Source organism: Melozone crissalis, unplaced genomic scaffold, assembly GCF_028551555.1.
Source record: "Melozone crissalis strain CALT ecotype California unplaced genomic scaffold, PUWL_Pcris_2 ptg000120l_1, whole genome shotgun sequence".
NCBI lineage: Eukaryota > Metazoa > Chordata > Aves > Passeriformes > Passerellidae > Melozone > Melozone crissalis.
Window position 1 is genome coordinate 2,169,147 of NW_026535896.1, and position 1,132,830 is coordinate 3,301,976.

At 49.8% G+C, this 1,132,830-nt stretch overlaps 30 protein-coding genes across 59 annotated transcripts; 14 read left to right on the forward strand and 16 right to left on the reverse strand.

Moving 5' to 3' along the window:
- The first annotated feature begins 11,156 nt into the window (after positions 1 to 11,156).
- FEZ1 (fasciculation and elongation protein zeta 1) lies at positions 11,157 to 26,988 on the forward strand. Its single transcript, XM_054292973.1, has 10 exons — positions 11,157 to 11,244; positions 15,541 to 15,858; positions 18,847 to 18,943; positions 19,912 to 20,013; positions 21,246 to 21,462; positions 23,134 to 23,405; positions 24,097 to 24,177; positions 24,574 to 24,649; positions 25,126 to 25,191; positions 26,833 to 26,988. Exons 2-10 carry the CDS (start codon positions 15,584 to 15,586, stop codon positions 26,847 to 26,849), a joined length of 1,203 nt encoding a protein of 400 aa, XP_054148948.1. The 5' UTR covers positions 11,157 to 11,244; positions 15,541 to 15,583; the 3' UTR covers positions 26,850 to 26,988.
- Positions 26,989 to 28,289: 1,301 nt separating this feature from the next.
- On the reverse strand, positions 28,290 to 132,200 carry PKNOX2 (PBX/knotted 1 homeobox 2). 3 transcript variants are annotated; one of them, XM_054292920.1, is made up of 15 exons: positions 132,131 to 132,188; positions 78,240 to 78,305; positions 68,229 to 68,380; positions 67,851 to 67,926; positions 60,103 to 60,183; positions 57,090 to 57,198; positions 50,595 to 50,734; positions 46,001 to 46,172; positions 42,617 to 42,805; positions 35,925 to 36,057; positions 35,751 to 35,848; positions 33,511 to 33,630; positions 31,716 to 31,792; positions 30,302 to 30,480; positions 28,290 to 29,614 (listed from the first exon to the last, which is right to left on the reverse strand). In XM_054292920.1, the coding sequence occupies exons 6-15, from the start codon at positions 57,171 to 57,173 to the stop codon at positions 29,367 to 29,369; spliced, it is 1,440 nt and encodes a 479-aa protein (XP_054148895.1). In that variant the 5' UTR covers positions 57,174 to 57,198; positions 60,103 to 60,183; positions 67,851 to 67,926; positions 68,229 to 68,380; positions 78,240 to 78,305; positions 132,131 to 132,188; the 3' UTR covers positions 28,290 to 29,366. The 3 variants fall into 3 exon arrangements, with proteins under 3 accessions (XP_054148895.1, XP_054148894.1, XP_054148896.1); XM_054292919.1 differs by lacking the exon at positions 60,103 to 60,183; XM_054292921.1 differs by lacking the exons at positions 60,103 to 60,183; positions 78,240 to 78,305 and having other exon boundaries at positions 132,131 to 132,200.
- Positions 132,201 to 147,370: 15,170 nt separating this feature from the next.
- On the forward strand, positions 147,371 to 150,201 carry TMEM218 (transmembrane protein 218). The gene is made up of 3 exons (XM_054292859.1): positions 147,371 to 147,474; positions 147,824 to 147,926; positions 150,029 to 150,201. The coding sequence occupies exons 1-3, from the start codon at positions 147,371 to 147,373 to the stop codon at positions 150,161 to 150,163; spliced, it is 342 nt and encodes a 113-aa protein (XP_054148834.1). The 3' UTR covers positions 150,164 to 150,201.
- A 7,073-nt stretch (positions 150,202 to 157,274) lies between these two features.
- On the reverse strand, positions 157,275 to 168,522 carry SLC37A2 (solute carrier family 37 member 2). Of its 2 annotated transcripts, XM_054292924.1 has the most exons (18): positions 168,453 to 168,522; positions 166,142 to 166,223; positions 165,944 to 166,031; positions 165,506 to 165,584; positions 165,174 to 165,309; positions 163,940 to 164,016; positions 163,680 to 163,846; positions 163,262 to 163,299; positions 162,861 to 163,040; positions 162,648 to 162,738; positions 162,508 to 162,570; positions 161,916 to 162,001; positions 161,060 to 161,108; positions 160,696 to 160,769; positions 160,143 to 160,221; positions 159,969 to 160,066; positions 158,795 to 158,859; positions 157,275 to 157,494 (listed from the first exon to the last, which is right to left on the reverse strand). In XM_054292924.1, exons 1-18 carry the CDS (start codon positions 168,509 to 168,511, stop codon positions 157,479 to 157,481), a joined length of 1,527 nt encoding a protein of 508 aa, XP_054148899.1. In that variant the 5' UTR covers positions 168,512 to 168,522; the 3' UTR covers positions 157,275 to 157,478. The 2 variants fall into 2 exon arrangements, with proteins under 2 accessions (XP_054148899.1, XP_054148898.1); XM_054292923.1 differs by lacking the exon at positions 157,275 to 157,494 and having other exon boundaries at positions 158,053 to 158,859.
- Positions 168,523 to 170,377: 1,855 nt separating this feature from the next.
- On the reverse strand, positions 170,378 to 184,913 carry CCDC15 (coiled-coil domain containing 15). 2 transcript variants are annotated; one of them, XM_054292966.1, is made up of 10 exons: positions 184,772 to 184,913; positions 182,524 to 182,673; positions 181,562 to 181,723; positions 180,705 to 180,791; positions 177,402 to 177,563; positions 176,178 to 176,288; positions 173,321 to 173,424; positions 171,325 to 171,495; positions 171,106 to 171,254; positions 170,378 to 170,488 (listed from the first exon to the last, which is right to left on the reverse strand). In XM_054292966.1, exons 1-10 carry the CDS (start codon positions 184,901 to 184,903, stop codon positions 170,382 to 170,384), a joined length of 1,335 nt encoding a protein of 444 aa, XP_054148941.1. In that variant the 5' UTR covers positions 184,904 to 184,913; the 3' UTR covers positions 170,378 to 170,381. The 2 variants fall into 2 exon arrangements, with proteins under 2 accessions (XP_054148941.1, XP_054148942.1); XM_054292967.1 differs by lacking the exon at positions 171,325 to 171,495.
- A 2,369-nt stretch (positions 184,914 to 187,282) lies between these two features.
- Positions 187,283 to 192,855, forward strand: HEPACAM (hepatic and glial cell adhesion molecule). The gene is made up of 7 exons (XM_054292898.1): positions 187,283 to 187,419; positions 190,203 to 190,544; positions 191,378 to 191,659; positions 191,766 to 191,859; positions 192,226 to 192,299; positions 192,389 to 192,459; positions 192,561 to 192,855. Exons 1-7 carry the CDS (start codon positions 187,335 to 187,337, stop codon positions 192,846 to 192,848), a joined length of 1,236 nt encoding a protein of 411 aa, XP_054148873.1. The 5' UTR covers positions 187,283 to 187,334; the 3' UTR covers positions 192,849 to 192,855.
- A 1,869-nt stretch (positions 192,856 to 194,724) lies between these two features.
- On the forward strand, positions 194,725 to 202,461 carry ROBO4 (roundabout guidance receptor 4). Its single transcript, XM_054292860.1, is given in 24 exon segments — positions 194,725 to 194,762; positions 194,764 to 194,826; positions 194,828 to 194,955; positions 195,070 to 195,114; positions 195,203 to 195,481; positions 195,584 to 195,722; positions 195,797 to 195,924; positions 196,657 to 196,769; positions 196,857 to 197,076; positions 197,164 to 197,285; positions 197,985 to 198,156; positions 198,235 to 198,385; positions 198,468 to 198,604; positions 198,607 to 198,651; positions 199,020 to 199,199; positions 199,279 to 199,570; positions 199,655 to 200,179; positions 200,249 to 200,419; positions 200,498 to 200,680; positions 200,750 to 200,890; positions 200,970 to 201,310; positions 202,063 to 202,200; positions 202,288 to 202,402; positions 202,404 to 202,461. Coding segments are annotated over 24 exon segments (3,924 nt in total).
- Positions 202,462 to 203,693: 1,232 nt separating this feature from the next.
- Positions 203,694 to 216,708, reverse strand: ROBO3 (roundabout guidance receptor 3). Its single transcript, XM_054292941.1, has 25 exons — positions 216,558 to 216,708; positions 213,214 to 213,540; positions 212,291 to 212,448; positions 211,416 to 211,536; positions 211,203 to 211,341; positions 210,458 to 210,585; positions 210,246 to 210,370; positions 209,667 to 209,838; positions 209,365 to 209,576; positions 208,915 to 208,996; positions 208,663 to 208,831; positions 208,410 to 208,576; positions 208,056 to 208,180; positions 207,756 to 207,975; positions 207,563 to 207,675; positions 206,912 to 207,392; positions 206,708 to 206,834; positions 206,525 to 206,628; positions 206,238 to 206,447; positions 205,992 to 206,148; positions 205,756 to 205,923; positions 204,320 to 204,426; positions 204,156 to 204,233; positions 203,978 to 204,082; positions 203,694 to 203,902 (listed from the first exon to the last, which is right to left on the reverse strand). The coding sequence occupies exons 1-25, from the start codon at positions 216,706 to 216,708 to the stop codon at positions 203,694 to 203,696; spliced, it is 4,155 nt and encodes a 1,384-aa protein (XP_054148916.1).
- Positions 216,709 to 225,938: 9,230 nt separating this feature from the next.
- MSANTD2 (Myb/SANT DNA binding domain containing 2) lies at positions 225,939 to 248,840 on the forward strand. 4 transcript variants are annotated; one of them, XM_054292890.1, is made up of 6 exons: positions 235,700 to 235,770; positions 237,221 to 237,303; positions 237,924 to 237,969; positions 238,557 to 238,815; positions 240,855 to 240,915; positions 247,870 to 248,840. In XM_054292890.1, exons 3-6 carry the CDS (start codon positions 237,958 to 237,960, stop codon positions 248,720 to 248,722), a joined length of 1,185 nt encoding a protein of 394 aa, XP_054148865.1. In that variant the 5' UTR covers positions 235,700 to 235,770; positions 237,221 to 237,303; positions 237,924 to 237,957; the 3' UTR covers positions 248,723 to 248,840. The 4 variants fall into 4 exon arrangements, with proteins under 4 accessions (XP_054148863.1, XP_054148867.1, XP_054148865.1 ...); XM_054292891.1 differs by lacking the exon at positions 235,700 to 235,770 and having other exon boundaries at positions 237,173 to 237,303; XM_054292888.1 differs by lacking the exons at positions 235,700 to 235,770; positions 237,221 to 237,303; positions 237,924 to 237,969 and adding an exon at positions 225,939 to 226,418.
- Positions 248,841 to 250,902: 2,062 nt separating this feature from the next.
- LOC128948259 (endothelial cell-selective adhesion molecule-like) lies at positions 250,903 to 259,478 on the forward strand. Its single transcript, XM_054292893.1, has 7 exons — positions 250,903 to 250,950; positions 256,107 to 256,261; positions 257,510 to 257,723; positions 257,800 to 257,955; positions 258,104 to 258,226; positions 258,324 to 258,462; positions 258,849 to 259,478. Exons 1-7 carry the CDS (start codon positions 250,905 to 250,907, stop codon positions 259,198 to 259,200), a joined length of 1,185 nt encoding a protein of 394 aa, XP_054148868.1. The 5' UTR covers positions 250,903 to 250,904; the 3' UTR covers positions 259,201 to 259,478.
- A 239-nt stretch (positions 259,479 to 259,717) lies between these two features.
- Positions 259,718 to 266,718, reverse strand: NRGN (neurogranin). Of its 3 annotated transcripts, none has more exons than XR_008484110.1 (4): positions 266,552 to 266,718; positions 263,952 to 264,194; positions 260,066 to 260,752; positions 259,718 to 259,976 (listed from the first exon to the last, which is right to left on the reverse strand). XR_008484110.1 is itself a non-coding variant. In XM_054292895.1 (3 exons), the coding sequence occupies exons 1-2, from the start codon at positions 266,564 to 266,566 to the stop codon at positions 263,988 to 263,990; spliced, it is 222 nt and encodes a 73-aa protein (XP_054148870.1). In that variant the 5' UTR covers positions 266,567 to 266,714; the 3' UTR covers positions 260,586 to 260,752. The 3 variants fall into 3 exon arrangements, 1 of the variants encoding a protein (XP_054148870.1); XR_008484111.1 differs by having other exon boundaries at positions 263,988 to 264,194; positions 266,552 to 266,581; XM_054292895.1 differs by lacking the exon at positions 259,718 to 259,976 and having other exon boundaries at positions 260,586 to 260,752; positions 263,988 to 264,194; positions 266,552 to 266,714.
- A 1,466-nt stretch (positions 266,719 to 268,184) lies between these two features.
- On the reverse strand, positions 268,185 to 270,870 carry SPA17 (sperm autoantigenic protein 17). Its single transcript, XM_054292894.1, has 3 exons — positions 270,564 to 270,870; positions 270,058 to 270,128; positions 268,185 to 269,951 (listed from the first exon to the last, which is right to left on the reverse strand). Exons 1-3 carry the CDS (start codon positions 270,715 to 270,717, stop codon positions 269,919 to 269,921), a joined length of 258 nt encoding a protein of 85 aa, XP_054148869.1. The 5' UTR covers positions 270,718 to 270,870; the 3' UTR covers positions 268,185 to 269,918.
- Positions 270,871 to 271,219: 349 nt separating this feature from the next.
- SIAE (sialic acid acetylesterase) lies at positions 271,220 to 276,719 on the forward strand. Its single transcript, XM_054292944.1, has 10 exons — positions 271,220 to 271,356; positions 272,909 to 273,073; positions 274,100 to 274,263; positions 274,346 to 274,484; positions 274,570 to 274,753; positions 275,034 to 275,143; positions 275,228 to 275,361; positions 275,530 to 275,684; positions 275,763 to 275,958; positions 276,033 to 276,719. The coding sequence occupies exons 1-10, from the start codon at positions 271,305 to 271,307 to the stop codon at positions 276,312 to 276,314; spliced, it is 1,581 nt and encodes a 526-aa protein (XP_054148919.1). The 5' UTR covers positions 271,220 to 271,304; the 3' UTR covers positions 276,315 to 276,719.
- A 116-nt stretch (positions 276,720 to 276,835) lies between these two features.
- On the reverse strand, positions 276,836 to 280,265 carry PANX3 (pannexin 3). The gene is made up of 5 exons (XM_054292968.1): positions 279,913 to 280,265; positions 279,098 to 279,240; positions 278,783 to 278,997; positions 278,012 to 278,676; positions 276,836 to 277,195 (listed from the first exon to the last, which is right to left on the reverse strand). The coding sequence occupies exons 1-5, from the start codon at positions 280,091 to 280,093 to the stop codon at positions 277,134 to 277,136; spliced, it is 1,266 nt and encodes a 421-aa protein (XP_054148943.1). The 5' UTR covers positions 280,094 to 280,265; the 3' UTR covers positions 276,836 to 277,133.
- Positions 280,266 to 281,256: 991 nt separating this feature from the next.
- Positions 281,257 to 284,950, reverse strand: RPUSD4 (RNA pseudouridine synthase D4). Its single transcript, XM_054292979.1, has 7 exons — positions 284,692 to 284,950; positions 283,544 to 283,709; positions 283,135 to 283,336; positions 282,837 to 282,930; positions 282,596 to 282,746; positions 281,711 to 281,808; positions 281,257 to 281,571 (listed from the first exon to the last, which is right to left on the reverse strand). The coding sequence occupies exons 1-7, from the start codon at positions 284,848 to 284,850 to the stop codon at positions 281,386 to 281,388; spliced, it is 1,056 nt and encodes a 351-aa protein (XP_054148954.1). The 5' UTR covers positions 284,851 to 284,950; the 3' UTR covers positions 281,257 to 281,385.
- A 52-nt stretch (positions 284,951 to 285,002) lies between these two features.
- On the forward strand, positions 285,003 to 290,359 carry HYLS1 (HYLS1 centriolar and ciliogenesis associated). Its single transcript, XM_054292980.1, has 2 exons — positions 285,003 to 285,050; positions 289,417 to 290,359. Exon 2 carries the CDS (start codon positions 289,441 to 289,443, stop codon positions 290,224 to 290,226), a length of 786 nt encoding a protein of 261 aa, XP_054148955.1. The 5' UTR covers positions 285,003 to 285,050; positions 289,417 to 289,440; the 3' UTR covers positions 290,227 to 290,359.
- On the reverse strand, positions 285,197 to 288,712 carry PUS3 (pseudouridine synthase 3). Its single transcript, XM_054292978.1, is given in 5 exon segments — positions 285,197 to 285,572; positions 285,941 to 286,131; positions 286,452 to 287,002; positions 288,076 to 288,471; positions 288,474 to 288,712. Coding segments are annotated over 5 exon segments (1,485 nt in total). The 5' UTR covers positions 288,543 to 288,712; the 3' UTR covers positions 285,197 to 285,294.
- A 1,411-nt stretch (positions 290,360 to 291,770) lies between the features above and the next one.
- Positions 291,771 to 298,275, forward strand: DDX25 (DEAD-box helicase 25). 4 transcript variants are annotated; one of them, XM_054292885.1, is made up of 10 exons: positions 291,771 to 291,807; positions 292,372 to 292,507; positions 292,592 to 292,684; positions 292,779 to 292,881; positions 293,471 to 293,585; positions 293,940 to 294,117; positions 294,738 to 294,975; positions 295,195 to 295,357; positions 295,473 to 295,661; positions 296,553 to 297,126. In XM_054292885.1, the coding sequence occupies exons 2-10, from the start codon at positions 292,395 to 292,397 to the stop codon at positions 296,672 to 296,674; spliced, it is 1,314 nt and encodes a 437-aa protein (XP_054148860.1). In that variant the 5' UTR covers positions 291,771 to 291,807; positions 292,372 to 292,394; the 3' UTR covers positions 296,675 to 297,126. The 4 variants fall into 4 exon arrangements, 3 of the variants coding, with proteins under 3 accessions (XP_054148860.1, XP_054148862.1, XP_054148861.1); XR_008484109.1 differs by lacking the exon at positions 291,771 to 291,807 and adding an exon at positions 297,797 to 297,869 and having other exon boundaries at positions 291,901 to 292,507; positions 296,553 to 297,044; XM_054292887.1 differs by lacking the exons at positions 291,771 to 291,807; positions 296,553 to 297,126 and adding an exon at positions 297,797 to 298,275 and having other exon boundaries at positions 291,901 to 292,507.
- Positions 298,276 to 299,181: 906 nt separating this feature from the next.
- VSIG10L2 (V-set and immunoglobulin domain containing 10 like 2) lies at positions 299,182 to 304,674 on the forward strand. Its single transcript, XM_054292987.1, has 12 exons — positions 299,182 to 299,263; positions 299,339 to 299,692; positions 300,447 to 300,731; positions 301,476 to 301,751; positions 301,885 to 302,166; positions 302,445 to 302,705; positions 302,793 to 303,086; positions 303,177 to 303,479; positions 303,677 to 303,799; positions 303,882 to 303,906; positions 304,058 to 304,230; positions 304,601 to 304,674. Exons 1-12 carry the CDS (start codon positions 299,182 to 299,184, stop codon positions 304,672 to 304,674), a joined length of 2,532 nt encoding a protein of 843 aa, XP_054148962.1.
- Positions 304,675 to 306,228: 1,554 nt separating this feature from the next.
- CDON (cell adhesion associated, oncogene regulated) lies at positions 306,229 to 367,345 on the reverse strand. Its single transcript, XM_054292925.1, has 20 exons — positions 367,227 to 367,345; positions 346,080 to 346,216; positions 343,783 to 344,055; positions 342,176 to 342,322; positions 341,742 to 341,885; positions 340,738 to 341,025; positions 339,636 to 339,905; positions 338,383 to 338,712; positions 333,513 to 333,805; positions 328,550 to 328,724; positions 326,269 to 326,400; positions 324,782 to 324,988; positions 323,820 to 324,001; positions 321,921 to 322,026; positions 318,658 to 318,780; positions 316,996 to 317,223; positions 315,684 to 315,961; positions 313,299 to 313,378; positions 308,293 to 308,555; positions 306,229 to 307,418 (listed from the first exon to the last, which is right to left on the reverse strand). The coding sequence occupies exons 2-20, from the start codon at positions 346,153 to 346,155 to the stop codon at positions 307,252 to 307,254; spliced, it is 3,762 nt and encodes a 1,253-aa protein (XP_054148900.1). The 5' UTR covers positions 346,156 to 346,216; positions 367,227 to 367,345; the 3' UTR covers positions 306,229 to 307,251.
- Positions 367,346 to 384,912: 17,567 nt separating this feature from the next.
- Positions 384,913 to 394,651, reverse strand: CHEK1 (checkpoint kinase 1). 2 transcript variants are annotated; one of them, XM_054292971.1, is made up of 11 exons: positions 394,587 to 394,651; positions 393,778 to 394,001; positions 393,613 to 393,677; positions 392,346 to 392,415; positions 391,440 to 391,628; positions 389,614 to 389,718; positions 389,384 to 389,479; positions 389,205 to 389,313; positions 388,838 to 389,015; positions 386,240 to 386,371; positions 384,913 to 385,151 (listed from the first exon to the last, which is right to left on the reverse strand). In XM_054292971.1, the coding sequence occupies exons 1-11, from the start codon at positions 394,649 to 394,651 to the stop codon at positions 385,056 to 385,058; spliced, it is 1,329 nt and encodes a 442-aa protein (XP_054148946.1). In that variant the 3' UTR covers positions 384,913 to 385,055. The 2 variants fall into 2 exon arrangements, with proteins under 2 accessions (XP_054148946.1, XP_054148947.1); XM_054292972.1 differs by lacking the exon at positions 394,587 to 394,651 and adding an exon at positions 386,055 to 386,156 and having other exon boundaries at positions 393,778 to 393,844.
- Positions 394,652 to 394,933: 282 nt separating this feature from the next.
- STT3A (STT3 oligosaccharyltransferase complex catalytic subunit A) lies at positions 394,934 to 404,377 on the reverse strand. 2 transcript variants are annotated; one of them, XM_054292896.1, is made up of 19 exons: positions 404,315 to 404,377; positions 403,208 to 403,305; positions 402,959 to 403,084; positions 402,803 to 402,863; positions 402,180 to 402,301; positions 401,883 to 402,028; positions 401,564 to 401,654; positions 400,499 to 400,605; positions 399,983 to 400,147; positions 398,745 to 398,925; positions 398,117 to 398,272; positions 397,879 to 397,970; positions 397,111 to 397,266; positions 396,817 to 397,005; positions 396,238 to 396,354; positions 396,043 to 396,145; positions 395,561 to 395,749; positions 395,333 to 395,448; positions 394,934 to 395,247 (listed from the first exon to the last, which is right to left on the reverse strand). In XM_054292896.1, exons 3-19 carry the CDS (start codon positions 403,044 to 403,046, stop codon positions 395,209 to 395,211), a joined length of 2,118 nt encoding a protein of 705 aa, XP_054148871.1. In that variant the 5' UTR covers positions 403,047 to 403,084; positions 403,208 to 403,305; positions 404,315 to 404,377; the 3' UTR covers positions 394,934 to 395,208. The 2 variants fall into 2 exon arrangements, with proteins under 2 accessions (XP_054148871.1, XP_054148872.1); XM_054292897.1 differs by lacking the exon at positions 404,315 to 404,377 and adding an exon at positions 403,689 to 403,854.
- Positions 404,378 to 404,709: 332 nt separating this feature from the next.
- On the reverse strand, positions 404,710 to 413,516 carry EI24 (EI24 autophagy associated transmembrane protein). Its single transcript, XM_054292947.1, has 11 exons — positions 413,451 to 413,516; positions 412,305 to 412,451; positions 410,436 to 410,581; positions 408,740 to 408,800; positions 407,659 to 407,725; positions 407,147 to 407,271; positions 406,775 to 406,894; positions 406,585 to 406,696; positions 405,705 to 405,816; positions 405,536 to 405,610; positions 404,710 to 405,421 (listed from the first exon to the last, which is right to left on the reverse strand). The coding sequence occupies exons 2-11, from the start codon at positions 412,344 to 412,346 to the stop codon at positions 405,259 to 405,261; spliced, it is 1,023 nt and encodes a 340-aa protein (XP_054148922.1). The 5' UTR covers positions 412,347 to 412,451; positions 413,451 to 413,516; the 3' UTR covers positions 404,710 to 405,258.
- Positions 413,517 to 415,386: 1,870 nt separating this feature from the next.
- On the reverse strand, positions 415,387 to 419,332 carry FOXRED1 (FAD dependent oxidoreductase domain containing 1). The gene is made up of 10 exons (XM_054292951.1): positions 419,262 to 419,332; positions 418,003 to 418,247; positions 417,773 to 417,883; positions 417,577 to 417,695; positions 417,399 to 417,493; positions 417,134 to 417,235; positions 416,989 to 417,056; positions 416,758 to 416,906; positions 415,916 to 416,045; positions 415,387 to 415,840 (listed from the first exon to the last, which is right to left on the reverse strand). The coding sequence occupies exons 2-10, from the start codon at positions 418,222 to 418,224 to the stop codon at positions 415,481 to 415,483; spliced, it is 1,356 nt and encodes a 451-aa protein (XP_054148926.1). The 5' UTR covers positions 418,225 to 418,247; positions 419,262 to 419,332; the 3' UTR covers positions 415,387 to 415,480.
- A 219-nt stretch (positions 419,333 to 419,551) lies between these two features.
- SRPRA (SRP receptor subunit alpha) lies at positions 419,552 to 426,938 on the forward strand. The gene is made up of 14 exons (XM_054292942.1): positions 419,552 to 419,702; positions 420,358 to 420,441; positions 421,243 to 421,406; positions 421,503 to 421,663; positions 421,785 to 421,938; positions 422,388 to 422,538; positions 422,701 to 422,807; positions 422,998 to 423,116; positions 423,394 to 423,480; positions 424,197 to 424,369; positions 424,450 to 424,663; positions 424,740 to 424,903; positions 425,619 to 425,717; positions 425,938 to 426,938. The coding sequence occupies exons 1-14, from the start codon at positions 419,583 to 419,585 to the stop codon at positions 426,064 to 426,066; spliced, it is 1,926 nt and encodes a 641-aa protein (XP_054148917.1). The 5' UTR covers positions 419,552 to 419,582; the 3' UTR covers positions 426,067 to 426,938.
- A 114-nt stretch (positions 426,939 to 427,052) lies between these two features.
- On the reverse strand, positions 427,053 to 437,607 carry FAM118B (family with sequence similarity 118 member B). 4 transcript variants are annotated; one of them, XM_054292915.1, is made up of 9 exons: positions 437,554 to 437,607; positions 437,175 to 437,206; positions 433,440 to 433,517; positions 431,282 to 431,534; positions 430,259 to 430,486; positions 428,991 to 429,119; positions 428,083 to 428,368; positions 427,571 to 427,630; positions 427,053 to 427,499 (listed from the first exon to the last, which is right to left on the reverse strand). In XM_054292915.1, the coding sequence occupies exons 3-9, from the start codon at positions 433,508 to 433,510 to the stop codon at positions 427,165 to 427,167; spliced, it is 1,362 nt and encodes a 453-aa protein (XP_054148890.1). In that variant the 5' UTR covers positions 433,511 to 433,517; positions 437,175 to 437,206; positions 437,554 to 437,607; the 3' UTR covers positions 427,053 to 427,164. The 4 variants fall into 4 exon arrangements, with proteins under 4 accessions (XP_054148890.1, XP_054148891.1, XP_054148892.1 ...); XM_054292916.1 differs by lacking the exon at positions 437,175 to 437,206 and having other exon boundaries at positions 437,554 to 437,601; XM_054292917.1 differs by lacking the exon at positions 437,554 to 437,607 and having other exon boundaries at positions 428,083 to 428,287; positions 437,175 to 437,386.
- Positions 437,608 to 437,810: 203 nt separating this feature from the next.
- TIRAP (TIR domain containing adaptor protein) lies at positions 437,811 to 443,113 on the forward strand. Of its 2 annotated transcripts, none has more exons than XM_054292939.1 (6): positions 437,811 to 437,927; positions 440,771 to 440,854; positions 441,321 to 441,421; positions 441,586 to 441,640; positions 441,911 to 442,519; positions 442,659 to 443,113. In XM_054292939.1, exons 4-6 carry the CDS (start codon positions 441,634 to 441,636, stop codon positions 442,700 to 442,702), a joined length of 660 nt encoding a protein of 219 aa, XP_054148914.1. In that variant the 5' UTR covers positions 437,811 to 437,927; positions 440,771 to 440,854; positions 441,321 to 441,421; positions 441,586 to 441,633; the 3' UTR covers positions 442,703 to 443,113. The 2 variants fall into 2 exon arrangements, with proteins under 2 accessions (XP_054148914.1, XP_054148915.1); XM_054292940.1 differs by lacking the exon at positions 437,811 to 437,927 and adding an exon at positions 440,161 to 440,619.
- Positions 443,114 to 443,247: 134 nt separating this feature from the next.
- On the forward strand, positions 443,248 to 462,702 carry DCPS (decapping enzyme, scavenger). The gene is made up of 6 exons (XM_054292965.1): positions 443,248 to 443,434; positions 445,043 to 445,211; positions 454,439 to 454,584; positions 457,133 to 457,246; positions 461,334 to 461,444; positions 462,256 to 462,702. Exons 1-6 carry the CDS (start codon positions 443,267 to 443,269, stop codon positions 462,520 to 462,522), a joined length of 975 nt encoding a protein of 324 aa, XP_054148940.1. The 5' UTR covers positions 443,248 to 443,266; the 3' UTR covers positions 462,523 to 462,702.
- Positions 462,703 to 467,538: 4,836 nt separating this feature from the next.
- ST3GAL4 (ST3 beta-galactoside alpha-2,3-sialyltransferase 4) lies at positions 467,539 to 487,551 on the forward strand. Of its 10 annotated transcripts, none has more exons than XM_054293012.1 (12): positions 467,539 to 467,570; positions 476,983 to 477,043; positions 483,382 to 483,454; positions 483,952 to 484,021; positions 484,581 to 484,664; positions 484,770 to 484,867; positions 485,242 to 485,302; positions 485,544 to 485,639; positions 485,710 to 485,899; positions 485,997 to 486,140; positions 486,237 to 486,380; positions 486,781 to 487,551. In XM_054293012.1, exons 3-12 carry the CDS (start codon positions 483,439 to 483,441, stop codon positions 486,865 to 486,867), a joined length of 990 nt encoding a protein of 329 aa, XP_054148987.1. In that variant the 5' UTR covers positions 467,539 to 467,570; positions 476,983 to 477,043; positions 483,382 to 483,438; the 3' UTR covers positions 486,868 to 487,551. The 10 variants fall into 10 exon arrangements, with proteins under 10 accessions (XP_054148987.1, XP_054148982.1, XP_054148985.1 ...); XM_054293011.1 differs by lacking the exon at positions 467,539 to 467,570 and adding an exon at positions 475,445 to 476,488; XM_054293009.1 differs by lacking the exon at positions 467,539 to 467,570 and adding an exon at positions 475,446 to 476,488 and having other exon boundaries at positions 483,952 to 484,033.
- A 102-nt stretch (positions 487,552 to 487,653) lies between these two features.
- Positions 487,654 to 900,002, reverse strand: KIRREL3 (kirre like nephrin family adhesion molecule 3). 3 transcript variants are annotated; one of them, XM_054292999.1, is made up of 17 exons: positions 899,793 to 900,002; positions 631,871 to 631,948; positions 601,815 to 601,964; positions 597,587 to 597,736; positions 554,248 to 554,405; positions 548,703 to 548,853; positions 541,576 to 541,681; positions 516,899 to 517,047; positions 516,446 to 516,573; positions 515,070 to 515,196; positions 509,145 to 509,245; positions 508,869 to 509,067; positions 507,152 to 507,187; positions 504,245 to 504,352; positions 497,942 to 498,051; positions 489,923 to 490,009; positions 487,654 to 489,019 (listed from the first exon to the last, which is right to left on the reverse strand). In XM_054292999.1, the coding sequence occupies exons 1-17, from the start codon at positions 899,851 to 899,853 to the stop codon at positions 488,576 to 488,578; spliced, it is 2,343 nt and encodes a 780-aa protein (XP_054148974.1). In that variant the 5' UTR covers positions 899,854 to 900,002; the 3' UTR covers positions 487,654 to 488,575. The 3 variants fall into 3 exon arrangements, with proteins under 3 accessions (XP_054148974.1, XP_054148976.1, XP_054148975.1); XM_054293001.1 differs by lacking the exon at positions 631,871 to 631,948; XM_054293000.1 differs by lacking the exon at positions 507,152 to 507,187.
- Between the last annotated feature and the right edge of the window lie 232,828 nt (positions 900,003 to 1,132,830).

A 1,132,830-nucleotide genomic window follows, 5' to 3' on the forward strand; every position in this document is an offset into this window, starting at 1 on the left:
TCATTTTTCTTCCCCAACCAAATTGTTCCTTTTTCTTCTCCTACCCATGTCCCCATCCCACTTCTGGCCCCTGAGATGCCCACAGAGGGCAAAGCTGAAGGGGGGCTGGCAGAGTTCTAAATTAAAGGATGGGCTCTGCTTTAATTTCACTCCAAAGTTTACAGCCATAGACTTCTATAAAAAAAATCCCCATTTCCACCCCCATCACCCCAAGGGCTTTAACAGAGCCGAGGGAGGAACCTACTGGGTCAAGGGGGCTGAGAGCACCCATGGAGGCCAAGGGCTGGGGAGGAAGGTCGAGGAACAGCATGGAGCTGGAGCAGCCCCAGGCAGGGTGAGGAGGGAGATCTCTGTCCCTGGAGATGCCCAGAGGCTGGGAAAGGTGACAGCTCCCATGTCCTGGAGCTGGGTGTACCAGCAGGGCTGGGCTGGGGAGATCCCCCCTGCTCCAGGGCAGGGGCTCAGCAGAACCCAGCAGTGCTGGAGTGAAACAACAAGGCAAAAGAGGTTTGTTCTCCACTTTTTATTTTCCTTTTTCCTTTTTTGTAATTTGTCAACAACATTTCCATGAAAAAGCTAAAACTGCACAAGTAACTCCACAGTTCTTCAACATCATTCCCAAAAAAGCAAAATTGAACAAAAGCAACAAGTAGAAAGAAACATCATCAATATAAACATCTACACTGACGCCCCTTTGCTTTTCTTCCCCTTCCATTTTCCCCTTTGCCTCTTCCCTCCTTACGTTTTTCTCCCTCATTTCCCTTTTGCTCCACCCATTCCCTTTTCTCCCTCCTTTTTTTTCTGCCTTTCCCTTCCTGTGTTCAGAACTGTGGAATATCCCAAATCTACCTGGGGTCACCTCAGATAGGTTGAGATGGGCCCAAATCCTTAAAATCAATGACATCAAAGACTGCAAATAAATTTGGGGACAAGAATCAAGGCAGGATTTGTTCAAAACACCCCAGCAGGCTCAAAACTTCTGAATATTTATTGCAATTAATTAATTAAACAACACTGTAATGCATTATATGTATATAAAGCATGTATTTATATGTATGGATATGGATTTAATGGTGGTAATTAATCAGCTGCATTAAGATGGTTTCTCCAAGGGTGTTTCCCTGTGGATCCCAGTGTGTTTCTCACTGCTCTATTGACCAGGTTTATTTTAACAAGGTGTGAAGTGCCATGGAAGGCCAGCTGTGGAAATAAATCCAGGATTTTGGCATCATTCTCATGTGACCTCTTTGCTGAATCCCATTGTTCCCTCATCTCACAACCAAATATTCCAAAATATCCCCCTTGGACAGGGCTCTGGGGTGGAAATCATCTTATGAATGCAGTTTGGCCATGGAAGGGGTAAAAATTAAAAGCTACTAAATTCTGAATGCTGGAGGTGCAGGGAAGCTGCAAGATGAGGGACCCTCACTGTGGCTTCAGGGAGGAGCTGTTTTGACTGAACCTTGTCAGGAAAATGAATCCACAAACATCAGAGGTTGATGTCCAAAAAGGAGACAGAGGAGTCCTTTTACTTTATTCGAATAAAGGGAGAGGCTATGGGGTGTTCCCCTGGGGTCTCTCATATTTTTGGAGTACACAGCCTCCTTTTTATCCCCATTTCCCTCTCTCTTACCCATTGGCTGAGGTTCTTGAGAGATTCAGACTTCCCAAAGCGTCAGATACCAAAGATTCCCCTCTCATGTATAACCTTCCCTTATAATTTTTAATTCTTATGGAATTTAGGGCTTTCCCCCATTGTTTCTTTCATCTTTCAATATCCAATTTCATCCATCAGCCAACCTACAGTTTGTTTGTAAAGGCAAATCTCTTTTTCCGTTCATCAATCAGTGGAATCCTTCCCATTGTTTCTTTTACCTCTCAGTGCTGGTTTTATCTACCAGCAGACCCACAGCTTGCTTGTAAAGATAAATCTGTCATTCCTCTCAACCTGATCCAAAATCTTGTTTGGGTTAGAAGGGGGTGAGAAGGGGCCATTTGAGGCAGCATTTCATCACTCCATGGGGTGTTGTTGTTGTCTTTTGGTTTTCACAGAATCACCAGGTTGGAGGAGACCTTCAAGATCATGGAGTCCAACCCAGCCCCAGCACCTCAACTCAACCCTGGCACCCAGTGCCACATCCAGGCTTTGTTAAACACACCCAGGGATGGGGACTCCACCACTGCCCCAGGCAGAACATTCCAGAACTTTATCACTCTTTCTGTGAAAAACTTATTCCTAATATCCAACCTATATTTCCCCTGACATAACTTGAGGCTGTGTCCTCTGGTTGTGTCAGTGCTGCCTGGAGAAAGAGCTCAGCCCCAGCTGAGCACAGGCACCTTTCAGAAGTTGTGGAGAGTGATAAAGTCACCTCTGAGCCTCCTTTTCTCCAGGCTAAAAGGAGACTGTTTTGTTCTGCCTTAACAACAGGGAAAACACATCAAATCTCTTATTCTTCCACTTCTGACTGACTCTGAAGCCATTTTATTGGCGATTCCCCTGGGGCACACAGCATCACTGCTGCTCCTCGCCCATGGCAACGGAACCTGGCCCCAGACGTGACAGAGTGGCCACAAGGGAATGTTGACCTCGGCCCTGGGATGGTTGCCAACCACAGAACGTGGCCCTCAGAGCTGCTGATGCAGCCCTATGACATAACCAGGTGGCCCTTGGAAATGGCCACGTAGCCAGCGAGGGAATTCTGCCCTCAGCCATGGCCAGGTGCCGCCCATGGAGTTTCCTTTTTTCCCTGAACGCCCCAGATCAAAGTAAGCACTTTGATTTAAGGAATACCAGGTATTTATATTTACAGGGAGAACTCTGACCCCTGCAAGGCCTTAATTAATGGTTATTTTCAAGGTTATTTTCAGGCCCTGGTGTTCACTCCTGCACCTTAATTCGGGAGAACTGTTCTCCTTTGGAATCAGTGAAAATAATATGGACATTTTGGGTCTAATTTAAGGGTATTTCACCCTCATGCTGCCCAATGTGATTTCTGAGCCCCCATGGAACAGCCCTGAGGTCAGAGGCTGCCATCCCTCATGTGGGATCACTGGCTTTAATTCACTCAACTCCTCTCACAGAGATCAAGGTAGCTACAAAACACTTTAATGCACATATCCCCCCCACTGGGGAATGACAAGGGGGGAAATCTTCATCAATATCATTTTGGGGGATGATAGTGGAACATATTTTTATCTGTAGAGTTTGTTGTTGTAATGGATGTTTCTTGTTTTCTGTGATTTTTATTAGCAGTTTCATATTGCTGCACTTCCAAGTCCAGCTCAGATCTGAGGAAAAGAAAGAAAACACCAAAAGCAGAGTTTCTCAGATCTGCTCATCAAAAGGGGTTTAGGAGGAGGTGGCCTGGTGCTGATTCCAGGTTATCATCAGAAAATCCTCAAATCCTTCCAAATCCATTTTACCACGGTTGAATTTCAGGGATAAAAGTGCATAAATTAGAGATGTTAAAGGTGAGTTTTTGCCAGCATCCAGCTCCTGGTGCTCCCAGTGTTGAGGATCCCAGGACCATCCCACACCAGGCACAGCCAGCAAGGCCCCAGTGCCCCTTGGTGAGCTGAAAATGAGCCAAAAATCTGCTGGTTTGGGTTTCAGAGTGAAATGTGAGCTCCTGCTGGGAGTACTTGAATTAAATCTATCCAATGGACAGATGAGGAATCATCCTGGAACTTCTCCAGGTTCCTGGTTGTGGGTTGATGCCCTTGGGAGTAGTGGAGCCTCCTCTTGAGGTGTCTGCTGGTCTGGTCACCATCATCATCATCATCATCACCACCATCATCACCACCACCAGCCCCCTGCTCTCCTGACACAAATTCTCTCTTTGTTCTTTGCAGCTGACAGAGGTGCCAATGACAGCTGGGGCGTCCCAGGTGTATTTTAGTAAGTCCCACAAGTTTGGGGTGGGAAAGGGGATTCCACCACCCTCATCTCCATCAGGGCTTCCCTGCTGCTGGGCTGGGTCTCCCAGAGCCAAACCCCCCCTGAGGTGTCCTCCAAAAGGGCTGGAAAGTCCTGAAATGGGTGGAAAACATCCTCCAAAGGTCTGAAAACACCCCAAGAGTACAGAGAATAATGATGGAATGGGAATAAACCCTTTTTTCCAGTTATTTTACCTAGAACTATTACATTTAGGGCTCCATTTGCTGCCCAAACAATATTTTGACAAATTGTTAATTTCTTGTTCTGATCATGAAACTGTCAATAATTGTGGATTTGTACCATTATGGAGGAAAGGAGAAAAAGGTGTGAATAATATAGGAGGCAAAAATTGGCCTCTGAGAACCTACTTGATCATTTAAATTGGTCATAAAACATAATTTTTGGACCATAAATGTGTGTCCACCATTAGTTGTAGCATTTATTGACATTAACTTTTAAATTAGATACTGGCACTGCCTCCTTAAACCTTTTTCTGTTTTTTCAGCGATCCTCAGGCCTTGGTGGATTTTTTGCCTGGATCGAGGAAGGTGAGTGACAACTCAGCTCCCTGCCCAAACCCACACAACTTCCGTAACACAAGCACTTTCTTTAAAGAAAAACTGGATTTTTTATATTAAACTTCCCAAAAGCTCATGATTTTTCAGGTCTCAGTTCCTGCTGCTGCTTTTTTCCCATGAAAAGGGAATGAAATTCCCTTGGTTTGTTTTTTGTCAATTTCCTCAAGTTTTGTCCTCAATTCCCTCAGTGTGTTTTCCTTCAATTTCCTCAAGTTTTGTCCTCAATTCCGTCGGTGTGTTTTTCCCTCAGTTTTTGTCATCAATTTCCTCGGTGTGTTTTCCCTCAATTTCCTCAATGTTTCTCCTCAGTTCCCCCGCTGTGTTTTTCCTCAGTTTTTCTCCTCAGTTCCCTTGCTGTGTTTTTCCTCAGTTCCATCGCTGCGTTTTTCCTCAATTTTCTCAATGTTTCTCCTCAGCCCCCCTCACAGTGTTTCCCACAATATTTCTCCTCAGTTCCCTCGCTGAGTTTTTCCTCAGTTTTTCTCCTCAATTTCCTCGGTGTGTTTTTCCTCGGTTCCCTCGCTGTTTCCCTCAATATTTCCCTTCAGTCCCCTCGCTGTTCCCCTCAATATTTCCCCTCATTTCCCTCGCTGTTTCCCTCAATGTTTCCCCTCATTCCCCTCGCTGTTTCCCCCAATGTTTCCCCTCATCCCCCTCGCTGTTTCCCTCAATATTTCCCCTCAGTCCCTTCGCTGTTTCCCTCAATGTTTCCCCTCATTCCCCTCGCTGTTTCCCCCAATGTTTCCCCTCATCCCCCTCGCTGTTTCCCTCAACATTTCCCCTCATCCCCCTCGCTGTTTCCCCCAATGTTTCCCCTCATCCCTCTCCCTGTTTCCCTCAATCTTTCCCCTCAGTCCCCTCGCTGTTTCCCGCAATGTTTCCCCTCAGTCCCCTCGCTGTTCCCTCCGTTTCCCAGGTCCAGGAGCCCTCCCCGCGCTCGGAGCTGGCCGGGCGGGCGGTGCGGGTGCCCGAGGGGCCGGGCCCGGGCTGCCCGCAGGGCGGCGGGGCTGCGGCGGGCGCTGCGGTAGATCTGCTGCAGCAGTGCCTGTGGGCCGCGGGCATCACCGAGCAGCTGCTGGAGGCCGAGGCCATGCGGGACGCGGGCAGCTTCCAGCCCGCAGCGCCTTCCCTCAGCGCCCCGCAGATCGGCCCCAGCGGCGCCCAGCCGGCCCTGGCCCCGCAGCCGCTGCTGCAGCCCTTCGTGCAGACCCTCGGGCCGTTCCCCGGCCTGCAGCTGGGGCTGGCGCCCGCTCAGCCGCGGGGACAGCAGGTGACGGCCACTGCCCTGCCAGCGCCGCAGGTCGTGCTCCTGCAGCAGGCAAGTGCAGCCCCTGGGTGTGACCCGCACCGGGGCCACTTCCATCCACCTCTGGGGCCACTTCCATCCTCTCCAAAGCCATTTCCATCCTCTCCCAGACCCCTTGCATCCTCTCCGCGGCCACTTCCACCCTCTCCGAGGTCACCTCCATCCCCTCCAAAGCCACTTCCATCCACTCCAAGGCCACTTCCATCCTCTCCAGGGCCATTTCCATCCACTCCAGGGCCATTTCCACCCTTCTGGTGCCACTTCCATCCCCTCCAGGGCCACCCCCATCCTCTCCAAGGCCACTTCCACCCTCTCCCAGGCCACCTCCATCCCCTCCAAAGCCACTTCCATCCACTCCAGGGCCACTTCCACCCTCTCCCAGGCCACTTCACACTCCCCAAGGCCACTTCCACCCTCTCCAGGGTCACTTCCATCCTCTCCCAACACATTTTTGTAGCTCTGTGGTTTGAAGTTCTGGTTTACAGATGTTTTTTTTAGTTTGTTTAGTCCTGTTTCTGGGGTTTTTTTTTTTAATTCCTCTGGATTTTAATTTTGCTAATTCTTTTAATTCCGTATCTTTTATTCCTATTTCTTTTAGTCCTATTATTTTAGTCCTGTTTCTTTAGCTCTTTCTTCTGGGAAGGGGGAAGAAGAATGGGGACAAAGATCCCAATACTTGAGCTTTTATTTGGCTCGATCTTCACCTTCCTCCGGAGATTCCCAGTTTGTGGGTTTGGGGCACACACCCCCATTTGTGGGGTTCAGACCGTGCAAGGGGCAGCTCTGCAGCACATTCTTCAAATCCTGGAGCCCTTAAGTTTGGAAAATTCTTGAAGATCCTCAAATCTGACTCTTCTTGTCCTTCCTCATACCCTCTGGAGGCAGGGCTGGAGAATCCCTTCTCCTCACACATTCACACCAACCTCAAGCAGTTTGTGGGTTAAAAAGCAACAGATTTAGGGTGTTTTCTCATTTTTTTGTGTTATTTCTCCTCTCCAGGTGCCGCAGAGGATCATCCTGCAGGTGAAGCAGCCGGGCCCCACCACACTGGCCCTGCTCCCCAGCCCAGCCACCTGTGTCCTGGGCAGTGGCCAGGGGCCAGGGCCACCAGCCCACAACGCCCCTGGCCACCCCCATTGTGCCACCCTGTCACCCTACGGCCACCAGCTCCCTGCAGCAGCAGCAGCAGCCCAGCACAGCAGCATCCCCACGGCCAAGGCTGTGGGAATCGAGCTGTGGCACGGGGAAAGCTTCTGGGGCCTGCAGCCAAAATGGGGGAAACTGGACTCCTATGTTTCCTATTTTTAATAAAACCCCTGATGGAAAGTGCCACGAGGATCCACAGTGAGATTATTTAACAGAAAGATGCTGACACTGGATTTTCCGAGGCAAAAAAAGAGCTTTTAATTTCTGACTCCAACAGTTATGGATTTCCAAAAGTGGCAGTGGATTGGAGGGTGACAGTGCCACTTCTCCAATGAGGTGACAAACCAACAGTCCATCAAATTTCTCCTTCTCCATAAAAGAATAAGTTATTTACATAAAGCTCATTACAAGAATGTAAACATCAGAAGGCTTAGAGAAACTAAAAAATAGGGTGACAATTTAGTGTTAAGGCTTGAGTTTAAACACATCCTTCATTTTAAAAACATCCAAAGCTTGTTTCATGCTTGCAAGACATCATCACCCTGGTTCCTCAGGAGAAGAAAACTTTCTCCAGAGTTTCTGTCCCATTTCTCTGGGAGGTTGGGGGGTCCTTGTGCCATCCAGCAGCTCCTTCAGGTGAGGAGCTGGCTTTCCTGGCAGTGTTCTTTGTTTCTGAGTTTTCCCACTTTGTTCCCAAGGTTTTCTACTTTATTTTCCCTATAAAATTTGTTGTCCAGTTTTCTCCTCCTCAGTTTTGCCCTTCACTTTCCATTTTTTCTCCTCTAATTCCCATTTCCCCCTTTATTTCCAAATTTTACACCTTCTTTCCCAACTTTACCCCTTATTTTCCAGTGCTCCACTTTCTTAGCTTTCCCCTTTTTATTTCCAAGTCCTCCACTTCATTTCCAACATCTCCCACTTTTTATCTCCAAGATTCCTTTCTGTTTTTTCTCTTTCAAGTCTTCCCTCTTCATTTCCACATTTCTCCACTTTGTCTCTAAGTTTTCTGCCCCCTTTCCGAGATTTTCCCTTTTATTTCCATAATTTTTAAAGTTTTTTTTCCACATGAAAGCCCAGGAGAAACGCTAGGACTTCTCTTTGCACAGGCAACGGCTGCAGGTGGTGGAGCAGAGGAGGAGGAATTCAAAGTGAGATACAGGGTACAGGATAAAGATGGTGAAAGAAATACCCTTGTGGCATGCTACAGGGTCCAGAAGGAACAGTGACAAGAGACCAGAGAGAGGGACAGCAGAAATACCACGGGGCTACAGGGAAGAATGGGAAAATGGTTATCTGAGAGCTGGGCAGAAAAACAAAGAGCTGGCAAATGAGAAATAGCCACGGGCAGAGCGAGGGAGGACGGAAAAGATGGGGACAAGGCTGTTCCTGGTGCTCGGCCAGGGTGTCCCGGGTGCTCCTCCGGGCCGGTCCCGGGGCTCGGCCGCTGCCGCCGGCGGGGGCACCGGGCTGCAGTTCCCCGCTTTGGCCGCTCGATGGCAGCCGCGAGCGTGGGAACTGCCCGGAGCTCGGGGGGACGCGACCGGAGAGGCCCCGGGAGGGAGGGGACACAACGGGGACACGGGGGGGACACAACGGGGACACGAGGGGGACACAACGGGGACATAGAGAGGAGGGACACGGGGGGGGACACGGGGAAGGACACGGGGGGGGATATAGCTGGGACACAACGGGGACACACCGGGAATATAGAGAGGAGGGACACGGGGGGGGACACGGGGGGGATATAGCTGGGACACAACGGGGACACGTGGGGGACACAGCGGGGATACAGCGGGGACACGGGAGGGACACGGCGGGGACACACACACAACGGGGACACGGGGGGGACGCCGGGGGGAATACAGCGGGGATATGAGGGGGACACACAGAGGGGGGACACGGCGGGGACATGGGGGGGACACAACGAGGACACGGCGAGGACACAGCGGGGACACAGGGGGGATACCGGGGAGACACGGGGGGGATACAGCGGGGACACGGGGGAGACACAGCGGGGACACGGGGGACACAGCGGGGACACACACAGCAGGGACACAGGGGAACACACAGAGGGCGACACAGGGAGACACGAGGGGACGGAGCAGGTGGGTCTCGGGGGAGCATTCTCCCCAGTGGCTCAGTGAGCTGCTCCTGGGCACATTCCCCAGCTGCTGGGGCCACCCAGCCCGCTTGGCACCTTCCCTTGGCTGTATCCATCCCGTCTTGGAGCTGATCCTTTGTGCCCTTCCTGCTGTGGAGGAGCATCGGATCAAGCCCTTTTCTGACCCGGAATGGGTGACTGAGGGGCGTTTTAAAAACTTGTATTCCATTTTCAGTCTCATGAGAAGGGTGGGACAATACCGATGTCACAATCACACCATCACAATCAGAAGCCGACTATTTCCTAATTACAAAACACTGTAAGCGTTTCTTGGCCTGTCAGCTTTAGCCATGATTTTCTACCCATGCATTTCCCACACTGGAGCAGAGGCACAGGCAGCGCACCCCAGCTGTGCCTGTGACACTGGGGTGCAGCTGTGGCAGCTGCCCAGGGCTGGCACAAGCTCCAGGAGCTCCCTGGTGCCCAGGCAGGCAGGGGGCAGGGTGGAGAGGCAGCTGCTGAGGGGGAGCTGGGTCGGGATGAGTTACAGAATCCTCCCAAAGGCCCAGCTGCAGTGAGTTTGAGACAGTGACACAGGGCAGAGACTCCAAAATGAGCTACATCCCCTTCAGTTTGAACCACTCCACTTTCACCAATAAGGAGAGACAAACATGAGAATATAAGTGAAAAAGAACAGAAGAGATCCCAATCATCAGTACCTAAAAATGCACCCTCCTGCCTTGGTCCTTGCCACGTTGAGTCAGGAATGTGAAAATTTCATTCCTGTAAATGCTGGACAGTGTCGTTCATTGTTTGGCCAAACGTTTCCTCATCTGGTCCCCTGATCAAAATACTGTCATTATTTTGTCCTCTGAGCAGGATATTGTCATTATTTTGTCAATTTGTTGTTTCAGGTGTGAGAAGGACAGATCCTGCCTGGCTAACATGACATGGAACACCCAAGGGACTTGGGATGAGGGTCTGGAGGGACAGAGGACCAAGGGAATGACAGAGGGCAGGGCTGGATGGGATTTTGGGAAGGAATCCACCCTGTGAGGGTGGGCAGGCCTGGCATGGGCATCCCACAGAAGCTTCTCCATGCCCTGAAGTGCTCAGGGCCACGTTTGATGGGGTTTGGAGCAACTTGGTCCAAGCCTGGGAACAAATTGAGCTTTAGGGTCCTTGTCCTTCCCAGCCCAAACCTTTCTGGCATTCGAGGATTTCTCCGGCACCGAGCCAAAGCACGCGGGGCTCCAGCCAGGACTTGGCAAAATTTCATCAAACTTAACAACAACCATTCCACAGACTCTTTTCAGGTTTTTTTCCTTAATATTCACAACTTGAAGCCATAAGCCAGAGGAGAAACCTTTCTCCTGTCCTGCTGCATGGAAAACCAGCACGGAGAAGGAGCAGGCAGCTGCAGGCAGCAGAGATCTGGGAAACTGAGCTTAAGCCCACATATTCCACTTGGCTGTGAACTAAACCCAGATTAAAAAAAAAAAGAAAGAAACAAACAAAAAAAACCAAAACCAAAAACAAAAACAAAAACACCCAAAACCAAACCAAAACAAAAAATCCCTCCAAAAACAGGAAAGAAAAGAAAAAAAACCTAACCCCCCAGCACACATGACAACATTCATCTAAAGCAATTTTTTAAATTGCTATTAAATTTTAAAATCTAAAGCTGAAATAAAATTATTATAAAAAGCTACTCATTTCTTGTGATTACTATTTTTTTTTTGGGGGGGGAGGAAAAAGGATTTTTATTTTCTAATTCCCTTTATTTTTGTTTTATAATTTTTAATTGTTTTATTTTAGAAAAGAAAAGATCTTCGGATATACGACTCGACCTTTACGTAATCTTTTTTTCCATTTCCTCTCTGTAAATTCCCATTGTCATTTCCACGATTTCAGTGATGTTTTCCCTTTCTCCCTCGGTGTCAGGGACACACAGGCCCGCGTGTATAAATGATGGATGGACAGAGGGGGGGTTCAAAGGGATTTTTGGGGACAGAGAAAAGGACGGAGCCCCCCCCGGGGTGAGCGATGACGTCACGGCTCCCTTGACCACCATCCGCATCCCCCTTCGCGGTGACGTCACCGGTCCTCCCCCGCGCCTGCGCAGTGCGGGCGCAGCACCCCCCGGAGCGGAGCGGAGGATGCGGGGCTGCAGGTGGGTGCGGGGCCGGGGGGGGCCTGGGGGGCTTCAGGGGGGCTGCAGGTGGGTGCGGGGATGGGGGGGGTGCAGGGGGGCTGGGGGGGCTTCAGGTGGGTGCGGGAATGGGGGGGCGGCGCGGGATGCGGGGCTGCCGGTGGGTGCGGGGCTGGGTGGGCGATGGAGGGTGCGGGGTTCGGGGGGAGCAGGGGCGATGCTGTTGTTGTAGGGGGAGCGATGCTGTCCTTATGGGGGGGGCGATGCTGTCCTTGCGGGGGTCGCACGGGGTTGTTGCGGGGGTGTCGGGTTGGAGCGCACCGCGGGCTGACGCTGCGGGCAGGGCCGGGGAGCGGGGCCGGGGCCGCGCCGCTGTCAGCGGCCGTGCGGGGCCGTGCGGGGCCGTGCAGGAGCGGGGTGCGCTCGCACGCTGCGGGGGCGGCCTGGGGGGTCCTGGGGGCGCGGGGGGGGCGCCTGCGGGGCGGTGCAGGGAGGGGCGGCGAGGGCGGGTCCGTGTGCGAGTGTTTGTGTGCGTGTGCGCGCAGCGAGTGTGCGAGGGGTGTGCGTGCGTGTAAGGGCTGAGCGTGTGTGCGAGGGATGTCTGGGCAAGGGATGTGCGTGTGTGCGAGGGATGTGCGTGTCCAGATGTGTGTGCGAGCGATGTGCGTGCATGTAAAGGCTGAGCGTGTGTGCAAGGGTTGTGCGTGTGTGCGAGCGATGTGCATATGTGCAAGGGATGTGCGTATGTGCAAGGGATGTGCGTGTGTGTGAGGGATGTGCATGTGCAGATATGTGTGCAAGGGATGTGTGTGTGCACAGCACTCAGCGTGTGTGCAAGGGATGTGCGTGTGTGCGAGGGGTGTGCGTGTGTGCAAGGGATGTGCGTGTTAGGGGCTGAGCGTGTGCGAGGGATGTGTGTGCAGGGGATGTGCATGTCCAGATGTGTGTGCAAGGGATATGTGTGGGTGCAAGGGATGTGTGTGCAGGTGCAGATGTGTGTGTAGGGCTGTGTGCATGTGCAGTTGTGTGTGGAGATGTGTGTGCATGCAGATGTGTGCATGTGAAGGTGTGGAGATGCAGCTGCAGGGGCACACGTGCAGGCACGTGGATGTGCAGGTGTGTGTGCAGGTGTGTGTGCATGCAGGTGTGTGTAGGGCCTGGAGCTGGCTGCTGTGGGGTCCGTGGTGCATGTGTGGGAATGCACAACACGCAGTGGTGCACAGTGTGTGTGAGGGGATGCAGGCATGCACTGGGGTGCACTCTGTGTGTGTGTGTGTGCACAGCATTGCACGTGGGGATGCACGGGTGCATGGTGTGCACACACAGACACGGTTGCGGATGCATGGTTGCAGAGGTGTGCATGCTTGCACATGTGGGGATGCGTGAGTGCAAGGACTTGCATGGGACAGGGTGTGCCTGCACTGGGGCTCGTGGGGGTGAACGTGTGTGCAGCCCAGCGCATGTGCACCACTGCAGCACACATGCCGCTGTCTGCAGACACTCTGTGCACGCATGCACTGCTCCGTGTGTGTGCTTTGCATGTCTCTGTGCAGGGCACGCGTGTTCACAGGGAGCCCAGGGCCCTGTTGTGTGTCTGTGTGTCCGTGTGTCCGTGTGTGCTGCAGGTGTGTGCCGGGCTGGGCTCCCCTGCAGGGCACACGTGCAGGGTGTGCATGCACAGGGCGTGTGCTGCAGGGCTCGGGGCACCAGTGGGGCACACGTGCATGGGGTGTGTGACTGAAATCCCTTTCAGGGCAGGTTTGCCCCAGAGCTGTGATGTTTGTGCTGCCCTCCCCAGGGAAGCATGGCCAGGGTGGGCAGTGAGCTGGGGCGCTGATACCTGTGCTGGGCTGCTCCTGGCTTACCACTGAGTTACTCATTGCTTCCTCTGGGGCTGCTGCTAGGATGCTACTGGGATATTCTCAGTAATCTCCTGAGTGGGTAGTGAAATGCTGTCAAGACTCAGCTGAGATGCTCTCAGATGCTGCTGGGATGCCATGAGTTTACTAGGATGTGGACTCTGCAGACAGCAGTGAGGCACTTGCAGAGTGGCACTAAGCTACTCTCAGGATACTCTGTGGATGCTACTGGGGTGCTGTAAAAGCTCCACTAAGGTACTATCAGGCTGCTACTAAGATACTGAGGTACTCATATGAAGGTACCACTGGAGCAGCTCACACGAGGTTCCTCTCAGGATACGTCCAGGTTGCTTCCAGTGTGGATACAGGGCAGTAAAATACCTGGATAACACCACAGTGCCACCAACACACTGAGATAACAGCTGGGTCCCATTACACTACTACTAGGATCCTATCAGCACGCTCCTTATCTACTACTGTGATACTATCAGGGCACCAGAGTGCTCTTGGGATGCTCCTGACAGAATCAGGATATTTCTGCCTGTGCTAGTACAACATTAGAACAATGCTGAGCTACTCAATGCTGAGCTGCTACTAGGATACTCTCAGTGTAGCACAAAGGCACTACCAGGATGTTGCCAGCATGTTATTAGGATAACACTCCAAAATATCCCTTGGCTAATTGTAAATGTATTGTTAATGCTAATGAGTATTACTAATGAGGCACTACTAAGATACTACAGGGTCATTGCTAGGATACATTACCAGGATATTATCACAGAGCTCCCGAGATGCTCCAGGACAGGGGTCAGTTTGCAGTGGGGTATTCTCAGGACAGGGGTCAGTTTGGAGTAGGATATTCTCAGGACAGTTTGCAGTGGGATGCTCCAGGACAGGGCTCAGTTTGGAGTAGGATGCTCTCAGGATAGGTCAGTTTGCAGTAGGACACTCCAGGACAGGGGTCAGTTTGCAGTAGGGTGCTCTCAGGACAGGTCAGTAGGATGCCCCAGGACAGGGCTCAGTTTGCAATAGGATGATCTCAGGGGTCAGTTTGCAGTGGGATATTCTCAGGACAGGGTCAGTTTGTAGTAGGACACTCTCAGGACAGGGCTCAGTTTGGAGTAGGATGCTCCAGGACAGGGCTCAGTTTGGAGTAGGATGCTTTCAGGACAGGGGTCAGTTTGGAGTAGGATGCTCTCAGGATGGGTCAGTTTGCAGTGGGATGCTCTCAGGAGTAAAGTGCACTTATCTGTAGGATACTTCCAAGATGCTACACAAGGGCACTAGCAAAGGTCATGGTAAGAGAATTCTGGGATGCCATCAGGGCAACACTCACATTTTTGGGGTACTGGCAGCACATTGCTGATACCTTCAGGCCACTTGCTTAGCAGTGATATAATGTGAGATTAAAATCTTTTCTGCCTCAGAGATGGGGTAACAGAGGTGGCTGAAGCTGATAGGCCAAGAAAAGCTTATAGTGTATTGTGATTAGGAAATTATTGTAATTAGTTGGCTTCTGATTGTGATGGTGTGAATTATAACATCTGTATTGTCTCACCCTGCTCAGGAGACTGAAAATGCAATAAAAGTTTTAAAACCCCTCTCAGTTACCCCATCTCTGGGTCAGAAAAGGGCTGACCATTTATCTGACTATATGGTATGAGGATACAACTAAGATACTCCCACCTCAGGGAAATGGATAGTGGCATCACATTTTTTACAAACTGTCAGGGTAGCACTAACCTGCTTGGACCACTGTCTGCACTTTGTTGCAATTAATAAATTACCACTAGAACAGTGCCACAATATCAGAATATTTCTTCTGAGGGTAGCACATCCTGTTGGGATGCTACCAGGATACTACAGAGATACTGCTGGTTGTGGAACAGCCCTGGCAGCAGGGTTTGGGTGAGCACAGCAGCAGTGATGAGAACGGGGCGCTGGGTGTTGTAACCTGTTAGTAGCCTGGTGAGGGAACAGGGAACGGGGAGCTGGGCATTGTAAGCTGTTAGCAGCCTGGTGAGGGAACGGATTGGTGGGTGTTGCAAGCTGAGGGAACAGGGGCTGGGTGTTGTAAGCTGTTAGCAGCCTGGTGAGGGAAGGGGGAGCTGGGTGTTGTAACCTATTAGTAGCCTGGTGAGGGAATGGGCAGCTGGGTGTTGTAAGCTGTTAGTAGCCCAGTGCCTGATGGGCAGCTAGGATAACACCACAGTGTATCCTAACACCACAGTGTTATCCTTGTAAGCTGTTAGTAGCCCGGTGCCTGACAGGCAGCTGGGTGTTGTAAGCTGTTAGTAGCCTGGTTCCTGACGGTTTGCTGGCTGTTGTAAGCTGTTAGTAGCCCGGTGCCTGACGGGTTGCTGGCTGTTGTAAGCTGTTAGTAGCCCGGTGCCTGACAGGCAGCTGGCTGTTGTAGCCTGTTAGTAGCCCGGTGTCTGACGGTGCCCTGTCCCTGCAGCTAAGGCAGCAGCAGCAGCAGCAGCAGCAGAGCCGTGTGAGGGATGGAGGCGCCGCTGGTCAGCCTGGAGGAGGAGTTCGAGGAGGGGCCCGCGGACGATGGGGGGTCCCCGCCGCGCCCCGCGGACCCCGCGCTGGCCGAGCTGGAGAGCTTCTCTGCCGAGATGATGAGCTTCAAGTCCATGGAGGACCTGGTGCAGGAGTTTGACGAGAAGCTCACCGTGTGCTTCCGCAACTACGACGCCGCCACCGAGGGCCTGGCGCCCGTGCGGGGCCGGCTGCAGGCGCAGGAGGAGGAGGAGCGCCTGCAGGACGAGGAGTGAGTAAAGCCCCCCTGCTCCTGGGGCCTCTTCCCACCCTGAACCCCCCCACAGGGCAGGCAACCTCCCAGCACCGCAGCATGGCCGTGCTCCGCGCCATACTCCATGTAGTATGCTGTGAGTAAGGGTCTGCGTGCCGCCTTGCAAGGTACAGCCCATGTGCAGCTCGGCCCCTTGCATCACAGCACAGTGCAGCAGCATGGAATAGCTGGGTAGAATCTTTTGAGTAGCTGCATAGTATCTTTTGAGTGTCCCTGTAGTATCTTTTGAGTAGCTGTGTAGCATCCTGTAAGCAGGCCACCCTCGAGCCTGCACGCATCCTGTAAGGGTCAATAAACACTCCCCTTTCCCAGAGCGTGCACACAGCATGACTGTGTAGCACTTCAGAGTAGTGGTGTAGTATCTTATGAGTAACATCACTCCACTGCCTGTTAGACCTCCTTGTGCTCTTCTATGAGCCTATCACCTGCAAGTCAGTGCCTGGACTGTGCTGTGATCATACAGCACCTTGGAGTAGCTGTGTAGGATCCTTGGAGTAGCAGTGTGAGGTCCCTGGAGTAGCAGCCTATGAGGAGGAAGAGCAGCGTGTCCCATGCCACGTTGCAAGGAGCCAAAGCTCTGTCTGTGCAAGGAAAGCCCCAGGGGTTGAACATAAACCTTGAGTAAGGTGTGAGTAGACCCCTTCTGTACCATGCCAAGGGATGGCCGAATTCCCTAGGGTGAAATTCCGCCCCCAGGGCTCCCCAATTATTATTGTGCCTTTGTGTTAAATCCTACAGTTTCATTAAAAACCTCGTTTTGTTCCAAAATGCCATTTTTTCCTGCAAATCCTTGGCCTTTTTCCTCCTGATGATTCACACTCTCACATTTCTAGTGGATTTTTTATCTATTTAATCTGTATTATTCCAAAATCACTAACCCTCATTCTCACCAAGCAAAGGGGTTACATTCAACCCAAAAAACCCCAAATCTGTTGGTTTGTGTTTGGATTTTTTCCCCAAACCCACTGAGGCTGCAGCGATTTTTGCAATTGGACAAAATCGTGGTTTTTGAGAGCAAAATGCAGCTTGGCTGCGTGCCGGGGCTGCCGCGCTGTCGCCGCTTTGTGCCACTTATTGTGTCTTTTTTGGGTCACTTTGGGCAAAACAGGGCTTTTTTTTTCAGTCTTCTTTGAATGAGCCCTGTGTGCAAGCTGGGGGAGGGGCCATGGCCTCACAGGCAATGCATTTCCAGAGTTTTTAACCATTTCTTGCCATAATTAGCTCAAAAATCACTGCTGGTCTTGGCCTGCCCCTGTGGGGTGCTGGTCCTTTAAGAGCAGAGGAAAAAAAAAATCAAATTTGGGGGAATAAAATCAAATTTGGGTGGATAATTACTAATTTGCAGTGCTTTGTTTAAAAAGTAAGTATTTAAGATTTGACATCTGCATTTTTTGTGTGTTCCTTTGTGAAATCTGTAATTCCAAGGGGAATTCAGCCCTGGTGAGAAGGGAAATAAAATAAATCCCAAAAGGGAGCAGTTTTGGGGCTGGAAAAGTGGCAAATGGTTTTGGGGTGATTGTCAGGATTTTGATGTGGCACTAATTGGACTGAAACCCCATTTCTGGTGTGAAAATGGGGGTCTTGCCTGAGATGGGGAGAAAATTTTAAATTTCTTTCTGTGCCTTTCCCCCATTTTTGACCTTTTCTCCCATTTTTGGCCTTTTTCTCAATGTTGCCACTTTTCAGCTATTTTTTCCCATTTTTTGTCTTTCTCTTCCATTTCTTCCCTTTCTCTACTTTCCCTGCCCTTTTCTCCATTTCCCCCCTCATTCTCCCTTTTTTCTTATGTTTTCTCCTTTTCTCCATTTCCCTTTTCTCCTGATTTTTCCTTTTTCCTCTTTTGGCTCTTTTCCCATTCCCTATTATCTCCTCTTTCCCTTTCTTCCCTTTTGTTCCTCTTTCTCCATTACCCACCATTTTTCTTCTTTTCCCTCTTCCTCATTTTTCCTTCCATTTCTTCCCTTTTACCCAAATTTTCTTCCCCCACTTCTTCCCCTTTCCCCCCTTTTTGCCATCTTCTTCTTTACCCCTTTTTTCTCTTTTCTCCTGTTTCTCCCCTTTCCTTTTTTCCCCTCTTTCCCCTCTTTTCCTTCTCTAATTTCTCCTCTTTTGGTCACTATTTCAGGAAAGCATTTTAGGGTATTTCTAGGTGTTGAAAAGTGACATTTTGGGATTTCTGGGGTATTTCAGTGAGGGGAGTGGGTGGTTGGAACATGACATTTTGGGGGTATTTCAGGGTGGCATTTTGGGGGTGTTTCAGAGGAGCATTTGGGGACAGTTTGGAATATTCCAGGGCAGAATTTTGGGGTGTTTTGTGCCACTTCAGGGTGGTGATGTTTTTGAGTGGCATTTGGGGACATTTAGAGACATTTTGGGACATTGCTGTGGCCTTTGGGAGTGTTTTGACAGCAACATTTCAAAATGACATTTAGGGGGCATCTCAGGTGCTGGGGAAGCATTTTTGGGTACCTTGGGGTATTTTCAGGGCAGGATTTCATGATGCTGTTTTGAGAAGCTTTGGGATCTTCTAGGACAGCATTTGGGGTTTTCTAGGATATCATTTGGGGTGTTTTGGGATGTTTCAGGCATCTCAGTGGTGTTTGGGGATTTTTGGAGGTTATTTCAGGATATTTCTGGGCTGCATTTTGGGATATTTCTGGGCTGCATTTCAGGATATTTCTGGGCTGTATTTTTGGGATGTTTCTGGGTGCATTTTGGGTTGTTTCTGGGCTGCATTTTGGGATGTTTCAGGGCAGCATTTTGGGATATTTCTGAGCTGCATTCAGGAAGTTTCTGGGCTGCATTTTGGGGTGTTTCTGGCCTGTATTTTGGGATATTTCTGGGCTGCATTTTGGGATGTTTTGCAGCATCTTGGCCTGCCATTTTTGGGCTGTGTCTCTGAGATGCAGCATTTTGGGATCAGCACTGACCACCCACCTCCTGCAGGGTCTGGGATGCTCTCACTGATGGCTTTGCCCCCCGGGGCTCCCCCCGGCCCTGGCAGCTCCCTGGGACCGAGGCCCTCGATGGCACCGACCCCCAGGTAGGGCTGTGACATCCCCGCAGGGTCCCCTGGCTGTGACTGACAGCTGTCAGTCAGCCCCGAGGCTCAGTGACCACCATGCATTGCAAACCACCCACAAAGGGTTGGTTTAGCACCTGGTCTGTGCCAGTTTGCCCCCATGCCATGGGTGGGGTGGGTGGTTTTGGGGTAGAAAATGGGTTTTCATTTCTAGTAAATTTGTGCTGTCAATGGCTGCTGTTGGGGTTGTGAAAATGTCCCAATATCCATGGAATTGAACCCATTTGGATGTGTTGCTGAAGGGGGAAGAGAAGATAACTTTCTTGGGTTGTTTTTTGCTAAAAAGGTGAAAAAAGATGGTGAAGATGGGGAAAAAGCAGATGCCTCTTCACCCAACATCTCCATCCATCCATCCATCCATCCATCCATCCGTCATCCATCCATCCATCCATCCATCCATCCATCCATCCATCCATCCATCCATTCTCTGGTGGTGTTCCCCTCTGCCACGTCCCCACCTGGTGTCCCCACCCTGTGTCTCCATCAGACCTCTCGCATTCAGCCCCATCAGCCCTCATCTCCAGCATCCTCTGTGTCTCCACCGAGCATGTCCAGCCTCACTCTCCATCCAGCACCTCCATCCAGCACACCTGGACTTCTCCCTGACTTCTCCCTACTCCATGGCTCCATCCTGCAATCTCCATCCAGGATCTGTCCAACATCTCCGTCCATCTCCTGCAACACCTCCCCCTCCAGAGCTGCCCATTATCCCTGCCCAAAGCCCCATCCAACACCCCCATCCAGCATCTCCATGCAATACCCTCAATCCAGCGTGTCCCATTCGATGTCCCCATGTCCCCCCATGTCCCCCCGTGCCAGGCTGTGGCTGTGCCCATGCCAGGGCTGTGGGGCTGTCCCTGCTGGGGCCATGCCCACACCAGGCTGGGCCTGTGGTGCCACCAAGGCTGCCCAGCCTGTGTCTGCTGCAGCTCGGTGGGAAGGAGGAGGAGGAGGAAGAGGAGGAGGAGCTGACTGAGAGGAGTGAGCAGGACTCTGGGATCAATGAGGAGCCGCTGCTGACAGCTGAGCAGGTACCCAGGGGCACCTGGAGCCCTGCATGGCCTCCCAAAGCCAGGCTTGGCCACCTCAGCCCATGGCCATGAGCTGAAAGCATGAGAAAAAGGCAAATCCCAACATTTTGGGGTGAGACATGCAGGACCTGGAATGTGGATGTAGACAGAAGTGTGGGCTGTGGGGGTGAGGAGGGATTTGGGTGCACGTGGGGAGGTGGGCTGTGGGTGCTGCTGTACAAAATGGGGGGCGTGGGGGGAAGGATGGAAGTGTGGGGGGCCGAGGTGGGAGGCAGCTGCAGGTGCTGGTGTGGGGTGTAGGATGCAGATGTGGGGTGCAAGATGCGGGGTACAGATGTGGTGAGGGGGATGTGGAGGCAGTAGCAGGGTGTGGATGCAGGATAGAGAATGCAGGTGCAATTGCAGGATGCAGGAGGAGGAGGTGGGTGCAGAGAGCAGATGCAGCCAGGTGCAGGATGCGGATTTAGATGTGGGTGCAAATCCCCAGGATTTGGGTGTGGGTGGGAGTGTGGGATGCAGGTGCAGGACCCAGAGTAGAGATGGATGTAAATGCAGGTGTTGATGCAGGAGGAAGGGAGCAGAATGCAGATGCAGGATGGAGGGGAGGATGCAGAATGCTGATTAGGATGGAGGATGGAGGGAGCAGGATGCAGATGGAGGATGCAGGATGAAGGGAGCAGTTGCAGATGTGGGTGCAGGGCAGGAGTGCAGGGAGCAGGTGCAGGGCAGTTGCAGGTGTGTGTGCAGGATGTAAGAGTTGCAGGGTGCAGGAAGGATGCAGGTGTGGGGTGCAGGATGTGAGGGATGCAAGGTGCAGGACAGTTGCAGATGTGGGTGCAGGGCAGGAGTGCAGGGAGCAGGTGCAGGGCAGTTGCAGGTGTGTGTGCAGGATGTAAGAGTTGCAGGGTGCAGGAAGGATGCAGGTGTCGGGTGCAAGGTGCAGGAAGGATGCAGGTGTGGGGTGCAGGATGTGAGGGATGCAAGGTGCAGGAAGGATGCAGGTGTGGGGTGCAGGGTGCAGGAAGGATGCAGGTGTGGGGTGCAGGGTGCAGGAAGGATGCAGGTGTGGGTGCAGGATGTAAGAGTTGCAAGGTGCAGGAAGGATGCAGGTGTGGGGTGCAGGGTGCAGGACAGTTGCAGGTGTGGGGTGCAGGGTGCAGGAAGGATGCAGGTGTGGGGTGCAGGGTGCAGGACAGTTGCAGGTGCACATGGAGGTCCCTGACGCCCCACAGGTCATCGAGGAGCTGGAGGAGCTCATGCAGAGTTCACCCGACCCCGAGGCTGACCCCGAGGGTGAAGAGGAAGAGGAGGAGGAGGATGAGGAGGAAGAAGAGGAAGAAACCAAGGCTGATGCTGAAGGCAAAGGTGGTGGTGGGGGCACGGAGCCCATCGTGCTGCGGGAGCTGCATGCTTTCTCCCCTGCCCTCAACAACAACTGCTCCCACGAAGGTACAGCCAGCAAAGCCCAGGCCAGTCACTTTTTGGGGACAATTCCAACCAAATTGGACAACTGAGTCTCTCCAGGCCTCAGTGCTGGCTTGCTCTGGGATTTGGCCAGAAGGGCTCTTGGCAAAAACTGTGAAGAACACAGGGATGTGGCTTCTGGTGTGGAAAGGCACGTGGGGGTCACCAGCAGCCTTTGTGTTCTGCATGGGGGTTCCACGCACGTGAGATTTGTCACTGCTGGCGTGGGCTGTGTCACCAACAGGCCCAGGCACTTCACTCATTGCTCTGCTCTTTATCTCACTGTGCAGCTTACCGATCATACCATGTCACTAATTGCACTGTGCATGTCACTCATTGCACCATGCATGTCCATGATCACACCGTACATGTCACCAGTTGCTCGATGCATGTCAATGGTTGCACCACACATGTCAATGATTGCACCATACATGTCACTAATCACAGCCTGCCTGTCACTAATTGCACTGTGAGTATCACTGAGTGCACCTTGCATGTCACTAATGGTGCCAGAAGTCCCTTAATTGCTCTGGGCACATCGTTTATGGCTCTGAGCATATCAGTAATTGCACTCTGGGTTTATCTCTTTCTGTCTCAGAAAATGCAGAGCCCATCTCACTGAGCACGAGATGCATTTTACTGGCTGCAGTGTGTGTTTCACTGACTGCACTGGGGTGTCCCTGACTGCACCAGGCATTCCCTCCTTTCCCCATGCATGGCACTGCCTGCAGCGAGTCCAGAGGAGGCCACGGGGATGCCCCAAAGGCTGCAGCTCCTCTGCTGGGGTGACAGGCTGGGAGAAGGCTCTGGGGAGAGCTCAGAGCCCCTGCCAGGGCCTGAAGGGGCTCCAGGAGAGCTGCAGAGGGACTGGGGACAGGGATGGAGGGACAGGACACAGGGAATGGCTCCCACTGCCAGAGCGCAGGGATGGATGGGATATTGGGAATTGGGAATTGTTCCCTGTGAGGGTGGGCAGGCCCTGGCACAGGGTGCCCAGAGCAGCTGGGGCTGCCCCTGGATCCCTGGGAGCGTCCAGGGCCAGGTTGGACATTGGGGCTTGGAGCAGCCTGGGATAGGGGAAGGTGTCCCTGGAAGGTGGAACGAGACGGGCTGTAAGTCCCTCCAGCCTCTGTTGGGGATATCCTGGGACACCAGGGATCTGTACCCAGGCAGAGCTGGGGTGGATGTTCAGGATATCCCGGGACAGTGGCTGATCTGTGCCAGGCAGGGCTGGGCCGGCTGTCAGGATATCCCGGGTCAGCAGGGGTCTGTACCCGGGCAGGGCTGGGGTGGATATTCAGGATGTCCCGGGTCAGCAGGGCTCTCTGCCCGGGCAGGGCTGGGGTGGATATTCAGGATGTCCCGGGTCAGCAGGGCTCTCTTCCCGGGCAGGGCTGGGGTGGATATTCAGGATGTCCCGGGTCAGCAGGGCTCTCTTCCCGGGCAGGGCTGGGCCGGCTGTCGGGATGTCCCGGTCTGTACCCGGGCAGGGCTGGGGCGGCTGTTCAGGGATGTCCCGGGTCAGCAGGGCTCTCTGCCCGGGCAGGGCTGGGGTGGATGTTCAGGATGTCCCGGGTCAGCAGGGCTCTCTGCCCGGGCAGGGCTGGGGTGGATGTTCAGGATGTCCCGGGTCAGCAGGGCTCTCTGCCCGGGCAGGGCTGGGCCGGCTGTCGGCGCGGGAGCTGCTGGCGGCCGCGGGCCGGGCGGAGGCGGCGAGCCGGGCGCTCTCGGCCGAGCTGGTGGCGCAGCTGGCGCGGCGGGACGAGCTGGCCTTCGAGAAGGAGGTGAAGACGGCGTTCATCGGGGCGCTGCTGGCCGTGCAGGGCGAGCAGCGAGAGCAGCGAGAGGCCGCCCGGCGCCGCCGCAGGGACAAGGGGCTGAGCCTGCAAGGGGCGCGCTCCGAGCGCGGCGGCAGCATGCCCCGGAAGGTGGGCACCGGGGGGGCACCGACAGGAGGGGGGTGACCCGGGGCCAGGGGGGAGTGGGGACAGGGTGGGGCAAGGGGATGAGGGATGGGATGGGATGGGATGGGATGGGAATATTGACAGGGTGGGGCAGGGCAACATGGGAGCAAGGCAATGGATGGGATGGGATGGGATGGGATAATGGGATGGAATGGGATGGAAGGAGATGGGATAATGGGATGGGAATAGTGACAGGGTGGGGCAGAGGGACATGGGGATGAAGGGATGGGATGGAATGGGATAATGGGATAGGATAATGGGATGGGAATAGTGACAGGGTGGGGCAGAAGGACATGGGGGCGAGGCAATTGATGGGATGGAATGGAATGGGATGATGGGATGGGATGGGATAATGGGATGGGATGGGATAATGGATGGGATGGGATGGGATGGGATAATGGGATGGGAATAGCGACAGTATGGGGCAGACGGGCATAGGAAGGACACAGGACAGGGGGAATGCAGGGACGGGGGCACTTGGAGCAGGGACACAAAGGGATATCGGGGGGGGGGGGTTGTGGAGCAGGGTGCAGGGATCTGGGCAGGGTGTGGATGTGGGAGGCAGGGGGTTGTGGGGCTGCTGGTGGCAGGGGAGGTGCCAGGCTGATGTCGCTGCCCTGGGAGGTGACAGGGTGACACCTGGTTGTGTCCCCAGCGCTTCAGCATGGAGGGCATCTCCAGCATCCTGCACTCCGGCCTGCGCCAGACCTTTGGCCCTACCACCAACGAGAAGCAGGTGCCCTTTTCCCACCCCAAAATTGCCCAAATCTGTTTGTTTTCATTCCTCCTCCCTGATCTCCCCATTCCCCTGCATCCCCAAACCCTCTGTTAAAATCTTTCTTCATTTTACAACCCTGCTCCATCCCCTACACCCTGGTGAAAAAACCCCAACCCCTCTTGAAAAAATTACCTGTTTTCACCCCAAAAAGTCCTGCCTGAGAAGGGATGGATTTGGGTGGAGTTTGCAGCACCCAGTTAGTTCAGGACTCCTCAAAATACCTGCAAATTAACTGCAATTGCAGGAATTTTGCAGAAATACTCTAATTTTCCACAAATTTGTCTCAAGACAGTGCAGAAACCAGGCAGTTTTGTGCCATTGGGGTGGTTTTTGGGGTGGCTTTTGTTTTTGCAGTACCTGAACACGGTGATTCCCTATGAGAAGAAGGGCTCACCACCCTCTGTTGAGGACCTGCAGATGCTCACCAACAGTGAGTATCCATTCAAGCTGCTGGTTTGGGTCAGCATCACATGTTTTGGGGGACACAAAGGCACATTTTGCTTTGCTTCAGTGGCTGCAGTTTGGGGTATCATTGCAGCACAAAAGTTTGGGGGATTTTTTGCATCATGGGCAGTTTAAGGTGCATTATCATTGCAATAAACCCACCTGGTGGGGAAAATCCCTGGTTTGCATCACTGCAGCACAGCTGGTTGGCAGCCAACACCTCCCCCAGTTTATGCTCCTTATACCAGGGTTGGTTTGGGGGTAAATCACCCATTCTGCACTGGCACAGGTTGGCTAATGGGGATGGAATTCCTTTTTGGTCCTTTTTGTGTGGGTGTTCCCAGGTCTGCCGCATTAATTGTATGGGGAAATGGTATGGCAGCTGTGGGGCTGGTTTGGGGGGGGGAAAGGGGCATTTGGGGGGCAGCAGGACCAGGCTCACAGCTTTGTTCTCCCCCACAGTCCTGTTTGCCATGAAGGAGGGGAACGAGAAGGTGCCCACTCTGCTCACGGATTACATCCTCAAAGGTACCTGCTCCTGTTCCTGCCCCTCGTGCATCCTTCAGTCAGCTCCTCCACAGCTCTGGGCCTCCCCCACAGATCCTTTTGCATTCTCCTGCCTCCCACTGCATCCTTTGTGTGTCCCTTGGGCATCCCCATCCATCTGGGCATCTCCTGGGTGTCCTTGTGCATCCCTGTGCATCTCCCACACCCCTTTTGTCCATCTCTTGTGCATCCTCCTGAGTCCTCGTGTGTCCTTCATGTTCCTGCTGTGCACAGCTCTGTGTGTGCATCCCTTGTGCATCCCCTTCATGTTCCTGCTGCATCCCGTGTGCGGCCTCCTGCAGCATTTCTGTACCCTCATGTGCCCAGGTGCCTTGTTCACACTCGTGCAGCCTTTCTGCTCCTGAACCCCTGTGCATGTGGGGCACACTCCTGTGTCCCTGTGCCCTCCTGGCTGTCCCTGTGCTCACTCCTGTCCTTGTGCAACCCCTGGGCACCACTGTCCATGCACATGCAGCCCAGTGCAGCCCTGTGTGTCACTGTGCACCCTCATGCAGCATTGCACTGTGCATTCTTGTGCATCCCCGTGCACACTTGTGCATCCTCCTGCATCCCTGTGCATCCTCCTGCATTCCATTGCTTCCTTCTACATCCCTGTGCATCCTTCTGGATCACAGTGCATTCTCCTGCATTGCAATGCATCCTTGTGCATCCTCCTGCATCCTTGTGCATCCTCCTGGATCACAGTGCATCCTCCTGCATCCCTGTGCATCCTCCTGCATCCCTGTCCATCCTCCTGCATCCCTGTGCATCCTCCTGGATCACAGTGCATCCTCCTGCATCCCTGTGCATCCTCATGCATTCCAGTGCATCCTCCTGCATCCTTGTGCATGTTTGGATCCATCTTCCTGGATCACAGTGCATCCTCATGCATCCCAGTGCATTTTCATGCATTCCAGTGCATTCTTGTGCATCCCTGTGCATCCTTATGGATCACAATGCATCCTCCTGCATCTTTGTGCATCCCTGTGCATCCTCCTGCATTCCAGTGCATCTTCATGCATCTTTGTGCACCCCTGCCTTCTCATGCATCCCTGTGCATCTCCCTGCATTCCAATGCATCCTCCTGCATCCTTCTGCATACCAATGCATCCTCCTGCATCCTTCTGCATACCAATGCACCTCCATGCTTCTCCCACCCTCCTGTGCATCCATGTGCATCCCTGTGCATCCTTGTGCTAGCTCATGCATTCCAGTGCATCCTCCTGCATCCCAATGCACTTCCATGCTTCCCCACACCCCCCTGTGCCTTCCTGTACATCCTCTTGCATCCCTGTGCATCCTTGTGCTTGCTCATGCATTCCAGTGCATCCTCCTGCATTCTAATGCATCTTTGTACATCCTCCTGCATCTCTATGCATCCCTGTGCATCCTCCTGCACCCCTGTGCATCCTCCTTTATTCCAATGCATCATCCTGCATCCCTGTGCATCCCTGTGCTCGCTCATGCATTCCAATGCATCCTCCTGCATCCCAGTGCCCCTCCATGCTTCACCCCACCCCCCTGTGCATCCCTGTGCTCTCTCCTGCCTCCCTGCACCCTGGGTGCCCCCGTGCAGTGCCCCAGCCCCTCTCTCTCTCTCTCTCTCTGTGTCTCTCTCTGCAGTGCTCTGCCCGACCTGACGCGGTGCTGCCCCCACACTCCCACCCCGGCGCCTCCAAAGCGGGGCCAAACCCCAGGAAAAAGGGTCACCCCCCCGTGGCTGCCCCACCCTGCACTTCCCCCTTTGCACAGCTGGGAATAAAGAATTCCTGACGTTAATTAGGCAACTGGTGTCCAGTGTCTGTGTCTCCCCTTGCTCCTGGCGGCGCTTTGCAGCTTTTTGATAGGAAAATGATATTTTTAAGCAAAAAAATCCCAACATGAATATTCTGGGATCACTAAAAAACACAAACTTCTGGCTAACGAGCTGCTGGCTGCAGCTGCCACCATCAGAGGGGCAAAATTCAGATTAAATTCCATTCTTGGGGATTTTTCCCATTTTTTCACTTTTCCGTGATCCCATTTTCTGCTAAAAATTGTGCAAACATCACCCAAAAAATCAATCCATTATTAAGGAATGGCTCATTAAGGGACAGAGGGGCTTCCATCTCTTCCATTTGGGAAAGAATTGCTCTGTTTTGAGGTTTGTCACTAATTTTGGGGAAGAGTGCCTAATTTGGGGGTTGTTGCTCGTTTTTGCAGAGTATTGCCCATTTTGGGGCAAATTCAGTCATTTTGGGAGGACATACTCATTTCCAGAAGGAGCAGTTTGGGACACCATCCTTTGGGGGCATGTCACTCATTTTGGGGCAGAATTTATGGAGAACACAACTCCTTTTGGGGTGAGCACCCATTCTGGGGGAGAATCACTTATTTCAGGGAGAAATTAGCCCCTTTTGGGTCATCATTTGATTCTGAAGAGCATCCCTCATTTTTGGAGACCATCACTCATTTTGGGGTTGTCTGGAACACTTTGGGGGAGCTTCTGGGGGAGAATCACACATTTTTGGAGAGAACAGCTCATTTTGGGGTGTGTATCATTGGTTTGGGGTATTCATCATTCATTAGTGGGCAAAATCCCATTGGTGCTTGTTTGAGGGGGAAAGTTTTAATTTTTGGTGGACCATCAGTTTTGGAAGTATAAATCTAATTTTCTCCACATCACTCAATTACCAACTTGGATCCATCCACCCATTTTGGGGGTAAATTAGTTTTATGGGGGGAGTTTTGCCCATTTTGGGGGGTTATTCCTGCATTTTGGGTCTTCTCCACTCAAAGGAAGAAGCTGCCAAGAAAATACAGGTGCGACCCCTCATCTTGTAGCACTTTATAATAAATGGCCAGGAATTAATACTAAATTACAATGAATCCTTTATGAAATTACAGATTACATTCACGCCAGATCAGTATCCAAAAATAGGCATTTCTGCCCATTGCATCACTTGTTCTTTTAATCCCAGCTCTTGTTCAGGTTCTTTTGTCAACTCTTCAAGAGCCAGGAAAAAAAAAAGGACAATATGGGCAAAAAGCCTCCAAGAAAATGATCCTTCTCCTAGAATCTCACATTTAGAGCAGGAACCTGCAGAAGACAATTCCTTTTATTTTTGCCCTGGTTTGCTTTTGCATTTCCTCCCATGCCACATTTTAAGGCGAATCCACCCTTTTGCTAGCATTTAAAATTAAAAAACCCAAAATACAGGGTTTTTTGGCAGTTGCCCTCCCCCATGGGGCTAAAGCTCCTCCATTTTTCCATGTGGAGGGACAATACCAGGGAGAAATCATCTTTTAAGCAACAATACTTTGTTTCCTTCCACCCAGGTGAGTCTTGCACATCACCATTCAATTTTGGGTGAAATCTTGAGTTTTTTTAAACCAATTTTCCCCCCATTTTTAACTAACTCTGTGCCAAAATGCCTTTGGAAAAGTTTTACTTCCGGCAGCCAACTCTGCCTCCAATCTCGGCCCTTAAAGACAAGAATGGGGAAAGCTGGATTTTTTCCAGATTCAGCAGAGGTTTTAGCATATAAATTAAAGGATTTGGAGGAATTTCCTCCCTTTTCCAGAAAACTGTGTCCAGAGTCACCAAGCAGCCTCAGCATTGGGGCCAAAGTTGGGAGGTTTGGGCAATCCCACGAGTGGAGCACCAAACCCTCCTTGGATATAGCAGAATTTGCACTCGCTGATTATTTTTCTTCCCCCTCCATGCCAGTATTTATGCCTGTGAATGACCTTTCTGGGGGAAAAAAATCCAAAAAGCATCAAGTCCTGGGGCTGGTTTGGCTTTTCTTTGCACCAAGAAATCCAAGGGATGGGCGCAGTGGCCCACCCAGCACTGCCCCCCAGCATCCGAGCGTCACATGGGGAAAACAACTTTCCCTAAAAATGCTTTTGCTTACCAAAAAATGAAGGGAAAAAGAAAAACAAAACCTGAAATAAAAGATTAATCTGGCCACAATATGTGCCTTGTAAACGTGTGTCCACTTCTGGGCGCTGCCATGGTGGTCCCTGTGCTCCTGGGGCAGCCAGGGCCTCTGCCAGCACTGCCAGTTTGCTTTTTTCTCACTAATTTCTTCTTCTTGCCTTTATTTTTTTTTTTTGCATTTTGGGGGGAATTTTGTATCTGGTGCTGTCAATGATTTGGGAGGGTGCAGGAGGAGCTATTCCAGTGAGTCACTGTGGTCCAAACCAAGGTCAGCACCAGGTGCTGCTGGGAGGCCACCAGGCTCTTCCTCCAGCTCTTCCTCCTCTTCCTCCTCCTCCTCCATCTCGTCCTCGTCCTCCTCATCCTCCTCCTCTTCCTCAGTGCCATCCAGGGAGTCGTCGTGGGCTGCCAGCATCGCCTGCTGCATGGCCATGGTGGCAGTGGCTGATGACAGGGGCTGGAGGTTGTCCATGCTGAGCGAGCCTGAAATTAAAAGCACAGAAATAAGGACTCCCCAGCTAACACAGAAAGGACAAAAGGGCATAAACCAAGAAAAACTCAAGTGAAAAGCTTGGAAAGTTTCACCCATGGGGTGTCCCACCTACCCCACTCACTCCCCAAGGTCCAGTCTTTAATTTTTTTTAGCTAATGCATCATTAAATAACAGGAAACCTTAGTTCTGAGCAAGTAGATGCCCAAATTGGTTGGGCAGGTCTTCTCTTCATCTTCTCTGAAGTCCAACCTTTCCTTCTCTTCATCTCGTCTGGCGTATGTTCATTTCTGCTCTCTTCACCTTCTCTTCATCTTCTCCCTTCATTTTCCTCATCTGTTCTTTGTTCATCATCTCTCTTCATCACCATCACCTTCTCTATTCTTCTCTTCATTTTCATCATCTATCTTCATCTTCTCTCTTCCCATTTTGTCTCAATCTGTCTTCTCATCTCCACCTTTCCACATATCCCCTCTCTCCCTTCCCCAGCTGCTCAGGAGCTGACCCAGGCCATGCCCCACAGTGGGTGATCATCATTCTGGTGGCCAACTGGAAGGACCTTCTTGCAAGAACCTCTTGTGTTTCCCCACAGCTCAATAAAGGCCTCTAGAAATTACCAATTAAGTCCACAATTAATGCATGGCCTAGAAGGGCAGGGCCACTCTGGGGCTTGTCCTTACCATCAGGGTTTGTCCCTGCGTTGCCCCCCTGCTGCTGCAGGACGCCGGCGGCGATGGAGTTGGGCCAGAACCGCTGCGTGGGCCGGTGCTGGGATTTGATTTTCTTGGCTTTGGGGGCTGGGTCCGGGTTGCTGGCGTCCAGCATGGGCTGCAGGATGCGCCGCCGGGCGTTAATGAACCTTCCATGGGAAAGAGAGAGCACTGCAGTGAGTGAGAGCTGTTGCACCAGCACCAAGTCAACACAACGCTATGGCAAATCAATGGGTTGCAATATAATAATAACAAGACAATACTTTAAGAAAGCAGCTTCATGGCTCAAAAAGCTGGGGGTTTGTTTATTTGCCTATGCCACTGTCCCAGATTGCAAGGCAAGATGAATTCCATTACCGTCTGTGTGGCAGTTGTCTTTTGTCAAGTGGGCAGTTTGCCTTATCTCTCTCTTTGAGTGACCACATTCACACCTCCCTCGGGAGGGGACATTGCTGATAACAGCTATTGAATGTCCCTGCATGGCTGATAAGAGCTACAGCATCCCATTGGGAGATGTGAGCCCAAAGGGAGGAGCCAAGCATTCCTACCTGGATATAATCTGGAGATTCTGGAACACCAGCCAAGCATTCCTGCCTGGATATAATCTGGAGATTCTGGAACACCAGCATGGCTTCTCCACTGGATTCCCCAGAGGAGCAGCAGCTGCCTCTTCCCCTGGATCTTCAGAGGCAGAGACTGCACCTTTCTCCAGGATCCCTGCTCCAGCAGAACCAGCCCTGACACTGCAGGAGGGCTGAGCCACAATTCCAATGGCACTGCTGCCAACACCCTGACCCACAGGGTGTCAGGCTGGGTTCTGACTCTGTCAGGGTTGGTTTAGTTACTGCATTGCTTATTTTATCCTTTTATTTTCTTCCCTTTTAAAGAACTGTTATTTCCTGCTCCCACATTTTTTGCCTCAGAGCCCCTTAATTTAAAAGTTGTAGCAATTCAGAGGGGTGGGGAGGATTTAAATTCTCCATTTCAGGGGAGGCTCCTGCCTTCCTCAGAAGCAGACTCCTGTCTTTCCAAACCAAGACAGTCACATTATGGCTCTGCATTAGTTTTTCCTGCTGAGTTGGGAGAATGCTGCACGTTGGATTTGCCAGGAGAGGGCACTGAGACCTTGCAAACCAGTCCTGACACTAAACACCACTGAGCTGATCTCCCAGAAATCCCAGAGTCACAAAATCACAGAATAGGCTGAGTTGGAAGGACTCACCAGGATCATTGAGTCCAACTCCCGGCCCTGTGCAGGACACGCCAAGAATCAGCCTTAACCACCCAAGTTACTCCCCAAAAAAGCATTATACAGCACCAAAAGAGGGTGGAAAATGTCCTAAAGCCAGCAAAATGACTGAGTGGGACACCAGTATCTGCTCACCAGTTGTTGACTTGCAAGAGGGTCAGGTTGGTTTGGGCAGCAATTTGCCTCTTCTCATCCTCTGTGGGGTAGGGGTGCTGGAAAAAAAGAGAGATGGGGTAGCCAGACTGCATCCCTGCATGCAAAATGTCATCCCTGAGTGAAAAATAATGAAAACCTGCCTTTTTTTTTCTTTCCCACCCTAAATTTTGTCCTTCTTGCATTTGCTGAATGCAAGATTGAAGGGTGGCATTCAAGAGCATCAAGATTTCCTTGGGTGCACTTAGGGCTTTTCCAAGGCTTTCCATCAAATGCTTTCCTTGAAGGAAAATATTCTTGGGGCTTTTTAAACTCTAGCAATTTTCCGGTGATGGTTGTTGGTAAACATGAGATTTGTGCTTCAAAAGAGCTTTTTGCTGCTTTATTGTCAGAGACATCAATGAAACACCCTGAAACATCTGCACTGGGAAACAGCAGCATTGAAAGCTTCAGCAACCTCCTTCCAAATGTGCTAAAATGCTCTTTTCCAGCCCCAGAAATGAAATTATTATCAAAGCCATGTTTTGGAGCCCCAAGCCAGTGACAATTACCATTACTTCTTTTTCAGCTGTTAGCCCCCAAAATTGTGATTTCCTTGGCAATACCACCCAAAGTCAATGCACACTGAAGATTCACTTCCTGCTTGGGCCTCAGTGGTTAAAAATCACCATTTTTGGGCAGAAATATCCCATTTTTGGTGTATTATTTCCAGCATTCTTTCCTCCTGCTGGTGCTACAAAACTTCCAGCAAAATGATGAGAATTTTTGGTTAAAAACCACATAATCTCTGACACCAGGTGGAGAAATCTCATGGGAAAGCCCAAATTTCTTCTGACCATAAGGACCAGGCTGAGACCAAAGATCCAACCATCCAGCAGAATAATTTCTTTCAATTTTTCAATTCCATTTTGGAAATCTTAAACTATGTGATTCTCCTAGCACTTGGCAGAAAATTGCTCTGCAGTTTCTGGTCTTTAACATCCTTTTTGTGCCTGCAAATCTGCAGTTGTGCCCTCCAGAAACACGGAAGATGCACGACACAGCAACATTCTTGTCCTCATTGTAATAAATCCAGAATTTTCAATTTTAAAAATAGGCTGGGAAGTTCTGCTGCTGCTGCTTCATGTCCTGGCTGATTTTTCCACAAGTTGCTTCTTGGAGCTGTTACCTTCTGCATTACTGATGCCTTGGGGATCTCCCACCACTCTATCTTCCTGGAGAGCCAGACTTTGCTACCAGTTTCAGTTTCCAAGTGATTTCTTGGCAGAATTATGCAGGAAAAAATATGGGATTTTTGGCTTTTTGCCCTTCTCCCAGCCCTGCTGATGAGAGAGAACTCTTCACGCACAAAAATATCCAGTTTGCATCTAAGCTCCCTCCATCTTCCATCTCCAATCCCCCAAATCAGGGTGAGTTTGCAATTCTGTGTTTTGACTGGCGGCTGATGTGCTACAACCCTACCTGTGAGCAGCTCTCACATTCCAGCTTGCTAGAAAAGGATATTTTGGAGCTGTTAACTGCAAAAAAATGCTCAATTATCCATCTTCAAAAACTCCCAGGAGTCCCCTTCTAGATTTGTGTGCTTCTTCTTGCCTTAAGGGAATATTTTTTCCCACCTGCAGTGACAATGGTAATTCCCAAAATACTCCCAAAATTCAAACCACTTTGCACCTCCAAGCACACATTCAGACAATTCACCACCTGGATTTGAGGATTTCTGGACTTTTTGTCCTTTTTTCCCCACGTTTCAGGGTGTTTTGGTGGCTGAGGTGCTCACCATGAGATGCTGGAAGAGCCATGAGCGCATGATGTTGGTGGCATGTTTGGGCAGGACCCCCCGCTTGTTCTTGGACTTCTTGTCCTCACCATCAAGGAGGGAGGTGAGATCCAGGTTCACCTGTCAGGGCAAAAGGAATGGGGAGAGAATTGCTTGAAAATGGTGATGGGCAACCCAAAAAATGAGCAGAACCAACTCAAAATGGGAGTGGGATAAGTGATAAAAACCTAGCACTTATAGGAGCATCCAAAACCCATTTCCTGCTCCACTAAATCTGCATAAATGCAGATTTTCTCCCAGGATCTGTATTTTTTATACCAATTTTTTTTTTGTCAATGCTTTGCAAGGGGTAATGGCACTGTTGGGGCATGTAGTGATGACACCATGACCAATTTCAATGTGTGCTTTAGGAGGAAAACACTTTTACCTGAAAAAAATATATTTAAAATACTCCAAACCTCATAAAAAGATTTTCTCAACTGAAAGTTAAAAAAAACCCTGCCACTCATCAATTCCCTTGCAAACCCATATTCCTCACCCAGCTGATTTCCACCACAAGAAGGGACATGCCCATTGAACCAAAATTTGCTTTTTTGCCCCCCAGAAATGAAAAAGAAGCATCTTGCTACAAGATGAGTTTTAATGAGGATTCAGGAACCAAACTGAAATCTAAGCACTTGAGTTAAAAAGGGATTTTTTTTTTCCCCAAGTCTTCATCAAAACACTTCTCCTGGATGAATTAAACATCAGGCCAGCAGGTCCCTGTGATTCCCCTGGGCTGCAGCTGAATAAATCATGCCAGTGGCACAGGAAGAGCATCCAAAGGTGCTTGTCCAGGCTCTCTCCCTGCCCCAATATTCCCTGTGCACATGTTTTTCCCACCACAGAGGGTTTTGCTGCAAGATTTAAACCTGCAATGGAGAGATATTATAGAAAGAGAATTTTTAAGCATTGCACAGGCAAAAAAAAAAAAACTGCCAGGGAGGTGCCACCTCTTTTCAAAATGCTGTTTATTGATTGTTTGATAAGAAGCTCCTGCAATTAAAATGGGGCATTTCAGGAATAATGGGGGTGAATTTCTGCTGCTCTGCCCCCAGGAAGCAGTGTCACAGAAATTGAAGGGATTTTTATTTTCCAAATTCCTGGGGTTGGGAAGAGCTCATGGACAAGCTGTGCTAATAATTCCAGCTCTGCTCCAAATCATTGTCTCACTGCAAGAATGCAGGGATCATTGCTTAACTCATTGCAATGTCAGGGGGGAAAAAAAAGGAATAAAACCAGAGCAAATGGCTGAAAAATATCCCCAAATACAGAAAGGAAGACCTAAAAATGAGCCTTTCCCACAAGTGCCATGATGGCTGTGCTGGACAGGCAATGCCAGTGATCCCAGATCTGTAATATATCAGCAATAATATCTATTTTTATACAGATATAGATATAGATATAGATTAAAATATATATATATATCTATATAGATATATATATTTATATATATATATATATATCAATATATATAGATAGATAGATAAATCTATTTATATATCTATATATCTACATATATATAATCTATAATCTATAATCTATATAGAGATTATATATATGATATATAATCCATATATAGATTATATATATCTATATATCTATATAGATATATATAAAAGATAGATAGATAGATAGATAGATAGATAGATAGATATCAGCAATAATAGCAATATCAGCCATGATATCTATCTATCTATCTATCTATCTATCTATCTATCTATCTATCCATCTATCCATCTATCTATCTATCTAATATCCTATCCTATCCAATATATATTTATTAATATAAAGTATAAATATGGAATATGTACAATGCACAGTATGTAACAAAGCATATAGAATAAAATACCATGTTCTATCACACATTACAAATAACAGATATTGTTACATATATATATGTATGTTTATTGTATATATATATATATGTATATTGTAAATATATTGTTATATGTTGCACTAAATAATATTATGTACATTATTATTATATGCTGTAATATTTTACAACAATAACATAAGCACTGTTATAACTTCTTAGGTCATTGCTATAATTCGTTAGGCACCCCAAAGGCACCTGGCAGATGGGTTTAATCAACGTTTCTTGCTAATTAAAAATTTAAGACACTCCAAGGATTGAATTTATGGAGAAATGGGGGGGTTCTGCCTGCTGCAGTGCCAAAGTGGAGCTGGCAAGGCCTTACCTGGGCATTGGGGATCTGCAGGGCGCCAGGGGTGATGGCCTGGGCGAGCACCTGGCCCTGCGACGTCACCATCGTCACGGGCTGGTACAAGGCTCCACCTATGGCAAAAAACACGTGTGGGGGCACCCAAACCCCCAGAGTGCCCCCTGCCCACACCTCCCCTGCCCTGCCTACCTGGCACGGCAGGCGAGCTGCTGCCAGTGCCCATGGCCAGGTTGCCAGGGGGCAGAGTGGCCGCGGGCACCACGATGCCCGCAGGGGGGTTGGAGGCCGGCGGCAGCGCTGCTGGAGAGCTCTGCAGCATCTCCTGCACAAAACAAAACACCAAACACGTCCATTGCAGCACGAAAGTTTTAAGTTTTTGTCCCCCTCTAATTTTTTTTTATTTATTTATTTGGTGGTTCAATGTGAAAAATAGCATGAAATTGTTTTCTGCAGCATCTCCTGCACAAAACAAAACACCAAACACATCCATTGCAGCATGAAAGTTTCATTTTTTTGTCCCCCCCCCCAATTTTTTTTTTTTAATTTTGGTGGTTTGACAGAGAAAAATGACAGGAAATGGGATTTTTCAGTTTGTTGCAAGTGGAAAAAAAAAAGTAAAAATAAGAGTTTACGCTCTGCAAACCCCCCTTTAGCATCTTCACCAAACTTTAGTGCAGTTACTCTTTTTCTTTGTGCAGTTACTCTTCACCATTAAAAAAATATGAAAGGGAAAACAAAGATTATGAGGGATCAAAAGGAATTTATTTTATCTTTTTCTTTCTAAACATTTCTCTTTTTTTGGTGCTTTGACTGGGACTGGATGATGCAACCTTTGCTAAAATTCAGGTGAGCACAACAGTTTACCTTGGAGTAAAATAATGAAGTTAATAATAATATAACCCTATTGATATCACTCCTTGATATCAATATCAATAGGGTTGTATTTAAGCTAATTTCTTGCAAAAATGGGCAATTTTTTGAGCCAAAAGCTGTAATTTTACTTTAAGGCCCATCTCTGGAGCAACCACCAAAAGACCCCCAAATGGGATGATTATTTGATTATTTATTTTAATATTTAAATGACTATTTGAGTATTTAATGTGACATTTTGGGAAGGGAGGAGTCCCACAATTGAGGCTGCAGGGGGAATACAGGGCAATGTACTCCAAGCTTCCACATGGGCAGGATTTTGCAAATAATGTTGATAATATTGATAAAATGATCATTTTAAAATAAACCAAAGATAACTATATCTCTCTGATTGACCCAACTGGAATGGAAATAAAACTGCACTTGTTTTTTTGTCTCTTTTCCACTGACTTTCCCATTCTGCATCATTTCCCTGGTGGCCAGCTGGTTCTCAAGTGTTGAACATAATATCAACAAAGGGGATTTTTTTCACCTTTTAATTCATTTTTCCTATGTTTTCATGCATTTCTTCAGGAATCCTATCATTTGGGTTAAGGAAAGAGAACTTTCCTGGATTAGTGATGTGCAATGACACTGGAAAAGCCAACCAAGGAAATGTGATCAGGGTGGGGAAAGCTGCATCTCCCTTTCTCCAGGTGATGGAACTCCAGAGATGGACTCTGAATGCACCAATGTCACACCAGCCCTGGCTGTGCTGCCCCGTGGGGATTTGGGGTGCTCTGTGTCCCCTTCAATGCATTTCCCATTGCTGAGGGCGGGGGGACCTGATGTCTGTTCCTTTTTTCCCCTTCTCCCCATCACATTATGTAACTTTTCCCCCACCAATCACCACTGCTTTGCCTGTGCCATCATTCTCAATAAATGTCAGGCTTTTGCTTTTAAAACCCCCTCATGGCACTTTCCCCTCCTGTGATGCCAGTTCCAAAATGTTGGACCCAATTCCTCTGCCACAAGTTACTCCTGTTATTTTTCTTATCTGCAAATTTTGCTGCAATTGCTGTGAATTTTTCATTCGATCCCCAGACATTCCTTTCCACAGCTGAATTAATTTTAAAAATGCAAATATGACTGTCAAATACTTGTACTTTTTTTTTTTTAGGATTCCTTCCCCACCTCCAGTCTTCTGGGGGATGTAGTTTTCAGTTTGAGAAATGAATATATCTCAGGATATAGAGAGCAAAAATCAGTTTCTTCTGCACACTCTTGGATTTGGCCCTGGCAAAGGATCCAGCTGACAAACACAGTGGAAATATTCATAAAAAAGCAAAAGTGGCCCAGGAGAACACCAAAAAGCAGCTGGACATGGCCAGGTGCAACCAGAAGTTTGGAGCAGCTTGAAGACCTCTAGCTTTCCTCCCCTGCCTTGTTCTTCCAGGATTCTTCCTAAAGAAGGACATCCAGAACAACATTTTTGGAAGTGTGTTGTGTAAAAGCAATCAGAAAATGGGAATAAGAAACTGCTGTTTCCAGATAGAATGGTCAAAGCCATTTTCAACAGTATTTTGTGATGATAAAAATTGCCATTGTTTTTGTGAGGTAGAGGACAACTCTCCCAAAACACCATCTCACTGGTGTCCAAAAGGGCAGAATATTGGTAATTATTAGAAACAGCCATTAAAGGAATTGATGGTCTTTCTGCAACAGAACTGTGAAACCAAAGTGACCCAATGGAAATGGAAGCTCCACCTTCAAATAAATATAGAGAGATATCTCCAAGAAGATTTAAAAAAATATATTTTGCATACCAATTGCCTCAGATTGCAAATGTCAGCCAAATTCTGTTAGGCTGTTCTGTTCTGCAGTGGAAAATATCTTATATATTTTATATTTTGAGACTCAAGGAAGTTCATGGAATCACAGAATGGTTTGGGTTGGAAGGGACCTTAAAGCTCATCTTGTTCCACTCCTGCCATGGCAGGGACACCTTCCACTGTCCCAGGCTGCTCCCAGCCCTGTCCAGCCTGGCCTTGGACATTCCAGGGGTCCAGGGGCAGCCACAGCTGCTCCGGGCACCCTGTGCTGGTGCTGCACCACCCTCGAGTTGAAATGCTTTTGGCAATTTTGAAATCTGAGTGTGGAAACAAATGTATCACTAGGTGTCTCTGCAGACCCACATCTTGGCACTGATCAACAGCAAAACAAGATTTCTCCCAATTAAAAGTCACGTCAATGAAGAAAAAGATGTGGGACATGACACAAAAAAATCCTTACTTTCAATAAGGAAAATGTCCAAGTACTAAACTGTAAGAAAGTGCTAAAATTCAGTGCTACTTGAGCTGCTGTCCTTGCCCTTGTGCTTTGTGACACAGATAAATCAGTTTTGGGTGGTACACCATGTGTCAAAATCTGTCTCATCCTAACTCTGAAAATCACTTGTGCTGAGGGAAGTTGGGATTAGTTGGAGGAAAAAAAAGAAACCCATGGGTTTGCCAAGAAAGAGGTGGCCAAACTCAAAGCCATGTGTGATAGTTTGGACTTTGTGAATGGATGGGTGCATGAAGATGAGGAAAAAGTTGGCTTTAAATAAAGAGGAATGCAGGGCTGATCACAGAGCAAACTTGGATAAATTAATATGTATCAAGAGAAGCACTGCATTGAGTCCCACCAAACCAACTGTCCACCAGCAGCTTGGGCCAGTGGAAGGTCCCTGCCCATGGCAGGGTGTTGGAACAAGATGAGCTTTAAGGTCCCTTCCAACCCACACCATCCTCTGATTCTGTGGAGAACTAATGTGAGAAGAAGAAATGCTGTCCTGAAAATGCCCATTCAAACTCTGCCAATCTGAAACAAGAGCTGAAAAAACCAAAATTTGATTCCATTTAAATGTCCCTGGCAGTGCTGTGTTCCCAATGTGATTGGTTTTGCACATGTTTTTTTCTTGCAAGTTGAGAAGGAGGACCCCTTTGATGTCAAAGGAAAGTTGAAATTAAACATTGATTTAAATTGGTTTCCCCCTCTTCCATGAAAGAAGGACCTCCCCTCTCCCATCCTGGTCAGAAACAGCTCAAAAATACTCATTAAATAAAGGGAGGGGGCTAAAAAGGGCCCAATGAGGACTTGAGGTAGAAGAATGAAGCCAAGCAAAAAGCAACCAACAAAAATAGAAGAGGAATTGATTGCTTGGTGGACTTGCAGGCCAAAGAGGAAATGACTCAATCACAAGACAAAGCAAAGCACAAAATGAGGAAGCAATGGAGAAAAGAGGACACAAAAATCTTTGTAAGGTTATGAAAGTTCAGGGAAGACTCATCACATGGGAAAGCCCCAGATTGTCACCCAAACTTGGCCAAAACCAGGAATCATCTCTGGACCTGGCAACACAAGAAGATTTCAGCAACAGCCAAAACACTTTGTCTGGGTGTTCTCTCATCTCCCCATCATCTCAGTCATTTTGCATCTCCAAAAATTCTTGCATTTTCCATCTCAGAGAGCAGAAATAGCAGCAGGCAAAGGACCATCCTTTTTGGATGCACCAGGGAAATCCAACAGATTGTCCTGAGATGACATTTTCACAGGTCCAGGCATTGTTTCCTCAGTTTTGGTTGATATCCTTGTTATTGTGTGCCCATAATTTTTTAAACATGCCTTGTGGTAAAAAACCTAGCCAAAACCTGAAATATTTCACTTTCATGACAAACTTGGTGTATCTCAACACCAAATGATTGATGTTCTTTCCAAATCCTAAGAAAACCTATTTTCTGGGACACCTCCTTCATTGATACTAATTACATTTCATTATTTAGATTTTTTTAAAATCCTGAATTAATGGCCTATGCACGTCCCCTCAGCATGAAACCAACAGGCTGAAAATTAGAGAAATGATCCCACTTGCCATTTTTTAAACACCAATCTCATGATTTTTCAGCTCTCTGGAGCATCCTTACTCTCTAAAACTCAGCTGATGGATATGGAGCATTTCTACCTTTCTTTATCTGTGCAAACTCAAGTAGACTCAAAGAGTTGAAGCACTCAAGCACTTGGCATGGCGTAGTTGGAAAATATTTGTGTTGTCACTGGTCTGTCATCGTTATCCCATGACCAGATGAGATGGTGGTTCTATCATGGGCCATCACTGTGAATATTTCAGCTCCACCTTCTGAAAATCCCTCAGGGGCTGAGCCAACGTTTCCCCTCCAGTTGGGTCTTTCCTGGGTGTGTTCCCGTTTATTTCACAACTGCCTCCAAATCCTCCAAACTTGAATTCCTCAACTTTCAAGCCTGGCCCAGAAGGGAAATGGCAGCAGCTCTGGGTTTCCAGGAATCAGAAGCTCTTGGTACCTCTCCATGGGCCTGATTATTTTCCAAAGACTTGTGCTAATTTTCTGATATGATCCCCACCTCTTTGTGAGACACTAAATCCTCATTACTTTTCCTGACCGATGCATTCTAATTAGATCAACACTTAAAAAAAAAAAAAAAAAAGGAAGGAGGAAGGGGGGGGAAAAAATTCACAATAGCCACAGGACGGCTTTCCATCTCATTAACTCCCTCACTTATTATTTTCATGAAAATTACTGATAAAAAACGTGCATCTCCATTTGCTGGGACCGGGAGCTTTGTCGGCTCATATCTAACATCTCTCTCATCACCCGGGATGTGAGCTGTTGCCATGGCAATGCACAATAATAGAAACTAATAAATTACAAACGAGATGCTCGTTGAGCAATTATTGTTCTCTTTTATGCAAGTGTCTTGCTAATTTTGATCATAAGGAATGCTTCCATAAAGCAGCCAAGGGATAATAAGTCTATTTCTAGAGATTATTAGAATATAGAGTGAGGATGGGGTTTCTTAGATCAATGATTAAGTGGTTTGCTGCTTTCAGGGAACCTAAATAAGAAACTGAACTTTTCTGGGGGGCTTTTCCCTCATCGTGTTGGGAGCTTCAAACTCTGCAGCACCTGGAGCTGAGCTGCTAAAAATGATTTTTTTTTTTCCTTTCCACCACCTTAAAAATGCCCCAAAAGCCTGGAGAAGGCCCCAGCACCTCCCTCCTTTTTAGGGAGAGCTCCAGGAGCTGCCTAGGTTATTTTGGGTTCACTGCAGTTATTTCTGGTGGGACTGTGCAACCCTAAATTCCATTTTTCTACCCCAAAAACCAAGAGCCTGAGAGAGGGAAATGCCGTAGGGGAACACAATCTAGCATCAAGTTTTTTGGGATGCAAGCAGCCAAGATGTGTTCCCTGCACTGCAGATGCACATGAAAACCTCAACCATGGGCAGCTTCTCTGAATATTGAGTTACAGTCCCTTATTTTGCCCCCAAAGACACCAAGGTTCAACTCCTTTTGGCTACTTCAGGTGATATTTCTGCAGTTCTCGGTCATTTCCTTGTACTCTTCCACTATCCTTGTCTTCTTTTCCCAGCTAAAATCCAAATTATGCAAAAGAAGAAGCAAAGGGAATGTTGATCTTGCTGGGGGAGAACTGCAAGATCTGCTGGGACACAAAAAGGAGCAGCAAAGCCAGAAGGAGTTACCTGAGACCCAAAAATCCTTTGAGCTGCCTTAAAACAAAAAGTGAGAGAGAAACAGTAGAGAAAATCCTGATGTTTTCTCCTTCCTGCCAACAACTAGGATTTTTTTCATTAAAAAATGCAACTTTCTTGTTTAGATTCCCACACACTTGCACAGCTCCCTTGCCCTCACATTTAATTGCTGCAACATTAGAGTTCAGGAGTCTCTTGCAGAGCCACAATCATTGGGGTTGCAGCTCTGCCAACACATGCAAAAAAGGACTTAAAAAAATTCAAAAAAAAGGGGAAAAAAGTCACCACAACATCATTTATTGCACTCTATGAGCAAAGCACACGATTATTTTTTAATTCTTGGGGATGGACTGATGACTTTTCAGGAGGCCACAGCTCCTGTAGAGCAAGTCTGAAACCTTGTTGGCAACTCCTGTTGGCCCAAGTAGAACACTGGTTATTGGAGAGGAATTTTAAGGCATTACCTGGGGGTGGAGGCTGATGGAGGAGGGGTTGGGGGAGTAGGGCCCCCCCAGGTCGTTCCTGAGTAGGTTGTCACTGTGCATCTTGGTTTTGAGGCAGGTGATGTAGCGGTTGCAGAAGTCCTTGCACAACTCATTGACCTTCTCCAGCTCCAGGAGGTGGATGCGCAGCACCTGGATGGCCTTCACCATCTGCACAAGGGCACAGAGTTAAAATCAAGATTCTCCCCCAAAATCTAACGGAGAACTGATCCCCTACAGCAGAATGAAATTCATTTCCTTTCTCAACACGCACAAGAAATGAATATCCTTGCCCAAAACCCATCCCAGAGCCCATCCCTCTGCATATCTGCATTCCTTTTCCTTGCCCATCAATCAGATGAGATCCAAGAGGAAAAAATTCACCAAATTCACCATTGCCTTCATGGGAATTGCTCCCCATGCCCCAAAAAAAGAGCACAAGCCAATCTCCTCGTTGTTGAAAAGTGTTTGGTTATTCTCTGGAGGCCACTTCTTCTAACAAGATTACGGGGCTGCAGCTCAGCCGTGAGCTGTTGCTGGTGCAAAGCCTGGGCCTCATTAAAACGTACCCCATAAACCTTAAAAAATTTACACATAAAACATTCCTCTCGTCGAGCTGAAACCTTAAGTTTTACAGCCGCTGTTTGAAATCTTGCATAATATATAAAATTTCAGCTATTCACTCCGGGGCAATAAATCCGGTTTTATGTAACAAAGCGTCTTTGCATTTCAAAGAGTGTTTTTAACTTGCAAATTTTAGTGGTCATCTTTACAAACTGCAAGTTGCCGTGGTTGGGAAACATCCTGAAAAATCCAGGGCCAAACTCCAGTGGCAGCTCCACGACAGAGAAAGTGAATTTTTGGTTCGTGAACAGCAGGGATGATGGGTTGAGGCTGGAAAAATCTTTTATTTAGCTTCTTTTTTTGCTTTTTTCTTTTTTTTTTTCTTCTTTTTTTCCCCTCCTCAGCAGTTGACACAGGCACAGCACAAGGTGGAGGTGTCGTGCCCAGGATTTCCGCACCCTCCCAGGGCTCACCGGCCATGAAAGTCAATATTCAAGGGCAAAGGCAAGAAGACCTGACACATATATGTAAAAAAATAAATCTCTCAATTATCTCAGCTCATTTGCTTAGGGTCTCATTTTATGTCCCTGCTCCGCTGCGTCGTATATCTGTCCGGATAAAGAGTTACAGTCCGACGGCGTACGTGCGCGGGGTTGTAAAAAATACAGATGCTGAATTAATTGACTGTGTGGCACTCGGCAGCTGATTGAGTTGATAATGGTGAGATCTGACCTTTTTCTAATTTCTAATTATGTGCATCTTGGCAGCGAGGAATACATGACTCTTATTCTAATGATAGCTAATGCCACTGGCCTTTTCAGCCCTGCTGTGCCATCACCAGTTTCTGGCAAATGGGTGGCGTTAATAAAAAAGAAAAAACAAAATCCGAAAAATAACAACAACCAAAATAAGGACAATGTAAATAGAGGAAAAGTGACAGCTCAAGAGCAGGCTGAAATGTTGAGTTTTGAGCACTGCAAGTGTTTTTAACCCAAAATTCCCTCCCAACAAGAGGAATGTGCTTCTCCAGCATCATATCAACCATCTTCTCTGTCTTGATGCAGGTTACCCACACTGAGGTGCATGGTTCCTCCTTTTTTGGTGAATTTCTGGTCATTGGATAGAAAATATACATCCAGCTATGTACTAGAACCAGGCAAACCCAGATAAACAGAGATACAGACACATAGAAAGACATAGCAACAGATATAGAAATATATGAACATGAATGTATCAAGTCTGTAAGGTCATACATGGCATCAGTGGGATCAATCCAACTGCCCATGGTCACCCTGGCAGCAAGAGTTGCTTCAGATTATGCCTAAAAATGATAGGTGTGATGTGGGTTTATTTTTTTTTTTTAGAAACCACACAAAACCTGAAAATAGCCAGTGTGGATACATTTCCTGCCCTGACTATTTGCTGCTGATGTTTCATCTTGATATGCACAGAAATAGGTTTTCCTTTCCCAAAATTTTAGATTCTTTTTCCTTCATCTGGCTCCATTTCTATCCTCCTGATAGATCCTTACACCCATTTTTACGCAATTTAATGCAATGGAGGTTTGTTGGTGCACCTCAGCAGTAGTTAAGTCCAAAAACTGAAATAATCCCAAACATTGGTTGGGTTATTGGGTTTTTGTGGCTTTGTTTTTTGGGGGTTTTTTTGATTGCTTGTCCCAGAGCAATTTCTGTTCTTGACTACAAGTCACTGCAAAATGAGTTTAGCAATATGCAAAAGGGGGCCTACAATTTTTTTGGAGGGCATGCTGCAGACTCTTGATTTAGGGATGCTAAAAAACTCTCTTCCACAAGCTGAAATAGGGCACTAATGTGCTTGAAATCTTCTCTTGCTTTTTTAAAAAGACAGTAGTTCTTACACCTAGATAAGTTTTGCTAGTTCTTCCCTTTGTGATATCACCATTCAAAATCCCCTCCTTGATACCTGCAATACTTGGAAAAAGGAGTCTGTGAATTGCCTGATTTTGCTTCTTTTTTGGAATGGAAATCCCTCTTCTACAAGTCCCAGGGGACACAGAACCCCTCAGGGGAGGTGTTTTGTTGTTTGCATCATCAGAGGTGCGCAGAATTCTCTCTCAGACCTTGAAAATCTGTTTGTGGAGCATCAGGATGGTGCCACAAACTTGTCCACCCACGTTTGCCATGGAGACCATGTGTGGATGCTCTTCTGGACAAAATACCAGGATTTGGGGATATTTCCTGAGGTCCACACAAGAGAAATCCAAAGCAGGGTCTTCTGAGGCACCATCCAGCAGCAATGGATGCAGTAGGAAATCTGAGTTGGTGTGGCAGGGGATCCACCAAAGCCAGTCCAAGTGTTCCAAACTGCTGTGATCCATGACCTTTTCCATAACTTTTTCCATAAAGTTATCACTCTGCCCTGCTCCTAGGACACGAGCTGGCCATGACACTTCACACCAGATGGTGCAAGACAAGCACACTGACACTACTGCACGTTGCACTGAGGAGCAGTAATTCCTACAGAGACTGCAACTTTTGGGGCACAAACCAGCCAGTGACCTCAGCTGTTCTCAGGAACCTCGTTGACCCCATAGAGGTTGTGGGGGATAAAAGGGGGCAGGGGCGTTGTTCTTACAGGGTATCTTCTGGAAAATGTCTCAGAGAAGGTCCTGGAGAAGGTCTCAAAAGGTCTGTGGAAAACCTTGCCAAGATGGCCAGCACTACAGAGCCCAGAGACATGGCGGTAGATCTTCCTTTGTTCCTCACCCCCTAACTTTTCAACACCCCCCAAAATCATCTGCCAAGCCCCAGCTGCCTATACCAGGTTGTCCAGCTCGGGGTCGTCGCTGAAGAAGGGCTTGTGTTCCTGCTCCTGCTGGTGGACAAAGTTCTCGATGTCGACATCGAAGCTGGCCGAGGTGATGCACTCCGAGCCCTGCGTGGCCTGCTCACACTTCTCAAAGAGCAGCGTCAGCAGCGGGAACAGAGGGTGCCTGCAGAGGAAAAAAGGACAGCACCCATGACTCCCACTGTTTTGGGTCCCATGTCCACCTTTACCCATCCATCCATCCATCCATCCATCCATCCATCCATCCATCATCCATCCATCCATCATCCATCCATCCATCCATCCATCCCTCCATCCATCCATCATCCATCCATCCATCCATCCATCCATCATCCATCCATCCATCCATCCATCCATCCATCCATCATCCATCCATCCATCCATCATCCATCCATCCATCCATCCATCCATCCATCATCCATCCATCCATCCATCCATCCATCCATCCATCCGTTCCCTCCCAGTCTGTAAGAACCTGGTGGTGCAAACCTCACTCCAAAGTCACACTGGAAGTGCTCCCTCTAGATCTCTTTCAACAACAACAACAAAAAAGCTCAAATATTGTAAAATTCACTATCTCCTCCATCAGGCTTGTTCCAATGTCTTGGTGTTTTCCATCATTGCACCAAAGTCAGCATTTCCAAAATAGGCAAAAGGGTTAAGTCTTGGACATAGCCAAGATGTCCTGGAGCCATCTGCTGTCCAAGTGGCTTTTCCTTTCAAGGATGGACATCAGCACCTGCTCATGGATGGTAATATTTCACCTCAAAATGTCTTTTTGGTTGGAATTGATGGATGGGGACTTCTATCTGCTTGCAGAATCCTATGGATCAACCTTGTTATGGGCCCTTTGCACCTCTGGCAAGTCCACAAAGATGGGTCAAATCCCACTTCTTTCTTACCATGAGATGATTTTGAAAACAAAGATTTATAGTTCTCCTTGAAACCCAAATCTCTCCAATGATGATGCAATATAAAATGCAAACACACAAACAGCACCAAAGCTCGTGGACAATTCAGGGATGAAGACCACAGCTCAGAGCAAGCCTCAATGAGCCCCTCCAGCTGTGCAAATTCAAATCAAAAATGTTTTATGGAGTCTTTCCAGGCAGAAATGCAAAATGCTCCTGCAGGAATGGCCTCCCACAGCACTCCAGTTACCCGAGCACAATGGGATTGGCTCCACCATTTTATCTCCAAAAGATGGCCCAAAAGATGATTATGAATCACCTCCTGACAGCCTCTTTGAGCCGGAGTCAGGCGAAGGGGTTAAACCCCTTGGCTAAGTCTTCATTTGCAGCCGCTAATACCACAGCATATTATAGTTTAATCTGTCCTGATCCTGGTTTAATGCAAGATTCACCGAGGCTGGAGCAGAGAGTGGCGAGGGGGGGAAATCATTTCATAATTTCAGTCGCCCCGCTGGAGCTTAGCCAAGGGATATGAAAGGCAAATTCCAGGCGGAAAGTTGAATTATTGGGACTTATGAACGGTGCCACCGCAGCAGGTGCCTGCTGCCATTTCCAGAGCTGCTCCAACAATTAGGAGCCGAGGTATGGAATTACCCCAAGGATGGGGGTGTGGGGAGGGAAAAGGGGGTTAAAGCCCCTGAGATATTTGAGCCCCTTTTCTTTGAGGGGTTGCATTAAGGCCAGCATCACCCCGTGCTCCTCAGTATTGACAATGGGGAAAATGCTGCTCTGGGTCCCCAGGAAAGGTTTGGGGCTGGCAGAGAGTAGGAGGAGGAAGAAACCTGGCTGAGGGGACAATGGTTTGCTTTTCAGCTGAAAATAAAGTGGAATAAAACATTTAAAACCTAAGATAAAATAGAAAAACCAAAGCGGAATCCAATTCGATCAAATCCACCAAAATAAAATTAAATGGAACAAAACAATTAAATAAACACCAAATAAGATAAAATAACATTAGGCAAACAAAAAAACCCCCCAAATTTAAAATATCTATATTTTTTAAAATGACAAAAGCAAACACAAGGGGAAATCAGGGGGCCAAGACCCCCAGGGATGGGTTAAAGAAGGGCACCAAGGAGGGCAGTCTCAAGGAGTGCTGGAATTTGGGGGTTTGCCATGAGCTTTATGCCAAATTATTGTGGAATTTTTTTGGTTTTTTTTTCATTTTTGCACGGAAAAAACCAACCCAAACCACGTTTTCCTTATTTCCAGCCTTTCCATGCTCACACCATGCAAAGGAACAGACGGCCCACCACAGCAGGTGGAGGTTGTGGCATAAAAATTAAGAGCTGGAGCCCCTTTTTGCCATGAAATTTGCAGTGGGGGGAATAGATGGATATCCAGGCTGCACAGGGGAATCAGGAGGATTTTCCCCACTGTGGGTTTTACAGAGGTGGAAAACCACCCCTATGGCACAAAGGAGAGTTTTGGGGTAGAAAAATCTGCTTTTAGTGATTTAGTTTTGGAAAAAAAAAAAACTTGGTTTGTTTAGTTGGGTTTTTTTTCTGCCAGGGAATCCTCCAAATGAAAGGGCTGAACCAGCCCTGACATTTTCCTGCAGGAGAGAGGTCGTTTGCAGCCACTAATAAAAAGGATTCGACACGGGCTAATAAAGAGGAATGAATTCCTCTAATGGCCTAATTTCCCACCTTCAGCCGAGCCAGCAGCACAGCGGGCATGTCACAACTGGAATTTTATTTTTTTTCACCCCTTTTCCCCTAAAAAAACCTCTAACAGCCCAAAACAAAACAAAACAAAAAAGCCAAATCCCCACAAAAAGCCCCCACCAAACTTAATGCAAAGAAATTCACTTGGAAAAACCCAATTTGTGGTGCTTGGGTGGTTTAAGCATCATTTCCCTTCAGGAGCATCATCTTCTCTGGTCCAAAATCCATTGGGAAGTCCCAGCCCCAATGTTGCATAAAGTCAAGAAAACACTTTAGCTGGGAGAAAATTGCAGCTGAGCAGTGGCACTGCTGGACCAGTCCCTGCCAAGCTGCTCCCACACCAACAAGGGTGGGGAAGGATTTATTTTTTTCCCCTTTTTTCTATTTTTTTAACGGGTGATAAACCTCCTGCTAGGGCGTAAAACCCGGCAGGGTGACTTGTCCATGGGTTTTTTATATTTCCCATCACATTTTCCCAGCAATTTCCCTCCAGCTTGATCGACTGATGCTTACAGCCAATGCATTCTGCCTTGGTGCAATTATTGAAAATTAACAAAAAATCCATTGGTTTGGGTGGAGGGAAATGGAACTAGGAGGGCTAAGAAAAATCTTTGTGTGCTTTTGATACCTAATGACACACACACCATCTATTTGAACCACTGGATAGGGAGATATTCCGCAAAAAAAGATTAATTTTATGCATATATATAATGTATTGCATAAATATATAGTAGGATATATTTGTTTTATATAAAAATATATTTGTGGGGTTATTTCAGTCAGTACCCAAAATTAAGCATCCAGGTTTGGGCAATAAGTGCACACATGGAGCTGGACAACAATTTCCCCCCAGTTTTCTGGGGGCAATACCTCCCACAAGGTGTTTTTTCCATGTCTTTGACATTCCAATTAAGGCTGTGAAAACTCCAGGGTGGGGTGGGGTTTGTTTTCTTCCCTTTATGCCACAAATGCTGCAGAACTCCTCAAGGAAGGGCAAAAAAATGTAATTTTGCCCTCAAATGGCTTCTTTTGTCTTTGAGGAAATGATTTCCATCACTGGGAGACCTGCAGTAAATAATTCTTGGTGTTTTCCTGGGAAAGAGTGACTTTATTCCATACCTTCATCCACTTTTTCACACCTTTCAGCCTTGTAATATTTGATATTTGGAGGACAAATATTTTATTTCCTTCAAGTCTAACCTGCAATTTTTTGGTTCACAAGCCCCCACAGCCCTGGTCATTGATAGGTTAATCCTAAACCTTAAACTTTAATCCTAATTATATTAGAATATTGTTACTCTTGCATCATTGCTCTATGATTTGTAAATTATCACATATCACCTGTATAATTACATATTACTTATATAATTATACTGTTTACATAATTAAAACAGTACTTATAGTAGTTATACAATAATATTACTGCATATATTAAAATATTATATATTATTATGCCCAAATTGACAAAAAATGGACTGGAGGAGTCATCCATCACTGCCCACATCCTGTGCAGATGCAGGAACTGCACATTTCAGGTTAATGTGTGACTTCACTCTTTGTTCAGCCCCAAATCACAAGACTTTGCCCCGAAAAAGTAAATGTGGGGGTTTTTTTTTAATATTTTAAAGGGGCAGAGATGCTGGAGAACAACATCCACAAAGGAGCTCCATCACCACACGTTACAATCAATGGTTATTATTGCTAAAAAGGAGCTAATTGCTAATTCCCCCCTTCCTGTGTGTTAATTAATGCATTAGAAGAACAGCAGATTAATAATGCATCATAACAACGAATGCATCAAACAACTGATGCATTAATTAATGCATCGCCGAACTGATGCAACAACCCACAACAATGCAATAATTGATGCATTCCAGCAACGAAGCCATTAATTAAAAGGCATTAATGAATGCAATTATCTTGCCTCACCTGTAGACAGCCCTCTTGTCGGCCTCCAGCTGTGCCTGGGGGTCGCCGCCCGCTGACGGCACCGGCGCGTTGGCGGCTGCTGCCGGCGTGGTGAGGTGCACGGGCTGGGCTTTGGTGGGCTGCTGGGCTGTGGCTGTCATCTGGGGAGGGCAGGGGATAAAGGAGAGAGGGGGGGAAAAGAAATGTGAAATAAAATACAATAAAATGAAAGCAGGGTTTGTTGCGCTTCCCTGATGGGTTTCGCGGTGTTCTGCGCGGGATTTGGGGAGTTCGAGAAGCAGCGCTCTAGGGTTTGGTGGGCTGTGGCTGTCATCTGGGGAGGGCAGGGGATAGAGGGGAAAAAGAATGTGAAATAAAATAAAATAAAATAAAATAAAATAAAATAATAAAATAAGAACAGAGTTTGTTGTGCTTTCCTGACGGGTTTTGCAGCATTCTGGGCAGGATTTTGGGAGTTTAGGATGCAGCGCTCTAGGCTTTGCTGGGCTGTTGGGCTGTGGCTGTCATTTGAAGAGGGCAGGGGATAAAGGAGAGAGGGGAAGAAGAATGTGAAGTGAAATAAAATATAATAAAATGAAAACAGGGTTTGTTGCGCTTTCCTGATGGGTTTCATGGTGTTCCGCGCAGGATTTTGGGAGTTCAGGATGCAGCGTTCTAGGTTTTGGTGGGCTGTGGCTGTCATCTGGGGAGGGCAGGGGATAAAGGAGAGAGGGGAAAAAGAATGTGAAATAAAATAAAATAAAATAAAATAAAATAAAATAATAAAATAAAAACAGGGTTTGTTGTGCTTTCCTGATGGGTTTCGCGGAGTTCTGTGCAGGATTTTGGGAGTTTGGGATGCAGCATTCTAGGCTTTGCTGGGCTGTGGCTGTCATCTGGAGAGGGCAGGGAATACAGGAGAGAGGGGAAAAGAAATGTGAAATAAAATACAACAAAATAAAATAAATATAATAATAGGGTTTGTTGTGCTTTCCTGCCAGGTTTTGCAGTGTTCTGTGCAGAATTTGGGGAGTTCAGGATGCAGCGCTCTGGTGGGGCAGGTAAAACACACCCAGGCATTTTATCTTTGCCTGGAAAGAGAAGGTTTAGATTTTCACACATTTTCCCCAACTTTTCCCACTTTTCACCAGGGGAAATACAGGAAAAAACTCCCACCATCTTTCTTGTGTGGGGTAATTTATGTTTCACACAAGTCCCAGATTAAATCAGCGGCAGCACCGTGGTTTGCCAAGAGCCCTTTCAAGGCAGGTATTACTGTCTAGACAGAGTCATTTTCAATTTTATCCCCAAATTAGGTGAGCCTCTTCCAGCTCGCCAAGCCCAGCAATGAGTCACCTCAGAGCTGTGAGAAGACAGCCAAAAAAAATCTAATTTTTTTGGTGCCCATGCCCAAATCACCCAACTTTAGCCCCAATGGGAATGTGAAATACATCACCCTGACTACAAACATTGTGCTTGTTTTAAAAACAGCCGTGATTTTAGGTAAATATGTATCTCCTGTGAATCCCTGAGCATCCTTCCAACATCCAACACCTTCTGGAACAGGGCAACACCTATTTAGGGGCAGTTTTCACTTAAAACTTAAAGAAAAAAATCTGAATTACTCATTGTCAGACTTGAGACAGGTCCAACCTGGCCTTTGCATTATCAACACAAGATTCCATTAAAAAAAACTTCAGGGAGAATTTGAAACAACTGAGGCTCAAATGCATCAGCACCCCAAATCCAGAGGTTTCAGACTAAAATCCCAGTGAAAAACTGTTGCAAAGTGGTTGGTTTGCCTGCCTCTCTGCTGAAATTTGTGCAAAAATTAGTATTTGCCTATTTTTACCTGTAAATGTTCAGTCTTCCCTCGAGGCATAGAGCAAAAGGAAGCTCTGGTTCTTGCTAAACGTTATATATATAATTTATTATATGTAATTTTAATTTATATATAATTTTATATATATAAAATTATATCTAGTTTTATAGATAATATATAATTTTACTTATAATTTATTTATTATATAATATAGCATTGCTAAATATTATATATATAATTAATTTATTTGTCTAATACATTTATATCTTCCTGTCTGTGTTTTGATATAAATAATATTTTTATTTATTTGTCTGATATTTTTACAAATATTTCTATATATATAGAAAAATATATAAATATTATTATATAAAATAAATAATATATATATATATTTATATGTATATTTTATTTATTTGTCTAATATATCTTTAAATTTACTTGTGATTGTTAATATATAAAAATGTTCATATACATAAATTATCATGTCATTAATTAGTGTAAATGCAATATGTATATTTATACAAAAATATGTAAAACTTTATAAACCCAAGCTGGACCAAAATCATGACACCTTTTGCTTTTAAAATGTTTGCCTTTAATATCTCCTGCCTGACCTTTTGCTGTCGCTTTTTTTCCACTTTTTTTTTTTTCTTTTCAATCTCCTTTATTGTTCATAACTCCAAAGTTGGGCTCCAGCACCTGCAAATTCACTTGGCTCTATTTAATTTCCAACTCTCCCCACAGGTTCAATTTCTGTCCCTCTTCCCCTCCCTGGTGCTACAGAAATGAGAGAAATTTGGGCTTCACTTCCCCTCCTGATCACAGCAGTTGGGATTTCTCCTTTTTCCCCCACATTTTCCATTTAAAATAAAAACACAGCAGATTTTGGGATAATCCAGCCACATCACTGAATATCTCTTCATCTTTTTTCCCTTTTTTTTTCCCCCCTATTATCTCCATGGAAAATTACATTTATGCAGGGAAAAATGGCTTTTCCTCCCAACCTTTTCCCTTTTTTTCCTTTTTATCCTCCCCCCATCATCACACTTATTTACCAGGATTCCAAAGCCCTTTTTGCATCCTGCCAAGTTGAATATTTCCAGCCAAGTCTGCAACTAATTGAGCTATTACCCAAAAAAAAAAAAAAAAAAAAAAAAAAGAAGCTTCCTTTGGGGCTGCTCTGAAGCCATTACCTCACCTTGGACTAAAGAAAAGAACAAAAAATAAGTAAAAAATAATTCCAAGTCTATGGAAAAAGAGGGGAGAGGATGCTGAGATGGGGGAGATTTGCAGCTGAATAGGGAGGAGGGGAAAAAATGGAGCAAAAAATGGAATTTAGGGGAACAGGTGGGGAGGGAAAAGGCAGCAGGTTCTTGGTAGTGGGAAATAGGAGGAAATATTTGGGTGTAAAAGTTGTAAATTTTGACAAAAAAACACAGGTGGGTTTTGGTTTGCTTTCTTTTTCCCATGGAAAATGGCCACAAATAGTTGGAGGAGGAGGGAGAAAAGTAAATGAAAAAGGAAAATAAAAAGCACAAAAATTACATTTGAAAAGCAGCAAAAAAAGTGAAAAAAATTATAAAGGTGACAATAATTATGTAAACTGTTAAAAAATTTGTTAAATATGTGTCAAATCTATTCAAAATGTGTTTACAAATATACTGAAAAAGTAAAGATTTAAAATGCTACAAACATGTTCAAAGATGTGAAAATTAAAAAAATGTTTTATAAATATCTTTAAAACTTATTCAAAATGAAGAAAAATGTAAAAAATATGTTTGTAAAAATCCAAAATGCTTTAAAATGTAGAAAATACAAAAAGAGATGCTAAAATGTTGAAAAAAAATTAAATTCTGTTCAAAATGTCCTTAAAATACATTTTAAATATAGAAAATATAAAATTTAAATAAATAAATGAAATAAATTTAAATATATATGTCCCTGTTATAATCACCAAAAAAGCACTTCTTGTGGGGAAGGGGGGAGGAGGAAAGATACTTTTATCCCTTTCTGTGTTGAAAAATAGGAAAAATCAACTTCTCCATTTGATTTTTAATTTTTTTCAAAATATATTTATAGAGTAATTGTATTATTACAATTATTAGTAATTGTATTGTTAGAAAATACGTTGATAATGTATTTATTTATTGCTCATTTTTGTCCCTGTTGTAACCACTCGGGGGGAAGATGCTTTTTATCACTTTCTGTGCTGAAATTTATTAAAAATTAACCCAATTTTTAATAACACTTTTTCTTAAATATATTTTTAGAATAAATAAATAAATAAATAAATAAATAAGTTAATTAATTAATTAATCCCCCTTCCTCCCTTTTTTGTCCCTCTTGTGACCACCTAAGAAGCATTTTTTTGGAAGGGCAAAGCTGCTTTCACCACTTTTGATGCTAAAAATACCTATTTTTAAAAAACCTCTTTTTTCCATTGAAATAGCTGAAGATTCTTCCTCAGCTTTTGGTTGTCATTCCTTACAGAAAACTGATTTTAATGCAGATTTTAATTCTCAACAGGTAGAGAACTCAATGAGATCATGCTTGGTGTGAAAGATGCTCCATGTTCCACTCCTTTAACAGATTCCAGGGATTAATGAAGCATTTTTTCCTTCCAAAAAGCAGCTTTTTCCATCATTTCTGCTTCATTTTTGCTGTTTCTGACACTGAGGGTGACAGCTTGCACAGCCTCTGCTGTAAAACATCAATGCAAAGCTCCCCAAATCCCTTTTTTTTTGCACTTTTCTCCCCAAAGTGCTTCCCTTGACGAGGAGGAGCTCATTGTAGCTCTGATAATCAATAATTTTTCCATTTATCCACTCCTCCCCGTTTCTTCCTCACTTCTGGAGAGAAGAAATTTGTGCAATTTGCTTTTCCAATCCCTGGAAATCCCAAATTTTCAGGTGAAAAGTTCACAGCAGTCAAAAAAAAATAAAAATCAATTCTTGGCTGCAGCTTTTCCTTCCAAACCCACTAAACGCTTGAGCAACCTCCTTGATAAGGTAAAAAAAAGGGAAGGATTTGGTCAGCAAAGCTCCTGAGGGTCCCCAAAATTCAATATATTCAAACAGGGGGCAGAGAAGGGACAAGGAGGGAGAAGGGAGAGGGGAAATCTCCAAAGGATGCCGGGGAAAATGTGGCTATTTTAAAAAGTCCCTTAAATTGCCCATTAGGACTCAAACGGTGCCGTGGCTCCCCCGCTGTGTAAGAGAGAAAAGGGAAAAAAAATTTGGAGAAAAAAAAAATCCCCAGCCCTACTCAAGGCAGAGCAGCGAAGCGAGTAAATGATGACACAGAAGTTGGAGGAGCCATAAAACCCCAGCGAGTGTCGTTTGTGAGGAGTGACCTTTTCCCACCGAAGGAAATGAGGAGAAAGGAGACACGGGTGGCTCCAAGGGGGGGTGTAAAAGTCAATTTATTTATTTTAGCTTGCAGAGGACAGGTTTGGGGGGTGAGATTTTTTTGGTGGGTTTTTCGTTTTCTTTTTTCCTTTTTTCTTTTTTTTTTTTTTTTTGTTTGGGGTTTTTTGTTTTGTTGGTTTTTTTTTTTTGTGGGGTTTTTTGTTTGCTTTTTGTTTGGTTTGTTTTGTTTTTTTGGGGTTTTTTTTTGTTGGGAGGGGAGATTTTTCTGCTTTCGCAGATGAGAAACACAGCAAATAAGGAAAAGCTTGAAATCTTCCACATGAACACAAAAAATTCTGCTTTGAACATGGAACTGCCTCAGTGCACAATACAGATCACCCCTGTTTAGTCATTGTAGCTGGAAAAGCAGAAATGTGATATAAATTTATCCCTAAAAAACCTCAGGATTTCTTAGGGGTAAATTTAGGCTTTGAGGTGCAACATCATCCCCAAAATCCATTTTTTAGGCTTCAAGGTGCAACACCATCCCCTAAATCCATTTTTTAGGCTTTAGGGTACAAGACCATCTCCAAAATCCATCCTCAACTCCCAAGTCCAGCCCTCTGGGGTGCTCCAGAGGAGTTTCTCTTAGACAAACTCCTCTTTTTATAATAATTTGACTCCACAACGATGCTTGAAAAAGTTATCTGACTGCTTAGAGCACCATTGGAGATGAAATCTTTTTTTCTCCCCTGTCACAGGTTATTAAAAAATGCCATTAAAATAAATCAAAGGCTATTCCTATGACTAAATCTGTCCTGGTTTAGTTAAATATTTCATCTTTCCAGCTAATTCACCTGCTAGTTGCAACCATGCCACTGTGCCAGCTTTCCAAGAAGACCCAAAGACTCCAAAATCACAGAATTTAGAAAATCACAGGATCACCAGGTTGGAAGAGAACTTCAAGATCATTGAGTCCAACCCAGCCCCAACACCTCAACTAAACCTTGGCACCCAGTGCCACCTCCAGGCTTTGTTAAACACACCCAGGGATGGGGACTCCATCACCTCCCTGGGCAGCCATTCCAGAACTTTATCACTCTTTCAGTAAAAAAACATTTTTCTGACATCCAACCTAAATTTCCCTCGGCGCAGCTTAAGACATAAGCCAAAAAAGGGAAAAACCCCATAGTTTAACCCAAAATCTTCCATCTTGCAGACTGACAGAAGAGGTTTTAATTCTGCCAGTTCTGAGATGAATGCATTATTTTCTAATGGGCATTATTTGGGGAATCAAGGTAATTAATGCAGGAGTTGGGGGTCCTGGGGGGTCTGGAGGACACTCACCTGTGGGGTGTCCTGGTAGGGAGGAGGAGGCACTGTCTGGGTGGCCATCATGGTCAGAGCTGGTGCAGGGGAGACATGGTGCATCCTGCTTGGGACTCACATCGAGAACCTGCGGGCAGCAGAACAGAGCTCTGGAGTACCAGGGATGTCCCCACCCCTGAAAAACCCCACAGGAAGGGAAGGGAAAATGAAAGGGAGAGAGGAGAGGTGGCATTCCTCACACTGCCCTCTGCCACACAGTCCCTGGAAGAAACTCAAGGTGGTTCCATGAGCCTTATTGTGATTTGATGGTTTTTTTGAGATTTGTGGTTTTGGATAAGGAATGCACTGGGAGGGGAGGATGAGCAGGTCACTGGCAGAGGGATCTTCACTGGAGATGAGGTGCCATCAGTGAAACTCATGATCTTTTCTCCTCTGTGAACTCTGGCACACCCAGGGTATTTTCTTTCCACCCCTCATGCCTAACCACACTGCCTAAATGGGGATTTCCATCCCCTTTGCATCTATTCCTCTTTTCTGGAAGCAGAAAGACAAACTATAAATACAAAACTTGCCATTTTTAAAATTATACACGAAACCCTCCCAAAATGCCGTGTTTCTTTGCCTTTGGTCACCACAGAATCACATCCTCAGAAGGGACATTGAGAATTCAATGTGGAGATTCACCAACATATTTAATATTTTTATTTATTAATTTATTTAACATATTCCTATTCTGTGCACTCTAACCCAGCTGCCTCCTATGCTGAGGTGACTGACCCCATGATGACTGAATGCACAGAAATGTGGAAACTCTTGTTTTATTTGAGCCAGGGAGCAAACTTGGATTGTGCACACCCCACAAACTGAGGAGATGGTTCTTACACTGCCCCCAACCTCTCTGAAAGCTGCTGCTTTCTCCAAAATGCAGTTATCTGGGAGGAAAACAGACTAATTTTTTGTATCTTCAAGTCCAAAGGAGATGGAGAAAAAAGAGGGGCACCAGGAAGGGACAAATTTGTAGTGGAGCACTTGGCTGGGAAAAGTCCCCAACAAATAGACCTGGTGGTACATGTGACCCAAAAGCAATTCTTGGCCCTGAAAATACCTTTTATCCCACTCTTCCACTGCAGCTGTGTGGTTGCTTTAGAAAGAAAAGCCATTAATCTTGCCTGAATTCTTAAAAACTCTGTCCTGTCCTCTCTATGGCTTGGAGCTCTGGTTTGGGCCAACTCACAAAGTTACCCAAAATATTTCCTGGGATTTTTTGGGCCAACTCACAAAGTTACCCAAAAAATTTCCTGTGACCTCCAAAGGACATTTCTTCCTGAAAAGAAGAAATTTCTTCTTTCAGAAGACATTTTTTCTTCTGAAGAAGAAAAAGACATTTCAATGTCAAAGACATTTTTATTTTCTCCTTTCTGTAAGAGGTGACACCTCCCCAAGGATCTCCCCATTGTGATGCACTGACTTTCCCCTTGGCTTCTTATCTGGGGAAAAGCCATGGCACCACCTCATGAGGAAATGCAGGAAGTTATGAAAGTCCCCAGATATTGTCAGGGGAAATAACCCAAAACCAGCATCAGCACTGCTTTCACCACAAAATGGCAGGAAGGTGAAAGGAAAAGGAGAAGAGGCACTGATGAGCTCAGCCAAAACTGAGGCACATTTGGGAATGTTTGTGAAAAATTTAGTCCTCTCTATGAGGTTGTTTTGGGGGAAGAGGTGCAATTTCTGATTTTCTCGAGGCTTCAGGCTTTGCCAGGCACTAAGTTCACAAATGCACCAAATCCAAATGGAAAGCCAAATGCTTGGGATGAGCATCAACAACCCTTCTTTATTTTGCATGAACAAATGAGGTTATTCTTTCTTATACTTTGCACAAATATGGATAACCCATGAATTGAATACTAAGAAATCACACCCGAAATCCTGCGCATTGTGAAGGTAGATCAGGGTTCTTCCCTCACACAGACCTCTAGCAGTGAGGATATTGCATTTATGGGATTAAAATGATGCTTTTCATCTTTTTCCTCCCAACAGCAAAATAGCAGGAGGCAAAATTATCTGCTCCTGAGTGAACTCACAGCTTAAAACCTTTGATGTCCAATGTCAAACTCAGCTCACAGCTGCAGGCACACAAATATCCCTGTCCTCGGGGGGCAACACCCAGGGAAAAACCTCCCCACCAGAAAGAGAATTTCAGCGGGGGAAAAGCAGAATTTAGCACTGCGACAGTCTGGACATCTGTGTGGGAAGCTAAAAAAAAAAAAGACATTGCTATTTTGGGAAAAACACCCTGCTTGGCATCTATTGTTCCTGCCAAGAGAGATCCTACAGCCAGCACGTGGCGATCTGCTGGGGGGTGTGAGCTTTTTGGGTGACTCTATTCCCAGAAGGTGGCAGCCCAGAGCCCAATTTAATTGCTGAATAATGTCTAAGCTGCTCAAATCAAGCTGCTCATTGAGGTTTATGGGTGATGATTTGTTTGGAGAATAGGACTGACAGCTAAATAAAAAAAAAAAAAGGGATAAAAGTGGGAGACAGCTGTTGCCAATAGCAGTATATTTATTTATCCTGGGAGAAACAAATGCACTCAGGCACTGTAAATATTCAGGAAATGTCTGGTGGCCACAGGAAAAGCTGGACAGGTGTTTCACGTGGGAGCCCCAGCCATGAATCTCAGGATAACAGGGCAGAGCTGTCAGCCCCATGCATTTATCAGCAACCAGCACAGGGAAGGGTTGAAAGCTGCTATTACATGCATTAACCCTTTCTTATTTTTTGTATTTTTGTTTTATACATTATTCCTTTTTCCTTCCTTCCTTCCTTCCTTCCTTCCTTCCTTCCTTCCTTCCTTCCTTGCTTCCTTCCTTTCCTTCCTTTCCTTCCTTTCCTTCCTTTCCTTCCTTCCTTTCCTTCCTTTCCTTCCTTTCCCCCACTTCTTAAATTAATTTTTGATTTTGATGATGGGCATCCAGGTACTGAAAGGAGCAGAGCATCACCAAACCCCTGCCAACTCCTTCCAGAGCACCTCAAGAAATGTTCAAATCCTGGGTGAAGAGAGAATTCTGAGGATCTGGAGATCAGGGAGGGCAGGAATTGCAGCCAGCTCCTGGGGGATTTGCACAGAAGAAAGAAATGGTGAGCAATAAAAACCCATAAAGGCTCTTTCATTTCCGGAAGCAGCAGTACTTCACATTTTGGCAGTGACTTGAGATCAAAGTATCCTAAATTTCCTTATGAAATAAAATTATTTCAGCTATCACTGAAATGTTGCCATTACTTTGGAAATGTATTTCCCGAAGAGCTTGTGCCTATCTAAAAGACTCTCAGATTTATAGGCTGGGGTTTTTTACCAGCAATATATTATAGCCTTTTTCAAGGAAAAATAATTAAAGACTAAGTTGAAAAGTCGGGGGTTTTTTCCATCATGCCTTAAAATACTAAAGTATTGCCAGTCACCCTCCAGGTGAACACGACCTCTTTGATTAATAAAACAGCCATAAACCCATATTAGATGGTCAGGGCTGGTCAGAATTGGGGCTGAATAAAAAAAAAAAAAAAATTCCCTTTTATGGACACTACATCACTGTTTTCAAAGCAAAATGCTAATACTCAGTCTGTAAAGCACAATTCTTGTTTCTGAGCCAATGGGAAAACGAGGATCACTTTTTCCAGCTTATTGAGAGGCTTCTGCCCCACAGCAACACATGCAACTGATAATGGAGAATTCCACAAGAAAAATCAGAAAATCAACTTCTCAGCCTTTCCTTCTCCACCTGAAGCATCAAAATAATTAGAGATACTTAAGGATTTTTTTTTTTACCAGCTATGGAAGGTATTTTTCTGTATTAAGGGAAGATTGCCTTTTCTGAGGGGATTTTTTGAAGAGGGGAAGCTGTGAGATTCCCAACGACGCCGTGTCAGTCACGCTCTCTCCACAGCAGGCTGAGAGGTTTTTATGTCACCATCTTCACAGAGGGCTTGTGCAGGCTGGAGTTTATGATATATGCACTCAGCTAAGTGAAAATGAAGAAATACAGCAGAGGAGGGATGGAGAGGGTCCTCCAGAGGACAATCCATCTCACCCAGAGCCACCAGGGCAGGCTCGCCCTCCAGGGGTGATGCCAACTCGTGATTGCCCATAAAGTGAATTAAGAGTGACCCTCTCCTCTTGAATGTCTCATTTCTATCAACAAATCTTCACATTTTTTGCCTGTTTTTACCAAAATTACCCTGAAATATGAATAGTAGGTTTTCATGCAAAGCAGACTTTACATGAACTCACCGTGAGCTCACTAAAAATAAACCAAGTGCTATTAAATGGTCAAAACCAGAAAATTATCCAATTTTTCAAGACATTACCCATCCTTGGCCATTCCTCCACATTCAAGGTTGCTTCCAAACTTGTTGCTCATGTAACATCTCATCTGGGGAGATCAGGAACCTTTGTGCAAAGATACCACTGTGCCATCAAATAGCTTTAATTTTTTTAAGAATATATCATGGCCAAATTTCCTCAATCCAGTTCCAGGAGGTTTTCTTGCACTGGGAGCACCTTTTGCTCTTGGCAAAGATGCTAATTTTACTAAGTGCTGACCTCCATACCCTCCCAGTATCCTGTTATCAGTTACTGCCTGGTAAAAAAAGGAGGAATTGAGTCTGTGTTTCTGCTACAAGGATGGGTTAAAGCAGATAATGACTTGATATTGCTGTAGAACAAAGTCTGGAGTAGACTTTTCTGTTTTTCTTCTTAATAAAACAGTTGGTCAACACATAAGCACTGGGATAAAAGGGAGAGGGAAACACCCTGTTGGACAATGCCAAAAAAACCCTTGCCAAAGCCTGGTTTGGAATGTCAGTGAATGGGCCCCTGAGAACCAGGAAGAGAGAATTTATTTATTTAATATTTTCACGTAGGTATTTCATATTTTCATTTTTTTTGTTTAATATTTACATGTATTTATTTATTATTTGTATTTATTTAATTGATATGTCCCAATCGTCCTCCCAACCTCAGCTCCATAGAAAGGATGGAGCTGCTTCAGTGGATTTCTGATGAGAACAACAATTACTGCTAAATATTCCTCTCCTCTCCAAAGATACCCATCTCTGCAAGGCTCCAGGGATATCTCTGCAACATAAACATGAGAATAAAACCTGCAAGAGCCAGTCAGAGCTTTAGCAGACAAGGTTAATGTACCTTGAACAGCAGCATTAAACAACTTTGCTCATTTTTTTAAGTGGAGAGCTGAGATACCTACATACATTTTAAAGTGTTATTTTTATAGGGGAAGACCATTAAAGCACCTTCCAAAACAAACTGGCACAGGGAAACATCAAAGAAGCTTCTTCAAAGTAACCTGAGAATACTTGAATTTTGTGCAAGCCAGCCCTCTGCCCAAGAAAAGTTCCCAAAAGAGCAAGTTGTGATTTTTTTTTTCAGCAAATCAAAAAGCTTTGAAGTGAAGTGCAGCTGAGGAACCCCAAAAATGTAGAAACTTCCTCTTGCTGGGCACGAAATGTCAAAAAAAAAAAAATCTGGTTGTCTTGTAAAAAATAGGGAGCAGATGAATGTTTTAACAGTTGAGAACAATCTCAAATTAACTGAGAACAATTAATGTCCAAAGTCTGAAGTCTTGTCCTATGCTTTCAAACCTTGGCTTGTGCTCTTCATCCTCCATCTCATGGACAGTGGTGAGTCAGGAATCAGCCACTGAGCACCCACATTTCCATCCTGCAAACACCAAATCCCAACCCCACAGTGGCCATGAGAAGGTGACAGAACCACAGAATGATCTGAGCTGGAGAGGAGCCACAAGGATCCTCGATTCCAGCTCCTGGCCCTGCTCAGGACCATCCCCAAGAGTCACACCACACAGTGAGAGAATTGTCCAAAGGCTTTTTGAGCTCTGCTGGCCTTCAGCCATGCCCAGTGCCCTGGGAGCCTCTTCCTGTGCCCAGGCACCCTCTGGGTGAAGAATCTTCCTCTAATACCCAACCTAAACCTGCCCTGACACAACTTCAGGCTTTGGGTCCTTTGGGTTCCTTTGGGTCCTGCCCCTGGGCACCAGAGAGCAGCAGTCAGGGTTTGCCCCTCCTCTCCCCCTCGCAATATTTGCAATATTTGTGAATTCTACAAACTTCTGCCTCAAGACCAAAGGTGACATCAGCGCTGTTGCTTGAGTAGCTGAGAAGAAACACACTCAAAAACTGTCTTGCTCCTCAAAAATTAAACCATTATTCAAGTTTTTCCATTCCAAACTGACACCTGCAATCCTTCACCAGTGTCCTGGTTTCAACCAGGACAGAGTGAATTTTTACAATAGCTTGGAGGGGGGCTTGGAGACCCTATTATTATTATTATTGCTATCATTATTATTGTTGTTATTAATTTACTAGTAATTTATTATTATAATTTTTAAATTATGTTTATTTATTCTATTTATTTATTTATTTGATACCATTGCCAGGGGCAGGGGAAAGGGACTCTCTCTCTTCTGAGAAGAAGGGAATTCATTCTCCTGGAGCAAGCATGAAGGATAGATCAATGTGGTAATGCTGGTTCTGACCAGAGAGAGCTCTTTGGGGACATGGCTGTGGTCAGGTTAAGCTCTGTGTCCTCTTTTGTGCATTTTTGTTATTTGCATTGCTGCTGTTACAAGTTGGTTTTCTTATCTCATTGCTGTTTCCAGTAAATTGTTCTTATCTCAACTGTTCTTATCCCAACCCCTCTTTGCCTTTTGTGCCTCCAATCTTTTCTCTACAGGCAGGAGAAGGGAAGCAAGTGAGCTGCATGGAGTTCTGGAGATTTGGGGAGGGGCACTAACTTGGGGAATAGAGTTATTGAATAATAACCAATTTCTCTGCCACTGCAAATATCACAAAGTGCAAAACAGAGCAATGCCAGTGCAAGACCCACCTGTAACCTCAACACTGCCAACAATTCTGGCACGTATCCCACCACAAACCGAGGACTTTTTGTAAATGTTGTTGCAGTCCATGAACACCCCATAATCAATAGCACAATTTCCCATCTTTTTAGATTTTAATTTAATGCCTTCCTGGGGTATTTGTTTTGCAACTCAAATCTCACCGTATTTATGTAAATCTCCCAAAACCTCCATGAGTAAACATGGACATATACCTGGTTTTTGGTGGACTTGCTAAAAACAGCAGAGTGAACCCAACTGCAGAAACACAGGTGAGGTGTGAGCGCAAAGACTTCACTGACTGGGAAAGTCAGGAGAGCAGCAATTCCACAGTACACCAAATAAAATCCTCCCTTAAATCTGCCTCATTTCTTGCTGTATCCTGCTATCACACTTGGAAATTTTCCCCTTGGGAGGGGGAAAAACTCCCTCTGGAGCCCCATAAGGTAGATAAACCAGAATTCTTGACTCACTGAGTTTTCATTTCACATCCCTCTCTTGCAGCTCTCTGGCTCCTCCTGGTCTTGCCTTCTCCCTGAATTTCCTGTGTAAAATGTAAAATTCCCTATGAAAAATGACTTTGCTGACCAGAAAACAAAAATAAGGTTTTCCTTGAGGCATGTCAGGCTTTCTGGCATCTACAGGGAGCTGTCCCTGTCCAAACCCCGAGCCAAGGCACTAAAGCCTGAGATGGGAACACCTTGATTAATCACCACAATTGAAACATTTTTCATTTGCCCATTTGAAAGCAATTTTTGGGCCATATTTCCAGCCTCAGTGATGAAAGAGAAGTTTGAAATATGACATGGTGATTTATAAGAAATTACAATGGGTTTCAAACTCCTTTAGTAATGCTTAATAAGACTGTCTTCTCCATTTACTCCAAATGGGAGTAAATCTCAGCCTGGTCTGAACTCAACAGGATGAGGAAATTGGGATCAAAAAAGGACTGGAAAGTGTTCATGGTATGAGACAGACATGTTAATTTTTTTTTCCACAACTTTTTTTGCACAATGACAAAAGGTATGGCCTGGCCTCAGAGGTGCATCTTGTGGTCATAGGGGCTTCAGGAGGAGGAAAGCTGAAATAGTTTGGTGCCTGGAAACGGAGGGCTCTAACACACAGTGGGGAAAGCCAAGGGAAACCAAGTTGTTTCTCAGAAACCTTCAGGTAATTTCTATCATTAACCACTTAGAGTAATTACAGCTCAGTGTTCCAGAATGTCATTAAATGGACACCCACCACCATCACATCCTCCTGTGCTTTTCAAGGAAGGTGTCTGCACCCTGTTGGCACAATTTGCTGAGCAGTTCTGGTTTGGTCTCCTTGCTGGAGAAGCTTCCAGCACTTTGTGTCTTCCACAGACACAGCTCCTCCAAAGAGAGCAACCCAACCCACACAAAACACATGGCAGGGCACTGAGCACTTTTGATGCCTTGAGATTTTAGCCTTTATATTTTCCAAATCCTGTGCTGCATTAGCGCATAACTCTAACTCCATATGAAGTGTCAGCTCTTGTCTTCACATCTTGGTCAGACAAAACAATTCCTCTGGGCCTGGAACCCAAGGGCACCCAACAACCTCAGGACCAGAAAAGAATAAATAAAGGTGAATTGAGGAGGAGCAAACTGGGGAAATGTGGCTTCATTAGCTGAAGCTGTAATTGGGGAATTAACCCCTGATATGTAAATGGATGTTCCAGATTGCAATGCAAGATGTATTCTATCACCATCTGTATGGCAGTTTTTATTCTGTCACCATCTGTATGGCATCTTTTGTCGAGTGGGCAGTTTGCCTTACCTCTCTCTGAGTGACCACATTCACACCTCCCTCTGGGGAACATCTGCTGATAACAGCTATTGAATGTCACTGCATGGCTGATAAGAACTACAGCATCCCATTGGGAGATGTGAGCCCAGAGGGAGGAGCCAAGCATTCCTGCCTGGATATAATCTGGAGATTCTGGAACACCAGCCAAGCATTCCTGCCTGGATATAATCCGGAGATTCTGGAACACCAGCCAAGCATTCCTACCTGGATGTAATCTGGAGATTCTGGAACACCAGCCAAGCATTCCTGCCTGGATATAATCTGGAGATTCTGGAACACCAGCACGGCTTCTCCACTGGATTCCCCAGAGGAACAGCAGCTGCCTCTTCCCCTGGATCTTCAGAGGCAGAGACTGCACCTTTCTCCAGAATCCCTGCTCCAGCAGAACCAGCCCTGACACTGCAGGAGGGCTGAGCCACAATTCCAATGGGACTGCTGCCCACAGCCTGACCCACAGGGTGTCAGGTTGGGTTCTGACTCTGTCAGTGTTGTTTTGGTTTACTGCATTGTTGATTTTATCCTTTTGTTTTCTTCCCTATTAAAGAACAGTTATTTCTTGCTCCCATATTTTTTCCTGAGAGCCCCTTGATTTAAAATTTACAGCAATTCCGAGGGGTGTGGAGGGTTTACATTCTCCATTTCAGTGGAGGCTCCTGCCTTCCTTAGCAGACTCCTGTCTTTCCAAACCCAGACAACGGACCAAACTTAAGTATGCCTGAAAAACTCTGGCCACTGTCCATGCTGGGTGCAGCCTCTGGGAGGCTCTGACTGCCCAAGGTGTGTCTGTTAAAGGCCTTTCATAAATTCCCACTTTATTCTCTTAACTCTGTCTAGCCTCTGTTCCAGGCAGCCACTCCAAGGCATCACTTTCACTCACTTTGAAATACAGATTGGAAGGAGGGTACCAAGCAGGGAGGATCCCCCCAAAAAGTGTCATTGTGCTGACCCCACTCCCCCCTACAGACAGCAGAAAAGTAATTTCAACATGAACCCAACCTGTACCTTTATCAAAAAAGGGCAAAACCAAGCTGAGGAGATTTTCATCACTTCCTTCATCATGAGTTTTTTGTTTTCACTGAGGCAGGGTCACCAGCAAGAATCAAAGGGCAGCCTAAGGGGAATAATCCTGCCCCTGCTGGCTGCTTGTTACTAAAAGGGGAGGGGACTTCTTACTTTACTTCTTACTTTTTACTTCCTTCACTTCTTACTTTACTTTCAGAGAAGGCAAGACTCAAAAGAAAAGACTCAAAGAAAAGAAGCTCTGCTGGGCCATGGACCAAATGAAGGGTTTGGGTTTTTCCATGAGAAGCCCCCACCTAAATATTACCAGCCTAAAGTGAAACCAGGCACTTTTGCAGAATATTTACCCAAATTGAAGGGGCCACTCCCATTTTCAGCGACCAAAGATTTCTCTTTGCCCCTATAGGAGGGAAGTTGTAGCCAGCAGGGTTTTATTTTCTGTGTCACCTGCTGGTACCCTGGTTTTGGCACGGATCAAGCACATTTGTCACTCTGTCAAGCCCTAATTTTAGTGATCAGGGTTGACTAAAGGACTGTGAAACCCTTGGTTTCATGTACATCTTATTTTAAGCTCTGCATTTCATTTATTTTTAGTTGGTGGCCATTTCTTTGCACCTTACTGCCGGCTGTGCCAAAATTTTGCAGTGATAACAACCTATATTTCAGAGTATTTTCACAAAAATATATCTGTGTTTTCCTCCAGGCTGCTTATGCCTTGTAGGGCTCTTAACAATATGTTATCTACACTTGAGCTTTAAAACAAGACTCCCTGCACAGACTGATTTATTTTTAACAAATAAGTGTTTCTGCTCTGAAATGCTCACAGCATTTAGGGAAGGGTTGATACAATTTAAATTATATCAACAGAAAACAGCAGAAATTCCTCCAAATAAACCACACCAAGGTCATGATTCACCACATCCTTCTCAATTAATATACATAATTGCACAATTAATACATATAATTGCTTAAATAATATAAAGCAAAGCAGTCTTACTGTTAGGGGGTGCTCAGGGAGCCACTGCCCTGGAAGTGTCCTCCCACTGCCCTGAAAACTGGGTGGGGATCACAACCTGGGGAAGCAAAAATGAAATATTTTGAGAGAAATTATAAAATAAGAAAGTTGTTAAGCAAAGGATGAAGGTCTGCACTAGGAAAGTGCATTGGCAGTGGAGCCACAGATGGCAAGTCTTTCTTAATGCTTTTTTTTCTGGAGGATGATGGGGAAAACAGGAGAAATCAAGGAAAACATAGGTGGGAATATCCCCTGGAGATGAGAGCAGGACTGATGTCGAGCTAGGTCAGGGGTTTTCCCCAGCAGGTTTGAACATCTCCAAAAAGGGACAAAAACAAATCAGAATTTTAGAGGTCGAACCGAGATGTGTCCAGCAAACGAAGGCGAGCTCCTCCTTGGTCTGGGCACAGGGGATGGAGGCCAAGGTGGTCCTGTCCCCTCCTCTTCCACTCCTGGTGGGTGCTGAAAGCTCCTCACGGGATCACTCTGAGGGTTACTGCTGCAATCCAGGTCTGAAAAGGAGAAAAAAGGGAAAAAAGGAATGAAACAGCACTGATGGCTGGCTGAGCCCCCATTTCATGCTGGTAGTTGGCATTTCCCTGGTCAATTATAATATTATAATTTATATTTCCCTGGTTAACTATAATAAAATTATAATATTTATTTATTATAAATTGTAATATAATTATTTATTATAAATATATAACATTTATATTATGTAGTTTATATAATAAATAATATATAATATATAATATATAATATATAATATATAATATATAATATATAATATGTAATATATAACATGCTATATCTTATATATGTTATATGTTATATATGTTATATAATATTTGGCATTCCCCTGGTTAATTGTAATATTTTTATATTAAAAACACCTTTTATAATAAAGGTGTGTTTATATTCGGGCTCACACAGAGTGAACTGAGGAGCAGCCACTACCTCCCAAATGGGGGAGCTCCCAGACACTAATTAATGAAGTCCATCCATATGCTAGAGGTGATTTTGCAGCTGCCAAGAATCTACCCTTATGGGACTGGGATTTCTGGGCCCATCTCAGTAGTTCCAGTGGAAAAACAAAGATGGGCTGAGCAAGGACCAGCAGAGCCACCCACACTGGGGTGTTTTGTGTTTGACTGCAAAAAAAAAAAGGAATACAAGAGATAAAATTCACCAGATCTCTCCATATATAACACCTCTACTGAGCCCCTCAGACCTTCAACATCCATCTGATGAATGTCCCTCAATGTACATCACCCCAAATATCACCTCTGTGTCTAGAAACATCACCTGAGATCTCCAATATATGTGTGATGCATCTACCCTGATATAAATCTCCTGGTAAAGAGGTCCTCAGATGTCCAGCATAAATCCCTTATATTATAGATATATATATAGTGCAATAAATGTCCCCTGATGCACACAACCTCTGGCAAGCTGCTCTCAGCCCAGCCCTGATGGATCACCTTGGTGCCAACCCACCCTGGAGAGCTCCTCACCAATGCACAGCTGGCATGGACACCTTTGATAAACACACCTGGCTGGAGCTCCTCAAATCTGTTACACACCCAGCACATCCAGCATGGCACACAGCACCTTCAGGGAGCTCCTCAGTGCTCTGTTACACACCCAGCACATCCAGCACGGCACCATCACCTTCAGGGAGCTCCTCAGCGCTCTGTTACACACCCAGCACATCCAGCACGGCACCATCACCTTCAGGGAGCTCCTCAGCGCTCTGTTACACACCCAGCACATCCAGCATGGCACCATCACCTTCAGGGAGCTCCTCAGAGCTCTGTTACACACCCAGCACATCCAGCATGGCACCATCACCTTCAGGGAGCTCCTCAGAGCTCTGTTACACACCCAGCACATCCAGCATGGCACACAGCACCTTCCAGGAGCTCCTCAAATCTGTTACACACCCAGCACATCCAGCATGGCACACAGCACCTTCAGGGAGCTCCTCAAATCTGTTACACACCCAGCACATCCAGCATGGCACCATCACCTTCAGGGAGCTCCTCAGAGCTCTGTTACACACCCAGCACATCCAGCATGGCACACAGCACCTTCCAGGAGCTCCTCAAATCTGTTACACACCCAGCACATCCAGCATGGCACCATCACCTTCAGGGAGCTCCTCAGATCCCTGTTACACACTCAGCACATCCAGCATGCACACAGCACCTTCAGGGAGCTCCTCAGAGCTCTGTTACACACCCAGCACATCCTGCATGGCACCATCACCTTCAGGGAGCTCCTCAGATCCCTGTTACACACCCAGCACATGCAGCATGGCATAGACACTTTCAAGGAGCTCCTCAGAGCTCTGATAGATGTGTCACCTCCAGAGAGCCCCTCAGATTTCAATATGCATCCAAAACACCCACCCTGGTACACAAAATCCATTCAGAGCTCCTCGGATTGCTGATAAATGTCTAACACAGGCAGATGTATGCACACCTCCACCTTCTGAACTGATTATTTGGATCTACATCTGATATATGCCACCACCATCACCTCCAAAGAGCTCCTCAGCTGCCCAAAGTACCTGCACGGAACCTCAGATACCTGCATGGAACCTTTAAAGAGCTCCTCAGATACAATATACACCTGAGATACCTCCTGACATGCACAGAACCTCTGGAGAGCTCCTCAGCTGCCCAAAATACACCTGAGATACCTGCACAGAACCTCCAGAGCTCCTCAGATACCCAATATACACCTGAGATACCTCCCAACATGTACAGAATCTCCAAAGAGCTCCTCAGCTGCCCAAAATACACCTGAGATACCTGTACAGAACCTCCAAGGAGCTCCTCAGATGTCCAGTACATATCCGAGATACCTCCCAACCTGCAGAGAACCTCTGGAGAGCTCCTCAGATACAATATACACCTGAGATACCTGCACAGAACCTCCAAAGAGCTCCTTAGATGCCCAAAATACACCTGAGATACCTCACTTGCATTCCTGGAAACCTGGCCTAAGGTCATTGCCCAAGGAGAGATCTGGAAACAACTGGACTATTTCAGGGCAAAACACAGCAGAAACCTCCAAATGTGGAAAATTTGATGAAAGAGACAAAAGATCAAGGTGCCTCTTGACTTCTCAGGCCAGTGCAGGTCCAGCCAAGAGACGTAGAGACCTGGTCTGCTCAGAAGGGCCTGAGTCCAAAACTCTTCCACCACAACAGCAGGTGAAATATTAAGGTTATTTAGGGTAAAGAATTAATGTTCATGCCTTGGAGGAGCATGAATGGGCTGATGCCAAATACATATCACAAATTTGGACTTGATTTTCATTGGATTTGTCCTGACATCATGATGGAAAAGCTCATGTTTTGCACCTTCATCCTATAAAGACTTTTTTCTATCCCACAGGAAAGACTTTTGCCATCTGGGCTTGCTGTGTGAACAAAACATGAGGGCTGGAGGAAAAGGAGCAGAAATAAGGCTCTGTCAGTGTTAAAAGAGCTCTGACAGACTGATTTTCATCCTTGGAGGTGGCCAGGCCTGAGGCCTTGGGTGCTGCATGCATTTAGGACAAAACCATTGTGCACCTTCTGCAGAAACAACGCCGTTTTTGTCCCCATCACAGAGAACACAAAGAGCCAACCCCATCAGGGACATCTCCCTGAACACCCTTGCAGAGAGAGAGAGAGAGAAGTCTTTTTGAGCACTTTTAGCAACTTCAAAAGGCATCCTTTGAAGTTTAGCAAAGGCCTTTGAAGTCCTCCCAGTGCGAAGGGGAACGGAGGAGATGCCTCCTCCAAGATGCTCCACCACAGGCAATGCAAGGCAGCAGGATCCTGGTGTCCCATGGCTGCTCCTGCTTGTACTCAGCCCTGGGGTCATAAATGAGACACCACTTTTGACAAGTCATCAATCCCCACAAATGCCCTAAATCCTGATTTGCTGGCCTGAGCAGCATCCAAAGCAGATTTGGGAGCCCAGTATCCTGGGACAGCAGCCTCTACCCCAGCTGCAAAAAGCCAAGGGCATCCCTGCTAACAAGTTTTAATGAAGTGTAAGGGGATGCTAATAAAGCTGACATTTGGCAAAAGAAAATTCAGGATTTTTTGTAAAAAATGTAGGATTTTTAAGCAGGAAGGCTTTTCCCAGCATGTCACTTTGTTTCTTCCAATGTGAGCAGGCCGTGGTGCTTCCAGCCTCATCGTGTCAATGCTGTTTAACTGTGACTATCAAGTTTCAATAAATTTAATGCCAGCTGCTCTGACTTAGAAGGAAAACACAAATGGTGGAATCCCCAGTAATGCTGGGTTTTGTTTAATTATTTTATAAAATATTATAATATTATTAAAAATTATATTATTTATATAATATTTTATATAAATCTTGTATAAAATATAATATTTTATAAAATATTATGTTGTATTTTAATATGTTTATATTACATTTTTTAATATTCTTTGTTGAATTATTTTTATTTTTGGGGCCAGCAGAGTTTGCTGCTGGGCCACACTATGGGCCCCAAACTCCACACCCCTGGGGACAACCACAGAAACCCTGAAGGTGTGAAAATCAGTACAAATGCAGAAATCAAAGCTCAAGTTTCAGTTAACCCTTTAAGGAGCTCCAAGACTCTCCAAATACCTTGGCAACACCTGCTGCCATCTGCCAGGAGGACTTTTGTGATAAAAACCTTTGGTGTGTTGGGCTTTTCCCCACACAGTGCAATTTCTCTCCAGCCTCTGGATAAGGGCTGGGGGCACGTTTTGGGGATGCTGGTGCAAAGAAGAATATAATATTTTCATTTCAGAAGTTAAACTGGTGATGCACAAACCCCACCCTTTCTCAGAGAGAGTGAAAGATTTGAGACATGCCCATACACCCAAATATTTTTAAATATTTTCTGCAAAAGCAAAGCTGCTTTGAGGCAAAACACAGTTGGGAGAGACAGATCTGTTGGCAGAGCCCTGCTGTAGGGGGCTTACATTTACCCAAACGGGGCATGCAGAGAAATATTGGACATCCCCACCCCAGACATGTGCATGTGCACACATCTGGATCCAGGGAACAAAAGCAGCCTCTCTCCACTGTGCTGATAAATAATGGAAAGGCAAAGTGCCCTGCAGAAGCAGCACCATACTGTTCAGCCTCGGGCCAGACGCAGGAAAATTCGGTGCCCATGAGGTCTGGAACAGTGGGATTAATAACACATCAATTTTAATGCAGGGTGGCTTGTGAGGTTTTTTCCCTTTTTCCTTTTTTTTTTTTCCCCCTGCTTCACAAACAGCAAAGTGAATGTTTGAGCATCTCAGTGGGGGGTTAATGAGGACTCTGATTAGTTATTCAGATTTGCCGATGCTGCCTACATCCATCCTCGGATGGGGGAGTAGCAGGAAAGGGTTTGCAGAAAAAGCTCTTTAAGATGACCTGCTTGGCTTTCACACCTCATGGAGGTTTTGGGGGGCTCATACTACAGGGATCCCCAACCCCAAAATCCTAGAGCCAACTTTGAGATGGAAAAGTTTATTTCCCCATCATTTGTAGGGGATGCTAAAAGCTGCTGCACCTTCAGCCATGCAAATTCCTGTAAAGTTTCTGAGGAAAATATCTGGATTTGTGGGATTTTTTTCACTTGTGATATAAATTCATGGGTGCCCTAAATAAAATTCGTGTGCAGTGCTGGTCAGAAGTATAAGACCAAAAATGATGGATGGACAAATGCAAGGACACATGGATTCATGGATGCAAGGCTGCACAGATGCATGGATGAACACACATGGAGAAAAGACACATGGATACATGGAGGCAAGGGTGGAAGAAAGCATAAATTACCCCTTAAGCCACCACTGGGCTGCAAAAATGCAACAACTGCTGCAGCATTTCCTACAGCTTCCCATAAAAGTCTAACAGTGGTTTATGTCCTTGCAAAACAGCAATGAGCTCACCTCCTGGCTCCTTGACCCACAGATATTTTAAGCAGGTTGAGCTCACATCAGTATTTTAAGCAGGTTGAACTCCTGTATTTTGGGGGTTTCTTTCCAGATTTAGGCTTTTGCTCTTCACCTGCATCAAAAACCAAAAGGGCACCTGAGAAAATAAATGGCAGGTGTCCAAAATGATGCCACAAAAGGCCAGAAGGATGGAGCCAGGGAGGTGCTCCATGCCATTGCAAAGGACCAATAAAAAATTCAGGCATTATTTTAGGAGTCACTCTAGGATTTGTTATTTCTTCATCAAGAAGAAATATTTGAAGGATAAGCAGGAGGTGAAGGCACTGCCTCAGAGATAAATTCATCCCAACACTGAATGCCAACATTTGGATTTCTTTTGGGTCTAGAGACCCAGCTGGGTCTTGCTTTGAGCATCCCTCAACCTAGAATCCAATAGGGGTTCTGAGGGTCCAAACTCTGGTATTTGTGTCATTTCCCACAACACCTGCCAGGATCTAAGGGGAAAGCCAAACTGGAGTTATCCTGATTTCCCATTGAGGCACTCCATCCCAAAGAGGCCCTTTTCCCAAGGACTGCCTCCATATGCTTTGTCTGGGTTTTAAACGGTGTGTTAATTGTTCTGAATTAACAGCTCCAGCTGGAGAAGCAAACAAGCAATTTGCAACTTCAGATAACATCCAACTTATCTCAAGTGATTTAAGTTGGGGTTTTTTTGTTGTTTTTTTTGGGGGAGGGGTTGGTGAGTTTGGGTTCGGGTTTTTTTGAGGGGATATAATGCTTTTCTGGTTGTGAATGCACTGCCCTGAGCCTGGCTAAAATCCCTTAGTGCACCCAATCCATCAGGAGTGCCCATTGGCACATGGTCACAGGAGGAGGTGGGACAGTAGGACAGAGAGAAAAGATGAAAAATCTCTGCATTCACTTTGCTTTAGAGACAGGAAAAATCTAATATATCCTCATCACTTCTGGGCAAACCTCTGACTGCAGATGAGTTAAGGATTATTTTCTCCCCAACACCTTTTATTTTCTATTACACAGAATCAGGGAATCCCAGACTGGTTTGGGTTGGAAGGGACCTTAAAATTCATCTTGTTTCAACTCCCTGCCACAGCCACACACCTTCCACTGTCCCAGGTTGGTCTAAATCCCCATCCAGCCTGGCCTTGGACATTCCTAGGGATAAGGAAACCTGTGCCAGGGCCTCACCATCCTACAGGGAAGAATTTCCATTTACAGCCTGTTTCACAATATTCAAGCTCTCAAAAAAACCCAACAGCAAACTCTTTCAAACCTCTTTCAAGCTGTATCCCTTTGCCCTCTTTCATCTTTTCCCCTTTTGTTTTTTGGGTTTTTTTTTTCATTTGCTGCTATATAGAGGAAGGGAGAAGGAAGGGCCATGATGATTATTTGTTTACAAGACTGGATTTTCAATTCATTTTTTTTTTAGAGTTGTCATTTCAGCAATTTAAATCCTTTCTAATCTCACTCAGGGTGTGGGAATCAAGGAGGAAAGTCCATCCCTCTCTCCCCACTTTTCCATGCCTGGTTTTAAGAGGAACCAACAGTGCTGGCAACAAAACAGACTCCACAAGAAAAATTTCTATGATTATGACCAAGTGTCTGTTGCCAGATTGAGTGGAAACTCCTCTTGGTACCTGTCCTGGTTCCAGCCAGGAGAGGGTTAATTTCTGCAGCAGCTGGGAGGGGGCATGGCCAGGACCTGGTTATTCTATACCACTGCACATCGTTTTGGGGGAAGGGCAGGAAAGGGATTCCCTTCCCAGCCAGAGCAGCTCTAGCTCAAGGTGAGCATTTTGTGTGTGAATCACTCTTTTTTTGGTACCCTTTTGTTATTAATATTGTTGCTGCTACTGTTTGTTTGCTTATTCTGGTTTCCAGTAAATTGTTCTCATTACAACCCATCTTTTTGAAGATGATTTTTGCTTTTCATGCCTCGAATTCTCCAGAAGGGGAGGAGAAAGGGGATCCAGTGAGTGGCAGCGTGGTTTGCAAAGTCTCAGTAGAAGCACTAAACTGGGGGGACCATTCCTAAACCAGGACTCTACCCCAGCCAAGACTGAGTTGGGAGTCAACATCCCTCAACCCCCAGAAATTTTCCAAGATTGGGTCCTATCAGTGATGACTGGGGTCATGGATGGTTCATGGTCCTCCAACATGGCCTTCTGCTAAAGCTGGGACAGTTTGTCTCCATTTTGTCTCCTTTTCCTAGAGGAAAAAAGGTCTAACTGTGCCCTGAAGACATGAAGAAGGGACCAACATGGTCTTCTGCTGAAGCTAGGACACTTTTTCTCCACTTTGTCTCCCTTTCCCAGAGGAAAAAGGTCTAACTGTTGAAGAAGGGACATTAAGATGCAAGGATTCATCCTTCTCCAACAACAGGAGGCACCTCCAAAATACAGACCCAGCTCTGTGGGACTCAGGCAGCCTCACACAGATCCCCAGTGCCAAGCTGTGCTACCTGACGACCTCCTGGCACAAGGATAAAGCAACAGGAGAAGCGATAAATCACTTTGGCACCTTCCCTGGGCATGGCAGCCCTTGATAAAAACCCAAAACTCAGGGGAGGGAGTGTGACACCACACCATTCCCAGCGCAGATTAATCCTTCTTGATGGAGAATTACAATTAGGGCTTCGTCTTAAGGAGATATCAGCAATCAGATATCTTATCAAATGCCACCTCAATTATTCAAATAATCCCTGGCTCTTAGATTTGGGGGCTGTTTAGGCAAAGCAGTCCGATTAATGTGCTGACACTTCCCCATCACGTCCGACATCCTCAACTTCACGTCTGATTACGGAATTTGCATTCAATTTAATTTTTTCCATCTGGAGTAAATGAATAATCCGAGTACCTACCCCAGCCTTAATTACATTTGTTAAATTAAAAACCTGGGATGTGAGAAATTTAAATGCATGTAGCTCCATGGCCAGACAAACCTGCATGTTCAACCTGCCAGCTCCTGCTCCAATTTCTCTTCCTTCCCCACAGCCAGGCATCAAGGAAATTACAACTAGAAAACAAAAATTCTTTCTAAACGATGAAACAATAGATGATCTTTTGACATTTCCAGCGCTGTTTGCAAGGGAATGAGATAAAATGTAATAAATTCATATACTTCTGTGTGTTTCTTGGCTCCAGCAGCTAAAATTTCCATCTCTTTATGCAGGAGTCCTGGGGAGCAGAAATCCTTGATAATGCCAAACAATTCGACACTTTATTTTCTCTTTACTCCACACCATGCAAAACACAGGCTTCAAGCTGCCAGCTGCTGGGAGTGAAACCAGATGCCACATCCCTTTTCCATATGGAAACAGAAATCTCCCCGTCTGGGGGGGCCGCGTGCTCCCCTCAGTCCCAGCCCTCCCTGACCCCAGGGCTGCTACTGGCACACAGCAAAGGCTCCCTCCAACAGCAAAAAAACCCACTATTTCAATGGTGTAATTGTCATTTTCTACACTCAGCCTGGCTCAGGCTGGATTCTGGTACCATCAGACCCAGAGGATATCAAAAAATATTCGCCCCAAGCTACCACCACATTTCCTAATTTTAAAATAAAGAAGTAAACAGAGAGGTTGTGAGTAAAACTACTGAACTTGATACATTTTTCAAAATAAACTTAGCAGAAGCTTGCTGAGTTTCCCTTCTTTTGGAGATGATGAAATTTTAAAGGATGGAATTAATAGGTGGACATGAAGTGGTGATAAGAAAAGTGTCCAAATAATTAAAGAATAATTAAACATTAAATGGAAGATAAAGCATTACCAGCTCAGACCATTTTAGGAGGAATACTTCACAGATTAATTGGAAATGGGAAATGTCAAATAAATAAATTTGGGTGTTGATCTAGATGTCAGCAGCAATGAAAACGTTGAGGAAAGCCTTTTTTCAACACTCACAAAGACTGAATTAAATATTTTACATGTGAGTGAGTGCAATGACAGCAATCCCCCACTTTGAGGTTTGTGAGACCAGTAATAAAATATGGTCAAAAATATTCAGGGAAAGCCACAAGCAGGGAAAGTGAGACAGGTGAGAGCAGAATCAAAAATAGTTTTCCCTTTCCTCCCAGCATGCTTGCAGCTCAGACAACACTTCTGCATTCCAAAAAGATGGATTTTACTCCCCAACCCCAAAAAATCCTTTCAGAGGGGTGAGACAGAGCACCCCCCCCCAGGCACAGTGGCCATCAGACCTGGCCATCAGGTCAGGCAACTCAGATGCAGCCTAATGGACCTGTGGTTCCTCATCCTTCCTGACTTTCTCCTGCTTGGTTTGGAGTTAACAGTTATGGTTCCGGAGAAGAAAACATCATGTTTTAGCAATGAGGTCCCCAGCGAGGCTGTTTAAAAATTAATTAGTGCCATGCAAAGTATTAGCCAGGAACAGTAATTTTAGCTTTTGTACCTTCTTCATTGCCTTCTACACGGTTGTTACTCCAGCTTTTCCATGGTCCTCCCAGCCAACCAGGACCTGCACAGAGCACACCAAGGAAATTATTGGCTGTGTTTTCTGGAAATACTCAATTCAACAGCAAACACACATCCCAACGTGATCCCTCTGAAGCTTTTAAATAAATTAGGGTCATCTTTGCTGAGCGGCTGGAAGGTTGGGAGCCTGCTCTGCTCACAGAGGTGCCCATCATCCCAAACCAGCAGCTGTTCAAGGATAGTCCCTGAGCAACGTGGGTGTCGTGGTGTGGAGGAGGTTGTGGAGGTTGTGGATCTCCATGGGTGGAGCTCACCCAGACCTGGAGATGGAGAACCTTCCAGGATGGAGGTCTGCCAACCCCAGATGTATCTGCCAGCCCCAAAGTTGAAGATTTTCCTCCAAACTCAAGGAAGGAGATCCTCATATCCAAAAAATGGAGATATGCTCCCAACTCTGAAGGTGAAGATGCTCAGGGATGGAGCTCCACAAAACACAAGGAAGAACCCACCTAACCCCAAGGCTGGGAACTCCACCAGTCACAAGGAAAGGGATCTCCCAACCCTGCAGATGGAGATCTCCAAAATTCAAGGATTCAGACCCACAAACTTCAAGGAGTGAGCTCCTAACCCCGAGTATGGGGATCCACCAACCCTGACAATGCAGCGCCTCAGAACCCAAGGACCTCACAACCCTGAGGACAGACATCCTGCAGACCCCAAGGATGGGGATCCCCCACCCAAGAATGGAGAGAGAAATCCCCTCCAGGACAAAGACCCCCAAATCTAAGGATGCAAACCCCATCTCCCCCAATCCCACAGAGGGCAATCACCCCCTGGGATATCAGTGGCTGAAACCTTCACCCCACACTGCATGGAGCAGAATCTGGGGTGCAAACCTAAGGATGCAAACCCCATTTCCCCCAATCCCATGGAAGGCAATCACTCGCCGAGACATCAGTGGCTGAAATCTTCACCCCAACCTGCACGGAACAAACCTAAGGATGCAAACCCCATTTCCCACAATCCCATGGAGGGCAATCACACCCCTGGGACATGAGTGGCTGAAATCTTCACCCCACACTGCATGGAGCAGAATCTGGGGTCACCACCCTGGTCTGGTAATGGCCACCCCCCAAAGTGCAACCCCAAATGAGCCCTCACTGTGCTCCTCTGGCAGTGAGAGAGGCAGCAGGGACCAAGGAACCTCGCTGCGTGCACTGCCTTCAGGTGGATTGCGGAGCTGAGGGGAAATTCGCTGGGACATCTGGAATATATTCATTTTATGGCATGTTTCATATCACAGACAGGTACTTTGAAGCAGTTAAGTAGTAGCAGGGCAGCACGTCCCCATGGGTGGGCTGTGGTTTGTGCTTTCAGCCCGAGCTGCACCAGCGTGACAAAGGGGCTGGGGAGACAGAGCTGACGTTTTCCAAATACAGCTTTGTGCCTCTGGGGGAAAATCCAGCAAGAAATTAAAACCCAAAAGGCCAAAAAAAAAAAAAAAGAATAAAAAGAAAAAAAGAAAGAAAACAACCCCCACGTCTAAGTGATGCTGATCCCCGCATCAGGCTATTAACAGGCCCATCACAAATTGTAAATGACTCAGATAAATTAAATGGCTTAGCAACTGTGAGGAAAGGCCCTTCTGAAGATTCATTTGTTTTGCGGAAAAGAAATTATTGGGGAATTTTAAATCTTTTCCAGCAGCTTGACACAGGCACCCTGTCAAGCCCACATATTGCTGCTCATGCAGCCCTGGGAGCCAGTCAGCTCTGAAAGAAGTGAGAGAATCAGAGAATCCCAGAATGGTTTGGGTTGGAAGGGATCTTAAGGATTCTTCCAATTCCCTTCCACCATCCCAGGGTGCTCCAAGCCCTGCCCAGCCTGGCCTTGGACACTGCCAGGGATCCAGGGGCAGCCACAGCTGCTCTGTGCCAGGGTTTCAGCACCCTCACAGGGAACAATTTCTTTCTGATATCTAATCCTCCCCTCCTTCAGTTCAGTGCCACTGAAGTGCTCTGTGAGCCTCCAAGCAGGGGGACACAGGAACGGTCCTGCTGGGGAGCCACTAACGAGGCTGCACCTCCTCCTAGAAAAACTATTCAAAGCCTTGGCCAATGAGGTCTGCAAATGGGATGATTTGACCCAAAACATCTCCATGCAGAGGAAAAGCTGGCAACTGAGCTGAAATTAAAAAAGAAAGGGAGGACAGAAGTAACACAGAGCCAGAAGTTAGGGTTGCAACCCTGAGTGCAGGGAGGTGCAGTGATGCCAAAACCTGCAGTGATTCCCCCAGGCCCAGTGAGCCGCAGTGATTTACCCACAAAGCACGGAGCCACTGCTTTCCTCCCGTGCTAATTCATGAAACTCATGCATTAAACCCACCTGACTTCAGAGGCAAAGCCCAACTCCCCATTCACAGCCCTTTTAGCTCATGCAAAATTCAGGGGTTGTTCACCTTCAGACGCTATTTTGCCAGCAGCAGCAACTCAAAACCCCTTTTAGTGGAAGTTCAGAGGTATAAAAGATGCAAAACACCCCTAAATTATTCACATGGTGTTTCAATCAAAGCCACACTATGGGGTAAAGAGAAGGATCTGGTGACCCTGGGGATGACTCCCCATCTCTGTCTGGATAGGAAAACCCTTCTTGTATTTATTGGGGAGAAGTAATGGGGGAGACAATAAAATAAAAGGGTTTTCTGTGTCCAGAAAGGGCTGGAGAGTGAGGAATGCAAGGAGCATCCATTTTTCAGGTGCATCCAACCAGAGAATCCTGGCTGCATTTGCCCTTTGGGAACACTGAAGCTTTTCCAAACTTTATAGCACCAGAGGAGTAAAATTCAAGTGGGGCATGGGAAGAGAATTTGCAAACCAAGAAATCCAGCAAGAAAGGACCGAAACAACTAAAATAAAAAAAAAGAATAGGAAATTTAAAAATTATTATTTTGTATTTCAAATACAGGAGGCTTTCAAAAAAGGAAAAGCCTTGGAAGATACTTTTTCTTCCATTTTTTCCTCTCTGTTTTGCTTCTTTCTCTTTCATTGAGCATCCAGGTGTTTCTGAGTCAGGATTTCCATTTCCAAAATTTTTGGATTTTTCTTGGGGCAAAACCCCAACAGCCCAATACAAAAAAAAAAACAAGCCCAATCCCAAAAGTAGGACACAGAGCCCTGCTCAATCCAGCCTCAGCTTGAGGCTCACTAATTACCCAGTAATAGTATTTATATGCTGCCGGCACACTCGGAAATGCAGCTCCTAATAACCGAGGTCGGCATCAATATTAATGTCCTGCCTTGACTCTCCATACTCAGGGACCAGCAAGAGGCAAAAAAACCATCCCAGCAAAGTGAAAAGAGGAGCAGAAAATGAATTTTAGAAGTATTTTTCTGTGTTCGGGCAGGAAGGGAGTGCTTGAGATTAAACAGCCATAAGAGCAAATGTAAGTTCCTATCTCTGAGGCAGAAATCTTCCAGCAGTGCAAAATTTTTCACCATGCAAACTTTGAATTTCCCCACAGCTAGGAACAGGCCAGAAAAACTCTTCTCTTCCTGTGATGGGAATAGATGTCTAAAACTCAGGGGCTTCCCCTGACCAGAGTCACTCTAAGACATTCAGATTCAGATATTCACCCCTGCAAAATTCAGTCCTCTTTTGGTTGTTCATTCAAAACCCCAGGCTTTGGGTTGGCTCAGTAGAAACAACCTCCTGAGAAGCTCTTCTTTCCCAGAGATAGTTTGGGAGCATATCCCCCCAGATCCAATATTCTATTGCATGCAAATGCACACAGAATATTTGCAGAAATTTGGCTACTCAGGGCACAGTGTGGGTTGCACACGTGTCCCAGCACTACTCCATAATTCGATTAAAAACCGTCTTTTCTTAATAATTTCTACGCAGAGCCACTTGTCACACCAGGAGCATTAAGGCAGAGTTTAAATGGAGTTAATAAAGTATTAATAGCCTGCAGTAAGGCTGTGATGGATTTGAGCTGCATGTGATCAGTACCCCTTGGTACAAGCTCTTACTGCCAATGTCCGTGCTCAGAGCACAGCGAAAAAATCAGAGGTGTTCCATGAAAAATGCAGTTCCAGGAAATCAGACATTTCTCTTTCCATTTCTCCATCTCCATTCTCTTTCCATTTCTCCATTTTTCATGGAAGGATGCATGTCTGGGGGAATTTTTCCCATAAAAATGAAAGAGCAAGCATGGATTTAGCATTTACACTATGGAGTGTCAGGTGTGGTATCAACCCACAGTACTGACACATTAATTCATGTTAATTAATACTGCAAGAAAACAAATGGAAGCCATAATGTTCATGCCCAAGAACTCAACATTAAGACATTCCTGGACCATAATTTTGCAATAATTTCTTTGAAGAAAGTATTGCAATTGCATTGAAAGTATTGAAATTGCATTTCTTCCCAATGCAGTTTGAGAATTTCCTTATTTTTAGTCAAATTCCCAGCAAGAAAAGGGCAAATTGTGGAAAAAAATTGAAAAGAGATGCTCTACTTCCCCCAGAAACTGTGGCTATGAAGCCCTTACTGACACATTTTGATTAAACAACATTAACAGCAACACTGACCCTTCAGAGAAGACCCAGCTCTGTATTGATGAAGACAACAGCAGCAGGTAACACATCAATTAACCCTTCAAACACCAGCCCTGAGTTAATGACTACAAAGCAATGAGTAAATTGTTGATCCTACAGAGAAGACCCAGCCCTGCATTGATGACTATGCTGTGTAGAAGCAGGATTCAAGCCAACTGCCTAAAGGCTGCCATAAAAATCAAATGCTACTATTAAGTGATTTCAGATATTGAAAGAAATCTCCAGAGACTAATTATAACCTCGTTTGGCAATTTGGGTGGAAAGCACACTCTGCAGTTGTAGCCTTGGCCATCAATTCTGGTCAAACTTGAGATCTTTCTAAAGAGCCATTGTGTGACCCAGTGGAAATGGCAATTTTTCATATGGAATTTTTCCCAAAGCTTAAATCGCCTCTTTATTCAACATTTGTTAGTTCTAACTCGTGGAAAGAGGCTGCGAGGTCTATTCCAGGAGGAGCAGTCTGTGAGGAAATGTCAGAGGGTAAAAACATCTCAGGGAAGAAAAGTGAGGATTTCCACTGGAGAAGCACCACCAGAGGACCCAAACCCAAAACCAAGAAGGGTTTGTTTGGTTTGGTTTTCTTTGTTGGGGTGATGGAAGAAGAACCATGAGAAGGAGCAATGCCTTCTTCCACCTTCTTCTTTTGGGCACTCAGAAATGCTGTTTCTCCCACCAAAACCCTCACTAGAAGATCCTCCTCACCAATTCCAAGCCAGAGGAGTGGAGTGAAAGGAGAGCCCCTTCCTCCAACCCTTCCATCAGCATCACAGGAAACACCAAAACCACCACACCCTGCAAATCCCTCCCTGCCTTCCCCTGAGGATCCTCCAAAATAATCAAAACCCTCTCAAAATCATGACCTGCCAAACAAATAACTGAAATCAAACAAGAAACTGAGTTAAGTAATAAATTGGGAGCTACCAAAACTACAATCCACTCTCCATACCAGACACAGCGCTCCAAGTCTACCCCCATTGCTTTCCCATGAGCTGCAAGGAGTGAGAGAAATAAAAGTGATTTTGAGCCTTGCTGCAGCTTTTCAGCTCTCTGATGAGATATTATTGGCTGATCTCCTACACAGCTGCTCCCTGCTGAATAGGAAAATCCCACCTCCAATGCCATTGGCCATCAACCAATGTGGGAATAAATGCAAGTTTTAAGGGTTTTTTTTCAGTTGATGTGAATTATTCGGGGATTTTTTTTTCTGGCTCAGGAATACGTGGTGATTTATCCAAAACTGCATTTAGATGGAAAAATCCCCTCTTTGCTGTCTCATCCCTAAGTGGGCAGCTGAGGGTGGCCCAGTGCAGTGACCACCACCCTACAGCCAAGTGGGTCAGGACTATTTAATATCAAAAACTGGTGACAAATATTTTATTTCTTCAGCAATAAACGCTCCTTTTCCCAAAGTGCTAGTTCAGAATGGAGAAAAACATTCAGTTTTGAAATGCCTCAATGAAATTTAATTTTTGGTTTGAATCAACAGCTTCACTCGGTGCCATTTTAATGCTATTTTATGCTGAAATGTCAATTGGAAACTAACATTTTAAAATGTCAAAACATTTCACGTCTGCAGACGGTGCCGATAGTTTTTTGCTTCCATGTGTCCAAACAGAAAATGCTTTTGGAATTTTACCATGGAAAGGAAAAAAAAATTAAAATAAAAAATATATACATATATATAAATCAATATTTTGACTTCTTGGAATGAAAACAGAGTTAAAATACAATATTTCCTCTAGGATAAAAACAATATTTTCTGACAAGCTGTAATCACCAAAAAGCAATCTGAGCCAAATATTTGCTACCACAGTCTGTTCTAGCTTGATGGCAAGAGAAGAGAAAGAGATTTTTGATATTGTAGCTTCTCTGAACCCTTTTTTTGCCAATTAATTCCAGGGTGCAGGAAGCTCCTTCCACCACACAGAACCATTTCCAGTGCACTGATTTTCCTTAACAGTGGGGAAAAATAGCCTAAAAAAATGATGGTTTTTCTTCTCTAAAAAAGGAGAAATTGGGAGGGATTTGAATTTTGGGGGGGATTTGAATTTTGGGAGGATTTTCCCTGTATTTTTCACTGATGACACCAGTCTGGGGGAACTGGGGATGAAATGGAACTGGGAGGTTTTTACCACAGTGCAGAGAACACGTGCACAGGGTGTGGGGGGTTTATCCAATGTAAATGCAATTATCCAGTGATCTAACCTTTTAAATTCCTGCCTTGCCCATGCGACACCAAAAAAACAAATGGAATAAAAATAGGAAACGAAAGCAAATAGAAGACAAGCAGTACAGGGCAGTCACAGTAAAAAAAATTTATAAAAAATAGAATTTTGCTTATTTTTCTGGTTCCAGGGGCAGGGTGCAGACACACAGAGTTGGAAAATGGGATGAAAATCGGTAGTTTTGGTAGTTTTAATCAGCCAAGTTTCTCATTCCAAACCTCACAGCTCCATCATCCTTGAAGGTGCAGCTCAGCCACCCTCCATCACCTTTACATCTCCTCCAAATTTCTATTTTTCTCCTTTTTTTTCCCAGCCCAGGCTCCAGCCCCGCGCGGGGAATAAGCGCAATTATCTCGTCTCGCCACATTTTTCCAGCTCTGCCTGAGGTTTAATTAAAGCCAAGAGAAAAACACAGAGGAGCAGCACTGGGTTCTGATATCGCCCCACCACATGTGGCAGGGAGAGGGGGGAAAAATGGGGGGGAAAAAAACACATAGAGAAAAAAAAAATAGGAAAAAAAAAAACATCCCCTTCATCATCGAGTTTTTAATTTAGCAAAGCTTCCTGGATATTGCTCCCTTATCACATTTCCTTTAAAAAATATATATATAAATGTACCTATGCAGGTGTCCATGAATATATGGGCAGTAGGATATGCACACACCCTATCTCTATAAAAAAATATATAAATATAAGTGTAGCCTAATCCCCTGTAATCTCCTTGAATTACACCTCAACCACCCTCCTCACAGGTGACCTTTCCACAAAAGGCTGTTTCTATGCCAACAGCATTGTTTGAGGCAGGCAAGAGAAAAAATACAGCACAATAATCTGTAATTTTTCCTTAATTCAGTGTTTTCACCCACGGTTAGGAGCCAGTTGATGCTAGGAACATCCTGGTGACAGGGGAAAAAAAAGTATTAAAAATTAATTAATATCTTAAATATTAGAAATTGAATATGGAGGGAAGAGGGGAGTAACCTTGGCCTAATCTAGATTTTGACTAAATTTCTGGTATTGTTTTTTCAGTGTAATTTCCCTCATTTGGGGCTTTAGGAGCAAAATCCTGCAGTTTTAAGCTCCTTTCCATCTTGAAATCTGCATTTCTCTCTCCTGCTCCATCTCATCTTGCCAACACAATCCACAGGTATCAGTTCCTACCAACAAGTCCATTTATGGAAAAGTCACAAAATGTCTTTTTTTTTCCCCATTTTTACTGTTTTTTGAGGAATTCCACCAAGTAGTTCATCTCCAGTGGGGGAAAAAAAAATAAAATTACCATGCATAACAGATCTGAAAAGCTTGAGAAATTGTTACAACATGAAGCAAGCCAGCAAACAATGTCAGGTAATAAGTGCTTATGAGATTTGACTGAGCAAAAGCAGCTCAATATAAATAATTTCCAAGAGAAAAAGACCCTTTTGGGTCTAGATAATGTTGCTGCATTTTAAATTTGGGATATTTTCCCTCACTTTTTTTCAATTCCTGGAGTTCCAACTCAGCCCATAAAGCTCATCCCAAAGCAGAGAATCTAACAAAAACACAGAGAAAGAAAAATGAGATTTTTCCAGCCCAAGTTTTGGTGGATTTTGGAGAGTGGCACAAACACCCACTGACTGTTGGGTTGAGGCATCCCCAAAATTGTATTTTTCTGGTTTGTTGAGAAAGGGACAACCTCCAGAATCCTGCATATTCTTCTTATTGGCTGGTGGGGATTTATTTCTGTGTTTCTTCTGACCCAACCCCAACATCTTCATGGGTCCCAGAGGGAAAACATTTCCCAACAGATCCATCTCACAGGCGCTGAACCAAGAGGATAAAAATACCGGTTGCCATGGGAACATAAACTCTGGAGTTTGAAAATACCAGAATTAAACCTCACACTAATTTCAATCCTTAAATCCCTGGTTTTGCATCTGTGTTTTGGTGGGTTTGAGGGTTTTGGAGCAAAAAAAACTAAATTTCAAACCTCTGCCAGGGTTTAACATCCTTACAGATATTTTCCCACAGCTGGATGCATCTCCAAGCCAGGAATGCATTTATAAATTTTAAAATTTAAATGCAGATTTAATTTTAAAACAGAAATTATTTTCTAATTTAATAACAATTTCATAATTTAATAAGATACATTATTCTCTAATTCAATAATCTAAGTGACTTTTAAATTAAAAACAAGGATTAGTCCTGGCTTGTGGAATCACCTCTCACCACCCAGCCTTGGAATCTGCCCCGTGGATAATTCCTGGAATCAGGGCAAGGAGTTGATCACCCAGGGCCAATTGATACAAAATTAATTTCTGCATCCTTCTTTTTTTTAAAAAAAAAAGCTTCTGAGATTAATTTTACTTGCTCAAAATACACTGCAATCCATTAAGAAATATTAAATAATAGTAATAGTAATAATAGTAATAATAGTAATAATAGTACTAGTAATAATAACAATAACAATAGCAATAATAATAATAATAATAATAATAATAACAATAAGGCCCCAGAGCTAATGATGCTCAGGCAGAGAATCCCCAGTTCAGTGGCAGCTTCAAAAAGGTTTAATGCAACTTTTGGAGTTGGTGTTGAGTGAAATTGCTCAGCCCAAACAGGGAAAAGCCACACTCAAAGGAAAACAAATAATGTTTTACTCATTAATAAGGAGTAAATTTGGGATCAGCAGCACAGGGAATGTTCAGCTAGGCAAAGCTGAGTGATAATAAAAGAATCGTGAGTGAGAAGGGGACATCAATATTCCTCATCACAAAGGAAGATTCCAATCATTAAACTTGAGTTTCCAAAGGAAAAATGGAAGAGGGAATCCCCTCCCAATACCAGAAAAATAGAATTTTTCTGCAACTAATCAGAGTTAACTATCAGAGTTACTGCACCTAATTAGTTGGCAACAACAATAAAATTACTTTTTGCCAGCATCAGAGGAGTGCTGAGGGCTGGAAGGGTTTCCATGGGGGGCTGTGGCTTTGTTGGATGTTTTTCCAACGCTGTCCCAAGTGTTTGGAGCTTTGAAAGAGCTGAATCAGTTCAACCTTAACCAGTTTAACAAGGGTTAAGTTTCCTTAAAACACAATTCAGGCTGATGCTTTGGACTCGCCCCAGTCCCAGCTGCAAAACTTCAGGTGACAGAGACAACGTGGCACCCTGGTGCTGCCACAAATAACAATTTCCACTGTCTTTTCTCCCAAAACAGCGGGGATGCTGCATAATTTCATTTCTCTAGAGGACCAAGCCACAATCCTGCTGCATTTTGAGGAAGATCTCTGTTTTGGGGCGTTGTGGATGTTAGTGGGACACTGTGGGGTGGAGAAGGAACCGCGGGGATTTACTTACCCAGGTGACGCTTTCCTGTGGCAGCAATATCCCCCCAAAACCCCAAAAACTGGGGGAAAAACAAGCCTGTGGGCCCAAAAAGGGAATTTTTCACCTCGAATTCCTAGCTGGGAGAGGAGGCCTGGCTGCTTGCATGCCTCCACATTAAAAAAAAAAAAAAAAAAACCAAAAAGCTAAAAAAGCATGAAAAAGCGAAAAGGAAAGAAAAGCAAGAAAAAGCGGAGGAAAAGCAAAACAAAAAAGCGAGGGAAAGGTGTGGGGGCAGAGCAAGGAAAAGCAAGGAATGGTGAAAAAAAAGCAAGCAAAAGGCAAGCTGGTTGGTGCAGTTTGGGAAAAAGAGCAGCTTTCCCATCGCCCCACAATCCCTCGCTGGCCCCCAGTGGGCTTGTGCAAACACCATCGGAGCGGCCGCGCTGGCCACGCTCCTGGGGCTGGGATTTTAAATAAATACAAGAACCAGCAGCAGCCAGGGCAGGGGGAGAGGCTGGACCCCCGTCCCAGCAGGGAATCTGCCTTTGGAGGATGCTCAGAGGTGGATTTGGGGGAATCTGTTTCCCCCACATGTGTGAAAATATGATTTTCCAGGTAGCGCTGGAAGGGTAAACTTGATTTTCAAAGGCAAAGGGAGTGAATGGATTGTGTACGGTATATATTTGTACATTCAGAATTAATTTGGGGGGTTTTGTGCCAAATTAGGCAGAAATTCAAGGTATGATTATGGCAGAGGGGGAGGGGGGAGGCCACCACATCACCTAATGCCACTGCGTATCTTATATTATATGTTTTATATCATATTATATATGTTTTATGTTATAGATTATATTTATAGAAGTTTAGATGTTGTCTAGCATTATGTATTATAAATGTTATATAGATGTTATATAGAATCTACATATTTGTTATATATATGTTATAAATGTTATATGTTATATATATTACATAATATATTGGAGTCATGTATTACTTATATTCCAATAATAGATTATGCATTAATCTATTTTATATAATATGATACTTAATGTTATATATATGTTATATATAATATACATGTTATATGTGTTATATATATATGCTATGTTATATATTATATATATTACATAATGTATTGTAGCAATATGTATTACTTATATTGCAATAATAGATTATACATTAATCTATTTTATGTCATGCAATACTTAATGTTATATATATTATATACAATTTACATGTTATATGTGTTATATATATGTTATAACTGCTATATATTATATATATTACATAATATATTGGAATAGTATGTATTAGTTATATTCCAATAATAGATTATACATTAATCTATTTTTGTATCATACAATACTTAATGTTATATATATGTTATATATAATATACATGTTATATGTGTTATATATATGTTATAAGTGTTATATATTACATATATTACATAATATATTGGAATAGTATGTATTAGTTATATTCCAATAATAGATTATACATTACCCTATTTAATGTTATATATATGTTATATATAATATACATATTATATGTGTTATATATGTTATAAATGTTATTTGTTATATATATTACATAACATATTGGAATAATATGCATTAGTTATATTCCAATAATAGATTATACATTAATCTATTTTATATCATACAATACTTATTATAAAATATAACATGTATGTTATATGTGTTATATATATGTCATAAATATTATATATATTACATATTATATTGGAGTAATATGTATTATTTATATTCCAATAATAGATTATACATTAATCTATATCATACAATACTTATTATAAAATATAGGAACAATAAATTATTTAGTCTCTATTATTTCCTTACATAGTTACATATCTATGATATATAGGCATCCTTTCTTTATGGTTATATATCTATGATGTGATGGGAATAACATAAATTATGTATTATTCTAATGTCTATTATCTATCATTGCCATATATTATTTGTCTGATGTGAGATGTATCAAATAGATGGATTTATCTACCTGTGAGCTTCAGGATTTTCTTGGGTATTTAGTGGGGAAAATGTCTTTTCCCAGAGGTACCTGCTGGGCCTGGGACCACTGGAAAATCACTGCAGAGCACAGATTTGGGGGGATGTGGCCCTTGCACACCTGGCAAGGGAAGATGCTGACAGCTGTTTGCAACCCCTGGCACTGAACCCACCTCTCTCCCCATGCAAAACTCCATTGCATCATTTCAGAGATGCTTTCAGCCCCCAAAAGAAAAAAAGAAAACAAAATCCCCTTATTGAGCATCAACCTGCAAAAAGGGGCTGAAATTTGGTGCCTTTCCCCATCCCAAATTCTTACCTGGACCTGGTTTTCAGCCCATCCCAGCTAAAAAAGAAGTCAATAAAGGGAAGATGAAAAGCTATTTATTAGGATTGATAACAATCATTAAAACTGGCTGGGTAGGAAAGCACGATTCTGCTCCAGAGAAGGAAGAGGGGAAAATGCAAATTCGGCATGAAAAGAAGATATTTCCCTAATCGCCCCAATCAAACGCTGGTGCAATTATCTGTGGCCAACCCAACGGGTTAAAATTATCCTCTTCATCTCCGGACACAGTGAGGAGCCGAAAAAATGTTTCATTTTAATAAAAATGAAATCTGGACCCTGCAGAAAGCAGCTTCGCTAATGACGTGTTTACACAGAAAAAGACAATTTCTATTTAATGGTGATTACTAGAGAGAAGAAATTAAACTTCCCAGAGTCTATGGGTTAGGGATAATGGGAGGAAAGTTATTGAGGGTGTGTAAATCAGGAGAGCTGGATGTGGGAATGGCCATACATGTGGACAGCTCAGTGCACACAGCTCTGCTTTCCTGGGTCTTAGTGGGCAAAAAGGAATGTTTTGCTATGCAGATTTATGTGCCTGTGTGTGTTTGCATATATGCAAATTTATTGCATTGCAAATGTGCAACAACACGGGGAAAACTGGGAGGTGTGCACCTGGAAATGCACGTGGAAATGGGCACACACCCGTGCAGACACAGCCTGGGGGCAATGCACAGCTGGGAGCAGCCCAGTGCACGCGGCAGCACCCACAGAAATGCAACAACACCCCAGGAACACGCACAGGAAAATGCAAACATGCATGGGACACATGTGCAAACACACATGCAGATCTGCAAATGCACACGGATCCACCAAGAGCCACAGGGCAAAATGCATCCCTGCTGCACCCCCAGCTGTGCACTCCTGGGATCCCACTCTGAGTTTAAAAAGTGCAAAATAGGGTTTGATCATAAAACCGTGTCAAAATTTCAGGTTTGGCTCCCCAGGTGAGCAGTGCAGATCCTTCCTATTCACACTACTTATTTAATTAATTTTTAATTACGACTCTCCTTTGAAATTCTTTTTTCAGGAGAAAAAAATCACGAATTTCTTTCCGAAGAAGCCAAGACAAGATCTTTTCACACCCATCTCCCGCCTAGGGTGAATTAAATTTTGGGGCTCCTCTTTGTGCCAGAGCCATTTCCATCCCGCGCCGACCTGTGCAAACCCATCCCGGGGCAAAACCACTCCAACATCAGCCTTTAATGTCTGCTCCTTCCTAGAGCAGAGCAAACATCTGCAGAACAAGCCCAGATGTGAGTGGTGTTCCCCCCCTCCTTGAGGAATTTCAGCTCCAAGGCACATAATAAGGCAACGTCTGGGATGGTTTAATAATAGTAAAATGAGAATGGCTCCCGAAGCAGAGTGAAGGGCACGCTCGCGAGGAGCTTTGCAAAACAAAAACCAGCCCCGAGCTGGAGTCTCCGGGGAACACTTGGATCAGAGGAACAGTAAACAACGCACAGAAATGCAACTTAATTATCTTTACAGCCCGACTATGCACCCGGCTGCCGCAGCTCTGCACGGAGGTGGGAGCAGAGAGGTGCCGGCATCCCCACGCTGGAGCTGCAGCATCCCCAAAAAGCCAGGAAAAAAGGCTCCTTCTGCAAAGCTCTGCTTGAATTTTCACTCAAGAGATGAAAACAACAGGGTTGATGTGGGATTGGGGATGCTCAGCCTGAATTCTTACTCAGCTTGGTAATTTTGGGCTCGTTTTTTTAAGGAAAACAAATTCTTGGCTTGACCTTGTGAGGTCTCGCTGCATGCATGACCACCGTGCCCCCTGCATTAACAGCAGCTGGGGAACTGCTACCCCTCTCTCACCAGGATGCTCTTCCATGAAAACTGCTGCAAAAAATTGGAATTGGCAGGAAAAAATGCCCATTTTTATATATACATACATGTGTGTGTGTGTATGTGTGTATATATATATATATACACATATACATATACATATACACATATATATCTACACACACATTTATAACCTGGAAATTGTGGTAATTTAAACTGAGGATGCTGATGAGAAGTGATGTTTGTAATCAAAGTGTGGGAATGGTATCAAGGCAGGGATGGTGGAAAGGACCAAACCAAGGATGCTGAGCAGGATTAGCTCAAGGATACAACAATCAATCCATGGATGTTGGTTCTTATCAAAGTAAAACTTCCAGTTAAACACAAAATGAGGATGCCCACAAGGGCCAAGATAAGACCACGCCTGCAGATCAGGTTCAAGAACATCCAAGAACATTCAATGCACCCATAATGCAACCTGAAGGTGCATGAATCCATGGAACCTGGAAAGATGCACCCACTGGATGCATTTCCTGAGGGAAACGGCAGAGAAAGTGTTTGAGCCACTCTCCATCATATTTGAGAAGCGGCAATCTGCACTGAATGGAAAAAGGGAAGAAGAGAGGAGAAAGGGAAATAGAAGCAGAGAAGCCCCTGGGGTGCAGGTGGGGGAGAGCTGGACAGGCCCTGGCCCAGAACCCCCCTGTGCTGGGCTGATCCCCAGCCTGGGCAGCAGGGCAGGGGGGGATTCTGCCCCTCTGCCCCCCAGGTGAGACCCCACCTGCAGAGCTGCCCCCAGCTCGGGGCTCCCAGCACAGGGAGGAGCTGGAGCTGCTGGAGGAGCCCAGCAGGATGATCAGAGGGATGGAACAGCTCTGCTTGGAGGAAAGGCTGGCAGAGCTGGGGGTGCTCACATGGAGAACGCTCTGGGGAGAGCTCAGAGCCCTTGCAGGGCCTGAAGGGGCTCCAGGAGAGCTGGAGAGGGACTGGGGACAAGGGATGGAGAGACAGGACACAGGGAATGGCTCCCACTGCCAGACATTAGGGTTAAATGGGATATTGGAAAAGAATTCCTCCCTGTGAGAGTGCTGAGGCCCTGGCACAGGGTGCCCAGAGCAGCTGTGGCTGCCCCTGGATCCCTGGCAGTGCCCAAGGCCAGGCTGGACAGGGTTTGGAGCACCCTGGGACACTGGAAAGTGTCCCTGCCCATGGCAGGGAGGTGAAACTGGATGATCTTTAAGGTCCCTTCCAACCCAAACCATTCTGGGATTCTATCACAGTTAAAATTAAACCAAAATCCTGTCTGGGCCCAAAGCAGGGATGTCAGCTGGGATCAGTCCAGGGATGCTGGAACCAGCCAAGGCCACTAGCAGAGCAAACTGAAGATGTGGCCAGGACCAAAGCAAAGACACTGGCCTAAAGCAAAGCTCAGCAACTCAATTTTCATCCAACTTTTTAAAAAATGCTCATCCTGATGTCTCTCAGGCTGCCAACAGCCTGGCAAGGTCCTGCACCTCTCCACAGCCCCTCCAGCAAGGCAGCAATGGGTTTTTTTATTAACCTGACTGAACTAGCTGGGAAAAACAGAGACATTTTCTGGCACAGCTTGGATGACAAAGGTCCAGCTCACTCCTGGCTGCAGGGCTGAGGGCAGCCTGGGGCTGGAAGCCAGCTCAGCTCCCCAAAACCCAGGGGCCGCTTCTACCCATGGTGAGTTTGTTCTGCAAAAATCATCTGGGGCTAACATTTAACTCGTGACACAGCTCAAGCGCATAAATTCAGTGATGTTTTGCTCAAAAAGTGCTTTTTTATCAAAAATTTCTTGCAGAACACACTGCTAGTAACTCCTGCACCCAGCACAGGGTCTAGCTGTTAAATGGTGATGCTCCTTTTCAAGGGATATTCAGCTTTCAATTAAGGTTTTCAGCAACCCTAAACCAACCAAAACCTTCCCAAAACTCTGTATTTACTTCTTGAGCTCATCAGAAAATATTTGGGTGTTTTTTGGGGCTTGGGTGTTTTTTTGACACCTGTCTCTATTGGCAAATGAGATGTCTGAAGTGCAGAGTAATCCAGCCTTTACCCAGCTTCAAAAATAAAATTGTTTAAAAGCCTCATGCTCTGAAATTCACTTTACTGCTTTTTTTATTCTTTTATGTTTTAAAAAATAGGATTTTTCCTGGAAACATAAAATTTTTCACCACTCCCTTGGCACACCTGAGCTAGATTTAAGCCTCAGAAGTAACACTAGGAAAGAGAAAGCTGCAAAAAATCATGGATTTCCTGCAAACCCAATAGCAATGCAACAGCTGCAGGAAAAACCCAGTCCCCAACCACCCACCCCAATTACACCCAGTGTCCAAACTGGAAATAATTCCTCTGTTCAGCTTTCAACACAAGGAAGCCACATTACAGTATTTTCCTGCTCCGAGATGAAGATAAATCAAGACCTAAGTGTTGCTAAAGCCCCATTTGATGCTGCATCCTAAAAAAGAATTAATTTCCAAATGGTTTTCTAATGACTTCAACAAGGCTGCAGCTCTGACAGGGTGAGATGTGATGCTCTGCAACCCCTGCAGCCTCTTTTTCCACGCATTTAAATGCTGTAATGTCACAGTCCAGCACTGGAGAAGTTTGGGCCACAGTTCTACGAGCTTTGTGCTTAATGAGGGGCAACTAATTAAAGTTGGGAAGTGATGACTTCGTCAGGAGAGCCTGCATCAAGCCTGTCCCAGGGTTTTTTTGGGAAGTGAGCATCCCTGCCCGTCTGGTCACTCATCCCAGCAAGGTCACACCTGCAATAATTAAAGATTTTGGCTCATGGGCTTGCACCATCAAGGCTCTCCACTGAAATAATCCCAAATAATATCCTGAATTATAACATTCTGATTATTAAAATGGCGCAGGAAGGCACATGGAAAGATATGGGTGCTGTTAAAACCTTCAGAAATATGGTCGAAAGCTCGGAGGGATGCAAACGCAGCTGTTATATTAAATATAACGAGGATGAGGATGCTACGAAAACAAGGATGAAGGCAATGGTGCAGATCCAGCCTGGCTGAGTGCCAGGTGAGGAGGAGCCCCAAAAGGACAGGGTGGAAATCAGCAGGAGCAATCAAGGCACGGAATGGAGACCTGGTGGCTGGGGTAATGGAGCTCTGCAGCAGCAGCTGGCAGCACTGTGGTGAAAAATCCACATTTTTACCCCAAATCGGATGCTGAAACACCAGGAGCAACCCCAAAAATGCTGGGAGTAATCCCAAGCCCTGACCAGGATCACCTCGAATATAAAATATCCACCAAAATAATGAAATACAACCCCAAATTTACAAAATATCCACCAAAATAACGAAATACGACCCCAAACTTATAAAATATCCTCCCCAAATATCCTAAAATATAATAAACCACCCCCAAATAAATTAAAAAATTAAAAATACCCCAAATAAATTATGGAATAAAGAAAAAATAAAATGCTTAAATAAAACAAAGTACTCCCAAAATATTACACTCCCAAAATCACAGAATGCTCAAAATAAGTAATAAAATATCCCAAAATAGAATAAAACACCGCCAAATAAATTAAAAATTTAAAATTAAAAAATAGCCCAAATAAATGATAAAATACAGAAAAAATAAAATGCTTTGAAAAAATAACAAAATGCTCCCAAAGTATTCCCAAAATAACAGAATGCTCAAAAAAAAGTAATAAAATATCCCAAAATAGAATAAACCACCTCCAAATAAATTTTAAAAAATTAAAATTAAGAAATACGCCAAATATATTATGGAATACAGAAAAAATTAAATGCTTCCAAAAAATAACTAAATTCTCCCAAAATATTACATTCTCAAAATCACAGAATGCTCAAAATAAGCAACAAAATGTCCCAAAATAGAATAAAACCCCTCCAAATAAATAACAAAATTAAAAGTAATAAATATCCCCAAATAAATTGTGGAATACAGAAATAATTAAATGCTTCAAAAAAAAAAAAAAAAATACTCCCAAAGTATTACATTCCCAAAATCAAAGAATGCTCAAAATAAGTAACAAAATATCCCCAAAATAATAAAATACTCCAAATAAATAACAAAATACACTGAAAATAATAAAACAGCCAAATAAAATATAAAATAACTGTAAGTAAATACCAAAAAACCCCAAATAAACAACAAACTACATCTCAAAAGTAATAAATTACTACCCCAAATAATAAAATATATTGAATAATTATTAAAATATCCCTCCAAATGGTCAAATAGTCCAAATCTCTGCCCCAGCCCTCTGCAGCAAAGGCAACTTTCATTTAAAAATCACTTTTTTTTCCTTTACCCCAAATCAGATGCTGGAACACAAAGCTCCAAGCACTGTCCAAGCTGCCACCACTGCCCTGAGTTTTTCCACCTCAATTTTAATTTTTTTTTCTGCTTTCTAAACCTCCCATGGCAGCTCCAATTAATTAAATCAAACCTGAGGTGTCCCCATCAGGAGTCCCCCCTGTTTTAGACACTAATTTTAGACAGCTACAAAAGGTGCCTAAAAATACCTTGTAATTAAAGATTCTATAATTTCTATTTGTAATTATATCATTAATTTTAGTTTTTGTGGTTTAATTGCAACTTGAGGTAAGAGTGCATAAATGTTATATTAAGATTTTATAATATAAACTCTTTAATATAGGATTATATGTATAGGATTTCTTGATTTACAATGTATAGGATTTCCTGATTTACAATTTAAAGCCTGTGAGGGATAAGAGGTACACTAATAATGGATGTAGAAAATGGATTTTTAGGATTGGGGATTGATAAATACAGAGTATTTTGATGTGTGAACTATTTATCCACAACCAGGAAAAGTCCAGGAAAATACACACACACACACTGTGCTGGAAAGTGAGGCTTGGAGGTCAGGGAGGGTCTTAAAAATAAATATTTTGCAGGTTTTAAATGAATTTTCTCTCCTTTTATCTCTTAGGGGAGTAAGGTGAGCAGCTCATGGGTGGGAAGGACCTGTACTTCGATATTTCCACTGCTATAAGGAAAGCAATATATTTATGTTTATATTGTTCCTATGTCCAAATTTATTATTTTCTCTTTTTTAATTTTCTTTTCTCATGGGGCACAGGCAGTTTTTGGGGGAGGCACTGGATGTGTGCAAGGCAGAGCTGGAGGAAACCTGGGATACAATGATCAGTGAAGGATGCAATGCCAGTCAAGAGGTGTTCAGAGGCATTTTTAAATTTTAAAAAAAAAATTTCCTGAGATTATACAAGATTTGCTCCCCTGCTTTGGTGGGGAAATCCATATTTCAGTGGTTTAACACCCAGAAGAGTTGGAGTTGTAGCATGATGAATATGCAAAGAGCAGCGTCCAAGATAAAGATAATTGGATCAGTTTTATATTATATATACATATTGATATTTTATATGTTATATATTTTATAAAAATATTATTATAATTCTATATTCTATCTATGTAATTATAAATTTATACATATATATATATATATATATATATATATATATATATATATATATAAAGAACATTTATATACCTATCCCATACATATAGAGAGGATATTAGGAGGGAAAGGAGACAGAAAGAGAATAGATAGAAAAAAAGATATGTTTATATTGGATTAATATATTGGATATATTATACCTTGTATTTCCAATGGATATAATATTAAATTTATATAATAGTGTGGCTATAAGGATATAATATATGCAGTGCATTAATGTAATATTTCCAGTGGGATATAATGTAATGTATCCAATATATTCAATGTATATTCAATATATTCAAAGTATATTCAATATATTCAATGTATATTCAATATATTAAATTTATATTCCATATATTCAATGTATATATATATATATATATATATATATATGTATCTCCCATGTGTGAGTATATATGAATATATATATAAAAATTCAAAATAATCAAACATAACCCAATAGATGGATATAATATAAATATATCCAATCCATTCAATGTATATTATATATCTGTATCTATATCTATCTCCCATATATATATTTTATATATATATATATCTCATATATATATCTCCCATATATATATATATATATATATATATATATATATCCCATGTGTGTGTGTATATACATATATATAAAAATTCAAAATAATCATCCAATGTAATCCAATAGATGGATATAATGTAAATATATCCAATCTATTCAATGTATATTCTATATCTGTGTCTATAGCTATATCTATCTTCCATATATATATATAATATATTCATATCCTAAATATATATATCCCGTGTGTGTGTGTATATATATATTTATATATATATATATATATAAAAATTCAAAATAACCATCCAATATAATCCAATAGATGGATAGAATGCAATATATCCAACACACTCAATGTGTATTCAACATACATATTTATTTATAATATCCAATATAATGGATCCAATGGCTGGATACCATGGAATAGAGGAACTATAAACTCTAAATTTATTATGTACATATCTGACTTCCGTAAGCATTAACCCCTTCTGCTGCTGCTTTGCATTTATTTGTCAAACTTTCACAAAAAACCCAACTTTTCTCAAGTTTTTGGCTTTCTCTCCTCCCACACACTGGTGAAAATCAGCATTTTCTGTGATCAGCAATCCCACATTAAAGAATTTCCCCTCCATTTTGGGGTGCCCCGTGCTGCCAGAAACAGCTATTTCCGGAAATGCAGCAGGTGGGACAGTGCACAAAACAAACTGGCCATTCTAACCTGCTTCTCCAAATTTTCTCCATCTACACAAGCACCTGCTAACTGTGGGGGTGGCTCTGCCTCTGGGTGTTTCACTCCACTGTGAATTTTGCTTTTTTGAAGGGTTTTCCCTGCATTACCAGCTGAATTTCCCTTTGTCATGAAGCCCCACTCCCACATCGGTGCCAGGTTGCTTCAGCCCTGAGCACCATCCTATGGCCAGGGGTTTGAATTTGCTTTTCAAAATTGAAAATTGAATTTTCTTTTCAAAAAACCAAAAGTAAAAGTCTTGGGGGAATTGATTTTTGTTTAATATTTAAAAAAAATAATTTCCCTGAGCTGTGACACTCCACATGATACCATGATGGATCCCAGGTCCAGCCCAGCACCTGAAACACATCCACCTCCCACAAAAGAAGAGAAAAGGAAGAGAAAGGATCAGGAAAAAATGGGAGAAAATTCAAAACCAAAAGGTTTTTAGAAATAAAAAAAACACTCAAATAATATCTGCTTGAGGAACTCAATGAGACTCCAAAATTCAACCAAAACCCCCAAAAGCTTTGACTGACCCCTGCCTGTGGGGCCAATTTCTGATAGCAGAAATGGATATTTTACAGCAATAAATGGATGATATTGAGAAATATATAGCTAGATATATTGTATTTCTAATTAATGCTATTATAAATAATGTATAGCAAGATAATAATTCCTTATTCTATCAAGCATTATATAGCAATCTAATACATATTCTATAATCAGTACATCACCATATATCAAGCATTATAAATAAATATGTCAATGTGAACAGATCCTAATCAACTCCTGTGGTACAGGATTATGCCAGGTAGTTATTTAATTATTTATAAATATTTGTGTATTGGGTTCACTCATTACAGGTTATATATCAACATTACGTAGCAAGCACTTCTATAATAATATTTATGGCAATAAATAGAATTTAGCAGTATATACACAGAAAAAAAAAAAAAAAAAGAAAGCTTTTTGCAAATTAGCAGCAATTTAGAGGAATAACAATTTTTTAAAATCCCACAAAATATTTTGGGGAAGAACCCATTTAACATCCGAGCAACACCGCGAACACCCAGCACCCAAACCCAGCACACCGGGGCAAATCACCCCAATAAGATAAAAGAACTTGGTTAAATCTCTTCTTTTTTAATCTTTTTTTTTCCCTTTTTTTTTTTTTTTTTTTTTTTTTTGCCCACAGAGCTGGAGCTGGGAATCCATTAGCCTTTAATGAAGTGAAACCCTCATCTTGCCGGAGCCACCTCATTTAGCGCAATTGTTTCGCAGCCATTACGGAAAGACAATTACAAGGAAGCGGCGAGAGTAATTGGAAATGCTGGCAGGAGTTGGGCGAAATGATAATAAATAAAAATATTCCCCCTAATAAGCTTGCCAGGAGGGGGGTGGGCTGGAGAAAATCAACATAATTAGAACTGAACCTCGGTGAGGAAAAACAGACAGCGGGGTGGCGAGCGCGCGGCGCGGAGGAGCGGGGGGAAAGTGGAGAAAACTTTGGGTTTTTACTCAAAAAGCAGCAGGGAAAAGATTTCTCCCACCTGTACGAAGCTACCAGGAGGAAAAAAATGGTTGGAATGGGAGACGATGTCCACAGGGATGCGTGTGGTGCTCCTCCATCACCTGGTCCTGGCTGGAATTAAAGCCAAAATGAAACTTCAAAGTGAGATGGTTTTTTTGCTCACATTGGGAGCATCATTGGGTAACAGGAATTTCTCCTCATCAGATGGGGGAAAAATACATTTTGCAAAATACAATTATTTTTCCAAAATATAATTATTTTTGCAAACTACAATTACTTTTGCAAAACCTGCATTATTTACATTAAGATCAGAAAGCATTAGGGACGTGGATTTGGGGAAAAAGGGATCAATCATACTCAAAACCCAACACAAGTAGCTGGAATTGAAGCAAAAAAAAAAGTTGAAAAGCCAAATTAAAGACAAAAAAAAGCTTCAAAGTGAGATGGTTTTTTGCTCACAGGACGTCATCGAGGAGCATCATTGGGTAACAGGAATTTCTCCTCATCAGATGGGGGGAAAATACAATTACTTTTGCAAAACCTGCATTATTTTCATTAAGATCAGAAAGCATTACGGACATGGATTTGGGGGAAAAGGGATCAATTGTACTCAAAACCCAACACAAGCAGCTGGAATTAAAACCAAAAAAAGCTGAAAAGCCAAATTAATGCCAATTAAAGTAAAAAAAAAGGTTCAAAGTGAAATGAGTTTTTGTTCACAGGACGTCATCAAGGAGCATCATTGGGTAACAGGAATTTCTCCTCATCATATGGGGGGATATTTGCAAAATCAAATTTTTTTTGTAAAATACAATTATTTTTGCAAAACCTGCATTATTTGCATTAAGACCAAAAGGATTTAAGGACGTGCATTTGGGGGAAAAGGGATAAATTGTACTCAAAACCCACCACAAGTAGCTGTTGGTGGGTTCCTTCTCTGCTCCTAAAATCTTTTCTCTTTCCACCAAACAATCCCTGTCCCCACAAAACCATCCACACTCTGTTCCCATTCTCATCCCCAACCCAATGATGCTTTAGCAGCTCCTCCAAATCAGTTTGAAGAAAAAAAAAGCCATTAAAATTGGGGATTTGCACCCCAAAAAGCCATTGAAGCAAAGGTTTGCACAAAAAAGGTTCTCCAAGCAGGGAATTGTACCCCAAAAAGGCCTTAAAATAGGGGCTTGCACCCAAAAATGTACTTTTAGCAGTTCTCATCAAAAAAGAAGTCCTTAAAGCAGAGCTTTGCAGAAATAAAGTCCTTCACACAGGGGTTTGAACTAAAGGTTGTCCAAAAGGGGTTTGTACCCCAAAGAAAACTGCCACAGAAAGGGTTTGCACCAGAAAAGCACCCTTAAAATAAGAGGGTTTGAATCAAAACCAGTCCTTGCATCATAAAATGTCCTTTCAATGGGTGTCTGCAGCAAAAAAGTCCCTCAAACAGCAGCTTTGCACCAAAAAATCACTTTAAATAGACAAAAATGGATTTTCAGGCAGGTGTTTGCAGCTAAAAAACGCCTCAGACCAAGTGGATTTACACAAGAACTTCCCCAAGACCTCTCCCCTCTGAAATATCTGCTACAAAATCCAGCTCCTGGCATAGGAATAAATCCCTATCCCACCACAACAAGGGTTTTCCCAAATCTAGAAAAATTCTGCAAGGGGAATTCTATTTCTCTTTAGAATTTCTGTTCTACTCGGAGTGGAACTGCTGGGGCAGGTGGGAAAAGGCAAAAATTCTAGGAGCAATCCCAAACCCTGACCAGGATCACCCCAAATACCAAATATCCAGCAAAATAATTAAATAGGCCCCCAAGTTCATAAAATATCCTCCCTCAATGATAAAAATATCCCAAAATAGAATAAAACACCTCCAAATAAATTAAAAAATAAAATTTGAATTTAAAAAGACCCCAAATAGATGATGGAATACAGCAAAAATAAAATGCTTCCAAAAAACAAGAAAACACCCCCAAAATAATGAAATGCTCAAAAGAAGTAACAAAATATCCCCAAAATAATAAAATACCCCAAATAAATAACAAAATATCCCCAAAATAGTAAAATACTCCAAATAAAAAACAAAATACACTGAAAATAATAAAACAGCCAAAGTAAACAATAAAATAGCCCTAAGTAAATAACAAAAAAACCCAAATAAGCAACAAACTACATCTCAAAAATATTAAGCTACTCCTCAAATAATAAAATATATAGAATAATTATTAAAATATCCCCCCCAAATGGTCAAACAGTCCAAATCTCTGCCCCAGCCCTCTGGAGCAAAGGCAATTTTCATTTAAAAACCACACACGTTTTTTTCCTTGCCAGTTCCCAACTCTGTTAAGATCATTATCACAGAATGGGAGCAGAGATAAAACATTTTTATTTTCTTTTCTTTCCCTTCTGGTGGGATTTTGGAGCAGAGCATCCCCCACTCCCAGCTCCCATGGAAGTCAGCTCATGTGGGGAGTTAATGTTTCGTTAATACATAGGGTTTTTTGTTAATTTATTTTCTTTTATTTCACTTTTCCATATTTCTCCTCAGCCACCAATTATTTTGCTCCCAAAGGGATTCTTACAATTCTCCCTGTGACTTTTTTAGCCTTGGTGCCTTCCATAAGCCACAGGTGATGCTCACGCCACAAGAACGTGTTATTAAATAATATTAAATTATTTTAAATTATGTAAAATTCTTTCAAATCCATTAAAATGTTATTGAATAGTATGAAATATTACCAGATTTTATTAAATATTCTCTAAAGCCATGTGCACAGATATTTAGGAGCTGTGAAATGCCTCCTCAACCAAGCTGGGATGCTCCAGTGGGTTCCAGCAGGGTGAGTCCAGCTGGAAGACATTGGGCAAAGCTCTGGAAAATTGGGGAAAATTGGGATATTTGGGGCTTTTTAGACAAAAAAATTAAAATATTCCTGGTGGAGGAGTAGTGGGGTGTGGCGAGAGCGCGTGTGGGAGGAAAAGAGGGAGATGGAGTTGTGGGAGAAGTGTGCAAGGAGCGAGCACAGAACGATGCCTCACGTTTGAGCTTTTCTGGTTTTCAGATGCTGAACCGGACAGTTCCTCACTCTGAACTCCTCACAGAGTGTCAGCTCTCCTCTCAGTCTGCTCAGCCAAAATAATCCTGCCAGGACTGAGAACCACGACACCCAACAGCCTCAGGTCCCAAAAATTATAAATAAAACTGAATTGGGGAGGAGCAAACTGGGGCAATGGGACTTCATTAGCTGAAGCTGGAATTGGAGAATTAACCCCTGATATGTAAATGGACCAAACTGATAATTGTGTGAAAAACTCACGACCACTGTCCATGCTGGGAAGATCTGAGTGCCCAAGGTGTGTCTGTTAAAGATTATATATAAAGCCTTTCATAAATTCCCACTTTATTCTCTAAACTCTGTCTGGGCTCTGTTCCAGGCAGCCACTCCAAGGCATCAGCAGAGTGAGTAAAGAGTGAGTAAGGAGTGAGTAAGGAGTGAGCAGGGAGGGTGTAAGAATTGTGCATGGGTGCTGGGAGCATGCCCCACCTGCCCATTCCTTAAAATCCCATCAGACTTCCTGAAATTCACTTTTTCTCTCAATTAAAAAATATATAGTTACTAATATATTATATTTAAATATACAGTTATAAATATTACATATCTATGACTATGGATTTATAATATATCATATGTAGTATATATTTATATTATCTATATGTTTAACTATATATTAAAATAGTATATAGAAGTTATTTTTATATATTATTTTATATTACATCATATAGTGTTACATTATATATCATATTATTATATAGTATCATATTATTATATAGTATCATATTATTATATAGTATTATATTATACACTCTATATTATATATATTCTTTTATATTATATATTATTTTATTTTACACATTTCTTTATATATATATGTATATATTTATATATATTTTATATAAAACATATATATTGTATATAATATATATAAATGTAATATTATTTTATATATTATTTAAATATGAATTAAATAATTATAAGTAATTATTAAATAATAGATAACATTATTTATATATTGTTTATAATATATGGTATAATATATAATATATAAATATAATATATATTATCTATAAAATATTTATTTATATATATTTCTTTTTATATATATTTCTTCTTATATATAGATATAATATATAGATACACTATATAATTTTTATCTATATTATTTATTATATAAAACCAATACACAGATAACATAGCTTACTCTATATCTAATAATACTGTATACATATAATAGAGGTATCTATATAAAGTCTATATTATATTTTGTATTTTAACTTTTATACTCTATATTATCCATTACATATTAATTATATTCTAATGCTATATTAGATATTTTATATCTTATAATCTACAATTTCTCATATATTCATGATATCACACACCACAGATATTTTATACTACGTTGCATATCTTATCATATAATTATATAAATTCATGCCTGATATGTAATTTATGGAAAACCCATGGTTCAGCCCCTATTTTACATAAAATATATGTATTTTAAGTCCCAACCCACAGCTCAGCCCCTACAGACACCCTGTAAAAAATCCCAAACCTGAAGGATCACATCCCATTGGAGAGAAATGTGGAATATAACACCTGGGGTGGAATATAACACCTGGGTGGAACACATCTCCCTTCTGGATCTCAGCTGAGATCTACTGAGAAATAACAGGATTCGAGGTATTTGGGAATATCTCATTTACAAGGATCCACTCTAGTCCATTCCATTCTGTTTAATCCAAAGTGAGTTTGCTCAGAGTTCCCATGGAGGGTGGCAGAAAGAGGAACCTTTAGGAGAAAAATCAACACCTTGACATAGAGATCCACAACCTGGGAGTGAATGGGACTGTCCAGAACTGGCAAGAATTTCCTTCCTGAATTTCCTGAATTCATTTTCCTGATTCTCCTGATTCTGCAGGATTCTGCTATCCTGGCATTGCAGCTCTTTGGAGAAAATCCAATTTGTTCTTCAACAAATCCACTTGTGCTGCAACACCACAAGACACCAATGATGATTTTGGGGCCACTTTAGACCCTCAAAACCCTTTTCCCAATAAACCATCCCAGGTAAGCCAGACCCCTCTGGAATTTGGTATTTGCACCAGAAACCCATCTATTTTTTGATGCACAATGTGTGACCTCAAAGGGGTTGCAAGAAGCAACTCCTCAACTTTTGGGGGGGAATGGAAACATTTTGCTGCAACACCACAAGACACCAATGATGATTTTGGGGCCACTTTAGAGCTCCAAAACCCCATTCTACCTTTTCCTAATAAACCATCCCAGGAAGCCAAACCCTCTGGAATTTGGTATTTGCACCTGAAATCCATTTATTTTTTGATGCACAATGTGTGACCTCAAAGGGGTTGCAAGAAGCAGCTCCTCAACTTTTGTGGGGGAATGGAAACATTTTGTTGCAACACCACAAGACACCAATGATGATTTTGGGGCCACTTTAGACCCTCAAAACCCTTTTCCTAATAAACCATCCCAGGTAAGCCAAACCCTCTGAAATTTGGTATCTGCACCAGAAATCCATCTATTTTTTGATGCACAATGTGTGACCTCAAATGGGTTGCAGAGAGCAACTCCTCTTAATTTTTTGTGGGGGAATGGAAACATTTTGCTGCAACACCACAAGACACCAATGATGATTTTGGAGCCACTTTAGATCCTTAAAACCCTTTTCCTGATAAACAATCCCAGGTAAGCCAAACCCTCAGGAATTTGGTATTTGCACCAGAAACCCATCTATTTTTCGATGCACAATGTGTGACCAAAAAGGGATTGCAGGGAGCAACTCCTCTAAATTTTTTGTGGGGGAATGGAAACGTTTTGCTGCAACACCACAAGACACCAATGATGATTTTAGGGCCACTTTAGAGCTCCAAAACCCCATTCTACCTTTTCCTGAGAAACCATCCCAGGAAGCCAAACCCTCTAGAATTTGGTATTTGCACCAGAAATCCATCTATTTTTTGACGCACAATGTGTGACCACAAAGAGGTTGCAGGGAGCAAATCCTCTAAATTTTTGGGGGGGAATGGAAACATTTTGCTGCAATACCACAAGACATCAACGATGATTCTGGGGCCACTGTAGATCCTCAAAACCCTTTTCCTGATAAACAATCCCAGGTAAGCCAAAACCCTCTGGAATTTGGTATTTGCACCAGAAATTCATTTATTTTTTGATGCACAATGTGTGATCCTAAATGGGTTGCAAGAAGCAACTCCTCTAAATTTTTGGGGGTGGGGGGGATGGAAAATCGTTTTCAGGGTTGCAAGAATGAATTAATTTGCCAAAGCAGCGTTTACATCCCGCGTTCCCAGCGGGAATTTCGCAGTAGCCAAGTGGAAAGGTTTATTTAGCCGGGAGCGGCGCTGCCTTCACAAACATTTCCCCTTATCCAGCAGGGAGAACCTCACCAACCGAAAGGAGATTTAATTAGTGAAAATCTCGTTAGGCAAACGAAATTATCCGTAAGACAATCCCGCTCTGGACAGGGGGGTGATTAAGCAGAGCCATTAATCGGGAGCGCTGCTCCAACAGGCTCCGGGATGGGGGGGCTGCGAGGACACCACGGCCCCACCCCCTCCGAAAAGCCCTTGAGCATCTCATCAGCTCACCTTGATTGCATCATGCAAATTGCAATTAGCTTTTCCTCTCATCACCCCAGAAAACAGGGGAAAAAAAAAAAAAAAAAAAAAAAAAAGGTGTTTTGGAGGTGTGGGAGCAGCAACCCCCAAAATTTGGGAGTGGCACCCACGGGACGCTGTGCCTGCACCCCAGCTCGGAGTGATGCAAATGGCATTTTTAAAAGTTCTTTTGAGAGATTTTGTTATGATTTCCAGCTCTTACAGGAGGGTTTTTTAACCTAAAGATGTGGGTGTTTTCTCACTGGTCCCTGGGGGCCACCAAACCCTTCTGAGGAGCACCAAACCCTTCTGGGGGCTACCAAAAGCTCCTGGGGGCCACCAAATCCCTGCCAGGGCCACCAAACCGTCTGGGGAGCCACCAAACCCTGTCAGGACCACCAAACCTGGAAAGAGCCACCAAACACGGCCAGAGCCACCAAACCCTGCCAAGGCCACCAAACACTCTGGGAGGCCACCAAACCATCCTGGGGGCCACCAAACCCTTCTGGGGACTTCTAAATCCTGCCAGGGCCATCAAACCCTGCCAGGGCCACCAGACCTTGCCAGGGCCACCAGACCCTCCTGGGGGCCACCAAACCCTCCTGAAAATCTTGTTAAGCAAACCCTGACCAAACCCTCCTGAGGACCACCAAACCCTGCCAAGGCCACTAAACCCTTCTGGGGGCTACCAAAAGCTCCTGGGGGCCACCAAACCCTGCCAGGGTCACCAGACCTTGCCAGGGCCACCAAACCCTCTGGGGAGCCACCAAACCCTGCCAGGGTCACCAGACCTTGCCAGGGCCACCAAACCCAGCCAGAGCCACCAAACCATCCTGGGCCCACCAAACCCTTCTGGGGGCTTCTAAATCCTGCCAGGGCCACCACAGCCTCCTGAGAGCCACCAAACCCTTTGGGGAGCCACCAAACCCTGCCAGGGCCACCAAACACTGTGGGAGGCCACCACAGCCTCCTGAGAGCCACCAAACCCTTTGGGGAGCCACCAAACCCTGCCAGAGCCATCAAACTCTCCTGGGGAGCCACCAGACCTTGCCAGGGCCACCAAACCCCCACGTGCAGAACACCAAGGGCATTGCTGAGGCAGCTCAGAAGTGCAGGGAAAGCTGCAGGAGCTGAGAGCTCAGGCTGGGCTGCTCCAGAGTCCACCAGGACCGACCTCAGAGGCGGTGACACGGCCACTACAGCAGGATGTCACAGAGCCACCTGGAAAAATCATCGATTCAGGGCAAGAGAAGCCTTCCCTTTGCCAGGAAGTCCTGCAGGATGCCTTAAAAATGGAGGGGAAAAAAGCCAAAACCTCATAAAATCAGTGCCCGGCAAACACTCAAGTGTTTTATATCTATAATTACATGTATACAGCTCTTGCTCAAGAGGAATCCCTAGGGACCTCACCCCATGCAGCTCCAAGTTTGAGCATCCCTAAAATGATGATTCTCACCTCCATCAGCTTTCAAGTCTGGAGAAGGACACAATATTGCCATCAGCACCTTAAAACCTGGGAAATTTAGGAGTTTTTAGATGCAGAGTGAAGATGAGCTCACTGAAAACCACCCAGGGATGTATCAAGTTCCAGGTGGAGTGAGGAGATGCTGAAGGAATGACCCACCTGATGTCACACAGGTAATTAGGAAACACAAATTAAATCCCAGCTGGCAAGGCCCAGTGTATCTATTCCCCATATATTACATTCCCAAATAGGTTCTTCCACTATATTCTCCAATATACCATATTTATATACCTATAGATGTATAAAATATTATATTTCCCAACATATATACAGGGAATATTATCTAATTTTCTTCAATACATGCAACATTTCCCAATATTTTCTATTCCAAAATATATTCCCTGACATTATATATTTTATATTCCCCTATAAATAAATAAATAAATAAACAAACAAACATATCTATTTACTATATGTTATTTATAATATATATATTAACTACATACATACATAATATAAATTTATTGTATGTTATTTATAATATATGCATGTATATTTATTACTATTATTATACATCTATAATATTACTATTATATTATATACTATTATATACTATTATATTATATTATATTATATTAATTATATTATATTATATCACATAATATAGAATTTACATTATATATTTCTAATATATACATATATATTATACATAGGTAGAAAGATAGATAGAATATTATTTGCATTTCCCTTCACTTAAAATTGATTCAGAGGCTGCAATTAACACAATTCTTTGAATTTTTCTGCAATATTCATCAATTTTTTTCTACATCTTGGGCTCAATTTACTGTTGTCCAACTTCTGCCACAAATTTGCTGAGTTTTGAGCAAAATTTTTGTCAGGAAAAAGGAGTTTATCCTTTAAAGATCTTTATCAGATCTCACTCTCAGGACACCAAAAAAACTGAAAAGTGTGGTTTTATTTAAAATCTGGTTTCATCTGAAAGTCAGATTTTACTGAAAAGCTCTGATTTTATGGAAAATTGGATGGGAATTACAGACCTTGGGTATCAGATGTGCTAAAAGCCTGGCAGCACAGGATGTTTGATACTTGTGGGGTTTTGGGGAATTTCCATCTAAAAGTGACAATGGGTCTGAAATTGGGGTGCTCTGCACAGACCTTTGGTGTGTGGGAGGCTTTAATTGGGGTGCCCTGTGATCACCTTTGCTAATTGGAGTGTCCCATTAGGACCTTGGCTGATTGGGGTACCCCACAAACCCCTCTGCTAATTAGGGGGCCTGGCTGGAGTCCTTAATTTGGGCACCCTGCAAGATCCTTGATGATTGGGGTACCAACTCAGTCTTTGTTAATTAGGGTGCCACATCAGCGTGTTTGCTAATTAGGGTGCTCTGCGAGGAGCTTTGCTGATTTGGGCACTCTGATGAGGTCATTAATTTGGGAACCCTGCAAGGACCTCAGCTCATCCCCACACCCTGAGTGTGTCTTTGCTAATTCAGGTCCCATGCCACCATCTCTGCCATGCAGGTGCCACACCAGGCTCTCTGCTAATTAAAAGACCCTGCCATGACCTTTCCTGATTTGGTTGGCATCTTTATTTTTTTGTGCTCCATCTTTGCTAATCAGGGTGCCCTGCAAGGCTCTGTGCCAAGCAGGTGCCGCCCCATGGCCATGCCACCCTTGGGTGCCCTGCTGAACTCTTTCCCTCAGGTGCCCTGAAGGGGTCTCAGGTGCCTCAGGCACTGAGCACTGAGTGATGCAAATGCCATTTTTCAAGTTATTTTAAGAGATTTTGTTATTATTTCCAGCTCTTACGGGAGTTTTTTTTTTTACCCTAAAGCTGTGGGTGTTTTCACACTTGGCTCTCCAGGTGACACAAGACAGGACAGAGGTGACACCGCTCCTGTCTTGCTCTGGGATGCTCTGTGGGCAACCCAGCCTGGGCAGGAGGTGGGAGCACCCATTCCTCAGTTACAGGAGTGGATCTGCACCCCAAAATCCTGCCAGGAACGGGCTCAGGATGTGGCTGCATCAGCTACAGGAATGGCTTTACATCCCAAAATTCTGCCAGAAGCTGGTTCAGGACAGGCCTCATCCATCCCTGAGGTACAAGAATGGTTCTGCATCCCAAAATCCTGCCAGGAGCTGGTTCAGGATGTGGCCCTATCCATCCCTCATCTTCAGGAACAGCTTTAGATCCCAAAACCCTGCCAGGAGCAGGCTCAGGACATGGCCCTATCCATCCCTCACCTAGAGGAATCGCTTTGTATCCCAAAATCCTGCTAGGAGCAGGGTCAGGACATGGCTGCATTCACCCTCAGTTACAGGAATGGCTTCAGATCCCAAAATCCTGTCAGAAACAGGTTCAGGATGTGGCTGCATCAATCCCTCAGCTCAGCTACATCCCAAAATTCTGCCAGGAGCTGGTTTAGGACACGGCCCTATCCATCCCACAGCTACAGAAACGGCTTTACATCCCAAAATCCTACCAGAAATGAGTTCAGGACATGGCTGCATCGACCCTCAGCTACAGGAATGGCTTTAGATTCCAAAATCCTGCCAGGAGCTCACTCAGGATGTGGCTGCATCCACCCCTCACCTTCAGGAACAGCTTTTCAGCCAGAAATCCTGCCAGCAGCAGGTTCAAGACATCGCTACATCCATCCCTGAGGTACAGGATTGGCTTTAGATCCCAAAATCCTGCCAGGACTGGATTCAGGATGTGGCTGCATCAATTCCTCACCTACAGGAACGGCTTTAGATCCCAAAATCCTGCCACGAGCAGGCTCAGGACATGGCCTCATCCATCCCTCACCTTCAGAACAGCATTCCATCTCAAAATCCTGCCAGGAGCGGGTTCAGGTGGCCTCATCCATCCCTCACTTAGAGGAATGGATCTGCACCCCAGAATCCTGCCAGGAGCAGGCTCAGGATGCGGCCCTATCCATCCCTCAGCCATAGGAATGGCTCTGCATCCCAAAATCCTGCCAGGAGCTGGTTCAGGACGTGGCCCTATCCATCCCTCACCTTCAGAACCAGCTTTATATCCCAAAATCCTGCCAGGAGCATGTTCAGGACATGGCTGCATCCATCCCACAGCTACAGGAATGGCTTTAGATCCCAAAATCCTGCCAGAAATGAGTTCAGGACATGGCTGCACCCACCCTCAGTTACAGGAATGGCTTCAGATCCCAAAATCATACCAGAAACAGGTTCAGGATGTGGCCTCATCCATCCCTGAGGTATGGGAATGGCTCTGCATCCCAAAATCCTGCCAGAAACAGGTTCAGGATGCGGCTGCATTCACCCTCAGCTACAGGAATGGCTTTAGATCCCAAAATCCTACCAGAAACGGGTTCAGGACGCGGCTGCATTCACCCTCACCACAGCTACATCCCAAAATCCTGCCAGGAGCTGGCTCAGGACATCGCTGCATCCATCCCTGAGGTACAGGAATGGCTCTGCATCCCAAAATCCTGCCAGGAATGAATTCAGTACATGGCTGCATTCACCCTCAGCTACAGGAATGGCTTTAGAGTCCAAAATCCCACCAGTAACGGGTTCAGGACATGGCTCTATCCATCCCTCAGCTCAGCTACAGCCCAAAATCCTGCCAGGAGCACATTCAGGACATGCCTGCATCCATCCCTGAGGTAGATGGATGGCTTTGTATCCCCAAATCCTGCCAGAAACAGGTTCAGGATGTGGCTGCATCCATCCCCCAGTTATGGGAATGCCTTTAGATCCCAAAATCCTACCAGAAATGAGTTCAGGACATGGCTGCATCTGTCTCTCAGTTATAGGAATGGCTTTACATCCCAAAATCCTGCCAGGAGCTGGTTCAGGACATGGCTACATCCATCCCTCACCTTCAGGAACAGCTTTAGATCCCAAAATCCTGCCAGGAGCACGTTCAGGACATGGCCCTATCCATCCCTCAGCCACAGGAATGGCTTTAAATCCCAAAATCCTGCCAGGAGCTGACTCAGGATGTGGCTGCATCTTCCTCTTTCAGGAAGAGCTTTCCATCCCAAAATCCTGCCAGGAGCATGTTCAGGACATGGCTGCATCCATCCCTCAGCTCAGCTACATCTCAAAATCCTGCCAGGAATGGCTTCAGGACATGGCTGCACCCACCCTCAGCTACAGGAATGGCTTTAGATCCAAAAATCCTGCCAGGAGTGGGTTCAGGACGTGACTGCATTCACCCTCAGCTCAGCTACATCCCAAAATCCTGGCAGGAGCAGATTCAGGACATGGCTGCATCCATCCCTCACCTACAGGAATGGCTTTAGATCCCAAAATCCTACCAGAAACGGGTTCAGGACGCGGCTGCATTCACCCTCAGCTCAGCTACATCCCAAAATCCTGCCAGGAATGGCTTCAGGACGTGGCCTCATCCATCCCTGAGGTACAGGAACGGCTCTGCATCCCAAAATCCTGCCAGGAGCAGGTGATGCCCATCCCTGCAGGGCATGGGGCAGCTCCTGGGATGCCTCACTGCCCTCAGAGCATCCCCAAATCCCATCCGCAGCCCCCGGGCCGCATTAATGGCTCCTATTTTGCTAATTGTACAAACCTAATGGGGGAAGGAGCTGGCAGGGGGAAAAAAAAAAGGGTAATGGCCATCAGGCCAGCAATAAAGCAAAATTAATGGGCTGTGGGAAGAAATCATGTCCAGTTAATCCCAGCTTGGGAACGCCGGGGGGGGTGGCTGTGGCCCGAGGTCACTCAGGGTGGGAGGGGACAGCAGGAGCATCCTCAGGGCTGGGGGAGAGGGGAAAACTCCCGTGGGACAGGGCAGGGATGGAGGGAATGCTGCTGAAACACCGGGAAGGGAATGCACCTTCACCTGGGGAGAGCTGCTTTTCATCTCCTTTTTTTTTTTTTTTCCCAATTTTCCTTCTTTCCTTTTACTTCTCTCCAATTTTCTAACATTTTTCTATTTTGTTTTTTTTCCAATTGATTTTTTTACCAATTTTCCTTTTTCTCTGTATTTCCTTTTTCCATTATTTTCCCGTTTGCTTTTAATCCATTTTTCTTTTTTTCTATTTTGCTTTATTGCTTCTAATTAACCTTTTTTTTCATTTTCCCTTTCCTTTTTACTGTTTCCCTTTTCTCCCACTTTTGCTCTTTTATTTTTTTACCTAGTTTCTTTTTTCTTTTTACTTCTATTTTTCTTTTCCCCCATTTTCCATTTTTCATTACCACTTTTCCTTCTTTACTTCCTTTTTTTAACCAATTTTATTTCCCATAGAGAAAGGAAAACAATTTTCCCATCATAAAGCAGAAAAAATCCCACCCAAATCTCTAACCCAGCAGACAGGGATGCTGGTGTAGGACAAGACAGGGATGCTGGCGTAGGATATCACTCAGGGATTCCCAATCCTTATTTTCACTCTCTCCCATCCAACTTTTTCCCCAGCCCTGCTTCATCCCAGCAGAAATTTAATTATTTTGTGATTTTTGCTTGCCCTGGAACAAAAATCCAGTGCACAAATATCCCTGTTCCTAAAGGGATGGAGATAAGACTCATCCCAAACTTTCCCTTTGGACTAAAAAAAAAACTAAACCAAACCAAACCAAATAAAAAGACAAAAAATTTAAAAAAAAACACAACAAACTTTCGTCCATAAATTTGGGTAGGAGTAAAGCTCTTCATTCTAGGAAAATTGGAATTAGAAGTGGATGTGGAATATTTCTGTGAAGTTGTGCAAATACAGATGTGAGCGGGCATCACCAATACTTAGGAAAATTCAAATTATCTGCGTTTTCCAATCAAACTGCCCTGCCCAGGAGCCAAAACCAATCCAGTAAAATCCCAGTAAAACCCAGTGGTTTGCATTAATGCCCCAAATCACACTGGGAGTGAGAGTCCAGCTGCTCTGCCAGCATCCCCCAGGCAGGCCCCACTCCCAGCTCCTGTCTGGGATGGCTCCCTCCAACCACCCCAAACCCCACTGGAGGCTGCGGAGCTTCTTCCCAAGGGAAAAATCCCCATTTTATTTTCCTGAAAATGCCCAGGGGGATAGATTTCTTTATAAATATTCCTACTGTTGAGGAGGGCTGGGGAGGATGGGAATGATGGATTATCCCAGGGTGGAACAGGGATACAGGATCATCCTGGGCTGGAGCAGGGATGCTCAGGGATGCTCCAGCCCCCTGTAAGAGAGGATACAGGGATCAGGGATCATCCCAGACTGGAGCAGGGATGCTCCAACTCCTGTGAGCAAGGATGCAAAGATCATCCCAGACTGGACCAGGGATGCTCAGGGATGCTCCAGCTCCCTGTGCTTGGGGCACCAAGCAAAAATACAGGGATTGTCACAGACTGGACCAAGGATGCTTCAGCTCCCTGTGAGCAAGGATACAGAATTATCCCAGGCTGGACCAGGGTTGCTCAGAGATGCTCCAGCTCCCTGTACACACAGTGAGCAAGGATTCAGGGATCAGGGATCATCCCAGACTGGACCAGGAATGATCCAGCTCCCTGTGAGGAAGGATACAGGGATTATCCCAGGCTGGAGCAGAGATGCTCAAGGATGTTCCAGCTCCTGTGAGAAAGGATACAGGGATCACCTTGGCTGGACCAGGGATGCTCAGAGATCCCAGCTCCCTGAGCTTGGGCACCAAACAAGGATACAGGGATCAGCCTAGGCTGGAGCAAGGCTGCTCCAGCTCTCTGTGAGGAAGGATACAGGATTATCCCAGGCTGGACCAGAGATGCTTCAGCTCCCTGTGCACAGGGCAAGGATACAGGGATCACCCTGGCTGGACCAGGGATGCTCAGGGATGCTCCAGTCCCCTGTAAGCAAGAATACAGGGACCAGAGATGCTCCAGCCCCCTGTGCACAGGGCACCAAGCAAGCATACAGGGATTATCCAAGGCTGGAGCAGGGTTGCTCAGAGATGCTCCAGCTCCCTGTACACACAGTGAGCAAGGATACAGGGATCAGGGATCATCCCAGACTGGAGCAGGGATGCTCCACCTCCCTGTGAGCAAGGATACAGGGACCATCCTGGGCTGGAGCAGGGATGTTCCAGCTCCCAGTGAACAAGGATGCAAGGATCATCTCAGGCCAGACCAGGGATGCTCAGGGATGCTCCAGCTCCCTGTGAGAAAGGATACAGGATCATCCTGGGCTGGACCAAGGATGCTCCAGGATGCTCCAGCTCCCTGTGCACACAGAGAGCAAGGATACAGGGATCAGGGATCAACCTGGCTGGACCAGGGATGCTCCAGCTCCCTGTGAGAAAGGATTCAGGGATCATCCTAGACTGAACCAGGGATGCTCCAGCTCCCTGTGAGAAAGGATTCAGGGATCATCCTAGACTGAACCAGGGATGCTCCAGCTCCCTGTGAGAAAGGATTCAGGGATCATTCCAGACTGGAGCAGGAGTGCCCCAACTCCCTGTGAGCAAGGATACAGGGATCAGGGATTATCCCAGACTGGCCCAGGGATGCTCCAGCTCCCTGTGAAGAAGGACACAGGATTATCCCAGGCTGGAGCAGGGATGCTCCAGCTCCCCATGCACAGAGAGCAGATCAGGCACCCAGTACAGATTTACTCAACTCCCAGATTTCCCCACAAGGACTCAAGCTGCTCACGTGGAAAGCTAAACCAGGGCTGCAGGCACGAGCAGTTCCCATGGGCCGGCAGCAGCAGGAGGAGCGAGCTGATGTCAATAAAGGCGGGATGGCACCGCGGGAGGCGCTGGCCCGGCCGTGCCCCGAGGCTCCGGGGCTCAGGTTGCAGGATCCAGCGGGGACCGCGGGCACGCAGCTATTTTGGGATTGGGGATATCATTTCACCAACAATTCCCCTCAGTTTCATGTGACACGCACCCAGCATCCCTAAAATAAACGGGGACTACACCCCGTCTTAAAGGGAATGGAAAGGGAAATGTTAAATGGAATAACAGCACCCAAATTGGTGTTAAGGATTTGCCTGATTTTATTTCTAGCAAGGAGAATGAATACACACCAGGGGGAAAAAGCACTTTGGGTCTCAGCAAATATTTGGAAATCTTGTTAATTAATGGTACAGTGGACACAAAGATGCAGCTGAGATGCAGAGCTGGGGATCACAGAGGGATTTGGTGGATGTTTATATTGCATTTGGGGAGTTTTCCCATGCACATGAAAAATAAATAAGTAAGAACTTGGCACTTGGTCCCTGCCAGTGACATGCTCAGGGTTCCTTACCCAGAGCAGCAGAAAGATGTGATGCTCCATGTGCAAAAACAGCAAAATAATTTGGAAGAAAATTATTATTCACTGATTTTTTCCCTTACTGTGCAATGAGTTGAACGAGGATTTTCCTGTTTGAGGCTAAAAATCTCAGATTTAGGATTATCCCGATTCTCACAGCCATGTTACTGCTTAATTTTATTGTACATTAAGAGAACTTTATATTACACATATTTCTATTAATTGGATTGATTGTATTTATTATTATTATTAATGTTATATACATTATATATATTATATATTATATACAAAATATATATAATACATTATATATAAATATATAATATATAATACTAAAGATATAGTACATATACTATTATATATTGTGTATATATATTTTATATTTATATATACATTATATATATAGTATTATATTATATTATATTATATTATATTATATTATATTATATTATATTATATTTACATTGTCTATATACAATATATATATTATATTATATATTATATATTATATATTATATATTATACATATTTATTATGTATTATATAATAATATACATATATATTGTATAAATGTGTATATAATATTATATAATATATAATACATATTATATATATATGTATTATATATTATACATATATATTATGTATTATATAAGAATACATACATATATTGTATATATTATATATAATATATATTGTCTATATACAATATATATATAATTGTATATATATTATATAGACAATATATGTTATATATAATATATACAATACATATTTATATATAAATATATATTGTATAAAAATATAGAAATATAGAAATATAGAAATATATACAATCTATATTTTTATATATTATAATATATATTATATATTATATTGTAATGATATAATATAATATAATATAATATAATATAATATAATATAAATTATATACTACCTAATAAAAGTTATCCCAATCTATTCATTGAAAACTTTCATTTATCATCTGGAAAAATCATCTCCATCTCCTGTGGAAGACCAACATCACTTTTGGCAGCTAAAACTCACTCAGCAGCAAGTTTCAAATTACTTTCAGACTCCATTGCTGCAGCTTTATCCTGTTATTCCCCTTCCTTGCTTGCAAATGAAATGTAAAGTTTGAAATTCATGTTGTAACCAAAAAAACCAGCACAGGGACAAGGGATTTTCCAGGAAACTGAGAATCCACCAAGGTGAAGCACTCAGGCACTGGCAGGAGCAGCACCAGGAGGGTGTGCACGTGTATCCAAGTGGGGTTTTTCCCTGGAAATCACCACTGGGATGTTTATTTTGCATCAGAGAATTTCTTTTCCTTCAGGGATGCATGAACAGATTGATCATCAGCTGCACTTTGTATTGGGGGACAAGATTTTCCTCCCCCAAAACTGCCCAGCCCTCACACTGCTCTCCTGCTTAATAATTCCCTTTTATCAACCACCTAAATGATAATTTCCTATTATAAATCAACCACTATTTTTATTAGAAATCAATAATTTTCTGTCACAACCTGATCCTCTACTTTCTCTTATAAAATCCTTTACTTTCCATATATTCCTATTATAAATCCATCAATAATTTCCTAGTATAAATCAACCCATATTTTTCTCCTATTAATCAACCCGCTATTTTCTATTAGGAATCAAACCAATTTCCCACCATAAATCAATCAACCCACAATTTTCCACCTCAAATCGGCCAATAAATTTTTATTAGGAGCAAACCAACCCCTGACTTTCCCTTCCAAATTGATCCATTGATAATTCTCCATTAGAACCCAATCAACCTTTGGCTTCGGAGCATCAATCAATCAATCAATCGGGTTTCGTCTGAGTCAATTAATTGGAATTAATTTGATGCTGGTTGAGTTGCTGCTGGGCTGGCAGCCCCCCAGACCCCCCCAGCAGGTATTTACAGCCTCTGTGGCTCATCCCCACTGCCCTCAGCCCCAGCCGTTAATTCAATTAGCACAAAGAGGGGCTTGTTGAGCATTCCAGCCTCCAGAAGCAGCAGGAAACAAAGGGGGGGATTCTGTCTGCCCAGCTCAGGGGGGCTGCAGGGGAGTGGGGAGCCAGATTTCCCAGAATTTACACCAGTTTTACAAGAATTTACACCAGATTTACACCAGAACTCACCAGATTTTACCCCAGATTTACACCAGATTTTACCAGAAGAGGCTGCAACACCAATTCAGCAACTTCCCAGTCCTTGAGCCCTTCCCCAGGGCAGCACTGGGGTGTGGGGCAGGGCTGGAGCAGCTGGGGATGGCAATCCTGCTAAGGGAATTAAATCCCATATTGCAGTTGGGATTTACCCCATCACTTCCCAGATTTACATCAAATTTACCAGATTTCACACCAGATTTACCAAAATTTACACCAGAATTTACACCAGAATTTTCCAGAATTTATACTAGATTTACCAGAATTTACACCTGATTTACACCAGATTTAGCAGAATTTACACCAGATTTAGCAGAAGAGGCTGCAACACCAATTCAGCCACTTCCCAATCCTTGAGCATTCCCAATTTATCACTGAGCATTCCCCAGGGCAGCACTGGGGTGTGGGGCAGGGCTGGAGCAGCCGGGGATGGCAATCCTGCTCAGGGAATTAAATCCCACCTTGCAGTGGGGATTTACCCCATCACTGCCCAGATTTACACCAGATTTACACCAGATTTACCAGAATTTACACCCGAAATAACACCTGATTTACCCCAGATTTACACCAGAATTACATCAGATTTACCAGAATTTACACCAGATTTACCAGAATTTACACCAAATTTGTACCAAATTTAGGAGAATTTACACCAGATTTACCAGATTTACACCAGATTTACCAGAATTTACACCAGAATTACACCAAATTTACCAGAATTTACACCGGATTTACACCAGATTTACTAGAATTTGCACCAGATTTACACCAAATTTAGGAGAATTTACACCAGATTTACCAGATTTTACACCAGATTTACTAGAATTTGCACCAGATTTACCAGAATTTACACAAGATTTACACCAAATTTAGGAGAATTTACACCAGATTTACACCAAATTTAGGCCGGATTTACACCAGATTTACCAGATTTTACACCAGATTTACCAGATTTTACACCAGATTTACTAGAATTTGCACCAGATTTACACCAAATTTAGGAGAATTTACACCAAATTTACCCGAATTTACACCAGATTTACTAGAATTTACACCAGATTTATGAGAACTTACACCAGAATTACCAGATCTTACACCCGATTTCCCAGAATTTACACCAGATTTACACCAGAATTTACACCAGATTTCCCAGAATGTACGCCAGATTTATCAGAATTTACAGCGGATTTACACCACATTTACCAGAATTCACACCAGATTTTACGCATTTACAAGATTTTACACCAGATTTCCCAGAATTTACACCAGATTTACACCAAATTTACCAGAATTACACCAGATTTACACCAGATTTACACCAGATTTTACCACTAGAGGCTGGAACTCCAATCCAGCCACTTCCCAATCCTTGAGCATTCCCACTTTACCCCAGCCCTGCTGCCCTGAGCCCCTCTCCTCCTCTCCAAGCACAATGAATTCAGGGTGAAAACGCTCCCAGTAATTCCTGCAGGGACAACAGCCCTGGGAATTTCTCTCTTTTCCCCTGTTGAGCCAAATCCCTGCAGGAATGAGTGGTTGCAGGGAAAGGAACCCCCCTGATGTCTCTACCTTGAGATAACCTTGGCCACCTGCCAGGCACTCAGCTATTAAAGATGCTCCTAAATCGCTTTATTTCGTGGTTTTAGCATAAATATTCTCACCAGGACCTTCAGCTCCACTGTTTGGGGTGGTAAATTTAAAAGGGAAATCAAAATAAAACCTTTTGGAGGTTGTTTAGGCAAGGAGGAATGATTTGGCACGGTGCAGGGTGGGATTAAGGCGGCAAAGGTGATGTTGGAAAGAAGGAAAAGCTCCTGGTATGAGGAGAAAACATTGAAATTCTTAAAAAGAGTGAAAAAAAAACTTGATAAAAAGTGAAGGTTGAGACAGTGGGGTTGAAGGGGGTCAGGTTTGTATGGGGGGAAAATAGTGGGAATGGGGAATAAACCCATGGGGGTTCCTGGTCTGGGGGAGTCACAGCCAGGAGCTGGAGGAGCTTCACTAGAAATGGACAAATTACAGCAGATTTACACCACATTTACCAGAATTCACACCAGATTTTACACATTTACAAGATTTTACATCATTTTACATTGGTAAAAATGCATCAGAATCCCTGGAATTGCACAGGCAGACTCAAACTGGGATAAGCACCCACAAAATTGGAGCAGCATTGCTAAAATTGGATGAGAGACACTTAAAAATGGGTAAGGATCCCTAAAATTGCACCAGCATCCCTAAAACTGCACCAGCATCACTAAACTCACACCAGCATCCCCAAAATTGCAGCAGCAGCCCTAAAAATGCACCAGAATCCCTAAAAATGAAGCAGCAGCCCTAAAACTGCATCAGTACCCCTAAAGTTGGACCAGCATCACTAAACTCACACCAGGATCCCTAAAACGGCACCAATACCCCTAAAGTTGGACCAGCCTTACTAAAAATGCACCAGGATCCCTAAAATTGTACCAGCATCCCTAAAAATGCACCTGAACCCCTAAAAGGAACGAGCATCCCTAAAAATGAACCACTAAACTCACACCAGGATCCCTGAAACTGCACCAGGATCCATAAAATTGCACCAGAAGCCTTAAAGTTGGACCAGCATCACTAAAGTCACACCAGAATCCCTAAAAACGCACCAGAATCCCTAAAACTGCACCAGAATCCCTAAAATTGTAGCAGCATCCCTGAAACTGCAGCAGCATCCCTAAAAATCAATCAGCATCGCTAAACTCACACCAGCAGACCCAAAATTGCACCAACATCCCCAAAACTGCAGCAGCACCCCTCAAGTTGGACCAGCTTCACTTAACTCGCACCAGCACCCCTAAAACTGCACCAGCATTCCTAAAATTGCTGCAGCATCCCTAAAAATGAACCAGCATCCCTAAACTCACATCAGGATCCCTAAAAATGCACCAGCAGCCCTGAAATTGCAGCAGCAGCCCTAAAACTGCACCAGGAACCCCCAAAGTTGAACAAGTATCACTAAACTCACACCAGCACCCCTAAAACTGCACCAATACCCCTAAAATTGCACCAGCATCCCTAAACTCACACCAGCAATGCTAAAACTGCAGCAGCAGCCCTAAAAATGCAGCAGTACCCCCAAAGTTGGACCAGCTTCACCAAACTCACACCAGCATCCCTAAAATCGCAGCAGCGTCCTTAAAAATGCACCTGCACCCCTAAGATTGAAGCAGGATCTCTAAAATTTCATCAGCACCCCTAAAATTTCACCAGAAATTTAAAATGAGATCGGCATCACTGAAGGTAGAGGAGCATCCCTGAAGTTGCACCATCATTCCCAAAACTGAAGGATGAAAATTGCCCTGGCGTTCCCAAAACTGGCACAGCACCCTTGAAGTTGGAGAGGGATCTAAAAAAAAGCCTAAATCTAAAAATCCCATCAGCATCACCTTACAGGAAAAATAACCCTTTGATAGCATTTAGTATTTCATTCATTATTATCTTTAATTATTTACTATTTACTCTGTATTGGCTATTGAGTATACATTACTATTTATGTTTTATTGTTCATTTTTTATGATAGTTAAGTTTGCTCTTTACCCACTTCATTTTTTTTTTTTTTTTTTGTTTTAAAGCAATTAATTCATTGCAGGAGTTACAAGACCTTGGATCTGGCAGCAAGATATAAAGAAACCAATTTCTGCCCATAAATGCATTAAAAGACCTTTGCAGGCATTTTATAGAAATGGCATTTTCTTGGGATGGAGATCAAAAATAATAAGAATTTATTTCTTTTTTATTTCTTTTTTTTGTTTTTAACTCCTCCAGCAAAGTTCGGCTCCTCAGAATTCAGATTTTTGGGGGGGTTTTTTGAATAATTTTATCTAAATTGGGTGAGAGGTGGGATGGGGGCATGGGATGCAGGATGGACTGGAGGGGAGACCTCCCCCCACCAAGCCTGAGCCAATTATTTATAATTATTTATAATTATTTATAATTATTTATTATGAGCTGATGAAGGGAATAATAAATACAAGACCTGGAGAGGGCTCACTCACCAGGAGCCTCCCTTTGGAAAGAGGCAGCAGGAAGATTGTGGAAATAGGGGAAAAAATAGAAAATAGGGGGGAAACAGAGGAAAATCAAGCAGGGAAAAGGAGAAAAATCAAGAAGGAAAAGGAGGAAAATCAAGCAGGGAAAATCAAGCAGAAAAAGGAGAAAAATCAAGCAAGGGAAAGGAGGAAAATAAGCAGGAAAAAGGAGGAAATCAAGAAGGGGAAAGGAGGAAAATCAAAGAGGGCAAAGAAGAAAAATCACACAGGAAAAGGAGAAAAATCAAGCAGGGAAAAGGAGGAAAATCAAAGAGGGAAAAGGAGGAAAATCAAGCAAGGAAAAGGAGGAAAATCAAACAAGGGAAGGGAGGAAAATCAAACAAGGGAAGGGAGGAAAATCAAGTAGGAGAAGGAGGAAAATCAGGAAGGGGAAAGGAGGAAAATCAAGCAGGGAAAAGAAGGGAAATCAAGGAGGAAAATCAAGTGGGGAAAAGGAGGAAAATGAAGCAGGAAAAGGAGGAAAATCAAGCAGGGAAAAGGAGGGGAAATCAAGAAGGGAAAAGAAGGAAAATCAAGCAGGGAAAGGAGAAAAATCAAGCAGGGGAAAGGAGGAAAAACAGGCAGGAAAAGGAGGAAAATCAAACAAGGGAAAAGAGGAAAATCAAGCAGGAAAAGGGGAAAAGCAAGCAGGGAAAAGGAGGAAAATGAAGCAGGAAAAGGAGAAAACTCAAGCAGGGAAAAGGAGAATCAAGTGGGGAAAGGAGGAAAATCAAGCAGGGAAATCAAACAGGGAAAAGGAGGAAAATCAAACAAGGGAAAAGAGGAAAATCAAGCAGGAAAAGGAGGAAAAGCAAGAAGGAAAAGGAGGGAAATCAAGCAGGGAAAATCAAGGAGGAAAAGGAGGAAAATCAGGCAGGGGAAAGAAGGAAAATCAAGCAGGGAAGAGGAGGAAAATCAAACAGGGAAAAAGATTAAAATCAAGCAGGAAATTCAGAAAAATCAAGCAGGAAAAAGGAAAAAAATCAAGCAGGGAAAAAGAGGAAAAACAAGCAGGGAAAAGGAGGAGAATCAAGGAGGAAAAACAAGCAGGGAAAAGGAGGAAAATCAAACAGGGAAAGGAGGAAAAGCAAGTACGGAAAAGGAGAAAAATGAAGCAGGGAAAGAGGGAAAATCAAGCAGGGACAGGAGGAAAATTAAGCAGGAAAAAGGAGGAAAATCAAGAAGGGGAAAGGAGGAAAATCAAGCAGGGAAAAGGAGGAAAATGAAGCAGGAAAAGGAGGAAAAGCAAGCAGGGAAAAAGGAGGAAAATCAAGCAGGGAAAAGAAGGGAAATCATGCAGGAAAAAGATGGGAAATCATGCAGGAAAATCAAGCAGGGAAAAGGAGGAAAATCAAGCAGGGAAAAGGAGAAAGATCAAGGAGGAAAATCAAGTGGGGAAAAGGAGGAAAATGAAGCAGGAAAAGGAGGAAAATCAAGCAGGGAAAGGAGGAAAATCAAACAGGAAAAGGAGGAAAAGCAAGCAGGGAAAAGGAGAAAAATCAAGCAAGGAAAAGGAGGAAAATCAAACAAGGGAAGGGAGGAAAATCAAGTAGGAAAAGGAGGAAAATCAAGAAGGGAAAAGAAGGGAAATCATGCAGGAAAATCAAGCAGGGAAAAGGAGGAAAATCAAACAAGGGAAAGGAGAAAAACGAAGCAGGGAAAAGACTTTTTTTTCTGGGATAGCATCACAATCTCCATCCAGGCTCCCAGCTCGGCAACAGGCAGCACTGGGATGGAGAAATCAGCAGCTTGGAACAATAAATTCCCTTTTAAATTTATTGCTCAGGAGCATTAAAAATGTCTGAAGTGGTTTGCATCCAGCAGCACCGTGGGAATTCACCCAGGGATCCAGGAGCTGCTAATTGCTATTCTCCAACTTGCCTTGGAAGCTTCAAATAGTGTTTAAAAAATAAATATTTGAAGGGTTTATAAAGCCATAAAGTGCCCTCCATGTACCTGGGAGTGATGGAGATGGGAGAGGCTCCACCAAAAAATCCTGGGAGTAACACACTGCTGATCTGGTGATGGAAAGGAATCTGCTAAAATTCAAAATTGGGATTTTTTTTTTCATTATTTGGCCAAGTTTTGCCTTGCTGGTGGTATGGAGGGGGGTATCAGAGAGTGTGGGATGGAAAATGTTGGGTTTGCTGCTTGGACAGGGCTGAGCTGCCAAAATTGAGGGGGAAAAAGGAGGAAACAAGAGGGAAAAATGGCAAAATAGTAAAGGAAAAACTAGAAGTTAAAAAAAATAAAGAAGAAAAAGGGAAAGAGGAAAAGCCAAAAAAAAGAAAATTTAAAAGGGCAGAAAATGGGAAAAATAGGAGTGAGAAATACAGAGGGGGAAAGGGAAAAAAACATTAAATATTCCACTTTTTTTTAGGAGGAAAAAAGGGGAAAAAAAAGAAAAGCAAAGCAAAAAGGGGAAAAGATTTTTAAAAGGTTTAGGGTTAAGGTAAAGAAGGAAAGGTAAAAGGTAAAGAAGGGAAATCAGGACAATCAAGGGAAAAATAAAACAAGGGAAAAGGGAACAAGAAAAATAAAACAAGAGAAAGGAAAATATTTTAAAAGAAGGAAAAAAAAGAAAGAAAATAAAGGAGAAAACAAAAGGGGAAATAGTGACAAAGAGAAAAGGGGGGAAAATAAAAGACGGGCAAAAAGAAGACATAGGAAAATTGTAAAAAAATAAAGGGGAAAAGGGGGGAAAATGGGAAAAGAGGGAGAGGAAGGAAGGAAAGGAGGGGAAAATGGGAAAAAGGAGAACAAAATCAGCTTTTTCTGAGATGGAAAAATTTCCAAGGGGTTGAAGCTCTGAGCCAAGGCTGAAGGAGCTCAGGGGCCTGGGGAGGCTGAGGCTGCTCCTGCTCCCTCCAAACACATCCTGAAACAAACACGAAACGGGGCAAGAAATAAAATAGAAGCTTCCCAAGGCTGGGCCAAAATTGGGATTAATTTTAATTGGCTTTCTGAGATTTCTGGCAGGCCTCCAGGCAGCCAGCAGAGCCAGGGAAGGGAAAACCTGGCCAAAAACTCTGCGTTCAGTAATAACATTTCTCATCGTTTTTGTAACACCTTGTAAAGCCAAAAGCTCCGCATTGAACATCAGGGGGGAATTTTTTTTTTCCCCTAAAAACAAGTTGGGTTTCACTCTCTCGACTCCACCTGCACCAAAATAATCTGATTTTTGGGGTGCAAATCTAAACCTGGGGGTTTCTGGCTGGATATTTGGGTTTTTATTTTGTATGGGACAGGTGGCATAGGATGGTGAAAGGTGAGGGAAGGATGGTCAGGAAAATGAAAGTCAAAGTAAAAAAATCAACTAGTGATAAAGCAGAAAAAATAAATAAAAGTTAAAAAAATTAAGATCAAAAATAAAACAATAACAAAAACTGAGCGATAAAAACAATAATAAACAATAATAAATAATAAACCAATAACAAATAATATAAACAATAACAAACCAATGATAAATGAGAATAAACCATAACAAAACAATAATGAAACAAAACAATAAGATAAAACAACAGTAAAATAAAACAATAATAAAACAATAGTAAAATAAAACAATAATAAAATAAAATAATAATAAAATAAAACAATAATAAAATAAAACAATAAGATAAAATAAAACAATAATAAAATAAAACAATAATGAGCACCCCGAGCTCGCTAAGTGCTTATTAACTAAACCAGTTAATCCGAAATAAAAAGAACAGAAATCAAAAAATTAAATAAGATGAACTAATAAAAAAGAAAACAAACCAAAAAAGTAAATAAGATAAAATTTAAATTAAAATAAAATAATAAGTAAATAATTTTTAAATATTGTGGACATGGTGCTTTGGGAAGTGGTTTAGTGGTGGACTTCACAGCTGGACCCAATGGAGTTAAATTAAAATTAAATTAAAATAAAATAATAAGTAAATAATTTTTAAATATTGTGGACATGGTGCTTTGGGAAGTGGTTTAGTGGTGGATTTCAAGGTCTTTTGCAACTCAACTATTTCACAAACACCAAATAACCAGAGTTGGGACTACCCAGGGTTTGTGTTCCTGCTTGGAAGAGGAAAAGCCAAAAAAATAAGATACAATCAAGCAGTTGGGAAGCACTGAGGCCAAATTCCCCTCTTATTTATCCAGCTGCAAAGCACAGCTGGGCAAAGGCAGCCTCACCCCCCTGGGATCAGGGTTTGCCCATGGGCATCACCTGCAGCACCCCCCAGTCCTGTCAAGGCTGAGGGCAGAGATAAAGCCGAGTTTAAATTTAATTGAGGATTAATTCCCACCCTTCCGGATTCTTCTTTGGAGCCGGCATCTTAATGATCTGGCTAATGACGCTGGGAATTCATTTATTTTGGGGCTAATTAGAGGGCATTTGTTAACACCCTCTTTGGTGGGGGCAAAAATTGTTTGGGAATCAAGTGCATGGATGTTAAATGGAACTGGGAATTGTCTGGGTCCTGTAAATTATCCCACTAGCAGCCCAAAAAATCAGATTTTCACGTGCTGCAGTGAGGTGAGGATGGGGAATAAGTGGGGACAGGATGCTGGGATGTATCAGCCTAAAACAAAGATGATCCTGATGCTTGATCTGGCTTTCCACCAGGGCTGCAGATGCCAAATCTCCCTTAGTTTATCCCTCAGAGTGGCCAAAGTTTCCTCCTGGCTTTAGGAAGTGTGGGCTGTGCTCCTTGCACCCTTCCCATCCCATCCATCCCTTCCCTCCCCATCCCATCCATCCCATCCCATCCATCCCATCCCATCCATCCCATCCCATCCCTTCCCATCCATCCCTTCCCATCCCATCCCATCCATCCCATCCCATCCCTTCCCATCCCATCCATCCCATCCCATCCCATCCATCCCATCCCTTCCCATCCCATCCCATCCCTTCCCTTCCCATCCATCCCATCCCATCCATCCCATCCCATCCCTTCCCTTCCCATCCATCCCATCCCATCCCTTCCCATCCCATCCCATCCCATCCCATCCCTTCCCTTCCCATCCATCCCATCCCATCCCATCCCATCCCATCCCATCCATCCCATCCCATCCCATCCCATCCCTTCCCTTCCCATCCATCCCATCCCTTCCCATCCCATCCCATCCATCCCATCCCATCCATCCCATCCCATCCCTTCCCTTCCCATCCCATCCCACCCATCCCATCCCATCCCATCCCATCCCTTCCCTTCCCATCCCTTCCCTTCCCATCCCATCCATCCCATCCCCTTTCCTCATCTCACTGACCCCTCCAAGCCACAGCAGCTCTCAGAAAATCACACCAAACTGGGGTGTCCCAGCAGCCCAGGGTCATTTTCTCCATGATTTCAGGAAATATCCCAAAAATCCATCCCACAAACCCAACCAGGATGATGATGGAACCAGAGGTGCATCCTGCACCCCTGAGGATGAGGATGGATGGATGAAGGATGCTCTTCCCAGCAGGACCAAATCAATAGTTAAGTTTTGTGTGAGGATAAAAACCCTGTTATCACTCAGAAATTTATAGGTGATATTCATCAACTTGGAAAAAATACAAAAATTCAGAAGTTCCCTGGAAAAGCCAAAATCCAAAGCTGCCCCATGAGGGTCTTGTTTTATCCTTGAGTTGGAACAAGAGTTATTCCTGACGTGCCAGAGGGGTAAAACACTCTTCTCCCAACAGAATTTCATGCATTTAATCCAAAAGATGAGATTTCCTTTAAAAAAAAAAAAACCTTAAGGAGAAAATGTGAGATTTCCTTAAAAAAAAGGTGACTTCCATAAAAAAAACCACTTTTCCCTTAAAAAAAAAAATAAAACAACAAATTTTGCCTTAAAAAGACATAACTTTTTGAAAAAAAGAAATTTCCTAAAAGTAAGGGAAATTTCCATAAAAAATGATGTTTCCTTTATTTCCCCCCTCCCAAAAACGATGGAGGGAAAATGGAATATATTCCAGTGGATAAACTCAGCATCACTTTTCTCCCTGTTTTTTCCATCACTCCATGATATCAGGGAGAGTTTAATGTTATTTATAAATAAATATCTAATATTACCAAGATCTCAGGTTAAAGTGAAGGGGTTTAGGGGCTGGCTTTGGGGGGCAAGGGTTGCGAAATACCTTAAAAAGGCCAATTTTGGGATGCTAAGGAACAGAGCATCTCCTTCCCTTCCTGACACTGCCAGCTCCCCTATTAACCTCTCCTGTAATTAGCCTCAAGCAATTAACTTTTGCTCCTAACGAAGGAATCTCAGTGCAGGGAGTTAAATAAAACAGAAGGGAGGAGGGGAAAAAAAAAATAAGGGGGAATCCTGATCCCATCATCCGCCTGCTCCATACAGCTTAAACCCAAACAAGGCGCTGCTTTTTCTACCCAAATCTCCCAAAATCCAATTAATTCACACAAATCCCTCTCCCCATCCACATGAGGTTGGGAAAAGCCCCCCAAATATCAGACCCCAAAGGTTTTGGGGTGTTTTTTTCCCCACTTTTCCACAAGGGGATGATGCCAGCCACACCGAGTCAGCAGTTTTGGAGGCATGATGTCCAAAAGTTTCATCAAATCCACGTCCTCTGAGCCACACTCTGCTTTCCCCCACTCCAACCCCAAAACCTTCCAGGATTTAAAAGCCAAATAAGTTGAAAAAAGCCAAATTAAGCCATTTCCTCTTCTATTTTCTGCTTCTCCCCGGCAGACAGCTGTCCCGCATCCCAGCCAAAAATAATCCATCCCCCCCCTTTCCTCCATCTAATCTCCCCGGCTGGGAGTTTGAAAATATCCTGCCGGGTTTAGGGTTTCCCGTTACCCGGTGGGCGGCGAGATAGTGGGAAAAAAGATCCTTGGGAGCGAGAAAAACCGGGAAGAGCCCAAACAAAGAGCCCGAGCCCAAGTTGAGCTTGGACACCTGGCGAGGGCTGGGATGAAGAGGAGGGACACCCCAAAAGCTCGGCAAAACTTCCCCGAGTTGCACAATGCCACCGGCGGAGCCACCCTCCCGCAGACGGAAATGCAACAAAAAATTGCAGGATAAATTTCAAATCATAATTATTATTATGATGATGGTTATTATGATGTAGAAGCCCTCCCTGCATTGCTGCAGAGCCACTAAAAGGGATTTCTGGAGTATTCATGCAACGCTGTGGGATGGGGGGAGCTGCCCAGGGGTCCCGCGGAGGGTTCCAGGGGGAAGGGGGTGCCCTGGGGGAATTGGGGCGCCCCAGGAGAAGGCGGCACCGGGGGATGTCGGGGGGCACGGGGGGTTTGTCCCGGGAGAGCCGGCGGGATGCGGCATTGCTGCCAGGGCCACGCTCGGGCACGGGCGGCGAGCCCGCCTGAGGGAGGCCCTGCGGGGCGGCGCCGCTGTCCCCCGGCCCAGCGCTGTCCCGGGGGCCACCCCGAGCTCACCGGGTGCTTTGCACGGCCGGGATGCTGCAGATAAACGAAACGCCCCCAGCACCGCCCGCTGCAGCCCCCCAGGCACCCTGATCGGGGCAACTTCCCGGGCACCGAACGCCCCGGGCCGGGGGCTCCAGCCCTCCCGGGGGCCGTGACCGGCTGAGGGGGACTGGCATCCCCGGGGCCAGCTGAGGGGGCTCCAGCCCTCCCGAGGGCCATGACCAGCTAGGGGGGCTCCAGCCCTCTGAGAGGGCTCCGTGACCAGCTGGGGGGCTCCAGCCCTACCCAGGGGTCGTGACCAGCTATGGGGGGCTCCAGCCCTCCCGGGAGCCGTGGCCAACTAAGGGAGCTCCAGCCCTCCACGGGGGTCGTGGTCAGCTAGGGGGGCTCCAGCCCTCCCCGAGGAGCTGTGGGCAGCTGAAGGGGCTCCAGCCGTCCCTGGGGGTCGTGACCAGCTGAGGGGAGCTGGCATCCCCGGGAGAGGGCTGAGGGGATGAGGTTCGCAAGGGGCCGGGCGGCTGCAGCCCCCGGGGAGCGCTCAGCGAGCGGCCCGAGGGCCGGGGCAGCCCCGCCGGGAGCGCTCCCCGCGCTCGGGGCTCCGCGGCCGGCCCCGCTCACGGCTGGGGCTGCGACCCCCGGGGGGGCGCTGGGAGGGAAGGGGGTCTGCAGCCGGCCGGGGGTCGCAGCCCCGCTGCAAGCACGGCAGGCGGGAGGAGGCTGCAGCGGCCATGGGGTACGGCCCCCCGAAAAGCCCCGCCAGCCTCCCGGCTCTGCGAGCGGCGGCTGCAACTTGCATGGGGGGGCTGCAGCCTTCGGGCTGGGGGTGCGCGACCCGCAGGCACCGGACCCCCCCGCATGGCCGCAGCCGGCCGGGGGATGGGGAGCGGGGGGTGCAGCCCGCCCCGATCGCTGCGTGCCCCCAAAAACACCGCGCCCGGCCGAGGGGGGCACGGCGGAGAACCGCAGCGGCGCGGCCGGAGGGCAGCCCGCAGGGGGAACCGGACACCGGGCACGGACAGCCGCGCTGCCCCGGCCCCGCACGGCCGGGGAGGCGGCGGGAACGGCAAGTTACTTCCCACACCGGAGGGGATGGGGGGTGGGGGGTGTCCCCGCCGCCGCCGCCGCACGTGCCCCGCCGCCCGCGCCGCTTTGTCCGCCGGGCTCCGCGGCTCCGCCCGCCCCCGCGCGGCGGCCCCGCCGTGAGTGACAGCCCTACCTGCCCGCCAATCTTCATCACACCGACACCGGCCTGACAGCGCGGCCGCCGCTCGCCGCCCGCCCGCCCGCCCGGCCCCGCCGCGCCGCCGCCGACAGGCCCCGCCCACCGCCCGCAGCGACACGCCCCCCACGCCGAGCCACGCCCCCTACGAGCCCTCCCCGCCGTTTGGCCACGCCCCCGGCCACGCCCCCTCCGTCCTCCCCTTAGCGCCCCCTGCCGGCCGGCGCCGCTGCGCCCCCCGCCCCGAACGGAGCCGCCCCCCGATCCCGGACCCCCCGAACCCCCCGGGTGTACCCGGGACAGCGCTCGGAGCCTCCCCCGGCCTGCCCTGCCCCTGCTGCCCTCTGCCAGATCCCCGGCAACACACCTGCCTCCCCAGCAGCATCGCTCCCTGGTTTATTTCCCAAATATGCTGCCCCGCACCCCGCCACTTATTGCCCCAACACACATTGCCCCCTAACACATATTGCCCCCCCACACACATTGACCCCTAACACATACATATTGCCCCCTAAAACATATTTCCCCCTAGCACATACTGACCCCCAACACGTATTGCCCCCTAACACATATTGCCCCTCCACTGCATCTTCTCCCTTCCATATCTCCACGCTCCCTCCCCCCAGAATGCTTTTGCCACCCCAGATTCAGAGCCAGTCTTGGTGGCCTTGGTGACCCCAACTCCCACCCCGGAGTCCCCCCTCCATCAAGCCCCCCATGGGGGTCCCAAACCCGTCCACCCCCCAGCACAACTTTGACATTCAGGGTACCCAGTGAAATCCCACCCCAAACCCCTCCTGGGTTATCCCCCAGGCAAAGCACTCTTATTTTGGAAATATCTGTTAATTACTGTCAATCTGGGGGGGCTCCTATCTGAGCATCCTCAACCCAAATTTTTGTCTGCATGAGACATCAGCTGCCCATCTCTCTCCCAAAGACCTGAAGATGAGATTTCCCTGGAATCATTGGGAACACTGGGTCCCACAGCCAAATTTTCCCATATTTTATTGCAAAAGCCACAGGGAGAGATTTTTCTGGATCAGTCTGGCCATAGTTTTTTTCTCCCAATTTTCCATCCACTTCCATAATGAAAAACGCCATCAAGAATGGATTTAACGAGAACTGCTGAATTTCTGCCCATTCCCTAAAGATATTGGGTGGGGGTCAGAGTCACTCAAAAGAGCCCCAGAATTCCTTTGGAATAGGTTAATGGGATAAGAAATAAGTTAAAACTGGCTCCAAAGAGTTACAGAGGGATGCCAGCCAGGGGCACTAAATGGTGTGTAAGGGATGGCCATGGGGTCAGGGATGCAAGGGCAAAAGTGGGCAAACAAATTAAATTTAAGGCCAGGAATCCAAAACAATTTAAATTTTTTCTACAGTTTTCCAGAACAAATGACCTCTTGAAAATAATCAACATTCCTAAATCCCTCCTTCTAGTTTATCCCAAAAATAAATCCATCCAGAAAATATTTGCTGCGCTGTTTGTGCTTCCTACTTGGGAGCAGGCTCTAAACACACACTGATGTCCTTTGGGTTGGCCAATGAAGAGCAAGGGAAAATAGATGGCTCCCACTTGGAATCCATCAATAAAATCACAGAGAAATGCAGTGCCTGGTTGGGATGAATCTCACCCACTCCCCTCCAAAAAGAAATAATAAAAAAAAAATCACTGCATTGCATCACTGAGAAAACCAGCAGGAACTCAGAGCATCCCCCCAGTCCTTGGGAGATGTTGGAATGATTTATAGGAATTTCTTGCCTTGTAAATCAGCCAGCAGGACGTTTTTCCCCTCCCTTATTACTATTCCACAGAAGCGAGCAAAGATGAGGAGCCATAAAGCTGTCGCCGGTTGTTTCAACCAGCTGGGGATGCCAGACAGAAAATATTTTGGGTTTTGCAGAAGCTGGAGAAGTGGAAAGGAAGAGAGGAGGGGAGGCAGATGGAAAAGCCATCACTGTGATATCAAAGGACCACTGGATCATCCACACTTGGCATCTCATCTTCCTCACGTCTCATCTTGGAAAACAGGGATGTAAAAGAGCAGGCACATGTGGGGTGTATTTTAAGCTACACCATTGCCAAAAATATCCAAGAGCTCAAAATTTTAGGGTTCTCGTGGTGCAGGGATCTTTCTTCTGGAGCCAGCAGCAACAAGCTCCTCACATTCGTTCCTCAAGCATCCCAAATCCATTCCTCAAGGATCCCACGTTTGATCCTCGAACATCCCACATTTGATCTTTGAATATCCCACTTTTGGTCCTTGGACATCCCACATCTGATCCTTGAATGTCCCACATTTGATCCTTGAATTTCCCACTTTTGATCCTTGAAGATCCCATATTCGATCCTTGAATATCCCACTTTTGGTTCTTGAATATCCCACATCTGATCCTTGAATTTCCCACATCTGATCCTTGAATTTCCCACATCTGATCCTTGAATTTCCCACATCTGATCCTTGAATTTCCCACCTCCGATCCTTGAATGTCCCAAATTTGGTCCTTGAATTTCCCACATCTGATCCTTGAATTTCCCACCTCCGATCCTTGAATGTCCCAAATTTGGTCCTTGAATTTCCCACATCTGATCCTTGAATTTCCACATTTGATCCTTGAAAGTCTCACATCTAATCCTTGAATATCCCACATTTTATCCTTGAATGTCCCAAATTTGGCCCTCCAACATCCCATATTTGATCCTTGAATATCCCACTTTTGGTCCTTGAATATCCCACATCTGATCCTTGAATGTCCCACATATGATCCTTGAATTTCCCACATTTGATCCTTGAATTTCCCCTTTTGATCCTTAAATGTCCCAAATTTGGTCCTTGAACATCCCATATTTGATCCTTGAATATCCCACATTCACTCCTTGGGCATCCCTCCTTTATCTTCCCCAATTGCCAAAGCATCTCCTCCACTCGTTTTGGAATCTCACTTTAAAACTCCAGGGAAAGTATGCAGGCCCAGATTTTTCCTTCACAAAGGCAAAAAGCCGCTCCTTCCCTGGAGAGTTTTTTCCAGAGGTTAATTATCATCAATTATTATGCCTGGTTAAAAAAATACATTTCCCATTTGGATTGGCCACTTCATCACCCAGCCGTGGGAGCTTGTTGGAGTTTTTTTGGTGATAAATTAAAATTCTCTCACACTCGATCTAGTAGTTCTTTTCCCCAGGAGGAAAAAAAAAAAAAGAAGAAAAGGCATTTTTCTGCTGCAACAGGTCATTGCTGAGTGATTTTTTTTTTTTTGTCAGGTCTCATCTCACAAACCAGATCTCCAGGGCTGCATCCCTCCTGAGGAGAGTTTGGGTACCAGCTCATTTCTTCCCACCCTGGAAGGGATGTCCAGACCCCAAAACCAGGAAAACCTTCAGACACCTTTTCCCATCCTAATCTCAACCCAGATTGCTGGAAAACCTCCCTGAAATTAAACCACTTCCACTAAAATTCCCCCAAATTCTGGGGGTTATGCTATTTCCATGCCCCAGGCTGGAGCATGGGCACCTCAGGGAGATTTTTTTGCAGTGTTGTAAATCTATAATTGCCACAAACTCACTGGAACTTATTCCAGAGGACATGGACGGGTCCTTTCCAAAAGAGACGAGCACTGGGAGCAGGTTTGATAAAATATTAAACATTTGGCAAGAGCAGCGACACACATAACCAGCAATATTTACATTTTTACATAACAGGCTTCAGGAGAAAACAAATTACATAAAATATAGAGGTTTAGTCTCCATCATTTCACTGCTCCTCCATAAATAATTCAATTCTCTTTCCAAGATTGCATTATTGCTCGTGTCGGATTTCTCTAAGAAAAACTGTGATGGGATTCTCTGCAAGATGCAAAAGAGCAAAAAACTGAGTAAATTATTCAAAAATGGATGTTCAAAACAAGGCAGGGGTTTGGGACATTTCCTTGAGGCTGAGCCTGGCTTAAGCACTTGGCTCAGCCTGAAGGAAATTGGAGCAGGTTGGAGGAGTGCAATGTCCCTTCCAAATTACAGGGAGGGTCTCCAACCCCTCAGGAGTTAAAAGATGCTGCAGAGAAATCCCTAAACAAAATTTAGGATTATTTTAGGCCGAGTGTTTCTCCAAATTGTCCCAGTGGTACCCACCAGCCCTTCATCCCTCTGGCTCAGGCACCACCCTTGGATCTGGCCATGATGGGCAAAGCAAATCGCTCATTAAAATTTTGGAATTTTTAGGAGATATTTAAGATAGGAATATTTTCCTACACCTTTCCAAACCCTGTCCAGCAGTAAGTTTCAAGGAGTGAGAAGAAAATTCAGCATCAAGTAATGCAGCCTTAAAAGCCACGTAGGGACCATCCCCACAGACAGCTGTCTGTCCAAACCCAACAATGCTTGTGCCAAAACTGGGATGAAATTAAAGAATTCCCCAAATTTTAACTCTTAACTCATGGAAGATTTCTGTATAACTTGTTTTTCCCTCCATTTTTGGTACCTCACTCACAGGACAACTCCTCCTTTTACCTGTGCACATGATTTTCCTGGCAATAATAAGATTTACAACACCAAGACAACAATGTTATTTTTGAAGCCACCGTGCATTTTAAACGACCTCAGACACACAAACAAGCATGTAATTTCACAAGAACTAATAGATAAATACATGGGAGAATATAATTAAGGGGTTTATCAATAATCCATAGGGACAAGGAGGATATATTAAGAATCAGTATCAGTGCCAGCATGGCTCTGTATTCCCAGAGGTTTTCCTATGCAAGATTAAATAAGATTAAGTTTATTTCTTCTGAGAGATTGATGGATTGATAAAAAAGAGAGCTAAAGCAAAAACAAAGGATTTTTCCCCATTGATGGGGGAAAATCCACCAAGCAGCTGGGATTGAGTGGGAAAATATCTAAAAAATGGGATTTTTTTCCCCTCCCCACAGCTGAGTGGGGGTTGGTGGTGGTTTCTTGAGCCAGGAAAGCATTTTGGGGTCCTTCCAGAGGGCAAGTGGTGGATAAATGGCAGGTTATATATATTTTGATTAGAAAATCCCTGCTGCCAACTTACTCCTCTTAAATGTTTAATTTCAAGGCGTAATAAGTCCTCAGCTGCTTTTTGCTGCTCCTTCAGGCTCTCCTGTGCAAAGTTACTGGGAGCGTCTGACTGACTGATCCTTTCCCAAGCACTTCCAGGGATAAATAAAAAAAGAAAAGGCTCTGGATGTTTAAAATTACTTACCTCCAGCACTTGGGCAAGATTTGGAGTCTATTTTCCAGAGACAATATCAGCTGGTTGAGATAGAGATGGGCTGGAGGGATGTCCAGGGGGAGAAACAAGAATTAGAAATAATTGTTAAAATTGTAAAAATTGCAAAAATTATAAAAATATAAAAATTGTATAAATATAAACATAGTAAAAATTATAAAAATTATAAAAATATTTAAAATATTTTAAATTATTTAAAATTATAAAATATTAAAATATTAAAAATATGAAATTTATAAAAATTACAAGATTATAAAATTATAAAAATTATGAAATAATGAAAGTATTAAAATATATAAATAAATGGTAAAAATTAAAATAAAACTTCAAATATTTAAATATTTAAAGTATATAAAAATTGCAAAAATTTACAATATAAAAAATTATAGATGTATTAAAATTATAAAAACAGTACAATTACGAAAATATTAAAATTGTTAATATTCTTTTACACTATAAAAATTATAAAAATACAAAATTATAAAAATATAAAAATATAGAAAATATTATAAATGTATATAAAATTGTATAAATTTATAGAAAATTATAAATGTATATAAAAATATAGAACTATAAAATTATAGAATATAAAAATATAAAAAATATAGAATTATAAAAATATAGAACTATAAAATTATAAAATATAAAAATATAAAAACATTAAAATATAAAAAATATAGAATTATAAAAATATAAAATTATAAAAATATAAAAATATAAAATTATAAATAACTGTAAAACTAAACCCTGTGCAAACACTGCAGAAACAAAACCAGGGCTGGTCAATAGGCTGAGCCCCCTCCAATTTATGTTCCCCTTGGGTACCTGCAGCACCTGACAAACACAAAGTGGAGATGCTGATCCTGCCCTTTTAAATTTTTGACTCCCCCTGAGACGTTTCCTCACCTTGGCTGGGCTCTGGTGCTCGTTCCCGTCCTCCTTTGGGTCCAGCCCCCCATGGCAGTTCCACCTTCACCTGCATCTCCTCACTGAGCCGTGGCAGCCCCAGCCGGGCTCCAGGAGCTGCTGGAGGGAGAAGCACAGAGATGGTCACAACTCTTTAAAGATGCAAATTGAGAAGCAGCCATCATAACAAGAGAGCTCTGCTAATTCTCTTACAAGTATGCAGATTTCGGTGCTGACTTTTCCTAGGCTTATTTGTTTTATTTAGCAATAAATTTAATACCAGCTCCCTGAAGCAAAGAGGCAGATGGACTATAAACTTTGAATTTTGAGTAGTTTTACTTTCTTAGGTTCATGTAATCTTTGATGTCTTCTGAAATTACATCTTGGAAAGTTCTCAGGGATTGAATTCTGCATTTTTACAGCCCTCAAAGCCATTTGATTAGCTGCCTTTTAATTTTTTTTGTTGTACAGGTTACCTGAAGGATCTTAAATACCATCTCAGTGATTCATACCCTTGGCTGCCAGAGCTGTCTCAGGGAGCTGCCAGTGGACCTGAGAAAACCAAAGCACTGCATAATATCTTCTCTGCAGGCAAAGGAAAGCAAAATAAGCTTCATGCATCCTTTGGGATGGAAAACTTCTGAGATCTGAGACCAAAACCCCTGGGCTGGAATAAAATGGTGCCCTTGCAGAACTCAGGGAAGCTGGGGTGGGGTTTGGGGAGGACCACGAAGTCATAATGCAGCAGGAAGGATTCACCTCCTTTTTTCTTCTTTTTTTTGGGGTTTTTTGGTTTTGTTTGTTTGGTTTTTTGGGTATTTTTGCCATCCATCAACAATGAAAAATTAGCTTGGAAATGAGGAGAAATGAGAGGTTGGTGCAGCCTGGGGAAGCGCCTGGAGGAGGGTGGGCTCCATCCTTCAGTGGTCCACACAGGTGGTCAGGTTGAATCCATGAGTTGATTGAACACCATGAAGGTCACATACACAAGAACATCCTTCTAGCCAACAACCCTGAGGTGTGTGGAAATTCAAAATTTAATCTGGAGGTATAAAAATACATCCCATGTGCTCAGGAGCCAGGGGGAGGTGAAGTTAAGGGTAACACTGTGATTTTTGGAGTTAACTGCTCCAACCCAGCCGAGCTCAGCCCAGCCAGGCCCCATCACGACTCATTTCCCGACCACCACACACAAATAGGGAAGGAAAATAAATGTAAAAATAAATAAATAAATAACAACAACTAAAAACGATTTCCAAGCTGCAGCCCAGGAAAGAGCAGAACAAAAATCGATATGTGTCAAATGAAAAAGGCCGAGAACAAAGGTGCTGCAAGGAGCCAAGAATAAAAACCAAATGAAAACTGCAAACAGGCTTGACTGCCAAAAATCCCACCTGCCTCAAAGTCCTGGGGGTCTCAGCAATAATTTTGGGGCATTTCAGCAGTTTTTGGTCACTTTCAGTCACCCCTGATCCCATCATGAGCAGACACTGCCACTGCTCAACCCTTTCCAGCTCTGAGACATTACTGACTGCTCAACTGCAATGCAATTAAAATGGATGATTATTATGGGCCCATTAAAGTCTCATGAGTGGCCAGTGATTAATGCCATTGTGACGAAAACCCAAAGAACTAATGATGATGAGCCACTTAAAATGAAGTGTTGTGGGTTTCCTTATCGATGGCTCCTTGGTTTCCAACCTGGAACTCTTGGGAGGGAGGGAAGAGGGGATTGAGACAGGTAAAGGAGCAAGGATCGCACAGAGATGATGCAAGGAGCACCCACATGGACACTCTTTAAACATAAAATTGGTGGGAAATAGCATTTCTTGGGGAAATGGGTGGGAAATAGAAGTTTGTTGGAAAAACTTTTCACTGTGGGCTTCAGAGCCTTTGGGAATGCCATTAGAAAAGCAAATTTTAATTGTTACCATCTCCCCAGAGCCCGTTCTTGTCTTTCATTTTCCCTCAATTTTCTTATTTTCCATGGATTCCTTACCTCCTTCCTTTAACATTCCCTCTTCTCCATCCCTTGCAGCACCCACAGAGGTCTCCACAGCCAAATTTCAGTCTCAAGAAGCTTCTCTCCTCCTTCCTCTCCTTGGTTGGAACAGATTTTGCCACAACATCATCCCATGTTGACTCCATGGGGACATGCCATTCCCTGTGGGCACAAGGACATGAAAACATCCCCAGGAAACAACTACAGGAACTTTCTTTTTTGTAGGGTTTTTAGGGAAATTGCAGCAGTTGCTTGAACTTCGTAGAACCAAGCATCAAAAACCTTATTTGCACCCACCTATAAATTTACTGGACTGAAATAAAGTGGCATTTACTATAACAAGCCAGCAAACCCAAATAATTACCAACTTCCTCCCACTTGGGAGTGATGTGAGCCATCAGAGGAGCCATAAGAGCTGTGATGACAGAGACACTTTCTCTTCCTCCACCCACCTTCTCCAAGTGCTTCTGGACTGGGGTCAGCTTCGTCCCCCAGTGGGAAATATTTTCTCTCCTTCCACCACCCAGGGCCTTTTAGAAGCATTTCCACTTGCTGGGATGAGATTTTATTTTTTTTTCCCCCTTTAGAAAAGTGACTTCACATTCCATTTTATTATTTTTTTAATGTTGCAGGATTTATTCCGTTTGAAGTCTTACATCCTCATTTCCTGTCAGGATGATTAAAATTGATTTCCGCCATCAGCTAGAAAAAGATAATCTGAAGTGGGTTCCTGTGAGAGAGAGCTCTATCCCCACTGGAGACATTACTAACCCTCTCCTATTATTTTAACTTTCTTTTTTTGGGGGATGTCTCTTTGGAAAAGGGCAACTCAGTGCTTCTCAGCTGTGTGTGTCCTCCAGGTAAGCTGGGAAGAATAATTTAAACCTCATTTTCCCCATCACAGAGAGTGGACTGAGGGATTTAAATAGCTCTTGTTTACCACTGCCACCCTCCTGGCAGTATTTTTAGAGGAGTAATTGGATCCTCCTGATGCCTTTGCTTTGCTTTCTGGAGCTCCACATCCTCTGACCCCACACCTGCACCTGTCCCAGTTTGTATCTGGGCAAGCTGAAATGGGGTGGGGTTTTCCCCAGCATTAAACTGGGTGGTTCCCGGTGCACTCAGAGACTTTGCAGGAGGAGGAAGGAGGGATTTGGGCTGGAAAATCAGCCCAAATTTGGGTTGGTAAACTGTAAAACATCTGGCCAACAAAGAAAACATGGAAAAAATCAGTCCAGAGGGCAAGTGGCACTCAGGGATACGGGGGTTCCAACCTTTGCCCATCTCTTAAATCAACTAAACCTGAAATATTCTAAATAAAAAATCAATTCAAATAAATATTTTTTTTCAAAATCAATTCAGAGCATTTTTATAATTGATTCAATAAATTTTAAAATTAACAGAATCAACTAAATGTGCTGGATAGATGGAATAACCTCCAAAATATCCCTAAAATATAAATAACCTCTTTCCAGGCTGAAGGATCTTGGGGCCTCATGACCACACTGATTTGCAGCACAACCCCATAAGCAAATTTATGCAAATGAGAGGGGACTGGTGGTTCCTATCACACCAAGCACAAAATGACACACATGTACTGAGAGTCTTTTCCCCAACCACCATCCCCAGACTCCCAAGCCAGGAGGAATCCCCCCAAAAAAGGGGTCCCCAGCACCCCACAGGTCCCCATCCCCAGGCTCGAACACCCTCACACGAGAGCAATTTAACGCCATTCCCAGCTTAAGCTCCACATCTGCCGGGCGTGAAATTAGCTCCAGCAAGCTGCAAATTTGCCACTAATAAAAATATTTAGCAATTCGCTAGTCTTTAAATCAGGAGCAGAATATTTTCTTCCCTGCATCAACGCCTGTTTCTTTTTAATTCTAATATTGGAGCTCCAGCCGTAACAGTGGAAGTCTCACGACAGCGCGAGCGGTTTTAAATCAGCTCCCTCAGCGCTTCCAGCCCCACCACCAAGACTTGATAATTTATTATCATTTGATACTTGGCCACGTTGGTTCTTTTGGCCACCAGGATGAGCTGGCCTTGGTGGATTTAGAGGTTTTCAGCCAAAAAAAGCCATTTTGACCCAAAGCTGCTCTGTTTTGCTCCTCTCACAAAAAGCTTTGATCCATGTGATCCCATCTTGCAGGCCTTAGAGGAAGGTGACCTCTCCATCCTCCAGTGCCAAGAGTTTAATTAGCCTCAGTGCTAATTGTGTCTGTCCGCCAAGCCCATTTCATCCAACGCCAGCCTCAGGATCTTTGCCAAGAAATGCCAAAATTCCCTTGTGGCATTCATATTTTTTGAAAAACGTCTTTGCCCAGGATTTTTCTCCTGGGAAGCTGAGAAGCCTCAGAGAAAAAGGAAAACAATAATTATCTGATTTGCTTCTCCTGTGTTTTACTCCTTTAGAATGTGTTTAGAATTGTTTACCAACAACTGATTGTTTCATTGGTTTCATGTGAATTATTTTGACTCATTGGCCAATCAGGGCCAAGTTGTGTCAGGGCTCTGGAAGGAGTCACATGTTTTCCTTATTGTCTTTTTAGCCTTCTGTAAATATCCTTTCTGTATTCTTCAGTATAATTTAGTTTAATATTCTTTAATATAATATAGTATCATAAAATAATAAATTAGCCTCCTAAGAACATGGAGTCAGATTCATCGTTCCTTCCTGCCATGAGAGTCCCTGCAAATAGAAAATTCCTGATCTCTTCCTAGGGAAAAACTCTCTGCAGTGATGACACAGCCTTCAAATCATTCCTTTTCCTTGGCAGGACAGCAGCACCCATCCACTGGAGAACACTGAATTATTTGTGCCCAATAAATCCTTTGAATTGGGTTTTTTGGGCAACAAGCACCCAGCAGCATCTGTATGACTCTGCTTCTCCTTATTTAAAGCTGATTATTGCTTGAGAGTCTTGCCAGGAAAGGCTTTATGATACCTGTTTTATGGATATCAAACACACTGGAGCTGGAATTAACCATCACCACATTGTTTGCCATCACTTTGATGTGTCCTGTCCCCAGCACAAAAGTTTGGGTGCAAACGCCACATGGTGCAAATCAAAATTCTTGGAGAAACCTGGATGTGTGACGTGAGAAAACATCCCTACATCAACAATTACCCCGGAAAAAAACACCGCAAATATGAAACTTCTCCCAGAGTCATGCAAACAACACAAAAATCCTCAATATTTGCTGCTCTCCTATGTTTTTTATTTCACCTTTTACGCCCAGCATTGCCTTTCTCCCACTTTCTGTTACTTCTTTTTTCCAGCTGCAGTGTAACTCTGGCACAAGCAATAAATGGGACCAAATCCCAGCAGGTAAAATCTAGAAGGAAAAGTTATTTTAAGCCAGCAATAAATTATTCTTTGGCAATAAAATCAGATCTTTGCATTCAGCTGATGGGCTGATGGAGCAGTTTGCAAGGCAAATCCCCAGAATGGCATTCCTGATGCTGGGAGGAGGCTGGGATGCAGGAGAGGGATGGGTTTAGGGTGATGAGATTGTTTGCAGATGGGTTGAAGAAATTTCTGGTGAAGGTTGTGCTTGGAAATACCACACCAATGGGGTTGGTTTCCTCAGTTTCTCTTATCTGTGAGTTTACAATTTGCTTTCATTGTGCTCAAAGAAACCTGCAGCCTTGCTGTGATACCATGTGGGCTGGGCAAATAAATATTATTAAACATTGTGTATAATATATAATATATAGTATATAGTATATATTATATATTATATAGTATATAGTATATAGTATACAGTATATAGTATATAGTATGTATAATGTATAATATATAATGTATAATATATAATGTATAATATATAATATATAATATATAATATATAATATATAACATATAACATATAATATATAATATTGTTTCATGTGTTATGTATTATGTAATATGTAATATATAATACATAGTACATAATATAGAATATAAAATATAGAATATAGACTATAGAATACAGAATATAATCATGTTATATATTATATTATATTATATTATATTATATTATATTATATTATATTAATTGTCTACTATATATTGTATTACATCTCTAATATATTGTATACTATATATTATATATTACATATTACATGTTATATATTATACATTATAGATATTGTATGTTATATATTACATCTATTATTAAATATTCAATGCATTTAATATTCAATGGATAAATATATAAATATTTCAGCTCTTTTCAACTCTCAATCTTGTGCTTGAGTTACCATCAGCCCTATTGCAATGGTGGGGTTAAAACCAACCCGCAGCAAGGCTCAGAGCTGGCCATTGGATGTGCTTGCTGGGCTGTAAATTGCATTTATCCTTCAACTTCTGGCCAGAGATGTGGGATGTGGTGTGGTCCACCAGCAGGATCAACAGCTGGATGATTCGAGCTTCTCTGCAACTGGCTTCATGTTGCTGTTGCTGGCATCAAGAAACTATCAGGCAGTACAAAGACACAGAAATGAGAAATAAAAACCCAATCAATATGGGAAGAGGTTAACGAGGCTGTTGGAAAAGCTGTGGATAAGAGGTACAAGAGAAAAATAAGACAAGGAAAAGCATTATTGGCTGTTGAATAAAATATATCACTTCCAGATGAAAAGCCTAAGGATGCAAAAGAATGGCAGAGGGAGAAAGCTCCAGCGGAAAACAGGGTTATGAAGAAGAAATTTGGGGGTTTGGAAACTACAGAAATGGAAATAAATGGGAAAACCGAGAAAAACAAAGGGAGATTCCCAAACAACAGGAGCAAAGGTTTAATTTTTCACGGGCAGCAGGGGCAGGATCAGAGGGAGGGAAGAGGAGAGGGAAGAGAACAGCAGAGATGGACACAGCGAGGCGGGGACTGCAGAAGGGAAAAGCCCTGCCTTTGGGGTTGGTTAACACACGGAGCAGAGCAGGAAAGGAGGGAGTTTGCAATCAAACATACGCTTTTAATGTGCTGGCAGACGCTGCTGCTCCGTGCCAAGCACAGGCAGGTGTCACACACAGTTTGTGTTCTGCTTGCTGAAGCAGTCGGTGTCATGCTGGCGACTCCGGTTCCATCCCAGGCAAAGGAAGGCAGGTCGGTGCTGCACAGAGTAATTAACCGCTGCTTTATTCCTCCCCTTGGAAGAGGCGACAGAAAACGCCCCCTCAGGTGACATTTTCTGCAGCCAAAGCATTGCAGGCGTGAAGCAGTGGGGACGGAAAATATCAATGTTTAGGGGGTTTTGGGTTAACTGAGCCCGGAGTGCCTGGGGTTGGAACAGGATCGTCTTTAAAGTCCTTTCCAACCCAAATCATGATGTAATTCTGAGATTCTGTGATAAAGTCACTCATCAAACCACACCGGCCTGGGTCTGATGTGGGCAGGATGTGGTGGTGGAGGGACAGGATTTATAAACAGGCTGAAATAATTATTTTAAATGGAAATTCCTCGTCTTGATGTTAGAAAATGCTTGTAGCACTGACAAACCTCCCTAGTTCGGCTTGGCTGTCCCAGACCCCCAGCATGGCTGTTCCAAACCCGTGTCAGCGTTCCTGTATCAACAAAATCTGCCTGATTTTGGCCCTAAATACAATCGAGGGCGTGAACAGCTCAATTTTCAGGGTTGTGGGATGAAAGTGCGTTCAGAGCCGGGTGGCGCCGGCCAAGGCGAGGTGATGAAGCACCGATCGGCTGCACCGGGAGGGAGCAGAGGGAAATTCCCGTTCCACCGGGAGCAGCTCTGGGACGGGGTCCAAGGCTGCGGGACGGGGAGCGGCTGGAGCGGGGTCCTGGGGATCCCATGGGGGCAGGAGGGCCGGGATTGAATAGGGACCGGGTGAGCCGGGCTGGGATTCAATAGGGACCGGGTGAGCAGGGCTGGGGTTCAATAGGGACCGGGTGAGCCGGGCTGGGGTTCAATAGGGACCGGGTGAGCAGGGCTGGAGTTCAATAGGGACCGGGTGAACAGGGCTGGGGTTCAATAGGGACCGGGTGAGCAGGGCTGGAGTTCAATAGGGACCGGGTCAGTAGGGCCGGGGTTCAATAGGGACCGGGTCAGTAGGGCCGGGGTTCAATAGGGACCGGGTGAACAGGGCTGAGGTTCAATAGGGACCGGGTGAGCAGGGCTGGAGTTCAATAGGGACCGGGTCAGTAGGGCCGGGGTTCAATAGGGACCGGGTCAGTAGGGCCGGGGTTCAATAGGGACCGGGTGAGCAGGGCCGGGGTTCAATAGGGACCGGGTCAGTAGGGCCGGGGTTCAATAGGGACCGGGTGAGCAGGGCTGGGGTTCAATAGGGACCGGGTCAGTAGGGCCGGGGTTCAATAGGGACCGGGTGAACAGGGCTGGGGTTCAATAGGGACCGGGTCAGTAGGGCCGGGGTTCAATAGGGACGGGGTGAACAGGGCTGGGATTCAATAGGGACCGGGTGAGCAGAGCTGGGGTGCAATAGGGACCGGGTGAACAGGGCTGGGGTTCAATAGGGATCGGGTCAGTAGGGCCGGGGTTCAATAGGGACCGGGTCAGTAGGGCCGGGGTTCAATAGGGACCGGGTGAGCAGGGCTGGGGTTCAATAGGACTGCGGTGGGGATGGGGGCCGGGATGGGGGCTGGAATTGGAGGCAGGATCGGGATCGGGGCCGGGATCGGGATCGACATCGGGACCGGGACCAGCATCAGGATCGGGGCTGGGACTAGAACCAGGATCGGGATCGGGGCCGGGATGGGGATCAGGATCGGGATCGAGACCAGGACCAGCATCGGGATCGGGACTGGGACTAGAACCGAGGTCGGCATCGGGGCCGGGATGGGGGCTGGGATAGGGATAGGGATCGGGATCGGGATTTAGTACTTGCCCCCCCCCCCCCCCGGGCGCGCCCCCGCCTCCGGCAGCGCGCAGAAAGCCCCGCCCACCCCTCCACCGTCAGCCAATGGGAAGCGCGGAGATAGAGTCGGGGGGCGGGTAAAGCGGGGTCCGCGCCTCCTCCCTCCTCCCCTTAGCCAATAGACAGCGCGGGCGCCGCTGCGGGCAGCGCTGATTGGCCGGGGCGACGCGGTTGCTAGGCAGAAGCGGCGGCGCGGGGCGGCATGGCGGGCGCGCTGGGCGTGGGGCCGGGGGTGCTGGCGCTGCTGCTGCTCTGGGCCATGGCGCTGCTGCTCGTGATGGCGCTGGGCCGCGCCGGCCGCGCCCGGTGAGCGCGGGGACCGGGCGGGATCGGGCCTGATGTGCGCGGGCACCGGGCCCGGTGAGCCGTGGGAATGGGGTGGGACCGGCCTGGTGAGCCGGGGATGGGGCGGAACCGGGCCCGGTGAGCGCGGGGACGGGGCGGGGACGGTGAGCCGGGGAGACAGGGACAGATCGGGGTGGATGCGGGACCAGCCCGACGAGCACGGAGACGGGGATAGGACCGGGTCCGGTGAGCGCGGGGACGGGGCGGGTCCGGCCCGGTGATCGCGGGGTTCAGGCCGGTCCGGCCCGGTGATCGCGGCGCTCGGTCCCGCCGGTGCTGAGCTCTTCCCGCCGCTCCCGTCCCGCCGCAGGGTCGGCGCGGTGCCGGTGCTGCTCGGAGCCGCCGCGCTCACGGCCGCGCTGCTGCTGTTCCCCCGGGAGGGCGAGAGCCCGGGCCCCGCCGGCGCTGAGGAGGTGAGACCGGGCTGAGGGGAGGGCGGAACCCCGGCCGGGCCCGGGATTGCACCGGCTCCTGTCCCGAAGCCCCGGGGCTCGGCCTTTTCCGTGGGCATGGCCCCAGATGGGTCTCTGAGCCAGGGACGGCCCTGCGGCCATCCTGGAGCCCTGGGAATGGTTCCGTACCCCGGGGTTCCTCGCCCGGGGATGGGCTGCAGGATGGCCTGGGAATGGTTCCATATCCAGGGATGGGCTGCAGGATGCCTGGGAATGGTTCCTCATGTTGGGGATGGGCTGCAGGATGGCCTGGGAATGGTTCCATACCCCAGGGATGGGCTGCAGGATGCCCTGGGAATTGTTCCTCACCACAGGATGGGCTGCAGGATGGCCTGGGAATGGTTCCATATCCAGGGATGGGCTGCAGGATGCCCAGGGAATGGTTCCTCATTTCATGGATGGGCTGCAGGATGCTCTGGGAATGGTTCCATACCCCAGGGATGGGTTTCAGGATGTAGTGGGAATGGTTCCTCACCCAGGGATGGGCTGCAGGATGCTCTGGGAATGGTTCCTCATGTTGGGGATGGGCTGCAGGATGCTCTGGGAATGGTTCCATACCCCAGGGATGGGTTTCAGGATGTAGTGGGAATGGTTCCTCATCCCTAGGATGGGCTGCAGGATGCTCTGGGAATGGTTCCTCATGTTGGGGATGGGCTGCAGGATGCTCTGGGAATGGTTCCTCACCCAGAGATGGGTTTCAGGATGCCCTGAGGCCCCAAGAATTGCTTTTAGCTCAGATGGAGCCCCAGTACCACCCCCATGCCCCCACGATTGCCCCGTGCTGCTTCTGTGCTCTCCCTCTGGCACAGGCTGTGTCACTGCTGGAGCTGGGAAATGTTCATTTCTGTCACTAAATTGCTGATTTCCACCCTGGTCCACCTGACCCGTGGGGTTTGGCTCCCTCCTCCCATCCCAAGGGCTCTGTGCAGGGATTGCCCTCCTGCTTTGGCCCCCCCAGCTCCAGCAGCCTCTGCTCCCTCTCTGCCATTCCCTTCCCTTATCAGCTTTTTTTCCTTATCAGTTTTTCCCTCAGCTCTGATTTCTGGTTAAAGCCCAATTTCAGCTTTTCAGCTCTCTTGTAGGTTCTTGCCATGCTTGAGCACGGAGCCATCTGCCCTGTCAGGCCCAGGGATCTCCCCAGTTTTTGGATCAGGCTGTCTGAGCTGCCACCTTGAGCTCTCCCACAGCTCTTTGGCCTTTGAATACACAAAGTTTTGAGCCCTTTCAGGTGCTGTTTCCTCCCTTCTATTATTAATGCCTGTTAATTACTGCTTTTCTGGTTCTTGTTCTGTGTAAATCCCTACTAAAAGAGACTTGTAATGTTCTTTTCTTCTCTCAGTGTCACATCTGACCTGCTCCTGTGAAGGTTAGCAGTGAGATGAAGGGCAGCCCAGTGCCTGTTTGTTGCCTGGGAGGCAAATGGAATTGCAAAGCTTTATTTTTTCACGGATCTTCAATTGGACTGGACCTGCCCTGCCTATCAATAATACATGACCTGGGCTTTCTGCACCAAAACTCTGCTAATTGGCTAATTAAAAAGTGAAACGTGCAGAAGGAGCCGGCGCTGGGCTCACCAGAGACTCTCAGCAGGAGCAGCAGGGCTGAGCTAATGCGATGGATAAAGCTGAGCTGGGGCTGAGCAGAGCTCTGGGGGTCTGGGGAGCAGAGAGGGGGTTTCACAAACAGCTCCTTTCTGTGGGCTTCTCTTTGTCTTGCCTGGCTACCACAGCTTTATTTTTAATTGTTATTTTTCTCTTTTCTCGCCATCTCCCTGCTAAAAGGAGGGATTGTGGCTGGGGAGAATTGCTGCAGGGCTTGGCTGCTGCCTCTTGCCTGTGCTCAGGGCTCTGCTGCTCCACATTAACATTCCCAGCAGCTTTTTGCAGGGATCTCCTTCTCATTTGTCACACACTGTGCATCCCAGGCATGGAAAGCAAGGAGAGGAATCTGGGGGAGCCCCAGAGGTTCTTTTATCCTTTCAGGCTGTGTTGTGCTCCCTGCAGGCTCCTGGAGCAGGCTGGGGCCGTGAGCTGCTGGGATCTCTGTGTTTCTGTGCCCTGCAGGTTGTGGACACCTTCCTCATCGGGCGCTTCATCCTCCTGGCTGTGATGAGCCTGGTGTTCCTGGGGTGCCTGTTCCTGTTCCTCATCTACCACCTCATGGAGCCTGTGTATGCCAAGCCACTCCACAGCAGATAGAGACAGCAAAAAGGACATCCTGATACATGGGAATAAACCAGGAGCTGCTCTGGTGGTGACCCTGATGTTCTTAGAGCCAGCAAAGCAAGAGAAGCCTTTGCTTCATCTTAAAAAGCAAAGTTTGGTCTGAGCATGAGCTCTTTCCTCCCCAGGGGTTCAAGCCTGTGCACCTGCAAAGGTGTGAGAGCCTCTGAATGCTGCTCTCGTTTGCAGAGAGCTGAGATCCAGCACTTGGTGCTGCTCCTGGTTCAGTGCTGAACTGAGGTGGTTTGTTATTGTTACCCACAGGAGATGGGCAGAACAAACAAACAAACAAGTTACAAACAAGAGCAGTTTGTTACTGCTCCTTTTTCACTGTGATTTAATAAAACTCTTTGAGAAATCCCCGCCTCAGGCTGGATTTATTCCACAGGGCTGTCACATTTGGCCACGCTGTGGTGACAGTGCCCATGAGAGCTGCCTTTTTCTGGGTTTGAGAAAAAAACCCAAACAAACATCAGTGTGTGACTGTGGATTGTTTGGGATGGTCCCTTGGCCTGGAAACCAGAGGCTTTGGAGGGGGAGTGAATGCAGAGTGATCCCAAACAGCAAATGGAAAGCTGCCCTCCCAGGAGTGAGCAAAAAGATGTGTGTGCCCTCCCTGGTGCTGAGCAGGGCTGCCAGCCATGGGAAATGCTGATATCTGAGTGTTCCCTGCCTGTGGAGGCCCTGGGTGCTGCCAAAGGCTCACAGCTGCTGCCACCCTAAAACTTCAAACCTTTGCTCAATTCTAGCACAGATCCTGCTGGAGCTGCTGTCACCCTGTCCCTTCCCTGTCCCTCTTCTCCCCTCCTGGGGGAAAAAGCCCTCTCTGTGTTCTGCAGGGGCAGCAATGGGGTTGAATGCCATTTTTGTCCCTATTTTTGGGGGGAGCCAGGGCAGCAGTGCTGCTGAGGCAGAGTCTGTGGTGAGATGAAGCTGTGGGCAGCACGAGCTGTCTGACAGCCACTGCTGCTCTGTGCCCTCCATGGCAGCAGCTTGTTTTCCTGCATGAAACCTCAAAAGGCTTTTAAATTGCAGGACAAAAGCATTTTTGGTGGCCTGTGACCATTTTGTAGCAGGGAAGAAGCTTTTTTACCCTCCTTGCTGCACTGGGGAGAGGCTCCCACAGGGAAGGGCTGTGATGGTGTTCACAGGGGTCTTAGGATGGGGGAAGAGACGAGGATCTGACTCCATGTTTCACAAGGCTTGATTTATTATTTTATGATATATATTATATTAAAACTATACTAAAAGAATAGAAGAAAGGATTTCATCAGAAGGCTAGCTAAGAATGGAATAAGAAAGAATGATAACAAAGGTTTGTGGCTCAGCTCTCTGTCTGAGCCAGCTGACTGTGATTGGCCATTAATTAGAAACAACCCACATGAGACCAATCACAGATGCACCTGTTGCATTCCATAGCAGCAGATAATCATTGTTTACATTTTGTTCCTGAGGCCTCCCAGCTTCTCAGGAGGAAAAATACTAAGGAAAGGATTTTTCATAAAAGATGTCTGGGACAAAGGGGTGAGGTGGGCTCTGGTATTGTTCATGGGATGGAGCTGCTCAGCCTTGAGCTGGCAGCATGTGAGGTCAAGTGAGACAGCCCTGAGCAGTGATCAGGGTCAACACAGCCAAAAACTCGATGGCAGAAACTCAGATTTTTTTTCCCTAATTTTAAAGATTTTTTCTTTTTTTCATTTTGAGCTGATGACAGTAAATTAAAGAACCCACTGTCACTTTCCAGCCCTGTCTGACAGCTGTCAGTCACCAAGCAAAGCTTTCAGGACATGCAAGATTGATAAGGCAGAGACAGTGGGTGTGGAGGTGATGCTTCCCTGGCAGAAAATGCCCCAGCACCCCAGAGCACTGACTCAGTCAGCTGAAAAATGTGAGTACAGTCCCAAAAAAAGCAGAGAAGAGGCATCTCTGCTTTCCAAACTGCAGCCATGCTCAATCCCTTCCTGTCCTGAAGCCCATGACAAGGGAGTGTGTTGAGGAAATGCTGAGCATTTAATGCAGCACAAGCACATTGAGGTCTCCTGATGATTTTGATGTTACACCTGAAACTAAATTCATATTTAATTCATTGTGTTAATAACATGGAGTTTCCCTGGCAGCTCCAGCTCTGCTGTGCTGTTATCCCTGTGTTTGTGGGATGATTTGGGAGCCTCAGTGAGGCCACAGCTTCACCAGGGCTTCAGTCCAGCAAATGGGAGGGAAACCACAGCAAAAGCAGCTGGGGCATTAAAACCCAACCCTAACAGCAGAAATGTGAAACTTCTCCCCATTTTGTGCTGTAATTAAACCCAAATAAGGGCTTTTTCTGTCCTCTTAACTGTTTGTGACTAAAATGAGTTGAAAGGCTGATAGAGCAGCAGTTATTCTGGGGAGAGCAGAAAGCCATGCTGCAAGACAGACACAGCAGCTCCTGCCCAAGGAGGTCATTTCAGCATTTTCCCAAAAACCCCATTAACTGCAGAAAGCCTCACGTGCTCTCACCCCCACTGAGACATTCTGAGCTTCATCCTCATCCTCCACAGCCCCTGGCAGTGGGGAGCCACCAGCTGGATGAACTCAGCCCGGGCTCTGTGTATTTATTTATTCTGGGGAGTTCTGCTCCTCCCCACACTGGGGCTTTCCAAACGGTTCCTGTTTATTTTTGGAACAGGAAAGACCACGTCAAGGACTTGGTATGAGCCAGAGCTGCTTCCCAACCAGCCCCAAATGGGGATTTTTTTTGCTTCCATCCACATCACAAAGCTCAGACTCCTGGAGGATAATCCCTTCTAGCACATCTGCCTCCATCTAGCAGCCTGAGCCTTTATTTTGGAATTAACGCGCCACAGGAGGGCAGATTTGTGTGAAACCCCAACCTCTCAGTTGCAGGTGAGGATTTTGGGACTTCAGGGGATGTTTAAAGCCAAGGAGCCCTGCTCCAGCCCAAACTGATCCAGCCCTCCTCCTGCAGGATCAGATGATGAAGATTGCATGCAAGATGTTTTCAATCACCATCTGTATGGCAGATTACCTTTGTCAAGTGGGCAGTTTGCCTTATCTCTCTCTCTCTGAGTGACCACATTCACACCTTCCTCGGGAGGGGACATTGCTGATAACAGACTATTGAATGTCACTGCATGGCTGATAAGAACTACAGCATCCCATTGGGAGATGTGAGCCCAGAGGGAGGAGCCAAGCATTGCTACCCGGATATAATCTGGAGATTCTGGAACACCAGCACGGCTTCTCCACTGGATTCCCCAGAGGAACAGCAGCTGCCTCTTCCCCTGGATCTTCAGAGGAAGAGATTGCACCTTTCTACAGGACCCCTGCTCCAGCAGAACCAGCCCTGATACTGCAGGAGGGCTGAGCCACAATTCCAATGGGACTGCTGCCAACACCCTGACCCACAGGGTGTCAGGTTGGGTTCTGACTCTGGCAGTGTTGTTCTAGTGTATTGCATTGTTTATTTTATCTTTTTTTTTCCTTTTTCCCTATTAAAGAACTGTTATTTCTTGCTCCCATATTTTTGCCTGAGAGCCCCTTGATTTAAAATTCATAGCAATTCAGAGGGGTGGGGAGGGTTTACATCCTCCATTTCAGGGGAGGCTCCTGCCTTCCTTAGCAGACTCCTGTCTTTCCAAACCAAGACATTAGAGAACCAGAACTGCCATGTCCTAAGGTGCAGGCAGAAAATCATGCTGAATCTCAGCTCAAGAAAGCTGCTGTGCTGAAAGATCTGTGTGCCACGCTGAGGGCAGGCTGGCTGCTTTCAGGCCGGGGGGAAGAGCAGCCCTTTTTTCTCCCTAAATTCTCTGCCTGGCTCGTTATGAGCAGGGATGCCCCTGCACCAGGGATGCCCAGGCAGTGCCAGGCTCACCATCCTGAGGGAGGGCAGGGAGCAGTGCCAAAGCAGGGATGGAAGGAGCAGGAATGTCTGCAGGGGAAACTCCTCTCCTTGATTTAAGGCCCTTGAATGACGGCCATTCCTCATGTCTCACGCTGCTCTCTGCTGGCACTTAATTACCCTCACTGGAAAAACTGCCCTCACATTTCCACCTTGACTTTGCTGACTTCAGCTTCCCTGCTGCTGGATCCTGATTTGCCTTTGGCTGCTAATTAAAAAGCCCTTCAGCCTTTGCCAGCTGCTCCTTGCATAGGTAATTAGAGAGCGTGCCCCAGCCACCTCCTCACCTTCCCTGCAGACCAGCACCATTCCTCCAAAAAAATCTGAGCAGCCTCTTGCCCATCTGCCTCCTCCTGGGGGATGGCATTGCTGGGCTGAGGGACTGTGGGGGCACCCACACAAATACCCAAACACTGCATTTACCACACCCAAAGAGCCCCTTTGGGGTGAGATTTGTCCCATCACAGGACAGAGTCCTGTGTCCATGCTCTCAGGGCAGGGCCAAAGGGGCTCATGGCAGAGGAAAAGCAGCAGCCCCTTACCCAGCAGAGGAGGAACAAGGTGAGTTGTCCTCCAGATTCCTCCCAGAGCAGCTCAGCTCCATTTAAACCAATTTTTTTTGGCCAAGCCAAACCCAGGGGATCCCCTCTCTGCCTTCCCACTCACCCTTCAGTTCCAAAGCTCAGAGAGATCTGGAGTTTTCTTTGGCATTTGGCTCCTTTCATTTTAAGTTTGAAGCTGCCATGGGCTGTGTGCCCTTTCTCCTCGCTCCTGGCAGCTGAGCCAAGGCTGCTCAGACTTTCCAAACATAAATGGGACATGGCCCAGGCCTAAATTTGTCCCAGAAAGATTGTAAGCAGCTGAAAGGACAAGCAGGAGGGGGGAAAGCAAAAAAAAAAAAAAAAAAAAAAAAATAGAAGAAAGGAGGGGGGAAATCCCCAAACCAACTTGCTGTTCAATAAGCCCCCATGAGTGTCAGGACTTATAGGATGATTTTTTGCTTGAAGGGGTATAGAATGGTCATTAGGTCACTCAGCAGTGTGAAAGCTCCACCACACTGCACTGACAGGGCCATCCTCACCCAGCCCATGGATCCCTGCCAGCAGCAATGTCCCTGTGCCCACAGAGGGCACAAGTGCCACCAGCCTGGGGACACTGCAGGGTCACCCTGAGGCTGTGCTGGGGACAGACCCTGCAGTGACACCTCTCCCTGTGGCTCCATCAGGGTTTAGCCTGTGGGATTGATGTTTTCCTGGGAAACAGGGCAGTTGGGGATTTTGTTTTTCTCTGCCTGCTCCATCACTTTTCCTGGTTTTTTTTTCTCCAAGGCCCATTGAGCATCACCAGAGTGGAGGGGATTGAAGGCCATCATTTGGTCACCTCAAACCTGCAGGTGCCACTCTGCAGGCTGCCTGACCCCTGTGCCACTCCATCCTCCATCACCCCCACAGGTTTACAGGGAGCTGCTCCAACTGGCTGCAAGTTTCCTCCTTTTTTTTCCTCCCACCCTTTTTTTCCCCTTTGCTGATGAAATCAGCACTCAATAAAATCACATCAGGCCCAGATGTTTTCTCCTCGGGTCAAGATCCAAGGAGGTGAAGTCAATTAGAGCTGCAATTCATCCCAGGCACACACAGAGCACCTGGCCTTGGGCAGAGCCCCGGAGCCAGGGGTGATCCCCGGGTGGTGAGAGGATGGAATCACACCCCAGGGGATGGAATCACATCCTTGGGGATGGAATCACATCCCAGGGCACTGCAAACACACCCCAGGGGATGGAATCACACCCCAGAGGACTGAAAACATCCCAGGGACTGCAAACACATCCCAGGGGACTGCAAAGATCCATGAGGATGCAAGAACATACCAGGGGATCCAATCACATCCCAGGGGTTGGAAACACATCCCAAGGGATACAAACACATCCCAGGGGATGCAATCACACCCCAGGGGATGCAATCACATCCTGGGACTGCAAATATATCCCAGGGGATACAATCACATCCCAGGGGATGGCAAAAACATCCCAGGGCGCTGCAAATACATCCCAGGGGATGCAATCACATCCCGGGAACTGCAAACACATCCCAAGGAGTGCAAACACATCCAAGGGCTTACAATCACATCCCAGGGGATGCAAGCACATCCCAGGTGACTGCAAAGATCCCAGGGCACTGCAATCACAACCCAGGGGATAGAATCACATCCCAGGGACTGTAAACACCTCCCAAGGAGTGCAAACACATCCCAGGGGATACAGTCACATCCCAGGTGATGCAATCACATCCCAGGTGATGCAATCACATCCCAGGGCACTGCAAATATATCCCAAGGGATGGCAATCACATCCCTGGGGATGCAGTCACATGCCAGGGGATGCAAACATATCCCAGGGCACTGCAAACACACCCCAGGACACTGCAAACCTCCCAGGGGATGCAGTCACATCCAGGGGACGCCAATCACACCCCAAGGGATGCAATCACACCCCGTGTCTTCCCAGCGCCCCAGCTCCACGTGCATCAAAGTCGCTCCCCCCCACCCCCGCCGTGCACACATCTGGCTGCACAGCTGGCCCTGGCCTCAGTCACTCACACCGCGGGGGCTCCCGAGCCCCGTGGCTGCCCGGGGAGCCGGCAGGGCAGGGCTGGCAGCCAGCGGCACCACTAAAACCTCCTGGGGCCGCTCCAATCAGGGAGCGCCTGATGAGGGTGAGCAGCAGCACCGGACCCAGAGCAGCCAGAGCGAGAACAGTTCAGCACGGTGTAAGGCTCATGCATGTTCTTCTTTTGGAGCTAAACTGTATGGTTTTGGAATATTAATAATCAGAAAAAACATCGGGTTTAGTCTTTTTTTGCAGTGGGATGTGTCAAGGAGTAAACCCGGCTTAATTTGAGCTCAGCCCGGGGATGTTGCCTGTGTAGAAGAAGCAGTGCTTTGTTGGTGAGGCAGTGCCTGAAGTGATTTGGCACCATCCTCCTGATCCAGACCCTGGAATACCAAGCAGGGCATTGGAATAGCAAGCAGGGCCTGGATGGGTCAGGGTCACAAACAAGAGAAAAGCAAGGAGAGGGGTGTGATCGCTGCCAAGGACAGGGGTGTGATCGCTGCCCCCGGGTATTCACAGCCTTGGCCGAGCCTCTCAGGACACGGCACGGAGCGGCCACACCGATTTTACACGTTTTTATTCATAAAACGGCCGATGGTGCAGAATTGACCCAGAAAAGCGCTTGGCCAGGGCCCTTTGGCCGCTCCTCGCCCCTTCCTCCGCTGGGATCAAACCCACGTTGGCAGTGCCCGCGGGGCCGTGCCCAGGCCGGGCCGGGGCCGTGCCCGGCTCCCCCCGGTGCCCCAGCTCTGTCCTCGCTCCGGGCTCGCAGGGACGCGTCAGAACTCCTTAAACCTGCGGGAGAGAAACCTCCTTAAAGCTCAGGGCGGGCACAGGAGCTGGGATGGATGTGGGCACTGCGGAGACGGAAAGGGAAAACAGCTCAGCCCCGTCCGCAGCGCCAGGAGGAGAAGCAGGCACCAGCAGGAGATCCACCCACTGTTGTGTCTCCGTCCAAAGCTGAAATGTCCCCAAAAATCCTACAGCGTTTGTGCCTCTTCTCTGCAAGAGACGCTCCCCAAAGCCCTCAGGACACTGCAGTATTGCCACAACCTGAGCCAGCTGCTTCCCCCAGCAGAAACCAGGCAAGGTTTGGTGCAGACACGGATGCTGTCACCCCTAGGGCAGCTGTCACCCTAACCAGCCCCGGCAGGAGAGAGCAGAGCCTGGCAGCCCTCCACCAGCAGATCTGGGCTGCACTTACCGCAGCACAAGGCCCAGACTGTTGGTGTGTCACCTGCAAACACAAGACATAAGGGACGGAATGTTCGCAGGGGTCGGGATGTGGCAGCCCCACGGCCAGCACTGGCTGTGGCCCCTCCTTTAGGTATCACACGAGGATGGTGGTGGCAATCAGAGCCAGGGCAGTGCTGATTTGGGGATTATTTATACACTCGCTGCGGTGATTGGCCTACAGGTCTGATTAGCCAGCCCTGGCTGCGTGTAATCAAGCTCAGTTGCACAGGTGGGCAAAGCCTACAAATTCAGTTGTTTCAAGTGCATTAATCAATGCCAATCGATTGGGCATCTGGGCCAGTATCTCCTAAATCAGCCAGAGACAAGGATGCACTGCCCAAACACATCTCCCTCTCCCGCCTTCCTCCCACTCCCCCACAACTGGCCATTGCAATTTGATCTTTTGATTCCCAAATCTTGATCTTGGCCCTAAATGATTGGAGCAGTGGCTATTTCTAGGCTGAGCCTGCAAAGTGAAACTCAGAATCAGAATGGATCAGGCTTGTGTTTGCATTTAATCCTCAGGCTCAAGTGAAGATACTTACACCGAGCTACTTCCCATCCATCACTGACTCTGTTAGCTGCACACTAGAGCTACAAAGACACAAGGACACCGTGTTTAACACCCCAAGTGTTTTTTTGAGGTGCAGGTGGCTAAAATCCCCCGGGTGCTGCCTTGGCTGGAGGTTGAAATGTCTCAGGGGCCCCGTGAGCGGGACACGGGGCCGGCGGCCTCGCGATGCCCACGCGGAGATGCAGCAGCGACAGCAAGGGGTAACAAACATCCTTCTGCAGCAGCACTGAAACCTTGCCCGGGCACCCTGGCACCAGGGGCCACGCCGGGGGGGCAGCTACGTACCCTCTCTGCCTCGCCATGGGGCCACACCAGCCACGGGCCTCCTTCACCACCACGCGAGCCAGGAGCTGCAAGAGGAAGGGAGGGCGGAGGATGGCTGCAAGGCTGGGGCACTGCGTCCTCCAGCCTTGGCAGGAGTATTCCCATCACTGGGAGATCAATCCCACATCTGGCTGTGGGCACTGCATCTTCCAGCCTTGGCAGGAGTATTCCCATCACTGGGAGATCAACCCTACAGCCGGCTGTGGGCACTGCATCCTCCAGCCCTGGCAGGAGTATTCCCACCATCACCAGATCAATCCTACAGCTGGACTGGGGCACTGCAGCTTCCAGCCTTGGCAGGAGTATTCCCACCACCAACAGATCAATCCAGCCTTGGCAGAAGTATCCCACCCCAGCAGATCAATCCTACACCTCTTCACAGCAAAGGTCATAAGAACTAAACCTGTGCAAGGAGGAGGTTGTTGGGAAAAGCCAAGTGAGAGCAGAGGTTTGGAGTCTGTGGGGAAAAGATTTGTGAAGAATTCTCAAAGCTTGATAGAAAGTTGACACAGTCTTGTATATTTGTATGTAAATACTGAGATAAGGTGCGTTGGCTTAGGAAGGTTATGGAATAGAGATGACATTGCTGAGAGAGAGATTGAAGTAGAAATAAGTTTTAATGAGATTCAAAATATGGTTTTGTAGAAAGATTAAATATTTTAGAGGATTAGAATCGTGAAAGATGTAGTGGGGAAAAAATACAGGTGATTAGTGTTAAAAGTAATAGTAATATTACTTTTATAGGTTGAAAAACATTTATGAGGTATTGTAACTGAGATATATGTTAGTTTGTGATGGAATGCTGTTGAGGTTTTTGTGTCTCACTATTTATTGAGACTGATAATAGAATAAAATCTTTTAAAACATTTCTCAGCTACACCATCTCTGTAAAAGTTGAGAAAACAAATGATGCCTCATGTGAGGAAGCAATAACTCAACTATCTGTTTAAAACACCTCTCAGTTACTCCATGTCTGTCATAGCTGAGAAAACCAAGAGCCAATAGAGGCCTTTGCAGTCTGCCCTGTGCCTGGATGTCTTTGGAGAACCATCTGTGCCCTCCACCAGGGAGCAGGCTCCAAAAGGGAGCTGTGACACCCAGGGCAGAGAAAGGAGTCCTGCAAGGAGACACCTACCAGACACGCCAGGACATCAGCTGCTATCAGCATGTAAAACACGTTGTTCCAGCCCGTGGGAGAGATCAGCCCTGCCAGCAGCGGCCCCAGGGCAGCACCTGTGGGACACAGCAGCCAGGTGAGCCCTGTCCCCACCTGGGAGGGGACAGGACCCCCAAACCCCCGAGGACACACCAACAGATCCCGTGCCGTCGATGATGGCCGTGACGGTCGAGAGGGCTTTGGCATTTCCTTTGAGGGATTCATGGGTGCCCTGTAAGGATGGAGGGATAAAACGTGAGCAAAAGCAGCTTTGGGGTGCATGGCTGGCATTCCCCAGTGAGGCTTTGGGGTGCATGGCTGGCATTCCCCAGTGAGGCTGATGTCCCAGGCAGCAATTTCCATGTGTCAGACCCAACCGTGGATGGAAACCAAACTCAAATGTTGCCCACAGCCAAACCATGGATCCCCAACAGCAGGCAGAAATTCCCAGGGGATCTGCCACCAAATATTTCCACTCTGCTTGTGCTCAGAGGGAGATGCCGCAAAGCTGAAACACAGTCATGTGGCCAAGGTGAAAAAGCAACAGGAAAATGCCCTGTGTTTAAGGGAGGGTGCAGAGTGCAGCACCAGTGACAGCTCTGCCCTTCTCCAATGGGCTTTGGAGGCATTGGAAAACAAAGGTGAAGTGCAAAAATCCCTCTGGGAAAGGGGGAACAGCCTCTGGGTGTGCACCGGCGCCTCTTACCAAATCTGCCGACACCGCTGTCGTGATGAGCGCGTAGGGCCCGTTGACCAGAGCTCCACAGATGATCAGCATCGCTGCAGGGTACCCGGGAAGAGATTCAATCTTTAGCTGCAGGGAGCAGCAGGGCATTGGATCCGTCATCCCCACCCCATGTGTGGACTGCTGTCCCACACATCCATCTCCTGTGCATCTCCATTTTCCATGAGGATCCCACCCAGCAGGCAGTGAACTCCCATCCAACACCACCCTCTCCCAGATTCAGCCTGGAGCCTGGCTCAACAGGAGGAATAAAGGCAGCTGAATCCTCAGTGCCCTCCATCACCACCTCAGTGACAGCACCAAGCTGCACCAAGGATCTCCTTACCTACTGATACACCAATGCCATTCTGACCCACATGGTTATACAGGAACAACTGGAAAAGAGACACAAGGTGAACCAGTTATGGCTACTCCAGCTGTTTTACCAAGAGTTTTCTTTGCAGCAGCACCCTGGGAATGGGATGGAGAATGTGGGACCTGAATTACTGCTCGTGCCAAGCAGGGATGGGGGGCTGAGTGCAGCCTGACCTCTGCATCCCACTGGCATGATGAAATACCTGGCAGCTGGCAAACAGAGGTGCTGCCATGATTTATGGCCAGGGAGGCTCTGCCACATCCCACAGCTGCAGCCAGACAAAATTTGCCCAAACAGTGCTCTTGGGGCCATGGATGTGCTGCAGCCCCTCTGCTTCCCAGCACGTGCCAGCCCCTGCAGCAGGAGGGGCTCCCACCCCAGAGCCAGCCAGGGCTGGATTACAGCTAATTAGCCATGCTGTGGAAGCAAAGCCAGATGAGCTCTGTGCAGGTGCCTGGAAGGATGTACAGGCCAAGTTCCAGTGGAGCATGAGGCCGCTGGCATGGGGGCTTTTGGGATGAAAATCAAAGAGACAAAAGCTGGACCGGCTCGGTGGGACCCCCGAGGCTTTGAGCAGAGTTATGGCAGGATGGAAAAAACCTACAGGGTATTTTTAGTTGCCAAGGTCTCTGCAATCCCTCCCCAGCCCCTACAGCAGCACATCCTCCCCAGGAACATCTGGGCACGTGAATCAATCCCAGCTCTATCCCAGCCGGGCGCGTGACCAGCTCATCCCAGAGCCTGGAGGAGGAAGGCAGCTGTGACTCAAAGGAGCCGGAGCAGGGGAAAGCCTCGTGACGGGCCTGGAGCCCGTGTGACAGCTCACCATGGGGGCAGCCACCACCAGCATCACGCAGCACGTGGTGGCTCTGCCGCCAGTGTAGTCAGAGATGAGGCCAGCGAAGATCCCCCCTGCAAGGGAGAGTCACAGGTGTCACCCACACCACCCCAAGGCAGAGGTTTGCCCTGACTCAGCCCAAAATCAGCGTGATGCTCTTTCATCCCCCCTCTTCTGACCAGCATGCCCCCAAGGTTAAACATAATAATATCAGAGTGAAGAGCTTTGATTTATCCCTTCCATTCCTCCCTGCAGATGGTTTCTCAGCATTTCCATGGCACTCTGGTCTCTTCCATGCTTGCAAACTGTAGGAAAAGGAGAGCCTGAGCAAGCGAGACTAGAGGGAAGAGGCTGTGATGGCAATGACGGGAAGAGGCTGTGATGGTCGGCAAAACAAATGGATGCCAAAATAAAATGGAGGGGCATTTGCTGCCTGCTGAGTGCTGTAAACCACTGAATAAACCTCCAGGGGAAAAGAGATGGTGTTGCCTGTGGTGGGGACCAGCCAAGGCTGGTCAAGGCCAGGATTGTCCCTAAATCATCCCAGATCCACCCCTTCCATCCCATTATATTGACGAACCTAAAATACCCCCGACATCAAAGAGGGTCGACAGGTCCCCGGCTTCCTTGGCACCGAAATGAGCTGTGGGAGAGAGGAGAGGGGTGAGGAGATGCTCCCCTTGCAAGGCTCACTCCCACCTCACTGTCCCCAAAACTCACCAACGTTGACAATGTAGAGGGGCAGCCAGTACAGGAAGGTGTAGCTCACCAGCTTGGCAAAGAGCAGGCACAGGGAGAACTCCACCACGCCCTGGGAGGAGAGGAGGGGACATCAGGGGAGCCCAACCTCCTCTGGATGGTGGGGTTTTCCGGTGTCCCTGTGGATGCTCTGAGCTGCTCTGGCTTTGCTCCTTCCTCCACCCCAGCACTCACAGGTATCCGGAGTGCCCCAAGGAAGCTGATGGCTTCGGGCTCCTCAGCTGGCTCCTTGGGGGCCTTGGAGTGATCCACACTGCTCTGGCCTGAGAGGCTGAGTGGGCCCTCGTTGGAGATCACTGCTTCAGGATCCTTCTCACTGGTGGTCACTCCTCCAGGATCCTCATCAGCAGCCATCTAAAATCAAGACCAAAGCAGCAGATGTGGCTCTCGTGGCTGGAGGAGGCTGAAACATTGGCTCTGCTGCTGGGGCATGACCCAGAGGATGCTCCCAGTGGAAGAGCAACAGCCATCCCCTGTGACAAGTGAACATTGCTCCAATTCCTGCTGTTCCAACCTGCTGACCCAGCTGTGTCACCCAGCCCAGGACAGGCCCCCTGGGAATCGGCGCCACTCACGTGATGCTGAGGTGGATTGCAGTCAACATCCTCAGGATCTGCAGGGAGAAAGAACACCCTGTGAGGAGAGCCTGGAGCAACCCCACCCTTCCTGCTGTCCCTCCAGCATCCCAGAGGGGCTGGGAACCCCCAGGTCTGGGCTGCATCTCTGGGTGCTCTCTTCCCCAGTAAAAACCCAGAAGACTTCCCTGATATTTCCTAGAAAGACAGGCCCAGAGGAGTGACTGGTATGGGGGATGAGCCTGCCTGGACAGCCCCAAAGATGCTGAGCATCCCCATGGGGGTCAGATCCACGTCCCTGCCAGCCACGGGTTGGAAATAAGTGTTTGGGATTGCCAAAAATGCTTAGAGATGGGCAAGGTGGAAAATTGTATATATTATATTGGTTGTGTGCTGTGCCCCAGCTGACAACACTCACACTCCACGAGGAAGAAGAAGCAGATGACGCCCATGACAGCGATGATGATGCCAGGCACAACGAAGGACAGGCCCCAGGCAGAGGAGACCCAGGCACCGGCGATGAGTGACCCCAAGATGTTGCCAACGGAGGTGTGCGAGTTCCAGATGCCCATGATCAAACCTCTCCTGGTGGGGACACAGCCGGGTCAGTGGCACTGGGGGGGCTGCCAGGGCCAGCAGGGACCAGGACTGGCACGGGACACAGAGGAGAAAACTCACTTTCCTTTGCCAAACCAGTTTCCAACGCATGCCACGACAGCAGGCCAGCCTGTGGTCTGCACCAGCCCATTGCAGACCTGCAAGAAAGAGTTGGGAGCATCACCCAGCAAGCACCGAGCACAGCCACGGAGCCGTGCACTGCTCTGGGCAAAACCAGCCACCCCTATCCAAAGCTGCTAAGAAAACACTTGGTTTGTTTGGTTTTTTCCCTGCTGGGGCAATCCTGGGGCCGTCTGCATCGCTGCCATGGCTGAACTGGGAGTGGCTGCTGTTGCCAAACCAGCTGCCCGCGCCGAGCGGAGCCGGGCACGCCTGGAGGTTTCGACGCCCACACCACGCACAGCCAGGTTTGTGGGGAGAGGAAATGCTCAGGGCTGCCCTGCTCAGAAACTGGGCCACCCCAGGCCCTGGAGGCCACTGAAAAATCTGGGATGAGGCCACAGAGGTAAAGCCTGGGCATCTGTCAGAACTCAGTGCATCCCTCTGGGTGTCCAGAGTTGCCAGGACCCCGCCGGGGGGCTCAGAGACCCTGGCACACAGCCCAGAGCACCTGGGGATTTGATTATGACCCATGGAGCAAATTACCAGCTTTGCATGAGGACCTGAAAGCCACAGAAGTTTAAATAGTATAATAATAAAATTATCACAGGGTGAAAATGTAGATTACAGCACTTTTGGTATGGGGGTTTTGGGGACAATATGGAGGAACTTGGGCATGTCCAGCCTTTCTCCTTCTCCTTCTTGGCCTCCATCTTCTGCTGTGATGTTGGCACTTTGGGATTGGTTTAGAGTAGAAGTGCACTGTCTAACATAGGTGATGGGTATTGGGAAATAAGTGTAAATATGTTATATTTAGAATAGAAGCTCACTGTCTAACATAGGTGATGGGTATTAAAAAGTAATTGTGAATATGTTATGTTTAGATAGAAGCTCACTGCCTAACATAGGTGATGGGTATTGGGAGTTAAGTGTAAATATGTTATATGTAGTTTGTAGTATAAAAGGACAGCACCACCTCGGGGGCGGTCAGAGTGCCTGTGGCTGCCCTGCTGAGCAGATCTCGGCTGGGCAGAAAGAAAATTTTATAGATAAGAATTAATAAACAACCTCAAGACCAAAAACTGACGAGCTCTGACTCGTTCTTCAGTTGCGCGGGCCGAAGCAGAGACAACCTGCACATCTCGGGGCAGCAATAACAACCAAACCCCGAGAGGCACCATCCAGCACAACCCACCTGCACGATGACGAAGTACCAGAGCACGTGGATGTCCCAGAAGTAGCCGAGGCCGAAGAGGGCGGTGAAGAGCCCGCTCAGCACCATCCCCCCCGACAGGTAATAGCGCAGGGGGAGGCGCTCCCCAAAAATGCCGCTGCAGAGAGAGGGAGAGCACAGCAGGAGCTGTCACTGCTGGGTGGCGCCAGCAATGGGCATCATCACACTGAGCCAGCTCCCGAATCCTGAGAGGATCCCTGGCTGCTTCCCTGTTAGCACGACCCCATGCCCATGGAAACAAACCAGTTCCACAGACTGGTGCAAAGTGGAGAGTGGGGAAAGGCCCTGGGTACCTGATAAACATCCCGATGGCGTAGGCCACCAGGAAGGCATTATCCAGCGCCCCAAAAAGTTCGTTGTAGTTGTCCCCATCTGGAAAACAAATATTAGGGCCACCTCAGCCTGGCCCCCATTTTGTGTCCCCTCCCCGTGGCTGCTGGCTTGGTCTTGTCCCCCATTCCCAAAAGCCTAGTCCCCATGGAAGCTTCTGGGGACATGGCCAGGTGCCATCAGCACTGGGACCTGGTCCTGTCGTGGATTTCACCACCTGCTGCTGCCCTTTGGCCCAGGGGCATGGGACAGATCTTCATCACTTAATTACCTCCGGCTGCCTAATGAGCAGCTGGCTCCCTGCCAAACCCTGGCCACGACCTGCTGTTAGGGAATGGGGGCAGCCCAACCCAGCTGCCACAAGCGTGGGGTTTGGGGTGCCTGGGGGGGCTCAGCCTTACCAAAGGGGGCCCAGTTGCACCATGTGGTGCTGTTGGAGTCATTGTGGGGGTTCGGGCCCAAGGCCGAGCAGTTGAGGTGCAGCTGGCTCTGCAGGGAGAGGGAGAGAGAGGGGGGAAATCAAAGTGCTGTCAGCACCCCCTCCCCATGTGCCCTCTCCAGGCTCCCTGTCCCACAGCAGGGGCGAGGCTGGAGCTCACCTTGACGATGCTGATGGGTTTTCGGGAGAGATGGTAGCTGGTGTAGGAGAGGAAGGTCAGCACCAGAGTCAGGCCCCGATAGCTGGGGGAGGAAGGAAGCAGAAAGGTCAGGGTTTGTGGGACTGGGGACTCTTCTACTGGATTGGTGACCTGAACCAGCACAGCTGAGCTGGTCAGGAAGTGAGCGGACCCCCCAAAAAAAGATCAGCTGAGTTTTGTGGGGAACATCAAGCAGTTTTTCCACCTCCTCAAGCAGTTACATCCCACCGAAACGAAGGGTGAGCAAGTGCCTTCCTGGTGTCACGAGTGGAAACTGTGCTGATTCATCATCACTCCCAGGGTTAATCAAAGATAAGCTGGAAAAAAAAGCAGGGGGCAATACCAGCTCCCCTTCCTCCACCAAAAAGCAATTTCATCCCCTTTGCTCGGATAAAATGCAGGGAAAGGGGGAATCTGAGCTCAGGAAACGGGGATGCTGCACCCATCAAAGCTAACAGATAAAGCCTGGAGAATCCCAAGTAGGATCCAGCACTCTCTGGAGCAGGATGAATATGTCTGAAGGAGCTCTCCTGCCTTCAGGAAGGGTTTTATGGCAGCACAGAGGATGCAAGTAGTCAGGGGCAGCTGCAGCACACAGACATGTCACGGGACTGCCCCAAGTTTAGAAAGAAAACAACCTTTCCTTTCGTGGCTTTGGCCCATCCTGCTCCCCTCTGCAGTTTCACTTCTCCCTGGAGCTGCAGCAGTGACGGGTGTCCTAAAATCCAGGGCAACTCTCCGTGTTGTGTGCCGGCTGCAAAGCGGCACTGTGGCTGAGAAACTGCTGCTGCCCACCCCAAAAAATGAATAAACCGCCCAAAATCACTGCTAGGGCTGATCCAAGAGGAGCAGAGAGGCCACGGTAGGGAAGGGGAAGATAAAGTTCACACGCAGCGCCCCCCTGGGCCAGACACTTGGGTGTCGGGCTTTTTCTTTTCTTTTTTTCTTTTGACCCTTTGTGTTCTGGCAAGGAAAATTCCAGCAGATGGAAAAGCAGAGGGGGTGTCTGGCAATGGGCTTCCAAAAAATCTAACTATTACTTGAAATTAAATGGGCAGCAGTCCCATCACCTCGTCAAAAGAGAAGGCAGCAGGCGAGGTCTCTGTTTTGGCCACATCCCACTGAATTTTGAGTGTCAGGGCCTGAGACATCTGGAGGCTGGCAGGTCCTGTTGCCCCTCTCGAGGTTCCCCGTCCCCAGGCTGAGTCCCTGGGCTGCAGTCGGTATGGGCTGATCCCAGCTGGGTCCAGCGCGTGGGGATGATGCTGGGCCCTGGGGACTGACCTCTCATCCCTGTCCCCATCCCTGTCCCTCACCCCTGTCCCGTGTCAGTCCCCAGACAAGTGATCTCCAGTCCGGTGCTGGTCCCAGGGCTGGCTCCACGCTGGTGCTGGTCCACTGGTCCGGGCCAGCCTCATCCCAGTGCCAGTCCCTGTGCCTCCATCCCAGTGCCAGTCCCTGTGCCCAGGGCCAGCCTCATCCCAGTGCCAGTCCCTGTGCCTCCATCCCAGAGTCAGTCCCTGTGCCCAGGGCCAGCCTCCATCCCGGTTCCACTTCCAGCGGTTGCCAGTCCCGAGTGGAATGACACCCCCTCCTCCCTAACCCAGGGCTGATCCCTGCACTCGTTCTGGTCCCCATCCTGGTGTCAGCTGCAATGTCCATGGCCAGTCTCTATTCCAGTGCTGGTCCACGGAAGAGTGAGCCCCGTTCCAGAGACCGTCCCTGTCCCGGTGCTGACACCCTCCCTGTCCAATTCATCTCCATCCTGGTGACAGTCCCTATGTACAGGACCAGTCCCGCTCCTGGTCCCTATATCCAGAAGTGGATATATCCGGGGCCAGTCCCGATCCCAGCGCTGGTCCCCATGTCCAGAGTCAGTCCCACTTCCAGGGCCAGTTCCGCTCCCGGTCCCTATATATACAGCCATTCCCAACTCCGGTCCCTATATCCCGAGCCAGTCCTGCTCCCGGTCCCTATATCCAGGGCCAGTCCCACTCCTGGTCCCTATACCCAGAGCCAGTCCCGATCCCGGTCCCTATATCCCGAGCTACTCCCGCTTCGGGTGCCGGTCCCTATATTCGGAGCCAGCCCCGATCCCGGCGCTGGTCCCTATATCCAGGGCCAGTCCCTCTCCCGGTCCCTATATCCCGAGCCAGCCCCGCTCCCGGTGCCAGTCCCTATATCCCGAGCCGGTCCCCATATCCCGAGCCAGTCCCGGTGCCGGTCCCTCTATCCCGAGCCAGCCCCGCTCCGGTCCCCCGTCCCCGCTCACCGGCTGTCCCGGGGCACGGCGCGGAGCAGGCGGATCCCGGGGGCGAGCGCTGCCCTCATGGCGGGCGGCGGCGGCGGCGGCGGCGCTCGGGCACCCCCGGCTCCTTTTCACCGCCCCCGGGGCCGCCGCTCCCGCCCCGCCGGCCCCGGTCCCGCCCCGGCCCCGGTTCCCGGCCGCGAGGGGTGAACCGGGCCGTCCTCGCTGCCTCTAAAACAAACATCGCCCTCAAAGGCGGCTGGATCGAGGGAACGGCCGCGCTGGGCCGTGGGAGGCGGCACAGCCCCGACGGGACCGAGCAGCCCTTTTCGTATGGCCCGGGGCTCTGTGAGCTGCCCCAGATGCTGTATTTCCAACAGAAAAAAACTGGATTTAACTTTTCCACTTCCATCTCAGCAGCCCCGAACAGGCTTCACTGCCCTGAGGGTGACCGAGCTACCCCAGACATGGTTCGGGGTTATTGTCAGGAATGTCGGGAGTCCTCCTCTCCTCCCATCCCCTCTCAAAGTGTCCCATTTGTCTTACTAGGGGCAGACTGAGGATGAGGAGCAGCAACAGCTGTATTTATTCCTTTAACGGAGCCCTGAATCAGCCCACAGCCCCTTGGGGATCCCTCCAGAGAGGTAGGAACAGGGGTCCCCAGGGCCTGAACAAGCTCCTTGGGAAACTGCTCAGGCCCTGCAGTTCCAAGGTCTCATCTCAGCAGTTCCACAGAACTGCCTGTCCTTAGCTGCCCTAGATTTGAAATCAGCTACAAGAAGCCCTTTGCTTCCTTGCCCCCTCACGGGGCAGATCCTGCCCTTTCCAAACCCACTCCAACACCCTGAATTAGGGCTGCAGTGCTGACGCAAGCAGCTGTTAATAAACAGCATTAGCCACGACAGATCCCTCAGTGAATGATTCTCCAGGAGGAACTGAGGAGCACTCCCTGGCTCTGTGCCACCTCTGGGCCGGAGGTGGGTTTGCTTTGTGCCCAATGGGATGGGAACAGGGACAAGAAATGATCCGGCACGCTCGGCCACCCATCCTTCCTGCCCTGGTTAATACTGGAGAGGGCGGCCAGCAAGGAGTAAATATTAATGACAGGGTATGGAGTAACCTCTGCCCGGCACCACATTACCTCAGCACGGGCTGTTCTGGGAAAACCCATCTTGCTCCAGTCACTCCTGCAAAGGCCTGAAAATTTTTTTACTACAAAAATGCTCCTTCCTTTCAGGAGCAAAGTAGAGGCTATGGGAGCATGGGTCAGGTACAAAGCTGTGTGGGTGTTTCTGGAAGAGAGATCCTCACACAGAAAAGAAAGAGGGAACTGTGGGAATCCACAAAATTTGAGAGTTTTGGGAAAGCTGCAAAAGGCAAGCTCCAGAGACAGCAGAGCTGTGATTAGAGCTAAGCAGCAGCTATGAGATAGGTCAGCAGAAAACTTATTTAAACTGTAGAAAAGCAAAGACAAATAGAACAAATAGAACAATAGTCAGTGTATTAACGCTTGTCTAGAATAACTCTAGAAGGCTCTGGAATGTGATCCAAGTGGCAGGGGCTGGCAGAAGCCCTAAGAAAAGTGAAAGAAGGGAGCAGGGAAAGGTCAGAAATCCTCCCCTCAGAGATATTGAACCCTGTCACCTCATTTCCCCTCCTTTCACACTTCAAATGAGACAAACAATCCTTGAAAGTAGTTTATTCCACAATAACGATTAGTCGATAAGGATGTGCAGTCAATAGCCAGCTACTGGAATGCAAGTGCCTGCCATAAACCAACCCCACAGAGCAATTGCTTCCTTCACCTCGACCATCGCCCCGGCCAGCTGCACCCCTGGGGCACAGTGGGAGAGGCACAGCACAGCCTGCGAGGGCAAAGGTGACGCCGGGCAGGCAGGACACGGCACAGGCACAGGCACAGCCCCACTCCCTGCTCAGCCTGGGAGCTCCGGGTCACAGGCGCCTCCCCGAGCGGGCACAGAGAGCAGCCAGGTCCTGCAGAGAGCGCGGCGCTGCAGGGCCACAGGAGGAGATCACCGAGTGCAGCACCTGGCTGTAGGCTGAGCACAACGGGGACACAAACAATATCAGGGCATGAGAGTTGCGCTTATGGCCTGAAACTGGGCTTGGCTCTAGTCTTTCACCAGAGCTGAGAGATTGGGGTATAAGGTAAATCAACATGCCTGTACACTCTGCACACTCCTGAACATCAATCAAAGATTATTTTATGGACCCAAATGTCTCTGTTTTCCCTCCCAGATAACTCCCAGTTGTCCAATCAGGTACTTTCTCAAGCTCTGCTCAAGGTCAGAGCACTCCATCACCTAAGGAAGGCCATTTCCAGACCTTTGTGCATCCTCCTGGCAGACGATTCAGCATTTAAGGCAGAGGGCTCTGTGTCCCTAATGAGATGCTTTGCAGTATTTTCCTCATGGCTGTGTCACAGCTGTGTCATTTAACACTTGTAGGGGCTGCTGCCTTGCTCAGGATGCCACTACACTCCCTCAGGGACAGAGGTTGGGTCAAGCAGCACAGCCCCTGACTTGCCCTCTCCAGAGCATATTTGGAGGAGCATCTCTGCACAGCAGCCCAGGAGCATGGAAACACCTATCCTGGTTTGATTTCTCCCTGTATAATCAGGCCCAGGTGTCTCCTCTCTGAAAGCAGGAGCTCCTACCTTTGTGATTTTTGTAGAAGATGCAGTTATTGGCACAGGTATCCGGGTGGGAATCCCAGAAATCAGACCCACAGGAACACAGTGGGGGCAAGTCAATGTTACAGAGCTTGACTTTCTCCCTCATCTGGGCTCTCAGAGCTTCAAGATACCTGCAAGGGATCAAACATTACCTCTGGCAGTGACACCTGGCTCTGCACGAGGAGTGCAGACTGCCTGTACCTCACGTGCTCCTTATCTCGCTGCTGTCTGTCCCTCACTCTCCTCTCCTCCAGCTGCAGCTGGGCCAGGGCTGCCCAGGTTCCCTCTCCTGGGGAGGGCTCTCTCTGCTCAGCCACATCTCTCATCCTCTGCTCCTCTGCCCGCCGCTGATTCTCCTTCTGCCTCTTAATCCTGCAGGAACACACACAGCTCAGAGAGGGAGCTTCCCACCCCAGCCTCCATTCCTGGTGTGAGGTCAGGCCACAGCAATCTGGGTGATGCTGCTGCTTCCAAAGGCAAAAGTGATCCTGCAATAATTACAGCATTAAATATAAACAAACATATTGGCTTTAAACATAGAATGGTCAAAAAAGCTTCCCAAGCCTCCATTCTTCCCCCCATCTGGCAACACCAGCCTGTGAATGCTCTCCTGCCTTTAAACTCTTCCTACCCTCCTGTTTTCTCACCATCCTGAATTTCCTCTTTCCAGCTCCCTCCTGCATCACATCCACACATGCTCCTGCCACACACAGTTCCCCAAAGCTGCATTTCTGTCCTTAAACAAAGCTGGGCTCTTTAATACCCCTCAGAAAGGACCAACACCTTGGCTTCCCAGCTTCCCCACTTCCCACTGTTTCTGATTATGAGGCAGCTTGGATCCTTCTGTAAGCACCTTCCAGGACAGGGAAGTGTGACAGGGCTGGGTACAGCAGAGACATTCCAAAACAGGTTTTAAAATGTACTTTTAACCAAGTTTTCCTCCAAAACAGGCTTTAAAATGCACTTTTAACCAAGTTTCCCTCTATTTCCTCAGTCTCCCTTGCACCTACATGGCCCTCCAGCCCTTTACTGTGACCTGGGTTGTGTCATTTCCACCAAACACAACATTCCCCTGACAAGCAGCAGTTGCAAAGCACAAAGGCTTTACACCAAAGTGTCTGACATTTTATTCCCAAATGCAGCAATGTGTCCCAGGCCACTCCTTGCCAGGGGGCATTAAAACCAAAATCAAGGCTGGGAAGGAGTCAGGAAAAGACATTTCACACCCCCTTCATGTAGGGGGTCAAATCTTTACATCCAGAAAGAAAGTGCTTAAGTTGACCTTCTCTGGTTGAGTTATAAAATTGGAAATGTTTTTTAAATGAAATGTAGAACCTTAAGTACAGCACAATAAATCCACTCTAGGCCAAGGCCAGCTCAGGGCTTTATACCCTGCAATTACAAACCCAGCTCCCCTCTGCACACACTTCAAGGGAAAAAATCATAATAAAAAGGTACTGCCCTAACTGGGAATCCCTGGGGCCTTGCCAGCATTCACAGGGTGGGACAAGCTCTCCCAAGTGCCACTGGAATGTCAGGATGTGGCTCAGGGAGCACTGCTTTAGACTGGCAGTTTTTCCCAAAAAATGCCCATGAAATCCTGCCCTGTGGTGCCTGTCCCACTCCCCCAAAGCCTGATCACAGACATGCCAGGATGGTCAGATTTAGGTCAGCTTATTCAAAGGAAAGCCAGGAAAAAAACCCAAAAATTACAGGATCTTTCCTATTGTGCTGTGAATTTGCAGAGCTGCTCCTTAGTGAACTCCTTCACAGGAGAAGCTGAAAAAACTCCACCACAATCGATACTTTAACACAGATACCAAGTGTTCAACTCTGGAACAAAGGCCTGTAAAATATTTTATTACACTGTATAAGTTTTTATGGCAGCGAGGGCGAAGGGTCTGATATTAAAAATGCCAGGGATGGTCACAGCTTAGCACAACGACATAACCTCACCCCAAAGTTTCTAAACACTGGCTTAGGTTCCCAGAGTCATGGTTTGGGGAGCTGGCACTTTTCCCAGCCCCATGATTTGGCTCCAAGCTGCTCAGGGACTTTAAAACCAGATAGAGAAGTGCTAAAGGCCTCAACATGGCCCGAGGGTGTGTGAATCCCACCCAGACAAACTCACAAGACTTTTCCAACCCTCTGAAGGACCCTGCTGGAGGAGGTGACCCCAGCCCGTGCACGGACTCACTGGGCCACTCTGTGCTGCCTGTCCTGCTGCCGCTGGCGCTGCCGCACTCGCTCGCGCTCCAGGGCCATGCAGAGGCGCCGGCACCGCAGGAACTCGCTCTGCCGCTGTGGAGAACAACAGAAAGATGTTTAGGAATAAATAGCCAGGGATATCAGTGCTCAGCTTGACTGCTGGAAGATGGAACCTTTCCCCAAAAGACCCTCAATGTCTCTGAGTGCACGCGACCCAGCATTGGGAAGATTGAGAGATGGCACCAAGGTAGGAAAGACCAAGTGATCTCAAAGCATTGGTGAGCTCTGTACAAGCATCCCTCCACTTTATGATCATGGTATGTATTTTTGATCCACTTTATCACTTTAGGATCATGGTTTCTATTTTTGATCCACGTTATCTCTTTATGATCATGGTTTGTATTTTTGATCCACTTTATCCCTTTAGGATCATGGTTTGTATTTTTGTTTGGTTTTTGGGGGGTGGGGTTAGTTCTGGGGTTAATTCTGTGTCTGTTTGGGGGTGGTTGTGAAGTGCTGATAATAGTTGGTTATTGGTTTTGAGACTAGGAAATATAGAGGAAGGTTAATTGAAAGTGTATTGATGACAAATGATTTGGATAATCATTGGACACTGCCAACGATTGGCAGTGGTGGCAATCTGTGGCAAATGATGGATGGCAGCTCTGCCACCTGGCAAACTCCTAAATTCTCACTTTGCTGAGGGGAAAAGAGCCAATTCCAACTTCAGCCTGCTTGAATTTGGATCCACCTGGACACTGGTGCTCCCCTGCAGTGGAACCCTACATCTCCTCCAAAAGACAAAAGTATGACACCAAGCTGGGTTCTCTATGTGCAGGAGAATTGCCTGGGATAAATATCAAGTAATATCAGTGCTCAGCTTGACTGCTGGAAGATGGAACCTTTCCCCAAAAGACCCTCAATGTCTCTGAGTGCACGTGACCCAGCATTGGGAAGATTGAGAGATGGCACCAAGGTAGGAAAGACCAAGTGATCTCAAAGCATTGGTGAGCTCTGTACAAGCATCCCTCCACTTTATGATCATGGTATGTATTTTTGATCCACTTTATCACTTTAGGATCATGGTTTCTATTTTTGATCCACTTTATCCCTTTATGACCATGGTTTGTATTTTTGATCTACATTACCAATTTATGATCATGGCTTGTATTTTTGATCCATGTTATCCCTTTATGATCATGGTTTGTATTTTTGATCCACTTTATCCCTTTAGGATCATGGTTTGTATTTTTGTTTGGTTTTGGTTTTTGAGGGGGGGGTTAGTTCTGGGGTTAATTCTATGTCTGTTTGGGGGTGGTTGTGGAGTGATGATGATAGCTGGTTATTGGTTTTGATACTAGGAAATATAGAGGAAGGTTAATTGAAAGTTTATTGATGACAAATGATTTGGATAATCATTGGACACTGCCTATGGATGGCAGCTCCTATGGATGGCAGCTCTGTCACTTGGCAAACTCCTAAACTCTCGCTTTGCTGAGGGGAAAAGAGCCAATTCCAGCTTCAGCCTGCTTGAATTTGGATCCACCTGGACACTGGTGCTCCCCTGCAGTGGAACCCTGTATCTGCTCCAAAAGACAAAAGTATGACACCAAGCTGGGTTCTCTATGTGCAGGAGAACCACCGAGGTGACAAAACCATTGCTGAGACAAATCCAGGGGCCCTGCAGGGAAGAACTCCCATGTGGATACTGAGGGTTCAGTGTCTGGGCTTTGGGTGATCCCACTTTGGGTGATGCAGCAAAGGCAGGGAAACCTCCTGGCTAAAGCTCCCATCAAAGCTCTCCTACTGTGGGATACAGACACAGTTTGAGCTCCATGACTCCCAAAAGTTTAATGCACAGATTTTTCTTCATGAAATGCAAAACCTTTGGGCTCAGTTTGTCCACCTCACTCAGTGGAGAGAGCCCAGCACAGCTGGAGATAAAGGAGGAGGAGATCACCAGGCTGCCAGTGAAGAAAACCGGATGGAAAAACCCCAGGCAGAGGAGAGTGCAGCAAAACCAGTTATCTTGGATGGATCAGAGCCAAGGAGATTAAAAGCAAGAGGAAAGGGAACAGCAGGGTTAGGAGGAGCAGCCTGAGAAGCCCCAGCTGTTGTCACACTGGTGAGAAACCACAACCATATTTGGGATCAGTTGGTTTGAAAACACTTGTAAAAACCCTGCAAATTGTTCGGAATTTTACACTGCAAACTGCAAGAAAGGTGAAAAAAGGAGAGAGTAATGTTCCTCTTCATGGCAGGAGGAAGCAGGAAAATAAAAGTCACTGGCTTTAGACATCCAAGAGAAACATCATCATTCTCTATCACTGAGATTAGCATGAGCCAAACTGTCCAGGACACAGGCTGTAAACCCTCACTGTGAAATCATCCACTTGGCCTGCAGGCTGAGCTTGAGGCTATTCCCAAAAGCAAAGAAACCTTTATATTCCAGCCTTGTATTTAAACAAGATAAAGTTAGCTTTGTTCTTTCTTTTTTTTTTTTTTTTAAGCATTTTTGGCAGCTTCTTGAGCTCCTTGCAACTGCAGCAAGCACCCCATGGTTTTGCCAGGCAGAATGAAAGGAGCCTGTTTCTCCTTCAAATTTTTGGTGTTATTGAGACCCCAGATTTTGTAGGAGTAGTAGGTAACAGTTCCACTTAGAACAGATTTTAAAAAATAACCTGGTAGCTTTGCCTAAGACCTGAGACCAAAAGCTGACAAACTAAACCCAGTAGGGGTTTCATACATTAAAGCTCCTCTGAGGTTTCTCATTAGAGCCAGCAGCATTCTTAACACCCAATCTCTTCCAAACAAAACCTCAAGGGGTTTGGCTCCCCTGGACAGACCTGCTTCCTGGTTTCCTCTTGCTCCACACCAGCCCAGAGTCTGAGGGGAGGTTGGCATTCACTGTGTGGCCTCCCAGGAGGGCTCGAGTCCTTCACTGTCCCACCACAGACCTGAGATAATGGAAGGGAGCAGCATCAGCATCACCACAGCTCTTTGTCATCTTCCCCCAGCAAAATGCTCTTACTGGAGGCAGGGCCTCTGTGTGATCCCTCCAGACCTCAATGACCCACCTTGGAATGGGCTTTATCTGGGGTCCAGGTTGGCCATGAACAGGAGAGATGTGCCACATCTCAATAAGAGTCTGAGCACCAAAGCTTTGCCAAAACACCTCTAAAGATATCCTTGGAGGAGGGTTTTGGTTTACTTTAAATATGGATGCACATCTCCCCATCCCAAACTTGTATTATGAATTACTTGAAGGGTGAAAAAAAACCTCAATGTAAGGGGAATTCCACAGCCAACATCTCCCAAAAACCTCAGTGTAAACCTCAGCACAACCTTCTGCTGTGTCCCTATCTACCCAGCCAACCTTCTGCTGTGTCCCTATCTGCCCTGGCAGCATTTCTGCTCCAAGCTGGACTAATCCCCAGCCAAGGCTGGGCACACACTGCCACAGCCACAAAGCCTTTGCCAACCACCCCAGGCAATCAGGATGAACCATTTCCACCCCCCAGATGCTCAGAAACAGCTGCCTGAAAACAAAAGAGGAAGGATAAATACATCAAGCCCTCCTCAATCCCTCCTAGGGCAGGGCCTGCCACCCCCAGGCACCGGGATAGCCACAGCCATCTCCTTCACCTGATACAAAGCTTTGGGGGGAGGGGTTTTTGGTTTTTTTCCGGTTTTTTGGGTTTTTTTCCTCCTCTTTTCAAGGTTTCCGAGTGATTTGATCTCTTTTGATCTCTTCCACCCTCAGGTCTTTAGGCATGAGGTCTGAGCATGGCTCTGGGTACGATGTGACAGCACGCCCCGGTTTCAGCTTTCACCTGGGCAGCTGCCAAGTGGCATCACAAGCAGGCAGGAATCCAAGGCCACGAAAGCAGGGAATGGCAGTGCCGACCTCACTGAGCTCCAGTTCTGCTCCCAAACCTGCTTTGAGGATGGTGGGCTGAAGAGTAAAGCAGGCCTGAGGGAGCAAATGCCCCTCCAAGAGCAGCCTCTTCCAGACACCAAAATAAATTTATGATCCAAACCACTCAAGACCAACTTTGCACGAGTCTTACTTTTTTAAACTCAATTTTGATGTAGAAGCCATCATCCTGCCCAGTGGCACGTGCAGCTGTGCCCTGCTCCAGCAGCTCAGCAGGCAGATCGTGGTGTCCTGCCAGCAGCAGCTCCTCACCCTCTTCCATGGGCACTGCAGGTGCTGGGCAAGGGTCTGGATCCTGGAGAAGGGAGGACATGGGTGTAAACATGGAGTTAAAATCTGGCTGTTTGGTGCCAAGGGAAAGCTGAACACCCTTGGAGCAGCTTTAGCACACAGGAGGAGGCTGTGTGTGCTGTCACTTGGATGGGATCTGGCAGCACCATGTGCTCAGCAGCACCATGGGCCACCAGAGCTGGGCAACAGGAATGCAGCAGGGTGGCTGTGACTGTGCCCTCCCCAACTGCAGAAACAGTGGGGTGAAGAGAAGGAAAGGCAGAAACCTCTCCAGGCACAATTTCACAGTGGCAAGGAGCTGGAATCTCTGAGAGACACCGAGTACAGAGCACACTCCTTCAGATGGGAAGTGGGCAGGCTCCCCAGTGGCAATCCACAATATTTTGAGAGGCAGCAGATTGTTTCCTACAAAATAAAGAATTAAAATGCCAGAAGCAAGCTTGAAGCCAGGATAATTTTTTTCCCCGTGCTTTCTTTTTTTCCTTCAGCGTGGTGGGAAGGGAAGCACAGGACTGCTGAGAAGGAAAGGATGGATCAGCAGGAGAACAGGTGATGCCAAGAATTCCTTGATATGGCTCTACTGCTGTTTGGGAAGGACAGAGAATAGCCTGGAATTATTTGATAGGCACAGCAGGAATTACTCCATCAACCCCATTATGACAGAAACATGACAGAATAGCTGCTTTGGTAAGGATGAGGGAATAGAGGGAAGGGTTATTGCTCTGGGTGTTCCTCTGGAGCACTGAAGGCAGAAAGACACGACATTGTGGGAAAACAACACCAGCTTGGTGGAATGAGACACTGGGGAAAAAAATTTGGGTGCTGCCATGCTGGGGAGCTACAGCTGTCCATCAAAGCCTGGAGGCAAAGACTCAGTAACAGGATGAGCTGGAACACCGGACAGGTCATTTCCAGGCAATTACCATTCTGGTATCTGCTTGGGAAAGAGGCAATTAACTCCTTGGGTGCTTTTAACCTGAATAGAAATCTTGGGGGGGGAGAGAAGGAGCAGCAATCTTAGGAACATGGATTATTATCACAGGGAATGCAATGCTTTACAGGGAGAAAGGAAAAAGATGAAGAAAAATGCAGAAAACAGAACTGAGGGGAAAAAAACATTTCAGCCAGACTTGCTTTGAGTTAGCAGCAGCAGGGAGAAAACTGCTGGGATTATTATTGGGAAGAAAAAGTCAGGTTATTCCTAAAGCTGATGTTTTTAAGGAGGATGGACCTCCCCTGGGCCAGAACAGCAGCTAAGGTGCAAAAAGCTCCCTGAAATCTATGGAGGTCCAGATTATCAAAGGGCACAAGGAGTGTCTGTCTTTATTTAAAGGGGAGGAAAAGGAAACGCCAAATAAAAGATTTTAGCCTCAAGAGTTTAACTCTGGCTTTTGAAAAAACAAGAGGAAATCACCTTGCAAACTATCTGTAAACCACAAGAAAACAAGATAAGCAGCAACCAGCATAAATGAGTCAGGAGTCAGGCTAGGATAAGCTGCCTGTCTCCTACAATAGAAGGAAGAGGCCTCAGGCAAAGAGCAGCACAAGACTCTGGGGTTCGTGGCCTAATTCAACACTGGGGTGAAGCAAAACCTGCTAGATGGAAGTCTGATGTGGGATGCACAAAACTGATTAAAAACATGGCCCAGATTTGGTCTCAGGAGCTCACTGCACAGAAATAGGGTAAGAACGAGGTGGGCTCTGCTCTTTGATTTCATTATCAGCCTGGATGAAGGAGGAAAGAAGCATCTTGATTAAGCTACTGACCCCACTTGCCTTGTATTGGGTGAAAACCCTTGGGATAAAACCAAAGAAATGGGCTGGAATACAAAGCACAAGGAAACTCAGGGAGCACAAAAGCAGAGGCAGCACTACCAAGGGGGTCAGGTCCATGGTTGTGTCTGTGGCAGCCTTTTCCCCTGAAGGGAAGATGCTGCACTCCTGCCAGGCTGGGAACATGCCAAACCTTCATAGAGGGAGAGATTTAGATTAATATGGGAGCTTTTTTCTCCTCATATATCATGGAGTAATAAAACAGAGCAATGCAATAAATCAATATATTCCTCCCAGAATAGATCAGGGAAGCTGGTCAACTTCCTTATGTAGATTAATTGTAGGTGCAGTGAGGCTGGGATGGGAGGATGGTCCCAAACCCCTCCCAGTGTTTCTCACTGCTGTGGATGACTTGCTCAGGACTCCCACGGATCTCCTGTAACCTTCTGGCTCACCTGGGCAGTGGCTTTGTTGTTTATGTGAGCTCATAAATCAACCTATCTCACTGAATGCATTAGTAGCTCAGACAAGAAGGATGTTTGCTGTTGGAAACAGGTAACAAGGTTTTTGAGACCATAATTATTGTGTTTCTCTGAGTCCTATTTGCAGAGCTGGCAGACTTCATCAGAAATCCAAGAGTACAAAGAAGAGGCAGAGCAGCCCTTCTATAAAAGGACAGTTTCTAGATAATCAGCAAAGATCTACTTCACCTTTGGTGAACCTGAAAAAGAGAAGGGAATGAAGATTTACAGGATGGGCAGGAAACTGGCTCCAGAGGCAATCAGTCAAAACACCAGGCTGGGTTGCTCCTGGTGTTCTCCAAAGTACATCAGTTCAAGAAAGGTCTTGGCATAGAGACAGGGGAAATAGCTACAACACAAAAGGGGTCTTGAGAACTCAAGGAGCAAAAGCAGGATAAAATTAATCAGAACAAAAGGTGGGACTGACCTCCTTCCATGTACTGCTTTCAGGAAAGCAGCTGCATGCCAACCATTCTCTACCAGAAGCCAGCCCTGGGTGAGGAAAAACCCTCCAGATCTTTGCCACCCACACAAAACAAGCAATTGATGCAATGGAAAGAGGTGCTGAGGTTTGTAGAAATAAAGGCACCTGAGGGAAGGCTGGTCATCACATTCCTCCCAGACACCCAGATCACAATCTCAACCTTTAAAAGTCTATTTTGCATTCTTGAGTTCATCTCAGAGATGTTTTCACACACTTTATCCTGCTGCCTTCTCTGAAATGGGTTAGCCACATGGAAAGCACAGGTTATTTCATTCCTGCTGGACAAACTTCCAGAATTATGTTTTGGATTTGCTAATTAGAGCCAAACCTTCAGCAGTGTGCAAGGTGATTTCTCTGCCCTGCTCACCTGCTGCCTCCAGGCTCCGTGGGACGCGTGGGACAGGATCCTGCGGGACGCCAGCCTGCGCCGCACCTGCTGCACTGCCCTGCTGAGCTGGGCCAGAGAGAGGCAAAGAAAACACAAGTTCAGCTGCAAGGAGACATCTCCCAGCCAGTCTGCTCCAGCCAAGGAGCTCCACCAAGGCAGCACAACCCAGCACACAATCAGGGTCTTTCAGAGATCCTCCTTGCTCCATCAAGGCAGCACAACCCAATACACAATCAGAGCTTGCCCGAGATTCTGATCCAGGCAACTCATGTGCTCCCAAAACATGTTGCTGAGATGCCAGATCCCAAATTTTCTTGCTTGGTATCCAGCCAGAAGTGATTTTCCACCCCAAGGTACTTCAATTAGAATGAATCTCATGGTGCTCCATCTGGAATAACTCCAGCTCCTAGGCGAGCACGCAGGCTTTCTAAACCACCAAATGCACCATAAACATCACTATTAAAAAAAAAAAGCTTAAACAGTCCTGAAGGCAGGCTTTCCCAGATTTCGGGCTGCGCGAGACAAGCTGCAATGAGGTGGCACCACCTAGTGCCACCTCAGCGCCAGGACAGGGCTAGGAAAGCGCCGTCCGTGCCTGCCAGCAGCCAGGGCAGCTCAGGCACAGCATCGGGGATGGGACACCCAGTGGGATGCACTGAGGAGCACCACAGCGTTCAGGGTGACAGTGTGAGCTAACGTTTCATTAAATAGCTAAACGCAAATAGCAGGGATGTGCTGTGGAATTAAAAAAGAAACCATGGCATGTTCCCCATTTCAAACCCCGAGGATCCAAAATGCTGAAGAACCAATGGAAGTGCAGGAGGGGCAGGGCTCACCTCGGCAGCTTGCTGCTGGAATGGCTCCCCGTGCTCCTCTTCTGGCTGGGCTGGGTCACAGCCACTGGGTGCACAGATGATGGCAGCAGGGAGGCTCTGGAACAGGCACGTGTTCTTCCAGGGGGTTGAATACTGCACAGCAGCACAATTCTCCCTCTCCACCTGCCAGGAAAAAGCCACAGGGATCTCCAACCATGACCCAGCAAGAAGTCAACCCTGGTGACATTTCACCACCCTTGGGAGGGAGGTTTTGGCTCTCCATGCTGGGAATACAAAGAAGCATCAGGTTCTTTGGGGCTGAGGGTATTTGAGGGCTTCCTGCTTGGAGCTGGCAGAGTTACATGAGGACATCCCCAGCCAGCCATGGAAACAGCCCAAACATCCCAAGGGTGGCCAAAGCTGGTGACATGTCAGTGCATTCTCTTTTCTGCCACAGTCAGATCCTGGCAAGCCTCCCCAGCACTTGTTTGAGAATAGAAAGAATTAAATATATTCACAGGATAATCCAAAACAAGCCCATGGGGGGAAAGGGAATGTGGAGACACAGGGAAAGCGTTGTTTGGAAATTACTTGGCTGCTCTGGAAAAGGGATCGGAAAAGAAACAGCAGAAAAATGCTTTGCTTCAAAGGCAGCCAGGACACATCCACATCATTCCCAACTCCTGCATGGCTGTTTTGTAACTCCAGGAAATTCCACAGAGAGCTTCAGAACTCTGTTCTGCTGCTGCCTGAGGGAGCCAGTAACCTTTCCCTGGGGAGGCTTCAAAGCATCTCCAGCACCAACCAAAGTGTGACGCTGACCCAGCCTGGACACCACCTGCCACCGCAGGGTCTGAAACCTCAGATTTTCTCAATTTTTCTCATTAACACCCTGACTTAAGGTACTGACTTAAGCCCCAGTGTTTGGGTTTTTCCCAGTTTATGCTGTTTGGAGGAGTTTCTCCTGCCAGAGCCTCACTTACAGCTTCGTAGGCCTTCTGCAGCTCCAGCCTGCGGCGCAGCCTGGCCTGCCGGTTCACGCGCTGCCTCACCTCGCCCTGGAACCTCCTCAGGCTGGCTGCCTTCTGCTGCTGCTGCTCCTTCAGCTCCTCCTCCACCCGGGATGCTGAGGCCTGGGTGAGGGGGAAGCAGATTTCACCAGGGTTTTGTTAAACTGTAGCACTAGAGCAGCTGTGTCCCTGGATTCCCTTTCCCCCACCCAGAGGGACCAGGCAGACAAGGAGCACCCAGAGCAAACGTCATGTTTTGTTTCAAAATATGTGGAGTAACAGCTTGGACAAAATCTACTGGGTTATTATGGGCTGGATTCAGTCTGACTAGAGATACAGAGCAGGCACAGCTCTGCCTTTGCCTCTCTGCATCTACAGGGAAGGAAAGAAAAAGGAGACCCTGGGAGCAGCTCCCAGCTCCTATCAAATACCCAAAGCCTGGATCCACAGGAACAGGCCAGCCCCTCACCCTGGTTGGAAGCACATCAGGGGAGCAGTTCACAGAGCACAGCACTGCTTCAGAATGTCTGTACTATCTGAAGTGAAAGATTAAGAGCAATGACCTGAAAAACCCAAAAACCCCATTTTGTTTTCTTTGCAATTCTGCCAAGCAACACCACCATGGCTTAAATTAAAACAGCACTGCTCTCCTGGCTGCTAACACAGCAAGAGAAACCAGAGATGGAGGAAAGAGGTGAGACCCAATGAACTTGGAACAGTTCATCAAGGTCAGCACAGCCCAACAAAACTCCAAGACAGGGAGAAATCCACCCTGTTAGGGATGAAACCAAGAGTGCTCCAGGGAACAGCCCAGTGCCAGCTCACCCACTGCCCACCTCAGCAGCAACTCTGATGCATGAGGCATTACTATGGGTTAATTAAGTGTATTAAATAAGCTCAGATAACCCTGGGCAGCTTCATTCACCTCACATGGGGAGCCCCAGGAGCATCCAGGCCCCCTGAAGCTGTCAGGAAAAGATCAGCTCCCCCAGAAGTTCCACAGTGCCAAGATGGAAGTCCTGTGGAATACGGAGATGATTGATTTCCATAAATGATCTCAGCCTTTCAGGATTTAAATTACAATATAGAAATAAATCATCTCAGAAGGGCAGGAGCTTCTATAATGTTCAGACATTAATTACAGGGGACTGAACTCATCATCCAATATTTAATGCACTTTTAGTCCTCCTTAGAATAACCCTCAAAACAGAAATTCCTGAGATAAGCATCCATGAAGATTTCCTTATGTATTTCTAACAGGATAGAGATTTTTCTACTGTTTCTAACAGGAGAGATTGGCTCCAGACCCTGAAACACTCAGCTTAATTTGAATTTTTTTTTTTTAATCAGCAACACAGAATCAAATCTCGACTCCCTGACATCCTTAAGCGATGAGTGGGAAAGCAAGAAGCAGCACTGGCTGGGTTCCTCACCTGACTAATGTTTAAAATTTATGCATTTCTCCTCAAAGAACAGTTTATTGGAGGGGGATCAACCCAGAGAGATGCTGAGGTGAGACAAAGTAGAAATTCTCCAGAGCAGAGATCCATTTTGATTTAAGTGAAATGTACATCTTTGAGTTAAGTCTGTAGTTTGCAAACATAGCTATTTAGCCTGACTGCAAAAAAGCCTAAGCTCAGAGAAACTGCTTCAGTGAAAGACAGAGATAAAGAGAAAAAAGACCAAAAGTGATAAAGAGAAACAGAGACTGCTGTGAGAGCAGGTCAACCTGACCTAAGAATTCTTTCTGATAAAGAAGAACTAGCGGCAAATGTCACGTGACATTCCTAAAAATGAATATGTATGAACCTAGTGTGAAATTGTATGCATATGTATTTGAGAAGAAAATAAAAAGAGACCCGAAGTCCCCAAAAGTAAGTATGTATTTTAAAGAGAGTAACCTCCGCATGCATCCAGCGCTGTAATAAACATACCTGTAATAAATACACTGTAATAAACATACCAGCTTTACAACTTTCACAAAGTTGTAGAGTTTTGTTTATCTCCACAAAACAGAGGGCTTGTGCAAAGGGGAGGCCAGACTACACCGACACCACGGCAGCTTCTGACCCCGCTAAATCACATTAAAACAAATTATTATTTTTAGGAGCCATGCTCCTGACTGCCCTCAGGCTGTGACAAAGATCCCCTTTGGCTCTGGCCCCGCTGCGGGTGTTAGGGGCACAGTGAAGGGTTCGAGCCCCGCAGATGGTGCACTCACAAAGGCCGGGCTCTGCTGCCCGGGCGCGCTCTCCACCCAGGCGCCCACGGCGGCCACGCTCTGGTTCCTCTCGGCCAGCGCCCGCCACCGGCACCGCAGGGGCTGCCCCGGCCCCTTCGAGGGCAGCACCATCCCCGCACCGCCGTGGGCCCGGCCCTGGGGACGGGAGCAGAGCTCAGGGTGTGTTCCGGGCACCCCAACCCGCCCCTGCCCCATCCCCTGCAGCCCAACCCGCCCCTGCCCCATCCCCTGTACCCCATCCCCTGCACCCCAACCCACACCTTCCCCATCCCCTGCACCCCAATCCGCACCTTCCCCATCCCCTGCACCCCAATCCGCACCTTCCCCATCCCCTGCACCCCAACCCCACCTGCCCCATCCCCTGCACCCCAACCCGCACCTGCCCCAGCTCCCGCACCCCAACCCGCACCTTCCCCATCCCCTGCACCCCAACCCCACCTGCCCCATCCCCTGCACCCCAACCCGCACCTGCCCCATCCCCTGCACCCCAACCCGCACCTGCCCCAGCTCCCGCACCCCAACCCGCACCTGCCCCAGCTCCCGCACCCCAACCCCACCTGCCCCATCCCCTGCAGCCCAACCCGCACCTGCCCCAGCCCCTGCAGCCCAACCCGCACCTGCCCCAGCCCCTGCAGCCCAACCCCACCTGCTCCATCCCCTGCAGCCCAACCCGCACCTGCCCCAGCCCCTGCAGCCCAACCCGCACCTGCCCCATCCCCTGTAGCCCAACCCGCACCCGCCCCAGCTCCCGCAGCCCAACCCACACCCGCCCCAGCTCCTATACCCAGCGCCCTCCTGCCTCTCCCCGCGCTGTCCTCCCGCAGCTCCGAGCGGGGACCCCCAGCCCATGGCGGCTGACAGCCCCTCTGCCCCATCACTGCACCCCTTCCCTTCTATCCCCACTGCCACCTCCTTTACCCCACCTCCAGCTCCCCGTTCCCCCGAGGTTCGCGCTCCGATCTCCCGGTACCCGAACTCCACCGCCCCCCATCCCGGCCAGCCCCTCCTCACCCCCTGGGTACCCTCACCCGTCCCTGGGCGCTGCCCCACGGGCTCGGGCCCATCCTCCCGTATCCCCCCAACACCTCCCCAGACTCTGCACCTTCATTCCCCGTAATCCCCCTCACCGAGCCCGCCGGAGCCCCTCAGGCCGCACCAACCGCCACTTCCGCCGCCAGCGCAGCTTTGAATCCTGGCGCCACTTCCGCCGCACGGCCACGCCCCGGCCACGCCTCACAGAGTCCCGGTAACGCCCCTGTCGCATCCTGGTCACTCCCCCAGACGTCCAGGCCACGCCCCGATGTCGCCTCGGTCACGCCCCGATCTCGCCCCGGTCACGCCCCCGGAGTCCCGGTCACGCCCTCAGCCCTCCCGGTCACGCCCATCCTCGCCCCGCCTCGCTTCAAGCCCCGCCCCCCCGCCATAGCCAATCGCAGGCCGCCCCCAGCCCCAGCCCCTCACGATTCCGAGGTCACCGGTTCGAGTCCCGCCTCCGGTGGAACGGGGGTGGAGGAACCGTGTCTGCCTCAGGGCATCCCTGAAACGGCCCCCTGAGCATCCCTGAACACCCCACACAGAGCATCCCCGTGCGAGTCGCTCCCACATGACGCCCTCCGAGTATCCCCTTAGAACATCTCCACACAGCATCCCCCCAAAGGCACCCAAAGCACCTCCCCATAGGTGACCCCAAAGCATCTGCCCCCTTAATGTCTCCCCAAAACTCCCTCAAAGCCCCTTTCTGTAGCATCCCCCAAACCCCCCTGCACCATCTCCCCATAACCCGTCTCCCTCAGAGCATCTCCCTCCCTCTGGGACAGGATGCTCGTAGGCATCGACCCCTTTTGGGGGCCAGGAGACCCCCGGGGGGTGGGCGGTGTCTCTCTGGGGTGATGAGCCTGGCAGGGCTCGGGAGGGGGTGGGAAATGGCTCCGGGCATCCTGCCTCACGTCCCGCTGCCCTATTCAGCGGTGCCCGGGGAACTGGCGCTAATTGGCATGGAGTTGGAATGAAGCCTGGATGCCACCGGGCTTCGCTTTAGAGCCTGGGAAGAGGGGAAAAAAAAAAAAAAAAAAAAAAAAAAAAGCGGGGTAGTTTTTTGGGATGGGGGCTCAGCTTTGCAAAATATCCCTCCTAAAGAAAACCCCAGTTTAGCTGAATGGGGTGTTCAGAGCCCAAAATCCCTTTGGATTGTCCGAGGAGGGGATGGCAAACCTCAGCCGGGCTCGATGGGGTGATGCCTCCCCACCCCAAGTGTAGAAAACATGGAACTGGGGGTCTGTAAGCGGGGAAAAAGGAAAAATTGCAAATCTGAGTGGTTTTTCCTCAAATAAATGTCAGCTCGAGGCCTCCGAGGAGGCGAAAGCCACCAGGACACAGGGCTCTATTGAGAAAGGAAAGAACAAAAAAAAAAAAAAAAAAAAAAAAAAAAAAAAAAAAAAGGGAAAAAAAAATAAATTAGCCGGGCGAAGCGCCAAGCCGGGAGCTCCGAGGGACGTGCCCGGAGTGGGGAAGCGGAGCGATTCGGGGGGCGAGCCTGCCCGAAATGTGGGGAGCGCCGGCTGCCCCGCGGGGCCACCCCGCTCCCCCCGGGCTGCTGCCGCTGACCTGGCTGCTGGCGCTGCACGCAGGTACGCGCATTTCCCTGTTTTCCCACTGTTTTCCCTTTTTTTCCATGGTTTTTTGGGGATGTCCAGATGGAGGGAGCTGGCCGGGGGGGTGGTGAGGGTGGTGATGCCCTATGGGGGGGGTTGAGGGAGGGTTGTTGCGCTGCCGAGCGTACCCTCTGCTTGGGAGCTGGGAAAAAAATGGGGAAAATTGGAACGAAAATGGGGAAAACGCTTTTCTGGAGCCAAGCAGGTCCTGATGTCGGGGAGGATTTGGCGCTGCCCCCATCCTGAGCTTCTCCCCAGGTTTTTTCCTTCCCCGAACCCCATTTTTTCCCAATTTTTTAGCATCTCCAAATATTTTCTCTTACCCATTCTTCAGCTGCCCTTAAAAAGTCATTTTTCACCCCATTTCTAGGCTTGCCCATCCCACTGCAACCCTCTGTTTTCTCCATCATTTTCTCCATCATTTTTTCTCTAAATTCTCACTTTTTGGAATTCAATGAGCCCCAAACCACCCCATCCCAGGTCTGGCAACACAGAAAATCACGTTCAATAATTTTGTTCCGTTTTACCAAAGTTTGCACCCAAAAGCAGCTCCGGGGAGGCCCCATTTCCCTTCAGATGGGGAGGATGGATGAAAAACAAAACCAACTGGGTTTTTGCTGACTTTGATTTTGACCCTAAAAACAGCCAGGGCTGCAGTGAGGACACCCCAAAAAATAGTGCAGGGAAAAAAAGAAAAAGAAAAAGGGATTTGTGCCACAAAATAGTGTGAAAATGAGGATTTTTGGTGGGCTTTTTCAACAAATCCCTTAAAAAGGGCTGGGAGATCTCCATCCCTAAGCCAAAGATGCTGTAGGAAAAATGAACATTTCCTGATTTATTAATGAACTCCCCAATTTTGGTTTTTTATCCAGGGTGGAGAAAAATCTAGGAACAGGGTGAAAAAGGGGGAAGAAACAGTTAAAGAGCAGCGCACGGGGAGGGGGCAGGGATGCATGGAAGGCCACATCCCCATCCCTTGCCTTGGCCTTCCCTGTGGGGCGAGGGTTCCCCCAAATCTGGCGAGTCGGGGCCTGTTTGTGGCGCTGCCGGGGAGGACGGACGGACGGACGCTGCATACCAATAGGTCCCATGACTTTTCGGGCTTGTTTAAGGCCTTTCTTGCTCCTGCTTCTCCCAGCCCAGCTGGTTTTCCCACTCTCCCCTCCTCTTCAATATGGGGTTTGTTCGCTGTGGGTGATGGTGTTCGTATGGGGGGCTCGCGGGTGGCACCTCTGCGATGTCAGGACGGGGATGCTGAAGGTATTTTGGGGAGGGAGAATGTTTTGGAGAGTGGCCTCCCTCAGAAAATCATGTTTTTACACTTTTTCCCTGCCTTTTTTGGCTCGAAACCAGCGATGAGGAGCAATGCACGTGCATCTCGTGATGCAGTTTTCTGTCTGAGGGGGCTTTGTCTGGACAGGAGCATCCAATGGGGATGGGGGTGAGATATAAAATCCTTCCCCTCCACCATTTTTGGGGGAATTAAGGTATCTTTGCAAGGCATTGCACAGATCAGAGCACTGGCATCTCTCACTCCCAGGCAGCTTTTGCAGGACAACGATAAAACTTTGCCAAGGGTTGCCTCGACCTGCCTCCCACCCCCTGCATTTTTGCAAGTGATGTGTGCATTTTTGCAAAGGGCTGCATCGACCTGGCTGCAGGAGCACTTTCCCTGCATTTTTGGGGGTGACAGATGAATTTCTGCAAAGGGTTGCATAGGCCCAGCTGCAGGAGAGCTCCTGCCCAAGGCCTGCACATTTTGGGGGCACCACATGCATTTTTGCAGAACCCAGCAACAGGAGATGTGCCATCCACCTCCTCCTTGCATTTTTGGGGTGATGCATGCATTTTTGCAAAGTGTTGGTGATATTTGCCTGGCTGCAGGAGCACTGCCACCCCCAATGCAGCTTTGGGGGGTGATAATGCATCATCCCAGGGGGTTGCATTGACCCACTGTGACCGTGTTCACAGGGGTCTCAGGATGAGGGAAGAGACGAGGATCTCCATGTTTCAGAAGGCTTGATTTATTATTTTATGATATATATTATATTAAAAATATATATAAGAATAGAAGAAAGGATTTCATCAGAAGGCTGGCTAAGAATAGAATAGCAAAGAATGATAACAAAGGCTTGTGGCTCAGACTCTCTGTCTGAGCCAGCTGACTGTGATTGGCCATTAATTAGAAACAACCACATTAGACCAATCACAGATGCACCTGTTGCATTCCACAGCAGCAGATAACCATTGTTTACATTTTTTTCCTGAGGCCTCTCAGCTTCTCAAGAGGAAAAATCCTAAGGAAAGGATTTTTCATAAAAGATGTCTGTGACAACCCACCTCCCATGCCCAAAGCAATTTTGGTGTTGATTCCTTGATTTTTCTTGTGTTGCATTGATCTGCGTGCAGGAGGGCTCCCACCCCTCATGCACTTTTGGGGTCACACGTGCATCTTTGCAAAGTTTATGGAACCAAGCTGGGCACCTTGGGGGTGCTCACTTGGGGTTTCCCTGTTTTCTCCATGTTGACAAGGATGGAGGAAACCCCACTTGGGGTTTCCCTGTTTCCTCCACCCCGTCTCTTCCCACACCCCAAGGTCTGCTGGCAAGGATGAACATCACTCCTCATGCACTTTTGGGGTCACACGTACATCTTTGCAAAGCTTACAAAACCAAGCTAGGCACCTTGGGGGTGCTCACTTGGCGTTTCCCTGTTTCCTCCATGCTGGGCACCCCCTGTCTCTCCCCCCACACCCCAAGGTCTGCTGGCAGGGGTGAACATCACCAGCCCCACGCCGCTGGTGCGGGGCACGGCGGGCAAGGCGGCGCTGCTGTCGGTGCGCTACGCCAGCGCCAGCGCCGACAAGCCCGTGGTCAAGTGGCAGCTGAAGAGGGACAAACCCGTCACCGTGGTCCAGTCCATCGGCACCGAGATCATCGGCAACCTGCGGCCCGACTACCGCGACCGCATCCGCGTGCTGGAGAACGGCTCGCTGCTCATCAGCCCCCTGCAGCTGGCCGACGAGGGCGCCTACGAGGTGGAGGTGTCCATCACCGACGACACCTTCACCGGCGAGAAGACCATCAACCTCACCGTGGACAGTAAGGGCAAGGAGGACAGCCAGGGGTGTGACCGTGTTTGCAGGGGTCTGAGGATGGGGGAAGAGATGAGGATCTGACTCCACATCTCAGAAGGCTTGATTTACTATGTATATATTGATATTATATTGATATATATATATAATATTTATATATATTCTATTAAAACTATACTAAAAGAATAGAAGAAAGGATTTCATCAGAAGGCTAGCTAAGAATAGAAAAAGAAGGAATGATAACAAAAGCTTGTATCTGAGGATGAGGGAAGAGACAAGGATCTGACTCCATGTTTCAGAAGACTTGATTTATTATATATATATTGATATTATATTGATATACATATATATATTATATTAAAACTATACTAAAAGAATAGAAGAAAGGATTTCATTAGAAGGCTAGCTAAGAATAGAAAAATAGGAAAAGAAAGAATGATAACAAAGGTTTGTGTCTTGGACAGAGAGTCCGAGCCAGCTGGACTGTGATTGGCCATTAATTAGAAACAACCACATTAGACCAATCACAGTTTCACCTGTTGCATTCCACAGCAGCAGATAATCATTGTTTACATTTTGTTCCTGAGGCTTCTCAGCTTCTCAGGAGGAAAAATCCCAAGGAAAGGATTTTTCAGAAAATATCATGGCTCCACGGGGCAGATTGGGTTATCCATGGGATGTCTTTCCTGAGCACACATTGGGATGGCTTGCTCCAGCTGGGAGGTGGTTTTGGGGGTTTCAGCCCCCTCAAGTTGGTGGGGTTTTGGTGTCTCTCTTCCTGCCCTGAGCCTTTCTGTCCCCTGAAACATGGCATCACCGTGGTTCCTCTATTGCCCACAGTTCCCGTCTCAAAGCCACAAGTGCTGGTGGCCTCCTCAACGGTGCTGGAGCTCAGTGAGTTCTTCACCCTCAACTGCTCGCACGAGAATGGCACCAAGCCCACCTACACCTGGCTGAAGGACGGGCGGCCGCTGAGCAACGACTCCCGCCTGCTCCTCTCCCCGGACCAGAAGATCCTCACCATCACCCGTGTCCTCATGGCTGACGATGATGTCTACAGCTGCCTGGTGGAGAACCCCATCAGCCATGGCCGCAGTGTCCCCGTGAAGCTCACTGTTTACCGTAAGCCACCCTTCTCCCCTTCCTGCTCCCAGGTTTGGCCATCCCTTGCAGATGCTTTCAGCTAAAATTTTTTGGGGGGTTGTCCTCCCTCACTCTTCTCCTGCAGGCCGGAGCTCTCTCTACATCATCCTGTCCACGGGTGGCATCTTCCTTCTTGTCACGCTGGTGACAGTTTGTGCCTGCTGGAAACCCTCCAAGAAGTACGTGTGGGGATAACATGGGAGACAAAGGCGGTTATCCCATCCTGTCTTGTCCATCCCGTTTTGTCCCATTTCATCTCTTCCCATCCCATTTTGTCCTTACCATCCTATCTCATCTCGTCTTGACACATGCTATCCCATGCCATGCCAAGACATGCTATGCCATGCTGTGCCATGCCGTGCCATGCCATGACATGACATGATGTGACGTGCTGTCCCATCCCATCCCACCCCATCCCATCCCATCCCACCCCATCCCATCCCATCCCTGCAGTACTTGACCCCCCCGGATGAGCCACAGGCAGTTCCCCCCGTTCCTCCAGCACGATGCCAGTGCTGCCCCATCCATGCCCTGCCCCTTTCCAGGGAGAAGCGACAAGCAGAGACACAACCAACCTCTGACTACGCCGAGCAGGACGAGGAGCGCCTGAAACACGAGGGTGAGTGCCGGCCTGGCGTGGCAGTGGTGTGCTGGGGGACACCAACGCTCTGGGCATGGTGAGCAGCACCTTCCCTTCCTTCCACACAGCCGAGGGCATCCCACGGAGCGGCGAGCACGAGCGCAAGAACCCGGTGGCCTTGTACATCCTTAAAGACAAGGTGAGAGCCGGTAGCACCAGCAGCACCAGTAGCACGCTGGCAGCATCCCAGCAGAGGGTCTCGCACATGCCCCACGTTTTTGTGCTCTTGTCTTCGGGCAGGACTCTCCGGAGGCGGAGGAGGATTCGCTGCCCGAGCCCCGCGGCACGGTGGAGCCCGGCTACAGCAGCTCGCCCGTGCCCGCCGCCGGCCGCTCGCCGGGCCCCGTGGGGCGCTCCGCCCGCCGCTACCATCGCTCGCCGGCCCGCTCGCCCGCCTCGACGCGGCCGCACCGCTCCCCGCCGGGCTCCCCGGCGCGGTCCCGCGGCGCCCCGCGGCTGCTGCGGACTGCGGGCGTGCACGTTATCCGCGAGCAGGAGGAGGCCAACGCCGTGGAGATCAGCGCCTGAGCAGCGGACTGTGCGCGCTTTGGTGGCGGCGTGCGAGGGGCAGGGACACCGGCACGGCCGCGCTGCCGCCGCCGAGCGAGCGGGGACACCGGCACGGCCCTGCTCCGCCACTGGGCGTCATTCTGCTCGGCGTAAAGTCACTAATTTCCTATTGATCCCACCCAGAGCTCCCCTCTTCCGTCCCCCTTTTTCCGGGTGCATCGCTTTAATGGCTTTCTCGCCGGGACGAGTGTGCACACGCGTGTGCAGAGAGAACATGCAATCGGCGCACGGAGAGTGTGCCACGGGTGCATGGAGCGTGCAGAGGGAGCGATGGAGCGCTGCACACGTGCGTGGGGCGTGCAGGAGGGCACATGGACTGTGCACACGGGGGCAGGCACCAGGGTGTGCAGCAAGTGTGCACACAGTGTGCGAAGAGGATGCACAGAGCATGCAGGAAAACACGTTGAGCCCATGGAGAGCACACACATGGAGCGTGCAGCTAAGCTGCAGAGCGTGCACAGAGCGTGTATGGAGTGTGCAGAGTGTCCACTGAGCCTGCATGGCCTTTGTGGGCGTGCCAGCCCTGCGTGTGTGTTCCAAGTGTGCTCAGAGTCCATGCAGAGAGCGCCTGTGCAGAGTGTGCAGGGAGCATGCGGAGGGAATGCACACAGCATTTGCACAGGACATGCGCACAGCACATGGTGAGTGTGCAAAGAGGGTGAGCAGAGAGGGTGTGTGCAGTGCTTGCACAAAGCACACACAGAGCGTGCATGGTGTGTACGGAAAGAGCGTGCACAAAGTGAGAATCTGAGTATGCTCAGAGCATGCACAAGAGTCAATCTGCAGTGCTGGCACAGGGCATGCGTGGAGCCTGCAGTGAGTGTGCAAAGTGTGTGTGCTGTGCTTGCACAGGGTGTGTGTGGGGTGTGTGGAGAGAGCGAGCACACAGCAGCTGAGCATGCTTGGAGCGTGCACACGCACACGGGGAGCACACACACTGCACACCCAGCGACCCTGCATGCACACGTGTGTGCAAGAGCACAGTGCCTGTCATGGCATAGGCCCCATGCATGAAGCAGGACATGCACTGGCACACAAGAGCAAGAGCACAGTGCCCGCCATGGCACAGCCCCCATGCATTGAGCGGGGCATGCACTGGCACACAAGAGCAAGAGCATGGTGCCTGCTATGGCACAGCCACCATGCATGGAGCAGGACATGCGCTGGCACACGAGCCACAACACGCACCAGGCGGCCTAAACAGGGGGCTCCCTCCTGCTCCCCAGCTCCCCAGCTGCAATGTCCCCTAAACGTGGGCTGGAAGCCCTGTTCCAAGCATTGCCCCTTTGCCATGGTAGGATTTTCTGTGAAAATCCCCCGGTTTTGGGGCTCACGGCGCTGTCTCTCCCCAAGCCTTCATGGGAAATAGGTTTAGGATGAAAAGCAGAGAGCGGCCGGCCAAGCGAGCCGGGCCCTGGGGCACCCGGGGTGGGTGCCGGGGCACCCCGGAGTGCTCGGGGTGCGCTACTAACCAATAAACTAAACGTACTACCCGAATGGTGGCGGCACCCTTGGGTGTCTTTGTGGGACAGGGGTCCCCCAGGGTGGGGGGGACACACGAGAAGTGGCTGACAGGTAAGATCACACAGATCTGATGCACCTGGCTGGCACTCAAACTGGCACTTTAATGCATTGGAGAACTTGGGCTGTTCCCTCTAGTACCTACTGATGGCATCCTCAGCTGAGAGCCCGTTTCTTCTTAATTTGTCTTCCTCTGAACATGGCGAAGGAAAAGGGGAATTTATTCTGACTAATTAAATTCGTTAACCGTTGGTGTCCCCCACTCTGCTGTCTCCGGGTGCTGCCGGTGGCCGGGCACTCCGCCTGCCCCAGGATGGCTGAGATGTTTGTGTTCACCGCCACCTTCCCCCCCCGGCATTTCCCGGCCCCCGCATCCGGCTATTGTGCCCCCCCATCCGGAGCCGGATCCAGCCCCGGTGCGGGCGGGAGGAACCGGGACTTCGGGAGGAAACGGGGAGGCTGAGGCTGGCCAGGGCCGGCATGGCGGGCGGCTGGGAGACAGCGCTGGGCCTGGGGCTCTGCCTCGCCGCCCTGCACCGCGGAGGTGAGTGCAGCCCACGGGGGCCAAAATCCGCTTAACCCTGCCCTGCCCCGGGTCTCAGACCATGCCCACCCGGGGCACCTACTGGCATTCCCCCACCTCCTTGTCACCCGACAGGCTGCCACCTCCCCAGCGTGGCCACGGCACCCCAAACTCCAGCTGGTAAGGACTCCTGGTGGGTGGGAAATGCTGGTGGGGAGACACCAGAAAATCCTGTTCCCCCCACCCACAACGTGCCCTCCCACCACAGTGCTGCGGGACAATTTCCGCCTGCAGCCGGGCGATTTGGTGACCACAGCGGGACAAGCATTGGAGCTGGATTGTGTCCCCCCCTTGGGGTACCCCGAGCCCTACATTACCTGGAAGAAGGACGGGGTGACCCTGGACTTGGGAGGTGGCAGGTACACGGTCACCAAGGGGAAGTTGCAGGTGGCATCGGCGCAACGGAGCGACTCCGGTCTCTACATCTGCGTGGCGGCCAACGCGGCAGGCAGGAGGGAGAGCCGGGGCGCCCGCGTCTCTGTGCTGGGTAAGCCAAGGGTCTCCCACAGCTGGTGGGAGACATCAAGGACATGGCAAGGTGCCACCTCACAGCCAGCCATGGTGCCACGTGCTTGATGTCTCCCTGCAGAGAAGCCGAGCATCGTGCGGCACCCCAGCGATGCCATGGCGGTGCCTGGCAGCACCGTGGAGCTGGGCTGCAGCGCCCGCGGTGACCCAGCGCCGCAGGTGCAGTGGCACAAGGAGCACGGAGACCTGCCCTGGGGCAGGTAGGTGGTGGCAGGGAGGAGAGGTGCCATCCCTGGTGTGGGGATGAGGCTGATGCAGAGCTGGTGACCCTTAGGCACGAGGTGGACCGGGAGCACACGCTGCGCCTCTATGCCGTGACGGCCGCCGACGCCGGCGCATACGTGTGCACAGCGCAGAGCCAGCTGGGCACCGCCGCCGCCACCACCGTCCTGCACGTGCAGGGTCAGTGCTGGCACCTCCGCCACCACAGGCACCCAGGGACATCTTGGGGTCCATGCAAGGGGATCATTCTGACTGGGTCCATCTAATGGGGCTCATCCATGGGCAGTCTGTCCATACGGGTCCATCCAAGGCCATCCATCATCCATCAGCCATCAGCCATCATCCATCAGCCATCAGCCATCATCCATCAGCCATCATCCATCAAATAAAGTCCATCCAGCTGAGTCATTTAAGGGTATCCATCAAAAGGAGAACTTCCAAAGGTATGTGCATCTAAACACATCCATCCAACAGGATCCATCCAAGAATGTCCATGTAAGTGGATCCATCTAAGGAAATGCACTGAGGTGGGAGTCCATCCGAGGGGATTCATTCAAGATCACCCACTTAAAGGGGATCCAACCAAGAGGGGATCCTTGGTTCCTCCAAGGGGATTCATTTAAGGGGACCTATGGAAGATGGAAGTATATTAAAGGGGGATAGAACAAGAAATATCCATCCAAAGGGACATCATGGAGGGGTGAATCATGGGATCCCATCCCATGTTCCCAGGGGCAACACATTAAAGGGGACCCTTCCAAGAGGGGTCAATTGAAGGCAAACCCATCAAAGGGTGTCTGTCCAAAAGAGTCAGTCCATCCAGGTAGACGTCAGGATCTCCATGTGCAGGTATCTCAGGGGGTGTCTGGGCAGGTGCCTTGGTCCTGCCATTCCCCTTGTTCTGCCTCACAGATGGGCTGGCCACGAGCCAGCAGGACTCTGCCCCGCGGGAGCTGCTGGCCGTGCGGCTGCACCTGGACAACGGCACCGCCCTGCCCACCGCTGCTGTGCAGCTCCGCTGGCAGGTTCGTGTGATGCCACTCCCAGGGGAGAGGGGACGGGACACATCCCCGTGTCCCACCTTAACTCGGGATCCTTCCCTTCTCCTGCAGATGCTGATGCCGGTGCCGGTGCCCGTGGGCTACGTGGTGCTGTACCGCAGCCTGCTCCCGGTCGCCACCTCCTGGGTCCAGCACGATGCGGGCAGGGAGCTCAGCGCCACCATCCCCGCGCTCCGCAGGGGCTACAAGTACGAGTTCAAGGTCCGACCCTACACCGGAGGGACCCAGGGCTCAGACAGCAACAGCAGGCACCTCTGGATACCCGAGGAAGGTGTGTCGTGCGTCCCCCGGGATGCCTGGGTGGTGGTGGGGAGGTTTGCTGGGGGTCCCAGGGGTCTCAGCATCCCTGTCCCGGCAGTGCCAAGTGCAGCCCCCCAGCGTGTCACCGTCAGCCAGGCTGAGGCAGGGAATGGCACCGTGGTTGTGAGCTGGGAGCCGCCTCCTCCTGAAGCACACAACGGCGTCATCCGGGGCTACCAGGTATGGGGCAAGGGCAAAGGGGCAGGGCTGGGGTCTTCTGGGCAGGGAGGGTCAATCCAAGGGGATCCATCCAAAAAGGGAGCCTGTCAAAGGTGGGGGTCTGTCCAAGGGGGGCACCATTCAAGGAGTCTGTCCAGGAGGGGGTTCATCCAAAAGGGCCAGCCAGGGTGGAGGTCCCTCCCAGGGCACCTGTCTAGTGGCATCCAAGGGAGTTCATCCAAAGGAGTCCAGCCTAGAGGATTCAGCCAAGGGGGTCCATCCAAAGAGGAGTCCATTGATGGGGGTCCATCCAAGAAGTTTTCACCCAAGGGGGTCCATCCAAAGGGGGGTCCATCAATGGGGGTCCACCAAGAAGTTTTCACCCAAGGAGGTCCATCCTAGAGGCATACAAGGGAGCCCATCCAAAGGGGTCCTTCCAAGGGGAGTCCACCAAGGAGATTCATCCAAGGGGACCCATCCGAGTGAATCTGTCCATGGGGGATCCATCAAGGGGAGTCTCTCAAGGGATGTTCATCTGAAGGAGTCCATCCAAGGGGATCCATCCAAGTGAGTCTGTCCATGGGGGATCCATCAATGGGAGTCTGTCAAGGGATGTTCATCTGAAGGAGTCTATTCAAGGGGATCCATCCAAGGAGGTCCATCCAAGGGTGTCCATGGAGGCTTATCACCTAAGGGACACATCTTCTTGGTGCCTGCCAGGTCTGGTCAATGGGTGAGGGCTGGCAGCGTCCCACCAACAGGACAGTGGACGGAGCCACGCGCCGCCTGGAAACCCTCCTCCCACACCCCGGGGCCGAGTTCTGTGTCCAGGTGGCCGCTTTCAACAGCGCAGGGCTGGGGGTCCCCAGCAATGCCACCTGTGGAGTCCTGGGTAGGAGATGGACAGCAGGGTGGGTGCGGGTGGGGGTCAGGGTGGTGACATGAAGTGACACTGATGGGACCCTTGCAGGGCTGGCAGCAGGGAGCAGCAGGGTGGTGCAGGCGCTGCGGCAGCCTGCTGTCATCGCAGCCGCTGGTTCCATGCTCTGGTTGGCCTTACTCGCCCTCCTCCTCCTCCTGTGCCAGCGCCGTGCCAGCCAGGACGCTGCAGCTCGCCACAGGTGAGAGGCCGTGGGCTGGGGGACACGGCACATCCCTGGTGTGGGGGGGATGGATGCACTGACAGCACCTCTCGCCCTGCAGGCTGATGGCTGGTGACTCTCCGTGGCTTGGTGGCCCCTGGAAACCCAGCTGTGCCCCCCGAAACCTCAGCAGCAGCAGCAGCCTCAGCAGCCGGCTCCTGGGCAGTGATGGCAGGGACCCCCACCCCTCCAGTGAGCCCCCAGAGATTGGTGTCCCCACCCACTGCCATGGGACCCCCACCCCTGGAATGAACACTAGGGTTGGGACCCCCACCCATTTCCATTCAGCCCCCACTCTCTGCCATGAACTCCCACCAGCACTATGGAACCCCCATCCATCCCATGTGATGCCATTGGATCCCCACCCAGTTCCATGGAACCCTGACCTGCTGCAGCAGGGCCCCCAGCCCAGGCCTAGGACCCCACAGAGTGCCATGGGACCAGCAAAGTGTACCCAAGACCCCCACCCTATGCTGGGGACCCCCAGTGCCGTGGGATCCTCACATTGGTGTTCCCCATTGTCTGTCTGCAGGCAGCGAGGACGCACAGACCCAGGGACAGAGGGGACAGGGGACACGTGGCCTCATGGGTGCCCTGACCTCTCTTACTCTTCCAGCCCTCTCCTTGGAGCCGTCGAGCCTTGGTCCCCCCACGCCCCCCATCCACAGCAGCCTCTGTGGGGGACACCCGGCCCCCCTCGGGGACATGGGGTGCTGCGCTGGGGGGCACCCCGGGGTGCATTCCTCGCCCAGCACCCCAAACCCGGCGCCCTGGGAGCGTGTCCGCAAGAGAGGTGGGTGTGGGGGACATGGGGGGACAGGGGGGACAGCAGGGCGATGGCCCATGGCCAATGTCCCTCACTCCCCCTGCAGAGCTGCACCAGGTGCACAGCACCCCGCTGCTCGTGGCTGGCCCCAGCCACGTCCCTGTCCCTGTCCCTGGAGGCGAGTGGGGCACAGATTTGGGGCTGGCAGCCAGGCAGCCTCAGCACAGGGGACATGAGGGTGGCACTGCCACTGCCAGGATGGACAGCAGGGGCCCGCGGCCACCGGCCTTCAGCTCTCCAAAGCCACACCGGGGCAGCACCCCGCTGGCCTCTGGTGCGACCACGTCACCGGTGACACCCCCGAGACCACCCCATGGCTGGCACCCACCGGTGACACGGTGAGTCTGGGTGTCCCCATCCAGGTGAGTCCCCTGCAACCCAGCCCTTCACTGCAAAACCCAGCATGTCCCTTGCACCTGCAGGTCCCCGACCTTCGTGTGCCCCAGGGACACATCTCTGGTCACCAGGCATCCCAAGGACGTGTCCCCAGCCACTGGGATCCCCAGGGACAGGTCCCCAGTCACAGAGAGCCCCAGGGGTGTGTCACCGGCCACCAGGAACCCTAGGGACATGTCCTTGGTCACTGAGCACCCCAAGGACATGTTCCTGGACAGCAGGCAGCCTAAGGATGTGTCCTCAGCCACCAGGACCCCCAGGAACATGTCACCAGCCACCAGGCACCGCAAGGATCCATCACCAGCCACCAAGCACCAGAGGGACACAGTCTTGGCCACCAGGCAGCCTGAGGACACCTCCCTGGTCACCAGGTGCCCCAGAGACCCTTTGCCAGTAGCCAGGTGCCAGAGGGACATCTCAGTGTCCACCAGGCACCCCAAGGACATGTCCCCAGCCAGCAGGCACCCAAAGGACACATCCCCAGGCACGAGGCTCCCCAAGGAGATGTCACCAGGCACGAGGCACTGCAGGGACAAGTTCCTGGCCTCCAGGTATGCCAAGGACATGTCCCCAGCCAACAAATACCCCAGGAACTCATCTCTGGTGACCATGCACACAAGGGACATGTCCCTGTGCAGCAGGTCCCCTGAAAACATGTCACCAGCCTTGAGGCATCCCAAAGACACATTGCCAGCCACTGGGCACCCCAGGGACACATCCCCACTCAGCAGGCACCCTGAGGAGATGTCACCAGTCCTCGAGCACCACAGGGACAAGTTCTGGGACACCAGGTACTCTGAGGACATGTCTCAGGCCACCAGGAACCCATCACTGGTGACCATGCACACAAGGGACGTGTCCCTGTGCAGCAGGTACCCTGAAAGCATGTCACCAGCCTTGAGGCACCCCAGGGACACATCTCCAGCCACCAGGCACCCCAGGGACACATCTCCAGCCACTGGGCACCTCAGGGACACATCTCCGGCCATCAGGCATCCCGAGGAGGTGTCTCCAGTCACTGGTCACCAGAAGGACATGTTCTTGGACACCAGGTATCCCAAGGACATGTCCCCGGCCACCAGCCACACCTGGGACGTGTCACTGGAGGCCAGGCACTCAAGGGACATGTTCCTGGCTACCAGGTACACCAAGGACATGTCCCTGGCCAGCGGGCGCCTCTCGCTGGCATTCAGCGATGGGGTCCTCACACAACAGCAGGTGGCTGAGGTGCTGGAGATGGACCAGGACACCACCTGCTGCAGGTATTCCCCATCCCCTGGGACACTCCCATGATTGCAGCATCCCCTGGTGCCAGCAGTACCCCCCCTGTGTTCCCCACAGACCCCCAGCACCGACCATACCACGCTCCTTCTCACCACCGCACACCTACGGCTACATCTACGGGCCACCGGCCTCTGAGCTGGGTGAGGAGGAGGAGGAAGAAGAGGAGGAGGAGGAAGAGGAGGAGGAGGAAGAGCACACAGCAACGGGGGGCTCGCCAGGAGGGTCGCTGCTGAACGGCTGGGGGTCTGTGTCAGAGGACAACTTTGCCAGCACCCGCTGCAGCCTGGTGAGCTCCTGCGACGGCTCCTTCCTGCTGGACGCCAGCTTTGCCCGCGCACTGGCCGTGGCGGTCGACGGCCTCTGCTGCAGCCTGGAGGACACTGATGGGGCCTACGGGGGTGAGTGAAGGGCCCTGGACCCCCTCTCTGACCCTGAGCAGTGTCAGCTCCTCAAGTGTGCAAACACAGGGCACCACAGGGAATATTTCTGTGTCTGCTTTGGGGTGCCCTGACCCCCAGGCCAGCACTGACTCATTCATGGAGGGTCAAAATCAGTGACTCTCCATGGAGAACTTTCTCCTCATTCATGGAGAAAGTTTCCCAGACTTCAAGATAGACTGGAATCCACAAAAGTGTGCAATAGATTATAGAGAGTAGTGTAGGTGTGTCACTTGGTGAGAAATTGAGGTTTTGGGATTTTTAGTGTGTTGCGGATAGGAACAAGATGGAGGGCACAGGGTGTTGTCCTGGGTTTCTTCTTCATGCTTCTTCTTCCTTCTTCTTCTTGGGTTTGGGTGGCATTTGGTAATTGGGCAGAAAAGTCCACATTGCAGTTCTTTGGGATCAGTTATTGGGTTAAAAATGAAAATAATCCAGGCGTCATTTCTTAATTGGAGAGTTTAGTCTTTAAAGACTTTGCAACAAGAGATTGTTGGCCATTTTGCGCCTTCTAATGAAAAGCTGCCAAACTCACAGTAGTGAGACTGTTTCACTGATAAAAAATAATAAACACCTGAGTCCAAACATGAACTACTGTCCCAAGTGCCTTCAATCCAGACCAAGAGAAACCCACAGCTGGAGCCTCCACCCTCAAGGAACATGGCTCCATCAGGACACCACGGTGATGCCACTTTTTGCCTTCTTCCCTGCAGGTCCCTCACCACCACCATCGCCCTTGGAGCAGGTCTTCCCACCCGGAGCCCACTCTGCCACCTGGGACTGGTGGAAGGTGCTGGAGGTGCCACAGAGAGCCAGGACAGAGGCAGCCGTGAACAGCAGCTCACAGAACGGTGTGCAGTGCCCCAATGCCAGGGTGGTGAGCACTGGGGGTGGTGAGGTGTTGCAGGGTGCTGGAAAATGTTTCCTTTGCTTTCCAGGTGGCCAAGGGCCAGGGATTGGCAGCTCCTGGGCCAGGGATGGTGGCGAGCTGCAGACGGGAGGGACAGGAGCGTGGCAGTCCCCAGGGCGCAGGACACAGCCAGGCCAGAGCCCTTGGCTCAGCTAAAATCCAGCTTTATTGGGCAGCTCCCCAAACAGGGGCTCTTTACTAGGAACAGCCACCCACAAAGGGTGGGTGGCACCTAGGCGGGTGGGTGTCCCTCCTTATTCAGCATTCTTGTCCTTCCCAAGTGTCCTCCTTCTTCCACAGTGTTCCCATCCCTCCTCAGCATCCCCACCCCTTCCCAAATTCCTCATTTCTCCCCAGCATCCTCATCTTCCCCAAGAGTCTGCATCCCTCTAAGTGTCCTTGTTCTTCCTCAGTGTACTGCTCCTTCACCAGCATCCTCATCCCCCCTAACTATCCTTCTCCAGCCCAAGCACTGTTGTCCACCCTGTGTCCTCGTCTTTCCCTGGGGTTGTTGACCCCCTGACCATCCCCATTCCCACTGACAATTCCCATTCCTTCCAACTGTCCTTGTGATCTCTGATAGTTCATGTCCCTCCTCAGCATCCTTGTCCCACCTTTTCTATCCTTGTCTCTCCCAAACGTTCTCATCCTTCCCAAGCCACCTGAGTGGCCGTGTGCTCCCTCTAAATGTCCTTGTCCCTCCTAATCATCCTCACTCCCAGGTTTCTCATCCCTCCTGAGTGTCCTCATCCTTCATCAGTTGTTTTGTCCCTCATGCCAAGTGTCCCCACTGTCCTCATCCCCCTACAGCCTTACTACTGTCCTTGTCCCTCCCAAGCAATCTTGTTTTTTCTCCAGCAGTCCTCAACGCCCTAGAAATCCTTGTCTTTCCTCCATGCCCTCTTCCCTCCAGGCTTCCTTGTCCCCCAGCCTTCCCTGTCCCTCACCAGCACCCTCATCCATCTGCTGTGTCCTTGTCCCCCCATGTAATCTTGTCCCCCACCAACTGTCCCCTTCACTTTCAATCACCTCATCCCTTTTAGACGTCCTTGTCCTCTCCCAGCATCCTTGTTCCTCCCAGCTATCCTTGTCTCCAGGATCCTTACCCCACAGAAGCATATTCCTCATCCCTAACCTAATCCACCACCCTCATCCCTCTTCTGCTCATCTGTCCCAGCTGTTTCTGTCCCCAGGGTTCATGTCCTTCCTTGTCCCTCCTGAGCATCCTTGTCCCTCCCCAGGGTCCTCATTCCTTGTGAATTCCTTGTCCCACCCAAGAATCCCTGTCCCCCCTCACTCTGACGCCCACTGGCCGTGACCTCTGTACAACCCTATTTCCGCGGAGCCATCACAAATTAAAGAACATCCCTCCGTGTCCCGTGTCCCGTGTCCCATCCCCGTGTCCCCAACTCTGTCACCGACTCGCCCTCCCTTCTATCGCTTCTCCCGCGGCGGGCAGGGTGCCCCGGTGCGGCGGCCGTGCCCGGCGCCCTCTCCGCGTTCCGCCGGGGTCCGGCTGCGCCCCGAGCCGTGCCCGCGGGAGCTGCCGGAGCCGCGGGACGAGACGCTGCCGGCGGTGGAGCAGCTGCCGGACACCGGCCCGCGGGGCGGGCACGGGGCTTTGCCGTAGGGGGGGACCTCATCTGCAGGGGAGGGACAGGGTTGGGGCTCGGCAGTGCCACCGCAGCCCCTGCCGTCGGGCCGGGGGCGCTGCTTACCGCGGCCCGGGCGCTGCGGGACCCTGCGCTCGGCCCCGCTCGGCTCCGGCCCCGCACCGGGCCCGGGGCTGTCTCCGGGCGGCGGCAGCGGCGGCGGCGGCAGCTCTGCGGTACACAGGGAGAACAGGGCTCAGCTCCCTGAGCCTCCTGCACCCCCCGTCTGTTCCCTCCCACTCACCTCCCGTCTGCTTTTCCCGGCGGTAGCGGCTGCTCTTGGGCTTCAGGCGACTTTTGGAGACCACCCCGCGGGTTTTCCCTGGGGAGGGGGGGACAGGATGGCAGCGTCAGCCCCTCCACAGCCAGCGAGACCCCCACTCACCCAAACGGGCCCCGGGGTCTCACCTGTGCCGGGAGGGCCGAGGGCTCGGGCTGGGCGGCCCTCGCCGGCATCCGGGGCCACCGAGGGGCTGCGTGCCCGTGGGGGTGTGCCCACACCGTGCGGGGGTCTCCTGGCAAAGAGGGGGTGGAGTGAAGGCAGCGTGGGGGGAGCGGCATGGGGGCTCAGGGGCCGCCACAGGACTGGCACAACCTTCCAGAGCTGTGCCAGAGCCAGGAGAAGCCGTGTGGTACTGCCACAGCTGGATGGCAGTGGTGCGGGTGGGTGAAGCATCACAGCTGGGTGGAAGTGACACAGCTGGATCACAGCTGGGGTGGCAAAGGGGAGCTGGATGAGTACAGTGGCACAGCTGGGGTGGAGGACCACAGCCTGGAAAGGCTGGCGTGCAGTGGCACATCTGGAGCACAGCTGGATAGAGGCTGTGCAGCTGGATTACAGCCACACAGCTGGACTGCAGTGGCACAGCTGGTTCAACACACTTCTGGATTGCAAGCACACTGGCAGATTGCAGCTGCACAGCTAAATCATGACACACCTATATCTCAGCACAGCTGGATTGCAACCATGGAGCTTGGTTGCAGCTGCCCAGCTGGGACATAGCACAGCTGGATTGCAACCATGGAGCTTGGTTGCAGCTGCACAGCTGGAGTGCAGTGCCATGCCAGCATTGTGGTGGCACAGATGGACCATGGCAGAGCTGGGGCACAGCAGCACAGCTGGGTGATGATGGCCCACCTGTCTCGTGATGGTGCAGCTGTACTGCAATGCCCCAGTCACCCACAATGCCATGGATGTGTGATGGCAGCATGGCCAGAGCACAGCTGGAGAGCAGGGGTGGATGGTGGCACCATGGATGGATCACAAAGAGATGCCTGGACCATGGTAGGACATCCAGACTCCATTGGGGCATGCAAACCCCAATGGCATGGCCAGACCATGGTGGCACAGCAGGATCATGATGGAGCGGCTGGATTGTGACAGGACACCCAGGCCACGGTGGGACCTCCAGAGCCTGATCCAGAGTCCAGTGGCAAGGCCAGACTGTGGTGGAACAGTGGAACTGGATCATGTAAACATGATAGGGCACAACATCCAGAGCTCAATGGGACACCTGGATGTCCCATCAGATGACACATCTGCACCTCAGCAGCATGGCTGGACTATGGCAGCATGGCAGAGCCAAATGGTGACAAAATGGCTGGGTTGTGATGGAACATCTGGACCACGGTGAGGCATCTTGATCCCAACAGAGCATCTGGACCCCAATGAGACACCTGGAAACTAATGACACCCTAACGACACAGCTGGACCATGATGGCATGGCAGGGCTGGGTATGGCAACATGGCAATGGAACACCCAGGCCATGGTGGGACATCTGGATCCCAATGGGACATCCAGACCCCAATGGCACGGCCACACCCAGCGAGGCCCATCCCCTACCGGGGCAGGAGGGAGCCATCGAAGTCGCGGAGGCGGGGGATGTCCTCCGTGGTGCGGGGTGAGGGGGTCAGCGTGGCGGTGGAGCGGCAGCCCGAGGAGGTGGTGGGCGAGGATGCAGCAGTGGCACACGGGATGTCCTCACCGGGGTACCACACCTCCATCCCCAGCCTGCAGGGTGGAGACCACAGGGTAGCTGCTGGGGGCAGCATGCCCGGCCCCTGAGCCCCCACACTCACCCTCGGGCTGCCTCTTCCTCTTCATCCTCCTCTTCCTCCTCCTTCTCCTCCTCCTGGGCGCACTGGCTGAGCTCACTGGCTGAGGGTGGCGGGGGCAGCAGCTCTGTCCAGCTCACCACTGGTGGTTTCACTGCTTGCCCCAGCTTTGCTCTGGCCCCTGTGCCAAGGAGGGATGCTGGGGGAGCTGTGGGGAGGGCACAGCACCACGAGCACCCACGTGTGCCCCCACCCACCCGACCACCCTACCGTGCTCAGCCCGGCCACGGGGCACCTGGGAGGCTGCAGCATCCACTGGCTGGGAACCCCCCCCAGGGTAGGAGGTCCCATACTGTGAGAAGGGACGGGGGAACGCGCAGAGCTCCTCACTGTCAACCTCGATGGTGCTGTAAACCGGCCCCTCGGCAGCCCCCGCTCCAAACTGCTCCGTCTGGGCGATGTAACGGGTGATGCCAGCATCTGCAGAGGGTGACCAGCATCATCAGGGCTGACCATAACCCCCTCAAGAGCCACCCAGCCCCATGCTGAGCCCTCACCATTGTAGTATCTCTCAGTGGACCCCAAACACCCGGCAGAACTGGTTGTGCTGCCACCACGCCACGCATCCGCCAGCCACGGGTAACCACTGCCAGCAGCTGCCCTGCAGGGGGACGGGGTGAAGGAATGCTGCTGCTCAGCCCTGGGGCTCCTGGGGAGGGCAGGGGGGCCGGGGGGGTTACCTGGGGTTGCTGCGCACTGGAGCCGGGAAAGCGACTGTGGAAAGAGATGGGGGTGAGGGCAGCGAGAGGCCGTACTGGGACCCCGCAGCACTCGTGGGCTTACCGGTGGGTGTGTAGGCGAAGGATGCTGCAAAGAGACAGACAGTGGGTGGCTGATGGGTGGGGGGTGAAGGTGAGGGGTCCCAGGGGTAGCACCCCCTGTACCAGTGAAGTGGCTGAGCTCCTTCTTCCTCCGGCGGCGGCTGTAGAGCCAAGCAGCAAAGGCAGCGAGGACGACCCAGCAAGCGCCACCGACGCCGGCAATGAAGGCTGGCTGCCTGGCTACCTCTGCTAGATGCTCAGTCAAGCTGCTCCCAGCTGCTGGCCCCGCACCTCGCTCCACCAGGGGGGCTGCAAGGGACACGGGAAAGAGGGACACACCGGCAGGGTGCCAAGGAGCCATCGCCAGCACCGCAGTGGGTGACCCCATCATGCCCCACCCATGGGGAACAGCTGTGACAATGAGGGACTCACCGATGTGGATGGGGACAGGGGCACTGCGGGCACCCACGCCAGCACTGGTGGCAGCAGCAACCTCAGCACGGTAAGGGACCCCAGGGACAAGTCCCTGCAACACGGTCGCCAGCACCGTCCCCTCCACGCTCTGGTTGATGTGGAAGCGGCTCTCATTGCCCAGGCACCAAATCTGGTGGGGACCAGGAGGAAAAGATGAGGAACACCCATAAGGATGCCATGACATGGTGTCAGGAGAGGACTGAGTGGAGTTCATGGTGCCATGAGTGGACAGAGTGGAGTTCATGGTGTCATGAGTGGACACAGTGGAGCTGCCACACCCCTGGTGCTGTCCACGCTTACCCGGTAATCACGGATGACCCCGTTCTGCTCAGCCAGGGGTGGTGGCTGCCATGAGATGCGGACACTGGTACCATTCCCAGCCACACTGACAGCTCGTGGTGGGGCGCTGGGGGCTGCCGGTGGAGCACACATGGGGTATCACCTCCAGGCTGTCCCCAGGGACCCGCACCATCCCCTCCATCCCCGCACTCACCCGCCTCAGGGGTGCGCAGAGCCCGCACAGCACTGTCGGGACCGTGGAGGTGATGGAAGTAGGGCCGGACCTTGACCTCGTAGTCCTGGCCCCGGCGCAGCTCGGTGAGCAGGGCCCCCTGCTCCCCCGGAGCCCACACCGCCCGTGCCTCCTCCCAGCGCCCGCCGCGCTGCCGGTACAGCACCCGGTAGCCCTGGAGGAAGGGAGCCTGGTGCTCCACCTGAGGAGCCGAGGGAAGGGTGGGATGGGGGCATGATCGACACTGGGAGCCCTGTACTGGAAGGGAGGCTCAGCACTCACGGTCCAGGAGAGGTGGACGGTGCCCAGCGGCAGCACCACGGGTTCCTTCAGGTGCACAGCCACTTGTGCCAGCTCCTGCTGCACCTGCTCAGGATCCAGCCCTTGCTGCATGGGGTTGGTGTCTGCTGGGGACATGAGAGGATGGAGGGTCCATGCGTATCTTCACTGGTGTCACCAAGGGAAGGAGCCATGGTGACAGCACATACCCATGGGAAACTCCATTGGCATCACTGGACAAGGATGGACCCAAAGACTTTGGGTGCACGGGCACCTCCATTGGTGTCACCAAGTGGAGATGGACCCACGGGTGGGGGGTTTGTGGACACCTCCACTGATGTCCCTGCTGGGTCTCACCTTGGGTGCGCACAGGCTCCGAGATGCCACTGGGGTCACTGAGCCCGTAGGCGTTGACCGCCCGCACCAAGAACAGGTAGACAGTGTCAGGGACAAGGCCGGTCACTGTGTGGGTCTCACTCTCCACATCAGCTGCCACTGTCTGCCATGGGCCACCCACTGCCTGGCTGCCAGGGGACAGGGGTGACTCATGACAGGGTGGTATCAGGCCACCACATCATCCCTGCAGCCAGACAAGAGGCTTGTGTGATACCTGAAAGCCTCCACTATGTAAGAGGTGACGTCGGTGGCACCGCTGTCCTCGTTCCCTTTCCAGCTCAGGGTGACACTGCTCTTGGTGACGTTGGTGACCACAGGGGTGGAGGGTGGCCCAGGGAGGAGATCGGGTGCAGGGGAAGGCAGGGAGAGGTTGGATTCATCACCTGCAGGGAGATGCATGGAGGTCTGGGTGGCTTTGTTCCCAGGGCCACGGTGTCCCCGATGCGGTGAGATCTCCATGACCCACCTTGTACCTCCAAGGAGATGCCCCAGCTCGTCTCACCCGCTGGGCTGGTGGTCACGCACTTGTAGAGCCCGGAGTCTCTCACCTGCAGGGGGAAGAGCTCCTGCCCCATCACCCTGAGCACCCATCACCTCAGCACCTACCACCCACCACACTTTGTACCCACCACCCTGAGCACCCCTGACCTCAGCACCCACCACCCTGAGCACCCACCACGCTTTGTACCCACCACCCTGAGCACCCACCACGCTTTGTACCCATCACCCTGAGCACCCACCACGCTTTGTACCCACCACCCTGAGCACCCACCACGCTTTGTACCCACCACGCTGAGCCCCAGCACAGCTTGCACCCACCGTGGTGAGCATCCACGTCCCTTTGCTCCCCCCTGGCACTCACTGCCCCCTCCCTCCCTGCAGTGCCCCGCGGGTGCCCCTGCCGGGGCCGGCTCACCCGGAGGCCGCTGATCTGCAGGGTGCCGTTCTCCAGCAGGCTGGCACGGGGCTGCACACCTACCAGGGCACTGCCATCCTTCAGCCACCCCACGCTGCCTGCAGGGTCATGGGCCCCCGTCCCACAAGGCAGCAACACCGTGGCCCCCACAGGCAGCACTGTCCGGTTAGTGGGGAGCAAGCCGAGCACCGGAGGGTGGAGTTCAGTGGATGCTGCAGGGAGAAAATTGGGAATTGCTGAGTGGTGGGGTGGGTGTCACTCATGTGCTGGATGTGCCAGCTCTGCACTGGCACTGGACTTACCCCCTGTCACCTCCAGGCCTGCCCTGGCCAGGACACTGCCGGCCACGCTGATGGCCTGGCACAGGTAGTGGCCGGCATCGCTGGGCTGGACGTTGATGATGGTCAAAGCACCACTGGGGCTCACCCAGACACGGCCAGAAGGGACTGGGGGCTGGCCCGGGAACAGCAGGGTCTGAGAGGGAGTGGGAATAGGGGGGGATGAGGGGTGAGAAGCAGAGAATGAGATGAGGACAGGGTTAGGGGTGGGAACAAGACTGGGCACAGGGATGGGATGGGATGGGATGGGATGGGATGGGATGGGATGGGATGGGATGGGATGAAGTATGATGGGGACTGTGATGGGAATGGAATGGGAACACGGATGTAATAGGGATTGGGATGGCAGGGTGATGAGGACAGGTAGGGATGAGGATTGGTAGTGGTGTGAGGTTGAGATGGGATGAGATTGGGATGGAGATGAGATGGGGATGGAGTGGGAATTGGGATGGGGATTACGATGGAATGGAAATGCTGATGGGATTGCAATGAGGATGGGGATATGACTGGGTGTGGGGTCAAGGATGAGGGAAGGTGACAGACCTGGCTCCCCTCCTTCTGCCAGAAGACAGCGGGTGGTGGGTTCCCCTTGCTCTGGCACTGGAAAGTCACACTCTGGCCAGGGGTGACAGCTTGGTCGTGGGGCCCGCTGACAAGCTGGGGGGGCACTGCAGTAATGCAGGGAGAGACAAGGGCTTGTCTGGGCACTCCACCAGGGCACTCCACCCAAGGGTGCTCCCCAGGGCCCCCCTTACCGTGCACAGTGAGGGTGCCCGATGCCTCCGACCTGCCCACGCTGTTGTCAGCCACGCAGGTGTAGGTGCCCTCATCCTCCACCTGCAGCTGCCTGATCCGCAGGGTGTTGTCTGGCAGCACCTCCCACCTGGGGGAACCCACGAGGCTGGGGCACCAGCAGCGTGCTGGGGCACCAGGAGGGTGTAAGGTGCCATGGGGTGGGGATGTAGTGAGGATGGAGGATGTGATGGGAATGTGGGATGAGATGGGTACAGGGGAAATCTGGGATGCAGGAAAATGGCAGATGTGATGGGGATGTGGAACGTGGTGGAGATGCGGAACATGATGGGGGTGTGGGATGTAATGGGGATGTGGGATGCAATGGGGATACGGAATGTGAGAGGGATGTGGGATGCAATGGGGATGTGGGATGAAAAAGGGATGCAGGTTGCAGTGAGGATATGGGATGTGATTGGGGATTTGGGATGCGATAAGAGTGTGGGATGCAATGAGGATTTGAGATGCAAAAGGGGATGTGGAATGGGATGGAGATGTGACACAATGGGAATGTGGAATGCAATAGGGAGCACAGGATGTGCTGAGGATGGAGGATGCGCCAGGGTCATGGGATGCAATTACTTGATGCCATGAGGATGCCAGGTGCTCCAAGCACACCAGGCTGGCACACACTGAGCTGCCCAGCTGTACCACAGAGCCCTGGCTGCCCTTGGTGTCCCTGAGCCACCCCTCTTGCCCCCTACTCACCTTCCCAGTGGCATTTCACCCTCCTCCTTGCGCCAGCGCGCCGCCGGCTGTGGATCCCCCATCACCTCGCAGGCAAACTCCGCCGTGCCCTCCACCAGCACCACCTGGTTCTGGGGCCTCTTGCCAAAGGCTGGGCGCTCTGTGGGGTGGCTGTCAGTCCCAGCAGGATAGCACCCACCTCCCTGACACGCCAAACATGAAATCCCCACGTACCAAAGACGACCAGCTCGGCCGGCTCGCTGTCCCTCTCCCCCACCACGTTGGTGGCCACGCACACATAGACGCCAGCATCGCTCTTGTGAGTGCTGGCCACCATCAGCTTCCCACCACGGATCTGCAGGAGGAACAGCTCATCCCATATCCCCGTCACATTCCACATCCCCATCACATCCCACTTCCCCATCACACCCCACATCCCCATCACATCCTACATCCACACTGAATCCCAAACCCACACTGCATCCCACAACCCCATGACATCCCACATCCTCATTGCATACACACACACACATCTCCATCCCTATCAAATTCTGCGTCCCCATTGCATCCCACATCCCCACTGCATCCCATATCCCCACATCCCAAATCCTCATTGCATCTCTCATCCTGACTGCATTCTGCACCCCCATCACACCCTGTATCCTCATTGCATCTCACATTTGCACCCACACTGTCATCACATCCCATGTTTCCATTGCATCCCAAATCTCTGATGCATCCCATATCCCTATCCCATCCTGCATTCCCATCTCATCCCATATCCCTATCCCACCCCACATCCCCATCTCACCCCATATCCCTATCCCGTCCTACATTCCCATCTCATCCCATATCCCTATCCCACCCCACATCCCCATCTCATCCCATATCCTTATCCCACCCCACATTCCCATCTCATCCCATATCCCTATCCCAGCCTACATCCCCATCTCATCCCATATCCATCCCATCACACAACTCTGCTGCATCCCACATCCCCACCACATTCCAGATCCTCACTGCTCACCATCCATGTCACCCCACATCCTGCGTCCCTATAACACCCCCCATCCCCTACATCACCCTCAGCCCAGCTCTGCCCCGCTCACCGTCAGGCGCTCGTCCTTGTCGCTGACCCGGACCCCGTTTTTCTTCCAGGACACGCTGGGCTCGGGGTGCCCGCGGGGCGGGACGCACTCCAGCACGGCCGGCTCTCCCGCCGCCACCACCACGTCCCCCGGGGGCTGTCGGAAATCGTCCCGCAGCACTGCGGGGACAGCGCGGCCTCAGCTGCCAGCCCCGCGCCCCCGGGCTGCGGGCAGCACCAGGGCTCGGAATTGGCTTGAGCAGATTTTCATTTATCTTCATTGATTTCACTTGATTTTCAAATGCTTTCAAGTATTTTCATTTGTTCTCATTTATTTTCATGAGTTTTCAATTATATTCACCTCTCTTAATTTCTTTTACCATGTTTTCATTTATTTTCACTCCTTTGCAGTAATTTTCATTTACTTTCATTTATTTCCAATTATTTTCAGTTCTTTCACTATTTCTCTTCACTAATTTGCACTTATTTTTTCATTTATTTTCACTTACATTCATTTATTCCCACTTTCTTTAATTTCTCTCTTTTCAATGTTTTATTTTATTTTCTCTTATTTACATTCATTTCCACTTCCTTACTTTTAGTTTCACTAATTTTCGCTTGTTTACTTTTCTCATTTGTTTTTGCTTAGTATAATTTATTTCCAATATTTCATTTGTTTTCGCTTAGTGTCATTTATTTCCAATATTTCATTTGCTTTCACTTAGTGTCGTTTATTTCCAATATTCCTCACCTCTTTTAATTTATTACCATCCATTTTCACTTTATTTATTCCTAATTATTTTCCTCTTATTTTTATTTATTTTCCCCTCTTCACTTGGCAACAGAGATGGGAATGTGAAAGCCACAGCCACAGGAGCAGGCTGGGCTTGGGGGCGATACCAGAACCCCAAATTTCCCTCCCTCAAATCCTGCCCCAGGACTCACCGGCCACCTCCAGGGAAGCATTGCGGCTGGTGGCCTCGCCCAGGTAATTCCTGGCCACGCAGACATAAACGCCCTCGTCGGGCTTTCCCCGCCTGCCGTGCAGGATGCGGAGGAAGAAGAGGGAGCCGCCGGGGAGGAGGGTGCGGTGGGAGCGGGGATCCTCCCGGTCCGTCTCCACCCGCTCCCCGTCCTTGTACCACTCCACCTCCGGGGCCGGCCGCCCCTCGGCCTTGCAGCTCAGCGTGGCCGGGTCCCCCTTGGTGACCAGGACATCCGTGGGGTGCTCCACGATGCGGGGAGCCGTGTCCTCCAGCTGGGCGTGGGATCCTGCAGGAGAATCGGGAGGGGCGGGGATGGTCTTGGGGGCTGAGCATCCTTGGATTGAGTGGTGCTCTCCTGGCCCCAGACCCTGCTTTGCTTGGAAGGCACGAGGTGAGAGATGAAATGTGGCCAGGACCCAGCCCAGCAGATCCCAGGGTGGGAGGGAGCAGAATCACAGAATCACAGAATTCACAGGATCACAGAATTCAGAGGATCACAAAATCACAGAATCAGAGGAACACAGGGTCAGAGGATCACAGAATTCACAGAATCAGAAGATCACAGAATGACTGGGTTGGAAGAGACCTTCAGGATCATCGAGTCCAACCCAGCCCCAACACCTCAACTCAACCCTGGCACCCAGTGCCACATCCAGGCTTTGTTAAACACATCAGGGATGGGGACTCCACCACCTCCTCAGGGCAGATGATTTCAGAACTTTATCACTCTTTCTGTAAAAAACTGCTTCCTAACATCCAACCTAAATTTCCCTTGGTGCAGCTTAAGACGGATCAAGAAGGTGCCAGGCAAGGCCAGCAGGACAAAGCAGCTTTGCATTTTCCACCCAGTTTCCACCCTGAAGAAACAGGGTTGGGGCTCAATTCTCCCCAAAAAGGGATTTTTCCATTATCTGCAAGTGCTGACTTTCTGTAGCAGAGCTGGTCATTCTGGACTGCAGAAAATGCTTAATTGTAAGTTTTAAAAAGCCCAATATTGGAGTTATGGGGCTGCTCCAGAAAAAAAAACCCAACTCTGCTAGGGCACAGGAATTAATAGATGGTCATTAATGTCAGTATAATTAATGCTCATTAATGCTGGGGCCAGCTGGGCTGAACCGTGTGTGTCCCCAACATCGCCTGGGGTGTCTTGGCAGTTTGGTCCCCAGGTGTCACTGCTGGCCCAGTGGCACAGGCACACACTGCATGCCCAGCCACACGTGTGTACATAGTTGTGGGTCTGCACAGGTGCATATGAGCATTACACACATGTGGATGTGTGCTCATGTGCGTTACACACACGTGCATTACAAGTGCAGGTGCGTGTGTGTGCGCACATGCATTGCACACACAGGTGTATGTATACGTGTGGGCAGTCACACAGGGATATGCACACACACAGAGGTGCAACCACATACATGTGCTTGTACACACACATGCACACGTGCATTCAGGCAGGGGGTGCATGCCCCTGACATGCACAGATGCATGCATATGTGCGTGTGCATTCGTGCAGGGTGTACATGCACACACACACATCTGCACACATGCATGTATTCGGGGGGATTCTTTCACACATACACACACGTGTGTTCAGGCATGCAGAGGTGCACACACAGATGCACATTCACACAGGGATGTGCATGCACACACAGGCTGCACACGCAGGTGCACATGCACAGGGGCACACACAGGTCCATGCACATCCACACACACTCAGGTGGGGCCATGAGCCTATGTTTACCTACATTGCTGCATGCACACACATGCACACACATGCACACACATGCACACTGTACAGCCATACAAACACCTGTACAATGTACAGCCATGCACACACATACACACATGCACACTGCACAAAAATGCACACACGCATGTACGCTGCACACGCATGCACACGTGCACACAGCACATAAATGCACCCACGCACACACCTGCACACTGTATAGACATGCAAACACCTGCATAATGTACAGACACGCACATGCACGCACACATGCACACTGCCCATAAATGCACACATGCAGGCACATGCGCATGTTCACACATGCACACTGTATAGACATGCACATGCACATACATGCACACTGCCCATAAATGCACACATGTGCATCCACATGCACACACCCCGCTCTCACACACCCTTCCTCTTCTCCCCCCCACCTGGGGCAGGATGCACGGGGCGCTGCAGTTTGGGGTGCCCAGGGGTTGCCATGGGGACGGAAGCGATGCTGCAGGGCACTGGGTACCCCGGGGGGCACAGCAGGGACTGAGGGGGCCGCAGCTGGGCCCGGTGACTAATTGGGACAAGCAGGGGGTCCGGGCAGGCCCCTCCCTGTGCCCGGCTGGCTGTGCAGGGGCAGGGGCTCCCAAGAGGTTTGGGAACATGCCCGCCCCCTCCCCAGGCACCCAGGCCCAGCTGGAGGGGCACAGACTAAAACAGAGGGGAGAAGCTCAAAACTGAGTCAAAATTCAGTCAGACATCGTCTTCCTCACCCCTCCTTCACCCCCACTCTGCTCATTGGGGTCATGGGGCTGGTTTGGGGACATGGGGAGGATTAGGGCACACGGAGCTGGTTGGAGGACACTGGGATGGTTCAGGAATACAGAGCTGGTTTGGGAACACGGAGACAGTTCCAGTCAGTAGTCTGGGATTGGCTTGGGGACACAGGACTGGTTTGGAGTCTCTCCTAGTTTTGTCTGGGAGTTGGTTTGGGCACACTGGGACAGGTTTGGGACACAGGGCTGGTCCTGGTTTGGAGACTGGGGATGGATGTGGGGAAATGAAGGCTGTTTGAGGACACTGGGTTGCCCCTGAGTTGGGGTCTGGGGACTGGTCTGGGGACATGAGGATAATTTGGTGTCTGTCCCAGCTCGCAGTCTGGCAGTTGAGGAGGAACACGGGACAGTTCGGGAACAGGGAGCTGCTTGCAGTTCAGGATTTGGGAACACATGACTGGTTTGGGAACACCAGGACGGTGCTGCCTTGGTCAGAGCGGGCTGGTCTCGGTTTGGGGTCGTGTAGACGATCTAAGGACACCACATCACTCCCGGGAGCTGGGGACAGGGAGCTGGTCCCAGAATGGGGACACGGGGCCGGCGTGGGGACACTGGGTCAGTTCCGGAGCTGTGACATGGGGCGGGTCCCGTTTGGGGACAAGGGGACAGGTTGGGAATCCCGTGTGGGTGCTGGTGGGGTCCCAGCTGGGGCTGGGGTCTGTGGGTACTCCCAGCATCCCGGTAGGGATGGAGCGGGAGCGGGAACTCCGGGACGGGACAGCAGAGGGACCGGGGAGCACGTACCGTTACCGGGACTGAGATCGGGCAGGTGGAGCGCGGCGATGGAGCGGTTGATGCCGAGCAGCAGCGAGGAGGAGGAGTTGGAGCCTTCGGCTCCCAGCGAGTCGGCGAACAGGTTCATCTGCAGCAGCGTCTTCAGCAGGTACCGCAGCATCCTGTTCCGGCTCGGCTGAGATCGGCGGGGCTCGGCTCGGCTCTGCACGGCACTACCCGGCACGGCAAAGGCTGCACTACCGACACTACCCGGCACGGCAAAGTCTGGCTCGGCTCAGCCCGATCCGGCTCAGCTCAGTTCGGCTCAGCCCGATCTGGCTCAGCTCAGTTCGGCTGGGCTCGGCTCAGCTCAGCCCGGTCCGGCTCAGCTCAGTTCGGCTAAACTCGGCTGGGCTCAGCTCAGTTCAGCCCAATCCGACTCAGATCAGCCCGATTCGGCTCAGTCTGATCCGGCTCGGCTCAGTTCAGCCCGATCCGGCTCAGCTCAGTTCAGCTCGTCTCAGTTCATCCCAGTCCGGCTCAGCTCGGTCCGGCTCAGCCCGATCCGGCTCAGCTCAGTTCCTCTCTGATGGGCTGGGCTCAGCTCAGTTCAGCCCAGTCCGGCCCGGTTCAGCCCAGCCCGGCTCGACGCGGCTAAGCACAGCCCGACTCAGTCCGGCTCAGCTCGCCTCGGCTCGGCTGGGCTCGGCTCGGCTCGGCTCGGCTCAGCCTGCGGCACCGCCCCCGGGTAGGGGCCGGGCCGGGGCGGTGCGGGGCGGGGTGACGCGGGTGTCCCTGCGTGCCCTCCCCGTCCCCGAGCAGCGGGATGGGGACCGAGGCGGGGGATGTCCCGTGTGGGGTGGGGTGGTGCAGTGGAGCTGGGGTGAATTTTGAGGGGGCACAGGAAAAGTGGGGTCCTAGGGCTGGAGGGAGGACACGGAGGAGACGCAGCAGCTCCCTGGCTTCACCCCGAATTACGTGACACCACATGGGGCTGCATCACCCCACCCTCGGGACCCCCCTTTAGTGAACCCCGAAAAGCAGCACCACCCCGCAGCCCACGGGAAATGCGGCTGCTAGAGTGAGTGACACACTGAGGGACACTTTCGGGGTGCTGGGACCACCAGTGGCCTTCAATTTGTGGGGTCAGGGGGGAAACACGAAGGAATCAGCACCATTGAATCCGCGAGTAGCAATTGGCCGGTTAATTATTGTGTTGGGGCTGATGTGGGAAGCAATGAGGCTCCTTCAGCGAGCACCGGGGGGGGGCTGGGGGAATTAATTAGGGAGGTTCATTATGGGGGGAGGGGGCTCCTGGGGGGAGCTTGTTACAGGATTTTTTGATGGTGGCACTTGGAATAGGGTAAAAGTGGAGAAAAGAGAAGTGGGGAGTGTGGGGAAGCTGGAGGGGGCTCAGGGAAAAAGAAGAGGTGGGGAGGGGCAGTGGGGGAGGACCAGGGGGACTGGGCATGCACATCTGGGATTTGGGAGGGAGAAGGGGCCTCACATCTGGATGCACAGAGCAGTGGGAGTGTGCCACGTGTGCTTGCACATCTGGGTCCCCGAGGGTGTTCACATCTGGGGCACAGCTGGGGAGGAGGGGAGGTTTATCCGCACACATCTGGGGCACCAAGGATCTGCAGGGTGTTCACATCTGGGAGGGCTGGGTGCTGTGTGGGATGCAACTGCCTTCAGACCAACAGCTGGAGAGGTCCCTGATGTCACAGCTGGGCACACAGCTGTGCACAGGCATGCTCGAGCAATCTGGAGAAGCAGGTGGTTTCCATTTGTGCACATCTGGAGTTTGCACATCTGGAGAGCTTGCCCAGGCTGCTTTTCCATGGCCAGAGCTGTGCTGAGGCTGCAGAGAGTGCACATCTGACCCACTCAACCTCAGCAGCATCCTCTGGGCTCTCCACATCCCACCGAATCTGCCAGGTGTCCGGTGGGCAATGCATTATTCATCTGTCCCTTGGAGCCAGGCACACAGAAAGTAAATAAATATTAATTTAGTAGGAGCACAAAGCTTTTCCTCTTCTCCTGCTGGCAATGTGGCAGCACAGGGATTTCTCAGTAGGATCAGAAAAAAAAAAAAAGTATCCATGAAAGAAGAGGTTTATCCAACTATTACCTGAATAATTCTGTGGGATGGGAATGGATGGCAATGCTGGAATATCTAAACATTGCATGCTCCTGTTTCCCCACCTTCTCCTTTTGGGAAAAGCTGACCTGAGGAATGGGACATCTCAACACAGAACTACGGGATGGAAAAGGGTGTTAATCCATGGAAAACCCTTGGGCCCCTTTTCATGGAGTCCTTGAAAAATGTGAGAATATTTAATGGGAATCCTGGAGGTTTTGGGAGCCTCAGGGATTAAAGCACCTCTGTATTAATCCCAGTCTGAGGCCTGAGGCTGCAGCGATGGCTCCCAGGGGTGACACACGCACATCCAGCGCCTCCTCTGAGAGAGCTTGTGATGGGGAATGGAGACAAAGGAGCCGCCTCATCCCGATGGATAATCCCCCTCAGATCCATCCCGTTAATCAGCTGGGCAAACAGCGAGTGCGGGGGCATCGCCTCCTCGTTAGCAGATTTATTCTCGCTGCCACGGCATTTAATTGCTGCTTGATTTAGCGATTAGCGCCTGTTTGCCCAGGCTTTGCCCAAATCGCCCTCCTCGAAGTTTTTACATGGGGGGGAGGGCTTCCTCCACACTTTGTTATCCTCATTATTCTACACGGGGTTTGCTGCTTTCTTGTTCCTCCTGTTTTTCCCCAACCAACCCTCGCTGAGCGGCACTGGGGAGCTGGGGAGGGGGAAACTGAGGCACGAATTTTGGCCATAATGAGGAGCGACAAGATATTTGTCTGGGCAAATGAGCGGCTGGGTCCCCCCTCCCCGCTGCCGGGGGGAATCCCTGGCAGCCCCGTTATTAACATTCCCCCCGGGAGCCCCCCACCCCGAGCCAGGCGTTTGGCCGGGAAATGCGGCTTTTTGAATATTTATAGAGGTTGTGGCAGCACTTGGGGTGGGGAGGAGGGAAAGGGGAGCACGGGGGCCACTGGGGGGGTGGGTGGAGAAAGAGATGTTGGGGACTGGGGCTGGTGGGGATGGAGCTGGAATCCTTTAGGGATGACACTGGGATGCTGTAGGAGATGACACTGGGGATGGTGTGAGGATGACACTGGAATGGAGTGGGGAATGACATTGGGATAGTGTGGGGGATGACACTGGGATGCTTTAGGGATGACACTGGGATGGTGTAGGAAATGATGCTGGGATGGTGTGGGGAATGATGCCGATATGCTGTAGGGGATGACACTGGGATGGTGTGGAGAATGACACTGGGATGGCGTAGAAGATAATGCTGGGATGCTGTAGGGGATGACACTGGGATGGTGTAAGGAATGACACTGGGATGGTGTGTGGGGAATGACATTGCAATGGAGTGGAGGATAACACTGGGATAGTCTGGAGAATGATGCAGGGATGCTGTAAGGGATGACACTGGGATAGTTTGGGGAATGACACTGGAATGGTGTGGGGGATGGCACTGGGTTGCTGTAGGGAATTACACTGGGATGCTGTAGGGGATGACACTGGGATGCTGTAGGAGATGACACTGGGTTGCATTAAGGGGTGGCATTGGGATGCTGTCAGGAACGACTCTGGGATACTCTAGGGGATGATGGTGGCTTGCTTGAGAGGACAGTGCTGGGATGCTTTAGGAATGATGCTGAGATGTTTTAGGAGAATGTAGTGGATGTTCGAGAGGATAAAAGTGGGATCCTTTGGGAATCATGATGGATACTTCAGGGGGTGACAAGACTGGGATTGTCTGAGGGAGAACTGTGATGCTTTAAGGAAAGATGCTGAGATGTTTTAGGGGAGCATATGGGAATGACTGGGATGCTTTAGGGGATGATAATGTGTTGATTTAGAGGATGCTGCTTGGATGCTTTAACAAATAATGGTAGGATGTTTTAGGGCGTGGAGCTGGAGAGTTTTGGGGGGCACACTGGGATGGTGTGGGGAATGACACTGGGATAGTTCGGGGGATGACACTGGGATGATGGGGGGGATGACACTGGGATGGTGTGGGGGATGATGGCAGGATGCTGTAAGGATTGACACTGGGATGGAGTGGGGGATGACACTGGGATGGTGTGGGGGATAATGCTGGGATGCTGTAGGGGAAGACACTGGGACAGTGTGGGGGATGACACTGGTATAGTTTGGGGGATGACACTGGGGTGCTGTGGGGAATGACACTGGGATGGTGTAGGGGATGACACCAGGTTGTTGTGGGGGATGATACTGGGATGGTGTGGGGGATGACACTGGGATGGTGTGAGGGATGATGGCAGGATGCTGTAAGGATTGACACTGGGATGCTGTGGGGGATGACACCGGGATGCTGTAGGGGATAATGCTGGAATGCTGTAGGGGATGACACTGGGATGGTGTAGGGGATGACACTGGGATGGTGTGGGGGATGACACTGGAATACTGTAGGGGATGACACTGGGATGCTGTGGGGGATGACACTGGGATGGTGTGGGGGATGACACTGGGATGCTGTAGGGGATAATGCTGGGATGCTGTAGGGGATAATGCTGGGATGCTGTAGGGGATGACACTGGAATACTGTAGGGGATGACACTGGGATGCTGTGGGGGATGACACTGGGATGCTGTAGGGGATGACACTGGGATGCTGTGGGGGATGACACTGGGATGGTGTAGGGGATGACACTGGGATGGTGTAGGGGATGACACTGGGATGGTGTGGGGGATGACACTGGGATGGTGTAGGGGATGACACTGGAATACTGTAGGGGATGACACTGGGATGCTGTGGGGGATGACACTGGGATGCTGTGGGGGATGACACTGGGATGGTGTAGGGGATGACACTGGGATGGTGTGGGGGATGACACTGGGATGCTGTAGGGGATGACACTGGAATACTGTAGGGGATGACACTGGGGTGCTGTAGGGGATGATATTGGGATGCTGTAGGGAATGGTGTCACGATGCCTCATGGATAACACTGTATAAGGGGAGTGCACTGGGGTGTTTTAGGGGATGATGCTGACATGCCCTAAGGATTGACACTGGGATTTTTTCAGAGAACAGACTGGACTGTTCTAGGGGATAATGGTGGGATGAATTAAGGAGAGATGCTGGCATATTTTAGAGGACCTTATGGGACTTCAGGGTGTGATGCTGGGATGCTGTAGGGGAGCAATCTATCATGCTTTTGAAAATGTCACTGGAATGCTTTAAGGGATGAGTATGGGATGCACAGAGAGATGCCAGGATGTGTTAGGGGATGATGGTAAGATTCTGTGTTGCAGTACACTGGAATGCTGCAAGGAATAATGCTGGAATGCTGTAGGGGATGGTGCTGGGATGCTTTAGGGGAATGATCCCTAAAACTTTAGGGAAGCACATTGGAATGATTTAGAGGATAACAGTGAGAGGCTTTAGGGGAGGATGCCAGGGTGTGAGATGGAATAACGTTGGGATGTTTCAGATGAACGTGCTGGCATGACCTAGGGGACGACACTGGGATGCTGTAGGCGTTGATGCCAGGATATTTTAGGGGATGGTGCCAGAATTTTTTAGTGGATGCTTTAGGAGAGCTTAGTGAGATGCTTTAGGGGATGACTGAGAAGATTTAGGGGAGCGCACTGACGTGCTTTAGGGGATGATGCCAGGGTGTGCAAGGGATAAAGCTGGGATATTCCAGGGAAGTGCGCTGGCATGCTTTAGGGGATGCTGCTGGGATGCTTTCAGTGAGCAGATTGAGATGCTTTAGGGGATGACCCATGGAGCCTCTGTGGAGCGGTGTGGGGATGCCTCAGAGGACGGGTGTCAGTCTGTCTGTCCTCCGCACCTGGCAGGCGCAGGAGGCCGGTGCGTCGAGATCTCCTCGCGGGCATCCCAGCCCGCCTCATTACCAGCATCTTCGGAAAGCCGGAGCCCATGTGTTCTCGAGACGAGCGGCTTGGGGTATATTAACATCCCATTTCCACCTCTTTAATATAGAGTTTGTCGAGATCATTTATCAGCCGAGCCTCCCTTCAGGGCCGGGGGAAGCCGGGCAGAGCTCGGCAGCTGGGTCACGGCGAGAGGCGAGGGATGCTCGTCCCCGAAGGAAGCCGACGCCGGGTTTAACAGGTAGTGGCTCATGTGCGAATCGCTAGTTTGGGACCGCCACATCATTGGGAAAGGCTTTATCAAAGCTGGGCTTAATTGGGTGGAAGGCTTGTTTGCATGGCCGCTAATGGGGGATCAGAGGGCCGGGGACCCAGCGCTGACGGCCTCACAAAGGCAAGCAATTACTTGCTTGTCTGCATTATGTATTAACCCATCTGGGCTCGGGATATTGGCTGCGAAAGGGAGACAAAGAGGGGGGCGTGCCGGTTGCCCCCGCGCCGAATTAGCCCGCCTGGGTCCCCTTTGTGCGGCGGGCAGGGCAGCTGGATCGGGATGCAGGCGCTCAGGATGCTGATGGGCACCGGCGTGCGGCAGCAGGGCGCTGCCTCGCTCGGCATCCCCGCGTCCTTCCCAATATTGCATCGAGCGCCTTTTCTCCCCTTTCATCCGTTCCCTGCCTGCGGCCACATCTCGGGATAATTACGGCTTTCGCTTTAATTAGCCACCGTCGCCACTAATAAGTTTATACTTCTTTTCAGCGGCGTATTTTGGCGGCAGGAGGTTAATTACAAGCAGGTCAGTAAATTGCAGAACACACTGCTGTGGGTCTAATGACTTGTCCGCTCGGCTTTTTGGCGGACTTTTAATTATGCCTATTGAATTGGAGGAAGGCTGACTGGAACGAGGAGTGCTGGGGACCGGGGGGATGTTTCGCAACCGCTTCCCCAAGCTGCTCGTCCCGCTGTCCGCACATCCCCGGGAGCTGAGAACGGGCACAGCTCATTGCATGGGTGAGCCCTGGCTGAGAACGGGCACAGCTCATTGCATGGTGAGCCCTGACTGAGAACGGGCACAGCTCATTGCATGCCCTGGCTGAGAACGGGCACAGCTCATTGCATGGGGGAACCCTGAGAACGGGCACAGCTCATTGCACGGGTGAGCTCTGACTGAGAGCAGCCACAGTTCATTCATTGCACGGATGAGCCCTGGCTGAGAACACCCAAAAATCCTCGCACAGCTCAGTCTGAGCTGAAAACACACACAATCCTCTGCACGGATAAGCCTGAGAACAGTCACAAGTCGTTGCACGGGTGAGTCTCATTTGGGAATCGCCACAGCTCATTGCGTGAGGACACCCAGAGCCCTTTTCACAGGTGAGCCCAGCTGAGAACGTCCACAATATCCAGAACATGGAGTGATCTTGGCTGAGAGCTGCCACAGCTCACGGCAGGGCTGAGCCGGGCACGGTCCCGGTTCACGGCACGGCTGAGCCAGGCACGGTCCCGGTCCCGGTTCACGGCAGGGCTGACACGGACCCTGCCCCTCCCAGGAATGTCTGCGGAGGTGCCGTGGGTGGGCCGGGCTGGGGGGACCCCCCTGTCCCCCCCTCGCCCCCCACCCCCTCGTCATTAGCGCGCGGTCAAATGGCGCTGCCGAGACTCGGGGCTGCATCGCAATCAGCTGCTCTCGGCCGTAATGAGTGTTCAGGCCCTAATTAACCGCCACCCTCATTTGCATCCGGCCCAACCCGCCTCCACTCCCTCCTCCCCGGGCCTCTAATCGTGGTCTGGCCAGCTCCGGGGGCCTTGGGGGTCTACAGCTGCGGGGACACTACAGCTGGTGTGGCCATCTGAGGGGACAGCAGCAGCGGGGACACCCCTCTGGAGACCCCACATGGGATGCGTGCAGTCCTCTGGGCACACCCAGCAGAGCTGGCTGTGGAGACATCGCTTTGGGGACATGCCTCAGGAGTGGCAGTGGGGACACATCAGTGCGGGCACCCCTTTGAGGACACTCCAAGGAAGTGGGTGCATACTTTTGGGGACACGGTGGCAGCAGAGACATCCCCTTGTGGTCACACCAGCAGTGGGGACTTCTGTTTTGGGACATGGTGGTGGGAGAGATATCGTTTTGGGGACATGATGCTGGGCTGACATTGGGGACACACCTTTGGGGACATGCTGGCAGTGGGAACATCCCTCTGGGACCACACCAGCTGTGTGTCCGTTTGGGGGCATGTCACAGTGGTGACAGTGGGTGGATGTGCTGGCAGCAGGGACACCCCCTCGGGGATGTGGTGGCAGCAGAGACATCCCTTTGGGGACATGCAGGCATTGGGGACGTCCCTTGTGGACACTCCCTGGGGACAGCAGTGACAAAGAGCCCGCTCGGGGTGGGGGATCGAGTGTGGGATCCGCAGCTAGCCCCTAATCCCGCTAATTAGAGGGGTATAATTACACTGCTGATGGCTTCGCGCCGTGCTGCGGGCAGGAGCGGCAGGGACAGACAGAGGCAGGGGGGATGTCCCCTTCCATCCTCCTCCCCCGCCATTTGTTTAACCAACACGGCCCTAATTAAAGCGTTTAATTAACCAACCCGGGCGGGGGTCCCATAGGACCTCTCTAACCACCCCCCTTGGATGGATTGGGAGGGGTTGAGGAGGTCGGGAGAGGTGGAATCTCCCCGATGCTCGTTAGTCTTGGCTTAACGAAGAGTTGGGGCGCAGCTGGGGTGTCCCCGCACCCCCCGCGAGCTGCGCCCTGCCTCATCAATCACGGTCACCCTTAATTGGGGTCCCGGGGTTTCGGAGGCACCGGGGCCGGGGACAGCGAGCGGTAGGAAAAGAGAGGTGGGGAAAGAGATCCCCGTCCCCCGGACTCAGCCTCAGTCCTTGGGGGATGCTCAATAACGGCGTGTGGAGCTCTGGAAGCCCAGGGGTGCTCCACAGGGATAGGGGTTCCGAGTCCGGAGGGACGTGCTCGGCCCGGAGGAGGAGCATTCGGCGGGAATGCTCCTCTCCAAGGCTGGGGGCTACACCTGACTTTTGGGATGCCCGGCCGCACATTTGGGGTCCTCGGGCGAGGGCAAATCGCGAGCGATGGGAGGGAGGGGTTGGAGGGTCCCTGCCCTGAGGGGGCTGAGGGGACCCTGCCCCGCCCACATAGGCCACGCCCACGTCGGGTGGTGCTGAGCCGGTGAGCCACGCCCACTCGTCGACCACGCCCACTCACCACACAAACAGCGTGCCCGCCCATTTTATAACCGCGCCCACTACGCCCGTGCCCCGCCTTTGACCACGCCCCTTTCTCGGAACCACGCCCCCGCCCGCAGCCACTCTCATTGTCGTGGCCACGCCCCCTCGGTGCGTCACGGTCCCGCCTCCTCTGGCACCGCCCCTCCCCGGCGCGCAGGAAGTTCCTCCCCCAACTGCGCGTCACTTCCGCTCGCTCGGTGCGCACCCCCATCATGGCGGCGCCCTGCGGCTCCTCGCAGCTCCCACCGGCCGAGCCACCGCTCCGCGTCCCCAAGATGGAGGTGCTGTCGCCGGGCTCACCGGGCGCGCTCAGCGACGGCAACCCCAGCCTGTCCGACCCCTCCACGCCCAGCGGCGCCTCCCCGCTGGGCGCGGGGCCGGCGGCCGGCGGGGCCGCGCTGGGCGCCCGCGGCGGGGCCTCGCCCTCCGTCTCCTTCTCGCCCGGCGGCGCCGCCGCCGCCGCCGCGGCCGCCGCGTGCCGCGGGATGTCCTGGACTCCGGCGGAGACCAACGCGCTGATCGCCGTGTGGGGCAACGAGCGGCTGGTGGAGGCGCGGTACCAGCAGCTGGAGGGAGCGGGCACCGTGTTCGGCAGCAAAGCGCCCGGGCCCGCCATGTACGAGCGCGTCTCCCGCGCCCTGGCCGAGCTGGGCTACGAGCGCACCCCGTCCCAGTGCCGGGAGCGCATCAAGGTACCCCGGGGGGCGGCGGCGCGGCCCGGGACGGGAGGGGAGGGTGGGCCGGGGGTGCCTGTGCCCGCCCCAGGCTGGGTGAGCTCCGGGATCGCTTCCCTGCAGAGCCGCGATCCTGAGTCTTCTCTGCGCTCCTGAGCGTTCCCTGCGCTCCTGAGCCTTCTCTGTGCTCCTGAGAGTTCCCTGCTCTCCTGAGCGTTCCCTGCGCTCCTGAGCGTTCTCCGCGCTCCTGAGCGTTCCCTGCTCTCCTGAGCCTTCTCTGTGCTCCTCAGCGTTCCCTGCGCTCCTGAGCGTTCCCTGCGCTCCTGAGCCTTCTCTGCGCTCCTGAGCGTTCTCCGCGCTCCTGAGCGTTCTCCGCGCTCCTGAGCGTTCTCCGCGCTCCTGAGCGTTCTCTGCACTCCTGAGCGTTCCCTGTGCTCCTGAGCCTTCTCTGCGCTCCTGAGCCTTCTCTGCTCCTGGGGCACCGCGTCCCGGCGGTTCAGTCCCTCGGGATCTGTCCTGAGCTTCCTCTGGCGCTGGTTCTGGCTGTCAGTCTGTCCTTTGGCCCTGGCGCTGGGGGCACCGTGTCCCCCGGGCTTGGCCTCTCGGGGTCTCCGTGCTGCAGTTTCTGGAGGTTCCCTGGCCCTTGCCCTGGATGTTGGGTGTCCCATTCCCTGGCTCTCCTTGTTCCATTGGTGTCTCCTGGTTGCCACCTCCTCTGGGTCCCTCTCTTGTCCCTGTAGCCTCCAGCAGCACCTTTGGGACGTGGGCACTGCTCCCCAGGGGTTCAACTCCTCTCCTGTGGGTGGCTGTGGCAGCATCCCATGGTGCTGAGTGGGGAGGGACACAGCATCCCAGTTGTTTGTGTCCCACAGCCCCAGCAGGATCTCTCCCCTGGGTGTCCTCCTTTGGCCCCAAGTGCTGTGGGTGCTGTGCTTGGCTCTGTCCCCTCCTGTGTCCCCCAGCATCCCCTGGCCATGAGGGGCTGGCCCTGGCTGCTCCCTGTGCCCCCCTTGGGAAAACAGAGCTCCCAGTTCCCCCAGTAACCAGGGGTGGCTCTGCTTGCTCTTGCACTCCTGGCTCTGCCCTTTGCTGTGGAGTTGTTTTGTAGTCTGCTGGCTCAACAGGGACGTTCTGTGGCTTCACAGATCTCTTGAGTGATTGATAAACAGCCCCATGAGCTGTGTTCTCCAGAGGGGCCTTTCCAGTTCCATCATTCCCTGGAGAAAAGGGCTGGGTTTGGTTCCTGCTTTGGGAGCAGCTCCTTTGCGCATCCTGCTTTTACAGAGAGGAGACACTGGATGATGTGGAGATGGCTGTGGGGTTTGAGTTGGTAAATGTGGATGATGTCTGGGAGGATGATTTACACACTCTGATCTCCCTCTGGCTCTGATTTCTCCTTTCCTCACCCATTGGGCTCCTGCAGCCAATTCAGATGGAGTGAGAAATAAATGTGTTGTTATTGCTGGGGCTCAGTGGACTGGTTGTTTCTCCCTTCCTCCTCCCATCCTTTAAAACACCTGCTGGGGCTGTTCAGGTGTGTACACCTGGGCTGCCTTTACTTTGCAAAATACCTGGAATTAGGGATGCTGCAGCATCAGGGATGTCTGAGAGTGAGAGATTTCCACTTTGACCCCTGTTGATTAGAGCAGCCTGTCCTGGAAATAGATACTCAAAGCAAACCCACTTTCTACAGAAGTTTTGGGTTCTGGATGTATTTCAGGGATGTATTTCCCTCATGTCTGTGTGTTTGCTGCTCAGGGACCTTTTTCCCTTGAACACACCCAAATGTTTTTGGAGAGAAACGTTGCTGCCCTGCAAAGCCTCTTGGAGTCCCTCTGACAGAACCAGAGCACACAGCCTTGAGCTGTACCAAGGGAAATACAGGGTTGGATAGCAGGAAAAAGTATTTTACAGCAAGAGTGATAAAGTTCTGGAATGTTCTGCCCAGGGAGGTGGTGGAGTCCCCATCCCTGGGTGTGTTTAACAAAGCCTGGATGTGGCACTGGGTGCCAGGGTTGAGTTGAGGTGTTGGGGCTGGGTTGGTCTCGATGATCCTGAAGGTCTCTTCCAACCTGCTCATTCTGTGAGGTTTTCCTGGTGGCTCTCAAGGTGCTTTTGCTTGAATCAGCTCTTATGTGAGCTTTGCCAGAGGCAGTTGCATGATGGAAAAGTTCCTTGAGGTGCTCTGGCTTTGTGCAGTGGTTTTGGGCTGTGATTGGAGTCAGTGCTGTTGAGGTCCCCAGCCCCAGTTTTGGGGTGTGCTGGCAGCTTGTGAGGTGTCACCTCCCTGTCAGAGCAGCCCAGAAGTGGCTCTCTGGGTTTGGATGGAGCTGATTTTGGGACTCCCAGCAATTTGAGCTCCTTCCAGCTGAGGATTCTCCCACTTTCCCTTCAGAGGTGAGGCTTGAACACATCTTTACCCCTGAAATGCTCAAGCTTGGAAGAAACCACCCATCAAACAGCAGAAAAAGAGCTCAAGGCTGATATTTATCACCAACAACAGCTCCTGACAGACCTGTTAGGTGTTTCTAGATTGCAGAAAATCAGGCTGGGCTCTCCTTCAGCACTCTGTGTTCCATCCATGAGTGCCCCTGTGCACAGCCTGTCCTCTCCTCAGGCCATGTGCAGGGCAGGAGCAGCAGCTGCAGGAATGCTGCTGTCCATCCACCCAAACTTTGCATATCCTGGACCCCACAGTGAGGCCCTTCCTCAGCACAGTCCTCTGCAGCAGAAATGTGGCTTTTCCTTTGTGCTCTCAGGGGGTTTGGGGCTGGAATTGCTGGGAAATGAGCCCTTGTTGAGAGCTGTGAGCTCTCCTGGGTGTCAGGAATTTCCCTTGTTCCAGGGATGATTGAGATTGTTGTTGTGGGAGCTGTTGCCAACCCTAAAGTCCCAGTTTTTGTAGGATTCCAGGCAGGATTGGCATTTCCATGGTCCGCCACAAACAGAAGTCACTCCTGGATGTGGAGGGGTCGTGCATGGATTCCTCTGGGATGGAGCAGGAGGATTATCATTGCTGCAGGAACAAGAGGAGGGCACAGGCACCTTGGAATCCTCCTCACTCAAAACAGGACTGGGGAGGTGATGAAGGAGCTGCATTGTCCCATTTCTTACCCTAAATGTTCTGTGTTTCCATTATTTTATAGGATAATTAATGCCCATCAAGGGACAGAAGCTTGTGGATAATAAATGGTGCTGCAAACTTTCCAGGTTCAGGTGGTGTTTAAATGAATTTAGATAAGGATGCCATACTGCTTTCCTTGGGAACACCTGCATTCCCTGGACACACCAAATCTTGACTCTCAACAGCCAGCTGAGCTGGAAAGGAACAAATCAGCTTGTGAGCAGAGGGTTTTGCAGTTGTATGGCATGGATGCATTCTCTCTTAATTCAAACAGGGTGTGCAGAAAGGTCCCAGTGCAGATTTTTGCCTGTCTTTCACCATCTGCATCTGCTTTTCTGCACATCAGAGGCTGCTGTCAGGTTGGAGCTGCTCTGGGAGGGTCTGTTTCAAATTTAGGGACCATTTTGACATTTCAGATTTAGAGATTCACATATAAATGTTCCAGCAGCTTTTCCTTTGGAAAGAGACCTTGAGTCTGACTTGGTGGCTCTGAGATTTGTGGCTTGGGTGGCTCTGCAGTTGGGAACTGCAGGAAGAATGGAACATCTTGATTTCTGCTGTCTTGTGTGCCATAGCATCCTCACCCCTTCAAACCATGTTCTGTCCTTAATCCTTGCTTGTTCAGTGCCACTCTCTGTTCTTTCCATCCAGCCCTTTCCTGTTCCCTGTGTTCCTGAGCAAGGATTTAGCCTGGTTTTCTATCCTGAAACTCATCACCTTCCCACAGCAGCACATGCAGAGCTGTTTGTTTCCAGGTTTGACTTTAGAGCTGGGATTTTAAGGCAGGTGATGGAATATTTGGCCAAACCTTGCTGCGATCCTGTGCCCTGCGCTGGGTGACGCTTCAGCTAAGGAGCAGGAGGTTTGCTGGGAGTTTCAGCATGGGAAAATGAGTTGTGTGAAGGCCACACACAGCTTGGAGATCATGGGGTACATGGAATATATTCCATCAGTGTGTGGAACTCCATTAATTCATCCTTTTCCATTGGGATGCTCTGGGAAGGCACAGGAGAGCTCAGGTGCTGCACTCAGAGCTGTGGGAGTCAAGGGGTGTTTTCAGGCAGTAAAGGCTTGGTTTGTTTTAAAAGAATGTTCTTGAAATAATGGGCTCCAGTTGTTCCTCAATACCAGATTTTAGGCTTTTTTTTAGCCCATGAGAGATTTTCTGCTTCTCTTGCTTGCATCTGTATGGAAGGTGGATCAAAGGCTCATCCTGCTGATGGCACATGGCTCACTTGGGCTGAGAGAGCATTGCAGGGTGGAAATCCTCTGGCTGGAGAGCCTTTCCCCAGCAGAGACAAATCCCTTCTCAGAAGCTGCTGGTAAAACTCATTTCAGGGCATTTTTTAAATGTCATTTCTTCAGCTACTGCAGAAATGTGAGTTCTGCTTTTATTTTGCCTTTCCCAGAGTCAATGCCAACCCATTGATTCCAAGAGCAGCAGTTCCAACATCTTAACTCCTGACTGCAGGAATTCCCAAGCATCACTGCCAATCCAGTTCTGCTGGTTTTGAGGTTTTTTGTGTGTGTAACAACTTCCTCTTCTTCCCAAATGGGTGACTGGAGGTTTTGGTTGCGTTGTGGTTGTCCACAAAAGCAATTTGTTCTTCAAAAGGAAGAGAAATACCTTGAAGATGCTGGTTGAGTGCTTCAGAAAGAACAAATCATAGATGGGAGTGCCACAAACCCACATGAAATGGGAAGGGATGGGAAATCACACCTGACTATCGGCTGTTGGTGTTTCTTGCTTTAAGCAACACAAACACGATGATGGTGGGGCTTGTTTGTAAGGGGGCTGTGGTTTTAGCTGCTCTGTGATGCAAACAATCTGTAAACCTTGCATGGAGTTGTTTTTAAGGCAGGAAAAGCTGCTCCAGCACAGCTGTCTCAGAAGGAATGCTTGCTGTGAGCTGCTGGACATGAGAGGATTTCAGCCAGAATTCCCTCCTTGGCTGCAGTGAGAGGATTCAGAAATGTCAAATGATGGATCCTGGGTGCATTTCATGGCAAGCATCCACTTTCAAAGCAGCTTTGCCTTTGATTTGAGCTGACAAGAACAGAGAGGGAATTTCTACAAGCGCCTGGGGTGGCAGAGCCAGTGGGAATGGTTTCCCAGTGACAGGGCAGGGATAGATGGGATATTAGGGAACAATTCTTCCTGTGAGGCTGCTGAGGCCCTGGCATGGGCTGTCCTGAGCAGCTGTGGCTGCCCCTGGATCCCTGGAAGCGTCCAAGGTCAGGCTGGAGAGGGCTTGGACACCCTGGGATGGTGGAAGGTGTCCCTGCCATGGCAGGAGGGTTGGACCAGGATGAGCTTTAAGGTCACTTCCACCCCAACCAATTCCATGATTCTGGGTTTCTATTTCTTTTCAATGTGGTGTCTTTATCTTGAGTTGATCTCACTCCCAGCTCCCCATCCCCTTATCTCCCTGGGCTGTGATGTGTGTTGGTGTTCAGGTTACCTCCCCTTCTTCCCTTGGCTTCAATAGATTCAGATGTGCTGGGTTTTCCAGGCTGCCATTCCTTGAATCCCTCTCAGCAGCCCAGCTTCTCCTTGGAGGATCTCATGTGCTCTGGTAGGTGGGAGCAACTTTTTGTTGACATTTACAGCAGGAAAAAATAAACCTTCAGTGCCAAAGAGCAGATTGAATTGTTTCAGTCCTTTGTGGGGCTGTGGCAGAGGAGCATGTCTGGGATGTGAGTGTCCTGTGGAATGAGCACTCTTGGATTTGCTCTCAGCTGGGATATCTGCAGAGCTGTTGTGCTGGTAAGAATCTGGCTTGAATTGCACGTGCAGGACTGGTGTCTTTACGATCCAGTGCCTTCTGCAGCTGTGTTGTGTGTCTGGAATACTCTGGGCTGATCATTCTGGTGTACCTGGGCCATGCACTGCTCGTTCCATGGGTGCAGAATGATTCCCAGAGGGAGCTGGGAGGTTGTCTTGTTGAGACAGAAGCAGCTGATGGTCAGGAACTCATTGCAGGAGGACAGATTGGCAAAAGTTGAGCATTAAATCTCATTTAGGGTGATTTGTGAACATTAAATCCTAGACTGGGCATACACAATTCTCTCCTGTAGTGCTCTCTGACCATGGAAGACTTGGGAAGATGTTAAAAATCCTCACTGTGCTTCAAGTGCTGTCACAGGGGCAGATTCCTGCTCACCTCCTCTTGCTGAATGTGTAAATTTGGAGGGCCAAGCAGACAAAGCTTTCTGGGTGCTGTGGTCTCACCTGTTACCAAACCTTTCATCACTGTGAAAATTGGGGTTTGAGTCACTTTTGGTATTTCAGTTCCAGCTTTTCCCATGGATTTAGGGATTGGTCTCCTTGTTAACATTTTCACAGCACAGTTGAAGTGGTGTGGGCATTCCTCTAGAGACCTCAGGTCACACACAGCTGGGACACTGTTGGATGTGAAGTGTTTTAGGGTTCTGAACAACACAAGCCATGTCCCTTGTGGTGCTGCCCATGTTGGTGCTTTCTGCCCTTCAGTGAAGCTCATTTTGGACAGGAGGGTTTTCCCTCCCACCCATGGAATGATTTGTGCTGCTCTTCCTCTGCTGGATGGGCTTGTGGTCTCTCCATTCACTTGAGGACCAGCAGGGATTTGAGTCTGTGGTCTCTCAAATCTTGCACAGACGTGGTTTCTTGAGTACATCTCGGACCTCTTTTCATCCAGGCTGCTGCAGTTTGGATTTTCCTTAAAGGTCTGGTTTTGTGAGTGGTGTAATGGTGTTTGTCCTGATCACAATTAGATGCATGCAACTTCCAGTTTGATTTTTGGAATGAGTTTGTTTCCAAAGGCAAGGTAACCTGCTCAGGTGTGGCTTTCATTGCTCCAAAGTCAGTAATGTTGGAACAGGTCATGCCAGGAGCAGGTTGGAGCTCACTCAGGCACCTCATCCATTTAGGGTGGATATCAGGAAAAGGTTCTTTCCCCAGAGGGTGGCTGGGCACCTACACAGGCTTCCCATGGAATGGTCATGGCACTGACCCTGCAAGAGCTCCAGGAGCATTTGGGCAACACCCTGAGACACAGGGTGGGATTGTTGGGGTGTCTGGGCAGGGCAGGAGTTGGACTGGGTGATCCTTGTGGGTCCCTCCAGCTCAGGATATTCTGTGATTCAGTGATCTCTGCAAGCTGAGCTCTGTCAGGAGCACCACCCACTGCATCCAAACTCTCCAAAGTCCTTGGCTTGGTGGGTCTGGTTGTGCTTCTCTGCCTTCTCAAGCTCTAACAAGTTCATTCCTATTCTTTTCATCCAGTTCTGGTTTAAGAAAACCAGGAGCATTGAGAGGCAGAGGTGCCCAGCTGGCAGCCTTCCTGCAGGCAGTGCTGGAGTCTCCTCTCCAGGGTCTGGCTCAAACAGCAACAAATCCCTGCTGAGGCTCTGAGGATCCTCCTGAGCATTCTGACAGCAGCAAGCAGTGGAGCATCTTCCCAGGCTGTGGATTTGGGCTCACAGCACTGTGGGCTCTGCTGTCACAGCCCCACAGGTCACTGCTGTCCTCACCCTGATGGGACACAGCCTGTAAAACCCCAGCTTCATTCCCTCTTGGCAAAGTCCTGTCTCGTGGGGGCTGACCTCTGCCATTGGCTGTGCAGCTTCTGTAAATAATTCCTGTCCAGGCAGGAGGGGTTTATTTTATATTATATTTAATTGTGATTTAGAAATTGGTGTGAATAATTCCTGTCCAGGCAGGAGAGGTTTCTTTTATATTATATTTAATTGTGATTTAGAAATTGGTGTAAATAATTCCTGTCCAGGCAGGAGGGGTTTATTTTGTATTATATTTAATTGTGATTTAGCAACTGGCAGTGATGGCTGTGAGTTTTTGTTCAGTTTCAGGTCTCCCTAACAAAAACCTGAGTCTGCCCTGCCTTGACTGATATTCGCCTCCCTGTGTCTGCCGGGGTGACTTGGCTTCTTCATAGTGCAAAGAGAGCTTTGTTCTTACCTCAATTAAGACAATCAGCTTGTCTATATTTACCCCAACCCTTCTCCCCTCTTGTGAGGGCATTCCCATCACTTTTCCTCTGAGCCAAATCCTTCAGGAAGCCCTTGAGTGTTTGGGTAAATCAGGACACAGCCAAGACCTTGCTGTTTGATACAGAGGGTGATTCACTGTGACAGCCACCGTGTCCCAGTGCTGTGCTTGGGGACAGTGCAGATGTGCAGCCAGCTGTGGGGACTGGGCTGTGGCAGCTCCTGGGACTGACCCTGAGCTCTTGGGGCCTGTTTGAGTGCTGGGTTCTCACATTCTGCAGAGGGATATTCCTGTTTGGAATGCTGGAGATGCATTGGTGTCATCAGCTGCCTTCCTGCAGTGCTGTGTGGCTCTCCCAAGAGTTTGAGGTGCTGCTCTTCTCATTTTATTTTTGACAAACCACAGAAATGGGCCTTGTTGAGGCAATACCCCGTGTAAGTCTTGTGTTCTCCTGCCTTGCACGTAGCTTTTAACCTAAAAGTTCATGAGCTGAAGCTATTGCACAGATTAGTTACCTTCTGCTCCCAGGAACTTAAAAATGGAGGCCTTGAGACCTTTCACTGTCCCCTACAAGCACTCCAGGCTTCAAAAGCTGTTTCTTTTGTCCCAGTGTAGTTTCACCTTGTGTTTCCTGTGAGTATCCTGGCGTGATGAGGGAGGGAGCTGTTTGGCACTGCTGTTCTTTATTTGGGATATAAAGCTGAGAACTCCTCTGCATTAAGTAAAAGAGCCTCTCTGGAGCTGAGTGTGGTGCTAGGTGGTGCTCTGGACCCCTTTAGGTTGCTGTAAATTAATCAACTTAAAATGTGGACACAGCCACAGGCCACCAAACTGCTCTGCAGAGCCCATAGCTTCCCCCTGAGTAAGAGCCTGTCTCAGATCAGGGATCTGGCATTCCATGTTGGACAACCTCAGGTTATATACAAAAAGCTTGCTGTGGTCTGGTCCTCCCTCATCTTATTTTTGTGCTGGGAGGAGGACCATGTCTGCAGCCTTCCTAAAGGTTTTTCTCATCCTCATCCTGCAGTTCCTGCAGAGCTCCAGGTTCTTCGGTGGCTTCACTTGTAGAGATGAGGACTCGTGAGTTAGAAATGGTGAGAAAACCCACAATGAGCTTTGTGACTGTCTCCTCCTTTGGTTTTCCTGATGATAAATTAAGTGGGGATAATGTGTGTTCGTGTTGCAGGCAGTGTTGCAGAACAATAAGCAAAAGCCTCGGTCTCTTCCAGTCTGAGCAGTCACTGGGCAGTGATCAGGTCTGTTCTCAGTTCCTTGTCCTACATTTCCTGCTTTCTGTATCTGCATCAATCTGTGTGTGTGCACTTCAGGAGCCACGGAGCAGGAGTTGAGCTGGACCCCGGGAGGAGTAGAGGAGGTGCGTAAGAAAATAAGAAAAACCAGATCTTAGATCTTGGAGGGCAGAATGAAATGGTGAGAGAAAGGTTGAGGGTTATAAAATGCCCAGGTTTCCTGAGGTCTGAGCAATTATTTAGGTCTTAGCAGGCTCTCTGAAGAAGAGAAGCCTGTGGACTTACATGAAGCAAGGCTGACTCGTGGTATTTGGAGGGAAGTTGTAGGAACTACCTGTTGGAGACACTGGGGAGCACTTTCTTCTTTTTTCCAAGAAGAAAGAGCTAGCAGGAATCTTGATTCTCCAGCACACCAGACCAAGGAGCCACCAGCTGCTTAGCTACTTTGCTGCTTTGGAAATCCCTATATTTGAGATTATTTCCCTCAAATTTGAGCTTATCTGCTTGCAGAAGCAGAGGTAACACAGCCAGGTGAGCATCTGGGCAGTACCCCCAAAAGTATCAATAATGAGCAGTCACACTGTTGCTCATTTATTTTCATCCCCCTTCCTGTGTTGCTCCCTTTAGTTTTTCTACTTGTCTGCATTGACTTGCTGCTAAATTATTTTGATAGTAAAATAAGCCAGATTGCAGCCTGACTGAAATAATTAATTACTACTAGGCTACAACCTAGTGTGGGATCCTCCATAACCCCATTGGTGGGGAGAGATGTTTGAAGCACATGCTGAAAATAGGGTGTGAAAATAGAGTGGCTGAGGGTGTGGGGCATCCCCAGAGGGCTTGGCCAAGCCTAGGGATGCTTTGGAAATATTTTCTTTCACTTGAAGGCTGCTAATAAATTCAGCTGGAGGCTCTAAATCCATGTTTAACTCCTATGGATAAGCTGGCACAGGTACAAGAGCTGGGGCCTGGGAAATAAATTTTAAAAAATCTAACTTGGGTGGATTTTAGAGTTATAGGAGTGAAATGACTTTGCCCTTATTGGTCAGTGAGATTTGAGCTGAACAGAGAGAAATTGGAGTGAGAAAGGTGAATTCTAACAACCAAATGTATCTGTACCCCAGCCTGAAGGATCCCTCCTTGCACCAGCAGATACCAACAGGTTTCCAGGCTGGGTTTTGGTGCTAGATTGCACAGCAGGTTGTTTTCCACCCTGCTCACAGCCAGAAAGTTCAAATGTGCTGGTGTCCATCCAAAGAGGATCTGCCTGTTTATGCTGAGGTAGTTATGGCAAAAGTGGGAAGGGTTCCACCTTAAACCGTGGAATAACTCATGCCTGTTGTTGCCTGTGTGTTTATATGGGTTATTTTTTATTTTGTCTTGTTTTCGTGTGTTTTTGTTTGAAACAGCAGGGTAATACTGACTTGCTGCTTAGCGGTTTTGCTTCTGCCCCCAGGGCTCTGAATCTCAGGAGGAAACTGGTTAGAAATGTATCCCTTTGCTGCTGATGCTGTTAAACCAGTGTGTGAGGAGCATTAGGTAGGTTCCAGCTTTCTGGAGTTTTAAAAGTTCCTTTCTTTGGGGGGAAAAAAAAATCAAATATTTTTTGTAATGATGTGTCCATTACAGTCCTCCCTCCTGCAGAAAGCAAGGGAGCAGGACTAGTCCTTCCCAAATTAATGCCTCTCTTGATTTCTGGAGACAGCTTTGCCATTCAAGTTAGAACCTCAGCAATCTGATAAATTGAATTTAAAAAAATAAATTAATGTTTTCTAGCAGTTTACCAATCTGAAAAACACCCAAGACCCAGAAAACCTGGGGCATATAATTGTCTTTCAAAATCAGGGCAGTGGTAGAATTAAAACCACACTGAGGGTTGTGTAGAAAGCTTTAGTTCTTTTACCCCCAAGTTGTTGTCTTTTGCTCCAGATTAGGGGGAAAACATGGATGGAACCATAGGCTTATCCAGCAGCAGAGAAGTGGCTTAGCCCTTGATGTGGGGTGTCAAAGGGATCACCAGAACTGGGTGAGGCTTTGGCATCTGTGGGAGGTTCTGCCCCAGCTCTTACCAAGCCACCTCAGTGCTGTTACTTACTTGATGCTTGATATCAAATCTGAGAACTGGGAGCATTATTGATTTGACCTCTTTTAAATTTCAGCAGCTTCACAAGAGACAGAGTGAGTTAGTAAGGAATGCAAAAATATGTAAGTAATAAATATTTTCCTAGCTGAATAGCTTAGGCATATCCATTTTGTACCTTGTGTCTTCTTACCAGAGTAAGGAAGGTTGGACTGTCTTTGCTTTTGGGGGAAATCTTTCTGTTTTCCTTTCTCTCTCCTCCCTGCTTTCCCCTCTCCAAGCTGTGGGCACAACACCAGCTCTGCTTTCTCCTCCTTGTAGTAGGTGTGCATTTTCCTGGCTGATTGGTGTCTCTGGCTGGGGGGCTCTTGGTATTTTTATTTTATTTTTTTCCCTGCATCCATAGGAGATCTGGGGATTTTTTTTTTTTTTTAAGCAAGAAAGAGAATAAATTACTCAAATTAAATCAGAGGAATTTGTAGCTGCTACACAACTTGTCCTGTGTCGTGGATGTTAACGCTAAGCGGGAATGTTGGATATGACGCTTCCTGGTGGGTGTAGATTAATTTGGGAGCGTTGCTCATCAACGTGGGGCAAATATGACCAACAGAAATAACCCCCAAAGCCCCAAACTCTGCCTGTGTGAGTGTGTGTGAGTGCCTGTATGCTGGTCCAGCCCCACAGCCCTGACTGAGCTGCCTCTCTCTCTCAGACCCTCCGCAGGTGCTACAGCCGCGTCAAGGAGCACGGCGTGGGCAAGAGGAAAAGCAGTTACACCTTTGAGCAGCTGGAGCAGGTGTTTGGGCAGGGAGGATGGGACTCCCAGCCCTGCCAGCCTGTCCTCATCAACAGCAGTGGTCTGTACCAGGAGCTGGAGTCAGATGGCAGCACCATGGAGGAATACTCTCAGGAGGACTGGGGAAACCACAGCCAGGATCTTCACTGCTACCAGACCGGCGAGCAGGAGCTGGGTAAGAAATCCCATCTTGGCACATCTCCCTCCCTGGGGTTCACCTGTGCTCCTGGGGGTCTGGCACACACATCTCTGGGCCAGCTCTCACCTCTCAGAATGTGCTCAGGGGTCCGTGTTGAGACCGTGTTCTCAGGGATCTGAGGATGAGGGAAGAGATGAGGATCTGACTCCATGTTTCAGAAGGCTGATTTATTATTTTGTGATATGTATTATATTAAAACTATACCAAAAGAATAGAAGAAAGGATTTCATCAGAAGGCTGGCTAAGAATAGAAAAAAAAAATTATAACAAAGGCTTGTGACTGACCAAGACAGTCCAGACAGCTGGGCTGTGATTTGCCATTAATTAGAAACAACAAACATGGACCAATCCCAGATGCACCTGTTGCATTCCACAGCAGCAGACAATCATTGCTTACATTTTGTTTCTGAGGCCTCTCAGCTTCTCAGGAGAAAAAATCCTAAGGAAAGGATTTTTCATAAAAGATGTCTGTGACACACGGTGCTAAACACATCCTTGGGAAGAAAAGGGACAGAAATTCCTCACTTAATCAAAAGCAAACCATGGATCAGGACTGGAGGAAAGAAGGGCTGTTTGCCCAGAAACAGCAGAGGTGACACTTTCCCTGTCTGTCCTTTCACTTCCAGTTTTATTTTCCCTCTTGAGATTCAGGAGATATTTTCCCTTTCAGTGGTACCTGGGTGTTACCATTCAAACACCATTTACTTAAATTGTGAACAGGGCTTCAGCCTGCTGCTGGTAACACCAACAACTGTAAAAAATGTTTCTCTTTCTTTTTATTTACCTTGATGTACTGATATTAAACATGTCAATATATCTATATCCAGAGGTGTGGGCTTTTTTAAAATGAAAAAATAGCAAGCAAGCTCACACTTGATGTTTGAGACCTAAACCAAACTCTTCCACGTGCTTTTCTTCCTGAATTATTGCTATCTCTGCCTAAAAGTCAATTTTTAAATTAATTTGGAGGCTTAATTGTTGCTCATGGCTTTTTGAACTTTGTTAAACAGATCAGGGTACCACATCCCTGATAGAAAGCACGCTCCAACCTGAGCAGTTCTGGGAAGAAGTGGCTTTCTTGAGGCACATTTGTCTCAGGTTACTCCTCTTATGGGTGTGTGTTCCTCCCTTGCCTGAGCAGGGTTTTTTCACAGCAGGAGCTTTAAGTTGATCAGATCCACTGGAGATGCAGGTGAAGAAGGTGAATTGTGTAAAGGCTGTTTTTCCCCATTTATGGGATGAAAGAGGGAGAGGAGATGCAGTTGGGTGTCTGTACACATCTGTGTTTGGGGGACTGGTGAGTCAGGATGCTTTGGAAGAGCCTGAGATCGCAGTTTAATGTTAAAATTTGCAAGTTGGCTGTTAACCACATTCCAGTTCCTCAGACTCCTTCCCTGGGGGATTTAAAAGTCAGAAATATGTGGGAGAGAAACAGTGGGGAGAAGAAGAACGTTACAAAACGTATGGAAATGATGGCTAATTCTGTCTGGTGTGGCTTGTTGTGGTGAGTCAAGCTGGGATCTCCTGGTTTGTCACCAGTTTGGGGACATTTGCGTGAGCTGGGGCTGATGATGCCCTTCATGCTCAGGAGCTGTGAGCAAAGCACTTGGCACACAAGCTCTGAATTGAACACAGATGCAGTTCTGCTGCTGCTTCCTCTTGAAGTGTGCCATTAGAAGCAGAATTGCTTTTTCTTGGTTTTTTCCCTTGAAACAATGTAGTTTGCAATTCTGTCAATGTGTGATTTAATGGATGGGACTGGAGCCTTGTCCATGAAAAGATCTGAATCTCTCTCAAAACCTAAATGACCATATCTTTTCCAAGTTGAAGAAAAACTCAATCAATTACAGAGGGTGTAGGAGCTGGAGCTGTCTCATGCAGAACTCCAGCAGACTGCCTGGCTTAGGAGGCAACTCAGAGTTATTTTTTATTTAATTTCAAGCTCTTAAAAAAAAAAAAAAAGCCCTAAGAACATTATTTAAAATCTAATTATGTGTTGGAATTTTACCTTTCAGATGAAATGCCTACCACGAAAAGAACATTAAAGATAAAACAGGAATCTTCAGAAGACACGCAGTAAGTAATTTATGAATGTTTTACCCTGGAATGTATTTCCCTGGGGATAATGTGCAGGAGGAGAGGATATTTGAAACTTCTGTTTATAATTATAAATACATTGTGCAAGACTATTCATACAGTTGAATCTGCTTTATGCATTATTCCCATTACCTCGGAACAGCTGAAAAGCCTCACAACTCTGTTTCTCCTTGGCTTTGCCATTCAGAAAATAAAACAAGACTTACTACATGGATGTGAGGACTGAAACCATGGATAGAATCCACAAGAGCAGCTCCTTTCCTTGCTGGGAAAGTGTGCCAAAGCTTGGGAGTCTCTGACTTTGATTTTTATAACTTTCCAGACCTTCCTGGTAACCTTTTGGCTGGGTTTAATCTAGCAAACACTGGAGCCTTTTGAATGCTTCGACTCTGCCTTGCCTCTCCAACAATAACACAGAGCATTTCCAAAAATGAAAGGAATTGTGCTGTATTTACTGTGTCCAGGGCAGCTTTCTGCCAGCCTTTAGGGCTGGTTGTGGGTCTGTCTGCAGTGGGAGTGAGCCCAGGCTCACAGATCCTTTGGGGTTCCTCACAGGAGCTCCCACACCAGTGGGTTTTAGTGTTTCTGGGATTTTCCATGGTAGAAAATCAGCTGCTGTAGGGTAGGAGGTCACCAGCGCTGGGAACAGCAACAGAATATCCCTGGTGAGTCATATAGAGCAGAGGCTTTGTGCTGTAACTCAATGAAAACAAAATTCTCTAAAATATTTAACATAAATATAAATAAGTAAAAAGAGAAATACATTTAAAATAACTTAAGAAAATAAAAATAATTTTAAAAGAAAAATAATTCACAAGAAGCTTCCATGGCAGTGGTGTAGCTTTGGTTTGGCACTTCAGGTGCATATTCACATAGCCAAAGGTGACTTTTTTCTTCACTTGGAGCAAATTCATTTTAACAACTTAGGGACAACCTGGAGAAAAACAGCTTTTTTCAGTATAAACTTTTTAGTGCCACTTGGAACAGTTTCTTTGTGCTATTCTGGAATAATTTTACCTTTAAGGAGCTCCATAGCAAATAATCCTGAATTTTCTGAGGTGAAGGCTTGGACCACATGAATCTTCTCTTCCAAGTTTTAATGTGTGCATGAACAGCTGAATTAGATTTTGGTAAATGAGACCTTTAAAAGTTTTATCTTCATTTTTCTCCACAAATTCCCTCTAAAATGCAGTGGAGTCTCTGAACTCTGGGGCATTTTGTGAAGCCGGTGATAAACTTATCCTACGTGCAGAGTGGAAGCACAGAGCTTTTTCCAATTTGCTAAAAGCTGCTTTTCCCCTTGTCTGTGAGGAGAAGGAACTTGTAAACTCTGACTCAGTGGGTTAAAAGCAGTCAGAAGATGCACAGCTGATACAAAGATAAGCTGGATATTTATTTATAATCATAAAAAATAAAATTTCATCTAAAAGCCACAGCAGATAAATAGTTGTCAAACTCTTTCAGCTCTTTGTACAGCATTTTAAAATGCAGATAGCCTACTTCAAAGTTGTTTTCTTGGTCAAGGGCAGATTTTCAGCAGAAATTGTTTCCAGGAACCATTCAAATCCTGGAGAAACTTGTGGTGTGCTTTTGGACAGAGAGAAACAGAATTCTAGAGTGGTTTGAGTTGGAAGGGACCTTAAAGCTCATCTCATTCCAACCCTCTGCCATGGCAGGGACACCTCCCACTGTCCCAGGCTGCTCCTAGCCCTGCCCAGCCCAGCCTTGGGCACTGCCAGGGATCCAGGGGCAGCCACAGCTGCTCTGGGCACCCTGTGCCAGGGCCTGCCCACCCTCACAGGGAACAATTCCCAATATCCCATCCATCCCTGCCCTCAGGCAGTGGGAGCCATTCCCTGTGTCCTGTCCCTCCATCCCTTGTCCCCAGTCCCTCTCCAGCTCTCCTGGAGCCCCTTCAGGCCCTGCCAGGGGCTCTGAGCTCTCCCTGGAGCTTCTCCAGATAAACACCCCCATCTCTCCCAGGCTGGCTCCAGAGCAGAGGGGCTCCAGCCCTTGCAGCATCTCCGTGGCCTCCTCTGGGCTCCTCCAGCAGCTCCAGCTCCTCCCTGTGCTGGGAGCCCCGAGCTGGGGGCAGCTCTGCAGGTGGGGTCTCACCTGGGGGGCAGAGGGGCAGAATCCCCCCCTGCCCTGCTGCCCAGGCTGGGGATCAGCCCAGCACAGGGGGGTTCTGGGCCAGGGCCTGTCCAGCTCTCCCCCACCTGCACCCCAGGGGCTTCTCCCAGAGCTGCTCTCCATCCCTCCATCCCCAGCCTGGATGATCCTGGGGGTTGCCCTGGCCCAGGTGCAGCACCTGCCCTTGGCCTTGTTGACCCTCATGAGATTCCCCAAGGCCCTGACTGAGCTTGTCCCGATCCCTCTGGATCCCAGGCTGTCCCTCAGCCATGGAGCAGGAGCTCAGGGAAGGCGAGCACGTTGCTGCAGGTGCCAGTGCAGGTCTGTGTGAGAGCCAAGAGCTGTTTAAACCCCAGCACTGGTGTCTCCTCCTCTCCTCAGATCCCCAAGGACCCGACGCAGCGATGGCTCCGGGAACTCCCTGCCCTGGGCAGTGCCGGGTTCATGTTGGTGCAGTTTGGTTGTGCTCATAACAGGAACTTTTTGCCATCACTCAAGTGCTGTGGGAATGGATGTGAGCAAAGGAGAAAGGGCTAGGGAATGTCTGGACCAGGTTCCTCAAGTACCAATTAATAAATATAACCAATGGTTATTTTTATGGGTGAAGGAGGGCTGGATGAAGATAAGGTGCAACACAGCCCCAAAATACTGAAAGGGTTGGGGAAAAGTGAGTTATAAATCTGGGAGGAAAACAGGCCAATTGCAGCTTTAGGGATTTAGTGGGCATTCTATGGATAGCTGTTAGTTACAGCACGTGTACCACCTGCCTGGCTGTCAGAGGGCACATATCCCTTCTCCTCTGAACTTCCCAGCAATGTGGGACAGCCCAGCTGCCCCCACTCAGGCACTGTGCCTCCGAGTGACACAGAGAGAGCCACGGGCTCCTCTAGGGGGACAGGGAAAGGTGCTGCAAAGGCCAGAGCCCCTGTGCTCTGGAGCCAGGCTGGGAGAGCCGGGAGTGTTTATCTGGAAAAGGCTCCAGGGAGAGCTCAGAGCCCTTGCAGGGCCTGAAGGGGCTCCAGGAGAGCTGGAGAGGGACTGGGGACAAGGGATGGAGGGACAGGACACAGGGAATGGCTCCCACTGCCAGAGGGTTAGATGGGATATTGGGAAAGAATTGGGAAAAATGGCCTCACACCTGTGAGGGTGGGCAGGCCCTGGCACAGGTGCCCAGAGCAGCTGTGGCTGCCCCTGGATCCCTGGCAGTGCCCAAGGCCAGGCTGGGCAGGGCTTGGATCAACCTGGACTGGTGGAATCTCTCCCTGTCCATGGCAGGGATGGGAACAATATGAATTTTTTAGGTCCCTTGCAGGCCAAAGTGTTCTGAGTCTGTGACACACAGGGACTTCCCACCTGTCACTTTATTTTTGACAGTATGGGAGCAAAGGGCAGTAGGTAATCTGTGTCCATGGCCCATCCTCCAGCAGGATGCTCCTTTCCCATGTCAGCTCTGCTGTTGCCTGCCCTTGGCTGTTGTCTCCAAACAAACTGCTTTGAAAAGTGAAATAGCACTTAGAGACTTTGAGAAGTGGTTTGATTCACTGCTGGCTTTGGGAAGATGAACTAGAGAAAGCTCGTGGATCTTCTCTGCAAGCAGCTGCTCTGGGCCCTTTGAAGTCTGCCTCAGAACAAATTTGCGCCTACTCTTGTCTCAAGTCTTTCCTCATTTGAATTGCAAAAGCTTCCAAGGAGGAAGAAAGGCAGGTCCCAGACTCCAACAGGGAGGTGATGGTTTGATGATGAGGGAAAATCCAGCTCTAGGGCACCTTCTGCAGCTGAAAAGTGAGATTGTCCTGAGACACACAACAGCTTAAACCCTCTGCTCTGCTCCCATTGTCCTCCTAAAAAATTAATCATATTAACAATACAAATAAACCAAGTGCATAAGTACATGTTTAATAAATAATTTTGAATTGTTGAATGAAAATTACATTAGTAAGTAATTAAATAATAGTAATTTTTACTGCTGATGGTACCTTTGCTTGGCAAAGTTGTCAAGATCCTGGGAATGCAAAGCTCAGCCAAGTTGGGTCCTGGCAAAAGCGAGAAGATGCTAAACCTGAGAAGCAAAACTACTTAAAATTCATTTTCCCCTGTTCTCCTCTGCTGGAAGCAGTGAGTTCCTTGTGGAAAGCCCTTCTCAGTCTGCTGCTGAAGCTCAGCTCCCATGCAGTGATTCCCATCCCTGCAGGGGCAGTTGCAGTGACTAATGCAGCCGAGCTGGGTCTGGGTTGTGCCGAGCTAAACCGAGCAGAGTATTTATAGTGCACTTAATAAAGGTGGGGGCTTTGCTTTCATTCCTCACTCTGCTCCTCAGCTGTTGAATGAAAACCTGCCCACGCCGTGCTCTCCTGTCTTTGCCTTGGGAAGGGAATAGCTGGAGCTCAGCTGCTGTCAGGAGGGGATTGTGTGTGCCGGTGCTGAGACACTGAGCTGTGCTCCAGCACTGCCCTGTCCCCTTGGCTGTCCTACCCCCTTGTGCCCAGAAGGTAAACTTGCACTTCCAGAAGCCTCAAAAAGATATTTTCCGAGCGTGACAAAGCTTCAGGGAAGCTTTAAATGACTTTTGCCAAAGTGTTTGAGTAAATGGAAATGAATTTGGGGTGAACACGTATTCTTCTTGTCTGAGATTTCTCTCCTTTGCTGCCAGGTAGTGGAACTGACTCCTCAGAATAACTTGTAGTAAGAAACAGAACTTCAGTGCTGATGGAATCAATGTTTTTAAGAAGCCCTGGGCTCTGCTTGTCCAGCCTGTCCCTCCTCAGTGCTCCAGAAACCCAGTTACACTCCAGTTGTGGTGGAAATGTACTTCCCAAAATGCCTTTGAAGGTTTTTTCAGGGAACTTCTGACATGGTTGGTGCTACAGGGCAGGTGAGGTTGATGAAGTGGTGATGGATGTGGCGCTGGTGTCACTGTGAGGAGGGAGCTGTCCCAACCTGGATGCTCAGAAACGCTCAGGGGGGCTTGGACAGCACAGGTGAGGTTTGCAGGTGGTGTGCACCGAGCATCAGATGTCAAACCAGAGCTCTGTGTCCTAAACCCAGAGGCCTCCATCACCTGCAGGACACCCAGCAGGTGGAGAACCTTGCCAGAATCACGTGCCTTGTAGTTAGACCTGTAAAAGGTTTTTTGGGATGAAAGGCCTAAAAGTGGGGCCTCTCCAGCACCACAGGAAGGTTCTGCAGCTCCCAGTCCAGTTTTCTTTGAACCCTTACATTCATTATGATGGAAAAAGACCTCATCCCCACAGATTATATTTTTATTTTTTATTGGGCAGGAATGCACCTGCCAGGGTCAGCCTTGCTTGTGGGGTGTTGTGTCTGCTCTTAGAGGCTTCATGTCCCTCACCAGCCTGGTGCTCCACTGGGAAGCTGTTGGGAAAGGCTGGTTTTAGGGTGTTCAGGTGATCTTGAGGAACCTGCAGGAGCGGGGATATTTGTGTGTGCCCTGCCCAAGACCTGTGTCACCTGGTACAGTATGTCCTCCTGGTGGGATGTGGAAGGAAAAAAATCCTTCTGGGAGTGCAGAGATCTCCACAGTTCAGCTTTCCAGATGTGGCACAACGGATAAAGGAAGGAGAGCTGCATGGAAAGATCTTTTACGTCCCATTTGTTGGACCAAGAGAGGTTTCTCTGTTAGCAAACGAGTTGCATTATCTTCTACAGCTTTCATTATAGGACAATAACTTCCCAAATTAGGAGTTCTTCCTACCAGCTAATTACACCCTAATGGTCTCATTTATCCTGGAGGAAGCTGTTCCAGCTCGCTGCAGGTGCACACAGATGCTCTCTCCTGATGTAAACCCCTCTCTGAAACCTTGCTGCTGGGAGTGAAAACACATTTTTGGGAGCGTGGGGATTTCTTAATTGGCTGTCTGGAGGGATTGCCACTGTCCATCCCACAGCATCTGGGATGTGTCTGGGAGCCTCTTCTGCTTCAGGGGCTTGGTCCCTTGAGCTGTGCTTCCACCCCAGCACAGGGACAGAGCCCTTGGGAGTGGCTTCATGCTCCTGTTAGTGTTCAAAAACACATAATCACGGGCGGTTGTATGTGGTGCTTTTTATTAAGAGCTCTGGGTGCCAGGGGTATATTCAACCCAAATCTGACCCCGACCATACATCCGAAATGATCATGTTTTATACTCTATTGTTACATAACTTTCATGTTAACTATTAAACTTATATTGTTCTGTTGTATACATAAATTTAGCCCCTCTCTGAATTTCCAGCATAGTTTCTCATTATTCTTCTTATGGTTATATAATAATTACATTTCATTACTAAACAATCATCACATTTAACAATTATATGACTTATCATACTGCTTACACAGGTGCAGTTGATCTGGGAAAGCACAAAGCCTAACATTTTAGATTCTATCTTTAACTTTTTCCAGGGCTCCACTATCACTCCCATTGGGGTTTTTACAATTACAGTCCCATTTACTGGCATTAATTTGGGGATAACAACGAGGCAGAAGTGTTTTGAGTGTCAGTGGTGAGTTTGGGATGCAGCTCATGAACCATGTGCCGATAGAAGCCCAGGATTGTCAGGAATGACCCAGTAGTAAAGTGTGTGTTTATTCAGCCGTGCCAGATACATGCTTCCTTGGAGATGCTTTGATATCAGGAGGAGTTGGGGTTGGGTTTGTTTTTGTTTGGTCAAGACTAATTTAAAATTCCTTCATCGGGACATTGTTTACAACCTATAAACTGCCCCAGAAATGTAGTAGTAAGAAAAGTCAAGCAAGAAAGCTGATGGGGATTAACATTTTCCTTCTCTCCATTTCTTCATTTGCAGGAAGCGTGACGTCATGCAGAACATTATGCAAATCTTGGAGTCGGTCCAGTTGAAGTGGGAGCTGTTTCAGAGCTGGACGGACTTCTCCAGGCTCCACCTTTCCAACAAACTGGCCATTTTTGGCATTGGCTACAACACCCGCTGGAAGGAGGATATCCGTTACCACTACGCCGAGATCAGCTCCCAGGTGCCCCTGGGCAAGCGGCTCCGGGAATATTTCAACTCGGAGAAACCCGAGGGTCGGGTGATCATGACCCGAGTACAGAAAATGAACTGGAAAAATGTTTATTACAAATTCCTGGAGATCACCATCAGCGAAGCCCGATGCTTGGAGCTGCACATGGAGATCGACTGGATTCCCATCGCTCACTCCAAGCCCACTGGAGGGAACGTGGTGCAGTATTTATTACCAGGAGGGATCCCAAAAAGCCCCGGCCTGTACGCCATTGGATACGAGGAGTGCCACGAGAAGCTCCCCTCCCCTCTGGCCGAGCACCGGGCGCCCGACTCCGGCAATGAGACTCCAGGGGAGCTGGAGGTGCCCTCCCCACAGGCCTCCCTCCGGGTGGATATGGAATCCGCCCGGATTATCTACTGTTACCTCGGCATCGCCGAGGTCCGGACTCTCCAGCAGTGCCTGTTTTTACACTTCCAGGCAAACACCAAAACCTTCAGCAAAGATTGGGTCGGGATCAACGCCTTTTTATCTCAGAACTGCGTCGTAGAGCCCGGCGTCTCACCCAAATCCATCTACATCAAATTTGTGGAAGTGGAGAGGGATTTTCTGTCTGCTGGCTCTTTGGTAGAGTGCCTGGAAAAAGCCATCGGGTACCCCTTAAAATTTAACAACTGAGTCTCGTCCTTCATAAGGATCAGGGCTTAGCGCCCCGTTTTCCATCTCACTGGGATCCCGCCGGGGCACGGGGACTTTTGGGCCTGGCGGCGCCGCGGGGCCGCGGGCGCTCCCCTCTGCGGGGCCGCGAGCAGCGCCCGGCCCGGGGGCGGCCTCGGTACATTCCACACCACGGGACAGTGCACACGGCGTTTTCACACCGCCCCCGAGGGCTCGGGCTTTCCTCTATCCCACGGTGTCTCATTTGGATGCATCCGTCTCTAAGTGTTCCTCTGGATCTGACTCAATAAGCAATAGCTAACGGCGAGGGAAAACCCAACTCCCGGCCCGGGACTGTTTTTCAAAGCCACCCTTAGATACCTTGTATATAATTTAGGACTTCACTTTTTTCACCATCGAGTGTTCTCTCTCCAAACAGTGTTGCCTGCAAAGACTTTGGGTTCCGTGACGTATTCCACATCCTCAGTAGCGTTGCCATATCTGCTTTTATTTTATTTTATTTTATTTTTATAACATTAAAATAATTCCTGGCTTTTTTATTTTTTCCTCACTATTTTTTCCCTATTTTTCTCTTTACTGTCTTTTTTTAATCTTTTTTTTCTCTTATTTCTCTCCTTTTTCTCTTCTTTTTCTTTTTCTCTCTATTCCTCTTTTTTTATCTTTTTGTCTTGTCTTTTTTGTTTGTTTTTTAAATTTCTGTATCATTTTCCGTTGTTTTTTTTTTCTTTTGCTTCTTTTATTTTTATTATTTCTATTTTCACTTTTTACCCTTTTTTTGTCTTCTTCTCCTTTCAGTTTCCTTTTTTCCTTTTCTTTTTTTGTTCCTTTCAATCGAGTTCCAAAACTCTCTGTGAGAACAACTTGGCAGCTGGGAAAAAACAATGATTATTTTTATTTGTTTTGTTGTCGACCCATTGCTTATGGATACAATCAAAGCTGTGAGAAGGGGAAGGTGGGGAGGGGGAGGGAGAGGGAGGGGGGTGGGGGAGGACGCATTTATGCCTTTTCAGCGTGTTCCTGCTCCAGCCCCGCGCCGCCGCCGGGGCCGGTGGGTTTTATTTCCTGGAGCTCATCCATCGGTGACGTTGTGACATACGATGAATGTGTCGGTCCTAATAAAATCAAACAAACACGTACAGAGCTTTCCACACATCCTTCTCCTCCTCTGGGGCAGCTTGGGGAGGTGCCGAGCTCTTCTCTGTGGATTTTCCCATCAGGGCTTTGCTCCTGGGGTCATTGTTGGAGGAGTTGAGGAGTTGCATTTTTTTTTATGAGGGGTGAGCACCGCCAGAGCTGTTGCTTTTCCTGCAGAGGCTCCCAGAATCCCTGAAAGAAGTAAGGGTCAGTGCCCATCTGCAAGTTGGCATCACCTTTGAGCCCTGAGGTGTGGAGTGAGGAAGGGGAGCAGGTCACCAGTGGGTCACCAATGCTTTCTCCCCACTCTCAGCCTTCAACTAGAGGGAGAACGAGGTGAGTTGCCCCAAAGCTGCTGGGTTGGGAGCATGGGGTGCATCAGAGGGTGAGGATGCTGTCAGGGAGAGGTGGGGTCCCGGTGGGATCAAGCCAGGTCGATCCCCAAAGCCTCCTTGCTGCCGGGATCCTGCAGTGCTGGAGGCCAGGCTGGATTTACGAGGAGGGATTAATTCTGCCCCCGCCGCCTCCTCCTCCTCCGCCAGTGTCTAATCTCTGCTGGGGCTTCGAGGTCTGACCCTGCTCTGATCGAGGACCGGGATAACCCTGGCTGAGCCGGGCAGGAGGCTCCCGAGAACCAGGTACTCAAAATTGCCCTTTTTTTGGATATTGTTTATTTTTCAGGATCGATGCGTTTATCTGAAGGCCGGGGGGTGTTGGATGAGTGTGAGGGATGCAGAACGGGATGTTCCACCCTACTGGCGTGGGAGGGATGAGAATGGGGCGGGTTTGGGGTCCCCGTGCTCCCCATGGCGGGGGTGACATTTGACATTGCGGTGCCGCACCGCACCCCCCTTAACCCTGCTATAACTACTAATAACGCACACAACTAATGAATAACCGCGCGCTGTGGGGCGGGGGAGGGCCGGACCCCCGGGGGAGGGTCCGTGCGGGGCCGGGACACCCCCACGGGGTGTGGTGGGCTCGGGCCCGCCCCCACCTGCGCGGTCCCGCCCCCGGCGCCCCCCCGGCACCTGCTGCGGCTCCGGCCATGGGCGCGCTGCGGCGGGCGGCGCTGGCGCTGGCGGCGCTGCTGGGTGAGCGAGCCCCGGGGGCACCGGGGGGCCGGGGGATGCCGGGCAGGACGCGGCGGAGCTGTGGGGATGCAGCGGGCGAGGTCGGGCGGTGCTGGCGGGGGATCGGGGTAGCGCGGCGGGCACGGGGCAGGACGCGCTGGGAGCGGCGGGACGCGGGAAAAGCGGGATGGAGCGGGCAGGACGAGCGGGAGATTTTGGGAAAGCATCGGGCAGGACCCGGAGATACCGAGGGGGCACCGGGCAGGGTGTGGGAGCAGCCGGAGGCGCCCGGGATCCCGACACCGCCGGGAAGATTTAGGGTGGCACCGGGAAGGACCACCCTAAATCCATGGACCGTGGGGTACCAGGGGCGGGGGTCACAGCACCCACCTGTCTCTGTGCCCCCGGTCCCCTACCCCAGCAGGCAGGGGGGGGGGGAAAGAGGGGAGAGATCCATCCCCCTCCCTTTTTAAGAGTGCCCACAGTGGAGAAAATCTGAGTCTTTCTGGGAAAAGCCATTTGTACCTTGGAGCTGCCCAACAGCCGCTTCCAGCACCCCCAAACCCGATGTACCCCCAAATGGGGACACGCCAGGGACTCCAAAGTGAGTGCACAGTTCACTTCCCTGCGTGGCACTGGGCAGGAAAAATCCACTTGTTTTCCCTTGTTTACTGGTGCTGCACAGCCATCCCAGCTGGTTTGGAGGTGAGGGATCTCAACGCTTCTCTGTCCATGGGTTTTTCCCTTCTTCCACCCCTAATTTCCCACCCTATTTGAGTCTTTTTGGAACTTGCCACGGTTGCTCCAAAAGAAAACATCCTTTGGCGTTCCCAGCGAAGGAGAGGCCTTTGGAGAAAGGAAACGGCCCCAAAAACAATGGCAGCAGCATTTCCTTCCACGGAACACTGGGTGGGGGTCCTGGAGCCGCCACTTGTTCCTCCTTGAAGGTTTTCTTCCTTGATAAAAGTTAACTAAAGCATGCTTGTATGAGGCATGGGGGTCTCTCAGCCCTTAAATCCCACCAGGGCGTTCCTTTGCCGCATCCCGATGGCGTTTTCTGCATGAAATCGTGATGGATTCCCACCAAAAAAAATCACACTTGAGCCCAGGGATGTGACATCACGGGCACTGATAGCTCAAAAATGCAGCAAAAAAGACCCTTTTGTACCCCAAATGTGTGTTTTTCCTTTAGTTTTGCTTTCAAGCAGTCCTTCCTCGTCCCGTGGGATCCTCATGAGATCGTGATGGGGAAAAGCAAAATGAGGGATGTTTGTCATCCCTGTTTTCTTCCCAGTCCCTATCCAATCCCAACCCCAATCCCTTCCTCAATCCCATCCCAATCTCGTCCCCTGCCCATCTCCATCCCATCCCATCCCATCTCCGCCTCTCCCTCCCACCCCAGGGGTGAAGCATGTTTCCATCTATAGCAAAGTCACATATGATTATTGCATTATTTAATTTTTTTTCCCCAAATTTGGTCTCTCTGGAGGATAGGGCACTTTCTGGCCCCCCCCTGCCCCCGGGGTCGTGAGAAATGCCGCTGTGGATTTTCCCAAGGGACGCTGCACAGCCCGGCATCTCCTATCTGCCCGTTTATAAATAGTCAAAGTTTAGGGAAGAAAAGGGAAAAAAAATTCCCCAAAAATAATTTTTAAAAAAGGGAAGGCTGCCTTGCAGTGCTGAGATGCTCCTTGACCTTTTTCCAAGCTTTTTCAAGGGTCCCTTTTCCGGACAGATTCCCGCTGTGTATTTTAAATCCCAAGCTTGGTCTTTTGGGATTTAATTTGGGTCTGGGTTTCACATGACTCCAGCGCCTTAATCCTATCAACTGGGGTCATCAAACCCCAACCGCCTCCGGGATTTAATTCCCCTGCAGTTCATGGTTTAGAGATTTGGGGAGGGGGCTGCAGGGGGAATTTGCTTTTTTGGGGGTTCAGGGTGTGCCAGAGCCAGGAAACAGCTTTTATTTGGGGGTGAAAGGATAAAATTTTAGATGAGGGTAGGGTGATTGATATCAGCAGGGATTAATGTTAAGATTGCAGGGATTTAAAGGTGATTTTTTTTTCCATAGGGAATGAATTCAAAGGGAAATTGAAAGCTGTTTTTAAATGTTTTGTCACGGGAAAATTTAAAGTATTTTCAAATGCTAAATTGTAAGATATTTATTTAATAGGGGAAAAAAAATTATGGCTATTTTAAAGGTAAGTTTAAATCTATTTTGCTTTTCCATATGCAAAAAATCCCAGCAGATGGGCTGGGGCGGGGGGGAAAACACCCGGGCAGGTGTTTAGCTCAGGGCAGCTGGATCAAAACCCAGGTTTTGAGCCCAAAGAGCAGCAGGAGGGGCTGAGGGCCCCAGGCCCCCCTGGATGAGTATGAGCACCACGAGCAGCTTAATTTTTTCGATCTGGTTAAAGCATTAGAGGATTTGCAGCGTCGAGGTGGCCAAAGGCAGAGCTGTGCCAGGGGGTTCGTCCCGTGCCCGCAGCTCCAAACCCAGCCCCACCAGCCTTTCTGAGGGTCACACCTGTCTGAGATGGCGAATTTGGGTGAATTCTGCAAGAAAAGGGATTTGGGGAGCGAGCACCCTTCAGATCAGGACCCATCTCCCTCTCCCCCATACACTGGAGGGGAGATGACGGAGCTGGGATCTCCTGTTGCCACAGGAGTTTTAAGGATGGCAGAGCAAAGGTGCAGCCCCAGAGCACAATTAACATAATTAACGTGCTCCTCATTAGCTTTCAGGGTTAACACCGCCGGGTTTGCAGCAGGGAGCAGCTCTGAGGCACACGGGGCTGTTTTGATGCCTTGGGGTGCAATGGGAATCCTCTGGCTGGTGCCAGAACATTTTTCCCTCTCTGGAGCCTGGATTTCCTCAGGAATCCCCAGCACCTTTTTTGTGCCCAAAAAGCCATGCTGATGGAGGATGTGGAGTGAAACACCTGGATTTCCCCAGGTGCTGGGGATGCACAGGGGTGTAGAAGCTGTGGAGTCATTTATTGAAGCCATCTGCATCATTAATGATCGGTATTATTAATAATTTTTTTATTATTATCATTATCATCATTATACTTATCACTCTTTTTTTACTAATATCATTATAATCACTGTTACAATTGTTTTTGTAACTAATATAACTGTTAGAATTGTTTTTATTAAATTACAATTATAATTCTTCAACCAGGTCTATTACCTGTTATCTCTAATATTTCTAATAGAAATTACAATACAATTATTGAATATAATCTATTTTCTTCTAGACTATTCCAATTTCACACACTTTTATAATGATGGAGATCTGGGCTGAAAAGACCTTGATTTTCCCAGTTGTTGGGAATGCAGGGAGGTTTAGGGGCTATGTAATCTGCATAATTAATGAACATTATTATTATTATTATTATTATTGTTTCTATTTCTATTTCTATTTCTATTTCTATTTCTATTCTTATTATCAGTATTATCATTATTATGACTGTAGTTGTTATTGTATTGGAATCATTGTTACAATTATTATAATCACTATTATTATTATCATTATTAATATAACTTTTATCATTATTATTCCCACTTTTAGAATTATTATTCTCACTTTGATCATTACTCTCATTATTCTGAGCACTATTATCACTTTCACATCCCCGCTATTATCCCTATTCTTACAAAAATATACCTATATTTATAACTGTTATAAATTATATGTTCTCAATGATCTATTTTGTTCTGGAAATTCCAATTTAATGAGTTGCCATCCCATATTTCTTTCCACTTTCTCTAAATTTCATACAATTATCTGTATAATTACATATAAATACACTATAATTACCATTATTTTTCCATACTCTCTATTGGATCTGATACCACAGCTTTATATAATGAATAAATAATATTATCAATGATTTGGGACCTGCAGGCGCCTCCAGCATCTCCCCCCCCCAACCCCTCCAGGATTTAAAGGTTTATGTTCTTAGCCTGGGTGAGCTATTTTTACGCATCCTCACCAGACTGGGCCTTATTTCTCCCAGTTTTTCACCAGAGAAAGGAAATGTAATTATTTTTTTTTTTAATTCCTGAGAAGACTTATCAGCCGGAGCAGAGTTTCCTGCCTGGAGCTGGAAGGCTCCGTCCGGAAATGGCACCCATGCCTTGCCAGGAGGGGGATGAACGGATGCGGGAGGAGGCTAAAAATACCCCCCAGCTCCTTGTTTCCCTCTTCCCACCCTGGAAAAATCCAATTAAAACCTCTGAGCTCTTAGGGAAAAGTGTGAGGTTATTGAAAGCTCCCGAAATCCTTCCTTTTCCCCCCAAACTGAGGGTTTGGGATGAGGGGGCAGCACCATCCTTTCCCCCTGCATCCCGATGTGAGGCATCCCTGGGGCGCTGGCAGGGCAGGGCCAGCCAGGGTCACGGATCGATGCTGGATGGATGCAGGGATGGAGCTGCTGGCATGCAGGGCCTGCTGATGTTCCCCTGGGAAAAACAAACCAGCCCCAGCACAAACTCAGCCTGGCCTGGGCTGATTAATTTTCTGGCCGAGCCTTAGGGGCAAAGCTGGGGAATGATCTTCCCCCAGGAGCTGAGCATCCCTCTCTGGTCCGTGGTACCACCCTTACCCCATCAACCCCTCCCAGTGGGGCTTGGGGGATGCTGGGATGCAGGGGACACAGGGGGCTGGGATGGGATATTTGGGGTCAAATGAGATGGGGTACCAGAGGAAGCCACTGATGGATTATCCCAGTTCAGTGCTGGCAGCAAAAATGGGATGCTGGGAAAGGCTTGTGGGGCGCACATGGGAGAGCCCTACAAATAAATCCCATGGGATCTGGTGCAGCATCACGGGAGGCTGGGAGTACCCCAGTACTGAGCTAAGGGGGTGTCTGCCTGCTGGATTTGGCTGTTTCCTGGGAAGGGTGACTTGTGCCTTAGGAATTCCCAAGCTGAGTGTGGGGCGGAAGCTGGGGTGGGAGGGAGCAGCAACGTCCCGCGTCCTCCGGAGCAGGCGGAAAGCCCTTCCTGTGGCAGGGAAGGAGGCAGAATGTTCTCTTGGCTCAGCTTCCTGGTGATAACCTGGGATTGTTGTTTTTGTCTTGGGAATGGGGGTTTTTCTCACAGTGAGGTTTTGTGGAGAAGTAGCACCTGGGGTTGAGTCATTTCCCATTTCTTCCCTCTCCCATGGGCAGGTGTCTCCTTGGCCGTGCTGGAGGTGCACGTGGGGACGAGCCTGGTGTTCTCTGTGGAGGGGCAGCAGGCAGTGCTGCCTGTCTGGTACTCCAGCCACTCCCACCAAGAGCCCTACATCACCTGGATGCTGAACAAGAAACCTGCTCCCTTCCAGGTGAGGAGAGGGCAGGGGCTGCAGGACTGGAGATGGAGGGGACCAAGCTGGTCAGGGACCATGGAGGGGCTGCTGGTGGTGCCCATGATGGGGGGAAGATTATGGTGCCCACCATGGGGTAGTGGGCACAGTGCCCATGGTGGAAGGATGCCCATGATGATGAGGTGGCCATGATGGAAGGAAGCCCATGATGATGAGGTGGCTATGCTGGAAGGAAGCTCATGGTGCCCACCATTGATGCTCACAATGGGATGGTGCTCATGGTGCCCGTGCAGGGAAATGCCCACAATGGGTAAATGCCCATGAAGGGGGATCCTCATGGTGGCCCACAGTGGATAAGTGTCCATGGGAAGGACGTGGTGCCCATGATGGGGAGATGCCCACAAAGGGGAGATGCTCATGGTGGGGATGTGCCCATGGGGAGATGTGTGGGGTTCCCACAGTGGGGCCATGCTTGTGGTGCCCATGGTGGACAGTTGGCCCATGATGGGGTGAAGTTCATGGCACCCACCATGAGGAGATGACCACCACGGGGGACATGCTCATGGTGCTCACCATGGGGACATAGCCATGGTGCCATCCCCATACCCATGGGGAGCTGCTTGTAGTGCCCGTGAGGGGGTGGTGTCCACCATGGGGGGATCTCATGGTGCCCACCATGGGGGTACCCTTGATGGAGGGTGCTCATGGTGATGTGTAGATGCCCACAATGAGGTCATGCCCACAGTGCCTGCAGTAGGGAGATGTTGTGGTGCCCACAGCAGGGAGAGACACAAGACGGGGAGACATCCAAGATGGGGAGATGCCTGTACAGGCAGGTGTTGTGGTGTCCATGGTGGGAAATGCTTACACTGGGGAGATGACTGTGGTCCTCATGATCAGGAGGTGCCTGTGGTGGGGAAGTGCTCATTGTGCCCATGAGGGGAGATGCCCACACTGGGATCATGCCCGGGGTGCCTGCAATAGGAAGGTGCGAGATACCCCTGGTGGGGAGATGTCCTTGGGAAATGCCCATGGTGCCTACAATGGGAAATGTCCACAATGGGGCACCACTTGGAGTGCTCCTGATGGGGAGATGCTCCTGATGGAACAGTTGCTCATAGTGCCCATGCCAGGGGTATTTGTGCCTGTGGTGGGGAGCTGCCTGCAGCAGAGGTAAGGCTGGAGGGGGCTTATGGGATTTTGAGGGGCTTTTCTCTCCAGCAGCACGATCTGGAAGCAAAAGCATGTGGTATTTCCCCAATGCAGATCCTGTCAGTCATAGGCGGGGTGGTGAAGGTGGAGGAGACAGATCTGAAGTCCCGCGTGGGGTTCCTGCATCCCATCGAGACCCGCAACATCTCGCTGCTCATCAACGCCACCCGCGAGCAAGACTCGGGTCAGTACATGTGCACGGTCAACGTGGTGGATGACATCATCAGGATGCACAAGAACGTCGGCCTCATCAACCTCACCGTGCTGGGTAAGGCTCCCCCAGTCCCCCCGGCTCCCTTGGCGCTCCCCATGGTGTCCCTCAGGACTAACACCTGTGCCCACAGTGCCGCCGGCCACCCCCACGTGCCAGCTGCACGGCAACGCCGTCGTGGGGGCCAACGTCACCTTGAGCTGCTCCTCCAAGAAGGGGAAGCCCTCGCCCATGTACCAGTGGCAGCGCGAGCCGCCCACCCTGCAGGTCTTCTTTCCCCCTGCCCAGGGTAAGGTGGCACCAGTGTGGGGCTGGGGAGTGGGCTGGAACATCCTGAGAAGATTCAGATTTCATCCCCTTGAGCACTTCCTGCACGAGGAGGTGGAGGGTGTGGGAGTGGCTTTGGGTGAGGCAGCACCCAAATTTCTCACCTGCAGACCGGGCCAAGGGCACCCTCAAGCTGACCAACCTCTCCCTGGAAATGTCGGGGGTCTACGTCTGCAGGGCTGAAAACGAAGCAGGTTCTGAGAACTGCAGCATTGTCCTGGAGGTACAATCAAGTGAGTACGTGTCCACAGGGTTGGGGAAGGGGACACAGTCCCCATGAGGTCCCTATGGGAATAAGGCAATGAGGGAATCTCTGTCTCTCTCTGGCAGCAAGCACCAAAGCAGTCATCGCCGGCGCCGTGCTGGGCTCCCTGGGTGCCCTTGCCACCATCATCTTCTTTGCCCAGAAGTTTGTTGGCTACAGGAGGAAAAAACGTGACAGCCAGGAGGAGGGAGCCAATGAGATCAAGTGAGGAACTCTTCCTGTGGAGGGGGTTCAAATAATCATTAGGTTTCAGGGTTAATGGGCAAGGAGGGTGTTTCCACCTCTGGCCCATCATTTCTCAGGCTCAGAGTTAATAGTGGGGAGGAGTTCTTCATCTCTGGCCGGTCATCAATATGCTCCAGAGGCAGCAATCAGGAAGAAAGTTTCCACCTCTGGCCAGTTGTTATGAGGTTTCAGAATTAACAAGGGGATTTTCCACCTGTTTTTCCCTCTCCCTTTTGTCCCTCTGTTTGGGGGTCCAGGATGTCTGCTCACCCTCACTGCTCAGGGAGAGTACGCTGTGGAGGGAGGGATGGAGGGATGGAAGGGTTCCCAGGGCTGATCTCTCTGACACTCTCCCCTCTTGGCAGGGAAGACGCCGTGGCCCCCAAAACCCCTTCATGGCCGAGGAGGCCGGCCTCAGACACCCTGTCCAAAACCAGCACGCTGTCCTCCATCGCGGGCACGCGGCAAGGCTACGGAGCCAGAGCCCCGTCCGACACCGCCTCCATCCTCACCAGCACCGGCAGCTACCGGGGCCCCCCGCCCCGGGCAGGGGCACGGCCCCCCAGCCTGTCCCCCCCCGCCGCCAACGGGACCCCCCGGCGCCGCCCGGAGCCCCCCACTGCCGCCGCGGGCGCGCTGCCCCCCTCCAGCCTGGCACGGGCCGGAGCCGTGCCAGTCATGGTGCCAGCGCAGAGCCGAGCGGGCTCCTTGGTGTGAGCACCCCAAAAACGGGGTGCCCACAGCCAGCCCATCCCACTCCCCGATTCCTGGGGTGGTTTTGGTCCCTTTTTGGGGTTTCCTTTTCTTTTTAACAGATGCCTCGAGCAGCTGGACTCATCGTGGGTGTGTTTAATGGGTGCAGGGGCTCTCTGCATTTGGAGGGACCCCATAAATATCACCCCCCAAACCAGCCCCAGCCCTGCCTCAGGGGGGTCCCCTTTTATGGTTTTTTTTTTTTCTATATCTATATATCAGGTGAAATGAGGGATTTTTTTCACAAAAGAAAGTAGGGGTGGGGGGAGGGAGGTGATGGGGACACACACACACACTTTTTTTAGGGGTTTTCTGATTAAAAGCTGCTGCGCTGCCCAGCACCGGCGCTTTGGGTGAGTTTGTGCGGATTTCGAGGCAGGGAGGGATGTCCCACGACCTTCTGGGTGATGTCACGGGGCAGGGTGATGTCACAGTGCACCAGCCAAGCTCCTCAGGCTGAGGTGACATCGTCACACCCAATGACTGTGATGTCACTCCCTGTGTCAGGGGGTGCGATGCCACAATGAGTGTGTGACATCACAGCACCTGACTGAGGCCTGGATGATGCCATACATGCATGTCACATGTCCATCAGGGATGTCATGTGTGCCTGCATGATGTCACACTTAGTATCACACAGCAGGGACGTGACACGTGCCTGTATGATGTCACACCCACAGTCACGCCTGGTGGTGACATCACACACAGTGGAATGATGTCACTCCACCCATCACACACACCTGCATGGCATCACACATGTCACACACACCTGTAGAGTGTCACACACCCAGCAGTGACGTCACACACACCTGTACAGTGTCACACACACCTGTATTATGTCACACACCCAGCAGTGACATCACACACACCTGTACAGTGCCACACACACCTGTACAGTGTCACACACCCAGCAGTGACATCACACACACCTGTACGGTGTCACACACACCTGTACAGTGTCACACACCCAGCAGTGACGTCACACACACCTGTACAGTGTCACACACACCTGTACAGTGTCACACACCCAGCAGTGACGTCACACACACCTGCATGGTGTCACAGCAGCTGTCACTTGTCCAGTAGTGACATCACCACCCATCTCATGCCAGCACCTCACAGGTCATCTCCCACCCACAGTGATGTCACAGCACACCCTGATGTCGCGTCCCAGCCTGGCAGAGATGTCACACGTGCCTGGAGCGTGTTGTACACACACATGGGAGGTCCCTGCTGGCACCTCCAGCCCTCCCCCTGCCCGCTGTGACCTCCCCGCTCTGCCGGTGGCATCAGAAGGCACCGAGGACAGGCCGGGGCTCTGGCAGGGGCGTTTATTGGGGCGGGGGATGTCTGGGGTGGGGGGGGACAGCCAGGGACAGGGGCGGGGCCTGGCTGTGGGGGGACCCTGGGGGACGCATGCGGGGGGCAGGGGGTGAAGCGGGGGCTCCTGGGCCTCGGCGGGCAGCGCTGGGAGGGGGTCGGTGGCGAGGGGTGTCCGGTCAGCAGCTGGTGGCCCCTGCAAGCAAGGAGAGAGCGAGAGGTCAGCCTGGGCACGGCCTGCCTGTACCCTGTACCCTGTACCCTGTGCCCTGCCTGTGCCCTGTACCCTGAGCCTTGTCTGTACCCTTCACCCTGTACCCTGTACCCTGAGCCTTGCCTGTACCCTGTGCCCTGCCTGTGCCCTGTACCCTGAGCCTTGTCTGTACCCCGTACCCTGTACTGTGAACCCTGAGCCTTGCCTGTATCCTGTGCCCTGCACCCTGTCTGTACCCCTGAGTCTTGTCTGTACCTCATGTCCTGTCTGCACCTTTAGTGCTCTCTGCACCCTATGCCTGCCTGTACCCTTCACCCTCCACCCTGCCTGTACCCTGCACCCTGAGCCTTGTTTGTACCCTGCGCTCTGTGCCCTGCCTGCACCTTTAGTGCTCTCTGTACCCTGTGCCCTCCCTGCACCCTGAGCCTTGTTTGTTCTCTGTGCCCTGCACCCTGTCTGTACCCCTGAGTCTTGTCTGTACCTCATGCCCTGTTGGCACCTTTAGTGCTCTCTGCTCCCCATGCCCTGTCTGCACCCTGCAGCCTTCACCCTGCCTGTACCCTGCACCCTGAGCCTTGTTTATACCCTGTGCCCTGCACCCTGCCTGTACCCTTCACCCTGTGCCCTGCCGGCACCTTTAATGCTCTCTGCACCCTGTGCCCTCCCTGCACCCTGCCCTGCCTGTACCCTGAACCCTGAGCCTTGCCTGTACCCTGTGCCCTGCACTCTGCCTGTACCCTTCATCCTGTGCCCTCCCTGTGCCCTGCACCCTGAGCCTTGCCTGTACCCTGTGCCCTTTAGTGCTCTCTGCACCCTGTGCCTGCCTGCTCCCCATGCCCTGTCTGCACCCTGCAGCCTTCACCCTGCCCGTACCCTGCACCCTGAGCTTTGTTTGTACCCCGTGCCCTGACTGCACCCTGCCCACGCCCTGCCCCCTGCTCCCGGGCTGCTCCTGCAGCCTGCCCCCTCTCCGTGCCCTCCCCCTGCCCACACCCTGCCCGTGCTGTACTTGCAGCCCGCCCACACCCTGCCTGCACCCTTGTCCTGCCTCCACTGCTGCCCACACTGCCCTCACCCAGCCCAGGAACCTGGGGGGGGACCCCTGCATGCACCCCCTAGGCAGAGCACCGTGACAGGAGGAGGGGAACCCGGCTGCCCTGCTGCCAACCTGCTCAGCCCCCCTAATAAGACACCCCAAAGGAACCTCTGGGCCCTAGGAAGCTGCACAGCAACTACACTTGGCAGCTGCCTCCTCACTGCAGCCCTCTGACATCCTCACTGCAGCTCCAGTGCAGCCCCAGTGCATCCCTGCTCAACCCTCACTGCAGTCCCATTGAATCCCCACTGCATCCCCAGTTCATCCCCTCACATCTTCACTGCATCCCCTTTGGAGCCCCACTGCAGCCTCACTGTGTTTCCACACTGTCCCCACTGGATTTTCACAAAACCCCCACTGCATCCTCAGTTCATTCTCATCCCAGCCCCACTGAATTCCCTCTCCATCCTCAGTGCATGCTCACTGCATTTTCACTGACTCGCCAGTGCATTCCCACTGCATCCCCATTGCTCCCCCATCACATCTCAGTTCTGTTCCCACTCTACCCTCAGTTCATCCCCACTGTGTCCCAGCTGAGCTCCACTTCCATCCCCACTGCATCCCCAGTTCCTTCCCACTGCAGCCTTATTGAATCTCCACTGCATCCTCACTGCATCCTCCTCTTCCTCCCCACTGCATTCCCGCTGCATCTTCAGTCCATCCCCACTGCATCTGCACTGAATCCCCATTGCACTCCTATCCATCCCCACTGCATCCCAGTTCCATCCCAGCTACACCCCAGTCTCATCCCAGCTGCACCTCAGTTCCATCCCAGTTCCATCCCAGCTGCACCCCAGTTCCTTTCCAGCTGCACCCCAGCTCCATCCAAGCTGTATCCCAATCTCATCCCAGCTGCACCCCAGTCTCATGCCCACTGCATCCCAGTCCCATCCCAGCTGCATCCCAGCTCCATCCCAGTTCCTTCCCAGTTGCACCCCAGTTCCATCCCAGCTGCATTCCAGTCTCATCCCAGCTGCTCCCCAGTCTCATCCCAGTTCCATCCCAGCTGCACCCCAGTCTCATCCCACCTGCATCCCAGTTCCATCCCAGCTGCACCCCAGCTCCATCCCAGCTCCATCGCAGCTGCATCTCCCCCAGCCCCGCCACACTCACGTGGCCGAGCCGGCAGCGCTCCCTCCCCGCCGCTAACCCCGAGCGGGCCCCGCCGCTCTCCGGGGCCATCCCGCGCTCCCGGCACCGGCACAGCGCAGGGCACGGCCCGGGCACGGCGCTGCCACCACCGGGGCTCCAATGCCACGCGGCCTCGGCACCGTGGGCGCTTTTTAAATTTACCTTTTCCTGCCAGGAGACTGTGACACAGGCTTTTAAAAATAGCATGTGCTGAGGCGAGGCGCTCGGGGTGGTGTTGCTAAGGGAGAGATTCAATCCAAATCTAGGGCTGCGCCTTCCCATCCTACTTCCCATCCTTCCCAACTACTACGGCGCGCACCCAAATTTAGGGCAAGGCAGGGGCTGCCTGCCTGTGTGTTTCCATCTCCTGGGAGGAAAAAACCCTTCTCCACCTTGAACCAGTGTGGGGAAGGTTGCTCCATCCCAAATCTGCACAGGGAAGGATGCTCCATCCCAAATCTGTGCAGAGCAGAATGCTCCATCCCAAATCTCTACAGGGAAGGATGCTCTATCCCAAATCTGCACAGGGAAGGATGCTCCATCCCAAATCAGCGTGGGGAAGGTTGCTCCATCCCAAATCTGCACAGGGAAGGATGCTCCATCCCAAATATGCACAGTGAAGGATGCTCCATCCCATATCTGCACAGGGAAGGATGCTCCATCCCAAATCTGAGCAGGGAAGGATGCTCCATCCCATATCTGTGCAGAGCAGAATGCTCCATCCCAAATCTGCACAGGGAAGGATGCTCCATCCCAAATCTGCACAGAGCAGAATGCTCCATCCCATATCTGCACAGGGAAGGATGCTCCATCCCAAATGTCTGCAGGGAAGGATGCTCCATCCCATATCTGCACAGAGCAGAATGCTCCATCCCAAATGTCTGCAGGGAAGGATGCTCCATCCCAAATCAACAGAGCAAAGGACACTCAGAGCAGCATCCTCGCAGAAATGACCCAGTTTTGGGGGGAAGAGCGGGATTTGGGGGGTACCTAGTCGCCGTTGCGGAGGTCGCCGCCGCGGGTGCTGTTGGCGCACTCGGCGTCCTTGGTTTTCCGATCGATCTCGCCCCCTTTGATCTTCTTGCGGGTCATATGGCCACGGAAACTAGCCTGGATCTTGGCAGCTGCCGCGTTGGCATCGGGATCGTCCAAAGGGATGTCCAGGATGTCCTCGTCCAGCTTTGTGCAGGCTCCCTCCTGGCGGTGCCAATGGCAGGGTTACAGCTGGGACCTCAAACAGCTCAGCCCTCTCCCCAAATAATCTGCTCAAGAAGGTCTTAAATGAGCCCCTGTTCTAAAAATTAGGTTTACTCATTAAAAAATTATGCTCCTTTGCTAAAAATGAGGGGTTTTGCTAAAAATTGGGGTCGCTTGCGGGTGTCTTGGGGAAATGGCAACCCTGGAGCACACGCTGCAGGAAGCCAGAGTCCAGCCAGGGTGATGATGCAGGGAGAGGAAAATCCATGGAGCAGAGGTTGGGTTCTGGGGGGTATTTTTGGCAGAGGGCTGGAGGCCATCCTGCACAAAATGAGCTGGTCGTGCCTCAGTTTTCCCTTTCCTCATAGCCTGTTGCATCCTCCTGCATCCCTCCTCAGGGCTTTGGTTGGAAACATCAGGAAATTTAGGAAAGCAGTGATGCCAGAAGGGAGGAAAAGCCCCACCAAGGACAAATCACTGTAACCCATTCCCCTCCTGCCACAGCCCACCAGAGCAGCTGGACTCAGCACCAAGTTCAATGGGAAAAAAAAGAAAAACACGGGAAAATGAAATGAGGTGGAAATGAGCTGGCACTGGATGATCCAGTGCCAGCAGCTGTGGGGGTGACGCCTTTGTGTTGCCCCACAGGCACTTAAAGGAGTTTTGGGGGGCTTATTTGGAAGCTGTAGATTCACGGGGGAGGAAGTTCATCCCATTGGAGCATGCCATGGTTCCACCAAGTTGCTCAGGTTGTTTTACCATTGTGAAAGGTGAGGATAGTTCCAAGGTGGAAATGATATGTCCAAGGTGGAAATGATATGTCCAGGGTGGAAATGTTATAGCCAGGGCTGGAAATCCTATAGCCAGGGGAGAAATCCTATAGCCAGGGGAAGGAAATCCTATATCTAGGAAAGAAATCCTATATTCAGGAGAGATATCCTATATATGCAGAGGTGGGGGAGAATAACCTATATCTAGGGGAGAAATCCTATATACAGGTGGGAGAAACCTATATCCAGGGCAGAAATACTATATCTGGAGAAGGAAATCCTATAGTCAGGGGGGAAAACCTGTACATGGAGGGGCATATCCTATATCCAGGCGAGAAATCCTATATCCAAGAGAGAAATCCTATATTAGGAGAGAGGAAATCCTATATCCAGGGGGAGAAATACCATATACAGGTGGAGGAAATCTATATATGTGGGGGCATTTCCTATATGCAGGGGAGAAATCCTATATTCAGGGGAGAAATCCTAAATTCAGGGGAGAAATCCTATATTCAGGGAAGAAATCCTACATACAGGTGGCAGAAACCTATATCCAAGTTGAGAAATCCTGTATATAGGTAGGAAAAACATATATTCAGGAGAAAAAAATCCTATATCCAGGGGAGACATCCTATATTGAGGGAAGAAAACCCACAAACCCATAAACAGGGGGCCATATCCTATATTCGCAGCAGAAATCCTATATCCAGTGGAAAACCACCATATCCATGGGGTGAAAACCTCTATGCAGCTGATGAAAACTTGTATCTAGGGGAGAAATCCTATATTCAGAAGGAGAAATCCTACATAGGAGGGAGAAAAGTCCTATACATAGGGGAGAAATCCTATATCCAGGCAGGAAAAATCCTATATCCAGGTAGGAAAAATCCTACATCCAGGCAGGAAAAATCCTATATCCAGGGTGGGCTTTGCCTCTCTGGAGGTGCTCAGGAAGAGAGATGGGGGCTTTTCCCTGTGCTGCTGTCTTAGCAGGAGGAGGAAAACGGGGGAAAAAGTGGGGAAAGGGGGAAAAAATGGGGAAAGGGGTAAAAAAAAGGGGAAAGGGGGAGGAAAAGGGGGAAAGGGGCAGGAAAAGTCAGGGGGTCAGGGAGAAAGGATGTGGTTTTCTCCCCAGGCTGGTTCAGCAGGAGGAGGGGAGCTCACCCTCGGTTGAGGAGAGAGGGGTGCACCCCAATTGAGCCCTTTTTCCATAGGCAACCCCCGATCCCACCTGTAGAGCAATTGTGGGGTGGGGGGAAGAAAAAGCTCGATAAAAGCTGGATTCGAGGTCGGGGGGGGGGATTTTCCTCCGTGGGCTGTGGGGTCAGGCTGCTGGCCGTGGGATGGAGCCCGAACTGGGGTGAGCAGGAGTGGGGATCGGGGGGCTGGGGAAGGAGCAGCAGCGCTGGGGGGGCCGCAGAGTTGGGTGAGCTCTGGGTGGGCGCAGCACCCCCCGCACCCCAAACCCCCCCAAAGCCCCCAAAGCCCCCAAAACCCCCAAAGCCCCCAGCGCGGGGGGTCAGGGATGTGGGCAGGGATGGAAGGCAGGAGCGGAGCGGGGCCGGGGAAGGAAGCACGGGCACCTACGTTGCAGCAGTCCATGGCGGAGGGCGGGTGGGCGGCCAGCGGCGGGCGAGGGGCTCCGGCAGGATCTCGCTTCCCCGGCAGCTCTCCCGGCGCAGGTGGCAAGTTGAGCGGAGCCGCTTGCCTACGTAATGCGCTTTCCTCCGGGCGAGCCTATCAGCCCGACACCCCTGCCAGGCTTTTGGGGGGGAAGGAGGGGTGCCTTATTTTTTTTTTTCCTCCCTTTCTCTCTTTTTTTTTTTTTAATTTTTTTTTTTTTTTCCCTCCTCCAATTTTATTTTGCAGCCTCCAACTCCCTCCTAACACTTAAAGGAGCCGGCAGCTCGCTTTGGAGTTTCGTGGAATACAACATCACATGCAGAGGACGCGAGCCAAGATGTGATGAGCCCTGCCTTTGGCATGGAGGGTTTTTTGGGGGACAAAGCTATAGCAAATGGGGGTGATGGGTTCATTTTTGGGAGGTACATGACCCACAGTGATGCTGGAGGCAGGTTTTGCCCCCTGGGTGGTTTGCATGGGGGGGGAAAAAACCTTCTTGACCTACTTAGGACTTGGTCCTGAAGGAGGGTGAGGATGAGGATGGCAAGGATGAAGATGGTGAGGAAGGGTGGGCATGGGGGCACACAGTCCCACCGAGCACCCACAGAACCCCAGGGCTGATGTGCCCAGCTGCACATCCAAGCAGAGGAATGGGATCCACTTTGGGGGTCTGGGGGTCCCTTCCCCACTCACAGGAGCATCTGCCCCCCTCACATTTGGGGTGTTCTCCTACCAGACCTGCAGTCCCAGCCACTTTCACACCCTCGGTGCTCCCTGCAGACCCTGCTGCCACCCCAGACCACGCCGAGGTGCTGGGGCTGGCAGGGCGAGCTGGGGCACCCTGGGGAACAGGAGGGACCCCCAGGGCAATGCGGGGGGCTGCAGCCCACACCCCCCCATCCCTGCCTCGCTCGCCTCTAATCCGGGTTTGGGAGTTGCTAAGCAACTGCACAAGTCGCCCGTGGGCTCCGCGCCGAGGCTGCTCCAGCCAGCCCCCAAAACACAGCCTGGCCCCCCCAAGGCGGGCACAGCACCCCGGCCCACCCGCACAGCCCGGCCCCGCTGCCTCCCCCTGGCCAGGTTTGCTCACGGGGGTCATCCTGCCTGGGGGCCTGGTGGCTCTGACCTTCCTCTTTGCCACCATTATCTTCACCATCATCATCCCCATTAGCATCCCTGTCCCACTGGCACTGGAATGGGCACTGTCCCCTCTGCTGCCATCAGCCCTGTGCCCATCCCTGACCTCATCCCCATCACCTCCACCGCCTCCTCCATCCCCACCATCATCCCCGTCCCCATCTCTATCACCATCCCTGTCATGATCCCCATCCCACTTCTCGTCCCCATCCTCTTCATAAAGCCAATCCCTGCTCCCCTTCCCAGCTTCAACCCCATCCCTCTCCCTGTCCCCATCCCCATCATCACCCTCATCCCTGGCCCTGTCCCCTGCCATATCACCATCCTTGCTCCCATTTCCATCTCTTTCTCCAGGGCCACTCCTGCTGGGTGCACGTGGCGGTGTCACCTCTTGTCCCCCGACACCCCAGCTCGCAGGACACCCTGCTCCCCATCCCACCCCACCCCATCCCAGGCACATCCCACCACTGCCACCTCCCTCAGCAGCCTCACCCACACTTGGAGGTTGATGGGGGTCACCCCTGCCCCAGCACATGCCAGGCACCCAAATTCCCCTTGGGAAATGCTTCCAGGCATCCCTCAAATCCCCTGTGAGCCACTCCGCTCTCCCACTGGAGAGCTTTTCCACCATCACTTCTTTCCACAAGCACACCACGGTGGGTGGGGGGTGGGAAGAGCTCTGCTCCAGAAAACCCTGCTGCAGCTTCCAGGAGAAGCCTTGGCAGCTCTGCTGGGATTTTTGATGGGAAGAGATCCTTCCCTGGATTTTAGACCCTCCAGATCCATCACTGCCTGCTCCAATGAGAGAAGACCGGCTGTTTGTTAAGTGGGAAGGGTTTTTGGGCTGATTGACCTGAGTCAATCATTCGGGGTCATGGATCTGAGAAGTTAGCCCCAAAAGGAGGATTAGTCCCTCAATTAGCCCCCAGAATCTGCTCCCTCCATGGCAGCCGGGTCCTGGCAGAGCCGCCGAGCGCCGCCGTCTCCCGCAGGCTGCGGCTGCGGAGGAGGGACGCGAAATGCCAGAACATTTCTAATCATTAATGGCGGGTTTGAGCCTGTTCCAGGCTCTGCATTTTTCCTCCTTGGACCCCTTCATCTGAAGGATGCTTTTTCAGGTGCTCCAGCACCTCCAACATTCGAATTCCAAGGCAACAACTCAGATTTTGGAAGGGCAGAACGACAAGTGCAGCCGGCGAGACCCGCTGAGAACATCCCGCCGTCGTGGTTCGAGATGGTGGCACCGAGGTGTTAAAAAATCCTTTAAAAACAGGGGAAAAAACCTTAAAAGCAAAGGGAATTGGATGCTGGAATGCTGCCCTGGGCGAAGCAGGAGCCGGCAGCCGGCGGGGCGGTGCTGGAGGGGGGGTCAAGGCGTAGCTGGTTGGCATCAGCCCCGGCACGGGGTCCCCGCCAGCTTTTTTTCCCCATCCCTCCTTCCTGTTTTTCCCGGGGGAGCCGCTGTCATGCCCCGTGCCGTGGGCGAGCGCCACATATGGCGATGGAAAACAGGAAAGAGGGGGTAAAAACGGGGTGAGCATGGATGGGGGGGTTCAGTCCTCTCCAAAAATAGAGCAGCCGGCTTCGACGCAAACCCCACTTTTTGGGGGGGATTTTGAAACCGCGCTGTATTGGAAAATATGAATTTCACAAGTGGAAATAGGACTGGGGGCCTCTTGTGTGCCCCCCAGAATTCCATGGAGGTATCTCAGCTTATGGAGGAGCAATGTCACATCATTCCTTCACGCTGGGATGTTATGAAGTTTCTTCCATCCTCCAGGGATGCAGGGGCCTAAATATAGAGGCTAAAAATATCATCCCGTACTCAGCTCAGCCCCAAACCCAGGATTTTTCGGGGAGAAATCTCAAGTGATCGACATTAATAACAGCGGGGACCTCGTTAATAAAATTCCTCATTAAAACAGCACCGCAGGGGCAGGATGGGAGTGGAGCACCCACCCACGGGAAAAGGGCAGGAGCCAGGGGAGGACCAAGGGGCTTTTTTTAGTTTTGGGGTTGGACAGTGGGAAATGGGGGAGTTGGGGCAAGTGCTGCGGTTGCATCTCCAGAGAGGTGTCCCAGTTCATGAGGGTTACGGGGACATGCTCCCCTTTGGCTCCTCTCCACTCGTTTTGGGGTGGAATCACAGTGATCCAGAGCTGTGCCTGCTGCCTGCCCCTGCCAGTGCTGCCTGCTACCCCTCCGTGTCCTTGGCCTCTTTCAGGTCCTGGAGGAAAGAAGAAAATTTAGATGATGTGGCACAAGGGGGGCAGGGACAGCGGGGGAGCAGGGACCCAGTGTGGTTCTTGGCACCTGAATGGAGGGCAGCCTACCTCGGAAGGAGGCCAGGTGAGACGGTCGTCCTCCAGCATGGCTCCCCACGCCACCGGGTCAATGCCACCAGCTGGGGAAGGAGAGGGCTTGATGCCACATGCAGTGGGCACCTGGTACCACGAGTGATGGGCATATGGGACAGGCACAACATCCTGGGCGATGGCACAAATGGAAGGCCTGATGGCCAATGGTGGTGGACATCTGGGACAGGCACAAGGCCATGGGCAGGTTTGGGAACACGGGAGAGGCCTGATGGCCAATGGTGGTGGACATTTGGGACAGACACAAAGCCATGGGCGATGGGCACAAGGGCAAGTTTGGGCACACAGGAGAGCCCTGATGCTGTAGGTGGTGGGCACGGGGGGCAGGACTGACACCCTGGGCAAGGGACATGTGGGGCAGGCCTGACGCCCTGGCGATGGGCAGATGGGGCAGGCTGGGCGGGCAATGCAGCGTGGGGCAGGGGATGGCAGTGTGGGGGTGGCTGCTGGGCAAGGCCACTCACCCTCTCTGCTCTCCAGCAGCTTTTGGAAGTATTGCGCTGCAAAGGCCACCACGTCGGTGGGCTGCTCCCGCAGCACTTCCCGTGCCAGTCCCTCCAGCAGGTTCCGGAAGCCGGCGGGCACCCTCATGCTGGTGTTGGCGGCGGCGATGGACATGGTCGCTTCTCCTGGACCCTCTGCAGCCCGGGATTCACCGCAGCCCACAGCGCCCGGTGCCACCGGGCACCGCCGGGACTCGAACCCGCGGCCCAGCGTCTGAGGGGGCCAGAACCGCCGCTAGGGGGAGACACGCTCCCTGCCCGCCGCGCACGCGCGCCGCCGCCTCTCTCTCTCTCTCTCTGCGCACGCGCGGTCTGTGCGGGGTGAGCGGGGGCGGGGGGCCCGCGGCTCCCGTTCCCCGGTGTGTCCCAGCTCCTCTCCCCGGGTGTGCCCCGGCTCCCCCCGCAGCTCCGCAACCCTCGGCCCCGCGCTCCCGGCCTTTGCTCTCGGCTTCTCCCGTCAGAGCCGGACGGGGCAGCGCCTGCACCTCAGGCCGTGCTGCGGACGCCGTCGCTTGGCAACCGCTCCCCCCATGGGCGGGGCGTGCCCAGGCCCCGCCCCCGCGCGCCGGGCCCGCCTGAGGGGCGGGGCGGGCCGGGGGTACCGGGGGGCACCGGAGGGTACCGGGCGGTACCGGCCCGTACCGGGCAGCACCGGGGAGTACCGCGGGTCCCGGCGCCCTCGCAGTCCGCTGTGCCCCCAGGATGGCGGCGTGGGCGCTGCTGGCGCTGCTGGCTCTGGCTCCGGCGGCCGCAGGTAAAGGGCTGGGCAAGGTCACCCTCCGGCCCCCCAGCCCCGCGGGCATCCTCTGCAGCCGGGCCCCGGAGCGAGCCTCCCCTGAGACCCCCCGAGACCCATTTCGGGGCACTTGGCACCGCCAGAACCCCTGGCATCGCAGCAGCCCGGCTCCGGTGCCAAGGGAATTCCCTAAGCCCTCCCAAGCCCTGATTTGGTGCCCTTTGCACGCTCCTCGTACGTGCATTGGCATTTCCCCAACTCCTTTTCGGGTGCCTCTCTTGGCGCCTCCTGTAAATCCTCCCAGCCCCGCTTTGATACCCTTTGAACCCCCAGCCCCTCTGTGAGAGTGCCCCTCTGAGTGGGGGCACTACTCAGAGCCCCACTTTGGAGTCCTTGGTGCCTTCCCAGCCCCACTTTGGAGCCCTTGGCATCCCCTTTAGCCCAGTTTTGATGCCTTTATTACCCCCCACCCATCTTTCACACTCTGCGCACCCCGAAGCTCTGCTTCTATGCCCTCTTCACCCCCAGAGCCGCGGTTTGACGCCCTCTGCACACCCTGAGTCCCACTTTGACAAGCGTGGCATCCCCCCAATCTCAGTTCAATGCCCTTTGCATCCCCCGAGTCCCACTTTGATGCCCTTCACACCCCCAGCCCCTCCCCAACGCCCTTGGCCCAGCTCTGCTGCCGTGGGACGATGCTTTACGTAAGGTGGGAGCCGCATGCGGCTCCTTGGTGGTGTCTCGTGGGCTCTCCTCCCTTCCCTCCTCCCTTCTTCTTCCCTTCCCTCCTCCCAGCTGCTTTTTATAGCTTCCACTCTTCCCTGGCGTCTCAGTTTTAGGCTTTTTTTTCTCCTCCGACTTGTTTTTTATATAACTCCCGGAGCCTTGTGGCATGAGGCAGCGGGACCAGAGATGCAGCTGACTCCTGAAGGGCCAAGAACATCGTTCCTTTCCTTTCCTTCCCTTTCCCTTTCCCTTTCCCTTCCCTTCCCAAAAACCCAGCCTAGGATGAGCTGCAGAGCAGATGAGGCTCCATGAGCTCTGCTTTGGTCACTGGGGTTCTCTGCCCAGATCACCCCTCACACATTCCTTCTGACCCCCTTTTCAAATATGATTTTCTTTTCACACTGCAAAAATGGGGCTTTTGGGGGTGCCAGGGCTGAGCCTTCTCCTTCCATCTCCACTGAAGGTGCCTTTGCCAATGCTGCACACCCAATGTTTTCCATCCCACTTTTGACAAACCTTTTTCAAGGGAAAAATACATCATAACATTCATTAGCAAGGCTGGGCTGGGAGAGACACTCCCATGCTGCTATTAGAGGAATTTTTACCAAAATCTGTACCCAAATCCATGTAATACAAGATGCAACATGCTCTCTATATTTTAGGAGGTGAATTCCCTCTTGTGGAATTTAAATTCTGCATCCCCCTCAGCTCTGTGGTGGTTTTAACCACCTTAAAGCTGACCAGGAATCTGTAAATTAGGTGGGATCTCAAATAATCAGTATTTAAGAGGGGGTCAGGGTGTTTTTCTCTCAGAGCTGATGTTTGCATTGTTTGCTGGTTCCAGGGGGGATGCTCAGCTTTGCCTCCTACTATGGTGACCACATGGTGCTGCAGCAGAAGCCCTCGGGGGCCGTGGTGTGGGGCCACGGGGAGCTCGGGGCCATGGTGACCCTGATTCTCTCAGGTGCCAGTGGCCTCGTCATCATGGAGAAAACAGCTCAGGTTAAAGGTCAGTCCCAGACTTTCACTAGAAATCGATGGTTTTGGTGGCCAAAGAACTGCTCTGAGCCCAGCTCAGAGCCAATGGTGGGGTGGGTGAGACAGGGTTTGGCACCACCCCTGTGTTTGTCACACTGCTGCCCTGGGGCTGCAAGGTGCTGGTGACATTGTGCTTTTCCCTCTCCAGGGGACCTGTGGGGCTCAGCCATCCCCTCCCCAGCAGTGCAGCCTTTGCTCACTGTGGTTGCCAGCAGTGGCTCCCGTGGGCGCCCAGAGGGAGCTGAGCTGCTGCTGGAGTGGGTGGCACCGCACAGCCTGAGCCCAGCAGAGAGGCTGTGGAGGGGACAAGGGGAATTTACCTTCTCTCCCTGTCTGAACCAGGTCTGAGGAACCTCCAGAGCACTTCCAGGTTCTCTTTTGATCTCTGCCCTGTGGGATCTCTAAGCCCCAAAGGATGTTGCCTGTGCAAGCAGAAACTTCTTGGAGCTGGGAGGGCTCAGGGGCACCTCAAATCCCAGCTACATCCCTGCCTGAAGAGTTGGGAGGGAGCTCATCACCTTTGGAGGGTAAAAGTGCTGCCCAAGGGTACCTCCATAAGATGAAGAGCCTGGGGGTGTCTTGTGGGAGAGCAGCAATCCAGAAGATCTGCAGGATCCAGCCAGAAAATCCATGCTAAGCTCCAGCAGAATATCTTTATGCTTCGATTTGGCGCCTCTAAAATTAGCTGGAGACATCTCAGTGTCACACACACCAAGCTGCTCCTGTAATCCCAGTTCCTCCCAGCAGCTTCTGCTCTGACACACATTTGTTTTCCAGGTTTTCTTTTTTAACCCCTAAATTCCTGCAGGAGAGAGGTCCTTCTGATGCCAGAGGGCTTCTGAAATCTATTTCCTCAACCTGTCTCTGTGATGGAGAAGCTTTTCCCTGTGTTGCCTCTCCTTCACTACTGGTTGATGGCTGCTCATCCAACATCCTTGTGAAGGTCTTGAGGCCTTCATAAGGGTGGTGGAAGATAAGCACCATCCTCTTCCTCCAGAGCCTTCTGGGACTTGGAGAGCTGTCCTGGACCCAATGGATCGGGGCGGTCCCTATGCACTGACAGCTGAGCAGGGCTTGGAGAACGTGACACTGCGGGACATCTACTTTGGAGACGTGTGGCTTTGCAGTGGGCAGAGCAACATGGCAATGACAGTCCTGCAGGTAATGCCCCTCAGCACAGAGCGGGCAGACCAGGTAGGGATGAGGCAGGGAAGCAGCCTGCATGCTCCTGGCCCTTCTTCAGGTGGCCAATGCCAGCCAGGAGCTCGCTGCCGCCGCTCGCTATCCCTACGTCCGTGTCTTTGCTGCGGCGCCTGCCCGCTCCGGCGTGGAGCTGGAGGACCTGGAGCAGATTGATTTGCCATGGTCCATCCCAACAGCTGGTGAGTGCAATGTGCCTCCAGAAGAGAGCTTGGAAATGGGTTTTTTCCCGCTGTTTCCCTTTGCAGCCTGCTGTTTCTTGAGCAGAAAACCTGGGCCACGGGAATTTCACCTACTTCTCGGCCGTGTGCTGGCTCTTGGGGCGCTCCCTGTATGAGGCTCTGGGGACCCCCATCGGGCTGGTGGAGGTGGCCTGGGGAGGGACCCCCGTCGAGGCCTGGTCCTCCCGCCGGGTTCTGCAGGCATGTGGGCTCCCAGAGGACACAGGGAGGTGAGAGAAGGTGCTGTGGAAACGCCTCCTGCTCTGTACCACGCTTTTGGGGAGCATCCTCATCCCTTCCCACCTCACTTCTCCCAGAGCCTCACAGCCCCCTCTATGCATCATTATACCCCTCTGGATAAAAACCCCTCCCGTGCCAAGAGCATAAGCACATCTGGGTGGATAAAGGGAGAAGAGAGGGACCCCAGATCTCCCTTTGCCGTGGTGCTTGCTTTAACCTAAAGGCTGCTTTGGGCTTTGTGCCCTCCTTAAACCTAGCTTTGTCTTCCAGCACCTCCCCACATCAGCATCTCTCTGGCCCAAAAACGCCCTCGGTGCTCTGGAATGCCATGATCCACCCGCTGCTCAACATGACCCTGCGGGGCGTCGCTTGGTACCAGGGTGAGCCCCCATTTCTGTCCCCTGGGATGGAGCAGCCCCCAGTGTCCCACCAAGCTCTCACCAGCCCTTCTTTCTGGGGGACAGGTGAGGAGAATACCCTGCTGAACACAGACCAGTACAACTGCACCTTCCCTGCACTCATTGCTGACTGGCGCTGGGCGTTCCACACCGGATCAGCCGGACAGACGGAGCCACGTCTCCCCTTTGGCTTTGTGCAGGTGTGGGGGGTGAGAGGGTTGACATCTCCCCTTGTCCTTGGGGGATGCCCAGGGAGAGGATGCTGTAAGCACATATGCATCCTGCCAAGTGCTGAAAATCGCAGGCAGGGACCACAGTGGCCACTTTTGGGATCTGAGCCACTCCCCCATGTCCCCTGTGCCTCACAGCTGTCCACCTACCGCCGTGAGAGTGCAGATGACAGCTTTGCCCGGCTCCGCTGGCACCAGACAGCCGACCTGGGGGTTGTTCCCAACGCCAGGATGCCCAGCACTTTCATGGCTGTGGCCATGGATCTGGGGGATGAGCACTCTCCCTATGGCAGGTGAGTCCTGGGCTGGGGTGAGGGTGTAGGGATGGAGGTTTTGGGTTCCAGCTCCATCTTTCCCCTCTTCCTGGGCAGTGTCCACCCCCGGGACAAGCAGAGCGTGGCTCACCGACTGCTGCTGGGTGCCTTGGCTGTGGCCTATGGGGACAAGGGCCTCGTGTTCCAGGGACCATTTCCCACCCGAGCTGTCCTGGAGGTGACCAGGGGGCTGCTGAATGTCACCTACAGCCAGGAGCTCATCTGGCGCCAGAGGGACGCACAGGCATTTGAGGTGAGGAGTGGGATATCCTCTCCAAAGAGCTGCAGAAGGGAAAGCAGCACTGATGGGGTTTCTCTGCTCCCCAGGTGTGCTGCTCCAGCCTGGCCTCCCCGTGCCAGTGGCTGCTGGCACCCGTGGTGGCAGTAAGGTCCCACACGGTGACGCTGGCCCTGAGTGGCTGCAGGACTCTGGTGCTGGGGCTGCGCTATGCCTGGGCTGAGTGGCCCTGTGAGTACCTGGCCTGTCCCCTCTACAACTCCCAGGGGCTGCCTGCACCCTCCTTCCTGCTGGACACCCTCCCTGCAGGGAGCACTGCTGAAGGGAGGGAGCTGCTGCTGCTCCCCAGCTCTGGGTTCCCCCTAAATTAGGGAGATGAGTGAGCTCAGAGCTCTGGCAAAGCACTCATGGCTGCTGGCACTGTCCCTTCCCAAGCCATGGAATCAGAGACTTCATTACTCCCTTATTAATTAAACAAGTTTTCAGCTCCTCTGTGGACTCAAGCCAAGGCTGCAGGGTGGGGGGGAAGGGGGAAAAGCCAATTTACAATTAAATATAGGAAAAATTATGTAAGGCAAAGCAGCAGGTCACACCAATGGGAGCTGAACCCCTCACTGCTGCTCCCTTGCCCATGGAGCTGGTCCTGGCCCCCCAGACACCCCATTTCTCTGGGCATGGACTGCTGATCCAGAGTAGGGTGCTCACAGGATCCAGGGATCAGCTTCCAGCTGCAGGGTGGAGGGGGGGAGAGAGGAGCTCTGCCAAAAAAACACGGCCAAACACGGCTGGGACAGGGAGCTGTGGAGGGCTGCGAGTGCCTTCCACCTCCCTCTCAATAAAAAGTTAATAAACCAACTCATTTTATTCCTGGATCTCTCATTTTATTCCTAGATCTTTTTTTTTCCTTCAGATGAGCATTTCTAATCCTCCATGCCCCACTTCTTGCCAAAAGAGCAGGGAAATTTGTGTGGAAGAGGCACAGCGTGGCACCCAGCACTTAGAATAAGAGACCCAAGAGGTTCTGCACAAAATATTGATTATTTAACCCTTTTTGGCTGGACAAATGTACAAAAGAAGGGGAAGGCCAGGTGCAGGAAGCACAGGTGGGTTCAGCCTGGCTGCTGCAGCAGAGCTGTGTCAGAAAAGTGGATCCTGGGATGACAGGATCCCTCCTGCTGCCTCCTCCTGGGTCAGGCAGAGCCGAGTGAGTCCCGTGAGGCTTTTCCCATCCTTTCCACTCCAGGCTTTGGTTCTAGATAAGGGGGGGAGAGCAGGCAGTTAATTAGCTGGGCAATGGCAATCTGGGATCTGGGCTTTTTCCAGCACCGAGTAACTGGCCCAGGAGCCAGCTGTGCTGGCCCTGGGTTGCCATAGTAACGAGGATGCAGAATCCAGCTCAGTCTGTGGATTTTTTAAAACATAATTCAGACTGTTCAGGGCCAGGAGTGAAGCCCGGGCCTCTCAGCTCCTACCTGTGGGGTTGGGCTGTCTCCCACAGCCTCCAAACCACTTGCCATGGGCACCAGGGGTCCCTGTGAGACCGCAGAGGAGGCATCCAGCTCCCCAAAACCCAAAGCACGTGGGAGAGGGAGCAGTGCAGGTCCTGGGAATGTGGTTTTATCTTGGAACCCATCTCCATCTCCACACACAGCACCACTGTGCCCACCAGTGCCATATGAATGGGAGAAGGGAGCAGGCATGGCATCCTTGGCATCAGCCCCCCAGGATTTGAAACTCCCAACCCCACTCCCAGCAGAATGAGCTGCCAAAACCAGGGACCCTCCCAGCCCTGCAGTTTGCCCAGAGCTTGGATTTAAGCAGCAATCTCTTGGCTTGCTGTTCCTATAGCAACCCCTGCCCACACTTTGGATCGCAGTAGCATCACACTCTGCATGCCAGAACCCCTTTCAGGATTTGTCAGCCCTCACAGTGACCCCCAGCTATGCCCCAAACCCCTCAAGGTCTTGGCAAAGGATTGAGGGTGGTCCAGCCACATATTGAGGGTGGGATCTTATGGTGTGGGAGCCAAGAGAAGAGGGAAGAAGTTGTCTCTACCCAAAAAGCCTACCTAGGGCTGCACCATTGGAGTGGGCTGTGCTGCCTTCGGCCTCGGGGGTGCAGGATTGGTGTTTGGGCTTGGTGGTCTCCAGCCCAGCCAGCAGCGTCATGAAGTCAATGACAGTGTCGATGTCCTCCTTGTTGGCAGTGGCTTCCCTCAGGGCGCTGACGGCGTTGAGGCGGCTGAAGGAGGTCAGCTCGGAGATGTTGGCACGCAGGAAGAGGAGGATGACGTTGAGGTCGTTGAGGGGGCAGGTGAGCATCCTGCGACTGAGCAGGTCGAAGGCAGGCAGCATCTCATAGACAGAGAGCAGCCCCTTGTCCCACTGGCAGAGCTGCAGGGCGTTGTAGATGACCACGGGGATGAGGAGGACATAGACACTGCCAACGGAGAGGCTGATGAGCTGGAACACGGAGAAGAAGACCAGCTTGCAAGGGATGAGCGACGGGATGTGCGGCTCTGCCTCGAGCAACCCCGTTTTGATGGAGCAGCTGAACTCATCCTGGAAGAAGATGTTAAGGTGGAGAAAGACCAGGTAGAGGCAGGTGGCAGCCAAGAAGAGGAGCAGCAGCAGGTTCCTCAGGATGTAGATGAACACCAGGGCGTGGGCGTGCTGCTTGCAGGTCAGGTACCGCTCCAGCAATGGGAACTGGAAATACCTCTCCCGGCGGGCCCTGGGGGTAGAGGGACACAGGGGGAGTGAGAGCCACCCCCCATTTCACCCAGGTCCATCCTGGGTGGAGGGACTCAACGGGCCACGGTGACCTGGCCTGGCCTCACCTCTCGTACTCCTCCCAGAATTGCTCTGGCTCAGCACTGGCCTGCTGCACCTTCTTCATGTGCTGCACCAGGCGCACGGAGCGGTTGTAGGATTTATCCAGCTCGTCGATGATGAAGAGGAGGTCGCAGTGCAGGGCGGGGGCAGCAGCGTAGCGCCACAGCAGGTAGGGCAGGTACATCAGCACCGCCACCACCAGCAGCGAGTAGGGGAAGGCCTGGGCAAAGAACACGAAGGGTCACGGAGGATGTGGAGTCGCTCTTGCTGTGGACATCCAGATGGGATGCAGGGGCACCCAGAGGTGACTTTGAGCCTACCTTGAGAGCCCAGAGGGACTTGGTGATGGCACGTCCCTCGGCGTCGAAGCCATGGTGGATGAGGGAGTCCCAGCAAGCCGTGTCGGTGTAGGCGGACTGCTTCCCCGTGAAGTTGGTGGGAGAGAAGCAGCTGATCTGGGAGCCTGGGGCAAGGAGGAGGAGAGCAAATCTCAGCCATGGAGGGTGGAGGAACACTCCAAAGCCACAAGCAAATGCCTTACAGGAGGGTAATTACATCTCAGGCATTGCTTTGAATCAAAAAAAGCCTTTTTCATGGTCATTTTGGAGCTGCTGTGTTTCTAGCCAGGACTTTTCCATTTCTTCCCAAACACAAACCCTTTGTGTGTAGCAGTGTGTACACAGTGTAGGGAATTACAGACTAACAACTAACCAGCCAGAAACTGGAGTAAAACCAAACCCTCAGGGAGAGCAGTTAGATGTTGGCCGAGGCCAGATTTAGCCTGAGGTCACAGTGCATCTCTCCATGCTGCTGGCACCCTCCTCCTCCTCTTCCTCCTCCTTGGAAACCAGCCCATGGCACCCAAAGGTGCTGGGCACAAGCAGCTGAGACTGGGCATTGCCTCAGTGCTGCTCCTGGAGTTAGCACAGCTGTTCCCACACTCTCCCAGTGAATTATGATCCATTAGAAACAATCAATAAACACCCATGGGGCAGAACAGCTCCTAAAACTGTTCCAGGCTGTTCCGCTTTGGATCACGACACCATCAAGAACACAAGGGGTTTGCCACGACAACCAAACCACCACCGAGGATTGCCCACGACCTGGAGAACACATTGGAAAAGCCACAACTCACCAGCAGAGAACTCCCGGGCGAAAGCCAGCGAGACGAGGAAGAGGGGCAGCCCCACGGTGACAAACTTCAGCAGGCGATCGCTCGGCAGCTCCAGCCGCAAGCCCTTGGCCCGGGAACTGCTGGGGTCCGGGAGCAGAGCATCAGAGAGCATGTACTCGGCAGCCGTGTGCGACAGGGACATCTTGAAGTGACGAAGGGACACTGATGAGGGCTGCCCGAGGTGTGACTGCCGGGCTGAGGAGTCCCTGCCGAGAGCCTGAGTGCTGTGTCCGGCAGCTGTGAACGGCAGCTCAGGCAGGGTGTTAAATCACCTCGTAATTACAGGGGAAGCCTTTTCACGAACAGAAATAGAAAAAGCCACCCCAGCACCGCAGCAGCGAGCGGGGAAGGCAGCTCTGCTCCCTGACAGCATTCCTGCAGGGCAGCGTTCCTGCCCGGCCGCGGCCGCTCCTGGCTCCCCGTGGTTTTACCGCCCTCTCTCATCAGCCAGCACATTTCTGGCGCTGTGGCCCCAGGGCATGGGGGTCCCCGGCTATTTTCAGCAGGGAGCCAGGGGACTGGGCCCTCCCACAGCAAGAAGCCCCAGCCGGATACACAGTGGCCCTGTGGGGTACAAAACCCCTTTTCCAGCATCCAAACCAGCCAGAGGGGCCAGACAACAGCTCCAAGCTTCTCAGACAGGTCAGGAGACATCAAATGAGGTAATTGTGAGGCAGAACATCTGCAATTCCCCATATCATCAATCCCTCCTCTAGCCTCCCTCTCAGGGCACAGGGAGAAGAATCTGGCCCCAAGGAAAGCTCCCAAGAGCAGGGGACTCCAATAAGGGATTCTAAAAATAAGGAATAGGTAGCTGAAGGAGCAGTTACAGAACAGTTTCCCAGCAGCACAGTGCTGAGAAATCCACACCAAGGCTGCTGGCAGCACAGAGCAGGGGCAGTGTCAGAGCTGCTCAGCCCAGCCCAGCCCAGCCCAGCCAAGCCACTCTCTGTTGTGCAGTCTCTCAACACAGCAAAAAAATACCACAGCCACTGCCAAATTGCACTTTCGATGGATTTTCCAGTGAAGGGACTCTCCAAATCTGAGCCAAACAACTCTGGAGAGACAACAGCTCCAAAATCTGGGAGGGGCTGCAACCAGGTCTGCTCAAAGCTACACAGGGACTGAGTCCCACCCAGCCAGAGCACAGAGACACACACCACCTTCCCTCAAGGGAATTGAAGCTTTTATTGCCCAGAGACAAGTTCAAAGCACAAATCAGGCAAAGCCCAACTTTCACCCAGCCGTGTTTGTCTCTCCTAGAGGCTCCTCACAGTATGTCCAGGTGCTTTCCTGGGCCCACTCCGAATCCAGCAGCATCAGCACCAGCACAGAGACCGCAGGCTTCACCCCACCACCGGCTCCAAGGTGGGCACAGCTGCTGCCACGTGCTGGAGATGCGGAGATACATGGCACCATTCCAGTCCTGCCTCGTCAGTCCTTGGGGATGTCCAGCTCCAGCTTCCTCAGGGTTTTTTGGAAGAAGGGGGGCAGCTTGCAGACAAAGTCCAAGGGCTGGCCCAGGGGCAGGGAGAGGCGCTGGGCGTGCAGGTGCAGGGGCAGGTGCCGAGCCTTGCTCTGCTCCAGCTTCAGCCTCCTCAGGGTGAGCTCAGGAAGTTTCTGCAGCAAGGACAGAAAATGTTCCCTTCAAAACTGCAGCTTTCCAGCTGGGACTTGAAATCCCCAGCCCACGAGCAGCTGGGGGACACAAGGGGCTGTATCCAGCTCCAACTGCTCCCCAGTGCAAGACCTGCCTTACCTGGGGCGCCAGTTTGCTCCAGTGTGAGTATTTGTGATCCCCCAGGATGGGGCATCCCAAGCCATAGGCCAGGTGAACCCGGATCTGGTGCTTCACCCCTGAGGAGAAAAGGGGAAGAAGAGAAAGCTGACATCCAGCTGGGCCAGGCCTCACCCTCAATGCTGGACAAAGCTGTGCTGAAATCACTGGCAGCCAGCAAACAGAGCTTTGTCCTAGAAATGGGACAAAGTGTTGTCTAATGACAAGCTCTCCCTTCCAGAGCTGCTGCTGACTGCACAGTGACGCCAGCAGGGGTCTGTATACAAATCACAAACGGGATGGGACTCCTGTGGAACGTGCCTTGAGCTGTTTTATTTTCCAGCATCAGTCTCATTCCACGGCTATGACAATGGGAAGATGCCAGCAGCTCACATCTCAGGCAGCAGACCAAGAATTTAATGGTACAACTTACTTTATAAGTTTCTTGACCAATCACACAAAGCAAAAGCACTTTGACAGTAGTTCTGTCTAACCACTATAAGCACACATACCTTTGGTTAAAACAGTGCTTGGTTATTTCAAATGCAATACCTGCTTTAAGATACAATGCACAGAGCTCCATTATTAAGCTTCAACCTTCCTAATACCTCACTAGATAAACTTTTCTGTAGCTTAGAGAGTTATTCCAGCCAAGCATTAATACACAGACCATTGTTCTATTTGTCTTTGCTTTTCTACAGTTTAAATAATTTTTCTGCTGACCTATCTCATAGCTGCTGCTTAGCTGAAGGAGTTCATAGTTCTGCTGCCTCTGAAGCCTGCCTTTTGCAGCTTTCCCAAAACCCTCTGATTTTATAGATTCCCACAGGCAGGGAGCAGATCCAGCCCCGGGCAGGCCCCACTCACCGGTGATGGGCTGCAGCTGCAGCAGGGAGCAGGCAGAGGCAGCAGCCAGCCGGCGGTACCGCGTCACCGCGCGCTCGGCGTGCCGGTCCCCGCGCGCCTTCACCACCCGGCCATCCTCCGGACACACGCGGAACCTGGGAGCCAGCGTCATCTAAGGGTGGTGAGAGGGGAGTTGGGGGACACAGGAGGGGATGCTGGGGCTGCCTGGCCAGAATGGCGGCTGAGGGAACACAGGATTCACCTTGTAGTGGGACTGGTGGCTCTTCACCTCCTTCTCCACAATGGGGATCTCCACAACGCCCTCAACAGGGTCCGGATCCCCCAGGACAACTGCCCTGGAAAGGGAAAGCAGAGGTGTGTGCGGTGTGGCTCTCACAGGAGGGGAACCCTCCCCTCAGCCCCTCTCCCACGACCCAGTCCCATAAAATGGTGCTGAAAGGGGGAGATAAGCAACACCCTCTACTTCCACAAAATCCCCACAGCCCAGGGATTTTCCCCTCACCCTTTAACAGCCCCATCTTCACTCACGCCTTTCCTACCAGTAGATCTTCTCCACCTGACGGGTTTTGAAGAGCAGACGGATCTTCTCTGCTGCCTCCTTGCTCCGTGCCAGCACCATCACACCCGTGGTCTCCTTGTCCAGCCGGTGGCAGAGGTGGAGGGGCTCAGCTCTCATGTTCTCCAGCATCTTGGCCAAAATGGGCAGCACATCAGCGATGCAGTTCTTGATGCCGGGGCCGCCTGTGTGACCCAGGGCAGCAAGGAGTCTCACCTCTTGTGCTCCCCATGCACCCTAAATCAGCCCAAAATGCCAGGGAAGGCCGAGATCTGACAGTGACCAAGCCCCTGGAACCTTCCCTGGGAAAGGAAACCCCAGCATAGGAAGAGCAGAGACAGAGGATCACCATAAGCACCACGGAGCCATTTCCATTCCCCACTCGCCCTCACCGTGCACAGGGAGCCCGTAGGGTTTGTCTATCACCACAATCTCCTCGTTCTGGTACAGAGTTCTCTGCTTAAGGATCTTGGCCAGGACGTTGGGGTGAACCTGCTGCAGCTGCTGGCTCATTGCAGCGAGTTCCCGGAGCCATCGCTGCGTCGGGTCCTTGGGGATCTGAGGAGAGGAGGAGACACCAGTGCTGGGGTTTAAACAGCTCTTGGCTCTCACACAGACCTGCACTGGCACCTGCAGCAACGTGCTCGCCTTCCCTGAGCTCCTGCTCCATGGCTGAGGGACAGCCTGGGATCCAGAGGGATCGGGACAAGCTCAGTCAGCGGCCTTGGGGAATCTCATGAGGGTCAACAAGGCCAAGGGCAGGTGCTGCACCTGGGCCAGGGCAACCCCCAGGATCATCCAGGCTGGGGATGGAGGGATGGAGAGCAGCTCTGGGAGAAGCCCCTGGGGTGCAGGTGGGGGAGAGCTGGACAGGCCCTGGCCCAGAACCCCCCTGTGCTGGGCTGATCCCCAGCCTGGGCAGCAGGGCAGGGGGGGATTCTGCCCCTCTGCCCCCCAGGTGAGACCCCACCTGCAGAGCTGCCCCCAGCTCGGGGCTCCCAGCACAGGGAGGAGCTGGAGCTGCTGGAGGAGCCCAGAGGAGGCCACGGAGATGCTGCAAGGGCTGGAGCCCCTCTGCTCTGGAGCCAGCCTGGGAGAGATGGGGGTGTTTATCTGGAGAAGCTCCAGGGAGAGCTCAGAGCCCCTTCCAGTGCCTAAGGGGGACTCCAGGAGAGCTGGAGAGGGACTGGGGACAAGGGCTTGAAGTGACAGGTAGGAGGGAATGGCTTCACACCGACAAAACACGGAGTTAGAGGGGATACCGGGGAGAAGTTTTTCCTTTGAGAGTGGTGAGGCCCTGACACAAGTTGCCCAGAGCACTGCCCCATCCCCGAGTGCCCAAGGCCGGGTTTGGAAGGAGCTGGGAGCACCCTGGGATAGGGAAGATGTCCCTGCCCCTGGCAGGGGCGGAACTGGATGAGTTTTCACCCATCGCACCCGGTCACTCACCGCGCGTCCCGCTCCCCGTGCCTGCCCGCGCTGTGCATGCCGGGAGTTGTAGTCTGGACACGCTGGACCCAGCGGCCCGCACTCCGCTCACCTCTCGCTGTTGCTCCTCGCTCTTCCGCAGCCGCTCCGCCAGCTCCTCCGCCCGCAGAGCCGCCGTCGCCCGTGCGCTCCCGCAGACTCCACGCACTGCCCGGGCCAGCCCCGCGCCGCTCCGCCAACAGCGCCTCGCCGCGCCGCCGCCCGCCGCCATCTTCTGCCTCCTTCTCCGCGTCCCTTTGCCGGCCAATGGCGGCGCCGCGGGAGCAGCACCGCGGAGCGCCTGCCCAATGGGAAGGTGCCGCCTGCTGAGCGACAGCCGCGCTGTCCAATGGCGGCGCGCGGGGGTGTTTAAACCGCGGCGGCAGTTGCGGGGTACAACGGAGCAGCGGGAGCGGCGCGGCCGGGCCGGAGGTACCGGGGAGCGAGAGGGGTGGGGGGGTCCCAGCCCGCACAGCCTCAGCCGTCCCCTCAGCGCTGCCTCACTGCGCTGGGGGCGCTGAGCCCCCTCCCACTGCCCCCAAACCAGAACACAACACCGCTACGCTGGTTTTCTTGCGATTTATAAAAAATAGCACTGAAAAAGCTTTTTTTTTTTCAATTATAGTAATTTAAAAAAAGGGTGAAGCGTCTGCTGCCCCTGTGCCGAGGTGCCCCGTCACTCGGTGTCCATGCAGATCCTCTTGGGCAGCTGCTCGGGGGCTCCACTGCTGCCCCGCTTGCCCTCGGCCCCGTCCCCCGGCAGCCCCGGGCCCTGGGGCGGCTCGATGCGGCCCCTCCGCACGAAGTGCTCGATCCGCGCCTCCAGCCCCTCGCACCGCGGCCGGGCCAGCAGGGGCTTGTAGGTGCGGGCTTGGACCCCTTCCACGAAGCCGCTGATCTGGCTGTGGAGCGGGGGCTGCAGCTCACCCCAGGGCACCAGGCTGCTCTCTGGACCTGTGACATCATGGAAAAACAACATTTAATTATCCCGTCCTTTCTTTTTCTTTTTTTTTCTTTTTTAAAGCAGTTAATCCTCTGTAATTCCCAGAATCCCATAATGGTTGTGTTGGAATGGACCTTAAAGCTTATCTTGTTCCACTTGCTCCCATGGGCAGGGACACCTTCCACTATCCCAGGTTGCTCCAAGCTCTGTCCAGCCTGGCTTTCAACACTGCCAGGGATCCAGGGGCACCCACAGCTGCTCTGGGCACCTGTGCCAGGGCCTGCCCACCCTCCCAGGCAAGAATTTCTTCCCAATATCCCATCTAACCCTGCTGTCTGTCAGCGTGCATTCCAAGTTATTCCCCCCAGACTCCCTTTACCATTTCTGGTGGCCACGGGAGCAGCATCCAGGCCTGCCAACATGTCCCGGAGCACCTGGGTTTTGACGGCATGGCTGGCCCAGAGCTGCTGCAAGTGTGTCACGTTGAAGCCTTGCACCTCTGGGTCATAGAGCCACTGCAGGTCAGGGAACTCACAGTCGTACAGGACCAGGGGGAACTCAACCGCCATGCTGGAGACAAGGACAGGAGGAGGAACCACAAAAAGGCTCAAGAACAATGGATCTGCCAAAACCAGCCCTAAACTTCAGAGAACTTCCTTTCTGAGTAATAAGTAACTTAATTTTCACCAAATACCAAGGAGTACAGCTATCAAAACTTTGCTCAAGAGCAAGAAAACAGAGATCCTTGTGGATACATTCCAGTGAGGCCACTGGCGGTCTGCTTCCATGCATGAGACTGCTTCATGTGCTGGCATGGCTTGCCAGCAGCACTCCAGGCACAGCTCTTTCTCTGAAGAGCAGCCCATTGTGCTTTCCAGACCAATCCCTACCTGTACTGTGGTTTCCGCGGGTTCTTCTCCACGTTCAGCAGCTCATCAATGACATCCGGGCTCTCCATGCCCTGGCCAATGAGGAAGAGCACGGCCATCATGCAGCGCACTTGGTGGTACAGGAACGCCTGTCCTGTCACCTCGAACTGGCACAGCCGGAAGGGATCCCGTGGCCTGGCCTCTCCTCCCCTGTCCGCCCACGTCACTCTGGCGCTGAGGATCGTCCTCTGGAAGTTGAGCACCCCGTTGGCCACGTCCATCTTGCAGAGGTTGCGGAAGTCGTGGGTGCCCACGTAGCGCTGGGCCGCGCTGTCCATGAGCGCCACGTCCAGCTGGGCGCAGGGGAAGAAGTAGCGGTAGGTGCGGCTCAGGCAGCTGAAACGGGCGCTGAACTCCGGCCCCACGGGCGCCCAGGCCAGCACGCGGATGTCGGGGGGCAGCACCCTGTTGAGGATGTGGGTGTAGCGGAGCTCCTCCTGCTGCCCCCCAGCCTCGTGGCCGTTGAGCTGCTGCCCCTCCGGCAGGCTGGAGCGCAGATCCAGGGAGATCACCTGCAGAAATGAGGAAAGGCAGGATTAGAGCGCGGATGGATGGGCGCAGCGGTGTGTGGAGCCAAGTCTTCCCACACCTCTGGGAAATAAATCCAGGATCTCCTACAGATGAAGGTGCCTTCAGTCAGGCAATCCTGCCATGGCAAAGCTGCGAGTGCCTCTGAGGACCCGAGCAGATGCCACGGATTCCATTAATAAAATGGGAAAGTTGCAGGCTGCCTACGTAGCACAGTCTCGGAACGGCTTCATCTTTAGTCACGGGGTTGTAATGTGCTTTTTTTTTTTCCTCAAGCTGGAGGTGATGACTTGAAGGCAGTAACAGCCTGGCTGGCCAGGAAGCCTGGTGTGGGAACAAGTTCATTCGCCCTGTGGGTGCCGTGTGCTGAAGTGGTGCAAGAGAAGGCACCAAATGCCCTGATTTCATGTAGCTCATCCTGTGAAGGAGAGCAGAGCAGCCATTTGAAGTTAAACCTACGCCAGCTTTGCTTTCTGTGCTGGGAGGGAAGAAAGGAGAACCAGCCCTGTGGTTGCCACCAAGGTTGCTCTCTCCCCAGCGTCTCAGCCAGGCTCATGGCTCCATGCCCACCAAGCAGGCCAGCTTGCTTCCCTCCCTCCAGCTCCCACTCCCACGCTCCCTTCCGCTGGCTGCAGCTCCCCTCAGACCCTTCTGTGCAAGAATTTAGCTGCCTGATGCTGCAGGAAGTGAGCTGGTTCCTAGAGATTCTGGGTTTTTGTAGGGCTGGCAAGTTAAATCAGCTGAGAGGGCCCTGCTGAGGGCAGGGCATCACCAAGCTACTGGGGAATCTGCAGCCTAAAACACATTTTATCCTCCTAAAACAGGACCCTGGAAAACAACTAATATGGGGAGGAAATGGCACTAAAAAGGCTTCAAAGGCCTGAAATCATCATTGCACATGCAAGAAGCCATTGCCAGGTTCACTTCCAGGGTTAAGAGCTGATGGCTTTAAGGAACAAATCCAAGCAGTAGTCCCATCAGATGTCTATCCCCCCAAGGAAAACCGACAGGAACCCCCACTGAGGAGATGCTGAAACCCCCACTCAGGATTGCTGACCTGCCCAAAGGCGCTGACGCCCTTGTCCGTGCGCCCGCAGCGGTGGTAGTTGGACGTCTGTCTATCATCCACCAGCCGTGTCTTCTTCAGGGCTTCAAAGAGCTTCTCCTCGATGGTGTTGGGGGTGTTCTCCTGGCTGGCAAAGCCCTGGTAGCCCCAGCCCAGGTAGGCGATGCGCAGTGCCACGTGTCTGCGGCTGTGGGCAGCGAAATCAAAGGGCCGTTGTTGGCGTTTCCTGGCTTTCCCAGAGGCTGGAGGAGCCTCTCTCCTCCCAGCACCCTCCTTGTCCTCCTGGAGCTTCTCCTGCAGCCGCTTCACCTCCACTTCCAGCTCCTGCACCCTCCTCAGGAGCTGCTCGTGGTCAGTAGCCGTGCTCTCCTCAGCCATAGCCACCACCTTGGAGTGTCAGTTTGTTGCTGATGGATCCTTGGGGTCTGCAGGGAAAGAAAAAAATGGTGGATTTGCATTTTTATGTGGTTTTTATTAGATCTCTCGGCTTTTCCTGCAAAATAACTGCTACCAACAGAGTCAGTCTTTACTGTCTGAGCCCCTTGGTGTTCCCAGGGGAGCACAGACAGGGCAGGGCCACTGGTGAAGCTCGGGCAGCTTCATTTCACTCAAATCTCTTTTTTTGGGCTCTTCAATCACTCCTCTTCCCCCAGCTGATGGGATCTGCTCCGTCAGCAGCAGCACGTTCGCGGCGAGCCGTCACGGAGCCCTTGTCGTTTTCACACCTGCATCCCCGCTGCAGACAGCGCGCTGACGGCTGCCACTCATCCCGCCCCGCCATCTGCTCCCACCGCTCCCAGCGCACTTGCGGCTTTTCAAATTGCCTTAAAGAGATCCCAAACCTGTGCTGAGAGTGGAATGTGTCTGGATCCCTTTTTGTCACAGGGCTGGAGGTTTACTATCACCAGGCTCATAAATGAGCATCTAAACACACTGCACTGAGCCCTTCCCTCCTCTGGAAGTAAAACAACCTCTTGGGTGTCTCTTGATTAAATTATGACTCAATATTGTGGGTTTAGAAGCAGAGGTACAAGGCAAGACCATTAATCTCTCACCCAGTGCATGGAACCTGCCCTCTGTTTTTCCATGAGCAGTTAATTTATCATATAATTAATTTTAGTGTAGTTTTCTAGCAGGAATTTAGGGGTTGTGTTTGTATTACTGTAGGCAAGAGCCTTCTGCTGGCAGCAGGAGGTTTAGCAGTGCACTGAGGACACCCCCAACCTAAATCAACACCCCTGAACCCAAAAACTTGAGCATCGGAACCCCTTTGACATCTTTAGCCAACCTGAATGTACTGCAGTAAATTAACCCTGGTTTCTTTTTCTGCAGAATCCACCCAGTTTGGTGGGAACCATGGAGAAGGTGCGAAGAGCAGAGCGCAGGGAGCAGCTGGCAGCTGATCTGAGCCCGCACAGCTCCTGGCACGGATACAGCGACATGCCATCGTGTTTCCAGGATGATCCCTATGCTGACTCATCCATCGTTTCTGGCACACAGTCAGACCTTCCCATGGATCAGAGGGAAGCGAGGAGGTTGGTGATGAAGAGGAAGGTGCTGAGGCACAGACCTGATGGAAGGGTGGAGGTCTCCGAAGAGTCACCGAGCATCAAGTCAGATATAAACACCTGTCCATGGAACCTGGGGCATTCCAGGACTTATATGGATGACGCCATCTCCGAAGGGGGAACAGAGACCACCAGCGGCAACTTGGAGGACTTCCTGCACTATGAGGATGATGAGTGGTTCCTTGAGGACAGGCCCTACTCTCTCCTGGGGGATTTTGGGAGCAACACTGTATCTGAGCACGCTGTGCCCCGCGAGCGCGAGCGATCGCCCGTGGTGCCCGCTTACATTGCTCCACAGGCTGAGAGAGTGCGGAGAACTGACCCGGTGGCCAGACTCAATGCGTACAGGCAGGACTGGCAAAGGTTCCGCTTTCCCGGGCAGGATTCCCACCAGGGCTTGCGCTGGGCCATGCGGACGCAGATGCTGCAGTCGGGGCTGCCGCGCCAGGCGCAGAAGCGCCTCGTGCCCAACACGTACGAGGTGCCCACGACGAAGAAGCGCGACTCGCTGCGCTTCGGCGTGCGCTACGACCTGGCCCACTGCAACATGCCCCGCCGGAACACCACCTCCTAGAGCCACAGCCCCGCTGCTTGCTTCTCCTCAACATCCTCCCTAGTCTGGAAAATCCCCCGGTGCACTTCAAGCAGCTTAAGTTTTGGTGTGGAGGAGGTTTTCTTTGCAATGTCTCGGCAGTATCTTTCTCAATAAAGCATTTGCAAAGATTCCTTATTGTTCTGTCGGTTCATTAGAAACACTACAGGCAACATCCATTATTCCAGACTTGTCTCTGCATCACCTAACTCTACTGCCTTTGCCTTATTTTACCTCATCTTTAAAATAAAGGAGCTTTAGGATGGAAGCAAGGTATTATTAGCACTACTAGTAGTGTTATTACTATTCCTAGTGTTAATTTTTTTTCCAAGATATGGGAATGGACTGAAAAGGTGGCAGTTCTGGTGCAGGAAAGGGTCCCCGAAAGCTCAGTGAGATGGTTGGAAAAGGGAGCAGGATGATGGGAAGCATGTGACAGCTGCAGCCTGGAATTCCGTGTCCAGCCTCCCCTGAACCTCCCTGGGAGGTGATCCCAGATGGGGGACAAAGAAGCTTGAGGACCCGGCTGTTGCCCCACAGTGAAGGGGTTCTGGCATCTTGGGGGACATTCCAGCTTGGAGGTCCCTGACTCTCCAGCACCCTGTGGATTCTCATCCATCTGTGAAGGGGTCTTTGTGCCCCAGAACCCTTGATACCCTCCCTAAACTCTTATAGGGGACAGCACCCCAATCCTACAGCCTCCCTGTTCCTTCAGCATCCAAGGGTCCCTGACGGCAGAGCAGGGGCCCTTTCCTGCTCTACAGGGTCCCTGTCCTCCAACTGCCCAGGGACCCCACCAGGCCCACTATAGGGCAGTCTCTATTCCCCAGAGACACCCAAAACCTTATGGGGCCCAGTGCTGGCCCCATGTAGGATCCCTCTGTGCAGCTGGGGACCCTCACTGCCCTATGGGGTCCCTGTTCCCCAACACCCCAGGGACCCCCCAAAACTCCATGGGATCCCTGCATCTCCATCACCTTGGGGACACCTCCTTCCCTCTTGGTGTCCCAGGACACAGCATCCTACGGGGAGGGGGCCACAGTCCCCAAACCCTGCTGGAGACAGGGACCCTCCCTCCTCCATGGTCCCCAACTCCGCAGGGTTTGCCAGCAGCCTGTGCCACACAGGAGCCCCCCAGACCTTACAGGGACGAGAGCCGGCACCGTGCAGAGTCCCCGTGTGCTGCAGGGGACCCTCCCCGCCCTGCGAGGCGCCGGTGCCCAGCTCCCCAAGCACGCCCACCCACCGCGGGCCCCGCTGCCCGGGCCGTACCCGCTCCCGCCGCTCCGGTGCCGGATGTTCCCGCCCCATCCGGCGGCCCGGCACTGTGGGACGGCTCCATGGCGGGGGCGGAGCGCGGGCTGCGCGGGCTCGGCCCTGCGGGCGGCGGCCCCGGCCCGGGCTGCCCATGGCACGGGGCGGCCCCGCGCCGCTCCGGCTCCCGCTGCCCCGGGCTGCGCTGGCCCGAGCGGCCCGGCCGGGGCACGGCCCGCGGGCTCGGCCTGCTCGCCGCGGCCCCCGCGCCGCCCGCGCCCCGGCCCGAGGCGGAGGACGAGGAGAGAGGTGGGTCCCGAGGGGATCGCGGTGCCCGCCCCGCTCCGAGCCCCGCCGAGCGCGGAGCGACCCCGCGGGGTTCCGAGGGAGCGGCGGCCCGCGGCATTGAGCCGTAATTGAATCAAGAGGGTGTTTAATCGAGAGGAGGGAAGGGCTCAGTGCAGTGCGTTTAGATGCTCATTTATGAGTGTGGTGATAGTAAGTCTGGAATAATGGATGTTGCCTGCAGTGTTTCTAATGAACCCTCAGAACAATAAGATATCCTCTGGGGAGAGAAGAAGATTCTCACTGCAAGCCCTTTGTTGTAAACTAAAACAAAAGAAGTTCCCCCTCAGCATGAGGAAGAACTTCTTGACATGGAGAGTGGCAGAGAGCTGGGATGGGCTGCCCAGGGAGGTCCTGGATTCTCCCTCCTTAGAGACATTCCAGACCTACAGGAACACGTTCTGTGTCACCTCCATTTGACCCTGCCTTGGGAGGGGGTTTGGACTGGATAATTTCCTGAGAATCCTTCCAACCCTAATGATTCTGTGATTCCGTTTGTTTTATTTACGGAGTTGCTGCCTTTCCCAGTGCCGCTGGCTGAGCTGTCACTGATGAACAAGTTGATCCACACGTCCCTGGTGGAGTCCCAGCAGCACGTGGAGATCCTGCAGCGAGACCCCAGCTCCCCTCTCTTTTCCATCAAGACCTTTGAGGAGCTGCCCCTGTGAGTTGCCACAGCCCCCGGCCCCCCCATGCTCCAGCACACCAACCTCCTTCACATGGGCACTTGGGTGCTTTGTTTCCACAGGAAGAAGGAGCTCCTGCAGGGGGTTTATATGATGGGCTTCAACAGACCATCCAAAATCCAGGAGCAGGCCCTGCCCCTCATGCTGGCTTACCCGTGAGTAGGAAGGGGTGAGGTGGCTGAGCCCCGGCTCCTCACAGCACCCCAGCACCCGACCCCTGCATTGCACTAAGCTGCTTTTGCCTTGCAGGCCCCAAAATCTGATTGCCCAGAGCCAGTCAGGGACAGGGAAAACAGCAGCTTTTGTCTTGGCCATGTTGAGCAGAGCCATTGCCAGCGAGAAATACCCGCAGGTAACGCAGGACAGGGAGAGCAGCTGCAGGAGGGGGTGGCCCAGGCGCCCAGGACGCTGCCAGGGGCAGAGCTCTGGGCTTTGTCCCAGTTCCTGAGTGACTTTACCCACTGGAGTGGGGTGATAAACCACCAGGGCCCAGTGGCAGGTAGGACCAAAGGCACGGTGCCCACCTCAGGATTGCCAGAGTGGATCAATCCAGGCTTCAGCTACCCTGGAATTTTGAGGAGCAGCTGCAGACACTGCTGGTTTCTGGTGGTCAGATACTCCCAGTGCCCTCTCTGGGTGCAGAACCAGCTTTGCCAACAGTTTCCAGCCATGTAAGATCTCCTTTTGTACGTGTGGACAGTGTGACTGAACTAGGGCACAGGAACAAGCTGCAGCACGCTTCTGAGAGATGCATTTCCTCCTCAAAAAGAGCAGCAGCTGCTTCTTTCTGCCCCCTTGGCTGAAGCTGGAACACAGCCCAGCTCCCGAGCCTCCAGCCATGCTGTGCTGCCCCATGCCCTGTCCCCCAGTGCTGTGGGGTGCTCCTGAGCTCCTCTGCCCCATCCTGGGCCTGACAGCTCCTTCCTCTGCTCTCCTGCCAGTGCCTGTGCCTGGCTCCCACCTACGAGCTGGCCCTGCAGATCGGGCAGGTGGTGCGCGCCATTGGCAAGTTCTGCACGGACATCAAGGTGAACTACGCTGTCCGGGGAAACCGAGGTGAGCCCAGCCCAGCCCAGCTCCCAGCACTGCTGCACAAACAGGGAGGGGGCACAGGGATCCTCTCTTAGAGCCTGGAGCTACCAGGGACTGCCCAGACATCCATGAAGGGCAATAACAATGTGTCTGTCCCCTCTCCTGCTTAGGAGGCTTTCCATCATCACTGGCTGCTTGCAGACTCCCTTTTCCCATGTGGGGGTGGTTCCCATGCCCCAGGGCTGTAGGGAAGTGTCGTGATGACCCCTTGAAGGCATCACTGAGCAGCCAGAGTCTGAGCAAGCCAAGGGAAAACACAGAGCAGCAGAGAGCTCCGTGCCTGGCGGCAGCCAAATAAATTCTTTTGTCCCCTTGCAGTTCTGAAGGGCACAGTGCTGGAGGAGCAGATCATCATCGGAACTCCGGGCACCACCCTGGACTGGTGCTTCAAACAACGCATCCTGGACCTGACAAAGATCTCCTTGTTCGTGCTGGATGAGGCTGACATCATGATCGACACGCAGGGCCTCTCCTGTCAGAGCATCCGCATCCACAGGTGAGGATTGCTGAGAGCTGCTGCCCTGGTTCCCTGCTTTCCCTTCTTTCCTGTAGCTTTAAAGGAGTCTCACCAAAGGGCTGTGAGAGTGTGCCCATGGTGCCAAAGAGGTTTGTCCACAAGTCTGTCTTTCTGTACAGCTGCATGCACTGGACACACAGGAAAACACTTCACCTCGTTTAGCTTTCCTTTGAGCTGTTACAGGCTCAGATTGACTCACAGAACCATAGAATGGCCCCAACTGGAAGGGACCTTAAAGCCCATCTTGTTCCTACCCTTTCCCATTGACTGGGACACCTTCCATTAGACCAGGTTGCTCAGAGCTCCATCCAGCTTGGCCTGGAACACTTCCAGGGATCCAGGGGCAGCACAGCTGCTCTGAACAACCTATGCCAGGGCCTCACCATCCTCACAGGGAAGAACTTCCTCCTAACATCTAAACCTGTTTTGTTTCAGTGTGAAGTCATTCCCCCCTTTTCCTGTCACTATAGACTCTTGTAAAAAGTCCCTCTCCATCTTTGCTTCCCTTTCCATTGAAGGCAACACAAAATCAGTGTAAATTAGGGTTTCTGTCCTTTGCCTGGGACAAAGGGGCTGACAGAGCTTTTTCCCTGCCCCAGGGCTCTTCCCAAGAGCTGCCAAGTGCTGCTGTTCTCAGCCACTTACAAGGAGCCCGTGCGGGCCTTTGCCGAGCGGATCATCCCCGACCCCATCGTGATCAAGCTGCGGGAGGAGGAGCTCACCCTGAGCAACATCAGGCAGTACTTCATGGTGTGCCAGAGCTCAGACGAGCAGTACAAGGCCCTCTGCAACCTCTATGGCAGCTTCACCATCGGTCAGGTCATGATCTTCTGCCAGGTAAGGGGCCTGCCTGGGAGAGCCCTGCACGGCCCCTCTCCCATTGGGAATAGCAGGAATGGGTCATTTTACCGTGTGGGCACAGTGGGCTCTTAACAAGACCCCCAAAACAAAGGAGCAGCCCCCAGGGGAGTGTTGAAAGCTGCCATGAGCTCCCTGAAAAGGGGCAGGGCACTCTGGAGAGGAGCTGCTGGCCTCAGCCTCTCCCCGTGTGTGCAGACCAGGAGGATGGCAGACTGGCTGTCGGGGAAGATGAGCCGGGACGGGCACCAAGTGGCCATCCTGACAGCAGAGCTGACGGTGGTGCAGCGGGCCAGCGTCATCCAGCGCTTCCGCGAGGGCAAGGAGAAGGTCCTGATCGCCACCAACGTCTGTGCCAGAGGTACCCTGGCAAACCCAGCGCCCCTCTGACGGCCCAAAACGCACCAGGCCGCGGGCTTGAGCAGCAGATCCCGTGGGACCAGGTAACCCCAGAGGATCCTCTCCCTCTGTTGCAGGCATTGATGTGCAGCAGGTGACCACGGTGGTGAACTTTGGGCTGCCCATGGATCAGGACGGCGAGCCGGACTTTGAGACCTACCTGCACCGCATCGGGCGGGCCGGGCGCTTCGGGCACCGCGGCATCGCCTTCAGCGTGGTGCAGAGGGAGACCGTGCCCCTCGTGCACAAGATTGAGGAGTATTTCCGTGAGTATCCGTGACCGTGCTCACAAGGGTTTGCAGGTGGAGAGAGAGGCGAGAATGTCGATTCCGTGATCAGAAGGCTTGATTTGTTATTTGATGATGTATATATTACATTATGACTATACTAAAAGGAATGGAAAGAGTTCTCAGAAGGCTGACTAAGTTAAGAATAGAAAAGAATGATAACAAAGGAGCTCTCTCTGACTGTCCCAGAGAGAGCTCGGTCCTTGAGTGGCCATTAATTGTAAACATCCAAGATGGGCCAATCACAGATGCATCTGTTGCATTCCACAGCAGCAGATAACCATTGCTTACATTCTTTTTCTGGGGCCTCAGCTTCCCAGAAGGGAAAATCCCAAAGAAAGGATTTTTATGAAAAGATGTCTGCGACAAGTATCAACATGGATCTGCTGCTCCCAGAGGCAGGGCTGGGACTGGGATCCCCTCCATCAAATCTCTGTACAGCTGCATGCACTGGACACACAGGAAGACACTTCACCTTGTTTAGCTTTCCTTTGAGCTGTTACAGGCTCAGATTTACTCACAGAACCATAGAATGGCCTCAATTAAAAGGGACCTTAAAGCCCATCTTGTTCCCACCCTTTCCCATTGGCAGGGACACCTTCCATTAGACCAGGTTGCTCAGAGCTCCATCCAGCTTGGCCTTGAACACTTCCAGGGATCATTTCCTTTTGGCAAATAGTCCTTGTCGGGCTGCTCCTCTCCCCAGGGCTCATCTCACTGGGAATGGGTGACAGATACAGCTTTTAGAGTGATTTTTGCTCCCCAGCAGGCAAATTTCCCAAGAAGCAGCCCTGGAGGTTGTGTGCAACTTGCAGGGGATGTTAGCAGTACCCAGGATGCCTCAGCACCTTCTTCTTTTCCCTCTTTCAGGCATTTTCTCTGCCTTTCCTTGCAAGCGCTTGTCACAGGGGACCTGGTGCCCCAGCTCAGCTCAGCCCTGGCTGTGGGAGAGGAGATGGCAGCTGTGGAAATCTTTCCTGAGTGGAAATTGATTGTAACTTGCTAACATCAAGAGGATTTTCATGGGATTTGCCAGATGCCAGGGCTGCACTGATGGTTTTTTGAATCCCAGCGCCTGTTATCCCTGTGGTTTTTAGAGGAAAGAAGGTTTTAGAAGCCTTCTGATGGGCAGGAAACTGTGTCCATTCCACATCTCCAGCCTCAGAGCCACTCAGCCTCTTGGTTCCTTCAAATGTCCACCTGTCCTTGGAGCCTGGAGTGAGCCTGAGGCAGACACCAGGCAGAGGAGGCACCAGCCACACATTCTGGCAGAGATTGTTGCTGTGGAGTAGAAGCAGTGAACAGCTGGAACAGCTGGCTTGTGGATGAGCCCAACCACAGCCACGGGCAGCAGGAGCCAGTGTGAGGATGAACCCCCAGCGATCTGATTTGTGCTTTTCATGTTGTGGTGCTGCACTTGGAGGGTGCGGACCCTCCCTGTCCTGTGTGGCTGTGGGTGGGAACAGGGACAGGGGCACATCAGGGGCTGAGCTCTGTGCTGCTGTGGGGCTGCTGCTGCTGTCCTGATCCAGTTCCCCTCCTGCTTTGTCCCAGCTGATTTCCCTGCTGACCCCATTTCCCCTGTGTGATGCTGTTCACAGGGGTCTGAGGATGAGGGAAGAGATGAGGGTCTGACTCCATGTTTCAGAAGGCTTGATTTATTATTTTATGATATGTATTATATTAAAACTATACTAAAAGAATAGAAGAAAGGATTTCATCAGAAGGCTAGCTAAGAATAGAAAAAGAAAGAATGATAACAAAGGCTTCTGTCTTGGACAGAGAATCCGAGCCAGCTGACTGTGATTGGCCATTAATTAGAAACAACTAACATGGGCCAATCACAATGCACCTGTTGCATTCCACAGCAGCAATAATCAATGTTTACATTCTGTTCCTGAGTCCTCCCAGCTTCTCAGGAGGAAAAATCCTAAGGAAAGGATTTTTCATAGAGGATGTCTGACACCCCTGCACTTCCTCCCAGCTGGTTTCCCTGCTGCAGTGAGCACTCCAGGAGCTTCCCAGCTGGCATGGGGCACTCAGGTGGCACAGACAGCGTTCAGGGGAGCGAGCTCTGCACTCACATCCCAACAATTGCTCTTTCCTTCCTACAGAGACCACGATCAAGCAGCTGGATCCCTACGACATGGACGAGCTGGAGAAGCTTGCAGCTGAGTGAGGAGCAGGGATTTGTTCTCCCAAATCCAAGTTGCAGTTCTAAACAGGAGGAAAAGTTACAGGGGAAAACTTCCCGGTTCTCTTGTATTCTGAAGCTGTTGAGTTCTGTTGTGTTGCCTGAGGAGAGGCTGGAGCGAACCTTGTCTCGCTAGGTGGCAGCAGGAATCCACTGCTGCCATCCCAGATCCCGGGGCAAGATCCGAGTGTTCAGGGTCCCGGCAGTGCAGGAGAGAGGTTGGACCCCCGGGGGTTCCAGAATCCAAGTGTTCAGGATCCCATCGGTGAGAGAGAGAGGTTGGACCCCAGGGGTCTGAAACCCAAATGTTCGGGGTCCCAGCAGTGTGAGGACAGAAGCTGGACTCAGGGACAGGTGTTTGTGCCTTTGTTAATCTTTAATAAATGAAATTGTTTGTAATCACCAGGGTGGCTCCTTCTTTACCAAAGTTCTCTGCAATACATCAACCCTTGCAGGTGAGGTTTGATTAGGTCAGTGTTGACAATGGTGTCATTTATTGGGTTGGCTACTGCACCCTGCTTTCCTCATCCAGATTTCTATCCAAACCCAACCTGGACAGGCACAAAAAGTGACTAAAACGTGATGAGAGTGTAGCCAGAGGTGGAAGCAGGACCTGGTGGTAGCAGGAGGGAGCCTGACCCTGGCTCTGCAGTTCTTTGCCATCAGCTTTAACCCTCTGGGGCATTTCAAGCCTCCTTGTGGAGAGTACACATTTAGTATTAACAGTGTGGTTTTGGCAATTCTAATTAAAGGATCAATGAGGGAGATGGGAGATGCAAGGTAGGTTTCCAGGCTCTGCTGGGTGTTCCCTGATCCCCCTCACCACATGCACCCCCAAATCCCCCCTGGCTTGCTCCAGCCCCCCGGCATTGCGTTACGGCACAGCCGCCCCTATCAATGTTTGATGGTCTGGGGCGTTGCAGACAGTGGGAGATGAAATATCAAACCTTGCTCCTTGCCTGGCTTCCCCAGCTCCAAACCCCCCAGCATTGATCACAGGGGATCAATGGCAGTTTATTTTCCCCTCCTTTAGCCAAAAACTTATTGTGTGTGGAGGAGAAAACACTCTGATTAAATTCTCACATGGGAGGAATGCAAGGATGCTGCCATTGCCACAGCAAGTGCGCCGCTCCTCAGCCCTGAGATTGCAGTGGCGGCAGTGGCGTCGGGTTCCCCCTGTGCCGGCAGGTTGATAAATAATTAACAGTTAATCAGGGCTGGGCTTAATTACCCGGGGGTAACCGGAGAGCAGGTCGTGCCGGAGAGCGCAGCCCTGCTTCGGCGTGCGGTGCTGGACATGGCGCCATGGAGCGTGGCCGGGCACGGCCGTGGAGGGGGCCCTGGATCGGGCCCTGGATCCTGGTGCTGCTGCCGGCGCTGGCGGGGGGTGAGCACCGACCTGTCCCTGCATGTCCCGGGTGGGGGGCGAGCAGGGCCCTGACGGAGGCGCTGTCCCGGGCAGGGCAGCCGCTGGCGGCCGGCGAGGCGGCCTACGAGGAATGGCGGGCGACGGGCGTGCGAGGCCGGGCCGTGGAGCTGAGCTGTGGGCCCGCGGCCGCGGCCCCGCCGGCCGTGGTGTTCTGGAGCTTCACGCCGCAGGGAGAGGGGCTCCCGCGGGCCGTGGCCGTGGGCTCGGGCAGGGAGGTGGCCATGGCCCCCGGCACGGGGACGCTGGGCCGGGTGACGCTGCGCAACGGGACGCTGGAGCTGCGGGAGCTGCGCGTGGCCGCCCAGGGCCGCTTCCTCTGCCAGGGGCTCTTCCCAGAGCGGGGCCGGCTCCGTGTGGGCTATGCCGCCGTCCTCCTGCGTGTCCTGGGTAAGTCCCTGGCTGTGGCCAACCTGGGGGGGACCTGCTGGCCAGCAGCAGCCAGCATCACACTCTCCTAGATCGTGGTCAAGCTCAGCCCCTTGCCCAGTGGCCAACAGAGCCATCCACTGGCCAACAAACACCCCCCCTAGCCAACAAAGGGCTGCACAAGTCCATAAAGTGTAGCACAAGCCAGCAAAGTGCCCCACTAGGCAATGAATGCAGAGTCCCACTAGCCAGCATAGTGGTTCACTAGCAACTGTAGTACCCCATTCACCAACCAGGCACCCCACTAGTTAGCGGAGTACCCTACTTGCCAATGTAGTCTGCCACTAGCCAGCAAAGCATCATTATAGCCTACATAACACACCACTAGCCAATATAGCATCCCATCAGCCAAGGCTGCTCAACGCAAGCCAACATAGCACTCATCAGCCAGCCCAGAGCTCACCATCAGCCACCAAACCTCCATTGCCTCCTAGTGTAGCCCCCTACGAGCCAACATAGCAGCCCACTAAGCCACCCTCATTTCCTTGCCCTGGCTACCCAAGCATCCCACCACCCCAACCTGGTCCCAGTAGCTCCCCCAGCCAGTACCTATGCCCGCAGCCAGGGTGCCCCTCACCAGCCTGCAGGTGTCCTCATTACCATTCCACAGGCTGCTGTGGCACTTCATGGCCAAACAGTCCATCTGGGCGGGGGGCATGGGTGGTTCCCGGGGCATTCTGCTGTCTGTGGGGCCGCTCACACTCGGTGCCCCCAGTGCCCGTGTCCAAGCCCTTCGTGCGGCCGACGGCGGCGGCGGCGGCGGAGGGGGCGGCCGTGGCCCTGACGTGCACCGTGCGGGAGGGGACGGAGCCGCTGAGCTTCTCCTGGCAGCACCAGGAGCCTCGGGGGGGTCCCTCAGTGTCCCCTGCGGGGCTGGGGGGCTCCAGGGCGGAGCTGCAGCTGACACCCGCCAACCGCAGCCACACGGGCTGGTACATCTGCACCGCGAGCAACGAGGTCAACAACCGCAGCAGCGACCCCGTCTACCTGGACATCGTCTGTGAGTGCCCTGGGTGCCACCCACCTCGGGGGGCCTCAGTCACCAGCTGGGGGGCATCTTCAGGGCAGGTTCCATCCATGGCATCTTCAGGGCGGGTTCCATCCATGGCATCTTCAGGGCGGGTGCCATCCATGGCATCTTCAGGGCAGGTTCCATCCATGGCATCTTCAGGGCGGGTTCCATCCATGGCATCTTCAGGGCTGGGGCCATCCATGGCATCTTCAGGGCGGGTTCCATCCATGGCATCTTCAGGGCGGGTGCCATCCATGGCATCTTCAGTGCTGGTGCCATCCATGGCATCTTCAGGGTGGGTGCCATCCATGGCATCTTCATTGCTGGAGCCATCCATGGCATGTCTGTGGCCACCACAATGCTCTGTGGTTTGTCCATGGCCACTGAGCAGGCTGCCACCATGGTATGTCCATAGCTATCATGGAACATCCATGGACATCATGTGTCCTGCCACCGTGATGCCTCTGTGGCCACCACTATGTCTCTGTGGCCACCAGGGTATGGCTTCTTGTTGCTTTATGGCCATTCACTGGCATAATGCCCCTGTAGCCACCATGGCCACCGTGTGTGCTGCATCTGTGATCGCTGTGTGTCACGGTGTGCTCACAGCCCTCATGGCGCACCCTTTCTAAGGAAGCTTTGCTGTCCTTCCCACCAGTGGGAGGAAGCCCAGGGAGGGCTGTGTCCCCTCTGTGGGGCTGTCCCTGCCTGAAGGGCCCCGTGTCCCCGCAGATGGCCCCGATGAGCCGGCCATCCGTGTGGAGCCCTTCTCCCCAGAGCAGGGGGGCTTCTCGGCGGGTGAGCGGGAGGACGTGGTGCTGAGCTGCCTGGCTCCCTCCAACCCCCCCAGCCGCTATGTCTGGCTGCACAACGGCTCCCAGGTGCACGTCGGCCAGACCTACGTGATCACCGCCATCGCCCGTGCCCAGGCGGGCACTTACACCTGCCTGGCCGAGAACAGCCACCTGCAGACCCGCACCCAGGCCACCATCGTCCTCACTGTGTACTGTGAGTACCCCCGGGGGGGCCCTGGGTCCCCACAGGGTGAGCCGGAGCAGCGCAGCTCCCTGGTGAGGATGTGGGAGGGAGGGTGGGGCTGGGGGAGCCCACGCTGCCCCCCAGCGCCCATGGTCTCCTGCAGATCCGCCCGCCGGGAGCCCCAGCTGCTCCGCCCTGGCCTCCGATGACCAGCGGGATGTGGCCCTGCGGTGCCGCTGGCTGGGGGGCTTCCCCCCGGCCCGGCTGCGCTGGGTGGGGCCCCAGGAGGAGGAGGAGGAGGAGGAGGAAGAGGGGTTGATGGGGACCAGCTTTTCCATGGCCACCAGGATCCAGTCAGGGGCAGCCACCAGGAACGGCAGCTCCTTCTCGTGCCTGGCCTCCCACCCCGCGCTGCCACTGGGGGCTGCCTGTGGGACCACCCTGTGTGAGTGACAGTGGGCCCATTGCCCCCCGGCCCCCTTTGTGACCCCCTGGTGTCACAGCAGAGCTGCAGTCACCCCGGGCCAAACCACGGATGGGCACTCAGGGGGTGCTGCTGCCTTTCCTGGGACCTTCAGCCCCTCCAGCTTGCTCCAAAACGGGGACGCTGCGGCACGGCCGGGATTGCCGACCCCCCCTCACCCTGGGGTGGGGGTATCTCCTTTTTGGGGTGCTTTGGCCCAGCGTGGCAGTGCCCCGCTCCGACGGCGCTCCGTCCCGCAGGGGTCCCGTCGGGCAGCCCCAGCTGTGCGGCGGCGGCCACCAAGGGTGACGAGTTCGTGATGCTGCGGTGCCGCTGGGCGGGGGGCGCGCCGCTCGTCACCCTGCGCTGGCGGGACACTGCGGGCCGGGCCCTGGGCGACCCCGCGCCCTCCACGGCCGTGCTGGTGCTGGGCACCGACGGCAGCCTGGGCGGCCGCGAGTTCGTCTGCGAGGCCGCGCACCCGCTGCGGGCCGCTGCCGCCGAGTGCCGCCTGCGGCTGGGTAAGCCCGACCGGTCCCCACCGTGCCACCGTGCCACGGAGCGGTGGCACCTCCCGGCCGATGGTGTCCCCCCTTGTCGCCGAGCAGAGGTCCCCGAGCTGCAGGCGGAGAGCGAGGTGGCGGTGCTGGAGGGCGGCGAGGCGCAGCTGGCGTGCCGGCAGCGTGGCAGCAGTGCCAGCCTCGGTGCCACGGTGGCTTGGTACGACCCAAAGGAGCGGGAGGTGACACCGGGGCTGGCCAAGTACCAGCTGGAGCAGGGAGAAGAGTGGGTCAACCTCACGGTGCGGGATGCCGAGTGGCCGGGGGACAGCGGGATCTACCGCTGCACCGCCACCAATGCCGTGGGCACCGCCAGCCTCCCCGTCCGCCTCCGCGTGGACCGTGAGTCCTGGGAAGGGCAGGGGTGGGTTGGGGTATCGAGGGTGGCCTGGGGGCATCGAGCCCCTCCTGCCGGGCGCCATCTCGCCGCAGGGTACCCAGCCCCGCCCAATGTCACCATCAGTAAGCTGCGGTACACGCGGGCGCGCACCGAGGTGCGGCTGGAGTGGCGGACGCAGGGCGCCGGCAACCTCACCGGCTTCGTGGTGCAGCGGCGCCGAACCAAGAAACCCCTCCGGGAGAGCGCCAGCCCCTGGGAAACGGCGGCCGGCGACATCGAGCCGCACTCCCGCGACCGGCGCCTGGGGGGGCTGGACCCCGCGGTGCTCTATGCTTTCCGCGTCCTGGCCGTCAACCACCGCACGGCCGGGCACCCCTCCGAGGTGCAGACGCCAGGTGAAGCGGGCAGGGGCTGCTCCGTGGGGGCAGAGCGAGGGTTGAGTGGAGCAGGGCAGCGTTTCCATCGCGGTGGAGCTGAGGAGCCGAGCGTGAGCAGCCGTCAGCAGGTTTCAGGCACGGGCTCGCACCTCGCCGGGCCTCTCCGGGCTCTGCCCGTCCCTGCTGCCTGCCATGTTCGCTCTGCTCTCTTCCAGCCGAGCCTCCCTTCGAGGCCTACCCGGCGGTGACGGGGGCGGCGGTGGCCGGGATGCTGGTGGCCAGCGCAGCGTCGCTGCTGGCCGTGCACTGCATCGCCCGCCACAGGGACACCCTCCCGCGTGAGTGCGGGGACCGCGGGGGCGCCTCGGGGCCGCAGCCCGGCCCCCGACCCCCGAACGTGACACCCGTCTCCCTCCGCAGGGCTGCACGACCTGCTGTTCCGCACGTGAGTGCCCAAAGCCTCTGTGCCACCTCCCGTGCCCGAACCCCTCTGTGCCACCTCCCGTGCCCAGACCCCTCTGTGCCACCGCCCGTGCCCAGACCCTCTGTGCCACCGCCCGTGCCCGGGCACCAGCGAGCCCCCCGTGTCCCCGCAGGGCCGGGACCGGAGAGCAGGAGCCCGTGGGCACAGCGGAGGACGCTGAGGGAGCCGCAGGCGGCGAGGAGGAAGCAGAGCCAGCCCAGGGAGACTCGTGTGCCCCCGGTGCAGCAGCGGGAGCCGAGGCAGCACCAGCACAGGGAGAGCCGTGTGCCCCGGGCATGGCAGCAGGTACTGGGGCGGGCTGTGGGCAGAGACACCTGCCCGACTGAGCCAGCACCCACCTGCCCCACTCACCCAGTGCCCACTGCCCCGCTGAGCCAGCACCCACCTGTCCCGCTGAACCAGAACCTATCCACCCTGCTGAACCGGCACCCACCTGCCCTGATGACCCAGCGCCCACTGCCCCACTGAACCAACACCCACTGCCCTGCTGACCCAGCATCCACCTGCCCCACTGACCCAGTGCCCACTGCCCCACTGACCCAGTGCCCACCTGCCCCTCTGAGCCAGCACCCACTGCCCTGCTGAACCAGCACCCAGCAGCACCCACCTGCCCTGCTGAACCAGTGCCCACCCGTGGCTCCCCCACCCCTTGCAGAGCCGCCCTCGGCAGCGCCAGGCAGCACGGATGACCCAGTTAATGTCACCATCACCGTGACAGCGACACCGTGACCACTCCTCATTTCCCTGTCCTGCTCTGTCCCGCACCACGGGACGGCAGCACCCACCTGTGCGCCTCGGGCTGGCTCCATTCCTGCACCCGGCTCAGCCCCTCCGGCTCAGCCCCGGGGCTGCAGTTACTGCTGGAGCTAAAATAAATATTTAGGCTACAATAAATGGTTTCTCACCGATGGCAGGAAAAAAGGCCGAGGGCCGAAGCGCCGCTGTCAGCCCCAGGGCTGGCATCGACTGGGGATGCTGCCCGGGGACTGTGCTGAGCTTGCTGTGGTGCAAGAACAGCCACAAAGCTTTTTGTGGGAAGGGGCCTCATCTTCACCCCCAGGCTCCCCAGTTTCAGGCCAAACCACAGGAGGTTAAAAATAGTGACTGGAGATGGTTTTTCCTGCATTGGTGCAAGCACAAAGGGAAGCAGGGTCCAAGGAAAGTGTCAGGCAGTTCCCAGCTTTCCTGAGCCCTCATCTTCTGCTGTGTGTGGAGACAAGGGCACCTTGGGCCATTCTCTCCTGTTTTTGGTTAATAATAACCCATTGGGAAGTATCAAGCCACACAAACCAACTGTGATCACTGCCCAGAGTATCAATCCCCACACCAGCCATAATGCAGCATTGATCCCTTTATCAAACCACCCCCAGAAATACAAACCCCACCCAAACCCCCTGCAAAACCATCACTTCCAAACACAGAACATTCCAAAGGGGTATTACAGCTTCTCTGGAAAACAGAGCATCTTTATCTGACACACCCACAACACAGGGGAGATTTAAGCAAAGTTGTTTAAAACCACGGTTCAATTTCAGTGTTTGGGGAAAACGAAGCAGCCACAGTTAAATCCCAACAACTTGTGGGCCAATCTCTGTGGGAAAAGGGGAAAGGCTTGCAGCAGATCCTGCAAAAGGAAAATCCAGAGATAAACAAAAAGGGAGGAGGGAGATTTGTGATGGCTCTGGGGTACGTGGCAGCCAAAGCCCATGGGTGTGAAGTCCATGGTGTGCAAAGAACTTTGGGATAAGGCAGCTGTAGCTGGGAGGAAGCACAACCCAAAAAAAGGGCAAAATAATAAATATAACCACAAATAATGCAACAGGGAAGGCTTTGGGGAGAGCTCATTGTGGTCTTCAATTACCTGAAGTAGGAAGGAGATGGATTTCTTATACAAGCAGATAGTTACAGGACATGGGAGAATGGTTTCCCACAGCCAGAGGGCAGGTTTAGATGGGATATTGGGAATAAATTCTTCCCTGGGAGGGTGGTGAGGCCCTGGCACAGGGTACCCAGAGCAGCTGTGGCTGTCCCAGTCTTGGAAGTGCCCAAGGCCAGGGTGAATGGGGTTTGGAGCAGCCTGGGATGGTGGAAGGTGTCCTTGCCCATGGCAGGGGTGGGATGGGATGAGCTTTAAGGTCTCTCCAAATCAAACTCTGTGAAACATAAAAACCCCATCCCAACACAGAGCAGCCCAAGGAGCTGCTGCTACCAAAGCAGATCTCAAGGGCTTCCTCCTCACACAATACTGCTGCAGCTGCACCAGCAGCCCTGAGCTCCCCAGGGCTTTGGAGAGCTGCAGCCAGGCTGGCACAGCTCCCTCCCTTCCACACTGGCCAGGGACACACTGCTCTGGGCTGCAGGTGTCACCCTAGGGTAGCCATCTCTGAAAATCGTGCTTCATTTCTGGGGCTTTGCACTGTGACTCCTGTGGGGTGAGGGAGTGCTTTGCAAGCACTGGTTTGGTTTATTTTCTGGGATTAAATTTGGAAAGGAAAAAACACCCACCCAAGCCCTGCAGTTAAGGTTGCAGCACCTCCATCGTGCTGTGTCCAGGATGGGCAGGTTCCTCACAGTGCCCAGGGCTGCTGGGAGCTGTTTCACCAGGACTGGTTTTGTTTCAGAGCTGTCCAAGCTGTTAGTAATCCCTCAAACCAAGAGCTGAACTGGATTTTGTCTTCTGTGAGTGGGAAAGTGAGACAGGCTGGATTTCCACCTGTACTTCTGCAGAAGGGTTATTGAGCACTTAAAGACACAGTCACTGACTCAAGTTCTGCTTCAAGCTGCACAGGACAGACTCAACCAAGGCCCATTTTCCTTACTGATCTTCTTATTTCTTCATCAGGATCTTCCCAGAGAAAGCAAGAGAGGCCAGAGGTGTTCATGGAAAGGAGGGTTCCAGTGCCATGTCACTGAGCTGCCAGGGAGGTGGCAGCTGTTGGTCATTTCAGACCTGCTTAAATCCCTCTCTTGGGCTCCTCAGAAGTGCTTGTCCCACTGGTAAACTGCCATGGAAACACACTCCACATTTCCCATCCTCATTCTTTATATTATTACAATTCTTTTTTATACACATAACCAGGCTAGTTTTGTGGGGTGTGTGGGGGAAGAAAAAAAAAAAAAACCAACAAAAAAAGGGATTTCAAGGCATAAATAATATAAAAAGGCAACCATTTTGAAACCAAGATACATTCATATGACACTACTACAAAAAATAAATAGTGACTCTCTCTGTTATAATTAACATCCCCCCGTGACTCCCTTTCAGCGGTGCAGTTCCTGGCCTTGAGTGGGGACACGGTCACTGCCTCAGGTTTCCTGCAGCTGGAGCTGACAAAGGTCCCCAGAACCATTTAGGGTGACTCCGGATGAACTCCATCCTGGTTTTTCCTTACAGTCCTTGGAAAGAGGCTGAAGAATGAGGGGACTCCAACTCAAAATGTGGTTCGACGTTTCCGAGTGCAGGAAGCTGCTGCCTGCAAAGCAAGAGCAGGGCACGTGGTTGGGTTGGGTTTTTCAGATTTTCTGTCAGTTTAACAGAACCACATGCCCCAAAAACTCTTTAATTCCAGTGGGTGATGCTCTTTGGGCTCAGGCTCATTTCCACCATACCAGGCACAAGCACAGGGCACAGGTTCTATCCCAGCACAGCACCTGTATGGAACAGCTCAGAGGAGGTTCCAGCACTGGAATAATAAAACCTGCTCTGAGATGAACACAGCTATGAAATAATGCTGAACCTTTAGGATTCATTAACACGTGGTCACAATTCACAAAACTGCTGCATTCACCCCAAATCAGCAACAGCTCCAGGCATGTGGTGGAAATGGGTCAGTGAGGAATTCATGGCACTAAGGCCACAGTGCTGATCTGGCACACCTTGCCAGAGCTGTGTCCACCTGAACCTCCCTTCCCTTCCTGCCTGGGGGAGCTGCCTGATTTCAGCACACAAGCAGCAATGATTCCAGGGTGGGACGAGGAACAGGTTCTCTTTCCACCAACAGAGACTGGGTCCCTCCCTGTGCCAGCTCCTGCCTCCAGGGTGGCTTTGGGATGCTCGTGTCCTGTGTCAGGGCCACTGGGTGTGCTGTGAGTGCAGCATCCATCAGTCACAGCCTCCTTATGTGTCAGTGAGCCCTTTTGAGAGGCATCAACCACACGGGCATGACAGGAGCAGGCACTGGAGCAGCACCGCTCCCACTTTCCATGATGGGAAAGGCAGGGACGCTTCACCTTCCTCCAAGCCTGCTCTTACAGGTGTTTAATTACTGTCTTCCCTGCAATAAATTAAGCTCCCTACAGAACATTCCCAGCCTCCCAGGCAGGGATATCCCCTGAGGGGTGCCTCACCGTCCATGCAATCCACGGAGAGCTGCTGGCTGATGCCCTCCCGGCAGCAGGGACGCTGTGCCGGGGGCTGCTCCGCGCTCTCGCCGCCCTCCTCCTGCTCCGGCCCGGCGCTGCACTCGGGGCCGGCCGGGGCCAGGCACATGGCCACCATCACATGGGGGCTCAGGGGCTTCATCTCCACGCCCTCCTGCTGGAAAGGGGCTCCCAGGGGCACCACGGGCAGCGTGCTGCTGCCGAAAGTGCCGTTGGTTTTGGTGAAACACCTGCGGGAGGGACAGAGGGCAACGTTACTTCTTCCCCCCTTCCTTCTTCCCCCCACAACTTTTAAATGTTTTACCATATCAACGATCAGAGCATTTGTCAAATCAGTTTTAAATATATCTGTGGAGCGATTCTGACATTAAGAAAAGGATTGAGTGGTTTTTTTTTTTCTCCCAGCAGACAGCTGAAAACATTCAAAACACGCTCAGTTCCTTCCCCCATCAACTGAGACCCAATGACCTGACTTGTGAGTCCATTTCTCCATCAAAGCAACTCCATAAAACATGTTTTCACTGCCAAGATAAAGAGCTCAAACTTGAAACCCAAGCAGCACACTTAGGTACCTTGAAAAATAAATACTAAGTGTTATTGGAGTGAATGCAAATTAGAAAAATAGATGCAATATAACAAATTTAACCCCCCTGTTCTGCTGTGTAAGTCAGACTGTGGCCCTGTAATACCTGTGTAAAGCTGTGGCACAGAAGTTAAAGTGCTGAATCAATTGTTACAGCTGAGGTATTAAAGCTTTAAAAAAAAAGGAGCAGGACTTTGACACACATAGCATTCTGGTATGAGGGAAAACACCTCAGTGTTTGCAGCCCCATGAACAATGTGGCCTCAGAGAACATTTATAGAAACAATTCCTACATAAGAAAGCCATAACTACCCCAAAAATAAAAGGTTCACTTGTGCAGCTATCACAAATTTTGAGAAACTACACATCAAGATGCTCCTTGTTCTGTGGTGCAGGACAGAGATGGATCTGCAGATAAACGCATGGAAATAAGGATGGAGAGTGTTCACAGCCTCCAGTGACACCCCAAAATGCCCCTGTGAAAGCTGAACAAGCTCCAGGTCTCTATGTGCTGGTGCAGATACAGCTCTGAGCATCCTTCTCTTTTTTTCTGACCAGATGTAAACCCATCTCTCATCTGCTCTGCTCACAGGATCAGCCCAGTGCACTTGCTATCCATCATCCCTGGGGCTCTCTAAGATTGCATTTGGACATACAAAAATGCATCTCTGGGACCTGCCTGCTCAGCAAAGAGCACTGTGTGCTGCTCCAGACTGATTCTGGCCCAAACCTGAGCAGAGCAGATGAAAAATTGCTGAAAATGAGGAAAGATGGGCTGGGACAGCAGTGCAGGGCAGCAGGCAGCAGGGCTCACCTCGACAACAGCCCAGCACTGAGCTCAGAAGGGTTTCAACCACGACATGTTAAGCTTGGCAGTCTCAGTTAAGTCCTGCCCAAGTCCCACAAACAACTTTTATGCCATTAAAAAAGTCATGGCAATAAGGGAAACCATCACACTGGAGGGACCTGTCCTACAGCCCTGCCCAGAGCCTCAGTTCACACCAGAAACCTGATCAAAACCTGGGATCGATACTGCCAGAACTGAAAGGGCAACAAAACACCCAACAACAGAAATGAACCTGTCAGAGGAGGAGCTGTCATGAGCTTTCCCTCAGGCAGATTCTTCACCTGCAAAGCCAGAACAGGACAAATGGGTTCCCTCTGGAGCCTGCTCCCCTCCCAAAAGCTGTGAGGATGGAGCAGCACTAAGCTTCAGCCTTCACTCTCCTATTTTGTCCTCCCACTCCTGTAACTGCCTCCAAAATCATTATTCCAAGTACCAAAATACCACAGAAGCCACTGGAGAATCCACATGAAACACATCTGGTCCTCAAACAAATCCATTTATTAGTTTGCCTTTCTCTCCGCAGAGGTTTTGACTGCACTCACTTATTATTTAGGAAAAAAAGCTCAGAGAAACCCATCTAAATGTTTGGGTTTGCATGTTTGGGGGGTTTCTTCTTAAAGATACAGGGGTCAGTGAAGTTCTCTGTGTTATTGTAAGAGCTTGAAGGATGTTTCAACAGCAGTTCAACCTTCTAAGCTTCAAGAACCACATTTTGATGGAAACTAGCCATGGGGATAACCAGAGCAGAGTGTGGAGGAGGAGTGATGTAAAATCCCTACTGGGAAAACACATCTTCTGTCAATTCTTAATTCTGAAACCCTACTAAACTATAATCTAAAAAAATCATCATTTAGATGAAAAGTCTGGAAAAACAAACTGATGTTCCTACATCTGTATTGAGTATTTCAGATTCCTGATCAAAATACAGTGAATTAGCAAAGGAGAGAGATCTGCAAAAGTGAAAATTCCTCTGCAAACGTCAGGTATCTTGAGAGCTTTAGCACAAAGGCACAAGAGAAGAAAAAAGATCAGTTCTCAATCCTGTCAACCACAGGCTTTGTCCACAATAGCAAAGTGGGTCTCCAGTTTTCAGCAGCTTCTCCCTCTGGCAAGGCTCCACGAGAAGTTATGAGGGATAAAGTGCTAATTTAAACAGAAGACCCAGGGATTTCAGCACTGAAACAATAAAACCTGCTCTGAGATGGCTGTTGCTGAAAACAGCTATGAAATAACGCTGAACCTTTAGGATTCATTTGCACGTGGTTACAATTCACAAAACTGCTGCATTCACCTCAAATCAGCAACAGCTCCAGGCATTTGGTGGGAATGGGCTGGTGAGGAATTCGTGGCACCAAGGCCACAGGGCTGATGTGGCACAGCCTGACAGAGCTGTGTCCACCTGAACCCCCTCCCTCCTGCCTGATTTCAGCAGGGATTCCAGGCTGGGCTGGGGACAGGGGGACAGCCCTCACCTGTGCACTGGGGCTGAACAAAATGGGGAAAACGCTCCAGCCTCAAATTCCTGCTTGCCAAAACCTCCTGGGCTGGCTGCACTAACCCAACAGGCCTTCCTCCTCCTCCTCTCCTCCTCCTCCTCCCCCTGGGCACCCCCAGCTCCCTGGTGGAAAGCTGAGGCACGTCCCGGTCCCCTCCTCTCCCCTCTCCCATGTCCTCTGTGCATTCCCCCAGCGGCAGGGCAGGAACAGAGCGGTCCCTGCCGTGCAGCTCTCGGCCAAACCGAGGGTAATGATCCCCTCCGGGCCAAGGCAGCTCCCAGGGACAGCTTGTTTCTCTGTCAAGCAGTCAAATATAGAATGGGGCTGTGAAAACTCAAAGTTCAGGCCCTGCTGATGACCTGGCTGGGAGGAGCAGCGCAGCTGCTGAGGATGGAACTCTTTCCATCGCTTTCTTAGGGAGAAAAAAAAAAGAGCAAAAAAAGAATTAAATGTGTTTAACGCTGGAAGCAAGCTCTTAATTACAGTGTAACACATATGGCATGTTCCAAATTACCACGAGGCTGCTGCACAGCCTGCTGGAAATCACAGCACTGTGGTGTGAGGGAATGCACTGGGCTTTCCTGAGACCTGCCAGGGACACTGGGCCAGGCAAGGCATGCCCTGCTCCCCCTGCCAGCAGCAGCTCGTCAGCATTTCACTGTCATGCCCATATTCATGGAAGGAAGAAGGATTCAAAGCTCATTATAAGTGATATTTTAAAAAGCAAATCTATGAAAATAAAGTAAATGTGTTTTCTGCCTTCAACAACAGCTTGATTGTTCAGCAGGGGTTGGACTCGAGGATGCTTGTGGGCCCAACTCAGAATATTCAATGATTCAATGATTAACTTCAACTCAGCTTAGCCAGATGCACACCTAAAGGCAGCTGAAGATTTTAACAATACTGAAAAATCAAAGTATGATTGAAAAAAAAGCCCAGAACCTGCCAGTCAGAGCAGCCCAGCTTGTCTGACTTTCAGTCCTATTTCTAATCATGAAAACTACCAGAGATTGAGTCAGAAGCCTAAGGAGGATAATAATGCCAAAAGTGAAAACTCAGTAATTTTTATCAGGTTTCTGACTCCCAGCTACAATGCAGAAGACAGATTTTCCCTAATTGTACACAAGAATCCTTTTTCATATGAAAAAAAATGTATCCCACTCTGACAATGGTGGGTCATCTCCTCCTGAAGGCCTCAAGAACTTCACATCCCATGTTTTACAAAGAACAGCATTGTGAAGGCAAAGGAGTGAGTTGGTTAGTGTTCTTAATGTCAGGAAGTGTAAAATATAGAAGACCAATTAAATCCAATTTGACAAGCTCCATATGGAATGATTTTGTTATCTCAGAACTGAAGAAAAACACAGGAAATACAGATTTTTTTCTAAAATTGAGTGCCCAACTTGCCTTACTTCCTAGACAGCATCAGAGGAGAATGTTGAGCAAAGTGAGCTCTGGAATTTTAACAACTTGTTATATTCTGTCCTATGGAAAATCTTCAACTGCCCTCCAGGTCATCCATGGAGCTCCTCATGCTAGCCAGAACTCCAGCTCTCATCTTTTGTCAGCCCCAGCTCCACCCCAGCACACAGAGGGAGGGCTGTTCTCTGGGCTGGTCATTTCTCACCTGTGACTGTCATTTCTCACCTGTGACTGTCATTTCTCACCTGTTACTGTCAAATCTCACCTGTGACTGTCATTTCTCACCTGTGACTGTAATGTCTCACCTGTGATTGTCAAATCTCACCTGTGATTGTCATTTCTCACCTGAGATTGTCATTTCTCACCTGCGACTGTCATTTCTCACCTGTGATTGTCAAATCTCACCTGTGATTGTAATTTCTCACCTGTTATTGTCATTTCTCACCTGAGATTGTCATTTCTCACCTGTGACTGTCATTTCGCACCTGTTACTGTCATTTCTCACCTGTGACTGTCATTTCTCACCTGTGACTGTAATATCTCACCTGTGATTGTCAAATCTCACCTGTTATTGTCATTTCTCACCTGAGATTGTCATTTCTCACCTGTGACTGTCATTTCTCACCTGTTATTGTTCCGACAATTCCGGCAGCTGATGCACTCCGCGGGGTCAGCCTGTGGCACTGCCGTGTACATCCCTCCACCCTGCAGCAGGAAGGATTAATAATTAATGATTATAAATCAAATCACTGCAGGGACACCCCAGGGCTCTTTGGCTCAGTTTCCCCACTCTGATCACATTATCAATGTCCTGCTTCGGGCTGTACGTGGCACAGCAACACTGAGCGATTGTCCAAAGGCCAGGGGAGGGCTTTGCCAGTGTGTGTGTCAGGGAAAAGTAAATAACTGCAGCTTAGACAAGTATGTGGTCATTTCCCTGGTCTGTTTTCAGCTTAATATGCTGAGGTCTAATTTAATAAACACACTGTAAATATATTTATTTTTAACGCTGATGACAGACACGAAAGCGAATTGCTGTTCATTAGCACGCAAGGCTTGTTTAGGGAGACAGAGGATTAAATTTGCAGGGCTGATGTCACACACAAACCCATCCCACTTTCCTGTAATTACTCCGATTAGATCAGTTTACTTCACTACGCTGATTTTTGAACCGTTTCGTATTTGCACAGATGGGGCAATTCCTCAGCCAGCAATGACTCCGGGTGAGAGGGATTTTGTGTTGTTGGTTTTGGCTAACGGGGCCATTACAAGCCAGTTGAAATGCCCAGATTAACACATACCTCATTGTTGGGGACCAGGCAGACAGTGATGTGGGAGCCACTCCAAGGGGGCTGCAGAGCCAGGCTCTGCCCTGGCCTCCAGGAGGGAGCCAGGCTGGGAAGGCTCACCTGGCTTTTGGCAGCTCAAGTGCCAGGCAACTTCTAGCAATCCCTGTTTTCGCAAAAACAGAGCTTACCCTGAAGTTTTTGAGGGATAGGGAGCACTGAGGAAATGCCTAATTAGCCCTGATTGCCATCCTGGCCAGTTTCTCCCTTCCTCATTTAAGCCAATCATTGAAACAATAAAGAGCAACCTAACAGGATCAGAACATCCTGTTCCTCTGCCTCGCCCACGTGCCAGCCCCAGCCCTTCTCCATGGGCAGAGATCCTGTGACTCAAACTTTCCTAACAGGGAGTGGGGAAAGAAAGGCTCAACCCCATCACCTGCTCCCAGCAGGACAGAGGTGTTGGGTGGACACCTCATGGCACAGAGGAGCTCCAGGCACCAAGACCTGTGTCATCACACATGTATTTCATTTTTCCCCCCAAAAAAATAAAAATGGAGGGGACAAAACTGAATGCAAACTCCCAGTCTTTCTCCCAGACAAGCTTTTGAGCACTGCAAATCCTCTCTCCCTGAGGGCTTGGAGATTTTTGGAGAGTTTCACCCACTGGGAGGTTGGACAGGACAAAAAAAACCCAGTTTGGGCCTTGGTTGTGCTTGAAAACAACCAAAAGTGGGCACTTCTTGCTCCATGGGTAGGCCAAGGGCAGAATGGGGTAAAGAACTGACTGGTCTGGGCTCAGACTGGAGGGAAGTGAAGTGGCAACTACTGTGCAAGTGCTAATTTGTTGTTCAATAAAATGAAGTGCTTGTGCTCAATTACCAACACAAACAATAGATCCGTTTTTTTTCTCCAGAAACAGCATGGGTTATTCAGACTTTTGAACTTTTTCTTTCAGTTTTCCTGGGCAATGTTCACAGTTTTGAGTAAGTTTAGTAAGTCTGAATGCAAGCCATCTGTTTCCATAGACAATAATGAAATCATTATTCTCTCTTGGAAACAGGACACGTTTCAGCAAATGAAGTATTTTTCCACAGCATACAAAAGCTGGGTCGCAGACTGAAATTAGTTTTTAATTTTATTTTCAATTTCAAAACAAAAAACGAGCCTGTCTCAACAGTCACAAACAGGGGACTGAAAAACAAGAAAAAAAGCAGTTATGGCTGTGCTGCAGCTCAAGATGTATGGGGCACTTCATTCCATGGAACCTCCTGCGCCATTCGTGCTTTGCCATAATTAATAGCATTGCTCAGAGTTACAGATCTGAAACAGGTGGGGGAAAAACGGGTGATCCATAAAGCTGCAGAATAAGCAGCTATAATTAAATGTATTTAACTTGGAGATTGAGAAATACCATATGTACAAGTAAAGTATCTCAGCCCAGCACTGAGGCATTCTCAGAGCTTACATGCTGTTAGGAGGAGGGTAGAGGCAGATTTCCCAGAGTAAGTGGAATTCTTGCTGTCATTTGATATTCTCAAATGAAAACCATGATGTTAGTATCACAAATATCAGCCCAGTTGCTTCCTCTGGGATAAGGAATTCAGTGGAACTGGCTGTTATCAGTGGATGAGCATTCCCCCACCCAAACTAAGCCTGCTTCCACAGCCCCTGAATGAACCCCACGATCCGGGCTGAGCCTCCCACCGAGCGTAGGACCTTACGTTCACAAGGTGACGGGGATGCTCATAGTCCATTCTGTGTGTTCTGGACAGGGAGTTGGTGTGCCCTGGGTACAGCCCTGCTCCTCCTGCACTCACGATGCCGTTGACCCTGTTGGTGACTTTGTGGTGGAGGTGGGGGCAGCCGTTGCTGAGGCCGTTGCTGAGGAAGCTCCCGTGGATGCTGCCGCTGACCCGGCTGGTCCCGGGCAAGGTCGTGTACTCAATCATCTGCCCATTGACATCTGCCCCTTGGTACAGGTAGCCTGGAGGGTCGTATTCTGCAAAAGACATTTCTACTGAAAGCGCTTCTACTGAGCAACCCTAAAAAATAATGAACTTGTCTTTTCTTTCCCCAGCTTTTGTGAGCTAACTCTGCTATCCCACTGCTTAGCATACATGTGCTTGTAGACATGGAAAACAGCCACATCCTGGAGAGCAGGCCAGAAATGTTGGTCTGGAAGACCTGGCTGATGTCAATCACTACAAGAGCATCCTAAAACCAGGCCTTTTGTATCACCAACAGCCCTTCTGCTGTATCTGCTACAAGCTGCTTCCAGAAGATCTCTCTGGGCTGCAACTGAAGATACTATCTTTATTATCTCCTACATTTCTCTCTGTAGGAGAGTAAGAGTATTTAAAAATAACCACAGGCCGTGGCAAGAACAAGGCTGATTTATGCACAAGGAGCAGAAAAGGCCAGGGCAGAGATTCTGCTGGCTCTGGGTTGCTGGTGGGTGCAGAGCACCTTGCAAAGCTCCTGCTCCAGGCTCCTGCTCGCTAATGAACAGGTTTTCCTTATTAACACCTCTCTGGAACACTTGGCCATTGAATGCCATCTCATTGTGCAAGGACTAAGAGGTAACAAGGGACTTGTCCTAGAGCTGCAAGTTCTCTTTCTTTCCAGATGCACTCAAGAAAGGGAGAGATCCAGGGTTTAACCTTCCACAATTTTAACAAGTGATTATGATTACACACATTCTGCCTCTGCAACCATCAGAGACCTATGCAGGGGCCCTAAAGTTAAACACAAACTGCAGAAAATTTGCCCAGGCCTTTCCCACACCATTCCCTGGGTGAAACTGCATCACAGTCCTCCAGGGACCCAGCAGGACAAGGAGCATCAGTGTGAAGAAATGGAGACACTGCTCTTAAAAACCCAAGCTGCACCTAAGGCCCACTTGGAAGTACAAATCTCTACAGAAATGCAAGCTGGCTCCTAACAGGAAACTGCTTCCCACCCATAAAACGCAGCATGGACATTCCTAATTTTACCCTGGGTAATATTTTCCCCGTGAAAGCAACCCCCACTCACTCTGCATGGCGTTCTGCTGCCGGTTCTTCCAGAGGCACATGGCGATGAAGACGATGAGGATGAGCACCATGACGCCCAGGACACAGCCCACGATCAGGTACAGCATGTCCCCGCTGCGCACGGGGCCGCCGGCAGCCACGGCCCCGCTGCCCCCAGCCCGCTCAGGGGGGCTGGGGGGCGTGCTCAGGTCTCTCACTGGGTACTCAGACGCTCCTGGTGTGCGTTTCACTGGGTGAGGAGAGACAAGGACATGAACATCCACTAAATGCATTTTTCTAAATGTGTTTTTTTCATCGCGAAATGAAAATAATTACTGAGTCTGAGTCCCGATGCCTCGCAAAGAAAGCTTCCAAGTCAACGCTAAATCCTGCAATGAGAATGCCAGCTCCTATTGGGTAATAACTGTTTGCCTTGGAAAATGGTGATTATCCCCTGCTCACCCACTCCTTGAGGTCACTGGAACTTTAACGAGCCGCTCGAGGTACCCGTGGCTGCAACTGCTGTAACTCTCAACTTGAAAGAGCACAAATCTTTCCACTTCTGAGGTCAGGAAAAACCACAACACTCATTTCTCTCGCCCAGGCTCTGCCAGATGACCTGCCCTTATCTGATGTGAACCCTGCTAACCCCTTTTCCAAACCACACAGCTAAAGATCAACCAAGAGATGAACAGAAAATCACTGAAAATGAGATGCTGGTTTAACCCAGGAACTGCATTTACATTAGTTTCCAGTACACCACAGTTCAGATTGATTTCATTTGACACTAAAACCCTAAAAGAGGTGCCTGGCTTAGGAGTGAAGCTGGTCAGAGAGAGACAAGCATCTCCATGCAGGTATGCTGGATAAGCTGGATCACCCTTACAAGCCTGGGGGAGATAAATTTTAAGGAAGAGGCAGTGTGAATGACAGATTACATCTTGCCCGTTTTAAAATTAGAGAAGAATATTATATTCCTTGCAGGAGGGAGACCAACTGTGTGCACAGCCTTGAAGCCCTGCAGCTCCTACTCCTTCCTTCAAAGGCTTCACTACTCACTTCACTGAATTTTGATGCTTCCGCTCCCAGAGGGCTTTTTTCTTTTTTTTTTTTCTCAAACATTTTTTCATAGCACTGCATTTGAAGTTTACTGTCTGCATTTTCCCTTTACAGCCTTACTTGGTTTTAGAGATTAAAGGAGACAGGAATTCTTCGCAAAATAAATGTGACTGCCATATCTGACACTTCCCGAGAACAGTACAAACTTTGTGCCAGAGGCATGCAGGATTAGGGATGGAGGCAGCCAACACAGCCATCAATTGCTGTGGTCTGCACTTATACAATGTGTCACAGAGCCCTGAAGACATAAAACAGATGTACAAATCAATTCTGTCATCTTCAGGCGCATGGTTGTCTCCTAAGGAGAGGCCATCAGCAGAGCAGAGGCAGCAGCACTATCTCTGAGGGCAGGCAAAGCTGCAGAGCTCTGCTCAGAGCCTCAGGAGTGCAAAGGATCACTTTCCATATGTTCAAAACAATCCCAGCCTCGGAAGACAAAACAATCCTCCGAAACATTCCAGAAAATTATGGTCATCCTCGCAGCTGACTTTTGTGCTGCACAGAAATCCCCCCAGTGGATCTCTCCCGTCCCAAAGGCCAGCCCAGCCCGGCCCCACAGCCTCACCTTTGGTCTCACAGATCATCACGTTGCTGTACTCGCTCTCCCCTCCCTCGTTGTAGCACTGCATCTTAATGTCATAAGAAGTTTCAGGCTGCAGGTGATTGATCAGGTGCCACTGCTTTGTACCTATGGAGGGGACAAAAAGTAAATTGCAATTCATTTACCCATAGGAGCCAGAATTATGGCAGAGTGCTTTGCAGGAACCTTTTCTACCAAATGCAGGAGCACTGCAGCTTGTCTTGTTAGCACAAAAATCTTCAGTAGTTGTTTATGGATTTAACTGAAACCATGGTCCACAAGTGGCATCCTGCTCATGACAGAGGGCTGGAACTAGATAATCCTGAAGGTCCCTTTCAACCCAAATCATTCCATGACTCTCTAAGACGTGTGTTATCTTGTGAAATTGATTATTAGAAGGACCTTTTGATGAATTAAAGTGAGGGTTTTTCAGTATTTTCTTTCAAAGAAAGTCATTCTCTACAAAAGCCAAAACTCACTAAACTCAAAACCCAGACATCCAAATGTCCACACATGTGCATTTAAGTTCAACAGCAGCCCTGTGCACCCTAAACATGGAACTGTCAGAGGGATGGGTTTAGGGTGGATTATGCTGACTATTTACAGTACACTGGGCAAATAACAATCAAAACTGGCACACAGAGCTTGGGACAAGGAAGAACTTGGCTGTGAGCAGATTTTCCAGATGTGCAAGGTACCACTGCAGCCATCAGTGTGACATGGAAAAGACACATCTGAGTTGCTCAGTTTGGCTGAAACCCCAAATAATTGAAGGTGCATTTTATGAACCATCCTGGGAACGCAGCAAAGCTGTCCTGGTGCCACTGCCCCTGCAGAGCCCAAGCCCCAGCCCCAGCCAAGCAATCTTCTCTAATAGGATGGTTTTGTCATCTCTGGCCCCCGGCCAGCTTTTCATTTAGACACCCTCCTGAAGCACTGAGCACTTCAGGATAAATCACTCCCAGTTTTTACTTTCACGGGCTTGTGACAAATTTTACTAAACAGCGACCCTTTTTTTTTTTTTTTTTGGAGGGGGAGTTTAATTAACTGTTTGAGTGCTCTTAATCCCTCTTGGAAAATACCACCTTGAACTGTTTCCACTGTTTCTAAGGAACTGTCTACCACCTACTGATTTAAGCATTAATAAAAGGGCTCGGGCGTGCTCGGCTGTCACCGTGATGCTGCTCAAGCTCCTCGGGGACCCCAGCCCAGGTCCGGGACCCCCAGCGGGGCCCCTCTGCACCAGGGGCTGCCCAGCACGGTCCGTGTCCACATCCCCAGCCCTGGCTGAGGCTGGAGCTGCCTTTCCCTAAATCGCACGTTTTTCCCAAGATTCAGCCTCGCTTTTCCCGGCGCCCCCACCCCCAAGCATTCCTTTCGGTAATTACTACACCAGGTTTTAGGTTTCCGCTTCAAACCATTAGTGGAACTGGAATCAGTACAGGCACTTTAACTGTCCTCTTCGTGCACCATTAGCAAGGGAAAACATTTAAACAACTGACATCAGACTGCATTTACATTTAAAATTCAATCTCCAGGATTCTCGAAACAGAGAAATTCAGACCCGAAACAGAGAAATTCAGACCAGAAACGGAGAAATGCAGACCATCGCTGCAGGACAGGGGTGATTTTTTTTTGCTTTTGCCTAAAGCGGCTGAGAGATACCGAGGAGCCATCAGAGCTTTTCTGCTTGTTTTTTCCTTCAAATAAAATCTGATTTTGCCTGCAGCGGCATTTATAAGGAAAAAAAAATAGGTTTCTGCAGAGTTTTGAATGTCTCGAAAGACAAGACTTAACAGGAAGCGGTGAGGAAAGCCTGCGGCAAGCACTTAGCTAGCACAGGCATCACAACACTTTTTCCACAACTCATGCAGTCATTTCAAGATAGAATTCCCTGTCATAAAGCAGATTAATTCAAAGGTAACAGAGGGGGAAAAAAAAGAGCAAAGAACAAGTGATTTATGGCAAAATTACCTTAAGTCACATGTTCCTCTACATATTTCACATCAAGTGCTTCCAATCACAACTTAATTGAAAATAGTTCTCTCTCTTTTTTTTTTTTTCCTCCTGAAAAGCTAATTTAGGGGAGCACAGTAAAGAGAAGCTGAAGTTTAAATCTTTCCACCGAGTGATTTCTGTTGCAGGCTCTGGCAGAGCGGAGCAGCTGCTAATGGTTTCAAACTGCCACAAAGAGTTCAATACACACACGCTCGGAAAAAAAACCCGAAACAAGCTAATTTCACAGCACAGTGGAGCCCACTTAAACAACTAACTGCTCAGTGTATAAGATTTATAAACACACAAGTTCTGTCTAGCAAAGGCTAAAATACATTTGCAGATGAAGGTGAAGCCTGCATAAGGTTCTTTAAAGCCTCTGAGCTCAAACTCTGGACCTTTAATAGCTTTATAGTGTGCAAAAGCTTATGTCATGCATCAAAGTACTATGTGCAGTATTGTCTGGCAGGGGAAAATTTTCAAAATAAAGGTCCATTCCTCTTGTAACTGAATAAATGAGGGGGAAAAAAATAATTAACGTCATTGGGCCAGAATGAGATCACTGCATTTGCTCAGGCCGAGCAATAAGGACATTAAATAAAATATTTTTAAAAGGGTTTTCCACTTCTGGACTAATATAGACATTATCTAATAACTTCTTCCAGGAAAATGATGATCTAATATGCACAGGGGAAAAAAATAACTTGATTAAAAGGCAAAATGAAGCACAAACATAGCTGCATTTGCAGAGTGCTGCAGCACTTGAGGCTAAAAGCAACTTCCTTATAGCAGGAGAAGTGATTAGGCGAGGTAAGAGGAGAGAAGGGCAATTACACACAAGATACTACCAGCTTAGAAAGTCCATGCTGGGGTAAATAATTTTGAAAGCCAGCTAGTTGTTAGTACAGTCTGTAACCCAGATGTTTTTATCCTGGGTTAAACCTCATTTAGATTGCTTTCTCTTTATACAACTTGAAGCTACACCAGTTTAAATAGACCTTCATTAAGGCTTTGCAGCTGTATAACAAGCCAAACTTAAACCCAGCATTTAGCCCTCAAGCTTCCACGTCAAAGAGGCTTCAGAAGGAAGAAACCAGCTCACGTGTGGGCAAACCCCGACGTTAGGGAGCTGAGATAGCTCCTCCTGTGAGATATATTATAAAGACTGCTTGGGAAAAGCAGTTTAGATTTCATATAAACACAGCCAACATGGCTACAGGGTGTCCTTCCCCTTCTCCAGGCAGGCACCGTACCGTCCACGATGTCGCGCTTGTAGTCGCTGTCGTTGTCGCTGTCCGTGGGCCGGTAATAGATGTAAAATCCCTGGATGGGCGTGTTGTTGTTGCTCGATGTGATGTACTGCAAAAGAATGTTAAGACTGCATGAGAGGAGAAAAGTTTTAACTGAGTCCCGCTGTGCTGTTGCCACCGAGTAGCTCATGCTCTGCAAATATGAGTATTTTTAATAAGGTTGTGTAAGTAAAAGTGACTGAACTCCCATGAGTAGACAGAGAGTAGGATGGGTACAAGAGACTGAGTTTGGGCCTATTCTTTCCTCCCGTATCCCTCCCCAAACCCTCAGTTAGGGTTTGATCATGCACAGCCTGAAAATCTGCATGATTAATGGAAATGGAAAAGTTAAAACCATAAAACTCTTCAGAAAGAGTTAAGATCACTCTAAAAATCAGCTCAAGAATCTTTAAGTTATGCAGCCTCCTGAGGAACCAGAGGTTATTTTAAGTTTATTATCCTTAACATCTCTTAAGGCTGAGCTAGCAGAGCAAACTAACACTGGGAACTCTACACATTAAATCCTCCAAAGTATACCAGGGGGTTAGATTTCAAAACAAGAGCAAAGAATTTCTGTGGGTTTCAATAAGGACTTTAAAGTACTTGTTTACAATAGACGAGGTAACAGGGGAAAGGAAAATGTTTCTCTAACATGAAACCTCCACTGGATGTGAGGGAAGACGGCGGGTTTGAAACACTCTCCCAGCCACCCCGGCCTGGATTGACAAAAGCAGCAGGAATTGCAGGAAACGGAGCCAACTCACTCACAACTCATGGCATGAAGAGGGCTTGGGACAGAGTTAAGCCCACTGGTGCCTCTGAGATGCGTGTGCCAGAGCAGGTGGACTGGGGCGGCTGCAGCCTCTCACTGGAGCTGCCAGTTGGGCACATCTGGCGTAACCCGAGGAGGGGTGTGCGGGTCCCCGGGGAGCTGGAAGGGGAGTGGGGTGGAGGGAAGCTGGGAGATGGTGCAAAAGGCAACAGACAACTGACAGGGCTGCCTCTGAGCGGGAAAAAGTGTCTGGAAATGGGGGCAAAGGGCTTGAGAGGCACAAGTCCCATTAAGTGCCCCAGTTCTACCATACAGCCATGAAGTGCCTCAGCCCCATCCTACGAACACGATCATCTCCAGGTCTTGTGGGGAGGAAAACCACTCTACAAACAGCATTAATCCTTGGCTTTCAAGTACAAACTGTGGTAAGTGTTGGGGAAGATGAAACAGGAAAGCCTTATAAATATGTTTGTCTGGCAAAAGATTTTGAGAATATAGAAACTATAAGCGAGATTGAAATGAAAGCAAGCTTTGAGATACCTCAGTTACTGAACAACTGGAAAACAATGGTGTGGCTGGACTGAAGGTAATTCCCTTTTGATCAAACAATACCCTCTGCTTGTAGACAGGTCCAAGGGTCAGAGCAGACCCTACTGGCTTGGCAGAAGGGGCCCAATGAGGAGTTTTTAGGGTTTAAAATGTAACACAGGATGGTAATGCAATGATTCTTATAGGCTGTATGGAAATGCTATAGGATTTGTATCTTGTATTAGATTGGTTAGTGAGAATTAGAATATTCAACACAGAAGAAGATTTATGGTATTGTAACGGGAACCTCTCTCTCTTGTACCCTTCGTACATAAGAGCGTACCCTTCTACGCTCTTACCCTTTTACTCTCTTACCTTCTCATCCTTTCTCCCCCTCTCTTCTCTCAGCCTGCTCTGAGCTGTGTTTGGCAGCTCCCAGCAGGTCCCTGCACCCAGGCCCTTTGTAATAAAGCCCAAATTCCAGCCCTGGCTTCAGAGATCTCTCGTCTCCATCTGTCTCCACCCGTCATTCCTACAGCAAGAAGAGGCAGAGCTGCACGCACCGTCCACTTGAGCATGATCTGGGTGTCGCTGATGGCCTCGGTGTAGGCGATGTGCGGGCCGGCGATGGGCCGGCTGGAGAAGCGCCCGCTGAAGCCGGCCACCTGGTACGGGCGCGACGCCGCGCTGCGCGGGCTCTCCCCGTACGTGTTCACCGCGATCACGCGGAACCGGTACATTTCTCCTTTTAAGGGAAAGAGGGAAAAGAAAGAAGCCCTTGTAGCAAAACAAGCGCTGGAAAGAGGATTCAAGGGGAGACTAAACAGATTAGGAAGTACTTTTTGCACAGCATGCAGTTAGAAAAGGAGAGGAGTCCTCGCCACAGGCTGGTGTGGAGATATAAACAGCTTCTAGAAGTAACTCAAGGAATGTCCTAAGGCTATTGGAGATACCCCCATCAGCCCAGGAAATCCCTAAACTGGTGGGCACTGAGAAGATGCTTTAAAGGATCCCTATCACCATCCACTCCCTCTTCTCTTGTGTTTTTTGCCTGAGTTTTCAGGGCTATTGGAGATACCTCCAATAGGCTATTGGAGATACCTCCATCAGCCCAGAAAATCCCTAAACTGAGGGCACTGAGAAGATGCTTCAAAGGATCCCTATCACCATCCACTCCCTCTTCTCTTGTGTTTTTTGCCTGAGTTTTCAGGGCTAGACACTGGAAGAAGTCAGGACAGACATTTTTCCATTATTGCATTTTTCTCTACATTCTGAGTGTTCATTAGAAGGACAATTAAGTTAAAAATAGCAGTGATACACAACCCTCCTCTCCACATGAACAAGTATTAAATTATGGTGGGTTTTTTTTCCACTTGGAGAGCCAGAAATCAACTTGAATTCATGTAACGAGCTCCTAGGCCATACACAAAACCCAAACCTAATCGAGCAGAAACGGGGTAATCCAAGCAGAAGTTAAAACGAAAAAACCCGAAGAGCTGCAGTAATGAAAGATCATTTCTGCTACCTGGCTCCAAGTTCCTAACTTCCACAGACAGCTTGGAGGGAGAGATGTTGCCAGCTGCGACGAGCCAGTCGCTGTTGCGCCCCAGACGTTTGTACTCCACCTTGAAGGCAGTGATGGGGGAGCCCCCGTTGGCACGGGGGATCCACGTGACGTAGACGGACGATTCCGAGGCCGTGGATATCGTGGGTCGGTCAGGAGCTTCTGGAACTGAACGGGGAAATTCGGGTACAAGAGGGTTAGAGTCAGCTGAAACTTAATTTTGACTAACAACAGATTAAGCTCGTTGCTGATGATTGTGTTGGATTTCACATATTAACAAGGAGAATCTCAAATCCTCCTGAAATCACCACTGCTGAAGAGGATGGATGATAAGCAGACAATTCAAGAGGAATTTATTATCTTACCAATATAATATTAAAAAAATTATATGGTATTGCACTACTCCAACCATTTCTACAATGAAACAGACGCATACACTAAGTGAACAAGAAAAACATGGTGGTTATTATTTTCAAGTCCCCAAAATCCCCCCAGACCCAATGGGACTTCAACCCATCTGCATGAAGGAGTGCTGGAGAAATGAGTAGGAACAGAGAACAAAGCATGCAGCAGGATGTACTTACGGAACTCACTGAAGTTACAGGCAGCAGTGGGACAGAGAGAAGGGAAAGAGGGGTGTTAGTAAATCTGGTTTTAAGAGCTGTGAGGCTTTAATAACCAGCCTGGATCCATGGAGCTGGTGCTGAGGAGTGGAGCAAGGAGCAGCAGGCTGGCAGCTCTGGGGCATGAAGCAGCTGAGCATTTGCAGCCAGGCACCAGTAAGGCCCTTGTGTGGCTCCTCTGACATTCAGTGCTGCCACAAGCTCAGCTCCTTGCCTGTGTTATTAAACCTCTCCACTCACCTTTGGCTTCACCCCAAATTTTAGATAATTTGAGATCTCAGCCCCTGAGTAAATCTGCCTGAACCAGGCCAAGGAGTTCAAAGGCTGGGGGAACAGGGGATGAGAAAAAGGACTATAAACGTGCTCTTTTCACTGGAAACCAGGCCAAACATCACATCTACTGGGAAGTGCTTATATCTCCTCCCCATCAGAAATAAGCCTGTCCCTGGGAAGCCACAGGAAAACATTCAGAACAGATATCACACACTCTGAGAACTTAAAGCTCTGACACAGCCATTTCCCATTTCCTCTTCCTCTGGCTCTTTCTCAGTGGAAGGAAAGAGAAAACCAGAGTATTTAGCAAAAAGATACCACAGGTTTTAAAATGAGCAGTAAGAATGTGGGTTGTAAGCAAAAATTCTCTTGTTTTTTGAGAGCCACACATGCAGGCAGCACATCCTAGGAAATATCCTATGTAACAGAATAAACAGGAAATAGAGGAGGCAATACAAGCACCTGGAGCAGTAATAAACACAGGTTAACTCAGACACAGCTCCTTGCAACACAACTTTTAGTGCCCAAATCACAAACCATCCACACTCCTACCTCCACTGTGGCGAGACAGGTCCGGGAGGATGACACCAAAGTTATTGTTTGTGCCTTCATGAACAATGGGATGCTTGGGGATTCCTGCAGGTGGAGATGGAGCCTGTGTGTTCTTCGAGGATGATGTTCTTTCTAAGAAGATTTGACAGACAGTACATCAGTGTAGGGCCTGCATAAGGAAATGCTCTTTGTCAATGCTCACTTGCTACCGTGCTGCCCTGGCTTCAAACCCCAAGCTGGACAGTCAGGAGAGCAATCAGGGAGAGATTTCCCACCCAGGCTGTGGGTGGGTGCCTGTCCATCTGCAGTACTGACATCCACAGTGCTTAGTGGTGATGCTGCCAGCTCCTGCCTGTGCTGCCAAGCCCACTCATCACAACATCACCAGATGGAGAAAATTACTCACTGAAATCCATGTCTAGAGGAGGAATAAAAATGCTGTGGAAGCAGCTGGAGCCAGCACACCAGGCTGAGAGGGCTTTTGACCTGTGGCAGGATAGTGTGGAGCAGGGTGGGGTGGCAGTACTGACTGCCCTGACTTTGCCAGGGATTTATCACAGGACAGTGAAGAGGAAGCATCATCTGGGTTTATATGATGGGCTGTGACAAGTGGCTTTGCTGGTGTGAAGCTTTCTGAGCCCCCCAGTAAGCTGGGAGGGTTTGTAGGAGGAGGAATGTGAGTATGAACACCAGGATGTCTTTTACAGAAAAGAATGGGTGGAATGGGATTCTGCCACAGTTTGGTGCAATGCCCTGGGGGCTGTTTGAACCTGACACGTGGAGGAAGGTGGGGTGGAGGAATGTGCACCTGTGATGATAAAGGGAGGAGGTGTAGCACAAAAAATCAGGTAAATGTGGGGTGTTCTACAGAGAATCCTCCTCAGACTCATCCTCTGAGGGTCTGTGCAGGGGAGGGGATGGCTGAGAAGAGGCTGGGGATGGATGACTGTGGCCTCTCAAAATGGTGTTTGACCTCATTAGCACACAGTCCATGAAGGGGGAGCAGGAGAAGGACTCCTGTGTTAGAGGTTTCTTTGTGTAAGTAGGAGCCACAGAATCCTCATCTAGCTTGCTGACAGATGCAGGTGAGGAATGAGGCTCCCTTTGGAGCAGGGGAGGGACCAGTCAGCCATACTGAACATTTCTGTGTGTCTGGCCAAGGCTGGTGCAGGCTGGGGCTGTGTCTGCTGGGCTGTGGAGGGTGAGTAGGCCAGCCAGGATTGGAGTTGTTGGGAAGGTGCCTGGGAGAGACCCAAAGTTTCATCAGGCAGAGATGTGCTGGGAGGTGGGTAGGTCACAATTAGGGAGTTGTTGACTTTTTTAGCAGGGGAGAGATTTTCAGAGGTTTTGGGCCATCAGTTTTGTATCTGTTCATTGATAGAATGATGAGAAGGATGGTTGGGCAAAGGATCTAAGTATGTTTCACAAATTTCATGAAGACATGAAATTATTAAAAAAAAAATTAAGCTATCCTGTCCATCATAGAATTCCAGAAGGATTTGAGTCAGAAGGAACCTTTAAGCTCACCTTGGTCAACACCCCCTCCCCTGGGCAGGGACACCTCCCACTGTCCCAGGCTGCTCCAAGCCCCATCCAGCCTGGCTTTGGACACTTCCAGGGAGGGGGCAGCCCCAGCTGCTCTGGGCACCCTGTGCCAGGGCCTCACCACCTTCCCAGGGAAGGATTTATTCCAAATATCCCATCTAACCCTACCCTCTGTCACTTAAAAGCCATTCTTGGACAGTAGTACAAAAAATATCTACTTGTTTGTGTGCTAAAGAGCACAGGCAGCAGCGTCCAAGCTTGGAAGAAAAAACGCTCTGATTAGGAATGTTGTGCTTGTTGCTGTCTGCACACAACTATCAGAACAGCTGGCTTGTGGTCAGCAGAGATTGTCACTGAGGTGTCTGCAAAGCAAACCAGGAACAGCTTTGTTGACACATGAAAACTCAGTGGTGCAGAGTTTCTTCTGTGATTAAAAATCTCAACAAGGACAGACTACTCCTGACTTTGCTCCTTAAAGCAAGAGAAACCTCACAGCACAAATCTTAACAATCACCCCAAAAATAATATTATCAAGCTTTTAATAGCCTCTACTTACCAACAGCCTCACACTCAAGGAACTTTGCCCTCCAGCAATTTCAGCTATTAGAGGCTGTTCTTTAGCAAATAAATCGCAGAATATTTCACATATGGCTTAGCAGATGCCATTAAAGGACTGATGTCATTAAACAAATGTCTCTGGAAGGCCAGGACACAGGGCACATTGTGCTGCACCTACCCTTGCTGGTGCGGAACGTCAGCATGGCCGGCTGGCCCTCGCCCGCGGCGCTCCTGGCCACCATCAGCACCTCGTACAGGCTGGAGGGCTCCAGCTCGGTGAGGCGCAGCTCGTGCTCGCTGCCCGGCACCCGCACCGTGTGCCAGCCGCCCGCCGCGCTCACGCCGTCCTCCAGCTGCACACGGGGAAACAAGGGAAACTGTCAGCACGGTGTGTACAGAACTGGGCACTGCTCACACCCCGAATCGCACCCCAAAGCACCTTTGCCCCTCACCAAAACTCCTGCTGTTCTACATTCACCTATGCTTAGTCTCCAGCTGCACACAGGAGAAACTGTCACAGCTTAGAACTGGGGGCTGCTCACACCCCGAATCATACCCCAAAGCACCTCTGCCCCTCACCAAAACTCCTGCTGTTCTACATTTACCTATGGCTTGTCTCTAGCTGCATGTGTCAGCACGGTGTGCCCGGAACTGGGCACTGCCCACATCCCGAAATGCCCCCCAATGTGCCTCTGTCCCTTGCCAAAACTTCTTCCTTACATTTACCTATGGTTTGTCTCTAGCTGCACACGGGGCAACAAGGGAAACTGTCAGCACAGTGTGTAGAGAACTGGGCGCTGCTCACACCCCGAATCGCACCCCAAAGCACCTTTGCCCCTCACCAAAACTCCTGCTGTTCTACATTCACCTGTGCTTAGTCTCCAGCTGCACACAGGAGAAACTGTCACAGCATGCTTGGAACTGGGCACTGCTCACACCCTGCACTGCACCCCAAAGCGCCTCTGCCCCTAGCCAAAACTGCTTTTCTGCATTTACTTATGGTTTGTCTCCAGCTGCACACAGGGGAACAAGGGAAACAGTCAGCACGGTGTGCTTGGAACTGGGGACTGCTCACACCCTGCATTGCATCCCAAAGCACCTCTGCTCCTACTGCTGTTCTCCTACATTCACCTATGCTTAGTCTCTGGCTGCACACAGGAGAAACTGTCAGCACGGTGTGCTCGGAACTGGGCACTGCTCACACCCCGAATGGCACCCCAACGTGCCTCTGCCCCCTCCTGCTGTTCTCCTACATTTACCTATGGTTTGTCTCCAGCTGCTCACTAGGGAGAAAACTGTCACAGCATGCTTGAAACTGGGGGCTGCTCACACTCTGCACTGCATCCCAAAGCGCCTCTGCCCCTAGCCAAAACTGCTTTTCTGCATTTACTTATGGTTTGTCTCCAGCTGCACATGTCAGCACAGTGTGCTCGGAACTGGAGACTGCTCACACCCCAAATCACACCCCAAACACCTCTGCTCCTCACCAAAACTCCTGCTGTTCTACATTCACCTATGCTTAGTCTCCAGCTGCACACAGGAGAAACTGTCAGCATGGTGTGCTTGGAACTGGGGGCTGCTCACACCTTGCATTGTGCCCCAAAGCACCTCTGCCCCTCACCAAAACTGCTTTCCTGCATTTACCTATGGTTTGTCTCCAGCTGCACACAGGAGAAACTGTCAGCATGGTGTGCTCAGAACTGGGGGCTGCTCACACCCCAAACTGCACCCCAAAGCACCTCTGCTCCTCACCAGAACTGCTTTCTTACATTCACCTACGGTTTGTTTCCAGCTGCACATAGGAGAAACTGTCACAGCATGCTTGGAACTGGGGACTGCTCACAGCCCACATTGCACCCCAAAGCAACTCTGCTCCTCACCAAAATTCCTGCTGTTCTACATTCACCTATGGTTTGTCTCCAGCTCCTCACAAGAGAAACTGTCAGCATGGTGTGCTTGGAACTGGGCACTGCTCACATCCTGCATTGAACGCCAAAACACCTCTGCTCTTCCTGCTGTTCTCCTACATTTACCTATGCTTAATCTCCAGCTGCACACAGGGGAGAAACTGTCACGGCATGCTTGGAACCGGGGGCTGCTCACACCCTGCACTGCACCCCAAAGCACCTCTGCTCCTCACCAAAACTGCTTTTCTGTATTTACCTGTGGTTTGTGTCCAGCTGCACACAAGAGAAACTGTCACAGCTTGGAACTGGGGATTGTTCACACCCTGAATCACACCCCAAAGCACCTCTGCTCTTCCTGCTGTTCTCCTGCATTCACCTATGGTTTGTCTCCAGCTGCACACAAGGGGTAAACTGTCACAGCATGCTCAGAATGGGGGACTGCTCACACCCTGCATCACTCCACACACAGGCACCCAAGCACCTCTGCTCCTCACCAAAACTGCTTTCCTACATTTACCTATGGTTTGTCTCCAGCTGCTCACAAGGGAGAAACCATCAGCATGGCATGCTCAGAACTAGGGACTGCTCACACACCCTGAATCATGCCCCAAAGCACCTCTGCTCCTCACTAAAACTCCTTGTGTTCTCCTGCATTCACCTATGGTTTGTCTCTAAGTGCTTCTACTACAAATCAGCAGCTTTGCACCCACTTTCACTCCTTGGAATAAGCACCATAGCACTCCTTGGATAAACTTATTTCCCTCTCCACACACACACACACAGTTGGTTTTGACTGGTGTTTTTTCATTTTCACTTGTGGCTAAAACTACAAGAGCCCAAATGATTTTCAAGCCTTCAGTCAGCCTTCAGCTGTGTGCGACTAAAGGGCTGGACCCAATACCCCCTGTACTTGCCCAGCTTCCCCTAAACTTCAGCATTTAAAAATATTTACTGGCTAAAATGGGCAACAAAACGTATGTCTTAGTTAAGGATGGCAAAAAAGTCAGCAGGGATATCAAAGATTTGGGTTTACCAATGCATGTTTCTGTTTTTTTAAAAGCAGAAACACTTTTTAACTTAGCAGTGAAAAATCAGCTCCGTTAAAGAAAAGAAAGACTTTCTGGGTAGTCTCTTAATGCTTGACCTTTGCAGGAAAACATTACCCCAAATCCCAAAGGAAAAGACAAAGATTCCATCAAAAATAAACTACTAAACAATATAAGACTTTAATAAAACATTGGAGGCAGATCTAAACACTGTGGATTATCAAAGGTTATGCCAGAGGTCTTTGTTCAACTCTTTTCTTCTACAGCAGCCACTCCAGGGCTTTTAATCCCCCAACTTTTTTTTTCCTCTATTAAAAGAGGGAAATCAATAAAATAATTTAATGACACAAAGAGAGCACCACCCTAAAAACCAGGATAAATTCAGTGCCGAGAAATGCATGAGTGAGCACATTTAATGTGGAAAGGATTGGTGTGAGAGAAGGGAGAGCGTCAAAAAGGTCAAAAAAGCATCCAGAGCTTCCAGGGCTTATGTGAACCAACCGCCTTTGGATGAGAAATTATCACCAACAAACTCTGGCACTTGGTTTTCAGGAACCAACAGGTCAAAACTCTAAGCATTCCCTCCAGGCTAAGACAAGATCAGGATGTAGAGGATTAAAAAGCTTATGAAAAATAAATCCAACAGCTTTGCCACGCAGAAAACTGGTTTGCTTGGAAGAACAGATGCAGGCATTGCTTGGTTCTGATTTTAGAATCACAGAACATCCGGAGTTCAAAGTGGCCCACAAGGATCACAGAGTCCAACTCCTGGCTCTGCACAAGAGACCCCAGGAATCCCACCATGTGATATTAAGGAAAAGAGCTTGGTGTTGTCACACCATTTTTAATGCTATAGTAGGTACTGCCCTGCAAATTTCAGTTCACTTTCATATTTGATAACTTTGGTTTAATTAAGTCCTTTTGGGACCCAGAGCAGCAAACTCAGTGATGCACTAAGGTAAAACTCAGCTTCCCTTCTGCTCTCACACACAGATTAAAGCTGGCTCACACTTAAATGCATTTTAACCTCACTGACTGCACACAACATGCCCTGGAGCCCCATTCTCCATAATGACACTGTAAAGGACAGAAAAGCTTGGATAAATCTGGCTTAAAACTAAAAAGAGCAGTGTATTGGTGACAATGTCAGCCATCCCTCAAACAAGCTGTGTGGGCACAGGAATACTGTGCTTCAGCTGTGTGTGTGACATTGTGCTTCAGACACTGTGTCCAGCCTGGCCTGAGCCCATGTCCTGGTTCACAGCAGTGTGGAGACAGATAAGCATGCCAAACCTCTCCCTTGGAGAGATGTCCCTTGAGTGGGCTGTGATAAGATCATCTCCACCCTCCTGGACTGAGGAACCCTCCTTGGTCATGGCGAGTTCCCAGCACACTTTGGATCCCATGTAGATTTTGTGTAACCCATTGGTTTTTCCCCCTTTGTACCACCCCACTTTTCCCCATAAAAACCCCACCTTCTGCCCTGTTTGGGAGGGAGCCGTCAGCCCTGACCTCCTTCAGAGGGTTGCAGGAATAAAGGAACTCTGTGGAACTGCTACAGGGAGCTCCTGTCTCTTTATCCCTGTATTGGCCTGGGGACACCTTGCAAGGCAGAGCTGAAATCACTGCAAAGAGCTGAAATCACTGCTAAGAGGTGAAATCAGCGCTAAGAGCTGAAATCACTGCTAAGAGGTGAAATCACTGCTAAAAGGTGAAACCCCTGCTAAGAGGTGAAATCCCTGCTAAGAGGTGAAATCAGTGCTAAGAGCTGGAATCACTGCTCAGAGCTGGAATCACTGCTCAGAGCTGAAATTCCTGCTGAGAGCTGAAATCACTGCTAAGAGGTGAAATCACTGCTAAAAGGTGAAATCCCTGCTAAGAGGTGAAATCACTGCTGAGAGCTGAAATCACTCAGAGCTGAAATCCCGGCTAAGAGGTGCAATCCCCGCTAAGAGGTGAAATCCCTGCTGAGAGCTGAGGTGCCTGCCCCTTGCTGAGGTTACCCAGCGGCTGAAGGACTGCCTGAGACCCCTAGAAGCCGTCTCCTGCTGAGCTCTCCCTGGGAAGGTTGCAGTGTCCGTGTTGAGCCATCAGACCCCTGACCAGCCACCACAACCCACCAGCCCTGCTGTTCCTTGTGAAACCCAGAGCACCGCGGTGCATCCCCGCACGGGGCTGGGCACGGTACCTTGCGGTATTTGACAAAGTAGGCGTTGATGGGCAGGCCCCCAGCGCGGCCTGGCCGCCACACCAGGCTGTAGGAGTCGGGCTTGGGCGTCTGTGGGGGGCTCAGGATGATGGGAGCCTCGGGCGGCGCCGCGGCGCTCGACGCCTTCTCCATGGCGGCCGCGTCCAGAGGAGATTTTGTCGGAGGCGAGCTTGAAAACGCCATTTCTGCACCAAAATCGCCGCCGCTCTCGTCGCTCTGGGCAAGCTCCAGAGGAGCTGTTTCTCCTGCTCTCGTGCCAGCTGCTGAAGGAACTGCAAAGGGAGGGTCTGGTTACATCCCCACCATGACGTACGTTCGCCCCGCGCCGAGGGGACGCTAAATCATTTCAGAGTGACATTTCCAAACAAGCCCTGCTGCAAAACGCCAGGTCCAGAGGTGCCCACACAGGTCTGAGCCTGGTGCCAAGCTGTGGCCTGGGTGTTTTTTCAGGGCACAGCAGTGGGGTTCGGTTTGTTTTGTTTGGTTTGGTGTTTTTTTCACAGTAGCAAAGAGAGAAAACCTGAAACTCAAGGTCTACAGGCACAGTTTGACCATATCTCCATTAAATTAAGTCATGGCAATGCATGTTAAAAGAAATAAATAAGTATATAGCTAAATTTGTGAGACAAACCGAGTAATTTGTATGTCGTTGTACAAGGAACTTTTCATGGCCTGCACTGGCATGCACACAAGAGGACATTCTCCTACCCCAGTTTCTGAGGTTTTAGCTGTAATTTAGAGAAGCTTTGAAAGCTGTACAACTCAACTACTTCATTTGAAAATTTATGCTGAGAATAAACTCAGTTTACAGGAAGATCTATATGCAATTTAATACCAACGCATTTCAAGAAATCCTTCTCCAGCCTCCTCCATCCTATTTACTTTTGCTGGTATGAAAAAGAAATCTATATGGTATCAGTACTCTAAAAGAGGCCACAAGACAAAAAAAAAAAAAAAAAAGCCCTGTTTGGCTGATGCAGGGCTCGTCAGAATTCCAGGCAGGAAAATGGTGGCAGGTTGGACATGTGAGATTATCCAGGACAAGAAAACATCAGTACTTAAAGCAAGAAGGTTTGGGAAGCAGCACAGCTCCTCGAGGCTGCACACGGCAGCAGTGGGACAGCCAGATGTTCGGAGCCCTGTCCGTCCTTTCAGATTTGTGTAGGTTTATGTTACGTGCCGGGGTCTGGAAGGGGAAGGGAATGAAGGGAACTTGGTTTACAAAACAAACAAATTCCTTGGTAATGTAAAGCCTAGGCAGTGTTAGCCTGGCTGACTCAGATTCCTTCAAACCTCCATTAAAATACCAGCAGCAAGTGTGGCTGCTATTTTTGGCCACTTTTTAAAAAGCTGGGAAGGAAAGTTCTCTTTTCAAATTGAAGACATGCTCTCGGCAAGCATTCCTTGTTTGTTTCTTCTCATTTATTTAGCAATGCCACAAAATTCAGAGACAGGAAGAAGGCAACAACGTGGGGAGGATGTCCCCAAAGCCCAGATGGTCCTAAAATGCCAGACACTCCCAGAACAATCCCTGAGTGAAAGGGTATCTCTGCTGTCAGCGGAGCAGCGGGAAGGGCGTGATATTGGAAACAAATGGGAGGAGGTGGAAGGCCCTCAGCGCTGTGGTGGACCCCGAGGATGTGGGTGGGCATGGTTTGGTGCCTGCTGGCACTGGGGAATGGACTCTTGGAGTGGAGGATGAGTTGTGGTTTCAGCTGGTGACAGCAGACCCACAGCCAGCGCTGTGTTTATTGCTGCAGGAGGGGAGTCGTCAACAACTGCTGGGTTTGTTGTATTTTTGCTTTGGAAAACAAGCCCCGGGTAACAATTCCCATTGAGTAATTCACATCAAAGCTCTTTCTGCAAACTTTCTGGTATAATTACTACCCATATAACCCAGCACATCAGCCTTCTCTCTGCTGCTGTGTCATTATGCAACTTTTTTTGGCTGTTGCTCTCAGTGCCATCCCTTTCTCCTTAGCCATGGAGATTTTTCTTCCTCAGCTCCCCAATCCCACTGGAAACACCAGCAGCACTGAGCAGAGTCAGGCCAAAGGCCACATGCACCCAAAATCCTGATCCCACCAGCAAGTGGAGAAGGACTGAATGACCCAAATTTGGGCATTAAAAGAATTGTATTCATAGAATCTTAGAATGATTTGGGTTGGAAGGGACCTTAAAGGCCATTCAGTTCCACCTCACTGCCATGTCCAGGGACACCTTCCACTATCTCAAGCTGCTCCAAGCCCTGTCCAGCCTGGCCTTGGACACTCCCAGGGATGGAGCAGCCACAGCTGCTCTGTGGCCTCACCACCCTCATAGGGAGGAATTTCTTCCCAACATCCCATCTAACCCTGCCCTGTGGCAGTGTGAAGCCATTCCCCCTTGTCCTGTCACTCCAGGTTTGTACAAAAACCCTCTCCAGCTCTCTTAGGCATGAGAAGGGGGTCTAGGATCTCCCCAGATCCTTCTCTTCTCCAGGATGAACTATCCCAACTCTCCCAGTCTGGCTCCAACTCACACATTCCACAATACCCAGTACTCTGTTGCTCGCTGTTGTTTCTCCCCTTCAGCTGCCTCATTTTGAAGGGGAAGAGCTCTCACTTTTCCAGCCTCTCCTCCTGCAGAAACCTTTCCCCACCTGCTGTGTTTCACAGCACCTTTGCTTGTTCTCCTGCTCCCTCCTGACCAGGGTACAGCCAGCAGCTCTGGGTTTTATCTCTGCTGTGCAAACAGGTCACATTCCCAGGCACTTCCTCCCTGCTCCTTTCACAGCCAGAGGATCCTCCCTCTTTCCAAGCTCTCCAAACACCTCAGCACAGGCTGGGGAAGCCCTCTGAAAACCTGAACACAGCACATCACTGAGGTCACCCACACCTGGCACGTGTTTCAAATCACATTAGGACTTCTCAGAGCTTCTCTAAGGTTTCTGTAGGAGCAATTCAGCCTGTTTATCCCTGAAACACCCACCTGTGTATACTAAATGCTCCTTCTGTTTTTCACTCCCTTTCCTGCTACTGAAACTGCCTGCAGTGTATTTTTCTCCTTCATTTCCATTACATGAAGTTATTTTGGAGATTTAACCTTGTGTCCAGTATCTCTGGGAAGCTCCTGCAACTGTCTAAAAAAGACCCAAAAAAGGGAAGGCCGTGGGTACAGGATCCTGAGGCATCATTTTACATTTTGGTGGTTTCTCACTATGATGGCAGCTGAAGTTGTCCTGCCCACTGTTAGACCATGCAATGAATCACAGCCTGGAACAGATCCAGCAGAATTTAAAAAAAAGGATATATTTTTCAGCCAAATGGGCTCTCTTACTGTGTGCTGGGACAAAGCAAATTACAGGACCAGGTATTGAAGCTGAGAGGTGTTTAAGCTGATCCTTCTGCTGAAGCAATGGAATCCCAGCTGAAGTCATTCAGGTGCTTCGGAAGTGTTACCTGGCAGGAATTCTTCATTAAACAGCTGAGTGTCTGAGCATGTCTTTGGCAAGGCTGGGAGCTGCTCTAAACCCCTAACAGCTCCCAGAAAGTCCTCAGAGACTTTTATATCAAAACCAAATGCCTTAACCACCCTCTGCACCATAATCAGCAGCCAGTACAACGTATTAGAAACCGATAAAAGTTAATAAACAAAGCATTAAAATGGAACTCGCTGCCATAAAATTCTGAGGCAAAGCACTGGGATTTTTCTCTTTAACACAGGCTGAATTCTGGGATGATATTTAGTTTCGTTTTTCCACTCAGCAAGGTCCAAAAATAACTGATTTATAAAACTACATGATGGGATCACTTTCTTGAGGTTTCTTCTTTCTTTTTTTCCCCTAAGTGAACATTTAAGCATCTTTTTATGTTATTTACAGGAGTTTTAAACTCTAACCAAAGAACTTTAAATACGGGGCCACATATTAAATCCCACTAACCTGAAATCTCCCTGGCATTCAGCTAAATTAACTGAGGCAAGGTGCTGAAAGAGTTGAGAAACTTAAGTAACTTCATGTAACTAAAAATCTGAATCTGGGTTCTTGTGAAGGGAACTTGGGAGAATTCAAACCTGTTATTAATGTCATATAATATTCCAATCTGAGGAAAGGCTCTTTCCCATTTTGCTTTAATGTAAGTACTGTCTTTTCCTAGTAGCAATTTAAAGAAATAAATAAAAAATACCACCCTTGTGGGAAATGGATTTGTAGAAAAATCTCAAAACCTGACAGAAGGCTCACATAGTATGTATTTGTATATAAACACTGAGACAAGAAATGTTGACTTAGAAATGCTATGGAATGGGACAGATATTGCTGAGAGAGAAATGGAAATGGAAACAAGTTTTAAAGGATGGCTTTGTAAAAAAGACTAGATACTTTGGAGAAACAGAGAAATAGAAATAGAGAAATAGAACTATGAAAGATGTATTGTATTAGGACCTACGAGGGGTAATTTTAGATGATTTGCTTTAAGGCATGGAAGGCATTTCATCCCCTCAGCTGCCCCATCTCTGAGTCAGAAAAGGGCTTAGTTTGACACACCCTCAGATAGTTTTTTTCACACAGAAGATGCTAAGCCCGTGAAATGCACACAGCATTCGTCCTTTGCCTGAGGTGGGATGGAGGAATTGCTCCATGAAGACAACTAAAACATCTCTGCTTCCTTCCCCTGAGACTCCACCCCACCCACCTGCCACTCATTTCTTATCCTGAGGCATTTCTCACCCAAATCAGGGAGCCAAGAGGGAAGGCAGGGGCAGTAACTCACCGACAGTGAGGAAGGCAGGGGCAGTGGGAAGGCAGGGGCAGTAACTCACCGACAGTGAGGAAGGCAGGGGCAGTGGGAAGGCAGGGGCAGTAACTCACCGACAGTGAGGAAGGCAGTGGCCAGGGCAGAGCCATGCTCGTTGCTGGCCTCGCAGCGGAGCCGCCCGGCGCGCTCGGCGCTGACGTTCCGCAGGCGCAGGGAGCCCCAGCCCGCCCGGGGCACCGAGGGGCACCGGGGCTCTGGCCCTGCTGGGGGAGGGCTCTGTGCTCCAGGGGGGAGCCCCTGGCTGATCTCGAGGCCTCTGCTGTCGTACCAGCGGATCACAGGAGCGGGCAGGCCCGTGGCATTGCAGGACAGGGTCACGTCCCCACCGGCCACCACGGTGGTGTTGGCTGGGGAGGAGATGATGGTGGGGACGGAGTCTTTGCCTGGGGGGAAACACAACCAAAGCAGGAATTCAGCTAAGGGATATGACACTTAATGCCGGAACACGTCAATACAATTTAAAACATCACATGTGGCTCTTTCTAACCATTTTAACAAATAATCCTTCTCTACAAAGCACCTCTAGACTTCCCATCCAGACTGAAGAGATCAGCACAGACTCCACCTCAGAGAAGGCTGATAAAAACCTACACTTAAACTGTGCTTTAAATTCTCTAAATGATGAAGAGTTGACTGTCAGTGAGGAACACAGCACAGGCAAGACTGGCTTAGTCCACTCCACACACACAGAGACCACGAAATCTCTGCTCAGCCAGGCTCTGAACAGCTCACACCAACCATAGCTGGTCCAGAGAAGGTTCAAAGCTTCAGCTATGCACGACAGGGAGAGAATGGGGACAGCAACAGCCTTGCCAGCATCCTTGTGCCAGCAGAAATCAACTTCTCTGGGTATTAGAAGGTATCTTAGAGAGAAAAGAGATCAAAAAGACTGCTGGAACCTGATCCTGCCAATCTGATAGAGGGGAAGTGTGCATTAACCCCAGACCTGATGATTGTTGTGTAAACTTGATTATGGAACAGGCTTAACTACTCAACAGCCAATACTACGAAGAGTACCAGCTCACCCAGCACAACAGGATCCTGATTCCATTTAAGAATAAATCCCATCAAGTCCAATCATAAGCTGATTTGATTGCAGCTGATAATCCAGGTTTTAAGTATCAAGTAGCCACACTACCCCAGAAATCCCTGCATCTCTTAAAGTCCAGCTGAAAGCACCTTCTTTGCAAGATTAGTGATCAGAAACAAATGAATACATAATCTAGGGGAAAAAAATACCACAACAGAATAAAGGTTAAAGTATGAATGCTTAATGTGTGCTCTCGAGGGCTGCAAGTGCTCCTACCTGGCTGGACACGGAGTCTCCCCGTGGACTGCACAAACCCAATCCCGTTGTTTCCCACACACTGGTACAAGCCAGCATCCCCCAGCGTGACCCCGCAGATCCTCAGGCGGTTTCCTGTGAGGAGATGCCGTGGGGAGGGTCCGAGAGGAGCCGCGTTGTGGAGCCAGGCGAGGGTGGGAGCGGGGCTGCCCCCGGCCTCGCACCACAAATGGACGCTCGCCCCCGCGGCCACGGTCTGGTCCTGCAGCCCTCTGGAGAGCGAGGCAGGCTCTGCAAAGGGAAACGATTCTGCATAAATGACTTCGGCTAAATCCTGAAAAAACTGCTGTAAAACATTACACAGGCTTATCACATCCAAAGGCTGAACAAGTACCACAGGCTGCACAGCCCGAAGCTGGTTTTCCCACACGTGGGCTTATTTGAATGGGTTCTCCCTTTTATTTCAACAGCCACATGTTTGCAGTAATCTTGTAAATAAAAGACTTCTATTTTCAAAACACTTAATTAGTGACATCCCCCAAGAAGAGGTGTGTTGTGCATCAACACCCTGTTTTCTGAGTAACTCAAACACACACATTTTAAAACCCAAACAAAATCTGTCACAAATGCAGAAAAACTCAAATACTAGGAAAATCTGCTACAATGGAAAGGGGAGGTGAGGAATAACTAGCAGCCAAACAAAAGAGGCCAAATATATGATTATGTTTCTTTTGCTTTTGTTGATGTTCTCATCCAAACATATCACCTTCCCTCACCAGTTTTTGTTCACATAGAACCTCAAAAGAAGCAAATCTGGTCCCTGGCACATTACTGGCACTGGCGCTCTGTAGGAAAATAAATGGATCAGTTCTTCCCTTGGAGTTTGTTATCCTTCACTATTTCATTATTTCAGACTGCAAATGGCTTGAAGAGATAAATAATTACGGATTTTAACTTGGGAGAAATGATGGGATACAGTCATTATAAAGAGATCTGTATTCTTTATTTTAATATGCTTAAGGTTGAGCAAGAATGCAAGGCTGTTTGGAAGCAGATGCCAAAACTAGCAGGTATACGAAGGGTAAGTTTGTTGCCTGGATGTGAAAATATCTTTAATTCTTACCAAGTACAGTAAGCGAATAGTTAACATATTTCACTGCTCCGGAGTCACCTCCCACCAGGCAGGAGTAATTCCCAGCATCGGATGGCTCCAGCCTGTCGGTGAGCAGGTGGGAGTGCAGCAGCCTCCACCTGCCCGTCCTCAGCACGTCCCGGCCGTCCTTCACCCAGCGGATGGGGGCTGCAGCTGCCCCGCTGACCACACACTCCAGGGTCAGGGCGCTGTGCTGGGGCACTGCCAGGCTCTGGGGAGCCAGCGGGTGAAGGATGTGGGAGCCACCTGAAGAAGGGCCTGCAGGAAAGGAGACGAAATGTGGAATAGAATCACAGAATGGTTTGGGCGTCTGGGCACCTTCCACTCGACTGGGCTGTTCCAAGCCCTGTCCATCCTTGCCTTGAACACTTCCAGGGGTGGGACAGCCACAGTTTCTCTTGGCAGAGAGACTCACAGGATCTCACCACCCTCACAGGAATCCAATATCTAATCTAAACCTACTCTCCACCAGTGCCATTCCCCCCTGCTCTGTCACTCCAGGCCCTCTCCCTCCATTTTTCTTGAAAGCTCCCTTCAGTACTGGAAGATCACAATTAGGTCACCCCTAAACCTTCTATTTTACAGGCTGAACTATCCCAATTCTCTTAGCTTTTCCTTGCAGGAGAAACCAACCAAGCTTTTAAACCCCACCCCATTCTCTGTCCTCCTCCATGTCTTTCAAACACTGCACTTGGGACTGAGCATGATGTTGTAGCACTTCCAGAAGTCCTGCTCCAAAAGAGATTTGGGGACAGATGTATTAGCAGTATTCCCTTTCCAAAGGTGACTGCCTGGGATTTGAAAAGCCATGCTGCTCCTCCACAGTGAGGGGAAATAAGAACTGAATGTGCAAAGAATGCAGGAGACATCTTGCATACCATGGTGTTGGAGGCACTGATAGGCCCTTGCTAAAAGGGATGTTATTTATTCTGTTTGAGCTGTATTAATTCTGGAAAGCTGAACTCAATACTCACGTGTGACTGTGAGCTTCCGTGCAGTGAGTTCTACTCTGAGGTCATGAGTAACTGGGTTGTATGCTGCACACCTGTAGGATCCTTTGTCTTCTAAAGATACATTCAAAATTTGTAGGTTTCCAGATGGAAGAATTAGGTAGTTGTCTGAACAAGAGGGGAAGGTGAAAAGAGGATTAAATTTAATTTAGTTTCAAAAGATGTCTTTCTTTTTTGTAATTTTTAAAATTAATTTGTCAGCTATAGCTATTTATTCTAAATACAGAATCAAAGAGAAATCCCCATGCAAAGGAGACTCATTTATAAGGGTAGGTTTAGATAAAGTAATTTGTACAGGAAGTTCTGCAACTTTCCAGAGGAGTGTTTTTCCTTTAGGTTCAAAGAAAAAACTCTAGGCAAGCTTTTGTTGGATACTTATATTGCACAAAACCCCTCACCTGTTGATTGCTCCAGCCACTTCCCCCGCACTTGGAAGCGAACCTGTGCTTTGGGGTGACTTTCTGGCACCTTGCACCTGATGAGAGCTGTGCCTCCTTCCTCTGCTTCAACAACAGCTGTCCCCAAGGCATCAAAGTCACCTAAACCTGGAGAGAGTTGGAACAGGGTAAGAGCAGCCATGGCATGGGAGAGGGGAAGGGCAGTAAGCTCAGTGTTTGTGTTCACAATACAGTTGGTTTCATGCTGATTATCTTCTCTGCTGCAGCTTTTGGACATTGACATCAACAGGCCTGGTCTATCCTGCAGCCCCTAACACCATAAACCCTCCTTAACCACTTCCTTACTACAAAAAGCTTTTACCTGGGAACAGTGAGGAGAAAAAATAATTTCTATATTCCCCTCAACTGCTCCCAGAAAAGTGAGCAGAGACACTGGAAAGGCTGCAGGACTCCTCACACACTCTGCGGGCACTACAGAAGACAATTCACACTGACAGCAGGAAACCTGTCCATAAAAACGTGGAATTGTCTTTCTGGGATGATAATGAGGCAGGCAGAGAGCTCCCAGCACCTTCCTGTGTGCTGCCAAACCTCCAAGGCAGGAGGGAAGTGTGAAAGCTGCTCTTCTACTCCCTCCATGTTCAAACTTCTTTGAGGCTGTGAAGTTTTCTTATGTTGGCCACCCTTGGAGCTCTCTTGAGAGGGACTGGCCATGGGTCAGTACTTTACCAAAACACTTATAAGAGATTTTCCTCCCAAGGGGATTTTGGACATGCTCCATAGATGAGGTACCCTTCCAGAGAAATCACTCAAACCCTGCTTGACAAAGACCTGATTCAGACAGCCCACAGATCCAGGCAGACAAGCCACATTCAGGCAGGAATACTGTACTCCAATTCTCAGCACTGCACTGTCCTTTCCCTGTGGAAGACATTGTCCTTCCTCTTCCCTGGAGGTCACACAATTTACAGATCAAGCATCAAGGCAAAGGCTGATCAGAAGAACCAGTGCAACTAAGAGAAGGGAAGCTGTCCCTAAGAGGTGAGAAGACTGTCCCCACCTGAAGAACATCAACACTGGTTTGATTAAATCAAATGAAAATGAAAATCTGCAGCTCCCACTTATTTCCCAGGCAACAATTCCCACAGATTTCTCCTCAACTCTTACACTTCTGCAATGGTGTAGCAGCTCAACTGCTCCTTCAACATCCTTTGTGAAGGGAAGCATTTGGGAATCTTGTCTTTTCAGGCCAATTCATGGAAATTAATTATTATTTCATTGAATAACATTTGTGTTTACTGAAGGAGACCCTTGAGGTCTTTCAACTCAAAGTGAGGCTGACACCAACACTGAATCCATCAGGTATGGTTTGGTGTAACTGAGGCTTTAAAAGCCTCCAAGGATGCGTATCCACAAGCTTTCTGAGGAATCTGCTCCAGGGCTGCATCACCTGACAGGTCTCAGATGACGTAATTTAAACAAAAGGCAAGAAGTGTACAACCCATCATATTATCCCAGAACATTTTGATCTAAAAGTCAAAGGACAAGCCATACAAGCCAGCTGAGGACTGGCAGGGAGCAAAGAACAGGAATGCAGATGAACTTACTGGCCATGGACACGGTGGCCGGCCGGCTCAGCACGGCGCCCACGCCGCTGCTCGCCACGCACTGATAGCGCCCGCACGTTTCTGGGCTCAGGGACACGATTGTCAAAGATCCTGCCTGCATCTCCACCTCTCCCACCCTGCTGCTCAGAGGCTCCCCATTGAACAGCCAGGAAATGTGAGCTGAGGAGGGCTCGGCAGAGCAGCGGAGCTGGACGGGCTCACCAGGCTTCTGGACAGTAGATGAGGGCTCAGAAATAAAACGGGGAGTTAGATCTAAAAGGAAAAATATGCATATATTGAGTTAGAGACCAGAATTTTGCATGGACACAGGTGATCAGGTTAACAATGTGTTGACTGGAAGGAAAGACTCACCATATAAAGGGACTCTAAACTCTGATACTCAAGCAAGTGTTGCCTTTTCCTCGGCAAGAGGAACTCAGGAGAGATCCCTGCTCACTCTAAAACACTGGGAAAACATCAAGATTCAAATCCCACAAAGGGGGTAACAACAATTAAATGGAGGTAGGTGCAGTAAGGGGGAGGTACATCCCCAAGTGAGCACAAGGCACTGGCGTCATGCTTGCCAGGGCCAGCAAAAATTGCAACCCCAGTGGATTTATCCAGAGGTAAACAGCAGCCATCACCTGAAGAGATGGAGCACAGGAACACGCAGCTGTAGCTGATCTGTCCCATATGAAGCAGGCCCGGACGTGACTTGTAAAATGCTAGAAATGGCAGGAGCCTGCCAGGTATTTACACAGAACCGTCTCCGAGTCTGCAGAACTAATTAAAAATAGCCGGATAAAAAAAAGCTGGACGAACAGCAAAGGCTCTTGCTAATTCCAAATACATGGACTTCATCAGGACAAGGATGATGAATTGGGCATCCATTATCTTTACTGAGTAAAGATGAACAGAAACAGGAAGAGCTGCTAATAAATAAAAGGTTCAATTCCACAGAACTTGGTTATGAGAATCCCTTTATTTGCCAAAAGAAAATTCCTGCTTGTTGGAAGAGATTTTTTCCTATCCTGGCCAATGAAACATTGGGAAGTATTTCCATTTGTTTTCTATTGAATCCTCCACTAAAGATTCTGCATGAAGGAAGCAAGAGAAAAGGCAATTAACACCAGTAATATTTAATTGGTTAGTAATATAAATTAGGAGAAAAAACTAAATTAAAAATAGACACACTGGCAGGGAAAAACAACTTCTATTTTGTAAAGGATCTTAAGGAATTCCAGATAGTACGGGTCAAGATGATATTAAATGACATCCAAGTCAGAGACAGTTTTCTTATAGGTGGGGCCCTGGGTTCATGCTTTTCTTCTCAAGTCAGTCCATCCCAGCTCTGGTTATGAGTTTCAGATGAGAGACTGCACATTTTTAACTGAACCATAAACTATCTGCATAAACATAAAATAAAACTGGAAATTAAAGTGTGGCTTCACTTAACAAAAAAAGATGAAATCCATAAAAATGGTATCCAAGCATTTCGCAGGACTCCAGATGTCCATTTTTAGCTTTTAATTAGAAAACTGTTTTTCCTATTAGTTCAGTTTGAATTTCCAGGGATAAGAGGGAAGCACTGACCTTTCAGTTTGCTTGCCACCAATTATTATGAAATCATACTGCTACTTTCATCTTCGCCCCTGCCCTCACTTCTGACACCAACACTGCACTTCGCGTAAAAGGCAAAATTGGTAGCAGTGACCCTGCAGCTGGAATTTATCTCCTATGACTGCTTGAAAAATAAAATTTATCCCATTTGCTCATAACGATTGGCTATGAAGTGCTAAAAGTAGTAAAAGCTTCTTTTTTGTGTGGTTACGTTAAGACAAGCTGACTACACAGAGCAGATGTGTCAATTAAAACCATGCCTCTCCTTTTTTTTAACACCAGAGCTGTTCCAACTGCAGCCACGCATCAGCTTTTGGATTTCAAAGGGCTGATTCCCCTCTCCCCCTGAAAACCCAAACCCCTCCCAACCCCTGGGAACACAAGATGCACTGCGTGCAGCAGCACCGGCGTCCAGCTGAATCCATGGAGATCCCAAGGAACAAACCCACGTATCCCAGAGTTTTCCATGTTCTGGTGCTTGTCCTGAGCCAAGTTTTCACAAGCAAAGTCATACTGAGTGTAAGGCTGTGTTTCAGTGCTCCATGCTTCCTTAAAGCAGCTTATTGACAATATCCAGTAAAGTTGGCCACTTTGAAATGCGCTCCCAAGCGTTGTTTGTTCCAAAGTTTGAGCTCAACCCCAAAACCTCCAACTCCTCAGCTTGGGGGAGGCCTTACCTGTGCTGGTGACAGTGACAAGGCTGGTGGCAGCAATGAGGAGCAGTGCCTGGAAACGCCCAGGGGCTGGATGCATAGCGCCAGATTATCCAAATTGAAAGCCCAAAGCTCCAGACTAAGACGAGGCACAGAAACAGCTACAAAACAAACAGGCACATGTCTACTGTGAGTTTCAGGAGTTTGTCTTTTAACTCTCTTACAACAAAGTGTTTGGGGTTTAAAGAAAAAAAAAAAAAAAAGCACAACCAGGAAACAGCTAATATTCTTTGCAATATAGAAACCATCTGTAAAAGTGAGTTAGAGCTGAACTTCACTGTGGTTCCAAGTACTATTCTTAATGTAAGAGTTGTTCCACAGCTGGGGCATGAGGCATCCGCATTGAACCGCTGTGCCTTGATAAATTAGACTCTGTTCCACCCAGAGGAGCTGGAGTCCAAAGTAAACAGCTTATCTATTGGAGATAATATTGTTTGCAAACAATAATCATTTGACCATCTATCATCAGGCCGCACTTGTTTTACAAGTTTCTATGAATCTACTGCCGCGATGCCGCTACCGCTCTCAATTGCTCTAAACCTGCTCACTGAGACCTGTCATCTGCTGGCTGCTTCTGCTGGGCTTTACAGGCAACCCATAGCAATGAAAAAACACCAACATTAGTCTCATTCTCATTTATATTCCCAAAAAAATGGTGCTTTCTCCTATATCCTTTTGTGCCATGCATTATATCCGCTTTTATCTCCACGGCTCCTTCTAGAGAGGGCAGTCCTTTCCTTGGCCATATCACACTCGACCATTCAGCTATATGAGATCTCACTTTCATCATCAAAAATAAAAACTACATCATTAAACCAGCAAAACACAAACTAAGTATGATCCCAGAGGTCGTTTCCAACCTAAATCACTCTACAATAAATTGTTAAACCAGCAAGATAAAAACTAAATCATGGAACCAGCAACAGAACTTGCCTGAGGTGAGTCTCAGGAATGGTGTTTCTGACACTCTGAGTCTCAATCAAACACTGCTTTCTCCAAGAAAACAATAAATGCACAGCTGTCATTCATGTAAATGTCCAACTGGCTTTGTGTAATGCCATGATGGATAAGATCTGAGCTCATTTAGCACAGTTACTTCATTTATCAGCCTGGCCATACAATTCCACTGCTGATAACACTCAACGTAGACTTTAAACATCTCATCTATCAGCTGTGTATATAAACATGTATCCAACACACACACAATAACTGGGAGTTTTACTGTTTTACTCAGCACAGAAACAAGTGCAGCAGTACACATGCTTGGTAGGAATAAGCCCCAGTTTATTGAGTGTTCATAGAGCCAGTTGCTTTCCAAGCTGGATCCAGATATCAACAGCAAAATTATTCCTGTGGTTTATTTTAAAATAACCATATTTTATCATCACAGCATCCCTGTAAAGTATATATGCAAATGAAGCATCAGGAAAAGCCTCCAATCATAATTAAATGATCACTCTGGATTTTATGGAGCTGTTTGCCCACAAACTGCACTCTGGGTTACACTGACAGCTTGAGAGGGCAGCAAGAAACGCTGTCGAGTTCTGCTCCCGTTTCTGGGCAGTTTTATCTGATCCGCCAAATTTCTTTCAGCTGTTGGGAAGACCCAGCGATCCCGTGGCCCAGGCTGGCTCCCAAGGCGAGTTGGGGCTGTTCTGGGAAGCCACAGATGGCAGAAGAGCCCAGCTGTGCCGAAGGGGTTGGTTTATTTGAATTCTCCCTCGGTTCAAGGGCAGGAGCGCCGCTCCACCAGCGCACGCAGAGGACAAAGTAAACACCCGGAGAACTTGTTAACATCAAACACTTTGCTGAAGAGGGCTGGGGGCAATGTTGCTTTTTGCCAAATCTTCCCTCCACTATTTATTTATCAAAAGCAATGAAACGTATATTCTGGGTCAACTTTAACCCCAGCACATGGAGCTACTGGGTTATTTTGCAGCTGTCTTTTTAAACAAGGCCAGCTCATTATCTTTAACTAAACTTTATCTTTGGAGATCTACTTTATCCAGGCTCTGATTTCCCTCTGTTTATCTTTCTCCTTACATGTTCCTCGCTGCCAGTGTCAACAGCTACTCCTCTTTTGACCTACCAGTTTGGCTTTTGCAGGCTTGTGGAGTGGTAAGATCAACTGCAAAGCACTGAGTACACAGAGCGAGCCACAAGGACCAAAGTTCTCTGACTGGGGGAAATAAAGGAAAAATACTGTCTTTAACTGGAGTAGGATTGTTCAGCACCAACACTTGGGCATCTGAATGAAGCTTCTCAACTTCTGCTTCTGAAGGGATGGCAGAAACATCTTGCTCACTGCTAGATCTGGGAACACAGGGGAAGATCCAGCAACACAACATAACCCAAAAATGCTTCTTTCTTTTTCTTCTGTAGATGGTGACAATACAGAAGCCCCTTGTTAAAAACAGAGAAGAGAGAAAGACCTCAGCTCATAGCTTTTGGTCTTTAGAAATCCCATGGAGAAACTCTGCCTCTAATATTGTATTAAAAAAGCCCTAGGGATGGAAAAACATGACTCTTCCCCTTTGCTATCTTTTCAATAACCCTGACAGGTAATTTTGACAGCAAATTTAGGACATTTTGACAGCAAATACCAGTCACTGGGGTCCTTTTGGGATGTGAAAGAGGAGCATCTTTATTAGGTGTGACTCCATTTTAGTGCCCTAGACTCCAAGATGAGCTCTGCTCAGAACTCTGCCCACTGTTCACTGTTCCTAGATTGGAAGGATGTACCTCCATCACTTGTGGATCAAATAGTCAGAATTATTTTGAAGTAAGAGGTGTCGGTGTTTAGTAAGAGGTGTCACTGTCTGAGCATGTTACACTAAAAGAGGAGTTATTAATATAAATAATATTCAAGGTTGAATAGAGACAGACATGGTTTTCGTGGATCAGGAAAATGTACATTTCACTTTCACTGGCCACTTCTCCAGCCCAGCAGAAAGACACAGCATGGCAAAGGCCACATTTCTCCTACTTCCACCCAGACCTCTTCACCTAAAGTCATCCCCCAGTTATCTTCATGCAGCACTTGACCTCCTTGTCAGCTCTGAAGTATGTTATTGCTCATGGATCAAGGGAAACAAGGAAGATAACAGACCTGTGTCAGGGGGAGGGGTCATCCCGACCATTCCAATGGATGCCTGCCCCAGGAAGCATCCTGCACACACAGGGGCACCCAGAAACGTGTGCCTGCTACTTCTGCACATAATTAGTAAGACAGAGTATTTCTGCACATGACACAACTCTAGCTGTGTGCCTCGTTTGTCACAGAGGACAAGTCCTTTTATGAAAGGAACCCCTCAGCACAGAGCTGTGGGCACAGGAGTCCAGCAGCTCCCAGTTTCAGCCCCACAACCTCTGGAATGCTGTGCACAGGCAGGAAAATAAACCATCACCTCTAACTGCAAACAGAGGGGAGGGCACAGTTCAACAGTGGTTTCCCAGCACGGGAGCAGGGCTGTCCCCAACACCAGCATGGCACAACAGCCTGGCACACAGCTGGCATGGCCTGGAGACCTCACCAGGATGGCCATGGGTCACCCTGGACCAGAGAGCAGCCTGTGGGCCCACTGAAGCACCCTACTGAGGCACAGGCAGCAGAGCAGCCAGGATTTCTGCAGCCCTGGCAGTGACCCTCCTGTCCTTTCCCAAAGCTTCATGTTTGTCACTGCTTCTCCAGAAACCAGGGGTCCTCAATGTACAGCTCACAGGCCTGGTCTGGCACTGTAACTTAGCCCTCACCTCCAAATTAACTTACTCCTACCCAAGCTTGCCCTCCACACACTCTAGAAGATGACAAAATGCTGTTTGCCATGCATTCCCATGGTGCCAAGCTCCTGTGTCCTTCCAAACACAGCTGAGATCCTGCCCCACTTATTTACTGGAGCGTGAACTTCTCCTCTCCACCCTTGCAGCTGAGGGCAGAGTCACTATGAAAAGAGCATTATCTCATCCCCATTTTGGTTTAGCTCCCTGAATCATCTTCCTGCCATCTCAGACCAGCTGGCAGGACACCACCAGGACCTCCCTTCCCAACAGCCACCACCCCACCTCGATGTGTTGATGCACTCCTGCTCCACCACTCCCCGCTCCAACACTCTCCCAACCTTCAGTGAGCTGCTCCACGAGGAGCAGCTAAACGAGGAAGGGTTTCTGCACTACCCAAACGCTCCAGGTCCTATAAATGTTGGGTAGAGCAGAAGGAGGAGGAGGAAGGAAACAGCACGCTCAGGAACAGAGGGAGTTATTCAGGTTGCCCACTCCGCCTCCAGGAGCTGACAGCCTTTGCTAAGAAGCCCAAGGAAAAAGTGACTGAGGCTTGGGGACGGCTCTGCCCACCAGCTGCACTGTGACAGCCCTCTGCAGTGTACCAGCTTTGGATACACACATTTCCCATTCTTCCTAAACAGCATCAATTCAAAATTGATTTATCTCACCTCATTTTATAGTGCCGTATGTGATTTAACACCCAAAGTTCAACAAATTGGTTTTTTTCCCCCTAGGTCATTTATTAGAATTACCAAGAAAAATTTCATTTTAACTTGTTATCAGTACAACAAACCCCACGAATTTTCAAACCACCTAAATTTAGAGCAAATGAATCCCCTTGAATTAAGTAAAATACTCTGGCTTCAGCGTGAGCAAGCTGAGTTAGATCATTAAATCTCACACCAAGACACCTAAAAAAAAAAAAAAGAAAAAAAAAAGAAAAAAAGGAGGTATTGAAGCCTGTGGCATTCCAAGAGAAAGCAAGCAGACATTCCTGCCGCTCTCGGCTCCTCAGTGATCTCCAGAGCCTTTGATCACTGACTGTCTTCATGCTGTCCTCCTGGGGTCCGGCAAAATGAGTGTAACAGCTGGCACATAGCCTTCATTAGCTTTCGGGGCTGGGAGGAGCGGGCTCCAGCCCGCAGCCCCCGGCAGCCCCCGGCAGCCCCGGGCAGCCTGCCCGCGGCTTCACGGCCGAACGTGCGCGGGTTATTCCGGGCACTGCGGGGCTGGGACAGCCCCGTGGTGCCACAAAGGTGACAGAGCTGGGACAGCCCAGAGGTGCTGCACCGGTGATGGGGATGGGACAGCCCGGCAGTGCTGCAGAGGTGACAGGGCTGGGACCGCCCGGTGCTGCTGCACAGGTGACAGGGCTGGGACAGCCCGGTGGGGCTGCACAGGTGACAGTGGAGCGGTCCGGGGATGGAACAGCCCGGCGAGGCTGGGATAGCCCAGCGGTACCGCAAAGGTGACAGGGCTGGGACAGCCCGGGGGGGGCGCAAAGGTGACGGGGCTGGGACACCCGGTGGTGCCGTACAGGTGACAGGGCGGGGACATCCAGGCGGTACCGCGTAGGTGACAGCTCAGGTGACAGCGGAGCACTCTGAGGATGGGACAGCCCGGCGGTACCGTGCAGGTGACGGGGATGGGACAGCCCAGTGGTGCTGTACAGGTGACAGCAGAGCGCTCCGGGGCTGGGACAGCCCAGTGGTGCTGTACAGGTGACAGCGGAGCGCGCCGGGGCTGGGACAGCCCAGTGGTGCTGTACAGGTGACAGCAGAGCGCTCCGGGCCTGGGGCAGCCCAGTGGTGCTGTACAGGTGACAGCGGAGCGCGCCGGGGCTGGGACAGCCCAGTGGTGCTGTACAGGTGACAGCGGAGCGCTCCGGGCCTGGGACAGCCCAGTGGTGCTGTACAGGTGACAGCGGAGCGCGCCGGGGCTGGGACAGCCCAGTGGTGCTGTACAGGTGACAGCGGAGCGCGCCGGGGCTGGGACAGCCCAGTGGTGCTGTACAGGTGACAGCGGAGCGCTCCGGGCCTGGGACAGCCCAGTGGTGCTGTACAGGTGACAGCGGAGCGCTCCGGGCCTGGGACAGCCCAGTGGTGCTGTACAGGTGACAGCGGAGCGCTCCGGGCCTGGGACAGCCCAGTGGTGCTGTACAGGTGACAGCGGAGCGCTCCGGGCCTGGGACAGCCCAGTGGTGCTGTACAGGTGACAGCGGAGCGCTCCGGGCCTGGGACAGCCCAGTGGTGCTGTACAGGTGACAGCGGAGCGCTCCGGGCCTGGGACAGCCCAGTGGTGCTGTACAGGTGACAGCGGAGCGCTCCGGGCCTGGGACAGCCTGGCGGTACCACGCAGGTGACAGCGGATGCTCCAGGGCTGTACCACGCAGGTGACAGCGGATGCTCCGCACCCACCGCGCCGCTCCCGAAGCCACCGCTGCCCGCGGGATGCGACAGACGCGCCCCTAATGCCAACCCGCGCGGCTCCGAGCGCCAAAAGGCAACGAAGCCTCATTTTTATGAATGCCTAATGACCACTCAATCATTACCATCAACCTTTAAAAAGCAAATGCAGCACCTACAGTGTTCATTACCCTCCCCCTCCCCCCCCTTTCAGGGTCTCAATCGAGTCAGTCAAGCGTGCAAACCGATCCTGTCGCCAGCAAAAGCATTTCCTTTCACTGTGGTCAGCCAAAAGCAGGGGAAAAAAATGGAAGTGACTTGGAGTTATGGCACCAAAAAGGCCAGACAAGCAAGGAAATAATCAACTCCACATGAGCCACTTCGAGCCCATCACAATGAAAAGGGCCTACGACTAACCCCAGGAAAGGTCAGCGGGACTATGGGGGTCAGAAGCTGAAAAAGGCAATAGCGAGCAGCTGCCAGCTGCAATAAGAATCAATGTGTTCCTAATTACACTCCGAAGAGAAGGCTCGAGCGCCGGGAAACGCCAGGCTGTAATCACAGCTTGGGCAGAAAACATTCAAGTGCTCCCGTTTTACCCCTCTCCACCTCGAGCACTGGAGCTGCAGTTTGTGCGCTACTAAATCACAGGAAGCCGAGTGCCTGAGATAAGGAGCCAGGCAGCTACAGAAGGGTCGGGGATTTTGTAAAAAAATACCGTAATTAAGCATTTGTGTTGGAATTATGGCATCACCAAAGAGAGGATTTTGTGAGTGTAAGCAATAAAATTACATTCTTCAAAGGGATTTTCCATGTGCTTTTAGGAAACACGCAGAACTCTGCCGAACGGTCCCATACGCCTGGGATTTTCTTAATGCCCAAAAAAAAACATGTGAAAGGGAAAACCCCAGAAAAATCAGTTTCCTGATAGTAACCCTATAAACCAAGCATGAGAGACACAAACGAGTCAAACACAATGAAACAGACGCCCAGGGATCCACAGAAACACTGCAGAAACACTGAGGGGAGAGGCACTAAAAAATTACAAGAAAAAGCATCCTTTGATGTTCTGTTCATATTTATTTATTGCATTTTAAACAAATGAAAGTGCACCCTCCAGATCCTTATCAGAAGGATAAGGATCTCCTGAACAAAGGAGAGAAATTACAGTTGCTCAAACTTTGCAATCCGCAGCTTGGATTTTGGTAATGCCTCCACATTTCTGCCCATACCCACCAGGGGTAACCCAGATCCAAGTGCTTCCTATGCTAATTCCCACTAAGGATTCAATTGGTATTTTTACCTCTTTTTAGGTAACATTTATTTTTATAAGCAGCCTTGCATGAGCTTTTTTCTTGCTTCACACCATTTAACCCCTCATGAATCAGTGATGAATCCAAAGAACAATTCTGAGGCTAAAGTCCCTTATCAATTGTGCAGGAATTTCTAATGTCACATCACTGTTCACAGAGTGGCTTGAATTGGAAGGGACCTTAAAGACCTGAAAGTTGATATTTTTGTCAAAATACAGAGCAAGTGTTTGCTCGGGTGGCAGATGGCAGGAAAAACAAACAGTGCTGAGCAAACCAGACAGTGACTGAGCCCCAGAGAGGACAGGGGATCTCACATCCTGCTGGTCTTTCTCAATAATCAGGCAGATGTGTTTCCTACCAAGCTATCAAACACCCTAAATATTGTCATTAATTTACTCAAACTGCTCTAGGTAAGGTTCAGTGGCACAGGACAAAGGTGACACAAGAAGAGGTTAAGCAAAACTGAGGAAAAAACAGCAGTAATAGCCCAAACCATGGCCAAGAGGCTGTGTGCCTCAAAGATGCAGAAGGAGACATTTTTTATTGGATTTTTCTATTTTGATTCCAGGCCTGGAAAGTCTCATGGTTGGTATCAGTTGTTGGACTTGGATCAAAGTTTAGCCTTCCATTAATCTTTTGAGTTATACGTGAGGCTGATAGAGAATTTTTTTTTTTTTAGAAGACAGTTAAGATTACTCAAATCCTTAATTTGCGCTCCAATATTTCAAAAACACCTTGACTTTAGAACCTTGGTCCTGGCGTACATATGGTCTTGATAGAAGAACGCATGCCTTGGCATGGGCTGGAGGAATGGATCTGGGAGCTGAGGGAAGGAAATTTAACAGTTTGTGCACTGTGCCTCAGCACACACAGATGAAAACACTCCCCAGTCACATCTGTGCTCCCAGGGGGGAGAGCTGGGGCTCCCATCCTGCCATTCCTACACCGGTCACAGCGAGACAGGCATCAGGAGAAAAAGAAATAAATCATCCCCGAAGCCACACTTTCCTCTCCACAAACAGGCGTAACAATTAGTTTAATTTTATTATTAACTTCAGCAAAGGAGCTGAGACAGTCCCCCTGCTGCCACACTAATGAAGTGGGAATGGCTCCTGCCTCCTCTGGCCTCAGGGAAGCCAGAGAACAGAGCATTAGCCTGATACATAGTTCTGCTGGGCTGCAATTATGCTTAAATGCCTAAATCAGGGCTTTCAGCCCCCAAGGGAGCTAAGGGTATCATTAGTTTAACAGTTCTATCACAGTAGGCCAAATACATACAAAATTCTCACCCTTTGCTCCTCGAGGCCCCCCAAATCTCCCCTATCTTTATCTCCCCTGCTTCGGCACTACTTTGCCTCATATTTCCATTTTCTTCTCCACATTCAGCTCAACACCTGTGCCATTCCACCGAAGGGACACCTGTGCCAGCTCTGCTGCCTTCAGTCATGTCCCTGCAAGGGTCCTTGGGCCAAGACCCCCTCCCCTCCTTCCTCAGGGCTGGCCTCAGCCTCGGGGAGAGGCGCCTGCTTTCCTTCTCCGGCTCTGGTTTTTAGCAAGAATGAGATTTCGCAACCCTTTTTCAGCCAATTTAAAGATGGGCCGCTGCCGAGGAGGGCAGCAACACCTTCCTTCAGGACCTGGCTTGCACTCCCCTATCTGCAGCAGGGATCCTGCGGCCAGCAAGTGAGTCAGATCTGCTGGCAGATCCAGTTGAAAACTCAGCCAGACGAAAAATGAGGTTCAGTTTTCACCTGGATGAGGGAGCAGTTTCAGCTCCCCATGCAGTCCTGGAGCACCAGCCCAAAGGAGGGGCTGGGAATGGACATCCAAGAACAGGAACTTAGCACTCGAACAGCGTGAGGCCTCAGCTCAACTCATGAAGCAACACCCTGGTATGTTGAATAAACCCTGGGCTGCAAGAATGTGTGCAAAAATGAAGAAAAATATACAAAACCAAACCCCAAGTGAGCCATGCCCCTTTTCTCAAGGGAGCTAGGGAACTCCCCATCCTAATTATCCGAGCTACAGGTGCACACATCACAGCAAGCTGGAGTAACTGCCTCAGGGGGTGGATTTTTCCCTCCAAAAAGCTTGCATTGTGCAAGTCAAGGACCATCACCCATGATTATTATTTGTCTATGGTTTCTAAAACCAGTATCCAGCATGAATAAAAAATAAAAATGACTAGAAGAACCACAGTCCTGCACTGGCCATCAGAAAAAGCTGCCATACTCTCAGACAAAGGTGCTTGTGTCCACACGGACTGCCCAAAGGTCCCCTTCCAGTGACATCCTCTCACCTGGGTGGTTTAGCCCTGAGAGAACATTGATGGAAAGAATTAGAACCTGGCTGAGCTCTGTTAGAGGACAGCGAGCTCATTCCCCAGGCAATTCCAGATGAACACTGACACCTCGTCCTTTGGTAGCCTCCAGCAAGCAAGAGCTCTAAAAAACGCAGACAAATGGGTTCTTTTAGCTGTGCTAGCCCCAGTCCAAGTCGCTCTGTTGTAACTTGCAGGGATCCATGCTATCCGTGAGCCCTTAAAGGGAAGCACAGCCATTAAATCCACACCTGCAGCCAGAATTTATAGCAACCTCATCTACTGCTGTCTTACATCATATGCAATTAGGAGCCTGTGAACTCATGGCTGCAGGATATGGGAGGTGCACTGGAAGCAGAGAGCCAAGCCTGTGTTACAGCACAGTTGTTAGGCACCTCAGAATTCACCGTGCTGGAACTCAGGCTGCAGCAACAGACCCATCTGGGCTCTGCTTTCTACACAAAAGTGCTGCCCTGCACTCCAAGTCACTGCTTCCCCCCTTGTTACAGCTGTCCACACGCTGTCACAGGCAATGCCAACACTCCCTGCTGCTGGACCCAGGCTCCAGGCAGAACAATGCTTATTAAAAAGCAAACCAGCTAACCAGGGACAGCTGAGGGAGAGAGCAGGAAAGACCCCGGCCTTTCCTCCCCCGATTAAAACAAGCCTTCACACAATCCATCCTCCAGCCTTACAGTAATTCAGTTTTACTGCTCTCCTCCCCTCCCTTCCCCCATGCTCAAAAGACCAAACCTGGTTTCAAAATTGAAGTCCGAGCTCTCTGGCAAACGCACACTCCTGCACTTCTTCACCTCGAGGGAAGGAATCCTGACACAACTGACAATATTGCTTAGCAAAAGGAGCCCCTTTGCCTCAGGCCCAGACAAAAGCAGCAGCTCAGCAGAAAAAGAAATGAAAAATTGTGTTGGTCAGGCCAGGTTTGCTACAACAAACCAACCTGGCTCCCAAGCAAGGAGAGGGGTGGTGGAATATGGGGGAAAGAGAGGGAGGCTTTGGGCTGGCTCTGCTCAGTGGTGTTGCACAACCCAGCACCGGTGTAGCTTCCCGCCTCCCTCCTCACGCCAGCAGAGCGAAGGAGAGCCTTGATCCAGCAGTCATCATGAAGCTCTGGCCTGAGGGTTTGGCTCCTGCAGCCCTCCTGCTCCACTCACTGCAGCCAAGCCCAGCCTGCCAGCAGCAGGGACCCCTGCCCAGGGCTGGGGGCACTCAGGGCAGCACCCTCACAGGGGCAGGTCGTGAGTCAGAGCCCAAACCTCCTCCTGCAAATCGGGGCCATGGCAGCTGCTCCCAGCAGAACCAGTTCAAACACGAGTGACTGATAGGAAAGGAGTTAAGTTTCATCACAGGGACCAGGGAGAAATTTCCGCCAGGTTCACCTGACTGTGCCCTGTTCTCACTCGCTCAGACACATCCCGCTCTGCCGAACAGGATTTCTGTTTGGACGTCCAACAGCAGGCTGGCAATTCCTGGAGACACCTTCCCAAAGGAAGACGGATGCCCCAGCCACAGCTTCACCACGTAGGAAGAAATTTCCAGACTCTTCATAGCAAATCAACTCCCCCACGAGACTCGAATGCCGAGCTCAGCAACGTGGGGGCCCTGCAAAGATAACCGGCTGCCGGGATTGATTCCATCCCACGTTAGCATCCATCAGATAGCAAGAAAAACAAGATTAAGCAGCACCACGGCATTAGTCTTCATTTAAACTTGGCAAAGAAAGCAAATGTTTCTTTTTTGTTGGCTTCTCTCTGTGTGTTTTTTAAAGCAGTCCCAGGCTCAGCCAGGGAAAGGTGCCTGGACTGTTTAATGTTGGGGGATTAGAAGGGACAACACTTGTACACTCGCCAGAGCCCAGATAAGCAGAGAGTGCTTGGGTTAAGCAGGCGAGGATCTGCCTCCTGCAATATATACATTGTCCCAGTGAAAATAAACAGCTTCACACCTTCGGCTCAGAGAAGGACTTGAGCTTCTTCTGCATCCTCAAACCTGCAGCCTCTCCACTTGAGGCTGAAGGGTCACAAGGGTGAAGGTTACTCACAGTTCCCTTATTCCAAGTCTAAGGCTGGAAACTTTCTGTCTCCTCTTGCACTAGGTAGAGTATTTGCTGCTGCACATCAGATCTGGTGTGCTTTTTTGTGTTCACTGTGCCCAGAGCTGTTTCAGACAAACTCTGAACATGTACACTTTCTACCTGTGCTGGTTACGTACAAGCCACGGCAAACGCACTAATTAGGAAAAATGCTAACTTGGAAACTGGACCCTTTTTTAAGTGCTCAGCCACAAAGTCCTTAATCTAGAAAACCACACCTCAATTTAATGCTGCCACCCCAGTCACTGGAAATCACAGGGCTGAAGACTCCAGCCATACCACTGCAGTACCCACCACCTACAGTCTGCTCCAAACTCCTCTCTGGTCCATCTTGATGCACAATTTGGAAGTGCAATCTGCACCCCAAAACCATGCCTCAGTCTGAATAGCTGAATTTAAAATGATATCATTAAGTTTGAAATTTCAACATACTTAGAGAGTTTTGATAATAACATTTTTGATTACATCCGTTGCCAGCTTCCTTCTACACCCTGACAGAGATTTAAAGTATACATTCCTATTTCATTCTGCAACAGAGATTAGTGGCAGGAACAGAAAACATCTTCTGTTCCAAAAAACCCTCGGGGTTTTCCTCCTTCCCTTGCATTTTATTAGAGGAGTCTCAAATCTCCATCAAGCTGCAATACGTTGTCACTGCAAAGCATTTAAGGCAGCAAGCATCCGAGTGCTGCACTAAAACACACCTTCAGAAAAAGCTCCTGAGAAACAAAGAGATTTCCAAAGCCATCCCAAAGGAGAAAGTGCTCCCCAGCAGCAACAGCCCTCAGCAAGCTTTATGAAAATTTGAGCCTACGCTCGAGCGTATGGCACGCAGAGCCCTAATTCAAGAACTTTTGTGAACTCTCATTGCGGGGAAGGGGGGGGGGAACAAAGGAAAACCACATGCTATTGTTTATTTTGACTCCACAATACATTTAATCTACATGGAGTTGGAACATTACACAGCAAAACTCCTCAGCTCCCAGAAATTATGTACAGCCAACAGCAGCAGAGCCCGTTCTCCAGAGGGAGAATGCCATTTAAAATATGTTATCTTCACCCCACAGAGCACAGAAACTCTCCAAAACGCAGCTGAAAGCTGCCACCAATGCTTCCAATCCCACACCCCAAGAGAATGGGATCAAGGCAAGGCTGCTGGCACTCATGACACGAGGAAAACTTGTGGGGAAAAGCAAGGAAAGCTTTGGGGAAAAGTTCCCAAAGCTGGAGACCTTTACCAACTTGACCTTGAGCTATCAAAGCTTTTCTCAATAAGACTGTGACTGCCTGGGAGGGTCCCTGAGCAGGAGGAGCCCCAGGCATCTCACACCTTCTCTGAGCCTATCAACAGGAGCAACCATGCTCCTGAGGCATTCCAAGATGTTAAAGCAACAAGACCCAGCACATGAGCTGCCAGAGAATTATTCCAGTGTATCCACAGGGATGATAACAGATCTCACTACATGAATTCCTCTGCTGTAGCTGCACAACTCCCTTCCAGCCTTGTCTTCTGTACTGGGGGTGTGCTAACAAGGACTGTCCATGTGTCACTGAAGCCCTTGGTGTCCAGCTCCAGGACATCTCCAGGCATCTCCAGAAGCCATGGCTCTGCTGATGAGTTACAGCTCTGCCCTGGCACAACTGAAGAACCATCTTCCTAAATATCTTATTTCTTATTTCTGTTGAAAGCCACTCACTGCCCAGTGAGTTCACTCCCCCAGTGCCAATATTCCAGCTCCTTCACACAGCTTCTCCTGGATGCAGAGCCTGCTGCCTCACATTGGGGACAGTCAATGCCAGCAGGGACCAGAGCTGTGCAAGCTCACCCAGGGGTACAGTCACTGCAGGGAGGGACCAGAGCTGTGCAAGGCATCTCACACCTTCTTGGAGCCTATCAACAGGAGCAGACCATGCTCCCGATGCATTCCAAGACGGTAAAGCAACAAGATCCAGCATATGAGCTACAAAAGTCACTGCCAGGGACGGACTGGAGCTGTGCAAGCTCACCCTGGGGTACAGTCACTGCCAGCAGGGTACAGTCACTGCCAGCAGGGACAGAGCTGTGCACACTCAGCCCACGGGTACAGTCACTGTCAGAGAGGGACCAGAGTTGTGCAAGCTCACCCCATGGGTACAGTCACTGCCATCAGGGTACAGTCACTGCCAGCAGAGACCAGAGCTGTGCAAGCTCACCCTGGGGTACAGTCACTGTCAGAGAGGGACCAGAGCTGTGCAAGCTCACCCTGGGGTACAGTCACTGCCAGCAGGGTACAGTCACTGCCAGCAGGGACAGAGCTGTGCAAGCTCACCCTGGGGTACAGTCACTGCAGCAGGGTACAGTCACTGCCAGCAGGGACAGAGCTGTGCAAGCTCACCCTGGGGTACAGTCACTGCCAGCAGGGTACAGTCACTGCCAGCAGGGACAGAGCTGTGCAAGCTCACCCTGGGGTACAGTCACTGCCAGCAGGGACAGAGCTGTGCAAGCTCACCCTGGGGTACAGTCACTGCAGCAGGGTACAGTCACTGTCAGAGAGGGACCAGAGCTGTGCAAGCTCACCCAGAAGTACAGTCACTGCAGCAGGGACAGAGCTGTGCAAGCTCACCCTGGAGTACAGTCACTGCCATAGAAAGACCAGAGCTGTGCAAGCTCACCCTGGGGTACAGTCACTGCAGCAGGGTACAGTCACTGTCAGAGAGGGACCAGAGCTGTGCAAGCTCACCCAGAGGTACAGTCACTGCAGCAGGGACAAAGCTGTGCACACTCAGCCCAGGGGTACAGTCACTGCAGCAGGGACAGAGCTGTGCACACCCAGCCCAGGGGTACAGTCACTGCAGCAGAGACAGAGCTGTGCAAGCTCAGCCCAGGCAGGTGCCAGCACCAACACTCTCCCCCACAGCCAGGACGTGCAGACAGGTGATGTCATGGCCAGAGCAGACAGGTGACATCACAGCCCAGCAGCCCACGGGCTCCTTCTCTCCATCCTGGTTTATCTTCCCTGCACCTGGGAGCACAGGCCTTTGGCACAGCCCCATCCTGGCAGGGCTGGGGGCTGGGGCAGACACAGGTTGCTGGGAGGTTTCAACAGGCTGAATGAAACGGTGAAGAAAGATGCTTTTCAGAGGGGGAGGGGAGGCACACACGTACTGAACAAATCATCTGTTTGGAGCGCTGGCTCCTACTTGTTCTCAGTTATATTATTCACTCAAGGGTGGATTAATCCATCACTGCAAAGGAATCTCCTGATCTCAGAGATAAAGGCAACAAGTCATGCACGGACTGTCTGTGGATCCTCCTGGAAATGGCCAGCCTTGCTCATGGCCTTATTTGGGCCGATCTATCAGCTCTCCACTAACAACAAGCAAGGAAAAAAAAAAAAGGAAAAAGAAATTAAAAACTGAAAACATACCACCTGTCTGCAGTAACTTCAAGTGGATTGGTCTGGAAGCAAGCTGGGCATTTCTACTCCAAACAATCACTGTTTGTTCCAGAAGGGGCCACATGAACTGTCCCCCTTTCCATTGTTTTTGTTCCCCAGGAGAAGAACAGTCACCTGGGTCCTCACCATCCAAACTGGCATGGAAAAAAGATTAATTTATTGCAAGTTACTTTAGAGTGAGGCATTTTACCCAGAAAGAAACCATAAATGGTTTCTTTAACTCACTGGGGACTGGGAAACAAAACCCCCTGGTGCCATCCCATCCCCCTGCAGGAACATCTCCAGCTAGAAGGTGTCTACAGAGAATACAACAGCAACTCCAGGAGGCTGGACATGGCCAGCATGTCCGTACTTTGGTGCTTCAGCAGATGCCACAGAGCGGTTACAGAGACATTCAGGATCTGGCTGTTCTTTGTCTAAGATTAAGGGGGGGGCAGGAAGCTCCCCAGGGCTCCCCTCTGGCTGGAGCTGGCAGCCCACAAGACCCAGGGCTCACCAGCACACAGGAGAGCTGGCAGGGAATGCTTGACAGGCAACACAACCTCTGTAGAGACAAAACACCTGTGAACCCCTCCAAAAATGTGAATTTGTGGTGCTCACCCTCTTTGCCAAGACCGTTTCAATGACAAGCTACTCACAGCTCAAGCCTTTTAGGCCTTGTCTTGGTATTTTATAGGTTTACTGCAAAGAAAACCACGGGCTGCAAGGCAGAGCCTCCACAGACTGCAAGGAAGGAAGCATTAAACTGCTCTTTGAATTAAACAAATAAGACTCAACCACTTGGTTCATTATCAGATCCAATGGTTGGAGTCTGTGGGGAAAGCTAAACAGCAGAACCCAGGGTATAAATCACAGACGTGATCAGAGACAGGTGAGGCCGAGGGTGTGGTTTCACCCCTCAGCTCAGCCATGCCAAAGGGATGGTCTCAGTCTCCTTCTCCTTCCCTGCCCCAGCTCCCTCCTGCTGCCAAGCTGATGGCAACATCCCAGCCAAGCTGGTCTTGCTCACTCTGAGCTTTAGGGAATTATTTTATCCTTTTTCCATGCCGTTTCTGTGAGCTGGACTGGTTCAAATGGGCATTTCCAGGCCAGATCCCCTCCCTCTCTGAAGGCACCCACCCTTGGCTGAGCAGCACAGCGAGCACACAGGATCAGGAGACAGCAAAGCCAATTTGGAAGCCAGTGCTGCCAAAAGGGGCCATCCCCCCCTCCAGCCCCTCAGGGCAATCCCAGTCATCCAAGTGGAAGATTTAACAACTCTAACTGCAGGGCAAGATCCAGGAAAGTTTGGGGCCTGGGTATTTTTTTGTTTTTTCTGAAGGGTTAGCTGGAGTCACTCCCCTGGGGCTGCTCCAGCGCTGGATTCCCGCAGCAGGGAAGAGGCAGGAATGTACCTGCCACCTCCTGCAGCAGCCAGCCCTCAGACGGAGCTGAAACGTGAAACTGCGCCCAAGCAGCTGGGGAGGGGGAAAAAGGGGAGAAAAAGAAAAAAAAAAATAGAGTCCCACCTGGCTAGAAGAGCTCCAAGACATCTCATAGGTATGGAAAATGGGAAGAAAACAACCCACCTTACGTGATTGTTTTCCCTCCTGTTGAAAGACAGCAGATATTTCTCACACAGAAAGAATGAGCATGGGCTTAATGGAAATGGCAGGTGGTGTGGGGGTACAAGGCTCAATCCCTTACTGGGCTGAACAAGCAGCTCCCCTAAAGTGGTGGCTGTCACTGAGAAGCATCATCCCCAGCAGAGAGGGAGAAGTGAGCTAGGGAACACAAGTGGAAAACTCTGACGCACTGGAAGCTGTCCTGAGCCATCTACCAAGGAAATCACTGGAAGAACACTCAACTGAAAAAAGTGAACATGTACACACACAGGAAACTATCTAGTCAGGAAATTCTTGGGCCAGCATAGTTGGAGACCTCTCACTAGCCAAAGTAACACAGCAAAGAGGTTTTTGCTGACTTTGTCAAAGACAAACACCATCCCAGAGCAAATAATGCAGGACAAGGGGACACACAACAGCAGGGTTTGCTCAGGGAGGCCTCCAGGAGAGCAGAAAGTGAGTAAGAAAACACCTGGAGAACCAACCAAGTACCAGCCTAAACAACAAAATAGGTCGAAATTAACAAAATATGTCAAAATAGCAAAATAATGGACAGAGAACACAGTTTGGTGCCCAAGTACCAGCTTGAGAGTCAGGGTTGCAAGGCAAGCTGCAAATTCCCATTTAAGGAGGAAATTTCCAGGAAATTGAGCAGTTCCACTTGAAACAAGGTTTTTAGCTCAGTCTCACCCCAGCTGTAGACGGAAATTGGTTCTGAAGCTCCCCAGCCCACTGAAAAGCCAAGAACCAGAGAACTGACAGCAGACCACTGCACTGAGGAGGCAGGGGTAGAACTCAGCTCAAGGGAGCCACTGACTACTCAGCAGCTCATAAGCAAGGCAGGAGACAAAAACCTGACCCTATGTACAAAGGGCAAGTTTACAGTATCAATTAATTTATACTAATGAGATGTTGCCTAACAAAAGACGTTCCATTTCCAAGTCACCAATTAAAGCGATTCCATAAAAAACCATTACGTGAGATACCCAATCCCAGCAGGTTTGTGGGTCAAAACCTGCTCAGTCTCAGGGTTTTCTGGTACTAAACCCAAAGTCTGAAGTCTCACCAACAGGATCACCACATTCCCATGTCATTTTGGATAGGACTGTGTGCCATGACCACAGCACGGCAATGAAACCCACCCAGAGTCACATCAGTGGACATGGGAATGAGGAAGATGCAGAGCAGGAGGTTCCACCACAGGCTCAAAGACTGGCAGAAATGGCAGAAACAGAGGAGGTAAAGGAGCTCTTGGAGCAGGTGTGAAGAGTGGGTTAGGTGAGTGATATGGGAAATCCAGGTGAAGCTCAATGCCTTTTTACACACAGAACTAGAAACAGCTCACAGGGAACCTTCTCAATACAGCTCATTCCATGTGCACACACAAACACCCAGAGAGCAGCCCCTGACCCACAGCTCCTCACACCCAGCCCTGCAAACAACCTGAAATCACAGCAGCTGCTCCTGTACACACCCAGTCACACCAACACCGTACAGGAGAAAGTGCTGTGACTGTACCATGGCATCAGAAAACAGCTTGATTCGCAAAACTAATTAATCATCACGTTTCCCCATTATTTTTTTGACACTAATTTTGTTGGTCTGCAGCTCATGGCAGTGCCTCATCTCGAGCACCCACAATTAATGCCCTGCTCATGGTACACCTGAGGCCTCGTCAGGCAGAGCAGTTCTGCTGTGGGACAGGCAGAGGGGGATTTATGAGATGCTGGAGCCTGACGTGGCTGTGCACTCACAATCCACTGCTTTGCTTCCCCATTCCCACATCTGCAGAAGCAGTCTTTAAACAAGCCAGGGTATTTTTAAGCTCTGACAGTTAAAATTCTCAAGTGACATCACCTGAAGTCAGAGCACAGCTGCCTTATTCCTCTGGCACACCAGCAAGCCAAAGTAAGCAGGAGCCTCGTTTATGGGCTTACAGCACACCTTGAGATAATGAAAGCACTGGTGGGACTTGCCCTGCAGTCAGGCCTCTCCTTGCAAGGCTTTTTTCCATCCCCCCCTCAGTTTTGGGGTAAAACCTAAGAATTTTAGCACCAGATCAGCCCAGTGATCCAGCAGAAAGGGCACACAGGGAGGCCAGCCCAAACCCCACTGCTACTATATCGGGTTTGGGGGCAAAGAACACAGAGTTTGGGGGCAAAAAGGATGAAAACTAGAGAAAAAGGATGAGAAATCACCATGATTGCATGAAGGATGGCAAAAACCAGCCCCTCAAGGTACTTCCCGTGGTGTACCCGAGCTTGCCCGCCCACACTTCACCTTGCACACACGGGCACGGCTGTTTACGAGCTCTTGGAGCGGCTTAAGGGTGTAAATCACATTAATCCAGGCGACAAAGCCACATCCCGCTCATCCTCGGCTGAGTTACTAATCCCTCCACACCGCAGCAGTTCCCATCTCGCTTCCTACCCCTTGAGGAGGAAAAAAACCACCACCTTTTAACATGATAGGTAACTCAGTGGATCCCACCCTCTATCTGAGTCCAGCTTTCAACAGCTCTGAGCAACAGTCATGGGTCTCCCCACAAGCCTGAGGATTTTCTGGGGTGGAGACCAAGCCAGTCAGAGGTTTCCCTCTTCTTATGGAAAGGGGAATACAGGTCAAAAACATTTATTTCTTTTTAATCACTCCATTACCAAGTCCTCCCCACAAGACAGGCTTGCAGCTGCTCCAAAAAAGCAGGGTTTGGTTTCAATGCGTTTGACTCATGCTCTCGACACCTACTTTAATTTGGTGGAACAAAAGCATGCTGGCTGTAATTAAGGCAAATAATATCAAGTTCGACAGAAAAGCATTAAGGAATTGTGCCGGGAAAGGTTCGCTGCGAATTTTTGGAATATAAAAGTAGCTGGCCGTCACCCGCAGCAACCGCTACCACAAAAGCACTTTTTCTCCTTAAAGCAGCTCCGGGCAGGCTGTACATCCCATAAATCGCGACTGTCAAAACAGCCGGGTCGGGGGAGATGAGGAGAAAAGCGAACGGGCTCCCCACAGCTCGGCTGGGAGCGCCAGCACCCCAGGATTACCTGCTTTGTTCAAGGAAAACGCCGGGCCACGAAGGATAAAACCGCAGAGCAGCAAAGCGTCCACGCTGCCCGTCACCCCGGTGACCGGAGCTGCTGTTTGGGTTGGTAAATTGTATTTCTGGTGCATGTGTGAAAGATACAGCTCGCTGAGTAAACAGCCCTTCAGAGCTGACAGCTTTACAGCCACAGGCTCGGCGCGACTGCTCCTTCCCAGAGGCAGCAAGGCAGTGGGGGAAAGCAGTAAAATAATAATTAAAAAGAAAAAGCTACATAAAGCCATCACATTTACCCTTTCACCAAGCCTTTACACAGTTACGAGGCGGGAGCAAAATAAACATTGCCTGTTTTCTGCCCGACAGTGTGTCACGGCTGAAACACACATCCCTCTTGGTTTAAAAAACATCAGCATTGGAAGCATGGGACAGACGGCTGGAAAGTTCTTCCATGAGAAGTCAGGAACTATATAATTTATATTTGTTTTTGGCAAAGAGACAGATAAAGCAAGGGAAAGTAATTTAAAATTCAAGAATCGCGTGGCTTTAAGAAGGTAGGCAGCTTAATGCAATAAAAATAATAATAACAGAGATAAGATGTCAGGATGCTTTACAGCCAGAGACCTCAGGCATCACACACCACCTCCTGCCTTAGGGACTGACTTTCCACCGCTCTAATTGCAGAGAAAAGTGACCTTACAGGTTAAAAACATTGAGATTAACCATTTTAAGGCGGTTAAGAGGCTGGACGCGACCCCAAACCCATCCCCTACGGCACCTCCTTCAAGCGGAGCAGCGTTTAAATGACAAATAGAGAGGAGTGGAGGCGCGTTCCCTGCGAAATGAGACCATAAATCAGAGCCGGGCAGCGCGGAGGGCTTGTCCCGCTCCCCGGAGCGCCGTGCACCGGCTCAGCCCCGCGCACCGAGGGCGCACAGCGGAGCGGGGCGGCGCGGCGAGCCCTGCGGGGTGACAGCAGCCGCCACCTGCGGCCGCCCCGGGCCCGCTCGCCCCTCACGGAGGAGCCGCGTTCGCCCCTCCCGGCGCGCGCCCGCCCGCGCCCCCCTCAGCGCGCGCCGGCGGCGGGAAGCGCGCGCGTTACCTCTCCGCCGCGCCCCCTCCCTGGTCCCGGTCCTGGTGCCGGTGCCGCTCGGCGGCGGCTCGCCAGGACATTCCAGGCTGGGGCGGGCGTCCCGGCGGGCGGGAGCCTCCATCCAGCGCCGCCCGGCCGCTCGGCGCCGCTTATCTCCCCCCGCGCTCCGCTCCCCGCCCCGCTCCCACCGGCGCCCCGTGTCGGGGGAGGCGCCGCCGCCCCGCCCCGCCCCGCGGAGCGAACCAATGCCGGCCGGGGTGGGGGGAGCACGGGTGCCCCGCGGGCGGACCCACCGCCCGAGGAGGGGAGGGAGCGGGCGGCGGTGAGCGCGGCCCGAGCGCGCGGCGAGCGGGGCGGTGCGGGCCCTTTAAGGGGCACAGGAGGGGGTGGAGGGGATGCACGTGCGCGCGGGGCGCCGCGGGCTCCGTGCGCCGCCGGGCAGAGCGCAACCCGAGCCACCGGGACCCGCGGCACCAAGCCCCCGAACCGCGGGGAGCGGGCATCCATGTGAGCCGGGTACCGCGCCCGGAACCGCCGGGAGCGGGCATCCGTGTGAGCCGGGTACCGCGGCACCGCTCCCCCGAACCGCCGGGAGCGGGCGTCCGTGTTAACCGGGCACTGCGCCCCGAACCGCCGGGAGCGGGTAGCTGTGTGCGCCGGGACCCGCGGCACACAGCGCCCCCGAACCGCCGGGACCGGGCATCCGTGTGAGCCGGGAGCCGCGCCCCTAACCTCCGGGACCCGCGCCACGGCGCTCCCGAACCTCCGGGACCGGGCGTCCATGTGAGCCGGGACCCGCGGCACCGAGCCCCGAGCAGCAGGTGCACTGGGCACCCACGGCACGGGGAAGGCGGGACCGGGCACCGCGCACCCGGCCGGAGTGCCCTCGTGTGCGTGACCGGGCACCGTGACCGCGCACCGCTGCCTGCGCTCCCACGGACCGGCCGCTTGTGCCGCCCTGGGCGGCCGCGCTCCCACACCCACACGGCCCTGCCACCTGTGTGTCACCTGTGTGCGACAGTCGCACACACCAGGCACCCTGTGCCCCCTTCGAGCGCCGCTCACCTGCGCGGCCGCCCGGGGTCATCCCGTGCCCGTCCGCTCGCCCCCACGCCGGAGAGCCCACGGCTCCCACTCCGCGAGCAGCTTGTGCTCAGTGTCGCTGGAGTGAGGGAGTGGCTCTGCTTTTTTCCAGAGGGCTGAGAAATGCCCCCACACATGCTCCATGCATCATCCTTCCCCAGATGACGCTACCAAGAACCCCGTACTCGGGCTAAAAATAGCAAAAAGGGGCTTTATCAAGGGCTCATACTGTGCCCAAACATTGACCCCTTCCAAAAGAACCCAAATATGCCAAACATGCCTTGTTTTGTGGGAATTTGCTGGGTTTTGGTCACATCCACAAGTGGTAGCTGGAAAGGGATTTATCCCAAGGTGAGTCTCACCAGGAAAGGATTCAGCACCACATGGATGCAGAGAAACCCAGTTGCTATGTTTAAAAATAAAGAAAAAATAAGTGTAACCCCCCCCTAAAAAACTAGAGCTGAAATAAAATCTCATGGTTTTCAGAGAAACCTGTGAGACCAAAACGCTGCACTACCCTGTGTTTACCAGCCCTAATTTTATCCCTCAGGAGGTTTCCTGTAGGACGTCATTATTTCCACAAGTGTGAAAGGGGAAAAAAAGTAAGAAAATGAAGAGTAGAAAAATCCTCGGCAGATTAAAAATCCCATAATCTGAAGAAAGCACCCCAAAATAAAACAAAATCGGGGTTGGCACGGCTGAGGAGTTAAATGACTTGATTTATGGCAGCCACTGGAAAAGATGAGGGCTTCAGGATTGTTCTCAGCACAGAAGAGAGCCAAGTCTGGTTTTTTGGGATAAAAATACTCAAAATGAGGATTATAATGAAGGTGTTTAGCAGACCAGGGGCGGTGCCAAATTGCAATTTCTCCCTGTACAATTTTTGGGGCGATGTTTTCCCCTCCTTGAGCGCATTTGCATGAGAATACCCTCTTGGGCAGGAGAATTGCTGCTTAATTAGCGAACAGCAATCACTTTAATTAGCATGTCTCCATGCTCCCTGCTATTTTGCATAGATTCAAATGAGATGCTCATTAGGGAGCAGGCGCCTGGACAAGCTACGCCCTTTAGCCGCTCACTAACCCAATTAACTTCAGCCAAACCGTGCCGGGCCCTGTGCCAGGAGGGACCGGGCTGCTCCCAGAAGGAAGGTGCAGAACCTCTCCTTCAGCCTGCTCTCTTCCTCCAAACCTGTGAGGTTTCCTTCCTTGAGAGCTTTTCTCCTTCAAGGTTTTTCTTCTTGCAAGATTTGCTTCCTTGGGAGGTTTCTCTCCTTCAAGGTTTTCCTTCTTGCCAGGTTTCCTTCCTTGGAAGGTTTTTCTCCTTCAAGGTTTTCCTTCTGGCAAGATTTCCTTCCTTGTCAAAGGTTTTCCTTGTAAAATTTTCCTCCCTACAAGGATTTTCCTATATTGAAAGTTTTTCCTTCCGTGAAATTATTTCCTCCTTCAAGTATTTCCTTCACTGCAAGATCTCCTTCCTTGCCTAAGGGTTTCCTCATTGCAAGGTTTTATTTCCTTGCGAGATTTTCCTTCTTTGCGATATTTTCCCCCACCCAAAGTTTATCCTCCATGTGAAGTTTTCCTCCTTGCAAGGTTTTCTTCCTTGGAGGTTTCCTTCCTTTCAAGGCTTTACCTCCTTGCAAGGTTTTCTTCCTTTCAAGGTTTTACTTCCTTGAAAGTTTTCCTGTTTGCAAGATTTTCTTCCTTTGATGTTTCCTTCCTTTTGAGGCTTTACTTCCTTGCAAGCTTTCCTCCTTGCAAGGTTTTCTTCCTTGGAGGTTTCCTTCCTTTCAAGACTTTACCTCCTTGCAGGTTTTCCTCCTTGTGAAGTTTCCTTCCTCACAAGTTTTCCCTCCATGCAAGGTTTCCCCTCCTCATAAGGTTTACTTGCCTGCAGGTTTTTCCTCCTACTCCTTGCTTGCTCAGTGCTGGGATTTGGGAGCAGAAATGGGGGGGACACCCTCAAAGCCACCCTCCCTCCTCGGGAATCCTCAAGCCCTCTCCGTGCCCCTTCCCCCCGCCCAGGTGGGGCCATCGTTCCTGGCAGGAGCACGGGGGAATTTGCGGGTCCCCTTTGTTTTTCCGCCCAGCCAGCGTGGTCCCAGCGAGGTTGGGTTTTATTTTATTTCATTTCTCCTGCCCCGTAATCCCATCGTCTTGTCACGGTTCCCCGGGAAGCGGGGCTGCTCCGAACAAAGCCCCCGGAGCATCCCGGGCTCCCGGAGGGGGTTTTGCAGCTGCGCCTCGGAGCGTGACCGATCGGGAATGAGCCTTCGCAGCGCGTCTAATGCCGCTTGGACAGGGAGCCTTTCATCCGCTCGTGGGAGCGAGGCCCCGGCTCCGAGCGCCCGCTGCCCGCGCTCGGCGCTCCCGGGCCCGCGGAGCCGATCGGCAGCGCCGCCGCCCGGGGGGAGCCACGCTGGGGCCCCGTGCTCGCCTGCACTGCTGAGGGCTTGAGGGGGGGCACACCGAGCCCCCGTGCTCGCCTGCACTGCTGAGGACTTTGGGGAGCCACGCCGGGCCCTCGTGCTCGCCTGCATCGCTGAGGGCTCAGGGGGAGCCACGGCAGGCCCCTGTGCTCGCCTGAACTGCTGAGGGCTTTGGGGAGCCACGCCGGGCCCCCGTGCTCGCCTCGCTGCTGAGGGCTCAGGGGGAGCCACGCCAGGCCCCCGTGCTCGCCTCACTGCTGAGGGCTCCGTGCAGAGCTCGAGGCCAGGGCAGAGTGACTGAGGCTGGGAGATGCTCCCCAAGGCCATGCTGGGCTCTGCTGGGTTCCTTCTTGCGGTCCTCTGGATTCTGTCCCTGGCTGTGCCTGATCCCTGTTCCCACCTCCACACCCTCAACAGCTTCCTTGTCCTGGTTCTCATCATCATGGCAGGCACCTCCTTCCTGATCCCATCTCCTGGCCCCAGCAAGTACATTGTCCAAGTCACATCATCCCAGTCCCCATCATCTCTCCCTGTCCCCATCATTATGTCCCAGTCCCCATAACCTTGTCCTCGTCCCTTCACCCTGGCCCAGATCCCAGCAGGTGCCTTGTCTCAGTCCCATGTCCCGGAGACATAGCCCTGTGTCCCTGTCCCTTGTCCCAGAGACATGGCCCTGTGTCTCTCCACAGGGCCAGCCCAACACTCCAATGCCCTTTGGCATCCAGTGATCTCCATTGAGGGAAGGTTTGGGTTCTTTTTGAGAAGGGGACAGCTGGTGCCAGCCTGGTGCCCCCCAGCCTTGGCAGTGCAGGTGGCATCAGCTGCTGAATGTGCAGCGTGGCAGGCAATGTGTGTGAGTGGAGAATCCCAGGATTTCCACTCCAAGGGAATGGATAAAGAACAGGGGACAAAGGTTGGAGGGGTGTTGGGATGGACCACACATGAAAACAATCACCTGGGAAGGGAAGATGAGGAGAGACAAGATGAAAATGAGGAGGATAGAAGATACAAGATGAGACAACAGGAGAGGGAAAGAGGAGAAGGACTAAAGGATGAGGAGGGAGAAGAGAAGAGAAGAGATGAGATGTTGCCTCTAAAGAAGATGTATGTCCCTGTGAGATTTGCCAACCCATCTCTTCGTGCATTGGTCAGGGGGGTTTTGTTGGTTTATTTTCCCCCCAGTGAAAAGTGGCTTTTTGACCCAAACACACGTTTTCATAGCAAAGGTTTTTTTTGGCTGAAAGGCTTTTTATTCCTTATTAAAAAGAAAATTGGGGAGGTTGGTGGGAAGGGTCACTTCTGTAAAACCTCTATTTTTCTTTCAAAAAGCCTCAACTAATCTATTTTGGCTTTTTCTTTTTTTTTCCATCAGAAATACCTCTGCGGGAGGCTTTGGGAGTGAATCATTCCCAAAATCCCCTGTCCCACGCCGTGCCTGGTCCTGCCCAGCTTTATCATCTCCCCTGTAGCAAACACCCACTGGCAACAAAAGTAAATTAGAATTATTAGAAAATAATTCTTTTTTTTTAATTTAATTTTTTTTTCCAGCAGACTAGAAGATGATTTTGCCTCATTTTCCTGTATTTTGGTCATTTAACTCCATGGAATTCGTTTGGTGCCAAAAATTGCCTGAGTGTTTAGGAAGGAGCAAGAACCTCCCCATGGCTGTTGGGTTTCCCAGGGCACTGGGGGTATCTCTGAGAAGAACCCAGACTGCTGGGGTGGGACAGAGCCCCTGCACCCCTCCTGAGGGTTCTGAGGGTGATAAAAGGTTCTGTGGCCCTGACCTCTCCAGCACCTGCCTGCCCCAGGCCAGGCTGGAATGAGCCCTGCTGGATCTCTCTCCAGCCTGGTCTGTCTCCTGGGCAGACCTTGGGCCCACAATTCAGGCAGTTTGTCCTCAACCTTCTCTCTGGATGGAGCTCAGTGTTGCAGGGAGGTTGTCTCCATCCTTATCTTCCTGGCAGATCCCAGATCAGCATTGTGGGTCTCTTGTCTCCATCCCTGTGTCCTGAAGGACCCCAGGTCACTGCTGCTGGTGCCTTCACCCATCCCTGTGTCCTAAAGGGTCTCGGGTGGGTGCTGCTGATGCCTTCACTCCATCCCTATCTCCTGAAGGATCTCAGGGGGTGCTGCAGGTACCTTCACTCCATCCCTGTCTCTTGAAGGATCTCAGGGGGTGCTGCTGCCTCTACTCCATCCCTATCTCCTGAAGGATCCCAGGTGAATGCTGCAGGTACCTTCACTCCATCCCTGTCCCCTGAAGGATCCCAGGTTGCTACTGCTGGTGCCTTCTCTCCATCCCTATCTCCTGAAGGATCTCAGGAGGTGCTGCAGGTACCTTCACTACATCCTTGTCTCCTGAAGGATCCCAGGTCACTGCTGCAGCCACCTTCACTCCATCCCTGTCTTCTGAAGGATCTGAGGGGATGCTTCTGCCTTCACTCCATCCCTGTCTCCTGAAGGATCTCAGGTACCTTCACTCCATCCCTGTCTCCTGAAGGATCTCAGGTACCTTCACTCCATCCCTGTCTCCTGAAGGATCTCAGGTACCTTCACTCCATCCCTGTCTCCTGAAGGATCTCAGGTACCTTCACTCCATCCCTGTCTCCTGAAGGATCTCAGGTACCTTCACTCCATCCCTGTCTCCTGAAGGATCCCAGGCCACTGCTGCAGCCAACCTCCACCTCCTCTGAGCTCCCCAAAACCCAGCCCACCACCTCACCTTGCTGATGGTGCCCATTCCCAGCCCCAGCTGGACCCAGCTCTTGGTGGATGCCCCTGGAGGGGCCAAGGCCGTGGTGGAGGGAGAACCAGGGCCGGGTGGAGGGGATGGAGCTCCCTCCAAATTGACACCATATGGCTGCTCCTTATCCCCGGGCCCAGTAAATGGGTCTTTCATGCTGGGCCGGTTGCCATAGGAGCAAACACGCAGGAAATATCCCAGATAACTGGAATAGTGGTGAAAACATATGTTTTGGATAAAACCCGGCAGAAATCGCCCCTTTTAACCCCTCCCAGGCAGTTTTAACCCCTTTGCCACACCTCAGTGCAGGCATGCAGTGGGGAAACTGAGGCACGCCAGGTCTGGGGCCCCCCTCAGCTGGCAGTGGGAAATCTGGCAAGGCTTTTGCCATGAAATGGGATTGCTGTCAGGTTCCCAGTGTCAGCTTGCCTCCTTCTCCTGCTCCTCCACCTCCTCCTCCTCCCCAGAGCCCCTTATCAAGACGGATGGCTGCATGCAAGGCCGTGTGCAAGCATTTTGCTTTGATTTGCCAAGGAATTTGCTTTGCTTTTGCTTTTTTTATTTTCCCTTTTTTTTAATTTTTTTTCCCTCTCTTCTTTTTGTCTCTTTTCTCCAGCCTGGGCCAAACCTTTCCTTATCACATCTGGAGAGCAGCAGCCCCAGAGCTGCCCTGGCTGCTGGCCAAGCGTGGAGCCGACAGCCAGGCGGGCACAGCACGGACACACCAACAGCCCTGCTCCAGCAAGGGGAAACTGAGGCACGGAAAGCTGCTGCAGGTGTTCCTTAAAGTGGCTCCATGCATCCCTCCATGCTGCAAGTATCACAATGTGCCACACTGTGCACAGCCAGTGTCCCTGTGTGCTGCTGGCATCCCACACACCCTGAATGTTCCTGTGTGCCGCAGCATCCCTGCACACTGCTGCAAACAGCCCTGGATGCTGCAAACATCCCTGTGCATGGCCAGCATCCCTGCATCCCATAAACATCCCAGGGCATTACCAGCATCCCTGTGTGCTGCTGCATCCCTGCATCCTATAAATTAAACATCCCTGGGCATTGCCAGCATCCCTCTGAGCTGCATCCCTGCATCCCATAAACATCCCTGTGCTGCTGCATCCCTGCATCCTATAAATTAAACATCCCTGGGCATTGCCAGCATCCCTGTGTGCTGCATCCCAAAACCATCCCCATACATTGCCAGGTCCCTGTGTTCTGCTGCATCCCTGTATCCCATAAACATCCCTGTGCTGCTGCATCCCATAAACATCTCTGTGCCTTGTCAGCATCCCTGTGTGCTGCTCGACCCCTGCATCCCATAAACAGCCCTGTGCATTGCCAGCATCCCTGGGTGCATCCCTGCATCCCATAAGGATCCCTGTGTGCTGCTGCATCCCTAAACATCTCTGGGCATTGCCAGCATCCCTGTGAGCTGCATCCCTGCATCCTATAAACATCCCTGTGTGCTGCATCCCTGCATCCCATAAAGATCCCTGTGTGCTGCATCCCATAAACATCCCTGTGCATGGCCAGCATCCCTGTGTGCTGCATCCCTGCATCCCATAAACATCCCTGTGTGCTGCATCCCTGCATCCCACAAACCTCTTTGCATCCCTGCAACACTTCCCAGACCTTTTCCCAGGAGAGGAAATGCTGCTGGGTCTGCCCAGCACTGCCTGAAGTTGGAGCAGCCCCGTGGAGCCACCCCAAGCCCTGCACCCCAGGGCAGCCTGGAGCAGCCCTGTCCCTAGAAAAGGCCAAAGGGGAAGCTCTGGGTGCTGGGATGAGGAAAATCTTGGGAGGGGCTGCTCTGGAATGTCCTGAGCAGGACTTTAGCACAGGAGGGATTGCAGAGAGCACAGAGCAAAGGGATCAGGGAGGAAGCCCTGAGATTAAGGAGCAAGGGGCTGTGGGGCTGCAGCACCGGGGCCAGACCCATGAGGAGATCCAGCCGACCTGGGATTGCTCCTGGTGCTGATGGGAGGAATGTGCAAGCAAGGAAAATCCCCTCCCGTGCCAGGGCATCGCCTCACAGCCTCCCTCCCTCCCAGTGGGATCGGAGCCCTCCTGATGTTTCTTGTCCTCCCAATTCTCCTGGGGAATTTTTTTCCCATCTTGATTTTGGTGGGATGCACATCCCCAGCGAGGTGCAGCATCCCTGCCACCCACACATCCCTGCCAGTGCCACATCCCTGCCACCCCCTGCCTCTCTCCCACTGCCACATCCCTGCTCTGCTGCAATCCCAAACTCATCCCCCCACTTCAGCTCCTGTTTTTTGTTTTGCCCCTATTTTTTAATAACCTTTCCCTGCATCTCCCGCCTCCTCCTCCTCCTCCCTCCGAGCTCTGGTTTGGGTTTTGGTGAGGTTTAGCAAAACAAACACGGTCCAACCACCCCCTCCTAATGTGTAAAATCCCTGGAAAAGCCACAACAGCTCCGCAGGGCTCGCACAAGGCACTGGCAGCCCCTGAGCTTCTCAGGCAGCCCTGAGAGCAGAGCAGAGCAGATGAAATCCATTTAATTTTCCCCCTCCTTTTTGATGTATTTTCCAGCAGGATATTCCTCGCACGCAGGTCCCTTGGCCCCAGGGGGTGTTGCTGGGTGCTGAGCCTGCTGAGATGATGCTAAATCAAGCAGGGATTGAAGTGATGATAAAACTCTCCAGGACAATGGGGAAAATGGCATTTTCCCTGCCAGACTCCCTCACTTTCCTCCTCTTCACATCCAAAAAAACCCAGCAGTGGCCAAATGATGCTCAAAAGCCACTTTAAAGATTCAGTTCTCTGCTCCCAGGGGGGATTTTCCCCTCCTCCATGAGCTGTTTTCACACCTCTCCACCACAATACTCATTTACTCCACACCTAGAGGCTCCAAATAAGCAGTCTGGGGGTCGGGGAACTGATTTTGGGGGCTTTAGGATGTTTGGGGTTTTTTTCCCAGGGCATTTGGGGGTTTGAGGGTTCTGCTTTCGATGGTGAGAGCAGCACTTTCTCCCCACCCTGCCCAAGAATGTTTCTGCTGATATTAAACCCGACCCGGAGGCATTTGGAAGGAGCCGACTTCCTCGCCAAGAAAATGACCTCAGCCTTCTGCTTTGGAGCTTTTTTTTTTTTACCTTTTTAAAGCATTTTTCTCCCTCTCCTGCCTGCCAGGCAAGAGGCACAGCTGGGGCCTCACCGTGTCCCTGGCACCACTGCCAGGCTGCATCCACAGTGCCAATCCTCAATTCAGGGTCATTGCTGTGGGTTTTAACCTGAAAATTCCAATTTTGAGCTGTAAATTCCAGGTTTTTGCCCACAAACCCCCTCCCTGATACTGACAGGAGGATCTGGGGGTCAAACCTGCTGCAAAAACCCACCTTGCACCATCCTCTGGGCACGTGATGACCTCCAAAACTCATTTTCCCAATGAAATAAAACAGGGGAAAAAAGCTCAGACCAAGAGCTAATGTTGCCCACGATGTTTCTGGAAGGGATTTTTGCAGGAGTTTCCTTAACAGACTCCTCTGCATTTTTGCTTTTATTAATGTGGCGGCATTCCCGAGGCTGCTGCGATGCTTTTGCAAGAGCTAAAACATCTCCTGGGTTAAAAATCCAACAAATGCAGCCCCTCAGGCACCTCCACAGTGGGAAATGCTGAGGAGAGAGGAGGGAAATGCTGGATTTGGTGTCTTCAGATGGAATTGCTCCAGCTTTAGGAGTTTTTTTCCTCTAAATAAATGTTTCTGTCCTGGAGACGCCGAGCTGATGGGGGCAGTTCAGAAAATAAAAATCTTCTGGAATCCTACTGGATTTCCAGTCCCCAAAAAGCTGATGTTATTGGGAAATTCTCTCATTTGCCCCTAATAATCAGAGGGGAAATGCTTCCACCATTCTTCTCTGCTTGAGGTGGTGCATCACCATCCTGGAGTTTTATTTGTACCTCACATCTCCATCCTGAATCCAGCATCTACATCCTGCACCCTGGATTCTGCATTCCATTCCTTCTATCCTAGAGCTGCACCCTCCAACTGCATCCTGCTTTTGTATCCCACACCCATTCCCTGGATCAGCATCCTGGGGCTGCCTCCTGCATCCCAAATCCTTCATCTGCACCCTCAGCCCTGCACTCCAAGTCCTGCATCTGCACTCTTCATCCCTCACCCTGCATCCCACTTCTCACACCCTGCAGCTGCACCCTGCATCCCAAATCCTTCATCTGCCCCCGCACTCCATGTCCTGCATCTGCACTCTTCACCCTGCACCATGCACCCCATTTCTCACATCTGCAGAATATGGGATGCAGGTACAGAATGTGGGATACAGCAGTAGAATTTGGGATGCAGAGGTGGGATATAGGACAGGTGGTGAGGGACATGGGATATAAGATACAAATGAAGGATGTTCAAGGCATGGGTTGCAGAGGAGGGATTTGGGATGCAGGACACAGGAGATGGGATGTGGATGCAGGACATGGAATGCAGGAGTGGGATTTAGGGTGCACCCTGCATCCCAAATAGTGCATCTGTACCCTGTGCCCTGCATTCCACACCCTGCACCTGAACCTCTCATCCCACATCCTGCCCTATGCATCCCACTTCTTGCATCCTGCACTCTGCATCTCGATCCTTGCATGCAAATCTACATCCCAGATCCTGCATCTGCACCGTGTCCTGCATGTGCAGGATCCATCCCACATCCTCCATCTGCACCTGCATCCAGCCCCCCCTTCCCACATCTACACCCCAAACTCTGTGTTTGCATTCCACATATTCCCACCTCTCCATCCCACATCTCCATCCCCTCTCCCACATCCCCATCCCACTGCCTGGATCCTGAGGGCACCAACAACCCCTGCAGGTCCACTTGGCCTCACCAGGAGCTCCCACCCCACCCAGGGCCCTGGGTAAGTTCAGCCCAGGTTCTTACTGGGGCACACTGGGCCATACTGGGCTGTCCCCTATGGCTGAACCCTGGCTGTGTGTCATTGCCACCTCCCCCAGCCCCAGGACAAAAGCTGAATTGAATGAAAACCATTTGTGAGGCTGGAATGGTCCCATCCAGTCCTTCCTTCCCCACTGCTCCTGGTCCCATCCAGGCATTTCTCCAGAGCAGGTGTGAATGGTGAAGCTGCATTCCCAACCTGGGCTGCCCACAGGGAGTGGGGAGCTTTCCCATCCACAGGGGCTCTGTTCCCCTCCCCAGCACATCTGGCAGGCAGATGTGGCCAAAGGCCAGGATCTGCCTCCCAGATGGGGGACGAGCTGCAGAATGTCTGCACGGGCTTGGAAAGCGATAATTTCTTCCTTGGAAGTTTGCGTTTCCCGGCTCCTTGCACGCACTCCCCATCTCCAGGGGTGCTGCAAAGTCCCTGTGCAGAGCTGGGGCTGAGCTCTGGTGCTCTGTGCTGGAGCATCCCATGTCCTGCACCTCCATCCTGTATCTGCATCCTAAATCCCAGTCCTGCATTCCATGTCCTGCATCCACATCCCATCTCCTGTGTCCTGTATCCCACCTCTGAATCCCAAATCCCTCCTCTGCAACCCATGCCCATCCTTCATCTGTATTTTATATTCCATGTCCCTCACCACCTGTCCTATGTCCCACCTCTGCATCCCAAATTCTACTGCTGTCCCCCACATTCTGTACCTGCATCCCATATTCTGCATCTGCCCTTCCATCCCATATCCCGTGTCCTGCATGCCACATCTGCAGCCTCTCTCCTGTGTCCTGCATCCATGTCACATGTTCTGTGTCTGGAAAGCTGCATCTGCCTCCTAAATGCTCCAACCTGCATCTGAGAACCTGTGTCTACATCCTAAATTCTCAATCTGTTTCCTAAATTCCTGTCTGCATCCTGAATCCTGCATCCCACGTCCTAAATGCTCCCTTCTGTGCCCTACATCTGGCACTCTGTATCTGCATCCCAAATTCTGTGTGTCCCATCTGCATCCTGAATCCTCCATCCTGTGTTCTGCATCTACATCCTAAATCCTCAATCCCCCATCCTGCATCTATGTCCTGAATCTTATGTCCTACACCTGCACCCTAAATCCTTCATCCTGTGTTTATATCCTAAATCCCATGTCCCCACTTACATTCCAAATATTCCATTCCAGACCTGCATCTTGGCTTCTCCATTCTGTGTCCTGCATCCTCTGTCCCCCACCTGCATCCTAAATCCTCTATCCTGCATTTACATCCCCAGTTCTATGTCCCACATCTCCATTCTAAGTTCTCCATCCTGCATTCCGTACCTACATTGTGAATCCTCCATCCACCATCCTAAATCTTATATCCCACATCTCTAAGTCCTGCATCCTAAATCCTACATCTCAAATCCTATGTCCCACTTTTGCATCCCAAGTTTTCTGTCCTGCATCCTGCACCTACATACTAAATCTTGTATTCCCATCTAAATCCTAAATCATCCATCCCCCATTCTGCATGTATGTCCTAAATCCTGTGTTCCATATCTGCATCCTAAATCTTCCATCCTGTATCTACATCTGAAATCCCAAGTCTCCACATACCTCCTAAAAGCTCTATCCCATATCTACATCCTCAGTCTTCTATCCCACAATTGCATCCTGGATCCTCCATCCTGTGTCTTGCATCTTCATCCTCAATCCTATGTCCCATATCTGCATCCCAAGTTGTCTTAGGATCTGTCCCAGATCCTGTGTCTATGTCCCAAATCCTGTGTCCTACATCTACATCCTGAATCTCGTGTTCCATATCTGCATCCTGAAACCTGCACCTGTGTCCTAAATCCTCTGACACCATCTACATCCTAAATCCTCTGCTGCATCCCATGTCTAAATCCTAAATATTCTATTCTGCATCCTCAATCTACATCCTAAATTCTGCATCCACAGCCTAAATCCTGAGTCCCATATCTGCATCATAAATTCTGTTTCACATCCTGAACCTACACCCTAAACCTCCGTTCTAAATCCTACGTCCTACATTTGAATCCCAAATTCTGTCCCACAACCAACACCTAGATCCTAAATCTTCAATCCCCCATTCTCCATCTGTGCCCTGAATCCTCAATCCCATGTCTAAATCCTAAATACTCTATCCTGCATCCTGAATCTACATCCTAAATTCTGCATCCATAGCCTAAATCCTAAGTCCCATATCTGCATCCCAAATTCTGTTCCACCAACACCTAGACCCTAAATCCTCCATCCCCCATTTTTCATCCATGTCCCAAATCCTGAATCCCATGTCTAAATCCTAAACACTCTATCCTGGATCCTGGATCTACATCCTAAATCCTGACTCCCATATCTGCATTGCAAATTCTCTTTCACATCCTGCATCTACACCCTAAACCTCCATTCTAAATCCTACGTCCCACATTTGAATCCTAAATTCTGTCCCACAACCAACACCTAGATCCTAAATCCTCTATCCCCCATTCTCCATCTGTGCCCTAAATCCTCAATCCCATGACTAAATCCTAAATACTCTATCCTGCATCCTAAATCTACATCCTAAATCCTGAGTCCCATATCTTCATCATAAATTCCATTTCACATCCTGCATCTACACCCTAAAACTCCATCCCAAATCCTATGTCCCACATTTGAATCCCAAATTCTGTCCCACAACCAACACCTAGATCCTAAATCCTCCATCCCCCATTTTCCATCTGTGTCCCAAATCCTGAATCCCACATGTAAATCCTAAATACTCTACCCTGCATCCTGGATTTACATCCTAAACCCTGCATGCACAGCCTAAATCCTAAGTCCATATCTGCATCACAAATTCCGTTTCACATCCTGCATCTACACCCTAAACCTCCATTCTAAATTTTACCTAATTCTAAATCCCAAATTCTGTCCCCCAACCAACACCTAGATCCTAAATCCTCTATCCCCCATTCTCCGTGTCCTAAATCCTGCACACCACGTCTAAATCCTAAATATTCTATCCTGCATCCACAGCCTAAATCCTAAATCCCATATCTGCATCACAAATTCTGTTTCACATCCTGCACCTATATCCTAAACCCTCTATCCTGTGTTGACATCCCAATTCCTATGTCCCACATTTGAATCCCAAATTCTGTCCCACAGCCAACACCTAGATCCTAAATCCTCCATCTCCCATTCTCCATCTGTGTTCCAAATCCTGCACACCATGTCTAAATCCTAAATATTCTATTCTGCATCCTCAATCTACATCCTAAATTCTGCATCCACAGCCTAAATCCTAAGTCCATATCTGCATCATAAACTCTGTTTCACATCCTGAACCTACACCCTAAACCTCCGTTCTAAATCTTACCTAATTCTAAATCCCAAATTCTGTTCCACAACCAACACCTAGATCCTAAATCCTCTATCTCCCATTCTCCATCTGTGCCCTAAATCCTCAATCCCATGACTAAATCCTAAATACTCTATCCTGCATCCTAAATCTACATCCTAAATCCTGAGTTCCATATCTTCATCATAAATTCCATTTCACATCCTGCATCTACACCCTAAAACTCCATCCCAAATCCTATGTCCCACATTTGAATCCCAAATTCTGTCCCACAACCAACACCTAGATCCTAAATCCTCCATCCCCCATTTTCCATCTGTGTCCCAAATCCTGAATCCCACATGTAAATCCTAAATACTCTACCCTGCATCCTGGATTTACATCCTAAACCCTGCATGCACAGCCTAAATCCTAAGTCCATTTCTGCATCACAAATTCCGTTTCACATCCTGCATCTACACCCTAAACCTCCATTCTAAATCTTACCTAATTCTAAATCCCAAATTCTGTCCCCCAACCAACACCTAGATCCTAAATCCTCTATCCCCCATTCTCCGTGTCCTAAATCCTGCACACCACGTCTAAATCCTAAATATTCTATCCTGCATCCACAGCCTAAATCCTAAATCCCATATCTGCATCACAAATTCTGTTTCACATCCTGCACCTATATCCTAAACCCTCTATCCTGTGTTGACATCCCAATTCCTATGTCCCACATTTGAATCCCAAATTCTGTCCCACAGCCAACACCTAGATCCTAAATCCTCCATCTCCCATTCTCCATCTGTGTTCCAAATCCTGCACACCATGTCTAAATCCTAAATATTCTATTCTGTATCCTCAATCTACATCCTAAATTCTGCATCCACAGCCTAAATCCTAAGTCCATATCTGCATCATAAATTCTGTTTCACATCCTGAACCTACACCCTAAACCTCCGTTCTAAATCTTACCTAATTCTAAATCCCAAATTCTGTTCCACAACCAACACCTAGATCCTAAATCCTCTATCTCCCATTCTCCATCTGTGCCCTAAATCCTCAATCCCGTGTCTAAATCCTAAATACTCTATCCTGCATCCTAAATCTACATCCTAAATCCTGAGTCCCATATCTTCATCATAGATTCCATTTCACATCCTGCACCTACACCCTAAACCTCCATCCCAAATCCTATGTCCCACATTAGCATTTCAAATTCTGTCCCACAACCAACACCTAGATCCTAAATCCTCTATCTCCCATTCTCCATCTGTGCCCTAAATCCTAAATACTCTATCCTGCATCCTGAATCTACATCCTAAACCCTGCATCCACAGCCTAAATCCTAAGTCCCATGTCTGCATCATAAATTCTGTTTCACATCCTGCACCTACACCCTAAATCCTTCATCCTGTGTTTACATCCCAAATCCTACGTCCCACAAGCAACACCTAGATCCTAAATCCTCCATCCCCCATTCTCCATTTGTGCCCTAAATCCTAAATATTCTATCCTGCATCCTGAATCTACATCCTAAACCCTGCATCCACAGCCTAAGTCCCATATCTGCATCATAAATTCTGTTTCACGTCCTGCACCTACACCCTAAACCTCCATCCCAAATCCTATGTCCCGCATTTGCATCTCAAATTCTGTCCCACAACCAACGCCTAGATCCTAAATCCTCCATCCTCCATGTCCTAAATCCTCCATCCTCCATGTCTTAAATCCTAAATTCCCATCCCTGAACCCTGAACCCTCCATCTTGCATCCAGCACCGCATCCCCAACTCCGCATCCCCAACTCCGCATCCCCAACTCCGCTCCCAGGATGCTGCCAGGAGCTGGGGGCTGGCAGAACCCGCTGTGCCCGCTGGAGAGCCATGAATTTGGGATGAGGAGGGGGCAGCAGCCCCCAGCCTGCCCCGGCCGTGCTGTTGGTTTTGGGATTTGCCACGCTCCGGTGCCTCCGAGCGCGCCGGGTCCCCGGCGGGGCCGCACAAAGGGCGCTTTCAGCACAGCCCCCCCCGCCCGGCCACAGAGCAACACAAACCTTTCATCCCCCTCGAGTTTCCCCCACAGACCCCAGAAGAGGAAAATAATCCTCTCCACGGAGTTAAAAAACCAAAAGGAGCCTAAAAATTGGGGTTGAAAATGATTCCCATGGGAATGGAACTTGGTTAATGCACGAGACCGTGGTGGAGCAGAGGCAGTGTCCAGCCTCCCCTGAAGCAACCTGGGGAAGAGGGGACATGTCCATGATCCCCCCAAATACCCCACGACCCCCCAAAATATCCCATTTACAGCAGGTAACAGGTGAAAAATTAATTTGTTTTGACAGCAAGACCCACCCGTGCAACGAGTTGTGTCCAGCCTCATACCCCTCCACAACCCTCCCTTCCCGAGGCATTCCCAAAGATTTTCTTTTTCATGCCCTTAGAAATATAAATTCCTGGGGGGAATGAACCAGAAAACCCTGTATTCAGCCTAATTATCCCCCCTGGCCGCAATCTGTGATCTCTGGGACAATTAAAAGTGCTTAATCCCAGCTGAAAAGCAAACAAGGTCGGAGCGCGGCGTCTTCCTGCCTTCCCCTCGCCCGCTGCCGGGGTCTCGCTCCCCAGCTGCAATATAAATATGCAATTAAAAAATCGCCGCTAATTGCTTCGCCCAAGGGGGGTTCCCACCAGGGAAACAAAAAGGCTGGGCAAAAGGATATTTAAAAAATAATAATTTAAGAAGGGGTAAACAAGTAAAAAAATGCTTTTTTTTTTTTAGCCCAATAATTAAACACTGCTGCAGCTTTAAGGAGGAATTGTGGTGATGTCTCAGGGTTTGCACCTTGGGGTGGGTTTTTTTGGGGGGATGCTCTTTTTTGGGGGGGATGGGGTTAATCCCTGGCTCTCCTCTCTCGCTCCAGCGCTAACAACCCCTGGCAGCTCTCGGGCTCGTTAGTCCTTCCCAAAAGCAATTAGAGAGGCTGGAAAATGAGGGCAGCCACTGCCCTGAGACAGGGCAGGAATGGGGGGCGGGGGGGTCAGCCCCCAGCCCCTGGGGCGGGTTTAGGGCTCGGCACAGATCCCGCAGTGGGATTTACTCTGGCCGAGCAAAGCTGCGCCATCAGCAGGCTTCAGAGTGAACAACCCCGTGCAGCTCCCCCTGGCAGCAACCAGCCTCACCTCGTGTCCCCCAGGGCTTTATTGAACCTTCAAAACCTAAAACAGGTGGCCAGACACCTTCACAGTATTTGCGTGCTGCTGCCAGAGCGCAGCCAGGAGGAAGAGGAGGAGGAGGAGGTGGAGGAAGAGAAGGAAGAGGCAGAGAAGGCGTGTGCGGGCTCAGGTGCCAGGCAGCCAGACCTTCTGGGTGCTGACAATGTCGCTGAGCTTGGCCTTGATCTTCAGGAAATGCCTCTTGAACTCCAGGCCATCGCCCTGCGTGGGGAGAGACAGGGGCTGACACCCCCTGCACCCCTCCCTCCCCTGGCACCCACCTCCCGTGGTCACCCCAACCCTGCACCCACCTCCCATGGTCACCCCCACCCTGCACCCACCTCCCATGGTCACCCCCATTCTGCACCCACCTCCCGTGGTCACCCCCATTCTGCACCCACCTCCCGTGGTCACCCCCACTCTGCACCCACATCCCGTGGTCACCCCCACCCTGCACCCACCTCCCGTGGTCACCCCCATTCTGCCCCCACCTCCCATGGTCACCCCAACCCTGCACCCACCTCCCATGGTCACCCCCATTCTGCACCCACCTCCCGTGGTCACCCCAAACCTGCACCCACCTCCCATGGTCACCCCCATTCTGCCCCCACCTCCCATGGTCACCCCCACCCTGCACCCACCTCCCATGGTCACCCCCATTCTGCACCCACCTCCCGTGGTCACCCCAAACCTGCACCCACCTCCCATGGTCACCCCCATTCTGCCCCCACCTCCCATGGTCACCCCAACCCTGCACCCACCTCCCGTGGTCACCCCAACCCTGCACCCACCTCCCGTGGTCACCCCAACCCTGCACCCACCTCCCATGGTCACCCCATTCTGCACCCACCTCCCGTGGTCACCCCAACCCTGCACCCACCTCCCATGGTCACCCCAACCCTGCACCCACCTCCCTTGGTCACCCCATTCTGCACCCACCTCCCATGGTCACCCCATTCTGCACCCACCTCCCATGGTCACCCCAACCCTGCACCCACCTCCCATGGTCACCCCATTCTGCACCCACCTCCCGTGGTCACCCCCGTTCTGCACCCACTTTACGTGGTCCCTCCCCACCCTGCCCCTGCCATACAGCCCCCACCACCCACCCTGACCCCCACACACCTTGGAGAGGCGAAAATCCACCAAAATCTTGCTCTCCATCTCCACCAGGTTCACCTTGAAGATGAGTTTGTTGTTCCTCCTGTCTGTGGTCGAGATGGTGACCTGCAAAGGGGGAGAATGTCTCGAATTATTCCCTGCTGGCCCAGCACAGGGGTGCCAGCCCCAGTTCCATCCCTGACCCCCACCTGGTTGGTGCAGCTCATCTTCCAGCCGTAGCCCATCTTCTCACACACCTCCTTCAGCGCGCGGTAGGAGCCGTCGGCGTCCAGCTTGGTGAAGAACCGCGTCATCCGCTTCACCAGCCGCTGCCACGGGCTCTGCCGCCCCAAAAAACATTCCAGGGGTCAGCAACCCCGCCAAAAGGCCCCAAATCCCACCAGGTTGCAGCCCCAGCTCTGACACAGCCTGGCTTTCGGTGAGGAAATGTTGGGAAGCTGCACCCCCTGATGGCACAAGGCAACAAGCGCATCCCAAAGAGCAGAAACGCTGCACAAGCATGTCCCAAAGAGCAGAGGCACATCCCAAAGAGCAGAAATACTGTACAGCCACATCCCAAAGAGCAGAGGCACATCCTAAAGAGCAGAAATACTGCACAGCCACATCCCAAAGAGGAGAAATGCTGCACAAGCATGTCCCAAAGAGCACAGCCACATCCCAAAGAGCAGAAATCCTGCATAGCCACATCCCAAAGAGCACAGCCACATCCCAAAGAGCAGAAATCCTGCATAGCCACATCCCAAAGAGCAGAAACCCTGCATAGCCACATCCCAAAGAGCACAGCCATATCCCAAAGAGCAGAAATCCTGCACAGCCATATCCCAAACAGCAGAAATACTGCACAGCCACATCCCAAAGAGCAGAAATTCTGCACAGCCACATCCCAAAGAGCAGAAATTCTGCACAGCCACATCCCAAACAGCACAAAGTCAGCCCCTGGTCAGTCAGCATCATAAAATGCTCTTTAAAGACACACATAGGATGCACAGTTGTGCCCCAATGGTATAAGAAGTGCAATGATGGGCCCCAATATTGTAAACTGGATCTGAAGTTGCCTCCCAAATGCTGCAGAGCTGTAGCCTGCAACTGGAAAGCTGCGCTTTATTACTCAAAATACTGCAAAATTGTGCCCCAAATACCATCAGGCTGCACCTCGAGATGACAAACCTTGCCCAGCAGCACCTCAACGCTGCCAAGCTGCTCCCTGATACTGTAAATCATATTCAAAGTTGCTCCCCAAACACCACAGAGCACAAAGTGCACCCTGATGCCATAAATGATGCACATTTGCAACCTAAATCTTGGGAGGTGGCACCCCGAGATGATAAAACTCACAGCTGCATCCCAGCCTTGTCAAGCTGCTCCCTGACATTGCTTATACAGCAAAGTTGCTCTTTAATGTGGTATTTATGATGCAAAGTTGCACCCCAATATTTTACACAGCACAATGTTGCACCCCAGTGCTGTAAATCAGATCTGAAACTGCCCCTCAAATCCCTGGCAAAGTGACAAAGTGACACTAAAAGTACTGCAAATTTGCAGCCCAAATCCTTCACCTGACACCCTCAGGTGGTAAATATTCAACAGCCACAGCCCCAACAGTTGCTCCCTGATATTATAAACACAACAAAAGTTGCTTCTTAATCTTACATATCTAAGGCAAAGCTGCACCCCAGTAGTATAAAAGGTGCAGCACTGGATCCTGATGTAAACTGGATGAGATCTGCCCCCCAAATGCTGCAGAGCTGCACCCCAAGGTGATGAACCTCCCCCAGGCACACCCCACACATTGCCAAGCTGCTCCCTGATGTTATAAATATGGCAAAGCTGCTCCTCATGGATGCAAAGTTCCACCCCAGTTTATACAATGCAATGTTGGACCCCAGTGTTGTAAATCGGTTGTGAAGCTGCCCCCAAACACACCAAGACCATGGCAAAGTGTCATCCTGATACTGAAAATACTGAAAAGCTGTGCCCCAAATCCTGCAAATCAGATGCAAATCCTGCAAATCAAAACTTCACCCCAAGGCCATGGCAAAGTGTCACCCTGATAGTGAAAATATTGAAAAGCTGTGCCCAAAATCCTGCAAACTTGCATCCCAAGGCCATGGCAAAGTGTCACCCTGATAGTGAAAATACTGAAAAGCTGTGCCCCAACTCCTGCAAACTTGCAGCCCAGGCCATGGCAAAGTGTTACCCTGATACTGAAAATACTGAAAAGCTGTGCCCCATGTCCTGCAAACTTGCACCCCAAGGCCATGGCAGTGTCAGCCTGATACTGAAAATACTGAAAAACTGTGCCCCAAATCCTGCAAACTTGCACCCCAAGGCCATGGCAAAGTGTCACCCTGATAGTAAAAATACTGAAAAGCTGTGCCCCAACTCCTGCAAACTTGCACCCCAGGCAATAGCAGTGTCACCCTGATACTGAAAATACTGAAAAACTGTGTCCAAATCCTGCAGACTTGCACCTCAAGGCATGGCAAAGTGTCACCCCGATAGTGAAAATATCGAAAAGCTGTGCCCCAAATCCTGCAAGCTCGCACCTGAGATGATAAACAACAAAAAGTTACAGCTCCAGTGTTCCCCAGCAGGCAAAGCTGCACCCCAAGCAGCAGAGAGCAGCCCCAAAGCATTGCAGGTGCACGCTGACACCGCTGCCGATGCCGAGCCGCGCCCCAAACGCCGCGAGGTGAAATCCCAAGAGGATCAGCCTCGCCCAGCCGCGTCCCAAGCACGGCGAGGCAGCACCCCGGTGTTGCAGGTGGTGCCAGGTGCCCCCTGACCTGGGAGGAGCCTGGGGTGCCCAGGAGTTGGCTGTTGACCAGCATGTGCTCGGGGCAGGCGGGCTGCGAGAAGCTGAAGCCCTGCACCAGCTGGTCGATGCTTCCCGTGCCACTCTCCCAGGGCATCCCGCCCGTGCCGGGCTCCGGCTGAGACGTGGAATAGCTTGCCTTGTCCTCACTGCAAGGCAAGGGGGGACACAAGGGTTAGGAGAGCTGGAGAGAGCCCGATGTGGGAACTGCATGGGATTCTGCAGGATCACAGGGGTTGTGCGGGGTTTTCACCCCACCACCTCCTGGAGAAAATGCCGGGAAGGCCCCGAGGCGTGCGAGGAATTGCGAACCCGTGTGGAGGGAAGCAGAGGCTCACCCCAGTGCTCCCTTCACGGGTGAGAAGTCTGTATCGGAGCGGATGTGCTTGGAGAAGCCTCCAGGGGAGTCGCTGACTCCCCCCGAGGAGAGCCGAGCCCGCTTGACATCTGCAAAGGGACAGGACACCGGGTGACCCCAAACCCGGGGGCAGCAGCGCGCCCCCCCGCAGTCCCTTACCCTTCTTGAGGGGTCTGCTGTACCACCGGTCCTTCTGGATGTCAGCAATGGTGATCCTGGCCGTGGGGCTCTCCGTGAGGATCTTGTGCAGCAGTGCTGGGGGAGACGAGGGGGTGGAACACAATATGGTGTGTGATATGTGTGTGTTTGTGTGTATGTATAGCTATATATTTGTGTGTGTATATATATATAAATGTGTGCACATATTTAGGGAGCTGCTGGGTGCTTACCCAAGGGAGCGGAATCAATCTTCTTCCAAGGTGGGAGGTAGGTTTTCTTCTCCTTCCAGTCACTGTATTCCTGGCAGCTGTCGCTGGGCTGGTCCCAAGGCAGCTCTGCCAGGAGACCCCACTGCTGTCACCCCCAGTGCCACAATCCCCCGGGCACACATGTGGCACTGTGGGGACGTGGTGTGCCAGGTGACCCTGCCACAGGTCCTGTGTGCTCCCCATGCATCCCAAACCTCCCTGTGCATCCCATGGTTTCTCACACACATCCCATACCTCTCTGTGCATCCCAAACTCCTCCTATGCATCCCATACACTCCCCACTACACATCACATACATTCCCCTTCTGCAGCCCTCTATTCCCTCCATGCATCCCTATGGATTTTCCAGACATCCCCCTCCATGCATTTCCCATCTCCCTTATGGATCCCACACACTCCATCTCTGTTTCACACACCCCTCCCATCTCATGTGCACCCCTGCCCCATCCCTTACATCCCTGGGGCACTCCAGGCTGTTCCCCTCACACACTTCACCCGTGCACCCCTTCTGCATTCCACACATACATCCCTGCACATTCCACAAACACTCCCCCACGTCCTCTGCACCACCCCTGCATTTCCCCCACACCCCCTGAACACGTCACAGGCATTCCATCCATTCCTAGAGACATTCCAGTGTTCCCACCTCTGCTGGCCATTTATCACCTCCTGTGAATTCCATCCATCCATCCATCCATCCATCCATCCCAACATTCCCACCTCTGGCCATCAGCTCATCATCCTCTGTGAATTCTGTACATCCCAACATTCCCACCTCCAGCCAACATGGCTGTCAGCACACCACCCTCTGTGAATTTCATCCATCCATCCATCCATCCTAACATTCCCACCTCTGGCCATCAGCACATCACCCTCTGTGAACTCCATCTATTCCCACCTCCGTCCAGCATGGCCATCAGCACATCACCCTTTGTGAATTCTGTACATCCCAGCATTCCCACCTCTGGCCAGCATGGCCACCAGCACCAGGTCACCCTCTGTGAATTCCATCCATCCATCATCCATCCATCCATCCCTCCCTGCCCACCTCCGGCCAGAATGGCCATCAGCACATCATCCTCTGTGAATTCCATCCATCCCTCCATCCCTCCATCCCTCCATCTCTCATCCATCCATCCATCCATCCATCCATCCATCCATCCACCCATCCATCTCTCATCCATTCCCCATCCATCCATCCATCCATCCCCTCCATCCATCCCTCCCTGCCCACCTCCGGCCAGCATGGCCATCAGCACATCACCCTCTGTGAATTCCATCCATCCATCCATCCATCCATCCATCCATCCATCTCTCATCCATCCATCCATCCATCCATCCATCTCTCATCCATCCATCCACCCATCCATCTCTCATCCATTCCCCATCCATCCATCCATCCATCCATCCATCCATCCCTCCATCCATGCCCACCTCCAGCCAGCATGGCCACCAGCACCAGGTCACCCTCTGTGAATTCCATCCATCCATCATCCATCCATCCATCCCTCCCTGCCCACCTCCGGCCAGCATGGCCATCAGCACATCATCCTCTGTGAATTCCATCCATCCCTCCATCCATCCATCCATTTCTCATCCATCCATCCATCCATCCATCCATCCATCTCTCCATTTCTCATCCATCCATCCATCTCTCCATTTCTCATCCATCCATCCATCCATCCATCCATCCCTCCATTTCTCATCCATCTATCCATCCATCCATCCATCCATCCATCCCTCCATTTCTCATCCATCCCTCCCTCCATCCCTCCCTCCCTGCCCACCTCCGGCCAGCATGGCTGTCAGCACCACGCCGCAGGCCCAGACGTCGACGGGCTCGGCGCGGAACTCGGGGCGCCTCAGCAGCTCGGGGGCCACGTAGGGCAGGGTCCCGCACATCTTGTTCAGCAGCCGCTCCCGCCCGTTGTGCCGGAACACCGTGGCCAGCCCGAAATCCGAGATCTTCAGGTTGTCTGGGCCCAAACAGAAGCAAAGCCGAGTTAAAACTTCAAATCAAAACTCAAAATTAACCCGCTTCCCCAACAAAATTAATTCAAAATGCAAGTTCAAATTGAAATAAAAATCAAAACGTTAAGTAAAAATTTTATTTATAAATTCAAACTCAAAATTTGTTTAAAAATTTGAATTGAAAACAGGCTTAAAATGAAAATTCAAGTTAAGATTTTAAACTACTAAGTCTAAAAGTTGAACTTAAAAAATTTGAATTATAATACAAATAGCATTAAAAGAAGAAATTCAAACTAGAATTTAAACGTAAGATTCTACAGTTCTAGGTTTAAAAGTTGAACTTAGTATTTGAATTAAAATACCAATAAAATCAAAAGAAATTCGAACTAGAATTTAATCTTAAGATTCTAAAGTTCTAGATTTAAAAGTTGACCTGAAAATTTGAATTAAAATACAAATAAAATTAAAAGAAGAAATTCAAATCAGAACGCAAAAACAAATAAAAGCTTAAATAAAGAAATTAAGCTAAAAACGTAAAAATTTTAAATTAAAAATGTAAAGTAGATTTTAAATTCAGAACAAAATTAGACCCTTACATTAAAAAATCAAATGCAAAATATAAACATTCAAATAAAAGCTTTAAATTGAACACTCAAATGGAAAACCACAAATTAAGAAATGAAAACTTAATGGAGGCCGGAGAGGGACACGCCCGGCCCCACCTCGCTCGTCCAGCAGCAGGTTCTCCGGCTTCAGGTCCCGGTGGGTGATGCCGATGCTGTGCAGGTACACCTGAGGAGGAGGGGAGGGGTCAGTGCTGTGTGGGAGGGGAATCATGGCAAGGGTCAGGGGGCAGCATGGTGTGGGAATCATGGTAAGGGTTAGAGGGTCAGCATGGTGTGGGAATTATGGCAAGGGTCAGTGCCGTGTGGGAATCATGGTAATGGTCAGTGATGAGTGGGAGTCATAGCAATGATCAGTGCCATGTGGGAATTATGGCAAGGGTCAGCAATGTGTGGGAATCACGGCAAGAGTCAAGGGGTCAGCAATGTGTGGGAATCATGGCAAGGGTCAGCGCTGTGTGAGAATCATGGCAAGGATCAGCATGGTGTAGGAATCATGGCAAGGGTCAGGAGTCAGCATGATGTGGGAATCGTGGCAAGGGTCAGAGGGTCAGCAATGTGTAGGAATCACGGCAAGGGTCAGTGCTGTGTGAGAATCATGGCAAGGATCAGCACCATGTGGGAGTCATGGCAAGGGTTAGAGGGTCAGCATGGTGTAGGAATCATGGCAAGGGTCAGCACCACGTAGGAATCATGGCAAGGGTCAGTGCTATGTGAGAATCATGGCAAGGATCAGCCTGGTGTAGGAATCGTGGCAAGGATCAGCACCATGTGGGAGTCATGGCAAGGGTCAGGGGTCAGCGTGATGTGGGAATCATGGCAAGGGTCAGAGGGTCAGCATGGTGTAGGAATCATGGCAAGGGTCAGCATCATGTAGGAATCACGACAAGGGTCAGCAATGTGTGGGAATCATGGCAAGGGTCAGGGGGTCAGCATGGTGTAGGAATCATGGCAAGGGTCAGTGCTATGTGAGAATCATGGCAAGGATCAGCACCATGTGGGAATCATGACAAGGGTTAGAGGGTCAGCATGGTGTGGGAATCATGGCAAAGGTCAGCACCATGTGGGAATCACGGCAATGGTCAGGGAGTCAGTGCCATGTGGGAATCAAGGCAAGAGTCAGGGGTTCATTATGATGTGGGAATCACAGCAAGGATCAGCAAGGTGCAGGAATCATGGCAAGGATCAGAGGGTCAGCATGATGTATGAATCATGGTAAGGCTCAGTGCCTTGTGGGAATCATGGCAAGGGTCAGCACCGTGCAGGAATCACGGCAAGGGTCAGGGAGTCAGCGCCGTGCAGGAATCGCCACTGGCACCCGTGGCATTGCCTGGCACCCGCGGCACTGCCGCTGCTGAACACTCACCACGCCGGCAATCAGCTGCTGGAAGAACCGCTGCGCCTCCGGCTCTGGCATCCCAACATCTGGCTCTGCACGTGGGGAAGAAGAAGGGAAGAGCAGCCCTGAGCCGTGTGGGGGTGACAATTTAGGATGCCCGCTGCCCCTACATCCCCGGTGCCCCATGCGCACCGATGCGGTCGAAAAGCTCCCCGCCGCGGCAGTACTCCAGGAACAGGTACTGCGTGGTGCCCTCCCGCCGGTGTCCGTAGAACCGGACGACGTTCTCGTGGCTCAGCATCTTGTTGATGCAGATTTCCTTCTTGATGTTCTCCGGGCACTCGGCCGCGCGCTTCATGTCCACGATTTTCACGGCCACGGCCTCCTCGGTGCGGCGGTTCACGGCCAGCTGCACCCTGCGGTGGGCACGGAACAGGGAGTGGGCATGGGAGCGGGCATGGCAATGCTTCCCCTAGAGACAGGCAGCAGGCAGGGAATGGGAGATAATTCTGCCTCTGGAGATGGCAGCAGGCAGGGAATATTGGCACTGGGGGCAAGGAACGGGCAGGGAATGGGCAGCAAATGGTGCGGGCAGGAACAGGCGAACAGGCAGGGAATGCAGGCACGGGGAGGAGCACCATGGGCACACAGGGGTGCAAGGGGTGTGATGGGCGAGCAGCGGGCACACAGAGGACGTGCCACGACCGGAGAGTGGGCAAACAGCGGGCATGTGACGGGCGAGCAGCGCGGACTGGGCGAGCTGTGGGCACACACACGGCGTGTGATGGCCAAGAGGGGAGCAAACAGCGGGCACGCAGTGGCCACGCAGAACCACGCAGGGACAAGCAGCGGGTGTGCAAGTGGCACCCGGGGGGCAGAGGGGACAGCGGCCGCGCAAGGGGCAGGGCAGGGCCCGGGCCGCGCAAGGGGCAGGGCAGGGGCGTGCAAGGGGCGGACCCGGCCGGCAGCAACCCCGCGCCCCCCGGCCCCGCCGCACTCACTCCCCGTAGGCGCCTTCGCCCAGCGTCTGCACCAGGTCCCAGTCCTCCACGAAGGGCACCGCCATCCCCGGCCCCGGGCCCGCTCGGGGCCGCGATCCCGGTCCCGGTCCCGGCAGCGGCCCAGCCACGCCGCCCTTTCCCGCCACCGCCGCGAGCCCCGCCCCCCCCTGCGTGCGCACGCACAAAGCCCCGCCCACAGACCGCCAGCCCCCGCCCACACCCGGAATCCCGCGCCCATTGCAGGCCACGCCCCCAGCCCCGCCCCCGCCTCTACTTACATTCAAACCGGTTAATATCAGCTAAAACGGCTCCAACGCCCCTCTGACAGAATTCAGAGAGAAACCCACCAAATTGATTTTTATTTATTTGCATTCTTTACAATTCCTGCTCAATCAGCCCCGATGAGAGCCGCAATTCCTGATTTGGCGACGGCTCCGTGTGTATATAAAAATCACTGCCGGCAGGACGGGGCGGGCAGGGTGCTCCCGCCGCTGCCTGCGCTTACAAACGGTATAAAACAAACCCGAAAGAGCCCCCTCGAACCCCCAGCAAACCCCCGAATCTCTGCTGCACAGGCAAGGCTGGGTCAGTGCGGTGTCTGGCACAGCCAGCGCCGGCTCCTCTACGTCCTCGACAACCCGCGGTTGTCCAAATCTTTCACCTGGGCAGTAAAGAGGGTTCATTAGGTACAATTCCATGGTTTTTTTCCCAAACTGAGCAGGTCTGGGCTCGCTCTGGTGCCATACCTTGTATATTCGGACCAGCCAGTGCTCTGTGGTGTACGCCTCCTCCAGCACGTCCAGCTCAAAGTCCTTGTTGCCGATTTCAGCGTTCCTCACCCGGTCGTAGCCTGGCGGTCGCTCTGGGAGAGAGGAAAGCACAGGCAGCGCTGCTGCATCCCACCCAGGGATGTCAGGGCACAGAGGGGCCCCCCAGAAGCTGTGCCACGCCCCGGGGGTGACTCAGGGACTCACTGGCCTCAGTGTAGACCTGGCCGAAGCGGTAGTAGCACATCTTGTACATGAGGCAGTTGAGCAGCACCGGGGAGCCCTCGCGGTCCACCCGGAACTCCCCGGTGGGGGTGTAATAGTCGTGCTCCTTGATGTGCCTGCCCGTGTCCGTGCTGCCCCCGATCCGCACCATCCACAGGAACTTGTTGATGTCTGCAAGGCAGAGAGGTGGGGGGCAAAGAATGAAGGCTTGAGCTGATTTGAGGGGCCAAGAGCAAGGGGTTGCATTGGGGTGAAAGAACAAGAGGTTGGGATGAGGGAAAAGAATGAGGAGCCAAGTTGAGCTGGGGAGCCAGGAGGGAGGGTTGAGGTGATGTGGGGGGCCAAAAGCAAGGTTGAGATGAGGAAGCATTCTGGCCCTGTTTTCACTCCACAGCCCCAGCTGAAGGTGGATTCTGCACCAGCACCCCGAGCTGGGTCTGACCCAGCTCACAGCAGGATCTTACCATCCGATGAGTACCCGGTGAGGCCACCAAAGATCACCAGCACGTAGCTGACGTCCAGCTCCCTCATGATCTCGTAGGCTTTCTCCTCCGTCGATGCCATGGCCTGCGGTGACACCAGCACAGATGTGGCGTCAGCCAGTGCTGATGTGGCGCCCAGAAAGGCTGGCAAAGGCAGGGGGGGAGGGAGGGACCCACCTGGCCGACACGGGAGATGTGTGTGTTGTTCCAGGTGTTGTTGTCCACCAGGATGGTCCGGTTGGCCATGGCAGTGATCTGGTACCCGTAATCCCACCAGGACATCACCTTGGCATCCTGCACCAAACATGGCCGGGCATCAGCGCCTCAGTGGGCAATGTGGGGTGCCCAAGGCCCCAATACCCCATACTGTCACAGATACATTTTCTGAAAAATCCTTTCCTTAGTATTTTTCCTCCTGAGAAGCTGAGAAGCCTCAGGAACAAAATGTAAACAATGGTTATCTGCTGCTGTGGAATGCAACAGATGCATCTGTGATTGGTCCATGTTGGTTATTTCTAATTAATGGCCAATCACAGTCAGCTGGCTCAGACTCTGTCTGAGACACAAGCCTTTGTTATCTTCCTTCTTTTTCTATTCTTAGCCAGCCTTCTGATGAAATCCTTTCTTCTACTCTTTTAGTATAGCTTCAATATAATATATATCATAAAATACTAAATCAAGCCTTCTGAAACATGGAGTCAGATCCTCATCTCTCCCCCGATCCCCAGACCCCTGTGACCAGGGTCACACCCGCACCTCCGGCGTGTTGTGCCGCAGCCAGTAATACGCCTCTCGGAAGTCATCGAAGATGATCCTGCTGCCATCACCACCACGGGCAGAGAGGACGATGGAGGGGGAGGAATAGGCCTCACTGGTCACCCAGGTGGAGTGGAAGGTGTAGGTGATCAGGAAGAAGGCCATGACCAGGATCATGCCACTGGCAACCTGTGGGAACAACCCAGGGTCTCAGCACTGGAGGGGCGGGGCCGTCAGCCTCCTGCTCTCAGCCCATCAACACCAGGTGTGCTCCTGAGCCAGCCTGGTGCTCACCTCATTTTTAATGGGGTAGGTGGAGTCCTGCTGCTTTTTGCTCTTCTTGTCTGGCCGGCTGATATCCAGGTTCTTCATGTAGGTGGACAACACCTGAGAGACCCCGATGCCAGACAGGATGCACATCACCGGAGCCAGCACCAGCATGAGACGCACCTGTGGCAACAGCAGAGCTGCTGGAGAAGGAATCCAGCAGAAATCCACGGGAAGAGGGAATTGGATGCCATTCCTAATCCAGCACCTCAAATTCAGTGGATATTTGGGATAAACCTGTGGCTGGTTTTTTAGTGGAGAGCTGCCACCATCCCGGGCACCCCTGAGGGAAATTCCCTGAATGCTCAAAATTGGCCCACATGGGAAACTGAGGTCACTTCAGCAATCTTAGGTGGAAGCAAGGACTGGTAGCTGCCTCCACAGCAGAACTCAACCACATTTAGTGTTCAGGGTGCCACAGGAAGAGTGGAAATGGGCTCATCAATGACTGTTTGTCAGCGCTCCCTGCCTCAAAACCCAGAGAATTTGTCTGAGATTGCACTGGGTGCTCTGGGAGATCAGGAACCCTGACCAGGCAGCACTAGCCCCAGGGACAGTCACACCCAAACCACTCAGTTTGGCAACTTCACCTTCCCTCACTGCAAAGGGACAAAACAAAACCACGCTTATGGAAGGGAGAAAAGCCCTCAGGGTGAAAGAACCATCACTAAGTTCAGAAAAACAAATTAAATTGTTATGAGCACTCAGAGGCAGTGCTGTGCCTGCAGCCCTCACCATGACAGCTGAGAAGTACATGCTGGTCACCCCGTACATGATGATGAAGATACGGGCATCTGAGAGGTTGCTGAAGCAGTAGTAGAGACCAACTGTGAGGGGGGAAAAAAAGGGGTCAGGTTCAGCTCAGAGATGAAATTAAACCAGGCACTGAGGGACACAGCAGGACACAGAAGGCTTGGCACAGCCAAGAGGCAGAAAAACCCTCTGGTGAGTAACTCAGGATGTAGCAACTCACCTGGGAACATGAAAACAAGGAGCTGCAGGTCGAAGTAGTAGGAGGACCAAGTGGTGGGCTGGTGCTCAGAGACAGAGGCGATGATGGGGATGTTGTTCTTGGCATAGGAAGGGTCCAGCAGGGAATAGAAACGCCCTGTCCATGGGGAGATTTTCCCTAGGAAAGTGGAGAAAACAAACCCTCTTTGGATCCAGCAGAGTAACAGGCAATGCTGACATGCACTCTTGCAGGGAAGCAGATGTGAGGCTGAATGAGTGATCCCAGACCTCATTTAGAATCTCTACTACTCAAATATGCCATTTTGGAAAGGAAATACAATGCAATTTCACTGTAAAATCTCCTCCCTGCTCAACCTCTACCTTTAGCATCTCTTTGCTACTACAGAGCAACAGCCAGTATCTGCAGCACCAGCCTGGTGTCCCCAGAGCCTCTGCCCCTCCTGTCTTACAGCTGCTGCTTAAACATTCCTTGCTAATGCACAAATTTGAGCAGGTCCCAACCTCCTCCTTCGAGGAGACTCACAGCACTGGCCTCACAGTAACACAGAGTTAGGATGGACAAATTCCATGCCTTGGGAAGCAAGGAAAGAGGGTGAAACACCCTTGTAATGGCCACAGCCTCAGGCTACCTGTCAGCATCAGCACAGCCCCGACGGAGAGGAGGACGAAGCCAACCAGGGAAATGACACTCCTGAAGAGGATCTCAAACTGCTGAGGGTTCAGCTTGCTCCGGAGGTAGTCCACAAAGGCATGGATCTGGCACAGGCCGAAGACTCCAAGGGCAGCCATGTGCTCTGAGGAGAGGACAGGCTGGGACGGGGGCAGAACATGGTCAGAAATAGATGAACAGGAGCCATTACTGCCTTTTTCCACAAATCACTGCTTGGCACAATCTCTGCCAGCCACAGGAAAATGTTCAAATGCTCCCTCCCTGTGACTGGCACAGCTGGCATGAGCTCTTTTCCTACATAATAAAAATTAACAATAAACTATCATGCATTAAATAAAGTAACTCCACCACTAAACGCTACTATACCAAACATACTAAAACTCCTATACAAACTAAAATCCAAACCAACAAAATAATACACCACTATAAACATTACCAATACATTTTTCTCCATTCCTCTGGCAGCAGAATGCAAACCTCAATTTGCTTTCACCTAAAACAGCATACAATACACCTACAACCATACCACCCTAACCCTAAACCCTAACCCCATGTAGAAAATTAACCAGATTCTCTTGAAAACATGAGCTGGGCAGGCCGGTTTCCTGCCATACCAAGACACACATGGCACAAGTGCTTCCTTCAGCAAAACCAAAGATATTTTTATAAAAGACAAATGGTGCTGGGAAGGTTATTAGGTGCTTTGAAGGTTATTAAACACTTTGAAAGTCATCCAGCACAGCTAAAGGCTCATTTTGTAAAGGTGGCAAGGAATCAGCATAATAGAAGCTGGAACAAGGAGTCAGCACCCACTCATAACCTCAGTGATGAAGGGCAAGAAGTAAAAGCAGGTTTTCTACAGAGGCCTATTGTTGTTTGTCACGTTTACTGCTTGGGAAACTTTTCTGCTTGCATGGGAAACTTTTCTGCAATGCTAACAGAACTCTAATCTAAGGCCTACATACTTTTTTTTTACCATTTCATAAAAATCGTCTAATCTTATGGATTCCAACAATCCAGCCCAGCCAAAGGCTCATTTTGCCACAGGTGGCAAGGAATCAGCATAATAGAAGCTGGAACAAGGAGTCAGCACCCACTCATAACCTCAGTGATGAAGGGCAAGAAGTAAAATCAGGTGTGAGCACGCTGCTGCTCTGTTAGAAGCCATCCCTGAGTCCAAACCCTACTGGTGCCCACCTGGAAGCCAACAAAGGAGATCTGCATGGAGAGGATGGTGCCCAGGCAGTAGACTGTGCAATAGGCCACGTAGATCCTGTGGGAGAAGCGCCCGGTGAGCATCAGCACCAGCACGTGCAGGGGGATGAGGTTGATGAGGAAGACGTAGCCACCCCACGAGGAGACCTGCAGGACACAAAGCAGACACACACCACAAGTTCCAGGAGTGAACAGCTGCAGAGCTGAGGTGAAACACAGAGGTTCAGCTTTCCTGCGATCACAGGCAGGATTTTCACACAGTAGCAATACCAGCCAGGATCCTCCAAAACTGACAGAAACATGGATTTTTCAACACTAAGAACACCTCATACAAAACTCACTAGTTTTGCAAGAAAGGACCCATTCCCTTCCCACCTCCAGAGGTTTTAGCTCTCTGGACACACTGCCAGAGAACAGCACACCATGGCTGCCTGGTGAGTGCATCCAGAGGGATCTCAGAGCCAGGGTTACCCCAGAGCTGGGAGAAGGGACACTCACCATGTAGAAATAGGCCAGGGCACACATGGCTGCCCAATAGATGGAGCCAGTTTTGACAGCCTTGATCCACATGTAGTAGGTCAAGAGCATGCAGAAAATGGCAATACCTGTGGAAGGAGGCAGAGCTGTTAATGCCATCCCTGGGGCACAGCAGAGAACTCAAACCATTAAAAACAGATCTGGAAATGCTTTTGCTGCTCCATCACACAAAGAGCCAGGCCTGAGAAAAGCACTTGATATCTGGTTTGTAGACTGAAACACTGTGGTGTTTGTGTCTAACAGCTCACGTGGCTTCTTCCAGCCACACCAGCTGGCAGAACTCCTCCACAGCCCCCAAAAGCCCAGCTGCAGCACAGGAGCCAGGATCCTCCTCTGGCCCAGGCTGTGGCAGTGACATTGCTGCCTTTGCCAGTCCCAATGTCGCTGCTGGAACAGGGATAAAAGCACAGAAGAACCACACAGTAGCTCCAGTTCCAGGCAGAGCTTGGGGAAGTGACAAAACCCTTTCTGACTGGCAAACAGGGATACTGGAGTAAACTTGCTGCCAGAGCTGGGAGACACTCCCTCTGCTCCACAGCAAGGCCAAAAACCATCTCTGATCTCTGATGGGTCAGGTTTGTTCAGCACAAACCCAGCAGAGATCACCAGGAAAGGACAGAGCCTCTCTTGTGCTCTGCAGCATCTTCCAGCACCCCTTTCCAGCACCAAATCCACTTCTTCCCAGTAGATATCCTATTCCTCCTATTCAACCTAGAAATTGCCCTACTCCTTCCACTACCATGAGCCACCCAGCTACAATCTCCCACTGCCACCCTAACTTGAACCTCCTTACTCATCTTCCTTCTTAACACTAGGACTAGGAAAGGAATGAATCCAAGGTGGGTTAGAATGAGCAGAATAACAGAAAGTTAGTCTAACACAGTTGATTTTGACTCAACAAATTATAGCTTCCACCCTATAACTTTCTTTATGTCCTGCCTCCATCTAAGCTTCTACTCAGCCTTCAGGTTTAGCCTTGCACCAAACTCACCTGATCTCAGCTTTCCCTGAGGATCACAAACTCACCTTCATTATCATAGGAGCCAGCAACAGAGCGAGAGATGTATCCAGGCACAACAGCAATCATGGCAGCAGCAAGGAGTCCTGCCCCTGCATCCTGGGAAAAACAGCCAGGGAAGAGACACCTGGGTTTAGGGATTTTATTGCTACAAAGAATAAAAATTATGTGTGGAAATAAAGTTCTCAAACAGATCTGCCACTTCCCAGAAGGCTGGGGTTTTGAGGAGTGTGGTGTTCACCTCCAAACCTCTGACCCAGCTGCTCTCCCAAATGGCAAACAGTCCCACTCCTCTGGAAAGCCAGCACACCCTGCTGGGCCCTGTACCTTGAGCTCTTTGGTGAGGTGGTAAGTCACAATGGTGGTGAAGGAGGAGAACAGGGGAGCCAGGAACACGCAGACGTTGCGGATGTCGATGGTGATGTGGAAGAAGTGCAGCACGTGGTAAATCGCTGCTGACGTGATCATCAGGCCTGGGGATGGAAATGAAACCTTATCAGGGTGCTCCAGAGCCACCAGGAGGGAGCTGCTGCCAAGCATGCATCCCCAAGCTGGCACTCAGGGATGCAGTCTTCACCTGATTTTCCCTCCCACCAGGTGCATTTCAGCTTGGCAAAGCTTTACCTGGGTAAATGGTTCCCCCGATGATCCTGCCCAGGGGGTACCACGCTCGGTCATCAAACCAGTTGTGGAATTTGTAGAAGCCCTCCTCAGCCAGGAAGCGGGTGGTGCGGTAGTTGAAGTACCTGTAAGGGTACAGGACAGGACAGGGTGTGACACCTGTGACAGTGACAGGTATCTGTGTCACAGCCCGCTGTGGGGGCTGCTCCGTGTGTTCCCTGGCCCAAACCTCAGCTGCAAAGGTTCATTCCTCCTCCCAGTGGGACTAATAGTGTGTTTACAAAGGTGACAGTGGCCCTTGGGATTGATTCAATCAGCAACAAGCTTGGGACACTGACACAAATCGTGCCAGGAGCTCTCTGTCCTGTTGTGCCAGGTCAGGAGTAACCACATCCCAGGAGAAAAGCAACAGCAGGTGATTCTTGGATCTGGGCTGCAGCAAGAGCCCTGGGTACCAAGGAAATTTGGGTGTGGAAGAGAAAAACCAAGCTGAACTGAAAGATGTCCTCCAAATCCCACATCCTCAATGGGGATTAACTTGAGCCTGGCACCAGCACCTGAATTCTGTGTGCTCCAGAACAGGAAAAACCCAACAGGCCCCCAGGAAATGAGGAAACAACACTTACGGGTCAAACTCATGGATGACACTTTCAAATCTCAGGACGGAGAAAAGCCTTGTGGAGAAAGCTGCAAACAGAGAAGGGGCAGAGTGAACACACAGAGCTCAGGAGTCACCCTCGGTTTTCCTGCACCAGGAGCCACCCCTGAGGGCACAGACTTACACAGGACAGCTGCCATGGACAGGATGAGGAGCTTGAGCAGCGTGTCCTGCTTCTCATAGGAGAGCCGGAGGAAGCCCAGCTTGGTCATTCTCACATCAAATGCAGGGCCTGAGGATCCCTGAACACCTAAACACAATTAGGAACATCAAAAGCCTTTAAAGCCTTCATGAGCCTTTGGATTTTAAATCCCCCCTCTGGCCCAGCCTTCACCCTGCCAGGTGCTTGTGCCTCCCCCCACAAACCTCTCACCTCCTGTCCTGATCTGAGCTGTCACCCCAAACCCTGGCTGGTTTTCCTTCCTTTACAGAGCCCAGAACTTCTCCGGGGCAGAGGACGCGCCTGCTTCTCTGTGCACAGAACAAAACCACAGGGTTAACTTGAGCAAAACCCCTGCCCTCCCTCTGGATGCTCTCTGAAGTGTAACCATCACCTGAAAGCAATATACAAAAATGGAATCCATGGAGAGTGCAGGAAATGGGTGCTTTTTGTTACACACAGGAGAGCTGAATGGCTCCTGGTTACTGCCAGTTTGGATCACTTATGTCAAATACATATATATATATATATATGTATGTTTGTTAATGCAGACCAGGGCAGTAAATTGGTTCTGCTCACACCAGGCTGTTTAATTCGTCTTCCCTGAAGGAAGGAAGAGCCACAGAAACCCTGGTGTTGCAAACCAAGGAAGTGACATTCTTACTAAAGAATCACAGCTTTAACATCTTTCTACCTTGAAACCACTCAGATTTCTTCAAATCGTTTCTTGCCCAATCAGTCAGGAAATCCCCTCCCAGTGCGCAGTCCCAGCACGGGTGGGTAAATGTGCAGCTCAGGTCTCTGAGCTAATACACCAGGCAGGACGCAGTGGGACAGGCTGAGATTTAAAACCCGAACACCCGGGGCCTGGAAAAGCCTGGCAGTGCCCAGCAGTGATTCCGGCTGGCGCACGCCGGGCACTGCCTGGTACAAACACCGGCGGTGGTAATTTCCTGGATGCCCCGCCATAACGGAGCGCAGTGCAGGCGCTGCGGGCACCAGCGGCTCTGCCCGGGGTGCCCCGATGCCCTCAGAGGGGACCCCTCACCCACAGGAACTGCCCTGGCACGGAGCGCTCCCCACCCCGCGCTCCAGCCCCTGAGCAGCCCCGGGGTCTCAGCCCTCACGCCTGGGACCCCTCAGCCCCCGCGCTCCCTCTCCCCACACGCCCCTCCAAGGCCCGGGCACGCCGTGACCCCTCACTCGGCACACCCCGCAGCCCGGGCACACCTACACCTACACCTGCACCTGCAGCCGCAGGGCCCGCAGCTCCCCCGGCCCCGCTCGGCTCCCGGTGCCGGTGCCGGTCCCGTCCCTCACCGCGGCCCCGCCGCCCCGTCCATCCGCCCCGCGCAGCCGCCCTGCTGCCGCCGCCGCCAGCCCGCGCCCCGCCCCCGCTCGCTTCCCATTGGTCGTCGCGCACGCCACTCCAAGCGCGGCCGCGCTCATTGGCCGAAGCGCCGAAAACTCAATCGGGCGCGGGGCGGCGCGTGAGGAGCACGGCGCCTTCCCATTGGTGGAGCAGGAGGTGGGCGGTGCCGGCGGGGAACGAGCCGTGACGTGTCCGTCCGGCTTGGCGGGGCCGCGGGGGGTCACGTGGGCGGAAGCGGAAGCGCGGGGGCCTGGCCACGTGGGCGGCGGAACCACCGTGGGCGCGGGGGGAGCCCGGCCTGGGAACCCCGCCCGCAGGAACGAGAGCGGCACAACAGAAGGGCTGAGAATCGTGGTCTCTCCGTTTAATGTTTCAGTGTGAAAATACTAGAGAAAAGTTGATAAACCGGCCCGAAATATCCAAAGGGGTCTGAACGTCACCGGTTCCTTCCCCGACCCGACAGAAACGGTACATGCACGGCAGGGGGACGCTGTGCTCGACGGCAGCGGGAGCTCCCGGAAATGCCCGCCCCCCTCCCACGACCTGAGTTAGGGGAGATGGAGGGAGCGGGAAGGGGGACGAGGGACACGGGGGAGACACGGGAGGGACACAACGGCAAAACGGGTGACGGGCTGGCGACCCACGGCCCGAGCGGGGACATGGCACGGGAAAGGCGTACAAAAGAGTCCACTATAAAACAAGCGCAGGGCACAACCCGGCTCCTGGAAACTCACAAAGGTGTTAAAAACCCAGATTTGTCCCCCAAATAAATTTCCAGGGGGAGACGCAGAGCTGACAGTGACACCTGGTCAGGCTGGGTCCTGCCCGACCCTGGAGATCGGGGGCGCAGAGGAGCCCGTGGGGTCCCCCCTCCCCGGGCTCTGGGGGCAGCTCAGTGCCCCGGAGCAGCCGCGTGTTTGGCAGGAGAGGGCGAGGAGGAGGAGGAGGAGGGGGAGGAGGAAGCACCGCTCAGGGCGGACTGAAGGTAAACGGTCTTGTGGAAGAGTCTGTTGCTGAGGAAAACCACCAGGGAGAAGAGACGGAGCTGGAAGTGGCTGAAAGGGAAGAGAGTCCGTCAGCTCTGGGTGCCAAACACCCCTGCAGGGTTTTGGGGAGCACTGGGGTGCTGCACAGGGGTCAGTGGGTGGCTGGAAATGAAGGACACTCACTAGGTTTTGCCGGGGGTCCTGGCTTCGTTGGCGCTGATGATGAAGAGAGGGAAAAGGATGGAGAAGAGGCAACCGCTGCAAGGGGAAAATACAATAAAATAAAATGAAATAAGGGGAACTCAGTGGGTGTCAGGAGGAGGAGGAGGAGGGGCCAGAGTGGCTCTCCCACCTGATGATGTAGGAGGACTGCATGGCCGTGAGAAATGCCAGGGGCAAGCCAAAGCCGAAGTAGTAGGGCCAGTTCCTCTCGATGTTGGACAACCGTTGGTGCATTTCGATTCCTGCAAGAGGAGAATCCCGTGGAAATGAACCCGTGGGGAGGAGACACCCTCACTGCAGCTTCACTGAACCATTTAGGCTGGAAAGGACCTCCAATCACCTCCTTTGACCAGTCCTCACCTTATCAACAGACCAGAGCACTGAGTGCCACATCTGATCACCTCCTGAACAACTCCAGGGATGGGACTGCACCACCTCCCTGGGCAGCCCCTTCCAATGCCTGACCACCCTTTCAGTGAGGAAATTCATCCTGATGTCCAACCTGAACCTCCCCAGCACAGCCTGAAGCCATGTCCTCTCATCCTGTCACTTGTTCTGTGGGACCAGAGCCCAACCCCTCTGCTGTCCCCTCCTGTCAGGGAGATGTGGAGAATCAGAGTATCCCCCCTGAGCCTCCTTTTCTTCAGGCTGAGCGCTTCCAGACTCTTCACCAGCTCTGTACTCATCTCTGGACATGCTCCAGCCCCTCAATGTCCCTTTTGTCCTGATGGCTCCAGAACTGGACACAGCACTTGAGGCCTCACCAGTGCCCACCACAGGGCACAGGCAACGCCCTGGGGCTGTGCCCACTCTGGGGCTGGTACAGGCCAGGTACCACTGGCCTTCTTACCACCTGAGCACTCTGCTGGCCCACATTTACCCTTCATCCCATATAAAAACTGAGGGAAGCTCAGCCTGACACCCCAATTGGATGCTCCTTCAGCAGAGAAATGCTCAGTCCAGGCAAACTCCCCTTTTTTGGGGGGGAAAGGAGGAGGAGCCTCGCTCACCTTTGTTGAACCAGCGGTACTCGAAGCAGTAGAGCGAGTAGAGCAGCGACATGTGCAGGAGGCTGATCAGCTGCCCAATGAGGTCGATGGGGAACAGGCTCACGATCATTCCCTGGCACAGAAAAGGAGAGAGGGATGCTCAGATTTGGGGGAGGGCAGCCCTTGAGCTGTGGGGTGGTCGCTGTCTCACCTGGATGAGGAAAAGTGCCTGCAGCAGGAGGTTGAACAACATGTCAGCGATGATTTTGCTGACGCTGGGGAAGGGGTGAGGCTTCCTGCCCGACACCTCGAACGCCAGGTCTGCGATGTCCTGCCAGCACAGACGGGGGCTTCAGGCCAATGAACTCCAGAGCAATGGGGGCTCCAGGGAAATGAAACCCAGGGGGATGCTCCTCAGCTCACCAGGAATATGCCCAGAGGGCTTCTGCCCACCAGGGATATGCCCAGAGCCTGTTTTGGGGCAGGATTTCATCTTGTGCTCCCACACCACCTGAGCAAGCCCCACCCAGTGAGGAAACGCCCCCTGTTTGCTCAAGGCAGGGCCCAGGTTCCTGTCACCCACCTGAAACCAGATGGCATTGACCACCTTACTGAGCACAAAGAGGGGCAGCACCCAGAGAGCGCTGAAAATGGAGGTGAGGATGAATTCCAGCCAGGACCAGACATCACCATGTAAGGAAGGGTCACCTTTGGAAGAGAGACAAAGAGACACATATGAGGAACTGGTGTAGGAACCTCCAAATGCTTCCTGGCACAGCCATCAGGGAGTTTCTCCTGACTCTAGTTCTCTAATGTCTTTAAAAGCACATTTCCACCCAGTTGATTTTTATTTAAATGCAAAAACACACAGACAAATGTGTTTGAAATGGCAAGACCCCCAGGAGCACAGCAGGGTGATCCACCCCTGATTTTCTACTGGACGATTAATGATGGGATTGGTGGGTACTGGGAAGAAGAGGAACACAACACAAGGAGACAGAGGTGTGAGGAACAGCTCAATGGGACAAAGACCCTGAACTCATCCATCCCATTGGCTGCTGAGCAGCCAAGAGCCCCCAGGGGAAAGGCACCCACCGATGATCTGTGCTGTGACCGACTGAAGGACGGGGATGAACACTCGGTAGAACAAGAAGAGACTCAGCTGCAGGGAAAAACAAACAAGGGCCCTCAGTGAGGCACTGCACGGGCATTTTGTGCTCCTGTGGTGGCTACAGATCCAAGGCACATGTGCCTCTCCTCCCTCAGCAACCCACAAATACAGAGGAGCAAGGATTTCTGTTTAAATGCAGCCACAATCTACAGCTGAACACTTTGACATTTCCATGCCCATCCCTGTAGCCATGATATTTTCTGAAAAATCCTTTCCTTTGGATTTTTTCTCCTGAGAAGCTGAGAAGCCTCAGGAACAAAATGCAAACAATGGTTATCTGCTGCTGTGGAATGCAACAGGTGCATCTGTGATTGGTCTCATGGGGTTGTTTCTAATTAATGGCCAATCACAGTCCAGCTGGCTCAGACTCTGTCCAAGACACAAACCTTTGTTATCATTCCTTCTTTTTCTATTCTTAGCCAGCCTTCTGATGAAATCCCATCTTCTTTTAGTATAGTTTTAATATAATATATATCATAGAATAATAAATCAAACCTTCTGAAACATAAAGTCAACATTCTCATCTCTTCCCCCATCGTAAGACCCCTGTGAACACCATCACACATCCCTCATACTCTGCACCAGTGTAATGAGAAAATGAAGCCATTTATTTGGTTATTTGATTTATAAAGTGTTGGCTCCATTAAGGATCAGCCCTATGAACCAGGCATAGCAAGTCAGAGCTGAGGAAATGTCTTTAAGATGTCAATATCCAATTGGCAAAACATTATCCCAGGCTATAGCAAAGCAAGAATTGAATGTTCAAGAGGAGAGAAGTTTCAAAGACTTGGAAAAGCAGCTTGGGTTTCATATGTGGATCTCTTGAGTAAGTCTGTGGTTCTGTATCCCATAGTGAATCCCTTAAAATCCAGCATTGGGATGGGAATGTGGTGGTTCCCAAAAATTCCTGCTGCCACCACTCACAGCCTAGGAGGGCTGGAGCAGCACAGGGTTTTCACAGGGGTTTTAAAATAAAAACTGTAATAAATAAGAATCTCCACATACCCAGAAGACACCTCCATTCCAGGCACAACACTGAAAGATGCGGCTCACTATCCGGGGTTCACTGTGGGAGAGAGGTGTGTTAATGTCCCAGCACCTGGACAAATGCTCCCTCACAGGGGCCAACTGCTCCTGCCCCACGTTTTGGACACCTTGGAAAAGTCACCAAGAACCAGCTCCACACCAATTGTGCACCTGATTTGATCCAAACACAGAAATCCTGGAAGGAATCCCTGCACAGACTCGCCCCATGTCTCAGCCAGGGCAGTCTCTACAAGACTTACACCAGGGAGACTCTTTCAACTTTTATTAACTCCCAAAATCTGCACTGAAACAGAAGAAAAGCAAAGCTTTCTTCCAGATTTTTAAGCACATATTGTAGATCTCAGGCTTTGTTCTCCCCAAACTCTTGCCACAATAAAACTGGGACATTTTGGGCGTGTTTTGGTCTCAGAAGGGGCTGTTTCAGCTCAGGATGGTTTTGGTCTCTATTTGGACATGCAAGAGCAGCTCTGTAGGACTCTGCAGCACTTTCCCAGTCAGCTCTTGACACCAGAATGGTTTTGCTATAAAGAAAACCACCAAAATTCAGCTATTTATGTAAACAACAACAACAACAAAGTTATCTTTTTCTTCAGAGGCAGCCCAGATGTGGAGCTGCAGAGACCCCTGAGATGTATCAGGATCATGGGAGAATTTTCTTTCACCTTTCAGCCACGATAATTGGTAAATATGTCTCAGAATGTGCATTACTGCCCAAAACCTCTGTGTGAGGTGCCAGCCCAGTGCCATCAGGGCAGCAGAGACGTCCTGGCATGGTCAGGGAGTCAGACATGGGAACAGATGCTGTTTGCTCCTGCATGGGGATAATTCTGGCATTTCCAGAGCCACTGGGGTTCTGCAGCTCCAAACTCCACAAAACACAGCAGGGCTGAGGAAAAGAGACACTCATGAGGACATTGGATCCAAGCTGCTGTTTCTTCCCTGATCCCAGCAGCAACAATGGATCTGAGATGGTACAAGGATTCAGGAGGAAAAGAAACCCATAAATCCACGTTCTTTCAGTGGTAATTCAAACTGATTATCAAACAACATAAAAGGTCTGACTCCTTATCTCCTGGTAACAGCTCTGGCTCCATGGCACAGTGCAAAAAGGGAGTTTCATACCACGTGTTGCCCATTTATTGGCTCTGGCTACCAGAGGAGTAAGGAGATTCCCTGAGGTCTCTACATTTCAGAACAAACATCTGCCTCAAGTATGACCTAAACCTCTGTCAGATACACTTGTGAAGTGTTTCTGAATTTGCAGTGTGAGCCCCTCTGGCAGGGAGGGATGGTCATGGACAGAAAGCAGTTCCTGTTCCCCATAACAAACATCTAACTGGCATATTAGGGACAGGATTAGGAGTTTTAAATGGAATTGATTCAGAAATACTGCTGAATAAACCGGCCACTGCAGCAGGTAGCCTAACAAAATTGAAGCAGCCTTTATAGTAATCTCTATTGGCATTAGGAACTAGCCAATGACAGATTTCAAAAGTACTGCCAAAGTAAAGAAGTATGAAAAGGCCGGGGACCAAGACCACAAGTTAATAGTAGAAGCACTTAGTACAGTTCAAGATAATGTGTCTTTAGCTTTCAGTTGTATACAAGCACAGTTAGAATTACCCCATTTGTGAGCAGCCACACCCACACTCACTTCTCTTGCTTCTTCTCTTCCATGTGAAACCTCCGCTGGGCGAGTGCACTGTTGGCTCTCCTGCGCCTCTGCTCTTCCCTTTTCTGCTGGATCCGGGCATCCAGCTTGGAGATGGTGCAGATGCCCCAGATGGAGTCCTTGATTCCCTGTGGGCATGAGGAGAGAGGAGCAATGGCATGTGGCTGAGCCAGGCCATCCAAACCCTGCTGGTGCCATGGCTGGCCTCACTCCCTGGCTGCCTGGGCCAGCTGGAGCAGCAACACCACCTCTGTTCCATGGCCCAGTGACCCAAATCACTGCACGTCCCAGCATCTCTGTGACCAGCAGTAATTTTGTCTGTAAAGGTGTAATTCTCTTCCAATCTGCACTATTTAAAACCCTGGCAAAAAATCAGAGTCTGATCTCTCCCAGCCTTGGCTGGCAGGAAGCCCCTCATCCCCTGCCAGCTTTCTGAGGCCAGTAAAATGGAATTACACCAATCTTTGGGATGTGTGAAGTCTCAGTGTATGCTGTGAGTTTGATGCTTATACCTTCACTAATAAAAGCATCTGTCCTCATCTCAGAAACTTCCTCCCACCAGCCACATCCATGCCTGTTAATAAGAGTGCCCAGGAGTCTTCCCTAACTCCATGTTTGGCATATTTGCAGAGCTGCCTCTCAGGACTTGGCTTGTCCAGAGAGTTTGTGGCTGTCCCATCCCTGGAAGTGCCCAAGGCCAGGCTGGATGGGGCTTGGAGCACTCTGGGATAGTGGAAGGTGGGACATGGAGCAAGAAAGACTTAAAGGTCCCTTCCAACCCAAACCACTCTGGGATCCTGTCCCATTATTCCCAGCTCCAGGTAATCCCATATCCATTGTAATCACAATTTTCCTTTAAAATAAAAATCCTAAGGATGAGCCAGGATGGTGTCACCCTCCTGGTTGAGTTCATGGAGTTCTTGCCCAAAGAGGATAAATTCCAATCCCAAATTCATGTCCCTGGCCCAGGCAGCTCTTCCAGCTGATGGTGTTGGAAATGACACAACTCCTGCTTTTAGGTTGTGGCCACAGGGCTTTGATCAAACCTTTGTCTGTTTCCCAAACAGAGTTATTTCTGAGCATGAGTTATTGCTCAGTGACACAGCATGAGAGCTTTTAGCCTGTGTTTAACCCTGGATGATGGAAGACAGGGTGGGAGCAGTGAGGTGACACAGACCTTACTGCTGGGACAGAGCTGCTGTGGCCACAGACATTAATTTATTATTGTTGTCATTATTATTAAATTATACACAATATTGTACACTCTATATTAAAATATATTATAAACCTTGTGTCTTGTTATATATTGTAATCTTATAATTAATATTATTATTAATTATAAGATTACAATATATAACAATACACAGGGAAGAAGAGGAAAACAGCACAGGGAGACAGAGGTGTGTCAATATTATCAATAGTATTATTGATATTGATTATCAATATCAATATATTATATTATCAATATTGATATTATTGTGATTTTTCATTAATTTGTGCCCAAAGGAAATTTGTCAGAGGTTCAGCAGCAAACACTGAGCCCTTTGCAATGGACACATCACACAACAATGTTGAAATACACCTGGAGACCCTTTTCCTTCCTTGGAAAAGTCACCAAGAACCAGCTCCACACCAATTGTGCACCTGATTTGATCCAAACACAGAAATCCTGGAAGGAATCCCTGCACAGACTCGCCCCATGTCTCAGCCAGTGCAGTCTCTACAAGACTTACACCAGGGAGACTCTTTGAACCTTTATTAACTCCCAAAATCTGCACTGAAAGAGCAGAAAAGCAATGCCACAGGAGGGAGGGCGCTCCCAAAGCAGCAGGAGCAGCCCAGGAGCCTCACCCTGACGAGGTCATGAAGGAAGATTCTCACGCTGTCGGCCATCTCGACTCCAGCATCACCTCTGCTTCCCAAACTATCAACTACAGGGAGAGGGGGAGAGCCGGGCCCAGGCCTCTCTCATCCTGGAGAGACGGGAAACGGAGGAGCCTGCGGAGAGAACACACAGGGCACGGCTGGTGACATCGGGCTGGCCGGGAACGCCAGGGCCAGGCACACCCCGCTGATCGCCAACAGGATTGCCACCCTCCAACAGGCCAGGGAATGGACCCAGCGAGCCCAGGGCTGGAGGAACAGCTCTTGGAAACCACCAGAGAAATAAAACCAGCCTCGGAAACAAGGCAAAAATAACCCAGCAGCTACCCAAACTCGTGCTTTCCCAGCAGGATGCAAACCTCTCGATCCTCCAGGCAGCGCTGGAGCAGCTGAAGTCACCAACCCCGGCATGGCAGCCCTGCTGCTGCTGCAGTTTAAAATCATTTTAAAGACGGGTTTGTTTTGGTTATTGTGAGTCAAACCCTGCCGGGATCTAAGCTGCGGAACCAGAACTGACCTCCAGATTTATTACCGAGTTAATCACGGGCAGCTTCCTCCTAAAAACCCGAGTCAAGGAACACCCTGCCGAGGAGGGCACCCACAGGAATGGAGGGGTGACCTGGGGGTCCGCACCCCTCACGGCTGAGGGGTGGCCCGGGGGTCTGCACCCCTAAGGGGGTGACCTGGGGGTCTGCACCCCTCACGGCTGAGGAGTGACCTGGGGGTCTGCACCCCTCACGGCTGAGGGGTGACCTGGGGGTCTGCACCCCTGACAGCTGAGGGGTGACCTGGGGGTCTGCACCCCTGAGGGGGTGACCCGGGGGTCAGCACCCCTGGCAGCTGAGGGGTGACCCTCAGGCAGACCCCGCCGTGGTTGCCGGGGCTCCGCGTGCCCCCCTCAGTTCGGAGCCCCGCGCTTTCCCCCGGGCTGTTCCCACAGTCTCCCACACGGTGCTCGAAGGGGACGGCACCCAAATGCCCTCAGGGCCGCCCCCGCAGTGCCCAGCGCCCCCGGGGGGTTTGTTTCGGGCCGGGAAGGCCGCGGTACCCGGCGATGCCCCCCGCGCGTGTCTCCGCACGCCGCCCCCGGCCCCCCGGTCCCCCCGCACTCACCGGGGCCGGCCGGGGGCGCACGGCGGGACGGGCCCGGCTCACACGGCCCGGCCGCGCCCACCGCGCATGCGCCGCGCGCACCGCGCACACGCACTGTCGCGGCCCCGCCCGCCGCCGCTCGCCCCGCCCACCAACGGGACACGCCCATAGCGGGGCACGGCCCACAACCCCCGGGCACCGCCCACCACCCCAACTGCGCATGCTCTAAAAGCCCAGTGCAGACACCTCTGCCCTGAATGCAGGTGCGCGTGCGCGCTGCTGCCGCCCGCCGCCAGAGGGCGCCACATGCACAGGAAAGGGAATTGGGAATAGCGGGGTATATCTGGGAATACTGGGGCGATACCGGGGAGAATGGGCGTACTGGGAACACTGTGGGGATACTGGGGGGAATGGGAGTACTGGGGCTGGGGCACTGTGGGGATACTGGGAACACTGGGGGGATACTGAGGATACTGGGGGCAATGGGAGTACTGGGAACACTGGGGGGGATACTGGGAACACTGGGGGGATACTGGGAATACTGTGGGGTTACTGAGGATACCGAGGGGAATGGGAGTACTGTGGCTGGAGCACTGTGGGGATACTGGGAACACTGGGGGGATACTGAGGGGAATGGGAGTACTGGAAACAGAGAGGATAGCGGGAACACTGAGGGGGATACTGAGGATACTGGGGGGAATGGGAGTACCGGGAACACTGGGGGAATGCCGGGGGGAATGGGAGTACTGGGGAATGGGCATACTGGAGCCAGGGGCACTGGAAACACTGAGGGGTTACTGAGGCTGGGGCAATGCGTGGATACTGGAAATACTTGGGGAAATGGGCATACTGGGGCTGGGGGCACTGGGAACTCTGTGGGGATACTGGGGATACCTGGGGGAATGAATGGGCATACTGGGGCTGGGGCACTGTGGGAACACTGGGAACACTGGGGGCTGGGGGCACTGGGGAGATAATGGGAACAGTGGATGGGGGTAATGGGCACAATGCATCTGGGGGCACTGGGGCAGATAATGAGGGGATACTGGGGGTAATGGGGGCACTGGAGATGGGGACACTGCAGGGTAGAGGAAATACTGAGGATACTGGGGCTGGAGGCACTGGGGGAATACTGAGGGCACTGGATCATGATGGAAGCACTGGGGGTATGGATGCAGGTGTCACCCACCTGGGGAATATTGTGCTCTGACTCCAAGATTCAGAAGGCTGCTGAAAGGTTTTATTAGGCTATATTACATACTGTACTATACTCTATACTAAACTACACTAAACTAAAGAAAAACCCATGACCCTTTCCAGACAGTCACGACACCACTTTGACCCAATTGGTCAATCAGTCCAAACAACCATCACTGGTCCAATTAACAAATCACTCTTGGTAAATAATCTCCATAACACATTCCACGTGTGCCAAACAGGAACAGCAAGTAGAGCTAATTGTTTTCCTTCTTCTCTCTCACTGCCTTCCTCAGGAAAAATCCTGGGAAAGAGAATTATGTCTCTCTCTGTTCAGAGAATGTGAATACCACAGTGGGGGAATGGGGGTTAGAGGGGACACTGTGGGGATGGCGAGGGACACTGTGAGAATAACATGGACACTGGATCTGAAGGATAGGGACGTAATGGGGGTACTGGGGCTGGAGGGGATTGGAGCACCAGATAATGGGGGTAATGGGAGCACTGGGGCATTGGGACACTGAGAGGATACTGGGATTAGTGGGAACTGGGGAGGCAACAGGTAACACTATGAGATCCTGGGGACTGCAGGTGTGGGAACAAAATGGGGATACTGGGAGGAAATGGAGTGCAGTGGGGACACTGAAGTTGTGGAAGGTGTCAATGGGGACATCAGAACTGAGGATACCAGGAGGATACTGGTAGCCCCGGTGGAGGGAGCATAACAGGCATGGACCCCATTAATTCTCGGTCACACCCATCATCCATACATCCATTTTATTCCTACAAGACACCACCTCTGGCCTGGGGAGGGGGTCCAGGGCTGTGCCTCGGTTCCCCCCTCCCCGCCCCCATCAGACCACGCCGAGCTCCTGCAGGGGCTCCCCATCCAGCAGCCTGTCCCAGCCCAGCCTGCGCAGGTCCAGGGTCTCGTAGCGGCCCCTGAGCAGCAGCTCGGCCAGGGCCCTGCCCACGGCGGGCGCGTGCTGCAGCCCGTGCCCACTGAACCCCGCGGCTGAGAACAGGTTCTCCAGCCGGGGGTGCGGGCCCAGCACCGGGTTCTGGTCGAAGGTGTTGTAGTCGTAGTACCCTGCCCAAGAGCCCCTGACCTTCAGGGATTCAAAGGCTGGGACCCGCCGAGCCAGGCGGGGCCAGATCTGCTCCTGGAAATAATCGTGATCCACCGAGAGATCGCTGGGATCCGGCTCTTCCTCCTGGAAAAGGATAAGCTGGGGGTGTCTGATAAGGAACAGGGGGGTGAGGGATCTGAGGGGACCCCAGGGGCTCACCTCGGGGGGGCTCATCCCGCCCAGGTAGTTCCCAGCAGCGCCATCCGGACGGAAATAAGCACCAGAGGTGTCGATGAGGAAGGGGCAGGAGGAGCCAGGGCCATTGGGGCAGTGCCAGGTGAACACATACCTGGGGAACCCCAAACAGAGTGTGAGAGGTACTCCTCTTGCCCCTCAGTATGGTGCAGTAGGGCTGGGATGTGGAGATGTTTGTCCTCCCCAAAAAAATAACATTGAGGAGGTCATGTCACTCTTAGGCACACTGGAGGGGCTGTGGGCACTGGGGGGATAATTGAAGTACTGTGGGGGTAATGGGGGTGATAGGGCTGGGGGCACTGGGGGGATAATGGGAGTATTGGGAATACTGGGAGAATACTGTGGATACTAGAGCTGGGGTGACAATAGGTGAACTGAGGGGGATAATGGGGACACTGGGATTGGGAGTATGGGGACATAATGGGGACTTTGGGGCTGGGGGCACTTGAGGAATAATGGGAGCTTCAGGATGCGAGACCCCACTTGCAAATAACAAACTGAGGAAGCTCAACATCCCCCCCAGAGGGTGGTGGGTGCTGGGATGTGTGTCCCATTCTGTGATCCCCCAAAATAGCACCTAAGGGTTCATGTCACCCCCTCAAAGACAGAGGGTGCCAGGGTGACACGCCCCCAGAGTAAAAGTGTTGAGGTGCTCCTCCATGACACGGTACTAAAGTACCCCCCCAAACAGCAGCAAGGGCATCACCCCACTGAAAAAGGAGTTCTGGGGTGTGCCCCCACTCTGAGCCCAGGAGCTGCCCCAGCAGAGGGGTGCTGCCAGGCTGTCCCACGGTGAGCCCCAGTACCTCTTCCTGGGCTGGATGGGCAGGGGGGGCTGGCACAGCCCCCGGGGCAGCCCCTCTGCCTCCAGCAGCTTCCCAGCCCAGGCTCCCGCAGCATTGACCACGATGGCACAGGCCACGGGCTGGTACTCCAGGCTGTCTGGCATGTGCACCTGGGGGGGCACAGACGGGGGGTCAGGGCTGCGGGGGGGTCACAGGCACTCTGGGGAGCCGGGGGGGCACGCACACACTCACGTGGACGTATCTGATGCGCGCAGACGGCGGCGCTGACGCCATCATGTAGTTGGTCGAGGTGACAAAAGCTGGAGGGTTTTGGGGTCAGGTGGGGGCTCCTGGGGGTGGCAGGGGGGAAGCCTCGCTGTGCACCCCCATCCCTCACCTCGCACCTCCCCGGAGCAGCTCTGCACTCCCAGGGACGTGGCTTTGCGCCGGAAAGCGTTGAGGAGGGTCCAGGGGTCGAACCAGCCTTCATCCTCCAGACCTGGGCAGGGAAACATGGGGGGAAACTCCTGTGTGACCCCCCCAATACATGCACTGGGCTGGACCTCCCTTTCCATAAATACAGCCAGGATGAAGGATGCAGCAGGAGGATGAGGAAGGATGTTGAGGGGAGTCTCCATGCCCTCCCCCATCCTCCCACATACCATAGGACGCCACAGCCACATCCTCCGTGTTCATCCAGGGGTATTTCTCCTTCAGCTGGGTGGGGGACAGCAAGGTCACCTGTGCCCCTTCATTCCTGTAGATGGCCAACATGTGGAGGGTCAGGATGACCCCCAGCCCCTGAAGCCCCCCTGGGAGGGTCCCGTGTGTGTCCCCCACCTCTGCAGCTGCACGGCGGCCTCCAGGGCAGCAGCGTTCTGGGGGGATGCAAGGAACAGGTACCCCCCAGGGCGGAACTGGATGTCGATGGGGGGCTCATTCCGCACCCCGAGGTACTCCTGGAAGGAGATGGGGGGACCACAGTGAGCGGGGCTGGATTCCCCAAATTACCCCCCGCCCACCTAACCCCACGTACATTGATGTTGCGGAGGAAGCTGGCGGAGAATCGCGACATTTGGATATTTTCCGGGAGGGAAAACTGCTGCCGGATCCCCCCCGCCGACAGCACTGTAGAGGCTCTGGAATACTGAAGGATATAAATACCCAAAGGTACTCACAGTGATACTGAAGGCTCTGAATCCCCAGAACAGAAGGGGTTCAGGGGGGTCCCCAGGCCCACAGCCTGCCCTGGGCGGGGTGTCTCACCGTGGGGTCCCGCTCCACCACGAGCACCCTCATGCCGTACCGCCGCCGCCAGCCCTCCAGCACCTTCAGCCAGTAGGCCACGGACCAGCCCACCACGCCGCCGCCCACCACCACCACGTCGGCCTCGTCGGGGGGCCGGGGGTCGGGGTGGGTGCCCGGGGGGACCCAGCCGCGCCCGCCGCTCCCTGAGGCCGGCAGCTGGTCCCGCAGGGTCTGCGCCATGCGCTCCAGGGTCTGCCCCAGCTCTGCGGCGGAGCGGGGGCTGCCGAGCCTGAGGGGGCACGGCCGGCAGCCCCAGTACTCTGCACCCCCCGAGACCCCTCCGGGACATTCCCAGGATACCCCTCAGGCTCCCCCCAGGTGATCAGGAAAACGCCCCGAACACTCTGTGAACCACCAGAACGCTTCCAGTGACCTGGAATGACACCAGTGCCTCCCGCTGGGAGTCCAGAGTTCGCTCTGGGAATCACCCGACACCTCCACCAGGATCCTGCGACAGCCCCCTTGGGACCCCTCCAGTATCCCCTGGGCCTGGCGGAACCCCCCGTCCCCTCTGAGACCCCCGGCCGCCCTATCCTCCCCAGCGCCAGCAGTGTCCCCTGCCATCCCCGCAGCCCCCAGGGATCGCCCCAGGCCCCTCTGGCACGCTCCCATACGGACCGCAACCACCCCAGCGACCCCGTTCCCATCCCCCCCCATTCCCAGCGCCGCTTCATTCCCAGCTCCCAACCCCCCCCCCATTCCCAGCGCCCCCCATTTCCATCTCCTCCCCATTCCCAGCTCCCCGTTCCCAGCTCCCCCCGTTCCCAGCTCCCCCCCCTTCCCAGCTCCCGTCCCTTCCCAGCTCCCGTCCATTCCCAGCGCCCCCCATTCCCATCTCCTCCCCGTTCCCAACTCCCCTCCATTCCCAGCTCCCCGTTCCCAGCTCCCCTCCATTCTCAGCGCCCTTCATTCCCAGCTCCCCGTTCCCAGCGCACCTCCATTCCCAGCTCCCCATTCTCAGCTCTCCATTCCCATCCCCCCCCATTCCCATCTCCCCCCATTCCCAGCGCCCCCCGTTTCCAGCAATCCCGACCCCGCCGTACATCCTCACACACCCCAGCAACCCCTCCGTTCCCTGGGACACCCCAATTTATCTGCCCCCCTCGCCATTCCCCGCCATCCACACCCCGATCCTCCCTCCATTCTTCCCGTGTCCTTCCTTCCCCACGTGTCCCCCAAATCCCCGGTGTGGTGCTGGGGACCCCTCGGGCTCTCACCGCGGAAGAAGTCGGAGCTGAGCGGAGCCGCGGTGCGGAGGGGGCGGCCCGAGCCCCATACCGGGGTCCATACCGGGGTCCATACCGGGACCCCCCCCGGTTCCGGGGTCCCCCTCCCAAACCCCCCCGCTCCCCGCGCGCGCAGAGCGCGCCCCCACCGCAGCATGGCCCCGCCCCTTTCCGGTGGCCCCGCCCACTGGAGCGGGCCTTGGCCCCGCCCCCGCCCGCCGCCGTCCCGCCAATGGCGCGGGGGGGCGGGGCTTCCGGCGGAAGCGCGGGGCAGAGCGACGTGTGCGCCCCGCCGGGCCCGGCGCCGCCGCCATGCTCGACTTCTTCACCATCTTCAGCAAGGGCGGCCTCGTCCTCTGGTGCTTCCAGGGCGTGCGCGGGCCCGCCGCCACCGCCCCCGTCAACGCCCTCATCCGCTCCGTCCTCCTGCAGGTCGGGCGGGGCCGGCTGCCGGGGGAGCAGGGTTGGGTGGGGGTCACATACCTGGCGAGGGGGGCGAGGGAGCGCCCGGCTGCCGTGAGGGAGGGGGGCGGTGGGACCCGGCTGGCTGGGGAGGAGAGAGGGGAGGCCACAGACATGGCGGGGAGGCGGGATGGGACGGTCTGCCTGGGAAGGGAGAGCAGCTGAGCCACGGAGCTGGCGGGGAATGGAGAGCGGGACCACCTGCGTGGGGCGGGGGAACCACCGGCACGATCTGGGGGAATGGGAGGGAACGGATAGGAGTGGGAGGGGTGGCACACAGGTGGGACCACCTGTTGGAGGGGACACACAGGCACGGCCAGCTCTGGGAGTGGGGACGGGTGTGGATGGGACCTTCACCTTGGGGAGGCGACAGACTTGGATGGGACCACCCACCTGGGACGGGGCACAAGCACCATGACCATCCTGGGGTGGGATCACCCAGCTGAGGGGGATGGATGGACTCCACACGTCCACCTGCCCTGGACGTGTGGAGTCATGTGTAAGGGATGCTGGACTGCTTTAGGAAAGGTGGTGACAGGGATGATGGTGCAGAGAGGGGGATGACAGGGATGAGGGGATGGTGGGTGCTGCTGGCACCCCCATTCTGACAGCTCCTCTCCCCCAGGAGAGAGGCGGCAACAACTCCTTCACCCATGAAGCCCTCACGCTTAAGTACAAACTGGACAACCAGTTTGAGCTGGTGTTTGTGGTAAGTGACCCCCTCCAGGCACCCCTCTGGTGGCAGGAGGGTCCCTCCAGCCCCCCATGTGCCCCCAAACCCGAAGGAAGGGGATTGCCCCAGAACAGAGGGGGAACAGTTCCTGCTGTGCTGAGGTTTGAGCAAGCAGCTGTTGGCATTGCCTGGGGCTGGATATCAGCTCCCAGAGTGGTTTGGCTCCTCTGTCTCTGGGATTTTGGGGGTGAGGGGCTGTGATGAGTGATGCAAGGGGATGCTGAGTAGTGACCCCAGTGTAGCCAGGCTTCCACCAGAGGGGGGACATGGGTGTCTGTCAGCTGAATGCCACTGCAGTAGCAGCTTGTTTTAATCATCTGCAGCAGGATTAAAACTAATCAAACCTCAAATAGAAGCTGCAGCCTTGTAAAACTTTACTTTGGCTGCAGCTGGTGAAAAAAAGCCAGAAGTGTGTTATTCCCTTCACTTTATGCAGCATTTAATACTCTCTTTTTGTCTCCTGGCACCTTATCTCCATAAATCCATACTACCTTTCCTGTTGACCCACAGATAAGCTAGAGGTTTTCTGCCCTTGCCCTACGTGTCCCTGTTGCCATGAGACAGCCTCTGTGTGTTAGAGTCACCTGTTGAAGCGAAGCTCTGGGCTGTTTTTCACCTTTTTGGGGGCATTTTAAAAACTTGTGAAGGTGGAGAAGAAAGTGCAAGCAGAAGCTTGCCCAAGTTAAAGAACTCTGAATTAAACAGAGAGGTTTTTGCTTGCTTGCTGCTGTTGAATGAGCTGGAAGTGCAGTGTCTGATGGCCATGCTCCTTGGCAGGTGGGCTTCCAGAAGATCCTGACTCTAACCTACGTGGACAAGTTGATAGACGACGTCCATAAGGAGTTCAGGGACAAGTACCGCAACGAGTTCCAGCAGAAAGGAGCCCTGGGCCTCCTAAATGGCACCTTTGACTTTAAAGATGACTTCATGCGCCTCCTCCGGTACAGAGCTTGGGTTTTGTCTTAAATTTCTGTTCTGAGCAGAGATGGGAGCGGGGGAAGAGCTGAAATCCAGGCTAATGGGTCACCTCCCCGCAGGGATGCAGAGGAGAGCAGCAAAGTCCGAGCTCCCACGGTAATGAAGACGTTTGAGCAGTCTCTGAAATCCCAGAAGACTGTCAAGTGTATGATTGAAACCCGAGGGGAGAAACCAAAGGAGAAGGTCAAGAACAAGAAGAACAAAGGTTCCAAAAAGGATGGTGAGTTGATGGGGAAGATAAATGGGAGGGAGATAAATATTCCAGAGCAATGTGTTGCAGGCTGTGCTTTCCCAATCCGCTTGGAGCTGGACTGAGCTTGTGTTGGGGCTCTTCCTGTCAGGAACTGAAGCTGTGGCAGCACCCAGTAAAGCATCTGCGGGTGACAAGCAGCTCTCAGCAGCAGGGGAAAAGGAGGAATTGACCAAGGATGAAATCCTGCAGAAGAACCGGGAGGAATTCTTCAGGAGACACATGAAAGCTGGGGAGAAGTCCAGGTGGGTGATGAGGGCATGGTCAGTCTGCCTATGTTTGAACCAGGCCATGGCTGAATCTCTTCTCCTTTTGGTGACCCCTGGAAGCCAGGCCTCACTTTCCTGGACCTTATTTCCCTGATTTCCCTCCTTGCTGAAAAAATTGAGAGAAGACACCTGGGTGTCCTGGAGGGGTAATAGAACCTGATTTTCTTTGCTGGGAGATGCAGAAACCCTGGGAGAAGTCCAGACCTGTCTTTAGTGAGCAGACAGCATTAGTGCATTGATACATGACTTGAGGGGAAGTGGTGCCATATGGGGTTAAAGTTAAGATAAATAAACTCTGGGGATCAGATTGATTAATTTCTGCCTTTTGGGGTAATCCAGGCTTTTATTTTTCACACCTCCTACGGAGGTGATGGCTGCTGCTTCCCTGTACTGCACACAATGTGTTTCTGTCTTTGTTCCACCAGATCTCCGAAGCCCGACGCACAGAAGGAGAAGGGGAAGAAGCCCCGGGTGTGGGATCTGGGGAACTCTAATGCCAAAGTACTTGATTACAGTAATTCTGCTACCAACGGCAGCGCCGAGGCTTGTCCTGTGGAGGAGTTTGACCCTGACATGGTAAGGAAAAGTCAGGCTCCATTTGCTGTTGTGCATTCTCTGGGATCAGCTGGGCATTATGAACCCAGCCCAGTCTCTGTGCCTGGATGAGGAGGGATCATGAAGAAACATGAAACAAGGATTGTGGCACTCAGCCCATAAAGCTGCTGCTTCTCCTTGCAGGCCCTGGGGGACAAAAATCGGGAGCCTGGCCGCCTCTATGACCTGGAGTATGAGAGCGATGATGAAGCTGAAGAGGAGAAAGTTGTCCAGAACCCTTCAAAACCCAGGTAGAGGCTCCCACAGCCCTTGTTTGTCACATGGTTCTTGATTTCTCTCCTGTAACTCCTGTTCCAGTCTAACCAGTAATGCAGGAAGCACAAACTGGTGTGTTATTCCTCTCAGGGCAAGCCCTTCTACATCTGACCTTTGCAGATGATAATTTTCAAACCTCAGTGTAACTCTCCTGCTTCTCCACAGTGTGAAGAAGGGTGGCCTGGGGGGCATGTTTGGCATGCTGAAGGGCCTGGTGGGTTCCAAGAGCTTGACCAGAGGGGACATGGACCCTGTGCTGGAGAAGATGAAGGATCATTTGATTGGTATGTCTGGATCCGTGGTGTGAGGGATTAGTGGCAGTTCCCTGTGCTCTGTTGAGTGGGCCCTGGTGTGGGTAGTGCCCGTGGTTTGGGATTCTTGCCCAACTGTGGTGGGTTCCTGTCTGACATCTGAGAAGCCCTTGAGAGTGCAGCAAAAGGAGGGCAAGCTGTCAGGTCCAGTGAAAATCCTGCACACTGACTCCATCCTTCCCTTGACACCAATGTGGGATGTACATAACCTTCTCAGCAGCACTGACTCCCTGTTCTGTCTTTCTCAAAGCTAAAAACGTGGCAGCTGAGATTGCAGTGCAGCTCTGCGAATCAGTGGCCAAGAAACTGGAAGGGAAGGTGATGGGGACGTTCACCAGTAAGTGTCCGTGTGGCACGCAGTGTGTGGTTTGGTGTGGGATCTCAGCACAGCAGCCCTGATGTGCAGAGTCACCGAGATAACCCTTGGGGGGCTCGGAGGTCCTGGAATGTTGCCAGAAGTGTCTGGTGGCTGGACTTTGATCCTGCACAGGAGACGACACCTGTATGAGGATGGGAGGATCACACTGGGATAAATGGTGAAGGGATAGGTTAATTATAGAGTGAAGCACAGGTTTTAGAATCTCAGTACAGGGGGGTTCTAGAGAAACAAGATGGAGGAATTAGGGCGTGCCCTGTCCTCCTTCTTCTTCTTCTTGGCCTCCATCTTCTGTGGTGGTGGTGGCACTTTGGGATTGGTTCTTACTAAAAGTGCACTTGTCAATAAGGGTGAAAGGTATTGGGGAAAATAGGTAAATATCTTATACGTAGTTTTGGGTACAAAGATAAGTGACCGCCCCGAGGGCACGCAGTGTGCTCATGGCTGACGTGCTGTGCAGACCTCTGTCGGGCCGAGAGAAAATCTTGTAGATAAAAACTAATAAACACTGAAGACCGAGAAAAAATTGAAGACTCTTTTCGTCCTTTGGAGCGCGGGCTGTCCCAAGGCCATCCCGAGCCTTTCCAGGCCATCAAAAGCAGCCGAGAACAGGAAAGTTTGGAGCTCAGGAGTGTTCCCCACGTGTGACACGTCCTCTTTGCACCCCCTTTTCCCAGCGGTGACCTCGACGGTGAAGCAGGCGCTGCAGGAGGCCCTGGTGCAGATCCTGCAGCCCCAGCGCCGCGTGGACGTCCTCCGCGATGTCATGGACGCACAGCGCCACCGCCGGCCCTACGTCATCACCTTCTGCGGTGTCAACGGCGTCGGGAAATCCACCAACCTGGCCAAGGTGGGACCGCACCCTGGATCACAGCTGGGGCGATGGGGTCGGGCCGTGTAGCTGCTTTTCTGATGTGCTGCCCGCCGCAGATCTCGTTCTGGCTCATCGAGAACGGCTTCAGCGTGCTGATAGCGGCGTGCGACACGTTCCGCGCGGGAGCGGTGGAGCAGCTGCGCACCCACACGCGCCGCCTCAACGCGCTGCACCCTCCGGAGAGCCACGGCGGGCGCGCCATGGTGCAGCTCTACGAGAAGGGGTACGGCAAGGACGCGGCGGGCATCGCCATGGAGGCCATTTCCTACGGTACGTGCGGAGCTGGGGGTGAGGGGTGCTGTCCTGAGGCAGGGCCGTCCTTCACGCTGCCTCCCTGCCGCCCCAGCTCGCAACCAGGGCTTCGACGTGGTGCTGGTGGACACGGCGGGACGCATGCAGGACAACGCACCCCTGATGACTGCGCTGGCCAAACTCATCGCTGTCAACGCTCCCGACCTGGTCCTGTTTGTTGGGGAAGCGCTGGTGGGAAACGAGGCTGTGGATCAGCTGGTGAGTGTGGAGGCTTTGCTCTTGAGAGATGAATCTCAGAAGGTTGCAGTCTCTGTTTTGGGCCCACATGTTCAAAGAATGAGTAGGAGTTCTTCAGTTCTCAGTCTCAGAGTTGTTTATTGTATCTTATCTATAAAAATTTTTCTCTTGTCTAGCCGAGGTCCGCTCAGCAGGACAGACAGAGGCACTCTGACTGCCTCCGTGGTGGTGTTATCTCTTTATACTACAAACTACGTATACAATGCTTAAAATTGCTTTCCAATGCTTATCACCTGTTGGACAATGAGTTTCTACTCTACACCAATCTGTAAGTGCCAACATCACAGCAGAAGATGGAGGTAAAGAAGAAGAAGAAAGGCTGGAGATGCCCAAGTCCCTCCATCTTGTCTCTGAAACCCCTATTCTAAAAATCCTAAAATTTAGTTTTTCACCTAGTGATAATTTTATTATTACACTGCTTAAATTTTTGTGGCTTCCAGGTCTTCATACAAAGCTGGTAATTTGCTCTAGGGGTCATAATCAAACTTGCAGGTGTTCTGGGCTGTGTGCCAGGGTCTCTGAGCCCCCTGGCAGGGGTTGTGGCAACTCTGGACACCCAGAGGGATGAACTGAGTTCTCACAGATGAAGAGGGAAAAGAACCCCTGTAGGTTTTAACAGAGAATTGGATGGTGGCAGCACCACAAACACATTTCTTGGATCTTTTTTCTCCCTCAGGTCAAGTTCAATAAGGCCCTGGCTGATCACTCCATGGCCCAGACACCGCGGCTCATCGATGGCATCGTCCTCACCAAGTTTGATACCATCGATGACAAGGTAAGGAGGCTGCTGAGGGGATTCTGCACAGAGTCCTGATAGTGGCTGGAGGGGAGAGATGGGAACTGTCAAACACAGGGCACTCCTGCACTTTCTCCTTGTGTTTAAGCCATTGAACCAAATTTAGAAGTCTGGTTTCCACTCATGGGGGATGAATGAACGAATGACGAGCTCCCTGAGGGGGAGCAGTGGATTTCATGGTGCTGCTTGTCCCTGGCAGGTGGGTGCTGCCATCTCCATGACCTACATCACGAGCAAGCCCATCGTTTTCGTTGGTACCGGACAAACCTACTGTGATCTGCGAAGCCTTAACGCCAAGGCCGTGGTCGCAGCGCTCATGAAGGCCTAAACACCAAATCGCTGTGTGCAGATGTCCCAGAAGAACCTGCTTTACCCTGTCACCAACTAGTCTTTCCCGTGTAGTGCAGAACAGAATGGAGGAATGGCAGCAGGAGGAGTACTTTTTTTGGATAAACCCCCTTTTATCCAGAAAAAGCCCTTCCCTGGGTTCCTCCATTCTGTGTCCAGTGACGCAGGCTCCCTTGCGGGGAGGCTGAATCCAGAGCTTTGTATTGTTCGTGCTGCACGGGGGGGGGGGTGGGTGGTGCCAGGATCTGCTGTGCTTTTTGGTGGGTTTGAAGGCTTTTTATTGAGCTGCTTTTGATTTTTAGACCAGCTTAGGGAGGAGGCAGGAGGGACTTGGGCTTAGGGGCAGCGTTAGATCTGGCTGTTAACGTTGCTGCTTGTGGCAGCTCCACCGAAGCTGATAAACCAAAAAAAGTGATGGCCTGTGCTGGGCTGGAGGGGACATGCTAAATTGCCTTAAAGTCCCCCATATCTGTCCTCACCCGGACTCTGAAGCAGGGTCCCCAGACACCACGGATTTGGGCAGGAGCTGGAGAGCTGCAGCAGCCAGGTCCAGAGGTGGAAGGCAGCGTGCCCTGCCTGGCTCCTGCCCGCTGGTCTTGGCATTATTTGCTAGTAAAAAGGAAAAAAACCAAACCACATTAATACTGGAAGAGAATGGTGGCTGCTTGCTGCTTTCCTGCACCCTTTCTCCCCGCTCTGAGTGCCTCTTGATCCCGGTCGGAAGTGCTACACTGATAATACAAACCTCTGACAATGTCTTGTAGCTCTGTATTGCAGATGTGCTATAGTGCAATAAATTGAATGCTGTCTGCTAAGAGACATAATTTATATAAAATAAACTTCATAATTTGTTCTCTGTGTATAAATGACTTGCCTCCAGCCAGGACCTGTTTACTACTGGGTTTGGGGGAGATGAACTCCCACCAGAAGGGTGAAAGGGCCCTTTAAATGATACAGCAGCCAAAGTTCAGTGAGCAGGCCTTTAATACAACTTCAACATACAAAATACTGTACAGTAAAAAGACAGGACTAGAAAACTAGAGCTTCCAGTAAAAAAAAAAAAAGCTCAAGTTTCATTTTAAATTGAAATACAGAATATAAAAGCACTAGGTATGAAGTTAGAGGAGGCTGCAGCTCCCTTGGGGACACCGCGCTCCGCAGGCACACGCAGCCCCAGTAAAACCACAATTACTGTGTTAGCCCAGCTGTTCATCCGTGGTGGCTCTGTCCTGGCCTTGTCCCTGCTGGAAGGGTCCTGGCTCGGTGCTGGACAGCAGTGGGACAGTGAGTGGTGGGCTCTGGCCTCCCTGAGGGCTGCTGGCCTGGCCTGGGCCTGTCCCAGGAGCCCCTGCCACAGCTCAGGGCCTGGGCAGGGCTCAGGCTCAGGGGCTGCATCCTGTGTGGAAGCAAAGGCTGAAAACCTGCCTGGGACTCCAGGGAGCAACACAGGGTGAAGCCCCTTGGCTCCAGAGAGCCTTCCTTACCTTTCACCTCAGCGTGGGCAGCGGCAGAGCCGTTCAGCTGCTGCCCCTCCTTGGGCACACCTGGGGCAGAGCAGAGACCAGACTCAGGTGGAGAGCCAGCTGCCCATGTGCTGGTTTCACACAGGCTTTCCTGGCTGGGTTAACCCTCAGAACCCACTTCCCCCCATTTTTGTGATTTATTAGTGATACCTCTTGTTTAAAATCATTGGCTCAGGCTGAGCAGCATGAGGGTCAGGGATAATAAATGCCCCTTCACTAGAAAGGGAACAAACAGCTGCACATGAAAAGCAAAGTTTGCAGGCGTGGGAGGCAGCACAGCTGTCTAAACTGTTAAAACATACAATGTTTTCATAAAAGCAACCTGCAGATCCAGCTACACTTAGAGACACATTTGCTTTTTTAAGAAAAAAGGTTTCAGGAATCTTTACCTAGCATGGAGAACAGGGGCTACTACCCCTGTCTACTGTGCATGGTGCCAGCCAAGGGTCCCCAGCCCAGCCCCTGCCCTGTACCTGCTCGGCCCCGCATGGCAATCTCGCTCGTCAGCCGCTCAAAGTACTCGGGCAAGTCAGCGTAGTCATCTCCGTAGGAAATCACTTTGATGCCTTTGTCCAGCATGTTCTCACGGAGCTTCTTGAACTCATCCACATCCCCCCTCCGCACCAGCATGAAGTGCTCCAGGTCTGACTTGTGCTTGACAGCCTCTAAAAACAGGGCCTGAAACGTGGTGTCATCAACTGTCCAACCACAGCCCAAGAAGAGGAAGGACTTATTTTCATACAGCTTCTGAATCTCTCGCTTTAAGAAAGGGAAAGATGTTCTTGGTCAAGGTGAGCTTCATCCTCCCAAGAGACAGCACCTGCCCTATCCCTGGGGAGGCTCTGCAGCAATGCCATCCTTCAGCAAGTGTGGGAGTGTGACTGTGTTCACAGGGGTCTCAGGATGAGGGAAGAGATGAGGATCTGACTTTATGTTTTAGAAGGTTTGATTTATTATTTTATAATATATTATAGTAAAACTATACTAAAAGAATAGAAGAAAGGATTTCATCAAAAGGCTGGCTAAGAATAGAAAAAGAATGATAACAAAGGCTTGTGTCTCGGACAGAAAGTCTGAGCTAGCTGACTGTGATTGGCCATTAATTAGAAGCAACTAACATGGGCCAATCAAAGATCTACCTGTTGAATTTCACACCAGCAGATAACCATTGTTTATATTTTGTTCTTGAGGCTTCTCAGCTTGAAAAATCCTAAGGAAAGGATTTTTCATAAAAGATGTTTGTGACATGGGAGGTGTTCCAGCACCTCAGCAGGCCAGGGAATTCACCCTCCTCTTTCCCATATCTATTAATTCTCCCCCACCCTCTGAGCTCAGTCTAAGCCCAGCTGAGCTGTGCCCAGGCTGGCCCAGCGTGGCTCACCATGACCTCGGTGTTGCGCAGAACGTTCTGGTAGCCAGCCGGGTGCAGGACGATGCCGCTGGGGTTGGTGTAGACGCCGTGGATGTGCAGGACACTGAGCTTCCTCTTCTCCTGCGCCCACTCCAGCACCTGCACAGCACAAACCCGCAGCAACATCCGTGAGTGCATCATGTTGGCTACCACAGCACTGCTAAATGTAACATTTTGGGGAAGCATTCCTTCCTCATCTTCTCCATCAGACTCCACAGCATGGCCTGCAGCCACAGCTTGGGGTGCTTGTTGGGGTCAACACTTCAGCTGACTGTGAATGTGATGAGCAGACTGAATCAAAATGCCTGATTGACCAGAAAAAGGGGAAAAAAACTACAAATCTTCTGTCAGCATGTTTCTCACGCCTACCAAGTTGTATTTTGAGGCCCCTACTGGCTCTGAGGGAGTCACTAGCTGAGCTGACCTCCATTTCAGACAGCTGCTTCTGAGGCTCTCGGTTTACTCCTGCAGACCTCAGCTCGTTTAAGCTTGCAATAATTAGAATGCTTACTTGTAACACTGTAAGTACTTCCAGCCATGTAGATTAAGAGGTCACGCAGGAAACGTGAAGCACAGAAATGAGAATGAAAAGAGAGCAAGGACTGCACAGGACACAGGCATTGAGGGTGTTTAACATGCAAACAGAAGGATGAGATGCTCCCCACCAGAAAAACCCGTGATTGAGAGATGAGGTGAGCAGGTGCAGAGCTCAGGGTTTCACAGCCTGACTGGGGCAGGAGGAGGGATTTTTGCATAAAGAGAGTAGCTCTGAGAGTGCAGCAGGAGGAGCCATTCCAGCCATTGCAGGAAGAGGACATGGGGCAAGAGGGGAGCCTTGAAGGCTGCAGCCCTGAACACCCATCACAAAAAGCACTGTGCAGCACCTTATAAAAATAAAAAGTTCAGCTTTGCATCTTGCATGGAGTTTCTCATACGGGCTAGAAACATCAACCCGAGCCTTATGTGGAAGCAAGGCCAAGCCAGAAGTTTCAAGGACAGAGATCAAAGGAATAGCAGGCTTAAGGACTCCTCCTGAGCACTGGATGGCAGCCAGCAAAGCAGCGCTCCAGAAAGGAGCGTTCCTCCTCTTTCCTCTGCTTGCTGCCCTGGACAGAGCCTCTGCCTGGAGCTTGTCTGCCACCACTTAAACCACTACAATCACAACAAGGCCCTCAAGCAGCATGAGAGCACATTCTGCACCACCACAGACCCTGACAAAAGAAATAATCATCCTTTACCTTCTTTTCATCAGTCAGGTCAAGAGACTCAAGGTGCTTCCCCTGGTGTGCTGCATACAGCTCCAGCAGGTTATCAAAGTTTGTGGTTAACACAAGGGCCCCATTCTCCATCAAGTGAAGCACAGACTGAAGCAGCTGCTTCCCAGAATCTTCCATTTTAGATTCCAGGTCATCAAACACCTCGTATAAACAGTCCTTGAAAAAGGTTGAGCGAACGTTGCTTGTGCGCTGAGAAGGGGAGAAGATTGAGATCAGAGCCAGCCCTGCAACACCTCACACCAAATGGCCCCATGAAAAACTGCCCACGTTTCCCCAACACCCTGCAAAGCTCTGGGTCCTTGTAGGGCAAACACAGAGCCTTGGCTGCACCAGGGTGGGTGCTGTCCTTCAGTGTAGTTGTAGGATCACAGAATCCCAGACTGGTTTGGGTTGGGAAAGACCTTAAAGCCCAATCTGCCATCTCATCCCACTCTGTGCCATGGGCAGGGACACCTTTCAGTATCCCAGGTTACTCCAAACCCCTCCAGCCTGGCCTGGAACACTCCCAGGGATGGGGCAGCCACAGCTTCTCTGGGCAATCTCACCCCTTCACAAGGGAGAATTCCTTCCCAACATCCCATCCATCCCTGCCCTCTGGCTGTGTGAAGCCATTCCCCCTTATCCTGTCACTCCAGGCCCTTGCCCACAGTCTCTCTCCATCTTTCTTTTCAGCTCCCTTCAGGTATTGGAAGGCCACAGCTAGGTGACCACTGAAGCCTTCTTCTCCAGGTTTAACAATCCCACTTCTCTCAGCCTTTTCTCATAGGAAGGTGCTCCATCCCTTTAATCATCTTGGTCCAGGTGAAACACCCAAAACCCACATCCACAGCAGGGTTATGTCACAGGCACCTGGCACAGTAAGTGCACCTGTGGTTCCTTGTGCACAGAGGAATTGCTGGGGTGGGGGCACCATTGCTGGAGAAGCAAATCTGGCTATTTCCAAAAGCCAAATCCTGCCCTCAGGGCAGGTACAAGCACACTGACCGGAGACAGCTTCTGAATAAGGTCGTGGGCAACATGGACCAGGTTCTTGTCTTCATGAAGACACTTCTGGAACCGTTTGCTCTCCTCATCTTCCAGGAGATCAAAGTCAATAGCAGCATCCAGGAGGGCCTGAATCAGCCCCTTCCAGGACTTCAGTGCTGGGACCTGGGGAGCAACTGCAGCACTAATTCCTGTCCCAATCACCAACACAAGTTCCCGAGGCTTCTTGGTTTTGAGACTTGGCAGCAGCTTCCTGCAAAAGGAGAAAGGAGCACAGCTGGTACCACCATGAGGGCAAGGGTGTCTGGGCACATGCAGACTGAGGGAGAGGGAGGTACCCTGGGCCTAAATTTTGGATCAAATATCCATTGGGGCTCTCTGATAAACAGAGCATGAGAGGAGCAGCTTGGTATCCTTAAAGGACAGCAGGCAGCTGCATGGATCAGCAGCACAAATGCTCCCAATAGCAGGTCCCTAATTACAACATTTTGGGAATCAAATCTGTTACCAGGATGGTTACTGGGGAAGTCAATGATGCCCTGGGGTGCTTCTGCAGCAAAGCTAATCCACTAAGAATCTGGAATAAGGGAATCTATTAATAAAAGTTACATGGAGGGCTGGAGGGCATGGGAAAGGAGTGGTGAGCACGAGAGAATGAGACACACACACGCTCTGTGTCCCGAGATAAAACATGTGTCAGATCCCATGCAGGTCAGAAATGCGACCTGGTTTAAACAAGGTGCAGAACAGGGGCCTTGAGACAACAGCTCCACTTATCCCAGCACAGACAAAAGCAAGGGAAGGCTTCCTCCAGCCCCAGTTTGCTGAGGAACCCCCTCAGCTGTACCAGCAATCCCTTCCCTATGATGCCTGAAATGTCAGCAAGATGCTCCAGGCCAATTTTTTAGAATATCAAGATGATACAGAGTCACATGAAAGGGCTGCAGGGCTGTGTTCTCCTTACTCCTCCTCCCCTCATCCCTGTTTTCCTGGCTTTACACCTGCACAGAGCTTTTAAATGTGACCTTTATCATTTATTAAGCAGATGTGTTGCTCCTTGCCTTGCCTGGTGTCCAGCTGCTTTCCACAGCAGGAACCTGCTGCAGCTTCTCAGGATTGGAGCAGCAGCCTGGGAAAGCAACTTGTATGGAAGAAATGGGCTTTATCAGCAAACACGTGATATTTGGTGAGCAGGGGAGAGGAAACCAACACCACACAGATGGAGCTGTGCTTTGCTCAGCCCCTGCCTATGAAAACAGACTTGTTAACCCTTTCCTTGAGGAGGGTTCATTGTTACTGCTGATAAACAAGGTTTAATTTTAGGACTGCAAGCCTTTCGTGAGGAATAAATTAGTATTCAGGCTAATGAGCTAGTATAAAAACACTATTGGAAATACAGGGACTGAAATCCAAAATAATAATAAATACCCAAGTCTTAATGTCCTGCATACCTGCCCTGCTGATAAATGTACTTGTTTCTACCTTGATACCCTGAGCAAGGAAAAAATTATCTCCCAATGTCTCTTCTGCACATTCCAGGGTCACAGATCAACCTCAAGACCATACAGTACTATCCTGCAGCCCTCCAGAACTTGCAAATAAATCAAATTAGTGGGAGACAAACCCCCAGCTGAATTAGCTGCTTGTTCACAACAACTTTTGAGCCTGCAGCAGCCACAGTCTCAGTCTCTGACAGACAGAATTACCCACCAGTCAGACTCCACTCACAGAACTGTAAGACCACCTACTTCCAAGCACAGGGAGCCTCAGAGTGAATTATTTAGCCTTTACATGAAGCTCAACCATACTAATTTGAGTAACTCTGCCCTCCTGGAAACCACCATCCAACTCAAGCAAAGAAGCACAACCACCGTGTCTGACCTGACAGTGTGAGTGGGCAGGACAGCAAAATACAGCTTTGAGAGTGACCCCATCCCCTGGCTGAGGGTTAAAACCCCAAAAGTACATTGTGGGTGTGAAGGTGTTTGTTCCACAAACAGCAGGAAAGCCCAGGGCACGGCCAGCAGCCAGCACACAGCTCTTGGATCAGGAAACAAAACAGCTGCGGTCGCCAGGGGTCACAATCCTTAAAGAACAATGCCAGGCAAAGGAAAAGGCTCTTGTTAGAAGAAATTCACTGGAGCATAAGGAAACTTACCTGGGCTTTTTTGCAGGTGGCATTCCATCTTCCAACAGTGTTTCCTTGCCCAGGCTCACCGTAGAAGCCATCCAGTTTCTGTAGCAGACAAATCACCAAAGGGAAGTCACTGCACATGGACACCACCACAACAATGGGGTTTTACAGATCCAGCTTTGCACAGGTGGATAAATCTCAGGTTTGTTATCGTTCCAAGATCACCTCTTGGCTGAGAATTGCATGTTTTTGTCTCTGAACTTTGTCCCACAGTCTCATCCTCTCCCTTAACCTCTTTTACCATAAAATCCTTGGCTGTTTTTCCCAGGCGTGATTGCCTCAGCAAAACCCACTTCGCCAGACCCTTTGTTCCACCTCAGCTGCTCGTTTTCCTGAGAGCTGGATCTTGGAGCAGCACTCCCCCCTTCCCCACAAGGCCCGTCAGCAAACTTGCTGCTTGGGAAACAGTGGGAGGGAAGAGAAGACAAAGAGATTTTTGTTGGCTCCAAAAAGCCACGGAGAGCATTTCATTCCCTGGTGATGAGAGAAGGGTTTCCCAGCCCGCCATGAGTCTGCAAGCACTGGGAAATGACCTTAAAGCCCACGGGAAGGAAGTGCAGCTTGAGAACTCTTTCAACAGCCACATAAAACACAAAAGCTCTGCCAGCACGCAGAGCTCTCCCACTCTGCTTCTCCCAAATAAGTCTATGAAAAGGGAATGAGAATGAACAGGACTGTTCACGCTCCTCTGCTTTATCCCTGCCAATTGTAATGAGGAGTCCATCAAAAACTCTGTTAGACAAGGGCTTTTGGCCAAGAGGAAATGCTGAGGAAGAGCTGCTGACCCAAAATCACAGAGTTTTTGCCATCTCAGGGAGATCTGAGGGTTTGTTCTAGAGATGACACGCTGTGATTGCCCCCTGGCAGCCCAGCAGGTGACAATGGCAGGTCTCTCCAGGTAGGACCTGAAGGTGTTGGCATGGAACATGTGAGAAATCAGCCAGTATTCCAGGAAAGCACCACCTTTCCTTGCTGGATGATGAGAACAGGGCAAAGTGACACTGTCAGGAGCTCAGATACACTGTGTGTGTGCAGCCTTTACCCTCTGACCCCTTCAGAAAACTTTATACAATGGATTGGTTTGGGCTGGACAGGACCTTGTGTCGTTCCACCCCCTTGCCATGGCAGGGACACTTTTCACCACCCCACCTTGCTCAATAATAAATCATTGTACCAACAGTAGAACACCTCAAAGAGCTGCTTTTCACTCAAAGAGCTGGTTTTCACTACCTACCTCCTGAAACATTACTGAACACATGCTGCTCATCACTCCAAATAATCACCTTTTTATCTTACTGGGCCCAGACTTTGGATAAGTGTCAAAGGCCCTCAGAAAGTGAGGAATCTCCTGGTTTTCCCCCCTCTGTGCATGCCCTCCATCACACCCTCTTGTGAACATTGTACCCTGTATTTTCCCAACCCACACTCAGCCCAGGAGCTCAGTGCTGCTCTGACAATGAACCTCTGCAGCCTCATCACCCCTGAACACCTGAATCCTGTCAGGTGAACTGTTTTGGGGGGTTACATCTCCAGAGACCAAAGCAGTGACTCTCAGGAAGACAGGAGGACCTGCTGGACACAGAGCTGTCAGACTGACCTCAAATCCCTGCTGAGTGAATGCAGCCAAGCATGCTCAGGATAAAGGGGGAAGAGCCCCTCTTTTTCCTTCCCAGGAGGGTCCCATTTTTCTTTTGGATTAGGTGATTTTTCTGGAAGGATAGGCTGCTTCCACAAAGCCAGCCAGACTTTATTTAGTGGTGCAAAGATGCTTTAGATAAGGCAGGCACTAACAATAGATAACAGGAGTGTTTCAGAGGGAAGTTTTGAGTTCCTGCTGGTGCCAGGTCTGCCTCAGCCCCTATGCTACAGCTGAAGGTAAATCCTTCCTTGCTTTCTAAATTGGATAGAATTTAAGCTTATAATTATCTTTGCATTGTGAATCATCAGCTGTGGCTCGAATATCAAGGTTGTTTATAAACTCCCACCTAGAGCTCCCCTGTTTGCTTCCACCTGCCTCAGCACACTCCCATCTCGCTCACCCTGCACATTCCCATGCTATTAACAGCAGGAATGGAGCCATCAAATCAATTTTAAGTGCCTCTAAATGACATTTCAAAAGCAATTTTAAACTTAGGAAAAAACACCTTTTGGAATTACAATCACCTTTTCTGATATAATGACCTTCAACCTTCAAGTCTATTATTCAGTGCAGAGAGCCATAAAGGAACAAAAAACTCATTATAAATACAGCCTAGTTCCAAAAAAGTTATTACAGGTCTTAAAAAGAATTCATGGGGATTCAGCCAAGAAATAGAAACCTCTGGTTTTCAGTCCTGGGGAGAAACTCTGCTTGCTAGAGGGATGGATGGTGCTGGCACAGCTGAGGTAGCCAAAATTAAATGGAATTACCTCAGAGCATGACACTGCCATGGGAACAAACCACAGCAGGTACTGCAGGTTCCCCTGGGAACACAGGTGCCATGGAGGAGAGGGAGCCACAGCACTCAGAAGATAAGAAATGTCTCTCCAGCCTTCTTCAGACACTGGGGACTTTGCAGCTATTTAGACTACAGGAGCTGAAGACTGTAAATACAACACTCCATGGATTCCTGGCTCAGCTGCCCCGTTCCCCTGTCCCAGCCTTGTCCCCATCACTTTTATCAGGGTTAAAGGAGACTCCCTGTGTGGGTTTGCTGCATTCTATTTCTCCCTCCACACCACAGAAATCCCTCAATTTATCCTAAAGCCTTCCAGACTTCAGCTTTAAACTGTGCCCAAGTCACCAAAACTGGAGAAACCCAACCCCAGCAACTCCCTGTGTGACACAGACACATCATGTTGGAAATGTGAAGGTGTATCCCAGGTAAAAGCAAACACCTGAACACCACGTGTGTCAAACAAAGGCTGAAGTTCACACAGGGTGTGTATTTACAAAAACCTCTCAGGAACTCTGTAGAACACAACCACACCACACAGCCACCACCAGAGCCCAACCTGCAGAACTGAAATGAGGAATTAATGGAACATTTTCTCCCTCACGTCAAGGAGAAGTTGCTGCTGCACCCAACAGAGAACTAAAGCTGTACCTGGATGTTTAAAATTGAAGCCAAGCGATCCAACACCAGGCTGGAAGATGGGCTCCTCCAGAAGAGCCCCCACAAATTCCCAAAAGAAACAAGTACAAACCTACTGCTCGTCCATAATTTTCAGCTTCTCTGAGTGCTGAGAACTGCCACCAGCAAAGATGTCACCACCAGCTTCTCTCTCAACTCAGCACTTGAAGGTGTTGGGATAAGACAGTGCAAAAGCCACTTTGTTTCAGCTGAAAGTTGAGCTGTCCCTGGCCAATTCCCAAGCCTACCCCTCCACGTGGGAGCTGCCCTGGAGCTGGATCAAAACCATCCTAGGAAAACACAGGCTCCAGGACAATGGGACCGAGGACAAACCCTGCTCCTGTCCAAGCCACAAAACCACAGGATTCAGCCTCCTTGGACGGGAGTCAAAACACACCAGAGGATTTTATTCAACGCTGTGATTCTCCACGTGCTTCCCCATGGCTCCATGAGCAAGGAGAGGCAGTGACACAGCAAAGCCTGGCGGAGCTCCGCATCCCACAGAGCCCCGCTGCCTTCCCAGAACTGACTCTGCCGAGGGACGCGGGAGGGGGGGTCACGCCTTCGGCTCTGCTCGAGCCCTTACCTGTGCTCTCCGTTGTGCCCTCCTCGCTAAAGCTGCGGGAAAAGCAACAACACGGGCATTCAGCGGGCGGGAAGGACGCCGAGGCTCTTTTCCCACGGGGACGCATCAATAAGAACGAGCGTTTATAGAGGGCGACGGCGAGGCCGAGTCTCGGCCGGGCCGCCCGCGGCTGCCGGAGGTTTCCCGCTCCCCCGGCGCTCCCCCGGCCCCGCCGGTCCCTGCGCTCCCCTCAGGCCGCGCCGTCCCCTCAGCCCGGCGGCCATGGGACCCCCCCCGCTATGGCGGCCGCCGTTGCTATGGCAACAGCTCCCCCCCGCGCTGTCGCCATGGCAACCGCGCCCTGCCCGCCCCCCGCCGCTGCCGCGCGCCCCGCACGCACCTGGCGCCGCGCGCGCGGCCCCATTGAGGAGACGCCGCCCCGCCCCGCGCCCGGCCACGCCCCGCCCCGCGGGGTGAGTTGGCCACGCCCCCTCCCAGCTCCGCCCCGTCACTGGCTGACAGCGGAAGGGGCGGGGCCAGGCGTGGGAACGCGGCGCTGCTCTCGCGGCGCTTTGCGGGGCTATAGAAGGCGCGGGCGCATGCGCGGAGCAGTGCTGGGCCGGGGGCGGCGCCGAGCGGATCTGTCCGTCCGTCCGGGTCGGGGCCGCGCTGGGCCGGGCCTGGCCGTGCCCCCCTTCCCCTCAGGGGCTTCTCCTCCGCCAGCTGCCGTTGCCTGGGTTCCTGTACGTGCCACCGCGTCTCCAGCCCTATGAGGTACACGCGGTGCCTGGGCCTGGACGGCCGCTGTGATGCCTTCAGGAATATGTGTGGCGGAATTTGGGTGTACTTAGAGCTCTTCAGGAGAAAAACTATTCTGTTTTCTGGGTAGCTGCGCGCTGTTCTGTACTGGCACCGTAAACGAAACGTTCATGGTGGTTTTAGGGACAAAATTAGCCTTATTTTCTCCCCCAGAACGATTCGACCCTGCCTTGCAGCACCTGGTGTTTGCTATTTGTTAATTCCACAGGCAATCCTGTGAACCACAGGCTCTGAAACTTCTGCTGCAGGGATTTCAGCGTGCTGCTGCTGCTGGGTCAAGGCACGCTGTGAATAGAGCTGTGCCCACTTAATTACACCTTTAATAATGATTCTGTTATTGCTGAGGTGGGGTGGAGGTTGATCCAGGTGGTGTGGCCTTGTGGGATTTAGGGTTTGTGGGTTCACCCTCACTCAGGTTTCCAGATGGGGTGACTCACACAGGCAGGTGACTTGCTATCCTCTGGGTCCTGTCCTCGGGTGAGGAGTTGATTTTTGGGGTGGTGGCAGCAGTGCTGGGGCAGAGACTAATGCAGAATGGGTCCCAGTGGGATGAGAGGTGCTGGGCCCATGGCTGGTGGTCCCTGTGGGGCTCACTGCCACTTGGCCTTGGGCTTTTTCCTTTGGGATTTGGCCACCAAGAGGCCAACTGGTGTCCCCTGCTTGGTGGAGAGAAAGGCAGCCAAGATAGTGGTAGAGGGTGGGGAGGAGCTCAGTGTCTCTCAAGGAATTCATTGCATTTTGGGCACAGGCTGCCCGGGTTCCTCTGCTCTCAGCACCGTGTCTGAGGGTGGGCTGGGGGCCCTGCAGATCCTGCCTGCTCTTGTACCCCAAGGTGCCTCCCAGGGCTCAGAGATGGCCTGGCTTGGGAAATCCTTGGGGATGGGCAGGTGTTTATGACAAGGGGGCAAAGCCATCAGGGAGCCCCCCCATTTCACAAGGTTTTGTGTTTTGTGCTGCTGTGCCCTGGTCTGTTGTTTTGCTGAAGGTGGTGGGTGAATAGACATGGAAACACCTGTGGAAGCCACAGCCAGGTGGTGGCATGGAGGAACATTGTGTCCAACAGGAACTCTTCAGATACCTGTGGGACACAGTGGTGGGGTGGGCATGGGGTCCCCAAAAGCCTGACAGGTGCTGGTGGGGGTTGGGGGATCTCCTGACCTTCAGCCCTTTGTCCCAGGAGACTCCAAGGGAAGGAGGAGAGCAGTGTGCTGAGCAGGGAGGTGGAGTCAGTCCTGGGGCACAGCTGGCTCATGGTGCCATTGATGAAGGGGAGTCTTGATTAGCCCTGGATGGGGTGTTGAGGTTAAATGGGGTGGGTGGATATGTTTTGGGGGTCAGAGGACATGGATTCCCTGAGGGGAATACTTTCCTTCAGGCATGGAGGTGTAGGGGTTGTCCCAGTCAGCTTGCAAGCAGATGGGGGACACTGGGGATGTGTTTTGGGGGCAGGTGCAGCAGTCCTGAAACTGGGGTGATGGGCACTGGGCACAGCCTGCCCTCTCCATGAACACACTGAGTTAGGGGAGCATGGCCAGTGTTTGGAGCTACCTGGACTGCTGGAAGGGACTTGGAACAAGATGATCTTTAAGGTCCCTTCCAACCCAAACTCTTGTGGGGTTCTATGGTTCTCCCTGCTGAGGTAGAGGTAAGGACTTACCTGGGTGGGTCCTGGCCCAGCCCCTGCAGTTTGGGAACCCCACAGTTGGAGCTGTGGTACTGTGCACAGTGGGGTGTGATGGGCACCACTCTGCTTCAGGGTTAACAGTGAGGGAGATGCTGACCCAGCTTTGTGCTCTGGTCCACCCTGGGCTCACTCTGGAGATGCTCCAGTGTGAGTGCCAAGGCCAGCTTCTGTGGGGATCCTTGCTGTTATCCAGGGTGAGGACTCAGATGGGAGAGGGAGGGACACATTCAGTACTGGGGCTGGACCCCCAGGGCCCTTCTCCTGGTGTCCCATGGGGTGTGGGACAGTGCCCACATCAGAGGGTTCAGTGTCCACATCAGAGGCCCAGGCATTGTCCCCTAGGCAGGGAAGAGATGGGGAAATCTCCTGTGCCAGGAACAGCCTGTCAGGGAGCTGGATGGGCATGTGAGCCTTGGAGACTCCCTCAGATTCTTGGGGGATGGAACCAGGACTCACCTGGGGCTCATCTCTCACAGGGCATTGAGGAGCCACCTGTGAGAGATGAGCTCCAGGTGAGTCCTGGTTCCACCCCCCAAGGAGGAGGGGTTTGGAGGGGTTGAGGATGATGAGGAGATGAAGGCAGTGTCAGTTGTTGGCCACCAGCAGCAGCCCCAGGGGAACGAGACCTGGGGAAGGAGAAATACAGGGGGGATTTTGGGGTGAACAAATGACTTGTTAGGTAAATTTAACTCGTAAAATAAGTGTGAGTGGCAAAGATGGACCTGTCAGGAAACCAGGGAGGAGAACAGAGCAGGGTGCTGCTGAGGGCTGTGCACTCTGACACCCATCAGTGACGGCATGTGGCGGATGTGGGAGGGAGGCCCCTGCCAGGGCTTGGCTTCCCCTCCCTGCAGTGCCAGCCCATTTACCCTCCTGTGCTTTCACATTCCCCAGCAGAGGCTGGAGCTGCTGGGGGCACCTGGGGGTTCAGGGAGCTGCTGCACTCTGTCCCTGGGGAGGCAGGTGGGTGCCCCTGCCCTCGTTTCCACCCCAGGGTGGCTTCACTGGGATCCACTCCTGGATGTGGCAGCTGCAAGGATGGATCAGCCCCACCATTCACTGCAGACCCCATCAGACTGCAGAGTGAGCATCCTACCTGTCCTTTCCCACCCAGGTAATCCCAGCAGATCTTTCTTTGCCAAACCCAGGGGCTGATGCATCCCCTTCCCTGCTCCGGTGCCGGACTCCTGCACTCCAGGTAAGATCCCTCCAATTTCCCCCCTGCTCACTGTCCATGCTCATTGTTCCTCTCACACTTGAGCTGTTGGCTGTCCCTGAGTGGTGACTCTTGGGCACTGTGGTTTCCGTGGGTGTGCTGGGGTTTTGTGGGCATTTCCTGCAGCCCTGTGCTGTTTTTGGAGTAGGGGAAAGGCTTCAGCATGATGTGGGGTGTTTCATTTCGGAAGGGGTGATGCCAGCAGTGGAAAACAGCAGCTGTTTGCCCCATTCTGTTCCTGTGTGTCTGCAGGGAGTGTCTGGGCTCCCTAAACCGTGCTGGGAGCACAGTGCTGAGGATGCTGTGAGCTGGCAGGGAACAGACAGGAGTGCCAGGGCAGGCAGCACCAAGGATGCACAGCTCTGGGCATCACCCACACTGCCTTTGGTTTGCCAGCACCCAGTGATCCCTGGTGATCCCAGCCGATTTCCCTTTCTCCTCTCCACAGGATCCTTTCCCCACTGATGGGAATGAGGGTTTCTCCTCCCCATTCTCTCTTGGCCTCGCTTGCTGCAGGTGTGTATCTCCAGTGGAGAGAGCCAGTAACAGGTAAATGTTCCTTCCCAGCACGTTTTGGGGAGGCAGATGTGCTGGGGGTGATTTTGGGGCTGTAAGAGCACCCCAGAGCTGCAGATCCCTGGAACAGACCGGGCTGAGACCTGCCATGAAGCAGTTCTTGCTCTCAGTTTTTTATTCCTCTTTTCTGCTCTCAGGAGAGGTGTCCTGCTGGCAGTCAGTGGCTGAGCAGTGTGCTGCCCACTATGGCTGGTGAGTGTGGGAACAAACCTGCCTCTGTCCCCTCCCTCACAGCATCCCTTCCCCAGCAGAACACCAGGGTGCCCATGGGCTGCTCCTCACGATGCCACAGCATTCAGGTGGTGGTGGCAGCTCAGTTTCAGGGACCAGGATGGTTTTGGGGTCAAGGTGAGATCCTACCCACCCCTTTCCATCTGGGGGCATCCTACAGATTGAATGATGCTGTGCTTGGGAAGTCCAGGGGGTGCTGAGCCCCCAGAACTGACTGTGACCTCTCTGCAGGTTGGTTTAGGAGGCTCCTGCACAAACCCAAGTCCAGCTCAGTGGAAAGCCTCAAGTCCAGCCACTCTGCTTCATCCTCACCTTCCTCTTCCTCCTCATCCTCTGCCAAGAGCTCCAGCTCCTCTCCTGGCACGAGCCTGGCCACCAGCTCCATCTCCCTGTCTCCCGTGTCAGCAGTGGACATCAGCGCCTCGCACAGCCCCCGGTGGGACAAGAGCTACGACGTGTGCATCTGCCACAGCGAGGGGGACGTGGAGCTGGTGTCAGAGCTGGTGTCCTACCTGGAGGGGCAGCCCGAGAGCTTCCGCTGCTTCCTGCAGCTGCGCGACGCCGTGCCGGGCAGCGCCGTGGTGACGGAGCTCTGCGACGCCGTGCACAACAGCCACTGCTGGGTCATGCTCATCACCCCCGGCTTCCTGCAGGACCCCTGGTGCAGGTACCAGATGCACCAGGCCTTGGCCGAGGCTCCCATGGCCAACGGACGCACCATCCCGGTGCTGAAGGACGTGGATCGCAAGGATTATCCCAGGGAGCTGCGGAATATCTACTACATCTACATGGCCCTGAAGGAGAAGAGCTTCAGGCAGATCAGAGACACTGTCATGCGCTGTGAGTATCCTCTGGATGCTGGTGAAATGTCAGCTCATTGTGGTGAGGACCGTGGGAATGGAGCAGATTCCATACATTCACGTAAAGTTGATTTTTAGAGTACTTGTTTGTTAATGGAGCTCATCTGCTGTCCCTGCAGACCTCCAGGAACTGTGCCAGAGCTCCACAAAAAGCATGGAGTAGTGCTGGGAGCAGGCAGATGCATTCCCGTGGGCATCATGGAGCTGTCACCGTTGGATCTGGGTGTTGGCACATCCCGTTGGACCTTGAGGTCGAACCTGAGCTGCTCAGACCGGACCTGGGACCGAAGATAGGGAGTTCTTCGCATCCATGAGGGACAGCACACTGGAGCCCACCACGTCCTGGTGGCCAAAATCTCCTCGGTGGGGAGAGGGACATCCATCACACAAACACTAAGCTCTGGTGTTGGTTCTCAGGGTCATGAGAGCTCTTTACTGCACTGGCATTCTCTGTCCTGAGTGCTCCGGGACGCCTACTAAGCTGACAAGATATGTGGGCAGGACAAGATATGAGGCAGGCAGTGACGCTGCACGGAATCGTTGCGACTACGAAAATGCAGAAGTTTTACAATTTGATGGTGTTCGGTGTTTTTGTCTCAATCCCCGGTTCGGGCGCTTGTGGGAGGAGGAGCCGCGGGGGTGCGCGACCTCCGGGCCGCCAGGGGGCGCCATGTCCCAGCGCGCCCCGAGGCGCCGCGCCTGCGCAGTGCGGGGGCGGCCGCGAGCCATGGCGGAGGGCCCGCAGCCCAAGAGGAAGCGGGAGGAGGAGGAGGAGAAAAATGGCGGGACCGCCACTCAAGGCGGCGCCGCCGCCGCTTTCACGCTGTCGGACCTGCGGGTGCGGCGCGTCCTGCGGGAATCGGCGCGGGACAAGATCGTGTTCCTGCACGCCGAGGTACCGGGGAGTGGGGGGGCGGCCGCGCCCGCCGCCATCTTCCCCGCTAAGGGCACGGCCCCGCCCCCGGCGGCGCGCTCGGGCAGGCCCCGCCCCCGGGCACTCCCCGGCATCGCGGCCCGGCCCGAGCCCGGCCCGCTTTTCCAGCCCGGCCCGGCCCGAACCCGGCCCGCTTTTCCAGCCCGGCCCGGGCCGAACCCCGCCCGGCTCGGTCCCGGCCCGCTTTTCCAGCCCCGGCCCGCTTTTCCAGCCTGGCCCGGGCCCGGCCCCAAACTCCCTCAGCCTGGCAGCTGCGGAGGCAGCTGCAGACCTTACTGCAATCCTCTTTCTTGTTGCTATGATTTGGTGCCTTTGGGTTCCAGCACGTTTTTCGTGCTTGGTAGGTAAAGCGGCGCTGGGTTGCAAGCAGCGTGCTGGTTCTGGGACTGTAAATAGTACAGCCATTACAGGAAAATGTGCAGTAATTCTTGGGGTTGTGCATGTTGATAGCCGTGGTTCCCTGCATGGCGAGGGAACCGTGCAGCTGTCTCGGCTCCTGTCTCCTGAAATGTGCAGCCAAGCAGGAGATGGGGACAGGGACGTTCCAGGCTGCTGCTTTGATCTCAGTGGGTTCCTGCAGTAACAGCTGGCCACAGACCTCCTCTGCCCTGTGAGCGTGTCAGGAAAATCCACAAACGCCGGAGGTTTATGCTTAGAAGGAGATAGAGGAGTCCTTCAGCTTTATTCCAATGCAGGGAGAGAATGCACTGAGCCACATGACAGCAGGGTTTTCTCTCTCGAGGTTTTGGAGGGCGCAGCCTCCCTTTTATCCTAACTCTCGGCCGCATGTTTCCCTCTTCCTTTCCCCATTAACTGAGCTCCTAGGGAGGTACAGCCTTCCCAAACCACTTAACCCCATATGCCCCCTTAAACCTGCCATTTTCCCCCGAAATTCAGGCTCGTGCAGACCCTTGTCTCTTTCTGGAGCCAAAGTGCCCAAAGTCAATAGAGACATTAAGACCCATTTCAAAGACATTAAGACCCATCAAACTGTTTGTAAAGGCATCAGCACACATCTTCCTTCTCAAGCTGACAGGGTTGGGAGCCCCAGGTTGTGATGAAGCCTCACCTGGGTTTTGTACAGGCAGGGGTGAGGCTGGGGGATGTTCCACACCCAGCACCCCCCAAACCAGCCCGCTGTGGCCTCGGGATCCGGGGCTGTGGTTCCTTGGAGCAGGGCAGCAGTGAGTGCCCCCTGCCCCAGAACTTGCTCCCTGACTATGATGTAAATCCCCACGCCTGCCTTTGCCCTCTTCCTGGGAAGTGTCAGAGATGAAATTGGTGCTGTGGGTCAGCAGGAAACCCGGGAACATCCGGGGAGGTGCAGATGGGCTGAGTCATTGCCCACATCCCCAGCTCCCTCAAAAACCACTTGTGTTTCCTGGTGGGGAGCAAATTCCTGCTGTGCTTCCAGGCAAATGTGCTGTTTGTTTTTGGATGGGTATCTGTCCTACAGGGGGTTTGGGCATGAGGACTGGGGGCTGTGAGGTGTCTGCCGTGATCCCTGACCTCAGACTGTCCACAGTGTTGGATCTGTGTTGCTGATGACTCTATCCATTTGTATTCCAGAGGATTGGCCTCTCTGGAGAGGGCACAGATGCTGTAGTCATCCTGGAAAAGACTCCTTTCCAGGAGGAGAAGATCCCAGACCTGCTGAAGAAGCCCATGCACGCAGAGCTGCAGATGCACAATGACATTTACTGCACCTTCTACCTGAGCCCTCCCCCAGAGCTGAGCGGTGAGTGCCCTCAGCCCTGCCCAGGGATATGGGAGAGATGCCAGGATGTGATTCCTGCCCATTCCAGAGGGGAGGGTGCAGTGGGGAGTGCAGGTGCCACTGCTGGGCCTGGCTGTGCCACCCTGGCTGTGGTTTGGTGACAGCAGCACACCTGGCCCAGGTGGGGAGTATCACTATAGGACAGGAAAGAACACAAGCACACACTGCTGCTCTCAAGGTGAAGAGAAAGGGGAAGTTTATTTTCTGCCTCCAGCATTTGTAGTTTTCTAAAAGTGACAGTGGATTGGAGGGTGACAGTGCCACCTCTATGGCACTGGACAAACCAACAGTCCATCAAACTTCTCCTTCTCCTTAAAAAAATGCAAACCAATGAATTATTTACAGAAAGTGTGTGAGAAAGTTCATTACAAGAATGTCAACATCAGAAGGCTTAGAAAATATTAAAAAATCAAAGCAACAGGGGAGATCAGTGGGTTGTTGCCACGCTGAAGGCAGTGTCTCATCCTGAGGCTTTGAGTGCTGCCCTGCTTTGAGTGATGCCCTGCATCCCCTTTTTGCTGTGCCATGGACACAGGGGGCTCAGCTACTGAGGCACTGAATGGCCATTGCTTGGTGACCTTGTACAGGAAGGTGCAGAAAGGCTCAGTGAGTGATTGTCAGTGCTCTCACTTGGGTGAGGAAGGGTTGTCTCCTTCCAGAATGTTTCTCTTGAAACAGTCTGCAGGGCACATGCAGCTGCTTCTCATCCCATGGTGGCATCTCATGAGCTTTTTTGTCACCTGGTAAGAACAGGCAGTTTGTATTTGGGGCAGGATTTAAGGGCTGGTAACCTTGAGTGCTGGGGCAGATGAGCCCCATTCCCCTTAAGGTTTCACACATCTGTGTGTTATAAAACTCTGCTGATAACCAAGGACTGATGGGCAGGTTGGGGAGCTGCAGTGAAGGCTCTCACCCTGTGGAGGGGGCTCTGTCCCAGTGGGAGGGTGTCCTGAAGTGGTGATGATTTCCAGCTGCCACTGGAATGCTGGGCTGGTCTTTGGGCACTTTGGTTTAATCACAGAATTCCAGACTGTTTTGGGTTGGAAGGGACCTTAAAGCTTGTCTTGTTCCAACCCTCAGCCATGGCAGGGACACCTCCCACTGTCCCAGGCTGCTCCCAGCCCTGCCCAGCCTGGCCTTGGGCACTGCCAGGGATCCAGGGGCAGCCCCAGCTGCTCTGGGCACCCTGTGCCAGGGCCTGCCCACCCTCACAGGGAACAATTCCCAATTCCCAATATCCCATCCAGCCCTGCCCTCTGGCAGTGGGAGCCATTCCCTGTGTCCTGTCCCTCCATCCCTTGTCCCCAATCCCTCTCCAGCTGTCCTGGAGCCCCTTCAGGCCCTGGCAGGGGCTCTGAGCTCTCCCTGGAGCCTTCTCCTCTCCAGGTGAGCACCCCCAGCTCTCCCAGCCTGGCTCCAGAGCAGAGCTGTTCCAACCAGAGCATCTCCATGGCCTCCTCTGGACTTGCTCCAGTGGCTCCATGTTCTTCCTGTGCTGAGGACCCCAGAGCTGGGGGCAGCCCTGCAGGTGGGGTCTCACCTGAGCAGAGCTGGATCACCTTCCACAATTAATTCCATCTGAATGCTGGTATAGATTTAAATTCCAGAAGTGCAGTGATAAATTCCATGTCAATGCTTTCACAGACAATAACAGCCAAACAGGTTTAACAGTCACAATTAATCTGAGTCCCTTAAGTAAGATGTTGTTGCAGGGCCAAGATAGATTTTCAGGACGTTTGATGTGCCTTTCCAAAAATGCTCTTGTTTTAGCTCTGTTCCCACGGTGTAGGAGGGAGCAGTGTCTGGATCTGTCAGCTTGAATTGTGCAAAACTCCTTTTCTCCTGTGAAGGACTCAAATTAAAGATTTTGTTGTTGCAGTGAGTTTCAGTCTGAGGAAAACACCATAACACCACAGGAGTTGTTGGAAGAGGAGTTAAATCTCCTCTTTTTTAGCTGGGAGAGCTCTTGCTTGGGTGCCTGCTGTGTTCCAGCCCAGCAGGAGTTGCAGTGCTTCCCACGAGGTGGCATTGCAAGACTGAAATCCCCTGGGCTGCCTCCAGCTCAGCCCTGCTGCCTTTGCCTTCCTCCCAGCACTTGGCTGCAGTGCTGTGCAACCCCACAGTGCTCTGATAACAGAATTGCAGTGCTCTGATAACAGAACTGCAGTGCTGTGCAACCCCACAGTGCTCTGATAACAGAATTGCAGTGCTCTGATAACAGAATTGCAGTGCTGTGCAGCCCCACAGTGCTCTGATAACAGAATTGCAGTGCTGTGCAACCCCACAGTGCTCTGATAACAGAATTGCAGTGCTCTGATAACAGAATTGCAGTGCTGTGCAACCCCACAGTGCTCTGATAACAGAATTGCAGTGCTGTGTAACCCTACAGTGCTCTGATAACAGAATTGCAGTGCTCTGATAACAATTGCAGTGCTGTGCACCCACAGTGCTCTGATAACAGAATTGCAGTGCTGTGATAACAATTGCAGTGCTGTGCACCCACAGTGCTCTGATAACAGAATTGCAGTGCTGTGATAACAATTGCAGTGCTGTGCAACCCCTCATTGCTCTGATAACAGAATTGCAGTGCTGTGTAACCCCACAGTGCTCTGATAACAGAATTGCAGTGCTCTGATAACAGAATTGCAGTGCTGTGCACCCACAGTGCTCTGATAACACAATTGCAGTGCTGTGATAACAATTGCAGTGCTGTGTAACTCCTCATTGCTCTGATAACAGAATTGCAGTGCTCTGATAACAGAATTGCAGTGCTGTGCACCCACAGTGCTCTGATAACACAATTGCAGTGCTGTGATAACAATTGCAGTGCTGTGTAACTCCTAATTGCTCTGATAACAGAATTGCAGTGCTGTGTAACCCCACAGTGCTCTGATAACAGAATTCCTTATTTTGTTTAAGGCTTATGCCAGGTGCAAAACCCCTCCTGCACGTTTGAATGGGGAAGAAGCCTCTGGCTTTCTTCTGCTGAGCTTTTATCTTTTTAATGACTTTTAAATCTGTTTTTAAAAGGTAATTTCTTGCAATATTTGTAATATTACCCAGTGGTGCATCTTTGCTTCCCACCCTTGTCCTTGGCACCCCTCAGGTTGTTCTGGATGCTGAGCAGCCCCAAGCAGGAGATCAGGAGGGGGCTGTGGACCCTGGGGCTGCTGTCCAGGCTCCCTGAGGAGTGCAGAGCAAGGAGGATTATTTTGAAGCAATTAGCAGCAAATAGCTGTTGGTGGACACATTGCATGAGCTGCTGGGCTGGCAGTAAGCAAACAGCCCTGTGTGTCAGGAGGAGAAGGAGTTTACCCTTTGGAGCTGAGTCAGCCCAAGGACATGGTGTACATTTGACATGAGGAATGTGGCTTAAAAACATGAACAGGAGGAATTGCCTGTAAGGCTGCAGTCAGGGTTTGACTGACCTGGGATGTCCAGTGATAATGTGGAGAGCCAGGGAGCCCTTGCTCAGGGTCTGTTGGCTCCTTAGTTGCAGGGTTAGAGTTACAGGGTTTTGTCTCCTGGTCCTTGCAAGTTTACACTTGGTTAGAAGATAACAGTATTTTGTAGAAAAGGCCAGAGTTTGGCATTAAGCAGTTTCTTGGAACGGTCCTGTATTGTGTGATGAAGGAATTTACCTGGGGGATTTCACAGCACCCTGGGCAGCTGAACCCTGCCACACTCAGCCTCTGAGGTAAGATAGAGCTCAAGGCAGAGGAAGTGGTGGCTGAGTGACTCGTGCTGATGCCGTGAGGAGCTGCCTCCAGAGCCTGTTTCTCACTGCTGCCTCTGTGCTCCCAGGAACCTGGGGCTCTTCACTCAGCTGGAGACTTCCTTCACTCTTTCCCCACCTCCATGTTGGCCAGCAGGAGCAGGGAGATCATTCTTCCTCTGTGATTGGCACTGGTGAGGCCTCACCTTGAGTGTCCAGTTCTGGGCCCTCAGTTTGGGAAGGACATGGAGGGGCTGGAGCACACCCAGAGAAGGGCAATGAGGCTGGAGAGGGGCTGGGAACACAAACCCTGTGAGGAACCCCTGAGGGAGCTGGGGTTGTCTAGCTTCAAGAAAAGGAGACTCAGGGGTGCCCTTATCACTCTCTACAAGAGAGATAGATAGATAGACAGACCTCCTTTCCTTCCCCTCACCTGGGGCTGGGCTCTTTCTCCAGCAGCACTGACACAACCAGAGCACACAGCCTCAAGCTGCACCAAGGGAAATACAGGTTGGATAGCAGGAAAAAGTTTTTTACAGCAAGAGTGATAAAGTTCTGGAATGTTCTGCCCAGGGAGGTGGTGGAGTCACCATCCCTGGGTGTGTTTAACAAAGCCTGGATGTGGCACTGGGTGCCAGGGTTTGGGTGAGCTGTTTGGGCTGGGTTGGACTCGATGGTCTTGAAGGTATCTTCCAACCTGGTGATTCTGACAAGAGAGTTGGGTGCTGCTCCCTCTGTGCAGCCAAACCAGCACAGACCCCAAGCAATGATTTGTTTGGATGGTGACACAGGGAGAGGGAGGCCAAAGCATGTTGCTTGAGGAAATGACTCCCCTCTGACCTCAGAAGGGACATTTCACTCAGGGAGGATGAATTTCACTCTGGTGAGATTTTTAGGTCTGGGAGCACACTGGTGTGAAGGCAGCACCAGATGAGTCTTGCTCATCTCATTGATTTTACTGCATGTGTCAAGGCTAAAATGGAAAATAACATTTGTAGGCAAGCCAGTAATGGTCAGAGTTTGTGTGAAGGGCAACCCAAACCAGTGGAGTGAGGAGAGGGGACTTAGTGAATTTGTGGGGAGTAGTGTATCAGAGCTGATGTGACTGTGCTGCTACCAAAGGCAGGCATGTGCATCTAAAATAAGATGCCTTCAAATAAAAGCCACTTTCTGGATGTTGCTGTGATTTAAGAGGCAACTTAAGCCTAGATGTGAGAGGAGCCCCAGCCTTGGCTTTCCCCTGCAGGGAGAGCAAGGGCTGATTTCACAGGAAGGGAAAAATTTTCCACTACCAAAGGTTGGATTGTAAAAGCCAGATGGTTCAATATTCACATTGCCTGATAACATCTAATTCCTCACACCCATTTGCCAAGGAGAGCTTGATGTTTGTGGCAAAAAGCAGCCTCGTGGTGCCTGGCTGCTGTGGGACTGTGTTTCTCCAAAGCTGTGCTGGTGTGATTTAAGGGCTCTTATCAGTCCTCTGAGGAGTCTTTGCTCCCTGGCTGCAGGCCAAAGCTTCTTATCTTTTTATCTTGAGATAAAAACATCTTAAAACAAGCACAAGGGGAGAAGCTGTGGCACCATTGCTCCAACGGTGGAGAAATTGTGGGAAAAATGGGAGAGTGTGGAAGGAAAGTTTTCGGTCATGCAGGAAGTAATTCCCATCCCAAAAAGAGTCTGGTTTCAGGCAGTGAGGAGCTGGAGAAACTTGCAGGAGCTGCAGTGGGAAGGCTGGCTCTTCTCCCTGTGTCTCCATTCTTTGGCTGCCTCTGGGGTTTGCCCAGCCAAGGAAACTTCTTGCATTTACACTTAAAATAAAAAGCTCGAGCCTGAAGCTGTGGGAGCATGTGGGGTGGTTTGGAGGATGGGGTGGTGGGGGGGTGTGTGTAATTGTGCTTTGCTCTGTGTTTTGCAGGGGTGGTAAACTGCAACTTTCCTCTTTGCAGTGCCTGTTGCAGCTAAAACCCCCTGAGCACCCCAAGTTCTCCTGGCATGAGCCCCAGGAGCCAAGCAGCCTTAGCTGAGTCCCTGGCAGCATGTTTGGCTTGCCCTGGCATGTGCTGGCCTTGGAAACTGAGCTCTTGCAAGCTTTATCCTTTGCAGCTTTAATTCATTCACTTAAGAGTGCCCCAGCTGTCTGGGACAAAGCCATGGGCACACCTGGCTGGGGCTGGGTTGGAATCCACCGTTCCTGTGTGGCTCCTCTTGCACTTGTGACCATAAAACCAAATAGAGGCTGTCATGCAGAAGGGCAAGGTGTGTGTTAGATATTTACTTAGGGCATTTTGTATTTAGTTAGGGCTGCATCCAAGGTGCTGTCTTCCCTCCTGATGAGAGGACAACTCAGACCTGGGTGCAGCAGAAAAGAGGAAAAAAAACCTGCAGGAGTTCAAATGTTGACTTGCCTGTTGTTCCCTGGCCTTGGCACCCTCCTGCATCTGATGGTGAGGTTGATTAGGGATCTTATAAATGAAAGCTCTGCTTCCTGCTGGCAAAGAGAGGAAAAAGCACCCCTGCCCCAAAGGAGAAATGGGTTGTGCCTGCTCTGTGTGCTTCTCCTGGCTCCCTGGCAGGGTTACATCTGTCTAAAGCAGGCTGGCAGTAGGTGCTAATGCTGCAGTGGGGTGGGAGAAGAGAGTGTGAGGCCTCTCCTCACTGATGTGCTGAGCTGGAGTGGGATTTTGGCAGAGCCTGAGGGCAGTGTGGCACAGAAGGGGACAGTGGCAGAGCCTGGGGGCAGTGTGGCACAGAAGGGGACAGTGGCAGAGCCTGGGGGCAGTGTGGCATAGAAGGGGACAGTGGCAGAGCCTGGGGGCAGCGTGGCACAGAAGGGGACAGTGGCAGAGCCTGGGGGCAGTGGCACAGAAAGGAATGAGGCATCATTAGTGAGGTCAGTGTGCCCTTTCCTACCTGCACCAGCTCTCTCTGCTCATATTTCATCCTCTCCTCCTGTCAGCAGCTGCCTCCAGCCCTTTTCCCCTTCAGTTCCCCAAATGGTGTTCTGATTTTCCTTTTGTCTTGGGTTGTGTTTTCCTCACTTGTTTTTAGCAGGAGAGGGGAGAAGTGTGTGCCTGGTCAATCTGAGCCTCCTTTTCTCCTGGGCAGTTTCCCAGCACTGTGGTGATTCCCCTCAAGTGCTTGTTGTAGAGTTACCAGCCTGGGCAGTTCTCTGCCTCCTGCTCATCCAGGTTCCTTGAATTAAACCTCCTGACTTTTTATAACCCCCAGTTAGTCGATGGTCAGTGCTGTCTTCCAGAATAAACCACAGCTGCTCTGTGGTGGCCCCGGGCGGGCGTTCAGGACCAGGCTGCCTGATGTGAGTCAGATGTGAGCAGAGACAATCCCTGGTGCTTCAGCCAGCTCAGGAACCCACATCACGTGTCCAGCAGTTCCCTACCCCCATTTCCAGGCTGGGGCAGGCTCTGGGTGCCCCACGGTGTACGTGCTGCTCCGGTGCACGTGGAGCCTGCCAGGAGCAGACTTGGAAACCAGAGCATGGCCGTGTGCCAGCGCTGGAAGGGTTTTGGGGCGAGCCTGGTCTCGCTGTGGATGTTTCCTGCAGCCCAGCCCGGGCTCAGCTGTGACTTGGCATCCTGTGTGCAGCTCCTAAGGACTGTCAGGCTCTGAGCAGGTATCAAACAGCCTCTCTGGCTGCAGTGATTGATGCTAATTAGCATCGCTGGGGCATTTTGGGGTTGATGAGACCTTTAGAAGGGAAATAATCATAAGTGAACCACAGCTTTTCCCCTGCCTTCTCTTCCAAACATCTGCTCAGCTGCAGCTGCACATTAAGGAGTCCTGTGATGTCTCATTTAAAGCACCCTGAGCTCTCTCCTCACCATGAGCAGCCACCCCCTGGTTGGGGAGGTGCCAGGGAAGCCATTATGGGTCTCCTGCACCCCCACGCACTGTGGTTATCACCGCCCAGCACCGAGGGGCTTTTGCTGCAGTTCTTGCTCTATTTTTGGGGTATAAAATCAAATTGTGAAAGTTTCAGCCTGAGGCTGGCTATGGTATTTTATCTTTTGCCTTTTTTGTTTTCTCCCTAATGCTTTGCTGATCTTTTTAAGCGAGGAGAGCTACAGCCTTGTCTTTTTTTCTTTGGTATTACATCATCCTGCTAGAAGTGCTAATTGAGTCCTGGAAAACAACCTTGTTTGAACATGTGTATGGTGGGAATCAGACCAGACTGCCCTTGTGGTTTGCATTTTCATATTTCATGTTACCAGCATTTTCCTGTGGATTTCATTAAGCTGGGTTTGGCATGGAATGAAAAGGCAGAGTCTCTCAGATTGTGCAGCGCTGACCTTAAAAAAACAGAAAGCAGAAAACTAAAAAAGACTCAAACCATCCTAAATCCTGGCTCTGGGAACAAATAGGTGCTTATATTCAGTGTCTAGCTAGCCTGTATACGTACTTTAAACACGAAGCACAACTTTGGTGCCCTGCTGTGTGTGCAGCCCCTGGTTTTCTGTGGCAGACCCTGGGCACAGACTGCAGTGTTCACAATGCCTCAGTCTGGTCTGCCTGGGGTTTGCTCAGGCTCATGGGGCTTTTCTCCTTCAGTTTATGGCAGCTTTGTAAGCTGGGAAGGCAGAGACACCCCTGTGCCCTTGGAGCACCTTGCAGCTGTGGCAGGCTCCGTATCACACATCCAATCTTGGCCAAAGACGGATGTGTTCCGTGTGTTTTGGCCCTGAGGGTAGGATGTGCTGCTGCTGACATCACAGCTGCCAGGTTGACAAGGGGAGCACTTGCATCCTGTTCAATGCCACAAAAATTACCCAGCAAAGTTCTAATCTTGAGGCAAACACAAAATATTTTCTTTTTGCCAAGGTAAATACTGAAATTATTTTTGTGGGCAGAGGGTCACTCAGCCCTCTTCCCTTGGCTCATGCTGAGCTGTGTTGACCTATCAGCTCACATTGCTTGCTCTGGATTAGTCCCTGTGCCCTTGACTACTTTGCCTCCTGTACTTGGGGCTTGAGGCCAAGCACTCTGACTGAGCTCTGGGAAGAAGCTACTCCTTGGAATTCATCTGGGTTTGTGGCTGGATGAAGTTGCTGGGTGCGTCCTGTGAGCTTTGACTTGAAGTATGAAGAAGATGTGTCTCTGTCCCCAGGGTGGTGTTTCTGTCCTGGTTGTTGACTGCACATAAACACTGCCCTGGGAGCCCCACCTCTGCCCCAGTGTTGCTGATAGGCATGAAAGAGTGTGTGTGGAAAAACTCAGACAGCAAACTCCTCCACCTGAACTGGAAAGACAGGCCCTGGCTGTGCCCTTGGCTTCTTCTTCCTCCAGAAAAGCAGCAGCAGTGCAGGAGGTTTAAGCACTTGTTTGCTTTCCATGTCCATTCTCCCTCACCCTCTCTTCAAAATGTCTCAGTGTGGCATTTTTTGGAAGGGAAAGCAGATTTGTTGGGGCCTGAAGGAAGCAGCGTGGTTGGTAACTCAGTGACTGTGTTTGTTCCTAGAGATCAAAGCCACAGTGGTGTACCCTGCCACGGAGAAACACATCCAGAAATATCTCCGGCAGGAAGCGCACCTCATCCGTGAGACCTGGGAGGATTACAAGAACATAACCCTGCCCTTCATCCAGTCCCAGAGCTTCAGCATCCAGGTATGGCTACCATGCCCTCTCCTGCAGACACAGATGGCTTTGGTCTCCTCTGTCAAAACACTGCTGTCAGAGGTTTCTCTGAAGGCCAGGCTGGAGAGCTGGGAGTGTTCCGCCCCATCTCCTGTTGGTTGTGTTGTCAGCTCTGTCCCCCCTTTTTTGGTTGGCTGGGACATCCTTTCCCATCTTTGCAGAAAAACATTTGCCTTAGAGCTGGTCTTCAGGTTGCCTTTCTCAGGGTTTCTGGAGGAACTCTGAGGTTTGTTTCTCCTTTCCAAGGTTGGCTTCCTGGGCATTGGTGCTGTCACTGGGCTTCTTTGGAGTCTCTGGGTTGTTGTGGAAATGGAAAGGCACAGAATGTGCTTGGATTTCTGCATCACAACTCGCTCCTCCTGCCATTCAGCCCCTCAGTCCGTATTCCATGTGATGAAACTGTTACTTACAGTGTGCTACTTGCCCCAGGCAGCCCCAGCTTTTGCCTTGGCTTTATCCTTTTAAACTGTTCATCTCCCTGTCTTTCTCCTTTAGAGACCAAAGGAATACAAGTCTGTAGGGATCAATTCATGCCAGCCTTTGCAGAGGGGGGAATAAACCAAATCCTGGGGCTGCAGAAGGGGGAATAAACCAAATCCTGGGACTGCTGAGGCTCTCCATTAAAAATAACTCCCCAAAAGTAACCAGGAGCCTTGGATGCTCCCCCAATGCCTTAAACTGCAGCATTGATTAGCTGGAGAAAGGCAAGTGTGTGTTTCTACCAGGCCACAGCCTTCATGGAATATTTTCTCTGTGCTTTTGCTCCCAAATTTCTTATGTTTCCTGGTGCAGCAGCTGCCTTCAGGAATTGCTTGAGCTTTCACTCTGCCTCTTGCCCCAAATGCTTGTGAGCTGCTTTCAGTACATGGAAACATGTTCCTGGTGACCATCAGGAGCATCTGCTGAGAAATCATGGTCAGTCCTTGACCTCTGGGATTTAATAATGCTGTTCCTTGTCTTTATCCAACTGGTTTTGCCAAGTGCAAGAGGAAATGTGAGGGATGACAAATCCCAGGGGACTACAGAGGCGTCTGTGTTTCCTGCTGGAAGATACAAAGTGTGGATGCTTTCAGCTTTCAGGATAATGGTTTTATTGTGGTGCCAGGGCCTGGACATGTGCTCTGCTTGTGCTGGGAGCAGCAGGAGCAGCCAGCCAAGGACCTGCCCATCATGAGGCAGCCTTGGGTTTAAAATTCAGCTCATCTGATCAGTGAACTTATTTAGGGCACTGATAGCTTGGCACTTGTGATCAGAGCAGGCTTCAAAATCCCAATAAAAGGCAAATGTCAATTTTCTGCTGAGCTTCCCTCTGAACTTCCCTCCCAGGGTTATGGAACACAGTGAGCTTGTGCTGTGATTTTGAGAATCACTTGAAGAATCTAATCTCTAAGATGATGCTAAGGAGAAAGGATAGCAATTTAAGCCAAAAATCCCAGATCAAGGGATGAGAAGTAGTTTTTTTCTCTCCAGCTGCATTCAGGTCAGTTTGCAGCAATCCTAAGTGTTTAATAGATTAATGAAACTCTTGATGGATTTCCCATAAAGTGTCTGAGGGGAAATCCAGCCCAGCTCATTTGGTGTACTTATGAAACTGGCTGCACCTTCCCTACCCCCCTGGGGCAGCCAGAATATTTCAGAGCTATATTTGGTGAGGAAAATGATGTTTCCAAACACTTTCAGCTTCCAAACTTTAGCAATTTCCTGCTGCCTTGTGTTACCACCTTCCAGGGGCCTGGCTGAGGACTCTCTTGCCAGTCCAGAACTCAAGCCAGGCTTAAGCTAGAGCATAACATGCATTTTGGAAGTGTAAAGAAGGATGCTGGAGCTGAGGCTGGGAGCCAGGGAGAGCAAAGATGCTTTTCTCTGGTCTTACTCTGTCCCTTATCCCTGGTGTCTTCCATTTCCATAACTCTTCTCTGAATGGTGCTTTGCCTTGCAGGAGGAGCACGGGGGGATAACCAGAGCAGGGATTACAGGCAGGCTGGAGGCTGGAACCTTAAGTATGGAAGAAGAAGAGTGGTGAGCTGTTTTCTAATCAGCCAGGGAGCCAAGAGACATGCATTGCCCCCAAGAACACACAGGCCTTTGGTATCCCTGCAGAGAGCTGCCAGCAGCCAGAGCCACATCCAGCTCTGCTCCTTCCTCTTTGAATAAGGAACAGAATCAGCCAAGTTCCCTTGCCAGACCTGATTGTAAAGATTTTGCTGCAGCTTGGGGGGTAAAAAAGATGTAAACAGCCCCATGGTGCTGCAAGAGGTGTGTGCTGAGCCCCACAGGAGCTGGGTTCCACTGCTTTTTACTGAAGTGCTCATAATATTCTGGAGTTTATTGGTTGATGAAGTGTTTTATGGCTAATTAATTACAAATTATTTGGTCATTTAAAATAAAATTGGCAGGTTTTTTTTGTAAATTCTAGTTGCAGAGAATGTGCAGTAATCCACGAGCTAGGGCTAAATGCACCTGAGGTGTTGTTTTTTTAATTCTCTGCTGACTTCTAAATCACATCTTTCTCTTGCAGTGGGTGTATAATATCCTGGAGAAGAAAGCTGAGGCTGATCGAATCGTCCATGAAAACCCAGATCCTTCCAATGGCTTTGTTCTGGTTCCAGATCTAAAGTGGAATCAAAACCAGGTTGGTTTGCTCCTCTAATGCTGCCTGTCTGAAGGTAATCCAGAGGAAATGTCCCCTTTCAGGCCACTGAGAGCACCCTGGGAGAGCCTGAGTTGGTTTCTGTGCACGTTGTTGTCAGTGATGACATTGCCAGGGCCTTTTAGCCCAAGCTGATTTGGGATGCTGCACACCCAGGCTGTTCTCTCCTGCTGAGATGCATTTATTAGGTTTACTTTCACTGTCCATATCAGCCCAAATGTTGTCAGGATGTGTTCAAACCTAAACCCTGTGTATTTCTTCTGCTGAACTTCTCTGGTTTTTTGTTTTTGTTTTTTTTTTTGCAAACCTTGACTTGAGGTGCAAACCTGGCAGCTGTGTTGTTCTTTGGTTGCTGCAATTAACTCTCCTCCACAGTGTTAAACAGATGGTTCTTGGCTCATGAGCAGCTGCTTTACCCCTTGTGGGAATGCCCACTTGGTGAAAGTGATTTCTAAGACCAGGCTGTAATCCTAAATTGAGAATTATTTCTTGGGTTCTGGCTGCCTTTTGTACTTTAAATTTGGGGAGGTGAAACTCCATACACACACTCCTCCCTTGAAGTTGGTGGCATCAAAAAAAGTTCCCATCGTGTTTCTGATCCTCATATGCTTCTGCAGGGGGCATGTGGGGAGAGTTGCTGTATGATTAAGACTTAGAAATGGAAATTAAAACTCAAAAAAATGGGAACAGAAGGCTGCTGGTGGGCAGCTCCATCCTGTGTGTGTGTGCAGGGAGCAACTGTTTGTGGTGCAGAGCCTGGGGAGTCCCTGCAGGGCAGTGGCTGCTCCCTGTGAATTCCTGCACATCACTTGCTCCAGAAATCCCCTGTCAAGAGCTGATGGGAAAGCTAAGCTGAAATTTCCACTTGGTCACCAGAGGCACACCCTTCTTCCTGATGAGGTTTTGCAGCACAGGGGATTCATGTCCAGCTTGTAGGATGTGCCCTGTTCAGTGCCCTCCCAGTGGAGCAATATCTAAAAACATGCAAAGCCCTGGTGGATATCCTTGTGTGCTGCAACCAAACTTTGCAACTCACATCAGGATTGGGCTAAAATCATAGATGGGCTAAAATTTGTGTTTGGATTTCTCTAAAGACCTGCTGCATCCACATCTCCCAGCTGGTGTGGTCAGGGAGTGCCTCAGTGGTACGATTTGTCCTTAGGGGAGCTTTCCCCTATTCCTGTTGCCTCTTGGAGTGCTGAACAGGATCTTCTGGGCTTCTCCACAGCTGCTGGGCTGCTGTCTGCTGCACCCCAGTCATCCCTGGAGCTGTCTGGGCCCTTTGCACTGCTGATCTCCTTCCCAGGCAGGCAGACAGCATCCAGGTTGCCTTTGAGCCAAGGAATTTCTCCTTGCCTGTGGGTGGCACTGAGCCAGAGCTGATCCTGACAGCCCAGGGCTGCCAGGGAACGAGGTTCCTTCTGCCACATCCCACCTGACACGCCAGGCTGCTGAGTGAAAGCAGGGAGGTGAGATGGTGAGATGCAGCTCCTCAGAAGTCCTTTCAGCAGTGTGGCCTCACTCCTTTAGTGCCTGGCCCACAGATCCCATGAATTCACCTGCAGTTATATCAGACTACTGGAATGGGGAGAAAATTCCCTTTAGCACTGGGAAATCTGCTGGTCTCAACCTTCTGGGTGCTGCTGCCCAACCTTGATAGTGATTTGAACTGGGTTTGATTTTTTTTTGTCTGTTTTTTTTTTTTCTTTCACAACTTTTGAGTTGGTTTCAAATCTGCAGGAGCCCTGAGGCGTTGCCTGAAGCGATGCCTGGCATGACATCATTCCAGGCCTTTTTAGCAACAGGCTTATTTGTTTCAAACAGCAACATGCAGATGTTGTTCTAAGGAGAAGAGCTGTTTGCTTTTCCTCTCATCAGCCAGCCTGGAGCCAAAGAGCACAAGCTGATACACTGTCTTTTTCTGGAGCTGTGCATGGGAATCAAATGGAGCCCTGAGCATGGCTGTGCTGGCTGGGTGCAGGAACAGCTCTGTGCTTCAAGAGCTTTGTGAAGGGCTCTGAGAGCATCCTCTGAGACCAGCATCTGTTTCCAAAGAGCTGAATTGGGTTTCTCACAGCCCTGAAGAGATCTGCTGGATCTCAAATATCCAAACCCTTTACTGTCCAGTGTTTATATTATAAAGTGTATGTATTATATTATAAAGCCACTAACTGAGTGGAGGAGACTGGGATTTTAATTTTTTTTTTAAGTGTAATGATCCACAACTTTGTGTTGTGTTAAACATTGAATGTGCTGAGTGCTTCAGGGGATGCCAGAGGTTTGTCTGAGAGCTGCTCAAGGGACATATTTTAGCTGCCCCGAGTTTGCACAGTGACCAATTAGGCCTTGAAAATTGTTATTTATAGAAGTGATGTGATTCAAAAGTGGCCAGCTGTTTGCACAGTGGAAAAGCAGTGAGCTTATCACTGGGGAAGGTTTCAGTTTCAGTTTTAGCCAATGGTTTGTTGCAGTCTGCAGTGGTGGTGGTGGGACACAACCTTCCCTGAGACCAAGGGCAGGAGCAACAAGAGCACCAGCACACTCACTAACACACTCACTCTCTCACACTTACACACACAGACACACTCACACACACACACACACACACACAGAGCAGCTTGGCTGGGAAGGCATGGGGGTGTCCAGGCATGGAGCTCCAAGATGCTGAAGGGGTCCAGGGGACAAAGACAAAAGAAGGTCCAGGGTATAAATCCAGGGAAAGAGGGGCAGAGGAGAGGCTCAGGGATCCAGTGGCCTGAGGGCTCAGGTGATGCCAGGGTGGATGGACAGGGTTACACAAACCAGTGGGGTAATGGGGAAGGGGGAACTCACTAGGACATGAACATATAAGGGTAAAAGGGAAGGCAAGGCCAACGGGGAGGACAGAACTGGGACAAATTAACATAGTGCTGCAGAGCACCATGGGGGAAGCTTCTTTGCTCACCCTGAAGTGTGAGGCATGCTCAGAGCCCAAGGTGCATCTCTCCAGGGCATTGCTGTTGTCTTCTCCCCAGTAGGCTCGTGGCTCTCCACAGTGGTTCACTGTGCATGTTCATCTGAGTGTGCTGCAGATCAGCTGTCACTGACAAGGCTGTGGGCTGTGCATGGGGGTGCTGGCATGGGCTCAGTGACCCTACATGTCTGGGTGGGTCCCTGCACCTGGTCTCCAGCCTCCAGTCATACAGAGAAAGCATTTTTGAAGTGCTCAGGAAGATGTGAAGGTAGGAAGGGCAGCACTGAGTGCAATGCTCACAGCATGAGAGGGCTGGTCACTCCATCTACCTCTAAAGCTGAGAAAGTATCTGTGATCCCACTGTTTATGGGTTGGGATGAGGCTGTTCTCTTCTGGTCATCTCTGGACAAAACCCAGAAATGATGCTTTAAGGTGTAGTGGGATTGTGGGTGAGCTCATCCCATACTGGGACATTCAGCTCTGTGTGGCTGTTGAAGACCAGTATCCTGGTATGACACAAGAATCCCTTTATAACACAAATATCCCTGTATAACACAAATATCTGTGTATGACACAAGAATCCCTGTGTGCCACAAATATCTCTCTGTAACACAAATATCTCTGTAAGACACAAATATCCCTGTGTAACACAAATATCTGTGTATGACACAAGAATCCCTATGTGGTACAAATATCCCTGTGTAACACAAATATCTGTGTATGACACTAGAATCCCTGTGTGGCACAAATATCCCTGTGTAACACAAGTATCCCTGCGTGGCACTAATGTCCCTATGTGACACAAGCATCCCTGTGCAGCACAAATATTCCTGTGTAGCACAAATACCCCTGTGTAATGCAAATATCCCTATATGGCACAAATAACTCTGTGTAACACAAATATCCCTATGTGGCCCAAGTGTCCCTGTGCAGCACAAATGTCCCTGTGTGTCACAAGTGTCCCTGTGCACCACAAATGTCCCCGTATGACACCAGGATTCCTATATAACAGCCTGGGAAGCTGTGAATGGTGTGTCTGACCCAGATGGGATTTATTTTTTCCACGTGCTGTTGGTGTGTCCCCTCCATGCCCACCCTTGTCCCTTGTCCCTGCAGCTGGATGATCTGTACCTGATCGCCCTCGTGCACCGCCGGGACATCAAATCCCTGCGGGACCTCACGGCCGAGCACCTCCCGCTGCTGAGGAACGTCCTGCAGGAAGGGAAGGTGAGCGTGAGCCTGGTCCCACGCTGCTGCCGTGGCCAGGGTGAGCTTGGCTGCCTCTGCAGAGGCACACCCTGGCTTTTCTGGCACAGCATCTGCCTGGGGACTGCTCCTCAGGAGATAATGACTCATGAAACACAGGGCTGTGTTGCCCTCTCTGCCTGGACAGCCTGGTTCCTGCTCTCCATCAGCACCTTCCCAGATCATGCCACTTCCAGGTGCTGTAGGAATGCCCTATATTTCCTGTTAGCAGTGAGCTCTTCATATTAACAACCCCATCCCAATCCCTTGCCTGTTCTCACTGGCTGATGTGTTTTTCCACAGGGTGTGTTTGGGAGGTGGATGTGCAGTAGCTTCTCTTTCTTTCACTGTGTTAGAATTTGGAAAGTAATTGCACTGGGGAAGGTGGGAGATTAATTAAGAGATTAGTCAGGGGATTGCAGCGAGCGGAGCCGGCGTGCCGGAGTTCGCTCTTGCTGTTCATAGCTTTAATTACACTGGCTGGTAACGGATCCCTGTTACTTTTCCAATGAGTTGGAGTGATAAGGGTGAAAGGGAAAATGATAGGGGTGGATAGCACATCCCATCATGGAGGGATGAAAGTGGGGCAGCCGGAGGCCTTGCTCTGTCCCTGCAGAGGCTGAAATGGAGGGTGGGGAAGAGTTGTGTCCTTCCAAACTTCCCCTTTTCCCTTGCTGTGAGGGAACTGAACTCCCCTTCACCTTTCTCTACACCTTTCCTGCCATCCAGGGATGCTCTCCCCCATCCTTTCCAAGGCTTTGCCAGTGCTGAGCTCTCTGTTTCCCCTCTGCAGGAGGCCATAGTGAAGCGCTTCGGCGTGCCCGGCTCCCAGCTGCGCATCTACCTGCACTACCAGCCCTCCTACTACCACCTGCACGTGCATTTTACTGCCCTGGGCTATGATGCACCAGGCAGCTCCGTGGAGAGAGCCCATCTCCTGGCTGATGTCATTGACAACCTGGCCATGGACTCCATGTACTACCAGAAACGGGCTCTGACCTTCCCCCTGCGGGCTGATGAACCCCTGTTTAAGAAGTTCCAGGAGGCAGGAAAAGTGTGAGGAGGCAGAGGTGTTTTTGTATAATTTTTTAAAAAATAAATACCCATTTTTGGGCTTTTTTTAAGGTTGTGTTCCTTTTATGTTTTTAAACTCTGTTTTTGTACAAGGTGAGGCTGATGATCCTTTGCTATGGAAACTGTGTTTGTCTGTTCAAGTCCATTAAAACAGTGATTGAATAAACCCCTTTGAGTGTGCTGGATTTTACCTCAGACTGGGTGCCTGTGGGATGCTGGGAGCAGAGGGGTTTGGGTGGGAGTGACTTTGTGTATCCATCTTTTCCACCTATCCCCAGATGTCAGCCCAAATAGGGTAATAGGTAGATGGACAGGTCCAAAAAAACCCTGCTGTCCTCAGAAAGCTTCATGTGTTTCTTTTCTAGATTTACCCCTGGGAGTGAGATTGCGCTTTCCTCGAGCAGGGAGGGGTGCCTTGCTCCAGAGAACTCCAGTGACTAACCCGAGTCCTCACCCTTCCTGTCTGGCTGTGTGGAGACAAGTGCTGTGTGCTGCCTGATCCCCAGCCTGAGGGCCATCACCCCTCTGCTGCTCCTTACTCATCTGTGTCTGAAACAGCCTCATTGCGGGGACAGCCCCTTCTCACACAGGCTGCTAAGGGTTTGCAAGGATTATGGGTTAAAACCCCCCCGAAATAAATAATAGTGCTCTTCCTTCTGCTGAGGTGGTGGCAGGATGGGAGAGTGCCAGGAGCTGGATTCAGTGATCCCCTGTGGTGGAAGACCCAGCTCCTCTGTGTGCAGGGAGCTTCCTTGGCCACCCAGCCATTGGTTCCCTGGCAGCTTCTCCACTGAGCACCAACCTCTGAAAACTTCATGAGTTCTTGGTGCCAAGGAGGGCTCTGGTTTCTGGTTGGTAACCAGGGATGTAATTGCAGGAATCATCTTGCTGCTACCCCAGTTCTGTGCTCCTTTCCACACCCTGAGCTCTACGAGGGGTTTTCTGCTGATGGTGGAAAACCCAGATGGGATTTATTTTTTCTGTGCTGGAGCTGGAGCAAAGAGCCATCATTGGAGCTGCCCTGGGGCTCTGCTCAGCTCATCCCATTTATAAATATTGAGGTCAGGCAGCTCCCTGATGCCTTTTAGCAGCCGGGAGAGGCAGAGCAGCTGGATGCAGCCACCTTCCCTTATTTCTCTGCAGAAATTCCCATTTCCTGGGTGAACACTTGGGATTGGTGATCTTAGAGGTATTTTCCAAATTATTCTTGGAGTCTAGAAGTGCAACCCATAGTAAGAAAGCTGCAGTGATCTGCTGTGGGAGCCTTTCCCTCTTGCTTCAGCTCTATCTATCTCCTGAACAGAACAGTTGATTTGGGGAGCTGGAGAGCTTTAGGATGTGGACATGGTCAGTGTCCAGGCCTGTCCCATGGCTCTCCCCTTTAAATTGCTAAGGGACAGGGATGATTTTTGCCCATACCAAAGCATTTTCTCTGCCAAGGGGAGCTTGGTCTCTTGGTGAGGGAACATCCCAGTTTTATGTCTCCACCCAGGCCAGCCCAGAAATGGAGATGGTTAAACAACACACAGGCCCGTGCTGTTTCTAAGGAAGCCTCCCTGGTCCTCAGGTATTGAAAAAACACCCTCAGTCTTGAAAATAGACTCTCAGAGGGCTGTGGCAGACAGCCAAGCAGCACATCTTCCACAGACCATCTGCCTGGCTCCCGCTGGATCAATCGTTTCACTGGAGAGCAGGGGGTGCACGGAGCCTCTCTGTCCCAAAAGAAAGGGTCAGGGGGAGGCATTCTGACGGATCTGCAGCCTTCAAAGGATTAACTGAGATCCTGGGGCTGGGCCTGCACAGCCAGATGGCATTCCCAGGCTGTGGCTGGAGGAAGGGTGAGCCTGAGGTGATCCAGGACAAAGCCGGCTTGTGCTGGCCATGAATCGCCACATTCTTGTCCCTCTGGAGCAGATGCTGCTGAGGGCATTCCCTTCCTCCTTTCTGAACAGATCCTGCTTGCCTGGCTCCTGCTTTGGCCTCATCACCCTCTTGGGAGCATTTTGGCTGTGCAGTGATGGATGGCACAGCCTCTGCCCGTGCCCTGGTGGGGCAGGACACCAGTCCTGTCCTGCACTGGTTCCCCAAACCCTCCTGTCAGTGTGAGTTCCAAAGGGTGATGGCAGAGCTCGTTACAAATTCACTTCTCAAACTGCCAGCATTTTCCCCCTCTCTTTTCTTCTCCAAATTACTCAGCACTCATCATGCTGAATTAATCCAAGTGGCAGTTTATCCTTTGTAAATTAAATATTAGGGCAGGGTGTAGTCATTCACAGTGACTAACAACCCAGCAAAGCTCCTGGCACTGCTACAGCAGCAAATGTATTCCCATTTTCTGGGGGGCTTTGAACCCTGTTGTCTGCTGAGGCTGTGTGGCCACAGGAAGCTCTTGGCTGGTTTTTGGGGTCCACCCAAGGCAACACAGCTACCTTGTGAATGCTGGTGTCCTGAGATCCCTGTGGCATGGACACAGCTGGTGTCCAGCACTTGATATGGGATCACCATTGCTCCCCAAACCTTGGTGGTGCTTGAGCCACAGTACTGTGACCTCTTGGCACAGAGGTCTGGGCCATCCCTGATCCTGGATTTACTTCTCTGCAAGGGCTTTTATCCTGCTCCCCGTCCTGTTGATGTTGCCCTGGGCCATGGGGCGATGCTGGAGATGGAGACCTGTCACAGACATTTTTTATGAAAAATCTTTTTTTTTAAGATTTTTCTTCCTGAGAAGCTGAGAGGCCTCAGGAACAAAATGTAAACAATGGTTATCTGCTGCTGTGGAATGCAACAGGTGCATCTGTGATTGGTCTCATGTGGTTGTTTCTAATTAATAGCCAATCAAACCTTTGTTATCATTCCTTCTTATTCTATTCTTAGCTAGCCTTCTGATGAAACCCTTTCTTCTATTCTTTTAGTATAGTTTTAATATAATATATATCATAAAATAATAAATCAAAACTCCTGAAACATGGAGTCAGATCCTCATCTCTTCCATCATCCTCAGACCCCTGTGAACACCAAGACCATCACCCCAGAATGAGCCCATCCACCATCACCAGCAGGACCCAGCTGCTGGGGACTGAGAAGATCTTGGGAAGCAAAGCTTTGCAGCCTCTTTTAATATTTGTTCTGTCTTGGGGGCACAGCAGAAATAGACATTTGGGATGCATTATTATTGCTGGAGTTTCATTGAATGCTGTTTATTGTTTTCAGATGCAATAAACCAAGATGTGGAACCCATGAGACCAAAGGGTCAAAAGATCCTTCAAGCAAATCCCTGCCGAGCTGTGGCCCCACTAATTAACCCAGATTGTCTGCAAGCCTGTGGCAATTAAAACCTAATTATGGCAAGTTCTCCTGTCACCACGGGTAAAACTGCCCCACTTGCTAATGGCAAGGAAACCCCAGCTTAAGAAGGATGAGGAATGAGGCAAAGATTATCCTCAAATATGGATGTAGTTCCCTTGGCAAAATCAGATGTGTCAGCTCGACAGATATTTTATCAATTTATATTGGCACCGGACATGTTGTCTCAGGGATTGGCAAAACTCACCCCAGGCAGGAGGGATGAGTTTGAGGCTGCAGAAATAAAAATAAAGTTTTGAGAGGAATAAAAAAAAAACTTCAAAAGTTGACTGCTAATTTTGTGTATTGTGGGGTGGGATGGAAATGGAATCCCATGGGAGAGGAAGGTGGCCTGACATGGGGCATTCCTGTGGTAGGGAGTAATTTATTTTCAGGAAAAAGAAAAATACTTAATATTAGTTGATGATTTAAAGTAAAGCCATCCCCAGAGTGTTTGTGTGTCATCTCATGATGGTTTAGAGCTTAATCTCAGGGGGCTTCCAGCATCATCTCATGGGGGTTCAGTGAGGGAACAGTGCAAACCCCTTTCTCCACGTCAGTCTCTGGGGAAAATGACTCCTCTGATCCCATGGAAAATTGCCTCTGTTTGCGGCCACTCACTCCGTCTGACAGGGCTGTGCCATGCTCCAGTTGGGCAAACTTTGCTGGATTTCTCCAAAACTAAAGCTGCCAGCAACTAGGACCCTGCAAGTCCTTAGAGGCCCAAGGCCACCTTTCATCTGACACCAAGACCCTGGGGAAATGACTTCTATTTCCCACGGAAAAATGCTTCTGTTTGTGGCCACTCGCCTGGACCGACAGGGCAGTGCCAAGCTCTAAATTGCAAACTTTGCTGGATTTCTCCACAACTAAAGCTGCCAGCAACTAGGACCCTGCAAGTCCTTAGAGCCCCAAGGCCACGTTTCATCTGATACCCAGACCCCGGGGAAAGGATTTCTTTTTCCCATGGAAAAATGGCTCAGTTTGCGGCCACTCGCCTGGACCGACAGGGCGGTGCCAGGTTAGAAATGGGCAAACTTTTCTGGATTTCTCCACAACTAAAGCTGCCAGCAACTAGGACCCTGAAAGTCCTTAGAGCCTCAAAGACCACCTTTCAACTGATACCCAGACAGTGGTGAGTGACTTCTTATTCCCACGGAAAATGGGCTCCCTTTGCTGCCACAGGCCCTGCCCGACAGGGCAGTGCCAAGCGTGCAATTGGCAAACTTTGCTGGATTTCTCCAAAACTAAAGCTGCCAGCAACTGGGACCAGCAAAAAGGATGAGTTTCGCCCACCCCCAAAATTTGCTGTGAGCCAACTCTGGGGGGTTTTGGCTCGGGGTTTGCCTTGGGAGGGGCTGCCCCCAGCCCCATGATTTCTGGGGGTCCGAAGGACGCGGGGAAGGCGTTGTTGCTCTCCCGTGCCGGGGACGCGGGACCGCGCGCCTCCAGCCCCCGGGATGCTCTTCCCTCCTTCCCTCCTTCCCTCCTTCCCTCCTTCCTCCTCCTCCTCCTCCCTCCGCCGCCCATCCCGCGCTGTGCGCAAGCGTGTCCGCCCCCCGCCCGCCCCGCGGGCCGGGCCCGCGTCCCGCACCGCCCCCCGCATCCTCCCGGCCCCGCATCCCGCCCCCCGCATCCTCCGGGCTCCGCACCCGCCCCCCGCATCGCCCCGGCCCCCCGCGCCGCCCCATGGTGAGTCCGCACCGGGGATCCCCCCCGGTCCCCCCGGGTCCGGAGCGGGGCTGCGAGCCGGGCGGGGGGTGCTGAGCAGGAGCAGAGGGTGGGAAGCGAAGCCCCGCTGTTTTGGGGGGCTGGAGGGGGCGCCCCGCGCTGGGCAGGGCAGGGGCTTTGCCCGCCCGGCAGCTCCAGGGCGGGGCTGGCATTGGGGGTGCAAACTGGGGGGTATGGGGGGGCTCCCGGTTCACCCCAGCTCGGACCCCCCCGAGCATCCCACGCCTTTGGCATCGGCGTCCTGGCGAGCGCGGCACACGGGAAAGGGAGAAAGTGGCTTTATTTCTACGTTTTGTAGGTTTTTGAGAAATAATTATTATGATTATTTTTCTAATTAGCGCGATTAATCAGCGCCTGAAGTGTGAGTGTGGGCAGCCGGAGGAAAGCCCCCGCTCTGCCAGTGCCCTTCCATCTGCTGTCTCCCCATTCCTGGCTAAACAAACCCCCTCATCTCGCCGGGAAAAGACGGCCCTTGGCATCGCTCCTGCCCGTGGCCACTCCCGGCAGGGAGATCCCACCCCGAGAGCGCCGGGGAGAGGGGCTGGCATCTCCCCATAGCGCGGGGAGAGGGGCTGGCATCTCCCCATAGCGCGGGGTAGGGGCTGGCATCTCCCCATAGCGCGGGGAGAGGGGCTGGCATCTCCCCATAGCGCGGGGTAGGGGCTGGCATCTCCCCATAGCGCGGGGAGAGGGGCTGGCATCTCCCCATAGCGCGGGGTAGGGGCTGGCATCTCCCCATAGCGCGGGGAGAGGGGCTGGCATCTCCCCATAGCACGGGGTAGGGGCTGGCATCTCCCCATAGCGCGGGGTAGGGGCTGGCATCTCCCCATAGCGCGGGGGGCTCCTTGCGATGGTGATCGGGATGCCCGGGAACCGGGGTAGGGAAGGGAAAATCCTCCCGGAGGCCCTGGGAGGGGAGGACGTGCCCCGTGTGCAGCTCAGCGCTCAGGACGGCAGAACAGGATTTATGAAGTCTCTCCCATGCAGAACAGGATTTAGGAAGAGGTCTGAGGGTTTTTCTCGCCATCCCTGAGCATCCCGGCTGGTGGGTGGATGTGCTGCTGTAGCCTGGTGGTCCCAAAGGGGTAGGAGGAGATCCCCCACCCAGGGCTGGTGTGGACAGAGCTGCTGGCAGTGGATCTGGGCATGTTGGTGCAGGATGAACCCCGTCCTGTCCCATCCCACTCCGTGTGCCTGCAGCCCTCTTCTCCCACGGGACAGGATTGCTCCCAGGGAGGGATGAGGATGCTTGCACCCAGACCAGCAGGAAAGGGACCAGCTGGACCTTTCCCCATTGATCTTTTCATGTCACGTCTTTGCAGGGTGAGCCAGTGGTGTTTTATTGTTCTGGGGAGTGGAGAACAAAGGAAAATTTTTTTTCTGGGTGTTTTTTTTTGTGTTCCTCAGCTTGGACACCATCTCTCCTGTTGGATCAGTAGGGTGATGCCTGTGGGTTGATGCTTGCTGCTTGGCAAGTCTGAGCTCTATCTCTTGCTGAGATGAGCTGAATAAAGTCTTGTGGTGGAACTTTTTGGGAAGCTCTGCTGAATTTCCCTGTCTTTTCTGCTGGTCTTTCCCTCTGAATGTTCCTGGAGACAGGTGAGGGATTGCCCAGGCTTTGCCAGCTGTCTCTGCCAAGGGTGTCCCTGGGACAGGCACCCCAGGCAGGGCAGAACCGGGGATCTGTGGTAGAACTGATGGTTTAGGTGTCCCCTTCCTACCCTGGCTCCTAACGATGTGTCCAGTGTTTAATGAGCTCCTTGTGTTGCTGTGAGCTGTAGGATGGGATTGACATGCTCTGCTGGACTCTCCCTAACCCCTGTCCCTCACTGTCTGCATCATTGGAGGGCTGCTTGCTCATCCAGCTTCAGGCAGGGAGTTCACAGCAGCTGCTCCAGCAAGGCAGCAAATTCTGGGAAATAATGCCTCTGCAAATGTGAATATAAAAGGAGGAGCTGTCTGTGGACACTGATTTTAAGGAGATCTGCAAGTAGGGTGTGTTCCACATCTGGGACTGGAGCATCCTCCTGGAGGATCCACCCTGGAGGGAAAACATCCATTTGGAACTCTGGAGCAGCTGTACTCATGTCTGCATCCTGTATTTTTACAGCTTGTGTCATCCCCATTCTTGCAACCAGCATCAGGGGTGGGTGCCAGGCTGCAGGATGTGGGAATGCTGAAACCAGTGCCCTCCCCATGCCTGTGTTCAGGGGTTTTCAGCTGGCAGCAATCCCCAGGTTGAATCCTGCTAATTAATTATTTGGCAATATCTCTAAATCCCGTGTATTCTGTTGCTTATTCTCTTTGATGAAGTGATGGTCCCATTGCTTTAGCTTCGAATATTCCAGAGCTGATGCAGGCTGGCAGTGTGGAATCTGCTTCTCCACAGCTTTCCCCATTGTGATTTTTAAAAAATATTTATTTTATGTTATTTTTTCCCTTACATTTTTTCCTCTGGATGTAGCATGATGGCTGTGTGAGGAGCAGGGATGTGGTCCTGCTCCTGCAGAGGTTGGCATCCTGGATTCACTGGGATCCGTCTGGGATCTCATCCTGCTTTACCCATTCCAGACTGGGACCGCCCCATTCTCTGCCCCCAGTGACACTTGCATGAGTGGTTTTGGTTTTACAGTGAGGAAAGGAAATTATTTGATGTTTTCATGCTGCTCGTTGCAACTTCTGGCTCTCTTTTTTTTTTTTTTGGTATTTCTTAAGTTCCTGTCACTTTGCTTTCACACTTCTCTGTCCTCCAGCTGTAATCCTCGTATTTATTGAGCATTTTCTAGGAAAACCCTGCGTCTTCTTGGGAGGGAAGAGGAAAAAAAACCCAGTACTTGCTAATCTCCTGCTTTTCCAGCTGCTGACCCCTTGCATGTGACTGGGGTTGGGCTGGAAAGCTTCCTTGGAGGAAGCAGAAAGGCGTTTGGCTGTCAGGGAGCGGAAAAACCAAAGGAGCCGCTCTCCATGCTGGTTTTCCTCCGGGCTGGCGGAGGCTGCAGCGGTTTGGGGCTGGCTCGGCTGCGGCCGCTCTCCAGGATGTGCCCGGTCTCTGCTGAGCCCCCGGAGCTGCAGCTGCTGCTCCCGGCCCTGGTGGGGCACAGAGGGGCCCGGGTTGGGCATGGCCTCATCAGGGAGGTGCAGGGAAGCAGGGCAGGGCTGTGGGCAGCGCTGCTCGGGGCTCATGATGGGGCCGAAACAGCGATCGGGGCAGGAGCACAGCGGGGATCTGCCCATCCCGTGGGGATCTGCCCGTCCCACGGGAATCTGCCCGTCCCACAGGGATCTGCCCGTCCCACGGGGATCTGCCCATCCCGTGGGGATCTGCCCGTCCCACAGGGATCTGCCTGTCCCACGGGGATCTGCCCATCCCGTGGGGATCTGCCCGTCCCACAGGGATCTGCCTGTCCCACGGGGATCTGCCCGTCCCACAGGGATCTGCCCATCCCATGGGGATCTGCCCGTCCCACGGGAATCTGCCCGTCCCGCAGGGATCTGCCTGTCCCACAGGGATCTGCCCGTCCCACAGGGATCTGCCCGTCCCGCAGGGATCTGCCCGTCCCACAGGGATCTGCCTGTCCCATGGGGATCTGCCCATCCCGTGGGGATCTGCCTGTCCCACAGGAATCTGCCCGTCCCACAGGGATCTGCCCGTCCCACGGGGATCTGCCCGTCCCACGGGGATCTGCCCGTCCCACAGGGATCTGCCCGTCCCACGGGGATCTGCCCATCCCACCGGGATCTGCCCGTCCCACAGGGATCTGCCCGTCCCACGGGGATCTGCCTGTCCCACGGGGATCTGCCCGTCCCACAGGGATCTGCCCGTCCCACAGGGATCTGCCCGTCCCACGGGGATCTGTCTGTCCCACAGGGATCTGCCCATCCCACGGGGATCTGCCCGTCCCACAGGGATCTGCCCGTCCCATGGGGATCTGCCCGTCCCACGGGGATCTGCCCATCCCACGGGGATCTGCCTGTCCCACAGGGATCTGCCCATCCCATAGGGATCTGCCCGTCCCACAGGGATCTGCCCGTCCCACAGGGATCTGCCTGTCCCATGGGGATCTGCCCGTCCCACGGGGATCTGCCCGTCCCACGGGGATCTGCCCTGCGTGAATTGCTCTGCTGGGATGGCCAGTGAAGGTGGGTTTGACCAACTGCTGCTCTTTGACCCTTGGAACTGGGGACTCCCCACTGCATCAGCTCCTTGTGGAGGACTGCTCTGTCCAAGCCAGGCTGGTGATCTCCATCGGCTCTTCCATGGATCCTGAGGATGCTGGGATGCTGCTGGACCATCAGGGATGCAGCCTCTGCTGGCAAGGGATGCTCAGAGGTGGGATGCAGTGGTCCCAAGGAATGGATGGTGCAGTGCTGACTGGTCAGTCTTCACTCCTGACACCACACCAGAAGTTAGATCCACAAATCCACGGAAGGATTTCTGCACCGTTTTGGAGTTTTGGTTTCTTTTTATTGCAAGTCAGAACAACCTTAAATCACCAAACCACGTCCGGATATGACCACGCAGGAAGCTGGTTTCCTTTCCCCTGTTCTTTGTAGGTTTAAAAACACATATCTGCGCTGAAGTTTGGTTCTTCTCTTTAATCCTGGGTCTGTGAAGGAGGCTTTAACCTGAGCTCACGCCATTGGAATTCCCTGCTGCGCCAGGGAGAGGCTCCTTGCCTCCAATCGCTTCCAGATGCCATTCCCGTTCCGGCTCTTCCCCTTGCAAAATGTCTCCCCCAGCCCGCCGAAGCTTTCCCGGCTGGATTTGACATCCCCATATCCGGCCAGGCTGAGTAAGCTGAGCCTTCATTTTTTAAGCAGAGCCCGGTGCCAGTGGCGGGAGGTTGGAACTCACCCGCGGTGTTGCACAAGCCGGAGCCCCGGGGTGGATCCTCCGCCGGGGTTTGAGCTGCTTGCGACATCGGGTGGTTTTTAAATTTCTTTTAAAACGGAGGTAAATGAGCTGGGATGGAGTTTGGGGTTAGGGATCCCTTGCTGCACCCTCTGCCCTCATTGCCAACGGGGCAGAGCTTCCCTCAGCCCCAAAATGGCAGGAAACTGAGGCAGGAGAGTGCTGAGCAAGAGCTGAGGGGTCTGAAACTCTGCTCTGGGGCTTTGCTGATGCTGCGTGCACCCAGCCAGCCCAGCATTCCCACCCTGGGTCATAAACCACCCCTGGATGGGGATTGAGCCCCCAGCCCAGCAGCTCTGTGGCTGTTGGGCTCACCTGACCCCCCTGGCCTGTGGTCTGTGGGTGAGATTTTGTGGATGAGAATGGATCAGACCTGTCTGTGTTGGGAATGGAGGAAAGCACTGAAGCACTGAGGGGAAAAATGAGGTGGAAAGTGAGAAGTGAGGGAGAAAAATGCAGAGAGGGGGATGCAAGTGAGCTTTGACGGAACAGGCCTAGGGTGTGGGAAGTGGGATGGTGTCAGAAATGAAGGGCAGTGAGGGACTTTAGGGGTTAAATGTGGTGCTGCCTTTGAACGAGGCATCAGGAGCGATGCCAAGGGCTGGGAATTCCTCGGCCCCGTCCCTGTGCGATCACCAATGCTGCTTCCAAACCAAAAAATAGACGGGGAAAAAAAGAAAAAGAATCACAAAGAAATGTCTGTTCGGGCATATTCGGGCTCAACAGGTTTTGCTCCCGGGCGGGGTCTGGTATTTGGGGTGGGGAACCAAGAGCCCGGCTGTCAGAGCAGGCTCTTTATGCAACAAAAAGATGTGATTTGTCCTCAGAAATCTCACCCCGGGCTCCTTTCCACTGCCTTTTTTCTCGTGGGATGATGGCAGCCCTCGAGGGCTTGGGTGGTGCAGGCAGTGTGGGAAGGGATGGGCAGCTCCTGGTGAAGGGCTGGGGGAGCTGGGGGGGATTTTCAGTTAAAATATGGATGAACACACGGTTTTGGAGCCCTGACACCTCAGCACTTGCCCCGGGACCAGATCCCACTGCCAAAGCCCTGCATCCCCCACACATTCGGCTTCTTCAGCATCCTGGTGGTCCATTGGCATCTGCCCTGGAGCTGGGGCTTCCCCGGCCCCTTTGCTGCCTAATTAACAACGTTGCTGCATAATCCCCCCTGCATTTACAAGTTAAATCGACAGATTATCTGTATTATGCAAACGCAGCTTTAAATCTTAATTATTTATTTGCATGGGGTGTCTGAAAATCGGCAGCACTGAGCGTGGGGATGCTGTTCTCTTGGAAGTGCAGACTGGTGCTAGGAAATGAACCCAAAGTAGGCTTTTTTTGGTGTGGTGGGTGATGCTCAACACCCCAGCCTGGGAATGTGTCTATTTTTTCCTTTAATTTTTTTTGGGGTGGGGGGTGGTTGTTGTGGGAGGCTCATCCTTAAATAGCAGTGGTTTATTTTTAGGTCGGTCGCTGCTTTGGATAATCCGGCTTGGCTGGGCAGCTTTGCTTTTCTTCCCATTCTCAGGGATTTGATAGAAATACGTTTATTAAATTATGTTATTTTTAATGAAATATTTTAATAAATTTAATAAATTATTAATAGAATTAAAGAAACACAGGGTTGAAGGATGAGGGTTCTGCTGGTTGTTGCCGTTCTGTGCTGTCCTGGACAGGGAGCATCCCCTGGGATGACCATTAGTGAAACCTCTTCCCAAAGTGTAATTCCCACACTGGAATTACAATTTAGGCTCGGCCAAAGGATGGTTGGGAAGCGCCTGGATTATCTCCCATTAAATACTTGCTGGATGAATAAGCTGCTGGTCCCGGGGCCACAGCGACTGTGGTGACGTGAGGGATGTGCCGGGCTTGGAAACACCTTGCTCCTGCCAGCTGGAGACGTTTTCTCTGGAGGAGGATGAGCTCACCTGGATTTTATTCCCCTCCCAGCCTGGCTTTTGCTCTCTCCCCCCTCGGGAGGTAATTTTAACCGAGGGAGGCTGGCGCCGGCGATGGAGCACCGAGGGACGGACGGCTGCCTCCCTGCAGGTCTGGAGGGAGACTCTTCTCCATCTCCCCCTCCCCTCTTTTAACAGCCCTGGGGAGATCTGGTTTTCGATGGGGAGGAGGATGACAGGAGGAATTTGGAGGCTCATCCCTGCCCTGTGTGTCCCCTCCTGCCTCCGGAATATCCGTTCCTGCCAGGATGCTCCTGCACTGGGGCTGAGCCCCTCAAAGGGCCAGTTCTGCCTGGCTTTAGTCTTTAGCACTGGAAGGGATGTGCCCACTGGAAGGGATGTGCCCACTGGATTTTTCTTTTCTATCGCTCAAAGCCATGAACATCTCGGTGGGAGATGTTGGGGAGTGGGCAGAAAGTGCCTTTTTGCCCTCAAATTTGGAAATTATTATTTAAATGATTAAACTGATAGGCAGGAGAGGAAAACTGAGGCCAGCAAAACAGCTGGAGAAGGAAAGGAGCAAAATCCAGCTTGTTTAGGGCTTCTTGAAGGGTCTGGGATTTGCAATGTTCATTTCCTGCTGGGATCAGCTGCTGGATGGGTTGAGCTGCCTGTGGCTCCTGACCTGGAACCGTGATGGGACTTTTCTGGACCTTGGGCTGGGAATGACCATGAGCATGGGCTCATGGCAGGGAAACCACTCGAGTGGCTGGAACACAACCCTGGGAAGAGCGGCAGCAATCCAGCTCCTGGCTCCTCCAGTCGAGCTGGAAAGACCAGCTCAGGGCAAGACCTCGGATCCACAGGATCCTGCCTGGCTGATCCTTTACAGTGTCACAGTCTGCCGCTCACCCAGGGCTGCAGGATCCCCCTGGAACCCCCAGGCAGCTCTGAACATCCTCATTTCCACGGGCTGGGGCTGGTGCTGTGCCATGAAGTGCTTTAGCAGGAGCTCCCCAGGGAGAGTTTAACCTTGTGAATGCATCCTATAATTCACAGCTCTGGATGAAAAGGTTGTGTCAGAGGCAGCAATGTTGGATGCTCTGGTGGATTCAGGGCTTCTGGGAAGACCCTGGTGCCAAAGGTGAATTTTGTGGCCTCAAGTGCATTTGGTTTGGCTGCTGATTGCCCTGAGCCCTCAGGATTAATTGCCCCCCAAGGCAAACAGTGATGGAAGGAGGAAGAAGAGGTTCTTTGGGTGGAGAGGGAAGGTGACACTGGGATGGAGCCATCCCTGTCATCCCGGGGCATGTGCAGAAAGCCTGATCCCTGACAAGAAGAATCCATGAGAAACTTTCTCAGGCTCCTGGATGGTTTCCATCCCCACCCCTCGGACAAGGATGTAGCCCTCTTTGTTAAATTAATGGGATATTAAGAGAGGAGCGTGCTGTGGGGAAGGCTGGCACCTCTCTCAGCTCTGCTTTTTCTAGCTGGTGGAGATGGGGACAGGTGAGGAAACCTCTGGCCCTTCAGAGCTTTCCCTTGGAAGCACCTTCCCTGCCAGGGCTTGATGAGCAGCTGACAGAGAGAAGCGTTTGTTCCTCACCTGCATCACCGTTTCTGGCACTGAAATGAGCTGACATTCCCTCTCGTGTGTGTTTTTTTTGGGAGAGCCATGGCTCCCACCACATCCTGTCCATCCCAGGGGCACAGGCAGAGGAGCAGAGCTGCTGTCCTGGGGTAGCTGGGATAACACTGGGCTCGCTCCACTGGCTGCCTCATTTATCCCTGCCTTGGGATGCAGATCAGGGAAGGAGGATTTCTCTGAGAGGCAGCAGCGTTTCTGTGAGTGGTGTGGTTTCTCGGCAGAGCTTTTCCTCCCCCAAACCATAAGGATATGACAGTGCTGGGCTAGGATGTGCAGCTTGAAAAGTTTTGAGGGAAAGGATGCCAGAGATGCGGGAGTAAGGAGCGTTCTCTACCCGGGAGGGCAGGAAAGCTGCATTCCCCTTTCCCTGGAAAAGGGCACCGCTCCATCTCCATCTCGTGGGGTCCTCCTAAAAGTCCGAGTGAGTCACGGAGGGGGATTTCGGTGTGAGAGGCCGAGGGATGTTGAGGTCTGCGCTGCGATCGGCCACACCTCCTGCCTAAAGGGCGGCGGGAGCGCGGCCCTGGGGTGCGCTGCCGGCCGGGGTGGGTGGGAGCTGAGAGGTACGACGCTTTCCGGAGGTGTGAGGCTTTTCGGGGTGGGAGATGGGAGTTGGGAGGCTTTCCGGAGGTGTGAGGCTTTTCGGAGGTGGCAAGCTTTTCGGGGTGGGAGGCTTTTCAGGGTGGGAGGCTTTTTGGAGGTGTGAGGTTTTCCGGAGGTCGAGGCTTTCCGGAGGTCGAGGCTTTCCGGAGCGCTCCCGCTCGCTGCGCCCGGTGCCGCCTCGCCCGGTTCCCGCTGCCCTGCCCGGGGCTGCTCCGCCCGGCGCTCGGGCCGCCCTGCCCGGGGATGCGCAGCGATCCGTGCATCCTCCGGAGCGCCGCAGCCCTGAGGATGCTCTCCCTTCTCCTCTCCTAGGGGAACAGAGGACGGCAGCGTCGATCCCGCCGAGCTCCCGCCTGGACCGAGAGGACGGGCCGTAAGTAGCCGTGACTCGCTGCCAGCTAATCCCCGCCCTGCTGGGACTGGTTGCTGCCTCTCCCGCCGCTGGGGATGCAGAAAAAGGTTTCCCTGCCATGGGAATCCTCCTCCCTGCGTGGGTTAACGGAGCGCTGAGGTGATGCTGGGGGTGCAAAGTGATGGACAGGGTTATCTGCTGGGAATCTCCCTCTGTGCGTGAGAGAAAAGAGCAGAGAAGAACCCAGGGGATTTGGGGCTGGCCAAATCAGGCTGTGGGCTTGCTCTCGGGGTTCTGCTCCTCTCTGGTGCAAAACAGGAAACAGAGGAGAAACCACAGGGCCACGGTTGCACAGGAGCTTTGCAAGGGGGATGATAAAGGCAGGCAGCATCTGAGCCCCAAAAGGGAACCCCAGAGTCAAAAGCCAATGGGAGCAGGAGCTCCCTGCAGGGTAACTCAGCCCTGGACCTTGATATCCCGTAATTTCCCACCTCTTTTCCCAAAAGAGCTGGGGCATTGCTTGAGTTTGGGCTGGGGATGGGCTGGAGCATCTCCATGGTTTAGTTTTTACCTCCCAGAACTGTAAGGGAGTGGTGCTCCCAGTGAGTGTTCTGCCTGCTGCTCCCAGGAGAGCAGGGAGAGGCTGCCAGCGCCTGCCTGCACCCCCAGCTCACTGCCTCCCCTTTCTGCTGCTTTTTGGGGGGATTTAGCCCAAAACACGGGCTCAAAGCTGTGTTGCCAAAGCCGCTTTTGCTGTTGCTGCTGCTGCATCCCTGGGTGATGCCTGAGGATGGAGATACCGGAGAGTAAACACGGCACTGAGGTGAGCGTGGCAGCAAAGGGGGGCTGGACAGGAGAAGGGTGTGCCTGGATCGATGTCAGGGCATCAGGGATGAAATCCCACAGGATTATCACTGCCCTCATCTCCTCAGCAGGGGCTTGGCACCCCATGGGTGGCTGTGCTCTCTTTAGCAGCTCAGCCATAACCTCCAGGGTGTAGCAAGCTGCATACAGCAAGAAAAGGTCTTTATTTTAATGTTTAAATAGCAAAAGAGTCATTAAACCTATATAATAAAAATAATAATATGTAATCTCTAACATTATAGCTCAACTGTAGCCCTGTAGGTCTGTGATGGCCCAAGGTTACCCCAGAGCAGTGAGATAAACAGGTATACCCACATAGCTGGTGGTTTGAGGGTGTAGGAAGGGATTTGTGTCCCATCCCTTTGTTTTTTCTGCTGCAAGGATTGGAAAAAACATAAGGGGAGAGGAGAGGATGGACCCAGGTCTGGTCTGAGTTGCTCTGGAGCACATTAAAACCAGCAGTGCCATGAGAAGGCAGGAGCAGCTTGGATTTATCCTGAGGACCCGCCACTGTGAAAATACTTGTTGTACCTGAACTTATTTGCTGTTGCCACCTTGAAAATTGCAGCCTGGTCATGAGTAAATGTTTTGTTAAGACTCACATGCCAAGGAGGGCTTGTTTCCCCTATCGTAAATCTTTGGCTGGGTTATTGTGTGCCTGGGATACCACGGTAAAGGGAACAGCGCTGCCTCTCCGACTAAGAGGCAATTAAGATTCCTTTAAAGATTCCTTTAAAGTGACTCGCAGGGCTCTTAAAATAGGATAAATGTGGGTATCAGTGCACAGGCCAGGCTGGCTCCACACCCTCTGTGGGTTGTGCCCAGTGTCCAGTGGAGCTGATTTTCCAGTACTGTGCCCTCACAACCCTCTTCATTCCCCCAGCCACAGCACTGCAGCTCTGGCTCTTGACATTGCTCTGCTCTGTGGTTTTTGGCATCTCAGCATCCCTGGTGCCCCTTGGCACCCCTCTTTCCCAACCATGCAACATCCCAGGATCCCAGAACCCTCCTTGGCACCCCTCTTTCCCTGCCATGCAACATCTCTTGGAGAGGGCTCAGATCTGATCCCTGCTGCCTTGCAGTGGTGGTTGTTGCAACCCCACAGAGATTTTCTCCCCAGCTTGGAAAAAACCTCCCCGAGCGCCAGGAGCTCGCAGCGGCCGGGGGGAGGAAGGTTTGGGATGCCAGGCTGGGGATTTGGGTGTCTTTGATGCCGTGCCAAGCGCAGGCAGTGCCTTTCCCTGGGTGCTCTCCCTGCAGGATGGCCCCCGGCTGCCTCCCAGGTTGCGCTCAGGCTGCGGCAGGCGCGGGCTGTGCCGGGGCAGGGCCGGCGTGGGGCGATCCCGGCCCTACCGCACGCAGAACACCTGGGCTTGGGACATCCCGGGGCCTAAACTGCTTCTGTGGGGGTCTCTGCTGCCCTCCAGGGAGCACGGGGGCCGCCCTGCTGGTTCCTGAAAGCTCTGAGTGCCTGGAGAGCTCGGGAGGGATGGTGTGGCTGGGCTGAAGGGGTCTGTCTGTCTGTCTGTCTGCCCTTGGTTCCCACTGCTGAGAGTGAATCCATAGGGACTGCATCCCTTCCTCGGGTGCTATCCAACTCTCCTCCAGTTAAAAATAAAGACCTTTTTTTGGGATAAACTGCTGGAGATGCCTATTTTTCTCACCCAGGGAAGCTGGACCGGCAGTGGGTGGCTCCATGACCCGTGGGCATGTGGGATGGGACGGTGGGAGCACAGGAGAGGTGTCCTTGCCTCGTGTCGAGCCTTTCCCAATCCACAGGTTACCATGGGAACATGAAAGTGCCAAACCTGCTGGTCCATGATGCTTTGCCAGGGTGGCCTGGGATCACTATCCATCCACGCTGGGATGGTGTGGGGGAATTTATAACGACTCCCACCTCCATGCTTGTTCCATGCCTTTAAATTCCTTTCTTTGCTTTTTTTTTTTGGCTGGGAGCAACTTAGTAGGTCCTTGGTTCCACTCTGTGGATTGACATGACTTAAGTCTGGAAATGCTGGAGCCATTGAGGCCATGGGGGGAGATTGGAATGGGTTGATGGAGATATAGGGATGAACCTCTCTGAGTTTCCACCTGGCAGGAGGGTCGGGGTCTGTGTGGGTGTTGCTGGCATCTCCCAGGGGACATGGTGAAACTGGGAGGCAAAATGCTGCTCCAGGTCAGAGGCAGACAGGGAAACTCCATGAGGCTTGGCCATGAGCTGCCTCTGCAGCATCCTGGGATGGGGCTTTCCCAGAACATGGGGTGGGGAAGGGAGTGGGAGATGGGGAATGGGCCATGGGGCTTTTGGATCCTTTGTGCAGCAATAATTGCAGCCTGCGGTGTTGTGGGGGTGCATCCTCCAACATCAAAGAAGGGTTTTCCAGTCACTTCTTCCAGGTGTGGGGAGCTGAATCCAGCTGGGACTTTCTCCCCCAGCTTCAGGGCTCGGTGGGGCAGGCAATGCCCTGGAACAACCCTGGGGGAGCGAGGGTTCATCCCAGTGAGTGCTTGAATCTCTCCTGCCAGACAGGGATGCTGCAGTGTGGGATCCAGGCAGGATGTTTGGTGAGGGGTCTGTGCTGGGGGGGTCTGAGGGAGGCTGTGATGGGACAGGGATGATGTGGGGGCACTGAGGATGCTGTGATGGGACAGGGATTCTCAGCGAGGCGCAAAGGATGCTCTGGGGGCTTTGAGGATCCTGTGTTGGGATGAGGATGCCAGTGGGAGGGGACTCTGAGGACATTGTGGGACACCAGGGATGCTGCATTAATAGGGTTATTGCAGGACTGGGGATGCTGTGGGAGGGCTCTGAGGATGCTGTGAGACCAAGGTGCCATGGGGTGCTCTGAGGGTGCTGTGATGGGACAGGGATGTTGCAGGCTCTGAGGGTGCTGTGATGGGACAGGGATACTCAGGGAGCCACTGGGGATGCTGTGATGGGACAGGGACACTTAGGGGATACTGGGGATACTGTGATGGGACAGGAATGTTGCAGGGGGCTCTGAGGATACTGTGATGGGACAGGGATACTCAGAGGGTGTTGTGAGGGTGCTGTGATGGGACAGGGATACTCAGAGGTGTTCTGAGGGTGCTGTGATGGGACAGGAATGCTGCAGGGGGCTCTGAGGGTGCTGTGATGGGACAGGGATGCTGCAGGGGGCTCTGAGGGTGCTGTGATGGGACAGGGATGCTGCAGGGGGCTCTGAGGGTGCTGTGATGGGACAGGGATGCTGCAGGGGGCTCTGAGGGTGCTGTGATGGGACAGGGATGCTGCAGGCTCTGAGGATGCTACAAGACTGAAGATGCTGTGGGGACCAGCAGGACCCTTTGGCATTGCTCACTCCAGCAACCCTACAAGGAGGACACAGGACCTGGCTCAGGGTGTTCAGACCTTGCTGCTTTCAGCAGCTGCTCTGGTTTGGGCTGTGGATCTGGGAGGGCTGTGGGGAGCTTGATCTCATTCCAGAGGCACCAGGGGTGCGGGGGCAGCCGGGTGTGCTCTGTTTTGCTCCGCATTCCCTGATCGCTTCACTAAACAAGGTTCCTTCTCCTCAGGGATTAAATGCCATGTTTGCCTTAGATAAATTTTGCATCAGGCCCAGCTTGTGCATACAAGCCTGGGAAAAGATCATAAAGCTTTCAAGAAACATTATTTAAAAAAAGCTGGTATGTAAAGTCAAACATTGCGGGCAGAGCAGATTTTCCCAGTGCTTTCACTGGTGGAAGGGGTGAAGTGTGCTTGGTTGGGTGTTTTGGCACCCAAGGATGAAGCTGGGGGGTGAATTTGGTGCTAAAATCAGGTCCTGATGCCCAGCAATTTCCCAGCCCTGTGCAAACAGGGGTACTCAGCCCCCTACCCCAGGAGCAAACCCAGCCTCCAGCTGAGGCAATGGATTTCCCCTTAGGGCTTTTGTGGCCAGTTTTACTAAGAACAAAACTCCCCAGGAAGCAGAAGCTGCTTGTACCTTCCCCTAATTTTATTTTTTCCAAGAAATTGTAATATGTAAAGGGGTGAGACCCCCCTGTGCCTTCTCCCTGTATTGCTCCCAACTGTGAAGACCCAGCTGTAGGTTTCATCTTCCCAAGCACGAGGGGCTTGTTGAGCTGGAAATTCGGATGCAGGATGAGAGCCAGTTGGGATGGGGGGGTTGCTTCCCCTTTCTGGAGCCCCCAGATAATGATGGGGCACAATTATCCATGTTTTATGAAGTGCTTCAGAGGGAGGTGCTTTCCTAGGGGACCTCCTCACCTGCCCCATCCCTCTGCTGTCAAATGGACACAATTTTCTTTTTCTAATGTCCTGTCCCGTTTCTTTTAGTGTGGTTTAATTGTCCTTAATTGCCTTTTAATTGCCCTTCCTGCCCTTTTTAATTAATTGCTCTCCTGCCCTTTTAACTTCAGAAGGCCATGACAGGGAAGGGAAGAGCCTGGCTCTTGTGGGACCATCCTTGGTCCCATTTCTCCTCATTCTTGGTACATTTTTGCTCCCAAACCCGGTGTTCTTGGCTGGCTGAGGCCGTGGCCCTGCCGGGTGTTTGGCAGGTGTCAGGTTTGTTAGTGGCACTTCCCTGGGCAGGAAGGGGATGAGATGGGTGCCCTCCCTTGGCAGTGACTAATCCTGGAGGATCTGATGGGCAGGCTCTGATTGAGAGGCTGTTTGCATCGCCCAGCCCCGGTGCACTTTTCCCTTGGCTGGCATTTGCACACCGGGACGTGGCTGGTCAGAGGCAGGAGCAGCTCAGGTACCAGGGGCACAGCCAAGCCCAGCTCTGAGCCTGGCTTAGAGCAGGATTCACCTGGGAGCAAAGCTGCCCTGTAGCCCAAAGCTTCTCCCTCACGGTAAGTTCATTTTCCGTCCTTGCCGTGTCCTGGTGGGATGGGATGGGCCCATCCTGGGATGGCTCCAACCACGGCTCTTTGCTCCTTGTTCCAGGAGCGAGAGATTTCAGAGGAGCACAACAGTGTCCCTGCTTCCCTGGGCAGTGTTTGTGTGGGCACTAAGCTCCAGCACCTCCTGTCCCCAGGCCGGGATGGGTGAATCCAAGGCGTCGGAGGTTCCCCAAGTATGTGATGCTCTTTGGTTTGATGCTGCTCGGCTGCTCCTGTCCTTTCTGACTGGCTTTGTGGTGGCACGTTGGACTTTGGATCTGCTGGTGCCAGGTGGATGCTTAAGCTGGGTTTAAAGTCTCCCCCATGGGATTTTGTGGTTGAAACCCCACTGGGGGCTTGTTTTCCCTCTCTAATTATCTTTTTTTTTTCCTTTGGCCTCTAACCTGTAGGGCTGAAGCTCCTTGGGAAGTGCCGCTTGCTTGGCTTTGATAAGCTCTCTAAACCAACCTTTTTGCAGTAAACAAATGTGAATTTAAATAAATAAATCCTTGGGGAACCCTTGCACCTGCTTGTCTGCAGATGCAGATGGGCAAGCAGGGGGTGATGCCTCTTGGGTGGGGTTTCAGGGTCAGCTCTGATGGGTTTTCCCTGTTTTCCTGCTGCAGGTGACCAGCCACAATGAGAGCTGCGGCCCCTGCCTGATCCCTTTCCTGCTGATAAAAATGATCAACAAGTCTCGTGAGTCCCCCAGGGATCCCCTCTGTCCAAGCAGGGATGGGGAGCCTGGGGAATTTGCATTTGGAATTCTGGGGGTTGGATGCTGCTTTGCTGTGGTTCCAGTTGAGTGATGGAGTGTTGGGGTATCACAGGTGGCAGTGGGGAGGGTGGGTTTGGGCACCTTGATCTCTGGGCTTGGGCATCTGGAACCCTTTGGACTTTGTTGTACAGAAATGGGGTGGAGGCACACGGAAAAAGGGATATTTGCCTAATCTTTTATGAAAAGCAGGCAGGAGGAAGCAGGAACGTCACAGTGGTTTTTTAAACCTGAGATAAAACCACCTGACTCATCTTAGAGCCGCTCCTCTCTGGGCCGTGGTGCCAGCCAAACCTGCTCCCTGAGGAGAGGGCTCTGCCATCCTGGCTCTAGCTGGGGATGCTGTGGGACCCCACAAGCAACCATCTAAACCCCATGGCTGACATTGGTTTATCTCTCCCCCTCCCCTCTGGCCTTGCAGGAGGGAAGATACTCGGGGTGCTGGCGCTGTTTCTGGTGATGGTTTGGTACTCGATCTACCGGGAAGACAGGTACACACAGCTGTGAGTGCTCCTTACTCAAGTTTAAATGATCTCCTGCCCTTTCCTTCACTCCTGGGAGGCAGTTCCTTCCTGCCCATCCCTCACAGGGAAGCCAGAGCGTGGCACATTCCCTGGATCTGAGGGGACTGGGGAGGTGGCAGCATCCTTGGCTGCTGCTGGAGAATGGGGGACACAAACGAGGCTCCCCCTCGGTGGGTGGTGATGGTTGGGCTCTGGGGGGTTTTTTGCAAATGCTGCTTTTCCTGGTGCTTTTCTGAGCCCAGGAGGATGGGAAAGCCCTGCTCTCTTCCCAGTGCCAGCGATGCTGAGAGAGATGGGGAAAGTGGAGTGTGAGGTTCATGAGCAGAGCAAGAGAGACCTCTTCTGATGCAAGGCTGCAAGCCCAGCAGATAAATGCCCAGGCAGTGCCGGCCTTAAATCCATCTGGAAATCTCTCACAGCTTGAATCCCACAGCGGGGATGCCTGGGGGTGCTGGAGCCCCTTTCGCTAGGAGGGGGCTGCAGAGGAACAGGCATAGTTTGATTTAATTAACCTCTTCCTTTACAGCTTTTATTTCCCTGTACAAGAAAACAACAAGACAACGTGTCCCCTTGGGGAGGTGGAAAAGAAAGCGGCGCAGCTCATCGGGAAGTGAGTTTGGGGCTGGGAGCAGGGAGTGGGGGGGATGCAGAGCCAGGACCCCCCTCCCTGTGCCATCCCTGATCCCAGTGTCACCGACCCTTTGCTCCTTGGCAGCTACACGAGGGACCACCCACTGTTCTTGCAGCTGAAGGACTACTTCTGGGTGAAGACGCCGTCGCTCTACGAGCTGCCCTACGGCACCAAGGGAAGTGGTAAGCCTGACAGTGCTCTGTGGGATCTCTCTGTCTGTCCTGCTGCTGCTTGCTGCTCCTGGGGTTTCAACTTCCTTTTTCCTAAAGACATCTGCAGGTTGATTTTGCTGGGGACTAGTCCCAAGCTATTTTCTTGGTTTTTAAAGTCTGCAGTGAGTATCTCCTCACACATGGTGCCTCTAAAAAAGTTTAGAGCGGGCCAGGTTTTACTAAACCCCAGAGACAGATTATCTGTTTGCAATTGGGATTAACAGTAGGATTAAATTTGGCAGGGATGGGGCAGCACTCAGAGTGTTGTGCCAGGCAGGAGCTGCCTTCCTCACCTTCCTCACCTTCCTCACCTTCCTCACCCTGTCCTTGCCCTTGCTTTGCAGAAGACGTCCTGCTGCGCCTGCTGTCCATCACCCACTACTCCCTGCCCGAGAGCATCCAGAGGTAACACTGGGGTGGGTTTAGGGGCTTTTCTCTTTTTCTTCATCATTGCTCTCTTGGGGGTGGTTGCAATTTGTCTGCTGTGGGCCGAGGATTTGGCAAAATGAACCTCTGCAACTAAGAGGTGGTGGATGGAGCCATTGGAAGGTGTGGAGACTGGACAACACCAGGTTTAACTCCCCTGGTGGTTAAAATCAGCCCAGTTTTGGAGCAGGCCTGGTTGAGCCAGGGTTTTGTCTCGCAGCCTCAAGTGCAGGAGGTGTGCCGTGGTGGGCAACGGCCACCGGCTCCGCAACAGCTCCATGGGGGACACCATCAACACCTACGACGTGGTGATCAGGTACAGCCCCGGCCCCCGCTCCCTGCCCAGTGCCACCGCAGCTGGGGCTGACACCTGTGATGTCCCAAAGGCTGAACAACGCCCCAGTGCATGGTTATGAGCAGGACGTGGGCTCCAAGACCACCATGCGCCTCTTCTACCCCGAGTCAGCCCACTTCGACCCCCGGACCGAGAACAACCCCGACACGCTGCTGGTGCTCGTGCCCTTCAAGCCCATGGACTTCCAGTGGATGGAGGCCATCCTTAACGACAAGAAGAGGGTGAGTGTGGTGGGGAACCAGGTCCAACCCCTCCCTGGCTGCTCCAGACTCCAGCTGTCATGCCACCCCACCCTTGGGGACATCTGGGCTCTTGCAGGTTCGCAAAGGGTTTTGGAAACAGCCCCCGCTGATCTGGGACGCCAACCCGGAGCAAGTGCGCGTCCTCAATCCCTACTACATGGAAGTAACTGCTGCTAAACTGCTCAACCTCCCCATGAAGCAACCACGGAAGGTCAAACAGGTAAGGGGTGGGGATGGCCAGTCACCCTGCACACCCTGAGGGGGGTCAGCCTGTCCCTGTGCAGCTCCCTGAAGGCTGTGGCTCTCTGTCCCTCAGAAGCCCACCACAGGGCTGCTGGCCATCACCTTGGCACTGCACTTCTGTGACCTGGTGCACATCGTGGGCTTTGGCTACCCCGATTCGGCCAACAAGAAGCAAACCATCCACTACTACGAGCAGATCACACTCAAGTCCATGGCCGTAAGTGTTTGCCCCACAGTTTTGTCCCTGTTCCCTTCATTTTTCCCCCAGGAGGGGGGATGGCAGCCCAGGAGAGCAGTGCCAGGATGCTGAATGGCATGGGAGGCTCTTCCCTCTCACTCCTCTCCCATGACGAAGGTTGAAGTCCACCTTTGGCTGGTCATCATCCAACTTCTCTTGGTAGCCAAATGTCCTTGGAGGCATGGAGAGTTGGATCCATCACAGTTTATGTGTGAGGAGAACCATGGACAGGGGGATTGGGTGGGGAGGGTTCCGTCCCTGCTTTTGGGAGGCTGAAGTCCCTGCTGGTGGGGTGGGCAAGGTGGAGGGTGGGAAGGGAGGACTGGAAGGAAAATGTGTGGCCCAGACCCTGGTGTCACCCCTGCTCCCTGTCCTGCAGGCGTCGGAGCACAATGTGTCACACGAGGCCGTGGCCATCAAGAGGATGCTGGAGCTGGGACTCGTCAGGAACCTCACCTACTTCTGAGGGTGGCGGGGCAGCGCAGGTACACCGTCCCCAGGACAAGGAGACACCGTCCCCTGCAGCGAGGGGACACTGCGCTGGCACGGCCGGAGTGACCGAGGGCAGAGCATCGTTGTCACCGCTGCCACCACGGCCTGGGACTCCTGGAGCAGGGCCGGGGCTGGGCCCGTGCTGGACCGCGGGTGCCCGGGGTGCTGGGGCGGCTCTCGGGGTGCAGGGAGCCCGGCGGGGCCATGGCCCTGAGCCTTTTCTACTGACGCACTGAAGCTACCGAGGACTCGAGGGGGTTTTTGGGGTAGGGGGGTCCTCCCTCCCAGCGGGCCTGAGGGGGTGAGCCAGGGCAGGAGCCCTTGCCCTGGACATTCTCTTTCCCTTAATTCCCTCATACACTGACGAGGGCCCTGCTGAGGGGCTGATTTTGGGGTCCTGGCCCCTCCCCGCCCAGGGAATGGGAGCCTTTGGAGGTTCATGTTGCCTCCTCCCTGCCCTGGGCCTCCCCCCAAATATTTAATTCCCTCCCTTTTTTTTTAATTTCCTTTTTTACTTGGCGGCCCTGTCCTGTGCCTTAGCGCTGGCGTAGGGACTTGTCCCCACAGCCCCCCTGGGTGGGGGCACCCTGGGCTGCTTGGCTTCGGGGTCTGCCAGGGCCCTTTGGTGGTGCAGATTAATTTAATTAATTTAAATGCTTATTTATGGTGGAGCCCTCCCCCAGGGCCTGCATGCCACTGGTGTCAGGGACAAGGGCCCTTGGGTGGGCTGGTGTGTGCTTGGCTCCAGGGTGGGCATTTGGGATGTCCCCCACCATGGAGGGGTTGACCTGGTGCCTTCTCGCTGCTGGTGTAGGGTCCCCTCTGCCCCCGTGGGGCTGCAGGTGTTGGGGGGACCCATGGATGGGGGTGTTGGGGCTCATGTTGGCACCCAATAAAGTCCTGGTGAGGCTGGGATGGGCTTGGTGCTCCTGGGGCATGGTGGGGAGGAAGTGTGAGGGAGTTTTGGGGCTGTGAGCTGCAGGGAGGGTGGCCTGTTCCCATGTCATTGTGTCCCCTTACCTGTTTGTGATGCCCCATCTCCTGGCTCCCACGCTGGGCTTGTGGGGTCCCAGCTGCCCCGTGCCTCAGTTTCCCTCCACCACCGGCCATTTCTGCCCCCATGGGGCCTGCCCCAGGAGGCCATGGCACAGCCAGGCTCCAGGCAGCCGTGTGCCGGGGCAGAGTGCCAGGGAAGCCGTGTCCTCGCGGGGCGGCCATCAGCCCAGGCGTGCCACGAGAAACACCTCTTGTATTGACCGCGGTGCCGCGATACAGCGGAGAGGCCCTTCCCGGGGAGTCCCTGTCCCACCGCCGTCCCCATGGCGGGACCCCCCGACCCCCCGACACGGACTCTATAAGTATGGACACCGAACACCACGAAGGGAAGGGAGGAGCCGGGGCAGGGGGCAGCGGCAAGCGGAGGCGAGCGGCTGTGGGGGCGCGGGGGGCGCGCTGGGGCCAGGGCCGTCCCCAGCCCCGCCGAGGGAGCGGCTCCCCGGGCTCAGCGCGTCCTCGGCGGGGTTGTGCTTAGCGTGTGCCAGGGAGGGGGATGCTCGGCCGGTCCCCTGCCCCGGCCCTGCTCCGGGGGCCTGGATCCGGCCGCTCCCAGCGCCGCTGCCGGCGGTGCCGCTGTCCTAGCAGAGCACGGCGCCCACGGGAGGGTCCCGAGCGTCCCGAGGGGCTCAAACGTGCGTCTGCATCCGCCTCTGCAGGGGCCGGCTGGGGTCTGAGTTTTGGGAAGACGACTGGGAGTGGTGGGAGGAGGACGCGGAGGCCTTGCTGGCCTTGTCGAACTGCACGTAGCCGTCCTGCTTGCCGCTGCTGCTGATGCTGCTGTCGCACTGGGTGTCGAGGAAGGAGCTGCTGTCGCTCATGGAGCCGCGCTGGAACTCGCGCTCGCACAGCTCGATGGAGCTGCTGCCCATGCCCAGCACGAAGCGCTGGCTGTAGTCGTAGAGGCGGCTCTGCCCGCTCAGGGTGCTGTAGATGTTGGTGAAGGACATGCCCGTGGGCACCCGCTGCTTGCCCGCCGGGCGCAGGTCGGCGGGGCAGCCCGACAGCGAGATGGTGGGCGTGGAGTGGTGCTCCTTGAAGGTGTTCACGCTGTAGTAGCCATTGGTGGGGTCCTGGGGAGTGGGAGAAGAGGGGCAGGTTGGTGGGGGCCTCTCTGGGTACCTCCCTGGGCATTTGGGGTGCCCACCCTGCCCATCCACCCGGGATATGTGAGACTTATCAGAGTCATGGAATATGGTGAGCTGGAAGAGACCCACCAGGATCATCCAGCCCAACTCCTGGCTCTGCACAGACCCCCCAACAATCCCACCCTGCTCTCTGTGCCTCCTGGAGCTCTGGCAGCCTCAGGGCTGTGCCCATTCTCTGGGCAGCCTGGGCAGTACCCAGCACCCTCTGGGGGCAGAACCTTTCCTGATATCCAACCTAGCCCTCCCCTGTACAGCTCCAGCTGCTCTCTCAGGTCCTGTTGCTGTCACAGAGAGCAGAGGTTAGAGCTGTCCCTCAGGAAGAAGCTGCAGACCCTGATAAGTCTCCCCTTGGTCTTCTCCAGGCTGAACAAGCCAAGTCACCTCAGTGACTCCTTGTATGAACCCTCCAGACCCTTCCCCATTTTCATAGCCCCCCTTTGGAGGACACCTCAACCACCAAACCATCCAGCAACATCCTCTTGTGCCACCAGTAAATTCCAATCTGCTCAGCCCCCTCCAGGTGGGGACACAAGTGCCCCTTGCACACCACTGTCCTGGCACCACAACTTCGTGTTAGCTTTAAAAGCTGCTGGGGCCATAAAGCAGTGCCAGCATGCCAGAGCCTCTCTCCCTGCACAGGGACAGCCCTCTGGGACACGGCCCAAGGACAGGCAGCGTGGCAGCAGCAGTGCTGGGTGAGGCTCTGCCCGGTGCTGGGCACGGGGAGGGTCCCCAGCACCCCGGGTGCAGCCCCTCTGCCAGCAGTGACGGGGGGCTCTGAGCCCATCTCTCACTGGGGACACAGGCAGGCCGCAGGATCCAACCCACCTTCAGGTTTTGGAACTCCTTCTCCTCCTCCTTGAGCACCTCGAGCTGCTTCAGCACCGAGTCCTGCTGGAACTCGCCGCGGTCCATCTGGGAAAGGAGCAGGGTCAGCATCCAGCACCGCCCGATCCCCATCACCCCCAGGCCATGGGGGCAGCCCCGCATCCATCACCAGCCCCTGGGCACTGGGAAATTGCCACCGGCCGGGTTCAAGGACGTGCCCAGGGGTGCCCCAGTGATGTCCGAGGGCAGACGCCCAAAAGCCACACAATTCCCTGGGTTACAGATTGTTTTTCCATGTTTAGGACAGAAAAAGGCAGGCTGATGCAGAAAACGAATTATTTACCGAGATGAGGGCTGGGGCTGCACCCGCCTGCCCAAAGCAACACCCCCAAAATCGTCTGGGTTTTTTTGGTGGTTTTTTTTTTTTTTTCCCCTTCTTTTCATCCTTTCCTCCTCAGCTGAACTTGGCCGCCTCATTAGTTTTCCTTTGAAGGCTGGCTGTGATCGGGGGGAAGCGGAGAGGAGGGGCAAGGTGCACATTAATTACACCACAGCTTTAATTACCCTTCCTTCAGCACGCGGGGCTGTGCAGGAAGCGGGATAATTATCAACCAATTCCTCAGTTGCCTTTTTTTAGCTTCTCCCGTATCCACCCGACGCCTCCAGCCCAGCTTCTCTGGGATCACAGCCCCACATCAGCCCCAAAATCCCCTTTTATTGCCCAAATTCGCTCCTCTTTAAGATGGTAAGTAGCTGTGGAAATTCACCCCGCGGCACTTGCTGTTCATCTCCCGAAAGCCTTTGATGTGGCTGTTAAAGGCAATAAATTAAAGTACCTGAGTTTTCCTAGGGAAAAGAAAGCCTGTATCAGCCATTGATTTACCAGGATAAATACAAGTGTCGCCGAGGATTAAACGAGTGCAGCTAAAGTGGGACATGGAGGGTTTTTTTTTGCTCTGCCAACCCCGGCGACCCCCTCGATCCTCTAAAGCATCTCTGCAAAGGCAGACCGGGGCTGTTAACCCTATCGGAAGGGTTTAACAGGTCGGAATGAAAAGGAAAAAAAAAAACCACTTCTCCTTGGATTTGGGTTTTTTGTGTTTTTTTTTTTTTTGTTTTTTTTTTGTTTTTTTTTTTTTTTTTGTGTTGGCATGGATGACACAGGGCCAGATCCAGAGATGGAGAGGGCAGAAGGGAGGTGGGAACCAAAGGAACAATCCCACTGTGACCAAACCTCCCTGGAATTAATGATGTTGGGTTTGATGGGGTGTTTGAAGGCATTTTATTTAAGCCATTTATTTTATTGAAGTGATGGTGGGAATGATCCAGGTACTGGGATGCTCCATGGGGACCCTGCCTGTCCCCTGTCCCCTCTGAATTTGGCTGCACCCCGTGGATTTGGGGGCTGCAGGGAGTCTCCACATGAGGTCCACAAAGCGCCACCACATCACCGAACCTCCAACTCCCCCATTACAGCCGATCATTAACAACTTTATTAAAGTTTTACACCGTTAATTAGTGGGCGGTGGGATCCTCGTTAGTGTGATTTCCTCTTTGTCATCACTGAGTCAACACCGGGAAGGGACCGACCTTAACTCAAGTTCACTCCATCACCAATATTAACACGGATTATGAAGAGGAAGAGGGAAATGGAAAAAGAGACCAGAAATGTCTGAAAGCCCTGGCATGGGATGCCCCAGCGTCATTCCTGGACGTTTTTCCAGATCCATCCTTTCTCCAGCCAGGTGACAGCACCAACATGCTCAAGTTCACTCTATCACCAATATTAATACAGATTATGAAGAGGGAGAGGGAAATAGATGGAAAAAGAGATGTCTGAGAGCCCTGGCATGGGATGCCCCAGCAGAATTCCTGAACGTTCTTCCAGATCCATCCTTTCTCCAGCCAGGTGACAGCACCAATATGCTCCTGGCCTGGCCATGACAATGGCTGGGGGTACACCCGGCTGTGAGTGCCACCATTCCCCCTGCCAGGACTTCACCCTGCCTGGCACTGCCAGGCACCAGCAGCCCTCCCTGCCCCAGAACAGCGGGCACCACAAAGCCCTGCCCGTGTCCAAACCCCCTGGTGCTCCTGGGCCAGCAGGGATGTGACAAACTGCACCCCTGACTGTCGCTGCCTCAGTTTCCCCCACTGCAGAAGGCAGGGACCCCCTCCAGGTCCTGAGGCACCCCCTGTGTACCCCAAAGCACAGAGATAAACAGATTCAGGGAAGATTTCAAACCACAATTTCCAAGCCTGAAGATCTCCTTTTGGCAGTGCTCATGGAGGGAAGCATAAGGAGGGGCTCAGAGCAGGACAGGCTGACGGTATGTAGCATGTTCTAGCAAATACACACCCAGCAAGGCAAAATGCAGCTGACAATAACTGCACTTGCGGGGAAAACTGAGCCCTTGCATGAACAGATGAAATAATTGTGAGTGCAGTTTCCCTGGATCAGTGCTCACAGCAACAGAGAGCTCCAGGCTGGCAGTGAGTGGTAACATTTTGTGTTTGCAGCCTGTGGGATTAACTTTCAGAGGAGATCTCCTGACCTTCAGATGGGCATGCCGTTTGACCCAAGAAGTCTCCTAAACCCCACAGTGTTAACTTTTATTCAAGATGCTCTCCACTCCAGCTCATGGCTGGGGATTTTGGATTCTTCAAAGGATTCCTGTAATCAGTGAGTGACAGGGACACTGTTCCTTCGTGACCTTAGGTCCCCATTGACTGTGAAAGATAGCTTCAACTGGCACTGCTGGCTCCCCCTGCCCAGTGTAGTATATGATAGAGATAATTCATGCTGTTAATGTATAAAATATCGTAAGATCCAAACTGTGTCTTTTGACCACCCCAGCCGGGAGCAGTGTCTTGTTCTTATTCATCCAGTTCCCGGACTATGTTAAGATAATATCAGGTTTTTTAATGTAAGAATGGAAACTTCCTGGGCGATGATCCTGGGATACCAGGACCACTCAAGAGTGATTCTCACCTCGAAGATTGTATCTACCACGATGATTGGCAGTGCCACCCTGTTACATGTGAATACTGACTTCTCCAGAGTTCTCTGACAACATCCAGACACCTGGATTGGACTTTTGTCTAACTCTGCACATGAATAGCCCCGGATCTGCATGTGAAGGGACACAAAGAACATTCGGTCATCTCTACCTCAGGCAGAATAAACTGTATAAGAACTCGCTGGGCAAAGCAGCATTTGTGAACAGGAGAGACTCTGACACTGGGGGTCAGATCTGTGTTCACCCAGCACCGATCCCGGGCTCGACGCTGCCCTTGGCTGTGGTGGTTTTTGCCGATCGAAATTCCGTTTTGCTGACAATTTAATAAATCATTGCTAAATTTTCTTATAAGTTTGGCTCTCGATTGGATAATTTATAACACCAGGGAGCGCCACCCTGCCCAGCAAAGCTCCTTCCAGGCTCTCCCAGCGCTGGGAGCAGCGGGCAATGCCAAACCCCTGCTCTGCTCTGCAAGCGTGGAGCTCTCCCGCGTTTCACGCCACCAAACGGAGCCTCTGAGATGGAGAATCCCACAGGATATTAAATTCTTGGCTTTCATTAGTGGACACAATATGTTTTTTAAAATGCTGCTTCAGGTTTTCCTGAGTATCCTCCAGACCCGGCGGGCTGGAAGAGCCTCCCCCCGCCTCGCTCCAGGTTTAATTACAATATTTCTGGCTGGTTGGGTAATTGGATGCCACCCGGCAGCACTTGTTACCAGGGTGAGTGAGGGATGTTGATGGCGATTCTCAAATAGCGACTTCCTCTGTTCCCAGGGAGGGAACAACCCCCATGAATAAAGAACCCCTCTGGGAATTCCCAGCTCGATGAAGCTTTATCACCTTCAAACACCGGCTCTGGCCTCGGCCGCCCAGTGATGTTGGTGCCCACCACAGGAGAGGCTGCCCGCCTTGTCCCACCTCACCCAAAATGCTGCCTTGGGATGGGCTGGAGGGGCTGGCTGTGAGGGAGGGATTCCCGAGCTTCCCGAGCCTCCTGAGCGAAGCTGGGTGTTGTGGAGATGCTGCTCTCTGCAGTTCAGACCCGCTCTGACAGCTCAGGGCTGCCCGTGCTTCCCAGGATGGGCACATGGAACCCCACGGGCACGGGGGAAGGCAGAGAAAGGGGCACAGAAAGGGATGCTGTGTCCTCTGGGCTGCAGGTAGGAAGGAAAATCATCCAGAATGGAAATTCTGCTCCTTTGATTTTTCCTCTTCCACCTGTCTGGAGAAGGTGTCTGGTGCTGATCACCTGTGAAAGCTGTGAACAAACCGGGAACAACCCTTGGAGCAGAGGGATGGGTTAAAGGAGACAAGAAAAGACAAACCTGTCACTGGATTGATCGTTTTGACTATTCCACTCCAAATATGAACCACAGGTGATGCCTGGATCTGCCTGGCCACAGTGGGGCATGAATGATCCAGAGATGGGGATCTCTGTGATTCCCTTGCCTCCCTGTCACTTTGGGATCGTCTCTCACTGCTCATGGCAGTGGGGATGGCTCCTTTGGGATTATCGGCCCCATTTCACAGGTGAGGAGGCACGGGCTCCGATCAGCTGGGAATAAGCCCAGCCGTGCTAAGGGAGGAGGAGGAGGCTGTGCCACGCTGGGGCCGACCATACTCATCATCTTCCTCCTCACAGCTGTTGTGCCCGTGCAATGCGTCCCGCAGGAGGGAGAATGCTTTTGTTGCCGTTTATTTTCCCCAGGATCAAACCCTTTTCCAGGATCCTTTGCCTGCAGCCACTGGAGCTGGCAGCCTTTTCCCTGCCCGTGGGCACCGCCTGGCAGAACAGCTCTCGGAGCAGGGGGTGGAACGCCGCCGAGGCAATGTGAACATATGCAAATCAGCCAGCGTGACGCGGATCCTAAGGTGTTAATGAGTTTATAGATGCATGAATAATTACTTGTGAAAAGCACGGTGAGCTGCCGAGGTCACAGATGGCTGGAGAACGACAAAACAGCGTTTGTGGGGCCGGAGAGTCCCGCTGGCACCCCGCGGGACACGGGGGACCGAGCACAAAGGCACAAACGCGGTGCTGAGGAGCCCGAAATGCAGCAGGAGCAGCTCAGGCTGTGCTGGAGTCAGGGGCTGGGATGGGGTTGGGATGGAGAGCAGCGAGGAGCTGTTTGCCAGCGTGGCTGCTCCTCGTTAACATGCCCGTTAATGATCCCGAGCCCCGGTGTGGCACTGACACTCACAGCTGTCATGAACTGCAGGGTGTGATGAACACCGTGAGGGCGAGATCACCTCAAGGGATGGAGATCCCACAGGACGCTCGCAGAAGGCAAATGGGGAAGCAGAGGGAATAATGCTGTAACAATGGGAGGAAGGAGAGCTGGAAAATCCTGGGGTGAGGGGAGGGAGGCGCTGGGCACTGCCCTCCTCCTCCTCCTCCTGCTGAAGAGGTCTCATCGCTCCCCATCAGCAAGGAGAAGTTTTTAACTTCCTTCCTTCCTTAACTGATCCTCCATTTCATTGACAAAGTTGGGATGTTTTATCAGGAACTCTTTGGCATCCCAGGCTGGGTGTCTGATGGCTGGAGGAGGATGCCCACACCAGCTGTTGGACACAGCAAAGATGGGGATAAAGGACAGAAAGAGGGTCTCTGCAGACTCTGTGGAGAGAAGGAATTGGGGAGTATTTCCTGGGAACGTGCTTGCTGAGGGCAGATGAGGGTGGGGAGGGGGTTTGATGCCTTCTCCCTGCAGGTAGGATGTCCCAGCTGTCCCAAACCCTGCCAGCACCAGGGTCAGATATCATGGACCATCTCTTGCAGCTCCTGAACGCTGCTGATCCAATGACGTCATTTCCAACTGCTGTATTTTCAGGAAAAATGCCTGGATTTGGCCAAGAAAGGGGAAGAATTGCCCTCTTCCAGTCCAACCAGGGTGTGAGTCTCTGTTGTGTCACATCTGAAAGTGCTCAGCTTTAGGTGTGAACCCTGCTCACACTTACACAGTTCCATTGTGCTGTGACCAAACCACCTCTCACCAGTCTGGATGATTAACCAGAAGAGCTCCACAACCTCTCCCTGCAAGGCATTTTTTCCCAGCTCTCAAACAAATATTGTCATTTTTTCTGCACCATTTCCACCCTGCCTGAATCCTCATTGCAATGTGCCCAGCACAGCTCTGCTCCCAGCCTCACCAAGGCACAAGCTGATGTGAAATCACCCCCTGGCTCTGGAAAATAACCTAAGAAAACCCCCACGATGGCTTCCAAGATGCTGTGCTTGAGCTCCCACCACCATCCTCTTCCTTGTTCACTCAGAGATTTTTTTTTCAGAGTGGTAAATGTTCCCTTCTGCTGAGGCTTTGTGTGTGCCTCCTGTTATGGTCTGGAGTGGGATTTGGGATGATCTCAGATGCCCTTGTGGGAGCCAGACCTGGGCTTGGCACTGCAGATCACACAGATGATGTACAGGGTCCCAGGGAGAGAAAACTTCTCATTTCCCTTCATCCCAGCAGATTGTTCCAAACCCAACCCAACCCCAGCCTCCTCTGTCCTTCCAGCCTTGCAAATCCCACCATGGACTTGCAGATTTCTCAGGGCAAAGCCCTACTGGGAACGAAGGGTCTTGTATAGGAACCTCAGTGGTGCTGGAATAAGTTGCCAGATCTCCACCTCCTCCCGCCTCATTGTTTGGAGGCTCCCTGGCTGTCTCTGGCAATCCTGACAATTCCAGCAAGCAATTCCACCCACTCTACGATGATCAGCCTTGCCTTCCCACCAGGCATTCACGGAACAGCTTTTGCAGGCAGGACATACAAGTGCTGCCCAAAAAATTGAGATTTAGAGGAGGAAAAAAACCACCCAGCAGCCTAGAAAGCAGCCACTGGCTTCTTCAATCCCTTCCCCCTTTCCCATCTGCTCTTTTTTTTTTCCCAGGATTCTTTGCCATTTTTCAGCTTGTATTTGTCACCAGCAAGTGAAAGCCAAGGCAGACTGGGGCTGAGCCACAGAGAGCAGTGACCACAGCACAGAGAGTGGTGAGGATGCACAAGCTGCGTTTCCCAGATCTCAGCCATCCTCCTCTTGCCCTGCCGTGTCCGTCGGTCCCCTCGGGTGAAGGTGGTGGCCTTGGGATGGTGACAGCTCCCCGGTGTTACAGACCCAGGGGCAGGCTGGCCCCACAGCCCTGCCTGCCGAGCCTCTGGGCGCAGCATTGCTGGGTGATGAGCTCGTTATCACCTTGTGCTCGCCCTGCCCTCTGCAGCTTTCCAGGTGTGAGGCTGTAGCAGACTCCATGGAGTTTGTGAGAGCAAAATAAGCTCCTGTCTTCTGTCTCGACCCATAGCTTATCTCTGCAACCCCATAGGTCACTTTTCCCTAACCTTTACTATTGGACAAGTTTGGATCCCCCTATATCCTATAAAAAGGGGATGTTTTAGCCCATTCGGGAGAAGAAGGGCCATCACTGGAACTGGAACCCCTCACTGGAACCCCTCACTGGATCCCTCAATAAACCATCGCTGTGGAACACCAGGACCTCTCTTTCTCCTCTCTCTCATCTACTTCTGCCCCAGCCAAAGGCACCCTACAAGCAAGCAAAGAGCTGAAATCCTAAGAGAGCTGAGAATCATTAAAGAGCTGAAATCACTAAGCTTGCTAAGAGCGGCCAGCGGCTCAGAGCTGACGGGGTATTTGGGCACTCTGTCTCCCAGGGGACTGAGTTACCCGGAATGGCCTGCAATGCTCGGGGATAAGCCCAATCTGAAGATCCGGGTCTTATCATGAGGTGGCAAATTTGCTTTGCAATTAGCCCGGCGGGCAGATGGGCCGCTGCAATAAACCCCCAGCAGCTCTCCTTCCTCGTTAGCCAAGTTTCGCTCGAGGAGTTTTCACGGCAAGAGAACGTGGATCTCGAGAACCGCATTTTTGGAAGAGCATCATTGCCTCGAGTGGTTATTAGGGGGCTGAACGACATGTGTCTGGGTTTGTTACCATCAAACCTCGCCCGGAGCAATCACCGGGGGAGGGAAGGAATTCCTTACCATCAGCTGCTTGATGGTTGGGTGCTCCTCTGCCTCCCTGCCCGAGGCCGGCTCCTTGTGCACGATCTCCACGCGGATGTCGTTCTTGGCAGACACCACACCCTTGAGATCTACGGAAAGAGGGAGAGGGACAAGGGGCTCAGTCCGAGCTTCTGCAGGGACATTGTCGCAGACATCTTTTCATTCAAAATCCTTTCCTTAAGATTTTTTCCTTCTGAGAAGCTGAGAGGCCTCAGAAACAAAATGTAAACATTGATTATCTGCTGCTGTGGAATGCAACAGGTGCATCTGTGATTGGTCTTGTGTGGATGTTTGGAATTAATGGCCAATCACGGCAGAGCTGGCTCTCTCTTGGTCCGAGCCACAGACCTTTGTTGATTCATTCTATTCTATTCTCAGCTAGCCTTCTGATGAGAAATTTTTCCTTCTATTCTTTTAGTGTAGTTTTAATGTGATATATATCATAAAATAATAAATCAAGCCTTCTGAAATATGGAGTCAAATTCTTGTCTCTTCCATCATCCAAAGACCCCTGTGACCATAGTCACAGGACATCACTGAGGACTCCTGGCAGTACCTGAGGAAATAAACCCGGCTCAGTGAGCCCACTGGAGAGCTGGAGGAGCAATACTTGTGTTGCCAGAAGGTATGGACAGCTCAGACTCCTACAGAAATTCCTTCTGGAGTTCATGGTTGTGAAAAATGCATGTATTTTATGATTGGCTTTTCGCAAATATTAAAATGAGTATTATATGTGTTGTGTTAGAAGGTAATGCTGTATTAATTCTGAAAGTAATGCTGTATTAATTCTCTTAAGTAGTGTGTTAAATATAGTTTTAGGTTATAAAAAATGTTAAAATAGAAACTATGCTATGTAGGATGCTTTTTTAAAGAAAGGACCCGCAGTGAGATAGCAGCCACAGGACACCTGAATCTTTCAGAGAAAGAGAATTTATTGCCCTCGTATCAGAAGAAACGAACTTCTTCCCACCTCGAAGGTGCTGTTAGGATTCGGAGAAGAAGTTGACGATGACCAGAGAGAATCCTGTGTTTGAATGGAATTTATGCATCATGTATGAGGTATATGAATATGCAACAGGCTGTTGTTTTTAAGGGTTAATCCTCTGTTAATGTGGGTCCTTTTTCGGGCTTGTGCTGCCCAGAAAAGGTACCCGGACCATCCGAAACTCTTGGTCTCTATTATCTCATATTGTCCTAATTCAAATTGTCCAAATTATTATTACTCTAATTGTATTACTATTTTGGTAGCCATTTCATTACTATTAAACTTTTAAAATTTTAAAAACAAATGATTGGCGTTTTTCACACAGTGCTGTTACCAGGGGCTGGGCTGTAGCAGAACTGCTCCCACAGGCAGTGAAATCATTGTCCAGCCTGCTGATTCATAGGAAATCCTGCTTCTGAGGGATGGGCCAGCTCTGCCCAGGCTCTGGGAACCCCCGAGAAAAGCCTCCCCCAGTCTGGGGTGCAGACAGCACATGGAAAAGGCCAAGCAATGAGCACAGACATAGCCAGGGACAGTTTTATCATCTGCAGGCAGCATGGAAATGACAATGAGAGAAGAGAGAAACATTCCTGGAGAGACTCCCTGCCTTCCCTGAAGGTGTCAGGCGTGCTTTGAACAAGTCATTCCAGCAGGAGGAAAGCGCGGAGCAGCGGGAGCAGAGTGGCGGCGCAAGGCCGAGATGAAAAGCAGAGATGGAAGCAAATCTGAGCAGCGAGACCTCCACAGCTTTGAAGCTGTCCCCCAGCCAGAGACCTGGCTCTCACCTCGCAGGATGGCTGTGCCAGCCCTCCCAGACCCAAAAACTGCCTTCAACCACCGGTTTGTCAGATCTACCTCCAGCTGATGGATCCAGCAGCGCCCTGCCAAGCCAGGACTGTGGGGAGCAGTCCAGAAAAGGCTGGACCCCCGGGAGATTTATCTCTAAACCAAACTGAATGATGCAACTGACACCAGCTCGAAGCTGTGTCCTTGAATTCATCTCTCCCAGCATCCCCTGCCCTCCACAGCCCCCAGACCTTGCCAAGTCTCAGGGCACAAGGCAAAGCCTTTCACTGGGAACTTACTGCAGCTTCTGTTTTTAATATTGTCCTGCTGGGACCACGTTCCTGGTGCTGCAGCTTCTGTCTTTAATCACAAGGAGATGCTAATCAGTGTCTTGCAGCTCCTCTCCCAGGAGTGTTCCCCCTCAAATAACTCTGGGCCGTTAAGTCACTGAAGATACAACAACAGATGCGCAGTAAATTTTTTTATTTTCCAGAGCCTCCAGGCATGGTGTGTCTGCACCTGGTCCTTTTTTCTGCTGCATTTTCCCAAAACATGGTCAGGAATTGCCTCCCCCATTGCTGTTAGTTGTGGTCAGTGGCTGGGGCAGGAGATTCTTCTCCAGAGTTACCCTGGGTCACTGTATCCCCCTGACACAACAGTGCCTGCAGCCTGCACCAGGTTGTTGTTATAAATGATGGCACAATGCTCCAGTATTTGTCTTGGGAGAGGAATCTGCAGTCATCCTGGCAGGAAATGAGTCCTTCTCCTGCTATCCAAGTGCCCTGTCAATCCCATCATTCCTGAGCTGATCTGTGTAATAACTCTGCACATACACACCACTAACAGTGATGAAATTCCTTTCCTCACCTTTCAGCCTGGTGTTCCCACCCTCCTGCCACCAGAGACAGTGGCCACAGCATTCAGCTGGCATCAGCACCTCAAAACTGGGGTCCATCCACCAAGATGGGTTAACAAGATATTTAATACTCTGCTTGTTCGATTTGTCATATATTGGTGATTTGTTAATAATGTACGAATGCAAGCTTGTGTTGTAGAGGGAGGACCCTGGTTACTCACTCTAGCATTAATTCTCCTATTTAAATATAGGTTAGCCTGTTAATGGGGAGGGAGTAATAAAGTTCTTATATTTTTGTAGTGTAGAGCTTCAACACACTCTTTGTTGATGGCTGCTTGAGGGTCCACAATGTAATTGGGAAATCAGTATTTATCTGCTCGTAGAGATTGCATTCTTTTTTAAAGGAGCTGTACCCCCTTTAAATAGCCCTTAATTTGCTTCATTAGGGTTTGTGGGTTTTCCTTGGAGAAGAATTAAGAGGGAACTTAGATTCGTTTCACATCCAAGTCCTTCTCTGCAGGACTCTGCACCCTGAGTGTCACTGGGCTCTGGTGCCGCTGCTGGTGCTCCCAATTCTCCCAAACCCAAGGAGGGACTGTTTTGGCAGCTTCCAGTGGCTTTTGGAGCCAGGTGAAGGGGAACTGAGTGGGCTCAGTGCCACCAGCACCCCATGCATGGATCTCAGGCTGGGGAATCCCACCTGCATTCTGGATTTGCTGCTGTCCCCAGCTGGGGCTGGCTCTTCCCTTCCCATGAGGTTGTGGGGAGGGAAGGGAGATCAGGGCAGGGATCTTCACTGATCTCTTGGGTGATCTTGTGGTGGTGTTCACAGGGGTCCCAGGAAGAGAGAAGAGATGAGGATCTTGACTCCATGTTTAGAAGGCTTGATTTATTATTTTATTATATATATATATAATATTAAAACTATACTAAAATAATAGAAGAAAGGATTTCATCAGAAGGCTAGGAAGCAAGAAGAAGAATGGAGTGATAACAAAATCCTGTGACTGACCAAGACTGTCTGGACAGCTGACTGTGATTGGCCATTAATTAGAAACAACCACATGAGACCAATCACAGATGCACCTGTTGCATTCCACAGCAGCAGATAACCATTGTTTACATTTTGTTTCTGAGGCCTCTCAGCTTCTCAGGAGAAAAATCCTAGCAAAGGGATTTTTCAGAAAATATCATAGCTACATGATCTCTTACTTATTCTGATCCCAAAGGAAAGTGGCAAGGAAGCCTTGTAGGGAGCACAGGGACCCCTGCCCTGGCCTGGGGAGGCTGCTGAGCTCTCCCCAGGGAATCACACTGCCAGGGGAGTAGCAGAGCAGGGAACACTCCCAGACACAGCAGCCTCTGGTGTATTGGAGACCAAAAAACCTTTTCTAAACAGGATAGCACCAGAAACACAGCAGAGAAAAGGGAATTCAAACCCTGCCACCATGTCCCCAGTGCCTTCTTTCCAGAACCTATCTTCCCAGCCCTGGTGAGGAAAATGCCCTTTTTCCTGATTTACCAATGGGATAAATAGCACAAGGCATTTGGCTGGGATAGCCTTGTCCCCTCTTGGCTTTCCCCTTGAAGAGCAGCCCATCCTTGCATGCCTCCAGCCTGTGAGAGTCTAAATCCTGGCGTTTCCACCACGTCTGGGATCTGTTGTCATGGCATTCCTGTGAAACTGTGTGTCCTGTAAAGAGCCCTGCACCATCTGGTTCCATCAAACGAGAGGGAAATAATGAACCACACGCTCTCAGCTTCTCTGAAGGATGTGGCATGGGCAAAAAACTGCCCATGGACATGGGAACACAGCTTGGCCCTGCTTCCTTCAGGTGCTTGCATTGTCTCTTGCTGCCAAATGACATCAAACTGGCCTGGTCTTGGGTGCTGTCCATCAGCAATGCTTCCTCAAAAAGCAAGATCAATTACTTCCCCTATTTAATTCATTAATTCTTGCTAATGGAGGCTGTGGGAGTTCAAAAAAAAGGGATTAAACAGGGAGAGGCATCATTATCACACTGAAAATTAAACACATTTCTGCAGTGGGGGGTCGTGTGTCCCTACTGAATCCAGGAGCAGCCTGATGTCTTTGATGGCTTTGTAAACCATCAAGGGGGGAAAAATAAAAGAACAACAACTGGGTTTTCTGGCACCCACGTGAGGAGTTTGGCATGCCGGAATCCGCACCATGCGTCTGGCGCGCCGGGAGCAGCGCCAAGGATCTCCTCCTCTCCTCTCCCCAGAGGCTTGGAATGCTCCAGACAACCACACTCTTCTCCCTCCTGCTTTGGTGCCTTTTCACGGAGCCAACACTCCTCCTTTAATTTCCCGGTGTCTTTGTAATGAGGCCAGACAATGCTGCACTGCTTCCCTCTCCTCCTCCTGTACCTGCGTTTCTAATGTCACTTTAACTTGTATTCTCACTGCAGCTAGACTCCAGAATGCACAAGTGCCATGAAAAACCTCTCTGCTGGCTGGCATTCCTGCCAGGAAAACTGGAATTAAAACAGAAGCAGAACTGTGGAGGGTTTTTAAGCACCGGTGTGGCACAGTGAGGATGCTTCTCCCTCTTATACCTCAGGATTCCTCCAAGGGAGAGATTAAGAGTTCCCCTGCACACCTCCTGAGCTGCTAACAGGGATCAGCAGTTACCCTGGCATGTCTTCCATAAACCCTTCCCTTTTCCCACAGGGCTGCTGTTTTGCAGCAGACACTTGGTAGACCAACAGGAGAAGCAGCTTGTGCAGAGAAGTGAATTCAGTAAATTGTGTTGGTTAATTCAGGCTCTGATTTCTCCCTGCTCCACTCAATTCACCCTCTGCCCAGAGTTGTCCCCCCAGCCCTTCCAAAGGGGACAGCGAGGTGGGGGTGACTGTTCCATTGTGATTTCTGTTTACCCCAGAACCCTGGGTCCCTCCCCTGAAGATTCCCTCCCAGGTGTGTCAGTCACCTCTCCTTTCCCCACCCTGACCCCTCCCAGCACTGTCTGTCAGTCCTGGCATTCCAGAAGGGAATTGGCAGATCCAAAGGATGCCCTCTACCCCTGGGGGGGGGGGCATTGGGCCATCCAGGTGTCCTTTGTCCCTTTGTCCCTCCCCTCCTGTCCCTGCTTGGTGGCTCCCTGCCCCTTCCCTGCCCCTCTCCCCGGGGTTCAAAGGAACAGCAACCACGGGCTCAGGGAGTTCTGTTGGAGCTGGTGCTGCATTCAGAGGCCTGTGAGCCAGAATAAAGCTCTGCATCCAAACCCTACATCAGAACCGACTCCTTTCCTTCACCATCACCTTAAAGCTTCTCTACAGAGGGAAACCTGAGGAGCAGCCCCTGTTATGGGGGGAAGCTCCATCCCAGCACCACCAGAGCTCCTGCAGGCCTGGACTTGTCCCCATGGGCCCAGTGCAGCACCCAGCCAGCTCAAAGTGTCTGTGGGGTGAAACACCACACACCCAGCCAGCCCAAAGTGTCTGTGGGGTGAAACACCACACACCCAGCCAGCCCAAAGTGTCTGTGGGGTGAAACACCACACACCCAGCCGGCCAAAAGTGTCTGTGGGGTGAAACACCACAGTGCTGCTGTTTGGTTCAGCAGCAGGGCCAGACAAGCTCAGGCACATCCCATACACAATATTGGTGACATTCCAACAGGTGACACTTACTCCTCTGGGAGCGGGCGCAGCAGAAGGCGACGATGGTGGCCATCAGCACCAGGAAGGCCACGCCAGCCCCCACGGCCACCCCGATGATCACCGCCATGGGCACCGACTCTGCAAGAGCAAGGAGAGCAAGAGTGAAGCTGGCTGAAGGTCACAGAGGGGCCTTTTCCCCCAGGGACCCACCCTGGCTACTGGCAAGAGGCTCAGTGATGAGCCCAGGGAGGGTTTTGGGGCCTCCTTCCCTGCTCCCCCATTCCTTCATCATGATGTTGGCACGGGCTGCCCATGGGACGCTGCAGTTTGTACAGCCCTGCTCGTTCTGTGCCTCAGTTTACCCTGGGAGGAGAGGGGGGAGCCAGAGGAGCAGATTAGTGACTGCTTTGTTAGTGCCCTGCAGGTTAATGAATGAGCTTCTCTAAAGGATGAAGTGCAAAAGAAGACTGTATGTTAATATTATAAAGAAAGAGAAATGACATCTGAGCAGGCTGATGGATGACTTAACCCAAGTCATCATTCACAGCCCCTCCCTATTTTATATCCCAATTTCCTGCCTTTTCCTGTGGCTTATCAACTGTCATCCTTCCAAAATTCCTGAGGGTGCTACAAAGCCTGGGACAGGAGGGATGGCCCATGCTGGGGCTGAGCACTGTGAGGTGGGATGTGTGGGCAGGGTCTGGGGGAGGCAAAGAACCCTCACATCCTTCTGCCTACAAGAACTCTGTCACCAAATTCCTGGGGGGGATTTTGGCGTGTGGCTCAGCCAGCAAAGCTGATTTATCTACGCAGGCCTTGGCAGCAGCTTGTGAGGTGTGGGGAGGGTGGAATGGGAAATCACATTTTTGGTGAGGGGTTCAGATTTGGAGCCCCAAAGCCTTTTTATCTCCCTGCTCTGTCTCTCCAGTTCCTCCAGGCACAGCTCAGACTTTGCAGTGAGTGTTGGGTTGGATTAAGGAGGGGCAGGAATGGGCAGCACTCACACTGTAGGACACCACAGCTGTGGATATCACAAATTGCCTTCCTTGGCTGAGATGATAAAGCTGCATCCCAAAGACCCTCTCCCCTAAAGCTGCAGGTATCTCTAGGTCCCCATTCTTCTCTTTCTAAACACTCTGTAGGATCTGGTGAGCCAGAAGAGGGATAACTCTGTCGGGGATGGCCAGATAAGGTGGGTGAGTGTGTCCTCCCAACTTTTCTGGACACCTCCTTGGAAGGTGTTTTCTCCTTGGAGGCCTTGCCTTGGAAATGGATGGGATGAATTTATGGAAAAATGTATGCAGAGAGGTGGTTCTCCTCAGAGGTCTGTGCAGATGGGGACATGGATGCTGCTGGACCCTGGGGACACAGAGGGTGACCCAGCTGAGAAGCAAAGCCCAGGGGTTGTCCCTTGACTGGGGGATACAGGAACCATTTCCCATTGCCCACGGGTGTGGGGCTGGGGGTGGGCACAAATTTCATCCTGGACCTGAGAGCACAGATCCCACCTGTGCCTTCCATCCTTCCCAAGGGGGCACACCCCTACTGGTGCGACTGGGGCAGTTCTCATTCCAGCAGCATCCACTGTGTAGTCAGCAAAGGGCATCATCCTCGTTTACCCTATCCCAAGTGGGACAGGAGAGTTCTAAAGCCACTCCAGGGTACCCTTAAGCCATGGCTATGGAGCTCCTGGGTCCTGAGCCCTAATTTGGGAACTGCAGGTGATAAACATGTGGTGCTGATTGAGTTCAGGCTCTGCTCACACTTGATCAAACAGAACTGATGTTTCTCACTTTGTGGCTTGCTCATGGATTTTCTGCTTGGGCTGCTGGTCCCTTGATGTGTCACATGCCACTCAAGGTGGGCCAGTGTGACATGACTCAAGTGGCACTGAACCAAATCATTACCAAACCTCTGGGAGTGCCCAGGTGGTGAAAAGGCAAATCCCCTTAGTCCTCTGCTGGAGCTCAGGGAATGGGTTGCAGCTGGGTCCAGCTGCCCAAGAAGCTCACCCTAAAATCACCGTCCTCCAGCCCAGCAGCTGGGCCATGGCATGAAGAAACCAGGGATTTCTGAGGCTACCTGCTAGGCAGTGCTCCTGCCAAGAGTGGCAGCTCCTCATGGGATGTTTTTGGTCTTCCAAGGGGAAAATGGAGCAAGGGGCTGGAGAGAGAGGAGCCCTGGAAGGGCTGGCTGGCTCTCAGCTCTGGGGAATGGGATCTGCAGGGCAGAGATCAGAGAGAAGCAGATGGTGATGGGGATGAAGAGCCATGCAGGGAATGGGGTGGGGAAAATGTCCAGGGCTCTCCTGGGTTGGGATAAAGGAAACTGCAAAGGGGCAGTGACAGAATGGTGGGGATGGTAAACTCTCCTGTAGGGCTGGGTGAGCTGAGGGAGGTGCAGATTGCTGGCTCCCCCAGGAATCCTGCTCTGGGACACAGGATAAGGAACCACAAGGGCAGCACAGGATGAGGAACCCCAAGGGCAGCACCTCCTGCAGATCCACCCCCAGATCCATCCAGACCTGCTCTGGTGCCAATGGATGCTGGCCATCACTCTCCCACTATGCTGAACCAAGCTGATGTCTGCAGATGACCCTGGAAACATGTACTTTCCCCTCTGTTTTTGTGCCAAAGTCACACTCTGTGGGACTTCTGCACCATTTTAAACACGGTTGAGTAACAGCATCCCCCTTCCAGTGCCTGGGGAGCTGGGGCAGGAAAAGTGCTGGTTTCCAGAGTGGGTCAGTGGCACAGGGGGCCTGGACCCCTCCAGCTCCCCAGTCCTGCCCCAGTCACTGCCCTGCAGCTCCCTGCAGCCCTGCCTGCCCTGCCTGCCCTGGGGAGAGCTGCCGGGCCAGGAGGAGGACGCTGGGCCCTCAGGTGTGGTGGTGCCTGGGGACAATTCACGTTCACCGTCAGCTCATGATTTCCATACCTGCTTGAATACCAGCTCCTGATTTCATTTCCGTACCTGTTTGAAAATAAAGCAAGTGTCCACAGCCTTGCACAGCCCACGCGCCCACCGCACCTTCCTGAGCGCTCAGCCCTCTGCTCTGCTCTGCTCTGCCTGCTCCAGGGCTGGCCCTGTGAAGGGGATCCTGTGGTGTCCGCTGGCCCGGGCAGGGCTGTCCCCTGTGCCACCCTGGCTGGGGCAGGGCTGCCCCCTGTGCCACCCTGGTCTGGGCAGGCCTGTCCCCTGTGCCACCCTGCAGTGTCCCCCTGGCCCAGGCAGGGCTGTCCCCTGGGCTGGCCCCTGTGTCACCCTGCAGTGTCACCCTGGCTGGGGCAGGGCTGTCCCCTGTGCCACCCTGGCTGGGGCAGGGCCATCCCCTCTGCCACCCTGGCCTGGGCAGGGCTGTCCCCTGTGCCACCCTGCAGTGTCCCCTGTGTTACTATGCGGTGTCCCCTGTGCCACCCTGCAGTGTCTCCTGACCAGGGCAGGGCTGTCCCCTGTGCCACCCTGGCCTGGGCAGGGCTGTCCCCTGTGCCACCCTGCAGTGTTTTCTGGCCCAGGCAGGGCTGTCCCCTGTGCCACTCTGTAGTGTCCCCCTGTCCTGGGCAGGGCTGTCCCCTGTTCCACTCTGGCCGGGGCAGGGCTGTCCCCTGTGCCACCCTGCAGTGTCCCCTATGTCACCATGTGGTGTCCCTTGTGCCACCCTGCTGTGTCCCCTGGCCGGGGCAGGGCTGTCCCCTGCGCCACTCTGGATGGGGCAGGGCTGTCCCCTATGTCACCCTGCAGTGTCCCCTGGCCCGGGCAGGGCTGTGCCCCGCGGTGGCCCTGCAGGGACGCTGGGCGTGAACTCGGCTCCCCGTCCCCCTCTGCTGGGACCCAGGCTCGCCGCCCAGCGCTGCCGCTGACTGGCAGCCGACCTGGAAAAACCACTGGCTCTGTTTGCATTGGAAGAAGCCCAAGGCTAATTTTAAGGGGTTCATTTAGCTCTGATTTAATCTGGACGCCAGCCTTGCCTATAAATCACGGCTTAATGAGAACAATCCACCTGCCTGCCCTGGCATTTAATAAAATAGAGGAGAACTGGAGTTCCTCCAGGAGCTAAGCATTCCTCACACAAGCCATCTCCCTCCCCTGCTGTGGAGAGCCCCGAGAGTGGAATTTCCCTGGCCATCCCCTGGGAATTGCTGGGTGTGTGAGCCCAGCCCTGTGGGACATGCTGGCATTGTGGCTGGTGGCCAGGATGGAGAGTTGCCGCCAGTCCAAACGCCTTCCTCTGCTCGCCCCCATCACCGTGGAGCAGTGGGCTCTGCTGGGAGCAGCCACTCCTGTCTCTCCAAGGCTGTGAATGATCCTCCAGCCTGGGCAGTGACATCACCTTGTACTGTGGGACAGGGAGTGAGGGGTGCAGGATCAACCCATGCCCTCCAGCTTTAGCAGGACAGGTAAAATCAGCAATACCTTACCAAGCAGAGACTTTACAGGGCTTGCCCCTGCTCCTTCCCCTTTAGATCATGTGCCTTAGGGATGCAATCCTGCAGCTAGCACAGCTGGAGCCTTGTCACTGTCCTTCCTAATTTCCTCTGACATCCCAAGAGCTCTCTGAGCACCTCCTGCCTCTCACAGCATGTCCCCACTCCCTGAGCCCAGCCAGGTGCTAATTCCTGCTGCCCCCAGCCCCGCAGCCCCCAGCAGTGCCCACCTTGCTCCTTGAGCCGGATGATCTCGGTGTCAGAGCCGAAGCTGTTCCAGGCCGTGCAGTTGTAGATGGTTTGGAAATCAGCACGGACGATGTTGCTGATGGTCAGCGTGGAAATCACCCCCTCATCCGTGCTCACCGTCTCCACCGTGTAGCGCCCCGAGGTCCCAGATTCCAGAACGTTCTCCTTCCAGGACCAAGCCTGCCAAGAGAGAGAGGGGTGAGCTTGGAGCAGCCCCAGGTGCTGCAGTCACTCCCCGTGCCCAGGGTGATACTCACGATGCGGTCTGGCGGCGGAGTGCTGCGGATGAAGCACTTGATCTGCCCCTTCTGGCCGTGCAGGGCGTGCTGGGTCTGCGTGCTGGAGATGATGGGGGGCCCTGTGGAGACAGGAGAGGCTGCTGGCACCCCATGGGACTGCTGGGGATGGGGGATGTTAGGGGAGCCCCGAATGGATATTGGGTTCTATCTCTGAAGGACAGGGATGCAGAAACAGTCCCATCTCCTCTTGTGATGGAGAACATTGAGTGGGTTTTTGCAAAGCCCTCACAAAACACCAGGGTCCGCCATCTCTGTAACCCCATCCCTGGTGTAAAGGGTCCTTCTCCCATCTCCTTGGAGAGCCTGGCCTCTGAGAAGGGCTGTTTGCTGCAGGAGCAAAGCAGGATCCCATTCCACCTGCTGTTCCTCTTCTGTGCCCTCCCTGATCCATTAAGCAACCAACCAGATTCATTAAGCAACCAGTTTGAATTAAACTAATTGGTCTCCAGGTCATTAAGGAAGATGTGATGGAGAAATTTCTGCTGGAAAACCTTGACACCCATCAGCTGGGCTCTCCTGTGCCATGTGGGTCATGAAAGGAGCCGAGGAGAGAGGGTAGGAAAGGCTCTTCCTGAGCCAAACACCAGCTTGGGATGGGAAATGTCCTTGTCCTGCCTCGGTGAACATCCTGTGCTTGGGAGAAAAGGGATGGGAGAGGAGAGCATGTGGTGTGTCCCTCACTCTTCTAACAGCCCTGATGTCCCAGGGGAGCAGCACAAGAGCTGGGATCCTAATTGCTGTTTATTAACCTCCTTAATTAAAGCAGATTTGCATTTCCATGAGTGGCTTGCTGCTGGCAGAAAACAGCAGCAACTGGGCTGCAGGGCAGGGAGAGAGGAGTGGCAGAGGCTGTCAGAACTCCCCCTGCTCCAGCTCTGGAACTTTGGGTGCTCACTTGGGGTTGCCACACCTGGTTTGGAGTACGTCACTGGGTTTATCAGTAATGCAGTATTGTGGATTTTTTCCCATATTCCTCACCTCCCTGCCCTGCACTTGAGGTGCTCCTTCAAAAAAAAGTCTCAAGGATTTGGGGTAAAGTGGGAAGAAAGATTTGCCTGGGTATTCCTGCCTGTTTCTCATCCAAATCACCCATTTATAAATTCCATAAATGCACAGAAATATACCAAAATGCTAAATCCATCACTCTCTGCATTTGTGCATGCAGCTGCCTTTTGGAACTGTCCTGGTAACCCTTCCTGCACCAAACTTGCACACTCCCCACACACTTCCCACTGAGGCACAGCCCTGTCCCTGCTTCCTCATACTGCTCCAAGGGGAGATGGATGGAAAACAAGCTCATTGAAGCACAATTCACTGACCAGTGACCACGGTTCTGGCAGCTCAGGAAATTACTACTGGAAGGGAGCCGCCATCAGCATCAGGAATAGCAGGAGCTGGGCGTGAAGGTCAGGACTTGTTTTGCTGTAATGGACACAGCAGTACGGCTGTGGAAGCTTCTGCCCTTTTTGATCGAAGAAGGCAAAGAAAAAAAAAAGCCACTTTGTTGTGTTTTTCTCTCTAAATGCTCAAGATGTTGTTCTAGGCACGATCCCAAGGTGTGAGTTCTTGTTTATCCATTGCTGAAAGCTCAGCTTTCCCAAGGGTCTCAGAGGAGGTGACTCCTTGCTTTGCCTGAGGAGCCTGCTGAGGCCATTGATGCTCCTGCCCACCTGATGATTCCAAAGCCAGCAAAGGCAAGAGCAGTGAGGGGATCTGCAGGCCAGACCTAAACAGTAATAAAAAGAACCATCTCCTTTCCATTTTGATGCTTGTATGTTACTTATAAATTCTGGAAGTGCTCCAAGACTGGGTGACGCTAGAGAAAAATGGCTTAATAATCATTAAAAGGATCATTTTCCCCAAGGCGAGTGGGTTTTAAATGGCACAAATGCCAATGGCTTTGGCTTTTATTATTGCTTCAGGAGTTCAGAGTCGAAGGCTTATCATCATGATAACAGCGGATGACTAAAGACTATTTGTGAGATGAACATGCCCAGAAATAATAGCATGAAGTTGCAGCCTCTTCTCATTCAGGGCTGGTGTTTGATTCTCCACCAGGCTCTGGCTCCTTATGAAAGCTGCCAATCTCCAGCTTGGCATTCAGCACTGAGTGTGAGACAGCCCACAGGCAGGGAAAAGGCTCTAAGCAATGTTGCTATGGATATAAATGATGGAGCTATTGGTGGAGGTTATTTTTAGCACCTCGGTGCCAATTTATTTGTGCGGTCCTGGCGACTCGCACAAAAGAGAAGTCTGAGGTGGAAGCCTTCAGGAATGAAAGGATAGGATGGCCTTGGCTTCTCCAGTCTGCTTGAGTCCATCTGAACTTTTCTCCCAGGCACTCTAAATGATTTGGCAGGAGAGTTTTGTTTAACTCCTTGCTTCCTGCAGAAGTCCTGGGCTGGCTGGTTCTGCCTGGTATTGATTACAAAGGAACACCACAGAATGATTTGGGTTGGGAAAGACTTTAAAACCCATCTCATTCCAGATCCCTTACCATGGGCAGAGACACCTCCCACCAGAGGAGGTTGTTCCAACCTGTCCTTGAGCACTTCCTGACACCCCGATGTGCTCCTGACCAAGTGGGGTGGCACATCAGCCCCTGCCCTGCTTCCAGCTGTCACACATGCCCAAATTCCTTGTTGGAGCGAATCCCAGGCAAATGACATCCCGAGTTAGTCACCTGGAGCTGTTCAGCCCTTCCAACAAACTTCTCTTGCAGAACAAGGTGGGCAGGGGTGGTGGTCCCTGCTCAACAGCCCCTGCCAACCCTGGATGGTGCAGTGACAGAGGGGACTGCTGCTGATCTGCCTGTGAAGGTGACCTTGGGGTGCTTCTGCTGGGGTGGGAGCTGTGACCACGCTGGGTGCAGTCAAGAGTATCGAGAGGCTTTGGCTGTAAATCCAGCTACTGCTGATTTATGATGGCACCAAGTTCCTCCCTTCCCTCGAGCCTCTGCTGCTCTGGCCCTGCCAAATGCTGCTGCTTTGCATAATCCTCCTTCCCACTCACCAGACTGAATCCTATCTGCTTCCTTGCAGGCTGGTGGCCTTGGCTCTGGCATGGGGTTGGGCTGCTCTGCAACCACAGCCCTGTCTGAGGGAGCTGGGTTAGAATGCTCTCCCACCCCACCATCACCATGCCATGATTTTGGATAATTTTGGGAGTGGATAGGCTGATGGGACCACAGGCTCAGAGTTGGTTGGGTGATCCCTCAGTTGGGATCTCTGTGCTTGGTGGGATGGATCAGCCCCCTAAAAGTCCAGGTGCCCTGGCCAGGGCAGTGCAGCCAGCCCAGAACACAACTTCTCAATGCCTGACTTTTCTGTGATAGAGGGAAGCATCTGGTAATAACAGACAATTGTATCACCCTCTGGATTTAAAATCACTTCAAAATATGAGGCATTCAAGTTCCCCCTTGAATTACATCAGAGCAGGCTTCCAGCAGAATTCATTAGCTGGATTAGACACACTGTGCCGTGCTCTGGAGCTGGAACGCTGCTCCCACTGCAGGACAGGCTGCCTCTTGTTCTTGGTGGATGTGGGATGTGGGGATGCTGCTCAGAGGCTCAGTTCTCCTCACTTGGAGGGCCAGGAGACTATTCTGACCCAGAGGTGTGGGATTCTCCCTTGGTCCAACACCTGCAGTGACATGTCCCAACGTTGTCACCTTTGGGGTGCACCTGGCAGCACTTCCCATGGGATGGGATGTGCAGGCAGTCAGTTCCTGGCAGATCCTCAAGGCTGAGCAGTGAACCCCATGCATGGATTTCATTTGCTTCCCATCAGTTTCCCCAGGCATAAGCTGGGGAGAAAAACCAAAAATTGCTGGAGGGAAACTTTTCCAGTCAGTGCTGCAAGCTCCGAATGCCTCGAGCTGTGGGAAGCTCTGCTCTGCTCTCAGGGCATCCCTGTGCCTGGTAGGTGTCAGGGAAGCAGCATGTTCTTTGTGCTAATTTGTTGCTTTGTTTTCCATGAGCTCATTTAATTGTAATTAAACCCAGCAGCTGCTGGGGAAAGAGACTGAAGGCGCTGAGGAGCTGAGTCCAAGTCAGGGAGTGGCTGGTTTTCAGTGGTTGGTTTTCAGTGGCTGGTTTTTAGTGGTTGGTTTTTAGTGGCCGGTTTTCAGTGGTTGGTTTTCAATGGTTGGTTTTTAGTGATTGGTTTTCAGCCCCTGCTGGGTTGCCCTCAGCTTCCTTTTCCAGGATTATAGAAACCTGCAATAGTTTGGGTGGGAAGTGACCTTTAAAGGTCATCCAGTCCAACCCCTTGCCATGGCAGGGACATCTTCAGCTAGATCAGGTTACTCAGAGCCCTGTCCTTGAATGTTTCCAGGGAACTGGGGCATCCACCATGTGCATTATCTGTGTTTGAAATCAATGCCTGCTGAGCTGCATCCTGCTTATGTTCTTCTCCTGTGACAGTGAGTGGGGAGTGAAACCTGCCAGTTTGTCAGGCAGGTGAGAGACAATGCAAAATTCATCCTCTGCTTACACCATTTGCAGCCTGCCTGGCTCTTTCCCTGCCGTATTTATGCTGAAATTTGTTACCAGCTGCTGTGAGGTCCTGGCCAGGGCATCATTAAACTCCAGAGATGTGGCTGAGAGTCCAGGGCACATCCTGACACAATGCTGGATGAGCCCCAAACAGCCATGAAAGTATCCTGACAGGAATTCTGACAGGAATCCTGGCAGGCAGAGTGTTCACAAGTATCCTCACAGGAATCTCACAGGTATCCTCATGTGGGATGGAGAGTGTGATTAGGCTGCTGCTCTTGGATCCAGACTAAATTCCCAGCTCTCCAGGTGTACAATAGAGACAACAGCACTCTCCGACCTCGCGAGGGTTTTGCAAGATTAATCTATTAAAGATTTAAAGCTGCCAGCTCCCAACTACTCAATAAACCCCTGCTGATAATAGGGAACTGTGTGGGGCTGAGCAAATGTTGATTTTTGTTTTGCTTTAACTTGTGCATTTCCAGGCAAAATAATGCAAAATCCACTTTACTCCAATTGCCTGGATCTCTGATTCAACTGGAGGTGGGGTTTGCTCCAAAAGGAATTATCTGAGGGGATAATTTGGGAACAGGAACTGTCAGAGCAACAGGATCAAGGCAGGAAGGGAATGGGGGTAGGGAATGAATGGTGGAAGGGGAGCAGGAATGAATGGCAGAAGGGAAGCAGGAAGGAAGGAATGATGGAAGGGGAGCAGGAAGGAATGAATGGCAGGAGGGAAGGAATGATGGAAGGGAAGAAGGAAGGAATGAATCACAAATGGGATGCAGGAGTGAATGGCAGAAGGGGAGCAGGGGGAAATGGCAGAAGGGGAGCAGGAGGGGAGGAATGGGAGGAGGGGAGCAGGAATGAATGAATGAATGGCAGAAGAGGAGCCGGAATGAAAGGCAGAAGGGGAGCAGGAGGGAAGGAATGGCAGAAGGGAAGCAGGAATGAATGGCAGAAGGGAAGCAGGAGGGAAGGAATGGTGGAAGGGAAGAAGGAAGGAATGAATGGCAGGAGGGAAGGAGGCAGAACAGGAGCAGGAGGGAGGGAATGTCAGAAGGGCACAGGAGAGAAGGAATGTCAGAGGGGAGCAGGAGGGAAGGAATGGCAGAAAGGAAGAAAGGGGGAATGGCAGAAGGGGAGCAGGAATGAATGAATGGCAGAAAAGGAGCAGGAAGGGATGTCAGAAGGGCAGCAGGAGGAAATGAATGTCAGAGGGGAGCAGGAATGAATGTCAAAAGGGAGCAGGAGAGAGGGAATGGCAGAAGAGGAGCAGGAAGGAATGAATGTCAGAAGGGAGCAGGAAGGGATGTCAGAAGGGAGCAGGAATAAATGAATGGCAGAAGGGGAGCAGGAATGAATGTCAGAGGGGAGCAGGAGGTACCGTTGACGGTGAGTGTCACCTCCCGCTCCCCCGCGCCCACGCGCGGCACCACGGCTCTGCACACGTATTTCCCGGCGTCTTCCTGGCGCACTGACTTCAGGACCAGCTTGTTCTCATTGCTCAGGACCTGAAAGAGAGGAGGGGAGCTTTCAGGTGGGCCATGAGAAGTTACAGACAAAACGATGACCTGAGTCACCAGCTCCTGAGCATGTTTGGGAAAGCCAAGTGGATGAGCCCAAAGTCTGGCATTGCATGGAAATATCACTTGCTGCTGTTGCCCAAAGAATAAAGAAACACTACAGGTGTTTTGGGGTGGAATTAGGAATCCTGTTCCTATTCATTTGAATTTTTACAAACTCCAGTTTTGTAAGAAGTTCAAGATGCAAGAGAAAAATGTTGGTGGCTGCAGTGACACAAGCGGAAAAACCTTGGAGAGAACCACACTCCACACTTGTACCTCCACATTCACAGGCACAGGGGAGGCTGCTGGGATTGACTCAGGAATTTTAAGCCCAGAAGTTGTGGCAGAGGTGGCAGACACCTTGGAACAGGGTCTGGATACCCAGGGAAATCTCAGCTGGCTCTGGCCAGCCCCCTGCTATGGACTGGCTCACTGCTGCTCCCCTGCCCTGCTGTGCTTTATTAAACCTGGAAAAGCTGAGGGATCTGGCTGAGGCTGTCAGCAGGTTCTTGGCACTGCTGGGTTTGAAAAAACACATGGCAGATCTCAAACAGAGAATGGTTTCTGGAGCAAACTCCTCCAGTTGCCCTTGGCTTTCTCCCCCAGGGCTCTGCAGGTCACAGCCCATCATCTCGCCTCCTCCTCAGCTGGGTGAGCCTCTGGCTCTGCTGGCTCTGCTCCCATAGCTCCTGGAATCAGTGGATGCAGGGGTTGGATGTGGATCTGGGTCTCCCTGTAGCAAAGTGGGGGTCTCAGCCCTAACCTGGCACGAGGCAGAGGCACAGAGGGTCAGATCTCTTTAAACCCACTGTGTTAGCATTGATTGCAGAGTTAGCCATAGAAACACCGGTGTTTACTTGGCCTCAACCTCTCTTTGGTCTCTGACTTGCTTCCTTTTTGTGAAAAAAGGAGAAAAGAAGGCAATCTTGAGGGACTTCCACCTGGTTCTGAAAACAGAGGGGCTGGGGAAGAAGCAGCCGTGATCCCAGTTCCCACTGGGATGGCTGGGTGCTGAAGGCTTCACAAAGCACCATCCTCTGCCAGGATCCCTCTGAATGAATGAAGAGCTCCTTCTTTGACTGCTGGGCTGGGAAAAGAGACTTTCTAACACATCTGGGGGTCACTGTGAGCAGCAGAGACGCCGAGACTGCAGCCCCCCTGCCCTGGCCCTGCCCCTGCCCCCAGAGGTTCTTACCACGCCCGAGCCTCGCTTCATCCAGACAATGGTCAGGGACGGGTTCCCAGTCCAGGCACAGTTGAACACGGCGTCCGAGCCCAGGTCCACCAGCAGGGACTGCGGCTCCGTGGCCATCCTGGGCCCAACTGTGCAGAGGAAACCAGAGTTACTGCAGGGCTGGGCTCTGCCAGCCAGGAACCCCACACCAAACAGGGCACAGGGGTAGATCCTGATGGGCCTCAAATAAAGAAAAGCCTCAGGCAGGTGCCTACTGCAGCTCCAGAGGGATCAGGTCCACAGTGACCACCCACGAGATCACAAGGAAATCACAGGTCCAACCACCAGAGCGTTTACAAGGAGGGAGCTGCAAGTCCTGCCACCCTGGGCAAGTGAGACTGATCTCTGCTTCCTGCTGATTCTCAGCAGCTCTGCTGAGCCTGGAAGCCAGGCTGAAGCCATCAGGTTACTCACAGTAGACATCCACGGTCCTGCTGATGTTTGTGCTGCCCAGAGCATTGGTGACCTCGCAGGACACGGGCTCAAAGAAGAACGTGTGGTCCACAATGGTTTCGTAGAAGTCACCAGAGGCTTCCTTTATCACCTGGCCTTTCTTCGCCCACCTGTTGAAGAAAACAGAGCATTGTTGTGGTGCTGCTTTGTGTCTCTTGCCATGTCCATGTGTAGCTGTCACAGTGCAGGGGGCAGCACACACAGAGTGCCCCTGACTTCAGAAGGGACATGAACTTGTTCTCAGCATTGTCCCCTTCCCTGGGGATTTAGGGACTGCAGCCACAGAGAGGAGAGGAGCCATCACAGAGTTTTAGACATGTACCCCATCAGAAGTCTTTCCAAAAGAAACCAACATTCTATTACCCTGTTTCACTGGGAATACACCTCATTTTGTAGGATTGTGAAGGACCTCAGTGATGGGAGGAATGGGACATGGAGGGGTGTCTACTTGATGGGGTGACAGTCCCTTCCTGAAGGCTTGCCAACAACACTGCTGGCTTCAAACAACACATCAAAAACAGTAAAAACATTTTCTGCTGCCCCCCGCTTTGGCCCTTTTCTTCCTTTTTTTCTTTTTTCTTTCCCCTGTCAAAGAGAACTTTATCCCTTTAAGGCAGCTGAAATAACATTTCCCGAAAAGCCAAGCTGGCATTTGCAACACTGCAACTTGCAAATTGTCTTGGAGAACAAGCTGTCAACTCAGCACTTGAATTAAGCCCTGTTTGCCAAACAATGAGCAAATGTGACCTAATGGGGCACCATCTGGCAACCTGCCACTCGGGAGCGGGTGGGAAAGGCGGGAGATGCTGTCAGGCGGTCTGAAACTCCAGCCACTCTTTGGGGAAGGGAAAAAAAAGCCTGGGAACAAACATATAATAATCCTCCCCAAACAGGACAGGTAAATTGGAGGGAAGAGGGTTTCCCTGAGGAGTCTCTGCCTTGTTGTTGTGGGGCTGCCCTTGTGGTGTGCTGGATGGGTTGGGAAGGATGCAGGCACTGGGAGCTGGCTCTGGAGAGAGGAAGGAGCTGCGGAGGATGAAGGAGAGAGAAGGAGCTGCTGAAAGAGCTGCAGAGGCTGCTCCCCACACGGGGTCGGTGCCGTGGTTTGGGGAGAGCTGTCCCTTTCAAGGCCAGCAGCATCTGCTCCTGCTCCTCCCAGCGGTCTCCTGCCTCCCTCTGCTTGTTCCTGTCACTCTGCCATGGCTCCCCACTGCTCCAATGCTGCCCCAAAGGCAGCCAAGGACAACTGGAGCTGCAGGGAGCTCCTGCTGAAGGTCCATAGGCAGTGACGTGCCTCAGTGGGGCTGCAGAGAGAGCAGAATGCTGGTGCACGGCAGGCTGGAGAACACCCTGAGTGCTGCCAGAGCCAATTCCCTGAGCACCTGCCACTGTGAACCTCAGTGCCTCCTGCCAGTGACCTGCTCAGCCTCCCCGGTGGTGACACAGCACTCTGAGAGGTGCTCCCCAGTGGATGGCAGTCATTTGTATGCCCTGACCTGCCCTCGCCTCCCATTTATCTCTGCACTTCTAACAGATGCTGACTGGCCACTTCAGCTTCCCTCCCCTGCCTCCCTCGCCTCCCCCTCCAATAATTAATCAGGAGGTGCTGGTTTTATTTCTAGGGCTGCTTTGTGTGTTAATGAGGGAGGTTCTATATGGAAAAACCTGCACAAATGGAGGGGCAGGTGCTGCTCCCAAGCTTTGGCAGTGATGTTTTGGTGATGCCTCCCAGAGGGAACTGCAGCCCAAGCCAAGCCTGCAAGGCTGAGCTCAGCATCCTGCCCCCCTGCCTCCCCATGGATCTGCCTTGCCCTGCCACAGGAACTGCTGCCTGCTGTGGGAGGCACCTGCCAGTGCTGTGAGAGCGGCTGTTCCTTGGGGATGGGGCAGCAGAGGGACAGGGACATCTGCCACAGGTCTGGCACCTCCTGCTCAAAGCTTAGCACAGCCTGTGGGATGGAGAGAATGGAGAGAGACACGGTCCTGATGTCTCCTGTTTGGTTTGCTGATCCAAAAGGCCTGAATTCATATCAGGAACTGCAGAGGAATGAAAGGAAAGAGGGAAGGAAGATTCTGGGAAGGTTCAGGGAAGGAAGGAAGGAAGGAAGGAAGGAAGGAAGGAAGGAAGGAAGGAAGGAAGGAAGGAAGGAAGGAAGGAAGGAAGGAAATGGGGGAAATGCCCCATGCTCTTCATCAGGAATATTTCTGCTCCATCAAGCTCCTTTTACAACTTTGTCACTGCAGAGATTCCTAGCCTAGAGCAGTTCTCCAGCCTCTGCAGGGTCTTGTTCTGCCCCTCAGGTGCTCAGGGGAGGCAGCAGGTAGATAAAGCCATTTTTTTTCAGCAGTCAATGGGACAGGGTGAGGCACCAAACTTTGGGGACAATCCAGAGCTTCTCTTGTCCCAGACACTTCCCTGGTGATTTTGCACAAATTTACCCTCCCTGATGTGCAAAGGACAAGAAGGAGGCTTCAAGATGAGGATAAAAGTGACTTGTGGGATCATGTCCTTGCACCTGCCTGCAGTTCATCCTCCCAACGTTCCTGGAGACCACCAGGAATTAGAACCAGATGGAGAAGTGTCTGGAGGTGGGTTTGAGCTGGGCAGAGCTCAGATGAGATCCTTCTGGGTGTGGCAAAAGAGAGAACAAGGTTTCCAAGAGCTGTTTGACATTGCAGCTGCTTGGGAAAACACCTCCCAACAACCGTGGCACGGTGCTTTATGGATTTGCTCAAAACCCATCGCTGCAGCAAAACTGGATTTCCTGATGTGTCACAAACACCAATTTTTTGTGCTTCAGCAGAGATCAAGGTTCTTGCTCCAGTTTTCCAAGGCTTAACGTGGCTAAATCAATGTGGCTGAACGAGCAGTATGGATCTTTTATAATGTCAAATTGGTTTTTAATAATGGCAGCTGATAACTCTCTTGTAAAGCTTCCTGTGATGAGCTCGTGGACAGCCAGAAGGGTTTTAACTGAGGGTTTTAACGAGCCCATAACGTGCCTTGCTCACCTATTGACCATTCAGTTGTTATTTATAAACAGAACCTGAATAAAAAGGAGCAGAGAAGAGGGGAGGATGGTCCTGCAGCCCCATCTACCACCTCCACTGCTGTGGCTCTCTGTGATTTCTTTCTCCTGTATCCATGGCCTGCACCAACCTGGCTCCCAGCCAGTGCTCCTGGTCCTGCCAGCCTGGAGATGAGGGGCTCCTTTCATTTATGTTGTTCCCTTGAAGGTATTTATAGATTGCAAATGTGCCACTCAGGGTCTGTTCCAGACTCTATAAATTCACCTGCTTTAGTCTCTCCCGGGATGACTCGGCCACCACTTTGCCTGTCACTGCTTGTGCTGATTTCCACCCTTGGCCAGGCTCCAGTGCAGGGGCAGGGCTGGGCAGGGGGCTCCCTGTGCCAGGAGAGGGGTGAGGGTCTGTCTGTCCGGACCCTGCCCACAGGACTGTGTGTGTGTGACTCCCTTGGGCTGTCCAGGCTGAAGGGCAGCACAAGGGGATGCTGTGGGACCTCTCCCAGTGCCCCTGAGCCCCCACAGGCAGAGGGGATGCTGTGAGACCTATCCCAGTGCCCCTGAGCCCCTCAGGTGTCCCCACAGGGTGACTTGGAGGTGTCTTCATTTCCTGCCCTCTGCCACTGACAGGCACCTTTGGAGTGCCCAGCTCCAAATTCACCCTGCTCCCATTGGGACCAATGCAGATCACAGAATCATAATCCCAGAAGGGTGTGGGTTGGACGGGATCTTAAAGCTCATCTTGTCCCATAGCAGGGGCACCTTCCACTGTCCCAGGTTGCTCCCAGCCCTGTCCAGCCTGGCCTTGGGCACTGCCAGGGATCCAGGGACAGCCACAGCTGCTCTGGGCACCCTGTGCCAGGGTCTCACAGGGAACAATTCCCAATTCCCAATATCCCATCCATCCCTGCCCTCTGGCAGTGGGAGCCATTCCCTGTGTCCTGTCCCTCCATCCCTTGTCCCCAGTCCCTCTCCAGCTCTCCTGGAGCCCCTTAAGGCCCTGCCAGGGGCTCTGAGCTCTCCCTGGAGCCTCCTCCTCTCCAGGTGAGCACCCCCAGCTCTCCCAGCCTGTATCCAGGACAGAGATGTGCAGATTTTCTCATCTTCATTTCTTTTCACTGAACACCATCTCAGTCTGTGTCCCCAGATGGGCATTTCTTCCCCTGTGGGCTGGGTTTCATTCTGTTGTTTCCTTTCTCATATTTGTAATGTGCTTTTGTTTTCCTCTGGCCTCTCTGGAGGGAGTACCAGGTGCCTCCCAATTCAGTATCTTCTGCAAATTGAATTTGCTCGAGTGATGGAAGAAAACAAATTTCAACCAGGAAAGAGATATTTTGATCCAAGTTTCAAAGGGGTTATTACAGTCAGTACTGAAAACTGGTGATTAAAGAATGAACAAAAAATAGAATACCTGCAGTGGGTCCTTTTAACACTGAAGAGGGAGGGAGGAACTTTTCTAAGGAGACATTCATCAGGGAAATAGCATTTTTTCTGACTCCATCGATTGCTTCCCAGCTAAGAGTGCACACAAGCAAATAAGAGAGGACAGTTTGGGATTTGTCAGCTCCTAAACAATGCTGGGGCTTTGTTTTGGTTTTCATGTCTTAGTGTTTTTATTTCTTCTGCTCTTGTTTCTGAAGGAAGTCTGCCAAGAGCTGGGATGACACACCTGAGCCTCTTCCCCCGCTCTCAGAGGGATGTTCAGCTGCGTCTCCTTCTGCACAAGGGGTTTTACCCAGCAGTTCCATCCTTTTTTCCCATGAATTCTGTTTCTGGCTGGGCTGCCAGGCTGGTGAATGCTCCACAGAGTTCCCCAGTGAGAGCACAGCAAACCTCACTGTCCAAGGGTGATGTTGTGATGCTTGTATCAACATTCATGTGCTCTGTTTATGCTGGATATTATGTTCTGTGCTTTTAAGACTGGCTCTGAAGAGTGAAAGTTTTGTTTGGGTTTTCTTATCAGCCTGGCGGAACACAGAGACAGGGCAGTACATAGTGCTGCTTTTGCTTTTTGGCTTTTGCTTTTCGCTTTGCTCTCTCACTCTTGCTTCTTCTTTGCTTCTGCTTGCTCTTACTTCTGCTCATTAGTTAGTTTAGCTAAACAGTCCAAATTTCTTCCTGGGTTGTTTCTCCTTTCCTTTTTTTCAACCAAATCGAGCCTGCTGTGGTCTGGGACCTGGGGAGCACAGAGAGTTTGCACCTTGTGGCCTAGCGGGGCCTGCTCTGGGCCGCAGCCTTTCCCAGTGCCGGAGGGACTGATAACAGAATAAGCACCCACAGGAGAGACTTTCTGAGTTTGTAATCTTTTTCAGAGCAGTGACAGAGTGGTGTGACCTGGTATTGTTCATTCTGTGTGCTGGGGGGTGCTGTGCCTGTTAAATAAACAGGTTCTTTCCATTTCTCTCCAAGAAATCCTTCTTGAGCCAGCTGGGCACAGGGGCCATGTGGGTTTGCTTTCTGGAGGGGCTCTTTTGGAGATTCTCTCCCAAATTTGCCCTAAACCAGGACACCCACAGGGTGTCAGTCCATGGAGGAGCATTGCTAACATCCCTGCTCATGAATACTTCATCCCTGCCCACCCTCACCTGAACAAACACCCCTCTCTGTCTGCCCTACAAGGGCTTCTAATCTTTCAACACCCAGCGTGTGGGAACAAACTACCAACTTCCCAGCCCTGGGAAAGCTGTAGGACTCAACAAAATCTCCTTCAGAAAGGTCTTCATCAGGCCACAGCTCCTTACAGCAGCACAGGGACTGCTGGGGGGTAACAGGGGCTGCTGGGGCTCTGAAATGCCCCATCAAGCACTGCACAAATCCACCCTGCAGGTTCTGAGGGAGGATATTGGAGCTGCCAGCAGCTCTGGAGCAGCACTCCTGGCTGCTCTGGTGGCGAATCACCCGGGGAAGTGGAGTGTGTCGTCGGTTTTAATTAACAATGCAAAATAAAGTGGTTGCTTGCCATATAAATCGTGTTTACTAAGAATTACTTAAAATGGATAAATATTTTCTTGGACGCATTTTAATTGCTTAATAAAAGTACCAAGAACACCCACAAATACCTTAAATAAATGCATGGCTCAGGGAAAGAATTAATTAACATTTCATTTCTGGGAATGGCTATTAATTGCTACAAATTGCTCACAGAATGGGTTTTGTTGCTTTATTGCCAGCAGTACCTTCAGTTCCTGGGTGTGATGTGACAATCCCCTCCTCTCACCCTCACAGCAGAGCTGTCCCCAGTGGGATGCCCTGAGCACCACCCCAAACCCCCGAGGCCCCAGAGCCTTGCTATCCTCCACAGGATGATGCTTTGAGGCTGACATTCTGGCATCCTTTGGAGGTCCAAAGGAGACAGGAACAATGGATGGCTCCTGCTGGTGTCAGCCTTGTGAGAAATGATGGAGTGAGGTTCCCAGCCCGAGCAGTGTCGCGGTGCCCCCCACGTGTGATGCATCGCACAAATTATTTCTTTATTACGGGTAAATTTTCATAATGGTGATGTATGGGGCTGTTCCTCTTCTCCCTGCCTAATGAAGACATGTGGGGCTCGTGTGGCTCCTCCGCCTCCCGCTCTGAGTGTGGGTTCATTTATCAGCAGCAGGCCCTGGGTAACCTCTCCCCATCTGCATTACATGGCTGTGCCTCCAGCCTGGGCTCCATCAGCTCAGAGCCCTGAGGATTCTCCTGAGCCTGGGCTGGCCCTGCAGCACGGGGCTGGGCTGTGGAACCACAGAGCCAGGCAATTGTTCAGCTTGGAAAGGAGCCCTGAGATCATCAGTCCAACTGCTGACCAGCAGTGCCAAGGTTGCACTGACCCTAAGGTGTCCCCAAGCACCACAAGCACACGGTTATTTGAACACCTCCAGGGATGGTGATGGCACCACTGCCCTGGGCAGCCCGTGCCAATGCCTGACAACCCTTTCCATAAAAAAATCTTCTCTGATATCCAACCTAAACCTGACCTAGGGCAACCTGAGGCCATTCTCTCTTGTCCTGTCCCTGTTCCCTGGGAGCAGAGCCTGGCCCCCACCCTGGCTGTCCCCTCCTGTCAGGAGCTGTGCAGAGCCACAGTGTCCCCCCTGAGCCTCCTTTTCTCCAGGCTGAGCCCCTTTCCAGCTCCCTCAGCCTCTCCTGGGGCTCCAGACCCTTCCCAGCTGTGTTCCCTTCTCTGGACAGGCTACAGCACCTCAATGTCTTTTTATGTAGTAAGAGGCCTAAAATTGGACACTGGATTTGAGATGTGGGCTCACTTGTGCTGAGTAGAGAGGAAGAAAGCACATGGAAAGGTATTTCCTTGTATATTGCATCACCTGTACTCAAGGAAATGTTTCCAAACCTCCAGCTCCCATCCTGACAAACCTCTATGCACACACAGCTGCTGCAGTGATCACCTCTTCCCAAACCTCTCTATCCCAATTTAGGGATCTTGGCTCCACCACAAAGTGAGCCTCAAGTTCTAATGGTGGAAATGCCGTAGCTCAGATGCAGAGATGCCAACTTTGCTCATCTCCTCCTCTCTACTTTTTCCCCATATGTTTTTTATTTTTTTTTAATCAAATAAACAAGGAGAAAGATTGAAACCTTTCCCCAACTTTCAGATTTTTACCCCTGACAAGGACATGTTTGGTGTCTGATTGCGCTCACCACGATGCACCAGTTGCTGCTACTGGGGTTGGGTTGTTTTTAAACACTCTGGGATTATGATGATAATAATAACACCTCAATGCAGAGGAAAATTCTGGCTTGATTTTCCATCTCATCTCGGCTCCAGTGCTCCCACTCCTGCCAAGCCAGGAGGCTGGGATGAGCCTGATTGCTCATCAGCTGCAGGCTTCAAGGGCAGTGCCTGGGTTTTGCATCTCCTCACCATCAGCAGGTCCCGTGGGTGGGAAAAATCCATGAGGAGCTACTTAGAGCTGCCCAAATCACACCTGAAGATGTTCAATGAGAGCTCAGCTGGGGTACTGGAGGAGAAATTAACAGGGACACCCTGGGGTCAGGTCTGTGCTGCCCAAGGCATGGGCACCTGAAAGAAGTGGGGTGAGAAGGTTTCTCTCTCCCAGGTGACACAATTAAAGCCATGCCACCAGTCCATGCACCCACCATGGTTCATTTTGGGTGAGAAACCAATCAAAACAGCCTTTCTCTCAGCACAGTGATCAGAACAAATTGGCTGCAGAAGCGAGAGGGAGAAGTAAACAAAGCTGTTAACTTGTCAATGACTTGACTGATCAACCGTGGGGAATAGTTGGAGAGGGCTGATGAGCCGTGCAGGTAATCAATGGAGCAGCACTGCCAGGGCTGCAGCTGGGCTGCACAGAGCTCCAGAGACACCCAGGGGCCCCAGAGCCCAAGGGCAGGGCTTGGCCAGGGCACAGAGGGGAATAAACCTGCCTAAAAGTGCATGAGCACCCAGGTGGGCAGAGTGGGTTAGACCCACGAGGATTGGGGATGTTGGATTGAGCAGCAGGAGGGTGCCCTGGCATGGTTTGGGGGATTCTATTTCCCATCTGTCAGAGGTGGGGCAGTTATTCTCTGCTCATTGGGCAGTTTTCTTTATCTATTCTACAACCAATCCTCCCTCCAGGAGATCTCTGCTGTTCATGGCCAGTGAGTGTGGGCACTTCCCACAGCACTGAGGTGATGCCAGCTGCCAGCAGCACTGACAGACCCTGGCCATGGATCCTTGGCTGCCGTGCTGTGGTCTGGCCCAGCCCAGGGTAAGTCATCACCTCTCAGGTGTTCACTGATGGGGGCCAGAGATCAAACCCTGGGGGTGTCTTAGGCTGGAAATGGGGCTGTGTGTTCTATCCCCATCTGTCAGAGCTGGGGCAGTTCTCTCCTGTTCATTGGGCAGTTTTCTTTATCTCTCCCACAGACAATCCTCCCTCCAGGAGATCTCTGCTGTTCATGGGCCATTAATTATTAATTATCTCCTGTCCATGGCCACTGAGTGTCCCTGCATGGCTGATCCAATCCCACCATCCCATGGGGAGATGCTCCGCCCAGGGGAGGAGCCAAGCATTCCTACCTGGATCCAATCTGAGCTTTGGGACACCCCTGAAGCCTTTGCCCCCTGCATTGCCAGAGGAGCAGCTTTCTGCTGCCCTGCACTGCCAGAGGGAGCCCAGGCCCATCTGCAGCAGCCCTGGAGCTGCAGAGGAAAACTCCCCCCTTGTGCAGGATCCCTGCTGCAGCAGAGCCACAGCTGGCACTGCAGGAGGGCTGAGCCCCCCTGGGATGGGGCTGGGACACCGCCCTGGCACACAGGGGGCAGGGACTGCTCTGACTCTGGCAGGGCTGTTTTGTATTACTGCTTTTTTATTTTATTTTTATGTTTTTCCCTAATAAAGAAATGTTATTTCGATTCCCATATCTTTGCCTGAGAGCCTCTTAATTTCAAAATTATAATAATTTGGAGGGAGGGGGTTTACATTTTCCATTTCAAGGAAGGCTCCTGCCTTCCTTAGCAGACACCTGCCTTTTCAAACCAAGACAGAGGGGTGGCCAAAGCCCATCCCATTGTGTCCCCCTGGTCCTTCCCTGCACCAGAAGCTGGGAAGGACCCTTGTCCCTCCCTTGGAAGGAAACCAGAGAGGCTGTTACTGGAAAAAACTAGGAAAGCTGTTACTGTTTCAAAGGGAAAGCATCAAACTTCATGGACTGGATGATGCCTTCTGCAAATCGAGCTGTTTTCGTGACAGATCAAAACAAAATGCAGATGCTTTAGAAGTGCTGTTTTAATCCTGCTGTTTAAAATCCCCCCTCCTCCTCCACCCCATCAATGACAGGGCTGGGCACCAAACCTGTCCCCATTAATCCCTGTTTGGCACTTCTCTTGCCACTGTGGATGTTTTTCTGCCCCTTTCCTTTCACAAATTCACCTTCTTTCACAAGAACTCCTTCTCCCTCTAAGGAGAGGACTTAAGATTTAAGAATCTTTGGCCCCAGAGCCATGAAATCATATGAAAATTGTACTTCTCCCCCCAAGTTAAATTATGAACACTAAATACCTCATTTTAATGTATGCAGAGAAAGTATAAAACCATTCGGACTATGACAGCCACCTGCCAAAACTGCTTATCCTGGGGAAACACTGGGGCTGTGAGTCACCCCCCAGTCCTAGATGAGCTTGGAGGTGTCACCTCTCCTCGGGGAGTTTTCTACCCCTTTGGCAGTGATGCTGCATTTCATTTTTCCTGCCTACATCATCTTGACTTACCCAGCCACACAATAGACATGACTAATAGCTTAACTATTATTTTGGGTAATCCAATTTCATCACGTGGTCTGTGTTTTCTCAAATCGTTTAACAGGATTAGTCCTTTCTGGGGTCTTCCTATCCCACTCCACCCCCGTAGCAGAATGCCTTTAGCCCAGATTTATGGATGCTGGCATCTTGAAGAGCTAATTCTCTGCTGTTTATCCTCCTCCTCAGTGCAAAGTGAATCCTGGTGCTGTGAAGCTGCTGGAACTTGCCTTTCCCTCTATTCCAGTTCTTATTTTCCATCTGTGCTTGAGGCCTTTGCAGCTTTACACCTCGATGTGAAATTCCTTTGAGACTGGCAGGAAAAAGACAATGGTGAATGGAGACAGAAACTCACAGGTCTTCATCAGCATAAGAAAGCTGCTCTTGGGGATCTTGAAAGTGATGCTGGACTGGGACCTCACATTCTAGATCACTGGAACTGCCAAATCCACACATTTCAGGGCAGAAATAATTGGCACAGCAGGCAGGAACGGCTTGTGCCTTTCTGCACGTGGAACTCATGCAGCAGAGAGTTGCTGGGTGTCTGGGTCTTCTCCAAGGATTTTCTTTTTCTTGGCTGGCTCCTAAAGCTCCTCTGAGGCTTTGACCTGGTCCTGACTTTGGGATGTTTTCAAGGGTTTTGTGGTTTGATCTCTGCAGCATGAGAGGGTCTGCCCTCTCTCTGGCATGGCAAGAGCAGACAGACCTTGGGCCAAGTTTGTATTGACTCTTCAAGGATGGTGGCCAACCTTGGACATGTCAAACAGCCCAGGCAATGCTTTGGGCCACCAAAAATGGTGCCCACCAGCCTGAGCAGGCTCTGTCTGACTTTCCAGCCCCAGCAGTGCCCCTAAAGCCTCTCCTTCCCTATGACAGCCACTGTTCCCATCCCTTGTGCTCTGTGTGACTCCTGGCATGTCCTCAGGTTGGTGTGAGGAACGGCCCCTTCTCTGGCAGGTTCCCTGGCCTGCCCTGCCAGAACAGTTAATTATTCAGGGCTCAACTGTGTCTAGATCAGATGGTTCACATTAGCATTATCAACAGGATATCAGGTTCACGTCAGGATTATCAACAGAGGCAGCTGAGTCACCCGGGTGAGATGGGCTGAGCCCTCATTTTGTGGGAATCTCCTCACAGAAGATGCCAAGGGTAGGGATTTCTGTATAAGGAACTTGGATTTCTGCTGCCTGGAGTGTGAGCAGCTTGGGGTCTGGCAAGTCATGAGGAGGAATAATAAATATCCAAAGTGTTCCCTCATGCTAATGCAAACACACAGGCAGCTCACAGGGGAGTAGAATAAAGCTAGGAGTTCACCAAAAATCTGTTCATCTTTTCAGTAGGAAGTTCATCCGTGGAATCACAGAATTGCTCAGTTTGGAAAAGACCTCCAAGATCATTGAGTCTGGGCCTTACTTGTCATTGCCAAGGCCACTACTAACCCGTGGCCCCAAGTGCCACAGCTACACACCTTCTAAACCCCTCCAGGGATGGGGACTGGGGAGATTGTGCCAGGGCTGTTCAACCTTTTGGGGAAGAAATTATTCCTAACATCCAGTATAAACCTCTGCTGGTGCAACGTGAGGCTGTTTGTTCTTGTTCTATTACTCATTACTTGAGATAAGAAACCAACCCTCACCTCACCACAAGCTCCTTTCAGGCAGCTGTAGAGAGCAATAAGGTCTCTCCTGAGCCTCTTTTTTGTCAGCTGAAACAACACTAGCTCCCTCATCCATCCATCCATCCATCCATCCATCCATCCATCCATCCATCCATCTATCCATCCAGTCGTCCATCCATGCCCAAAACTATGGTCAAGTCCCTCTTCTCTCACAAATCTCTGGAGTGCCCTTGACACCCTGGCACACTTCTGCTCTTCTCAGCCATGTCATGGGCAAACAACCCAGTGTGGTTCTGTCCTGGTACAAGAGACTGACCCAGAGATCTCTGTGATTATTTATCAATTTCTCCACAGAACAGCATGAAACAGTATTAAAAAAAAAAAAAAAAAAAAGACATCTCCAAAAGTAGCAGCCATGAAGTTCTTCACTACCCACTTCAGTAACAAAGTGGAGCTAAGCAATAAATGCTGGTTGATGCTTTACAAACAACTTTCTAACCCAGAGACAACACCCTGCCTTTTCTCTTTGCTTTAATATTTGCGAGCAGTTTCTAGAGCAGAACAGAAAGCCAAGGGTATTTTTGAGACTTGAAGTGAACAGAGTTACTCCTCAATCCCAGAACTCCTTTGGGGTCTCTTTGGGATGGGGTGTGCAAGGGAAGGTGCTGTGTACCCCAAACAGTTGTGCCCTGTGGAGCCATGCCAGGTGGAGAGGATGCTCAGGATGCACAGCACGTCCTTGGCACAGGTACCACTGTCACACAGGTTTGGGGAGGAAAGGCTCCCCTGCCCCAGCTCAGCCTGGGCCAGCTTGGCCCTTGCTCCTCTTTTTGCTGTTTCCTGATGAACTCAGCCTGACCTGCCAGCTCCAGCTCAGCAGTGGATCCACGTTCCAGCAGCTGAGCCCTCTGCCAGTGTCTGGGCATGGTACTGGGGAGGTGACATGGGCACACGGCCCTGGAGGGCACCTAGGACCCACTGGGTTTGTTATGGGACCCACTGGGTTTGTTGGGGACCCACTGGGTTTGTTGGGAACCCACTGGGTTTGTTGTGGGACACCAGCACCACTGGGTTTCCCATTCTCCTGCCATGCCTGCTGGCCCACATTTTGCAGCTCTCCTGACTGCTCTGTTGTTCATTTGACTCCTTCCCCAAGGGTGGCACTTGGGGGATGAGTCAAATGAGCAACAACTGATGCTGCTGCAGTCACCAAACCCCCACTGGTTTACTGGGGCAGAGACAGTGACAGAAGTAGATGCTCACAGATTTGTTCTCCATTTAAGCACATCTCTAGCCCCCACAGTCTGCAATAAAGGAGCAAAGAGGGAATCAAGGAGGGAAATCCCTTAGAACAGCTCCTGCAGGGCTGTGGTGGGTGCCACCTCTGTCCCTATCCCACATCCTCCTTGCACACTCTGCTTCATCCTTCATGCCTCGCTCATCCCTGGTCACATTCCTCCCTTTCTGGCAGAAAAGCCTCAAACAGAGCTGAAGGCCTCTTAAATCAACGTCTTTCCTGACTCAGAAGCTGTAAGAGGATTCATTATTTATGTGGCAGAAACACAAAAGCTTAGCATATTTTAAGCTGTCTGAAACAACTTCAAGGCAACTCTTCCTCTGTCTTCTTTTTTTTAACAAAACACATTGAGATGTCTCTGAACCGAGCAGCAGGGGGAAACTGTTTTTTTAAATTCCAAAAGATAAAATAATATGTGCAGATTGAGGGAGAGAATGAAAAAACCCCACGATCTAGCTTGGGATCACCAAGGAATGGCCATCAGGGGATGTTGCCTGTGAGGTGTTGGCATAATCCTTGGACAGATTCTGCTGTGATGTGGCACTGATGTCATGGCAGTGGGAGAGGTCAAGGAGACAGCTTTGCTCCTTCACAAGCACATGCAGCTGTATCCTTGAGAGGCAGCAGCAGAGGAGGTGCTGGGTGTCTTTTTTTCCCCTCTTTCTCCCCATTTTTACATTTTCAATTTAGTCACAGCATCTCTAATTTCCTTAGATCTGAAGCCACCTCGTGAGACTGGAAGGGAACGATATAAAAGAAAGATGAGGAGGAAAAAAACCACCAGTAATCTTGTAAAAGTCAGTTTTGAAAAATCAATTTTCTTGTGTGACAAGATTTGCTTAAGGCTTTTCGTTCTGTGAAATCAGCCCATCATCCTGCGGGAACGCATGAAGGAAGTGGCAAGTGTGGTTCGGAATAACTCAGATTAAAGACTGCTAAATTAGGCACAAAAAGCTGCCACTTTTTGCAAAGGGAGAGGAGATCTGGCCAGAGGAGGCAAGGATGCTCCCTTCTGAATCATTCCCAGCTCCAGAAGCAAGTGTGGAAGGAGGGGTGACTGACAAGGCTGGGAACACACACCCACAGCACTAAGGTGTGCTGGAGATGAGATGGGGACAGGTTCACTCTAAGGCTGGCAGCACACACCCACAGCCCCAAGGTCTGGAAATGAGATGGGGACAGGTTCACTCTAAGGCTGGGAAAGGGCTGGAGCAGAGTTTGGAAAACTCCCAATGCTGCTGACTCCTGGGATGCTGGTGGTCCTGGCTGGGATGGAGATGAGCACCACCATGGGGCACCCCATGTTTCTGTGAGCTCTCCTCGAACCCCCAAACCCCTCTGGCAGCCCCACCATGGCAGAGGCTCCATCCAGCCCCGGGCTGGCTGCTCCATCACTCTGCTCTGGTACTTTCATCATCTCTGTGTCAGGGATGGTGCTCACCAGTACAAAGTGTTTTCCTTCCCCCCTCCTTTCCCCCCCTCCATCAGACTCTCTCCCCTCTATTCTCTCTCCTAATTAGTTCAAGCTGCCTCTGAACATCTCCCACCCGCTTGTTCCCATTACCTTGACAAGCCAGGGAATGGGAAGACAAATCTCCCTGTCCTCACACCTCCATGAGTGAAGGCTCTTCCAGCCCTGTCTTCCCAGTCTCACCTGGAGCTCTGTGCCTTGGCATAGCCCCCCCAGCAGCCCAGTCTCACTTCCCAGCTGCAGAGATAGTTGTGCCTTTTACTTTACTTTATTTCCTATTTCTAAAGCCTGTCTCTCCACCTGCCACCAGCCATGCTCTGCTCCCTGTCACAGGGAGCTGGCAGATGGGGCTGATGCATCACGAAGGAGATCTGAAGAATTCATTTCCTGGTATTTTTTTTTTTTTCCCCAGCTTTCATTTTCACTTCAGAGCAAAGGTCCAGTTGTCTGGGAGGAAGCTACAAAGACAAACCCAGGCAGGAAAACAGAGATAGTCAGGAAAAATGTTACCGTGCCGATAACTTGAGACCTCGGTGTGCTTTGCATTTATTTCAACTCCTGCTTTAGCTGCATTTTGCTATGTCTATAAATTAGATTTATTCTGTTACTGCTGTGAAATGCCTGCGGGCCCCTTCCCCACTGCAGCTTCTCTTCCCTCCCTGCCAGGTTTGGCTGGGGGAGCAGCAGGGGAGGCGGCAGCCCTGCCCAGGGACAGCAGATGGGCAGCCAGCGTCCTGCGGCTGGACAGACGGCAGCCACGGCCACTGCCGGGGACACAGCAGATGGGAGAGGGGGAGCAGGGCAACGAAAACTGCACACTGGCAGAAATGAGAACTTTCCCAGGCTGGGCTGGAGGAGGAAGCTGGCTGCGGGGGGAGAAGGTCCAAAGTGTGCCAAGAAATGGCAGCAAAACCAAAGTGACCATTCCGTTTCAAGATGCTGAAATGCCTCTGGTCTGGATCAGATGTGTTGAGCTGCTCCCCACCTCATCTCTCTGCAGCCTTCTGGGCACCCTGAAACTCTGCAGAAGCTCTTGTGGGGCTGCCCCAGAACAGAATTTGGGTTGGAATAGAATCCCAGATGATCTCATAGAATCCCAGAACAGTTTGGGTGGGAAAGGACCTTAATGCTCATTTCATTCCAACATCTTCCCCCAGACCAAGCTGCTCCAAGGCCCATCCAAACCAGCCTTGGAAGGGTCCCTGTGCAGTCCCTGGAGGAGAAATCTGGGTGATTTTCCTGTGAGTGGGACACTGAGTGCAATGAATGTGGAGAAAAGTGCCCATGCACCCACAGACTTCACATCTTGTCTGCAGCCAGCAGGACCCTGAAACATTTCAAACCCTTTATAGTCCCTTTTAAATATTAAGAGAGGCATGATTGTAATTTAATAAGAGTTAATATGGCAGATCCTCCTCCCTGGTTGTGGTCTTGGTGATCAGAAGCTCTGCAAATGCAAGGCATGAGGGGTTGGTCACTTTATCCTGGGCCTTCCAGGAACAGGCAGAGGAATGCAAGGAACACAAAAACACTCCCAGGAGACACTTTTCAAAGCCACCAGAATTGCATATTAAAATATATCCAGGTTTTATAGTGCCAGAAGAGGGAAAACAGCCCCTGCTCTGGCTTGGCTGGAGGCAGTGCCCATTAAATGGATCATTTGCCACTTCTCTCTCAAAAGTTGCCAATGAAATCATTGCCCTGAATCTCTGATCAGCTTCCCACGATCCAATAATCCCTTCTGGCCTTTACAGCCTATGGATTTATTCCATACAGTGTGAATTTATTCAGCTGACTGGAAGAGGTAGGGACAACTCTGGTGTCATAAAAGGGTGTTAAACCCCAAACAGGCTTTTCCCTGGCCTTTCAGCCAGAATAGGGATCTGTGCACATCCACAGCTTGACTGACCAAGCAAAGAAGCAGTGGGGACCTAGCTGGAACAGAGACATCTTGCTCCCACTGTCTGGGGTGATTTCTCCTTCTGCTCATCCAACCTGGCAGCAGCAAACAATTCTTGCGATTCTTCCTTCCCTAAGACCTGAATTCCTTGACTCTATTATTGATATTATAGATCCTCATGCTCGGATGGAACAGGGTGCACCCATCCATGAGCCCAGCTCTCCTCCCTGCCTGGATGTGGGAGGCAGTTTTATTTCACCTTCCCTTTTAACCTGCTAAGGATGTATCCCTGGGGACAGACCTCTGGCATGGGAACAGGTCTGATCCCTGGGAAGTGAGGGTGAGGAATTAGGGATGGGATTCCCTGGAATTCCATGTGAATCAGTGATGTGGGAGGGGTGGAAACAGCCTCAAATTTCATCAAGGGAGGTTTAGATTGGATATTAGGAGACATTTCTTGACTAAAAAGTGGGTCAGACATTTGAACAGGACAGTGGTGGAGTTCCCATCCCTGGAGGAATTTAAAAGATGTGTGGATGTGGCACTTGGGGACATGGATTAGAGGTGGCCTTGGAAGTGCAGGGGTAAAAGTTGGACTCAATGATTTTAGAGAGTTTTTCCCAACTTATTGATTCTGTGATTCTATAACTTGCTGACCCTCATTCTGGGCTTCCCCCTCTGCCATAACCAACCACTCAGGGATGGCTGGAATGTCTCTTGGCTCTTTCCTTGGGTTTTGTTTTGGAGGAGCTGGGTCTGTGTGCTGAGCCCACGACTGGCTGATGATGGAAGTGCTCCTGGCAGGGAGTTGGTCCATCCAGCCACATCCACTGGGGCAGGGAAAGTGCAGTGATTCTGCCAAGCCAAGCAAGGGCTGTGCAGCTGCTCACTCCCTCCTCCATTCCCCATCCCTTTGATAAGGCTTTCCCAGATTTCTGCTGCTTTTCCTGCTCTTTGCCAGGCACCAAAGCAATGCTGAGCCACGAGGGAGCTGGCTCAAGTGTCTGAGCAAACTTCCAAGCCATTTCCAGCAGGACATGGGGCATGTGCTCTTGCAGAACTCGACTCCCCCGTGGGAGCTGAGGCATGTCATGAATAAATCTGGTGAAATGCCAGCAGGTCCCCAAATGGTGCAGACAAGGCTCAAAGGGTAAAGAGCAGCAAAGCTCTGTGGAGTTTGAATTTCTCCCCAGGTTTGTTCAAACAAGCTGTGGGAATGTGTCTCCGTGGGAGGAATGCCTCCAATCTGCACAGGGTATGGCAGGCAGGCCAAGCAGAGATGGTGCACATTGTGATGTTCTCTTTCTCTCTCACAGCTCCTTGATATCAGGTGAAATCTGTCTGTATCTACCTGAACCCACAAAATTCTGCCACTTTTTTTCCCCAAGGCCAGCAGCCAAAACACCCCAAACCTGTACCTGGGCACGTGTGATCCTTGGAGACACCAAAGGCACTTGGGCTCTTCATCCACTTATTTTCCTAAAGCTGGGTGGGAAATGCCTATCCTATGGAGGAGGGCGGAGGAACCAGACCAGGGAGCTTTTCCCTGTTGTTGTCCCTGGCAAAGCCAGGGGGAAGCCAGGACTGCCTCCCACCAGGTATGTTCCAGCCCCAATGCCTTCAAAGAAAACCTTGTTAAGAAGCAGTTGAGTTTGGATTAATATTTGATGAGCGACAGTGAGCTGCTGTTCAGAGATAAAACAGTATTTACTGAGCAAGGGCTTTCCTGCCTTTCTGAGCCAACAAACAAACAGTGCTCAGGGGGAAGCACGAGGAGGTGAGCACAGGGCATGCTGTGGGATGGCTCTGAGCTTGGGATGGCTGTGGGATGGCTCTCAGCAGGAGCAGGGGGATGGTGGGGCTGCCACTCACAGAGATGGATTCAGGCAGCAGCAGGGATGGGTGGAACTTGCTTGGGCTGCACCTGCTGTGATCCCAGTCTGGCCGTGGGATGGGCAGGAGTGGGGCAGCACCATCCCTTGGGTGGCTGACAAACAAATGTCCCCTGGCTCCTCCTGACCTCTGCTCCTGCTGTAGCACCTGCTGGACCTCCTGCAACATCCCTCAGCTACGAAGAGCTGCTCACAACTGCTGTGCTCAACACCTTGCAGCAGCTGGGAGGGCTGTCTCCCTCTTCCCAGCTATGTCTGTGTGTCTGTCTGTCAGTCCCACACCTTCCTTTGGAAGTGCAGTGGTCCCAGAGCTGCAGCTGGTGCTGGAGGGTGGCTGCACATGTCTCCCTCTGCCACCAAAGATAACATTATTTGCAAAGGTCTCTGCCAGCCCTGGGGGTGAGAGCTCTGTGTGGATGCACAGAATGAGATTGGTATCACTGCCCTCCCTGCCTGCACCAGCTCCCCATCGCTCCACAAAAATAATCATCAGCTCAGGAGCCCGAAATGCTCAGGGACTCTGCCTCCTGCAATATTAAACCTTCCCATTTTCTTCTGCCACTTTAAAGATTCTCTTTCTTACTGCGAGTGATAAATAATAACAGCAAAAAAACACCCCACAGACACACAACAGACATCAAAAGCCACGAGAAGATTGGCAAATAGAGAGATCTGAAGGGAGCAAAGAGGAGGCCTGGTTGGGAGTCGGTTCACGTCGCCCTGACTTCTGCTGCTTCCCATTAATTTCACCCGCCATCGCAGGTACAGAACAATGGCGACAGCTAATTACTCTCCCTTTCCCCTTCCTGCCCGTGTGCTTGCAGCAAAAGAAAGCCTGTAAATTCCCAAACTCTCCCCTCCCCATCCCAGAGCTGTCCAGGAAGCTGCAGAGGTGCGTGGGAGGGGGTGTTGAGGTGGGATGTGCACCAGAGCCGTTTGCTGCTCCAGCCTGGCACTGGGATGCTGTGCCAGCAAATGGGCTGGCAGGGGCTGGCAGTGCCTCAGGGGAGGGGAGAGAAAAGGTTAATGTGGTCCCCTGCCACCCTTGGGACACCAGGGAGCCTCTTTGGGCTTCCAGCCCCATGTTCATGGTGCTAAAGCAGATGGGGACACATCCAGGGAAGCGCTGCCGAGGAGCCCAGGTCCCCTTTGAGCCTTTTCCTAGTGGAGGATGCTGCGCTGGTAACACCCAAGGAGGTTTTTGGTGGGCTGAGCTGCTCCTCAGCTCCAAAGGGAACCTGACAGAGGTGGGATGAACCTGACAGAGGTGGGATAACCCAGGCCAGATGGGTTTATCCCACCTTAGGGGCTTATGGGTATAAGACGCTACAGAAGCTGTAGGATGTGTCTGTGCAAAGCTTGCTGTGTATGGAAGCAGGGAAAACATCCAAAGAGCAAACCCCTGCTGCCAGAGGGTTAATTCACCCTCTGCCAGAACCCCCTGCTCAGGATCACTGTGACACCTCACCAGCCTCTGCCCTCCCCTTGCTTTGGTGACACTGGCCTGTCCTATGTCCAAAGTGAGTGACAGCCCAAGTGACATTGTGGGCACACAAACCCCCCTGGGGAAATGCTGCTCCTCAGCAGGAACCTGCTGCCAGCAAGAGAAAGGGGCTGGCATTTCAGCTCCAGCATCCTCAGCTGGGGAAGGAGCAGAGGAGCTGTGCCTCCAGCCCTGCCCCAGCCCTGCCTGCCTCCCAACATCAGGAGATGCCAGCAGGTTTTAGAGAAGAGGGGTTCTTGCTTGGAAAATGCCACTGAGGCCAAAGATTTTGTGAAAATCTGTCAGTTTTGAGAAAATGCCAATAACCCTCTGCCTTCAGAAGAGAAGACAAGGTGCAGGCTGTAACTTTCCACTCTGGCTCTGGGAGTGGATTGCTCTGAGGTCTCTTTTCCAACCAAGTTTTTCTTGCATTAAAATCGACCTGTGTGTGATTATATAAGCAAGAATGAAGAAAACTTCCTAAGGAAAAAGCAGCTCAATTTAATCAAAACTATGTTCTCTATAGGGGCAGAGGGGCCTTTTCATCTCCTGGGAGATTGTGTTGAATTTTATTTCTTTTCCCTTGCCCTCCTAACTAAGAGAATAGGAGGTCTGGGCTTAAAATCTTGGGTCAGCAGGACCACAGATGTGGTTTAGTGGCTTCATCCTAACAAAGAGCCCAGTTCATGGATGCTTCCCAAGGGAACATCTATGAGTGGGATACTGGACCTCATGTGCTTTTCCCAGGAAAAAAAAACCCAGGATGCAACCCCAATGCAAAACCTTTGGCTCCTCAAAAACTCCAGCAAGGTGAAGCTTGCTGCTGTGTTGGTGGCAGGGATGGCCCTGCAAAGCTGGCTGTAAATTTATGGCCACAAAAGGGGATTTAGGTTGTTTAAACATTCTTACTTCGTGTTCAGAGTTATTTACTGACAAACATGTTGTGGCGGGGGGGGGATTAAAAATAAATGTCTGAAGATCTGGGATCTCTGTCCAAGCATGAGGGAAGCCATAGGAGATACATCAGAGTGGTCCTTGCCCAAGGAGGGGAAAAATAATCATGTTTCCTGTTGATTTTTAAAGGCAGAATTAAGTTCATTTTCAGCAGTGGTGGGGTCCTGAGTGACCCTGGGGATGGCACCAAGCTCATGTTCTCCTTCTCAAACCTCCAGATGTCCCAGGCCTGGAGTGTTACAGTTCCCATCCTTCTCCCCTGGCCAGTGTCAAGGTGCAGGGGGCTCCTTGCTTGGCTGACCCAATCCAGAGGGCTCCAAGCTTAAGTGCTGGAATATCTGCCAATTTTACATAGTGAAGAGCTTTGGGATCTTGTGGAAGGGAAACAAATCCCCCCTCCATCAATCAGAGCCTTTAAGCAGAAGGAAGCCCCAGAAAGCACTGCTGAGTCCTGTTTGCTTGTCACAGTGGTAGGGAAAAAGCCTTGTGTGAAGTTTACATGCTAAGGGAACTCAAGAAATGAAAAATCCAAAGTGATTGAATTTGTCATGCCTCTTTTTTTTTTTTCCTGCCCAGAACCCTTTTTATGGGAAAGCATAGCCTGAAAAACATGCAATTAGTTTTAAGAGTAAAGTCCATTATTAAATGAATCCCAAAGCCATTTGAAGCAAAGTAGAATCATGGAGGCTCAGGGGACAGGAAGGGTGACAAGACCTGTGGCTTCAGGATGGGTGAGAAGGGAGGAAGAGGGCAGAGGGGGGACGGCAAAAACCTGTGCTACCAAGATGGCAGCAAAGATGGGAGACGAGTGTTGGATCCACCTCTGCTTGGTGGAGAAAATCCACTCAGCTTGGCTTGGGCATGGATCCCAAGGGTGGAAACAGCCAAGAGAAATCACAGAATGCCAAAACAGTTTGGGCTGGAGGGGCCTTAATGTTCTTCTTGTTCCACCCCTGCCATGGCAGGGACACCTCCCACTGTCCCAGGCTGCTCCCAGCCTGATCCAGCCTGGCCTTGGACACTGCCAGGGATCCAGGGGCAGCCACAGCTGCTCTGGGCACCCTGTGCCAGGGCCTGCCCTCACAGGGAACAATTCCCAATTCCCAATATCCCATCCAGCCCTGCCCTGTGGCAGTGGGAGCCATTCCTCTTGTCCAAAGTCCTTGCCCAAGGAAGTGGAAACCTGGACTGGAGCCTTCCACGCTGCTCCAGTGCACAGGGATCAGCCCAGCTGGGATCAGGGATGATGTGGAAGGTTCCTTTGTTGACAATCAGGCTGATGGAGCAGAAGTTTTGCCAGGCTCTTGCCACTGTCTGTTTCCTTGACCAGAGATGGTTGTTTTGCCTTGTACCAGAATCAGTCCTGGCGTAAGAACCACGTGGGTCCTTCACCCAGCCTGCCATGCACTTTGTTTTCCTTCCAGCTGTAAATATGAAACCAGGGCTATTTGTATCTTTGACATTAATTGACTTCTTGAATTAATAACTCTTCTGTGTAACCAGGAACACAATTACAGCTTTGTTGTGCTGGTATCCAGCTGGAAGGGATAGTTCCTACCCAGAAACTTGATTGTACTAATTAAGCTGCACGAGCCTAACAGGAGGAGGGTCATGGTACCTGTCCCCGGAGGTGCCTCCTGTTATTATCCATGGATGGTTCTGCAGAGGCAGGATGGATGGAGAGCCTGTGTGTGCATGCTCAGCCCTTCCAGGCAGGAGGGGTGAGTGGCTGATGGATGAGGCAGGACAGGGCTGTACCTGTTACACAAAGCTCTTTTCTCCCAAAGTGTGCTGACAGCCTACCCCGCTTCCCAGAGCCATATTTTGTCTGCTTAGACAAAAAAAACCTGTGATAGGAGGGGTGTTTGCTGATGCAGGAGACCTCACACCTGTGGGAACCCAGGACATCTCTCTGGCTGTCCAGGATGGCCAGGACCCCTGCCAGGGGGCTCAGAGACCCTGGCACAGAGCCCAGAACACCTGTGGGTTTGATTATGACCCATGGAGCAAATTATCAACCTTAGATGAAGATCAGCAAGCCACGACAAATTAAGTAGAATAATAGTGAAGTTATCACAGGGAGGAAAAGTAGATTTTAGGGTTTTTGGTATGGGGGGGTTCAGGGGGCAAGATGGAGGGAACTGGGCGTGTCCAGCCTTTCTCCTTCTTCTTCTTTACCTCCATCTTCTGCTGTGATGGTGGCACTTTGGGATAGGTCTAGAGTAGAAGCTCACTGTCTAACATAGGTGATAGGTATTGGGAAGTAATTGTAAGCATTGTACACATAGTTTTTAGTATAAAGACATAACACCACCCTGGGGGCAGGCAGAGTGCCTGGAATTGTCCTGCTGGATGGACCTCGGCTGGGCAGGAGAAAGAATTTTATAGATAAGATACAATAAACAACCTTGAGACCGAGAAATGAAGAGCTCTGACTCCTTCTTCAAGCACCAGCCTGGGAAAACAGACTTTTAACATTCTCAGGGTTGCAGTGACCAGAAAGGCCCTGAGACACACCCAAAGCCAAGGGCCCATGGCAGTGACTCTGCTCTCCTGCCCATCAATCCCTGAGTGTGCACTCACAGAATCACAGAATCTCCTGAGCTGGGATGCACCCCCAGGGATCATCAAGTCCAGCACAGTCCCTGCACAGACACCCCCAAATCCCACCCTGGGCATTCCTGGTTGTCCAAACCCTCCTGGAGCTCTGGCAGCCTCAGGGCCGTGCCCGTTCCCTGGGGAGCCTGGGCTGTGCCAGCACCCTCTGGGGGAAGAACCTTTCCCTGAAATCCAAACTAAATCTCCCCTGGCACAGCTCCAGCTGTTCCTTCAGATCCTTTCCCTGGTCTCCAGAGAGAAGAGAGGACCCAGAGGGGCTCAGGGCTGGCAGGGACCCCATGCACTGCCTGCACCCCAGATCTCCCTCAGGAAAACCAGACACATTTCCTGCTGCTCCACATCTCCTCAAGCACCTGTGCCCTGCTCTGAGCTCACCGTGGCCAGTGCAGGGGCACTGGAGACTGTGTCCTGCAGATGTGACCCCCCCACTCAGGGAGAATGTCCCACTCAAAGAGATCCCATCCCCTGTGTCCCCTCACAGCTGTGGCACCTGAACCTCTGCTCTGGCCCCTCCTGGGCTCAGCTCCACCATGTTGGGCACAGAGAGGCCTATGTGGCTGCTTAAGGGTTACATGGAGATGGTGACGGAGCTGCTCTGTTCAAGTCATAAAAGAGTGTGCAAAAAAAAGGAGAGGAATTCTCCCATAATAGACTTTTCACTCGGTGTGCATTGCTCATGATGTCCCCAAACAGATGGCTCTGCCAGCTCAATGCCAGGCCTATTAATCCACTCCAGGTGCCCAGGAATCCCTGACTGGGAAGCTGTAGAGTGCAGCAGACACCTGGTGAGTGTCAGAAGAGGAGCCTCTCAATGTGCAACAGCACCATCGAGGCCAGAGTGGCACCAGGGACCACAGAGTGGGGACAAGGACCCTGCCACAGCAGGGAGGGGGGCTGGCTCCAGCCACTGCTACGGGGGCAGGAGAGGCCATGGGGATGAGACACAAAAACCCAAGCTATTATCTCATTTTGTCTGCCCAGTTCTGTCAGCACCAAGGGGGGAGAAACACAGGAGGAGGAGGAAGGGCCACCAGAAATCACAGCCAGGGGTGCTGAGCTCGTTTGGGTTACCTGGAGGGGAAGGTGAGGTGCTCTCAGCAGAGGGCTGCACTGAGGGGTGCCAGCTCACCTGTACTGGGTGACAGCAGGGTTGGCCTTGGCAGAGCAGTGGAACTTCACAGTGTTGTCCTCCAGCACCGGCTGCGGCTCCACGGACAGGTTCACCAGGGGAGGGTCTGCAAAGAGAGACAGCCCATGAGACACCCAGGACAGCTGGGACACCCCCTGCCCACTGCCTGCCAGCTCCTCAGGCTGTCAGAAACCTGGCAAAAGCACTGAGACTCCTTGGAGCTGTGATATCACAGAATCCCAGAATGGCTTGGACTGGAAGGGACCTTAAAGATCACCCAGTTCCACCCCCTAATGTGGTGGTGTTCACAGCGGTCTCAGGATGAGGGAAGAGACGAGGATCTGACTCCATGTTTCAGAAGGCTTGATTTATTATTTTATGATGCATATTACATTAAAACTATACTGAAAGAATAGAAGAAAGAATTTCCTCAGAAGGCTGGCTAAGAATAGAATAGGAAGGAATGATAACAAAGGCTCTGTCTTGGACTCTCTGTCCAAGCCAGCTGACTGCGATTGGCCATTAATTAGAAACAACCACATGAGACCAATCACAGATGCACCTGTTGCATTCCACAGCAGCAGATAACCATTGTTTACATTTTGTTCCTGAGGCCTCTCAGCCTCTCAGGAGGAAAAATCCTAAGGAAAGGATTTTTCATAAAAGATGTCTGCGACACCCTACCATGGGCAGCGACACCTTCCACTAAACCAAGCTGCTTCAAGTCCTGCCCAGTCTGGCTTTGAACACTTCCAGCTTCTCTGGAAAACCTTTTCAGGGCCTCATCACCCTCACAGGGGAGAATTTCTTCCTGAGATCTCGTCTAACCCTGTCCTCTGGCAGTGGAAGCCATTTTTCAGTTTAAAGCCATATAAGGTTTGTCAGACAAGCTGATGTCACGTACGCTGCTCTTCTCTTGAAGGGCTTCAGCAAATAAGACAGGAAGAAGAGCCACAGACACCATTTGATGTAACATTTCAGTTGGAAAATGTGACTGCTGGCTCTGATTCTCATTTAAGGACATAAACTCGCCTGCTTTGAGACACTCCAGTTTAATATCTTGCTGTATAACAATGATTTTTTGTCTATCCTCTAACTTTAAAGTGGCATTTCTGCTCTTTCATCAGCCTAATCATCTCTGCCAAGGCCTTACTGGTGTCACAGGCTCTCCAGTCTTCCAGCTGCTCCTCAGTTTCTCTCCTCCTTTTCACATGACAAGCATCTAAATGCTTTAGCAGCAAATAAAATTTAGGAAAGAACCGATAAAAGCAAGCAGGAAATGGGTGAAGTGTTCAGATGCAGAATATCCAGAGTTGTTTTAATTTTTTGTGACGACTGAGGCCTTCAGCTTTAGGTTTTAAATGTGTGACCTTATTTGAGGGCAAAAAGCAGAAAGAAATGACTTTGTGGAGGGTTTTTTTGTTGGTGCCTGGAGAACCAGCTGTCCCATGGCAGAGGGACTTGGGGCTCATTGACCCATCTGAGGGGCTCTCCTGCTCTTGAGGTGGGAGTCTGCTGCACACATGCAAAAACACATCCTAAAACAGGACATGTTATGTGTTCAGCATTCCCTGCTGCCTCTCTCCTCTTCCAAGTGCTACAGCAATGCCCTTCCCAGCTGGAAAATGGGGAAAGGCTGCAGGTGACAGGGCAGGGGGCAGAGAAGATGGGTGGTACCCCCTGGTCCAAGGCACCTCCTGTCACAGACATCTTTTATGGAAAATCCTTTCCTTAGGATTTTTCTTCCTGAGAAGCTGAGAAGCCTCAGGAACAAAATGTAAACAATGATTATCTGCTGCTGTGGAATGCAACAGGTGCATCTGTGATTGGTCTCATGTTGGATGTTTCTAATTAATGGCCAATCACAGTCAGCTGTCAGACTGTCTTGGTCAGTCACAGGATTTTGTTATCATTCTTCTTCTATTCTTAGCTAGCCTTCTGATGAAATCCTTTCTTCTATTCTTTTAGTATAGTTTTAATGTAATATATATCCTAAAATAATAAATCAAGCCTTCTGAAACATGGAGTCAGATCCTCGTCTCTTCCCTCATCGTGAGACCCCTGTGAACAGCATCACAACCTCCCTTGGCCTCAGGTGTGCTGGGGCATCCCAGAGCCCTGGGCTGGGTGTGGGGTCAGCACTGGACACTTGGGAGAGGAGAGAGGCAGCAGGGAAAGCTGAACATGTAACATGTCCTGTTTTAGGATGTGTTTTTGCATGTGTGCAGCAGACTCCCACCTCAAGAGCAGGAGAGCCCCTCAGATGGGTCAATGAGCCCCAAGTCCCTCTGCCATGGGACAGCTGGTCTCCAGGCACCAAAAAAAAAACCCTCCACAAGGCCATTTCTTTCTGCTTTTTGCCCCAAATAAGGTCCCGTGCTTAAAACCTAAAGCTGAAGGCCTCAGTCATCATGAAAAATTAAAACAACTCTAGATATTCTGCATCTGAACACTTCACCCATTTCCTGCTTGCTTTTATCGGTTCTTTCCTAAATTTTGCTGTGGGGCCACGGCTCCAGCCATGCCCAAGGGGTGTCCTGGTTTTCCAGGGATGGTTTTTCCCTGCTGGCCTCTCCCTCCAGCACCCCCAGGTCAGGTCCTGCTGGAGTGACCTGCTCAGTGCCTCTGCTCGAGGGTGTGGGCTCCAACTGGGCAAACTGGTGTGGGGACTGCCTGCACAGCAGGGCTGGGTTATTCCAGCCCTGAGAGGAGCCAGGACAGCTCAGGGACACAGCAGAGGGTCAGAGGTGTCCTGGACAGTGACCTTGGCTGGGCAGGAAGGGGAGAAGCAAAGGCGGAGTCCCGGCAGAGCCCCAGAGCCTCCTTCTCCTCCGCCCCGCGGTATTTACCCAGCCGGAGCCTGGCTTTGTTGTGAGCAAAGCCACCTGCCTTCCTGATGGGAAATTATGACGGGGAAATTATAGGTATTTTCAATTTACCCTAATTTCATTTTAAAATGTGCAATTCAAATGACAATAAAGATGGGCGCAGTTGGGAATATAAATGAGCTTCCCTGACACAGCAGCCCAGAGATGTATAGCGGGCTCCTAATTCATTCCCAGGCATCCTGACACTTCCCTATTGTTAGACAACAACAGCTAATCACCTTCCTTTGTTAAGTATGAATCACACTTCTCTTTAGTAGCTTCCCCATTGTTTGATGGGTTAGGAGCTGTGCCTACGATTTACAGAGAGGAACCTCTTTGTATTAAAATGAGCCCGGCTCCCTCCTGCACTCAAAATAATAAAAAAAAAATAAAATTAAAAAGACAAAAAAAAAAAAAAAAAGAAAAAGCAAAGGAAATGAATTAAAGTCTTTGATCTCTCCTTTCAGAAATGGGATTGGGCTTTCGAGTATTGTGGGTGCTGAGATAGCGTGGGTTGCCTGTGCCACTGTGTTTCGGGGCATTTTAAAGGGAAAAAAGACACAAATTGTAACTCATCAGGATGTAATTCCACTCAGTTACAATTATAATTCCTGCCTGGCTTCTTGTAATGAATTTGAATGATGGAATGAGATAGAGCCAGCCCACAGGCAGCAGAAGGAGGGGTGTGAGTGCTGGTGCAGGTGCTGTGGGGACGGGCATTGGGACAGGCACCAGGGCCAGCATCACTCCTGAGCAGCCCTGCAGCTCGGGAGGCACCTTGGCAAACCCCTCAGCTCCCCCTGAGCACCTTGGCAAACCCTTCAGCTCCCACTGTTCCCTCTCAGCACCTCAGGAATGGCTGCAGGCTGAGCTCCATGGGCTGCAGGTGCTGTGCTGGCACTTGCCCTGCCAGGTGCAGATCCCTCTCTGCGCAGATCCCTCTCTGAGCTCCTCTCCCTCTGGACAAGCCCTTCCCAACCTCTTCACTAAGGCTGAGGTGCCACTTCAGCCCTGGGCTTTTCACTCCCCAGAGGGAAGCACAAAAGGGAATCAAACACTGCAAAGCTCCAAGGATAAACCCAGCAGGAGACCCTTCAGCACAGCGATGTGCCCCTCATCACCCTCCACTTTCCTTCTCCTCCTCCCAGCTCCTGCAGAAACATACAGATGCAGCCAAATCCCTTCTTGCCATGACAAAAAAAGGTGTAAAAATGAGCTGCTGCACATGTGTGTGCAGGGGCTTGGAGCAATGGCTTTGGATAAGCAATAACCCTGCTCCTCCCCATCCCAGCACGCTGGGTGTGCATTTCCATGGAGCCACTGGGCTCCTGCAGTATAAATAGTTTATGGCATATCAAACTATTAAACATGATTTTAATCCCACTTGTGATGTTCGACGCATAACTCACAGGAGGCTGACTTTGATGTGGCTGGTGGAACTGAAATCACATTGAACAGATGTTCCAGCTGGAGCTGCTTAGTGTTTCCATTACAGAGCCTGCACTGGGGTTTTTTTCAGCTCTTTCTGCCAACCCCCCCTTTTTTATATATTTGGGAGGGGAGGGTTTTATGACTCAGCTCTTTCATTGCTGTTATCATGGTCAGGCATGAGATTGATGGGACCCCAACTTCAATTTTCCATCAGCTGAAAGAGGATAATCTCTCCCATCATACACACACTCTTCCTGGGGATAATCTCCATCCTGGTGTTTCTCTGCTGCCTGTGAGCAGTGCTGATGTTCTTTTGAGTTGCAGAAGAAAATGAAAGAAAGCTGTAGGAGTGATTTACCAGGCTGCTGCTTCCTGGGAAGGATTATTTTTAGTTCCCTTGGATTTTTTTGCAAGGCCACCTCTCAAGCCATGCAGCTGGGTGATGTTTGCTATGGTGTGAATTCAACCTGCACTGCTGGAGCTGGAGGGGTCCAGGGGGATGCTGCAGCTCATGCCAGGCTGGGAAGAGCTCCCCAGCCAACAGTTGCTGCCTGCTTTTCATTATTCCTCCAGAAACCACATCTTTCTCTCCCTGAGGTGCTGCTTCTCTGCTAGAAATTGGAAGAAGACCCAAGAGCAGGACTTCCCAGAATAATTTTTTCCCTAATTCCCTAGGGAAAAATGAGTGGTCCAGATAATTTTTGCTTCTTTTCACTTTTAGCTCTTTGCAAAGTGAATGCAGCTGGTTGTCTACAAGGCTGGGAGTGAGACCTCATGAGCTAAAGCTGGGTTAATAGTTTCACTTGATGATCTTAGAGGTCTTTCCCAACCTTAACAATGCCATGATTCAGTTACTAGATGCAGCTAGAGCAGGCTTTTGCATCCAGGTCAAAATCCACCTCACCTCAGCTTGGTTAATCCATCTTAGTATTTTTCTCTCCCGTCACCCATCCAGCTTTGGAAAATTGATATCCTCATTAGCCACCATTAAGAACAACATACTTTTAATAGCTGGGTAGAATATTACTGTTATTATATTCACAGCATGGAGAATTTAATAGCTCAGAGTGGAAATTGGTGTTCTTTATTGGGTTTTTGTCTTTCCCAAGCAGATTCCATGTGGCTCGGGGATTCAGCTCACGTCTCCAGCCCACACTGTACTGCCCTGGTGTAATGATGTCTCTGCTCCACGTTGTTTGTGTGAGTGTGTCTCCAGCTATTGTAGCTGTTTGCTGGCTGTGAAATAACCCAAGCTATTATCTCATTTTATCTGCCCAGTTCTGTCAGGACACGCAGGCAGCAACCCAAGAGCCTGGTAATCTTCCGGCAGCAAAAGCTGGAAGTCTTAAATGGTGAATTTTCTGCTGTGCTCGAGTTTGTTCAGTTGAGTTTGCCAGTTTTAATTGGTCTCTGGAAAGCAGCTGGCATGCTAATATTGAACATCCTCCTTTTGCAAGTCGTGGGTAAATACAGCTGCAGGAACTGGGTGTGTGAATGGAGCGTGGCTGGAAGGGGTTGGGAGGAGCCCAAGAGCAATGGCTGTTGCAGAGGAGAGAAGAGGCCTGTGAAATGTGAATTTTGGAAGATGGCAGATTTTGCTTTGTGGATTTACAGTAAGGATGAATGATACAGTTCTGACCACAGCCCTGTCCCCAGAGGTGGTGACTGGCTCTGTGTCATGCGAGGGACACTGTCCTGATCAGGTGTCTCACAAAAAATGTATCACTGTAAGCCTGTAAGTCTGGAAACTCAGGATTCTGCACCAGAAATCCTAACAGGACTTATCTCTGCTACTGGCCATGCCCAGAGGTGTTGCTTGCTCACCCAAAACCCTTTGTGATCCATCCCTGCTCCAAAGACCCCTGAGGGCCTGGGTCAGGGCACAGCTGGGCCACCAGAGCATGGCAGCTGGTGCTGCTTTGCTCAGATCCATGGACACACTGGAAGCAGGCTATCTCTGTAGTGTAGGTGCTCCTCAGGGAGCTCAGGGGTCATTAAATCTCCTGGCTGTGACTTCACTCTGTGATACTCCAGTGTCCCAGACTGCAAGGCAAGATGTGTTCTATTGCCATCTGTAGGGCAATTATTTTCTGTTACGTGGGCCGTTTTCCTTATCTTTTCCACAATCACTCCTCCCTCAGGAGGGGACACCTGCTGATAACAGCTATTGAATGTCACTGCATGACTGATAAGAACTACAGCATCCCATTGGGAGATGTGAGCCCAGAGGGAGGAGCCAAGCATTCCTACCCGGATATAATCTGGAGATTCTGGAACACCAGCACAGCATCTCCACTGGATTTCCCAGAGGAACAGCAGCTGCCTCTTCCCCTGGATCTTCAGAGGAAGAGATTGCACCTTTCTACAGGATCCCTGCTCCAGCAGAACCACCCCTGACACTGCAGGAGGGCTGAGCCACAATTCCAATGGCACTGCTGCCAACACCCTGACCCACAGGGTGTCAGTTTTGGTTCTGACTCTGTCAGTGTTGTTTTGGTTTACTGCATTGTTTATTTTATCCTTTTATTTTCTTACCTATTAAAGAACTGCTATTTCCTGCTCCCATATTTTTTGCCTGAGAGCCCCTTAATTTAAAATTCATAGCAATTTGGAGGGGTGTGGAGGGTTTACATTCTCCATTTCAGGGGAGGCTCCTGCCTTCCTTAGCAGGCATCTGTCTTTCCAAACCATGACATCCAGTATCTCAGTAAATAGAAACCCCCAGTTGCATCACACTGCTCCTGCCTGGAGTCAGAGCCCTGGCTGGAGAGGGCAGAGAGGCTGGGGTGTCCCAGCAGCCAGGGGTGGCTCAGCCAGCTGTGTACTCACGCTGGATGTCAATGGTGACAGAGGTCTCCTTCCCACTGGGGATGGCTTTGTTGGTGGCTCGGCACACGATGCTCTCCCCGTTCTCGATGTCGGACGGCGCGATGAACAGCGTGCTCATGATGCTCTCCCTCTTGCCGTCACGGAGGAGTGTCTGCCAGGGGAAACAGGGATGAGGAAAGTGTTGGAAATGAATTTGTAGCAAACTCTCAAAGCCTGACAGAAGGCTCACATCTGTATGCAAACCCTGAGATAAAAAATGTTGACTTAGAAATGCCATGGACTAGGACAGATATTGTTGAGAGAGAAATGGAATTAGAAACAAGTTTCAAAGGGTGGCCTTGCAAATAAAACTAGATACTTTGGAGAAATAGAACCATGAAAGATGTACTGTAATGTGACCCACGAGGGGTAATTTTAGATGATTTGCCTTAAGGCATTTACAGCATGGTGTGGTTAAAGCTGATAGGCTAAGAAATGCTTATAGTGTTTTGTAATTGGGAAATAGTCGGCTTCTGATTGTGATGGTGAGAACTATAACATCTATATTGTTTCACCCTTCACATAAGACTGAAAATGGAATAAAAGTTTTTTAAATGCCTCTCAGTTGCCCCATCTCTGGGTCAGAAAAGGGCCTAATCTGACAGAAAGGACTTTCCTGCTGGAGAGGGGCCCTTTCCCCATCCCCAGGCACAATAAGAGCTTCTCAGCCAAGCAGCTTCCTGCAATAACAATTCCTATGGCTGGAATCTGCCAAAAGCCTCAGGGGGAATAACAAAGACAAATTTCACTGCACTTCCCTGGGAATTGGGCACTTAACTCCCATCTGCTTCCCTGCAGCCCTGCTGTGCCTAGGCCAGGGAGGAAAGCTCCAGTGAGACACCTCACCCACCAGCCCAGCAAAGAGGGAGCCAGAGGCAAATGGCTTTGTGACCCTGCTGTCATCTTCTGCCAGGTGAGTGCACAAAGCTGCCTGGGCACTTCCCACAGCACTGAGGTGATGTCAGCTGCCAGCAGCACTGACAGACCCTGTCCATGGATCCTTGGCTGCCGTGCTGTGGTCTGGCCCAGCCCATGGTAAGTCATCACCTTTCAGGTGTTCGCTGATGGGAGCCAGAGATCAAACCCTGGGGGTGTCTTAGGCTGGAAATGGGGCTGTGTGTTCTATCCCCATCTGTCAGAGCTGGGGCAGTTCTCTCCTGTTCATTGGGCAGTTTTCTTTATCTCTCCCACAGCCAATCCTCCTTCCAGGAGATCTCTGCTGTTCATGGGCCATTAATTATTAATTATCTCCTGTCCATGGCCACTGAGTGTCCCTGCATGGCTGATCCAATTCCACCATCCCATGGGGAGATGCTCCGCCCAGGGGAGGAGCCAAGCATTCCTACCTGGATCCAATCTGAGTTTTGGGACACCCCAGCAGCCTTTGCCCCCTGCATTGCCAGAGGAGCAGCTTTCTGCTGCCCTGCATAGCCAGAGGGAGCCCAGGCCCATCTGCAGCAGCCCTGGAGCTGCAGAGGAAAACTCCCCCCTTGTGCAGGATCCCTGCTGCAGCAGAGCCACAGCTGGCACTGCAGGAGGGCTGAGCCCCCATGGGATGGGGCTGGGACACCACCCTGACACACAGGGGGCAGGGCATGGTCTGAATCTGGCAGGGCTGTTTTGTATTACTGCTTTTTTATTTTATTTTTTATTCCCTATTAAAGAACTGTTATTCCTTCTCCCATATCTTTGTCTGAGAGTCACTTAATTTCAAAAATACAATAATTCAGAGGGAGGGAGTTTACATTTTCCATTTCAATGGAGGCTCCTGCCTTCCTTAGCAGACACCTGTCTGTTCAAACCAAGACAGGTGGTTACCAGCTCTGCCTGCTCAGCCTTGGCACTGTGCTTCTTCCCTGGATTTATCTGAATTCAGCTGTGGTGCCCTGCTGTGCCTCTTTTGGGAGCACAGGAGCCTGGGAGAGCTTCCTTACCACCCCCTAATCCTCCTGCATGTTCTTACAGGAGGTCACGTCACCCCGTAACCCTGACTTTGATAAGCTGAGCCCTCAGAGCCCTCAAGATGTTGTGTGGTTTTCAGCCTTTGAATCATTCTGTAACCTCTGACCTCTCTCTGGTTTATCCACTGTGGATTTTGGACCCTGCCAGGCAGTTTTTCCTTCTAAATCTTTATCCTTCAAATTTGTTCCCACAGTGTAAGACAGGGCTTTACTGGGAGATAAACAGATGTCAGAAAGATGTGTGCATGTGGCACTTGGGGACATGGTTTAGTGGTGGCCTTGGCAGTGCTGAGGGAATGGTTGGACTTGATTTTGGAGAGCTTTTCTGACCTTAATGATTCTTTGATTCCAAGACTGATGCTTTCCCTGGGTCACTGTGGCACAGCATTCATGCACACAGGTTTGTGCCTCTCAAGCACAGGAGACAAGGAAGGATGCTGAGAAACTGTCACCACAATCAGCCCAGAATCCCAGAGTCATGAGGGTTGGAAAAGCCCTCTGAGACTGAGTCCCTCCATTTACCCAGCACTGACAGCACTGGCCCACTAAACCATGTCCCTCTCCACCACATCCACAGGGTTTTGGAACACTTCCAGGGATGGGGAATCCACCAGCATGCTGAGAGCTCGTTCCAATGGCTGAATATCTTTCCAGTAAAGAAAATTTTTCATTATCCAATGTAAACATCCTCTGGCACAATTTGAGGCCATTTCCTCTCCTCCTGTCCCTGTTCCCTGGGAGCTGAGCCTGACTCCTCCCCTGGATCTCCCTCTTTTCAGGAGTTGTGGAGAGCAAGAAGGTTCCCCTGAGCCTCTTTTTCTCCAGGCTGAGCCCCCACAGCTCCCTCAGACACTCGTGGTCCTCCAGCCCCTTCCCCAGCTCCATTCCCACCTCTGGACACAACTGCAGGATGCTGCCCTGTCCTTGCTTTATTGTCACCCTGTGTGCTCTTCCCTTGGGGAACAAGACCCCACTTTTGTGCTGAGGTTGAGGTGAACTCTAAGTCTGTGCAAAATTTCCCCTATTTGAGGTTAACCTCCAAATCCTGCAGGAACTTTAACATTCCCTGTCCCCTTCAACAGGGATCAGAGGGATTTCAGTCAGCTGTGGCTGTTCTGTGCTGCTTGGCTGGGATTGCAGGGGGCTGCATATGGATCATTTGGTGGACTGGAAATTCAGAGTAACAAAGAAATTATCACTCAGTGTGAATGGTTTCAGGCAGTCAGTAACCCAAACAGGACTTCTTTTTTGGTTGGCTGGAATATCTGGATCAAAGGAAAGCTGGATTGGGTTTCAGTTCTCTTGAAAAAGCAGAAAGAGGCAAATTGAGGAACTATTTTAAAGGGAGCTTCAAAAGGGAAACGTTTCTGAGACCCCAAAAATCCAAAATTCCGACTCAAAAAATGTCTAAAATTGTCTGTTAGTTTTTCTAAAGGCTGATTTTCTTTTTTAATGTGGAAGGGCCTCATGGAAACCTTCAGGAAGTCAGAAGAAAATGAGGTTCAGCCTCAGAAACAGAGATTTTCCTGACTCCAGGGGGAGGGAAGGATGCCTCCTCCCATGCAGAACTGGGGTCCCCTCCCAACCCATCCCTGCAAATTGCTTAAAATGCCGTGGAGATCTCTGTGCTGTGGGAGATGGATGTGCAGCCTGGAAAACTCTGCTTTGGAAAGGTGTTTTGTTGGAAATATTTTGAAGATGGGTATTCCCCCTTCTCTGCTCCCCACTGCTTGTGGGTCTGAAAGGCAGAGGGCTCAAAATTTTTCTCCTCAGGGCCTGGCAGCCCTGGAAGGGAAGGCTGGGGGTGAGGGGGATAAGCTGTGAACAACTGCACATCAATGGCCTGGATTTTAATTAATTCCACTCCATTTGAGAGAGAGAGAGAGAGAGAGAGAGAGAGAAAGAGGGGTCAGTTCTCCCAGGCTCTAATTAGTGCTGCCTCTCCTCTGCATGGCAGGCAGGGAGATGGGGCAGGTTCCCCCTGCTCACCCCTGGCTGCAGGGAAGCAGCTCAGCTCCAGCAAGGAGGAGGAGGAGGAGGAGGAGGCAGGGAGGGTGTTCTGCCTCCTCTGCTCTCCCCAGCAAATCAGGGTATTGCTGGAATGAGGCTGGATGGAGGCTGCACAGTGGCAGCCCAGGATGAAATGTTTATTAAAGATATTTGGGAGCTCGAGGAATGGCTCTGACTGCCCACTTTGAAGTTTTGGCTGCAAACTGACCCATTTTAGGCTTTGAATTTTGCTGTCGAGAAAAATTTCATTAAAACTGTCAAGTGTTACTGAATCTTTCACACTCAGCAGCCATCAGGAGCCCATAAACAGGAGAGCATTTGGGGTCCCATTCCCAGTGTGCTGCTGATTGCTCTTTATTTCCTTCATGACCCAATAAAGACTTTCTGTCTAATTTAAAAAATGCCAAGAACCCTGTCAATTTTTCATGGAAAACTGCAGTTGGAGGAGGGGACACATGTCACTGCAACCACCCCTTTGATCCAGAGCTTCTACTGCAGAAGCAGAACCAGGGCTGGGTCAGTGCTGCTGCACACAGCATTAACACCACACCCTAAAGGTGGGATTAATGGGGGAGAAGTGGCCACACCAGGTGATGACAATCTGTAAGAAGGTACAAAAAGCCAAATTCAGAGCAGAGCCCATTTTGGTGACAGTTTGTGGCTCCTCACTTGCATCCTGCTGACTGTTTTCACAGGCTCCCCAGTGGGAAGGGATGAGCTTGCAGAGCTGAGGGTTGTTGGGAAGGATGAAAGTTTGACAAGAAAGTCTCACAGATATGTGTGCTTAGCAGAAAGATTTTTAAATGTGGAGTCTGATGAAGGAATAGAGATGGAAGCAAGTTTTGATATAGAAGAAAAGAATTGCTGAGCCAGTCTTATTGGTTAACCAAGGAAGCAAAGGGTGTGTTAGTTAGAAGGGGTTTTTATGGCTTAGAGCAAAGGATAAGCCCACCCCAAACAAGATGATGTTTGTAGCAAGCAAAGATAGCACAAGCAAACAAGCCAGCTGATGTGGCAAGTAGAAAAAAGGTCTCAGAATTTTCCACTGCAAGAAAACTGAAAAACAACTTCTAGCTTAAACTGTAATGTACTAACTTTTAGTGTCTGGAGAACAGTAACATGAATATGGTAATTACAGTAGTTATGATAGGCTGTAGATAATAGTTAAGGTATAGATTGTTTCTGCTGTGTTAAGATGCTCAGCAAAGAAAAGTATATAATGCAGTGTAACCAAAAGAAAAGTATAAAATGCAATGGAACCAAAACCAAAGGGTGTCCAGGCCTGCCTGCAGCTGGAGCTGACAGCTGTGGGCACAGCTCTGTCACTCACCACACTGCACTGCTGTAACCTCTTGGATGGAATAAACTGCATTTTGGATACAATAAACTGCATTTTGGAGAGCCACCTGGAGTCCCACATCCCTCATTTTGGCTCTTACAAGAGTGCTGCCCCAAATGTTTGGGGTTGTGTGAAGTGTCAGGCCTGGTGCCCCTTTCACAAGCACAGGCCTTGTCCCAGCCCCATCCTGCCTCACCTTGGAATAGGTGGCTCCATTGATGACTTCTCCCCTCCTCATCCAGATGATGGAGGCTGCTGGCTTGGCGTTGTCTGCGTGGCAGGTCAGGTTCAGGGGGTCTCCTGCTCTCAGGCTGATGATGGGCCCCCCCAAAATGACAGGGTCATCTGGAGGAACTGCAACGAAACAGCAGAGAGGAGACAATGCCATTAGAAGCATGAACCCCACCTTCCTGGAGTCATCTGTGGGGCTGAGCTGCCAGGGCTGCCCTGTGACCTCTCAGATGGTTTGGAATGGCCATGGCAGTGCCACCCCTGTCCTCAGTTAGAGCCACCTGCCTTCTGCTGCTCTGCTGCCTCAGATTTGACCTCCAGCAGCAGCAGCTTCTGAGGGGACTTGGGCCAGGTGGCTGCAAGCTTTGCAGGAATATGAGGGATCAGGTCTGTGGCAGATAAATCCACCAAGGGCTACTAAATCCTCAACGCCCGGTGTCATCACATTTCTCTTCACAGAGGAAAGCAAGGCACAATTCTACCCAAGAATATTTCTGGGTTTCACATTCTCTGAACCTCAGAGAAAGGAAAAACAATTCTTATTGAGAATGAGAACAGAAGAATCCTGACTCCTTCTTTGACGGCCAGGCTGGGAGAAAGAAGCTTGTCCATATCTCAGAGTCACTGTGAGCAGCAGAGATTCTGAGGCCTCAGAACCAAAGCCCCCTCTGAACTCCCCAGGCCTGGCTTTGCTCCTGAGCTGCCCCTGCCTCGTGGTTGGATGGGGAGGATTTAAAATCTCCAGCACCGGGCTGGGGTGGGAGCTGGGAAGGGATTACGGTCCCTGACAAGGCAGAGGTGGCTGCCTGCCCCAGGCTGGGATTTGCACATGCGCTGTGGGCACTTCCTGCTGTGCACAGCGGCTGCCAAGCACTGGGAGTAATGGGATTTTTCAGCTCAGTGGATGGAACCCAAGGACCAGGGAAAAAGCTTTTCTACACGGATCCAAAATGTACTTTTTTTTTCTTTTTTCTCTCTTTTTTTTTTTTTCCCCCCCTCAGGCTAAAAGAGTGGAACAAGAAAGTGAAAATCTGTGGTTTGGGTTAGTTGCCTGCCTGTCACTGAGATGTGAAAATGGGAACAATTCTGCTCCATTCTGGGGTTATTTAACTATAAAGGAGGTATGAATTTTAATTTTTAAGATTTATTTATTTTATTTCATGGGATGAGTTTATGCTGTTTAAACCCAAATCTGGCATTGTTCAATAGTTTTTTTTTCCCTCACTGAATCCATTAATTGAATTTGACCTCTGCTTGTAAAAAACATTGAAAATTCATCTTGTAGAGTGGGGAAAAAACAAACCCACAAATCTTTCTCTGAAGACCATCTTGGAATTTAATGAAGGAACTTTTATGGTGGGATGTTTGACATTCCTGACTTTTTTCACTGGTATTCCTGTAGCAACATCTCCCCTGCAAAGCAATTCAGTGTGTCCACCAGGGGATATTATGGGACAGGGGAGAACATAATGCAAACAAACATGGAATCACTTGTCAGGCCCGTGCCAGAAATCCTCAGTTTTTAGTTTTTCTCCAGTTTCTCCCTATGGGATGATCAGCCAGCCTTGAGGAGCTGCTTATGGCAACGAGCAGAGGATGGGTTCTGGTGATCTCTTCCCAAGTAAATGATTTTCATCACCCAGTCCTCCAGGTAGCTGTGAATTATTGATGTCTCCAGGCTCCCTAACAGGGAGTTTGCTTGGGGTGGAGGGTTTGATGAAGAGGAATCAGTGATGTCTCTCTAACTTCTGCAGTATGAAGGATGGATGCATTTTTCCCCATTCCACCTCCAGCCTGGGAGAGGAGGCAGAGGATGAGGAGGAGGAGGAGGAGAAGAATGAAAAGATGAAAAGGGGAGAAGAAGAAAGGAGGGAAAGCAAGAAGCCATGATCCATTATTCATCCACTGTGCTCCCAGGATTGGTTGTTATTATGAGGCACCACTACAGAATCTGGTCTCCTAATTTTTAATCACGCAGCTATGGAAGCTCTAACTTTCCTGATTAAACCAGGGATATAAATAGGAAGAGTTGTTTGGGGTTGCAGGGGGGGTTATTCCTGGCAGCAAAGCAAATGAAGTTAACCCACTCATGGCCAGGAAGATTGAAATGATGGAGAAGGGATCCAGGACAGCTCCAGCCCACAGGAGCAGAAAGCTGCATGGAAAGGGCCTCAAGTGCACCAGGGAGGTGGAGTTGGGGTATTAGGGAAAAATCCTTCACTGAAAGGGTGGTCAGGTGGGAACAGGCTGCTCAAGGCAGTGTGGAGTCCCCATCCCTGGATGTGGCACTTGGGGATGTGGTTAGTGGTGAACATGGGACTCCATGGGCTTACAGGGCTTTTCCAACCTGAATGGTTCTGTGAATCTGTGACATGCAGCTTGTTATGGGGTGGGAGTCCCCATAAATTATCCCCAAATGGACATGAGAGTGATGTGGAGGTGAATCACCCCAGCTGAAGGTCTCCTGTTCCTCATGTTGCCCTCAAGACCTCAGCTGGACACTTGTCCCTCTCTTCACTGCCGATAAAATTTTCCCAAGAAATGCTGACAAACTTCTCCCTGCCAAACCCCTCATTTTCTGTCAAAATACAGGTATTGCTGAATATTTTAAAACTAGTCTTGGACGTGCTTCAATCTATTCTCCATAGCACTGGGCTGCCTGGATGAGAGGGGACAGCTTGGGGTCTCTGCCCTTTGGAAAATGCACTTACAGCACATCATCATAAAGAAACACAATTAAATGATGGTGCTCTTGGTGCATTCATCAGCTTTTTAAATTACTTGTTAGAGGCTTTCCTGCACACTGTCCCACTCTGCACAACTTGGTTAATTAGTGACCCCCACAGAATTCTTCTGCTGGGCTGAGACCCCAGGCTAAGGCTGCCTTTAGGAATGACCTGGATGTCTTTAAATGCTCCCAGCAGCTGGACAACGATGTGGCAAGCAAGCAGAGCCTCAGTCATTAGCAAGAGTTGCTGAGATAACAGGATCCTGCAGCAGCCAGGTCCTGGAAGTGCAGGAAGCAAACAGCCCTGCAGCCAGCAGCACATTTTCCCTAATTAAGGCTGTTTTCCTGGGTTGTGCCTGGTGCCTCACTGCTGCTGGGTTTGTGTAACCACTTCCTCTTCTTGGGGCCAACCTCTTCTCAGAGTTAAGTGATTCAACCCCAACCTGCTGGTGGGCAAGGGCCACCCAGCTGCTGGGCTGGAGGGGCAGACACTGAGCAGCCCCTGAGGGCTGCCCTGAGCCAAATGTCTGCAAGGAGAGTTCAGCTGGTGTGGACTCAGCACAAGAGTGCCCTGTGGAATGAGATCCCTTGGATAAGGCTGTCACAGACATCTTTTATGAAAAATCCTTTCCTTAGGATTTTCTCTCCTGAGAAACTGAGAAGCCTCAGGAACAAAATGGAAACAATGATTGTCTGCTGCTGTGGAATGCAACAGGTGCATCTGTGATTGGTCTCATGTGGTTGTTTCTAATTAATGGCCAATCACAGTCCAGCTGTCTGGACTGTCTTGGTCAGTCACAGGATTTTGTTATCATTCCTTTTCTATTCTTAGCTACTCTTCTGATGAAATCCTTTCTTCTATTCTTTTAGTATAGTTTTAATATAAAATATAGCATAAAATAATAAATCAGCCTTCTGAAACATGGAGTCAGATCCTCATCTCTTCCCTCTTCCTGGGACCCCTGCAAACACCATCACAAAAGGGTTAATTGGCTGTGGTATCATTTCTGTGCATCCTCTTCTCTGCCTGAGAGCTGCAGGGAGCTGCCTCCTCTTCCCAGACAGTCTCTGCCTTCTCCACCAGCCTTGGGGGCATTTTGGAGCTTTAGTGGTGCTGCTCTGCACGATGCTTTTGAGATTCTGGGGTGTTTTGGCCACACTCATGGATGCAGAACTCCCTGGAGCTGATCAAAGGAAAAGAGCAGCTCCCCTACCAGGCGAAATCAGCAGAGGTTGGGTTGTTTAATTGGCAAAATGAAGGCTGGGAGGCTTCACTGGCATGAGTTAAAGAACCAGGAGCAGGTTGGGAGAAGACAAAGGAAAAAGCAGGAGAATTTGGATGCTGGGGGAGAAAGAAGGTTCTCTGCTTCATCAAGTGTCTAGGAAAGCTTTCCACAGGGAGGAAAAGGGGCTAGAACACAAAACTGCTTTTAGGATGAAGCTTGCTACACGGGATAAGAGAATCCCCTTACAGGGATTGTGTTTCTGGCAGAGTTTTCCAGCAGACTGCTCAGGGTCTTGCTGTATTATCAACCCTGAAGGCTGCAAATTGTGAGGGCCTAAACCACTGCAGAGCAGCTTACAGCTCCAGGAGTGCTCAGCTTTCCATTTATCAGGCCTTTACACATTTAGGATTCAGATTTCCAGCAGTTCTTCAGAGCTAGGAAGGATATAAACACACTCTTAGGTTTTGTCCAACACTTGAAAGGCAGGGATTTTGCTGTCTGAGCATTGTCACGGGCTGGGCTTCTCAGGGCAGCACCAAGTGGGGACTTGGGGCAGGACTGTGGGGCGCAGTGAGCTAAGATCTGGAGGAAACCTAGGCCTGGATGCCAACTGCATCTGTTCTACCTCTTGCCTTCCTGATGCAATTGGGATTTCAGTCCTTTTGATTTGGCAGGTAAGGAAAAACAAACAACACAGAGTGAGTGGTCAAAGTTTAAATGGGGAGAGCACAGGGCTCAGAGTCCCTCCTGACTCCAGTGAGGAATACTCAAGTCCGACTGAACAGATCTTCCTTGGCATCCTACATGTGAAACCTGGAGACCAATCCAGTCTGCAGCTGGAGGCTCCACTCTTCTCGTCCTCATCTTCCCATGCTGGGCTCATCCCCAGCAGAGGGGGCAGCAGGGTGGGTGAGGGGATTCTGTCCTTCTGCTCTGCCCTTGTGAGCCCCCATCCTCAGAGCTGAACCTGAACCCAGCTCTGGAGTCCTCAGCACTGGAAGGAGCTGGAGCTGCTGGAGTGAGACCTTGGAGCTGCTCCAGGGCTGGAGCCCCTCTGCTCTGAGCCAGGCTGGGAGAGCTGGGGGTGCTCATCTGGAGAGGAGAAGGCTCTGGGGAGAGCTCAGAGCCCCTGCCAGGGCCTGAAGGGGCTCCAGGAGAGCTGGAGAGGGACTGGGGACAAGGGATGGAGGGACAGGACACAGGGAATGGCTCCCAGTGCCAGAGGGCAGGGATGGATGGGATATTGGGAATTGGGAATTGTTCCCTGTGAGGGTGGGCAGGCCCTGGCACAGGGTGCCCAGAGCAGCTGTGGCTGCCCCTGGATCCCTGGCAGTGCCCAAGGCCAGGCTGGACAGAGCTTGGAGCAGCCTGGGACAGTGGGAGGTGTCCCTGCCATGGCAGGGGTGGCACTGGATGAGCTCTAAGGTCCCTTCCAAGCGAAACCATTCCATGCCTCTGTGATTGTATAAAACAATCCCTGGAGCTGTCTGCACCTTCCCCACACACGACAGGCTGAAAACCACCCAGCCCGTGCTGTCCACAACCAATTCACAGAGGCCACACTGGCTCTGGATGAGCTCTGGCATTGCTTGCAAGCATCCATCCCCCTCTGTGTGCTGCCAGCCTTGGGCCCTGATGAGATTGCCATGGCATGCAAGGCTGGTGCTTTGCCTTCCTGCATCCATCCCATGGCAGGCCCTGGCAGAGTTGCCCACTCTGGGCTGGGATTCTTGCTCTGGGCAGTACAGAGCTGTCCCCAGTCCTTGCTGGGTCAGGGATGGATGGGAAAAGGAGGATTTTGTGGCTACAGAGTCCCTCTTGTCCCTGCTGTGTCCTGGGCACATCTTGCCCAGGCTCTGCTGCCTCATTCCTCCCCCCTGCCCATGGGAGCTGAGCCTGGAGAGCCTGAAAAATGCTGGGCAGCTCCTGGTGCTCCAGAACTGCTGCCAGGAGAGGGAGAGGAAAGAGATGCAGGCAAACAGCACAGCCTGGGGAAAACACACTAAAAAATAAATCAAAAGAAACAAGGGGAGCCAGGGAGAAAAATAGTGATGAAAGTTTAAATAGTGCATCTCTCTCTCGGTCCTATTTGTCTTGTGGCACTTCAGTGTGTATTTGTGTGTGAGCAGGAGGGGCTGGGGGGCTGCCAGGGCTGCTGCCTCCTCTCCACCCCAAGCACCTGTGTCCCTGTTTCCCTCCTGTCTCTGCAGCTGAGCCTCATTCATGGACCCTCCTCACATTAAGGAGCTCATGAGAAACAAGCCATTAATATTTCCTAAAATTCTCCCCCTTTTCCCCCCTATTTTCTCCTAATGATTTGTCTTTTTTCATCCAGTCTCACATGTTCCACATTTCTAGGGTCAGCAGGATGGATTTCTCCAGTGAAAGAGAATGAAGATCCCTAAAATTCAGAAATGATTCCTAGAGATGGTTTCATCTCTAGGATCTCACTGCAGCAAAGAACAGCTCAGCTTTCCCACTCACTGCCCTGGAGGAGCTGATTTTCCTCCATCTAAGCCCTCTCCAGGTCATTTTGAGGAATGTCACTGGAATACTCTTTGCTTTTTCATGCTGAGGTTTGCTCCTAGATTCTTGGCTAGAGAGAGTTTTAAATATTCAGTTTTCACAATGGATTGGAATTAAACCAAATGTCAAAGTCCTAAAATCCTTTGTGAGAGCTGGCTCTGGGCAGGATCCATTTTGGAGAGCACACAAACAGATCTGACATGGGATAAGTGAGCATTTGTATTCCACTGAAAAGCCTTCTATGCAAGGAGAAAGAAGTTTTGGCAGCCCCCTTCCACACTTTAACAAAGATCCAGATGCTGTGCAGGCAGGGAGCTGGCCAGGTATGGATTGTGTGAAAAATGCATGTATTTTATGATTGGCTTTTTGCAGATATTAAAGTGAATATTATATGTGTTGTGTTAGAAAGTAATGCTGTGTTAATTCTCTTAAGTAGTGTGTTATATATAGTTTTAGGTTATAAAAAATGTTAAAATAGAAACAATGCTATGTAGTCTTTTTTAAAGAAAGGACTTGCAGTGAGATGGCAGCCACAGGACACCTGAATCTTTCAGAGAAAGAGAATTTATTGCTCCATTATCAGGAGAAATGAACTTCTTCCCCCTCGAAGATGCTGTCAGGATTCAGAGGAAGAAGTTGTGGATGACCAGACAGAATCCTGTGTTTGAATGGAATTTATGCATCATGTATGAGGTGTATGAATATGCAACAGGCTGTTGCTTTTAAGGGTTAATCCTCTGTTAATGGATGTCCATTTTCGGGCTCTGTGCTGCCCAGAAAAGTTACCTGGACTGTCTGTAACTCTTTGTATTTATTGTCTCATATTGTCCTAATTCAATTTGTCCAAATTGTTATTACTCTAATTGTATTACTATTTTTTTATAACCATTTTCTTTCTATTAAACTTTTAAAATTTTAAAAACAAGTGATTGGTGTTTTTCACAGATTGTTTATGTAGAACGCTCACTCTGCAAAGAGTAAAAAACTTAAAATTTTCCTCTCCCAGCTGAAAGGGCAGCACAATGCCAAAGAATAGATTGCATTTGCCAGGTCCTTGTTTGATTCTGCCCACCAAGGCAGTGGTTTTGGATGGATCATGTCAGATGGAGCTGCCACTGCCAAGCCCTAACTCAGGGCAGATTTGGAGGGAGCTGTTTTGCTTTGCTGTGTGTGCCCTGCCTGCCTGGAAACTGAAGATTGCTGCCCACAAAGAGAGAGGTGGGCCCGTGCTCCAGGACAGCCATGATTAATGGTTCCAATTCTGCCTGTCAGCATGGTGGAAAGTCAGGGCAAAGCTCCCCAGATGTGTCAGCAGGCATGGGAGAGGAGTGGAGGAAAAATTACCCGCCCACCTGGCCTTGTTACCACTGATGGAATCAAATTTACTGATAAGAGCCCCTATCACACACAGGATCCCTGTGCTGGGGATGCCCCTCCAGCATAAAATCATGGAATCCTGGAACAGTTTGAGCTGGAAAGGACCTCAAAGCTCATCTTGTTCCACCCCCTGCCATGGGCAGGGACACCTTCCCCTATCCCAGGGTGCTCCAAGGTCTGTCCAACCTGGCCTTCCTTGGACACTTCCAGGGGCAGCCACAGCTGCTCTGGGCACAGGGGAAACTGAGGCACAGATAGACCGGGTGTTCTGAATCCCAGGCTTTCCCAGCTGGAATATCCCCTCATCCCAGCTTTGTGCAGGTCTCCTGCTCTGCCCAGCTGCCCTGCACCAAGACCTGTGCCAGTCCTGTGCAACCCCCCCTGCACTGGAGGGATGGCAGGGGGCTCTGGTTTGGGTGCCCCAAATTTTTGGGATCTTCTGTGAGGAAAGGAGGCTCAGAGGGGACAACTCCCTGACAGGAGAGGGGAACAAGGGGAAGGTCTGGCTCTGCTCCCAGGGAACAACACACAGGACAAGACGAATCAGCCTCAGGCTGCGTGAGGGGAGGGTCAGGTTGGGCATCAGGAGGAATTTCTCCATGGAAAGGGAGCTCAGGCCTTGGCAGGGGCTGCCCAGGGTGGTGTTGGGGTCTCCACCTTGGGAGATGTTCAAGGAACAGCCGGATGTGGCACTCAGTGCTCAGCGCTTGGTCACAGGTTGGACTGGATGGTCTGGGAGGCGTTTCCCAGCCAAAATTACTCTGGAACTCTCCAAATGAATCTGGGACTGAACAGAGGCTGCAGCATCCTCACTGATCCTACAGTGATGGGCAGAGATGCTGAAACTAAAGAGCACAGCCCTGGGTCAATCTTCTTTGGAGGCAGCAGGGCCCTGGTGGATCCGGGAGCCCCTGGGAATCGGGAGATTGCAGAGATGCTCCAAGCACATCTCTCTTTGCTGCAGCTAAAAACCAGCCTCCCACAAAGAGAAATACAAAGCTGAAGGAAAAGGCTGAGCCAAACCCTGGCTCTCCTCAGCTGCAGGACATGCCTGAGCCTTCTCCTGGGAGGGGGATCAGCAGGAACATCATTATCTCCCCAATGTAGGGCAGCACCCCGGCCTCCTCCTCCCCCTGCATGCAGCTCCCGGGTGCAGACTGACAGATCAGAGAACGCAGGCGAAAAACCGAATTCATTATTTTTCCCATATGTCAGATGGTTTCAAATTGTTAAAAAAAAAAAAAAAAAAAAAAAAAAAAGAGAGAGACAAAAAAAAAAAAAAGAAAAGAAAAGGAAAGAGGGGGATTATTACTCTTCATTAAAAAAATAGGAAAAAAAGGAAAACAGGAGCAAAACCCTGAGCTGGTCCCCTCCTTCTAGTGAGAGCTGCTCTTAGATTCCCTCTCTGGCAGGATGGGGGGAGAACTCCTGCCTGTCTCCTCCTAGGAGGGGCCATGGAAATTCAGTGATGCACACTGGGGTGACATGGGACCTGCTTGTTAATGTTTGGGGCTTGATTATGTGGGTCTGTTTTGAGGCTGCACGTGCCTTGAGCTCATTAGCCAACACCTCTTCTGTTAATTAGCTGTGCTATTTGCTATCCTAACAGCACCTTCCAGGCCTGGGAGCCTGAGCACAGCTGAATCCTGCATTTCCCTTGGGATGGGCCTGGCAGGGAGCTGGAAGGGTCTGAGGGCAAGGCAGGCACCACTCCCTGTGCAGCAGCAGGACATCTCCCTGTCTCAGCCTGCATCCAGGGCAGGGTGGGTGGTGCCAGGAATGGGCACAGCCCTTCCCAAGGCCCTGCAGGCTGAGGAGAGCCAGGGGAGGTTTGTATTTTGAGCCTTGCTGCATCTCTAGCCTCAGCCCCAGGCTCCTGTCTGGTGCTCAGGGACAAGGAGACAGAACGAGATGTGAGTTTCCAGCTCAGGGTCTCATTTTCACCCTTGTGGCCCGGGTGCTGATTCACTTGCTCACTGCAGAGGCTTTGCCCTCCCCTCTCACCTGGCATTTCCCTGCCTGGCCTGGCTGGGATGGGCAGGTTCCTGGTCTGATCCAGCTGTTCCAGACTCAGATGGCAGAGAAGTGCCTGCTCTCACTAATGCCAGGCACCCCAGCATGGGTTGGAGATGTCCCAGGGGTGCTTTGTCATTCCCAGACTGCACTTTGAAGAGTGGAGGGATTCTACCTTCCTGGAAGGACTGATTTTATTTTATTTGTTTATTTATTTATTTGTTTTTAAGGATGAAAGGCTGATTTTTGCTTTTTTTTCTCCTCTTTCCCTTGAAGGCCACAGCTTTGTCATGTGCTGCCCCTTAAACCATTCCTGGCCCCAAAGCCATGGCTATTCCCAGCTGCAGCCCAGGGCTGGAGAAAACCCAGATCCAGCTGCTGGGATGTGTCATTGAGGAAACTGGGAGCAGGAAAGGGTGAGAAGAGACAAGACTTTAAGGCCAGGCTGGGAGAAATCTCCCTGGCACTTCCTGTGCCTAGGATTTGAAGTATGACTGCCATTTCAAGGAAGGAGGATTCAGCCTTTTCATTTGTACAATCTCAGAATTGGTTTGGGTTGGAAGGGGCCTTAAAGGGATCTCATTCCACCCTCTGCCATGGGCAGGGACATCTCCCATTGTCCCAGGGTGCTTCAAGCCCCATCCAGCCTGGTCTTGGGCACTGCTAGGGATGCAGGGGCAGCCACAGCTGCTCTGGGCACCCTGTGCCTCATCTCCCTCCTAGGGAAGGATTTATCCCTGTGGTTTCTCTGCCCCTGGCTGTTTGCACAGCAGGAGGATCAAACCAAGGGAAAGGATGAAGATTTTCCACACCTGTTCAATTTGGGTCACTAGGAAGGGTGGAGGTTCCCCAGGGTTTTAGGCTTTTGCCTTGTGCTGCTCTCCATGGATGCGCTCGGATGGACCCACCAGGCTGGGAAAGCTCCTACCTCACTCTGCAGCAATGATGAGACAATTTCTTGACCCAACCACCCTTCTTTGGGCATGGATCCTTGTTCCCATGTGCTCAGCACCTGACATCAGCACAGAGTGAGTTTGGAGGGATGGAGAGGTTCCCAAGACCTCAGAGAATGGTGACTCTGATGGAGATGGGCTAATGTGGGACCAGAGGAGGATGGGGGGTGTTGCCTACAGCTCATGTCTGTGCTGTGGCTGTTGGAAACAAAGGTCAACCATGACAGATCTGTCCCTTTCCAGTGCTGGAACCCAGGACATTCCTCTGGCTGCCCTGGAGGACTCGAGACCCTGTCATGGGGCTCAGAGACCCTGGCACAGAGCCCAAGACCCCTGTGCCTTTGATTTAGCCCGTGGAAAAAACAATGACCAACCTTATATGAAGAATTACAAGTCAAGAAAGTTTGAATAGAATGGTAGTGAATTTATCACAGGGTGAAAATGTAGAATTTGGGGTTTTTTAGAATGGGGGTTCAGGGGGCAAGATGGAGTAATCTGGGCATGTCCTGTCTTTCTCCTTCTTCTTTTTAGCCTCCATCTTCTGCTGTGATGGTGACACTTCTGGATTGGTTTAGAGTAGAACCTCACTGTCTAACATAGGTGATAGGTATTGGGAAGTTATGGTAAATAATGTACACGTAGTTTTTAGTATAAAAAGATAACACTGCCCTGAGGGCGGCCACTGTGCCTCAACCCAACCTGCCAGACAGACCTGCAGTGGGTCAGAGAAAGAATTTTATATATAAGAAACAATAAACAACCTTGAGAATGAGAACAAAAAAATCCTGACTCCTTCGTTGACTGCTGGGCTGGGAAAAAGAGACTTTTTAACATGTGTCAGGGTCACTCTGACCAGCAGAGATTCTGAGATTCCAGCACCCTTTCCAGGCCATGGTGGTGAAGCCCTGGCACAGGGTGCCCAGAGCAGCTGTGGCTGCCCCTGGATCCCTGGGAGTGTCCAAGGCCAGGCTGGATGGGACTTGGAGCAATCTGGGACAGTGGAATGGGTCCCTGCTTGTGGCAGAAGGGGATGGAATGAAATGAACTTTAAGGTTCCTTCCAACTCCATTGTTGATTCTCCATTGTTGGATCCTTCCAACTCCTTCCTTTGTTGGGTTCTGTGAATACTCTCATTTGCAGGTCACCAATTCGAAGTTCTTGCATCTCTCCTTCCCTGACAGGAACAGGCTGTGCACTGTGTTGAGTGATGCTCTTTCCAGCCCCCACCAGGAGACATTCCCGCTCAGATCCCTGGCTGTGCTGCTGCAGAGGAATCGAGGGCAGCTCACACCAGGGAGCCCCACAGGGACATGGAAATTCAGGGAAATCCAGTGCTTTGCTCCTGCCTTGTGGTGGCACTGAGATGGACGAGGCAGGAAGGACTGGGCTGGGAGCTGGGAGCTTTGATCTGGGTACCAGCTGAACCCTCCCAGGTGTAAGACACCACCAGAAATAATAAATGAAATACATAAATTAGAAAAAGATTAATCCCATGTCCCAGATCTGTCAGTGGCTTGCTTCCCTCCCCTTCCCCAGCACCACAGGCCTGCAAACAGCTGGACTCACCCCCCCTCCCCCCCGTGGCAGCTCCAGCCAGATAAAAACACTCCCTGTTCAACACACCTGGGAGCAGATCACACACCTGGCCTGAGCCACCTCAGGCCTCACACCCCACATCCTCCCACTGCTGTGGGACAGGGTCCTAAACCCTCTCCCTCTTTCAGGACATGGTGTTGGGGAAGATGAAACAGGAAAGCCTTATAAACATGATTGTCTGGCAAAAGATTTTGAGAATATAGAAACTATAAGTGAGATTGAAATAAAAGCAAGCTTTGAGATCCCTCAGTTACTGAACAACTGGAAAACAATGGTGTGGCTGGCTGAAGGTAATCCCCTTTTGATGGAACAACATCCTCTGGTTGCAGACAGGCCCAAGGGTCAGAGCAGACCCTACAGCTTGGCAGAAGGGCCCAAAGAGGAGTTTTTAGGGTTTAAAATGTAACACAGTATGGTAATGTAATGATTCTTATAGGCTGTATGGAAATGCTATAGGATTTTTATCTTGTATTAGGTTGGTTAGTGAGAATTAGAATATTCAGCAGAGAAGAAGATTTATGGTATTGGAATGGGAACTTCACTGTCTCATCCTCTTTACCACGCTCTTGCTTTCATTCTGTTTACCTCTCTCTCTTCTCTCAGTCCTGCTCTGAGCTGTGTTTGGCAGCTCCCAGCAGGAATCTGCTTTGCAATCCCTTTGCAATAAACCACAAGTTCCCAGACCTGGCTTCAGAGATCTCTCGTCCCTGTCCTTCCGTCCCCACCGTCCTACCCCCATCATTCCTACAACACAGGAATGCCAGGGAGGCCATGCTGACCATCTCCTCAGGGAAAAGTGTATCTGGAATTGGATATCCAGCTCTGGCAAACAAGGAACATCCCCCAGCTCTGTTTTACGCACCGTGCAGAGCATTTAAGGATCAAACAGCCCGAAGCACTGATGGTGCTGTGGCAGGTCCCTTGCTGGACACCAGGGAGGTGTCCCTGAGCTGCAGAGGTCACAGGCTCTGCAGACCTTCAGCTGCTCTGCAGTGTGGGCTGAGCAAACCCCCAGGGATGCATCCAGCATCCATCAGCTGGCTTTGATCAATGCAGTGCAATTCCTTATCTCCCAACGTGGCTGGGCCACACATTCAGAGCAAAGCAAACCCAGCCTGCCCAGGATGGAGCACGATCAATCCCAATGTCCCTGCATTGACACATGTCTGGGTTTGGTCTGAATCCCTTATCAGGCTGCAGTACAGCTCCACAGGGAAAAGGTTCAGCCTCACTTTAGTGCCCTTGTCTGCCCTCCAGTCTCGCAGCCTTTCCCAGGATAATTCATCCTGCATAGACCATTAGCATAGCCCCATTTTAAGATAAATTACCCAAATCTTTAAACTTCTGCTCAGAGGGAATCCCCTGGGGTGGCTGTTCACAGTCAAGTCCCTCTGTGAAGGCATCCCCATGGAGCCAGAGCCATTAATACAGCATTCCCAGAGAGCCTGCAAATTGCAGAGTAGCACAAAAATAGGGCTGGAAAAGCAGGAATCCTGTTTAAAGCCATGACACAAAGAATGTGGGAATACTGGCTCTGGGTTTGCTCTGCCTCCATGATTTACCAAAGGTTTTCTTTGAGAGAAGCACAAAGATAGAGGTGTCACCCATCCTTAGGGACATGGTGCCTGTGCACAGGACCCTGCAGGGAAACAGGCAGGTTCCCTGGGCTTCACCCTCTAGAAATAGTGACAACTCTCCCAGAAATGGCGGCATTTGTGGGAAAAGTCCAGAAGAAAGGACACCAGGGAAGAGAAGAGGGACTGGAGAGCATGGGAAGGCAGAACAAACAGAACTCGTTAGAAAAGGAACTAGATGTACTACCTGGGGCTGCTCCAAAATCTGCTCCCAAATGTGTTTGTTGTTTTTTTTTTTTAATAGGATATTGATTTTTTTTCTTCTTTTTTTTATTTTTATTTTGACTGATGGATTGTTTCAGAGAAATGTCTGCTTTGGTGGAATTTTATTCTTTTTTAATTAAGGAATCAATAGCAAAAAAAAGGCAGCAACATGTCAATAGGGGAAATGTTTTGGTCTCGTTCCTCTTGAAAGCTGATGGTGAATCTGAGCAGGTTTGGCCTGACCTGGGAAATGAGGCGAGGAAAGAGCAAGGGAGGGAGCATCAGGTATCTGAGTGATGGCTCCCAGGAGCTTCTGCAGCAGAAATAGTTGTGTTTCCTTCTGACTTTTTTGCTTGATTTTTTTACTGTTTTCTCATTTCTGGCAGTTCTCATTATGGTTTTCTATCCAACACCTCTGAAATGTTATGGGCTGAGAAGCAGCAGCCCCCCCAGGGTTGTTTCCCTCCTTAGACTGAGACATGCACAAAGCAATTAGGACAGCACTAATGACATCCCAGCTCTGCTTCCTGCTCACCAATTGCTGCTCCCATTGTACCAGGACCCTGCTCACCAATCCCACCACACCCAGTTCCTGCTCACCAGGTGCTTGGCTCTGCCAGGGTGCAGCAGAAATGACCCTGCTCAGTCACAGCAAAGGAGCCTCCAGGGGCACAGAACAAGCTGGGAGGTGATGCTGCTGTTGGTAATGGAGTATCAGCTTTTTATTCCATGGGAAATCCCACTCTGAGGGGTTCTACCAGACCTTTTCCCATTATTCCCACTATCCAAGAGCTCTTTGTCAGTTTGACTCACAAAGCTTATATATCATAAACCCACAAACGATAATAAACACCATCACTGTACCCCTGGTCTGGAGCCCCAGGGTGCTCCCACTCTGGGGAGATGGATTTCCCTGGTGGGCAGCACAGAGAGAGGTGCCACTGGCACTACCCAAAGCATCCATCACCATCCCCCTCCTGCCTCCTGAGGGTTTCATCAGTCGGGTCCTGGCTGCTGAAAGGAAGAGAAAGGGAGCAGAGGTGAGAAAGCACAAAGCTGGCTGGCCCAAGGGGCAGGACAGGGCCTGGCTCTGTCACAGCTGAAGGGAGAAGGCAGGACAGAAACTGTGCTGGATGGGAAGGGAATGGAAAGAAAGAAAATCCTACTCAGGAATTGAGTTTTGTTTTTTTGCCTTTTTTTTTTTTTAAACAAGAAGGGCTGAGTTAGCACAAAAGGAGAGGTTTGGAAGATGTCAAAACACAGGATTTGGGTTTTTCCCTGCCTAGCCTTTCATTTTGGAGAGGCTCATGTGAAATTTTTGGCCTTTTTCAGGAACATAAAGCCGTCTGCTGTCCTGTCCCAGCTGGAATGCTTTCCCAGCTTTGACTCACACAACAAACAGCTCCCAGTGAGTTTATCAGCAATGGAAAACCAGTCTCACCCAGCTCTGGACCACTGGCTCCATCACTTTGTGAGCTCTCATTTTGGGACAAGCTGTGCCTCAGCAGAGAGACAGGGCATGCAGGCCTGGAGGTGGTGGGTTAAATAGAATAGACTGAGGAAGAAGAGGCAAAAAGCTGAGAGAAGGGGGATCCAAATAGAGGTTGGTGGGAAACTGTCTGGAAAGGATGAGGTCCTGTCTGGACATGTGGGCTTGGAAGGGAGGGAGTGATGCAAAGCTCCTTCCTGAGCTCGCCACTCACCCCTGTAGCCCGTGGAGTCAGTTCCCAGCCCTGTCACTGAACCCTCCCTGTCGGGATCTCTTGCTTGTCAGAGTGACCCTGAGAATGTTAAAAGTCTCTTTTCTCAGCCTGAGTGCTTGAAGAATGAGTTGGAGCTCTTCAATTCTCAGTCTCAAGGTTGTTTATTGTTCCTTATCTATAAAATTCTTTCTCCTGCCCAGCCGAGGTCCATCCAGCAGGACAGTTCCAGGCACTCTGCCTGCCCCCAGGGTCGTGTTATGTCTTTATACTAAAAACTACGTGTACAATGTTTACAATTACTTTCCAATACCTATCACCTATGTTAGACAGTGAGCTTCTACTCCAAACCAATCTGTCAGTGCCACCATCACAGCAGAAGATGGAGGCCAAGAAGAAGGAGGAAGGCTGGACACGCCCAGTTCCCTCCATCTTGCCTCCTGAACCCCCATACCAAAAACCCCAAAATCTTCTTTTTCACCCTGTGATAACTTCACCATTATTCTACTTAAACTGTTGTGGCTTGCTGATCTTCATCTAAGGTTGGTAACTTGCTCCACGGGTCATAATAAAACCCACAGGTGTTTTGGGCTCCGTGCCAGGGTCTCTGAGCCCCCCCATCCTGGACAGCCAGAGGGATGTTCTGGGTTCCCACACCTCCCCATTATTCATGACAGCCTGACAGTGCCATTTAGCAAGCCTAATAATTAGAAAATACCACGAGGCCCAAAAGCAGAGAGGCTGCTCAGGGGTCGATGAAGGAGGGAAGGGACAATGGGATCTAGGTCCTCCTGCAGCAGGAGGGGACAGCCAAGCCTGGCTTGTCCCTGTGTGACCAACCTCCTCTGGCAGCAGCAGATTTGGGGGCTCAGCCCAGGATGCAGCAGGGCCCTGTGTGAAGGTTGGAGTGACTCTGAGCTCCCCTCATCCCATCCCACTCCCACAGATCCGGCAGCATCCGCGGCCCCGAGCCGGCTCTCAGCAAAGTTCTCTCCTTCCCTCTCAAAGTGCAAACTGGGGGAGCTCCCAGCCCCTGGGTACTTGTCAGTTATCCCTGAGATGCTCCAGCTAATTATTTTTATCCTTCACGAGCCGTGTGGCATTCCGGAGGTGCAGAAAATAGGCCAATCTTGGCATCTCTGTCTCTCTGGCGTGGGCTAATGGTGCTGTAAATTGCTGCTCCGTGTCAGGGGATCACTGTTCCTAATCAGGCTGAGATTTCTGATGGGCTCCACGCTGACCACACTCCCCTGCTTTGCTACAGGGGGAAATGCAGGGTGTTTTTTCCAGTGACAGAAGGTTTTCCTTCCCCTTGTGCCCATCTCAGTCCATTATGACTTGCAGGACTCTGGCAGGAGGGAAGCAGGAGTCTTTGGGAAGGGATGTATGGACTGGGATGTCTGCATACCACCAAAACCATCTGAAAAGTGTCTCACAAGGAGGCAAACCACTGCTTTGGCTCTGCAAGCACATGGTTATCTCCTGTCCCATCTGTTTTTGAGAAGTGCAAGGCAGTGAAGACCGGAATGTGAATTTGGGCTTTCCCTGGGTCCGTTCCTCCTGTGCTGAAGAGTTTTGGCCCTGAGGGCTGGGAATGGTGCAGAGTTTTTCAGTGGTGGGGGTGAGCTGTGGGTGCTCTCAATACACAGAGAGCCTCCCATGCATGTTGTGACCATGGCAATGCATGCTCTGGGTGAGGATGGTGGTCACAGGCCTGGCAGTACCACAGTGACCATGGAGCTCTGCCCACACACAGGAATTCAGGTGATGAAAATACAAGGCAGAGAAGGTGTTTGTTTTCCATCAAACAAACAAACAAACCAAGCAGATCTGCTTGTGACTATGTTCCAGCTGCTCCAGGCAGTGACAGAGGAGTTGGTTTGTTGTTTACCCACTTGGAGAGGAGATAAGGTCAGGAAATCATAGTTGGCTTCTGCAATCCTAAGAGGGAGAGCAAAGCTCAATCTGGCAGATGAATCGCTCACTATTGACTGCTCTTCTTCTCAATTATTCCTCCATTTCATGAGAAACCTCCAAAACACACACAAATATTTCCATCCAGGCCACAGCGATGCTCGATGCTCTCCCACAGATCCCACTCTGCCTCATCAGGAGGTCCTGCAGGTCCTGTTGCACATTCTGGGTCAGGGCAGGTCCCAAGACAACCTCCTGGAGAAGATTTTTGGAAGTCAGTCACTGCCCTGCCAGCCATGGGACAGGTAGGAGATCTGCAGGCAGGGATGTTGGGCTTCAGCACAGGTTGCCTTGTCACAGCTGGATGCAAACTACTATTTGCATTAGGTTAAAATCTTGAGTAAATTGAAATCACAGCAACATCTGCTGCATTTTCATTAAGCTTGTGTTGACACCGGGGGAGGGGGACCTTGGAAAGACAGATGGAAAGGAGGGGTAAAGGTGGATTGACTCAGCACAGCTCTTGAATTGCCTCTGGCAGGAGCCCTGGGCTGGTCCCAGGCTGGGCAAAGTGACCTCATACAAGAAGATCCCTCCACCTTGAGCTTTGCTTTCCACCCCAGAGAGGGGTCAGGGAATGCAGGGCACAGCTGTGCACCTAAGGAGTCACCCCCTTGCCAGAAATGGGGCCTGTGGCACTGCCAGGAGAGCTCCCAGGGGTCTTGGGCTGGTTTAGAGAGAGCCTTGCTTGGCTTCTGCAGAGCAGAAGGGATGGGGGTGAACATCTGCCAGCAAACTGAGCGTCACCAAATCCAGAGCAGCTGTACCCTGCTTGTCACATCATCTCTCACTCTTCCAGCCCAGATGCCAAAGCCATCGGAGGTGAGGAGGAGCTGAGCTTTTCATCACAAGAAAACCAACACATTGCTCATCCTCAGCACTGCAAAGCTTCAGAAAACCAACACATTGCTCGTCCTCAGCACTGCAAAGCTTCAGAAAACCAGCACATTGCTCGTCCTCAGCACTGCAAAGCTTCAGAAAACCAACACATTGCTCGTCCTCAGCACTGCAAAGCTTCAGAACATGACCCTGGCATGCTACACCAATAAGAGAGGCAAAGCAGTTTTATTTTCACTAGAAATTCCCTCACTCCTTCATGCAGTCTCAAGGCTTTGGGGACCTGACATCTGATTCTGGAGTGCTACTTGTGCAGCGCAGCTGTTTCTGAGCCTCATCCCAGGGCCTCACACACAGCAGCCGCTTCCCAAACAAACCAGCGGAAATAAAAAGGGTTATACATGTCTGCAAACAGCCACCCTTGTGCCAGAGCTTGTTTGGAGGATTGTTTGAGGAGGAAAAAAACCACACTGAGGAGCTTTTGTTGGGCTGTCCAGCTCCAGTCACTGTAACCACCAGCATGGGGCTGTTCCCACTGCATTCCATGTGGGAGAGCACCCATGGCACACGCTGGTGTGACCGTGTTCACAGGGGTCTGAGGATGAGGGAAGAGATGAGGATCTGACTCCATGTTTCAGAAGGCTTGATTCATTATTTTATTATATATATTATATTAAAACTATACTAAAAGAATAGAAGAAAGGATTTCATCAGAAGGCTGGCTAAGAATAGAAAAAGAAGGAATGATAACAAAGGCTTGTGACTGACCGAGACAGTCCAGACAGCGGACTGTGATTGGCCATTAATTAAAAACAACCACATGAGACCAATCACAGGTGCACCTGTTGCATTCCACAGCAGCAGATAACCATTGTTTGCATTTTGTTTCTGAGGTCTCTCAGCTTCTCAGGAGGAAAAATCCTAAGGAAAGGATTTTTCATAAAAGATGTCTGTGACATGCCAGGGTCCTGGCTGTGGCACTGCCAGCACATTCACGCAATCTGCAGCCATGGAAGGGAGGGAAAGCCTTATCTGTGTGGGAAATGATGGACTGGCACTGGATTTTGGGGAGCTCTGTGGGATTCATGGGCAGGGATATGCTGTGGGTTTGGTAGGTTCCCTGAGAGCACAGACATGATGGACTCACAGTCCCAAATACCAGCACACTGGGACCTTGCTGAGGACACAGGTGCCACTTCCACCTGCTGGAGAGACACCAGCAAGTGCCAGTGGCCACCTCAGCCCTGGTCACTGCACTCCAGGGCTGGAACCAGCACCGTGCCAGCTCACAGCACAAAATGAGGAGCATCCTCAGAGCCTGTGGCTTTGCTGCACACACAGAGCTGTCCCTGCAGGTCCCTCCCTCACTCTGTGCCACCCACCAGCATAATTCCATGGTTTCCCAGCCTGTGGCTCATCCTGGCCATGCCTAGTCCTGCCAGCTCCTGTTGGGGGCTCACAGGAGCTCATTAGGCCTGTGACTGACACTGGGATTTGCCACCTGAGGCAGTCATTGGTCTGTTATTTCTATGGTGATTTTGCTCTCCAGCATCCCCAAAGAGAAAGGGATGACTGTTCCCAATTGTGCAAGAGGAGTGTCCAAGTGGCCATCAGGTGGCCTAGCAAAGCCAGGGATTAACACAGCAATTCCTCTGTCCTTGCTCTGCTCTTGTCCATGTTTGGGGCCCAAGCAGAGAGCAATTAGAGATGACAATGAGCTGCAAAGATCATCTGGAGATCCTGACCAGGATGAGCAACACTGTGAGGTCAGGAGAGCAGGAATACTTCAGAAAAAATGACTCATTCCAGTTGAGAAAATGATGCTGCTGCTCCTGCCCTGGGCTCATTCTGTACCAATTCAATTCACTGTTTGCTGTGCTGCACTAATGCAAAGGCAGCATGAGGAGCAGGGCAGGGAGAACACCTCACATGGGGCTTCAGCTCTGCCTGCCTGGAGCAGGGTTGGTTTCTCCTTTGTTGGATCCTCAAATGGGTCGAATAGATTTAGAAATCTGGCTTGAGGTGGCTGCCTGTTCCCCACAAACCCTGAGTGCTATCTGCAAATAAAACACCCAACGTACACCAGATTTCAAAAGTATGAAGGAAGTGTCCCCAAAAGAAGTGCTGTTAATTTTCTCCTTCACTGCAGCAAGGCTGCTGGAGGAATGGGGTGGGGCTCCAGGCAGACATCCCAGCCCTGCCCAGGTGGCACAGCTGGATAATTCACAGCTCTCATGAATATTCAGGTGTGATGTGAATAAAGAACACCCACTTTCCTCCTCTGATTCCCCAGGGCAGGACCTGCAGGGGGAAAATCCTCTAATTCAGCCATTGTCAGCCCCCAGGGGAACTGAGTGTGGTGCAGGAATGGGAGCAGCACCAACACCCTCGGAGGGTTCTGCCCTTCCCAACCTCCCTCCTGGTACCTGTCCTCTGCCCTGGCACCCACTGAAGTATCACAGTGTTCCAGACTGCAATGCAAGATGTTTTCACTTACCATCTGTATGGCAGATTACCTTTGTCAAGTGGGCAGTTTGCCTTATCTCTCTCTTTGAGTGACCACATTCACACCTCCCTGGGGAGAGGACATCTGCTGATAACAGACTATTGAATGTCACTGCATGGCTGATAAGAACTACAGCATCCCATTGGGAGATGTGAGCCCAGAGGGAGGAGCCAAGCATTCCTACCTGGATATAATCTGGAGATTCTGGAACACCAGCACGGCTTCTCCACTGGGTTCCCCAGAGGAACAGCAGCTGCCTCTTCCCCTGGATCTTCAGAGGCAGAGACTGCACCTTTCTCCAGGATCCCTGCTCCAGCAGAACCAGCCCTGACACTGCAGGAGGGCTGAGCCACAATTCCAATGGCACTGCTGCCAACACCCACAGGGTGTCAGGTTGGGTTCTGACTCTGTCAGTGTTGTTTTAGTTACTGCATTGTTTATTTTATCTTTTTATTTTCTTCCCTATTAAAGAACTGTTATTTCCTGCTCCCACATTTTTGCCTGAGAGCCCCTTAATTTAAAATTTACAGCAATTCTGAGGGGTGTGGAGGGTTTACATTCTCCATTTCAGGGGAGGCTCCTGCCTTCCTCAGCAGACTCCTGTCTTTCCAAACCAAGACACACATGTACCCACAATGGGCACTGCCAGCACCAGCCCCTCCAGTCCTGTCATCCCATGAGCAGGGCAGAGGTCCCTGCTGACTGCCAGCTCTGCAGGCACTGAGAGGAGCAGGCAAAACCCCATCAGAACTCATCATGCCTGCAAAGAATGAAGAATAAACTTGAACATTTCATTCTGGACAGACAAGATGGAATTTTTCAGTTTTTCAGTGACAAAAACCCTGAAAAATGAAGGTTATTCACCTAATTTAACCCAGTCATTTCTTTTCTTTCTTCCTCTCTGGAGAAAAGAAATGGACAAAAGAGGAAGACAAAACTTAAAACCTTATCAACAACTTCATGTGAGTGTCTTCCTCTGAAACCAAGGAGGAAAAAGAGAATCTTGGCCTGTTGACTGATAAACTTTTCATCCTAACTGCTGCATCTTTCTTTCATCCCAGCTGCTGCATCTTCCCAAAGTGTCTTCCAAAGCTCATGGGGAGTGTGCCCTGTGTCCGTCTCCCTCCCACACCAATGGCACTGTCTGCATTAACAGCATCCTTGGCACTGCAGAAGTGCCACCACTCCTTGCTTGTGCCCATCTAGAGGCCGGCTTAGAATTCCAGTTCAGAGTGGAGCTGCCTGAATGGAGGCTCAGCCTTCAGGAACTGCTGAGGAAAGGCTAAACTAGAACTGGGGTGGAGTTCCTGGATTAAGGGAAAAACCAGGAGTGGCTAAAGATGCAATAAAGGCCTTCATGTTCAGTGGGGCTTTGATCTGGGGATTAGGGATGAAGCAATCAGGTAAAGGTGGAGAAGCTGGTGAAACTGTAATAAGACACAATTTTCAAAGCCTGTCAGATTCATGGGTTTGAACTGGCAGGATGATTTATCCAAAGGCTTGGGTCAGAGACTCTGCTATTCATTCCCTCCAGCAGCTTCTGCTATACTATTCTTCAGGATGATTCAGCCTCCTGCTCAGGAGAAGCAAAGCAACAGCCCATGCACCCACACCACACTGCCACTGCCAAAAGTCTGATCATCCATTTTCTGGAGCCTTACAGAGAGAGCTGGCCCTCCCAGAAACTACACTCTGCTCACCAGTAATTCCCTTCATGCTGAAGAATAAATGAAAAACCCTCAAACCACCTGAGGATTCTTTTGTTTGGCTCATTGCTACTAAAAAAAAATCTCCCAATTCCTCGTTGGATGATTGTTGGTAATGCTGAGCACCAGCCCTGGTTCTGGAGCTATTAAGCTGTGTGTTAAATGTGAGCAAGTGTTGGGTTTAGGATCGCTGGGGGAAATCCACCCCATTTCTGCTATTGCTCTGAGCAAAGCCATGCCCTGAGCAGGAAGTGTGGGATGAGCACTTTGGGATGCTCGAGGCATGGCAGAGACTCACAGGCAGAGCTCATTCACAGAATCACAGAATCACAGATTCACTGGGTTGGAAGAGACCTTCAAGATCATCGAGTCCAACCCAGCCCCAACACCCCAACTAAACCCTGGCACCCAGTGCCACATCCAGGCTTTGTTAAACACACCCAGGGATGGGGCCTCCACCACCTCCCTGGGCAGCCATTCCAGAACTTTATCACTCTTTCTGTAAAAAACTTTTCCTGCTATCCAACCTGTATTTCCCTTGGTGCAGCTCGAGGCTGTGTGCTCTGGTTCTGTCAGTGCTGCCTGGAGAAAGAGACCAACCTGATGACAACTCCTTTCAGGGAGTTGTGGAGAGTGATAAGGTCACCTCTGAGTCTCCTTTTCTCCAGCCTAGACATCCCCAGCTCACTGAAGCTGGAGGGGCTGAAACACCAGAGGTTTGGCTCTGACCCTGTATTTTCACAGAATATTCTGAGTCAGAAGGGATCCACAAAGATCATGGAGTCCAGATTCTGGCCCTGCACAGGCACCCAACAACCCCACCCTGTGCTTGGGAGCACCTTGAACTATGGCAGGCTTCAAGCTTGAGCTTTTGTGGAGCAGGAGGAGGTGGATGAGAGAGCAGATGTGAATGCAGATTTCACTCTGAGGCAAACCAGAGAAATGAGTTGCTGCCCCTTTCTGTGTTTTTTTGCCCAGTCAAATACCACAATCAACACACAGAGCATTATAACCAACCCAGAGGCAATTTTGTGGCAGAAAATAAAGGGAAGCAGATGAAAGAAACCCTCTTATTCTTAATTTACTCCAGTTAATTTTAGTCTAATTTGATCACAATGTTCTTCTGTAAATATCAGCCTTTCTTTAATAAGGCAGCGTTGGCCACAGAGGCTGTGACTGCGATGTAATCACCCGGTGTGCCGTAAAAGACTTTCTCTGTTAATTGTTAAGAGGAACTGGAGCTATTCTGAGGCAGGTATGGGATTTCAAAGAGAGATAATTATAACCCGGTCTAATTAGTAATTATAACAGACCTCTCCTAGAAATTGTTTTTTACCTAAATATTCCCCTGGTCCTCCTAAACAGCTGTCTGTGCTGCTGGCAGGAGGTCCCTGGGTGGCACTGGGGCCAGGGCAGGGTGTGGGCACTGGGCTGCTGTGTCCCTGTCCCCGTGGCCTCACCCCAGGATGTGATGGAGCCTTGGTCCTGGCATGTGCCAGGGGAGGAGCAGGGAGCCAGGCAGGCAGAGCCGAGACAGGAGAGGGTGCTCTCGCTGCAGCAATGGGTTTGTGCAGGGACATGGGGTGTGTGGTGCCTGGGGCTCGCAGGGTGAGGGGTCCTGCTGCCTCCACCCACATCCCAGACATGCTGCTCCTCCCGGAGGCTGCCACAGCAGCAGAAATCAGAAAGGGTTCAGGGGAGATGGGAAAACAGGAGAGGCTGCATAGAAAGCTGGGAGCTGGCTGGGAATGGCTTCTGTTTCATTTTTTCAGTTGTGTTAATGGACACAATCCCCCCAAACCTTCCTGTGACACAGCTCCGACCCCAGGACAGCCTGGGGCTCTTGGCCATCACAGCACATCACGGGAGGCATCCAGGTACAGGGAATCCAAGGGTCACAGGCACACCCAGGGTGGGGCAGCTTTCCTGGGGGTGGGATTGGATGAACTGGCGTTGTCCCTGGGGAGGTCTGCCCAAATCAATTGTTGTTCAGTTCAGTTCAGTTCAGTTCAGTTCAGTTGCAGCAGAATCCTTCATTCCAAAAGGGAAATTTTTCAAATCTCTGCAATTTTCCTCTCCCACTCTTCTTGCTGCCTCTGCACCACCCAAATACCTCCAAGCACTCTCTGGAGAATTGAGACAGACACCAACAGTGCCAGGAAATGGAGCAGCCCGACCTGAGGAGCCTCTGCATAGAAATCCTTGCTCCAGGATGTTTCCTGAACCTGTAGCCCCCTGTTCAGCTCTTCCAGAGGCACCATCCAGAGCGCTGGGCTCTCCCTTTCCTCCCCACCCCAATGCCATCCTACTGTGAATCCTTGTGATGCCCTGGGACCACCCAACGTGCTTTGGAGGAGTTGCATGGCTCAGCCTCTGCTGCATGGACAGGCAGGACTCTGCTGCCAACCTCCCTGGATTGCCAAGAAATGGTGCAGCCTCAGGAATTAGGCAGAAAAGTATCAGCAAGCAGGAAACCTCAGGGATGGAGCAGGAGCTGTCCTGACATGGTCCCTTCTGTGAAGACAGGGCTGGGAGATGCGAGGAGTAATTAAACACAGCTACTGAAAGCTGGCCTTAAAGGATTTAATCTCTGAAATCCAGGCTCTAATTACAGGGCTGCACCAATTCTGACCCTGAACTGATGCGCTATTTTTTAATCAAGTTATTTCTTCCAAGCAGAGCTGTCTCCAGGGGCTCGCCTGGGCAGCAGCGTTAGCTCACAGCTGGGAGCGGGCTAACTAGGCCAGCACTGCAGGAATTCTCTGGGATTGGCTTTTTCTGCGTGTCTCAGTATCATCCCAGCAGGGAACACCCGCAAACAGGAACCTGTGGGCAGCACATGTGTGTGGGGTGGGAGAAACCACTGTGAGAGGAGCAGGAGGTGGCAGGCGAGGCATGGGGCTCACGGTGCCACTGTGTCCACAGGGATGCTGCTGTGACAGTGGGATGGCTCACGGTGCCACTGTGTCCACAGGGATGCTGCTGTGGCTGTGGGATAGCTCACAGTGCCACTGTGTCCAGAGGGATGCTGCTCTGACAGTGGAATGCTAAACCTGGATGCTAAACCTGGAGCAGGACGTTAATTTGAAAGCACAACACTAATCTGAGAGTGGGAAGCTAAACTGAGAGTCACATGCTAAACTAAGTCTGGCATGCTAAACGAGGAGCAGGACATTAGTTTGAGAGCATGATGCTAATCCAAGAGTGGGATGCTAATCTGGGAGTGGGAAGCTAATCCGAGAGTGGGAAGCTAATCTCAGAGTCTCATGCTAATCTAAATCTGGGATGCTAAACCAGGAGCAGGATGCTAATCTGAGAGCAGGACGTTAATTTTAGAGTGGGATACCAATCTGAGATCCGGATGTTAGTATTAGAGCAGGATAACAAACTGAGAGTGGGATGTTCCATGGAGAGCAGGATGCCAGTCCCAAGAGCAGGATGTTAATCCAAGACTGGGATGCTAATCCAAGCACAGAGCTGCCCATTTCCCAACCTGAAACATCCCTGAAACAAAAGAGATTCCCCTTGAAGCACCTCACTGAGGTTCAGCTGCTGTTGCTGTGTGTGGATGGACAGACACCACCTGCACCCCGAGCTGGCCTGGTGCGGGATGAGCCTTATCTCGCTGTGTTATCACCATGGCTCCACCTCTAATCAGGGCTTCTTGCTCCCAGACAGAGCTGCTGACCTTGATCCCTTCCAGTTCGAGGCCTCTCCATGGCAAAGCGATTCAATTAAGCCCTGGTTCACAGAGAGGGCTAAAAACAAGGAGGGAGGAAAAAAGAAGTGCCCAACAACAACAAAAATCTGCACTCCCGAGAACAATTTCCTTCTATGGATTTTTAAGACCAGCGGCTGGAGAATCGCTTTCTCGTTTCTGTGCTGTCTCTCCAGTCAATAAATAAGAGGGAAATAAAGGATTTCAGAGAAAATAGAATGCAGTCAAAAGGTAAATTGTGGTCTTAAAAGCCCCTAAGAGACTGTCACCGACTTTGAAATGTTTTCTAGTTTGAGACCATTTCTTCCTGACTACATGGTTTCCGCTCCTTTATTTGCATCTCTGGGAGGTAATCTTTAAAACTGATTTTCCCCTGGTTGCATTTCATTGGCAAAGAAACTAAACAGGCTGCTGCATTACAGTAATAACATCAACACTGCAGCCACCTTCGCCTTAATTATTTCTCTGTCTTGCCAACAGAACCAGTTAAACAAGATTTATATTTAGGTGGGGAGGAGGGGGGTGAAGTGGCAAGTGTGTGGATGGGTGAGATAACCTGGAAAAACCAATTTCTCCCTTGTTATGTGTCACCAGCAGTAAAAAAAAAAAGGTAAAATAATAATAAAAAATACACGAGGTAAAAGGTTTGGGCCATTTAAGTAATAATAATGCCAGCATTTCACCTGTCTTGCTTAATTATTTCCTTCTCTCAGCTCTGCCACCTGAACCAGTTTAGATAAGATTTCAGTGTGGATAAAGAGGAAGAACCTGTATTCTCCACAGCAGATAAGCTGCTTTTTCCAGTCAAAAGGAAGAGAATACGTCACTAAAGCCTTCCTGCTGCCTACTCCAGATTTATCAACAGCCTCTTAGCAAAAGTCTCGCCACTAAAAGCTTGTGAAGTTTTGCAAAATACTACCAGATAAGAGAGAAGCACTTGTAAAGACAAGAAAGAGGCTGGATGTGCAAAGTAGCTCATCACAATGCCATGTCCAGGCAACACATGCTCAAGGTCACTCCAAAAAGCCCCAGGGAGGGAGAACTTGTGTTTAAGGAGAGTCCACAGGCTCTGTGAAGGTCTCCTTGCACATGCAGGATGTCCAAGCTGCCTTCTGAGCTGTGCTTGAGAGTCAACTCCTTCCAGACCTCCTGCTCTGCTGTTTTAGGTCTCTCTCCTTTCCAAGACATCCACATGCACCTTTGTCCATCAGCAAGGGGCTTTAGAACAGCACTGACTTGCCAGGAAAAGAGCTTGATGGAACATAAACCCATAGAATCATGGAATCCCAGAATGATTTGGGTTGGAAGGGACCTTAAATATCACCTTGTTCCAACCCCCTGCCATGGGCAGGGACACCTTCTACCCGACCAGGTTGCTCCAAGCCTCAAGCTCCAGAAAATCCCATTGCCACTATCCCTCCCATCCACCTTCACCAGAAATGCAAATTTGATCTTCAATCTGGTTCTCTGTCTGTGACAGAGACAGATGTCACAGACATCTTTTCATAAAAATCCTTTCTTTAGGATTTTTCTCCCTTCTGAGAAGCTGTGGCCTCAGCAACAAGACGTAAACAATGGTTATCTGCTGCTCTGGAAGGCAACAGGTGGATCCGTGATTGGTCTCCTGTAGATGTTTAGATTTACTGACCACTCACGGCAGAGCTGGGTCTCACTCGCTGCTGAGACACAGACCTTTGTTATTTATTCTTTTCTATTCTTAGCTTAGCTAGCCTTCTGAGAACTTTTCCTTCTATTTCTTTTAGTATAGTCATAATGTAATATATATATATATATATATCATAAAATAATAAATCAAGCCTTCTGAACATGAAGTCAACATTCTCGTCTCTCTCTTCATCCTGCAACCCTTGTGACCACTGTCACAGACAGAGACTGACATCACAGAGATGACAGAATCTTCAGAATCCCAGACTGGTTTGGAAGAACCTTAAAACCCACCCCCTGCCATAGGCAGGGGCACCTTCCACCAGAACAAGTTGCTCCAAGCCCCACCCAACCAAGCCTTGAGCACTTCCAGGGATGGGGCAGCCACACTCTGGGCAATTCTCAAAAGAATTAATTTCTTCCCAATATCCAGCTCAAATCTCTGCCAGTTTAAAGCCCTTCCCCTGTGGAGCCCTGTGTGCCCTTGCAGCCAGGGAGAGGAGTTTGGACCCTCCTGCTGCAGGATTGGTGATATTTTGCCTGATTGGTGGGAGGAATGATGAGCAAGACTCCATGATATCAGAAGGCTAATTGTCACCCTAATTTTTTAAGATTTTCTTAGCTTTCTGATGCTTACATTCTTGTAACAAACTTTCTTACACACCTTATGTAAATAACTTATTGTTTTACATTCTTTTATGGAAGAGGAGGAATTTAATAAACTGTTTGTCCAGTGTCATTGGAGAGGTGGCACTTTCACCCTCCAATCCACTGTCACTTTTGGAAATCTATAACTGTTAGTGTCAGAAAAATAAAAGTCCCTTTTTTTACCTTAAAAAGAGCAGCAAGTCCGTGTCATGTTGTTTTTTGTCCTATAGTAACAGCTAATTAATTACTTTATTTTACTATATTATTCTATACTATGTCACACTACATCTAAAGTGAAACTGCACAAACACTCAACTGCACAAAATCTTGTGGCTGTCTCCTGACCCACAGTCTGGACACACGCTTGGCCCTGATGGGCCAAGAAAACAAAACCGCATCACTCTGAGTAAACAATCTCCATATTGCTTTCTATATTGGCATAACACAGGAGCAGCAAATGAGATAGGAATTGTTTTGATCATTCTTTTCTCTGCTTCCCTCAGGTTCAGAGAGAACCTTAAAAAGAGCAGCAAGTCCGCATCATGTTGTTTTGTGTCCTATAGTAACAGCTAATTAATTACTTTATTATACTATATTATTCTGTACTATATTACACTATATCTAAACTGAAACTGCACAAACACTCAACTGAACAAAATCTTGTGACTGCCTGCTGACCTTGGACACGTGCTTGGCCCTGATGGGCCAAGAAAGCAAAACCCCATCACTCTGAGTAAACAATCTCCATATTGCATTCTGCTTTGGCACAACACAGGAGCAGCCAATGAGATAAGAATTGTTTGGATCATTCTTTTCTCTGCTTCTCTCAGGTTCAGAGGATCCCACACTGCAGGGCTGCGGGTCCGGCAGACTGAGGCCCCACAGGTTGGGATTCGCGGCTCTGGGTGCCTGTGCTCGCTGCTCCTGCAGCCCTTCCAGCCAAACCCTGCCAAGCCACGTGTTCTGCTGCTGCCGAGGCACAGATGGGCCTCGAGGGCCTGTGTGCAAACATTCCTCCACACCTCGAGGCGCCCGCGAAGCCGCGGCAGGCGGCTGGAACCCGGCCATCCGCGGGAGAGGCGCAGCCGTGGGGAGGGCTGGGCTGCACTGGAGCTGCTGCCGGCGCAGGATGAGATGCTCTTGGCTGCTCTGCACTGCATGACACCTCTGGTGCTGCAGAGAAGCATTTTAAAAGGGAGAGAAGCAGCTCCCCAGTACAAAGCCAGGAGTTTTTCCTCTGCTTGTACTGCAGACTTTACTTTTATTATACAATTTTCACCCTTCACGGCTCAGATGTTTTGCTTGCGTTTCATTGCTGGCCCACAGGCCAATCCTCAAAGCAGTATTTGCTCAGGGTTTTGTGTGTGTGTGGCTTTAAAGTTCTTTTTTTTTTAGAAATAAAATTCAGTGTGGGCAAAACTTTTTTTCTTGATTTATGACAGGCAGGGGAGTGATGATGGATTTTTCTGCTGGAAGGCAGGAGAGCAGGAGATGAGGAGGGTGAACCTGAGCAGCCTGGGGTAGTGGAAGGTGTCCCTGCCCTGGCAGAAGGTTGGAATGAGGCGGCCTTTAAGGTGCCTTCCAATCCAAACCTGTGACTCTGTGGTGCTTTCTGGGCGGTGATGCATGTGCAGGGTGGAGCAAAGCCCTCCTTGCAGGAATGGTGCTTGGCCCTGTTCTCAGCTGCTGACCCATGAGGACTGAGAAACTTCCCCCAGAAACCACCTCCAGAGCTCTGTGCTTTCCTTATCACCCAAACCTGGAAGATAATTGGCTGTTCCTTCTGGATCCAGCAGTGGGGCTGGGTTTGGCCCCGTGGCTCTTCCCACAGAGCCACCCTGCTGCTGTTTTTGCTTCTGAGCTCCTCCAGCTTCCCTTCCCCGGCCTTGCCTTCCCACCCTGCCTCACGCCTGATTATATTGGGTCTGCATGTGTAAGTACAGCCTCCTGCCATCCTAATCATCCAAAGTGGCTATTTGAATAACAGTTGTTGGTGCCTGTAGCTTCCTGTAATTTTCCAAAGGAAACAAATCCATGCAGACTGCAATTTTGCGCCTATGAATTTTGAATGAATGTCTCTGAGAGCCTTGATTTCTCTCTGCCTTCCGTCCTCCCCTCCCCTCGCCTGCCTCCCAGCCCAGCTGAGCCTGAGGCTGCCACCAAAGGGGCAGAACTGAGGGGCTCCTTTCAGATTCAGGAGGACTTTGGGCTGGGAAGGCTTCATCCCTCCCAGGACAGGCACCAAAACACGGTGATGTGGGCAGAGCTTGCTGGGGGAAGGCTGAGTTGCACCCAGCCCATGGGAACAGATTTGCTCCACACCAGGACAAAGCAGAGCATGGAAGAAGAAGCATCATTTGAGCATCAGGTGTCAGGATTTTTCTTTGTGTTGTCACCTCCAAAGTAATTTTGGGAGATCCCTGACTACCCAGCTCTGATGGTTCCCATGCTTTGGGGCTGTTCCTGCTGGCCAAGCTCTTCACCTTTCAGCTCAGAGCAGCTGGAGGACATTTGTCCTCCAGGGCTGATCTTCCTGAGGGCAACTGTCTCTATTTATTGTGGAATAATGGAATGGTTTGGGTTCAAAGGGGTCTTAATGCTCATCCCATTCCACTCCCCTGCCATGGGCAGGGACACCTTCCACTGTCCCAGGCTGCTCCAATCCCCATCCAAGCTGGCTTTGCACACTTCCAGGGGCCGGGCAGCTTCTCTGGGCAACCTGTCCCAAGGCCTGCCCACCCTTACAGGGAAGAATTTCTTCCCAATATCCAACCCAAACCTACTCTGTTTTATTTTAAAACTGTTATAACCTTCTCCCTCTCAAGTTTCCCCTCCTGTTCCTCTGTGTGCCATTTTATGACACTGAGGGTTCTCCTTTTTTATGACATTGTTTTTAAAGTGTTTTTATCACCTGGTTTTATTACAAAATTACCGTAGAGCACCCCAAGTACTGCAGGAGCGAGGAGGGAGAGTGGCTCTGGAAATGCAGAAACTCTTTCCTGAACAGCTTGCAGGCTCGCCAGGGAAGGGGCTGTGATTTGGTGATGGATGGAGTGCTTGTTATCCAGTATATTTTTATCCATACATATATAAAGCACTTTGTGATCCCAGCGGATACAAGGCACTATATAAATGTAAATCATTATCATTATCATTAAATACCTTCTGTATCTTTTAAACCTACCAGTTGGAATCAGATACGTACAGGGCAGCTGCTATCTGGGTTTTGTTGGGGAACCAAATGTGAGAGCTGTGATTTTTGTCTTCGTTAGCAATTAAATGGGATCTCATGAAAGACTCTTATTTTTCCATCGCAATTTTTTCATGCTGCCACTGATTTGAAAGTCACTTCTCACCCACTAGGAGAAATCTCTGCAGAATTCCCTAGCAACAACGTGAATAAGAAACAGCCACCAGGTATGAGGATGTTCCTGGGATTATCCAAACCCACCGCAGGCTGTCCAGCGCTCATGAGGACGGGGAGAGGATCCATGGGGTCAAGGGGAGGAGAGTTCAGCTTCTCCATGATTTATGACTCAGTGGAGGTTATAGACACTTGTCTCCACACTGTGACTCTGCAGTGCTTCTGCTTGGCCGCTGCCCAACCCTGGGGATGAGTGACTGCACCGAGCTCCTGGATGTGCTCCTGCTGCAGCCGGGGCTGCAGTGAGCACAGGGACCATGCCCATCACCCAAGGGCTCTGTTCCTGCCTCATCCTGCTCCTTTTTCCTGCTCTTCAAGGGAGGGATTTGAGCCTGAGGGATCTGAAGGATTGCACATGGAGGCTTTGGCACCACAGAAATGACTCCAGGCTGTGTGTGTTTCCATGGAGGCCATAAATGACCCAATTCCCTTTCTGCCCATAGGACAAGCCAAGCAGGCAGCACTCTGGGAGCCCCTTCTCTGATTTTCCTCAGCAACCCTATTTGGTTGCTGAAGCCTGTCTTCCTTCCTGCACGTCCATCAAAGCCATCCAGTGGCAGCTACTGACAGCTTCTCCCTGTGGGAATTCATTTCCAGATGCATTATCCCAAATCTTGGAATGGTTTGGGTTGGAAGGGACCTTAGAGATCATCACATTCCACACCCCTGCCATGGGAAGGGACACATTCCACCAGAGCAGGTTCAAGCCCTGTTCAACCTGGCCTTAAACCTGATGTTTGGGAGCCAGGAGCCTGCTCTAAGATAAATGTGAACTTTTCAGTGCATTTTTTTATCCTTCTGATGCTCCATTGGTATTTCCCAAAGGGAAATGACAAGATGCAGGGTCAGACTACACTCAGAACGTAGTGAAGGGCAGGTCCTGGCCCCAGAGACAGGAGATCAGTTGTTCTGAGCCCCCAAGGGACCATCATCAACAGTATTTCATTTCCCCTTGTCATGACAACTAAGGGGATGGATTTAAAAATCTTGGATGTGTCAAGAGTCTGAGCCCTGGCCTTTAAACCCCACTAACCTGCAAGCAGTGGCTTGCAAAGGTTTTGCAATATTTAGTTAATGGAACAAGGTTTTTCCTCGTCCTTTTTTTTTTTCCCATTTTTTCATTCTATTTTCCCCAGCCTCTCAGGAGCTGCAGCCTCCTGCTGCCCAGGGGAAATCTTCCATTTAGCTACATTTTCCTTTCTCATTTCATGCTGTAATGGGGATTCATGATAGGTGTTAAATCCATAATTTGCCATGAATCCCTTGTCTCTCTCTGTGGAGGTCAGAGTTGAGTTTAAAGGAACCCAAAATTGTGGCTTTGTGGCTGTCCCTGTGGGAGAGCCCTGGCCCAATTCCCTGGAGCAGGAGGCTGGAGAGTCCTGGGTGGGTCCAATGCCATGTCCATGCTTTCCACCTCTCTTTGCCACTGAAGGGGGAAAATTTGAGCACATCAGGCACCTTTAATGTCAAAAAAAGAGAAATAGCCCCTTCCAGAGGGTCATTTGTCCATTTTGGCATGTGAGAAATATCCTGAGGCAGGAGAGGTTATTCTCCTGTTAATTACCAAGGGCACCCACAGGTCAGTCAGTAAGACATGACCATCCAGTTTCACAGCCCAGCTGAAGCCAGAAGGAATGGCACAGCTCCCAGCCCATCCCAGTGCCCCTGCAGGACAAGAGGCTGGCATCCATCACACTGACAGGGGCACTGGGAATGCACTGTATGGATGTGTAACAGAGATTCCTTCACCATGGGCTGGGAGATGCTGGTTGAGCTGGGAACTGAGCTGGGAGATGCTGGGAGCTCTGCTGGGATGCCTGAACCATCCAATGATGACAGAGAAGCTCAGGCACAGTGGGGCAAGGCTGGAAACCGCTTCACGGAGCAGGGAAATGCAAGACAAGCAAAAAGGGCTGGCCAAGCTCTTGGAGCCAGGAAACAACATTCCTGCAGGCTGGGCACGGGCAGGAGGCTGGCATCCATTCAGGCAGAGGGCTGGCATCCCTTCATCCTCTCCCAGAGCGGCTCCAGCCCTGCCCTGCCCTGCCGAGCCGCCGCTCCATTTGTCACCCAGCGATCGATGGCCGAGCGGGGGCTGTCGCTCAGGTGATGTCACGCTCCGAGAGCCCCGTTCTTTGCCAGCTGACAAGGGAGAGGCAGTCAATACCTGTGTCAGGTCACCAACAACCACCGGGCTCCCGGCATGGCATCCGTGTGTGCAGCTGGGAGAGGCACAAAGGGCTGCTGTGAGCACAGATGCAGAGGAGCACGGGCAGGATGCAGATGGGGGAGCTCGGTCTTGATTGGCAACAGGGAGAATCGTGCGTAGGAGTGAGAGCAAAGCGAGGTTTGCTCGTGCACAATGTGAGGTGTCAGCGGTTCAGCAGCGCATGAAGCGAATAATGCCCGCTGTCCATGGGCAACCCAGGGAGCTGGAGGCGCTGGGTGGGGAAAGGGAAAGGCTGGTGGGGTGTGGAGGGAGCTGCTGGCCCCCAGCTGGCTTGGGCAGTGAGGTGCAGAGGGGTCGTGCCCAGAGCAGGAGGGGCTGCAGGCACAGGAATGAGCACAGCAGCACAGAGGGGTCCTGCCACCAGCACCCTCACATCATTTCACAGCACCCTCATGGCCATCACAACCAGAGTAACGGGGCCCAGGGCAGTGGCAGAGCCAGCAGAAGAGGCTGGGAAGAGACAAAGGCATGACTAAAGATCAGGAGGGTTTTTTTATCAGCCCTCAGTGCTTTGCATCCATCAGGTCAGCCCAGCCCAGCAGAGTGCAGGGAAAAGCCAAATGCTTCGTGTTCGATAAAACCACGGGTCAGAACCACGATGCCCTCCCTGCATCAAGACAAGGAATCACAGATTGGTGCAGGAACACAAACATTAATCATTTCTATCTGTGTCTCTTCCTATTTACTCTGTGGTACTTCAGAGTGGAGGTAGGAATGCTGGTGTGGCTCTGAGGGCTTAGGGAAGGGAAGCTTTGATGGGAGAGATGGCATCAGTCAACCCCAGAGCATTTAGGAAATACAAAGTCTCTAAGAACTGTGTGAGCCCATCTGGAGCAGGGTTTGGGGGACCAGAGGCAGCATCTGCTTAATGCTGGGCTGGCCCTGCTGAACATGCCCTGATGTGACTGAACACCAGCCCCTGCTCACACCCAGCCCTGTCGTGTGGGGAGGGACATAGACCTGGCAGAGGGGCTCAGAGGAGAACATGGAAGATGCTTCAAGGTCTGGAGCCCCTCTGCTCTGGAGCCAAGCTGGGAGAGCTGGGGGTGCTCACCTGGAAAGGAGAAGGCTCCAGGGAGAGCTCAGAGCCACTTCCACAGCCTAAAGGGGCTCCAGGAGAGCTGGAGAAGGAATTCTTCCCTGTGAGGGTGGGCAGGCCCTGGCACAGGGTGCCCAGAGCAGCTGTGGCTGCCCCTGGATCCCTGGCAGTGTCCCAGGCCAGGTTGGAGGAAGCTTGGAGCAACCTGGGATAGTGGAAAAGCAAGGAAGCAGAACTAAAGGATCTTTAATATCCCTTCCAAGCCAAAGCATTCCATGGTTCTATTATATTTATAATTTTAATGCCTTTAAGGTGAAACAAACCCCTTCCTTAGCCTTCTTCTCCCCATGTTTGTATGACTGCAAAGTTGTTATTCCTCTGCTGTGACCCTGGCAGAGCCTGAGGTGGGTGGCTCTGTCCCACAGAGTTTCACCCTGGCACTCACCACCAGCCCAGATGTACTTGCAGGGGATATAAAGATGTCATTTTCCTTGTCTCCTTCAAAGTAAGGTGAACAGAGCTCGTGCAGATGCTGCCTTCCCTTCTCCTCCTCTTCACAGACAGGGTGCAAACCTCTCCAGGATGAGGGAAGCAGCACTTCCCAACACTCAGGTGAAATGTTGCAGTAAAGTAGAAAAATTATAAAAGAAAGGCCTCATAAAATCAGCCTGCTCTGTTAAGTGGATGGCTGGCCTTGTCAAGCTAGCACTTTGCAAGTTCCCATGTGAAATCAATCCTGTTGTGAGCAGTTCATTAACATAACAATCTATTCCTGGGTGAAAAACCACTAACACCTGCATAAACGTTAAACCTATCCCATGAAAACTAGTGAAGAAAATATGTAAACAATTGAAGAGTAGAGAGATTTGATGGACAAGTAAAATACCTTTTACTAACCAATAAAGTAATTGGCAAGAAAGCTGCTAACCCATTGGAGTCACACACGAGGTCTGTAAACGATATAAAAATGAGTTACATGGATAAAGTAGGGGATTTTCCACCATGAAGAAAATGGAGTTTTGTGTGATTTATTCCAATAGTGAAACCCACCTAGGGAGATCTCAAGACCCAGTTTTTTAGCTCTCTCTGTGGTCTGTTTTCCAGCTCTATGCTGCTCCAGGCAGTGGCTGCCTTTCACCTCTGAACCCCTGGGTTTTTCTGGAATGGTCAATCCCATGGAAATGCCTTCCCAAGCCAGAGCCACACAGGGATGAGAGCAAGGAAACCTGGCCACCCTCTGCTATCAGAAGGAGCCGGCTCAGAGAGCTGTAAACTTAAGCTGCTCAGACACGACATCAAATATTTAGGTTATTTGGGATTTGCACTCGATTGTTTGATGTTTCTGTTTCGTTCCCAGTAGAGCCACTTGCTGTTTTGCCACTGAAAATATTCCCAGCAGAAAATGCAGCTTTGTGAAGACCTAAAGTTGTTCAAGGAGAAGAGACTGTCTGAAAGAAAATGATCACATTTTCATCACTTTTTTTTCTTTTTCTTTTTTTTTTTTTTTTTGTTCTGAATTGACATCCCAGCTCTACATGCTCTGAATTTTGCATTCAGAGAATTGAATTCTATTAAAAAGTGTGGAAAAAGGGTTCCAGGCTGAACTGTTTCTGGATTTGAAACATCACCTCCTCACTTTCTTTCTTGCAGCTCAGCATTACAAACAAATGTTGAGAAAGGGCATTTACCCAGGACATAACCTCTTTATTTCCTGATCAAACTCCACTAAAGAGCTTGAAAGCTGGGAAATGCAGATGTCTCAAGCTGCCAACCATCGTTTTGGTAATGGAAATGCTTACTCTGCTCTGCAGGGGAGGACTGGAAAGACTTGGCAAGAAAGAGGATTGGAATAAAATAAAAAAATAAAATAAAAAGAGGAAAATGGCTGTGATTGAATGTGGATGCACTTGACACCCCAATGACCCTCCTCCTGTCCCTGCCTTGTGCCATTGTAAAGAGACAGGAGCTCTCACTTCAAATTAACTTAATCTGTAGAGTTAAATAATTCATGTTGATTTAAGAAAGCTTTATTCCTAATGGGACACACGTGAAGACAGAGTTAATATTAGAAGAGGCCGTGGAAGGGAGGAGAGAGGGAATTAGACTATAAAAGGTGAAGGTACAAGTTAATTGCCTATCAATTATTCACCTTAAGTCTCTGGAAGTAGCTCCCCTGCCTCCCTCGTCACACCCTCATATTGCCTTTTCCTGCTTGTGGCCAATTTCCCACTGGCACCTCTGGGACCAGCCTTTCCCCTGTGCCAAGCAAGTGCTGCCTGGGAGCTTCCTGGGACAGCCTGAGGTACATGGCTGGTGATGCCTCAGGTTTAGCTTTTACATTTTTCAGGTTCTGTGCTGCTTTAGTGTGTGGGTCTGGTCTTCGTATTAGGGATGGTGAGCTTTCTTCACAGAATAGAGAAACAAAACAATTCATGCTCCAGCTGGGGACCAAGGACAAATGATCCATGATCCAAATCTCAGGCCCAAAAGCACAAACAATGTGGGTTGAAGAGAGAAAAACAAGCAGGATGGGACTGCATGGGCTAAAGCTGGAATTGGACAATTAACTCCAATATGCAAATGGAGCAGAATTTATAAAAGTGAGAAACCTTGTGACCAGTTATTCATTTTTGTGACCATTTTGGTTCATCTTGGGTATAGCCCTGGCTGGGCTCTTGTGCTGCCCAAGGTGTGTCCATTGAGGCCTTTTAATAAATCCCTGCTTTATTCTTTAGCTCTGTCCAGTCTCTGTTCTAGGTCAGCCTTCACAAGGCATCACCAGGCTGGAGGTGCCACATCTCCTGCTGGGGAGGACAGACCAGGACAACCTTGGGATGCTCCTGCCAAGGTGCCATGAAGGAGAGGAGCCATCCACTTTCCCAACACCTCGTCATCCATCTGCTTCATTGTCCTGGTTGCTCCATCCTCCGGGCACGGTGGGTCCTGCCAGCCCTGGTCGCCACAGGCCGAGGTGTCACTGCAGGCTGGAGAATCAGGACTCCTGGACAACTAACCAATATGATTAAGCAGGACCCCTTTATTGCTTACATTACACACTTATTTATATATTCTAACCCTCCTGCACATGCTGATCACACATCTCTTGATTGGTGCCTCTGGTTTGTCCACACATTCTGCACACACTTCTCAGAATATGTCATTGGTTACAGTCCAGGTGGTTCACCACCCTCCTTTATCCAGTTCTTGTGGTCTTGGAATTCTGTTTCTCAGCTTCTTCTTCCTTAATTTAGCACAATTTATGTCTTAGTAACCTTGATGAATTCCAGAGGGCTCTAATGATAATAACTACAAGTGTCATGGCTGGTGCATGATGTAGCCTCAGTTGTTCAGATACATTGCTACAACCACAGGCCCAGGTGTCACCGCAGGCTGAGATGTCACTGCAGGCCAAGGTGTCACCATTGCAGACCAAGGTGTCACTGCAGGCCAAAGTGAAACTGCAGGCTGAGGTGCCACCACAGGCTGAGGTGTCACAGCAGGCCGAGGTGTCATGGCAGGCCAAGGTGTCACCGCAGGCCGAGATGTCACTGCAGGCCAAGGTGTCACCATTGCAGGCCAAGGTGTCACTGCAGGCCAAGGTGAAACTGCAGGCTGAGGTGCCACCACAGGCTGAGGTGTCACAGCAGGCTGAGGTGTCATGGCAGGCCAAGGTGTCACCGCAGGCCCAGGTGTCACCACAGGCCCAGGTGTCACCGTGCCGTGGCCACATCGGCGTTGCGAGCCGGGGCTTCTCTCTCCCTCCCCGCTCCCTCCCAGGGAAACCAAAGCTCTCTTCAAAGTTTCTCCTCGCTTGGCTGCCTCGGAGATCTGGGAACTCATCGCTAATTAACGTGTCTGCAAATTCCAGCTCGGCTGCCGGGGCCTCAAATTCCTTCACGGTCCCGTGAGTGCAGAAGGATCCACGAGCGAGCCCTCTGGCTCCTGAAGCTACACGGCTGGCAGATGCATATTTTAACAACACACATCTGTTGGCAATATAATCTCTTGTATTTGCCCTCCCTGCTCTGAGCTTTGATGGAAGACTGGAGGGAACTCTCCAGTGGTTACAGCCAAAGTGTTTGCTTTGCAATTTCGCTCGATTGCTGCCTGATTTTATTTTTAAATTTCTCCAAGTCCTAATCAGGCTCTTACTTTATTTAATTAATACCCTGGCTTAGTTAAATAGATCATAAATTAAGCAGTCTGCCATTAGAGATGTACCAGGTAGCAAAAAGCCCTCCAGTGGCTTCCCAGAGCCTGCCTGGCTTGGGCTCCCCAGCCAAACTGCCTTGACATCCTTTGCTTGCAGAAAATCTGAATGTCTCCATATGTCCCAAATCCCATCCCATCAGATTTATCAACCTTCCCTGCTTGGGGCAGATATCCTGAGGAAAATGGGCAGGGACTCCTTCCCCAGAGAGTCTGGGCAATGGTAGGAAGGAGGGTGAGGGAGACCTGGAGAAGGGGAACCCTCCAGCTTTGGGATGCATTCACAACATTTCCCAGCAATATTTGTCCCTGGAACTCCACAAAGAAAAGACTTTCCCTGATGCTGATGACAGCAATAGGCTCGTCTGTTTGAGTGTTTGGACTTCCAAGGCTATGGAATGATCTGTTCCACTACATTTAACCATGTAGATTTGAAAACAATGTGACAAAACCTTAAATATTTAATTAAAATATGGTGTAGCTCAGCATATGAGCAGGGAGGTAGGAGGCATCAGCCCCATAAAGCTATTGTCAGACATGAATGACAGCAGCTGGAGCCTAAATCTGGAGGCATTAGGGGATTTCTTGATACCAAGGAAGTGGAAAATCTGGCAAGGACAGACAAGGCAGCACCAACACATACAAAATACCAGGCAGGGTCATTTTTCCAGAGACAAGGCTGCGGATGATAGAGCAGGACAAAGTTCCCCAGAACTGCCTCTAACACCCAGGTGGCTGAAGAGCCCTTGAGTCACTGAGAAACCAGCAGCAGATGCTGGGCTCCCAACCACCAGAGCCCCCCCAGCCAACAGAGTCCCCCCAACAACCAGAGAGAGCCCCCCCAGCCACCAGAGCCTCTCAGCTCTGCCTCAGATGTGATTGATCACTTCCTAGAGAGCTGCATGGTTTGCACCCAGCTCCAGGGATGCCTCAGGGATCCTCTCCTGCCCAGGGGAAGTCTGCAGCCTCGGTGAAGCTGGGCAGACTGGGATGAAGGAACACCCCCCAGGCATGTCTGTGAGCAGCTCAGGCAGCCTGGCACATCCCTTCCCAACCCAGGGAGATGAAATCTGGGAGATCCAGCTTCCTCTAGACACAGCTGCTTAGCTCTCAACTACAGCAGGCTCACACACTGCATGCTAAGAGCAGACATGTCTGCACAGCTGGTGGTGCTGCACATCTGGAAGCACCAGAAATGTCTCTCCCCCTTCACAGACATGTGTTACCCCTCTGCCATGCAGTGAGTTCAGCCTGACAGCCTGACAGGCTGCACATTGTTCCCAGCTGTCAGAAACACGGGGACTTAAGGCTTCTGCTCTTCATGTGCCACATCTGTCCCCTCCAGTGGGGTGGCTAAAACACAGAGTACAGATCCCACAGCAGCCCCTGCCCTCGCTGCCAGCACAGGACACCCCATCCCAAAGGAGCAGTGTGAAATGCTGATCACAACCCCCCGCAAAGGTGGGATCATCACTCCTACCTCCCCAGTCAGCCTGAAATGTCATAGAATCACACAATTTCCTGAGCTGGAAGGGACCCACAGGATCATTGAGTCCCACCCCAGGCCCTGCACAGACACCCCAACAATCCCACCCCGTCCATCCCTGAGAGCACTGTGCAAATGCTCCTGGAGCTCTGGCAGCCTTGGGGCTGTGACCCCTTTCCCCCCCTCAGACATCTGCATAAATACTCCTAAAGTTAAAGATGAGCTACCAGTCAGTTCCAAACCCACACTGGCTCATTGATTTGGCCTAAATTGAACACGCTGTAACTTTAATTTTCTTAAAAGGAAAACACTCTGCAAATACAAGTTGCTGAACATCTTAGGTAAATGTACCAATTAGCAACTACTATGTATATCCACATAAACATTAACTACCATCTATTCAACACATTCCATAACCCCAAAGATAATAACGATTTCCTTTTGATCCATAAAAACATCTCTCTGCTCAATCAACGCTTTGCAGCAGCTCTGACGTACGCCCTGGGACTAAATTAGTTTTGAAATCTTTAGCTCTAATTAAATAACATTATTTCTTTTGTCTGGCTCCCGCAATGTATTCTGCTTTCACAACAGAAGGAGGGAGCCCAGGCGAAGGAGGTGTTGTCGGTGAGCAAGGCAGCGTTCCCCTTTCCTATTCATTTCCAGGATTATTTCATGTATGGCACATGTCAGAGCTCTGAGCTGCTGCCAAGGGTTGATTGAGAAGAAGGAGAAATCATCATTATCATCAAGGTCAGGGAAGGAAGGGATGGCAGCTGTGAAGGTTTGGGAGTACGGAATGTTGTAGGGTTGTGGAGGGAGGAAAACAAATGCAGGGGAAATTGCAAACCAGGAATTGGAACTCATTTTCATAGTGCAGACTCCAGTGAGGTGCAGCTTCAGCCACAGCTGGTACCTTAATTCACTTCTTTTGGCTGCTTAAAACTAATCAGTGTTGATCTGACTAAAAGCACAGAAATTCTTGATTTGGATCTTTTTAAAATGAGGTGTTTTTTTTCCTCCCTAGAAACTAACCAGGAATAAAAACAACAAGGAAAAAAGAAAGCCAATCTTCAATTTAAACAAACATAAATATGCAAATGGTTTCACTTTGAGGGTTGAATAATCAGGATGAATCTGGGAGCAGCAATGCAGACTGGGTTTTGTCCAAGCTGCTTGAGAAAAATACCATTTTCATTAAGTTCTCTGAAGCCACGTCCATGCCGGGAAGCCTGGCTGACGTGCCTGCCTTTTCCCAGCACTCCTGTGGGGAGAGCCTCCCTCCTGCTCTGCCAGATGGCCAACAAATCCCTCCAGTGCTCCCCTTCTCCAGAGCCTCCATCCAGCTCTGCCAGTGGTCCCCACCCACCTCCCACAAAAAAAAAAAAAATCCTCTACATGATTTTGGGATTCCAGGTAATACCTTCCTGTGCTGCTCATGGGAAAGATTAATTACTAAGAAACACAGGGTGATAAAATATTAGCATGTAGATAGTTTAAAAATACTGCATAGTATGAGACCAGTCTTTCCTCAGGGGCTGGAGTTGTCCCAGTCCTGTAGGCAGGGTAACGCATAAGTGATGACACTGACACTCTTCACATCCTTAAATTTATGGACAGACTCTCTTGAATTGGGGCATAAATCCATAAAGCTGAAGTGCCAAACACTTGGTGGCTGTGTTACTCCTAGAACTGTCATACTCCACCCCAGAGCTGCTTCACTCCCCAAGCAGCTTCCTTTGATCCTGTTCTCAGGACTGAGCTGCTCCCCCACTGCTCTCACCATGGATTCATTCCCAGCCCTCTTGATCCAGCAACAACACATTTTGTCAAAAGCTGCTCAGTGTGACCACGAAGGCAGTGAAAGCCCAACAAACCCCGAGGGTGCTAGGAGCCAGGACTCACCGAGGACGGTCAGCCGGGCAGGTCTGGATCGGATGGCGGCTTGGATGGCCTGGCACTCGTACACGGCGTCATCCTGCAGGTCAGCTCGCAGGATTTTCAGGTGGTGCTGACCTGACAGATGGTCTCCTACCACCAGATAGCGTGGGTAACCTGCCCAAGGCAAAGCACGGGTCAGGAGGCAGCTGGGGTAGCACGCAGTTTGTGGTGATTGGGATGGGGCTGAGTCAGCAGCACTGACAGCAATGAGCCATGGAGTGCCCAGGTATGCTGAGTGACCACCCAGGGAACAGAAGGCACACAGGTGTAAGGCATGAACCACGAGGACTAAAGAACAAGAAGAGCTGATGCTTGAAGCCTTCTGAAGTGATGTGGTGTTACTCTGTATGGGTTGAAGCTTTCTGAAGTTGTATGATGATATTCTGTGTATTGTGGCTGTCTTAACTGCAATATATGCTGCAACAAGCTGGGCCCACGAGCCCAGGGATGAGGAGAGCAGAGCATGGGTCCAGAGACCTGGCACCCCACAGCAATTTCCAGGATCCAGGCAGTTTCCTCCCATCCAGGGCACCGAACCCAAAGAGAGAGAAAGAACCTGCCAAATCCAGGAAAGAGACTGCATGTTTTTCTCTACAGGTTGAAAAAAGAAGTGCTGATGAAGGAGCATTAACTGAAATCCCGAGGAATCATGGGATCATAGAATCCCCTGTTGGAAGGTTAAGTTTTGAAAGTGTTAAGTGTTGGAAGGTTTGGTTTTGACCTTAAAGATCATCGGTACCCAAGTCCCCCTGCCATGGACAGGGACACCTCCCATTAGATGAGGTTGTTCAAAGCTTTCTCCAGCCTGGCTTTGAACCCTTCCACCGCTGGGGCACTCACAACCTCCCTGGGCACGGAAAAGGGGTGAGCCCTTCCACCAGGAAACCCACCAGCTCCTGCTCCTCTGCAACCCACCATGGAATATCCTCAGCTCCTGGAGTCAGCTGAGGTGACACCCTGGAATGCAACCACGATTAGCTCTGTGTAAAGCTTGGGCAGGGGTCTGGGGGTGTAAGAATCTGTGTCTGGGCAGGCTGTTCAGGTCATGGGATACAAATAATGTGAACAGTGCAAATTACCAAACACACAGTGCAAACAACTAAATAACAATTTAGGGCAACACAACATGGGGGCACCTGCAGCCCTGGTCAGCCTGGCCTGACACACGAGATGGACACACAGGAGAAAAAGTGCCGCCCCCGTGTCCTGCTGTGCCCTCTGTAACCCAGCACTGGCACACACTTGTGCTTCTGTTGTTTCTCGAGTCATCAACAGCAGGATTTGCTCTCCTGAACCGCGAGGAGTACAAATGATGGGTTTGTTTGTATTGTGCTAATTAGACACTGGCTGAGCTGGTATCACGCGAGCTGGCAGCTCCTGTGGCTTCCAGCAGCCCTGGCTCTGTTAATTGTGCAAGTCATTCACATCAGCTCCCTACTTCACTGGAGCTCTTGTTACTCAGTCGTGTTGCAAGGTCTTGCATGGGAAGCTCAGCTCTCTAATAGATGCAAAATTGTGGCTCAGAGCTTTGAAAAACAGGCAAAGATGGGGCTGCTCACTCGGGCACAGCTGTAAATGAGCAATTATAGGTATTAATAAAAAATTGAGGGAAAGAAGGAGCAGGCACTGCACTTTAGGGAAGAGCAGGGTCCCTGGAGACCAAAAGGCATGGAGCCTCCCCTGCTTTCTCAATGCTGCTTCTTGTCTAGGGGAAAACTCTCCCAGGTCACTGGGAGCTGAGCAGTGTCACACATGCACAAACTCTGCAGAGCTTAGGGGACGCTGCAGCTCCTGAAGGGCTCCATGTCCTCCCAGGCTGTTCCAGCAAACACTCTTACTATTCACGTGAAATATTTCAGTTCCAAATTAGTCTTTTCCAGCAAAATATACAGAATAAACTCGAAACTTCCCCAGTATTGCACTTGTCTTCACCAGCTACAATTAACCCTCAATCACAATGAGGATGTGGGATTAAGGAATGTGACTTCTGAGCAATTTGGTCACCAAACTATAATTTGCCAAAACCAAGGCTTGAGGAAGCCACAAACACTTGTCCAAAGCAAACAGAGGCTTGTAGGTCCTTTCACACTCAGGGTATTCAATGATTGTTTTCATTTTTGAGAATATCAGAACAGGCACTTGCAACATTTATAAAACATTTCATCCCACATTTTGGAAAGGTGACGTTAATTTCCAAGGAAATCAAACCAGGACTTTCCAAAGGGTCAGGCGACATCTGTCGCCTGACATCTGAGCCAACAGGTTTTTTTCAGGTCAGAGTGAAACAGATTTTGGTTTATTCCAGGCATCAGTGCCTATGTTTGGGTGGACTGGAAGGTGTTGGAGTTGAAATGAAAACATTATTCCCCAAATAAATGTTGGGCAAGGAGATCTCCTTCTTTTCTTCTTTAAGGAGGACGGTTGTGGATTTTTTTTTTCTTGTTAAAGTTGCACATTTTTTGTTTGGATTTAGATGTTTATTAGTTTTTATTTATATTACAGTTTTATAAACTGTGAGTTTTATAGTATCTTATTTTAATGTGTTAAAAGTGGAGTTGTATTTTATTTATAAGTTTTTTTATGGATAAATTGTTTAATTAAGAAATGACACTGAAATTATTATTATTTTTAACTTAATAACTAATTATTTGTGACTCATTTAATTTCATTTATATTTAAATGTATAATTTATAATTTTAAATGTATAATTTATTTAAATTAATTATTTATTTTATTTAGATTTATTATTGTTATGCTTATTTACTTTTATTATTATTGTTTTATTTATATTTTATTAATAATTTATTTATATTTAATTTTCTATTTAATTATGTAATATCATTTAAACTTATGAAGAAGGTGAAGAAGAAGGATTAGTTTTGGTTTTAAAACTTTTATTTTGCTATATATATAAAAATTGTACATATATATATGTATTATATTATATATTATATATAAAATAATATAATGTATGTTTACTAAATTTGATTTATATTATAATACATTATATTATATTATATTATATTATATTATATTATATTATATATAATTGTGTTTAATATATATAATATTGTAATATTTAAAAATTTTAAATTTTAAGTTTTTTATTACATGATATTATATACTTCTCTTTAACGTATACATACATAATTTTCATTTCATTATTTAGTTTTGGAATGTTTTTTACAGTTTTAGGTTAAATGTAGTGTTTTCTTGGGGGTTAGCGTTTGTCAGAACAGAAAGTTTACAATTCTTACAAACTGCGTTTCTAACAGGTGGTGTCCTGACTTACTTTTTAGAAGTTTTTTTTACAGTTTTAGGTTAAATTTAGTGTTTTCCTGGGGGTTACAGTTTGTCAAATACAGAAAGTTTACAATCTTCAGTATTGTAATATTGGAATATTATCAATATAGCTGGATGGGACGTGCCTGTGCTTGTCTGGCCCTTGGTGCTGAACCAAACAGCAGCACTGTGGTGTTTCACCCCACAGACACTTTGGGCTGGCTGGGTGTGTGGTGTTTCACCCCACAGACACTTTGGGCTGGCTGGGTGTGTGGTGTTTCACCCCACAGACACTTTGGACTGGCTGGGTGTGTGGTGTTTCACCCCACAGACACTTTGGGCTGGCTGGGTGCTGCACTGGGCCCATGGGGACAAGTCCAGGCCTGCAGGAGCTCTGCCGGTGCTGGGATGGAGCTTCCCCCATAACAGGGGCTGCTCCTCAGGTTTCCCTCTGGCAGAGAAGCTTTAAGGTGATGGTGAAGGAAAGGAGTCGGTTCTGATGGAGGGTTTGGATGCAGAGCTTTATTCTGGCTCACAGGCCTCTGAATGCAGCACCAGCTCCAACAGAACTCCCTGAGCCCGTGGTTGCTGTTCCTTTGAACCCCGGGGAGAGGGGCAGGGAAGGGGCAGGGAGCCACCAAGCAGGGACAGGAGGGGAGGGACAGGAGGGACAAAGGACACCTGGATGGCCCAGTGACCCCCAGGGGTAGAGGGCATCCTTTGGATCTGCCAATTCCCTTCTGGAATGCCAGGACTGACAGTGCTGGGAGGGGTCAGGAAGGGAAAGGAGAGGTGACTGACACACCTGGGAGGGAATCTGCAGGGGAGGGACCCGGGGTTCTGAGGTGAACCCTGAAGTCCCATCACAACACCTCAGTACCCAGGGTTCTAACGGGGTGTCCCCACTTACTTGAGAGGTCCCGTCCGACGCCCAGGGCCAGCCCGTCCTTGATCCAGAGCACGATGCCATTGTACTCGGGGATGGCACAGAGCAGCGTCACCGGCTGCCCCGCGATCACCACCTGGTCCTGCGGCTGCTGCGTGAACGAGGATGCCTGGCCTGCACAGGAACAGAGAGGAACAGGACACGGTCAGCTCTGCAGGGCCTTGTACACCATGCAGTTCCTTGGGATGCAGCAGGCCAGCACACTCCTGGCACAGCACAAATGGGAGACTGATCTCGGCAGCTCTTAATTATGTGTTTGTTTAATTATGTGATTGCCCCATAGAATGATAGAATGGGTTGGAAGGGGCCTTAAAGCTCATCCTGTTCACAGGGAGGAATTCCTTCCTAATATCCCATCCATCCCTGCCCTCTGGCAGTGGGAGCCATTCCCTGTGTCCTGTCCCTCCATCCCTTGTCCCCAGTCCCTCTCCAGCCCTCCTGGAGCCCCTTCAGGCCCTGGCAGGGGCTCTGAGCTCTCCCTGGAGCCTTCTCCTCACCAGGTGAGCACCCCCAGCTCTCCCAGTCTGTATCCAGAGCAGCCCTGGAGCATCTCTGTGGTCTCCTCTGGACTCACTCCACAAGCTACACGTATTTCCTGTGCTGAGGACCCAGAGGTGGACACAGCACTTTGTGACAGACAAATATTTGCAATATTTTTGCTCCCTAGGGGGAAAAGAAAGCTCCAACCAAGAGGCACCAGCATTTCTTGTAACTGTTTTATTCCAAATTGTGGTGGTAGTGTTTCAGCCACAATGATCACAGACAGAGAAGCAGCAGGATGTTCAGCAGCAGCTATATTTTATATTACACATAATAAAAGAGGATGTTGATCCTCTGCTTCTGAGCCTTGCTCCCACCTCGTGTGCTCTCTGAAATCAGGATGTGCAAGGAAACAACCTGCTATAAAACACACAGGGAAACAACCAACTGCTGCTGTTCTGCTCCCTCCCCAGGTGTCACCTCCTGGCATTTGCTGGGAGCTTCCCACACATCTGGAGGGGAAGGGAAGGCCCAGCTCTGCCTCAGCACTGCCTTTCTCGAAGCTGCATTGTCAAACTCACAAATTTCTCCTCACCCTCCCCTACCTGCAATGCTGCAATAATAAATCCCAGCCCCAGGTCATCTCCTGCCATGGTGGGACGTCTCACACCTCAGGTGTGACATGGCACTTCTCATTTTCCATGGGAAGCACTCAAGTCACTGTAACCTCTTCCACAGCAGAGTTTACTCAGCATTAAGTTTTATTTTCACTCTCCCCTGGCTTTGCCATGATTGAAAATTATGAGAATCCCAGAATGGTTCGGGCTGGGACGGATCTTGAAGCCCATCTCATTCTACCCCCTGCCATGGGTGGGGACACCTTACACTATCCCAGGGTGCTCCAAGCCACATCCAACCTGGCCTTGGATGTTCCAGGGATTCAAAGTGTTAAATCCTGCTATTTCTTTTTCTCTCCATAATGAGTGCATGGGACAACCCCAAAATCTCCCTGCAGAGCCACAGTCTGAAGCTGGAAGATCCTAAATGTGGGTCCATTTCAAATCTGCTGATATCTGGGCTGCTCTGAGTACAGTCTTTTGTGTGGGTTGGTTGTAGAGCATCCCAATTGCTCTGCCCCCACTTAGTCTTGCTCTGATTCTGGATTCAGGAGATGATCTGGGAAAGAGGTGTTGGGGGAAGGCAGAACCACTGAACTGCCTCTCACTGAGTAACCTGTGGGGTTTGTAGGAGCCTCTCTGGGTAGGAATTATGGCCCTGCATCAGGCAAGAATTCAGAGCCTGTGCCCTCCACTGAGTGCTCAGTCCATGGAAGGGGACTGGGCTGGTGGAAAAATTCCTCTTGAAAACCAATTTGTCAAAGCAGGACAGTCTCCATGTGATCCACCCCAAATCAATTCAATCCTAATTTACACCGACTCCATTTAATCATTGCCTGATGATTAATCCAGAACCAAGGTTAAGTGTGACACAAGTTCTTGCATCTGAACTTGTTTCCAGATGAGCTGCAGGGCCTTTCCTACAGGGCAGGGCTCCGAAGCTCCATCATTTCCCAGCTCACGCCATTCAACCAATGTGTGCCCCCACATGAGTGCTTATATTTCAATTTAATTTATTATAGCTTCAGCTCGCTCTTAGCCACCTAAAGAAGCACAGAGAAAAGCAGAGCTGTCCTTTTGAAATTCCAGATGCTTTACATTACAGGAAGGTAAAAAGCCCAGCTGGAATTTTTGCAGATCTCCAGGAGCACCTTGGGCACCTGGGTATTTCAGAGATCCGAGGTCTTCCAGCACCCACATATCTCCAAGGAACTCTGATTTTCACCCCAGATACTCCAAAAGACCACATTGGTGGCTCTTGGCATGGTGCTGCCTGCACAACAAGGCAGGTTAATTCCAGAGGAGATTCCAGTTTTTCCTGCTAGGAGGCACTCACTGGAAGTCATGGTGGCCTCTGACACAAACCCTTGTGTGAGATTAAAATATTTGATTTCAAAGGGAACATGAGTCAGCTCTGTATTTTTTGTTTTTGGATTCATAAAGGACAAACACTCCTAGGATAGCAGGGAAAATGGGATGAGAGAGAAAACTCAGAAAGCAGAAAAAGTGGGTGTTTTGCTTTGCTGTTTTGTTGTTTTATTTTAATATATACTTTCCACCCACTAACTGGGTTTTCACAGCTCACTCTGTAATCCTGACAATTCTCAAGGCAGAGCTGGGCGAGCAGGGACAGTGCAGGAAGGCAGCAATAACCCAAAAAGATTTGTTTTATCAGTGAGAATTATCAGGTTGTCAGCTGGGAGCTGCACGAGCTCTAATGAGAACGCAGAGGCACAAAGTGGTGTCTGTGCCCTCTGCAAATGCCCATTAAGCACAGGCTTCATTTGGTAATTGCTGCTGGAAATGAAGCTCTTTTTATGTTTTATTTTTCCTTTTTCTCTTATTTCTTGATTTGTTTTAAAGACGAGCTGATGGCCATGGAAAATCAGAGCAGAAACATGGTATATGTCTCCTGTATTTTCCTTCCCTGTGTTTGTTCAGTGTGAAGAATTGTCACTTAAACCCATTTTTTATTCATCCAAGGCTCCATTTCAGCTACAAACAGCTCAGAAGAGGAAAGATGGGTGTAAAGACCTTAAGAGCATTACCTGGCCCAGTGCCTGCTCCACAGCAGGATCATCTCTCCCTAAATCTCAGATAAAATAAAAAGAAAAAAGTACTGAAGACAGAGCTCAACTCACTTTCAAATCAGCTTAAAGTCTGATTACTGGGTTTAACTGGGTTTGGAAGATCAGAGGCCTGTCCACGTTACAGCTTATGTCTTAATGTCAAAGGAACGAGTAATTTGCAGAAAAGTTTTAAGGGAGATAAGATACTTGACAGAAAATAACTGAAAATGAGGAAAGATTGGGAAAGGGTGATTTACAAATGCAGGCTGAGCGTTTTCAGCTACAAGAAAATGGGCTGAGAGATGTCAGTTGGGTATTTTTCTAGGAATGTTTAAAATGGAATTACAAAGTGATGCTTTGGTTTCAAAGCAGGAGGTTTGACTCTAACCTGTTGGGCAAGCAGGAGCTTCCCAGCTTCTCCCCTTCCACTATACAGAGTTTCAGCCACAAATACTGGTTAATCCAAATCTCTGCAGAATTGGAGTTCATCAGAGAATCATGGAATTGTTTGGGTTGGAAGGGAACTTAAAAGCTCACCCAGTTCCACCCCCTGCCATTGCAGGGACACTTCCCACTGTGCCAGGATGCTCCCAGCCCTGTCCAGCCTGGCCTTGGGCACTGCCAGGGGTCCAGGGTGGGCACCCTGTGCCAGGCCCTGCCCACCCTCACAGGGAACAATTCCCAATTCCCAATCTCCCATCCAGCCCTGCCCTCTGGCAGTGGGAGCCATTCCCTGTGTCCTGTCCCTCCATCCCTTGTCCCCAGTCCCTCTGCAGCTCTCCTGGAGCCCCTTCAGGCCCTGGCAGGGGCTCTGAGCTCTCCCTGGAGCCTTCTTCTCTCCAGATGAGCACCCCCAGCTCTCCCAGCCTGGCTCCAGCCCTGGAGCAGCTCCATGGACTGCTCTGGACTGGCTCCAGCAGCTCCAGCTCCTTCCTGTGCTGGGACCCCAGAGGCAGAGAGGGTTCACCACATGAGCCCAGCAAGAGTTGCGCACCTTCATCACCATCTCCTTGTCACCTCCTGCTGCACAAAGCATTCCCAAATGGATTTGGGAAGTGGTGCATAACAAAGCAGGGAGATGCAACAACATGTCCATGTGCCCCCAACCCAAGTGTAGCCCTGTTTTACTTCTACCTCGCATCTTCCCTCAAGTATAGAGACTGGAATACTTTCATAGAAATGACTGAGTTGATGCCTGGCTTCCTGGGAACTTCACAGGGAGTCACTGGACACTGACTCTGCTCCTGAGAGTGTCCATGTGAGGATCTGCCCATCCAGCACAGAGATGCTCTGAGCAGAAGCAAAGATCAGGATCTGAATTAGTTGTTGAATTTTTTGGTTTTGTTTTCAAAGCAAACAGCGATGGAAATGAGATGCTAATGATGCCACTTGGCCAGGGTCCAGCACCAGCCCAGTGTCCCACTGCACTCTGGAGCTGCCCTGCAGCTGGATGTGCGCTGTCACCACAGGTCACCTGCTGTCACCAGAGGAGCTCCTCCTACTTGCTGCTTTGCCCCTCTCCCCGAGGAGCTGCCAGTGTCACAGACATGTTTTATGAGAAATCCTTTCCTTAGGATTTTTCCTCCTGAGAAGCTGAGAAGCCTCAGGAACAAAATGTAAGCAATGGTTATCTGCTGCTGTGGAATGCAACAGGTGCATCTGTGATTGGTGTCATGTGGTTGTTTCCAATTAATGGCCAATCACAGCCCAGCTGGCTCAGACTTTCTGTCTGAGCCACAAGCCCTTGTTATCATTCTTTCCTATTCTATTCTTAGCCAGCCTTCTGATGAAATCCTTTCTTCTATTCTTTTAGTATAGTTTTAATATAATATATATCATAAAATAATAAATCAAACCTTCTGAAACATGAAGTCAGATCCTTGTCTCTTCCCTCATCCTCAGACCCCTGTGAACACCGTCACACTGCCAGGCACCAGAGGGATCCCCTTGCTGGCCCCCAAAATCCTGCCTTCCTCAAGGAGCCTCTCTCATGGGGGGCACTTCTGCAGCCACTGAAACCCCCAAGGGCAGGAACAAAAGGGGACAATTAAAGGCACCACAGTGAAGAGCAAGCAGGCAAGAACACTAACCCTGCTTTCAAAAACCCCAGGCTGGATCCTTGTGAAGTCACAAGCGTGTCATAAAAGCTAAAGGAAGAAAAAAGGAGGAAAAAAGAGAGAACCACTTTAGAACTCTTTCTATTTCCTTAATAGAAACCTGTGGCTCCTGTTTCTCAGTATTTCTCTGTAATGTCGCCTTGTTCTTTCAAACAAAGGCTGAAACTCTTCTCTGTTTGTGACTTCCAAGGGAAATAACACTGCCAGTGCCAGGGCATTGCTTTTCAGATGTCCCAACGCCCACGGATGGTGAGAAGGCCCAAAAATCCTGTTTAACAACCCAGAAAACAGAGGAAGGCACCTACACAATGACATTGCTGCAGTCTGTGCTGCAGCAGGACCTCGAAGCCCCTTCCATCGCTGAAGCCAGAGTCTGTGACAGGCTTTTAAAGCTCTCTGAAGACTGAAATGTTTGCATGAGTTCCTGGCTCAATTATTTCAGCTTGCAGCCTCCTGTGCCCAAACCAGCAACCGGGAGCAGCACAAAGTTAAATTTTCATTACCCAAGAGGAGTGAGTATTGTAGTAGGAAGCGAGGGACTCACCGAGGGAACAATGACTCATTAGAAATGGAGACATTGTGGCTGCTTTTATGTAAGTGAAGCTTTGAATGTCCATTGTGCTCTGTAAAGAATTAGTCCTTTTTGTTGAGGAGAGCATAGAAGTGGAGAAGGAGGACTATGAGCTCCTCGTCAAAATATTACTCTTCTGAAATGAAAGGCCTGGTGATTAGGAGTGGTGGGACATTCTCCTTGTCCCTCAGTGGGAAGAGCTGATCCCTCCCTCAGCTTGGAGCCGTCACGACGCATGGTGGGAGGATGATCAAGGGGCTGCTGTGAGACATCCTAATCCTGCACAACATCCAGGAGGGGCTGGCTTCAGACCAAGCAGATCCCACCCGATGGAAATCAGGGCACTTCAGCCCAGGGGCTGAAATTACAGCTGATTTCAGGGAAATCAGCCCAGCTTGGGGGTGGTTTCTTGTGGCATGATGCCTGGAGATGGAGACGTCACTTGGCCATGGAGAGGGCTGGGAAGAGATGGCCCCGTGTCCACATCTCCCAGCACCATCCCACCACTGGCTCTGCAGCACCCCACACAGCTCCTGCTGTGGCCCTGTGACAAACAGGCTGGCTCCCAGTGCTCCTTTGGGTCCCCTCCCTGGAGCCAAGGACACGGAGCCCCTGCACAGGGCCCATTGTGCTCCACAACACGCGCCCACATTGATTTTCAGATGAGGAGGAAGAGCAAGCAGACAAAAGCTTTACATTATTTACAAAGCTCTCTGGAATTGTCAGTCATGGGGAAGCACAGGGAGGGGCTGTGCAGGCTGCAGAGCTGCTCATGACCTCATGCAGCCCAATTCTCTCCCTGGTGGGACACAACACCCACACCTACACTGAGGTGGAGCCCAAGGCCTGGCTGGGCGCAGAGCACAGGGAAGAGGGAGCCACGAGTTCCCAGGGGCAAGGATTTCTCCAGACAAGGACAGAGATGAGCTTTTCTTACAGCATCAGAGAAGCAAAGGGCTGTGGCTGCCCAGGCAGGAGCAGAGGGATGGCACCAGTGATGCTGTCCTCAGCGAGGGGATGTGGATCAGCCCCTTGCTGGTGATGGCCACAGCCATGTCAGACACTGCCTTGGGCTTCACTGCACAAATAAGAGAGGTAGCTTGAGTTCAGTCCTTGCATAAGATTTCTGTTTTTTAAAATGTGGCTTCCTTGGGGAGAAAATAAAATCAAATCTGTTTGAACAAAAATGTCAGTTTGGCCTTTTTTGGAGAGACTGCGTAAGTCCTGCTCACGTGGCCTCAGTGCTGAATTATTCAACTTGAAAGAAACCAAAGCACAGCACAAAGTCAAGGGATGACTCAGGTGTATGGCACGGTGCTGGGCACTGCCCAGCTGTGTGACCTGGCAGAGGAGGGAGGCAGGAGCTGAGCTGGTGCCTGGCTCACCCATGAGCACACAGGGAGATGAGGCTTCCCCTGGAGCACAGCCTGGGGGTCCCCACTGGTTCCACCTCTGCAGATCCCAGAGGAAGGTGTGGGATGCACTGAGGTGAAACCAAAGGGATGCCCCAAAGCAATGAAAAGTAGGGCAATGATCTGGGGAAGGGGCTGGAGCACCAGGTCAGGCTGAGAGAGGCTGGAGGAAAGGAGGCTCAGGGGGACCTTGTCCCTCTCCACAACTCCCTGACTGGAGGGGGCAGCCAGGTGGGGGCCGGACTCTGCTCCCAGGGACAGGACAAGGAAATGGCCTCAAGTCACAGCAGGGGAGGTTTAGGTTGGATATTTAGGAAAGTGTTCTTCACAGAAAGGGTTGCAATGCATTGGAAGGTGTGGTGGTGTTCACAGGGGTCCCAGGATGAGGGAAGAGACGAAAATGTTGGCTCCATGTTTCAGAAGGCTGATTTATTATTTTATGATATATATTATGTTAAAACTATACTAAAAGAATAGAAGAAAGGATTTCATCAGAAGGCTAGCAAAGAAAGGAAGTGGAATGATAACAAAAGCTCATGACTCTCAGAGAGTCCAAGCCAGCTGACTGTGATTGGCCATTAATTAGGAACAACCACCATGGACCAATCAAAGATGCACCTGTTGCATTCCACAGCAGCAGATAATTATTGTTTTTCTTTTCCTCTGAGGCTTCTCAGGAGAAAAATCCTGGCAAAGGGATTTTTCAGAAAATACCATGGCTACAGGAAGGGGCTGTCCAGGGCAGTGGTGGGGTCCCTGTCCCTGGGGTGCTCACAAGAGGTGTGGATGTGGCACTTGGGGACAGGGCTTTGTGATGAATATGGTGGAGGTGCTGGGTTGAGGGTGGGACTTGATGATTTTTTTTTAACTAAATGATCCTGTGGTCCTAATGCCAGCTGCCAGGGCAGAGTTTAAGATGCAAAGCCAGTGCTCTGCTCTCCTGCCTGGCCTCTGGGAATGCGTGGTCTCCTGGCCATGACCAGCTCTCAGCAAGCCCATGTGCTAAGCTGAGCTCATCCCACAGTGATGTCAGATATTTTCCTGGCACTGCTTTGAGAGGAACCATCAACATCCCACTGTGTCCACTAAGTAGCTTCAAACAGGAAACGGGGAAATTTTGAGTAAGACATTAAACCTTTCAGAGATCTTTTTGTCTATTAGTCACAGAGGCAAGAGATCTGAACTATTGAGTGTTCTGCTGGCTTTGATACCCACATGAAATCCCAGCACTGCTTTCAAAGTCACTGTGAGGAGTTTGATCAGCCATGCAGAAAGGGCTGAAATGTCATCGCTGCTCTGTTATTAGCTGCCGATTGGGAAAGGTGTAAGAGTATCCTTACCATGGGATATTTATTAGCAAACTCTTCTCAGCAGCAGCCTGGAGAATTACCTCTTGTGAGATTAAAGGCCTGCTCCTGGGAGCTGCCCTGATAGGAAACAAACCAATGTACTGCACTGAGGTGCCAAAAAGCAGCATTCAGTGACCTTACAGACTGGATCACACTGAATATTCCGGCTGCATGCATGGCTCCAGGCTCCATGGATGGCTCCAGGCTCCATGCATGGTTCCTGGTTCTGTGGATGGTTCCAGGCTCCCTGGATGGCTCCAGGCTGGTTCCAGGATCTGTGGATGGTTCCAGGCTCCATGGATGGCTCCAGGCTGGTTTCAGGCTCTATGGATGGCTCCAGGCTCCATGGATGGCTCCAGGCTCTGTGGACGGTTCCAGACTCCCTGGATGGCTCCAGCCTCCATGAATGGATGGTTCCAGGCTCTGTGAATGGCTCCAGGCTCCATGGATGGATGGTTTCAGGCTCTGTGGATGGCTCCATGCTCCATGGATGGTTCCTGGTCTATGGATGGCTCCTGGCTCCCTGGATGGTTCCAGGCTCCACAGATGGCTCCAAGCTCCGTGGATGGCTCCAGGCTCTGTGGATTGCTCCTAGCTCTATGGATGGCTCTAGGCTCCGTGGATGACTCCAAGCTCCATGGATGGCTCCAGGCTCCATGGATGGCTCCAGGCTCCATGGGTGGTTCGAGGCTCTGTGGATGGCTCCAGGCTTCATGGATGGCTCCAGGCTTCATGGATGGCTCCAGGCTGCTCTGCTCTCCCAGCCTCTCCTGCTGCCTAGATACACCAAGCTCTGAGCAGGCAGCATTATCTCCTATTAGACAAGCTGCCAGAGCTGGGATGTGTGCTTTGGGGTACACAGGACTTCTGCAGGGTTGGAGGTAGAGGCAGCAAACTGGATTAGGTGATGTTTTACCCAGGCCCAGCACGGGAGGAGGGGGGAAAGCAGGCAAGCTGTTGCAGGGGGATGTCTGAGGAGCTGAAGGGTCAGCAAGAGGCAAAGCTGGTGGTGTCACTAAAGCTGTGGCAGAGGTGTAAGAGCTTCCGCACACCCTGGGCTGGGGCCAGCACCTCATCCCAGTGCCCAGGCTGCCGTGGCTCCCTCTCCAGGGGCCGCTGTAGGCTCTGAGCCTGTGCCAAGGCTGCTCAGGGCACAGGTGATGCCTGTCCTTGCTGGGAACAGGGACAGTGGCACCAGCAGCTGTTCCAGAGGCTCTGGAAACCCTGGGCAGGCGCTGAGCACCAATCCCTCATGGAGACAGGAGCAGAGGGGAATAGATTTCCTCCCATTGATCCACCTGCAGGCCCGGCTCCACTGAGCACTGCCAATGACTCCAAGAAATATTTTGTTACCGGCGCTCGTGAGGAAGCTGTGGCACAGTAAGAAATCACCATTTGTTCTCCTGTCAAGGTGCAGTGTCCTGGCACAGCTCCCCAGGGCAGGCTGATGGGCTCAGGGGGAGAACAGAGCAGGGGATGCTCCTGCTCTGGTAATTCCAGCCAAGCAGCTCTCTCTGTAGCAACTCCAGCTGCTCTTTGGATGATAACTATTTGTAGCTCAGAGAGGAAGTGGCAGGTCCCCAGCTGCAGGAGTCCTGCACAGACACTCCTGGGACATAAAACCTGCCACTTGAATCCACAGAGAAGAAAAAGCAACTTTTCCTTCTAAAAATAACAGCGGATGTGCAAAGCAGTGGGCAGCAGCCTGCCTGCACCAGGTCTCCCAGATAAAATCCTTAAGGATTTTATCCCTTGTGACCTTCTGAAATCTCTCAGGTGATCCCCCTTTCCTGGATTACAGTAAATCCAAGTGGCTCCCCTTTGCCCACCCTTTGTTCTCAGATCAGGGCTGCTCTTTTGAAATAGAGTCCTTTAAATCTCAGCTCATCTTTGAGTTAGAGGGCACAGAGGACACTCGTCCGTAGGAAAACGAGAAGGATGAATAATCCATTTCACAAACGATTTGGAGATTTCAAAGTCTGGCTCTGCTCCCAGGAAGAGCTGCAACTGGAAGTTGTGCAGTTCACGGGGTGGAAAATTAGAGCAAAGAGCTTGCCTTGGGTCGCACCATGTTTCACTTCCATCCTCGTTTTTCAAAATCTGTTATCGCAAGCTATGAGGCATGGAGGGAAATCAGAATGAAGATGCAGCTCAGAACAGAAAATGCAGATATTGAATGTTACATTCTCTGCATATGGAAGTGGGGTTGGATGATCTTTAAGGTCCCCTCTAACCCAAACTGCTCTGGGATTCTATAATATTAAAATGAGTGGAAAATTCTGCTCCTTCTCACAATAATTTTAACTAGTCTTGCTACAGATTGGCGAGACATTGTGTAGATTGGAGAATCCATCCAAGGAGGGGTTAAATGAGTCTCTCTACAAGGTGTTTCCATCTCTGCAGGTGTTGGAAGTGCCACCATCAAAGATTTCCCTTCGATACTTTCCTGAACAAGAAACGCCTTGGTGGCACCAAAGCTCACAGACGGAGGGAAGAGAAGGCAGGAATAAAACTTATTATTGCCCTGCAAGGCTGGGAAGCTGCTGTCTGCATGAAACATCACCTGGGTGGCTTTTGGGGGAGCTCCTGGCCAGATGAGCTCTGGGATAGTGCAGAGCAGGCTGTGGACTCACTCCAGCTCCTGCTGTTTACCAGAGCAGGGCGGGATTGCTTGGGGCTGTGCTGTGTGAATTATCAACTCTGAAGATGAAGTGGAGTGAGAATTAGCAGGTTTCTGCTATAATTATTGTTTGCTTGGATTTTTACAAGTGGAAGTGATTGTAAATATGTGCATTTTTTTTTACACATGTAAGATTCATATTTAAAATTAAAACAAATTATTCTGAAAAACAGCCTAAAGTGAAGTATATGCAATATAAACACACAAAAAAAGTGGCAGGGGGGAGGCAGGAGGGGTTGGAGATGCTGAGATGAACAGACAGGGAGCAGATCATCTCTGAGGAGGAAATGTTTCACTCATGTGCCCATCTTGTTATCCCAGGAAGGTGCTTAAAAATTCACTTACTTCTCTGTCTATATGTGGAAGCTTAATAAAAGCTCCCCTCCATGAAAATCTTGGCTGCGCTATCCCCAGAGCCAAGGAAATGCCTAGAAAGTTCATTTATCCATCACAGAAGAGGCCAGTGACCTGCACCACTGCTGACAACAACCAGCTGGTGCTTTTCACCTGGGTTTTACCCAGTAAAGAAAAGAACCATGAAAAATGAGATTCAGTCAATATTTACAGCCCTGCAAGTGCTTTGTCAGGCCAGGTGCAGCCCTGGAGAAGGCCCTGTCAGACAGACCCTGTGGCTTCTCCCCGTCCCTGCTGGAGGAGAAGGGAGGCTCAGAGGGGACTGGGATTATTGAACATGGATTTTGCTGTTTGTTCTGTCACCAACCCCTTCTCAACGTTCCCCACTGCAGAGTCAATGGCTGCCTGGTGCAAAAGCCCGGTCCAAGAGCAGATTAGCACATTGCAGCCTGCTGTGTTAATTAGCAGGTAATGAGAGATGCTGTCAATAAACTCAGCTGTGTCTGACCCCCCTCCTGGGTGCTGCCTGCAGGACTCAGGGATGAGGAGCCCTGCTGGGGTCACTCAGGAGATGATGTGCTCTCAGCCCAGAGCAGAGGCACAGCTCTGGGAGAGCTCACACAACAGCAACAAATGCTTTTCACTCAGGTTCTTGGGGACAGCTGGGGGAAATGCTGTTCCACCTGGTTTGCTGGTAGAGGAGCCCTTGCTCAGGGTTCAGAGCTGGTAGTGTAAAGCCAGGAGTCAAAATGAAAGGAACTTCATTATCATTAATCAGGAGTGGGACTCTGTGATCCTTGTAGATCCCTTCCAAGTCAGTGTATTCCAGTATTGCATTATTCTCTAAGTATAGAATTATACTCCCCTGGAGCAAATCAGTGGAAATCTCTCCCCAAGGATTCCCCACTCTTGAGAACTTATCTGCAGTGGGGATAAATACCCCCAAGGAAAAATAAACAAAAAACTACATAAACAAAGAAATAAGGCTCTTTTGCAGCTTAAATCAGAGCAAATTTCAAATGCAGGTCTCTTCTCAGGCTGAAATCCTGAGGAATGGCGAGAGCAAAGTCCCCAAACAGTAACAGTTGCCTGTGCCACGTCCATTTCTGACTTGAGGAAAAGCTCCCTGCCTGCAAGGTGGCAGGAACATAACCTGTTTGAGCCTTAGAGAGAGACACATAACCATCATCATCATCATCATCATTTTTAAGGAGCACTGTGCACCACAGTGCCTTACGGACACCTATAAATTACCCAGCACCCGCCTGCCAGCTCAGCCTAAGCTCGATATTGCCTGCAGTAATTATTTGGATCAAATGCAGTTTATCTGCTTCATATTTGTGTTTCTGTGCTCTCTGGTAACTTATAAATGTCATTGCAGTGTTTATTTGTTATAATGAAACTTAATGATGTTTGAAACCAATGGCTGTGGTTGCAGGCTGCAGGTTCGAAGTAATCTCTTCATCTTTGAAGCAGGAGGCCCAATGATAACATTAAATTATCCCACAGAAAAGGAAGATGTATGCAGACAGATATTCAGGCCTGTGTATTATTCATTGGAGAGATGACTAGCAATGAGCCACAGTGCCTAAGGCGACGGACTCAAAGCATTGTCACCCAGCAAGGCAAATGTTCCTGTCCAAGGGGAGCCAGTTGTCAAGCCACGAGCCCAAGTGCATCTCAATCTGTTTTATTAAACCTTCGAAGGCATGCTGGGTGCCAGACGCCCGTGTGAGATGGCTGGCAGGGGAGAAATGAGGTGGGGCTACTGTAAAACAGCAGAGCTGCGTCAGGAGGGGGAGCATCCAGCTTTGGGAGGCATCAGAGGGGTGGGTGTTGGAACCCAGGACATCCCTCTGGCTGCCCTGGATGGCTCCAGCCCCTGCCAGGGGGCTCAGAGACCCTGGCACAGAACACAAGATCCCTGTGCCTTTGATTTTTACCCATGGAAAAAATTACCAACCTTGAATGAGGATCTGCAAGCCACAAAAGTTTAAGTAGAATGATAGTTTGTTTGTCACAGGGTGGAAAGTAGAATTTTGGGGTTTTTAGATTGAGGGCTTGGGGTCCCAAGATTGAGGAATTTGGGCATGCCTTGTCCTTCCTTCTTCCTAGCCTCCATCTTCTGCTGTGATGGTGGCACTTTTAGATTGGTTTAAGGTGGGAAAACACTGTCTAACATAGGTGATAGGTATTGGAAAATAATTGTAAATAAAGTACACATAGTTTTTAGTATAAAAGGCAACATCACCCTGAAGGCAGGCAGTGTGCCATGGACTGACCTGCTGAATGGACCTCAGCAGGCCAGGGAAAGAATGTTATAGATAACAGAAAATAAACAACCTTGAAAACCAGAGCAGAAGAATCCTGACTCCTTCTTCGCTTGCCGGGCTGGGAAAAGAGACTCTGACACATCTCAGGGTGAGCCAGGACCACAGAGACCCCCGAGAGCTGGGGAGCAGAGCAGGAGCTTGGCAGTGCTGGGACCCCACCCCAGGCAGCTGCTGGGTGCTGAAGGCTGCTCTCCCTCCATGCAAGACCCAGAATAAACTTTTCTTGCTTTGCTTCAGGCACTGCTCCTTGTCCTCCCTCCTTCTGAATAATTTCCTCCCTTGGTTTCTATTTCTGCGTGTATTTATAGACTCTGGTCGTGTCTCCCCTTGAGCCTCCTCCAGACTATATAAATTTACCTCCTCCAGTCTCTCCTCTTACAACCTGCTGTCGAATCCCTGGGCCATTCCTGGCACTGCAGTCAGAATTCTCCCTGGTTTGCTCCGTGCTCCCCGCTGCAGGTCCCGTCCCCCCGCAGCCCACGTGGAGCTGCACAATTACTGCTGCTGAGCACCTCGGGACCTGCTGAAGCAAAATGCCCGTGGCAACAGCCAGGAACATCTTTCCCTCAGCTCCCTCCGTGCTGTCAGGAGTGTGGAAGTACCCAGCACTCAAAGAGCTTTAACCCCTGCAGCACAGCTCAGCTGTGCAACTTGTGGTTTTTGAGCTGCTTTTCTTCACATGGGCTGGGCTGGTGCTCCCACACCTCCTGCTCATCCCCCAGGAATATGGAAACAGCCTCACCAGACCTCTCCTCAAAAGGGCAGTGAAGCTTTAGGTCTGCAGGAAAGTGGATCCCATGGAAGTTTGGCTTTTTGTCTTCACCTGCTCCTCCTGAACAGGGTCAGACAGGTCTGGGAATGCCCTGTGCTGCAGCACCTGCCCCCAGCAGCAAAGCTCCATCCTCTGCTCTGGCCCTGAGCAATGGGACAGCGTGGCCAGACGGTGAGGGAAGGGGCTCTGCCCTGCTCAGATGAGACCCCACCTGCAGAGCTGCCTCCAGCTGGGGGGTCTTCATCATTGGAAGGGCACGAACCAACTGCAGTGAGGCCAGAGAGGCCATGGAGATGCTCCAGGGCTGGAGCCCCTCTGCTCTGGAGCCAGGCTGGGAGAGATGGAGAGAAGGCTCCAGGGAGAGCTCAGAGCCCCTGGCAGGGCCTGAAGGGGCTCCAGGAGAGCTGGAGAGGGACTGGGGACAAGGGATGGAGGGACAGGACACAGGGAATGGCTCCCACTGCCAGAGGACAGGGCTGGATGGGATATTGGGAATTGTTCCCTGTGGGGGTGGCAGGCCCTGGCACAGGGTGCCCAGAGCAGCTGTGGCTGTCCCTGGATCCCTGGAAGTGTTGAATGCCAGGCTGGACAGAGCTTGGAGCAGCCTGGGACAGTGGAAGTTGTCCCTGCCATGGCAGGGGATTGGAACAAGATGCTCTTTAAGGTCCTTTCCAACCCAAACCATTCCATAATTCTTTGATTCTGTGACACCCATAAGCCTCTCTTCTTTCCCAGGGCTGTTGTGTGAAGCCATTCCACATCCCAGGACTACTCTGAGAGTGCCAATGTTTAGAGCTTCAGTTTCATGTGATTGCAGGGCAAGATTGTTTCCCCCAGACCCTTCAAGGACCAGCCCATGGGGCACATCCATCACTGGCTTCTCCTCTGTACCTGGCACCAGCAGGGCAGGGAGGTGACCCCTGCCGAGGGCAAACCCTACAAGCAAACCCTGGTCAGTGCTTTATTCAGTGAGCCCCAGGAGTGCAGGGAAGCCTGGGCAGCTCTCTCACTTCACCCCCTGAGCACCTGGATGGCAACCAGAGACCTTTACAGACAGACAGGCTACCTGATGACAACTGACAAGAGAAATTCATCTTCATTACTCACCATCCTTACACAGCCAGAGCTGGAGAGCCCCCTGCAAGGATTCCACCACTGAGAGCCCATCCCAGCCCCCAGCTCTGATTTCCCTATGAGCAGACCTCTTTTCCAGCTGGGAGAGCCTTGGATTACCTGGCACAGCTGTCCCTGGGTCCTTGCAGCCCCCAGAGCCTGGGCAGGTCTCCCATCCACACTCCCACTGCATCTAACATTGCTTTAAACCTCGCTGACATCGATTAATGAGGAGGAGAGACCTGTGCAGGGCCACCTGCAATGCCCTTGATGGAAACCCTTGAAAAGGGAGTTAATTCTGGACTCTGGTCGTGCTCGGCTCAGAGGGGATGCAAGCTCTGCCACCTCCCAAGAAGCTCTGGGAACAAACAAGTTGACAAATGAGGCTGCCTCTTAATGAGGCTGCAGCCAAAGTCAATACTCGGCCCTTCTATCAGGGCACAGATCAAAGATGGTCTCAAGGGCAAAGACCTGGCAGAGGTGGGACAGCTGTCACTCACAGGAGGGAGGGATGGCTCCAAATGAAAAGGAGCAGCCTCAGAAGCAGAGGGAGACAAGGGCAACTTGCAGAAGAAGAAAGGAAAAGGATTTAGAAGAGGAGACATGCAGAAGGTGGGGGAAGCCTTTCTTCCAGGTCTGGAGTGCTCTGTCTGCAGTTAAATCCTGGTATTCTCTCTGTCTCCACCATCACTGCTGCACATCCAGAGCTACATCCTCACAAACCCGTATTTCATCTATTTCTCTGCGGAAGTTTTTCTTTTCCTCCCACCCAGCTGACAAAAGATGAGATGGGGAAGGATTAAGATTCACCCATCTATTTACAAGTATCCTGAGGGGTTTGAAACTTCACCTCCAAGTTAGGTACACTTGGGGTGATTTTCTGTGGGCAGGGATGGGCAAGAAGGAAGGAAAACAGCACAACAGATAAGGAGACCCCTCCCACAACAGCAAATCAGCTCCCCAGTATCTAGAGCTGTTGGCAGCTTGGAGGAAGGATATTCTCACCGGGTGGTTGAGCTTTAGATCCATCAATGTCCACTGCACCCTCCAAGCCACCACTTCAGGCTGTACCCTGTCCCACAGGGCAGCCTCACTAGAGGGAATGGGTGGGACAGGAGCCCTTTGGTGGATGGTGGGACACACCTGGGACAGGACAGGACAGGAGCCCTTTGGTGGATGGAGGGAGCTGGGACAGGACAGGACAGGAGCCCTTTGGTGGATGGTGGGACTCACCTGGGACAGGACAGGACAGGAGCCCTTTGGTGGATGGTGGGAGCTGGGACTGACCTGGGACAGGACAGGAACCCTTTGGTGGATGGTGGGAGCTGGGACAGGACAGGACAGGAGCCCTTTGGTGGATGGTGGGACTCACCTGGGACAGGACAGGACAGGAGCCCTTTGGTGGATGGTGGGAGCTGGGACTGACCTGGGACAGGACAGGAGCCCTTTGGTGGATGGTGGGAGCTGGGACTCACCTGGGAGAGGCCACCCCTGATCCCAGCCTGGCTGGACAAACCCTGGATGCAGTTCCATACCCGGCTCTGCTGGCTGGGAGCAGGCTCCTGGGGCAGGGATTGTTCCCTCGTGTTTGGGAGGTGCCACAGCCCCTGGCCCAGCAGGGATTTCACCCTCAGCTGAAGGAGAGCCCACCCAGTCATTCCCTGTCTCCAGAAAAATCCACAGCAGCTCGGCTCCCCCTTTGAAAGCTCCAGGATTGAACACTGGTCTGAGCTGATGGCAACAACGACCCAGCACACTTATCTCCAGGTCAGCCTAAATATTTCATTTCGCTTCTAAAGGAGTCAATGCCTTTCTCTCTTTCTCCCTTTATTTTAAATCTCGGAATGCTACTGACTCTCATGAATATTGATGAGGATCATTAGTCACTGAACATTTCACTTCCCTTCTCTTTTCCCGTCTATATAAAAGCTTCATCTTTGTTAAAGGGGGAAAAAAACCCCATCTCAAGTTATATCTCTGGATATGCTTTAAGATTAGCTCCATTAATACATTTATAGAGGAGTAAATACCCATGGGAGCAAATAAAGGGTATAAAAGGGCAGGGAAATACTGAATCTGAGACTGGTGCTGCACTGGAGGGAACTGGGAAGGTTTGTGGCTGATGTTCTTTGCCCTCTGAAGGTTCTAAATAATCCTTGCATTGGCTGCCTGGCCTGGGGGATTCCCCTCACACACAATCCCTGCCTATCCTGCAGGTTGTTGACCATTCCCACTCCTTCCACCTTCATCAGCCTCAACCTGAAGGCCTCAATCACACTGAGTGAACACAGGTGGGAGGGTTTGGTCAGATACATAATAATAATTTGGGGCAAACAAGAATAAATAATTTGGGATAAATAATTTGGCACAAACAAGAAAAGCAGGACTTGCAGCATTCAGCTGGATACTTCACAACCAGATTTCCCTGTTTCCTTATGCTAAGAATTTTTAGAAGGGTTTAAACCAAGTCAGCTCAAACACAGCTGCATGCATTGCTGGGTGCTTGGCAGTGCCTTTCAGTCAAATCCAACACAGTTCCACTCCACTGAGGAATGGAAGCAGGATCACTGTGCTGGCCTGAAACACACAATTTCATCCCATTTTGCCATTACAGCAGTGAAACAGAGCTGCCTCACACTGCTCCTGTAAGAGAGGAGCTTCATGCTGTGGGTTGGGACTGCAGGGATGGTGTTATGTGGCACACAGGGAAACCCTGGGGAAGGAGCTTCAGAATGAGTTATTTAAGCCTTTTCCAAGCACAGCAAAGCCACCAGCTCCCCAGTGCCCAGAACACCAGAGGGCTTCATCTTCACACCAGTCTCAGCTCCCACCCACAGCCTGCTGGGCTGGAAGTGCTCCAGCACTCCAGTTTCTGCTCACAATTGCACAGCAGATTTCCTTGTGCTGGTTCAAGAGCCATTTCAATGGCAGGCCTGGCTGTTTGTCGATCTGAGGGTGTCTCAGGGTGGGACTTACAAGGCTGCAGTGGTTTTAATTGATATTCTAAGTGACAGGAGCTTGGTACTGCTTCATTGCTCCAGTCTAGGCATCAGCAAACCATCTTTGCCTGCAAACAGCACGTGGCTGCCTTCAGGAGAGGGAGGCTGGGGACCCAGAGCAGGCAGGAACAATCCTGCTGTCTCCTTGCAGCCATGTCTGTGCCACACAAGTGCCTGTAAAATAGCAGAAATGATGCTCTCCCTTTCTCCAGCCTTGGGTAGAGATGTGCTATCACAATATTATCCCCTTTCTGACCAAAATCTGGATTGTTTTCTTGAAAGCAATGGCTTGAGAGCTGGAGACTTCCACACAGCCAGGCTATCGTGTCCATGTCAGGGGGATTTACTGTGATTGTGTTCACAGGGGTCTGAGGATGAGGGAAGAGATGAGGATCTGACTCCATGTTTCAGAAGGCTTGATTTATTATTTTATGCTATATATTATATTAAAAGTATACTAAAAGAATAGAAGAAAGGATTTCATCAGAAGGCTAGCTAAGAATAGAACAGGAAGGAATGATAACAAAGGCTCGTGGCTCGGACTCTCTGTCCGAGCCAGCTGACTGTGATTGGCCATTAATTAGAAACATCCAACATGAGAGCAATCACAGATGCACCTGTTGCATTCCACAGCAGCAGATAACCATTGTTTACATTTTGTTCCTGAGGCCTCCCAGCTTCTCAGGAAGAAAAAATCCTAAGGAAAGGATTTTTCATAAAAGATGTCTGTGACAATTTACAGAATCATCAGCACCTGACTCAATGTCAGAGCCAGCTCTGCCCATCCAGGCTCTGCTCTGGTGGTCACCACATCCTTTAGTGGTGTCCTGGCAGGGCTGGGTTATTGGCTGGACTCAGATCTTTGAGATCTTTTCCAATCTAAACAGTTCCATGGCTGTGTGTCAGCTGCATGACTGGGGTCACTGATCACACTGCTGCCAGCAGCTTCCCTGGCAGGGTCCCCATGAGGGAGGAAAGCTCAATGACAGACCCCAGGCTGCAGCAGCAGCTCTGCAGAGAGGGGAAAACTGCCAGATACAGCTCCAAGGGAAACTCAGCCTGGAGCATCATGAAGGTAGGAAAGCCAGAGCTGCCATCTCCAGACGGAAGCCTTGGACCTCCTGTCATTCATGTCCCCCCATCTCCTGATTAAAAATAAACTGGCCCAAAGCCCACAGCACCAAAAGATGGCCAGGCAGCTGTGGCAAGGTGAGGTCCACAACCTTATCTCTGCCAGCTTCCGGGTGCCGTTCACAGGACAAGCTTTTACCAACAACTTGCCATATTCCTCAGGTGCACAACCCATTTCAGTGCCAGAAAGGTACTAAAGGGGCATGGCAAGGGCAATGGAATTCAAGGGGCCGAAATAATCTATATGCCACCCTAGATATTGATCCATGTGTATAAACAGTGGAAACCCAGAATGGTTTTGTTAAAGCCCATCCTGTTCCACCCCCTGCCATGGGGCAGGGACACCTTCCATTATCCCAGGCTGCTCCAAGTCCTGTCCAACCTGGCCTGGAATACTTCCAGGGATGGGGCAGCCACAGCTGCTCTGGGCAGCCTGTGCCAGGGCCTCAGCACCCTCACAGGAAAGAATTACCTTCCAATATCCCATCTCACCCTGTCCTCCTTCAGCTTTAGGCCATTTCCTCTTGTCCCACCACTACCTGCTCTCGTGAAGAGCCTCTCCAGCCTAAGACTCCTGAAATGTCTTTAGTGGGCTCCCCAAAGGCACTCCCTGCAAGGGAGCAGTGCACAGACCCCACAGGATCCAGGTTCTGTTGTACACACCTGCAGGCTGAACTGCAACAGAAGCAGCTCCTGAAATGTCTGATGCTGCTACTCAGGGAGTGAGGAAGGATCGTATTCATTTATTTAAGACCATGCAGCAATAGCTTTCCACAGGGGACTGCTGCTCAAATCAATAGATAAAATGATACCCTTCAACCATTAACTGCTACAACAACACTGTTACCGTAAAGCTCCCGAGCTTTGATCAGATTTATGACCAGCAGAGTTGTTCAGCCGCTCCACAGCTGCTGTATGACTGGAACATCGGGGATGGAGCTCTGCTCCCCCTCTCCAGAGGAGCAGAGAGCAGCAGGGAGCTGGGGAGAACAAACAGCAGGTAACACAGGAATGCATTCCCTTGGCAGCATCCTTGTGCTGCACCAGCCAGGACTCAGCTCATGGCCACAGAGGTCCTGCCTTACCCAGCTTTCCAGCTCACCCAACCCAGGCGCAGTTTCCCCCTGACAGCAGACACTGATTTTCCTCAGGTTTCACTTACATCCCTGCCTTGTTCATCGCCCAGACACACAAAACATCACGGAAATATCAATGAGACCTCTGAGATAACAACGCATCCTTAACAACTCCTTACGAACAGCTCTATCCACTCTCCTCTTCCTCCCCAACGCCTTTGTCAGATAAAGAACAAAAGGCTCAGTGCAGCTCACCCGGAGCTGCCGGCCCTAATCAATGCATCAATTGCTGAGTGACAATGCTGGGTGAGGGAGCACCCCCATCACAGAGTGGGTGGCACCTTCACTGGGAGTGACAGCAGTGTGAGGAATGCAAAGCTCCCACTGCATCTCGTGCTTGGAGATCAGCTGATAACAGAGCCACCATCCCTGGAGATCAGCTGATAACAGAGCCTCCATCCCTGGAGATCAGTGTGGTGTTTGTGAGGTCCCCAGGACGAGGGAAGAGATGAGAATCTGACTCCATGTTCTCAGAAGGCTGATTTATTATTCTATTCTGTTCTATTCTATTCTATTCTATTCTATTCTATTCTATTCTGCTATACTAAACCTATACTATAGAAAGAGAAAGGATACATCAGAAGCCTTCACAAGAATGAATAATACAACCCGGTGACTGACTCAGACAGTCCCACACAGCTGGCTGTGATTGGCCATTAAGAAAAAAACAATTCACACGTTTGGATAAACAATCTCCAGACCACATTCCACAGCAGCAAACACAGGAGAAGCTGAGGCTTCTCATCTTCCCAGGAGAAGAAATCCTGGCAAAGGGATTTGTCAGAAAATATGACAGTGATTGATCAGCTGATAACGGAGCCACCACTGCTGCACCCCTTTGTGCCAGGGTTCCTGCAGCTTGCAGCAAAGCCTGGCAGAAATCCCATTTCCAGGGGGCAGACTATGCAAAGCGCAGAGGGCAAAGCTGTGGGAAGATGCTGGGGTGTGGTTGGAGCTGTTTCTGGGCTTTGCTGTATTGGCTGAGCAGAGCCAACACTGTTTGAACTAAACCAAGTGACAGGTCACAGGTCTGCTCCCAAAGGACAGACCCTTCCCACTGTCAGGCCAGAGAACCAAGAGCAGTTTGACCTTCTACAGCAGCACTGAGGTTGTTGGCATCTGGTAGAGGAGAAAGGTCACGTTTTACAGGGATAACAGGACTAGCTCCTATTTATCCTTGAGGCTCAGGAAGATTCATGCTCAGCCTGTGCTGCTGCAGATGTAAAAGTCACTTGCAAGATCCAGATTAAGTGTTCCCATAAATCCAAGTAATTCTGAGGCAGCATCTGCCTTGCTGGGCTGTTAATGGGTGGCACAAATATGCCACTGTGCCTCAGTGCCACGCTCTAATCAGAGGTTTTCCTGGCAGGAAGGGTTCACTGAACCAGTTTGAACTATGGCAGGAACAGAAGAGGCGGTCAAGCAGAGAGACATTTGCAGCAGAGGCACAACCAGCTTCTCTGAACATGCCATTTTCCCCCAAAAGAGCAGGGACTCCATCCCAGAGCCCAGCTGGTTTCTGTGCAGGCAGTAACATGGGGCCTGACAGAGACAGGAGCTGCAAATCAGACTGTTGTAGAAAGAATGGGAGAAAAAAATATTGTGAGTCTCTCTGTTCTCCATTGGAGAAATGGAAGGGTGTGGTGGCATGGATGATGAGGGGTGGGATATCAGAGGGATGTGGAGTTGCTGGGGTGAGTCGAGTGAGGCCACGGAGATGCTCCAGGGCTGGAGCCCCTCTGCTCTGGAGCCAGGCTGGGAGAGCTGGGGGTGCTCACCCGGAGGGGAGAAGGCTCCAGGGAGAGCTCAGAGCCCCTGGCAGGGCCTGAAGGGGCTCCAGGAGAGCTGCAGAGGGACTGGGGACAAGGGATGGAGGGACGGGACACAGGGAATGGCTGCCACTGCCAGAGGAAAGATGGGATAGATGGGATATTGGGGAGGAATTCTTCCCTGTGAGGATGGTGAGGCCCTGGCATAGGGTGCCCAGAGCAGCTGGGGCTGCCCCTGGATCCCTGGCAGCCCCAAGGCCAGGCTGGATGGGGCTTGGAGCAGCCTGGGACAGGGAAAGATGTCCCTGCCATGGGAGGGGTGGAATAAGATGAGCATTAGGTCTCTTACAAGATGAACCATTCCATGACTCTGTGATTCTGTGGCTGAACTGGGCACACATCTGCCCACAGCCCTACAAGCAGCAATGCATCCACGCTCTGTGCCCACCTCATTATCCAGGATTTCAATATTTGTGACATGCTTTAAAGCTTTAACCCACTTTAGTGTTTAGATCCATCTCCTTCCCTCTTTGTCCTCCTTGGTGTTGTGTTTCCCCACCTCAGCTGCTGCCCAGCTCCCCAGGGACCCCAGCTCTGCCCTGCTGCAGAGGGAGCTGCAGAAGGAGCTGCAGCCCTCGCTCCTGCAGGAGCTGCAGATTGCCTCAGAGAAGCTATTAAGAAGCAGTCAAATAGAGCAACCTTTCATTGACAAGGCACTCGGCCCTTTAAACGATTCCAAATAGTGTTTTCTTTTTATTGCTTTCTGCAGTTTAACAGCCCTGATTTCAAGTTACTTTGGCTTATGATAAACTCCAGATCTATAACACCTCTATTCTCTCCCTCTTTGGTCTCTCTTGCCTGCTTCTTCTTTATGTTTTTATTAAAAAAGATCCAGGAAAACAGATAGCAGATTAAAAGGGAAACAAATTGAAATAGGTCAAATGTATCTTGCTTAGATGACAGCCACCCCATTAGATACTTTTAAACAGGACAAATAATCCTTTTGGAAGCATAAGTGGGCTTTTACATTTATTCTAAATTACAAACCAAATGATTGCAGCCTCAAATGGAAGCACTGGCTAATTGCACTAATATCTCACTAATTCCAGCACCAAGGAATGGGGGAAAAATGAACAATTTTCACCATTTTACCAATTATTCAATTTAGGCCAAGGTACATTATGCAAACCCTGGGCTGAGCTTCCTCTCCATTTTGTGATCTATGACAAGGATTGGAATTCCAGTTATTAATAATGGAGGAGCTATAATTATTCTAAGGATGGGTATGAGATAATTACAAGCCATAAACCCAGCTTTCATATGCACACACAATTCTTTCTCCATTTCTGGCAGCACCAAAACCTTGCTGGAGACCGGAGACAGCCTGAAGCTCAGGACAAACCCCCCATGCAGAGCTGCTCACAGGTCATGATGTCAAGCCAGAGCTGGGAACATGAGCAGGAGCACAAGGAGCTGCCCAGCTCCACAGGCAGGCAGGGGCTGGTCAGAATCAGCCGTCCAGAGGCTGGAATTGGGTGATCCTCAAGGTTCCTTCCATCCCAAAGCACTGTATGACTCCATGGTTCTGTGATCCTAGAAGCTGCAGTCTGTGAGGGCTGCATGGATGCAGGAATCACCCCAAATAGAGCAGGCTGGTGGCTCTCCTTGCTTTTAGGCCCCCACTGTCCCTGTTCTCTCTGGGCCAACTCACCCCTGTCCCATGTCTGAGGTATGTGGATGAATTCCATCTTTCCCCCTTTCCCCAAGAACTTGCTGTTGGAGCAAGACCAGAGGAGGCCATGGACTTGACAAGAGGATGGAAGCACCTTCCTGGAGAAGACTGGGTTGTGTGGAGACCTTACAGCACCTGCCAGTATCTGAAGGAGCCACAGGGAAGCTGGAGAGGGGCTCAGCCAGGAACTGTAGTGACAGGACAAGGTGGAATGGGTACATATGGAAATTTAGATCAGATATCAGGAAGAAATCCTTCACTGTGAGGGTAGAGAGATATTGGCACAGGTTGTCCAGGGAGGTCTGGATGCCCCATCCCCAGAAGTGTCCAAGGCCAGGTTAGACAAGTCCTTGAGCACCCAGGTCTAGTTAGAAGTCTCCCTGAACATGGCAAGGGAAAGTTGGGACCAGATGATTCCAACCCTTAACATTTTTGATTCTATGAACAAAAGAACAGAGCTTTCCATGAGTCCCTTCTAATAAGATCCCAGACCTTCAGAACAGAAGAGTCAAGGTGATTGCAGCTCAGACTGCAAAACTTTCAAAGCCTCACTCCTTACCCTCCCAAAACTGAAGATTGTTTTATGCTGCTCAACAGCCCCAGGTGGCTTTTAAAGAGAATTCGTGCCCCCAGGATCTGGGCAGGCCTTCCTGAGCTGATTTCTGCAGCCCTGACCAGCAGAGGTGACCTGCCAAGCTGTCCCTCTGGCACAGAAGGCAGAGCTCTCGTTGCTGTGTGGAGCTGCAGCTCTGCAGCACAGGCTGCTGGCTCCGCTGTGCTTTGTGTGGTGAATGGAGACACCTTGAATGCACAATCCACCAGCGGAGAGCGGCTGCTGCCGGAGATAACTGCGGCACAGCCTCCTCCTGGCACAGCAGGCAGGGTTTGCATCCCTCTGAAGAGCAGGGTTTGTCCTTCCCTCAGCACAGATCATTAAACACTCACTGCTCCAGGAGGAAGAGCTTGTACCAAATCCTTCTGTCCCTTTCCCTGCTCCGTGCTGGGCACGGGGATGGAGCCCACCCCTCATACTCCAGGAGCTGTGTCCATGCCATGGAGATGCCACCTGTGAGGACATGAGAGCCAGGAGAGTGTCTGGAAGGGGAGGTCAGAGGAGGGCAGGGAGCTGCCCTGCCCTGCTGCCCTGCGTGGGGGAACGTTGTTGTAGGACCTTCCAGCAGCTGGTGGCTGGTGGGAACAGGTGGTGGAGGTGAAGGCTGACACCTCTCAGTGTTTAATCGTTCCCGTTAGTAGCTTTATGAATGGCAGCCAAAAAGTGCCATAATTGCTGCAGTGACGCTTGCTAATGACTCGAGTTGGATCTGGCAAGTAGTCAAAGGCAGGAGACAAGAAGTAAAATTGCAGGAGCTAGCATCTGAATTGCTGCCTTGGACCACTGCAGGGGAGAGCGGAGCAAATCTGGCTTGGGACCTGCAGGTATGGACAGGGAGGGACCAAGCATGATGGGTGAGCAGAGAGGGACATTCCAGCGCACCCCTGCCTGCCCCTGGGGAGAGAACTGCATGAGAAAGGAGAAGTGGGAATAGAAGAACAAGCCCAAATTTTCAGAGGAGCTCAAAATCCTTTTTCTTGAGGGATGAAGGTGACCCACATCCCAAAAAACATCTTCCTACCCCAAAATCACCTTAAATCAGGGTGGCACAAGCCCTGGGAGAAGCAGGGTAAGTCAGCTCACAGCATCACCTCCAGCCCCAGCAGCACCTCCCTTGCCTGCAGGTGTTTTGGGACATCCAGGCCACCCACTGTGGTTCTCACTACTCCATCCTCGTGGCCATGGGAGAGCTGCTCCCAAGGAGCAATCCAGCCCCTCCTGAGCTAACAGCACGCTCCTCCTGATTATGTATCTGTTTCTGAATGTTAACAAACAGTTGGCAGCAGCTGATTGAGTGGGTTATTAGCAGAATGAAGACAGATGGTGGAGGATTAACTCCAGAGCGTCTTTATTGCGCGGCCGTCATTGCAGACAGCTCTCCCTCTCCCTCTCCCTCTGTCTGCAACTGTCACCGGCTCCATTCTACCCCACAGCTCCCAGTGCACACCAGAGCGTGGGCCCAGCACGAGACGAGCCCATCATCAATCACATGAGCACAGAGCAGCCACGCTGGAGCTGCGCCTTGCTGCTCCCCAGCCAAATTCCACCCCCAAATCCAGACTTTTCCTGCTGAGAGCTTTACAAAGCGAGAAGTGGTCGCACCTGACACAGCACAGCAGGGCAAGGACAGTGCCCAAACTGCGTTTGCTGTGCCCATCATGTGGGGCCTGACAGCTGGGAGAGGCTCCAGCATTGCACCTGGGCCTGTCTGATCACTGCACAGAGACTGAGATGAGCTGATGGAGCTGACATGGGGAGAGGCACATCCATGTGTAGGGGGATAGAATATAAGTAAATACAGGTAGTATAGAAAGTAATCTTACCCCCTAAAGAGTTGCAGCTGGGTTAATTATTAAAGATTAGGAGCAGGCCTGATATTAACAGGCTGCAGCTGTAGCCAATAAGAAGAGTGTTATAAAAGAGTGGATTGGTTGGTTGAGGGGAGCTGGAGTCAGTTGGCTACTGTGAGGACAAGGAAGAGTCAGTGCCTAGAGGAGCTGTCTGAAAGAAACATCAAGGAGGTACAAAACTCTGGCAATATGGAACCCTTGCAGTGTAATGACAATAGAACTCTTGTAATATAATAACAACAAATGGTGACCCTGACACGGTTCAGGATTTGGGGAAAAGGACTGGAACTTTTGCACTATAATGACGACATCCATGGACACTGATCTTGGCTCCTCATCCTGGGGCCAGCTCAGCTGGAAGAGCCCCCTCTGCAGCCAGCTGTGCTAATGGACATCATCCCTTGCCAGCTGCTCAGCAAAGAGCACAATGCCACCAAAGGCCCTTGCTGGGCACCTCTATAACAGATCTATTTCATCCCACTGGGAGAGGCTGCCCAACTGATCTGTGAGCATCCAGACTGGATCTTCTCTGTGAGGACAGCCAAAACCACCACGTTCACAGAATCACAGAATATCCTGAGCTGGAGGGACCCACCAGGACCATCCAGTCCCACTCCTGGCCCTGCCCAGACCCCCAACAACCCCACCCTGTCCATCCCTGGCACTGCGGCCCAAACCCTCCTGGAGCTCTGGCAGCCTCGGGGCTGTGCCCATTCCCTGGGCAGCCTGGGCAGTGCCAGCACCCTCTGGGGGAAGAACTTCTTCCTGAAATCCAACCTAAGAAATTATTTCCCCTCAGAAAATGATTCTTCCACACTGTCAAGGGTTCCAACTCCTCTTGTGCTCATCTCCCTCCAAGCCATTGTAGATGTCTCCAGTAAATGACAGGAAGCTTCTAATGATCCCTGCAATTTCCTCTGGGATGGAGAGCCCACACCTCATATTATCCCACTGCCCCACTGCCTTCCTGTGCTTTCAGTTCCCTCAGCTCCCTTGTAATTATTAATAGAGCTGCTCTTCAGCCTCTCTTTAAAGGGAGAAAAAGCTCTCACTTGGCACAAATACAAAGGGAGAGCTGCTCTCTATCCTCACCCTGGCAAGAGAGCTGTCCCAAAGAGTCTGGCTCTGGCACCTTGGGCAGGAAATTCCTGTAGATGACCAGACACTGACCCCACCCCAGCTCACACACCATACAGTATGGATCTGTACTGCAATCCACCAAAACCCTGGGAAGCTGGATGTCTGCAATTGTCATCTGTAACTGCTTCTAATGAAAACACAAGTCCTAGGTGGTCTTTGTAGCCATGGAAATCCCCCTGACTTTTGTTTTTTGGCAGATTGTGCCTTTAAACATAATGGCCCTGCAGCCTGCAGGGGCCAGAAACTGGCTGCATGTCAGGCAGGAACACTTTGTTCCCTTTCCCTCACAAAAGCTTTACTTTTGGCCTTTCATGTTTCTTTGTTCTCTCCACACAAAGCCATGCTCAGCCTGAAAAGGGGGCTCACTTTGGCTGACGCAGGCTCTGAATCCATCAGGGGACAGAGCAATCCCAAAGGACTGGCAGCATGCCCAGGGTCCTGCCAGCTCTCCAACACCCTGTGAGCATCCCCAGGGTCTGGGCACAACCACAGACAGCTTGTGCAAGAGGCTGGAGGGACAGAAAGGTACCAAGAGGGAGGCTACACCTTCTCACAATACTCGTGTCCCATAAGGCAACCCCTTCCCATTAAAAACATCCTCTAATCAATGTTTAAAGAGCGTGTGGTAATTAACAAGCATGAGGTGAAGCCTTGTGAAGTACTTTCCCCATGTTATCAGCTCAGTATCACGGCTCCTGGGAACGTGAAGGAACCTTTGATCTTCTAACTGGTATTTGAACCATAAACTTGCCTCTATGAGAGTTTTACTTCGTGGAAAAAACCTCACCTTTTACTCTCATGGAAAAAGGCTTCCTGCAGGAGCAGACACCCCCATGGCTAACTGCTGGATAAACTCCATCCCATGCAGGGAAAAAGAATCATGTAACAGTTTGGGTTAGAAGGGACCTTCAGGGTCACCCAACACAAGCAGTGAGCAGGGACACCTTCCTCTAGACAAGGTCACTCAGAGCCCCATCCAGCCTGACCTTGGATGTTTCCAGAAAAGGAAGCCCAGAAGGGCAAGAGATCACACCCTTTGTCTGAATTATTTCCAATCAGAATCCTTTAAAAGGGTTAAATCCATGCTTGAGTCAAGTTTCCAGTTCCCAGAGTGACCTCACAGAAGCCAAACTCTGTGACACATCCTGGAGACCTTCCCATCTCATGGGGCTCTGGGCTTCCTTCTCTCATTCAACATTAATCAGAGGGGGCTGCACCAGGGCTGGCTCCAGGAAAAGAAGCTACCAGAAGCAAGGATGGCAGTTCTTCTGAACATAAATAGTTTTTGTTTAGTTATTATGCTTCATAATTATTTATTATATTTCTATGGATTAATCAATGCTCATAAAGTACTTGGGGAATGACTGGAATATAAAATAGGGAGATTTTAGCAGAAGTTTGAAGAGCAATGTAATGGTGACTCTGAGAGGTTCAGAGGCACTGGAATCTGGGATTCTGGAGGTGGTATGGGGACCACTGCCACCCAACTAGAACAAGAAGGGTAGATGCAGCAATTGCTGCAAGAGCTTCCTGTGGGACAAATCCTTTCTGTAGGAAAAGACAGTGGGTTTTGGATGGATGGAACTACAAAGCTCCTGCTCTTCTCTTGCAGCTTCACACAGGGGCTCCCCATACACCCTCTAAGATGTTCCAGAGACCAAAGGGGAAGCAGGATTTTCTCCTGGGTGGGAACAAGAACCCAGCACACACTCAGAGGTGAAGCCCCTCACAATGAGATTGCTAAAGAGGAAGAAGAAGAAGAGAAGGTGAGGGAACTGCTCACCTTCAGTCATCCTGCGGTACTTCTCCTTGTACATGAACCCCAGTACTAGGCAGCATCCTCTTCCTGGGAGCCCCAGTTCTGCAAGAGAAGAGAGCGTGGGGTTAGACTGGGCTGGGGACAGGAGCAGGCACCTGGGACTGCTTCAGGGAGCAAATCCTACTGGAGACACCCTTCAGGAGAAGTGCCAGGAAGGTGGGCACCTAACTGAAGTCTTTGGTCAGCCTCACAGAGCTGAGCTTGGCTGGGCCCCAAGACTGTGTCTAAAGACAGGAGGGTCAGGATCCCCTCCCTTGCCTGTCCTTAAGCTCTCCTCTATTCCAAGTGAGGCAATGAGCTGCATCTTCTTCCACAGCAGCATGTTGCAGCAACAGGACTCTTTCATCCCTTTCTCCCTTAGTGGGCAGCAAAGTGAAATGGGAAATGGGCCTCAGTAGGGAAGAGAATTCTGGCCTGAGGAATCTTGCTCTTTAGAAGCAAGCAAGTGACCCTGTGAGCAGGAGAGAGCCAGAGTCTGAGGAGGCACAGGCCTTTGATGCCTTGATTTGTTAATGGGGCTTTTTGACTCTTGGTAACAAACAGAGAGATCTGAGCGTGGGTTTTTCCAGAAGTAGGCTGTGAGCACAGGCCCTCTCCCCGTGCGCATCTCAGAGAGGCAGAGAGCTCTCGTTCTTCAAACAAATCCTCCTGTGTCACAGTGCAGAAAATTAAGGTACCATGTCCCCAACGCTGCCTGCGGACCTGCAGAGCTCCTCAGGGGCTTCTGTGCTCTGCAGAGTCCCGCTGATCAAAGCCCCTTTGATGTTTACTTAATGTGGCTGTGGACTGTGCAGAGCCCCCTCTGTGGAGTTGTGCCGCTCGCTCGCTCACTCGCAGGAGGGGAAGGCAGCGGGACTGGAGGCTGGAGAGCAGAGCAGGACCTGCCTGGCAAGCTCGGCTGTCAGTGCCACGAGGCAAATTTGGGGCTGAATCGATCTGGATCGTGTCCAGAGGAAGAGGGAAGCGTGATGTGATGAGATGAGGCAAGATCCCCAGACCCATGTGGTGGTGTTCCCAGGGGTCCCAGGACGAGGGAAGAGATGACTCTTGACTCCGTGTTTCAGAAGGCTGATTTATTATTTTATGATATATATTATATTAAAAGAAAACTATATATTCAAACTATACTAAAAGAATAGAAGAAAGGATTTCATCAGAAGGCTAGCAAAGAAATAGAAAGGAATGATAACAAAAGCTCGTGACTCTCAGAGAGTCGGAGCCAACTGACTGTGATTGGCCATTAATTAGAAACAAACCACCATGGACCAATCACAGATGCACCTGTTGCATTCCACAGCAGCAGATAATTATTGTTTTTCTTTTCCTCTGAGGCTTCTCAGCTTCTCAGGAGAAAAATCCTGGCAAAGGGATTTTTCAGAAAATATCAAGGCGATGGGACTGGAGCCTGGAGAGCAGAGCAGGACCTGCCTGGCAAGCTCGGCTTTCAGTGCCACGAGGCAAATTTGGGGCTGAATCGCAGATCTGGATCGTGTCCAGAGGAAGAGGGAAGTGTGATGTGATGTGATGAGATGAGGAAAGATCCACAGACAAATGTGGTGGTGTTCGCAGGGGTCTCAGGACGAGGGAAGAGATGAGAATGTTGACCCCATGTTTCAGAAGGCTGATTTATTATTTTATAATATATATTATTTTAGAAGAAAATGATATATTAAAACTGTACTAGAAGAATAGAAGAAAGGATTTCATCAGAAGGCTAGCTAAGAATAGAAAGGAATGATAACAAATGTCCTGACTCTCAGAGAGTCTGAGTCAGCCGACTGTGATTGGCCATTAATTAGAAACAGCCAACATGGACCAATTAAAGATGCACCTGTTGCATTCCACAGCAGCAGATAATTATTGCTTTTCTTTTCCTCTGAGGCTTCTCAGCTTCTCAGGAGAAAAATCCTGGCAAAGGGATTTTTCAGAAAATATCATGATGACAGACCCAGACATAGAGAATCCCTCCCTAGCAGTGCTCGCTGCCATGGCATCCCAGCAGAGTGGTTACATCCTCCTCTTGTGCACAGTATGAGGCAGAATTTGAGCCTAAACCTAGGAAAAACCAGACTTCTTTTGATGCCACACAGAAGCCCAGTTAAAGCACTTTCTCTAGCATTATACAGGGCTCCACCTTGCAGGAGGCTTCTGGTCCTAAGGCTCCCAACAGGCAGGAATAAGCATCTAACCAAAACAAATCACACATGTCAATCCACTGAGGCTGATGCTCAGACAAAGGCAAGTCTCTTGAAATAATCAGAGTAAGCTGAAATTTAATTCTCCTTGTACTGGAGGGAATGCCCCAGAGAGAAACAGGCATCTCCAGAATGTGGCTCCACTTTTCACAGGGTCTTTGAGGGTGCTTGTAACTCCCTCATTAGCCATAAAAGCTGGTGACTAACTCAGGTGAAGATGTCTAAAGATCAGGGCAGATGACTCAACCACCAGAACTCTCAGTGGTTTCTGGAATTAGCAGAAAGGAGTAATGAGCAGCCATTGTCCAGGTCTGATGGTGGAAGCCAGTTCTCCTGCTCTCCAGGACAGAGATAACGTGCTCCACCACAAACACACCCAGAAAGGTATTGGCCTGCAGGTGTTGGGGGCCTCTGACTGCAGGGACAGCCAGCTCAGCTGCCTCCCTCAGCCCTGGCTGATAAGGAGAGTCGATAAGATCTTGCTGCCCTTGGGGGAGGTTTCATGAGGATCCTGTGAGGACGCACACTCTGTGTGCCTGGCAGAGCCTGCCTGAGGCCCCAGAGCCCACAGCACAGAGCCAGCACAGCAGGTGAGAGCCTTCATGTCTTTATTGATAGGAAAACAAAACCACATCGATTGCTATTGAGCCTCCAACGAGCACCAAGGTATCAAAGTAATTAAAACAACACAATTAGATTAGTGTCAGACAAGGCAGCAGAGCCCACAGTACAGCTGAGCAAGCCAGCTCTGCTTGCTCAGACGTGCACAGGGGCCTGTGAGTGGATGCTGGATGGGTTTTCCTGGACACAGACCTGGGTGAGGGGGCCTGCCACCCCTGCACACACCATGAGCACAAACATCACCAAAATCATGGAGTGGTTTGGGTGGGAATGGGCCTTAAGGACATGGGCAGGGACACCTCCCACTGTCCCAGGCTGCTCCCAGCCCTGCCCAGCCTGGCCTTGGGCACTGCCAGGGATCCAGGGGCAGCCACAGCTGCTCTGGGCACCCTGTGCCAGGGCCTGCCCACCCTCACAGGGAACAATTCCCAATTCCCAATATCCCATCCAGCCCTGCCCTCTGGCAGTGGGAGCCATTCCCTGTGTCCTGTCCCTCCATCCCTTGTCCCCAGTCCCTCTCCTGCTCTCCTGGAGCCCCTTCAGGCCCTGCCAGGGGCTCTGAGCTCTCCCTGGAGCCTTCTCCTCTCCACTGAGCACCCCCAGCTCTCCCAGCCTGCCTCCAGAGCAGAGGGGCTCCAGCCCTGGAGCAGCTCCGTGGCCTCTCTGGACTCACCCCAGCAGCTCCATGTGTCTCTGATGTCCCACCCCTCATCATCCATCCCACCATCCCCCTCCATTTCTCCAGTGGAGAACAGAGGAACTCACAATATTTTTTCCTCCCAGAGCCTGAGCATCCTTTCTACAATGGTTTGATTTGCAGCTCCTGTCTCTGTCAGGCCTCGTGTTACTACCTGGTGAGAAACCATCTGGGCTCTGGGATGGAGTTCCCTTTAGGCCCTGCCAGGGTCTCTGAGCTCTCCTCAGAGCATTTTCCTCTCCATCTCTCCCAGCCTGGCTCCAGAGCAGAGGGGCTCAGCCCTGGAGCATCTCCATGGCCTCTCTGGCCTCACCCCAGCAGCTCCAGCTCCTGATGATGATGATGGTGGCCCCAGAGCAGCACAGGCCAGGGCAGTGCTGGGGGCAGCAGGAGCTGCAGTGTCCTGGGACAGTCCCACCACTCAGGTGTCCAGCTCTCACCTGCCCCTTGCAGCGAGCAGAAAGCTCCCAAAAAGGGGGCTGTGGGCAGGGGCTCTGCCCCAGGCAGTGGCTGTGCTGCCCCACAGGTCCCAGGTCCCTCAGAGAGGGAGGGAGGCTCAGGCTGATCTGGATCCCAGTGAAATGTGGGTTCCTGCCTCTCTTCAGCCTGGCTCAGCAGGCTGCTGTGGGTGCCTGGCTCCCGTCTGCCTCCCCAAGGGGTGCTATAATTAACACTTATAAACCTCTTTGATATCCCATGATGAAAGGAGCTGTACAAAAGCACTGCATTATAATAATTCATACCATAAATTTGTGAGAACATGCAAAAATCTTTATAGCTAAAGGCACCTTTAAATACTTGAGAGTGCCTTTAAAAGGTAAAATACTTCAAGATGATTCTGCTGCCTAAGGATGTCTCACCATTTTGGCTTTTAGTGGCTACCTAAAGCTAAAAGAGTTAAGCAGATATGCAGCATTTTAAATGTCTTGGCTTTAGGGGGGCTGCTGAGACACACCAAAACCAGAATGTTTTAACCCTTGTGTGTTCCCATCTCCCCCAAATCAATCCCATCCATTTCCTTGTGATGATAATTGAATTTCTCAGCATGGCAAAAGTAGTTACAGCTGAAGTTGATCATCCTACGCACTGTGATGAAGTGGGAGCTGAGGTATCCTGGTTGGAAAACACCCAGCAGAACCATGGTTTTGACCCTCTCAGAAGTACCTGCATTAATTCACCCCCAAACTGGCAGAAGAGCCACTCACTGGGCAAAGCAGGAGCAACTTCAAACCACAAATTGCCAGTGACAATGAAACAAAAGCTGATTAAAAGAAACAAGACCTTGAAGTCTTGGAGAAAGGAATCCTCACCCTGGGAAATAGAGGGGAAAGATGCTTAGGAAGAAAGATCTCTCAGTGCTGGCCCAAACTACAGATTACTTCTGCTTTTTCCTCAGTTCTTTCATTGTATGGCATTTCTTTTCTCAATTTCAAGGCAATTCCTTCCCTCACCACTCAGGAACGAAATATCAGATCACCGGTGCACTAAAGGCTAAAGCTGCAAAGCTGTAATAAGGGTTTATTAACATAATCATAATATGTACTATTGTGTAGCTGTATCCCACCAGGAATGATAATAAACATTTAATAGCCCAATAATACCTGTTTAATAATTTTTCAGCTCACCCTGTCTAATTGGAAGTTTATTAAAGAACGATAAACTTTATAATCGTTGTAAAGGCATAATTGCAATTCCATTGCTTATTTAATATTGAGCTAATGATATTACAACTAAGTTATATTTTCCCATACATATTAAATATCAATTAGCTGGTTTAAACTATTGATTTGTATTTAATTAACTATGCTATTATATACCAATTAAACTCTTATAAGAGAAGCAGAAACAGCTGGTCTCTAAAATTAAATTTTTAAAACTTTGTATTAACATAAATATCACGTTTCCATTTTGTCATGTTTTCCTTCTACAGCAATGGCAATTTGCTACCTGTAAATATTTTTTCTGGTTGCGTCTTATATCCATGAGTTTAACTCTACTTTCTGGGATGGGGAATGGGCAACCTCCATGGTAGATATCCTACAGTCAGTGACACCAGAATGTGGAAACTGGGCAAGGCAGAGGGCTGGAAAAGCCTTATCTCACCTGGAGATCCCAGAAGCAAAGAATTCAGCTGGGAACTCTTCAAAGAGCATGAAATTCTCCAAGGAAAGAAGCTTGACATGTTCCTAAGTTGGCCAGCAAGGAGAAGATCCTACCTGACCAAATCTAAGAGGTTTTGATGGAGAATCCTCATCCTCCCACTCAGGAGTTTCCTGTCCTTGTGGATGCAGTTCCCTGCAGGACATGGGTGCCTTGGTAAAGAAGCAATATGGACAGAAAATCCTGATCTCCAGGGTTTTTCATGCTCTTGGCTTCACTGTGTCTGGGGATGCTGCATCCCAAAAGTTTGAAGAAATAGGTGAAGGAGCATTTTGTTTGTTTTGCATCATTTTGATTTACTCTGAACCATCCCCAATGTCCCTGTAACCTCTTTTTCAGAGGACCCTGCCCTGGGCAGCCATAGATCATCTTTCCTCCAAGTTCTCTGCCATCAGTGCTGGGTTCAAGCTTCCCCCCTTAATGTTATTTGCATCCATGAGCATTCCTGAGCCATCCAAACTCCTGCTGCCATTTGGCAGAGAGCAAACAGATCCTTTGGCACAGAATTCCTATATTACACTGTTAAGTCTGCAGAGCAATCCAAGATCTTCAGAGATGAAAAAAGCCATACAAATTCATGTTATTATTAAATCTGTGCCTGGTTAATTTATAAAAATGTATTAAAAAACCTAAGAGGCTTCCCAGATGAGAAAATGGGCACATTACTGTTTGAAATATGAATGAAGCAGAGATCAGTGTTAAATGCTGGACTGGTATTGTATTTTATTCTACAGTGCTCTGCAAAAAAGTTGCATTTATAAACCCATTTATTGTATTATGTACTCGCAAACCACCTTGTCATCCATTTATTGCACAAATAAAATCTTAAAAGCAGAGGATTAGTTGAGTGTGTCCCTGTGGGACCACAATCTGACTTTAAAGAATCCATCAATGAAAGAAAACAGATGGAGCAGAGATGTTTGCCAGCTCATTGCTCCTAGATGGAAAACACAACTGGCTATTCTCCCACAGCCCACAGACCTGGAAAGAGAGAAGGACATCCACAGGGCTTGTGGGAAACTGTCCCCATTCAGGAGCCAGGTCTGGATGAAGAATTTATCATTCCAGTCTCCTCTCCTATTGCTGTACAGGGTGAGGACCTTGGAGAGGAAAGCTCAACTTTGCATGGTGAGAGAAAAGTCCCCAAAACTGAAACCCTGTGTAGAACCTCTTGGTAGGTCTGTAAGAACCTTTTGGTAGGTCTGTATGAACCTCTCGGTAGGTCTGTGTAGAACCTCTAGGTAGACCTGAAAGACCTAAATTTGTCTTAAACCCTACTGGAGAGTCACCTGCCTGCATTTGGGAACAGCAACAGCACAAACCAGTGCCAGGGCTGTTGTCCCTACAGGGAATTTGAAGGGTGAAGGTCTGGAGGATCCTTAAAACTTCTCTCAAACATTTCTTTTGGGTTAAAAACCATAATGGAAAAAGACAGGAAAGCTTGGATGTGCTGATTTTCGCTATGCTTCTTTCAACCCAGTGGAAAACCAGAGTCTCCATAATCCAGGAGGGCATTTTTTTGGGACAGACAACTTTGGACAGGTACATGCCTTGAATATTGGAATTCAGCTTTCCAGGTGCCTTGAAAGGCAGCAGCACTGGAAGCTTCAAGAGGAAGAGCAGAGAAACACCCAGGAGGCAGCTCTCCCCAGGAACAAGCTCTGCCCTGGTACCAGACAATTAAAAGTTGTTCTTAGCAGGAAACACAACTGGCAGGAGGGGAAAGAAAGAAGAGGGATTTGTGCTGCTGAGCAAAGAGAATGATATCCCTGTGTTCCCTGGCTAATGAAGGGAAAAGAGGCACCTCCAAGTTGTAACTCAGCACTGGAGTGTTTTGAAGAGGCTTTTTTCTCTAGTGGCAACACAGAGCCTTTGGTCCCTAAAGTTCAGAACTGAATCTGTCTGTATTCCCCACTCTCCTCCCCAGCCCTTCATGGCTGATGCACTTTTTCTGAACCTCTCACAAACATGTCCAATTTGGGGAGCATCTGACAAGTGAAGAAAAATCTTCACAAACCTCAAATCCAGTCATTCTTTGGATTTATTTATTTTTTCCTTTTCCTGAAGTTAAGAAATCTGATAGAGCTGCAGTAGGAAAACCAATTCACCCCAGAGTAAGGTGGGTGTTGGTACTTGAACCTTCCCACACAAACAGCTTTCACAGCTTTGTGTGCACAGGCATGTCTCTACACTGGTCAAATTGTCCAAAATGCTTTGTTAAGGCCTTGGGGCAGCAACTCCCACAGCTTAACTACACCTCATGTGCAGGAAAAAGTATCTTTGCTGTATTTCCTACTATAAAAGTTATAACTTCTACACAGGGTTTTATTTGAAAGAAAACCAAATAAAAAGTGATGTAGAAGCAATCTGTTTTTTTCACTACTGAATATCAAACCCAGTCCTGTTTGCTCTGCTGAGAGCTGGGTCAGGTACCCTACACAGTCAGAGAATCATGGCAAAAAAAAACCACAGCCAGGCATTAGAGAGGGCTGGTGGGGCTGCCCATGATCCCAAATTCAGGTACCCCACACAGTCAGAGAATCATGGCAAAAACCACAACCAGGCATTGGAGAGGGCTGGTGGGGCTGCCCATGATCCCAAATTCAACTGGCAGTCCCATGGGAGTTTGGGGTGCACCTGCTGCCTCCTTACCCCACTTCTGAAGGCTCCACTCTTGTGGGGCTGGTGTTGCCTTCCACAATCTCACAGGATGCAGGGGTAGCTCCAGCATTTCCCCCCAGTTCACACAAGTTTTGGAGGAATTCTCAAGAGCTGCTCTGGCTCAGGCTGGCTCAGCCCCTCTGGTGCTCCTGCCTGGCTGCAGCCCTGGAGCTCAGATCCTCCTTGGGAGGTTCCTGAGCTGTTAAACCAACTCCCCTGCTGGTGGCCCTGACCTGCACTCCAAGGGGATGAACCTGCTCCACTCCAGCCCCTTGTACCTTCTGCTCTGGCAGATCTTCAAATTCTCTGTTCCAGTGCAGTGAGCTGCTCAGGAAGGGCTGGGACAACCCTTCCAGGGGAATTAAAGCAACAGGCAAGCACCTGGCCATGCATTCCCCAGTCTCTCCTAGGGTTTGCCCAGGTCATCCCCTGAAACCAGCACACATCGCCCTCCATGTTGTTCCACCAGGAAGAGATCTGAACCGACAGGATCTGCTGATTCTGGGGAGGTGGCAGGCATCGAGGGACAGGGCAGGACAACCAGGGACAGAGCAGGACAGCCAGGGACAGGGCAGGACAGCCAGGGACAGAGCAGGACAACCAGGGACAGGGCAGGACAGCCAGGGGCAGAGCAGGACAGTCAGGGGCATGGTAGGACAGCCAGGGGCATGGTAGGACAGCCAGGGACATAACAGGGACAGAGCAGCCAGGGGCATATCAGGACAACAAGGAACAGGGCAGGACAACCAGGGCAAAAGCAGGACAACCAAGGACAGGGCAGGACAACCAGGATCAGGGCAGGGCAGTCAGGGTCAGGGCAGGGCAGCCAGGTGTTGGGCACTTCTCTCTTGGCCTCACTGCAGTGGCTGCTTTCACCAGCCCACACAGATCCATGTGCTCCATGCAGCTCCTTCATGGCCAGGAGAAGGGAACAGGCAGTGTCCCTCACCCTGTCTGGCTGCTCCACCTCCTCCAGGAATTCCCCTGCTCCAGCCAGGGGCTGGGGTGGCCCTGGACTGCCACTTCTCCCCATGCTCTGTTGGCAGCTCAGCCCTGCGCTGGCAGGGACCTGGGGACCTGCCTGCCAAGGGCTGCCATGGCACACGTCTTCCTCCACCCACCTTCCTCCACCTCACCAAACGCCAGAGCTGCACATTCAGCTCCAGACAGCAGAAAAGTGACCCCACCCTCCATGTATGACACTCATCCCACTTTTCTGCAGCAGCCCTTCCACTGAAAAAAGCTCTCCAGAGAAATGAAATGCTTTAATGGGGCCATGGCCGAGAGACTGGAAAAGCCCCAGAGTCTGCAGCACAAGGGATCTGTGTGAGCTGGGGGGCTGTGGGGGGAGTTTGGGAGATGGATGGAGCTGGTCTAAAGCTGTGTTGAGCCCTCCTGCTCCATCTCCAGTGATTGGATCAGGACGTGCTCCTGCAAACTGGGAGGGCTTTCAACAGCAGGGATTGTGAGACTGAGATGGTCTAAAAGCAGCTCCGAACAAAACCGACAGGGAGAAAGACACAAAATCCTCACATTTTGATTCCTTAAGAGTGCAGTGTTTTCTCTGAGGGCCTGATTTCACTGGGGCTTCTCCTTTCACTGAAAGCCCCAGCACCATTCCTTGCTCCTGCTGAAGGACCCCTGTGTGTCCCACCCCAACCCAAGCAGCATCAGCCACAGACACAGCACATTATCCTGGGGCCTGGTGAGAACATCTCATGGTGGAATAAATAACATTGTTTGTCACTCAGAGAGCCACATTTACATGCAGGTCCAGAGCTCCTCAAAACAACAGGAGTGTCCCTGCCTCACTCCCCACCCAGAACACCTTGCAAAAACAAACAAACAAACAAACAAACAAAACCCAACCAAACAAAAGCCAACCAAACAAAAGCCAAACAAACAAACCAACCAATCCCCTAAGGTGAATATCCAACACAATAAAACAAGCTCAACTGGGAGGAGAACATGGCAATGGAAACACTTTGCAATAAACCCTGGAAGTCCCCACACTGTTCTGACAGATTGTGGATAAGCTGGAGAGAAAAATAATAAAAATAAACCCACAGAACCATAAAGGTCACATCTACAGCCGTGCTCTGGATCAACAATGGCTCCTCACACCTCCCACCTTGGATGTGTTTCTGCCTAAGCCATCCTTGTTACGAGTCTGGAAGATGGACAGCAGCACCGGGAAGCACAAACCATTTCTGCCCTTGGAGAAATGCTGGGATCACAGCTTTCCTCTGACTGACCTCAGCCACTGCCTTTGAGCCCATGTGCCCCAGATTCTGCTGCCCTTGATCCAGAGAATCCCATTTGTGCTGCTCACCCCAAGAGGAGCCCAGCCGGTCCAAGCTGGAGGAGCTGTGGCCATCCCTCCCCTCTGAGGCAGGGAAAGCACTGCAGCACCATCCTGCTCTCTGTGAACACACACACAGCCCAAGCAGGGATCCCTGCTGTCCTCCTATTACTGGGAAATCACACTCCAGACTCACAAGCTCCATTACTCCTGTGTTTTGTATAATTAAATTCTATTTGCTGGTTACCTCACAGCACGGCTGCAATTCTTCTGCATCTGAGGCATTTTAAAAATATTTCTGATCTTCAGCTTCTATTTTATTTTTCCTCTCCTTGGCAACTCTCAGCCATCTCTTTTAGCTGCCTTCCTGCCTGTGAGGTGGGAAGGGGCAGGAGACCTGCTGTGACCAGTCCTTGCTGTGCTGTCTCCTCTCCAAGATGAAAGGGATCAGTGACGTGAGTGTGTAACTTAGGGCACAGGTTAATCCCCATTTCCTCCTCAGATATCCAAACTTGAATTACTTCCCAGGAATTTGAATGGGAGCTGAGGTTCCTAAACAGCTTGGGGAACCTTGTAGTGGTGTCACCAAACCATCACAGATGAGTAAACTGGCCAAGGAAGAAGTAATTCCAGGTTCATCCCACTTGGAGGTGCATTTGCTGCAGTCCCTGCTGTGGTGCTAAATGAAAGGGGCAGCATGAAAACAGGCCCCAACCCTCCACCAAGGAACAAGGCACCAATTACAGAGAGAAAGCCATAAGATTTAAGGGATTATCTCATCACCACAGTCCCTTTCTTCTTTGATTGAGGTATTGAGGTTCAAGGCACTGGCAGGGAAGGCTTTGGCCACGCTCAGCAGGAGGAGAAAGGAAAGTGAGTGGGCAAATCTCAGGCTGTGGGAGGCTGATTGCTGCCCTGTCCCGACCCTGCTCCTTCCATGTCCAAGGAACAAATGCAGCCCCCAGGTCGTGCAGGCACCCACAGCAGTGCCCTCAGGCTGGGCTGCTTCAGCTCACCCTGCCCTGGCACTGCTCACCCTGCCCAGCTCCAGAGAGGACACCAGAGACACTGAGCATCCACAGCAGCTTCAGGCTGCAGCATTCAGCCTAAATCTTCTGTGATATTTGTGTCTCATGACCATCCCTCTCCCCTTTTTGAGCATTTTCAGTTTCCTACTTGACCTGAAAACTCACAATTTCTGCACTTGGTCCCTCTAACTGGAACTCCATGCAGACGCTTTGCCAGCCATGCTCAGCGGCCTCAGCTGAAATCATTGCAATCACATCGCACTAAACCCTGCTTCCACCTCTGCAGGTGCAATTAGGACAGGTCAGGGGCAGGAAGGTAAAACAGGGAAGATGGGTACGAGGGAGGGACCAAAGCAGGCACAAAGCAGGAATCTCCCACCCATTAGCAGGGATCTCCCATATCCAGCAATGGGATCTCCTACATCCAACAATGGGATCTCACCCATCCAGCAATGGGAGCTCCCATACCCAGCAATGGGATCTCTCCCATCCAACAATGGGACCTCCTGCATTCAGCAGTGGGAATTTCCCTCACCCAGCAGCAGGGATCTCCCCCATCCAGCAGTTCCCCTCCTTGAGACCAAAGGACCAAAAGGACCTTGTGCCCTGACCAAAATCAGCCCCCATCAGGGCTGACTGGTGGCACTGGTGCCTTTACCACCTTCCCTGCTCCCTCCCTGCCAAGCCCTGTCCCTGCACACAGCTCCTGCTGCCAGGGGGGCGTTTTCTCAGCACTGGCCATGACTTGGATGATCTGTGGAAACAACTCCCCTGCTTCCCCCAGTGCTGCTCCCCGTGCACTCTCTCAATCCCATTAAAAGTAATGGGGTGAGATCGTCCAGCCCATTACTTTCAATGGCTTCGTTTCAGGCAGACAGCCTAAAGCTCCCATATCCTCCAAACAGCCAGCAGAGGAGCTCCAAAACTCCCCATTTCATTAGCACATCGTGCATTCCAGCTTGCCAGGGCTTAATTGGAAAGAGAGCCAAGGCTGCGTTAAGGTTTGCTAATTGCTGCAGGAGAGATACGAGCACTCCTTGCACCACTGATGATTATTTCCTTGCTCAGCAGTTTTGGGTTCTCCAAGGTGTGAGGTTTTATGAAAATAGTCCAAGTTAAAAAAAAAATAAAAGAGAGACATAAGCAAACACAGCCACAGGAGAGGGATTTTATGGAATGGTTGTGTGCTCCACGATTCTGCTGGGCTTGCTGGCGCTGGAGGGGAAGTACAGTTACAGGAGGATCTGCCAGGAAGAAACATTGGTCTTGCAAAAAGCCAAGTGAAAATCGTATATTTAAGATGCATCACAGGAGCTGCAGTTTGAGTCTTTCTGAACTGTAAGTCCAATAATCCACTGAGGGCAGAGACAGGCCAAAAATCAAACCACTTTACTTCCAAGACAGTTTGATATTACAAGATGCTCAGAAAGCTGCACAGCCAAACACCTTTCTTTGGGAGGCAGAGAAATCCCATTTCTGGTCTGATTTCTGACCCTGCCTTCTGCTCCAGGTTTATAAAAGCCTGAAAGAACCTGATCATGTAAAGCCACGTGCCCTGTTACAGCCAGGGAAGGGACCTATCAGGGATATACATAGACTGAAATAATGACACCTCAACAGCTGGCTAAAAAAAGAGGGAAGAGCTGCATAGTTAAATCATAGAACGTCCTGAGTTGGAAGGGACCCACACAAGGATTGAGTTGATCCCCTGGCTCTGCACTGGACACCCCAAGAATCCCACCAGGTGCCTGAGTGTCACTGTAGGACACGAAAAAACCCAAGTGCACACCGCTGTTCTCAAGGTGAAGGAAAAGGGAAGTTTATTTTCTGACTCCAACATTTATAGTTTTCCAAGAGTGACAGTGGGTTGGAGGGTGACAGTGCCACCTCTCCAATGACACTGGATGACCCAACAGTCCATCAACTTTCTCCTCCTTCATAAAGGAATGCAAAACAATGAGTTATTTACAGAAATGTGTGAGAAAGTTCACGACAAGAATGTCAACATCAGAAGGCTTAGAAAATATTAAAAAACCAGGGGGACACCTGAGAGTGTTGACAAATGGTTGATAAAAATCTCCTCTGACCATGAAACACCAGGAAGCTGCTGGTGACACTCACAGCCAAGTGCTGGAAGCTTCCAGCCCAGCCCAGACTTTGCCTCTGAGCTGAGCCAAGAGCAGATTAGGAAGTGCAGCTCTCCTGCACCAGCCCCTGCGAGGTCCCTGGTGGCCCCAGGGGCTGGGGATGTGCCCTGCTGTGATGTTGGGTCTCTCTGCTGCTGCTCCAAAGCTGTTAGCAGGGTGATGCTCCAGCCCTGTCCAGTCCAGGACAGATGGTAATAAATTTTTCAGTGACTGGAGCAGAGTGCAGCAACTGTGTGATTAGCATCTTTTTCTCCACTGCACATTTCATCTGTAAACTAAGATTAAATACCTGGAGGAAAAAAGCTGCAGGAAAAGGGAACTTTAATATGTTTTCACTGCAGAGCTCCCACGAGTGAGTAAACAGCTCGGATCCAAGGCTGGGGCAGCTCGTGGGGCAGGGAGCTTTCCCCATGTGCAGAGTCAGGTTATCCACATGTCATGAAGGTGCTCTGCTGGAACCATAAAAAGGATGGGTTGAAAGGGACCTTAAAGATCATCTCATTCCATCCTCAGGGACAACTTCCACTATCCCAGGTTGCTCCAAGCCCCTTCCAGCCTGGCCTTGGACACATCCAGGGATCCAGGGGCAGCCACAGCTGCTCTGGGCACCTGTGCCAGGGCCTGCCCACCCTCCCAGGGAAGGATTTCTTCCCAATGATGCTTTGAGAAGGCTGCCCTAGAACAGGGCTGGATGGATTTAAAGAATAAAGCAGGGATTTATTAAAAGGCATCAATGGATGCACCTTGGGCAGCACAAGAGCCCAGCCAGGGCTACACCCAAGATGAACCAAAATGGTCCCAAAACGCACGACCGGGCATGGGGTCTGTCACTGTGATCAGTTCTGCTCCATTTGTATATTGGAGTTAATTGTCCAATTCCAGCTTTAGCTCATGCAGTCCCTTCTTGTTTTTCTCTCTTCAGTCCATGTTGTTTGTGCTGTTGGGCCTGAGATTGGGATCAGTTGTCCTTGGTCCCCAGCTAGAGAAGGAATTGTTTTGTCTCCCTGCTCTGTGCACAGAGCTCAGCATCCCCTAATGTGAAGCCCAGACCCACACACTAAGGCAGCACAGAATGTGAAAAATACAAAAGCTAAACCTGAGGCATCACCAGTATCCCCCCTAACCCTGCCCCCATCAGTGTGAAGCCATTCCCCCTTGTCCAGCACTCCCTCTAACCCAGCTGCACCTCAGGATTCCCCTGATGGAGCAGCTGCCTCTGAAGCAGAACTGTGAGGAGCAGCAGGGTCTGCAATCCTCTCAAAGTGAACAAGGGGAGCAGAACCGCTCCATTACCTGCCTGGCTTTGAACTCTCAACTCATTTAAACCCAACAAAACCTATTCCAAATGCCTGTCAAGCCTCACCGACCTCACTCGCCTGCAACCTCAGCCAGAGATAAAACAAGGGAATGAATTTCATGAATCGCATGGGAGATGAGGAATGGTGCCTGCTGTTGAGAAGGAAGGAATCATCACCTACAATTTCAGCAACCATCAAAATATTGCTCTTCATCACTGTAACATGAATTCCAGGGCAGTGATGCTGATAGGGCACCTCAGGTGGTGAGCACATCACCATTTTTTACAAAAACAAACACAAAACCTAACAAAAAGTCATACATACAGAGAAAATACCACCACACTTTTTGCATTGGAGTGCATTCGACTGATAGCCATAGGAGTGATGTCAGGATTTGTGAGCCATCCTTCCCAATCCCCAAAAAACACTCTGCACCCCCCAGGTGTTGTACCAAGCTTTCATTTTGCTCACACATAGACATGACCCCATTACTCTCCTTATGGGTGATACTGTCTGCTCTGAGTGGGAAGGACAATGAGATTTGAATGCTCTGGCTGCACCTGTAGGAAAATTTTTTTCAAGCACCTTCTTGCCTGAAGGAAAATTCCAACATGCCAAAAGACATGGCTGCAGGGGATATTTTGGGGAATATCATAGCATAGTTTTGGGAAATATCATAGCAAAGTTTGCATTGGAAGAAAATTTAAAGCCTATTCAATGCCACCCCCTCTATGGGCAGGGACACCTTCCACCATCCCAGGCTGCTCCCAGCCCTGCCCAGCCTGGCCTTGGGCACTGCCAGGGACCCAGGGGCAGCCACAGCTGCTCTGGGCACCCTGTGCCAGGGCCTCATGACTGTCACTGTCAAAACTTCTTCCTTGTAGGCTGATATCTCCCTTTGCTGTTCTATCTGCCAACAGCTCTAAGCCACCTTTCCCCATTCCTGCCCATCCTCTCTCCCAGGGAACAGGGCAGCCAGGCACACAGAGCTGAATCCCCAAGGAGCAGGAGTGGGGTGGTGTTCACAGGGGTCTGAGGATGAGGGAAGAGACGAGGATCTGCCTCCATGTTTCAGAAGGCTTGATTTATTATTTTATGATATATATTATATTAAAACTATACTAAAAAAATAGAAGAAAGGATTTCATCAGAAGGCTAGTGAAGAATAGAAAAAGAAGGAATGATAACAAAAGCTTGTTTCTGGGACAGAGAGTCCAAGCCAGCTGACTGTGATTGGGCATTAATTAGAAACAACCACATGAGGCCAATCACAGATGCACCTGTTGCATTCCATAGCAGCAGATAACCATTGTTTACATTTTGCTCCTGAGGCCTCTCAGCTTCTCAGGAGAAAAAATCCAAAGGAAAGGATTTTTCAGAAAATGTGTCTGTGACACAGGAGGATCCGTGTTCGGAGCGCTGATGGATGGGCAAGCACCACCCGCCTTTCAAAGGACATTACATGCCACTGCTGTAATCAATAATGTATTATTTCCTCTGTGTTTTATATCCTCGTGTTTATTATGTGTAAATAGGGATTTACAGTGATCTGAGCATGTTCATTTAATGCAGCTGACACCCTGCACGTGAGATCTGCCAGCCGCCCCTCGGGACCTGTGCGGAAATGAAACGAGGCTTCTGCCACAAAGCCTTCTGTTCCAAAGAAATGGGCAAAGAAAGGAAGAAAAAAGGGAATAAAACAAGGCCAAGGTAGAGAGATCAGAGCCTGTGCACATGGATGGAACGCAGAATGAGTGCCAGTTCTGGGATTCAGAGTCATGCTGGCATCACTGTGAAAAGGACGTCAAACACTGCTCTCATCTCCAGTCCAAGGTGCTGCTTCCAGGAGGAAAAGGAAGGCTGGGGTGGGGGGAGAAACTTCCCCTTGAAAGGCATTGGCACACCTATGCAAAGTTCCTTCTTATTTGATCTTGGGCACAAAGAGCAGAACAGAAGCGTATCATCCTTTGCAGCGAAAATGAAAAAATAAAGAGGACTTTTATCCCAGATCCATTTATCTCAGGTAATAAATTCTGCTCCTGCCTGCAGCCAGTCAGTATTTTCCAGGTGGGTAACTTTCTCGCTGGAAAAACGAACAAAGCAATCAAAATAATTTGCTAATTCATTTCATACTCTCTTTTTTTTTTTTGAAACCTAAACTGCAAGTTAAAACAAACCCGAATAGCCTGGTGTGTTGTGTCAGTGTTTTGTTCAACAAATATCAAAGCAACACTGAAATTCTTAATTGTCTCTCAAGAGGTCTTAAGACACCTCCAGAAGTTTCACAGCACATCCCAGCAGGAAGGTGGCACCACAGCTGGGTTAAACAGCCACGTGTGGTTCCTGTAGGATGGCAGCAGCCTGGAAGTGCCACCAGTGCCACCCCTGCCATGGCAGGGACACCTTCCACTGTCCCAGGCTGCTCCAAGCCCCATCCAGCCTGGCCTTGGGCACTGCCAGGGATCCAGGGGCAGCCAGAGCTGCTCTGAGCACCCTGTGCCTCACCACTGTCACTGTCAAAACTTCCTCCTTGTAGGCTGGTATTGCCCTTTGGGAAGTGCCTTGTGGGCTGATATTACCTTTGGGGAGTGCCTTGAGGGTGAAGTGTAGATGGAGAAGGTGGGCATTCTTCTCCATCTACCCTTGGAGCAAGTCACTACTCCACAGACTAATCCGTCTTCCATTCCCATCCCAGGGATCCATTCCTGCCTTGTGGGCCGATATCACCTTTTGGGAAGTGCCTTGAGGGCTGATATCACTTTGGGAAGTGCTTTGTGGGCTGATACCACTTTTTGGGGAGTAACTTGTGGGCTGATATCACCTTTTGGGAAGTGCCTCTGCCTGTCTCCACTCCAGCTGCAGCCTGTCCATCCTGGTGCACCCTGAGATATGAGGACATGATCCTGCTCCCACCTTCCCAGGGGAGCCACCGGATGAAATGAAGCAACCTGACCTGTCCCCAGCCTGTTCTCAATCCTGATCAGCAGAGCAGCTCAGCAGAACAGTGGAGCACACCGCTGGGAAATGCAGGCTCTGAGCAGCTTTCCTGTGCCAAGTTATCCCTGTGTGCCTTCCCCAACATCTGTGCCCTGCCTCGTGTCCTCTCAAGCTCATCTTGGTGCATCCAGCCAAGGAAAAACACGGCTCTGCACCAGGAACAAACCCCTTAGGATCAATCTTCCCTTCTGGCTGTGCCAAAGCCTCCTTGTGCAGCCCGGTCTGTTATTATTTACTCATCTGTGTTATTTACTCCCAGCTTAGCTACGAAATGCAAGTAATAAATGACACGATTATGAAAGTTTCTTTTTAGGTGAACAGAGAGGGGCAATTGTGGGAATTTGCAGCTTTGGGAAAGCTGCAAGATGCAGGCCCCAGAGACAGCAGAACTGTGATTAGAGCTAAGCAGCAGCCATAAGATGGGTCAGCAGAAAAATTATTTAAACTGTAGAAAAATAAGGACAAATAGAACAATGGTCTGTGTTTTAATGCTTGTCCAGAAAAACTCCCTAAGCTGCAGAAAAGTTTATCTAGTGAGATATTAGGAAGTTCTAAGCTTAATAATGGAGCTCTGTGTGTTGTGTTTTAAGGCTTACAAGCAGGTATTGTATTTGAAATAATCAAGCATTGTTTAACCAAAGGTACCTGTGCTTATAGTGGTTGGATGGAACTACTGTCAATGTGCTTTTGCTTTGTGTGATTGGTCAAAAAATGTATAAAGTAAGTTATAACATTAAGTTCTTTGTCTGCTGCCTGAGATATGAGCTGCTGGCATCTTCCCATTGCTATAGCCATGGAATGAGACTGATGCTGGAAAATAAAACAGCTCAAGGCACGTTCCACAGCAGTCCTGTCCCATTTGTAATTTGTACAGAGACCCCTGCCAGCGTCAGGAAAGAGCAGCCACAACCATATTTTTTTTGCTTCTGGGAGGATGTGGGACCACGTTTGTGTCACACAGGAGACTTTCTGCAGCACTACAGAGGAGAGGGAGGCTCTCCTCACTCCCTGAGCTCATCTGCCTCGCCAGGCTCCTTCCTGCACCATTAAACAGCTGCCACGTTCCACCTCAGAACTTCCTGCAACTCAGCAGAAAAAATGAAAAAAAAAAAGAAGGAAGAAAAAGGAGGCCTAGCAGAAAAAAAAATAAAAGTACCATAAAACACTGGAGAAAACAGACAGGCCCCCATTGGTCAACAGCTGTGCACTGCTGTGGCATCGTCCTCGCTAGGAGACACTGCATCAGGGGGAGCAATGATCATCATCATTAAATGCCTTGATGGAACTCAGGCAACTGGTTTGCAGCATTTAGCTGATGAAATAAATAAGGGTGCTTTTGGCAAACACACAGGGAACAAACATGAGAGGATCACGGATGCTGGAGGGATTCCAGCTTCCCTAATAGTGTCCTTCCCTTCTGCCAGCTCAGGGACTTCCCAGAGGAGAGCCCTGCAGCACATGAGGGCACTCACACCAGGGCCTGAAGGCTCTTTGGGCAGGCAGATCCCATCACCAAGGGCACTCAGCCCTCCTGGTGTGGGAAAACAGACAACAATCTGCATTAAACAATCTGCATTAAAGCCTGACAGACACACTGAGACTCCATGGCACAAGTGGAACACCCGCTGCCCCCACAGCCCTGAACACTGAGGGATGGATCCCCAGGGCTCCTTCAGGAGGAGATGAGCAGAGTTCTGGTCACCCCTGACATCTGCCCAGATGAAATACCCTGTTTGGGACTCCCTTGCTGTCTGAGGAAACTCCTCCTCATCCCTGGAAGTGTCCAAGGCCAGGTTGGACAGGGCTTGGAGCGACCTGGTCTGGTGGAAGGTCACTCCAAGCCCTGTCCCTGCCCATGGCAGGAGGTGGAATGGGATGGTCTCTACGTTCCCTTCCAACCCAAACCATGCTGGGATTCTCCAATGCTGTGGGCATCCCACAGGGAATTGCACCGTCAGCCCTGTCTGCAGTGAGGACAGAAGGAACTTCTCCATCTACACTTGGATCAAGTCATTTATCCACAGATCAATTCCTCCTTCTTCCATTCCCATCCCAGGGATACATCTCTTGTAGGGGATAGAAGATAAGTAAATAAAGGTAGTATAGAAAGTAATCTTGCCCCTAAAGAGTTGCAGCTGGGTTAATTATTAAAGATTACGAGCAGGCCTGATGTTAACAAGCGTGGCTGTAGCCAACAAGAAGAGTGTTATAAAAGAGTGGATTGGTTGGTTTAGGGGAGCTGGAGCCAGTTGGGTACTGCAAGGACGAGTCAGTGCCTAGAGGAGCTGCCTACAAGAAACATCAAGGAGGTACAAAACTCTGGCAATGTGGAACCCTTGCAGTGTAATGACAACAGAACTCTTGTACTATAATGACAACAATCTCTGATCTGTGGGACTGGTTTGGATAACCCAGCAGTGCTCAGCACCTGGGCTCTCCTATCATCACAAAGTTGCCCAGCCCCAGACACTCTGGTTTCCTGTATTTCTGTCTCTGGATGGGTTTTTACTTCTGTCTGAATGCAACTGCAGGACAATCTTGGTGACAGATTGGGCCCTGTGATGCAGTCCCTGCACGTCGAGATTAGAAATGATTATGACTTTCATGAAATAGCTGAACACAATTCTCATGGCCATCTATTTCCACCCCTCCTCTTTCAAAGACAGCAAGTGGTGCAGAGCAAGTCCAGAGGGATAATAAAGATGCCAGGATCCAGTTCTTGCCCTGCACATTGTGTTGGGGCAGCTGAGGTGCAGGAATGCAGCTGGATTTACAGCAGATCAAGACAGTGCCTTTCACCTCAACATTCTGTAATCATCATCTCAGGGAATGGCAGAAACATCTCCCTCCCTTCCACAGCCAAAGGAAGGAGGATTGGGCACAGAGGACAGCCCACACAGACCCCAAAATCCCCTTCTTGGGCAGAATAACACAGGAATAACTTCGGAAGGAGGAGACAGAGTTCCTTTGGAACATCAAGAAATGCTGGACCTCCCTCATCACAGCATCAGAGCAGAGAAGGTTTTCCCTGGACTATTAGACACAATGCAGGGGCATCCTGAAGGCCTTAAAACAGATATTCCCTCAGCAAGCTTTAAATAGTCTGGGGAGTAAGCTGGTGACCATATTCCCTGGCATTCCATGGGCTGGAATATTCCATGTCTGCAGGCTGCTGAGACTGGTGAGAACGTGCTGGAGGGAATGGACAGAGCTGCTGACCTTTCCCAAGGCTTATCCCAGCACTGCCAACCCTGGTGGGAGGATTTCATCCCTCAGAGCTACGTGGGATGGAGTGAAGGAAGCCTGTGTTCTTTTAAACTTACATCAGGCACCACACCTTAGGGAAAGTCTTTGGAAAGAAGTTTTATCCATTATCAAGAGGCAAAGGTGACATTTGACATTTCAGGGAGACACAGGCAGAGTCACAGCCCTGCCAGGCCATGGAAGAGAATGGGATTAAGGAACTTTGAACGTCTGACCTCAGGGGGACCCCAACACCTTCCTGCTCTCACAGCCACCAACAGAGTGAAGCACACATCAGGAACTGCCTGCTGCAGAGAGGGACCCCAAAAATCCTCCCCCAGCCCTTCCTCACAGAAAACACCTCCCAGAGCATTTGTGCTTCCCCCATCAGCTCCCACCCCATCCCAGCACGTGACCAGCCCGAGGGAAGAGCAAGGTCTTGGGTAAATTTAGGGCTGGATTATAGCCCAGCTGACTGTGAGTAACCTTCTGAAATGAAGGTCAGTGCTGCTACCTTGGGATGTGCTTTTCTTCCATTTATTTCTTGATGGGAAAGCGATGGAGAGTGTAATTACTGCACACAAGTTGTGAATGTCCTAGTCCAGGGAAAATGAAGATTTGGATACAAGTTCTGTGCCAAGAGGGGGAAAGAGGGATGTTAAACAGTCAGAAAGGGAGTGTTAAACAGCCAGAAAAGGGGTGTTGTGACATTCACATTCTCTGAAAAATCCCTTTGCCCAGGATTTTTCTCCTGGGAAGCTGGGAAGACTCAGAGAAAAGGAAAACAATTCTTATCTCATTTGCTTCTCCTGTGTTTTGCTTGTCTGGAATGTGTTTGGAGATTGTTTACCCACAGGTGATTGTTCCATTGGATTCTGCTGTGAGTTGTTTTCACTCTTTGGCCAATGAGGGCCAAACTGTGTCAGGACTCTGGAGAGAGTCACGAGTTTTCATTATTATCTTTTTAGCATTCAGTAAGGATCCTTTCTGTATTCTTTGGTATAGTGTAGTTTAGTATTCTTTATTATAATAAAGTATCATAAAATAATAAATTAACCCTCTGAGAACATGAAGTCAGATTCATCATTCCTCCCTGCCATGGGGATCCCTGTAAATACAATAGGGTGTTAAACAGTCAGAAAAGGGATGTTAAACAGTCAGAAAAGGGATGTTAAACCATCAGAAAAGGGGTATTAAACAGTCCCTGCCAGCTCCCACTGCTCTGAGGGAAAAGCCCCCAGGCTGTCCTATCACCCCATGTATGGGAGATGCTGCACAGCAGCTGAAGTGCAGGGATTTGGGAAGCAGCATCCATTGCCGGCTCTGAGCTGTGCACTCCTGAACCTGCAAAAACATTTTAAAACTCCCAGTGACCCAAGCAGCTGCAGCACCAGTCAGCAAGAGCTTTGGAGAGGTTACAGAGATGATCACAGCAAACCCTGGGATCCTCCAAGGCTGGGAGCATCCCAATCCCACCTCTCTGCAGCTATGGGCACAGCAAATCCAGGTGCTGTGGATGGTAAACTCCTGAGCAAATCCTGCTGGGAGCTCAGGAAGAACAGAGCAGCTACTCCAGAAGCAAAATAAAATCCAAAACCAACAGAAGGCCCACAATTAGTGCTTCAACAACAAGGCAAGAAATAGATGTTGGGTTGAAGAGATGGAGTGAGACACTCCCTGTGCCCAAAGCCCTGAGGGAGAGCAGCCAGCAGACCCCAGCCCACCTTGGGGCTGCAGAGCCTGTGGGGTTTGGGAGCAAAGCCTGCATCCACTCCCTTCCTGCAGGGCCTTTGGAGGGAGGGCACGCTGTTTGGACAGGGTGCTCTGCAGTCAGAGAGCAGTGGCACAACCCCTGGGCTGCCTGCCACAGCAGCCACTGGTACCTCCTCACCAGGGCACCTGTCTCACCTCCTCACAGCATCACCTCAACATCACCATGGCAACACCACAGCATCACCACAATCTCACCACAGCATCACCACAGCATCACCCTGACGTGGCCACACCAGCAGCAGAGTGAGGGCAATGGAGGAAGGACCTGCCCCGGGGCCCTGCTGAACTGAACCCTGGCACTGAGGAGCCCCCATGCTTGGGGCACCTGAGAAACAGGATTAGAAAATCATGGAACATCCTGGTTTGGAGGGATCCCCCAGGATCCAGCCCCTGTCCCTGCCCAGACCCCCAACAACCCCACCCTGGGCATCCCTGACAGTGCTGTCCAACCCCTCCTGGAGCTCTGGCAGCCTTGGGGCTGTGCCCATTCCCTGGGCAGCCTGGGCAGTGCCAGCACCCTCTGGGGGCAGAACCTTGCCCTGATCTCAGCCTGCCCTGCCCTGGCCCAGCCCCAGCCGTGCCCTGGCTCCTGTCCCTGTCCCAGGGCAGAGATCAGAGCTGCCCTCGGGAGGAGCTGCAGCCCCTGAGCTCTGCCCTCATCTCCTCTGCTCCAGCTGAGCAATCCCAGTGCCCTCAGCTGCTCCTCAGGGCCCCTCCAGATCCTTTCCCATCCTCACGGCCTCCTCTGGATGCTCTCTAATGGCTCCATGTCTGTTTTGTATCGTGGCATCCAAAGCGCCCCCAGCCCTGGAGGTGAGGCTGCCCCAGCACAGCACAGCAGGACAGTCCCTCCCTGGCCCAGCTGATGTCCCCAGGGCACGGTGGCCTTTGGGCTGCCAGGGCACTGCTGGCTCATGCCCACCCTGCCCTCACCAGAACCCTCAGGTCACTTCCCACTGTTCTACTCTCCAGCTCCTCCTTCCCCCTCCAGCACCTTCCTCTTCCCGGGGGCAAAAATCATTGTGAATGATCCCACCACAGAGAACCTGAGGGGGAAAATTAAATTAAATTCCACAAAGCCTCTTCTCCTCACTACAGGTGGCTAGAGCTGAAGGCATCTTGCCTTGAACATCCCCCTCCATGCTGACAGGGACCCCAGGGAGGGTTTGTACACATGGTTTTGCTTCCCTTCACGCTTGTATAAAGAGAAAAGGACAAATAAATTGAGATTTATGGGATGCCAGAACAGCTGAATTTTTAAAAATAATTTTTCCCTCCCCCACCTTGAACTCAGTGTGTTATTGTCTCCCCTGCAGTGGCTGTTTGGAGGCTGCAGATGGAGCGGAGAGAGCAGCTGGGATCTCCTTGAAGAGAGATCAGTGACAGCAGGATGGGCTGGGATGTGTGTGATGCCTCCACAGCATCTCATTCACCTCCATGTGCTACTGGATATCCTGGAATCCCAGGATGGTTTGGTTTGGAAATGATGTTACGGGTTGTCTCATTCCACCCCTGCCATGGTCCAGGACACCTTCCACTGTCCCAGGGTGCTCCAAGCCCTGCCCAGCCTGGCCTGGGACACTTCAGGGATCCAGGGGCAGCCACAGCTGCTCTGGGCACCCTGTGCCAGGGCCTGCCCACCCTCACAGGGAATAATTTCTTCCCAATATCTAATCTGATTTTCCTTCATGTGCTTCTTCAGGAGGCACCTGAGCAAGGCCCAACATGGGTCCCGACATTGGAGCATCAAATAATGGAGAAATTACTTTCCTACAGCTGCTGGGCAAGTTGTTGTGGGGTATGCTTGGCACAGGGGCCCTGTGTGCTAGGAATCAGAGGGAAGTGGGAATGGCTGGTGCCTCTTGATGGAACCACGTCCTGCAGCACCTCCTGAGCCCCCAGGCAGGAGCAAGACACCATGAACAGAGAGGGGATGGGGCTGGAGCATGAGAGGAGCTGGGGGGGCTCAGCCTGGAGAAAAGGAGGCTCAGGGGGCACCTTCTGAGTTTCCAAGTCTCTAAAAGGAGGAGGCAGCCAGGTAGGGGCTGGGTTCTGCTTCTGGGGAAGAAGTGACAGGACAAGGGGAAACGGCCTCAAGCTGCACCAGAGGAGCAACCTCACCATGATGTCTTTAACCTCACCATGGTCTCTACAACCTCACCATGGTATCCACAACCTCACCATGGTCTCTACAACTTCACCATGGTGTCTTTAACATCACCATGGTGGCCTTAACCTTACCATGATGTCTTTAACCTCACCATGGTCTCTACAACCTCACTGTGGTGTCTTTAACCTCAGCATGGTGTATTTAACCTTACCATGATATCTTTAATCTCACCATGGTCTCTACAACCTCACCACAGTCTCTACAGGGTAATCAAGTCTCCACAGCTTCATTGGTCTCCACAACATCACCATGCTTCATCCTCAGCATGGTTTCTACAATCTCACCATGGTTAATACAATCTCTCTGTGTTCCCTTCAGTCTCACTTCAGAAGGCCTATTCTGGTCTGTCTGGATGCAGACACGTGCAGAGGCACACCCTGCAGGTGTTCCTGGGGCGCACACCTGTCCTGTGTCACACAGGTGTGTCCCACAGTGCAGTCCCTCCATGCACACCCCTATTAGCACACACATGAGTGCTACAGCCACACACAGGAATGAGAACATCTCACAGGCATGTCCCTTTTCAGTGCCTGGTTTCTTCTTTTACTGGGAACCACAAAGTGGTATTGCATGGATGGGGTGGATTTTCCACCCTGTTTTTAAGCTGCTCCTGAATCTACACCCCCCCCCAAATCATCCCTTTCTGTAGCTACTCCTTTTTATGTCCTGGCTGATTCCTCGGGGATGGGAGGCAATGGTTAATATTACATTTTCCATCCAAGCATGCAAATGCCCAGAGTGGAGCTGAAAACAAGTGACTTCTGACCAGAGCGATGTGATTAGGAAATGCAGATTCTCCCTCTCCCTCAAGTCCTGGTGGCTGGAGTCAGTTCTGTGTCACCTCTGCACGCTGGCTGTGTCAGGCAGCTGCCTTGGATGCATCTCCTAACGAAGCCCCAGTGATTGATTGCTCCCTGGCCTTACAGGGATGCTGCTGGCCCCGACCCCTCCTGCCAGCCAGAGGATTCTGGCACAGGGGTGTCACAGACACATTTTATGAAAAATCCTTTCCTTAGGATTTTTCCTCCTGAGAAGCTGAGAGGCCTCAGGAACAAAATGTAAACAATGGTTATCTGCTGCTATGGAATGCAACAGGTGGGTCTGTGATTGGTCTCATGTGGTTGTTTCTAATTAATGGCCAATCACAGCCGAGCTGTCCGGACTGCCTCGGTCAGTCACAGGCCTTTGTTATAATTCTTTTTCTATTCTTAGCCAGCCTTCTGATGAAATCCTTCCTTCTATTATTTTAGTATAGTTTTAATAAAATATATGTAATAAAATAATAAATCAAGCCTTCTGAAACACGGAGTCAGATCCTCATGTCTTCCCTCAATCCTCGGACCCTTGCAAACACAGTCACAGAGGGGCTCAGCCCACGCCAGCCCCGGGTCTGTCTCTCAGCTGAAATTTCCTCCCTTCCAGCACGGATGTGCAGCACGAGCACAGTGACAAGTTTGAGCTGCCGTCAGCAGAGGAGCCCAGGGTCTCATCTGAATAGCGGTGCGCGGGTTTAGGTTTTAATTAAGCCCTTGTGGCTTCCTTGAAAGGTTGGAGATGACACAGCCTCCTCTGAAGCTGGCCCAGGGAGACATCCAGAGTCAGCACCAAAGCCTGCCTCCTCCTTCAAATGATGTGAAACTGGGACCCTGGAAAAAAGGATGAATTCTGAAGAGCAGCAAAAATGTTGTGGTTTTCTTTTCCCTGAGCCGAGGTCGGCTCTGGGAGGAAGGCAGGCTCCTGCCAGCTCAGCTCCTGTGCCTGGTGAGCCATCACTCCATCCCTGCCTGGCCATCCCTGCAGGCTCTTGCGGGGACGAGTGAGATCTTCTATCCCCGATTTATCACTGCTCTCCATGCAGGTGCCAACAGGGAAAGGCTCCCTGTAAGAGCCAAAAGGAGGGATGCAGGACTCCAGGGGCTCTCCAAAATGCAGTTTATGGTATGCAAAATGCAGTTTATTGTATCCAAAATGCAGTTTATTCCATCCAAGAGGTTACAGCAGTCCAGGGTGGTGGGTGACAGAGCTGTGCCTACAGCTGTCAGCTCCAGCTGCAGGCAGGCCTGGAGCCCTTTGGTTTTGGTTACAATGCATTCTATACTTTGCTGAGCATTTTAATACAGTAGAACCAATCTATACCTTAACTTTTATCTATAGCCTATCATAACTACTGTAATTACCATATTCATGTTACTGTTCTCCAATCACTGAAAGTCAGTACATTACAGTTTAAGCTAGAAGCTGTTTTTCAGTTTTCTTGCAGTGGAAAATTATGAGAGCTTTTTTCTACTTGCAACTTTGCTGACTTGTTTGCCTGTGCTCTCTTTCTGCTTGGTAAAAACATCTTCTTATTTGAGGTGGATTTATCCTTTGCTTTAAGTCATAAAAACCCGTTCCAACCAACATATCCTTTGCCTCCTTGGTTAGACAGCAAGATTGTCTCAGCAATTCTTTTCTTCTATATCAAAACTTGCTTCCATCTCTATTTCTTCTTCAGATTCTACATTTAAAAATCTTTCTGCCAAGCACACATATCTGTGAGACATTCTTGTCAAACTTTCATCCTTCCCAACGCTCTCCTTTGTACTGACACTGCTGGACACACAGCCATCAAACACCCTCAGTCAGAGAGCTCTGGTACTGCCCAGTCAGTCCTGGACCTGCCTGTGTCTGTGAAATCCAAACATGCTCTGTTTGCTCCCTGGACACATGAATGTGCATCTCCCCTCCCCTCCTGCTCCACAACACAGTATTTTAGTACTGACTGGAAGATTCCTATCAAACAATATAAGCACGTTTGTCAAGGCTGTTCACAGTTGCTGGGCTTCTCTGAGGAAATGATGGAAAAGGAGCAATGTTTAATTCCCAGGTTGGTGGGATTTGCAGTGCTGTGTTGTTTGAGCTTTGTTTCCTCCACACTTCCTTCTCTGCTTTTTTTTTCTTTTCAGGATGGAAAATCCCTCAAGCTAAAATATTTTTACCTGGCTTGCGCTCATTTCTAACCCAAACAACAACAACAAACCAACCAGCTTGGTAGTTTTGAATTGGTTTTTGAAGAAAACAAAACAAACAACAATGCAGAGCAATTTTTTGAGAAGGGCTTGCTTTTTTTCTGGTTCAAACAAGAACAAAAATGTTCATTTTCCCCACCAGTCCTCTGTGACGGTGTTCACAGGGGTCCGAGGATGAGGGAAGAGACGAGGATCTGACTCCATGTTTCAGAAGGCTGATTTATTATTTTATGATATATATATTATATTAAAATTATACTAAAAGAATAGAAGAAAGGATTTCATCAGAAGGCTAGCTAAGAATAGAAAAAGAAAGAATGATAACAAAGGCTTGTGGCTCGGATAGAGAGTCTGAGCCAGCTGACTGTGACTGGCCATTAATTAGAAACAATCACATGAGACCAATCACAGATGCACCTGTTGCATTCCACAGCAGCAGATAACCATTGTTTACATTTTGTTCTTGAAGCTTCTTAGATTCTCAAAAAGAAAAAATCCCAAAGAAAAAATTTTTCATAAAAGATGTCTGTGACAGTCCTCTGGCCGTTTTAAACAGGAGGGTAAAGAAATGGGGAGAACAAGGAGAAACACATTTATGGCTGGGAAAATGAGATGGGAAAGCCCCAAGGGAGAAGACACCATGGATTAGCACAGGGAAGGAGATGCCTCATCAAAGAGACCCTGAATTTCACAGGGGCAGTTTGAGTGATGAACGTGGGGGAGGAGGAGAAGGAAAAGGAGACCGAAGGCTTCTACTGACAGAAAGCAGATAAAGTGGAGCTTAAATGTCACATCCTCTCATGGCAGTGCCCTGTGTCCCCCGCTGTGACCTCCTGCCCCTCTGATCCCTGGCTGTGTCTGGAGGGGACATGGAGACGTCTCCATGCTGATGTCACCCAGTCACAGCTCTGCACTGCTGGGACTCTGTCTCACAAAACCACCCAGAACAGCCTCTGCAAACGTCCCCTGGACAACGTGGAGTGAGAATTGACACTGAACACCCTGAACACCATTTCTAGAGCCACTTGTGCCATGAAGCTGAAGAGCTCTTCTGTGCTGTCTCCTGCTTTGAAGAGCTCTCGGTGTGACACAAGGGTTTAGGTCAAGCATTCTCACTTCCACCAGTTCCATCCACTCCTGGGAAACACATTTCTAGGAGGAGAGGATCTGTGCTCTTCCCTGTCACATCTTTAGGAAGCTTTTCATTCCCTAGTTCTTGTTTTCCTCATTTCTAGCAGGTTAAGGAACAGCCTAGAAGATGCACAAAAAGGCCCAAACCTGTCATTATTTACACATCTCCACTCCTCAAAAACATTTTAAGCACTTAAAAAATGTGTGTGAGACCAAGGTGCTTTCAAAATAATAAAAAAAGAAATGATGAAATTTTTCAGAAATAGAAATAAATAGCAAACGACTTCTATGTCCTTTTTATTTGCTCCCTGGCTCTGCAGAATGTAAAGGTTATGTTTTCCAAATTTTCCCTGCTGCTGTAAAGATCAAACAGTCAAAAGGTAAGGAAGGCTGAGCCCCTCATTTCATGTCATGACTTCAGGAGCTGGACCCTTTGGAAAAGCAATAAATATCCTGGGCCTGATGCTCTAGAGTATCGGTGAGATTTGTGAGTAAGAACAGAATTTTATGGGCCTTGACTGTCCTTAAGATCCTTCAGGGGGACTTTTGGTTATTCTAAATATAACTTGCTTCTTTTCCAAAGTCCTTTCTCACCTGGCTTGTGCTAAAAGCTGTGCATGGGATTGTGAGCTCTTCCACCCTGACAGCAGAGATTTCCCTCTCTGCTTTCCATGCTGTACCCAAACCCATGGGATGCTGCCACAATTGGCTCATTGTGCCTCTGTGTGTGTCCCACAGCCTCTGCAGCCTCTCTGAGACATCAGGGCCATTTCTTTTCCCTTTTTTTCCTGCCACAGGCCAAGCACACGGGAGGAGGGCTCTGGCCCCAGGGGATGCTGCTCTTGAGATGGTTCCAGCGGGAGCAGATGGCAATAGCACATGAACATTTCAGGCATCACTACCACCTTGGATGCGCTCACCTTAAGGAAACAGAGAAACCCATTTGTCCTGCTATTCAAACCATGTCTCTATCATTGCCTGACACAACTCAGCCTCGTCAGTGCATGCAGACAGGTTGCTGAATTGAGCTCCCTGCAAGCCGGGAAGGGGAGCAGGAAGGATCCCAGCACCTCCTGTTACTACGGTAACACAGCAGCCCTGCTCGGTACCACGCTGGTGACTGCAGCAATACTTTCCTCTAACACTCTCCACTCCTTTCCACTCAATCCTGCCTGGGAAAGAGCTCAAGCCAAGGGGAGGGATGCAAACAGCCCCCCCTCAGCTGAGAGGGAAGCTCTCCCCACTGCCCACAGCCACCCCGACAGCCACCCCAACCTTTTATTAAGTGTTGAGCCATTCCCTCTGCCTGTCGCTCTGTTTTATTTCCATTACCTTTCAGCAGGGAAAGATTTAGGATCCATCTCCCTGTTTAGCAACATCCATTTGTAACAGCGGGACCGCTGGGGAGCAGTCAATAAGTGCTACACCGGTCCATCCCTGCAAACTGTGCAGCAGTTAGTGCAGAATATGAAATATATATGGCTGCCTTCACCTAATCTAAAACTGTATCAAATGGCTCTTAACCTTGCCCGAATGAATTCAATTTGGCTACCGGATGCGGATCCAATCCTTGGGCTAGAACAGAAAAATCACTTACTAAAGCAATGCTCCCGAGGGACGAGCTTCTGAAAGGAAACTCGGGAAGATTTCCAGCTCGCCAGTGCTGTGATAGTTCACGCAAGACAAATCTGGAATGATGAGGTCTTTTCGTCAAACACAAGCAAACCCCAGGAAACACGGGAATAGCATTACAAGTGCATTGGAGGGGGGATTGTTAGGGAAGCTCAGGGGAATGCAGGAGAATACAAGGATGGGCAGAAGATGGAGATGTGAACTGGAGGATCTTTGTGTATTTCTGAGGGTCTCATAAGAGAGGAGGTTTGTGAAGAGAAGCAGAGAGTGCTCAAAGCAAGGGGAACAAAAATATCCCTGCCTTCTGGCAGTGGGAGCCATTCCCCCTTGTCCTGTCCCTCCAGGCTCTTGTCCCCAGTCCCTCTCCAGCTCTCTTGGAGCCCCTTTAGGCACTGGAAGGGGCTCTAAGATCTCCCCAGAGCCTTTTCTCCAGGCAAACAGCCCCATCTCTCCCAGCCTGGGCAGGGACAGTAGAGCAACTCCAGTTGTGGAGCATTTCCATGGCTTCTCTGGACTCACTCACTCAGATCTGTGTCCTTCCTGCACTGGGACCCCCAAGCTGGACACAGTATTCCAGGCGAGCTCTCATGAGAGCGGAGCAGAGGGGCAGAATCCACACCCTCAAGCCACTGGCCACACTTGCCCATTCCTGGATCTGTCCCTAGAGTACAGACAGCTGTGGAGAAACCAGGCTGTTCCCACAGACAAGGCTGCCTGTTCTCGTGGGGGATGCTCCAGGAGATGCTGGTCTCTGCAGCATGGCTCTGTGCCCCATGGCAGCCCCTGGCCAGCAGGCAGCAGGATGATTTCCCCTGGCTTGGGAAGCACCGCACTCCCGGCCCCGCGCTATTGACTCCGCTGCAGTTAATTGAATTGTCTTGTACTACACTTTGTTTAAGCCGATGAGTGATGGCTCTCACTCGAGCATCAGCTCCTGGTGAAATGAGGACAGAGACAGGTCCTCAGTGCAAACCCCCCTGGCCACCAACACCGTGCCCAAAAGCTGCTCCCCCTCCCTGGGGACCCTCTGTGCTGGGGATGGCAGGAGCTGATCCAGCTCTGAGCCATTCTCCCATTGAGGATCAAAGGATTGTGCGATTGTGCTCTGGGGGAAATCAGGATGGCTGCCCCAGGGATGCCATGGGGCTGAGCAGGGAGGATGTGAGAAGGTGCAGCACAGGCCACGGCCAGCAGAGTGGGAAAGAGAGAAGGGTGTGAGGAGAAGGGAGGTGAGGAAGGCGAGCTCAACATCTTCATCTGGAGCTGGAGGCCGCGGGGCCCTGGGCACAGCTGGGCTGCCGTGGCTAATGAGGCATCTGCTGGGCTGACAGGCGGCAGCTGCTGCTGCTCCCTCCTCCTGCCCAGCTCCTGCAGCCAGGCTCGGCCTCCCACACAGCCAGGTGTGCCCACCTGTGCTGTCCCACAGCCCTGGGCACTGCCAGGTGTGCCCGGGGCAGGGACAGCCCTGCAGGGACGGGAGCACCCAGGGGTGCTGCACATGGAGAGGCCTCTCTGCAGGGAGGGAGCAGAACCTTTGCACCAAAGCATACCCGTGTTCCCCTCTAATTGCTGGTATTAAGCCATAAAATTTTATGTTTGCTGTCTCTCCTTTTATGTCTGACTCCCTGTTTACAATCACTTAGGCCGAGCTGCCAGGCCTGGCATTAAAATACCCTGTTCAATTACTGTGGGAGCCCAGGGCAGCAGGGGCAGAGGGAGCAGAGCTGTGGGATGCACTTCCAGCCAGGAAAAGGGAAAGGCTGACCAAGACTGGCTTTAACTGAGGCAGAACCTGGCAGCTCAGGCAGAGATGGCTCAAAACCAAACCACAAAACTGGAGCAATGTGAAGATGAGGAGAAAATCTGGATTTGGATTCGGCCTCTCTCTAAACTAGAAGTGTTGGGGATGGGAGGGTTTTATTTTCCTTGGGAAAAGGGTCAGTTCAGAAGCAGAGGAACCTTTTGGCTTTGTTTAGGGGCTCTGTGGTGCAGCCAACAAGGAGCAGGGAGGTTCCGCCTACAAACAGAGGTTTGCTATTATTTTTTAAGCAAGAGCATCTGTTGGTGCTGCTGGAAACCTCTGTCCTCTTCAGAGTTGCAGGTGCCTCTTGCCCAGGGCAGATGAATTATCAAGGGTTCTCTCAAAATAAAATTCCTAATCAAAGTCTTGATCACTATTGGTGATCCCACACCTCACATGGCTTTGCTAATCATGGATAAGGAAATCCACTATCTCAATCAAATCCTGGTTAATTAGATTCCCAGTTGAAACTCAATATTTTCACCGTACTCATTTCCTGGCCTGTTCAGCTACACTGTGGTACCATGTGGGAAACATATGGGAAACCTTTCCAAAGGTGTGGGTCTGTGCACGTGGTAGCTGTGAAATCCATCTGTGAAGCTCCTGAAGCACTGAGAGATCCATCACAAGCGAGTGTGGAATGGGAGACATAAATCCAAAGGCAGTTTGAGCACCCCACCTGAATGGCAGCGCTCCTGCTTTGATTTTGCCATCTTTAAGGGAGAAATATGTGTATCAGGGAAACGGTGCATATCAATAAAAGTAACAGAGGGACCAGTGCTGAGATAACTGGGGCAGGCAAGTGGTGGGTATAAAGCCCAGCCTGATTTCCATATGGGAACACAAGGCACCTGGGTTGCTCCATGGTCTGCTACAGAGGCTCTTGGCCTTTGACAAGGAGCAGTTTTCCTTGCTCTGCCTCACTTTCCCTAATTAAAAACTAAAAACCTCACACTATCAACACTCAGTGGTCAGTGATGATGAAACCCTTTCACAGGCACCAAGAGGGGACAAAAGGGCCCTTTGGCAATCCCTGAGCTCTCCTCAGCTGGGCAAGCCTTGTTGAGTGCAGCACAATGAGCTCCACCTCCCACATATGAAATGAATGCAGTGCCCATGAACAACAGGGAGGAAAAATGGGTCATTTCCATGTCCAGCCCAGCCTCACCACCAGCTCTGCTGCGCAGGGACTTTGCACCCTTCAGAGCCCCTCAGCCACCTCCAGCATCACAGGTGAGGCCTGCACAGAAGCTGACAGATCACACGGCCAGGCAGGGGATGAAGCCTGGATTTTGCTGCATTTTAATCTAGCCTGACTCTTCAAGATTGGGTTTTGCTACATTTTAATCCAGCCTGACTCATCCTCTTTGCCAGGATCCCAGCAGCATCTCCTCTTTGCCCAGGACCCATCTGGCTGCTGTCCTTCTGTAGCCTCATCCCCCTGCTCCTCCCTGGCTCTGCACCAGCTGCTGTTAACGGAGCTCGTGACTCTCAGAAACTGGGGCTGTCTTAAATCCGAGGCCCTCCCTGGATATTTCCATATTTCGGCAGTTTAATGCTTTGTATTTAATGTACTCAATTTGGAAGCCAGCAGGCAGCGCAATTTTCAGGTGCACACAATGTGAATAATGAAAGTCTCTGAGTCCCCAGTTCTCAATCCACCTGAGTCCCTGGAACTGGATTAGAGGAGGGAGAGTGGAGGGCTGGCCAAATGAAACTCAGCAGCTGAGGGATGAGGGACAGAGAGGAGTCGAGGGCTGATGGATGGATTTTGGATGTCCCAGCAACACTGGAGGACATGCTGTACCGAGCTCACGCTGGGCACGCCATCTCCAGGAGACATTTAACTGGCCTTAATAATGTCAGTGTCTCTTAATGAAAATAGTCTGCTCCACTTAATAAGTACAGTGCAGGCTGGAGCCATTAATCCACTGAACCTGGGGTTTTCCAACATGGGAAGTTGGTTAGTGACACTGCAGCCTGGAGCTAAACCAGGAGATGGGAACAGGAGAGCATCCTTTCCCTCAGTCATTTCCAGATTAATCCCAGCCTCTACAGAGTGGTCACCAAGCCCAGCACCAGTGTGTTTACTGGTGTTACTGGTGTGTTATCCCACTGGGAGGGTGGGAGCCCTGCTGAGGCTGTGGGACACAGAGAGGCACCAAAGGCTGGGTGGTGGAACACCCTGCACTGGCTGTGCTGCCTTGTTCACATCCCATTAACTTCCAGCCTGCTCTGAGGGTGAAAGCAAAGCCACTTCCCTCAGTTACCTCACCCTACACAAAATGAGGATTAATTTTGGGCAGATGTTAAACCCACAGAGACTGTTAACTTCATTCAGTGGAGTGGAATAAACGTCTCAAGGCACATTATCAGCACAGGAACGGCATCCTCTGGTCCTCTGGGGACGGGGCAAGAAGCAGAGGAAAATACTCCCCCTGGAACACGTGAGCTGAAGCAAGAGAGAAATTCTGGGATGCAGAAATTAGCCGATGATAGGGGACCTGCAGTTGATGGAAGAGGAGTTCTATGGCAAATAGGCCCCCCAGCACAAAAGGCTCTCAGCCCATAATTGGGGCTGCCAGGCTCCAATTTAATAATGCCAGTTAACAACAATGTTAATAATGAATCCACTCATGCAGGATTTGCCTGTGCTGTGCCATCGGGGTCCTTCAGAAAGCAGCACCGAAGGGAAATTGAAACTACTGAGCAAAGTGATAGTCCAACCTCCCCCGTAACTCGCTCGGTTATCATGATGTAACTTAAAATCTGCTTTAGCAATTACATTCCTCACAAGATCTGAAGTGCTGGAAAGGAGAATTATAATGATAATATTAATATACAGCCTCTTCCTAGCGAGAGCAAGTCATTAGGCAGCACACGGGGAAGATGCACAGGCAGAAACAGATGGGAAAAGCGCTACATCAAGAGTTTAAAGGCAGGCTTACAAAGGGGAAAAAAAGCTGCAAATTCTAAGTGGATTATGGAAGGCAGACTGCAAAGGGGAAGCGAGAATTGCTCTGTGCCATGCCGGAAAAGGCTGTTCACACATGGCGTGTGAGAGGGGGATGGATGAGGGGAAAACGAGCACTGATGGCAGAATAAGTATTCTGGGGATGTGCTCTGCTCCCTGTAACTCCAGGTGCTGAATGGGTTTTTGTCTCACGGATTTGACCCGGCTGTTTCTCCTCAGCACAGACAGATCAGTACCTCTGCCAGGTGACACATCCTGCCTGTGACAGATGGGCAGCAAAATTTAGGTGGGATAAATCTCAGTGTGGTAGCAAAGTGCATGAGGCTGCACCAGGTTTGCTGGGCAGAGTCTAAAATCAGTGCTGTCAAACGCACAGTGCTCTGTGAGGTGTTTTCAGTAAAAGCAGGAAATCAGAACTTTAAAAACACACAGGCTTTATCTGTCCTTCCCCCTAAAATTTGGACATGTCTTCCCAGCTGCCTTGTGGCTATTGGCCCATGGGTGGGTTCATTAAACACAACACTGTCCCCACTTTTGTCTTCATCCAGCTGAGGAGCACAGGCAGCTGTGGGTGGCTTTTCCTCCTGTTCCTGGCTAGAAGGAGCCTCCATTTCCACACACAAACACACACACACAGCAGCAGAAATCCAGCAGCACGGAGCTGTCCCTGGTGCCTGTGATGCTCCCCGAGCGCACTGCACACTCAGGGGTGGCGGCAAAGGGATGAGACTCATCCCCCATCCGGGCTTTCAGAATCTCAGCAGGGACATCAAGCCACGAAAATAAACTCAGTGACCCCCAGCATTTCCCTGGGGTGAGGGGGGCAGCCCTGCAGCCCACCTGGGGTGACCCCCTCACCTGCTGGTCTGTCAGATGCCACTTGGATCTTCCCAGACCCAGGCTGCCTAGGGAATGGACACAACCCCAGAGCTCCAGGAGGGTTTGGGCAGCGCTGCCAGGGATGCCCAGGGTGGGATTGTTGAGAGGATCTGTGCAGGGTCAGGGGTGGGACTGGGTTATCCTTGTGGGACCCTTCCAGCTCAGGATATTCCATGATCTGTGATTGCTTCCCTACATGCCAGTGCATGTGATATTAATGATTTTGGGGCTCCATCCCAGCCATTCCCCCCTTCCTGGCTGTCCTCGAGGAGCTGCAAGCCCAGCAGTTTCCTCAGCTGGGGTTACACTGAGCCCAGCTGGGGACACTTCAGCAAAGAGCAATTGGCGCAATTATCCTCAACCTTTCACTCCTCCCCAAAGCAGCAGAGACCCATCACACACAATATTCCTCCAGAACCTGCAGCCTGCACCTGCCCAGGCCCCTCAGCTCAGCCAAGGCCTCTCCAAGGGATGATCTCCTCTTGTTTCACATCACCTGGTGACAGGAGACATCAGGGCACTCCCTGGCTCAGCATCCCCAGGACCTCCAGGGCTCAAGTGTTGGGGAAGATGAAACAGGAAAGCCTTATCAATATGATTGCCTGGCAAAAGATTTTGAGAATATAGAAACTATGAGTGAGATTGAAATGAACGCAAGCTTTGAGATCCCTCAGTTACTGAACAACTGGAAAACAATGGTGTGGCTGGCTGAAGGTAATCCCCTTTTGATGGAACAACACCCTCTGCTTGCAGACAGCTCCAAGGGTCAGAGCAGACCCTACAGCTTGGCAGAAGGGGCCCAAAGAGGAGTTTTTAGGGTTTAAAATGTCACACAGTGTGGTAATGTAATGATTCTTATAGTCTGTATGGAAATGCTATAGGATTTGTATCTTGTACTAGATTGGTTAGTGAGAATCAGAATATTCAGCAGAGAAGATTTATTGTATTGTAACGGGAACTTCGCACTCATACTCTTACTCTCTTAGCTCTTACCTCTTGTCTCTTAGCTCTTGCCTTTTACACTCTTTTACTCTCTTGCCCTTTTACTCTCTCACCCTCTCATCCTCTCTCCCCCTCTCTTCTCTTTGGGCCTGCTCTGAGCTGTGTTTGGCAGCTCCCAGCAGGGCCCTGCACCCAGGCCCTTTGCAATAAACCACAAGTTCCAGACCTGGCTGCAGAGATCTCTGCTCTCCATCCGTCCCGACTGTGCTAACCCCCATCAATCCTCCACTCAAGGATGACACAAACCCCTCAAACCACCCTGCCTCCTCAGCAGAGTGGGACCACATTGCCACATTTCCCTTCACAGAGAAAAGCAAGGCACAAAATTCTTCCCAAGGATTTCTGAGATTCACATTCTCTGAACCTCAGAGAAAGGGAAAACATGATTCTTATCACTTGCTGTGCCTGTGTTGTGCCAAAGTAGAATACAACATGGAGACTGTTTATCCAAAGTGAGGATGTTTTGTTCCCTTGGCCTATCAGGGTGTGTATGTCTGTGTGTGTGGGGGCACTGTGGGTGACAGTCACGAGATTCTGTGCAACGTGAGCAGAGTGAGTGCTTGGCAGATTCAGTTTGGATGAAATGTATATAGTAGAGTATAATAAAGTAATTAATTAGCCTTCTGATTTCCATGGAGTCCTCATCATTCTCTCCCCTTCGTTGGAATCGCCTTTGGTTTACAACAGGACCACACGGGACAATTTGGGATGAAGATGAAACTGCTGCCATCAGGAGAACTCACCAAGAATTCCAGTGGCTTTGGGGGGAAGAAGCACCCAGCAGGAGGTGTGAGGGATGTTTTTGTACTGGGAGTGAGAGGACAGAGGCTCCTCTGCCACACTGTCTTCATATTTCAGCCCGCTCTGCCACCAGCCAATTGAAATGCAATTATCTCCCAAACACTCAGCTATACATTACTCCCTTATTGTTATCTTACTGGATTTTTTTGGCTGTTCCATGCCAGATAACCTTAATTTTTCCCCATTTATTCCAGCATATAACTATTTGTTTGCAATCATTGCCTATTAGATAGACAGATCCTGCAAAGAAGCCAACATTTTCCCCCCATAATGCAGTCCCAAAAACTTCTAATAGTTTATTTGATCAAATAATCATTGCCATATCAAAGCAAAACTATTTTCTCTTCAAAACTATGCATTTATTAAAATGTAAAGTAGTCTGATCATATTGGGAGCAAAAAATAAAAATAATATTATGGTCCTTTGCAGGAAAATATTGCATATTTATTTTGGATGGCTTCCCTGGAATTTTAATTTAGGCCTTTATATATTTATTTCCATTGCCAGCCAGCTGGAGAGTAAACATAGAAGGTTTGATGTTCAATTTTTTTTTTTATAGAACTGTGTTCAGGACTTCAAATTTTATTTTTAAGAGTGGTTTTTGCCTCAGGGCAGAGACTCTTTTTTTTCAGACTAAGATCCATGCAGGAAACAGAATGTCCTGCTGCTGGAAATGGAGGGACTGGCACTGAGAGGATCGAGCTGCTTGGAGAAATAAGGAAACTGGGAATTCAGCTGGGAGCTGGGCTGTGGGAGCAGCTCTGTGCTAGTTGAGAAGTCCATTTGAAGGGGTTTTACAAGCTCAGAGCATCCATTGCTCTCTGGCTCCAAGGAGAAAGAGTTGCATTTCCCAGCCCAAACGTTCAAATAAAGCCATGATTTATGTCCCCACCTCATGGGACCAGCTTAAAAAAAGAGAGGAAATCACAGGCATTTATAAAACAAGTAAATTTTAGTGGTTTCTTTCTATTTCCCTTCTGAGCCTGGAGCTTTTAAGGGGTTGTATTTTAAAGCCTTCTCTCTGCAACTGCATGAGACCAGAACTTTTTAAGATGCTGTTTATCCCTCTTATTTACACAGCTCCAAGGATTTTCAGACACTGACAGAAACAGGGTGATGGGGCTTTTCCTGATGGGGAAAGGAGGTTACAGTGATGGGAAGAGGCAGCTGGACCCCATCCTTCTCCTGCAGGTGTGACCCTTGGGACAGATGGGCACAGTGGCACAAATCTGCAGATGATGCTGAGCTGGGAGCTGTGTCCATCTGTGGGAGGGCAGGGGGCTCTGCAGGGAGACCTGGAATGGCTGGAGGGATGGGCAGAGTCCAATAAGATGAAGTTTAATAAATCCAAGGGCTGAGTCCTGCAATTTGGCCACAAAAACCCCTGCAATGCTCTGAGCTGAGGATGGTGTGGCTGGACCCAGGCACAAAGGGACCTGGGTGTGCTGGGCAGCAGTGACTGACCATGAGCCAGCAGAGTGCCGTGGTGGCCAAGGAGGCCAAACTCCTGGCCTGGGTCAGGAATGGTGTGCCCAGCAGGAGCAGGGAGGTCACTGTGCCCTGCCCTGGGCACTGTGAGGGCACACCTGGAGTGCTGTGCCCAGCTCTGGGCCCTCAGCTTGGGAGGGACCTTGGGACACTGAGCACATCCAGAGGGGCTGGGAACACAAACCCTGTGAGGAACCCCTGAGGGAGCTGGGGGTGCTCAGCCTGGAGAAAAGGAGACTCAGGGCTGCCCCCATCACTCTCACAGCTCCTGAAAGGTGCCTGTGCTCAGCTGGGGCTGGGCTTTGTCTGCAGCAGCACTGACACAGCCAGAGCACACAGCCTCGAGCTGCACCAAGGGAAATACAGGCTGGATAGCAGGAAAAAGTTTCTCACTGAAAGAATGATAAAGTTCTGGAATGGCTGCCCAGGGAGGTGGTGGAGGCCCCATCCCTGGGTGTGTTTAACAAAGCCTGGATGTGGCACTGGGTGCCAGGGTTGAGTTGAGGAGTTGGGGCTGGGTTGGACTCGATGATCTTGAAGGTCTCTTCCAACCTGGTCATTCTGTGAAATGCCTCATTTTACAGATGTGGCACAAGTGGGGTCACATGGACAAGCCCAGAGAGTCCCTGCTCCCATCTCCAAGGCTGCCCTGGGTCCCAGCACCCAGCAGGATTAATAGCTGCTTGCAGCAGGATTAAAATTTAAGCAGGATGCTAAAACCATAAGGCCTGGCATTCATAAATCTCCCTTCATTATGCCACTTCCAGGCAAACAAATGTTCTTAACAGCACAATCTCCACATCAAATATGTGCCAGCTCTCTTTGGAGAGTGGACATTCCCTGCTGGAGCAGTTCTGGTGCAGGACAGGGTTCTGGTGCCTGTCCCCAAGGGCTGCTCCAGCTCAGCTGAACAGGAGGGAGAATTGAGGTGTGGAGATGCTCAAAGATTTTGTAATCCCACTTTAGCCTGACACAAATTTCCCTGGGGCCACATCAGAGCTGGGTCTGCTGCACACATATGTTGGGTCTTAAATTCAGCCTCCCCCTGCCGTGACCTTGGCAAAGCCCTGGCACAGTTGGGGACGTGTAGCTCCACACTTCATAATAAATCAAAAGGGATGTTTGTAGCAAAAAGCTGCTTGCTTTACACCAAATGTCGTTTTTAGGGTTGTCTTGTGCCATGCCAGAAGTTGGACTCTATGATGCTTGTGGATTCCTTCCAGCTCAGGAGGTTCCACGATTCTATGAAGGAACCCCTCTGTTTGCTTTACAGCAGGACTTGGGGTGAGCTCCTGGCTGATTTCCAGCCTCCACTGCACGGGTTCCCCCTCTGCAGCTCCCATCCATGCTGGTGGAGCTGGTGTGCACATCCTGGGAGCACTGATGGATCCAGGAGGATTAAATCCATGCACAGCACAGGGATCAGCTCTCCAAGTGACACTGACCTGTCACAGACATCTTTTATGAAAAATCCATTCCTTAGGATTTTTCCTCCTGAGAAGCTGAGAAGCCTCAGGAACAAAATGTAAACAATGGTTATCTGCTGCTGTGGAATGCAACAGGTGGATCTGTGATTGGCCCATGTTGGTTGTTTCTAATTAATGGCTAATCACAGTCAGCTGGCTTGGACAGAGAGCTGAGCCACAAACCTTTGTTATCATTCTTTCCTATTCTATTCTTAGCTAGCCTTCTGATGAAACCTTTTCTTCTATTATTTTAGTATAGTTTTAATGTAATATATATCATAAAATAATAAATCAAGCCTTCTGAAGCATGGAGTCAGATCCTTGTCTCTTCCCCAGTCTGAAAACCCCTGTGAACACAGTCATACCGACCCAGTCAGAGGGGTGAACCAGTGCCTGGCTTCCTGATGAGCAGCACCCTCAGTTTCTCACCATGATGCTCCATCACAGTTTTCCTGCATTAACAGATTGCTTAGGAAATGTCATGGTGGGGCTTTGATCCCAGCTCTCCTGGCAAAGCTGTGAGTGCTGAGGAGATGTAAAGACTCCAGCGTGAAGGTTAACCCTGAAGGCATTGTCCTGCTGGAAGGGATGTGAAGTTTTCAAGGGGAAAAGCCCCAGCCCAGGTACCCCTGGTGCCTCAGGGGTGATGTCCCCAGTGCCAAGGCAGGGTCACATCAGGGCCCCACAAGCTCATGGGACCACAAGTGAGGAGTTTAGGATCACAGAATCAACAGAGCTGGAAAAGACCTCCAAGAGCAGGTCCAATCTTTGACCAAACATCACCACGACCACTGAGCCACATCCCCCAGTGCCACCTCTGCCACCCCTCTGTTCTGGATGGTGACCCCACCAGTTCCCTGCGCAGCCTCTGCCATCCTGGCCAAGCAGCTTTTGCTCAGGGTTGGAACTGATGATGGGGCAGGGTCAGGATTTGGGCACCTCCTCCCCCACCTCCTTAAAAATTAAACTGAGAGCTGGGTTTCATTCAGCTGCATGGGCCTGGTTGTGAAAAAAAAGGAAAGGATATTAAATTAAAGTATTTTCATTTTAACAGAATGCACCATAACTGGGGGGGTGGAAGAACAGGGACTCTTTAGATCCCAGCTATTTAATAGGTAAAGAAAAAGCCACACAAAATGTGCTTCTATTTCCTAAAACACCCATATAATATCTTCAATTAGGGTCCAAGCGCAGGAAAGATCATTATTAAAAATGAGACCCTCCAGGAGTTTCCCAAAGTGTTTGCTTTTTGCTGTGGTGGGGAAGATTGCTCAGAATAATATAATTTTGTGTGTTCAAAGACTCAAGAGTACGCTGAGTGGGGAACAGGAGAAAAACCCAGCTAATGGTAAATGATCTCTTAAAAGCAAGGGAGAGGTTGGAAAAGTGGATCCATGCAGAAAATAATACACTATTATTTAAAAAAAGTGAATTGCTGAAATGACACTCTTCCCTGATTCTGTCTCCAGAAAAACATCTTGGCTGAATCCTTAATGTACAAGGCGTTGGGATTATTTTTTTTTAGTGACAGTGTAAAACCTGCAGAAATATCTTAGTTATTTACCAAGTGATTAAACCCCAGTCATTTATTACAGTTTTACTAGAACATTTTTTTCCTGGTTCTTCCAGGGTTTATTGCTTCCAATATAACACGCCTCCCCCTTTAATAATCCCCATTGCTTTGCCTCTATTGCCTTATATTTTTAGATTTCTTTTAGCGTTTTGCATAAAATTCCAACTCTAATGGGCTTTATAAAATGAGATGTATTGTCATGGATCCAAGCCCTTATGAAGATAATTATCTTGTCCATTTGTGTTTTCATTATGTTGAGAAATACTTTTTCTCTCTCCCCCTCAACATTTTATTTCCCATCCCAAAACACAAGGGTCCTTTATTTTTTAATTTTCAATCCATTGGCAATGGAAGAAGGGAATCCAAGCAATCGCCATCCTCTGTTTTTGGCTGATGGAAATTCATGAACCCTGGAGCAGAGAGGAGGGGAATGGTGCTGTTTGTAGGATGTGAATGACACCATGGTGGGGCACAGGACAAGGTGAGGAGGAGGATGGAGGAGAGAGGTGACACAAGAGCCAGGGGTACTCCAAAATGGAATACAGAATACTCCAGTAGGTGATGGGAACACCCAAAGGTGGAAGCAGCTCAGGGGGGAAATACAGAAAGGACACATGAAATCCAAAGCACCAAACACCCCCTGTATTTTTGGAAGGAATTGAAGCAATCAGGGAGGTCCAAGGCCAACAAGGGGAAAGTGGAGCCCAGAGATGGCTGTGGCACCCAGGATGGGGCACTGGGCCAGGAGGGATTGAGCCAAGGGTTCAGTGAGAAGGATGGGACAAGCTCTCAAAGAGAAAACTGCCTTTTGGAGCTGCCAAACTGGCACCAACACATGATTTAACCACTGGGAAAGCATCTCCAAACTGCCTGAGGCTGTGTTTTCCACCAGGATCATCAATTCCCTAAGACAGAGCCTGTGTTTCCCTGTGGATATCCAGGGATCCTGACCCAACCATGGCACTGGTCTCTTCTGGGCTCTTTACTTCCATACAAACATGGATTATCATCTGAGAACTGAGAACACCTTCCAGGGGAGAGCCAACACCACACACAGAAGACAAGGCAAGGGAGCACCTTGCAGAGAGTCCTCCTGCAGAGGTTTCTCTGACAACTCTGAAAACCTTTTGTCTTTTCCCTGAGGGCTGTTGTACGGAAATGGGAATTTGTGCCATTTGCTCGAGAAAAGCTCCCCTGGAGCCATGGAGAGCAATCACAACTGGTGCATGAGGGAGGTGGCTCTGCCTTTGTATGGAGTTAGGCTGGGTATATATCTCCACATTCCCATAAAACTGGGGTTATTATTTCCACTTGAGATACATCCAGAGCTCCTTGTAGAGCAATGACAATTAGAAAGCAACAACGATGTGTGAGCTGCACCATTCACCTGCCTAACAGGGCCCGTGTGCATAGTCCAGAGTGTGCTGGGAAATAACTTCCATTGATCCAGCAGCACAGCACTGCCTGGAGCCATGGAGACAGAGATTGCAGCAGGACCAGGCCCAGGGCATCACGGCTGCACCAAAGAAAGAGCCAGATCCTTCCCTGGTTTGTGTGGGTGTGGTTATGCAAAAAATAAACACACTTCTGGTGTAAAGTCAGAAAAAACCTGGCCTGAAATCTGGAAAAATAGCCCAAGGCTAAGGCAATGGCTGTCTCCAAAGATCAGCTGCTGCAGATATTACTTCAGTCACCCTTGGAGCCTTGCTGGTCCCATTAATCTTGATGAGGTTGTAACCAGTGACCCACCCCAAGCACACACGGCACAGCTGCCCTTGCAGGTCTCACACCCCAGCCCTGTAGAACACTCATGGGTTCCTGGCATCCTCCCTGATGTGGGAGACATGACCCCAACGTCCCAACAGGACCCAAAATGACCCCAACATCCCAACTGGGGTCATCCTGCCCAGCCAGAGAGGAACGGAGCGCAGGAGCTGTGAGTAGAGGCATTGCTGGAGCTACAACACAAGTTTTCTCCCTGGGCACTGCCAGGTCAGTCAGGCTCCACCTCAGCACAAGGGAGAGCATCCCAGGACAGCCAGAATCACAGTCAGCATGAAGGCAGAGGATGAGAGTGGGTTTAAGTGAAACCCTCCCACCTCAACAGACCCTGGACCTAAATGAGGTACCCAGATGTGAGTGATAGCACAGCCCCTTATCAGCCGGTGCCCAGGCTTTGCCCTTCCTCAGGAAAGACAGAAAGCAGAACCTGCTGGCTGAGTTTGCTCCCAGGCAGTGCTGTCCCTCTGGAGCAGCTCGAGGGCAGCAGGACAGCAGCCCAGACAGGCCAGGCTCTCTCTGGAGCGAGCAGGGTCCCTGTGCTGGCACGGCCACCCCGCTGTCAGTGCTAATGAGAGGTGGCACCGTGGCCACGCTGCCCGCCCTGAGTGACGCTGCCAGTTGTGCTGTGCTTTAGCAGTGTCACATCCAGGAACATCACAAACATCACATCCCAATTAACTCATCCTGTCAGGTCCAGCAGTTGGCTGCGGAGCACGCTCCCAGCAGCTGTCGCTGGGACCCAGCTGAGGGACCAGGGCCACCTGGCTAGGTGGCAATTCATTGTAGTGAAGGTTTTATTTTAGGAGGAAAGCTCCTAAACACCCACAAGCAGAGGCAACAGGACCAGTGAGTGAGCTGCTGGGATTTTCAGCGTGCAGAGACCTGCATCCTTCCCTCCAGGCCTTTGAACAGAGCAGTGCCAGTGCAGGGCATCCCTTTGTGTACCCGAGTCATCAATGCTGGAAGAGATCTCACCATCACCTAATCCCCAGCACCACCACAATCCCCCTAAACCACATCCCCAAGTGCCACATGCAGAACACTTCCAGAGATGGTGACTTCCCCTCCCTGGCCACTTCCAACACCTGATGAGCAAAGCCATCCTGCAGAGGAGCAGTGCTTTCCCTGGGCTTGTTCTGGGTGAGCCCTTCTCAGGGGGCTCACAGATCTGAGTGATTTTCTGTTGGGATGCAGATGCCAATGGGCATCCACGAGTGTGGGATTCACGTCCTCTGAACCTGAGAGAAGCAGAGAAAAGGATGACCCAAACAATTCTTATCTCATTTGCTGCTCCTGTGTTGTGCCAAAGCACAATGCAATATGGAGATTGTTTACCCACAGTGATGGGGTTTTGTTTCCTTGGCCCATCAGGGCTGAGAACATGTCCAGACTGTGGGTCAGGAGACAGCCACGAGATTCTGGGCAGCTGAGTTGAGTTGGGTGCTTGTGCAGATTCAGTTTAGATGTAGTGTAATACAGTGTAATATAGTATAATAAAGTAATTAATTAGCCTTTGATAAGATGGAGTCCTCCTCATCATTTTCTCCCTGCCTTGGAGGTCACCTTGTCACCGATAGTGAGGTGATGGTGGCTCTGACCCTGGTGGCAAGCTGGGTTTTTTTGTCTGGAGGCTGAGTGGAAAGGGGGAAGGAAGTTATCCCATCTCTTCCTCATCTTGTAACAGGACAAAAGCAGCATCCAGCATTCATTCACGCCTCAAAAACAGAAATGAGTTCAGGCTCCCCAGTGACCCTGCACAGGGGTTGGAGAAAGTCCCATCCATCTCCAGGATGGACAACCTTGCTCAAGGTCACTTGCCACATTGGATGCTCTGAGTTTTCAGTCCCCAGCATCAGGCACGAAAGGGAAACAGACTTGACACATCCAGAGACTGAACTTGTGCACCCTGGCTCTGCTGCTCTGCTAATGATTAGGCAAGACAGCTTGGCACGGGTGAGTGCCAGGCCCAGGTGTCCTGGCCCCTCAGCCCTTCCCAAGGATTAAACATTTAACACTGCTGCACACAGGGCTTGGACACAGCCTGGCTGTGACCCCACTGAGCTGCCACGTCCTCCTTCCAGCCCAGCACCACAGCCAGAGGCCTGAAAAAGCACCAGCAAGGGGGAAACACAGGAAATGAGTGATTTTACAGGGGATTCTTTGTGGGGACCTAGAACATCCCTCTGGCTGTCCCAAGCAGCCCAGATCCCTGCCAGGGGTCTCAGAGACCCTGGCACAGAGCCCAAAATGCCCCTGTGGGTTTGATTATGACCCGTGGAGCAAATTATCAACCTTATAGAAAGATCAGCAAGCCACCAGAGTTTAAGTAGAATAATAGTGAAGTTATCACAGGGTGAAAAAGTAGATTTCTGGTATGGGGGTTCAGAGTGCAAGATGGAGGGATCTGGGTGTGTCCAGCCTTTCTCCTTCTTCTTCTTGGCCTCCATCTTCTGCTGTGATGGTGGCACTGACAGATTGGTTTAGAGTGGAAGCTCACAGTCTGACATAGGTGAAGGGTGTTGGAAAGTAATTGTAAATATTATACATGTAGTTTTTAGTATAAAGACATAACACTGCCCTGGGAGCAGGCAGAGTGCCTCTGACTGTCCTGCTGGATGGACCTTGGCAGGGCAGGAGAAAGAATTTTATAGATAAGATACAATAAACAACCTTGAGACTGAGAAATGAAGAGCTCTGATAACTTCTTCAAGTGCTGGGCTGGGAAAAGAGACTTTCTAACAAATCTTGGGGTCACTCTGAGCAGCAGAGATCCTGACAGGATTTTATAAGGGATTCTTTACCCACATTATAGGCTCTCTTTTAATTCTGGATCCTGAAGTGCATCTGAGGGGTGAGGATAGTGTTCTTCAACAGCCCAATTCGGAAAGGGTCATTAGTGCTTTAATTGAAAATAAGGCACAGAGCAGTGGCTGTGAAAGGTCCTGTGGCACTTTGGACAAGAAGAGGGTTTGGGGGCAATGGCACTGGCCAAACCCCACTCTGACGCAGCTTGCAGGGATCAGGAATGGAACTCCCCCCAATTCCAGGAGCACAGATAGGGATATTCATGGCAAGATGCTCAGCACAATCTCTGCAGACCTAAAGTTCCTCTGGAAATATTCCTGCTGGGTCAGGCAAGGTGTGGTGGGAGCTGCAGGCCCTAACAGGCCCTCCTGAGCCTCCAGAGCCAAATTAGCTCTTTCCAACATACCTGGCTCCTCCTTTAGCCTCGTGACCTCCTTTAGGATGCAACAAAGATGTCTTTGCCACTCTGATGCTCAGCTAAAGAGGCATCACGACCTCCTTTAGGTCATGAGCAGCCCCACACGGAGGTGGAGCAGTGAGAACAGTGGAAGAAAATCCCTGGAGCTGGGATGCTTCTCCCTGAAACAACAATTTCTGCTCCTTCCCTCTGCTGCTGGCCCATCTGTACCCCATCAGCAATCCAACCCACAGACAAAAAGGGCTTTTTCAAGCAAATGCACATCCCAAGTCAGTGGAATTTGTACAGCTTTGATAACGAGCGTTTAAAGGGTAAAGCCTAATGAAGGGATCCGGAAACAAGCTGCAAACGAAGGCAGGATGCAGCTTTTTAATTAAAACTCTGATGCTTTTTTATCTCTTTCCCTCTCCCCTGCTCTTCCCTCTGCCGACAGTGGGGATTTCTCCATCTGAGGCCCGTTGCTGTACAAAAAGCTCAACTTTAATATTCTCTTTGATTAAATGAGATTTTTTTCTTCCTCGTCTTCTGGTGGTGCTGCTGTCGTGTTCCTGGGTGAGGATTTAAAGGAAGAAGGAGCCAGCCAGGAGCCAGCAGCACGTGCAGATGGGGAAGGAGACACAGACCCAGCTCCAGAGAGGACCAAAGCTCTGGGGTGCCCACATCCCTTTGGAGCCTCAAATGCTGCCTTGTCCCACAATGTGTCTCTGCAGCTCCTTCCCCTAACACCAACAAAAATATGCTGGTACAAAGGGTTAAGCAGCAAGACAGAGGGAGAAGATCAGGCCCATTTGAGGGGATGATGAGACTGCTCTAATTTGATTGATTTTCAGTGAATTCTTGGCACTTCTCATTTGCAATTCCCCTCCTTTTAATTAGCTGATGCTTGTAGCTATCACATTTGATTCTCATTACTTAATTAAATAGGGTCCTGCACCTTTAGGCAGTGCTGGGAGGTAGTGGAAGGAACAAGCTGGAAGGTTGGACAGGAACAGGAGCATCCTCCAGTATTGCTCCACACTGGCTGTGAAAACAGCATGGACCTCATCATTGTCTTGGACAGCCCAAGCTCCTGCCCTGGCTGCATCCTGCTTGGCAGTAAAACATCCCTGGACTGAAGGGAACAGAGCCTGAGCTCTCCTTGCAGCCCCTGGAGGGTTTCCATCACTCCAGGTGATCTGTGTTCAGGAGCTGCTTGAGATTTGTACTGGCACCAGTGGATTTAGACACAGCTGGGTGGGCAAAGATGTCTTTGCCACTCTGATGCTCAGCTAAAGAGGCATCAGGAGCTGTTTTGGTCCCTAACCCACTGCAGCAGTTTATCTCTGAAGGAAAAGCTACTAAAAAAGACGTGCAATTTAAAATCCACCAAAAAAAAACCCCCCCCAAAATCAGCAAACTGCCTGTAAACTGTAATGTTAATTGGTGCCACAGTGAAATGCAGACCTCTGGAATGCTGACAGCATTTGGCTGAGTGGCTTGTGACAGGGGTGGTGCTGGCACTGGGACCTTGTTGAGTCTCCTTGGTGGGAGGTAACTGGGACAGATGTGCTGGCAGTCACACCTGCTGTATTTCTCCTTCTCTGCTGTCATTTCCCTGCCCTATGCTCCTCTGTTTTATCTGTCCCGCTTCTGGCATGTTTGTGCTTGTGTTTTCACACCATCCCAGCTGAAATATGTGGCCTGTGTAAAGGGTTTACCTCTGATGCAGCAGGTCTGACTGACTTTGAGTGCTTGCAACACAAAGAAACTCCTCTCTGTGCACAGGAATGGTGCTCCAGACATTGATGGGCCCCAGTCCTGTAGACCTGCAGCTCTTTAATGGCACATCCTGGAAGCCTCCTCAAAACACCCCACAGCAGCATGGCCAGACACCTGGGCAGATTTAGCCCTTGTCCATGGTTGTGTTGGCACCTAAAGCATCCTCTCACTTCAATTCCAACCTTTTTACACCAATGGAATGATTTATTAAGAATTGTTGGAACTCAGTGCATCCCTCTGGGTGTCCAGAGTTGCTGAGGACCCCGCTGGGGGGTTTAGAGACCCTGGCACACAGCCCAGAACACCTGTGGGTTTGATTATGACCCCTGGAGCAAATTAACAGCTTTGTATGAGGACCTGAAAGCCACAGAAGTTTAAATAGTATAATAATAAAATTATCACAGGGTGAAAATGTAGATTTTAGGATTTTTGGTATGGGGGTTATGGGGACAAGATGGAGGAACTTGGGGGTATCTAACCTTTCCTCTTCTTCTTCTTGTTCTCCATCTTCTGCAGTGATGTTGGCACTTTGGGATTGGTTTAGAGTAGAAGTGCACTGTCTAACATTGGTGATAGGTATTGGGAGTTAAGTGTAAATATGTTATACGTAGTTTGTAATATAAAAGGACAACAACAGGAGTGCCTGTGGCTGCCCTGCTGAGCAGATCTTGGCTGGGCAGAAAGAAAATTTTATAGATAAGAATTAATAAACAACCTCAAAACCAAAAAGTGAAGAGTCCAGACTCGTTCTTCAGTTGCGCGGGCTGAAACAGAAACATCCTGCACATCTTGGGGCAGCAATAACAACCAAAGCCCGAGAGAGAATTATCCATGTTCCCACACTCCATGGGTTTGGGGTGCTGATGGTGCTCAGATGAAGGGACACCCCTCAAATTACAGCTCCTCTGATTTGTGACAAAGGCAAAGGTTGTGATGGTGACATCCTGGCTTGGTGAGGATTTCTGTGGGTCTTGCTTAATTGTCTCAAAAGCACTTTGAGATATGGGGATTGGATGGGTGACTGAAGCACATTGAGTTATTATTAGAATTATTATTATTGGGGATTTCCATTTGGACTTTCGCTGTTGGAGCATAATATATTCCATCAATTATGGGAGACCAGCATGGGGCTGAGCAGCACCCCAATAATGAGGAGCTCTTTCATTTCCCCTGCTCATGCACAGACCAGTTCAGAGGCTGGGAAATGAAGGTCCCCCCCTCCACCGATGGCATTTGAGAATTCTTTCAACAGAATAATTTTATGGTTCTTGACTCAGGAAGTCAGTTTGAACTTTGGTTTTAGAGATAAAAGGACTGACAAAGCATCCCCACAGGACGCCCGGACTCGTTTGCATTCATAAATGTGGAGCCAGCACCAGAGCCTTCTTCCACATGCCAGGAATTACCTTCGCTCAAAGGTTTTTCTGTATCCACTTATCATCTAATGAGCAGTGCAAGAAACTTCATTTTAAGGAGGAGAGAAGGGGAAGGTGGATTAAAAAAGAAATCCTCTCTTGGTGGATGCTTTTAAATGGAATTCGATTTCTGTGGCTTTTTCATATCCTGCCAGCGAGGAAGACAAGGCAAAAGAATGAAGAGTTAAAGAGATGCAGAGATGAAAGGAGCACGAGTCCCTTTAGGTGGGGACAGGCTGGCAGTGATGGCAAACACTGTGGAGCACGAGAGAGCTGGGAGAGGGCAGGACAGGCAGGAGGGACATCCTGGGGTCCCTGTCCAGCTGGGGAGGAGCAGGAGGGCAGGGGAAGGAAAATACCACTGGCAAATGGATGGGTAATTGTTCCCTGGAAAGGCAGCTCCATGATGTGCTCCATCCCTGCTGGAGAAGAACAAATGTGGGACAGCTCTAACAAAGCCTGACAGCTCATGTGTGCTGTCCCAGGGCCATCCCAACCCTGGCCTGCAGGCAGAACACCCAGAGGGAGGAGAAATGGGACAGCAGTGACACAGACACCACCCCACACGTGAATCCAAGGCCCTGTGTCAGCTGAGGGCTGGTGATGAAGGAGGTGGTGAAGGAATAAAGCAGCTCCTGCCCACCGGCAGCCACCACCCCAGAGATGCTGCTCAGCCAAGCCTATGGGCCGAGGGGCCACAATGAGGTGTTTGGGGGGGGGACAGACAGACACAGCTCAGAGGGACACTGCTCATGGCTCAGGAATGCCAGCCAGGCTCTTGGCAAGGGAGAGGAGAGGTGCAACAGGGGAAGAGAGGAAGCTCCATCCCCTGTTCCTGTGTCCCTGCCTGGCCTCCCTGCTGCTCCAGCGGGTCTTGGTCAGGACAGCACAGGCAAACAAGGGGCTTCCAAACAACATCAAGCCCAGGGAAATGTCACACTCTCTGTGGCACCTCCACACCTCCTCATGGTGGCTGTGCAGTGCCCTTTGCTGCTTTATCAAGGCAGCCAGGCTGGAGCCCTGACCTTCCCCACATGCATCCCACATGCATCTCTGAGCTTGTCAGCTGGTAAAGCATGGAATGGCAGGGATCTCACAGAGCCTTCAAACTTTAACACTCCCACACAGCACACCATTAATCTAATGAGCCAGAAAATACCCAGGGAAAAAGCTCCTGACGCTGCTCCTCAAGGTGAAGAATCACCAGCACTTCAGTTTGGTCTTGCAACAAAGCAGCTAAACTACAATTTTGTCTGAGATGTCTCTGCACCAACAGTGGGGAAATGAGGATTTTCCTGTTTGTTCACCCTACCACTGCCCCTTTCCAGCCCCTTTGCTTTTGTTGCCCCATCTTGATTTCCCAGAGCTTTCTTTTCCCAAGCCTGGTGACCTGGTGAGGGTGGCAGCCCCTGAGAACCTGGGGACCAGAGCTTTGGCCACCACAGGTTGGATGCAGCTCCAGGTACCCAGACACAGTTCCATGTCCTGCTACTGAGAAGGACCTCGGTGGTAACCCTGGAATTTGTCTGTCTGCCATTTAAGCACATGGCTCAGCAAAAGGCTGCCCAGGACAAAGCTGCTCTTCTCACAAGTCTGTGTGAACCTCTTGAGCATGCAGGCCCCACTGCTTCCAGCTTCCAGCATGAGCTTAACTTCCCGGTCCTGGCCTGATTTAGCACAGTCCTCACTTGTTCCTGCTGTTTTGAGGCAGATAAGGCCAAGACTGGCCCAACTACTCATGAGCTCAAATGTGTGTGCTGAAATACTGAGCGGCATCGAGACCTGAAGAGAGAAACCATGGCTCGACACAAATAAAACACCACAGATCAGGCTGTGGGAATCCTTAAAATGAGAGGGTTTTGAGAAAGTTACAAAAGGCCTCAGAAACAGCAGAACTGCAATCAGAGCTAAGCAATAGCCGTAAGATTTGTCAGCAGAAAAGTTATACGAGAAGTAGAAAGCAAGGACAAATAGAACAATGGTTTGTGTATTAATGCTTGTCTAGAATAACTCCCTAAGCTACAGCAAAGTATATCTAGCAAGATATTAGGAATTTCTAAGCTTAATAAGGAGCTCTGCGCATTGTGCTTTAAGGCTTACAAGCAGGTATTGTATCCAAATAAGCAAGCATTGTTTAACCAAAGGTTATAGTGACTGGATAGAACTACTGTCAATGTGCTTTTGCTTTGTGTGATTGGTCAAAAAACTTATAAAGTAAGTTATAACATTGAGTTCTTTGTCTGCTGCTGGGGACACGAGATGCTGGCATCTTCCCATTGTCACAACCATGTAATGAGACTGATGCTGGAAAATACAACAGCTTGAGAAGTGTTCCACAGCAATCCCGTCCAGTTCATGATTTGTACATAAACCCATGGCTGGCATCACAGGCAGCTCCTGATCCCTCACTGCTTCTGAGGCAGGAGAAAGCAGAAGCCCAAGGCGATGGTTGGGGCACCATCCACTTACCCCAAGTGTGTTAGAGCAGCAGCTCTGAGCTGCTAAAGGCTGTCAGATCAGTATTCTGGGCCGGGCTGATTGTGTTCAGATATATTGCTGACATCAATCACCTCTTCCCAAACTCATCTGTCTGGATCAGTCAATTACAAACTTATTTTCAAGCTGTGGGTACTCATCTGAGATAGACCCAGGGAAGGAGCTAAACTCATTTAGGGGGCTGACCTCTCTGCCTGGCTGTCTGTGGCATGGTTTAATAACTCCTCTGCTCCATCCACTCCAGTCTGGGCTGAGAGCAACCCCCAAATGGCCACCCTGGGGCAACACAGGTGTTGCCCACACTGATGACAGCAAAGTGCCACAATGGCCCCGTGAATACTAAATAAATTCATTATGATCTCTGCTAAGGCCACAGATACAAAGTGAATTCATAATTATAAGGCAATTAACCTGCTACCTTTCTCAGCCTTTTGGATGGCTTGCAGCATCTTTTATTACCTCTGCCATGCAAATTGCAAGTACAAAGGATGTTTTTTTTCCCCATAAAATTGTTCCCATCCTTCTCCCATCACATTTCCCCAAGTTAAAAGCTGCAATCAGTGAGACTGGCCTTGGTTCGTCCGCTTTTTCTTAGTAAGAGGTACATAAATAAAATAATAACAGATGATTAATAACCCTGAGAGCTTTCCAAATATTAATGAATTGATCTTGTTGCTCGAGAAGAATGGGAGAGTTTTAGATTTAAAGCTTTGATAGATTTTCTCCTGAGAAGGCGCGGTGATAAATACTGCGTTAAAATGCTATTTGTATCTGTGTTGCTAATATTAAGTTCGTGTGTTCATAGATTTGAAAGCACAGAAGGAGAATTATGTCACTTGCTCTGACTGGTAATGAAGGCCATCGACTTTCCCCCGGCGAAATGAGTAGAATTGAGTAAAACTGAAAAGATACATTTCCAGCAAAGTTCTCTTTGAGGACCCTCCTGAGCTTTTCCTTGGGGGCCACCTGCCAACCACCCTTTGTTCAGACAGCCAGAGCAGGGATGGGGCAGGTTGGATCATCAAATACATCTCCAAACCCACATTTCTCGCTTTACAACCACCCCTGGTCTCATCCATCCTCAATTAGAGACAGCACCACAAATCATTCTGGCTGCTCCTAAGAGAAGAAAAAACCCAACAGCTTTCCTGTGCAAATCACAGAATCTCCTGAGCTGGGAGAGACCCACCAGGATCATCCAGGACAGCTCCTGGCCCTGCACAGACCCCCAGCAATCCCACCCTGGGCATCCCAACCCCTCCTGGAGCTCTGGCAGCCTCAGGCTGTGCCCATTCCCTGGGCAGCCTGGGCAGCGCCAGCACCCTCTGGGGCAGAACCTTTCTTGATTCTCAGCCTGCCCTGCCCTGGTACAGCTCCAGCCGTGCCCTGGCTCCTGTCCCTGTCACAGAGAGCAGAGATTGGCGCCTGCCCCTCAGGAGAAAGCTGCAGATGGTGATGGCTCCCCTGAACAAACCATATCCTCACTGATCTGTGGGATTTTGGGAGAACCAGCTCTGCCCCTGCAGTGTTTTGTGCAATAACTGAGAACCTCTCCTGGGTGAAAACACCTTGCAAAGGCACCCCCAAAATCTGGGTGCAACAAGATCAGTTAATGGATATTTGAAAGCTCTCAAGGTTTTTAATGAGGCAGAAAGTACCATAGACCCTCAATTCCACAGAACCCAGAGCAAACTTTTGGGTGAAAAACAACAAAAAGACAATCTAGAGACAAAGAAGATCCTGTCTCTAACCCTGTCAAAGACTTTTTTGTGTCCTTCCTAGGCAGAGAGACAATGCAAAGCAGAGTCCTGGCTGCATGAACTTGGCCCTTTTGTGGTGCTGCTAATGCTCGTGCACACAGTAATTAAGGCTGGATAGATGAAGGCTGAATATTGAACTCTGAAGTCTGTGAAGGTCAGGGATGTGCTACCAGAGAGGCAATTTATCCCCAGTCTGTAATAAGGTCTCACATCTGACCTATTAACTGAATGTTACATGATATTAATAATCTCCCTACAGATCGGGGAGAGACAAACAAAAGTCGAGTTTGGAGGTTGATTTGCTGGAGTTAATCCATCAAACACTCTCAAAATCTACAGTCAAACTGATTATTTTTTAACTGAATATGCCTTTCTTTGATGAGGCTGTGTGTGCATCACACTCCACACATACCTTTCGATGTAATAAAGATCGATGAATTATTCATGCCAACATTATTAGTCCTCTATATAGGACACTCTCCTACAGATGGGTGAGCTCCTTCCAATCAGAAACCTCATTTGCTGAAAACTGAAGAGTCAGATAATGTCCCAAAATCGTTGACAACCAGCTTGAAATGCTTCTAATTGGAAATACTCTTCTTCTATGGGAAAATTGGGAAGTTTTTATCTCTGCCTTCACAAAGCACAGCACTAGGATTTTTTTTTCTACTTTGAAATGATGGTTTGTTTTAAAATTTACCTAAATTTAATGTAAAGCTTTTTTTTTAGAAGCACCACAAGGCAGTCCTAAAAATCCAAGCACTTCAGTGCAGCTCCAGCAATATAATTCATTTTAGCCAAACCCCAAACGTTTTGTTTTCGTGCTATCAAAGGGCTTTGATTTGCTTTTATTGTTTCAACTTTATAATCATATGATCCCATAAACCAGAAAGGAAACACGCAGACCTCATCAAAGCAATGGCTTGCTATCAGGTTATGTTGATACAGCAGGAAAAGAATGGGGGGGGGGGGGGGGTGGTTTTTTGGTTTTTTTTTTTTTTTTTTATATTCTTCTAGAAAACATTTGATTTTATAATAAATTCCATTTTTTATCGTGCTTCTGGTGAACTGGGCTGTGTTGGAGTCTCCTATAGAAAGAGAAATGGTAGAATCACAGAATCATGAAAAGCTCTGAGTTAGAAGGGATCCACAAGGATGAGTGAGTCCAAATCCTGGCCCTGCACAGACACCCCAACAATGACACCTTGTCCCTGAGAAAGTTGTTTAAACATCCCTGGAGCTCTGGCAGCCCTGGGGCTGTGCCCATTCCCTGGGGGGCTGTTCCAGTGCCCCAGCACCCTCTGGGGGAAGAACCTTTCCATAATATCCAACCTAGACCTGACACAGCCTCTTGCCATTCTCTTGGGGTGCCAGCTGCCATTCTTAGCTGGGGAACAAGATGAGTGGTTTATTGGAAGTGGTTATGGCATCTTGGAAGAGGTTGTGGCATCTCACCAGCAGGGACAGGCAATGGGCTGGTCCCAACCAGCCAGTCAGGCTGGAGAAAGGTCTGGTAAATCCAGAATGGTTTGGGTTGGAAGTGATCCCAAAGCCCATCCCATCCCACCCCCTGCCATGGGCAGGGACACTTCCCACTATCCCAGGGCACTCCCAGCCCTGCCCAACCTGGCCTTGGACACTTGCAGGGATCCAGGGGCAGCCACAGTTGCTCTGAACAATGCCAGGGGATGGCTGCACCCTGCTGGCACCATCCATCCTCCAAGGGGGAAAAAAAAACCTTGAGGGACCACCAAGGCTTGTCAGCTGAGAGACTTTGGGAGCCCAGTGCCAGCCCTGAGGGGTCTGAGCATCTTTGAGTCAGGGTGGGATGGAGGAGCTCACAACTGGCCCTGTCTGCTGTCAGGAGGCCACACAGGGGCCTGTGAGTGCCAGCCCTGCCCAAACCTGCCCCGTGTGACACCAACCACTGCAGAACCAGCCCAGGTGCCACGCAGTGACTGGTACAGCTCAGCAAACGTCCCCGAGCTGCTCCTGCCTCTGCTTCAGCACTCCTGCAAAGCCCCTGCTGGGATCTCCACCCCTCCCTGTAATTACTGCAATGCAGATCTGTGCTTCATTAGCCAAAAATGCCATAAACTCACCCAACCCCTTCCTGGCTGCTGTGCTGTGGAAATGTGCACGGGCAGGGCAGGCACATCGCTTCACTCATGTTTTGTGCCCCTAATTCCAGCAATGCTTGTGCTGGAGGATGAGGGACAAAGCCACAGCTCAGATCCACGGCAGCTGGAGCTGAACAAAGTTTTTCCAAGCTATTTGATTCTCCCAAGAACCTGCCCCCAAAGATTTTCAGAACAGGGAAGAAACAACTCAAACCACCCAGCTTGCAGCCTTGTAAAACATGACGGGCTCCCCCCAGCCACAGCATGGAATTAACACCCTTCAAAAAAACCCCAAAATGATGATGCTTTTAAGAAAAGGGAAAAACCAGAGCTCTTGGGGCCCGTTCTGCTTGGGGCAAAGGGGACAAAGCACCGGGCAGGCAGACAGAGGGAAAACACTCTTGTGCACTGCAGATGGTCACTGCCACTTCTCACTCCATTTCTCCAGCTGCCAATCTTCAGGTTCTACAGGAAAATGGAGTTTTCCACAAAATGCCAGAGTTTCTCAGTCAAATAATAGTCCTCTCCCTGAAACATCACTAAAATTATTTTGCTGCAGCTGGAGAGGTCATCTGCTCCCCACCAAGGTCACAGAGAGAGATTTTCCATACTCACCCAGGCTCCTGTGGTGTGAGGAGTGTGGTTCAGTCCCTGTACGTGGGGTCTGGCTGGACCCCAGAACCTTTCAGTGCAGTGGTTCCCAAACTCAGAGCCCAGCACCACATCCATGCACACCCAGCCCATCTCCTGCCTCTGTCCACTGGATCCCTGGACAATTCCCAACAATGGGATAGAGGAGCTCTGCACTGCAGAGGCTGGAAGGGCTCCCAGGCTCACATCACCTGCTTTGAACATTCTCTGTGCAGACAGAAAGGCAAAGTCTAGGAGGGCAATTTACAAAATAAATGGGATGATCTCATGTCCTCATGAGAAATGGAATGTTCATCTTGCCACTGCACCAGCACAAGGTACTGGAATCACCTGTGTGAGAGCTGCAGGAGGATTTTAATGGGACAAGCCAAACCCCCTCTCCTAATCACTCTGCTCCCTATCCTTGTCTTCAGGGGACACCACTGAGATGCTCCAAGGGCTGGAGCCCCTCTGCTCTGGAGCCAGGCTGGGAGAGCGTTTATCTGGAGTGTTTATCCGGAGAGAAGGCTCGAGGGAGACCTTCCAGTGCCTTAAGGGGCTCCAGGAGAAATGGAGAGGGACTTGGGACAAAGGATGGAGGGACAGGACAAGGGGGAATAGGTTTAGACTGGCTGTTTGGAAGAAGTTCTTAGCTGTGAGGGTAGTGAGGCTCTGGCATGGGGTGCCCAGAGCAGCTGTGACTGTCCCATCCAAACCTAGGCCAGTTTGGATGGGGCTTGGAGCAGCCTGGGACAGCTGAAGGTGTCCCTGCCCATAACAGGAGGATTGGAACAAGATGAGGTTTAAATCTCTTTCCACCTAAACCATTCCACAGTTCCATGACTCTGATTCCTCATTGTGAGAGTCCTTTGAGCACAGGATGAGAGATCTCATCCCACCTGCACCAGAGAGCAACATTTGCACCCCAGCTGCCCCGTGCCCTCCCTGCTGGCCCTTCCAAACTGGGCACTGCTCCATGGAGGAGGAGGTTTGGATGTATGAAATCCTGTGGGGGAGTTTTGTGCCTGAGCTGGATTTTGGAAAAGGGAAAAAAAAAATTGCAGAGAGAGGTGAGCCACACACAGCGAGACAGCTGCAGTGGTGCACGCACGTCAATAGCGCCGCTTTCCCAGAAAATGAGGTTTTGATTCCTTTTCAATTTTGTTAAAAAATGACAAATAAATGTCTTAATATTAATAAAGAAAAAAATAGATCCTCCGTCGGTGTGAATGTATAATGTGATTTGACATACAGAATGGAATTAAATTAGTGAAATACAATGGGCCGGAAAGAAGAGCTGCTTTCCCTTAGAAGATTGGCATCGGTGTGGAACCAAAGCCCAGCATTTCAAGCTGGCATGCAGCTCCTGCTCCTCACAAATCTCAGCTGGCTGAGTGCAGCAGCCAAATCATCAGATGGTGGAATTTGGCACAATTCCCCCCCAACACCAGTGTTGTGATGCCAGGTGAGGATCTGGCTGGAGGAACACTCATTGTGCTCATTTCCCATGGGATGCATGTGAGGGGACAGCATGTCCTGCTTGTCCTCCTGTCTCATGTGGAGAGGAATATTAGGAGCTTCAGGGCCTGGAATCTCTGGGTGCAAAAGGGTTGTGAGCTCAGATGGCCTCCAGAAGAGGTGCTTCCTTGTTGTGACTGCAGGACATCAGGGATGAAGAACAGACCTCAAGGCTTAATACAAAGGAACACCAAGAGAAAACAAGACAAGACTTTCACCCCTGTCTGGAAGGTCACCTGAGGCAGGGGACAGACTGGAGAGCTCCAAAGACCCTGTGAGCATTTTGATGGTGAAGGCTGGCATTGCACCATCCCAGGCAGTTTTGCATGGGCACACCATGGCTGAGCTGCTGCTCTGGGGAGGGTTTTACACATGTACTCACAGGTGGCAGCTCCTTGCTGCTCTCAGAGCTGTGCCTACCTCCCTCATTTTGCTCATTTCCAGAAAGTTAAATTTAAATGTCAAATTTAAATGTCAAAGTGCTGAAAACTTGTGAATCAAAAAAACACGTGAAGGGATCAGAGAAAGCAACTAACGTTCCTTTCTTCTACAACTCCAAGCCTCTGGAATTTAGTCAGGCACTGGCACTGGCACTGGCTGCCTATGGCAATGGTGGAATCACCATCATTTGAGGCGTTCAAAAGCTGTAGATGTGGCACTTGGGGACAGCTGTGGCAGTGCTCAGGGAATAGTTGGACTCAATCTCAGAGAGGTTTTCCAGCCTCAATGATTATGTTTTTCTACCGCTGCTCCCATGGGTACCCTGGAATGCTAACGATGCTTCCCAGGCATCCCAGCCCCAGGGATCTGCCAGGCTCTGGCACTGCTGGTTCCCACATCTCCTGAGTATCCATTTCCTGCCAGCTCCCAGGCAGGCCGCACTGTTGCATTGTGTAATAACGTATTGATTAGCCAATCACTCCAAATTTTAGTACTGTGCCTACAAGATAATTAAATTATCTGCCTTTGTTTAAATTGTAATTTTATTTACTCTTGATCCTACTCTATAAAATTCACAGGCTTACGGTGTGTTACGTGTCTTATTAGCGCTTAACTCTGCCGCTAATTTTCAATACTCCATCACCACAAGTATTAAATAATTGCTACTGTTTATTCTTGGTGATTGCACCGCGCTCGGATCCGCGCGCGGCATCGCAAGAAGGCGGGGCTGAGCGGGCCGGCCCTCCTGGTGGATCTGGGCTGCCCTAGGCGTGCATGGAATGTGATTGGAATGTGATTTCCCACTTTGTCTTCCTTCTCTTAGGTAAGGAAAGATCCGGGGCTGGCCCTCCTGGTGGATCCAGGTGCCCTCGGTGTGCAAGGAATGTGATTTCCCACTTTGTCTCCCTTCTCTTAGGTAGGGAAAGATCCGATTGTCAAGCACGTGTTTGGAGAAGCGGAACCAAAACTCCCAATTTATGCAGCATGGGTTTTGTTCTGGGTGGAATGCTGGGGTGCAGAGCTCTGTCCATCTCTAGGGGATGGGAATCATTGAGGTCCTACAGGCACAGACCCAGAGCAGGGCAAATCCATCCTGTCCCACTGCTGCAGGGCCTGGGGCAGCTCGGCTGCACTGCAGGGAGGCACACAGGTGGAGACATCAAAGATGATTCCCCAGGTGCGTTCCTGGCTCTGAAAGCCACCAGGGCTCTCAGCAGCAGTGGTTCCTGCAAAAGGGAGGATTAGGCCATGGAATTGTGCTGCTGCCAGGCCTTCCCACCCCGGGTTTTCTGGAGAAGGTGTAGGAAGAAATGGTATTCAAGACATTCTGCTGGCCCTGGGGCGAGTGCAGGAATGATACAGCCGCCTCTGGGATGAATGCAGAAGAGATTTTAGTGGGTTTGGATTGGTGTGACATGAATTATTTTTCATAATTAACGAGACTGTTGATTTTACATGGTAGGTGTTCAGGTACTCTGGTGATCCGTGGCTGTTAAACACCCAAAGGTAATTCTAAATACTGTTGATCTATGTCTGTTCTCAAGGGATGACTAATCTACATTTCTCTTCTCCCTCTACAATTAATCCCTGGATAATCTTATCTGCAAACACAAATTTGGTACCTGGAGGCAGATGAGTCACAGATCTGCAGCGGAGGTTCCGTTCAGTGGCTGAGGATCTCCGGCACAGAGGGAGCTGTGGGTGCTTCCCCCACCTGGCCCCAGCTGCCACCCTGCCCCTCCTCGGGGGTGCCTCACCATCACACCAAGCCCAACCCAGCTGCCACAGAGCTCTTCAGACTGTTCCCTAATCCACAATGTCACCTCAGCCTCGGGATCCTGCTCCTCTCCCCACAAAGCCTTCCTCCATCCAAGGGCTCAAGGCTCCCCTGAGCCTTCTTCCCCGGGTACCACAGTCCTCTCCTCTGACCTTTGCAACGCAAACTCTCCCTGCTCATGTCCTGCCTGAATCCCAGCTCAAAGATCACCCTCATTGTGCCCTGCCCTCCTTGTGACATGGCCACTCCTCCCATCCTTTATCCAGCTGATTCCACCTTCCCACCACTCTTCTGTCACACCCTTGGTGCTTTCTTCCACCCCTCCCAGCCCCTGTGGTGACTATCAGCAGGGGCTTCCCAGCTCTTCCTTTTGCCTCAACACCTCCAAAACCCTCTGGCTGGCTGGGACTGTGTCCCCACATCAGCTCTGTCTCCCTGAGTGCCTGATCCCCTCTCCAAGGCTGGGCCAGGGGTCTGGATCAGCCCCACATTCCACGGGATGCTGAATGTGGGAGGTGCTGCACTGCATGAGCCGTAATGATAATAGAAAAAGTAAATAATTACAAGGATTGTTAATGCATCAGCTGCCTAGGAGTGAAAAATGAGCTGGTTCCAAGGGTAGCAATGTGAATTCCAGGAAAGGGGACATGGATACCTCCCAGTGGGAGCTGCTGGGCTGGAAGCGTGGACACCCTCACACCTGATCTCACAGCCACGATTCCCAGAGGGTCTCACTGAGTCACCCTGGCAGGTCTCACAGGGAACACTGCAGAGCTTCCCCGTGCCTTGGAGACTGTAATTGAGTCCTGAGGATAGAGCCAAGCAGTTTGGTCGCACTTTAAAATAAGTGTCAGTGGTTCATGGCTAATTACTCCTGAATTAGCTAGGTGATTCATCAGGTCTGATTATGAATGCATAATGAATTCACCAAATCCACATGTATTAGTGAGATATTAATTCCATACGAAATCCCACAATTCATTCATGTGCCATTTGTTTTCATTCCCTTCTTTTAATAAGCTAATTAGTTCAAATTATTTGTACTTCACTAAAGGCTTGAAACACATATAAGGAATGATTAGCTTAAAACTCAGCAAATGGACAAGTATGGAGCTCACATTAATTGTGACGGGATGTTCATAAAGAATTATTATCTCTCAGCCATCTCTGTTTGCAGCAATAATAATAATGTCTAATCGTGACAAGTGGATAAAACATGTGAAGCCCTGAACTAATGCAGCTGTACATGAATTTCTAAAATGAATTTCTCCAGGCTCGGCGCTTGCCTTTGAAGTCAAGCTCAGCAGAAAGTTTTGTCTCTCTCTGACAGAAAACAAGACCACAGCTTTGGGGTGGATCCACCCTTTTCCTTTGCTCCCTTCCTTCCCCAGCATGCAAAGAGGGGAGAAAAAGGGATGTGGAATTAACCCCCCCCATGCCCACACCATTCAGCTGCTCCCCTGTTGGGGCAGGGTTGTGGCATTCCAGGCATGCCCTGTCCACCTCACAGCAATGCAGGAAATGTGGGGTTTGCTTGCACCCAGACTTCTCCCCACAGCAAATGCCCCAGACCCCCAGAACTCTCCAGGATTTCAGTGAAGAAGGAGAAGAAGAACATCTGCATTTTTCCTATGTGCAGGAGGAATGGAGACAGAACAACAATTCCAGAGGCAGGTGCAAACATCCCCCTTTGGAGCAGTGCTGGGATGAGGAGGTTTTTTAGAATGGAAGAAAGGGACAAAAGACAGGATTTGTCCCTTTAAAGCAAATATTCTTTCCCAATGTCAAAATTCTCTCCCAAGCACTGTTGCCTCTTTCTTCTGTTTTTATTTTCCTTCTCCCATTTATTCCTGTTCAAAGAGGGGGAAAAGTCTCCTGCTGGCTCCTGCTCTCCAAAGTGGGTCATGCCAAGGCTTCCAAAGGAGCCCTGCCAAGGAGCTAAATGCCTCCCTTCACTGGAGGCTCAGGGTCTGGAAAGGGCTTTGTTTGTTTTCCTGCAAACTTTGACTGGCTGAGAAATGCCACCCTTCCACCCTCCTCAACACCACCCTGCTCCCCTTCTTTCCCAAGCCAGACATTCCTGGCCCCTGCCTTCCTCCTCTCCCTGCTGCTTTCTCCACTTGGCTTTTAGCAAGGAGCTGAAGATCATGGGATTTTTTAGGTTGGAAAAAGTCTCTGAGATCATTGAGTGCAACCATTGGTGCAGTTGGATGCAAAGGATCAAGAGGGGGTGCAAAGGATCACATTTGAGCCTGGAGCTCTGGATACCCCTCAGGAAGGATGCCTGCAGGGATACACAGGGCTTTGTGCAGGCAGGGGATGTGATATTTGGGAGTCTGTGTGTTCCAGATTGCAATGCAAGATGTTTTCTATTACCATGTGTATGATAATAGAACCTTTGTCAAGTGGGCAGTTTGCCTTATCTCTCTCTATGAGTGACCACAATCACTCCTCCCTTGGGAGGGGACACCTGCTGATAACAGCTATTGAATGTCACTGCATGACTGATAAGAACTACAGCATCCCATTGGGAGATGTGAGCCCAGAGGGAGGAGCCAAGCATTCCTACCCAGATACAATCCAGAGGTTTTTGAGACACCAGCACGGCTTTCTCCACTGGATTCCCCAGAGGAGCAGCAGCTGCCTCTTCTTCCACTGGATCTTCAGAGGAAGAGACTGCACCTTTCTCCAGGATCCCTGCTCCAGCAGAACCAGCCCTGACACTGCAGGAGGGCTGAGCCACAATTCCAATGGCACTGCTGCCAACACCCTGACCCACAGGGTGTCAGGTTGGGTTCTGACTCTGTCAGTGTTGTTCTAGTGTACTGCATTGTTTATTTTATCCTTTTATTTTCTTCCTTATTAAAGAACTGTTATTTCCTGCTCCCATATTTTTGCCTGAGAGCCCCTTAATTTAAAATTTATAGCAATTTGGAGGGGTGTGGAGGGTTTACATTCTCCATTTCAGGGGAGGCTCCTGCCTTCCTTAGCAGACACCTGTCTTTCCAAACCAAGACACTGTGCAAATGTCCACAGGGAATTCTGTGTGACTGGGTGTCGTGGTTTGACCGGAAATGGGACATCTGGGATATTTTGTTTTGCTGTGATTACCAATGGGTAATTGGAATTTAAGATGGGCACTTAGTTTGACCAGTGGGACATTTGGATCCGCCTCTTGAGACTACGAACTCAAGGGGTTAAAAGCAGGGCTCTTGGCCTTCGGAGCCCTCTTGGGATTTCCGGCGTGAAGAAGTCTCTCCCCCGGCCCAGTTTCTGGCTGGGCTGGGGGAGGGGAGAGCCACGTGGGCCATCTACGGTAGGCCCGGGTTCGGAGGAAGGGTGGCAGACCCTTGAGCGACCAGTTTATTCCCCCCCCCCCAGAGAATGCAGCCCGTGCTCGAACTGTATATCTTGAAACTTGATATCGTGTGCCGGCAGGCAGCACGGCTGGGAGGAGAAAGGGGGGGGCAGCGGGCAGTCCGGCCGCCTGGGAGAGCTTTTAACCCTTTGGGGAATGAAGGCTTCGCAGAACATTGCCTTTCCTGGGAAAGGGACAGGAGTGGAAGATGAAGGAAGAAAATCAGGCCAGTAAGGAGGGTCTGGCAAAGGGAGAAGAGAGATGTTGAAGGAATGGAGGAAGATGGAGTGGCAGTTTTTGCTGGACTCTTTTTTGTTGTATTTCCATGGACTGTTTCCTGGTGATGCAGCGGCTGTATTGCAGGGGGAAGCGGAGGCTCGGCGTCAAGAGAGTTTGGTTTTGAGACCCCTCGGCCCCAGGGGGTATAGAAGACATGGGGGGGGGACAGAGGTCCCAGGATTGTGACTGTACTCTGCTTGGAACGAGACGAGGCATTCTTAAAAGGCCCTGAAGGCAGGCCCCTGCCCCATCTCATGCCAGGTGGTGAGAGCACCTCGGCATGGAAAGGAGATGTCACGAGATAGCAAGATACCGGGCGGATTGCTGATTGTGACAAGAAGTCCGTGGCACAAGGAAGGACTCCGTCTATCCCTTATGAGCTGAAGATTTGATTTTTTTTTCCAAAGGGTGGTGCCAGACCGAGTGTGGATAATTTTTTGGGAAATGTAAATGTGTTTGGGAATTTGGTGGGAGGAGGATAAGGAAGTGTTTCTGTGTAGTTTTCATTCTCCTTGTTTTTTTCCCTGTGTGTGTGTAGGTTAGTAATTGTGTGTGTAGTTTAGTAATTGTGTGTGTAGTTTAGTTAATAAACTTCTCTTTATGTTTAAGTTGGAGCCTGCTTTGCTTATTTCCTGGCCACATCTCACAGCAGATATCAGGTAAAAGGTATATTTATGGGGGCCTTGGCTTTGCCAGGCCTAAACCATAACACTGGGACAACACACAAGCTCCTTTACATTAAAACTGCATCACTGACATCCTCCAGTAGCCAAAACCCTCCCCCCAGAGAAAGCACATCCTCTCCCTGTGCCACCTCTTCCACCAAACCCAAAGGCACTCACAGTGTTTTGGGGAGAATAATTATTTTTATGGTATCTCTGACCTTTGGGGGTGATCTTACCCCTTTGCTGTGGGAAATTGCAAGGAACATGTGGCCCCTGTCCTGCTTCCCTTCATTATTCCCTTCAGTATTACATATTTTACAGCCAATGTACATATTTTATCATTCACACACTCAAATTTAAATCCAGTGCCTTGGAGGAGAAGAAAATGGAAGAGAAGGGTGCTGGGGAGGGATATAATTGATGGATTGACTTTCCAGGGGTTTATTCTGGAGCTCTGGAGGTGAATCTCCCTTTGCCTCTCAGGTTCAACACCATCAATCTCCTCTTAAACCTCATTCTCTGCACACACAGCACAGGTAGGGATTGATTAAAGATGCCCAGGGCTGTGATCAAAGAGCTCTCCTGCCCACCTCACCCCAGACAAGTGCCTGGCACTGTGGGATCAGGATGAAAGTTTCCCATAGGAGCCTGTCCTGAGTGGCACAGAGGAGGCAGTGAGCACTGATGTGTTCCACACACACGAGGGATGGAGCAGCTCCTGGGTCAAAGTGACTCCTGTATTACTCTTTTGTGGAACCAGAATTACTGTCAAATCACAAAAAAGGGGGCTTGGAGCCTATTTCCAACGCAGGAGCTCTGTTTCTCTTGCCTCTTCCTTAGATCCCCCAATACAGGCCAGCAGAACAAAACTCTAGAGACAGGAAGAAAGTTTTGGGGAGCCCTGACTTCTCACACCCTGGAGGTCATGGCACCCAAACCAGCAGGTGAACCCTGTGACAAAGTGGGTTAAACACAGTGAAACACATGCAAATATAAGCACAGATGCACAGGCTGTGTCCTATAAACATCAAGCACTGGCAGCAAGAGCAGCATTCAGATCCAGAACAGGCAATTTGCAAGGAGAGAGCTCTCAGAGAAGGGAATCATGGAATTTCAGGTGGTGATGGGAGGGACTTTGGGCAGAGAGGAGCAAAGCATCCTGTGGCAGCACGCAGCACATCCAACCCAGTGGGTAAACTTGCAGGATCTGTGCTCCAGGATGTTCTGCAGGTGCCACTTTGGGTGCAGGTGTGTGAGCCAGGGCAGGAGGTGGGCATAGCCAGGCTGGGGATACTCAGCACAGCCCCAGGCTGGCTGGGGTGGCCTCGTTTCCTCAGTGGGTTTTCCATGCCTGACTCAGCTATTTGGGGTGACCCCAACCAGCTTTTGCAGCCCTGGGAGCTGCTCCTCACAGAGCTGCTCTTTCCAAGCACCTGGAATTCCCTCTGTGCCTGCTCCCCTGCAGTCCTGACATGAGGACACCCCAGTTTGGAGGGGTTTTCTCAGGGCCTTTTTCCCCTTTTCTGAAGGAGCAATAAAAACCTGAGCAGCCAGGAAGGATTAAGGGATTTGAGGAGTGTTCCCTGAGGCAAACCCACAATGACCCAAACTCTATCACCATACACAGGTCCTGCCACCTCTCCCAAAATTGTCCCCATGGCAGTGCCAACCACAAGTGTTTGTGCAGTGAGCCCACAGCTCTGGGTGGGGAGAACTGCAAGAGAACAGTGAGATAAAATAATCTAACTTGTCATAGAATCCCAGAATGATCTGGGTTGGAAGCTCCTCTCATCCCATCCCTGCTATGGGCAGGGACACCTCCCACTATCCCAGGCTGCTCCAAGCATTGTCCAGCCTGGCCTTGGGCACTTCCAGGGTGGGGCAGCCCCAGCTGCTCTGGGAGCCCTGCATCTTCTCTTACCTATTCCAAAAAAACCAATATGTGGAGCAAAACCCAGCAGTGCTGTCTGATTCCTCAATTTGGGGCTGATTTAAGTCCCTGAAACCCCCGGCAGAGAACGCATCCAGCGCTGATGTATATAAAATATTCCAAGCAAATCAAATATACAATAGGTTAGGAGGAATAAAAGCAATCAGCCAGTCTGCTACTAATGAATTCAATAGCAGCAAAGCCCATTTCCTTCTGCTGGTTTTCTATAAACAATTTACAGAATAAATGTATTTTTGAGGTGTACAAATTGGTCGGTATTAAGATGCTTGATAAACAGTTTCTGGGGAAAGACAGGCTGTGAAAGCCTTCAAGTACTTCCTGAAATGCTAATTTATCTGCTCGCACCCTCACTTTTAACGGAGATGAAGCGTTTGTGCCGGGAGTGAGTTAAAATCCTGCGGAAGAGAATGATGGCGGGGCTGGAATGAAACCCAAAGGACTGTGTGTAATTAGATGGAGACACACAGTGCCAGCTGCTTCAACAGCACCTCGGATTTGCAACATATCCATGTTTTATTATGCGTAAGAGAAGACATCAATAATAAACCACTGGGATATCCAGGTGAGAAGTTTTTCCAGCGTAACCTGGCAAGGCTGCAGTGATTTTGTTGCAGTTTTCCCCAGTTATGAATGGTGAAACACCCAAGTTCACCATCATTTTAACCCTAAAATCCCACTGAAACTACACACTATGCTGTTACATCTTCAAAAAGCCCCTAAATTGTGTTTTTGGCTCTTTGGTGCTTGTCACCCTTGCAGGTGACTTAACTAGGGGATTTTTAATGCTTTTCAAGGTTTTTTGGAAGATGGTTTTGCAGCAGCCAGCAGTAAAGACGCTCCTAAAAAATATAAGTATCTAGCACAAGAAGTCCATAGCTAAGACTTTCTAAGGCAGCAATTCCAGGGGATTTAATAAGAATGTAATTTGTATAATTAATCATTCATCACTGTCAATTTCATTAAATGAATGCCAGAAATATTACTGCGGTAAAAGGTCTTTGACTGGTGGGTTTGTGCCTCAGCACGGCAGCCCATGGGCCATGGATGTGCAGGATGCACCCAGTGCCACACCAGGACTGAGAGCACATCCAGGGTGGAACAGGAATTCTCTGGCTGAAGAGCTCTGGAGAAAGAGTGAGAGGTGAAATCCAGCTCCCAGTCAACAGGATTTTACCCTGCAATGTCTGAGAGGCAAGAAAAATTACCTATCATATAGGAACGGCTCGGTCTGATGTTCTTCCTGTCCTTTAGAGAGGTTTTGAGAAGTCTATAAAGCAGAAAGCAGTGAGGAAAGCAGCCCAGGAAGATAATGAAATCCTAATATCAGAGCCATCGTGGTGGGAAGAGCAAAGGATGCTGCTTAATGCAAGAAACATGCACTGAGCTGGCAAAACTCCAGCTGCCATCATCTCCTGGGGAGGCTGGTGGGGCAGGGAATGAGCTACTGGCACCACGAACATTTATAGGGCATGGAGAAGGAGGGTACAGAGGCACCTTTGGCAACCTTTAATTCCTAAATCCATCAGTTCTTGAAAATAAGAGAGAGACTCCTCATGTTTTGATAACTCCACAAGAGCCTGTAGACATTATGCAAATGCTCGGGGAGCGCTGTGAAGAATAAGGCCAGGACACCCAAGGCAGGGAGTTTATAATTGCTTTTTAATATATTTTCTAAATTCATTGTGCATGCGCTATCTGTCCCAGGGGCTGAGCTGGCAGAGGGGACAGTGTCAGGTGGAATAAATAGGATCTCATAACTTTAGTCATTCTGTATTAAACAGCGTCGAGCAGCACAATAAACACAGGGACTGGGAAGCACATGCAATAACGAAATAATTCAAGCACTGTGCATGCAAATTTTTCTCTCTCAGATCACCCTCATTAATCACCTTGTGCTCATTTATACACTTAAAGAAGCCATAAACAAAGGCAGAGATGGTTCCTCTCATTATTAGTTTTTTTATTGAGTTAACTTCCAGAATATTTTATAATAATAGTCATGGCTGGTGATGGAGTTGCCTGCTCTAACCAGCTCATAAAGTTCCCCCTGCTCCTCCTGTCTTGGTGTGATATAGGTGGTTATACAGAGATTATGAAGCTTATTGAGTCAAAAGAGGGAGATGTGATGGCAGCTCCATCATTTCTCCTGCCTTTGGCTTATTCCAGGCTCCAGAAGGCGCCAGGGGATCAGCACTTTGCTATGGAGACACAGATCCTGGTGGGGGGGAAAGGAGGAGGGAGATGGATGAAACCCCAAATCCAAATCAAAACAAGTTGTTCAATTGTGACAATTCCCTGCAACCTCTGTGTGCCTCCAGCCTCCCTGGAAAATTAGGTGGAAAATAAGGAAGAAAACAACACTCATTTTTCTCTGAGCTGAAAGAACCTGGGGACAGCCCAGGACCAGAGAGCTGCTGGTGATGCTCCCAGGGGTAGTTTTTGGACCTGATGAACACTATTCTGCAGCCTACATCCTTAGAGGATTTTTGATTTTTGGTGACACTCTGCTTGTGCCCAACAACCCTCCACACTCTCCTCCCCCCTCAAAGAGGTCATGGCTCCTTCCTTAATTATTGACTGCTGCTGTTCTCTGCATAGAGCCAGGCAAAACCAGCCTGAAGTTTAGTTAAAGGATAAGGAGAGGCTGCAGGTGATGCTCTGTCCCCTTGGGATATCCGCAGAAATAAGGGGATGGGGAAATAAATGCATCCTGCTCACCTTCAGAGCATCCCATCCCCCCTGCACCCACCTCTACCCCCCAGCACAGCTCCCCCCTTCAGACTCCCTAAATCCTGGCCAATATATCCTGAGTGCTCGTACATAACTCTGTCGAGTAAGAAGATTAAGTGATGTTAACTTAAGTCTAATATGAGGCTGGGTAATAAATTTCCCCGGGAGCTGCGGGAAGTGGGCGCCGTGGCGGAGCGTCAGGTGCCTGGCAGCACTAACACACATCTTAGGGAACTTATCATCTAATTAGAAGGGATAAAGCTGATTTTTCCAGTGTGGTTACATGTGGTAATGAAGCATGCAGAAAGCCACACAAGATAGATGGCCACTCTCACTGCTGAAGCTGAAAACTTGCTTAACTTAACAGTCTATTTATTACATTTACTCCCGAGCATCCCTGCTTAATAATGCCAGCTCATCCTGTGCCCTGCAATTAAAACCACTCTGTGTGTTTGGAGGCTTGGGAGGGGGATTTAACACCCTGGGAATAAGCGGGGGTTAATGGCTGGTGCCTTCCCTTCCTAAAAATGCTTCTTGGGAAATCAGAGATGTCCATGACTGGTTTTGTCCACTTCACAGAGGTGAGGGGAGTTTGGTGCTACTGCCCTGGAAGCGTTCAAAAGCCATGTGGATGTGGCACTTGGGGACAAGGCAGTGCTGGGTTAATGGTTTGACTCAATGATCTCAGAGGGCTTTTCCAAAATAATCCCACGATCCCACAACTCTTTATCACCAGCCCACAGTTCCCAGGGCATTGCATCCCGACCCAGTGACTGATCCAGTGGGACACGCTGGCATCCTGCTGCTCTCCACCCCAAAATGAGAAATTGCACTGCCAGCTCAGGGGGAAGATTCTGCCAAAAACCAGTCTGAATGCAAATTTTGCATCCAGCCCTGTTTATCCACTCTTAATCCATTTGTCACAACAATCGTCAGAAAACTTTTCTCTCCAGCGCCTCCAGAGCCGAGAGCGAGGGATGAAAAGTAAACTCATGCAAGGACAGGGGTTTAAGCATCCCATTAAGATTAACTTATCTGCAGTAATTGACTTAACTAGGGGATTTTTAATGCTTTTCAAGGTTTTTTGGAAGACGGTTTTGCAGCAGCCAGCAGTAAAGATGCTCCTAAAAAAAAATAAGTATCTAGCACAAGAAGTCCATAGCTAAGACTTTCTAAGGCAGTGATTCCAGGGGATTTAATAAGAATGTAATTTGTATAATTAACCATTCATCACTGTCAATTTCATTAAATGAATGCCAGAAATATTACCTTCACCAGCACGACCTAACAGGATTGGAATATATTATGTGAGAAATGAACGCTTAGTGGGGTTTTTTTTCCTCCCTCTCCCTTTCTGTGCCTGGGCTCTGGCTGTCAGGAGGAGCTGTGAAATAATTTAAAACAGTAGTAAATGAAAACGACTAAAGAAAATGTGTGGATTTGGGTAACCAACCCTCATCATTATGTATGAAAGTTCAAGTCAAAATGTTTTCCCTTGTTCAAAGAGGAGCGGAGTGGAGGAGCTCCTGTCGGAAGGCTGCGGTGCTGGGAGCCATCTGCTGAGGTCCTCAAGGATCTCCTGCAGGGTGGAGGCAGCCAAGAAAGGGCTTGTGGGGGAAGAAATGCTGTCCTAAACTTCTAATTGTGGTTCTTTCTATTTTGGGGTAGAGGGATGAGTGACAAGGGGGTTGGAGAGGCAACACAACGAGAGTTTAATGTGCATTTCCCACTCCTTTGTTGGGTACAGAGAAACCCCCAGACCCTTTATCTCCAAACTCCCACCATTTCTCATAAGAAAATAAAGGAGGATTTATTGGGCAGGGTTCCTAAAATTCCTGTTGATCAGCCATTAGAGGGCAACATCACACAAATTCATCATGACAGCACAAAAGCCCATCCAAAGTGTACCAGAAGAGGCTCAGGGGAAGAGAACACCCAAGGAAAACCATTTCCATTGGAGGCACGTAGGGAAGAGTTGAGATTTTACCTTTAGACATGTTTAATAATCTCTTCAGATGTGAGAAATGAGGAGGAACCGAGAAAGCAAAGTTGGTTTTTGTGCTTTTTTCCTCCTTTCCTGTGGGTTTCTGTGCCTCTGCCTCGTTTGAAATGCAAACGAAGAATTTATGAAAATGTTCATTTCACAGGTCGTGGTGGCTGCGATCACAGGGAAGAGGAAGGAAGTGGTGGAGGAGCAGCTAGACAGACAGATGGGATGCTGGAGAGATGAAAGGATGTTTGCAGACCAAGAAACCAAACGTTTCTCGATGCTTTTTTGGGATAAATTCCCCACCAGGGCACAGAGGAGACTTCAGCTTCGTTAGAATTAAGAGTGAGCAATGAAAATAAATACCAGTGATATTTAAAGAAGGCAAAACCTCAACACACCAACAGTATCACCCTCCAACGGTGGTGGAGAACAGCAGATGGAAAAATCGATTCTCACTCTCTGAGCCTCACAGAAATTTCTGCCTTTCTCATGAAAACAGAAAACTGCCCTTTTTTTGCTTGTTTCAAATTAGATGCAAAGGTGGGTTGGTGCAGAAACTGAGTGTGGCTCCTGTGTCCTTCCCTACAGAGCTCCCCAGGAGCCAAGTGTCCCCTCTCTGTCCCTGATGTGTCCTGAGAGTTCGTGGCTATTTTTCATATATTTCTCCTTTTTTTCTCATTTACAATGACCGTGTGTTGCTGCTCTCTGGCTTAAAAATCCGGAACAAATCAGCATTTCAAGTCAAAATGTCAATTCAAAATAAATGTTTTCATTTAATTTCCTGTTAAAATGTCATTGCTGCCAGGTTATTTTGGGTTGGGAAAAAAAGAGAAGGCTTTGGAAAACATGGACTCTAAATTTAAAAAACCACAAAATCAGTGCAGGTGAGGTCCCTGTTTCCTGTTGCCGTTCTATCTGTGAGACAAACTGCTCATCCCTTTGGACTTCCAAGGGTAAGAGCAAAATCTTCCTGACGAAAGATATCTTGGGATTCAGGGTTTTCTGCTTAGCTTCATTCTGAGGAAAATGCGGATTTTCCAGCAGGATTTTCTTTGCCTGCTAACTGGGATGGAGCCAATGGGACCTGTCCACTCTTGGTTCAGGACTGAGCCATTCCTTGTGGGAACAAGAGGGATTGGGATGAAATGATCTTCCAGGTTCTTTCCAAGCCAAACTATTCTATAATTCCAAGAACCAATTTCACCTTGTCCCACCTGAAAGCAGCAGTTTGGACTTTATGGTTTCATCATGACAAGGATCCACATGGAATGATTATTTTTACTGTCCTATACTGTCCTATCTCCATTTTAAATCCAGGAGGGAAAGCACAGCTAAGCGGAGTTGGTCATGTCAGATCAAGCACCAAGGAGAGAGGAAAGAAAGAACCAAAATGAAATGTTTATAAGCTCTGTCCATTTGTGTGTGTTGGTTTGTAGCACCTGTGGTCACAGAGGTGACAAAATCAATCATAAATATCTTAATATTTGGGCCTGGATGTCCTCCCAGGGCACTCATTGCTGCTGGGGGTGCTGAACTGTTCATGGCAGAGGTTCATTAAATGCTCTCAAGGTTCCAGGTAACTCAGGTTTGGGGTCCCAGAAACACCTGAGGTGCTAAGCTGTTCATGGCAGAGGTTCATGAAATGCTCTCAAGGTTCCTGGTGACCCAGTCCAGGTTCCCAGAAGTTCCAGCCCCATCTCCCTGCCCTGCTGGGTGACAAAGGACCACACATTGCTCTGGTACTGAGCGTCCCTCCTGAGAAAACACGAGTGGGAGGATGGAGGGAACTTTGGGGTCCTCCCCCTGCTCAGGGCAGGGAGAGAAGCTGCAGTTTCATATCCAGAGGTGAAGGATGGAGCAAGAAATAAATACATAAAGGGACAGCAGAGAAGAATTTATGGCCTGCTAAAGGTGCAGAGCATTTAAATCCGAGAGATAAGTAATTTTATTTATGTTGATGCCAAAGTAAGGAAGATACACGACTTTCTTAAGAATAACTCGCGTCTCCTCGGGCTGGTCAATGCTGAAAGGCATGTAATGATTTTTTTTTTATTATTTTCATTTTTCCTCCCCAACTTTATACACGAAGATGGATGCTCACTAACAGCATTGTATTGTCAGGGCTGTAAATTAGGGAGCAGGGAGAGATCGTTCCCTATCCATCTCTCTGCCTTGGGGAGTGCTTGGCAAACTTCTGTCAAATTTGGGCTGCAAGCTGCACTTTCTCAGAGAAAATCCCTCCTCCTATTTCAAGACTATACCTAAATTCTCCTTTCCCTACTTTTAATGGGACATGGTGTAAAGTGTATTGACTGCTAAAGATTGGTACCAATCAGGTGGAGTGAAAAAGGAGGATGGAGCAGAACCAGGGGCAAGGGAAGGGAAAAAACACTCAGAAAAAGGAAAACAAAGGCTCTCATGGATTTATCTGACTGGAAGCAGCAGTGTTGTGAGGATCTTACTGCTTGGGGGAGTTGTGGGAAATGACAATCGGCAAACCAGTGAGGGTGGAAAAAAAATAGAAAGGAAGAGGGAAGAAACAAAAATAGGGAAATAAGCTGTGGTGGATATGATCAGAGGGGTGAAGACATCCCTGACTGCCTCTCCAGCCTTGTTGAGCAGCACCACTCATGCATCTAATCACAGTTAAATTGCAGGGAGAAGCTGTAATCCAGCCCTGAAAGAAAGAGGAGAACTGGATGGTCCCTGAGCCGCCGGCAGCGCTGGCAGCAGGAGGGGGAAGCTGGGAGGGCATCACTGCCAGAGGAGCTCCTGCCAGGGCTGCCACGGCCAGAGGAGCAGCAGGGGAGACACAAAGGGCCCTTGAATCCCTCTCACAGCCCCTGGAGGCCCTTGTTCCCATCAAGGAGCGCTGCAGGAGCAGTGGGGCTGGTCGGAACTGCTCCTTCCCCACACAGCAGTGCGACAGCATGCAGGGTCTCTGCTGCTCAGAGTGACCCTGAGAAATGTTAGAAAGTCTCTTTTCCCAGCCTGGTGGTCGAAGAAGGAGTCAGAGCTCTTCATTTCTCGGTCTCAAGGTTGTTTATTGTTTCTTATCTATAAAATTCTTTCTCCTGTCCAGCTGAGGTCCACTCAGCAAGACAGTCAGAGGCATTCTGCCTGTCCCTGGGGCAGTGTTATCTTCTTATACTAAAAACTACGTGTACAATATTTACAATTACTTTCCAATACCTATCACCTGTGTTAGACAGTAAACTTCTACTCTAAACCAATCCCAAAGTGCCAACATCACAGCAGAAGATGGAGGCCAAGAAGAAGAAGGAGAAAGGCTGGACACGCCCAGATCCCTCCATCTTACCCCCAAAACTCCCATTCTAAAAACCCCAAAATCTACTTTTTCACCTTGTGATAAATTCACTATCATTCTACTTAATTTGTCATGGCTTGCAGATCTTCATCTAAGGTTGGTAATTTGCTCTACGGGTCATAATCAAACCCATAGGGGCGTTTTGGGTTCTGTGTCAGGGTTTTGAGCCCCCTGGCAGGGGTCTGGGCTGCTCAGGACAGCCAGAGGGATGTCCTGGGTCCTGACAACAGCAGAGGAACACTCACAGCCTCGAGTGTCCTTCCATAGGGCTGGGGTGGGAACAGGAGCCAAGGAGCCAGAGCACACCGTGCCAAAAGCAGCCCCAGCTGAAACCAGGCCTGGGGGCTGTGCGTCTGCAAGGCATCTTTCAGGACACGGGATGTGAGAGATGTGAGTGGCTCTTCAGGTCTGAGAGCTGTCATGCCCAGGGTGCTGCCCCAGGATGTCAGACAGATGGGTGTGAGCTCAGCACGGCCCCAAAATGTGTACAATTGCCCCAACAAAGCAGGGCAGGGACCAGGGGAGCAGTCTTGGGAATCTGAGCCCTGTTGAAGAAGGGCAGGGAGCATGGAAAGGGTTTTGGGAGGCTGAGTCCCATGGAAGCAAGCAAGGTGGATGGAAGAGGTTTCAGGGGCTGAGCCCTGTTGAAACAGGGCAGGGAGGATGGGAAAACTTTTGGGGGGTTGAGCTCCATGGAAGCAGGGCTGGGACCATGGAAGGGATTCTGGGGAGCTGAGTCCCACTGAAGAAGGACAGGGACTATGGGAGAGGTTGAGGAAGAGATGGAGAGACATCAGTTTTTGGTACCCGCGTGCAAACAGGCAGAGACATCAGACCCCCAGAGCTCGAGCACCTCCAAACAGCAAAACCACCCAAAAGCATTTTTTGGTTCACAGCTCCATAGAGAAGGAACAAAAGAGACATGAGGGTCCCTTGCAGCAGCAGCAGCAGCAGCAGCTAAGGGCAAAGGGCAAAAGCTGCCCCTACCCTTCAAACATCAATTTAATCATAAATAATAAATTCCCTTCCCATCTCTCACTTCCCATATTTTGCTTGCAGCCATTTATTTTGATTCCAGCTTATTCATTTTACTGAGTTCTTATTTTATCTCTGTGTTTCCCCGTGTATATCGATTTACAGGACACAAAGGAGTCCTCAGACTTCAGGTAGCCTCAAGGTCTGGCTGGAAGACTTTGAAGCAAAGGATTCTGACAGGGCTTTTAAGACATGGCAAGAGGGAAAATAAATGTATTACACACATATAAATACCCAGGTTTGTGTGTCAGAGTGGTTTCCATTCCAAAGGAGCTGCTGTCACCCCTTGATATGAGTTTGGTAGGAGCCAGGGACAATGTGGGACATCATAGTTACAGGTTCACCACAAACATAATCTCCAGTGTTATCATGGGAGCTGGGAGAAAGTTTGCACCCAATTTATCATCTTCTTTCCAAGAGAAAGAAAAGCTGACAAAGGACATTGTGAATCATCCAAGTATTCTCTTTTATTACTATTATTATTTTCCTGATTCAGAAAACTCAACAAATGGCCAGTGGCAATGTTTTCAAACTGAAGTGACCATAATGTGAAAAATAAACTGTGGAGAAAGAACCCTTCAGTGCTGAAATCAAATGTCCTGACTTGATTTCAAGCAAAAAAAGATTGGTGAGCCACCCAAAATAATTCCTGTTTAACTCCTCAGCACATCAAATAATGAAAATAAATACACAGTTAACACAAAATAGTGATTTGGGTTGAAAGGGGGCTGTAATTAGCTGCTGGCCTTGAAAGCTGCCTGCCCTCCCTGCTGCTTGCAAACATGGAACCGTGGAATAGCTGGTGTGGGAAGGGACCTTTCAAAGGTCACGTAGTCTAAATACGCTTGTAAATGTCCCTGGCGAGCTGGATAAACCCAGAAATCACCAAACCTACCCCAAATCACCATACCTACCCTTTCCCTGGGAAATCAGACTCCTGAGGGTTGATTCCCCTGGGGAAAATATTTATTTTTACAGATGTGTGGATGTGAGGGGAGCATCATTCATGGCTTCAGAGCCACAGGACAGGGAGCACCTGAGGTTCAAGCGGTGATCATTCGGTCACCTCCCAAATTGCATCCCACGGCATCCTCACCTGTGATGGGGGCTCTGAACTCCCAGCAAAGCCTCTCCCAAAGCCTCTCCCAAAGCTCTGATGGTTCTCTGCCATCAGAACCTTTCCCTCCTCCTGCAATCTGGGGATGGTCCAGTGGGGTCCGAAGGGACGCGGAACCGCGATTTGGGCAAACAGCACAGGGCTGAGGACAGAAACAGCGAACACCTCCCTGGAGCACAGATGGGAGGGAGAGGGTAATCTTCTGGAAAAGCCTCTAATTGTCTGCCCACACCAATAATTCCAGCGTGCTCGTCCCCCTCCCCGTGTGTAATTACAGCGCTCCATCTGTCTATCAGCAGGTTTGTACAGCTCCTGACGGCAGCCGCTGCTCAGCCCCGCAGCCACACCAGGGCTGAGTGGGTTCTTGCTGAAGATTTAAGGATGTTTCTGACACACATCCCAAAGACAAGGCTCTGGGGACAGGCAAATCCGTCTCGTGGGCTGGTGAAGGCGCCGTTAAAAATCCTGGGATAATGGCTATGAGCTGCATTCCAGTGCCAGAGCAGGAGGGGCTGAGGGGGCTGGTTTGTTTGCAGCACTTTGCTGTTGCTTTAGGGCTGGGTTTAATTTTTTTTTTTAGGAAATCCTCCTATTTTAATTCATAAGTAAGTCTGGCTGCTCTGCAGAAGCTTGGTGCTGCTGGCTCTTGAGTGAGCCAAGATAAAAACCCAGATGGGAGTGCTGGCGCTTTCTAGGTGTGAGAGAGAGCCCAGGAAGATGGTTTTGCAGTGGTCTTGCAGATTTTACCCTCTTCTCCCATCCCTTCCCAACAACAAGCAGGCGAGGATGCTCTATCCAGGGAGGTTTCGCATTGTGGGGTTGCCTCCAGCCCCTTCTCATGGGAAGTCCAGGTGAGGTGGGAAATTGGGGGCTCGACACAACTTCGTGACCCAGAAATTTCAAATGAATCCAGCAGGGAGGGTTGAGGTGCACCACAGTTGGAGAGAAACCAACAAAGACAATTTTCATCCCAACAGAACTCTGAAAGGGTGTAGCAGGGTGTGTCTTTGCAGAAAAACCTCAAAAATATATAAAAAATAGAGATATAAATAAACCCTCACAGTACTGTTTGAACAAGGCAGCTCCAGCTAAATGATGTCCATGCCCTTCCATCATTTCACAACATCAAGGCTCATTTTTCAATATCAAGGTCCTTTAGATGATAAATGAGTTGCAGGATTTGTGGTGGGGTGATTTTTCAGACTCCTTTCCAAGAGGAGTTTTGGGATCAGGCATGTCCAAAGCTACCCATCCACTACCCCAAACATCAGGATCATGGAACCCCAGAATGGTTTGGGTTCAGAGAGACCTTAAAGGTGATTTTGTTCAACTTCCTGCCATGGGGACACCTTCCATAAATGCCACTCTCCATCCCAGGATGCTCCAAGCCTTGTCCAACGTGGCCTTGGACACTTCCAGGGATCCAGGGGCAGCCACAGCTGCTCTGGGCAATCAATTGCTCACCAATCTCTGAAAGAGCTTTAAGCTTAAAAAACCTTTTATCACAGAATCCCAGAATGGCTCAGACTGGAAGGGACCTTAAGGACCATCACATTCCTGTTGGGTTTTTAATCCAAATCATGCTTTTTTCTGCCTTTTTTTCTTTTCTTTTTTTTTTTTTCATTCTTGGGACACTAAACTTCAGAAGGGATTCCCTTAATCCATAAACTAATTGGATGCAGCAGCTCTCGCTGCCTATCGATGATAATCCGGGCACAGCCTTCTGATCTAATGATATTGTGATCTAATTCCTGCTGACACAAACACCCAGGAGCTCCCCAAGTTCCAGGAAGACTACCCAGGAAGAACAAAGAGCTCTCCTTGGTTTGCTTGCTTTTATTGCTCTCCTGGGTTTGAAGGTGGGGTAGGCCCATCACTCTCATTTTTGGGGTAAACTCAGAGATGCCTGTGTGTGGCTCTTGTTGCTGTCCAAGAAAGGCAAAATGTATATTAAATTACCTGAGTGCTTCCAGCCCTGTGGAAAGGTCACACACATTGTCCTGGCACACAGAGCTGGGCACAGGGAAGTGAAATGTGTTTTATACCAGGGAGGCAGGAGATATTTCCCCTGGGGCTGGATTGCAGCATTCCCTGCCCTAAGAGCAATCCTGCCCTACCCTCTCTGAGCCCAACACTTCTGGCAATCCCAAAGTCATTAAGATTGGAAAAGACCTCCAGGATCATCCAGTCCAACCCTCAGCCCAGCACTGCCAAGGCCACCACCAACCATGTCCCTTGGCACCACATCCAGCCCCCAGGTTTCTGAGCCCTTCCAGGAACAATGACTGCCCTGGGCACCCTGTTCCAGGGCTTGGCCACTTCTCAAATGCCTCAGAGCACGTCCTGACAATGCTGGAGTATCACAATTCCAAATCTCTCTGGGAATGGAGGAAAGCATTCCTGCCTGCCACCATCTTCCCATGCAATTTAAAATCTGGGAGGTGACTTAATGATCAGCACTTGAACATCAAGCCTTCAGGTGCTCCCTGTCCTGTGGCTCTGAAGCCATGAATGATGGTTCCCTCACACCCACACAACTCCCCAGCCTGTGAAAATAAATATATTTATCCCTATGGTCGCCGGGTTATTTCCTTCCCCCCTTCTCAGTGTTTATCACATTTTCTCCTGGCAAATTGCAGCACTGCTTTGCTTTTGAAAGGAACTAAATGAGCCTGTGAAGTCAAGCATTGGAGAGTATCAAAATGTCTGAAATAAATAATATCAGAATAATGATCCTGTAATAGCACAGATTGTTTGTTGTTGTCGGGTACTTTTCCTTTCCCCCCCTGTTGTTATTTGTGCTACAAGAGCACCCAGTTGGGATCCTTGTTTCCTTTTTAAAAGCCACATTAAAAGGGGAAGTAATAAAATCCCGATTAGGCAGCAGTTGCTCCCCTGCCCACCTTGCCATCTCCTTCCAAGGCAAAAATGTTCTCAACATGAGCGTTTTAAACATCACTGCTGATCCTGAAGGAACCAAAGTGTCTGGATAATGGACTGGGGAGCCTTTCCCCTTCACATCAGCAACACAAAGCTGCAGCCAGAGCGAATGCTGGGGCTTTTTGTGCAGCTCATTCTTCCCCCCAGGGCACCTCGGTCACCCAGATGCTTGGATGGAGTTTCATTTCCCCTTCTGTGGGTTTCCAGCACTGCACCAGCAACTTCTCCCAGTGCTAAATGGGAGGGATTTCTAACAAATAGGGATTTCTAACAAATAACCAAGCAAAACCAACCAAGGTTGGTAATTTCCTCTCTAAATCAGGGCAGGAGCAGAGCTGCCCCAGGGTGGCACAGGCAGAGGCTCTCCCAAGTCCCAGCTTTCCTGTGGAAAGGAGAAGGAGCCCTGGAAGCTCCTGTGAGCATGAGCTCAGGGAAATCATTCCATAAATGCCACTCTCCATGAGTAACCATCACCTTTCACATTTATTCAGTCACAGACTCCTCACTCAGCACCAGGAGTGAGGGTGGAGAGCTCCCACAGCACCAGGGAAAGGTGGCAGGGAAAAAAAAATAACCCCCATGTAATTAAGTGTCTCAAGTAAAGAGTTGATTTAGGTTTATTAAGAATGTTATTCTAAGTCAAACAAATGCCAATTGGTTATTAAGAACCTCATTACTGCAGTGGAACACCTGCCACCAATGGGGTTTTTCCTTTTTTTCTGGCTGAAGACTTGTTAAATGTCAATAAATACTCTTTTAATAATTAATTAGCATTTAATTAATAGACAATAACAGTTGAGAAAGGTTGGGGTATCCTTCTGTATTAAGCAGGAGCTGCTTGAGAGCTGAGACACGAAGCAGAGAGGGACACAAGGACTTGTCTGCCTCCACACTTGGATGATGGACATTCATCCAACACTCCTGGTCTGCAATTTGCTGGGCACCCACCTCAGTCCAGAAATGTGATGTGATCTGATCCCTTGGCATGACACCCTGGACCTGAGACTGCCAGGTGGATGCAGCTCACACACAGACAGCTCTGGAGATGCTGGAATGCCTCACCAAAGCCTTGGCAAAGTTTCTGGGGCCTGAAGAGCTAAAACCACAGCAGTCAAAAAATAAACAAACAATTCCCCCAAGGAATTAGAGGGATTTGTTTTGACACTGGCAGAAAAAATAAGAGGGACACATTTTCCACCTTTAGTTTACTTTTAATTTCAAATTATTCCTCTCTCTTAGCAAAACCTGTACACAAACACTCGTTGCTAAGAGGGAACATTGCACCTGGGAGTTGAGCGAAGCTCTGCATTTGATCTCAACCTTTCTTTGTTTTTTCTATCACTGGTTTGCTGAAAATCACAAAGAATCTTCCTTAGGCTCAACCCAAGGCAAACCCTAATGCCACCCCACGCTGCTGCTCCAGCCCCTGACAACCTGCAAAGCTGAACAATTCCCGTTCCCTCTTCACCTCTGGAGCCAGGGGTTCATCATCACTGCCCAGAATGTGGGGGCATCACCCCTGTCCTGCCTCCCTGGCAGATGTCAGGGGTGTCCTTGTAGATCAAGGATATTTACAGGGATGATCCAGCCAGAGCTGCTGTAGCACTCGGATGGCCAATGCCAACCAAAAGTGGCATCAGCTCTCTGGCTGTCGCCCCGTACTGGTCAGGCACAGGAATCTCATCCTTCAGAGGCTCAGGGGTGATGAGGGAATCCATTCCCTCCTCATGGGTAAAACTCCCTCTGCTTTGCCCTCCCAGGAGTGCAGGACCCTCACAGGATGGTTCATAGCAAGTCCTGGGCTTCACTCTGGAGTCAAAGGGGTAGCACCTCCAAGCCATGGGAATGCAGCAGCTTCCAAAGAGTTTAATGTTTTTATAAGCAACACCAGGGAGGGCAAGAGGGTTGTGTGTGCAAAATGCAGCCCAGTGAGCAAGTGAGAGGCCCCTGCTTTCTGAGGAAAAACACTGCCAAATCTTTGCATCATCACAGCCCCAAAACCCCTGGGGGTGTCAGCTCTTTCCTGGGACTGATGGGTCTCTCCCTCCTTTCTTGGGTGAAGGTTCATTCCACTCAACCCCAGGGTGGATAAAGAACCTTGGCATTGGGTAGAGATCAAAGAATCCTCAAGTGGTTTGGGTGGGAAGGGACCTTAAAGCTCATCTTGTTCTGCCCCTGCCATGGCAGGGACAACTTCCACCATCCCAGGCTGCTCCCAGCCCTGTCCAGCCTGGCCTTGGGCACTGCCAGGGATCCAGGGGCAGCCACAGCTGCTCTGGGCACCCTGTGCCAGGGCCTCACCACCCTCACAGGGAACAGTTCCTAATTCCAAATATCCCATCCAGCCCTGCCCTCTGGCACTAGCAGCCATTCCCTGTGTCCTGTCCCTCCATCCCTTGTCCCCAGTCCCTCTCCAGCTCTCTTGGAGCCCCTTCAGGCCCTGGCAGGGGCTCTGAGCTCTCCTGGAGCTTCTCTCCTCCAGGCTGCACACTCCCATCTCTCCCAGCTTGGCTCCAGCCCTCAGTGAGGTCCCCTCAAACACTTTGCACCCTCCCATTCCCCATCAGACCCCACCAACAGGCACCCACATGGATCTGGCCAGCCAAGGGTTACCTTGTTATTTCCATCCTGATTTATGTAAACTCCTGCACCGTGTCCTAATAAGAAATCAGTTCCTGTCATCATCTTTATTTCTTATTCCAAGCTGCAACACTAAAACACTTCACGGTGATTACAAATAGCAAAGTTATTTTTTGCCAAGTCCTCGCATCAAACTTAATAGCACGGTGTAATGCCACCCCGCGCTGATGTGTGGCATATTTAATATCCATCTTTCTTGGAAATAACAGTGCTCTGAAATTAGAAGGGACTTAAGCAGCGAAATAATTAATGTGGATAACCATCATAAATGCCACAAATGGAACAAATACAGATAGCAGCGAACCGTGATTGTTAATACTCTAACCTGGTGTGACAGAACTTTAAGAAATGAAACCCTTTTCCCCAGAGACTGGTGGGAAATTAGAAAAAAAGGGGATTTCTCTAATTGCGTCGTCCCTCCTCGTTAGCAGCCACCCAGCCCGCAAGGCACATGTGGTACCTGCACTCCCAGGCTGCTGCACCCCATTAGCAACAGGCTCTTATTAGGGCCAGCCTTATCAGTGCTAATTATTTGGGCTGCTATTAGAGGGAGCAGCAGAGGTGCAGCACAGTCTGCTTCACATTCCAACTTCAGCACAGGAATGGCCAATCCAGCCAGGATTAACCTGAACCCACCCCATAAATCCCTTTTTTTGGGGAGGAAAAGCCTCGTGGTGTGCCCTCAGTGACTCTTTTGGGTGAGCATCCCTTGGGTGCTCTTTGGGCCAGGCACCCTTTGGCTTTGGGCAAGTGGTGCTTCCAACCTGGAATCAGAGAATGCCAGAATGGTTTGGATTGGAAAGACCTTGAAGATCATCTCTTCCCAAGCCCCTGCCATGGACAGGGATGTCACCCACTAGATCAAGCTTCCCCATCCAAACTAGATTGAGTTTCCCCATCCAAACTGGCCTTGAACACTTCCCAGTGTGGATTAAATACACATTAAAAGAGGAGATTATAACAGAAATATATAACAAAGGGAACAGCTTCTTTATCTATAGGGAGCTGCAGCTGGCACTGTGGAGGGATGTGAGGGGACACAGAGCCCCTCTGGCACAAACAGGAGGGTCACAGACTGCAGGGCATCTCATCCCAGCCCTGCTGAGTGTCAGTGTTTTCACTCCTTCCCCTGAGACCTCCCTTCTTCCTTTCAATTATCTCCAAATCCAGTCCGTGGGAGTGGAAGGATTTCTCCTCACTAACCCCATGCTGTGCAGGAATGACACAGACTGTTCTGGGCTGGGGACAGAAGGGCAGCAGCTCATCCCCTCCTCACCCCGTGCACCACAGACCAGGAGGGAGCCTGCGGGTGTGAGGGACATCACGGAGCTGTGAGTTCACAGAGACTCTGAGGCTGAGGAGGTGAAGCTCAAGGTGTTTTCAGCACTAGACAAGACTCATGTCCCTGGAACAGGGTCACTGAACAGAACCTTGAGCACCAGCAGCACCAGCAAAACCATGGAAACCATGGAATCACAGGACATTCTGGGTTGGAAGGGACACACAAGGGTCATCGAGTCCAACTCCTGACCCTGCACAGGACATCCCAAGAATCCCACCTTGTGCCTGAGAGCAAAACTCAAGATGGAAGTATAGACCATAGATTTAAAAAAAAAAAAGACCTTGCAAAGTCCTCTTCACTCCAAACCACTGAAACCACAGCAGATTTCAGGCCCTGGGGACATCTCTCGACCTCCTACTCAAGCATGCCCTAGACCAGGACTTCCACTGCTCTCTGTCTGGATCACAGCCATGACCTTGTTTCAATCCCAAGAGCATCAAGGCCTCAGCAGCCTGGAGCCTGCTGCACATTGCCAGATCCTACTCAATATTGAGCATTTCATGAACCCCAACTTTGGCTGGACGTGATGCTGTAAATTCCCTTAAAACTCCTTTTTTTTTTCTCTGCACAAGGCGGGGGATTTTCACCCATAGCCTCCCATAATGATCAGAGGGTTTCAGAGGCATCAGAAGGCTCTGAGTCAGCTGCAGCTGAATTTTGGTGCCTTCTGCAGGGCTGCAGCACCGGTGTTTGGCAGCATTTCACACATCTCCCAAAGCAGGGGCAAGTGTTTTTACACCCAGCCTGTCCTGCTAAAGGATCCCAGTCTGCCCGCCCAGCCCTTAGAAATCAAATCAGGAAGCAGAAAAGCCAAAGTTAAATCTGAAGCAGACAGTGATTTTTCCTAACTGGCCTAGTGGAGGAGACGTGGAAGGAGCTGGCTGGCAGATGGGTCCCCTTGGGGTACATGGCTTTATCACTCCCTATAAGGCGCCGTGGAGCAGCCGCCACGCTCGGTCCCTCCCTCTGCCTGGAGACGGATCAGGAATAACCCTCCCAAAACCCCAGCACCCTCCTCCCTGCAGGGATGAGGCAGGGCCATCCTCATGCCTGCTGTGGCCACAGGAGCATCCCTTCCCTGCTCACCTCCAGAGAGGTCCTGCAGGACTCTGCACACACACACGGCCAAGGGTTATTTATGGTGCCAGCGTGAAGTCATTGAGGCAGAGGCGAGTGCGAAGCGTGACATCCTGTGATGTATGGGTTAGGACAGCTTGGTGCTGAGAATGCCATGAAGTATTAATCTCAAGGAGATGCTACTGAACTCAAGAGAGACTTAACATCAGCACAGAGAGATCAAAGATATGATATCTCTGGCAGAGCGCGCTATCAGAAGTGATCATAGGAAAAACAAAGGGGTCATTTTAGTGCCTTTGCATTAGCAGAGCGACTCGTAGCCTCCAGGCAGAGGAGAACAGCAATTTTTTCCCGATCCAAACCAACGTGCACATGGGATTTTCTGACATTTCTTTACATCTCATTGTGGGCTGCCAATAAATGGAGGCATAAGAACGTCAAATCGCTTTTCTCTCGGAACTCGTGAGCTGCCCTCGGTGTTTTTCCCTTTTGGAGCTTTCCAGACAGCCCACGACCCGAACTCTTAAGACCTCTAAATGCAAAACTTCAGCAGTAAATGAATGCTTAAGCATCTAGGTCACAACAACATCTGCATGCTGGGAAAATCCTGACAGGAGACTCAGCCACTCTCTGTGCAAGGGGAAAAAAGAGAAATCCTTTCCTGGCTAAACCTATGATGGCTTTGGGAAAAGTCTTTGTGTAGTGCTGGATTTTCACCAGGCACCAAAAAGCCCTGAGTATGTTTTGAGCTGCTCTTTTCCCAAACCAAGTTGTGCTTTCCTGTACTGAGGGCCAAAGAGTTTGGCAAAGAAAGTGTTTGGTCCATGCAATGTTTGTCCTTGGATATGGGACCAACCTCCTGTGAACTTGGGATGCAAATAGCCCAGCAGTGTCTGGAATATTTTGAACATGGTCATGCCTGGAAATTGTTTGTGGTGTCTATTATGTGCTGGAGAGGGAGGGCTGCACTTGAGTGTCCTGGGAAGGAGCAGCAACACAGATATTTCATGGGTAAAGCTGTCCTGAGGCTCATCTCAGCTGCCAGCACTGTTTCCTGCCTGCTTAGAGGGCAGCAGGATTCCCTTTGCAGTATGGACACTGCAGGAATGGGCACTGTCCCCTTCAGACTTGTCCCCCCCATGCCATGCCTCAGTTTTCCCAAGTCACAGAATCAGAGAACCACAGATTATCCTGAGCTGGAAGGGACCCACAGGATCATCCAGTCCAACTCCACAGACCCCACAACAATCCCACCCTGTCCATCCTTGGCAGTGCTGTCCAAACCCTCCTGGAGCTCTGGCAGCCTCGGGACTGTGCCCATTCCCTGGGTAGCCTGGGCAGTGCCAGCACCCTCTGGGGGAGGAACCTTTCCCTGATATCCAGCTTAAACCTTTCCTGGCAGAGCTCTGTGCTGTCAGTGGGAGTGGATGCTCTCCTTTGAACAGCAGCTTGGGAGCTGCAGTACAGAAGGATGTGAAGAGTTTTCTGCTGCTCTAAGAAAACAGGAAAGCCTAGAGACTTCAACTGGCGGAAAACTGAATCCTGTGGGAAGTCAAATCTTCATGCAGTCCCCCAAGAACCTCCTAAGCTCAAAATATCCAAAAGGCCTCATGAAAATACAGAATCAAATGAAAAATAAACCACCTGAAATTTTCCAGTTCAGGCCCTCATGGCATCCCCTTCCTGAGCCCCCAGTCGAGCCCCCCATCCCACTGTGGCACAGCATAGAGACACAGGCTCCTGCAGCTCCCTACAGCCTTCTAATTCCCATATTCCATCTGCAGCTGCCTGCACTTTCAGGGGGTCACTTCCCAATGCTTTTTAATTACTTCCATTAGGTAACACTGTGCCCTGAAGGCTCGTTGGGAAATCCTCCGTAAATCACGGTATTATCAGGACTAAGGAGAATTGGGGCTCCCCAAGGACAGAGCTATTGTAGTCCTTGTACAGGAGAGGGCAAAAGGCACGGGGAATAATTAAGAGATTTGCTCTATAGCCCAAAGGTACTCAGTGCTGGAGTCCAGACAAATTTGACACTGATTTCTGGCCCTTAATTCAAACGTGCTGGGGAGGGAAGGGGCTGCTCAGCTTGTCTTGCACGGCTTCAGGCCTGACCTGAGTTTTCCAATTATATTCTCTGCTATATTCAGGCCTCAGGTGTGGTGATTCCACATGCTCCAGGCTGGAACAGAGGAGGAGGCAACACCAGGAAAAACTCGTGGCTGCAAGCAAATTAAAAGTCTAGAAAGCAGCAACATATTGGAGGATCCTGATGAAGAACACACAGGAACCTGACCAGGAATGTTTAAAACTAATTAGGACAAAGCTTGGGAAGCAGACAGCACGATACAACATGTGACTGGATGTAAGGAACAAACCCACAGAAGCCCCTGTTTTTAGGGTTCAGTTTACCCGTGGGACTGAAGGAAGCCCTGCATGTCCCTGGCAAGAGAAGAGGCTCCATTCTTGCTCACTTCAGATCTCTCACTCCCTGGAAAGAAACCTGCACTTCTGGCAAGATCCAGGCTCTCATCAGCTTCCTTATGCCAGCAGCCAGGCAAGAGTCTGGTGGCCTCCTGTATTGTCACATAACATAAAGTCTGAATCATTGCTGTTCTGCTTCCATCATCGTTAATATTCTTAAAAGGTTCCTGGAAACACATTTACACACGGCTACATGAGCTGTTTCTGCGTTGTCTTGAAATTTAAATGTGAGTTTTAGCCAGGCTTTTGATGTGCTGTTTACTTTAATTATTGTTCTCCCCCTGTCTGTGTCTTGCCACGATGTCATTTAATATTTTATATGTTTCCCGAAGTCCCCTCTCAGTCCCCAGTGTGCGCAACTCCGCGTCCTCCCCCGCCTCCTCCCCACCCCACAACTTGCACTTCTAACTTTTCAGGGGCCGGCTGTAAACAAGATGTGGCATGTCACTGAGATTATCCTCCCGTGGTGACTGCAGAGGGGATAAATAAACCAGGAAACAGATGCTTCCCAAGCTGGCATGGGGAGCTGACACCAGCTCCGTGCAGATGCGCGGCTCCTTGCCTGGCACAGGCAGGTACCCGGCAGCCAAAGGGATGGGAGGATGCTAAAAAAAAAAAAAGCATCTGCACTCCATGCATCTTTCAAGGATACACTGGGAAATCCTGGAAATCCACTTCTTTCCTTGTGCCTGGCACAGCCCTGTGCTACCAGATTGTTTCAGCCACACACGAATGCGACGAGTTCGCATTGCAGGTGCCAGAAGATGGCACTCCAGAATGCACAGCTCTGTGCCTGCCTTTGCCAGCCCAATAAAGCTGAGGATGTCTCCCTGTGGCTGCTTTTATACCAGCTCATTACATTAGGAAAACTTTGGTATGAGTTCTGCATGTTGTGAGCATGAGGGCTGTTAATTTGATATTCCTTCTCTGGTCCCTAATGGCCAATCCAGGACATGTCTCCATGGGCAGGGCAGGGGATGGGGGATGTAAGAAACTCGGCTCATCTCATTTGTGAGCTCCCAAATGTGAGCCAGACTAGGACCAGGAGCCAGGGAGGGCCATTCAGAGCACAGAGGAGTCTCCACATCCACCTGCATTCCTCCACTGGGGCATCCTTGGCAAAGCAGACCCAGAATATTTGGGTAAAGTCTTGAAGGCTGCACCAAGACAAAAAGCTCAAATGTCATGATAGCTATGTGTCTATATAGGTATCTATATGATATCTATAATGTCTAATCTCATGATATCAAGAGCTGGTGAGCCTAGTATGGCTTTTCTTGCAGGGTTTGGGGGAGGAGTGATGGAGAGGGATGTGGAGAACCATGGAGGGGCACAAACATCTCCTCGCTGTTCAATCTCCCCTTGGAAGGCAGAAACAAAGTGTCTCTGCCATTTTCCACCCTCTGCCTTCAGGAGTGGGAGCAAAACAAGCTGAGGGGACCCCAGCCTTGGGGCAAGGAGGGACCTGCTCAGAGCTGTGAAATCACACAACTTTTACGGGCACTGCAAACGTGCTGAGGAAGAGCGAGGCACAGAGTGAGGCACAGGAGGCAGCTAAAGAGCAACGCAGGGAAGAGCTAAAAAAAGACGGAGGGTGAAAGGAGGTTCTGAGCATCCTGCCCTGTTCTGGGCCTGCTGGGGCAGTGCGGTGTTCACACCTAATCCAGCTCCAGCCACGGCTGGGTGAGCAATCAATAACGCTGCGATGGCACGGGTGGCTAAAAAGTCTTGAGGGACAGAAATCCGATGCTGAACTCCAGGTAACGTGCTGAAGGGGGGTGGGGAGGCTCTGCCCAGGCAGCTGTCATGGCATGGCAGCCTGAGGAGAAACTGAAATTACTCACTGCCAGACATCCTGGCTGGATGCTGCTCCCTCCTCCTCCTCCACTGCTTCAGGGAGAAAATGCTGCCGGGGAGCAGACTCCAGCTCAAGCTGTCACTGTTTCACTGGGCTGCCACGCCAGACGGGGCTCCCCCAGGTTTTGGAAGCACCAAGTCTTTCTCCAGGATCAGGTAAACATGCCCCTGGGGCAATGCCAAGGAACCTGGGATGCTCCAAGGGTTTGCCACAAGTGTTGGATAAAGAGGATGCAAACTCCAACCTCCGTTATCCTGGTGTGTGATGGGAAGAGCACCCGGCACGAGCCATGGAGGGAAGGGAATCAGTGGCTGGGAAGGTCTGCTCAGCCCCGTGGTTATGGCTGAACAGAGAGGATGGAGGGAACAGAAATACAAGGAGCAGTGATGATGTCTGACCCACCCACCATCAGCAACACAACAGCAGGAGAGTAAAGCATCATCTCCAGGTGCCACAGGAAAATAATGACCTTGATCCCACACCTCTCATCCTGACCACTGGAACCTCCAGTGTTTTCCAGATCAGAGAATCCAGATGAGGAAACTGAAACCCAGATCAGCATTTTGGGTTTTTCCTCTCTCAGAAACCCCATTTCCTCTTTCTTTACTCCCTTTACCTTGCCCTCACATATCCCACACTTGTGTGAACTGCTCTGCCCAGGCAAGGGGACACTGGGCTCCTGCTGTCCCTTCATCACATGTACCCATGATCCTGCTCAGTAATTCTTGGAGCATCAAGCTAATTAATCTATCACTCAATGAAATTGCACTGAGCATTAATGAAGCCATTTAGTATTCACACAGAAACTTCTCTCTCCATTTCCACAAGTGCTCCATTGTAGATCAGCATTTGTTGGGCAGTAATTAATGGTACTTAATCCTTAAATCCTTAAATTGTTTCTAATTTGGTAAGCGGCAGAGTTGCAGCAATCCATCTCTTTGCTGCATTTCTGTGGAGCTGTTGGAGACCCTCCCCTGGGTTTTCCAGAAGTTCACCAGGGGCTGTGCCAGGGAAGGAGGGCTCTCTGACTTTCCCTCATTTCTGTCGGTGACTTTCTGAAAATTACTTCATCTCTTTTACACCCGTGTGTCCATTTGTGTAACTAAGGAAAATGCTTATTTTCCCTCAGGAGGGTGAGTCAATAGCACAAAGAGCTCCTAAAGCAAAGGGATCGATGTGTAGGAGAGTGGAGATTTCTACCTTTTGATCTCCCATGCATGTCCAGGAGCTGGGGGACACTGAGGCATGAAGTGAGAGAACAGGAGCCTTTCACTCCTTGCTTTGCTCTCTCAAACTGCTGCTCATTCACCAAGAGATGAAGCAGCACTTACTGCTCCTCACACGTTTTATGGAAGTCCTGAGCACGTCCCCATGCAGTCACAGGAATAAATGAGTCCTCCCAGAGTGAGCAAACACCTCCCTGATATGCAAACAGATGCAACAGATGGGTTCCTTTTCTGCCCTGTGGTTTTCTTTTGAAGACAACCAGAGTTTCATGTCAAAACAATAGAACCAAAGGCAATGCAAGGGGCTGGAGAATTGGATTCTGAGAATTAAAGGGAATATTGGGTCACTCTCCATGCAGCTCCAGGGACTGGATGAGAGCATGGAAACAGGTATTTGGAAGACCTATTCCTAATCAAGCTGCTGATGAAACTGAGTCCATAACACTCTACATTCCCTGTCCCACACCCCACCATCCCAGCAGAAGTGGGGGTTTTATTCCTCTTTCAGCTTTCTTGCTGAAACCAAGCTGGTTTCTCCTCCTCTCTTCACTGCAAGACTGTTCAGTCTTATCCACAGTACCCACTTGAGGAAAACCATCCCTTATTTTGTATACAAAGCAACCCCCAACTCTCTCAGCTCTTCCTCACTGACAGCTTTCCAAAAAATCTTTCTTTTCTGGACACACTTTGTATTTATCCCGCTGTGCAACCACAGCTTCCCACCTCTCCAAATGTTTGGATACACTTTGTGTTTGCTTCCTCAAACAGTGACCAAATATTTGAGGTTTCTGGTTTGTTTGGTTTTCTTGTTCTCCAGTGAAAGTAAGCAGGGAAAGAAAAACATAAGGGGAGGGAAAACACCCATAAATCTCCCAGTGGTTACTCATCAAACTGAGCCAGGGAAGAAAAATTCCCTTTCTCACCTCTTTTCTGGCCACCCCATCCTCCATTCTTGCCCCACCATTAGGCAGGGCTGTATTAGGACAGATTATGACCCTATGGGGAGACAAACCCCCAAAGCTGAGGGTATGTGCTGGCATTCCATGTGCCAAATCCGCAGTCCTTTGTAAGTCCCTGCTGTGGGAATGTGCTGGAGAAATGCAGACTCACTCCTTGCACAGACTCTTTCAGCAGAGGTAACCTCAGCTGCCTCCAGAAAGGGATTGAAAAGGTCTTTGGTTTGCAGCTGCTGAAGGGGTTGGATGAGAAGAAGAGCTTACAACATTTTTTGACACCACACTTTGATCAATTGGACAGATTTAATATTACAGAAATATTTCATTTTTCAATGCGGATGGGAGAGAGAAAAAAAAATCTAATCATCCATCCAGAAGGCCTCTATATTTTTCATAATTCACTGGAAAGAAAAGTAAAAAATACAATCCCCAAACCTCTGATTTAAAATCCAACTTAACTCGAGGTAATTTCTATCATTAGTTCAAACTGCGCAATCTTCACTCTCTCCTTATTTTTCAAGCCATTGTTCTGTTTTTTTCCTAGGTATTATTTAACCAAAACAGCATCTAATTGTGTTTTCTCTTTGCATTCATTTTTAAGGAGGAAATGAATGGTGTGGGGGAAACAGCATGATGAATTCATGTCAGGGAAGGTGGATGGGGCTGAATCCCACACATGGAATCAAATCTGTTTTCACAAAACACCCAAAGAAGGAAACAAGACACCTGGAGAACACCAAGGAAAGGCTTCCACCTGCCACCTCTGCAAGGTGACACTGAGGAGGCACCTTCCCAATAACACAATTAAGGAATTAATGGGAGACTCCTCAATTCTTTGGGAGCTGAACCGGTTCGGGGACGCTTGAACAAAGTCATTGCTAATGAACTTGGTGTGTTCATCAGGCAGGAGCTGTCCCAGAGCCTGGCTGAGCTTTACAACATCTATAGCACAAGTCACCTTCTCCTTTAAAGGGAATCAGTCCAAAAGCCACCCTTCAGTATCCAAATCCTGTCCCAGGAATACTTCTTAAGGATGATGGACCTGCCAATGCCTTGGGATGGGAAGGAGCAACAGTGTAGGTCCTGCCTAGACTAGAGGTCTATGACCTCCTCCAAATGAAACCTCTTCCAAAGCCATCACTCTACCCTTGATCTCTTTCTTCCCATCTCCCTCTGCCTCTTATTTCCTTGGATGTGTAAAACAGATGATGATGGGGAAGAGCAGCATTATTACACCTTGAATCAGGGCAAGGTCTGGAGGAGAGGAAAGACCAAGGACTGTCCAAGACACTCAGCAAAGTGTTTCTGTTTATCTGATTTCCAGGCCCTATTGAAAAAAAGTTCCCTAAAAACCCATGAAAATAAACCCAGCCAAAGTATGCTGGAGAAATGAGGTCAACAGGAGAAACACCCAATTAGCGGTGTTTTGTGGCTGGATGTGGTGTGCCAGCTGGGATTCAGGGAGTTGCTGTGCCTCAGGAAAAAGCAGAGAAGCTTAAAATAATAACATCTAGTGCTCAGAGAGCATTTTGCATCTTCCCAGTGTGACATGAACTTTAATTAGTTTGTGAGTCAGTGCTGGGTGAGTGGGAGATACCTGTGCAACATGACCAGTGCCAGAGGCTGGTGTGGGGCTGTAGGGGCTGGGCCCAGTTTGGAGAGAGGGACAACTCCAATGCTTCCAGGTGGCACAGGGAGGAGGAAAACTCCTGGCAGAGGGATGGAGCTGTCTGAGCTTCAAAAGGGGCACTGGCGTGTTCAGCTCTGTGGCTGAGTTCCAAGAAAGCTCTGCTTACATGGAGGTGAGGTCATGGTTAGAAAAATAAACCTGAAATGCTCTGGGCTCGAGCAGCAGCACCTGAAATGAGAACTGCAGGGTGAGGATGGAAAGTCTCCCACTTCCATCCTGCAGAAGTTTGGGATGCTGTTGGAGGCACACGGTGGGCAATGCTTGATCAAGACAGTTGGGATTGGACTTGTCTTTCTGCAGATGTGTGGTGTGGAGATTTCTAATATCAGAGACAGGGGCAAAGGGAGAATTGCTCGTTTTCCTATCTGAAATGTTTCCCTCAAAGAGCTGGTTCATGCCAGGAAATGCTGCTCCTGGTGTGGTTCCTGAGTGGCTGAAATGGCAGCCAAGAGAAATTAGATGGCTGGTCTTGGGGTCACTGCTGCTCACAGTGACCCTGATATATGTTAGAAAGTCTCTTTTCCCAGTCTGGTGTTCGAAGAAGCAGTCAGAGCTCTTCAGTTCTTGGTCTCAAGGTCATTTCTTGTATCTTATCTATAAAAATTCTTTCTCCTGTCCAGCCGAGGTCCATCCAGCAGGACAGTCCAGGCACTCTGCCTGTCCCCGGGGTGGTGTTATGTCTTTGTACTAAAAACTACGTGTACAATATTTACAATTACTTCCCAATACCCATCACCTATGTTAGACAGTAATCTTCTACTCTAAAGCAATCTGTAAGTGGCAACATCACAGCAGAAGATGGAGGCCAAGAGGAAGAAGGAGAAAGGCTGGACACACCCAGTTCCCTCCATCTTGCCCCCTGAACCCCTATTCTAAAAACCCCAAAAATCTATTTTTCACCTTGTGATAAATTCACTGTCATTCTACTTAAACTGTTGTGTCTTGCAGATCTTTATCTAAGGTTGGTAACTTGCTCCTTGGGTCATAATCAAAGTCACAGGTGTTTTGGGCTCTGTGCCAGGGCCTCTGAGCCCCCTAGCAGGGGTCTTGGCTGCTCAGGGCAGAGGGATGTCCTGAGTTCCAACAGGCTGGGAGGTTGATGAGGTCTCTCCTCATTAGCAACCCAATAACGTGGGCAAAGACTTGTTTGTTCTCTCCATCTGTGGCACCAGGGCATTTGGCCTGCTCCCTGCTGGTGGCAGGTGCTCAGGAACTGTGAGGGCTCACACTGATCCAAAATGACAAGAGATCTCCTGGAGCCTGCCAAGCCATGACCAGGGCTTTTAGCACTGATGGCCTGGGGTCACCACCACCCTGATTTAGGCCAGAGGTGCAGCTCTCTGGAGCTCCCTTTGGTGCAAAATCCAACTAGCAAACAAGTGAACAAACCCCTTGTGTTGGCCAAGCCACTGGCAGGGTGGGACTGGGAGCTGGAACATCCCACAGGAATGAGCAGCTCCCACAGAGCAGGCAGGAAGGGCTGCCATGGAGGCTCAGGCTGATCAAATGCAACCCCAAAGTCAACCCTGCAATAATAAAGATGGTGGTGGTCTCTATTCAGGTCAAGAGATGAGTGAATGAGGATATATTTATCCCCTCCTGCTCCTATCCCCAACATTCCCTGAAATAGCAGGGAGCAGGCTGGGAGATTTGCAGTGAGCACCCACACAGTGGCTGAAATGATAAAGAATAATAAAGCTCCTGAAAACATCCTTCAGTGATAAAGAAATCAGTTTGGTTTTGACCAAGCATCACATAGGCTGAAAGTGGAATTGCCATTCAATGAAGTATCTGGTTTTACCCTGAAATACTGAAACAATGGTATAAAAATGAAACAAAAAAAGAATTACTTGGTGAAGGGGCTACAGATCAGTGGGACACTCAAAGCAAGAGAAGAGAGAAAGGCACAAGTGCTGTTCAGCTGTCACAGCTCCCGGGTCCTCGACTCTGCTCAGCTTTTGCCCTCGTCTGCTAATTTGCTTACTCCCCCAGTAGCAACCTGGTTTTCCTTTGCTGGAGACAGCTTTAGCCTGGGGAAGCTCTGGAAAGCAATAAAAAAAATAAACTGTTTCTGGGTCACCACCAGTTCCAGTCCCAGGGGGTTATTTAAACAATGATTTCTCCTTCGCCTCTGTCAGAGCTGAGACTCGGCCCCCAAGGTTCTTCCATCAATAACTCCTGAAGCACCTTAAGAGCAGCAGCTCCCCCCAACAGGTTTTGAAGCCAGGGCCTCCTAGATCACAGGTTTTATCTGCACTGATGTATTTAACACAAAGAGATGGTGCTCCTGAGGCCAAGGAGAGGTGGCACAGTCCAGGCAAGGGCTGTGTGTGAGACTCTAGCCCCCAGAGCCACCTCTGAGGGCTTTGGGTCACCCAGAGGTGCTGGGGACAAACACTCTGCATTCCTGGAGGCTTTTCCCTCTGCAGCTATTAACCTCTGTGGCACACAGTTGGCTCTGGAGCAAAGCAGGCACCCCAGTGACCCCCCAAATTCACCCCAAGGCCCAGAGGGGACACTCTGTCACTCTGGGATGAGGATAAAGGCACTGTGGGCTGCTCAGGCTGTGGGGTCTGGCAGCAATGCCCTCACATGAGCTGCCATTCCTCAGGGACACCAGAGAGGCACCTCCCTGGGAAAGCCAGCCCATATCAGAGGTTTTCTGTAGGGATTTACAGATAACAGCAACCTCCCTTTGCTCTGACTGCAGCCAGCACCTCTCTGTGGATTTGAGAGACCCATCCTGCAGCTTGTGACTCAATTTCCCATTTATAGACCCCCCCCAAATAGAGGCCCTGAAGAGAATATTCCCATGGAGAGAGGCTGGGAGAGCTGGGGGTGCTCAGTGGAGAGGAGAAGGCTCCAGGGAGAGCTCAGAGCCCCTGCCAGGGCCTGAAGGGGCTCCAGGAGAGCTGGAGAGGGACTGGGGACAAGGGATGGAGGGACAGGACACAGGCAATGGCTCCCACTGCCAGAGGGCAGGGCTGGATGGGATATTGGGAATTGGGAATTGTTCCCTGTGAGGGTGGCAGGCCCTGGCACCGGGTGCCCAGAGCAGCTGGGGCTGCCCCTGGATCCCTGGCAGTGCCCAAGGCCAGGCTGGGCTGGGCTGGGAGCAACCTGGGACAGTGGGAGGTGTCCCTGCCATGGCAGGGGTGGCACTGGATGAGCTCTAAGGTCCCTTCCTACCCAAACCATTCCCTGATTCCATGGTCAGCTCTCCCAAAATCCCCGCTCTGCCCATGCTGGCCTGGAGGGCTTCATGCTGGGGCTGCCTTTGGAGGCCCCTCAGGCACACGGGGAGAGCAGAACTGCCCAAAGCAGAGCCAGGCCCGGGCAATCTCTCTCTGTGACTCTCTGTGCTCAGAGACAAAGGCTGCAGCAGAGAAAAATGAAACCATAACAGCAGAGGAGTCACAGAGCACACGGCGCCCTGAGAAACTTCCTGAGGAGAGGCACCTGAGTGGATTGCAGGATGAGCTGGGCTGCAGGGAACATCTGCCGGCAGTGTTTGCACTCTGTCATCTCCAGCACCTGAGCAGGCTCTGGGCACAGCTGCTCCCAGCCTGAGCTCTGGGACACAGAGCTCTCCCAGAAATCCCCTCCCAGGGCCTGACCCTGCAGACATGGCCTGTGGGACTACAGGAACTGCCAGCACTCATGCCTCAGGGTTGTAGCTTTTATCATTTTTGTAATATAAATAGTTGTTTATATTTTTTGTAATATAAATAATATTGGAGGATTTTCAATCCTGCAGTTCTTTAGTGTAGAACTCCAAACTCCACAGACAGTGTGAGCTGCTCCTTCCCTGTTTTGGGCAGACACAACAATTCCTCTCCAGGCCTGGCAATCAAGGACACCTCACTGCCTCAGGCCTGAGAGATGGAAGCAAAAGTGAGTTGGGGGCAGCAAACTTGGGGTCAATGACTTCATTAGATGAAGCTGGAATTGGCAGATTCACCCCAAAATGCAAATATGAAAGTATGAAAACCCGTGAGTCCATTTGTGGATGTAGCCCCTGAGGGGGCTTTGTCTGCCCTAAATGTACCTGAAGGCCCTTCAATAAATAAAACTGCTTTTTATTCCCTTAATTTTGTCTGGCCTCTGTTTTAGGTAGCCCAAAAGGCATCAGCACCACTAAAAGTCAAGGCTTCCAAGGAGAGGAGGCCAAGACAAAGGAGGCAGCCATGGCCTGGGTGTTCCATTTCTCTCTGCCCGTGCTCAGGAGAGAATGTGCTCCCCCTGCCCAGGTGGGTTTGGGGGATGGAGAGGTTTTGGGGGAGGGAAGATGGATTGCAAGGTGAATCACCAAAATGAGAAAAGCAAAATCCGTGCTGGGATGGACTTTGTTTCTGCCTGAAACACAATGGAACACCCACAGCTGGGTGTGCTCCACACCCAATTAAACCTGGACTTAATTCAGCTTTGGTGGGGAGAGGAGATTTCCCTGACTACCCTGACTGTGCCTAAAGAACCACTTCAGCTCTAACAGGTTTCCACAACAAAACCACTGGCAGCACATTATCAAACCAAAGCACTGGCACCTTCAAGGTGAAGAATTCCTGGCTGCCAGGGAAGCACCAAGGAGTAAAACATTGTCTAGTAATAATAATTATCATCACCATCAAAATAAAAATAAAAACATTAGAAAATACAAATAAAAGTAAAAAATAGAAATAAAAAAAATAAAATTGGAGGAGAAGGAAAGGAGGAGGAAGAGGAATTTAAAAAGGAAAAATGATGAAGCTCCCAACACTTGAAACCTTCATTGTTCCAGTGCTCCCAGCCATGGGGATGGGCTGGCCAAAGGGATGAGGGAGGGTCTTCTCTCACTTCAAGCCGGGCTCTGTAACTACAGCTTTATCCCTATCACACACACCCAGCCATCCATGAGCCCTCCAGGGCACAGACTTGCTTGCCATCATGCCCAAAACTGGTCAGGGAATGGTCAGGGCTCAAAAGACAAAAGCTTGGGGCATCAGCCTGGCTGTCAGGCTGAGATCAGCACCATGGGGGCACTGGAATCCAATGGTCCCCAGAGTGCTTTGGGGCTACTCTGGAACAAATCCTTGCAGGACTTGAAAAATAATGAGAAAAACCCCCAAGTGGATGCACTTCTAAGGGCAAAAAAGAAGAATGTTTTGACCAACCTTCCTTTGCTGATGGCAGATTGCTCAATGAAATGGGTTTGGACCAGCCCAAAAGACATGTCTGATAAGAAATATCACTCTGGGAGCCTTGTCCTGGGAGAGAGTAAGCAAATAAATCGCCAGGGAGACAACAAGGCTATCTCTGACCCAAAGCCCAGCCTTCCCCACCACCAGGGATGCTGCATTTGTCATTTCTCTCCTGTGCATTCCATAGGAGTCACAGCTCCATTCTCTTTAGATGATATTTATATTTTTCTAATGTACTGGCTGTGATGGATGGGAAAGAGATTTCTCCCTGCAAAACCATTTACAATGGAAAAAAGCCAGAAGCACAATATAGAACTTGTGTGTATGTGTGTGTGTGGTGCTCTAGACAAATAAACATTGCTCCTTTTTCTAAAACATCTCAACATCTTGTACAGGAAATATTAGATCTCAGTTGACTGGAAAATGAAACCAGCTTTATGTTCTCTTCCAAAGCCTCTTGTGATATTAGCAATATTTTTTTCCCCTGTCGAGAATAATGGCTTTTCTACAGGCCAGCAGATAGGAAAGTGCTTACAGAGATTTCCAGATGCAAAGGCTTCCCTGAATTACCTTGTCTTAATGTACTTCAGAGTTTGGAGCAAGTTCCTTGATGACTCTGGATAATCAGAGCCTGTGGAGGAAAGCCATGCAGAATCAATCACTCCCTGCACAAGCAGGATAAGATGGTGATAAAGGAATCCCATGGGAGTCCCCACAGGTCTTGGGAAGCTGCTTTAGGGCTGGCACAACATCAGTAATCCCATTCCAGGCAGGGCACACTAAAGGCACAACGATCCAGGTTTGGGGTTTGGGTTGTTTTTAGGAAGTTCCTCCCTGCTGCTGAAAGATGAAAGGAAATGGAAAACCCATAAAATGCAGCACAACCCCCTCAATTCTGCCCCTGGTGAAGCTGGATCTGCTTGGGAAGTGCAGAAATTTCCTCAGCTTGCCGCTGATAAAAGAAAATCACTTCTGGCTGAAAAACTGAGAATCAGAGAATGGCCTGGACTAGAAGGGAGCTCAAAGTTCTTCTTATTCCACCCCCAATGGGCAGGGACACCTCCCACTGTCCCAAGCTGCTCCAAGCCCTGTCCAGCCTGGCCTTGGGCACTGCCAGGGATCCAGGGGCAGCCCCAGCTGCTCTGGGAATTCCATCCCAGCCCTTCTCCACCCTCACAGGGAACAATTCCCAATTCCCAATATCCCATCCACCCCTGTCCTCTGGCAGTTGGAGCCATTCCCTGTGTCCTGTCCCTCCATCCCTTGTCTCAAGTCCCTCTCCAGCTCTCTTTTAGGATCCCTTCAGGTCCTGGAAGGCCACAGTTAGGTCTCCCTGGAGCTTTCTCTTCTCCAGGCTGAACAATCCCAAATTTCCCAGCTTTTCCTCACAGCAAAGCTGCTTCATCCCTGTAATAATTTCCCTTTTCTCTGGGCTCCTCCAGCAGCTCCAGCTCCTTCCTGTGCTGGGACCCCCGAGCTGGAGGCAGCTCTGCAAGTGGGGTCTCACCTGAGAGGGGCAGAATCAGCTCCCTCAAGGTCCTGCCCTTGCTGCTTTTGAGTCCCCAAGAGTGTCCAAATCAATCCCAAACCAACAGAATAAGCTAGAAAAGCATCTCAGACCTTTTTCCTCACATCCTTCCTGCCTGTGCCATAAAGCCTGGAAGATCAAAACCCCAATCCCAAACCAAGAGTTGCTGTTTTTTCTTCTGTAAATTGAAACCAGGCAAGAGGTAGGAGTCCCATGAACTCAAAACCTTCTCAAAGCAAACACATTATTGTTTTTTTAAGCCACATTTTGATGAAAATCAAATTTTCAGCCACAGTCAGGTTTCAGTGGAAATGCTGGAATAACCCCACAGAGAAACCCCTGCATAAGGAGATGTTTCTGTTCCCTTTAGGATGGGAATTGCAAAACAAAGGGCATGAAAAAATCCTACGTTGTCACTACTTATCATTCCCAGTTAACAATATAAGATATATGATAGGAGCAAAACAATTTGGTGGCAGAACATCATAAATGAAGTCTGTTTTCCCTGGAAACTGCATAACCATTTGAATTAATTTAATTTGAAATATCAAATTAAATTAAACTGTAGAATAATCCCCAAGGGGAAGCATATTTCATTTGCAATGTCTTCTGATAGAGTATTCTCTGCCAAAAGTTTTGCTATGCATCTGGCTTTGGATCTAAATTTATTACATTAGCTCTGGGAAGACTTTTAATAGAAAGTGAGATTAAAGGGGAAGGAAAAAAAAAGAGGAACTTCTGACAGGCAAAAAAAAAGACCCCAAAGTTGATAAAGAGCAAAAGAAGTGCTGAACATGGATGGATCTGGGCTGCTGCAGCTCACCTGGCTCTGCCTGTGCCAATCCAAGCTGCAATCCAAGGGGAATGAGATGTGTCATTAAGCAACTGGAGAGCTGCAATGTGTGTATCCATATGCACAAATGGGATGTCTTCAAATGTACCTGACAGGCTCCAACACCTCCCGACTCTGCCAGGCAGCGTAATAGCAACCCACGGGGGGAAATCAAAGAGGGCCAGGAGAGGATGAGTGGAGGGAGATTACGTGCTTTTAAATCAGCTCTGAAGGATGGAGACAGCAAAGGAAGCACTTTCCTGGTCAGGTGGAGCCAGGCTGGGATTTTCATTTCCAAAGGAGAGTAAAGGGGAGAGGGAAAAAAAAAGCAAAAAATCAAACCTCACCAGAACAACACCATCTTATTAGTAATAGCTACCTTGCTTTTTAAATAATCTCTGAGATAAATACAATCTAGGAGAGATCTCAGACACTCTTTGGTTCAACAGGTTGGGAGGAGGGAGGTGGTGACCCCATCAGTTTTCAAAATATAGGTCACACACAAAAGCAGCACTTACAAAATGAACGCTCTTGCTTTTCACGGCGAGAAATTGAAGAAAATTGCAGCCAGCAGATGCCTGTAGGTTGATGCAGTGGGAATAATCTATTTCTTTCTTTCTTTTTCTATTTTTTTTTTTTATAGTTTCCCCTGCGAGCAAATACAGAGCAGCAGATGTTGGCATGGAAGAAGGGATTTGCTCTAAACAAACAACCCACTCCCTCCACAAAGAGCTTTGTACCAGACCAAAATCAAGCACAACCCCCTCACCCCATCCCCTTCCCTCACCTGCCCCCCATAACCCAAATGCTCAAAGGTCTCTCAGTCTAAAACAAAAAGCTTTAGGACTTGAACCACCAGCACTTTCGTAATCTCCCAGTTTGTTTTAAATCTTGATTGGGAGAATTATCCTGACAAGAAAATTAGCGGAAAGTCAATAAACCTGTAGCCCGGAGACAGAGCAGGAGGAACTGGTGGAACTCATTTGCTCACGCACACCAAGGCAACGTGGGGCTGCCTGGGCTGGCAAAGTTCATTACAATTTTGCCTGTGAAGCCATGAAGTGCAGGTAATCATATTTAAAGAGATAAGAAACACAAGGAGAGCGGGCCTGAGCTGCGACACAGAAATTCTCATTTATAGCAGTCACGGGTGGAAAATCAATACCCACTTTTGGATGCAAAAGGAATGTCAGACTTGACAAAGCTTCTTTGGATTTTTCTAGCCCCCTCCCTCCCCTCGCCTGCTCTGCTACTACTTCAAAACCAAAAAACACAAGGAGATTTGCATGCTTGCTGCATCCAAGGCTCCCCCCAACTTGGCTCACAATTCCTTGAGATTTTCTCTGGCAACAACCTCATTCCATCTATCCTTGTCAGAGTGCATCTTCCTCCCCGGTCCAAGCAAATTGTCTTCATGCCACTTACTCGGATCCTTCTGCCTCCCTTCTGCGCTCACATCGGCAGATCCAGCTCCAGTGCCAGAGGGGGGTTTGTATTTACATGGGAATGGAGGAAGTCTGCTCCAAAAATGCATTTTGGGAACAGGACAGATTATTCTGCAGCTTCTTTTAATTCATTTTTTTAAGGTGATAGGAGAATCGTGCATTTTTTCCCTTTGCCCTCTATAAAATAATGAATTATTGGCAGCAAATGGTTCAACAGGCCCTGGCGTTTATGAACTTCCCGTGCTCAAGCCTCGTTATTTATGAGCTGATTCTTTCCCTAGCATTCCTGCAGAAATGGGGGATGCAAACATATTTCAGGCTTTGGGCTGCTGGGATGATTTACTGGTATGTCACTGAGGGTCCTGCTTGGGATCCAGTGGGATCAGGGTGATCAAACACAAGCACTGTGTTAAAAGAAGGAGCTGCAGCAGCTGAGAAGAATTTCCATGCAGTTTGGGGACCAAAAAACCATCCCTGACCTCCACAACTCCTACTGCTTGGGCTAAGATAGGAGAGGGAATCACATCCTTGCAGCTCTGTAAATTGGCAGAGCTCCTTCTGCTCCCTACATGAGGGATTTTTACATCCCCAAGGATCTTACCAAGGATACCATCCCCAAGGATTTTACATCCCCAAGGTGTGTTCCCAGTGACAGGAGCTGGACAGTGGGCACTGGTTATCCCACCTGTTCTACAGGAAGGGGACACACACAGCTTCCTTCTCCTCAGAGCTTGTTCTGATCCTGCAAGCACAGCTGAGGAAAAGAGTTCCCATCACATCCCTGCCAAAACAAGAGCTATCTCCATGGCTTACCCCACTAGAACATTGTTAGTTTTCCTAGCTTTTACAGAGATAGGGCAACTGAGAGGAGTTTTAAAAGATTTGATTCCATTATCAGTCTCCATGAAGGGTGAGATATAAGAGATGTAAAACTCAATTGCCATTCTATCAGAAGCCAGACTATTTCCTGGTTACAATACCTTATAAATGTTTTTCAGCCTATTAGCTGTTGCCACACAATACTGCTATTACTTCCAACACCAATCACCTTTATTTTTACCCCACGTGGTCCTGCTACAATGCATCTTTCACAGTTCTAATTCTCTAAAATATCTGGTCTTTTTGCAAGGCCATATTTTGAAGCTTGTTCAAACTTGTTTCTAGTTCTATCTCTCTCTCAACAATGTCATCTCTATTCCATGGCCTTCCTAAGTCAGCACACCTTATCTCAGAGTTTGCATACAGATGTACAAGACTGTGTGAGCTTTCTGTCAGGTTTTGAGAATTCTTTACAAATCCATTTCTCACATCTCCCCCTCTTTCTAGAACTGTGAAAAATTCTTTCATGGTCTTATTCATCATCTGCTGCACACAGTGAAGTATACAAGGCACTGTTACTAATACTGCTACTGTGACAATCAATACATTGTAGGGTATTGATTGTTATAGTACCTACCTATTTACTATAGAGTAAATACATCAGTTCTCACAAACAGGGAGCAACCAGGAGCAAGGCCTTGGTACATGCCCTAGGCCTGGATCTCATGTGGATGGGCTGACCTAGGCCCACCTCAGAATTCACAGAATCCACACTTTGGGAGAGACCTTCAGGATGATCGAGTCCAGCCCAGCACCAACACCTCAACTCAACCCTGGCACCCAGTGCCACATCCAGGCTTTGTTAAACACACCCAGGGATGGTGACTCCACCACCTCCCTGGGCAGCCATTCCAGAACTTTATCACCCTTTCTGTAAAAGACTTCTTCCTAATTCTCCAATCTCTATTTCCCTTGGTGCAGCTCAAGGCTGTGTCCTCTGGTTGTGTCAGTGCTGCCTGGAGAAAGAGCCCAACCCCACCTTGTGGGATTCACATTCTCTGAACCTGAGAGAAGCAGTGAGAGAAGCAGAGAAAAGAATGATTAAAACAATTCTTATCTTATTTACTGCTCCTGTGTTTTGGAACATGTGGAATGTGTTAGAAGATTATTTACCTGAAGGAATTTTCTTGATCAGATTCTGGTGTGAGTGTTTTGTTTTCTTGACCAATCTCTGCAAACTGTGTCCTGACAGTCAGTCAGGAGACAGTCAGGAGATTTTATTGAGTGCTTGTGCAGTTTCAGTTTAGATGTAGTGTAATACAGTATAGAATAATATATTATGATGAAGTAATTTTTAGCCTTCTGATATCATAGAGTCCTCCTCATCATTTCTTCCCTGCGTCGGGGGTCCTGATTTTCCAACCCCACCTGACCACAAACTCCTTTCAGGAGCTGCAGAGAGTGATGAGGGCACCTCTGAGTCTCCTTTTCTCCAGGCTGAGCACCCCCAGCTCCTTCAGTCATCCCTCACAGGGTTTGTGTTCCTCATCCTCATTGTCAGAGCTGGGAAGGGAGAGTTTGATCCAAGCATCCCTCTCAAGAAAAAAGAAATCAGCAGGAATTTCCTCAGCTGAGTCCTGGAAGCTGGACTGAACGGGGTGAGAAGGGGGATTTTATCGGGAGCTGCAGTGACAGGACAAGGGGGACTGGCTTCAAGCTGAAATATGGGGATTTAGATTGGATATTGGAAAAGAAATTTTTCTCTGTCAGGGTGGGCAGGCCCTGGCACAGGGTGCCCAGAGAAGTTTCTTCTACATCCCTGAAATGTCCAAGGCCAGGTTGGAGGGGGTTGGAGCAGCCTGGGACAGTGGAAGGTGTCCCTGGCATGGCAGGGGTGGGACTGGATGAGTTTTAAGGTCCTTTCCCGCCCAAACCATTCCATAATCCATGAACAGCACTTGGAGGAAGGCTCTGGTGTTTGTACATCCCCCACTGCATGTGCCATTCCTGGCTCCTGTGCCTCCCCAGCACCAGCAATCAACAGGAAAAGTTCTGGGGCAAGCTGTGAAATCTCCAAAATGAAAATCAATTCCATCTCCATTTCACAGGGCCTAATGTGGCATTTACAACATAAACAATCACTTCTGTTAGGGAGGGAAATTAAAAAGCTGTGCTACATAAAAGGGAGCAATGTTTAAAGTTCTGCTGGAAATGAGCAGTTGGGTTGGAGATAATTACAAAGGGGTGCCAGGCACGGAGGGAGCCACAGCAGCCACAGCTCCACTGCCTCAGGGACAGAGCAGGGGAATGAGAAACCAACACCAGAGCTGGTGGGGGTGCTTTGAGGGAGGCAGAGCACAGAGCTGAGGTTCACAGGACAGCCAGGTTGCAGGAATAGCTCTGATCTCAAACAATCACCACCAAGCTCCTCCTTTCCAGCTGGAGAGGAGCTTCCCAGAGCCAGAGAGGAGCCCAAGCCAGAGCTCTGAGTTAATTTTACATCCCCATCTCTTAGCAGGGTCAAACAGCCCTAGGATGCAGAAGTCCTGGCATTAATTACCAAGAGTCCTTCACTTTCAGCATGGCAGTGGGGCTTGTGAGATGCCCCCATGGCTATGACCCTCTGGGCTGGCAGCTCAGGTTTATACCTAGATTTATATTTTCCTGAGATAATACTGTTGAAAGAAAAGGGGGAAGAAATTCCCATTTTGATTTGCATTCCCTAGGGGAATACTGGACTGATGCTGCCATGGGAATAAACTGCAGCTGGGAAATGTGAGAGTGTTTGAACTGTGACAAGGGTGAAGTGCTGGAAGAGCACCTTGAGAGCACTGTCAGGTGATGCCAGCAAAGAACTGAATCAGCTGCAGCCCAAACTCTGGAACCTCTGCAAGCTCAGCCTTGAGGTGGGGATGCCTGTGAGAGGAGAGGGTTGGATGTGCCACAGAATCACAGGATCATTGAATGGTTTGGGGTGGGAGAGACCTTAAAGCTCATCCTGCTCCACCCCTTCCATAGCAGGGACACCTCCCACTGTCCCAGGCTGCTCCCAGCCCCAATGTCCAGCCTGGCCTTGGGCACTGCCAGGGATCCAGGGGCAGCCCCAGCTGCTCTGGGCACCTGTGCCAGGGCCTGCCCACCCTCACAGGGAACAATTCCTGCCCAAGATCCAACCTAACCTTGCCCCAGTCAGTGTGAAACCATTCTCTGTTTCCTGTCACTCCCTGTTCATTTAATGAGTCCCTCTTGGGGCACCCCAGGACTACTCCTGGGGAATCTCACAGCCATCTCCTGGCCATGGGATGCTTCCCAGCTCCAGTTGGATTCTGTGTATCTCCCCCTGCCATGAACACTTGGCTTTCCCTTTGTCCGAAGCCCAGCAGGAGCTGTAGGACACTCAGGGAATCCCTGCACTCTGCTCAGCTCCCACACAGCAGCAGCACCACCATGGAAGGGACTGAGATGAGGGTCCAGGAGGCAGCAGGGACAGGAAAACACCCCCAAAAGTGCCTGTTTTGTCTGCACAAGAGATGACTGAGGAGAGCCACAGGAATAATCTTCCAACACAGAAACAACTGGTGGCAGGAGGGAGGAAAGCTCCTCTCCATGTCCACAGAAGATTGGATAAAAAATAATAACCTTAAATTGCAGCAAGGAAATGTTAAGAGAGACATTAGGTACAGCTTCCTGAAAAAGAAATAAAATAAAAATATAGCTTTGCACAATCTCAGTCCCTGCAGGTTCTTAAGGACTGCTTAGACAAACTTAGTCCAGGTGTGGCAAAAGTGTAGAAGTTTGACGCCTGCCGGGGGCTATTTACAGACCATGAACGAGATGGGGCTGCTGTGGAACGTGCCTTGAGCTGTTTGATTTTCCAGCATCAGTCTCATTACATGGTTATGACAATAGGAAGATGCCAGCAGCTCACATCTCAGGCAGCAGACAAAGAACTTAATGTTACAACTTATTTTATAAGCTTCTTGACTAATCACACAAAGCAAAAGCACATTGACAGTAGTTCTGTCTAACCACTATAAGCTAGGTACCTTTGGTTAAACAATGCTTGCTTATTTTGAATAAAATACCTGCTTGTAAGCCTTAAAACACAATGCACAGAGCTCCATTATTAAGTTCCTAAATATCTTTCTAGATAAAATTTTCTGTAGCTTAGACAGTTATTCTAGATGAGCTTTAATACACAGACCATTGTTCTATTTGTCTTTGCTTTTTTACAGTTTAAAGAATTTTTATGCTGACCTATCTCATGGCTGCTGCTGAGCTCTAATCCCAGTTCTACTGTCTCTGAGGCCTGCCTTTTGCAGCTTTCCCAAAACCCTCTGATTGTGTGGACTCCTACAGAAGTCCTGTCAGCCAGGCTTGGTGATGCACTTGGTGTTCAGTCAAACCATCCCCATGCACAGCCATGGAAATGTTGGCATAAAAAAGCACCCACTGGCAAAGAAACCCAACAGCACAGGCTCCCAAGCTCTTTGGTCCTGTTCCTCACCTGTGTTGGGTGCTCCTGAGCAAAGCTCCTCTGCCCAGGATTAGGTTTGACCTCAACATGGCAGAGGCATGGGCACTTTCCCCAAGGATTTTTTCAGCCCTCTACATGCCCTGAAACCTCCTGATGCAAAAGGCTGGATCCTATTTTCCCTGTCTCAGAAAAAAAATATTTTGCAGGAGAAAGATCTTTCCCTGGCAGAAATAGCACAAAACCCCAGCAAACAAAACCACAAGGTCTTCATTTTCCTTTGAATGAGGAGTAGCTGAGGGGGAGGACTGGCTCCCAGATCATTCCAGGGGATGTCTTGATTTACCTTGATCAGAACAATTTAGCAGACATTTTTTTCCAAAGAGCACTAATCACTTTTTCCCTCCTTCCTGTGCATAAAATAAGATTGAAACACACTGCACAAATTGCTTAGCACAGTCCCAAAAATGCTAATCAGCTGCAAACATCTAAATCACGGCTCCAGCCCCAGCCTGGTAAGGTAAGAAAACAGTGTCAGTGCATAGAGAACTATTATTTACTGGTGTCAGAAATAACTCTTGCATTTCCATAACTGTGAGACTGCATGACAACTTCCTCCGGGAAACTGCTTCAGCTGCAGAAAAATCCATGTCTTGAATGAATTGGGTAATTTTTTTATAAGGAGCAAGGAAATATGAACTAGGATGCAAGCTTAACCTTCCAAAGGCTTTGTCAACTGGTGATCTGGGGAGAAATGTGCTCTTTAATAGACAAGCCAAGGTACTTTTCAGTGCTCTGCCTGGACATGCTAATTCCTGCTGTGTTGCTAAATCCAAATGTGGATGGCAATGCTGGATAACAGAGCTGGTCAGGGTTGTTGTGGGTTTTAGGACATCAGTGGTCACTGGGAGGAACATCCACGGAAGCCTTGGGTGTCAATGGTCTCTTCCCCTCCCTGCTCTGTGAGCTGCCCTTCAGCTCTCCTCCTGAAGCATCCTGCTCTTCTCTGCCACTTCAGCTGAACCAGAATGGGAAATCATTGCTGAAGAATGCCAAGCCAAAGGTCTGCCAGGCTGGTGGATGCCTCTGCTCCATCACCAGCCCACTCCAGGCTCCAACAAACCTTGGGAGAGCTTCCCTCTGAGAGCCACCACACCCAGAGGTGTCCTCACCACACCCAGAGGTGTCCCCCTACTCCACATCCATGTCCCAGGGGTAGATTCCTGCATGAAGAGCCCATCTAAGCCTCACTCCTACTGGTTAAAGCAGCATTTTAACAGGCTCCAGCCAGCCTCGGCAGCAGCAGTAGGTGCAGCTGCACACCCTCAGCTCCAGCAGAGCCTTATCACCACTGCCAGCTGTTCCCCCCTCCAACCTCATCTTCTCCTATCTTTTGGGGAGCACTCCCAGTTAACAGGGCATGTCAAAACCATTTTCCCTGATTCTGTGACCCTCTGGGCTGGCAGCTCAAGTTAATACTTAGATTTATATTTTCCTGAGATAGTCCTGTTGAAATGAAAGGGGGGAACATTTCCCATCTTGATTTGCATTCCCTAGGGGAATACTGGCCAAGTTCATACAGATTTATGAGGGTGGGGGTAGATATTGACTTAGACTCTCCAAGGGCTCCGTGGAGGAAGGGACGCAGAGGACTCTTATCTTGCTCACACTGTTATAAAGCCTGGGTCGACTCCACTGAAGCTGACTGAGGATTTACACCACTACAACCAAGATTAAAATCTGGCCCTGACTCCAGTCAAATGAAGTGAGCTACTGAGGATTAGGGCACTGCTAATAACTAATTCTCACTGCAGCCACCGAACAGATAAATCGAGTAATGAAAGCGTGGTGGATGGGGAAATGCTCCTGGGCTGTCTCCAGATCAGGGAAAGGCAGAAGTGCTACACATCCACAGCAAAAGGAACAGAGGGAAATGATCAGCCCTGGCCATGGGAAGCAGCTCCTCTGGCAGGGAGGAGGAGCAGGGCTTTGTGAGGAGGATGCTCAGGGAGGGACCCAGGTCTCCCTTTCCTCCCAGCAGACAAAGCAACAAAGCCTTAGCAGGAGCTTGAATGAAAGGCTTTTACACAAAGGTAAGGCAAGGGTGTGACAAACCCCGCTTTTCTCTCTCAGAAAGAAGCCCCCTTAAACCTGCAGCTGAGCTTTCCTTGCAGCTCCACTGCTGGAGCCAAGCTTCCCTCTGCAGAGCTGGCAGGAGGCAGCAGGGCCCCTGCTCACCCACCTCACCCCATCCACAGCCCTGGAGGAAGGGGGCACTTCTCCCAGGCATTGCCCAGCCTGGTGAGAGGCTGGGTGCTGAAAATTGCAATGCAAGATGTTTTCAATTACCATCTGTATGGCAGATTACCTTTGTCAAGTGGGCAGTTTGCCTTATCTCTCTCTTTGAGTGACCACAATCACTCCTCCCTTGGGAGGGGACATCTGCTGATAACAGACTATTGAATGTCACTGCATGGCTGATAAGAACTACAGCATCCCATTGGGAGATGTGAGCCCAGAGGGAGGAGCCAAGCATTGCTACCCAGATACAATCCAGAGGTTTTTGAGACACCAGCACGGCTTTCTCCATGGGATTCCCCAGAGGAACAGAAGCTGCCTCTTCCTCTGGATCTTCAGAGGAAGAATACATCCTTCTCTACAGGATCCCTGCTCCAGCAGAACCAGCCCTGACACTGCAGGAGGGCTGAGCCACAATTCCGATGGCACTGCTGCCAGCACCCTGACCCACAGGGTGTCAGGTTGGGTTCTGACTCTGTCAGTGTTGTTCTAGTGTACTGCATTGTTTATTTTATCCTTTTATTTTTTTCTTTCTTATTAAAGAACTGTTATTTCCTGCTCCCATATTTTAGCCTGAGAGCCCCTTAATTGAAAATTTATAGCAATTTGGAGGGGTGTGGAGGGTTTACATTCTCCATTTCAGGGGAGGCTCCTGCCTTCCTTAGCAGGCTCCTGTGTTTCCAAACCAAGACACTGGGTGAGGCTGAGAGCACCAGCACTGCTGCCCACTGCATGGCACAGCCTCCCCTGCATCCCCCATCTCCCTGCAAGGCCCTTTCTGCCTTTACCCTTTCCCAGCGAACAGCCGAGGTAAGGCTGTGCATATGCTCACTGATATTTCAAATCCTCCAATTAACAGGAAGATAATTCATGCATTTGAGCATTAAAAAGGTACTTAAATCAGAATAAATTCCGCTTCATTGTTTTCCAAGATTCACCAGCTCCCAGAGCTGAAGGAAATTGAAGAGGCAAACACAGCCTGCTCCTCGGTCCAGCTCTCCTGGCCACCACATCCACCATCACCCTGTGCTTGCCCACTGATGAATTGCTTTGTCAAACCAGGTAATATTAATCAGTTCAGTGTATTCCAACCCGAGGGTGCAGCCAGGGAAGGTTATTTTAAGCTAATTGTCTGGGAATATCCCTCCACAGATGGAGCATCCACATCCCTCTGTGTGAATTCCATGTGACACTACAGAGGGGAGAGTTAAAAGCACCAGGAAGAAAGAAACAATCCTGTGTGCATCACCTTGAAACAAAACAAACTCTTATTTCAAAGGCTAGCTGCTTTAATCTTCCTTATAATGGGTTTCCATGTTCCTACAGTTTAACAGGTTTGTGGCTTCTGCATTTAGCACTGGAATAAACAATGCTCCAGTAATTGCCAGGTCACTGGTATTTACTTCTGTCTTTTTAAAAACCCTCCCAGCACAGCTGCCTTGAGTAGGACAGACTGTAATTTTCTTTACTGTCTCCCACTAATGAAGGCAAGAGGGCAGGAGGACCAAGTCAGATGGTGGAAAACGAAGCCAAACAGCCTGGTTGACTTTCAACATGATATTAAAATAAACTCCCACCTGTAACAGATTAATTGGCCTGGTCTTTGGCAGCCTGATGGGAAATAAAGACCACTGCTCAAAACCCGGTGCATCATTGTTTTTAATTATAGCTATTTTTCTCAGCTGGCCTGGTGAAAGGATTATTTTCCCACATGAATGTTTCCCGTGCAATCCAGGATGAGCAGATAACGGGGATGGGGCCAGTGCAAAACATGGGGAGGGGACAGCAAACCAGGAGTGCTCCAGAATGCTCCCAGAGCTGGGATTTATTGCTTCCCTCAGTGAGAAGGGTCTCTAGGCTCCACATGCCACCTCCCAAAAAACAGTGGTCACTTTTATCTCCTTGCTCTCCTTTTATCTCCCTGCTGTTCTCATAGTGCAACAGCCAGAGGCAGAAGCAGGGACAGCTCTGACCCTGTGGAGACATGGGCAGGGCTGGGGCTGAGGCTGGTACAGGTGAGACATCACATCCCTGAGCGAACAGAGCTGTGCTTGATGAGTCCACAGGCACTTCCCAGTGTGGCAATGTTGGGGAGGATGAAACAGGATGAAACAGGAAAGCCTTATCAATATGATTGTCTGGCAAAAGATTTTGAGAATATAGAAACTATAAGTAAGATTGAAATGAAAGCAAGCTTTGAGATCCCTCAGTTACTGAACAACTGGAAAATAATGGTGTGGCCAGCTGAAGGTAATCCCCTTTTGATGGAACAACACCCTCTGCTTGCAGACAGGCCCAAGGGTCAGAGCAGACCCTACAGCTTGGCAGAAGGGGCCCAAAGAGGAGTTTTTAAGGTTTAAAATGTAACACAGGATGGTGATGTAATGATTCTTATAGGCTGCATGTAAATGCTATAGGATTTGTAAGTTGTACTAGATTGGTTAGTGAGAATCAGAATATTCAACACAGAAGAAGATTTATGGTATTGTAACGGGAACCTCATCTTCTTTTACTCTTTACCTCTCTCTCTCTCTCTCTCATCCTCTTTACCACGCTCTTGCCTTCTCTGTCTTTACCTCTCTCTCCCTCTTTGGGCCTGCTCTGAGCTGTGGCTGGCAGCTCCCAGCAGGGCCCTGCACCCAGGCCCTTTGCAATAAACCCAAGTTCCAGACCGGGCTCCAGAGATCTCTCGTTTCCATCCATCCCCACCGTCCTACCCCCGACACTCCTACATGGCCCCTTCCCAGCGCTTAGGAAAACCAATTTATTTTCCCAGCGGAATAACACCAAAGCTGTCCTGTATCCCCTCATCCTCCTAACTTTCACTCTGAAATCACATCAACACGTTCCCTGGCTACTCCTTTTAAAGTCCCCATATTCCTTGAATCTGGATGGAATCCCTTGCCATTTTCTGGCTGTGAGTTGGCACAAATGCTCATCTGCATCCTGAAGAAAAGCCAAGCTGCATGCACAGGTCAACCTGCAGACACAGGGAGAAGTGTCTGCTCCAGGCAGAGCATCACAAGAGTTTTCAGCTCTAAATTTAAGCTCTTTCTGCAGGTTGAGCTATTAATTACAGCTCTGGAGTGTTTCATGACAGTGCCTATTCACTGCCTGTGCTCTGCCACGAGGCGCTGGAATAGCACCAGATAATTCATGGAGGGGAACAGGAACGGAGGTTTACAGCTCATTGGGAAATTCACTTCCATGAGGAAGTGCAGCAGAACACAAGGAGGCAATGAGGATTTCACCACATCCCCTCTTTATGCTCCAAGCTGGTGGATCTGAAAAGCAAGGAATGCTTGGTCAGAAACGAGCCATCAAATTTTGGCCAAAATTAGCAATATGTTCTTTCTTTGCTATGCTCAAATGTTTGATGGAAAACAGACAGCTCCTGCTGAAAAGCCCATGCTAAAAAAAACCCAACTTATTTTCTGTGGGAGAGGGGGAAAAAAAAGAGAACACAATCTGCTATCAGCTCAACCATTATTAAAGGGAGAAATCCTAATCCCATATGCTGCCACTTACTCAACAATCTCCACCACATGTACACAGTGTCCTTACAGAGGAGAGATGAGAAAAGAAACCCCAGAAAGACAAAACTGGTTCTCCTCCAAGCTGGTTTTGGTAACAGAAACTGAGCAGAGCAGATCCTGCAACCTTATCCTGACCTGGAAATCTCATGAGGTTCAACAAGGCCAAGGGCAGGTGCTGCACCTGGGCCAGGGCAACCCCCAGGATCATCCAGGCTGGGGATGGAGGGATGGAGAGCAGCTCTGGGAGAAGCCCCTGGGGTGCAGGTGGGGGAGAGCTGGACAGGCCCTGGCCCAGAACCCCCCTGTGCTGGGCTGATCCCCAGCCTGGGCAGCAGGGCAGGGGGGGATTCTGCCCCTCTGCCCCCCAGGTGAGACCCCACCTGCAGAGCTGCCCCCAGCTCGGGGCTCCCAGCACAGGGAGGAGCTGGAGCTGCTGGAGGAGCCCAGAGGAGGCCACGGAGATGCTGCAAGGGCTGGAGCCCCTCTGCTCTGGAGTCAGCCTGGGAGAGATGGGGGTGCTCACCTGGAGAGGAGAAGCTCTGGGGTGAGTGAACTGTGGCCTTCCAGAGCCTGAAGGAATTGACAAGAATGATGGAAAGAGACTGTGGACAAGGAATGGAGTGACAGGACAAGGGGGAATGGCTTCCCCCTTGGATGGCAGGGTTAGATGGGATATTGGGAAGGAATTCCTCCCTGTGAGGGTAGGAAGGCCTTGTCACAAGTTTCCCAGAAAAGATGTGGCTGCCCCTGGATCCCTGGATATGTCCAAGGCCAGGTTGGATGTGACTTGGGGTAACCTGGTCCAGTGGAAGGTCTCCCTGCCCATGGCAAGGAGTGGGACTGGATGAGCTTTAAGTACCCTTTGAAGCCAAATTATTCCAGGAGTCAATGATTCTATGACTTCTTCTCCTCACTGTTTTCTGGGCATTTTTTCTTGGCCTTTTCTTTGTCTGCTGTACCACCAGGGTTCAAAAAGCCTGCAGAAAAAAATGATAAATAGGAAAATCTCTCCATGGCATTTGAGATGTGATGCTTCTGGCAGTAATATCCTTTATGTTCTCTTCAAGTTTTAAAAAATCTGAGGAGAAGCTGCATCCTGAGAGAAGAAAGCAAAAAGGTTTAAAAAGCCCCATGGCTGCTGTGGGGTAACTCCAGAAGAGGGAGAGAAGCCTCCCACGATGTGTTCCTTGCAGGTAACGAGGGGATGCTTCATTACAGGCAGTTTCACAGAACTTGACGTCTTAAATTTTTTACAGCAGCCATGGGCATGGCAGGATCTGGTGATTTGCCACCTGCGCTGAATTCATTACCTGCAATGATGGCACCTTCCTAGGAGCAAAGGAAGAGAAGGAAAACGAAGAGCAGGAGAAGTTCCTCCAGCAGGGACACACCGTGTGGCCTCCTGTGTGAGCAGCAGGCCCAGCAGGCGGTGCTGGATGAATTAATGCTTCATTAAGGACCTTTTCCAACTCTGGCACTCCAGTGTGGTGCTGAGCACGCTGAGCTGGGCCAGCGCCGCTCCTGATGAGCTACAACCCAGTGCCTTCAACATTTGGGTTATTAGAGTCGGGAGAGAAACTCCAAGGTTATTGCCTCGCTCCAAACCAGCTCTGCATATTTTGTGAGTGACTGAAGACTCTGCTGCTTTTGCTCTGCTTCTCTCTCACAGCCACCAGCCCTGCCGAGCCCCGGAGTGGCTGCGTGTGGCGGTGACAAAAAGCTCACAGTTTAGCTCCAGTTGCTCCAGTCTCATCATAAACTTTACAGGCTGCTGGAGGGCCCTTTTTCCATGAAGAACGAGCGTGGGAGCATGGGCTGCACACAGCAGTGAGGCTGAGAGCACAAGCTCCAGTTGAGATTTGCAAGAGATGATGGGGAATTTTGCCTTGCAACTCCCATTAATTTCCGTCGCAGCCGGGTGATGTTGAGCACATGATTTATCGGGAGTCTCGTGCTGGTTTGTGTTGCTTTTCACAGTAAAATATTACCTTCCCTTTAGATAAGAACAATCCCCTCTCCCAAAGTCCTGGCTCTGCCAATGGCACATTAGAAGCATTAATAAAAGTGAGCGGAGCGTTAATAAATTAGCAGGCACCTCACAAACTTCAGCACAGAATCCCAGAATGGTTTGGGCTGGAAGGAACCTTAAAGAACATCTCATTCCACAATCCTGCCATGGGCAGGGACACCTCCCTCTATCCCAGGTGGCTCCAAGCCCCTCCAATCTGGCCTTGGACACTTCCAGGGACAGGGCAGCCACAGCTGCTCTGGGCACCCTGTGCCAGGATCTCACCACCCTGACAGGGAAGCATTCCTTCCCAAAATCCCATCTATCCCTTTTTCATCTTAAAGTCATTCCCTCTTGTCCTGTCACTCCAGGCCATTTATGTCAAAGGTAATGGGGAACTGCAGGGTTGTTGTAGATTTTTGACTGATTAGGGCAATAAGAACTGAAAATCAGCTTTGGGAGCCCAAACTTCTGCACAGGCTTTGCACCCAACATCCACATATCTGGTTATGGGGAATATTTTTCCCAGCAAGAATAAAGGAAAACAGAGAGAATCAGACTTCAAAATTACAATTTCCATTAAATCCAGGCAAATAGGGTGTATATGGACCTGTTCCTTCTGCAGGTACCTCTCAGCAGAGGTAAACAAATGGAATAACCAGATATGTGGCATTAGAACAGCCCAGTCCAATCCCAGGCTGTGCTGCCACTGAGGAGGAAGACAGGAAGTCTTGGGGAACTGCTGAAATAATTTTAATAATGAAGCCAAACCTCAGGTGAAAGCTTTTCAATAGCACTCACTATCCACACCTGCTGGGCACTTGTAAAGAGCTCATGCACTGTCCTGCTTGCATTTATAGAACTTCCTCACGCTCAGAAGGGTCCCAAAGTGATTAGAATTGACTGGCTACAGGATTCATTTCCCTGGGCCTGAACTGCATCGATTCTGGTGTAGAGCACAGCAGCTCTTTAACGATGAGCAGTAACAAACCATGAGAATTCGAGGCAGGAGGTCAAGAACGACTCAGCCATCCAAAACCACCCAAAAAAAGAAGAAAAAGGTATTGAGGGAAAAGCACTGTAGTTAAAATAATCTAAAATTTGAGCAGAGCCCACGGCCAGCACCTTCAAGCTTCTGGAAATTTCCTTCAAGCCATAAGCAGGCAGGTGATTACTTTCTCAATTTTGTTTGAAAAAGCCCGACGTGGATGTATAAGAACTCCCATTATTTGCTGGGTACAACAGAGGGAATTACCAGCCTTATTTGACAGCATCTTGAGCTTTCTGATTGATTTCCCAGCTAAGCTGTTGACCAGGGATGACCCAGCAGGGATGGCAGCCCAAGCTTGTGCAGCTCCCTCCAATCTGCCTGCAGAGTGAGTGATCTCCGTGCACCAGGAGTGACCCCACAGGCAGAACAGTTTCTTGGCACCTTTATTAGAAAACAGTAATGATATGAGAGCAAAGACCCCTGGTTTTATCTGAAGGTGCACTAAATAATTTATTTTCCAGTGAGACTTTCAGCTTTGTCTGTCTGCCTTGCTCTGGGGATTACAGAATCCCAGAACAGGAATCACAGAATCCCAGAACAGTTAGGGCTGGAAGGGATCTCTGGACATTGTCCAGCCCTACCTCCCTCCTGAGGCAGAGCCGCAGAGAGCAGGTGGCACAGGAACAAATCCAGGTGTGTTTTAAATATCTCCAGAGGCAGAGACTCCATGATCTCCCTGGGCACAGGAGATGCAGCCAACAGGAGACACTAGCCTGGATTTCTGAGTGTAAGACCCTGTTGCAGACATCTTTTATGAAAAATCCTTTCCTTAGGATTTTTTCTCCTGAGAAGCCGAGAAGCCTCAGGAACAAAATGCAAACAATGGTTATCTGCTGCTGTGAAATGCAACAGGTGCATCTGTGATTGGCCCATGTTGGATGTTTGTAGTTAATGGCCAATCACAGCACAGCTGGCTCGAGCTCTGTCTGAGCCACAAGCCTTTGTTATCATTCTTTGCTATTCTATTCTTAGCTAGCCTTCTGATTAAATCCTTTCTTCTATTCTTTTAGTATAGTTTTAACGTAATATATATCATAAAATAATAAATCAAGCCTTTTGAAACATGGAGTCAGATCCTCGTCTCTTCCCTCATCCAAGAACCCCTGTGAACACCACCACAAGACCCTAATTCTGGCAGCAGGGACCAACAGAGAAAGACCTTTAATACTAAAACCCTTTACACTGTCCATGACCTCCAAACACTCTGGATCTCTCCATAGCTCCTACAACTCAACAAGAGCACAGTCACACCTTGGGCTTCCCTTCTGGCTGGGGCTGTGCATTACATGTGCCACCTCCTCCAGCCAGGCTCATCTCCCCCCCCTCCCAGACACACATTCCCAGGAATGCCCTGCAAAAACTTTCATGTTGCTGGAAGGACCATGGGGAGAGAGGACAAAGGTTGTGCCAATCCATTACACAAACCCTGCAGATCCAAAACCACGGAGCCAGAATTACAAGGCTGGACCTCTCTGCACCAAAGGATTTAGTTTGCAGTTTGCACACACAGACTGTGGAGCAGGGTCCCTCTCCAACCTCCACAAGCATCCCCCTTCCTGCCTGTACAGCGCTTTCTGAGCCTTGGCTTCACCAACACCTAAAGCCCCACAAAAGGTTTGAAAGGACAGTGTTTCCTCTCTGCACCCTGGCTGTGCTGCTCTCCCAGGTTCCTGGGAAGCCTTTTGTGACACATGATGTTCACGTGTCTGAGACATAACACAGGACAGACCTTGGTTGTTCATCAGCCAAACAGCCTGTTTTATTGCTCAGGGCTTGCTTTTATAGGCAATTCAAACCTCCTGGCTCTTAAAGAGCCATTGGTCTAATCCCTATGCCTCCCAGACTCTGAACCAGCCAATGCTTGTATTTTAGGAGAGCTGTTATTGGTTGAGACCTCTGTCAGTCAGCCCAGAGGCTGGTTTATGGAGCTGGGGTGGGTTTCTTATTCATAACTGGATTGATGTTCAGTGTTGTGGGAATCCACAAAATCAGAGGGTTTTGGGAAAGCTGCAAAAGGCAGGCCTCAGAGACAGCATAACTGGGATTAGAGCTCAGCAGCAGCCATGAGATGGGTCAGCAGAAAAATTATTTAAAATGTAGAAAAGCAAGGACAAATAGAACAATGGTCTGTGTATTAACGCTTGGCTAGAATAACTCTCTAAGCTACAGAAAGTTTATCTAGCAAGATATTAGGAAGTTTGAAGCTTAGTAATGGACCTCTATGTGTTGTGTTTTAAGGCTTACAAGTAGATATTGTATTTGAAATCAGCAAGCATTGTTTTAACCAAAGGTACCTGTGCTTATAGTCGTTAGACAGAACTACTGTCAATGTGCTTTTGCTTTGTGTGATTGGTCAAGAAACTTATAAAGTGAGTTGTAATACTAAGTTCTTTGTCTGCTGCCTGGGATGTGAACTGATGGCATCTTCCCATTGCCATAACCATGTAATGAGACTGATGCTGGAAAATCAAACAGCTCAAGGCACATTCCACAGCAGCCCCATCGTGTTTGTGATTTGTACACAGACCCCGACTGGCAATAAGTGCAAGTCAGCCTGTGCTGTAACAGTTCTCATGTCCCTGGCCAGGCAGGGCTGTGGCTGCCCCATGCAGGCGGGAGGTGAAGCGCAGTCATTGCTGGAGGTGATGGCTGGAATGGTTCTCAAATGGATGAAGGGAAGAGAGGTGGCTTCCATGGCACACAGCTTTCCTAAAAGAGCCAAAGCATCTGCTGGAAACATCTATAGTGAGCTAGGCCTGGAGAAGGCTGGCTACAGGATGGATGAGTGCCTCAAGGGACCCAAAACTTCCAAAAACTGTAACACTGCCTGAGTGGCTCTGTCCCAATGACACCAAAGGTCTTTCTTAGCCAGTTCAGAGCTGCTGAGCCCTGGGGATGAAGATTCTGCTCTGAAGGTAATAAATCAGAGATGACAGAAGGAAAACTGATGGGGAATGCACGAGGCAAAGAGCATGGAAGTTGGCTAAGAGATCCCAGAGACCGCATGGGAGAGAGTTCATTGCTTTTCTCAAGTCAGTGCTGTTAATTACATTCAGGGCTCAAAATAAAAGTCATCTCTAGGTGAGGGAGCCTGACAGGGCTTCGTTGTATTTTGTGTTTGCTGAGTTACCTTTCCTGCATCGCTCACCTGGTGGGGAAGATTGGCTCGGACCGTGGTGACAGCAGATAAATCACTGGCTTTGCTGCCATCTTTGAAAAATGAATTTTGGGCCCCCACATTTCTCATCACTGCATCTCCCTTCCTGCTGCCTCCTCGCTGGCACAGGAGGGCTGGAGGCTATTTTAAATGGAAAGACAGGACAAATCTTGTTGGAACTCAGTTCATCCCTCGGGGTGTCCAGAGTTGCTGAGGACCCCGTCGGGGGGCTCAGAGACCCTGGCACACAGCCCAGAACACCTGTGGGTTTGATTATGACCCCTGGAGCAAGTTACCAGCTTTGTATGAGGACCTGAAAGCCACAGAAGTTTAAGTAGTGTAGTAATAAAATTATCAGAGGGTGAAAATGTAGATTTTAGGATATTTGGAATGGGGGTTTTGCGGGCAAGGTGGAGGGACTTGGGCGTGTCCAGCCTTTCTTCTTCTTCTTGTTCTCCATCTTCTGCAGTGATGTTGGCACTTTTAGATTGGTTTAGAGTAGAAGCTCACTGTCTAACATAGGTGATAGGTATTGGAAAGTAATTGTAAATAATGTACACGTAGTTTTTAGTATAAAGACATAACACTGCCCCGGGGCAGGCAGAGTGCCTCAGACTGTCTTGCTGAGCTGACCTCAGCAGGACAGGAGAAAATTTTTTATAGATAAGACACAATAAACAACCTTGAGACCAAGAAATGAAGAGCTCTGACTCCTTCTTCAAGCGCTGGGCTGGGAAAAGAGACTTTCTAACTTTTCTCCAGGTCATTCTGACCAGCGAGAGATCCCAACAAAATCTGTGGCTGAGCTGCTCTGGGCAGCCTTTGAGGTGAAGTCAGAGCTCCTGCCCTGGGGGCTGCTGCAAACACAACCTGGTGGGTGCCCACCAGTGGGCACTGAGCCCTTACCTGGGCTGGGATCACTACAAATCGGGGTCTGGGTGTATTTTTAGGAGTGGGCAGGCAGCCAGGTGCTCTCACCTGTGCCAAACTGAGCTTGAAGAGTCATGCCAGGAGCTGAGCAGTCACTGCTGCCCAGCACCCACCATGGGCACATCAGGGTGCTCAGGAAAGGCTCTCGGGGGCTCCCCACCATGAAATGCTGGGGGCTGCTCTGCAAGGCTCATCCAGGCCACCAGGCTCAGCTTTCCCAGGAGGAGCTGGCTCCCCCTCCAAGTGAATCCAGCCGCTGTGCAAGAGCCGGATCCGCCGGCGATGCTGCTACCAGGTGTTTGAAACAAAGGCATGGGAAGAGCAAAATTAGGTCAAATCTGCTGATGAGAGATGAGTAAATAACAGTTGCTATTCCAGGGAGCTTTTGTTCTCGCTAAAAGGAGAGCAGGCAGCTTTGCAGATCTGTCTCCTCTCATTCCTGCTGAAGCAGGGGTTTAGGCATCCTCAAAGTTTCATGGGAGCATAAAAGGAGGCTGCGGGGAGGGAGGGGGGTTTAAACTGTGCACGCTCATGGAAATGTGTAGCTGAGGCTGTGAAAAGTGATTAATAGAGCCAATCAACAAACAATAGTGGGAATATTATTGAAAGACTTTCTTTGCAAATGTCTGAACACGATGGACTGACAATACAGAGGAGTGCGCTGCTTCATAACTGGAATTTTTTCTTTGCAAGTATAATAAGAAAGTGGCTAATAATAGGATGGAGAATATTTTCAAGGTGTGTTTTATTATCCACTTATCTCTGACGCTTGCCAAAAGAGGCCTGAATATTCCTCAGTACATTGGAGACTTTCTGGCAGGGGAGAAAGACTGATGAGTGCTATAAAATAGGGAGTTAATGAAAGCAACTACATCTAAATGCAATATCTGGGTCCCATGGCTGAGATTTCCTGCGGACCGACACCGTATCCCTCTGTGGCTCGGGCTCTGCAGCCAAGTGAAATGATGTTTTCTGCCACAGGAGGTGGGGGAAGCTGAGAGTCATTGCCAGCACTTAATGACACAAAAGTAAGATCGTAGAACCGTAGAATGGGCTGGGCTGGGACCTTAAAGATCATCAGGATAATTGCCATTATCTAATTTGCTTATAAAAAGGAGTTCCACAAGCCCCCGCTTCCCAGAGGGATGCAGGCAGGGAAGCTGGCAATCTCCAGGCAAAGTAATTCAAGAAAAAAGCCCAGAGTGCTTTTTTTCTCATACAGAGGGAAATAAGGGGCATAAATGCTCAGTTACACATATTCCCTACCAAAGCATCTGGAACTACCTGAAATTCCAGAGCTACCAGCAGCATCCCAGAGCCATTCAAACAGCAGGATCCCCCAGGTGTCCCCTGCAGAGGGGAAATGTTGGAGTTTGGCTCATTTGTCCTCCCATTCCTGCGACAGACGTGATCCCCGCCAAGCTGAACATGCAGGAGCTGGAGATGTGCTTTATGCTCTTTGTAATACCAGCTGACAGTAGATATATATATATTTATATAAATAAAAAAAACCCCTCTATACACAAAAATCTATCTATATTTGAAGCATCTAAAAGAATTACTTCGCTGAAAAACATGGGAGATGTTGATGGCAGTAGAAGCTGTCAGAGAGGCGCAGAGATTTAGCACTGCTGGGCCTTAAGAAATGCTGTTTTTGTGGATGCTCCTCGTGTGCTGCAGCTTCCCCAGCTCAGCTCCATCACCTCCCCTCATCTCCACAGCCACCAGCCCTGGCATCCCTCACCTCATTCAAATTCCAGAGGTTCCTCTCTAACGTGCTGAGCAAAAGCTTCCCACCTCTTATCCCAAGCTTTCAATCTCGTGAGAAATGCTAAAACGAAAACATGAAAATTACAGGAAAAGTATCCAAAGGATCATAACCTGCCACAGTAATGAAAAATCCAATTGGGCTTGGAGTGGAGCTGGGCTGATGTAAAATAAAGAGGAAAATGAGGGATGTTTAGTCCCGCCTGTGGGAAGTGCTGCTGTGTGGGGCAAGAAACAGAATGCTGAATAAAACCACAGATGGAACATTTCTTGGGAATTACAGAATTATGGAATATTCTGAGTGAGAAAGGGACCCACAGGATCATCCAGTCCATCCCCTGTCCCTGCACAGACCCCCAACAATCCCACCCTGGGCATCCCTGGCAGTGCTGCCCAACCCCTTCTGGAGCTCTGGGGCTGTGCCCATTCCCTGGGGAGCCTGGGCAGTGCCAGCACCCTCTGGGGGCAGAACCTCTCCCAATATCCGACCTAAACCTCCCCAGCACAGCTGCAGCCTTTCCCTCAGTTTCTGGATGCACCAGGCACTACAGAGGGAAGATGATGGGTTCAGTTATCCCTGGGAAATCAGCAGGACCTTTGGAAAATGGCAGGGATAGCTGGTAGGGAAGGAAAAGGGTGTGGTGGGGTGCCAGTGCCAGTAGCAGTGCCCTGCTAACACCCATGCCAGGCTGTGCCCTGTTGGACCATCCCTGGATGGAGCCCAAAGCTCTGCCAACAGCCCCATCCCAGATTGGCTGCACCACCCTTTGTGTCTCAGCTTCCCTCTCCCCAAACCACTGCAGCATTTTGGATTCCCCTTTTCCAACCCCAGCCCTCCCAAGTTCCACCTCTTAGCCTGAGTTAAACCAACAAACCCCACTCCAAAACCCCATAACTCCCTTTGCCAGGCGTGGAAAAGCGACTTCCCTGCCAAGCTGTGCAGCTCCAGCTCTCCATCTCACCCAGCACTGCGATATCCACGGAGCCACTCAGACACAGGCAGGGTCTATTAGTGCTAATGAAACTGGGGAGCCCAATTCCCCACACAAATGAACTTGCAGGAAGGGGATTACATCTCCTCACATGCACGAGGTTCAGATCTGGCATTCGTGGCTCTCTTTAAAAGTCTGACCTCATTCCTGCCTTGTAAACACCCTTCCAAGTATGAATAATAATAAAACCCCCTCACTTTTCTTGCAGAATCATTACATTGTTTTATTATTTTCCTATTCATGCTGTCAATAATAAATCACATTACCCAAGATGTTCACATTTATTAGACTATTTAGAGCTCAGCATCGCTGGCGTGGGTTTGCGTTCGTGCTGTTACCAGAGCTCAGGGTTTGTTAATAACTTCAGGTCCCCAGCACACACCTTTCATTAAACAATACAAGAAGGGACAATAGTCCTGAATTAGCAACACCATCCAAACATCCCAGAGCCATGGGAGTGTCAGGAGAGGGGCTTTGGGCTTCAGGGCCAGGCTGGACAGGGCTTGGAGCAACCTGCGACAGTGGAAGGTGTCCCTGCCCATGGCAGGGTGTGGGATTGGATGAATTTAAAGTTTCCTTCCAACCCAAATTGTTCTGGAATTCTACAGAGCTCCTGCAGACATTGGTAAAGGGGAAGGAAAGACTTAAGGCGGGTAAGAGATGCAAAGAAACAAACAGAGCTTAAAGGCAATGCTCACTCCTTTCTCCAACACCACACTAATCCAAGAAACAGCAGGGAAAGCTGAATTCCTACAAATTATTTCTCCGCTCACTTAAATTGCCTCTTTACTCCAAGTGATGCACATACCCACGAGAGGATTCCTCACTTGCCAACCTGAACATGGAATTTTTGGCCCATTTCCAGGGGTGACCCTGGGCACATTGAACAAGCTGGAGAAGGCCACACAAGGCCCTGGGAAATGAATTTGTACCAAGTCTGCAGCCCCTTCCCTGGGGCCCTTTGGGCCACAGAGAGTTTTAATGGTGACACACACAGTGTCACCCACCTGTGTGAGCTTGCAAAGCCTTGGATCACCAAGAGAAGCACGTGGGCTTCGTGAGGAGCTCAGTGTGGAGCCAGAAGGCCTCAGCCAGGGTGTGCTGGGAGAGAAATTGAGGGACAAGAAGAAGAGGAATTTATTCAGCAGACACACACAACACTGGCATAACAAATCCAGGGTCTTTACTCTTGACTTCAATGCTGAAGCCAGAGAATCTCCATCTCCTGGTGCCAGAGCAGCGGGATTTGGGGATGCACCTTCCCTGCCAGGCTCCTTGAATAAACCGCAATTTAGCACTCCAGGTTTGTTTGTGCAGGCTCAGCCTGGGGCTGCTGCACAGCGAGGGTGGGCACAGCTCCCAGGGCAGCAGGGAGAAAACAAACCCGGCCCTGGCTGGTGCATGTGAGCAAAAGGGAATCATATGGTTGAAGAGAAGAGTAATTGTAGTGGAAATTCAAAATCACTTCACTGAGCCCATTTCATGCTGTCCTTGTTGATCCTGTAAATCAGCAGCGGCAATTTATTCCTAAACAACAACAATCCTGAATGGGGAAGAAAATGAAATAATTGTGTTTTGACCAGCTTGAGACAATTCCTCCATATTTATAAACACAGGTGTCGAGTGTAAAAGCCCTGTCATGCTCATCAGGCAGCAGCAGGCTGGGCTGTGCAGCAGCCAGGGCCAGGGCAGGAGGCTGCTCCTGCAAAACTTGGCCAAGGCTTTGAGATTCCCATCTGGCCTCCCAGAAACCAAAAGGATTCATCAGTGGTTCAGGGAAAAGCAAAGCCAAAACAGCCAAGGCAAAACAGCCCCATGTGGCTGAGCCCCAGACCAGGAGAGTCCTGCTTCTGGCATCTTCCTGTGCCATCCCCTCCAGCCCATCTCACTGCCACACCTGTTCACCTGAGCTCTGCTGCTTCACCTCTGTCCCTGCACCCTCTGGGGGCAGAACCTTTCCCTGAAATCCAACCTAAACATCCCCAGCACAGCTCCAGCCTTTCCCTCTTGTCCTCAGTGAGTCCTCACTTCCCAGCCCTTGGGACACGCACAAATCCCAGAATCCCAGAGTGGTTTGGGTGGGAAGGGATCTTAAACATCACCTAGTTCCACCTCAGGGACACCTTCCACTGTCCCAGGCTGCTCCCAGCCCTGCCCAGCCTGGCCTTGGGCACTGCCAGGGATCCAGGGGCAGCCACAGCTGCTCTGGGCACCCTGTGCCAGGGCCTGCCCACCCTCACAGGGAACAATTCCCAATTCCCAATCTCCCATCCAGCCCTGCCCTCTGGCAGTGGTAGCCATTCCCTGTGTCCTGTCCCTCCATCCCTTTCCCCAGTCCCTCTCCAGCTCTCCTGGAGCCCCTTCAGGCCCTGGCAGGGGCTCTGAGCTCTCCCTGGAGCCTTCTCCTCTCCAGGTGAGCACCCCCAGCTCTGCCAGCCTGGCTCCAGAGCAGAGGGGCACCAGCCTTCAGAGCAGCTCCATGGCCTCTCTGGCGTCGCTCCAGCAGCTCCACACCTTTTCACAAGCAGAGAAAACATTCTGGTTTCTGTTAAGCTGTGCAAGGCACACTCAGCCCTTTGCTGCCCTCGGAGCAGGGGTGCTGAGCCAGCCAGGGAAGGGATTGGCTGGAGGGGGCTCTGCTCACACCCCTGCAGCCTCCCCAAACCTCAGATCCATCCCCATGCAGGGCCTGGAACATCCTGCATTGCCTTGGGCTATCTCAGAGCCCTTCATCCTGGATCAGAAGATAATCAATTGGCAGAGAAAGAATCTGACATCCAACCACTTCTGCTTTTAACCATCCTCAGGATTGTACCTGTCAGACTCCCACACTACTCCATGAATCCCTGGGGGGGTTTGGGACTCCCTCAGCCTCTGTGTCACCTTCCTAAGAGCTCTGACAGCCCCTGCATCACAGAAAAGAGGTGCCAGAAGCCAAGACCCATTTGCAGAGGAAACCAAGGTATAACAGCTCTCCAGGTACATCAATCAAAGTGTCTTCCAGGGGAATATTCTGCCTTTTTTCCCTAAAAAATGTATTTGGCAGATGATGAAAACAATGTCAGACTTTGTCTGCCTCACAGTTCTCAGCAGAAGACCTCTCAGCTCATTTTCTACAGTCTCTACTCCAGGTGCCAGATCCTTTATGATCCCCACTGGATCTAGCAGCTGGAAAACCTTCCAGCCTCTCTCCTTATCCATTTCAATAATTATTATCTTTAGTTTCACCCTCGTTTCTTTAAGCTGTTTTGACAGCCTTGTTGGTCCATCAATCAAGTGTCTTGTAAGTACTTTTGAAATTCTTGGTGAATCTCAACCAAACTTGACAAGGGATGATGAGACTGCACTGTTAAAGGGGAAAAGGAATATGAGAAAACCTAAAATAACAGCAACAAAAAAGCAAGATGTAAAAAGGGGCTGAGTAAAGGGAAGTGCCCCCTCTCTCTGGAAGTAGAGAATATAAAACATAAAATAGAAAACTTCTTCCCTCCTCAGCACAAATTCCTTATTCCTGTGCCCTGGGAAGGGGGAAGGCAACGTTCTCCTCTCAAAATAAACACAGCACAGGCCACGAGGCAGTGCCCAGGAAAGTTTAACTGCAATAAGTGGAAAACTTTGCTCAGGATGTTTGTTTGAAATCTGTATCACAGACAGGGAGATGTGCCAGGGGGAACAAACATCATCTCCATTAAGATTCTGCTGCAGGAGGGTCAGGAAATGCCTCCTATGAGAAGTTTGCCCTCTGAGCCTGCCGTGCCTGGAATCTCTAGAGACAGAGACAAAAGACAATTCCAATACATTTTATTCCTTCTTTTCTCCCTTAAGCCCAAAACACCCCCATGGCTCTTTGACCTTCCAGTTTCACTCTCACTGTAATGAGCCCCAGGCATCCCTTTAGCAGAAGCCTGGCTGTGACACTCCTTCCTCTGGCTGAGGACAAGGACATTTCCTCAGTGTTTTTCTGGGATCATTCACAAATCTCCCCTTTCCAGCCCAAATTCAGCTGCACGTGTCTGCTTGTGCTTGAGTTTAATGATGCCACGGGCTCCCAAGAGCAGGGAGATAATTCTATGGAGTTGTGGCTGATGGATTGATGGAGCAAGGAAGGGGCCATCCCACAGTTTGCCAGTGGACGCTGCAGGAAATGTATTTGGGCTGTCATGGACAGATGGAATCAGGGCATCGCTGCAAGGAAAATTATGGAAATAGGAGGTAATGCCAGTTTTTGCTTCATCAGGCTCAAGTAGACGGTGCAGGATGAGAGGAAAAGTCAGGGAAGGGCTGGGGGGGTGCAAAGCAGCTTTAAGACCAGGGACATGTGGCAGAGTGTTGTTATCTTGTTGTATTTCATATTTCTAGAGCCCCATACCGTCACAATCATATTTCTAAAGTCTTGTACCTTCTCAGTGATATTTCTTGGGGGCAGTTCTTCACAGCACAGACAACTTCTTCTGCTTGTTGCTGCTTCTTAGTCAGGGCTCCTTCCAAGCTCTCCCTGACTGGCCAACCCACCCCCTTTTATCCCAGTTATCTTCACTAGCCACAGCTGCAGCCCAATGAAGGACATTGCAGCTGCAGCCCATCAAGAACAACTGGGACCTACCGGGGCAAGGCCTATATTCAATTACTGTATTTCCCCCTTTACTTACAGATATTCAAGTGCTATAGCAGAGGTGGATTGCTGCACCACTGGCAGCTTCTCCTGTCCAATTCATGTGCTGACACAAGGGCTCCTGTTAAATCCAAGCTCTTGCCACTGCCCTCATGACTTGGTCCCTGGTCAGAGTCTGGCTTTGAGCACCTCATCACCCTCCTGTCCTTGCCTGCAGCCCTCAGGGAGGTTTCAGCCTCTTCTCCAAGGAGTCCAGCACCAGGCACTTGGCACCTCACAGGGATTTCTGGACTGCATTTGGAGGCTGATGCCCACACTCCAAGCCACAATTACCTGAGATGGTTTTGCTTCACACAGTGCTAACAAAACCTCTCTCTGGTGTCCTGCTGCTGCCCCAGACTGATCCCTGATAAAGATGAGAATCCCTCAGACACACACAGAGCTGCATTTCCCATTACTGCTGTTGCTACTGAAGTTATTAAGATAATTGCTGTGCCAGACTGGCCACTGCAGCGCTGTTAGGAGCTGGATATGCTGCCTACCTGCTTTACACTTGTGGGGATGGATAAATGGGGGAGATTTACACCCAGGCTGACAGTCAGCTGCATTCCCACACCTGATAATTTGCACTCAGAGCCCCAGAAAGGCCAGTGCCTCTTTTCCAACCTGCTTGTTTTACTTTCCCTTTGGTTTTGCTATCAACTAAGTGCACTCAAGGGTAAAGGCTCCTCAGGGACCTGTGAAACGGTGCTGCTGCAAACACAACATCTGTATTTGTTACCACGGTGATGGTTAATAACATTAAAATGGAACATGGGCCCTTTTTGCAGTGGGACACGTGGGCTGGTGCCTCTGCAGAGTGGGGCAGATGGAGGTGTTCTAGATGGATAATGAGATGATTGGCTTTCACAATTAAAAGATAACTATTGTGTGAATATTAAGAAAATCTTTAGTGATGTACAGTTATGTTATTGTGGTTTAGATGTCCTCTGTTCTCCCCACAGTTCCCTTTCCCCCCTGTATTGTTGCCATCACACAGCCTGGGCTGTCCAGGACAGGTACAAAGAAGCTGCACAGGTGTCCCTTACCTGGGGCAGGTGGGAATGGAAAAGCTTGGGGGTGCTTAGGAGGTGGGCATGGCAACACCTGAGCTCCAATCCAGTTACAAGAAAGCAGTCTGCACTGATAAATGGCACAGAAGAGCTGACTGACAGACTTTGGGAAGGGGCAGGGCTGGCTGATGCAACCCCAGGGGTATAAAAGCCTGAGCACCCATCTTGAAGATGAACTGGCCGCATGGTATGCATGAGGGGCAGTTCCCAGTGTTGCAGCTTTTCCCTTATGTAGTCCTTTGTTGTATTTTTGCTAAGGTTTAATAAACCTCTTTAAATTTTCAAAGTGAGCAGTTGTCTCTCACAGAGGCAATGGGGGGACACAGAGCTCGGTGCCTCTGCCTCACACACACTGGGGGGCTCCTGTGCCCATAAGGAGACACGAAGGACAGCTTTGCATCCCAGCCAGGATGGAGAGGATGGAGAAACCTGGAAAATGTGAGAGAGGTGGTGCTGAAGCCTTTACAGCTGGAGAAAATGCCACCTTGGGACCACACCATGTCCCTCTGGCCAGCAGCACCGAGTTCTGCAGTGCAGGAGTCTCCAGGATGACCTTTCCTAGACAGACACTAGAAAGCCATTACTGAGCACAAGCCAATTTGCTTTGCAAGTCTAAGTGGCAATTTTCCTTCTTAAATACATTACAGATGAAGGTAAATGGCTATAAACAGAAAGTTACTCCTCACTCCCTCCACAGAGACCTCTCCCTGTGGTTATGAGCTATGATCTTAAAAAATACTGTAGTGAGGCACTGGCAGCACAGGACATGGTTGTTTTCAGCAAGTGACTTTTGAGCCAGGCTTTTATTAAGAAGGAAAAAAAAAGATTAAGTGATAATATCCGCAGGGGGCAATGACTTCTTCAAATATCCTTATGCAGCAATTTTACCGGGGAGTGAAAAATTAAGAGCAAGGTTTAAGGTCTCTTGGATTTTATTCCGTGTATAGGTGCACTGGCTGAAGAACTGCAGCTTGCCAAGGAGCTCATGAAAATTCAGCAGGACGAGGTCATAAGCTGTGGTTATGTGAGGAATTTCAGTACCAGGAGGAGGAGGAGGAGGAGGAAAAACAGGGACTGCAAAGAGCTTCCCCCAAGTCCCACTGCAGGCTCCAGAGAGCTCCCACTGCTGAGGGAGGTCATGGTGATAAAAAGGGGAGGTGGTGTGCACAGCAAGGGAGACCTGCCCTGCCTTCTCACCACCTGCAGGTCTCACCTCAGCCCCAGGAGAGCCTGTCCTGCCCATCTGTACACACAGTCTCACCTGAGCTCTAGAAGAGCCTGTCCTGCCCATTTGCACCTGCAGGTCTCCAGGAGAGCCTGTCCTGCCCTTCTCACACCCACAGGTCTCACCTGAACCCCAGGAGAGCCTGTCCTGCCCTTCTCCACCTACAGGTCTCACCTGAACCCCAGGAGAGCCTGTCCTGCCTATCTCTACCTGCAGGTCCCACCTGAGCCTGTCCTGCCCATCTCCACCTGCAGGTCTGCTGGCCAAACAAAGGCATTTCCCCTCCCAACCCCTCCTTGTGCCTCTCAGCACACAACCCGAGATTAAACTCTTTGATTAGCAGCTCTCAGAAGCATTGTGGGATTCCCTTCTTTTTGATCAACTCCTTGGTCTTTCCCGTCCAATACCTGCCTGCAGCTGCAGCACAGTGGCTCCAGACAGCCTCGCACAAAGGCAGGGTAATCACACGACCCACCTTGGAGAATTTAATCCTTCTCATCTCTTATTTTGGCCTGACATTTCTGTTCATTAGGAGCACGCTGTGTACAACACTGTACATCTTCATTGGGAACCCACCGTTTCTATTAAATGTAATTATTTCTCCCCGCAGCTTGCATGCTAAAGATGGGCACGGAAAAGCAAGAGGCTGCTGCAGGAAGGGATCACAGAAGTCTTTTACAATCCATGCGCTTTGCAGCAGCATTCATGGACAGCCTGAGCCTGGACCCACAGGTTTTGGAGGTGTGCAGGACCATTGGGATGGGTTATTTGGGTTATTTCCACCTCTGGGCTCAGCAGGAATGGTTTGGGGTGGAAGGGACCTGAGCAAACACCAAACCTCAGCCCTGCCCTGGCTGAGCTACAGCACCTGGGGGTGAGCAGAACATCTGCTTTGCCCTGACACCCCTCCAGGAACACGAGATCCAGGTAACCCCTGGCACTCTGTGCCAGCAGCTAATTAGGCTCCTGTTGGAGGTGTTGCTTATGTTCTAGCCTGAATTTGTTTGCAGGCTTTATCTTCCAGCTCCTGGGTTTTAGTGCCTCTCTGATGGCCAGACCAAACCACCCTGCTAATGCTCCCCTGGGACCAGGTTATCCTGTCTCTCACCCCTCTGTACATTTTCCAAACCCAGAAGAGAGAGAAAAATTAGGGGTAAACTTAGCCCTAAACGTTTCCTTTTTTCCCCTAAGCATTTTCCCACCTTGTAACATTATTTTGTCTGAAACATTTTTTTTTTTTTATTATCGAAAGTGTTTTCAGCTTGACCAAGCCAAAAAGCCATTTACAAAGTCATTTTCAAAGCTGTGGCACATCTTATTTTGGCAATTTGGTATCAGGCCTGTGCTCTTTTGAAATGAAATTGTATTTTAGACGTATTACAAAAGTAAGTAACAGTCTTTCCGAGTACTTAATTTGAAATTAAATGCTATTTCAAAAGTAAGCAAGAACCATCAGAGCACAGTTTGCTTATGTTGAATGAAAGAATGAACCCTTTGCAGGAAGGAGTTTGTCTGGGTGGGGTTTGGGGTTTTTTATTTGTTTTAAACGCTGTTTTTACAATGTTTCAAAATGCTGTCATTTTGTCACATTTTAAGCTGAAATTGCCATTCTTGACTAAAGAGGGGAGTCCAGCTAAAACCTTAGGGCAGGAATTTCAGCTGGCCAGAACCAGAGGGGATAAATTCCACCCTTGATTCCAAATGATGGCCAAGCACACAGAAAAACAACCTCCATTAGCAGCTCCCTGGCACCGGGACCTGTGTGAGCCTTTTCAATTCCCAGAGTCTCAGAACTTGAAAAAGCCATTCCGCACTTATTTAGTGGAATATCTTTATTCAACCCTAAATGTAGGCAATCAGCATTAGGTTGATGTATTCCAGCCAGCAGCGACTTGGGGGATCCACTTGAACAGGAGACTTCATGAATATTCTACAGACTGACATTTGTTTGCAGTATTTGAATATTTCCTAATAACCAGGGGAAAAAAAATGCGTTCCAGGAGGCCAAGCTCATGAATGCTTTATAAAGTCAGGTCTCCCCTGAAATATCATAAATGGCAAACATAGCTCACTACATATGCAAAAAACACTGGGCATTTCCAGCACCTGAGCTCCACTGGGAGCTCCCCTTTCTGGGCTGGGGCTGGTGGGCAGCAGGTCCCAGCTCCAGGGCTTGTCCATGGGATGGAGGGAGGAGGTTCCCACCCCTCCCTGACACTCCTGACATCCCCAAAGGTTGTTTTTTTCATGGGAGCAGAAAATAGATGTCTCACAGTTGGCAGAATCACGCAATCACAATCAGAGAGCTTTGGGTTGGAAAGAATTTTAAAGATGCTCCATTTCCAGTCCCCCACTGTGGGCAGGGATGGCACTCTGTGGCTGGAGAAATCCCTTCTTTTAAGGGAACTCTTATCAAGGATTGTTAGTACTTTTTATGAGCCTCAGTCCTGCAGCAGCACTGCAGGAGTGTTTTATTTTTTACTGCTGTATCTTTTCTCGTTCACATCATAAACTTCAACCCCTCAAAATATAACTTTCAATCTATGCCATCCCCAGTACTTGAGCACAAGGCAAAAACCACACTCGAGGTAACTGCAGCCATTAAGGATGTGAACAGTTATTTCCTCCAGCTCCTCCTCAGCGACCCTTATTTAAAGCATTCCAAAATCCAGCCCTTTTCCAACCTTGGCCTGTGCTTGTTGGGGGCAAGTGAAATGGATTTTCATTTGCTGCACAGTTCTCTCCAACCATTCAATCTTTCTGCCCTTATTTATCCTTTTACAAAGTCAGTGGGTCCCTATCTAATATTAATATTTCTTTGTCTTGAAGAAGTACAAGGATTACTCATAAAGTCTCTGCTTCTGCATATTTTGAAGAGTAAATAAGGGGATTTTGAAAGCCTATTTGGCATCGGCCTAAATCTGCCTTTCAAAGCTCCTTTGTGACCAAACCAGTTGTCCAACACGCTCCTCATTGTCTCAACAGCTTCATAATTCTGACAGCACTGTCTCACTCCAAACAGATTGCTTCCAGCTCCAGGATTAGCCCAGTGACGTGCAGCCAAAGTCAGGGAATGCAATTCCTCTTAGAACACTCAGAAAGCACCAAAAAGCTTCGATGTTGTTTGGAGCAAGCAGGCAGATAGCTGGAGTCAGACACTGAGGGATGAATCCAGCACCTGAGATTTCTCTTACAGCCAAAAGGGAGGAATGAGCACTTTTAGCAGGCAGGGCTCCTCAAATGCCCATTTTCAGCTGAGACAAATCATCCCTGAAGTTGTCTCTTCCCATTGACTAAAATCCCAGGAATCTGGGAGCACAAGGCTCAAGGCTCATGCTTGGAGACTCCACCTGGAACATGAATCCATCCTCAGAAACACCAGCCTGACACAAAATCCTAACAAACCACAGGGGCTGCCTTCCATCCAGCTTCATTTCAGCCTTTTCCCTGCATTCAAGAGATTCCTCAATCCAATCAAGTGCTTATTAACTGCCCTGAGCTCTTATCAGCAGAAATGTGCTGCTGCTGCCAAATTAATGCTACAAGGATGAAATCACCCCTGGCATGTTTTATCCCACAAAACCTGTGTGTGCATCCAGGTAAGGATGTCCTGATGGAGTCCAGGTCATGCTCCTGCAGAGCCAGTGGAGGTCCTGGTCCCATTCTGGGTCTGATATTTCCACCATCAGCCATCTGGAAATGTTTCACTAATTAAGAGCTCTCCCTGAAAACTCAATTTGGCGAAGCTCCTCCAGCTCTGCAGTAGATTTGACCTCGGTGACCCCAGCTATTGTGCTCTGCAGGTTGACAAGGTGCTGAATAAACAGGTAAGCACGGATTTTGTCTCCTTCACTAATAAATCAATTTTAATTACGGTGACAACATCAGCGACAGAACCGAGTCAAACTGCTGGGGCCATTCTTCTCCCCAGCTAACTATCCCAAATTAAAGGGTGAATTGCTCTGTGCTCGGGGTATTGTCATGCAGAAGAGGGAAAACAACTCGCTTTCCAATTTCCTCATGCAAATGCAGGCGGAATTGTTGAGACATAGAATATATTTTGCCATCTCAGTGGTTCTTTAGAAGATAAGAGGAGCCGCGAAAGTTTTGCAATTTGTAAGCTGGCAGCTTATTAAATAAATAAATAAGAACCCCCGCCCTGCAAACCCAAATGTTTAAATAACATTACAAGTAAACTGTCAAGGTCAGCAAATAATACGTTTAAACAATCTTGTATTCTTTTTGCCTTTCTGCAAAGACTATGCTATAATTTATGGGTTTATTTCCTTTTCAAAAGAAGTTTCTTGATACAGTCTCAAACTCTAGCAGAATATTAAAAAAAATAATAGCAAAATATTCCAGCCTGAAGGCTCTTGCAGGGTGCTCTGCATTCCCGAGCTGGTGCCTCCCTAGCAACACCAATTTCTGTCAAGTTACACCCGACCCAATAATTGCAGGAAGCCAGAAAATGCTTCAGACCACACCTGGTGTGCAACACCCGCCAAGAAGAAATAAACTTGTGTGGATATTCAGAAGAGCCAAGGCAAAGGGGGAAAAAGGCAACTCAGTCATAACCAAGTAGGACCTGATGTTATTTTTTTACCTTTTCAGGACCAAGTGAAAGCTCAAGAGCAGTTATGTGAGTCTGAGCTCTCCTCCCAGGCTCCTTATGTTCCATCTCCATGACTCCACGTGTCACTCCTTCCCTTTCATCCTACATCTGAGAGGATCCCTGCTCCCACAGGAAAGCTCTCCATGCCCTTGGGGTTTGTATAAAGGCTGGACCATGTGCCCTGCTGCAGGACACCCTGTGATGGGGACATTTCCAGAGTGTCACCCACAGCTGTGGCCAGGGACACCACTAAACACCACCTGCACCTGTAGGGGATACAGTATGAAGGTGGTATAGAATGTAATCTTACCCCCAAAGAGTTGCAGCTGAACCAATTACTAAAAATTAGGAGTAGGCCTGATGTTAACAGGCCACAACTGTAGCCAGTAAGAACAGTTGTATAAAAGAGTAGGTTGGTGGGATCAGAAGTCAGAGGACTACTGCAAGGACCAGGACCAGTCAGTGCTTAGAGGAGATGCCTATGAGAAACATTGAGGAGGTATGGAACTCTGAGGACATGGAATTCTTGCACAATAATGGTAATAGAGCTCTTGATATATAAGACAACCTGTGCTCACGTTCCCCCAGTCCTGTGGGGTCAGATTTTGGTGATTCCCATGCTGAAGTCACCCCCAGCACCATTAAACTCAAATGTCCAGTGCCAGGGACAGCAACAAGAGCCAAAGGCCAGGAAGTGAGACCCTGATCCATCAGGCAAGGAGAGGAGATCATAGAATTATTGAATCATTAGGGTTGGTAAAGACCTCCAAGATCATCAAGTCCAACCTTTGACCAAGTTAAGTTCCAGGCCCACTAAACCATACCTTGAAATGTCACAATCATTGTTTTTCTGAACACTTCTAGAGGATGACTCCTCCACTTCCCTGCTCTAATGCTTAACCACTCTCCCTATGAAGAAATGTTTCCCAATAACTAACCTGAACCTCCCTTGGTGTAACTTGAGGCCCTTTCCTCTCCTCCTGTCCCTGTTCCCTGGGAGAAGAACCTGACCTTCTCCTGGCTGTCCCCTCTTGTCAGGGAGCTGTGGAAAAACAGAAGATCCCCCTTGTCAGAACTCAGCACATCCCTCTGGGTGTCCAGAGTTGCCAGGACCCCATCGGGGGGCTCAGAGACCCTGGCACACAGCCCAGAACACCTGGGGATTTGATTTTGACCCCTGGAGCAAATTACCAGCTTTGTATGAGGACCTGAGAGTCACACAGGTTTAAATAGTATAATAATAAAATTATCACAGGGTGAAAATGTAGATTTTAGGATTTTTGGAATGGGGGTCATGGGGACAAGATGGAGCAACTTGGGTGTGTCTGGTCTTTCTTCTTCTTCTTCTTGTTCTCCATTTTCTGCTGTGATGTTGGCACTTTGGGATTGGTTTAGAGTAAAAGCTCACTGTCTAACATAGGTGATGCGTATTGGGAATTAAGTGTAAATATGTTATATGTAGTTTGTAGTATAAAAGGACAACACCACTTCAGGGGCGGTCAGAGTGCCTGTGGCTGCCCTGCTGAGCAGATCTTGGCTGGGCAGAAAGAAAATTTTATAGATAAGAATTAATAAACAACTTTAAGACCAAAAACTGAAGAGTCCAGACTCGTTCTTCAGCTGCGCGGGCCAAAACAGAGACATCCTGCACATCTTGGGGCAGCAATTTTCAATCAGCTACCCGAGACCCCCTGAGCCTCCTTTTCTCCAGTCTGAAGAACCCCAGTCTGCTCAGCTGCTCCTCCTGGGACTGATTTCCAGATGTTCCACCCCAAGACTTGCCCTTGCCTGGGTCTCCTCCCCTGCTCCAAACCCAACCAGCCCAGCCAATGTCACACAGGGATCAGCAAAAGGGGCTTCCTTCTTCTCTGTGGGTCAGAGAGAAGCACACTCTGGCACACTCTGAACTAGAAATAAATGGATATAATCCTTAAAAACAGCCTGATGGGGCTGGGAGGAGGGAGCTGAGGCCGAGCACTGACAATGTGCACCAAGTACGGAGAGGGAAGGGAAGCAGGACTGGGAAGAGGCTCCAGCCGAGCAGCTGTCAGCCCACCCTGGCTCTTTGTGGGACTAAAAGCGAGTAATTCCCAACTCCTGCATGCTGTACAAGTTATCATTTGGAAGTTGTTGCTCTGCAGTGACTTGACAGTCCAACAATGCAAAATAAATCTATTCACGCTGCTTTGGCGAGCCCAAATCCCGGGAATGTGCTGCAACAGCAGAGAGCAGTGATAAGTTCTTGTAACTTACAGCAACTCAGGGCTGTCCTCATTACCATAAATTATCTTCCTGCACACACAGGAAACCTTTCCAATGGACTCCAGCCTTTATTCCCTGCTCTGTGTTAAAGCTGGGGGTGCTTTGTGTGAGCCCAGAGCCCTCCTGATAGCGCTGGGTTTGAAGTGCCTGAAGCTGCAGTGCTTCTCTGACCAGAGCATTGGTTTTAGCAGCGCTTTCTGAAGGCTTCTGAAGAGGATTCACAGCTGGATTTTGTGCTCTGGAATGCACAGGGACTTTGCACATCATCTCTCTGTGCAGCCTGGGTAGGGCTTTGTAGCAGAATGTGGTGAAAAGGAGGGGGAGAAGCTTCTGCCTCAGGGGGAAGAGCAGAACCAAGACAAATTCACAGAGCCCAGGAATGAGGCACCAGATTAATCAAAGTGGACAGGTGAGGGAACAGGGCTCTGCCTATCAGTGGGATGCATCAGTGTTGATGAGAAAGGGCAGTGAGACATCTTCATTTCACCTGGTCCCTCATGGAGCCAGCCAGGACATGTGCCCATGGCCAGGACTGGGGAACACGGATCCCCATGGAGATGCCCCCAGTCTGGTACCAACTCCTTGCCTCATCTCCTGCACCCTGTGCACACAGGAAGGACCTGTCCATGCCCACTGCTCCACCCAGGATCTGCTGGCCAGCACACCCTGTAGGGCTGCAACAACTGGAGATCCCCAGATCCTGCCCAGCACCAGACAGGGCCTTGACTGAAATAAAAGTGGTGTTTTTCAAAGCTTTGTCTGGATTTACAGCTCAGAAAATTGCTCTGTGAGGATGTTTGGAGCCCCAGCCTGAAAGGAAACATTTGCTCAGGATGAGACAGCTGGAACTGGGACAGGCTGGAGAGCTGGGGGTGCTCACCTGGAGAGGAGAAGGCTCCAGGGAGAGCTCAGAGCCCCTGGCAGGGCCTGAAGGGGCTCCAGGAGAGCTGGAGAGGGACTGGGGACAAGGGATGGAGGGACAGGACACAGGGAATGGCTCCCACTGCCTGAGGGCAGGGATGGATGGGAGATTGGGAATTGGGAATTGTTCCCTGTGAGGGTGGGCAGGCCCTGGCACAGGGTGCCCAGAGCAGCTGTGGCTGCCCCTGGATCCCTGGCAGTGCCCAAGGCCAGGCTGGACAGGGCTGGGAGCACCTGGCACAGTGGAAGCTGTCCCTGCCATGGCAGAAATAATCTTTAAGGTCCCTTCTAACCAAGAGCATTCCTGGATTCTGATTTCACAATCCACTGTGTTGGGTTGACCTTGGCCGGACACCAGGTGCTCACAGAGCTGCTCCATCTCTCCAGCTGGACAGTGGAGATAAAACAAGATGGAAAACAACTCACAGGCTGAGATAAGGCAGTTTACTGAAGCAAAGAGAAAGAAAAGTTTTATTCTCCCATTCCCATTAGCCAGGGATGCTCAGCCACTTCCTGGGAAGCTTCAGCGCATGGAGCGGCTTCTCTGAGAGACAAATACAAATAACGAGTGCCGCTCATTGCTGGTCCCTTCATTCTCTCTGTGCTCTGAGCTGGGGCTCTGGGATGTCCCTTTGGTCAGGGTGGGCCAGCTGGCCTGGCTGTGTCCCCTCCTGGGATCTTGCTCACTCCAGCCCCTGGATGTGGGGAATGTTGAGGGACAGTGCTGAGGCTGTGCCTGCTGTGCCCAAACACACATGAGTGTGTTATAAACACCTCTCCAGCTCCCAGTGGGAGCACAGCACTGGGATGGCTCCTGTGGGAAATGAACTCCAGCTCAGCAGACCCAACACACCCCAAAAATGCACCTGAGCTGGCACAGGAGGAGCATCCACCCTCCCCGTGCAGCCCAGCAGAGATGGCAGAGTGGGAAGGGTGTTGTGTTTGCAGGGACCCTGTGGCAGGGAGGAATGAATCTGACTCCATGGTCTCAGAAGGCTAATTTATTATTTTATGATACTGTATTATATTAAAGAATATTAAACTAACTACACTAAAGAATACAGAAAGGATCCTTACTGAATGCTAAAAAGATAATAATGAAAACTTGTGAATCTTTCCACAGTCCAGACACAGCTTGGCCCTGATTCGCCGAAGAGTGGAAACAACTCACACCAGAATCCAATGCAACAATCACCTGTGGGTAAACAATCTCCATACACATTCCACATGAGCACAACACAGGAGAAGCAAATGAGATAAGAATTGTTTTCCTTTTTCTCTGAGGCTTCCCAGCTTCCCAGGAGAAAAATCCTGGGCAAAGGAATTTTTCAGAGAATGTGAATGCCACAGAAGGGCATGAGGGATCCTTCCTCAGCAGAAGATGCAGCTACAGAAGGCTCCAAGCACCAGAGTCAGCAGCCTGACAAAGCATATCCTAAATATCCTGGTTCTTCCCCTCCAGGTGGATTTTGGCTCTACAAAGACTCTAGTGGGGCCACAAGTTCACATTAGCAAATTGCCAAGCAGCAACTTATCTCCAAAAGCTCTTCCTGGGGAAAGGCTTTTGGAGGTTTTCTGTTTGGGATTTAGGGCTTTCTCCTGATTTTCCCTTAAAACAAAGACTGCTTGCACTGGTGCAAGGCAGAACTGCCCTGCCTTTTCAGGGGATGAGGAGCAGATTTAGGGAATGGGAGGCACAATCCCAAGGGCTAGTTCAGGTGTCCCACACCTGCATGAGCCATGTGCTGCATATTGCACACCTCTCTCCACGTGGAACTGAGGATTTCCAGCTTATTCCCTTGAAATCCCACCCCTTTATATCACCTGGCACCAGCAGGAAGCAATTTTGATGTTGAAACGTTTTTTTCCAAATCACAGGGGTCAAATTAAGTTTGCTTTTCCTCTCTATTCCAGCCAGGCTAAAAACCACGCTGCCAAAATCCGCAGTGCTGAAATGAGGGAATCTCCCCCAAATCCCCCCATTTCCAAAGCCAGGCTGGGAAATGTGCTCCTCTCCAGGCTCCACACCAGGAAACATTTTCAACTCTCAATCCCAAATGTCCCTGAGCTCTGGTCCCACACAGATCCCAGCCTGGTGTTTGGCTGGGTTTTAACTCAGTGACATCTCCTGTCCCTTTGTTGGGGATCAGCTCTCAGGGAGCTGTTCCCAATTTATTCCTCAAGCTGGATGCTCCTAAGCAGGAGACAGCCCTAAGTGTTGCTTGACAGGAGCTTGGAAATATAATGTGCTGCGGGTTGTGTTTCCTTCCTCTTAATAGGATGCAAAGCTCCGTTTTCAAAAGGATATGCTAACATTTTAAGCTCTTTTTGTTCGTATAAATGATAATGTAGTCAACACAAGGGCCTCATCTCCTTGAAGTGAATATTATTCCTATTCACCTTAACATATGAGCACCAGGCTTGAGAGTAAACCTTAGCCAAGCTCCCCCTGAGTGGGTTTATCCAAGGCTTTGCTGATGGAGGAGAAGCAAATCTGGCCACTGCTAGAAAGCCAAAGGATGGACTTGAGTCCTCCTTAAATTGTACAAGCTCCTCCTTTAGTGCTGTGCAAAAGGAGATCTCCCAGCCCCAGAAGAATTATTTCCTGGAGGAAGGATGCAATAAATAATTTGCCTGAAATAGAGCGGTCAGGGCATTGTCCAAGACATGAGCAGATCTTTGCTGTGGGCAAACTACAGAGAAAGTGTGGAGTGAAGTCATAAAAGACAAAAACCCTCAGTTTTTAGGAGCACTGACTTCTCCAAGCCCCTTCATCATCCTTCCAGTGCCTGAAGGAGCTGACAAGAAAGATGGAGAGAGACTCTTTACAAGTACCTGGAATGGCAGGAACAGGGAATGGCTCCCACTGCCAGAGGGCAGGGATGGATGGGATATTGGGAATTAGGAATTGTTCCCTGTGAGGGTGGGCAGGCCCTGGCACAGGGTGCCCAGAGCAGCTGTGGCTGCCCCTGGATCCCTGGCAGTGCCCAAGGCTGTCACAGACATCTTTTATGAAAAATCCTTTCCTTAGGATTTTTCCTGCTGAGAAGCTGGGAGGCCTCAGGAACAAAATGTAAACAATGATTATCTGCTGCTGTGGAATGCAACAGGTGCATCTGTGATTGGTCTCATGTGGTTGTTTCTAATTCATGGCCAATCACAGTCAGCTGGCTTGGACAGAGAGTCTGAGACAGAGCCTTTGTTATAATTCTTTCTTTTTCTATTCTTAGCCAGCCTTCTGATGAAATCCTTTCTTCTATTCTTTTAGTATAGTTTTAATGTAATATATATCATAAAATAATAAATCAAGCCTTCTGAAACATGGAGTCAGATCCTCATCTCTTCCCTCATCCTCAATCCTCAGACGCCTGTGAACACCATCACACAAGGCCAGGTTGGATGGGGCTTGGAGCAGCCTGGGATGGTGGAAGGTGTCCCTGCCATGGCAGGGATGGCACTGGATGAGTTTTAATGTCCCTTCAGCCCAAACCATTCCAGACTCTGACACTGTTACTCAGGCTCATGCTGCTTTTCCATGCTTAAGGATCAGGATCCTCTCCACATGCCAGCCCCTCTCTGAACAACCCCACCCTGCTGTCTCCAAAAGACATTGCTGGCAAAGCACACGAGCAGCACTCAGATTCAGGCAGGGAGGAGCTGAAACCCTTCAGGTTTCCCTGCCTGTGAGGTTTTGGAAGATGCTGTTCTCCTTGTTTTCAGCGCCCGGGCTCCTCATCACACCTGTCTTACACACAACCCCTGACAGGTTCACAGACAGACCTGTCTGCCTGCTCCCACTTTACAAAGGAAGGATCAATTCCAGCCTGTCAATCCCTCCGTTTCATTAGCAACTGATTGGGAGGCATCACATCCTGTCTTCCAAGAGTCAAACCCGTAAACAAGACAACATTGTTAAAAAATGAAAAAAAAAAAACCCCAAACCACTGAAAAAACAGCTAATAAAAAGCTCTGACTGCCAGATGCCAGGGATTGCTGCAAGACTGCAGCAGGAATAACAATTTGGGAGATAATTGAGCTATTCCTGTTGGCCATGAAACCGCAGCTGTGGTGGGACAGGCGAAAAGAGGTTTCCCAAAGTTACTGGACACCTTGGAAGATGCTTTTCCTTTTAGGACAAGCAGGAAAAGAAGGTGCCATAAGGAGAGAAGGGGAGTTGTTCAGAAACCATCCCTCTCTCCCTATATTTTTGATACAACCTCACCATTTCCAAAGCTGGGGAGGTGCTGGCTGGGTTCCTCAGGAAGGACTAAACCCATCCATGTTTTTTCCCTAAAGCACCAACTGTCACGACTGTCAATTCAGCTCCTTTCAGGGAGATTAGAATTCATTTGCAAAAGGAAAAAGAAAATGGGGGAAAAAATGTAAAAAAAAAAAAAAAAAAACAAAGAAGGAAAAGGAAAGAAAAGGTATTTAATTGGCAACTGAATTCTTCATGAAACAAAGAGATGGATTCATGCAAAGAAGAATAGGGAGAGCTGTTTTGATATCTGAATTTTAATGACTCCATGGCATCCCTATTTGTTATGTATCTGCTTTGGAAATGTCACGGCTGGCTCTAGTGGTAATTACTGAATTTCAACATTTATAGAAAAGCAGCACATACAGTATGGAGATAATTGCCCAGTTGGAGAGTTATGAAGGATCCAGGTTCCCCCCCCGCCCTCCTCCCTCCTTCTGTGACTACAGATTTTTGGTAATTATCACTAGAGCCACTTGTTAAAAAATCAGAAAGCAGGTAAACAACAAACACCAGTGTAGTTTATTCATTAAAATTCAAAAAACACATCATCATATTGATCTGGAAATTACAAACTGCTGCAGCTTGCAAAAAGCAGGGCCCTCCTGCTACCCTGGTGTTTAGTGTTGCTGTAAATCATACACCAAGACACTTTCCTGATAGGAATTGTTATGTAATAAACACTATTGTGGGGCACTTACAGGTAAAATAAATTGATTTATCCAGGTTATAACATCAGCCATGATCAGCCCACAAATCCTAGGCCTTGGGGTGGATCTGGTGTCAGCACAAAGCAGGGAGCACACACTCCAAAGGGAAACACACTCCAAAGCAGTTTGGGAGTTTGATATTTGTGTTTTGGCTTAAACTCCACGTGCCTTTTGGCTCTGGTCTGTCCCAAGATGCTCCTGCACCCATAAAAATCCCAAAGGGAAGGGCAGCTCAGCTCTGCCTCTGCCCTGCTTTCACCCACACAGCTTCTACTCTTTGTAAGAAACACTCTCCCCATGTCACAGACAGGAAAATCCAGACACAGCTGTCCAACCCCTCTGGGTTTCTCCCATCTCATCACTGGGGGCTGTGTGATGTCCCCCATCTCCTTGTGCCCACCCCAAGAGTCCCAGCAGTGCCACAGCAGAGCCAGAAGTGCTGAATTCACACAGCCCCAGGTGCTGAGTTTCCAGAACAAGGCATTCTGTGACGTTCCCATCTTTAATCAAAGTCAGGTACAAAGAAAACTCTCCTGCTTAGAAGTGGGGATGTGTTAGAAGCAGGGCCATGGGTTGGGGAAGGTAAACACACAGCGATATAATTAAAGGAGAAACGACAGTTAACGACGAGAATCTCTCGGCTTTTACAAAAACACAGAAGGAAAAGACCATTATGCAGACACAGAGATAAGTGGATCCAGCACAGATAAGACTGACAGAGGGAAATTGGAGGGAGAAGAGGATAAGAAGCTGACACCGACACTTACAATATTTACTTTTCCATCTGTGTTCACAAATGAAGAGGATGAGGATTTGCCTAAGTCAGGGATCAGAACCCTGGGGAGAGGAGAAGAGGAATTAGGGAGTGTGCAGATAACACAAGAAATGGTCAATAGGAGCTTAGGGGAACTTAAACTGACACAAAGCATTAGGGACCAGATGGCAACGTGTGTACAGGGGATTTACCAAGCAGGGGAAGCAATGGCAGGGCAGGACTTCAGCCCCATGGATTCCCTGAAAATGGGGAGGGCAGGGAACAGAGAGCTGCAGCAGCAGGTGGACATTCACACCAGAACCATCAGTGATCTCTCAAAGTCCCCATTACTCTGACAACTCTCTCCTGGTGATGCTACAGACAGCAGGGTGGATTATCCCAGCTGCCTGAAGTAATATTTTTTTGGACAAAAAAGTCACTAATTTCACTGCTCTGACAGCTCCTCTTGAACTGCTCTTCCCACCTTTATTTTTGCTATTCAAGGCTTAGCCTGTCCAGGAGAGAATTAAAATTTGGGTGTTTTCTGAGGGCTTACAACTAAATCTTAGGTAGGAATACCAGGGCTGAGCCAGCTTTCTCAAACCACCACTCCGTGAGACAGTTAATTGTAATTAAATCCATCTTTATTTAAGACCAAATATAAGATTTGCTTAACTTAAGCCTCCCTCCTAAACCAACACACATGACCAGCACAAAGCCAGAGGGGTGCCTCATTCAATACAAACCTTAATGCTGGAAGAATGCAGATGGAATCAGCTGCCCATCGACTGGAAGAAGAGTATTTATTTGGAAGCTCATTTTTAAGGGGAAGAAAGGCTTAAAAATGCCCAGGTTCATTAAGAACAGCCAAGATGATCTGATGAGAAGCAGATCAATCTTTATTAACTTGTTGGGAGCCTTCAAAGAGGTTTCTGGAGTCTGTGGATACGGGAGCTGTGTTGGCACTGTTCACCGTCCAGGGAGTCATGGACGGTGGCCCAGTGGGGTTCAGGATAATGGGAGACATTGGAAAATCTGGGGAGAGAAAGGAGACACACAAGGACACCCCACAGTGCTAGGGCTGCCCTGAGATCCTGGACAAGGCTTTTTACAACAGTTTTACAGCTCCCTCTGCCCAGCCCGCAGGGTAATTTAATGAATTTATCGTCTCGACACACATTTGTAGTGTAACCCCCATTTTGCCCATTTTATTGCACCTCCCAGCCCTCTGCCTAACCCACAACTCAGCTCTGCAACTCCCTGGCAGGTCTGAGCACCCTTCACCTACCAAAGGTTCTCCTGGAGCTGAGGAAACAGGAAGCTGACCAGAAATGCCAATGGAAAGGCTGAATTGGAAATATTAACTCACATCAGGAAAGGCTGAATTGGAAATATCAACACACACCAGGACAGGCTGAATTGGAAATATTAACACACACCAGGAAAGGCTGAAATGGAAATTTTACACACACCAGGAAAGCCTGAATTGGAAATTTTACACACACCATGCAGGACATCCTCCTGGACATCCTTCACCCTCAGCTTGTACCCATCAGTCCAGACTGAGCAAGCCATGACGTCTTAGAAATATTCCCCAATATTTTTATTCCCCAAATATTGCCGTTCCAGAGGGAACCAGGGCTGGGTTGGTAATAATCAAATAACTCTCCAGAATATGAATATCCCTCCGCCATCATTAGGGATGAATGTTATGGAGATGAAGCAGTGGAACGGGATAATGAGGTGTGCAGTGGGGGAGGCTGGGAGCTTGCCAGACAGGGAGGATGCTACTTCCCAGCATTATTCATTGGGAAAATTGATGGCTTGTGCCACCAGCCTCTCCCACAGCTCCACATTCATCCCAATTAAGGAATCACAACTGATCTCAAGGAATGGAAGTGCCAGAGTGTTCAGCTGGGGTGGAGCAACTTTGCCTCCCAACTCCCACAGCTGCTGGACAAGAAGCTCCTAGCACACCTGATGTCCTGTTTCTTCCACACAATAGGAAAAGAACATTTCTCATGACCCTGGAATGTTTTCTTGTTTTTGGTTGGGTGAGAAGATGAGCTCATACCTTTGCCTCTCCTTTGTGCCCACCTGTGCAGAACAAGGTCTGTCACAGACATCTTTTATGAAAAATCCTTTCCTTAGGATTTTTTCTCCTGAGAAGCTGGGAGGCCTCAGGAACAAAATGTAAACAATGATTATCTGCTGCTGTGGAATGCAACAGGTGCATCTGTGATTGGCCCATGTTGGTTGTTTCTAATTAATGGCCAATCACAGTCAGCTGGCTCGGACTCTCTGTCCGAGCCACAAGCCTTTGTTATCATTCCTTCCTATTCTATTCTTAGGTAACCTTCTGATGAAATTTTTTTTCTATTCTTTTAGTATAGTTTTAACATAATATATATCATAAAATAATAAATCAAGCCTTCTGAAACATGGAGTCAGATCCTCGTCTCTTCCCTCATCCTCAGACCCCTGTGAACATGGTCACAAAGGTCTGCATTCCACTGGGACGATGATGCCCCACCACAAACCCTCTAAACCCTCTAAACCAGAACCCCAGGCAGTGTCTGGAGTTGGGTTTGACTCAACATTAACATTTCCCAGACGTCTCTGTTTTGGCCTGCGCAACTGAATAACAAGTCTGGACTATTCAGTTTTCAGTCTTGAGGTTGTTTATTAATTCTTATCTATAAAATTTTCTTTCTGCCCAGCCAAGATCTGCTCAGCAGGGCAGCCACAGGCACTCTGACCACCCCCGGGGCGGTGTTGTCCTTTTATACTACAAACTACATATAACATGTTTACAATTACTTTCCAATACCCATCACCTATGTTAGACAGTGAGCTTCTACTCTAAACCAATCCCAAAGTGCCAACATCTCCAACAGAAGATGGAAACCAAGAAGAAGAAGGAGAAAGGCTGGACACGCCCAAGTTCCTCCATCTTGTCCCCATAACCTCGATACTAAAAGTCCTAAAATCTACATTTTCACCCTGTGATCATTTTGTTATTACACTATTCAAACCTCTGTGACTTTCAGGTCTTCATACAAAGCTGGTAATTTGCTCCAGGGGTTGTAATAAAACACGCAGGTGCTCTGGCCTGTGTGCCAGGGTCTCTGAGCCCCCTGGCAGGGGTCCTTGGCAACTCTGGACACTCAGAGGGATGCACTGAGTTCCGACAGATGTGTTTAAAACAAGCCTGGATGTGGCACTGGGTGCCAGGGTTTAGTTGAGGTGTTGGGGCTGGGTTGGACTCGATGATCTTGAAGGTCTCTTCCAACCTGGTGATTCTGTGAATTCTGTGATGACACCCCTCAGAGAGGCGCTGCAAACCCAGATCTCAGGAGGCAGCAGAGCCTCCCTCTCTCACACCTGACTAAGCCCCCTAATCACAGGCAAAATTTCAATCAGCGCTTACAACAATCCCACAACACAAATCCATCCGACGCTCCATTAATGATCGCAGTGTGACTTGTTATCCACAAAGGAAACACTGCTGGGTGATAATGAAGGCGTTCGATTGGGATTTCGAGATGAGCAACAAGAAGTGCCTGGTTACCAGAGCGTGACACTCCAAGCTGGGATAAATAAGCTCTTGATTGCTGCGCTCAGCCCAAGTCACCTGTGGCTCCACTGAAGAGCCTCTACCTGCCCACCACTGCTGTTGACTGGCTGGGATGACCACAAAACCATGGTTCTGCTGCCTCTGTCCTGTTTGCCAGCCAAGCCTGGCCTTTCCTGGCACAGGATTCTCACACATTTGTATCACCACCAATGCCACGAAACCCAGCGAGGTCACGGGAGGTAGCGGAGCAGAAGTGGCTCATTGTGAGTGGAGCATTATCTCCATTGATTGAGGCTGGCTAAGAGCTGTGCAGGCCAATTTTTACCCATCATTCTCTCATAAGGACCAGCTCACCTCTCTGGGCCCTGAGCCATTAACATGGGGGTTTTTATGCCCTGCTCAGGATTCTTCATTAAACCAACCTGGCATTTCTGCCAGCACAGGGTCATGATTGCACTGCACAGCCTCATTGCCTGCACCAGAGCAGCACGAGCTCTGCAACAAAGGAGAGGAAAATCACAGAAATGTGTTGTTTTTCCTGACTGAGGACTTGCCCTCTTCACTGCTGGCTGCAGCTGCCCTGGGAAAGGCAGCCCTGCACTGAGCACCAGCATCTCATCTCACCTGCCTGGCTTGGGATGTATAAAAGCCCTTCCTGAGCCTGGGCTGCAAAAGTCTCATAACTCTCCTGGCAGCTGGAGTCCTGAGTGGAAGCCTTATTTTATTGCTTTCCTGCTACTTTTTTGCTCAGAAGGCAAGGAAAATGTCAGAGAAGTCTAAAACTCTTCCTATTTTCATATTCGTCTTCACAGAAAGCAGTGAACTTTCATTGATTTAGGGCAACTTTGCTGGGACAATTCAGAACACAATGATAAAAAAATATAAATATATAATGGTCTCACATATGCGCATATGACCATCATTAGCAGGGAAGAATCTTGGACTGAGTGAAAGCAGAAGGAAGCAGAACTTCTCCAGGCGATGCTGTGCCACCCACAGGTTTGCATTCCTTTCTCTCACAGATGAAAAACATTTCAAAAACCTGAGGGACAAATCTGGGGACAGTCCCCACTCACTGCCTATAAGAGGGGACACCAGCTCACTTCTCTTGGTGTGAGAGGAGCAGGAGCCTGACCCTGGTGGGTTTGGAGGAACCAAAGGTTGGTTTGGGTGCTGAGGGTGAGCAAGGGCAGCTGATGCTGAAGGGGAGCAGCAGTTTGGGACAGGCAATGAACACCTCAGGCTCCAGGCCTCGGAGCAGCTTTTGGCAATTAAGAGTCAGGACTGCACCTGCCTAGGAGTGGAGGCAGGGGACCCTCACCTCTGCTGCAGCATTTTTCCAATCTTCCTTAGGAATCCCTGATGCTGGTCCCAGGCAGTGACAGGACATGGCTCACTGGAATTGTCCTGCTGGCAGCTGTGGGGACTGTCACCAACCCCAGCCCCAGGCACTGACAGAGTAGGATTCCCTTTCCCCCTACACCACACTGCCCATTGCACAAAATGTTCCCCACACTCCCAAATACAGCAAAATGAGGCAATAGATAAATGTGGTTACACACCATAAAATATTACACCTGAGCCCCCACCCATCTTGTAAAATCTCCTATAATCAGCTCTAAAAAGCTTTGAGTTGGTCAGGAAGGACCAGCTGAGCAGCTGATGGGGGCTGTGCCCCATTTACCTGCAGGTGCTTTATTCAGCCCCCCTTCCTTTTATTTTTAATATCATCACTGCTCTAGAAATAAAATCAACTTGACACTGATGGAAGCTGAAAAACCCCACCAGACCAGTTTCTCCATGTGCCTGACTCCAGGGCCCCTTGATCAAATTGTTTTCCTTCTCCCTGCTGATCCCCACGAACTCCTCAGCTCTGCCCAGGGGGGACAGGGCTGGAAATGGAAGCCCAGGTTTCCCTTTGGCACTGATCTGTCAGAGACAGCTCCGTGAGCATCATCAGCTCTGTGGCTGCTCCTCGGGAGCGAGGCACGGCTTTGGAAATGGAAATGAAACGTTTCTTTCCCATTCTCTTTTCCCTGCCAAGCCTGTAACAAGCTGGAGATGGGAAGTGCCAGGAATGGATGAAAATAGAAGGCAAATAGCTGGTAGTATTTCAGTAAACCAGCCCCAGGGTGAGGCAGGGAGCATCTCCTGAGGAACCCCTGACCTCACAGCAAAGCCCTGAGAACAGGAGGGTTATTTCTCCCACGGGAAACAGCCCTGCCTCAATTAGCACTGTTTTCAGCCCAGATGGAGCAGGGTGATTATCTACCATAACTATCACCTGCAAAAAGCCCTGCCTGGCTCCACAGCCCTTCCCTCTCCACCCAAAGCACGTCCCAGCTTTCAGCTCCACCAGCTCCTTCTCCTTTCAAGGCTGATCAACCTTGGCTTGTAAACGAGGTTAGAGGCTGCAGCACTGGCTCCTTCACAAGCTCAGTCCTGCAGCATCCTTAGGAGGTTGGCGGGAGAGAGAGAGGAGAAATAACACATTCCGCTGCCACTGGAAACCAAATTATTCCCCAGCCAACATGAAAAACCCACTCATGAACTGACCACGACTTGCTCATTGCTCCCACTTGATACTTATCACCGAATGAATCCTGTCACCAGCCTTTGCTGGCAGTTGCCAAGTCCCAGGAGCAGCTGCAAATCTGCATTAATAAAATTTCAGGATGTGCTTTGTTTGGGCTGGGGACTGCCACTTCCCATCCTGCCACCCTGCAAGTGTGAGGTGGCACCAAAAGTTGTGTGCAAGAAAGGCCTGTGAATTTGAAATGAAAACAGATGCTGGAAAATGCCATCATCCAGTGCTCCAGGAAACAGCATCAACATTTCCCAGAGATGGGCTCTGAAATGTGGATCTGCAAGGGATGTGTTCACAGTTAATGAATGGGGTCCTTCCACGGGTGGTGGGACAGTGGGGTCACATCTGCTGCCATTGGGGTGGCTGTGGAGGTACCTGGGTGTGAGAGATGCATCTGAGATGCCACAGGCAGCACCTGGCTCTCCTCAAGCCACAAGCTCTGCAGCCCCAGAGCATCAGACTGGTCCTGCAAATCCCAAAGTTTGGTATTGCCTTCATGCAGACACAGAGCACTGAACAGAGGATAAATAAAGCTATCCCAAACAGCTCAGATGGAGACAGGAAAAAGCTAAAGCAGCACAGAACATTCTCCCTTTCCCATTCCCAAAACCAGGTGTGAGGGGCAGGTGAGATTGAGCCTCCTGCCAAGGTGGCTTTGTACTTGTGGGAACACACATTCACGATACTCAAAGGGCAGGAGGGAGCCAAAGCAGCACTTCCAGGCAGCCAGGAGGGTTCACAGAATATCCTGAGCTGGAGGGACCCACAGAATCATCCAGTCCCACTCCTGTCCCTGCCCAGACCCCCCAACAGTCCCACCCTGTCCGTCCCTGGCAGTGCTGCCCAAACTGTCCTGGAGCTCTGGCAGCCTCTGGGCTGTGCCCATTCCCTGGGCAGCCTGGGCAGTGCCAGCACCCTCTGGGGGCAGAACCTTGCCCTGATCTCAGCCTGCCCTGCCCTGGCCCAGCCCCAGCCGTGCCCTGGCTCCTGTCCCTGTCCCAGGGCAGAGATCAGAGCTGTCCCCTGAGGAGCTGCAGCCCCTGGTCTGACTTCAGTCTCAGCTGAACAAGCCATGTTTCCTCAGCCACTCCTCGTGTAGCCCCTTGAGACCCTTCAGCATCTCAGACTTGGCTTGGCTTCACTTCACCAGCAGCAGCAGAAGATGGGGGTAAATCCCTGGCACCTGCTGCTCCTGGATCACGGGCAGGGTGATGCACCCCCAGCAAGAGCCCAGGGCAAAGGTGCCTCTGCCAGGTTCCAGAATTTGGGTGAAGATTCCAGTTTGGAACACTTTGCAAGCCCAGGAAGTTTTGCTGTTCACTGCAGGAGTGTCCCCGTGCTGGGGATCAGCGCTCCCCTGCCAGGGCAGCTCTCTGCTCCCTCGGGGCACTCAGGGTGGTACTCATGATGTCACTCAGAGTGGCACTCAGGGTGGCACTCAAGATGTCATTCAGGATGTCCCTGCTCTCCTTGGCTACTGCCTTTACACCTTGCTGTGCTCACAGCCCTGGGGAACCTCACTGCGAGTGATGGCCATGGCCTCCAGCTGCACACACAGCTCTTGGTCAGGGCTGAACCAAACCCAGAGAATTCCATTCAAAGCCACAGACACTGCCTTTAAATCAAGGTAATGCCAGCTCATGCAGCCAGGAGCTGTCTCTCCTCACTGCAGTCACCCTGATAATAGGATCATTCAAGTCCTCCTATTGTTATAGATATATATTATAATATTGGCTTTTCACAAATATTAAAATGGATTTTATATATGTGATGTTAAAGTAACTTTGTTATAAAGATATAGTTTTTATTTCTGTTGTTAATTAAGCTTAGGGAAATAGCTGATATCAGTGTGCTTGTGTTAAAATGCCTGCTGGCATGGGATAACACCCCATGAACACAGGATGAGGACACCTGTACAGATCTGCCAACCATCAGCACTCAATGTTTGGAAACAATGTGGACCAAGGCCCAAAACTGGAGGGGATAAAAAAGGACTAAAACCACAACCAAGGAATAAGAATGCTGTGAAAGGGTGGAACCAAACATGTAAACCAGTTTGGGGAAAAATAAAGTTTTTTGAATATGGAATCTTGGAACATGTAAACTAGTTTGGGGAAAGTTTACTATGCATAATTGTTTATGAATAAGTAACAAGCTGATACAGTAGAAATGGTATATAAAGGGTGCTTCCAAAACTAGCAGGTGTGCTCTTGGCTGAATGACATCTTTGCTCTATGGTCCTTGTCTACTATGGTCCTTTATTAAACTTTTTAGATTTTCACAGGAGAGTGAATGGGTTTTTCACACCATCAAGGCTCCTGGGTGCTTTGTTCACCTCAAATGGGAGCTATTGGTCACTCTGCCCTGCAGAGCTTCACCCCTTCTCTTCCTCACCTGCTTTAAGGATGAGTCAGTGTGCCATTCACATTCTCTGAAACCCTTCGCCCAGGATTTTCTCCTGGGAAGCTGAGAAGCCTCAGAGAAAAGGAAAACAATTCTTATCTCATTTGCTTCTCCCATGTTTTGCTGCTTTGGAATGTGTTTGGAGATTGTTTACCCAGAGATGATTGCCTGATTGGATTCTGGTGTGAGTTGTTTTGACTCTTTGACTCCCGCCCCAAACAGGGCCAAGCTGTGTCAGGACTCTGGAGAGTGTCACGAGTTTTCATTATTATCTTTTTAGCATTCTGTAAGCATCCTTCCTGTATTCTTTAGTATAATATAGCATAGTATTCTTTAATATAATATAGTAAAATAAAGTAATTAATTAGCCTTCTGAGAACACAGAGTCAAATGCATCATTCCTGCCTTCATCAGAGTTTCCCTACAAACACAATAAGTCAGACCAGACCTGTGGATGTGAAATCTCAGCAGAAGAGGCACAAACCAGGGGGAGAGCAGGGTCCAAGCAGTCCCTGCAATCCCACCCTGAGCGTGGCTCCAGCAGCCTCCCCACAGCTCATTCCCCTCTCACTGCCTGCCAACCACCAGCAGCTTCTGCTCTTCCTGCTTGCAAGTCAAAAAGCTTGGAAATTAAGGAACAGAGGAAAAATATTTGCTCGTTATCCAACCAATTAGTTGGTGGTAAAGACAGCAAACAGAAGCGAAGTCTCCGAAGCACCACATTTTTCTTTTAAGTGCTGTAAGCAGCTAATGACTCTGCAGAGCTCTGGGAAAACAGACTGGAAGCTCCAGCTTTTTAGAAAATGTGAAAATAATCTGGAGCTCGCTGTGTTGTTTAGGTCTGAAACGAAAAGCTTTGGGAAGGACAGCCCAAAACATTTCCTCTTTTCTTCCCCCTCCAGACCTTGATAACATCCAGCAGCCTCTGCAGGTACAACAGGCACATTTTCAGGTGTTAAATAAAGGGAGCATTGATGTTCCCTGAGGGACAGGATCATCAGTGTCCCCCAGGATAAGGAAAGGGTCCTCTTGCTCCCCAAGATCCACCTCGCAGAGGAAGGTAAATGAAAATACACCTCAAACTCACCAAACTCCTGATAGCACCACAGCCAGAAGGGTTGAAAAATACCATGAGCACACTGCAGCACCTAACTCTCAGGAGAAAATTAGCTGTGGGTTCATTATCAGTTATTCAATGTGGGAAAACTTCATAACCAGATGCAGATTTGATACCACAAACCCCCACACTTTCCCCCAGGTTCTGACCAAAATGCACACCTAGCACAAACACTCCTGTAATCCTGATGGCTTTGAATCATGGGTGTCACACAGAAATCAAATTATTTATTTTACCATCCCCACATCCCTCCCAAGCTGCTTCGGTCCCAAAATTGCCTCTTACATTTTCTGTATACAGATAGTAATAACTAAAATAACCATGTGGATGGATATCACGAACCTGGAAGGTAATAAGAGGCAATGACTCCAGTGACTGAAATGAAGGAGAAAGACAGTTAATGAAATAGAGATGCCTTCCAACAGCTTTTAAATCAATTCACAGAGGCAATTTAAACAGCCCATCCTGTCATGATGTTTAAAATATGTCAATTCTGCTACTTTTTCCCCATTTCCCTTTTTGGCTGAGTTTCTTTCAGTTTTCCCTTTTGATTTAACAAAAAAGGAGGGGGGGGGGGGATGTAGAAAAACTCACCTTCTTGGCTTCACAGCTTGAGCTTGCAGAAAGACAAAAATCTACTTGAACAGAAGTGAAGTAACTCCAATGACAGAGTGCCCTGGTTAGAAAATTCCTAATAAATCACCAAAACCAATTGCTGCTCCAATGCCACGTTTGACAAATTGAAAATAAATTGCATCAATTGCATGGGAGCCAGGAGAGCCCAGTTCAATATTTTCTCCCTAATACATCTACAGGTGGTGTTGGGGGGGACATTTCTATTATTTATTTATTTTTCCCTCCGATCGATGCCGTGTTCTTTTCCGATACACCCTGCCCGGAGCTGGTCAGTAAATATTCATCTCTTCCCTTAATTAATGTGCGTTCAGGAATAGCCAAACACTGCATCTCCCCCTTCTCACAGGGCAGACACTGAGGTGGTCAAGCTCACACAATTATGAGCTATTTTAGTGAAATTATTTGCAACCTGAAGTTTTTGCTCAGACACTCTTCCCACATCCCATTCCTAAACACAAACTCCCCTCATCTCAGCTCCCTCCAAAATCATGGGGAAGGAAAACATCTTCCCAAGCACTGGTTTTTGAGGACTGTTTTTCTTCACCTGAATGGCATTGATAAAAACTAAAATTACTAAAGCTGATATTGGGAAAGAATTGTTCCCTGTGAGGGTGGGCCGGCCCTGAGACAGGTGCCCAGAGCAGCTGGGGCTGCCCCTGGATCCCTGGCAGTGCCCAAGGCCAGGCTGGATGGGGCTGGGAGCAGCCTGGGACAGTGGGAGGTGTCCCTGCCATGGCAGGGGATGGCACTGGGTGGGTTTAGGGTCCCTTCCCACCCAAAATGTTCTGGGATTCCATGATTCCCACCAGCCTGGCACTACATGTAGAATTCTGCTGCATTTCTACAGCTCCAACAAGTCTCAGCAAAGTCAGAACTTGGAGTCTGCCCACTTCATCATGAAATTCTCCCTTTAAAGCAGAGCCTATGCAAGAATTCCAGCCAAGAACAGGTGAAAAAAAGGCAAAACGGGGGTTGTGGCTATATAAAACACCTCTGATCCTCCTGTGAACCCTCTCTGCAGACAGGGATGCAGCAATTGGAAGATGGTGGTCAGATAACAGCATTTCTGACTAAATTAAGCATTGCCAGGTGAAGGCCACTAAAACATTGCAGCACTTCCTCCCAGGATCTCCAGCCCACACAACAGGCAGAGCTCCTTTCATCAGCAAGTGTTTAATGCCAGCATTTCTCCTTAGGTCTCATTTTGCTTCCCATTACTCTGAAACAGGGTTTATCCTGGAGCTCACCACAACCAGCTCAGCTCTTGGGTGAGTTCTGTCCCCCCAGTGAAGGCATGACCTGGTGGAAACCCAAATATGCTGTGACTCTGTAATTAAGCCTCTGTTAATAAATTCTCCTATAAAGAAAATGCAGTAGAGCCACCTCGTTCTCCTCACTGCATGACCAAGGCAATGAAGCTGGGCCTGCTCTGGTTTGCCTCAGCCTTGAGGACAAATGGCACAGGGGACAGTGGACAGTGCCACCACAGACTGATCCCTGGGGGATTCTCCAGCAGTTTCTACCCTCTCTATCTATCTATCTATCTATCTATCTATCTATCTATCTCTCTCTCTCTCTCTCTCTCTCTCTCCATTCCCCAGCAGTTTCTACCCTCTCTATCCACCTGCACACTCAAGGTTGTTCCCAATACCAGGAAAAGGTTAGTTTTCCTGAGGTGCAATGGCTTTTCCAAGATTAAAATAAGGTATTTTCATGATCCACCAAAAAAACCTGTCCCTCTCCTGAAGCACTCAGGCTCTGGAGATACTCATTAGTGATTTTTGCAGCAGGCAAACCCAGGGAAAATGTATTTTCTCCACTGATCTCAGTCTTGGAAACGATAGAAAATGTTGGCTCTGATTTCAGCTAGGAAAATGCAAAAGCACCAAGCAGCCCTGCTGTCCCCATCCCTCCTGGTCCATCCCTGCAGAACAAACAAACAAAGCCTGTGAGCCCCAGAGGACATCTGGCCCTGGGAGCTCCAGCCCAAACAGTTCCAGCCTGGCACAGCCAAGGAAAGGGAAGGCAGAGTCTGGTGGGAGGTGTCACAGAGCCTTAATTACAGGCTGTGGGTAACACAGCCCCACACAGCAGGACCTGCCCAATATTCCCGTCTTTGAGAGATCTCCTGCAGGCTCCACAGACACAAACCCTATATTCCACATATACAGCTGCAAACACCTCATTCCCGACCAGAATTGCTCCTGTTAGGAACAATTTCTAACGGTGCTGAGAGCAGTGATGCTGCTATGGCAGTGCCTGCTGCCCAGCTGCCAAATGCAGAGCCCAAAAATCCCTGCAGCCCCTCCAGCCTCAGCCCTTGTCCATGGCACAGGGGGCTGGAGATCTGGGAGGAAACCCAGCCAGCTTTCCCCAGCCTAGCACATTGTGTGGTTGCTAATTTGTGCAATTATTAACTGGAAGCAAGTAGAAAATGGGATATTTGAGGAACGTTTTTCTTCACCTTTATGGCATTGATAAAAACTAAAATTACTACAAGCCGAAACAAAATAGAAGAGGAAAAATTTAAACATTGGGAAGGAATTGTAGAAGGAAATGAGGAACTTGTGGGCCATTTGTGGCTCTGCTCTGAGGAAAGCAAGTGGGCATATCATCCTGAGGGGTGCAGGGATTAATGAGGATCAAGGGGCTCCATGGGTGATTCCAACAAGGTCCATCACAGGAAAAGCAGATCCCACACTGCCAGAGGATGGTGTGTGTGAAAAATGCATGTGTTTTATGATTGGCTTTTTGCAAATATTCAAATGAATATTATATGTGTTGTGTTAGAAAGTGATGCTGTATTAATTCTCTTAAGTAGTGTGTTAAACATAGTTTTAGGTTATAAAAAATATTAAAATAGAAACTGTGCTATGTAGGATTTTTTTTTTTAGAAGGGACTCGCAGTGAGATAGCAGCCACAGGACACCTGAATCTTTCAGAGAAAATGAATTTATTGGCCTTTTATCAGAAGAAGTGAACTTCTTCCTACCTCAAAGGTGCTGTCAGGATTGTGAGGAAGAAGGTGGCACTGACCAGACAGAATCCTGTGTTTGAATGGAATTTATGCATCATGTATGAGGTGTATGAATATGCAACAGGCTGTTGCTTTTAAGGGTTAATCCTCTGTTAATGTGTGTCCTTTTTCGGGCTTGTGCTGCCCAGAAAAGGTACCCAAATGTCTATAACTCTTTGCATTTATTGTCTCATATTGTCCTAATTCAATTTGTCCAAATTATTATTGCTCTAATTGTATTACTATTTTTAATAACCGTTTTCTTTCTATTAAACTTTTAAAATTTTAAAAACAAGTGATTGGCATTTTTCACAGTGTGGAACGGGGATATCTGGTCCCTCCATCACCCCCTAGGCACTGGTGAGACAAACAGAGATTGCCCTGCTAGACACAACTAGAAATTGCCCCGCTAGAAATTCTAGAAATTCTGCTAGAAATTTGTGAAAAACGCCAATCACTTGTTTTTAAAATTTTAAACGTTTAATAGTAATAAAATGGTTATCAAAATAGTAATACAATTAGAGTAATAATAATTTGGACAATTTGAATTAAGACAATATGAGACAATAAAAGCAAAGCGTTATGGATGTCTGAGTACCTTTTCTGGGCAGCACAAGCCTGAAAAAGGACACCTGTTAACAAAGGATTAATCCTTAAAAGCAACAGCCTGCTGCATATTCATACACCTCCTACATGATGCATAAATTCCATTCAAACACAGGATTCTGTCTGGTCATTGTCAACTTCTTCCTCTGAATCCTAACAGCGCCTTCAAGGTGGGAAGAAGTTAATTTCTTCTGATAACGGAGCAATAAATTCATTTTCTCTGAAAGATTCAGGTGTCCTGTGGCTGCTATCTCACTGCGAGTCCTTTCTTTAAAAAAAAATATCCTACATAGCATAATTTCTATTTTAATATTTTTTAGAACCTAAAACTCTATTTAACACCCTACTTAAGAGAATTAATACAGCATTAATTTCTAACACAACATATATAATATTCATTTTAATATTTGTGAAAAGCCAATGATAAAATACATGCATTTTTCAAAAAATTCTAACCCCATCCCAAGGAAACAAAGAGGAACTTGGAGATTTCACACCAACCCAAATTGAGTCCCCGGAGAGAGGAGTGGAAACAAAAAAAAAATTCCAGCAAAGGTCTTTGGCATTACCACGGTTCACAGTCCAAGAAAAGTGGGCTTTGCCACGGCCCTGCTCTAAAGCTGTGCCTCTTGCATTAAGGGAAGCATAATTCAGAGTCACCAAATCCCAGGCAACAAGCCCAGGCAATTGTGTTTGTGTCTCTACTCAGGGTAAGAAATTAGTTATCTGCCTAAAACAAGCAGGCAGTTTCCAATGCTGTATTTGTGTAATTTGCATGCCTCAATAATGTTTTATGTATTACGCTACTTATAAGCTAAAATGTACATGCACGCTCCTGCAAATTTAGGTAAATTATGAATAAATTAAATCTTATCTAAATAAACAAGTGTCTTTTTGAGCAGAAATGCGAGCTGTCATGAATATTTAAGTGGACAAGGATAAATCCTCTTCATACAGTGTTACTTCAAAGAGGATTTTAGAGCTTCCTGATTTTTAGTTAGGGGAAAGTAAAGAAAAGGAAAGAGGAGGGGAAGGAAACCTCAGGCCCAGCTATTCCCCAGAGAAATCACTATTGAGGAATCTGGCCCTGTGGGGAGAGGCAGCAGAAGGTTTTTTTGGAGGCTTGTGAGGGGTTTTGTTGTTATTTTTGAGCAAAGGAAGGCTTGGAGGTCGGGTTTGCAGGGAGGAAACTCGAGCAGAGCCAAGGCTGGAGCCCATGGAGAAAAGGGAGACTTGGAGGACAAAGTCAGCATCGTGCACCACTGACAAATCTCTGCATCCAGCTCGTTCTGGGGCTGCAGAAGGAGATCCGCACATTTTCAGTCCGGTGCAGCACCTTACGAGAAGTTTGGGCAGGCAGTGCAACCTCTGGGTTCACTGTTCTCAACTGCACAGGGAAGATAAACATGCAAATAAGACAGCAAAGACAAGGCAGGAGATCATGAGCCTTATCTGCCTGCCCGAGCCGATCCCTCCTAATTGCAGCTCCTCGCCCGGGTCTCACCCGCGGCTCCGGGGGGCACCGTGAGCCTTAATTAACTGAGTCTGTGAAGAGCTCCGAGATGCTCAGATAAAAGGTGTTATGGAAGGGCAGAGCGTTATCAGCTGGAAATAAACCCTGGATAATCTTCTCTCATCCAGAACTGGATGTCTCTCAATAATAACCCCGCGGCGCTCCCGATTAAGCCCCATCTGGTGCGGGAATCAGGAGGGCTGGGCAGCAGCTTCCCTTTGGAACATCCACTGGCGCGTCCATGGTCCCTCACTGTCCCCATCCTGGAAGTCCCAACTCCTGCTGATAACCAGAAAATTCCCCACAGGGCGCCAAGGATGGAGAAGGGCACACAGAGGATGTGGGAGGAGAACCACCACTGGCAAAGGGAAAGTGGAGAAGGTTGTTTTACACATTCTCAGGGAGGAATGCTCCAGGTTTTTACCTGGTAAATTGGAGAAAGTTGTCAGGACCCAGAACATCCCTCTGGCTCTCCTGAGCAGCCTAGACCCCTGCCAGGGGGCTCAGAGACCCTGGCACAGAGCCCAAAACACCTGTGGGTTTGATTATGACCCGTGGAGCAAGTTACCAACCTTATGAACCTACCAGATGAAGATCTGCAAGCCAAGACAAATTAGTGAATTTATCGTGGGGTAAAAAAGTAGATTTTGGGGTTTTTGGTATGGGGGTTCAGGAGGCATGATGGAGGGATCTGGGCATGTCCAGCCTTTCTCCTTCTTCTTCTTGGCCTCCATCTTCTGCTGTGATGGTGGCACTGACAGATTGGTTTAGAGTAGAAGCTCAACGAACAATCTGGCTTCATAATGAATGTGTTTGTTATTGGGAGATAATGGCAGTGTCACTGCAACAGGCAAAGCCACTAAGGCCATTTCAGGCTGAGAAACGGCAGCAGGGGACACTTAATGAACTGCAAAGACATTGCTGGGAGCAGACCCTGGCTGAGAGGGGCCTCCTGCAGCCAACCATCACATCAAATCACCATGGGCACGTCACTTGTCCTTCCAGAGCCACAGCTCCATACCCTTCTCTGTCCTCTCCTGGCACTCCTCTTCCTCACCCCCTCTATCCTTCCCCCATGGGGTCACTCAGCCCAGGCCTGGATCTTGCTGTGAGAGGGACCAGAGGAGGATGCAGTCTGGGGAAACCAAGTCCTTGTGTGACCCACATGTCCCCAGCTGGCAGTGGAGGGGCAGCAGGAATCACTTCCCAAAGGAATTGCTGCTCCCCTCCCCATACAGATGGTCCTACACAGATTTTATCATCTTTCAGGTTTTGAAGGAGTCAGGGAGGAAAAGAGGAGGGGAAAGAAAAGATCTTTAAGGTCTCTTGCTTGTCAGATCTTAACCTTTAAATCAAAAGCAATTTTCGGAGTCATACAAGAGTAAAAAGGCTTTTGAAATCAGTGCAATATTTTTTTTCTTATCAGTGCGTTCTGCATTTCCCAAGTCAGACGGATCAGTTTTGGTCTGAGACCAAAGCCTTGGATAACAAAAGCAGAGGTCGCTGCCTCATCCCAGCATCCTGGGGAGGTTGTTGAGTTTTGCCCTTCCTGAAGGATCTGCAAGACTCATTTACAAAGGCACTTGGTGGCCTCCCACCTGCACTGTTGCAATTCCACGCTAATGAGTCAGTCCCAGCACTCCTGCAGCCCCTGGGGAAACAATCTCATCCTCGTTCCAGCTCAGCTCTTTATGAAAGCATAATTACAGTTCTAGCTGAGGATTTTAGCCCAGGATACTCATCTTCAGTCCCATTTTCTGACATTCCCAGGAGAAGCTCCCAGCACGTGCCTGGTAACAGCAGCTCAGAGCTCACTGCAAATCCCTGCCCTGGCGGCCAAGGGGCTCCTGAGCCGCCCTTGGAGAGACTCCAGCAGAGGGATTTGGGCTCAGCCAGGCAGCACAGGGCCATCCCCCAAAGGGAAACAAACTGTTGTGGTTAGAGGAGATAGCAGAACCCCTCTGAACTTCCCTGAGCTCTCCTCATCAGCCAGGCAAGGCTTCCCATTCCCATGCCCATTCCCATTCCCATTGCCATTCCCATTCCCATGAACTCCCTGCAACCTCCCCAGGAGGGACCAGGGCTGGCAGTGCTGGGTTTGCTCAGCCCCTGCTCCCTTTGGAGGGGCTGAGAGCTCCCACATCCACCTGTCCATGCAGCCCTGGTAATTCCATCCCTAAGGCCCAGGGAAGAGCAGTGTGACAGTAAAAATGCTGACATCAGCCAGGCAAGGCTTCCTGTTGCCATTGCCATTGCCATTGCCATTGCCATTCCCATTCCCATGAACTCCCTGCAACCTCCCCAGGAGGGACCAGGGCTGGCAGTGCTGGGTTTGCTCAGCCCCTGCTCCCTTCAGAGAGGCTGAGGGCTCCCTCATCCACCTCTCCATGCAGCCCTGGTAATTCCATCCCTAAGCCCAAGGGAACAGCAGTGTGAAAACAAAAATGCTGACACAGCTGTAGTAAGAGAGCAGCACATGCCGTGTTCTCTCTGGAAAGGTGTTCTATGGCTTCCTTACCTACTTTTGTCCCACTGTGACATTTAATCCATCAAGCTAAGTTGGAAGCAAGCTTGGGGAGGGGGGAACAAAAAAAACCCCAACCCAAACCCTCTAAGATGTGTCCCATTTAGCATCCTCATAGCTCCCAACAACAACAAATTTACAGCGGAGAGAGGGAGGGCGAGGGAAGATGAATGAAATCGCCTAAGAGAGGGAAATGAGCAAACCCAAGAAAGCAATGCCTTTATTTAAAAATATATAGTTGAGAAGTCTAATCACAGAGCATTCAGCTGTGAGGTCTATCCATTATCAAGAGACTGACAACACACACCAGTAGCCAGTCGGGGAACGTTACTTAATAAATCAAAGCTGACAAGCGCTCCCAAACTGATATAAAAATGCTCTTTAATGTCTGTGACCTGCATAAGTTTTATTCATTTTACTTTCTAAAATAATAGATGAATAGCAATCGAAAACAATCTATTCTGCTCAAGTAGGCATCATACATCTTTATTTTTCAAGTGGCTATGGGAAAGAAAGAGAAGTCCCTGGGTGTGGAGGCACAGGGCAGGGCCGTGTGTGCCATGGGCACCTCTGAGGTAAATTATTCTTCCAGCTGTTTCTCTTCCTCTCCCTTCCTGAGCAGCCAGCAGTTGATGTGAGTGTTATTGACATGTTGGAGGGGCTGGAGGATGCTCAGCTGGGCTGAGACAGGCCCCACATGCCAAGGGCACACCTGACACCTGCTCAGCTCGGCACAAAACCCCCTGGAAATCTCCAGGCTCAGCATTCCGAGTGCTCACCCATCCTGCAGCCCCTGATTGCACAGTGCTCCTGTGAGCCTGCATCCCTGACAGCTGCTTTTATATCCTACATTCCAGTGGCAACAAGGGTTTTAGGAAGCAAGGAGCATCCACGAGAGCCCCAGTGACCATCATGCCTCCAAAAGGCAGAAGCTGTCATGGGAAGATGCCCTGACAGCCAGAAATGTTGCTTCCAAAAATCAGCTATTGCTGCTTTGGAATTAGCCCAGACTCCCTGTAACTCAGACTATCAGCCTCCCTGCAGGGTTGTTGTTTGAAAAGTAAAATAAGACAAAAGGAAGCAGTTTCTCCATTGCTCTCAGTTTCCATTAAATGATGATCTTTCAGGAAAAAGAAGATTGAAATTGCTGTGTGTGTGTGTTGCCTCCGCCACCCCACCTCTCAGCTTTCAGAAGAAATAAGGTTTGATCTTTTCAAATGGAAATTAAGCAATTTGCAAAATATGTATTTTGGCATTTCGGCAACTTGGCTTTCAAAACAAACTGGGGGTTTATTGATTCCATGAGCCACCACCAGAGTTATCTGCAGACCATAATTTTCAGCTTTAATGAGAAGAGCAGCTTTTTATTTGGAATAATAAGTGCCCTGCTCTTGTGTTTTGGCCCATGCCCTCCTCTCCCATCAGTGCCTGGCAGCCAGGACCTGGTGGAGCACGGGCAGGGATGGATGCTCCTGACATCCCAATCCAAAATCCCAGGGTGAGGCAGAAGGGAACCTTCCCTCGACTTTAATCAGCCTTAATTCACACTGTGCTACAAAGTGCTTGGGAGGACTGGTCAGGCATAAATCACCATCCTTCCCTGCAAGTTTAATCAACTTCCAACTGAACCAAGCACCTTTCTGGTGATGAAAAGGATCATAAAGCCATGGAGAGAGGTATCCTGAGTGTTATTGCTTGCATGGCCTTAGGTCTGGGAGCAGCAGTGCCATAACCCTGACAGGAGCATCTTCCCTCATCTCAGCACTGATAAACATTCATCTTACACAGGGGAAGGGATTTGCAGGCAGCTTTCTGTGACCGTGTTCACAGGGGTCTCAGGTTGAGGGAAGAGATGAGGATCTGACTCCATGTTTCAGAAGGCTCGATTTATTATTTTATGATATATATTACATTAAAACTATACTAAAAGAATAGAAGAAAGGATTTCATCAGAAGGCTAGCTAAGAATGGAATAGGAATGGAATGATAACAAAGGTTTGTGGCTCGGACAGAGAGTCCGAGCCAGCTGACTGTGATTGGCCATGAATTAGAAACAACCACATGGGCCAATCACAGATGCACCTGTTGCATTCCACAGCAGCAGATAACCATTGTTTACATTTTGTTCCTGAGGCCTCCCAGCTTCTCAGGAGGAAAAATCCTAAGGAAAGGATTTTTCATAAAAGATGTCTGTGACAGCTTTCCATCTCCTGGGTGCCCCTCCAGGTGTGTCCCAAAGAGGGAACACCCAGCCCTTTCCCAGGCATTGCTGCAGGAAGCACAGGTTTAATGGGAAGTATGGGAAGGCAGGCTGGCAGGAGACATTACCTGGGAAAATGTTCTGTACCTATAAAATGAGAAGAGTGATTCTGCTTTTACATGCCAGGAACAACAAGGATAAGCTTCTCAGCACCTGTAAAATGCCCAGTGCTTCATTAAAACAATGTCCCGGCAGACAGGAGGATCAGGCTGGATGGAGGAGAGCAGGGAATGTACTGAGCTTAAAATAACATCCAAAAGGAGCAGTTTGTGGTTCAACAAGGAGACTGGGGGTCTGGCTCAGCATTTGGGATGTTACATCCTGCCCTTCCACAAATCCTGCTGTGATCAAACACATGAACAGACATGGGAACAGCAAAAAGAACAAAAAAAAATGAGACAAAACTCAAAAAAATGGGAATTATGCATGGCAGACCTCTGAGATGTGCTAACAGGGCTCCAGCAGTCGGCTGCTCCCTGCTGATGCACAGCCCAGGAAATGAGGCTGCACGAGACAGCTGAGAGGCAGAACATGGAACAGGAGATGTTTCACGTCCCCACTCCTCTGCCCCAATTACTGAGCTGTGGCAGGTTTGCTCCTGCTCTGCCTTCCCCCAGGGAGCCTCCTGCTCCATTCCTTGCTCAGGTGAGACAGGAAGGTTCCAGCAAAGCCAGAGCAATCTGGGGAGGTCTGGGGAGGGGATTTGGCCACTCCAGGTGGAGCCTGACAGGCTGAGAGGATGGTTATGGCACTGCTGCTCCCAGACCTAAGGCCGTGCAAGCAATAACACTCAGGATATCTCTCTCCATGGTTTTATGGTCCTTTTCATCACCAGAAAGGTGCTTGGTTCAGTTGGAAGTTGATTAAACTTGCAGGGGATGAGCACCAGGCAGGGTCCCAGGCTGGGCAGAGCTTGGAGCAACCTGGGCTGGTGGAAGGTGGAATGAGTTTTAAGGTATTTTTCCAACCCAAACCATTCTAGGATTCTGTCATTCTGCAAAATCCCATTTCCAGTGAGCCCCAAAAGCAGAGGTGAAGTCCCCATCCCTGGAGGTGCTCAAACACAAGCATGACATGGCTTAGTGGGGTGTACCACCAAAGGATGGATTTGATAATTTTCGAGGTCTTTTCCAACCTCAAGGTTTCTGTGAACCATGCTGGGAATTGCTTGGTTTGGGGACATTCCCTGTGGAGCTGCAGTGCTCAGTCTGGTTCCTGGCTACAAAACCAGGCAGTATGTAGGAAATGTATGGAATAAAGAGTTTCAGAGAAACAGAAAATATTTGTGAATGTCACCAATGCCAAACTGCTAATGGAGTTTACTTTGTTTTTTAAAAGCCAAAACGTTTTACCGTCAGCACTTCTGAAATAAAGTAATTTGACATTTTGGAAATAAATTCCTTTTGATAGAGCATTTTAAATTCAAATTACTCTAAAAACAGAACGCTAAAGCAAACATGAGGGTTAAATAGTCCCAAACCCCACAGACGAACATTTTGCATAGTTTTACAACAATCTGCTTTAAATTTTCCTTTGTGAAAAAAAAGCCATCGAGAACTCCAGCGCTGCTGGCATGGTTTGACCTGAGTTATTAGTTTTTTCCTCCAAAGCTTTTGGCTCAGGCACAGCACTGATCCAGGCTCTATTTAGAGATTCTGACACAGGCAAACCTCCCGTGGTCCGTGCATCCCCTTTGCCCAGGCATAAAAGAACCTATTTTCAGCCTGGCCCCATTAACAGGGCACGGCCCCCCCGCTCCACCTCCCAGCCCAGACTTCTTCAATAGGAACATGAATATCAATAAAGCATTAATGAGCAATTTTCCCAGCTCCACCGGCTCTTACTGGAAATAAACCCTGACATCTCTTATGTCATTGACTACCTCTCATCTCCCTGCCTGCCCTGACAGATCCCCAATGGAGCCTGGCCTTCCCTCGCCTCTCAGAATAGCAGCTTTGCTCCGTGGGCCATGTCTGGGCTGCAGCTCCCACTTGGGCCCATCTCAGATGGTCTGAAGCCATGCCAAGGAGTAGTCAAAGGCCTTTCCTTTTTTCTGAAGTTACCTTCCTTCTTCTGAAGTTTCCTTTCTTCTGAAGTTCAGTTCTTGCTGAAGGGTTGGTGGTGCTGCCCTGGCACCAGCCAGCCCTGCAGGGTGGCAGATGCAGGTTCCAGCTGTGGCTGCCCCATCCCTGAAGTGCCCACGACCAGGTTGGACAGGGCTTGCAGCACCCTGGGGTAGTAGAAGGGCACCCTCTCACCAGCCTTCCAAATAGGCATCTCCACCTGAACAACCAAATCCTCCTTCTAATAAAATCCTGGATAAAGCCAGCACTGCCTAACCCAGGACTTGGAGGAAGATGGATGAGTTATGTGCTCCCTGCAGGTCCTCTCAAGCCATTCTTATTCTGCATTTCTCCAGTAACAGGAGGAGCTGTGCCCCCAGTAAAAACAGCTCATGTGTGTCTGAGCTGCCTCAAACACCTCCAGGGTTCTCTCTCCTCACAAAGGATTTTCCAGATGCTCAAGCTAAATGTCCCCACTGGAATTTAAATACTGGATTATGACCCTTTCCCCATGGTGGGCCATGGTTCCCCTCTGCTTTGCAGCATGTCCAAGGCTGTTGGTGCTGCTCTCCCACTCTCTGTGCTCAGCTGCTTCCAGACCACCCCAGAAAGGCACAAGGGAAGGAGTTACAGGCATGGGAACCGCCTGGCCTTGCCAAATACAAAAACCAAGCACAAAAAACCCCAAACACCCCAATCCACCCAAAACAAATGAAGAAAAATCCCAAAACACCAGAGGGGAAATGGAATTGGCTTTGAAACCTCTCAAAACTCAGCAGCAGGGAAAATGGGGGGTGAAACCATGGTAGTGAATGAAAAGTGTGGCTGACCCAAGTACTGGCTGGGGAGGCCCCAGGGGTATTTTGTGAGGATGATTTGCAGGGAAATAAGATATTAAAAAACCCTTAGATGGAAATAAAAACAAAGGGGATTATTTTTTCACCCCTTTAGAGCAGAAGGTTTTCCTGCTCCATCATTACAGGAAACCTCTGCCATGAATTGCCCCAACACAGAAGATTTCCCTGCATAACGAAGGGATAATTTCTGCCTTTTCCCCTTCCACACATCATTTACAACATTCTGCAGTGATTTACCAACATCAGCTAGCATGAAAGCCAGGAGAGGAGCAGCCACAGAAGTGTTTGTTCTCTATTTTTCCACGAGGCATCTGCTAACATGCACTGAGCTATTCCCTAACCCTGCCCCATGGGAGCAGCTCCCCTGGCTCAGCCCTCAAGCCAAGGATGGAGGTTTGGAGAGCTCCTTAAACCCGAGTCCTGCTGCAGTGCTCTCAGAGCCCCCTGAGCCATGGAATGTGTCTGAATTAACACCCTGGGATCTGCTGCCCTCAGCAAGGCACACTGAAGGCAGGGAGCACATCAATCCATGGAAAAATAATAAAAAAAAATCAGCCCTGCCTGGGTCTAAGTGGTTCCTTCAGTGGGACAGGGTGAGTGAACTCTAAACCCACACTCAGGCACATCCCAGTGCTGCTCTTGGGGTGAAAATCAGGGTGTTGGGGTTCAAACCAGCTGTTTGCTCAGATGCTGTTTTTATCTTCATGTTAACAGCCACGTGGTGAGATAAAACACAACGAGGGGAGAAGCTGCTGTTTCCAAGGCTGACCCAGACAACAGCAAGTTGGGGGAGCTCCTGACTCCCTCAGAAGAAAGGCAACACTTGACTCTATGCATTTTCAGAGGCAAAAGGCTCCTTTGTTGCAACCTCACATGATATTTATCAATATTGCACGATATTTATAACCAACATCATTCACCCAGCACCTAATTGGTTCTTAACACCCCTCACATGACTGGCTAATTAAGGAGATACCCTTTGGTAAACATCTTACGGGAAAACAAGTGTTCAAAACACCAGCTGCAAGATTGTTTTAATTATTTCTCTCTCAGCCTTCTCAAAACTCCCCAGAACAATTCCTAGGGAAGTTTATCTGGTTCCTCACTCTGACCAGGCTGTCAGTATCCACACCCTACAGGTCCCTGGAAGTTGTGGCCATGTAACAGCAGCAGGAGAAGGGAAACAGCCTCAGGCTGCTCTGGGGATGTTCAGGTTGGATATCGGGGACAATTCCTGCCCTGAAAGAGTGGTCAGACATTGGAAGGGGTTGTCCAGGGCAGTGGTGAAGTCCCCATCCCTGGAGGTGCTCAAACACAAGCATGACATGGCTTGGTGGGGGTGTCTCATCAAAGGATGGACCTGATGATTTTTGAGGTCTTTTCCAACCTCAAGGTTGCTGTGGTCAGACATCTCCACTTTCCCAGAGCCCAGTGGAAGAGAAGAGACATTCCTGGGGTTCTGTGTCCTGGGCCACCACAGGAAATGCTTGGCTTATTCAGCTGCTTTGGAAATTTGCCTCTAAACAAGCAGCCAAGCCAACAAACAATAAAGATTTATATATATTTATATAAAATCATGGAATCCCAGAATGGTTTGGGTTGGAAAGGACCTTAAAGCCCATCCTGTTTCACACTCTACCATGGGCAGGAACACCTTCCACTACCCCAGGCTGCTCCAAGCCCCGTCCAACCTGGCCTTGGGCACTGCCAGGGATGGGAAATGTGTATTTGGGAAATGTTTATTTTTATGCAGCCAGGGATGCAGAACCATCCAATTGCCCAGCCAAGACTTCCTCCAGTGCTTCTCCACTGTGGTTAGATCCTCTTAGGATCCTCCCCAGTCACTCTTGGGGCCAGCCTGGGCCCATGGATGAGCACAATATCTTCCCACAGGAAAAAAATCCATAAAAGTCAAATTTTCTCTGAGCAAAAAAAAAAAAAAAAAAAAAAAGAGGGAAAAGAAGTCAGTTTTGACAGGACTTTCATTTAAAGAACTTCTTTCCCTTTTACAAAGGAAGAGTGCTTTAAAAATGTCAAAACATTGGATTTATTTATTTATTTATTTGGAGCAAAATGACATTTCACTTGGAAATGTCAGTTAATTTTTAGCTTTGAAAGTTTTACAAGATGAAGCAGTCAAACTGATTTTTCTGACAATACCAAGACAATTTCAATGAACTTGACTGGAACATGTTTTAGGAGGGAAGTGCAGGGCTTGAAGAGGGTAAAAAATAATTTAAAAAAAAGAAAAAGAAAGGGAAAAAAAAATCAGTGCTCTTCTAAAACCTTTAGAACAACAATAGGGAATGAAAAATATCATTTGAATCCTCAGAAAGCAGTGAAGAAAATGTCCAGCTCAAGTGCTTTATGCCCTGTTGGAATTTACAAGTTTTACTTGAAGCAATTAAACTTCCTGAGTGGATTTTGGTGATTGCTCAGAATAGAAAGTCTAATGCTGCTCCTCCAGCTCTCCTCGCCTCCTTAATCTGAGGAGAGGCGGGAGGAGAGCAGTCACTGGAGAGGGAGTTCATGGAATAAATGCTCCTGGCTCACTGCACCTCCAGCCCCGGCTCTCCTCGAGCTGTTGGCACCCAACAGGGACGGGGGATGTTCCACAGAATTCAGAGAATGACCGGGTTGGTAGAGACCTCCCAGGTCACTGAGTCCAACTGAGCCCCAACACCCCAACTCAACCCTGGCCCCCAGTGCCACATCCAGGCTTTGTTAAACACACCCAGGGATGGTGACTCCACCACCTCCCTGGGCAGAACATTCCAGAACTTTATCACCCTTTCTGTAAAATACTTTTTCCTGATATCCAACCTGTATTTCCCTTGGTGCAGCTCAAGGCTGTGTGCTCTGGTTGTGTCAGTTCCTGGAGAAAGAGCCCAGCCCCACCTGACTACAACCATCTTTCAGGAGCTGCAGAGAGTGATAAGGTCACCTCTGAGTTCCCTTTTCTCCACGTTAGATGACCCTCCCTTGGTGCCACTTGAGCTAAGACCTCCCATCTCATCAGGTGAGAAGCTGATGCAATTTAATGAGCATAGAACAGTTGCTGATCTGTTTGTTTCTCCTGTTAAATAGGAGGGAGAATGACCAGGGGAGCCCAAAGAGCTGCTGCTGCCAGCCCTGAGTCTTGGAGCCAGAATGGATTTGGGGAACAGTTTGCAAAGGAAGGATGGAAAGGACCTTCACCTCTCCATGTCACTGGCCCAGCTGTTTGCAGACCTTAGGTTGGGCATCAGGGAGAATTTCCTCATGGAAAGGGTTGTCAGGCACTGGAAAAGGCTGCCCAGGGTGGAGTCACCATCCCTGAAGTGTCCACTTAGAGTTATGGTCTGGGTGACAAGGTGGTGTTTGGTTACATGCTGGGCTTGAAATCTTGGATCTTTTCACATCTTAAATATTTGATAGAACAGCAGAGCCATGGAATGGTTTGGGTTGGAAGGGACCTTAAAGATCATCTCATTCAAACTCTACAGCCATGGGCAAGTGGAGCTGTCCCACATCCATAGGCTGATTTACTGGAGAATGGAATTCAGGATGAGGACGTGGCTTCCCTTGCACCAAAACCGTTCACCAAGAGTTTGGAGTAATCTTCAACTAGGACATCCTGAACTGATGAAGATTGACCACCAACCTCTCTTTTGGTTGGAAAAGCCCAGGAGGGGCATAGGGCTGTGCCTGTGGTCATGGGAATGAACAATTCCATGGGCAGTCCTGTGGCCCCTCCTGATGTCCTTGGCACACCCAAAGACAACTCCAGCCAACCAGGACAGATACCCCCTTTACTCTGCTCTTGTGCTGAAAAAATCCCGAGAAAGCCATGGAGATGCTCCAGGGCTGGAGCCCTCTGTGCTGGAGCCAGGCTGGGAGAGCTGGGGATGCTCACCTGGAGAAGAGAAAACTCCAGGGAGAGCTCAGAGCCCCTGCCAGGGCCTGAGGGGGGTGACAAGAAGGATGGAGAGAGACTTTTTGCAAGGGCCTGAAATAACAGGACAAGGGCAGGGTTAGATGGGATATTGGAAATTAGGATATTGGGAATCAGGGTGCCCAGAGCAGCTGTGGCTGCTCCTAGATCCCTGGCAGTGCCCAAGGCCAGGCTGGTGGGGTTTGGAGCAGCCTGGGATAGTGGAAGGTGTCCCTGCCCATGGAACAAGATGATCTTTAAGGTCCCTTCCAATCCAGACCATTCAGGAATTCTCTGATTTCTGTGAGGAAAACAGGGTTTGTGCTGCAGCCAAGAACTTCCCTTGCACGCTCTGAACTCCCATCAGTTTCCAGCACTGAACAGTTTTGTGGAAGGACCCAGTGAAGATTTCTTTGCCAGGGCAGCTCCTTCAAAGCATTGGGGATGTCCTGTAAGGGATTATCTGTGGCCACTGGCACAGGGATGGGCAATGCTGCAAACTTTGACCATGGATAAAAGCCAGCAAAGGCTCCAGCCCTCTGTGCCTCCAGCTCTCTCCAGCTGCAATCCAACACCTCCAAAGCCACGGAAATGCTGCACACAGGAATCGCCCGCTGGAAATTTAAAGCCAGCAAGCTTTGTCAATGAATAAGTGTTCCAAAACAGTAAATTAATAAATTCCCCCGAATCCATAATAGATACATCTTTGTTCAGCCACAAAGCTTTGATATAAATTGTAGCTTTTTAGGGCTGCACTGTCAGAAATGTAATATATCACCTGAGAGTGGATCCGAGTTCAAAAGTACATATAATAATATAATTAAGATAGCTTGACAAGAATGTATTTTAAAAGTATAAAATACCTGCAGGTATAATGGCTTCATAAAGTCTGTCAGATTTACTTCTGCTGTGAAGAAATTTAAAATGTTTTACTCTAATGCAATGCAAATTAAGCCAAGGATATTCATATAACAGCGTCCTGAAGAAAAATAAAAAGAGGTGGAGAGAGGGAAGAATCAGAAGTCAAGAGCAGAGCAAACAAGGTACTGAGCTTTCCAGGCACTGGGCTGCTCAGTGGAGCGACCAGAGGCAGCAGAGCAGGGTTTGGTGCATCCCTGTGCTGAGTTTCCTTCCAGGTTGGTGTTATCATCCCAGATTCCTCACCTCGCACTGCAGCACTGATGTGCTCTATAGAATCATTTGCAAGTGGAAAGTGATTTTCTTCTTTTTTTTCCATTTTCTTCCCTTGCTGCGCTGAAAGCTTAAAATAACAGAGGTGTTCAAGGGGGAAGGAGTGCATAAGGGTGGAAACCCAATCCAACCTTGCCAAAATTCCTGTATTTTCTTCATTGGGCATTTCCCCTCCAGGGCAGACTGGGACTCAGCCTAGGACACCTTCATGGCACCCCTGACACCCCTGCCCCACTGCCAGCCCCTGCCCCAAAATCATCACAAAGCACCTTCCAAGCACAGTAAATATTTGCCTGTTTCCAGGAAGAAAAGCCATTAAGAAATCAATAGAGAATGTTAATAAAATACTTTTCACTTCTCAGTTTCCTTGGCTCCAGTGGTTGTGTTTGGATTTAACTCTGACAGCTCTGCTGAGCCACACAAATCCTTCTGACAGCACAGGCAGGGAGGGCCTTTTCCCCTCCTTCACTTCACATGTGGATTTGCTTTTTAGGCAACATGAATTAATCTCCTTTCTAACAGGAATACACCACATTCAAAGGCCACTGTGTGCAGCAGGTGAGACTTGGCTTCTCTCTGCCTCCATCAGCTTGGCTTTGTGCCTCAGTTTCCCCACCCAAACCACAGAGGCTGCTCTCCTTGAAGCCCCTCAGCAGGATCTATTCAAAGAAAGACTCTTTTGGGGTCATCCTTCCCACGCAACAAAACTCCTTTGCTGGGGCTTTCATTCATTTTCCCATCTCAAAGGGAAAGAAATCATCTTTTTAAGCTTTAATATAGTGCCTGAGGGCATTTGGGAATTTTTTTCCCCCTTCTGTTCCCTACTGAAAGCAGCTTGAACGTTCAGTAACCAGTTCCAAGAGGTGGGCTCCAGGAACCCAGGACATGAAATATTAAGAAGTTTGCAAGAAACAGCAACACCTACAAGGGTGGAACAGCCCCACTTTTAGCAATATTTGGGACAAAGCCGAGCCTAAATATATTTTAAAGCTGAGGAGAAAGAGAGGGAGCGGGGAAATGAAGCAGACAGCTGGCACTGGACGAGCTCTCTTCCTCATGCTGTTGTATCACTATCCTACCTTGCCTTGCTCCCCCCCAAAAAAGGAGTCAAAAAATCAGAAAGCAAAGCAGTGACAGCCAGGGAGGGACTGGGCTTGTCCCTGTGACAGGTGGCAGAGTGTTGGGCTGCAATTGCTGCTGTTGAGTCACAAGAAAACAAAGATGTCAAGAGTCCACGGGGAGAGCTGGGAGGACGCAAATCAAGATCCATTTCCCGGTGTCTGTGCCAGGTGGAAAAGGGAAGTGTGAGCTGATTAAATCTGTGCTGGTGTCAGATGGGGAGAGGCTCCTTCCATCTGTTGGCTCCTGAGCCATTCCTTGGGGCTGGCAGCTCTGAGAGAGCTCAGCAGCCACAGGTGAGCAGAGCCCGGCCTGGAGCTGCCTGTCCCTGTGCAAAGCTTAAAATAACTGATCCTGATGGGATAACACAGGGATGGATGGGCACAACAGCTCTGCCTGTCCCTGCTCAAACTGCTCCTGATGGGCAATCTGGGCATGGAGGGACAGAACAACTCTGCCTGTCCCTGTGCAAACTGCTCCTGATGGGATAATCCAGGCATGGATGGGCACAACAGCTCTGCCTGTCCCTGTGCAAACTGCTCCTGATGGGATAATCCAGGTATGGAGGGGGACAACAGCTCTGCTCCTCCTCACCTGCTGATCCCTGCAGCCCTCCTGCTCCAGCTGGCTGCTCCCCACACACACCCAGCAGGTTCTTTCACACCCAGAGATGCTGGGTCCTTTCATGAGTACAGTGAGAGTTCCCATTTCTGTCTGCACTGCAGGAACAGGGATGCTCCCCACACTGCAGGGGAGTTAACACAGGGCTGTTGGCCACTGAAATAATGGAATTCTGCATTGGTTTGGGTTGCAGAGGACATTAATTACATTCCCATTCCATTCCCATTCCACTGCCTGCCATGGGCAGGGACACCTTCCGCTGTCCCAGGCTGCTCCAAGCCCATGCAGCCTGAACTTAGACACTGCCAGGGATCCAGGGGCAGCCACAGCTGCTCTGGGCACCCTGTGCCAGGGCCTGCCCATCCTGCCAAGGAACAATTCCCCCTCAATATCCCGTCCATTCCTGCCCTCTGGCAGTGGGAGCCATTCCCCCTTGTCCTATCACTCCAGGCCCTTGTAAAGAGTCTCTCTCCATGTTTCTTGTCAGCTCCTTCAGGCACTGGAAGGATGATGAAGGGGCTTGGAGAAGAAGTCAGTGCTCCTAAAAACTGAGGGTTTTTGTCTTTTATGACTTCACACTTTCTCTGTAGTTTGCCCACAGCAAAGATCTCCTTACGTCTTGGACAATGGCCTGACCTCTCTATTTCAGGCAAATTATTCACTGCATCCTTCCTCCAGGAAATCATTCCTCTGGGGCTGCAGGACCACCAGTCCCTCCAAGCTTTGCTATCCAGCCCCTCACCAGCCCCACTGAATTTATCCTCTGCCTTCACCAGACAGACCTGCAAACTCAGGAGTTTCTCCAAAAGAATTCCCAGGCTTTTGGGAGTGATCCAGCTCCACCTCTGCAGCGCACACTTCACACTTCACTTCATCCTTTTGTTGATTTTCTCAGTTGTGCAGCCACCTGAGGTAGTTTATTTTTAATCAAATAACCACAACACTCCGGAAGCCAATGCTCCATCAACAGACTAAAAAGTCTCTTTGCATCGTGGCTCTTTTCTGCTGCATGCTCAGTCTGACAACACTTCCTATGAGGGCTTAATGCTAAAAAAAATAATAATAATAAAATGCTTTCCTTTATTTCAGCTTTTATTGGCAATCCATTCTCATTAAGCCAAACACATTTGTCTTCATAACGTGTACTTCACAATTACAATATCAAAGGGTTTGTATCTACATAATAAAAATGATCTATAGAATAATACAAGGGGAAAACATCGCAACATAATGTTGTTATTAATGAATCCAATGGGACGTAGGAAGGAGATATTCCCATGGGGCACCACCATGGCCTCCACTGCCAGATGCTGTGGAGTGAGCTTGGGGCTGGGACCAGCACTGGGAGGGGAGGGAGGGCAGATGGGAGTGGAATTAAATGAAATTAAAGGAGAGTTCCCAGTGGCGGAGGGAAGGCAGCTCCAGGGCTGTGTTAGCACATCTCAAACACCTGCAGGGTGTGATCCAGCCCCAGCCTCCTCTGCCTGTCCTGGGCACCAGCTGGGCACAGACCCCCAGAGTCACAGATCACAGATAATCCTGAGCTGGAGGGACCACCAGGATCATCCAGTGCTGCCCCTATCCCTGCACAGACCCCCAACAATCCCACCCTGGGCATTCCTGGTTGTCCAACCCCTCCTGGAGCTCTGGCAGCCTCTGGGCTGTGCCCATTCCCTGGGCAGCCTGGGCAGTGCCAGCACCCTCTGGGGGCAGAACCTTGCCCTGATCTCAGCCTGCCCTGCCCTGGCCCAGCCCCAGCCGTGCCCTGGCTCCTGTCCCTGTCCCAGGGCAGAGATCAGAGCTGCCCTCGGGAGGAGCTGCAGCCCCTGAGCTCTGCCCTCATCTCCTCTGCTCCAGCTGAGCAATCCCAGTGCCCTCAGCTGCTCCTCAGGGCCCCTCCAGATCCTTTCCCATCCTCACAGCCTCCTCTGGATGCTCTCTAATGGCTCCATGTCTGTTTTGTATCGTGGCACCCAAAGCGCCCCCAGCACAGGAGGTGAGGCCGCCCCAGCCCCAGCACAGCAAGGACAGTCCCTCCCTGGCCCAGCTGATGTCCCCAGGCCACGGTGGCCTTTGGGCTGCCAGGGCACTGCTGGCTCATGCCCACCCTGCTCTCACAGAGCTCCCAGATCCCTTTCTGCTTCCTTGAAATGCCCCTGGGGGCTCTGCAGGAGCTGTGGCTCAGGCAGCCCCTGAGGGCAACATTTAAGGGCTGAAATGGAGGAGCAGGCCTGGCACAGCCCCATGCCCAGGTAGGAGCTGATCTCTGGCACAGCCCCGTGCCCAGGTGGGAGCTGATCCCTGGCACAGCCCCCATGCCCAGGTGGAAGATGATCCCCCCTGGCATGGCCCCATGCCCAGGTAGGAGCTGATCTGATCCCTGGCACAGCCCCGTGCCCAGGTGGGAGCTGATCCCAGCAGGGCCCTGCACAAGCAGCCGCTCTCCTGGAGGCAACTCAGACACTGGAAAAAGCTTTTCAACATTCAACCTCTTTAATTCCTTTGTGTCTCCCAGACAGGATTCAGCAGAGCACCAGTGGGTTGATTAAGCTACATTGTAGGAGATCACAAAGAAGGAGGATAAATAGAAGGGGGAGGTTCCCGCAGTCGGCAAGGACGTTTTGGTCCAGAAAAGTGGGGGAGGAGGAAATAACCCCGAGAAAAAGGCAGAGCTCATCTGCAGCATACAGGGAGAGACTCAGAGCAAGGGGGAGGACATTCCAGAGGCACCCAGCAAGCAAAAATCATCATCAATAGAAATAATAATAGCAATGCTGTTATTTAAAATAATTAACGCTTTTAATAATAGCAGCAGTATGAAAATAAGGGGAAGGGGAAGGTGGAACATGAGGTTTAATTCAAAATTTGTGTTATTTACCCAAAGCTCTTCATTTCCAAGTGCCCAAGGTGGGAGGACAAGACCACTCCCTTGTCTGACCCCAGCTCAATATCCTCAGAGCCAAACACACAAAAAAGGAGCTAAGGCTCTGAGCCAAACTTTGTCATTTAGGAGAAGTGCTCCCCTTTGTGCTCCATCAAAGTGAGAAGGCAGATTTTGTATAAAAGGGCACATTATTGACTATCATTGGCAGCTGCTGGCCAGCTCCAGGAGTTTAACCAAGATACATGGCTGGCCTCAGCAAAAAGCAGCTCCACACGGGGCCTGGGATGGTTTTTTCTGCGGCAGCCAAAATAATGATGCTCTCAAATGCAAAAAACCCACCCAATACTATCAACATTTCACAAACAGTCCCCAGTTGGAAAAAAAAGCCCTGGGAGATTAGGCAGGCAAGGCAGTGACAGCAATTCTTCTCAATAACTTTGACGTGCTGCTTGTCGTGCTGTTTTTTCCTCCCTTTCCTTCTTCAAACAGACCAACACAAACAGCATTTGAAAACACCCCTTTCAAACCAGGAGCTGGAATGTTGGACATCAATGATGTCAAACCACAGCAATCCAGTGCTTACAAATAACTTCTCGCCTCCTGACAAGAGAAAACTGATTTTTGCCTACAAGGTGCTTGTTCAGGGAAGTGCTCGGTGGCTGCGGCTCCCTCCTCACCAGCTCTCATACAGCGCAGAGTGTGGGATTTCAGGGAATATCCTTCAGATATCAGGGGAAATGTGGGAACCCAGAACATCCCTCTGGCTGTCCAGGATGGTCAGGACCCTGCCAGGGGGCTCAGAGATCCTGGCATAGAGCCCAGAATACCTGTGAGTTTGATTATGACCCATGGAGCAAATTACCAAGCTTATGTGAAGATCTGCATGCCACAACAATTTAGGTAGAATAATAGTGATGTTATCACAGGGTGGAAAAGTAGATTTTAGGGTTTTCGGTATGGGGGTTCAAGAGGCAAGATGGAGGGAATTGGGCATGTCCAGCCTTTCTCCTTCTTCTTCTTGGCCTCCATCTTCTGCTGTGATGGTGGCACTGACAGATTGGTTTAGAGTAGAAGCTCACTGTCTAACATAGGTGATAGGTATTGGGAAGTAATTGTAAACATTGTACACGTAGTTTTTAGTATAAAGACATAACACCACCCTGGGGGCAGGCAGAGTGCCTGGAACTGTCCTGCTGGATGGACCTCGGCTGGGCAGGAGAAAGAATTTTATAGATAAGGAACAATAAACAACCTTGAGACTGAGAAATGAAGAGCTCTGACTCGTTCTTAAAGTGCTGGGCTGGAAAAAGAGACTTTATAACTCTTCTCAGGGTCGCTCTGAGCAGTAGAGATCCTGACAGGGAAAGGTTCTTCCCCCAGAGGGTGCTGGCACAGCCCAGGCTCCCCAGGGAATGGGCACGGCCCCGAGGCTGCCAGAGCTCCAGGAGGATTTGGGCAGCACTGCCAGGGATGGACAGGGTGGGGTTGTTGGGGGTCTGGGCAGGGACAGGGGTGGGTCTGGATGGTCCTGTGGGTCCCTCCAGCTCAGGAGGTTCTGTTCCACTCCCCTGCTATGAGCAAAAGCAAATTCCACCAGACCAGGCTGCTCAACCTGGCCTTGAGCACTTCCAGGGATGCACAGTCCACAACCACTCTGGGCACTGCTTCTCACCACCCTCACAGTAAAAAATTTCTGCCTAATATCTCATCTAAATCTACACCTCCAGCTTTCCTGACTTTTAATTGTCTTAGCTCCAATAAAAAAATCACTTTTTTTTTCATAATAAGAAAAAACCAAGGCTGGAATACTTGTACTAGTGATGAGGTGCAGCACCTGGATTTCCAGCTCTTTCTCACACTCAGCAGCATGCCAGATGTGCAAGCACATGCTGGAGGGAGAGCCAGGCACCTCCTCAGAGCTCAACCAGCAGGATAAGCATGGAAGTGCAGTACATTGCCCATCACAAACAGTCCAGGCAAGGCACAAACTCTGTTCAGACCGCTCTGTTTAGAACACAGCTCTGGAGCTGCCTGCTTTTCACCATATTCATTTTATTGAAACGGGAAATTTATATAAATAGCCCTCCCTCCCCAATTCTGTTTGTAATCTCGGTGAATAACTATTGCTTTAGGAGGGTGGAATTGCTGACTCCTTTATTTCTGAAAAATGTATTAGAAAACCTTCTCTTTATAAGAAAAAATGAGAAAAACAAAATCAATAGAGTATGAAGGAGCATGAAAAATGCATTTTAGAGTGTCCCTTTTTTTTTCCTTTTTTTTTTTTTTTTTAGTCCAACATTGCTTTCCTGTAAAGCTTCTGCAGAAACACACATTTAAATGTAAATGTTCTGAAAGTAAATGGGTAAGGATGGAAAAGATGAAGAGGAACCGTGAGCCACTTGCAGCAGCTCCTTGGGATAAGTAATGCAATAAGCAGTGACAGGCCAGCATGGCACATGGGGCTTCCCTGGCTCTTCCTGTGTCAGTGGGGATGTGCTCCTGATAGGAGAGAGCAGGCTCTGCTGCTGCCCAAATCCCAGAATCCCAGAATCAGACACTGGCTTAGGTTGGGAAGGGACCTTAAAGATCAGCCAGTCTCACCTCCTGCCATGGCAGGGACACCTTCCACTGTCCCAGGCTGCTCCAAGCTCTTTCCACCCTGGACTCTGACACTCCCAAGGATCCAGGAGCAGCCACAGATTCTCTGGGCATCTCTGCCAGGGCCTGCCCACCCTCACAGGGAACAATTCCCAATTCCCAATATCCCATCCATCGCTGCCCTCTGGCAGTGGGAGCCATTCCCTGTGTCCTGTCCCTCCATCCCTTGTCCCCAGTCCCTCTCCAGCTCTCCTGGAGCCCCTTCAGGCCCTGCCAGGGGCTCTGAGCTCTCCCTGGAGCCTTCTCCTCTCCAGGTGAGCACCCCCAGCTCTCCCAGCCTGGCTCCAGCCCTGGAGCAGCTCCATGGGCTACTCTGTGCTCCAGCTCCTTCCTCTAACAGGAGCCCAGAGCTGGAGGCAGCTCTGCAGGTGTGGTCTCACCTGAGAGAATCAAATCCCTCAGCTCCTCATGGCTACAATGCTGAGATTTGAGGGCACCACACTTGGAAGCTTTTGGGCAAAGCAGAATCTCACAGCTCATCAGGATGGAAAAGAATAAAATCCAGGGAGCTGTGCCTCACCATAGGCACGAAAGCAGCAGGTCAAACAGCAACAGAAAGACCCTTCCTGTGCTGTAATTCGTAGATTTCCATACATTTCCCTGAGCTGGAAAGGGACCTACATGGATCATTGCATCCAATATTTGGGCCTGCACAGGAGAATCCCAAAAATCCCACCCTATGCCTGAGAACTTTCCTGTCACTGTCATATTTCTGGAAAAATCCCTCCACCAGGATTTCTTCTCCTGGGAAACAGAGAAGCCTCAGAGAAAAAGGAAAATAATATTCTGTCATTGCTTCTCTTGTTTTGCAGCTTTGGAACGTGGTTGAAGGTTGTTTATCCAACAGGTGGGTGTTTGATTGGCTTCATGTGAATTGTTTTGACTTAATGACCAATTATGGTCAAGCTGTGTCAGGATTCTGGAAGCAGTCATGAGTTTTCATCGCCATTCTTTGTAACATTCTGTCTGTATCCTTTACTATTCTTTAGTATAGTTTTAGTATAGCATTATATTATATTATATATATATATAAAATATTATATATAATATAGTATTATATTATATTATGTGATATAATATGTTATATGATATGTAATGTAATGTAATGTAATAATATAATATAATATAATATAATATAATATAATAATATTTAATTAGCCTTCTAAGAACATGGAGTCAGATTCTCAATTCCTCCTATGCCTGGGGACCCCTGAAAATACCCCACTTTCCAAACACTTCTGGCTGACCTTTGCTTGCCCAGACAGTTTTTGTTCTTCAGCAGAGCAGGTCAGAGCCAATCCAATGCATGCCCAGCCCTGGCAACACACCATGCATGGCATGTCCCAGCCCTTGCAGCCTTCATTAGCAGGGAGGAGAGGGAATTAACCCCCCCAGCTGCTCAGGAGGTATAATACCAGATCTAATTTCATAGACACCGTATCTAGGCCACAAGCCTATAATCAGAATAATACAGATGTGAGATACAGATGTTCCCAGCGCCACGCTGGGTGCATCCTGTTAGAGAGTGACTCAGTCTGGTGCTAAAGCTGAGCTAATACCGAGCTCCTGAGAGGATTAACAGACATTAACAGGGCATTATCCAACCATTAAACACACTTGGGATCGTGCTAGGCTGGCCCTAATGCTCCCCATGGTCATTCCAGCAAGGTCAGCAATTCTGAGGGTGCTGAGCTCCCTCCAACGAGCTGCTCCTGAGCACAACCACACTCCATCCATGCTATCTGGATGTCACTGAGATATTTTATGAAAAATCCATTTGCCAGGATGTTTCTCCTGAGAAGCTGAGAAGCCTCAGAAAAGAAATGCAAACAATAATTATCTGATTGCTTGGAATGTGGTCTGGCAGTTGCTTACCAACAGGTGCATCTTTGATGGGTTCCATGTGAATTGTTTTTAATTAATGACCAATCCCAGTCCAGCTGTGTCAGGACTCTGGTCAGTCACAAGTTTTTATTATTAATTCTTTTCTAGCCTTCTAATATCTCCTTTCTCTTTCTTTAGTATAGTTTTGGTATATAATTACTATGATATGATGTAATACGATGTGATATGATATGATGTGATGTGATATAATGTAATGTAATGTAATGTAATATAATATAATGTAATGTAATATAATATAATGTAATATAATATAATATAATATAATATAATATAATATAATATAAACATAACATAATCAGCCTTCTGAGAACTTGGAGTCAATTCTCATCTCTCACCTTGCCCTGGGACCTACAACACCACAACAATTGGTGACCACACGAGCATCTCCTGGAGAAAGGACATCTCCAGAGGGCAGGGACTGGGGGGATCTCAGCCCCAGGAGTGCTGCCTTGCTCCTGTAATGCCAGACACCTCTGACAGAGCTGGCACCTCGCCCAGGGAGGAAAGAAAATTGGTTTTTGGAAAAGCCAATATGCTCAGGTGGTGGCAGCTCTAAGGCTGGCACAATTCCTGTCCCACCTGGCAGAGACAGAGAGGATGGGAGGAAATGGCTGCAGGTCATGCCAGGGGAGGTATAGATTAGAAAAAAATTATATTAGGAAAGTTTTTTTCATGGAAAGGATTGTAACAGACTGCAGAGAGATGTGGTGGAGTTACCATGGATGGAAGTGTTCAGCAAACACGTGGATGTGGCACCTGGGACATGGATTAGTGGTGTACGTGGTGAGGCTTGGTTAATGGTTGGCCTTGATGATCTTAAAGGTCTTTTTCAATCTTAGTGATTCTGTGATTCCCTGACCATCTTCTATGAAAAGAATCAGCCATTATTTCCCTGACATCTCTAGGAGAAAGTGGAGAAAATGTATTCCTGCAGTAGAAGGGGGAGAAAATGTGTTCCTGCAGAAGGAGGGGGAATATTTTCCTTTGGAACCAGAAGCAGACAAAGGCAGAGGACAGAAGATGGGGAGCAGTGACTGTTAAGGCCATTCCTCACTCATTTCCCTCATTACTACAGGAAAGGAGAAGAGGCTTCCCAAAGGATTTGTTCATAAGGCTCCTCTCATGAACAATCCAAAGAATTATTCCCCACTCCAGACCAATTTTGCAGTGCACAAGCCTCCACATCTTTCCCGTAACACAGACCATGAAGAAAACTTGTAATGTGAGAACTGAACCACCCAGAGCAAATACTCAGCCCTTCACCTGCTGGTAGGAAATATTAGGGTTCAGTCCCATCAGAACTGGTGGCACAGCATGAAACTTGTAATTCCAGAGCCCAGACAAGCACTGCTTTAGCAAAAGGGATAAAATCCCATCAGGCAGCAGTGGGAACAGGCTGGTATTGTCCTTGTTCCCCAGGCAGGAAGGATGTGCCTCAGCCAGCACAGAGCACCCCAAAGAAAAGAATCTGAAACCCTCCCTGGCCAGCAATTGTTGCATTGACCACTTCACCTGGTTTATCATCATACACTGCTTTTTCCTTCTACCTTTATTCAGGTCTTTCAGCACCTATCTCGCAAGATTTATTGACTGAACATCTATGAGGTTTTCTCTTCCTTACTTGGCTCTGAAGGAAGGGGGGAAAAAAAATCCTCTCTTGAAATTATTTGTATTCTTCCATATAATACCTCTTTCAGAGACCCATCAGAAAAGTCCTTTACAAGCGAGGAAATAGCCAATATTTTAGAATCTGCAGCGAGGCGCTTCAGCTAAGCTCACTTTATTGTAAAATTAGATGTCATTGTGAGAAGTACCCATATAAATACAAGTGCAAAGGGCCCTTGTGCTAATGCAGGAGCCAGGGTAACAATGTGCTATTTCTACCTGTCTGCAAAAAACTTCCCTTGATAGCTTTGCCCATATAATACACAGCATATTTACATCCAGCATTAAATAAATATTATGCAAAGAGTACCGCACTCTAATATCCCAGTGTATTTATGAAAAGCTAAATTATATTGCTGAGTTTATTTTAGCCCTAGAAAGCCCCGTGGGGAAAAGATATTGTGCATCTTAAAAGGTAAATGTAAGCTCTTCAAGAGGAAGGAGCCTTTACTGGAAGCAGCACATTGTACCTGGGTAAATCCTGGAGCAATTACACAGCAAAGTTTTCTTTGATGAGGCAGAGATGTGATGACATGTAATTACTTTTTCAATGCTGCACTGTGTGTTTATCAAAATGTTAATGCAAGCATAATAACAGGCTGTATGTTTGTGCCGAGAATGTCAGAGCCTCCAGATGTCAATCACATCTGAAAATAAAATTGCAAATAAGTAGGAAGGCTTGATGGCACAAGTGACAGCCCGGTCCTCGGGCGGCTGACAGGCACCAGCTCCCTCTCCCCGGGTGCTTTGTCACTGTAATGCACCTAATGGAACAGAGATTCCTTCTATTAACCCAAATGGAACAGCCTGGCTCCAAAGTGAGCTTAGCCATGCATGGCCACGGACACAGGGAGGCTGCTAATGAGCACTTCTGTAGGCAAAGTTTGATGGGTTTCTCATTTCTGCCATCCCCCTCATTCTGTGCAGACCAGCACAGGCATTGCTGGGCTCCTGCTGCACAGAAACAACCTGGAGCAGCTGCACTGCCAGGTGAGGATGGAGGGCTGGAGCCTGCCAGGTGAGCCCACAGCACCATGAGAGTCAGCAGCCATCCCACAGCATCCACAGGGCACTGCAGGCAGCAGCCCCATGATACTGATGCCTTTTGGGACTTCTAAAGACAGAGGCCAGACAAAATTAAGGGAATAAAAAGAAATTATATTTATTGAAGGGCCTTCAGGTTCATTTAGGGCAGATGAAGCCCCCTGGGGGCTACACCCAAAATGGATAACAGGTCATAGGTTTTCACACTTTTATAAGTTTGGTCCATTTCCATATTGGGGGGAATTGTCCAATTACAGCTTCAGGTAATTAAGTCATTTACCCCAATTTACCCCATTTACCCCATTTGCTCTTCCCAACTCCCTTTTGTTTCTATCTCTCAGGGCCTGAGGCAGTGAGGTGTCCTTGATTGCCAGGCCTGGAGAGGAATTGTTGTGTCTGCCCAAAATGGGGAAGCAGCAGCTCCCAGTGTGTGTGGAGTTCAGAGTTATACACTAAAGAATTGCAGGATTACAAACAGATGAAAAATACAAAAGCTAAAATCCTAAGGCATCAATACAATCACAGAATCATGGAATGCTTGGCTGGAAAGGGACCTTCAAGGCCATCTCGTTCCAACTCTCCTGCCATGGGCAAGAGCAAATTCTACCAGACCAGGCTGCTCAACCTGGCCTTGAGCACTTCCAGGGATGCACAGTCCACAACCACTCTGGGCACTGCTTCTCACCACCCTCACAGTAACAAATTTCTGCCTAATATCTCATCTAAATCTACACCTTCAGCTTTTCTGTCTTTTAACTGTCTTAGCTCCAATAAAAAATCACTTTTTTTTTCATAGTAAGAAAAAAGCAAGACTGGAATGCTTTTACTAGTGATGAGGTGAAGCACCTGGATTTCCAACTTTCTCTCACACTGTGCCAGGTGTGCAAGCACATGCTGGAGGGAGAGCCAGGCACCTCCTCAGAGCTCAACCAGCAGGATAATCAATGGGATGAGTGGGCAGAGAGCTTTGGGAAAACATGCTAATAGAGCCAGGGAAGATGATGTCAGGATGGGAATAATGCTCCCTGGCCTTCCCAAAGCTCCCTGCCTGGGGAAAACAGCAACCATGGAGAGTGGAGCAGCAGCATTTGGGTCCAAACATCTTGAAGGCGGCCTGAGCATCTTGGAAATACAGCTGACAGTTGCTTGGCAACTGCAGTTACAGAAAGATTTTCCAAGTAAGCAGCAGGCTGAGGGAAGTTTAGCATCACAGGCAGTCGATAATCCCGGTTTGCAGTGGGCGAGAGGAGTGCGAGGGGAATTTCTAACAACCCCCTCCCCAAAATAGAGCAGACACCTCGTGGGGATGCACGTGAGGCCACAGGATCAGGAGCAAGGGGAGAGGGACAAAGCAGTGACGGAGAAGTTGTGTCTGTTTCCAAGTGGGTGAAAAAAGAACCTGGAGTCAGGATGGGACTCCAAAGAAAGGAGTCAGGATGGGACTCCAAAAAGGAGGAATCAGGATGGGACTCCAAAGAGAGAAATCGGGATGGGACTCCAAAAAGGAGGAATCAGGATGAGACTCCAAAGAGGAGCCTCTTTGCCCTGCAGACCCCTTCCCTACCTGTCTCTAGCTCAGTATAGTCAATAACTTTGGATTTCAAGGCTTTTTATATCACAACCATAAGCACAAGCAGTGTTTTGAGAGAAGGGGGCTCCTGCCTTTCAGGAGGGATGGAATAGTCAGTTGTCAGCAAGAAAGCATCCAACCAACTCTCTAACAAACAGAGACATCACTACTGGCACCATCAAAACAGCCAACGAGTCTCACTTGAGCAAATATACTGAAAAAAGGGGGAGGAAATAGCAAAGCTGACGAATTTGCCATGGTAAGCAGCTTAATCCTCAACAAAAGAAAATACGGAATAACCACTTGTTGAGGGAAGATGTGCCATGTGCTGATTGCAGGCTGGACAAAGCACTGAAACATTGGTTTCATTTATCCTTCCAGCATGGTGACAAAACTGCTTAGCAGAAAATTATTACCTTCAGAGGGCTGCTGGTGACGGCTGACTGAGCTGATGATGTGGAAATCGCACCTCAGATCAGTATGCAAAAAACCCCAACAGAATGGAATAATAATAATGAAAAACCCCAAACCAGCCTTTCCTCTCCCCTCTCTTGTTTCTCCTCCCCATTCCAAGAGTGCTTGGCCACAGCCCTTTGGTGGATCCCTGCACTAATGCCTGGGATCCTTAACCTTTGCATTTGCCACTCAGCAGCTGAAAAATGAATCCTCTTTTTTTCCCCCTCTTATTTTAGAGTAGCTTTGGGAGCTGCCAGCAAACTGAGTGTCATTTGGACACTGTCATGAGACTTAGGGCGCTGTAAGAATTCACCGGGGCTTTGCGAAGGATGTCGTTGTCATCCTCCTCCTCCTCCTCATCATCATCATCATCATCATCCTCAATGCCACCTTGGGAGCACCAGAATTAATGTTTGGAGTCCTGCTTAATTGGCTTCTTGCAAGTTGAGCCTGCAACATGACAGCCTCACTACCCTGCCTAAAAATAAAGGATAAATTCCAGCGAGGCGCCTCTGGGAAGCTGCAGCCAGCGTGAGGGATCTGAGATGTGTCTGACAAGGCAAGATCTCGCCTTCCTCAAAGCAAGGCCCTTACAATGCAAAATGTATTTATATTTTGGTGCTGCTCTCCAAAGCAGGTGTTAGATAATTCAGTAATTAGTATGCACATCTAACTTCATTGCAGCCTCTGTTGATCTCTCAATTAGAGTTAGCTGGGTCCTCTGAAGTTTGCAGTAGTTAATTAGAGCATTATTGAGCAGCCAGGCTCGGCGGGAGAGCTCTGCCAGCAGCTGCTGCCTCTGGCTCACACAGCCCCGACCCCCTCGTGCCCATGGAGAGTGGGGATTCTGACCCACACTGCTGTGGGCATCCCCTGCCACACCAAGGGGCTCAGAATAGATCATCCTACAGGTTTCTTCCAACCCAAACCATTCTAGGGTTCTTTAGGATAACCCTGAGATGCTCTGCATGCTGCCGTTAACATCTGTGGGGAAAAATGGGGTAAAACAAAGAATCTAATCCAGCACTAGTGAGATCAACAGGGAATAAAAAACCCCATTCCTACAGGTTTCAGTGTAGAACTCAGACCAAACAAGGCAGGGAGCACAGAGACGGGGAGTATAACAGTGGAATGCAACACAAAAAGAAGTTTAAAATATGGACAGCACACATTGGGACTGCTTTCATAGATTGATGGGGTAACAGACTGGTTTGGGTTGGAAGGGACCTCAAAAGACCATCTTGTTTCACTGCCTGCCATGGCAGGGACACCTTCCACTATCCCAGGCTCCTCCAAACCCCATCCAAACCTAACCCAAACCTGGCCTTGGGCACTGCCAGGGATCCAGGGGCAGCCACAGCTGCTCTGGGCACCCTGTGCCAGGGCCTGCCCACCCTCACAGGGAACAATTCCTCATTCCCAATATCCCATCCATCCCTGCCCTGTGGCAGTGGGAGCCACTCCCTGTGTCCTGTCCCTTCACCCCTTGTCCCCAGTCCCTCTCCAGCTTTCCTGGAGCCCCTTCAGGCCCTGGCAGGGGCTCCAAGATGTCCCTGGATCCTTCTCCAGCCTCTGAACACCTGAACAAACCACAGCCAGTAGTCTGAAACCCAGCACCCAGTAAATAATTGAAGGTGTCATGTCAGCTCCTGAAACCTGTTTTTGAGAAGCTCCTGATAATCACTGAAGTGCAGCTTAGCATTTATCCTATAAATATTAGAGGAGGCGTGTGTGTACATCATTTCACATTCCAAAGCAAGCCTGTGAGCTGAACTTTAGGGAAATCCATGGGAAGAAAACATGAAGCACGGAGAGGCGAGCCATGCAACATGATCAAAACCAGGAGGTTTTTCAAACACTTGTCTCAAACACAGCTGATGATTTTTACAAGAGCTTCCTGCAGAAACACCGGTCTTTGGGGACTTGGCAGAACGTATTGTCCACATCCAAGGTAAATAAACACCCTAAAAGGCAGCACCCATGGGAATCTCTTGGAGACTCCAGAAATTTCATTCTGGGGGATTACAGACTTTGATATGGATGCAGAACAGATGTGGGGCCATGGCAACGCTGCTGAGCCAGACCCAGAAACCCAGAAAGCAGCAAAACGCAGAGCTTTGAGGCAGCAAAACTCCTGCAAGCCTTGAGAAAAGAACCCATCTTTGATGCACATCCCCAGCCAAGCTCCGGGGCTGCCTCCCAAATTCCCAGCATCACCAGAGGATGCCACCTGTTGAGAAGCCCTATTAGCACGGACAAAAGGCCCACGTGGCACATTAGGAGCTCCAACACCTGCTATCAGGAGCAAGTTCCTTTCCAGGTGGCTTTATCACTGACCTCCAGATGGAGGTGAGCTCCACGGCAGGCTCCGAGCAGGGCTCGGGGAGAGGCATAAACAAAAAGCCATGTTTTGAAAAATTAAGGAAGCAATTTAGAAGTGGATAATTAGATCTCCTTTTCGTGCTGCACTGGGAAAATTAAATTACTTTTTTATGAAGGTGTGTGTATCAGCTCTGAGAGCATTGTAGGGAAAGATTATTTTTCTAATATTCCTTCTCCCTCCCCCCCGTCCCAATTCCCCAGCTCTCTGCTCCTCACGCATCCAAGGAAGTGGCACTTGTAGCCTTCAGCTGTGGCAGGCGTTCATCTCCAATAATTGCGTTTGCTGCATAAATTGCCAGTGACACGGAGAATAAAATTAGTTCAAAATGAACCCAAATGGCAAATCTCAAACAAGTATCAGATGGAAGAACTCATTAATCCTCATTTCAAAATGGGCAGAGTGGTGGGGCGGCCAAGCTGGCCCCGAGCCTGGTGAGAGGGTGGGTTCTCTTTGGAGATGGTGGTGGAGCTCAGTGAGGTGGACCAGACTTTAACAGAGGTTCTGGTCAATGTGGAGCTGCTGCCTGTCATGGCACTGATTTCACTCTGCTTAGAAAACCCTCCCCACAACCCCACCATGAAGAAGGAGCAGGTGAGCAGCTCCACCTTGCACTGCCCAACTCTTCTCAGGAGAAAAGAAACTCATCCAAGCCCCTCAGCTGCCTGTGAACCACATCCCACCAGGCTCCCTCTGCCTGGCAGCAGCTCCTCGGGGGGAACACTACAGCCTCACTGGGATGGGCACTCACAGAATCACAGAATTGTTAAGGTTCAGAAAGAACTTTCAGATCATCAAATGCAAAAACGCAACTGTCAACACCAGCACCATGTTCACCCCCATACCATGTCCTCATGTGCCACATCCACACATTGTCTGAACACTGCCAGGGGTGCAGGCTCTGCCTGGGCAACCTGTTCCAGGGCCTGACAACCCTTAGGGTGAAGAGGCTTTTCCCAATATCCAATCTAAACTTCCCCTGGTGCAGCCTGAGGTGGTTTCCTCTCATTCTATCGCTTGTTCCCTGGGAACAGAGCCTGACCCACCCCCCCCCCCCAGCTGCCCCCTCCTGTCAGGAGCTGTGCAGAGCCACAAGGTCCCCCTGAGCCTCCTTTGCTCCAGGCTGAGCCCCTGCCCAGCTCCCTCAGGAATTCTCCATTCCCTTCCCAGCTCCCTCAGCTGCTCCTGGGGCTCCAGACCCTTCCCTGGACACGCTCCAGACCCTCAATGTCCTTCCCCAGAACTGGACATGGGATCAGAGGTCCCTCAGCAGTGCTCAGTGTCAAGGGACAGTCACTGCTGTGGTCCAGTGCCCCCACTGGAGCTGGCACAGCCCAGGGCCATTGGCCATTCACCCACCTGGGGATACCTGGCTCATGTCCAGCCACTGTTGACCACCCCTGCCAGGCCCTTTCCCATTTCCCAGTGCCTCCACCCCAGCCTGGAGCCCTGCAGAGCCTTGGTGTGGCCAAGGGCAGGGCTTGGCACTTCACTCTGGACTCACACACACTTTGCCCTCACACCCAGAGGTTTTGGCCCTGCCTGGCCCTGGACAGAGATCCTGATCGTGTCTCCACCGTGTCCATTCCCAATGCTGGGTTGCTGAGCTGCTTTTGCTGACTTTCTCTAATGAGGTTTATTGTTTGCACTGCATAATTTTCAAAGGCATGTCACCCACTTGGAGATGGCCCTCAGATCTCCAGCTTGGGGAGGGGGAGGGTCCTTTGAAGCCGCAGTCATTAATTCAGGAGCTGGTTTCTGCAGTTAAGAGCACACGTGTTTGAAGCACACAGAAGCCACCGTGGAGACATCTGAGAGGTGTCCCATGATACTGCACATTAGACAGAGCGATTATAAAACTGCCAGGCCTGCCGTCCTTCCCTGCTTTGTAACTTCCCTCCAGATATCAAAAAAAAATTGTCTAGAATATCAAAATATCACTGTCTGGCTCTGATGATGATCTTAGTACTAAAGACCACATGGAACAAAGATTTCACTTTAATTATCAGCAGATCCATTTCTCCTAACCCCGTTGTTGAAAATGAAAGAAAACCAAAACAAATCACAAACAAACAATAAAAAAAACCTCTCAAAATTTCATGCAGACAGCTGGGAAACTGAAGTGTTGTGAAGCTGAGAAGTGAATGTGTTCATAAGCCAGGAATGCAGACAGGCACAGTTTTTTTTAACATTCTCAGTGGCTTTCCACTCCTTTATTTGTAGTTCCAGTAGTAAGGAAACGGTCCTGGTCACACCAAGGCAGTTCCTGATGCTGTCACCCTTGGTCTGCTCCCCAAACTCCAAGCCTGCCTTCCTGTAAATATGCCACTCATCAGTGGGGCAGGATGAAGACGAAATTATTCTCTTTATTAAGAGAGTAATTTATCACCTGTGTACATGAAAATAGACAAAGCACAGCCTCCTGCAGAGATTATTCCTTGGTCAACCTGTCTCTTATTCAAGAGACTTATCTTCCAAAAATTTTAGCTTTGGGGAGAGGACTCGCAGGTGCTTGGGGATAAAGTCTCAACATTTCTCTTTATTTTCCCTCTATTTCTTCCCTTTATGTTCTTTTTATGAGTTGCACCAGGGAAGGTTTAGATTAGATATTCGGGAACATTTCTCTATGGAAAGAATTGTCAAGCACTGGCACCGACTGCCCAGGGCAGTGGTGGAGTCACCAAACCTGGAAGTGTTCAAAGAACAGCTGGAGGTGGCACTTGAGGCCATGGTTTAGTGGTGAACAGAGAATTACAGAATTATTGAGGTTGGAAAAGACCTCCAGGATCATCGAGTCCAACCTGTGCCCAATGCCCAGAGCACTGAGTGCCACCTCCAGGCATTCCTTGGACACCTCCAGGGGTGAGGACTCCACACCTCCCTGGGCAGCCTCTTCCAGTGCCTGAGCACCTTTTCCACTGAGAAGTTCCTCCTGATGTCCAACCTGAACCTCCCTTGGTGCACCCTGAGGCTGTTTTTTCTCATTCCTTGTCCCCTGGGAACAGAGGTCTCTCCCGTGGTGGTGGCATTGGATTGATTGTTGGACTTGTCTTGGAATATTTTCCAACCCAAACAATTCCAGGATTGTTGGCAGCACAGGAGAAGGCTCTGACCCCAAATCCATGACTACAGCCTCATGCAGGAATCTCCTTTTTGGCAGAGCCACCACCACCAGCTCTGGCTGCAGGAACTCCCCTGTGGTTTCACCCAGACTCAGCAGTGGGACCCCACCTCACAAAGGACCCTGGAGAGCCCAACAGGCACAATCCCCACTCAAAACCCCTCTTTACATTCAGCAGACAACAAGAGCCACATTAGCAAGCTGCCAGTGAAGGAAACCAAGCTGCTGCTGCTCATTATGGCAGGAAACTTCTCCCCGTGCTCCAACACGGGCGGGCGCAGCCTCGGCATTGCTGGCCCCGTATCACTCAGGCATTTATTTTTATATACCTCAGCAATATGTAGCAATTAGCAGAGGTAACACTAATTAGATGTTACATTGTAATGCAAGTCCCTCTAAACTTAAGTCATAACATACCTCTCTCCTAATGACTGCAAGGTCATTTTGGTATTCCGCATAATTGCTTGGATGCTAATGAATCATTTGCTATGCATGGGAACATCCCGGCTTTTCCCTGGGTAGTTTTCACCATTTACCAGTGGACACTTGCTGTAAATTGCTGCTGAGCCTAATGTGGTCTTGAAGAAGCCACCTAAGCACCCCGATTAATTGCAGCGTTTGGTGGCTCCCAAGAAAGCAAGACCCCATGGCACACGTGCTCCAAGGGCAGGGAAACGCTTGTTTGAAGGGATTACTTTGAGATTACAATGGCATGAGACTCCAGGAGGCAGAAAACCTGAATTTCCTTTGTGCCTCGTAATGGAAAAAGCTGGAAGACAACAGGCTTACAGGCAGCTTAGTGCTGTTGCTGTGTCTTTTCCATCATCTATGTCCTAATCCCCTTAGGACCCAGCAGGGCACCACACCATGTCAGGATCCCACACTTTGACTCCCTCAGTTTCCCAACCTGCAGCCACCACCAGAGCTGAAAAAAAATGGAAATGGCAGCATTGAGCAAAAAAAAATTCATTTAAAAATTTGAAAACAACATTCATGGGCTTAATAATTAGCTTTTAAATTAATTTCCTATTCTCCTCTAATTACTCGACTTGCAAAGAAAAAAATATAAGAGCTATAATTGTTTTACTAAAAGCAACTGGATTATTCTAAGACTGAAACCATGCATGCCATAGGCAGTGGGAATAATGGGAGCCCCAGGCTTGGACCTGTTGATCTGGGGAAGACACCATGGTCCCTGCACAGCTGGGCTCTGATGGGATCTCATGGTTTGGAGCACAGGGCATTGCTGCTGGAATTCACCCAGGTAAAGGCACTGCCCAGCCTGCAAGATGTGCAACAACTCAATCCAGGACTGACCTCACTTCCAGGGACTTTCCTGAAGCAAAACCCAAAAGAAAATCTGTGTCGTGTTTTCAGCACAGAATGGGAACAGAATCCTGGAATCATTTGGGTGGGAAGGGACCTTAAAGCTCATCCCATTCCCTGCCACACCATGAATAAGGACACCTTTCACTGTCCCAGGTGCTCCCAGCCCTGCCCAGCCTGGCCTTGGGCACTGCCAGGGATCCAGGGGCAGCCACAGCTGCTCTGGGCACCCTGTGCCAGGGCCTGCCCACCCTCACAGGGAACAATTCCCAATATCCCATCCAGCCCTGCCCTCTGGCAGTGGGAGCCATTCCCTGTGTCCTGTCCCTCCATCCCTTGTCCCCAGTCCCTCTCCAGCTCTCCTGGAGCCCCTTCAGGCCCTGGAAGGGGCTCTGAGCTCTCCCTGGAGCTTCTCCTCTCCAGGTGAGCACCCCCAGCTCTCCCAGCATTTCCATGATGGGAAACTGCATCAAATCAGGAGGGAGGGAAGAGTGTAAAGAAGTTTTGAACCTCTGGCTGGAGGCTGGGTATGACAGACAATAAAATCAGATTGAACAAATGACTCATGATTTATCTCCTGAACTTTGATCACTCACTAAAAATCCAAGGAGAAGCCATGCTGGGATGCATTTTCCAGGGCCCCAGAATCAATGCCTGCAGTAACTAAAGCACTTTACCATTAGCTGGAAAGTGCTGTTGCCATTCCCGGCTCTGCAGTGCTCAGTCTTTAAGCTTTGAGCCTTCCTTTCTGCTGGAGTGGCTGGGGATGGATCCAGCCTGGCTGTTGCCACAGGGTCACAAAATCCAGCAGAAGCTGGAAGCATCTCCTTGCACAAATCAAGGGGCTTGAACTTGCCGAGAGAAATTTGCCAACAGAGGAAAACACACTGAAAGCAGATGGAAGAAATCCTCCGACCCTGACTACAAGTCCCTGGAGCAGAGGCTTTGTGATTTTAAAAGCAATTTAGGCAGATTTCCCTGCCTGTTTGGATGGGAAGGCAGGGGCAGGTAGGCAGCTAAATCCCTCAGACCACTTCCTGCATCCCAACCCGCGTCTTTAGCGCGACTTAAGCCAAGACTGTGCACTCTGCAAACGCCAAAATCATCACGCCAGCAGGATTTTGAAATTCAAAAGAGCCCTTTTTGCAACCCACAGAGCTGAGGGAGTTGAGAGGCGGCTCTGTCGCTGCTCTGGGTCTGAGTGCTGAGGAGAGGGTGCTGCAGTGGATTTGTTGGCTGAGAGAACAGTCTATTCTCATGCTCAGATAATGCAGAAATAAAGTGCATTTGTAACAGACAACAAAAGGATTATCCCCCATTCATTTCAAAGCACCTTTCATTCCACTCAGGGATTACATTTTCCTTTACTTATCTTGCAAATGGTTTTTCATAAGAGAGTGTGGCTTATGGCAAATACCAAACTGTGGTTGGGACAATGGGAGTGTGTTCTGCAGGAGAGAGATCCAGCTCCCAGCACGGCTCCCTGCTGTAATCTACTGCCTCACAAGGACCACTCTTCTCAAGAGCAGAAGTGGATCAGCTCAGAAACCTTGGCACACTTCAGATCTGGGGGAAGTTTCTTACAAGTGCAGCTTCAGCACTCAAATCTTGTTGCTGGAGAAGAACAACAGAGCTTCGCGCTTCTGTCGGGTCCATCTGCCCAGAATCTCAAAGCACTTCTGCAAACACAAATCCCATCCAGCAAACAAAATCTAACCCTGCATGGCTCCTTGGCTTGCTGGAGCCTTCTGCAGATCTCTGTGTCTGGGAAACTGGTGCACCACAAAAAATTCAACTGCTCCTCATACACAGGGGAATCCAGGGCAGAGACACAGCAGAGCCTGGTGCAATCACCACACATCCCCTTTTCCAGTGAAAATACAAGAGGATTGAGAAGATGACTTGTAACCATGTTCACAGGGGTTTTACAATGAGGGAAGAGATGAGGATCTGACACCATGTTTCAGAAGGCTTGATTTATTATTTTTTGATATATATTATATTGAAACTATACTAAAAGAATAGAAGAAAGGATTTCGTCAGAAGGCTAGCTAAGAATAGAATAAGAAAGAATGATAACAAAGGCTTGTGTCTGGGACTCTCTGTCCGAGCCAGCTGACTGTGATTGGCCATTAATTAGAAACAACCACATGGGCCAATCACAGATGCACCTGTTGCATTCCACAGCAGCAGATAACCATTGTTTAATTTTGTTTCTGAGGCCTCTCAGCTTCTCAGGAGGAAAAATCCTAAAGAAAGGATTTTCCATAAAAGATGTCTGTGACAATGACTCTGCTCCAAAAAAGACTCAACACTTCAGCCATCAACACCAAACTACTGGCACTGGCAAGAGCTGGTTCCACCCAGACCAGCAATTCCCATCTCATCCACTCGAAAATTTAGGATTTTAGAGACTGTGAGAGAAGTTTGCTTGGTCTCAGCCCAGATGTGAGCAGTGAGTTGGGAATACCAGAGTTGGGCTCTGCAAGACAGGGAAACAGGTTAAGGGAGGTGCAACTCACTGGTTACAACTGTCATGCCTCTTTCTGCCTCCCACTAACAGAGAATACAGAGTTTCTCAGAAAAAAAAAGCCAAAAAACACACAAAAAACCCCCCAGCCAAACAAAAAACAATGTGGGGATGCAGCAAGCAGGTGCTATCTGTAAATCAATGACTCTTGGAGAGTTATGATTGATTGGAGCTGGGGAGGGGACACCTTTCCATGCCTAAAAGACAGATAGTCCCTGCTTGCTCCATCTTAGCTTTCCAAATAAAAATTGAGAAGAACACAATGTTTGCCATTACGGTGTCACTCAGCCAAAAAATAACCCTCCATGTTTGTCAGCCCCCAGCCTAACAGAAAGCATTCAGTTATCTCTCCTGTCCTGCTGTTGCTGATAGAGGAAATTACAGCATCATTGAGGAGCTGGAGGAGCAGCCCTGCTCTCCACTGCTGCTCCCTCGTGATTTATTCCCTGTGGTCGCCTTCAGAACCCCCAAAATGCTGGTGTGTATTTCCCTGTCCCCAGAGAGATAACAGTGTCACAGGAGCAAAAACATCACTGCTGGAAGCATTGGATTTTCCCAGTGACCTATGAGCTGTTCCTTTCCAAAACCAAAGGCAAAATCATATAGAAGATATGGAATTAGGGGGAAAGTGGGAAAACGTCCCACTGCTGTGGGAGCTGTTCTCCACACTCAAGCATTGATTCCAGCAAGCCCAGAGTCCCCAGTGCAAACCATAGCTGGAGGCAGGATCTGATCACAATTGGCCCCATTTGCCTTCTCATTGATCAGCCACTTTCAGCTCTGTGTTTATGGAACTATTTGGGCTTGTACAAGACCTATGGGGCTCCCCCTCTTCCTCCCCCTTCCTTGTAATGGATTGGAATTTTTAAAGGAAAAAAGAAATCCAGACAATACGACCGCACTGCAAATCAATGCATCTTGTGGATAATAATACCCGAGATTTATGTAACGCTTAATGTTTGCAAAGTGCGCTGGAAAAAATAAATTAACCTGCAGAACTGCATTGCAATGGGGAAGTGTCACCATCCAGCTGTGCCGTGGGGAGGAGCAGAATCACAGGGATTCAAACAAGGAGAGTTTGAAGTGAGGATGTTTTAACCACCGGCCTGGGCTGTCCTGGGGACCCTACATTGATCTGTGCAAGTTGCACAAATAAAAGATTTTGCTACAGATGTCCAGTGGCACTTGCTTGAGTCAGGAGACAGAGGCTTAAATCCTTCTAAAGACCAAACCCATGAGAAAATACCCAAAGCACTGGAACCCTTGGATGATTCAACACACCCTTGGGTCATGGCCAAAGTCAGGACCTTGTTTAAAACCATTCAGGCCTGGGACAAGCAAAATGCAAAAGGTGGCTTGGCTTCAACCCTGAACTTGGAGAAAAAAGTGAAGCTGGGCAAGAGTTGGAGGGCCAGTCCTATGAAAAGGAGCTGGTGAGGGAGCTGGGCAGGGGCTCAGCCTGGAGCAAAGGAGGCTCAGGGAGCCCTTGTGGCTCTGCACAGCTCCTGCCAGGAGGGGACAGCCAGGGGGATCGGGCTGTGCTCCAGGGAACAGGGACAGGAGCAGAGGGAACGGCCTCAGGCTGGGCCAGGGCAGGCTCAGGTTTGAGATCAGGAGGAATTTCTTCACTCAAGGAGTTGTCAGGCATTGGCAGGGGCTGCCCAGGGAGGGTTGGAGTGCCCATCCCTGGAGGTGTCCAAGGAAGGGCTGGATGTGACACTCAGTGATCTGGGCTGGGTGACGAAGTTGGGATCAGTCACAGGTTAGATCCAATGACCTGGGAGGTGCTTTCCAACCTAGGTCAATGATTCTGGGATTCTCTGAAGGAACAAGAGACAAACACCAGCACAAAAGGTGCTCAAACTGTCCAGGCTGGTTCCTGGGCTCACGAGGCAGTGGTGCAGCAGAAAATCCCTTTTGCACCTTTGCCAAAAGCTGGCAACTCCATCCAGACACACCTGCACCTACGGGAGCAGCTGGAGCATCCATGGGTGTCCAGGCGGATGTTCCACACTGCTTCATGGCAAAGTCCTGACCTCCTGGATGGAGGCTGAGCCTGGACCCTGGGAGGGGCTCTCAGCTCTCCCCAGAGCCTTCAGTTCCCCAGGCTCTCCCAGCATTTCCATGATAAGAAACTGCCTCAAAGCAGGAGGGAGGGAAGAGTGTAAAAAGTTTAACAGCCTTGCTGCCTCCTTGGCCTTGGAGCTGTGCCTCAGTGCCGATGTGCATATCCCAGGCATGGAAAAGCACCACATCCCTCCCTCCTGCCTGCAGAGCTCCCTGTCCCAGGAGAGGCAGCAGGAGAGCCCTCCCATCTGTAAACACGGGATCAATGTGCTTGCCAGAAGATGGATTATTTGTGCAGATGTTGGTGCTCTTCAGAGCAGTTTCCATGTGAAGGTGAACAGAAGCACAGCACACTTCAGCAAAAGCTCATTTAATTCTCATCATTACCAGGTCCCTAATGTATAATTGATCCTTAAGCCCGTCAGATGACTCCAGCTCCAGCAGCTGCAGCTCCCAGGGATGGAGCCCTGCCTGCACCCAGGAGGGCCCCTGACTTAGGCTGGAAATGGGGCTGTGTGTTCTATCCCCATCTGTCAGAGCTGGGGCAGTTCTCTCCTGTTCATTGGGCAGTTTTCTTTATCTCTCCCACAGCCAATCCTCCCTCCAGGAGATCTCTGCTGTTCATGGGCCATTAATTATTAATTATCTTCTGTCCATGGCCACTGAGTGTCCCAGCATGGCTGATCCAATCCCACCATCCCATGGGGAGATGCTCCGCCCAGGGGAGGAGCCAAGCATTCCTACCTGGATCCAATCTGAGCTTTGGGACACCCCTGCAGCCTTTGCCCCCTGCATTGCCAGAGGAGCAGCTTTCTGCTGCCCTGCATGGCCAGAGGGAGCCCAGGCCCATCTGCAGCAGCCCTGGAGCTGCAGAGGAAAACTCCCCCCTTGTGCAGGATCCCTGCTGCAGCAGAGCCACAGCTGGCACTGCAGGAGGGCTGAGCCCCCATGGGATGGGGCTGGGACACCACCCTGGCACACAGGGGGCAGGGCATGGTCTGAATCTGGCAGGGCTGTTTTGTATTACTGCTTTTTTATTTTATTTTTTATTTTCTCCCCTAATAAATAACTGTTATTCCTTCTCCCATATCTTTGCCTGAGAGCCCCTTAATTTTAAAATTACAATAATTCAGAGGGAGGGGTTTACATTTTCCATTTCAGGGGAGGCTCCTGCCCTCCTTAGCAGACACCTGTCTGTTCAAACCAAGACACCTCCAGAGAGCACAAACCAGTTCCAGTGAAATGGGACAGTCACAGCCCAAGTGCAGGACAGCTGGAATCAATACAGCTCCCACAGCCCTGGGGCAAAGCCTCTGCTCTTCCCTGCTCCAGCCCCACTCATATTCCAAGTTCAGAGCTCTGCTGAGAATGGAAGTTCCCAACTCAGTGCTCCAGGGAACTGCATTGGGCTCTGAATTGGAAAAACTGGAATTGAATCTTTCCCAGGGTTTTGCTCCTCAGTTTTGCTAGAAGAATACTTCAGCTGCTGAAAGCTATTTGTGTTTGGTTAGTCTGGGTTCTGTTTCTGGCCTAATCTAAGAGTTCTGTGTGCTGTAACCCAAGGCTAAACCTATCCTCAGGTGGAATTAAACCCAAGGCCAAGGCTTTTTGCTCAGTTTTGATGCATGAGCACAATGCTGGCTTGGGATGCACCAAAAATTTCAAGGTTGGCTGAGCACTAATAACAGGAGGCTCGTAGGCTCCCTCTGCTCTGATGGCATTGATGGAAATCAAATCCTCCAGAAGCCAAGAGCTGCTCCCAGCAGTGTCTGTACATAAAACACCTCCATGGGCTCACTCCTGGTCTGTTCTTTGGCACGGCTAATGAGAGCTCTGCAAAGGAGGGTCTGTCTGTCACAAACTCTTTCAGAGGAAGGTTCCCAGCCTGCAGCTGTTGACCAGACTGAGAAATCCCAGGTTTTCTGCCTGTCCTTAGTCAAGGCTCACCCACAGCACTGCATAACAGGAATGACTCTGCTTTTCTCATGGAAAATGAACCTGTAACTCCCTAATCCTGGAGCAAGCAGGTCAAGAGAAGGGTGAGTTAAAAAATACCCCAAACCTGGCATTGTTTGTGGAGCAACAGGAGCCCTGATGCCAAAACACCGTGGGCTGCCACCTCCTCCCAAGCTCGCCTCCCTCCAAAGGATGAAAAGAGCAAGTAATTAAACAATGGGTTTGCCATAAGTGCTGGACTTCAGAGGCTGCTTTTCCCTTTCTTCTTTTTTGTACGAGGAGGAAAAGGGGAAAAAAAGATTTAAGATAATGGCCTTTTTTCTCTTCAGAATAAATTAAGCTCAAAGATAGAGAATCCCATTACTAATGCCTTTTAGCAAAGCCCAGACATTCTTTTAAAGTCAAACTTTAAAGTCTAACGTGCAGTGATCTCGGTGAAATCTTTCCTGTAATGATATTTAAGTGATGGCCAAGTATATCAGTGGGTTCAGGAGAAGTGCTGATTGCATATCTTCAAGGGAATGAGGCACTGCAGAGCTGTGGCAAAGGAACCCATGCTGCTGATATAAAAGTTGCCTTTAAAACTACACACACACAGTTGCTAGTAACTAATTATTCCAGGAGTCATGACAGAAGAAAAGAAAAAGGTAAAGAAATCAAGGCAAAGGATCCGCCTCGAGGAGGGGAATGTGGGACACGCGGCTCTGATGTGCGATAGGAAAACTTGTTCTCATCCCTTCTGTTCACCCTTCCTGAATTTAATATTCTTTTCAAATTCTTCTTTCCCTTTTTTTGGAGCAGGAGGAAAGCTGACAAAAGCACGATCTTCACATCTGCTCAGGGAAAATAAAATGTAAAAGATAAGGGGGTGATGGGGGGAGGATTGAGATTGCTCCTTGAAAGAAGGACACCCCTTAGGAAAGCCAGTGGCCAAATTGGGTGGGGGTCTCACCTCACATCACCTGTCTGGATTTGGGGGCCCAAGTACCTCTTTTCTGGCTCTTCTCCAGCCCATTTGGGGCCAGGCTGCAAAACCCAGAGCAAAGCCCCAAAGCCAGGCTGTTCCATGGAGACAGAGAAAGGCCAGAAGGAGCCATTCCCTGTTCCCTGTGTGGCACCCAGGGCACAGGGAATTTATAGCAGTGCCTCCAGCACCAGGGCAGCCTCTCCATCTGCTGCAGCCTCTGCAGCTGAAGCAGTGCCCCGGGCTGGGCAGGAGGCAGAGCAGGGTCACAGCAGAGGGGGGAACTCCCTGTGTCTGCTCTGCACAGCCCCTTCTCCAGCCAGGCCCCAGGGGCACAACTTCCCAGGCAGGGAAAGGCAGCAGATACTGGAGAGAAGAGCTGAAAAGCACAAAGGAAGCAGCAGATCTGGCCAGGCAGGGATGGCTGCACGCCCCGAGTGCTCCCCAAGCACCACTCCAGAGGGATGCAGCTCTGACCTACACGTGCACCTCATCCTTCAGCCTCTCTAAACCACGGGCTCAAAAGTTATGGCCAGAAGCTTTCAGGCTAATCCCACCTTTTGGAAACAAAAAGGCAGCGGTGCTTTAGTCCTGTCTCATACATAAACATCCCCGCACCAGCTGCAAATCTGTTTTCTCTCAGTGCTCTCTGTAAAGAAGCTGTTCTTGTTTTAGGCAGTGTGGTGGGAGAGGTTAGAATAATTCCTGTATGGACACGGGGGTGAGGTGGCATCACCTGAGTTCCTGCACCAGAGCTGGTGAGGTCCTGGCTCACCCATTTCAAAGCTGTTTGCTGCCAAAGCAAAAAAATAATGCAATGTACAAAAATCTCGTGACCCATACCACATCCCTCATTTCTTCCCCTAAATAATTTTGCTACTATAGTAGCAAAATATTTTACACAAATAGTTTTGTGTTTGGGTGGACCACCCAAACACAGAGCCCAAAACTGAACAGAAATCCAAACAGCACCAAAATCTTTAAGCCACTCTCAAGATAACAGAAGATTTCAGTGCAATCAGGAATCAGCACCTGCTCCAGCATCCTTTGGTCCCCATGAGAGGCTGCAGAGAAACCGGGAGCTGGAAATGAGTGAGAGCACCTCCAGCTCTGGCCTCTCCTCCAGGTGGATTCATCACCACACTTACAGAGGCCTCTTCTCCATTTTCAAAACAAGCTTTTGGTTTGAGGAATTACAATTTAAAGGATATTGAACATTAATGGTCATCGACTATGCATTTAAGGGGTAAAATAAAGAAAGTCCCTCTGGCAATTACCACTCTCCAAGAACTTGGGGCTCTCATTTCTCTGCTAACAGTGCAGAGATCAGACTTACACATTTATTGAGAAGAGGCCACTTATGTTCAGCTTGGCACAAACACGCTGTCAGCAGTGGTGTTTAATTAGGGATTACAGCCACGGAACTGGATAATCAGGCCTGCTAATGAATCAGGAAGCTCAGTAAAGTGCAGAGATAAAGATTTTGGCTGCTTTCCTTTACCTACCCGTGCTCCTCCTTCACCACATCCTGCTCCTTCCACCTAGAATTGCAGCTTTGGAGATGTCAGAGCAGGAAGACAAAGCTTTATCTTCCAGTGCAGCCCAGTGAATGCAAAACAGCCTCCACAACATCAGTGAATATTCACAGTTTGCTCTGAGATCCCTAAATAAACAAACAAACCCCATCATTATTGTCTTGCTTCCAGGGGGCCCCGACCAAGAGAGAGAAGCTTCCCTTCTGCAGCACTGCCAGCAGGAAGGTGTAATATTTAAGGCAATTTTTATTGGTTGGACACTGAACATGGGGTGATACATTTCAAGCCTCATTTGGCAAAAAATTGAAATGGTTTGAGTCAACATTCAAGGTAAACGTCTGCATTTTTATGGCCAAAGACCTCGAGTTATTATTATTTGCTTCTCTGCTGGTTAAATTCAGCTTTGATATATTTACTGCATCATCCTAAACTCCAATCAGACTGATTGCTGCTGGGGATATTATGGCTGGGAAAAAAGGTCTTTTGCTGAGGCTGTGAGAGGGTAACAGACATCCTTTGCAAAGTCTGTCATAAATAAGAGGTCATATCTAATAATGTTTGCTTAAAACTTCTTAGCAGAGCTTCTGTTCTCAGACACTGCTTGGCTTTTGAGTTTCAGCCTTAAATAACTACATGGGGATGGATTTGCTGGTGAGAGCAGAAATAATCCCCCTCAGCTGTTCTACCCCTGCATGTGCACGGGCAACGGGGACATCAGGAGAATAATGAGGAAAGGAGAAAGAAAGTTTATTCTAGAAGGGAAAGGAGGAAAAGTTCATCACTCAAAGCCTCACAGAGCTCACTACAAATCCCTCCAGGGATGGAGAGCAGCTCTGGGAGAAGCCCCTGGGGTGCAGGTGGGGGAGAGCTGGACAGGCCCTGGCCCAGAACCCCCCTGTGCTGGGCTGATCCCCAGCCTGGGCAGCAGGGCAGGGGGGGATTCTGCCCCTCTGCCCCCCAGGTGAGACCCCACCTGCAGAGCTGCCCCCAGCTCGGGGCTCCCAGCACAGGGAGGAGCTGGAGCTGCTGGAGGAGCCCAGAGGAGGCCACGGAGATGCTGCAAGGGCTGGAGCCCCTCTGCTCTGGAGCCAGCCTGGGAGAGATGGGGGTGTTTATCTGGAGAGGAGAAGGCTCTGGGGTGAGTGAACTGTGGCCTTCCAGAGCCTGAAGGGACCAAAATAAAGATGGAGAGAGATGGACAAGCACTTGAGGTGACAGGACATCAATTTTGGACAGTCCCACTCCCTTCCACATCCCTGGTCTGGCTGCAGTGACCATGCCAAGGCTGAGGGAGGCCTGTGGTCTGCAGGAGGTGACTTTGTGAACATCACTGAGCCCCTGCACTCAACAGTGCCATCAGTCCTTGATCCAGCAGGCACCTCTGCAAGGGCTGGGACACTTGCAGGGGGTAATACAGGATATTTTTAGGATATTCACTCTACAAGTAGTACATGACTGTGATGGTGTTCACAGGGCTCTTAGGATGAGGGAAGAGATGAGGATCTGACTCCATGTTTCAGAAGGCTTGATTTATTATTTTTTGATATATATTATATTAAAACTATACTAAAAGAATAGAAGAAAGATTTCGTCAGAAGGTTAGCTAAGAATAGAATAGGAAGGAATGATAACAAAGGTTTGTGGCTCAGCTCTGTCTGAGCCAGCTGACTGTGATTGGCCATTAATTAGAAACAACCACATGAGACCAATCACAGATGCACCTGTTGCATTCCACAGCAGCAGATAACCGTTGTTTACATTTTGTTCCTGAGGCCTCCCAGCTTCTCAGGAGGAAAACTCCTAAGGAAAGGATTTTTCATAAAAGGCCATGGAGCCCTATCAAAAGCAGGAAGCTTCTTGGCTATAGAAGCACACATGTGACAAACTGAAATGGAGGCAGAGCACAGGGGCCAGCACCCAGAGCTTTGTCATCCAGAAGAATTTGCCATTAGAATGACATGCCTGAATTAGTCTCTGGCACCAGGGTGGGGATGGAGCTAACCTGACTGGTGACAAGCTCCTGAGCATGGAAATGTCGAGGAAAGACCCTGCTCAAAGCTTCAGCCTGAACCCAGCAACCAAGGCACTGCCTGAGCAGGGAACTGCCACAGGAACAAATGCCCAGGGTTGGCACAGCCCTGGCACAGAGGGCCTGGGGCAGAACTCGTGCAGCAAGGCAGGAACATGAGGGTGGACAGGGAGCAGCTCCTGGGGAGGGCAGGGGAAGGGGCACTGAAGCATTTTCCCGATGCACACACACAAATGTCAGTAAGCAGCACGGACATGAACCAGCCCTGACACATGAAGCCATCCTGGTTTTTGTTCATCTCCAAAGTTGTCAGTTCAGGTCTCCAGGTCAGAAATCATTTTATCTGTTAAACCATATGCTTTGTGGAACAAAACGCCTGGCAGACTTCAAGGCATATGTATTTTAAGGAGCACAGTAACACGATGAACATCAGCAGACACTTGCTTCCCAGTTGTTATTGCTGTGCTACAGGCGAGGCTTTTCTCCTCTTGCCCCGTCTGTGGCCTGCAAATCACTGAGGACAAGAAAAACACAACTTCACTCCACTCCAACTTAACCATTTATGAGTATTCTGGTCTAGAAATCCAGTGAAGAATCATAAAAAGGCTTGTGCAGGAAGGGACTTTAAAAATCATCTTTTTCCACTCCCTGCCATGGGCAGGGACACCTTCCACTATCCAGGGGTGCTCCAAGCCCTGCCCAACCTGGCCTTGGGCACTGCCAGGGATGGACAGCTTCTCTGGGCACCCTGTGCATCACTATCACCATGATATTTTATGAAAAATCCCTTTGCCGGGATTTTTCTCCTAAGAAGCTGAGAAGCCTCAGAAATTAAAACAATAATTATCTGATTGCTTGGAATGTGGTCTGGAGGTTGCTTACCAACAGGTGCATCTTTGATTGGTTCCATGTGAATTGTTTTTAATTAATGACCAATCCCAGTCCATCTGTGTCAGACTCAATGACTCTGTCACGTTTTTTATTATCATTTCTTTCTAGCTTCTGATGTATTCCTTTCTCTTTCTTTAGTATAGTTTTAGTGTATAATTTCTTTTAACATAATATGATATGTGATATAATATAATATAATATAATATAATATAATATAATATAATATGTATCAGCCTTCTCAGAACTTGGACTCAAAATCTCATCTCTCACCTCGTCCTGGGAACCCTCACAACACCACAACACCTCCCCTCCCTCACAGGGAGCAATTCCTTTCCAACCTCAGCCTACCCCAGTCTTTATAAGAACAGCAGCATAAATCCCATCCCAGGTCACCCTCCCACTGCAGGACCTCAGTTATCAGAGCCAAGGGTTCTCTGCCTGCAGCAGGAGGTTGGTTTCACTCCAGATGAAACAACCACATCTAAACCTCAGGCGCGGGGAGTTTTCCAAGCCTCAGCTCCCAGGGGATGATCACTTGGGCTTTGTCTCTGCAGAATCTGCAGAATCTTTCTCCAGAAACCCCACTCAAAGCAGATGAAATTTCCTGCTTTGCATGAGCCCCATTAACAGCCAGCAGTGCTTGGGCTGGACAGGAAAGCCCCCTCCCCTTATTGCTTTTCTTTTGTACCAAACACCCCCTGGTCTATTTTAGACTGCAAAAGCCAGATGCTGTTTTCTGCCACTGCCCACAGCTCTTTGACAGACCCCAAGCAACAAATTCCCCCTCTCCTAAATGGAAATAAATAAAAATAAATGATGGACAGTCTATCAAACCGATTAAGCAGGCTCAGAGAAAGCATCCCCAGCAGTCAGGTTCAGGGCCATCATCTTGAGCGCTCAGAATAAATGTCCAGGAGCCATGTCCAAGCACTAACTCACTGCCTCAGGGTCAGGGGTTCAACTCACACACAGCATTTGGGGCAGGACAGCAGCTGCTCTGGGAGGTTCCTTGCTGAAATCATGATAAACCATCTTTATTTTTCTTCAGCCAATAATGCAAAGTCTTTTATCCCAGCTTGTGGACAGCCTAATTAAGCAGTGAGCAGAGAAGGTTGGATTCTTACCTGACAAATAATTAGAGCTTCCCACCCCACCCAGCCCAAAGCCAATCCTCCCTGGCAGCAGAGAGCTCTGAGCAGCAGCAGGTTATTGCAGCTGGACAGGGGCATTTATCAGCCTTTGTGCAGAGCCATGGGCCATGCTGGGTGTGGATGTGCCTGCCTGGAGCCCGCAGACCCTGCTGGGGCTGGGCAATGGCAGCTGCTGCTTCTCCGGTGCTCCAGCTTGGTGACAGGAGCTGCAGAGGCAGGTTTTCCATTGGGATGATCAATATCCAGCCATTTCCTACTGAAAACCTGGCTTTGACTGAAAAGCTGCCTTTTCACTAAAGAAAAGATTGGCTTTTTCAACCAAAGAAAAGATTGGCTTTTCCCACAAAACCCCAGAATCATCAGAGGGAAACCAGTGACTAGCTGGACTTTCTTTTGTCAGAGAGGCAGCAAAATCCTGAACTAATATCAGGAAGGATAAACTGCTCTGTTCTATCCCCAGGACTCCTAAAAGCTTCACCTCCCATCCACTGCCTCTTACTTTTAGACACCTATTGTGTCTTTGCAGCAGAAATAAAGGCAGGAAAAAGGCTCAGAGAATTGGGGTGCTGAATATTGCAGTAAAAGGGGAAAAAAAAAAAAGCACCACGAGGGCTCAGAGTGGCAGAAATCAGTCCAGAACATCCCTGAGGACTGATTTCTGAGCAAGGAAAGGAGAATTTGGAGTTCAGAAAACACCAGAGACTGCTCAGGAAATGGTCCATGTGGGATAGGTCTTGGTGTCACTATAGGACACAAAAGAACACGAGTGCACACCGCTGCTCTCAAGGCTTAGAAAAAAGGGAAGTTTATTTTCTGACTCCAGCATTTGTAGTTTTCCAAGAGTGACAGTGGATTGGAGGGTGACAGTGCCACCTCTCCAATGACACTGGACAAACCAACAGTCCATCAAATTTCTCCTCCTCCACAAAAGAATGCAAAACAATGAGTTATTTACAGAAAGTGTGTGAGAAAGTTCACTACAAGAATGTAAACATCAGAAGGCTTAGAAAAATCTTTAAAAACTAGGGTGACAGCTTGGAGCAGGCTGGGCTGGTGAAAGGTGCTCCTGTCCATGGCAGGGGGGGTTGAGGTGAGCTTTAAGGTTCCTCTCAACCCAAACCAGCCTGGGGTTCTGCACTCCAAACCCCTGTGATGCTCTCAGAGACACAGAGGTGCCTGAGAACACACACAGAGGTACCTGAGAACACCAGCTCTCGGGCCTTTGGCAGGAGGATTTCAATGCCTCGCTTTATTTAACATTCAAACTCCTGCAGAGCAGAAAAACAATGTTTTTCCCCCTCCTTGTTCCATTAGTTTCAAACAGACCCTGCAAATAGAAACATCTTTTTCCCCTGCCTGTCCTTACCTTGGGCTCTCACTGCTCACCCGTGTCCATTCCCAATCCTCACTGCCAGCCCCTGTGCTCTGCCAAGGCTCCTCTTGCTTTTCCCTAACAGAACTGATTTTTAGTACAAAAAAATGCCTAAATAGAAAAACTTCCTCTAGTGGAAAGTGTCCGTGGCAGGGGGTGGAACGAGATGTTTTCATGGTCTCTTCTAACCCAAACCATTCTGGAAGTAAAGCTGAGGCCATTTTACATGTGCTGGTGGATGCGAGATGCATCTTTCCTCAAAACTGACTCCTCAGCAGCTCCCCAGGCACAGCCAGCCCTGCTGAGGAGCAGCAGGACCATCACAGGAGGCTCTGTGGGCACCCAGCCCCAGGAATACAACAGAGCCAACAGGAAAGGTGGAAAGGCCCTCTCAGATCACCAGATCCAACCATTCCCCCAGCACTGCCATGGCCACCATCAAACCATGTCCCCAAATCACAGAATCACACAGAATCACAGAATCACAGAGAATCACAGAATCACAGAATAATGAGGTTGGAAGAGACCTCTAAGATCATCGAGTCCAACCTATGCCCTGACACCTCAACTATAGCACCCAGTGCCATGTCCAGTCTGTTTTTAAACCCCTCCAGAGATGGTGATTCTACCACCTCCCTGGGAAGAGCATTCCAGTGCTTTATTATTCTTTCAGTGATTTTTTTTTTCCTAATATCCAACCTATTCCTTCCCTGATGCAGTTTGAGGCTGTGTCCTCTGGTTCTGTCAGAGACCAACCCCACCTGTCTGCAACCTCCCCTCAGGAAGCTGTAGAGAGCAATTGTGGGATTCCATAAATTTAGAGGGTTTTGGGAAAGCTGCAAAAGGCAGGTCTCAGAGACAGCAGAACTATGATTGGAGCTAAGCAGCAGCCATGAGATGGGTCAGCAGAAAAATTACTGAAACTGTACAAAAGCAAAGACAAATAGAACAATGGTCTGTGTATTAATGCTTGTCTAGAATAACTCTCTAAGCTACAGAAAAGTTTATCTAGCAAGATATTAGGAAGTTTGAAGCTTAATAATGGAGCTCTGTGCATTGTGTTTGAAGGCTTACAAGCAGGTATTGTATTTGAAATAAGCAAGCATTGTTTAACCAAAGGTACCTGTGCTTATAGTGGTTAGACAAAACTACTGTCAATGTGCTTTTGCTTTGTGTGATTGGCCAAAAGACTTATAAAGTAAGTTATAACATTAAATTCTTTGTCTGCTGCCTGGGATGTGAGCTGGTGGCATCTTCCCATTGTCATAACCATGGAATGAGACTGGTGCTGGAAAATAAAACAGCTGAAGGCACATTCCACAGCAGTCCTGTCCCATTTGTGATTTGTACACAGACCCCAGCCAGTGACAAGCAATAAGGTCAAAGGCCACACCTGAGTGTTTTTGAACATTTCCAGAGATGCTGACCCCACCACTGCCCTGGGCAGCCTTTCCCAGAGCTTGAGCACTCTTTCAGTGACGAAATTTTCTATCATATCCAATCTAAACCTCATCAATGCCATCATTTTGCACTTGCAGAGACATGCCAAGTCTATTAAGTGCCACCAGAAATGCCAGTGGGATTTAGGCACAGGCCAGCCAATGGCTCCCTGGAGATGCTGGCCCTTGGGAGCTCAGCCAGGGCACTCCTGCATCCCATGGCAATTCCTGGATGGGCTGGGCAGCAGCCCTGCCAGCTGGGAGGGTCACAATTAAGAGAACATTGAACTAAAAGGGCCAGGGCTGAGCTCCAGGCAGCCAGTGAGAGCCTTTGCCAGTAATTTGGCAGAAATCTGTGAGAGCAGATCCATCCAAGAGGCACCAGATTTCCCTGGCATATGGGGCAAGCAATTTCTGTGCTGCTGTGCCTGATCCCAGCAAGCTGAGGCTGTTTTTAGGAGGATGTTTTCCCTCTCCTTCCAGGCTCTGATGTGCTGAGGTAGCTTGAATGAATCCCCAACTTGCCTTTCCCAGGGTGCTGTGGGAGCCTGGGAATGGACAGGGATCGCTGGAATCACACAGCACAATCCATCTGTGTCCCCATGCTGCAGCTGCCCCTTGGAGAGCCTCTGCCAGGGTGTGGAGCTGCATTTCATGGCACATTTCATCCTGGGGACACCCACAGAATCACAGAATCACCAGGTTGGAAGAGACCTTCAAGATCATCGAGTCCAACCCAGCCCCAACTCCTCAACTCAACCCTGGCACCCAGTGCCACATCCAGGCTTTGTTAAACACACCCAGGGATGGGGACTCCACCACCTCCCTGGGCAGCCATTCCAGAACTTTATCACTCTTTCTGTGAAAAACTTTTTCCTGCTATCCAGCCTGTATTTCCCTTGGTGCAGCTCGAGGCTGTGTGCTCTGGTTGTGTCAGTGCTGCTGCAGACAGAGCCCAGCCCCAGCTGAGCACAGGCACCTTTCAGGAGCTGTGAGAGTGATGGGGGCAGCCCTGAGTCTCCTTTTCTCCAGGCTGGGCACCCCCAGCTCCCTCAGGGGTTCCTCACAGGGTTTGTGTTCCCAGCCCCTCTGGATGTGCTCAGTGTCCCAAGGTCCTTCCCAAGCTGAGGGCCCAGAGCTGGGCACTGCACTCCAGGTGTGCCCTCACAGTGCCCAGGGCAGGGCACAGTGACCTCCCTGCTCCTGCTGGGCACACCATTCCTGACCCAGGCCAGGAGTTTGGCCTCCTTGGCCACCAAGGCAGTCTGCTGGCTCATGTCCAGCTGCCGTCAGGAGCTCCTCCTGATGAGTTTTGGCATGCCAAAGCACAGAACATCCATTTTTCCAGGAGCAAAGATGCTGCCCCTGGCCACAGACCCTGCAGCACCTGGGAATAAGTGCCAGGTGAAGGTTTCAGTTCCATCTCAAACCTTCCATCAAAGGTACTCCTTACACTCCTTATCCCACATTGTGGCTCTGATCCCAAATCAGTTTAATTCTCAGGGCAGAGGGATGGGGTCGTGGTTAAAAGGCAAGGCCTGGCCACAGCTGCTCTGGACTGAGGTCCCACCTGAGCCATGGATTCACTGGCCAGGGGCTGTGTACCAGTCACAAATGGGACAGGACTGCTGTGGAACGTGCCTTGAGCTGTTTTATTTTCCAGCACCAGTCTCATTACATGGTTATGACAATGGGAAAATGCCAGCAGCTCACATCCCAGGCAGCAGACAAAGAATTTAATGTTACAACTCACTTTATAAGTTTTTTGACCAATCACACAAAGCAAAAGCATATTGACAGTAGTTCTGTCTAACCACAATAAGCACACGTACCTTTGGTTAAACAATGCTTGCTTATTTCAAATACAATACCTGCTTGTAAGCCTTCAAACACAGTGCACAGAGCTCCATTATTAAGCTTCAAACTTCCTAATATCTTGCTAGATAAACTTTTCTGTAGCTTAGAGAGTTATTCTAGACAAGCATTAATACACAGACCATTGTTCTATTTGTCTTTGCTTTTGTACAGTTTCAGTAATTTTTCTGCTGACCCATCTCATGGCTGCTGCTTAGCTCTAATCACAGTTCTGCTGTCTCTGGAGCCTGCATTTTTCAGCTTTCCCCAAACCCTCTTGTTTTGTGGATTCCCACACCATGGATTCACTCCATGACCTCAGACAAATTCTCTTCCACCATCAAAATGTGTTTGTGGTGCCTTGAACCAAGGGAATGAGGAGACAGTGGGAGCCACGGGCAGGGTACAGTGATAAAGATCCTGACAGACACTTTCACAGCCAATTTGGATTTTTCTCCAGCCCAAAATTCAAAGAGTGCTTCCCCAAATTGACATTTTCAGAGAGTTCAGGTTTTTGAGGGGGAGTGACAAGTAAAAAAAGTCAGAGAGAGTGAAGTAATTTTACAAATCTGAGCTACATTCAGAGAACACCTTCAGCTCATGAAATGAAAGTATTTTCAACCCCAGCATTCTTTATTGCAAAGAAAAAAAGTTGTCTACCTTTTTTAGTCACTTTGAGATTTAAAAATAAACATTTTGTTTGCAATATACACCTGCCAGATAACAGGAAACTTCACTTTGGTGAATATAAACCACCTGTATTTAATATCCAACCAGAACAGGCCCCTCAGCCTGCTGGGACCCTCAACCAGATACCAAACCTGAAAAAGCTGGAATTTCAAAGTGCTGTGTATTTTACCTCAACAAAGCTTTGTCACTTAGAGAGCTCTAGGAAAAACTACCAGTGGGACACAGAGGCAGCCCTGGCCCCTCCTACTGCAAAGGAAAGGGAATAAAAGAGAACTTTGCCAATCTCCTCTATCCCTAAACCCCAGGCTGCAGTGTGGGCACACCTGGAATAGCACAGGCACTTTGCTGCAGCCTCTGAGCACAGATTAACACCAGGGACCACTAAATCCATTTGAAGCTGAAGACTGATGAGCAAAAACCTGTGTGTGAGTGGACATCAATGCCTGTGCTCCCAGGAGCACAGGAAGGAAAGGCACACTCCCAAAGCAGGTGTGATTTCCAGCTGAGGAAAGGGAGCACCTGTTGTTATAAGTAAAAAATCTGCCTTTTTTGGTGGGCGGGGGGGGGGAAAGAGTTGTAGAATCAGTTAAACCAGTTGCTGTCAAAGTGAATTTCAACCTGTTTGGTATTGTAATCACCGGTTGTTTTTGTTGATTGCTCCTTTTGTATTAGTATGGCCCTGCCTAAGGATAAATTGATAGTCCTTCTCCCCGGACAGTGAGAGAAGGGGACATGGGGGGAGTATCAGAGAGAATGCAAAATAACCTGGGGACCACCATGCCATGGGAAGGAACCCCACCAAACTCACCAAAAAGACCCCCAAAACAACGAGCCAACACGGAATTAAAAGATCAGAGTGATGTCTGTGTGTGAGGAACAGAGTACCGAGCCTGCAGAGATGCTGAGAACCTTTGCTTGCCCTGAGCAAAGACCCCGGCTTGAGCCAAGACCCCTGAGCCTAGAAAACTCAAAAATGGAAACATGGGGTACAGCCTACTGCTCTCATGAGGTCAGGACCCCCAGCTGTGCCCTTTAGTGGACAAAGCTGCACATTCCTCCTCCTCTGAGACACCCTGGGAGAGATGACGGAAAGGAAACTGTGGATCCATCGAGCCTCCCAACCTTGGGCTGATCAATTATAATAAAGACATTAAAAGGAGAGAAAGTCTCCTGCCCTGTTTATTTCACCCGCGATGGGCTGCCTGGATGGTTCTGCCCCACCCTGGAATCCCCCTCATCTGGAGGGAAACTTGCTGTTTTCATGTCTCCTTCATCCTTCTAAGCCATCAATCAGGGAGTCAATAATTGGCAAACATGCTCCAACTTTCAACTCCGGCTCCCTTGGAGGAACAGATTCACCAGCAGCTACTTCAAACTCCGCTGGGCACCTCCCTCCCCGTTTCACATGTTTATCACTGTCAGAGAGCAGCTTCTAAAGCATTTTTGCTGTGCCTTGAATTCAGCTGCTCCAAATTGTCTCTCAAGTATTGCATGTACGAGTTCAAAGCCCCGAGATGTTAACAGCAGCAACACATCCTGGCATCTTTATCTGCAGTCTTACTGAGGAATTTCATTCCAAAGAACAGAAACTCTATTTCTTAACAAGTTTTGCTTTTCTCCTGACGTGCAGCTTTATGCTCTGTGTCTCCTGGCTGGGCTGGTCAAGGAATCAAAGCCTGGCTCAGGCTCCTCCAAGCCCTCACTCTGCTGACACCACCAAGCAGCACAAATTGAGCTCTGGGGAGGGTGAAATGCTTTGAAGCTGTCAGCAGCCCCACAAACCATGAGCACTTTGCAGAAAGCCAAAGCTGCCAACCAGGCTGTGCAAGGAGCCCCAAACAAAACTGGGTCCCACTAAAGGGCAGCCCACAGCAAAGCAAAGCTTTCCACAGCCCTGCAGAGCTGGGCCACAAGCAGCTGGAAACACACACCTGGTCCTTCCAGGAGGGGACAATGAGGCCCAGCATCCACAGCCTGGAGAGGAAGGGATGCTCCTGCTCTGCTGTGGGCTGGGGCAGCCTCACCTCCAGGCCTGGGGCAGATTTGGGCACCTCAACATGAGATGAAAAAGTGTTAAAGAGCCTCCAAAGGAGGGACATGGGGATGGGGAAGGATTTGGAGGGGAATAGAGCCACAGGAGGAGCAGCTGAGGGCACTGGGATTGTGCAGCTGGAGAGGAGATGAGGGCAGAGCTCAGGGGCTGCAGCTCCTCCCGAGGGCAGCTCTGATCTCTGCCCTGGGACAGGGACAGGAGGTTTAGGGGTTTAGACTGGAGATCAGGGAAAGTTCTGCCCCCAGAGGGTGCTGGCACTGCCCAGGCTGCCCAGGGAATGGGCACGGCTCTGAGGCTGCCAGAGCTCCAGGACGGCTTGGGCAGTGCTGCCAGGGATGGACAGGGTGGGATTGTCAGGGGAAATTCAGGTTGGATAGCAGGGAAAAGTTTTTTACAGAAAGAGTGATAAAGTTCTGGAATGGCTGCCCAGGGAGGTGGTGGAGTCCCCAACCCTGGGTGTGTTTAACAAAGCCTGGATGTGGCTCTGGGTGCCAGGGTTGAGTTGAGGTTTTGGGGCTGGGTTGGACTCGATGTTCTTGAAGGTCTCTTCCAACCCAGTGATTCTGTGAATTGCTGGGGGGTCAGGGCAGGGACAGGAGTGGGACTGGATGATCCTGGTGGGTCCCTCCAAGCCCTCCAGTGGGACTGGATGTGAACCAAGTTCCTCCAACCACCAGCCAAGGAGGTTCTGTGATTCTGTCTCAGGACCTGCACATTCACAGCTTGGAATGGTCAGGGCCCTTCTGCCCCAGAGCTCTTTGCTGTAACACAGAGTAAGACTGAGCTCTTCCTCGGGGGTTGGAGGGGGGCACAGCCCAGCCTGCATGAGCAAAGTTATTTCCACCCCATCACAGAACTGCAGAGAGCATTCTTCCCTCACCAGTGCAGAAAAGCACTCGTGGATAACCAGGAGTCCCCCCACCTGCATTTCCCTGTTTTCTGCTGCACTCCTGATGAAATTACTCAGAATAACTAAAACCCTGTGAAGTTCCCAGGTAATTTTCATTTCGCTGTGATCCGACCGTCTCCTCAGAGCAATGAGACCTCTCAGTGCCAAAATTTAACAACTGCAACAATTCTCCTTAACACCTCCTGCCAGCGATATTGTTCATCGCTGAATTGCTTCATTAATTCCAAGTCGATACAAGCAGCTTCCTTTTGTCAATCTTGCTATATTAACATATAATTTCAATGTTTGGGGCCGTTTTCAGGCTTGGAAATGAGATTAGCGTCAAGTGATTAAAATAAGTTCTCAAGACTGGGCAAATTCACCAGCTCACAAAGGCTATAGATTGATCTTTGCAATGGAGAATGTAACAACCATTCCCAAATTATAAGTTTACCGTTACACCACTCAATTTTTGGAAGCTGTTTTTGCTTTCAATATCTTGTTTTATTTTCCCAGGAAATCAACATGGGCAGATTTCATCAGAATAACTTATAAGTTTATAATATAAGTATATAATGTAATATATAATATATAATATATAATATATAATATATAGTATATAATATATAATATATAATATATAATATATAATATATAATATATAATATATTATATATTATATATTATATATTATATAATATATATATAATATTATGTATTAATATTATAAGTTTACCGTTACACCACTCGATTTTTGAAAGCTGTTTGCTTTTTCAATATCTTGTTTTTGTTTTCCCAGGAAATCAACATAGGCAGACTTCATCAGAATAACTTATAAGTTTATATTATAAGTATTTAATATTATATCATATAATATCATATATTAATATTATAAGTTTACCATTACACCACTCAATTTTTGAAAGCTGTTTGCTTTTTCAATATCTTGTTTTTGTTTTTTTCAGGGAATCAACATGGGCAGGCTTCATCAGAATTGCAGCCCTGATTCCAGAGGGCTGCAAAGGCTTTGCTGGAGGAGCCCGGGTGCATTTCCCTACTAATGGGATGTCAGGACTGGCTGTGCTGAAGGACATGAAGTGCAGGGAAGTTGGGAAATCCTCCCAGCACTCCCTGTTCACGTCCCCTTCGCCATTCCAATTGCATGTGACATCATCAACCACAATTAATGAATTAGACTTGTCACAGGAGATATTTCCCTGCAGTAGGGCTGGTAAGTGATGCTCCCAATGGAGCCAGCTCCAGCTCAGGAGCAGGATTTGGCTCTGGGAGATTGATGGTCTTACCCTTTCCTTGGTGCTCAGGAGGCTCCCAGCAGGGCAGGCTGGACATGGGCGGTAAAACACGAGTGGCCCATGGCCCACTGTGCCCTGGCTGTGACATCAGACTGGACCTGCCTGCTCTGAGAAGGGCCCACATCCAAAGGGATGCATTCATCACCCCTGCCAGGCAATTAAAGCAAGCACAGGCTGTCCTTGAGCACACACCAGGATTTTTCCTCTTGCACGTTCAAACTTCACCTGTGGTGCCCCCCTGGGGGTGCTCACTCTCTCATGGTATGGATCCTCCTTTGCACCTCCTCCCTTCACCACAGGGGAGAGGTCATTACACTGAGAAGGAAGAAGAACTGATGAGGTCTCTGGTGCTGAGATGACCCCAAGGTGTTGGAAAGTCTCTTTTTTCCAGCCCTGAGAGCAAAGAAGAAGACAGAGTTCCTTGGCTCTGGTTCTCAAGGTTGTTGATTTTCTCTCATCTAATGCATTGTCTGTCTGACCTGCTGAGATCTGTCCAGCAGGTTGGGTTGTGGCACAGTCCCTGCCCTCAGGGTGGTGTTAGCTTTTTATACTAAAAACTACCTGTACTTTATTTACAATAATTTTCCAATACCTATCACCTATGTTAGACAGTTTGTCTCTACTCTAAACCAATCCAAAAGTGCCACCATCACAGCAGAAGATGGAGGACAAGAAGAAGGAGAAGGAGGACAGGACACACCCAGATTCCTCCATCTTGCCTCCTGAACCCCCATTCTAAAAACCCCAAAATTCTACTTTTTCACCCTGTGATAAATTCACTATCATTCTACTCAAACTCTTGTGGCTTGCAACTCTTCACACAAAGCTGGTAATTGTTTCCATGGACTAAAATCAAAGGCACTGGTTAGACCAGTTTCTGGAGACTAGTGTCTTTACCTGGGATGACATGCAAGCCATATTGAGAATTTTGTTTACTACTGAGGAAAGAGAGATGATAAACAAGCTGGCATATGAGAATGGGAACACTGGAATCCCCAAGATTTAACTGGGGATCAGAAATGGCCAAATCAAAGACCTGGGTGGAATGCTCAGACAGAGGAGGGTCAGTGACAGATGGTTGATTTAAGAAACATTATCATATAGGGGATTCAGGAGGCTGTACCCCGAGGGCAGAACATTAGCAAAGTGTTTGGAGAATGTCAGGGGAAAGACAAAACTCCTACCAAGACAAAACTCCTACCAAATGGTTAGAGAGATTGAGCAAAGGTTTGCAAATGTATTCAGGAGTTGATCCAAATTCACCCGTAGGGGAGGTATTATTAAAAACACAATTTTAGAGAAATCTTGGGGAGATATACAGAAGAAATTTGAGAAACTAGAAAACTGGCAGGAGAGGGGTGTGACAGTGTTCATAGGGGTTTTCAGACTGGGGAAGAGAGGAGGATCTGACTCCATGTTTCAGAAGGCTTGATTTATTATTTTATGATATATATTATATTAAAACTATACTAAAAGAATAGAAGAAAGGATCTCATCAGAAGGCTAGCTAAGAATAGAAAAAGAAAGAATGATAACAAAGGCTTGTGTCTGGGACATAGAGTCTGAGCTAGCTGACTGTGATTGGCCATTAATTAGAAACAACCACATGAGACCAATCACAGATGCACCTGTTGCATTCCATAGCAGCAGATAATCATTGTTTACATTTTGTTCCTGAGGCTTCTCAGCTTCTCAGGAGGAAAAATCCTAAGGAAAGGATTTTCCATAAAAGATGTCTGCCACAGAGGGGATTGCAGGAATTATTGAGAGAAGCTGTCTTTGACTCCGTGCCAAGGTCTCTGAGACCCCTGCCAGGGTCTCCAGTCCTCCAGGGCAGGCAGAGGAATGTCCTGGGTTCTGACAAAGAACCTCTCCAGAAGTCAGAAGTGAGGCAGAGTTGAAATTCCCCTCTGCCAGGCACGTCTGGAAACCTCCTTCAGCCCTCGCTGCTGCCTGAGGCTGTTACGGCTCCCTGTCTTTGGCTTTCATGTTGGAATGAAAATATCATGATGTACAAATTATTACTTTGTAATTAATTATGCAGAATAACTAAAGTGAACATGACTTCAGCATTATGACAGCTTTGAAATTTACCACTTTGTAAATTAATAAGTAATGAATCTGGCTTGCTGGCTATATGTTTAATATAAGAGAAGGTTACCTAAACAAAAGGGAAGGCTTCAGCTGATTTAGCCATATATGTTTAATATAAGAGAAGGTTACCTAAACAAAAGGGAAGGCTTCAGCTGATTTAGCCATAGGAGAGCAAGAAAGAGCCTCAATTTTGTTGGCAAGGAGGAGAGAGGAAAATGCACTTTTTGTATCCTTTTCAACTGAGACACACTGGCAGGGCTGTGATAATGCCACTCCACACAGCTCCTGCACCCAAAACTGACTCAGATTTCCCCAGACTTGGCAGAACCTGTGGAGCCAGAGCAGGAAAGGAGCGATGAGGAAGTGTCTGCAAACAAGCTTTGTTTAAAGCTCAATTCAGGGGAGAGTCTGAATTTTGCCCTTTCCTGAAGAATGCCAATGCTCCTCTGTTCCACGGGCAGCTCTGGGCAGCAGGCTGAGTGCCATAGGAGCCTTCCCAGCCTGCTCACCCTGCCAGAGCTGCTCATTCACCACTTCCCCACCCACAAACCAGGCTCTGACACTGCCACCTCAGTCCTGAGCGATGTTTTGGGCCCATGAGGTACCAGGTTCCAGAGCAATCCCATCCTTGTGTGAGCTTTGCTGCTCAGCTCCTGCCACCCACCTCAGGTCTGTCCTTTGGCCCCAAGGCTGGGAACCCACAGGGCTGTTGGTATTCCTGAGCTGTTCCTGCTCTCACTGCCTGGCTCTCCATGGGCTGGGGCAGGGCACAGGACCCCAAGGGCCAGCTGAGCATGGCCAACCTCAGCTCTAAAGGGTCTTTTATTCCTCTGTTCCTTCCCAAGAAAGGGAAGGCACCAAAGGAGCGTCATCACTTCACTGTCCCTTCCTTTCCTTCCTTCCTTCCTTTTCCTTCCTTCCTTCCTTCCCTTCCTTCCCTTCCTTCCCTTCCTTCCTTCCCTCCCTCCCTCCCTTCCTTCCTTCCTTCCTTCCTTCCTTCCTTCCTTCCTTCCTTCCTTCCTTCCTTCCTTCCTTCCTTCCTTCCTTCCTTCTCCTTAGCACAGGGACACGTTTCCAGGAGTCAGGAAAGGTTTTTGAGGCCTCTCTGCGTGGTATTTTTCTGACAACTTCTTTTGTGTCAAAATTCAGCTAATTTTGGGAGGACAGAGAGGGAGAAAAATCTCAGGGAAAAATCACACCCGAGAGAGCTGGCTGGAGTGTAAAAATAGCTGCTGAGCTATTCCCTAATAGCCCCTGTGCTTGGGCACGAGGCTTCAGCCACTGACGAGGTGCTAAAGAGATGACAGGTGGCATCTCGGCACTTCTTCCATGCCAACAGGTTTCAGTGCAGACAGCTGAGCTTTCCCCTCCTCCTAAAGGACTCGAATTTCCTTAAGAAGAGGGACTGGGATTTTATGTACGTGAGTCCATCCCTGAGCTCTGCTGCACCAGCCTGGGGTTTGTCTGGGGGCCCCAGGTACTGTCTGAAGGACCCACAGCCTGGCACATGAGCTTTGGAAAATAAAAATGCTTAAAGCCTTAAAATAACACAAATGTGTTCCTTGGGGTGGAACCAGCCCTGCAGCAGCCACAGATATGCCTCTCCTGCAGGGAATGTCCCTCTGTTCCCCAGAAACCTGCATTGCTCCCATGTCCAGCCCAATGCAGGAGGTGAAGCCTCCAAGCCCCAGCATCCCTATGGGATGTCCCTGTGTGTCACTGTCATATTTTCTGGAAAAATCCCTCCACCAGGATTTCTTCTCCTGGGAAGCTGAGAAGCTTCAGAGAAAAAGAAAATAATAATATTATCTCATTTGCTTCTCCTGTGTTGGCTGCTTTAGAATGTGGTTTGGAGATTGTTTATCCAACATGTGAATATCTATATCTATATCTAATCTACACCTAATAGCTTATCTATATCTATATCGAATCTACCTATATGTAATATATACACATATAATATATCTATATTATATTATATTATAATATATACTATTAGCAATGAAATATGAAATATGAAATATGAAATGTGAAATGTGAAATATGAAATGTGGAATATGAAATATAATATATAATATATAATATATAATATATAATATATAATATATAATATATAATATATAATATATAATAATCTATAGATAATATCTAATCTATATCTATAACTATATCTATATCTAATATCTATATCTATAACTATTCAACATGTTAATTGTTTTTACTTAATGATCAATCACTGTCCAGCTGTGTTGGGACTCTGGAAGAGGTCATGAGTTTTTCATTATTATCTTGTTAAATCTTTTGTAAGGATCCTTTCTCTATTCTTTAGTATAGCTTAGTATAACATTCTTTAACATAATATAGTATCATAAAATAATAAATTCACCTTCTAAGAACATGGAGACAGATTCTCAATTCCTCCTTGGTCCTGGGGACCCAGCAAACACCACAGCTGTGCAGAAGGACCAAGGCTGCCTGCAAACCCTTGGTGTCCACTCAAAGCCTGGCATTTCCCAGAGGAGGAACAGCTCTGCCACTGAAAGGGGCACATCAGCAACAACCATGCCATTATTGAGAAGGCAAAGATGAAGGGATATAAGTCTGGTCTAGACCTGAAGAGCTGCATAGGTGAAGCCCCAGCAGAGTGTTTGGAGCACCAGCCCCACAGGGAAAAGGTTTCCTGATATTTTGAGTGATGCATGCTGTGGACCCCAGAGGAACAGTCAGCAGGCTTGGGGTTCACTGCTCCCTACCCTAAAACCAGCTGAACCCCTGGCTCAGCACCCACTGGGAGCTGTTCCTCATTTTCTTCCCTTTCCACTGTGTGAAACACTGGCAGGGATGTGACAATCCCACACATCTCCTGTCCCCAAAACTGACTCAGATTTCCCCAGACTTGGCTGCTCCCAGCTGAGCCTCCTGCCAAGATGACTTTGTACTTCTGAACACACATTTAAGGTACTCACAGGGCAGGGGCAGGCACAGCAGCACTCCCAGGTTTTCCCTGTGTTTTGGCTGATATGTTTCATGATTCCCAGAGGGAGGCCAGAGGAACACAGTCAGCAGGCTGGATTTGTGTGTTATCATACACATTATAAGATTGGCTTTTTGCAAATATTAAAATGGATGTTATATGTGTGATGGTAAAGTAAATTTGTTATAAAGATATAATTTTTATTTCTGTTGTTAAGCTTAGGGAAATAGCTGATATCAGTGTGCTTGTGTTAGAATGCCTGCTGGGATGGGATAACTCCCAATGCACACAGGATGAGGACACCTGTACAGATCTGCCAACCATCAGCACTCACTGTCTGAAGGCATTGAGGACCAAGGCCCAAAACTGGAGGGGATAAAAAAGGACTAAAACCACAGCCAAGGAATACACATTCTCTAAAAAGGCAGATCCAAGGAGGAGCCATGCTAAACAATTCTTGGAACATGGAAACTAGTTTGGGGAAAAGTTTACTATGCATAAGGGTTTATGAACATGCAACAGGATGAGGTAATGAAAAGGTATTTAAGGGGTATCTCTGAAGATAACAGGGTGATCTTGGCTGAGCACCAAGATGCACCCTAATAACCTTTGCTCTGTGGTCTCCTCTTGTCCTTTATTACACTTTTTACATTTTCACTGCTGAGTGAAGGTGTTTTTCACACATGGGCTCACTGCTCCCTACCCCAAACCCAGCTGAACCCGCTGCCTCAGGAGCCACTGGGAGCTGCTCCTCACAGCTGCTGCTGCTTGTTTGATTAATTCCTGTCCCTGCCTCTCTCAGCCAGGTGGGGAGAGTCAGCAGTGTCTGACAACAAGGGCAGTGCCTCATTTGGGCTCCTCCTGCCCGGCAGCTGCTCCCTGAGCACGAGCAGATTGCAGGGATGGATGTCCGGGCGGGGCTGCACAGATCGCTGGGATTTAGGGATTAGGGGAGCAGATTGGCAGATTGGAGGGGGGATCAGTGTGAACACTGAGTGTGAGAGCAGATGTTGGTGACTCCCCCGCCCCCTCACTGCTCATCCTTTCCCCAGTGCTGTCCCCTGAAAGCATTATCCACTCTCAGCATCAGAGATCTCCTGTCATTCCTTTTTTCATTTGCCAGCCTGGCTCTAAAGGAGCCAGCTGCCTTCCCCAAATCCACAGGCAAAAAGATTCAGTTAATAGAAAAGATTAAAGGTGTCTATCTGGCTGTCTTCCCTTGTTTCTTTTGCTCTTTCTCCATGGCACAAGCTCCCTCCATCACTCCTAAAGACACATCCTTATCCCCACAGTGTGAGCACTCAGAGCCCCTCACCTGCACACTCATCACCCTCTTTGCCAGGGAACAGCAGGTCCTCAATACAGAACAATCTCCTCTTTTCCTGCTTTTAACCTTTCCTACCCCAAATCCTGCAAGTTCCTTGTGACCACCAATCCTCCTGCTCCTGCAGCAGGCACAGCAGACCCTCCATCCCTGTGTACCTGTTTACACGGAACAACAGATCCACAGCCAGCTCATCCTGCACCACTGGCAGCACATAATGAGTCCCCAAGGCCTCTCCTCTAAGAGGCTCCAGCAGTTCCCTAGAAAAGCCCCACCTGAGCAGCTCTCACAGCTTGACCTGTGTCCCTCCTTGCTGGTGCAGCCGTGGTTAATGAGCCAGCCCTGTGACACGGCTGGGCTGGAAGCATTCCACTGCCACCCACCGAGGGGACATTCCTCATTAGCACAGGTACCCCCAAGGCTGGGGCAAAAAAGGACTCAAAAACTGGGAAATGGCACCAAAATGCCAGCACTGAGCAGCAGCAATGTGAGAAGGAGAGACTCAGTGCCCTGGCAGTGCAGGATGAGCACAAAATGGAGAGGGTGAGCACAAAAGGGGAACAATTCCCAACCAGTCACCTCCCTTCTGTTAAAAATGCTTATTTTATGATTGGCTTTTCACAAATGTTAAAATGAATATTATATGTGTTGTGTTAGAAAGTGATGCTGTATTAATTTTCTGAAGTAGTGTGTTAAATATAGTTTTAGGTTATAACATAATGTTAAAATAGAAACTCTGCTGTGTAAGATACTTTTTTTAAGAAAGGACTCTCACTGAGATAGCAGCCACAGGACACCTGAATCTTTCAGAGAGAAAGAATTGATTGCTCTTATCAAAAGAAACAAACTTCTTCCTGCCTGAACTTCTTCCTGCCTTGCTCAGACTTAACAACACCGTCAGGATTCAGAGGAAGAAGCTGACACTGCCCAGACAGAATCCTGTGTTTGAATGGAATTTATGCATCATGTATGGGGTGTATGAATATACAACAGGCTGTTGTTTTTAAGGGTTAATCCTCTGTTAATGTGTGTCCTTTTTCGGGCTTATTTTGCCCAGAAGGAGGTACCTGGACATCCATAACTCTTTGTATTTATTGTCTCATATTGTCCTAATTCAAATTGTCCAAAATTTTTATTACCTTAATGATATTGCTAATTTTATAACCATGTAATTGCTATTAAACATTTACAATTTTAAAAACAAGTGATTGGCATTTTTCACACTTCCAAAAATATCCTGCACATCAAAAGTGGTCAAATATCAGCTGCTTCCCAGAGCCACTTCCCAAAGGAGCTGAGAGGGAGCCAGCACTCACCTCACACCCATGACAGCAGGGAGGGAGGAATCACCAGCTCTAGGTGAGGACAGGCCCTCGAGCTAAGTCACAGCAGCACATAAAGCAACCAGACACAACTTACCAGTGTCACAGAGTGGGGAAAAATGGAATAAAAATAAAATAAAACCAGCTAGGAAGGCTATCACCAGATCCCCTGGCTGAGCAGGTCCCCCCCCTGCTCAAGGATGACAATTTACAGGGGGAGGAAGGCCAGAAAAAGAAGTAAATAACTCTGTGCCTGCATTGCTTATACAGGAGAGAAGATTTAATAGACACAGAGAACGGAGCCTTATCAGCACAACTCACGCTCAGTGGTGCAAGGGAGGGCATCATACATTAGCTTGCTTTGACCTGCAGGGCCCTCAGTGGGAATTTTCTCCACCACACTGACATGATGTTGTTTAGATGCAATGCACATCTCGCCTGCACTTTGGAGGCTTTTGAATGCGGAGAAGGAGCGGAGAGAAAAAAAGATGTCTGGGTCAAAATGTTTCTCTAATGGTTATAGATTTAATTCCATGGTCTGCAAGGAAGGGTGGGAGAAGAGATTATTTTTTTTTTTTTACCTCCCTATTTCCTTTTCAGAACATGAAAAAGGAATCCAAAAGCATTATTACTGTCCTGCTCTGCTTTGCTTTTCTTCAATTCTCTGCTTTGGCTCTGGCTTTCTCTTTCCCTCCCACCTCCATCACTACATACAAGTCCCAGGGAAGATCTGGCCAAAACTGCTGAGAATTTAGCTTGGATAAAACATTCTTGGGTTCTTCTAAAAAGGAACAAATTAACATCACATTTCTCAACACACAAGGCAAAATAAACAGGGAAATTATTTGCCCAGCCATGCTGGTACTTTGAATTCTCTCAAAGAACTGGGTTGTATCCAGAGAGATAGAGAATATGACACATTCTTTCAGCTGAGGTTGCCTGTAGCCCCTCAGATTTCCCACTTAGCAGCTGTGTTTGATCTCAGACACAGCTCAGAGGACACCAGCACCCAAATTTAGGAGGGGAGCAAGACCAGGGGTAGCAGCAGAGGCTCTTGGGCTTGGCTTTGGCTCTGAAGATTAAAGTGGTTACAGTGGGACATCAGGGCACAGTGAGGAGGATTTATAGAGACCACAGAATCACTGAGGCTGGAAAAGACCCTTGAGATCAGAGAATCCAGCCTGTGAGCCACCACCTCATCAGCCAGACCATGGTGCTTAGTGCCTTGTGTAGACTTTGCTCAAACTCTTCAGGGACAGGGATTCCCCACTTCTGGGCAGCCCATTCCAATGTCTGGTCACCCTTCCTCCAGAGAAATTCCTCTTGGTGCCCAACCTACACCTGCCCTGCTGCTCTTCAAAATTATGTCCTCTCATCCCCTCATCAGTTCAGAGAAGACCCTGACCCCCTCCTGGCTGTCCCCTCCTGCCAGGGAGCTGTGGAGAGTGAGAAGGGCCCCTCTGAGCCCCTTTCCCCCAGGCTGAGCCCCTTCCCAGCTCCCTCACCAGACTTGTGATGCCCAAGTGTTGGGGAAGATGAAACAAGAAAGCCTTATCAATATGATTGTCTGGCAGAAGATTTTGAGAATATGGAAACTATCAGTGAGATTGAAATGAAAGCAAGCTTTGAGATCCCTCAGTTACTGAACAACTGGAAAACAATGGTGTGGCTGGCTGAAGGTAATCCCCTTTTAATGGAACAACACCCTCTGCTTGCAGACAGGCCCAAGGGTAGAGCAGACCCTACAGCTTGGCAGAAGGGGCCCAAAGAGGAGTTTTTAGGGTTTAAAATGTAACCCAGTGTGGTAATGTAATGATTCTTATAGGCTGTATGTAAATGCTGTAGGATTTGTATATTGTACTAGATTGGTTAGTGAGAATTAGAATGTTCAACACAGAGGAAGATTTATTGTATTGTAACGGGAACTTTGCGCTCTTACCCCTTTTACTCCCTTACCCTTTTACTCTCTCACTCTCTCATCCTCTCTCCCCCTCTCTTCCCTCGGGCCTGCTCTGAGCTGTGGCTGGCAGCTCCCAACAGGGCCCTGCACCCAGGCCCTTTGCAATAAACTCCAAATTCCACAACCAGAAGAAGATTTATTGTATTGTAACAGGAACCTTGCCCTCTGATCCTCTCCTTTACTCTCTCATTCTCTCTTTACCATGCTCTTGCCGTCTCTCTCTTCCTCTTTGGGCCTGCTCTGAGCTGTGTTTGGCAGCTCCCAGCAGGGCCCTGCACCCAGGCCCTTTGCAATAAACGACAAGTTCCAGACCTGGCTGCAGAGATCTCTCATCTCCATCTGTCCCCACTGTGCTACCCCCATCAATCCTACACCCAGGGACCTCTCCCAGGACATTCCCCGAGCAGGGGGTGCCAGGGTCGGCACAGCCACCCCGGCCCTGCAGGCACAGGGGGCAGAGGGTGCCTGGCAGTGCCAGGGTGTGCAGCAGCCCAGAACTGCAGAACGAGACACCTGGGAGCAGGAGAGCAGTGCCAGCTTTGCTGGGCACCAGGCAGCCTCATTTGTCTCCATCAGGTGCAAATGGGCTGTTCAACCTTTAAGCGCTTAATTAGTTTCCTTTTTGCTTTTAAAAGCAGCACTTGGGTGCCGCGTTCCCTGGAAGGGGAGCAGGGAGTGATGGATGGGCTGGGCACAAGAGAGCTCGGTCCTTCAGTTCCCAGGGAGGAGCTGCAGCCGTCCCAAAGCTCTGCTCCTGTAAATGCCGAAAGAATGGCTCAGCCCTGCTGCTTCTCTGAGAAAAACCAGTGTCAGCCATCCCCAGCATCCCAAAAAAAAAACCAGTGCCAGCCATCGCCAGCCAGTGTCAGCCATCCCCAGCATCCCAGAGAAATGCCAGTGCCAGCCATCCCAGAAAAACCAGTGCCAGTCATCCCAGAATCTCAGAGAAAACCCAGTGCCACCCATCCCCAGCATCCCAGAGAAAAGCCAGGGCTATCCATCTCCACCATCCCAGTAAAGACCAGTGCCACCCATCCTCAGCATCCCAGAAAAACCAGTGCCAGCTATCCCCAGCATCCCAGAGAAAATCCTGGTGTCATCCATCCCCAGCATCCCAGAAAAAGCCAGTGCCATCCCCAGCATCCCCCTGCTCTGGGACACCCACCCAGGCACATGTGGCACCTCCCAGCCAGGGCACACCCCTGGAGGTGTCTCTGCATCCCCAGAAGTGTCTCTGCCTTCCCAGAGGTGTCTCTGCATCCCCAGTTGCACAAAGCACCAGCAGGTCCCTCCCTCCCTCCACCTCAGCTTCCTGCTTCAGCTCCAAAAGAGAAATCTGCCCGTGCCAGCAAGGTGGACAGGAGCTAAGGAGAAACAAATCTGCTTCAGCTGGGGTCAGGGTAGGTCAAAGAGATAAAAAAATACACGTTGGGAAAGGCACTGACTGGCTGGAGGATTGATCTGCTGTGCTGGCTCCCAGGGAAACCAGGCTGGGAATGATCCCTGCCTGGATTGATGGGGGAAGTGCTCAGAGGAGCCCCCGGTACCTGCATTGCTGCCCCCAACCCCTGCACTCACAGTTGTTTTCTTTCCTGTTTAATTCCTCATAACTCATTCCCAAGACATCCCCCTCCCTCCTTTCCCCATGCTTTTCCTCCTAGATAAAAACAATATGTGGTGCTTTTTTTTCATTCCAGCGGGGTTCCAGCTAATAAAAAGATTTATAATTAAGCCAGTAGATTTCCTTTTGCTATGCTGTCCTGGATTATGAGAAAGTATATTTATATGCAATTATGAAATGAACAGTATTTCTTACCCAAGTGAAGCTTTAAAAGTCATTATGAATCCATTAACTCAGCAGACCTTACAAAAGGCCTTCTCTGCTCTGGATTTATTTTAATTTAAAGCAGATAGGAAACTTTTCCCCTCCTTATTTTTTAAACCCAGCTTTTCTGCAGTAGGAGTGTGCGAAAATGAACAACATGCATCAAATTCAGCAGCAAGGCCCAACTCTGGAAGGACTCAGCACCACTTTGAGTCCTTCCAGAGCCTCTGCCTTGTATCTGAGTGCTCTGTGATCCAACCTAGCAGAGAATCATGGAATGGTTTGGGTTGGGAGGGACCTTAAAGCCCATCCAGTGCCACCCCTGCCATGGCAGGGGCACTTTCCACTGTCCCAGGGTGCTCCAAGCCCTGTCCATCCTGGGGTCCAGGGGCAGCCACAGCTGCTCTGGGCAATCTGACACCTTATACTGAGATCTGGAAGATGCAGAATTTTAGAGTCTCCCTTGGCTGCCCCTTCCTTGACTGCCCTGCCTCTCCATGGATTACAGGGAAGGGTTGAGGTGCTCCTGTTTCTCTTTTGCTTCCCTGCACAAGCTCCCCTGGAGGTTCCCATGGAGCTTTATGCGCTCAGTGGTCTGTGATGTTTCAAGCACAGGCTGGAAGAGCCAGCAGACAAGAAATTGTTGGGAAGGATGAAAGTTTGACAAGAAAGTCTCACAGATATGTGTGCTTGGCAGAAAGGTTTTTTAATGTAGAGTCTGATGAAGGAATAGAGATGGAAGCAAGTTTTGATATAGAAGAAAAGAATTGCTGAGCCAGTCTTAGTGGCTAACCAAGGAGGCAGAGGGTGTGTTAGTTAGAAGGGGTTTTTATGACTTAGAGCAAAGGATAAACCCACCCCAAACAAGAAGATGTTTTTACCAAGCAGGAAGAGAGCACAGGCAAAAAAGTCAGCAAATGTGGTGAGGAGAAAAAAGGTATCAGAATTTTCCACTGCAAGAAAACTGAAAAACAATTTCTAGCTTAAACTGTAATGTACTGACTTTTAGTGATTGGAGAACAGTAACATGAATATGGTAATTACAGTAGTTATGATAGGCTGTAGATAATAGTTAAGGTATAGATTGGTTCTACTGTATGAAGATGCTCAGCAAAGTATATAATGCATTGTAACCAAAAGAAAAGTATAAAATGCAATGGAACCAAAACCAAAGGGTGTCCAGGCCTGCCTGCAGCTGGAGCTGACAGCTGTGGGCACAGCTCTGTCACCCCCAAGCCTGGACTGCTGTAACCTCTTGGATGGAATAAACTGCGTTTTGGATACAATAAACTGCATTTTGAAGAGCTGCCTGGAGTCCTGCATCTCTGTAAATGAGCTCTTACAAGAAATGAAGATGGGAAAAGTCAGAGAGGAAAACCTGCAACCAACCCTGCTCAGAAAGCTGCTGCAGCACTGAAATCCAGGTGGGAAGAGGCACAAAAGCTTTGATCAGGATGTGAGGTCCTGCTGTGGCTCTGCAGCTGGTGTGGGTGGCAGCAGCCCAGTGCTGGGACAGACTGGCACCTCCCTGCACCTCTGGGGAGGGGAGCAGCAGCCCCTGCCCTCCCTGCTGCTGCTCCCAGCCCTCCTCAGCTTTCTGAGCACTCTGCCTGCCCAGGGGAACATGTTCCAGGAGCTGGGGCATCCCAAGGAGAGCTGGACCCCCAACAGTTGAGGGGGTTTCTCCTCCCAAGCTCTGGTGAGATCCTCAGTGCCCTGGAGAAGGCTCCATGGGGACCTCAGAGCCTCTTCCAGTGATGCTTCAGGAGAGCTGGAGAGGGACTGGGGACCAGGGATGGAGGGACAGGACACAGGGAATGGCTCCCACGGCCAGAGGGCAGGGCTGGATGGGATATTGGGAATTGGGAGTTGCTCCCTGTGAGGGTGGGCAGGCCCTGGAATGGATTTCCCAGAGCAGCTGGGGCTGCCCCTGGATCCCTGGCAGTGCCCAAGGCCAGGCTGGGCAGGGCTGGGAGCAGCCTGGGACAGTGGGAGGTGTCCCTGCCATGGCAGGGGTGGCACTGGATGGGCTTTAAACTCTCTTCAAATGACTCAAAAAGCCCCACCTGCCCCATCCATAGCTCTGCCTGACAGGAAGGGACAATCTGCAGGATTTTAAACAACTCGTCAGGCAGAAGAATGGCCTCACCCAGCAAAATATGCTCCAGTCCCAACCATCTCTCAGCATTCCTTATCTCCAGGCGGGCTGGGGATGGCTCATTTTGCTCGCCTTAAGAGGAAATCCATCTCCAAGTCACCAAAGGAGCCTCAGCTGCAATGGCCTTTTCATTAATGTGGTGGCAATAAAGCACAGCAGCATCCCCTGGCTGTCATGGGCAAGGGAGCTGGCAGGAATATTAAAAGGGAATTTGCTGCTAGTGGATGCAGGGAGGAAGGCAAAGCCTGTGGTGGGGCACAGCTCTGCCCCTCCAGCACCCAAATCCACCTGGAGAGTCCCCAAGTGCCACCAACCTTCCCTCAACTCCTGCTGAGCCCAAGACAAGATCTGGGTGTTCATTGGGAGCCCCTCAACAGGCGTGAGGCTCTCTGGGTGGCACAGCCATTCCCTGGCCCCTTGGGCACCAACCAGCGCTTGGAGGGGCTGCAGCAACTCCTCCTGAGCTGGGCACTTCCCTGGCACCTCCAGCCTGCATGGGCACCTGCCTGTCCCTGACAGACACTGCCTGTCCCTGCTCTCCTGTCCCTGCACAGGCACCTGCCTGTCCCTGTGGTATTTTCGGGGTCCCCAGATGAGGGAAGGAAATTATGAATCTGACTCCATGTTCTCAGAAGGCTAATTTATTATTTTATGATCTATATTATAATAAAGAATGCTATACTATGCTATATTAAGGAATAAAGGAAGGATACTTATAGAAGGTTTAACAAGATACTAATTAAAATCTCATTACTCTCTCTTCAGAGTCTGACACAGCTGGACAGTGATTGGTCATTAAGTAAAAACAATTCACATGTTGGATAGTTATGGATATAGATATTAGATAGAGATAGATTAGATATATATCTATCTATTATATTCATTATCTTTATACATTTTATATATTATTTACAGATTATTGTATATACTATATTCTATATTTTATATATAGATAAAATATATGTATTTATATTGAAATATATATTTATTACATATTGTATATATATTATATATATGTGGATATATTATATATAGGTATATAGATTAGATATTAGATATACATATTGATATAGATATTCACATGTTGGATAAACAATCTCCAAACACATTCCAAAGCAGCAAAACACAGGAGAAGCAAATGAGATAATATTGTTTTCCTTCTTCTCTGAGGCTCCTCAGCTTTCCAAGAGAGAAATCCTGGAGAAGGGATTTTTCCAGAAAATAGGCTGGTGACATGTCCCTGCTCTCCTGTCCAGCCCTGCAGGGCTGGGAGTGTTCTCAGCCCTCAGACGAGTTAAACCTCGCTGACAGGCTCGATCTGCCTCTGGTTGCCCGTGATGTTTTCACTTGCAGTTGGCTCTGGCAGCGACAAACCTGCTCTGACACCTTGGCTGTGGCTCAGTCTCATTCTCCCCGTGTGATCTGCCTCTCCCTGTCTCTTTGCCGTGCTCGGTGCGAGCTTTGCACTGACAAACCCGTTTTGATCTGCTCCCCCTGTGCTCCCCCCTCCCAGCAGCTCCATCTCTGCAATTCTTCCAGATCCAGCATGACTGCTTTATTTAATAAGAATAAAGGAGTCCCCGTGCCCAGGGAGTTCTCTGCAAACCAAACGCTCTGGATCTAATCTGGGCAACACGGTCACACTTGGTTTCATTACACTTGCCCCCTTGGCCCATAACACTTGCTTTCTTAGCTGTGGATTTTTCAATTCCATTGGAGCAGAATTCCCCATGTGTCTTGCACCATGAGGAGCGGGGCTCTGAGCTCCTGCTCCCGGTTTAATCCCTGTTTGCAATTTACAGAAGCTTTGGCTAAGGGTGAAAGGTTCTGTGTTTCATTACAAAGCCTCACAGGGACCTCTGCTAACCTGCACTGTGCAGCACTCCTTGTCACAGCACAGCAGCTGCACTGAAAAAAAAAATAAAAATCCAGTGTCTGGGATCCATCCCCAGCTCCAGCAGCCATTCCCTGTGAACAGCAATGAGTCCATGAAGAACTGTGAAGAGCAGCCCTGCTCACAGGTGTTCTGCCCACAGGCACGCCCAGTGTGCCCCACAACCAGCTCTGCTTTGCATCCCCCTTGAAGTGTTTCCAGACACACCAAATAATGATCCACTGGAAGAGATTCTTGCACCTACTCAGGGTTTTTTTTACCTCCTGAAGCTCTCGGAGCACTTCAAAGGGAAAGAAGCTCTGCTAAGCTCGTGCTGCAAAAGGAGAAAGCTCCATCCAGGAGGCAAAGATGGAAAAGCTCAGGCCCCAGGCCGGTGGGTGGGAACCAGCCTTCACTGCCTGCAGCAATCGATGTGTCTTTGCTCTTAACGCCCACCTAAGGAAAATCTTTTCATCCTTTTCTCTGTGTCTGTGCCTGCAGAAGCACAGACCCTTCCTCTGATCAGAAATACATCAGCGCTGAGCACACGTCTGTGGTTAATGAAACAACCTTCCTTTCTACTGAAGTCCATCTCCTTAGAGATGCCTTTATCACCTGTGAAACAACAGCAGCCAGCACCACTGGGACCCAAAATCCCTTTGGGAGGGATCTGTGGTGCAGGCAATGCTCCCTTGAATCCCTGTCCTTTGCAGCTGGCCACTAACAAAACATGAGCACAGCCTGCTCAAAAATCAAAGCTGGAGGTCAAGCAGCTAAAAGCTCCAGATTTGACACTTCCTATCCCATTCATGGGATTTCAAAAGAGAACTCTTGCTTGGAAATTATGCTATTAGCAACAGCTCCTGGCTCCCAGCTCTGGAAAACACTGCCCTTCACTGTCAGGGAGCAGAGCCCAGTCCCCTTGGTAGCTGTGGGTCATTAAATGGTTCAAGCCCTATGTGGAAGGTGCTGGGGATGTGGGAGCAGCAGGAAGGACCTTGGGAGCAGCAGCTGTTCCACACCACTGCCTGCTGCTCTTTGCTCTCTCAGGTCATGGGTGGGAGCCAGACCTTAAAGCTCCAATGTCACAGATATGTTTTATGAAAAATCCTTTCCTTAGGATTTTTCCTCCTGAGAAGCTGAGAAGCCTCAGGAACAAAATGTAAACATTGATGATCTGCTGCTGTGGAATGCAACAGGTGCATCTGTGATTGGTCCATGTTGGTTGTTTCTAATTAATGGCCAATCACAGTCAGCTGTCTCGGACTCTCTGTCTGACCCACAAACCTTTGTTATCATTCTTTCTTTTTCTATTCTTAGCTAACCTTCTGATGAAATCCTTTCTTCTATTCTTTTAGTATAGTTTCAATATAATAGATATCATAAATAATAAATCAGCCTTCTGAAACATGGAGTCAGATCCTCATCTCTTCCCTCATCCTCAGACCCTTGTGAACATGGTCACACTCCAAGTCTGGGGCACTGAGGAGATGTCACTACAGGACATGGGACACTGAGGAGGATGTGTCACTACAAGACACGAAACAACAAAATGTGAACTCACTGCTCCTTCCAAGGTGAAAAAGGGACCTTTATTTTTCTGACTCCAACATTTATAGATTTACAAAAGTGACAGTGGATTGGAGGCTGACAGTGCCACCTCTCCATTGACACTGGACAAACCAACAGTCTATTCAAATTTCTCCTCCTCCATAAAAGAATGCAAAACAATAAGTTATTTACAGAAAGTGCGTGAGAAAGTTCATTATAAGAATGTAAACATCAGAAGGCTTAGAAAAACTTTAAAAATCTGGGTGACAGGGAGAGGGAGCTGCTCCCAAGACCTTCAAGAGCTCCAAGTTCACAGACTCACAGAACCCCCAGATTGTGTGGCCTGGAAGGGACATTAAAGCCCATCCAGTTGAATCCCCCTGCCCTGGACAGGGACACCTTCCACTAGCCCAGGTTGCTCCAAGCTCTGTCCAACCTGGCCTTGGACATTCCAGGGATCAGGAATTCACAACCTCTCTGGGCAGAGCCTCACCATCCTCATAGAATAAATGATTCCATCCTTACATCAGATCAAAACCTTCCCTTCCTCAGCTGGAACTCTGAGCCTTTGCCAAACTGGCCACAGCCTCTCCCAGCTCTAGGGCTCCTCATTCAATACCTCAAACAGCTTTGTTACCTCAGATTGCTGAGTGATTCCCTGATTCCATGATCTTGGTGCCCACCTCTCTTTCAGCTCATGCACACAAAGCAAAGGAGTTCAGACCTCTCAGCCTAAAGCTTGAGCTTAAAATGCAGTTGGCACTTGGGTGGACACTTGCAGAGGGGATTTCAAAGCCTTGGTGTGTGTTCCTGAGCACTCCCTGTGAACCTGGGAGATTTGCTCTGGCAGATCTTCCAACGGCGAGAGCACAGGAGGCGGAAAACACATCTTTACATTTTCCTCAAGCTGTCTCCTGGACAGACAATCCCATTAAGTGAAGCAGAGGGACCTAAAGCTGTGTAAAAGCAACAAGGTGAATCTCCTTAGCGCAGAAGCCTGACAGATGAGAGCAAAATGCCGGATTTAACTCCAGTGTAACACAACAGAGCACATCGTGTCACCGGAGGGTGAAATGCAACCCGCTCTGCAACCACTGCACACAGCCAGGTGGGCTCCCAGCTGCCAGCAGAGATTTCATTTAGGCTTCTCTCTCCAAATGGAGGGACTTCATTTGGAGATAAGACAGTAAAATGAGACAGCTTTGAAGCAATATGCTCAAGGTCACCGAAGGAATTAATTGCAGAGCAAGAAGCAAACTCGAATCCGGCCACGATGCACACTTAGCCCCAAAGCCACTCGTTATAAGACATGCCATTTATCAACATCTATCAAATTAGGCAAGTACCATAAACCCAGGCTTGTGGAGCATTTTTTAAAATGGCAGGAGAGGAAATGCAGTTTCCCAGTTCTTAAGAGCATCTCATGGAGAAAAATACTGGTATAATAAAAGTATTTTAAAAGGCACCTCATGTACTATTTATCTACTACTCAACAGTCTCCCTAAATCTGAGTGCAACACGTTGGTAATGGGTATCTCAGACACATAATTTAAAATGTTACTGAAATTTCTTCCACGCAGAAGATCAGCTGCTGAGATCAAAGGCTGACGCATCCAGTGACTCTGTCTGTGACAAAAGAGAGAGATTTCTAACAGTGAATTACAGTGTTAAACAAATCGAGCTCGTCTCCCCCAAGAACGCTTCCCTTGGCACTCAAGAGTACAAAGTTTGTGTTAGATAGGCCACTTGGAGAGAAATAACAGCCTGTCTGGGAGGGAGTGACTCATGGAAGGAAACCACAGTGCTGGAGGCTGGGGAGGGGAGAAATGCACCCAGAAATCAGCCAGCAGGCCAGGAATTAGGGAGAATATAAAGTTCTGGTAAATATAAGTTAGAATAGGCTCCTCAGGGAATGGGCATGGCCTCGATGTAGCCCCACATTTCTCTTTGCAGAGAAAAACAAGGCATATCAATGATCCTTCTGATATCACTGGAGTCCTCCTCATCATTCCTCCTTCCTCCTCATCATTCCTCCTATTTCAGGGCCCTCACAGCACAGCTATATCCCGAGCTCCCAGAGCTGCAGGGGCCTTTGAACAATGCTCTCAGGGACAGGATGGGATTGTTGGGGTGTCTGGGCAGGGCCAGGGGTTGGAGTGGGTGATCCTGGTGGTTCCCTGATGTTGGGGAAGATGAAACAGGAAAGCCTTATCAATATGATTGTCTGGCAAAAGATTTTGAGAATATAGAAACTATAAGCGATATTGAAATGAAAGCAAGCTTTGAGATCCCTCAGTTACTGAACAACTGGAAAACAATGGTGTGGCTGGACTGAAGGTAATCCCCTTTTGATGAAACAACACCCTCTGCTTGCAGGCAGGCCCAAGGGTCAGAGCAGACCCTACAGCTTGGCAGAAGGGGCCCAAAGAGGAGTTTTTAGGGTTTAAAATGTAACACAGTATGGTAATGATTCTTATAGACTGTATGTAAATGCTATAGGATTTGTATGTTGTACTAGATTGGTTAGTGAGAATCAGAATATTCAACACAGAAGACGATTTATTGTATTGTAATGGGAACCTCACATTCTTACCCCTTTTACTCTCTTACCCTTCTACTCTCTTACCCTCTCATCCTCTCTCCCCCTCTCTTCTCTCAGCCCTGCTCCAGCTGTGGCTGGCAGCTCCCAGCAGGGCCCTGCACCCAGGCCCTTTGCAATAAACCCCAAATTCCACAACCTGGCTGCAGAGATCTCTCATCTCAGTCCATCCCCACCGTGCTACCCCACAATGCTCCGACACCCTTCCAGCTCAGGGTATCCCATGACTCCATGTCCAGGCCCCAGAGAAAACCATATAAACATCTCTGCTCAGCCTCCCTAAAGCAGCCCCTGCCCAGGAGCAAACAGCTGTCCTCACACCCAAGGGCAGATCAACACATCCCTCAAGGAACACCCTGAAAACTTGGGAAAATAAAGGCAGGAGACTGCTTCCCTGCGATGGTGTTCACAGGGGTCTTAGGATGAGGGGAGAGACGAGGATCTGACTCCATGTTTCAGAAGGCTTGATTTATTATTTTATCATATATATTATATTAAAACTATAGTAAAAGAATAAAAGAAAAGGTTTCATCAGAAGGCTAGCTAAGAATAGAATAGGAAAGAATGATAAACGTTTGTGGCTCAGGCTCTGTGTCTGAGCCAGCTGACTGTGATTGGCCATTAATTACAAACATCCAATCACAGATGCACCTGTTGCATTCCACAGCAGCAGATAACCATTGTTTACATTTTGTTCCTGAGGCTTCTCAGCTTCTCAGGAGGAAAAATCCTAAGGAAAGGATTTTTCACAAAAGATGTCTGTGACATTGCACCATTTGGGAAGCAGTGGGAATGCCCCATCTTCAGGCATGCTGTAATTCAGCCACCTGAGAGCACATCAGAGTGTTCCAGTCCCAAGCACCCTTCACCATTCTCCATGGGAGGAACCACATCCCTTTAATCCTTTTAGAATGACCTCCAGGTGGGTGATTTGAAGAGGAAGCTCCACAGTGAGGACCAGGCTGAGCAGCCTCCCAGTCCCTCCACACTGGGCATGGAGGCACAGCTGGAACTCACCGTACCTGGCTGGAGACTCCTGGTCTCCAGCTGTTCATAAATAAATAAAAACGGCCTTTTCCCAAGCTCACAGCTGAGGATGGTGAGGAGGGTTGTGCAGGAGGTTCCCTCCAGTGGAGCTGTGTGTCCTGGCTCACTCCTGACTCACTCCCTGGAGCTGGCTCTTTGTTCCCTGCCCACAGAGGGGATTCCTCTCCAGCCCAGGCTCTTCAAACACCAGGAGCTGCGTTTTTGTTGCAGGTTGCACAGAGTTTGGGAATTGCTTTTTTCTCCCCTCCCAGCCCCAAGTGTTTCATTTGTTCAATTTTGCTGAACCACAGGCATGTTTGCACTAACGATATAAAGAATTCTTTGCTGGGTTTTTCCCATCTGAATATCAAACACTCAGGGCTGTACATCCACGCCTGCCACCTACATGGATGCTTGGATTCCTTCCATCAATGGGAGCAGGGAAGGCTTCCTTTCATTTGTTTTCTTTACAGCATCACAAAGCAATTTCAGAGGTGCTCTCTGCAGGGAAAAAAATACCTTCAAAACATGATAAGCAACCAGCAAAACAGCTCTGTCTTGGGTTTTTAGGGAGGTTCCATGCAAAGAGCAGGAGGCAGAGGGAATCCTGCAATGGGCACACACCAGGCTCCCCTTTCTCCACCCCCAGATGCTTCCCGAGCTCGTTCCCCACATTCACCTGGCACAGGTGGAGGCTGGAACTGGCTAACATCTTTCTCACAGCCTTGTGGGAAGACACTCAGCTAGAAAAGATTCCCAAACAAGCTCCTGGCATGGCAAAGGGTGGAGGAAGGGGAATAAAACCTCCTGCTGCTAGTCTGAGACCTAAACACGCCCAAACTGATGGCAAGGCAGGGTCACTGCCTGCCCTGCACTGCTGTGAACACAATGCTCGTGTCCTCCAACCCCAGTGCTGTTTCCACTCCATTTGCAGCTGGAAATTGCTCTGGTTTTCCCTGTCACTCCAGGTCCCCCCTCCCCTGGCTGGATCTCTCTCCCCCGGTTACCGTGGCTAATGTCAGAATCATTCCATCTGACAAAGTCTCTGCTCCGCCGTGTCTCCCCTGTCTCCTTGCATCTCTGTCAAGGCCCTTTCCACATGTCTGAGCATTTTAATGACATATGGTGCTGGGACAGGGGGAGGGAGGCCCTGGGAGGGAGACGGAAACCCAACACCCTCCACAGCTGGGCAGGGAGCACAGGGAGAGAGCTGGGAGTGCAGGAGGGACTGAGGAGCATCACCTCGGAGAAAGTTGCTCCAGCACAGGGTTCAGCTCTTCTCTCACCTCTTCCACAATTGGTTACCCAGAGGAAAAGGCACTTTTTGAGGGTTCTGCTGTCAAGAATGGCTGATCCTGCTTTGCACCAGCCACACACAAAGGCACAGCCTGACTCTTCCTTAGCCCAGGAGGTGTTTTATCCTCCACTGAATTTGACTCACACCCCAAGACTGGGTTAGAGTTGGGCAGGCCACACACACCCCACAGCTTGGCAGCATTTCACTGGTGGAGGAACCCACCAAAGGCTGCAGCACAACCACTCACACTGCCCCAAATGTGGGGTCTGAACCTCACTGCCCCAAATGTGGGGATCTGAACTCACACTGCTCCAAATGTGGGGTCTGAACCTCACTGCCCCAAATGTGGGGTCTGAACCCACACTGCCCCAAATGTGGGGATCTGAACTCACACTGCTCCAAATGTGGGGTCTGAACCCACACTGCCCCAAATGTGGGGATCTGAATCCCCACTGCTCAAAATGTGGGGGTCTGAACCCCCATTACTCCAAATGTGGGGTCTAAATCCCACTACCCCAAATGTGGGGTCTAAACCCCACTGCCCCAAATGTGAGGTCTGAAACCTCACTGCCCCAAATGTGGGAGTCTGAAACTCTTCCCCAAATCCAGAACGACCCCAACATCACCTCCAGCCCAGCAACCTTCCCCCCCTGCCCCCAGTGCTGCAGACTTAAGGCTACTTTTCTCAAAGCTCAGTCTTAGCAGATCCCAAAGCTTCCAGACAGCTAAGAAGCCCCAAAAGTCCTTTTAAGACAGGATATTCAGCAGAATCCTAGTGGATTTCTCCCTAAGTAATTACATTATGGCTTCTTATAATCCTCCTGGTATTTAATTCTTCTTCACCTGTCGTAAACCGGTGGGAGATGTGGCAGATGATGACACTGGCTTGTGCTCCAGGCAAGAAAACAAAGTGATCTTGTCTTAAAGAAACAAGAGACACTCAGCCACCAAAGCCTAAAGAGAAAATGTGAGGGAATCTACAAAAATCAGAGAGTTTTGGGAAAGCTGCTTGAACTGTGATTAGAGCGAAGCAGCAGCCATGAGATAGGTCAGCAGAAAAATTATTTAAAAAGTAGAAAAGTAAGGACAAATAGAACAATGATCTGTGTATTAATGCTTGTCTAGAATAACTCCCTAAGCTACAGAAAAGTTTATCTAGTGAGATATTAGGAAGTTTGAAGCTTAATAATGGAGCTCCGTGCATTGTGTTTTAAGGCTTACAAGCAGGTATTGTATTTGAAATAAGCAAACATTGTTTAACCAAAGGCACATGTGCTTATAGTGATTGGCTAGAGCAACCGTCAATATGCTTTTGCTTTGTGTGATTGGTCAAGAAGCTTATAAAGTAAGTTGTAACATTAAGTTCTCAGTCTGCTGCCTGGGATATGAGCTGCTGGCATCTTCCCATTGTCATAACCATGTAATGAGACTGACGCTGAAAAACAAAACAGCTCAAGGCAGTTCCACAGCAGTGCTGTCCCATTTGTGATTTGTACAGAGACCCCAGCTGGCAACAAAATGGACCCAGATCCAAATTACTCCAGCACCCCCAGCCTGGCAGCTCCAGGACAGAATAACACCCACATTTGAAACTCCTCATCTCTTCAGGAGCTCTAATGCCATTGCAAGGCAGCTGAACTTCAGCTCAAGGATTCTGGCAAATCCCATCTCTGGCAGACTAAGGAGAAAGCCAGCAGGGGCACAAATCCTTCACAGCACTAAGAACTTGTGCAGAGCCCTCGAGGCTTGGAACAACCTGGGCTGCTGGAAGGTGCCAGGTTGAGATGAGCTTTGAGGTCCTTTCCAATCCAAACCAGTCTGGGATTTTAGGATTCTCTAAGACCAGCAGGCTGCAGAGGGAACAAAGCATAGCTGGGATGAATCTGGCACATAAGGGTGGATTATGCTTTTTCAGCTTTATTCGGTGGCACTGCAGCATCTGGTGTTTATTCTCCTTCCCTCACATATTCCTGGGGTTTGGGGAAGCTTCACAAGACTCTCCAAGTACAACAGCTCTGAGCACACTCCCAGTCTGGCTCGCACATAAAACACTGCAACAGAGGGAAGCAAAGACAAGCAGGTGCACAGCCAGTGTCCCAAAATGTGGCTCTGGGGACCAAGAGGTGACTGGTGAGAGAAACAAGTGGACTTCTTTTCTCAACATTGTATTTTATAATCTGCAACAAAGCCTTGGATGAAAATGAGGAAGCACAAAAAAAGCACCTCTGTTCCCAAATGAAAAACGAGCCCCTAAAGCTACGAGCAAGAGGCTTGTGCTGCCTGGGCTCTTTGCTCTCTGCATTGTATTAAAAACAAATAAGTCAATAAGGGATGCCAGACAAAACAGTCATTTGTCAGCTGACATGAGGGAAGGATGAGGATACACTTCAGGAATTTATCAAGGAAATCTGTTGAGCTGTGCAACTTTTTTTTTTTTAAGAAGGATGCTGAAGAGAAAGCAGCTTCCCAGCTGAACCTGTAAGCTGCTCAATGAATTATAAAGCAGAAATCCCCTCTTAACACCCAGCATTACCTGGCAGCCTATTTACCATTTCTGCCAAGGCTGGAAAGCTGGTGGATCATGGCCAGTGCCTTCTGTCCTCCCCATTTCCAGTCAGCCTGGAAATGGCTGGAGCCTCTGAGCTGTACAGAGACTCTTCTAACACAAATATCTGCCTGCCTTCCTCTGGGGGTGGGGGAGAGGGGAATATTTCCAGAGTGTGCTCAGCGCTGAACAAAGTTTGTTTGAACTGGGCTTAGCTGCAACAAGAGCAGCATTAAGCCAACCTCAAGCACTTGTGAAAACACTCTGCTTTAAATAGTGCCTCTTCAAGCTTTAACGTCATGTAAAGCTCAAGAAGATTTTATGGGCCACCGAGAGCATCTAAAGCCTTGGCATCCCATCTGCAATCCCAGCAGCTCTGCAGCAGCAGCACAAAGGAGCTTTGAAGGGTGGCTGTGAGCCCCAGGCAGGCCCAGCCCCAATCCACACACCTTCCTGTTGGAATGTTCCCAATATAGCCCAACTGGATGTGCCTTGGCTGATGTGCCTTTGGCTCACCCTTGGTGCTGAACCAAACAGCAGCACTGTGGTGTTTCACCCCAGAGACACTTTTGGCTGCTCCATCTTGTTCCAGATGGACCATCCTGCTAGTGAGGGAAAATCCTGCTCTAAATGGATCATCCTGCTCCAGAGGAACCATCCTGCTCTAAACAGACCACCCTGCTCTGCATGAATCATCCTCCTCCAAATGGTCCATCCTGCTCCAGAGGAGGGTCCATCCAAAGGCTCCATTCTGCTCCAAAAGTGTCTCTGTTTCACCCCACAGACACTTTGGGCCGGCTGGGTGTGTGGTGTTTCACGCCACAGACACTTTGGACTGGCTGGGTGTGTGGTGTTTCACCCCACAGACACTTTGGGCTGGCTGGGTGTGTGGTGTTTCACCCCACAGACACTTTGGGCTGGCTGGGGGCTGCAGCTGGGCCCATGGGGACAAGTCCAGGCCTGCAGGAGCTCTGGTGGTGCTGGGATGGAGCTTCCCCCCATAACAGGGGCTGCTCCTCAGGTTTCCCTCTGTGGAGAAGCTTTGAGGTGATGGTGAAGGAAAGGAGTCGGTTCTGATGGAGGGTTTGGATGCAGAGCTTTATTCTGGCTCACAGGCCTCTGAATGCAGCACCAGCTCCAACAGAACTCCCTGAGCCCGTGGTTGCTGTTCCTTTGAACCCCGGGGAGAGGGGCAGGGAAGGGGCAGGGAGCCACCAAGCAGGGACAGGAGGGGAGGGACAAAGGGACAAAGGACACCTGGATGGCCCAATGCCCCCCAGGGGTAGAGGGCATCCTTTGGATCTGCCAATTCCCTTCTGGAATGCCAGGACTGACAGACAGTGCTGGGAGGGGTCAGGGAGGGGAAAGGAGAGGTGACTGATACACCTGGGAGGGAATCTTCAGGGGAGGGACCCGAGGTTCTGAGGTAAACCCTGAAATCACACTGCAACATCTTCCCAGCAAACCAATCTGGGAGCCAGCCCTGTACCCCCCAACCCTGCCCTTCTGCAGGGTTCCAGCCATAAAGGAACTTCCAAGCAGAGTGCTCAGCAACTCCTTCAGGAAATGATTCCTCAGCAGCCCCCTGGATGCTGTTCATTCCTGTCACCAGGGTCAAAACTGCACTGTTGGGCCAGGCAGGCCTTTTGCATGCTCAAAATTCATTAAAGTCAAATATTCCTAAGACTTTTTACACATGAAAAAGCAGATGAAGGTGAGACAGAGCGGTGCTGAGCAGTACAGGCAGTTTTATTTAATGAAGGTATATTTACTCAGAAGAGCTGAAGGGCTGCTTCTTCACAGCAGGTCAGGGGCTGCTATGCAAATACTAATAAATATTTTGCACTTTTCAAGAATGCTTTACCCAAGTGCTCTGCAAGCGTGAACTGCACTAAACCTCCCAGGATCTGGAAGGAGCAGGGAGAGAACAGGAACAGACACTTTGTCCACGACAGAAAGACAGAAGCCTCTTGGGCTGAAAGCGGAGACATTTGACAGCACCAACAGCTTTCCCAGCTTCCCCGCGGAAGCTCTTTTCCATGGCTAGCCTCACACTTTTGTGGTTGGCAGCTTTCTAGAAACAGCAGCTCAGAAAACAGAGTCATCTGTGGTTCATTACTCCCAACAGATTTCATCAGGGATCCTGCCTGGTGCCTCAGCTGCTCCTGAGCCAGCTCAGCCTGCAGGATCTGGGGAGCTGCAGAACAGCAAAGCTTCTTATGAGACACCTCACACAGCACAAAAGCCACCCCAGGAATGGGTTCATCAAGCCTGGAGAGATTTGTGCTTTATTAACTGCAGTTCCAGGAGATCTCCTTGGTCTGGGGGACAAAATGTGCTAAGGAGCTTGCTTGTCGCAGACAACTTTTATGAAAAATCCTTTCCTTAGGATTTTTCCTCCTGAGAAGCTGAGACGCCTCAGGAACAAAATGTAAACAATGGTTATCTGCTGCTGTGGAATGCAACAGGGGATCTGTGATTGGCTCATGTGGTTGTTTCTAATTAATGGCAAATCACAGTCAGCTGGCTCGGACTCTCTGTCTGAGACACAAGCCTTTGTTATCATTCTTTGCTATTCTGTTCTTAGCCAGCCTTCTGATGAAACCTGTTCTTCTACTCTTTTAGTATAGTTTTAATGTAATATATATAATAAAATAATAAACGAAGCCATCTGAAACATGGAGTCACATCCTCGTCTCTTCCCCAATCCAAAAACCCCTGTGAACACGGTCACACTTGCTGGTCAATTCAAGAGCTCTGAAAACCAGAGGCAGCTGAGAACAATCCCATGGAGAGGAGCAGCTCCTGCCCTGCAAGACATTGCGGGGAAAATAAATAACCAAGGATGGCTCCAGGCTGAGGGGTATTACAGAAAGTGCCAGTAGAAGGTGTCACTGAGGTCTCAGGCTCCCAAAAGCCTCCCCCAGAGAGCTGTGAGATGCCATGAAATATTTATGGAAGCCCAGAGGAGCAGTTTTCCCTCCCTGTGCCTGCAGTGTGCACCCAGCAGCCTCTGAGGGTGGAGGGCTGGGCGCCATCCTGAGGGACAGAGAGGATCCACAGCCCTGGGAGCTGAATGCAGAGCTGGGATCACAGCACAGCACAGCAGGGTTTTACTCCTGACACAACAAACCTAGGCTGCTCCCTTCAGCAGAAGTCCCATCTCTAGAGGGGTTTCAGACACCAAATCCTGCTGCTGGGGGAAGGGGCAGCCCAGAGATAAAGCCTGGAGAGCTGCAATGGGGAATTCCCACAGCAGCCTGGAGCCAGCATGGCTGCACTTCCAAGATACCAACTTGTTTTGAAATCAATACTGAGGTTATTGATCCAGGAAGGAAATACGGACTGGTGAGGAAGCCTGGTCAATAGTAACCCCAGTGGGTAATAAGTTTTAATGGAGACCAGGGAAAATTCCAATCTGAATTTTGTGCTGGGGTGAAACTCTGCCTACGCTGATTATCTCACCCTGGAGCAAGGCAAGGCTCCTCACTGATATCTGCTGATATTGCCAGGGCCCAGCTCAGGTGCCAAGGTCTGGGAATGCACATCACTGCTGAGAGAATGAAAAGAGAAACCCCATTAGCTGCTCCCAGCGATCTGTCTGGCACAAGACGAGCTGCTAATGCCGGCTGCCTTGAAAATCAGAGCAAGAAATTCAACCTGCACAGTCAAGGCCAGAGTCAGGCGTGTAACTCAGGGATGGCAGCAGTTCAAGCACTTAAACTGTCTTTTGAAACCACAGTAAAATCCTGCTGTCCCATCCCTCTTGGAAATGGACTCTACTGAATGTCAAGGCCCTCAAAGGCAAGAACGCAACAGCAATGAAGAAAAACACCCCAAACCAGCTCAGCTTGACTGGGAGGACTGCAGCAATTTCCTTCAATTGTCAGCAAAATCTCATTGGCCACATAAAAATACAAAAAGGGTTTTAGGTTGCCAGGAGAGCATCCTCAGGACTGGGGCAGGGGTGACCCCACACCACAATTGTGATACAGAGAAGATGAAGCCTTAACTCCAGTATTTTGGAAGCAAAATACCACCTTCAGAGAGGCATTTCTGAGGTGCTGCAGATCCACACAAACTGCAGGAGCAGCATCTTGCAGGTCCAGGGGATGAAGAACCCATTCTGCATTTCACAGACAACAACAGCTCTGACCTCTATGCACAGGTTTCTAAGCAGCCATTGCCTAAACTCCCCCTTTATTCCCCAGTCAATACCTGCAAAACAGCTTTAGAAGAACAAACAGCTCCTCCTGGCCCTTTGAAAAGACTCAGGGAGGCCAATACTGCCTTGGGATAGCTGAGGTAACCCCAAGGCATGAGGAGCAGCAGAGAGGTGGGAAGAGAGGTTTGGAGAGCAGGGTTCTCCTCGGGGCAATGCTGGCATAGAGGGTAAAGGCTGCCAGCACCCAGGGAAGCAACTGGCACAGTCTGACAGCCCTGCAGGGGGATAATTGAGCAGACAGTGCTGTGCAGACGAACTAAAGTGTTTACTGGCTTTAATATTTAATTGTGTCAAATGAAGAGAGAGGAGCTGGGGGATTGGAGCTGCAGAGAGAGGCACGTGTGTGCCGGGGGCTCTGCTCCTCCCGTGCCAAATGGCACCCAAACGAGCCAAAGCACCAACCCAGCAGCACCCTTGGGATGTGCCCAGGGGCTCCCCCTGCCCTCTCCCTGGCACAGGAAGGAGTGCTCCAGTGTGGGAGAGCACTGCAGGCAGAGCGGGGTAAAGGCAGAGACACCACATGCAGCAGCTGTAGAAACAAAAATGGGAAACCCATCTCCATGAGCTCCACCCAGCCTCATGTATTGGTGATATTCAGGACCCCTGACGCAGGGAAGAATGATGCATCTGGCTCCATGCCATCAGAAGGCAAATTAATTACTTTATTATACTATATTAATCTATACTATATTACACTACATCTAAACTGAATCTGCACAAGGACCCAACTCAACTCAACTGCCCAGAATCTCGTGACTGTCTGCTGACCCACAGTCTGGACACGCGCTTGGCCCTGATGGCCAAGGAAACAAAACCCCATCACTCTGGGTTAACAACCTCCGTAATACATTCCACTTTGGCACAACACAGGAGCAGCAAATGAGATAGGAATTGTTTGGATCATTCTTTTCTCTGCTTCTCTCAGGTTCAGAGGATTGAATCCCACACTCGTGGATGCCCATTGGCATCTGCATCCCAACAGAAAATCACTCAGATCTGTGAGCCCCCTGAGAAGGGCTCACCCAGAACAAGCCCAGGGAAAGCACTGCTCCTCTGCAGGATGGCTTTGCTCATCAGGTGTTGGAAGTGGCCAGGGAGGGGAAGTCACCATCTCTGGAAGTGTTCTGCATGTGGCACTTGGGGATGTGTTTTAGGAGGGATTGTGGTGGTGCTGGGGATTAGGTGATGGTGAGATCTCTTCCAGCCTTGATGATTCTGGGGTGTACAAAGGGATGCCCTGCACTGCCATTACTCTGCTCAAAGGCTTGGAGGGAAGGATGCAGGTCTCTGCATGCTGAAAATCCCAGTGGGTCACCCACTGGTCCTGTTGCCTTTGCTTGTGGGTGTTCACCTGTCTGCAGGAAAGGGCTTTGCACCACGATTTCCCATGGGATGGAGGCTGGGAGAGCACAATTGCTGTCAGACACACTCAGCCCTTCTGTTCCTTCCCCAAAGACACCAAATCAGCTCCAAACAGGCCTCTGGAAAGCCCTACATCCCAGCAAGGGCAAAGCCTGGACTATGCGTTTCTAAAGCCACTGTTTGCGTTTTCTCTCTGCCTTTGGCCAAAGCCAGCGTGGAAATTCAAAGGAAGGCTGGCTCCATAAATATTGCAGTGTGAACAACACAGGGCCTTTGCTGGATTATCACTGCTAAAAGGAGCTGCAAAGCATCCAACTGCAGGAATGAAAGATGCTAATGGAGCGTTCCCAGCGGACAGCAGGGCTGTAGATTATGGGGAGCTGCTTTCACATCCTGCAAAATGTGCAGATTTAAATAACGCTCCCCTTTCACACGGAATAAATCTCAGCCTTGGCCACAACCACACACAGCTCAGGCCCTGGCTGGCCCTTTCCAGGGGGCAGGTGGCTTGTGGGAGATACAGGTGATGGATGGAACACCTGGAATTTGTGTCCACTGGTCCCAAACCCTCTTTGAGATGAAGGCTGTGCCACGTCTGCGTGTGCATCTCTCTACCCACAGCACGCTTCAAACACACAAAAAAAGGGTTAAGATGAATTTTTCTCTCCAACCTTTTAATTAAGCCATTAGTCTCTTCCCCCTTAACCCAGGAATGAGAGGCCTGTCTTCACAGGAGCAAATGATTTCCCCAGAGTAATGAAGATGCATTATCATACAGAAAAAAATCATTAGTTGCTATGTCCAGAACAATGCGATTGCTCAATTACTGCATTAAAACAGATCACAGCCTTCCCAGCGCTCCACGTGCTGACTTGGAGGAGATGCATCCAAATGGATGTGCCCAGAAAAACAGCACTCCTTCAGCAGAAGACCTGGACACCACAAAGGTCCCACCAGAATGATTTCCCAACCTTTGCTCACTTCACATTTCAGACAGCACAGCAGCAGATCCCAACAGGGTTTTCTCCAAGTGCTTTACAGCAGCCTCAAGCTGCATCAAGGGAAATACAGGGTTGGATATTAGGAAAAAGTATTTTACAGAAAGGGTGATAAAGTTCTGGAATGGCTGCCCAGGGAGGTGGTGGAGTCCCCATCCCTGGGTGTGTTTAACAAAGCCTGGATGTGGCACTGGGTGCCAGGGTTTAGTTGAGATGTTGGGGCTGGGTTGGATTTGATGATCTTTGAGGTCTCTTCCAACCTGGTGATCCTGTGAATTCTGTGGGTTCTGTGAACAAAGGAGTTGGGATGTTGGGAAGGGGAGTCTCCTTTCGCACTGAGAAGGTCCCAGTTACCTTGGTACGGACTCAGCAGGAGGACCCAACACTGAAGGAACTGCTGGTGAAACACAGTGGCCAGGAGGGTTTGGGAACCCAGCACACCACCAGCCACAGCCTCACAGGGCCCCTCGGGATGAGGAAGCATCAACACCAGGGATTGTCAGCTGGGTTTGGCTCCCTCTCTAGGAAAGGACCACCAGAGTCATCAAATCCAACTCCTGGCCCTGCCCAGACATGCAACAATCCCACCCTGTCCTTGAGAGCATTGTCCAAAGGTTCCTGGAGCTCTGGCAGTGCCTATTCCCTGTTCAGTGCCTGACATCATCTGGGGGAAGAAGCTTTTCCTTTCATCCCATCTCTCCATCCTTCATCCCCCTCCAAAGCTCTAGGCCAGCTGCAAAACACTGCTCCCCCCCAGTTTATCTGATGAGGATGCTCCAAGCCCCAATTTCCCCTCCTCACCGCCCCCAGGATGATTAAGAGCAGGGTTTAGTCACCCAACCAGGATCCCATTATTCCTTCAAATGGATAATTTCGGTCCTTCTCTCACCTACTGAGATACCCATTAAAAAATGACTCATTAACTCTTCCCCCTGTGTCTTCGGCACAATAATTCCAGCACAGATGTGGGTCAAGCAAAGACATTCATGAATTCCCATCAAACCCATTTGGCCTACAAGGGGAGGAGTGGGTGTCAGAAGTGAGTGGTTTATTTAGACATTTTCTCCTCCACATGAAACATTTAGACATTCTCCCCCCCCACTCCCAAGGCACCTCTGAAGTTAATTTACTTTAAAAAAAGGTTTTTAAAATCTGAACAAAATAACATATTGTAGCTAATGAAATGTTTTATTTGACCTGAAAAAATTATTTTTGTTCATGTTTTTGGTTAACCCAAAACAGCACGTTTTCTTCAGTTTTTCAGTTTAGACAGACAAGGGCAAAAAAGAAAAAAAATCAATTTCAGAGCTGCAAACAGCCCATTCTGTAACAGTTGTCACAGAGACTGCAGCTTATGTTAATATTAAAGTACTACTTTAGCAATTTATGAACATTATCTGGAAAGCGAAGGCACAAATTAGCCGAGATGAAGGAAGTTACCCGAGTTAATGCATTTTTGGCACTAATATCCTTCTATTGTTCAACTCATCTGAAAGAGCTACAGGTCTGCAGTGACAAACCAGGGAGAGCTTGATGGTTAACACAGCTTGGAGATGATTCCAGGAGGGTTTCCACCTCTTGGAGGACAAGGCACACAATGCTGGGATGGTTTGGGTTGGAAGGGACTTTAAAGATCATCCAGTTCCACCCCATGGGCAGGGACAGCTCCCACTATCCCAGGGTGCTCCAAACCCCATCCAGCCTGGCTTTGGGCACTGCCAGGGATGGGGCAGCCACAGCTGCTCTGGGAAATCCATTCCAGGTCCTCATCACCCTCACCAGGAACAACTTCTTCCTAATATCTAAATTTACCCTCCCTCAGCTAAAGGCCATTTCCCCCTGTCCTGCCACTCCATTCCTTGTCCCCAGTCTCTCCCCATCCTTCTTGTCAACTCCCTTCAGGCTCTGGAAGGCCGCAGTTCACTCACCCCAAAGTTTTTCCCCTCCAGATAAACACCCCCATCTCTCCCAGGCTGGCTCCAGAGCAGACGGGCTCCAGCCCTTGCAGCATCTCCGTGGCCTCCTCTGAGCTCCTCCAGCAGCTCCAGCTCCTCCCTGTGCTGGGAGCCCCGAGCTGGGGGCAGCTCTGCAGGTGGGGTCTCACCTGGGGGGCAGAGGGGCAGAATCCCCCCCTGCCCTGCTGCCCAGGCTGGGGATCAGCCCAGCACAGGGGGGTTCTGGGCCAGGGCCTGTCCAGCTCTCCCCCACCTGCACCCCAGGGGCTTCTCCCAGAGCTGCTCTCCATCCCTCCATCCCCAGCCTGGATGATCCTGGGGGTTGCAGCACCTGCCCTCAGTCTTATTAAACTTCCTAGAGATCATTCCGAAAGCAGGTTTTCAGTACCCACGTCCTGGAAAAACCACAAAGAATTCAGTTCGTGGACTTGACTACTGTCACAGAGATCTTTTACGACAAATCCTTTCGTTAGGATTTTTTCTCCTGAGAAGCTGAGAAGCCTCAGGAACTAAATGTAAACAATGGTTATCTGCTGCTGTGGAATGCAACAGGTGGATCTTTGATTGGCCCATGTTGGATGTTTCTAATTAATGGCCAATCACAGTCAGCTGGCTCGGACAGAGAGTCCCAGACACAAGCCTTTGTTATCATTCTTTGCCATTCTATTCTTAGCTAGCCTTCTGATGAAAACTTTTCTTCTATTCTTTTAGTATAGCTTTAATGTAATATATATAATAAAATAATAAATCAAGCCTTCTGAAACATAGAATCAAATCCTCGTCTCTTCCCTCAACCTAAGACCCCTGTGAACACGGTCACAGACTACTCTTCCATTCTCTATACAAAGAACATGACATTTGAGTATTTTGGGGAAGGCTGGGGCCCTCCAGGAGAACGTGGTGTGGCTGCCAGGGGGGTTGGTTGTTTCCAGCCAGGATTGGTGCTGAGCCGTTTGCAGGAGTGAGGATCCCCGTGCCGCATACGGTGCTTGCTTTAGTTAAATGCAAACCGGCAATCTCTGCCTTCACATGTGACAATTGCCATGCGATTTCTGTCTCATTAAGCCCTGAAATGTAAAACAAATGGGATTTATGCGGCTGCTGCTCCGCGTTCTCACACGGAGTCAAGTCTTGCCTTTAGTGGCTCTTCAGTCTTATCACTGTCTTATCTCGGTACCTGGTGCTCCCCCACCTCGGGCTGAAACAGCAGAACAGACAGACCAGGGGAAGATATAGCACACAAATCCTCCAGTTTTCCCCCAGGTTGTGACACCAACTCTCATGGATGTCACACGAGCCTCCCGTGCCTCAGTTCCCCCCACGTGCCACTGTCAGATCCACTCGGCTCATTCAGATTCCAGCCCACCAGTCCAGCGTGTTTATTTACAGCACTGTGCATGGAATAACAATCTCTGGAACGCAGCTCTTTGTAAGGCTGGCAGTAGAAACTGTACAGGCAGCATTTGGGAGGTATTTTGGAGAACATGGACCATCAGTGAAGTGCTTTTCCACAGACAAACCATGAAAATTTAAAGGCTGTTTACAGAGCATTTGATTCCAGCAATCATTCCCAGGGGTACAGGAGTACTGTAAACTCAGCATTTGGGTGATTTCACTGGTGCCACAGCTACCAGGCTGGCCTGGCTGATGCTCAGCACATGAAGCTTTATGACCACAAGGGTCCAGGGCCATGACTCTGATCCTTTTCTTCCAGCTACAAAGATCAAGCACCCCCCAGTGCTCCACAGGCTGGCAGCACCAACAAGGATGCTCTGAGATCCAGGGCATCTACAGCAGCACAACTGGTCACTGAGTGTCCTGCAGATGTCACAGAATCAGGGAATTGTTACGACTGGAAAGGTCTTTAAGGTCATCAAATCCAACAGTCAAGTCAAGGGGATTCACTTAAACCACATAATTTGGGATTCCTCATCCCTGGAAGTGTTCAGGGCCAGCTTGGACAGGGCTTAGAGCAGCCTGGTCTAGTGAGGTGTCTGGGCCTGTGGCAGGGAATGGAACTGGGTGGGCTTTATGGTCTCTTCCAAGTCAAACCCTTCTGGGGTTGCCTGGAAAACTGCTGGAGAGCACCAGCCTGCACTTGGGGCAGCTTAATGCTGAATTTTGCTGAGAGCAGCTCAGTTTTGGGTACCTAAATGGCCACCTTAAGAGGTGTGACATTTACTCAAAGTACCAACAAGTGCCCAGACCACCAGGAATTCAGCACCCAGAGGCAGAACATCACCAAGCTCTGGCTGCTCTTGGCTCCTCCAGCCTTGCCCAAGGGTGCTCAAGGAGCCAAAAACAGGACAAGGATCCAACCTCAGCTCCACACAGCCTGCTGTCCCAAGGCCACCTCCCCTACCCACAGAATATTGTGGGCACAAAATATCCAGCGAGCAGCAGAGCCAGTGTGCCAGGAATTGTAAAGCTGGAGCACAAAGCAGCACAGGAGGAGACGGATTCTGGAGTGCCTGGAAAGCCAGGGAGAAACACAACAGCAGGGAGGAGCTTTCTATGGGAAGCACAAAGCCAGGTGTTGTTCAGCAAAGCCCCGCTCTGCACGCTCAGGAGGAGAGCCTTGGACAAAAGCAAGAGCTCCCACTGATGCCATTGTTGAGCTCGTAGAGACGAGATTTCTCTGGAAGAAAAGCAGCCCTGCGACAATTATTTATTGCCACAAAAACATCTTCCTCCTCAGCTTTTGTTGGTGCAACACAGACCACGTGTGGCTCCAGCCAGGGAGAGAAAAGCTACCAACAGGATCAAGGGAGGCTGAGATTAATCTGGTTTAACGTAGATAAAAAACCAACTCGAGCAATCGGTTTTAAAATTAATATTAAAGTTGTAAGTCACCTTTGACTATATTAAAATACAAACTGGAGCACACAATAAGCCCCAAATAAGCCCCACTGGCAGTCAGAACAGCTCCCTTATCAACCTCTAACATCCTCTATAAAATAATAACTGGAAGCCAGACTGCTCTGAGAGAAACTCCCTCTCCTGGGGCACGGCAATGTGACCCAATTCCTGCTGCCATTTCAGGAGCCCTGGCTTGGCCAGTGCTCCCTGTGCCAGCCAGGAGCTCAGCTGCAGCAGGAGTCACTGGGGAGGGAGGGCTGGCATGGAAAGGCTGGCACAGAGCTGTGCCCTGGGTGTGTCTGTGGGGCACAAAGGGACTCCGTGCTGCAACTCACGGGCTCTGGTGTCTTTCTCTCTCTCTCCTCCCAGTAATGCTGCGGAGTTTGGGGAACTGATTTTCTCCCAGCTTTTGGTTTCTCCTTCTCAACATTTCCAAACTTTCTTCACTATTGCTTTGCAAGAGGCTGGGAGGCTCCTGCTGAGGGAGCACAGCAGCACCAAGGGCAGCTGGGGATGGATGGGCAGCACAGCCCAGGGCTCATCCCAGGGGCAGGTGCCAGCACTACCAGCCCCATAACAGAGAGGAGGAGCACAGGGAGCTGTGGGCAGCACCCCAAAGTCAAGGAGAGAATGGGGACAGGCTCTGGTTGTTCTGCCCTGGAGCTCTGCAGTCACCATCAGTGCTCGTGCTGGCTGCACCCAAGCCTAACATAGAAATGTCTCACCCACACCCAATGGACACCAGGATGACCTAAAGAGGCATCTCTGGGTAGTGCAGGGGGCTGGAACTGTTGATCTCCCCACCAGAGCGCACCAGCCTCACCTGCTAGGGCACAGAGGGCAAATGAGTCTTGGGACAGAGCTGAGGCTCCTCGGCAGCCACAGAGCTCTGTCAGCAGGACAGCTGCATGAGCTGCTCCCCAACACACGGCTGCCTGCTTGAGAGGGCTCCAAATAAATAAATAAAGCCACTGCCTCATTAGCATGCAAATGTATTCAAGCCCCATTTCAATTTGAATTCTATGCATATGATCAGAATGCAAAATGCAAATTATACAAATGCACCCATAGGAAGAAACAAGCAGGAACTCTGCACAAAGGGATTAGGGCCAGGCTACTTCCCTCAGAAGATTCCAGCGCTGGGGGGGCTCCTGTTCGGGAGGATCCTTTAATGGGCACCAGTCACGCTGCACTGAGCTTTGTTACAAACACTTGGAAAAGCATCCTGACTCCAAACACTTGGGAAAGCATCCTGACCCCAAGCACTTGGAAAAGCATCCTGACCCCAGCTCTGGAGCAATGGCTGGAAAGTGGCTCAGGGAGACGAGGGGAGGACAGACAGACACCAACAGGGGCTGTAGTCTCTGCACTCATAGCCAAGGGTTTCCCCAAGGGATCAGCATCCATTTAGATTGGCCTGAGAGAGCAAAGGTGTCCCCAGCACTCCTCAGCAGCCCCCAAAAGGCAGCATTAGCCAGGTCCACCCACCAAGCCAGGGAAATGGGTCAAGACAGCCAGAAAGGGGCAGCAAGGGGCGTCTCAAGCAGCAGAGACCATCAGGAAGGGGTCACCACCACTGTCCCCATCTCAGTGACAAGGGAGGTGATGCTCCCCCAGTCTACCCCACCTCTCCTTCCCATGGAGATTTGGCTGGGAAGGCTCTGCAAGGTGTGAGGAAAGACAGAAGCGCAGCTTGGAAGGTTCTCTGCAGACCAAGGTCAGCTCAAGAGACCCCCAGTGAAGCTGATTTTAGCTGAGTAAGGCTGAGCTCTGCTCCAGCCCAAGCCCCCAGGCCCTTTGTCCAGGCGGTGGTGTGGGAGATCCTGCTCCCAGGGACACTCCAAGCCCAGGCAGAGCAGATGGGAGGCTGTGCATGTTCATCTCTCCCTCCTACGTGTGTGAAATTCTCAACCCACCATTATCGTATTACATTTTCATTTTAAAGTAAATATCTGTTTTCAATTAGTACTTACCGTGAGGGGCATGCATCACTGAGAACACTTATTTCTCTTCCTTTCATTATTAGATTAGGAGTCGCTCAAGTTTAACCACATTTAGCAGCAGCAGACACCCAACTGCTCTGCAGACACTAATCCTCTTCCCATCTCCACCCCCACCAAGGTCCCAATCCAGCTGCTCAGCCTCCCTGCCAAGCCTCCAAACCAAGGTGTGGCATGAGCCTGGTACAGCCCTGACCAACCTTCCTGAGCCCATCCACCAACTCCCTGCACATCCTCCCTCCAGGCTGTTGCATTTCACATTTCCACTGCTTTTCCTTCAGTCACAAAGTCTGACCCTCTGGCCATGCCATCTGTGTAGCAGCAAGGGCCACATGGGGTTACAAGAAGTGAATAAAACCTGGAACAGAGCTGCCCCAAACCTCACAAATACAACCAGAAACGCAGAGGGGATCAACCATTTCTGGTGCTCCACGTGTTCATTCAGTCCTGGGCTAGCACTTGGCCATCTGATATCCTTCCCAGGTTTCCCACTCCTCATATTCCCCAGTAAGGAAAATGCTTCCTCCCAGTGAGATCACCCAATATTCTTCCCACTCCTGATATTTCCTCAGTAAGGAAAGCCCTTCCTCCCAGTGGGAATCACCCAATATCCTTCCCAAGTCTCCCACTCCTTATCCGTCCCAGAGAGCAAAGTTCTTCCTCCCAATGGGATCACCCAAAATTCTTCCCACTCCTGATATTTTCCCAGTAAGGAAAGCCCTTCCTCCCAGCATGATCACCCAACAGCCTTCTCAAGTCTCCCACTCCTGATCCTTCCACAGGGAGGAAAGCCTTTCCTCGCAGTAGGATCACCCAGCATTCTTTCCCAGTCTCCACTCTTCATCTTGCCCAGTAAGGAAAGCCCTTCCTCCCAGTAGGATCACCCAGTATCCTTCCCAGGTTTCCCACTCCTGATCTTCCCCAGTAAGGGAAGCCCTTCCTCCCACTATGATCACCCAACAGCCTTCCCAAGTCTCCCACCCTTCATTTTCTCCAATAAGGAAAGCCCTTCCTTCCAGTAGGATCACCCAGCATTCTTTCCAAGTCTCCCACTGCTGATCCTTCCCCAGTAAGGAAAGCCCTTCCTCCCAGTGGGATCACCCAGTATCCTTCCCAGGTTTCCATTCCAGATCCTTCCCCAGGGAGGAAAGTCCTTCCTGCAGTGAGCTCATCCCAAGCTCTCCCTGCTCAGCCCTGGGTGAGAGCACTCTAAGCATAATAGTACTATTATACCTTGCTCATTATGCCTCGTTTTTATTACCTGGCCTCATTAAGTTAAGAAGCCTCTGTAATTTAACTGCATCTCTTGGTCTCCGCACGGGGGCTCCAGCTGTGCCTGTCGTCAATCACTTTATTAAAAACACAGGACAAAAATTACAATTATCCCCATTACTGCCCATCAATCTCTTCAATTGCCTCTTAGGTCCTTTCTTTACCTGCTCAATGCACCAGTGCCAGACTGATATCATTGGCACCCTCAGAGTCTTTCCATATTTCCAATAATTAGGGGCTGGTTTTAAGGTGCTTTCAGAGCTGTGCAAGTGAGGCAGATGCTGGCACACGATGGCTCGTGGTGCAGAGCAGAACAGGCAATAAAAGCACGCAAGCAGACCAAGAGAAATAAACTGTGTTAGACAATAAAACCTAATTTTATCAAACCCAACACAAGATGCTTTACAGACACACAGATCAGATTAACACTGGTTTAGAATTCAATATCCTGTGACAAATTGGGATGTTCAGAGAGCCACCACGGTGGCTCACTGGCCAGGCCAAAGGCAAGAAGAGACCTGAAATCCATTTCCAAGTCCCAGAGAAAAACCAGCAATCAGCAGACAAATGATTTTTACAACAGTTTCCCCTTCACCCACCACAGGGATACTCAATATCCTTTGTGCAAAAAACCCTTCCTACACTCCATGTTAAAATTTCAGATATCAAAACGTGGTATTTTGCCAAGTCTACTTCCAAGTCTCCAATCACTAACTCTTGGATGTTTCGTGCTCTAAAAGTTTCAAAAGTTCAACTTTTCTTCCTGATTTTGAACAAGATGCTCCCACTGGGACAACAACTCCGATCTGCTCGAGTCAGCAGAAACTTGCAGGGGTTAAAGCACTGCACAGATTTCTGTCTATCCTTGGGATAAAGCCAAACCACGGGGAGAAACCTCCCTGCTGCAGGGAAAAATCACAGTGCTGGATGAAAGGTTTGCTCCAACCTCCCCTGCAAAGACATCACCAAGGGATGTCAACCCCTTGGCACTTGCTCGTGGTGCTTTTCCTTGAGATGTTTCACTCTTCCCTACCACCCCTACTCCTCCCCAGGGAAAATCAGCCTTTTTTTAGCACTTCCCCTCCTGGTTTGCTTTCAGCACATTGAGAGTGAAAAGAGGCAGTTTGGGGAGGCCAGAGGAAGCTGCACAGAGATGCTGCCCAGGTGTGGCAGACACCAGGAGGGGAGGAGGGTGGAGGTGGCAGCTCTTTGAGGCACAGCATCCTTAGGAGCAGGTTAGCACGGAACTGTGGCAATGTGAACAGCCTGGAATGCTCTGGCTCTGCCTTTCCAGCCAGCCCTCTTGATGAGAGAGAGCTTTGAGGATTTCAAAGGGCGCCGTGTTCCCTGGTTTATCACAAGTGTCTATCTTAAACCAACATTATCATTTTAAGCATGACCGGAGCAAGAGGAATCTTCAGCAGGCGCCGCTGCCTCGGGAGAGAGAGACAGAGACAGAAAAGACCCCTCAGACTCACAACCCCGTGCAGACCCCGACACAGGCAGCCCCAGAGCTGTGCTGCTGCCATCAGCGCAGATCTGTCAGCAGGGACATGTACACTGCTCCAGGCTTGACAGAAAAGACATTTCTGCTCTGCCATGAAATCCCTCCTGCTGCCCTTTCCAGAGTGCTACAGCTCCACTTTGGTGCCACCCCAGTGGAGGGGAACGGATGTTTTCCAAGGGGTGGCAGGTGACAGAGACGGGCACCTCCTCCCAAAATGCTCCCTACAGCCGCTGCCAGGCCAAACACACCTGGCAGGAAGGGAGAGAGCAGCCCTGGGGTGACACCCACCTCGACACCCAAACCATGAACACACAGCCTATGTGTACCAAAAATGCCCAGAAAATCTTCCACATCACCAAAGCAGGAGCAGATAACCATGGCCAGGATGTGGGGCTGGACTGGGACAACTTTAGAGGCTGAGTTGGGCTGCAGAGGTTGTCCAAGCAGCACACAGAACAGGGTTTGGATGCTGGGGTGGGTGAACAGGGTGAACATAGGACAGGGTTTAGGCACATAAAGGCTGAGGGACAGCAGGACCAAAGATGTTCCCCTGGTCCCTGATGGGGAAGCTCCTGAACAGCCCAAACCAGCAGTGCGGTCTCCCAAGTACAGAGAGAAGACCCTGTCTTGTTCCCTGGCAATTCCCATTACTAGAAGGGCAAATAAAGACAAGCACAAGAAATCTACCATAAGTAAGCCAAGCTTCAGCTCAGACAGAAAGAGTTAATTTACAGCCACTCCAAGCTTTGATATCTTAAACCTTTTCAGTGTCTGGACAAGATGAGGAATAAGCACAGACAGTGTCAGACTCTGTGATCAGGAGGACAAAATGCTGCAAACAGCTGTGCCTAATTTTAGCATCTGTTGGTTCTGTTTCTCAGGCACTTGTGGAGGATGGGGGGTGGCCCCGTCACTCCTGGCTTATTAAAGACACAGCCAGAAGGAAAAGAGGCGAGTGTTGAATCACACTCCGGGGATTAGCTCAGGGGAGGGAGCAGGAACAGACCAGGAGCAGCAGCCATTCCCTGCTGCAGGGTATCCCACAGGATCCACAGAGGGGTGGAGCTGCTCATGGAGGGGAGAGACCCCTTGGGTGCATTTATTGCTGTGGGGGGCTCAGAGTTTGGTCAGGCAGCCCCAACTCCCCTCTGTGACTATTCACAGGGATCCGAGGATGAGGGAAGAGACGAGGATCTGACTCCATGTTTCAAAAGGCTTGATTTATTATTTTATGATACATATTATATTAAAACTATACTAAAAGAATAGAAGAAAGGATTTCATCAGAAGGTTAGATAAGAATAGAAAAAGAAGGAATGATAACAAAGGTTTGTGGCTCAGACAGAGAGTCCAAGCCAGCTGACTGTGATTGGCCATGAATTAGAAACAACCACATGAGCCCAATCACAGATGCACCTGTTGCATTCCACAGCAGCAGATAACCGTTGTCTACATTTTGTTCTGGAGGTCTCTCAGCTTCTCAGGAGGAAAAATCCTAAGGAAAGGATTTTTCGTTAAAGATGTCTGTGACAGCCTCCCATCCCCTGGCCCTTCCCCTGCAGAGCAGCCCGCGGCTCTCACACACGGTGTGCTCCAGGCAGGGTCACCTCAAGCGTCCAACTCTGCATGGGGGTGGCACCTTCAGAGGGTCCCAGCTCTCCTCCCAGCCCAGCACCCAAACACCCTCTCCATTCCGAGGGACTGGCCGTAGCTGCGGAGCTCCAGGCCAGGCTCGGTGCCCTCAGCACCCCCGGAGCCCCGCGGTCACCTTGTCCCTTTGCGAGGAGGTGACACAGGCAGGTGCGAGCGGAGCGCTCGGCTCCTCCATGCGAGCGCAGCTGCTGCCACCGCCAGGCTGAACGGCAACACTGAGGGTGAGACCTGCCTGGCTCCGCCAGGTGACCGGGATCGGAGACACAACACTCGGGCATTCCCTCCAGGTGACCTGTTCGGGGCCACAATACTCGGGTATTCCAGCCAGGTGACCGGGACCGGGCCACAACACTCGGGCATTCCCTCCAGGTGACCTGGATCGGGCCACAACACTCAGATATTCCCTCCAGGTGAGTGGGTTTGGGGCCAGGACACTCGGGCATTCCCTCCAGGTGACCTGCGGGCCACAACACTCGGGCATTCCCTCCAGGTGACCTGGATCGGGCCACAACCCTCGGGCATTCCCTCCCCATGCACCCCCGGCGCTCCAGGACATCCCCGTGTCCTGCCCTGCTCCTCCAGCGCTGGAACCGCGCAGGTGAGGAGGTGAAAATCCTCGGGAAAGCTGAGATCACCTGGAACGGGCACTAAACACACACACTCCGAGGGGAACCAGTTCTCGCAGGGCAGAGACAGCCACAGACATCAGAGGAGCTGATAAGGCTCATGTGAGTGATAACGATTTTGTCTCCGGTTATTTTTGTGCAGCTGGGAACAAGTGGCTTCAGTCAGCGCCTTGCCAGCTGGGGAGAGAGCAGCGGTTCTGCATGGTTGGGATGGAAGCACAGCCAGCTCAGCCCCCACCGCGCTCACTGGGCTTTCTCCTCGCTGGCAGAACTTGTCACAGCCTGACCGAGAGAGCACCGAGTGACACCTCGGGGTGACAGGTAAAGATGCAAAGCAAGGAGTGGGGAAGAGCAGGGTTTTCCTGCAGACACAGCTTGAGGGAAAGATTCAAGCCTTGGCTGCCTCAGCAACATCTCCATGTGCTGGCTGGGTTTAAATCGCTTTAGAGAAGCCAGAGGCCTTTTCCTGTTGGGCAGAGAGAAACTCCCACCCAACACCTGAAGGCAGAGCAGCCAGAGATGACCATCTCCCTGCAGCACCTTCAGGCCCCACAGCACTGCCAGCATGGACCAGTGCCACCCTTTCCTCATCTCTGTGGCTCTGGGAAGCCTTGAGCTGGAGCTGAATCAGGGCTCACAGTTTGTCACACGGCAGTGACAGCTGAGCCTCATCCTTGGCCTCACCAGCTTCAGCCAACAACTCCCAGTTAGCACTGGGAAAGGCAGAGGCAGATCCAGGCAAGCACTGGGCAGATCTGCAGGATGGTCCTGCTCCTCCTGGGCCAGCAGCCTCACCAGACCCAGCCAATATTGGCCAAACCACATTTTCATCTTTGGTTTGCAGCCAGCACCAAAGAATGAGCAGGCCTGGTTGTCCAGAAGGAAGCTCCATGCATCTCTTTGCACTCCACACCACAGAATCAGAATGGTGAATGCATCTCATTCCATCCCATGGCCAGGAGTGACATTCACTATCCCAGGTTGCTCAGGTTCCCATCCACCCTGGCACGCCCAGGGACAGGGCACAGCTCCTCTGTGCCAGAGTCTCACCACCCCCATAGAAAGGATTCCTTCCCATCATCAGCTACCCCTGCTCTAAGGAGCTTCTGCACCTGTCTCCACATCCCCTCCTGATCCAGGGGCTTCAGATCCATCCAAAGCAGCTCCTTCCATCCCACTTTTTCCAGAGACTCTCAAAATCCCTGCTGCTGTTCCTGCCGTGCTGGCCATTATGCAAGTTCGGCTGTCTTAACTCGCTGCTGAGCATACAAGTGGGGCTGACATTTATTTAATCCTCATAGTAATGTTGACTGTGTACTTACTGAAACACCTCATGCTTATGGAAGACATTTGTTTCCAAGCAGCTTATGCTAAATTGCAGTGATATAAAGGAAACACTTATCCAATATTGACATTCACTGACTGGCAGCAGACTGCTTGAATACTCATTTATGCTGGGGGTGGGAGAGGGACGGGACAACAGGACCTGAGAGGGAATCAGGCCTTTCCTTTCTGACCTTTTAACGAGTTAGGTGATGTAAGGTTAATGATAAGCTGCCCAAAATACAAGATGGGACTCCAAACCCTGTAACTTCTTCCACTCACTTATATTCTGTGCTTATATAGGGCCCACTGCTCAAAGATTGATCCCTCATCCATGGGGAAGTTTGAGGAGCTCATCCCTTCCACCATCAGAATTAGGCCTTTCCTTTCTGACCTTTTAACAAGTTAGGTGATATAAGGTTAATGACAACCTGCCCAAAATGCAAGGTGGGACTCCAAACCCTGTGGCTTCTTCCACTCACTTACATTCCATGCTTATATAGGCCCACAGCACAAAGACTGATCATCATCCATGGGGAAGTTTGAGGAGTTGATCCCTTCCACCATTGGTGCATATATCATAATTAGCAGGGCTTCTCTCACCTGCAGTGTGTGTCCTGCTGGGCACAGCTCCTCAGAAAAACCACATTATTGAACATTTTCTCCATTATTTCCCCTCCCACAGCGTTGGGGATGCTCACCCAGAAGGCTCCTAAAACATTCAGGAGGTGCTGAACATCCTCCCAGCCTCGGCCCAGCCAGGCAGGGCGTTCAGCACTGCCTCTGCCTCATATTGAGCATGACAGCCCTAGAGCCCAGAACATAAATCCAGCAGCCCTGAGGAGGTGAATTAGCCACCACACGACCACACACATGTGAAACCTGCGAGGCAATTCCACCCAAAGCAAAGTAATTGCAAACAAAAGACAGCATCTATTATCCGAGTTGAAAGTCTGACCGTGCCTGCATCAATGGTTAATGAGCAGCAGTTATGGCAAAGCCCTCAAAAACCAATTACATCCTGCTCCACCCCAAATGCAGCAGACCAAGAGCTGCTGTAGCTTTTGTTGCGAGTGGGGGCGTTGAATGAACACATTAAGACAAGATCTTATCCCCAAGTTAGCATCTGAATTTAACAATGCGAGTGTTCCACCTCCCACTTCCCCAGCATGTGACACTACCCGAGGCAGGACGCCCAGAGCCCATCGCTCACAGGCACTAAAAGCACATTTAGATTTAAGCTGTTTAATGCAAGTCGGTAAAAGGAAGAGCCATGTAACAGCCAAGTGACCTCCAGCTCCTTTGCTCCACTTTGGAGGCTGCTGCTGCCACCAGGGAAAGGCAAACACTCGAGTGTGGGTCTTGCCAGCCAGGCAATGAATAAACAGGCTGGGCTACACTCAAAGGGCATATTGAACCAGGACATCTGTTAGGCCACCGTTTCCAAGACCAAATCCCAGCATTTTCTCTGTCCTACCACAAGGCACAATTCAGAAATGGATACTTTCCTCTTCCCCCTTGAGCGGTCTGGAGTACAGATGTGCCATGAGGTGCAGTGGGGGAATGGAAACCCCCGAGATCTGAGCAGCACCAGGATCCTGCTGCTCAACCTTTGCCTGGAAGGACGAGCACAGGTTTTAAACTTTATTTCTTCCCAGCCAGGAAACCCTGCACATCTCCTGGCACGTTTGAAATGAGTACTGGGTTCCCACATCCCTGCAAAAGCCAGGCCATGTGCCAGCCCTGAAGGCAGGGCAGACCGCCTCAGAAACTCACAGCTCCACCGAAGGCCTTAAATCTCAGCAAATAAGAGACTGATTTACAACCAATTTGTTTCACTACCTATTGATTTATACAATAAGCTTGTACATGGTCACTGTGGCTCTGTCGCTCTCTTTGGCCAGAGGTGGCTCTCAATGAAGCCAAAGGAAAGACTCGTATTGCTCCTGAACAGAAGATAAATTAGGGCCTTCAGCAATTGTTGGTATAAATTTGCTGGGTTTTAAAGTAAATAAATAAATAAATAGAAGCTGTTTAATCCTACTGGAAAGATTCTGGAAGTGATGTAAAGCCAATTCTCCAGCAGCATTTCCATAAAGCCCCCTGCACCCAGCACTGTACAAACTCGCAAAGCCGATCATTAAATCAGAGCTTTGGAGCAGCCACACTCTCCATCACAGGCTGCTCACAGGAAGAAAACAGTTTATTCAAAGCCCTTGATCCTCAGCCAGCTCACAACCTAAGGGGCAAATTGGCCTCTCCCCCCTTTATTTACAGATACAAAAGAAAGAAGAGCACGGAGCTTTTTTATCCTGACGTTTGCAGTCCGACTACAGAGCGGCTGGAGCCAGTGACACGCGGTGCTGGGAACCTGTCAGGGATTTCTAGGCACGTTCAGACTCCAGTTGGTGTCCCCTAAACCAACAGGAAAGCACAGAAATAATTGACATCAGCCTGAGATGTGCTGTGCATAAACTGCCTGGGCACCTCTGCTTAACCTTGGCAGGGGGAGGCTGGTGGTGACGTGGTGTTAGCTCTGAGGAGGAACATCTGAGGAGGAACATCTGCCCAGCTCCCCTCCCTCTGGCACAGGGCACCTGAGCAAAACCCCAGCTCCTCCCTCCTGTGCTTTTCTGAGAGCTGAAACCTTGCAAGAAAAGCTGATTTGAGCAAAGTCATCAGTGGTCCTCACGTGGCTCTCGCTGCAGGAGGTGCAGATGGGAGATGGGAAACCTAAATTGTGTTAAAGCAGGTGTTGGACGAGGCAATTCTGCCCCATGCCTTTGGGACAGCACAGACTGGACCACACCAGTTTTATCTTGAGGCTTATTTCAGTTTCTTTCCCATGCAGCCCAGTTGTGAATGCATTGCCCCAGCCAAGCCTGCACCTTTCCAGCAGCAGCGCCTCACAAAGCACTTTCCAAACCACCTCTGTCTTCTTCTCAGCCATTTCCAGTTCACAGAACCACAGAATATCCTGAGGTGTGACCTCTTGGGCTTCAGGAGCTCTTCCTCACCATCATTTTTTATATCTCACTGGGTGCTGCCACTCCTGGTATTTCCTGAACAGCTCCCAGGGCTGACTCTGTCCTGCTGGCCTTAGGGAACAGCCCAACACACTCCTGGCAAAGCTGCCCTGCTCCCCACATGGCAGGAGGAATTAACATGGAACAGGGACCACAGCCACAGATTTCCAGGCTTTTAAATGACAGACTTGTGATTGTGAGACACAAAAACCCCGCAAGTGCTCCAGCTCTTGCACACACACACTCCCAGCACCCCAAACCTTGTACTTTTCCTCCCCATCACCCACTAACCGCCCCCAAGATGTGAAAATCCTCATCTCTTGCTCCTAATCAGTGTTGGTGGGTGGAATTGGCCTGGTTTCTCTCATCAGCATAATTTCACCCTTCTCCACCTGGGGGCTGCTGCTGAGCCAGTGGGAAGTTGAGCCACTGCTGCTGCTAACGGGCCCCTCTGACAGAAGATTGTAAAGCATTTGCTTCCAGAGAGGAACCAAGTGAACTGTGAAGGAGAAAAACATACCCTGCAACACCCAGAGAACTCGGTATTCATCACCCCGAGGGAAAGCAAACATGCCTTTGGAAAGAGAGCCCTAGACATGCAGAAATCTTCCCATCCAAGGTAAATTTAAGATGCTGCCAAATCCACCTCGTACAGGTCAGTGAGAGGAGGGGGTGGCTGTAGGTGCATCTTCAGTGCTGCTCTCCCCACAGCCCCAGCTCCCACACTGAGACACCTTCCCCAGTTGTTTCCAGCCTCCCCCAGTTGTTTCCAGCCTCCCCCAGTTTGGCTGGCACTGCAGCAGGGGAGGGATGGGTGAGTTATTCCCCAGGCAGGCAGATCCATGGCAGCAGCACTTCCTTCCCACCAAGGGTCCCACACATCCCATCTCCACAGGAGGCCACTAGTGCTAGGACGTTCTCTCTCTCTCACCAAAACCTGGCCCTGGCAGCCTGGAGGGGGTGGAAGAGTGAGTGGTACCAGGGCAAACCCACCCTGGAGTACTGACCCACCAACTCTCAGAAGGAGCCAGCACAGGCTGCTTCAGATAATTTACACGGGGCAAAGAACAGAGGATGCTCCAGGGAAGACAATTGGTTCTGCCCAGGTCCTCTGGAGCAGTGAGCTGTGGGACAGATCCTCCTCCCCCCGCAGGCTGAGCCATGCCCAGGTGCAGCACAGCCCCAGACAGGAGCAAAGAGCAGCTTCTCCTCCTGCCAGCTGCATTGGAAGCCCAAATTCCAGCCTGCATGGGCTGCAGGAACAGCAGGATGCCAGGATATCACCGGGATGCCCATGAAATACAAACCCAAGGGCACAGGTGTACAAATCCCGTGATGGAAAATGTCCTTTTGGGGAGGTTTGGGATAAGGAGATTTTTTTGTTAAGTACTGTCCAGACCAGACATCCCAAGTGAGGTTTTCAACACAGGTGATCCTTCCAGCCCTGCTGCCCTTGGCTTGGGGGGATTTAATGACGGCAAATCCCTTCAAACCCCTTTGACAAGAAAACACAGCCCTGCACAAAAAGGAGCTCCTGAAACTCCTGAAGGGCAGAGCCAAGCGATTTAGGTTGTCCCTTGAAGTGAGTTTTGGACCACCAGCACCTCCTGGGCAGGGCAGGGCTGTTCCTGTGGGTGCCCACACAGTGTCCCATCCCTCCTGAAACAGGTAAATGGGGTGTCCCATCCCCCCTAAAACAGGTAAATGGGGTGTCCCATCTCCACACCTTAGGGACACCTTTGTCACAGCCAGCCAGTGCCACCACATCTGGACACTGCTCGAGGGGAGGCAAACACAACATCTGCTGGAAAATCAGCTTCAGCACCTGCACCCAGGCCTTTCCTGCCCCTCAGCACCGTGTGGCTGCAGGAATCCCGTGCATTAAATCCTGTTAGGGATCCCCTGCATGGTTTCACCCCACGGGAAGAGCCACGGCGCTGCCGACGGCGCCTTTGTCACACACGGAGAGCGGCAACTCCACAGAAACACTCCTGGCTCATCCTGTGGGAGAAACCAGCGGAGAAAACGCTCTGCAAGGCACTCTCTGTGCCTCCTAACCCGGCGTGAATAAGCAGGTACCACGATCCTGCAGGAGATGAACCAGCTGAGCTCAGGCAGCAGAGCCGAGGTGCCGCCGTGGCTTCCCAGCGCCAGCGCTATTAAAAAGTGCATTAACCCACATTAAAATCATGGCTGCAAAAGGAAGGAGCGGGGGGAGAACCCAACAAATCCCGGCTGGATCCTGCTCACAAACTTCTCCAGCCCGCTAGCAAAGTGCCATTTGACCTGCAGGGACTGATGGGGTCCGTGTGAGCAGGGAGGGATGCAGGGAGGCCGGAGCAGCTCCCAAATCGCTGCCGTGCCCGGCTCCACGCTGCCCTGCTGTACCAGGAGAGTTCAGATTTGTTCAGCCAGAAACCCACACGGAGGACACAGTGGGTTTCTTTTGTGCAGCAGCAAAGGCAAATGCAAACACAGCTTTCTTCCCGAAGGAATATTAGTACAAGCAGAGAGTGAGGGGAAGAGAAAAGGGGAAGGGAGGACAGTGTAGGAGCCCAGCATCACATCCGAGCCCAGGAAAAGAGGAGGGAAGGATAACCAGGAGCACAGACACCACAAACAAGGCGTCCCTGCTCGGGGACTAGGGTGAAACCCAGCGTATGGTGGGGGATGTTCAGCACTGATGTCTGGCTGAGCAAAAAACCAGCTGCCCGTGGAGAAGCACTACTCTCTCCAAAAGTTTTATCCTTCATTTAATCAACAGATGGACTGGCTGCGTGGGTTTGGGGTTTTTTTATCCCTTTTTCTTTTTTTTCCCAAGCATCCCCAAGCCGTACCCTCACAAAAGCTGGCGTGGGGACCACGGCGGCGTGACACAGATGGGATTTGACACCGGCGTTGGGGGGGATGAGCAGCACAGAGGCGAAGCCGGGGTCTGGCTGCAGCTCAGCGTTCTCCACAGGTGACAGATAGTCCAGGGAGCAGGCACACAGCAGCATGCCAGATGCAGCTTCCCAAAACGCACCCCCTTCACAAATCCTTCTTTTTAAATATTTTTTTTTAATTTTATTTTTTTTGCGTGGGAATGAAGCAGGTTGTAAAGTTGCGGGGTGAATTCCTGCGATGCCCACGCTGCTGCCCGCGCCGTGGGGAGGTGGCACTGGGGCTGTGACACCCCCGCGGGGTGCCCACCTCCCCCGGGCTGCCCGCATTGGAACAACTCTCCTTCCTCGCACCCCCCGGCACAAATCGCTCCCCAGCCCCGCTGCACAGCCGCAGGCTCGGGTCTCCGGGCTGGAGCCGCTGCCGCCAGCCCGAGCGGCTCCTCCGCCGCACCGAAACTGAGCATCCATCGCCCTCCTGCACCGGGGGAAGCACCGGGCGGCGATGGGGGCCAGGGGGGGCTGTTACTCAGCCAAGCCGTGTTTACACACACAAACACGATCCAATTTACCGAGCTGGAACAGAAAGCACTCATTTGCATACTAAAGATTTTTCGCTTATTTTTAAAGGAAAGAACGGTAAGCCGCCTCGGCGGGGATGCAGGAGGGGAACAACTCTGCAATCCTCCCTCTCTCTCTCCCCCGCACCTTCTCCCCACAGCAGCCCCCGCACCCCACCCCGAGCCGGGGAGCCCCCCGGGTCCGCCCCGCTCGCAAAGTGCGGGGTCCTACCGTGGCTGAGCAGGAGGCAGCCGAGCAGCAGCAGGAGCAGGTCAGCCTGGAGAGCGCTCATTCCTCAGGGTGGGCTCGGGCTCGGGCTCCGCTGCCGCTGCCGGCGGGGGCTTCAGGCCGCCGCCCGCCGGCTCCGCTCCATCGCCGCCCCCCCAGCTCCTCCCTCCCCCGGCAGCGCTGCCTTCACTGGCGGAGCCTCGGCGGCGCAGCCCGGCTTTTGGAGCGGGGGGGGGAAGGGAGGGGAGGGAGGGAGCCCAAGTGCCGGGGAAAGGGGGAGTAACTTGCGCGCAGCGGGGAGGAACGAGCGCGCATCGCCCCCTCCCCAAAGCGCCGCGCACCCGGGGGGTGAGGGTGCGGTGAGGGTGCGCTGGGGCTGCTCCTGCCTCAGGTGATGCTCCTGCCTCAGGTGATGCTCGCCCCCCTCCCGGAGCTGCCGCCGCCTCAACGGGGCACCCAAAGCAGGAGCGCGAACACCTGCGCGGCTCTGCCCGCCCCAGCTCAATTTGAGGTGTGGGGGATTGGTGCCCATCAGTCACGGCACCCTTGGACCCCTCTGTGCCCTCCCGGGGGGGCACCCAGAGCCTCATCCTGAAATACAGAATACTCCCAAAAATACTCCCAAAATCCCGGGAAAAGAGAGGGGGAAATAATGTACGTCAATGATGTGTATATGTCAATGTGTGTGTATGTCATCCCCCCCGGAGATAAATTATATCCACAAGTGCAGAGGGAGCTGGAGATAGGAGGGGAGTCCTCTGTGAGACCCCCAGAGCTGCACCCTCATTTCCTTCAGGAGGGGAGCAGCAGCTCCTCACACCTCCATAAAAACATACATTGGAGCTGGGAATGAAAAATAAGAATACCCCTCCTACAGTCTGTGCCTTCCCAGGAGGGCACCCAGAGCTTCATCCTGAAATACAGGGGAATACTCCCAAAAATACTCCCAAAATCCCAGGAAAGGAGAGGGGGAAATAATGTGTGTATGTCAATAATATGTGCATGTCATCATCCCCCCCGGAGATAAATTATTTCCACAAATGCTGAGGGAGCTGGAGATGGGGGGGAGTCCTCTGCGAGACCCCCAGAGTTGCACCCTCTTTTCCTTCAGGAGGGGAGCAGTAGCTCCTCACACCTCCATAAAAACATACATTGGAGCTGGGAATGAAAAATAAGAATACCTCTCCTACAGTCTGTGGCTTCCTGGGGGGGCACCCAGAGCCTCATCCTGAAATACAGGATACTCTCAAAAATACTCCCAAAATCCCAGGAAAAGAGAGGGGGAAATAATGTGTGTATGTCAATAATGTGTGTATGTCAACAATGTGTGTATAATGTCGTGTCCACCCCCTTGGAGATAAATTATATCCAACAACCTCCCAAAAGTCCAGAGGGAGCTGGAGATGGGGATGGGGAGTCCTCTGGAAGACCACCCAGATCTGCACCCTCATTTCCTCCAGGAGGAAAGCAGCAGCTCCTCACACCTCCCTAAAAACATACATTGGAGCTGGGAATGAAAAATAAAAATACACCTCCCCACCCAATAAAGTTTTGCTTGTAAGGAGGGGACCCTGTGCAAGCACTTCCTGCTGTCATTTTGCAGGACTGGGCAAAGGGACAAAAGGGTCTTTTCTCTCCTTTAATCACCATTTTTATCCTTCTGGGGTTTTTTTAACCTTCTTTATTTTTATTTTCACCCAGCAGGAGTTTGGGGGTAGAACAGAGGTGCCCAAAAATCAAACCCAGCCAATGAAATCCTTGCTTACCACTACACTTTATATACCTACTGATTCCAGAGCCTCCCTCATCACCAGTCTGAGGGGCATGTGGGGATGGCTGAGGCAATTATTAAACCAAAATGAGAAAGTAATTACAGCTGTGGACTCTAATTACTGCAAGGTGAGTTTGAAAAAAAGGCAACACAGCTCTTCCTGCTCTTCTGGGGCTTCCTGCTTACCTTGGTGGGACCATGGCTAAAATATGGTCAAACCACGACTACCAGTCCTGGGCTGGCTAAAAAAGGATAACTTTCTAAAATCCACTTGTGCTAACAAGCTAAACTGGTGCCAGGTGGTTAAACCTGGCTTAGGAGTAGCGTGGAGCTGAGTTTTATTGATTGAAACACAAGCACCGCACGCAGGCTCTGCTCTCAGCGCAGGGGGAGTCACCCTGCAAATAAAGAGCTTTTATTATTATTTTTAGCCTGCATCCCTAAGGAAATCAAGCTTATTTGGGTTTGGCCACGAGTGCTGGTTTGCCCATCCCTGCCTGCTTGTGTCCCTGAGAGGAAGAGGTGCAGAAGTGGGGTTGGCTGCTCAGAGCTGTCCAATTCCTGTATTTCTCCACTCCAAGGGATAGTGGTACTCCTGGAATGCATTTTCCACCAGGATATCACCTCCAGCTCTGGCAGGGATTCTGGCAGTGGCCACAGCTGCAGTGGTGTCCCCATGCCTGGCAGGTTACAGGTGGTGCATTTTTTGGTGTGTTTTTTTCCGGCAGCAGCACTGATTTAAATGTGCGTGGAATAAATTGCTCAGTGCCTGATTTCAGTGGGAATTAGATTTCTAAATAATTCCAAGGCTCTCCCTGTTGTGTTTCAGTTTATTCTGCAAAATGTTGTTTGCTTGCAGACGAGGGGTACTAATGTATATTAAGGCTGCTACACAAGTCAGGCTTTCCTGTGAAGCTTCAAAACACCATTAACATTTGCATGGCAATTTCTTCTTTTCCTTTCACAAAAAATATTATTCCTTGCCTGCATCCAAAACAGCAGAATTTTTAACTTCCAGGAATCATGAATATTTTTCTCTTCCTTTTTTTTTTTTTTTTCCCCTTCTTCTTTCTCCTTCCCAGCGAAAACATTTCAGCTGGAAAATTCTCATCATTGCAATACTGACCTTTGCAAAGGGCTTTAAATCCTTGAGTGGAAGTAGCAGGTAAGTGCGAAGTTTTATTAACTGATTACCTCTGTGGTTTCGACTACATTGGTAGTCAAATTTGATTTAGAGGACCAGGCATGTTAAAAAAAAAAAAAAAAATCAGCTTTCTGACATAATTTTGGCTTGCTGCAGCCTGAGCAGCGTCCTGCAAGATCAGCTCCCCTCCACCTGATTCAGGAGAGCAAATCGAGTGCAAACTGATTATTAGCTGCTCCTCTCGGATATCTCATTTAAATCTGCTCTGTGTTGTGGAAGGAAATGAATCATTCCAATTAAAAAGCTGAGAAAATCAGGGAGCTGGGGGGAGCAGCCTTTGGGGAGGAATATTAAGCTGGTGCTGGCAGCTCTGCCCCAGTGCTGGGCCCAGGGTGCGTTTGCAGCTGCAAACTCCACGTGGGTTTGGTCCCTCTGCACCCCCTGCTCCCCACCTGGGTGTGCTGGGGCCGTGTCCACATCTCCCCATGGAATTTGGGGTCACACTCCTGCCCTGTGCTGTATCTAAAGGCAAAGGGCAAATCCAGAAGCTGGAAATAGCAAATAATCAACCTCTCCCTTCCTCCTTTTATCCTCTTTATCAGTGGGGATAAAACAGGCAAATTCCTATTTTCCCCCCACAGCCCCCCTATTTTTTATTTTTTTTATATTCCACATTGACAAGTGTAATAGATATGAAACACCACAACAATGAAAGCCCAGACTTTCTCGTGCCTTTGCCTCTCTTACTTCCAGGCTATTTACTGAGAAGTATTTACTGTGAAGTGCAAGAAACAAAATGTTCTGAAAATGCTGCAGCAAAATGGAGGGGGAAAAAAAAGAGAATAATATAAAACATGTAAGCAGCTTGATCAAAATGAAGCAATATTGACAGAAAATGGGGTTTTAAGCAGCAGGACAACAGCAACTCAGATGGATTTCATTCTTGTGGTATTACAATGCTAAGCCAAGCACCTGGAAGAGAGAGAGAGAGAGGAAAATAATCACGTTTCCCTGGTTTAGAAAATCTTTTCCTTGTCATTTAAAAATACACATGACAAGTGAAAGCTGTGCAGAGTCCTGCTGGAAAAGCATGGAGCTGGGACTTGGAGCTTTTCCCTGCTCCTGTTTCAGAGGCTTAAAGCCTTCCCAGGCTTTAAGGAAACACATCCCTCGTGCCTCAGTTTCTCCTCTGCAGAGCACCACTCCCCTTTGTCACCTGCTCACAGCACAAATGCTTCCAAGGTAGGCTGAGTCCTGACTGGAAAGCAAAAACTGGGATAAAGGAATGGAGGAAGGCACAGCTGTCCCTCCAAACAGGAGAGAGGCACAGCCCTTGTCCCACCCTGCAGGACCTCACTGCAGTTTTGGGGCTGAGAGGTTGTGGAGGTGCCAAGGATATCCCTGGGAATGGCAGGATGGGGTTTTGGGGGGTATTTGGGGCTGTGTTTTTCCTACCAGCAAACCAGGGACATCAGGGCAGGAGGCTGATCTCCCAGGAGGTCACCCCATTGCTGAGATGCTCTTGAAGAGGGCACAAAACAGCGAGAAAAAAGAAAACCTTTTCTCTTGGCCCCAGGTAGACACTGCTGCCCACTGCTTTTCCCTGCAGTGAAGGCAGCTGCCTCCCAAAATCCCCCAGTTCTGCTGCCCCTCTGCCCAGGCCATGAGAGGAGTTTGAGTGTTCCAGCTCTGGTGCTGCCTCGCTTTCCAGAGCAACCCCAGCCAAAAATGCCAGTCCCTTTCCACACCTCCCCCCAGATCCTCTTTGAAAACAGCCCAGGGAAGGCCAGGGAAGCAGATCAGGAGAGCCTGGGCTCTTTTCTCTCCTTGTCTCCTGTTCCTGCCATGTGGAGAGCTGCCAAGGCCCCTCAGCCTGTGGCACTCCATAAAGCTCTTGTGCAGCGGGCCTGGAGCAATGTGGGCAGCACAGGCAGGGCCTGGGAACAGCCAGGGGAGGGCAGTGAGAAGCTCTGAGGGTTAAAAACAAGAAAGAAAAGAGCTGTGATGGCATTTTGGGTTCGGGTGGGGAGAGCTTCCTGCGTCGGCCTGGCACCGCCTTTGTCTAAGGGGAGCGGCTGTGGGCAAGGCTGGAGTTGGGATGGAACTGGGACCTTTCCTGCTCCATCGCTGCTGTGAGTGATATCCTGGGGCCTTTCCCTGCTCTCCATTCTGTGCCTGCCCTGGAGCAGCTCAGTGAACCCCCAGGGCCCTGGAGATCCCCCTGGAGCACCCCTGGGTGCAGGGCCAGGCTGGGAATGAGGGGCTGGAGAGCAGAACCACAGGAAGGGACCTGGGAGCTCTGTGAGGGCAGGGTGGGCATGAGCCAGCAGTGCCCTGGCAGCACAAAGGCCACCGTGGCCTGGGGACATCAGCTGGGCCAGGGAGGGACTGTCCTGCTGTGCTGTGCTGGGGCAGCCTCACCTCCAGGGCTGGGGGCGGGTGAGGCATCACAAAATGAATCAATCCACAGCTGCTGGAGAGTGTCCAAAGGAGGGACATGGAAGTGGGAAAGAATCTGGAGGGGCCCTGAGGAGCAGCTGAGGGCACTGGGATTGCTCAGCTGGAGCAGAGGAGATGAGGGCAGAGCTCAGGGGCTGCAGCTCCTCCCGAGGGCAGCTCTGATCTCTGCCCTGGGACAGGGACAGGAGCCAGGGCACGGCTGGGGCTGGGCCAGGGCAGGGCAGGCTGAGATCAGGGCAAGGTTCTGCCCCCAGAGGGTGCTGGCACTGCCCAGGCTGCCCAGGGAATGGGCACAGCCCAGAGGCTGCCAGAGCTCCAGGAGGGGTTGGGAATGCCCAGGGTGGGATTGTCGGGGGGTCTGGGCAGGGATAGGAGCTGGACTGGATGATCCTGTGGGTCCCTCCAGCTCAGGATATTCCATGATCTGTGGATTCCTGCCATGCCTCCCACAGTCACCCTGCTCCTCTCACAGCCTGGGGCCATCCCAGCCGGGCTGGGGACCCCGAGGGATCAAAGGCACAGAGGTGGCCAAACCCCATCCCTGACAGGGCTCTTGATAGGCCCTTCCTAACTTCACCCAGATCAGTGCCCAGGCCATTCCCTGGAGCCTTTTTGGCTGCCTTTCATGCAGGTCTTTTAATGCAAAGTTATTTTAATGCTGTGCTTTGCATTCTGCTGCTTCCCCTCCCTGTCAGCGGCCGCTGCCAGGCAAGGTTAAAGCAGCGAGCTGGACCTGCTGGGCTGTTGTGCACGGATGGGCTGGGTGTGCTGCTGGAAACTGGGATTTATGGGGCACTACTGAGGAGGTGGTGGTGCAGAGGGATGGCTCTGGAACCCCAGGGTGAAGCTCCACAAGGTGTTTCCTGGGATAAGAGGGAATTGCCACCATGCCACCACTCCTTGCTGTGAACAGACACAGGGAGCACCAGCCAGCCTTTGGAATTGCCAGCTCCTGTTTCACTGCCCAGATGTGGCCAGATGTGTTTGGGGATTGTCTCAGTGTCCTGCTGGTATTACAGAAGCACTGGGGCCTCCACCTCCTGCCCCAGGGGGTTGGTGATGTTCAGATCTGGGCAGATTGTCCCAATCCACTGGAAAACTACTAAAACTCCGGGTTAGGGTGCTATTTGTAGTCTGAACATGACAGACACTGGACTGCCTTAGTGCTTGCTGAGAACTGCCGTCTGATCCTGTCGTTTTCCAGTCCCACGGAACTTTCCCAGCAGGGCAGGGACGCTGAGGGGAGGCGGGAGCTCCGCAGCTCCTCCGGTGGCTGCAGGAGGGGAGCTGGCAGCAGCAAAATGCGATGGCAACGATGTGCTGAGGCTGCTGGACACTGTCCTCATCACCAGCCATGCTTTTTAATATAATTTTTGGCGATTTTTCATCCTCCAGACTTGCTCTGGAACCTGGCGTGGACTTTTTTTTTGCTGAGGAGATATAAACCAGTGCATTAGAAAATGATGAACGAGCTGCAAAGGGTTAAAGGGAGCATTTGTATAAAAACAATGAATCCCATTTTTGCTTGATTGGCACTTTAATTAGGCCCATGTCCTTTTGCTGCCACTGCAATCAGATTGGAGGAGAATGGGAAGCTTCCACCGTTATATTTATCTCAAGATTACAAGATTTCCATTTTTTTTTTCAATGCAAAGGGGAAAAAAAACAAGAAAAGAAAAAAGAAAGGAAGAAAAAAAAAAAAACCTGCTACTTTATAAACGTGGCAAGGGAATGATATTATTTAGGGCTCGGTGAAAGTGTGGCTTCCTGATTGCAGCACAAGAATTAATCTTATTATGTTAACAAGGGATTGTTATGCTAAGGAGGAGAGGGAAGAAAAGTTCTGTCTCTCAAGTCTGCCAGGGACTGCGCAGGCTCCAGAGCCAGCCTTGAATTTAAGAGCTCCAGCGAGAAGGAGAGAGCCAAAAGTCCTTGTGGTTTTACAAGGCAATTTCCCTCGTTTTCCTCTCCCTGTGTTTAGGGGGAGGTTGTAATGCCCGGGAGTCTCCTGGGACTGCTCCAGATGATCTGGGCTGGTAAAGGATGGCTCCGGTGTGAGCTGAAATCACCCCACAGAACCTGAGCCCAGCCTGGAATCCCAAAGGAGGCCACCCCAAATGGGGCTGAGCAGGGTTTTACACCCACAGCTCTGGGTGTGAAACAACAAAGACAATAAAAGACAGCTCTGAGCCCATCACAGCGGGGAAATGGGACCCTGGAGATTTCCAGTTCCTCACCTTCATGGGAAATGTGTCTGTGGGAAAGAAGTGTCCCTTTATCCACAAAAATACACAAAAATAATTGTTCTGCACTACTTATGGTGGTTTCAGGTGTAAAAAGAGAAAGCTCTGGGTAACCCTGATGCTCCTTCCCCATCTCCCAGTCCTGAACCCCAACATCTGCAGTCCAGGCAATGAACATTCCCCAGCACATCCTCCCTGAGCTGGTTGTGTTACAGGGAGATGAGCAAGAGCCCGGAGTCAATACCAGCCCCACTTTTCTCTCTCTTTTTTCCCAGGAAGCTTTCAGAGCCCGTGATGAGCATGAGCATCTCTGGAAGCAGAAGTTGGCTGCAGAATTCCAGCCTGTTCCTGGGCTTTGCTCAAATCCAGGCAAAGGGTTTGTTGTGCACTGCAATGGTTTATTCTTCAGAGCAGAGATAGAAATGATGCTGTTTGATTGAGGTGGCTAATTACACAGCTTGGAAAGTAAATTACAGCTATCAAATACCCCAGTGAATATTCCCTCACAAATGGCAGAGAAGAAAATGAAATTTTTTGGGTTTGCTGGCAATTTGGAAATAAAAACATTGTCTCTGGTGGCGAATTTAAAACCAATCCCTTTCAAATTCTTCTGCAACTGCTAAATTCAAATGATGCTTTGTTGCAGACCAACCAGACAGTTCACCCTGATAGCTCTAGGCTACTTTTATTTTTTCTATTTGGAGGGTCTGTGTTTCTTTGTGACTTTTGGAAACCTTTGCCCTCTCTTTACCATCTAATCTTTTCAGTGAAAAATATTAATAGCAAGTTTAAAACCAGATAAAACTGCCCAAGTGGAGTAAAAATCTTTGTCATATGGAGTAAATTGCTTGGCAGAAAAAGCTTAATAGGAAAAAACCCACCCTAAGCCATCCATCTTCTCAATTAGTAAATACACAAAAGTCTGAATTTCATTCCCACAGGCTGGAAAGATTTATAAGCAAGGATTAAAGTGAAGGGGAATGTGGGGAAGAGCAGCAAACGCCTGGATCAAGGCTGGGGGCTGAGCTGATCCATCTCCATCTCATCCCTGTGCCTCCCTGCCTGGATGAAATGGCTCCTTGGATGCTGTTTGCTTACCCAACTCCTCCCAGAAGATGCTGTTGCTTGTTTTTCTGGGACCACACCCCAAACCAACCCTGTATTTCACCTGCAGCCACACAAGCTTGGATCTCCTCTTACATATGAACCTTCTGGGGCCAGGATGCCAAGCTCTGCTCCCCCAAACCTCCCCTCTGCCCATGCTTTTGGGCTGGAGGACTGGAACCCAAACTTCCCATGTCTCAGGTTTTGGTTGTTAATTGCTGCCCCAAGATGTGCAGGATGTCTCTGCTTCGGCCCATGCAGCTGAAGAACGAGTCTGGACTATTCAGTTTTCAGTCTTGAGGTTGTTTATTAATTCTTATCTATAAAATTTTCTTTCTGCCCAGCCAAGATCTGCTCAGCAGGGCAGCCACAGGCACTCTGACCGCCCCCGGGGCAGTGTTGTCCTTTTATACTACAAACTACGTATAACATATTTACGCTTAATTCCCAATACCCATCACCTATGTTAGACAGTGAGCTTCTATTCTAAATATAACATATTTACAGTTACTTTCCAATACCCATCACCTATGTTAGACAGTGCACTTCTGTTCTAAACCAATCCCAAAGTGCCAACATCACAGCAGAAAATGGAGAAGGAGAAGAAGAAGAAGAAGAAGAAGAAGAAGAAGAAGAGCTGGACACGCCCAGATTCCTCCATCTTGTCCCCATGACCCCCTTACCAAAAATCCTGAAATCTACATTTTCATCCTGTGATAATTTTATTATTATACTATTCAAACCTCTATGACTTTCAGGTCCTCATACAAAGCTGGTAATTTGCTCCAGGGGTCATAATCAAATCCCCAGGTGTTCTGGGCTGTGTGCCAGGGTCTCTGAGCCCCCTAGTGGGGTCCTCAGCAACTCTGGACACCCAGAGGGATGCACTGAGTTCTGACACCCATGCCTTGGTTTCCCCAGGGACACAACAGGTGCCTGGAAGGAGCAGTCAGGGAATGTTTTCCAGGCCTTTTTGCTGCAGAGCTCCTGCAGCAATGACTCCAATCTCCCCTGCTGAGCCTCCAGCCTCTCTCCCTGGGTAATGAAAGCCAAGCATCTCTCTGGGTGTCTCTGCGTGCCTGTAAATTCCTGGGGCCTATTAGGACCTAAAAAGAAAGTCAATTTTCCTGTCTTATCCTCTTTCCTGGCCCTTAGGAACAAACCCAAAGCCCACAGCAATCCCCCCTTCCCAGCCCCCTGTTACCAACATCCCTTTGCATCTCAAGGCTCGCTGGTGGCCTGGGCAAAGCAGCACTTCAGGGACACTTTGGCAGCTCCTAATTTGCCCCATACCACCCCTTGTCCCCAGAGAGGAGGTGTTTTGTTGTGTGCAAGCAGCACACGAGGTGCTCAGGGGGGATTTGTTGTACCATTCCCAGGGGTACCATGAGGGCTGGGGGTGGGTGTGTGGGATTTACAGCCCCAGGAGCCCAGGGCCCTTTGGGGTCTGTATGGGAGGAGAAACACGACAACAAAACACTGAAATATGTGCCAAGGGAATTCCATCTGAGCCCTGATCCTGGAGTGGCAGCAGCTGAAACTCCCTTGGAATCTGGATGAGGGCAAACACCCTGTGGAAGGTGCTGCTGCTCGGTTTGCTGGGCCAAATGCAAAATGAAGCTTCTGTTTCATCAGCCACAATAACTTGTGTTTCCTCTTCAATATCCAGCTGTTGGGGCTAAAAGTTTGGTTCTGAGCATCCCACATGGGATGGACATCAGAGCAGCCCAGACCCACCAGCATCTCTACCACATCCCCCCTCTGCTGCAGCCACCCCAGGGAAACCCTGAGCGCCCTCTGTGCACAAAGAGCCCCTGGCTGCACTTCCAGAGCTGTTCCCAGGCACAGACAGCCATGGCACATCCTGGAGGGGGAATTTTCCCCTGCTGCATGACAGGTTTTGTCCTAGCACGGGTCAGAGAAAGCCCAGCCTTGATGGGTTTCATCTAATTTCAATTACAGTCGTTAAAGCTTTCGCTCACATGAGCCGAGCCTGTCCAAGAGGCCTGAACTGACAGGCCATTAGGGAGAGGTTATTTATAGCAGACCATGTTAATTTTACAGGATCACAGAGCAGTGATTCAGTGCCTGGCCTGACTGAGAGGAATCACTCACAGCAGTAAGTGGGAGCTGACATGGAAACACCTCAGAGCAGCCAGGAGCTCCTGGGTCAGGGCAGTAACAGCGCTGGGAGGGTCACACCGAGGGGCTGGGGCTGGGGACCCACGTGGGGGATGCTGAATGATCAAATCACTTTCAGACTCAGTTTGGTTTGAACTGATGGGTTGAGACAGGGAGGAGGTGAAGGAAATCCAGGGAAATGGCAGATTTGAGATGCAGGGAGAGTGGACACTGTGCTCAGCGATGCTGAAGGGAAGGGGCTCCTTTCCTGGGGTACCCCCAGGTTTTTCCAGCCCTGATTTGGGAGCTGTGAAGAGCCCACAATATGGAACAGCTCTGCCTTTTCCTACTCTCTGCTCCATGGCTTTTTCTGGAACCACCAGGATGCCCAGTTCTGCAAAAGGGCTTTGCTCAGCCTTTATCTGCCCCAGCAAAGGGCCTGGAGACACTGAATGAAACATGCTGGAGATGAGGGAGGAGGAGGAACAGACAAAAAATTACAAAACCTCCTGCATTGTATTGAATTCCCTTGAATTTTAAAGTGCTTCACGCTTGAAGCGTTCTGGGTGGAAGAATAGAAATGGGGAGAGGGAGAAAAGACAGGACAAAAGGAGCATTTCCCAGGCATGGCAAAGGACAGCAGGAATTGCTCTGGCTCTGGAAGTGTGTGATCCAGGTGGTGCTGGGGGACTTCTCCCACAGGCTTGGAGCAGAGCCCTGCTGAGGATAGCGAGTCCAAGGCTGCTCTGGGGCTCTGAGATCCTCTCCCCTTCTAAGAGCCCGTGGAAATCTCATGGTCATACCAAAATGAGGCCCAGCAGAGCTCTGGGGTGGCTGCAGGACAGGGCAGTGGCAGGATGGGGCTGGCATGGGAATGGTGAGGACACAGCCATGGACAGATGGACCAGCTGTGGACAGATGGACCAGCTGTCCATGGCTCTGCTCCCCATGTCCCAGTGTCCCCAGGAACACCAGGGGGAGCAGGGACCACGTCCCAGTGTGGCTCTCCCAAGCCAGGCCTGCTCTGTCCCAGAGCTTTCTCCATGCCCACGAGTGATGGAGGCATCAGAGGCAATTTGTGGGGATTTTGGCCCAAAATGCTCAGCATCACACCCTCCAGAGCCCATTAGGAAAGGGGGATTTTCCCCAGGAGAACTTTTTTGGAGATCTGGGCTGGCGTTTTCCCTCCCAGGGGCAGAGAGGCTCCTCCTGCTCGTGCAGCTGGGCTGTGCAGAGCCACACACTGCAAACAGCACAGACAAGCCAGTGCTGAGGGGAAGGACAATTTTCCTGGGATAAATATAATAAAGGGACCATAACTGCCCTGGTAGGTGACCCCTGGAGTGCTCCAGGCCCATGTCCCCGAGTCACCCACCCCATCTCCATTGCAGGCAGTGCTCACACCCACATTTTCCTGCTGACCTCACCCTGTGGGTGATGTCGACCTCTGACAGAATTGGGCACAACCCAATTAAACCTGAGCCCTGCCCCCCTTCTCCTGGCCAGCCAGGGCACCTCAGCCCTGCCTGCCTGTCTGCCCAGCTCCCTCATCACAATCCCCCTGCACATGGGGCTCCTCTTTTTTATGCACTCCTACAGCATCTCCCGCAGCCCTGACCTCTGCTGAGCCATGCAAGCCATGGAATAATCTGATAATCACAGCACTGATAGCAATAATCACCATAATAACCCTGCTCCTGGCCAGGGCACCTGTCACCTGGGCACAAAGTGGCACTGACAACCAGCTATTACACACCTACTGCAATTAGAGGGGTGCCAGGGCTGGGTGTGAGCAGGGGAGTGGGGGAAGCAGGAAAACAAATCCAGCTCTCCCACAGGGGAGCTTTACAGGAGCAGCAAGGCAAGGGTTTAACTGCCAGCCCAAAGAGCCATCCATGACAGAGGGGCAGAATGGTTTGGGCTGGTTTGTTCCTCACCCAGGTGTTGGGTGGCTGAACAGATTCCCCATATTTGCTGGGGTTTTGTTTCCAGAGGATGGAATTAGTGAGTGGAGATGGAAGAGGATGGAATGTGTGACCCATTGCATCTGCCTGGTGCCATCTGGGAAGTTCTGCTGCCCAAGAGTTTGGGGTAAAATGCCTGTTAGCAAATCCACATTTACATTTGCAAATCGGCATCTGTATTTGTAAGTCACAGAATCCCAGAAAGGTTTGGGTTGGAAGGGACCTTAAAGTTCATCCCATTCCAACTCTGCCATTGCAGGTACCCTTTCCCCTGTCCCAGGCTGCTCCAAGGCCCATCCAGCCTCACCTTGGACACTTCCAGGGATGGAGCAGCCACAGCTGCTCTGGGCATCCTGTGCCAGGGCCTGCCCATCCTCACAGGGATCAATTCCTTCCCAATGTTGTTGCTCTGATTTTTCAAGATATTCTAAATTTTCTGATGTTTACATTTTTGTAACGAACTTTTTCACACATTTTATGTCAATAACTCATTGTCTTGCATTTTTTTTATAGAAGAGGAGAAATTTGATTGACTGTTGGTTTGTCCAGTGTCATTGGGGAGGTGGCACTTTCACCCTCCAATCCACCGTCACTTTTGGAAATCTATAAATGTTGAAGTTAAAAAACAAAAAGTGCCCTTTTTACCTTGAAAGAAGCAGTGTATCCATGTAATTTTGTATCCTGTAGTGACACCAATATCTTTTTCATCTAAATTCCTTGGAGACCCTGGCCTGTGGTGTACCCCAGCAGAACATTCCCTGCAAAGCCCAGCTCCCAGCCCTGCCCAGCCCTCCCTGGTGTTGCTGTCCCCTCTGTGGCACATTAAGCCACCGGAATAAGCCCATTGCACGGGCCACTTCACCTCTTCCCCTGTACCTGCCAGCAATCCCAGCTCCTGCTCTGCCTTTGATGCCTTCCCTTCAGCTGCTCGGAGCAGAAATGCTCGTATCAGCAAACAGATGGCGGCTGAGGCATGTAGCATAAAATATATTTATCAAGGCAAACAGCTGTAGCCCATTTCATTCTGAAGATTTCTATTAAAAGTTCTCTGGAGCTACAAGCTGCTCTGGCTCTGCAGTCAGAATAAAGCCGAGGGGACAAATGGCTTTTTGCAGAGCCTTTCTTTCCCCTTCCTTGGCTCTTTTTTTGCTGCCTGAAGAAAGCCCAGCCCAGCTCTGTGGTTGTGGCACATTTGGGGGCAGTTTTTAGATCCCTGTGGTGCCCAGCCATGTGCCCAGGGTGGGGGAAATTATCCAGGAGCTCCAAGGCTTGGGGCAACACTGGGACATCAGATCTGCAGGGTGGATCACCTTCACTTCCGGGGATGTCTCTGTCCAAGGCCAAAGCACCCTGAGCCCTAATCCAGGATGGATGAGCTCCCATGGCCCTTTGGCAAGGTCTGGCTTGCTGTTTTGCTTGGTTTTACCCCAAAAAGGCTTTGCCACCACATTTACAGTGAGTGAGAATGGCCAGGATTGGAGGAAATGCGAAGTTTTGCTCAAGAGTAAATGAATTTTCTTGGCAGACGTTCCTTGCGCAGCGTTGGAAAATTCCCGGCTTTTGCCACGAATTTCATTGAAACGTTGACAAATATCACGAAATCCTCCATGCAAATGGGAATTTCCATATTTTGTATTAAATATACTCTCTCAGTCCTCCTGTAGTGACTCATGGAGAGGCTGCTCCCGTGTGGCCCCAGTTGGGCAAAGGCATCCCCAAAGGGGGACATGCCACCCTCTGAGGTCACCTGCCACCAAGGCTACGACTTTGGGAATGCCAACAGGTAGAAGATGTGACTTGGAGAGGAGATGGGCTGAACATGGAATGATCTAGAAAGGTAAAACCATGGAGCTGCCTCTGCTTCTTCCATATGGATGTGTCACCTCTTTACATCACCCACTGCTCTCCCAAATCCTCCTTTTCCCTTCATTTCTCTGCAAAGGAACAGCTTTTCCAAAATGATTCTCCCAAACCCCAATCATAAACAACATTTTCTCCTTTTTCTTTTTTTTAAAAAAGCCCTTTTTTTCTTGCTTTTCTGTCTTTTTTTTTTTTTTTTTCTTTTGGGTGAAAAATATTCCTGGCAGCCCCTCCTTTGTAACCGCCTGCCGCTTCCCCAGCCAACAGCAACTCATTTCATCCCAAATTCAGCTTTCTATTTTCAGGCAAGCAGGCAGTGGGATGAGGAGTTTGCCCTGAAAATGTGCTCAGAGGAGTCAGGCTGCCATATGTGCATGGAGATGTTCCTCACCAGCCCCCCGAGAGGGGAATCCTGGCAGGGGCTGTGGCCTCACCCAGGAGCAGGGATTTGGCCAGCCCCTGGAAAAGACAAGAGGGAAGGGTCAGTGGAAGAGGGTCAGTTGGGTGGTGAGGGGGTTGCAGCTTGGGATCAAGACCCAAAAGAAGTGGGAATTTATTCCAGCTCAGCTATCGGGTGTAATTCCCTCAATCTCTGTGCCTCAGTTTCCCCAGTGCTGTGCATTGCTCTGCAAATTCCATGTAGGAAAATGAGCAGGGAAAATGGCATGGGTGGTGTTAGGAATATGGATTAGACATGTTAGGAACATAGATAAGACACGAGGAGTTTCTTGTTTCACTCTGGGGCTGGAAAATGTGCCTCAATCCCAGCACCAACTCTGCACCTCCACTCCCTGTTTGGGAGATGCCCAATCAGGCCTTTGGATGCCCCTTGGACCAGGTCTGTGTGGGGTAGATGTGTGGAAAATCTGCCAGAGGCACTTATCTGCTTGCAGAGGAGCCTAAATGATTCCTTGATTATCTCATTACTGCTCCAGTAAACAGCTCAGCTCCTTGCAGGGTGCGCTGCTCCGCTGCCGGTGACACTCGAGCTGTGCTGGGAGCTGAGCAGATCCTGGGGCTCCTGGAGCATCCCAGCACCTGGATGGACCCCACAGCCTCTGCCTCTGGCCTGGGCTGTGGTGGGGAGGCAAAGGGAATGGAGCTGATGCCCCTTTCTGGAGTGTATTTATCCACCAGTGCTCATTATCAACCCAGAATTATTGCAACTCAATAATTATGGAACCCCAGAAGGATTTGGGGTGGAAGGGACCTTAAAGCTCATCTCATCCCACCCCTGCCATGGCAGAGACACCTTCCACTGTCCCAGGCTGCTCCCAGCCCCAGTGTCCAGCCTGGCCTTGGGCACTGCCAGGGATCCAGGGGCAGCCACAGCTGCTCTGGGCACCCTGTGCCAGGGCCTGCCCACCCTCACAGGGAACAATTCCCAATTCCCAATATCCCATCCAGCCCTGCCCTCTGTCTCTTATGTTTTCATTCTGGGCTCTGTGATCCCTTTGCAAAGTGCTTGGAAGCAACTGTGTAAATAATGATGCAAAAAAATTTTGGGGATGGGTGAATGGATTCAGAGGGTGCTGAGCGGGGCAGGATGTGCTGAATATTTGGCCTTCCTGCTTCACTCATCCCAGAGATATTATGGCTTTCAAAGCCCTAGGGAGGATGGTCCAAACTGCCACACGTCTCATGGATTTGGAGAGTGGGACGTGGCCACAGCAGGGGAAAAGGGAGCTGCATCTCACCTCCAAAGGAGAGACATGAAGGGAGAGGGATAGGAGAGAGATCAAAACACGAGAGGCAGCAGCAGGAGGCAGGAGAAGAAAGGCGGCAGGAGAACAAGACCGGTCCCAAAATATCCCTCGTGTTTCCTGCGCTGCAGACCAAAGCTCACACTGGGAAAGGCTTTTTGCGAGGGGAAGAGGCTCTAAGCTTTGCTCAAAGCTCTGCCTCGGGGTCCCTGGGGAGCCGTCCCTGTGCTGAGCCGGGAATCGGCTCCTGCTGCGCCCCGAGAGGTCCCTGCGGGGCTGCCTTTGATCGGAAATGCTCCAAATTCTCCCTGAGTTGGAGCCTGAGAGGCAAAGCTCCACCTTGTCTCAGTTTTATTGGGTTTTTTTTTCCTTCCTGACTGTGTTGGGTTAAATAGCAAATCCATTTTCAGGTGGAGAAACTGATTTTCTGGGTGAGGACTCACCTGCTTCATGTACTCCCAATGGATTGTGAGCATGGGAGTGGGAAGGGGAGTGATAAACCCAAATTTCCTGAATGACATTCAAATATTGGCCATGTAGATAAACTACATGAATTTATTTGGTGTGGCCACAGGTCAAGCCCCTAATTTGAAGGGATCATGGCAATTTTGGGAGCATCTCTTGTGGTCACCAGCATCGACTCACCCAGATGGGGGATGGAGCTGGGATGTTGGGAAGGTTCACTGCTCATTCCAGCTGCTGTGCTGCCACTTGGGGACAAAAGGGTGTAGGGAAGAGCAAAACACAGCTTTGCACACTGATTTCCCACCCTCTTCTCCACCTTTCTTTGGGCTCTTGCTGGTTTCCACTCCCCCCAGCCACATCAGCAAAGAAAACCTGCAGCCACCAACCTGCCCTGTCCTCCTGAGGATTAAAATGGCACCTGGATAATATTCAGGGCACCTTGTAGGTAATTTAAACTGGAAGTCACTGAGCAGAAATAGCAACCCACCTGCCACCCCTGCCCTGTGCCACTGTACCCCCAAAGTGCCCTGAAAGGGGCTCTGAGCATCCGAAGGCTGAGATCAAACACCATCAGAGCTGAAGGGTGTTAATATAACAGAGCCTAGAAACTAGGCATGAGAATAAAGAAAACACTCTCAGGTGTGGAAGGGAAGAAAAATTAAAAACCAAAATAAAAGTGGAAGTTTCCTTCATTTGTTGTTTGATGAGAGCCATGATTTTATTGTGCTGCTGGACCGACAGAGGCCTTGGCGAGCTCTTTCATTTGGCCTCGACAATTAAATTCCCTTTTATTATTGCAAAAAAAAATAAACCATTTGGTACCTCGCAATTCCTTAGTGTCTCACAGCCCTCTCCAAAGGCAGATGGGTCAGTCCTTTCCCAGGGCAGAGGGGAGCAATCATTTTTTATGGACTGGCAGGGTCTGAAGGGAACGAGCCTGGCCCTTCCACTCCTGTCCAGAGGGAGCTCTGGGCTCCATTGAAGCTCATCCTTCCCAAAGGCACCTGGGTTTTATCCACACACATCAAGAGGTGGAGCATTTCCCATTTTGCTTGATAATTTATTCCCAGGGTTAATCATCCTCCCTGCTAAAAATTCAGCCTAATTTTGATCTGAATGTGTCTGGCACCAACGTCCTGCAGCAACTGCTCGCTTTCTTTCCCTGCCCAGCCTCTCCTCCCTCTGAAGCTCTTGGATGTCATTACAGCTCCCTTTTTTCTGGCCCCTCGAGTGATTTTCCTCCAGCATCTGCAATTTTGCCAGGCTCTTCTCTGCCCTCCTGGATTCCCATCGTGGGACCTGTCAGAGCCTCATCACACCTTAGGATGGATCTCAAAGTACCTAAATAATATCCACACCCCCCAGGGCCCTTCTGCAGGATTAATTTTCCACTTCAAGATAGAAAAATGCTTTCCAGCTCCCCATGTAAAATAAACAAGAGGCGCTGCTCCTTCCTCAAGCAGCTGCTTGGGGCTGATTTCCCTGGAACATTTTGGGATGCTGACAGCCCCATCCCTCCCTCCTCCCTCCCCTGGCTGGTCCTGGCTCCCGTGACACGGAGCGGGAGGAGATTAGCCCGGGGTCCGCGCCTAGCAGCGGCGCCGCTTCCCTTTTATCTCTGGGAAGCAGGAGCTGGACGTGAGCCCTGCAGGGATTTATCGAGGTGCCCTGGATCTGCCTCTCCCTCCTGCAGCAGCTCCTCGGCACCAGCTCCGACAGGAGCGGTGGGAGGAAGGGGCAAAGGGCGTTTTTGTTTAGCCAAGGGCAATCCCATGGAAATTTTGTGCTGAAATGTCTTGGAGACGGCGCCTTTGGAGTCATCTCCTTTGGCCTCTCCCGGGCTCTGCTTTGGAGTTCCTGGGTGATGCTTTGGTTTTGTAGAGACACAGAACACGGCCTGTCCGTGAGACTGTGAGACACGGACACTGGCCTGTCCGTGTCTCACTGTGGTGATTTTGGGGGCTGCTTGTGTGGCCCCCTCACTGTGGCCACTCTGAGCAAGGCAAAGGCATCAGGAGTGGTGTGGGAGGAAAGGGAGGCTTGAGAAGGGCTGGGAATGTGGAAACACCAATGGTCACTGTGAGGAGCTGGGCTGGGGGATGGAACACAAGGCTGCTGGGCTGGGTGTGGTGACAAGGAGATGGTTCAGACCCCAAGTGCTCTCAAGGGTATTGGAACATTTCCTTTGCCTCCCTGGCTTCCAGGGATGTGTGGTGTAGGTACGGTGGGGTATGGAGCGCATTCCAATTCTACCCCAAGAATGGGGTACTCCGTACCCCATTATGAGAAATTATATTCACTTTCAAAGAATGTAAAAGGTTTATTAAAACCTTATAAAAAATACAACAGCAGACTGAATAGAGAAAGGATTACAGCACTGGGAACAAAGGATTCAGTCACATTGTGCTCCTCTACAAAATGGAGGTCCCACCTTTTATACCTTCAGCCCCTCCCAAAAATCTTGTCCATCGACTCCTTTGCTGTCCATGGTGGAGATCATTCCTGACACCTTGATTGGAGGGCAGGTGCCTCATAGTAATGAGTCAACCCTCCCAAATGCCCCAAACCCAGGCCAGCCCCTGATAACAATGCAAGGGGGAGGGGGAACATAACTATACATCTACAAAACTTCTCTTAACATATACTTAATATTCACCCCTTACTTGTGAGAGTCAACCATTGCATTACTCATCTATAACACCCATGGATGGACCTGCAGACCACCTTCATCAGCCAATTCCTTATCCTCTTCCATGGCACCCTTTTTGATGACACCCCTGGCTTTCCCCTCATTTTTGGTGCTCCCAGCACCTTCAGGAGTGCTGCCCATATTTGCTGTCACATTGGGACGGAACAGAGAAGGAGGGACTGTGCAGAAAATCACTTGGGAAAAGCCACAAGGGAGACAGAGGAGTCCTTCAACTTTATTGGAATAAAGGCAGAGCATCCACCAGGGCACGCCCGCAGGGTTTTCTCTCTCTCGAGGTTTTGGAGGATGCAGCCTCCCTTTTATCCTAACTCCTGGCCTTTGTTTCCCTCTTCCTTTCCCCATTGGCTGAGCTATGGGGAGGTTCAGCCTTCCCAAACCACCTACCCCACATCCCCTGTGACAATAGGACACAAAATGAACGACACTCACACGCTGGGATGTCCAAGGCAAAAAAAGGCACGTGTATTTCCAGACCTGGATATTTATAGAATTCCAAAAGTGACCATGGATTGGAGGATGAAATTGCCACTTCTCCAACCACACTGGTCAAACCAACAGTCTATCAATTCTCTCTTCTTCCAGAAGGGAATGCAAAACAATCATTAATTATATGAAAAGTATGTGAGAAACTCCATTACAAAAATGTAAACATCAGAAGGCTTAGAAGAACTTTAGAAGAACAGGGTGACAATCCCCCCTTAAAACAGCCATTTTCCCCCAAAGTTCAGAAGTTCAGGCTTGTGCAGACCCGTGTCTGATTCAGGAGCTAGGCTGTCAGGGCTCTGTAACAAACCTGCTGCTTGAAATTGAAGCATTCAGCCCCATTTCAAAGCCATTCAACCCTACCCTCACCCATGGGATTGTTTAAACACCAGCACACATCTTCCCTGTCAGGACCCTCCTTCCCTTTCTGTGGGAGTTTCTGGACTCCTGCCTGTTCTTGCAATGGGTGCAGATTGTACAGCAGTGGCTGTGGGAATATTTGGGAATGTGTCCAGGTAATCCCCCTTTCGAAGACAGGAAAGCTGAGAAAGGCAGAGATTAAAAGAGTGCAAGGCTTGTGTTTCTGGATGCTTGACTGCATCCCGAGCCCTGTTTTCCAATGAGAACAGGCTGCTCTGAGCACTCAGTAAATCAGGGCCCTGTAAATGCTCTCAGAGAAGCACTTAAAAATCACTTGGTGTTTTAAAGATCGTGTCCAGTGCTCGAGTCTGAACTGCCTGGAAACGGCTGCTGTGCCCAGCATCCCCACAGCCACCTGCTGCGGGAGCCTGGTCCCTCCCCGGGAGATCCCCATGCTCTTCCCAGAGGAGAACACGACAATTAACACCAATTTGCTAAGGGTGTTATAAATGATCAATCGTGAGCCAAATTATCAAAAATTTCGGAAAGATTTATTAATCTATCTGTGCAACCGAATTTCGGTCTCTGAGACCACCACAGCCAAAGAGACAGCATCGAGTCTGAGGTCGGCGCTGGGTGAACCTGGACCCGACCCCTCGAGTGTCAGAGTCTCCCCCGTTCATGAATGTGCTTCTTGCAGCGAGGTTTTATACAGTTGTAGTATATGATAGAGATAATTCATGCTATTAATGTATAAAATATTGTAAGATACAAACTATGTCTTTTGACCACCTTGGCCAGGAGCAGTGTCTTGTTCTTATTCATCCAGTTCCTGGATGATGTTAAGATAACATCAGATTCTTTAACGTAAGAATGGAAACTTCCTGGGTGATGATCACTGGCTTCCCTGGGTGCCAGGACCACTCAAGAGTGATTCTCACCTCCAAGATTGTATCTGCCATGATGATTAGCAGTGCCACCCTGTTACATGTGAATACTGACTTCCCCAAAGTTCTCTGACACCATCCAGACACCTGGATTGGACTTTTGTCTAACTCTGCACATGAATAGCCCCGGATCTGCATGTGAAGGGACACAAAGAACATTCGGTCATCTCTACCTCAGGCAGAATAAACTGTGTAAGAACTCGCTGGGTGAAGCAGCATTTGTGAACAGAGGAGACTCTGACACTGGGGGTCAGATCTGTGTTCACCCAGCACCGATCCCGGGCTCGACGCTGCCCTTGGCTGTGGTGGTTTTTGCCGATTGAAATTTGGTTTCACCGACAAATTAATAAATCTTTGTTAAATTTTCTAATAAGTTTGGCTCTTGATTTGATCATTTTTAACACAGTTTATTGTGCCCGAGGCAAAGGTGTCCAAATTTCGGGATACCGATGATCATTGCCCTGGAAGCTTCTATTCTTACGTTAAGGCGTCGATCGTTGTCTTAGCTTGTGTCCAGGAATTCGTTGTAATCTGAATAGACAGCTGCTCTCGAGCCGAAGTGGTCAGAGAAATAGTTTTGGATTTTTACAGTCTTTTATACCATATATTAATAGCATTAATTATTCCTATCATATATTACAGGGGGAAACTGAGGCACACTGTGGATTAACCCTGAATTCCCACCAACTGGCCTCGTTTCCCCCCGGGTTGGGCTGTGTTTGGAGATAGAGCTCCAGGGTGGGGCTGGCTCCAGATGCTTCCAGGTGGTTGAGCTGTGACTCGGCTTGGCCAAGCTGGAACGTCCCACTCCGGTGGCTAATGCTGAGGAGGGACAGGTATTTTCTGCATAGATGAGTATTTTCTGTCCGGAAAAGTATTTTCTAGCTGATTTGGGGGGGTCTTTGGGGAAAAAAATTACATTTTGCTTCAGTTTCCCCTGAGCATCCCTCCGGTCCCGGGAGGATGGAGCGTTGCAGGCTCCCCAGACGAGCAGTGGTGCTCGTGCATATCAATCCCATTTTTATTTCATTCCCTGCCCCTTCCTTCCCCATCTCCACGCTCAGCAGATGCTCCCACCCCCTTGGCAGGGAGCGAGGATGCTGCGGGTTTGCAGGGTGCGACACAGGTACAGTATTTCACAGCTGGTTGCTTTGTAATGGGATTCTTTTATTGGAAGTTGTTTCCCGGGATCTGGCTCTGATTAGCGGATGCAAATCCTGCCCTGCATGCTGATGGATCCACTCTGCCACCGGAGACGCCGGGATCCGAGGGAGCCTCACAACAGCACGGATGGAGCGGTGCAGCTCCACCCGGACACCTCGGGATGTGCTCGGCCCGACCCCCGGCTGTCCAGCCCAGAAATCCCAGGAAAATCCCCTTTGGAGAGAGACCCCTGGCTGCTCCAGCCCAGAAATCCCGGGAAACTCCCATTCAAAGAGAGACCCCTGGCTGCTCCAGCCCAGTGTTAAAAATAGGTTAGAAACTGTTGTAAAATAGTTGATAATTGTTAAACGTGTACTGTTAGTTTGATTATGGTAAAAGGGGTTAAAGGACAGTTGTAAGAAATCAGGTGCTCAAGGTACCATCACACACCTCAGTAAAGTCCGCCAGGAGCCAGCCTGGACAGAGCTGTAATGGCCAATCAAGCGCCTTAAATCTTCATGCAAATGAAGGATCCAAACAGAAACCAATCCAGAGGGACAAAAAAACAGGATAAAAAGGGGTATCTGACCCAGGGAGCTGTGGAACATCGGGGAACATCGGGGCCATCGCTGCTGAGCAGTCCCAGCGCCGGCGCTGCAGCATCCTCAGGGGAACGCTCCTGCTCGGCTCGGGGCCTCCTTGCTTCAGGCCTTTCTTTTTATTGTAATAAATGATGAAATCACTTTAGTACTGGGAGCCTGCTCTCATTTTTACCAGCTTGGGGACCCATCCGGGAGGGACCTGGGACCTCCCCCAAGTAAAACGAGACAGAACTGTAATGGCCAATCAAGTGCCTTAAACCTTCATGCAAATGACGGATCCCAAAAGAAACCAATCCAAAATTAGACCAATACAAAGAAACCAATCTAAAGGGACAAAAAACAGGATAAAAAGGGGCTTCTGACCCACAGAATGTGTACTGCTCCACCTGGAACATCGGGGCCATCGCCTCAGCGCCAGCACTGCAGCATCCTCAACGGGAATGCTCCTGCTCAACCCGGGCCCTCTTGCTTTAGGCCTTTCTTTTTGTTGTAATAAATGCTGAAATCACTTTAGTACCGGGAGCCTGCTCTGGTTTTCATCACCAGCATCCCGGGAAACTCCCGTTTGGAGAGGAGACCCCCGGCTGCTCCAGCCCAGCACCCCGGGAAATTCCCCTCTGGATGCAGTAGGATGAGGGGCTGGCAGGTTGAGTTAGTGCTGCGAGAGCAGATGCACATTTAAACAAACCATCCGCTCTCTAGAAGAAAACAATGACTTAGTACTTCCTAATTACCATCCTAAAGTCAAGCAATTACTCCTTATTCACACGTGATTACCAAGAATAGCTTAAAATGAATAAACATTTGGAAAAAACAAAAAAAGCCTCTTACTAAATTTTCATTAGCCACCACAGTGAGTAAGATATTTACACTCGGCACAGCCCCCATAAACACAGACAAAACATTACTCAGTAAATGAGTGAATTAGTATTGTGCTAATTGCTAGAAATTGTTATCAGGTTACTACAATTACTACGAATTCCCGGCAGGATCAACCCTTTTTTGTTATTTTTTTTTGAGAAAGAAAGAGAAATCTTTGTGATGTGGTTGATGTGGTGTAATTGGGGAGGCAAAGGGATGTTCCTCAGTGGAATGAGAGGAGAGGAGAGGAGAGGAGAGGAGAGGAGAGGAGAGGAGAGGAGAGGAGAGGAGGAGAATGCTTAAAGCCCACATGTTAGCTCATACTTTATTTCTGAGACCGTGGGTCTGGGGTATGTCTGGGACAGGGCTGTGGGTGTTTTGGGTGGGAATTGGCAGGGGTGGAAGTGATGGAAGTGGAAAAAACCATGAAAGAACAAGAACATGATTTCAGCCTTGTGCATCTGGCTCTTCATCATCCACAGCCACCCAAACACCCACAGGGACACAGACCAAGCGCCCGTGGGTGTCACTGCAGGATTGCCAGCCCACGGGCCTGCCCACTCCAAATTTCCAGCCTCACCATCTCCTCACTGCCTTCCTTGCCTGGGGCTGCAGAACCCGAACTGAATTGTCCCTCTGTCCTCTGCCCATCAGCATCACTTTCTGCAGGGTGGGTTCTACAGAAAGGGAGGCAGCAGAGAATAAGTAATAAAAATAATGGGATATAGGGGGGAAAAAAAGAAGAATAAATAATAAAAAATAATTAAAAGAATAAATAAAATAGTATTAATGATAATAATAAATAAAAAATAATAAACAAACATATTGGGATACAGGAAAAATAATTAAAAATCGAAATGAATAAAATAAGTAATATTATTAAATATTTTTAAAATAATAAATAATAAAAAATATTGGAATACAGGGAAAATTTACAAAAGTCACATGGTGGAGAGTTTTTTGGTCAGCCAGAGGTGCCAAAGAAGGATTTAGGCTGAATTTTGGGCTTTGGCAGTGCTGGAGCTTGTAGGCTTTTCCAAGGGGGCTGGTTTAGTTCACTGCACCTCCAGGGTTTGGGGAGGTGGAGCCAGCCCTGGCATGGTGTAGTGCAGACAACCTGGTCTGTGCACCTAAAACCTGTCTGCTCTCCCTGCTAGATCAGTGGTCTAATAAAAGATTTTATCTGCCCCCATAAAGCGTCTCCTCTGCAGCCTCAGCCCCGGCACAGCTGTGGCTCTCCCAGAGCAGGCAGCCGGGTACTGCACTTTGGGCAACACTTCTGCGAAATTGGGTGCTATAAATCCTCCTCGTTTCCCCTCGTGTGAAGCAGGGGATAATGAGCAGGACGTGTGAAGTCTTGATCAGCTGCTGCTGGTGCAGCACACCAGTGTTTTCAGATGAAAAGCAATGAGGGGAAAAAAAAGTGGTTATTAGAGCAGAAGCGCATTAGAAATAAAATCTGACTTTCCATTCCGCCCCTGGAGCAGATATTGCTGTGAGCCATGGTATTTCCATCAGGCTCTGCTGTCATTCTGTGGTTGAGTTTTGAATATCCCACCCAGGAGCAGCTCAGATCCTGGGGTTTTCATCTGGATTTGGGGATCACTCACCCAGTGACATTAACTGAGCTCCTGGGGGTATCTCACCCCATGTAGGTCTGAGTGGGGTCTGTGGGCCCATGTCAGAGCTCATGGCTTTGGGCAACTCTCCCCATCATTCAGGAAAATACTTTTGCATAGGATTGGAGCCACTCTGCAGGTCTTAATTGGTTTATATTAATAAATATAAGAGATAAAACAATATTACAAAGGCTGGGGGGAGAAAACAGATCCTTGTTTTGAGCCTGTTGTGTTCACATGCACAGGCAGAGTGAAGGAGAGCGTTTTCAGCATTTGCAGATGTGTTGGGGCAGGGTGCTGCAGCTCAACAAGGACTCTACTGCCCCCTCAAAGTGTGGACAGGGGGCTGGAAATGCCTGTGGAAATTTGGTCTAAGCAGGTAAAGTTTTCAGTCTGCTCTTGAAAATAATGAGGGGGATTTAAAAGCAAAAGGAAAGACAGAAAAAGGCAGTGATTTGGGTTCCGCCCTCTGTGAACTCAGTGGCTCTGTGGTGCCAGGTTCACATGCTGGTGCTTGGGACTGCAGGGTGGAGAAAATGAGAGTTCCTATGGAAATGGATACAAGCCCTGGCTCCCTGTGCTCCCCCTCCCTGCCCTCAACCTTCAGCTTGCTGGACAAACAGCAGCCACAGTCCTGCTCCCCAGCCCTGGAAATCTGCAGGACCTGCTGGCAACTGGAAATTCCTGGTGTGGTCTCAACCTAAAATGAGCTGAAGGATGCTGAGCTCGGACACAACCGGGAGATGGGAAGGGAAAATGAAGGAGGTGCAGGTGAGGAAAGGGATTTGAAGAGCTTCCTGGGGTATCAAGGCTTAAATTCCTGCTGTCCATGGCTAAATCCTGCACCCTGGGGGACTCTGCTGACCCTGCCCTGTTGGGAGAGCAGCTGGTGGCTCTGCAGGGAAAATCCTGGCTGGGCTGTAGGTGCTGTACCCACAGACACCCCTTTTGGAAAACAAGGTTCACTGTCATGATAGAATGTAAAAGTTTAATGAACAACAATAGGAGACAAAGACAATACAGCAAAGATGTAACAGCCACTCAGCCAAGAGCACACCTGCTAGTTTGGAAACACCCTTTATTACCATTTCTATTGTATCAGCTTGTTGCACAGTCATAACCTGTTATGTGTATTAAACTTTTCTCCAAACTAGTTACATGTTCTAAGAATTGTTTAGCATGGCTCCTCCTCAGGTCTGTCTTTTTAAATCATGCCCATTCCTTGTCTGTGGTTTTAGTCCATTCTTGATATCACCTTCAGTTTGGGCTTTGGTCCAGACAGTAGGTGCTGAGAGTTGGCAGTTTTTACAGGTGTGCTCATCCTGTGTTCTTTGGGTGTTATCCCATCCAAGCAGGCATTTTAACACAAGCAGCTATTTCACGGCTATGTGTAAGCTTAACACAGAAGTTAACAACAGAAATACAAACTATATCTTTATAGCAAAGTTACTTTAACATTATGCACATAGCATCCATTTTATTATTTGCAATAAGCCAATATTATAATTGTTCCAGATTGCAAGGCAAGATGTATTTTATCACCACCTGTAGGGCAGTTGTCTTCTGTCAAGTGGGCAGTTTGCCTTATCTCTTCCACATCCAATCCTCCCTCGGGGGGTGGGACACCTGCTGATAACAGCTATTGAATGTCCCTGCATTGCTGATAAGAACTACAGCATCCCATTGGGAGATGTGAGCCCAGAGGGAGGAGCCAAGCATTCCTACCTGGATATAATCTGGAGATTCTGGAACACCAGCTCGGCTTCTCCACTGGATTCCCCAGAGGAACAGCAGCTGCCTCTTCCACTGGATCTTCAGAGGAAGAATACATCCTTCTCTACAGGATCCCTGCTCCAGCAGAACCAGCCCTGACACTGCAGGAGGGCTGAGCCACAATTCCAATGGGACTGCTGCCAACACCCTGACCCACAGGGTGTCAGGTTGGGTTCTGACTCTGTCAGTGTTGTTCTAGTGTACTGCATTGTTTATTTTATTCTTTTATTTTTTCCTTTCCCTATTAAAGAACTGTTATTTCCTGCTCCCATATTTTTGCCTGAGAGGCCCTTAATTGAAAATTTATAGCAAGGGGTGAAATTGAAAATTCAGAGGCATGGAGAGGCTTTACATACTCCATTTCAGGGGAGGCTCCTGCCTTCCTTAGCAGGCACCTGTCTTTCCAAACTGAGGCAATAACATATATCTGTAACACCTTCACCCCTCCGTGTTGCCCCCTTGCCCTACAGGGGCTGTGGCAGGGCCAGGGGCAGAGCAGGCAGGATGAGGTGAAGGGTCAGTTCCACTCCCCACATGAGTCAGCACATCCCTGCTCTGAGCTGCCTGCTCTCCAGAAGGAATTTGCATTTCAGAGAGCTCCTGCTCCGCTCCCCCTTGCCAGCATTTAGCTTTTGTTTCCAGCCGGGCTCCTCCGCGAGAGAAAAGAGCCAGGAGCTGCTGGGTTTGATCATCTCCTCCTTTGTCTCCCACAACCCTCCCTCGCCAAGAGGGGCCTCTCACAAAACCCCAAAATCCTCTTCCAAAAAATAAAAGTGAAAGCTAAGGAGGCTGAGGCCGGGGTGAGCTCACAGCAACCTCAAATCCCTGGGGATTCATCCCCTGCAGTGGCACCTGCAGCAGCTTGGGTTGGGAATTGTCACCCCAAAGAGATGCAGGAGCCCAGATCTGAGGGCACCGGCACAGGGAGGAGCTGGAGCTGCTGGAGAGAGTCCAGAGAGGCCATGGAGATGCTCTGAGGGCTGGAGCCAGGCTGGGAGAGCTGGGGGTGCTCACCTGGAGAGGAGAAGGCTCCAGGGAGAGCTCAGAGCCCCTGGCAGGGCCTAAAGGGGCTCCAGGAGAGCTGGAGAGGGACTGGGGACAAGGGATGGAGGGACAGGACACAGGGAATGGCTCCCACTGCCAGAGGGCAGGGCTGGATGGGATATTGGGAATTGGGAATTGTTCCCTGTGAGGGTGGGCAGGCCCTGGCACAGGGTGCCCAGAGCAGCTGTGGCTGCCCCTGGATCCCTGGCAGTGCCCAAGGCCAGGCTGGGCAGGGCTGGGTGCAGCCTGGGACGGTGGGAGTTGTCCCTGACCATGGCAGAGGGTTGGAATGGAATGAGCTTTAAGGTGCTTCCCACCCAAACCTTTCTGGGATTCTGTGACTTACAAAGACAAATGCAGATTTGCAAATGTAAATGTGGATTTGCTAACAGGCATTTTACCCCAAATTCTTGGGCAGCAAAACTTCCCAGGTGGCACCAGGCAGATGCAATGGGTCACACATTCCCTCCTCTTCCATTTCCCCTCACTAATTCCATCCACTGGAAGCAAAACCCCAGCAAATGTGGGGAATCTGTTCAGCCACCCAACACCTGGGTGAGGAACAAACCAGCAAGCTCAAACAAAAGCCCAGATTAGCTTGTACTTCCTTATTCATTTCCTTATTGGTTCTGAATTTTCTCCCTTTTTTTTGAAGGAGAAGAAGGAACGTGTGGAGTTATTTCAGAGTTTTGAAGCAATTCTATTTACTGGGAGCTGAGAGGATTGATTTAGGCAACATGGGGAATGCAGAGAGGGTGAAGGGGATCCTGGAGCAGAGCAGCAATGTTTGATTTCAAGGCTGCTTTGCTGTGAATTCTAATGCCAGGGAGCAACTTCAATCCGTGGCCAGCTAAAAATGAAGGGCTTGGAATTGTTTTGCTGAAATTGGGATTAGGAGTGAGGGAAAAAAGAGCACCCTGCTGTCTGAAAGAGTTTTTACAACACTGTCTTGTGAAAAATAATCAAGTTTTAGTTGCTTATGGGTTTCCTTCAAGGTTTTGAGGGGATTTTTTCTGTTATACCTTTATTTTTATGTCATTTCTTTTAGAAGCAATAGAGTAGAGGAAGAAAACATCAGAGACCCAAGTTTTTGTTTACAAGGAATTATGAATCAAAGGAAAACCCAAACATTCAATTCATAAATTGTTCATTTAATATGGTAGAAAGTTGCAAACAAGCCAAACGCCATTTTTGGGGTTAGTTAGTTTCCCAGAACACACAGAGAGAAATTTATGGGAACAACATACACTTGAGAAATTTCTTTTGAGGTCTGATGATCTCAAACTTCCCTTCCTGAGCTCTCAGGTTTGTTCTCCCAACATATAAACAGAATTCCCCACATCAGCATCTCTCCAAGGGGAAACCTCATCTCAATCCTGGACATTGTCCTGATTTGGAAATCCTTTCCAGCCTGAATTCTTGTCTTCCTGGAAGCCTGACCTGGTGTTTGGTGACCTTTGGAAGAGCAAAGGAAAAGGCCAAACCTGCTGTCAGGGCAAGGCAAAGAGACACCAGGAACCAGGGTTGGGGTTACAGTGCCATTATTTCCTGCAGAGGCTGATTTAGATTCCCAAGACCTCAAAACTCCCCAGATTTTCCCAAGTCCTCCATCAATCCTTACACAGCTGCAATATTCCAAATGGAATCCTCAGACTTCATTCTCCCTGCCTTTATTCATCCATTTCTCATTCTCCTGTGGAAAAGGCATTGCTTTCCAAGGAGAGGGGGGATTGAAGGGACATGGCAGGGATGTCACTTCATGCCATGGTGTCCCCTCTGTGATCCAAGGATTGTCCGAGCAGGAATCATGGGAGGATTTGGGAGAACACACTCACCCAGCAGGGAATGCTGGAGCAAATGGACAATTTGCAAACCATCTGGAGGCTGGAATTTTTTGGCTCAGAAGTCCAAAACTTTGGAGTTTCAGTGCTGGGTGATTCATGAGCAGTTCCATGGAACTGGAGTCAGCTGGGCAACATTTGCTGGTTGGGAACAGAAGCAGTGGGCTTGGAGCAGTAAATAAGGAAAAATAAATCGATGGCAGCTCTGGGCGTTTTCTGCTGGCTGAGGTAAAGGGGCAAGAAGGGAATAAAACCACAAATGCTGCAGTGGGGATGTCACACAGCCCCTGGCATGGCCACAGGCCACTGTCCTAAAGGGATTTGTGAGCCATGTCTGGGCAGGGCCTTTGGGTTTGAGGGATCTTCCAGAAGATGACAGTAGGATCACAAAATCCAGGAATGGTTTGGGTGGAAGGAATCTTAAAACTCATCCAGCTTCATCCCCTGCCATGGCAGGGACATATTCCACTCTCCCAGGCTGCTCCCAGCTCTATCCAGCCTGGCCTGGAACAATTCCAGGGATCCAGGATTTCCAAAAGCCACAGCTGCTCTGGGCACCCTGTGCCAGGGCCTGCCCACCCTCACAGGGAACAATTCCCAATTCCCAATCTCCCATCCATCCCTGCCCTCTGGCACTGGGAGCCATTCCCTGTGTCCTGTCCCTCCATCCCTTTCCCCAGTCCCTCTCCAGCTCTCCTGGAGCCCCTTCAGGCCCTGCAAGGGCTCTGAGCTCTCCCCAGAGCCTTCTCCTCACCAGGTGAGCACCCCCAGCTCTCCCAGCCTGCCTCCAGAGCAGAGGGGCTCCAGTCTTGGACCAGGTCTCCTTTGGACCCTCTCCAGCAGCTCCAGCTCCTCCTGATGTTTGTGGCTCTGGATTTGGATTCAGCTCCTTGGGTAGGGTCTCACCTGGGCGGGGCACAGGGGCAGGATTCCCCCTCCGCACACTCAGGGATGATCCCAGCACGGATTTTTCTCTCTGGTTGCACTCTCAGACCTCACAGCATCCTCAGCTCAGCCCTGTCACCCCTGGGCTGCCACGATGGCACAAATCCTCAGACATATCCCAGGGAGTTTGGTGTGGCTGTGTTCACAGGGGTCTCAGGTTGAGGGAAGAGATGAGGACCTGACTCCATGTTTCAGAAGGCTGATTTATTATTTTATGATATATATTACATTAAAACCATACTAAAAGAATAGAAGAAAAGGTTTCATCAGAAGGTTAGCTAAGAATAGAATAGGAAGGAATGATAACAAAGGCTTGTGCCTCAGCTCTCTGTCCAAGACAGCTGACTGTGATTGGCCATTAATTAGAAACAGCCAACATGGACCAATCACAGATGCACCTGTTGCATTCCACAGCAGCAGATAACCATTGCTTACATGTTGTTCCTGAGGCCTCCCAGCTTCTCAGGAGGAAAATTCCTAAGGAAAGGATTTTTCATAAAACATGTCTGTGACAGTCTGGCTCTTAGCTCAGCCTTGCTGGAGCAGCTGCTGCAGCTCCAGGACCTGTTGGAGTGGCTGAACTGAGCCTCTGCTCTGCTGCCAAAGCAGCTCCCAGCCCCCAGGGCAGCCCTGGAGTGTTCCAACCCCCTCACACAATGAACTTGGGGAGCTCAGCACCAGCCACGCCAGGCCCAACACTCAGGGTGATGGGAAAAGCATCACAGCATGAGAAAGAGCCAGGGAATAATTAGATTTACAAAAATCTGAAAGCTTTAACTGAGTGCTACTAACAACAATATATTATGGCAGGAGCAGGGGCAGGGAAGGGCTCGGGGTATTTATAAACCCAGTGAACCCTGGGATCCAGGTGCCACGTTTTGACTCCGTACCACCTTCTCCGCTGGATTTTGTTGCTGCCTGAGGATTATTTTGGAAAGAGTTATTATTATCCCTGATTTATTGCTCTGCACTAGGGGGAACTCTCACTTTTCGCCGACACAATTACAGAGCCCTCGCTGAGAGCCACTTGAAGGAATGGCAGCCTGTGCTGCAGCTCTGATTGCAGACAGACAGGGGGATGCTGCTCTTCCAAGGCTTTGCCTGATTAGGCACCGAGCTCCTCTCCCCGTTACCTGCAGATGGGATTTTTGTCTGTATTAAATAAACAGTTAAAAACCTCTTAATTATTACAACAGCAGCTTGCAGTTTGCTGGGGTAGAGGTTTCTTTTTTAGCCTTTATGGGAAGTTTTCATTTCCGTTTCCTGGTGCTGCTGTTCTGGGAAGCAGCCGTGCAGGCACACCAGGGGATGCATTTTGCTGCTCCTCTCCTTTGCTCTCCTCCAGCTCACTCTGTGTTTTTCACATCCCTCACTGCCACTTCCCACCCCACCTTCCCATGCTGATACAGGCCTATCAAGCCTCTAATCAGCATCAAGTCAATTAAAGACAGGATTAGACTGAGGGGAGGTTAATAGGACTGTGACAACAGGGCATTTATTCACGGGGCTTTCCCTTCCACCCTTCACTGTCCAAGCCTATTTTCCCCAGCCCATCAAATCCAGTTAATGCTTCACCAAGCACACTGCGAGCTCTGTAAGGGAAAACTGGCTGGAAAATTGAAAAAAAAACCACCCTAAAAGGGGCATCTGGACCAATAGCCCCTTGTGATGACACCGCTCCCTCTGCCTCGTGCCAGTTGGTGACACGCTGGGCAATCAGGGGTTCTGCTCCCTCAAAACCCATTTCAGCTCTTTCTTTGTCCTTCTTTTTGCATCCCCTCCCGCCCTTCCTCTGCAAAAGACTTGGAGAAGAAGAGGAAAATCATAATTTTGAGGTCCAGCACACATGGACATGCAGCAGCCTCCTCTTTCAGTGCATCTTGAATGAACTGGCTGGGAATTTCACCCCTCTGCCCCAACCAAGCAGGGTTTTATTTCTGGGTGATTTTGCCACACAATTCCTTGGAGATGGCCATCCAAGTGCCCTCCAAGCCATCATGATTGCTCCATGGAGATGTCTCCTCCCTCAGCAGCTTCTCCAGCCTCTTCAGCCATCTCTGAGGGGCGAGCAGGACACATTGGTGGCTGCTGGGAGCACATGTGGGTTCCTCCATGGGCGAGGACAGAAATGCCAGTAAAAAACAGGGAGAATTTGTGGGTGAGTATTGTAAAATCAGGGTGACACAAGGGGAGAGAATGATGCATGTGACTCCATGTTCTCAGAAGGCTAATTTATTACTTTATGACACTATATTATATTAAAGAATACTATACTATACTATACTATACTAAAGAATACAGCAAGGATACTTACTGAATGCTAAAAAGATAATAATAAAAACTTGTGACTCTTTCCAGAGTCCAGACACAGCTTGGCCCTGATTGGCCAAAGAGTGAAAACAACTCACAGCAGAATCCAATGGAACAATCACCTGTGGGTAAACAATCTCCAAACACATTCCACGTGAGCACAACACAGGAGAAGCAAATGAGATAAGAATTGTTTTCCTTTTCTCTGAGGCCTCTCAGCTTCCCAGTAGAAAAATCCTGGGAGAAGGAATTTTTTCAGAGAATGTGAATGTCACAGGTGAGAGCAGCTGAGGGTTTGTAGAGTTCTTGTTGGAGTTCCTGGTGTGGATAATGAGCCCACCTGGAAATGGGAATAATTTCTGATTTACAGAACACCTTGAGAAGAGCTGGGAGTGGAGGGAAGGGGAATCTCTCCACAAATTCCAGCCTACTTTTGCTGTTGTCACTGTGATTTTCCCAGCTTGTTGTGCTGAGAACTGGCCTGGGTTCAGTGGTACCTCCTCCAGGTGGGAACACCTCTAAATCCTGTAAATTTCCCAAGTGGGAAATGGCTTTTTTTGGCTCTCCAGGTCAGTGTCCCAGCACCCAGGGCCAGCATGGTGGGCATGGTACAAGAACTAGGAATAAAAGATTGTAAAGGAGCAACACAACCAATGTGGAGCCTGGGAAATGTCCCAGAGTTGTCAGGAAATACCTGTTTTTGGGGAGAGGGATGCTTGGACTATGACACAATACTTAACAATCCTGAATAATTTCAGATCACTGGTTCACACCTCAAGCATTTATTGCCTTAATCATCCAAATATATATATTTTTTGGGATCCTTGGACCTGCATGTCTAGTTGTGCTGGTTCCTAATTCCCCTGAGGTTTGACAGAGAGACCAGATCTGGTATTGGTGATTGCAAGCAATGGTGGGAAAATTGATTAATGTACATACAAAACTATTCTGAATAAATTACTCCTATAAATAGTCCTAAATAAACACTCCCCATGCCATGATTGCATCTGCAAGTTATAATAAATAATAATATAGTAACAACAGCAACACTAATAATAATTAATAATAAAAATAATAGCTTCTTCTGTGAATAAAAAATTGTGCATTTAATGCTGGAATGAATAATTTCCCCTGAGTTTGCCCAATCTTTCATTTTTGGTTCATCTATAATTTGAATTTCCAAAAAATCTTTTGAAAATGAGTTCCACAGTTCAATAACTATTTTCTTTAAACCTACCCCTTGCTAATTTTATCCAGTGTCAATTCCATTTTAAACGGAATCTTGCAGAAATGAAGATTATAATTTTGCTCTCTCTACCCCATCCCTGGTTTGTAAACTTCCATCAAACTCTCCTTTGGCTGCTGTTTTTTTTTCAGAGGAAAGAAACCCAAGTTATTTAATCTCCTTTGGAATGAAACCTTTTGTGCCTTTGCTGGTTGTGCCCAGGAGGAATTGATTTCATTACGCAGTAAAAGTTCGTTTGTCTGGTTTAGCTTAATTCACTTTCTGAGACGCACGAAGGAACTCACCCAGGTGGAGCGAGAGCCACAGGAATTCCTGCTTGGTTACCTTGAATTCCCTCTTTTCCTATGAAAAATCTGGAATATAAAGTTGATGTCCTGAACATGAAGGATTATGGGTTTATGTTTTGCAAAACTTTCCCAGATTTGATGATTCCACAAGTTTTTTCAGTGGGCTTTGCTTCAGGTTCTGTGTTGAGCAGGATGGGAAGCAACACCCAAAGCAATCCCAAGGTCTCCATGTGGTGCTGGATGTGGGGATTTTATCTGAACCCAGGAAAGCTTGAAAGGAGGGAAGGTGGAGGTGTAGAGGCCAGGGAACCACTCTGCAAACACCCACCTTGTTTTGGTGCTGCAATTGGAGAGTTTCTTCTCCTTTCTGTGCCCATGTTCATGGTTGGGATAGAGTTCCCCATGGAGAGAAAATGCTGGAAAGAAATCAGAGCCTCTTTCCTGAGAGCTTTGGCGGACTTGGATTTTGGAAAAAAATCATCTCGTTATTTTCCCATTTCTTCCAGCCTTTGAGTAGGTGTGCTCAAAACAACCTCAAAATGCTGCTGACCTTTGCTGGGTGTAAGGGACGGATTCCTACCCACTCCATGCTGGGAAAAGAGCAACAAAAAGCACCAAAACCCATCTCAAACCTTCCCAGAGTCCCAATTCACTTATCCCCATCACCTTCCCAGGGGCTGCCCAATCCTCCTGCAGCCCAGAGCCCGTGTCACCTCTTGGGGGAGAGCCTTGCCCTCTCCCAGACCTTTTGTGGGAAGAGGCACCGTGATCCAATTTCCTCCTAATTGCACTAACAAGGATGAATTAGGACTTTCATCAACAGGGGCGAGCGATCGGTTCGGAGTCAGCCATGGGCGACGGAGCCAGAGATTAAACAAAACTATCATGTTAATGTCTAATAATACAACAGCAAGTGGAAATTAAGCACAAGACAAATCTGCTGCGCCGGCGACATTGGAGAGTTTGTTCTTTAAACACAACGTTATTTTAAAGGCAATGCTATTATTAGGGCCATCTAACTTAATTTCGGAGGCATAATAGAAAAGTAAATGTGCCGCAGTTGCACTTTATGTGCAATTTGGAAAACAAACCCAAAGTGAGGGAGAGCGCGGCGTGGGACTGAAATAGCCACTCCAGCTAAATTCCTCTTTGATATACGTTAATTATCTCCAGCAGGGAATGGACAATTTCATTTGGAGCAGCCGGCTGGATGCTCCCCACAACGGGAGCCAATCCCTTGACGTGCCATAAAAACACTGGAAGCATCAACAGGGCCCCCCCCCATCCCCTGGAAAACCCAGAGGGGTTTAACCCCTGTCTTGCCATCACCTTGGTGTGAGGTGGGTGGGTCTGTCCCACATTCCTCATCTGGACAACCGTTTTCCAGTTTATTCTTATTCTTTATATCCAGGACTGGAACTTTTTCCTGCTTTGACCAGTGGGAAAATATTTCTCTCTAGGTCCATGGGATTTGTCACCCCAAAAAATGCCTGAGCAAAGCTTTCCCTGAGCTTTCCTGCAGTGCTGAGAACTCCCGCTGTGCCTGTGCCATGTGATCTTGGGATTGATCCGAGGGTAAAGTGATGCAATCCAATTCCCCTGCACGCATTCTGTTTTTTCCAGCGGTGATATCATTTTTCCCTTTTATTATTAAGGTGCATAAAAATGGCATCTTAGTGCTCGAACATCTCATCCTGCACTTAAGGGAATGTTTTAGAAGAGCAGCAGCATTGAAAGCTTTCCTTCTTTATTAATCTGGGACATTGCCCTGTGTTTTATGGCAAACAGGGAAGCGGAGCAGGTTGGAATGGTCATGTAGTGCTGCTCAGATCTCCTCTTTAGGGGGATCTCCTTTTTGCTGGGTGTTACCTCTCCCAAATGCCAGGGATGGGGTCACAGTGGTGAAAATTTGGCATTGGGGGATTTTGGCTGCTGATGTTTAAGCAGGGGATGATTTGTGCCGCCTGAGCACCAGGCGAGCAGAGCATTGCACAGAAATCACATTGGGAGCCATCTCCTGCCTGGCCCCTTCCTGAGCCTGCTCTGAGGGTCTCAGGCTGAGCCTAAAATAGTTAAAAGGAGGAAGGTTTTAGAGTGCTTCCCAAGGCATCCTTTCTGTCTCATTGAAGCTGAAATTCCTTGCCCGCATATTCAGCGCAATATGAAATTCCTGCTCAGAACCCCCCAGAGAGGCTCCTATCGACTGTCCTTTAAATAGAATTAAAATTGACTCGAGACAGATCTGCAAACCTATTGAATTACTCAGTCCACCACCGAGCCCGGGCTGGCCCTGCAGGAAGAGATAAAACTGCCTGGAGCAGAAATGAGTGGACATGATGGACACGAGGACATTTCATTGGGGACCTCCTGAGATGGACTTGCAAAAATGCCTGACCTGGGCAGGAAGTAGAAAGCAGAGCCCTGGGATGTGGCTGCAGGAGATTTGGGGGGCAGGAAGAGGGGATGAGATGCCCCATGGCAAGGGGGTGACTTGAGGAAAAATGCAGAACCCGTTCATCCCCAGGTTCTCCCTCCCCAGCAGCAAAGAAGAGAGTTAGAATGATCTGGGTTGGAAAGGAGGAGACTTTCTCCTTACCCAGGTGTTGAGTGGCTGAACAGATTCCCCACACTTGCTGGGGCTTTGCTTCCAGGGGATAGAATTAGTGAGTGGAAATGGAAGAGGAGGGAATGTGTGACCCATTGCACCTGCCTGGGGCTGTTGGGGAGGCTTTGCTGCTCAAGAGTTTGGGGTAAAAGGCTCATTTGCAAATCTGCATTTACATTTGCAAATCACAGAATCCCAGAATGGTCTGGGTTGGAAAGAACCTTAGAGATCATTCAATTCCAATCCCCTGCCATGGCAGGGACACCTTCCACTGTCCCAGGCTGCTCCCAGCCCTGCCCAGCCTGGCCTTGGGCACTGCCAGGGATCCAGGGGCAGCCCCAGCTGCTCTGGGCACCCTGTGCCAGGGCCTGCCCACCCTCACAGGGAACAATTCCCAATTCCCAATATCCCATCCAGCCCTGCCTTCTGGCAGTGGGAGCCATTCCCTTTGTGCTGTCCCTCCATCCCTGTCCCCAGTCCCTCTCCAGCTCTCCTGGAGCCCCTTCAGGCCCTGGCAGGGGCTCTGAGCTCTCCCTGGAGCCTTCTCCTCTCCAGGTGAGCACCCCCAGCTCTCCCAGCCTGGCTTTGTAGGAAAGCATCACACCTTGAGCTCCAGACTAAAATTATCACAGAATTACAGAATTGCGGGATATTCTGAGCTGGAAAAGACCCACCAGGATCATTCAGTCCAACTCCTGACCCTGCCAAAGACACCCCAACTATCCCATCCTGTCCCTGGGTGTGATGCCCTGGAGCTCTGGCAGCCTCGGAGCTGTGCCCATTCCTGGGGAGCCTGGGCAGTGCCAGCACCCTCTGGGGGAGAACTTTTCCTTGAAATCCAAAATAACCTCCCCAAACACAACTCTGGGCCATTCCTTCAGGTCCTGTCCCTGAACACCAGAGGGAACAGATCAGTGTCTGCCCCTTCTCTTCCCCAGTGTGGCACAAAGAGAAAAAGGCAGAACTGTTCACAAACCTTGCCCCTCGCTCAGCCATGCTGCAGGAGCTGGGAAGGGCCCGGAATTGCTCAGGAAAGCTTTGAGCTCTGCCTGGTGTGGATGCACATCGTGGCTCTGAATCCAGGGCCTGTCTGGGCCACCTAATGGGCTCCACTGGGAGCCTGGCCCATGGTTCACAAATCAGCAAACCTGGAAACTCATCAGTGCTCCAGGCACCAGTGGCATTTTAAAGACCTATATCATGAGTGGAATTAACAGGTCACATCCCTCTGGAACCTGTTAGCTATTTTATTCAGACCCCCACTGACAAAAAACCCAAATTACTGTGCATTTATTTTGTTTGGAAATACATTCTCTTTAGGGCACTGGTGCTGTTCAAGGCTGTGGGATTTCAGGGGACAACAGGAAACATTTCACTGACTTCCCTTGTCTCGGGGTCTCTAGCTGGTTACCACGACCCCGAGAATGTTAAAAGTCTCTTTTCCCAGCCTTGAAGGAGTCAGAGCTCTTCATTTCTCAGTCTCAAGGTTGTTTATTGTTCCTTGTCTATAAAATTCTTTCTCCTGTCCAGCCAAGGTCCATCCAGCAGGACAGTCCAGGCACTCTGCCTGCCCCCAGGGTGGTGTTATGTCTTTATACTAAAAACTACGTGTACAATGTTTACAATTACTTTTCAATACCCATCACCTATGTTAGACAGTAAGCTTCTACTCTAAACCACTCTAAGAGTGCCAACATCACAGCAGAAGATGGAGGCCAAGAAGAAGAAGGAGAAAGGCTGGACATGCCCAGTTCCCTCCATCTTGCCCCCTGAACCCCCATACCAAAAACCCCAAAATCTACTTTTTCACCTTGTGATAACTTCACTATTATTCTACCTAAACTGTTGTGGCTTGCAGATTTTCATCTAAGGTTGGTAATTTGCTCCACGGGTCATAATCAAACCCACAGGTGTTCTGGGCTGTGTGCCAGGGTCTCTGAGCCCCCTGGCAGGGTCTTGGCCATTCTGGACAGCCAGAGGGATGTTCTGGGTTCCGACACCCTTGCTGGTGGAGGATAAGATGTGCGGGTCACTTGGTGTTGGATTATGGATTTTTTTGACCTAGGGATGGGGTAACTGAGAGGCATTTTAAAAACTTTTATTTTATTTTCAGTCTCATGAGAAGGGTGAGACAATACAGAGACAATTCACACCAGCCCAATCAGCTGTCAACTACAATCACAACACACTATAAGTGTTTCTTGACCTACCAGCTTTAGCCACACCCTGCTGTAGATGCCTTAAAGCCAATCATGCCTTAAAGCCACAACTTGGTAGGGTGAAAATGAATAATTCCAAACATGGATAACCTTTTCTTCCCAGGCTATCCCTGCTCTGGGATGCAACATCATGTCTGTAGGAACACGCCATGGATTTGGGCTGGATGCTGTGGCAGGAAGCACAAGGGGAGCACTGGGATATATGAGGGAGTGTTTTGGTCACCCAGCTGGGATATTTCCTATTCTCTCTCTTTCATTCACGGGTTTGTCATTCTTGTGTCAAGAATGGCACAGGAATAGGTGTGAGGCAGTATTGTAGAAAGAATAAAAAAAGGTTTTATTTAAGACAACTGCATGGTTTTATAGAGTGATACAATAGATTTTATTTGATTGGTTAATTAATAAAAGCACTTTCTTCATACACTGTCTTTGAGAAGAATAGAAAGACGAAATAGAAAAACATTACTTGCAGATTGTTTATACTTAACAAGTTTTCACATCTTTACAACTTTTTAAAAATTCTCCCAAGCTGCTGTGAGAAACCCTTGTCGTTCCTCTCTCTCTGTCCCATGGCATTCACGCAGGTTTGCTCAGGCTCTGATCTCCTTGTGCCCAAAGGTGAGGAAAGGCTGGCAGGGCTCGGGAGCACCCCTGATTTATCCCTGCGTGCCAGCCCAGCTCACCCCAGCCCAGCCACGGCTATTATTAGCTGACAGATTTTAAAGAAAAGCTCTATAAATCTCCCCTTGTGCCATAAGTACATTCCTGCCTTGGGAGACCACAGAGAAGCTCATTATCCCACATCCTGAGAGAGAGGCATGTGTCATCCTCAGTGACACTCTGAGCATCCTCAGGTTACCTCTCCAGCCAGGCCTGGGGAGCTTCTGCTGCAGTTAAACAGAGCTGGATGCTCACTCAGGGCAGAGCAAGGGAAAATGTGCTTTTTTTGGTAAGGCAGGAGCACAGAAAATAAAATTCCTGGCTGCCACTCCCTTCTGCCTGGCCACAGCAGGGAAATACAAACAATAATTAGAGGGGAAAAGGTGTGTGGGGTTGGATTTCAGGGCTGCTGTGAGCTGGTGTCAGGTGGGATTGTGGTTTGAAGGACAGTTTATTCCCAGGGCTTTCCTGCATTGAAAAAAATAAGGAAAAAGAAAAGGAAAAAAAAAAAGGGGGAGAGGTTTTTGTCTGAATATGGGTCTGGTGCAGGGTCTGATGATGCTCCATGGACCTGGGAACTTCATTCACCTCTGGTGCAAGTGCCTCTGGCTTTTCTCATGGATGGGATCAGCTGGATGAACAGGACTCCCTCAGCTCAACAATTCCAAACCACCAAACCTGATGTGGGGTTTCCAACTCAGACTGACCCCAGACCTCTACAGAGCTTCCCAGGGTGGATTTTTGGTACCAAAGGCTTTCAGACCTTCTCCTCCAGGTGCCAGGCCCAGCTGTGGCTCTCCATTCAGGTTTGCTGTGGAGCAGCAATCGCTGGAGTCCCCCAGACTGAGAACTTGCCAAGTGCTGGATGAGCTGTAATAGTCTCTTGTTGTGAGAGCACCCCGCTGACACAGGCTCTGATCTGAGAGGAGCAGGAGCAGAATTCAATTCCTTTGGCTGAAATCTGTCCATTATTGTCGGGCATTGGATTGCAGGAGCAGGAACAGCCCCGCTCTGGGAGCAATGAAGTGCTCACTGTGCAGAGCCCTGGAGTGAGCTGTGCTGGGGGTTTGGAGAAATCACACGAGGCAGCTTCAAAACCACAGCAGCTCTGGCACCTGGGGCTTACAAGAGGGCTTTTTTCCCCAAGGAAAGACACAATCCTGGGAAAAGTGTAGGAGCTGGAGAGGGAGGGATTCAGGGAGGGAGCCCTGAATTGGATGCACGCTGCCTGAAGCCCTCCCAGTGCAGAGCCAGGCCCGCAGTGCTTGGCTCAGGGAAGTCACTTCAGGACACGTTTTTAATATAGTTGGAAGCCTAAAGGTTCAGCCAGGTGTCTCGTGGGATTTGCAATAGCATCTAAGAGCTGCAATTCCTTGAAATCCTGCAAAGTGCGTGAGGAATGAGCTGAAGTTGAGGGAGAGGGGCAGAGTGGAAGTGCAGCAGGGTGTTGTATGGCTTTTGTGGGGAGAACAAGAGCAGCTCTGCTCCAAAATACCCTGCAGTTTCTACCTTTTCATATAAAAAATATTGAAAAAAGGGTTTTTTGTCTGAAAAGAGGGTTTCCTCTCTGAAAACAGGGTTTTCTGTCTGAAAAGCACGGAGCTGCTCCAGGGCTGGAGCCCCTCTGCTCTGGAGCCAGGCTGGGAGAATGGGGGCTGTTCATGTGGACAAGAGAAGGCTCCAGGGACACCTCAGAGCCCCTTGCAGGGTTTAAAGGGGCTCCAGGAGAGCTGGAGAGGAACTGGGGACAAGGGATGGAGGGACAGGACACAGGGAATGGCTCCCACTGCCAGAGGGCAGGGATGGATGGGAGATTGGGAAGCAATTCCTCCCTGTGGGAAGGTGGATTAGGATGATCACTCAGGTCCCTTCCAAGCCAAACCATTCTGGGATTCCATGATTCTATTCTGTTCTCATCCTCCCATCCTCACCCAGCTGCCCACCAGCCCCTCTTCCATCCCTGCTGCCAAGGGAAGGCTCTCCCTTCTCCAGAGCTGCTCAATCCCTTTATTAAGACACCTCTGGAATCGATGGCCTTTCCTCCCCTGCCCTGCTCTTGGTGTCAGCTGCAGACTCTATCAGGGGTGATGGGATGTTTTCTTCCAGGTCATTGATAGAAATGTCAGCTGGAGCCAGCAGCCCTGGCACGCAGCAGGAGCACAGGGCTCTGCGATTCCCACTCCAAGAGGTGCCTTTTGGAAGTTGTCAAGCAGGCAGTTTTTAATCCATCTAATTTCTGCCACGGTGATTTCCTGCCCTCCCAGTTTCTTAATCAAGATGACACCAGGACCCAACCTTGCTGGAGCTCGAGTTCCTTGTGCTGACAACGTCACCTTTATCAGCCCAAATTTATAACCTCATCAAAAAAAGATATCAACTTAGCTGGGCAAGATTTATTTTCCATAAATCCTTGTTGATTGTCATCTTTTATGTTATTCCCTTTAATTCCTTATTAAACAAGTCCCGTAGCCGACATCCCATTATTTCACCCAAAATCAATGTCAGGCTGACAGGGCTGTAATTACACAGGTCATCTTGTTTATCCTTCCCACATATTGGCACAACACTCGTTTTCTTTCGGCTTTCTGGATCTCTCCCAGTGCTCAAGGGTTTATTGGAGATCACTATCACAGGCAGAGCTGTGTCTGACTGGGTGGCACAGGCAGGGATGGGATGATTCTGCATCCCATATGGAGATCTCATGATGAACCAAAATTCTGAGATGTTTCAACTTGATCCTGATGGATTTTTCTCATTTTTCTGTGAAGACTTTTCTCCACTTTTTTTTTTTCAAGTGGAGAAAAGTGTTCCCAGCCAGCTTGGACTGGTGTAGTGGAAGGTGTCCCTGCCCGCAGCTGGAGGGCAGAACAAAATGAGATTTAAGGTACCTTCCAATCAGAAGTGTTCTATTATTGAATGAAAATGGGCAGAAAACAGCTAAACCCAAAGCTCATGCTCAGCACAAAACCCCCAAAACACGTTGGTGCTCTGAAACCTCAAGGGTTTGATATAAATTATGCATTTATGGATATGTGTAGGGATCACTCTCTAGATGTTTTTATTTTCTCCTCAATCCTGGTTTTCTGGCCCAGGAATATTAAGTTTGTGCCTGGATGAGCAATTGCTACTTACACTGATGGGGCTCTCACGTTTCAATCTCTATTTCTCACTTGGGTTATAGACACTTCCCAGCATTGCTGCCTCAGAACCTATAAATTAAAACTTCCACGTTCCCTCTCCTCACTCCCAGTTCAGCAGAGGACAGAATATCCATCTGGGCATGTTTTTCCTTGCCTCCACCTCGGGTGAGAGCCGCGCTATCAGCCTGGTTCCTCACACTGTTTGCACAGGAGCATCAAAGGCAAGGGAAGGCATTTTTCATCAAAGCTGCCGGATTTCTTGGCCAATTTTAAGTGGAAGGGGCTCAGCTGGGGCATCTTGTTCCAGCCCCACTCCTTTGCCCTGGGGAATTTCAAAGGAGCTCCAGCTCTGATGTGCACATGGAGCATCCCCTGCCCTGGGAGCAGCTCCTGCAGCAGCAGGACAGAGCTCAGCCCGTGGGGAGGGAATGATGGGGTAAAGGGGGAGGGAGGAAAGGCTTATAAAAAATATCTTGGGAGCAAGGATTGGATCTGAGTTGGTGCTGCACACATGGGACTGCAAAATAATTAGGAAGGAGGATTGCATTTCTGTATTTTTTGTCATTAGGATGTTTTTCCCCCAGGGCAGAATTACACCTGCCTCATGCTGGAAGGTTTCTTTTCTTTGTTTTTGTGTGCTGATATTGGGATTTACCTCCCTTTTCTGCTCCTGAAATTCAGTTTTTGCTGCACCATTCCTGCAGGATACAGGAATGATTTTTTCCTTGAGGTGGGAGGGAAACTCAGGCAGCGTGAACCAAGATGGGTGCAGCAGGGAGGGAGCACTTTTTGTCTTGCAACCTCCAGTGCTACCCATGGCTGAGCAACTTGGAGTTCAGGGTTACTTCTCTTCCCAAATGTGCTAGAAATTGCTGCTCCTAGGGTGACAAAATTCCCATCTCTTGGTTTCTTGGGGAATCTACTGAATTTGAGCCACTTTTTAGCCAAGGTCAAAGTCTTTGCAGCCAAACCAGCTGAAATCCTGGCCTGGGGAATCACAGCTGAGGCTGGCCAGGTATAGAAAGGCTCCCTGGTGTCACCAGCCGTGCAAGGTTTGGCTTTTCCCAGTCCCTGTGCCAGGTTTGAGGAGTTTGATGCTCTGAGCCTCACGCCGGGTGCTGTCTGTGGCTCCAGGCCTCCCCCAGGATATGACAAGCCAGAATACATTGCAGCAGGAGTTCAAAATTATCTATCACCAACATCCACTTAATCCATCGTCAGGAGAAGGGAAAAGCTCTCCAGGCCTGCAGGAGCTGGGAACAAGGCACGGTTTCTTATGCTGAGCCTGTGTTCCCACTTGTCAGTTTGATTTCTCAATGCTCTGCAATCTCTGCTACTCTCGGGCAGGAGATGGCGTCACGTCCATCACCCCTTATCGCTCGGGCCCCGTGTCTCCCTTTCTTCTCTCTCAGCCTCTTTGCAATCTTGAACCACTGAAGAAAAAAAAAGGAAAGAAAAGAAAAAAGAAAAAAAAAGAAAAAGGAAAAGAGGCAGAAGCAGAAGCGGCTTTTCAGTTCCTTATCTGCTGCAGCCTGGATTACATCCAGGCCTCTTGCTATGATCCTTCAAGTTCCTGCTAAACATGCCCTGCATCTCCTGATAACATTAAATCTGCATCTCGGGTGGGTTTGCTGGCACTCCTGGGCACAGGAGGGGCGGGGGTGTGGGGAAGGAGCAGCACTGGCACAGGCTGTGGTGTGTGAGGAGAGGGCAGAGCAGCACAGACACCTCCTGCTCTGGTTTGTTCCCAGCTGAGCCTGGTCTGGGTGGGGATAAAGCAGGACTAGCCCAGGACACCTCTGTGATGGGTTGAGTTTCCCAGAAGGTGATGAATTTGCAGGGTCAGGGAGGTCCTCAGGCTGCACAGGGCTGAGGCAGTGCAGGTCACAGTTTCTCTGGATAAATAATTTGATTTTATATCCCATTACTTGGGATGAGTTTGAGAATCCGGTATCCCATTGTAGCAGTGCAGCCGCTGGGGAGTGAAAATTGTTGGTGCAAAGAAATCAACCTCCAAATTCATGCAGGAAGTTAATGAAGAGAAAGAGAGTCTTATTTTGGACTCATTACAGTCAGCAGTGATGTCCAATTAAGAGAAATCCACAGCGTATCCCCAGCAGTGATATAAAAATAGCAGCTGTAGGCTCCGAGTCATCCCGGGCTCCAAAGGAAGTGAAGAGGGGGTTTAACTCTTTTCCTGCACTCTCTGCTTCATGAGGGCAAGGCAGGACTAGAAACCCAGGAGTTCTGGCTGAGAGCATCCCCAGGCTGACTTGGCAAACCCTGACTTGCTGCTCACTGCTCTGCTGGTCATTGTTGCTTTTAGCTATTGGAGCTGTTGGCCATTGGGGTTGTTGGCCTTGGGGACTGTTGGCTGTTGGTCAGTGTTGACCACTGGGGTGATGGGAGACTCATGGCCATTGGTTCTCTTCGCCCTTGGATCTCTTGGCCATTGGGTCTCTTGGCCATTGGGTCTATTGGCCATTGGATCTATTGGCCATCAGTGCTGTTGGCCATTGGAGCTGTTGATCATTGATTCTGTTGGCCATGAGGACTGTTGGTCATGGAGAAGATTGGCCACTGGATCTGTTGGCCATTGAGTCTGTTGACCATCAGATCTGTTGGCCATTGGAGCTACTGACCATTGGGGCTGTTGGACACTGGGGCTGTTTGCCATTGCATCTGTTGACCATCAGGGCTGTTGGTCATCATGAAAACAGACCATCAGGGCCAATAGACCGTCAGGGCTGTTGGGCATTGAGGCTGTTGACTCTTTAGGCTGTTGGCCATTGGCTCTGTTGGCCCCTGGGGCTGTTGGCCATTGAGCCTGTTGACTGTTTGGGCTGTTGGCCATTGGCTCTCTTGGCCATTGGGGTTGTTGGCACAGACCAACCTGGTCTCCACAGGACCAGCAGAACTGCTGCTAACCCCCCCCCCCCCCCACGGCTCAGACCCCTGTGTGAGCCTGGTTTGAAGGAAGGCTGAGTTTCCTCTTTATTATTTCCTGGAATCCCCAGGGAGGTCTGGGGAAATGAAGGTGCCTGGACCTGGACACGGATGATTTCTCTGGCACATCTGAACCAAGTGTTCCCAAGACTTATGGCTTGTTTTGGTCCTAACCCAGCGCAGCGGGTGCAGTGCTGATGTTATTGATACAGGCAGTAATTACATTTTCACACGGGCATTTTTTCTGTCTCTACACCGTGTTTATTACAGACTTTCAATTATTCATTTTTTCCCCTCTCTTGTTATCCCTCCCTCTTCTTCTTTGCTGATTTTTTCTGGCCTCCTTGTCTTATTTTTCATCTGCTCTTTGGCTTTTTCTTCACTTCTAATTCCTGTGTTTCCAGACCATCTCTCTGACCTGGACAAGGACCCTGAAGACCAGACCTTGTCCCCATCCCTGGACTATTTTGGGATATCTCCTCTGTGTTCAATTTTCTTGCCACCCTTTGCCCCAGCTGATTTTTCCGCACCGCCGAGCTCCTTCCACACAGCTCCCTGGTGCCTTTTCTGTTACAGAATGAGAAATAAAAATGTGGTGCCTTTGTTGCTGCTCATCTATCTGCCGTGCCCAGGTGAATAATGCAGGGAAACATGTATGTATTTATACAGCAAATGGGAAAATACATTTCTTAAGATGAATGAGGTTGTTTTCAGCCTTGATGCACCCAATAAAATAACCCGGTATCAAGAGGGAGGTTTATTTTGAAGTCTGGACGTGTCATAATATCAGCTCCCAAGCAGGACTTCAAATTATATAAATCAGAGAGAGGAGGAGCGGGGAAAGGCCGGGAGAGCAGCGAGCACAGAGGTAACGTGGCCATAAAAAGCTGGAAGCAGGTGTGGGATGCACAAACACAGGGACACCTCAGTGGCATGTGCTGGATGGAGACTCGAGCTGAGCTTTGACACAGCTTTGGTGCCTCCTCTTTCTTTTGGTTCATGTATTTTCCTCTCTGTGCCTAGCTTGGGAGCAAACCCCACAGGAAAAATTGTGGAGATTGGGAAAACCACAGTGTTGAGATGCCTAGTGAGGGGACAAACCACGAGCTTGTCCCCAACTCTGAGCACAACAACCCCTCCCTAATGGAATCCTGCTGCCCCCTTCTAGATCTGCTTCAAAAGATCCGCTTTCAAAACCCCATGGATTTCCATAATTCCACCAAAAACCACACCAAGAGCCTCATGCTGGCCACAAACTGCTGCCAAATGAGTCAAGATGTTGCAATAGGTTTATCAGCAAGCAGCAAGTTGTTGTTTTTGTGGGAAAAGAGCATTTTCTCTGTGGAAACCACAGATTTTTAATAGTTCTCCCCCCTAATAAAAGAGGGCTGCCAAGCTTCCTTGTGTTGGTGCACAGATTTCTGCTTTCCCGGTGGAAATTTGGGGGCGTGTCTGGCATGCCACATGCTCTTCCCAGCTGAAAACTCCTTTGCTGTGCCAAAGCAAAGTGGGGGAGATGTGGAAAAAAAAAAAATACAACCCAGCCTGTAACAAGCCGTAGGCTTTATGTCACAGCTTTGCCTGGCACGAAGGGGGGAAAAAAAAATTCCCATGCTGTTTTTGTGCAGCCTGGAGAGAGCTTTCCCTGCTCCAAGTGCAAGGCAGAAGTGTAAAGCATGTTGTGATCTCGATTTAGGATCACTGCTGTTATTTATCCGTGAGGTGTCATCCAGACAGAGCAGGAGAGGAGCCTGAGGGGAGAAAAACCTGCTGGTCTTCAGAAGTCAGAGGCTGGAGAGCTCCTCCTCACAGTCCTGGTGTCTGTGGGGGATTTCATGGCTTTGGGGGATGTTTAGCAACCGGGTTTTTGGGTTTTTTTTGGGGGGGAGTGGGGGAGAGGAAGCTGTAGAATGCAGTATTTCTGCTAAAAGCCTTGAGAAAAAAGGGTTGGATCCATCTCCCAACCTGGGATTTGAAAACTGTGTGGATGTGGCATTTAGGGACATGGTTTAGTGTCACAGCCTTGGCAGTGCTGGGGGAATGGTTGGACTTGATCTTAAGGGGCTTTTCCAACCTAGATAATCACTGACATACATATGCTATAATATTTAATATAAATAATAATATTTTATGGTCTCATGATTGAACCCTTCTCTAGAGGAGGGAGCTGCAGCCTCAGAACACTTTTCCCACTTTTTTTTCCCTTTATTTTTTAAGAGTTTCTGATGTTTTGGGAACACGTCTCCCTCTGCAAAAACACCTGTTCCCTTTATTGTTTTCCTCACAGATTTTTCATTTTGGGGGAAGTGCTGCTAAAGCTCCTCAGGAGGAGCTTCCTGAAGCCCAAACCTGGGAACGAGGCTGCAGAAATCCCTCAGGAAAAACAATTTGTCCATTCCCCTCCAGGTTTGGCTTTGCCACCAGAGCTGTGTTTGCTCTCACAGCAGATACATCTTGCAGGGGATGTCTCACTTGCTGGGAAGGTTTCATTCCCAATAATTTTCAGACATTGCTGCCCTCATGATTTATCCCCCTTCGGTTTAGATCTCATTTTTCCCAATTTTACCTTTGTCTCCAGGAAAGCTCGTCTATTTTAGTGCCATTTCCTCTCTCTCTCTCTGGCTCACACGCTCCCTGTAGCCCAAACTTGTCTTCTTTTCATATTTATTCCAGTATTTGTCTTCTCCTCCCCGTGCCAGCTGCACTCTCAGGATTTATCTCCTCTCTTTCCCTGATCTGTCTCAGAGTGCAGTGACTTTGTTTTTCTTTCTTCAGCCCTTTCCTTGGGCAAGGTTTAACAGTGGTGTTTGCTGAGGGCTGAGGGAAGTAAAAGGAGAAGAAAAGAGGGTGGGAAGGGGTTGGGAGTCCTGCCCCTATTTTCCCACTGATCCTTAAGGATCAGCAGTTGGTTGGGCACAATATTTTCCAGTGTTTAATCCATATATCCATGGCTCCCCTTGCTGTCCCACAGATATTATATCCCAAAAAAGGAGAATTTTGGATTACTTTGAAACCTTGTGAGCATCGTGTGCTTCTCACTCTGTTGGCTCTTGGTGCAGCACAGGCTTCTCACCCTCAGCAAAGGTTGGTGGAAAAACATCCCCTTGCCTCAGTTTCCACTTCTGTAGGGAAAAATTATGGTGTTCGTGCCCACATTTCACATCCAAAACCTTTTCCAGCAGAGGATTTCATTTAACAGTGGAAAAACAAGGATTAAAAAAAAAAAACAAAAAAAAAAACAACAAACCCAAACTGATTATTCATAAGGAAAATTTAATAGAAAATTATTTTCATTTTATGAATGAAAAAAATTCATTTTTCATTCATTTTATGAATGAAAAAATACTTGGCTTTTTTTCACTGGGTTAGTGTAAAGATAAAAAAAATCGAACAAGTTGTTTTAACAAGTTGTTGCTGAAAAGTGAATTTTCCTCCTCCCTGTGTGGCCCTGGGGGATTTTCGGTGAGACCCTCCAGTTTTGAGTTATGATCCAAAGTTTCAATCACTGGCACAGAAGGAGGATGAAACCCCCAGGGGAAAATGTGTGTGGGGAAAGCTCCCTGGGGTCACCTGATTGCAGCATTTTGGTTAATTCATTAATTGGGGAATCTGGGGAGCAGCATCCACAGTGCTCCTGTTGCTTCCCACCCTCTTATTGCCCAACCAGCCAAGTCCATCTCTTCCCCTACTCATTTTCTGGTCACTGGCACATGAGGAGTGGTGTAATTTACAAAAAAGTGACTTTTCCCTACCCTGGCAAGCGCTGGAAGGGCTGGGAATGAAATCAAAATCCTCCCTGCACCTGCCCTGCAGCCAAGCCTTGTGCCCTGGGGGGGCAATGCTTCATCCCCTTGTTTTCCATCAGCATCTCTGGATCTCCAGGGGGTAAAAATGGGAATGCAATTCCCAACCTCCCCCTCTGGGTACCCCTGGATGGAATCTCCATCCCCTCAGCATAAAGTGCACCCTCCTCCCACCTGCTGGCGTCTCCAAATGTTCCCAAATATCCCTTGCAGATGGTGAATGTGCTTCCCTTGGCGGGACCTGGTCTGGGGCTGAGGCAATGGGGGGCATTGGATGAAGGAATCTTCCTTATCTTCCATGGAAACTCTTCCCAGCCTGGAACTGCAAACCCCCAGAGCTGGGAGGATCCCAATGCTTCCCTCACTTCATCCCAATGCTTCCCTTACCTCATCCCAATGCTTCCCTCACTTCATCCCAATGCTTCCCTTACTTCATCCCAATGCTTCCTTTACCTCATCCCAATGCTTCCTTTACCTCATCCCAATGCTTCCCTTACCTCATCCCAATGCTTCCCTTACTTCATCCCAATGCTTCCCTCACTTCATCCCAATGCTTCCCTTACCTCATCCCAATGCTTCCCTCACTTCATCCCAATGCTTCCCTCACTTCATCCCAATGCTTCCCTTACCTCATCCCAATGCTTCCCTTACTTCATCCCAATGCTTCCTTTACCTCATCCCAATGCTTCCCTTACCTCATCCCAATGCTTCCCTTACTTCATCCCAATGATTCCCTCACTTCATCCCAATGCTTCCCTTACTTCCTCAACTCCAGCTCCCTGTTAACGTCTCCCAACCCAAGGAGCTTTTTTCAAGGCTTCCCTTTTATTTTGATCCTTAAGCTTTGTGCCTTCATTAGTTTAAAACTCAGCTTCTTCCCATTTCTGTAGATATTGAGATTGGGCATGACCAACTAAATTCATTTTTCCATACTTTCATCTTCAGGAAAGAAGGAAATCTCTTCCTGAAATGCCAGCGATTTTATCTGTTGGCTTGGGATACCCAGCATCTTTCCAGCCTGGCTGGAGCAGATGTTTCTCCTTCCATTGAGCTGCTGACTAAACAGAACCCCCAGCAAAGCCTTTGCTTTGGATTCACCCCAGGAACATCTTCCAGGGATGGGATGATTTAAACTTTTAAATGAAAATTAACAGCTCAGAGCCTTCCATCGCTTCCCCCTGGCCTGGCAACCTCGTGGCACATCCGTTTTTGGGGGAAGGAGGGAACTGAAATAAAAAGGTGTCAGATGCCTGCTTTATCAAAAACTTGGAAACAGCTGATGTGCAGATGTTGCACTCCCAATTTATTGCTACAACAAAGCCGTGGGAGCGATGAAATGGAAATCTGGGGAAAGAGAAGAGGATATTTATGGACATGCTGCTGCCTGTGCTGGGGGGGTGTCTCCCCTTCCTGAATATCAGAGGGAGGGGGAAGGAGGAGGTAGGGAGAGCTTCAATTTTACTGAGAGCAGGAGTAGGTCTGGAAGGGAAAATATGGAGAAAAAAGTGGATTTCTCCACGTCTTAAGAATTTACTGAACATCATGAGACAATGGGAAGTGGCTTTTTCCAAAGGCTGGAGGTTGGAGATTCAATAGATGCCTTTCCAAGGATGATTTTTGCCTCGTCCATGGCAGCTTTTTGCTGGATTTTGAGGGGTTTGAAGGGACAGGGCTGATGTTCTGTCCCTTGAGCACGTTCCACAGCGGAGCAGTGGAGCCTTGGCGCCAGCATTGTCTGCCTGAGGAGCAGCTGAGGAGTCAGGGGCTATTATTGTGTCTGTCCCCTCTCTGAGCCACTTCTTCCCAAGCAGCAATTCAGCCCCAGCTCCTGAGAGCATCTTTCATCACATCAGTCACTCATGCAGCCAGCAGGGCTTGCACAGAGGGGCTTCTTCAATGGGGGAGATGCAAAGACCTTGTGCCAACCTTGGAATGCTCCTCTGAACCTCTGTGCCAGTTTTGTCTCCTCTGAACCTCTGTGCCAGTTTTGGCTCATCCAGCCCAGTCTGTGATTTTTGGGAATTACTCAACCAAAGCGTTCAACCCCTTGTGAAGCCCAAAGCACCTCCAAGCATCTTCCCTTTAGTTCCCTTCCCCTGTGGCAGAGCAGGATTCCTCTCCCACACCTTCCCTCTGGCTCTCAAGTGTAGGAGAGGAGAACACCTCATCCCTCTTCCCTGTATCTTCTCTGGGAGCAGACCCAGCTCCAAGGTGGGATTTATTGGGCAGGGAGCATATGCCTGTGTTCCCACAGCAGATGAAACACGAGGTGTTTGTGTGGATGTAATTGTCGCCTGTGTTTGTTGTGAATCCCTAATGAGGGGCCGGAGCAGATGGCAAAGGCTGGCTGCCAATCACACTTCTCAGCACTGCCTTTCTCTCAGGAGGCTGGGTGATGGGGATGGTGCAGGGAAGGACCTCATAGGTCAGGTTTTTGGGTTGGGAAACCAATTTTTTCCTTGTGCAAAAGCCCCTCACCCATGACATCAATCACATTAAAAATAACCCCAAATCTGGCACTTAAAGCTGATGATTTCCCCACCTGACTCCAATATGGAACCTGATTTTCAACCTAAAGCCAGGGTGCAAACCCCAAACCCCATTCCACATCCAAATCTCTTGAAGCTGATGGTTTCCCCACCTGACTCCAATATGGAACCTGATTTTCAACCCAAAGCCAGGGTGCAAACCCCAAATGCCATCCCACTCCCACATCCAAATCTCTTAAAGTTGATGGTTTCCCCACCCAACTCCAATGTGGAACCTGACTTTCAACCCAAAGCCAGGGTGCAAACCCAAAATCCCCTTCCACATCCAAATCTCTTGAAGCTGATGGTTTCCCCACCTGACTCCAACCTGGCTTTTCAGAACAAAGCCAGGGTGCAAAGCCCAAATCCACCCCACGTCCAAATCACTTAAAGCTGATGGTTTCCCTACCTGACTCCAATGAGGAACCTGACTTTCAACCCAAAGCCCGAATTCCATCCCACATCCAAATCACCCACCAAAGCAGCATGTGGGGGTTCATATTGGGGGGAAAGTGGGGAAAATCCTCTCCCAAAGGACATGGCTGCATCCTCACAGCCTCCCTGAGCTAAATTGGAATTTCCCAGCTACCTGAACCTTCTGGGAGCCTCACGCTGGCGCCACGCTATAAATACAGCTGAGAAGACACTTCTATTATAAGTCACCAATTTCTGGAAGCAGAATTGGGCAAATTAGAGAAGAAAAAATGAAATAAAATAAAAGCGGAGCGGAGAAGGAGGAGGAGAGGCCTCAGAGCTTTGCAAAGATTTAGTTATCTGTGCTTTGGAGATCTTCCTGAGCATGGCTCAGAGAAAATGCCAACCTGAGGAGGAGCCTGGAGAACAACAGAAACCCAGCAGCAGAGCACAAAGCGAGTGGAGCCGCCACGTCTGGAAGTTAATTAGCGCTGGGCAGATCATTAGCTACAGCAGCCCTTTTAATTAGAGCTGCAGGGCTCCGTTTCGCTCTGCATTGGCACCGTAAGGTTGTCCCCGTCCTGGCATCAGGCTGAGATCCCTCCTGGGCAGCTGCTGCCATCCCGTTGTTCCTGCCCCTGAAAGGGCTGTGAGCATCCTCATCCCTGCTGCCCCACGTGCTCTGGGAGGCAGAGGCCTCTCCCTTGGTCTTGGAACCAAATCCAGCTCCAGAGGCCAAAGTCAGAGCATCAAACTGCTTTTGTAATTAAGCTTGAGGTGGCTTTGCTTTGCTTTGACCTCATTTAGGCTCCGTTTGGGCTCTCCCAGAAGTGAAACGGCCCCTTAATTGCTCAAACAAAGACAGGCATAATTAATAGCCATTTTATCAAATTGCTTCTTTGAAATGCTATGAAAAAAAATAACCCTCAAACCAAGCAAGGAGCCCTCCTCCATGTCTCCAGAGTCACTGCTTCTGTTTTCAGCACATGTGCCCTCTGCATTCCTGGGGCTCCCACACAATTCCCCTCAACCTCTCCACTGAAAAGGGCAACAGGAAGGGTTTTAAACTAAAAGAGGAGAGATTTGGACTGGATAGGAAGGAATTGTTCCCTGTGAGGGTGGGCAGGCCCTGGCACAGGGTGCCCAGAGCAGCTCTGGCTGCCCCTGGATCCCTGGCAGTGCCCAAGGCCAGGCTGGACAGGGTTTGGAGCTACCTGGGATAGAGGAAGGTGTCCCTGCCCACAGCAGGGGATGAGCTTTAAACTCCGTTTCAACACAGACCTTTCCATTATTCTGTGATTTTTTTCTCCTTAAAGTCTGATCTCTCTCACCCAGCAATTACTTTCCTTTGCCCTTGGGTAGAGGACCAGCTTTGCCATCCTCGAAGGGGGAAGAAATGGAAAAGGATGAGGCTGCTCATGGCTCATGATGGGAATTCAGTGGCAAATTCATTTTATTAAGATCTGATAAGAGAAGGGTTTTTCTCCTCCTTTCTGCCTCACCTTGAGAGCAGCGCCTGCCTCTCTCACGTGCGACCTTGGGAGAGGTTCTGGGGCCAGGCAGAGCCCTCCCATTTTCCTGCAATGTCATCCATTACTCAGCTCAACACTCCCAGCAGGAGGAGATGAGCACATGAGGAAAGGAAAAAAGGAGAAGCTTTTCAAAGAGAGCACAAATTAAAGCGACTGAGATCAGATAACGAGGAAATACAGTTAAATTGTTTCCTTCCTTTCTTCCTCCGGGCTGGCCCTGGGGAAAATCCATCTCATTTACCATTCTGGACCACTGGATGTGATTTTCCTGCAGGTTTGGGGGGGAGTGAGGATGGAGCTGGAGATGCTGAAACTTTTTCCCCTCCTCTTTTCTCTTTTCCCAGCTGTTCCTTGACCTCTGCAGTTATCTCCAGCCTTATCAGCAACACAAGATGGCTTTTTTCACATCAGTAAGCACCATCCAAAACACAACAGTCAGAAAGAATAAGAGAAAAACAAATCAATGCCCACAAACAATGGGCCAAAAAATGCATAAGGACTAGTTTTGATGAGGGCAACTTATAAAAAAGCCCTAAACCATAAAATCTTTGAATTTTCCAGCATTAATTGCTTAGTTTTCCCCTGGGGAGAATATACTTCGCATCCTGAGCTGAAGATGGTTTGTTTTGGCCTCTTGGGTTTTTATTTTTTGACTTCTTCTCCTGTTTTAAATGAGCTTTCAGTTTAATAATTGAGATTTTTTTTTCCTTCCTTGGGGCGTTGAGGCCACCTTGGGGTGCAGGACACCCCTGGGTGCTGATCCTGCCTCCAGGAGAAGCAAAGCTCCCCCTGCCCCTCCATCCATGGGGATGTAATGAACATTCCACTTTGGCAAGGGGATCATCTGGCCAAGACCTCACCCAGTGCTAAGTGAGGTCAGGTGTGACCTGGATCAGCCCTTTTTACCCATTTTGCCCCATTTTTGAGGATGGGAAGAGATGGAGATGTGGGGATAGGCCCACACACGGAGCTTGGTCTGGGATCTGCTCCTTACCCCCCCAGGGCAGTTTGCTGGAAGCAATAATTAAAAGTCATGTTTGAACACTTTTAAACCATTATTCCTTAATTTCTTCAGGCCAGAGAGGGAAGGAGGAGGGATGGTTTGGGTACAGGCAGGTCATGCCTATGGCTGAGGTACCATGGCAGGAGTTTGGTGCTCTGGGAAGGAACTCAGGTACCCCTGGTGTGCTCTGAGAAGGAGCTCAGGTACCCCAGGTGTGGCTTGGGAAGGAGCTCAGGTACCCCTGGTGTGGTTTTGGAATGATCTCAGGTATCCCTGGTGTGCTCTGAGAAGGAGCTCAGGTACCCCAGGTGTGGCTTGGGAAGGAGTTCAGGTACCCCTGGTGTGGTTTGGGAAGGAGATCAGGTACCCCTAGTGTGCTTTGGGGAAGGAGATCAGGTACCCAGGTGTGGTTTGGGAAGGAGCTCAGGGACCCCTGGTGTGCTTTGGGAAGGAGATCAGGTACCCCTGGTGTGCTTTGGGAAGGAGATCAGGTACCCCTAGTGTGCTTTGGGGAAGGAGATCAGGTACCCAGGTGTGGTTTGGGAAGGAGATCAGGTACCCCTGGTGTGCTTTGGGAAGGAGATCAGGTACCCCTAGTGTGCTTTGGGGAAGGAGATCAGGTACCCAGGTGTGGTTTGGGAAGGAGATCAGGTACCCCTGGTGTGCTTTGGGAAGGAGATCAGGTACCCCTGGTGCTTTGGCACATCCCATCCAGGATCTCTGCGGTCTCTCCCGGCTCAGCCCTGTCTCCAGCTGCCTCTCCTCTGGCTCCGTTTGAAGCTGCAGCAGGTCTGGAGTTCAGCAGAGCCCCCCTCTAGATGTATTATTCATTCTGTGCTTTAATGATGTGATAAAGTTGCTGGAAATAGGGAAAGGCTCATTAAACTTCCATTTGAATATAGAGCACAACTATGTTTGAAGGCAGAGGGAACCAGTCCTGCACCTTCTCCCCTCCCTTCCCCGCACCCAGATCAGTGCTGCTGATGAGATTTCTGAGATTTCTGCTGCTGAGGGGTGGCAGGAGGGCACCCAGGGGTGCTGGGACATCCTGGAGCACCCACAGGACCCCAGGGCTGGGGTCTGCTCTGTGGGGGCTTTCCCTCCTCCCGCCTTGAAAGTGCTGAAATCAAAGGAGTGAAGTGCTGGAATTTGCTTCGGCTTTTCTGCCAGAGGCAGCAGCATCTATAAAAGATGATCTGGGTCCTCCTGGTCCTTTGCATTTCCAAAAGAAGCCCTGGAAGGCTCGGTTGCCCCGTGTCCCCAGCTCAGGTGGGCTGTGGGTGCTGCAGGACAAGGAGCAGCCAGCCCCACCTGTGCCACAGCCCAGCCACACCCAGACCAAGGCACTGCAGGTGAGCCATCAACTCCGCAGGGTTTGTTTAGGGTTTACCCAGCCCCACTAATGGAAAACTTCCCCATGCTGCCAGCCATCCCCCGGTTCTTGATGTTTTTCCTCTCCTCCCTGTTCTCCCTCCCCGCGCAGGGATCTCGCTCAGCTCTCCTGATCAGAGGTTGGCTTTGATCTTCCCCAGAGAAGCCGGCTCGGCTCGGTGGAGATGCTCAGCAGCCCTGGGAAAATAATTGCACCTCTCTGGAGCTGGGGAGAGAGAGAGGAGCCTGCCATGGGCTCTGTGGGGCTGGGGTAGGATCCTGGCAGGGATCTGAGCTGGGAATCTGAGCAAGGATCCTGAACAGGAAAGCTGAGCAGGGAATCAGAGCAGGGATACTGAGCAGGGATCCTGATCAGAGATCTGAACAGGGATCCTGAACAGGGATTTGAGCAGGGATCCTGAACAGGTATTTGAGCAGGGATCTGAGCAGGGAATCTGAGCAGGGAATCTGAGGAGGGATCCTAACAGGGAATCTTAACAGGGAATATAAGCAGGGATTCTGAAAGGGGAATCTGAGCAGGGATCTGAGCAGAGAATCTGAGCAGGGATCCTGAGCAGGGATCTGAGCAGGGAATCTGAGAAGGGAACCTGAGACGGAATCTGAACAGGAATCTGAGCAGGAATCCTGAACAGGGAATCCAAGGAGGGAATCTGAGGAGGGATCCTGAACAGGGATCCTGAGCAGGGATCCTGACAGGGAACCTGAACAGGGATCCTGAGCAGGGATCCTGACAGGGAACCTGAACAGGGAATCTGAGCAGGGATCTGAACAAAGAATCTGGGCAGGGATCTTGAGGGGAATCTGAGCAGGGATCCTGAGCAGGGATACTGAGAGGGAATTTGAGTGCGGATCCTGAGCAGGGATCCGAGCAGGGATCCTGACCCACTGTCTCCCCCCTCACCTGCCCCTGGTTAATCAGACCCTGTGGATGGACAGGTAAAATCCTGGTGTGCCCTTAGTGAAGTATTTGGGGAAAAGGTATTTGCTGCTAAGTCTGAGGGTGCTGAAATTAGCTTTTATTTAAAAAGTTGATGTTTCACCCCAAAAGCTGGTCCTGGGTGTGCCCTGGCTGTGGTGGCTCTGGCATGGTGAGGATGTGATGGGAGCGATCAGAGTAGGAGCAGCCTGGAGAAGTGGAGCTGTCCAGGGAGGTTGTGGACTCCTCATCCCTGACAATGCCCAAGGCTACGCTGGACAGGGCTTGGAGCAACCTGGGACAGAGGAAGGTGTCCCTGCCCATGGCAGGGGTGGAACAGGATAGCTGTAAGGTCCTTCCCCACCCAAACCATTCCAGAATTTTGTGGGGTTCTGCCATTGCTTTCCCTGCAAACATCCTGTGCCTGTGGCTGAGGCTTTCTTAGGGCACAGGATTATTTTGCAGGAAGCAATTGGCCCATTCACCTTTATTAACACTTGTCTCCTCTCCCTGTAGCTGGGCTTAGGGATGCAGATTGCAGTGGGATTTATGGATGCAATAATAAACCCCAGTGACCTCATGGCAGGAGGACAGAACCTCCCAGGACACGAATTCCAAAACTTTCCCAGCTCCACAGTTTTGTTTGAGTGGTAAATCCAGGCTTGGTTGGGAAGCTCCAGGCATTGGTGGCAGAGCCAGCACATCCTCAGCTCAGTTATTGTGGAGCTTCATCCCCTCGGTCTGGGTTTGCTGGGCTGGGATTTGGAGCCCCCTGACCTGCTGCACCTCCAGTGCTCAAACCTGACACAGCCCCGTGGGGAGAAAGCTCATTAAGAGCCCTGTTGTGCTGACCATCCCCAGCTAATTATGAGCTGCCTCCTTAAATTTCCCTTGGCTTGTTTCTATTGGAGACGGGATTTGTCTCCAGTTGAGGCTGTCATTGCATTTCAATTCTCCTCTCTGCACACCGGGCTTTGGGTGGCACTTTACATTTATTTTATATTTTTGTTCCCTCTTTTTTTCTTTTCTGTTTTTCTTTTTTTCTTTTTTTCTTTTTTTCTTTTTTCTTTTTTTCTTTTTTTTGTCAAGTTCTTTGAGAGAAAAGTGTGATGGAAATATGGTGTCATTGTTATGATGATGAGGGGACTATTTGTGATGTGCCAGCACCCTTCTCACTGGGATCGAACCATTTGAGACATCCCCCAGGTGGCATTTTGCTTCCACAAAGCCAAGCACTTATGCAAATACACACACATGGAAAGTGCCTGTGTGGTGTGTGTGAGTGTGTGGGGATACATAGATCATGTGGGCGTGATTGGAAAGCAAATTCTATAAATAAATCCCATTATCTTATTACACTGTAATTTTCTGTCATTATCTTGCAGCGTGGATCAGATGCATCTGTGGGTTGCGAGGAGAGCGAGGGGCTGGAAGTGGCAAACTTTTCTGTCTAGCACAGAGATCCAGGGGTGGAGGAGATGGGAAGGGCTTAGGGAGATCTGCAGCTCTCCCCTGCCTTGCAGAGAGTTTGAGACCCCAAATCCACCGGGATAAACCCCAAAATTTTGCCTGTGCTGCTCTCCACTGAGCCATGCCTGTGCAGGATGCTGTTTCACAGGTGATTTGTTTTCATGGTGAATCCATCTTGCTGATTTGGGAAAAATTAAAACAGAATAAAAATCCACTGTCTGATTTTTAGTTCGAATGGATTTGGCTTCTGTTTCCAGCTTTTACTGCTCATCCTGCCTTTGGCTGATGGATTAAAGAGGTTTGGCCATGCCCGGTGTTTTCTCCCCAAGAAGGAGCTTGTGTGCTGTAATCAAATCACTCTCATTCTTCTTCCTGATAAGATAAAGAGGTGAAGCTCTCTGAGTCTCCCACTGTAAGGCATTTTTCCTGGCCCTCAGGTTATTTCTGGCCCTTTCTCTGCACTCTGGTCAATTTTTCAGCATGCTTTCCTTTTGCCAGGTGCATCCCTTGGGACTGGCAGGAGCAGCTCAGTGCTGTCCCCAAACCCTGCTGTGCTGCCTCTCCAGCCCCTGGGATGCTTTTCCTGCCTGCTGTCATTGAAAACCATGGATTTTTCTGACCCCAAACCCCACTTTTTCCAAACAATCTGGCTCCGAGCTGCCTGAAACCCTCAAAGAGCTTTGGGACTCTGACTCAGAGTCACCATTCAGCAGAAAGATCAAAAAAAAGCCTGACCAGAAAGCCTCAGCCTCATTTGAAAACCAGCACCAAGCTTTGGGATTTTGATTTAAAACATTTTTGTCTAATCCTATTAGCCAAGAGAGGAGACAGGGCTCGTGAAATGACAGTTTCATGTTTTTTTCCCTGTTAACTCCAGGCCTGCAGTCAATTAAACAGTAGATGAGGTGGATCATCCTCGTGGTGCCTGTTGTGAATATGGTGTTTTATAGGGGTGGATGAGAGGTGGGATTTGACCACTCTCACCTGGGATCTGGGATAAATATGTGAATAATTTCCCATGGATTCTGCACTGGGCTGATGCTTTGACCAGGTGCAAATAACCTGTGAGAAGAGAAAATGTTCTTTTCTATAACCAGAGAGATTGTGGGTCCTGGGATGCAGGTCCTGGGCTCCTCACCATGGGCCTCACTTGGATCATTATTTCACCAACTGAATCATATTTTGGAACTGTAGCCACATGGAATCTTTGCAATTGATATTTTATTTGGCTGCCTTTTGGTCTTCAGTGAGTGACAACCTGTTGGGCACTCCACTCAAAATGAACTTTTGGGAGGAAACAGCTCGGTGGCAACAGGACCATTTTGTATTCAGAAGATCAAAGTTGTGTTCCACGACCCCTGGAAATGAACATTTGAACAGCAGCAAATGCTGCGCCTGGAATGGCTGAGGTTCACTCCCAGGTCAATGGCTGCATTTTCTCTCCATGAAGTGATCATTAATTTCAAGTTTACGCTTTATTGCCATAAAGGACTTTAAAAAAAAGGAGAACCGTGCCTTCCATTGGGTTGGGCACGTGCTGCTGCCTCGTCTGGGTGAGCAGAGCTTTCCTGGCAGGCTCTGAGCCTCTCCAGCCACTTTGTGAGGGTTGCAAAAGCTGTTCCAGGGCAGCCTAGGGGATTTTTTATGACTCTGTGTGTTTATTGCATTCAGAGTCCGACGCTGCAAGTACCTGGTTTAACAGGTAAGGGGACACAAAGAAAACAGCTCCCATAAAACTGTTTAAAGCACTCTGAAATGTGCTGCAGACACTTCCCTGCTGCTGCACATGGGGGTTCAGCTCCCAGCAAAGAGTCTGCTCCTACTACCAAGCTCCTGGGGCTGTGAGCTGGATCAGCTGGAGCTCCCAGGAGAATGGGAGGTGTGGGAATCATCTGAGTACAGGAATCCATCTGAGTATGGGAATCATCTGAGTCCCACCTTCCTGCCCTTCCTTTTGTACTTGGGTGTGTGTGGCAGCCATCCTGATATCTTGAGTGTCATGCTTTTTATAAGCTACAAGAATGTAAAATTTGGTGGGTTGATGATTTATGATCATGGTTTGTATTTTTGTTTGTTTTTTTGGGGGGAGATTAATTCAGGGGTTAATTCTATGTTTGTTTGGGGGTGGTTATGGAGTGATGATGACAGTTGGTTGTTGATTTTGATACTAGGAAATCTAGAGGAAGTTTAATTGAAAGTATATGATGGCAAGTAATTTGGATAATGTAGGGATATATGGTTTAATTATTTGATTAAAAAAAATGAGGAGGATACCTGTCACTGCTGGCCAGCCTCACCCAGGCCACCTCAGGAATGCAGGTGAAACCATCATTCCCAAGTTATTTTGAGCAAGTTCAAAGTGCATCCTACCAAGACAGAGCTAAAGAGGCTCTTGAAGCGTTGTCCCAGCCACAGTTCCATCTTCCCAAAAAGCTGGAGATGTGGATGGGCTGGGAGTGGGCCCTGGAGCTGTTGCAAGGTTTGTTGAACCACTTTGGTTTGGTGGTGGCAGCCCAGAGGCCTGGATTTGACACGAAATCCTTTATCTTCCCCATTGCTGAGTCTTGGGGTCTTTCCAGGTCGCTGTGGCCCTGAGAATGTTAAAAGTCTCTTTTCCCAGCCCGGTGCTTGAAGAAGGAGTCAGGGCTCTTCATTTCTTGGTCTCAAGGTTGTTTATTGTTCCTTATCTATAAAAAATTTTCTCCTGCCCAGCCGAGGTCCATCCAGCAGGACAGTTCCAGGCACTCTGCCTGCCCCAGGGTGGTGTTATGTTTTTATACTAAAAACTATGTGTACAATGTTTACAATTACTTTCCAATACCTATCACCTATGTTAGACAGTGAGCTTCTACTCTAAACCACTCTAAGAGTGCCAACATCACAGCAGAAGATGGAGGCCAAGAAGAAGAAGGAGAAAGGCTGGACATGCCCAGATCCCTCCATCTTGTCTTCTGAACTCCTATTCTAGAACCCCCAAAATCTACTTTTCCACCCCATGATAACTTCACTATTATTCTACCTAAACCGTTGTGGCTTGCAGATTTTCATCTAAGGTTGGTAACTTGCTCCACAAGTCATAATCAAACCCACAGGGGCATTTTGGGCTCCATGCTAGGGTCTCTGAGCCCCCTGGCAGGGGTCCTGGCCATCCTGGACAGCCAGAGGGATGTTCTGGGTTCCCACAGCTCAGTTCTGTGATTCTGTGTTTCACTGAGTCTATAATTCCACAGTTTCCTCATGCCCCTCTCAAGGCCTGCAGAGCCCCTGGGAAGTGCCATCATGAGGGGGCACCCAATGGTGTGTGATGTCCACCCCAAGCTGAGAATCTTTGGAGTGAAAACTCCCTAAAAAGAGAAGGAACACAATGATTTATCCATGGGGACCTGATGGATGGCCCCAAACCTGGCGACTGCTTTCCTCTTTGGGATGATGAGTGGCAATGATGCTGCTCAGCATCCATCACCTGCCCTGTCCCTTCCCAGTGCCAAACACTTTGTACCTGGTGGAAAGATTCTGGAATTTGGCAGAGCCCTCAGCTGTTATTGGAAAGCTGCCCATAAATTAAATCCTCATTTATTTCCCTCTCTGGAAAGAAACCCTGGATAAAAAGAGTCTCTTGCAAACCATGGATCCAAACATCTCCAGCCAAAAGGGGCTGAGGAGGGCTGGTGTCTCATGGGGTGCAATGGCCCAAACTCCTCCTGATCCCCTCAGTCCTTGACTGTCACTCATCACTCAGGAATCTCCTCTGGAGAAGCTAAAAGGGGGAAAAAGCCATAAAACCAACGCACAGGCTGGAAAATTTATTCTTTTAGTGACAACGCAGTGTTGGATGATCCTACAGGCTGCGAGTTGTTACATGGATATATTGATTTAAAGTATCTGTCGGGCTTGATTTTTAAAAGTGTGCTTGATTGCTGGCAGGTTTATAGGATTATGGGTTTAATTGGATGCCTGTATTTTACTGGATATAAGTGGAATTTATGGCTGTAGTCTCTGCTGTGACAAAAGCATCCCTCTGTCACCCTCCCTTCCACCAGCCAGTGGGTGGCAGAGAGGGCTTGGGGCAGGAAAGAAAGTGAAAATCCATCCCAAAAATGCTGCCAGGGAATTAAAAATGCCATTATTAAGGTTGTTGAGCCAATCCAGAATGAAGAGTCTCAGGAACTGAGCCTACCTGTGAGCTACAGACAAGGCACTTGTTAATTGCCTGATTGCACATTATTTTAGGAAGGGCTGATCTGCATATGCCAAATTAGCATAATGCAAATATTCTGTGGGAATTGCAGCAGGACCTGCGCCGGGTGAGATGTTGGGGCTGGATGTGGTTGGGCTGTGCCCTTCCAGGGGAGCCTCTGAGTGTCTTCCCCGCCATGCAGCTGGGTGGGAGCAGGGCCAATTAATCCCAGGAATTGATTAATCCAGAGAAAAGACAGAACAGAATAGGAGAGTGATGGAAAGGGCTGGTAACAAATCTCACTGTCCTTGCAGGGCATGTCCTTGCCTTCAAATTCAGCCTCACTTCATCAAGTTTGCTCTGCTTTCCTGACTGGCAACAAATTCTGCAAGGTCTCCTCTGGGATCCTGGCACAGATCTGCCTTTCCATCCCTGCTGGGCCATGGCAGATCTTTGCAGTGCTCTCTGCCATGGCACAGCTTCCCTCGCCCCACACCCTCCCAGCTCCACCCTTTGTGGGACCCCTCAGGCAGCACTGATCAAAACCAGGTGGTGGGACCCCAGCCTTGTGCTAAAATGAGGATTTTCCATTGCACCTCCCAAGGTGGTTATTCCCAGGGCAGAGGCAGGCCCATGGAGCCAACAGCAACATTTCCCAAGCTTGAAGCAACCAGAAAATCTTCAAAGAGTCTCTGAGGCAGACATCTCTCCCAGTTCTGAGCCCGGCCTGGCCTCTGGCACCGCTCCAACCTCCTCTCCTTTCATCCTGCATGAGAACATCTCTCTTCCCGAAATGCTCCAGGGCACCTCTTTCCTTCCATCTCCCCCCTACCTGTTTCATGTCCTTTTACAACTCTTAAGTTCTTTTTGCCTTCCTTGAGGCCTTGCCCAGGTCTCCTGCCCTGCTGAGTCCTTCCCAAAAGGACTCTGTTGACTTCTGAGGAGAGTTTGCTGCTCTCCTTGAAGGCTTCTTGTTTTTTCCCAGGTGCAATTTTTCTTGCTCACTTTTTGATGGAAAGTCTTTTCCTGATGGATAGAGCTAAGTCAATCCTTCCCCAATTCCTGCTGTCTTCAGCAGGGGAGAGGAGGGAAAAAAACCCTTTTCCTTTTGTTCTTCCATCACCTGCATTTCCGATCACTCATGTCAGGATTTCTTCTCACCAGGATCTTTAATGAGTGCAGCCAATAAAGACAAACTCGTCTCTCCCAAGCACATCCAAACTGCAAATGTTTTTCATTCCTTGCCTTTTTAAATTGGAATCCCAGAATGGTTTCAGTTGGAAGGGAATTTAAAGCTCATCTAATTCCAGCTCTGTGCCATGGCAGGGACACCTTCCACTGTCCCAGGCTACTCCAACCCAGTCCAACCTGGCCTGGACACTTCCAGGGGTCCAGGGGCAGCCACAGCTGCTCTGGGCACCCTGTGCCAGGGCCTGCCCACCCTCAAAGGGAGGATTCCTTCCCAATATCCCATCCATCCCTGCCCTCCTTCAGTTCCAGGCTTTTCCCCCTCATCCCATCACTCCAGGTCCCTCTCCAGGCCTGTCTGCAGTGTAAGAAGTGACCAGAACACAATGCGAGCTTTTCCTCCATGGCATCACCTCTGTAAATCCCTCTTCATTCCCACCCTCCTTCATCCCATCCTCTGCCGTCCCCATCTGTTGGTGAAGATGAAACAGGAAAGCCTTATCAATAAGATTGTCTGGCAAAAGATTTTGAGAATATGGAAACTGTAAGTGAGATTGAAATGAAAGCAAGCTTTGAGATCCCTCAGTTACTGAAAAACTGGAAAACAATGGTGTGGCTGGCTGAAGGTAATCCCCTTTTGATGGAACAACACCCTCTGCTTGCAGACAGCTCCAAGGGTCAGAGCAGACCCTACAGCTTGGCAGAAGGGGCCCAAAGAGGAGATTTTAGGGTTTAAAATGTAACAAAGTGTGGTAATGTAATGATTCTTATAGTCTGTATGGAAATGCTATAGGATTTGTATATTGTACTAGATTGGTTGTTGAGAATCAGAATATTCAGCAGAGAAGAAGATTTATTGTATCGTAACGGGAACTTTGCCCTCTTACCCTTCTACGCTCTTACCCTTTTACTCTCTTTCCCTCTCATCCTCTCTCCCCTCTCTTCTCTCAGCCCTGCTCTGAGCTGTGTTTGGCAGCTCCCAGCAGGGCCCTGCACCCAGGCCCTTTGCAATAAACCCCAAGTTCCTGACCTGGCTGCAGAGATCTCTCGTCTGCGTCCGTCCCCACCGTGCTACCCCGGACGCTCCTACAGCCACCCCCTGGTGTTGTCACAGAGGCTCAATCTTCACTCCAAAAGGTGCAGTTTAGAGCTTGTTAAACCCAAAATGGACCTTAAGAAGGTGGTGAGAAAATTGCTGGAGCGGCCAAAGCATCATCTCTTGCCTTGGGCAACTTTATCCAAAATGTCTGCAGCGTTCATTACGTGCACCCGAGGCAGAGAGGAGCTTTCCATCACTTTCCACTGGACTCAGGGATGAAACAAGGAGTAAATGATGGAGAAAACATCTGTGCAAGAGGGAAACAACATGTAAGGCTCTAATTAAGCTCAGCTTTTCTCAGAGATCCCTTACTAGGGGAGCTGCTGACAAGACCCCTCAGCAGATGGATGCTGCGCCCTTTGCACCCTCTGGAAGCAGTAATTTTTGACAGAAAGCCTGTTTATTTGGATTTTAAACACTTTTTCCTTTCCTCCGGGGGTTTAATTGTCTTTTAAAGAAAAAAAATTACTAAATACCTATCAAAAAATCACAAATCAAATCAGTCTCCTTTGTCTGAAATGGGCAATATTTTTTTTGGGGGGGGTGGGGTTTGTTGGTAATAACAATTAATTATAAAATCCATTGGACATAAGGTATTATAAAATCCCATGGAGACCCAACTTCCAGCTGGCAGGAGCTGGCAAAGCTCTGCAGGGAGCAAAGCCTCACTCACACCAGGTCTGGTTTGCTGCTGGTGTTGGGAAGGAAATCCAGCAGGGAAGGAGCTGGGACACAGCCCAAGGGAAGCTCCTCTGGCTGAGTGGACACTTGTGAGCCCAAAGTGACCTGAAATTCAGAAGATTCCATCCAACAGCTGCTGGCTGAGGCTGAGCTTTGCCGTGGGAGCTGCTGGATTTAGTGACAAATCCATGGAGAGGATCCTTTGGGCCCTTGGGGAAGTAATGCAACCCCAAATGTGCCTCCATCCTAATGGGATCCAGCTGCTGCAGCTCCTGGCCCATCCTGGACCCCATGGCCTGTGGATGATGCAGGAGGGTGGGAATGAGGAGGGATTGGCAGAGGTGATGCCATGGAGGAAAAGCTCCTGTTGTGCTCTGGTCACTTCTCACACTGTGGACAGGCTGGGAGAGGGCTTTTCACAAGGTCCTGGTGGGACAGGGTGACTGGGAATGGCCCATCCCAGACTGAATCCTGCCCATCCTGGATGGAATTCAGCCCATCCCAGATAGAATCCAGCCCATTCCTGACCAAATCCTGCCCATCTTAGACTGAATCGAGCCCATCCCAAACTGAATCCAGCCCATCCTGGATGAAATCCAGTCCATCCCAGATTGAACCCAGCCTATTCCAGACTAAAACCAGCCCACCCCAGACAGAATCCAGCCCATCTTAGACCAAATCCAGCCCATTTTAGACTGAATCCTGCCCATCCCAGATTGAATCCAGCCCATTTGAGACTGAATCCAGCCCATCCCAGCCCGAATCCAGCCCATCTCAGCCCAGCAGGACACTTTGAAGGCTGTGTTGGTGCTGGATTCAGGGTGATTGAAGAGTGATTGGAGGGAGAGGTGTGTGAATACTCTCACTAAACTGACCAAAATCCCCAAGTGAGGAGCAGCAGTTCCCTGATTGCTGCATTTCCAGCCAGGAAGGGCTGGGATTTGCAGCCACTGGGATCCATAAAGCTGCAGTTTCTCAGTGCTCTGTGAGCATCCTGGTCAACATTCTGGTCACCTTTGGCTTTTCCAGGCTCTGTTGGCAAACTGGGCTCGTGCTCCTCTGCTATTGGTCTGCTCTGGACGCGGTGGGAATGGGAGGGTGGATCCCACTGCCAGCAGGGCTGGGTGTGCTGGGGGAGACCCTGAGCTGCAGTTCCTGCCACCAGCCCTGTCTTGCTCTGTGAAAGGCTTCACACCCTGGCCTGTTTGCTCCAAGGAAATGAGGAGTGGGGAGGAGGGGCTGCTGCCCTCTTGGGAAATCAGAGAAAAGGGAGAAAAGGGTCTCTAGGGATGGAGGGAGCAGGGGAGCGAGGCAGGGATGAGGTGGGATGGGATGGGATGGGATGGGATGGGATGGGATGGGATGGGATGGGATGGCATGGCATGGCATGGGATGGCATGGCATGGGATGGCATGGCATGGCATGGGATGGCATGGCATGGGATGGCATGGGATGGCATGGCATGGGATGGCATGGGATGGCATGGGATGGCATGGGATGGCATGGCATGGGATGGCATGGATTGGAAAAAGATGAAATAAGATGAGACAGCATGGGACTTTGATGGAACAGGAGGGGATGGATAACTGCTGAAGGGAATCAAGAGGGGTTTTCTCACCTTGAGTCCTGCAATCTCCTTTGAGGGAGCTCTCAGGGATGATGTGCAGAAGTAGCACCGTTGTTCTCCATTACTTTCTTCCACCCTTCTCAAGGATTTTCCAGCTCCTCAGCACTAAGTCCCCTTCAGTGGATCCCAGCACAGTCTGTGGCACCCTGAAGGATGGAAACTGGGGCCAAACCTGCTGCTGGCTCCAACACTACCGAGGCTGGAAAATGAGCAATGTGAGGCTGCAGTTTCTTTTTCTGTAAAGGTCAGGTGGCAGCAGGTGACACCCACAGGGGATCTCCACACCTGGCAGGAGGGTGTCCTGCACTTTTTAAGTAGATATTTATGCTCTAAACCCAATATGGAGCAGGAGTTGGGATCAGGAGGAGGCTGACAGGGAGTTTAAAGCAGGGAGGGACCCCGAGCCATGTGCAGGCTCTCATCTGTATTTATGTGTGGCCATTCCCTCTGATCTCCCTGAGATAGAACAAATTGATCCCTGTGGTTTAGGGAATGTGAAACCCAAATTGCAGACACAAATTTAAGTCTTTTCAACCTCCCATCCCTCAGCTCAGGGAGGTGCAGGAGTCTCTCTGACTCCATAGAGTTCCAGGAGCTGATGTGCCCAGCTCCGAGCAGCCTCATCTGTCTCTGTGGCAGCAATGAGCCTGCAGGACCTTGGATTTATTCCCATTTTTTGGCAGGCGTTGAAACTTTGTGCATCAAACAGGAGGCAGCCCTGCCTCAGCACAATGGGGAGCATGGTGCTCTGGTGTCCTGGGACAGGCTGTTCCAAAGATGAACAGGGAAAGAGTCAATCCTTCACAAATTTACCCAGCTGGGCATTAGCCTTGCATTAAAACCTCCCATCCCTGGCTTAATGCAGCTTAATGACTTGTTTCCCCTCCTAATTGCTGCTTGGCTACCAGCAGCTCCTTCCATCAGGTTATTCTGCAGGATGCTTGGGTGTTTTCCTGCCAGGCTACAATTAATTCACAAACCACTGGAGTGCAGGAACTGTTTAAGTGGTCTCCCCACATTGCATTACCTTGCACTTCTCTTTGCTGAGTAACAGCTCCCAGCCCATCTCCCAGGGATCCTGCCTTCCCAGCTGGCTTCTCCCCAGCCCCTTTCCACTTCAGTAATGTAAATATTTAGATCAGGGAAGGAAATGCTGTTTTCACAAAGCTTCTTTTCTTTCTTGCATGGAAGGTGTTGAGCAACCATCATTCCCCTGCTTCTCCCAGGTGAGGAACGCAAATATTGATGGGTGGGTCCCAAAGGCTGATGACCAGACAAGATTTCACAGGTTGTGATCCCAAAGGGAAGTCAGCTTTGCAAGGGAAGTTTGAGGCCTGAAATGGGGAGTTTGGGGCACTGCTTTGCTCAGAGCAGCTGAGGCCCAGGCCCCTCCTGTCACATCCAATGAGTGTAACCTATGGACTGGACCAGCCAGGAGTGGTGTGGCAAAATAAAAAGGGACAGGAACGACTAAAAGGCTGGAAATTGAAAACTTTGATACAAGGAGAAATAAAAGGGGGTGCACAAGGGCACAACATAAAACATACATAGAAATGCCTGCTCACAGCTGCCCCTAAGAAATAAAGTCCTTGCTCACTAGAAGTCCCATGTTCTCTGATGTTCACAGGTCTATGTAGCTCCTTTAGGAGACCCTGAAATGGAGTTGAGCACACTCTTCTATACACTATGATGGAATGTTCTAGAAAGCTTCTGGCCAATCACAGACTGTTGTGTAGTCTCTATTTGCATGGTCACTCCCAGTTGTTTCCATGATCCTTTTCTCCTTTCCCTCTTGCCATAGCCTGGCTGGATATTTTCCATCTTGGCTGCTCAGTGTCCAGGCTCCAGTGTTGTTACCTGCTGTGTAGGTGGTTCACAGCTTGTCCTCTCCAGGATGGACTGCCACACTTCCCAGGGTCATTTAATCACTGAAGGTTTGGGTGGGAAGGAACCTTGAAGATCACAAAGTCCCAAAGCATGGGCAGGGACACTTTCCATAGACCAGGGCTCCATCCAGCCTGGCCTTGGGCATTGCCAGGGATCCAGGGGCAGCCACAGCTGCTCTGGGCACCTGTGCCAGGGCCTGCCCACCCTCACAGGGAACAATGCCTAATTCCCAATATCCCATCCAGCCCTGCCCTCTGTCTGTGGGAGCCATTCCCTGTGTCCTGTCCCTCCACCCCAAAAGGTCACAAGTCCTCCCAGTGAGTCATCCTTAACAACTGAATTCCCCCAAACTCCAAGCCCTTTTGTGCCCACTGCAAGTTTTCCAGGCTGCTCAAATCAAGGGCTTCTTTAGGAATAATTGTTGCTAAAATTGCGGTGTTGCTGCTGTCTTTGATTTGCTGCTCTGTGTGACACTGTGATGGCTCTGCAGCTCTGGGAGCTCCCTGTGGAATTAAATTGAAGGAACTGAAGAATATCTGCAGCTGGAGGGGACCCTCAAGAATCATCATGTCCAATGACCCACGATAGCAAGTAATTATCAAGTATCAAGTAATTATCTATGCTCAGCACACCTGGAGAGGTGGAATGTGGACCCACACCTGGCATGTGGGGGATGCAGCTCTCACTCATGGGTGACAGGTCATGCTCAGCAGAGAGTCACAGAGCCCCAGAATGATTTGGGTTGGAAGGGACCTTAAAGCTCATCTAGTCCCACCCCTGCCATGGGCAGGGACACCTCCCACTGTCCCAGGGTGCCCCAAGCACTGCCCAGCCTGGCCTTGGGCACTGCCAGGGATCCAGGGGCAGCCACAGCTGCTCTGGGCACCCTCTGCCAGGGCCTGCCCACCCTCCCTGTAACATCTCCTGGGTAATGGTGATAACCAAGACATGAGGCTGGAAAATCAAATAAATCCAAGAACTGGAGCTTCAGTGAGTCCCCAGATTGTGGCCAACATGGGGTGAAGTTGGCAGCACCACCAGTGCTGTGCCAAAGCCACTTTGGCCCTGCAGAAGGAGCAAGGAGCAAAGCAGCAGAAAAGAGCTGCAGCCTGCCTGGATCCTCATCCTGCTGGGCTCTCTCTATCCCAATCCCAAAGGCATCCAGTGATCAGTGCTGGTTTAGGCCCTTCCCTGTGCTCCTAAACGTTTTCAGTGCTGATTTGCCAGTGGGGCAGGAACGGGACCTGACTCACTCGCAGTCCCTGGGAGCTCCTGGCCGAGCACAAAGCAGCAGCCCCAGGAGCGGCTGCCAGAGTGTCTGCGAGCTCTGACTAATCAAAGCCACATTGATTACAGAGTTTTGCAAAGCTTTCTTTGCAGGGATGATGCAGGGAGGTTTTCAAAGGGGCCAGGCTGTCAGGCACTGGATGGGGGATGTGATATTGAGGCCAGAGATCCTGCAATATTTTGCTAGATTAGAGATTAACGCGCTTCTAATTAATTTTGATGCTATGTAATACGATAAAGTTGTGTCTTTCTTGTGATGCTGGGCTAGCTCATAATCCAATCTTTAATTATTATCTCCTGCTTTTAAAATAAAGAAAAAGGCTATTGCGTTATAATGCCGACCAGGCAGCGGCCGTCGGGAAGCCGAGGGCTTTATACATTGATGGAAGCTGTAAATTTAAACTCTTTCTTTCCATTTAATGAGCTGGATTGTCTGAAAGATCTGACTGGCAAGAGGTTTGAAACCATAAAACCTCCCCGAGGCTGAGCACAGCCTCCCGACCTGGATATCTGGGGAGTAGGATGGGGATGGGCAGAGGTGCTGCCTGTGCCCTCCTTGAGCTCTGCCAGTAAAGGCAGGGCTGAGAAAGAGCCACAGAAAATAATTCAATGGCTGGCAAAAAAAAAAAAAAGAAAAAAAGCCTTAAAGTGCTCCATATGCTTAATTTATTAAAAAGGAGACAGAGAGGTGACTTGATTACCATGTCTAAGTAGCTTCACAGGGAGAAAATACCAGATACTAAAGGGCTATTTAAGCCCTCAGAAAAAGGCAGAATGGGAACAAATAGTTTAAAGGCAGCCACAGAGCAAAGTTAAGTGAGAAACTGCAATTTTTTCCAAAATATTGAGGCTGTGAAAGTAGCAGGGGAGGAGGGTTCTCCAAGGCTCTTGACATCATGGAACAACAAGGGGTGTCCCTCAAGGGGACACGTGCCAGATCCAGCTTCCCGAGAGCTGCAGGGTGCAGATCCCCCTGGGGTTTGTGGTGCAGGAGCTCATCTTTGAAAAGTCAGCCTGAGGACCCTGAAAGCATTGCTCAGCCTCTTCCCAAAATGATGCAAGCAGAGCTTTTTCCATGCTGGCAATCTCCACAATCGAGAGATATTTGTCTTCATTTACCACCAAAGGCATCAGCAATCCTTCCACTTTGTTTTCTCCCTGCAAACAAACAAACAAACCAACCAACAAAAAGCCTTTTCTCCTCAGGAAACTTTTTAACAGTCATGAGGTGTCCAAGGGCCGCCTCAGATGCTGCCTGAGCCGCCTCCCGCTCCCTTTCAACGCTCGGTCTTCTGGGTATGCATTTGTTTGCTTTTGTTTTGCTCTCAAATAAAGTTGTAGCTTTGTTCTTGCCTTTCTGAATGCCCTTAGTATTCCTGGGGAAAAGCCTGGAAATAAAGCTGCCAGCTCCCGCCAGCCTGACGGGAGCGGACACTGATCAGACACGCGATTCCCCAGCAGTTTTATTTACCAACACCAGGCCCTTATCTCCAGCTCTGCCCAGCTCTGGAGGAGCTCCCCTTGGCCCGGCTGTTCCCCCTCCCAGTCAGAGCTGTGATTTGTGTAACCGGCTCTGCCCTAATCTCTCGCCTTGATCAGAGCTTCATCCCGCTTAGCTCCCACCCGGTTGAATTTTTGACTTGATAAATTGGATGGGGATTTCGGCAAGATCTCAGGGCCTTCCAGGCTGCTTGATGCTTGACTGAACTTTGTCAAACACAAACTGATGCGTGATTGTCAAGGGAGACTTGGATCCAACGAGCAGAGGGAGCTGGAAAGGCAGAACATGGCTCCAGTCCCAGGTTTTGTCCCGGGTGCAGGATGGGGAGGCATCAGGCCTCCTTAAACAGGTGTTGTATTGCACTAAAGAGTTATTTAGTTGTTTGCACTGGGTGTTTGGTAATTTGCACTGTTCACATGATTTGTTTGCTATGACCACATGGTCTTCCTCTTTCCCCCCCTACTAAGTGTCAGCCCTGGAGGTCTCTCCCCTGGTTTACCCCTCCCCTTGCCCCTCCTCACTTGCATCCCATTGGCTGTGGTCCTCTTCCTTCATTCCCCCGTCTCCCTCCATCAAACAATGCCCTCTTTCCCATCTGGGGAGTCACCTGAGTCTGAGGTGTCTCCTCACAAGTCAATAAACAGAGGACATTTGTCCCCACATGGAGAAGACCGCTTGTAGCTATCATATTTTCTGAAAAATCCTTTCCTTAGGATTTTTCCTCCTGAGAAGCTGAGAGACCTCAGGAACAAAATGTAAACAATGATTATCTGCTGCTGTGGAATGCAACAGGTGCATCTGTGATTGGTCTCATGTGGTTGTTTCTAATTAATGGCCAATCACAGTCAGCTGGCTCGGACTGTGTCTGAGACACAAGCTTTTGTTATCATTCCATTCCTTTTCTATTCTTGGCTAGCCTTCTGAGGAAATCCTTTCTTCTATTCTTTTGGTATAGTTTTAATATAATATATATCATAAAATAATAAATCAGCCTTCTGAAATATGGAGTCAACATTCTTGTCTCTTCCCTTATCCTGGGACCCCTACAAACACCACCACAAGTGCTTCTGGTCTTTTGCTTTGTCCATGTGAGCTCATGTGGGCTGCGGTCCGTAGCTGGCCGGATTGGACCCAAACAGCCCAGCCAGGCACGAGTTCTTACAAACAGGAAAGAGAGACTTCTTTGACCTTCATTCTGCACTGATATCTGTGCAGGAGCTGTTTTGGCCGCCGGGTTTGATGGAGCGCGGGGCTGATGCGATAGCGCGGCTGGGACGCGCCAGCGGTGCTGAGTTATGGATGCGCCGCTAATGGCACAGCCTCGCCTCCCGGGAAAAGGGCTCCAGCTAAATCCCACTCCTTATCTCGCCCATGTAACCTGCACACACTTCTGTGCATCTGTTATATCTAAATATTTATTTGTGGCACACCAGCAGAGGTCCTTTACCTCTCTATTTACTCTGCTTTGAAGTATTGATCTATAATTACCCGTGAGTACCTTGCCTGTAAACATTTCCCTGCAGATGTACTTATAAATACCACTTACCTAAACACCCCCCAGCATTTTCACCTGTAAATATCCCTTGCCAGGAAAGGGCCATGACAAACTTCTTAAATCAGAGGCAGGAGGAGACTCTCCAGAACATTTTGTGCGGGTGGAGCAGAGCCTGGTGGGGCACAGGGTGCTGGGGACAGTCTGAGACCATTTTGTGGTTTCCATCTGTCCCTTCAAGTGGAAAAAGCTGGTGTTCTTTTTTTTTTCCTCTGGCTGACCTTAAACTTCCCTCCTGCCATTTGGGAGGTCATCAGGAGTAATTAGGTAGTCCAGCTATATTCCAGACTTATTGATAATGGTATTAATATAGGGCAGCTTTAAGCCTATAAAACATCAGGGACTTTGGGGACCAGATGTTTGTGAGTGACTATTAAAGTCATCTACTCCAAACTGAGCACAAACATCAGGAAGCTGAGCATGCTTGAGAGCTCCAGATGTTACAGATGCTGGAACAGCTGTTGGAAGGATTCCTCCTATGGTATCACAAAGGTCACAGTCTCTACCAGTGAGTATCCTCCTCAGATATGGGGATAATTTAAATGATAATGCCTCCAAACCAGGCTCCTGATGGGACAAAGCATCTTGGATGTGTTGTGGATAGGAATTTTTGCCTGGGAGCACCACATAAAGCCCCAAAGGATGCCAGGCACTGGATCACCCTTAATGATGGAGGCCTGCAGGATGCACAGAAGCTGTAACTCCAGGTCTCACCTGAAGAGGTGCAGCCCCACAGGCAGAGTTACAACTAAAAACGTTATTTTCCATCACCAGATGGAAATCTGGGATTCTTTTCCCAAGTGCCAAATGCTTGGAGGGCGGTGTGAGACACTGGATGAGCTGGATGACCTTGAGGAAGGGCACTCGAGGGAGCTGAGTGAGACCAGCCACGGCTCATCTGTCACCTCCTTGCTCCACCATCTGATGCACTTTGGAAGTAAAATTTGGATTTTGCCCTTTGGAAAGATATCTGACTCTGGAAACTAAAAGTATTTGGAAAGGGGGAATATTTCTTCATCCCTGTTGGCTTCATTCCTGATGTTTTCAGCTCTGCCCAAGTCCCTGGGAGATTTGCTTTAAGAGCAGCTCTGAGGGCACAAAAGAACCTTCACCTGGATCCTGATGCCCACACTCAGGAGGGTATCTGGCCTCTACTTGAGAGAAATAGAGCAAAAACCCTGAATGGGGTCAGTCTGTAGGCCCAGAGGTGTAATCCAGCCTTACCCCATGCTGGCATGGGACTGCCCAGCTATGATTCCTGTTTTCTGCATCCAACTTACTCTGGGAAAAACAGATTTTACTTTAACCAAACCTTCTGGTTTGGAAAGAGCTTGTAGATGTATCTGATGGGAAGAGCTCTTCTCCAGAAAAATGAGGTGCATCCCTCCTGCAATGCCTGGGTTGAACCAGGCACTTTCACACTTTCCCCTCAGCCCCTGGATCGCTCCATGCCTTCACACGCTGCTTTCTGAACTGAAAAAAAAAAAAAAAAAAAAAAAAAAAGAAAAAAAAGGAAAAAAAAAAAGAGAAAAAAAAATCAAAAGTGTGGGTTTCCATGGAGACAGGAGTGCTGCTCTAAAATCTGAGGGCAGGCAAGCTTTGGATTTGGTGTTTTGATGCAGATGCTTGGGTTCAACTTTAGAGGAAGCGGTTGGCTCAGACTGGAGCTGTTTGGAGTGGCTGGTTTTTGGTGTGGGTGGTGTTTCATAGAATTTGGGGAAATTCCATTGAAAAGGGGGAAGAAAACCCTCTTCAGTCCTTTAATGGGGAAAATAACCCACAAACAATAGGAACGATGGAGTCATCTGCAGCACATCCTCAAGGTGTCCATAATGGAAGGTCCAACCTCCACCTGGTGCCAGCAGGGAGAAGATGTGTCCTCTCCTGGTCCTGAAGCACTGGAAAAAGCACGGATGGCTTGACACAGGTGGGAGCTCTGGGGTGGAGGCCGTGGGGAAGGAAAAGGACCTTGAGCTGATTTGCTTCCCACACATCTGTTCTCCAGGCAGGAATTCCACAGGCTCCGTAATTATGTGTTGGGTTCTTCACTCCAGCTCATGAGCTCTTGATACTTTGAGCCTTAATTGATTGGCTTTTCATGGGCTTGATTGCAGCAGCTCGGGGGAATCAGAGCAGCAGAAGGTGACAGGAAGCATTAGCACTTTGTTTGGAGAGCCCGGCTAATGATTTGTGTGCAGCAAAAAATGGGAATTAATTCTCAGGGAAGAAATCCTGCTTTGAGGGAAGTGAGGCACCAAACGTGCTAACGATCTGTCAAAGCAGGTGCTGAGGAGCTGCTGCCCCAGGCTTGACCCCTCACAGCATTCTGAGCAGAGTGGTTTGGAGACACGGCGCCAAACCGTGGACTGGGATGCCACCCCTGGAAACTCCTTCCAAATCACATCCATGGGGCTTCCTATGGCTTCCCAAGGCTCAGGAAGAGTGGCCAGGTTGCCACTGAAAATCAGGGAGGGAGTGAAATGCCAGCAAAGACATGGATAGTTTAATGAATTAATTTTTTTTTTAAGACAGTCTTATATTGAATATGGAGACAGTAAAGAGAGAAGATGGAGGGTATTTGCAGCAGAACTTGATGGAGAAAGTTCTTCCTGGTTCATGAATCACAGAACAGAATAATGGAATAATTTAGGTTTAAAAAGCCCTCAAAAATCATCAAGTCCTTTGATTCCTCACCACTGCCAAGGCCAGCACTAACTCATGTCCCCAAGTGCCATGTCCACATGGCTTTTGAATTCCTCCAGGTATGGTAACTCCACCACTGCCCTGGGCAGTTTCAATTCTTTCCATGAAGAAATTTTCCTATAATATCCAATCTAAACCTGGTGCAACTCAAGGCTGTTTCCTCTTGCCCCATCCTTTGTTCCCTGTGAGCAGAGCCCAACCTGCCCCAGCTGCCCCCTCCTGTCAGGGAGTTGTGGAGAGCCAGAGGAAGAGATGGACACCAGAGCATGGATGAGGGTGGGAAGAGGGATGAACGCTGTGCCTCTGTACATCCCCAGTGTGCAACAACCCCCTGGGAGAACCTGGCATAGAAATGTGCAGCCCCTGAGACTCTGAGTCCCTGGCAGTGTCCAAGGCCAGCTGGATGGGATTTAGAGCCACCTGGGAGAGTCGAAGGTGTCCCTGCTATGGCAGGGGAAGGGACTGGATGAGCTTTAAGGCCCCTTTCAACCCAAATCAGCCGGAATTCTAAGATCTTCTGGGGCTGTCCCTTTTTCCTTGGTGTATTTGTAGCTTCTTGTTGGAAATCCAGGAGTCCTCAAAGCCATCCCTGATTGTCTTAGGTTGGAAATGCAAGATGTGGCTGGGGCTGTGTATTCTATCTCCATCTATCAGAGCTGGGGCAGCTCTCTGCTGTTCATGGGGCAGGTTTCTTTATCTCTCCCACAACCAATCCTCCCTCCAGGAGATCTCTGCTGTTCATGGGCCATTAATTATTAATTATCTGCTGTCCATGGCCACTGAGTGTCCCTGCATGGCTGATCCAATCCCACCATCCCATGGGGAGATGCTCCACCCAGGGGAGGAGCCAAGCATTCCTACCTGGATCCAATCTGAGTTTTGGGACACCCCAGCAGCCTTTGCCCCCTGCATTGCCAGAGGAGCAGCTTTCTGCTGCCCTGCATTGCCAGAGGGAGCCCAGGCCCATCTCCAGCAGCCCTGGAGCTGCAGAGGAAAACTCCCCCCTTGTGCAGGATCCCTGCTGCAGCAGAGCCACAGCTGGCACTGCAGGAGGGCTGAGCCCCCATGGGATGGGGCTGGGACACCACCCTGACACACAGGGGGCAGGGCATGGTCTGAATCTGGCAGTGTTGCTTTGTATAACTGCATTTTAGTTTATTATTTTTTTCCCTAATAAAGAACTGTTATTCCTACTCCAATATCTCTGTCTGAGAGCCTCCTAATTTCAAAATTATAATAATTTGGAGGGAGGGAATTTACATTCTCCATTTCAGGGGAAGATTCTGCCTTCCTTAGCAGACACCTGCCTTTTCAAACCAAGACACTGATGCAGAACTAGCTCCTGCAAAAGGCAGCTTTGAACCCCCTCTTTTATTCAGGGATCAAACCCCTCCATGGGGAAAAGTTCTCCCAGGAGGATTTACTCCTGGATTTAGTCCTGGCACCAATCCTGAGAGCAGACTGGAGAAAGGCAGCTCTCCTGAACTCTCCCTACAGTGGGAATATGAATGTTTTGTTTCAATAACATTTAACAGCGATTGCCTGGGCGACCTCTGCCCTGCTGTGATTAAATATTAATATTCTTCTAGTCTGGGCTCCTGCTCTGCTTTTCCCCCTCTGGTTTCTAAATGAAGCTGCCTGGCCTTGGCCTTTCTTTGGAGCACGGGGATGGAGTACGGATGAGGCAGTGCTGGATCCAACCAACCCAACCAAAGCTTTGCTCTGAGCTTTGCAGGGAAAAAAAAAAGAGCTGGGCTACGAAGTTGCTGAACTCAGGGGAATTTAATAACACTCAGCCACCAGCAAAGCGATTAAATGCTGGCTCCTAATTCCTAAGTGCCTCGCTGATGGTTTCCCGGTGCGATGGGACTAATCTGTGAACGGGCCCGTTCTCACATCCCCGGCAGGAGCTGGGGTGAGGCTGGAATGGGCTGCTGGTCCTGCAGCAGGGATGGAGGGCATAGAGAGAGCAGGGCAGAGGGTTGGTGGCAGGTTTGCTGTGGGGTTTGAGGTCCTGGTTGGCTTTGGGGTGTCTGATGCAGTGAGAGGGAATGTGGGGCTGGATGTAGGATGCTCATAGGGGAGGAGGAGGAGGAGGAGGAGGAGGAGGAAGGCAGAGGGAGGGGTGAGAGTCTGGCTGGAGCGGAGCTGTGTTCCTGCTCCTTTACTGATGGATGATTTCAGGTTTCAGCTTTCAGCTTTTGACTCAAAATAAGCTCCATTTTGCCTTAAATTTCACCTCTGAGATGTACAGATAAGAGATTCCACTTCAATCGTACTTTTTCGTCCAGACGGTGTTCCTGTTCCTGTTGCATCACCCTCTTTTCTATGATTTTTAAAATTATTTTTGAAAATTTATTTTTGAAAAAACTCTGCATGTGTTGGACTTGGGAAGGCCTCAGGGGTTGGCTTGCTCCTTGCAATCCTCAGAGAGCCCCAGGAGCCCAAAGCAGAGCCGAGGATGCTCCGATGTCCCTCGTTCCCTCCGTGCCGGCACCATTTCCCCGCTGCTCCCTCCCTGTGCCTCCACAGCAGATGATTTGCCCGACCTTTAGATGGGAGATGTTCGGAACCCAGCCAGGCTGATCCGGAATTTAATGCTGATTGAGGTGGTAATGTGGCTGTTCCCGACGCGCCCCGGCGGGCTGGGGACACTTCCACGGCAGAGCTCCCAAATGGACTGCACTGCCACGGCCCTGTTCCAGCCCAGGGGATCATTTATTTCAGTTTTGAGGATCAGAGTGTGTGAATGCCTGTGTCTCACTGCTGCACAGGCTGAAAACCTGAACTGCTCAGCAGCTGTGCTTTGGCTGAGGGGCTCCAGCCCAGAATAGCCTCCATCTAAGGGATGGGAAAAGCATCTCTGGGCTGATCTGGGTACCATATACCATATTTGGTACCATATCCCATATTTAGGTACTGTATTCTATATTGGGTACTGTATCCCATATTTGGATACTATATCTCATATTTGGGCACCACATCCCATATTTGTGTACGGTATCCCATATTTGGGTACCGTTTCCTATATTTGGTCACCATATCCCATATCTGGGTACTGTATCCCATATTTGGGTACCATATGCCATTTTCCTCCAGTTTCCAGCATCTCTGCATCTCTGCTTTACAGGGGCTAGCCACATCTGATGGTGGGGTGAGAGCAAGACGTGCAATTGCATGGAGGAAAACAGGGAGTGCAAGGAAATTTCCGCATGGAAAGTCATGGCTGGGTCACTAGGAGACAGTTAATCCTTTAGAACAGGCTCAGGGCACTTTGGAAAAGAAGTCCTGTGCTGAAAAGATTTGAGTGTGTTTGGTATAAAAGGATTTGGGTTCAAGGGCCTTTGGTATAAAAGTCTCCCTCATCCCAGCCTTGCCTTGCAGGAAGGCGTGGCCATTCCCCGGAGATCTGCTCCTTTTCCAACTCTTTGGCAACAGCCACATCATTCTAGCTCCAAAAAATAACAAAGTTGGGGAAGCAAAAGGACAACAAAATATATCCCATTGTAAACAAACATGTCAATTAGTGTAATCAGCTCTAATGAGGAAAGGGAAGCCAAATTCCACACTTTGAGTGGCTGTTTGGGCCAGCTCATCCAGGCAAACCCGGCTCCTTCACCCCACGTGTGCTGGGGGCACTTGGGGTGCGATGGCCACGCCATCCCTGCTGGATTTGGGATCAATGCCCTGCCACTTTTCCTCCAGCTCCCATTTTTGGGAAGTGGAAGGAGGGTGCATCCCTGACTTGCAGCACTCAGTGACAAACAAAAGGCGATGATTTATAATTTGCTGTTATTGTGCTGCTCCTCCATCATCCCCAGCCAGCCCTGCCAGTTGGGCCTTGGGACCAGCAGAAAGAATTGCTTTGCCTCCTTCCATTTGCCCAATAAATAATAATAATAATAATTGACATAATGGCAATAATAAAACCCATCCATCTCCCACACCGCCCTCCCCAGCCTGGCGAGGGGAGCCCAACTTTTGGGATCGTTTATTTGGCAGGGGGATTGGGCTTGACTTTAACACGAGTTGTCACCAAACAAATCTCCCTGCGGCACAGCGGGTATTAAAACCATCTTTCATGAATTCAAATCTTCCAAGAGGGGCCATCAGAGAAATGAGGACCAGGACTGGAGGCTTGGTGTTATTTTTTTTTCCCCTTCCTGTGAGATATTAAGGACTAAACATCCTCATTTGGTCCCCAAACCCCTTCCAGGGATGTCAGGGCTGTGCCAAACCTAGGATTGGAGGGGTTGGATGCTCCTCGACAAAAAATTCCATCAAAATTAACAGCTGTCCTTTGCACTTCCCCAGATTTAATGATTTTCACTGTCTTAGTGGTGCTGGGTCAGTTATTATGGGCTGGGCATCTGGGATGAGGGGAGAAGTGGGAAAGTGGGATATCCTGGCAAAATGGTGTGAAACACAGTAAAACCTTCCAGCAGGACTTGGAGGGGTCCTGGCTGTGTGGAGAAAGGAAAAATGGGATAAATGAGGAGGACAAGGTACTATCCCAAAGGCTGGAGTATGCTGGCTGTTTCTCATCCACAGCCTGGTCCTGGGTGCATCCCTACACCTTTGGAGCCCCCCAGCCACAGGGATGGAGCTCTGTGTGTGGCAGGAACAGCTCTGTGTAACACAGCTGGGGGCAGCTCCACAATGGAAATGCTGCACCCCAAATCTCCTCCCAGCCAAGAGTTCCTTCCAGTGGTTGTTGTTGTAGGATTTGCATTTCCCACCAGAGGCACTGCCATCCTAACGAGCGTCCCGAGGCCTTCCAGAGTCCAGGCCCTGGAAATCAGATTCCCTGTGAGCACTGGGCTTGAAAACAGAACAAAAGGAACATCCTTGCTCATTGTAGAGGGGGTGGAGTGGATGATCTTTGGAGGTCCTTTCCAACACAATCCAACATATTCCATTCCATTCCATTCCATTCCATTCCATTCCATTCCATTCCATTCCATTCATCTCCTCTCTTAAAATAAGGAATCACACTAGGAATTCTGGCCCTCCTGGCTGCTCAGCTTCAAATTTGATTTTCCTTTTTTTTTCTTTTTCATTTTGAGGTTTTTATTTCCCTCCCTTTTCCTTTCCCCTGGAGAAGTGGTTTGAGGGACAGCTGCTGGCTCTGCTGCTGCTCCTGCAAACACCCAGAGAGCTCCCACACAGATCCTTTGATGGGCCAGCAACACAGAGAGAGAGAATAAATCCAACATGGAGCAGTCTTCCTAGATGGCTCTGTGCTCCCCTACGGAGCCTGGGTGATGTTTGTCCACAGATCCAGCTGCCTGGGGAAGCGAGGGCCAGAGGCATCAGCAGAGATTTGTATCATGGAAGGTGAATTTATGGAATATACACCAGGTCCCTGCATGGTCCCCATGGGGACGTGAGGGTGATGGGTGTTTGGAGGAGGGTGCCAAGCTCTGGAGCAGGGATGAGATCCCGTGCAGCCCATGAGGGACACACATGTCAGGTCATTTGGGATCCTGGGGGGACTTTGCTGTGAGCAGGGCTTAATCAGAGCCTGGCAAACCGCTTTCCTGAGGGTTGGTGGGCCGGGCAGCAGCAAAAAGGGCCAGAACGGAGTCATTTCAAAGAGAGTGGGCAAAACGTAATCATATCCAGGGAGGACTAATCCCGGATTATCATCAGGGGTTGGAAGGGATAAACCATATCTAAGCACACAGCTTTCATCCCACGGGGCTGTCAGAGCAATCGCAGCCGCTCTGGGGCGCAGGGACCGCAATGAGAGAGGGAGGGGGAACCTCTGCCAAGGGCAGGGGGGAGCTGGGTGGCAGCTGGAGACCCTCGGTGTGGGGACACCTCAGTGTGGGTCCGGGCTGGGCCATCCCTGTGTCCTTTGTGCCTCCTGGTGTCCCCGGGGCAGGCGGATCCATCCCTCTCTCGTGGCCGGCACCGTGACCACTGCCTGGAGCATGTGGCTGCTCTCCTCCTCATCTTTTTGGCTTCTCTCCTCAAGTACAAATTGACCTCTCAGAATTTTCTCCTTTAATGCCCTTGTTCTCAAATGTTAATAACTGGTCAGTGACAGGCTGATTAAGCCTTCCTTCCTCCCTTATTTAGATTGGTGTCACTGCAGCAGCTCAAACAGGGCTGTAAAGAACATTAACACCCGCTCGGCACTGACAGGGCAAACTATTCCCTGGGAATTGATAAGGGCTTTTTCTGGAAATGAATTTGGCGCTGGCAAAACAAACGGATGCCTTGAGCTCCATCCATCTCCCTTCCTTTAATAACTTTCATTTGTTGGGCGCTATCTCCAGCACCAATTAATGTAACGAATGCCTTTTGTCCCAGCAGGGGCTTTTGCAGGAGCTTCCAGTGGGACAGCTCCACTTCCCTCCCCTTCCCTCCCCTTCATTTCTCAGCTTGGGGTGAGGTTTTCTCCCCATGAGCAGGGGCTGAGTGGCCCAAAATAGCATCCTTTTCTCATGGCATCATGCCTGGATCCATATCTATATCCATATCTATATCCATACCTATATCTATATATCTATACCTTGGTCTAGTATCTATATCTGTATCTTTCTTTATCTTATCTTTATCTACATGTGTATCTGTATCATCTATATTTGTATCTTCATCTGCATGTGTAGCTATTTTCATGCCATTCATAACCACATCCATATAATTTGTATGCATATCCATATAATTTACATCTATATCCATCCAACCTGTATCTATATCCATAAAATCTGCACCTGTAGCTACACCTACATCTGTCTATATGTCCATATCCATGAAATCTATGTCTATATCCATATCCTCAGCATGCACATCCATGCCCATGACTATTTAAATTTTATCAATATCATCTATTTTCTTATCATCTATATCTATATTAACTTTATTTGTGTCTGTATCTGCATCTCTTGCTGCACCCATGTCATTCCCATCCATATCCATAAAACTGATAACCATATCCATATAATCTATATCCATGTAATCCATATCTCTAGCTATACCTCTATCTGTCTATATATTCATATCTATATCATCCATATCTATATCATCCATATCCCTAAAATCTATATCTATGTCCTTAGCACGTATATCCATATTCATGTTTGTATCTGTCGGATTAAGGATTTTTTTGATTTAGAGATGGGGTAACTGAGAGGGATTTTGAAAACTTTTATTCCATTTTCAGTCTCATGTGAAGGGTGAGACAATAAAGATGTTGTAATTTATGCTATCACAATTAGAAGTTAGCTAATTTTCTAATGAATATTCTACAAATTCATTTCCCATGTATATCCATATTCATATCCATATCCATATCCATATCCATGTCCATATCTATGCCCATATCCAATCCATATCCATGTCCATGCCCATATCCATGTCCATATCCATGTCCATATCCATATCCATATCCATATCCATGTCCCTGTCCATATCCATATGTCCATATCCATATCCATATCCGTACCCATATCATATCCAAGTCCATACCCATACCCATACCCATATCCATGTCCATATCCATTCCACATCCATGTCCATATCCATATCCATACACATAACCATATCCATGTCCATATCTGTGTCCATATCCATGTTCATATCTGTGTCCATATCCATGTCCATGTCCATATCTGTATCCATATCCATATCCATATATCCGTATATCCATATATCCATGTCCATATCCATTCCATATCCATACCCATACCCATACCCATATCCATACCCATATCCACCGTACCCATTCCATCTCTAGATAGCTATATCTGTACCCATCCAAGCTGAGAAGGAGCTGGAGCGGGAGGAGGGAAGGGATTCCCATGGAAGGATGAAGGCACCACCCATGGAAGGCCCTGGATCCCTCACAGGGATGGGGCAGGCACAGCTTTCCTTTGCCAGGGCCTCTCCAGCCTCGCAGGGAAGAGTTCTCCCCAGTATCCCATCTAAACCTGCCCTGTCTCAGTTGGAAGCCATTCCCCTCCATCCTGTTACTCCAGGCCCTTGGAACAGAAACCTGGAGCTCCAAATGGACAACACTGGGACCCCAGTTCCTGTCCTGTATCCCACTTTTGTCACGTTCAGAGTGTTTAAACACACCATGAGTGTGAGCATTGTGAAGGGAAGAGGAGGAATGACGCTCCAGGATCAGCACACAGAGCAACCCTCTGATGCCTGAGCATCCCAAAATCCCCCAGCACCCCAACCCCTCACAGGACACAGCCTGAGCCTTCCCAAGCCCAGGATTTGGAACATGAAGCCGGTGATTTAATTACCAGCAGAGAGAGGAAAAGAGAGGATTTTTGACAGCTGGGTAAGTGCTGCATGGGGCAAGTCGAGAGTTTCTCCTTTTATAGACCTTATCCTGCTGTTGGGATATAATCTGCTCCCTGTGTTCCTGTAAATACTCTCCTACAAATTCAGAGTGGCCGTGCCCTGACCGTGGGCTGTCAAATCCTCCTCCTGCCAGCCTTGAGGGAGCTCCAGGCAGTGCCTGGGAGGGTTATTCCTGTTCAAGGGGCTGCAACAACACTGCAGTGTTTAAAACAGGCCTGGCCCTCGCCAAGCAAGGCAGAAAAATGGGAAGAATGAACAGGAGAGGATCAGGCTGGCACAGCAGCTGGGAAAAAGAAGATACCTAAATGTGAACATGGCTTTTCAAGAGTGAGAAAGAAGCAGCCTGAGGCTTGGTCAGCTGTCACCAGGCTGAGATAAGGATGGGGGAGTTGAAACCCCATTTAGCCACAATCCTCGGGAAGTGCTGCAGTGGGAGAACAGTGGGAGGCAGCAGGGATCCAGCAGGTGGAAATATCTGTTCCAGAGCAGGGATCAAACCTGTCCATGAGTGACTCTGGTTCTCCAGCAAGTAGAAATTGGGTGCTTGATCTCCCTCCACCTCTTCTGAGCCACTTTTTCTTTGTGGTGAAAGGACTTCTCTAAGCCTTTGCTGAGGCTTTGGCGCTCAGTCAGGCAGAGAAACAAATGTGAAACCAGGGGCCAGCACATCCAACTCCTTCCCTGGCGCTTGATTAAATGGGTAGAAAATAAATTCCAGGCTCCCATTTGCTTTCTCTGGAGCTGAGCTGCTTTTTTGGAGCGCTGAGAAGGTGGAGGCTGCAAGCCCAGGCAGCTCTGTCCGCTCTGCCAAGCAAAGCTCTGGGGGAATGGGACAAACACAGCAGAAAAAGCCCATCTTACAAACAAAGCCTTGAAGCTGCACTTGGAAATGAAGAAAAATTCATTTTCTGGTGCAACTGAATAATTAAAGGGGGGTATCAAGGGTGCAGCACAGTTTGGGTTGGAAGGGATTGCTGTTCTCTCCCCATCCTCAGCCTGTGGAACAACACCTGATTTCTCCAGGCAGGGATATTTTGAGCCAAAAAATCCTAGAAGAAGGGGCTACAAGTGCAGTTTGGAGCCCCCAGCTTTGTCTATCTCTAAGAGTCCAATTGCAGAGGCAGAGGCTCAGTACAGACCCAGCTGCTGCTGCTGCTCTGATCCCTGGGGTCCTTCACCCTCAACATTCCAGCTGTGCTGGGTAAAGAGGACAAAGCTTTTATTATTATATGTGAGTAAGAGTTGCTAATTCTCAAAAAAGCCAAAAATCATTGACAATATGTCACTGAGGACAGATTTTGGCACCTTGATGCCCCAAGCAAGGCACCAAATGGGGCACCCAGGCCATACCCAGTCAGGTAATTGTAGGAATTTACTCAGGACAAGTTTTGCAAGCCATTAAAACATTGTGGGGTTTGCACAATATGGCTTTTTTTCCAAGATTAGGAGTAGCCTAAAGAGCTGCCATCCCACCCCATCCCTGCTGGCCCTGCTCCCTGTGCTCCATGCCTATTTTGTGTTGGTCACCACTGGGATTCCTTGATCTGAGCTCTGGCTGGTGCAGATCACGAGTGTAAGGTCTGCTGAGACCCAGAGCTGGAATATGTAGAAATAAAGAGTAAATAACAAATGTGAGAGAGATCCAGATTTTTTCAGCTCAGCTCTAAGTGGAAGAAACCTTTCCTACACATCCCTTTTCTTATTCCTGCAGAGATTGTTGATTTTTTTCCAAGTCTTTGTGGTCCCAATAACTCAGAGCAGGTAGCAGGGGCTGCGATCAGGGTTTTATTCCTGATCTGATTTAGGCTGTCAAGGCAGGTGTCTGTCTACAGAGATTGCAAGTGTTTCATGGACAATTTGCAATGAAAGAGAGAAGCTTAAGGAATGATTTATTCCATAACAATAGCAATGATAATAATGGAAGGACTGGATGTGGGCAGCATCCAGCACACAGGGAGTCACTTCCACAGCCTCTGGAAGCTGCTGTTACACAAGTGATAGCGACAGATACCATTCAAACGGGAGGAATCTGAATTTCAGATTCCCCTTGGCACATTCTTCTTGGTGTAAAGGGAGGATAAGGACGCTGGATCTCTCCTGTGATGATTGAAGTTGGTTGTTAGGGTGATTTCTGTTGGGAAATCAAAGTGAGAACCATGGCAACTCCTGCCAAGTCCCTTAACTTATCCCTGCATGGTCCCTGTGGTGGGGAGGACCCCATCTCACCCTGCAGGGATGCTGCACGAGGCTGGAGGCCCCAGTGACGTGGGATTGGTGAGGACACAGTAAATAAGTTGTGCATCAAAGCACTGGCATTCCCTGTCCGTGCAGCCCTCCTGGGAAGAGGCTGCAATCAGACGCTGAGAGATGTGGTGCCAAAAGGAATCTTGTCCTTTCCACACCTGTGAATTAACTGGGATTTTATTCCAGGGAGGATGCGCCTCACCTGAGAAGTCCTTCAGATGCCACAGCTAAGCTCTTCTCTGATGCAGTGCCAGGAAAAGCTCCTGAGAGGAGGAGCCCTCCTGAGAGCGTCCTTTGACATTACTGGAGAGGCGATGAATCGGCAAATGCAACTCATCACATCCCATCCCATCCCATCCCATCCCATCCCATCCCTCTGTCAGCATGGGAGCATGGAAGGAGGGATGGAGGATCCAGGCTGCTTTGGGAGCAGGGATGGTGGGTACAGGTTGCTTTGGTATCCCAGCTCCAGGTCAGGGGCTGGAGTCACCCAGGGGCTGTGGCAGTGTTGGGATATGGTGCAGGGACATCACTGGCACCTCTGTGGAAGGGGATGTCCTCAATAGCACCATCAGTAGGGTTGGAGTGACCTTAGCAAGGGTTTCTGAAGATCCTGGATAGCCTTGACAGCCTCATCTCCAAAATCCTCATTCCCAGGCATTGACACGTCCTCATCTGAACACATTCCAGCCCCAGACATTAACTTGGTCCAGCCTCATTACCCACTCCCTGGCAGATGAACATCTTTGTGTGTATCCCAGCCAAATCACCTCCCTCCCCCTCCTCCTGCACTAATGAACACCATCCCCAGGTATTTACTCCATGGATGGATCCATCCCCTTTCCACTGCAGAACCTTTCTGTCCCTGACAGCAGGAGCCCCAGCCCTGTGCCCAGACTGATGTCACCATGTTCCAAGCACTGTGTCCCCTTGCAGAGCAGTGGAGCACAAACTGCAGGAGATCAGTGCAGCAGAACACACTGGCTGGCCTGGCAAGGTCACCCCTCTGGCTGAGAAACCACAAGAGTTCCTTGTCCTTGACCACTGCCTGCTCCTCTGCTCTCCTCAGAGACCTCTGCTCCCAGGGAAACTGGGAAAACCCTTCTGCTAATATTGGCATGGTGGGGAGAGAGAAGATCCCATCTTCTGTCTTGCATGGATGCTGAGCCTGGATTTGCAAACTCCTCTTGCCTCCAAAAGCAGCTTAAACATTTCGTCTCTCAAGTGAAGGGCAGCCATCACCCAGCACAGCACTGAAGAGGTTTAAGTCAACCCCAAACCATCCTGACCCACTTCACTCCCTGTAGTCAAGGAGATTTTTCCTCTTTGGAAGAAAAGAGATGGCACTGGAGGGCCTGATTCTCATTTACACTCGAGCTGCTCTGAACATTAAAGGGCTCTGGGAGCTGCATTTGCAGCCTGGAGAGGCTGGAGTGGAAATGAGGATCCAGCCCTTGAGCTAACGAGATGCTCAGCCCCTTCCAGAACGGGCCTGGAGTCAGAGTCAGTCCCTTCTCCACAACACTCCAGGTGCCAGCACCTGGGACAGGGGAGCCTAAGGAACCCAGGTGAGACTCATTATGCTTTTTAGGAAAAACTCACATTCCCAGAGTCCAGCCCTGTGAGCTGTCTATCCCACTGTGAATTCCCACAGCTCCAGGCAGGGATCAGCATCACCCTGTGCTGACTCCACCTCCAGTGGTAGCCAGTTTGCATCAATCCTCTGGGACTGCCCTCACTGGGAGGGATTTTCATAGAATCCTAGGAATGATTGGGCTGGAAAAGATCTCCAGGATCATCAGGTCCAACATTTAACCCCCCACCTCTAACCCAAATCCCCAAGTGCCACATCTATGTGCCATTTAAATCCCTCTGCAGCCAGTGTCTCCACCACTTAGGGTAGTCTGTTCAACACATTTCTGATTAAATCCATGGAATTATGCTGACAACAAAATGGTTTTGACCAACTGGAGAGGGAAAAAATTTCCCCAGACCATCCCTACCTGAAGAATTTTGTTGAAGTCCTGGATTTTGTGGTGTGCATGCCCAAAACCACATTCCCACACACCCAAAATGAAGATTTATGGAGATCTCCCAGTTTCTAAACCCAGGCTCACCTTCCCACAGGTACAGCCCCATGCAAAGGGATGGAATGTGTTGTTTGAAGGAGTGCACTCAGCTGTGGCCATAGATGTTTGTCTGGGCCATGGAGGCACCTGGGGGATGCAGAGTTAATGGGAATGAACAGAAAAAAATGAGGATGCTCCCAAATGGAGATGGATCCTACCTGTACATATTTATATCTGTGACAGAAGCATGTCCCATGTTTCTTTATGTTGCTGTTATTCCTTGTTGTTCTTGTTGCTTCTTTATGTTGTTGATTCCAACCCCCTGACCTGGAGCTGGGATACCACGCTGTCTTTATCTTACATAACTCCAGCAGAACTTCCTCAGAATTTATCCCACTAAACCAAGCCCCTCACCACAGTTCTGTTATAGCTCAGTGGCTGAGGATGTATCCCCACATCAGTCCCATCCTCCCCACAGCTGGAAGCTGCTCAGAGCTGCTGCAAGCCCTCCTGGCATGTGGGGAACCCCAGGAGCTGCAGTTCCCATCACCAGGTCACAGATGGATTTCCTGATAGGAGAATTTGGAATGAGGAGTGAATCTGGAAAAACCATGGCCTCAGGGTCAATCCACTCTGAAGGGGGCTTGTGATCAATTTGTGCATCTGCTGGAAATGATGTTTGAGGAGGACCAGAGCAGTGTGAATTCAGGATTATGTTAATGAGATGAATAATTTCAGGTTAAAAAAGAATTAAAGAGCAGCAAACCTTTGAAAAACGCTGAGCTGCTCATGCCGGTACCTCTGAAGTGAAAGGCTTTGTTTCACAAATGCCAAAACATTTTGCTGAGCTATTTTTGAAAGCTCTGAAAAGCTTTTCCCCCCTCTTTTCCTTCTCTCCAAAAGGTGAACCAGAAGTTGAATTAATTGACAAAGCCAAGCCCAAAGGCTCCGTTTCCCTGGCTGCAGGAGGGAATTGCCACGTGGGTGAGCCACGATGGGTTTGTCTCTCTGCTCCCCCCGGTGCTGATTTTCCCTCGCAGCATCCCCAGCTCCAAACCTGCCAGGCACAGCTCCTGCTGCTCCAGCCACAGCCTCAGCTGCAAGTCCTTCAGCTGGTCCTTGTCTCCATATGAATAATATATTTTTCCTCGCTACATGGGGGAAAAAATAAGCAGTGGGAGATTTATTTTCCAAAAAGACGCACAGCCTCTTTTGTCTCTGTCTGAATAGCGAGTGTTGCATTAATGAAAGATTATGGAATAACCACAATCTTATTTTTCCATTTAGCTGTCCCACCTGTGTTTAAAGCTGTTGTTGGGATAAGGCATTGAGGGATTGGCACAGGGAATAAATCTGCCCTGAGGAAGGGGGAAGTGGGGCTGAAGGGGTGGTTTTACCTCTCTCTTGCCTCATTCAAACCAAGCCATAGTAAAACACAGTGTTTCCAAATGATTTCCTGGCTCATTCCACTCCAGGACAATAAATCTGGGCCAGGGACAAGCTCCATGGCTGGAAGAGGTAATTTTTGACATGCCACCCTAACTCCACTGTGACACCCAGCTGAAGGAGGAGAGGGCCCTTTCACCCTTTGCCTGACACAAACTGGCCTTGGGAACTCTCTTGGAGATGCCAATGGCTTTTCCCTGCTCCAGTCCCAGTCTGAGATTTTAACATCCTCCCACCTCTCCTCCCACCTCTCCTCCCACCTCTCCTTTGGTCTTCTGCAGGGAGAACGTGTATTATTTCCATATTTCATGCAATTTATCGCATGAAACAGCTTTAGCATTTTCCTAAGCTTTGCCCCTTCCCACAGCTGAAATACCCCCCAAAATCCAGCTGAGCTCCCCCAGCTCCCAGCAGGAAAACCCTGCCTCGTTTTCCGTAATGCTAGACAAAAAAATATTCCCCAAACCAAATAAAAAAATAAAAATCCTCAACCACGTTTCCTCTGAAGGAAATAAAACCACTTGCTGTATCTTTATATATCATAAAGGTGCTGGGAAGGGCACAAACACCATTTTTATTTTTTAGGTTTGCAATTCACATTTAACCTGGAGCCATCTGTTCTGTGAGCAGCTTGGCAGTTCCAGGGATGAGATGTTCCTCTGCACACACGGCTCTCACTCCAGCTCACTCCATATTCCAGCTGCTGTGGGCAGGTGGCTCCTGGCTGCTGCCTGGAGAGCCCATGGAGCTCCTGGATGGGAAAGTTTCCCCCCCTGCCAACGCCCCCAGCCCCAAAATTCCTCTGGGAGCAGCCAGCCGTGAGCTGCTGTCACTGCTCAGCACAGAGTCCCCAGATTTTGGGATTTATGGTTGTTTGAGCCCCTCCAGGAGCTCCTTCTGGAGGGGAGACTCTCATGCCTAGTGAAGGTTGGGCTTGCAGTGCTGCCTTCATCTTCACACAGCCTCTGGAACACCTTCACTCCTTTTCTCAGGAAAGATATTTTTGGGACTGGTCTCTGGAAATCAGACTGGAATTGAGCCCCAGGGATTAAAGCCCTGAATGAAGAGATTTGTCCCACATCTCCTTTCCCAGTCAGAGGCATTGAGATGTCCAGGAATTTTATTCCAGGCAGCTCCTTAGAGGGCAAAATGCCCCATAAGGAGACATCCCATCCCTTCCCTCATCTCCATCCCCTCTCATGAGGTCACTCATCCTTCCTGAGGAAGCCACCACCAGGACTTTGTCCCATTCCAGAAGAAGGCTGGAATTTCTTGGCCATGGAAAAGGATGACTCCAATTTCCCATGGGCTCTGGCAACCTCCATGACAGCTTTACACTGGCTTGGCCTACAGAGCCACAGAACCATGGAATCCTAGAATCATGGAGTCATGGAGTCATGGAATCCTAGAATCATGGGGTCACGGAGTCATGGAATCATGGGATCATGGAGTCATGGAGTCATGGAATCATGGGGTCATGGAGTCATGGAATCATGGAATTACAGAATCATGGAATCATGGAGTCATGGAGTCATGGGATCATGGAGTAATGGAATCATAGAATGATGGAATGATGGAATCATAGAATTTTGGAATCGTAGAATTTTGAAATCATGAAGTCTTGGAGTCATGGAGTCATGAAAAAATCATAGAATCATAGGATTATAGACTCATGGAGTGGCCTGAGGTTGGAAGGGACCCTAAAGCCCACTCAGTTTCCCCCCTGCCCTGGGCAGGGACCCCTTCCTCTAGCCCAGGCTGCTCACAGCTCCATCCAGCTTAGCCTTGGACACTTCCAGGGATGGAGCATCCACAGCTTCAATGACACAGCACCTGAAGGTGAGATGTCCCCAAAAGCAGGACCAGGAGTGTCCCTGTCCCATGAAGAACTGTGAACTGCCTCCTGACACTAAGGAATAAAAGAAGACACAGCCCCTGCCATTAACGGGCATCGCTCGTTATTAACCAATAACCGATGGATTCCTCAATATCTGGGATTGGCTGAGCACAAAGAGAAGGGCAGGGAAGTGCCCCCAGTGGTGCCTCTGCCTCTCCCAGCTCTGTGTGCAGGGCAGTGCCTGATAATTTATTTATCCTAATCTGGCAGAGCCAGAAGGACTGGAGCAGAAGGGGGAGCCTGGGTGGGTTATTTTCATTTTTATGTCTCCATTAATGTCCACTAATGCAGCATCACTTTTAAGTACTTATTCCTTCTCCTCACTGCAAAAGTCCCTGCCCATTTCTCCTGCTGCAGACACAAACCCGGGCTTGGGATCAGCTCCAAGCAGTGAAAGTCTTTAACTACCCTTAATTAAAGGGCATTTGGGGAGCAAGGGCTGATGAGAGATGACAGCAGGAGTGTGTCCCTCCATGTCAGGCTGTGACCTGATTATGCTGCTGGGGGGGCAGGTTGGTACCACTGGGGTTGACACAGGGAGGTTTCGTCATCCTCTGTACACCCTTTAATTGTGGTGATGGGCACATGGGCACAGAGCAGATTTGTAGGGTTTTGTCTTTGGTTAGCAGGGAAAAACAATCTCCATTTTCAGCTCTGAGCAAGTACTGGGCACATATCCAACCCCAAATCCCAGCACTTGCATCCTGGACAAGAAGTTTTTGGACCATGGAAGTGATGAAGCATCACTTTTGGTGTGACAGTTATGTTTTTATTTGAATGCAACATTAGCTTTGATAAATATTCCACAACAACAGCTGGAGCTGAGGTTTCCTTTGTGCCCATGGATACTTCCATTACATGAAGCCTTTTCTCTCCAGACCTTAGATATTCTGTCCTCAAGACGTGACATTCCACCTCAATCTTTGGTGACAGAGGAAGGGCTTCTTTTTCTCCCCATTTTTTTGTTCCTAATTCCTCAGTTTTCTCTCCTGCAGCACTCTTGGAATTACCCTTATGGAGACAAATCTGTGCTGCCCACATATGGCTCCTGGAGCACTCAGAAATGCTCTTTCTCTGTGGCTGCAGCAATAAATGTTATTATATAGAAATGTGGTGTTATCCCTTTGTCAGAGCTGTGAGGGGGAGGCAAAGGAGCTGCAGGTGGGGAGACTCTGAGTGTGGGGTTTGGAGAGACTGAATGTGGGGTTTGGGAAGACATTGAGTGTGGAGTTTGGGGACACTCTGAGTGTGGGGTTTGGGGAGACTCTGAGTGTGGGGTTTGGGGAGACATCAAGTGTGGGGTTTGGGGGAATTCTGAGTGTGGGGTTTGGGGAGACATTGAATCGGGGGTTTGGGGAGACATTGAGTGTGGGGTTTATGGAGACATGGAATGTAGGGCTTGGGGAGACTGAATGTGGGGTTTGGGGAGACTCAGTGTGGGGTTTGGGGAGACTCAGTGTGGGATTTAGGGAGATTTTGAGTGCGGGGTTTGGGGAAGCATTGAGTGTGGGATTTATGGAGACATCAAGTGTAGGGTTTGGGGAGACTCTGAGTTTGGGGTTTAGTGTGGCTCAAGTCACCCCCTCATTGGGATTCAGAGTTCTTGGGGAGCAAACCTTCAGCATTCCCAGTCTCCCTCTGTTGGGTTAATCCATATCATGGCAGGCACAGAGTTTTCATTTCAGTAAAGCAAACCCCTCCATGTCCTGGGTGCTCACTCAGAAGCCATTCCTTGAGGCAGGGTGACTTTGCACCTCTTCTCTCCTGTTCTCTTCCTTCATCCTGCTGTGCTGGAAAGGATCCAGCTGTTCCCAGCCCTGCAGTGCCTGGCACATCTGAGCCACTTCCAGACCTTCAGTGCTGCTCCCAGTAGGGGCAGGTGCACAAAACCAAGAGGATCCCATGTCCAAGACCTTTCCTCCTATGGGGAGGATTCAAATTCCTGGATTGTCCACCTGGTGGGCTCAGGGAACTGGGGCAGCTCTGCCTGATGAACCCACTGTGCCCACCAGGAGAGGGGCAAAATGCCAGTGCCAGGAGGGAGATACAGGAACCAGGGGAGATGGAAGGGTAAAGTGTGGGGTGGGAGGGTCAGGGGTGGGATATGAGCACCAGGGGTGGGAGGCAAATACCAGGAGGCAAATGGGAGAATCAGGATGGAGATGGAAGTACCAGGAAGGGAGATGGAAACAGGAATGGGGATATGGAAACGGGAACGGGGAGATGAAAATGGGAATGGGGAGATGGAAACAGGAATGGGGAGATGGAAACGGGAATGGGGGGATGGAAATGGAAATGCAAATACTAGGAGGGAGATGGAAGAATCAGGATGGAGTTGGAAGTACCAGGAGAGAGATGGAAACAGGAATGGGGGGATGGAAATGGGAATGGGGAGATGGAAATGGAAATAGTGGGATGAAAACAGGAATGGGGGAGGGAAATAGGAATGGGGAGATGCAAACAGGAATGGGGAGATGGAAACGAGAATGTGGAGATGGAAATAGGAATGGGGAGATGGAAACAGGAATGGGGAGATGGAAACAGGAATGGGGGGATGGAAATGGGAAGGGGGAGATGCAAACGGGAATGGGGAGATGGAAATGGGAATGGGGAGGTGCAAACAGGAATGGGGAGATGCAAACAGGAATGGGAAGGTGCAAATGGCAATGGTGAAATGGAACCAGGAATGTTGAGGCCCAAGCTCCAGGGATGAGACAGAAACACAAAGAGAGATGCAAACTGCAGAGGTGACATGAGACAACCAGCAGGGAGAAGAAGGAAGCTGCAGGAGGGACATGCCAACACCTGGCAGGAGATGTAAAGCTGGAAGTCCCAGGAGTGAGATGGAAGTGTCAGGGGTGAGATGGAAGTCCCAGGGGTGAGATGGGAGCACCAGGAGCTTTCCACCTCTTCCTTGGATCCAGATCACAGCTCGAGCCTGCTGCCCTTTGGAAGGTTGTCCAGAAATCTGTGCTGGGGCTTGTTCCAGCTCCAGAGGTGTGAGGTGATGCTTTCTCCACCCCAGTGCCCCTCCCTGGGCTCGCAGAGAGGCTTTAGGGCACAGCTGGATCACGGGGCTGAGACAGAGGGGAGGCTGGCTCGGGGTGATCCTGGGAGGAGGCACTGAGATAAAAGCATCTCCTGCTTTCCTTCACAATTCACTGAAATCTGTGCACATTGATATGGGAACAGCAATATCAAACACATCCTGGATCAGCTGGAATATGGCCAGGGGAAAAAAAAGGAAAGAAAAAAGAAAAGGAAATAAATGTGAAAATCCCTGTGAAGGCAAAGCAAAGAGCAGCTGAGATTAATAAATTAAAAATACACAAGTCACCTTTGTCCTTCAGCATCCTGGCTTGGACTGAGGGATGGGGAAAATTCCCTGTGTTGTGCTCAGGGGGGTTAAAAGCTGCTGATTTACAGAGGCAGAGTGCAGCTCTGCATCCTGTAAGGGCTCCCAAGGATGCAGGCGGGATGCAGAGCACTGCCGGCTCTCTGGAGCCCTTCCCAAAGGTGAAACATCCTCACTTGGAGGGCAGCGACTCACAGGGACGTGCCAGGAGAATTCCACCGCATCCCTGGCTTCGGGTTGTCATAAAGGGAAGGAAGGGAATGGCATCGGATCAACGTGCGCAGCCCGAGCTGACGATGCTAAAGAGATTATTGAAGCCTCAGGAATTCGGTTAGGGCTGGAATTGTCCAAATCAATCATTGCAAACCAGTTCTTCGATGATCTCTGCCCTCTTTTATTTGGTTTAGGAATCGCTCACGGTGGCACTGGGATTTTTACAAACCCTTATGCAAAACCCCGGTGTTAAGTGCAGGATTCCTCTCTCGTAATGAGGCGTTAAAAGTTCCCTTTCCGACCCAAACAAGACATTTTGAGTTCTTTTTTTTGCACAGGGGGACCTTTCCTGGTTCTTTACCAAAGGCATAAACTGATATATTTTTATCGATTTTCTTGTTCCTGAAAAACAGATTTTCGATAAAAACCTCTTTTACTTGTAAGCCATAAAAAAAAAAAAAAAAAAAAAAAAAAAAAAAAAAAAAAAGAGAAAGCGGCCAAAACACTGCAGGGGAAAATGTTATGAAATATCAAGGAAAACAACTTTCTATCATGTTTCTGATACTTTCCAAAATACTTCCTCTCCTGCTAAGAAGCAAAAAGGCAATTTGGGATCAAACCCATCGCATCTCTTTATTATTCAGGGTTTTATTTGGATTTTGGAGTTGAACTCAGTCCTATCCTTCCTGCTCCATCCTCAGAGGGTTGCACCCTTTTGTTTCCAGTTGGGATGGGCTCTGTCCCAACATGGGGTTTTCTCCTTAGGACATCATGGAAACTCATCCCACCAGGAGCATCCCAAGGCTGGTAGGAACCACATGGCACCTACAGCTACTAACCCTGGAGAAAAAGCATTTATTGCACATTTTTTTTGCTATAATTTTGAAAAACCCTTGGCTTTGCCTTCTTTCAGGCAGGATGAAGGCGCAACATTCCCAAAAACTCTGCTTTTTCCTCCCCAGGTTGTGTGGGGTGTCTGCAAACCTCTCTGTGCTCCCACGCGTTTGCTTTTTCCTCTTTGAAAATTTAAATTTCAAGAAACCATCTCTTGTTTTTTGGGGAGGGGAGCAAACAGAGGGAAAAGTGGCTGATGGCACTGGACTGCTCATCCTTTCCAAGGCTACATCCCAGCCTCTCATGAGCAGGGACAGACCCTGCAGGTCTCATTTAGGAGGGCTTTTATTTCTCTGTGGTGGGAAATGGGGAACAACTGTGCTAATCCACCTTTTTCTCATGTTAAGGCTCATGTTGGACATTTCCATGTGGGATGGAGGAATTTTCTGGTGTCTCCATGATGGAGGCTGCTGGGTTGGGCTGCTCCTCACTTTGGGGCTCTAAGGAGTAAAGGGAAAAGGAAGAACATCAAATATCTGGGTGGTCATGGGCTGCCATGGTCAGGACTTGCCTCTTCCACCCAGAATATTCAGCCAGGTTTTATTTTTCTTAAATAAAAATATATTTTCATGTTAAAAGTGTCCTTTCAGGTGAAGGAGAGCCAGAGTCTCTGCTGCAGCTGGTTGAGGACCAACCCAATGGGTCAGGCACAACCAGAGGGTGAATTTGCTCCCAGCTCCCTATCTGCATCTCTGCTTTGGGAAAATATTTCTGTATTTTCGTTAAAGCTGAAGAGCTGAGCTGAAACACTCAAACGGTCAACAGGAAAAGCAAGATAGATTTCCCACCCCTCGGGTGAAAATACGCACATGGAGGAAAGATGTAAAAAATTGAAATGAAATGCAGGTATGATCCTAAACACAGGGAAAACACACCTTGCGTCCTGCAGAGTGAAGCTTTGGGGTTTTTCCCCCCAAACCGAGCCTCGGGGAGGAAGGGAAGGCATCGTTGAGACACACGGCCCCGGCGGCTCCTCCCGGGCTCTGAACAATCCCGAGGCTGCCGAGGAGCCTGCGGCAGGCGGTCACCCTCCAGCGAGCCCGGGATGGGGTCGCTGGGGCTGCACGGAGCTCTCTGAATTGAAGCACTGGAGTGTGAAATAGGAATTACTGACAGCTCTTAAGTATATCAAGAGAACAGCCCTATTCCTTAATACAGAGCTGCTAATAGACATCTAAAGACCTATAAAGCAGACAATTCCTCTATATCATCCTAGTTAAATCAATGTACTTATATTACTCTCATCATTTTCCCTTTAACGTTTATTACATTTTGCCACTGTAATTTATTTTTTCATATCCATCAGCCGATTAAAGACTTTATTCTGAAGATACACACACAGCCTTGTGACCTACTTGAGGCTGACCGAGGCTGTTAAATAAAAGCAATTTGGTGGAGGAGGTTGGAGGGGTTTTGCCCTCCCTCTCTCCCTGTTTTTCTGCCCTTGCACGGGGAGCAGGGGAGGTGGGAATGTGGCACTGTCCCGATGCCAGCATGCTTGTGTGTCCTTGGGAAGCTTTGAGCAGCTTTCACTCGAATTTAAACAGTCCTTGTCATGCCTGGAGAACGGGAACATCCTGAGCTCGCGGTTTTGCCTTCCCAAGCCAGGTGAGAAGGGCTGGGAGGCCACCTGAGCTCCCAAAGCCGTTCCCCAGTTGGTCCAAGGCCTCTCCACCATCCCCCAGTTGATCCAAGGCCTCTCCACCATGCCCAGGCTGGTGACAGCAGGCAGGAGCAGTTCTGGAGTGCCATCTATTGATGCTGAGCCTCGGAGGTGCAGGAGAGCACCCGGAGCAGGGCAGGGCCCCCCTGTGCCCATCGGGATCAGCCCAGCCCAGATTGCCCTGCCTGGCCATGCCTGGACCTGCCTCCTCCTCAGCTGACCCCTGCCTTGGCCAACCTCTTGCTTTTTATTCATTCCTCTCTGTGAATTATTTAAACATCCCCACTTAGACTTTTATGTGTCCGGAGCCACTCCTCTTCCTCTATGTCCAGATAATTTCTCCCATGGGAGAGAAGGGAATAAATTATTCTTTCTCTGTTTGGGCTTGTGTGCACCCATATTATCAGATTTATTGCCCTTTTTTCAACTTTTCAAAAAGATGTTTTTTCAGAGGGCTCATTAATATGGTACCAGTGTTAGGACAAGCTTTCCTCAGTTTTCACAAGATACCAACACGGAGAAGCAAAGAAATGGGGGATGTGGAGAGCTTCAGGTCGTGCTGGTACCTGGGCATGTTACTGACCATGAGGAAATAGAAGGAGAAAAATTGCTGAGTAAAACTATTTAAAATATGATGGAATGCCTGAAAACAGGAGGGAATGCCTGAAAATAGGAAGAAATGCCTGAAAACAGGAAGAACATTCCATAATCTTGGAATAGGACGAACATTCCATAATCTTGCAAGGAAAGCACCACATGAGGCAAGGATTAGGAAACCCAAAGCTTTTATGCCTGGAGCTGTTGGATGAGGTTTTCCATGAGGAAGGAGTGGAGTTGGGATGCAGCAAGATCAGCTGTTCTGGGCTTTCTAGTTGTATTTATTATTAGCCATGGACATTTATAGCTTTTTATTTATTGCTGTAAATAAAGGGGAGTTGATTTGACCTTCTCCCTCCACTTCCCCCTCCAAAAACTCAGCCAAGAGCACATGCACACCTGGACCTTGCAGGATGAAGAGCATTCCTGGGCAAGAGAAGGTGGATCTTGTCCAAACTGCCACATCAGGGAGGTAAAAAAGCCCAAACTTCTGGCACAAAATCACCCAGAGATGGGAGTGAGGGAATTGAAGTCCCCCATTTTCATCCCAGGTGTTCAGGGCACCTTTTCCTTGACAAAGCCACCTCCCAGGACTGCAGCTTCCAGAAGTGAATATTTGACAGTTTCATTCTCCCAAATCTTTTCTCCTGCCCCAGAGAGGCTCTCCAGCAGCTCATGGTCATTATCTCAATGAGACCCTGAGCTCCAATCCTCAGCATTTAGCAGGGAGGGAATGGCAGCTTGGAGGGTGCTTTGCTCCAGGAAATTATCTTTTCTCCCTAATTATTTCCATTTTGTTTGGCTCAGTGATGCCAGGATGCTCTTTGTGCCTCATCCAGAGGCCATCCAGGGAAATGACTCTTTGAGCTCCACAAAAACGATGCCCTGGATGCCAACGGATGCAGCTCCACTTTATTTTTAAAGATATGATTATTTCCACACTCCCATGGTCATTGGAGAGCCCACGAGGATCAGGGACCTTCATGGAGGTTAAAGATGGGAATGCTGCCCTGCTCTGCACCAAAACACTCCTTTTTGACTGCAAAATGGGCAAACTAAGCAAAGTTTTCCCTGTGGAGCATAACTGGGAGTTAGTTACCTTGGGAACGAGATTTATCTCTTCCCTTGTTCATGCTTAATCCAGGGAGGGCACTTTTAATAACCAATTGATGGGAATTGCTGGGGATAAATTATGCATTCTGGGCCCGGCAGTGAGTTATGGACTTCTCCCTGCTGCTCCAGCACACGAGGGCCTGGCTCTGAGCTGCTCCCGTGCCCTTTGGAAGTGAAAAATCCATTGGAGATGGAATTTTTCCTGGCAGAAAGGGTCCTTTTGACTTTCCCAGCCCAAATCCCTCAGCCTCCTTTGAAAGTAGCCAGGTCAGTGTTGGCTCCAAAGTGCAAACACACCCAGGAAAACATGGAGAAGATAAGGAGGGGATGGAATATGATATTTATATTTAACATCTATAAAATATACATCACACTCTTGCAATGAATACAGGGAGGAGTCCTCTCCTCATTCCATAATCTCAGCAAAAACCTTCCAACGTGGCTTGGAAATGACATTTTTTAAAATTCATCCCATTTAAAATATTAATCTGGCATGTTATTAATAACGTGGGGCAGAAATGTATATTTTAAGTGGAGGTTTTTATCATCAGGCTCTCTCTTTAATGCGCAGTTTGTCCTTTTCCTGCAGACATCCATCCTCTGGACATCGCTGGGAGATGAAAACTTAAATCGGAGTCGCTCTTGAATTTTTCATCTTAGCCTGATTCTCTCTTTAATATCCTATTTTTATAAAATAATCATCGTCCAGCTCGCAGGGCTGGTAAAAACAAGCCTGATGTAGATGTGAAATGCAGTCCTGTCTATTCCCATCTTAATTTGCAGCTCGTTCCAGCTATCCACGGACCACCAGCCAGGAAAGTTATCCTGGATGTCCATCACCATCCAGTGCCTTGGAGGGTGCTCAGTCCTTGTCAGTTGTGCCAGATTTGCATGAGATGTGACAAAACTGCCCCAGATTTGAGGATTTCCATGAGTTTATTTGGGGGTTTTCATGCTTTTATTTGTGTGTTTCCATGAGTTTATTTGGGGATTCTCGTGAGTTTTTGGGGGTTTCCATGAGTTTTAGGTGTCTTCACAGTTATTCTCTGCTTCCAAGGTCCCTTTTGCCAGCCTGTTTTTTCAGGACTTGCTCCCTTTCCGTGGTAGACAGAGTTGGAATCCCAAGCAACCATGATTTTTGGGATGCTACAGGGTAGAGGAATAAACCAGCATGATAATTTTTTCAGGGAGATGCTTTCTGCCAGCATCCCTTGGATAAATCCAGGGCAGGACTGTGCAGCTGGGACAGCCCCAAGCTTTCCCTGCTTTCCTGGGATGCTCAGCACCAATGGGACTCTTCACCTCTGGAAATCCAGCTGGAGGATCTGGGGAGGGAAAGGTTAAACCAAGGAAATAAAAAACAATACAGCAGCTTTTCCCTTGACTTCTCTGCCTTGGCACCAGCCCATTCGTGCTGCCCAGGAAGCATGTCCCAGCTCCCAGAACCCCGGGGGATGCTGCCAGCCTGGGCTGCCATCACTTCTCCTCTTCCCTCTCCCTGATGCGCTCCACAGCTGCCCCCCGTGTCCCACCCTCCGTGAGTTCTGGATATCCCACACCCCACTGAGCCCGCTGGATCCATCTGGAAGCAGAGGGTGGGACCCTGCCATGCCAAGGAAAAAATCAGTTTTTAATTAAATTCCAACATCGGGGTTTTATCACCGGCATCAGGCAGGCAGAGCCTGGCACTCGTGGGCAGACACCAGCTTTGCCAAGGAAATCTTTCTGGGCTGTGGGATGCTCATGCACCCAGGGATGGTGGTGGGAAAGGCTTTCCCTGCACATCCTCACCCCTCCTTCCCTCTGTCCCCGCTGCCCTTCGGACGGTGCTCAAGGAAAGGGGAATTTCTGCAGCCAGGGAGTGACAGCAGGAGCTGGCACTGCCCCAGAGTGAGGAGCTTTAATTAACTCCCTGCAAAATTGGCAGGGCCTTATCTGGAGCCTCCACCAGCACATTGCAGCCCCTTCCTGCCCCACCAGGAAAAGTGGGAAAGGGAAGGGCAGGGGGAGCTGGAGATGCTGCTGGGACACAACTGATGGCAGCACCTCCCACCCAGCTGGGCTCACCCCACTCAGTGCTCCAAGCAGGAAGGCTCAGCCTTTATTTCCCCCTCCTTTAAAAAATATAATAAAAGAAATCGCATCCAACGCTGTTTCTTTTCTTTTTTTCCCTCTTTTTTTTTTTTTCCAGCTGCCCCAATTATCCCATTTGTTCAAAGCAAAATCTTGCAATTCCAGGCAGTTTATTTATTCTGCCCAAGCCGTGTTTACAGCGGCGCATCGGAGCACTGGGGGTGAGTTAAGTGGTGCTGGGGGTTGGGGAGGGAAAAAGAGGGGGGGAAAGCATCTTTTTGGGCAAAAAAAATTTAAAAGGAAATTAGAAAGAGCCGTTTTAAAGAGGCAGACATCAAAGGCATCATTTATATTTCAAATCGTGGGGAAATAACTTTCTAATGAGGAATCATAATGGGGAAAGTGAAGATTCTGGCATTATTGCATTGCCAGCTTCAAAACCCTCCCATTGTTCTACTTGAGAGAGGAAAAATAAACCCTGAACCAGTCAATTAGAGGGAAGAGGGGGAAAAGTGGAATAAACTATTAACTTTTAAAGGAGCAGCTCCATGGTGGGAAGGGCCTCCCTAAAATTCGGAGTCTTGTGTTCCAAGCCTCCTGCTCCCCTCTCTTTTCCAACCTGGGGGTTGTGTTTAATTTATTTTATTTTGAGTATATCCAATCCATGCTAGTCCCATGGGGTGCTCCAAACACCTCCCACCACCCCCAAACCCAGACCATCACTTTTTTTTGGGTCAGAAGGACAGGACTGATCCCAAGGATGTTCCCCTGCTCATGACAACTGGGGTGTTAAAAACAGCTCCTGCTGTTCCAGGATTAATGAGTTGCTGTCTGGGAAGGACGATAGAGCTGCCAACCAGTGTCACTATTGTCCCATTCAGAGGAGTCAGCTCTGCTTATGATTAATTGTTATTATTATTACAACCACTTGGGGAGCAGCAGGGGAAAAAATGAAAAAAAAATCCGAGGGGTTTGTTTGGAAATTCAATGCCCAGTTTCCCCTGTGGAGTGTTTAGGAAGAAAGGGATCATGGTATTTGCAACGCCTGAGGAAGCAGCTCTGGGAAGATAAGGGCTGCTTGGGAACAAGGGGCTGTGGAGATGCTGAGCCCAGGGTGGTTTTATGGAGCTGCTCTTGGCAGGAGCAGCAGGTGACTCTGCTGGCTGCACGTGCTGAGACAATGAACACCCCTGAAGCTGGGAATGTCCCCCAAATCCAGGGGAACATTGGGAATCATGGTCTGTCCTGCTGGTCTGTGGTGATGCTGAGCTCTGTCCCTTCCATGGAGACAAAGACCACCCTTGGAGCTGGGAATGTCCCCTAGATCCATTGGGAATACTGGGAATCATGGTCTGTCCTGCTGGTCTGTGACTCTGCTGAGCTCTGCCCCTTCCTCTGAGACAATGAACACCCTTGGAGCTGGGAATGTCCCCCCAAATCCAGGGGAATATTGCGAATCATGGCCTGTCCTTCTGGTCTGTGGCTCTGCTGAGCTCTGTCCCTTCCACTGAAAGAGTGAACACCCCCAGAACTGGGAAAGTCCCCCAAATCTAGGGGAATGCTGGGAATCATGGCCCATCCTGCTGATGTGTGGCTCTGCTGAGCTCTGCCCCTTCCACTGAGACAATGAACACCCCTGGAGCTGGGAATGTCCCCAAATCCATGGGAACATTGGGAATTATGGTCTGTCCTGCTGGTCCGTGGCTCTGCTGAGCTTTGCTCCTTCCATGGAGATAATGAACAACCCTGGAGCTGGGAACATCCCCAAAATCATGGGGAATGTTGGGAATCATGGTCTGTCCTGCTGGTGCTGCTGAGCTCTGCCCATTCCACCGAGAGAGTGAATACCCCAGAACTGGGAATGTCCCCCAAGTCCAGGGGAAATTGAGAAGCATGGCACATCCTGCTGGTCTGTGACTCTGCTGAGCTCTGCCCCTTCCACTGAGACAATGAACACTCCTGGAGATGGGAATGTCCCCCAAATCCAGGGGAATATTGGGAATATCTGTCCTGCTGATCTGTGGCTCTGCTGAGCTCTGTCCCTTCCACTGAAAGAGTGAACACCCCCAGAGCTGGGAACATCGCTCAAATCCATGGGAATGTTGGGAATTATGGCCCATCCTGCTGATCTGTGGTGCTGCTGAGCTCTGCCCCTCCACTGAGACAATGAACACCCCTGGAGCTGGGAATGTTCCCCTAATCCACGGGAATATTGGGAATTATGGCCCATCCTGCTGCTGAGCTCTGCTCCTTCCACTGAGAAAATGAACACCCTCCAGAACTGGGAATGTCCCTCAAATCCAGGGGAATATTGGGAATTATGGCCCATCCTGCTGGTCCATGGCTCTGCTGAGCTCTGCCCCTCCTGCTGGCCCTTGGCTCAGCACCACCATGGCCACAATGGAGCTGCCAGGGGCCCAACCCAGCACTGGGATGGAGCAGAGAATGGACACAGCTCATTCCATCCCCATCTCCTGCCAAGGCTTAAGGGATTTGGGAACTCAGCCTCAATTTTGTCTAATTCCTCTTGTTCTTTTTAATTGGACTCATGCATCTAAACCCCCTCGGCAAATCTCTGCTTTAATCTCCCCACGCCCTGGTTCATCATCTGTTCAATTATTAACATCTCTAATTACTATTAACCACAGCTCTCCTCCCAACTTGCCAGCTGGCTGCTCGGCTCCCAGGATGGCAGAGGGGGATTTCAAAGAGCCCAGTGGTTCTTTGTGGGACACCCAGGGATTTCTGTAACCTCTGGGAGATGCCAGACATCAGGATGGATCTCAGAGTGGCTTCATCCCATCCAGGGATAAAGTGCTTTAAAGAGGGGGATGAGAAGATATTAAAGAGCTGAAAAGGTTGGTGAGGCCAGATGGACCAGGTGGGCAAAAGAGGAGGGAAACAGCTCCTGGAATCACCTCCTGGATGCTCGTCCTGATGCCTCAGGTTTAGATTTTATATTTTTCAGATTTTGTGCTGCTTTAATGTGTGGGTCTGAGCTTCGTATTAGGGGATGGTGAGCTCTGTGCACAGAGCAAGGAGACAAAACAATTCCTTCTCTAGCTGGGGACCAAGGACAAATGATCCAAATCTCAGCCCCAAGAGCAGAAACACTGTGGGCTGAAGACAGAAAAGCAAGAAGGGACTGCACGGGCTAAAGCTGGAATGGGACAATGAACTGTAAGGTGCAAATGGAGCAGAATTGATCAAAGTGAGAGACCCTGTGAGCGCTCGTGCATTTTGTGACCATTTTGGTTCATCTTGGGTTCATTTTGTGACCATTTTGGGTTCATCTTGGGTTCATTTTGTGACCATTTTGGTTCACCTTGGGTTCATTTTGTGATCATTTTGGTTCATCTTGGGTGCAGCCCTGGCTGGGCTCTTGTGCTGCCCAAGGTGCATCCATTGAGGCCTTTTAATAAATCCCTGCTTTATTCTTTAGCTCTGTCCAGCCTCTGTTCTAGGTCAGCTTTCACAAGGCATCAATTCACATCCAAAGTCCCCGTGAGTTTGCTGTGGGCCATTCCCTTCCTGTGCCTCAGTTTCCCCTGCAAAAAGTGGGGCTCCTTGCTCCACCTGCAATCAAAGCCTTAAAATAAGACTCCTCAACTGGAACAAAGGGAAGCAAAGTTTTCCTGTGAATCTTCATTTCAGATTTCCCTTCAATTCTGGTTCCCCTTCATTTCAGACAGGAGAGGGGGATTTCAAAGAGTCCAGTGTCTTTTTGTAGAGCATCCAGGGACTTCTGTATCCTTTGGAAGCTGCCAGCTTCAGGGATGGGGCTCAGGGCAGCTCCAGTCCATCCAAAGGCAGGTGCTGCCATAGGAGGTGATTTAAAGAGATGAAAGGGATGATAAAACCCCCAAAGTGTGGGGGATGAGCTCTGTGCAGCACCTCCTGGAGGGTCATCCACATCCAGGGGAGGCTTAGACTGGAGATCAGGGAAAGGTTCTTCCCAGAGGGTGCTGGCACTGCCCAGGCTGCCCAGGGAATGGGCACAGCCCTGAGGCTGCCAGAGCTCCAGGAGGGTTTGGACCGCGCTGTCAGGGATGGACAGGGTGGGATTTGGGGGTGTCTGTGCAGGGATTATCCTGGTGGGTCCAACTCAGGATATTTCATGCTGAGCTTGCAATGGAATGTTTCCTTCCTATGCCTCAGTTTCCCCCACCAGAGTTTGGATATCATGATACTGAACCTGCGAGCCCCAACTGGGCAATAAAGCTCTGTAAGAAAAACAAATTGAAACAAAACTTTCCTATGGATCTTCCTTTCATTTCAGATTCCTGGTGGTCCTGGTGCCACAGCAGCCTTTGGACCCTAGCACTTTGGTTTCTCTATCAGCACCACAAACTCAGGTGGAAATCTTGCTCCTCACCAGCCTCTCCCAGAGAGTTTGCCAGGAAGGAGCAGGGAGATGTTTCCCCTTGTATCCCACAGCCCAGGAATGTTTGTTATGCAGAATTGCTTGTGCTGCTCTCCTGGGAACAACTTTGGGTCTGGAGATAAATCCTTCCCTCGGCTGCTCCGTGCCGAGGGGTGCGTTGGGATTCTGCCCCAGCACCAGCTGATTTATGTCACCAAGCAGCACAGCAGGAGCTACAATTTTACAATCAAATACACAATTGAGGCTGCATTTTCGGGTGCATATTTGAGCAGCTGAGCTGGAAATTGCCTGTTGGAGTCACCCAGGAGTTTGGAAGAGTTGGTGATGCTGGAATTGGGGAGTATTTAAAGTCAGTGTGGACCAGTGTGAATCTGCAAAAGGGAAGCTCCTTTCCCTGAGTTTTTCACCCCAAATTCTCTGTCTGCATCTATTTTCCTGCCTTAGTTCCCCCTTGCATGCCCAATGTCCATTTCTAGGGATGGGCTGGGACAGGAGCCCTCAGCACCACAAGCTGCCGGCATCTCCATGGGCTCAGGCTTTTCCCTCAACACTTCCCAGCAACTGTAGCAATGAATTTTTCATAGGAACAAGGAAATTTGAGCCCTGGTTTGGCTGTTTTATTAAACACACAACAGGGATCCTTCAGGGGAGACACGGTGGGCAGCTCTGGAGCCATGATTGGCGTGGTGGGTAACGCAGTGCTGGAGATGTTAATTCCTAATTTGCTGCAGAGCTTCACCCCAGGGACTTCATGCTTGGAAAAGAGGAAATTTGTTCTGGTTCAAAACCTCAGGAGAGACCCACCCCTCTGGAAAGGGGAGAGGAGTTGGGATAACTCAATTAAGCATTGTGTGTTTGGAACCAAAGGTGAAAGGAAAAGGGGATCAGGGAACCCACCCACATCCCAGTTTTCTTCCCAAAGGGATGTGCATCAACTTGGGCTCAAGCACAGGCTGCCATTCCATGGAATTGCTGGTAATTTTTCTAATTTCCCATTGCAGAAACTCCATTTTAATTGAAGGGGAGGATTACAGAGGCAGCAGATGAGAAAGAGCAATCTTGGCCACTAATTGAAATTAAACTTCTCCTCTGGAAAACCTCGGCCTCCACATGAATTCAAATGGTTGCACTGTGGTCAGTGCAAGTATTCCCAAATATTCCCATTACACTGCAGGGAGAGGGGCTGCCCTGGCCAAAAGAGGGGTTTTATCCAAAATGAGGCATAATCTTGTTCACAACATCCAGAAACTGCCAAAAAATTGTCCTCTCCAGAAGGAAATGTGAGCTGAAACCTGCCCAGAGCCACAGCACTTATGGGAAGGAGGAGGAAATCTGAATTTGGTGCTATGGATATTTTTTTGAGAGAGCTGGAATTGCAAATATTGGTGTATAAACATTAAGAGCCCCACTGTAGGGTGATCCCAAATCCCTGCTTCCCTGAAAAGGTGATGATGGTCAAGGAGGCAGGAGCAGTGAATATCATCCTATGGAAGTGAGAGGATTGAAGGAGACACCCCAAAACCTGCAGCAATGCCAGGGATTTCTGGAGATAAAGTAATGCATTTGCAGCTGGGAACTTATCATGGTCCATATATTCCTCTCTGGATGCAGGAATGGGTCCCTGTGCATGCACAGCTCCACTCAGCAGCACTTTCTGGGACTCCAGGATGTGCATAATAACAATCTATGGCCATTTTCCCTTTTGCTCCCATGAAAAGTTCAGCCCAGCCTCTCTCAAGGCTCATTTCCAGTTTTCCCTGTAATCAACCTCAGGTGGGAAAACCCCCGAGCTGAGGCACTGCTCACGATCAGGGTCAAAGAATTGTGAAAATTAGTGGGGTTTGCCTTAAATCCCTTGACCCCAGAGTCACTCAGGAGTCCTGGCTTTTATTGAAAAGCAGAGTTGATGGCTTTGGCAGGAATGAGCTTGGAAAGAGGGACTGCAAAGGAGTCAGGGAGGAGGTGGGGAATGAAAAGCACCCATCAAAGGAGCTGGAGATATGTAAGGACTTCTTCAAACCATGGATCACTCCTGACACCTCCCAGACAACCTGAGCCACTGTTTGTGCCACCAAAATAGAAATGTGTAGGGAAGAGCCAGACTGCTCTTGGAATAACTCTGACATGCCCCATTTGTAGCGGGTTCTTAAGTTTAGTGGTTTTTTCTCCTTCTGGCAGATTTTAAAAGGCTTGCAGACCTCCTAGAATAGAAATATCCATTGGGAATTGCTTCCTTTCCCAGGCTGCTCCAGGGCTGCCCATTCCTTACAGTGATTTTTTCTCCCTCAGACGTGCAACATCCATGGGCTGCCTCTCTCCATCCTCATCCCAGGGATGTCAGCTCCACTGACAGCTGTCAGTCTTGGCCAGCTCCAAAGGGAGAGAACGCTCCAGGAACATTGAATCTCTGGTATTTATGGAATTTATGGAATTTATGGAATTCCTGACCAAGGTCAGGATCACAATTGCCCATTGCCTCATCCATCCTGGGAGTCACACACAATTTGTTTCCCATTATGGATCTGCTGGAGTCTGAAGGAATCAACAGGGACTGTTTTGCATGGTGCTGACGTGGCACATTACATTTATTGGGAATATTTTGGGGTGTAGTTCTGGTAAATTCTGCCAATGCCATTCCCCACTCCACATCCCAGACAGATTTCTCCACTGGATATTCCATGCTCAGATCTTGGCTAATGGCTAATGGAAATCCTATTTTATTTATTGTATTGTATTGTATTGTATTGTATTATATCTTATTGTATCTTATTGTATTTTATTGTTATTTTATTTTATTTTAATCCCACATGGATTTTTTTTAATTATCCCTGGGTATGTCCTGATGTCTCTGGGCCCATTGGCTGCTTGGGAGGGATCCTGGGGGATCTGGATGCTGCACAAGCAAAGCCCCACCATCCTCCTCCCTGACTCAGCATCTTCACCTTGTGCTGTTTCAGCCACAGCAGCTCTCAGGTGTCACCAAACATTGGGAAGAAATTCTCTTTTTTGCCCCACATACAGGGATACACTTGTCCTCCCAAAGCTGCTGGAAAATGCCCTTTGCTGGGGAAACACCATCTTAATCAGATTTGGAAGTCCCAAATTGTCAGCACCCCCCAAAATATATAAATAATAAACATAAATAAAGAAGGGGTTTATTTTATTCTTGGAGGCATGGAAAGCTTTGGGGGGAAAAAATGATGTTGGTGGAAAAAGTGCTGGAAATTCAATAATTGTGTGGGGAATGATCTGTCCAGGGGGACTTGTCTGTGCCTCCTGGAGGAGATGGACACACTACAAGGCAGCTCAAGAATGAGCATTAAATTAGGGTGAGCAATGTCTATATCCAGCCCCCATGGAAAGGCTGATCCCTCACCCTCATATCCTGATGGAAGGCACCATCCCTTGTCCATCCTCTCTCCAGGGCTGTCACCCTCCCTTGTCCATCCTCTCTCCAGTGCTGTCACCATCCCTCCTCCATACTCTCTCCGGGACTGTCACCAGCTCCTGGGTATCTCCCAGTATGACCCTGGTGGTGTGGCGCTTTTTTATCTCCCACAGAATTAAAAAAAAAAAAAAAGCTGAAATCAAGATATTTCACACAAAGCTTTAGTGAGCTTCATATGCTCCCTGCTCACAGCCAGCTGCTTCCAGATGGCCAGGACACGTTCCCATCTGGGATGGGGAAACTGCCCGAGTTTTGGATTTTTTCCCCATCACACAGGCTGGGATCCCACTCTCCGCTCCAGAGGACAAAATCAAAGTGTTCAAATACTGACAGAAGGATTTAATCCCAGGGAAAAGTCTGGATGGGGCACTGGGTGCCAAGGTTTAGTTGAGTGTCAGAGAATGGGTTGGACTCAATGATCTTGAAGGTCTCTTCCAATCTGGTGATTCTGTGATTCTGTGAAGTGCTCACAGCCCCAAGACTGACAGAATTCCAGAGATCTGGACAATGTTCCTGTGCACGTGGTGGCTCCTGGGGTGTCCTGTGCAGGGCTGGGAGCAGGACCCAGTCCTGGTGGGTCCCATCCAGCTCAGTATATTCCGTGATTCTGGAATGTCTCCTGTGCCCTGAGAAGATGGAGAAAGGAGATTTTTGGGCTTTGCCTCGAGAGGCACATCCTCAGTGAGCCTGTCTGTTATCCCCATGATCCAGAGCCGAGTCTTTAATAACTGGAGAGGACAAAGAGCCGTGCTTGTTGTCAGAGGCGTGTGGAGAAAGGCTGGGGCTGCAGCAATTAAGATAAGAGCCCTGTCTGAGGCAGCTCACAAAACCAAGGAAATGCCTTTAACCTCTCATTTCTTCGCTTTGGAGGCTCCTGATCCGAGCTGTGGTGTCACCATCTGTGACATTCCTTGGATTGTGGCTCCTAATGAATTACCAGCTTTATTTACTGATTTATTGACCCAGTTTTCCTTCCTGGCCATGAGCAGGCCCTGGGAGCTGGGAGGATGTGGGATGATGTGAGTGCACTGATTGGTGACATCAAGTGTGGCTTGTCACAGGTGTCCATTCCCACACCTGCTTCCCCTCTGCGGGAAATGGAGTTGTAAAGAATTCTTAAAACTTGCCAGAAAGGGAAAAGATGTTGGGAAAACAAACACCTGCCATTGAAGAGCAGGACCCCACTGGGATGTAGCTCTGGGGTGCAATTTCTGGTGGGTTTGGTGATGGAGACTTGCCTGGCTCTGCTGCTCAGGGCCACCGTGGACTGACACATCCTTGTCTGGATCCCCCATCTGGGGACAATCCAAGCTGTTGATTGAATTCTGTTTTAATAAAAACATCTTGTGTAAAACACAAACTGCACCTGCCCAGGTGGTTTTGTCCTGTCACCCCAGCAGGGCTGGAATCACTGCCATGGGCTCAGCCTTTAAAATAAGTCAGAAATTATGCTCAGTCCCAATTAAAGCCCCAGACCCTCCTGGCACTGCTGTGGTCTGTGATCAGGGAGGAATGGGATGGTCCATCTGTCAGGAGCTTCTCTGTCCGGGAGTCCTGAGCTCAGAGCAACGCAAGGAATTTCAATTATTCCTGCAGCTCTTGTTGAGGACAAACCAGCTCAGCCGTGCAGCGTGTCCGTGCTCCACAGCCCAGATTTTAATTGGGAAAAGCCAGATTTGGGGCTGTTGGGCATGCCTGGGAGCACGCCAGGGTGCTCAGGAGTCCAGAGCCATGACGGGTCCACCCCAGAGCAGGCTTAAGGATTTCAGCTCCTTCTGGCCCAGTGCTGCTGTAAGTTTTCCCTGGTGTTCAAACCCTGACCCAAAATGAGCTGAGAAAGTTTAATGCATAATTGAAATAAAATTTCTATTTCCTCTTTGGATTATCTTACAAAATTTTAATTTCACAGAAAAGTCATTACTTCATTTGTTTTGCTAATCCTTCAGATCTGCTCCGTACGGAGGATGATCTGGAGCATTATTAAAGTCCCTAATAAGATCTAATTTCCTCCTCTAGGCCACTTGGTAAAGTCTGAACAAACAATGAGGAGCTGCTTCCTCAGCCATGCTTTGGATGCACTGGGCTGGAAGTGGAGGCATCCCAGATCTTCCTGCAGGTTTGGGATGGGACAGCTGTGAGTGTTTGGGCAGCCACTGAGCCAGGAACTCCCAAAACCCAGCATGGAAACAGCTTTGTGGGAAGGAGCTGGATCCCAAGAGGAGCAGCAATAGGAAAGGGTATTTGGGCTGGAGGAGGAGAGGACGAGAATGGGGAAACTCAGCAAGGCCATAAAGGAGATGACTGGATGAAGCCCTCCAGAGATGCTCCTGGAAGATCCCTCCATCCCAGAAGTGAATAAAATTCCCAAGTTTTGCTGTGTCCTGCATTTTCCTCTGTCTCTCAAACAATCCAGCAGGAGCAGCAAACTTTGTTCTTACTCCAGGGACAGACAGGAATGTGCTCTCTTGGGTGCCATGGGGTCACATCTCACATCAGGGTGGGGAGGGCAGAGGGCACCTCTTCATCTCCCCAGCATCTTCCTACTCCTCCCTTTCTCCTCCCAAGGCGCCAAACTTTGGATGCAGGCAGAGGCCAGCCAGGAGCAATGGGAAAGATGAAGATCCTGCAAAGGTTGGGGTCCCTTTCCCATGGAGCCAGGCTGGGAGAGCTGGGGGTGCTCACCAAATGTACCTCAGTGCCAATGGCAAATCCATCCTGGAGTGCTGTGTCCAGCTTGGGAGTCCAACATCAGAAGTGGAGCTGCTGGAGCCAGTCCAGAGAGGCCCTAGAGCTGCTCCAGGGCTGGAGCCAGGCTGGGAGAGCTGGGGATGCTCACCTGGAGAGGAGAAGGCTCCAGGGAGAGCTCAGAGCCCCTTCCAGGGCCTGAAGGGGCTCCAGGAGAGCTGGAGAGGGACTGGGGAAAGGGATGGAGGGACAGGACACAGGGAATGGCTCCCACTGCCAGAGGGCAGGGATGGATGGGAGATTGGGAATTGGGAATTGTTCCCTGTGAGGGTGGGCAGGCCCTGGCACAGGGTGCCCAGAGCAGCTGTGGCTGCCCCTGGATCCCTGGCAGTGCCCAAGGCCAGGCTGGACAGGGCTTGGAGCAGCCTGGGACAGTGGGAGGTGTCCCTGCCATGGCAGGGCTGGCACTGGATGGATTTTAAGATCCCGTTTCTAAGAACCCAAACCTTTCTGGCATTCCCTGATTCCCGATTCCCAGAGCAGTAGGGGAGGAGCGGCCCAGGCGGGCTGGGGCCGTCCCTGCCGGGGCCTGTGGGGTTCTGTGGGATCACGGCTCCCACTAGTGGCTCCTTCCAATCGCACTCGCCTGCCGGATCCCTGGAATTTTGCATCCTGGAATTTTTCATCCTGGAATTTGGGGCACCACCGGCCTGCTTTCCTCTGCCCCTGTGCACAGGGATGCTGCACAGAGCAGGAATCCCATTTCCCCACACCCTAACTTTGCAAGCTGCTCCCCAAAAAGGCCCCTTTGTGCCACTTTACAACCCAAGATGTGCCCAAATCTCCTCTCAAAAACCTGACCCCTGTCTTGCTTGGGGAAAGAGGGGCCTGCCCACTAAATAACAGGTTGCAGGATGTCCTGGGAATGCTGGGCCTGCAGATCGTCTGGAATATCAACCCAATGTTTGCTGAGTTACTCTCACAGCTGGTGGGGTGTTAATAAAATACACAGAACACACTGTGAGGGAACCTGGGGAGCTTCGAGTGCCTCTGAAAGTTTAAACTGGCAGCTGGTCTAAGAGAAATCAGTGGGAAATTCACATTTCATTGATCAGCATCCAGACAGTTGCTCCTACTTTGTACAGTACCTCTTGTATGGCTCAGCCTCCAAAATCTCCCCAAATCCATCACTTTTTAGGTAATTACTGCTCCATTACATCGAGTTTGTTGTGATCTACTTGCAATCATGGAATGAATTATCCCTTATCAGGGAATAAAAATGTGTAAGTTTGGGGGAGCGGGGAGAGAGGGGAATAAAGAGCAGAAAATAAAATCAATTCATGGCTCCATTAACACCCAACCACAAAGTTCCTCACCACAGTCCATTCCTGTTCCTACAGCTCCTGGGCAGCCAGCAAAGAGCCTAAAAAACAATTACAGACTAGAAATAAAATCACCTTTTTAAGCGAAAGTTCTCGAGACGCCTCCCTGCGTAGATTTAATCAGGCGGGTATTGAGTGCCAGGGCGATAATTGATTATTAAATCACTATAAATACACATCTGTACAAGGCTCCAGTCCAATTTCCCCTCTGCAATAAATATTTCTCGAGGTGTTTATTTAATCCACGCCTGCCCACGTGAATTTGGGTGATGGATCTTCCGCTGCCTGGATGCAAAACAGAGCCCAGGCAATGCCGCCATCCATCAGCCACTAAGTTGCTGTTAATAACATTCCCTGGAGAGAAATTCCAGGCAAACAGTTATGAATTTAGTGATAGGGAGCCTCAATCTTCTATTTAAGGAGAAAAGGTGAAGAGGAGTGCAAGGAGAAGGCATTGAGCTGGGCAAGGATGGAAGGAAAAATTCTTGATGTCTTTGGGGTTGAAATACATCCTGAAATGGAATTTTTTCTGTTTGCCCTTGCTTTTTAGGGCAATCAGTCACAAGATGTGGTTCCCCTTGCCTTGCCTCTCACTTGGGGAGAGAGGGGAAGAGCAACGCATGAGCAAAGAGTCTCCAAACAGCTCTGATTGCTTCAGCCAAGCCCCAAAGTGCAGAAATCACAAGGAAAAATGAGCATTCATCAAGGGGATGAGGCTGTAAGGGCAATAGTGATAATAAAAAATGTAAATCAAAAAATCTCTTTCTCCTTCGAAATCCAGAGTTTTATTCCCAGAGGTGCTGGTCTATGGCTTGGAAATGCTGTTTTCATGGATCTTGGCTACCCAAACGGGTTAAAATATTGTGATTTTGCCATGAAGGCAAAGGAGGGGATTTGCACAGCCAGAGGGGTTGATGGACAGCAGCTCTGGAGATACTTCCGTCCTTCATCCCATCCATCCTTCCACCCTTCCATCCTTTTATCCTTCCACCTTTCCATCCTTCCATCCTTCCACCCTTGCACCCTTCCATCCTTCCATCCTTCCATCCTTCCATCCTTCCATCCTTCCATCCATCCTTCCATCTTTCCATCCACCCTTCCATCCTTCCTTTCTCCCACACTTCCATCCCTGTGTTCCTCTGCAGGGTTTCCTGCCATTCTCTTCCTCATTTAGCTGAGATTAAAATTTAACAAGGACAAAATAAGCCCTGAACAAGGAGATTTTCGAGGCTCTTTGAAGGTCTAATGAGAACAGGGAATGATGTATAATTCAACACATGGAGAATCCAAATCCCAGGGAAGGGGAGCGAGGAGCTCTGCCCTGGCCAGGCCTGAGCCCCTACCCCACCCCTGCCATGCCCCTGTTCACCTATCCTAAAAATTAGCAATTTTTAAAAGGTTTCTTTAAAAAGCCATAAAATCTGCATTTTCCAAGAGGGAAACTGAGTCAAGGGAATTCTGGGACCCGTGATGTCCATCAGAGCCCTGGAAATCCCTGGAGTTGAAGGGAAGAAGGAAAACTTCCCTGTTGTGCTTAGGGTTGAAATGCATCATGAAAAAAAATTTCCTTTGATTTTCTGGGGCTTCCAAACTTTCCCAAGAAGTTGCCCAAATTGGGTCAACAACCAGCTCCAGCAGAACAATCCCTAGCACCACAAAGAGGCAGCCTTGGGGATATTTTGGGGTAATTCACCTTCTTTTCTCTTTGTTTATCAATATTTCCTGATAGGGAGTTGCAAACTTTATCATGGAAGATTCCCAGCATGCCACGATTATGGAGCTCAGAAGGGAATTTGGGATGCTTTATTAGGATTTTTTTTTCTTTTAAAGGTATTTCTCAGGATTATGTCACCTCCATCCCAGCTGCACCCACGCATGGATAAATCACTTCTTCAGTGTCACTTGTTGAAAGGATAAATGTTTCCGCTCCCAGGATATTTATTCCTTTTTGCTCTCGTTTGACAGACAAATCACATCATCCCAGGATTTCCCTGGCAAACTTTGGAGCAGCCAGCGTGCCCCTAGGGATTTATTTCACTATCAAACCGTCTTCTTTTGGAGAGGGATGTGGAATTTTGGGTCAGACTGATGGGTTTTGTGAACAGGCTGAGATTCATCACAGGGATTTACATTCCCTGGATTGACTGATTTAATTACATGTTCGACAAAGATGGGAATGTGATGGGGATGGAGCTGGGGTGGGAGACCTTGCAGGGGTCTCCTGAATACAGTTTTCCAGGTGAAAATGAAGGTGGGGATGTGTGACCATGTTCACAGGGGTCTCAGGTTGAGGGATTTGACTCCATGTTTCAGAAGGCTTGATTTATTATTTTATGATGTATATTACATTAAAACTATACTAAAAAAATAGAAGAAAGGGTTTCCTCAGAAGGCTAGCTAAGAATAGAATAAGAAAGAATGATAACAAAGGCTTGTGGCTTGCACTCTCTGTCCGAGCCAGCTGGGCTGTGATTGGCCATTAATTAAAACAACCAGCATGGCCCAATCACAGATCCACCCGTTGCATTCCACAGCAGCAGATAATCATTGTTTACATTTTGTTCCTGAGGCCTCTCAGATTCTCAGGAGGAAAAATCCTAAGGAAAGGATTTTTCATAAAAGATGTCTGCAACAGGGACGACTTTCCACCTCAGATGGTCCTTTGAAGTCCAACACCATCGATATCTACAACTCCCTCCTGGGGGAATGGGAGGGGAAGCTCTGATCTCTGCTCTCTGTGACAGTGACAGGACCTGAGGAACAGCTGCAGCTGGGCCAGAGCATGCTTCGGTTGGATTTAGAGAAAGGTTCCTCCCCAAGAGGATGCTGGCACTGTCCAGGCTGCCCAGGGAATGGGCACAGCCCTCAGGCTGCCAGAGCTCCAGGAGGGTTTGGGCAGCACTGCCAGGGATGGACAGGGTGGGACTGTTGGGGGGTCTGGGCAAGGTGAGGAGATCCCTGTTGATCACTCCCAGCTCAGGATATTCCATGATTTCTGACTTCCTAGAAGAAGACTCCACCATACCTGCAGCTGCAAAAGCCCTTTTTCCCTCTGAAAATCCCAAGTTAGGGATTGTCTCACAAAATAGCCTGTGCAAAATGAAGGATTTATAGAACAGTTCATAAAATCCTGACATGCCAGGCTGCTCCTCTGTGTCTGGACATCCTTGTTTCCCCCCAAACCCAAAGGAGATTTTAGAGTCTACACCATTTTCTATAAGAGCAGGGTGGTAGAAAAGCAGAATCCTCTAATGGCTCGGAGATGTTTTACAGACCTTAATAACTGTGGGCTCACAACAACTCAGCAAGAAATAGGGAATGTAATTGTCCCCATTTGCAGGAAGAAGAAAAATAGATACACACGAATCAAATGAGGAGCTGAGTAAAGCCTTACCAGGAGCTGGGGGAGCTCTCCATTACCTGATGTCTTAAAATCAGCTCTGGATCTCTTTATATCAATCATACTCTGCCTCTGCCAGGGAGAAGAAGTGGCTGGGTGAAAAAAAGGCTCTTTGCCTCTCTCCCTCCTTCCCTTTCTTCAGGAATGTGTTTTTCAACTGAAAAATGAGGAAAATTCACTTTTCTTCAAGCAGCTCCAGCCAGACTTTGAGATTAGTCCTGATTTTTTCAAGGACATTCCCAAGGAAGAAGAAATGGGCCAGAATGGCGAGCACCAGGCTCCATACCCTCCTGTGTGAGAATAATCCTGGGATGTTGCAAGCAGCTTTGGCTTGATGGGAAACAAATCAGATCTTCAGGCATGATTTTTTCTCCAAATCATGAGATGGGGGCAGGTTTGTCCTGATTTCCCCCTTCCCACACATCCTGAGCATCACTAAAGCACTGATATGAATCCAAAAGATAAGTAGGAAAGGAATTTGGGAATTTAGGGGTGTAAGTGTGCAGGGACACCTTCCACTATCCCAGGTGGCTCCAAACCTTGTCCAGCCTGGCCTTGAACACTTCCAGGGATGGGGCAGCCACAGCTGCTCTGGGGAACCCCTTCCAGTAAAACATGAGGCAAACCAGCTGTTCTTTCCCAAATTGTTGAACACGGAGTAGGGAAGCTGAGAGAGAGATTAGAGCCTGGCACACAAATCCCAGCATGAATTCCATATCCAGCCCGTGCTGCCAAGGGTTTCTGTTTGCAAATTGCCTGCAAACAGATTGGAGAAGTCCCCACCATATTCCTTGTTTGAAAATTTTTGCAAATTTCTTCACGGTCTGAGGATCAATTGGAGTCCAAAATGTGATTATGGAATCTACAATTCCCAGTTGCACAGTTCCCGCTGACTGAGCCGTGGCCTTTTGATGTTTCTGCACCATAAATACACAAGAAAGGAGTCCAAAAGTCAGTTTTAAAGCTGGAAGGGAACAAAATCATCCAGCTGGACTTCCAAAAGCTCTGTTGATTGTTGCTCAAACTTCCCAAAAAAGCAACTTTTAGGAAAAGTCAGGGCCTGGATTCAACACCTTGAAGTGGTGAAGACTTCACTGCCTTCTGCAATTGGCTGAGCTGAGGTTTAATTCCCCTCCTGTCTAATTTTTCTAATTTCAACTCAGCTCTTGTGACAGCTTTGCTGAAGAGCCTTTGGCTCTCTGGAGCTTCTCCCAGTGTGGCTGCTGATGGTTTGGGGTTTTTTTCCTCCATTCCAAGAGCTGCACTTGGATTTTCCAGAGCCCAGACCCTTCATTTGCAAGTTTGGGCTGCAAATCAAACCAAGCTTGGATTCAAAGCAAGGGAACACCTCTGCTAAAACCCAACTGGCCCACCACAAACTGGGAATTTTGTGATCAAGGAGTGGTTTTGAAACATCCCTGGCAGGGAAGATCTGAAGGAAAAGTTTGTTTTCTAGGAAAATTCTCACCGGCAGAGCTCGGCTGGCTGTGTTCAAGGTGAGTGAGCACAAAAGGGTCAAGCTGCAGCTGTCTTTGGAATTAGAATAAATTATCCTCTTTCAGATGCCTCCTTAATAGCTCTGCTCTGCAGATCTGCTCAGACCACACGCTGCTGCTGGAGGTGAGCTGAGACTGCTCCTAATGATCAGCTCATTACATCCATGAATTATGCACACAGCCAGCTTATGCAAAACAAGCCTGGTATTATTATTAAGCTCCTGACACCAGCCCAGCAGCTGGAGGCTCCCAGGCTGGCATCCTTGACTCCTGCTGAACATGCTGGCCAATATTGTCTCTGTGCACTCTGTGCTCTTCCATCTGTCTGCACATCCCCACTTTTGGTTTTTTTCTCTCTCTGACACCTTTTGTTACCAGCTTGTGCAGTCTCTCACAGGAGATTGGCATGTCCCATGCTGGGGTCACAAATCAGGGGAAAAATGCATTAAAACTTCATGTAGACTTTGGGTTTAGGGAATTAAAGATATTTGCTAAGCTCAGGGGGGAAAACTGCTGGGCATGGCACAAACTGGGATATCTGGTCCTTACAGCCCTGGATTTCCAGTCCAAACTCTGCTGTGCTCCTGCTACCTTATCTGTCCCAGCCTTTGCACCTTTCTGGGAGAAACTGCTCGTGCTCTGAGCTTGGATCCTGCCAGCTGTGCTCCTCCAGCTCTTCCCAGGAGGCCTGGATCCTGCAGGAACTTCTACGTGCTGCTGCTGTCCAAATATTATTAAAGATGAGTATTCAAGGAAATTTGTTTTCTACTGTTTTCTTGGCTCTGCTCAGTGCACACTCAGTGTTTAAGTGACATTGGAGAGTGTGGATGAGACAGAGAGAGGAAAAGAAGAGGGAGGGAGGGAGGGAGCACATCTGGTGCTTTGAGGAACTTGGTTTGAAGCTCGGAGCTTCTTTCTCTCAACTTCTCACAGGGTTGTGCATGAAGAGCCCATCGAGGAACCTCTGGATTGACCACACAGAGGGGACCTCTGACACTTTGGGAGCCATGTGTTTCATTTATCTGTCACCTTTGTTTACTCTCATTTGTATACTTAACTAATTTGACTTGACACAATAAGGGCATGACCATGAGAAGCAAAAGACATGGCTTAAATATTTCATAAAATGCTTTAAAAAAAAGAGGCGTGAGAGAATAAAGTCCTGGCTCCTTGGTCCTGCTGGTTTTTATTAGAAAGAGAACAGTTTGGGGGGAAATCACCATCATTACCTCAGATTCTGCATGAATGCCTAATAAAACTCCTAAGGATATGTGAAATATCCGTGCATCCGCTAATGGGAATTGATTCAGCATTTGATCCATTTTTAAGCAGATTTAATGACGTTTCCTTGTCTGTGTCTCCCCGTGGTTCATTATTCCATTAAGTGCCATTTAGGCTGGGTGATGTGTGTAGAAGGGAACAGCTTGTGATGGCTTTTGTTTAACAAAGCCCTCCCTGGTGCTCCTGCGGGCTCCAAACCAGTGACAGGTCCCATCCCAGCACAGTGGCCGCCACTGCAGTCACATGAAAGATACATGGGATCAGCTGGGAGGCAACTGGTTTTGGCAGCTGTGCTCCTCACTGATGGGTTTGGGGCGGGATTAACAATTTAAACCCAGCCCTTGTGTTAACATCTCCCTCTCTCATTAGCAGGGGCTCTCCTGGAACAGCTGCAGGAAAATTCCCTTGGAGCAACATGGCAGTCTGCATTGGAAGATTTCCTGCTGGATTTGGGGTGTACTGCTGTTTTGCTCCTGGGGTGCTTTGCAATGGCTCCTGGTTGTCTCCCAGGGCTTGGCCTTGACCAAGAGCTGTGGGAGGAACCATTGGGATGGGTCTGGCCTCATCCCGTTCTCCAACAGATCAAGCTCAGTCTTCCAAGGAGTTCAGCTGGTTCTGAACCAAACTGCTTTGTCTTTTAGGCTCTTTCCTTTGTCTCACAGTCTAAATTTAGCTGCTGTTCAATCGTGGCCTTTAACTTCAGCCATGATTCCCTTTGTTTCTCTTCCCTGACACATTTATAGAGAGCAGCCGGGTCCCCTCTGCCCAGGGAGGCTGGAGGAGCCCAGCTCTGATCCTTCCCCTTCCTGGGACTGCTCTGCCTTTTCAAGGACAGTCAGGCTGCTCTTTGTAGCAGCTGTTCCAGGGCCACTCCAGCCTTTTCCAGCAGTGGATATTAAAAGTGTCCTGTGGGTGTCAGAGACAATCTCACCTGGGGCTGGCACAGCAGCAGGAATCCATCATTATCCCAACTGGAAACTGCTCCTTCCAGATGTTCCTGGAGGAAAATGCTGCAAACAATGAGGGCAGCAAGTGGGTTTTCTTTGCTTTGCAGCCTTGCAACACTGCAGGTAGGACACTGAGGTGCTGGAGTGTGTCCAGAGAAGGGAACAGAGCTGGGAAGGGGCTGGAGAATTCCTGAGGGAGCTGGGAAGGGGCTCAACCTGGAGCAAAGGAGGCTCAGGGGTACCTTGTGGCTCTGCACAGCTCATGACAGGAGCGGACAGCCAGGAGGTTTGGGCTGTGCTCCTGGGAACAGGGACAGGAGCAGAGAGAATGGCCTCAGGCTGGGCCAGGGCAGGTTTAGTGGGAAAATTTATTTATTAATGAAAATTTATTTATGGAAAGGGCTACCCAGCCCTGGCACAGCTGCCGTGGTGGATTCCCCATCCCTGGAGGGATTTCAAACCCATGTGGATGTGCCACTTGGGGACATGGGCTAGTGGTGGACTCGACAATTTTAGTTCAGCCCTTGGACTTGATGGTGTTAGAGAGCTTTTCCAGCCAAATGATTCAATGATTCTGTGATTTCAGCTGTCCCGCAGGGTGCTGACCTTGCAGACAGCTCCACACCTCATCTGGCACTTGGGATGAGCAAATACCAGGGCTCAAACTGTCCCCTCATTCCAACCCAGGCCCAGTGTGACCACTTCATCTCCTTCCACAACCTCACACAGCCCCTGCCCAAGGCGGCCCAGAAGGCTCCAGGAGCTGCTGGCTCCTAGAGATCTGGAATAAAGGAGAAGGGACTGCCCTGCATCTGCTCTGAGTTCAGCAGGATTCAGGCCATTGAACTGCAGAGTTAACTGGAAATACTCAATGGTGTAGCCAGGGGGGTGCAGGATATCCTGCCATGGAAGTGTTTGAGGTGACTTGACCCCACAGCACAGTCACTGCTGTCTTAGGACAGCGTTAATGCCACCATCACCCACACAGTGCCACTTAAAGGCAATATTTAAATGCCCTGAGGAGATTTCTGACTCGATTTTATGCTACAGCCAGTGACACACATCTTCAGCCTCAGCTCACCCCAACCAGAAAGGCACTGACACAACCCCACACAGGCAGGGCTTGCTTTGCGTGTGTGGAATAAGAGAAAAAAAATCAATATCACGCAAAATAAAGGCACTTTCTAAAATAAACCGAGCCATGATTCACTTTATTTCAGAGCCTGTGCCCACAGCCCTCGTGTGTAACCTGCTGGCAAAGCTGAGCAGAGAGCAGAGCTGGATCCTGGCCAGTAATTACAGTGATCAGGAGAATTGAAATGTTTTGCAAAGCTTGCTTGGCTTTTATAGGTGAGCTGCAGAACAAGACAGCTTGGAAGTCTCCTTGCCTTTAACAAAGATGCCATTTCATTATTCAAATGAGCAGGTACCGTGGAGTGGTGATTACACAGCTGGTATATGCCTTTCCCTGAGACTCCAGCTCTTCAGGGGATTTTGCTGTCTGATTCTGAGGGAAAATGGGAATAGCAGGGCAGATGATTGCTCCTCAGGTGGGCTGTGCTTGCTGGATGTGATATCTCCCCCCGGAATGCTTCCAAATTCCATGCTAGAAGAAATCAGGCTGCACAGAGAGCCGGGATGGCCCTCCAGAGCTCTCCAACATGTCTGGCAGGAGGATGGTAGCATGAAGTAAATGGGAAACTGAGGCAGGGAGAGATGAATCCTGTTTGGAGCTGACCCAGCCAAGAGACTGGATGAGGGACAGGCAGATAAATCAGTCTGGGCTGGTCAGGTCTGTCTGCAGGGACAGAGGGATGGTGCCAGACCTGGGGCATTCATACCCTGTGCCTGCCCTCACCTCTATCGAGCAGCATCACAGCAGCAACCAACAAAAAAAAAAAAAAAAAAAAAAAAAAAAAAAAAAAAAAAGAAAAAAATGAAAAGAAAACATTATTTAGGAGAAAAAGCATTAAAAAAGAATCAGTTCTTCTCCTTAAGTAACGGCAGCAGAGTCTGAATCCTGCTCATCATTTCGAAGTGCTGACTCATTTACCACTCGAAATGAATTGAGGGCTGTTAAAGGGTTTATAGAAGATTTCATTAAATATGGATTGAGCCAGCTTAAGATGGAAATTGTTATAAAAGCTGGCACCGGCTCCAGGAGCCAAATGGTTCCGTTTATTACGGAGATATTTTACTGCTGCCTCTGGCCCGAGCCCGCGGTGGCTGCGGAACGGCAAAACAGAGCGGGGAGGGAATGGAGCTGCTGAATTCCAGAGTGGAAATGAACTGCTGAATTCCAGACTGGGAATGGAACTGTCACATTCCAGAGTGGGAATGGAGCTACTGAATTCCAGAGTGGGCATGGAACTGTCCCATTCCACAGTGAGAATGGAAGTGCTGAATTCCAGACTGCGAACGGGAACTGCTGAATTCCAGAGTGGGAATGGGGTCGCTGAATCTAAAGTGGGAATGGAGCTGCTGAATTCCAGAGTGGGAATGGAACTGTCACATTCTAGAGTGGGAGTGGGAACTGCTGAACTCCAGAGTGGGAATGGAACTGCTGAATTCCAGAGCGGAAATGGCACTGCTGAATTCCAGAGTGGGAATGGAGCTGCTGAATTCCAGAGAGGGAATGGCACTGCTGAATTCCAGAGTGGGAACAGAACTATCACATTCCAGAGTGGGAATGGAGCTGCTGAATTCCAGACTGGGAATGGCACTGCTGAATTCAGAGTAGGAATGGAGCTGCTGAATTCCAGAGTGGGAATGAAGCTGCTGAATTCCAGAGTGGGAATGAAGCTGCTGAATTCCAAAGTGGGAATGGCACTGCTGAATTCCAGAGAGGGAATGGAACTGTCACATTCCAGAGTGGAAATGACACTGCTGAATTCAGAGTGGAAGTGGAGCTGTTGTATTCCAGAGTGGGAACAGAGTTGTCATATTCCAGAATGGGAATGGAGCTGCCATGTTCAGGGTGGAAGCAGATCTGATATGTCCAATGTGGCCCCTTTCCCCACAGGGTGGTTGTCAGTCCAAACCACAGGGCTGATGTCACCATATCCCAGAATCCCAGGTTGGTTTGAGTTGGAAGGGACCTTAAAGCCAATCTCTTTCCCCTACTTTGGCCAGGAACACCTTCTACTGTCCCAGGTTTTTCCAAGCCCCTTCCCACCTCTGCCAGGATGGGGGCAGGGATGGAGATGAGCTTCCCTGTGCTGCTCCAGCAGGAATGGGAAGGCCAAGCCAAGATCTTTGAGGTTATATGAAGGATACAACAGACACCTTTCAAAGTACACTTGTGGACAACCTCTACACTCTGTGTTATACCCCATACCAGCTCTGAGCATCTCCTGGGCTTTGGGATCACCAATAAAAGGGTTGGGGCATGAGGCAGTGCCCAGCTCTCAGTTTCCCTGGAAGAACAAGGAGCTAAGCTGTCCATGCCTTTCCCCTTTGCTGTTCCCAACCATTCCTGCCTGTTCCCAACCATTCCTGCTGGTTCCCAACCATTCCTGCCTGTTCCCAGCCCATCCTGCCTGTTCCCAACAATTCCTGCCTGTTCCCAACCCATTCCTACCTGTTCCAAACCATTCCTGCCTGTTCCCAGCCCATCCTGCCTGTTCCCATCTCATTCCTGCCTGTTCCCAGCCTATTCCTACCTGTTCCCAACGATTCCTGCCTGTTCCAAACCCATTCTGCTGGTTCCTAACCATTCTTGTGTGTTCCCAGCCCATCCTGCCTGTTCCCAACCATTCCTGCCTCTTCCCAGCTCATTCTGGCTATTCCAAACACATTTTGGCTCTTCCCTCCCCATTCTGGCTATTCCCAGCTCCCCAGCTGCAGGCAGTGGGATGGTGGTGTGTGAATGAGAGGCTCTGTCAGGATCAGGACAGCATTAATGGCCCCCCAGGCGAAGCACAGATGTGTTTGCACTCCAACACGATCCCAACAATTAAAACAACTGTACCTGCATTTATCATATTGATGGCATGGACACGCTTGGCTGCACCGAGGCTTTTCCAGTACATTATTCATGGAGTCTGATACCTTAAAACTGTTTCCATCTCACTTTATAAATGTCTATGGGGTGAGAGGGGCTGTGGGAAGATGAGAAGAAATGCTGGTGAAGGCAGGACAGTGTCTGTCCATCCACAACAGCTGGAGTGACATTTATCTCATCTAGAGTATTTTACTTTTCAATTTTTTTTATTTTTATTTATTTAATTTATTATTTTGTTTATTTTATTGATTTATTGATTTATTTTTTTAGAAAAATATTTTATAAAATTTTTATATATTTATATAATTCCTCAAAGTGAGGAATTCAGCAAGATGGAAATCTTCTGGCTCCAATATCCCCCATAAGCAGGAAGCTGTGAATGTGAGCCACGTGCAAACCACGGTGCAGAAATTGGCCTTGAAGGCTGTTGTAGAATTTGGGAATAGTTTGGGGTGGAAAGACCTTCAAGTAGATCAGAGCCACAAGCACCACAAGTCATGGGACACTTGACTTAGACACAGCTGTGGAAAAAGTGACTTTTTAATGCTGAGGGTGAAGGGAGCTCTGAGAGGTGCCCAGAGTGTTTCCAGTGCCTGAGCCTTGAGAGCTGTGCCTGGAGATGCACCCAGAAGGAAGGTACTGATTTCCTGCTCACATCTCCTTGTTACCTCTGCCATCCCCAGGGTAATGGGGGAAAACTCCAACCACACACAGAGAGGTGAGAAAGAAGCTGGGGGAGGATTCCCTGCTGGAAACAAAGCAGGCAGTGTCACCTCCAGGCAGTGTCAGAGGGGTGAGAGCCTCCTCTGTTAGGGGAGGTGAGGAGGTACCAGCCAGGCCTGGGGCTATTGTATTTGCAGGGATGCCCCAATTAAGGCAGGAATGATGAATCTGACTCCATGTTCTCAGAAGGCTAATTTATTACTTTATGATACTATATTATATTAAAAAATACTATACTATACTAAAGAACACAGAAATGATACTTACTCAATGCTAAAAAGATAATAATGAAAACTCATGGCTCCTTCCTGAGTCCAGACACAGCTTGGCCCTGATTGGCCAAAGAGTCAAACAATTCACAGCAGAAGCCAATGAAACAATCACCTGTGGGTAAACAATCTCCAAACACATTCCACGTGAGCACAACACAGGAGAAGCAAATGAGATAAGAATTGTTTTCCTTTTCTCTGAGGTGTCTTAGCTTCCCAGGAGAAAATCCTGGGAGAAGGGATTTTTTCAGATAATGTGAATGCCACATGGCGCCATGGAAAGAACCCATATGTCCCTTTCTGGATGCTCCAGAGGGGTGGTGTCTCCTCAGGCTGGGCTGACACCTCTCTCCGTATCCCTCCTCCTTCCTACAGCCCAATCACTGAAGCTGCAACTCTTTTATTTCCAACTTTGGCCCCTGTTTTTGGCTGGTGACAAGGCTCATCACAAGGGGCTTGTGCTCACACCCTTGCAAAGCCAGGACAGGTTCAGCAGCTCCTCTAAATGAACCCCTCACCCCCAAAATTAACCAAACCAGGCAAAACTATGCCAGAAAAGGGGTGAGGGTGGGAGTCCCCATATTTTTGTTTCCTCCCCACAGCAGTGGCTGATGAAGAGGGGCTGGGTTGATTACTGACAGCACCAAACAATTAAGGATTCTCATGGCTGTTTGCTTAGGTTAAGACAGATATTTTTAAAACCAGGAACAAAATAAGTTGCTTCACCTTTGCTGAACCTCATCTCTTTACAGCAGGAGAGACAAGCTGAGCTGGCTGAATTTTCTTTTATTGGAGTCTTTTGATTTTCTTGGACATCTACCTGAAACATTAAATGTCCTTTCTCTCCCTATAGTCCAGCTAGTGCAACAAAGTACGAAAATCCTTCAGCTTCTGTTATAGGAGAAAAACGCCTTCACCTTGTGATAAGAAAAGATGAGGCACTTTTTCTCAGAAAGGTGCAAGAATTTACAAGTAACACATTCCAAGATCCCCAAAACTGCAGCACAGCTCCCTGAATGAGGAGAGCAGCAGTTGCTGGGCTTTTGTTGTGGGTGGAAATGCTCAAACATCAGCCCCTTTGGATAAAGAAATGGAGAATTTGGGCTCCATTTGCCTTCCTGTTTCAGAAAGCAGTGGTGAGATTTGCTTTGCTCTCCCCAGTGACCAGGTGACACCCCCAGGTCCCCTCTCTGTGTCTGACCTTCAAGCATGGTCCTGGATGCAGATGGGGCATCCCTGGATGCTCATCCCTGTGACTGTGTTCACAGGGGTCTGAGAATGAGGGAAGAGACGAGGATCTGACTCCATGTTTCAGAGGGCTGATTTATTATTTTATGATATATATTATATTAAACTACACTAAAAGAATAGAAGAAAGGATTTCATCAGAAGGCTGGCTAAGAATAGAAAAAGAATGATAACAAAGGCTTGTGTCTCAGACAGAGAGTCCGAGCCAGCTGACTGTGATTGGCCATGAATTAGAAACAACCACATGAGACCAATCACAGATGCACCTGTTGCATTCCACAGCAGCAGACAATCATTGTTTACATTTTGTTCCTGAGGCTTCTCAGCTTCTCAGAAGGAAAAATCCTAAGGAAAGGATTTTTCAGGAAATATCATAGCTACATATCCCACCCTATGGATCCTCAGCACTGCACTGGAACATCCCTGCTGGCACGTGCAGTGACAGATGCTGCAGCCACCAAAGGGCTTCCAAGGTTGCTGAGGGGTGGCAGCAATCCCTGCCAGGCTGGGTGGGATCTGCAGCACAAGGACAAGGACAGCCCTTGTCTTGGTGCTCTGTCATTTATCACATTATATGCTATTAAAACCAGAACTATCAAATGGCATGAGATTTCTTTTAGCACCCCTCTTTTAGATCCCTCTGTCTCAAATCCAAAATGCTATGGAAATAAAATAAAAAAACCCCTCTGGTGTGATGAACTCAGCAAATTTCCAGCAGCTATCAGTGGTTGGGTTATATGTGTGGTCAAAGGATTATATATATACTACATTTATTTGTATAGGCTGCCAAATGTGCAGCAGCATCACAGGGCAGAAGTGTAGTCCCTGGAGGGATTTAAAAGCTGTGTGGATGTGGCACTTGGGGACATGGTCAGTGGTGGCCTTGGCAGTTGTGGGGGAATGGTTGGTTTGGATGACCCTAAAGGATTTTTGCAACCTGATTCTATGATATGGGGTAGGAGGAAGGAATGGGAACCATCAATGGATGCAGGGGACAGGAAAAGCTGAGAAGGGGACAAAGGCCTTGCATGACAGGAAGGCTGAATGTCCATTATCAAAGTCCCACAGTCACAGAATTCACAGAATCACAAAATCTCTGGGTTGGAAGAGACTGAGATCATTGAGTCCAACCCAGCCCCAACCCCTCAACTCAACCGTGGCACCCAGTGCCACATCCAGGCTTTGTTAAACACAGCCAGGGACGGTGACTCCACCACCTCCCTGGGCAGCCATTCCAGAACTTTATCACCCTTTCTGTAAAAAACTTTCCCTGATAGCCAACCTGTATTTCCCTTGGTGCAGCTGGAGGCTGTGTGCTCTGGTTGTGTCAGTGCTGCTGCAGACAGAGCCCAGCCCCAGCTGAGCACAGGCACCTTTCAGGAGCTGCAGAGAGTGATGGGGGCAGCCCTGAGTCTCCTTTTCTCCAGGCTGGGCACCCCCAGCTCCCTCAGGGGTTCTTCACAGTGTTTGCGTTCCCTCTCCACCCTCATTGCCTCCCCTGGATGCATTTGATCTCAGTGTCCTTCCCAAACTGAGGGGCCAGAACTGCACACTACATCTCTGAGGCTGCACCAAGACCTTTCCTTGGAAATCCCTTTAAAATTAAACCCTCAGACCTTTCCTCAGAAATCCCTTTGAAGCACATGGGGTCTAATAGCAGATGTCTTCCCCATGATAGGCTTCAGGCCCATCCCAGGCCGTTTTGGGAGGAGTGGAAGCTCTGTGACAGCTCCTGGGATCAAATAAAATGCAGCACAAACCCCACTTGTGTCAGTATCTTCCCATTCCATGTGATTAATGCCCAGGTCTCTGCCCTGGGTTTGTCACAGCTGCTGGAGCCCATCCTGGCTGGGCCATACTCAACCCCTCTGCCCTCTGGAGTGCTCAGCTGGGAACAGACTGGAGAGGCCCCAGAGAGGCCATGGCATCTCTGACACCCCTCATTCCCTCCTTGAAGCCTCCTCTTCCTTTGTATTTCACACTGAAGCCCAGAACCTCTCCTTGGAAATGGCCAGAAAAGAGACAATTTGGGCAAACCCTGTTTTATCTTTAGCTCAGCCTTCATTTCTAGGAAACCAGCCTTGTTTTTTTCTGTATTGTTCTTGTGTCTCTTTAAAGCTGTCCTGTCATTGATTAAGCAGAATAAACTGAACAAACCAGTCATTGTTCCTTTTTCATTTGCCTTTGATCCTGGTCTTTATTTATAGCCAGAGCCTGGAGCAGGAATGAGCAATCTCCAGCTCAGGGCTGTCCCTGCTCCCTTCCCTTAACCTCATCCCACGTGAGGCAGCTCACAAAGCTTCCCTCATGGCACAGCTCTTCTCTGGAGCCCTTCCAGCCTCCAGAGGAACAATTCCTTTTCATTTTGTGGCACAGAAGATTTGGTTTTGCAAAATGGAGCAAACCTGTGCAGTGAGAGCTGAAGGAGAGAGTGAATTCCTCTTTTTTGCTCCAGAGGATTCTCTTAGTCCTGCTGGGTCACTCGAAAATACCCAGGACAATTGAAGGAGTTTCTAATTTTGGGGGGTTTGCTTCCTGAATGGTGAAGGGATGCTTGGTCAGGTTCCTTGTTCGTCCTTGTTTCACCCCCAGTGCTGGCTGACACAAACACTCAATAGAGAATTGTAGGATTGGGTTAATTTTCATTCTGAGCATTTAGGAATGAGGTTGAACTTTCCAGCCATTTTTTTTCTGCAACTTTTAGACCTAAAAATGGATTTTCTCCTTAACAAAAACAGAGTTTTTGCCCTAGACAGTGCCTGGGGGTGAGAGGGCTTTGCAGAGCATCCCAAACCTCCTGGGACCAGCAGAGCTGAATCTGGAGACCCATCTTTTACCCTGCCAGCAGTTCAGGACTGCTCCATAACGAAGATTAAACACCTACAAAGGTTTAGTGATGTCTCAGAATTTCCTCCAGGGCACATTAGGAAGAGAGGACCTGCAGAGCTCAGCTTTGATGTGGGAACTGTCACCTGGGGAGGCCTCGGGTTCCATCCAAGAGCTTGGACAAGCAGCTGTCAGGAACAGTTTAGGTGGATTTGATGGCTTGGGGACAAGAGCCCAGACTACAAGACATCCCCAGCCCCTGCCAGCTTGTACAGGTTACCCAGGGGCATCCCAAGAACTGGGCTCTGGGATGAAAAATGCAAATAAAAGCAGCAAAGCTCCTCTAAAAACACCCAGTGGACATTTAGGTCGAGGATTATTTTGGGGTTCAAGCCCTCAGGGTTTTGATTTTGGGGCATTGGGGGGATGTGGCAGGATCCCAGGAATGGTCACATTTACAGGAATCCTGCCTGGGGATGGAAGGCTGCTGGATAAGAAGCAGCAAGTAAATGAAGTGTATGGGAATTAATCTGAGCAAATCCAGTTTGGGGCTTATTAGGCAATTGGTATGCAAGGACAGGCTGCTCTTAAAGCACATTTAGCCCTGGGAAGAGATTTTTGATTCATCTCCTTCAAGGTGCCAGAATGCGCCACCAAGGAAGCTCCGTAAATATTCCCCAATAATTTGCCAGAGTGGCTTGGCTGTGGCCAGAAGTCCCCCAAGGGCCAGGGAGAAGCTCCATCCCTCTGGCCCAGCATTCCTGGCAGGCTGCTGAAATGACAGAGACAACAATTAATGTCAATTGCTGCAGTCACTTCCTCGACAGACTCTGATCTGGATTGATCCACTGGCTCAATTTTGTTGTTGGGGATAGAATTTCTCATTTCAAGACATAAATCTCTCCCTCACTTATCAATGCAAAGATTTGTACAGTTAATAGGCACTGGCAGTATCTGTAATTCCACATGCTGGGCTGGGAGACTATCTCAGGGCTAGGGAATGGCCTCCTCTGGAAGGAAAAAAATTATTAGATTAGAAAAGGCAGGAGCACCAATATTTCTGCAGTTTATTGCCAGGATGAATTGAAGTCTTGGCCCTATTAAGCTGATAACAAACCCAGCTTCAGCAGGGCCAGGGTGTGCATGGAAATATCTGCAGGAATAACCAGTGATGGTTTGGGATCTTGATTTTTTATTACGTGGGGAAGCCAAGACTTCTGGGATGAGCAAATCCAGCCTGTGGGGGAAAACCAGCCTCAGATCCACCAAATTCTCCTTGGTGAAAAGGAGAGGGGGAAGCTTAAAAACTGCTGTGGGAATTTCCTGTTTATGTCCAGGTCTCCAAGGCACCTCTTCTTCCTGCCCTCCAATCCTTCCCCTCACAGCATCCAACCCCTCCAATGTGGATCTTCCCCATGACCACTCCCTAAATCCATGTCCATCATGGCATGGGGAGGGAGCTGCCAACTTCTCTGTTGGTGTTTTTCCTTTTCACCAACATGAGCAGACTGCTGGGGTCCATTCCTTGAGCTTTATTGCACCATCAGCCTCACTATATGGCTGAGACAACAGAGGGATGGCAAAGCTCATGTACAGCAGCAGCAGCCAGAGGTTGCTTTGTTACAGAACATTTTAAAACTTTCTAGCCAATAGCACATTGCTAAAGCTTACAGAGAGTTGTTCTAATCAATTACTACCAGTACAGGTACACCTGCTGCACTCAGTGCTGGCTTGTCTGCTTTCCATTAACAATACACCATTAGTAAGCTTAAAACCTTCTACTATCTTACTAAACATATTTTTCTGCAGTCTTAATATCCATGTTAACCAAATCTAAAACTCAAGCTATTGTTCCATGTCCTTACTTGCTGTACTATTGGAACTTTTTCAACTTTCAGACTTTGCAGCTGCAGCTAACTCTAAATTTTCTATCCTTTCTGTTTCTAACCCCTGCTTTCCCAGCTTTCTAAAAATCTTACCTTTACTAATTCCCGCAAACTTCCAACACCTTCTGCTTTCAGGAGCACTTGGAAGCTCCTGCAGCTTGGGAAGGGAAAGGAGCTCACCTGGCAGGTGCAGGCAGCCAGTGGAACAACTGCTGCCATCTGCTCCTCTGCCCCTGCTGGAATTCCTGGGCGTGGCTGCAGGACACGCGTCACACACATATTTTCTGAAAAATCCTTTCGCTAGGATCTTTTCTCCTGAGAAGCTGGGAAGCTTCAGCTTCTCCATGTTTTACTACTTTGGAATGTGATTTGGAAAATTGTTTACCCAGCATGTGAATTGTTTTTACTTGATGACCAATAACAGCCAGCTGTGTTGAGGCTGTGAGCAATCACAAGATTTTATTTTTCATTCCTTTCTTTGCTAGCCTTCTGATGTCTCCTTTCTCTTTCTTTAGTATAGTTTTAATATATCATTTTCTTTTAATATAATATATATCATAAAATAATAAATCAGCCTTCTGAAACATGGAGTCAAGATTCTCATCTCTTCCCTTGTTGGGGTTGCCTGAAACTTCCACAGACACAGGTGGTGCTCAGAACCCACCAGCCATGGAGAATGGAAATAAAAACTGTCCTCTCTGTGGTTTCCTGCTCTGCTCCAGCAGGGATTTTGCAGGGTTTTCCCCCTCATTCCTGCTCATGGTGGTTTGCAGGGTGTCCATCTCTGCTGGCTTCCCACTGGATTTGGGAACAGGTTCGAGCAATTTCAAAATCTGGTATGGGCTGGAAGGTCCTTCATGGATTCTGGAAGGTCCTTCATGGATTGTGGCAGTCTCCCTGCCTGTGATGCCACCATGGCAATCCCACACACATCAATCACAGAGTCATGGAATGGTCAGGCTGGGAATGGACCTTAAAGCTCACCTTGTTCCACGCCTTGCCATGGGAACCTTCCGCTGTCCCAGATGGCTCCAAACTGCATCCAGCCTGGCCTTGGACTCTTCAAAGGATGAGACATCCACACCCTCTGAGCAGCCTGTCCCAAACACCACCAGGAATCAGAAAACAATGAAAATTAGGTGCTCACTGGAACCATATCGCTGAATATCTGATCCAAAATGCTGCATTTCATGGCAGAAAACTGAAGAGAAACAAATCCACTGGGAAAATATCTCAGGTTTGGTTTGGTCAACACAGCAAAGCAGTGGCTGGTGGAAAAGGTGTCCCAGAAAGCACTGAACAAGTCAGGAATTTTATTCCTAATTCCCTCTCTGGCAAACTGGAGATGATGTGCAGGGTGGTAGGGATGTCCTGCATTGCCTACACAGGTAATAAAAGCTGTTGTGAGTAGGAGCAACCTTGATTTTTTGCACTGGAAGAGGTAAAAGTACAAATCCATTTAAAAAAGAGTGCTGTGGGTACCTCATCTCTGTGGAATGAGTGCTCAGGTTCCTTGTGAGAGAGATGAAACACCCCAAATCGACAGAAACCTGTTGTCATAGATGCAAATTTCACAGGTACAGGAATAAATCCCTGATAGCCATGGGAGTGCAAGATTAGATTTGCCTGATAACAATCTTCAAAACACCCAAACCCAGGATTTCTTCCCCTGGATGATGGGAAAGATTGGGATTTTGGCAGGGTGATACCCAAATCCTGGCCATGCTGACCAAAACACACGTGGGAGGGACAAGGACACAGAACAATTAATTTCTTTCTTTCCGTGTAGGCTCTTGATTTGACTTGAATTCTGAAAACCCTCTGGAAGGCAGGGAGAAAAGAAAGGCACCATTTCTGATAAGCCAGGTTCAAAGGGAAGCATGAAATTCGGATGGATGTGGAGCCAGAGCAGCCCAGCCTCAGCTCAAAACCAGCAAATGCCTGCAATATAGATTTCATTTAGATTGAAGGATTTGTTTAGTGTGCATATTAGAAAACACTGCCCTTATTAATTCTCTTCCTTTTGGGATCTTTCCCTGTTTGTTTGGGTGTTTTTTGAAGCGAACAATTTCAAAGTCAATTGAATCCTGGGGGAAGGTGTTGGCTTGACAGGTTTTAAGCTCAAATTTCTTCATTTACATGCAGAGATAGCACGAGATTGGGAAGGGTAAACTTTCCATCTGCTCTAATAGGCATGGGTTGGGAATATGAGGAAGAAAAAGTGCATCTGGAGGTCTTCAAATTTTAGTAGGGTGTAAGCCATGGATCAGGCACCACCAAATTCAGTCTATTTGGAGCTTTCCTAAAATAAACAGCACCTGGACCCTGGTGAATGGGGATAAATCTCCTGTCTATGTTTTATTTCCATTTTCTGTGAGTTTTCAAACACATGTGCAAAATGGGGTTGAATTTGGATACAGGGAACCAAAAGGTGCCTGTCGTGCCTGTCCCAGTGGGATTTCCCATCCCTCCATCTGGACAGTGCTCCCTTCTGCTGGCAGTGGGGCACTGTGCCTACTCCAGGAGCTGGATGGAGCCCAGCACATCTCATTTCACCTCATGTAGGTCAGCCCAGCGCCAGCAGATGGGCTTGTCATGGAGCTGGACTCTAATTCCATCATCCCTTCACTCCAGACACACCCTGGGAGGATGGGGATGCTGCGGCTCCAGCAGCTGCTGGGGCAAGAGGTGTCAAAAATAAACTCCTTCTTCCTTTAATATTTAAAGTGTCCCAGAACTTCGAGGGAGATTCACTGTGGGGTGATCCAAGGTATTGCAAATCAGGAAAAAAAAGAGGGACTAAAGTGTGACATTTATCCTATCCCTGCCCATGGCAGGGGGTTGGAGCTAGAAGATCTCTAAGATCCCTTCCAGCCCAACCTTCCCATGATTCCATGATTTTTCAGCATTTTTAACAAAAAATGTCATTTTTAACAATGACAATTTTAACAATGAGTTAAAAATGTATTTCAGAAGATGCTAAAATGAAATATCTCTAAATAACAACTTTCAGCCTCCTCCCCTCCACTCCCAATAACAAAAGCTGCTGAAAGCAGATGATGTTTGGAGCCTTATTGTGTTTCCTCCTTTATCTCCTGTTTTGGGGAGTCCTTGGAGGTTCTCCCATGTTCCCTACACTGCAAGGAGAGCAAAGGCCCTGCCCTCCTGCTGTAACACGCAGCTCAAACCTCTGTTAGGAGTTTCAGAGGCAGAAAATCCCCTTTAAGTGTAATTTTTTGCTGAATTTGACCCTGCACTGATGTTCTCCTGGCCTCCTGCATGAACTGAGGTCATTAAGCTGGGAGCTGCCTTTGGGTTTTAAGAGAGGAAAGAAAGGCCAAAGACACATTCCTTGCTCTTCCTCCTCTCCCTCCTTCCCACTGATCTCCTCATCCCCTGCAGGTTGCTCTGCAAGGAAGGGCTTTGGATATAAATAAATACAAACCCCCTCGGGATGCCCATCACTGACAGCTCCAGTGCAGAGAAGCTCCCAAAGTTCAGAGTTTAATGCAAAAGTCTGAAGTGACCGCAATTTATTCCAAATTGCTTCGCTTGATCCGACGACCCCGGGAAATTATCTCTGGAGGAGGTGGGGATCAGTAACTGGGAACAGCGGGAGCGGGGATGGGAGACAGCTCTGCCAAAGGGTGGGATTGGAATATTCCCAATATTGTGGATGGGACGTGCGTTGGCTTGTCTGGCCCTGCTGCTGAACCAAACAGCGGCACTGTGATGCTTCACCCCACAGACGCTTTGGGCTGGCTGGATGCTGTTATGAGTATGCCCATTTTTTTATAGGGTTGCAGAGTTCACAGGTTGGGCTAGTTGCTGCCAGGGTGGAGTTCTAACTTTTTGTTATTGTAATCATCTTTTGTTTTCATTAACTACCTGTCCTTGATGGTTAAGAATTCCCCCTTTTGTTGAGTGGCACCCGGCTGCTTCCTGGAAGATGGCACCCAGATGGTGAAGAGGAGGGGACATCAGGATTGGCATGCAAATGATATCAGATCCAGCTTGCAATGGGAGAAATCCCTCACAAAACCTACCCAAAAACCCCTGAAAACAAGGAGCCAACACAAAATTGACAGATTGAAGTGATGTCTACATGTGAGCAACAGAATCCATATCCACTAAGACCCTTTTACCCCTCACCCTAACCTCAAAGATGTTGGCTGGACAGAGGACCTTGAATGTCAAATCAAAAAAGTGGGAATCTCCTGATGCTCTTGTAGCAGACCAGCAGACAAAGCTACACTCTTTCACCTCCTCCATGCCATTCCTGGTAGCAGCGCGAGTGTGTGCACAGACCTGTCGGTTCTCTGCACCCAAACTGACGACTTTTAATAAAGGCATTAAAAAGGAGAAAGATCTCCTGCCCTGTTTATTTCAGGTGCTGCAGCTGGGCCCGTGGGGACAAGTCCAGGCCTGCAGGAGCTCTGGTGGTGCTGGGATGGAGCTTCCCTCCATAACCGGGGCTGCTCCTCAGGTTTCTGTCTGGCAGAGAAGCTTTAAAGGGATGGTGAAGGAAAGGAGTTGGTTCTGATGGAGGGTTTGGATGCAGAGCTTTATTCTGGCCCACAGGCCTCTGAATGCAGCACCAGCTCCAACAGAACTCCCTGAGCCCGTGGTTGCTGTTGCTTTGAACCCCAGGGAGAGGGGCAGGGAAGGGGTAGGGAGCCACCAAGCAGGGACAGGAGGGGAGGGACAAAGGGACAAAGGACACCTGGATGGCCCAATGCCCCCCAGGGGTAGAGGGCATCCTTTGGATCTGCCAATTCCCTTCTGGAATGCCAGGACTGACAGTGCTGGGAGGGGTCAGGAGGGGAAAGGAGAGGGGACTGACACACCTGGGAGGGAATCTGCAGGGGAGGGACCCGGGGTTCTGAGGTGAACCATGAAATCACAATGGAATAGGGTGGAGCAACGTTTGGGATTTTAAAGAGCCTTGGAGAGACATTTTCCTCTGGAGAACCTCAGGCATTTGAAACCCATGTGTGTAGCCACAGCTCTCTTCACAGAGAGCAGGCAGGCAAAACTTCCCAAGGATATTTCCTTAGAATCGCAGTGAGGAACCTCAGAGAAAGAGAAAACAATTCTATCTCTATTCTCTGCTCCTGTTGTTTTTACACATGTAGAATGTGTTAAGAAAATTGTTTATTTACCTGAAGTGATTTGTCAATTAGATTTTGCTGAGGTTGTTTTGTTTCCTTGGCCAATTGGGCAAAAGCTGTGTCCTGGCTGTCTCAGACAGTCACAAGGTTTTCTTTAGTATAGTATAGTATCCCTTTAGTATAGCTATAATATAGTATAAATGTAATATGGTATAGTTTTAATTAAAAAATTGCTGAACATTCTGAATCATAGAGTGAAATACCAATCATTCCCTGTGTTGGGATATTGTATTTGCAGGGAATCCCCGATGAAGGCAGGAATGATGCATCTGACTCCATGTTCTCAGAAGGCTAATTTATTACTTTATGATACTATATTATATTAAAGAATACTTGTCTTGGTTTGGAAAGACAGGTGTCTGGTAAGGAAGGCAGGAGCCTCACCTGAAATGGAGAATGTAAACCCTCCCCACCCCTCTGAATTGTTATAAATTTGAAATTAAGGGGTCTCAGGAAAAAAAAAATATGGGAGCAGGAAATAGCAGTTCTTTAATAGGGAAGAAAATAAAAGGATAAAATAAACAATGCAGTAAACTAAACCAACACTGACAGAGTCAGAACCCAACCTGACACCCTGTGGGTCAGGGTGTTGGCAGCAGTCCCATTGGAATTGTGGCTCAGCCCTCCTGCAGTGTCAGGGGTGGTTCTGCTGGAGCAGGGATCCTGGAGAAAGGTGCAGTCTGGATCTTCCAGACTGGATCTTCCTCCAAAGATCCAGTGGAAGAGGCAGCTGCTGTTCCTCTGGGAAATCCAGTGGAGAAGCTGTGCTGGTGTTCCAGAGTCTCCAGATTATATCCAGGTAGGAATGCTTGGCTCGTCCCTCTGGGCTCACATCTCCCAATGGGATGCTGTAGTTCTTATCAGCCATGCAGTGACATTCAATAGCTGTTATCAGCAGGTGTCTCCCCTGGAGGGAGAAGTGATTGTGGAAGAGATAAGGAAAAACTGCCCACATAACAGAAGACATCTGCCATACAGATTGTAATAGAATACATCTTGCCTTACAATCTGGAACAATACTATACTACCTATACTAAAGAATACAGAAAAGATACTTACAGAATGCTAAGAAGATAATAATGAAAACTTGTCACTCTTTCCAGAGTCCTGACACAGCTGGGCCCTGGTTGGCCAAAGAGTGAAAACAACTCACACCAGAATCCAATGGAACAATCACCTGTGGGTAAACAATCTCCAAACACATTCCACATGTGAACACAACACAGAAGAAGCAAATGAGATAAGAATTGTTTTCCTTTTCTCTGAGGCTTCTCAGCTTCCCAGGAGGAAAATCCTGGGTGAAAGAATTTTTTCAGATAATGTGAATGCCACATCAGGGTTGCCCTGTGTTCCATACATGTGAGCAATCAGCATCAAGCATCTCATGGGAGGGTTCAGCAGAGGTTGGGCTCCTCCAGCTGTGCTTGCCCAATGGCATTTGCTGGGCAGATGGGTGCCAGGGATGGGGAGAATTTGGGTTTAACTCCCTGGGTCCTTGCCCAGACTGTTTTGGAGCTGAATTCCCTCCTCGCTGCTTCCCAGCCCTGGAAACAGCTGTGGGTGTCCAATGGGTTCATGGCACAGTGAGGTCCCTGAGGGAGGTTTTGTGAGCATTGCCTGGGATAAAAACCTGGTAATAACGAAGTGGGCTGGAGTCCTCAGAGGCAGAGCAGTCTGGATTCTGACAGACACAGACTGTGATGTACTGGGGTGGCCCTGTGCCCAGCTGTGCCTCTGATAACCCCCAGCCTGGTGCTGGGAGTAGGGTCAGAGTTTATTCTCCTGCCTCTTATTTCACTCTTGGTTCTGCTAATCGAGTTTTGGATGGAGACAAGGTTGTCTTGACCTCAGCTGTGACTCCAGGGACAAATCCCATGTCTGTCTGGGCTGGGCTCTGTGATCTCAGGGCAGCCTTCTGCTTCTGCTAAATAATCCAAATGGATTTCAAAACCCCAAACCCTTGAAGCAGCAATATTCAGGATTTCTGTGTGTGCTGGGGAATGCTGGAAGTGGCAGCTTCTTTGAGGCTGAATCAATTGACAGAAAAGCACTGATTTCACCGAGCTCCCAAACCCTTCTGGGTCAATACAAGAAAATGAGACACTCAAATGAAGCTGTGAAAGGTTTGTGCAGATCCTTCAAGTACTGGCCTTGTGACAGGATTAGAAATAGGAGTCATAGGTTTTCGGGAAACCTGACTCTCATTCCTGGTCATTTCTCATAACAAACCCTTCCTTTTTTCTGCCTTTTCCAATCACATTGATAGGACAATGACAGTCCCTGCCAAGATCTGCACGGGGATGGGGATGGAGCATCACATCCCACTGGTCCCCAGGATGGGCTGGGATATGTCAGGGACACATCCCAGAAACCTCCACCATATGAAATTAGAGCCTCTAAGGGGCCATATGACTGAAACCCTGGGTATTTTGGATTTGATTTGAGGGGCATAACCCCTTCTCTTGATCTAAAGCTACCCATGTGAGTGACATTTCCAGCTCTCATGATGGACCTTTGTTCCCACTGGTCATAGCACTTACAGAAGTCATTATTCAGTCCATTTTGGGGCAGAAAAAGGATACAAATAAATAACTGCAACTCCTCTTACCTCTCAAACCCTCTGCAACCTGTCTGCAGCAATGCCCTGGTGCAGTAGAGCCCAGGAATGATGGACAGGGGTTGAGCTGGGAAAGATGATCCAACTCCAGAGAAGCAGGGAAGGGAGACTGGGGTGGGAGTTGGTGCCCTATTCCATTGAGCCCTTCCTCTACCTTTGCTGTCCTTGGAGGCCAAAAGAAGGTGGTCTAAGCCTAATGTTGGGACAGTGTTCTCAGGCAGAGGGTGGGGGTTTTGGGATTATCCTGGGCAGAGACAGGAGCTGGATTTAGATGATCCTTGTGGTTCCTTTTCAACTCAGGAGATTCTGTGATGCCATGATTTTAATGTACTCATTTAACTTTTTTTTCCAGAGCCAAACAGGAGCATTCGGGGCCATTGTTCTCCCTACCTAAAAGTCACTTTTTCTCTAATGAACATCAGCAAGGCAAATGAAAAAGGATCATGGAATTGTTTAGGTTGGAAAAGCCCTCAGAGCTTTTTTGAAGAGCCTCATTGAATCTGTTGACCCAGCACTGTCAAGGCCACCACTAAACTACGTCCCCAGCTGCCACATTTGCACATATTTTAGATCCTTCCAGGGAGGGGGACTCCAACACTCCCCTGGGAAACCTCTGCCACTGCTTGAAGTCTTTGAAATCCCAATCTTCAGAAAATTCCCCCCTTGCACCAGACCAACTTCTTGGACATTGAGAAAGCAGCAGGAGGCCTTCAAACCCCTGCCCACCCCATGAAACTGCTGCTCTGAATTGCTGCCCTCCTCCCCTCCCCACACTCTGGCACTGATCTATGCCACAGACATCTTTTATGGAAAATCCTTTCCTTAGGATTTTTCCTCCTGAGAAGCTGAGAGGACTCAGGAACAAAATGTAAACAATGGTTATCTGCTGCTGTGGAATGCAACAGATGCATCTGTGAATGGCCCATGTTGGTTGTTTCTAATTGTTTCTAATGGCCAGTCACAGCCCAGCTGGCTCGGACAGAGAGCCAAGCCACAAACCTTTGTTATCATTCCTTTTTTTTCTATTCTTAGCTAGCCTTCTGATGAAATCCTTTCTTCTATTCTTTTAGTATAGTTTTAATATAATATATATCATAAAATAATAAATCAAGCCCTCTGAAACACGGAGTCAGATCCTCATCTCTTCCCTCATCCTAAGACCCCTGTGAACACGGTCACAAATCAGGATCTTGGATCTTCCCGGGGAGGCAGATGCTGGTGCCATCACCCCAAGCCGTATCCTGCTCCACAGGAAGCCCATCAGGACTCCAGTGCTCTTCCTTATGGTATCCAGACTCTCCATCAGCATGGAAATCGCTGCCTGGCTGCATTTAATGCCCAAATAAAGTGGCTCTTTCCCTGCTGGAGCCCTGTGCTTTTCCTGCAGTCAGATTTCCTCAAGCACATGTCCCAGGGTGCTCCAGGGAGCGCCGCTGGAGGGGAGGATATTCTGGAGTCACCTGTGGGCCTCTCTCTAATTAGACTTAAATGAAGCTGTTTGATAAGGAAATGCCTTTCCCAGCATTAGGAATACGGACTTGCAGAACAGCACCAGCTGTGGAATAACACCCGTCTCAGCCCAGCAGAGATCAGTGCTGTGGCTAAATTGCATCCTGGCCCAGGAACAGGGGGATTTTTGTCCCAGCACAGCCTTTAGATGAGGAAATCAACAGCAGGAAGTGTCTGTTAATTTGCTAATAACGGGAACGCGAGCGGCGAATGGAGCGGTGGCACTGGCGGGGTTCAGCAGGATTTGTGCAGCACAGGAAGCGGAGCCGTCGGGTAGCAGATGGCACTTCCACATCTCCCATCAAAATGCAAAGTTCCTTAATGGATTTCTGACACAGAGCAGCACGGCAGGAACAGCTCGGGCGGGAAGCGAGCAGGAGAAGCAGGAATTAACGGAACCGGGAGGGACCGAGGGCTGCTCATCCCCATGCCAAGGCATCCAAAGGCAGGACTGGGATGCAGCAGGGAAGAAGGTACTGTCAAGGGCAGACCTGACAGCTGCTCGTTCCAAAGGCAATTCCCTTTATTGCCCACTGGCTCAGACAGGGCTCCCTTATCTGGGGCAAGTGGCCATCTCCGATGGGCGATAACGGGAGCGCTTTAGAACTGTGCAAAGAACAATTCTCCATTTGCCAGCTGACCTGGAGTATCAAGGGAGAGGGGGAAAAAGATTATTGATCTAAAATAGCCCTCTTTTGGTCTATTTTATAACAGTTGGAAGGAATAAAAAAAAAAACTCCGAGAGCTGCCAGTTCAATGAATGACAAGGGAGTGGAATTTATTATACTGGTTCATTCCTTTCTGAATGAGGGCAGGTGTTTTTCAAATGAAACACTTTCCCCAAATGAGCAGAACAAAAAGGGATTAAAAACACAAAGGAAGCTGTGGCTTTTCCAGCTGATAGAGGTTTGTTTTAGGTATCACTCAGCACTGTGTTTTAGAGGGCAGGGAAAATTTCCATAGACCTTTTTCTGAATGTCTCTTATTGGAATTCAGGATTTAAGGAGTTAGTTCCCCTCCCTTAGTCACCTTCCCTTTTCAAACTCCAGTTCATTTAATTTAATAGCAGAAAAAGGACGAGAGTGACACGTTATTGAGTTTACATGACAGTCCAGAGACATTACAATGATGGGATTATGTGCTTTGGAGTAGCCTTATCATCCAAACTCCCACACACAGGCAGGAACAGGAGAAATTCTTCACTCAGTCCTTAGCACTGCTTGTCAGAACGAGGATGGTTAATTAACATGACCTTTTTTGCTTTAAAGGGAAAACCCAGAAAATTCCATCTCTCTTACATTTGTTTGTAAAGAAATTAAATAAAACCTAAAATACACTGATCACTGAAGGCATCAAAGGATATTCAGGAGCCTTCTTTTTCCTCCCCACTCCACAGGCCAGAGGAAAACAAGTGTGAAAAGAAAGTCTCTGGTAAATAGAGCTGCTCTGCACTAAATAAAATATGAAATATCAAGTGTGGTCTCAAGTCCAACAGCCTCAGTTGTGATAATTTGGTTTCCACAAGCAAGAAACCTTGAGGGAGACCTTCAGAATGTGTGAGCCCAGATTTAATGGAAGGCTGGAGAAAGGAGCTGGGAGCAGCTGGATCAATAAACAGAGGCTCATCCAGAAACCTCCAAATGTATGCAGAAAAGGGCAAAAAGAGAAAAAAAAAACCTGGAGAACAACACACAGTGTAGCTTATTGCCCATCCCTTTGCAACCAAGGGAAAGAAAGGGGAACTGTTCATCAGCATTGAGTCATCCCTGACTCCAGGATCTTTCCCAACCATCCCTACTTCACAGCGTCAACCTCTTGATTCCTTTTTTCCAGGGAATAAAGCTGCTGTTCAAAGCTGCTGGCTCCAGGGTTGGGCTGGAAGAGCAGCAATGTTCAGCCCCTCTCCGGGGAGGCTCCACACAAATCCTCTCATTAGAGAGCAGGTATTGCCGCTCTGAGATGCAGCACTTTATCTTTCTTTTATGTTTAATCTCCTTTTTCCACTCCCACGGGTTGAAAACATTTCCTGCAGGACTCTTCATGCTGCAAAGAAAGTTCCTCAATGTCAAAACCGGAGGAGGTTCAGGTGTTGCTTCATGTGAGGATAAAGTCGGACGAGTTGCGAAGAGTGTGGAGAGCAGAGAGGGAGCAAGGACACCCTGGGTGCTCCACCCCTTTTCCACGCAGGGAGCCACGGGGAATGATGGCTGTGGGAAGCCCACGTGTGTGATTCCAGCAGCACTTGGAGCTGCTGTTCCCGTCCCAGGTGGCTGAACGCTCTATTTAACTCATTTCTAAATATACCTTGCCCAGCCAGCGTCTGGCAGCGGCTCTGCTCCTGACCACAGGCAAGTTATATAAAATTGTCACCTTGGCTTCTCTCCCTCAGCTCAGCTCAGCAGAGCCCAGGCAGCCTGTGCTGTCCTCCAGCTCCCATCTCAACTCATAAAAGCCAATAAAAACATTGAGAATGAGGCCTGGGCATTTTTACCTTCCAGACAGGAGTAGATTTACTTGGAAATGCCCTCTTGGGTATCCCAAACCCTGACTCATGCTGACTTCCACCTCAGCCTTATGGCAAAAACAGTGCAAGGAAGACATCAACCACCTCAAAGAGACACATTTTTACACCATTAAAATGTGGCTTCTGCCTGTTTGGTTTGCAGCTTTATCACCTCGCTTCAGAATAGGTGGAAATGGGAGCAGAGTAAAAAATTTTTATAAAGATTTCACCCTTTCACCCCAGATTTACTGGGAATTCAGGAAGAGACAACTTCTCTTGTTCTGGCCTGAGTTAAACCATTTTTCCATGCTTTTTTTTTCCCTCTAGAAGAGAAATCCCAAATTCTGAGCCCCTCTCACCCTCAGCAGAGTGGGAAGAGGCTGTTGGAGGTGGTCAGAACAGTGAGACACTCAGCTCATGGCTGGTGGTGGATCGCATTTGAGTGTTCTGAACTGCTCTCACCATCCACATGCACGAGACTATTAATGGAATAAACCACTTGGATCCTATCTGATATTGCCAGAAATCACTTCAGCATCCCCATAACAACCACAATGATATAATCAGATGTCCAGGGAATGAATCCTTCTGTTCTGGGAAGTATGGACGCATCAGGGGCTGCTAAGCCTTGGCCAAAGCATCTCAAGGCACAGGATGTTCATCCTCTCCCTTAGCAGATTTGCACCAGCACTTCAAACTGATTGTTCAAGCAGGGTGTAAGAACCTTACTGGATTTGCCTGTGTGTGTTTTGTCTTCCTTGTTTGTTTGTTTTTTCTGGAAAGGATGAAGGCAGCTATAGAAAGTGTTATCCAGAAAAGATGAATTCTAACACTGACTTGCCTAAAGGTGACATTGCTCAGGTCAAGAGCAAGAGCTCATCCCATCTCAAATCCCACTTTTCTCAGCTTCCTTTACATCCCAGTAGGCTCTGGGGGCACATGAACCATTGGAATGCTGTTGGATGTAAGGAAGAAATTCACACCTGTGAAGGTGGTGAGGCCCTGGCACAGGATGCCCAGAGAAGCTGTGGCTGTCCCTGGATGCCTGGAAATGTCCAAGGCCAGGCTGGACAGGGCTTGGAGCAACCTGGGATAGTGGAAGGTGATGGAGGGTCTGACTGGATGGGCTTTAAGGTCGCTTCCAACCCAAGCCCTTCTTCAATTCCATCATTTTATAAAATATGACTCCAGTATGAAAACATTCTCCCCTGACTCTTGAATGCTTAAAACCAGACCAGGTTCTAAAAAGGTGCTCAACTGATTCCATTCCATTCCATTCCATTCCATTCCCTCTTTCCCCCAAAACTCCAGAGAAGAACATTTAGGAACTGCAGAAGACAGGTTCTTTAGGGCCATCTGAGACTCCTGGCTGAGTTTCCCACGTGTGGGATCTTCTGGGCTGGATATGAACAGCCCCTTGGATCAGCTCTGCCCCATTCTGGGGCTTCTCTGTGCCAGTCCCTGCCATTGGCTGCACCCAGGTGGAAGAGCTGAAGGTTTTCCAGCTCATGGGACACAAGCTGTAGCCAAAATCTGGTACCAGGGGGAAAAGAGGCCATGAAAGGCAGTGACTGGTTTGTAGAATCAGGGGAGAGGGAGGCAAGGACAGGAGGGTGTGGCAATGGTCACCAAGGAGCTGGGAAAGAGGAACAATGAGGATTTTAATGCTTCTTGGGAGAGGAATTCAGTACATTGGGGTCAGAAAGCTTCAAATGATGAAGGGTTGGTGGCTGTATCTGAAAGAGCACTCACAGTCGGGCTTTGCTGGGGTTTCTGAGTCCAGCTGAGCTGGATCTGTGGATTATTCCTCCCTCATCTCCTCAATCCATGACCATGCCTTTCATGAGCCTGGATCTCATCTGCTCTCCTGTGCTGCTGAGCCCTGCAGGGCATCCTGATGTGAAGAAGTGCTTCCAAGGTTCTTCAGAACCTTCAGAAGAGAACTGGCATAATTAGTCTTAATTTATCCTCAGTAATTGCCTGCGGCATCCATCAGCAAAGAGGGGGATGGAAATGCAGGAGAAGAGATCCTTTATTTTTCATTATTTATTTTCCTTGACACAGAACAGTTTTCTTTCTGCAGGGAAGCTGCTCAGCCGAACTCGTGCAATAAATAAACAACACCAAAAGTTTCTGGGGAACGTCCTGATTTGATTAATTTTGCCACAAGGAACTTCTAAGTAGGAAAAAAAGGCTGCAACCACCAAAGTAATTTTCATTTTTAAGTTGTCATTCTTTGCATTTTTCACAGAGCTCTTCCTACCTTGGGAAGAGCAAGGAATGCTCTTGAATGGATCAGCTGTTATTGGACCCCAGAAAATCTCTCCTCCACCCACACTCAGCAAAGAACTCGTGGATCTTCCTCCTCCCAGATCCTTGCTGCAGTTGGAACATGTTAAAAATATGGATGCACCCAGAAAAGCCGGATGGGGACTGGTGGTTGTTAAGATTTCCCCTCCAGTTCAAGAGATGTTCCTCACAGGATTACTGCTCCCTATTTTTTAATTTACAGCTTTTCCCTCTTGTAAAGCTCATATTTTGGGACATGAAGTCATTGCTTGAAGCCTGAGATTGCTGAGTGAGTTTTTTCCACACGTGGGATCTTCCGGGCTGGATATAAACGGCTCCTGCTTGGATCAGCCCTGCCCCAAGCAGGGCTTCTTGTGCTGTCCCCAGGCAGTATCCAGCTTCCCGCACTTCTTGTTGCTTTTGGATCTCTGGGAATTACTTTACAAAACCTTCCCATCTGCTCCAGCCTGGGGATGCTCTTGGGAGAGCCGGTGCTGCCAGCTGGGTGTGTTGGGTGGTGATTGAAGGGCCCTCGGTGCTGGTACTTCCATGATCTCTGTGAATCTTTCATGCTCACAGTGAGCTGGGAAACAGAACATGGAGGAGGAGACCTGCAGAGGAGGAAAGGAATTGTGTGTCTCCACTGAGCTTCTAAACCCAGCATGGATGGCAAAGTCTGAAATCCACCAGCGCCAGGGGTTAGGTCTGCCCTAAAACACACAGGAAAGGCTATGGGAAAGCATTTAGAAATATTTAAGCTCTGTCTAATCTGGCATTCTAATTTTCCCACAAAGCAGGCAGTGCAGAAGTTTTATAGGGGAAGAAGTGTTTCAGAGGATCAGGAATCCCTGGGGCTACCCAGAGCTGCCTGAGATGCAGTGGAGCATCATCCAACATGGTTCTGGGGGATAAAATCCCATCCCTTGAACACCACCCCATGCCAGCCTTTGCACTTCACTGCCTTACTGCTGGCAAATCCTGTAAACTGCACTGGTCCCCATTTAAATCACGGCTGTTTCCAATTGCATTTCCAGGGGCAGGTGGGAACAGCAGCTGAAATTTGCTCCTGGCAGCAGCAGAGGTGGCACTGCCATCCCTGGGCTCTCTGCAGGGAGAGGTGGCACTGCCACCACAGAGCTGTCCCCACTGCCCACACCCAAACCCAGCCCAGCAGGGGTGACCTGTTCCTGCCCCAGGCCCAGGGTTAAAGTGGTGTCAATGCACCAATATTTCACCAAAATTGGCTTTTTCTCCACTTGTTCTCTTTTTAACAGCTCCCACACACACAATCAGCAGCCACACGGCCGTTGGAAAAAAAGTGCTAGAAATGACAGCAGAGTAACAGAAAAACTAAAACATTTTCACAGCCTTGTCTGCTGGTTTTAAGTGCATTTCACCACAGCTCAAAATTACATTATTTAGTATCAATTATCCTTCGATTGAAGCTTGGAGAGGTGGCAAGGCGAGCATTTTTATCTCATTAGCATGTCTTGCCTGCTAACCATTTGCTGTATTCCCTCCCTTTGATCCTGTCTTTGATTATATTGTGTGACAAAAGCCCGTGTAATCTACCATTATTTCCATTAAGAGCAGAGCTGCCCTCCTCTTTGACAAGGCAATTTATTCTCGTTGCTGCCTTTGTGCAGCCCGGCCAGGTTGCCGCCCTGGCAGGGAGGGATTGGCAGGTGTTGGTCCAGCCTGGGTGGCACCGGGACCTCGCAGTGTCACCAAGCAGGGCTGCAAATATTGACATTTTAATGGCAAGCAGGAGGGAACGAGCTGAGACGGCGCAGTTCAAGTGGTTGTGCTCTCTGCCCCCGGGAGAGGCGGAGGAGGAAGATGCAGGAAAAGGTCCTTGAGGAGGTGAGATCCATAAGAGACCTTTGAACATGAACTACTTGTTTTTGAGCCCTGAACGAGCTGTATCTGCCCCTCAGCACCCATTTCTGGTGCCCTGCTTGGTGGCCAGACCCAAATCTGATTTAGAGCAAGAATCCCGTGATCTCTGTCCATCTTCCCAAAGTCACTTTGAGAAACCAAGTTATTTATTCAGAAATATCTTTCTTACTGGAGCTTTTTTTCACACGATTTTGCAGCCACAAGCTGGTGCTGAAGCCAGAGTAGATCTGCCCGGCTCAATTTTAACAAAGTTAATCAGAACTTATGAAATAATCAGGTATTATTAAACCAGCTTGAATAATTTTGACCATTATTTGATCAATCCTGCGCCATTCTTTAATCTCACTTGTAACAGTGATGCTCCCATGGCAAGGACTCGATGGCTTTAGGTTGGATGCCCACACAAAGCCACAGCCCAGCATTTTTGCAGAGAGATTAAGCAGCCCTGGCTGCTTTTCTCCACCTCCTCCAAGCACAAACACCTATTTCTGCCCTCAGAAGAGAGGCACTTAAAATAAACCTCGGGTGTTGTAAAAATACCGACTCCGGCGCTCCAAAAGGATAATCACCATCCTTAACCTGAACACAGGGCACTGAGTGCTTATTACTTTCTCTTGCCCTTCTGGTCTAGAAAAGGCAGTGGGAAATGAGTTCTGCTTGGAGAATAGAGGGGGCTTTGGTGGGAACCAGTTACCCATGGTGGCATGGAAGAGGAGAAAGCCATGGAGGAGAAGGAGTGGGAATTAACTGGGATTGAAATCTCCTGTTGGAGACACACGAGGTTCAGGCCCAGGTATCAATTACTGCCTCCTCTCCCCGCTTTTCATTAAAATGTCTTTCTTGATCTTAAAATTAAAAGCAAATGAGTGGCCCAAGGTAGTGAGCTTCCCTTCAAGGCTGGTGGGGCCTGATATCTCAGTGGAATTTGTCCTGAATTAACCCTGGGTCTGGGTGACCATGGAAAGGGTTTGCAGGTGTGGGTTCCAAGCTGGCTGCATTCTAAGAACCTGCAATGAGATTTTCTGGCCCTGATTTGGTGAGGCACCAGGTCTCCTCAGCACCTCTGTGGAGGTCAGGATGCACATAAAGGATCAGGAAAGCATTCCATGCAAAGATCATCCACCCGTGCCCCATCTCAAACACAAACAGCTTCTTCAGCTGATGGGGTGGAAATATGATATGGCAAAAACCCAGAGTCTCCAGCATTAAAACCTGCAGAATATGGATTTTATCCCTTAAAACTCCTTGATTAAAAAAAAAAAAATATTGTCTAAAATAAATTGCATACTCCTGATTATTTTCTTGTGAGTTCCACAGACTGATTTGTCTCAGCAAAGTCCAGATCTGATTTAATTTATGAGATAAACTAAGTGCAAACTCTGCTTATTCGTAGCACTTTCTCACATGTCAGGGAGATCTCCAACACCATAAAATAATCTTAAAAGAGGATTATGGATTATCTTTGAGCTGCAAAGCCCAGCTGTATGGAACAAACCTGGCAATAAGACCTCAGTGCAGGGCAAAACCTTCCTGTCCCGCTCCAAACATGGATGAGAGCAAATTCCTTGGAGAATCCTGCTAAGAAAAGGAGGCACCTGCTGCAGGACATGCTCCAGGCACAGGGAGAACCTTCCCCTGTTGCTTTGGAACTCAGCTATCCAGCATTTTTATAGTCTGAACACGGAGGTTTAATGAACGTCAGAGAATTTAAAGCACAAACGCTTTTCTAGACCAAATTGCAGAAGAGTTTTGTAGAGAAAAACAAAAGTTTGCCATTCTCTTCAGTTTTGATTTGGGTAAAAAAAAGATTTTAAAAAAATCTTTTTTTAAGAAATACAGGGGTGAAAAAAACCCAAAAGAGGGAATTCTAGGCTAAGAAGTGTCCACATGGGGGTTTCCAGGCCTGTGTGTGTAAAGAAACCCTTTGGAGAACATTGGGCTGCAGCCCCAGAGCTCCTCAGCTCTGGTGGAGAAATGGAACCCAGCACTGGGAGGCAGAAAGTCAGGTTCCATTATCCCCAAATCCCCCTGGATTTCCAACTCTATGCATGTTAACTGCTTCTTTCTCTCTTGCTTTTATTAATTCATAAATAAATGAATGGAGAGGGTTGATTCTTCTACTTCTTTTTTTTTTTCTTTTTAATCTTTGAAGTGTTTTTGAAGAAATATAATTGGCAAAGAACCTGTCCCTTTCCCCAGCAGCTCTGTGGATTCATTTAAGTTTTATAAGTGCTATTTCTGTTAGAATAAATCTTTATTAAAAATGACTGTAATGACCCTCATCTGGCCAGAGCACCATAACCCCAAATCCCACTCTTTCTGTTGAAAGCTTTGCCCTATAAAACACACAGATTCATCTCCAGGGAGACTCAAACAGCTCGAAATCACCCCCAAAAGAAAACACCAAATAACAAACATTTAGGAATGCCCTGCTGATCCCTGCACTCTGGAAAATCTCTGAATTTCCTTTGGCAGTGGGAAGAAGAAGGTGTTTAAGATGGATGAACACAGCTCTTCCATCCCACTCCGCAGCTTCAGCTGAGCTTCCAGCCCCCCATGAAGGGTTTGGATCCTTGCTGATGTTCTGAGGGATTTTTTGGAAGGGACAAAACCTGGAATGGTGGTGGTTGAGGAGATTGGGCTGGATGATGGAGCACAATGGGGGTGTTGAGTTTTGCTCTTGGCACCGGGATAAATGAAGTAGACCCCCATGAATGGTTAATTCCTGCTTTTCAACCAACCAAAAAATCATTTCTGTCTCCTCAGAAAAGTCCCACAGGCAGAGGAGAGCCCAGACCTGCCAGTGGCTGCCCCCACATCCCAATTTCCCCCAAATTGTTTGGCCTTATCCAATCCCATTCACTGCTTTTCTCCCTTCCCATCCACCCTCTCTGCTTGTTCCAAAGCCTGGCTGGAAAATCCTGGATGGGGGAAACCAGAACTCCAGGAAAAGCTCAGTTTGCATTCCCAGGGGAAGGATTTGACAACAACTCAATGATTTGGGCATTGTTTTGTCCCAAGTTACAATTCTCAGGTCCATTACCTGCTGTCTGAGAAGGAGAAGTGTCGGTGCTCTTCCAGAGTGAATTAAATGGAAACTCAGGTAACTGAGGGAGTTTTATATCTCTGGGACAGACTTCCAGGGGGTTTGTGGAAAATGAACAGCTCCAGGGCTATGCAGGATCTAATGCCTCCCTCAAAGCTTGCAAAGCTTTCAAAGTTATTGTGAAAAACAAGCCAGAACTTGTCAATTGACCCAATTCCATTTTTCCTATGTGAAAACAGGATGGGTTTGCCCCCCTTTCCAAATCTGAAGTTTCTTCATACTTTGAGAGATGTGCACCATGGGATCTATTGGATTACAGCCATGATTTTCCCATCCAGGATCCAGCAGCAAGCCCAGTTTGGGTTTTCCCAAGGTTTTTTCCACTCTTTTACCATTGTGACTGGCCATTGCAATCCAGACCAACATTCCCACCACAGTGGGATCAGCAGAGCCCTGTGCAGGGTGGAGTGACCCCAGCAAGAAATCAAAGGCAAGCAAATCAAATCAAGCACAGAAAAATGAGCAGGCAAAGATTGAAGGCCACTGGTCCCCATTTGGGAAAACCCAAGAGCTTGACAAAAAAATCCTCTTAAAAGATAGGAAAAGGGTTTAATTTCCTTTGATTTTTTTTTTGTTGTTGTTTTCCCCAGACAACTCTTGCAGGGAAGAGAACTTAGAGGGACCTCTGTGCTTTGAATCATCTCCAGAGCTGACCACCAGCCATGAGGAAAAGCATCTTGGGAATCCACACCGGGGGGGAGTTATTGGAGTAAATTCCCAGAAAACAAAGAGTAGGGGGAATTATTCAGGGCATCCCATTTTAGCTGGGAGCAGAGGGGCTGCAGCAACTCCCCAGAACTACTTTGAGACCAGAGAAATGGTGACAGAGCTTAAGGAAAAAAACAATCATCAAATTAAGGCGAGCAAAGTTTCAAGTAAAAAAAAGGGAAAGAAAACCTGGAAAATAAAATCAAATGGATGTGTAAGTTAATGGAAGCTTCAATCATGAGGCAGCAGGAGCCATGGGAGGCTGTCACTGTGACATGCCTGAGCTGGCAGAATTGTCCTTTGGAGAGCAGGACTGGGGACAGTGGGATGGGCTCAGGGTGCCTGGGGTGGAGGTTTGGCACTGGTTTTGCTCTGGGCTCTGGATATGGGATTTTCCTCCCCTGCCTCATTGCAACATCCCCAGGAAAGGAGAGAATTCGATGGCAAATTCAGAGCTGGGACCTTTGAATCCTGACTGGGGCTGTTTTCTCCCTTTATGGCAGAGCTTTGGGAGCAGCCAAAGTTTCCCCTCACTCCAGTGGAGTTCAATGGGCTGAGTTATCCCAAGAGGGGATGGGAGGCTCCATGGATCCCCTATGACACTGAAAACCATGGAGAAGCCCTTCTGCCATGACCCATTGAGCTCCTCAGCAGTTCCATTTCCTCTCCCATCTGTCACTCCTTTAAAAGCAGAGATTTTGCATCTCCTCTCATTCCAGCTTTCCCAAGTAACTCCTTCACTTCCCAAATAGCATTCCAGGTTTCCAGCCTCTCCTCCCCAGCACTAAAAATAGCTGAATTGTTATAACAGAGTCATGGGCTGACCTGCAGCACCCCTGACAGGAGATCCTCCTGTATGGTGTTTGGCGGAGATAAACAAAACTCCACAACTTTGTGAAAGTTGTGAAGCCGGTGTGTTCATTACAGCATATTTATTACAGGTATGTTCATTACAGTGTATTTTTTACAGGTATGTTTATTACAGTTTATTTATTACAGGTATGTTTATTACAGTGTATTTTTTACAGGTATGTTTATTATAGCACTGGATACATGTGGGAATCATTCCCCTAAAATGACATGTGTACTTTTGAGAACTTCAGGTCCCTTTTTATCCCCCTCTCAAATACATACGCATAAAATTTCACAATAGGTTCATACATATTCATTTTTATGAATTTCGCGTGACATTTGCCGCTAGTTCTTCTTTATCAGAAAGAATCCCTAGGTCAGGTTGAGCTGCTCTCACAGCAGTCTCTGTCTCTCTCTATCACCCTCTGTCTCACTCCCCTTATCTCTGTCCTTCACTGAAGCAACTTCTCTGAGCCTAGGTTCTGCAGTCAGGCTAAATAGCTATGTTTTCTAACCACAGACTCAACTCAAAAATGGACATTTCACCTAAATCAAAATGGATTTCCACCCTGGAAAATTTCCACTCTGCCTAAATGGAGGAGCAGAAATCCCCTCCAAGCCCATCTCCCCAGCTCCAAGTATCCCTGTGCATCCCGAGCTGTTTTCTCCCTGTTTCCCAGCCTGCAGCTCTCCAGCACAGCTCATTGGCACGACCTTGGCTGCAGCTCCTCTTTCCCAGTCCCTGATGGGTGTCTGCTCTGAAGATGAATCAGATTTTTAGGTCCCAATCAGCTCCCCTGGTTCAGGCAAAATGCATCCATCCCTCTTGCAGCCTATTAAGGGCTGGGATAAACCTCCCAGCTAATGCTGGCTGCAAATCCAGCACCACTCCAGAGATGTCAGGCACCCAAATAATTTTTGTTGCTTGCTAATGAAAGAATTCCTGAGGAGGAGAAAAAAGGAGGAGAAGACGGCGCCAACAAAGACACTGAGCTCCAATTAAATGAGTTTCCCTGTCTGCCTGGATTTGTCTCCAGCTCTGAATTGCTCCAGCAAGGTCAGAGCAGGGTGGGAGTTGTGCATCATCCCAGGAGTTCAGCGCTGTCCTCTCTCCAAGGACTGCACAGACCCAGAGGATGCTGAGGTGCCAAGCCTTGGTTTGGGAAGGAGACCTCCCCCTCCAGCCCAGCTCCCTCCTGGTGCTTTTGGGATAAAAGCAAATGGAAGAGCTCAGGTTTCACCCCAAAAGGAAATTTCCTGCTGAAAACTCCCCAAAACCTGATAAGGAAGATAAGGATGAGATAAGAAAGTCCTGGCACACCTTGTGTGATTTCACACCTGGAATGCCACAATCTCAGTCCATAGAAATCCAGAATCCCAGATTAGCTGGGATTGGAAGGGATTTAAATCTCGTCCCATTCCCACACCAGGGACACCTTCCCTGTCCCAGGTTGTTCCAAGCCCCATCCAACCTTCCCCAGTGTAATGGCTGTGCTGGGTCTCTGCTGCACAGCCCCCTCCAAGGAGCTCTGCTGCTCCTTCCCTCACCCAAAACCCTTTTCCACCAGGATGAATCTCCTGGGAGCCCTCCCATGTAATGAGAAGCCTTCCCTGGGATGCAGTTGGGAAATGAAAGCCCCCAAATCCCACATGAGCCGAAGTGCTGCTCGAGCAGCATCAGAGCGGGGAACAAAACTCTCCCTGTTTTGCTGAGCCCATTTTTTTGTGCTTTCACAACTTCCTCCAGGAAAAAATAAACTCTGGAGCCCTCCCCTGGCATTGGGATGAGCTGCTGGTAAGGTTGGGATGAACTCCTGGTGGCACAGGAGGGATGGCAGCGAGGGCATCATCCAGCCCAGGACCCACAGAGGTGCAAGGAGCCCCCTTACCTGAATCCCTCTGGCACCAAACACACCTTAGGGCAGTTAAACCCTCCCTTTTTAAATGCCCAAATCCTCCCTTTTCCTCCTGAGGATGCAGGAATAGCACCCAGGAAGGAGGCTGGGGAGGGGAGATGCTCAGGCTGAGGATGTGCTGTTTAATTAGCTGTGGCCTTTGGAGGGGCTGCAACCAGGGTGGCCTTTCCCCAGGAGAATAGAAGAGAGATAAATGGATAAAAAGTCGCTCATTCCCTTCCAAGAGTGGAAAAGCTGGAAAAATATCAGCCCCCAAAGCCAATTACAAGGCAGTGCCATGCCCGAGCCTGGTTCCATGGAGGGAATTTGCTTCCCTTCCTGCCCAGCTGCAGATGCAACTGCTCTAATAGGCTGTAACTTTCCTTTCCATTTGGAAGTAATGAGATATAATCTGGTTAATTCCAGTCTTTGAGCTCTTTTGGCGGCCTTTTTCTATTCCCTTTTTGGGTTTTTTTCCTTTTTTTTTCTCTTTAAAGGAAAACTCCATCACGAAGCGAAAGATTTTCTAATCACTGGCTCTAATTACAAAGCAGAATAAATTGCCATAAACTTTTTGCTTCTTCTTTTTTTATTTTTAATTTTTTTTTCAGAATTGCTTTAAATATAAAGAAGAATCACTAAAAATCCAGCGAGCAGCTGCAGATTGGAGTGGCTGGTGGAGGCAAGGCTGGGGAGAGAAGGGAGGTGGGAGCTGAGGCTTGAAAGGAGCTTTTGTGGAAAACCACAGAGGTGGAAATATCCTGAAGGAGCTGAGATGGAGGTGCCCAGAATCCATTCCCAGAACTCCCATCCAAGCAGAGAGGAATTTTCCTGGGGTTAATTGGTCCCTAAGTGGGTATTTGTTGAGGTCCATCAATTTTTCAGGCTGGGAGAGTCCCCAAACCAGGCAGGATTTGCCCCAATCCTTGCAGGAAGCAACTTGCTGCCAAAAGTTGGGAGAGTTTGGTGGAAACCATCCCAATTTCCATCATCACAGCAAACACCTTGGGACCTGCAGAGATGCTGGAGAGCCCTGGGCATCCAGAACTGGGGGATGTGTATGGATCAGAGGGGCTGATCCTGCTGGAAAATGTTCCAGAGCACCCAACACGGAGCCCTCCCACTGCAAACCAGCCTGGGAGGGTGGGGAGGCTTCATTAGCAGCAATCAATGGTTTCCATAGCTACAGATGGAGAGCAGGGAATCCATCACATGCTGGTGTGGGGACAAAAAGGGGGGAAAAGGGGGAAAATCATCACCCGTGTGTTGGGAAGGATGAAAGTTTGACAAGAAAGTCTCTCAGATATGTGTGTTGGCAGAAAGATTTTTAAATGTAGAGTCTGAAGAAGGAATAGAGATGGAAGCAAGTTTTGATATAGAAGAAAAGAATTGCTGAGCCAGTCTTACTGGATAACCAAGGAGGCAAAGGGTGTGTTAGTTAGAAGGGGTTTTTATGGCTTAGAGCAAAGGATAAACCCACCCCAAACAAGAAGATGTTTTTACCAAGCAGAAAGAGAGCACAGGCAAACAAGACGTGGCAAGTAGAAAAAAAGGTCTCAGAATTTTCCACTTCAAGAAAACTGAAAAACAACTTCTGGCTTCAACTGCAATGTACTGACTTTTAGTGATTGGAATACAGTAACATGAATATGGTAATTACAGTAGTTATGATAGGCTGTAGATAATAGTTAAGGTATAGATTGGTTCTACTGTATAAAGATGCTCAGCAAAGAAAGGTATATAATGCATTGTAACCAAAAGAAAAGTATAAAATGCAATGGAACCAAAACCAAAGGGTGTCCAGGCTTGCCTGCAGCTGGAGCTGACAGCTGTAGGTACAGCTCTGTCACCCCCAAGCCTGGACTGCTGTAACCTCTTGGATGGAATAAACTGCATTTTGGACACAATAAACTGCATTTTGGATACAATAAACTGCACCTTAGAGAGCTGCCTGGAGTCCTGCATCTCTCATTTCAGTTCTTACACCCATGCCCAGACATGGCCAAGAACACAGAGGTGGGAGAGGAGATGGGCACCGAAGGGAAGAGGGATGGATTCAGAACATCCAGGCAGGTTTTTTGCCTTGTTCCTGATCTTTTAAACTGTGGGGTGTCTCCAGCAGGACTGGAACATTTTGTCAGCCCCCAGGAAGTCCCCAGCAGTGGAGTGTGAGCTGCTCTAAAGGGAATGGATAAAAATTAGGCCGCAGCTCTTGGTACACAACCTCCACAAAGCAACTTTTTAGGAGCAACCTGGAAAAACAAGTCCAGGCTGACACCTTTACCTAGAAAAAGGGGAAACTTGAAGGAGCAGCTCCTGCAATTCCTGCCCAGGGAATTGGATGCTCTACATTGCTCAAGTGGCTGAAATACAAATCAGCCAAGCTGGGGCCATGTGGGGTTTATTACACACAGGGAGAGTTTTAGAGGGGTCATAAATCACCTGTTTCAGGTGTCAAGGTTCTCCTCAGAACAGGGCCTTGTGTCCTTGCTGCCCGATTAACTTCCCTCTCCTCTCTCCGTGCTGCTGCAATTCATTGCTTGGTAGAGTCTGAGAGGGAGCTCAGATAAAACCCAGGCTGGGCAGCCCTTCCCACAAACAGGGCCACAAAAAAAAAAGGCTGAATTCATTTAAGAGCTTAAACCCCACAGGCTGTACCTGCAGCAGAGTGAGATGTTCTGCAGGAAATGTCCCCACAAAGGTTAAATGGCTTTAAAAAGGATTTGACAAATCAGTGTGGAGGGAGAAAAACTCAAAAACTCCAGCCCAGAATGTTGGTGTGGCTGTCAGCCAGGCTGCTCTTGCCTCCCTGGCTGAGACCTGAAATAATTCCTACAGGTGTCTGGAGGCTCTCGCTGCTCCCTCTGGAGAAACCTGGTGAAATATTCAGCGTAGGTGGTGGAACAAATCCCTCCCAGAAATCAGCACCAGGCTGCACATGTCCCTGCAGGCCCCCCCAAATCCAGGTCCCTGATCTCAAGGAAATATGAAAGAATTCCAATTTGAGCAAAACACCTGCTGCAGTTCCAGTGAAAGCCAGAGGTTTTCAGCAACTGCTGATGTGTGGAGAGTGGATGTTTCCTGAAGAATAATTTCCAGAGGTTTTTTTTTGTTCAGCCTCACTGCTGAACACACTTCTCCCCAGGTTTGGCCAAAAGCTCCTACTTATTTCAGGGAAAAATATGATGTAATCTGTATTTAACTAGCTCAACCCTTATCAGACACTGGAGAATCCACACTCACCTGTGACACCACAAGATCCCAATACAAGGGACACCTTGAGGATAATTCAGATTTTGGGGTCTGGTGATGATTTTGCAGTCTGGTAATGATTTTGGGGACAGTGCATCAATCCCAACTCCCCCCTCCACTCTCCAACAACATCCTGGAGTTGAAATTCTCCATGTGCCTAAAAATGTCAGTGTTAGGCTGGAAGGAGATTTATGGCTTTTTCCCCTCATACCTGGTTACATCCCCCCACCCACCCTACCCTGTCCTCTGTCCCTTCCCCTGTCCTGCAAACCTCCCTTTGCAGGAATAACACCCCAAAACCCCCACAGGCAGATTCCAGGGGGAAAAAACCCAACAACTTTCCCCTCCTGGGTCCTCAGGAAACCCAGGGGCAGGGAAAGGTGGGCATGGAAATGTTTGTGCTGTGTCTTTTCTCCAGGGCTGGGAATCACCTGTAGTTTGTCACTGGTACCTGCCAGGCATCCCTGTGGGTGCCACTTTTCTGGGAACATCCTGGGGTTGGTGCTCAGCTCTGATTGATGGGGATGCCATGGGCCTGGGGAAATGGGATATTGCTGTCCATGTGATCCATGATGTTAATGGAAGTCATTTGGAGCCCCAGGTTTTTAAGTGGTGGGATCCTCATGGAGGTTTTCCAATACCTAATCACCCATGGAGCCACCTGGAGTGATGCCAAAGGGAATTCTGTGGATAAATAGGGTTTGGGGAATGGGATTTCCTTTCATTAATAATTTGAAAACTTCAGCCTCCTTGGCTGGGGGTTTGGGCTTGGGTTTTATCCCACTCCTCCATCTTTTCTTCAAACTTGAGGGAATTTGACCTGAAGGAATGGCTGGAGCTGTGCTGGGGAGGTTTGGGTGGATTCCAGGAAAGGTTCTGTCCCCAGAGGGTGCTGGCACTGCCCAGGCTCCCCAGGGAATGGGAAAAGCCCCGAGGCTGCCAGAGCTCCAGGAAGGGTTGGACAATGCTCTCAGGCACAGGGTGGGATTGTTGGGGTGTCCAGGAGTTGGACTGGATGATCCTGGTGGGTCCTTTCCCACTCAGGACATTCCATGATTGTATGGACTCATCAAATTCTGCTTTTCAGTTGCAAACCCAGCCATGAAAAAGACCAAAACTTCCAAACCATCCCGTTTTTGCTCAAAATTCCCAATGCAAATTCCTCTTGATGTGCGCTGGATACACCCCCCTCACTCAGGGCTTAAATCCCATTTTTCCACAATTTAGGAGCACAAATTACAAGTCACAAAAGCAGCCTGGGACTTGTCCCTTTCCTGCTGCAAAAATGATCCCCCTGTGCTCAAAATCATTGAGTCTCAGGTGCCTTAGCAGTGATTGTGACATTCATTTAATCCTGGCTCTATAATTAGATTGATTTTCCAGGGAAGAGCAGCAAATTGCATTGGAGGAAGCTATCACATTATTTTATTACACTCCTGATTATTATTTTTTTTTGGGTGCAGGTGAGGAAATAAAAATGAAGATGCACTCTGCAAATTTGGTGCAAACTCTTTTTTTAATTGTAGATTAATTAGTGAGAGTGACAGACTTACCTGGGCCTGAGGAGAAGAGCAAGTAAACATCCTCCCCCTCCCAACCCCTGCTCCATCTGCATTGCAAACTATTCCTTAAAATCAGCTGTAAACAAGAGTGTCTGAAATTCCAACCTCTCAAATCTGTGCTTTTGTTCTAAATCAGAGTGAGAAACAGGGAAATCGGAGATTTGTGAAACTCCAGAAAGCACCAATTTAGAAACAGGCACTTACATGACACTGAGTGTTAAAAATGTGTGTTAATATCAAATGGCATAACTCAGTTCTGCACTTAATGGAATATCTGAAGGGTGATAAAATTCCCTGGGTTTTTTTGATGTTATCAGAGCAGAAGACGACATTGGAAGTGATTTTTCACTCGTAAAGTGCCCAAATGGCTTCATCACTGCAAATTTGTGTCAAACTCCTCTTAAAGAAGCAAATTTCTCCTTTTTGAGGGCTTGAGTGCACTTGGCACAATCCCAGTGCAAGTGTGGGTTCCTGCCCTGTGGTCCGGACAGAGACCTTGGTCCTAGAGAAAACATCCCATAGAAAGGCGGGGAAAGAATTTGAAATAAGTTGGAGCAGCCCATTCTGGCAGTTGGATTGGAACATCCCTCAGGCTGGGATCTTGGATAAACCCTCTGCATTCTGAAAGCCTTTGGCCAAGTTGAGAAGTTTGGGAGGTCAGCAGGAGAAGCGAAACATGCCGTGAAACTCTGTGATCGTGTTCACAGGGGTCTTATGGTGAGGGAAGAGACGAAGATCTGACTCCAGGTTTCAGAAGGCTTGATTTATTATTTTATGATATATATTATATTAAAACAATACTAAAAGAATAGAAGAAAGGATGTCATCAGAAGGCTAGCTAAGAATAGAAAAAGAAAGAATGATAACAAAGGCTTGTGGCTTGGACATAGCTCCCTGTGATTGGCCATTTATTAGAAACCACCACATGAGACCCATCACAGATGCACCTGTTGCATTCCACAGCAGCAGATAACCGTTGTTTACATTTTGTTTCTGAGGTCTTTCAGCTTCTCAGGAGGAAAAATCCTAAGGAAAGGCTTTTTCATAAAAGATGTCTGTGACAAAACTCCTCCTAAGAAACCTCTTGGGAAGGTTTTGGTGTCCCAGGGGTTTTCCCACGGCTCATTGCTGCCATCCCGCATCATTCGGCTGCTCTCCTCCCGCGCAGAGGGTCCGGGATGTCGGGCTAATCCGAGCAGACAGCATGCATAATTCAGCTGGATTTGGGGAGGGAGGGCTGGGCAGGGGCAGGAGGGATGCTGTCCCTCCGTGTGGCTGATTCCATCCCGTCTCCTGGCGTGTCCCTAATTGGATGGCGCCTTCGCTTCGCGTTAGCGATGCACACGGAGCACCCCGAGAGGGACCTGGCCTCTCTCGTGTCCCTGCTCCTCTCCACGGTCAGACAGAAGCAATTGAAGCATTTAAATGTGTTTAGGCTTTTTTTTTTTTTTCCTGATGGACACAATGGCAGCCTGAGATTGAGACTGGCATTGGAGGGATGCTCCCACCCTGCCCCAAAATATCCCCAGGGTGGGATTCTCCAGGAATGAGGGCAGTAAGAAACTGTCCCTGGTTTTTGCATGATTTTATTGTGGTTGTTCCACAAAGAAAAAAAACAGTAACAGAGACAGAAAATATTCCAGGCAGAGGAGAAGCCCATGGGGACATTAAGACACTCTGGGGATTTTTTTTCCCTTTTCAAGTTAAGTTTTACAGAATAGTCCATAAAGTGGTGACATTTTTAACCATTTTTGCTCATTGCTTTGAACTTCCCAGCCTTGTCTTCACAGGCACCGAGGCCCAGAAGGGCCAGGAGATGTAGTTTAATGAGACAAGTTTTAAAGGTCACTCTGTGTAATAAATCTGTGCTTTTTAATATTTAAACTTGTAAGGCATTTAAACCTTTAGGCTCCTGGGATTTGCTCCACCAGATCCAACTAGATCCATCAAACTCAGCAAGCCCTTTGCCTCTGGGAATATTGGATTTCTTCTGCTTGAGATGAAGAGGGTCTCTTTATCCAAGTCCATTCATCTGTCATAACTCAGGTACCTTTAAATCCTTTAAATCTCTTGGGATACTGGATAAGGTGTGGAGGAAACCTTACTGAGTTCAAGCCCATGGAGCTCCATTCCTCCCTTGTTGCAAGTCATGAGGAATAAAAGAAATGTCAATAAGAGAAAGGTGGTGCCTCCCAAAAATGTGCCCCAAATCCTCTTCCCTGACCTTAGCCAAGCTCCCTGGCTCAGGTTTAGAGGGAGATGCCGAGGAGGATCAAGGAAAAAACAGGACAGGAACTCAGGTGTTTATTGGAAAAAGGCTGGATTTAGTAAATCTGCCCATTTTTGGCAGCAGCTGCGGAGCACAGGTTGAGATTCACCCTCAGGTCGGGGCATTTTGGAGCTAATTTGCTTAAATACCCCTAAATTACACCTCAGAAACCTTTTGGGTGCTCCCAGCTGAGGCCCCCAGCTCTGGCTCAGGGTCAGAGCCGGGAATCGCGGCTGCTCCCGCTGCGAGCGCAGAACGCACTCGGCATTGCTCCCATGACTGGCAGATTCCCTCATTGATATTGCACTGGGAATTAGATATCATTAAATTGAATCATTGCCTCCTAATCAGACAGAGGCCAGAGGCACCATGGATGGTCAGATGGTGAAGTTTGGATGGGTTTGCAAATCAGGCTTCCAGGAGCTCTTCATTTTTAAGGCAGTCTGTGACCATGTTCACAGGGGTTTTCAGATGAGGGAAGTTATGAGGATCTGACTCCATGTTACAGAAGGCTTGATTTATTATTTTATGATATATATTACATTAAAACTATACTAAAAGAATAGAAGAAAAGGTTTCATCAGAAGGCTAGCTAAGAATAGAAAAAGAAAGAATGATAACAATGGCAGCTGTCTTGGACTCTCTCCGAGCTAGCTGTGCTGTGATTGCCATTAATTATAAACATCTAAGATGGGCCAATCACAGATCCACCTGTTGCATTCCACAGCAGCAGATAATTATTGTTTACGTTTTGTTCCTGAGGCCTCTCAGCTTCTCAGGAGGAAGAAATCCTAAGAAAAGGATTTTTTATAAAAGTTGTCTGTGACAGCAGTCTAGAAAGAAAAGGCATTTTTCTTTCACAAGATTAAGTTTTCCAAGAGTTCCCTGGTGCCCCAAACCCTCCTGACTCTCACCTGGATTAACCACGTGGGAGGAGGGAAGACACATCCCATGCCTTAAGAAGAAGAGTCACCAAAAACTACCCAAAAATGGTGTTTCAGAGAAAAGGAAACACAGTGCCTTCCAGAGGGATGGACACGGGATCTGGAGCAGCAATCCTGGCAGGAGACGGACAAGCTGAAAAGCCCTAAAGCCCCAGAGGGTGGCAGGGAAGACCTTTGCCTTCCATCTTCTAAAAAGCTTCTGTTTACAGAGAGAAATTGGCCCCACTCCTGATTGCAGGCCCATTATCCAAAGGCTCTGGATGCATTACAGAGCTTTACATTAATGCTGGGGTGATGGATGCCCTGTGCAGTGGGCAGGATCCGCTCCCCAAACTAACAGAATTCCATTAGAGGCCGGCTGGGAAATGAGGTCTTTCAAGATTTAAATCCTTAAATACCATTTTTTCAGTTCAGGGCCAGCATTAAGCCATCTATTTGACTTCAGTGCTGAGACCTGGCTGGGCTGCCTGGATAATCTTTGCAGTTATCTGTGTTTGAGGTAGAGCCTTATCTCTGCTTGTTCATCTTCTCCCGCTCCTGCCTCTGACTCGGAATTATTTCCCTGCTTCTGTAATTAAGGCAGCATCTGAGGTCTCTTGGAAACTCTGTGCTAAAATAATGCTCCTGCTTACATTGAGGCAACCTTGAAATGCCTCCAGCTGCTGCCCAGGGCACCAGAGGCACCAGAGTCTGATACAAGGGGTTGGTCCATCCTGGCCTTCATGCAGGGACCAGGAGGCTGAACTGAATTTGGGGTAGAAATTATTCTAAGGGGCCAGGCTGGGAGAGCTGAGGGTGCTCACCTGGAGAGGAGGAGGCTCCAGGGAGAGCTCAGAGCCCCTGCCAGGGCCTGAAGGGACTCCAGGAGAGCTGGAGAGGGACTGGGGACAAGGGATGGAGGGACAGGACACAGGGAATGGCTCCCACTGCCAGAGGGCAGGGATGGATGGGAGATTGGGAATTGGGAACTGTTCCCTGTGAGGGTGGGCAGGCCCTGGCACAGGGTGCCCAGAGCAACTCTGGCTGCCCCTGGATCCCTGGCAGTGCCCAAGGCCAGGCTGGACAGGGCTTGGAGCAGCCTGGGACAGTGGAAGGTGTCCTTGCCATGGCAGGGGGTGTGACTGGAAGGGCTTTAAGGTCCCTTCCAACTCAAACCCTTCTGGGATTTTCTATCCTTGTGGAATTCTATGCTTAAGGAGACCACCTCGAAGTTTATTTCAGGAGAAAAAACCCAGTTTTCAGTATTACCCAAATTTTGAGGGAAAAGGGAGAAAACAAAAGATGAGAAGCTCTTTCCTTTGGTGGGGAAAAGCACCTTTAAGAATTCCCCAGGTGGGACAAGCAGCATCTTGCAGTTGATGGATGTTGATCTGGACCTCAGGTCCGCTCGAATTACTCCCCACCTGGGCTGGAGGGGGCAAACCCTTGATAAGGAAAAGAAGTGTGAACATCCCTAAGTGTTGCACTTATGGTTTCCAAAGGCAGGGATTGAGACCCCCCAAACCAAAGGGAATTCAAATAATTGAAAAGTGAAAGAAAGGGAAGGGACCAAACAAAACAAGACCTTTGGACTGGGGTGAGGAAGGAAAGGCGGTTCCAATGTGGGGCAGTAGCTTTTCATTCCTTTCTTTGCTCTCCTAGGTTTAAAACAATAGAATTGTTTTCAAAATCAACCTAAATACTGAAGGGAATAATGTGGGACCACACTCTTAGATTAGGTTTGTTAAGTTCCATTTTTGAGGTCTTTTGACCCTTCTGTGCCTGGTGGTGGCTCTTCAGCTGAGATGGTTTCCTGAGGGGGTTCCAAAGCAGGGGGATCCATCTGGCTGCTTGCTGGGAATGGGAATGGCAGTGTGCTCGTGGGGAGAGCAGGGGTTGGTCAGTGAGGGCTGGGACTGTCCCAGAGGGATCCTGGTGCCTGATGAGCTCCTGATATAGAAAGATGTCCATGTGCTCCAGGGCTGCTTCCAAGCCCTGTTGGCACCAGAGGAGAAGGACAGAAGAATACCCAACCCCTCAAATAAAGGGGCAGAGAGCTGGTTTTGCCATGATCCTAAAAAAGCTGAATTTGATCTGTGGAGCAGCAGCAACCCCAAATCTCCTGAATTTGCTGTTGATCCACTGCTCTTCCAGCCCAAATCCTTCTTGGATTACAGCTGGGGGCAACAAGGAATATTTTCTTGTCCACATTTTACTGAATGATCAATCTGGGCTTGAGCCTAAAGCTAAATAAGATAAAAACTTAGGCTGGTCTAGGATAGACAACTAACTCCAGCAGCAGGAGGGGAGAAAACTCTAAAAAAGGGGGTTTTTTTTCATGGAAATTCCTGAAATAAGCTGGAGCTGTGCTGCCTTTCAGAACCAGGCACTCAGTTAAATGAAGATGGGCAAGACTAAGCTGCCTAACATCCAAACCCAGCATTAGCCCGATCCCTATTCATGAAGGCTTTATGTTGAATTAATGTTGTTATAGAATTAGGCTCCTAAGAGGCTTGGAGATGTCACCTCCTGGAAGTTGCCATTATTTGTAGCCGTTCTAGAATGGTGAATGTTCTCACAAGGACCAGCTCAGCTCATCCCATCACTGGGTATCCTACAGGAATTAGGAAACCCCATGGGATGGATTTTCTTGAACTCTTCTTATTCGGATCTTTGAAAGGCAGGAAAACTCTTCTGCTCCAGAAGCACCTGTGCCTTTCATCTCCGTTTTACTCTCATTCCACCTGTGCCAACCTGTGCCTTTCATCTCCATTTTACTCCTATTCCACTCTGGGATGCATCCAAAGGCAATTTCCCAATGGAATCTGCTTTCCTCTCCATCCCTTGGAGTCCTTCCCCACCATGGTGGTAGCCAAGGGATGCTGTGGATTTTATTCCAGCTTGAGGATGGAAGAGACCCCAAAGTGGAGCATTGCCAGCTTCAATGGCTGATAACAACACCTGCAGATAAACAGTGGTCACATGGAATTCCAATTGGGAAAGACCTTCCATGACCATTGGGACTGTCAGGGCAGGGACACCATACAGATGGAATCAGGGGGGCAGTTCCCCCCTCTGCTCATCCCTATTTCCCTGTATTTCCCCACTCCTGCAGTCCCAGGGAGGGATTTTACTGGGCAATCCCTCTGGGAAGGATTTGGGTCAGCTCTCCAGGCTCACCCTGCCTCTCCAGCCTCCCCGTCATGCCTTATTGCCTGACTCATTTAAAGGAAATTAAAAGCTTGAAAAAAAGAGAAACTCAAGACTTAATTGAGTCTTATAATTTTCCAAGTGCAAACAGTTTTGACACATGGCTCTCCATCTCTTCCTGGCACGCTGGAATGCTCCTCCTCTGCTCGCTCATCCTGATGGGTATGAATAACCCAAGCTTGGGATGCTGGAGAAGAAATTTGGGGCAGTCCAAACTTAATCCTGTGTTGACTTGTGATTTCATGGTTCACCTCAGAACCCTGGGTCCCTCCCCTGCAGATTCCCTCCCAGGTGTGTCAGTCACCTCTCCTTTCCCCTCCCTGACCCCTCCCAGCACTGTCTGTCAGTCCTGGCATTCCAGAAGGGAATTGGCAGATCCAAAGGATGCCCTCTACCCCAGGGGACATTGGGCCATCCAGGTGTCCTTTGTCCCTTTGTCCCTCCCCTCCTGTCCCTGCTTGGTGGCTCCCTGCCCCTTCCCTGCCCCTCTCCCCGGGGTTCAAAGGAACAGCAACCACGGGCTCAGGGAGTTCTGTTGGAGCTGGTGCTGCATTCAGAGGCCTGTGAGCCAGAATAAAGCTCTGCATCCAAACCCTCCATCAGAACCGACTCCTTTCCTTCACCATCGCCTTAAAGCTTCTCCACAGAGGGAAACCTGAGGAGCAGCCCCTGTTATGGGGGAAGCTCCATCCCAGCACCACCAGAGCTCCTGCAGGCCTGGACTTGTCCCCATGGGCCCAGTGCAGCACCCAGCCAGCCAGAAGTGTCTGTGGGGTGAAACACCACACACCCAGCCGGCCCAAAGTGTCTGTGGGGTGAAACACCACACACCCAGCCAGGCCAAAGTGTCTGTGGGGTGAAACACCACACACCCAGCCGGCCAAAAGTGTCTGTGGGGTGAAACACCACACACCCAGCCAGGCCAAAGTGTCTGTGGGGTGAAACACCACACACCCAGCCAGGCCAAAGTGTCTGTGGGGTGAAACACCACACACCCAGCCAGGCCAAAGTGTCTGTGGGGTGAAACACCACACACCCAGCCAGCCCAAAGTGTCTGTGGGGTGAAACACCACAGTGCTGCTGTTTGGTTCAGCAGCAGGGCCAGACAAGCCAAGGCTTGTCCCATCCACAATATTGGTAAATACCAATAATCCTGACACCCTAAGAAAGGTTTAGAACGCTGGGGGTGACCTGCTCCCATCTAGTGCTGAAAATGCCTCACATGGGGCTTGAAGAGGTGCAGGTTTCCACATGGAATGGGAAGGGAAAGGAAAAGGATAATTTCCTTTCAATTCAATGTTGCAAGTGATTAGTGCCCAATGTACCCCGGGCAGCTTTACTCTTTAACATGGAGGTGATGGTGAGGATTTATGGGAGCTCTTGGACAATAACAGCTTTCCAGTGAGGCTTTGATTAAACATTATGGATCCACATTATGCAAATTTATTGCGTGGTTAATCTGACTCCAAAAGAACACAGTGGCACTTTAAAAAGCATTTAAAAGGGGAAAAAAAATCAAAGCATCCAAAGACCAGGGTGTTTCTCAGTACTCCAGGATGGTTCAGACTCAAAGGAGAAGTCACAGAGCCATTGATGAGCATGGGGGAAATGGGGAAACACAGAGAAAATCCAGGAGTTAAAAAACAGACAAATTCCAACCTGGATATTTCACATTCAAATGGATGCTCGCATTAAATCACTTGCGAACCCCTCTTTTCCAGCAGTTGCTTTTCTGTTTGAATATGGGATAACGGGAATGGCAGGAGATAGAAACGTGATGCTTTTGCCAAATCAGGCTTTTCTCCCAGGAATGTGAGGAGGGGGCTCACTATGTTTGTTTTCCTCTCTTCAACATTTTTGGTACGGTTTGTCACCGTCCCCATGCAATAATGGGATTTCTGCCAGCAGCTGATTGCGAGGCCCTCATTAACTTCACAGATTTTCCTGCATTTCAAACTCTGATTATTGTAAAGCCCAGATTTGTTTTCCCGCAGAAATCAAGGTTAGGGAGAAGACAGATCCCATCCACAGCTTCTTCAGAAAAGAGCAAAGGCACAAAAGTAGAGAAATCAGAGATGTGATGGCCAACCAAGCCTTCATTGCCTGATGCAGCTTCCAGTAGAGGGTTTTTGGTGTAAAATTTCAAAGTTTTGGTCAATGATTATGAACTGGGAGTTTCTGTAGGCAAAGGACATGGAGTTTTGAGAGGTTTCAGAGCATCACCTCTCTCCTGCTCCACAGAGCTTGGAGAAACCTCCCCTGGCATAAATCAAAGCTTCTTTCAGGGAGCAGAGATCTTTCTGCTCCTCCCAGCTCCACCAAGCCTTCCCTGTTAAACTCTGGACAATTTCAGAGTCATAACACAGATAACAATTGTTGTTTGTGCTCTGTCCTATAATGTCTCTGCTCATTTCTCCTGGGGATATTCCCAGAGGAGGCTGCTGGACAGAGGGAAATGGGCAATTATTTAAAGTTTTAATAAAAAAGAAATAAGAAGGTGCAAAATAAGGGTCCTGTAGAGCACAGGGAGATGGAGAATCAGCACAGAGCCAGAGGGTGGAATCTTTGGGACTTTTTGGGGAGGAACGGACAGCTCAGGGCTGTCCCTGTTTGGAACAGAGACCACATTCAGCCCCTAAACTGCTGGGTCACCTCATTTCTGCTTCCCCCTCTCCCATCTAGGGATGATCCACAGGGTCACTTTGGGATAATCCTGGAGCTTTTCACTCACTCAGTTTTCCCACAAATTTTCTGGCAGGGACTAATGAACTGAGTCCCAGCCAAAAACCAGGCCAGGCTTAAAGTGCACAGGCTTAAATAAAACCCAAGGTGCATTTTCCAAGCTGGCTGCAAGCTGCAGTGATGGGGGTTAGAGGCACAGGGGGTGAGGGGTCCCTGGAACACCTTGGCAGGCCCTCTCCATCCAGAAGCTCTTAGGGGGTGCTGAAGGACCCCAAAGGCTCCCAGGGGAGGGGAAGGTTGGCTCAGTCTCACCCGTGAGGGTCTTTGTGAGGGGTGTTTCATGAGATGAACTCGCTCAAGGCTGGATGAAATGGATTTAATGTTTTTCTAATTGTATGTTGTTGGGTTTTCTTCTGGATAAAAATAAAATTAGGGCCTTAAGAGGGAACTAATTGGAGCAGAGCAATATTTCTGGGCTGTCAGAGATGGTTTTCCCCAGAAATCATCTCCAGACAGAGACCAAGGCTGTGTGCGCTGTTGGGAGAAAAATGTGTGAATTATTTGTTCCCTTCCCTCTGCAGGCTTTGAATATTCAAGAAGGTTTTCTCTTCCTCTTCTTCTTTTTAGGAGCAAAAAAGAGGGAACAGGAGGCTGAGAACGGCTCATTTTCCAATTTTGTCTCATTTCACTAAAAAAATGATTAATTTTAGTAATGGTTTCAATTTCATCTGAGCTCCAGGGCTGAAGCTTGAACCCAGCCCTCATCCCTGCCTGTTCCCAGTCAGGAGCTGGATCCCACACATTCCTGTGCCACAGGGCTCATCCCTCCCTGAGGGATGGCTGACAAACCTCCCCTGTCCCCATGATGATCTGAGGTAAAGGATGACCAAACAAACAATTACAACACAGAAAATTCCAGACCAGGATCAGCACCTTACAAGATCTACAGCAGCTTCTGAGAGAAGGCAATTAAGTCAAACCTATTTTGAGAATTACCAACAATGAACTTACCCCACTTTTTAACTGGCTAGGAAGAGTCTCTACAACATCAAATCTCCCAGCTCAAACAACTCTTAAAAAAATCACAAAAACTTTCCAAAAAAACCCAAACCCATCACTGTACTCCAAAAAACCATTTTTCCTTACAGGGAAGAAACAATTCCAGTTTCCAAACCCTCCATCCCTGGGGATCTAAACATCCCCTGGGCTGGCAGCATATCCCACCAGGTCCCTGGGATGTGATGCCATCTCAGGGTCTTTCGGGTCGCTGCAACCCCAAGAATGTTAAAAGTCTCTTTTCCCAGCCTGGCACTCAAAGAAGGAGTCAGGGCTCTTCATTTCTCAGTCTCAAGGTTGTTTATTGTTCCTTATCTATAAAAAATTTTTCTCCTGCCCAGCCGAGGTCCATCCAGCAGGACAGTCAGAGGCACTCTGCCTGCCCCAGGGTGGTGTTATGTCTTTATACTAAAAACTACCTGTACAATGTTTACAATTACTTTCCAATACTTATCAGCTATGTTAGACAATGAGCTTCTACTCAAAACCAATCTAAAAATGCCAACATCACAGCAGAAGATAGAGGCCAAGAAGAAGGAGGAAGGCTGGACATGCCCAGTTCCCTCCATCTTGCCTCCTGAACCCCCATACAAAAAGCCCCAAAATCTACTTTTCCACCCCGTGATAACTTCACTATTCTACCTAAACTGTTGTGGACTGCTGATCTTCTGATAAGCTTGGTAATTTGCTCCATGGGTCACTGTCAAACCCACAGGTGTTTTGGGCTCTGTGCCAGGGTCTCTGAGTCCCCTGGCAGAGGTCTTGGCCATCCTGGACAGCCAGAGAGATGTTCTGGGTTCCCACAGTGCCAGAGGCTTTTCCTGCTGAATGTTGATCCATTTCCCTTGCAACACCTTTCCCTTCTGCAGCAGCTTTTATCCAGCAATCTCTGAAGCACTTTACAAGTAATAATTAATTGAGCTTCATAGACTCTTTGTTCAATTCCAGATTATTAATAAATAACCCTTTATTATTTAGAAATACGTGGCACATCATTTTTCTCCTCTCTGCTCCCCTAAGCAGTCACTTAGCCCACATTAGCACAGTTTAATGCCAATTTGGCAATGGTGCTCTTTAACCCTTTCCAGGCCACGTGGTTTTAGGGAGGGTTGAAGAGCTGTAAGGACAAGAGGGGGATGCTTGTCCTGTCCAGCTCTTTCCTCATGGATTATCCATAATTTCACTGCATATTTTGACCAAAAGGAGCATTATTAATGCTCTTATCCCCACCTAGCTAGAATTAGGAGCATTATTCCCCCCTTGCCTCCATCCCTTGCTATCCCCTCTCTAATTCCAAGTGCAGGATCTTGGGTCTGTTTCATTTTCCCTGCTTTAAGACTCCCCAAAGCTGCTTATCCAAACTGAGAGCCCAGAGCCCCTCCTGCTCCACCCCCAAATCCTCCTGACCTCAGCTTGAAGCACTCAAAGCCCCCAGATTTTCCTCCCTGGAAGCAGAGCAGGAATTCATTCCCCAGCCATTCTCACAGACAGAGAGAAAGCAAAACTAAGTGAAATAAGCCATGGGATGGTTTTCCCAAATCCCCTTTTGTGGGAGAAAAGCCAGCAAGGGCTGTTCTTAATGGCATTGAAAGGGGAGAATGGAGAGTGAGACTCACCTTGCTCCTGCAGGAACAGCCGGGGAAGGGCATTATTGAAGGGCTCTGATCTCTGGAGATATTCCATTGTGATTTCATGGTTCACCTCAGAACCCCGGGTCCCTCCCCTGCAGATTCCCTCCCAGGTGTGTCAGTCCCCTCTCCTTTCCCCTCCCTGACCCCTCCCAGCACTGTCTGTCAGTCCTGGCATTCCAGAAGGGAATTGGCAGATCCAAAGGATGCCCTCTACCCCAGGGGGCATTGGGCCATCCAGGTGTCCTTTGTCCCTTTGTCCCTCCCCTCCTGTCCCTGCTTGGTGGCTCCCTGCCCCTTCCCTGCCCCTCTCCCCGGGGTTCAAAGGAGCAGCAACCACGGGCTCAGGGAGTTCTGTTGGAGCTGGTGCTGCATTCAGAGGCCTGTGAGCCAGAATAAAGCTCTGGATCCAAACCCTACATCAGAACCGACTCCTTTCCTTCACCATCCCTTTAAAGTTTCTCTGCCAGAGGGAAACCTGAGGAGCAGCCCCTGTTATGGGGGAAGCTCCATCCCAGCACCACCAGAGCTCCTGCAGGCCTGGACTTGTCTCCATGTGCCCAGCTGCAGCACCCAGCCAGCTCAAAGTGTCTGTGGGGTGAAACACCACACACCCAGCCAGCCAAAAGTGTCTGTGAGGTGAAACACCACACACCCACAGCCAAAAGTGTCTGTGGGGTGAAACACCACACACCCAGCCAGCCCAAAGTGTCTGTGGGGTGAAACACCACACACCCAGGCAGCCCAAAGTGTCTGTGGGGTGAAACACCACACACCCAGCCAGCCCAAAGTGTCTGTGGGGTGAAACACCACAGTGCTGCTGTTTGGTTCAGCAGCAGGGTCAGACAAGCCAAGGCACATCCTGTCCACAATCTTGGGAATATTCCAATATTCCCAATTGGAATATGGAGAGACACTCTGGGAAAAGGGAAGAGGAGAGAAAAGCAGCCTGGAGAAGCTCAGAAGTTCAGCTGAGCTCCTACAAGCCAGTTCCATCCTTGTTTTTACTGTTTTATGGCTAGGATGAGCATTAAGGACAGCATTAACCAGCCCATTCCCATTGCTTTCACTGCTTTTGGCTGGTGATGCTCCCTGTCCCCGGCTAGGATCCTGGCAGGGATCCATGAAAATGGCAAACAGACCTGAGAAAATCAAGACAAATTAGGAAAATCAAGAAAAAATAAGAAAATCAAATGTGTTCAGATGTCTTTTCAGTAGCAATTCATTGGCCTAATTGAAAAAAATATTAAATAAATCACACTAAATGAAATATATTTCTTTGATATAGACATTTATTTATATATTATGCATGTTATTTATTAAATAAAATAAGCGCATTATCTTTCTCCAGGTAAAGGAAGAAATGTGCAGGAAGGTTATGAACAAGTCCAGTTCACCCTGATGAGTGTCTCCAACCACCCCTCAGAGCACACCTGCTCTGCTAGGACCATCCCTGCAATGGATGGGGATAGGAAGGGCATCCATCTTCTCCTTGTCCATCCTTGAAACCCTAAAATCTCCTTCTGGACACTGATTTGGGCAGCAGAATGAGCCCAGAGGTGCTCTGCACCTTCTAAGTAGATCCAGGTAGGGTTAGAACCCAGGGGTGGGTTTACTTAAAATTCACCCCAGCTGAAGGTGCAGAACATCCTTTCCTAACCTTTGGCATCAGGCAAAGAAAGAAAAATGTCCAAGGGGGAGCCACAGCTGCAAATTTTGCTGTTATTTATGAGCCTGAATGTTCATGAGGACTTTGATCTTCAAGTGTTTGAAGACAGCTCCAGGCAGGAAAAAGGGATGTGCCAGGCCCATCCAGGCTGACCAGAGGAATGCTGCCTCTCCTCTCCTCTCCTCTCCTCTCCTCTCCTCTCCTCTCCTCTCCTCTCCTCTCCTCTCCTCTCCTCTCCTCTCCTCTCCTCTCCTCTCCTCTCCCATTCCAAGGTTTCTGGAGCACAGCCATCCATCCAGGCCTGTGTTCCAGGAGGAAAGTGCTCACTTTGCTCTTTTCCCTGGACATGAGGCAGGTGAAAAAACCCAGATGAGGTCAATCCATAAAGAGGGAGAGCTGCAAAGCATAAATTTCTCCATTGGAGAGAAACCCTGGGTGGAGCATCAAGGGCTTTGTTACTGATCCCCCCACCCTGTGCCAAATTTTGGGATAATGTGGCTGGACAAGCCATGAGGGTGTGCACATCCACTGATCCCAGCAGCCACTGAGTCCCAAACAACTGGAAAATTTGATATCTTTTATCCCTGTTCAGTTTAGCAACAAAAAGGGAGGAAATCCACCCTTAAATCTCCATTGTCTCATTATTCCTGAATCAACAATAGGAGATAAAGGGGGAACAGAGTTTAAAAGAACAGGAATTGCTTCTTCTTTCTGAAGCAAATTCGGTGTCCTATGGACCACACTCCTGTCAGGGGCATTCCAGACATGACAATTCCTTTGATGTTATTTAATCAATATTTTGGGAAGCTAAAGAGGCATCCCAGGAATGTAATGGCACTTCATCCCATGGGAAACTGAGGCACAGGAAAGGGAGACTCTGCTTTTGTAACTCCCTTGGATGGGCTCTTTTTACAATGGGAATATCAAAGGAATGGGAAATCCAAAGCAATGGGAATTTCAGAACAGTGGGAATTTGAGAAGAATGGGAATCTCACAGCAATGGGAATCTCACAGCAATGGGAATTTCAGAACAATGGGAATTTCACAGCAATGGGAATCTCAAACCCTGAGCTCCCCATCATGGCTTTGTGGTTATATTTATCAGTGTTATTTGTTGATCCAAGCCTGAATCTCACCTCCTCCTTGGGAGAAGAAAAATGTCCCTGGGAAAAGCCTGTTGCCATTTTCCCTGCGGATAAAAGGAACATGATGCCATTCATCCTTGGCCAAGCACCTGGAGCTCCCTCCAAGGGCAGGGAAGAATTCCTTCTGTTTCCAAGCTAAACCTGAAGCCCTCAGGGCTGCCTAGAAGATGCCCCTGAGGCTGCTTTTTCCAGAACAGGGTGTTGGGAAGGATGTGGAGAGGGAAGCCAAGGATCGGTTGTCATTTCTCCTGCATTGATTCCCTTTTTTGCTTTGTTTTATTTGGGGATAATTAACAGCTTTGCCTAATACAGAATTAATTCCTTGTGTCGTTGCATTAATTAGCATTAAAGAGATCCTTATATCACTGTCTGGAGCTGGAAGGAGACTGACTCCAGCAGCAAAGTCAGCACAACTTTTCCATATTCCCCATTGGAATGCGGCACGAAGGCGGAAGAAAAACATCCGGATGAGAATTTTCCCAAAAAAAAACCCCATCTCCCAGCAGCAATGCAGCAATGCAGCATCCCAGTGGATATTGAGATGGGAAAATATCTCCAGGAGAAGGTTGATTTTCTCCCTGTCAACATTTTTCTTCCCTGGAAGTTTTAAAGCCCTGATGTTGTTATCTCGATGTTATCTAAACCCACCAAATCCACTTAAGACTCTCCAGAACTTCTTCGGGGGCTGGAGCACAGTAAGATCTTTAGGAAAATCAGCCTTTTTCTGGCATTTTGAGCAGCAGAATATTGTCCCAAGGACTTCTTTCCCAGGAGGTGCTCTGGAAGGAGATTCTCGAGCTTGGGGTGGGTTTTTATTCCCATATTCCTGGCAAGTTGTCCCCAGCATGGGTTGGGAAAATGGAAAGGAGGGGTTTGGAGAGAACAGGGCAGGAAGTCCTGGAGCAGTTTCCAGGTTCCATCAGCACTGGTGACATTTGGGGATGAGTACTGGGAAATGCTGCTGTTGGAAGGAGAGGGAAAAGCCCCTCCCAACCCAACAGGAACATCTCCAGTGGTCAGGAGAACATTAATCTCCAATTTTCCATAAAAATAATCTGGATTTGAAGGAGAAGAGGCCCATTCCTGTCCTGGAGTGGGTTTTGAAGGTTATTGGAAAATCTCCAGATGGAGTCAGGAGCTGCAGGATCCAATATCCTTCACCAGGGGAGATGCTGATCCCAAGGTCACAGCTTTGGGATTCAACTTTTGGGATGAAACCTTTCCAGGCACTAAAACTCCTCCGGCCCTGCTTCCTCTTGCCCTTTAGAGCCACAAAATTAATAAATTGGGAATGATGTTCATATGAACCCCGGAACTGGGAGTTTAAACACGACAAAATCAATGTGGGGCTGAGGCATCTCTCAGCTCTATTGACAGCCCTGCCTGGCGCTTTTTCCCCTTGAAGTGGCAGAATAAAAACCAAAAGCTGCATTCGTTTTTTTAATTAAGACTCCGGCATTATCAGGCTTTACAAGGCAGAGCCAATGCACAGATGAATTCCCATTTAATTAAGCTTTCCAAGAAACTTTTGAAGACTGCAGATTAAATGTGGGCTCAGATTTCTTGCAGGGTTTGTTGTTTGGGTTTTTTGTTTTTATCATTATTATTTGGGGGAAGTTTTAATTGTTTTCCTGGAGCTTGATAAAGAAAAATAAGAATAGAAATCATTATCTGCAAGATAGAACTTGATGAGTTTCCATTTGTGGAACAGCCTTGATGCATCTTTCTCTCCACGACATATATATTTATAAAAAATAAATAGTGTGTGTATATATAGTGAAAACTGTGATGCATTTATGTTCCAAGTATCTCCTTGATATATTCATTACACATATTATTATGTATTTATTACATTAATTTACTGATGTTATTATTACATTACATTATTTACTATTATATGTTTATTATATGTATTATATGTATTATATTTATTATATTCATTATATAATTCATTATATGAATTTATTATCTATTATTATGCATTTATTAGATTTTTTTAATATGTAGTATATGTATTTATTAGATAGGTATTATGTGCATTTATTGTATATTATGATGTATTTAGTATATACATTTATTATATACTAATATAATAAATAAATACATTTTTATATACTAATATAATAAATAAATATATGTATTTATTATCTGTGTTTTATCATTATATCTATGTATTATATGTACCCATTATGTTGTTATTATTATATAGATTATCATGATGTTATTATTTGTCATACATATTTGTTACATGTATTTATTATAGGTGTTATTATGTATTTATTATATTAATTTATTATGTGTATTTATTGCATGTGTTCTTAGATATTTATTACATGTATTTATTATAAGCATTTGTTTAATATATTTATTCCATGTATTTATGCCCCAGATGAAACAGGCAGCCTGGAAAAATTCTAGGAATCAAACACAGGGATGAAAGGAGGATTTGGGGAAGGAAAAAATCCCTCACTACTGTTTGCATTCCATGTCTTTATTTCAGTTTCCTTGCACTGAGATGCAGGCAGGGCACAGAGGAGGGGCCTGGACAGAATTCCATTTGTTTTCCCTTGGGAATATTGCAGCAAGTGGGAACCCTTGGAGCTGTGAGGCCAGCATCTCCTGGGGTCTGTCCCAGGGGGTTCCCACTGGGGGCATTCCCTGCTGGGGATTTCCAGGGAATCTGATGTCATTGTGTGTGCTCTGGTGCCAATATTGAGGTTATTTCCATTGTTTGTTTAGTTCCAGTGGGAGAACATCCATTAATCCCATTACTGCTCCCGTGTCTGAGTGTCTGCAGAGCAGGGAATGTGAGGATACAGAGATCCCTGGGTTTGGGGGGAGGCTGCTCCACAGTGATCCATGTGCCAGGGGCTCCTGACCACCTGGAAAGCCTCTCCAGACTCCCAGCATCCATGAGCAACAACCTTCAGGTTAGAAGTGGGGAGGTGGAATTTGGAAATGTCAGATGGGGTGACACTCAGGGCTTGGTACATTTAATAATTTAATATCCCAGGGTGCCAAATCTCTTCCAAAAGTCTCTGTGGTGTATTTTGAGGGAAATAACCCCAAGGATGTAGGGTGGGGAGGCTCTGGCACTGGTTATCCAGAGCAGTTGTGGTTGCCCCATCCTGGGAAGTGTCCAAGACCAGGGTGGATAGGGCTTGGAGCCACCTGGGGTGGTGGGGGGTGTTGTCCCTGTTATGGGGTGGAGCAGGAAGAGCTTAGAGGTCCCTTCCAACTCAATTCTGGGATTTGATGCTGTGGGAAACACAAATGCACCTGTGGAGCACAGCCAAGGGGACCATGGCATGGCAGTGGGACACCCATGTCACCCTGCCATGGCCCCAGACCCTTTGCAAGGACCCAAATGAACTCTGGGGAAGGTTATGGGGTATTTTTCAGAATCTGCAAGTCCTGAATTTACAGAGCCATTCCAAGGTGTCTGTGCTGACCTGGCCATCCCTCCAAAATTTGTGCTCACCTGACGTGTGGTGAGATGATCCAGCCTCTCCATCTCCAAAGATTGCCTCAGAGCAGGGTCTGAGTGTTGCAGGTTTTCCTAGGTTACAATATTAAGATACATTCTCTTCCCACCCTCAAGAGGTGCTGAAACCAGGAGGGGCATAGTTTTTTCCTTATCTCCTGTTAATGGGCCCATCAATGCCTTGCCACGTGATTCAGAGATAACTCCCTCCAGGAGCCATTTCTGTTTGATGGACCCACCACACGACTCAGAATGATATCAGCCCATTGTGAGATGCTACACCCGAGGGGAGGAGCTAAGCATCCCCACCTGGATATAATCTGGGGTTTGGGACTGAACAGTCAGTCTCTCCACTGCATTCCCAGAGGAATGACTGTCTTTTCCACTGGATCTTCAGAGGAAGGCTACACCCTTTCTACAGGATCCCTGCTCCAAAAGAACCATGTCTGCTGCTCCAGGAGGGCTGCAGCCACCAATCCAGCTGGACTGCTGTTGGGATCTCTCGCTGCTCAGAGTGACCCCGAGAAAAGTTCATAAGTCTCTTTTCCCAGCCTGGTGCTTGAAGAAGGAGTCAGAGCTCTTCATTTCTCAGTCTCAAGGTTGTTTATTGTATCTTATCTATAAAAAATTTTCTCCTGCCCTGCCAAGGTCCATCCAGCAGGACAGTTCCAGGCACTCTGCCTGCCCCAGGGTGGTGTTATGTCTTTATATGTTTACAATTTCCAATACCCATCACCTATGTTAGACAGTGAGCTTCTACTCTAAACCAATCTAAAAGTGCCAACATCACAGCAGAAGATGGAGGCCAAGAAGAAGGAGAAAGGCTGGACATGCCCAGTTCCCTCCATCTTGCCTCCTGAACCCCCATTCTAGAAACCCCAAAATCTACTTTTCCACCCTGTGATAGCTTCACTATTATTCTACCTATATTGTTGTGGCTTGTAGATCTTCATCTAAGGTTGGTAATTTGCTCCACGGGTCATAATCAAACCCACAGGTGTTTTGGGCTCTGTGGCAGGGTCTCTGAGCCCCCTGGCAGGGTCCTGGCCATCCTGGACAGCCAGAGGGATGTCCTGGGTTCCCACAGACTGCTACAACAGGGTGTCAGGTTGTATTCTGACTTTGTCAGTGGTTTTTCTTTCGTATTATTGCATATATTTTAGTTTTTCTTCTCCCATTAAATTGTATTTCTGATTTGGAGTCTCTCACTGGTTTTGCTTCCAAACCAGAGCGCAGGTGAACCCCAAAGCTGCCCTGAGGGTCAGGATGTTCCCACCATCCCCTGTAGGGTCACAGCACCATCTCAGCTCCTGCCACAGGGACCAAGCCAGAAAGCTCAGGAGATTCCAAGGTGCCAGCAGGGCTGGGCATCGTTTTGGGACATCCATGGCATGCCAGCTGTGCCCAGAGCAGGGAGAGCCCTGCAGGAGGTTGGGGAGTGGAACCAGACAGGAATGAAGGCTTGGACATCTGCTGGGAAGACAGAGGTCCTGGAAAGGGATGAGAGGCTCTAATACAGGCATTAATTGACGCTAAAGTCCAGCCCAACCTCCCAAACAGCCCCTGCCCTGCACACTCAGCCCCTTTTTGGGGCAGTTTGGGGTTTTCTGGCAGTTCCTGCAGGAATAAACCAAAGAGCTCCCAAGCAGCTCTGTCCTGCTGCATTGCCCTCAGTTCCTGGGATTTCCAGCACCCTCTGCCTTCAGGAGCTGCTCCACACCTCACTTGGTTCCCAGAAAGAAGAGAAAGCCCAGCCCTGTGTCAGATATCGGAGCATAGGATATTTTTGGGACCAAATCCCTGGAGTGGATTTTTCCCAGCACCAAGGCTGCAGCTCCAGTGCCATCTCATGGGTATCCCGGGGTGCTGCAGCCTGGCCGTGCCTGGCTGATCCAAAGTGTTTTGGGGCCACTTCCAGACCCCTTTGGAGCAGAGGTGGTCATCTGGAGCAGACCAGGGAAGGTGATACCGGGGGGGACACCTGGATTTGTAGGTGGTGGCACCACAGGAAGAACACACAGCCACACCCAGGACTCTCCATGCAGAAAAAAAAAAATGAAAAAAAAGAGAAAATCAGAAAAACTTGCAATTTTACTAGAAATAGATGCTTTTCCCTAAGATTTGGGGATACAGAAAGGGCTGGGAGTGGCCCTGCATCACTGTAAGCACCCACACCTGTGCTGGAACAAAATGCCCAGGCTGGAGATTTTCCCAGTGATAAATCCTTAGGAGAAAAAGGTGAGTGGGATTTTAAATTAAATTATTGTTAAAATATTGTTTGAAAAAATATTTGACTGCTTTTCATGGCACTAAAATCCAGCCAGCACAGCTGGATAATTCCACAGTGATGGGGATGGGGATGGAGATGTAGCCGGGGCTGTGCAGGCAGACCTGGAGATGGCAGTACAGCCCTTCTGATGGAGAACATCAGCCCCATCCCTCTCCTCCATCCCAAATCCCTCTCCTTGGAAATGCGAGGAGCGAGCCTCAAGAGCCAAACCCTTGATTTCCTTGTTTTGGTTGCTTTCCTTTTTTTTTTTTTTTTTTTTTTTTTTGCATCCCCTGTGAAAAATTCTGAAAATTTCCATTCTGAAAATGGAAATTGCCTTGTGGGGTTTTAATGTGTGGGGTTTGGGGATGAGTTGAATCCAGGGGAATGAGCTGCTCCAAGATCCTAACACCTTTGCCAACAGCACCCCTGATAAATGAAATGAAGCCATCCCAGTTACACTCCAGATGGAAACAAATATCCATTCCAATGCCTGTGGAAAAACCATTAACACCAAACCTCACATTTGGGATCTGGTGTAGCACAGCCACACTCAGCAAATTATTTCTAATAATAAATTTTTTTTTTATCCTGGGCACTGATTTGGCAAGGTTTTTCTTGTTTATTTGGAGATTTTTAATGGATTCCAGCTCTTTTGCATTGCCCTGTGGCACAGGGGATTTTCTGGGTTCCCCCTTGGACAAATCCTAAAGTGCAGGGAATCAAACCATCCAAGACTTTCCCTCATTCCCATGTTATGTTTGGGCATCCCTTTCTGACCAGTCTCATTTCAATCCCATCAAATAAAGGTATTCCAGGGCAGATATCCCAAGGCAGGTATTCCAAAGCAAATATTCCAAGCCAGGTATTCCAAGGCAGGTATTTCAAAGCAGGTGTTCCATCTCGCCCTTGTCCCACAACAAGATTGGTCAGCATGGCTGTTTTTCAGCCCATGATTTTCTGGTTTTATTTCCTTTATTTGCATTGAAAATGAAGAGTTTCCAGCAATCCTGTGAGCAGCTGGGAGCTGTTTTCTCCCAGAAAAGCATTCCCAAAGCCCCAGGATCGTGCAGCCTGTGGGATGCTGAGACCTGTGCTGGGATGAGGGAATGCACAATCCTCTTGCCATCTAACACAAATATTAAATTCCTAAATTAATGCATATCCTCATCAGGAAAACCCAACCAGCCCCATCACAGGCCAGACCTCTTTATTGACCTGAAAATGGCTCAAATTGGTGCCTCAGTTTCTCCATCTGGAAAATGAGGTTTGGGGATTGCAGGTGATGGGGTGAAGGGGTGCAGAGACATGCTGGCTCCTCAGCCTGCACAGATAACAGGTGGAACTGGAAATCCATTAGGAAATAATTCCCATTTGGGGCTGCTTTGGGCAGGGCTGAGCTCTCACTGCTCCAGGGCTGGAGGGCTCCAGGCTTGCCCTGGGCACTGATGCATCTCTTTTATTTTTTCAAGGGAGAAAAGCAAAAGGGAAGAAGGTTAAGGAAATATAAGAAGTGGGTTTTTTTCCCTGAGTTTTTTGTTCCCTGGGCTCAGCTGAGAGGTTTGGGGTTGTTGCCATCCTGGTGCTCCCAGCCTGGGCCTGTCTGCAGCTCTCACACTTCTCCTTCCCTACATGAAAACATGACAAAATGAGAATATTCAGCTGGGTTTTTCTCCAAGAATGGAGGAAAAAAAAAAAGGATTTTGAGGTGTTTGCAAAAGAACTCTCTTAACTTCTGGCCAAAGGAGTGATGACCCCAAAGGTGAGGCTCATCACCTGAAGGAGGCACTGTTGTCCCCTTGGCTCACTTTGGTCCCCTGGTGAGAGCTCAGGCTCCCAGAGTCCCTGAGTGTGCTCCAAAGTCTCCTGTGCCTGGGCAAATCCCACTCTGAGGGTGGGATGGGCTCCTCTTCTTGCCTCTGGCTCAGCTCCAGCCCGAGCTGCCCAGGGAAACGCATCCCTAAAGGTCCTGCAGGGTGACCTGGCCTGACCTTCTGTCCAGCAGGGCATTATTTATCCCCCATGGTGCTTCCCAAAAGGGATGGAGGGGCTGGAAAACCTCCCCTGCACTGAGGTCAGCCCCTCAAGGACAAGATTTAATGGAAGTCCTGAGGCCAAGCCTCCAGATCCTCTCAAATTCTGCCTCCTCTGCCCCAGCATGTCCATGAGAGCCTGAGATGTTTGGGATTTCAAGGTAACTTTGCTCCCTGAAGGAGCCACCACCAGCCTTAGACACCACCAAGAAAGTTGATCTGGAGAAGAAATGTAGCAGAGTGGAGTGAAGGAACATGAAATGAATTTTCCCCAGTCTCTGGTTGGGTTTGCTCCTAGAGCTGGAAGCACAAAGCAGCAGCAAGTGGAGCATCCAGGAGGAAAAAGGGGAATCCTGCTGGCTCTGAAAGCCCCACAGAATTCACAGAATCACTGGGTTGGAAGCGACCTTCAAGATCATGGAGTCCAACCCAGTCCCAACACCTCAACTCAACCCTGGCACCCAGTGCCACATCCAGGCTTTGTTAAACACACCCAGGGATGGGGACTCCACCACCTCCCTGGGCAGCCATTCCAGAACTTTATCACTCTTTCTGTAAAAAACTTTTCCCTGCTATCCAACCTGTATTTCCCTTGGTGCAGCTGGAGGCTGTGTGCTCTGGTTGTGTCAGTGCTGCTGGAGAAAGAGCCCAGCCCCAGCTGAGCACAGGCACCTTTCAGGAGCTGCAGAGAGTGATAAGGGCACCCCTGAGTCTCCTTTTCTCCAGGCTGAGCACCCCCAGCTCCCTCAGGGGTTCCTCACAGGATTTGTGTTCCCAGGCCCTCTCCAGTCTCGTTGCCCTTCTCTGGGTGTGCTCCAGCCCCTCCATGTCTTTCCCAAGCTGAGGGGCCAGAACTGGACTACAGACCCACCTGGTGAAGCTCCAGTGTCAGGTAGGGCCAAGCCACCAGTCAGGAAGGAGGTGTTATTTTTGGACCAGCTGGTTGCCCTCTGCCTCTCCAAGGACCTGGACTTCCAGAGGCTCTTGGATGGAGAAGGTCCCAGCAGAGCCGGAGACAGCCCTGGGCTGCAGCCCTGCAGCTCGTGGCACACAGGGCTATCCCTGGGGACAAAGGAACTTCCTGGTGGGGCTTCAAAGTCAGAGAACTTCTGCAGCCCCTCAGGTCTGTGAGGATGATGATGGTGAGGTGTCACAGACACATTTCCTGAAAAATCCTTTCCTTAGGATTTTTCTTCCTGAGAAGCCAAGAGGCCTCAGGAACAAAATGTAAACAATGATTATCTGCTGCTGTGGAATGCAACAGGTGCATCTGTGATTGGTCTCATGTGGTTGTTTCTAATTCATGGCCAATCACAGTCAGCTGGCTCGGACTCTCTGTCTGAGACACAAGCCTTTGTTATCATTCTTTTTCTATTCTTAGCCAGCCTTCTGATGAAATCCTTTCTTCTATTCTTTTAGTGTAGTTTAATATAATATATATCATAAAATAATAAATCAGCCTTCTGAAACATGGAGTCAGATCCTCATCTCTTCCCTCATCATCGGACCCCTGAGAACACTGTCACAGTGAAGTTTGCTTTATTCAGCTGCAATGGAAATTTAGGTAGAGCTGGCTGGGAACAACCATGATGCAGAAGCAGGAGAAGAAGGCACAGACCCAGCTCCAGCACTTGGACAAGGAATGAAGCTCCATGAAAGTGCCCAAGGCCAGGCTGGGTGGGATTTGGAGCAGGGGCTGGAATGGGAAGGGCTTTAATGTCCCTCACAACCCGAAGTGTTCCATGACACCATAAACCAGCTCTTGGGAGAGGCTTTGAGATGAAGAAGATCCTGGGAGAGGCTTTGGAATGGGGGAACTCCTGGGAGACAATTTGGGATGAGGGGTAGCTCCTGGGAGAGGATTTGAGATGAAGAAACTCCTGGGAGAAGGTTTGGGATAAAGAAGCTTCTGGGAGAGGTTTGGGATGGGGCAGGTGAGCAGCACCCAGAACAGGACACCCCTGGCCTGCCTGGGAATTGGAAGCTCAGGCCCTGCAGCCCCTGGCCCCCATCACCTGTGCCAAACCTTCCTTGGAAAGGGATCTGGAACCCAAGTGAAGGACCAGAGAGACCCTGCAGTGTGCTCCATGGACAGGGGGCTCTGCCTTGCCCTGCACCCCCCTGGGCAGCACTACTCAGAATCAGGCCCAGATCCCCATTCCCTGCTCTGCATGTCACTGTGTCACATGAGAATCAGAAAATCTCTTGGATTTGGAGCCAAGAAGCAAAATCTGGGAAGGCCGAGTGCCTGTCTCTGCTGGAGAGGACATGCATGGATTTTTTCCTGGCAAAACCATTAAAGAAAATGCAATTAAAAACAAAAACCTTCTTTGACTTGCAAAATCAGCCTTGTGCTTGGCAAACCAGAGATGTTTAATGAATTCCCTCTCTGCTGAGGTTGACTGGTCGGGGTAAACTTCCTCCTGCCTAATTATGGAGCCCAGCTAATTCCTGCAAGGCAGCCTTCGATGGTTAGGCCAGCAGATAAGCCTGGTCTAAGCCAAGAACAGCTCTCCTGAGCTTCCACTGAGGGAGAAGAGGAGCTCAGAGATGCAGCTGGTCCCAATCCACTCTTGGATCAGACAGGGAGCACTGGGAAGGGCAGTTCTGGGTTCAGGTAACTCCTCCCCTTGTGTCAAATGAAGTTCCCTCTAGAGAAGAGAATTCACTCCTGTGCGAGTTTTCCTCCTTTAAAATGGGAGCATTTTGCACAGTGATGAGGACACAAATATGTGCAAATGCAGTCACACAAATATATAATTTATATATAATGAATATATAAATAAACATATATTTCTATAATATATAAATATAAAATATAAATATATATTTATTATGAATTTTATATGTATATATAAATAAAGAGCACCCCTGGGGACAGAACTGCAGCTGAAAGTGACACAGGCACAGGTGGATGAAAAGCCAACCCTGGTGTCCAAAAACATTTCATGATAAAATGGTTTGGTTTTTAGTAAACCATGATAAATTCCCTGCCCCAATTCCCAAATGCCTTTTGCAGTTCCCACCTTAACTCTGCCCTCTAAAAATCAGCATTTATACACGGTCACCCTCTCACCCAGGAGAAAGCTCTTTGACACAAAAAAGGCTTGGAATTAATTAATTCATTTAGATTTTTTGTGGTTTGGAATCAATCAATTCTGTTTTGTTGTTAACAGCGAGTTCATTTCAGATCTAAGAAAAATCCCTGGCAAACCAAACTTGGACATCTCAGCCTGACCTTGGCACCCTCAAACCATCTGAAACTCAATGCAAACCCCACCTAAGAGAGGATTTTGCATCCAGGGTACCCAGGCAACTGGAAATGGTAATAAATGCCCCAGTGGGAGGGAAAGGAAGGACCCTGGGGGAGGAAAGCTTGTGGATCATGTGAAGGAAGAGGAACACAGATCCCTGAAGGATTTGTAGATGTTTTTAATCCATGAGGTTATCTCCAAACCCACAATGATTCCCATGTGCATGGGCAGGAACAGGGTACCAGGCACTGCTATTTCCCCTCTCAACATCCAAATCTGATTCACTGTGGCATCAGATCTGAGTAAAATCCCTGCCAAATCAAACTTGGACATCTCAGCCTGACCTTGGCACCCTCAAACCATCTGAGCATCAACACAAACCCCACCCAAGAGACAATTTTGCATCCAGGGTTTCCCAATCGAGCCATGTGTGTCCCAGTAGAGCCTTCATTGCATCTTTCTGCCTTTTCAAACAGCAGGATATGAATGAAAATTCCCCCAAAAAACCTTTTAAGTCCTCAAATGCAGATGTTGGTGATTCCAGCATCCCTGAGCATCTCCTCCAGCAGCCAAACCTGTCCTGGCTCTGCTTGGAGGTGGTGAATATCAGACCCAGCCTGACCTGAGCTGAACCTCAGGCAGAGCCAAACCCCCTCATCCCATCCTCCAGGGCTGGGCTTTGTTCTCTCCACACCAGCACTGAGGTTAATCATGTTCCAGACGGAGGAGCTGCACCTCTGCATGCCCAGAATCAGGGATTTAGCCCTAATTAAGAGGTGGTGCACAGCCAAAGCCTCTAGCAGCCCGGGGTTCTTCATTAGCCTGATTAATTTGGCTGCTTTGGGGCTGTAGTGGAGAGCCCTGAGCCCTGGCTGTGAAAAGCCCTGGCTGGAAATCCGAGATCCCTTACCCAGCACTCCTGCTTTATTTCAAGGCTCTGCTCTGCCCTCTGCCTCCCCCACGGGGGGGGGGGTTTGAACTCAGACCTCTCCAGAAACCTTAATAAGACCCTGTTTGCCTTAAAAAACCTTCTTTTTTTTCCTTATTTGCAATGTGATATCGCCATTTTACAGCTGGGCAGTGCATGGATTTCCCAGGAGTGACCCCCAGCTCAGGGTTACCTCCAGCTCTGCAGGGAAAAGCTGCAAGGAGCAGCACAGCTCCACTCCTGCATTCTCAGCAAAGAAATACCCTTCAAAAAGGGTTTTTTGGGGGAATTTTCATTCATATCCTGCTGATTGAAAAGGTGGAATGAAGGCTCTGCTGGGACACACGACTCGATTGGGAAACCCTGGATGTAAAGTTGTCTCTTAGTTGGGGTTTGTGTTGATGCTCAGATGGTTTGAGGGTGCCAAGGTCAGGCTAAGATGTCCAAGTTTGATTTGGCAGGGATTTTACTCAGATCTGATGCCACAGTGAATCAGATTTGGATGTTGAGAGGGGAAATAGCAGTGCCTGGTACCCGGTTCCTGCCCATGCACATGGGAATCATTGTGGGTTTGGAGATAACCTCGTGGATTAGAAACATCTACAGATCCTCCAGGGATCTGCTTTCCTCTTCCTTCACATCATCCACAAGCTTTCCTTCCCCAAAGTCCTTCTTTTCCCTCTCACTGGGGCATTTATTTCCATTTCCAGTTGCCTGGGTACATGCAGGGCTCCTTGGGACAGCCCAGCTGAAGCTGCAGAGGCAGATGAAGAGCATGCAATTAACTTGGGGGGAAAAGAGACAGGAAAAAGTTTACCCTTGGAGGGAAAACTGAGCTGGAAGGCACCAAAAGGGGCTAAAGAGAGGTTCTGCCAAAGGGATGGGGCTGAGCAGGAGGGTGAGACTTCAGTCCATGGATTTGTGGGGAAAACCGAATCTATACCCCTCAACTCTGCTCAGGTGAGACCCCACCTGCAGAGTTGCCTCCAGCTCAGGGAAACCCAGCCTCAGAAGGAGTTGAAGCTGCTGAAGAGAATCCAGAGAGGACCCAGAGCTGCTTCAGGGCTGGAGCCAGGCTGGGAGAGCTGGGGGTGCTCACCTGGAGAGGAGAAGGCTCCAGGGAGAGCTCAGAGCCCCTGCCAGGGCCTGAAAGGGCTCCAGGAGAGCTGGAGAGGGACTGGGGACAAGGGATGGAGGGACAGGACACAGGGAATGGCTCCCAGTGCCAGAGGGCAGGGCTGGATGGGATATTGGGAATTGGGAATTGTTCCCTGTGAGGGTGGGCAGGCCCTGGCACAGGGTGCCCAGAGCAGCTGGGGCTGCCCCTGGATCCCTGGCAGTGCCCAAGGCCAGGCTGGATGGGGCTTGGGGTACCCTGGGACAGTGGGAGTTGTCCCTGAAGTTCAATCCTTTATGAGGTTCCTTCCAACCCAAACCATTCACAGATTCTATGGAATTTTCTGCATTTTCCTTGGCTCAGGGTTGAGAGCTGCCCCTTCCCATGTGAGAACTCCATGCAAAAACCCATCCCTGAATGGGCATCAACCCTGGCTCAATAAAACAATTATTAAACAATATCAGGAATTTTTAGGAAATAAACCCATTTCCCTGCTCAGTTTTTTTATGAAACATCAAACGTGGCAGGAGGAACAATGGAGGGACAGGGAGAAATAAAGAAATAAAGGGAAAGGAATCATATGGAAGCAATTAGAACGAACTTCAGTCAGGAAAACCTGACGGTGCTTGTAGCATTAGGGCTCAAGTGATCGATGCTGTGGGACCATAACTCACCCACACTCCTGGCATTTTCCCTGCAGATGTGGGGTTATGCAGGAATATCAGCTTACCCTTGGAAAAATCCACCTGGGGAAGGAGTGTTGGGTGTTGGGATTTACCCACGGGCTGGGGGAGAGAAGGGCTCATGGGGAATTTGGGTTAATGTGGTAGCCAGAGGGGGGTGTTGGATGCTTTGTCTTGTGAGAAAGGAAATTTCCCTGCTTGTAGAATTCCCAGGGGTTTTTACAGGTACTGGAGAATGCAAAGCTTTTCTATTTTTGGGAAGGAGGGCAAGGAGAATTTGGAATTTCTTGAGGAAGATGCTCTCCACTCACCACTGCACACAGGAAGTGCTTAGGTTTAGGTGTTCATTATTTTTTATCTATATTATAAGTTGTGAGTTTTATAGTATTTTACTGAGTTACACAATGGTTAACTATTTTTTATACAAGGTCTTTTAAGGTTAAACTACCTAATTAAGAAATGACACAAATTATTTTTACTTTTAACTTAATAACTAATCACTCAAAGTCCTCAATGCAGACTTTTCTGTCTAATTATAAAATACTACCTAAACTTATGACAAAGAAGGACCAGCTACTGCTCCAAAACTTTTACCTTAGCTTTATATATATTACTATATTCTAAACCCCTAAACTCTAAGTTTTCTACTTTGTGATATTATACATTTTTAATCAACTATGCACTTGTAATTTTAGTGTAATCAGTAATTTTGGAAGCTTTCTTCATGGCCTCAGATCAAATGAAGTGCTCTCTTGCGGGTCAGAGTCTGTTAGTACAGAAAGTCTAAAATTCTCAGCATCTAGAACTCCAAAACAGGCCTGAAGATCAACTCCACCAGAAGCAATTTGGTGATCCCAAAGGAATAAATGACTCTTTAGTCTACAAAAAGCAGCTTTGGTTTGGATCTTCTTCACCATCCCCAGTGCAAGGCTGCAACAAATGCTGGGTTTTCCCATGGGGGTGGAATTGTAAATCCCAGTTGGGTTTATACCACAGAGCCCCTTGGAAAAGTGATGCATCCAGGTTTTTCTGAGTGGTTTTTGGGGGGTTAAATTGTTCCCTGAGTGGGGATGCTCCGATCCCCTGTGGGGATCAGCAGGACCCATGGAGGGCTCTCAGGGCTCAGCGGCGGAATTCGGGATGCTGCCCAAATGGAGGGGCAGGATTTGGGGTTTGGCTTCTTTTTTCTTTCATTGTTGAGGTTGGGGTTGAAGCCCTCAGGATGGAATTTTGTGTTCAGAATCAGGTGTTTGTTATTTCTTATCTATATCACAGTCTCACAGCAGTGAGCTCTGCAGTTCTTCACTAACAAGGCACAAAATGGCTCACTGTCTTTCTCTACAAGGTCTTCTAAGGATAAACAGTCCAATTAAGAAATGACACCTAAATTATTTTTACTTTTAACCCAATAACCAACCACCTATGGCCCTCAATGTGGACTTTTTTATCCAATTACACAGAACCACCCAAACCCATGGAGGAGAAGGAGAAGGAGAAGGAGAAGGAGAAGGAGAAGGAGAAGGAGAAGGAGAAGGAGAAGGAGAAGGAGAAGGAGAAGGACCAGCCTCAGCCCTAAAACCTCCATCTTGCTCTATATATATTACTATATTCTAAACCCTTAAACTCTAAGTTTTCCACCCTGTGATATCACACACTTCTATCCAAACTCCACACCCACAATCCCAGTGATATCATTCCATTTTGGAAGCTTCTCCACAGTCTCAGGTCAATGCAATGTTCTCCTGGGGGTCAGAGTCTGACAGCACAGAAAGTCTGAAATTCTCAGCATGCAGGACTCCAACACAAGATGAGGCTGGAGAGACTTTGGTGTCCCTCCAAAGGACGAGAGGAAGGTGAGGCAGGGGACAGGGAAGAGAAGGAGGGTTTGGCTCATCAGCTGAATGAGAACATAACAGGGATCCATTTTCCCATCCTAATTTAAATTATCCAAGCTAAAACCCCTCCCAGTGCCATCTGTGGGGAGATGCAGGGGTTTTGGAGAGTGATCCGGGGAGGGATGGCAGGGCCAGCCTCGATCCCTTTGCTCAAGGGCACCCAAGGGCACCCAAGGGCACTCTTCTCTCCAGATCTGGTTGTGCTCATCCCTGCCTGGTCAGGGGGCTGGGTGACACCAGGGACAGACCCTTGGCATTGGGACATTTTTCTGTTCCACATCCCACCGCCAGGCTCTGGGAATGAAGACTTTCCAGCACTGTACAGAGTAGGGAAGAAACGGTTCTGAAATGGGTTCTGGGGGTGCTGGGGTGGGGCAGTTTTGAATTTGGTGTTTGTTTTCCATCATCTCTGGAGGGAAATTCCTCCTCCCTGAATTGTGGTGAGATCCATCTCAGGAGGAACAGGGAAAACAACACTCACCAGACCTAAACTTTCACCTGCCTCCTGCTTTGGGGGTGAAAAGTGATTTTTTCAAATTTATGTATCTCTGGAAATGCCATTCCATCATCCCATCCAACGTCAATGGGAAACAATCCTATAAACTCTTCATCCCTCTGTGTGATCCCAAAGCCTTGGAAAACAAAACTCTGTTTCCCCATCCCACTGAAGTAAACCCACAGTGAGTTCTCAGCCCTTTAGGGAGGTGTTTTCCAGAGGAAAATCCTAATGGATGTAAAATTCCCTCTCCAAGTCACCATAAACCTGCAGCACCATCCCCATCAAAGGGTTCCCAGGAGGCCTGTGAAAGGTAGGATCACTTTTTATAGGGGAAGAGCAGGAGAGGAAAAAAACAACCAGGGGGATTAAAAAAAAAAAAAAAGGATAACATAGGGGGAAAAAAGAAAGAAAAAAGAAAACAAATAGAAAAAATAGATGGGAATTAAAATATTGGAAGGGAAGAGCAGAAATAAAAAATAGAAATAGAAAAGAAGAAAAACATTAAAGAAAAAGGAAAGGAAGAAAAAATAAGAGGAAAGGGAAAAGTAGAAAGAAAAAATGGAAAGGAAATAGGAATCAAAATGGACAGGAAAAATTGGAAAAAATAGAAAAAATAGAAAAAGATAAATAGAGAAGTGAAAAGAAAAACATTATCATAAGAGAAAAATAGATCAAAATAGGGAAAAAAGTAAGAAAATAGAGAGGAAAAGAAAGAATTGAAATAAAAATACAAAGAAAAAATTAGTAAAACTAGAAAGGAAAAATAGAAAAAAAATACAATGAAGATTGGGAAAAATGGGGAGAAAAAAATAGGATAAAATAATAGAAAGGAAAAAAAAACCATAAAAAAAACCAAACCAAACCAAAACAAAACAAACCAAACAAACAAACAAACACACAAAACCCTTAAAGAAAAAAGGCCCTTGCCAGTCCTGGTGTTGAATTGGAACAGCAGATCCCGCAGTGTGCCGCAGGGACCAGCAGGAATTCTCCATCCAGCCCCAGCCCCAGGGCTGCTCCCAGTTCCCTCTTGCCCATGGCGCTGGAGAACAATGTGGGGCCGGCCCCGGAAAGGCCTTTTTGGGGATTTCATGGAATAATGCAGGGACAGGCCAGGAAAGGCCTTTTTGGGGATTTCATGGCTCAGGGCCAGCAGGACAATGGCAGGAAAGGGCAGGGAGGCAGCGCCAGGGATGGGGAGGGAAGGGCTGGAGCAGTGACGGGTTCAGAGCCAGCAGAGCCATTCCCTCAGGGAGCCTTTGTAGGATTAAGCTTCTTTCTTCACTTCTCCTGAGTCTTACTACTCTAAGTCTACTGAGTCTGCTGAATCTTCTCCTTCTTTCATATCTCTATATCTCTAAAATATCCGATCTTATTTACAAAACTATTTTTTAAAACCTGTTTGTAGTTCCATTTCTCTCTCAATGATGTTTGTCTTATTCCACAACGTTTCTAAGTCAATGTTTCTTATCTCAAAGTTTACATATAGATACACACTATGTGAGCCTTCTATCAAACTTGGAGAATTTTCTATAAATCTTTTTCCCACAGTTGCCTAACCAGGATCCCACTGAGTCTGGAAAACCCCACTGGAGCTGCACAGTGGGAATGCCATGTGTGCATGGCATGTTCCTGAGGTGTTGAGGTTCGAATTTATTTTATTGATTCTTTGTTAAGTGGTTCATTCTGTGGTACCCCCATGTTCTCCCCAAGCTGGTTTACCTCTGGGTTTTACCCTCCCTCAAAGCTGTCCCTTGTGCCGTTCCCTGCCTCTTGTTCCAGCTCTTGCCCTGCCTGTCAAGGCAACCCAGCCCTTGATTCCAGAACATTCTGTGGCACTTAAACCTAGGGCCAATCCCTGGCTGCAAAACCCCTTTGGAATTCCCCTATTCCTAGAGGCCCCATTGGCCCTTGTGAGCCATCCTCTCCACCCTCATACCCCAACTGGCCCCGGACACTCGATGGAATCCCCTCACTCCTCCCCTGAGGATTCTCTATTGGTTCTCTGTATCCACTCCCTGATTTGCATCTGTACAAAATCCCCTGCACAGGAGCGCCTGGGGCTCTTTGGGTCCGATCCCTTCACTTGGAATAAGCCTTTTGTTCTGGTTTAGGGCAAATTTGGGAGAAAACCTCCAAAGGGGCCTCTCCAGAAAGCAAACCCACATGGCCCCTGTGCCCGACTGGGTCGGGAAGGATTCCTTGGAGAGAAGTGGAAAGAACCTGTTTATTTAATAGGCACAGCATCCCCCAACACACAGAATGAGCAATACCAGATGACACCATTCTTTCACTGCTCTGAAAAAGATGACAAATTCAGAAAGTCTCTCTTGGGGGTGCTTGCTCTGTTATCAGTCCCTCCGGCACTGGGAAAGGCTGCGGCCCAGAGCAGGCCCCGCTAGGCCACAAGGTGCAAACTCTTGGTGCTCCCCAGGTCCCAGTCCAGAGCAGGTTCAAGTAGGTCCAAAAAAGGAAAAACAGTCTGGGGAAAATTTGGACTGCTTAGCTAAACTAACTAAGGAGCAGAAACAAAAGCAAGAGCAAAGCAGGAGCAAAGCAGAAGCAAGAGCAAAGTGAAAGCCAGAGCAAAGAGCAAAAGCAGAACCCATGTACTGCCCTGTCTCTGTGTTCCACTGACCGTTAGGGGAGTGAGCAGGCTGATAACAAAACAAAACAAAGTTTTGCTCTTCAGAGCCAGTCTTGAAGGCATGGAACATAATATCGAGCATAAACAGAACACACGATCACCCTAGGACACCTTTCCTTGTGGAACCTTGAGCTGGAGAGCAGCCTCCTCTTTTCTCCCCTGCCTGGTCCCTGTTGTGGCTTGTGTCTGGCTCTAAAGGTTCTGCCTCTGGTAAATCCGGATACTGAGGCAGTTCCCCACTCCTGGTGTGCCACCGGAATTCTAGGAGCCAGCCGAGGCTCCGGCAGTCACTTCACTGAGGGAGGCAGGGAAGGGATGGAGGGAAGGCTCTTCCCACTCCTCTCCACCTTGAAAATCCACCTGTTCCCACCAAACCCTGCACTGTGCCATGCCACCTGGAAAAGGGATGGGATCAGCTCCTCCCCTGCCCTTCTCTTCCCCTAAATCTGGGATTTGGAATGGTGGCTGACCAAAGCGGGGAGGAAAAACTTTTGGTTTTCATCGTTCCTCTGTGCCAGAGCACGGACAAATCCTTGCCATGGATGAATCCCTCCCATGGATAAATCCCTGCCCAGGAAAATCCTTGATGTGGATAAATCCCTGATATGGATAAATTCTTCCCATTGGTAAATCCTTTCCATGGACAAATCCCTGCCATGGACAAATCCTTGCCATGGATAAATTCTTGCCATGGAAAAATCCCTGCCACGGATAAATCTGTGCCCTGCTTCTCTCAGGCAACAGATCACCATCGATTTTTCCTGGCAGCCTTAGGAAAGATGTTAAGATACTGTTGGACTGTGTCAAGGTGGAGCTTTTTTTCCCTGGAATGCCCCTTTCCTGCCTGGAAAGGGAGTAGAAATGGGATTTTGTATCAGCAGCATCTTCTCTCCAGATCTGGTTGTGCTCAGATGCTGAATAATTGGTGGTATTGAGATCCAAAGAGATTATTCCAGAGTTTTCTCCCCTTTCATTCTTAACTTCCCTCAGCAAGGAGCAGGAACCACCTGTAAAAGTCACCACAGAGGGCTGAAAATGGTGAAGGAAATTGCCCTTCATCAAAAGTCCATGGAAGCTCCTGAGCTGGGGACACAACCCCCTCAGTCCTATTGCCAGATAAAGCCCTTAGCCTGTGGAATATTGTAATTCTCAGGATTAATTCAGCTTTTACCTCCAAAAGAAAGTGACATTTTAATATTTCCAAGCTCACTTCTGTGTTAGCACTGAATAAATCCTCGGCTCTGCTTTGCCACTGCCTCCTCTCTCCTGGGGCCACCTTTTCCTGCTGTTTAACAAGGAACTGCTGTCACCTTAAATAAGAAGAGCTTTGGAAATCGGATTTTGCATCTCCCAGGCCCCTTTTAAAGAGCTCCTCACAACATTCTTGCTGATACCTTTTAATTACATTGCATGACTTCTCATCCCTGTAGTCCCAGATCAGCCTTTCCTCATGAATATTTAACCAGCATTTTTATGGCATGTGTTGGGAATCTCAGGAAGAAATAGAGGACAAGTAATGAAAGACTGAGGGAAAAAGGTGTTTGTGGATAATGAAAAGGAAAACAGCATCAGGAAGGCTCCTGGGGAGCAGGGGCAGCAAGGAAGGAGTAGCACAGTGTTAAATGTGATCATGGAGAGGAATAAAACCCCAGGACTTGGGAGTGTTTGGGAACTGATGGCAGCAGTTCAAGCCCCAGGGAAGGCTGGTGGGACAGGTGTGGGGTGTAAGTGCTGGGGTGGAGGCAAAAATGGCCAAAAAACCAGTGTGATGCTCATGGGCCACTCTAGGCACTGGTGGTCCAAGGATCCCAAGATGTCCTGGCAGTGGACATCATCCCGAATTAATATTCTCAGTTATTTAAGCTTGGCAAATAACACTTCAACCTCAGCTATGCCTGATTCAGAGCAAGGAAGGACTTATTCCTCCCATATTTCCAAGGCTGAGTTGCTGAGCTTTGCAGGGAAAACAACTTCCCTGCCTCTCCTGGTGAAGCTTTTCTGCATGCAATGAATATTCATAGGACAGAGGACAGTCAGGGAGAGGGAAAGGCTAGGGCTGCAGCGGGCAAAGAGCTTTGAACCTCTGCTCCATTATCAACTCCTGGTTATTCAAGATACCAGAGAGGCTGTTTGTTCCCTGTAGCTTGGAGAATCCCTGCTGGAGGCTGTGGAAAAGCTCCATTCCCATGTGGATAAAGCAGGACTCTGCTTCCCCCTGTGTCCTCCAAGGCTACAATAACTCTGAGTCCCTCAGTTCTCGGGGATCTGGGCTGTGCAATCTCTTCCATCCCTCTCTCCCCACCTCACTCCTGAGCTTTTGGGATCCTGCCTTCTTCCAAGGTGCTGATCTGCAGGCAGGGCTCCAGGCTGGAAGAGCAGGGATAAAATGCAGGGATAAAAAGCAGGGATAAAATACAGCTCCATCACACGAGGCAGGGAGAAAGTGTCAGGCCTAATGAAGCCCCGCTGATCCCAGCCCAGCCGAAATGTGTTGCAGGTGCTGGGTGAGGAGCAGAGGACAGATAATGAATAAAACATGTGGGGGCTGCAGCCTCCAGTGAGTGTGACAGGCTGGGATCTCCGGGCTGGGGGGAAGCAGATGAAATATGAGTTGGAGCTCATCTGAAGAGCTCGTAACTAATCCAAGATGTTGCTCCGTGCGGCCTCGCTGCTGCGGGGAACGGGGCGAGCCAGGCTTGAGCGGATCCAGGGAAACGCAGTCATCCTGCAGGAGACAGCAGGATGTAACCTCTGGCCAGCCAGATATAATTCTGTGCACTGAAGTCAGGGCTGTCTGCAGCCCTCTGCTCCAAAACTGCTCTGACACTGTTCTGGCTGAGCCCAGAGGAGAAGCCAAGAGGGAAAAAACCCATTGGAGATGCCAAAGCCGATTACACGGGAATGCACAGGCTGGAAACATCCAGAGTCCTGCAGGATTATCTGTGCTCTGAGGTCAGCTCAGGAGGAGCAGCCAGCAAATCAAGGATGGCTTTAGGAGCAGAGATTCTCTGGGATTTATTCCTGCATGGATCCTCCAGCACCCCCCAGTGCACCCCAACCTGGGGCTCATGAATTAATCCAGGACTGGGCTTTCACCCCTTTTGAACAGGATTTTCTGTAGGAAGGTGAGTTTTGTGCTACCAGTGCTCACTGAAGAGTCTGAGGACAGGAGGTTGAACTGAATCCACATGGAAAAATGACCTGGGAATGTGACCACTGCAGTGACATCAGCACTGGAGGTGCACTGGGACCGTCTGCTCCCGGCCCAGCACATCCCATTGAGTTATCCTGGCTTCTCTCCAGCCCAAGGAGGAACTAAAATAGCATTGAGCCTGTACTGTGAACACCCCTATTAATGAATTAATTCTTTTCTGATCCATTTTCACTATGCCTGCACTTCCTTTCACATCATTACTCTTAATTAGGGATCCAAATATTCCCCCAAATCCACCTACGCTGGGTCTAAATTAGGCAAAGGAAGGGTGAGCTACGTGCTCTAGGTCAGTGCTGAGCTAAGCTCCTGCAGCCCCTCTGCTCTTCAAGGGTTTTTTCCCTTCCACAATTCCTTTCTCTCACTCTTTTGGACCTCACCCCATCCATTCATGTTGTCTTCGTGAGCAGGAAAAAACAAAAGGGTTGATTTGTGCCATCACAAAATAAAAATAGCCTGAAGTAAAGGCTGGGGGAAAGTGCTGACTTTGGAAGCCAGGGCTGTGTCTGCAGCTGGTTCCAGGCAGCTCAGTCAGTTACCTTCCAATTAATTGCATTTTTATTTTTGCTATATGCTGTCTTCAGGGGGATGGTTGGAGCTGCACAGCTGAGATCCCAGAGATCCCAAGGACCCCAGGACCCCTGATCCCAGCAAACCATGGCCAGAGAGGGTTCTTGAGCTCAGGCTTTGAGCTCCAGTACAAGAAAACACAAAATTCTCAAAAAATGTGGTGTTACCCAATCCCATCTTGCAAAATTCTACAGGTTTGGGAATCCAAAGTACAACATATTGCTTTAGGAGCATCCTCAAATGAACTCTTGCTTTTTGCTTTATTCCTGGTGGGATGCTCCCTCACTTCACAGCTTTCTCCAGCCTGTTGATTATTATCTGTTCTTCATGGATGACTGTGAGGTCTCCTGGGAGCTGCAGGATTTCACACTGACCTCAGGTGTTTTTTTACCCCAGGTCCCTGCTCTGAACCCTTTCCCTTCATTCCTGTCTGCAGCCCTCTGGATCCCTTAACCCAGATGGCTTCTCCCTGTCAGAACCATTCCCTGCTGTAACTCCAAAGGCAGCTGCTCAAGAGCTCAGCCTTGGACCTGTTCCTCTTTCCACGAGGAAAGAATGAAGGAGAGCACAGGCTTCCAAATCCACCCCGAGTTGCCAAAAATCCTTTCACACCAAACATGTGTTTTGCACAGGAGTTCGCTCTCTGCCAGAGAATCATTTTGGCAAGGCTTTTTCATAGAAAAAGAGCTAAAATCTCAGGAGAGCTGTAATTCTTTGTATTCTAGAGCCTGCTGATTCCTATCTGGAGGTCAGATGTGGATTAAAGTGATGCTTGTAAAGTCATAACCTCCCTTTGAAATCCAGAGCACCTGGAGAACACCGGGACAGGGAGAGCCGTGCTTGGGGTGCTCCGTGGGGCTGCTCAGTGCAGCCAGGCAGGAATTGCCCTCCACAGGTGGATTTTCCTGTGGAAAAGGACCCTTTTAGAGTCCAGGAGGCAGCTTTGGTCCCCAAGCTCATTGGGATCCACCCTTGCTTTTCTGCTGCACCATCCCACATGGCTCCTGCATCCCCGTCTCCTTTTCCTTCTCTGGGGAGAGTGGAGCTATTTTTGAGGATGGTGATGAGTAGGATCTCTCTTCAGGTGCAGTTCCAGAAAAAGGAATTACACACACAGATGTGATATAGATATATAAATACACACATATCTGTGTATATTAATGAATTCCGGGTGTGCACACACATGGGGGTGTTCACAGTTCATTTCCCAGCCCAAAGAGGAAACCCTAAGCCCTCAAACCCCCAAACCTAGCAGGTATTTTGGGGATTTGACTCATCCCAGTCCCAGTTTGGAGAGTTCCATAACTTTTCCAACCAGGCCATGGAGCAGCTGGAGCTTTGCACAGACTGGGGGAGTCACAACTTCTCTTGGGAAGGTGAAACTGCTGAAGGCTCAGCTCCTGATCCCAAAGCCTTTTCCCAACATCCCTCCACAAGCTCTGAGAAACCCCAAAGTCTGGTTGGAAGTTCATTTGGTGGCAGATTGGAGAAGCTGGAGAGCCACGAGCCAGTTGCCTTCTCCTTCCCCTCCTTGGACATCCCCAAGGAAATCCAACACCTCCAGTCCTGCTGAAATTAATCCCATCCTTTAGGTCTCACCAGGGAAAGGACTGTGGCAAAAGAGAGTTTCTCCTTTGTTCTTTATTGTTACTTTCTGTGAATTTTATTGATTTGGTTGTTTTGCCAAGGCCCCAGGTGAGGCTGAGTGCTGGAAGAACTTATCCCAAAGTGGACATCAATGAGCACAGCCTGGATTTCCAGAGGCTCTCCCTGGATTTAGTTATTTTCCTGCCATGAAAGCCAGACTGGAGCACCCTGAGTTCAGAAAAGCATTTCAAAGAGTCATGGGTGAAAGAGCTGGAAAATAGTTTAATTGACTTTTGGAATTGCCATTAAATTGCCATTGAGGGATCCTCCAAGGTGTACTTCCCATCAACCAAATCCATCAGAAAATTCACCTCTAGACCCCCCACCAGCCCCTGCCCCTTCCCTCCTTTTGCTCAGTCCTCATCAAAATTGGAAAAGAAAAATGCAGAAGGCAGGAATAAAGGAAGGGAAAAGGTTAAGGAAGAAAAGAAGTCTCAAAAAACCAGGGGTGACTCAAAATCTGAGGAATGAATCCATTCCCAAAACCATCTTCAGGATTTTGTGGATCTCTGAGCTCTTGCTGGTGTCTATTGTTGTAGGACTGTGTTTCCTGGATTCCACAGATGGAAAAGGCAATTTTCCCTGTCAGTTGTGGCCCACAGACCTGGGCAGCTTTCTTGGGGATAACACTTGGGGGTAAAGTGAGAAGTTTCCCTGTTTCAGCACAGCTTGACAGGTTTATTCCATGGTTTTGCTTTCCTGTTATTTCTCTCCATATTTTCACATCACTCAGTGAGTTTTGCATCCTTCTCTAATATCTGGCCATCGCTGCAGTCCGAGATCTTCAAGCACCTCCTTTATTTTCAAAACTTTGGAGGAATCCCAATTCTTATTCCTTTCCCAGTGTCTACAAGGAGTCAAGCATCTTCCTCTCCCAGATGCTGTAGGGAGTCCCCAGGACATGCAGAGGGAACATCCCCAGGTGGACAGGAGAAGTTCACAAGCTCACAAAGTCGATGGCAGCAAGAGACTCAGCTTGGGTGTCTTTGGGGTGTCTTCACCAGAGGGGTTTTGCTCAGTTTTCCCAGGAAAACAGCTCTGCCCATATCCCAGTGCTGCCAGGCAGAGCCTCGCTGTGCCAAGACTTTCCTGTTTCCTACAGCAGCCTGACCTCAGCTTTCATTGGGTATTTTCCTCCAAAGAAACAAGCAAAACCTCATAAATCTTCATTTTTTGCCAAAATCTCCACGTGGTGGGGTGATGGAGATGACAAGGAGAATAAATATTCTTGGAAACTACTATTACTTCATAATGTTGTGGAAACAAGACAGAACAGACTGCTTAGGGGAAAAATCCCCTTTCTCCCTGACATGCCAGGTCCTAGAGGAGCTGCTGGGGGTGCGGGAAGAAGCTGGTCAAGGGGAGGAATTGGGCAGCGACCCCAGATGGATGGGAAGGTGCTGAGAGATCCCAATAAAGAGGGAGCAGGTTGGGAGCGGGTCAGGGCAGCGGGAATTTCTCCCGGTAACAAATGTGTCTGGCTGCTCCCCCGATGAGCTCATGGAGCTGACAGGATCCTCTGTAATGCTTTGCAGACCTCAGGTATTGTTATCCTACCCCGGGCCTGAACCCGCCGGGAACGCCGCGTGCAGGAGGGAGCTGGGAAACACCGAGCAGAGCTGGGATGGTCCCAGCAGCGGGGCTGGGATGGCTCTGGGGGTGGGATTGAGATGCTCAGGTTGCAGGGATGGAGACGTGGCAGGGTTGAAATGGCCATGGCAGAGGGATGGAGATGCCCAGGGCAGTGGGAGGGAGAATCCCAAGGTCGTGGGATAGAGATGACTATTGTGGTGGGATGGAAATGCCCATGGTGGTGACGTTGGAATGCTCATGGTGTTGGGATGGAGATGTTCATGGTGTTGGGATGGAGACGCCCATTGCAGTTAGATGGAGATGCCATGGTATTGGGATGGAGATGTCCAAGGTAGTAGGATGGAGATGTTGGGGTGTTGGGATGTCTGTGGCAGTGGGATGGAGATGTCCATGGTGATGGGATGGAGACACCCAAAGCAGTGGGATGGGGATGCCATGGTATTGGGATGGAGATGTCCAAGGCAGTGAGATGGAGACACCCAAGGCAGTGGGATGGAGATGTTGGGGTGTTGGGATGGAGATGTCGAAGGCAGTGGGATGGAGATGTCCATGGTGATGGGCTGGAGATGCCCAAGGCAGTGGGATGGAAATGCCCATAGTTGTGAAGAGATTGGGATGCTCATGGAAGTGGGATGAAAAGACACCCATGAAAGCTGGATGAAGATTCCTGTGGTGTTGGAATGGAAATGGCCAAGATTGTGAGATGATGTCCATGGTGTTGGGATGTATGTGCCCAAGACAGTGGTTTGGAGATGCCAAGGCTGTGGGATGGAGATTCCCAAGGTGGTGGGATGGAGATTGCCAGGGCAGTGGGATGTCCATGCCCAGGATGGTGGGATGGAGAGTCCCAATGAAATGGGGTGGAGATGTCTAGGGCAGTGGGATGTCCATGCCCAGGGCAGTGGGATGCCCATCCATGCTCAGGGCAGTGGGATGCCCATGCCCGGGCTGATGGGATGGAGATTCCCAAGGAGGTGGGATGCCCATGCTCAGGTCAGTAGGATGCCCATGTTCAGGGCAGTAGGATGCCCATGCCCAGGGCAGTGGGATGCCCATAACTGGGGCAGTGGGATGGAGATTCCCAGGGCAGTGGGATGTCCTTCCATGCCTGGGGCAATGTGATGGAGATGCCTGAGACAATGGGATGACCTTGCCTGTGGCGGTCAGATATCCATGCTCAGGGCACTGGGATGGCCGTGTCCGGGGCGGTGGGATGCCCATGCTCAGGGCACTGGGATGCCCATCCATGCTCAGGGCAGTCAGATGCCCATGCTCGATGCGGTGGGATGTCCATGCTCTGGGCAGTAGGATGCCCATGCTTAGGGCGGTGGGATGCCCATGCTCAGGGCAGTGGGATGCCCATGCTCAGGGCACTGGGATGCCCATCCATGCTCAGGGCAGTGGGATGCCCATGCTCAGGGCACTGGGATGCCCATCCATGCTCAGGGCAGTGGGATGGCCATGCTCTGGGCAGTAGGATGCCCATCCATGCTCAGGGCAGTGGGATGTCCATGCCCAAGGCACTGGGATGTCCATGCCCGGTGCGGTGGGATGGAGATTCCCAGGGCAGTGGGATGTCCATGCCCAGGGCACTGGGATGCGCATCCATGCTCAGGTCAGTAGGATGCCCATGCCTGGAGCGGTGGGATGCCCATGCCCAGGGCACTGGGATGCCCCAGCCCGCGGTCCCGGCCCGGGAGGTGGCGCTCCCAGACTGCCGCCAGCCCCGCGGCGTTATCAGCTCCGGCTGCAGCGCACAGACCGAGGCAGGCGCGTTCTTATCTCTTATCTCGGCGCACTTCGGTGGATGACGCTTTCTCAGCCGCTAATCTTGTGTCTGTTCCGAGTCCCTGGGGAGCCAGGGGAGCCGCCAGGCTTGGGAGCACCCCCAGCATGTGGCCCTCGACTTCCAGGTCTGAAGGCCACGGCCAAAGGCAGCTCTGATTCAATTAAATGAGAGAAGTGAATTTTCCCGGTAAAGAAAGCATGATTGCTTTGTGGAACGGGAGGCCTGAGGGGCAAAGAGAAGGTGAAAAGTGCTGCCTGTGCCCAGCAGAAAATGCAGATTATTTCCTGGCCCATCTTGACCCAGTTTTTTCCTCCTTTGGGGTGTGCAGGATGCAGAGGTTTATGGAGGAGCAAAGCTCAGAGTTCTGGGGCATCAGGAGTCACTTTTGGTGTGTTGCACAGAACCTGGGGCTTTCACAGCCATGTTCGTGGTGAGCTTGCTGAAAACCCAATTTTTTTCAGAGAAAAACCAAAAAACTCTACCCTGGCTGCCAGGCCTGTGTGATAAACAGGTGGCTGCAGGTAAAACCCAGCTCTGCACACTCAGGCTCCCTTTCCTCAACACCTTCAGCGTTTCTGACACAGATGAGTCACTGGAAATCCCCTGTCTGGCCATACTTTTGCTCATCCTCTGGGGCTCTTCTCTCAAGCACCATTTGATGCCACTTTGTGAGTCACACCACAGAGTCCTTGCTTGGCTTTTCAAAATGCTCAAAAGTTTGGGGAACAAGAGGAAGAAAGGTAAAAGGCACCTATTTTAGGCAGAGAAGGTTTGCAGAGAGCCCATCCTCCAGAAAACAGAAAACATCATTCACATCTTCCTGGTTTGGATGTGAATTTCCCAAGCTGTGTTTGCAGTTAGGAGTTGCTGATACCTTTCCTCAGGAACCAGCTTGGGAGAAAGTGGTGGATGCATTTTATGTGGGCATCTGGACAGGGTTAAAATCCCTGTGGTTCCCAAAAGTTTGGAAGAGATCAGGAGCTGAGCTGGAAACAGGAGGCTCACAGGAGCAATAACAGATGGAGAGGGAAAAGTGTGGGGTCTCCTGGGGTTGGGCATGCCATGGAAAACCACAACTCCTTGAGAAGGTGCATTGCCAGGAAAAAGTGCAGGGTCCAGCAGTTTAAATCCATCAGTGACAAATCCATTCCTGATTTGAGTTCTGAATTCTCACTGTTGGTGGACAAAAGTTAAGGTACCAGAGGATCATTTTGGACAAAGGCATCAGAAAGAGCAAAACTGTGAATCAACATGTCTGTGTTGGGGATAGCTGGAAATGAGTGCTGCTGTGCTTCAAAGGTCTTGGGGGATGTTCAAGCTGGAGGAGATTTGGGGAAGCAGCAGCACATTCAGGGGTGTACAGAGCAGAAACCCAAATGCTGCTGGTGCCACACACAGAGAAGCAGATAATGAGTCAAGGAACCCCTTTCCTGAGCACAAGGAAAATGTATCCCCCCACATCCATAGGGAGGAAAATTCCAGTGGCAGAGTCAGGTTATAGCTCTGGGGGTTGATTTGCACCCCTTGTGCTTTTTTTTTTTTTTTGTCCCAGCAGCTTCGGTTTCCATGAACAGAGACCCAGCTCCATGAGATTTCTGATAAAATCCCTGAAGTTCTGCTGGGAGACCCAGGAGGGCTGAACTGGACCCTGGGGATGTGTCCTGGATGGGAGGGGAGGGCAATTCCCAGCCACAGAGTTTGGATCTCATTCAGGGGTGTCAGGCACCTGATAAATTGTTCCATCCCCCTGTGGTGATTGAGGATCCTGGATGGGCATCATTAAAGGACACAGGAGGAGGTGGAGGAAGCCTTGGGGAGGGGAGAAGCAAAGGGGCCACACTTTGAGGAGAAAAAGACACCAAAAGTTTGTCCAGCAATGATAAACTCGGCTTCAGGACAGATGTGAGCGGGAACTGTGGACTCTCCTTCCCCAGCATCAGCCTAATGGGTACAAATCTCCCAATTAGGGACAAATCTGCCAATTAAGGACCAATTAAAGTTCATCTTTAAATCCGTTCTCCCTGCTCAGCAAAGCCCTGGCACGAAGTTAACAATCAGCAATAGGTCAAGGTCCTTGTCCCTTTCATCTGAGGATCTCACAGCCCTTGATGAGGCTCGGCTGCCTCTCACTGTGGTAGGTAACGGCTGTAATGTTATTTTAATATCATGAGCCTCATTTATAAGGATAAATTACAGTGGGAGATAAAGAGCACATGGACCCATGTGGATAAAAATAAAAGTCCATATTGCCCCATTATCTGGCATTGGTTAAGCTTCTGCTTGTCGAAGTTTTTTTGGCTAATTTCTCTCCTTTATTTTTTTAATGAAAAGCTATTTATTTATAGCTAAACGCCAACTTTGAAGCCCGAGCCAAGCATTTGGGAGCTGCTCCGATAGGGCCCTTGAAAAGGAGAATTATGTGCGTTTCAGATGTTTCCAGAAGTTATTGTTTCAAGCCAGCGAGGACTGTGACATTTCTCCCGAGGAGCTCTCCCTCCCTTCAGCCTTTCCAGGGCCACGGGCAGAGCAGATGGCTCAGCTGGGAGAGGGGTGGTGACAAGTGTGTGTGGGGGAAAGGCCCGGGGAGGGGAGCGCATGAAAGGGAATTGAGACAGGAAAAGCCCTCAAGGTCCAGGGTTGAGGAAAGTGCTCCGAGCCTCGTCCTGCTGCTCACAGGGACACAAACGTGGGAGACAGCACTGAACCCTGGAGTGCTGTGGGGTGGAATGGACCCCAAAGACCTCCTCATTCCAGGGGCAGGGATATCTTCCACTATCCCAGGTTGCTCTATGCCTCATCCTGTGACCATGTTCACGGGGGTCCAAGGATGAGGGAAGAGATGAGGATCTGACTCCATGTTTCAGAAGGTTTTATTTATTATTTTATGATCTATATTACATTAAAACTATACTAAAAGAATAGAAGAAAAGGTTTCATCAGAAGGCTAGCTAAGAATAGAAAAAGAAAGAATGATAACAAAGGTTTGTGGCTCGGCTGTCTGTCTGAGCCAGCTGGGCTGTGATTGGCCATTATTTACAAACATCCAATCCCAGATGCACCTGTTGCATTCCACAGCAGCAGATAATCATTGTTTACATTTTGTTCCTGAGGCCTCCCAGCTTCTCAGGAGGAAAAATCCTAAGGAAAGGATTTTCCATAAAAGATGTCTGCGACACCATCCAACCAGGCCTTGGACATTTCCAGGGATGGGGCAGCCACAGCTGCTCTGGGAAATGTGGTCAAGGGTCTTTCAACATTGATATCATTGTGGGCTTCCAGCTCAGGAGCTTCCTGCCATGGAGTTCTCACCAGGACAAGGCACAGGAGGGTCCCCAGGCAGCCTCTGGCACCACTGTCTGGGCTCTGCTACATTTCCAGAGGATTTTTTGCTGTTTCTGGATGCTTCCCTTTGTGATGGAAACGTTTCCTACCCTTCTCCCAGAGGATCCCTCAAGGCTTCAAGCAAAACCCTGTTGGCTGCAAGGGGCTGGACTAGAAGACCTTTCAAGACTCTTCCAAGCCAACCCATTCCATGACTCTGATAATCCAAAACTGATCCCAGCACACCCATTCCAGGGAAATCAGGGCTCCACTGGGAGCTGTTTCCCACCCTGGTGCCTGGGACTGTCCCATCTGTGCCCTCTGTGCTTGCAGGCACAAACAGAGAGGCCGTTCCTGGCCCCTGCTCCAGCAGTGAGACCCCTGGAAGGCCATGGGAGATGTTTTGAGGAGAACAGACAGATTTCCATGGGCAGACAAGGAGATGATGGAAACACCAACGTCCCTGTGGCTCCTGCTCTGGTGGCACAGTGACATCATCCCCTCCTGATGGGCAGCAAGACAGAGGGGCTCTGATGGCCTGGAGGGGACCCTGGCCCAGGGCCCAGGGGGATGGTGAGGGGCACCCCCAGTGCTCACAATTCCTGCGGGATGATATCACAGACACAGCCCCAGGCTCATCCCAGAGAACAGGGCTTGTGTGAGGGAGGGGAGAGGGGAAGAGCAGCAGGATCAGCCCCCAGCAATGTGTGTGGAGCAGCTTGGACAGTCTCCTGGGAAATGAGGAGTTTTGCTGCCTCTTTATGGATTCTCCATTCCTAACTTATTCTGCTCTGCCCCTACAAGTACAGAACCAAATCCCATGGCAAAAACTTTAGAGTAGAGCTACCTTTTCAACAATTAAGTCCTTCAGAGGTACAGGAAAATGAAAGGTTGGATATTGGGAAAGGTTTTTCTCCCAGAGGGTGCTGGCACTGCCCAGGCTGCCCAGGGAATGGGCACAGCCCCGAGGCTGCCAGAGTTCCATGAGGGTTTGGGATACCCAGGGTGGATTGTTGGGGGTCCCTGCAGGTCCAGGAGTGGTTCAATGATCCCTGTGGATCCAATTCAGGATATTCTGTGTTTCTGTGATCCTGTATTTGCACCATTTCCCCCAGCTCCATTGCTTTGGCATTATCTGGGAGCCTGGGCCTGGAGCTCAGCAGCTCAGGCTCTCTGATCCATCCATCCCTGCCCCAGGAGCTGCCATTCCCTTGGGATTTCTGCAGGATCACATCAACCTCGGGCCAAAACTGGTCCAGAGTTTCTGTAAAATTGCACCTGATATCATCCTGTTCCCTGTGCTGATCTTCCCATAAGTGGTCCCTACTCATTTGGGGTAAGGACACCACCCCAGAGCTCCATCCTGGAGCACCTTTCCCCAGCCTGCACAGAAATCCCGACTCTTTCAGGATTTGCCATGAGCTGTAGAACCCAGCCCAGGAGGGGAGCAGGGCGCTGGGCACATGGGAAGTGCCTTGGAGTTGATTTAAGCTGTTCCAGCCAGGAATCCACTCCAGGAGCCCGCCTGGCTCTGCAGCAGCTGATTTCCAGAATGGGAGGGGGAACATGGAGTTCTTCCATGTCAGGTCCTTCTCCAGCTCCTTTTGGAGCAGGAGAGATGCCTGAGCTCAGCAGCCTGTCCTGGCTCTGTTCACATCTTCTGTCAGGGTCAAGATCCTTCAGGTCCTACCTGGGAACCCCCCTGCAGATCTCAGAGCAGCATCAGCCTTGCTGTGACCTGCAGCACCCCAAATTCCATGCCCAGCCCTCGGGTGGTAGAGCAGAGTCCCTGACAAGCAAAAAACTCTCTCCTAAAAGATGGAGCACCCCCTTTTAGCCCCTCCTGGAAGCTCTTCATCTCTCAGGTCTTCCTTACAGAGGGAAAGGGCATTTTAGGGCATTTTCTGCCTTATACTGGAGCCCCTCTGCTCTAGAGCCAGGCTGGGAGAGCTGGAGGTGTTCAGCTTGGAGAGGAGAAGGCTCCAGAGAGAACTCAGAGCCCCTTGCAGGGCCTGAAGGGGCTCCAGGAGAGCTGCAGAGGGACTGGGGACAAGGGATGGAGGGACAGGACCCAGGCAATGGCTCACAGTGCCAGAGGGCAGGGATGGATGGGAGATTGGGAATTGGGAATTGTTCCCTGTGAGGGTGGGCAGGCCCTGGCACAGGGTGCCCAGAGCAGCTGGGGCTGCCCCTGGATCCCTGGCAGTGCCCAAGGCCAGGCTGGGCAGGGCTGGGAGCAGCCTGGGACAGTGGGAGATGTCCCTGCCATGGCAGGGGTGGAATGAGAGGAGTTTTAAGGTCCCTTCCAACCCAAACCATTCAATGATTCCATGATTCTGTGTAAACCCAAACCAGCCATTCCCAAACCCTGCAGAGATGGTGCTCAGCATCCTTTTCATGGGAGCTGGAAACACTGATGGATACAGGGATACAGAGATTCAGGGATTCAGGGATTCAAGGATACAGGGATGCAGGGACACAGAGATTCAGGGATACAGGGATTCAAGGATTACAAGGATTCAGGAATTCAGGGATTCAGGGATGCTTTTAGTTTTTGCAACACCACAGGGGTTTTCCCAAAGTTTCGCAAAGTTTCCAAAGTGGAGTTGCACTGTTTGTAAACAGCTGAGTCAGCAAAACACACCAAAATCCTGCTTTTCATCCCAGGACCATGATGCCACCATGGCCAAGGGGAGGAATAGAGGAGCCCAGGCCTGTTTGAAGTGCAGATCCCAGCTCCCCCTCCATTTCTGAGCCACCAGCAATGTGTCCATGAGCCAGAGATCTCCCGTTGCCCCCTGGAAATCTGAAAGCCATCAGCACGCTCGGGAAAGGGAGGAAAAGGAAAATGTGTTTGCCAGTTGCAGCAGATGTGAGGGCAGTGTCCTGGACAGCTTTTATTATTCTATAAATATCAGGGCAGGAGGTTGTTATTAACCACCAGTAATTAATACAACGTGCTCTGTCCAATTAACGGCGTCCTGCCCTCCTGTGCACATGGGGGAATTCCCAGATGTGCCACAAAGCTGGCAGAAAGGGGGATCAGGCAGGAGCATCCCTGAATCCAGTCCCCCCAAGCGGGGAGGATGAGCTGATCAGAAAACAGATGATGGTGAACGCTGCAGACATCAAAGGCTGACGAGCACATCCCTGCACATCCTCCAGGGGCACGCAGGGAGAGCCCCAGGGAAAGGTGGGGAAGGGAACAGATCCCAGAGCTGCAGTCGCTCCCTGCACGATAATGAGCACAGCAGAGAGCTCCAGGACATTGCACATCCAGGGACACTGCCTGGCCCTGAGGAAACCCTGCCCTGCTCAGCACAAGGTGTGGAAATGTCCGGCTAACTCCTCTGGATGCTGCCGGAAAAGCCTGGAGAGCTTTTCATTAATGGATGCTCTTGTTCCCCTTCCAGAAATATCTGAGGCTGGATGTTTCACGCAGTGCTCTGGGAAGTCAGGAGGATGGATTTCTAAAGCAAGCCAAGGGGATATTTGGGGTGTGAAGGTGGATGGGTGATGCTGAGCCCCTGTGAGCTGGGTTACTGCAGATGGTGCAGGTACCTCCTGGTGTGTGAAGGGAAGAAGCTCAAATGTGCTATGGTGGAAAAATTGGAGAGTATCTGGTGCTGGTGTGGGAAATCAGGAGCTTTCAGATCCAGCTATGTGGACCAGGATGAATTTTTTCCACATTGGGTTTGCCCATAGCAAGGATGGCACTTGGCACCCCAGCACAGACCCTGCCTGGTTGTAACTCTGAGTTGCCAGGACCAAAGAAATTATTTCAGGTCAGCTGGGAGTCATTTTCCCTCTGCAGGAACATAATCCCAGGGCACTAAGGCCTGGGAGCCCAGGCAGCACTGCCTGTGCCCACGAGGAATTTGCTCCTTTGATGGAAGTGCCCAAGAACAACCCCTGAGGTGACCTGTCAGGGGTGATCTTCAGTTTAACTCCTGAGCTGGGTTTGTGAGCCCAAATCCCTCCCTGAGCAGCCAGGATCAATCCTCAGGGACAGCAGAGCTGCAAGATGGGAGTGCTCAGAGCAAGCAAAGAGCAAACCTGCTCTGGCTGCTGCTTTCCAACCCAACTGTCAATGGATGGGAGCCAATAAATGGACAATAAATGACCAATAAATGATCGAACGGACTGTGGGAAGGGACCAGCTCTGCTCCCAGTGTCTCTGTCCTGACCCTCCTGGGTGTTCCTGGATGGAGGGGGACCCCCAATCACCAGGAGCACGTGGAAACCTCTCCCCTCATCATCACTGACAAGCCCAGGTTTTGTAACTCTGGAAAGGCTCTTGTTTGGATTCCCAGCAGCAAATTTTGGCCAAGTACTTTGAGAGGCTCCCTGAGGGGTGCTCATGGTGGGAGGGAGAAGCCAGGCCTGGGTATGTGCCTGGCATTATCCTCTTTAGGCTTGGCCTGAAGTGCAAATGCATCCCTGAAGCTGGTGGCTTGGAATTCCGTCCTGAGGTTTTTATCCAAGCCTCTTTCCTGAGCAACATCCCACTTACAACTTCACCTTCCCCAGGCCCTGTATTTGCACGCTCAGCAGCTCAGGCTGATTTCACATCAGTTGAGAGCAAGGGAGGAGCAGAGGGGCTGAGCTTCCCACGGCTCTAGGGTTTGGCTGCAGGCTCCTGGTGCTGAGGTGTGAGGGAGCTGCACTGCAGCACCTCCAGTGATTTATTTTATTGCTGTGTGCAAAAGAGTCTTGGCACTCGGAGGGGAGGTCTCTGCCAGCTCCAGGCCAGCCGGGCTGTCCCTGGTGGAAAATGAAATGGATGAACAAGAATGTTTTCCCCTAATAGCAGAGTGAGGGAAGGAAATGATCCTCCTTGAACATCCATCACTAATTCCCCGACCTTGGAGCAGTCTGGCAGCCCTAGGATGAGAAGAGCTGATAAAACCCCTGGCCAAGCCCTTGTTCCCAGCTCTATCTGGGCTATCTCAGAACTTGCATCCCCTCAAAGCCACTGAGGGCCATTTCCAAGCCACTCCCATGCCCTGCACTGAGAACACCAGGTGATTCCCCCTGCTGGCAGTGCCACCACCTCAACTGCCTGGGCGGGAGGAGGATGAAGCTCCTGGTGTGATCCATGTGCTGGAGAATTCCTGGCATCTTTCCTGCCTCTCTGGGCACTCAGCTCAACCCAACCCAATTCAACCCAACCCAATTCAACCCAACCCAACTCAACTCAACCCAATTGAACTCAATCCAATGCAACCCAACCCAACCCAACTCAACCCAATTCACCTCAATCCAATTCAACCCAACCCAACCCAACTCAACCCAACCCAACCCAATCCAACTCAACTCAACCCAATTCAACCCAACCCAACTCAACTCAACTCAACTCAACCCAATTCACCTCAATCCAATGCAACCCAACCCAACCCAACTCAACCCAACCCAACTTGACTCAACTCAATTCAACTCAACCCAATTCAGCTCAACTCAAAGTTTTGGGTCTCCTGAAGATTTTAACTCTGAACCTAAAACTCCCAAAGTTCCCAAACTCATTAAATCTGTCAGAAAAGACCACCTGGGTCACCCAGGTGTGGCAGACGAGCATGCAAACCCAGGCACAAAAGGTGTGCATAGGAAAATATCCATGTGTGAGGAGGGAAATACCCATGCCAGGTCTTTGCCACAAAAATCTGAGGTGCCAGCCCTGCCTGGGCTGTTCCTCCCATAGGGATCCCCCAGTGCCTCAGCAGATGCTTGCAGAAGACCCTGATTCTTCTCCTCCTCTTGGGTAAATATTTGTCATGGTTTGATGTTACCATGTCCTCAGGTATTCCCTACACGGACAAACTGAGGGATGGAGGGGCAAAAGGCTGCTGGAGGTAGAGATTTATCCATCTCAGCTGAGGATCTTGAGTAAACTGAGGAGTTTCCAAGGCTTTGGGGAAATTGTTTTGCTTCTTGTTCCTGTTTGCGCAGGATTTCTGATGAGGTTTTAGCCCAGACCTGGGAGATGCTGGGCTGAGACATAATAGATAATTAATAGATAATTAATGGATAATTATTGTCCTCTTTGTTATTCAGCCTCATCTCATGTCCCTGAGCCCACCGAAGGACCATTTTTCCCCCTGCAAAGCAGAGTGGGGCACTGCTGTGAGCCTTCCCTGCCTCTCCTCTATCTCAGGTGGCATTTCCTCAAGGACAGAGGGACAAATCCCACAAATTCCATGCAGGAGAGCAGGATCCAGCCCTCAGTGCCAAGAACCAGCACAGAGACAGCTCCGGGATGGCATTCCCAGCCCTTACCTACCTGCTGCTCCCAGCCTGGAGCCCTCCTGGCCCCACTGCCCTCCAGGATTGTGACATGGGGCTGTCCTGGGCTGGGCTCCAGGCAGAGCTTCCCCTTCTCCTCTGCTGGCAGGGCTGCTCCGTGTCCATGGCCAGGGCTGGGAGCAGCAGGAGGATCCAGCGCGGGCCTGGGAGGAAGCTGGAGCAGGGATGTGCTGGGGTTATCTCTTTAACAGGTTTCTCCTGTGCCTGAACATATGTGCAGGAACACATCCCTGGAAAATATGTGAGTGGGTGAGCTTGGCCCCAGCTCCCTCCCAGATGGGACATTCCAGAGCCCACATCACAAAGCCATCAGCCGGGCTTTGACAGAGCTGCCAGCACCTCCAGCCTCTATCAGAGCCCAAAAATGTCCATATGATCCCTGCTCCCCCCAAAAACTCCTTCTTGCTCTCATTTGCAGGCAGGAAATGTTGGCAAAAGGGGAAAAAAAAAAAAGTAGGGGATATAAAAAAAGAAATAAGAGGGAAGAACAAAACTTGCAGAGGAAAATGTGGAAGAGGTGAGACATGAGGTGCAATATTGCTGGGACCCCAAGGGGCTCAGACACCAAATCTCATCCCCAGGTGCCCAAACCCAGCTGGTGTGGGCTCATATTGCAGCAAACCCTGCAGGGTTGTTCCACAGCATCTCCTGTCACCTCAGGAGATGCTCCCAGGTTGCTCAGCCCTTACAGGCTGTAGCAGCACCTCTCCCACAGAGGGGGCTTGGGGCTTTCAGCAGCACCAACCCCACAGATTCAGGGCTGGTGCTGGGTATGGAGCACTCCCAGGCTGATCCCGTTTCCATCTGTGGAGAGGGGAGGTTTTGCTGAGGCCAGGGTGACATCCCCCAGCTGGGATGCATTTCAGCAGCTCCAGAGATTGTTCCAGGCTAAAGAGCTGTTTCCCTGCACACAGCCGAGTGTAATTCCCAGGAAAACCAGCTGAGCCCTTGGCCTGAGCTCAAAACACATTAGGAAATCAAAAGCATTTATTTTATCCAATTTTTCTCCTGAGCTTTGCTCAATACTCCCAGAACAAGGAGCTTTAATAGACTTTGGTTTGTGACTGCAGACACCTTGCATAGCTTGGCTCTTTCATCACGTGGGAACTGGGACATCCATCATCTGGAATCTGCTTAGTGCCGTGCTCTCCTTCCCTGCTCCTGGATTTGCATTTTGTCCACTGCTGCTTAATGAATTTAGAGTGTCAGGGCTTATAAATCATGAAATACAGCAACTCTTTGCATCCTATTTTCTACCAAGAATCCCTGAGAGCCACAAAGGCATTTAAAACCTCTCAGGGCTGGTGCTGTGGGGATAATCTCCAATCTGAATGTTTGCTGTGCTCAAAAATTGCTGAAATATGGCAAATTTGGAGGAGGTGCAAGAAGGAAATTGTTCACCAGCTAAAATTTTGAACAAATTTGGCAAAAAAGTCCAGACAAACCTTACTCCTTCTTATCAATGCTGAGAAGAATGTTTGGTGTAGGGTTTAAAAAAAATTTAGGGATATTTTAGTCTTAAAAGCAGACAGCCCAGCAGGGTTTACTCCTCACCCAAAAAACTCCTCTTGAATGTCAAAAGAACCATTTGCTTCTTCCAAAAATAAATAATTTGGCACAAAATCCCTTTGCTTTGACCTGGCCTGAACTTCCCTTGGCTCCTTGCTGCTGCTGTCACTCCTTGCCTTGGCCCAGAATCCAGGGATGGCTGCAAACCCCTTGGGCTCAGCTGCCTTGGGATTCCATCCCTGACATCCAGGCTTGGAGTGGGAGATGGGAACACCCAGATTTGGGGTGGGTGGGAAATTCTGGCAGTTCCCAGTGGTCCAAAGGGGCAGGAGCATCCTGGAGATGCTTCCAGGATGAGAAACAGCTTGGACAGACCCATGTTCAGTTCCCCAAAACCTGCTCCTTCCTATTTCCTTAAAATCAATATCCCCTTGCTTTCCAAGGGTAAAGCAGGCTCCCACTGCTCACCAGGACCTGCAGATGATGTTATTCTTGGATTTTTCCCACATAAACCTGGATCCCTGAAGTATCAATGCTCAACCACACAGGTGACCCAACCACAGCGGAAATTTTTTCCCATATTTTGAGCCACCACACACCTGGTTGCTTCCAAAGCCAGCAGCTCTGTTTGAACACCCATAAATCTCAGGCTTGGAATTGGAACTGGGCTCACCCAGATCCTTGAAGCAAAATTTGGGTTGGGGTGGGGTAGTGGGGTTTTTTTCTCCCCTCATTCTTTCTCAAAATCCTTATTCTTTAACAAACTAGTTGCCAGACAAAAGACAAATTTTCTTTGAATGTCAAAACAGGATGTTTTTGACAATCTCAGGACATTCAAAGAGCTTTTTTTTTGTTTTCTTTTTGAAACAGGAAACTCGTCTGAGAGCCCTTTCCTGCAAATGGTTTCAGTTGTAACAAAACTGCCACTTTCTGACAGAGCTTGGGGTATTTTTTTATACAAAAAGATGCCACATGTAAAAATTCTTGAAAAACCCATCCAGGTTACTCAGTCCTGAAGGTGGGTGTGGATTTTTCTCCTAAAAAAGCTCATTAAAGGGGAATATGTGGAGATTGAGCTGGGAGTAGCTGGGAATGGGAACGATTGTCATGGATATTTGGAGATCAAAGTCATTAAAGGGGATCTACTCATGGCATTGCAATCCAGGTGTCTCTGCTGCATCCCCAAATCACCATGGCTCCTCTCTGACCACAAGGGGATGGAGGATTCTGGAGAAATATCAGTGAAACGGCACTGCTGAGATGCTCAGTTCTCAACAAGGAACTGAAACGAGATTTGCAAGTCAAACTCTCTCCCCCTCTTTGCACCCAGAGGGAAATGGGGCTCCAGGAGCTCCAGGGGGCTGAAAAGAGGGAGGGGAGTTCATGGTGGGTGACAGGGGAGGAGCTGGTGGGGTCTGGGTGGTGGAAAATGCTTTGGGAACTCCTGGGTGTTTGCAGTGTCAGTGCCTGGATCTTGCTCAGAACCTCGGAGCTGCTCCTGGAGCTCTGCCCTTCCAGGTGTGGGACCGAGTGGAGGGATTGCAGCAGGGGAAACCCAGCCCTGGCACCACTGAAACTGGACCTGAGGCTCTGCATCCCTGGATCTCATCAGGTGAACCTGGATCCATTCATGAAGCCATCCCAGGAGCTCTCCCCCTCTCTCAGCCTGGCTTTGACAACCTCCAATCCAGGAGTGGGAAAAACAATCTGGTTTCCACTTAGGCACACACATTCCAAGAGTTTTGTCTTTTATTTGCTAAGAGATGGAATCAACTCATCCCAACCTGGCTTAAAACCATCCCTTGTGGGACCAGCTCGTCCCAGCCTGGCTTAAAACCATCAGCTCCTTGTGGGATCAACTCATCCCAGCCTGGCCTCAGACTTGGCTGGGTCTCATCCAGTCCTCAGCAGGACGAGCACCCCGTGCTGCAAATGTCCAAAGAGCAGCTGCTGGGTTGAGATGGCTCCTCCAGAGGCTTCTAAACACGCCCTGGGCATTGCCTGGCAAAGCTCTGGGATGTCTCCATGAGATCCCATCTCTGGGATGTCTCCATGAGATCCCAGCTCTGTCAAAGCTCAGGGAGCACCAGTGAGCCTGCTGGGGACAGCAGGATCACAAACAGAGTGAGAAAGGTGGAATCACCATCCAGCCCCATCTGGTTTCTGTATTGCTGGGTGGTCTGGAAGTTCTGGGATTAATGGGATCCATCCACAGTTCTTTGCATTCCTCCTCTCTGTTTTGGCCAGGCTTCTGTGAGGACTTGCAGGAGAAGTCAGAATATCAATATCAGAAGGAATGTAAGGAAATATTCATTCCCTCTGTCAAGGAGATCCAGAGGAAGGCAGGAGGAATTGACCAAATGTGAGATCAAGACAGGAAGATGTGTCCTGCTCGTTCCACTTGTATTTCTGTCACCCAGAGCAGGGAGAGGAGGGATTTGGCTCCTCATCATTGTGCTGGATACAAGCAAAGAGCAACAGCAGCATGAGGGCTCTGACAGGAGAGACCAAAATCTTCTGCTTGATCTGCAAGGAGGAGAAGAGCAGCTTTACTGGAATTTCAGCAAAGGGAGAACACTGCAATGAGAAATGCCTCAATTTTTTTCTGTACAGCCCAGATTAACAGGACTGTGGTGCTGGAGTTGTTCTCCTCCATCCTCTTCCCTCAGACCGTACAGTGTCCACTCAGTGCTGCTGGGTTGGATCAGTGTTCCAGCACTGCCCACCAGAAATGTTCCACAGGAGTGCAAGGCACCAATGAAATTGTTCCCCAGAGGGGATTTTCAGACTCATCTTTCATCTAATTTGATTAGCTTGGCTCATTTCCTGCTCTCCCTGCGATCCCACTGATGAGATGTGCAATCCCAGGTTTATGGTGCCCTGAGTGGCATCACTCAGTGACAGGAGGGAGCTTTGCAGGCACAACCTCAGCCTGGCTCAGTGGATTCTGTGTCCTCTGAGTCCCCCAAGCTCCATCTCTGCACCTAAGTGTCAGGAGACCATGGAATCACAGAATGCTGGGATGGTTTGGGTTGGAAGGGACCTCAAAGCTCAGCCAGTCCCACACCTGGAAGGCAGGGACACCTTCCACTGTCCTGGGTTGCTCCAAGCCCTGTCCTGGACACTGCCAGGGATGGGGCAGCCACAGCTGCTCTGGGAATTCCATCCCATCCCCTCCACACCCTTACAGGGAAGAATTCCTTCCCAAAATCCCATCTACCCCTGTTCTCTGTCCATGGGGACCCATTCCCTGTCCTGTCCCCACCACTTTATGAGGTGGCCCAAGGAACCACGAGAGTTTGGGGGCTCCTGAGCCACCCCAGAGCATCTCAGGGCTTTGGAACTGCAAGTTCTGGGCAGGGCCAGAGCTGCTGTGCCTGTGCACAGAAACATCCTGGAGCGATCCCAGATTTCCCCCTGTTGCCTTTTGGGGGTCTCAGCTTTGCCCCTCTCCCAATGTGAGGGGATGGGAGGCAGGACTGTGTGCTCTCAGCCTCGTTATCTGCTCTTTAAACAATGTTAACCCTCCAAAAATAAATCCTCTGGAAGAGTTTGGTTTTGTTCAGCTCCTCGCCTGGCAGCGCTCCTAAAACATCCAGGAGTTTTCACGGAGCTCTTTAGGATAAGATTTGACACTTCCATCACTCTCTCCTTCCATCCCAAAGTGCTTTTTCAACCTGAGACCACTATTCAGTCAAACTGTTCATGGAATAGTGAGGATTTTCCCTAAAAACCAAATCCTACATCATCCTGGGAGCCCTGCTCATCCTCCATCCCCATGGAAGCAGTGAGGGCTCAGCACACTGCTCATCCACGAGAGGATTATTGGGATGATGTCACTGCAGAGGGAGCACTGGGAAGTGGTCCTGCTTTGGGGAAAACTGGTGATCTTTGGAAAAAATAATACATGTACAGACTATAGAGGACACTGAATTTGGCTCCCGTCCTCTGCTGCTGCTGTTGCTAACACCTAAAGCAGGACAAGCACATTCCAGAGTGAATTCCCACCCAGTTCTATCTTGAGAACCACTTTGGATCCAGACAGAGCGATGCTGTCCAGGCTTTGGGAACAGTTTTAAGGGTGAAGGAGCTCCCAACCCTCAGAGTGCCCCAGCACACAATGCAGGGACAGGCTGAGGGCAGCACAGCCTCTCCCTTGCCACGTCCAGAGGACAAATTTACCCTGGACTGGGATTTTCCATCTGTCTGCCCTTGGCCAGACCCCAAATGCTTAAACCCCTCTTCCTGCCACACTGGGGGGAGATGGGGTTACTCACCCCATTCTAACAGGGTTAACTCTCCTTGTTTATTGCTAAACTGATAACAAACAAATAAAATCCCCCCCGAATGCACAGCTAAACCCAGCACTGGTGTGAATTACCCAGGACAGAGCTGGGGCATAGCAGCCACACCAAGAGGGTTCAGTGCCAAAGGCCCCATTGAGAGGTTGCCCTTGGACTTGATCCTTCCAGGCAGGAATTTAACATGCTGCTTTCCTTTAAATTGCCATAAAGAGGTGATGAGCCCCCAAACCCTTGTTCTTCTCAGTGCTGAGGAAAGTTTTGGGGGGAGAGTTGTGGGAGAAGATGCTTTTGGCTCCAGCAGACCAGGAGGATGCTCTGGAGCATCCATTTCCAGGAAGGCTCCAGAGGAGCATCCATGCAAATTGAGGCAGGATTGCCAGGAAAAATGAAGTAAATTTGGAAAAAATTATCCAGGAGCTTGTTGCAGGAGCTCTCCTCCCTCTTCCAGACATGCAGGTGTTGCCTAGCACTGGAAGATGTCAGGAGTGTGGCAGTGAGGTGTAGCTGATGGTAAACAGGACAGGACTGGTGGCTTTCATTGGAAAATGCAAATGGATTGAGATGGAGATGAGGGTGTGTGCCTGGGGAGGAGCAGGACAGGGTGGGCAGGCCCTGGCACAGAGAAGCTGTGGCTGCCTCATCCCTGGAAATGTCCAAGGCCAGGCTGGATGGGGCTTGGAGCAATCTGGGACAGCAGAAGGTGTCTCTGCCCATGGCAGGGACATGGAATGAGATGGGCTTTAAGGATCCTTCCAATCCAAGCCATTCTGAGGTACTGTGGCTTTATTCCTCTATTACTGAGACCAGCAATCTCCCTGCTCCCCAAAATCTGCCCCTGCCTCGTTAGGTCAGGTGCTGGAAGAGGGAGCAGGGTCTTGGCAGGGTGGCCAGAGCTGGAAAGATGCTGGAGAAGGATGGATGGCATTTGGAGAAGGATGGCAGCTAGAGAAGAAGGGCACTTGGAGAAGGATGGAATGATGGAGAAGGATAGGATGACGGAGAAGCATGGAATGATGGAGAAGGATAGGATTATGGAGAAGGATAGGATGATGGAGAAAGAGGGCACTTGGAAAAGATGGAATGATGGAGAAGGATGGAACGATGGAGAAGGATGGAATGATGCAGAAGGGTGGAATGATGGAGAGGGATGGAATAATGGAGAAGGATGGAATGATGGAGAAGGATGGAATGATGCAGAAGGATGGAATGATGGAGAGGGATGGAATAATGGAGAAGGATGGAATGATGGAGAAGGATGGAATGATGCAGAAGGATGGAACAATGGAGAAGGATGGAATGATGCAGAAGGATGGAATGATGGAGAGGGATGGAATGATGAAAAGGGATGGAATGATGCAGAAGCATGGAATGATGGAGAAGGATGGAACAATGCAGAAGGATGGGATGATGGAGAAGGATGGAATGATGCAGAAGCATGGAATGATAGAGAGCGATGGCATCTCCCCTCTAATGAGGCTGGCAGGGAATGTGCTGGAGCTGCCTGGAGTGGAGCTAAAGGGGCAGTAATTACCTGATTACTGCCTAATGAAGGACAATTGAAATGGATAAGCCATGCTTGGTGCTCAGAAAAACCCGAGGAGTTTCTAGGGAGACCAAACCTCTGAGATCTCAGCTGGAGGGGGAAAGGGAGGCTGCAGCTCCTTGCCGAGCCAGGCTGGGAAGGACGATCCCATTTCTGACTCACGATCCCCAAATCTGACCCATCCCGGAGCCATCCCACGGGATGAGCTCATCCCACACGCCCAGCTAAAGCACAGCAACAGCTTCGTGCAGTGTGCTCAGAGCAGGGGGAAGACAAATGGCATTTGCTGCCCAGACCCCCGGTGGTTCCTTCTCCCCCACGGCTCGGGGCGGTTTCCAGCCGCCGCCGCTTCCAGCACGTCTCGCAGGGCCTGGGCAGAGCTGGAAAATGATGTTTAATGTGTCTGCCTGGGCAGGAGGTGATTAATTTGTCTGGGGGCATGAAGCGCTGGTCGTGTTTGCGGCCATGGAGCTGCTTTCATCCAGGGAGGCGCAGGAGAAGCTGTGAACACCCAGGAGTGAGTTGGGGCAGTTATTTATTTGCTTTATTGAATAAATACATTTAATCCTTAAGCCTTGGCTGACCTCCTGCATGAATGGGTGTCCTGTTGGGAAAACCCATCCCACCCAAAGCAGGGCAGCCAGGGATGCGGTGGGAATGCCGTGCCAAGGGGAAGGGCAGGGCCATCCTGGCACAACAAGAAACGCAGGGATGGGGGAAGGCCTGCGGAGATTATTCCCCCAGCGCACAGCTGGGTTATTTCTGCCGCCGCCAGATAAAAGGCTGGAAGTTTATCCAGGCCGGGTGCAGCAGGGATTGGTTTCCTGCAGACAGGTGAAACGCTGAGCACGGGCTGACCCGAGAGCAGAGGCCCTGGGGGATGTCCCAGCCACGCTCGGAGCCGCTGCAGCCCACGGAGCCCCGCACGGGCAGACGGGAGGGGCCGATAACAGCCCCGGAAAGGCATCACAGACACCCGGGCGGGCTCTGCCTCTCGTCACAGCTCCCTGCCAAGGAGGCTCCTGCACCTTGTCAGCCTCCGGGTAATGGGAACCAGCTGCCTGTGGGGGATGGAGAGCGGGGGAAGGGACCGCTCGTAATTCCTGCTGCTCGCCCGGGGCTGCGGAGGGAGGGAGCCATGGGGGTGAGGATGGATGGGATGGGATGGGATGGGAGGGGATGGGATGGGATGGGGATGGAATAGGATGGAATGGGATGGGGATGGCATGGTGATGGTGAGGGGATGGGAATGGAATGGGGATGGAATGGATGGGGATGGGGATGAAAATGGGAATGGGAATGGCAGTGGAATGGAAATTGGAATGGGATGGGGATGGGGATGGGGATGGAATGGGAATGGGAATGGGAATGGGGATGGGGATGGGGATAGAATAGGGATTGGAATGGGGATGGGGGATGGGGAGGAGGCCCCCAAAGAACCTGTCAGTGTGGATGCAGAGGATGCAGAGGATAGAGGATGCAGTCGATGCTGAGGATGCAGGGGATGCTGAGGATGCTGAGGATGCTCAGCCCCCAGACCAGCTCTTGGGACCAGCTTACCTGTGGGTACAGCTGACACTGCACTGAACTGTTTTTCCAGCTCATGGGGGTTTCTCATTCCCCAGGGTGGGTGTGATGTTCCTGCCTGCCTTCCTCTGTCCCAGAGGAAATATTTCTACAGAGGGAAATCCATAAGCCAGAACTGAGCTCAAGGCTAAAGCTCATGCCCAAGAAACAAGTTGATATTTTATCCCAAATATCCATTTCACCCCCCAAACTGCAGCAGCACTCAAATCACTGCTCTGCACCAAGAACAGACCTCCCAGGAGAAGTGGTCCCATGGAGAGGATTGTTCTGGTTGTGTGACAGCATCCTCTTTCCCTCTGGAGAGCTCCTGCTCTCCAAAGTCACCAACACCTCGAACTCTCCTTGTTCCTTGAAAATCCAGAGGATTTTCACCCTCTGTAGCTGGGAATTGGAGCAGAGGGAGGATTTACACCCTTGTCCAGGCTGGGCTCTGGGAAGAGCAGCATCTCCAAGGAACCAGCTCCATAATTGGGTTAGCCACACTCATTTTCAGGAACAGGTTGCTGTTAACGAGTTTTAATTAAAACCATCTTCACAGTGTCAGCAAGTTGAAACCAAGGGCAGTGTTTCATATCCACAGTCATTTTCCCAGCCGGATCACAGGCAGGGTGTCTGCCAGCATCCCAGTTCTGGGGCAAAAAAAGCCAAATTTGCCAACCCAAGTGGCTGGAGCTCTGCTTGGACCCCACACACAAAGCCCAAGGGCAGCTCAGCCTCGTCCAGCACCGTGGATGCTTCTCTCTCCCCCATCTCCCAAACTTTCTCCAGGCTAATTTTAGCAACCAGCCCCTCCAGAAATTTTCTCTGGAGCTTAATCCCACTTGTGGAGGGGGAAAGGAAGAGTTTTCATGCAGTGGAATTACTCTCTGCTCTTTTCTTGCCATGAAACTCAGGTTTTGGCCCTTTGGAACCTCTGGAAGAGATTTTCCCCTGCTTTTTCCCAGCCCTGGCTCTGCCCAGAGATTTCACAGCTCGTTGCAGCCACACTTTGAGTCCATCCTGAGTGCTTTAAAGGCTCTTCTGTGCTGTGTCCAGCTTTCAGTGCTCAGGGAGATGGGATCAGGGAGGGACACGGGATCAGGGCGCTTTTGGATGTGCTGCTGCAGTGAGGTGGGATCCGGGCTGGGTTTGGGCTCCTGAAATCCCAGGATGCAGCTCAGGATCCAGGGGTGCAGCCCTGGCACAGCTGCCTGCCTTTTGCAGCTCTGCCTGTTGGATCAGATCCCTGGGCTGCTCAGAAAAGGGATTTGATTCACCAAGAGACAAAATTCCACTTCAACCCATCAGTGGAAAATGAACATTGAATTCCAGGGCCTGCTTGGATCTATTTCCCTACTCAACCCCCAATACAAGAAGATCTAAAACTTTGTGCTTCTCATCACAGAAATGCAATATTTTCCCTTCTTTTCCCTCCCAAACCAGGTCTCCAACCCAAATCTGTGGCTGCTCTTGGCTTTTTCTCTCCCTCTTGTGCCAGGCCTGGAAAGGATTTCCAAGATTTCCAGGGAAGAGGTGGGATGGTGCCTTTGCCACGTCAGGTCTCAGCTCCACACTGAGGATGGGATGAGCCCAAAGGGTTGTTGGGACTTGGGGCAGGAATTAAAGGCATGCCTTTAATGTGGGATTGTCCCAAAGAATTCCAAAGGCACAAATCCTGCACGGACACGAGCACCACTCACCCACCACAAAGCCCAAGCACTGGAGAAAAGTTGAATACTTTGGGAATCCCAGCTCTGCCTTTCTAACCTGGACTAAAAAGACTTGTCTTGCTGTTAAATAAAGGGAAACTCCTGCTGGAGGGCGAATTTTGAACCTGGCAGTCCCAGTGCGGGTGCAGGGTGGGTTTGGGCTGAGATCCCAGGGTCTACCAGTGCTGCTGGGTGATGCAGGAGCGATGGGACACAGCTGGTGGAGGGCAGGAGCAGCAGGGCTGGGGGATCCTCCTGGGGCATCCCAGAGCATCCCGGCTGACCCAAAGTCCTCTTACACCAAAGACCCAGGTGTAAGAGCTGAATGAGAGATGTGGGACTCCAGGCAGCTCTTCCAAATGCAGTTTATTACATCCAAGATGTTACAGCAGCCCAGGGTCATGGGCGACAGACCCTGTGCCCACAGCTGTCAGCTCCAGCTGCAGACAAACCTAGAGACCTGCATCCCTCCTTCAAGCTCTTACTGATGGTGCCCCACGTTGGGTGCCACTGTAAGAGCCTAAATGAGAGATGCGGGACTCCAGGCAGCTCTTCAAAATGCAGTTTATTGTATCCAAAATGCAGTTTATTGTATCCAAGACGTTACAGCAGTCCAGGCTGGTGGGTGACAGAGCTGTGCCCACAGCTGTCAGCTCCAGCTGCAGGCAGGCCTGGACACCCTTTGGTTTTGATTACAATGCATTCTATTCTTTTCTTGGTTACATTGCATTATATACTTTGCTGAGCATCTTAATACAGTAGAACCAATCTATACCTAAATTCTTATCTATAGCCTATCACAGCTACAGATAATTACCATATTCATGTTACTGTTCTCCAGTCACTAAAAGTTAGTACATTACAGTTTAAGCTAGAAGTTGCTTTTCAGTTTTCTTGCAGTGGAAAATTCTGAGACCTTTTTTCTACTTGCCACATTTGCTGACTTGTTTGCCTGTGCTCTCTTTCTGCTTGGTAAAAACATCTTCTTGTTTGGGGTGGGTTTATTCTTTGCTCTAAGCCATAAAAACCCCTTCTAACTAACACACCCTTTGCCTCCTTGGTTATCCAGTAAGACTGGCTCAGCAATTCTTTTCTTCTATATCAAAACTTGCTTCCATCTCTATTCCTTCTTCAGATTTTACATTCAAAAATCTTTCTGCTAAGCACACATATCTGTGAGACTTTCTTGTCAAACTTTCATCCTTCCCAACACCCGGGGAGATAAAGGGATTAAATCCGACCATGTGCAGAAAGAGAGCAGAGATGCCCCAGGGTCGGGGGATAAAATTTGGGATCGAGCCTCCAGCGGGGCGGGGTTTGCTGCATCTCCCTGCAGGGATGCCCAGAACCGTGTCTGGGAGGCAGAGCTCACTGCAGCAGGAAAGCAGAGTTAATCCGTTCCCTTCCCCAGCCCCAGCTCGTGGCAGTTTGACAGATCCCAGGGCTCCTTGCCGTGTTCTGCCCATCCCTCACTGGGATCCTGCAGCAGGAGAGGGACATGGGCACAGCATCCCCCTCCTGCCTCTGCCAGCCTCAGGTTCCACAGGGAAAAATACCAGGAGAGGTCCTGGCTCCCTCAGTCCTGGGGAGAATTTGGGGATTTCTTTGGCAGTGCCCATGAGATCCCCACACCTCTGTTTGGACCCATGGGAAAGGATTTTGGGGTCGGTTTTGGGGCTTTGCCAGGAATGCCAGGTCTCCATCTCTCTGGCTCCTACAGAACCTCCTTCCCATCCATAAAGCACAGCAAAATTCCCTCTTTTTCCTTCTGAGCTCAGAAAAAGCAGAGGAAATGCGGTGGATGTGGCATTGCAATGGGTGATCCCTGCTTACAGCACAGATTTCATGGACATTTGTGGGAAAAGCTTCTTTCCTTGGGGGAGGATGAGAGGCCAATCTGGCCTGTAGTGAAAATCCAGGGATAAAATACTTTATCCAGAGATTTTTGCTGACATTTCTCCCTGCGGAGTGTCCTGGGCAGACAAAAAGACCAACCCCAAAGCCCTTTTCTTCTGCCTCTGTGGGACTGGGACTCTGCACTCCCAAATTCCTGCTGTTCCCTTTCCAGCCCAGCCTTGGAGAAGAATAACCCCATTGAGTGGGCCAAGTTAATCAGGTGAGCTCCTGACACACCTCATTTATCTTCCCTGAGCCCAGGAGACCCAAAAAATGGGATTAAAAGCAGCGATAAACAAAAGATCCCAGACGGCCAAGAGATTTGTGGATTTTCCCCTGATCTGAACTCTGGGCCCAACATTTGGTTTTTATTTGGGAATAATAGGAAGTGACAGAATTGGGCTTTTTCTGCCTCACTTTGTGATAAAAATATCCTGGAGGAGGTGGGAGGAAGGTCTGGGAAGGGGATGGACAGTGGGATCCACTAATTTGCCTTTTTTTGGGAGTTAGTGGAGGGTCTTCCCCACCCTGTTATTGCAGAGGGATGGCAGCTCCCACCTCCCCTCCCCTGGTGTTTCCCTGTCTCCCTGTCCAGAGGGGAACAGGAGCTCAGTCCTGGGTTATGGGGAGTGCAGGGCTTGGGATGAAAACACTCCCAAAACATTCCCAGCCTCCAGAGCCACCCCTATCCATCACTCTGGATCCAGCCTCAAACATCCATCACCCCCAGGAGCCCTCTCTGCATCCCTCTGATGCCTTGCAGAGCCCCAGCAAATCCCCTTCCTCCCCTGCAATCCCTCAGCCTGCCCTGCTCTCCTTCAGATCCAAATGAAATCACATTTCCCATGGAAAAACTCCTTTCCTTATGAATATTCCCAGCTTCCAGCTCTGTGTTCAGGGAATTTTGGGTGCTACAGAGCTGCTGCTTCCACTGGGCATCAGGGGCTCCATGTTTGCAGGATGTGCCAGCACATGGAAATGCATCCCTGTTGGAGCTCTGGATGTGAGAATTTCAGACTTTCTGTGCTGACAGACTCTGACCCCCAGGAGAACACTGCATTGACGTGAGGCTGTAGAGAAGCTTCCAAAATGGAATGATATCACTGGGATTGGGGTGTGGGGTTTGGATAGAAGTGTGTGATATCACAGGGTGGAAAACTCAGAGTTTAAGGGTTTAGAATATAGCAATATATTTAAAGGAAGATGGAGGCTTTAGGGCAGAGGCTGGTCCTTCTTCTTCTTCTTCTTCTTCTCCTTCTCCTTCTCCTTCTTCTCCTTCTTCTCCTTCTCCTCCATGGGTTTGGGTGGTTTTGTGTAATTAGATTAAAAAGTCCCTATTGTAGGCACGGGCGATGGGTTATTGTGTTAAAAGTGAAAATCATTTAGGTGTCATTTCTTAATTGGATAGTTTAGCCCTAAAAGGCCTCATAGAGAGAGAGACAGGGCTCCATTTTTAGTTTGTTAGAGTGAGGTGCTGTAGAACTCAGGGTTTGTGAGACTGTAACATGGATAAGAACTAATGAACATCTGAGTCCCAACAAGAAATTCCATCTCACACATTTAATCCCGACCATGGCAAAAAAGAAAATAAAGCCCAACATATCCCTAAACATTTCTGGGGTCAAATGGAAGGTTTTTCCTAGGATTTATAAGAAATAGAGACAGGAGGGGTCCAAAGCCCTGGAAATTAAAATTTTCGAGCAGTTTTCTCCTTTCACACTTGCTCTTCCTGCCCTGGATGAATTATATTCCTTCATTTGGAATTTCCCAAGAGAAGCAGAGAAATCCATCACCAGGGTCTAAAAACTCATTGGTGATCTCTTCAGATCTGATTTTTCAGGGAAAACTGGGGTTTTTCTGAAAGATTTTAAAGGTTTCATTAAAAAAAAATAAATGCAAATAACATCTTTTTATGTCACTTCTAAGAGCTGCAGCCTTGCTCCTCATTCTTGGGGCTCCTAAATCAGGATCATTGTCAAACTCTGGATCTAAGGGATGCATCTTTACAGGAGGGTGGTTGGGTTGTTCGAATTTAATAGAAAACAATCCTGGAAGGGAGAAGGGAAAATAATCCAAACACACAGGATGGTGGAAATAGCCCCGTTTTTACTGCTTAGGATGCCCTAAAAGCAGTGAGGGCTGGGCTGGCTGTGCAGGTGTTTAAGAGGGAATGTTCTGATCTGGACATAAAATTCCAGAGAAAACTCAGCCACCCCCCTATTTTAAGGAGTTACCCAAGGGGGAAATTTAGTTTCTTACAGAATTTGTCTGCAGGTTGGTGGAGATGAGCAAGAACAAAAGAGGTGCTTCCCAAAACCCAGTGTTCCACAGCAGATTCCAGCGCACTGGGATTTAACCTCTTGGCTCACCTGGAAAGACCTTCCTGGGACCCTGTGGGCCAGGAGAGTCAGAGTTTCCCTTTCCCTAAGGCCCTGCACCATTTGGGGTTTGGGTTTCCCACATTGAGCATCCCAAAGCTTCCCAGAGGGGTGCAGCAGGCAGGAGGGACAGGAGGAGGGCCCTGACCCCAAAGGAAGAAGCAGCTCTGTCCCTGTTGCCCCAGGAGGGGAGGGAGGAACAGGGTGGGATCTGGGGGTGTCCCTGACCCCAAACCCCTGGGGATGGGGGTGTGGGCCATCACTGCAGGTATCACAGCCCCCCTGCAGATCTGGGGTGTGGAAGGGCTGGATTTGGGAAGCACCCCTTATCTGGGATTCATATCTGAGCAAAGCCCCTCTGGCTTCATTCCAGTGATGCTGGCAGCTGGGATGAGCTCTAAAAGCTGACAGAATTTTCCCCATATCTGTTCCCACTCATGTCAGGTCCCCTGAGCTGTTCCTGTGTCTCCCACTCCTCACATTTCTCCCAAAAGCCCCAAATCCCAATTTTACAGATGAACCTCCACTTCTTTTCCTTTTAATTGAGGAGGTTTCCAGACCTCATTCCATCCCAAAATCCTCACCTCGGGCACCTCAGGGGCTTGGAAAATCTCTGCCCATCCCCAGAGGATGCACAGAGAGAGTTAGGAGCTTTGAGATGCTCTCCAAACCCCAAAAAGAGGGGTGGGATGAGCTGGACTCAGTGCACATGGAAAGTGGAGCAGGAAAAGTGCAGGAAAACCATCCAGGGCATTGTGTTTTCCATGGTTCAGCATCTCCTGTGCAGTGTTTAAGAGAACAATGAGGAATAAAGAGAATAAAGAGGGAATAATGCCATGGAGATGATGGGATGCACACAGCCACACACGCTGCTTTCCTGGGGAAACTGAGGCCAGGAGGAACCCTGCCTGGAGCCCTGCCTGGAACCCTTCTGTAACCCTTCCTGGGATCCTTCTATAACCCTTCCTGGAGCCCTTTCTGGAACCCTTTCTGGTTGGCCTGGGAATGTGCAAATGGCTGTGAAGGGGATGAGAACCTCTGATCCAGGTCTCCCTCCTGGCAGGTGAGGAACACTGCTTGAGTTATGGGATGTCCCTCATGCTGCAGCCACAACCAGAGCTGGGTCCCTGGCACGGGGATGTGCTCCAGGCCCTTTCCGTGCCTCTCCTTCCCCTCTGGCTCCCCAGGATTTGCTTTCTTCCCCTCAGGTCTGGAGCTGGGTTGCAATCCCAGGTCCTCCATGCACAGCATTCCCACAGTTTGGCAGTTTTTCATCATTTTTCCCCTCCTTCATCCCACAATCCATATGAAGGGAAGAGCAATGTGTTTGGAGATTAAAACCCACCCAAACTCTCCCACCAAGCCAAGGGAAAACTTTTTGGATTATTTGATGTGGCTCAGCACAGAGCAGCCACCTCCCATTCCTGGTATTACCCAGGCACCTGGGTCATTTAACACTGCAATTTGTAAATCTTCTGATTTTTGCTAAGCCAAATCAAAATACTCTTTCTTTAAAGGTGTATAAATCACTGTAAAATCTTGGCCTGCCATGGTCAAAAGCCTCTCTCTGGCCCTGATCTGAGCCAGCATCTCCATGGCCATCAATATTTTTTTTGGAGACATGTAAGGCAATAAGATCCATTCTATTATCAGCAAAAGATCTCTTTTGGAGCTTGTAGGAGCTTCCTCTCTTTTAAGATCCAAATTAAAAAGGAGCTTGAAAGCAGCTGGGACAATCCCCCTCTTTTCCTGAGCAGAGCATCTCTGTGGCTGCAGCTCCATCCCAGGAAGCAGCTGTGCCTGTGGGAGCCCTGTCCCGCCTGTCCCGGCTGTGTTATTGTGAGTGTCACGTTACAAATCCCCTTTCCATGCCCAGATCCCGGCGGGAAAATAAACGGGGCGAGGTCAGGACCCTGCCAATAAACAGGAGCCAGCCCCGGCTGCAGTGGGGCCGAAGGGATTTGCTGGCCTGGCCCCGCAGGTCCTGGCTCTGAGGTGGTCATTGTCCATCCCCATCCTGCAGGACACACAAATCCCCTGGGAGAAGCAGCCCTGGCAGGGGCTGGAGTCACTCACAACCTCTGCAGGTCGATCTATAATCGATCATCCTGCAGAGACAAAGGGGGATTGTTGGGTATTTCTCCAGAAATAATGTCTTTGGCAAACACCCTCCTTTTCCAGGGAATAGTCCCTGGTGAATATTTGTAGGTATGGACCACACTCGGGGGGGTGAAAATTCCTTCAATCAGAATAAAGCACAGCAGGAAACTCCAGGCTGGAGCTGTGGATCCATTCCTGACACTCCCCATGGGGAATTTGGGTTTTGGCATCTGCTGAGGCAAAGGGAATGTTGAGGGCATCCCAGTGGGAGCCAGGGATTTTGAGCAGTAGCAGGGAAAGGGTTAACATGCACATTCCCACAGGAGAATCCCATCCCATCCCCATCCCATCCCATCCCCATCCCATCCCATCCCATCTCATCCCATCCCATCCCATCCCAGTCACAGGAGCCTATGAGGGAATTATCAGGAGCGGTGTCACCTTCAAGCTCCTCTTCTCCCCACCTTCCCCAGCCCTGGATGCCCCTCTTGAGGATTTTTCTCCCTGATTAAGGATGTTCCCTGTCAATTTGTGGATTTGTTTTGCAGGATGGGAAAAGGCCAGAAAAGCAAAAATCCCCCCAGAGAGCACTGAAACTGAAGCTCTCCTATTTCCATGTCCCTTTTCCACAGCTGCCTCCAGCACCTTCTGCCCTTCCATGGTTTGGAATGAGGGCCCTGGGTAAATATTTGCAGAATAAGGGAGAATTAAAAAAAAATATTTTTTTCACCATAAAGACAGAAATAAAATAATAAACCACAGATATTAGAAAGACAATATGGTTCAAAGCATTGGGATGAGGGGGGAGCCCTGGCACAGGTTGGGTGCATCCCTGGAAGTGTCGCAGGCCAGGCTGGGTTTGGAGCAACCTGGGACAGTGGGATTCTGCCCTGCCATAGGCAGGGCGGAACAGAATGACCTGTAGGTCCCTTTGCAGCCCTGAGCACTCTGGGAGGCCATTGATGCTTGGAAAGGCTGCCCTAGAACAGGGCAGGATGGAGTTAAAGAATAAAGCAGGGATTTATTCAAAGGATCTCCTCAATGGATGCACCTTGGGCAGCACAAGAGCCCAGCCAGGGCTGCACCCAAGATGAACCAAAATGGTCCCAAAACGCACAACCGGGCATGGGGTCTGTCACTGTGATCAGTTCTGCTCCATTTGCACCTTGCAGTTCATTGTCCCATTCCAGCTTTAGCCCAGGCAGTCCCACCCTGCTTGTTTTTCTCTCTCCAGCCCACACTGTTTGTGCTCCTGGGCCTGAGATTTGGATCATTTGTCCTTGGTGCCCAGCTGGAGCAGGAATTGTTTTGTCTCCCTGCTCTGTGCACAGAGCTCACCATCCCCTAATGTGAAGTCCAGACCCACACACTTAAGCAGCACAGAATCTGAAATATAGAAAATCTAAACCTGAGGCATCACCATAATTCCATGGTTCCAGGAGATTTCAGAGCTTCCCCCTCACTCAGGTGCAGCTCCCACCTCAGACCCACCACGGGAGGAGGGCAGGGGAGGAGGGGAGGGTTCAGTGCCCAGCTCCAGCAGATTTTGGGTGGTGCCCCTGAAACCCCCAGGCCCAAAGAGCTGTTGGTGCCCTGGGACTGAAACTGGGACCTACTACCCCAAAAGTACCTGGAGGGAGTTGGTAACAGGGAAAAATGAGAGAAAAAGAGAGAAAAAGAAGAAAAGAGGGGAAAGGAAGGGCTCAGCTGCATGAAGCTGCTCAGGTCAAGGAGCATCTGGAGCTGGTTTTAGGTCCAGATTGGAGCAAACTTTTAACAGGCAAATCTGGTTAAACCCAGACTTGCATCACTGAAACTTTGCTGCATCTTCAGGAGTCAATAAAGGACCACATTTCGTGTTATATTCTTATCATATTTCTTATCTCCAGCAGCCAATAAAAGACACAAATTTCACATCATATTTATATCATCTTTTGCATCTTCAGGAGTCAATAAAGGCCCTATATTTTATATCATATTTTCTATCTCCAAGAGTCAATAAAGGACTCATATATTCATATCATACTCATATCATATTTTTTGTCTTCAAGAGCCAATAAAGACCCGACATTTCCTACCATATTTGTATCATATTTTTATTCTCAGGAGCCAATAAAAGCCTTATATTTAAGATCATATTTGTATCATATTTTGTATCTTCAGGAGCCAGTAAAGGTCCCATATTTTAGATCATATTTGTATCATGTTTTATATCTTCAGGAGCCAATAAAGGCCTCATATTTTATATCATATTTGTATCATATTTTGTATCTTCAGGGATCAATAAAGACGCTGTATTTCATATCATATTTGTAGCATATTGATATTTTTAATAAATGATATTTCTAATAAATGATATTTTGTATCTTCAGGAGTCAATAAGGCCCCCCATTTTGAATCATATTTTGTATATTCAGGAGCCAAGAGAGGCCCAACATTTTGTGTCATATTTGTATCATGTTTCACATCTTCAGGAGCCACCAAAGGCCCCATATTTTGGGCCATATTTGGCTTCATTTTCAGAGAGGCCCAGGAGGTTTTGGGCGACACCCAGACACGTGAGCAGCTCCAAACCTCTCTCTCTGTTGCATTTCTCCAAAAAGCAAACACTGCAGATGCAGAGGAGAGATTTCTGTGGGTCCTGCTGAGCTCTGAGCGTTGCCAGGGGCACCAAAACCCCAAGCAAACAGCGGTGACATCGGTGACACCAGTTTGGGGTGGGTGACAAGAGCTCCCCTCTCACCTCTGCTGCAGGTGAGCTCGGTGACAGCTCCTGCTTTAAAGGCATAAAGGTGGTTTTTTTGAGAGTTTTTGGGGTTTGGTTTGCAGCTGCCTTGCCCAGGAGCTGAGTGAAACTCTCGAGATCAAGATAAAGGTTGCGTGGCAACCGAGCACCTGATGGGTGAAATATGACACAAATGCAATCTGAAACGTGGGGCCTTTATTGGCTTCTGAAGATACAAAATATGATCTGAAATGTGGGTCATTATTGGCTCCTGAAGATACAAAATATGATACAAAATGTGGGCCATTATTGACCCCTGAAGATGAAAAATATGATCCAAGATGCAGGGCCTTTATTGACTGCTGAAGAAACAAAATATGATACAAATATGATCTGAAATGTCAGTCCTTTATTGACTCCTGAAGATGCAAAATATGATATAAATATGATATGAAATTTGTGTCTTTTATTGGCTGCTGGAGATATGAAATATGATATGAATATAACACAAAATGTGGTCCTTTATTGACTCCTGAAGATGCAGCAAAGTTTCAGTTTGCAGTGATGCAAGTCTGGGTTTAACCAGACTTTGTCTGTTAAAAGTTTGCTCCAATCTGGACCTAAAACCAGCTCCAGGTACTCCTTGACCTGAGCAGCTTCGTGCTGCTAACCCTTTTCCTTCCCCTCTTTTTCTCTTTTCCTCCCATCCCAGGAGCTGGGACCACAGGAGTCACTACAGGGGGAAGGGTTAGATTTGGGCTCCTGCTCCTGTTAAAGGTAGAGAAAATATTGTATTTATGGGGTGCCCCAATGAAGGAAGGAATGATGACTCTGACTCCATGTTCTCAGAAGGTTAATTTACTACTTTATGATACTATATTATATTAAGGAACACTATACCATACTAAAGACTACAGAAAGGATAC

What these genes read in the sequence shown, in the direction of transcription:
- HYLS1 (XM_054292980.1), top strand. Translation starts at nt 289,441, where the DNA reads ATGGAGAAGGTGCGAAGAGCAGAGCGCAGGGAGCAGCTGGCAGCTGAT.
- TMEM218 (XM_054292859.1), top strand. Translation starts at nt 147,371, where the DNA reads ATGGCGGGCGCGCTGGGCGTGGGGCCGGGGGTGCTGGCGCTGCTGCTG. An exon ending in GGCCGCGCCGGCCGCGCCCG is followed by an intron (nt 147,475 to 147,823) that starts GTGAGCGCGGGG and finishes GTCCCGCCGCAG; the next exon opens with GGTCGGCGCGGTGCCGGTGC. An exon ending in GCCCCGCCGGCGCTGAGGAG is followed by an intron (nt 147,927 to 150,028) that starts GTGAGACCGGGC and finishes TGTGCCCTGCAG; the next exon opens with GTTGTGGACACCTTCCTCAT.
- KIRREL3 (XM_054292999.1), bottom strand. Translation starts at nt 899,853, where the DNA reads ATGAGCGCTCTCCAGGCTGACCTGCTCCTGCTGCTGCTCGGCTGCCTC. An exon ending in TGTCACCATTGACATCCAGC is followed by an intron (nt 541,682 to 548,702) that starts GTGAGTACACAG and finishes CTCTCTTTGCAG; the next exon opens with ACCCTCCCCTGGTGAACCTG. An exon ending in AGGAGCTGGTATTCAAGCAG is followed by an intron (nt 504,353 to 507,151) that starts GTATGGAAATCA and finishes TTGCTCTTGCAG; the next exon opens with AGTCGGTGCCCATGGCGGTG.
- CHEK1 (XM_054292971.1), bottom strand. Translation starts at nt 394,651, where the DNA reads ATGGCGGTGCCCTTCGTGGAGGACTGGGACCTGGTGCAGACGCTGGGC. An exon ending in CCTGCTGCTGGACGAGCGAG is followed by an intron (nt 391,629 to 392,345) that starts GTGGGGCCGGGC and finishes GTTTGGGCCCAG; the next exon opens with ACAACCTGAAGATCTCGGAT. An exon ending in CAGCAGACCCCTCAAGAAGG is followed by an intron (nt 389,314 to 389,383) that starts GTAAGGGACTGC and finishes GTCCCTTTGCAG; the next exon opens with ATGTCAAGCGGGCTCGGCTC.
- DDX25 (XM_054292885.1), top strand. Translation starts at nt 292,395, where the DNA reads ATGAACAAGTTGATCCACACGTCCCTGGTGGAGTCCCAGCAGCACGTG. An exon ending in CCAGCGAGAAATACCCGCAG is followed by an intron (nt 292,882 to 293,470) that starts GTAACGCAGGAC and finishes CTCTCCTGCCAG; the next exon opens with TGCCTGTGCCTGGCTCCCAC. An exon ending in CAAGATTGAGGAGTATTTCC is followed by an intron (nt 295,662 to 296,552) that starts GTGAGTATCCGT and finishes TCCCTCTTTCAG; the next exon opens with GCATTTTCTCTGCCTTTCCT.
- LOC128948259 (XM_054292893.1), top strand. Translation starts at nt 250,905, where the DNA reads ATGGGCGCGCTGCGGCGGGCGGCGCTGGCGCTGGCGGCGCTGCTGG. An exon ending in CATCAACCTCACCGTGCTGG is followed by an intron (nt 257,724 to 257,799) that starts GTAAGGCTCCCC and finishes CTGTGCCCACAG; the next exon opens with TGCCGCCGGCCACCCCCACG. An exon ending in GAGGGAGCCAATGAGATCAA is followed by an intron (nt 258,463 to 258,848) that starts GTGAGGAACTCT and finishes CCCTCTTGGCAG; the next exon opens with GGAAGACGCCGTGGCCCCCA.
- CDON (XM_054292925.1), bottom strand. Translation starts at nt 346,155, where the DNA reads ATGCATCCAGCCCCTGGGCGTTTCCAGGCACTGCTCCTCATTGCTGCC. An exon ending in TGTCACTGTCACCAGCACAG is followed by an intron (nt 344,056 to 346,079) that starts GTAAGGCCTCCC and finishes TTTTCCTTTTAG; the next exon opens with ATCTAACTCCCCGTTTTATT. An exon ending in CACTGCCTTCCTCACTGTCG is followed by an intron (nt 333,806 to 338,382) that starts GTGAGTTACTGC and finishes CTCCCTTTGCAG; the next exon opens with TTCCTTCAGCAGCTGGCACG.
- PANX3 (XM_054292968.1), bottom strand. Translation starts at nt 280,093, where the DNA reads ATGTCCCTGTCGCACACGGCTGCCGAGTACATGCTCTCTGATGCTCTG. An exon ending in CGCCCGGGAGTTCTCTGCTG is followed by an intron (nt 279,241 to 279,912) that starts GTGAGTTGTGGC and finishes TCCTTGCCCCAG; the next exon opens with GCTCCCAGATCAGCTGCTTC. An exon ending in CTCCAATGGTGCAGCCCTAG is followed by an intron (nt 277,196 to 278,011) that starts GTAGGCTTTTTG and finishes CCCCTTATCTAG; the next exon opens with AACCAAAGCCTGGAGTGGAA.
- FEZ1 (XM_054292973.1), top strand. Translation starts at nt 15,584, where the DNA reads ATGGAGGCGCCGCTGGTCAGCCTGGAGGAGGAGTTCGAGGAGGGGCCC. An exon ending in GAGCGCCTGCAGGACGAGGA is followed by an intron (nt 15,859 to 18,846) that starts GTGAGTAAAGCC and finishes CACCTCCTGCAG; the next exon opens with GGTCTGGGATGCTCTCACTG. An exon ending in TCGATGGCACCGACCCCCAG is followed by an intron (nt 18,944 to 19,911) that starts GTAGGGCTGTGA and finishes TGTCTGCTGCAG; the next exon opens with CTCGGTGGGAAGGAGGAGGA.
- STT3A (XM_054292896.1), bottom strand. Translation starts at nt 403,046, where the DNA reads ATGACCAAGCTGGGCTTCCTCCGGCTCTCCTATGAGAAGCAGGACACG. An exon ending in CGGGGGAACCATTTACCCAG is followed by an intron (nt 402,029 to 402,179) that starts GTAAAGCTTTGC and finishes TTCCATCCCCAG; the next exon opens with GCCTGATGATCACGTCAGCA. An exon ending in CCCTGGCCTATTTCTACATG is followed by an intron (nt 400,148 to 400,498) that starts GTGAGTGTCCCT and finishes TGTGTCCTGCAG; the next exon opens with GTCTCCTCGTGGGGTGGCTA.
- TIRAP (XM_054292939.1), top strand. An exon ending in CAGAGACACTGTCATGCGCT is followed by an intron (nt 442,520 to 442,658) that starts GTGAGTATCCTC and finishes CTGTCCCTGCAG; the next exon opens with ACCTCCAGGAACTGTGCCAG.
- CCDC15 (XM_054292966.1), bottom strand. Translation starts at nt 184,903, where the DNA reads ATGGTGCTGCCCTCGAAGGGGCCGGGGCAGCCCCTGCGGTGCCGGTGG. An exon ending in TCAAAATTGAGTTTAAAAAA is followed by an intron (nt 176,289 to 177,401) that starts GTAAGACTCGTG and finishes CCATTATCTCAG; the next exon opens with GTCTGTGGTGGGACAGTGAA. An exon ending in CGAGATAAGGAGCACGTGAG is followed by an intron (nt 171,255 to 171,324) that starts GTACAGGCAGTC and finishes GATCCCTTGCAG; the next exon opens with GTATCTTGAAGCTCTGAGAG.
- DCPS (XM_054292965.1), top strand. Translation starts at nt 443,267, where the DNA reads ATGGCGGAGGGCCCGCAGCCCAAGAGGAAGCGGGAGGAGGAGGAGGAG. An exon ending in CCCTCCCCCAGAGCTGAGCG is followed by an intron (nt 445,212 to 454,438) that starts GTGAGTGCCCTC and finishes GTTTGTTCCTAG; the next exon opens with AGATCAAAGCCACAGTGGTG. An exon ending in TAAAGTGGAATCAAAACCAG is followed by an intron (nt 457,247 to 461,333) that starts GTTGGTTTGCTC and finishes TTGTCCCTGCAG; the next exon opens with CTGGATGATCTGTACCTGAT.
- SPA17 (XM_054292894.1), bottom strand. Translation starts at nt 270,717, where the DNA reads ATGTCCATCGCCGCCGCCAACACCAGCATGAGGGTGCCCGCCGGCTTC. An exon ending in GCTGCTGGAGAGCAGAGAGG is followed by an intron (nt 270,129 to 270,563) that starts GTGAGTGGCCTT and finishes CTCCTTCCCCAG; the next exon opens with CTGGTGGCATTGACCCGGTG. An exon ending in TCACCTGGCCTCCTTCCGAG is followed by an intron (nt 269,952 to 270,057) that starts GTAGGCTGCCCT and finishes TCTTTCCTCCAG; the next exon opens with GACCTGAAAGAGGCCAAGGA.
- ROBO3 (XM_054292941.1), bottom strand. Translation starts at nt 216,708, where the DNA reads ATGCTGCGGTACCTGCTGAAGACGCTGCTGCAGATGAACCTGTTCGCC. An exon ending in GGCCGAGCTGGTCGTCTTTG is followed by an intron (nt 211,342 to 211,415) that starts GTACGTGGGGAT and finishes GCCACCCCACAG; the next exon opens with AGCGCCCAGCCTTTGGCAAG. An exon ending in CCGGGAAAAGCAGACGGGAG is followed by an intron (nt 204,083 to 204,155) that starts GTGAGTGGGAGG and finishes TGTGTACCGCAG; the next exon opens with AGCTGCCGCCGCCGCCGCTG.
- SRPRA (XM_054292942.1), top strand. Translation starts at nt 419,583, where the DNA reads ATGCTCGACTTCTTCACCATCTTCAGCAAGGGCGGCCTCGTCCTCTGG. An exon ending in GATGAAGGATCATTTGATTG is followed by an intron (nt 423,117 to 423,393) that starts GTATGTCTGGAT and finishes TCTTTCTCAAAG; the next exon opens with CTAAAAACGTGGCAGCTGAG. An exon ending in CATGGAGGCCATTTCCTACG is followed by an intron (nt 424,664 to 424,739) that starts GTACGTGCGGAG and finishes CTGCCGCCCCAG; the next exon opens with CTCGCAACCAGGGCTTCGAC.
- FOXRED1 (XM_054292951.1), bottom strand. Translation starts at nt 418,224, where the DNA reads ATGGCGCAGACCCTGCGGGACCAGCTGCCGGCCTCAGGGAGCGGCGGG. An exon ending in TGTGGCTGTGGCGTCCTATG is followed by an intron (nt 417,236 to 417,398) that starts GTATGTGGGAGG and finishes TTCCCTGCCCAG; the next exon opens with GTCTGGAGGATGAAGGCTGG. An exon ending in CGCGCATCAGATACGTCCAC is followed by an intron (nt 416,907 to 416,988) that starts GTGAGTGTGTGC and finishes GTGCCCCCCCAG; the next exon opens with GTGCACATGCCAGACAGCCT.
- ST3GAL4 (XM_054293002.1), top strand. Translation starts at nt 483,870, where the DNA reads ATGCTGTGGGACCCCACAAGCAACCATCTAAACCCCATGGCTGACATT. An exon ending in CTACGGCACCAAGGGAAGTG is followed by an intron (nt 484,868 to 485,241) that starts GTAAGCCTGACA and finishes CTTGCTTTGCAG; the next exon opens with AAGACGTCCTGCTGCGCCTG. An exon ending in CTGCCCGAGAGCATCCAGAG is followed by an intron (nt 485,303 to 485,543) that starts GTAACACTGGGG and finishes TTTGTCTCGCAG; the next exon opens with CCTCAAGTGCAGGAGGTGTG.
- HEPACAM (XM_054292898.1), top strand. Translation starts at nt 187,335, where the DNA reads ATGTGGGGAGCGCCGGCTGCCCCGCGGGGCCACCCCGCTCCCCCCGGG. An exon ending in GGAGCGCCTGAAACACGAGG is followed by an intron (nt 192,300 to 192,388) that starts GTGAGTGCCGGC and finishes CCTTCCACACAG; the next exon opens with CCGAGGGCATCCCACGGAGC. An exon ending in TGTACATCCTTAAAGACAAG is followed by an intron (nt 192,460 to 192,560) that starts GTGAGAGCCGGT and finishes GTCTTCGGGCAG; the next exon opens with GACTCTCCGGAGGCGGAGGA.
- VSIG10L2 (XM_054292987.1), top strand. Translation starts at nt 299,182, where the DNA reads ATGGAGCGTGGCCGGGCACGGCCGTGGAGGGGGCCCTGGATCGGGCCC. An exon ending in CGTCCTCCTGCGTGTCCTGG is followed by an intron (nt 299,693 to 300,446) that starts GTAAGTCCCTGG and finishes CGGTGCCCCCAG; the next exon opens with TGCCCGTGTCCAAGCCCTTC. An exon ending in CATCGTCCTCACTGTGTACT is followed by an intron (nt 301,752 to 301,884) that starts GTGAGTACCCCC and finishes GGTCTCCTGCAG; the next exon opens with ATCCGCCCGCCGGGAGCCCC.
- RPUSD4 (XM_054292979.1), bottom strand. Translation starts at nt 284,850, where the DNA reads ATGGCGGCGGGCGGCGGCGCGGCGAGGCGCTGTTGGCGGAGCGGCGCG. An exon ending in GCAGCTGCAGCCCATCACCG is followed by an intron (nt 281,809 to 282,595) that starts GTGAGTGGGGCC and finishes TTTTCTCCTCAG; the next exon opens with GGGTGAAGCACCAGATCCGG. An exon ending in GGAGCAAACTGGCGCCCCAG is followed by an intron (nt 281,572 to 281,710) that starts GTAAGGCAGGTC and finishes TCCTTGCTGCAG; the next exon opens with AAACTTCCTGAGCTCACCCT.
- EI24 (XM_054292947.1), bottom strand. Translation starts at nt 412,346, where the DNA reads ATGGCCGACAGCGTGAGAATCTTCCTTCATGACCTCGTCAGG. An exon ending in CAGTCCTCCTACATCATCAG is followed by an intron (nt 405,611 to 405,704) that starts GTGGGAGAGCCA and finishes TTCCCCTTGCAG; the next exon opens with CGGTTGCCTCTTCTCCATCC. An exon ending in AGGACCCCCGGCAAAACCTA is followed by an intron (nt 405,422 to 405,535) that starts GTGAGTGTCCTT and finishes CTTCCCTTTCAG; the next exon opens with CCACTTCCAGCTCCGTCTCT.
- SLC37A2 (XM_054292923.1), bottom strand. Translation starts at nt 168,511, where the DNA reads ATGAGGGCAGCGCTCGCCCCCGGGATCCGCCTGCTCCGCGCCGTGCCC. An exon ending in GCCGTGCCCCGGGACAGCCG is followed by an intron (nt 166,224 to 168,452) that starts GTGAGCGGGGAC and finishes TTCCTCCCCCAG; the next exon opens with CTATCGGGGCCTGACTCTGG. An exon ending in TTGGGGCACTCCGGATACCT is followed by an intron (nt 162,739 to 162,860) that starts GTGAGTGCTGGG and finishes CTCTCCTCCCAG; the next exon opens with GGCGTGGTGGAGTTCTCCCT.
- MSANTD2 (XM_054292888.1), top strand. Translation starts at nt 225,939, where the DNA reads ATGGCGGCGCCCTGCGGCTCCTCGCAGCTCCCACCGGCCGAGCCACCG. An exon ending in AGTGCCGGGAGCGCATCAAG is followed by an intron (nt 226,419 to 238,556) that starts GTACCCCGGGGG and finishes TCTCTCTCTCAG; the next exon opens with ACCCTCCGCAGGTGCTACAG. An exon ending in GACCGGCGAGCAGGAGCTGG is followed by an intron (nt 238,816 to 240,854) that starts GTAAGAAATCCC and finishes TTTACCTTTCAG; the next exon opens with ATGAAATGCCTACCACGAAA.
- FAM118B (XM_054292915.1), bottom strand. Translation starts at nt 433,510, where the DNA reads ATGGCTTCTACGGTGAGCCTGGGCAAGGAAACACTGTTGGAAGATGGA. An exon ending in TGCCATGCGGGGCCGAGCAG is followed by an intron (nt 427,631 to 428,082) that starts GTACAGGGCAGG and finishes GCTCTGCCCCAG; the next exon opens with GTGTGCCCAAGGAGGGGCAG. An exon ending in TGCCCACGCTGAGGTGAAAG is followed by an intron (nt 427,500 to 427,570) that starts GTAAGGAAGGCT and finishes GCAGGTTTTCAG; the next exon opens with CCTTTGCTTCCACACAGGAT.
- SIAE (XM_054292944.1), top strand. Translation starts at nt 271,305, where the DNA reads ATGGCGGCGTGGGCGCTGCTGGCGCTGCTGGCTCTGGCTCCGGCGGCC. An exon ending in TCTGGCTCCGGCGGCCGCAG is followed by an intron (nt 271,357 to 272,908) that starts GTAAAGGGCTGG and finishes TGCTGGTTCCAG; the next exon opens with GGGGGATGCTCAGCTTTGCC. An exon ending in TGGCAATGACAGTCCTGCAG is followed by an intron (nt 274,264 to 274,345) that starts GTAATGCCCCTC and finishes GCCCTTCTTCAG; the next exon opens with GTGGCCAATGCCAGCCAGGA.
- PKNOX2 (XM_054292921.1), bottom strand. Translation starts at nt 57,173, where the DNA reads ATGCACCATGTCTCCCCTGCACCAGCTCTGACCATGATGGCCACCCAG. An exon ending in CCTACCAGGACACCCCACAG is followed by an intron (nt 50,735 to 57,089) that starts GTGAGTGTCCTC and finishes TGCCCTCCCCAG; the next exon opens with ATGACAGCCACAGCCCAGCA. An exon ending in CCATCAGCCTCCACCCCCAG is followed by an intron (nt 36,058 to 42,616) that starts GTAATGCCTTAA and finishes TGTTTTGTGCAG; the next exon opens with GAGATGCTGCAGAGCTCTCC.